Genomic DNA, 885,966 nt, shown 5'->3' with positions numbered 1-885,966 from the left:
AATCATCACTGCTCAATTCAGTGCCTGCCCTGGGCATTACCCAGCTACAGACGGACTTCCCCATGTGGCATTCACCCTGAGATAACTCCTCCACAGCTCCAGAACTTCTATCCCAAAAAGTGTCACACCTACAGCTGAGAATTTAGTTGCCATGCTTGGTAAATCTAAGTGAGTGTTCATTCCTCTTCTGAGCGGGGTGTGTCGCCCTGAAAACCAAAGATGTGGTAAGCTTCTTTACTAAGTAAGCATCCTGTAAACTCTAGGTCCTACCAGCTGTGTTTGCCATGAAAAGCACAGAACTGGAGGTATTTCCAGCAAGATAGCTGACCCATAAAAGCTAATGCAGAGTTAACCAATCTCTGGCCCTCCACCCTCCCCATTTCACTGCCTACCTCTGGGAGTTGGCTGGGAAACAACCTAAAGAAAGCAGTTCATTCTTTCTCCATTTGCTTTAGATTGCTTTATTAGTCAAAATCAAGGAGCAGGAGAACCGAGAGAAAGCACATTCTTAAGGGTAGCACGGTGAAGAAACACTACCCTTCCATATATCAACATTATTTGGTGTGTTCCAGAAATAGTAATTAAACACTTACTAAGTGCCAGGCAACATTTTCTATGCTGAGGATATGAGAATGATGAGAAAGCCAAAAAATCCTGCTCTCATAAACCTTCTAATGGGAAAGAGAGACAATAAACAAGTTAAAGACATGAATAATTATGTTAGATAACAACTACTAAACAGAAAAAAATTAATCAGAAAAGAAGAATGTAAAGTTTTTCAAGGAGATAATGAAATTTTAGAAAGGATAGCCAGGAAAGGCTGGCTAAGAATGTGGCCGTGAAACAAAGACCAGAAGAAAACTTGGGATTTAGTCATGTCTATCTTTAGGAGAATAGCATTTCAGGCAGATGGAAGGCTAATCTTAATTCATTAGTATTTAAGACATTACAATATTGGTACAAGAATAAAGTCATCAATCAATGGAACAGAATAGAAAACCCAAACATGGTCCCACACCTATGAGGAAACTTAGTATATGACAGATCCACTGTACAAATCAATGGAAGAAAAAAATAGACAATTCTAAATGGTGCTGGGACAATTGGCTGTCTATAGGGAGGAAAAATGTATTCCCTACCACCTACTATATAAAAAATCAATTCCAGATTATTTAAGAACTTGTATATGAAAGGCAAAATTTTAAGAATTTAAAACAAATATATAGACGGTCTTTACAGTCTTGATGGTCCAAAGAATTTATTTAACAAGACATTAAGAAAAAGCATAAGCAGTTCTGGAGATGGATAATGGTGATAGTTGCACAATAATGTGAATGTAGTTAATGCCACTGAACTGTACACTTACAAATGGTTAAGATGGTAAATTTTGTGTTATGTATATTTTAAACTTTTTTTAAAAACTAAAAAGAGAAAGATTGATCATTTTAACTACATTAAATTAAGAACTTAAGGGATTTTGCATGGGGAGGGAGTTTCTGTTCATTTGTTTTTTTAAGACAGGGTTTCCTGTTGCCCAGGTTGGAGTGCAGTGATGCTATCACTGCCCACTGCAGCCTCCACCTCCTGGGCTCAAGCGATCCTCCCAGCTGAGCCTCCCAAATAGCTAGGACTGCAGGCACATGCCACCAAGACTGGCTGATTTTTAAATTTTTTTGTAGAGATGGGGCTGCATTATGTTGCTCAGGCTGGTCTTGAACTTCTTGACTCAAGCAATCCTCCTGCCTCCGCCTCCCAAAGTGCTGAGATTACAGGCATAAGCCACCACACTTGACCTTTTTAAAAGTACATAAAACTTTTTAAAGTACATAAATACACAGCTTTTTAGAGATCCACAAATTGCGAGATGATAAAATTAACACAGGGTCATTGTTAGTATCAAGATAATAAGAAAAAAATGAAAAACAGTAGAAAAGAGAAAGGGAACCTGAACAAATATTTCACAATGAAGGAAATGTAGATGATCAATAAACATATGGAAATATGTTTAATTACATTAGTAATTGAAGAAATGCAAATTAAAACAACAATGAGATAATATTCTACAGGTGCCAGATGGACAAAAGTTTCAAAGTTTGAAAATATTGCGTGTTGACTAGGAACTCGTATACTATAGGTAAAACTGTTAATTGATACAACTACTTTGAAAAATGTGGCATTACCTGGTAAATTTGAAAACATATGACCCTTTATCCCACTATGTGATTCTAGTCTAAGTATATTCTCTAGAGAAAGTTTTGAGCATAGACATCAAAAAACATGAACAAGAACATTCGTGGCAATATCAAAATAGTCAAATGCTGGAAACCATCCATCATCAGAAATGGATAAACTGGGCCAGGCACAGTGGCTCACACCTGTAATCCCAACACTATGGGAGGCTGACGAGGGTAGAACATTGGAGCCCAGGAGTTTGAGACCAGCCTGAGCAACACGGTGAAACCCTGCCTCTACAAAAAATACAAAAATTAGCCAGATATGGTGGCACGAGCCTGTAGTCCCAGCTACTCTGGAGGCTGAGGTGGGAGGATCACCTGAGGCTGGGAGGCTGCCGTGAGCCATGATCCTGCCACTGCACTCCTGCTGGGAGACACAGCAAGACCTTGTCTCAAAAAAAAAAGAGAAAAGAAAGAAAAAGAAATAGATAAATAAATTCTGGTGTATTCATAGAATGGAATTTTTTAAGTGAAAAATGAATGGACTACTACAATTACAGTAAGCATATCGACATGGATGAATCATATAAATATAATGTTAACTAAAAAAGCAAGTCCTAGGACAATACTGTATATGCTGGATATTTTCCTTTTCCCACCCCATCACCTAAAACCACTCTAGCCCCCTCCCCTGCTCTGTGTTCCTAAATGAATGGACCATATAAACAGATTTCTGTGCTTTCTGCTTCCAGTTAGGTTAGGTCAGTTAAAAGCCCCAAAAGGAAATAGGAAGAAGAGAAGAAAGTGAGATCAATGTATTTATCCCCACAGCGGCCTCCCTGCAAGGCCAGATGTGTCCCTTAACCTGTCATTGCTTCTCTCAAGGTGGTAACAGACTCTAGAGGACCCTCTCACTCTGGGTCTGGTAACAGCTCCTTTTCCTCTACCTTTCAGACCTAGAGACAGTAACATATTGACTTCGATTAAGCCCTGATTAATTGCACTATCTATTCATTGTGGTTCCCTACTCCCACACCTTTGTAAATAATTTCTGCAAAAAAAACCATCCTTGGCCAGGCGCGGTGGCTCACGCCTGTAATCCCAACACTTTGGGAGGCCGAGGCGGGCGGATCACGAGGTCAGATCAAGACCACAGTGAAACCCCGTTTCTACTAAAAATACAAAAAATTAGCCAGGCTTAGTGGCAGGCGCCTGTAGTCCCAGATACTCAGTAGGCTGAGGCAAGAGAATGGCATGAACCCGGAAGGCAGAGCTTGCAGTGAGCCGAGATCATGCCACTGCACTCCAGCCTGGGCAACAGAGCAAGACTCCATCTCCAAAAAAAAAAAAAAAAAAAAAAAAAAAAAAAAAACAAACCATCCTTGAATTAGCATTTTTTTTTTTTTTTTTTGAGATAGAATCTTGTTATGTCGCCCAGACTGGAATGCAGTAACCCAATCTTGATCTCGGCTCACTGCAACCTCCACCTCCTGATGGAATGCAGTAACCCAATCTTGATCTCGGCTCACTGCAACCTCCACCTCCTGAGTTCAAGCAATTCTCCTGCCTCAGCCTCCCGAGTAGCTGGGACTGCAGGCACATGCCACCATGCCAAGCTAATTTTTGTATTTTTAGTAGAGAGAGGGTTTCACCATGTTGCCTAGGCTGATCTCGAACTCCTGACCTCATGATCCACCTGCCTTGGTCTCCCAAAGTGCTGGGATTACAGGCATGAGCCACTACGCCCGGCCAAATTAGCCTGTTTTGAGTATGCCATCTGTTCCTTGTTGAACCATGACTGGTACTATTCATCATTTTTATAAAAGTTTTTTTGAAAGTGGAATAATACATACTGGAGTACATACTGTCAGTGGAAAATGATCAGATTCAAGATAGTGGTTAACTCTGGGGAGAAGAAAGAAGATGCACAGGTGGGGACCTTCGGCCCTCTCTTTTCTCTCCCTATTAGACCCAAGACAGATCTAATATTGTAATAGAGGCTGAAGTTTCAGGGCACGGACTGCTGATGGCTCAGTGGGGAAGTTTCCTCCACAGCAAATATACTTGTTAGGTCCCCTGACACTCCTGTGCATAGATCTGGGAAGGGAGCGAACCCTGACAATACAGTTCCTCTTCCTTATCTGTCTCCCTTGTCTCTGAATCTCTCTGGTGCCAGGATGCAAAGGTCCTTTTTACTGAGTCAGCACCCTCATCTACATTCTTACCATAACTTGACAGTGAATTTCGTCTCTTGCTGTAATGACATGGTCGGGAGTCACCTGAACCTCCCAGACAGTATTCATCCTACCTGGAGCTTCACAACATCCTAGATGCATCCGAGAGATGGTAGTGGGAAGCATTTGGATGCACTAGTCTGGCCCTCTCACTTGGGTACCATAGTTTGGAGCTGAGTCTGGCCCTGGGATGGAAGGAAGAGCCACACAGGATAGGAACCATATGGGGTTTAATCCAATATCTTTGCTTCAAGTTTATCCATATGGTAAGTGAGGTTAGTGGGGGTACGAAGTGAAATGAATCTCACCCTGAACATAGTATTCAGCAAAACCGTTCACTCTTGGGTGCTATCTGTAGATATAGAGGACTAAAAAAGAGTGCAGGAAAAAAATCTGACCTTGGTTTAGCCATGGGGAAATAATTTTCAATACTGGTATATATGAGCATCATTTATCATTTATGGATAATGACTCTATGACACACAGCTTTAGGCATTTCATTGCTGTGTGTCAGATTAACTTTTTGGCAGAACTTATTTTATTACAGTACTAATTATTCATGCCAGCTTAGAGCATCTGAAGATTATAAGAAATACCTATTTTTAGTAAGAACATAACACAATTCGGTGCCTAACAATTTAGTAGAATATCCCTGATTGTTCTTTCCCTATTTAAATTTAAGCTGGACTAAAATCTACTTGAAGACCCATCTACCCAGAATCATCTTATTTGTGTTTAAAAGAATTGATTTGAACAAAGGAGCCTAATAAAAGAATCTAAGTAACAAAGAAACTACTTTCAATTACAATTTCACTTTATGCTCTATAATTGATGGCACTTTTCAATGTTCTGTTCTAAAATGACATAGTTATTTCACATGAATCCATCTCGATCCCGCCAACATCAGTTGCTCTCTGTTTGAGCTGAAACGATTCTGAATATTTGAGTTTTTAACATGAGACTGATTATTTGATCATGAGCTCCTTGAGATCAAGCAGACTATCTTGCCCATTTCTGCACCCCTGCCTCTACCATAGTCCCTGACGTAGACCAGACACTCCAAAGCTGTCGGCTGAACTGAACTGAACTTCTCTGTACTTATCCCTAATTCCAGATGGGCTCACATACACTTTATGATGTAATCCTTCACAGAAGATGTGTTTTCACTCTAGATTTTGGCTTTCCCATTGAAATTCCTGATCACAATATTTTCTCTCAGTTGGCTGATTTTTGGAAACTGAAGTAGGTGTAAATATGATCCTGTTATAATGCCAAGATTGAATTCCAACTTGATTAGCTGATAATCACATCCAAAAGTTCACATTCTCAGTAAGAAAACAATATTAACGTTTCAGAAAGTGGAAATTAGAGAATAATAATAAATCTTCCTTTCTCTGACTAATCAATACTTGAAGATCAATGTTGAGAGCTATCTTGAGTACAGAGAGGAAAGGGACTTTCCTGATGCATGTGGAATCACTTCATCTGCATTTTCTTCTCTTTGAGCAACAACATATAATCTATCACTTACGGACCAAGTAGTAAAAACTTTATCTTTCTATAGGGAACATGATTTTTTCCTATGAGGTTAATTATTTTAGGGTCAGTGCCCTAGGAGTAGTAGAGTATGTACTTGGGACTCCACCCTAGACTTCTCACCTACTTCTACTTCTCACATAGGCATCTCACCTACTGCTTTCTTTCCAGGGGTCTCTGCCCCACAATGCCCCAGGGAACGGCCCCAAATCAAATGCTTCAGTTTCTTTCAGAGGGAAGGGGTCCTTTCCCCTCCCCACTCAACACCTCCTACTCCTCACCTAACCCACATACAGAACCAGGCCACACAAGCAACTCTTAGAACCAAGGTCAGTCTTCCCCAGAGTACAGTTATGAAGCAATTATGTTGTTTTGTGCTTTCTCCAGTGGAATGGCAGGAGCAGCTGTTTTTCTAGAAACTCTGATTAATGACCTTCACTGTGGGAATTTTCTGTCTGCTGTGTAGAGTTAATCCAATCTTTTTTATTGTCTAGTAAGTCCAGATCTTTCCAATTATATTTGTTTCATAATAATAATAATACAGTATTGGCACTTGTAAAGCACACTATAGTTTTCAAAGCAACTTCATTTGTATGATTTAACCCAGGATTTCTCCAACCAATTGATTCTCTGGGGTCCCTTCATTTTATTATAATTTCCTTTTTATTCTTTCCATTTTTTTCCATCCATTTTTATAAGTTTCATAAAAAGCATATCCTGGGTTGTCTGGATGACTGTGTTATTTTCAAATTGTACCATATGCCAGCCTCTCATGTGACCCCAATGGGATTGGTGACATATATGAGCATCTGAAATGACACAGCTTGGCTTAAAATGTACTGGTAAGCATAGATAGCTAGCTGATCAAAGATTGTGGGTTATAAAGTAAAAATATCAACCATCACCCTGCATCATTATTGCTTTCAATTTGCATGTTTTTCCCCCAGCAATTATAAAGACAGAAGTAGGCGGGGTGCAAAGGCTCAGGCCTGTAATCCCAGCACTTTGGGAGGCCTAGGCAGGCAGACCACTTGAGGTCAGGAGTTCGAGACCAGCCTGGCCACCATGGTGAAACCCCATCTTTACTAAAAATACAAAAACAGAAACAAACAAACAAAACTAGCTGGGCATGGTGGCAGGCGCCTGTAATCACAGCTACTTGGGAGGCTGAGGCAGGAGAATCGTTTGAACCAGGGAGGCAGAGGTTGCAGTGAGCCGAGATGGTGCCACTGCACTCCAGCATGGGCAACAGAGGGACACTTCATCTCAAAAAAATTAATTAATTAATTAATTAATTAATTGAAAAAGACATAAGTGAGGCTGCCCTGGTTATCCAGCCAGTGCTTTACTGGTATGGCAAGTGGAAGTATTGTTCTGATTCTGTCTCTGTATGTGCCAAATTACAACAGTATGCAAGTAGTATCTATTAAAATAAATATACAATGAAGGATTTTCCAGTCAGATTTTCTCTCTTGCATTTTGGAGTGAACAATTAAATTGGCCCACCAATAAATTGTAGTGGATAAAAACAAAATCATTTTTAAAATCTAAATAAATATGATGACAGTGATTCACATGATAATCTATTGCACTAAAAAAAAACATGTAAAAAAATAAGTGACTAAATCTTCCTATCATTAACCTCAACATATGCTCTTCAATTTCAGCAAAGCATCATCTGGCAAATTAATGTTGTCAATTTTAATTATATTAGTTTTTATCATTTGGCTTGTATTTAATATGTAAATGAATTTGGCTTTTATGTGGATATCTTAGCTATAAATATATACAAACTTAGCTTTTATGTGGACATATTAGCTATAAACATAGAAAGACAGCAATAACAATGACATAAAAATCATATACATCAACTCTGGGTATTCTAATAATCTAAATATTTTCTTCCTTTTAAGGGCTTTTTTACATTACATTATTCAAGTTTGAGAATTGCAAGTCTATTCCTAAAATAGGTTAACAGGAAATCTTTTGATTTATAACGCTACTCACAGAATAAATGCACCTGCAGTAACTTAAAATGGTTTTTGACAATTTTAGAAATCTTAGAAAACTATCTTCTTTAAAAAATCAGTTATTACTTTCTGCTTCAACAGTCATTTTATTTGAATAATGGACTCTTATGACTGAGTTCTTTCCAGAATGCACTGGCTTAGGGAGAGAAGTACTAGGCCTTTCGAGTATTTATTCTGTGGAAGATAAACAACATTGTTATATAAGGCACTCTTCCAAATAGCTTAAGGTTGTTTAGAACATCCATTAACCCTAAAGGAGTTACAAAATATTAAGGCAGAAAAATATGCTTTAGTAGTTATGCCTTTGAGAGGCTAGAGGCTAAATACATAAAATGTCTTAGTGATGACATTTTATATATTTATTTCTTAACCATAAGTGGATAACCACATAATTTTCTTATATTTGTTGGACACCTAATTTTTAATGTACAATTTAAGACTCAACAACCCAGCACTCAATTAAACCCATGAAAAAGTGCTGGGGAAAACACTGAAAAGTCAAAAATGCCTTCTAATGATTCAAGTATGTACTTAAATGCAGCACTTAAAGAGTCAAGAGTTAAATAACCTGGAATGACTCTATCTATCTATCTCTCTATCCATATTCTAACTTTTATATATTTTTTCAAATGTAACTCTGCTCAAAAACTAAATTAATAACAAAATTACTTAGCAGATATTAATATTTAAAATGCGTTTCTTTTCCTAAAATATTTTATATTTTCAGCATAAAAGGCCCAGGTGAGGCAGTATTTCATATTTGGGGGCTCAGATTTGGAAGTGAAACAGTTTAAATTTGAAAGCAAGAATTTTGTGACCCCTAAGAGTGAGACTGAAAGTTCTCTCTTAGCTTTTGGCCTCCCAGCCAGTAAATAGGAATGTCTTCTGAAGTGCCTATCCTGAATAGGTGCCATGGAGAAAGCAAAGAAAAGCAGAACCGGAGTTACATCACATTCAGTCTGAACTCATTCTTGACTTCAACACTCATAGAATTAATAATCTGCAGGTTTATTGTTAGGTATATTTCTCCTATTCTTTTTCTGTTGTTGTTACTGAGACAGAGTCCTGCCCTGTCGCCCAGGCTAGAGTGCAGTAGAACAATCTTGGCTTAGTGCAACCTCAACCTCCCAGGTTCAAGTGATTCTCATGCCGCAGCCACCAGCCACCAAGTAGCTAGGATTACAGGCATGCGCCACCATGCCTTGCTAATTCGTTTTTTGTATGCGTGTGTATTTTTGGTAGAGATGGGGTTTCACCATGTTGGTCAGGCTGGTCTCAAACTCCTGACCTCAAGTGATCCACCTGCCTTGGCCTCCCAAAGTGCTGAGATTACAGGCGTGAGCCACTGCACCCAGACTCTCCTATTCTTTTTTTTTTTTTTTTTTTTTTTTTTGAGGTGGAATTTTGCTCTTGCTGCCCAGGCTGGAGTGCAATGGTGTGATCTCGGCTCACCGCAACCTCCGCCTCCTGGGTTCAAGCAATTCTCCTGCCGCAGCCTACCGAGTAGCTGGGATTACAGGCATGGGCCACCACGCCCGGCTAATTTTGCATTTTTAATAGAGATGGGGTTTCTCCATGTTCGTCACGCTGGTCTCAAACTCCCAATCTCAGGTGATCTACCCGCCGTGACCTCCCAAAGTCCTAGGATTACAGGCATAACCCACCGCGCCCAGCCAACTCTCCCATTCTTAAGACTACCATACTTGACTATGATTTGAGCTCAGGGCCAGCCTGGGTTTCAGCTTTGACAACAGTCTTTCAAAAGAGGGGTAGGAAGGATAATAAAAGAAGAAAAAAGGTCCTATCCACACTAGGTACTGAAGCAGTGGTATCCTGTTCTTAGGATAGTCAGATCTTACTTCTGTTTTTACAACAAAGACCTTTAAGCAAAAATAAATAAATAGCCCTAAAGCATCATGTGTTTGAAATCAGTTACCTATTTCTCCAAAATCTCCTTCTCGCACAGCAACATTACTATTAGGATGGAAAATTTAACTGGCAACTTTCCCTATCCCTTTTTGGTAAGAGGGAAACCTTTTGAATCAAGATACTTTAATAAAGAAATAAAGGTACCTCTTGATCCACCTGCCTCGGCCTCCCAAAGTGCTGGGATTACAGGTGTGAGCCACTGCACCCGGCCGGAGACTGTTGTTTCTAAAGGCCAAACCAGAACTACGCTAGTAGAGAAAACAGCAACCCAAGTTTAAACTATGATTTATTAAAGAAAAATTAATGTCTAACTTTGAAAAATGTGGTCATTTAAGTCAACTAATAAAGATTCCAACAGCCTCATCATTCTTACCTATGGGAAGATTGAGTTCAAACTAGAAGGCACACAGTAAACCATACTCAAGGGTCTGGAGCTCATCCACTATCCAATTTTCAGATCCCTCAACATGTACACATGCGTGTGCACACACACATGCACATACACACACACGAGCTCACACAGGCACACGAGACAGGACAGCAATGAACAGCAAGTATCCTTGCCCACTCAGAGCTGAAGCCCAGGGTGTTATTCTATTCTAGATCTCCTCTCATGCAGAGGAGCTGAAGGTTCTCAAAAGGGGCTAAAGTTCCTGGACTAAGATACTTGAAGCCCCAGGTGCTTGTGAGGACAGAGGGAGTATAAGGTGCAGATGCAACTGTAAGGGCTGAAAAGCCAAGTCCAAAATGGACAATGCATCTGGAGGCCTTGGCTTCTGATGCAGGGAAAGTCCAAGAGGGCTTAAACTTCAACGCTTGTCCCTCCCATATTGTAAGTTATTTTTGAAATTACCCTTAGTCTTCAGTAAATAATTTCATATAGATGTATAGAGTAAACACAGTGATGAAAAGTTGGGGGGTCCCATGGGAGGGTGTCTGCTCCATTTCTCTCTCCCCAGGTTTTAGCAGACAGAGAACATCAATCCTTCTGTGGATTTGCCATGTGGTGCTTGGCAAAAGAAAGCGATTCATATGCTAAACCACCACCTCCACTGCATGCAGAATAAATTAAACCCCTCTGCCCCTGAGTAGCACCCCCATTTGTGTATTTATTATTCCAGCAAGGTTCTGCTACTTTAAAGACACACTCTTGACTTAGGTAAAATCACTGAACAGTAAATCAGAAAATATAAGAGAAAAGAAGTGGAAAATAGATTCTCAGCTCTCCTCTCTATATCCAAATATGAATATCCTGGCTCATCTGTCTCCTATATCTCCTCCCTTTAATTAACTCCAAAATAATCAGGCTCAATTCTTCATTGGTTTCAAAATGAGTATCTGTCCATTGATTCATTTAACAAAAAATTGTTGGATGCCGAGCATGGGGTGGACTGGAAAAGAAGGCAAGATTGGATACAAGGAGCTCAGGAAGTTATCACTTCGGACATTTTAGTCCAGGACAATTCCTAAATGCTGACCCTAGAACCATTGATGGCATGGGGTCAGTCTGCTTAAAATGAGAAAAAGAAAGAACCATGGGTATAGAAATGTAACACAATGCAAGGCTGGGAAAGACCTTTTTTCTGAGACTATGTCCTTTTTTTGTTAAAATGTCCTTTCTTTTATTAATATGAAATGGTATAGTAAGGAGCTTTTATTTTTTATTTCATCAAGTTGAAAATTCTATCAGTTAATCAAACTTTTTAGTTTCATAAAATCATAAAATTTGGAAACCACTCATCAAGATAATATACATTAAAGCCCCAAATAAACCTTAGCATTTCATAATAGATTATAGTTTATAAAGGGCATGTGCATTATCTCACTGGACTTCTACCTTCCCCTTGAACACACACACACACACACACACACACACAGAAAAAGAGAGAGAGAGACAGAGAGAAAGAGAGAGAGAAATTCAGGCACAGAGAGAATCGTCCACAGTAGTAGGGCTAGTAAGTACAGAGGAAAGATGAAAACTGAGGCCTTTAGATTTGAATCCTAGTGTAAGAAATAGTGTGAAGTTATAATTGGCAGGGCTTGGTGACAGATGGAATAAGGGAGAATAGGGTGGGGGAGGCAGGAAAAGCAAGGCGGGCGGAGACGAGAATGCAGAATCAAAATGATTCAGATTTTGTTTGTTTTAGGTTTGGTTTTCTCCTATAATTGCTTCATTCTAAAATGCATTTTCTTTATGTTATTTTAAATTATGTAGCAGAACATTCTTTTGGGCTTAACAGTTATATTACACAAATGAAAATAAATTAGTAAGATAGCAATTTTTATTATTTAAAGGAAGTAAATCATTCTCATAATATGGAGGGAGAGGAGAATGAAGGGGAATCCACCACTTTATATGAGGGTCCAATTTTGTAGCTGTTAAAATTTTGCTCTCCATTGTGACATGCAACCCCCTTCATTTCTGCCCCGAGCCCTGCTTCCCAGGGCCATCACCCGAAGGCCCCATCTGTGCCCAGCCTTCCCAAGCTTCCACCCCTCATCTCTTTGTTCTCGTCATTCCCTCAGCACAGTGTACCAGTCTGCGAATTGATGTCTTTTTAAAAAAACTAATTTCTAAAGTTTGTTTTTTGTTGTTGTTTTGTTTTGTTTTGAGACAGAGTCTCACCCTCTGGTCCAGGATGGAGTGCAATGGCGCAATCTTGGCTCACCTGCAACCTCCACCTCCCGGGTTCAAGCAATTCTCCTGCCTGAGCCTCCCAAGTAGCTGGGACTACAGGCGCCCGCCACCATGCCTGGTTAATTTTTTGTATCTTTAGTAGAGACGGGGTTTCGCCACATTGGCCCTGCTGGTCTCGAACTCCTGACCTCTTGATCTGCCCGCCTCGGCTTCCCAAAGTGCTGGGACTACAGGCATGAGCTACGGCACCAGACCAAATGTCTAAAGTTTTTATTACTCTTCACTTCAGAATAATTTCAGGTGTATAAAAAGTGAGAAGTAACATCAAAAATTACCTATCGACCTTCAGCTATCCCCAAAGACATTGTCCCACTGATGCCTTTTTTTCTGATCCATGATCCCGCGTTGCATTTAGTTGTCATGGTTTCTTAGTCTCCTTTATCTGGGATAGTTCTTGAGCCTTGCTTTGTCTTTCATGTCCCTGCTATTTTTGAAGATTACTAGTCAGTTATTCTGTAGACTGCCTATGTTTCCTCATGATTAAATTCAGACTGTGCATTTTTGGCAGAATTATGTCCTCCCAAGAGAAGATGTTGTGCCTTTCTCAGTACATGTATTAGGAGACATATGGTTCTGGAACATCTCACTACTGGTAATGATAACTTCTGTCATTTGGTTGAGATGCTATCTGCTAGGTTTCTCCACTGAAAAGTTTCTATTTTTCCGTTTATAATCTGTGACTATCTTGAGGGGACATATTCAAGGCTATGTAAATTTCCTGTTTCTCATCATGTGTTAGCATGATGTTAGTAGCCATTAGTGAGTCTTGATTGAAACAATTATTAATGTGATGTTTGCCAAATGATATTTTTCTATTTCCTTTTTTTTAGACAGAGTCTTGCTCTGTCACCCAGGCTGGAGTGCAGTAACATGATCTTGATCTCGGCTCACTGCAACCTTCACCTCCCAGGTTCAAGCGATTCTCCTGCCTCAGCCTCCCGAGTAGCTGGGATTACAGGCCCCCGCCACCATGCCTGGCTAATTTTTGTATTTTTAGTGGAGGCAGGGTTTCGCCATGTTAGCCAGGCTGGTCTTGAACTCCTGACCTCAAGTGATCCACCCGCCTCAACCTCCCAAAGTGCTGGGATTACAGGCGTGAGCCACTGCACTCGATATTTTTCTATTTCTGTCATTTCTTCTATATTTGTGAATTAGAATTCTACTGCTAAAAGAAAGAGAGTGTGTTCCCCTCTTCAACCACTGATTTATTTATTATTTATTCAATTGTTTGTATCAGTGAACTCATGGAAACTTATTTTATTCTATAGAGTATGGTCCATTACTCTCCTTATATATTATTTTGTTTAAATTATGCCCAATTTTACCACTGGGAATTCCCTCAGATGGCTCCTGTATCCTCTCAACATGTCCCCATCTGTTTTTGAGCACCTTCTTACTTCTCAACACCACACAATGTTACAGACCCATCTTTTACATTTCTTTCCCCTGCCCTGGTATCAAGCACTTTCCAAAGAGCCTTGGTTCTTTTTAATGAGAGAATGATATTTAGAAATAAGACCTGGTTGCTAGGTGTGCTCATTGGTACAGTGGTGTTGATTCCAGGCCCTCTCTGCATACAGGTTTAGGAAACATATCCTAAGTATGCACAGACACCCACACAACACCACCACTACTGCCTCCCTACCACCACCCTACCGCCACCACCACCCACTACCACCACCACCAAACCCCGCTACCACCACCACCACCCACTACCACCACCACCAAACCCCACTACCACCACCATCATCACACCACCCTACCACCCTCTATATATATACATACGATTTACAGTTTAATTTGTAGTTCAAATTAATAGCTTATATATCACAAGATTCATTCTACCCTTCTCCCTTTCCTTTTATTTATTCATTTTTGACTTCTTTCTCCAACAGTGAGATCCCTGGCTCTCAGTAATTATTTACAGACCTTCTTTGTCTTTTAAAATCTAAATTAGTTTGCTCAATCCCATAATATATATATAAAGTAGATGCAGAATTGCCATTTCATACCCCTGTGAAAAATAAACTTACTAACTAAAGTACAATATTTGTATATAATTCTTTGTATACAGTTCTAGTTACGTGCATTTCTATTTGTGCACAGCTTTTTGTCTTTTAGCCATACAGCATGTAGTGAAAATATTATTTTCCAGAGTTATTGAGGTTTGTTCTTTTTCTTCTCCACACCCTTCAGTGCGGTTGTTATTCATTTGTAATATGGTTAGGTTCATTTGTTATAGTTAGTATTCCATTTCATGTCCCCTCTCTCCACCCATCCTGTTGATTTTATTTATTGAATGTATGAAACATTGATATGGTTATAAATGTCACAAAATGGTTGTGACTATGGTTATAAAAGTCACAAAAATGCCATTCCCCCCTCATCCCTTCTATCCTATTCCCAGTCCTCCATTCTTTTCATCCAAACTTAGAGGTTATTTTAATCTGGGTGTTGGGAAGGATGGTTTTTGCTCTTAGATATATGTTGGAGAACTGAGGAAGAAATGGAAGATTTGTAGGAAGAAGATGATACATTCAATTTTGTAAATGAGTTAAGATGCCTGTGTAGCTGTTCACGTGGAGATAAGCATCAGGCAATTGGTAATTAAGATTTGGCACTCGGGAGGGATTTAAAACAAGGCCCTCCTTTAGTACCTGGGAAATTTGTATTTTCTACCACCTCCATACATTTTATTTCTATTTCTCTAAAATCAGTCTGTTTTTAAGAACAAAGCTAAAAATTATGGTTCTAATTCATTAAACCACAACATGCTGTCGAGCAAATGTACAAGCTGCCTTTTTTCATGCCAAATATTTCCTTTGGCAGGACAGAGATTTAGAACTCTTTCCACAGAATCAGTGTAGATTGACTCACTCCAAAATAAACCAGTGGTTTGCTACTAGTTAAACCTCTAAGTACTGGAGCAGATATTCCCAATCGAAATTTCTTTTTTTTTTATAAAATTCAATTCATGCTGTTAAGAGATAATTTTATGTCAGTATGTAGAAGTATTTAATATGTAGAAGTCATTATTGGCATCAAACATGTTGGCAGCATTTTGTCACATCAGCTGGAGGGGAGAAAAACAACTCTTGAATGGATGACTTTTTGGGTGAAGTTTTTTAAAACAAAAAAAGAGGTTTCTTCTTCTGATTCTAGAAGTAACATATCCTTATTATGAAAAATAAAGTTGGTATCAAAAATGTTACAAAGTACGGCTGGGCGTGGTGGCTAATGCCTGTAATTCCAGCATTTCGGGACGCTGAAGTCAGGAGTTGGAGACAAGCCTGGCCAACATGGTGAAACCCCATCTCTGCTAAAAATACAAAAATTAGTTGGGCGTGGCAGCACACCTGTAGCCCCAGCTACTGGGGAGGCTGAGGCAGGAGAACTGCTTGAAACCCAGGAGGTGGAGGTTGCAGCGAGCTGAGATCGCGCCACTGCACTCCAGACTGGGTGACAGAGTGAGACTGTGTCTCAGAAAAAAAAAAAAGTCATCAAATGAGTAAAAAATGGCAATATTATATCACTTAAAAATAACTACTATGAACACTTTTGTATTTTTCTCCATGTACTTTTTTCAATCAATATACATAAATGCTTAAAGTATATTTATATGTGTATGTATACATTTATATATGTGCTTAAATAAATATACATACACATATGTTATGTATGTATATATTTATACATATACTCATTTAAATACATATATACACACATACTTATACATAAATTTATGTATAAATATATACATGCACATGTAATCATACACTGCTTTTGTTCTGTTTTGGTTTGGTTTGGGGTTTTTTTTTTTTTTTTCCAGACGGAGTCTCGCTCTGTTGCCCAGGCTGGAGTGCAGTAGCACGATCTCGGCTCACTGCAACCTCTGCCTCCTGGGTTCAAGCGATTCTCCTGCCTTAACCTCCTGAGTAGCTGGGATTACAGGTGCGCACCATCACACCCGGCTAATTTTTTGTATTTTTAGTAGAGATGGGGTTTCATCATGTTGGCCAGGCTGGTCTCAAACTCCTGGCCTCATGTGATCCACCCACCTACACCTCCCAAAGTGCTGAGAATACAGGCATGAGCCACCACGCCTGGCCTATATAAACTGTTTGGAATCTACTTTTGTTCATTTCATGACATATTGTGGACCTCCTGCCATATCAATACAGCACTACATCATCATTTTTTATAGTTCCATAGTATTCCATTGCATGACTATACCATAATATATTTAACTAATTTCTAATTGTAAGACATTAAACTATGTCTAGATTTTCATTATCACAAACTACGTTGCAAGGAATACCTTTTTCTTTTTTTTAAATTATACTTTAAGTTGTAGGGTACATGTGCACAACATGCAGGTTTGTTAAATAGGTATACATGTGCCATGTTGGTTTGCTGCACCCATCAACTTGTCATTTACGTTAGGTATTTCTTCTAATGCTATCCCTCCCCCAGACCCCCACCCCCCAACAGGCCCCAGTGTGTGACATTCCTCACCCTGTGTCCATTTATTCTCATTGTTCAATTCCCACCTATGACTGGGAACATGCAGTGTTAGGTTTTCTGTCCTTTTGATAGTTTGCTGAGAATTATGGTTTCCAGCTTCATCCATGTCCCTGCAAAGGACATGAACTCATCCCTTTTTATGGCTGCATAGTATTCCATGGTGTATATGTGCCACATTTTCTTAATCCAGTCTATCATTGATGGACATGTGGGTTAGTTCCAAGTCTTTGCTATTGTGAATAGTGCCACAATAAACATACGTGTGAATGTGTCTTTATAGTAGAATGATTTATAATCCTTTGGGTATATACCCAGTAATGGGATCGCTGGGTCAAATTGTATTTCTAGTTCTAGATCCTTGAGGAATTGCCACACTGTCTTCCACAATGGTTGAACTAATTTACACTCCCAACAGTGTAAAAGCGTTCCTATGTCTCCACATCCTCTGCAGCATCTATTGTTTCCTGACTTTTTCATGATTGCCATTCTAACAGGCGTGAGATGGTATCTCACTGTGGCTTTGATTTACATTTCTCTAATGAGCAGTGATGATGAGTATTTCTTCATATGCCTGTTGCCTGCATAAATGTCTTCTTTTGAGAAGTGTCTGTTCATATCCTTTGCCCACATTTTGATGGGGTTGTTTTTTTCTTGTAAATTTGTTTCAGTTCTTTGTAGATTCATGGATATCAGTCCTTTGTCAGATGGGTAGATTGCTAAAATTTTCTCCCATTCTGTAGGTTGCCTGTTCACTCTGATGATAGTTTCTTTTGCTGTGCAGAAGCTCTTTAGTTTAATTAGATCCCATTTTTCCATTTTGGCTTTTGTTGCCATTGCTTTTGGTGTTTTCATCATGAAGTCTTTACCCATGCCTATGTCCTGAATGGTATTGCCTAGGTTTTCTTCTAGGGTTTTTATGGTTTTAGGTCTAACATTTAAGTCTTTAATCCATTGTGAGTTAATTTTTCTATAAGGTGTAAGGAAGGGATCCAGTTTCAGCTTTCTACATATAACTAGCCAGTTTTCCCAGCACCATTTATTAAATAGGGAACCCTTTCCCCATTGCTTGTTTTTGTCAAGTTTGTTAAAGATCAGATGGCTGTAGATGTGTGGTGTTATTTCTGAGGCCTCTATTCTGTTCCATTGTTCTATATATCTGTTTTTGTACCAGTACCATGCTGTTTTGGTTACTGTAGGCTGCTAGTTTAGTTCGAAGTCAGGTAGCATGATGCCTCCAGCTTTGTTCCTTTTGCTTGTGATTGTCTTGGCTATGCGGGCTCTTTTTTGATTCCAAATGAACTTTGAAGTTTTTTCCAATTCTGTGGAAAGTTTTTTCCAATTCTGTGAAGAAAGTCATTGGTAGCTTGATGGGGATGGCATTGAATCTATAAATTACCTTGGGCAGTATGGCCATTTCCATGATATTGATTCTTCCTATCCATGAGCATGGAATGTTCTTCCATTTGTTTGTATCCTCTTTTATTTCATTGAGCAGTGGTTTGTAGTTCTCCTTGAAGAGGTCCTTCACATCCCTTGTAAGTTGGATTCCAAGGTATTTTATTCTCTTTGTAGTAGTTGTGAATGGGAGTTCACTCATGATTTGGCTGTTTGTCTGTTATTGGTGTATAGGAATGCCTGTGATTTTTGCACATTGATTTTGTATCCTGAGACTTTGCTAAAGTTGCTTATCAGCTTAAGGAGATTTGGGGCTGAGACAATGGGGTTTTCTAAATATACAATCATGTCATCTGCAAACAGGGACAAATTGACTTCCTCTTTTCCTATTTGAATACATTTATTTCTTTCTCTTGCCTATTGCCCTGGCCAGAACTTCCAACCCTATGCAGAATACGAGTGGTAAGAGAGGGCATCCTTGTCCTGTGCTGGTTTTCAAAGGGACTGCTTCCAGTTTTTGCCTATTCAGTATGATATTGGCTATGGTTTTGTCATAAATATCTCTTATTATTTTGAGATGTGCTCCATCAATACCTAGTTTATTGCGAGTTTTTAGGATGAAGGGCTGTTGAATTTTGTCAAAGGCCTTTTCTACATCTATTGAGATAATCATGTGGTTTTTGTCGTTGGTTCTGTTTATGTGATGGATTATGTTTATTGATTTGCATATGTTGAACCAGCCTTGCATTCCAGGGATGAAGCCAACTTGATTGTGGTGAATAAGCTTTTTGATGTGCTGCTGGATTCGGTTTGCCCGTATTTTATTGAGGATTTTCGCATCGATGTTCATCAGGGATATTGGCCTGAAATTCTCTTTCTTTGTGTGTCTCTGTGAGGCTTTGGTATCACGACGATGCTGGCCTCATGAAATGAGTTAGGGAGGATTCCCTCTTTTTCTATTGTTTGGAATAGTTTCAGAAGGAATGGTACCAGCTCCTCTTTGTACCTCTGGTAGAATTCGGCTGGGAATCTGTCTGGTCCTGGACTTTTTTGGTTGGTAGGCTATTAATTATTGCCTCAATTTCAGAAGCTGTTGGTCTATTCAGAGATTCAACTTCTTCCTGGTTTAGTCTTGGGAGGGTGTATATGTCCAGGAATTCATCCATTTCTTCTAGATTTTCTAGTTTATTTACGTGGAGGTGTTTATAGTATTCTCTGATGGTAGTTTATATTTCTGTGGGATCAGTGGTGATATCCCCTTTATCATTTTTTATTGTGTCTACTTGATTCTTCTCTGTTTTCTTCTTTATTAGTCTTGCTAGTGATCTATCTATTTGTTGATCTTTTCAAAAACCAGCTCCTGGATTCATTGATTTTTTGAAGGGTTTTTTGTGTCTCTATCTCCTTCAGTTCTGCTCTGATCTTAGTTATTTCTTGCCTTCTGCTACCTTTTAAATTTGTCTGCTCTTGCTTCTCTTGTTCTTTTAATTGTGATGTTAGGGTGTCCATTTTAGATCTTTCCTGCTTTCTCCTGTGGGCATTTAGTGTTATAAATTTCCCTCTACACACTGCTTTAAATGTGTCCCAGAGATTCTGGTATGTTGTGTCTTTGTTCTCATTGGTTTCAAAGAACATCTTTATTTCTGTCTTCATTTTGTTATTTACCCAGTAGTCATTCAGGAGCTGGTTGTTCAGTTTCCATGTAGTTGTGTGGTTTTGAGTGAGTTTCTTAATCCTGAGTTGTAATTTGATTGCACTGTGGTCTGAGAGACTGTTGTGATTTCTGTTCCTTTACATTTGCTGAGGAGTGCTTTACTTCCAATTATGTGGTCAATTTTAGAATAAGTGCGATGTGGTGCTGAGAAGAATGTATATTCTCTTGATTTGGGGTGGAGAGTTCTACAGATGTCTATTAGGTCCACTTGGTCCAGAGGTGAGTTCAAGTCCTGGATATCCTTGCTAACCTTCTGTCTCGTTGATCTGTCTAATATTGACAGTGGGGTGTTAAAGTCTACCATGATTATTGTGTGGGAGTCTAAGTCTCTTTGTAGGTCTCTAAGGACTTGCTTGATGAATCTGGGTGTCCCTGTATTGGGTGCATACATATTTAGGATAGTTAGCTCTTCTTGTTGAATTGATCCCTTTACCATTATGTAATGGCCTTCTTTGTCTCTTTTGATCTTTGTTGGTTTTATCAGAGACTAAGTCTGTTTTATCAGAGACTGCAGTGGATTTAATAGAAGTCTGTTTTATCAGAGACTAAGATTGCAACCCCTGCTTTTTTTTTTTCTTTCTATTTGCTTGGTAGATCTTCCTCCATCCCTTTATTTGGAGCCTATGTGTGTCTTTGCATGTGGGATGGGTCTCCTGAATACAGCACACCGATGGGTCTTGACTCTTTAGTTTGCCAGTCTGTGTCTTTTAATTGGGGCATTTAGCCCATTTACATTTAAGGTTCATATTGTTATGTGTGAATTTGGTCCTGCCATTATGATGTTAGCTGGTTATTTTGCTCGTTAGTTGATGCAGTTTCTTCCTAGCCTGGATGGTCTTTACAATTTGGCATGTTTTTGTAGTGGCTGGTACCATTTGTTCCTTTCCATGTTCAGTGCTTCCTTCAGGAGCTCTTGTAAGCCAGGCCTGGTGGTGACAAAATCTCTCAGCATTTGCTTGTCTGTAAAGGATTTTATTTCTCCTTCACTTATGAAGCTTAGTTTGGCTGGATATGAAACTCTGGCTTGAAAATTCTTTTCTTTAAGAATGTTGAGTATTGGCCTCTACTCTCTTCTGGCTTGTGGGGTTTCTGCCAAGAGACACACTGTTTGTCTGATGGGCTTCCCTTTGTGGGTAACCTGACCTTTCTCTCTGACTGCCCTTAACATTTTTTCCTTCATTTCAACCTTGGTGAATCTGACAATTATGTGTCTTGGGGTTGCTCTTCTCGAGGAGTATCTTTGTGGTGTTCCCTGTATTTCCTGAATTTGAATGTTGGCCTGCCTTGCTAGGTTGGGGAAGTTCTCCTGCATGATATCCTGAAGAATGTTTTCTAACTTGGATCCATTCTCTCCGTCACTTTCAGGAACACCAATCAGACATAGATTTGGTCTTTTCACATAGCCCCATATTTCTTGGAGGCTTTGTTCTTTTCTTCTCACTCTTTTTTCTCTAATCTTGTCTTCTTGCTTTATTTCATTAATTTGATCTTCAATCACTGATATCCTTTCTTCCACTTGGTCAAATCAGCTATTGAAGCTTGTGCATGTGTCACAAAGTTCTCGTGCTGTGGTTTTCAGCTCCATCAAGTCATTTAAGTTCTTCTCTAAACTGTTTATTCTAGCTAGCCACTCATCTAACCTTTTTTCGAGGTTTTTAGCTTTGTTGAGATGGGTTAGAACATGCTCCTTTCGCTCGGAGAAGTTTGTTATTACCAACCTTCTGAAGCCTACTTCTGTCAACTCGTCAAACCTGTTCTCCATCCAGTTTTGTTCCCTTGCTGGCGAGGAGCTGCCATCCTTTGGAGGAGAAGAGGTGTGCTGGTTTTTGGAATTTTCAGCTTTTCTGCTCTGGTTTCTCCCCATCTTTGTTGTTTTATCTACCTTTGGTCTTTGATGTTGGTGACCTACAGATGGGGTTTTGGTGTGGATGTGCTTTTTGTTGATGTTGATGCTATTTCTTTCTCTTTGTTAGTTTTCATTCTGTTCAGGCCCCTCAGCTGCAGGTCTGTTGGATTTTTCTAGAGGTCCACTCCAGACCTTATTTGCCTGGGTGTCACTAACAAAGGCTGCAGAACAGTAAATATTGCTGCCTGATCCTTCCTCTGGAAGCTTTGTCCCAGAGGGGTCCCCTATCTGTATGAGGTGTCTGTTGGCCCCTATTGGGAGATGTCTCCCAGTCAGGCTACACGGGGGTCAGGGACCCACTTGAGGAGGCAGTCTGTCCATTCTCAAAGCTTGAACGCTGTGCTGGGAGAACTACTGCTCTCTTCAGAGCTGTCAGGCTGGAATGTTTAGGTCTTCAGAAGCTATCTGCTGCCTTTTGTTCTGATATGTCCTGCCCACAGAGGTGGAATCTAGAGAGGCAGCAGGCCTTGCTGAGCTGCAGTGGGCTCCGCCCGTTTCAAGCTTCCCAGGCTCTTTGTTTACACTGTGAGCACCAAACCACCTACTCAAGCCTCAGCAATGGCAGACACCCCTCCCCACACCAAGCTGCAGTGTCGCAGGTTGATCACAGACTGCTGCGCTAGCAGTGAACAAGGCTCCGTGGGAGTGGGACCTGGCGAGCCAGGCATGGAAGGGAATTTCCTGATCTGCCAGTTGTGAAGACCATGGGAAAAGCACAGTATTTGAGCAGGAGTGTACCAATTCTCCAGGTACAGACTGTCACAGCTTCCCCTGACTAAGAAAGGGAAATACCCTGGCCTTTTGTGCTTCCTGGGTGAGGCGACACCCCGCCCTGCTCAGCTCACCCTCTGTGGGCTGCACCCACTGTCCAACCAGTCTCAATGAGATGAACCAGGTACTTCAGTTGGAAATGCAGCTGGGAGCTGTCAATCTTGCTGGGAGCTGCAGACCAGATCTGTTCCTATTTAGCCATCTTGGAAGAATCTTGGAATATCTTTTTTTTTTCATTTTACTTTAAGTTCTGGGATACATGTGCTGAACATGCAGGCTTGTTACATAGGTATACAGCTGCCATGGTGTTTTCCTCCACCTATCAACCTGTCATCTAAGTTTTAAGCTCCACATGCATTAGGTATTTGTCTTAACGCTCTCCCTCCCCTTGCCCCCGCCCCCTGACAGGCCCCAGTGTGTGATGGTCCCCTCCCTGTGTCCATGTGTTCTCATGGTTCAACTCCCACTTATGATTGAGAACAGGCAGTGTTTGGTTTTCTGTTCCTGTGTTAGTTTTTTGAGGGTGATTGTTTCCAGCTTCATCCACGTCCCTGCAAAGGACATGAACTCATTCTTTTCTAGGGCTGCATAGTATTCCATAGTGTATATGTGCCACATTTTCTTTATCCACTCTGTCATTGATGGGCATTTGGGTTGGTTACAAGTCTTTGCTATTGTAAATAGTGCTACAATAAACATACATGTACATGTGTCTTTATGGTAGAATGATTTACAATCCTTTGGGTATGTACCCAGTAATGGGATTGCTGGGACAAATGGTATTTCTAGTTCTAGATCCTTCAGGAATCGCCACACTATCTTCCACAATGGTTGAACTAATTTACACTCCTACCAACACCGTAAAAGCATTCCTATTTCTTCACATCCTCACCAGCATCTGTTGTTTCCAGACATTTTAATGATCACCATTCTAACAGGCAGGAGATGGCATCTCATTGTGGTTTTGATTTGCGTTTCTCTAATGGCCAGTGATGATGAGCTTTTTTCCATATGTTTGTTGGCCACATAAATGTCTTCTTTTGAGAAGTGTCTGTTCACATCATCCTTTGCCCACTTTTTGATGGGGTTGCTTTTCTCTTGTAAATTTGTTTAAGTACCTTGTAGATTCTGGATATTAGATCTTTGTCAAATGTATAGATTGCAAAAATTTTCTGCCATTCTGTAGGTTGTCTGTTCACTCTGATGATAGTTTCTTTTGCTGAGCAGAAGCTTATTAGTTTAATTAGATCACATTTGTCAATTTCGGCTTTTGTTGCCATTGCTTTGGGTGTTTTAGTCATGAAGTCTTTACCCATGCCTATGTCCTGAATGGTATTGCCTAGGTTTTCTTCTAGGGTTTTTATACTTTTAGGTTTTATGTTTAAGTCTTTAATCCACCTTGAGTTAATTTTTGTATAAAGTGTAAGGAATGGATCCAGTTTCTGTTTTCTGTATATGGCTAGCCAATTTTCCCAGCACCGTTTATTAAATAGGGAATCTTTTCCCCATTGTTTATTTTTGTCAGGATTGTTGAAGATGAGATGGTTGTAGATGTGTAGTGTTACTTCTGAGGCCTCTGTTCTGTTCCATTAGTCTATATATCTGTTTTGGTACCATTACCATGCTGTTTTGGTTACTGTAGCCTTCTAGTATAGTTTGAAGTCAGGTAGCATGATGCCTCCAGCTTTGTTCTTTTTGCTTAGGATTGTCTTGGCTATACGGGCTCTTTTTTGGTTTTATATGAAATTTAAAGTAGTTTTTTCTAGTTCTGTGAAGAAAGTCATTGGTAGCTTGATGGGGATAGCATTGAATCTATAAATTACTTTGGGAAGTATGGCCATTTTCACAATGGTGATTCTTCCTATCCATGAGCATGGAATGTTTTTCCTTTTGTTTGTGTCCTTTCTTATTTCCTTGAGCGGTGTTTTCTAGTTTTCCTTGAAGAGGTCCTTCACGTCCCTTGTAAGTTGTATTCCTAGGTATTTTATTTTCTTTGTAGCAATTGTGAATGGGAGTTCACTCATGATTTGGCTCTTTGTTTGTCTATTATTGGTGTATAGGAATGCTTGTGATTTTTGCACATTGATTTTGTATCCCAAGACTTGGCCAAAGCTGTTTATCACCTTAAGGAGTTTTTGGGCTGAGACGATGGGGTTTTCTAAATATACAATCATGTCATCTGCAAACAGAGACAATTTGACTTCCTCTTCCTATCTGAATACATTCATTTCTGTCTCTTGCCTGATTGCTCTGGCCAGAACTTCCAATACTATGTTGAATATGAGTGGTGAGAGAGGGCATCCTTGTCTTGTGCCAGTTTTCAAAGCTTTTGCCCTTACAGTCTGATACTGTCTATGGTTTTGTCATAAATAGCTCTTATTATTTTGAGATATGCTCCAACAATACTTGGTTTATTGTGAGTTTTTAGGAAGAAGGGTTGTTGAATTTTATCGAAGGCCTTTTCTGCATCTATTGAGATAATGATATGGTTTTTGTCATTCGTTCTGTTTATGTGATGGATTACGTTTATTGATTTGCATATGTTGAACCAGACTTGCATCACAGGAATGAAGCCAACTTGATATTGGTGGATAAGCTTTTCGATGTGCTGCTGGATTTGGTTTGCCAGTATTTTATTGAGGATTTTCGCATCAGTGTTCATCAGGAATATTGGCCTGAAATTCTCTTTTTTTGTTGTGTCTGCCAGATTTTGGAACCAGGATGATGCTGGCCTCATAAAATAAGTTAGGGAGGAGTCCCTCTTTTCTATTGTTCAGAATAGTTTCAGAAGGAATGGTACCAGTTGTCTTTATATCTCTGGTAGAATTCGGCTGTGAATCCATCCAGCCCTGGACTTTTTTCTTCATTGGTAGGCTATTAATTGCTGCCTCAATTTCAGAATTTGTTATTGGTCTATTCAGGGATTCGACTTCGTCCTGATTTAGTCTTCGGAGGGTGTATGTGTCCAGGAAATTATCCATTTCTTCTAGATTTTCTAGTTTATTTGCATAGAGGTGTTTATAGTATTCTCTGATGGTAGTTTGTATTTCCGTGGGGTCAGTGGTGATATCCCCTTTATCATTTTTTATTGTATCTATTTGATTCTTCTCTCTTTTCTTCTTTATTAGTCTGGCTAGCAGTCTATATTTTTTGTTAATCTTTTCAAAATTCAGCTCCCGGGTTGCAATGAATATCTTTATATGTATATCCTTGTATGCTTGTCCAATTATTTTTTTGAATTGAAATTGCTGAGTCTAAAACTGCGTGTTTGACACTGATGTATTTTGACAAATTTTCTTCCAGAAAAGTTGGACTATTTATTAAAAGTTAGTAATTGGTTACTTTTATGGAATGCCTTGATATTTACAATTCATTCATACTCAATATTTATTTTGCATTGTTTCTGGTTAAAATTGGTTTACATATGGAAAAGTGAGATTACGTAAATGAGGGGTGAGTGATGATGGAGAGAGACATTTTTCAGTCTATATATTTTGATATAATTTTAACTAGACAATAAAAGTATGTACGTTGAGTATGTATTGAGTAACTATGTATTACTTGAGTAATAAAAACAAATAAAAACTGTTTAAGATCAGAATATAGACTACATCTTCAACTTTTAACAACACATTTTAACAGTTTGATTAATAGCTTTTTGACCTGAATAGCATACAAGCACATCTGCCAAAAGTTAAACGCAAAGACCAAACTTGGCAATTGTAGTGAAGTGCAGCTGGTTTGTCTTATCTGACATGCAAACATTTAAGTACAATAAATTTTACCCACAGACTTTACAAACTCTGCTAGCTGAAATATTCTCCCAAGTAGAGACTCAACTCTCTCTCTTTCATGTTCTTCTTTCCCACAGAAAAAAGTTTGCTCTATGTCCTTTTTATCTTCATGAGACAAACTTCTGTGGTTCTGTTTAAGCCAGGATACTTATGGGGAGAGTGACCATATAATGTGTTGTCCAAATAAGCACACTTTTGAGAGTAAGAAAGATACTATAATAATGACGCCGAGATTACAAGGGTGAGCTACAACCATGTCATGCAAAGTTAATTAAATAATCACCCTACTTAAAAGGCTTTTCAACTACTGTGATTTTAGGAGTTAGCTTTTAAAAAAAATCAGTATTAAATGATGACTAGGTACTTTAAGAGTCAGAAAGAATATATTACCTATAATTTGGGCCCCAAACGAGTTTGTCAGGCACTTGTGAAGACAGGATTAGTGGCAATAAGAGACAATATGGGAAGCATTAAGAAGGCCAAATTCAACAAATAATACCAAATATTGTTTTGTAGATGCCTTACAAATCTTTCACATACTTAATCTATTTTTCTTCATAATGCTCAAGTGAAATCACATATTTTTATCTTTACTTTAGAGTTGAGGCTGAAAAAAAGTGTTAGCACTTCTCCAAAGCCACTGAGTTAATAAAAAATCTGACACGAAACCAAAAACTCTAACTTAACGCTATGTTAATCTTCAGTATCTGCCACCTATATATGTGGTATAACTATATGGAGAAGTGCCTCTTTGAAATCAGGGGGTATTCAATGTTAATCTAATATTTTAAACTGTAACTGGAGTAGGAACAGAGCAGAGAGGTAGATTTGGAGGTTGAGACTAGGGAAGTCAAGAACATATGCCAAGTTCAGAAGTACAGGGGATCTAAGAGGTCAACAAGAAGGCATATAGTTACATGTCCAGATGCACAAACCACTAAGCCCTGGGGAAGAGAAGAAAGGCCACTCCCAACAAAGGCAATAATATGGGCAAAGATATGGTTGAATTGTCGATCATTTCATATGAGTGGCACTCAGAAAGCATGTGGGAGTAGAGAAATCAGATACTGAGATCTATATAAAACTGTATTTGAGGAAAATATGTTGAGGCTATGAAATAAGAATCAAAACTGAGGAGGACTAGAGTAATAGCTGTCCCAATAAGGGGAATTTTTTTTTAAAAAAAGCAAAACAATTAATGATGAGAAGAGTGAGAGTACTAGAAAAAAAGACTCCCAGATAGTTATGCCTGAGAGAATGCTGGTACGTGACAGAAATGTGGAGGTATATTGGGAAAGTCAGCTTATAATTCAGGTAAAGGAAGTATATTCATTTTGTAGGACTGCCATAACAAAATACCACAGACTAGGTGGTTTAAACCACAGAAATTTATTTTCTTATGGTTCTGGAGGCCAGAAGTTCAAAGTCAAAGTGTTTGTAGGTTTGGTTTCTTTTACAGCCTCTCTCATTAGCTTACAGATGGCTGTCTTCTCTCTTGTGTCTTCACATAGTCTTCCACCTGTGTGTGTCTGAGTCCTAATATCCTCTTTGCATAAAGACAATCAGCCATAGGACCTCACTTTACGTTTACCTTAATTACATCTTTAAAGACCCTATCTTCAAATACGGTCACATTCTGAGGTACTGGGAGTTAGGAATTCAACATATGAATTTGGTGGAGGGAGCAGGGAGACACAATTCAGCTCATAACAGGGAGAGACTAAGGGAGAGACTGTTTCAGTATTAGCTTTTTGGAATTAGCAATGAAAATAGGTTACTGGGTAGAACCATTTAGGAAGCAGTTGGAGATACCCAACAGAATTTATGTACTAAAAGATCTTAGCTGAAGCTGTGAGACTCCGTGACACCTCCAAAAGCAAAAGCATAGAGAATTAAAAAATTCAAAGGAACAAATATTTGTTTAGCATCGGATAGTAAGGTGCTATGATCAGTACTGTGAAATACATAAGAAGGGAGAAGATATTCTCAAGAAATATACAAAATAATAAGAAATATACACAGACACAACTATGCAAATGACAGAGGATGAAAATGGCCCCAAAAGAGGACAGATAAGTGCTAAGAGTACTTAGAGAAAGACCAGGTCACATTGGATGGTGAAAAGGAACACACAGAGGGGCTAGGACTGAGCCTCAGGGATAATTTGTTTCTCTCATTAACAGTGACCTTTGCCAGCACATAGTATTTTCCTTGGACAATCTGGGAGGACCAAGTGATTCAACCCAGGACTTTAGAATTGAGCATAAATCATTTAGTACTGGCTTTAAGCAATGTTAGTAAATGCTGGATCAGACTTAGGGTTAAAACTGGTCAAGATCACAAAAAACTCAGTTGTATGGCTTTTTTTAATAAACATAAGGAGAAATGCCTGCAGATCACTTATCAATATCTTAGTGAGTGAGAATTCATCTGGAAGTAGTACACACCAGCTGCTCCCACATGCAGGCTAAGCTGTGGGGTCCTGAAAGTCCCTTCTGCCCAGGAGCACCTCTCTGTGTAGCATGCTACTTTTGTCCAGAATTCCCACTCCTCCAGGGTAATGCACTGTTGACTCCAGGAGGCTCTTATTCAAGTACAGTTGGGTTTCAGGTTGGGCATGTCTATGAACTCACAGTACTATGGGGTCAGTTTTTCAGTTTAGTTAGTGGTCATTTTAGAGCATCAGTGAAAATATGATAGAGGTAAATATATTTTGACACCGTGATGGGAAAGATAGAAGGTATGTTGTTAGATGCTGCTGAGGATGTGGAGAAATGGGAACCCTCATACACTGTTGGTGGGAATGTAAACTAGTACAGCCACTATGGAGAACAGTATGGAGTTTCCTCAAAAAACTAAAAACAGAACGTGATCCAGCAATTCCACTACTGGGTATATATACAAAAGAAAGGAAATAAATATATCGAAGAGATATCTGCACTCCTATGTTTATTGCATCACTATTCACAATAGCCAGGGAATGGAATCAACCAAAGTACTCATCAATGGATGAACAGATAAAAGAAAACTGGTACATATTGAATGTTATTCAGTCATAGAAAAGAATGAAATCTTGTCATTTGCAGCAACTGCAACATTTGTATTTGGAATTGGAGGCCATGATGTTAAGTGAAATAAGACAAGTACAGAAAGACAAAAGACAAATATTTCACGTTCTCACTCATATGCAGGAGCTAAAAAAGTGGATCTCATGAAGATAGAGAGTAGACTGGTGGTTAGCAGAGGCCAGGAGGGATGGGGGAAGAGAGCGATAAAGGGAAAAAAGAATATAAATGTATTTAATAACACTGAAATGTACACCTAAAAATGGTAAAGGTGGTAAATTATATATGGATATTTTACCTCAATGAAAATTTTTTTTTACAAAAAGATAGTACATGCTGGGTGTGGTGGCTCACGCCTGTAATCCCAGCACTTTGGGAGGCCGAGGCAGGCAGATCATGAGGTCAGGAGTTCGAGACCAGCCGACCAACATGGTCAAACCCCGTTTCTACTAAAACTACAAAAACTAGCCAGGGATGGTGGCACACGCCTGTAATTCCAGCTGCTCAGGAGGCTGAGGAAGGAGAATTGCTTGAACCTGGGAGGCGGAGGTTGCAGTGAGCCAAGACCATGCCATTGCACTCCAGCCTGGGGGACAGAGTGAGACTCCATCTCAAAAAAAAAAAAAAAACAAGAAAGAAAGTACTTGGTTAACATGTTGGGAAGCTGGGGGAAGGACCTACAGGAACTCTCTGCGTTGTCTTTGTAACTCTTCTGTTAGTCTAAAATTATTTCAAAATTAAAAGTTTATTTTAAAAAAAGAAAGAATACAAAGTATGGAAATGCCCAGGAAAGAATGTTAATGAAAAAAGCAAATGTAAAGTTGTATAAAGTGACCACAAACATATAAAAAGATATATACCAAATATACCAAAATTGGCAGTGGTTATTTCTGTGTGGAGAAATTAAAGGTGATATATTTTCTCTTTATGCCTTTCTGTCACCTCCAAATTTTCTTCAATGAGAATTTTTTAATTTTATAGGAGAAAAAATAAAAACAAAAGCAAAAACCATTTGAAAGTGCTCACTGCCTCCTCAGGCTCCCTCAGTATCCCTAAGGACTGTTGAGAGTGTCCAGATTTCTTAGCATGGCAGACAAGGGGCCTCATGATATCTGGGTCTGTCTCCCTCTTCAGCCTCATCTCTTGTCCTCTTCCCTTCTCATTATTATGAGCTACTTACAGGCGCCAAACTTACCCCATGCTATAGGGTGTCTTCAATCTGGAAATTCCTCCCCCAAATCTTCCCCTTGTTAAGGACTATCCCTTAGGACTCAGCCACAGCCTCACTTAACAGGACTTCCCTGCCTCCTCTCTACCCCATGCTACTACCATAGTACCATACTTTGGCTGCTTTTTGCATTTATCACACATTAATCTATCTCATCCACTTGTCTGTGATCCCCTTGAGCACAGGGTCTCTGTGTTATTATCCAGGCTTTGGAGCCTGGCACAGTGCTAGCACATAGTAGAACCTCCACCACTTTTTAATGAGACTAATTTCATTCATTATATTCATTGTTTCTCCTGTAGCGCCGCCATCACCACCTTCCCCTAACATCCCTAGATGCAAAGAGAAACTTGCCACAATCTAGTCATATAGTTCTCCAAAAAAGAGGGTGACTGGAGCCTGCCTTGGGTAGGTGGTTCCAGCAGTCATGAGTTCCTGGAAATTCTCCCAAGGACACTGCATTGACTGATCCACACAAGGTTTCTCTGAAAAAAAGCTGACAGAAGCTTCTCTAGTAGTTCCTGAAGCTGGTACCCTACAACGTAAAAGCAAACTACTCCATATGAGAATTGAAAAGGGTGTGAAGCAGAAATTTCCTTTTCCTCCCAGACTTAGGGAATGCAGTTTCCATAAGTTAAAAAAAGAAAAAAGCAGTAAAGTAAGCTGTAAGATTTTCCAGCTCTAATGTGTGGTTTCCCTCATATAAAACTTTCATAAGCTCAAGTCCTTCCTTATGACAGGACTTGGAAACATGATTTTAGAAGCCAAACTTCTAGTACTACGCCCTCAACAAATTGGGTTTAGGGTTTCACAGACCATAATTTCACCCCTTTGGGTAGGAGAATGAACACTATAAGCAGTCACAATCTACTGCCTTCAATGGGTGCTTCAGAGACTGTACCCCTAGTATCTATCACAGTGTCACAAAATAAGCATAACAGAATATTTGAATGAACAAATAGTCTTTTTTTCTTATTTGCTTCATTGTTTCAATATAATTCTCACATAGGAAAAAACTGTTCCACAGATTTCCAGAGTAATGTTGACGGGGAAGATCTCCTAGTCTATATCTTTTTTTCTCCCTAGTCTGTAGCTTTGTTCATAAAAACTATACTCTCTTTTACCTCCCCAACTGCTGGACACGCTTTCCCTCCTCTTTCATGGACCCTTTCCTGGCTGAAGCCACTCCCTCATCCATAACTCCTTTTTTCTCTACTGTACTCTTCATGCCTTGGAAAACATGAAGAAGAAAAAAAATAAACACATTGTGTCCTGACTGTGTATTATATTATGTCTCTCAGAATGTCACAGATATTTTGGTGTTTTTGTCAACAAGACATTTCGGGACATAGCTCCTGTCAAAACGTTAAAGTTGCAAATTCGATTATAAGAATTGTATTTATAAAATAATTTTCAATAGAATAGTGTGTTATTTAAAATAATAAAATGGAGGCAATGGAATGAATTTCTAATAGCAACAGACTGGTGGTAGGAGGACACATGGAAAGGAAGAGAGATGGTTTTGGATAACAGACCTCCTAGTGCCCCAGAGCATAAGGCTACCTTTAGGTATATGCTCCAAAGGTAGAATTTTTTTTTTTAAACAGTCTCGCTCTATCACCCATGCTGTAGCGCAGCAGTACAATCTCGGCTCACTGCAATCTCCACCTCCCAGGTTCAAGCGATTCTCCTGCCTCAGCTTCCCGAGTTGCTGGGATTACAGGCACCCGCTACCACACCTGGCTAATTTTTGTATTTTTAGTAGAGACAGGGTTTCACCATGTTGGCCAGGATGGTCTCGAACTCTTGACTTGAAGTGATCTACCCATCTCAGCCTCCCAAAGTGCTGGGATTATAGGCATGAGCTACCGTGCCCAGCCCAAACACAGAATCTTTTTTTGTTTTGTTTTGTTGTTGTTGTTGTTTGTTTGTTTGTTTTTCTGAGATGGAGTCCTGCTCTGTCACCCAGGCTGGAGTGCAGTGGCATGATCTCGGCTCACTGCAAGCTCCACCTCCCGGGTTCATGCCATTCTCCTGCCTCAGCCTCCCGAGTAGCTGGGACTACAGGTGCCCACCACCACACCTGGCTAATTTTTGTTGTATTTTCTTCGTAGAGACAGGGTTTCACCATGTTAGCCAGGATGGTCTCTATCTCCTGACCTCGTGATCCACCCGCCTCAGCCTCCCAAATTGCTGGGATTACAGGCGTTAGCCACCGCACCTGGCCAGAATCTTTAATCTATGCTAATGAACTGACACTGATTCTGAATTCACTTGTGGTTCTCTGAAATCAACTCATTTTCCAAGCAGAAGCAGGCTCCAACACTCCCTACCACCCCCTGGCTTCTGCTGTGTTCCCAAGGTACTCTGCTTGCCTCCAACACATTTAACTTTAAATGGGTAACTGCACATAAGGCTTTTCCCACTGAATTGTAAGTTTCTTGAAGACAGGGACTCATTCCATCTCCCCAGCATCCAGCCTTGTTTGACATATATGAAGTGTTCAATATATATTTGTAGAGTAAATAAATCTCTGTCCTTCCCTGAATGCCTAGCTAGGAAGTTCACACAAACAGGCTAGATACAGAATTTGCCTGCCAGACACCTAAGCTCATGAGAGCAGATTTTGGGCTGATTTATTCACTGCTGTGTCCTAGAACAGTGCAGAGCACATATTGTTCATAAATACCCATTGAAGGAATGGATGGACCTGCCCCTTTTGAAAGGATACCTTACCATCCCATGTTATCTGATTTTCCTAGCAAACACACTCTCTGACCTCAGGAATGCCTCTCAGCATTCCTTCTTCTTGTACTGAGTCTCTCTGATGGTAACTTCTTGCCCAAAACCACACACCCACTGGAACTCACAGGCCTGCTGGTTCCTATTCTTTGTCCTTCCAAGTTGGTCTTCTCCTTCTTCCTCTTCTCCTCTTCCTCTTCCTCCTCCCCTTTTTCTTCTTCTCCCCCATGCCTCTTTGACTTATTTGAGACATGCAAAAAAAAAATCTTACATTTCATATATCATGATATCTTTTCTTTTTTGAGGCAGGGTCTCAGTTGGTCACCCAGGCTGGAGTGCAGTGGCGCAACCCTGGTTCATGGCAGCCTCGACCTCCTGGGCTCAAGCCATTCTCCCACCTGAGCCCCCCAAATAGCTGGGACTATATGCACCACCACACCCAGCTAATTTTTTGTATTTTTTTTTTTAGAGACAGATTTCACCATGTTGCTCAGGCTGGTCTCAAACTTCTGAGCACAAGCAATCTGCCTGTTTTGGCCTCCCACATATGTCATTACATCTTAATGATCATTTCTTCATCTACCATTCAGCTTACAAATTAAGATGGTACCATTATAATTGAAGCTCCTATATGTCTTTCCACCCATGCCTTTCCCTTACTAAAAGTAACCACTACCTTTTCTTTTTTGTATTTACATACATACATATGTATGCATGTATGTATATATATGTATATGGTATTGTTTTATAATTTTTAACTTTTGTTTTTGGTTTATTTTATTTTATTTTATTTGAGACAGTCTTACTCTCTTGCCCAGGCTGGAGTACAGTGGCATGATCTCAGCTCACTGCAACCGTCTGCATCCTGGGTTCACACAATTCTCATGCCTCAGCGTCTCAAGTAGCTGGGATTACAGACGTGAGCCACCACACCTAGCTAATTTTTGTGTTTTTAGTAGAGACTGGGTTTCACCATGTTGGCCAGGCTGGTCTTGAACTCCCGACCTCAGCTGATCCACCCACCTTGGCCTCCCAAAGTGCTGAGATTACAGGTGTGAGCCACTGTGCCTGGCCCAGTTTTTAACTTTTGATTAGTTATATAATATTCTAGCATGCTGCTGCTACTTGCTTATTTTCTTTTTTTGTTCAGTTCTATATTTTGGAGATTTATCTATGTGGAAACATGGAGCTCCAGTTCCTTCCTCGTCACTGCTATACAATATTTCACTATATAAAATATGACAGCTGATTAATTCGTTTTGCTACTAATGGATGTATAGATAGTTTTGCATTTTTGCTATTATGAACACCATTGCTATGGATGTTTTTGTTACCCGTTTGGTAGGAGTGAAGGGGTTCTAGCTGGCCCACTGGGAGAAAGTCCAATTCTACTTTTTCACGAGGACTCCGACAGAGCCAGCACTCTCCAGCCACTGTGAGCCCAAGAACTCAGTGGCTCAGGAGACGACAGCTGTGTTAGGCTGGCAATGAAGGTGGAGAGAAATGCATTTAAGTTGCTTCTTTCCAGAAATTCTGTTTAAAGTCTTGACTTAAAGATGACACGAAATTGTCCTGTTATGTTTCTCTAGCAGCCTGGCAGTCCAAGTGTAAGGCCGAAGAAAGCAAATATTTGGATTCATTCAGTAGTAACTGTCCAGTAATAACATAATTTACTTTTTTTTCTTTGTTTTTTTGAAACAGAGTCTCACTCTGTTGCCCAGGCTGGAGCGCAATGGCGCGATCTCAGCTCACTGCAACCTCTGCCTCCTGGGTTCAAATGATTCTCGTGCCTCAGCCTCCTGAGTAGCTGGGATTACAGGTGTGCTCCACCACGCCTTGCTAATTTGTTTTGTGTTTTTAGTAGAGACGGGGTTTCACTCCTGGCCTCATTTGATTTGCCCACCTTGGCCTCCCAAGGTGCTGGGATTATAGGCCTGAGCCAACGCACCCAGCCACATAGTCTACTTTTAACTCTAGTCTTGCTTGCTTAACTTGAAAATTGGTATTTCATCTGCTTGCATTTTTTTGCACTGTTTTTGACAGAATTTTTTATCTACATCTTATCCATTCTGAGATGATATTGAAAGACATCACATGTATAAATGTGGGAGGAGGGGCTGGGCGCAGTGGCTCACGCCTGTAATCCCAGCACTTTGGGAGGCCAAGGCAGGTGGATCACGACATCAGGAGATCGAGACCATCCTGGCTAACATGGTGAAACCCCGTCTCTACTAAAAATACACACACACAAAAATTAGCCAGGTGTTGAGGCATGTGCCTGTAGTCCCAGCTACTCAGGCGGCTGAGGCAGGGGAATCACTTGAACCTGGGAGGTGGAGGTTGCAGTGACCTGAGGTCACGCCACTGCACTCCAGCCTGGGCAACAGAGGGAGACTCTGTCTCAAAATAAATAAATAGAGAGAGGAGCCAAGATGGCCAAATAGGAACATCTCCGGTCTACAGCTCCCAGCATGAGCGATGCAGAAGATGGGTGATTTCTGCATTTCCAACTGAGGTACCAGGTTCATCTCACTGGGGTGTGCCAGACAGTGGGTGCAGGATAGTGGGTGCAGTGCACCGTGCGCGAGCCGAAGCAGGGCGAGGCATCGCCTCACTCGGGGAGCGCAAGGGGTCAGGGAATTCCCTCTCCTAGTCAAAGAAAGGGGTGACAGACAGCACCTGGAAAATCAGGTCACTCCCACCCTAATAGTGTGCTTTCCCAACGGGCTTGAAAAACGGTACACCAGGAGATTATATCCCGCACCTGGCTCGGAGGGTCCTACGCCCACGGAGTCTCGCTCATTGCTAGCACAGCAGTCTGAGATCAAACTGCAAGGCGGCAGGGAGGCTGGCGGAGGGGCGCCCACCATTGCCGAGAATTGATTAGGTAAACAAAGTGGCCGGGAAGCTCCAACTGGGTGGAGCTCACCACAGCTCAAGGAGGCCTGCCTGCCTCTGTAGGCTCCACCTCTGGGGGCAGGGCATAGACAAACAAAAAGACAGCAGTAACCTCTGCAGACTTAAATATCCCTGTCTGACAGCTTTGAAGAGAGTAGTGGTTCTCCCAGCATGCAGCTTGAGATCTGAGAACGGGCAGACTGCCTCCTCAAGTGGGTCCCTGACCCGTGAGTAGCCTAACTGGGAGGCACCCCCCAGTAGGGGCAGACTGACACCTCACACAGCCAGGTACTCCTCAGAGACAAAATTTCCAGAGGAACAATCAGGCAGCAACATTTGTGGTTCACCAATATCCGCTGTTCTGCAGCCACCACTGCTGACACCCAGGCAAACAGGGTCTAGAGTGGACCTCTAGCAAACTCCAACAGACCTGCAGCTGAGGGTCCTGTCTGTTAGAAGGAAAACTAACAAACATATATATTTAGGATAGTTAGCCCTTCTTGTTGAATTGATCCCTTTACCATTATGTAATGGCCTTCTTGTCTCTTTTGATCTCTGTTGGTTTAAAGTCTGTTTTATCAGAGACTAGGATTGCAACCCCCACCTTTTTTTGTTTTCCATTTGCTTGGTAGATCTTCCTCCACCCCTTTATTCTGAGCCTATGTGTGTCTCTGCACGTGAGATGGGTTGCCTGAATACAGCACACTGATGGGTCTTGACGCTTTATCCAATTTGCCAGTCTGTGTCTTTTAATTGGGGGCATTTAGCCCATTTACATTCAAAGTTAATATTGTTATGTGTGAATTTGATCCTGTCATTATGATGCCAGCTGGCTATTTTGCTTGTTAGTTGATGCAGTTTTTTCCTAGCCTTGATGGTCTTTACAATTTGGCATGTTTTTCCAGTGGTTGGTACCAGTTGTTCCTTTCCATGTTTAGTGCTTCCTTCAGGAGCTCTTTTAGGGCAGGCCTGGTGGTGACAAAGTCTCTCAGCATTTGCTTGTCTGTAAAGGATTTTATTTCTCCTTCACTTATGAAGCTTAGTTTGGCTGGATATGAAATTCTGGGTTGAAAATTCTTTTCTTTAAGAATGCTGAGTATTGGCCCCTACTCTCTTCTGGCTTGTGGGGTTTCTGCCGAGAGATCCGCTGTTAGTCTGATGGGCTCCCCTTTGCGGGTAACCCGATCTTTCTCTCTGGCTGCCCTTAACATTTTTTCCTTCATTTCAACTTTGGTGAATCTGACAATTATGTGTCTTGGAGTTGCTCTTCTCAAGGAGTATCTTTGTGGCATTCTCTGTATTTCCTGAATTTGAATGTTGGCCTTCCTTGCTAGATTGGGGAAGTTCTCCTGGATAATATCCTGCAGAGTGTTTTCCAACTTGGTTCCATTCTCCCCGTCACTTTCAGGTACACCGAACAGACGTAAATTTGGTCTTTTCACATAGTCCCATATTTCTTGGAGGCTTTGTTCGTTTCTTTTTATTCTGTTTTCTCTAAACTTCTCTTCTCACTTCATTTCATTCATTTCGTCTTCCATCACTGATACCCTTTCTTCCAGTTGATCGCATCGGCTACTGAGGCTTCTGCATTTGTCACATAGTTCTTGTGCCTTGATTTTCAGCTCCATCATGTCCTTTAAGGACTTCTCTGCATTGGTTATTCTAGTTATCCATTTGTCTAATTTTTTTTCAAAGTTTTTAACTTCTTTGCCTTTGGTTCGAACTTCCTCCTGTAGCTCAGAGTAGTTTGATCGTCTGAAGCCTTCTTCTCTCAACTCGTCAAAGTCATTCTCCATCCAGCTTTGTTCCATTGCTGGTGAGGAGCTGTGTTCTTTTGGAGGAGGAGAGGCACTCTGATTTTTAGAGTTTCCAGTTTTTCTGCTCTGTTTTTTCCCCATCTTTGTGGTTTTATCTACCTTTGGTCTTTGATGATGGTGACGTACAGATGGGTTTTTGGTGTGGGTGTCTAACATCACAATTAAAAGAACTAGAGAAGCAAGAGCAAACACATTCAAAAGCTAACAGAAGGCAAGAAATAACTAAGATCAGAGCAGAACTGAAGGAAATAGAGACACAAAAAATCCTTCAAAAAATTAATGAATCCAGGAGCTGGTTTTTTGAAAAGATCAACAAAATTGATAGACTGCTAGCAAGACTAATAAAGAAGAAAAGAGGAAGAATCAAATAGACTCCATAAAAAATGATAAGGGGGATATCACCACCGATCCCACAAAATACAAACTACCATCAGAGAATACTATAAACACCTCTACGCAAATAAACTAGAAAATCTAGAAGAAATGGATAAATTCCTTGACACATACATCCTCCCAAGACTAAACCAGGAAGAAGTTGAATCTCTGAATAGACCAATAACAGGCTCTGAAATTGAGGCAATAATCAATAGCTTACCAACCAAAAAAAGTCCAAGACCAGATGGATTCACAGCCGAATTCTACCAGAGGTACAAGGAGGAGCTGGTACCATTCCTTCTGAAACTATTCCAATCAATAGAAAAAGAGGGAATCCTCCCTAACTCATTTTATGAGGCCAGCATCATCCTGATACCAAAGGCGGGCAGAGACACAACAAAAAAAGAGAATTTTATACCAATATCCTTGATGAACATTGATGCGAAAAGCCTCAACAAAATACTGGCAAACCGAATCCAGCAGCACATCAAAAAGCTTATCCACCATGATCAAGTGGGCTTCATCCCTGGGATGCAAGGCTGGTTCAACATATGCAAATCAATAAATGTAATCCAGCATATAAACAGAACCAAAGACAAAAAAAAACCACAGGATTATCTCAATAGATGCAGAAAAGGCCTTTGACAAAATTCAACAACCCTTCATGCTAAAAACTCTCAATAAATTAGGCATTGATGGGACGTATCTCAAAATAATAAGAGCTATCTATGACAAACCCACAGCCAATATCATACTGAATGGGCAAAAACTGGAAGCATTCCCTTTGAAAACTGGCACAAGACAGGGATGCCCTCTCTCACCACTCCTATTCAACATAGTGTTGGGAGTTCTGGCCAGGGCAATGAGGCAGGAGAAGGAAATAAAGGGCATTCAATTTGGAAAAGAGGAAGTCAAATTGTCCCTGTTTGCAGATGACATGATTGTATATCTAGAAAACACCATTGTCTCAGCCCAAAATCTCCTTAAGCTGATAAGCAACTTCAGCAAAGTCTCAGGATACAAAATCAATATACAAAAATCACAAGCATTCTTATACACCAATAACAGACAAACAGAGAGCCAAATTATGAGTGAACTCCCATTCACAATTGCTTCAAAGAGAATAAAATACTTAGGAATCCAACTTACAAGGGATGTGAAGGACCTCTTAAAGGAGAACTACAAACCACTGCTCAAGGAAATAAAAGAGGATACAAACAAATGGAAGAACATTCCACACTCATGGGTAGGAAGAATCAATATTGTGAAAATGGTCATACTGCCCAAGGTAATTTATAGATTCAATGCCATCCCCATCAAGCTACCAATGACTTTCTTCACAGAATTGGAAAAAACTACCTTAAAGTTCATATGGAACCAAAATAGAGCCCGCATCGCCAAGTCAATCCTAAGCCAAAAGAACAAAGCTGGAGGCATCATGCTACCTGACTTCAAACTATACTACAAGGCTACAGTAACCAAAACAGCATGGTACTGGTACCAAAACAGAGATATAGACCAATGGAACAGAACAGAGCCCTCAGAAATAATGCTGCATATCTACAACTATCTGATCTTTGACAAACCTGACAAAAACAAGAAATGGGGAAAAGATTCCCTGTTTAATAAATGGTGCTGGGAAAACTGGCTAGCCTTATATAGAAAGCTGAAACTGGATCCCTTCCTTACACCTTATACAAATATTAATTCAAGATGGATTAAAGACTTACATGTTAGACCTAAAACCATAAAAACCCTAGAAGAAAACGTAGGCAATACCATTCAGGACATAGGCATGGGCAAGGACTTCATGTCTAAAACACCAAAAGCAATGGCAACAAAAGCCAAAATTGAAAAATGGGATCTAATTAAACTAAAGAGCTTCTGCACAGCAAAAGAAACAACCATCAGAGTGAACAGGCAACCTACAGAATGGGAGAAAATTTTTGCAACCTACTCATCTGACAAAGGGCTAATATCCAGAATCTACAATGAACTCAAACAAATTTACAAGAAAAAATCAAACAACCCCATCAAAAAGTGGGTGAAGGATATGAACAGACACTTCTCAAAAGAAGACATTTATACAGCCAAAAAACACATGACAAAATGCTCATCATCACTGACCATCAGAGAAATGCAAATCAAAACCACAATGAGATACCATCTCACACCAGTTAGAATGGCAATCATTAAAAAGTCAGGCAACAACAGGTGCTGGAGAGGATGTGGAGAAATAGGAACACTTTTACACTGTTGGTGGGACTGTAAACTAGTTCAACCATTGTGGAAGTCAGTGTGGCGATTCCTCAGGGATCTAGAACTAGAAACGCCATTTGACCCAGCCATCCCATTACTGGGTATATACCCGAAGGATTATAAATCATGCTGCTATAAAGACACATGCACAAGTATGTTTATTGCGGCACTATTCACAATAGCAAAGACTTGGAACCAACACAAATGTCCAACAACAATAGACTGTATTAAGAAAATGTGGCCCATATACACCGGAATACTATGCAGCCATAAAAAATGATGAGTTCATGTCCTTTGTAGGGACATGGATGAAACTGGAAACCATCATTCTCAGTAAACTATCACAAGGACAAAAAACCAAACACTGCATGTTCTCACTCATAGGTGGGAATTGAACAATGAGAACACATGGACACAGGAAGGGGAACATCACACACCGGTGACTGTTGTGGGGTGGGGAGAGGGGGGAGGGACAGCATTAGGAGATATACCTAATGCTAAATGGCGAGTTAATGGGTGCAGCACACCAACATGGCACATGTATACATATGTAACAAACCTGCACGTTGTGCACATGTACCCTAAAACTTAAAGTATAATAATAATAAAATTAAAAATAAATAAATAAATGTGGGAGGAAATCCTTGTAATGCCTCAGAACCTAGTGCATCAGAATCCTTTTTAAAGCTCAATTAAAAAAATATTCTTTGTAATCTATTTTTCTACCAAGAATGTTAACCTTGGCTCTGAGATAGCATTTTTTTTCACCTTTTATGCATAGACATTTTGATATCATGTGATATTTTAAAAGCCATATTAGTCTTCTCAATATATGAAGTCTTTACATCCTGAAGCTCAAGTTACAGAATATTTTCTGCCTTTAACTCTAACATTTAATATTCTTATATCCGACAGGAGGTCACAAAATGTTATACAGTAAAATAATTGGAGCACCACCTAGTGGGCATTCTGGCTACATTCCTGACTTGAAGGGAACAAAATGTGGTTTTTTGAGACCAAGGAGGAATGTGACTAGGAAGACATGTCCCTTCCCTTCCACTGGAGACTGAAGTAACAACTACGTAACTCATAGAACCTTCCAACCACCCAATACTTTAGGAATGTGCTTGGAGCTCTTCTAAATCCATCTCACTTGAACTGCAAAGCCAGAAACAACAGCCATTATTCCTTTAAAGCCCGCAAAATGCTGAGTAGATTAAAAGGATTATGTTTCTGTTCCCATATGCTCAACGCCCATAGCTCAACAACCTTACTTTTACAAGAATCCAGCAACAATGATTTCATTTTGAATGAATCCATGATCTTCTCTGCAACATAGTTAAATGTAACCAGGCCAGGACAGTGACTCACTTTCTACGAGCAATACCGCACGAAAAAATGTGGGGAGCATTGCTATAAAGAATGGTCGAGAGTGCTGAAGAGAAGCCAGGAAAATAAAAAGCAGAATAAATAAGAATGGTTGACATGCATGGTGGCTCACACCTGTAATCCCAGCACTTTGGGAGGCCAAGGCGGGAGGGTCATTTGAGGTCAGGTGTTCGAGACAAGCATGTGCCACCATGCCTAGCTAATTTTAAAATTTTTTTGTAGAGACGGGGTCTCGCAATGTTGCCCAGGCTGGTCTTCAACTCGTGGCCTCAAGTGATCCTCCCACCTCCGCCTCCCAAAGTGCTGGGATTACAGGTGTGAGCCACCATGCATGTCAACCATTCTTATTTATTCTGCTTTTTATTTTCCTGGCTTCTCTTCAGCACTCTCGACCATTCTTTATAGCAATGCTCCCCAAATTTTTTCATGCAGTATTGCTTGTAGAAAGTGATAATATTAGTATAGTGCTGGACTAAATGGATGAGGTTGCGCAAAGGTTTTATGCAGTCTGTCAAAGAGATGCCACTGGGATTGAGCTCACTTGCCCATGACGGTAACCTGCTTCTCAAAGTATCGTTTAATGGTGTTCCTCTTTTGCCAGTCTTACTTGCCCACTCCCTGATCATGCCTCCTGGGATCACCTCCCAAGTAAACTACTTTCACCCAAATTCTTGTCCCATCACCGTAGATAATGAATACCAAAAAAATGGCAAAATGACAATAAAAGTAATATCCAAGCAAAGTGGACCTTTGTGCATCAAGCTTTGCTCTAAAACATGTATCAACCTATTAGGTAAAGCAATGCATTGATTAATTAATGAAGGTAATTACTTAAATTCTGTGCTTCATTTTGCATGTGGAGGCACTGTATGCATTTTAAGAACATTTTTAGACTTATATCAAGACATTTGTCTTTCATACCTAAAGAACTAAGTTACAAAAGGTTTAATGACTTCCCAGGTCACATCTTTAACAGTAAAAGTCAAAATAGTTAAAATTCATTGAACATTCACTATATGCTGGATTCTGTGTGAAGTGTTTTCATCATTCCACTAATCATTTATTTTTAACTTTATATCATTTTGGATGTTAAGATACCCACTCCACAAATGAGGAAATTGAGCTAAAAGAGATCGGTTCCAAATTGGCACTGATCAAAAATTAAAGAGAAAGCTTTGAACTAGCAAGTAGAGAGAGGCTGTGGCAACATAGACTATTTTTATGCTACAAAATGTTATTCTAATAAAGTCTACATATACACTCAAAGTGAAGTAGAAGATCAGGACAGGTAATCAGATAATTCAAATGTGGCAAATTACTCTTTTTCACAGCAATTCATGAAGAACATATTTGGCTGAATTATCCACATGGTTAAATGAAATCTGTGCTATATGTTATATGTTTAACTAACCTCAAACTTGGTCTTAAACAAATCGTCACTTTGGTCAGCCCTATAAGCAACTGTGGTTGCAAAAAAATTGTCGAGCTGATTATTTGATTAGGTAAAACTGAAAACTCTGATATTTTTAGAGTTGACATTAACATTTCAGTAAAACGAATTCTTCATTCTTGACTCTGTAGGCCGTCTGGGTTTGTTTCCTAGAGACAGAGATGATATTTGCACCAAAAATCTAAATACAGAGAAACAATCTTGAGCAAATGGCCAAGTTTTCACGTTGAGATGCTTAAACACATGAAGCTGCCCACATGAAACTGCTGTCGTCTTCCATAACGACTTGGTTTCTTTGTTTTATTTATGTTGACTCACATTGCAGCTACTTTATATTTAGAGTAAAATGGAAATTCTTCTGTATTCTACATAAAGCCAAGCAAATTGCAGTTTTCCTTTTGTTTCTGGGTGTCTTATTTGTTCAGGCTCTTTATAAATAGCCCTGAGCTTGGAAATTAGTTAAGTTTTGCTGTTTTTTCATTCTCCTTTTTTTATAGTTTAAAAATCAAATTGTCTGATTTTATTCTACTTTCATAAGAGTGGGCAAGAAGCCCATTTCCTGTTAATGATGAGGTGACCATATTTCGACAGTACGTTAAAGAATAGTTGGATGACATACTGGCAGGGGAAAGTCAATTGAGGAAAAAGTGTACTCAGATTTGGAAAATGAGTCAGTGTCTAGGAACCAACTGCATTTAACACACAAAATTTGCTCCAAATGAGCAAATTGAAAATCCTTTAAGAGAAGCTGCATAATAAATATGTCTAGAGTTGTCAGGCATGGAATTCTTTATTAAAAAAATTCTGTTTAATTGCAGTGACATCAATTTCTGGGCTATCTATGGGATAAATTGATAGATTACTTAAACTAAAACACATAAATCAAATCACTAAATGCATTCACAACTTTTCCCTAGAATTGTCAAAGTCTACATGCCTAAGTGTGTTCTAGTAAGTGGTTGAGCATCTACCGTAAACCAAAGTGTATGGAAAAATAACCCAAACCTTTGGAGGAACAAAATTAAAATGGCACATACCAACATGGCAAGCTAGCAACAGATGCACCAGAGAGACTTTATATTAAAGAGCTGACTTGAAAAAGCTATTCAAGAAATCAAGATTTCTCCACTTCTTCAGCTTAATAATTAAAGTCATACTGTCCCTTCTCCTCCCCAAATAAAAGGTAACAGTCGAATGAAAGGGGCTAACACAGACAACCTGATAGCCTTGAAAATGCTGCATAATGGCCTGATCATTTGCCCACATGGTTCAGTAAAAAGGTCAAGTCATGTCTTCACCAGAGGTTAAGCTGCTTCTCCATGGACATCCAGGTCAAAAGCAATCAGGACTATTAACAATCTAGTTGTTGTTGATGATAACATATATAAACATTTTATAGCACTGTACAGCTTACAAATTGCTTTCACATACATTAATCACACGACCCTCGTAACAATCCTATCAAGTAGGTAGAACATGTACTACTATTACTATTTTACGGAAGACACCACAATCCAATTCTCCAGATATCCCAGTTTTCTCTCCTCCACCCATTACTGAGTCTCAGTCTCCAAACTGTACATCCTTAAAAGTTTTTGACGCCTTTAATCCCAGCACTTTGGGAGGCCAGTGGGCGGATCACAAGGTCAAGAGATTCGAACCATCTTGGCCAACATGGTGAAACGGCATATCTACTAAAAAATACAAAAATTAACTGGGCTTAGTGGGGCGCACCTGTAGTCCCAGCTACTCAGGAGGCTGAGGCAGGAGAATTGCTTGAACCCAGGAGGCAGAGGTTGCCGTGAGCCAAGATTGCACCACCACACTCCAGCCTGGCAACAGAGTGAGACTCCATCGCAAAAAAAAAAAAAAAAAAAAAAAAAAAAAAAAAAAAACCATTTGACTTTTACAAGTTTAAATCACCCCTCATCACATTGGTATTAGAGGGGTTGCAACTGTTTACCAGTGTATTCAATGATAAAATGATGGGGCTGGCTCTGTCATTATATTCTGTGAAATAATGGGTTGAGTATTTGAAGTGATGACGAGCACTCCAGGAACAATGAAAAGGAGAAGAAAAATCAGTGTGATAAATCAGGAGGCCAAAATAAATGCACATCACTCCCCTGACGACAATCAGTTATTAAGCAAGAAAGCTACCACAAAAATGAAATTCATGGCTTGGTGTCATTATAAATACACACTAAAGAAGGCTTCAGGTACTGCACTACCCAACACTGCAGAAAGCACTAAAATACTTCCATAGCAACTATCACTAAGGACATCATTAGGATGCTGAAAATGTAAAAGAGGAAAAAAGAGCCAATAAATGGGGACAAACAAGATTATTTCCCTGGTAGAATAAAGCCCATTGTTCACTCTCAGAAGACATAAATATTTAACCACCTGAGGCAAGCTATAACCAGCTACTTCAGCTAGCCAAACCCATCTTCCTGATATATAGTGTTTGCAAAAAATAAATCAACCAAGAAGTTGAAATCCAAGGAACTCACAAATGCATGTACCAGGCTGGTGGCAGCACGCTCTAGTCTGAAGGATTGGTCATGAGTCAGGAGGGGAGGGTGCAATCCTCAGCCCAGTCACTTAGCACCTATCAAACCTATTATGGGACATGTAGGTATTGTCAGGGACACAAAAGTGAATCAGAAATAGATTCTGTCCTTGGGCTGTTCAGTGTTGTAGGGGGAGATAAAAGACAGATTACTATAAAATAAGCTAGATGTGATAGATGTCGAAAGAGAAATAAGATTGCTGCTATTCAATTTTAGAACCTTATTGCAGGGTGTTGTGGGTGGAATTGCACCCCCCAAGAAGATATTTTGAAATCCCAACTCTCAGGACCCCAGAATGTGACTTTATTTGGAAATAGGGTCTTTGCAGATATAATCAAGTTAAATAAGGTTACTAGAGTGGGCCTTAATCCACTATGACTGATGGCCTTATAAGAGAAGAGAATGCCACATAGAAACAAAGACACACAGGGAGAAGATGACTGTACAACAACAGAGGCAGAGATTGGAGTGAGACAGCTCTAAGCCAGGGAAAACCAAGGATAGCCAAGAGCCACCAGAAGCTGGGAAGGGGCAAGGAAGGACTCTCCCTACAGCCTTCAGACATCCTACTGGGATTAGGGCCAGGTTTCTGGTAAGAAATCACATATAAATTGAACTTTGAAGAACTTATACCATCTAAATGGTAGGAAATGTGGTTTCCTATTTACGTGATAATAGTATTCATCAACCATTGAGAATCTACTTTGTGTCAGATATTGTACTAGGAGTCATTCATATATAAATGGATTGGACTCTGGCTCATATACAGAAGTCATCTAGACCTCACCTCCCTCCTTGACCCTCCCACTTCTATCCCACAGTGGTTGATAAGTATAAAATGTTTAGTTTAGCAAATAGAAGAGGAAGATGGGTTTGGGGGTTGGGAGAGCTGTGGAGGGGAGAGGGGAAAAGGGTGAAGCAGAGGGCAAAGCATCTGTTCCCTTTCTGACCTCCTTCTAGAGAGACGGTGGAAGCAGGTTGCAGAACTTCTGTGAGTTGTTTTGTTTACATGTGAAATTAGCTGAGGAAATAGTCAAAGAGACTCTCAGAGGCTCTAGGCACAAGCCCAGCTATTTGGGGCTGAGCCAGGGAAGGACATTCTCCTCTCTGCACCACCGAGGCCAAATGGAGGCTTCCCAAGGACCAGACTCTTTGGGAACACTAAGAGGCAACACCCTTGGCATGGGCCATGTTCTCATGATGGACAGTGACCCTGAAAAGTTTCAGCCTTGGCAAAGCCTCAGCAAGTGGCCCTGCAAGCAGAAGCTGGACATGTGGGAGCTGGGGCAGAAGCAAAATAACAGGGCAGAAGACCATAGCAACTGCGAAGGAAAGACTGGTGAGCAAGGGAACTTCTTCGGAAACTTCTAGAAATAACTGGAAATACTTTGAAGGGGGTTCATTTCTTTCAGTCGAGTAAGAAGGGGATTTATGCCATAAATAATCGGTAGGTAAAAAAAAGACAACTGGCAGATGAGGCCTGGAACACATGGGTCAGGCACGGATTTCTAATATATCCAACTGAAATTCATCATTATCCCCTTTCCACTTTACCAGCAAGAAAACTGAAGCTCGGGAGGTTAAATAACTTTCCCAGCCAGTAACTCTGTAAGTGACTGAATCAGAAATAAAACCATGTCTGTCTGCCAGTAAGGCCAGTACTCTTTCTACTATACCACACTGTTGATCTGGGCAACAGTGGGGAAAATATGACACTTGCAAGGAGCTTGGAAAAGAACAGAGTAGGTCAGGGTACTAGCCAGGGTCCTGGCAGAAAACAGAACTCAAGCCAAATTGTTCAAATGAAGGGACTTTAACAAAGATACTGCTGACATAGCTGTGGGCAGGATTAAGGGAATTAGCAAGGGATGTTGAGACACCCAGAGACCAGCAATAGAAGGAAACCACTCCTAGAGAGAGACCTGGTGAGAGCTGGTGAGACCTGGTGAGAGCTGGTGAGACCTGGAGCCACGGAAGACAGACCACCAGCAGGAGCTGTAATGGTGGAGGGAGCCTTCCAGAGAGGTGGCTCCAAAGCAGGGAGGGAGTGGGGAAAAATAACCCAACCTTTCCTTTTATCTCCCAGTCTCCTGCTGCTGCCACCCATTGGCTGTGCCCCGACCTGGAAACCAGCTATCAAGGGAGCCTGGGGCAATAGGTGGCAGGAATTAGAGACTCCTGGAAACAGAAGAGGAGGAAGACATTGCCGTGGAGAGCAGAGAAGTTGAGGCCATGTGCTAGTCTTGTCCTGTTTTGCTCTTAGATTTATTCCCTGTCCCCACTCTAACCTGTTCTGTATCACAGAGAATTACTTTTTCCTTGTTCCTTTGCCCTCTGGTTTCTTGGTCAGTTCAGCCATTGGATGGCCCTGAAGAGAGAGCAGAAAGGGAGAAGCTGGGTATTTCTCCCCACTTCTCTCAGCTTCAAGTATTTTCTCTGGCAGCGGCCATCTCTTCTATGGACCCAGCTCTTGCTCCAAGAGCTTCTGTGGTTCCAACTTCTCCCTGGTGGCCTGGCTCCTTTTGTCCCTTAAGCTTTAGGCAGTGGTAGCAGCTTCCTGCTCTTGATAATCTCAAGGATGCCTTACTCTCCCACTTTAGGCTTCTTACCTTTGTCATCTCCTGGTATTAAATCTCTTCTTTAAAATATCAAGAATATTTAGAATCCTGACTGATAGAGGAAACTATCACATGGGAGAGCCTCAACCTTCCCAGAAAAGCATGAGGGAAATGAAAATACACATGGCTTGCATATCATAAATATGGAAAAACTTCCATTGAATCTATCACTGCTGTGTGCCTATTCCCTCCTCTCACTGGGGTCTCCGGTCCCTCAACCACCAGTGTTCTGGTCCACTTTTTAGCCTGGCTTGCCCTTCATACCCCTGGAGATCATGAACAGTCATATCAACAATATTCTATTAGAATTCTTGATTTTCCTGCTGACTTGTTCTTCTGCTGTAGCTATTTTATCAATCCCTATCCCTGAGTATAGTAAATTATCTATTTTCTCTCTTCCTGCTTTTTTTACTGGACAAACGAACATGACCTGGCCAAACTTTCTTCTCCTGGGATGTTTGTCTGCCCTGCTACTTATATCCATTGTACCCATTTCCAACAACCATGCACCCATGGCTTTACCCAGAGTCCCTGGAATCTTTTCAGGTTCATGTAAACTTAAAATTTATGCAAAGGAAATCCACTAAGGATTGAAGACCAAAAAACAAATGTATGACATCATGCTATAATTTCACACACACAGAATTATTTTAAAAATAGAATGGGTTCATAAAAATGAAATAAATTGCTGATATGTAAAACTCATCATAGAAAAATCAATGTTATTAAAATGGTTATTCATAAAATAATTCACCACATTTTTCACTTTAGAATACCAAACCCCCACCATGCATTTGGAATTTAATTCAATTTACAAAGTTTCCATTTGCCCACAACTCTTCAGGACCACATGCCTTTTCCAACTCAGATATATTTCAAGGTCCAATATCAATGGTTTAGATATACATTAAGACATGTCAGGCAGAGATTCTGTCTGCTCCACTATATGCTTTTGTTTTTGGACCTGGGATGCAGTTTAATCTACTTGTTAAATGCAAAGATGTGGTAGATTGCATTATTGGTTCTGATTCTTTCCTATACTATATCTTTGCCCTTCACCATTGGCTTTGGGGTCCCTCTCATGTTGAAGGTTAGATTTCATGGAGTAATTATTGAGGAATGTTCTTGGAAACAGCCATTTTAAGGGAATAAGGGAAGCAAGATTGACACAGAGAAAAATGGGACTAATTTAGTTGCAACCCAGGCCTCACCCAATCTTATGGAAGCACTGATGCTAGGATAGCTCTTCAGAGATGTCTTGAATTGAGGCAAGGGGTCAGACCTCATACTCACATCTGACTAGTCTTTGAATGTGGGTTGACCATAGGGGCACCCTTGAGCAAAGCAGTGCCCTTCAGCTGAGGACAATTCCTGATGGGCAGAAGGATGGGAACTCCAGGGCAAGGGTGGAGGTGAAAGGATGGGAGTCAGTGGACTTGGTGACACATTATCAGCAAGCAATATTCCTAGCAGCTGAGAAAGTAAGTGCCTTGGTTCTGGAAAGGGACCAGGAAGTGCACCTCAGCATCCACTACATCCCACAAAGGTGAAGTATATCTCAGTTGGGCACAGTGGTGCACACTTGTAGTCCCAGCAATGCAGGATGATCCCTTGAGCCCAGGCATTTGAGTACAACCTAGTCAACAGGCAGACCCTTATCTCTTAAAAAAAATGAGGTATGTCTCTTCGCTCTTTGACATTAGTCTCAGCCTTGTAACTTGCCTTGACCAACAGGATGAGGCAGAAATTAGTGTGCCAGTTCCAAGCCTAGGCCTTAAGAGACCTTGCATATTTCCAATTTTCTTCTTACACATGTCCAGGGTAACCTACTGGTCCCAGGAGGAAGATGAGAGGCATATAGAGCAGAGCTACCCCAGCCATCTAGCCTAGCCCAGCTTAAATCAGCCAACCCCCAAGATGACTCAAAGATACTACTGGTTTTGTGTGATGTGGTTTGTTATGCATTGATAGCAAGTCAATACAATAGGCTTGGACTCAAGAGTCAGATCTGTTCCATTGTACTTCTGGCTTGTGACCTACTTGTGACCTTCAAGAATTTTTCCAACCTTTCTTCTAAACCTGAGATTTATCCTTGATATAGAAATAATCATGTCTGTTTTATGATGTTGCTATAATATATCCATGTGTTTGCCATGGTACATGCGAACTTAGAAGCACTGAATTACTATAAGTTATGGTCAATATTTGTATATTTTATTTCTAGGTGCAAAAATCCTATGACTAGAAGATATTGGTGGCAAAGGGAAATAGCAAAGGATAGGTCAGTCTCCATTGCTTTCCTATCCTTGAGGCTGCTCCTATCCTGCTCTCTGCCCTCCAAGAGTCCAGGTTCTGGGAGCAGAGGAGACAGTAGAGTTCAGTCTAGCAATTCTAGGGTAAATTGGAGTATCAGCCTTCTGAGTTCTAGGACTATTGAGCCAAAGATAATATCAGATGTAACAGGGAAAAAAGAACAGGGGATAGATGCCCTTAGTCTTACACTGGCCTTTTTCTGTGGGTTCTAGGCTCTTGGGCTTTCTTAACTTTGCATAAGATGGTGTCCTAACAGGTCAAGAATGGCCTGCAGTGGAGGGGTGGGTGGATTGGGGTGGGGGCTGGGGGGCCCTCACTGTGCAACCACTTCAAACATTACTGTAGGTGGAGAATTTTCACTCACTGAAATTCTACTGCCAAGTTTTGGCAGGGTGCTTGGCTTTTGTTCTCTTCCTTTTAAAGCTGACAAGGAAAAACAAAGTGCAGAAATAGTGTTAACCAAATAAAGAGACACTATGCCTTTTTTTAAAACCTCATTTGCGTCAGAAAATCCATTCCCAGATGAGCCATAACTAGATGAGACTGCATATATCCCACATCTTAGAAGAGAAAGTTTTATGGGCAGCCCTCATATTTTACGGGTTCAAGCCATGGTTCTAAAGGGAGTTGCAACTGAAAATCTTCACGTCTCTACCTCCAAAATCTTAACGGTAGCACGCCACTCCCAATTGTTAGGTTATTTCATTTTAAACATGGGTGAAACTCACAGTTGAATGTCTTGTTTCTTCACTTCCCAAATTCCTAAAACAGCTACTCTTTGTTTTTAATGGTGCTGGAAAAAAAAAAAAGAGAGAGAAGAGAAAAAGGAAAACAGTGCATTCCTGAAACATTACAAAAGACCAGCCGATGAGAACCAAGTGCAGCATACTGGAGAGAATCCTGGGGGAGGACTAAGGCAGGGCTGCTCAAACTTTTGCTCTGAGACAACTTAACAAAAGAGGAGGACAAAATAATAGCCCTTGGGATATCTAGAAATATAAATGAAAATGAAAATAGCTAACACTAGGGAGCATTCACTATGAACGAACCCACTGTTCCAACATTTAACATATACTGGTCACTTAATTCTCATGATAACTCTATGAGGCACAAGATATTATTCCCATTTTACAGATGAGAAACGGAGACACAAAAAGGCTAAGCAACTTGCCCCAGGGTACACAGTTAGAAAAGGGAGGAGCTAGGTTTCAGTCTTGCCCCAAAGCCTATGGTTTCAACCACAGGTTGCCATGAGTAGTCTACCACCAGTTCAAAATTCCATTAAAGTTGTGCCTTAAAAATGCCTACAGTCCGGGCGCGATGGCTCATGCCTGTAATCCCAGCACTTTGGGAGGCCGAGGCGGGCAGATCACCTGAGGTCGGGAGTTCAAGGCCAGCCTGACCAACATGGAGAAACCCTGTCTCTACTAAAAATACAAAATTAGCCAGGCTTGGTGGTGGGTGCCTGTAATCCCAGCTACTCAGGAGCCTGAGGCAGGAGAATCACTTGAACCCAGCAGGTGGAGGTTGCAGTGAGCCGAGATTGCGCCATTGCACTCCAGCCTGGGCGACAAGAGCAAGACTCCATCTCAAAAAAAAAAAAAAAAAAAAAAAAATGCCTAGAGATATTTTACTCTGTTCCATAATATTTTCTTTTTTCTTGTAAGATAAAAAATACTTCTTTCAAAGATTTTCATCTACATTTTTCAGTGTCCTGCTTCCACTTTCTCTTCAAGTAAATCTTCAAGGAGAAGTCTTGCTTCAAGAAGATACACCAGTTGCTTCTTGTGTGCCCAGATTGAGAAGCACTGGCCCAGGGTGGCTAGATGCCCCAAGAAAAACAAAAATACCTATGTCATATCTGTCAGAATTAATTTGGCCAATTAACCAAATAGATAAGAAAGATTAGGGTTTTTTTCCCCAATGTCAAGGCAACTGAAACTAAAGGGTTGTGGCTAAAATGGAATTGAACAAAATAGGTTAATTGAGTAATTTAGCAGTAGGTAGGAGACTAGACTAGCACATCAGTTAGACAGATGAAGTTGACCATGGCTACACTCAAAATAAGCATAAGCCTTGAAAATAAGGCAGAGCATCTGATAAGCAGGATATTTTTACTTTGGACTAAGATGTAAGAGTGCGTGTGTGTGCATGTGTGTGAAAGTTAGAGAGAGAAAGAGAAAGGAAAAACTGTGTGTGTGTGCCTGCATGGCATGTGTGTGTGTGTGTGTGTAAGAGAAAGAGAAAGAGAGAAAGAAAACTTGGAGAAGGAGCAAAAGTCTGCTTTTGTTAGAAAAGACAACGCAGTCCAATGGAGGAAAAGCACAGAATTTAGAGCCAATTAAACCATAAGTTAGAATATTGTATCTAATGCTTTATAATAATGTGACTTATGTTATTTTATCAAGTCTGAGACACCATAAATGATAACATGCATACAAATTCCAATGATTTAAAGTATTTTTAGATTTGATCTTATAATGGAAGAAATACAATAACTATTCCCAATTGCAAAATGAAGATAATACATAATATAGCCCTGTAGGGTGATGGTGAGGGGTAAATAAGGTGGCATATGCCTGACATACGGTAGGGCCTCAGGAAATACAAGTATTATTATTTCTATCACCTTTGGCCAAAAACAAGTTAATTGTCTTTTTCCCCCAAGTAATATTTTATTTTTGCTGTTTTGCTGCATAATTTTACATTACAAAAGGTGCGGGTGCTTACCTCATCACAACTGTAATCGGTATGCTGATGGATAAAGCAAGACAGTATTTATCCTTCCAAGATTTTTCTATGCTTGTACATCTAATGTGTGTGTGTGTGTGTGTGTGTGTGTCTAAATTGCTTTTAAAAATTTGTTTACTCAGCATTTAAGCCTCCTTAGGGCATTTCACACTGCACTGTGTAATAGATAAAGAATCACGCTAGAGGAGACATAATTCATTAATTCTCTTTTGAAAAGTGCTTGGTGCTATCAGCGAAATGAATATAAATTATGCCATTCCTATACTTAAGGGCTTAAAAAAGTCTAGTAATGTCTTATTCATATTTGTATCTGCCATAATAGCCTTGAATTTTTTTATGATCATAATAACTAGATGTTCTCTTTCCTACCTTTACAAGTTCATGAATTTCTGTATTATGCTTATGATTTAAATGGGACATTGCTGTAGACTGTGGTTATTTGTGTTTACATTCTTATCAACTTTATCACTCCCTCCCCAACCAGTGTAAAAATGGAGAAGGCAGGTTGTGGCAATGACCCAGCATTGATCATTGGAAATAGGATGGAAATATAGGGATGCAAGTAAATTGAGAGTAATTCTTTTTTTTTTTTTGAGACGGAGTCCTGCTCTGTTGCCCAGGCTGGAGTGCAGTGGCGCGATCTCGGCTCACTGCAAGCTCTGCCTCCCGGGTTCACGCCATTCTCCTGCATCAGCCTCCCGAGTAGCTGGGACTACAGGCGCCCGCCACCACGCCTGGCTAATTTTTTGTATTTTTAGTAGAGACAGAGTTTCACTGTGTTAGCCAGGATGGTCTCGATCTCCCGACCTCGTGATCCGCCCGCCTCAGCCTCCCAGAGTGCTGGGATTACAGGCGTGCAACACCACACCCAGCCCAATGGAGAGTAATTCTAATAATCAACTATGGATTCCCGACAGCATGGAGAAGGCCTAGAAGCCAAGAAGAGATCAAAAGGTGAATTAAATAAAGGAATTGAGGTGACCAAACTGTTTCCGGACCAAGCCGAGGGTCAGGCTGCCTATTCTCGCAGCCCAATAATGAGATGCAGACGAACAGGGAAGGAAGACAGTTTATTTCTGTCACTGGGTACAGGGAAAAGGCCTGGAAAATATCGCCAGGCCAACTCAAAGTTACAAAGTTTTCCAGAGCTTATATACCTTCTAAGCTATATGTCTGTGTGTTAGTGTGCATTCAACTGAAGACATAAGTGATTAACTTCTATCTATAACTAAGACCTGAATCCTGAAGACCTTCCTCTGGAGCCTCAGTAAATTTACTTAATCCTAATGGGTCCAGGTGCTGGGTGATTACCCTTATCTTGTCTCCTGCTAAATCATGGAGGTTTGGGGAGTTTCTTCAGACCCCCAGTAAACTTGTTTGTGGAGGTCTGGGGAGTTTCTTCAGATCTCCAATAAGACTTGTTTAATCCTAAACAGGCCTCTGTTAAGAATTCATTTGTTATCCTGTCACACTCCAAGGCCCAGGAAAGGCCTGAGCAAAACTCCTGGTGGGCTTTTGTTACATTCCCGCCTTTGTATAAGGGCACTAGCTCGATCAGCTTTTAATATTTAACTTGGCCACTCTGTCAGTGCTGAAACAGTTGTTACAGAGGCCTGTGTTAGTGAGACCCGGCCTGCCACAAAACTGTCCTTGTGCTCAAAGAGTAGGTGAAGTTGTGGTGAGGAAGTGTGAGAATTGGAAAGAGTAAAAGTTAGGGTTACAGAGAAGTTGGAGTAGCAAAGGAAACAGTGGACTTGTTGCCATAATATCTTCCAAAAGTGTATATATGTGGCGACTGGGCTGTTAGTTGGAGAGTGCATGGTATAGGTTATTGCCAAGGGTTGCAAAGGAAGTTGAGCATTTTAATCAGTAATGAGGTAGAACAATGATTCTCAAAGTGTAGTTGCCAGGCCAGCAGCACGAATGTCACCTAGGAACTTGTTAGAAATGAAATTCTAGGCTCTACCCCAAACCCACGAATCAGAAATGAGGATGGAGCTCAGAAATCTGTGTTTTCACAAGCCCTCCAAATGATGATGTTCACTAAAGTTGGACAATTGTTGGTTTAGAAGTTGTAGTGCAGACAGCTGAGCAACAGCTCACCACCTACCCATCATCATCACCACAACAACATCATGACAACAATGCCTTTGGTAACCTGTGAGACTGGGATTTCAATTAAAGCCAAAAACTAGAAGGAGCATTAAGGCTAAGAAGCAAAAGGCAACTTTTCCACTTTCCAACTTTCTCTGAAGGAATAGAGGAATCTGTTTACAATAGCACAGGGGTTGCAGAGGCAGCCCTGAATGTTGACTCTCCTCCTATCCTAAGCCTTTGTATGGGCTCAGTCTTCCTTGATAGAAACTAGAGACCAGAGAATATAGGGAGAGTAGTTGCATTAATAATTATATCAATATTTCATAATAACCATGATTACACTATTGATAGTTATACATATATATAATTAGTAACTATTAATCCAGGTTCAATCATGAAAACGACCAAGAGAACGAGCTCCATGATCTCAGTGCTGAAGGGTGGGAGCAGCCCTCTGCACAACTACAGTACCAGGTGGAACAGATATAGCCACATGGACTAATGATTTTCCAGTTTATCCTTAGACTTAACTAAAATCAGGCCAGTAGCACATTAACAAGCCCACAGTACCCAAGAAGCATTAAAGTTTCTGAATTTAGTATAAACTTTCTGATTTATAGACCATAGTTTACAGTCTTGCACTCATGATCTCCTCCTTGCTCTGATCCAAACCCTTCCAAAACTGCCTCTGAGATCATTCTCTAAATGGAGCTACCATTTAGAGATACCACAGATCACTTTAGCCCTAATTACACAAGTTTCTTTGCTCCTAACTACTGTTTATTTTTTTTTAACTTGCATGTTGTTTTTCTTAGGAAATTGAGGAGGGGATCCTGAAACTCAAACAACTGGGAATGGTGCCTGCAGAGTTAATTTTAGTTGAACACTCTCCTTTCCCTGGCTAAACTTCAGCTTTGTTCTTGGCTCTCTGCACTCTTGAGTCACAGGAATGTAAACACGGGGAACCTCATCCTCTTTCTCTTGTCTGTTTCTTTCAATGTTGCCTTTATTCTAATATTTCTATTTCTAACAACTACTAAACCCAATACCTTTCTTTCCTTCCATAAACAGATCTGCTTTCTGATCAATACAACCCACAGTGGGAAAGGCAACAGGATGAGATGAGGCATCCATAATGAGAGGTTCAAGGATTGGAAAAGAACAGAGCTGCAGTGAGAATGCCAGTTTGGCCAATTTATTAACATGCATGTCAGTACAGAGTTGCAATTAAGAAGGCAAGAACAAGGCCGGGAGCAGTGGCTCATGCCTGTAATCCCAGCACTTTGGGAGGCTGAGGCAGGCAGCCCACCTGAGGTCAGGAGTTCGAGATCAGCCTGGCCAACATGGCAAAACCCCGTCTCCACTAAAAACGCAAAAAATAGCCAGACATGGTGGTGTGTGCCTGTAATCCCAACTACTTGGGAGGCTGAGGCAGGAGAATCCCTTGAACCCGGGAAGCAGAGGTTGCAGTGAGCCAAGACTGTGCCACTGCACTCCAGCCTCTGCGACAAAGCTAGACTGCGTCTCAAACAAAAACGAGAAAAAGAAGGCAAGAGCTTGGAAACTCAAGAGACTAAAGTTCCAGAATTAGATTAGCTGTGTGATCTTGGAAATAATAATAGTAACTATCTCATAGGCTTGTTGTGGGATTAAATAATGTATATAAAAGTGCATAACAGAGTTCCCAGTACATAGCGAGCCTCAATACATGGTAACTTGGAGTTTGCATTTCTTGTGAGTAAATGACACATTCTGTAGACCAATTAAGGACAATGCTGGCCGGGCGCGGTGGCTCACGCCTGTAATCCCAGCACTTTGGGAGGCCGAGGCGAGCGGATCACAAGGTCAGGATATCGAGACCATCCTGGCTAATGCGGTGAAACCCCGTCTCTACTAAAAATACAAAAAATTAGCCGGGCGAAGTGGCGGGCGCCTGTAGTCCCAGCTACTCGGGAGGCTGAGGCAGGAGAATGGTGTGAACCCGGGAGGCGGAGCTTGCAGTGAGCCAAGATCGCGCCACTGCACTCCAGCCTGGGCGACAGAGCGAGACTCCGTCTCAAAAAAAAAAAAAAAAAAAAAAAAAAAAAGGACAATGCTTATCACAGAATCAAGAGATAAATGAAGATTTCCTTCTGTAAACATAAAAGTATTCCTGAGGAAGGAGAGATTATTAAGTTTTTGAATAGGATTAAGGAAGGAATACAGTCAGCATTATATTACAATTAATTCAAAGGGCAAATAAGACATGGTCTTCATCTTCAATGGGGCAAGATATGGAGTTTGAAAAGCTGGAAATTAATGCTAGGCAACTGTACAAGCAAGGTTAAAGGTTGCTTGTTTGATTGAATCAAGCCATGCAGGAATTCAGAACTTGAGAATAATTAATTAAGAGTGTAGTTAATTCACCAAACAGGTGAAATTGGAAGGAAGTTTACAGTTGAATTTTAGGAAAGTTGATAAGCTACTGTAATAACCTGGATGTTGCCCCTAAGAAAGCAGGAAATATGCATTCTCATGAGAAAATAATAAAGCTTGTGGGAAAGAAGAAGACTGGATGATTTTCTTCAAATATATAAAGATCTAATATATGAAGTAAAAATGTCTGCCTGAATAACACATCTTTTGATGGGATCTGCCCAGCTCATTTCCCCTTCTGTATAAATGGCCCCAACCCACAAGAATGACTACTGCACTCATGTTTGATGTACATAACTTACCCCTCCCCCATGTCAGTTAACAGAACCAAGGGAAATCATCTGATCCAAGCTAGGTAGTCAGATTTTGTCTTCTAGAAATTTGAGACTGATTCAACAGAGGAGTCAAAAACCTAGGGGATGACTGACCCACTAAATGGAAGAGACATGAGCCACCAAATGACTGCACAGGCAGAGAACATCCCTGCCAACCTGCATTAGACGGACACAGCAAGAAATGAACCTTTATTGTGGTAGGCCACTGAGATTTGGGAGTTGTTTGTAACTGCAGTTCGCCTACCTCAACTAATATAGTAAGTTAGAATATATGTCACCTCTAAATATCTCTTCGAACTTTAGATTTATTGATAAAAGTATGATTTTTTTTTTTTTTTTTTTTTTGAGATGGAGTCTCGCTCTGTCGCCCAGGCTGGAGTGCAGTGGCACAATCTCGGCTCACTGCAAGCCCTGCCTCCTGGGTTCAGGCCATTCTCCTGCCTCAGCCTCCCGAGTAGCTGGGACTACAGGCGCCCGCCACCACGCCCGGCTAATTTTTTGTATTTTTAGTAGAGACGGGGTTTCACTGTGTTAGCCAGGATGGTCTCGATCTCCTGACCTCATGATCCACCCGCCTCTGCCTCCCAAAGTGCTGGGATTACAGGCGTGAGCCACCGTGCCCGGCCAAAAGTATGATTTTTTTAAAAATCTTGTCTATAATGATCTGTAAATGGATCAAGGAGAGAAAGGAAATGGAGGCAGAGAACTCAGTTACAAATCTGACACAGAAATTTAGCTTCAATGTAATAGGAGCCTGAGTTTGGGGGTAGGAAAGAAACAGAAAAGAAGACATGCCTGGGAGGAAGATTATAAGAGAGAAATAAAAACAACTACAGGTTGAGTATCCTTCATCTGAAATGCTTGGGACAAGAAGTGTTTCAGATTTATGATTTTTTTCAGATTTTGGAATATTTGCGTTATATCAGTTGAGAATCACAAATCTAAAAACCCAAAATTTGACATGCTGCAGTGAACATTTCCTTCGGATGTCATATCAGTGCTCAAAAAGTTTTTAATTTTGGAGCATTTAGGATTTGGGGTTTTAAGATTTGGGGTGCTCAACCTGTAATTCGATGTGATGAGTGAAAAGGGGAAAGAGTCAAATACTACTTCATCTTTTACCACTTTTTGCTTGCCTACCGAGTTCCAGTTGCTTTCAGTATCTTGAACCCACTAAGCCATCTCCCACCTCAGGATATTTACTCATGCTCTTCCTTCTGTCTGCAATTATTTTACTCCTTGTTTTCATGTGGCTAACTAACTGTTGCCTATTCTGAGGTCTCTGCACAAATGTCACCTTCAGAAAGTTGTCTTCCTTGACTCCTCAATCTAAATTATGTCATCATGTTTTTCATACCCCCCGATTTTTCTTTCACAGTATTTATTATAAATTACTGCTTAATTTGTAATTTTATATATCTATATCTATGTACGCATTTGTTTATTTGAAGTCAATTTGTTCCCTTGGATTATAAGTATCATGAGGATAGTGGTCCTGTCTCTTTTATTTTACTTTTTATACCCAATGCCCAGCACAGTACCTGACACTAGTAAATACCTAATACATATTTGCTGAGTAAGTGAATGAATAAACTCCCAGATTTCAAATCTGAAGCACTAGAAAAATGACACATATTGTCTGAATCAGTGTTCACATATTGAAGAAATAGCAATATTTGTAAAACCAAATAATTAAAGACTTAGGGAATGAAAAATCAGTCAAGGAATATCAATTGTCTGGTGCAGTGTCCAGGCACACAGGACTAGGTCAATAAACTAACAATTGTTCCATTCCTTCATCTCTCAGGATGTGTGCTCCAAACCACCAGATGAACAATCTAAGCCACAGTGGAACTTGCACTAACACAGGAAGATACACATTTAGATACTGGTCTTCCCAACAGCAGGAAGGCCAAGAACTAGTTCAGGCAGGGTGTTGTAATGCCAGGGGTGTCAGGCTCATGACAGAGCAACACCCCACCTTGCAGTCACAATATTCCATTTAAATTCTTCCCTCAGGTCTAGGTCCTTAAACTCAGTGTGCCATCTCCAGTATCCATCCAATTTGTAGCTCCAAGCCTTTGACCAGCACGTTAGCATAGGTATTCTTTTTTTGTTTTTTGTTTGTTTGTTTTTGAGATGCAGTTTCGCTCTTGTTATCCAGGCTGGAGTGCAATGGCATGGTCTCAGCTCACTGCAACCTCCTCCTCCTGGGTTCAAGCGATTCTCCTGCCTCAGCCTCCTCAGTAGCTGGGATTACAGGCACGCACCACCACGCCAGGCTAATTTTTGTATTTTTAGTAGAGAAGGGGTTTCACCATGTTGGTCAGGCTGGCCTTGAACTCCTGACTTCAAGTGATCCACCTGCCTCAGCCTCCCAAAGTGCTGGGATTACAGGCATGAGCCACCATGCCCAACCTAACCTGGGTATTCTTTATGTCACATTAGATAACCTATAACCCATCTTGGCAAACTTGGCCCTACTCGGACTGGACAGTTTTGTGCTATTCTTACCCTCAATCTAAGCTAGTCTAAGCTTTGAAACAAGTAATCCTACTAGAAAAAGACTTCTTTCTTCCACAACTGACCTAATATGCATAATAAAGAAAAATTGCTCAGCAAATGTGTAGGGGAAAATATGCTATTTGCAGAAGCAGGGAAGGAAAGGAAAAGCTAGTTTAGATTTTCACTCCTTACAAAATGTTCACATTATTACATCCAAGCATGTCACATCCTAGATGAAAATGTTTTTGGAGAATTATTTTAAAAATTTGTGGTGTCAGAGTCTAGCCTTTCAAATTTGCATGTTTTCATAATTGTCCTTTGATCATGGTTCAAAGCTAACTAAATCTGTTTCCCCAGTATATTAACGTGGTTTCAAAAGTGGAGCAATGAGGTCACCAGCAGTTCTGCAGAGAACAATGTGCTAAGCAAATTGACTTGTGTGTTGTTCAATAAATTCTGTTATTTTGAAGTAATACATTAAGGATATTAAACGGAAATCACTAACTCACTTTAAGGTAACTTTCAAACATTGCATTTTATCTCAAACTGCTATTGAGGCAGGAGAATAGGGTCTGGAGGCAGGGAGTCTAAGGCTGATTCATGCTGACTGGGTATCAGAGGCTACTCCCTTTTCAACCCCTCCTTTTTCCGAGGGGAAGCTGAAAAATGAAACTACCTCTGACTGCTCCCCTCCTGCAACGGATCAGACTGGCTGCAGGCCTACTCTTCATTCTGATTGGTCACCTCCAACAACCATTCAGACTGGTAGTGGGCCACTACTTCAATTGCATAGCATAAACCAATGGGAAACCTCTAGAGGGTATTTAAACCCCAGAAAATTCTGTTACCTATGCTTTTAAGCCACTTGCTCAATCCCACTCCCACCCTTTAGAGTGTACTTTGGTTTAAAATTAATCTCTGCTTTTGCTGCCTTGCTTTGTTTGTGCATTTTGTTCAATTATTTGTTCAAAACACCAAGAACCTGGACAACAACCACCCTCAACCAATAACACTATTAAATGAAAGTTAAAGGAGTATAAGACTGAATCTAATATTGCTAGCTAAAGACAATTAGGTAAGTTAATAGGTGTGATTTATTGCTTTCTATGGATAGCAAAATGAACTTGAAGATCTCTTTGTAATTTAAATAAGTTGGCTCAATTTGAGACCGCTCCTACCATCTGTTTCCAGCGTTAACTTGCTGGGTGCCTGGGTACTGTTCTTCCTTGACCAACTCTCTGCCATTATAATTCAAAGTCACATGTAAATACACTTGGATACATTTGGTTATGCCACAGGACTATGTAACATGTAATCCAAGATCTTATGTACATTCCTTAATTCCTCACCTGATCTCATTTTGATCATTGGTACCTGATCCAATTATTTTTTGGCTAAATTCAAAATTCTAAAGCAAACATTGAATTATATGCTATATTAACTAATATACTGTACTCAGTGTCTTGATTTTTTTTAGTCTCATTATTCTTTCTGGATTTCAGAATGAAACTCATGCTCACCCACTAGTCAGGGCTACAAACGTATCCAGAATGACAGTTTATTTTTAAAAGCCCAAATAGTAGGATTCCCTTCTAGGGGAAATCCTTTGAGTCATACAGAAATTAGTTGCCAAAGGTTTCTAGGCCATGTCAAAAGGAAACCTCAAGATTCTTTAAATTATTACTTGAAAATTTTTAGTGTCCAAAATGACAACCTAAGATAGGATTTTGATAGTCCCATGAAACACCTCCTCACATAGAGCAACCACGTAGAGAACATTTTCATCTCTTCTGCAGCAGCTATAAATGAGAATTTATACTATTAAAGCAGTTTTTGCTATTTCTCATGGGTGCCTTTGACATTTACCTAGTGCTCAAAATACACCAAAAATAATTTTGCTCTGAATAAGCCTCAACTATAACTCTGTAATTTATTTCATAATACTTTTTAATCTTCCTTCAAAGCTTACTCATTGATGGATAATTATTAAGCACTTTACAAATTCCCAAAATTATGTGTGGTATAAAAACAGAGCCTCGAAATTTGACAAGCCCTAAAACTCATTATAATCTATCTAGGCCCGAGAAATGATGAATAATCATATACAACTCAGTCAATGTCACCCCTAGATGTTATGGCAATGAAGGAGGGCTAGCCTGAAAGGGATAAACCTAGTTGCCCAGCCATGTAGGAGAGACGATGGATACTCTAGGTGTAGGCAATCAAGAAATCAAGTCCAGGCGGGGCGTGGTGGCTCACGCCTGTAATCCTAACACTTTGGAAGGCCAAGGTGGGCAGATCACGAGGTCAGGAGATCAAGACCATCCTGGTTAACACAGTGAAACCCCATCTCTACTAGAAATACAAAAAATTAGCCGGGTGGGGTGGTGGGTACCTGTAGTCCTAGCTACTCGGGAAGCTGAGGCAGGAGAATAGCGTGAACCCAGGAGGCGGAGCTTGCAGTGAGCCGAGATCGCGCCACTGCACTCAGCCTGGGCGACCGAGTGAGACTCCGTCTCAAAAAAAAAAGAAATCAAGTCCAGGGAAATCATCTGGTACAGGAAGGAGCACATGAGTACTCTATGGGCAGATGCAGAAACTGGCAGGTGAGAGAATCAGCAGGCAGCAGAAATGGTTATCTTGATAGACATCTGCCCAGCTCTCCTTGCAATGGTGGGCTGGCTGCCCCTCCCTGTCCGAGCTGGTTGGTTATCACAGTGTTCTCTCTTCTCTCACCATTCCCCATTCACCTGGGTACAGGCATGGATTTATTAAACAGGCTTAGTTAGTTATAGTACCTACACCCTGATTAGTGCATTGGGGGTAACTGTGTGCTCTGGGGTTTTGAACTGTTGCAACACCATCCTGTCTTTCACTCCTGCTCCTCCCCCATCACCGATAGGACGGCGTATCTCCTGGAGATTGGAGAGGGGCTATTGGTAAGAGTTGGGCCGAAACAAAACTGAGCCAAACTGAAGCACTTCTCCAGCTGTATTTCACTAACATCTTAGGAAACTTATATACTAGCGTGGTAGAATAGTATTCTTTCTAGTTTCATAGCCATTTTCTGTTGGCCTCTGGGAGTTTTTCACTTCAAATGTGAGTAGTTATACAGGAACAAAGAGAGTTGATCCCTTTGAAACATAGACCAAGGAAACATAATATCTTCTCCCCATAAATGGGCTGCAGAACAAGTAACACAGGTTTCTATAACACATTTTGTTAACATTTAAATAAGTTACAGGAAGGAAGCTTAGAATAAGAGAAAATAAAATAGTAATTTATAAGGAACTGGAGTTTTTTACGTGTTGAGATATATGATTTGTAGATATGTAAATAAATAGATAGATAGAGATGGATGTGATACAATAAGTGAGCAAGCACAAAAATAGTCTGTTGGCACAAAATCAGAATTAGATTTGTATGTTTTCTATGACTAGCGTGACACCAATCAACTAATCTTTCTCAATAATTTGAAAATTGTAACTTTATATTTAAAATTCAATGTGCTGCCATTTATAATCAGGTAATCCAAGTGCACTCTCATGCCCCAAACCCCATCTCCCTGCACTACCCCACCATGACTCCCTGCACCTCCACATTCTAGCACCAGAACCTTTACATCTGCAGGGACTCCTGATCTGATAATTATGTTCTTACTGAGCTATTGTTTGATCCCTTCCTTTCCAGAGAAGAGGAAGTATTTCTGAGTGGACAGCAGTTACACCAGACCAGGAGCTTAGACTATTAAAATGCTATCTTAGGTTGTGCTCTAAGAGATGGAGAAAGAGAATCTAGGCTCAAAATCTACAAAACTGAAACCTGAAAGAGGGAAGACAGCAAGGCCTAAGTTGATGAAAGGTGGACATGAGTTGCAGTTTCCTGAGCTAACTTGGCAATTTGGTTACGAAACCTCACACAAAGGCTACCTCGTGAGTTTACTGGCACCTCCAGTGATGGCAAATATAATTAACCCATAAAACATGTAAGAGGTAGGCAGGTGATGCATCATGGGTGTATGAGCTTCATGCACAGCCTTGCACTCAGAAAGACCTACACTATCTTGGAATAATTAACAATTTTATCTTTGATCTTGTGTTTTTAGCTTAATATGATAGGACGATGGAGCATGCTCAACAGCAGCATGGAAGTCATCGAGCAACCTGGCATCCTGGTGACCTGGCCTGGTAACATGCCTTGGGACCATCCTGGGCACCATAGGGCTCCAAGGTGGGTAGGCCTGCACGTAAGCCTAGACTGGTGGGGGCAAATGCAGCAGCAGAAACAGTGGAGAAAGGAGGGCCTCAACGTAAGGCAGTGCTGGGACTCGTGGAGGGAGGGCAGTTCTTCCCCACCGGGAGCCATCCCTGCAGCCTGTACCTGAGGCATCTGCACACATATCAACTAACTCACTGACCTGAGCAGAATGAGAGGAGCTGCCTGTGCTCAGGAAGTAACTTAGCAAATGTGTTCCGTAATTAATACGAAATAAAAGCATAGAGACATGGCAATAAAACGTTTCAGGGAGTTTTTAGAATTCCTCAAGGAGTTCAGAAACTTTGGTTTTGAAAACTGCTGCAGTGTTGCAGAGCAAATACCCACAGGCATGAAAACAGAAATTAAACATTTTTTTTTTTTTTGAGATGGAGTTTCGCTCTTGTCGCCCAGGCTGGGCTCACCTCAACCCCTGCCTCTTGGGTTCAAGCGATTCTCCTGCCTCAGCCTCTGGAGTAGCTGAGATTACAGGCACGCGCCACCACGCCCAGCTAATTTTGTATTTTTAGTAGACACGGGGTTTATCCATGTTGTTCAGGCTGGTCTCGAACTCCCGACTTCAGGTGATCCACCTGCCTTGGCCTCCCAAAGTGCTAGGATTACAGGTGTGAGCCACCGCGCCCAGCCAACAAAATTGTATTCAATGGAAAAGAACACTATTTTCATATAAAGCTTTAGCTGAACCAATTTTTAATGAGGAAGACAATTTTAAAATTAATTTTTCCTTATGTGAACAAAAGTTCTCTGAAAAGGAATTTGGAAGAAAGAGACTTTATTCCAGTGAACAGTTTGCAAACTGGGAGATATAGCCTTTGGTGCAAAATGAAGGTGCATGTCGTTAAACAAAGAGAGGGTTCAAGTTCCTGCCCAGCTTCCGGCAAATAAAGGATTCAAACTTGCTTAGTTCTGATTGGTTGGTGCAGCTAAGTTCTGATTGGTCAATATGGCTGGTTTCTGATTGGCTGGGGTAGGTGAGCTTTGATTGGTCGTTTTCCAAGCCCAAACTCAGACGCTTTCCAAGCCCAAACTCAGATGTCACGGCTTGATTGCAGAAAGGGAGGTCCTGTGATACTTCTACATCTTTCTGAGAACAGAATATGTGACTGCTTCCTCGTCCAGCTATGGCTGCATAGTTCCGTTTTTGAGCACCTCAGCCATGAGGAGTCCATTCTGTCTGTCAGCCAGGGGTATACTTTAACATGTATAATTAAAGATACAGCATAGAATGCATAATTAGGCCCTTTGAATTATATAGAAGTCAGAAGCTACCTTCAGGTTCTCCCACAACCTCGGCAAGTTACAGGAAATGTTGGAAGAATCTTTGAAACAGATTTGTATGAAAAGCTAAATCCTGGCCGGGCGCTGTGGCCCACACCTGTAATCCCAGCACTTCGGGAGGCCAAGGTGGGATGATCACCTGAAGTCAGGAATTCGAGACCAGCCTGGCCAACACGGTGAAGCCCCATCTCTACTAAAAATAAAAATAAAAAAAAGAGTCGGGGTGTAGTGGTGTGCACCTGTAGTCCCGGCTACTTGGGAGGCTGAGGCAGGAGAATCATTTGAACCCGGCAGGCGGAGATTGCAGTGAGCTGAGATCGCACCACTGCACTCCAGCCTGGGCAACATACCGAGGCTCCGTCTCAAATAAATAAATAAGCAAACAAGTAAATAAATAAAACAGGATTTAACCTTCTCATCTGTCCCAGTATTCCAAATAACATACCCTCTTAATCTTTATCTTAGGGACCAACACCATTCCTTTCCTCATCTTTCTTCCCCCTTTGCCATATGTACACAGCCTCCCATTCTGAACTCAGGCTTTCAATAGCCACCAACCATCAGTAACACACAAACACTCCTTATCCTTCTTTCTCCATTAAAGCTCCCTTTTCCTGATACCAGGCGGTTATTGAGGGGAAAGGGTTAGGTAGTGAATGACCATCATCATTTGTATGTTTTTGCCATTTGCATTCTAAGAGGCTATGCAATATTAACATTCAGAATGTGTGAAGATGTGAATGAAGAATTATAGATTGCAAATGAGAGCAGATTGAACATTAGGAACCTTCTAAGAACCACTTATCCTTCATAGGTGGCTGACCTTGGTAGATGATATTGATAGTTGATATCAAATTGGAGAACATGGGTTTATGGAACAAGTAATACTACATTGTTTGAGAACATCTGTGAAATTCACAAAAGATATTTAAAACAGAATTTCTAGAAAATTCTTCTTTTCCATGAAAATTTACTCCTAAAGCACAAAACTCAAGGCAAACATCACTGTGAAACTGCCTGTGATTACCTCAGATACAAATCCAGATCAGATTACATCATTGCTTAATTATAATGTAAGGAGCCTGGACTTTTCAAGGCTCCAAATAAAGCCCAGATAGCAACACTGGTTTAAAAAAAGAAAAAAAGAGGCACATGATATGTTACTAATCTTCCTCTGAGAGTTAAGTAAATACACACCCTGAGATGTCATACAGTAAGAACTTTAAAATTGTTTATACCATATTAGGAAAAAAGCTTACACTATGATTAACATGTTTTTCCTTCTGATTTGGTAACCATCATATTGGTTTGGAAAAACATGACGCAATTTAAGTCAATTGTAAGTTATTTTATTTCCATTTTGTAGCCACAAAACATAATTTTTTAGCATTAAATTATTGTTCTTAAAAATAACCTAATTTAAATTACAATAATTCCCTCACAAAACATTTTTAGTAGATTAAAACAATCAAAATGGCTCACTGTTTTCTGTTTTATTTGTTTAAAAGCAATTTTCAAACACAACATAAATGTAAATCTACATTTTATTGGCAGGAAATTTTTAATGCTTTATTGCTTTTAATGTGTTTTAACATGAAGGAAGTTTTTAGGTATTTTTATTTAAAGATACTGGAAGAAAGAAAGAATTATTTACTGAGCATTTACTGTATGCCAAGCTGTGTTCCAGATATTGATGTGTGATCTCATTACCTTGTACCAGAACATTGTATGAAACTAACTGAAGAAACAATTTATTATTGTTAATATTATTAATAATAGTGAGCCTTTATCGGTCACTTTACAGTTGACACAGAAAATTTTAATGTAATGTCTTTATCTATTTACGTATTCACAGTTTAAAAAATTAAATGGTTCTGGCCGGGCACAGTGGCTCACGCCTGTAATCCCAGCACTTTGGGAGGCCAAGGAGGGCGGATCACGAGGTCAGGAAATCGAGACCATCCTGGCTAACATGGTGAAACCCCATCTCTACTAAAAATACAAAAAATTAGCCAGGCGTGGTGGCGGGTGCCTGTAGTCCCAGCTACTTGGGAGGCTGAGGCAGGAGAATGGCATGAACCTGGGAGGCGGAGCTTGCAGTGAGCCGAGATCGTGCCACTGCGCTCAGCGAGACTCCATCTCAAAAAAAAAAAAAAAAAAAAATTACATAGTTCTGCATAGTTTAGTATTAAAACAGTAATCTAATAATTCCATACCCCTCCCGCTCCCCCCAATTCTTGTTTCCAAAGACTTTCAACACTTTTTTTCTGTTTCTTTTGGTATTTACAGCCATTTCTATCCTTGCTAATACTGCTATTTTTTAAAGTTTTTTTTTTTCTGCTTGCCATTCCTTCAGCAGTTTCCTGAAAAAGTTTTCAGTTTTACACATCTATCAACTTCCTATCATGAAGAGGAGAATCTGCTTTTTTTATTTTTTATTTTTAAAACAGGGTCTCACTCTGTCATCCAGGCTGGAGTGCAGTGATGTGATCATAGCTCACTGTAATCTCAAACTCCTGGGCTCAAGCGATCCTCCAGTCTCAGCCTCCTGAAGAGCTGAGACCACAAGTGCGTGCCACCACATTCAGCTAATTTTTCTTTTTTCTTTTTCTTTTTTTTTTTTTTTTTTGAGACAGAGTCTCGCTCTGTCGCCCAGGATGGAGTGCAGTGGGGCAATCTTGGCTCACTGCAAGCTCCGCCTCCTGGGTTCACGCCATTCTCCTGCCTCAGCCTCCCGAGTAGCTGGGACTACAGGCGCCCGCCACCATGCCAGCTAATTTTTTGTATTTTTAGTAGAGACAGAGTTTCACCCGTGTTAGCCAGGATGGTCTCGATCTCCTGACCTCGTGATCCGCCCACCTCAGCCGCCCAGAGTGCTGGGATTACAGGCGTGAGTCACTGAGCCCCGCCTTATTTTTCTATTTTTAGTAGAGATGAGGTCTTGTTGTGTTGCCCAAGCTGGTCTTGAACTCCTGGGTTGAAGTGATCCTCCTGCCTCAACCTCCCAAAGTGTTGAGATTACAGGTGTGAGCCACTGCACCCAGCTTAGTATTTTTGTTATTTGCTTAGTTTTCTATCTTATATTAATTTACCGTATACTGTATTCTAGAAATGTAAGTCTTTTCTCAACATGTTTTTCAAACGTGTTATGTATTCTATCAATTATCTTTCCTTGGAGACAGCCATCCAGGATTCTTCTACCTCTTCTACCAATCAGGACTTGTGGCTTTCTCTGTCACACGCAGCTGCTGTCCTGGGACTTCCCTCTACCTCTCACCTGTGCTGGTCTCCTGTTTCCTGGGTCCTGAGTATTCCTCTTTCTTTGTGTACTCTTTTATTTTATCTTCCCCAGTAGCTTCCCATTAGGACCAACATAGTCTCCTCCCTGAATGCAAGCTGCTCATCGTCTACTGGGGAGACAGAAATGTCTGAGCCTAAAGATTCTTGATCCTGGCCAGGCACGGTGGCTCACACCTGTAATCCCAGCACTTTGGGAGGCCGAGGCAGGAGGATCACCTGAGGTCAGGAGTTTGAGACCAGCCTAACCAACATAGAGAAACCCCATCTCTACTAAAAATACAAATTTAGCTGGATGTGGTGGCGCATGCCTGTAATCCCAGCTACTTGAGAGGCTGAGGCAGGAGAATCGCTTGAACCCGGGAGGCAGAGGTTGCAGTGTGAGCCGAGATTGCGCCATTGCACTCCAGCCTGGGCAACAAGAGCAAAACTCCGTCTCAAAAAAAAAAAAAAAAAAGATTATTGATCCCCTAGATCCTCCTGCTAATACCTACATATAATTTATATCTCTTCTTTGGAGTACTTATAATTATGTTCTTAATATCTGTCCTCCCTACAGTCTCTGAGCTGTATGAGGGCAAGAACTATGTCTTTTTTGATTACTATTTTATGAGTTAGAGTTAGCTTGGTGCATAACATTGTAGGTGCTCAAAAATATTAGTTATTTGAAGCAGCCCAAAATTCACATTGCAGATTAAGAAGCAGTATGATATAAATATAATCATAGCACTAGAAGAAAACAGGGGAAGGCACTTAAGGGAGGGCTCCTTGTGGATGGTGGTATTTAAACAAATTTTTTTTGAGACAAGGTTTTGCTCTGTCGCTCAGGCTGGAGTGAAGGGGCGCAATCTTGGCTCAATGCAGCCTCGACCTCCCCAGGCTCAGTTGATCCTCCCCCAACCTGAGTCTACTTAGTAGCTGAGAATTCAGGCATGTGCCACCACACCCTGCTAATTTTTGTATTTTTTGTAGAGATGGGATTTGGGGTCTCACCGTGTTGCCCAGGCTAGTCTCCAATTCCTGAACTCAAGTGATCCATCCACCTTTGCCTCCCAAAGTGCTGAAATTATAGGCGTGCATCACTACACATGGCCTAAACAAATTCTTACAAAATATAAAAGAAGTGGTAAAACTAGGAAGGAGAGGAGAAAAAAAATGCCAGGATAGAAAACAGCATTTTCAAAGGTACGGAGACATTAAATAGCATGATACATACTGGGAACTATAACAAATTCAATGTAGCAGAATAACAGGAACACGCCAGGCATGGTGGCTCACACCTGTAATCCTAGCACTTTGGGAGGCCAAGTCAGGCTGATCACCTGAGGTCAGGAGTTCGAGACCAGCCTGGCCAACATGGTGAAACCCCATCTCTACTAAAAATACAAAAATTAGCCGGGTATGGTGGTGCACGCCTGTAGTCCCAGCTACTCAGAATGTGGAGGGAGGAGAATCCCTTGAACTCGGGAGGCAGAAGTTGCAGTGGGCTGAGATCATGCCACTGTACTCCAGCCTGGAAGACAGAGTGAGACCTCATCTCAAAAAAAAAAAAAAAAAAAAGAATAACAGGGAACACATTGTGGGATATAGAGAGACGTGCAACTAGACAGCACGACAAAAGCAAGGTCATACTAAGGAGCTTGACAATAATATGTCAAAGAAGAGTTACTCAAGGCTGTTAAGCAGAAAATTGAGAAATATCATTCTGCTTTATTAGTCTTGCTAGTGGTCTATCAATTTTCTTGATCCTTTCAAAAAACCAGCTCCTGGATTCATTGATTTTTTTTGAAGGGTTTTTTGTGTCTCTGTCTCTTTCAGTTCTGCTCTGATCTTAGTTATTTCTTGCCTTCTGCTAGCTTTTGAATGTATTTGCTCTTGCTTCTCCAGTTCTTCTAACTGTGATGTTAGGGTGTCAATTTTAGATCTTTCCTGCTTTCTCTTGTGGGCATTTAGTGCTATAAATTTCCCTCTACACACTGCTTTAAATGTGTCCCAGAAATTCTGGTATGTTGTGTCTTTGTTCTCATTGGTTTCAAAGAATATCTTTATTTCTGCCTTCATTTCATTACGTACCCAGTAGTCCTTCAGGAGCAGGTTTTTCAGTTTCCATGTAGTTGAGCGGTTTTGAGTGAGTTTCTTAATCCTGAGTTCTAGTTTGATTGCACTGTGGTCTAAGACACAGTTTGTTATAATTTCTCTTCTTTTACATTTGCTGAGGAGTGCTTTACTTCAAACTATGTGGTCAATTTTGGAATAAGTGCGACGTGGTGCTGAGAAGAATGTATATTCTGTTGATTTGGGGTGGAGAGTTCTGTAGATGTCTATTAGGTCTGCTTGGTGCAGAGCTGAGTTCAATTCCTGCGTACCCTTGTTAACTTTCTGTCTCGTTGATCTGTCTAATGTTGACAGTGGGGTGTTAAAGTCTCCCATGGTTATTGTGTGGGGGTCTAAGTCTCTTTGTAGGTCTCTAAGAACTTGCTTTATGAATCTGGGTGCTCCTGTATTGGGTGCATGTATATTTAGGATAGTTAGCTCTTCTTGTTGAATTGATCCCTTTACCATTATGTAATGGCCTTCTTTGTCTCTTTTCATCGTCGTTGGTTTAAAGTCTGTTTAAAGTTCATATGGAAAGAAAAAAGAGCCTGAAGCTGGAGGCATCAGGCTACCTGACTTCAAACTATACCACAGGCTATAGTAACCAAAACAGCATGGTACTGGTACAAAAACAGAGATATAGACCAATGGAACAGAACAGAGCCCTCAGAAATAATACCACACATCTGCAACCATCTGATCTTTGACAAACCTGACAAAAACAAGAAATGGGGAAAGGATTCCCTATTTAATAAATGGTGCTGGGAAAACTGGCTAGCCTTATATAGAAAGCTGAAACTGGATCCCTTCCTTACACCTTATACAAAAATTAATTCAAGATGGATTAAAGACTTAAATGTTAGACCTAAAACCATAAAAACCCTAGAGGAAAACCTAGGCAATACCATTCAGGACATAGGCATGGTCAAGGACTTCATGGCTAAAACACCAAAAGCAATGGCAACAAAAGCCAAAATTGACAAATGGGATCTAATTAAACTAAAGAGCTTCTGCACAGCAAAAGAAACTACCATCAGAGTGAACAGGCAACCTACAGAATGGGAGAAAAATTTTGCAATCTACTTATCTGACACAGGGCTAATATCCAGAATCTACAATGAACTCAAACAAATTTACAAGAAAAAAACAAAGAACCCCATCAAAAAGTGGGCGAAGGATATGAACAGACACTTCTCAAAAGAAGACATTTATGCAGCCAACAGACACATGAAAAAATGCTCATCATCACTGGCCATCAGAGAAATGCAAATCAAAACCACAATGAGATACTATCTCACACCAGTTAGAATGGCGATCATTAAAAAGTCAGGAAACAACAGGTGCTGGAGAGGATGTGGAGAAATAGGAACACTTTTACACTGTTGATGGGACTGCAAACTAGTTCAACCATTGTGGAAGATAGTGTGGCGATTCCTCAGGGATCTAGAACTAGAAATACCATTTGACCCAGCCATCCCATTACTGGTATTTACCCAAAGGATTATAAATCATGCTGTTATAAGGACACATGCACAAATATGTTCATTGCAGCACTATTCACAATAGCAAAGACTTGGAACCAACACAAATGTCCATCAATGATAGACTGGATTAAGAAAATGTGGCACATATACACCATGGAATACTATGCAGCCATAAAAAAGGATGAGTTCATGTCCTTTGTAGAGACATGGATGAAGCTGGAAACCATCATTCTCAGCAAACTATCACAAGGACAAAAAACCAAACATCACATGTTCTCACTCATAGGTAGGAATTGAACAATGAGAACATTTGGATACAGGAAGGGGAACATCACACACCAGGGCCTGTTGTGGGGTGGGGGGAGAGGGGAGGAATAGCATTAGGAGATATACCTAATGTAAATGACGAGTTAATGGGTGCAGCACACCAACATGGCACATGTATACATATGTAACTAACCTGCACGTTGTGCACATGTACCCTAGAACTTAAAGTATAATAATAATAAAAAGAAAAAAAAAGATCATTCTGGCAGCAAAGTGTAAAATGAATAAAAAGTGGAGGCTAGAGGCAAATAATAATAATAATAATGAATTGGGAATCTATTACACACTTGTCTAGGTGAGTGAAGAGAACATGGACCAGTGAGCTACAGGGAAGGAAGAATGACAGGTCAGATTTGGACATGAATGGTGACAGTAGTGTCAAGAATGACTCCCAGGTATCTGACTTAGGCATCAGAATTAGGTGGGCTCACCAAGTCAGTGAAGCAAAGAAAAAGGTAGATTTTATAGTAGGAGACATACTAAATTCAGCTCACGATATAGTCTCCTATTGTTGCTATAACTATTACTACAAATGTAGTGCTCTAGGACAACACAAATTAATTACTTTTTCATTCTAGAGGTCGGAAGTCCAAAATCAGTCTCTCTGGGTTAAAATTAAAATGGAAGTAGGGTTGGTTCTTTCTGGAGGCTCTAGAGGAGAATCCTTGTGCTTGGCTCTTCCAACTTCTGGAGGCCACTTGCATTCCTTGGCTTGTAGCCCCCTTCTCCATCTTGAAAGCCAGCAGCACAGCATCTTCAAATCTCTCTCTCTTCCCTACCCCTCTTTCTGACCTCTGCTTCTGGGTCACATCTACTTTTTCGGCTCTGACCCTCTTGCTTCCCTCTTATAAAGACTCCTTATGCTTACACTGGGCCCACCTGGATAATCCAGCACAATCTCCCCATCCCACAATTCTTAACCACATCTACAAAGTCCTTTTTGCCATGCAAGGTACATACATAATCACAGGTTTCAAGGATAAGATGTGGACAACTTTGGGGTGGTAGAAGAGATTGGGGCATTATCTTGCCTATCACAGATGCTAAAGTGACACTATGTTTGCACGAAGCACAATTGTCTTTGAATTTCATTAATCCAGTCCTACATTTAAACATTTTTTTCATTTTTTTTTTTTTTTGAAATGGAATTTTGCTCTTGTTGCCCAGGCTGGAGTGCAGTGGCGCGATCTCAGCTCACTGCAATCTCCCCCTCCTGGGTTCAAGCGATTCTCCTGCCTCAGCCTCCTGAGTAGCTGGAATTACAGGCATGTGCCAGCAAACCTGGCTAATTTTTTGCGTTTTTAGTAGAGACGGGGTTTCACCATGTTGGCCAGGCTGGTCTCGAGCTCCTGATCTCACGTGATCCACTTGCCTTGGCCTCCCAAAGTGCAGGGATTACAGCCATGAGCCACCGTGCCCAGTCTTTCACTTTGTTTTTGTTTTGTTTTGTTTTTGAGAAGGGTCTCATTCTGTCACCCAGGCTGGAGTAGAATGGCACTATCATTCTTCACTGCAGCCTTGACCTCTAGGGCTTAAGTGACCCTCCCACCTCAGCCTCCCAAGTAGCATGTGTCATCACACTCGGCTATTTTGTTTTTAGAGATGGGGTGGCTATGTTGCCCAGGCTGGTCTCAAACTCCTTGGCTCAGATGATCCTCTGGCCTCAGCCTTTCAAAGTGCTGAGATTACAGGCATAAACCACTGTGACTGGACTTCGAATCAATACCTATTTGTTACAGATAAACTTCAGTCATTTCCAAAAAATTAATAAAACACATCAGGGCTGGGCATGGTGGCTCACATCTGTAATCCCAGCACTTTGGGAGGCCAAGGCGGGTGGATCACAAAGTCAGGAGATCAAGACCATCCTGGCTAACACAGTGAAACCCCATCTCTACTAAAAATACAAAAATATAGCTGGGCATGATGGTACGCACCTGTAGTCCCAGCTACCTGGGAGGCTAAGGCAAAAGAATCACTTGAACCTGGGAGGCGGAGGTTGCAGTGAGCCAAGATTGCGCCACTGCACTCCAGCCTGGGCAACAAAGCGAGACTCCATCTCAAAAAATAAAATAAAATAAAATAAAAATAAAACACAGCAGACACAAGTTACTAAAATTATTATGAAAGCCATAAAATTAATAATCCTCAGTTAGTAGCTGTTATCTTCAACTTTTCTAATCTGGAGTTTAATTAATATCTCACACACTGGAGGATACCAACAGTGATGCTAGTGCAATGACAATACTAAATGAGCTAGTAATGAAAATTTGAAAATAACACAACTTGGAGTAGATACCCTTTTGTGTTTCATAAGTTAGGTCTATATAAGAAGAAAAATATAACTACACATCTATTTTTAATTGTTTTTGCTCTTTTACAATTTTTTTTTACTGTATCATCGCTGAAATTCAGTGAATCCGGACACCCAAGAGACCTTAGACCAGCCCTTGCCTCCATTCCTGCCTAATGACTTTTCATCTAAAGATCTAAGGCTGTGTTTGAAAGAAATTTGGTCTATCCTTCAAATTGAGAATTACTTATCACATATAGATGTATGTAGCATTTGGCAGAAAATCATATATCTATTTATTCGTACACACTAAAATTCTGGAAGAATAAATAAGAAATTGTTAACAGAGGGCCAGAGATGGCGGCTTACATGTGTAATTCCAATACTTTGGGAGGCCAAGGCGGGAGGATCACTTGAGCCCAGGAGTTTGAGACCAGCCTGGGCAACATTGTGAGATCCTGTCTGTATAAAAAATAATAATTGTAAAAATTAGTTGTGCTGTAGTACTGTGCACCTGTGGTCCTAGCTACTAGGGAGGCTGAAGCAGAAGGATCGAATCACTTGAGCCCATGTGTTTAAGGTTACAGTGAGCTATGATGGTACAACTGCACTCTAGCTTGGGCAACAGAGTGAGCCCCTGTCAAGGGAGGGAGGGAGAAAGGAAGGGAGGGAGGGAGGAAAGGGAAGGAGGGAGGGAGGGAGAGAAGGGGAGGAGGGAGGAGGGAAGAAGGAAAGACATTGTTAACAAGATGTTACCCCTAGGAGTGGAACAGGCATCAGATAAGTGCATACGGAGAGGGTAGACATTTAGTGTTCATTTTATGCATTTTGTGTAGAGATTGAAGTTTTACCAGTTGCAAGTTGTAACTTTTAGAATTATAAAAGCTAGTTTAATTTTTAAAATAGTACATAGTCTAGATAAAACCCAAAGATTAAATATATTCAGGAACAATGTTTTATGTATCTTTGTATCACTCATAATGCTTGACAAATTATGGCACTCAATGTATGATGGATGAATAAATGAAAATATAATTCTTACTTTCAGGAATGGGAAAGAAGCAACATAAAATACTTGACATTACCCTATTTATGGAAACTCATCCCAGAAAACTTCCCTGAGACAAAACTTCAGTAAGGCAAGAATATATCTGAAATTCTTGCTGAAGATATCAATTCAAAACATAAATGCAAACTAGGCTATGACCAAACTCCAACATGTCTGTGGGTATATGATTTCATACAGAGGAATATGATGGTTTGCATGGCAACTAGAAAAAGAAGAATTAGAAAATATATCTTTGCTAGTATTTCTCCTGCACTAGCCAGAGAAAGAGTATTCTGATTCTTGATCTGTGGCCAGCTTTTTAGGAAGAAATACCTCTAAAATGTGGAAGGACAATTCCTTAGTACTTCTCAGTTTGCTGGAAATCCATCCCCAAAGCATCCAATTCCATTTGTTTTAACTGTGTGCTCACCCAACAACTTTCTGACTTACAACTTGGTGTCCTAACTGTATGTGCACACCAAAAAGAAAACATTCAGGGAAGAAGAACAGGGAGAGGGCAAGAAGGAGGCGTCTGCTATTTGTAAGAGAGAGAAGGTGTTTTGTGACAAGTTTAAATCTGGTTATCGTGCTTGCTATATATCCTATTACAGGTTAATAAACTAGAATTCTGATTTATGTATATAAGGCTCTTGAAAGATGGTTGGTTTCCTGGTACCTAACCATCCCTTGGTAAAATTTCAATTTTTTTTTTTTTTTTTAGACTGAGTCTCGCTCTGTCGCCCAGGCTGGAGTGCAGTGGCGCGATCTCAGCTCACTGCAACCTCCGCCTCAGTTCAAGTGATTCTCCTGCCTCAGCCTCCTGAGCAGCTGGGATTACAGGCACGCGCCACCACACCTGGCTAATTTTTTGTGTTTGTAGTAGAGACGGGGTTTCACCATATTGGTCAGGCTGGTCTCAAACTCCTGACCTCGTGATCCGCCTGCCTCGGCCTCCCAAAGTGCTGGGATTACAGGCGTGAGCCACCACACCTAGTCCCTAAAATTTTAATTTTTAAACTTACAAATTTGAGGACCAGAATCTGGACTCATCAACGTGGCTCTGAAACTCAATGTCTATAACCATCATTAATACAACAACAGAACACTTGTTTTGTTTTGTGGAACTTGTTTTGTCTTGCATTCATTCTATCTTCCTTAAATAATGTCTTTTGAAAAAAAGAAATCTTTGGAAGAAATTCAAGACAGCTTATCTTCTTTAATAGAAGAATTTCTGAATCTCTGAAAACATGGTAATGCCAAGCTTTAGCCTTTATATTTGGAAGGAACCAACTATTACTTAGGATGAAAAGAAGAAAAGCATTGAATGCTTTGCTCAGACCATAAATTCCATATCCATTTTCCCTAGCGTTTGGGATAATTAAGTTCATTGTACTAGTGGTTTTTTTTTTTCCTTAGGGATTCTACCTGGAATATACTAATATTTTCAAGCACTCATAGAAAATGGTGTAAATAAAATTGTTACATATGGAAATACACATTTATAATTTCGATATATTTTGCCAAATTGCTCTCTAAAAGGGTTAATTCCATTTACGTTCCAACAAAATATTTCTGTTTTCCCACATCCTTCCCCATATTAAATATTAACTTGTTCAATTTGTCAATCAGACACAAGGAAAATTATATCCTTATTGTTTAATTTGCATTTTCTGAATTGTGAAGATATTAAATATACTCGTGTCAATAGGCTATTATCTTTCATTTCAGTATCTGGATGTGAGTGGTTTTTGCCTATTTGTTGCTTATGTCAATTTGTTGCTTATGTAAGAGATCTTTGTATATTAAAGAAATTTAGCCCTTTATCTGTCATATATTGAGAGTATTTTTTTCAGTTTGTAATTTGTTTTTGCATCATTATTTGTAATTCAAGGTGAGTTTTTGAGATAAGTATTTACCAAGTAGAATAAAGTAATCCCTTTCCCCTCCCTACCACGGGAAGAGAAACCTAACATTGTATTTTTAAAAAGGTCTGAGCTCATTACACCTTCCCTAGGGAAAAAGTAAAAACTTTTTTAAGTATGGTCTTTCCAAGAGGATTAAGTTGGACCATCTCACATATGGATGGAAAAGACAATGTTTCTTAAAGAAAAGTCTCCAGTGGACTTTCTGGAAAGCTTCATTGGATATCCCTGGTTTCTAGGCACTAAATAACAATAGTATACCCTAGTCATTAAGATAACCAAAAAATGTACCTACACATTTCAAATGTCCTCACCGTTCTGCTCAAGAGGTGGATCCTTAGGATTGAAAAAATGTAATTAGTTTCCTAGAGATTGATGGAGGTAGCAGGTTCCAAAAACTATAGGTATCTGTGCCTGGCTTTACCAGGAGATACAGTAGAGCCTCTGAAGGTGCTTCAGCTTCTCAGTGGTGGAGACATGAACACCAACCTCCATAACCCTGGGAGTTGAGGTAAAGGATACTTATAACCAAACTGGGCACAAAGGATGTAGATTTATTCAAATAGACTCAATGTACATGGGCAATTCACATCACAGTGATGATCACAATTGAGTTCCAGGGTCTTTGCCTAAGTTTTCCAAACTGTGCAAGCCTCTGACAAGTCTTGTGCAACTGTGGAAAAGAGAAGGAAATCTTTAATTTAAAGACTGATATTGGGTATCTTATGATCCCTGGCAAGTGATGTCTCAGATCAGAATTAATTTGCAATAAAAAATAAAGCAAGACTTCCTGTTCCTGTAACGATGCTAACTGAACTGATATCAACCCTCCCACTAGATATGCACAGCCTTGATAAGCGTAGATAAACAGATACACTAAGATAAACTGTAACAACAACAAAGAATACAATAGCCTATATCGAAACAAAGAAAGGGGAATCCCCAGTGGTCCTGACAGGCCAAGAAAGTGCCCCACCTGAGGACCAAAACAGAACGTTGAATGCTCCCAAGTGATTGAAGAGATGTCCTGGTCTGGATGAAAGAGAAGGCTGGAAGTGAGACACAGACATAAAAACAAGGCACTAGAATACGCACCAATTCAGTGAAAAGGGAGCTAGAAAAATTTTGTCAAGGAGAACAGGGAAGCGACACGGAAGATTACCATCCCCCAGGATCCTGAATGGGGAAATGTTTCTGGGAGGAATCAAGACCCAAAACCTACACCATGGATGGGCATGTTTTCTGAATTTATGCTACCTATGTGATGTGGGCATTCCAAGCTGAGAATTTAACATAAATGCTGTTCCCACATCTTTGAACATTCTGAAGCCCTGGCTTTGACAAAAGCAAATATCAAAAGCGGATATCAAGCCATTGTACAGGGGCTAAGCATATAGAAGTCCCATAGAAAACGCAGCCCTCATGAAGATGACTTCACATTCCTAAATTAAAAACCACCAAAGGAGGCATGATGAGGGAGAGTCATCGAGTGCAACAAAAAAGAATTGGAAATAATGGAACAATAGCAAAGGGACTAAAATAATTATGTTCAAAAGAATTAAAGCAATGCAGGCCGGGCACAGTGGCTCACACCTGTAATCCCAGCACTTTGGGAGGCCAAGGTGCACGGATCACGAGGTCACGTGTTTGAGATCAGCCTGGCCAACATGGTGAAACCCTGTCTCTACTAAAAATACAAAAATTAGCTGGGCATGGGTGGTGGCATGTGCCTGTAATCCCAGGTACTCGGGAGGCTAAGGCAAGAGAATTGCTTGAACCTGGGAGGCAGAGGCTGTAGTGAGCCGAGATCGCACCACTGCACTTCAGCCTGGGCAACAGAGCGAGATTCAGTCTCAAAAAAAAAATTAAAATAAAAAAAGAATTAAAGCAATGCAAAAAAGATTAAAAAGCCTAATGAATACAATAATTTGACTACAGGAGAAAGGAAATTTTAACAAAACAGAGAACATGTGGAAAATTTTAAATGTAGTTCATTGAGATTATAAACTCGGGTAAATTTAAACTGTAGAATAGAAATAGATGGAGAAGAAATTGGTAAACGGGAAGATCGGCCATTTCACATAATAAAGTCAGAAAGATAATGATATGAAAACTATAAGAGGGGTTTAGGATCAGCCTCTCTTAATAGGAGTTCCAGAAAAAGAAAATAGAATGGGTTAGAGGCCATATTTGAAGATATAAGGCTGAGAATTTTCCAGAACTGAAGAAAGACATTATTGAAGTAGCACACTAAATACTATAGATATAATAAAAACAATCCATACTTGGACACTGCAGAGCAGTAAAGCTGAAGAAAAACTCTAGCAAGGAGGAAAAATAGATATATCATTAGCAATGCCATTGGCATTTCACCACTTAGAGATGAGTCCATTTGGAGACATTTCTGTCCCTTCCATTCCCATATAACTAGTAACTTTCAAATACTACTAATACTTTTACTAACTTTTTTTTGAGGGCTTACACTCTTTAAGTGCTTTTACATATGGTAACTCATTAAATTCCTCTAATAACTCCAGGAAGTACTACTATTATCTCCATTTTACAAGTGAGGAAACTGAGGCGCTGAGATTTAAGTAACTTGTCCAAGGTAACACAGCTAGTAAGTGGTAGAGCTGGAATTCAAATACAGGGATTCTGGCTCCAAAGCCTGAGTTGTAAGAGCCCAATAACGTTGGCTGGATGACTGTAACCCATATGCCAGCTCCTGTCTACCTGGGGCCCTCCCATACCCCACAAAGTGCCTGTACCTCATTATCACACATGTCTCATCTTTAAATCAATTCCCCGCTCTTTCCAACTACACCCTGCCCTCAGTCCATTTCTTTGGTCCCTCAGGTTGATGCAACTCAAGGTTTAAAATAGGTGTTCATGAGGTGTTTCTAGTAATGGGTAAATGAAATGAGAATTCAGCTGCAACAAGGAGACATCTAGTCCTAGGAGGGACTAAATCCATCTGAGAAGCTGCATCTCAACCCGCCTTACACATTTCAAAGGAAGGCACTTTGTGATTTGCAAGTGCATCAAACTATTCAGTCATAGCTGATGCACATGGAAGCTCTACAACAATGTTATTTTCATGACCTAGGAAGCTTCATGAAAGTAATGAGTTTATACCACTTCATTACTGAAAAAATCAGCATTAAGACAGAACATTTTTATTTATCACCATCTGAAGCTTCTTTCTGGCTTCTAACTCTAGTTTTGTAGATCTTCTATAAGACGTCAAGAAATAAAAACCAAAAACCAGGAGATGCATCAATATTTAAAGTGTTTTATATATTTGTTGAGTAGAAGTGGTTAAAAAATTAAGAATTAGTCCTGGTTGCAAAATAACTTTAAGCACAAAACCTCAATTACTGATTAATGTTGAAAAGATTATATTTAAGAGGAAAAAATATTCTGTCATTTGCATCAAGTATTTGATTATTAGCACAAGTAGAACATCTCCTCACCACTTTTTTGTGACTTAATAATTGCAAATCCAGGGAATGAGCAAGCGGATGAGTTTGAATTCATAACTGCCCATTAAGAGAACTGGATTCTTGTATCAAAACTACCTGTAGGTTATGTGACCTTTACCTACTTTATTTATATGTACATAAGGTTAATCAAATAGTCCTTCTACTTATTTTATGAGAGTACTGAGAAAAGAATTTATTTATTTTTATTTTTTTTTTGAGACAGTCTCACCCTGTGGCTGAGGCTGGAGTTCAGTGGCATGATCTTGGCTCACTGCAACCTCCATCTCCCGGGTTCAAGCAATTCTCATGTCTCAGCCTCCTGAGTAGCTGAGATTACAGGTGTGCGCCACAATGCCCAGCTAATTTTTGTATTTTTAGTAGAGATGGGGTTTCACCATGTTGGCTAGGCTGGTCTTGAACTCCTGACCTCAGGTGATCCTCCTGCCTTGGCCTCCCAAAGTGCTGGGATTACAGGCTTGAGCCACTGTGCCCGGCCTACTGAGAAGAATTTAAATTATGGAATGGATGACAAAACCTTGACTGTGAATAAGCTCTTGAAAATGCATCAGATCACTGAAGTGAAGTGAACAAATGTTCCAACAGAAGTGTGAGGAAGAATATCACACAGACATTTCCTTATTTACCATGAGCGAAGTTCTCAAAAGTCAGAGAGTTGTCTAGTCCAGTCCTTTCCATTAGAGAGGAGGTCTCTCAGTATACTAAGTATTTCAACAAAAGTAAATATATATATGAGAAAGACTTGGGCAGTAAAGAAAAAAAAAGATTTTTATTTTCTAATTATTCTTTGTTAGTAAGGGCCCTAAATCTAGAAGTGTATATGCTGGAACACACTAGACCATGATACAAGAACAATCAAGGACAAAACAAAAAGGAAGTTAGAATAAACTGATTATTCCCCGACTCACACTGTGAGGGGTTATAACTAGTTCCTTAGTGACCAATCTCAGCAAGGCAGTCATTCAAGAAACCTGTGAGTCACTCTTGACATTCCGTCTTTTTCCTACACCATAGCCAAATCCTATAGGTTCTACTTCCAAGATTAAAAACAAATGCACTTTTTTGTATCACCCCTGTAACCATCTCAGTCTAACCCTCCATCATCTCTTGCCTGAACCGGCCTTCCATTGCTCTCCCGTTTTCCACTACTCTATGTTTTCCCCGCCCACCAAGGTAACCATTATGCTAACTTTGAGCCTCTTAGTTCTTCTGTTTTTGTAGTTTATAGAAATGGACTTATGCCACGTGTATTTTTGTTGTCTTTTTATGCTGGGCATTAGATTTCCGCAGTTGATTCACGTTGTTGCCCGTAATTGCAGATGCTTTTTTGCGTTGCAGTATAGTGTTTCATTATATGAACCCTGTGTAATTTCATTCATTTATTCTATTGTTGATGGTCTTTTGGGTTATTCTCATTAAGGAATTATTACAATAAATGCAGCTACGAACATTCTGATACCTGCCTGTCGGCGCACCCTAAGTATTCGTTTCTCTTTGCTCTATATGGAGGCGTGGAACTGCGGGGCCATAGGGTATGCACCTTTTGCAGACAGTCCCAAACTGTTTTTCAAAGGAGTTGTTCCAGTTTACATTCCAGCAGCAGAGTAGAAGAATGCAGTTACTCTACATCCTGGCCAACACTTGGTATTTTCCATCTTTTTTTTCTATTCTATTTTATTTTGAAATATAAAAACAACTGAAGCAAAGTTGAGATTGCTTTTGCGGAACCTTTTCGTTTTTGGTTCGCTTCTCTGAATAATTAACCATCTCAGGCTTCTATTTTGTCCAGCCAAATCCTGCAGGCTGTGTGAGTGCGTTTTCGACTTTGCTCGGCATTTTTTTGCTCACTCGGCCACTTAAGATGTCATCTGGTCAAGAAAATAAGGTATGTGTCCGAAGCGGGGCAAGCCCTTTGAGGACTCTGGAAGTGTGATAACTCTGTAGGCGAAACTCACGCGGACCGTCATTGGCCGATTTCTCTTTTCTAGAGTTCACGGTCTAGGAGATCCTGCTCGCCTCTGGTCTCCCCACTGCCCTCCCGGGGTCTCTTGGAGGCGTCTGGAAAGCAGAGCGGCTGCCAGCCACCCGCCAGAACAGGGGCGGGGCAGGGCCGCGGGTCCGCACAGAGCATGCGCAGACGAAGCACGGCGCATGCTCCGCAGCGCGGCGGGTCCACAGATGAGGGGAGTCGAGACTCCCGCGCCCCACCACCCCCGGCGGAGCTGCTGCTGAGCCACTCAATCTGAGCCCTGGCTACTAATAAAGTTCGTTTAAAAATCATAATCATTCTTAAGAGAGCGAAAGAGGGTGCGAACTAGCCGCTCGGCCCCGCAGGGAGAGCTGGCGCGTCGGGAGGAGGCAGCGGCGGCAGCGGTTGCGCCGCGACCAGGAGGAGCCGGTGGCGCCAGGCGGCGGGTCCGCGGCCGGCGGGGAACGGTGAGTAGCGGCTCGCGTTGCAGTGCAGCGGCGCTGCACTCACTCGCCCTCCCCAGGGGCTGAGTGTTCGTCTGGCTCCACTGGGGAAGAGTCAGCTTCTCCCCGGGGTCCCGGGTTGTGCCTTACTCTCCGGAGTGGGCAGGGGTATCGAGGGCAGGGGCCTCCAGGCCCGGCTCCCCCATCCCCCTGTTCGGACCGCCGAGCCCCGGCTCTCGCGTCCCTGAGCACCGATCCCAAGTTCCAGCTAGAGAAGGTGGGCGGCAGCGCCAGCCCGGCGCCCCCTCCCAGCTCCCAGCGGTCGGTACCTGGAATTGCCGGGTGGGCGGGAAAGAGGGGTGGAGCGAGGGCGGTGCTGCGTCCCCAGTCTGGCCGAACGTTCGGCTTTTTGCCTGCCCCAAGTCCCGAATGGGGAAGGGGCGACCCGGGCTGGGCTAGACACCAGTGAGGGCGTGAAGTGCTCAGGTTAGGTATGACGGCGAAGAGGGTCCTCAGCTCCACCCTGGCGTTTAGACTCCTCCCTGCAGTGCGACCACTCTTTACCCGCGACCGCACCCTTCCCTAGTTTCTTGTTCATAGAGTGCTGGAATATGAATGAGCCAAATTGTGCTATTCTATTGACACTGGTTGCTACAGAATTAACTTTACTCGGAGATCCGAGGAGCCATCGGCAGTTCCCAGGAGTAAGAACCTGAGAGCGTGTGAGAGTAAGAACTTCATTATCAGGAGCTAGTGAAGTGGCAGTAGGGTCTGAAAAGGGCTGTTAACTTCTCTAGGTTTTTATGTATCTCCTAACATCTAGGTAATTTCATTGACCCTAAGAAGTTTTTCAGTATTTTTACAAATATAACTGTACTTCTACTTAAATAAAGGCTGTTATGAGAAAACAACCTTTTGATTAGTGAGTTAACTCACCCTTTGCTTCTCTAATTTATTAGACCGCATTAGCAAAATGTTAAAAGTTTTGGGGAAAGGGTATTTATATAAAGTATTATTGTCAAGGTTTTTAATTATACTCAGAATTATGCTTATTTCTAGGAACGTAATTGTTTTGATCTAGTGCTTTCAGTGTATAGTTTCTGAAAAGCAAGAGTCCGACTGCCTGTTAAAATTTAATTTGGCTTTTTTCTTTAAATTTAAGGAAATTAATTATTTTTAAAAGTGTATGGTAAAATTGATTTTTTTGATGTACAGTTCTGCGAATTTTAGAGTCATGTAACCACCACTACAATAAGGATGTAGAACAAATCTATCGCTCCCCCCGCTACAGAAAAAAAACCTAATGTGATCCCTTTATATCATACTCCTTACCCCTGGCAATTACTAATCTTTTCTAGAAATGGAATCATAACAGTTGGTAATCTTTCGATATTAGCTTTTTTTCACTCAGCATAATGCCTTTAAGATTTCTCCAGGTTGTTTCATGTATGGATAATTTCCTTTTTTATTGCTGAGTACTCTTTTGTTATGTGGATATGCCACAGTTTGTTTCAACACCTGCCCATGGAAGGACATTGAGGTTGTTTTCAGTTTTCTGTGATTATGAATCTATCTGCCTATCTGCTATAAATACCATGTACAGGTTTTTGTATGGACATGTTTTCATTTCTCTAGGGTATTGCTAGGAGTGGATTGCAGGGTCATATGGTAAATGTACGTTTAACTTTTAAAAAACTGTTAAACTATTTTCTGGAGTGTCTGTCGTTTTGCATTCCCACAAGCAACATGTGAGAGTTCTAGTTGCTCCACATACTCCCAGCATTTGGTAGTGTCAGTTTTTTTAAATTTAGCCATTCTAATAGGTGTGTAGTGGTATCTCATTGTGGTTTTAATGTGCCTTTAACTAATGGCTAAAGATGTACATGTTTTCATGTGTTCATTTGCCACATGGAGTCGTTGGTGAGGTATCTCGTGAAGTCTCTTGCCAATTTTTAAATTGGGCTGTTTTCTTATGTTGAGTTTTGAAGGTTCTTTATATGTTTTGGATGCAAATTATATGTCAGATACGTGTTTTTCAGGTATTTTCTTCCAGTCTGTCTTGTCTTTGCATTCTAACAGTGTCTTTCAGACAGCAATGTTTTTAATTTTGGTGAAGTCCAGTATCAGTTTTTCCTTTTATGGGTCATCTGGTGTCATGTCTAAAAACTCTGTCTAACAGGTCAAGATTTTCTCCTTCTAAAAATTGTTTTATAAAAGTTTTCCATTTAGATCTGTGATCCATTTGAGTTAATTGTATAAGGTGTGAAGGTTTACTTTTTTGCATATGGATGTCCAGTTGTTCCATCACTATTTGTTGAAAAGACTATCTTCTCTCCATTGAATTGCTTTTGCACCTTTGTTAAAAATCAGTTGGCTTTATTTGTGAGGGTCTATTTTGGGCCTGTTTTGTTCCACTGATTTACTTAGCTTTCCCTTTGCCAGTATTACACTTTGTTAATTTAGCATTATAATGTCTTAAAACCAGGTAGTATAATTTCCTCCAGTTTTATTCTTTTTCAAACTTGTTTTAGCTATTCTGATTCTTTTACCTTTGTGTATAAAGTTTAGAATCAGCTTGTGGATACAGAAAAATTTGGCTGGTGCTTTGATTGAAATTGTATTACACCCATAGATCAATTTAGGGAGAATTGCTGTTTACTTTGTTGAGTCTCCCAATCTATGAACATGATATGTCTTTCCATTTATTTAGGTCTTTGATTTGTTTAGTGTTTTGTAGTTTTCAGCATACAGATGGTGTACATGTTTTGTTACATTTATACCTAAGTATTTAATGTTTTTGGAGCTATTGTAAATCTCATTCTAAAAAATACTGGTTTCAAATTGTACATTGTACATAGAAATACAATTGAATTTTGTGTGTTGTACATATGTCCTCTGACTTTGCTAAACTCATTAGTTCAGGGTTTGGTTTTTGAATTTTTGGTGGATTCCATGGGTTTTTCTACAGAAATAATCATGTCATTTGTGAATAGAGAAAGTTTTCATTTTTTCCTAATCTGTGTTTTATTTTTGTTTCCTGTTACAATGACTAGAACTTCATGTATGATGAATAGGAGTAGTGAGAATAGATATCCTTACCTTGTTCCCAATCTGTGGGAAAAGCAATCTGTCTTCCAGAATTGTTTTATGTTATAGATGCTTTTTTTTTTTGAGACAGAATCTCACTCTGTCACCCAGGCTGGAGTGCAGTGGCACACAATCTCAGCTCACTGCAACCTCTGCCTCCCAGGTTCAAGCAATTCTTGTGCCTCTGTCTCCTGAGTAGCTGGGATTACAGGTGAGCGACCCCACACCCAGTTAATTTTTTGTATTTTTAGTAGAGACGCAGTTTCACCATTTTGTCCAGGCTGGTCTCGAACTCCTGACCTCAGTGATCAGCCTGACTTGGCCTCCCAAAGTGCTAGGATTACAGACGTGTGCCACTGTGCTTGGCCTGTAGATGCCTTTTACCAGGTTGAAGAAGTCCCATTCTATTTCTAGTTTGCTCAGAGTTTTCTCACAAATGTTGAATTTTGTCAAGTATTTCTTCTGCATCAATTGATATTATGTTGTGTTTTTTCCTTGAGTTTATTAATATGGTGGATTACGTTGATTGTTTTTTGAGTATTTAACTAGCCTTGCATTCCCAGAATAAAGTCCACTTGGTTGCAGTGTATTGTTTTTTAAATATTGCTGAATTCAATTTATTAATACTTTGTTGAAGATTTTTACATCTTTGTTCAGAAGAGTTTGTCTAATTTTCTTTTTTGTAGTGTCTTTTTGTGGTATCAAGATAATGCTGGCTTCGTAGAAAGAGTTGGGAAGTGTTTCCTTGTCTCTATTCTGGAGGAGATTGTGTACATTGGTGTTAATTTTTTAAATGTTTAGTAGAATTCTTCAGTGAAACTGCCTGATCCTGTAGATTTCTTTCTGAGTTTTTACAATACAAATTCAATTTCCTTCATAGTTATAGGGGTATTCAAATGGACCTATATTATATTGGGTGAATTATGGTCATTTATGCTTTTCAAAAATTTGGTTCATTTTGTCTGGGTTGTCACATTTATGTGTGTAGGGTTGTTACATTATCCTTTTGAGTCTGCAGAGTCTATATTGCTATCCCCTATTTTATTCCCGGTATTAGGTATTTGTGTCCTCTCTCTTTTTTGTGTTAGTCTCACTAAAGTTTTGTTAAATTTATTGATCTTCTCAAAAAGCCAGCTTTTTGTTTCATCAGTTTTTCTGTTTGCAATTTCATTGATTTCTGTTCTTCTTTTTTAGTATCTTCCTTTTTTTGCTTGCTTTGGGTTTATTTTGCTCTTCTTCTAGTTCTTGAGGTGAGTGCTTAGATTATTGAGTTGAAACTTTTTTCCTTTTTTCTAAGGTAAGCATTTACTGCTCTAAATTTTCGTATCTCAGGCTGGGCATGGTGGCTCACGCCTGTAGTCCCAGCACTTTGGGAGGCCACGGCGGGCGGATCACTTGAGCCAGGAGTTACAGACCTGCCTGGCCAACATGGTGAAATCCTGTCTCTACTAAAAATACAAAAATTAGCCCAGCATGGTGATGCATGCGTATAGTCCCACCTACTCGGGAGGCTGAGGCAGGATTGCTTGAACCTGGGAGGGGGAGGTTGCGGTGAGCCGAGATCAGGCCACTGCACTCCAGCCTGGACTACTGAGTGAGACTGTGTCTCAAAAATAATAATAATAAAATAAAATATATTTTCCCATTTCAGCACTAATTTAGCTGTGCCCCACAGTTTCACATGTATTTTCACTTTCATTTAATTAAGTTTGTTGTTGTTTTTTTACTTTCCTTGTGACTACTACTTTGAATCTTGGATTGTTTGAAAAGTGTGTGCTTTTAGTTTCTGTCTGGAGATTTCCCTGTTTTATCTTTCTGTTATTGATTTCTAGTTTGATTCCATTGTGATCAGTAAACACATTCTGTATGATTTCCATTATTTTAAGTGTGTTTGAGACAGGAGGTCAGTAGATCTGGTTCCACAAGATACAGGTCTTAAAAGATCCCCACTGACAAAACAGGATGCAGTAAAGAAGCTGGCCAAAACCAAGATGGTCATGCAGGTGACCTCTGGTTGTCCTCACTGCTCATTATATGCTAATTATAGTACATTAGCATACTAAAGGTTACTGCCATCAGCACCATGACAATTTATAAATGCCGAGGCAAGGTCTGGAAGTTACCTTATATCGTCTGAAACGGGGAGGAACCCTCAGTTCTGGGAATTCCCCCATCCCTTTCCCAGAAAAGTCGAGAATAATCCACCCCTTGTATAGCATATAATAAAAAAAAAAACCATAAAAATAACCAACCACCAGCCCTCAGGGCCGCTCTGTCTATGGAGCAGCCACTCTTATTCCTTTACTTTCTTAATAAACTTGCTTTCACGTCACTCTGTCGGCTCACCCTTGAATTCCTTCTGCACAAAGCCAAAAACCCACGTGGCCTCCTGGGCTGAACTCCAGTTTTGGGGTTTGCCCTGTGACATGCTGATGTTTGTTTTATGGCCCAGAATATGTTCTATCTGGGTACTTGAAAGGAGGTATATTGTGCTGTTGTATAGACAGTTCTATAAATATCAATTAAATTCTGATTTTATTGTGTTTTTAGAATTCCATTTTGATTTATCTGTGTGTTTTTGAGAGTACCTGCTTGTATTATTGTTTTAGTGGTTGTTCTTGGTATTACATTATATATATAGTCATGCATTGCTTAACGATGGGGATGCACATTATGGTTTTGTCATTGTGTGAACATACTAAAATGTACTTACACAGACCTAGATGGTATAGCCTACTACACATCTAGGCTGTATGCTATGCTATTGCTCCTAAGCCACAAACCTGTACACTGTTACTGTATTGAATACTGTAGGTACTTGTAACACATTGGTAAATATTTGTGTATCTAAACATATTTAAACATAGAAAAGGCATAGTAAACATATGGCATTGTAATTTTAAGGGACCACTGTTATATATGCAATCCATCATTGACTGAAATGTTGTTATGTGGTGCATGACTGTATATGTGATTTATCACCGTAATTTATCATTGCAGTCAGTATTTTACAAATTCAAGTGAAGTGTGGAATCCGTACCTCCCTTTATAGTCCTTTATCCTTCCCCATTTATAATTGTCTTAAATATTTTCCCTACATATATTGAACACCACATTGGACAGTTTTATAATTTTTTTTCAACTATCAAACATAGTTTAGAACACTCAAGAGGAGAAGGGAAGTCTGTTGTATTTAACAATATTTTTGCTCTTACCATGTTCTTTCTTTTGTTCTGATACTCCAAGTTCTTCTTTTAAAGAATTATTTCTTTTCCACTGAGAACTTCCATTAGCTGTTCTTTTGCATTGGTCTGCTGTCAACAAATGCTGTTAGTTTTCCCTCATCAGAGATTACCTTGATTTCCTTTTCATTCCTAGAGGATATTTTTGTTGGATATATAATTTTGAGTTGACAGTTCTTTTCTTTCAGCACTCAAAAAATGATGTGCCACTTCCTTCTGGCCTCCATGGTTTCTGAGGAGAAATTCAGTGTCATTCAAATTACTTTTCCCCATCCTTTTTCTCTGGCTGCTTTCAAAATGTTTTGTCTTTAGTTTTCAGAAGTTTGACTTTGATTTGTTTAGGTCTAGATTTTGACTGGTTTATCCTGTTTGGGATTTACTCAGCTTCTTGAATCTGTAGCTTTGTCTTTTTCCATATTTGGGAAATTTTCAGTCATTATTTCTTCAAGTCCTTTTTTAGCCCTATCTTCTTTCTCCTCTCCTCCTGGAACTCCAATGACAGAAATATCCAATTTTTTTGTGGTTTAGTTCCACAGGTCTTGAAGGCTCTGTCCTTTATTTCAGCCTGTTTGCATGGCTCAGATTATATGTTCAAGTTCACTAATTCTTTCCTCTCTCTTCTCTATTCTGCCGTTGAACGTATCATTGAGTTTTTAAAATTATGGTTATAATTTTCAGTTCTACTTTCCATTTGGTACTTCTTTATATCTTCTGTTTATTTGTGAGACTCTTTATTTTTTACATTCGTTTAAGTATATCCATAATTGCTCATTGACTGCCAGTTAACTTATTTTTAAAATCCTTATTACATGAATCTAATGTCTGTCATCTCATTGCTAGTGTCTATTGATTGTCTTTTGCATTTAAGATTTTCCTGGTTCTTGGTGTGCTGAGTGATTTTCGATGAAATCAGGACACTGGGAGTGTTATGTTGTGATTCTCTGGTCTCATTACATTCTCTTTTAGCTTGATTCTCTTCCTTTGATATGCTCCAAAAACAGGAAGGGTGGGGCACTACCTCTTTACTACCAGGTGAGGATAAAACTCCAGGTTTCCTGCTTGTCTTCCATTGAAACAGAGTGGGCTGGGCGCGGTGGTTCGTGCCGGTAATCCCAGCACTTTGGGAGGCCAAGGCAGGTGGATCACTTGAGCCCAGGAGTCTGAGACCAGCCTGGCCAAAATGGCAAAACCCTGTCTCTACAAAAAAATGCAAAAACTAGCCAGGCATGGTGGTGTGCGCCTGTAGTCCCAGCTGAGGTGGGATGATTGCTTGAGCCTAGGAAGTTGAGGCTGCAGTGAGCTGTGTTCACCCCACTGCACTCCAGCCTGGAGTGTAGAATGAGACACTGTCTAAAAAAAAAGAAAGAAAGAAACTGAGAATGGGAAGAGCTCCTCTTACTACTGGTCATGATGACTCTCTACTGGGGGCCACTGATACCACCCTAGCTGGGAAGAGGCTGACCCACTGACACTGCAGGGAGTCAGCAGATGGCCTTATTACCTGTGAGAGATAGTGTAAGTCCTGACTTTCTAGTAGGCTTCATCTGACACCACCCCAGCAAAAAAGTAGGGTGAAAAGGGGTAGGGATGACTGAATTGGTGGATGGGGTGGGAGTTCAGGCTCCCACATCGTCTCTAGGGATGCCTTGGTGGTGGTTGGGCAGGGGTGAGGGGTGCCTTCATTTCTCCCCAGTGAGGATGCAAGTCCTCCCCAGTCCTCCCCAGTTGGTCTTTTCTGACACCACCCCATAGAGGGAGTTGGGGTGCATCGATATAGCCCTCACAAGGGTATAGGTGTTTTCTGTCTTTCTGCTTGCTAGGCTGCCTCTTTCCTGGTCCTTTGACTCAAGAGAGTAGGCTTTTATGTTTTTTTTGTTGGTGGTGGTGATATTTCCTGGTTACTAGCTTCTCTATAATCCAGTCTGGGATATATGAGGTAAAAAGAACTCAAGGAAAACTCATTACCATGTTGTGCTTTGTGTCCTGTGGTACCTTTCTACTTTTCAGTGTCTAATGTTTGTTTATATATAGTATCCAAAATTTTTAGTTATACTTAGAGGAAGGAATAGGGAAAAATGTGTATCATTTCAGAAGCAAAAGTGTCTGAAGTATATATCTTTAAAAGGAAAAAATGTGATAAGATTTTTGTTGTTGCCTTTTTTTGAACATATCTGTCTTCTTGGGTGAAGAATTGTTTAGGTAGAGAAAGGAAGTTGCTTTCTAGGAACTGAACCAGTGTGAGATACAGCTGGATGAACAAGGGTCAGATCCTGGTCAGAATTTTATATTTGACCCGGTGTCCTAAAGACTACATCTTGTGTAGGGTAATAGGATGATGATACTTGATGTCCAGATTGTACCCTAGACCAGGGGTCCCCAACCCCCAGGCTGTGGACTGGTACCGTTCTGTGGCCTGTTAGGAACTGGGCCACACAGCAGGAGGTGAGTGGCTGCAAGCATTAGATTCTCCTCCTGTCAAATCAGCAGCAGCATTAGATTCTCATAGGAGCCCAAACTCTATTGAGAACTGCACATGTGAGGGATCTAGGTTGCAGCATTCCTTATATCCTTATGAGAATCTAACTAATGCCTGACGATTTGAGGTAGAACAGTTTTATCCCCAAACCATCCCTCCACTGCCCCCCACCAACCTCCCATCTGTGGAAGTTGTCTTCCACCAAAGCAAGTCCCTGGTGCCAAAATGGTTGGGAACCACTGCCCTAGACCATCTGATCATATACTCAGAGGACAAGATGCAGGCATCAGGCATCAGGTTTTTTGTTTGTTTGTTTGTTTGTTTTTTAGACAGGGCCTCACTCTGTCACCCAAGCTGAAGTACAGTGGTACAGTCATAGCTCACTGCGGCCTTGAACTCCTGGGCTCAAAACAATCCTCCTGCCTTAGCTTCCCGAGTAGCTGGGACTACAGGCTCACGCCACCATGCCTGGCCAATTTTTTTTTTTTTCATGGTGCCCAGGCTGGTCTTGAACCCCTGGCCTCAAGCAATCCTCCTGCCTCAGCCTCCCAAAGCACTGGGATTACAGGTGTGAGCCACTGCCCCCAGCCAAGTATTTTTTAAGTTATCTAGATGATTCCAGTGTATAGCCAAAATCACTAGCATAGGATATTGGCTTTGACATTTACCTGATTGTAAAATCACTTGGGATGTATATCCATTTGAGTTCTCCAGGAAGCAAGTATCAAGATGGAACTAGAAGTGCAAGAGATTTATTGGGGGAAATGCCTGAGAAGGATAAAGAGGCTGCAATGCTAGTTTTTTATACTTGTGAAAGGATAAAGAAAGATGGGGTGGAAGGAGCCCCAGACTGCAGTGCATTTCTGAAAAAATCTCAGCTAGTCTGATGGGGAGCCCCAGACCAAAGAGGATCCATGTTGTGCAGAATTGTCCCAACTCAAGTGACACTGCCTGTTTAGTCTTTACCCGGGGAGAATGTGGCCTCAACAGGAGCGGACAGTGCAGTGGATCCTGAAGGTGAGGTAGCAGAGACTGCCAGCTAGCAGCTCATGAAGGGAGAGCTAAGCAGCACCTTTTGTGCTTGTTTTATAAACCAGATTCCAAGGCCTCCTGTGAAATTTCTGATAAATTATGTCTGAGGCAGAGACCCAGAACCGTACTTTAACAAGTACTTTTAGGTGATTCTTATGATCACTCAGATTTGTAAAGTACCAGAGACAATTGCTGAGACAATTAGGGACAAAGAAAGGAATGTTCACATTTTGAACTCCCTTGGTGTAGTGGTTGTATAGATGGATTTTCAGTTAAAGTAGTTGAAATATAATAGCTAAATGGGCAGTAGCCTAACTAGTAATTTTAAGAAGAAACATGAAGAAATTGACTTTCTGTTCTTTTCATTCTTAAAATGCAAAGTGCCCATTCTATTGCTTTCACTGTATGTGTAACTATAAAGGTTTGAAACTAAAGCAAGAATGTGTGGTGTAAGATATTTATTTGTACAGGATTCATTGTAAACCAAACACTAAATCATTATAACTAAGAGCCCAATGCTGACACATGGTCATACACTATTATACAAAACCTTCTTTGGGGTGCTTTTTTAGGGACATTAATTATTACCTGTGAGGTTGAAAAGCAATTTCCACAGATTTTGAATTTGTTGCCTATTTGGTGATACACTATGGAGGATTTACAATGTTTTTTTTATTTTATTTTAATTTTTTTTAGAGACAGCATCTTGTTCTATCACCTAGGCTGGAGTACAGTGGTGTGACCGTAGCTCACTGCAGCTTCAAACCCCTGGGCTCAAGGGATCCTCCCACGTCAGCCTCCTGTGTAGCTGGGACTACAGGCATGCACCACTACACTCGGCTAATTTATTTTATTTTATTTTTTTTAGTGGCGACTGGGTCTCTATATGTTGCCCAGGCTAGTCTCAAACTCCTGGCTTCAAGCGATCCTCTTGCCTCAGCCTCCCAAAATGCTGGGATTATAGGCATGAGCCACCACACCTGCCCTATTTGCATGTACATAATGTCTTGGGGACAGGACCCGAGTCTAAACAGGAAATTCATTTATGTTTCATATATGCCTTATACACATAGCCTCAAAGTAATTTTATACAGTACTTTCAGTATTTTTGTGCATGAAACAAAGTTTTGACTGTTTTGACTGTGACCTATCACATGTCAGGTATGGAATTTTTCGCTTATGGCATCATGTCAGTGCTTAAAAAATTTCAGATTTTGCCACATTTCAGACTTCAGATTTTTGGATCAGGAATGCTTAACTAAATTTTGAATGCATAACTTTCACTATGCTAAGTGCTTTACATGTATCATTGATCAATAACCGTATGAGATGGATATTATTGCCAGGAAACAGAAGCCTGAAGAAGTTAAACAACGTGTTCACTAAGAGCACAGAACTAGTAAGTGGCACCTTTAAATAATCAGGCATCAAATCTAGTGACCCTAGTCATCATCTCTATGAAAGTAGATCTAGGTATTTATTGATATATGAATGTCATGCATTGCGCTATTGATGAGGATTCATTCAAAAATGAATTGTTATTGCTGTACCTTTCAAAGAGTTTACATTATCTACAGAGAGTGGGAGGGACCTCAGTTATGAAAACACATCCTTGCAATGCAATGTGATAATTTCTTGATAAAACAATTAGTTTATTTTGTACATTTTTGTGTTACGAAAAAATAATTTCATTTTAAACCACAGATTTGAGAGGGAAGATCTGCTCTCCCGGAATTAGAGTTGGTACAGAAACCATTTCAGCTCTAAAAATGTTGGAGGAAGATATGGAAGTCGCCATAAAGATGGTGGTTGTAGGGAATGGAGCAGTTGGAAAATCAAGTATGATTCAGCGATATTGCAAAGGCATTTTTACAAAAGACTACAAGAAAACCATTGGAGTTGATTTTTTGGAGCGACAAATTCAGTAAGTACTTGGCCATTTTATTCCTTTGGCTTTGATGTGAACTATATCCAAGACTCATTGGAGTAATAGTTAACTAATTGCAGTGGATTTCGAGGTGTGGCAACTAGTGGCAATGCTCATGCGACAGTGATGGTGGTTTTCATTACATATGTAACTTATCCTTTTTTTTTTCTTTCATCTCTTCCCTTCCTCTTTCATTTTTTTTTCTTTTTCTACTCTCCCCACGTTTTTTTTCTGTCTCGTAGCTGTTTTATATTTATTGGTGACACCTTGGGCACGTCTTAAACACAAACTGATGCTGACTCCAGTGAGATTTCCAACTGCTATTTTCTTTGGAATGAAAGTTATATTATGGGCTCCTTTTTATTAGAATGTCTGTTCTCTTTTTGAAACTAGGCAAGACTGTATGGAAGTTAGAGAATTAATAGTTTGCTTTACTCTAAAGAAATAAGATAAAACAGATTTGGGAGGACAAAATTTGCCTATGAAAAGGAAATCCTGCTTTAGGAAATTCATTTGGATTCTAAAGCACATCAGAGTAATATTTTTTGTCATTAGTCCTGAGAACTTCTAAGGATATTTTAAATTGTAGCAGACAAACTAAAATGTGTTACCCAAATACATTTTAGTTTGTATTTCAAATTGTAATTTGAAATATTACAAACCTGGTTACTGGCCCAACTTTAACATCAAAGATAATTTTATCATTTTAAAGATTAATTTCTAGTCTGTATTCTATTACTTTCTTTTTAAAAGTATTTCCATATTTGCTTCCTCTCTTAGAACATATTTTAAGAGCAAGCATTTTAAGTCTTGATGATGTTTCCTTTTTATACTTATTACCTGAAACTAAATAAATATTTCAGTGTGCAGTCAATCCTTATTATTTATAGGTTCTGCATATGCAAATTCATCCACTTGGTAATATTTATTTGTAACCCCAGAATCAGTATTTGTAGTGCATTTGTGGTCATTTGTGGACATATATAGAGCAGCAAAAAATTTAAGTTGCCCAGCATGCACTTCCCAGCTGAGGTCTTCAAACAAGTCTGCTTTCTTGTTTCAGTACCTCATACAGTAAACACATGTCCTTTTTGTGTTCTGTTTAATGCCACATTTTTTACATTTTGTGCTTTTTCTTGGTGATTTTGCTGTTTAAGAAGGCTCCTAAGTGTAGTGCTGCAGTGCTGTCTAGCATTCCTAAGTATAGGAAGGCTATGATGTGCCTTACAGAAAAAATAAATATGTTAGATAAGCTTTGTTCAGGCACGAGTTATAGTGCTGTTGGTGGTGAATTCAGTGTTAATGAATTAACAATATATATCAATCAGTAAGGTGTCTTTAAACAGAAACACATAAAACAAGGTTACGTATTGATGAGTTGATGAAAGTGTAACCAGGGGTTCTCAAGAACCTAACCCTATGTTTCCCTTAGGAGCAGTGGTTCAGTATTTGCTAATTCAGTGTTCACATTGACATTATAGAACATAACTACTGTGAATAATGAGAATTGACTATATGACAAAACAGAGTATATTTTAAGTTTAAGGGCAACCAGTGAGCCAGGGAGGTAAATTGCTTTTTTTTTTTGAGACAGAGTCTTACTCTGTCTCCCAGGCTGGAGTGCAGTGGTGCTCCACCTCCCAGGCTCAAGTGATTCTCCCATCTCAGCCTCCTGGGTAGCTGGGACTACAGGCATGCACCACCACACACGGCTAATTTTTCTATTTTTGGTAGAGACAGGGTTTCGCCATGTTGGCCAGGCTGGTACTGAACTCCTGGCCTCAAGTGATCCGCCCACTTTGGCCTCACAAATTGCTGGGATTACAGGCGTGAGCCACCGTGACTGGCGGTAAATTGCTCTTTTGCATTCTTATCCTCATTTTATCACAAAAGCACCAGAACTCATTAGAAAGATGTCGGGAAAGGAGAACAGGCACTGACCTAAGGAAATTCCCCTTCCCAAAACGTTAATCCTAGACCACCACTACGCTGTGACTGTGTCAAAGAAAAAAACATGGCAGATAAATCCAAATCATGTGGGAAGCTATAGCTTTAGGGGAATGTTTTTCACTCTTTCACTGTTGATAATGATATCAACATCCGAAAGTACTCAAGAGTTTTTCAGGGTGAAACTGACAGTGTACATGTGGTCCCTGACTCAAGAAGGTTTGACTTACAGTTTTTCAACTTTAGCATGGGTTTTTTAAGACATAGCCCCATCATAAGTTGAGGAGCATAAGGATTTATAATAGTTCAGCTTATGAGTTTTTTGAATTTACAGTGGTTTAATGGGGTGTTAAATGCATTTTTGACTTAAGGAAATTTTCAGCTTACAATGGGCTTACCAGGATGTAACCCCCAGTAGGTTTATTGGGACAACCCATCATAAGTCAAGGAGCATTTGTAGTTTTAATATCTTTGGATTTGAAAATGAAAAATATACACAAAGCTATATTACCAAAAACATTTTCCTTTACATATGAAATAAATTCATCTCTTGTTTTAGAGTTAATGATGAAGATGTCAGACTAATGTTATGGGACACTGCAGGTCAGGAGGAATTTGATGCAATTACAAAGGCCTACTATCGAGGTAAAACACAGGATTTACTTATTTATTTTGTTTGGGCACATTATTTTGGCTAAATAAATTTGCTTTCTTTGTTTCCCATATAAGGGCTTCTCTTGAAGAATAGTTAAAATAATTTCAAAGTATTTTTTAAAACCCCAGTTCATTATTCTTCTAAAGATCTTGTATAGTAGCAAATAATACCTGGTACTGTAGACAGTTTGTCTCTGCCTTAGAATTATATGACTCATGTACGCATTCCCAGACCAAATCAGGAAGAAACTCTTAAATGCCTACTTTGACCCCAAGAGAATGACTGTATAGTCAGAGAGTGGAAGCTAACATGTGAAAAAGTAAAGCCCTGGCAAATAAGATGGCATTTGTTACGACACATGAAGTCACATGGTAAAGCCTTTTCACTGCTGTAGGAGTTCAGAGAAGTATGAGATACCTTTGAAAGGAAGGAACCATGACTAAAGAATTTAAAGCTCTAAAATGTGGGCTAAAATTTCTTAAAAGGCTAAATTAAACTTCCAAATGGAACTTAAAAGTTTCCTTTAACATTTTCTTATAAAATTTTGCCCTTTTCTTTTGGAATTTAAAACACCATTTTCAGTGTTCCTGTAACTCAACTGCCAATAGTGATTAAAGTGAGAGAACACAATAACAAAAGCTTGGTAGAATACCATGTAGCATTATAGCCTGTTGATGCCAAGTAAATATTAATTGATCATTCATATTGACAGGTATTTAATACTCTGCATTTCGCAGATGCTGTGGGAAATAAAAAGGCACAACTGATATACTGATTATCCCTTCTATGATGTCCCTCTTTTCTGAACTTTTCACCATGTTGTAATTAAAACTTGTTTTCTAAAGACACAACTTCCTCTGCTGCCTTCTCTAAGGGAGGCTTTTTACCCGTATCCCTGCATACTCACATTCTTCAAGACTTAAAGGCTGTTGGGCAGAGGTTGTCTTGTTTCTCACTGCTGCTTCCACACCATTCCTCCTCTTTTCTCCTTCAAAAACCTCGGCACCTTGAAAGTCCACGTCATGAGACTTTTACCCACCACTAATCCCCCTGCTTGCTATGGTCCATCAACTTCCTTTATGCCTCCTTTCTGATAACAGTGGCATCTGACTCAGTTTCTTCTCCACAATTGTTTGGGTTACTTTTTGAAAATTCAGCCTGTTGCTCATTTCCTTGTTGTTTTCAAGGCCAACAATTGTTTCATTACCCCAAAATCTAAACCTCAATAGTCTCCTACTCCCTGACCACTACTGGTGGCTTGTGACTTGCTAACTTTAATACCCAGATGCTGTCTTGAAACCATCGAGAGCTTCTCTGTTCATTGACCCTACCACTTTTTAAATATGACCTTCCACATGGTTTTACTTCTTTCCTTCCTCAGCTTAGTTTTTCTAGTCCTGTAAGCATTTGCTTGCAAGGACCTTTAACTCCCTGACCTGCACTCTCTGCATAATACTTGCTCAGCAAAATGCCCAACCCAGTTAAACTCGACTATCTACCAATCTGCATCCAAGCACCTGAACCATATAGAGAATATCAGACAACCATTCAGACTGAACTTTGAAGCTACCATCACATAACCTTAATGAACGTAGTGCTGCCAGGCACTCTCAGTGTTCTTTACTCAAGTCTCTGTCATTTTCCAAAAGAGCTCTTTTGTGTTTTCTCTTGCCTTAACCTTGGGAATCCCTTCCTCCTCTCCACTCTGCTCATTTCTTTGCTTCACTCTGCTTTGAGAAAATAGATGGAATCAGTGAAAACTATTTTATCCTTCCCACTACCAAATCACTTTCATGGTTAAAACTCTTCAGCATCATATACACAGGACTTTACAACTGTGTTTCTCCTCGTCTGTCCAGCGTCATCTGCTGATTCCTCACTTGTACTTCACCCTTGAGAAATCCCCCATTTTTTTCTTTTCTTTTTACACTATGCCTGGAATGCTTTCTTGTCTTACTTGACCTTCTGCCTTCAGGCTTAACATCTCAGAAGTCTCTGTGAAACTTTCTGTGGCACTCATCCCTGAACAGTTAATAATCTTTTTTAGCTAATTCAATATGTTTATTGCATTTATCACTCTATGTAGCATTTGCATATTTATTTTCCCTAAGAGATTATGAGTTTCTTTAGCTTCTGGCTTATGGAGTGGCAGGGTTTTTTGTCTTTGTCTCCCCAGCCCCATTGTGTAGCACCTGTTGGCTGAAGTGAATTCAGTTGACCTTAGGAGACAGTATCATTTTGGTTAATTTTTTATAAAGTGAAATTCTGCTCGTTCATCACATAGTCTCATTTTACTTATCAGATGCTATAACTTTATACTCTGACCTTAAGTAATGGATGAAATTTTATTTTTTTATATATATATACATACATACACACATATATACACACTTTATATGTGTATATATGTAATATGTATATATAATTTAGTGTGTATATATGTGTGTATATATATTAAGTGTATATATGTATATATGTATATATGTATATATACACACAGTGTATATATATAAATGCAAATATATATGTGTGTATATACGCACATATTTATAAAGAGATGTATATATACACATATACATATATGTATGTAAACATGTCTGTGTACATATGTACATATGTGTGTGTGTGTATATATACACATATATCTATATTTATAAATATAAATGATTTCACCTAAAGGTATTTGCTCTCTGAACTAGAAGCCCCAGGAAAGTAGGATCTACCTTGTTTATAGTTGCCCCCATGACTGTTTCTCTAGATTTGAAGTTTTATTCAGAAAATGTGTATTAAGTGTCTCTGTTGTTCTAGGGATATAATAGGCATAGTAAACCTTGCCCTGGCTTCTTTGTCTTAACTTGTATTTATATTCATGTAATAACATTGCTTAGAAATATATCTGAAAAGTTTCCTTTAAGCTAATTATCTTTTTTACTTCTTAAATCTCCTTTTGTTTTCTGCTTTTAAATCTACTCTTTGGTATCATAAAAATTAAAATATATTCTATCTTAGTACGTAGAATGCTAGTAGTTGAATACTAAACAGTCCCAAAGAACAGATGATATGGAAGCAGTTATGAATTATTTTTTCAAAGTCTCTTTAAACATCCTGTATTGAAAGATACAGGTTTAATGAAACTGAAATAATAGTTATGTATACAATGGAAATTCTTCTGACTTCTTCATGAAGTCTTCTTTAATATGTCACTTTACCCAACTTGAAAGGGAACCTATGTTTGTGTGTCCTGGATTATCAGAGAAGCAGTACTTGAAAATAGAATAGATATATTGAATAGCAGTATACCAGTATATGTCTCTTGAAGAAATCTGTATATATATATGAAAGTTCCAAGTGACAGTGTTAATGAACTTTTAGGTACACTATCATATAAACACATAATTTCTTCTTTTAGACAGGATTTACCACTGATTTTATTGAAGTAGCTTGCTTATTTACAAACTTATACGAGTTATATAAAATCGATATACTTGAGAAATTGGGTGAATTCATGTAACTTTTGAATATATAGCTTATTTTTTTCACTTTTGAAAATGTAGGATTTATTGTAATAATGACAACTAAGGTTTCATAATTGTACTAACATATAAATGACCAAAGAAGTAGCCTTTCTAAATTGGTACCAAGGAAACTTGACTTCCACTGCCTGCTCTAAAACACATTTTGGTTTCTTGCCACCACTACTTAACCACTCTGTTTACTGTGTACTTTAAGGCTTCCCGTCCACAGTGGCTTTGGTTATTCTCTGTGGCTACCATTTTGGATCCTGAGCACCTGTATCATGGTCTAAGGTTGAGAATTATGTTTTTACTACACCAAGCCGTTCTTGGAGTAGATGGTATTGTTTTTTCTACCAAGGCTCTGTCATTCAAGTAGATGATATTTGTATCAAATTATGAATTTCATCAGCCTTGACAGTATTGATTAACAGGTCCTAAATGTACAGTTTTATTCTTGAGTAAAAGTTATTTGTATTTTTTAATGGGGTTATTACCACTACCTTCCCCACACACTCAGGAAAAAAATAAACATAAAACCTACATGGAAACACCAGAAAGAAGTAGGATTACTTGAGATTTTCATTATTTTATTTTTATCTAGTGAACTTTGTCTTCTAAATTCTCTGCATGAAATGTCTGTTCTTTTTTTTGAGGAAATAGATAGGCTGGCCTATTCCTTTTTAAGCTTTTGACAGTTTGATGTGGCAGTTATTACTTTTTAACCAATAGGGTTATTTTTAGAGAATATATTTGACATTATGTTTCTATAATTTAAAAAGGCAAAACTGGCTGGGCGCAGTGGCTCATGCCTAATCCCAGCACTTTGAGAGGCTGCAGCCGGCAGGTCACCTGAGGTCAGGAGTTCGAGACCAGCCTGGCCAATATGGTGAAAACACGTCTCTACTAAAAATACAAAAATTAGCCAGGTGTGGTGGCGCACACCTATAATCTTAGTACTGGGGAGGCTGAGGCATGAGAATAGCTTGAACCCAGGAGGCAGAGGCTGCAGTGAGCCGAGATCATGCCACTGTACTCCAGCCTGGGTGATAGAGCAAGACTCTGTCTCAAAAAAAAAAAAAAAAAAAAAAAAAAAACAGCCTATCTTAGTAATTTAACTTTTTTTTAGCTGACTATATTAAAATGGCAGAGAGGGTGAGATACTGAGATAGGTCCTCAGTTTCAGCTTCTTCTTTTTCTAAATGGTAAAAGTAAACATTTATCACAATACAATATGAATTAAAGAAAAAACAGCAATTATACATAAAATTGAAAAACAGTATATTGAACATTATTTTATGTTTTCCCTTTGGGAAACCTCTTTGGGGTTCCATTAGAATGCTTTTGGTTGCTGCCATATAAAAGGAATTTCATACTGGCTTAAAACTACAGAGACTTACTGATTTGATAGAAAAGTCTGGAAATAGCATTTCTTTTAGTTGTTTGTTCAGCCTATAACCTTACTGATTCTCCTGGCTTTGTCTCCTCCCTGTGTGGTACCGGTACCTCCTCATGTTGATTTCCTTTTCGGTTGCAAGATTATCACCAGGAGCAAGGACAGCCATATGCTTTGTTTACATCCTTGGGGAGAGAGGGTTACTTCCCACAGCAGTGGTTCAGATGTCCTGAGCTTTTCTCTGATTAGACCACCCTTGACCTGATTGCAATAATGAGAGGAATGTGATTAATTGACTTGGATCACATTGTGCTCCTTGCCACCACCACAACTCCCACCTCCAGCAGAGAATAGGTTTAGTCTACCTAAACCATATGGCTACTATACAGTGGGGGAAAGGTGTTTTTAGGGAGAGATGTCACCTAGGCAATCAGACAATATCTGCTACTAGTACATATTTAGATAGTGATGAAATTAAATAGAAATAAAAGTAAGAAGAGAAGGTAAGGGCTAGAAAGAATGAATTAAGATACAAATTTAGTGGTAGAAACACTATGCCATATATAGTTATGAGTTGCTGATTTAAATCCTAGAAATGTGTTATTAATGATGCATAAAAATCAACAAATTAAAATTTTAAAAAGAACAATTTTATTATAATTCATTTAAAAGACCCATTATATCAAAGCCATTGCTCAAAGGTATTATTATGGACTTGGAATGCTGGCTTAATTGTATAGTGAGAGATGTTGAAACAAGACCTTCTTGTAAATAGGTTACAACAGAGCACAGATTAGGAAGCCTCTGGGATCCAAAGTGATTTCTCTAAAACTTTTTAGAAAGTTGACTCCGCTAGTACAGAAAGATACAGACAACATGAAATAGATTTTTGTTACAGTTTTTTATTGTGACTTTGGTTTGTAGGAAAGGAAAAATATCTTTTTCCTTCTACTCTTTTTGGTCCTTGATTGGGTCTCTAACAAAAGACAGATTAACAAGAGAAAAACTTATGAATTTATTTAATATAAGTTTTACGTGACAAAGAAGCCTTCATAAGGAAATGAAAACCCAGATAAACAGTTAAACCTGAGCGTTTTTATACCAGGTTTGAGGAAGAGTGCAAAGTCGTTGAAGAATGTGATAGGACATATATGAGCTAAGAGCAGTAAACTGGAGGAAGCTTAGCAAGATTCATCAGCAGAGGTTCATTCAGATTCCTTTTGGTGTCCCTCTCTCTTCAGAAATGAGGATTCTCCTTTCCTCTGGGTATATGGAGGTCACCTCTCACCTGAGGGGCTTATGACCTCCTTCAGGTGAGGGTCAGAAAATCCTTCCTTTGGGAGGCCAAGATGGGTGGATCACCTGAGGTCAGGAGTTCAAGACCAGCCTGGCCAACATGGCAAAACCCCATCTCTGCTAAAAGTATAGAAAAATTAGTTGGGCATGGTGGTGGCCGCCTGTAATCTCAGCTACTCAGTAGGCTGAGGCAGGAGAATTGCTTGAATCCGGGAGGCAGAGGCTGCCGTGAGCCAAGATCATGCCACTGCACTTCAGCCTGGGCGACAGAGCAAGACTCCATCTCAAAAAAAAAAAAAAGAAAGAAAATCCTTCCTGAATTTTATGACCTGCTTCAGAGGAGAAGGGGCTGGGGGAGATCAAAGTGACTCTCCTGCTTCTGCTGTTTTCTCAGATTCCTTCAGCTTGAAATATGCAGTACGTCAAGGTGCCATATTTTAGTTTAGCATGTCCAGAGCCCCATTACTGGTATCTCTTAGATGTGGTTCATCTCTGCCCCTATGAAATTCATGTGCATTCTTTGTCCTGCCATTGGGGGAAGCACAGTTCCTTCCCAATATAGCTGTCTGCTTTTTGTCTGCTGGTTTTGATTTTTCACTTCACTCTCACCCATTGCATTTTTCTCAGGCTTGAATCAAGGCATCACTAGTCCCTAATGTCCCCCAGTTGCTGGAAATACATAACAGCTTCCTAAATTAGTCTTGTCAGCATCCATTCTTTAAGGTTTGAGATGAAGGAGGTGGTGATAGCACCCTCATCCATCCTACTGCACCTTTTTGCAGGAGAAAGGGTTTGGAGTACAGTACTTCCTCTAAAAAAATTCTTTTTTTTTTTTTTTTGAGACGGAGTCTCACTCTGTCACCCAGGCTGGAGTGAAATGGCATGGTCTCAGCTCACTGCAACCTCCGCCTCCCGGGTTCAAGCAATTCTCCTGCCTCAGCCTCCCAAGTAGCTGGGACTACAGGTGCCCACCACCACACCCGGCTAATTTTTGTATTTTTAGTAGAGACGAGGTTTCACTATGTTGGCCAGGCTTGTCTCAAACTCCTGACCTCATGATCCACCCACCTCAGCCTCCCAAAGTGCTAGGATTACAGGCGTGAGCCACTGCACCCGGCCAAGAAATTCTTTACAGATCCTTTTTCTTTCCAACCCCCGTCTCATATTAAAAAAAAAAAAAAAAAAAAAATCTTGAAGTGCTTGAGGGAGTTCAGAGTTGTGCAGCAGGATCATCAGCCATTTGCTTTCTAAATTCTGCAAATAATGATCTGTCTCATAAATCTTGGAATCTTGTATTTGTCTTTATTGGTACCTCAGTCAGAGTTTTTTTTTTAAAAAAGGGTGGAGGGTAAGGGGTCATCTTTTGAGCTTTTTAAACTAAATATTAGAAAGGGCTTTCTGGTCATTAGGATTTTTCCAAACATAAAAGAACCATGATGAATCACAGTTTGACAAAGTATTTTATCTGTCTAGATGGCAGATGATATTCAGTTAGGGGAAGTGGAAACAAGTGGTTGTCCAATATTTGTCAGAATTATTATAACCATAAAAGTAATCCATAAAAAGTAATCCAGTTGATTTTTTTTCCATTTTAGTAATATATTTAGGTTAAATCAGACAAGGTGGTACAGCATTTGATATAAAGGCTTGGTATCAGGTGAACAATCCTGCTTTGGAGATTTGTGTACCATTCTTTCTAGAGATTGTAATTTATCTTCTTAGGACTTATTTTTGCGATCTTATTTCAGATTTTTTATTTCCTGCAGTTCTTGTTTTTTGATTTTGTTCTTTATACTGCACAAATCCATTTTTCTCCTGTGGTTTAATGGTCATACATTCTCTTATTCTTAAGGTGATTGCCTTTAATTTAAGGCACTTACTTAGTTTAAGCCTCTGTGTGCCCTCCCACTGCGCCACATGGGTACGGCTGGTTTATTTGGGACACGATCCCAGGAAGTAGAGTGCAAGACTAGAGGGAATGAGGCAAGGAAGGGAGAAAAACCAGTAAAGGGTTCTAAGTATATCACTGTGGGCCACTGGGGCTCAGTCTCCCTGAGGAACCTTGAAGAGAGGCCTCAGGAGCCTACCAAAGGGAGGCTGAGGTGTTCATTCCACCCCCACCCCCAGAGGCATCACTTCCCCCTTGGGGATGCATCAGAAAAGCCCCCAGCAGAACAGCAGAGCCCCCTGCAGCATAGGCAGGAGCAACTGGCACAGGAACTGTTCTCCACAGCTGCACTGAAGCCCGGTTGAGGGGACATGCATGCAGCCACAGGCCTCTGCTGCAGGGTTTGTTTATTTACCTCCCTGATTATGTAAACATCTTCCCTTTCTTCACACAAGCACTTTGGCACATTCCCACATTTCTCTGGTCTCCTACCCATTCTGTCTCCTGCTAAATAATTTTGGGGTTGTTATGGACATACTTTATCTTTTGGTCTTTGATTTTTTAAATAATGTTGAGCTTTTCTTAATCATTCTTACTGCCCATATCTCTAGCATTATCTGTTTGTTTTTTTCCATCATATATGCTTCCTCTAAGAGGTTTTTTTGGTTAAGTGTCTGAGACCTTGAACACTTGGAAATACCCTATTGTGCCCTCAGATTTAAATGACAGCTGGATATAAAGCTGTAGGTTTAAAGGTAATTCATTGAGTTTTATGATAAAGAACAAATTTTTTCTTTTTGAGACAGACTCTCACCCTTTTGCCCATGCTGGAGTGCGGTGGCACAATCACAGCTCACTGCAGCCTCAACCTCCAGGCTCAAGCAATCCTCCCACCTCAGTCATCTGAGTAGCTGGGACTACAGGCGTGCGCCACCATGCCTGGCTGATGTTTGTATTTTTTGTAGAGATGGGGTTTTGCCATGTTGCCCAGGCTGGTCTTGCAGTGGCGCGATCTCGGCTCACTGCAAGCTCTGCCTCCCGGGTTCATGCCATTCTCCTGCCTCAGCCTCCCAAGTAGCTGGGACTACAGGCGCCCGCCACCACACCCGGCTAATTTTTTGTATTTTTAGTAGAGACAGGGTTTCACCGTGTTAGCCAAGATGGTCTCGATCTCCTGACCTCATGATCCACAGTTTCTTAAAATATGATTACATAATTTTTTTTATTTGTAGTTGAGGTAAATATTACAGCTCAAGTAAATATAAGTTTATTTATCAGTATACTAATGTGATCTCTTCAGTTCTGTTTTCCCTTAAATTCTGAGAAGGTCTCAGGGTGTCTTTGTCTCTCTCTTTCTGTATTTTGCATTATTCATTTATTATTTGGATTAAAACCTGTTTTTAGGCCAGGCACAGTCACTCACACCTGTAATCCCAGCACTTTGGGAGGCTGAGGCAGGCAGATTGCTGGAGCCCAGGAGTTTGAGACCAGCCTGGGCAACACTGGGAGACCCCATCTCTACAAAACAAACAAACAAAAAAAACAAAACAAAACAAACAAAGAATTAGCTGTACATGATGGCAGGCCTCTCCTGTAAGTCCCAGTTACTCAGGAGGCTGAGGTGGGAGGATTGATTGAGTCCAGGAGGTCAAGGCTGCAGCGAGCCATGATCGTGCCACTGCACTCCAGTTTGGGCAACAGAGTGAGACCTTGTCTCAAAAAAACCAGAATACAAAAAACCTGTTTTTTAGGGTAGGGAAGATTTTCCAAATGAACCTTCTGTTTTTACAGTAATAGCAAACTGCTATTTTCTTTCTGTGGTCTTTTGCTTTCAGTATTCCCCCAGTGATATATAGATATACAGACTATTTTTGGCTCTAGAGTGTCTTAGATAGCCCAGACGTATCTTGAGTCTTAGTAGAAAACTCTTATACCAGAGGGATCTGTAAGGAAGGGGTAATGGTAAGAAAACATGCCTTGATTTCAGGAAATCCTCTTGACCCCCAGGATGATTTTCTCTTGTTGCTTACATGCCTGCTTTTATCACCATGCTACCTGAATTAATAGCTAATAATTTATAAAACTGCTTCTTCTAAGAGGTTTCTGCTTATTTTTAGTCTTTGATATTATCAGCCTAAAATGACAGTTGATGGTTAAAATATTGTCAATGGATACAATATGGGTGGGTAAAATTATGCAGTTAAACAGGGTAAAACTAAGTTTCCCCCACCCCCTTTATTATATATATATATACTCTTGGCATTGGCTTTCAAATTATGTTCCTTAGGATCACTGGTATTCTACTAAAATAAAATAATACAATTTATTTAAAAAGTGAATAGAATGAACAAATTATGATTTTTTTCTCATAAATTTTTCTTAAATCTGCGCTGAAAGAAATTAAGCAAATGACATTTTTCTTAAATCTGCGCTGAAAGAAATTAAGAAGCAAATTAACAAGAAGAATTTGGCAACAGCCTGTAATTTTAGTTTACCATTCTCTCTAGCTTTTATAATGGAATTAAATCAGTATTTTATGGTATTCCAAAAAGAATGTGTATGGTTTTGAGGGTACTTTGACAGTTGAACACATTTGAAAACCACTGTTTTTGGTAAAAATGAAAATAGAATTTATATGTTGAAAAGTAAAGAAGAGTAGTACAAAGATGAATTCAACATAAATAGAGTTTATATGTTGATAAGTAGAGTAGTACAAAGATGAGTTCAACATAGAGTTTATATGTTGAAAAGTAAAGAAGAGTAGTACAAAGATGAATTCAACATAAATAGAGTTTATATGTTGAAAAGTAAAGAAGAGTAGTACAAAGATGAGTTCAACATAAATAGAGTTTATATGTTGAAAAGTAAAGAAGAGTAGTACAAAGATGAGTTCAACATTTATTTACATAAAAGTTGTTTTGAATGGATAAAAGTTGCCCCCATTCTTCATGAGATTGTTTTCTTAATGTAAATGTAATATGTTAATGTAAATACCTTGATTGATTGATTGATTGATTGTGAACTTACAGGAGCCCAGGCTTGTGTGCTCGTGTTCTCTACCACAGATAGGGAATCTTTTGAAGCAGTTTCCAGTTGGAGAGAGAAAGTAGTAGCCGAAGTGGGAGATATACCAACTGTACTTGTGCAAAACAAGATTGATCTCCTGGATGATTCTTGTATAAAGAAGTAAGTGGCTACTTTTGGGGGAGGAGGGACAGTAATTCTATAAAGTTAAGACATCTTAATTTTTGCAGTTTTACAGGATCTAGGAAAAATTCTATACTTTCATTTTGAAGGCTTTAATGACTTAAATATTTTAATTTACCTAAAATTTCTGTGAGCTATTTTCTGTGTGATTGGTTTGGGTTAAAAAATTCATTGATTCCTAAGTAGATAAAATTAAAGGATTAAAATTTGAAGGCTCTTTTAGAATTCTAATCTCAGGTCTTTGCACAAGAAATCTAATTCTTCATGTTAAGTCAAACCTTAATATGGTAAGAATGTTAAGAAAAGCATCCCTAGATTTTGTAATACCCAGAATAAGTAACTATCCTATGTTGATGAATTTTAATTAAGGGTTCAGATTCATATTGTTTTGTATATTCAGAACTCTTATGCTCAAATTTGTGAACAGATAATTTGTTTATAAATATTTACTTATTGCATTATTTTTGCTAGTTTTGAAAATATTTGCTTGGTTTTTACCTGTTTTTTAAGTCTTCTTCTGTTAGTTATCTGTTGCTATATAACAAATTAGCCCAAAACTTAGTGTCTTAAAACAACAAACATCTATTATATCACAGTTTCTGTAGGTCGGGAGTTTGGGAATGGCTTAGCTGGTGGTTTTTCATGAAGCTGCAGTCGAGATGTTGGCTAGGCCTGTTCTCACGGAAAGGCTACACTGGTGCTGGACCATCCATTTCTATGATGGCTTATTCACTTGGCAGGAAGCCTTAGTTCCTTGTCAGATGGGCCTCTCCTGTTCTCACAACACGGCGGCTATTTCTGCCAGAGTGGGTGATCCAAGAGAGAGCAAGACAGAAGCCACAATGTTTCTTATGACCCAGTCTTATACTGTCCCTTGTATTGTATATTAGTGGACACCCAGACCAACCTTGATTACAGTGTGCGAGGAGACTACACAAGGGGCTGAAGACCAGAAGTCAGAGGAATAGCGGGAGCCTATGGGGCATGGTTACAACAGTCTCTAATGACATTAATATCAGGAGTCCACAACCAGGAATCCTGATAAAACTAAAATTAGGAGTACAATTTGGAGATGTAGTCATTAATATACTGACTTTGGCTTTAGGCAGCAAAATTGTTTCATGGCCAGTAAGAATAAAATAAGTAATTCACTGTAAGATTTTCAGTGTAATTAACTACAGGTGTTCTTAGGAAGAGATTAAAATTAATTAAAATATTATACAAAGAAAAGTGATATTTTCTTATTTTAGGGCTAGAGATTAATGATTTTATAGAAAAGTCTTCTATGTACACATACGGTATAACAGTTGGTGTTTATTTCTCAAGAGTAGTGAAAACTAAAATCAGTACAGGCACTAAGTGAAAACATAGCTTTCAACTGATTTTACTTAACTGGGCATTGATATCAAGCTCTTTTAAAAAGAAATATGAAAATTTTCTGAAAGATCTGATCCACCTTCCCTCCCTTCCCTCCCTTCCCTGCCAAACTGTATTCAGTAAATGTAATTAAAAGTGATTTAAAAAACAAGCTATCAGAAGGCACCTTTGTAAAGCATTTTTTTTTAAATTGATGTGCAGTGAGGAAGCTGAGGCACTGGCAAAAAGGTTAAAGTTAAGATTCTACAGAACATCAGTGAAAGAAGATCTAAATGTGAATGAAGGTAAATTGCCTTTAAAGGATATAGATTGCAAAAAGAAATTTTATTTTTGCGCTTTTAAAATTGTGTTGTTTAGAAATTATATTTATAATGAAACAAGAATTTTTTGTCACCTAACATTAAGTAGAATTTAAAGGCTTTCTACTTCTTTTTGTTAGTGCTTAATTATTTACTAATGCCCTTGAATACTTTTCATCCTGGTAAGGTTTTCCATTTTTATTATTATCTTTGAAAAATGTAAGCTATATATGTAGAGTATATGCATATGTGGTTTTGATGCATACCTGTTAAAAATAACTCAGTTTTAGAACCCCATGATAGTAGATATTCCACTAGGTAGTTAGTTTATTTAATAGTATTTAATTTAATACTTTAATAGTATTTCGTAGTTTAAGAAAGTGAAATTAGAGAAAGATGGTAAGTTATTTTTCTCATTCTAGAATTGCCGCTTATTTAGATTGCAACTAGATATTCTCTTGGATGTCTATTTTGGATACTTTTCTTCACATAAAGGAGACATCTTTTCAAGACTGAGTCTGTTTAGTGTTGCTTAGTATTAATCACTATTCAGATACTTAGAAGAGCCAATCACTACAAGTATTATTTCACTTATTTACTAATAAAATACCATTATACATTTGTTAATATTATCATTGTACTCAGATACTGCCCAAATAATGTTTAAAAGTTGAATTTTTAACTAGATTGTATGCTGCTAATTCTAACTTTAAATTTGTTTAGTAAGTATAAATATTATAAATGATGTGAAATAACAGATTTACATGCATAAATCATTGACCTGGTTCTGGGTGTTTTCTTTTTATTCTAGTTTTTAAGTATTTGGCTGAAAAATACCTTCAGAAACTCAAACAACAAATAGCTGAGGATCCAGAACTAACGCATTCAAGTAGTAACAAAATTGGTAAGTACATAGGAAATTTTAGCCCATGTTTACTTGGTAAAGTTAAAAAACACATATAATATGCTCATTTCTTTCAGAAATGTGATTTAAAAGTGATTATTAAACTATTAAGTCAGTGATTTAAGTATCAGGTCTCTTGTTAAAAGGTATATTGTGTTAATGGGGGTTTTTTTGCCATTGAATTTTATGAATCCATTTGATAGATTAAACACAGCAGAAATAAAGACTTTTTGTAAAGATCTGTCCTTTATATAAAGGAACTTTATAACAGTTATTCTTCTGAATCTGTACTTACACTGGCTCTTACCTTTTCCCTTTCTTACCATCTTGCTTATTACCCATTACTGATTTTGCTTTTTCTTATGTTAAATGCCAGCAAAACTTTAGCATTCCCTGAAGAACAAGTGTGTTGTGTTCTCTTTCACAATAACTGCCTGACCAGATGTCTCTCTTCTTGTTTTGGATTCCAGGAAAATGAGAGCCAAAGTTGCTGGTTCTAAATCTTAATACTTGTATAGTCTCTTAAGGAATTCATATCTGTATTCCATCCCCCTTCACTGCATATGTAGAAACAAACACATTATTTTCTGGACCTGTTTTAACTGAGATTTTTCCTGGTTTCTGGCTTTTTTTTTTCTGCCTTTGCCATTTTCATTGCAAAATTTCTTGCCATCAGAGACCTCAAATGCTTTGTGAACACAGGACACTTATAATAAGCCTCTACCTGGTGTGGTCTTCTTGGCTTCCCTCTTGTCTTCTGCGTATCTACTGATTAAAGCTTTAATAAGACTCACTGTGGAACAAAGTAAATGCAGATTCTCTTCAATCCAACATTTAAAGATGGTTTTGCACTTCCTTCTATGTAGCCTCCTGCCACACCATTACATATATGTAACCCATTTACTGGTTCTCTCAAGAGGTCTTGATCTTTCCTGAGTATGCCCCATGCTTGCTTGCTTCTTCACTTTTGGTCATTTTTTTCTTCTATTGAGAATGACCTCTTTCCCATCTTCTGTCGAAGAACAAGTCATTCCTCAAGGCCTTTCTAGAAAGTTCTCAGTTGTGTATCTGCCTGCCTGAAGACACATCCTCCATACTTTTTTTCTTTCTTTCTTTTTTAAAGAAACAGAGTCTCACTGTGTTGTCCAGGCTGGTCTTGAACTCCTGGGCTCAAGTGATCCTCCTGCCTCGGCTTCCCAAAGGGTTGGGATTATAGGTGTGAGCCACTGCCCAACCTCCATCTTCTAAAAGAATAGACATCTAAGTCCAGGGCATTGCCAAGTGTCCAGTTCTACCTTCTTCATGTAGTTTTTCCTTTGTATCATGTAGTTTTCCTATGTATCAGATGCAATCTGTCCTTCCTTTGAAACTTCTGTAAGATTTTGTGTCTCTTTTATGACACTTAACATATAATGTCATATGGCATTACTTGTTTACTGTCTTGTCTTACTACATTGTAAACTTCTTGTGGGCAAGAACTGGTCTTAGTCACCTTTGTATCCCTGACAGTATCTCTGGCCCAGAATTTTGTGTCATGGATGCTATATCATAAATTGGAGATTACATTTTGTGAATAACACAGTTCAAAATGGAAACTATAAAGTTCTTTATCTTTTAGCTACTCATCACTTTTATCTGTGGGCCACTTTTTTACTGTTTTAGTATAAGTAGGAAAAACGTATCTTACTAGTATTAACACAGAATCTCACAAATAGCTGGGTGTGGTTGCTCGTGCCTATAATCCCAGCTATTTGGGAGGTTGAAGCAGGAGGATTGCTTGAGGCCGACAGTTTGAGACCAACTTAGACAACATAGCAATATCCGGTCTCTTAAAAAAAAAAAGAAAAATTAGCTGATGGCATTCCTGTGCCTGTAGTCCCAGTTACTCAGGAGGCTGAGGCAGGACTGCTGGAGCCCAGGAGTTAAAGGCTGCAATGAGCTATGATTGCACCACTGCACTCCAGCCTGGTGACAGAGCAAGACCTTATCTCTTAAAACACACACACACCCCTCAGAAATACTGTTGTTACTGTTGTTAACTAAAAGGTATTCTTGAGGAGGTGATATGATGTGAAGTTAATAAGTTATTAAAATTATCGTAGTTGCCGGGCGCGGTGGCTCATGCCTGTAATCCTAGCACACCTCTAATCCCAGGTGGGTGGATTGCCTGAGCTCAGGAGTTTGAGACCAGCCTGGGCAACACGGTGAAACCCCGTCTCTACTAAAATACAAAAAATTAGCCGGGCGTGGCGGCGGGCGGCTGTAGTCCCAGCTACTTGGGAGGCTGAGGCAGGAGAATCAATTGAATCCAAGAGGCGGAAGTTGCAGTGAGCCAAAATCACGCGACTGTACTCCAGCCTGGCGACAGAGCGAGACTCCGTCTTCAAAAAATAAATAAATAAAAATTATCGTATTTACTGATTCCAAATGTCAGATAAATTGTTAGTCAAAAGATGCAGAGCATTGTGTAGAATATGCCACAACTTAGGTAGAAAAGAGAATATATATGCATTTTAGCTTATATATGCATAAACTATATCTGGAAGGATAAGTAGGAAAAGTAATAACATGCGTACCTTAGGGGAGGGAAAACTGGCAAGGGGTGAAAATCTGGGTAAAAAAGAGCCCTAATGTGACCTCTTTTATAGCCTTGGAACGTTGTACCATGTGTATTAGCTACTAAAAGTAAAACTAAAACAAGAGCTTTAAAATCATAAATGTGTGTCCATTGATGTATGAAAGGATAAGCAAAATGTGGTGTATACATACAATGGAATATTATTCACCCTTAAAAAGGAAGGAAATGCTTCAGTGTTCTACGTCGGATGAACCTTGAAGACATTATGCTAAATGTAATAAGTCAGTCCCAAAAAGACACTATTATTCCATTTATATAAGGTAGAGTAGTTAAAATCATAAGACACAGAAGATAGAATGCTGGTTGCTAAGGTCTGCAGGGAGGGAGAAAAGGGAGTTAGTTACTGTTTAATGGGTATGAGTTTCAGTTTTAAAGATGAAAAGAGTTATGGAGATGGACGGGGGTGATTGTTCCACATTACAAATGTATTTAATACCACTGAACCGTATGCCTAAAAATGGTTAAGATGCTAAATTTTGTTGGATTTTACTACAATTTTAGAGAAACTGTAAATACTTGAAAATATTACTGATTTTACTAACAAGCTGGATGCAACAGGTAACTCAGGCATGTCAGTGGCAATCACTCTTTTCCCTCAATTTATACAGGTGTCTTTAATACATCTGGTGGAAGTCACTCAGGTCAGAATTCAAGTACCCTCAATGGTGGAGATGTCATCAATCTTAGACCCAACAAACAAAGGACCAAGAAAAACAGAAATCCTTTTAGCAGCTGTAGCATACCCTAAGATGTTTTGGGAGGAAAACAATTGAATTACATTGTGCAATTCATTAAGAAACCCATCCAGCTGTCACGGTTATGTTACAAGGTTTTCAGCAGACTTTGCACCTAATGGCTCTCTGAAAGTGACAGACTTAAATATTGCTCTGCAGTGCTTTTCAGAATGTAGAGTGAGACCTCTGGTGGAAAAATTATTGCCCTGTGGACTCCTTTAATTTTTTTTACATTAGACGAAGCTTCTCCTGTTTTTAAAGGAATACTATAAGAAATTTCAAACACAGGTGTTGCTGAATTTTAAATGCTGGAAAACATAAATGAAATGCCTAAATATATTGTTACAGATTTTAATACTGTGGATCAAGGAAAGATAGCAAGCATTCTTTTCCTGAAATTGGTCATGTAGCTTTTCTGCGAAATAGTATTGAATCTGAATACTTTCACAAAATAATACTGAAAGGTAAACCCTAAATCTTGCCAGACTGCATTAGTATTTTGGCATTGAAACTTGTGCAATATCTGTGTAATGTAGAATGTGGGGTGTGCATGCAGATGTCTGGTACTGGAGTAAGCTGAAGGTATGTGCAGTATTTAAGAAAATGTACATTCTAATTAATTCACTTATAAAACCATTTACATATTGTGTATATGTTTTTATTTTCAAATGAGAAACTCTAGACATATATTTTGCAAAATGAGCTTGGGTTTAAAAAGTGCTTTGTGCCAAAAATATCATACCTAATTTTTATAGTGCTTTACTATCAGAATTTATATTGTTTATTATATCTTTTAAAAGCAGTAAGCAGTTTTCATCTGACAGCGTAGATAAAAGAGGAGTATAGGAATTTGAATGCTAGAGCATCTCCCAGGTGAGCCTTATTGCAGATCTTTTTGATATAGTCACCCATAAGCATGGTGAGCTCCTCCTGTCCTAAGGTCAGCCAAAGCCCCTTAAGAAGGTACACAGCACATCTGCAATCATTCAGGAGGTCCTGTGAAGTGTGGTGATGCAGCTAACAACTTTTGCTGCTCACTGAGAACCCAGCTTTGAACTTACAAGATTATACTAACCATTTTTAAAGTGCACAAAAATATTATTAGTCTTAACTAAAATTACATGTTTTATAATGCCCTGCAACTCTAAACCATCCTTTTGTTTACACATTTTTGTATGGTATTTTAAGATTATCACTTCAACATTTCTATAACCTTCAGTTTGTATAGCACTTTCTCAAGAGCTGTCAGTCCCACCTACAAAATCATTTCTTTTACAAGATGATTTAATATGTAATCATGTGTCAGAACATAAATTTTGTCACTTGGGACAATAGCTTTCCAGCTAAGATAATTGTGTCAACTCTGTTAAAACTGATTATCACTCATCAATGGCTTTATTTTTAACCTATAAATAACCCCTTTCAATATACCTGGTTTTTACAGCATTGCAAAATCTGTAAAAATAACTTTTATTGGAAAATGTGTCATGAAGTCATTTTTCATTATTTGTACTAAACAATATTTTATGTACTCCTTTCGTGTTTTATCTTTTGTTTTTTAAGTCTTCCATCTGTACTCCCCTCATCCTCCTAGTGTTGAGAAAATCAAATTTCCTGGGTGTGTCCTTGTTAAGTGATCAAAAGTAAATGTTCTCTTTGCCATTTTAGATTGAAAAATAATTAAAAAATTATTAAAAAGAGGAAATTTTCGCTTTTCATCATATTGAAATGATCTGGCATTATCTATTTCACAGTAATGTAAAATGTTTATTTTTATGTCACCAGTTGTCACCACTCCCATTGCTGATAGTGACATAGGTTTTGGGGGCAAAACTCAGTTCCTAACAGTGGGTACTGCTAATGAGTCATCTTTTCTACTCTCTTCAAATAGTCTCTTTAATTTTTGCACAAAATAATATTTTGCAGCAAATAGTCTTTTGTCTTTATTGGCAGAAAAATCACTTGTTATATGTGTTCTAGTTTTTTCATATTAGCTGTGTGGCTAAATGTGTGTTACCTTTCTATATTAAAAAAAGTAATCTGAGGATAGTTACAGTTCCTGTAATATAATTTTATGTACCTAGTTTTATCTTTTTTTAAATAAGAACTGAAGAGAGATCTTTGTTACATATTTGAATTTTTAATTTGCACTGCTGTATTTTAAACCTAACCATAATTAGTCATTTAAAATAATTAAGTAGGCCTGAAAGTCAGCCATGTTAATTTCTCAATTTAATCAATTCTTAAAGCCTTCAAAAATTGACATTTTTTTCCCTCTAAGACCCTTCATTCTCTTAAATAACTTCAATTTTATGAAACCATGTATACTAAAGAAAAACTTTTCCAAGATTCCAGGTGATTGTGCATTTGTGCTCTAATCTACTTTTTTAACATTACGGCTAATCTTTTTGCATAGACATATCGCTGTGGAATAATTGCCATATTTCAGAGTTCCTCAGGTTTCCTTTTCCAGTCTCTGTCTATGAATTAAATAGTATACAGAATAACCCATATAAGGCAATATAGTTAAATAAAACCAGGTTAAATGATTTCCTTTGTATCTGCCCAAAGTTGATGATAGCACACATGTACTTTTTCAAAATAAAGCTAAAACTACCAAAAAGATGAAAACTTTCCTCATTATGGAGTGAAGTTTTAGGTGGTTGCTTTAGAAGTTGGCAGTGCAGTGCTCAGAAAGAACTCTCAATAACATGTACTCCTTGGACCTGTGAGTTTTAGGAAACTGGACCTTTTCTGAAGACCTTAGAATAGGGAGTTGGCCTTAGGACCTAATGTCCCAACTTAGTGTTGGACCCTTTTAATATAAGATATTGTTAATTAATTATTAGCATACTTTTCAAAACCTTTGAAATAGTTACTGCTAACCTGATAAAATGTTCCCATTAATCTATCATTAGTCTGTTTCTCTGAAAACAAAATGAACTGATGAGGTGAAAGCTTGTTCCACATGGCACCTACCTAATGAACAGGAATTACTCAGTTTTAACTGTTAAGAATGTCACGTGTACTATTGTCACTCCTTAGGTTTTCAGCTATAAAACATGTAAGTCTATCATCATACAGATGAATTCATTTGCTAACAAAATATTTAAAACCCGCAGTAGACTCTGAAATATCCAGTCATCAAACTCCTGGCTTAACTGGATGATTGGGCTATAATAATCTTTATTATTATTATTTTCATCTCTCTCTCGAAATATCTACAGTAGGATGTTTGTTAGTAAATGGTCTTTTAAAAACAAAAAATTGGGGATAAAAGGAAAACTCAATTCTTTCTATATTTTTATTACTAATAAATAATGCTTTTGTAAATTTGAATGGAAAACCACTTGTATGTATTGCTATTTGGTTGCAGTTATACTCTGGAGCTTAATTTAAAACAAACACTGCTCAATAAAAATTTCATGAAGGATGAATTCCAATAATCAAAAAATAAATGCATTTCAAAGCTAAAATTTTGTGTGATATGTATGATTGTATCAACAGTGTGGATCTAAATAGTAAAATATATAATGTAACTTCTTTAAAGATCAAAGCAACCTAAAATTATTTCATATTTCAGATACTCTGCCAATATTTAATACCCTCATTTTACTGAAAGCAGTGCTAACAAGGAATCGCAGGAGGGCTACCCTAAAATTATGTATTATATGCTAAGAATGGTATAGAATTGAGATACGGCAAAACATACTCTATATGCACTTATAGTCTACATAAAAGACAATAGTTTAAATGAGGGTAAAAATGTGACTCAGGAGATTCATCATCATTTGAAAATAAATTATACTCCCATTCTTATAAATAAAAATACATGTTAAGAATCAACACATTGGCCAAGCACGGTGGCTCATGCCTGTAATCCCTGTACTTTGGGAGGCCGAGGCAGGCAGGTCACAAAGTCAGGAGTTTGAGACCAGCCTGGCCAATATGGTGAAACCCCATCTCTACTAAAAATACAAAAATTTAGCCGGGTGTGGTGGCGTGCGCCTGTAGTCCCAACTACTCAGGAGGCTGAGGCAGGAGAATCGCTTGAACCTGGGAGGTGGAGGTTGCAGTGAGCTGAGATCACACCACTGCACTCCAGCCTGGGCAACAGAGCAAGACTCCACCTCAAAAAAAAAAGAAACCTCATGAAGTAAATGAAACTATAGAAACTGCCTCCATAGCATATATTCAACACCAAACATCTACAAAATGTTTGTTCTCTTCCCTTCACAGTCTCTTTTCCCTAACTCATATACTCCATAGTGTTCCTTGCTACAGTGGATATGTCTTCTACTTGTCAGACAGCCTGGGTGACAGAGCAAGACTCCAAAACAAACAAACAAAAAAAAACATACTGGAGATTCCCTGCCTTTTAGATGTGGCTCTAGGTACAGAATGCTGGAGACACTGTAAACCAGGGACCCCAAGCAGCTTGGAAATGTGGATCATAGCTCTTCAAGTCTGTGATCAGAAATCAATGACCTCCATTAAAAACTCCATTGCAAAAAAATGGGAAAAATAATGCTAAGAATACCAAGGTCAAGGAGGCAGAGCCAGAATAATTTGTGTAGAAAAAGTCCTGGACTGATGTGGAAGCCATGGGAAGCAGGGAGCAGTAGTATTTCCTAGAGTGGAAGGGATTTACGGATGCTGACAATACTTGAGAACCTGAAGAAAACTTGACTATCCATTTCTTAATTTTCAAAAAGCTGGTCAAGAAAAAAATGATGCACACAAAAAAACATCTCACAGTCTGATGACAGCAAATCAGTCTGCTAACAAACCAAGTGGCTCTGCCATAGATAGAATTAATGTTTCCCATGAAATGCAAAGATTTAAATAAGGCAGAGTTGGAGCTGGCAAAGGAAGTAACATGAATGTCTTCAGATTGTAACTGCTTTTTATAAAGAGACTAACTTGGCATTTTTTTAGAGAAAATGAAGTTCGATATTGCTTGCATTGAGAGAGATATACATACATAAAATCAGTTTGGGTCTTGATTTGGTTTTTCAGTGTGAAGAATACCTACATTCAAATAAAAATTGATGTGTTCATTTCAAAATAGTATCCAGGGAAGTTGTTGTGGTTTTTGTATATCAATAGGACTAGTAACTTTGAACAAATAAGTGTTCTCTATTTGCTTCACTTTATCAGATAAAAGAACAATCAACACACTGGTCAACCTTTTTAGTAAACAAAATGCAAACTAAGTATTAATGCTCAGTGCTGGAAATATTTCAGTGAAATAGCTATATTTTAATTATTGAAAAAAGTATAAATTGCTATAACCTTTATACAAAAAAATTTTAATATGTGTGAGGCCATGAAAACGTCTATACCCTTTGACCCAATATAATTCACTGCTGGGCCTTTTATACAGAGAAAATCAAAAATGAAAGAAGGAAAAAGTCCTGTGTACAAAAATATGTTGCAGTAATAGCAACAAGTTGGAAACAACCTAAATGTCCGTAAGAGAGGAATGGATAAAGATATAACTACACAAAATAGAGCTCATTAAGTTGACAATTAAGCAGACTTTATATCAGCATCTAACTTTTTTTAAAAAAGGCAAGTTACAATATAGGAATTTAAGAGAATTGATGCATTTGAGAAAAGATGAAGCAGATATAGTTCACAGTGGTAAATTATAGGTGGTTTTCTCACATTTTATGTCATAGTTTCTTGTATATCAAAAAATACATTCATATTATGAGACACAGGAATCTTTACATCCAAAATAATTTTGATACAGATGCCTTAACATTGCTGAATGAGACAACTTTGGAAAGATTCTTGTTTTGTGATTCCTTTTTACCCTCTAAGCACAGTGCTTTGTTAACACTGTGTGTGTAGTAAATGTGTGTGCTGCTTAAGGTAAAGAATTTCTAGTCAACTAAATGCCCAAGGTGACTGCGTGATTCCACGCCAAAGCACAGGAAAAAGCAGTGATGCTTTTGCCCCTAGCTGAACACTTGTTTTCCCCACAAACTATGTATTCATCCACAGAATAGTGAAATATGCTAGATCCTAGTACAAGACAAGAATTCAATCTAAAAAATCTCTAGATAGATAATTAAAATATTGCTAGCTTTGTTATTCACAAAACTGAAGATACTTGATGGAATATTTTCCTCATCTGAAACAACTGTCAGTGTCAACTAAGTGGTTATACCTAACATAAAGAACTAGTTATCAATTAAAATAGTATTTTATCATTTTTACACCTTGTGTATTGTGTAAATGCTCTTGGATTTGAAGACTAATTGAATCTGCTTTCAGCATTTTGTTGCAGAGTTTTGGAACCAGCTCCTTTAGAATGCTCTAATAGCTTGATGGCCTTGTCAGAGTTTTCAATATTTCTAAGCAGAGTCTCTAATCTTCTCTTAATTTTCTTCTGATCTTCAAGAGCACAGCCAATTACTATGGATTGAAACTTCTGATCAACTGGCCCATGTGGCACCTCAGATGAACATGCACTGTAGAGCGACATTAAATGACTCTTGGCATTTCCCAAATCATCCAGAAACTTACTGACCACCTCATCAATAATCCTTGTGGCATGCTTTAGGGATTCTTGCTGCTGGGGGTTTCTAATTGTTTCCACTGACACTTCAACGGTGAGAGTTCTTCCCATCAAACGGTTTGCAGTCAGATTTAATTCTTCTCTTTCTCCTAAAATATCAATCAATATGAGATGTAAACTTATCTGTGTCAAGAACATTAAGGCATTTGTTTGTGACTAAATTTATTATTTTCTTTACCTCTGCTATGAAATTTTTTTAAAGATAAAAGCTAAAACTATAGCATGTAAGATTAACTGATGAAATGTATTAGATTACAGAAAGAGGTTGTAGAATACCACTTCCTGACAATCTGTATATATGGGATACCAGATGACTTCTCAAATTGGCATGTTTGCAAAAGTTTGGGTAGGTATGCATTTGTAACTGGGATGGAGATCAAGTTTTAACACTGTGAGCAGTAAGCACATATGGGGTTTATGCTGGGTAGAGCTCCAGAGATCAGATGTCCCAGATCTCTCCAGAACGACATGTGCATTTATCAGAATACAATGCCCCACATTTTGGTTGAGAAAATGTAGCCACGATAGGAGATAAGCTGGTGTCAATACTAGGCACTGACTTCATCCTTCTCCAGATAGAAACAGGACAGTGGTCTAAAGTCTTGGCCAGCACGAGGAACTCTATCAACATTTCATTATTTATATGAGAAAGTCAGCAATCTCCTGCTTCTGTAACTTCCTAATTCATTGATCTTTGGGCAGGATAGCGTAGAGACTAGATCATGGCCTACCATAGATGTGTAACAGTTTTGATCTGGATTTAGATTGCTTACTTACCTCACCAGCCACTTGGCCCAGTAACATGTGGCCTGTGTAGCACCAAAGGAGCCCAAGTAGGAAGTCCAGTGCCAACAAAAGAAAATCACAAGTGACCTATTCCTATTTCATGTTCTTCACATGAAAATGACAGCACAGGTTAGGTGGATGTCACATGCCTGTAATCCCAGCACTTTGGGAGGCTGAGGCAGGCGGATCACCTGAGGTCAGGAGTTTGAGACCAGCTTGGCCAACATGGTAAAACCCTGTCTTTACTAAAAATATAAAAATTAGCCAGGCTTGGTGGCAGGCGCCTGTAATCCCAGCTACTCGGGAGGCTGAGGCAGGAGAATCGCTTGAACCCAGGAGGCAGAGGTTGCAGTGAGCCGAGATCGCGCTATTGCACTCCAGCCTGGGTGACAAGAGTAAAACTCCATCTCAAAAAAAGAAAATGACAGCACATTTTTACATTCATGCCTTTTATTGGTCCTACAAGTTTCCTCATTTTCTCTGCATTTTGTCCCTTCTCTTTATGTTGTACCTCAATTCATCATTTTTTTTTTGGTCTCTACTTCTCTGCTTCTACTCTCTCACCCTTTTCCTCTGCTTTTTAAATCTCTTGCAGTCCAGTAACTTGTGAGGAACTGAAGTTAGGAGTGTGAACCTGGGATAAAACAGATGGCCTTACTGCTTGGGGCCAGCTCTTCTGAGCTTGCAGGCTTTTTCCTATCTCTCCCAGCCAGGGGCTTGGGGTAGAGAGCATGCTGGAAGAAATCTCTGAGTAAGTGGCTGCTGTAATGAACTGACAGCTGCAGCTGCTCTCTGTGGCTCACATTAAATGCTGTGGCCTGGTGTACACATTCCAAAAGTCAAGCAAAAATTGACCCACACGTATCATAAACTCTTTAAAGGAGTGTAAAAGACGAGCCCCTTCTGTGGAGATGGCTCTCACCGTCACTGATCTGCCTCATGTCTTGGCTATTTTGGATACTGTGGATCATTTCCAGAAGGATTTCTTTCTCTTGCTCAACAGCAGTTGCTGCTTCTCTCAAAGCTTCAACCCTATAGAAATTGGGAAAACAAAACGGTTATTGTATGCAGGATGTTCTTCCTATTAATTTTCTTTATCTCTCATTCAACCCAAATCAAGTTTAAAGATTACCAAACTTTTCAAATATTCTTCATTTCTGCTTTAAAATTCTTTCATTTTTCTATCCACTTGCCTTTCTCCCATTTTCCTCCCAGCTCATAAGGCAATCATTCTTTCGTGTTTATCTAATTAACACTATTTGTTTTTACAAGATCTGTATTATTTGTATATTTTGAATTTATATCTCATTCTGTTTTTATTTTTTCACTTAGCATCCAGGTTCCTAGATTTTTGTTTGTTTGTTTTTTGTTTTTGAGACAGTCTTGCTTTGTCGCCCAGGCTGGAGCACAGTGGCACAATCTCACCACAGCCTCCACCTCCTGCCTTCAAGTGATTCTCGTGCCTCAGCCTCCAGACCCGGCTAATTTTTGTAGTTTTAGTAGAGACGGGGTTTCGCCATGTTGGCCAGGCTGGTCTCAAACTCCTGGGGTTTCACCACGTTGGCCAGGCTGGTCTCAAACTGCTGGCCTCAAGTGATCTGCCCACCGCAGCCTCCCAAAGTGCTGGGATTACAGGTGTAAGCCACCAGAGCCGGCCCCCTATGTGTACTTCTAATCAGTTGCTGCTAATTGCTGTTTAATACTCCATGTGTATACCTACCTGATTTTCCCTCTCCGCTCTCCCAGAGATGGACACTCAGGTTGTCTACCAGCTTCTCATTACTACAAGTAACACTTCTATGAATACATCTCCCCTTTGGACCTTGGTGAGGATTTCCTTAGGACATTTACCAGGACAGAATTGCTAAGACAAAGGGTATGTGTACTCCGCTTTTGACTTAGTACTATGATTATTCTGCAGAACACCTGTACCTATCCTCTCTCCACAGCAAAGCACAGGGGTCCCCATATCCCTACCAACACTCCGCATTTTCCAACTTTCTATTTGCTGCCAGTGTAACAGAAATACACTGATATGTCAGTGTTAACTTGCGTTTTCCTAATAATTTCAGACATCTCTTTGTATCCTTGTTAGCCTATTCATGGACTTTTCCTATTTTGCTTTTCTATTTTTAAACAGGAGTTACTGTTCCCTTGTTGATTTGTATTCAAGAGATTCTTGTTGGTTACAGACATTGCAACTATCTCTCATCCTCTCATATATGAACCACGTCTAGGATATCTTGCACTAAAGAGAGACTCTTATTTTGATGTGATCAATTTTTTTTTTTTTTTGCCTTATGGCTTATGCTTTTGACGTTTTGACCTAAGGTCTTCCCCCACCCCTTGGTCATATTTTCCTATATTTTCTCTTATTAACTTTATAGTTCTACCTTCCTTATATTTATGTCTTTAATCCACCTAGAATCAACCCCTGTATGTAGTTAGGTAAGAATGTTGTTGTTTTTTTTCCAAATAGCCATTTTCCCCAACATTATTTACCAAGCAATCCATCTTTCCCCTAGCGAATGTATATTCGCTATTTATCTCTAAAATCTCTATCCCATGCATTAGTGTATTTAACTGTTCTTATACCAGTGCCAAGTTTTGGGTTTTTTTTTTTATAGCACTAGCCTTGTACTACACTTTAATATTTGATAGAGCAGACCCCTCAATCTTCTTTAAAGATAACTTAGCTATTTATGGACTTTTACTTCTCCAACTTTTCCATATAAATTCTAGGGTAAGTTTATTGTGTTTCTCAAAAAACAAGAGAAATTAGACATCTTTATAACATCATTCTGTTTAAAGGCATGACATATATCTCTTCATTTATTCAGATCTATAGAGTTCTCATGTATTCTTCATAGTAGTCTTCGTGGATATTGTTGCTATTGTGAATTTGTATTTTCTAGTTGATTTTTACTGGTTTGAGAAGTGCTGTTTTTGTAGGTTTATCTTGTCACTGGTGACCTTGATTTACATGTATTCATTTTAGTGTTCAGTCTGTTGATTCTGTTGGTTCTTCTAGGTTAATAATCATATCCATATCATCTGCAGTTTTTATTTCTTCCTTCCCAATCCTATTACTTTTTTTTTTTTTTTTAAAGAAAAGGTCCTTCAGTACTTTATTAAACAGTGGCAATCATGGGGGTATCTTTGTCTTTTCCCAAATTTAAGGGAAAGTCTCTGTGGCTTTTTTGTGTAAAGCCCTGATCAAACTATAGAAGCACTACTTTCCCACTTCACTCAATTGCACACACATGCACTCACACTATACATACACATGAATATACCTAGTCACTAAAAAACTAAGCTGTGGAATAAGGGCAAAATAAAGAAATATATATTGTATATTTAACATGTTCTATACTTCCAGGGAACGTTGTTATTATGAATTACAGTAACTAAGTTGCCAACTTTTGCAAAATGAAAGTGACAGACCTATTCTCAGTATTTGGATGGTCTTAGAAATACAAGTTCATGAAAGATCTAATCCTAACTGCTGTCTTAAGTGTGCACAGAAAGAACAACTTCACCAATGTTTTAGCATGTTCAATTCCATAAAAGGATCCTCTCCCTACCCTAAGCACACACATGCCTTTTCCCCTTCGGTTACCCACCTGTTATACCCCAAAATAGTACTGACAGGCTGTAAAATCACAGGATATCTCTATTCTTCAAGATATTAAATATATGTCAAAGTCTGTGTTTATAAGAGCCAGTAAAAGCAAAGAACTGGGAAGAATCTCACGTGACAAATTTGGCTAGAGAACACAAAATACAAATATTCTACTAACTAATAGTAATGCAAGTATCAGGCCCTATTCCAGGACCATTCAGTATTTACTTAAACATTTTACATTAGCAATCTCTCAGAAAGATAAACTAGGGCCCAGAACATAGGAAAGAGATGGAGTTGGCACTAAATATTTATGCTAAAAGCACAAACCATGACTCCAATATTTAGACAAATGACACAGGTGAATCATGTGATTGATAAATGAGAAGATGCTGAAAGAAGAGATTAATTTTTCAACACCTTTTCGGTCTGTATTCAATTGTAAGATGATGAGAGAACAATGCTATTCTGAAAACGAAGGTTTCATTTATGAGTTACAGCAGTAAGTTCATGTTCTTAACAAAATAGATAAAAAAGACATTCTAGAAAAAATATAATAAGCCTGTCATATGAAGAAAATATTTTATCATTAAATGAGACCAAATAATTAGGTGGAACTGCTAAATTTTGTGTTTTAGGGACCCCCCACCCCCATCCCACAAGGCTTTTTTTAAATACATAATAGAAATTACCAGGGCATTATCCCTGTGAAAACCAGATTTCATCATTTATAGAACTTCTTATATACATTTTTATGTATACCTTTTTCATTTCATGCAAGGGTAAAACGTCATTCCTCAAAATGTAAAGATCTCAGGGTTTATTTGGCAACATGGGCTTTTCATGGCCTATTCCCTCTTCAGGTAGCATTCTTTCTCCCTGACCCTTGTCTACTGGGTGATCCTTTTTCAAAACCCAATTGCTTCGGCAGGAATTGTTTCCTTAGCTTCCCCCTTCCTCTCCCTTAAGGCAATTCGTGCTCCTTTTGGCCCTGGTACATCCATTTACTCTACAGTCTAAAATATGTCTACCTCATATTTTACATTTTTTCTTTTAAAAAGCTAAACCTAGATTTCTACTTAGTTTAAGTAACGTTTGTACTGTTTGTCAGCTATTGCTATCCTTAAACTCATATACATGTCTTTTGTCTACAATTTTTCCATTAGTTCTAGGAAATTCTTGGCTGTTGTATCTTTGAATATTCCCTGTCTCCCCTTCTATTATTTTCTTCTGGAACTCTGGTTAGAGAAATGTTGGACCATCTCACTTTATCCTTCATGTTTCTTAATATCTCATCTGACAACACTTCTCTTGGCGGAGAGGGGCAGTTCTGTTTTTACTAACAGATCCTGGAAGCAGTTACACGTCCAAATTGGGAAAGAACTTTTCCTCACATCAAGGCTGGCCTGGGCTGTGCTCCTGGAAAACTCCCTGCATGAAATCACCACTAAGTAGGCTTTGACAAAAATACATTTTAGTCAGAGTACTCAGTAGGAAGACAGAACCGGAGCGCATGCATCCTCAGCTAGTCCCCAGGTCTGTCCCTCACAAACCTCTGCAGTCTCAGTATCAAAACGGCAAACTGTTGGGAGACTTAGGAGGAGTACAACAGCAATTTTGCGCAAACTGTGGCTACTATTAATATGTCAGCTAATAGAGTATGCAGTGAAAACTGCGCCAGCACTGCCACTACTAGCTGTGCAAATGGGTCAGTCGCCTATGAAACAGGGATAATAAGGGAACAGTGCTTGTGACTAAATGAAGTAAAGCAGGTAGAGTTTAACAGTGACTGATAGCACTGACTAAAAAAATTACACACACACACAAGTTAATATGTATAATGTGTCTAGAATTGGCACTGGCATATATTTATAGTATTAATAGCTATTATATTCTTACCATTATGAATGTGGGCTTATTTATTAATGATGAGAATTTGTGCTTTCATAAAAAGGAGGGAAAATGGCAAATGCTCATACCGTGATTTGAAAGAAATAATTTCTAAAACTGGTTTGTTTTTTTTGAGATGGAGTCTCGCTCTGTCGTTCAGGCTGGAGTGCAGTGGTGTGATCTCAGCTCACTGCAACCTCCACCTCCAGAGTTCAAGTGATTCTCCTGCCTCAGCCTCCCGAGTGGCTAGGACTACAGACATGCGCCACCACGTCTGGCTAACTTTTGAATTTTTTATTAGAGATGGTTTTCACCATGTTGGACAGGCTGGTCTCAAACTCCTGACCTCAGGTGATCTGCCCACCTCAGCTTCCCAAAGTGCTGGGATTACAGGAGTAAGCCACCACGCCTGGCCTAAAACAGGTTCTTAAACTCATAGTTCTGTCTCTTATTCCATACTCCTATATCAAAAGAATGCTATAATGATCACTTTTAGGCAATGTAAAATTCTGAAGTGTTTTCCTAATCACCAAAATGTTAAATTACATTTACTGTCAAGACATTTTGGTGTAAAAGAAGGGACTAGTGTTTTTAGTGTGAAGAGCCACTCTTCAGTAGCATGTCCTCAGGCAAGCCACTTCATCCTTATGGACCTCACTTCCCTCATTTCTAGGAGAGAGAGTATGTGCCCTCCACCTAACTCGAAGGGTTTTTAAAGTTTCAAATGACATATATGAAGTGTTCTTTTAAATTACAGGCTGTCATACAGTATTAACTATGATGCCATCTTGTTTTGTGACTCCTAGAACACTGGCACACCCTAACATGAAACTTTAAGCCAGACGAATGATCCCTATCACCCCCGACCCCATCCCTTCACTACTTGGGTGCAGGTTAAGCCACAGTGAAAGGCTGACAGGAAGGCAGAAGGACCCACTATGTTATAAGTTTTGGGAAACACATGAAAACCCAATCTCCCAGTCCTATCATTTTCCCCTCTGCCAGTCTCCAAAACCCATCCCCCAAACATCTTCATTACCATCTTGAGCTTTCTAGGAGCTACCCAATACCTAACACATAGTGGGTGTTCAATATCCACTGAATTAAAGGCCAGTTTAGATTGAATTTTTATCTCTTCGAGGAAACTCATCTATTCATCCATATATCATTCCTATATTTTGAAATGTGACATATTTAAGAAAATTCAGGCATAAAGTATTAGAGCCTGGAGAGCCAGTCTTCCTGGGTTCAAATTTGGAGTTTACTACTCTCTAGTTGTGTGACTTTGGACAAGTCATTTAAGCTTCTAAGCCTCAATTTCCCTATCTGTAGAATGGTGATAATAGTAACTTCCACAACGACATGGGGCCTGGCACATAGTCCGTGTACATTAAATGAATAAACACTAGCCGGTGTTTTAGAAAAAACTCTCACACTGTGTTTTTCCTCTGCCCTCACAGTGTAACAACACAGAGGCTACTGTGACCAACTATGTGGGGGATTTGCAGCTAAGTATCCCCCAACTCAGTTCCAACACTATCTACACCTGGAGACAGTGTCAGATCCCACAAGTTGAAAGCTCAGTCCCCAAGACCCCACCCTCCACCTTTGCAAGTCTAGGCTCCAGAACTTCTGACCAACTGGCTTCAAATTGGGGTTCCCATGTCCCCCTCTTTGGGTTTAACTTGCTGGAGCAGCTCACAAAATTCAGGGAAACACTTATATTTACCGATTTATTATAAAAGGTATTACAAAGGACATGGATAAAGAGATGTGTAGGGTGAGGTACAGGAGGAAGGGGCACACCACCTTCCAGGAGCCTCCACATGTCCAGCTATCCGGAAGCTCTCCAAACCCTGTCCTTTTTGGGTTCTTATGGAGGCTTGCTTCATTTATATAAGCATGAATGATAACCATGTAGAAAAGTGACTGGACAAAGAGTATGCTCTCACTCTAACAGACTGAATGGGGAAACCCAGCAAGGCCAGTCTATTCAGATTCTTCTTGGCCTCTGGGTGCTGAATGCCCTCCTCCAGGGCATAGGGCAGGACCCTCTCTGGAACGAGGGTCTTTTGACCCACAATCAGACTAGAGGCAAGGCAGGTGAAAGAAGGTCAGAGCAAGATTCTTTTTCCTGAGGCCTCAAGCACCCCAACATTATAACATAAGACTGTAACAAGGGTTATGGGAGTTATGAGCCAGGAAAACATTATATATATATATAGAATCGTAATATCATAGTATTTTTTACAAATTACAATAATTGTTAAAAAGTAACAATAGTAAGTAAGATGGTTTGTGCCACTGAGGAATGCAAAACTCAGACTCCATTTAGAACTGATCATAAAAACAGGGAGAAAAGGGAATCACCTCTGTAGAAGGAAGAAATACAGAAGACAAAATGCAGTCCAGAAAAAAGGGCTACTGTATTGATAAATTCCATTAGAGATAAATGGAAATCCTTTAACAGTTTGTAAAACTGCTGCCAAACATTTTAAACATCATGTAGATCAGTTCATACTCCAGGTCATAAAGTATGAAATTTCTTCCACCATTGACAGGATCAGTGTGGTTAGGGAACATTAAGTGCACACTTCTAAGTACAAACTACAAGGTTTTATTCTACCTAGTTACACTACTTTATTAGTCAACAAAATCAAACTATTAGAGCAAAATTACATATGAGTTTCATGTTTTCTTTTAAAAATCGATCTTCTACGCATGATTCTAGTTTTTAATAGTGTAGTGTTCCGTGCCATTGCCCATGTGGTTTCAAAAAAAACTTTAACAGGATCTATATTAGCATTTTTCTCTATTTTTGCTTACCTTCGGAAATCCTTCCTTTTCAGCTAGTATTACTTTTTTAAAAAGAAGAAAAAAGGCCTACAAAAGTCTAGAATTACTAAAAAAAGTCCTTGAAATGAACAGCCACATATTAATCACTTTTCTCCTCAGCTCAAATGTTAATTAAGCAAGTTGTAATTTAATCACTGATGTGCCGTAATCAGAATTCATTTTACATTAATCAAACATTAGAATATAATAATATTCAAAACCTGAGGCTTTCTGTTAAAGAGGAGCACTTCAGAGTGCTTTTGTACCTACCACATGTGAGGCATTAATTCAAGTTGGAGGAGAATGACTCAGCTTGAAGGAAGGCGGGGTGGAGTAACAACCTCCCCATTCCTTTAGGAAAACTTTTCTTTCTGACTAAGGGAGATTGAGAGTGAAGTGGTTGAGAACATGCCCTCAACCTTCTGAAGACATGGAGAGATGTGTGTTACTTGTTATGTGGCTCCCTAAAAAGAAACATTATCAGTTAGAGGGACTTCAAGTAACTGAGGCCACCAATTTCTACTTTCGCTCTACTTTTTCTGGGAGTGGAACGGTCAGGTTTGCTAGTATTGTGAAAATCCATGAGGAAGCATTATTTCTCTCTTCCACTTGCCTCATTCTGAGTGGAACCCCAGAACCTGGTGTAGGGCTTAATAATCCAAGAAATTATTTTGAGTGGAGAATCTCTCACTCTCTGGCTCTTTTCTCCCAATAGTAACAATAATAATGCCTCACTTGTTAAGAGATACCGTGGTAATTGATGTATTTTCTCAGCAAACAGATACTTCATGTTTGGGTGTATTAATGGAGGGAGATAAAGACACACATGCAGTGTTTCCTAAACTTTTTGGCTCTCATGCTTCTTTGCTCATGCACAACCTAGAGAAAACTATGTAACCAACTCCTGTGTACAGTTTCACGGAATTGCAGGTGCCTAACAAGATTTTCTTTTAACTACACCGGCTCACAAAATTTACACAGTAACTTGAGACAAACGTTCACAGGAAGTAGATAAAACTTTTCAATACACCGTTAAAGTCTTTCCAAAAATCTATTAACATTAAATTGTTTAGAAATTCTATACAAGTCTACTACTGTATTACCTAATAAAATCTTAAGCAAGAAAAGGGGGAAACTATCTTTTCATGCTTTCAGGCCAGTGACTAGCACTTAGTCTTCTATGTAGGGAGGTGCCCAATAAATACCAAGAGACGAACGGAACCGCTGAATCCCGTCCGCGAGGTTAGGGGAGAAACAGGAGAGGCAACGTCTCTGCTGCACGAAGCATCCGGTAACTTACTGCCTACCCCTCACTCCTCTCTAATCTTTGCTCTCAATGGATTGCTGGGTTGGTTTTGTTTTATTCATTTTTGCTCTTTAGTCTTCTGAAGCAAGGAAACTTAACTTCACGTGGAGGGCCACTGTAAACTGCTGCCTCCCTTAAAAAATGCATAATGGGAGAAGAATAAGTTAAAACGTTTGGGGCCACACAGAAGGTTCTAGAAGTTCTGCAGACCCAAGCTGCCACAGTCCTTAATCGCATGGAATCGCACCGTAATTTTTATCTCCTCTGATTTTTTTCCGCTCCCTAACACCTAGGTAAATTAATCAAAGTGTGGCCACCGATAACGCCCTCACAGGTTTAGCTTAAATCGAATGCGTTTTCTCTCGGACTAGGGGAGAAAATCCAAGAAACAAACAAAACTACACCACGTCCATCCACAACAAATCTCAACAAGCAACTTCTGTTGCCCAGCCTCACTGTGCCCCAGGCCCCGGCCCGCCACACGCGGCCTCCGTCCGCTAACCGCCCGCGAACCGCCCGGGCGGCGAGCAGAACGCCCGAGACCGCCCGCCCGGCGCTCACCTGAGCTCCAGCTGGTCCAGGCTCTCCAGCAGGCGGCTGGAGCGGTCAGCCATGGAGGAGGAGCGGCAGAAGCGCCCCTCGTTGGCTTTAGCGTTGATCTTCGCCTGAGCCATCTAAGCCTCCGACGCGGGGTAGCCAAGAGGTCACCGGCCCCTCCGGCGGCGGCGAGTGGAGCGCTCCTCGGGCTGCAGGCGTCGCCGTCACCACTCGGGCGCCCGCCCTCCCTCTGACGCCCGCGGGGGCAACCCGGGAGGACTCGCCGACACCGCGGCTGCCGCGTGGCCAAAGAAGGGCAGGCGCGGCGCCCGCGGGGCTCGGGGACGCCGGGCCTGGGAGGGGGCTGCAGCGGCTGGAGTTAGAGGTTCGCGGGCCACACGGGCTCGAGGATGGGCCGACAAGGGCTCGGGCCTGGGGAGCGCAAGTCTCTGAGGCACGGGGAGGGGCGGACGCAGAGACCGAGCTCCTAACGTGGCCAGCGGATCGTCTGCTCCCCGGACCCAGGAACTACCCGAAGCCCGCGCGGACCCACAGACCACCCCCAGCTCCGCCCCGCGAGGCCCCGCCTCTTCATGCAACCTAAAAGTAACCAACTCCCCCCACGCGAAGGTTCCTATCGGTGGATGGGCTGTGGGTGTATTGCTCAGTGACGGCTTCGTTTAGTTTCTCCCAGCACCCATAATTTAAAGCAAGAACAACGACATTAAGAGTCCTGTGATATGGGGAGAAAACGTCCTTTTGTGAAACAGAAGGCAGTAAGTACAGCTCCTAGGCAGCCCACACTCACCTGACCTTCCTGTTACCACTTTATACTGAGATGAGAGTAATGAAAGCCCGGACAACACTGAAGCTATGAAGTAAAAAAGAAAAAGCTACTCCATCTTTCCCTGTCTGGCTAGATGTGGGAAGCAAAGTGAATTTACTTCATTTTTACCATTCTAATTTTCTTTTGTTTTTGAGATAAGGTCTAACTGTCGCCCACGTTGGAGTGTAGTGGCGCAGTCACGACTTACTGCAGCCTCGACCTCCCGGGTTCAAGCGGTCCTCCCACCTCAGCCTCCCAAAGTGCTGGGTTTACAGGTGTGAACCACCACGCCTGGCTTAATGAAGGGGTTTTAAATTTTTGCTATTGAAATTATTCCTGTTGAGAGAGCCGAGATCTCGTCACTGCACTCCAGCGTGGGCGACAGAACGAGACCTTGTCTCAAAAAATAAGTAAATAAATAAATAAATAAATAAATATTCTGAGTGAAATAATTGGCATTAAAAAGTCCTCAACTTTTAAAAATCGTCTGTTAACAAAAAGATGCAGTAGGCCTCTAGGTCAGGCACCAGCTGTCGGTAAAAGACGGAATAGAGCTGAGGATACGAAGATTAGTCTACTTAAAAAGTTAGGCTTTAGTCCCCTCTCCTGATAGCTCTATGCCTCTCATTGCAAGGATGACAATGTACAGGGCACAGAAAATGATAGATAATAATAGTTTAAAGCTGAACCACCACCTTTAATCAAAGATCAAAGCCATTTAAATACTTGAACAGAGTTGAAGCCCTTAAGGCTGGATCCCAATTCCCTCTGAACTCATTCTAAATCCTAATTAACTCTTGGGGTAGGGGATTATTTGACCTTATTAAAAATAACTATCATGACACAAACGAAAACAAAACACATTTTGTGAGTGGTTTGAAAGTCTATCAAGTGACTTTAGAATCATCCTGAACTCTTTTTCTCTCATATCCTAGATCCACCCCATTAGTAAATCCCACAATTTTACCTTCAGAATATATCCAGATTCTTCCCAATTCTACCGCCATCATTCTGGTTCAAGCTACCTGGTAAGTTTGCACCTGGAGTACTACAATACCTTCCTCTCTGGTCTCCCTGCTTCTACTCTTGCCTCTCATGTACATGTTCTCTCAGTGCAGCAACTACAGCAATCCTAAATAAGGCCGATCATACCATTTATTCTCAGAAACCTTCACTGGCTCCTCACGTCAGAGTAAAAGCCCAGGTCATTAGAAAAACCTCAGTAAGTTCATTTCCTATTACTCTCCTAGCTCATCCTGTCAGCCATACTAGCCTTCCTGCTTTTCCTTGAATATACTAAGCTCCTGTCTGGACCTTCCCCTCCTCCACCTGGAACTCTCTTCCCGATATGTATTTTCATCCTCATTCCCTCACCTTCTTCAGGTCTTTGCTCAAGTTTACCTATCAGGGAGACCTTTTCTGACCACCCTATTAAAAATAGCAAGCCTTCCCCCAACTCCCTGTCCCTGCACTATTTATTCCCTTCCCTTGTTTATTTTCCGTCGTTACATGTATCACCATCAGATATGCAATTTTATTTACTTGCTTACTAACATTGTACAATCCCCTCCTCTCCACCAATATGTGCTCCACAGAGGGGTAAGGGCTTTGTTTTGCTTACTGGTATATTCCAAGTGCTTAGAACAGTTGCTGGCACATGGTGGGTACTCAATATTTTGTGACTGAATGAATTAATGAGTGAATGATGTAATGAAAAGATAAGCATCTTTGTCAATGTTAGAAACATTTACTTTTGATGATAATCCATATAACTTTCTCTGATGTTATACAGCGATTACATCTCCTTGTGTCTAAATTAAAGTCAAAGTATGAATTTTAAGATGATTTTTAATTATTTAACAAGTAGAAATACAATCAGTGACAATTATCAATTAAAACATTAAACAACCCAGTTACCTTTTCTTAACAGTCATGATGAAATATCTCTTTCCTATCTTATCAGAAGCCTTAATTATTCTCTACCCCACACACCACAAAAGCTTCTTAATAGCGCATCAGTGTCCATCACACCTTTGTGTAGAATCTCTGGCAACAAGGTGCTGTCTCCTCTTGCCCTGCCCCCACATCTGCTTAACTACTCATCTTTCTGGAATGCCTCTTTTGCTCCTCACTATTTTGTGAGCTCCTGCAGATGTGTTTAAGGTCCAGCTCAGTGACTACCTCCTAGAGCCTTGCTTGACCACTTAAACATACAAACTAAAAGCACAATGTGGTCATTTTGGAAAGATGATTGATAAATTCTCAAGCCACAATGTCTAGTTTTTAAAAAATGCAAGCAGGGAGGAACAGAAGTGACATATCAAGAAATTAAAAACACAAATTGTAGATTGAAAAGACTATAGTAATAAAAAAATTCAATTTCACACTAAAATATTTAGTGTTACAGAGAAGGAACAAAATTCTAGCCTTTATATTTTGTCTTAAATATAAAGAAAAGCTTTATATTTATAGAAATGTTTTTAAGTTTGGTAAATAATTACTACTAAAAATTTTTAGAGGTAAGACATTTCTGGTCAAATAACATGAAGCATATACACAAAGATAATATGACAAGCCCTTCTTAGTCTTCTACTTATGTCGTATTTTTTATTACTCACAATGGGGCCTCAATATTTAAGAATTAAATATGTAATACCAAATGAAGGAAACTGACAATTCAGTGAATAACTAAACTGAAAACACTCCACATGAAATTAAAATTTAAAGAGTTAAGGAAGATTATTCCTGAGTAGGCTTTCAACATTATTTCTTGAAGAATATTATGTTTACACAAATATATAAAAAAGGACTAATGTTATGAAAAATAATTTTATGCAAATATTTTGACACCATTCCCTTTAAACAGGAGACCATACAAGTCACATAAAAGTCTAAGCAGGTAAAAGGAATGGAAATTGTTTCATTTAAATTATTTCTTAAAAATTAAGGTGTATTTTTTATTTTAGCAATGTGCTGCCCTAATTAAAGCAATAATTTACGTATGCATGGTACCCACAAAGAACATTGCTGATAAAGTTTTAAATGTTTCCATGATCAGTTTCCACTACCCTCTTCTAATAAACATAAACAAAGATCTCAAAGGTATTATATAATAGTGCCACATGAGAAGTAGAATTTATGGAAAACTTGACCTATGTCACCTTTTTTATATTCATTTTCACTCCTAAAAAAATAAACTAGCATCATTTGTACAGTACAAATAAAATTAAAGAACTCATGCTATTTGGGAAACAACTGTCAAGAGCTTTCCTTTTTTTTTTAATCCTTTAAATCTAAATATATAAATTCAAAGTTAACTGGGAAACTGTTACACCTATATTAGAATACATAATTTATATTTGCATGAACATGTATTCTATTCCTTCTGTACATGTTTGCACATTAGCACAAAAATACAAAACAAAGATCAGATTTTGAACATATGAAAGCAAAAACATGTTTTCAAATACATTTGTAATAGTGGATTTCTGGTCTCCTTTAGATAACAAACTCAAGAATTCATTATCTGAGTCTCTTCAAGGCCACTTGATGTTGTGTGGTAATATCTTTAATTACATTTCCTCAAGACTTCTTCTAATAGCTTCTTCTAATTCCACATCTGCATTAAAAAACAGAATTTTAACACTTAGGACAGAAAACTCAACATGTGCTGTATTTATTTAAGTTTCATTGACTGTATTCATCTTTTCAAGAAGAAAAGTAAAATCAAAATGGAAAAACATAGGATAACTTGGCAGTTTCTCTACTAAAAAATTGAGTATTTTGAAATATGAAAATCTAGATATGATCTCGAATTGAATTTTATATATGAACTTAGAACTTGCAAGTTAATTCCACTTAGGAATATAGAAAGTCAACAAACTTTTAAAATCACTGACAGGTAATCACTTGTTTCAACATTTAAAAAAAATCTGTATCACTTATTTGCGAAAAGACTTGAGGTGATACATATAAGACTTTAAACAGAAAGGCAACTCCATGAAATGACAAAATGTCACAGGCCATTAAAAATTTAGTTTAATTTTTAATTATACCTCAATAAAGCTGAGAAAAAATTAGCTTAAAGCATCCTAGCATCTAAGGTAGTGAAACTCATAGCCACATAAATGTCATCTGTGAAGCATATAATATATGCTGTATGCAGATGTATGTAAACTCATTTGACAAATATTTATTGAATGCCCATTATATACCAGGAACAGCAATGTAATAGTGAACAAGACAGACATTATTGGGTTCACAATAGTTGAGTTCCATCTCCTCCTTGGGAATGATGCTAAAATCCAGGAGGGTGAAATTTGGTGTCAATTTCTTGGCCTTCACTAGCTTCTCACACCAGATTTATCTCATCCCATCTGGTCCACAGTCTCTCAGAGGCTACTTGGCTACAGGCACCAGTGATCTCCCTAAGATGCAACCGCATGTTCCTCTGAGTGGGGGCACTAGTGTTATGTTGTCTAATTTAAAGTACTACAAACTAGCATGAACTGTGTATCAAGTTAAAGCTACACTCTAGGATCAGTTAGTTGCCCTTAAGATGAATTAAAAGGGATGAGGAAATGCAAAGAAAAGCCAAGACACTCTTACCAAAGAAAAACAAGGGGACAAGACTTGTCTAAGATATGAACACTTATTATAAAGTTACAGTAATTAATGTGGTATTAGTGCAAGAATAAATAGACCAAAGGAACAGCATAGACAGCTCAGAAACAGACCCATGCATATATGGACATTGGATTTATAACAAAGGTAGCACTGCAGAATGATAGGGAAAGGTCTTTTTAACAAATGATAGTAGGTTATATGTATGTGTGTGTATATATATATATATGTATATGTGTATATATATATGTGTATATATATGTATATGTGTATATATATGTGTATATATGTATATGTGTGTATATATATGTATATGTGTATACATATATATATGAAATCACAATGTCTGTTTTACAATTAAAGTTATAAAAATCTTTGAACTAAAATTCAAAATTTGAAGTATGGTTTATACTAAATGCATATTGCTTTCACATCCTTATAAAGTAAAAAAATGATAAACCATCGTTAAGTACAGCAACATCTATACAAAGATATCATACCTCCAGTGAGCTTATAGGGATTAAACTTGCCAGCTGAAAGACTATAAAAAACAAAAAGCAAGTATGGTCATGTGCTGCATATCAACTTTTGGTAAACAGTGGATCACATATACAACAGTGGTCCCATAAGATTATAATAGACCTGAAAAATTCCTATTGCCTAGTGATGTCATAGCCATCTTCATGTTGCAGTGCAACATATTACTCATGTGTTTGTGGTGATGCTGCTGTAAACAAATACACTATGTTGCCAGTTGTATAAAAGTACAGCACATACAATTATGTACAGTACATAACACTTGAAAATTATAATAAACTCTGGTACTGGTTTATGTATTTACTATACTTTTTATTATTATTTTAGAGGGTACTGCTACTTATAAAAGTGGTATTGATGATCCTGACTCTGTGCAGGTCTAAGCTAATATATATGTGTTTGTGTCTTAGTTTTTAACAAAAAAGTTTTAAAAGTAATAAAACAATTTAAAAGTAGGGAAAAGCTTATAGAATAAGGATATAAAGAAAATATTTCTCTGTAGCTGTGCAAAGTGTTTGTGTTTTAAGTGTTATTACAATAGAGACAAAAAGTTAAAAATTTTAAAGTTTATACAAGTTACAGTAAGCTAAGGTGAACTGATTATTGAAAAAAAAAAATTTTTTTTAATGTAGTATAGGCCAGGCACAGTGGCTCATGTCTTAATCCGAGTACTTTGGAAGGCCAAGGTGGGCGGATCACCTGAGGTCAGGAGTTCGAGACCAGCCTGGCCAACATGGAGAAACCCCATCTCTACCAAAAATATAAAAATTAGCCGGGCGTGGTGGCACATGCCTATAATCCCAGCTACTTGGGAGGCTGAGGTGGGAGAATTGCTTAAACCTGGGAGGCGGAGGTTGCAGTGAGCCGAGATCACACAACTGCACTCCAGCCTGGGCAACAGAGCAAGACTCCATCTCACAAAAAAAAGTAGTATAGCCTAATCGTACAGTGTTTATAAAATCTACAGTAGAGTACAGTAACATCCTAGACCTTCACATTCACTCACCACTCACTCACTGACTCACCCAGAGCAACTTCCCCATCCTGCAAGCTCCATTCAGGGTAAGTACCTTATACAGGTATACCATTTTTTATGTATTTTTATGTCTCTATGTTTAGATACAAAAATATTTACCATTATGTTACAATGTCTACAGTATTCAGCACAATAACATGCTATACAAGTTTGTAGACTAGGAGCAACAGGCTACATGATATAGCATGGGTGACAAAGACTTTAAGCCAACTGTCTTATGTATGTTCAAAGAACTAAAGGAAAACAATGTATGAACAAAATTAAGAGTACCAATGAGGCATAATTATTAAAAGCCCATCAAACAGAAACTCAGGAACTGAAAAGTACAGTAACTAAAATGAAAAATCTTTAGAGGGGCTTAATGAATTTGAGTACAAAGAAGAAAGAGTCAGCAAATTTAAAGATAGGATAATTTAAATTATCCAGTGTGTGTCTTGGTTTGGGTTCAGTCTAAATCAATCAATCAATCAATCATCCAGTATGAGGAACAGAAAGAAAAATGAAGAAAAGTAAACAGAGTCCAAGGAACCTGTGGGACACCAACAAGTGAACTAACATATGCATTACAGAAGTCTCAAGAGGGGAAGCGAAATAGGATCAGAAAGAATGTTTGAAGAAATAATGGTTGAAAAACTCCCAAATTTGATGAAAGAGGTGAATCTACATATCCAAGAAGCTCAATGAACTCTAAAGAGACCCACACTGAGACATGTTATAGTCAAACTGTCAAAAGCCAAAGACAATGAAAACAACAAGAGAGAAACAACTCATCACATACAAGACAGCCTTAATAAAATTACTAGCTTATTTCTTATAAAAAACCATGGAGTCCAGAAAATAAGAATGTCGATCAAGAATTCTATATCTGACAAAACTATTCTTAAAGAAATTCTCAGATAAACAAAAGCTACAGAATTTACTAGTAGACCTGCCCTACAAGAAATGCGAAAGAGAATCTCTCAGATTGAAATTAAAGGACATCAGATAGTAACTTGAAGCCATATGAAAAAATAAAGAACACTTGTGAAAAATCTGTCCTTGTTTTTCTATTCTGTGGCTAGCTCTGTGTTCCCCTTACCCTCCTTTCTGCCTTAATTTCATTTACTTTGAGAGCAGTAATTATGGCAAACAAACAACAAAAAGAACCAGTAGTAGGAGGTAGAAGACATATAAAAATGGTTCCCCAATCATTTTAAAACTGTGGATGTAAGGCCAAATTACTTAATGTTTAGAAGCCTCAGTTTTCATATAAAATGAAGAGAATAGTCTGACTCTCACAAGTTGTTAAGATTAAGAGCAGTTTTGACTGCTATTAATTGAAGGAATTCTCAGAATAAGGCATATTGCTAACATTTACGGAAAGATGGTTTTGCAAAGAAAATTATCTATATAATGCTGTCCTCTGTCTTTTCCAGCAATTTGAGTCAGAATACCTCTAGTTAACAGACATACCTCTAGAGTAGACCTTTGGTGAACATATAAGTAAATAATGGCATAATGATCATCATAATCCCAGTAACAGTAGCAGCAACCAATATATACTATTTACCATATGTCATGTTATTCTAGTAAGGTAGGTATACTAATATTCCCATATTTAAAATGAGGAAGCTGAAGCACAGTGAAGTTAAGTGACTTGTCCAATATTACACAACTTGTAAGCAGCAGAGTTTTAACTTAGGCAGTATGAATCCAAAGACTGTACTTTTCACCACTACATTATGCGGCATCTGTTTCCTCTGTCAAGTACAGGAAATAGACTATATGGGATTGTTATGACTGGCCTGCACGGTCAGAGTTTGATATTGGTCTATGGGGAACAACAAAGAATAAGACATCACGGAAGGAGGGAATTACCCTAAGGCAAAAAGCCATAAGCAGATTTATCCTGTCTTCTGCCACTATTTCTCAGGCATTTACAGAGTTGTACTGGGAAAGGAAGGAATAAAAAGACACTTAAGAGGTTGCTTAAAATTTTTTTTGAGTTTTGTTATCAGGTCTAGACTAGAACATTATTTTGCTTCTGTGGTTCAGGGTCAACAAAATAACCCAATATTCTATAACAAAATAGCCTCTATCTTAATTTCCCTTATCCAGTTATAGGGAAATGGGTCCTGGTGGCTCTAACATGTTTTAAGTTTGTTAAAAGTTTATTCATTTAACAAGCAACCATTTTGTGCCAAACACTGTACTAGGTGCTGCTGAAGTAAAGATAAATAAAACCTGATCCTACTCCCTAAGGAGCTTACAGTCAGCAGAGATGAAAGTTGTAGACAGAGGTATTTTAAATCCACTTGGCCTGGTACAGAGGGAGCCCAGAATAGAGAGTGGTTGGCTGTGTCTAAAGATGGACAATCTAGGAAAGGCACTGACCATACAACAGTGCCTACAAAAATGGCAATTCTATATGGTTCAACCTAAGAGATGAAATTCGAGTTAGCTCTTTTGGGGTGATGAGGAGGGGAAAAGAAGAAGGGTGTTAGAGAAAAGTGCAAAGGAGCCCATATTCCTTAACTTATGTGAAACACCGTGTGCTTCTCACACTTATTTTATATAAAGCATCAGGATACAAAACACAAACACATTCCTTTGGTTTTTCTTGGAATTAAAGGATTTTATCCCCACCTCTATTTTAACTATGACAACTAGTTATAGGTTTAAAGTATCTTCTCTTGAATCCTATAAAAATAATTATTTTTCCAAACCAAATAATCACAAAAATGTAACATCTCCACCTCCAAACCATAAAATGCATTACATAGATAATATGTGGTACATATCCAGTTACACAAATCTCAGATTTCCTAGGTTAGCTAGGAGCCCACAAAACTGTGATAGCTTATAATTATTTAAAAGTTATAATTTTGCCTGGCATTTTCCATGGGATGAGTTACGAGGTGTCAAATAAAAGTTGCAAAATCTGAACTCTTTAGATGTTCAGTACTGCTTATCTTTTAGTGGCGTTGATAAACAACTTAATTGGCAGTTTTTGTTCAAAACGCACAAAAGTTCTTTCATTTGTTTAATTCATCATTATGTGGCTGCTAGGCATTGAGCTAGACTTTGAAAGACAATGCTGGGAAAACAAGTTGGTCAAAACACTTGCTTCCTTCCAATTAGGTATAGATTTATTGCCAGTTTTGTTTAACCAATGAAATTTGGCTATAAGGCAGAAAGATTACAGCTATCTACTTAATCTAATGGATGAATCGATTCCACTGCCAGACTCCATTTCCCAAACTCCTAATAGCATAAAGCTCTAGTATGCTCTTAGTCAAACTAGTTGTATTATCTGAGATCAAGGAAATGCAAAGAAAACATACCAGTCGGGCCATTCTGTTTGTGTGTGTTTAGTCACATTTCCATCCCTACTTTCCAGCCTCCACATTCCTACCCTACAATCTCCAACAATAAACATTATACTGGAATGTACATGAAGGCTCCTACTGTTTTTCTTTAATGTCGAAGATGCTGATATAACACTTTCAACTTCTCCAGTGAAGCTCAAAGTATTTTCTAAGATTCATTATCTCATTTCCCCCTGGTTATTAAAAAGTACAGTCTGTTATAGAAAAACCAAAGTAAAGAATGGTTACAAGACACAACCAAATAATGGTACAGCCAGCAAATGATTTGAAGCCAAGTGACATAAAAAGTTCTCTTTAACCTATGGAAGGAAATAGCTTTTCTTTTAAGAAGAGTAAAAGAGAATTTTAATTTTTAGCTGGGCACGTTGGTGGCACACACCTGTAATACCAGCTACTGTGGAGGCTGGGGCACAAGAATCACTTGAACCCAGGAGGCAGAGGTTGCAGTGAGCTGAGATTGTACCACTGCATTCCAGTCTGGGTGACAGAGACTCTGTCTCAAAAAAACAAAAAACAAACAAACAAAAAAAACCTTTTAAAATTTATTTTAAAAAGCCCATTTATATTTAGATATAAGTGCTTGCTTTTAGAGTTCCACTGCCTGTCTTTTAATACTCTTAAAACTACTCAAGATAAGTAATAATTAGGAAATCAAAATCACCTCCTAGCCCAGGGGTTAGCAAACTTTTTCTTTTTAAAGGGTTAGAAAATAATTATTTGAGGGGGGTGGAGGTGGAGGGGCTCTACTGTCTGTGCCACACCTATTCAACCTTGCAGTTGTGGTACAAAAGCAATAGCATAGACAATACTTAAATGTATGGCTGTGTTCCTAAAGATAGTGGACTGGATTTGACCCTAGGGCCATAATTGGCTGACCCATTCTAGCTTTCTAAATTAGTATTACCCCTAAGTCATCTTACATGAAAAATGCAAAGCTATCCTTCAAACTGAGAAAATGTTTTAACTTGGGGGTAGAAGGGAATAAGAGGGGTGAATGGGTGAGAGACAGAGAAATTAAAAAACAATACAGATACAGTCAAGTAGAAAAGAGATTAACTCTACTAGGTTACCTTCTGTGGATATAAATTCTTCTCCTATTGAAGTATTTTTGGCACCCATGTTATCATCACTGTCACATTCTGTAAAGAAGAATCAATACATACAGTTATTGTGCCATAAATTTATGTATTCTCAATATTATTTTCAATAACTTCTCATACCCAAGCTTACTTGTTATAATACAGTTCATTAGTGTTACACTACTTTCCCACACTAGGTTTTTTCCAACGCTTACCAAATAATATTAAAAATGGTGACATTAAATTCTCCTGTTTTGAAAATCATATGCATTCATCTCTTTGGAGATAACACCATAGGTTTTAATTAACAATGCCTCTTGCATGGCACAAACTTACTTACCTGATGTCTTACATGCTTTCATAATAAGAGACCGAAGGCTTTATAATATGGTATGACTGAAAAGGCACTGCAAAACTCACTTAAAATTTGAACCATGGAGCCTAAGGAGATTAATGTCTAAATGTCATGTGGGATCCCAAGAGGTCCTGGGGTAGAAAAAGGATATTGAGGCCAGGCGTGGTTGTTCACATCTGTAGTTCCAGCACTTTGGGAGGCCGAAGTGGGTGGACCGCCTGAGCTCAGGAGTTCGAGACCAGCCTGGGCAACATAGCAAAACCCTGTCTCTACTAAAAATACAAAAAAATTAGCCAGGTATGGTGGTGCGCACCTATAGTCCCAGCTACTTGGGAGGCTGAGGTAGGAAGATCGCTTGAACCTGGGAGGCGGAGGTTGCAGTGAGCCGAGATCACGCCACTGCATTCCAACCTGAGTGACAGAGTGGGACCCTGTCTCAAGAAATGAAATGAGACGAGATGAGAAAAGAAAGAAAAGAAAAGACGGGAGGGGAGGGGAGAAAAGAAAAGAAAAAGGACATTGGGGAAAACTAAAGGCTGGAATTAGTAATAATGTCCTAATATTGTTCCGTGAATTATGACAAATGTATCACTCTAACATAACATGTTACTAACAAGGGAAACTAAGTATGGGTACATGGAAACACTCTGTACTATCTTCACAACTTTTTTGTAAATCTAAAACTATTCTGAAAAATAAAGTTCACCTTTAAAAAATTTGAAACATTGTACTATCAATAACCTAATATTTTGCTTATCACTTTAACTACATTTAAATCAATATATCAAGATATAATTATACAAATATAAACAGATATGCATCTATATATATATACGTCAGTGACTTGAATCAGCACTTAACTAAATACAAATCATATAGATATATTTGTTTCTGTGCAAACTTAAAAACTTAAAATATACATTAAAAAGACCTTTAAGTGTCTATAAATAAAAATTAAATCACTATATTTCACTATATTCTTTTGCTGCAGAAATTTGTTTTTACAAGTCATCTTTGCTATTAATTCCAGCAAAATACTTCAAATATTTCAAGCAGTGTTTTAGGTAAATAAAACATTACATTTACAAATTAAACAACAAAATTAAACCTCTAAACCAGGGGTGTCCAATCTTTGGCTTGCCTGGACCACATTGGAAGAAGATTGTCTTGGGGAACACATAAAATACACTAACACTAACGAGAGCCAATGAGCAAAATAAGAAAACGCAAAAAAAAAAAAAACTCTCATAATGTTTTAAGAAAGTTTACGAATTTGTGTTGGGCCACATTCAAAGCTGAACTGGGCCACATGTGGCCCATGGGCCGCAGGTTAGACAAGCTTGCTCTAAACATTAAGAACAAAAGGAAAATACCCCCAGGTTTCTGTTATTACAATTTAAAGTCAAGGTCAGTCAAAAGCAGCATGTTATAACTCATCCAAACAATTCATCATTGCATGCAAGGCTTAAGGCTACACTACAGGTTTGAATAATGACAAATCCTTGATTTGTCAAGGATTAACTTGACATGGGGTTGCAAATATTAATATCATAAAAGGTTTCTTTTGCCTCAGTCAACCCCATCAGAAGAACAGAGAAAATCGTAAATATTCTTTCTTATTTTCAGTACCTTTGCATGGAATTAATTTTATCAAACATATTTTTATAATGGTGCCCAAAGAAACAACCTATAGTTTTCATTAACAGGCTGAGGAAACAACAGGCAGACAGACTTTAAGAAATAAGTTCAACAATTATTTTAGGTAATGCCTAGTTCACAGGCCATGATGCTGCTTCAATCATCTACACTTCCATAGCACCTAGGTGAATGTTTATGCTCTATATGTAAGATGGATTTAAAAATCTGTGTAATTGGTATGACTCTATAGATGCCAACCATACTTACTGCTTCTAACCCACTCATCCACAATGAAGCCACAACTAAATGGATATGAGAGTCTCAGGCTTATAAACAAGACCATCTAAGGAGCATACAGATTCAACAAAAATTATCTTGTAGTAACATCTTTTTCATTATATGTAATTCTCAAGGGAGCAGATACTGGCCCAAATAAGAAAACACTGAAAATATTAACTTCTGTGTGCCCTGGAACATTTAGATCGATTACGGGAAAGGTAGAGGAAGCAATGGGAGGCAGGTTTCTAGTGAATTTCTTTGAAACCACATGTTGCAGTACTCCAATAAGCTCACTGCAGTGCTTGTAGTTCTAGTGCCAACATCTCGAGGAGCCTGGAAAGATGGTGCTTATTCATTTAATTATGAGACAAAAGATCCTAAAGAAATTAGAATGCTAATTGCTTTCCTTGGCTATATTCAGCATATAATCACTTTACTTTTTAAAGCACCAGAACTCATAACCAAATCATTTCTTCTGACAAAAAAAAAAAGCGCATTCTTCCTGAATGTTATTTAAAAATAAAAAACTTGTTTGATATCTTTATATAAACTCTGCAATGTCACTATACTGTGGCAGAATATCTCCCATTATCTTCATTCTTCAAGGACATGGTTAAAGCCAGTAATTCACACTGGGTGGCTAGCTCTACATCATGGAATCACGTATTTGTGTCAGTGAAAGTCCCACCCATAGTCGTTGATACTAATGAAAAGCAAAGCACTTGCTCTGTGGCTGCAGGTAGATTATTTAACCTTTCTGAACCTGTGCTTCCTTCCACACTTATAAAATGGGGTAATCCAATATCTACTTCGTAGCTTGCAAAGGGGATTAAAAAGCATGTGGAAGAAGTTCTTTAAACATATTTAAACATCTGTAAACACTACAAACATAAAAAGCAGTTAACATGGTGGCTGGCACATAGTAGGTCTTCAATAAACTACAATAAACTTTTTTCAATAAAAAAGTTCACCTTTTTTTCTTTCAACATTTAAGTGACAAGTTATATCTGCATCTCTGAAACATGAGGCTTGAGTTAGAATAAAGAAGTATTTGGGAATAAAATATAAATGGTCTAAGAAAGTCTACCTGGCTTCTCTGATTGGGATTACCAGAAAGGATCCATGTATCTTAAGTGTTAAGAAAGTGAGGATGAGTACAATATAAAATAGAAATGATGAAGGATAAGAAGACCAAGGTGGGGGCAGAAATTAAAGTTAACAGACTTTTTAAATGTCTCTACAAGAATTTATACATATATCATAGCTGTAATTAAAATGTTCACATTGAAATCCTGATGCTTACAAGGAGAGAAAAGAACTTTTACCCTAACTAACCAAGTCAGAGACCTAAAAATGTACCAGTAATAAAGCTACTTAACCTTTCCCCTCCCCACCACGCAAAAACAATGCCTTAGGAACAAATGACTGGACACCGATATACAGAACCAGCAACTCCAAATATCTGTATTTTTACTGAAATAAGTACCTCTGGAAAGATTTTCAATTAACAGAGAAATTAGCAAAGACTAATTTATCCTAGTATGATACCATACGATCATTGATTCTGACAACAATATTCAAAAGATCCTTCCTATTTATACAGCAATCTTTAGTCTAATAAAAACCACTTTTTAGTCCTGCTGATGGTAAATTTCTGAAAACTTATAAAGAATAAGAGACTCAAACTTGTATCACTTCTCTATGCTCTGGTGAAAAATTCAAAAATCTGAAAAATCACTAGCCTAGCTGTATAATAACAAACATGAGAGAACTTATCACTGTATGTTACTTATAGCAGGAGTCCCCAACCCCAGGGCCATGGACAAGTACCAGCCTGTGGCCTGTTAGGAACTGGGCCGCACAGCAGGAGGTGAACAGCAGGTGAGGCAGCATTACCACCTGAGCTCCTCCTCCTGTCAGATCAGCAGCGGCATTAGATTCTCATAGGAGCACAAACCCTATTATGAACTGCACGTGCAAGGGATCTAGGTTGTACGCTCCTTATGAGAATCTAATGCCCCACCTCCTGCCCCCAATCCATGGAAAAATTGTCTTCCATGAAACCAGTCCCTGGTGCCAAAATGGTTGGGGACTGTTGACTTATAGTATAAACTTAGGTTACATCCCAAAGGACAATTTTGTTTGTTGATTGGCAACTAGAAGCGTTGAGACCACAGATCCCTTGAAATTGTATGCAATGTAGTACATACATGTTTATTTTGGGGGACGGAGGGTATAGAAAGTTTTCATCAGATTCTCAAAAAGGTCCAGTGACCCCTTCACCCCAAACACCACATTGCCTTAAGAAACTGACTGGCTGTCAAATCTGAAAACAAGAAGGAACACCATGTTTAGCTATGTGCAAGGAGTTATCTGGCATTCTTTAGTAACAAAAATTATATTATTAATGGACACTGAGAGATTTATTGAGTCCCATTATACATTAAATACCATTCCTTAATAGAAACTATTACTCAACTATTCACAAAGCTATTTGTTAGGAAAGGAAATGGAATAAAAAGTTATCCAAGAAAATGATTTTTCTTTGATTCCTTATAAAGTTCACTACAGGAAATTTGATGGTTTTAAGTCTTCCATGAAGAAAAAATTTGGTCTTAAATCAGATAACTAAGCCTGAACATACTATGATTCAGTGTAACATTAAAAATGTAGTGGCTAGGAATCACATTTTCTTTTTATGGTAGTAATAATAAAAAATAGCTATTATTTGTTAAATAGCTAAAGTGCTTTATATACCGTGCTAGACACTTTACATACCTCACTAACTATTACAACCATATAAATACAAAAAAATGAGGCTCCAAAAAAGTTAAGTAACATGCCTGAAATCGCACTGCTAGGAAACAGCAAAGTTAGCATTTGAACCAAAGCCCATATCCTTCTTCATGCAGTGCACAATCTCTATATGTCACAAAAATTAAGAATAAAGTACACATGTGCCTCCAAAGAGTAGTTAGTTCAAATGAGTACTGAGTATGGGTGATTAAAGAAAAAAAAAAAAAAAGAATACCTAGAACATAAGAGTCATTTGGAAGGGCATAATCAGCAGATATTAATAACCTGTATCTTACCTCCAACCGTAATATACCCATGCAAGTCTACTCACATTCACCTCTCATTCCAAACAGAATATGGTTTTGCCTCTGCAAAACCATAACAGGTTTCACATTTGGAGTTATAAAAGAAATGTTCTTTTATAACTTATAAAAGAACATAAGAAATGTTCTTATGCCAAAAGCAGAGGCATAAGAGAAGGAAAGGGAGGTTGGTCCTGTGCGGCAAAGGTAAAACTTTATCTTATAGGATATTAAGTAGATGTTGAGGACTGGGAAGGCGATGGCAAAAGAGTAGAAGAGGTGTTTTTTGTTTTTGAGACGAAGTTTTGCTCTTATTGCCCAGGCTGGAGCGCAATGGTGCAATCTCAGCTCACTGCAACCTCCGCCTCCTGGGTTCAAGCGATTCTCCTGCCTCAGCCTCCCGAGTAGCTGGGATTACAGGCAACCACCACCATGCCCAGCTAATTTTTGTATATTTAGTAGAGATGGGGTTTCACCATGTTGACCAGGCTGGTCTTGAACTTCTGACCTCAGGTGAGCCACCCGCCTCAGCCTCCCAAAGGTGCTGGGATTACAGGTGTGAGCTACCGCACCCAGCCCGTTTTTTTTGTTTGTTTTTGTTTTTTTGTTTTTGTTTTTTTAAGAAAAAAGAAAGCCACAGATAGAAAAACAAGTGAAAACAAAAATTACAGAATAGGAAGATAATACTCAGAACTAAGGCATGAGATAAAGACACAGGAGTTCATTTTCTTTTATAATCTTCCATCATTACTCCACTTTAAAGAGTATAAAGAGCACAGATTACTGATTCCTAACTTTGCAGAAGTCAATTGATCCACTGTAATCAGTGATTAGAGCAAAATTCTCCAGAATGAGTTTTCAATCAAAATGTGCTTCCAAATACATTGAAAGAAAAAAAAAATCTAGGAGGCAAGCAGACTTGAAAACTTTAAAGGCACACAATAAAAATGCCAAAAAGCCACTATTTTTCATTAAGGTAATTCATTAATATCTTCAAACCTTATTCATGAATTTAAATTATTAGGATATTTAAACAGTAATGATTCTATCCATATTTCTTTACTTCAGAGATTATGAAAAAGGGGGGTATAGCTCAGTGGTAGAGCATTTGACTGCAGAAATTATGAAAAACGAAAAACAAAACTTCTGAATCCTTAGAATTACATCTTTTCTTATATACTAGAAAGTGAAATTGGGTATCAGCACTCCTTTCATTGAACAATCTCACAAAGGTACAGAAGAAAGTGCAAGTCCCAGCAATAAGATAGGATGTACCCACTTCTCTAAGGACCTAAAAGCCTATCAGCGTTTTATTTTGTCACTGTCAACCTCTTAAATGATCGCCTTTTTTACTGCTCTCTGGTTTTCACCTCTAAGCACACTGCTTTCTAAAAAACTGAAGGTCAACTTGGAATTTCAGAAACAAAGTGAAGATCTGAATTCTGAGCTTTTAAAACTGTAGTAACATACTATAACGCATGAATATATATTTTATATACATCAATATAGATTTTATCTACTAGATCAAAAAAAGCTCCAGAAAATTACTATGAATTCATCCTCCTTCTAAAACAGTAAAGAATGAAAGTGAGATTTTTGTTAAAAAGATAAGTAAGATAGAAGTAAGAGAACATGATGGTTTAGTAAGCAGGCAACAGTTCACTAGCGGACAGCAGTTTATTGGTTTCTCTCAGCAGTGAAGTCTCCTCCTCTTGGGTGGTTTGCACTGTGACTGCAGCTGCGTACCTTTGGTGGTATCAGATATGCTATTTAACAAGGCACACATCATATCTCCCTCTAAGTGGTGAGGGTTTAGTATATGAGCTGGCCTCTGAGTCTTCTTAAATTGATTCTCTAGCTCCAGAAAACCTTGATCTCCTGAGAGGATGGTGAAAGGAATTTGCTTGGGTAGTTGTTCATCTAGACGGCCAGCCTAAGTTAGAACAAATGGCACAGGTTGATAAAAAATCAGCATGAGTTTCAAAACAAGTTACATCTATTTCAGAATGAACACACACCTAGGAAGGTATATTAAGCTTGTTCCCTAGTCCCTACCAAAGTATGACATAAAGATCTCCTTCAGCTGGGTGCAGTGGCTCACGCCTGTAATTCCAACACTTTGGGAGGCTGAGGCAGGTGGATCGCTTGAGGTCAGGAGTTCGAGACCAGCCTGGCCAACATGGCGAAACGCGGTCTCTATTAAAAAATGCAAAAATTAGCTGGGTGTGGTAGCATGCGCTTGTAATCCCAACTACTCAGGATTCTTCAGGCTGAGGCTGGAGAATCACTTGAACTTGGGAGGCAGAAGTTGCAGCCGAGATCGCGCCACTGCACTCCAGCCTGGGCGACAGAGTGAGACTCCGTCTCAAAAAGAAAAAAAAAAAGAGAGAGAAAGAAAGAACTTGTTCATAAATGAAATACCCCACATTTAATCAAATATAAGATGCCATTAAATTATATAAGCTATTTTATGTGCCATGAAAAGAAAAAGCCAAAATGGAAGTCCAACAGACCTCACATAAGGTTGGAATGCCAAAGGGCTATACGCTCAATATAAGGGTAAATAAGAAATAAATCTGCCATAGAGAAAACGTAAGCAAGGCAATTTGCATGATTCAATCTTGGCACTAGATAGAGGGAAAAAGAAATCTTTTGTTGTTTAAACCATAAGCTGTAGTCAACAAGTTTGCAGAGTAAATTCACATTATCAGTGTGACATGTAAGTCCTCAAGCAGAAAATTTAAAGTGGGTCTCAGTTTGGCAGTTTCTCTAGGTACCCAGCAGAGACAGAAGCAAATGCAAATTCTATCTAGGCCAACAGTGATTGTTAAGGTACCTCTTAATTTTAGAGATATTAAAATATGAAAGTGTCTTAATATATATCAAATACAGTATCATCAGCAGGGTGCAGTGGCTCACACCTGTAATCCCAGCACTTTGGGAGGCCTAGGCGGGCAGATCACTTGAGGCCAGGAGTTCGAGACCAGCCTGGCTAACATGGAGAAACCCCGTCTCTACTAAAAATACAAGTATTGGCTGGGCATGGTGGTATGCTCCTGTAGTCCCAGCTACTTGGGAGGCTGAGGCACGAGAACCGTTTCAGCCCAGGGGGCTGAGGTTGCAGTGAGCCGAGACTGCACCACTGCACTCCAGCCTGGGTGACAGAGCGAGACTGTCTCAAAAACAAAACCAAAAAACAGTATCAGCTCTTGACCATTTATCCCACAAATAGTTGAGGGTCTACTATGGATAGCTGAAGGTTTGCTAGAAGTTGAGGATAAAGCAATAAAAATATGCTATGGGGTCCTGCCTTCATAATAGTCATAGGTAGAACCTGAAGTACTGAAGAATGATCTATAACTCTCATTACAATTCAAGTGGGAAAAAAAATGCAAGTGGGTCTGAGATTCACATTAGATTTTGAATAAAACAATGACTCACATGCATACATATGGCAAAATCAGCAGCATCTTTTCTTTTACTACAGCGAGGATGAAGGAAGAAGCATCCAATCCTGTTCAGGTAATTATAAATCTTACAGTTGAGCGGAGGCTTCCAATTGGTGTTTCCTCCTATTAATTTTAGAAAAGGCAAAAATGATAATCAAACAGGAGAGAAAGGCCACAAATTTTATCAAGAAAAAACACATACTAGAAAAAAACTTTTCTAGAGGCAAAGTACTAGATCAGAATGTGGAAGAACTCCATCTTAGCATAAGCATCAACATCTTGTTGCTTTACAGTCTCGAGAAAGTGGACCAACTTCCCTGAATCTGTCAACTCATCTTAAAACTCCCATGGATATTAAGCAAAATCAAAAGTAATGTGTGTAAAAATTATTTGAATGGCATTATTCTGTAAGTGTAAGCATGAGTGGTTTTTACAGATGTCACCACCATTCAATGCAGAAATGATGGGCAATACCAAAGCTCAACTTACTAAAGCAATTATTCTGGCTAACTTATTCAGGTCAGTATGTTTCTATCTTTAATCCCAATCTTTCTCTTTACATGCTATTTCCTATCAAACACAAACAATAGCAGATGCTCTGTAAACCAAATAAATCTCTCCCCCAGGTTTGGTCAACAATTTGTAAAGAGCTTTAGATGGAGCTGAACACTTAAGAACAGCAAGGATGAACCAAAGAGGCAGTTATGGCATGTTGAAAATAACATTAGTCCTATAGCTGAGAGGCCAAATAATTCTGCTATTTATTAGTTTTAAAACTTTGAGGGAAAAAAACAAAAACAAAAACAAAACATCTTCTTCTTTGTATTTTAAAAGGGATAAAACCATAATAATCAGTAACCATGTTAGTACAAAGCCATAGCACCTGACACATTTTAGGTGTTGAATAAAGCCTTTTTCAATCTGTATCAAAAGATCATAAACTTTTTTTTTTTTTTTTTTAGACGGAGTCTCGCTCTGTTGCCCAGGCTGGAGTGCAGTGGCGCGATCTCAGCTCACTGCAAGCTTCGCCTCCTGGGTTCACACCATTCTCCTGCCTCAGCCTCCCAAGGAGCTGGGACTACAGGCGCCCGCCACCACACCCAGCTAATTTTTTGTTTTTTTTTTTTTTTCTTTTTAGTAGAGACGGGGTTTCACCATGTTAGCCAGGATGGTCTCGATCTTCTGACCTCGTGATCCATCCGCCTCAGCCTTCCAAAGTGCTGGGATTACAGACGTGAGCCACCGCGCCCGGCCAAAAGATCCATAAACTTTGAGTCACCAGATAGAGCTAACATTTACCACAGAGGCATGTAAAGAAAACGATTCTAGCAGAGTAACTATAATACAAAAGAACAATATTCCAATTATGTTCCTATGTTCTATCTAGGAAGGTTTAAGAGGAGCCTTTTAAACTGAACTATATTCTAAGAGGTGGGAAAAACGGTTTTCTTTTGTTTTTCTTATTAACCGTACCTTGAAAGCCCCAAATAAATGTTCCTTGGTTTAGATGCCCTGGTAGATGACCAAAAAAGTTTGACCAGTTATCAAAATCTACAAAGACTATATGAGTCATGGTTCGCAGGTAATCCAAATCTGGAAGCTCAACAATTTCTTCCTCTGGGAAGAGAGAAATATCAACATGAGTTCAGTAAGAATTTGCTAAAATCATTCTGATTTCAAGTCCAAAAAATATTAGAAGGCTAATATGCAAAAATACTAACCTTGAATGTTACTCATTTCTATCTAACCTTTTTGTGAAATCCAAATCTGTACATGACACCATTTACACTTAAATCAGATAAAAATAATCTGAACATTTCACAAATTTTGATTATATATCCTTCTTGCAAATATTTTCTTCCATCAACTCCAAAGGTTGTTAAAAAGTCATTTATACAAGGAATTTTTTAAAAACATCAATGTACTAGAAGAACTAGAAAACCAAGTTTTAAGGTTAAATAAGCAAAAACTAATACACCCATATAAAATTCCAAGGTTACCTATTAAGAACATTTTCACCACCAGAATTTGGTTCTTTTCCCAGTCTGGACTGATTTATTAGTAGCCCTCTAGTTCTATGATTAAACACCCTAGAGAGCAGAAATAAGATAACCTGGCATCCTGCTGCCATAAAGCAGTGCTAGAAATAGGTGCCAGTGGTACAGTGACACCTCCCCCTATAAACACATCTTCTTGGTTCTCTCAGATTCTTCTTTCATCTTCCCCCATGCCCCAACTCTCATTCTCCCTCCCCTTTATCTTGTTTCATACTTTTCCACTTTGACAAGGCCTTAAAGTTTCCTGTGGTAACAATGCAAACTTTAAAATGTTATATTATTTAAAAAATGAATAGTTTCTATTCTAATAGTTCCTTCAAATATACTACTGCCATTCCCTTCCATTTCCAAGCCACCTTACGTCTTTTCTCTAACTTCTCAGTAATTCTAGATTTAGATATTGCATTTGCTATCAAACATAGACTAACACAAATTCCAAAAAAAAAGTAAACAGAAGCACAAAAGAAAGGCCTAAGAGAACATAAAATGGTGTAACCAGTGTTTCACTGTTTAGAGTTGACTAGGTAGCTCATGATTTAATTCTTTATCACTGAAAACATGCCATGACTAAAGGTGATGTTGAGATCTACATATGGTATAGAGCAAGACTGTAAAAATTCAATAGTTCATAAAAATACATTACTGGCCAAAATTTTCACATATTCTCACTGTACCCAAATATGCTACATTGTATAACTCACCAAGAATTAGTATTTATTTAAAAGAATATAGACTTAAGTCAGGTGTGGTGGCTCACACCTGTAATCCCAACACTTGGGGAGGCTAAAATGGGAGGATTGCTTGAGGCCAGGAGTTCGAAACCAGCCTGGGCAACATAGTAAAATCCCATCTCAAAAAAATTTTAAAAATAAAAGAATATACACTTAAAATTATACTCTAAACAAAACAAATTATACTTCTAAACAAAATAAAAACATAACACCTGCCTAGACTTACTTAATCCTATCATATGGAAGAAAGAAAGTCTGGAGTAAGTACAAACAAGGAATTCATATTTCAATTTTCCCCCTGGTTTCCTGCTACCACTTTAACTCTACTTCTAATTGCTATTTTAATTGTATGTTAAAGCTTTTCTTCCAAGTTAATCATAACAAAAATATACAAATGCTGAAATGACCTTTAAAATGTCTCCCACTAAAGAATATGGCCAAATAGAAACAAAAAGAATTCATGTGATTTATCTTTTTAGTTAACCCAAATATTACAAGAAAAATCTAAACAATATTAATACTAGGATAACTTTGAAATCTAACTTTCAGAAAATCTATCAACTTCCTTCATCTTCAAAATCTCCACACCTTTTGTAAAATAAAATATCTAAAATATGTATTATTTAAAGCCAACATATACTCTGTCCCCGTAAGTTTAGAAAGTGGATAAATGTAGTAGTAGGAATACAAACCCCTAAAATGTATATACCGTAGTAATTAACATATCATCAAGAAGTTACCCTGTTTCTTGCTTCAAAATTGAATCGAGGTGGGTACATTGTAAGTTTCAATATTAGTATATGAAATTTGCACAGAGCTATAAAGCCATACCTATATTCTGATAGCTTAGGTCATTCTCAACTCCTTTCTCCATGTCTAAATTTTTTGAATAGTTTATTGCCTGTTTCAGTTTTCTCTCTGTATGTGAGGCACTGGCAGTAAACTTGTACAGGTTTGATTTTTCACATCCAAAATGAGCCACACTGAGTTTCTGTAAGAAGCAATGTTTTCTATGGAAATGCTGCTGTGCACTCTCAGGATCATGAAATGCTTTGGTGCAGGTGCCACACTTGATTACATACTGCTGCTCCTCCTCATCACTCTTTTCTTTGTGCACTTGATGGATATGAGTGTTCATGTCGGTTAAATTCTGTGCTGTTGCTGAACATAAACTGCAGCGAAACCATAGTTTTCCTTTATCCAGCATGATTTGGAGACATCTGCTATAATCTTCTTTTCTGTTGACTTTACAGATGTAACTCTCACGGCAACCACAAGTTAACTGGTTACTGGTCTCTATTACTGGAAAATCATCTTCAGTTTTAATTGAAGTTTCAGTTTTTTCTGACACAAATACATAATCTATGCTGTGGTGCTCCTCATAATGACTCAAAAATGCTTCTTCCACATTAAAGATAAGATCACAAAGCCCACAGAAGTATTTAATCTTTATCTCATTGTCATGCTCATCTTGGCAATGTCGGTACAATGTTTCTATCTTATGAAAAGGCTTTCTGCAGTGAGCACAGCTGTATCTATGAAATTTGTGGCTTGCCAAAGACATGCAGTGCTGTTTTACATATTCCTGGGAATCAAACATATCTTCACAAATCCGGCATTGCCATTTACCCCTTGGAGAACTATTTGCCGGGGAATGATCAATAATAGTAATAGCTGATGAAGGCTTGTTAGCAGTCAAATTACCCAATGTTGTAGAGGATGATGGCAAAGTTTCCCCTTCTACCTCATCCATCTCATAAAAATATCTGTGTCCATTATGAAATTCAGTCACATGTGCCATGATAGTATCTTTCCTTGTTAACTCCTTTTTGCATGTCCGACACCAGAAAAGAAAGTTATTTAAATGTGCCCCTCCGTGAATCCGGCTCATGTGTAAACGAATGACCCCTGAATCATCACATACCTTTCCACAGACCACACACTTATAACCCATTGTGTTTGCTGAGAAAACATGCTTTTCTACTGCATCTTCACTTGGGAATCGCTGATTGCATTCACAGAACCAAGTTTTAACTACTGATTTTTCTTTCTGGACACAAGCAACACCTTCAAGGCTTTTATCTTTTAAATTCATCTTCTTTTTTGGAATGGCAATGCACTCCAGTGAGCTAGATTCTTTCATAGACATGGTTCTTTTAAGTGATGAAAATTTTGATTGATCCAACAATAAATGCAAGTCAGAAGAAGGATCCTTGTTCCCTTCGCTGCTGTGGCAATAGAGTAAGACTGATTCTTCCACTGAGTTAATCACTCGGACTTTGTGTCCTGAATTCTGCTTATGATTTTGGGTGCTGGTTTCATCCACAAAGACTTGATTGCAATCTGGACAATAACCTCTTAATATGAATTTCTCTGCAACCTGGGTAATGCTCTTCTCAGCTACAGCTACAGGTCCAGCATTTCGACAACGAACTCTAAATTAGATAAAAAGAAATAGAAACTCTTTCAGAAGTATTTTCTAAATATACCATTGCTGCATTTTATTGCAGGAATTATAAAATAACCAATGTATAAATAAGCACTAAAAGATACTTTTCAATAAAGATGCAAATGACATAATGATGTTCTATCATCTCAAAATACTTGAGCATTATCTGCACTTTATCTATTTCTAGTTAAAATACAAAAGGCTAAAACTAGATTCAAAATTTTTTAAATTCAGGCAAATTTTAGAAAACTAACATCTGTATGAAAAGCACTGACAGAGGACCTTATTGAACAGGCAAATTATTAGACTCTCCATGGTAATTAAACTATATGAAAGAACACTATGGTTAAGATTCTAGACAACCCAGTTCCTATTCTTTAATAACTGATTAATGTTGATACTATAAGGCTATGGTAACCAAAACAACATGTACTGGTATAAAAATAGACACACAGATCAATGGAACAGAATAGAGAACCCAGCAATAATGCCACATACCTACAAACTACTGATCTTTGATGAAATTGACAAAAATATACACTGGGGAAAGGACACCCTATTTAATAAATGCTGCTGATAAAACTGGACAGCCATATGCAGAAGAATAAAACTGAACCCATATCTTTCATCATATACAAACAATAACTCAAGATGGATTAAAGGCTAAGACCTGAAACTATAAAAATTCTAGAAGAAAACCTAGGAAAACCCCTTCCGGACAATGGCCTAGGCAAAAAATTTATGACTAAGTCCTCAAAAGCAAATGCAACAAAGCCCTAAAATAGACAAATGGGACTTAAAAGCTTAAGCATAGCAAAAGAAATAATCAAGAGAATAAACAGACAACTTACAGAATGGGAGAAAATATCTGCAAACTATGCATCTGACAAAGGACTAATATTCAGAATCTACTAGGAACTTAACAAGAAAAAAAACCCACAAATAATCCCATTAAGAAGTGGGCAAAGGACATGAACAGACATTTTTCAAAAGAAGACATACAACTGGCCCATAAATACTCAACATTACTAATCATCAGAGAACTTCAAATTAAAACAATGCGATACCATCTTACACCAGTCAAAATGGCTGTTATTAAAAAATCAAAAAACAACTGATGTTGGCAAGGATACAGAGAAAAGGGAACACTTATACACTGTTGATGGGAATGTAAATTAGTACAACCTCTATGGAAAACAATATGGAGATTTCTTAAAAAACTAAAAATAGAACTCCCTTTGATCCAGCAGTCCCACTACTGGTATCTACCTTAAGAAAAAGCAAGCATTATATCAAAAAGACACCTACACTTGTACATTTACCGCAGCACTATTGACAATAGCAATAATGAATGGAAATGGATTACTGAATAAAGAAAATATGGTATATATACCATGGGAATACTACTGAGTCATAAAAAAGAATGAAATCATGCCTTTCAAAGCAACATGTATGGAACTGGAGGCCATTATCCTAAGTGAAATAACTCAATGTCAAATACTGCAAATTTTCAGTTCTAAGTGTGAGCTAAACAATGGGTACACGTGGACATATAGAGTGGAATAATAAATAGACATTGAAAATTCCAAAAGGTGGGAGGTTGGGAAATGGGTGAGAGTTGAAATATAACCTACTGGGTACAATGTTCACTATTTGGATGATAGGTACGTTAAAAGCCCAGATATCTGAGCTTCACAATATACCCATGTAACAAAACTGCACTCGCACCCCCTGAATCTATAAGAAATAAAAATAAAGAACTGATTAATTTTATTTCAGACAAATGTCATGCCCATAGTTGCTTTTGCACTGAAGAACTAGGCTCAATAAAACCACATACTATTCCACAAATTAACTCAAAATAAATCAACTTCCCTAGGAAAATAAAAAAAATAGAACAACTGTGTCACTACTAAACTCCAGAGAGAACAGACCTGCTACCATTTTATACATTTAATATATTTCAAAAGAAAAAAACTGTACAAAATATGTTCTCTAATTATTGTGGAATTAAATTGGAAACAAGAAATAATAAAAATCCCTAAATGTTTATAAATTAAATACCTAAATGTAACATCTATAAACCTTTAGAAGTTAAGCAACACCTATCTTTTTTGTGTGTTTGGAGACAGAAAATCTTTCTGTCGCCCAGGCTGGAATGCAGTGGCACAATCTTGGATCACTGCAACCTCTGCCTCCCAGGTTCAAGCGATTCTCTTGCCTCAGCCACCAAGTAGCTGGGATTACAGGCGCTCACCACACCTGGTTAACTTTTTTGTATTTTTAGTAGAGATGGGGTTTCGCCATGTTAGCCAGGCTGGTCTCAAACTCCTGAGCTCAGGCAATCCGCCTGCCTAAGCCTCCCAAAGTGTTAGGATTACAGGTGTGAGCCACCACGCCCAGCCAAGCAACACATTTCTAATAAACCTATAGGTCAAAGAATAAATCAAAAGGGCAAAGATAACATTTTTCCAAAACATTTTTAAACAGCTTTATTGAGATATAATTCATGGCTAGGCGCGGTGGTGCATGCCTGTAATCCCAGCACTTTGGGAGGCTGAGGCGGGCAGATCACTTGAGGTCAGGAGTTCAAGACCATCCTGGCCAACATGGTGAAACCCCGTCTCTACAAAAAATACAAAACTCAGCCAGGCATGGTGGCACACACCTATAGTCCCAGGTACTTGGGAGGCTGAGGCACAAGAATCGCTTGAACTTGGGAGGTGGAGGTTGCAGTGAGCCGAGATTGCACCATTGCACTCCAGCCTAGGTGACAGACAGAGACCCTATCTTTAAAAAAAAAAAAAAAAAAAAAGGATATAATTCACATACCATATAATTCATCCATTTAGGATATATAATTTCAACTATTTTTCACATAAAGATATGTGCAACCATCAATAGTTAATTTTAGAACACTGTGTTATGTCAAAAAGAAAACCCGTGCCCTTTAGCTATCACCTCCCCACCTCCCTTTTTGCCATGCTCCCCAACTCCAAGCAACCACTGAACCCTAAGCAACTACTTTCTGTGTCTACAGATTTCCCTATTCTGGAATTTCATGTGAATGGAATCATATAAATGGACTTTTTGTGACTAGCTTATTTCATTTAGCATAATGTTTTCAAAGTTCTTTGAGGTTGTAACATGTAATCAGGATTTCAATCCTTTTCATGGCCAAATAATATTCCCTTGTATGGATATGTCCATTTAAAAAAATCCATTTGTCAGCTGATAGACATTTGGGATGTTCCCACTTTTTTACTATTATGAATAATGCTGCTATAAACAAACATACAAGTATTTGTGTGGATATACATTCACTTTGCTCTTGGCTGTCAACAAATAGAAATTGCTGGACTATATGGTAGCTCTATGTTTAAATGAGGAAAAAAGAGATACATATTTTTAACTGAATAAAAATGAAAACACAACTTATCAACATCTGTGGCATGCAGGTAAAGCAGTGCTTAGTGGGAAATTTATATTTTTTAATGTTTATATTGAAAACAAAGATCCAAAGTCAATCTAAACTTCTACCTTTTAAGAGCTAGACAAAGATAAGCAAATTAAACTCAAAGTTTAAAGAGCAGAAATCAATGAGCTAAAAAATGGGCAAACAACAGAGAATTGCCAGGGAAACCAGACAACGGTTGTTGTAAAAATCAACAAAAATTTGAAATAGATTATAGAAATAAACATAAATATTTAAAAATATCAAAGCTGAATTCAGGGAAATAAAATACATTCTTTAAGCAAGAAGAGGCAAGGGTTTCTCACGACACAGAAAGCATAACTATAAAAGAAGAAAATAACAAATTATACACCTAATGCAAAGAAAAGCTTCTGTTCATCAAAAGGTATAATTAAAAATATGAATATGCAAAATCACAGCTAGGAAAATATACTCATAAATATTTGTGTATTCTAGAAATTCCTATATTCTAGATACGAATCTGACAAAAGATTCGTATCTAGAATATATAAAGAACCCCAACTCACTATTAAGAAGGCAAACAATCCAATTTTGAAGACTGGCAAAAGACTTGAACAAAGGTTTCATAAAGATAAACAAATAGCCCATAAACACAAGAAAAAGTGCCCAACATCATTGTTTATCAAGAAAATGCACATAATAAACTAAAATGAGACACAAGAATAGCTAAAATGAAAAAGAGTGGCAATATCAAATGTTAGCAAGGGTGAAGAGTAACTAGAACTTTCATACCTTACCTGTAGGAATGTAAATTAATACAACCAACTTTGGATATTTAGTAGGTTCTCATAAATATAAACCTACTTCTGAACCAACAATTCCACTTTTCAAGGTCCATCCAAGAGAAATGAAAACATATGACCATGAAAAGACTTGTACAAAATATTCAAAGCAGCTTTATTCATAAAAGCTATAAATTGTAAACAACCCAAATATCTATCAACACGGGAATGGATCAACAAATTGTGCTATATTCACACAATACTACTTACCAATAAAAAGGAACAATGTACTAAACAATATAGATAAATCTCACAGATACTATGGCAATCACAGATCATACTGGACTCTTTCTTGGTTACTTGATAAATTTGGCCTTTCATTGAGATTTAATCTTTCAAATGTATATGATACTTTCCATTCTGGTTGACTTAAAGCCAAGGTTCAACTTTAACCCTTTCCTCTCCTACTCATACTTACAGAACACACACAGAAAAACATACACAAAGCTTAGAACTGTTAGCTTGCTTTACACTTGCAGCAATATCAATATATCCACGTTTTCCACATCTCTAACTTCTCTCACTATGTAAAATTTGGTTAATTTCCAGGCAACTGTATATTCTCATTTTAAAAGGAGAGAAACATGGAATAGAAAATGTATTTGTTGAATCTTCTCACTGGCAAACAGCTCATCCGTATTCCTTTACAGCTCCAGACCAATACAAACCTGAAATGGGCAGTGAGCTCCATGTGGGAACGCAGTGTCTGGTGGCAGGCCACACACTTAACTTGAAATGGAACATCTTTGCACAGAGAGATCAAAAGTTTCTTTGCAAAAGATGGAAAAGATATTGGATGTGCAATTCCTTTGTTATCTGAAAGACAAAATAAACTATAATTTGCAAAGTTATTTGAGTACAGAGTAACCCAACCTTCCTCCCTTCAGCCCTTCTCAACATTAGTTGGAGTAAGTAAAAGAAGACAGTTATTTTGGCAATAAAAATCTAAGGGAAGCCACTTTCTAGCCTTAAATACAAAGAATGCTTTACTCATACTCAAATTAAAATTTGAGTCTTAAATGCCGAGAAACAGAAAACTTCCAAGATATCATGATATAACATAACATTATCCTGAATAAATATTTGCTTCCCAAGATTTCTTCACTCTTCAAAGTTAGTAAGCCTTACTCATACGTAAAAATAAATATTAAGAATCTTTGTTTTTAAGTAAGAATTGAGATAATCTTTTACTTTCATAGTTCTAGAACTAAGATGAGGATATGTAATCTCAAGAATGATCTGAGAAGTATGATAAATCAGCAAAGATTAAAGTAGTTTAATTTTCAGCAGAAGAGAGTATTAACATACCACCCAGTCTGAAACTCTGATGGAAATGATTCTTTCCAGACATATGCTTTGAACACTCCTCTTTGCTGCTAAAAAGAAGGAAGCAATTTGGACATGCAAAGCACTGAATAATCTGAGGAAGAAGGTTGTTGTTATGTCCATCATCTGTGGCTTCCTAAAATATAAGACAAAGCTGTATTATGGAAAACTAAAATAAATACTCAAGTTCTTGAAAAAACTTGCAAAATGTCCTATTTGTTGTTTATTTGCAATATCCTGTATCAATTTTTAACATGAAAGATGTTCTTCCCTGAGTGTGAATTATGGAACTGTTATCATAACCGAGGTCCCAAATGTCAAATTTTTAGTTTTTTTTCCTCAAAACCAAATTATGGCCATCTGTTGTAGTAACAAATATAGAAGAACATTTGCTTTCTATATAGTTTTCATTTTTACATACACATTCACGTGTAATATATAAATGCATAAATGCGATCACACCACATACACTTTTCCTAATGTTTTGCTTTATTCACTCTACCCTGCATTATTCTTCTTCCACAAATTCATCCATGCTTACTCAGTTACAAAGACACACAGAAATAAGGGGGAATGTCATTGTTTTATCAAATATTATTTTATAGGCTCTTCTGCCTATTAGTTTTCTCATTCCATAGTACCTAAAAGAAATCCCTAAAAATCAGCTGGTATATCTCTAATTAATGCTTCTTAATGGTTGCAAACTATGCCATGGTGTGAATCTATTCAACTCAGTCAACATTTATTTCCAGTTTTTTTCTTAAGTTTTGATTTTTTTTTTCCCACTAGAAATAATGATCTTGTAAACATCCTTGAATATATATCCTTACTGGTAGGTGCTTTTTTCTTATTCTCAAGAGTGGCCCTACAGGGCTAATGGGTATATATATTTGAATATTAAAAGACACTGTACGACTGGTTTTCAAAAAGGCTCTACCAATTCACATATCCCCTAGTACTGAATGAGACTGGCAGTAATATATATGACAGATTTTTTTCATTTTTGTCAGGCAAATTTTTGCATTTTTGGTAGAGACAGGGTTTCCCCACGTTGCCCAGGCTGGTCTCAAACTTCTGGGTTCAAGTGATCCACCCGCCTTGGCCTTCCAAAGTGCTAGGATTACAGGCATGAGCCACCATGCCTGGCCTTCATTGCTACTTTAATTTGCATTTCCTATCTATAACTGAGTTTGAGCATTTATTCATACATTTTTTGGCTACCCAGACGTGTTCTTATGTGAATTTTTTATTCATATTATTTAGCTTTATTTCTCAATTGTTTTGTTTTTTCTCCTTCTGGTCAATTTGTACCAGTCCTTTGTTACTGAAATTAATTCTCTGCCTCATTTTCCATTTTGCAATATTTTTTCAAATATCTATTTTGTTTATAGTCTTCTTTATTTTTGAGACAAGAGCTCACTCTGTCACCCAGGCTGGCCCGCTAGTACCCTTGACATCCTGGGCTCAAGCAATCCTCCTATCCCAGCCTCCCACGTAGCTGGGACCACAAGCATACACCAATACACCCGGCTAATTTTTTTATTTTTTGTAAAGGCAAGGTCTTTCCATGTTGCCCAGGCTGGTCTCCAACTCCTGGACTCTAGCAATTCTCTCGCCTTGGCCTCCCAAAGTGCTGGGATTACAGGCATAAGCCACTGTGCTCGGCCTACGGTCACTTTTTGAATTTGACACAGTCAAATAAGTATGTCTTTTCTAGCATCTAAGTTTCTAAACCTTGTTAAGAGCCCCCTCTACCTTAAAATAGGAAATTTTAAAAAGTGTGTATTTATAAGTGTATGTATATTTGTGTGTGCTTGTTATAAATATAATTTAACTTCTTGTTAATGGTCTTTAGAGTAATAGCCTCAAACATTGTATTGTGCCTCATATTTACTATCATTAACACTAGAACCATCAAGTACAGTTTGTGTAGTGCTTATGAGATGCAACCAGAAGAGAGATAAAAAATTTTTATTTATACTGAGCACATGTCAGGAACCACATTGAGGTTCTAAATATGTTTACCTACTTAATCCTCATAATAACCCCATGAGGTACCATTTTCATTATTTAGAAATGAGAAAATTGAAGTTCTGATAAGTCAACCAACTTACCCCTCCTCCCAAGTTGTACCCCTCCATAGAAAAGACAAACTTCATTTAAACCCAGCTTTACAATCTTGGTTATTAATTATATGCTACTTTCACTACTCCCTCCCCACCACACTCCCCTCCTGTTTTAATTTGATGAGTGCCACACAGAAGAAATAACACCGAGGAGGACATTTCCATTCCAATTTGAAGATTCTAAATGATAAGAGCAATAAAGGCATTTAGTAACCACCAATTTATACATATTTCTCCTACTCGAAGAACCCTAAACTCATTAAATCATTTTTAGTTTAATTGTGAGTTATAAATGAACTCACATAAAGTTGTTTAAAGGATTTGCTCAACAGAACCAAAATGTGATTCTACATAAAATTTTATTAGAATATACTTATTACAAAAATATGGCATACTTGGCCAGGAGCAGTGGCTCACACCTGTAATCCCAGCACTTTAGGAGGCTGAGGTGGGAGGACTGCTTTGCTCAGGAATTTGAGACCACCTCTCTCTCTCAAAAAAAAAAAAAAAAAAATTTATATATATATAAAATTGTATTTGGCATACCTGCAAATACATTCTACAAGTTGGGAAAAGGAATGGGAAATAAGATATCTGATAAGTTAAAGTGCTCAATTCCTTTTTACCATATTTCTGGTTACATTAAAAGACACCATACAAATTTGTACAATAAAAAAGGTAGGGCTGGGCATGATGGCTCATGCCTGTAATCCTAGCACTTTGGGAGGCTGAAGCGGACAGATCACAAGGTCAGGAGTTCGAGACCAGCCTGGCCAACATGGTGAAACGCCGTCTCTACTAAAAATACAAAAAATTAGCCGGGTGTGGTGGCAGGCGCCTGTAATCCCAGCTACCCAGGAGGCTGAGGCAGGAGAATTGTTTGAACCCGGGAGGCAGAGGTTGCAGTGAGCCAAAACTGCACCACTGCACTCCAGCCTGCGCAAGACAGCGAGACTCCGTCTTAAAAAAAAAAAAAAAAAAAAAGAAGGCAGAACCAAAATACCATTTCACACCCACTAGAATGGCTAAAAACTGAAACCCACAAACATTGCTGGCAGGAAAGTAAAATGGTACAGTGCACTAGACAGCAGTTTGGCACTTCTTCAAAAAAATTAAAAAGGTACCATATGACCTAGCAATTTAACTCATTAGAGGAATTAAAACGTATGTTTACACAAAACTTGGATGTTGGTTTATAGGAGCATTGTTCGTAACAGCCAAAAAGTAGAAACAACCCAAATGTCCATCAACTGATGAACTGTTAAATACAATGCAGCATATGTCCTTATAATGAAATATTATTTGGCAATGAAAAGAAATGAAGTACTGATACATGCTACGATATGAATAAGCCTTGAAACACATTACAGCAAGTGAAACAATCTAGTCACAAAGGCTGCATATTGTGTGATTCCTTTTATATAAAATAGCCACAATAGATAAATCCATGGAGACACAAAGTAGCTTAGTGGTTGCCTAGGGATGGGGAAGATGGGTTAGCAAAGGAGAAAAGTCACCTTAGATGATACAGTAGCCCTAGAAACAGAATAACCAGTGGTAGCTTCAATGGACTCACAAATGACACTGAGGTACAAAGGAGCTTACAGTATATCTACCACCACTATCACACAACAGGGAGAAAAGCAGGGTGCTAACTGGTGATGTAATAGCCATTGGATGGGTTTAGGTGTCAAAAGCCACTAGAAACTTGCCACTCAAAGTATGACTCAAGGAACGACAGCAATGGCATCACCTAAAAGCTTGTTAGAAATATGAATCTAAGGCTCCACCTGAGACATCTTGAGTCAGAATCTGCATTTTAACAAAATTTCCTAGGGATATGTGTGTACATTTAAGTTTGAGAAGGCCTAGTCTAGAGGGAAGAAATTGAAGATGAAAGAAAACGGGAGAGGGAAGCAAGGAAAACAATGCAAATTGTGAATAATTTGACTTTCTTTCATTGGGGACTGCCATCTTTACAAAACAGAATTCATACCTATAAAAAACAGCGAGGCTTATACAATCTTCTAGTGACCTCTTCTTGTTGATTTAAAAGAGGCAATTACAACCCCCCATACATACTAGTTTCCTTTAGAGTCCTTGTGGTGACACAAATGTCAAGGAATAAGCAATCATTGAAGGTTACAGGTCAGGCCTGAAATAGAGTATTACATTTTCTCTTAACAATCTCGTACATAAGCATAACGATACCATTTTAGGGATGAAGAAACTAAACTCACAGATTCAGTAACCTGTTAAGAATATGAAGCAAATAAAAGTAACAGTGGAACCCAGGTCTGTCTGATACCAAAGCCTCTGCCCTTTCTATGTTACCATACTGCTTTTCCGAACGCTAAAGGTCATAAATCTACTTCCTAGAGAGAAGGCAAAAAGGAGTGCAAAACAGCATGGAATGTGTGATTCCGAGAAAAAAGAAAAAACAAATTAATGAAATTTGGGGGAAAAAATAAGCGAAATAATTCATTTTAAAGTTAAACTACCTACTCAAACTTACTAAAGAAAACAGACATATATACTCATTATAGTAGAGAAAACACTAAGTACATGGAATAGGGAAACATGTCCTGAAAGAACTCTAATTCTGAAAAATGCAGAACATCAGTAACCTACTGCAAACACTAAAGTATGGAATGCAGTTCTCTTTCACCCTTTTTCCCTTCCTTCCCCAAATCTTCCATTTGTCATGGAAATGGATAACCCTATCATTTCTTTCTTCAATATGTCTTTTGGTTTCACTTTAAGGTCTTCATTCTGAATGCCATTACCTAAGTCAAACAATTCTCTCATCTCAGAGCTAAATTACTGTAAAAGTCATCTAAACTGGTCTCTTTGTCCACATCTTTGAATCCATTCTGAACAATACTGCCGTTCTAATGCCACTCAGTCTCTTCAGTGTCTCTAGAAAAAAAGGAAGGAACTGGGCTCTAGAATTAGAAGTCCTTCTAACTCTAAAAGAATAATGTGTTATTTTCATCATGTCACTGTTCTATAATAGTTTCTTCTTGCCAATATCAAGCTTAAAATCCTGTGTCTGTATGATCATGTTACTATTTATTTTTGTTAGGAATCCCCAAGACTACCCTACTACAGTGCCTAGTCAATGTTGAACAAGACGCAGGCTCTCAAAAACTAATGAGTGAGTGTAAAATAAAATCTGCTTCAAGATGCACATCTGTTCTGGGAATGTTCTCTAGTTCCAGGACAGAGATGGGGAGGACTGCAGAATTAAATTAGATATACTTAGAATGCAGGCTTTAATTATCTGCTGTGAACCTACACAGAATCCAAGCTATTCTCCATGTTACTTTCCAGGTATAGCTCTAGATAGAAGCAAATTCTGAAAACATTAACTAAATAAATGTTTTACTATTTCAAAATCTAATATTTATTCAGTAAATCCAATTTGATATTTACTCAAATATCCAAATATGGATATTCTCAAAGGTTTTTAGTTAACAGAATATTTAATATGGCATTGATTTTAATAATAGAAAACAAACAATACATCCAATGGGAAATTTATTAAATTAATACTATATTCATACAGAAGAAAACAATTCATTGATTTAAAATGTAGAAATGTATGCACTGATTCGATGAATATTTAAGCTTTTATGTTTGCAACACACTGCTTTAAATCACAAAACAATTTAGATACCTTATCTTATGTAAAAACATTTATCTACATATGGAGAAATACCAAAAACACATATATCAAAATCTTAATCCCAGTCCTTATCTCTGTGAGATTAAAGATGATTTCTTGTCTTTTTGTTAATATTTTTAAAATTTTCCATAATGAACATACATTACTTCTGCAATGTTAATAAGTCATTAAAGTTATCTACTATCAAATATGGTAAAAACCCATTAGAGTTCTGTATTACACGGATGTGCATATCCATGAATCAACTCATGTCTCTTAAGATTTAACACTTACTTAGAATTATATAACATAGCTTTTTAAATACTAGTTATATTCCTTGAAAACTAGCATTAATAACTTGTCATTTACTATATAGCTCCAACATTTCAACAAGCAGTGAAAGATAGTGGACTTAAGAACAGGGTTCTGGTTCTCATCAAGTGACTCACTCAGAGCATCTTGAACAAGGTAATCTAATTTGATAGAGCAACTCCGTGAAAGGAATTTGATGATAATCTCTAGGACTGCTGACTGTAAGGTATGAAGTTTACCTGCCTATAATAACTAAATGGCCCAAATCATTTTATTTTCAATGGACAATTACAGTTTTGATACTTACGTGTATCACTGGTAATTGCAAGTTTAAGAACAGCACGAAAAAACCTCCACTTAACTCCATGCCTATCTAGAAAAATAATACTTGTAATTTAGGACATGCTCTTACCTTATCAAAAAGGTGATCTCTATATTGTTGTTGAGTCACAAATTTTTTATAACATACTACACAAGCAAAGGAGCTGAAGAAAGGTCCATGTAGTGTAATTGTTGGATCACATGGAGAGTGATCAAACCTACTCAGCAAAAGAGGTAAGAGGTAATACTAGATAAATCTACATTCTAGGGAAACAACTATGTCGCTTCATTTGTGAAGCTAAACACATACACACACACATTCAGAACTTTGCACTTTTCTACTGAAATATTAAGTAATGTTCTTCATATACAGTAAATATCAAGTGGTTCCCATATGCTCAGCAATTCCCTCAGATAGTGACCAACAGTTAGTGCAAGATTTCATATGTACTAAATATCTGGTAAAATAGATTTAGACATTTCTTACCAAACTGGTAAACTTCTCGTTTGAAAATTTTAAGTCCAGCAACTTTTACTTCTTGCCTTGGTTACCATAAGACTCACAACTAACTTTAAATAAATCACTGCAATAATAATCTCATGCTAAGATTTCTAGTACACTTGTTTCCCATAATGGCTTTTAATGTTCATTTTTACCGTTTAATAAATCTGCATTATTTTAAACTGCCTGGAGCACTTTAGCCAAGATATAGTATGCTATCAAATTTTGTTCCCTCCCCGACCCCAGGTCCAGCTTTGACTTTACCTGGTTTTTTATAGAATGCTACAACTCCCTCTAGAAGCTTCTCTTGATAAGGTAAGGCATAAGTAGGGTGAGACATATGGAAAAGACAATGGCTTAGAGCCCCAAACTCTCAATTTCCCATTCTTCAACTATTAGAAAGGGAGGCTATGGGGAGTCGAATGTTTAATACAACCTTCCCTTGATACCTACTTTCTCAAGCTCCACTATTCAAAAATTCAGTAAACTGGCCGGGAGTGGTGGCTCACGCCTGTAATCCCAGCACTTTGGTAGGCTGAGGTGGGCAGAATGCTCGAGCTCAGGAGTTCAAGACCAGCTTGGGCAACATGGCAGAGCCATGTCTGTGCAAAAAATACAAAAATTAGCTGGGTGTGGTAGCGCACACCTGTAGTCCCAGCCACTCAGGAGGCTGAGATGGGAGGATGGGAGGATCCCTTGAGCCCAGGAGGTGGAAGCTGCACTGCACTCCATCCTGGGCAACAGAGTGAGACCCTGTCTCAAAACAAAAAACAAAAAACAAAAAACAAAAAAACACCATCAAACTCAGTAAATTGATAAAATGGGTTTCAATAAATAGAATTTTTATTATTAATTTTGCTTACATCAGTTTGCTTTTAACATTTATTTTGTAATGCCTATTACCTTTCTTCAGGCTAGACCAAATGTCTGTGCATGCTCCTTGTCTCTTGAAATTTACATTTATGGGCTGGATTTCTCTAAAACTAACCTATCTGGATTTTGATGGAAAAAGTCTGTTTAGAACTTTATAAGCCATATCAGGAAAAAATAAATATTTAAAAGCTATAACCATAAAGCTAAAAGCTACACCCACTAGAAAAATCTGACTTCACCAATTATGAAAAAATTATATCATAATGGCACAAAATAATTTGAGTTTGGAATATAAAGCTATATAATCATAATGGCAAAGGCGCATTACGCTTTCATTTTATAAAATCACTTGGTAGCTCACTAGATCCTCAGCATTCACTATTATGAATATCCTACTTACCTTTTCAAATGTCCTAAGAGAAGGTGCCCATTGTCAAACTCCTTGTTACAGTGCATTATAGGACATAAAATTGGTTTCCCAGACACCCGCGTTTGGCCTCCTCTTCGGAATGAACTTTTTGTTCCACAATTAATTGTGCCTGTTTTGAGTCCTGCATCATCAGAATATGAATTCTTAGGTTATTATTTCAGATACTTATCCTTTGGGCTAGTGATCAAAATTAGGACAAAACAATGAAAATTATGATATAGCATCAACTGGATGATCCTAATTATAATTGTTTAAAACCTCTCTTATAAAAGATATAACAACCTAAAAGTAAATAAGTTGTGACCAAAAAAAAGCCCTTAATATCACCAAGTAGCATTCTCTTTTTTTTTGAGATGGGCATCTTGCTGTATTTCCCAGGCTCAATCAATTGTCCTGCTGTCACTCAAACTACAGGAGCACGCCACCATGCCCAGCTCCAAGTAGCATTCCCTTTAGGGAAAAAAAATCCTTTTCTTTAAGCTCAACAGCTAAAAAATGTTAAACACCAAATGCATTAGAAGGTTACGCCTCTATTCCCTTCATTTTGAGCAGGTGGGCCTATAGGCACATGCCACCATGCCCAGCTAATATTTTTATTTTTTGTAGAGACAGGGTCTCTCAATGTTGCCCAGGCTGGTCTCAAACTCCTGGCCTGAAGTGATCCTCCCACCTTGGCCTCCCAAAGTGCTGGGATTACAGGCATGAGACATTGTGCCCAGCCAGATCTTTTCCTCTAATTCTTATTTTCTCTTTTAACTATTTCAACTGTGTTATAAATTTAGCTATATTATAGAGGGTCTGAGCTCTATGAAAGTTATATTACACAATGTAACTGGGGTAGAGAGGATGGAGTGAAGAAAGCAAGGAAGCAAGGAGGATAAGTGTGTTATTTTCTGAGGAATCAAGCCACTGATCAATCAGTTCCAGTCTAGACATCAAGTAATACAAGTGTAAGGGATAACACATTTATAGAACACAAAGCAGAGATTTACTTATTGTTGATACCTCTCCCCTTTCTACTTATCCTATTTTGTCCCTTTTCTTTTTCTCTTTAAAAAGCCAATTAGGAAACAGGTTGTCCACCATTTTCTTCTCTTAATTAATTAATCCTCCTTTATCCTGGTCCATTTTTCATCCCTTTCTTTCTTTATAATTTTGATCTTAAGGTCACACAACTTGTAGATGAATCCCCCAGCCAAATGTCCTTGGGGCAACTCCCAACACATAATATACGAAGAAAAATTTAAAGAGTTAAGTTGTATAAAAAACAATTGCAAAACAACCACAAGTATTCTGATTCACAGACAGTTTGATTACTCTCTCTTTTATTACTATCTCTTGTGGACTAATTTCACTCAAATGCTTTGAATATTTCATACAACAAAAAGCTAAATATTTATCTTTATTGAATTTTCTACAAAGCCCCTAAGCATTTAAATAGAATTATTCCCTTAAGACAATATGATTTTTAAATCCCCAAATGGTTATATATGATTAAGGTTTTAATTGCTTTTCCTCTCTTTTAGTCTTTATTGGGGGAGTACCTCTATCAAACTGTCAAAATGTTTATAAATATGTTCTGACAACAAATAATGGACAGCATGGAATTAATCATATTTTAGTCTTAACAAGGCATTAAAATGGCAATCTACTTTATCTTTAACATTCTTAATGTAGTAAGAATTATGACAACTTTTATAATTGTCCACCCACATTCCAGATGTTTCCTATCAGGACCTTTATTTAGCTATAAATAGTGGCTCTGGATAAAAATAAAGTTGGAGAAGCCAATTTCCGGGTGGAGGGGTAGGGAGGCTTCCCCATGGAAAGGCAAAATACAGAGATTTAAACAGCTTTTTTCTTAAATAATACAGACAGCATTTTAAAAAATTATAATACTAAGTATTCAAATTTATGCAAACTGGCCAACTCTAAACACCCATAAAGAATGGACTGTCCAATATTAGAATAATTATAAATAAGGTACTTAAAATACTTCTAATGAAAGAACTGAATTATAACAGCTGAGTACTGTATTTTGAAATAGATTGAATGAGTCCTTTAATGCTACTGAGAAGTAGAATCTCACTCTCTATAATTAAAGAGAACTGTGATTCCTCTCTCTTTTCCCCAGCTATACGCTCTTAAAGGATCTCAGCACTCTCTAAAGCCCATTTATGGAATAGCACCATACCAAATATAGCCCAATACTACACAGCTGTTCAAGCAATAGATTCCAAACTTTATTTTTACATTGCCTCAGAGACCAAGCAAAAAGCTGAGCCCATCACACAAAAAAGATCATAACTATAGACCTTAACTCCAGGCTTAAGCTTATCAGCCATCAAAAAGCCAGTACTAAAAGGCAGAGAAAACACTAATCTTGAAAGTACCATAAAGACACAGCTAAATAACTCATTTGATCCCACTTGACCTGCTCAGGGAAATACATAAACAGATGCTCAAGATTCAATTTACAATGCATTACAATATTCTGACAACCTGGAGGCCAGATATTAAGCTTGAAGGGCATATTACTGGCCCAACTACCATTCTGTATAGGACTTGAAAGTGTCAGACTCATGAGATAATTTTTAGAAGAGATCTAGAGATGATAAAGTCTTCTAGTTCTAGCCCATTTTCCTATCCACCTAGGGATCTTTCCCAAAAGTACAGATGCCCTAGAATAATCTCTGGAGATAATGAGGTGTAGGCATCTGTTTAAAAGGTCCCAGAATATTCTGATGCAACAAAGATGACACCACTGAGCTAATCATTAACTTCTTCCACTGAGAACTGAATGTACATGAAGAGGGATTTTTAAAACTAAAAGCTTTCAAAAAACACCCCAAGAGGCAAAACCATTTACCATATTTTCTATGTGTCTTTTGCCAAAGCAGATCTGGAGTGCCACATAATTTTTTTGTTTAATAACAGTCAGATTTGGAGCCCAAGTTCTAGGCTTCCTTTCTGTGTTCATTATGCAAATATTTACAGCCTACCTCTATAAAAATTCAACCAACATTTATTGAGTATCTCTACGTTGAGCATTCTTTTAAGGAACTGACGCTAAAAAGTATTAGTAAGATTTGGTCTTTGTGTCCAAGAAGCATATAGCTGGGTGGAAGAGACAGACATATAAACGGATCAATCCAACATAATAAATACTGTATTAGTGAAATGAATAAAGTATTGAGATCACAGATGGCTGAGCAACCAAACTTATATAGAATAAATCTAGATAAGCTTATCACATAATTGGACATGATATACAATAACCATATTCACTCAGCAATCCCTAGTACTGTATTATTTGTTGGCCATGTATAAACCCCACAGGCAAGTAAGAAGAAAACAAAGAAAAAGGTTTTTGGGGGCAGGAGGGGAGTTTGCGAGGCACAAGCAGGTTGATAAGGAGAAAATATAGTTTCAGGGGGTGCCAAGTGTCTAAAACATCGATTATGTCAGGTATCAAATGGAATGAACTGCTAAATACCAATAAATATAAATTATTAGAATTCTTTTATAAGTGGCAATTTGATTCCATTCAAAGGAAAGCCCTTGAGAACTAACTTTAGAATCCAAGATACCTAGGTTCAACAAAGTTAAGCATTGCATGCATAGATATTTCCATGACCTTTTGTAAGGATTAAAATCCACAAAAAGGATTAAATCCACAGCTATGGTTTCTGTGGATATCCTAACCCTTTAAAGGCTCAGTAGATATTCTTCAAGACAAGACAGGAAAGTTGTCACGGTGGGACTCTCCTACTTGCTCTTGAAAATTCCACCAAATTATCTGGTGGAGTAAGAAATGTTTCACAGCAACTCTTTAAGGAATCTCAGATCTGCAAAGAGTTAGTAATGAAGAAGCTACCCAATGTTTTGACAAGTCTATGAGGATGCTTCCTGATTAAATATCTACATAGGCTGCACTGATGAAATAAGTAAACATGACTCCTCTAGATCTCAGTTTAAATTCCATTTCTTTAGAGAAGCTTTTTTCTGACCTCAAATAATCTGTTACACACCTCCCATGGACATATGTACTACTTCATGCAATAACTATTAAATATATAAATGAATAAATGAGTAATATCTAATGAGCTCAGGTACGATCTATATTGCTTATACTCAAATATACTTGTGCCAAAGAAGAAAGACAATGGGCAAAGCAGGCCATTATAAAGTAGGCCATTATGAGGTGATATTAGTATCACTGAAACAAAATTTAATATCTTATATGCTTATTAGCAATAGCATAAAACAGACGTACTTTCTGCCTTAAGGCTCTGGGGAAGCTAGGTAACCTTAGTGTAATTTCTAAAGAATACCTGGCATTTTTAGCCACTGGTCCACACACAGTCTTGCTGCTTCTGTATCAGAATGTCCTCGAATAAACTCCAATTCTTGTAACCCATGAGCATGCTGAAAATCAACTTTTTCCTGAAGACATTAAGAAAAAACTCAATTAAGATTACTACCCTGTTTTCCTTGAGAAAAGGATTTTGACACATTAGTGATCAGAAAATACTGATTACTTTTTATTCCCAGAACTCCACATCTAGAAATTTATGACAAAGAAATACATCAAAATAAAACTGCATGTTCTAAGATGTGTACACCAGTGTTATTGCACAAAATTTACTACAACCTACACCCCTAACAACAGGGTATGGTTTAAGTAAATTATGGTACGTACATTTGATGGACGTCATTAAAAACATTAACCAAATTTTTCAAAGGTGTGGGAATATACTTTGGATATCAAGCAGGTCGCCAAATTGTATTAAACAAATGAGGCAAAATATAAACAAAGAATAATTTCAAATCCATGTGCAACTATATCTGCAGAGGAAAAAAAAGCCTGAAAATAGATGTATTAAAAGTTATTAAGGCTACCTCTAGGAATTTCCATGTAAAGGATTATTTTCATTTTTAAAGTTTTACGTATTTTTTCAAATTTTCCATATTTAATCTGAAACATACAGAAGGAGCCTAATAAGTATTTGTTCACTGAGTCATATTAATAACATAACTCATTAGCACTTAATATGTGCCAGTGTAAAGCATTTGTTGCCATCTAGACCAAGGGTTGACAAACTTTTCCACAAAGGGCTAGTTAATATTTCATTATGGCTTTTCAGGCCATAGAGTCTTTACTGCCACTACTCAACTCTGCCATTGTAGCAGGAGAGCAGCCACAGACAATATGAAAACAAGTGAGTGTAGCAGTGTTCCAATAAATCTTTGTTTATAGCAGGCAGCAGGCCAATGACAATGCTGAACTAGATGCTCTGTATTGCTAAAAGCCTAAATCTTTCTAGTTATATTATCCATAAAACTATTTGTGTATTTTCCAATCATGTGTATTAAAATTAATACTTGTTGGCCACTAACCATGTGTGAGGCAGTTTTAAAAAGACTTTAGATTTTAGGTATTATTGTTCCTCTTTTATGATGAAAAACCTGAGGTACAGAGAGGTCAAATAAATTGCCCAAGGATATATAACAATGTCCGAATTCAAACTCTGGCAATCTGATTCTAGAATTCATGCACTAACGAGTATAATCACACTGCCTCTCAAAAAGATTTACATGTACTTCAAAAGGAATCAGAGTCAGAAACACTGGATTTGTAAGATATAAACCATAATAATGTATGGCCTAGTTATCAATGTAACAGGGTTTTCTATCAGGAAGGATAAGTGAGGCGAAAAAGTGGATCAAGATTTTAATCTGAAGAAAATCTACATAACATTGTTCAAATTACAGCCACGGAATACCACTTCTCATGAATGTTAATATGCATTATATACATTTTTTAAAATTCTCTGTAATCAAATTAAGTATAGAAACTGGTTTTAACACAAAATCTAAAAGGTTACTTTCATGTAGGACTACTAAAGCTCTAAAGTGCTAACGTACACCCCTATTTTTCATACATGGAGTATGCAGTATCCCAACTTCATAAATCACCAAATACTTTTTCAAAGTGTATCCTACAGGATCAGTATACTGAATAACATGCAATAAGAAACAAACAATAGTAAAATCGAAGTTAGCCTATCCAAAGAAAGCAATAGCCCTTGATAGATATATCCTAAGACATCTTATGTATTAAATTAGACCACTTATCAAAGTTCCTTGCAGGAATCCATTACAATAAAAACCCTTCAATTAAAGTAATATAATTGAGATTAAATATTACTACATACCAACTACTAGCATACTTATTTTAACAATTTCCAATAATTAAAATTAAATAGTTTTTTTTTTCAAGTTCTCTGGCATTTCTTACAATAGAATTTGAACTCTATGAACATGCATAGTCAATGCTCAAAAAACACTTATTGAAATCATCCTAAAATTAGCCATCCTTTTTCTCTATCACAAAGCAACTTTCAAAAACTTTTTAGTACAGACGGGGTTTCACCATGTTGGCCAAGCTTGTCTCAAACTACTGACCTCAGGTGATCTGTCCGCCTTGTCCTCCCAAAATGCTGGGATTACAGGCATGAGCCACCGTCTGGCTCCAGTGAAGATTTTAATGAATATTCCTTTTTTTCTCTTTGAAACCTCTCCAGCACAAAAGTAAGATAACTTACTTTAATAATGAAGACACCAACAATTCACAAAGGCCTACAACAGTTGAAAGACATTTTCTATATGTCTATTTTTAGCCAGAATTATCATTCACTAGAATTCTTCGAAAATTATTTCTATTTCAGTTTCAATATCTTCCTTTCTGGGTGGTTTTTTGTTGTTGTTGTTGTTTTGTCATCTACTTTTAAAAAATAAGTAATCCATAAAGGGAATCAAAGTAAGAAAAACAAAATTATGGCTGGATAGCAAGCAATGAGCTTGCTATGTGAGTCATTTTCTTCGTTAAAGAAGAACGAAATCTAGACAAATTTATTCTTTCCAACTGGTTAAACAAAAAATTAAAAATTTCAAAATTTCAAAAAAAATCTTCAATGTAAAGTATTTAATAAAATGAATGACCATTTACATGGGTGGAGGCTGAAACTACCCTTGAGAAAAAACTTAGTTGTCACAGTGACTATACAAGATTCTGGGCTCATCACAAAAACTTTATTATCTATGTAGCCATTAAGACTGCCTGGGAAAAGAAGCTAGCATCACTTAGGAAATCTGAGGGAAAGTAAGACAGTTTGCAAATGATCTCTCTGTAAAAAAATCAAACAACATACTTATAGTTCTAGGGGGGCGGGGAACTTCCTTAAAATTGAATAGTGTTTCTGCCAGGATAAAAATAATATTGTCTGTGTTTGCATATGTGTGTGTGTGTGTATATATGTATATATGCAATCAGCATTTAAAACATACAATTAGAATACCATAGTCTAATTTAATTGATATTACATCATAAAGTAAAAGCCCCCAAACTAGCTTATTTCTAAATTTAAAGACCATTTTATAACAGATTAGGATGCTACAGAAATAAACAAATTACTTTATAATAACCAATGGAATAAGGAATCAAAAACATGCATGTTAAAATTACAAAATCATGGAGCTTATTCTGACCTGGGAGAATCTCTAAACTGTCCGTTCACAGAATGAAACCCAAAGTCTATAAAACTAGTGATCTACTGAAATCTAAACAGCTGCTGGCCAGAGGCACGATTTAAATTTCCATTTTTGTACTTTAGTATGGAGGTTTTTATCCAACGTATCAACATTCTGCTCCTAAAGGACATTTGTCACTATTGAGGGAATTCTTTAAGTAATTTCATTTGGGGCCTTCTAAAGTAAGTCAAGGAAAAAATTTATATAATGCAAGATTCTAAAAATGGGCTTCATTTCCACGCAGCAGCTCATCTACAAACCTGCTTCAAATTTCTTCCTTTTAGTAATGGATTTAATTTGGAAGGATAAGCTAAAATTTGAGAAAGCAATCTGGTTCTATCCAGTAGAAAATAATCTTTCAACAGCTTATATCTATAAAAGCCCTGATAAACTCTTTTCACTCGTATGATAAAATAACTAGAAACTTGTTAATTGCTCATCTGCTTTGAGAAATCCATGATTTTTAATTCTCAAAAATGAAGTCCACTCAGTTAATTCTGTTTTTTCTTCTTTTCCTATATACAGATAAGAATCCAACAAACTAAAAATAGATGTAAAAAGCTATTATGAATTACTACTACATTCATGAGCTATGTAGGGTACATACTGAGCTTTGATTAAATCATATCTTTTTTTGATTAAAGGTTTCTCTTTACCAACTTTATTATAAATAATTTTTTAATTATATAAAATACCAATTAAAATAGCCACATACTCTGAATGCTCTATTCTTCTCTTCTTTCTGCTGTTTCTCCACTTCAACATGGCGGGCTAGACGAGCCAGAGTTAAAGCAACTTTATCCTTCTGATGATCAATATGGTCTTTACGTTTAACATTCTCCTATAACAGAAAAATAATTTTCATTCCTTTTAATTAACAAAATTAGCATTTGGATAACATACATCCATTCATCAAACAGCTACTATACTAAAGAACCATTTACTTGAGTTATAAGAACCTATTTTGTGTATTGTAGGTTTTATGTGGTATTTTGTAGGTCTGTCAATTATCCACCAGCAACTTTGGTTTCCAAGAAGTTAGACAAACGAGCTGCTAGGACATTTATCATCTTTATTCACTTAAAAGCTGAAGAATAAACTCTTCTCAGATCTGTCAGAGAGGTGGGGTCATCAGGCAAAGCGCCGACCCCTAAAATTGGAGAGAGAGAGGTAAATAAAGAACATCAACTTACTAAAGCAGAAACCTTCTAGCAGGAACCTCCATAGGAAACTAAACTCTAATGGATGCTTAGCGTGGACGAGCCTGAGAGTTAAAAACTCCAGGGGGAGCCAGCCATAGAGGGGCCCTCACATATGATCCTATATTAATAGATGCAGAAAAAGCATTTAACAAAATCCAGCACCCACTCATGATAAAAACTCTCAGCAAAGTAAGAATAGAAGGGAACTTTCTTCACTTTATAAAGATCATCTACAAAAAACCTACAGCTAACAACACATTTAATGATGAGAAACAGAAAGTCTTCACACTAAGATAAGGAACAAGGCAAGGATATCCCCTCTTGCCACTCACAACATTGTACTAGAAGTCCTAGCTAATGAAGTAAGATGAGACAAAGAAATAAAAGATACACAGATTGTGAAGGAAGAAATAAAACTCTTTGTTTGCATCCATGTAGAAAATCCAAAATAATTAACAAAATCGTTCCTGGAACTAATAAGCAATTATAGCAAGGTTGCAGGATACAAGGTTAATACACAAGTCAACTGATTTCATATATATCAGCAATGAACAAGTGGAATTTGAAGTTAAAAAATCACCATGTACATTAGTACTCCCTCCAGATGAAATATTTAGGTATAAATATAACAAAATGTGTACATCTTTATGAAGAAAACTACAAAACTATGATGAAATAACGCATAAAACCTTTTTTTCATTTTTATTTCACATTCAAGGGTACATGTGCGGGTTTGTTATAAGGGTATACTGCATGGTGCTGAAGTTTGGCCTTCTACTGATCCCATCACCCAGAGAGTGAACACAGTATCCAATAGGAAGTTTTTCAGCCCTTGTCCCCCTACCCTCTCTCTCTCTCCTTTTGGAGTCCCCAGTGTTTATTGTTCCCAACTTACTCTCCATGTGAACCCAAGATTTAACCCCCACTTATAAATGAGAACATGTGGTACTTGTTTTTCTGTTTCTGCATTAGTTTGCTTAGGGTAGCAGCCTCCAGCTGCATCCGTGTTGCTGCACCTTTGCATAATGATTTCATTCTTTATTATGGCTGTGTAGTATTCCACAGTGTACATATACCACATTTTCTTTATCCAATCCACTGATGATGGACACATAGGTAGATTCCATGTCTTTGCTGTTGTGAATAGTGCTGCTATGAACATACATGTGTCTTTTTGGTGAAATAATTTCCTATTTATTTTTGAAACAGGGTCTCATTTCACCACTCAGCCTGGAGTGCTGTGACACAATCACGACTCACCGCAGCCCTGACCTGCCAGGCTCAAGCAATCCTCCTGTCTCAGCCTCCTGAGTAGCTGGGACTACAGGTGCACACCACCACACCTGGGTAACTTATTTGTAGAGATAGAGGCTTGCTGTGTTACTCAAGCTGGTCTCAAATCCTAGGATCAAGTGATCCTCCCGCCTCAGCCTCCCAAAATGCTGGGATTACAGGTGTGAGCCACTATGTCCAGCATTCTCCTTTGGATAATATACCCAGTAATGGGATTGCTGGGTAGAATCATAGTTCTATTTTTAGTTTTTTGAGAAATCTCTGAACTGCTTTCCACCGGAGATGAACTAATTTGCATTTCCACCAACAGTGTATAAATGTTTCCCTCTTCTCTAGAACCTTGCCAATATGTTACTTTTTGACTTTTTAGAAATAACCATTTTGACTGCTGTGAGATGGTATCTGATTGTGATTTTGATTTGTATCTCTCTGATGATTAGTGATATTGAGCATTTTTTCATGTTTATTGGCTGCTTGTATGTTGTCTTTTGAGAAGTGTCTGTTCATGGCCTTTGCCCACTTTTCAATGGAATTGGTTTTTTTCCTTGTTGATTCATTCAAGTCCTTATAAATTCTGGATATTAGTCCTTTGTCAGGTGCATACTTTGCAAATATTTTCTCCCATTCTGTAGGTTGTCTGTTAGCTCTGTTGATAGTTTCTTTAGCTGTGCAGAAGCTCTTTCGTTTAATTAAGTCCCATTTTTCTATTTTTGATTTTGTTCTATTTGCTTTTAGGGTCTTCATCATAAATTCTTTGCCTAAGCCAATGTCTAGAAGAGTATTTCCTAGGTTTTCTTCTAGAATTTTTATAGTTTCAGGTCCTTACATTTAAGTCTTTAATCCACCAAGTTAATTTTTATATATGGTGAGAGGTCTAATTTTACACTTCTGAATATGGTCAGCCAGTTTTCCCAGCATCATTTATTGAATAGAGTATCCCTTCTTGTTTATTTTTGTCGACTTTGTTGAACATTGAGTTGGTGAGTTGATTGTGCCTGTGCTGCTTTATTCCTGGGTTCCCTAACTTATTCCATTGGTCTGCGTGTCTATTTTTATAACAGTACCATACTGGTTTGGTTACTGTAGCCTTGTAGTATAATTCGACATTAGGTCATGTGATGTCTCTGGCTTTGTTCTTTTTGCTTAAGAATGCCTCGACTATTCAGGCTTTTTGGTTACATATACATTTTAGAATAGTTTTTTCTACTTCTGTGAAAAATGACATTGGTAGTTTGTTAAGAACAGTGCTAAATCTATAGAATGCTTTGGGCAGAATGGCCATTTTAATGATATTGAGTCTTCCCACCCATGAGCATGGCATGTTTTTCCATTTGCTTGTCATTTATGATTTCTTTCAGCAGTGTTTTGTAGCTTTCCTCATAGAGATCGTTCACACCTTGGTTAGGTGTATTCCTAGGTATTCAATTTTTTTGTGTGGCTATTGTAAATGGGGTTGTATTCTTCATTTGGTTTTCAGCTTAACTGTTATTGGTATATAGAGATGATACTGACTTTTGTAGTTGATTTTGTATCAAAGAACCTCTCAAGAAGTGGAGAGATATTTCATGTTCACAGATAGAAGACTCACTATTGTCAAGATGTCAGTTCTCCTAACTTGATCTATATATTCAATGCAATCACAATCAAAATCCTAACATTATTTTGTGTATAACAACAAACTCAATTTGAAGTGTATATGGAGAGGCAAAAAACTATTAGCCAACTCAGTAATGAAGGAGAACAAAGTCATAGGACTGACACTAACTGACTTCAAAACTTGCTATAAAACTACAGTAATCAAGACTGTGTGGTACTGTCAAAAGAAGGGACAAACAGATCAATGAAACAACAGAGTCCAGAAATAGACCCACATAAATAAAGTCAACTGATCTATGACAGAGTAGCAAAAACAATACGACGGAGAAAAGACAGTCTTTCCAACAAATGGTGTTTGAACAAGTAGACATCCACACGCAAAAAAAATGAATCTACACCCTGACCTTACACCCTTCACAAAAATTAACATAAAATGAATCACAGAACAAAATACAAGATACAAAACTATAAAACTCCTAAAAGATAACATAGGAGAAAATCTAAATGACCTTGTGCATGACAATGACTTTTTAGATACAGGAGCAAAAGCACGGTCCTTGAAAAAAATAATTGATATGCTGTACTTCATTAGAACTTAAAACTTCTCTGCAAAAGACAATGTCAAACAAATAAGAACACAAGCCACAGACTGGGAGAATATGTGCAAAATACACATCTGATAAAAGACTGTAATCCAATATATACAAAGAACTCAACACTAAACAATAAGAAAATGAACAGCCTGCCTTAAAAATGGGGAAACAGCTAAACAGACACCTCACCAAAGAAGATATACAGATTACAAATTAAGCATATGAAAAGATCAACATATGTCATTAGGGAAGTATATATTAAAACAATGAGATACCAATATACATCTATTAGAATGGCCACATCTAAAAGACTGACAACATCAAATGTTAGCAAGGATGTGCAGCAAGAGCCAACTCTCATTTCATTGCTGGCTGGAATGCAAAATGGTATAGCCACTTTGAAAAACAGTTTGACAGTTTCTTACAAAACTAAACATATTGGACTTCTTGGTTGTTACTCAAATGAACTGAAAACTTATGTCCACACAAGAACCTGCACACAGCTGTTTACAGCAACTGTATTGTAAGTGCCAAAACTTGGAAGCAACCAAGATGTCCTTCAATCGGTGAATCGATAAACTTTGGTATATTCAGACAATAGAACATTATTCAATGCTAAAAAGAATTGAGCTATCAAGCTGTGAAAAGACATGGAGGAAACTTAAAAGCACCTGATTACTAAGTGAAAGAAGCCAATCTGAAAAGGCTACATACTGTATGGCCACATATCACATTCTGGAAAAGGCAAAACTACGGTAACTGTAGTAAGATCAGTGACTGACAGAGGATAGTCAAGGAGGAGGGATAAACTGGCAGGGCACACAAGATTTTTAGGGCAGTCAAAATATTTTCAGTAATACTACAATGACAGATACATGTCATTACACATTTGTCAAAGCCTAGAGAATGTATAACACCAAGTGTGAACCCTAATGTAAACTATGAACCCTAATGTAAACCAAGCTCACATTAACATACAGGCAAAGTGGACAACTTATAAATCACTGTTTACCTACCAAAAAAAAAAAAAAAAAAGACAGTAATGACAATTCTCCTCCTACAAGGTTGAAAGAAGGGCTGACATTCCTAAATAGAAAGTATATCTTATGCCTAAATTTTTCTAGAGACTAGAAGCACATAATGTGTTAATGGAGGTTCACAGATTGAAACAAATGTACCCTGTGGTTTCCAATGAGGATAGCGGAGGTTCTGCATGGAGGGGTGGGAGGGGAGGAGGTAAGTGGACACTGTCTGACTGTACTTTCTGCTCAATTTTATGGTGTACCTAAAACTGCTCTTTTAAAAAAGTCTATTTTAAGAAAAGAAAAATAATAGATCTTCCCTGGCTTCTTTTTTCTTTTGAGACATAGTCTTGTTCTGTCACCCAGGCTGGAGCGCAGTGGCGCGATCTCGGCTCACTGCAACCTCTGCCTCCCAGGTTCAAGTGATTCTCCTGCCTCAGACTCCGAGTAGCTGAGATTGCAGGCGCGTGCCACCACCCACCTAATTTTTGTATTTTTAGTAAAGATGGGGTTTCTCCATGTTGGCCAGGCTGGTCTCGAACTCCTGACCTAAGGTGATCTGCCCACCTTGGCCTCCCAAAGTGCTGGGATTACAGGCGTGCACCACCACGCCCGGCCTTCCCTGGCTTTTTCTACCAGAATGATTGGTTACAAATAAAATATCACTCTTTGGGCAAATCAGTCACATATGTACAACCCAATTTTTATCTAAAGTGGGATAGTGGTGCACTGGCCAAGTCAAACAGCAGGTATGACTTCTTTCTAGAGGTAGACAGAAGTTATACTGAAGTAAGCATATATAAAAAGGCCAAATTGGTATTTTCAGTATGAGGCTACACCTTTGCAGTAGGGACTGTTTATAGGACCACTTTAGATAGAAGTAACCCCCACTCACTTTCTGACTACTTGGACAGCATACAGCCTTGCACCCAGGTAGTAGGTGACATTCTACTAACTTGAAAATATCCTTTTACAAGTTACAGGGCAATGCAGGTCCTCAGAAATGGCAGTCACAGGAAGTTATTTTTCTAAACTTTGATCCCTTAGTACAGGCAAATCTGCCTTAAAAGCAAATTAGTGGTCGAGTATAGTAGCTCACACTTGTAATCCCAGCACTTTGGGAGCTGAGGCAGGAGGTTCACTTGAGCCCGGGAGTTGGAGACCAGCCTAGCTAACAGTGCAAGGCCTCGTCTCTACAAAAAAATTAAAAATTTAGCTAGGCGTGGTGGCATGTGCCTATAGTCTTAGCTACTCAGGAGGCTGAGGCAGGAGGATTGCTTGAGCCCAGGAGATCAAGGCTCCAAAGAGCTATGATCCAGCCTGGGTGACAACAAAACAAGACTCTGTCTTCTAAAAAAAGGGGGAAAAAGGTCAAATTAAATTTACTCCTTGCAAAAACTACAAAATGTAGGTACTACCTCGAGAAGGAAATTTAGCATAGATCACAAATATAAATTTTAATTTAAAGATGCTGGTAAAATTTAAACACAGGTATAGAGTGTGTTAACTTTCTCAACAGAGATAATACTTTCTAGGTTTTAAACTTTAACAAAAGTCATGCTTGAAAGTCCTGGTAAACCAAGGTCACATTAACATACAGACAAAGTGGACAAGGTATAAATTACTGTTTACCTACCAAAAAAAAAAAGACAGTAATGACAATTCTCTTATAAGGTTGAGAGAAGGACTGACATTCCTAAATAGACAGTATATCTTATGCCTAAATTTGTCTGGAGACTAGAAGCTGCAGAAAATTTATCAAGATATTTCAAGTTGCTACCCTTACACTAAACAAAATATTTCCTAATCAAACATTAAGTCACTTATGCAGCCATGTGGGGGTGAGGATAGGAAATCAAGGGATTTTTTCATCTCTCCAAAATTCCTATGTCACAACAACAATGTGAATATTCTAGGGACAGGAAGAAGGCCATGTTTTGGATAAATTTAGGTAATCCTAACTCAGAAAGAACTATCCTTGAACTGATGTTTCCACTATCATTTTACTTTGTTCTAGGCCATAATAAAACCATTTTAAGTTACTTTTGAAGTTATAGTCATTCAGGAAAGCTTTACATAATATTTATTCTTCTTAACGTTTACTTTAAAGCATACTTAATGAATCTGATGCAATACTTTTCACTGACCTTTGCATATACTCTTGATGCAAAGGTCAATGAAAATTAAATTCAGAAACACAGCAATTATACATCCAGTAGGAAAAAATTTCAGTAATTCACTAGTCACATAAGTATATTCTTAAAACTTTACTCCCTTCGAATTATACTCACGTGCTATCAAAACATACCCACAACACTAGGAAGGTAAGTTGTTTAGCCATTTAAACATTCGTTTAGATCTCTTCAACTTCACTCTAAAATTAATCACTAGCCTACCATCTTGGAGGCCTCAAAACCTGATGGGATTGTCATTATTTACTACAATTGTTTTTCTTATATTTAGCTATTAGTAGCCTACATATTTTATTTAACTACAAGTTGAGCTTCCCTAATCCAAAAATCTGGAAAAAAAAAAAAAAAAGCTCTAAAATCCAAAACTTTTTGAGTGCCCGTATGAAGCTCAAAGGAAACATTCCTTGCAGCATTTCAGATTTCAGATTTTCACATCAGGGATGCTCGACCAACAGCTGTAACACAAATATTCCAAAATCCAAAAATATCTAAAACCCAAACACTTCTGATTCCAAGCATTTCAGATAAAGGACACTCAACTTGTATATGGTTATGTCTCAATGAATTGCCTCTGTTATTCCCTACTAATTCTGCTGATGTTTATTCTCTTTCACAACACTGAAGGGCTGAAAAGACCCACAAGCCCTAATGCTGAAAACAAAAGGCATCTTAGAATTGACTTTGGGCTTTTTTCTTCCCTCTCAGGAGAAAGTTTCTCCATTTTTTGTTTGTTTGTTTGTTTTCCTTCAGAGATAAGGTCCTCTGGCTGGACTCAAACTCCTGGGCTCAAGCAAGCCTCCCACCTCATCCTACAGAGTAGCTGGACCTATAGGTACATGCAACCATGCCTGGTTCTATTTTCTTCTTAAAAAGGAAGAAAAAAAGGAACTCTGGCTACCAATACTGAAAACAGATTTGGGAGAAATCTGCTAGGAGTAGAGGAAAAGGAATGGTAGTAGGGAAAGCAAGGGCTTCAACTCTGAAATCTTTGCCAATTTTGAAGCTAGCACTTTAAAACTGAGAAAACGGGTGTATTAAAGAAAGATATTTTAAACTGGGAAAAGATTAGGTATATGAGGCAGACTCTATTAGTCATATGATATTTTTCTTTTTTTTTTTTTTTCCAGACAGAGTCTCGCTCTGTCACCCAGGCTAGAGTACAGTGGTGTGATCTTGACTCACTGCAACCTTTGCCTCCTGGATTCAAGCGATTCTCCTGCCTCAGTCTCCCAAGTAGCTGGGACTACAAGTGTGTGTCACCAGGTCCGGCTAATTTTTGCATTTTTAGTAGAGATGGGGTTTCGCCATGTTGGCCAGGCTGGTCTCAAACTCCTGACCTCGAGTGATCCGCCAGCCTCAGCCTTCCAAAGTGCTGGGATTACAGGCGTAAGCCACAGCACCCAGCCCACACAATATTTTTCCATTACAAATCTTGGGTTTGGGGGTCAAGGTAGCTGGTTAAAGGGGTCACTCAATTCTTAGCACTGAGAATTTCTACCATTCCCCTAATGCCACAATGCTGATGTGTAATTTAATGTGAAATTGTAAAATTCCAGAACTCCTTTCCTTAGGCTGGATTTGCTCCCACAAAGCCCATAACTTGAATTATCACTTAGGTCTTTGGACCTAATTTCTAAGAAAGGTCAGGCTTTCAGATATGACCTGAATTCACTTCTCAAGCTAGAATTGAATTGGCTCTGATCCATGGCAAAAATCATTATTTTTTTTTAAGTTTCATTTTGAGTATTAGCAGCTATAGGATCTTCAGGGTTATCCTCCTTGAAGTATTTCCTATGGTCACCCTGGACTAATGTCTTTAAATAAAACACATAATATTAAAGGGTCCATACCAACAGTGAATAAGCTATCAATGCTAGCCAATCAGTGTTGGGGAGAAGCATAGGAAAGCCTTAGGAAAAATATTGGGAAAATTGGAGGTCTTCTGTTTGCCAATACTTCAGATCAATCTCTGCATCAGTTTTCTTCCATACCCAGAACTGCATACAATTAAGGAGGATGTAAAGCCAGAAGAAGCTTAAAGGCAGATTCTGGTTCAGTCACTATGAAATTCTTACATTCTCAAATATACTTCTTTACATTTTTATCTAAAATTTTCGGTAAAGCATGCACAAAGCAAATTTCGGTTGTATCCTAGAAATGATAGCCATATTCAGGATACTGGTTACACCTGAGGAAACATCTCCATGAAAGTTAAGCATATACAGGTAAAGCAACACTTCTAAAGAACAATGTTTATCTTTTAATGTATCCTGGTAGAGTTACAGCAAAAAGTCCAAGTCTAGAAATGACAACCTGACACAAAATCCCATAATCAATGAAATGATAATGTTAAACTTACATTTCAACATCTCTTCCCTATTAGTACTAATAGATCAATTGATTAGATACTTTTTTTTTCTGACAGGACCTCACTTTGTTACCCAGGCTAGAGTGCAATGGTGTGACCACAGCTCACTGCAGCCTCAACCTCCTGGGCTCACTTAAGCAATCCTCTCACTTCGGTCTCCTGAGTAGCTGGGCCTACAGGCATGTACCACCACTCCCAGCAAGTTTTTATTATTTTTTGTGAAGACAGAGTCTTGCAGTATTGCCCAAGCTGGACTTGAACTCCTGGCCTCAAGCAATCCTCCCATCTAGGCCTCCCGAAGTGCTAGGATTACAGGCATGAGCCACTGTGCCAAGCAACACTTGTACTTTTTAAGTGAAAATGATCCTGTAAATATATATATGAATAAAATCTAGAAAGCTATATAAATCAAAATGTTAAATAGTGGTTATTTCTGTCTGCAGGGTTTTTTTTTTTTACATTTATTTTCTAATTTTTCTACAATCAGCATATGTAATAAAATTGTTAACAAATTTTAATTATTAATGAAGAAGACTATATAAAGACAAAAATGTTAAGGATCTCAGTCTTTTGTTTGGGAACATAATGGACTTGGTTTAAATCACTAATTTTGCCTTATAAAAATGTTTAATATCTATCCTACAAAAATATAGACAGAAATGCTGCATCTAGAAGGAACATAATCTATTAGTAAATTGTATGTAACTTTTCTCAGATTTTTGTCCCTATATGTATAATGATAGGGTTACATTATTTTCCAAACTCAACAGAAACACATTAATCAAGAATTAAGGAAAGTTACTTTCAGCTCAACAAGCTTAATGGCTATTAGGAAAATATTTTTACACAAATTTCAAGCCAAACACCGTTATCACTTAAAGCAAAAAACATTTAGCTAAAACACAAATTTGTATTTTTTTTTTTTACATATATGGTTTTCCTAAAAGCATGTCTGATTTTGTATTTTAAAGTGTATTTAAAATACTGATGAAAGTACACTTAGTCAAATTAAAAGTTGAAACTTAAAAATATATGCTTATTCAGCTCACTTAGACCTGACCTTTCTCTGTTGTTCTTTGGAATATAAATATAGAAAGCAGGATTCTTAGTTTTTCCAATCACAAAGATAAGTTCTCTTAGGTAAGTTTAACAAATGTGCTCAAAAGGAAGCTAATTAAACACCAAAATAAATTTTTAATAGAAGCTAAATTTCTACTTAAGTAACTTCAGATGAATGTATATGACTTCACAGATGAACTTTCTGTTAAAATTCATTTACAAATGCCTATTTCTTGAATAATTCACTCTCGATCCTGAAAACGTAGTATGGTTTAGGAAGCTAAATGCCAGACAGAACTGGCTCTAAACTGTTTTATAAAAAATTTTTCAGCCGGGCGCGGTGGCTCACGCCTGTAATCCCAGCACTTTGGGAGGCCGAGGTGGGCGGATCACGAGGTCAGGAGATCGAGACCATCCTGGCTAACACGGTGAAACCCTGTCTCTACTAAAAACACAAAAAAATTGCCGGGTGTGATGGTGGGTGCCTGCAGTCTCAGCTACTCGGGAGGCTGAGGCAGGAGAATGGCGTGAACCCAGGAGGCAGAGCTTGCAGTGGGCAGAGATTGCGCCACTGCACTCCAGCCTGGGTGACAGAGAGAGACTCCATCTCAGAAAAAAAAAAAAAAAAAAAAAAAAAAAAAAAATTTCTTAAAAGACCCATGAGTATATTTTTTACAAATATTAAATTCAGGCAGATCTTTCACTTTACTCTTCATACATCACTCGCCGAAAAGTTGAGCCTCTGAGTAACTTATTGTGATAACTAGCTAAATCAGTTACTTTAAATGTTTGCAAATATCAACTCAAAGGGAATGCAGAATTAATGGAGTGATTTTACTTTTGCAAAGCAATTTCTAGAAAACAATATTAAAAAGCAGGACTAGGTAAAGAAAATGTAGTACATATACACGACGGACTACTATACAGCCAAAAAAAAAAAGAATGACATCATGTCCTCTGCAGCTCTGCAGGAACATGGATGGAGCTGGAGGGCTTAGTGAACTAACACAGGAACAGAAAACCAAATACTGCATGTTCTCACTTATAAGTGGGAGCTAAATAATGAGAACCAATGGGCACAAATAGGGGAACAGCAGACACTGGGCCTGAATGAGGGAGGAGGGTGGGAGGAGGGAGAGCGCCAGAAAAATAACAATCAGTTTACCACGCTTAGTACCTGGGTGACAAAATAATCTGTACCCCAAACCCCCGTGATACAAGTTTACCTATAAAACAAACCTGTAAATGTACCCCTGAACCTAAAATAAAGGCTTAAAAAAAAGAAAAAAGAACAAAAAGCTGGGCTTCATAGAAGAAATTATTTTACAATAGCTCATTGCATTGTACTACTTTGTGGCTTTTTAATGATAAACAAATGACTTATATTTGTAAATCATTATTACGAATTTCAAAAAGCACTTTAGTTCTTGATGAACCAAAAAGCTTCCATTTTATATTTTCTACACAATTACTTTAATAGAAATATGAATATATTATGAACATGAAGTCACTAGACCTCTCTGTGAAATGGAACGATTTTGCTCCATATACCACACACGGTGATATAACCTAGGAAGAAAGCACTCTGCAAGAACAGTTACTACCCAGAGAAGTGACCACAACAACCCAGTTTCCTATCTCACTCATCACAGGCACTTTCTGGCTACTGAAAAAGCCAGTAATAGAAAAAGATGCAATTTGTAGGAGGGAAGAAGGTAAAGAATAAGGTGAGGGGATATACACAAAACAATCCAAGGCAGGTTTATTTACAGTCATAATATCTCCCTGAACATCAGCTGGCACTGATGATCCAGAGGAGTACCAACTGGAGACTATTTCTTTCATCACCTCTATCTTATATGTAAGGGACTCCAAGTTCAAAGAAAGCTCAAAGGAACAACCAACTGCAAAAGAATTAACTTTGCACATCATCACGGTATCTGACTAGCGCATTTGGTTTGAACAGAATTCCTGCAACAAATGGATTACTTCATAGAAACCCAATTTCAAAGTCTGCTTATTATTGCCCATCCTAAAGCTTCAATCCATAGTTTGGTCTGAAGTTTGCACCAACCCCCAAAGTTCTGTTTACCAGAAGCCCCTTCTACTCAACTTATATAACTCAAACCATATCCCAAATAACACTTAGAAAAGCAATGGTTTTTCTCAAGAATTTTATATGCAAATACAGATAAAGCAGAAGAGATATATGCAGCATAACAGTACAATATTTATTTACCATCTTACCATCTCCAGCAGCAAAGTTTTAGAACCAGGAAACCCTCTTTACAAAGCAATCTCCTTCCCACCCCCAATTAGTTTACAAATACAAAGTACACAGAACATCTGCTTTGTATGAACAAATCTTAAAACATACATATAGATATACCCCATTCTGTAAAGTACTTTATTCAGTTAATAAGGCTAGTCCCACCAAACCTGTTAAAAAAGATTTTCCTATATTCTCTTTTGAGTAAACTGCCAACATCTATCTCTATAAAAATCATTTTAGGAAAATGACTTACATCCTCCTTCAGTACAGGACCAAAATATAATAGTAACTGGACCTTAAGAGATTTTTAAAATATACGGCCAGGCATGGTGGCTCACAACCATAATCCCAGCACTTCGGGAAGCCGAGGCACGTGGATCACCTGAGGTCAGGAGTTCAAGACCAACCTAGCCAACATGGTGAAATCTTATATCTACGAAAAATACAAAAATTAGTTGAGCATGGTGGCAGGTGCCTGCAATTCCAGCTACTCGGGAGGCTGAGGCAAGAGAATCACTTGAACCCGAGAGGCAGAGGTTGCAGTGAGCCAAGATCGCACCACTGCACTCCAGCCTCAGCGACAAAGTGAGACTCTGTCTCAACGAAAAAAAAACAAAAAAACAAAAAACAAAACAAAACAAAACACAGTAACTCTGAAGTGTGACAAAGCAAAAGGGAGTTTTTTAACCCTGAGTGCCACTGTTCCACCTCTGGCACAAAAGGCAAAAAAAAAAAGGATGAACTGTAGAGAAAATAAAAGCAAAAGTGGGAATGCGGCCTGGTACGGTGGCTCACGCCTGCAATCCCAGCACTTCGGGAGGCCAAAGTGGGCAGATCACTTGAGGTCAGGAGTTCGAGACCAGCCTGGCCAACATGGCAAAACCCCATCTCTACTAAAAATACAAAAAACTAGCCAGGAATGGTGGCAGGCGCCTGTAATCCTAGCTACTTGGGAGGCTGAGGCAGGAGAATCGCTTGAACCTGGGAGGTGGAGGTTGCAGTTAGCCAGTATGTACCTGGGAGGTGGAGGTTGCAGTTAGATATATCTGAATCACCTAGAGAGGGTTCTGGTGATAGGAACCCACTTCCTCCTTCAATACAACACCTCCAAATGCCAATGAAGCAATATTTTTATAAGTATCTTTATTTTCCCCAAGTCCACCTAGAAATGATCTGTAAGGCAAAACACAAGGAAATTAACCACTTTTAGCTACCCTGAGGACACCTTTCCATAGGTGACCCTGAAGTATGCAACCATTTAACCATGAAGGGATACCACATTCCACTTCAGGAACATTATCCTGTTCATCCTCAGAGTTGTTTTCTACCAGTGCCTCTGTTCTTTCTGATTGCTTGAGCTGCCCCAGAGCCAGAGGTGCACTGTTGAAAGCCCACCTTGGGCTCAGTTCCGGGAAAGAAAGAATTGTTCTAGATGTACATAATGGACTATGGTACAAACCAACCCCAAGAGAGACAACTCCTAGAACCTTACAAGTAATGGCTATACAAACTTAGCACACTTTGAATATGTAGGAACCAGTACATATTCACAGATAATTTATCATCTTCTGTTTAGTTTCCTTCATTTCTGTTCCCCCTAAAGACTATTTCTTATAATTCTGAAACCAGACACACCCCATTATGTTACCCACACTGTTCCACACTCCCGTTCCTCCACCTGAATGTCTGGCTCCCGTTTCTCCACCAGGCCAACTAACTCTTGCCTAATCATCCTCCAAAACTCAGCTCACACACTTGTTAAGAAAAGCTTTTCCTCACCCCTCTATATGGCTTTTCTTATTCCATCACCACAGGCATTCTTCCAAAAAGGACATCTGCTCTTATACTTTAGTGGTATTTATTTCTCTTGAGAATATACTATCTCTTATTAACCCTCAGTATTCTCAGACCTTTCTCAATACCTGCCTGCACATAGCAGGTACTTAAAAAGATGTCTGACAAACTAAAAGACTGTTTTCAACACAGATATAAATAACAAAACACCATCTATCAAAAATTATATACACATACATATACACTCTAACTCTTCATTCTACATTCTCTTATTTTATTGTTTATTATGAGCATTTCTTAGCTTGTACTTGAGAAAAGAGACTATTTTACTTTAAATATATCTTTTAATGACTTAGTACACTGTTAGGCTTGTAAGACAGCCTTAAAAAATCATAAAAGGGGGAACATGATCACATGGCATGAAATGAACATTTACATGCTGTTAAATACATTTTAAAATGTATGTATCTATAGCCAATACCATAGAATACCATATCCAATATGAATAGAAACAGCACAATTACTTGAAAAAGGAAATCTGTATCGGGCTTTAGTGTTTTCAAAGTACTTTCGGATATTACCTCATTTGAGAGTAAGAAAACTGAGGCTCAGAAAATAAGTGACTTGCTAATACGGAGGGTCAAGGTCTTTGGAATTCAAATACCATATGTTTTGCACCATTCCTTTTTCCTTCCATTAAACCAACATCCTCAAAATGCCAGTTTAAAAAAAATGTGTGTATATGAAACAAAATGAATGTAATAAACAACATAGAACAAAGAAAAAACCCAAGCAATACGATTAACATAATCAGCGCTGAAAATGAATGGAAACAGAAACCAATGACTATGAATCAAGAATAATCTTAGTCCAGCACAGTGAAATCTCAATGGGAGAACTAAGAGGATAGGATGACAAGTAAAATAATCAGGAATTAGTTAATACCTAAAACATCAAATACTAGTGGGGTGACAGTAGAGTCATAAGGGAAGTTCAGAAAACAAAAAGATTTGTGTATGTAAAATTAGTTTACCATAGAAGTAAAACTTGAAGGGGCTTCGAAAAACACATGGAGGCAGCCTAGTATAATGCTGAATTGAGACTGGAAAAAGTCCATATTTAAAGCTCAGTTCCACCACCTGAGCAAGTTGCTTAATGACTTAATGAAGTTTCAGTTCTTCTTCTGCAAAATAAGAATGAATTTCTCTCTCAAGAGTGCCTTGCAACCAGCACAGAGCCTGTACTACAGACTATACAAATGTAGATTCTTTCTTCTACTGCCTTCACAGGCAGGAAGATGACAATTAGACGGATATTAACATGCTTCCAAGACCTGTTAGAATATATAGAAGCTGTTCCAAGCCATTAAAGAAAGATCAATACACAGGCCGTTCTGTCCCAAGAATCTAAATGAAACTACTTATATAACTATATTCTACCAAAGGCAAAAAGGAACAGGCTGCATACCTAACAGTAGTTAAATGTAAATTAAATATGTAAAAAAAAATGACTTGAAAACTGTGTTTAGTGACTTGGGGAAACGTTTTTATTTCATCATCCACATCACTGTTACCTCATCAATCAAAAGAGGTATTAAGGGACCACAACATATAGTTATTTAACACATTACTACATTTATAAATCAAGGTAGTGTGAAACACAGCCATCACAGATAAAAGTAGGAGTTAACAAGAGGTCTAACTGTAGCCCTTAAGTGAATGCTGTGATAGAGCCACTCTTACGGGTAATGAAAGAAAACAGTACTATGATAGCTCATGGAGCAAAGATAGCATATGAAATTTAGTCTTACAAAAGGACTACTAACTGAACACAATTCTTGAAGCACTTAAGGTCAAAGTAGAATTTTTAAAAATATCACCAAATACAGGCCAGGCACTGTGGCTCACGCCTGTAATCCTAGCACTTTGGGAGGCCAAGGTGGGTGGATCACGAGGTCAGGAGATCGAGACCACCTGGACTAACACGGTGAAATCCCATCTCTACTAAAAATACAAAAAATTCGCCGGGTGTGGTGGCGGGCGCCTGTAGTTCCAGCTACTCAGGAGGCTGAGGCAGGAGAATGGCGTGAACCCGGGAGGGAGAGCTTGCGGTGAGCCGTGATCTCGCCACTGTACTCCAGCCTGGGTGACAGAGCAAGACTCCGTCTCAAAAAAAAAAAAAAAAAAAAAAATCATCAAATATAAACTATTTACTTTCATGTTACCAAAGGAATATACTCAGGAATACTAGAAAACAATACAACTTGAGAGATCTCCAAAGTCCTAAAAGAAAATACAGACAACCTGAGAATTCTTATTGAATTCTTGACAAGGTATCACAAAACCCAACAGACCATTTGAAATAGGTTACCTCAACCAGTAAAGCCCTTAACATCTACGGAAAACGGGTTAACTTTAAGATATATCAGAGCTGTATTATAATAAATCCATGGGGATGGGCTTCAAAATTTTTATAAGATACATCTGACCATAAACTATATATAATAAACTTGTGTGAACATGTAGAAATGAGAAAATAATACTACCATTAAACAAGGTAGCACTAAAAGTTGATTTAAGTTCAAAAATCAAAGTAGTTTGAGATACTGGACTGGCTATATTTTTTTTTAAAAGGGACATTAGAAGAAACTAGAATATCTCTTCTAATAATGCTTTAAAGACATGGTATTTAAATATACAAATACAAAGCCACATCAAAATCTTGTCTAGTATACACTGATAGAATAAAAAATATCATCTACATCGAAGAGATTATCGGAAGATCAGACATCCTTTCAGAAAGAGGTGTTGAATACAGGAGAAGAAAAGATCTATACATAGAATAACTGATATGCTAACAACATCAAAAGGACATGGTTGGACTATGACCACTTCCAGATATATCCCACAGGAAGCAAACACAATTTCCGGTAATAAGTTATCTCAATGGTACCAAACACTACTACAGTTTTCATTATAACAAAAAACAAGTAAATGAAAAGACAAAGAAGTACAAAAATATTCCACTAATAAGAGAAGATTTAATAAAACAATATTCTGTTCATCCAGGAAGGGAAATTTCATAAAATAATATTTTAATGGTTTATAAAACTCAATATATCTGGAAAAATAATAAAAAGATTTGCATTCAATACAATAATCACCAGTTTACTGATAACTTCCACTTATATATTTTCTTAAGTAAAAAATAAAGACTGGTTTGTGTATCTACTATGATAAACCACACAGAATTGATCTAGTCAATTGAATCACATGCATAAGATGCATACAGATGAGACAATCAATTATTGGACTAGCCACTAACATTAAATACAGAATGATAAATTCCAAAAGAGAACCTAAACAGTGCGAGACTGTGGCAAAATATGCCTCACATAAAAAAAAAAAAAAAAAAAAAAATTTCACAGCCAGGCGCGGTGGCTCACGCCTATAATCCCAGCACTTTGGGAGGCCAAGGTGGGCGGATCACTTGAGGTCAGGAGTTTGAGACCAGCCTGACCAACATGGAGAGACCCCGTCTCTACTAAAAATACAAAATTAGCAGGTCATGGTGACGCATGCCTGTAATCCCAGCTACTCGGGAGGCTGAGACAGAATTGCTTGAACCCGGGAGGTGGGGGTCGCAGTCAGCCAAGATCGTGCCATTGCACTCCAGCCTGGGCAACAAGAGCGAAACTGTCTCAACAAAAAAAAAAAAAAAAAAAAAAAAAAGATTTCACTTACTGCAATCTTTAAACTACTTCTACAAAGATCTAATTCATAATTTGAAACCTTCATCAGAATCCCAGTCAACTAGTTATATCTTCAAGAATAATGAATGTCATGTCCATCCACATCAGTATCCAATTTTACCAGACGAAGGGATTCTGGAATGTGTCTTTTTCAACCTCCTTGTTTACAGTACCTGAGAGGTTATCCTGGATGTATCAGGTCCTTAAGGACATTATCAATCAGGTCACTTAGGTAGCACTCAGTAAATTATTAGTGTAGTACTAATATGGAATACTAAATACTGTCCAAGTAGCCTGAAAGAGTTTATGCTCCCTTCAAAATGTCATTTTGGGGGCTGAGTAAATAAATGGAATTATACTGATTGATAAAGAAGCTGCCACACGGTTTAAAAAAAAAAGTTTAAATGTAATTATACTGATAAGGAAGCTGTCATTCATTCTTTTAAAAAAAAGATAAAGTGTCAGCAAATTTACTGCTTTTTAAAAATGTCCTTGCTTATTCTAACCAAGTAAACACATCCACTTATCAAATATAAGTTGTGTTATCATGGCTAAGAACAAGGTTAGATATGAGACAATCAGAAAACCTAGAGCATATCTATAGAAAACAAAGCTGCCTTAAGGCCCCCCAAAATTGGCCACTCACTAATAATAAAAAGGAACTACTGTCTAGTTAGTTAAATAAGGGGGAGGGAGGTGTACTCTACAACCTTCTGAAATGAATCAACAGTGCTATAAAGAAAACAAATTAACATTCAGAAGGGAGTACATTTAGATAGTGCAATTGTACAAATGATAGAGTAATAAACTACAAGATTAAATCACTGTACAAAATTCACATAAATACCACCAGCAATATACGCAAGACATCAAAGTCTGTTTTAAAGAAAAGTGTAGAATTTAAAAAGGCACTTCATATAAAAATGGAAACAGTACTTCTCTATACACAGTAACTACAAGAAACCATATTGTCTCTGTATACATTGTATATCTAATCAAGAAATAACATTTTGAAGAATCAAGATCATTAGATACATCCTTTTTGAGAATACCAGATCATTAAACTTGCAACTATTCCAAGGCCTCCTAGAAAACCTAGAGGTATTTAAACATTAGAGGTTGGCCTAGTAGAGAATTTTGTTGCAGGTTCTGAACATGGCAGGCATAACATGAGTATTTATCATCTGACTAAGAGTTTCTGATTCTATTGGGGTAATCTCCCTAGACCAAATCCTCACTTTTAAGTTTTATAACATTATCATTCAAGTATGCCAGAGATTTTAAAATAATAAAAAATTAACACATTAAAGATATTTCTTTTGCAATCAAGAAACTAATCTATAACTAAAAACTCTTCCTGATCTGCATTCTGTCCCCATCCCTATTAAACGGTCAAATCCTTTCAGAACTACTTGGTCACCAATTTGATGATTTCCCAATACCTTTACACTTCCAGGAAAACAGAGTATCTGGAGACACTTGGGCATATCAGTTAGAGTAACTAAGAAAGGATACTTTTACTTATTACTGGGCAACATAAATATCACAGGAGGAAAAGAGAACAGCAACATCATCTTACAAATATTTAAGAATGGAGGAGCTGCGCAACAATGCAAATATAGTCAACACTACCATACGCTTAAAAAATGGTTAAGGTGCTAGGCTTTATGTGCCTTTTTTTTTCTTTTTTTTAACCACAATTTAAAAGGCAAAGGGGAGGGGAAGCATATTAAAGGGAAGTGCCAAAATCGTTTCAGACAAACACATTTTCAGGCATAACTTATTTTGGTTTAGTTTAAGGTTTGAAATAAGAGTATTTCAAAAACCACCAAGTTTATGACATAGCATCTAATTCAGGGAAGGAAAAGGGGAGAAATGGAAAGTGAAAAGTCTGAAATAGCCTTAGCCAGTCAGAAACACTTACGCGCAGCCACATAAAACATTTCCAAGGTCTCTCACCACTGAGTTCTCCAGTGGCAAGTCCTCTAAGATAAAACTACAGTGCCAATATCAAGAGCACATGGGATTGCTTGATTGGTGCAATACACATAAGCTACAAAAATGTATGATTTCTTAGGCCTTTGTTTCTGTTCAGGTAATCAATATTCTTCTAAGGTTTAGTTTGAAAGACACTTTGTAGAGAACGCTGGCATGGACCTATTTCTACAGAAGTTGAAATAAAATTTTGAGTAAAATACAGAAAAATAAAATATTAACTCTTGACATGACTGGGCTAAATTTGCAAAACAATATCCCCTTTATTAAGACTAGTTCAAGTTTAATCTACAAATAGGACAAACAAGATCAATACAGTACCCTGAAATTAACTGATAAAGTAATTTCTTCCAAGTAGGAAAATTTACGCCATCGACCTCTGTAGCACAAATAAGGAAGAAAAGTAGATTTAAAAATGGGTGCTGAATATGGTTATGATGGGGGAGGAGGAATGAGCTTCCAATAAATTATTAAAAAGTGTGGCACCAGAGAAAATGTCAATTACCACTGTGCAACAACTGTGGCAAGAATAGAAGCCACATAAACCGTAAAACAGTGCCACATTCCATTAGTAGTACATCCAAAATGCCTTGATCAAGCAGATGAAAAAACGCAGAAGTTACAGAATTAAGTCTGTCAATAAAAACAACTGTTTTTGGCTGCCAAGCAAATAATACTAGGTGATATATTCAGACCCTTCAAACTTGACATATTCTCCATTCCTGATGTCATGCTGTGAAGACATGGATCTAAGGGCTGATATACCATACATCCACTACCTTGAGTCTAAAGAGAAGATACTGTGGGACATATAATTGAGGTATCTGCTGCCAGTTCCAGTATGGTGAAAAACTATTAATGGGACCAATTGGGAACAAAAAGATAAGCTGTCTCTTACACTAAGAATCTGACTAAATTAAGTAACCAATTAACCAAGAGCGTATCACTTAAGTCTTGATTTCAGCCTTTCAAATCATTAATGGATATCATCGCTTATATATCCAGAAACAGAGCTGTGTGGCTTTTTCTCTTCACTACATCCACAGCTATGCTTTAAATCTTAAGGATTCTCAATAAAATCTAGACTGATGGTATCCCTCTTTATTACAATAAGGGGACAAGATTGTCAGGCATGTCTGGAATTCTTGGTCTTAGGAGTTCAGATGTGCATGCCTGGATCGTGTAACATCCTTTATTTCCAGGGCACTGATGTGCATATCTTTTTTGTATTTAGAGTGTGATGCACTATCAAGCTCAAAAGAATTAAATGTTTAGAAGGTAGGTTGTTTAAGAAGGCCATCTTGGTGAAAGGCCCAGCTTACAGTGAGAGACTACCATGACTCAGTCTTACAGCTTGATATGAGAGCTTGATAGGTCAAAGACTGTTAGGATTGATAACAACAAAGAATTCTCTCACATGTAGCTTTATGAGTAGTGATGGTATGGTGGCCATCAAAGTCTTGATGAAGATAGTTACTGTGTAATTTCTACAGAGATGTTACAGGTAGAAGTCTTTTTCCAGTTGGTGTCCATAATAGACCTGCGACATCTAGCCATTCCAAGGGGAAGCAAACTGGATTTGGCAAAATTTGATTTGAATTCCAGTTGACACAAAGCTTCATGGCTGATTCTGAAGTCTCACAGAGCTTGATAGTAGTATGAACTCTTGGTGAGTTGACCATCTTGACATAAAGACATTTTAACAGACGTGTCATTTTGTGAAGATCTGTCAAACTGAAGCCTGAACAAGGAAGCACTGATAACCTAAAAGTTAAGGATTTACCTCTGGTCTTAGTAAACAGACATCTAGTATTATTTCTAGATTCAAAATCTGCTAGTCCTCAGTTTACAAATAAGATTTTCCTGAGGAACACATCTTTATATTTTTCTTTAATCACAAGAGGATTCAGATTCCTGAGTGGTCCTCCTCCACACTTATTTTTGGACCAGAAATAAAGGATAAACATTTGTCCAACCCTTTCAAGAAAGTCTCCACTGCTCACTTGGCCAGTAAGTCATGCGTTTCTTTATTATATACTTCAAAAGTCTAGAATTCAAATGTCAGCTGTGATCATTCCAGACACGCATTCAGTTTTTGAGATGATCTCCTACGTGTAGATCCTATTTGTACGAGGAGGAACAAGTAAAATAGTTAGGATCTTGAATGACTATTCTGCTGAACATAAAACAGGTTATTAATTCTTGTACCCATGGCGTTCTGGAGAGTCTCCCTTCTTTCTATATCTATAGGGGTGGTTTCGAGGTTTGTACCAATCCCCTTTGGAGTATCCTCTATTGTGATAATGTGCTTTCTGATCATGACTATAAAAGTATCGATGCTGATTATAGTATTTGTGATCTTTATAGTCATTTTCTTTTATACTGTTCTCTTCTGCAACAACAGCTTTCACATCTTGTCCAAAAAGGGAAGTACCATCAAAGGGCAAGTGGGAGATCTTCTCCTGGGTTTTCTTAGTGAGAGATGTAAGTCGAAGCCAGGCCTGCCTTCTATAGTCTATGGCCATGGCCATAACTCTGACTACAGAGTCCATTATGTCCCTAGTAGTACAAAGCTGCCAAAGGCCTGCATCCATACCATCAGATATTATACATCTTGCTTTTCCACGATCAAACTCTGGGTCATGAACCAGATCTTCCATGTCTTCCCAGAGTTTACGCTGATATTGAGTCATATAGGCCATGTAGCTAGCAGCTCGGGCTGCAATGGAGGCAGCATGGTAAAACCTACAACCCATGACCTCCATTTCTTTTGAGGTAGAATCTAGAGGGGATGTTGTGTTTCCTCTTTTGCTGTGTTCTAATGCTTCTACAATGGGGCCTTCAGCTGGTGGGTTTGGTTGGAAAGGAGAGGTGTCCTTGGCCACAGGATATACCCTGTGTCCCATGAAGGAAGAAGGATGGCAATCAGCAGGGTCTTTAAAAACCTCAGTGGTGGCAATTCTCAGAAGAGGATGCAATGGAGGAACCAAACGTTTTTTAGAAGTCACACAATCAGGTTTCCCTTCACATGACTCTGCTTCAGATTGTAATGTCACCCTTTTTATAACACCTCTTTGTTCCATTCTCTTCAAAAGACCTGTGAAACTAGATTGGCTGGGGTCAGATGGCTGCCCTTTGTCATCAGCTGATGGTGATTTGTAATCAGTTTCTTCTTCAACTGTGGATAAATTTTCCTCTTTAGAGGTGGAGATGTCCCAAGGAACTGAGGAGTTCTCACTTGGCCTAGAATGATGAAATCTAAAACAGCTCCTGGACTGCAGATCACGTATCACTCGGGACATTTCAGCTACTTGTGTCTGGAGATAGAGGATGGCATCCCGTCCATGCTGTGAAGCTGAAGAAGAATCTATACGTAAATTCTCTTTGACCTCAGAAGAGGCCAAAGATTCTTGGGGGACCAGAAGTGGAGATGAAGGCAGAGTCTGAAAATTCTGTGATGATTTAAGGGTCTCTGTCTCAGAGATCTTAGTATCTGAATTATTTTGATCATTTTTCTGGTTCTCCAATGGGTTCTCAACAGAGGAAGTTTGAGAAACTATCCTTTCTGGACTGCTGGAACAACTCCCAGAGAAGGAGCTGCTATCTCCAATGGGAAGAGGAACATTGCAGCTAGAGCACATTTCTGGGCGATGATTCTCAGAGGATGGCACCTTAGATTCAGGCATTCTCTGGGTTATCCACATGAACAAGAAAACCAAGGAAGAAAAAAAATATGCTTTTAATATGTTAACTTTCAAGTGCAGAGATTCATGTCCAGTAAGTAGAACTCAATTTTTAAATTATTATAATTAACAATGAAAGATACAATCCACTCAAGGTCAGCAAAAGGAATCAGAGAAGTCAAATCCACAAACTTCACTACCCCAAAGACCCAATATCAACTACTGGCATTAATGGGGGACTCTGTTTATGAAAAAGGAGAGAGTAAAAAACAAGCTCAGATCACGTGGTGCTATGCTGGCCTGCTGTTTGGTCCCGTGTGAGACCACTCATAAGAATAAAAGAAAAAAATATTCCATTCAAGATATGTTTAGTTATACTCAAGATAGGCAAGAAGCTAATGATGGCAAAGAGAACTTCAGGAAAGTTCCACTGAGAAGAAAAAAAAATCTAAAACTCCCCTATTAGATCATTTTAAGCACCTTTGAAAATTCTGTCATTCACTCTCCACGAATAACAAAACTTTCCAGTTGTATAGTCCTACTTTATGGTTTGTAGTTATAAGAAGTTATAATTTGTTACCTCATTTCATCCTCACAACAACCCTGTGAGGTAGGTATTATTTGATTAAAAAACGGAGGGTAAAACATTACTTAATTTATCCAAAGTCACAGAATTTGTAAAGAGTAAAGCTGGGACTCAAACCCAGGTATTCTGATTCCAAGTCCAAGTCTCAATCCCCTATATCACAGAGCAAGAGGTTTGTGGCCACTCTGAACAATAACTAAGAGTTTTCTAATCCAAGATGAAAACAGCCCATTAACAGAAATTTGGGCTAAAGCAAGGACAAATGAAAGGCAAGACTGTTCCAAAGGACTCAACTAGTTCAATTCTCAGAGCAAGGGAAGTATTGGTCCAAGGGTCAAACCTACAACCAGTACATTACAGGTAAGATAAATAACTCCAAATATGTGGGGCACAAACAAGGTTAAAGGGATGATGACTGAAGTAATATATCTCCTATAAACCCTTCCCCCACTTTCCATTCCTAAAAGGATCTCTGCATATCCTTTTTTCTAAGAGAAAACAAATTTTCTGGGGTCATGTGGTTCTGGAACAAAAGAATCCTGTTGTATAGGGCACCTGAGGAAAGTATAGGAAAAGAGAAGGGAAAGAGGAATCAATAAGCTTGCAGTTTTTATTCCATTTCCATTTTATCAGATATCACCTCTAAAGCTTTGAATTTCCCAGAGTCATATTATCATTTTTTTCATAATCTCATTCAAAGTAGAGAAAAAAAACTGGAAGTAGGAGATCTGGGCAAAGGACTCCTTGGACAACCTATTTTAGCCCATTCTAATAGAACTGGCTATTTCTAAACACAGCCTTCACTGATTTGGTAACTCTCTTTAGAGAATACCTCTTAAAAGACACAAATGAAGAAACACAAATCAAATGTAATGTACTTACATCAGTATAAGAGGTGCTAGGCTCTTCATCATCACTGCTGACCAGATCAATGTATTCAAGAACAGGTCGTAATGGTCCTTCCTATAAACGATCAAGCAAATTTAGAAGTCATTAACAGTTATCCAAACCAAATTAGCATTTAAACCTACTAGTGTTTTTTAGGTTGGGACGGCAAGAATTACTCTGAAGAGGGAGCTTTGTGGAGAGCAGAAAATAACCAGAACAAAAGCAGCAGAGGAAAATATTCAAAATATATAAATGTAAAATGATGACAAGACCTAAAAGGAAGTACCTACACCCCTGTAGATTATTAGGGCCATGTCAATTACTTAGGAAAGGAAAATTAATATAAGAACAGTGCTACAAAGACACAAATATTATAATCCAGTGCTTTACACCTAGAATTGGTATCAAAAGTCTGTTAATATATCCAAGTTCAAAAGTGAATTATTTGACTTATAGCTCAGCTTCATCACCCACCACTGCAGAGTCAAGCATCAAACCTGACTTCTTCTCCATTCTTTCTTTCCATCCACGTCAATTTCTTCATCAACCAGGCCTTGAATGTCAGGCTTAAAAGCCTAGATTTTATTCAATAGGCAAAAGAAAATAAAAAATAATAATAAGACAGTAACATGAGAACTGTGCTTCAAGAAGATCAATCACACAGAGGAGTATGGAGAGCAGGGAAAGCAAGATAATCAGTATAGGCACATGATAATGCAGAACTAATGGTGGTGATGGCAAGAAGAGTATGGTAGTGGATATACAAGAGAATACAAGTAAAATGGAAAACTAAAAGAGACTGATTATTAGGCCGGGTGTGGTGGATCATGTCTGTAATCCCACCTCTTTGGGAGGCCAAGGTGGGGGATCACCTGAGGTTAAAACCATGCCTGGATAATTTGTGTACTTTTAGTACAGATGGGGTTTTACCATGTTGGCCAGGCTGGAGTTCGAGACCAGCCTGACCAACATGGTAAAACCCTATCTCTACTAAAAATATACAAATTAGCCGGGCATAGTGGTGCGTGCCTGTAATCCCAGCTACTCAGGAGGCTGAGGCCGGAGAATTGCTTGAACCTGGGAGGTAGAAGTTGCAGTGAGCCAAGATCACGCCACTGCACTCCAGCCTGGGCAACAGAGCAAGACTATCTCAATAATAATAATAATAATAATAATAATAAATAAATACATAAAATAAAAATAAATTTAAAAGATTATTTAAAAAAACAAAACAAGGAGTCAGTGATCTCTAAGGTTTTAAGCTCAGGTGACTATAAGAATAGTAATGCCATTAGTATAACTTTGGAAAGCAGAAAGAGAAAGCTGACATTCCTATGGGCTGAAGTAACAGTGGTACACAGGGTGTATCTAGCAGACAGCTGGAAATGCAGGCCTGTAATCTGGCAAGTATGAACATACCTGGAAATAAAGACTTGAGAGTTGCTCACCTAGAAGACTACTAAACTCTAGAACTAAACTGAACTATCATATTGCCTCAATAAAAAGTTGTCAGTGTTAAATGTGGCCAGAAACACGGCAACAATAAAATGCCACTGAATGTGGCAACCAGACATTTTTAAATGTCTTTGAGAAAGCAACTTTCAAGAAAGTAGTGAGCACAGAAGCCAGGCTCTAAAACACTAGAGAATGCACTAGAAAAGGCCATATTCTTTTGAGAAATCCAGTATGTTGGAAACAAAAGAAAGGAACACAGAAGAAATAATAGCTGAGGAAAGGATTTTGTAGGATGTAGAAGTTGACTGCCGGAGACAGAAGCTGAGATCTAGGTAATGATCTTCTTCCCTAGAATAGGCATCCAGTCTCAAAGATAGCTTCTTTCTCCCCTAGGCTATGACTTCTGCTCAACCAAGAAACTGCCATCTTTTGGGTACTAATTCAGATACCAAGATAAAACAAGAGAACAAAACTGGGCAGGGATCTGGAGCAAAGGAATTGAGATTTTTGCTCAAATTATAAACACAGAAGTAAAAAATAAAGAAACAGAGGAAGCAATACTCTCCAATATATGGTAAACAGAGCTGAATCACCTACTTTAAAATCTACATCTGATATGAAGAATGCAGGCCATGCACGGTGGCTCACACCTGTAATTCCAGCACCTTGGGAGGCAGAGGTGGGTAGATGACTTGAGGTCAGGATTTCAAGACCAGCCTGGCTAACATGGTGAAACCCTGTCTCCACTAAAAATAGGAGTAGCGTGTAGTGGTGGGCACCTGTAGTCCCAGCTACCCAGGAGGCTGAGGCAGATGAATCGCTTGAACCCAGAAGGCAGAGGCTGCAGTGAGCTGAGATCGTGCCACTGCACTCTAGCCTGGGCAACAGAGCAAGACTCTGTCACACACACACAAAAAAAGACTGAAAATCGTATGTTCGATCCAAGAAGAAAAATTAAAATATGATAGCTTTGCCCATTGATATAATCATCTTACTTTGCTCTCTACAAGAAATATGCATTAGGAACCTTCATTATAGGTCCACAGAAATAGCAAACCACAAAAGCGCCCCCCCCACCCCCCCGGTAACCAGAAATACACAGAGGCAGAGTTCCCATGCACAGAAAGTAAAGAAGATGATGAAAGATGACAGGATGCAAGGTGAAAAGTAAAATGGGCCGGAAAAAAATAAAGATAAACAGGCTGGGCACGGTGGCTCATGCCTGTAATCCCAGCACTTTAGGAGACCAAGGTGGGCGAATCGCCTGAGGTCAGGAATTCGAGACCAGCCTGGCCAACATGGTAAAACCCTGTCTCCACTAAAAATACAAAAAATTAGCCAGGCACGGAGGTGGGCGCCTCTAATTCCAGCTACTCCGGAGACTGAGGCAGGAGAATCGCTTGAACCCGGGAGGCAGAGGTTGCAGTGAGCCAAGACTGTGCCACTGCACTCCAGCCTGGGTGACAAGAGCGAAACTCCATCTCAAAAAAAAAAAAAAAAAACAGAAAGAAAGAAAATGATCAAAAACAGAATTTAAAAGTAGCTGCAGGCAGGATGGCTCATGCCTGTAATCTCAGCACTTTGGGAGGCCAAGGCAGGTGGACCACATGAGGCCATGAGTTCGAGACCATCTGGGCCAACATGGCAAAACCCTGTCTCTATTAAAAATACAAAAATTAGCTGGGCATGGTAGTGCACATCTGTAATCCCAGCTACTCAGGAGGCCGAAGAACAAGAATCGCTTTAGCCCAGGAGGCAGAAGTTGCAGAGAGCTGAGATCACACCAGTGCACTCCAGCCTGAGCAACAGAGAGGGACTCTTGTCTCAAAAAAAAAAACAACGCTGCAGTAATATTTAAAGGGAAGGAGTAAGGACAAATAAGGTTATCAGAAATTTATTCTTGCAGTGAACCATTAAACCAATATGCAAACATTTTTCGACTACTGAAGAACAATAATTTTATATGATTCACACTAAGAGAAAAGAAAAAAAGGAAAATATGGATAGAAAATCCAGTCGAGCGTGGTAGATCACGCCTATAATCCCAGCACTTTGGGAGGCCAATGACGGAGGATCACTTGAGTCCAGGAGTTTGACACCATCCTGGACAGAGTAGTGAGACCTCACCTCTACAAAAATAAAATAAATTAGCTGGGCACAGTAGTGCGTGCCTGTAGTCCTAGCTATTTGGGAGGCTGAGGCGGCAGAATTGCTTGAGCCTAGGAGTTCAAGGCTGCAGTGAGCTATGATTATGCCACTGCACTCCAGCCTGAGCAAGAGTGAGACCCTATCTCTTTAAAAAAAAAAAAAAAAAAAGTATCACAGATAATCCAAAATTGAGAAAAAACAGAAGTCATTTAGAATATTTATACATTCAACAAATAATTACTGAGCTTTAAGTGATAGAGTAGAATGAGAAGGGGAATCATGTTGAAAATCACTAAAATGGCAAAGAGATCGAGTGGAAAAATAAGGACAGAAATGTACCCCAAAGGAAAAGATTACTTATACACAAATAGTGTACACTAACTAATTTTCACAGTGAATATGGAAAAACTTCCATGATAATGAGCTTACAGAAGTAAAACATTTAGTACTCCATTTATTTTACTAAGAATCAATAACATTTATTGAGCCCTGTACCATGCCTTGTGCAAAGCTTTTCATGTACATTATTTCACTTAATCCCCCAAATTACTTTACAAGGTGAGATATTGAATTATCAGTATAATCCCATTTAACAGATGGGAAAACTGAGTGAGGTACACTTGGTTCTCTCAACACAACTGGCTGTACAGGCACTATAATTGTGAGGTAGTTCAAAACATAAATACTATTTTTAAATCAATGTTTATTACCTGAGTTCCTGAAACAACACATTTTTTCTTCCTTAAGAGAAAACGGACTACCTCTATTACCCCATCTGTGAATACTTTGTAACACTGACGAAAAATAAATTATCAATTTCTCAAAAGAAGTTATGTTTATAATAAAAACATCAAGAAAAATAATATGCTATAATATTTATAATTACTACTTATATCTTTAACAACTATAACTGCATATGGTCCTGTAATTACAAGGTATTTTTATTTGCATTTGTTCTATCCATCAACTAGTAAACCATCATTCTCATGCCCTATTGCACCACTAACAAAAAATAAAGGATTCTAAGCTGGGCATGGTGGAGTGCACCTGTAGTCCCAGCTACTCGGAAGGCTGGGGAGGGAGGGTTGCTTGAACCCACGAGTTTAAGACTGCAGTAAGCTATGATCATACCACTGCACTCCAGCCTGGGCAAGAGTGAGACCCTGTCTCTGAAATAGAAATAAAAATTAAATAAAAATAAAATTTAAAAATTAAAGAATTCTATTCCCAATACCACACAATTTAGGGGCAGAAGCACATGTAGAAGCATGGCAAAACAGTTTAGGAAAACAGTTAAACCAATATTCTAAGTTTTAAAATATGTTTCATGAAATAAAAAGCTTTCATTCCTGTTATCAGAAAACTGATTCTCTAAGCCAAAACACCAATTTCCTACTAATTGGAAAGAGATGTCAATACACCAAAATATGGTCTACTAAAAAGGTAGTTTACTGCAACCAAAGTTTTCTCTAAAACAAAGAATATGGATTTGAACATAAATCTAAAACCCTAAATAATTCATTTTTTCCCCCCATATAGAGAAGTTAGGGACACAGGTTACTTGTGCAGTCCTGACAGGCAACCTTTCAAGTAGTTTCCAATTGTGCCTATTTTATAGTTCAAATTTAATCCAACATTCAAGATCTATACTACCTGGCCCATGCCGCCTCTTCCCACTTTAAAAAACAACAAAAAATCTTTCAGAACTACACATAATCCTCTCTGCTTTCCCATGCTGATGCCTTTCCTTGTTTCTTCTACTCAAAATGCCCTTTTAAACACATATAAATACTAACTACTACTTATTACTACTACTAACACTACTATGATAAACTACAAGTCTTATGTCCTTTTTTAACAGCACTATGCACTTTCTATAAAAGAACTTTCTACTACCTCTAAGAACTATTTACATACTTCTCACCTCCTATCTCATCATTCACACTAAAATACTGACCCTCAAGGGTAAGATGTATTTCAAATTAATCTTTGTAGCTCTAAGGAACTTAACTCACAGCTTTGCATATTATGAGCTTCAACACTTTTTATTTATTGAACCAATCACAGCCCCAAGACACCCAGCCAAATAATACTATTTTCTGCCTGACTCCCTTCTACTGCAGCTAAAGTATTAGTACTTGACCTATGTGGTACTGAAGCTATTTAGGAAATTATATCCTGATTTCACTGACTTCCAATGATTCCACACTATATCAATAATCTTGGCTGAAAGCTGAATCTCTTGTATTGTTCTGTTAGCAAGATTACCATAGGTTCCCTCAGCAGTTTGTTTACCTTCATATCTAGAACAGCACTGTGAACTATCACATCATGAGCTATTAGTTTTTTAGAAGTAAATCACATAAAAAATCTGCAATTTCAAAGAAAGATATAAAAACAGTACTTGAATAAAGGATATTACTAAACAGAAATAAGAACAACAGACCTAAATAAGAAGTCTTTGTTATGGCAGCATTCTGTTTCTTGATTTAGGCGCTGTTTACATAGATGTATGAGGCTTTGAAAAAATTTATCCAACAAGTATACTTATGAATTGTGCACTTTTATGTATATTTCAATAAAATTTAAATGAGAGGGCCCATTTTTGCACTTCCCCTCCATATCTATATCACTCCTTTCCTTCAGCATGCTGTGTTTAGTTTCAGATTCTGTATTCTACAAATCACAGAATAACTCCTGTGCCACCAAGTGGACTAAAAGTGGGAAAATTAGGTTAGTAAGAGCTATGAAATCCAAACCGTAAAAACGAAGAAGTAACATCACAATACTCATTTTTTATCTGAAGAACTCAAACTTTTTCATCTTTACTGAATAAGCATTACTGACTGGAGGAGCCACATATAGGATTGGATTACAAAGAAAAGTAAAGATTCTGTCTCTGAATCTATATATTTTGAAATATAATTAAGCTATTATTCTCATGTAAGTGGTGCCACTTAAATGTAAAGGGAAAATTTTTAATAGGCTTCTTCTAGTATTGTAATTACACTTACAACATATAATTCACTTCTCCATGTGGAGCTGTCAAACCTCTGAACCTTTATTTGGGAACAAGAGTAAGAAGTTGTATCATGTTGGATATTCAATGATTGTACATTCTTTATTCTTGATGCAAATACGGAAGTGATCCTCTACATTCAACATAAAATTTAAAAACTCCTTTAAACCAAAGGTGAACTCAAGCCTGCATTAACTAGTCACAAGCTACACTGTAATTCATTACACAAAACATTTTTCAAATATTAAGAGAGTCTACTTGTGTTTCTCAAAGGGCCATAGTTCATAAAGAAGTATGTCATTCCTAGTATTATTTCTACTAAACACCATAAGAAAAACATTCTCTTCACAAATATACCAAGATTCAGGAAGAACCTGAAATATCTGTCCTCAAGAGCCACGGAATCCTGTTATTAAACATACTTCAGCCCATGGTGAAGGAAAGGGCAGGATACAATTCACCCCCATCCTCTACTCCAAATCCGTAGAAGATCAAAATGAAAAGGAGAGAGTACAACATACACTGGTAAAGGGAAAGAAATTCAATAAAACAATCTTGTGAAGGACTCCTAAACAAATCTATTAAAATACCATACAAAAGTGAATTACCAAAATGGCCCTAAAGCTGGGAAAGAAACTGTTTAATAACCAATTTTACAGGGTTTCCCAGCATCCACCATAAATGCATATCAGACACTCAACGAAAAATTCTACAGCTTGAATACCAAACTGCAACTAACTACGACATTCCAAAAGAGGAGTTCGGGACAGAACTGTTTTCTGCCTAGCTAGCTGAGACACCACTTTACGCAAAGCCTTTCTAGAACTCCAATAATTTTGGATGAAAATCACCCCAAAATATATCATAAAACACTCCCTTCTGCTTTGGAAACCCATGCTGTACAAAGTGTGCTCAGAAATCCTTATGTCCTTGCACTTGTCTGAAAATGAAGATTCCTGGGCCCCCGCCTGGAAATTCTGACTCGGTAGGTCTGCAGTGGGGCCCAGGAATCTGCCTGTTTATACTTACTAAGGCTTGAAAACTACTGTCCCAAAGGGAAGAAACTCAGAAAAATAGAGCATGTTCCCAGTGATGTAGGATTCTTCATTATGAGCATCAACTGTACTATGCTGTAACATGATGATCTCAGAGGTTAGAGAAATCTTCGAGCTATTTGCCTTCATGTTAGAAGCACCATAACGCTAAGATTCTGGGCTCTCACAACCCTTCCTGTTTTCTACGTCCTTGCTCATCATTAGCAGCTCCTTCCTCCGTGTCGCCTTTAGAAGTTACTCTTGCTCCTTTTCAAAACAGCGTTTTAGACACCAGCGTTTTATCTTAAGTCTAAATGAAAGGCAGGGGGCGAGATTAAGTGTACAGCACGTTCTTTAGGACATGCTCTTTGTGATGGCTACGGGGGTGGCTCAGATAGCTCTTTTGGTAAATTTCCCAATCCTGTGCCATGCTTCAGAGTCTAGTATGTATTAGACACTCATAAACGTTAAATGACCAGGTGAGGTAAAATTACATAATGGCCCACCATAGTCTTTTACTCTGGGAAAAACCCAATCATCATTGCTACTTACACTGACAAACTGAATGTCGTCTTCATTTTCATCCGTTGTTGACTCAGATGCCTCAGGGCCAGCTGGAGGGACAGATTCTATTATCTATAAAAACAAGCCAAAACATGCTTATCCGTTCAGCCACATTCTTGTAGGAAGAGAGCGTTTCCGAAAGGAACAATTAAAGACAGAGCTCTTGAGGAAAACGAACTGAGCACAATTTCACGGAAACCCGACTAGGAACGGAACTCGAGCAGTCGGCTCTTGCCACAGCGTGTGCGGAGCTGCAGGGACCCAACGCTGAAAACGCGTTACCAGCCTCTCAGAATTCCCCGTATCTACTCCAGAAGGAGGAACGCAAGCTCAATACCGAAAGGCAATCCTGCCTTAAAACGTCGCTCCCACTGGCCCAGCCGCGGCCACAACGAACGCCAGGGCCCGTGCGGGGGGCCGGGCGGCCATTGTTGCTGCGGGTTCCTCGCTCAGACACGCACCAGGCCCCAGAGCTGCGCTCGACCCAAGACACTGAAGAGGTATCGCCCCGAGGATGCGGCGGAGCACCAGGCCTCAGACCGCAGAAAACACAAACCCTTCGCGGTTCGCCTCTGAGAACGCCAGGACCCTCACTCGACTACTCACCTCCGACCCCGGGTCTCCCATGTCTCCGACCGCCGCGCTGACAGCACTACTGCTCCTGCTGTCCCTGCCGCCGCCGTCGCTGTTGTCCCTGCCGCCGCCGTCGCTGTTGTCCCTGCCGCCGCCGCCGCCACGAATCCCCTTCCCGCCCTGCACCGCCTCGCGCTACCGGGACCCGCCCCTGCGTGAGCGCCGACGCCACCGGCGGAAAGAGACGCAAAACCTCTTCAAAGGAGGAGCGGCCCTTACTGGCCCGCTATGCCCCCGGAGCCGCTTTCTCTCATTCCCGGGCTTCCTTCCCCGCGCCGCGCAGGATGCTGGGAATTGTAGTTCGGATCGGCCCCGAGACCGCCCCTCGCCGGAGAGGAAAAGAACCGTGCGCCTAAAAGACGCCAGCTGCAGTGGGGCGAAGCCAGGGGCCAGCTGGGTCCTGTGAGATAGCGAAGCACTGGGAAGATGTGGGAGGATGTGAGGGAGGGTTTGAGTTGGTATTTGTTTGGTTTTGGTATGGTTGTGAAGCGCAGCTCATTGATTTTTCTGTTTTAGCCCTGAAGGTGGATGGTGGGAACGGATTTCTTTTTTTCCTTTCATTTTTAAATTTATGTATTTACTCATTTTTGAGGAGAGGGGCTATGTGGAGGTTTAGCTGAATTCTAGGATCAGGAAAGAATCTGAAGTGTCCTTACATTACACACCTCTTCCCTAGCGTGAGTCTCCCAGGCCCTGCCAGTATTAATACACCTGAGGAAGAAAATAGGGATGGGAAATCCAGGGCCCAATACGAAAGGGAACCGAGGTCTACCTATCACTAAATCCTAGCCAGTGATTTTGAAATGCACTTTTTCAATATTCTCAGATATACTGAGACAATATGAGAGATCTATTTATAGACTGCTGTAAGGTTAACTTAAACCTTAAGGGCGGTTCACTTAAACCCAGGAGTTCGAGACCAGCCTGAGCAATATGAGGGAACCTCGCCTCTACAAAAAATACAAAAATTAGCTAGGCGTAGTGGTCCTTGCCTGTAGTCCCAGCTACTCAGGAGGTTTAGGTAGGAGGATCGCTTGAGGCCGAGAGATTGAGATCCAGGCTGCAGGGAGCCAAATTCATGCCACTGCACTGCAGCCTGGGTGACAGGGCAAGACCCAGTCTCAAAAAAAAAAAAACCAAAAGAAAAAACACAAATTATTTAACATCTTAGATTCCTGTTTTTGTTTGTATGCAAAACTACCATCTGATTGCCTAAGCCTGTAGTAATTATTGTTTAATATTTGACATTTCCTGCATTTCCACCAAGTGCTTTATGACTTTAGTTACTTTCTACCTAGTAAGCTTGAGACGTGTGGAGGCCAATTGAGAATGACAGACCTGCATGGGGAGTTCTTCAAAAGCTGTATGTAAATTAAATATTTTTAAAACGTTAATGTGTAGGCAAAACTTGTATTTAAAAGATCTTCCTAGTGGGCTGGTGAAAGTGTCCTCTAATATTTAATCAGTTGCGGCAGGAGTTAATGGGTAAAATTCTTGGAAAACAAGCAGTATGTGGCTAGACCCAAAAACTTGTCACACCATACAACTCAGTAACTGTAGTTGCAGGGATTATCCTGAAGATACATCGCAGGTTTGTTTATAACAGCAAAAACTGGAAAATATCTAAATGTCTAATAATTGGGGAATGTAATGTTTAAATTTTGGTATGTACGCTATCAAGATAACATTATAGTGTTTTATCTCCACTGAAAATGTTTACCTACCATTTCTCAAAGCATATTTTTCAAAAATTCAAGAAATATATAGGATAATTAGAACCATGTTGTATTCGTTCTTGCACTGCTATAAAGAACTACCTGAAACTGGGTAATTTATAAAAGAAAGAGGTTTAATTGGCTTACAGTTCCACAGGCTGTACAGGAAGCATGGCTGGGGAGGCCTTGGGAAACTTAAAATTGTGGCAGAAGGTGAAGAGGAAGGAGGAACCTCTTTACATGGCCAGAGGAGGAAGAAAGCAAAGCAGGGAGGTGCTACACACTTTTTAACAACTAGATGTCGTGAGAACTCACTCATTATTAGAGAACAGCAAGGGGGAAATCCACCCCCATGATCCAATCACCTCCCACCAGGCCCCTCCCCCAACATTGGGGATTACAATTCCACATGAGATTTGGGTGAGGACACAAATTCAAACCATATCACATGTCAAGCCATCAAGAAAAGCATCCCTGAAAGAGGAAACCTATTTAAACAGGAATAGTAATTTATTTTTTTTCTGGGCAGCTGGACTATGTGTTTACAAGAAAATCCAGGCTGGGGATGGTGGTTCACACTTATAATCCCAGCACTTTGGGAGGCAGGAGGACTGCTTGAGCCCAGGGGTTCAAGACCAGCCCAGGTAACATTAGTGAGACCCTGTCTCTGCAAAAAAATTTAATATTAGCCAGGTGTGGTGGTACATGCGTGTGGTCCCAACTGCTCAGGAGGCTGGAGTGGGAGGATCACTTGAGCCCAAGAGGTCAAGGCTTCAGTGAACCTAATCTCACCACTGCACTACAACCTGGGTAACAAAGCAAGACCCTGTCTCAAAAAAAGAAAATAAAAAGAAAATCCTGGGCCGGCCATGGTGGCTCACGCCTGTAATCGCAGCACTTTGGGAGGCCAAGGCGGGCAGATCACCAGGTCAGGAGACCGAGACCATCCTGGCTAACACGGTGAAACCCCGTCTCTACTAAAAATACAAAGAATTAGCTGGGCGTGGTGGCGGGCGCCTGTAGTCCCAGCTACTAGGGAGGCTGAGGCAGGAGAATGGCATGAACCTGGGAGGCGGTTGCAGTGAGCTGAGACCACACCACTGCACTCCAACCTGGGCAACAGAGCAAGACTCTTCTCTCAAAAAAAAAGAAAAAAAAGAAAATCCTCTGAAGCCCACCAAGAGATTTCAGACATGCTTGTAGTCCCCAAAAGCCAGGTTTATTTAGCTTGGTGTAGCAAAAGAGAAAAAAAGCCATAGGCACAATTTAGGAATCTCCCAATCTTAGAAAGTTAAGAAGGAATTGGGTTGGGTGATTTTCAGCCAATCTTGGGAAGTGAGGAATTTGTTAGAATTGGAAGAAGCAGCGTTGTTTACTGACTGGTTCAAGGTTCAAAATGGAGAATTTAAACTATGGGGAAATGTTCTTTGTGTGATTGAGGAATTTTGTTGTTGTTGTTTTACCTGAGCTGTGAATCCATTATTTTGCCTTATAAGTTAAGATCTTGAAGAGGGCCCATCATTGCATTGACAACCTACCTAAATTTAATATTTTTAGACTTTTTCCCAAATGACATCATAATAGATTTCTAGATCTGTATCAGTGACATTATGTTGATATTCTTCCTTCAACTCATTATCATTATGTATCAAAGAAGTCTAGTTTTGTTTTCAAAACTAAAATTTTTCATCAGATCTCCATTGACTGTCTTACTGTTTTTGAATGGTAATTTATAGAACCATCTATCTGAACATTGGCTGCTAACAGCATTTAAGACTCTAGAGACTGTGTTCTTGGCCAAGGGTGTGCCACCAAGAGGCAAATTAAATGCATCAGTTTGGAACCCCTGTTTAGAAACATTATCTGATACTTATAAATTTCAAAAAAGGGAAAGTATCAGTGTGGATATTTTCATCCTGACTACTGTGAGCCTCTAATTGATTTAAGGAACATTCAACATGGGCAGAAGAGTTCATATATACACAGCACAAAATTTTATTAAGGTTTAGTAAAGCACAGATACTTCCAATGCAATTCTATTATTAAGAACTATATTTGGTTTGAATTAAATGCTCTGGTTTTAAGATGTGGAACTGGGCCGGGTGCAGTGGCTCATGCCTGTAATCCCAGCACTTAGGGAGGCCAACACGGGCAGATCACAAGGTCAGGAGATTGAGACCATCCTGGCTAACATGGTGAAACCCCATCTCTACTAAAAATACAAAAACAAAGAATTAGCCGGGCGGGGTGGCGGGCACCTGTACTGAGAGGTTGAGGCCTGTAGTGAGGCTGAGGCCTGTAGAGAGAGGCTGAGGCAGGAGAATGGCATGAACCCGGGAAGCGAAGCTTGCAGTGAGCCAAGATCGCGCCACTGCACTCCAGCCTGAACGACAGAGAGAGACTCCGTCTCAAAAAAAAAAAGATATGGAACTGGAATATTCTCATTAACAATTTCTGATGAAGTAGGAAATAGATTTGTAGGCATTTTAAAATAGAATATTCTTCAGGGAAGAAAATGGCTCTTAGCAACCTGGTGTCATAGTCATCGCCTGGGAGTTATGGGAGCAAAATAAAGAGCATTTGATTCTGAAAAAGTATAAAGGACTAGCCCATAAGAAAAAGCAGCCTGTTGCAGCACAGGACAAAAGACGGTGGCTCATTTCTGTCACTGGTTCATAAGCACAAGCTGCTTGACTCCTTTAAAGGAAGCTATCATAATTTGTTTAGAATATGGACATTCTCCCTTTCAAGCAAAATGCATTTGCCTTATGAGTACATTGATGACAGTAGTTTTTGGTGTTATTACTAAACATTGTGAGTAATTTGCTACACATCCTATTTTCTTTCTAGAAAGATTTGGAGAATCGCAGTTCAGTTCAGTGTATTTGGATCATATTAATAGTATTATTCCATGTCAGGCCACTGAACAAAACTACTGATGGTTCAATCACTTGTGGTGATTAAAAAGGGGTTTGAAAACACCATAGACAACCAAAAATATTAGAACCAGATTGTATTCATTAAAGGAACTGGTCTGTAGTGCAGTAGGTAGGTATAATTGTAACAATCTTATTAGAAGGTTATATCGTCTAACCTCTTTTACAATAATCTACATGTTAAAATCATTGTCAAAATTGATTTATTTAAGAGCAACTGAGGAGGAATTTAAGACAGGTATAACTAACATTTGTTACTTCCTACAAGCTAAAGGAGAGTGAAAAATCCTAAGCAGAAGCAAGACATCTCGGTATCATTTCACACCTATAGAAAATTGAAAGAATAATATTTGTTTTACCATATTCTCTGTCTGAGACATATGTTTACATATTATTTTTTCTGAATCATTGGCAAGTAGGTTGCATGTATCATGCCTCCTTATCCCTTAATATTTCAGTATATAGTTCCTAAGAACCAGAATTTTCTTCGACATTAATAGTACTATTATAAAAATCTGGAAGTTAATGTTGATAAAACACTTTTTTTTTTTTTTTTTTTGAGACGGAGTCTTGCACTGTCGCCCAGGCTAGAGTGCAATGGCATGATCTTGGCTCACAGCAACCTCTGCCTCCCAGGTTCAAGCGGTTCTCCTGCCTCAGCCCTCCGAGTAGTTGGGATTACCGGCGCCCACCACCACGCCTGCCTAATTTTTTGTATTTTTAGTAGAGATGGGGTTTCACTATTTTGGCCAGGCTGGTCTCAAACTCCTGACCTCGTGATCCACCCGCCTGGGGCTTCCAAAGTGCTGGGATTACAGGCGTGAGCCACTGCGCCCAGCCACGATAAAATACTTTTTTAAAAATCTACAGTCCTTATCACATTTTGTCAATTGTCCAAATTCAATATCCAGTCTAGGATCACATAATGCATTCAGATGTTATGTCCCTTTATTCTTTAATTTAGAATTGTTTTTCAGCCATTGTCTTTATGATATTGATGTTTTTGAAGAACCGAGGCCACTTATTTTATAATATGTTCCTTAATTTTGGTTTGTCAGATGTTTCTTCATGATTAGATGCAGGTTAGACCAGACAAAATACTATCAGTGTCATTATAAGTGTTTTTGATTATGACATGTAGAGGCACATGATGGCTCTCTGCCCCTCACTGAGGATATTAATTATAGCCAACTGGTCAAGGTGTCATCTAGTATGACCACTATGTAGTTGCTATTTTTCCCCTTACAACTAGTAAGCAATCTGTGAGGATATACTTTCAGGCCATGCAAACATCATGTTCTTCACGAAACTTTTCCCTTCAATATATCATCTGATGATTTTTGCCTGTTATCAGTTTTTACTATGATGGTTGCAAGTGGTAATTGTCCAATACTACTGTTTTCTCAATGATTTCAACTGGCATTTTTCTGTAAGAAAGTTTTACCTTCTCCATTTTTAAAATTTATTAAATATGAATTCATTAATTTCCTTTTTAACTTTTTATTACATCATTTAACAGCATTTGTACAGAGTGTGCAGATATACAAGGTAACATCAATAGCCTTCACTGCACATACCTAGTAATCATTTTGCAGATATCAATGGTTCAGAATATCAGAGATAATTGACAACATTTCTTGTGGGTCCAATATTTCCACCACGAGACCTATAATACTTGTTTTAGATGTAGTTTTGCCATGCTGTATATTTATGTTCTGATTCTTTTCTTTTTCTTAAAAGAAGTTTCCTTTTGTGATAATTTTAGATTCATATGTAGTTATAAGAAATAATAGTACTTCTGGCCTGGCCAAGCATGGTGGCTCACACCTGTAATCCCAGCACTCTGGAGGCCGAGGTGGTCAGATCACTTGAGGCCAGGAGTTGGAGACCAGCCAACATGAAGAAACCCTATCTCTACTAAAAATACAAAAAATTAGCTGGGCATGGTGGTACCCGCCTGTAATCCCAGCTACTCGGGAGGCTGAGACAGGAGAAATGCTTGAACCAGGGAGGTGGAGGCTGCAGTGAGCCGAGATCGTGCCACTGCACTCCAGCCTGGGCAACACAGCATGACTGTGTCTCCAAAAAGAAAGAATAGTACTTCTGGCTTGACAGTATGAGGAGCTCCACTGGCCTGCTCTCATATGAAACTGATAAAAAATATTTTTAAAAATCACTTAAAGCCTATGGAGATAGTCCCAAGGGCCAACAGCAAATGAAGAAACATATATCAAAGGAAATCTGAAAATCCTGTAAGAAAGGAAAGCATCTGTGGTATATAAACCAAGACCACTTGCTCCCACCCCCTTCCCAGCTCAGCAAGACAGACTTCACTCCAGACTGCTATAATCAAGAACACAGGCTCCCTCTCCAACTTATCCCCCTTCCTCAACTTCTACTTGGAGGGCCCCCTTCCTGTAAAGAGCAAGACATCACTGTTTCTCATCCTGTCCTCAGCTATCTATTGTTGAAGCTAAGCACTGGGCTAGTGCAGTTGAGAGGTAGGGGCTCTCCTCTTCCATTGGGACAGAGGCTCTACCTTGAACTCATCACATTGAGAATACTGGGCCCCTTAGCACCCTTGCTCAATCTGGAAAGGTGATGGTTCCGTGCCTTACCAGGAGAGGCAAGACAAGAGGACCTCAGTCTGCTGCTCTCAATCCTCTACCAAGCACTGAGCTTCTAGAGCTCACTAAAAGAGAAGTTTGCCATTGTTCCCACTTGTAACTCCAGAGCTTTGGCTTAGAGATTTTGCCTGATGTGAGAAGCAAGCTGTAAAACAGGAAACTCTTAATCCTTTCACAAAGGAGCTGACTTCATCTGCAACAGATAGTGGAGACATTCAACCCTAAGGGTGCTCTCAAGAACACTGGAGATTGTGACAGAAGTCAACTGGAAGGACAGTCCAACTGGGATTTGGAATGCAGGACAAACTGAAGGCTGCCTAGTTTTCAGGAAAACCATGGAATAAAACAGCTTAGAGGAGCCCTCTAGGGATTAGAACAAATATCAAACACTGACCTCAGAAACTATTCCTTCAAGAGAGCCAGAATTTGATTGGATTACATTGTAGAGCTATTTATAAACCAGAGAACTGTTGAAAACAATAGAGCAATCAGCAAGAATTAGTGGAGTTTAATACCTGGAAGTGGTCAAGGAAGAAGAGGAAGAGAACCCTACCAAAACCAATGTTACCCCATGGTGACTGTAGGATGCTGCATCTCCCCGAGGAGCAACACAGAGGTTTTACGCTGGAGGGAGGATGCAGGAATACATTTCATTAAAATAACCCAGCCAGTCACTAAACAAATAAATGAGCAAATAACAATAAGTCCTGGAGGGAGGGCAGTACCTATACACAAAGTTGCTACAATATATTACCTATTATGTCCAGATTGCAACAAAAAATTACAAGGCATGCAAAGAAACAGCATGACCCATACACTAGGAAAAAAAGCAGACAACAGAAACTGCCTGTGAGAACAGATTTATAACAACAAAAAAAAGAGACTTCAAATTAGCCATTATTCACAGATTCACAGAACTAAAGGAAAACATGACTGAGAAGTAAAGAAAGGTATGACAATGTTGCATCAAATAGAGAATATCAATAAAGAAAAAAATTATAGAAAAGAATCAAATGGAAATTTTGGACTTTAGAAGTTATAATAAATATAATTTTTAAAAACTCAGAGGCTGAATGGTATATTTGAATTGTCAGAAGAAAGAAAAAGCAAACTTGTATATTCATAGAGACTATGTAAGCCAAAGAACAAAGAGAAAAAAGAAGAAAAATGGAAAGCCGAGAGAAATGTGGGACACCATCATTTACACCGATGCAGACATAATGGGAGTACCAAAGAGGAGAAAAAGGAGCAGAAAAAATATTCAAAGAAATAATGGCTGAAAACTTCTCAAGTTCATTGAAAAGCAAAAATCTACATATATATGAAGCTCAATGAATTCCAAGTAGGTTAAATATGAAAAGAGCCACAACAGATACATCAGAGAAAAAATGCTAAAAGTTGAAGACAAGGACAAAATCATGAAAGCAGCAACATAAAAATGACATTATTTTGTAAGGGAACCCCAATAAGATTAATAGTTGGCTTCTCAGAAACCATAGAGGTAAGAAAACAGTGGGATAATGTATTCAAAGTGCTCAAAGAAAAAAAAACAACAACAACTGTGAGTCAAGACTCCTATATCCAACAATAATCCTATATCCAACAAAGCTTCTTTCACAAATAAAATGATCCAAAGTATAGGCTGTCTAGAGGAAACTCACTTAGATTCAAAGATATAAATAGATTGAAAGTAAAAGAATGGAAAAAGATAATATCATGAGAACAGTAAGAACAAGAAAGCTGGAGTGACTATACTAATGTGAGATAAAATAGACTTTAAAACAAAAAACATTACTAGAAATGAGAATTTTTATTTTATTTTGAAACACGGTCTCTCACTCTGCTGCAGTGCAGTGGCACAATGTTGGCTCACTGCAATCGCTGCCTCCTGGGCTCAAGCAATCCTCCCACCTCAGTCTCTGGAGTCACTGGGACTATGGGCAAATGCCACCATGCCCAGCTAATAATTGAATATTTTTTGGTAGTTACGGGGTTTCGCCATGTTGCCCAGGCTAGTTTCAAGTTCCTGAGCTCAAACAATCTGCCCACCTTAGCCTCCCAAAATGTAGGAATTACAAGTGTGAGCCACTACACATAGTTGAGAGTCATTTTGTAATAATAAAACAATTAACTCATTAGGAAGATCCACCAATTTGCACTTAATAACAGAGCACTAAAATACATGACACAAAGACTGACAGAAATTAAGGGAGAAATAGATGATTCAACAATCATAGTTGAAGACTTTAATAACTCACTCTCAACATAGATAGCAGATCAACTAGGAAGTAGAAAACAACACAATAAACTAACTAGAATCAAGAGACATCTATGGAACACTCCACCCAACAACACAATATACATTGTCCTCAAATGCACATGGAACATTCTCCAGGATAGATCATATGCTAGGCCATAAAATAATACATTTAAAAAAATAAAATCCATACAGAATAGATTATTTGACCAAAATGGAATGAACTTAAAAATCAATAACAGGAAAGAGTTTGGGAAACTCACAAGTATGTGGAAATTAAGTAACATACTTCTAAATAACAAATGGTTCAAAGAAGAAAGAAAAGAATAAAAGTATTCTGAGATGAATGAAAATAAAGACACAACATACCAAAACTGATGGGATGTAGCTAAAGCAGCACTTAGAGGAAAATTTATAACTATAAATGCCTATATTAAGAATGACAAATGTACGTGAAGTAATACCCATATTAATTAGCTTTATTTAGCCATTCTACAACATACATATATTTCAAATGTCATATTGTACACCATAAATATATGCAATCTTTGTCAATTTAAAAAATAAATCATTTTTTTAAAAGACAAAAGATCTCATGGCCAGGTGCAGTGGCTCACGCCTGTCATCCCAGCACTTTGGGAGGCCGAGGCGGGTGGGTCACCTGAGGTCCAGAGTTCGAGACTAGCCTGACCAACAACCAACATGGAGAAACCCTGTCTCTACTAAAAATACAAAATTAGCCAGGCATGGTGGCACATGCCTGTAATCCCAGCTACTCAGGAGGCTGAGGCAGGAGAATCGCTTGAACCCAGGAGGCAGAGGTTGCAGTGAGCCAAGATCGCACCATCGCACTCCGGCCTGGGCAACAAGAGTGAAACTCTGTCTCAAAAAAAAAAAAAAAAAAATCCCAAAGCTGGGTGTAGTGGCTTACACCAACCTGTAATCCCGGCACTTTGGGAGGCCAAGGTAGGTGGATGCTTGAGCTCAGGAGTTCGAAACCAGTTTGGGCAACATGGTGAAGCCCTGTCTCTACCAAAAAAATACAAAAATTAGCCAGGCATGATGGTGCACGCCTGTAGTCCCAGCTACTCAGGAGGCTGGGGTTGGAGGATCACATGAGTGCGAGAGGTTGAGGTTGTATTGAGCCAAGACTGCGCCACTGCACTCCAGCCTGGGCGACAGAGTGAGACCCTGTCTCAATAAATAAATAAATACCTAAACAAAAGACAGAAGATCTCTAATCAATAACCTAACATTCCACCCTTAACCCCGGGGGGAATAGCAAACAAAACCTAAAGCAAACAGAAGGAAGGAAATAGTAGAGAACAGAGCAAAAATTAATACAATAAAGAATAGGAAAGTAATAGAGAAAATCAATGACACCAAAAGCTGGTTCTTTAAAAAGATCAACAAATAGACAAACCTTTATCTTAGATTGGCCAAGAAGAATAGAAGACCTAAATTGCTAGATAAAACATGAAAGAGGGTTCATTTCTACCAACCTTGCAGAAATAAAAAAAGATTACAAAATACACAATGAACAACTGTACACCAACATATTAGATAACTTAGACAAGATGGACAAATTCCTAGAAAGACACAAGCTACCAAAACTGACTCAAGAAGAAATAGAAACTTTCATAGAAATATCACAAGTAGAGATTCGATCAGTAATCAAAAACTTACCCATGAAGGAAAGCTGAGGCCCAAGTGCCATGAATTCTTCACCAATGAATTCTACCGGACATGTAACAAAAAATTAATACAAATTCTTCACAAGCTCTTCCAAAAAGCAGAAGAACAGGAATATTTCCCAATTTTCTTTTCTTGTGATATCCTTTTCTGGTTTTGGGATTAGTAATATTGACCTCATTTTAATGAAGTCAATATATTTCAAAACATCATACTGTACACCATAAATATATGCAACTTATGAATTTATGTATAAAATAAAGTCAATATTACACTAATTACAAAACTAGAGAAGGATACCACAAAAAAAGAAAATTACAGACCAATATCTCTTCTAAATATAGACACGAAAATCCTCAGCAAAATACTACAAAACCAAATCCAGCAATATATACAAAGCATTATACACCATGACCAAGTGAAACTTCTCCGAGGAATGCAAGGCTGGTTTAGCATACAAAAATCTATTAATGTAATATACTTTATTCTATCAATAACAAATTAAAATTGCATGATCATCTTAATAGACGCAGATAAAGTATTTGACAAACTCCAACACCATTTTGTGATAAAAACAGTCAATAAACTAAGAAGAGAAGGAAACTTCCTCAACCTGATAAAGGACATCTATGAAAAACCCACAGCTACCATCATATTTAAAGACTAAATGCTTTCCCCCTAGGATCAGGAACAAGGCAAGGATGTCCTCTTTGAGGCTTCTATTCAACAATGAATTGGAGGTTCCAGCCAGGGCAATCAGGCAATAAAAAGATATGAAAGGCAGCCAGGCATGGTGGCTCATGCCTGTAATCTCAGCATTTTGGGAGGTCGAGGTGGACAGATCATCTGAGGTCAGGAATTTGAGAGCAGCCTGACCAACATGGTAAAACCCCGTCTCTACTAAAAATACAAAAAAATTAGCCGGACATGGTGGTGGGCGCCTGTAATCCCAGCTACTTGGGAGGCTAAGGCAGGAGAATTGCTTGAACCTGGGAGACGCGGAGGTTGCAGTGACCTGAGTTCATGCCATTGCACTCCAGCCTGGGCAACAAGAGCGAGACTCCATCTCAAAAACAAACAAACAAACAAACAAAAAGATATAAAAGGCATCCATATTGAAAAGGAAAAAGTAAAACTATTCATACATGACATAATATTGTATATAGAAAATCCCAGGGAATTAACTAAAAAAAAAAAAAAAACTAAGACCCAAAACAAGCTTCACAAGGCTGCAGGATGCAAGACTAATATATGAAAATTGGTCTGGCGTAGTGGCTCACGCCTGTAATACCAGCACTTTGGGAGGCCAAGGCAGGCGGATCACTTGAGATCAAGAGTTCAAGACCAGCCTGGCCAACATGGTGAAACCCCATCTCTACTAAAAATACAAAAATTAGCCAGGCCTGGTGGCACGTGCCTGTAACCCTAGCTACTCGGGTGGCTGAGGCAAGAGAACTGCTTGAACCCTGGAGGCAGAGGTTGCAGTGAGCCAAGATCATGCCACTGCACTCCAGCCTGGGCGACAGTGTGAGACAATGTGTCAAACAAACAAACAAAAAAACTAATATATGAAAATCAAATGTATTTCTAGTCACAATGAATAATCCAGAAGTGAAATTAAGAATTCCATTTATAATAGCATCAAAATAAATTTAAGAAAAGAAGTGCTAAATTTATACTCTGAAAAACTACAAAATATTGTTGAAAGAAATTAAAGATCTAAATAACTGGAAAAATATCCCATGTTCATGTGTCAGAGGATTTCACATCATTATATGACAAAATTCTCCACCTTGATCTATAAATTCAATGTCATCCCTATCCAAATCCCTATCAGAATAACTTCTTTGTAGATATTGACAAACGGGTTCTAAAATTCATATGGAACTGAAGGGGACCCAGAATAGCCAAGACAATCTTGTAAAAGATCAAGTAGGAGGACTCACCAGTTTTAAAACTTACTACAAAGCGATGGCAATCAAAACAGTGTCGTACCGGCACAAGGAGAGACATACACATCAATGTAATACAACTGAGAGTCCAGATATAAATCCATACATCCATGGTCAACTCATTTTTAGCAAGGGTGCCAAGACTGTCCAGTGGGAAAGAACAGTCTTTTCAACAAATGGTGCTGGGAAAACTGGACAGCCACATACAAATGAACGAAGCTGGAACTTAGCTCACACCATATACAAAATTATCTCATCCCAGCACTTTGGGAGGCCAAGGCAGATGGATCACAAGGTCAGGAGATCGAGACCATCCTGGTCAACATAGTGAAACCCCGTCTCTACTAAAAATAGAAAAATTAGCTGGGCATGGTGATGCATGCCTGTAATCCCAGCTACTTGGGAGGCTGAGGCAGGAGAATCACTTGAACCAAGGAGTCGGAGGTTGCAGTGAGCCGAGATCGTGCCACTGCCCTCCAGCCTGGCAACAGAGCAAGATGCCATCGCCAAAAAAAAAAAAAAATTATCTCAAAATGGGTCAAGGACCTAAATAAATGTAAGAGGTGAAAACTATAAAACTCTTTGGAGAAAACACAGAGGTACATCTTCGTGACACTGAATTTGGGAAACAATTTTTAGATAGGACATCGAAAGCACAAGCAACAAAATAAGAAATAAATTGCACTTCATCAAGATGTAAAACTTCTGTGCTAACCAGGCACAGTGGCTCATGCCTGTAATCCCACAACTTTGGGAGGCCAACACAGGCAGATTGCTTGAGCCCAGGATTTGAGACCAGCCTGGGCAACATGGTGAAATCCTGTCTCTACAAAAAATACAAAAATTAGCCAGGCATGGTGGTGCACACCTGTAGTCCCACCTACTCAGGAAGCTGAGGTGGGAGGATCACCTGAGCCTGGGGAGGTCAAGGCTGGAGTGAGCTATGATCGTGCCACTGCATTCCAGCCTGGGTGACAGAGCGAGACCCTGTCTCTAAAACAAAACAAAACAAAAAATAAAGAAAAAAAATTCTTTGCTTCAAAGAATACCATTGATAAAGAGAAGACAATGGAGAAAATATTTACAAATTATATATGTGGTAAAAGACTTGTATCCAGAATACAAAGAACTCTTACAACTCAATAATAAAAAGACAACCCAATTTAAAAATGGGCAAATGATCTGAATAGATATTTCTACACAGAAGATATATAAACAGCCAATAAGCACATGGAAATATGTCAAATATCATTCATCATCAGGTAAATGCAAATCAAAACCATGATGAAATACCACTTCACAACCACAAGGATAGCTAGAATTTAAAAATCAGGTAATAACTGGAGTTCACAAGAATGTGGAGAAATACTAAACCTAAAACACTGATGGTGGCAATATAAAAGGATGCAGCCATTGTGGAATGCCATTTGGCAGTTCCTCAAATGATTAAACATAGAGTTACCATATGACCCAGCAATTCCATTCCTAGATATATACTCAAGAGAAGTGCAAACATGTTCACTCAAAAATTTGTCTGTGAATGTTTATCACAGCATTATTCATAATAGCCAGTAGGTGGAAACAACTCAAATGTTCATTAACTGATGAATAGGTAAATAAAATGTGGTATGTTCATACATAATGGAGTATTATTCAGCCATAAAAAGGAATAAAATGCTGGATGCATACAACATGGATGAACCATCAAAACATGGTAAGTAAAATAAACCAGTCACAAATACCACATATTATATGATTCCATTCATATTAAGCATCCAGAAGAGGGAAATCTACATAGACAGAAAAGAGATTAGTGGTTGCTTATGGTTGTGGAGGGTTACATGAGGATAGGAGGATGATAGCTAAAGTGTACAAGGTTTCATTTTGTGGTGATAAAAAAAATTCCAAAATTGATTGTGGTGATAGTTGTACATATCTGTGAACATACTAAAAATCATGGAAGTGTACACTTTAAATGAGTGAATTGCATGGTGTGTGAATTATATTACAATAAATGTTTCAAAAAAAGAATTAGAGATTCCATGTATCACTTTTCCAGTGGTGACACCTTACAAAACTATGGTACCACATCCTAGCCAGGACATTGATAGTACTACAGTCAAGATATGCCAGGTTTGACCCACAGACCCTGGCCAAGCGACAGATGAAAAAAATGTACGTAGACACAGGTTTTTTGATCGGGCCTGCAGCTAGGGGACCGGGCTGCTCATAGACACCGAGGAGGGTGCTGTATATAGTCACAGCAGCTGTAGTCCCAACAAGCCTTCACTGCAGGCATTTATTTAGTACAGATTTAATGACAAAGGCTTTGAGTCAACACAACTTGTGGGTAATTAACATGGTCACCCCCTCCCCACTGAGAGAGCAGTCCTGCCTGCCGATGATTAAAGGCCAGGTTCCAAGGCCTAAGTAAACTAATTATCTAGATCAATTCTCTTATACTTTCTTGTTATCTACCCTGGGAGAATTCAACTGCCTTCAGCCAAATTTTTTTTAGAAGCTTTTGCAAAACCTCCCAGCCTTCCAAGAAGGTTTGTGGTTCTCCTATAATTTTTATAACTTTTCCCACCACCCTGACCAATCTCCTACGTCTGCCCCTTTTCCTGTTTTTTTGCATCAGGTTTTGTTGAATGAAGAGTACAGATGTGTGCAGCAACAGGCTTGTTAGGCATAGTGGTCACTGCTTGTATTCTGGCTTTGCATCCTAGAATTAGTAACAAGACAAACATGAGTATAATCAGTAACATTCTTTTCCAATGAATGAGTGACATGTAGTGTTACTTGGCACCTCAGTTCAATGTGTGCCGTTACTAAGGAACCCCAATGGGGGTATGTTAACCCCTTCCAGCCAAGCAATTACATTACTAGAGGCTGGGAAGTGAGTGTCTGCCCAGGTAACAGGGCGGAAGAAAGGCAGATTTAGAAGATGGACCCAATAGAGTGTAGCAGGTACTGGTTGCAGGCAGAGTGAGAGAATTTAAAAAGGTTAATAAAGCATAGCAAGGAACAAATTATCTGGAGTGAATGGCGTCTGTGTCCGGGGCAGGATTCGCTCAGTCTTCTGACTTGTCTTCTTCAGCATTACATCTGGGGCCTGTGTCAGCCTGTGTCATCTGAGGAAGCCACACTGTCCAGGGCTGTGGGTCCTGTAGAGCCATTTTCTTTATTTCTGGTACCGGGTTGGGTCCTAGCCACACTATGGTAAGGTTTGATGTGTCTTGCTGGAATCCAAAGAGAACCTGAGGGGGTGTGAATACAAGCATATCCTCTTCCACATGTTAGCAATTCATTTGGACCACACCATACATTACTATTTACATCTTTCCATAAAACTGCAGGTTTTATGTCTTGAGACATTTTAGAAAAGTGCTTTTCTATAGTTGATTGAAATTTATCATGTAAGAAATTAAGGGTAAATAAGGGTTGTGCTAGTAGTGTTGCAGGGTCCTTATTCATATTCCATCTTTTTTGTTTTCTGAGCATATTTTTAAGGGTGGAGTGGACATATTCTACTATGGCCTGTCCTTGGGGGTTATACAGGATGCCTGTGGAAGGTTGGATAGTCCACGTGTGATAAAATTGTTAAAATTGTGAGCTGGCATAAACTGGACCATTATCAGTTTTAATTTTTGTGGGCTGCCCCATAAATGCAAAAGTTAAGAGAAGATGTTTAATAACATATTGGGTGGACTCTCCAGGAAAAGCATGCATGCTAATTGAGAAATGGTATCCATGGATACATGTACCTATCTTAGTTTTCCAAATTCAGGGATGTGAGTAACATCTGTTTGCCATAACTGATTAGGTTCTAGTCCTCTAGGGTTAACACCTGTTGAAGGAGGGGACATGCCTGTGAACTGGCAATCTGGGCACTGCAGGATAATTTGTTTAGCTAGTCTTTGGGTAAGTTTAAATTGTTTAGTTAAGTTTCTCCAATTTTGGTGGAAAAATTGATGCGATTGGGTGTCTTGGTCAAGTAGTGACATCATAACTTGCAGGTCTGCTTGTTCATTGCCATAAGCCAATGGTCCAGGCAGTGAGCTGTGGGCTCCAATATGTGTGATAAAAATAGGATGTGTACTTGACCTAGCGATTGTTAAAGCTGAAGAAAAAGTGCACACAGGGTGGGCTCGAGAGTGGACTTAATGAGGGCTGTTTCAAGGTTCTACAGTAAATAAACAGAGTAAGCACAGTCACTAACAGTATTGATGGGCTGAGTGGAAAAAGTTTCCAGGGCCAATATTAAGGCTCTAACCTTAGCTGAGTGCTAGTAAATCCAGAACAAATGAGGGAATTATGTGGTTTCCACCAAATTGCCGCTTTTCCATTTTTACCAGAGCTGTCAGTAAAAAGTGTTAAACGCATTGGGTATGGGTGAGTGAACTACTTTTGTAGGCACAACTACAGTAGTATGAGATAAGAACTGAATTAGTTTGTCAGCAGGAAGGGCATGCTCTATATGGCCTGTGTAATCAGAGAGTGCCATTTGAAGATCTAGAGATAGGGGCAATACTGCTTCGAATTGTTTTTTGCTCAAAGGAATTCTGATGTCATCAGGGTCATAACCTAGCAACTGACTGTATCATCTGCGGCCAGAATAGATGACTTTACTAACTAGCTGGATATAGGGAGATAGAGTTTTAGTTCTGGTATGTGAGCAAAAAACCCATTCTAGGAAGCACAGCCCTGGGGCCATCTGTCCTATTAATACTGTTGGGGAATGTTTAGCAGGAAAAACAAACAATTGAACTGAAATTTTGGGTCTATGTGATCTATGTGCCTCTGAGAAATAGCTTGCTCTATTTCCTTAATTTCCCTTTTTGCTGCAGGAGTTAAATACCTGACACTCTAGGGCTATGTTGTCCTTTAGGATACAAAACAGGTTTTGTAACTTATCAGTAGTTATGCCCAAGGTGGGGTGAAGCCAATTAATATCACCTAGTAATTTTTGATAATCATTTAAGGTGTGTAAGTTGCTAGTATTTAATTTAAACTTTTGAGGTCTTACTGACTGGGAAGTTAGTATGTATCTAAGATATTTCCAAGGGGAGGACATTTGTACTTTTTCAGGTGCGATGACTAAACCTCTTAACTGTGTATTCTTTACGACAGAGGCATATAAACTTAAAAGTACTGGTTCCATTGGGGCTGCTAGTAAAATATCATCCATAAAAGAATACTCTTGCAACTAGGAAATTCTTTTCTAATGGGGAGCAAAGCCTGATTCACATGATACTGACACATGGTAGAACTGTTCAGCATTCTTTGAGGAAGTACTTTCCAATGAAATCAGCAAGCTGGCCTTTCATTATTGATAGCTGGTATTGTAAATGCAAATTTTTCTCTGTCCTGTTTTGCAAGGGGAATAGTATAAAAGCAGTCTTTTAAGTCAATAACGACTATAGGCTAATCTTGAGGAATCGCTGCAGGGGAAGGGAGGCCCTGTTGAAGGGGCTCCATAGGTTGCAAATTAGCATGATAGCCTGTAAGTCATGTAGAACGTCTCCATTTACCAGAGCTTTTGGGAATGATGAAAATGGGCGATTTCCAAGGGCTGTCTGATGGTTCTATGTGGCCGGCTTTTAATTGCTCCTCAACTAATTCATGAGCTCTTTGTAATTTCTCTCCCTTTAAAGGCTACTGTTCTACCCAAATAGGATTTTGAGAGAGCCACGTTAGGGGTAGGGGAGGAATAACAGTGGCCATTATTAGAAAGAGGTCTGCAGAGTGACCTCAATTAGCCCTTTCATAAATGGGCTAGTGGCTCCGTTTTTTCTAATGCTTTTTCTTATCTCTTTATAAGCGTCAAAAGTAACGGGTTCATACACCAGATTGCCTTGTTGATCTTGCATTACCGGGCAGGCTAAGAGCTCCCCTTCTAATGCTGCTTGCCTAAGACAGGGTCCCATAGCTGTAGCGTATCCCTTGTCTTTTTTTCCAATTTATTGGAGGAGGGGGCTCAGGAAAAAACTGTTTCCTCTTTGGTATTTCTGCCCATTAATGGTGGGGCTGAGGGAGAAGGAGGCGGTAAGGTAGGTGATGGTTCCTCCTTTCTTCCCTTTTTAGGCTCTTCTGTGTAGAGTGGGACCAAAGCAGCCATAACTAAAGCCCATAATGTTAGAGATGTTACTGGGACCCACTGCCCTTGTGCATGATGTTGTTTAAGATTTCTCCCCTCTTGTTCCCAGAGCTCTACGTCTAGCGTACCTTCTTCCAGGAACCATGGGTTATGGGAAACAACAGTTTGCATTAGGTCCCTTAATTGAGCCTGCAAAACTGAGGCTCCACTAGCTTTAAGCAGCTGTTTCAATACTTTTACATATTGTTGCTGTTGAACTGATAACTATTGTCCCATGATGAAACCCTGGCCTGAACAATTCCCTCAAACTTAGAAATCCTGAGAGGGCATCAATGACTGTGACTTTCTGACTGCGCTGTCTCTTCACCTTCGTTTTCGAGGGTTCCATTGCAATCTGTGGCAGTGTTCCTCACAAAGGGCACCAAATGCCGGGTCTGACCCTGGTCGAACTACGGATGAAAAAATGTACGCAGACACAGGTTTTTTGCCTGGGCCCGCAGCTAGCGGACCAGCCTGCTCATAGACACCAAGGAGGGTGCCATAAAGAGTCACAGCAGCCCCAACAAGCCTGCGCTGTGGGCATTTATTTAGTACAGATTTAATGACAATGGCTTTGAGTCAACACAACTTGGGGTAATTAATATGGTCGCCCCACCCCTCCCCCGCCCATGGAGAGAGCAGTCCTGCATGCGGATGATTAAAGGCCAGGTTCCAGGCCTAAGTAAACTAACTTATCTAGATAAACTCTCTTACACTTCCTTGTTGTCTACCCCGAGAGAATTCAGCTGCCTTCAGCCAAATTTTCTTTCGAAGCTTTTGCAAAAACTCCTGGCCTTCCAAGAAGGTTTGCATTTTTCCTATAATTTTTGTAACTTTTCCCACCACCCAGACCGATCTCCTACAAAGATACAGAATGTTTCTATCACCAGAAGGATCTCTTCTGTTGTCCTTTTATAGCCATAACTTCTCTTCTAGCCCTGCTTCCTCCTTAATTATTACCTAGCACTGAGTTTTCCATTGCTATTATTTTTGTCATTTCAATAACGTTATATGTGAGAAAACATCTTAAATGGTCCATTTTCAAGGCATGATAAATCTATGCACTGGCAGCCAGCCTGCGGATGTAACAAACTACACGGCTCATGCTCCTAGAAAGTCATGATAAGTGAACAGAATGTAGAGGAAGGGTCAGCCCATCAAAGGGAAGAAAGTTTCGTTATTGTGAAATCGAAACTTAAGCAGGGAAGGGGACAAGGGTATAAACTTATAAGGTAGATAATGAAACTTAGGTGACTGGGCAGATTGTAACCCCATAGTACTTGATCAATGAGGAACTAGGGGAGGGACTTGCAGGCTAGGAGATAAATTACATGCTGAAGCTGCCCCAAGTATGCCTGCCTACCAGACATCCAATCTTGCAAGACCACTATTAAAAGTCTCACTTTCACTGTTCTCTGTGCCTCTGAGTCCATTCTTTGGGTTTGGATGGGTGAGCCTGTTTCTCACATTATATAACTGAAATAATACAGTATGCAACCTTTTGGGGATGGCTTTTTTCACTCAATAATTTTCTGGAGATTCTTCCAGGTTATTTCATGTAACAATAGTTGTTTTGTTTTTTTTTTTTTTTTTTTGCTGAGTAGCATTCCATGGTATGGATGTACCACAGTTTAACTATTTACATGTTGAAGGACATCTAGGTTGTTTCCCGATTTTAACTATTACAAAGCTGCTATGAACTTTCATGTACAGGTTTTTCTGTGAGCATAAGATTTCATTTCTCTGGGAGAAATACCCAAGACTGCAATTCCTGGGTCATAGGGTTTAACATGTTTACTTTTTAAAGAAACTGCCAAACTGTTTTCCAAAGTTGCTGCACCATTTTACATCCCTGCCAGCAGTGTATGAATGATCAAATCTCTCCAGATCCTTGCCAGCATTTGGTGTTACCAGAATGTAGAGGAAGGGTAGAAAACAATATTTAAAACATAGATCAAAGAACCTAAGAAGTAATACAGTCAGGACTGTTTGGTATAGGAGAAAACAGTCCCACCTATTCAATAACTTTTGAACTTATGATACAGCAATCACTGTTCACGAGTTCAGCTTGATTCGTACTAATAGAATAAAATAATGCCAAGTAGTTTTTTTTAAATCATAGCTTACAGTCTTCACTGTGATCATAAAATGGAATCATGTAGAAAGCAAATGAACCTGGAAGTGGTACCAGGAATGTGTGTCACATAATTCCAAAGATCCAGAATCTCTTTATTTTCCTTTCCTCTTCTTCTTGCCTCTGGATCCTGACACTTTCAAATCAAAATGTCCAATTTTTTTTCCTCTGAGGATAGAGCTTGATTATCTACCACAAAGGTCCCAGATATTAGAATCTCAAAGAACTCTTTTCTTTTCATGAGTGTATTATGAGAGTTGTGTGTGAGAGAGAGATTGTGTGTGTACTTCCTGGGATATTCTAGCTTAAAGCAGCAAAAGCAAAACACAAGTCAGTGGGACACTTGTTTAAAGAATGTCTATGTGCAGCCAACAAATATCAGTCATAACAATCCTAAAGACATTCCTATTCAAGTGAAGGATAAAATAAACATATTTGTAACCACTACTATTATTTCTGAAGTCATAAGCAATGCTATGAGATAAGAAAAAGAATACTAGTCATAAATGTTAGAGGAGGTAAAATGATCATTATTTGAAAGAGAAACTTTTTCCTCTACCCGGAAAACCCACTTGAATCAAAAAAGTAATTTGGACACTTAAAAAGGAATACATAAATATATGTTTTCTATATAGCAATAGTCAACTATAAAAATAAAATAATGTCCCATTTATAGTAGCAACATGTAAAACAAGAACATATAAAATACACAGAAATTAAATTAGTAAGTGTGTAGGGCCTACCTGAAAAATGCAAATATTTACTGAGGAGAAAGAAAAAGCATATGTTAAGCTGACCTTGTTATTGGATTGAAAAAATAAGTTCTGTAAAGATATAACTTCTCCCCAGATTTGAAAATTACTTAAGTATAATTCCAATCAAAATCTTGTTTTTTGTTTTTTGTTTTTTTCTTTTGTGAGACAGAGATTTACTCTTGTTGCCCAGTCTGCAGTGCAACAGCATGATCACGGCTCATCGCATCCTCCGCCTCCCAGGTTCAAGCAATTCTCCTGCCTCAGCCTCCCGAGTAGCTGGGATTACAGGCATGTACCACCATGCCCGGCTAATTTTGTACTTTTAGTAGAGACGGGGTTTCACTGCGTTGCCCAGGCTGATCTCGAACTCCTGACCTCAGGTGATCCGCCCGCTTCGGCCTCCCAAAGTGCTGGGATTACAGGCGTGAGCCACTGCACCCGGCCAATCTTAAGAGTATTTTAAGGGTGAAGGAAATTAGGGAAGACCAGTCAAAATGACTGTAAAATTTTCTGGACTAAGGTATGAAAACAGTCAAAATATTCTTGAAAAAGAATATTGAATAATGATTAACTATCAGATGTTATAATTTATCACACATTTCTGGTAATTAAGACAGTGTAATGGTAGGATTAAAGCAATAATTTATTTCATTTCTCTCAATTTTTTGTTTTGCTAAAATGAATAAAAATAAATTTAGTAAGTCCCAAAGGCAGCAGTAGAGATTTTTCTTGGCGTCACTATCCAGGTAATTAATATGACCAGGACTGTCTGGGATAGTAAGAAGTTGTATAATACTAATGACTACCATTTATAGAATGATTACTCCATGCCAGGTGCTGTGCCACGCATATTACATATATAAATTCGTTTAATCTATGCAACAGCTTTGTAAGATATTATCTAGTATTATATCCATTAGACAGCTGAGAAAGCTTTGGGAGACAAAAGTAGGTGGAGAAGTAGTAATTTATTTCAGAGGGCAAAGGCAGCAAACCAGTCTGCCCCAGGGAACCTAGAAAGGACTCAGAACTATGACACTGCATACAATGACTGATGGAGGTAAGGTGCCACTTAACAAAAAGGCTGAAAGACTCCATACACACATCTCCACATATCTACTCACAAGACATTCTCTGCATTAAGTTCAAAGGATTCACCCATGGCCCAGGACATCATGTGCAGTTGCGAGCATCAGTGACAGCTGAAAACAGAATTCATTTTATGTCTATTTTTAACAAGTCAGTTCCAGCCCCCTTTTGTCTGTCCTCTATGCAAACATTATCAGCCAGGAAAACCAAGGAAACTTGTGAAGAACCACTTAGCATAAACCATAAGACTCAGTATCAGACTGTTATGTAGCTATCCCAACAAAACAAATGCCCTTCTACCCAATGACTCCCAGTGAAGCTTCCCAGGGAACAGGTTAAATAAAAAATAGTTTTTAATAAAACTATTATTTTCAGAGGATAAATCAAAGGCATCCAGAGATAAGCATAGTATTAAATGAAAAAGGAAACAATCAGAAAACAAGAAACAGCTCTTGGAAATTAGAATTTTTTTCTTTTTTTTTTAGATGGAGTCTCACTGTTGCCCAGACTGGAGTGCAGAGTTGAGATCTTGGCTCACTGCAACCTCCATGTCCTGGGTTCAAGCAATTCTCCCACTTCATCCTCCTGAGTGGCTGGGATTACAGGTATGCACCACCACGCCTGGCTATTTTTTTTTTTTTTTCAGTAGAGACAGGTTTTCACCATGTTAGCCAGGCTGGTATTAAACTCCTGACCTCAAGTGATGCCCCCACCTCGGCCTCCCAAAGTGCTGAGATTACAGGCATGAGCCATTGCACCCAATGAGAAATTAGAATAGCTGCAATTTTAAATGGCTGGAAGTTATACATTTAAGGAAATTTCCCAGACACCGAAAAAAGAAATATGTATGGATTTTAATTGTAGTGAAAAGACAGGACATGTATTCAGTCCACAACTGAATTCCCAGAATAACTCAAATTCAAAGATAAAAACTAGAGAGGAGAAAATCATATAGAAACTACATAAAAATAAAATTTCTCTGAATTGAAGAACACAGGTATTCAGTTCGAAAGGGTCCATTGTGTACTCAGCACAATGAATGAAAAAGATGCACAACCAGCCTGGGCAATGTAGTGAGACTCCGTCTCTACCAAAAAATAAAATGTTAGCCAGGTGTGGTGGTGTGAGCCTATAGTCCCAGCTACTTGGGAGGTAGAGGTGGGAGGATTGCTTGAGCCCAGGAGGTCGAGGCTGCAGTGAGCTGTGATCACACCACTGCACTCCAGCATGGGTGACAGAACAAGACTCTGACTCAAAAAAAAAAAAAAAAAAAAAGCAACACAACAGGCATTTTCATCAAATTCTAGTCTATCAGATTAAAACACTAAAACAGCCTCGAGAAGTATGGGAAGACAGCTTCTGAATAAAATGAGAATCAGAGTTGCATTAGGCTTCTGATTAGCAACACCAGATATACCTCTTTGGTATGAGCACATTGGTAGGTAGCCTTACCCTCTTTCTCCTTCTCCTCTGAGACAGCAAACAATGCAACAAGGAAAAATTAGGAACAAAATATAGAAGATTAAAAAAAATTGCCCCATTTTTTTTTCAGCAAGTAGGTCACATAAATCCTGCAGAGTCAAAAGGAAAAGCAATTAAAATTAAGAAAATGCAAAGAGAATATCAAAGTCCCTTATGAACAGCAAATCTAAGAGTATCAGCAAAACGATACTTCCTGAAAAGGAGGAACTCACCAGGAAATGCAAAATCTTCAACCCAAAAATCTAACAACTGAGTGAGCACAGAGCTGTGGAAGCTGAGCTTCAGCAGAAGTCATGAGGATGGAATGCAGAGAGAAAAAGCACAGAGAATATCTAGAGGGCTCTTAGCAGCACATCTCAGAAAGGTCCAGCAAAAACATACTGAGGTGAAAAGCTCACATGAAGATGCAGGTGCTGAAGGGCCTGGGGAGTGCAGGGCTGGTGACAGAAGCTCTTCCAGATTCATCTTGGATCAGAGAACCAGAGAGAACAGGGATACACACACAAAAATTTCCCAGAAAAGCCACATCTGCCAGAATCAGTGGTCTCTATGACAATAAATAGAAGGCTTTTGGAACATTTAAAGCCTGGAAGAAAACCCCCGGGCCTCCCACCATCCACGAATCCACCTGCAAACTGCTGGTCCAGGAAACTCCAATTCACTAAAATATGTGTTCAAGAAATTCTGTGGCACAGCATCAACACAAAGATTTTATAAGAAAAAATGTGAGAAAGCTGCAAAATTGGACGAATGCATGAAAAACATTCACAAGAAAAATGTTGTCATTGAAGAGACGAAAATGCTGACCATACATCTACCACAGAGTAAAATTCTTAATGAAATGTTCACCTCTATATAGGAAAACACACAGGCAGAACTCATGCATTAGTTAAGGTTTGTTGGAGCACTCTGGCTGCACTACCTTTGGACTGAAAATATCCTTCCTATTCAGAGAACACAAAAATATTCATCAGTTTATTTTTATTTTATGACTTCAACTTTTATTCTTTATTCCATCTTTAATTTTTTCTAGAATTTTCTTTGAGGTAGGAATACAACTTAAATTTTTCTCATACACCAACTATATATTTTGGAATGGGGAAACATGCATCTTCAAAGAAACCATTATGCATGCTTATTTGACTGGTAGAAATTCTCGGGTTTGATGCATCACTGTTACACAGGGTGGAATCTGCATCAGCTTCTTTAGCAAGCCTGTTGCTCCCTTAGGGGAGCCCAGCAGTGTTACTGATGTCTTACACAGCACATGTCTCTATGTGCTCACCACCAGGGAGGTTGCAGATTCTCCAACAAAATCCAAACCTAAGGTGCTTTGTTTCAGGTACGTGTAATATCTTAAAAAGCAATTTTTTTTAAAAAAGGGCCAATTCATAGTATTGTTTTATAGTATTTGAAATATTTGTAAGTTGTTTTTGTATCTACTAGGTGTTTTTGCTTAAAAATAAAAATTGTTAATAATAGCTATTATTATTTAGAAATAACATAATCTGCCAGGCACAGTGGCTCACGCCTGTAATCCCAGCACTTTGGGAGGCTGAGGCAGGCAGATCGCTTGAGGTCGGAAGTTTGAGACCAGCCCGGCCAACATGGTGAAACCCCGTCTCAACTAAAAATACAAAAATTAGACAAGTGTGGTGGCACGCACCTGTAATCCAAGTTACTCAGGAGGCTGAGACGGGAGAGTTGCTTGACCGTGGGAGGAGGTTGCATTGAGCCGAGATTGTGCCACTGCACTCCAGCCTGGGGAACAGAGCAAGATTCCGTCTCAAAAAAAAAAAAAAGAAATAACATAATCTATTAAGAGAATTCCAGCATAGAAAAAAGTTAAATTATTTTATATTTATCTCATGTGATTTTAAACATACTTTTACTGGGAAAATTTTAAACACAAAGTAAAACAAACCCCTCCCTTCCACACACAAATACTCAACAACCAGCTTAAAAAATTATCCACAATTCTATCATTTTTCTGGTAATATTTGTTGATTACTTATTAAGTGTCTAACAACTTCCCAAGTCTGCTTTACCTCATTCAAGAATGCAAAAAATCAAAAGAGCTAGGTCAGAGGCAGAATAACTATGAAACTTAATTGAAGGGGTACCTTCCAAAAAAGGAACCACAGAAATATCTCTTCACATTTATATATTTTTGTTAAATTTCCAATTTTTTTTTTTTTTGGAGACAGAGTCTTGCTCTGTCGCCCAGGCTGGAAGGCAGTGGTGCGATCTCGGCTCACTGCAACTTCTACCTCCCAGGTTCAAGTGATTCTCCTGCCTCAGCCTCCCGAGTAGATGGGACTACAGGCACATGCCGCCACGCCCGGCTAATTTTTTGTATTTTAGTAGAGATGGGATTTCACCATGTTGCCCAGGCTGGTCTCAAACTCCTGAGCTCAGGCAATCCGCCCACCTCGGCCTCCCAAAGTGCTAGGATTACAGGTGTGAGCCACCATGCCCGGCCACAAAAATATTTTACCATAGTCAGTTAAGACTACCATCTGTTTCCATTTCAGCTGCACCTTCTGTGTACTTTCCCTTCCTGTTGTAACCATATAGTGGCAGTAGACATTTCTGAGCTCTTGTTAAAGAGTGACTGGGATATATTTGTGTATTTTGAAATTTCTTCCATGTATAGTTAAACTATTGCTGCCCATCTCAGTTGGGAAGTCTTCTAGGAATACTTTGAATGGTCAATTCAAACAATATTTAAGAGCAGTCACTCCACAGAAAATTGAAATGCTCTCAAATCTTGTAGTTCAGATGTGACTCTTAATAGGAGTTTCCCCACATGTGATAATAATCCTAAAAATTATATTAATTAGTCACAGTTGAGAATTGGAAAGAAATCTATGTAAACTGTCAAAAATAAAAAAGCAAATTTCCATCAACTATGCTAGAGGATACTGTCAATTACCCTTCTACACCTCTATAGAAAAGGATATTAGAGAATTGTCAAATGGAGACAATCAATGCATATAAAACCAAAAGAAAACTAGGGGCCAGGCAGTAATCTGGCTCATGCCTGTTATCCTAGAACTTTTGGAGGCCAAGGTCGGTGGATTGCTTGAGCTCAGGAGTTTGAGACCAGCCTGGGCAACATGGTGAAACCCTGTCTCTATAAAAACATACAAAAATTAGCCCAACGTGGTGGCATGTGCCCGTGGTCCTAGCTACTCAGGAGACTGAGGTGGAAGGATCTCTTGAGCCCAGGTGGTGGAGGTTGCAGTAAGCCAAGATCGCACCATTGCACTTTAGCCTGGGCAATGCAGTGAGACCCTGTCTAAAAAAAAAAAAGAAAACCTAGGAAAAAATAATTAAAAATAATTATAGAGCTATAATTAATAAAAAGATCATGTCTTTTTCACCTCTATGTTTTGTGATATTGTTAACTTTTAAATATTGCGAAGATTGTAATGATTTATTTTCTTAAACTAAATGAATCCAAAATCTCCTTAAGCTGATAAGCAACTTCAGCAATGTCTCAGGATATAAAATCAATGTACAAAAATCACAAGCATTCTTATACACTAATAACAGACAAACAGAGAGCCAAATCATGAGTGAATTCCCATTCACAATTGCTTCAAAGAGAATAAAATACTTAGGAATCCAACTTACAAGGGATGTGAAGGACCTCTTCAAGGAGAACTACAAACCACTGCTCAAGGAAATAAAAGAGGATACAAACAAATGGAAGAACATTCCATGCTCATGGGTAGGAAGAATCAATATCGTGAAAATGACCATACTATCCAAGGTAATTTATAGATTCAATGCCATCCCCATCAAGCTACCAATGACTTTCTTAACAGAATTGGAAAAAACTACCTTAAAGTTCATATGAACCAAAAAAGAGCCCGCATCGCCAAGTCAATCCTAAGCCAAAAGAACAAAGCTGGAGGCATCACACTACCTGACCTCAAACTAGACTATAAGGCTACAGTAACCAAAACAGCATGGTACTGGTACCAAAACAGAGACATAGATCAATGGAACAGAACAGAGCCCTCAGAAATCATGCCGCATATCTACAACTATCTGATCTTTAACAAACCTGAGAAAAACAAGCAATGGGGAAAGGATTCCCTATTTAATAAATAGTGCTGGGAAAACTGGCTAGCCATATGTAGAAAGCTGAAACTGGATCCCTTCCTTACACCTTATACAAAAATTAATTCAAGATGGATTAAAGACTTAAATGTTAGACCTAAAACCATAAAAACCCTAGAAGAAAACCTAGGCATTACCATTCAGGACATAGGCATGGGCAAGGACTTCATGTCTAAAACACCAAAAGCAATGGCAACAAAAGCCAAAATTGACAAATGGGATCTAATTAAACTAAAGAGCTTCTGCACAGCAAAGGAAACTACCATCAGAGTGAACAGGCAACCTACAAAATGGGAGAAAATTTTCGCAACCTACTCATCTGACAAAGGGCTAATATCCAGAATCTACAATGAACTCAAACAAATTTACAAGAAAAAAACAAACAACCCCATCAAAAAGTGGGCAAAGGATATGAACAGACACTTCTCAAAAGAAGACATTTATGCTGCCAAAAGACACATGAAAAAATGCTCATCATCACTGGCCATCAGAGAAATGCAAACCAAAACCACAATGAGATACCATCTCACACCAGTTAGAATGGCAATCATTAAAAAGTCAGGAAACAACAGGTGCTGGAGAGGATGTGGAGAAATAGGAACACTTTTACACTGTTGGTGGGACTGTAAACTAGTTTAACCATTGTGGAAGACAGTGTGGCAATTCCTCAAGGATCTAGAACTAGAAATACCATTTGACCCAGCCATCCCATTACTGGGTATATACACAAAGAACTATAAATCATGCTGTTATAAAGACACATGCACACATATGTTTACTGAGGCACTTTTCACAATAGCGAAGACTTGGAACCAACCGAAATGTCCAACAATGATAGACTGGATTAAGAAAATGTGGCATATATACACCATGGAATACTATGCAGCCATAAAAAATGATGAGTTCATGTCCTTTGTAGGGACATGGATGAAATTGGAAATCATCATTCTCAGTAAACTATCGCAAAGGCAAAAAACCAAACACCGCATGTTCTCACTCATAGATGGGAATTGAACAATCAGAACACATGGACACAGGAAGGGGAACATCACACTCTGGGGACTGTTGTGGGGTGGGGGGAGGGGGGAGGGATAGCATTAGGAGATATATCTAATGCTAAATGACGAGTTAATGGGTGCAGCACACCAGCATGGCACATGTATACGTATGTAACTAACCTGCACATTGTGCACATATACCCTAAAACTTAAAGTATAATAAAAAAAAAATTTCAAATCATTTCTAATGGTATATTCACAATTTTATGGGATTATTTTTTAGTGTGCCAAATTCAATAATCAACAGGCCCCATAAAACCTGAAACTAGGCTGAATGTGGGGGCTCACATCTGTAATCCCAGCATTTTGGGAGGCTGAGGCAGGATGATCACTTGAGTCTAGGAGTTTGAGAGCAGCCTGGGCAACAGAAGACCCTGTCTCTACAAATAATTTAAAAATTAGCTGGGCATGGTGGCATGTGCCTGTAGTCCCAGCTACTTGGGACACTGAGGCAGGAGGATTGCCCAAGTCTGGAAGTTCAATGCTGCAGTGAGCCGTGACTGTGCCACTGCACTCCCGCCTGGGCAACAGAGTAAGACCCTGTCTCAATAGATAAATAAATAAATAAATAACTAGAACCATTCAAGATGCAATTATTATCCTTGTTGAAAGATGGATAAATTAATACTCAGAGATATCAATCAACTCTCCCAGGCCATCTTGATATTAAAAGGTGGAACATGGCCAGGCACAGTGGCTCATGCCTGTAATCCCAGCACTTTGGGAGGCCGAGGTGGGTGGATCACGAGGTCAGGAGATTGAGACCAGCCTGGCCAACACAGTGAAACTCCGTCTCTACTAAAAATACAAAAATTAGCTGGGCGTGGTGGCACGTGCCTGTAATCCCAGCTACTCAGGAGACTGAGGCAGGAGAATCGCTTGAACCAGGGAGTTGGAGGTTGCAGTGAGCCGAGATCACGCCATCGTACTACAGCCTGGTGACAGAGCGAAGACTCTGTTTCAAAAAAAAAAAAAAAAAAGGCGGAACATAATTTAAAATCACATATTTCAGGCCAGATGCAGTGGTTCGCACCTGTAATCCCAGCACTTTGGGAGGCCAAAGCAAGAGGATCACCTGAGGCCAGGAGTTCAAGACCAGCCTGGGCAACAGGGCAAGAGCCAGTTTCTATAATAAAAATAAATAAATAAATAAATAAATCACATTTTCAGTTCCCAAACATTCAATAATAATTTTGGTTATCTGTTCATAATTTTGGTTAACTGTGACCCTGGCAGTTGACTAAACCTCTTGAAATGTCAGTTTTATTACCTACAAAACAAAGAGACCCTATTAGATCATCTTTTAGTTGCCCTTTCATAACCAGGCCAGTGGCAGCTACCTTGAGCTCAGTAACAGATGGAGGGCACAGACTCATTATAACCTTAAACTATCCTGAACAAAGTGGGGAGCCAGTAAAAGCTTTTCAGTAGAGGAGAAATACGTTAGACTTCATAGACTAGCTAACCAACCACCCATTCCCAATTCTTTCTCCCTTGCCTATTTCTAATACAGAAGCTATGAGGTAAAAGCCCACATCCCAACATTCCCTTGCAGTGAGTATGGCCATGCTGACACAGTTCTGGCCAGTGAAATATAAGTCTGCTTGGAAAAGCTTCTGGCAAAGCTTTTGACTTTTTGATGAATACACAGGGCTTGATCCAGGCCTTGCCACGTTGTCTTAAATCGAGCATCCCTAAAACTGTGCCAGGCATCCTGCAATTATGAGGGAAAGACCAAAACCACCCCAGATAACACAACAATGACACTATTGAGCTACTCAAGCAAAGACTGTAGCCATCTCTAGATTTGCTATACAAGATTATAAATCTGTTTAAGTGATTTGACTTTCTTGTTGTCTGAATGTCTTCCTAATAAAAATTATATAAAAATAAATGTAAACTTTAGAATAGTCAATCCTTAGTATGAAGGATATATTAGTATTAACAAGGGGCAAGAATGAAGGCAGAGAGACTTGTTAGAAAGTTATTATATTACTCTAAGCAAGAAAAATAATGACTTGAACCAAAATAACTACAGTAGGAGAGGTGGAAGAGACAGGGCAAGGTGGATGAAGAAAAGGTTTCAAATATCTTCTACACTTCTAGTTTGAGCATCAAGGGAAATGGTTGGGCCATTTTTCAAAGCAGATATGATGAGAGATGAATAAATTCAGCTTTGGACCTATTCAGTTTAAAATGCCTATGGAACAACAATGTGAAACTGATGAAAAAGACAGTTGACTATGGATCCTGAAGTCAACAGTAAGGTCTAGATTGGTGAAACTTGGTTTTGAGAGTAACTATCATATAGGGTAGTGCTGTCTAATACAACTATACTGCAAGCCACATATGTATTTTTTTTTTTTTTTTTTAGATAGAGTTTCGCTCTCGCCCAGGCTGGAGTGCAGTGGCGCGATCTCGGCTCACTGTAAGCTCCGCCTCCTGGGTTCACGCCATTCTCCTACCTCAGCCTCCCAAGTAGCTGGGACTACAGACGCCCACCACCACACCAGCTAATTTTTCATACTTTTAGTAGAGACGGGGTTTCACCGTGTTAGCCAGGATGGTCTCAATCTCCTGACCTTGTGATCCGCCTGCCTCGGCCTCCTAAAGTGCTGGGATTACAGGCATGAGCCAATGTACCTGGCCCACATATGTAATTCTGAAATAGAAATACAGTGATTATTTTATTTAACCCAATATATCCAAAATATTATTTCAACATATTATCAATATAGTTATTAAATGTGAAAATTTGCATGTTAAGTCTTTAAAATTTAATGTGTATTTCACACCTACGGCACATCTCAATTCCTGTTTTCTTCATACTTGATTTGTATATACATTTCATAAAATTCAGATGACAAAGTAGACTCACAAACCCAAATTGTTCCAAACATAGCTATCATTTTCTTTTATTTTTCATATCCACACTGAAAAAAATCCCATTCATCTTTTTCAAAATAATTGATTTGACTTTGGACCAAAAGCATGTAAGTTTGAAAACATTTGCCTAAGTTGGGTAAATTCAATAAATCTTATGTAAGCTCAGTATTGTTAACACTGACTTCAGAGTTACTGAGTATACTGAAAAGCAACCCTAAATTTAATCAATAAAGCATTTTAAAATTTTTTCTTATTTTTTACAGTAAATTTACATGACATTATCAAATACAATGAAAACTTCAAACTTACTGACTCATGTTAGAAAAATGAGTAAAATTAATCATACTGATTTTTATTTTTAGAAGTTTTGATTTCAATATAAACTCTAGTACTTGTCTAGGACAGGCACAAGTAAGCTTCTTCCTATCCTCGGAGCTTCAAATTTGGATCACTCATATGCCATAGGATATTGGGTAGAAAAATTAAACTGCCATTTTTGGTTTTTGATTATTAAATATCTGGCTAGAATTCCTGTTATTGGAAGAAAATCTTGGAGTTAACAGTACAGTAAGTTTTGTAGAGCTCTTCCACAATATGACCAACTCACAGGGTATATAAGATCACTAAATTCATCTCTTAATTCTTTCCACAATCCTATAAGCTGGTGTTGATTTGTACCATGTGCACTTATACAATGAGCACTTAATTGTAACCAACAAGTGAAAATTTGTTGTAGAGACCATTTAAAAATCTGAGCATAAATATTTTCAAACCATATCATTTAGTGGAATGAAGAAATGACAGAAACATCAAGTTTGTTTTAAAATTCTAATGAAATCTGGTTTTTTTTTTTACCTAACTTAGCTGGAGTGCCATTTATTGTAACAGAAAATGTTTTTTTTCTCATCTAGCTGAAACTGTTATAACATACATAGAGATTTTAAAAGCTGCATGAGATGGGCACGGTGGCTCACCCCTGTAATATCGGCATTCTGGGAGGCTAAGGCGGGTGGATCACTTGAACCAGGGAGTTCGAGGCCAGCCTGGGCATCATGGGGAAACCCTGTCTCTATCAAAAATACAAAAACTAGCCGATTATGGTGGCATGTGCCTGTAATCCCTACTACTTGGGAAGCTGAGGTAGGAGGATCGCTTGAGCCTAGAAGCAGAGGTTGCAGTGAGCCATGATCATGCCACTGCCTGGGCAACAAAGAAACACCCTGTCTCAAAATATAATAATAATAATAATAATAATAATAATTTAATTATAAAAAAACAGTTGCATAAATTTGCCTTTTTTTTTTTTTGACTTGGAGTCTCGCTCCGTCGCTCAGGCAGGAGTGCAGTGGTGTGACTTTAGCTCACTGCAACCTCTGCCTCCCAGGTTCAAGCAATTCTCCTGTCTCAGCCTCCTGAGTAGCTGGATTACAGGCACCTGCCACCATGCCTGGCTAATTTTTGTATTTTTAGTAGAGGCAGGGTTTCACCTTGTTGGTCAGGCTGGTCTCGAACTCCTGACCTCAGGTGATCCACCTGCCTCGGCCTGCCAAAGTGCTGGGATTACACGTGTGAACCACTGCACCTGGCCATAAATTTGACTTTTGGGGCCATAAATTGAAATTATTTCTTCATAATTTTTAAGTCCTATGAGACTCAATGTAGTATGTTAGTTGGGTAGTTTCTCAAATTATGAAACTGTTCTAAAACTACAGAAATGTACTTATGATTTTTCAGATTTAGAATCAATTAATCTTTAATATTGCTAGGTCCTATATTCTAAGAGCAATTGTTTGGTTCTTAACTAAAGGCCTTGTACTTTTTTTTTTTTTTGAGACAAAGTCTCGCTCTGTCGCCCAGGCTGGAGTTCAGTGGTGTGATCTCTGCTCACTGCAACCTCCACCTCCTGGGTTCAAGTGATTCTCCTGCCCTAGCCTCCCGAGTAGCTGGGACTACAGGTGCGTGCCACCACACCCAGCTAATTTTTTGTATTTTTAGTAGAGATGGGGTTTCACCATATTAGCTAGGATGGTTTTGATCTCCTAACCTCATGATCCACCTGCCTCAGCCTCCCAAAGTGCTGGGATTACAGGCATGAGCCACCGCGCCCAGCAAGGCCTTGTACTTTTTAATAAAACATCTTATTTAGGCTTTTATTCGTAATTTTCTAACAATTTCTTCAACTGAAATAATTTCACATTTATCCATTTAAAACTAGTTCTCGGCCAGGCATGGTGGTTCATGCCTATAATCCCAGCACTTTGGGAGGCCAAGGCAGGAAGGCTGCTTGAGCCCAGGAGTCTAATACCAACCTGGGCAACATGGCAAAACCCCATCTCTACAAAAAGATATAAAAACTAAGTGGGTGTGGCAGCATGTACCTGTATTCCCAGCTACTCAGGGGGCTGAGGTGGGAGGACTGCTTGAGCCCAGGAGAAAGAGGCTGCAGTGAGCCGCTGCAGTACAGCCCGGGTGACATAGCAGGACCCTCCCCTCTCATCCAAAAAAAAAAAAAACCCTAATTCTTTCATGCAAGAATCTCAGCTATTTTGCTGAGCATGGTGGCTCACTCCTGTAATCCCAGTATTTTGGGAGGCTGAGGCAGGCGGATCACCTGAGGTCAGGAGTTTGAGACCAGCCTGGCCAACAAGGTGGAACCCCATCTCTATTAAAAATACAAAAAATTAGCTGGGCATGGTGGCAGACGCCTGTAATCCCAGCTACTTGGGAGGCTGAGGCAGGAGAATCGCTTGAACCCAGGAGGTGGAAGTTGCAGTGAGCCGAGATTGCACCACTGCACTCCAGCCTGGGTGACACAATGAGACTCCGTCTCAAAAACAAACAAAAAAAAAATTAGCCAGGCGTGGTGGCACACTCCTGTAATCCTAGCTACTCGGGAAGCTGAGGCAGGAGAATCACTTGAACCCGGGAGGCGGAGGTTGCAGTGAGCCAAGATTGCACCATTGCACTCCAGCCTGGGTGACACAACGAGACTCTGTCTCAAAAAAAAAAAAAAAAAAAAAAACTCAGCTATTTTACATCTGGCCAAACTTACAACCTTAGTTCCTTCTAAAATTGTTTTTAAAAATTCTTGTTATTTCTGATTTTAGGTGACTAAATTTCATTGATTCTTTTTGGCATATGAAATATAATTTACCCAATTCATTTTGCATCTGCTGAAGTCTCAATTTTCCTACTTTGTTTCTTAAATAGCAGCTTGTTTTGCTCTGCCACAGCAAACTGCAATTGCCATTCATTGTCAAATCTGCAACATACCTTCTTTGAGTCTGTTTACTGTTCCAGTTGTACTATTCTGCATCTCCACTTGATTCTTTTTCAGTATGCCTTCATTTTAAATTTAAAAATTTGCTCATATTCATGTGTAAACTAGAAAAATAATTTAATCATGATTAAAATAAGTATTTCAATTACCAGTTACAATTTACACAGGAATCACTGTAATTCCTGTTGTCTGCATAAAATATTCAAATAAACATTATGTTACATCAATTCATAGAAAAAATAACTTGCATTGAATCCATCTGCTGACAGCAGCAGTATCATATCTATCAGCATTGTTTATATTCAATATTGGAAATGACACACAAGATTGACAGGCACACTACAACAACCATATCTTATGCAAGGTAACAGAGTAAAATGTATTCCTGAAAAACAGTAAAGCTAAGCAGAAAAATATTTTACATTGTTTCAGTTTTTATATTTAAGTAAAAGTAAATAAATTAAAATTTTACTTTTAGTCCTAAACTGATCAGCCACATGTAGCTAGTGGCTACCATACTAGATAGCACAGATATGGAAATGAGAAAGACAAGAGCCAAAAGGCTTACAGTTTTTATTCCATTTCTCTTTTATTTAATATAAGCTCTAGGGCTTAGAACTTATCTGAGTCCTATTTTTTGCATCCTTACTTAAAGTAAAACAGTACAAAATTATAAATGGTGTTTGTTCTGTACAGAACTTCATGGAATATGCATTATGACCCACTCTAGCAAGCATGCGGCAATCTCTAAAAAACTATAGCTTCTAAAACCAATCAGATTATCTTCTTAAAGAATGCCTTTTAAACAGCAACATGCTGATAAAAGTTTAACTGGCTTTCCAAAAAAAAAAAACCTTTATGTATATAAAGGATGTGTAGTACATAATTTACAGATGATAAAAAACGTATACAATACTCTATTGTAAGTTCCATATAGCCAATTGATTCTCATGGAAGACTTGTTGACTTTTGCCGAACTCTTGTATCTGTAGCCAACCTGTGGTTGCAACTTGACCAAGATTTTACAAACGGTGTTGCATCCCAATCTGCTAATTCTTTCCCCAGTAAATTTATTGTCATTAAATCTGATACATGATCTATTGTTAAACTATTTCTCACCCTTGTACAAATTATGTTCATTAAATTGAAACCCCTTTCAGCTTCAGCACTATTGATTGCAATGGTGCTAACTATCTTTTTAGCTTTGTATATAGTTGTAGGAATTGAAACATTGTTTGATTTTATATTATTATTTACAAATTCCCGAAAATCATTCAAATCAACTTCATATTTTAAAATTTTACACAAATGAAATAATGTTTTTTCACCAGCTATCCATGGTGAAGTTATTTCTTCATAAGGCCATGTGGAAGGTTCTAGCAAATCAAAGTAATTAAAAATATCTTCATGGTTTCTGTCAGATAAAAGGCGTAGGTTCATGTGCTGAATTATATTGTCTAGTAATATATTCCTAGGAAGAGCATTAAATTTATTGTTCTTATTAAATGGAATATCTTTAAACTTATCTGACTTGATCAAATCTTCAATTTGAGATTCATACTTTCCAGTACCAATTTTTAAATTTTCCAAAGCTCTTATGGTACGTTTGATCAATTTTTGTGCTTTCTGAATATTAGTTGATCTTGACTGTAATGCAGTTGAAAGTACTGAAAATTCTTCAAGAATGTCAATCATTAAAGCAAGGTCTTGTAAGAAATTAATGTTAGCTAATCTCTTTGCCAAACCAGAGTAAGAATGAGAAAAATGCATATATAATATAGGATATGCATGCCATACAGCAGTAGCAGCTTGTAAACTACATGCCGCCCATCTTGGTCCCATTACCCGACCAATTTTAATAATTTCAGTTTCAAGTTCTTTAGCTACAGTTCCTAGAAGCTTGGTTTGATTTTTATTAGGTTGATGATAAATAGAATAAATTTTATCAAGAAATATTTTTAAATGATTAATTTGTTTTATTTCGGATATAGAATCATCAAGTGACAATTGTAATCGATGATTTAAACAATTCCAAATGATGATTTCAGGAAAATTTTCTAACAATTTTGTAGCTACTCCAGACTTTCTTCCCAGGATTGTATTAGCACCATCAGAACAAAATGCAATTAAATTTGCTTTCAAATATTCATTTGTAAAACCACAATCATTTAAAGTAGTCAATAATGTATTGACAATACACTCTGCTGTAGTTGACACCAATTCTTTTAAAGCCACAAATAACATAACAGGTGCAGGAGCTGACTGAATTGTGCACTGGAGATAAATCACTAGGGTGCTTTTCTTTGAAACCGTAGATGCCTCATCAATTATGATACAGATTTTGGCATTCTCTTCTATAATATTCTTAAATATCTTCATCTTCATTTCTTTTGCAATATGTTCTGCTATTCTTGTTGCACTGTAACGTGTATTTAAACAATTTACCTCTCCATTTTTTTCCTGTAATTCTCTTGCCCCCTCAATATCAGATAAAGGTCTGTTATGTTTTACTAAACTGTAAACAGTATTGAAAACTTTCACAGTAGCATCAATATTTTTATTATTTTGTTTATGCACTAAATTAGAAATTGAATCATTAGTTGATTCCTTTAACAAATCCTGAATTTTACCATGGGCTTTAGAAACATCATGTTCCCTAATCTTTTTTCGTAGAGAAGCTTGCCTAGTAGTTTTATTACTGCCATTAGGGGTTACTAAATATGCAATCCATTCCTTGGACACATGGACATGCTTTTCTGCTTTCGATCCCAAACGCCGAACTGTTGAACAATCCTTACATCCTAATTTACCTTCTTTTATTTCAAGCCATTTGTATTGTTCTGTAAACATAAATGCTTGTTTTTCATTCCAACAATCTGGAAGCACAAGATTATCTATTTCTTTCTTTGATGAAAGTGATGGCTTTTCTTCAATAATTGGTTGTTCAATATACTCGAAATGTGGTTCCTTTGCCTTAGACAATCCGCAATGATTTTTGCTCACTTCATTATTTTCTGTGTCTGTTTTCACCTTCTTCATATTTAAAAAATGCAAAAAATCACCCTGTCGTTTTGGCATTTTAGGAAACAGAATCTGAAAAATAATTTTACATATGTAAGTAAAATTCATAACACTTTAAGGGTCAATGTAAAAAGTTCTCTTAGTGATTCTTTATCTAATTTTGGAAATACATTTTAAACTTAAATACTTAACCTGATTTTCAGTTTATATCTATAATATCAATATGACTTGCTATTTCTTGAAAAACCCACTATTAGTTTTTAAAATTCTACAACCAACAACAGTTTCACAAAATTTGACTGTGAATTATCATCCAATTAGCAAAATGGTTGGTCATATGAGTATGCTATTTGCACCTCCCCATACCAAAATCCTCCCATGCTCAAGTCCCTTGTATAAAATGAAGTATTTGCACTCAACCTTTGCATATCCTCCTCTATACTTGAAGTCATTTCTAGATTATTTTTAATACCTAATATAATATCAATGCCATAAAAGTTTTTATAATGTATTACTTTTTAATGTGTTTATTATTGTATTTTTATTATTTTAAAAAATATTTTCCATCTACAGTTGGGTGAATCCACGGATGTGGAACCCACAGCATATGAAGGGCTGACTGTAGTAGCAACATGAAGGGTGGATAATATTTTCAATTACATTAATGAATAAGATGAAAATGAAACAATAAAGACATATATTAGAGTTTCACTCATTCATCAATGACATCAACACCTTTCCAAACTAATGAAGAGTTTAAAAAAAAATTTTTTTTTTGAGATGGAGTCTGTCACCCAAGCTGGAGTGCAGTGGCGTGATCTCAGCTCACCGTAACCTCCACCTCCCGGGCTCAAGCAATTCTCATGTCTCCGCCTCCCGAGTAGCTGAAATTACAGGCACGTGCCACAACACCCGGCTAATTAGTTGGGACTATAGGCATGCACCACCACGCCCGGCTAGTTTTTGTATCTTTGGTAGAGATGAGGCTTCACTATATTGGGCAGGCTGGTCTCGAACTCCTGACCTTAAGTGATCTGCCAGCCTTGGCCTCCCAAAGTGCTGGGATTACAGGTGTGAGCCACCATGCCTGGCCGAGTTTTGGAATATTGCAAAGCAACTTCCTCAATTTTTTTGTATTGCATTTAGTCTAGCAGAGACACATCACACTTTGAAATTTAATCTGCATTAACATTGTATCCTTCACTTTCTTAAGTTTAATCAACAAATAATAAATCAAACTCTAGTTTGTATTTTACTGATTACAATGGGGTAATGTTCTATTAATACTGCAGCAAGACACTATTATGTATTAATAGTATTTCTACCAATAGATGCAAATAACCTCAAGTGCACAGATAGTAGGAAATGATGTATTAAGTAGGAAATGATGTATTAAATATAATGATCATTTATGTACTTGTGCATTTATATAATTTAATTTGTAATAACCGTTATGTTTACGATCAGCTCACAAAATTCCTGAAAGTTTAACAATTAGATTTTTTTTTTTTTTTTGAGACGGTGTCTTGCTCTGTTGCCCAGGGTAGGGCGCAATGGCATGATCTTGGCTCACTGCAACCTTCACCTCCCAGGTTCAAGTGATTCTCTGCCTCAGCCTCCCAAGTAGCTGGGATTACAGGCATGTGCCACCAAGCCCGGCTAATTTTTTGTATTTTTAGTAGAGATGGGGGTTTCACCTTGTTGGCCAGGCTGGTCTCGAACTCCTGGCCTCAAGTGATCCAACCGCCTCAGCCTCCCAAAGTGCTGGGATTACAGGCGAGAGCCACCGTGCCTGGCCAACAATTAGTTCTTATGATCCAGTTCAAGCCACCACCAACACACTATTGCACTTAATAAGAAAACTGAACAAACACAAATATAATGTGCTTACATCACTATAATAGGTTCTAGGGTTTTCATCATCACCACAGACCAGATCGATGTATTCAAGAACAGGTCTCGATGGTCCTTCCTAAAAAGGAAGTGGGCAAATTTACAAGTCATGAACAATCATTCCAATTAAACTTAAATTTAACAATCAGTGGGAGATTTTTTTAGTTGGAATTGGCAAAGATTCTTGAGAAAATCTTGCAAGTGGCACAGGATAATCAGAAACAAAACGGGCAAAGGGGCTGGGAGCAGTGGCTCACACCTGTAATCCTAGCACACTGGGAGGCCAAGACAGGAGGATCACTTGAGCCCAGAAGTTCAAGACCAGCCTGGGCAACATAGTGAGACACCAACTCTACAAAAATAAAAAATCAGATGGGTGCGGTGGCTCACACCTGTAATCCCAGCTACTTGGGAAGCTGAGGTGAGAGGGTTACTGGAGCCCAGGAAGTTGGGGCTACAGTGAGCTATAATTATGCCATTACATTCTAGCCTAGATAAAATTTAGAGCAAGACACTGTCTAAAAAAAAAAAAAAAAAAAAGAGGCATGGGAAAAGAGTCAGAGTACATGAATATGTAATAATGTTCCTGCTAGTAAAAAGGAAAAAAAAAAATACGTAAATAATGACAAAACCCAAAGAGCCTAAATCTACATAGAGGAATAAAGCCATGTAGATTCCTTTCAAAATGGGAAATAGCACAGACATTGATTTTAAAAGATACAGATTTCAGTTAGGCACAGTGTCAGTCTCAGCTGCTCAGGAGGCTGAGGCAGGAGGATCACTTGAGCCCAGGAATTCAAGTCTAGCCTGGGCAACATAGTGAAAAACCCACCCCCTGGCCCTACCTCATTAAAAAAAAAGATACAGATTTCATAGTACAATTTTTTTTAACTGAAATGATTATCAGTAATCTCTTAGATAGCTGAGTTCAAAATAACGAAGTTCTTTGATAACCCTGCTTTATCCTCCACATCACCGTACAGCCAAACATCAAACTCTGAGTCTTCTTGATCCTTTCTTTACATATACACTACCCTCATCATAGACCAGGCCATAAATGCCCTAGTCAAAATCCTAGATTTTATTCTGTAGGCAAAGGAATCAATAAATAACATCAAGATGGGAACATTATTAGAGCTGTTTCAAGAAGGTTAACCACATAGGAGAGTATGTGGGAAGAATACAAACAAGATAGTCAATCTAGACAAATGGTAATGTGGTACAAAAATAGTGATGGCAAGGAGGAAGTAAACTTCCCTGTATATGTACTATATTTCAATAAAATTTACATTAAGATAAGGACTCTTTTTGTATCCCCAAATCTTTTATCATTTCTTTCTTTCAGCATATTGTTTATTTTGGAGGCTAGGTACATGACAGAACACAAAGAGGATTCTGTGCCACAACGCAGAATGAAGGCTAGATAATCAACATTTATACGAAAAGACTAAGGAATCCAAACCAGAATATATCAAGAAGTAACAAACTTTTTTTCTTTTAATCTAAAGAACCCACAAGCGGAGAACTACACCAAGCAGCACTGCATCTTTACTGGATGGTACTATAAAAAACACAGAGAAATAAGCATATCCTGGTAGAGCCCAGTATACGATGGGGTTACAAAGGAAAAATGTCTCTGAGTGTATTTCAAAGTGGAATTAAGTTATCATTGTCTTTTATGTGGCACCACTGAAATGCAACAGGGATGTTTTACTACATTCTTTCTGGTACTGCAATTACACTGACAGCATGTAATTCACTTCTCCATATAAGAGCTGTCAAATCTTTGATCTTCTATTTTGAACAGGGTTAAATATAAAGGGTTCTATCACGCTGGATATACAAAATACTGTATTAAAAGATGTAGAAGGATCTTTATATTTAAAATAAAATTTAAAGTAAGAGTTTTAAACCTCAGCTAAACACAGCCTATATATTAACTCAGAATTTAAAATATAATGGTTTATTCCTTAGGATATTACACAAATCTATACCTATTTACTTTTCCAAACTTAATTTTGTACATCCCATCTGTGTTTCTCAACGGCACATGGATCATCAATCAGACATGTGTCACTTCTACATACAGATGCACAAAAAACTCATCAAGATCATCTGTCCCAATCATTCCTGTTTTTATACCAGTTAAGAGGAACCAAAATTATTTTTCCTAAAGACCCATGAAATCCTCTTCCCAAATGTTTCTCGTTACAAAAACAGAAACCATTGCTCTTCGATTTCAAGTGACGTTGCTTACTGCATAACAACAGTGAAGGCAGAGTCAGCATACAATCTCCCTTGGTACCATCAATATTTAGAAAGATTCCAAATGTCAGGAACAAAATATACACACACTATTAATTGGGAAATATGTCCAGAAAGTGACAGGGTAAAGAACTTATACACAAAACATGAAAAACAAACAACGATATTAACAAAACAATGTTTAGGGAGGAAATTTTAATTTAAAAAACAAGTGACTTACAAAGTCGCCCTAAACCTACAAAAACTAAAAAACACAGAAACATTAGACAGACACTCCATTAAAGAAAAATTCTACAGCTTGAATACCAAACTGCAACTAACTACGACATTCCAAAAGAGGAGTTCGGGACATAACTGTTTTCTGCCTAGCTAGCTGAGACACCACTTTACGCAAAGCCTTTCTAAAACTCCAATAATTTTGGATGAAAATCACCCCAAAATATATCATAAAATACTCCCTTCTGCTTTGGAAACCCATGCTGTACAAAGTGTGCTCAGAAATCCTTATGTCCTTGCACTTGTCTGAAAATGAAGATTCCTGGGCCCCCGCCTGGAAATTCTGACTCGGTAGGTCTGCAGTGGGGCCCAGGAATCTGCCTGTTTATACTTACTAAGGCTTGAAAACTACTGTCCCAAAGGGAAGAAACTCAGAAAAATAGAGCATGTTCCCAGTGATGTAGGATTCTTCATTATGAGCATCAACTGTACTATGCTGTAACATGATGATCTCAGAGGTTAGAGAAATCTTCAAGCTATTTGCCTTCATGTTAGAAGCACCATAACGCTAAGATTCTGGGCTCTCACAACCCTTCCTGTTTTCTACGTCCTTGCTCATCATTAGCAGCTCCTTCCTCCGTGTCGCCTTTAGAAGTTACTCTTGCTCCTTTTCAAAACAGCGTTTTAGACACCAGCGTTTTATCTTAAGTCTAAATGAAAGGCAGGGGGCGAGATTAAGTGTACAGCACGTTCTTTAGGACATGCTCTTTGTGATGGCTACGGGGGTGGCTCAGATAGCTCTTTTGGTAAATTTCCCAATCCTGTGCCATGCTTCAGGGTCTAGTATGTATTAGACACTCATAAACGTTAAATGACCAGGTGAGGTAAAATTACATAATGGCCCACCATAGTCTTTTACTCTGGGAAAAACCCAATCATCATTGCTACTTACACTGACAAACCGAATGTCGTCTTCATTTTCATCCGTTGTTGACTCAGATGCCTCAGGGCCAGCTGGAGGGACAGATTCTATTATCTATAAAAACAAGCCAAAACATGCTTATATCTGTTCAGCCACATTCTTGTAGGAAGAGAGCGTTTCCGAAAGGAACAATTAAAGATAGAGAGCTCTTGAGGAAAACGAACTGAGCACAATTTCACGGAAACCCGACTAGGAACGGAACTCGAGCAGTCGGCTCTTGCCACAGCGTGTGCGGAGCTGCAGGGACCCAACGCTGAAAACGCGTTACCAGCCTCTCAGAATTCCCCGTATCTACTCCAGAAGGAGGAACGCAAGCTCAATACCGAAGGGCAATCCTGCCTTAAAACGTCGCTCCCACTTGCCCAGCCGCGGCCACAACGAACGCCAGGGCCCGTGCAGGGGGCCGGGCGGCCATTGTTGCTGCGGGTTCCTCGCTCAGACACGCACCAAGCCCCAGAGCTGGGCTCGGCCTCAGACACTGAAGAGGTATCGCCCCGAGGCTGCGACGGAGCACCAGGCCTCAGACCGCAGTAAACACAAACCCTTCGCGGTTCGCCTTTGAGAACGCCAGGACCCTCACTCGACTACTCACCTTCGAACCCGGGTCTCCCATGTCTCCGACGGCCGCGCTGACAGCACCACTGCTCCTGCTGTCCCTGCCGCCGCCGCTGCCGCCACGAATCCCCTTCCCGCCCTGCACCGCCTCGCGCTACCGGGACCCGCCCCTGGGTGAGCTCGGAGGCCACCGGCGGAAAGAGACGAAAACCGCTTCAAAAGAGGGGCGGCCCTCACTGGCCCGCTATCCCTCCGGAGCCTCTTTCTCTCATTCCTGGGCTTCCTTCCCCGCGCCGCGCAGGATGCTGGGTTGGTAGTTCCTACCCGCCGAGCGACCGCCCCGCGCGTGGGTGAAGAATGGAACAGGACTCTGAGCTACAGCGAAGGCGTCTGCCTTCGCTTTTGCTCTAGTAAAATAAAATAGCCGAGTTCTTTCTCTCACTTTTTCACAACCAAGTTTTCGTCTATGTAATAGACCAATGAGAATGAAAAAAAAATTGTGTGTGATTTGCTCAGAAATTGCCTTGCCAAAATCGTAGCTCACCTTTTTATAACATTTATTCACAAATGATTTTAAACATGAAATTTATGAAAGCAAATTTTAACAGAGAACATTCTTTTAAAGCTTTTATTTGTTTACCTCTATCAGCCGAGGACCACCTGTTATTGACAAGTCTGTAGTCCCAGAAAATCACCTTTATCATTTTGACCCTGACCTACAATGCACAAAATTATACAACAGAGGAGCTATGAGGTATCTGATTAGCCAACTGATCTTCAGCAAAGCAAACAAAAACATAAAGTGGGGAAAGGACACCCTTTTCAACAAATGGTGCTGGGATAATTGGTGACCCACATGTAGAAGAATTAAACTGGATCCTCATCTCTCACCTTTTACAAAAATCAACTCAAGATGCATCAAAGACTTAAATCTAAGGCCTGAAGTCATAAAAAGTGTTCAAGATAACCCCGGAAAATACCTTCTAGACATTGGCTTAGGCAAGGACTTCGCGATGAAGAACCCGAAAGCAAATGCAACAGAAACAAAGATAAATAGACTGAACTTAATTAAACTAAAAAGCTTCTGCACAGCAAAAGAAATAATCAGCAGAGTAAACAGACAACCCACAAAGTGGGAGAAAAGGAAAACATAGGAACAAAGGAAAACGTAGACTTACTAGGATTTTAAGGAGTTGGTGAAACTTAAGTGAAGCAGTGTTTTGATAGGTTCAAAACCATCTAGTGCTGTGTGTAAAGGGTTCAACATCACATATGGACTGCATAGCGAGCCCAGGGTCTTGTTAACTTCAAAACTACAAAGTTAACACATACAGAGTATTGTGCTCAGAAACCCCTTCCTCTGTGTAGCCATGCCCTAAGTGTGTGGATTTATTTCTGGGTACTGTATTCTGTTCCATTTTTCTATGTGTCTGTTTTTATACCAGTACCATGCTGTTTTGGTTACTATAGCTCTGTAGTAGAATTTGAAGTCAGGTAATGTGATTCCTCCAGTTTTGTTCTTTCTGCTCAGGTTAGCTTTTGCTATTATTCTCAGTCTTTTGTGGTTCCACATAAATTTTAGAATTGTTTATTCTGTTTCTTTGAAGAATGTCATTGGTATTTTGATGGGGATTGGATTCAATCTGTAGATTGTTTTGGGTAGTATGGGCATTTTTTTCTTTTTTATAAAAATATATTTTTTATTTCAATAGGTTTTCAGGAAGCAGGTGGTGTTTGGTTACATGCATAAGTTCTTTAGTGGTGGTTTCTGAGATTTTGGTGCACCCATAACCCAAGCAGTGTACCCTGTACCCAATGTCACCCCCTCCCACCCTTTCCTGAGTCCCCGAAGTCCTATGTATCATTCTTATGCCTTTGTGTCCTCATAGCTTAGCTTCCACTTATGAGTGAGAACATAACAACATTTGGTTTTCCATTCCTGAGTTAAATCACTTAGAATAATAGTCTCCAGTTCCAGCCAGGTTGCTGTGAATACCATTATTTGCTCCTTTTTATGGCTGAGTACTATTCCATGGTGTGTGTGTGTGTGTGTGTGTGTGTGTGTGTGTGTATACGCCATTTTCTTTATCCTCTTGTTGATTGATGGGCATTTAGGCTGGTTCTATATTTTTGCAATTACGAATTATGCTGCTATAAATATGCATGTGCAAGGATCTTTTTTGTATAATGACTTATTTTTCTGTGGTTATTGCTTTTCCTAGTAGTAAGATTGCTGGATCAAATGGTAGATCTACTTTTAGTTCTTTAAGGAATATCCACACTGTTTTCCATAATGGTTGTACTAGTTTACATTTCCACTAACAGTGTAAAAGTGTTCTCTTTTCACCACATCCATGCCAACATCTATTATTTTTTGATATTTTGATTATGTCCATTCTTGCAGGAGTAAGGTGGAATTGCATTGTAGTTTTGATTTACATTTTCCTGATAATTAGCCGTGTTGAGCATTTTTTCCATATGTTTGTTGGCCATTTGCATGTCTTCTTTTGAGAGCTGTCTATTCATGTCCTAAGCTCACTTTTTGATGGGGTTGTTTTTTTTTCTTGCTGATTTGTTTGAGTTCTTTGTAGATTCTGGATATTAGTCCTTTGTCAGATGTATAGATTGTGAAGATTTTCTCCCAGTCTGTGGGTTGTCTGTTAACTCTGCTGATTATTTCTTTTGCTGTGCAGAAGCTTTTTAGTTTAATTAAGTCCTGTCTATCTTTGTTTCTGTTGCATTTGCTTTTGGGTTCTTGGTCATGAAATCTTTGCCTAAGCCAATGTCTAGGTTTTTTCCGGTGTTATCTTGTACAATTTTTATGGTTTCAGGTCTTAGATTTAAGTCTTCGATGCATCTTGAGTTGATTTTTGTATAAGGTGAGAGATGAGGATCCAGTTTAATTCTTCTACATGTGGGTCACCAATTATCCCAGCATCATTTGTTGAAAAGGGTGTCCTTTCCCCACTTTATGTTTTTGTTTGCTTTGCTGAAGATCAGTTGGCTACAAGTATTTGGCTTTATTTCTGGGTTTCTATTCTGTTCTGTTGATCTATGTGCCTATTTTTATACCAGCACTATGCTGTTTTGATGACTATGGCTTTGTATATAGTTTGAAGTTGGGTAATGTGATGCCTCTAGATTTCTTGTTTGTGCTTAGTCTTGCTTTGGCTATGTGGGCTCTTTTTTGGTTCCATATGAATTTTAGGATTGTTTTTCCTAGTTCTGTGAAAAATGATGGTAGTATTTTGATGGGAATTGCATTGAGTTTGTAGATTGCTTTTGGCAGTATGATCATTTTCACAATATTGATTCTATCCATCAATGAGCATGGGATGTGTTTCCATTTGTTGTGTCGTCTATAATGTCTTTCAGCAGTGTTTCGTAGTTTTCCTTGTAGAGGTCTTTCACCTCCTTGATTAGGTATATTCTTAAGTACCTTATTTTATTTATTTATTTAATTTTTATAGCTATTGTAAAAGGGGTTGAGTTCTTGATTTGATTCGCAGCTTGGTCGCTGTTGGTGTATAGCAGAGCTACTGATTTGTGGACATTAATTTTGTATCCTGAAACTTTACTGAATTCATTTACCAGTTCCAGGAGCTTTTTGGATGGGTCTTTAGGGTTTTCTAGGTATGTGATCATATCATCAGCAAATAGCAACAGTTTGACTTCCTCTTTACCAGTTTGGGTGCCCTTTATTTCTTTCTCTTGTCTGATTGCTCCGACTAGGACTTCCAGTACTATGTTGAACAGAAGTGGTGAAAGTGGGCATCCTTGTTTTATTCCAGTTCTCAGGGGGAATGCTTTCAACTTTTCCCTGTTCAGTATAATGCTGGCTATGAGTTTGTCATAGATGGCTTTTATTACTTTAAGCTATGTCTCTTAAACATAGAGTTTGATTTTAAGTGCCTTGAGGTAATCTTCTTTGGGTTAAATCTGCTTGATGTTATATAATCTTCTTGTACTTGGATAGTAGTATGTTTCCCTAGTTTTGGAAAGTTCTCTGTTATTATCCCTTTGGATAAACTTTCTCTCTTTTTTTTTTTTTTTTTTTTTTGAGACAAAGTCTCGCTCTGTCACCCGGGCTAGAGTGCAATGGCGCAATCTCAGCTCACTGCAACCTCCACCTCCCAGGTTCAAGTGATTCTCCTGCCTCAGCCTCCTGACTAACTGGGATTACAGGCACCTGCCACCACGCCTGGCTAATTTTTGTATTTTTAGTTGAGACAGGGTTTTGCCATGTTTGCCAGGCTGGTCTTGAACTCCTGACCTGATCCACCCGCCTCAGCCTCCCAAAATGCTGGGAATACAGGCGTGAGCCACCATGCCCGGACCCTTTGGATAAACTTTCTACCCTGTCTCTCTCTCTAGCTTTTCTTTAAGTCCAATACCTCTTAGGTGTGCACTTTTGAGGCTATTTTCTGGGTCTTGTAGGTGTGCTTCATTCTTTTTTATTCTCTTTTCTTTTGTCCTCTCTCACTGTATATTTTCATGTAACCTGTCTTCAAGTTCACTTATTCTTTCTTCTGCTTGATCAACTCTACTACTAAGAGACTCTGATTAATTCTTCGGTATGTCAATTGCATTTTTCAACTCCCGAGTTTCTGCTGGATTTTATTTAATTATTTCAATTTCTTTGTTAAATTTACCTGATAGGATTTTGAATCCCTTCTCTGTGTTAGCTTGAATTTCTTTGATTTTTCTCAAAATAGCTATTTTGATTTCTCTGTCTGAAAGGTCACATATCTCTGTCTCTCTGGGATTGGCACCTGCTATTTAGTTTATTTAGTGAGGTTGTATTTTCCAAAGTGATCTTGATGCTTGTGTACATTCATTGCTGTCTTGGCATCAAAGAGTTGGGTATTTATTGTTGTCTTCACAGTTTGGGCTTGTTTGTACACCTCCACCTTGAAAAGGCTTTCCAGGTATTTGAAGGGACTTGGGTGTTATAATCTAAGTTTTTGGTCACTGCAGCCATATCTACATTAAGGGCACCCCAAGCCCACTAACACTGTAGTTCTTGCAGACTCATAGAGGTACCACCTTGGTGGTCTTGAATAAGATTCGGAAAAATTATCTGGATTACCAGACAAAGACTCTTGCTCTCTTCCCTTATTTTCTCCCAAACAAACAGAGTCTCTCCCTCTGTGCTGACCTTCCTGAAGCTAGATGAGGGGTGACATAAGCACCGCTGTGGCCACCAATACTGGGACTGGGCTGGGTCAAACCTGAAGCGAGCATAGTACTGAGTCTTACCTACGGCCTGCTGTAACCACTACCTGGCTGCCTCCTATATTTGCTGAAGTCTCCAGGGCTCTGCAATCAACAAGCAGTGAAGCCAGACAGTCTTGTTTCCTTCCCTTCAGGGTGGCAAGTTCCCCTGAGCTCCAGGTGAGTCTAGAGATGATGTCCAGGACCCAGAGACTAGATTCAGAAACCTTAGAAATATACCTGGTGGCTCTATTCTACTGCAGCTACACTGGCACTGAAACCACAAGATTAAGTCTTTTCCACTCTTCCCTCCCTTTTCCCCAGGCAGAGGAGCCTCCCCCTGTGTCCACTACCACCACATGCCCACAGGGAGTACTGCCAGAGTACCGCCAATGTTCCCTTAATGCACAAGGGCTCTTTAGTCAGCTTATGGTGAATGCTACCAGTCCTGGGACTCACCCTTTAGGGCACTGGACTCCCCTCTAGCCCAGGGCAGGTCCATCCCTGGGCTAGATATACACAAGCCTGGAAATTGGGACAAACCAAGGCCTGGAAATTGGGACCCCACAAGCCCACTTAGTGCTCTTCCTTCCTGTAGTCAAGCTGGTACCTAAGCTGCAAGACAAAGTACCCTGTATACTTCCCTCTCCTTTTCTCAGGCAGAAGAAGTTTCTTGCTGTAGCCATCACAGCTGTGAATAGGCTGGGTCACACCTGAAGCCAGCCCCTCTCAGAGTCTTACCCAAGGCCCACAGCATGTACTACTTGGTTACCACTACTGATTATTCAGGCCCCAAGAGCTCTTTAGTCAGCAGATGATGAATCTTGCCAGGACTGAGTCCTTCCTTTCAAGGCAGTGGGTTCCCTTCTGGACCAGGGTGTGTCTAGAAATGTTGTCCAGGAGCTAGGGCCTGGAAAGGGGGCCTCACGACTGATACCCAGTACCCAATCCTGCTGTGGCTGAGCTGGTATCCAAGTTGCAAGGCAAAGTCCTCTTTACTTTTCCCTGTTTTTTCCTCAAACAGAAGGAAGGGGTCTCTTTTGGACCTGCAAACTGTGCTACCTGGGATTGGGGCAGGGGTGATGCAAGCACTCCCTTAGCTGCACCAACTGCTCTCTGACTTGGTCATGTGTCCCTTAAATCCACTGGCTCCAATCCCAGCATATCTCCACAATTTACCTAGAAGATGTAGTCTTTTTGGCCTAGACAGCCTATCAAGTTTATTTAGGATCGCAGAGCACTTTAGCCTGCGATTGCGAGGCTAACCAAGACTCAGTTCCAACTGCTGGGATGGGTGAATACCCTCTTGCTAGGGCTCTTTAAAATGCTCCCTCTGTGGGCACAGGCTGAGTTCTGCCACATGTTGGCAGCACTGAGTTCCAGTGTAAAGTCCTCCAGTTGCTGTGCTTTCCCTCCCCTAAGTGCACGATTCTCTATGCCATGTGGCCACTGCTGGTGGATGGGGAAGGGGTGGTGTCAGCAATTCGGGACTGTCTTTTCTATCCACTTCAGCGACTCTTTCAGTGTTGTGAAGGTAAAATCAGTTACTGTGAACATCCACTTCATTTTTGGTTCTTATGAAAGTGCTTTTTTGTGTAGATAGTTGTAAAATTTGGTATTCCTGCAGGAAGGAAGATCGGTGGAGGCTTCTACTTGCCATCTTGCTCCACCTGCTCACAGATAGTATTTTTGTTTTTTCAGGAGGAGAAGGCTTCCACAGGCAGTTCTTAAAAATAAAAACAAATCATTATTTCTTCCCCCCTCAACCCCCACCCCCACACTTTTTCTGGAGTCTAAAATTTGCTTCTTTGGGTACCAAAGTTTTTGCTCTTCCTTGATTATTACACACTCTGTGCGTCTCATCTCACTAACTATAACCTCATGTTTTTTTCCCAATTATTCCTACTTTCACTCAGAGCTTTTGTCAAGAGGATTTGGGTGTAAGAGGGAGAAAAATACTTTCATAGAAAAGCATTTTTATACAACTTAACCAGGATTAAGTCTGATATCTCCTAGGCTCCCTTAAGCCAGGCTGTAGGAAAAAGAATACTGGAAGAAGAACAATGCAAGAAGCCAGGTCAAAGCAAAATTCTGAATGTTCAAAATTTTCAAAATAGATTTGTATAACTTCCCACACCTTTTGTTCCAATCATATTCAGTAGCAGCCTAATAAAGATAATCCCATTATGAGGACACCCCATTATAATCACATTGTGAGGACAACAATCAAACTACTGAGGAGTATATAACAGGAAAAAGTAAGATTAATAGAGTCATGTGATCAGCTCATTGTTGAGTAACTTCTGCCATTAAAGGTACAAATTGTCAGACTGCAAATAGTCTAGAAAGCCAAACACAAAAATTCAATAGCAATAATGTATCTTCAAGAGGTGATTGAAAGTCTGATGATTTTCAGTCAGTGAAAAATGGGAACAGATGGGAGAGGTAGGGAAGGACTCCAAGCCATGTGTCCTTCCCCACCTGAAGCTTTCAGCAGGAATCATAAATCTGGCAGGCAGTATCCTCTGAAATCTGTGCAGTGTTTGCTCTTGATTGGATATTTTCCTCACATACATGTGCTGATGAGACTCACTTGCAAGGCAGACTCTCTGCAGATCTCTGGAGTTCTTTGACTGTCTCCTCTCTGGTGGCCTTCTCTGTGTGCTCTAGCTACCTTGACTTCCGTGGACTCTCAAGTCCATCTCCTCAACTTAGGGAGACCAACAGGCTATTCCTGGGTTTGTCTTCCTTGCTTCTTGGCCTAGAAACTTCCTACAAGAAAAAGCTGGGTCAATTTTAAAGTTTTCTGTCTTCTGAGGATCACTGTCCTTCAATGTTTGACATGCAATATGTTGAGGGCTGCTGTTTCATGTATTTTATATAGTGTTTTAGTTGGGAGAGTGAATCCAGTCCTCAATACTTCATTTTGATCCAAATCAAAGCTCTCAGTTTAATTGTTTTCTGCTTCGAAATGAATACTTCTTTCCTTCTGGTAGTCCTTTAGTGTGTGGAGTTGAACCAGTCTAATTAGGAGGTGGGTGAGGTGTGGAATTTATTGTTGTCATGCTTCTCTCACTGCACATCAGGCTTCAGATTGCTCTGTGCTTAGGCTGGGGGCTGGCTTACTAGAGGATTTATTTCAGCGTCTACTCCAGCCTCAAACTTTAGGTCTTCTCTTTTTGGTGTTCCTTAGAAAAGGCCACACCCCCAAGCTCTTGCCCCTCTCCCAGCAGACCGGGGTAGATTGCCCTTACCTGTTATTTGATGCTTTTTTTTTGTCGTTGAGACAGGGTTTTGCTCTGTCACCTAGGATGGAGTGCAGTGGCATCACGGCTAACTGCAGCCTCAACCACTCATGCTCAATTAATTCCCCCACCTCAGCCTTTCGGGTAGCTGGGACCACAGACACATGTCATCATGCCTGGCTAATTTTTGTATTTTTTTTTCTATAGAGACAGGGTTTTACCACATTGCCCAGGCTGGTCTTGAACTCTTGAGCTCAAGGATCTGCCCACCTCCCAAAGTGCTGGGACTACAGGCATGAGCCACCACACATGGCTGACAGGTGGCATTCTCTATTCTAATTAAGACTATCTCAGGCAATGTGCCCCTGAGTCTCAGGGTGGGGACTTTCCAGTGATCCAGTTTTCTTCCAGCTGTTGGTATGAGCCCAATAAATGTTCTGTTTCCCTACAGGGTAATTGTTTTTTCTTTTTCTTTCTCTTTCTTGCAATGGGGCTTCACCAGGGCTCTGAAGGGTGACTGAGTTCCATGCCCTTTTTCCAGCAGCTGAAGATGTGTTTCATAGAGATACAGGGAAGAGGGATCCATTGGAGGTCTTCTTTCCTTTTCTACAGCAGCTTCTGTTCTCTCCTTCCCGCAACCTTCTCCACCACTCTCCCGCTCCACCCCATCTGCTCCATAAGAGATGCTTTCTCAGCACTGTCACTGCCTCCAAGAAAAGGAAGAACAGGCTGGGTGTGGTGGCTCATGCCTGTAATCCCAGCACTTTGGGAGGCAGATCACGAGGTCAAGAGATTGAGATCATCCTGGCCAACTTGGTGAAACCCCGTCTCTACTAAAAATACAAAAATTAGCTGGGCGTGGTGGCACACGCCTGTAGTCCCAGCTACTCGGGAGGCTGAGGCAAGAGAATCACTTGAACCCCGGAGGTGGAGGTTGCAGTGAGCCAAGATCGCGCCACTGCACTCCAGTCTGGGCGACAAGAGCAAAATACTCAGTTTCGGGGGGAAAAAAAAAAAGGAAAGGAAAAACAACACAGCCTGGATGACAGTACATTTGTTTACAGAAGCATTTACTAAATATTTTAAGTCCATTGTTGAGACATATTGCTCAGATAGAAAGATTTCTTACAAAATATTACTGCTCATTGACAACGCAGCTGGTAATCTAAGAGCGCTTATAAAGATATACAAAGAGATTAATGTTGTTTTCATGCCTGCTAAAACAGCATCCATTCTTTAGCTCATAGATCAAGGAGTAATTTTGACTTTCGAGTCTTATTATTTAAGAGACACATTTCAGGCTGGGCGCAGTGGCTCACGCCTGTAATCCCAGCACTTTGGGAGGCCTAGGCGGGTGGATCACCTGAGGTCAGGAGTTCAAGACCAGCCTGGCCAACATGGTGAAACCTCATCTCTACTAAAAATACAATAATTAGCTGGGCAAGGTGGCGGGGGCCTGTAATCCCAGCTGCTGAGGAGGTTGAGGCAGGATAATCACTTGAACCTGGCAGGTGGAGGTTTCAGTGAGCCGAGATTGTGCCACTGCATTCTAGCCTGGGCAACAAGAGTGAAACTCAGTCTCAGAAAAAAAAAAAATACATTTCATAAGACTATAGCTGCCATCGAGAGTGATTCCTCTGATGGATCTGGGCAAAGTAAATTGAAAACCTTCTGGAAAGGATTAACTATTCTAGATACCATTTATATATGTGATTTATAGGAGGAGGTCAAAATATCAACATCAACAAGAGTTTGGAAAAAGTTGACTCCAACCCTCATGGGTGAGTTTTAGGGTTTGGGACTTCAGCGAAGGAAGTCATTGAAGATGTGGAGGAAATAGCAAGAGTCAGATTAATTCTAGACTTAATTCTAATTGTAATTCAAATCTTAGTTAGAATTAGATATGGAGCCTGAAGATGGGACTGAATTGCTGCAATCTCATGATAAAACTTGAACAGATGAGGAGTTGCTTCTTATGGATAGGCAAAGATAGTAGTTTTTTGAGATGGAATCTACTCCTGGTGAAGATGCTGTGCACATTGTTGAAACGACAACAAAGGATTTAGAATATTACATAAACTTAGCTAATAAAGCCATGTCAGAGTTTAAGAGGATTGACTGATTTCAAAATAAGTCCCACTGTGGTTAAAATACTATCAAACAACATCACATGCCATAGGGAAATCTTTCATGAAATAATCAATATGGCAAACTTCATTGCTGTCTTATTTTGAAAAATTGCCACGGATACCTTAACCTTCACTAACCAACATTTTGATCAGTCAGCAGCCATCGACATGGAGACAAGACCGCCCACCAGCAAGAAGATTACAACTCATTGAAAGCTCTGATAATTGTTATCACTTTTAAGCAATAAACTTTTTTGTTTCTTTGCTTTGTTTTTTGTGGAAACAAGGTCGGGGTCTTGCTTTGTTGTCCAGGTTGGTCTCGAACTCCTGGCTTCAAGTGATCCTCCTACCTTGGCCTCCCAAAGTGTTGAGATTATAGGTATAAGCCACTGCACCCAGCTGCAGTAAAGTATTTTTAAGTTAAGATATGTACTTTTAAAAGACATAATTTATTGCACTACAGTACAGTATAAACATAAATTTTATTTGCACTGGGAAGCCAAAACATTCATGTGACTTGCTTGTTGTGATATTTACTGTATTGCAGAGGTCTGGAACCAAACCTGCAATATCTCTGAGGTATGCCTGTGTTCTTCAGATATATCATTCTCTAGAGAACTTACATCATTTTCTGGCCTTCTCTAGTTCATTTTTTATAATCAAGTGCTTGTTTCTGAGGGACATACGAATAAATGCACGAATTGGCTTAAATCAGGGAAACTGAGACTTTTAGTACTGAGGACTATTCAAAATTCCTTCTTAAATGTATCTCATTCTCCTGAAGGTTTAGAAATTCTTTAAATATGACTCTCAAATCTGCATTTGGCCTGGTTCAAAATCTACTCTCCCTAAATTTAAATGGAGATTATACCTTTATTGTCACCAATACAAGTTCAGGTGGAAAGGGAGAAGACTTATGGAAGGCATCTACTCACAGGACATTCCCTATATGAATGTCATAGGAGATGCCCAAGGCCCATGACTCTAGGTGTGTTTCTGGGAATGGGGGAGCTGCAGACACTTAAGTCTGGTTTTGGAATATTGTCACTTCTAGCCCCCTTTCTTGGTCCTGTATGAAAAAATATGAGCAAGCAGAAAACCCACAGAATCATTTTGGAGAAATATTCAGTCCCAATAAATAATTGTCAGTATAAACTTATATGTATGAGTATCTCAACAAAACAGCTGGGTTCCTATCTAATGACCCATCAGACAAAAGAAAAAAGCAAAAATTATAGATATTATAGTAAGAATGTCATAAGGAAAAAGACACCAAATGATAATAATAAGAAGAAATCTTGGGTGAAACAGAGATTTTGTATGGAAAAATATTTCAAAAAGAAGGAGAACAGTAATAAAAATTGTCAGAGAGATACAGGTAGTTTTCTTGGTCTGCTTGAGCTACTGTAACAGAATATCATAGACTGGATGGCGTAGAAACAACAGAAATTTATCTTTCATTGTCCTGGAGGCTAAGAAGTCCAAGGTTAAGGTGACAGCAGATTCAGTGTCTGGTGAGGGCCTGCTTCCTGGTTCATAGACTGCTGTTTTTTTGCTGTGTTCTCCACGGCAGAAAAGGTGAGGGACCTCTCTGGGGCCTCTTTTGTAAGAGCACTAATTCCATTCATGAGGGCAGAGCCTCTCAAAGATCCCACCTCCAAATACCCTCAATTTAGAGATTTAGATTTTAAAATATAAATTTGCAGAGGGATGGGGAGTGGAACACAAACATCCAGTCTATAGCAATACAGCATGCACATATAAGCCTATAATTTTATGAAAAAGGAATAATCTCTGAACAAGAAAAAAACTCTTAGAAATTAGAATTTTGATGGAAAAATAACTAATTTAATAGATTGGTTTAAAATATGTAATAAAATCTTCCAGAAAGCAGAAAAAAGAAAGAAGCAAGGAGATTAACAAATTATAAAGATAAGAAGTCAACAGAATCAATATATTATTATCAAATTGACAAATTAATTGGAATACTGGAAATATCTATCTATATCTATGTCTCTGTATGTCCCCAGAATTAAAGGACGTAAGTATCCAGTTTGAAAGGGTCCATCATGTGCCCAGTGCAATTAATAAAAAAGGATATGCAACAAAGCACATTTCCATCAAATTCTACTATATTGGGGAAAGAGAAAATTAAAGGAGCCTCGGAGAGAATGGAGAAACATTTTCTGAATAAAAGAATGAGAATTAGAATGATGTTAGTCTTCATTGTAACGTAGGGTTTCCAGACTTAGTAAATAAAAATACAGGACACCCAGTTAAATTTGAATTTCATATGATTGAGTAATGATTTAGTGTAAGGTTATGTCAAATATTACATGAGATATACTTATAGTGAGAAATATTCATTTTTCATCTGATTCAAATTTAACCGAGCAGTCATCTTTACCAGCAATCCTGCAGTAGCAGCACTGGATCTAACTCTCCCGTATGATTATGAAAGTGGACTTTCTTACCTTTTTGCTCCTCTAAGAAATAAGAAAAAAAAACACAGAGGAATAAAAACAGGACAACAGCAGTAAAAACAAAATACCAGGTCTGGTATCTTTAGCGATGTAAGTGACCGAAAATCTCTACAGAATCCAAAGACTTTTAAAAGTTGCTGTTAGAAGTTAAATTGGGCAAAAATGCAAAGAGAATGTCAAGGTACTTCATGAATGGTAGATCTCAGACAGCATCAATAAAAGTATACTTCCTGAAAATGAAATCACCTTTGCAAAAGTTGTAACAGTGAGAAGATTTTGACAGTGGAGGGGGTCTGACCTAACCAACTCCATTTTGCTTCTAACCTCCAAGCTGCCCTTGCTCATTCCAGACCAAAGTTCAAGAAAAATATTTCAAGACGCATGTCTTCCATCTACCCTGCCAGCTACTTAAGTGTTCTTTTGGTTTATACCAAACTCCCAGAAGGGTATGAACCTTGCAGATATTTGCTTGCCCCTTGTAAAATTACTTGCATTGCGGGTAAACCTAGCGGTATGCCCTTGAGTTTTTATTGAAAATCATTGTAAGAAGAGATTTATGTGAATTAAGATATGCTTAAACCCACCATTTGACAGATACCTGATAGACATTGCCTCATTCAAATCTAAACTTTGTGAGTAAGTGGTATCATCCCTATTTTATAATTAACTAAACTAAGACAAATAAAATGGTATTTTGTCCAAAGGTATGGTGTTTGGACATGTCAGAAACAGAAGTAAAACCCAAGTCTATGCTATTTTTAGTCTAGAACAATAGTCAACATCTTCTACATTTGCTGCAAAACAAATATGATTGTCCATTGTAAAAGTTTACATGATATTCCTTGTTAAAATTTCCTCCAGAATTTAATGCAATAAAACCTTTGTTTCGCTGAGCAACTGCTCGCATCTTTGTTTCTTTAATAAAATATGCAATTTGCCCGGGTGCGGTGGCTCACGCCTGTAATCCCAGCACTTTGGGAGACCGAGGCGGGTGGATTGCTTGAGGTCAGGAGTTTGAGACCAGCCTGTCCAACATGGGGAAACCTGTCTCTACTAAAAATACCCAAGTTAGCTGGGTGTGGTGGCAGGCATCTGTAATCCCAGCTACTGGGGAGGCTGAGGCAGGAGAATTGCTTGAACCCGAAAGGCAGAGGTTGCAGTGAGCTGAGATCGCGCCACTGCACTCCAGCCTGTGTGACAGAGTGAGACTCCGTCTCAAAAAATAAAAATAAAAATAAACTATGTAACTTACAACTTTTACCTCAGAAACTAAAATTCGACTCAGTCACAACATCTACATTAACCCGTATAGTAGTTCCTTTGCAAACTGCTGCCAATATTTCTTCTTTTGGAAATCAATGGTATATAAATAAACAAGTATAAATACACACTCATGCAGACATGAACACAGTCAGTCAAACTGTATCAGAGGAACTGATATACACATAATACTACTTAATACTAGTGAAAAAGAGGTAAGTGCCAAAAGATAGGTTCAGATACATTGTTGCAATATTAAAGATGGGAAGAGGTGAACTTGGTTTCTCAAGTCGCCCACTTGGCCCTCTTCCAAGTTGTACTTTCCTTCTTTTCTTTCCTTTCCTTCCTGTTCTAAATAAAGCTTTTTAATAAACTTGCACTCCTGCTCTGAAACTTGCCTTGGTCTCTCCTTCTACTTTATGCCCTTCAGTTGAATTCTTTCTCCTGAGGAGGCAAAAATGAGGTTGCTGCAGACCCCTATGGATTCGCCGGTAGCAACTCTGAAGACTCCTGTGTATACAAGTTAAATAAATTTGTATGCTTTTTTCTACTGTTGATTAATCTGCCTGACGTTAGTGATGTAACTGCCCAAAGAGTTCACCTTGCCTGCTGCCTAGACAGAGCTGATTTATCAAGACAGGGGAATTGCAATGGCCAAAGAGTAGTTCACGGAGATCCTGCTGTGTGGGAGACCAGAGTTTTATTATTGTTCAAATCAGTCTCCCCGAGCATTCGGGATCAGAGTTTTTTTTTTTTGCCTTTAAGCTTATTTATTTATGGGATCTGGTTTCACTGTGGGTGGCACTTCCACTTTAATGCAATGATCAAAAACATTAAGATCTGTGACAGGATGGATATTGGGACAATAAGCATGGCAATGTCATTGTTGCCAAGCCAAATTTTACAAGAGGCAAAGGAAAGCAAAGGGTAACTAGAATGCAGAGGTTCTTCATCATCATCTTCAATCAGCTGTCACAGAATTTCCCACTATTGAACATCCCTTACAATTCTTACTTCTCTTCACCCCACCAGGTATCTGAAATGGAAAAAAAAAGGAAATAATTCTCCCTGAGAGACTTCTGCGTCCTTCTTTTTTCTTTTCAATAGCAACTTCAACTGTTGACAGAGGTTCCTTAGGTTTCTTCAAAAAGAAAAATTTTGAAGCTGAGAACAGAATAGTCTGTTTTTAAATAAATCTTAAAATATTTTCATTTCACACCCTTGTTCCACGAGGAAAAAATTTACATAGTGACGAATATGTTTTGTTCAGGCAGTGTGCAATAATAAAGTTTAGGCCAAATCAGATTTATGATTAGGAAACAAATGCTGGTTTGGTACTAAATTTAGGGAAAAAAATGAACCCATATCCACATATGTACTTATAGACACTAAAGCACAAAACAGATAATCTAGCTGGCATCCAGTGTTTCTTGACTTTGGCTGAATCTCTGTTCCCCAGAACAGACTGTAAGCTCCAAAAGGTGGGGACCATATTTTGGTCAGCTTTGGATTTCTTCAACACATTGCAGTGTTCATGCAAAGAGCCACTCACAGAAATTGTTGAATTCACTCAAAAAAGAAAACAATTTTGGCTGGGTACAGTGGCTCATGCCTGTAATCCCAGCATTTTGGGAGGCCGAGGTGGGAGGACGGCCTGAACCCAGGAGTTAGAGACCAGCTTGGACAACATAGTGAGTCCCCGTCTCTATGAAAAAACTTTTAAAAATTAGCTGGGTGTGGTGGCACACTGCCTGCAGTCCCAGCTACTCTGGAGGCCGAGGCAGGAGGATCACTTGAGCCCAGGAGGTCGAGGCTGCAGTTAACTGAAATCATGCCACTTCACTCCAGCTTGGGCGACAGAGCAAGACCCCCGTCTCAAAAACAACAACAACAATAACGCAATTTTTATAAAACAGTTAATGAGGCTTGCTAAGGTGGCAGTAGACCCAAACGTAGATGTTCAAACAATGCCATTCTTACCCGTTTTGGAGTGAAACAGTGAAACAGAAAGGACAGAGAATTAAACCAAATTAAACAAAAATTTCCCAGAAAAGCTATACCTGTCAGGATCACTGGTCTCTGTGACATCAAAGAAAGGGCCTTTGCAAGGTTTAAAGCCCAAAAGAAAACCCTGGAGTCTCCTACCATCCATGAAACTGCCTGTAAATTGCTGGTCCAGGAAAAACTATGTCATTAAACAGTAAGTGTTCAAGAAAGACTATAGCGCAGCATCAATACAAAGATTTTATAAGAAACAATTCAATAAAGCTGGAAAAATGGATAAATTCATGAAAACATTCGCAAGAAGGATGATGTCACAGAACTAGCGAGAATGCTGACCATGTCATATATCCAGCACAGGGTAAAGTTTTTAGTGGAATGATCACCTCTGGGTAGGAAAATCACAGAACACACATGTGGGAACTCGTGTTAGTAAGTTTTTTCTTTGGCATTTTGGCTGAACTAACTTTGTATTGAAAATGTATTTCTTATTCAGAGAACATAAAAATATTCTTGTATTTAAAATTTTTTCATCTGAGTCCATTTTTTGCTTTTCATTCACCTGAAAGTTTCTATGTAATATGATTTGAAGTAGGAACATAACAATGTTTTCCATTTATTAGTTGTCTCAGTATCATTGAATAAAACTTCCTTTCCCTACTTATTAAAGATTCTGCTTTAACCATATTCTTAAGTATTATACATGTGAATACATAATATATATATATATAGACACATACATGTATTTGAATTGCTTGCTGGGCACTCTCTTCAGTTTTATTAGTTTTCTTATTTTGTAACTCATTTAGAACCAATTTACAAAGATGAATAAAAAATACATTTATTCCATTATCTATAAAGATATCAACATATTTCAAAATATATAAGAAAAGACCATACAAGTTCCAGTTGAATAATACAGTTATGTTTTGCAAAAGTAATTTTATTTACCTTTAGTAGGCAAAAGTTACATTATCAAGTAGCATTTTTAATAAAGCAAATAGCATACATCTTAGTAAGATTATCCTTTTTCAATAAAAATATTAAATGTATTTACTTTCCTGGACGTTGTCTATATATTCTACATAGCATGGCTCTTTACGAGAAAAATGAGTCAGAGCTACATAGTCAAATTGTAATGGTAATGCCTTAATGGATGAGTGAAAAAGCTATCAGCCTAGAAAAAAATATTTCCCTAATTTTTATGGATTAATAAAGAAACAAGAAAATAAGTTTTATCTTTTCAATGGGATTTATTTATGTTTACGTAAAGGTAGCAAATGTCACATAAGTTGTTTCCTTAAGAACATTTATTTTGTACAATCACATTGGTATCAAGCAAGACTTATGGAAAATTTCCTGGGTCCACAACACTGAACTTTGAAACTACTGTAGCATCCTCTTTTTCAAGTTTAAACATGACTTTGTGCACTGAAGAAGTATGGCTTCGCATTGCAGAGTGGTCACATGTGACAACCTGACACCAAGCGAGAAGCCTTTTGATGAAGTATGTTTTATCTTTTGTTGAGTTACAAAATGGTACTTTCATGTGTGTGATTATCAAACCCATATTTTTTTTCAGTTCATTTTTCTTCTGCTACAATAAAAATAAACCAGTTAAAACTGAGCAGTATAGCAATGTAATCAACCAACTATCTATCATGTTATATCTTATATACGATGTGTTAGGTGATATTGATGCTTTATATTATACATCTGTATTTAATATACTTTGGGCAATACAAAGTTAGAACATGTCTGGTAAATAAACAAACAAAAAGATTTCCCTGAAAATTGATGCATTGTTTTAACAATCACAAAAACTTAGGTTTATTTTTCAGAAGTGTGGTGGAATTGTTTAATATTAAAATAAAACATCTTGCTGTTGTCATTTTTTTCATATTCCTATTTTATAAATTTTTAGATAACAGAATAATCCTGTAATTTTATTGCTAAAACATTATTACTTGGTTAGACATGATTATCAGATTTTGGGCTGACTTTGTTGTTCTCATATTTGCCAACATTAATTATTTCACTGTTTACTTTTGCAAACATGTACTTATGCTAAAGATCCAAAAACTATAATGGGAAGTCACTGGTAATAATCAATGTACAATGATTGGTTAGGACAATGACTAACCTATGGGCTGAAGTTTTGGCTGCTATGATAAGAGCTCTGACTATCCTGTTAGATTAACTGTACAGAGGGGTATTTGGGGATTGGGAAATGCTTATTTCCAAAGAAACCGTATTGCATGCTTATTTGACTGGCAGAAATTCTCTGGTTTGATGCATCACTAGTACTGAGGGTGGAATCTACATGCAGCTTCTTCAGAAAGCTTCTTGGTCCCTTAGGAGAGCTCAGCAATGTTACATATGTCTTACAGCCTGTCACTGCAAATGTCTGTCTTTCTCACTGCCAGGAAGGCTGCAGATTCGCCAACAAAATCCAGTGCTAGATTTAGAATTGAAGGTGCTTTGTTTCAGATACCTGTAATACCTACAAAAAGCAAATTTCAAAGAAATACAAATTTATGTTAACATTCTCATAGTATTTTAACAGTTGTATGAGTTATTTGTTTTTGTATCTACTACAAATTTGTATTAAAAATACAAATTGTTGAGGGACTCTGGTTCCAAAATAGCAGTGTAGAAGCAAGCTGACTTCACTCCCTATCACAGAAAACCAAAAACAAACATACAGTGCCAAGATTTTCACCAGAAATATCCCAGAACTCAAATAAGAGGATGAAACAGTTTCCCAGGCCACAGAGAAGTTAAAAAATAAAAATAAAAAGCTCCAAGCAGATGGTAAGAGATTCAGGCTTCCTTATCCATAATAATCCTCTCCCCTAATATCCCCAGCATCAAGCACAAGGAAAATTTCTTTCTGACTCACAGTTTCTACACTGCAAAAAGTGAGATCAAGGTGGACAGTGAGCTTCCTCATCATCTTGAGGGACCAAATCAGAGTGCCTGTTCAGCAGCACTACACTGTAAGAGGTGTGTTCCACAGGTCCCCTGAGCATGGATCCCTAGCCAGCCTTTTCATATAACCAGGATATCCTCTTTGGGACATCCCCCATTCAGGTCAGGCAGCTCTCCGATTGTTGGCTAGAACTGAGGCAAACTTGGGCTTAAGGCACCAGTTAGTGCCAAAAAGGAGGCAGTGACCTAGTTGGGAAAAAAGAGAAAATCAAGTAGTATACTACAAATAAGCAAACATATCCAATAAAAACCAAAACAAATCAGACCAAAAAGACAGAAATAAATAACTAGCCTTTCAATGCAAAGTCATAGATGTAGATCCACAAGAAATAATAGCAAACAGGAAACAATGACCTCTTCATACAGACGAAGCGAGAAATCAGTGACTGACCTTAGTGAGATGGTGATATATGAACTCTCTGACCAAGAATTCAAAATAGCAGTTTTAGTGAAACTATGTGACCTCCCAGAAAACAGAAAAACAATTCATAAATTTATCAGAGATATTTAACAAAGAGATAGGAGTAATTTTAAAAATCAAACAGAAACCTTGGAATTGAGAAATACATTTGAACTGAAAAATTCATTAGAGGCTCTCAACAGCAGAATGGATTAAGTGGAGAAAATAACCTGTGAAATCAAAGACAGGCTTTTTGAAAATATACAGTCAGAGGAGCAAAAAGAAACAAGAATGAGAGGAATGAAGGTCACCTCCAAGATACAGACAATTAACTCAAAAGACCAAATCTAAGAATTATTATTATTCAAGAGGGAATCACACAAGAGCAAGGAGTAGAAAGCACTTTTTAAAAAACAGTAACAGAAAACTTTCCAAAACTTGACGAAGAGCTAAATATCCAGGTACAGGAAGGTCAGAGAACACCAAACACATTCAACTCAAATAAGACTACCCAAAAGCATGTAACAAATTCTCAAACATCAGGGACAAAGCAGGATTCTAAGAGCAGCCAGAGAAAAGAAGCAACTAACATATAAAGGAATTCAAATTCACCTGGCAATAGACTTCTCAACAGAAACCACACAGGCCAGAAAGCAGTGAAACAACATTTTCAAAGTGCTCAAAGGAAAAAAAAAAAACCTGTCATCCAAAAATACTGTATCCAGCAGAGTTATCTTCTAAATGTGAAGGATATATAAAATCTTTCCCAGAGAAACAAAAGCTGAGAGAATTCACCACCAACAGTCTCATCTTATAAGAAATCTAAAGAGAGCTCTTTAGTCTGAAAGACAAAAATGCTAATGTGCAAGAACAAAACATCTGAAGGTATAAAACCCACTGGTAAAATTAAGTATACAAACAAACCTAAAATTATCTAAAACTGTAATTGTTGTTTACAATCCACTCATAACACCACTACAAAGCTCAAAAGACAGATCTATCAAAACAATAATATCTACAGCAATATAAAAACATGTCAATGAGACAACATAAAGTCAAAATGTGGGGTGAATGCAATTAAACCGTAGACCTAAGAAACCCCTTTATAAAGTTTTATTTAAAACTTCTTTGTAATAAAAATCATCATCTTTTAAAAATAACTTCTTACGTGTATATTTTTATAAGCTTCATAGTAACCACAATGCAAAAACCTTTAATAGATTCACTAAAAATAAAAAGCAACAAATTGCAACATATTACCAGAGAAAATCATTTAACCACAAAGGAAGACAGTACAAAAGGAAGAAAGAAAGAGAGGAGTTAGAAAATATACAAGCTACAAAATAGCAGTAGTAAGTCCTGATCAATGATAACACTGAGCCTAGGTAACATAGTGAGATCCTAGCTTACTAGCTAGGTGTGGTGGCATGTGCCTATAGTCCTAGCTACTCAGAAGGCTGTGGTAGGAAGATCGCTGGAGCCCAAGAAGTTGAGGCTGCAGTGAGCCATGATCACACCACTGCCTGGACGAGAGTGAGACTTTGCCTCAAAGAAAAATAGTAACATTGAATGTAAATGGACTCAGTTTTCCAATTAAAAGGTATAGGATGGCTGAATGGCAAAGAAACAAGACCCAACTACATGTTGCCTATGAGAAAGCCACTTCACCTATAAAGACACACATCGATTGAAAGTGAAGGTGTAGAAATAGATATGCTTTGCAACTGGGAACCAAAAAAGAGCAGAATTAGTTATATCAGGTAAAATAGGTACAAGTCAAAGACTGTAAAAAGAGACACAGGAAGTCACTTATAATAATAAGGAAGTCATTTCGGCAAGAGGCTATAATAGTTAAAAATGTCTATGCACACAACACAAGAGCTCCCAAGTATATAAAGCAAACATTGATAGATCTAAAGGGAGAGACAGACTGCAATATAATAATACTGAGGAACTTCAACACCTCACTCTCAATAATGGACAGATCCTCCAGACAGAAAATTGACAAGGAAACGCTGGAGTTAAAGTACACAATAGATCACACAGGCCAAACTGATATTCACAGAATATTTCACTCAACTGTTATAAAATACACATTGTTTTCATTAACACATGGCACGTTCTCCAGAATAGGCTATATCTAGGCCACAAAACAAGTCTCAATAAATTCAAAACAGTAGAAATCATATCAAGTATTTTTTTATGACCACAATGGAATGACACTAGAAACTGATAACCTGAGGGTCTCCGAAAATGCACAAACACATGGAAATTAAATAACAAGCTCATGAATGACCAATGAAGTAATTAAGAAGAAAAGTATAAAATTTATTGAAACAAATGTAAATGGAGATAGAACATTCCCAAATCTATACTATACAGCAAAAGCAGTACTAAGATGGAAGTTTGTAGCAAGAAACACCTATATCAAAGTAGAAAGACTTCAAATAAACAACCTAACGGTGTACCTCAAAGAACTAGAAAAGCAGGAACAAACGGAACCTAAACTTAGTAGAAGGAAAGAGATAATAAAGATCAGAGCCAAAAAAACAAAACAAAAGAACAAAACTGAGATTAAAAAACCAGATCAATGAAAGAAAAAGCTGGTGTTTTTAGAAGACAAAGAAAATCAGCAAACCATTAGCCAGACTAAGAAATAACAAAGAGAAGGCCAAATAAATAAAATGAGAAATGGAAAAGGAGACATAATAACTGAGACCACACAAATACAAAGACTCATTAGAGAGTATTATGAAAAACTCTTTGCCAACAAATTGGAAAACCTAGAAGAAATGGTTAAATTCCTGGACACATACAACCTAGCAAGATTGAACCATGAATAGAAAACCTCAACAAATCAATAGGGAATAACAAGATCAAAATTATAATAAAAAGTCTTCCATCAAAGAAAAGCCCAGTACCTGATGGCTTCACTCCTGAATCTACAAACATTTGAACAGACAGTAATACCAATTCTGCTCTAGTTCTTAAAAAAGAAAAAGAAAAAAAGAAAAATTGAAGAGGAGGGAATACTTCCAAACTCATTCTACAAAGTAGTATTTCCATGACACCAAAACCAGAGAAGGGCACAACAAAAAAACAAAACTACAGGCCAGCATCACTGATGAGTCAGATACAAAAATCTTCAACAAAATACTAGCAAGCCAAATTCAACAACGATGTTTAGCGGCATCCCTGGCCTCTGACCACTGGATGCCAGAAGTACCACCAGTTTTGACAATCAAAAATATCTCCAGACATTCCTAAATACCCTGTGCTGGAGGAAGGTGGCTAAATCACACCTCCCTCTCCACCCACACCCCCCACCATTTTAGCACCACTGTATTAGATCACCTATAAGTTATAATATATGTTATGTAACATTACGCCAGAGATTATATACCCTGAGGCCGCTTTGGAAATTTCAGGAGAAGGCTGTTTGGTCACTTAGTTGGATGTTATAGAGGTGATAGCCTAATATTCTGTAAATCTTATAAACACATTTTTCTTCAATGCCTGCAAGAAAGAAGTAAAAAATGGAGACAGGCTGGAAAAAATCAAGCTCTTGGCATGTGAGAGCTACAGGCAACTTTAGGGCAGCCACAGGAATAAGAAAGAATATATGAAAAAAAGGGAGGAATTTAGGCATTACCCTCACAGACCTGAGCCATAGCTGGGAAATTGTTACCCTTTTCAATCTAAGCCACCAGTGACAACCTGAGCTCAGGACTGAGTGGAGGGCACGGTCTACCACAGGGACCATGCTAGAAAAGTAATTTTTTCACAGAATATTTTTGGTGGCAGGGCAGGGCCATAGGCTCCTGTGAGTTAAATGACTGAGAATAGAAAAATATAACAGTATTCCACTAGATGGTGCTATATCTGATTAATTCATCAAGCATGCCCAAATTAGGTCTTACATGACCCTGTCTTTTCCAGCATATTTTCCTCAGTCCTTTTTGCAATAATTTGAATTCGACCATACTTAAAATGAAAGATATTTGCAAATTTAAAAAATTCCATTCTAGCTAATCTCCATTACGATTCAAAATACATGCATTTCCAGTCTAATCAACCTGGCACTATTAAGCCAGGCTCCGGTCCAAAAGGCACAAGGTTCATAGCAAAATGTCTGTTCCTTGTTTCAATTTTAATTAATGCCATAGCTAGCAGATTTAATAACACTTCTATTGTTAAGTACAAGCAAAACTGATATAAAAAATCTCTTAACTTTCACTTCTTTAACATTCTGCTGGCTGATATAGTCAGAGATGAGTTTTGTGCCTATCCTTGGAAGTCAGAAATATTAAACAAAACAAGAGTTTAGGATATTAAAATGCTTTACAGACCTCTGAAATATAAGTGTGACCCAAAAGATAGCCACTTGACTTGGAGGTCTGGTAACATACCATTTAGAAAAGGAAATTGCCGGTCACGGTGGCTCACGCCTGTAATCCCAGCACTTTGGGAGGCTGAGGTGGGCAGATCACTTGAGGTCAGGAGTTCGAGACCAGCCTGGCCAACATGGTGAAACCCCCGTCTCTACTAAAAATACACAAATTAGCTGTGTGTGGTGGCGCGGGCCTGTAGTCCCAGCTGCTCGGGAGGCTGAGGTGGGAGGATTGCTTGAACCCAGGAGGTGGAGGTTGCAGTGAGCAGAGATCGCGCCACCGCACTACAGCCTGGGCTACAAAGCAAGACTCCGTTTCAAAAATAAAAAATAAAAAAAGAAAAGACAAGGAACTTAGTTGCTGGGTGGAGTGCTTTCTGACACTTGAGGAGTTCAAGGTGGGAGGATTGCTTGAGCTCATGAGTTCAAAACCAGCCTGGGCAACAAAGTGAGAACTCTGTTTCAAAAAAAAAAAAAAAATAGAGAACTTGGTCATTATACATCAAGGTAACTGGGTGGGTAACCTCATGCCAAAATGGGAAGTACTAAGGGCATATTTAAGCAATTATCTAATAATTAAAAAGTTGTGAGGTCACAATCTACTGAAATTTATAATCGCTTGGAGAAAAAAGATACAGGTAACCTTATCTTTTATAACTTCTTTTTTTGGAAACAAGGTCTCACTCTGTCCCCCAGGCTGGAGTGCAGTGGCACCATCACAGCTCACTGTAGCCTCCACCTCGCTATCCTCCCACCTCAGGCTCCTGGGTTACTGGGACTACAGGTGTGCACTACCACGCCGGGCTAATTTTTTTTCTTCCGTATTTTATAAAGACGGGGTCTTGCCATGTTGGCCAGGCTGGTCTCGAACTCCTGGGCTCAAGTATCTGTCTGCCTCAGCCTCCCAAACCATTGGGACTACAGGCGTGAGCCACCATGCCCAGCCACGTTCTCTAACTTTTAAAGTCAGTCTAACAGGATGTGTGAGCCAAGGGAAAGAATTTCACTGCAGTTGTTACAAGTAGTAGTTTCTTGATTTGTTTATGTTTTTGTTTCAGGAAGACAGACATTGTTGACTCTCGACAGAGCTGGTCTTAGTTGTGTAGCAAAATAGATAAGGGACTCTTGGGGGAGGATGGGAGTGGTAGTCAGTAACGTGTAGGGCGTTTGGGGCAGGGGATTACTGCATTACATTCAGTTCCACATCTCATTTAAAACATGGTCAGAAGAAATGAAGTCAAGTAAAATGGTCTCAAAAGTGGCTGGTATTAGGCAGAAGACAGGCAAAGTACAAGTCAAAGATAGAAGTGGAAGGAAAATGGAAAGAAAAAAGGAATATCCGTGGTGGGCCCTACCCTCATGTGTTACCCACATGCCTCTATTAGTCAATGAAAATGTTAACACAATCATACACATGGTTTCACATATTTTCCATCGAAATAGTAGAGAGAGAGGAGGGGTAAGTAAAAGTGAGCTAGCCAGGACAGTGGGTGGCAAAATTCCACTTCACAGTTTTGCCTGGATCAAGGCCTGACTAGAAAGTCTATTTACTTTAGAACTCTCACTAAAAAAATTATTCTTTTTCTTAGTATAGGACATGCATCTTGGTAAAAATCCTTATTAAACAATAACAACTAATTGAAAAATTTAAAGACCATGAGAAGCAACATGTAGGATGGTGGAGAACGCTGCACACTTCAGCCAATAGTTTGCGCAATTGTCAGACCACTGTTAGAGCTGTAAGTTCAGTCTCATCGATGCACTTCAGATTTCCCAAGGGTCTAAATCTCCTCTGTCCTAGAGAGAAATACTTCTTAAACTGTCATGTGTCCTTCCTTTGGCTCCTTTCTATCCCCACCAAGTTAACAGGATTTCTGTGAAAAAATTTCCTCAGTAAAACACATTTGGAAAACACTACATACTATATCCCTTTCTTAGAGATTTCTGGTGCACATGAGCATGTTAAAAGGGTATCAAAATATCTGAGAGGTTCTGAGGAAGAAAAACTGAACCCAGTATTTTCCAATTCAAACCCCGCTCCCAGTTCTCCCCTTTTTTCACCAGGAATACCTATTAGCCTTTCACAGGTCACTAGTACTTTCTAGTAGAGTGATTGGAAAATGCTATTCCAATAAAATAAAAGTATTACAACATTTTCTTGCCACATTGAAAGGACTGAAGATTTAAAAGACTTACCAAAAGGATCTATTTAATATCCTGAGAGTTAAGATTTTTGCTTAAATTTGGCTTCTTGGTACAGTTGTTTAGCTTTTGCCCTATCATTCTCCTAATTGAAACATCATCCGTATTGGGAAATAATTGTTTTGTTACTCCTGTAAAAAACCAATAGTGACACACGAGAAACTTCATGAGTCCTTTGCATCTTAGGGTATGAACTGAGGCAAAACATCAAGTATTCTACATTATAATTTTGTTTCCATTTTACAAAAGTAGCCCAAACACCCATGAGCTACTTAAAAAGATGAATATATAGGCAGGTTTTTCTACATAAAGCAGGAGATATCAGAAGGTCTATGTTATCAACTGAGATCCTATGGTATCGATTAACTTTAATCCTCCTACTTGCTTTAAACTCTAAGTCCTCTTGCTCTAAAATGTTAGGAATGTATTTTTATCCATTTCCAACATGAATTGAAACAACTAAACTCTGACCGATCTTTTTCTGTATCTGTCTGCCTCAGCCTCCCAAACCATTGGGATTACAGGCATAAGCCACCATGCCCAGCCATGTTCTCTAACTTTTAAAGTCAGTCTAACAGCACGTGTGAGCCAAGGGAAAGAATTTCACTGCAGTTGTTACAAGTAGCAGTTTTTTGTTTCAGGAAGATAGACATTGTTGTATGTTAAGAAATGACATATATAGAGCTGGGATTCAGAGAATCCTTACATTTGTCAGATGTTGCCAAAAAATTAATTGGATAATCTAGATTATATTTAAGGAGATTCATTAATTTAAAAACCATAAATAGGATGGTCAAATTAGCGTTTATCTTTCTAGAATGAAAGATAAGACATATAACAAAAGCAAGGAAGAAATTGTTATTGAAATTTTACTTTAAAAGATTGTGAAAATTTACATTTCCAAAGCTATAAATTGTATGAATTCAAACTTTTTGGTGATATAAAACTTAGTTTTATTTTAATAACCATTGTTAATGTAAAGTTTTTCTATAAAATTTCCCATATTTAATGAGAGCTTTAGACTATCCTGAGATTTTTCTTTCCCAGAAAAATAAACTTTAAAAAATAAAAGGACCATGAAAGACTATCTTGACCTTGAGTGGTAACATGATTTAAAATTCATACGACAATATAATGCAATCATATTATCACCTATGATTTCTTGGACTTCATTCTGATTCATAGCTGGTTTTACAGCTTTGTCCCTTGAAGTAGAGGATTTTGCCCCTGTCAGGCTGTGAGTGGCCATGTATTCATTTGTGTAAAGTACTTGCATTAAATCATTAATAAACTTCTGAGGCTTGCTCTTGTTACAACGGGCAATCTGCCATTTTTCAATCTGGAACTAAAAAGATAAGAAAGAGCTGAAGTTGGAAAAAGAAAGTGCTATATGGAGAAATACGTTACTAATTGAATTAAGGCATAAAAGAAAACAATGTCAACATTTTTTAAGGTAAGGTATTATATATGTTTTAATATATATTTTACATTTTAATTTAATATATATTTTACATGTCAGGGATTAGATTTAAATGTTATCTTTGTGATACTCTTCAATATTTATGAGGTATTTGTTACAGGGTGTATACAAATTCTTGTCATGTAAACTGGATTTGGTCCTTTCAGGCTTAGTCCCATACTCAGTGCTTCATCGTAAATGTAGTAGGCAGAATAATGGCCCTCTGAAAGGTCACATTCTAATCCCTGAAACCTGTAACATGTTGCCTCACAGGGCAAAAACAATTCTGTAGATGTGATTACAGTTAAGTACCTTGAGATGGGAGATTATCCTGGATTGCCTAGGTGGGCCCAGTCTAATCACATGAGTTCTTAAAAGCAGAAGAAGCAAGCAGAAGGGTAGATCAGGAGAAAGAGACAGAAGAGGGAGGAAAGATCTGAAGTGTGAGAGGGACTTCACTTGCTGCTGCTGACTTTGAACATGGCAGAAGTGGGCTGTGAACCAAGGAATGTGATTGCCTCTAGAAGTGGGAATGGCCTTCAGTTTACAACCAGCAAGAAAATGGGGAATTCAGTCTTACAACCACAAGAAAATGAATTCTACCACAGCCTGGATGAGCAGGAAACAGATTCTGCCCCAGAGCTTTCAGAAAGAAATGCACCTACTAACACCTTGACTTCAGTCTAGTGAGACCTGTACCAGACTTCTGATCTATACAACTCTAAGATAATAAATTTGGGTCATTTGAAATCACTAAATTTGTGATAATGTGTTACATAGCAATAGGTAAGTGATACACTAAGATTCAAATATTTTGAATGTCAGATTGTTAGTTAATATTTATCATTTTTGATGGTATACTTACTGAGGCTACCTGATTCTAACAAAACTGCTGTCTTTTTAGCATCTGTGTCTTGATTAAGTATAAAAACAGAAAAAGAATTGTGTTCAGCCAGCATGCTGAGGCTGAAATTTACCTCTCAATGACATAAAATTGTATAATCCTGAATGCATAGGTATCCTTCTGTCACTGGTATAAGAATTTTAAAGTTTAATAACTTTATCTTTGTACCCAATTTGCTTTAATTTTCTAAACTGGGTATTTGTTTCACAAATATTAGTTTTTATTATAAAAGGACAACAGTTTTCTGCCTTTGGTTCTCAGATTGATCTTGACCTCCTCAGAGAAGACCTTCTGGCCCCTCCTAAGTCAAGCCCTGCCTTCCCTTTCCTCAGGCTAGGTCAAGCGCCTTATGCCTCTTCTTTTTTTTTTTTTGAGACGGAGTCTCGCTCTGTCACCCAGGCTGGAGTGCAGTGGCGCTATCTCGATCTTGGCTCACTGCAAGCTCCACCTCCCGGGTTCATGCCATTCTCCTGCCTCAGCCTCCCAAGTAGCTGGGACTACAGGTGCCCGTCACCACGCCCGGTTAATTTTTTTTTTTTTGTATTTTTAGTAGAGAGGGGATTTCACTGTGTTAGCCAGGATGGTCTCGATCTGACCTCATGATCCGCCCGCCTCAGCCTCCCAAAGTGCTGGGATTATAGGGGTGAGCCACCACATCTGGCCACCTTATGCCTCTTTTTTATGGTACTTAAGAATTGTAATATTCCTATTGAATAAAACTATTTTATCCAATAGTTATCTGATAAAACAATGATCATTTTCTACCCTTATTTAAATTTTTTATTTAACCATATTCCAAAGAACAATAAGGTGGGTATTACAACTGACCTGTTTCTCATCAGTCTGATGCTCTTCCTCAGGCTTTAAGGAAACTGGTGAAGTGGAGTTAGAATTAGAATTACTGCATGTTGAGGCAAATGAATCTGGCGAGGAGTTGTTTGTTGCTCTCCAGAGGGTGGATGCAGATGTAGACATGGTTCCCCCACCCTTAAGCAGAGCCTCGGCCATACCAACCAATTCTTCAAACTGGGTGACTGCTTGTGGTAACACTAAAATGGCAAGAAAAAGTAAACTTTACAAATACCATTGATAATAGGTGCATATGTACATATTCTTTTGTTGAGTGTATGTGCATAGAAATATGCAGAACAGACTGTTAACATTTGCTATCTTTGGAAAATAAACATGGCAGGTAAGGTGTTTGGAACATATTTACTTTTATTATTAAATAATTTAGTAATTGCTTAATAATAATAAAGCAATTAAAAAACATTTGGTCATTGCAGTTAAATGTATATGCATTACTTTGTAACTAAAAAGAATGTTTTAAAAGTTGATTCTTTTTTTTCTAGTTGCTAGGGGTTTTATTTGAAGGTGTTGAGTTGAATCTCTTGTTTGGAACTATTACTGATTCTATTATCAATCACCTTCTAGAAGCTCACATTAGGCCTGTTTATGTGCCAAGATAAAACTAGCCATTTCTCAAAGATGAAAATAAATTTTCTATGACCTTCGTGTATGGTTTACAAGGGAGTCAAATTTCATCAAATTATTAAAAATGCACTGCCACAATTCAAACCTGTGTTGTGATATATTAAAGATGAATTTTGGTAATCAATGGAATATTTTCTGTGTTCCTCTTTTCAAATGGAAACTTACACATTCAAAGTTTTCATGCCTCCATGTAAAATGGTCTTCTTTGTTGTTATATCTAGTTTGTTTCCTAAGGACAAATAACATGTTGTTGGAGTTGGAAGAGATCTTGAACCTTGTCTAATTCAGTTCCTCACTATACGGTTGAGGGCACAGCCTGCTGGAGAGGTGAAAAAACTCTGAAACTTTTTTTGTACTTTTCTTAAGCATATTATTGAGCTACAATTTTAGAATAATTAATGATGTGCAAATCAGTATATCTGGTACTATATTAAAGGAAAATCTACTAAAGAAGAAAATCTTATTTTCTGTTCTTTCAAAAACATTTATTAAGCACCTCTCATGTACCAGACACTTATTCCATCAGTAATTACTTATTGAGCATTTAATAATATTAAACATTTATCTAGTTTTTTTTTCTCTGTACTAGGCACTATTCTGAGATCTTAACTGATGTTCTTTCATCCAATACTCATTGCAACTCTCTGAGATAGGTACTGTCTTTACCTCTCATTTCCCGATGAAGTCAATTAGGCAACAAGAAGTTAAGTAATTTGTCCAGAGTCAAACACAGTTAATGAAGAGAAGAGACAAGATTCAAATTTAGACTGGCTGCCTCTCAAGTCCGTGTTACACAGATTCTCAGTATTTGCCAACCACTAGGCTAGGTGTGAGGGATAAAACTGGGAGCAAAACCGGATGTGATCCATGTCGTTTTGGAGCTTACAGTCTGAAGAGTGAAAGGGAGACTTATTTACAAACCAGGCTGTGTAGCAAGAATTTTGCCCTGCTCAAAGAATGATCTGGCCTTTGTCCCAGTTCCTGGGAAGTAACTGTTAAATCCTTGGAATTTCTTGACTGACAGGAGTATCTTCGCCACTCATCATGAGCTCCTGGGACCATGCCTGATAGTTTATGCTAATGAGCTGACTCATGGTGGGGGCCAAGTCACATGCAATAGCCTTAGGGTGGCAGCTGGCCACAGCTTGAAATCCAGAAAGGCCAACCATATGATTTAAAGACTGAGTTCAACCACATAGGCAGTCAATCAACCGATCAATCATGCCTACATTATGAATCTCCAATAAAAAGTTTGGACAGTAGAGCTCTGGTGAGCTTCCTGGATAGACAATACTTTATGTGTATTGTCACATATAGAGGCTATGGGCATAAGGCATCCTGAGACAACCAAAGCCTCACATATGTGGAAACCTCCCAGACTCTGCCCTCTTTCTTAGGCTGATTCTAATTTGTATCCTTTCCTTATAACAAATATTCTGTGAGTTTTTCTATTATAGCAAATTATTGAATATGAAGGTGGTTTTGGGAAACTCCTGAACGTGTAGTTGGTGTCAGAAGTATTAGGCACTCTTGGCAGTGTGGAGGACACTGCCCTTAACTTTGCAGTTTGGTTTACTTGAGGTATATGCAAAAAATAAAAAATCACAATTCTTAAACGCCACAAAGAAGAAGCGTAAGGTGCTTGACCCAGCCTGGGGAATGGGAGGGCTTGACTTGGGTGGGGCAAGCAGGGCTTCTCTGAGGAAGTCAAGATTCATCTGACAACTTAAGGCTGAGCAGGGATGAAATTGCTGTAGAGAATGAGGGGGTCATTAGAGGCATAGGAATAGCACCTCCTTCATATGAGGAACTGAAAGAAGGCCAAATCTAGAATGTAAGAAGAAAAAGGGAATTTGGTATGAAGTGGGACTACAAGAATATTTACTATTTTTTTCAAATTATGTTTGTACATGTTCATTGGCATACATCATTCTTGTCATTTCTGCCTGTGTATCTCTATTTTTATTAATGTATTTTCTTTTACATAATTAGAACCATGCTGTATACATTGCATTGTATCATGGCTCTTTTTTTCCAATTAAAATGGTAAGGTGAATATTTTGCCTGTTTTACTAAATCTTGGAAAATATGAGTTTTTAAGGCCTAATTTACATACAGTTAAAGGCAAAACCTTACATGAAGTCTGAGCAGAAATTACATAGATAAAGGGGATGAGTTTGACAAATGGGTGCACCCATTTAAAACACACCTAATCAAGATATAGACCATTTCCATCCTCCTAGAATGTTCCTTTACATCCTGTCTAAATCAATCCTTGGACTTACCTCAGAGGCAACCACTAATCTGACTTCTTTAGCTGTAGATAAATTTTACTTGTTCTAGAATTCCATATAAATTAACTCAAACAGTATATTCTCCTTTTTTGTCTTTTTTTCTCTGCATAATATTTTAAGACATTCATGTTGTGTGTACCATAATTCATTCCTTTTTATTGCTAACATTTCATTACTTCATAATTAATGTATCCATTCATCTGTCGATGGGCTATTTTCCCTAATATCCAATATATTCATGTTCTGTAACTTATTTATTTATTTACTTATTTTGAGACAGAGTCTCATTCTGCCACCCAGGCTGAGTGCAGTGGCCTGATCTCGGCTCACTGCAACCTCTGCCTCCCAGGTTCAAGCGATCCTTTGGCCTCAGCCTCCCAAGTAGCTGGGACTACAGGTGTGCACTACCATGCCAGCTAATTTTTGTATTTTTAGTAGAGATGGGCTTTCACCATGTTGGCCAGGCTGGTCTTGAACTCCTCACCTCAGGTGATCTGCCCACCTCGGCCTCCCAAAGTGCTGGGATTACAGGCGTGAGCCACCACGCCTGGTCCTGTAACTTCTTTAAATGCTCCTTTTCTCACTTGGAAATTAGGTTGCTTCCAATGTTTCTTTTTCTTTTCTTTCTTTTTTTTTTTTTTTGAGACAGAGCCCTGCTGTTACCCAGTCTGGAGTAGAGTGGCATGATCACAGCTTACTACGGCCTTGACTTTCCGGGCTCAAACAATCCTCCCACCGCAGTTTCCCAAGTAGCTGGGTCTACAGGTGTGCACCACTGTGCCCGGCTAATATTTTTATTTTTTGTAGAAATGGAGTCTCCCTATGTTGCCCAGGCTGGTCTTGAACTCCTGGGCTCAAGTGATCCTCCCAAAGCGCTGGGATTACAGTGGGGAGCCACTTTGCTAGGCCCAATTTTTCTTTATTACAAACAAAGCTTTGATAAACCTTCTTGCATTTACATTTTCATATGCACCTCTGATCATGTCAATGCTATAAATTCCTGAGAGCATAATAGCATTAAGAGGTATAAATGCTTTCGAGATTCAATTCATATTGCTGAATTGCTCTCTAGAAAGATTTTTCCAATTTACACTCCCACTAGCAATACAAGAAATTGGCCATTTCACTGTGCCACCAACAACTGGTGTTAATCAGTAACAACAATCTCCATTTTTTTGATAGGTTAAAATCTTAGTACATTTTAAATTACAATTATTTAATTACTGTGAAGTTAAATATAATTTGTTTATTGATTACTAGAATTTCTTCTATCAATTATCTATTGGAGCATGGGATATTGGTACTTTTTCTATTTTATAAGAACTTAAATGGTTTTTGTAAAGTGGTTACAAGAGTGCCTAGCACATTATAAGCAGAACGTTTTGGCTTTATTATTAACTCCCTTATATGTTAAGCATTTTAACCTTTTATTTTTCTTGAGTTGCAAATATTTTTCTCAAAGTGTTTATCTTTTAATTTTATAACATTTTAAACACACACAATTTAAATTTTCATTTTAGTTGAAAGTAGCAGTCTTTTCTTAGTATATTATCCATTTATTTTATACTTAGTCATTCATCACTCAGATCAGTTAAATATTCACCAACAATTTTGTAGAGTTTAAATATCTTTTCATAAGTAGGCTGTTTTCCTGGATATATTTTTTAAACTTTTAATGGAAAATTTTAAACAGAAACAAAAATAGCAAATTCTCCCATTTCAATTCATGGCAAGTCTCAATCCATTTACACCCTGATCCCCTTTCTCCCCCAAATTATTTGATGCAAAGCACAGGCATCATCTCATTTTTATCTATAAATATTTCTATAGGCATCTCTAAAAGGTGTATTTAAAATTATAACTGTTAACACCACTACTGCAGCCAGAAATAGTTAACAATAGTTTTTTAATATCATTAAAAAAACCTTAGTCAATGTTCAAATTTCTCTGATGGTCTTATTTTTTAAGTTTGTTCGAATCAAGATCCAGTAAGGACTATACATTACAACTGATTGCTGTCTCTTCCATATAAACTATAGGTTTCCTCTCCCTTCCTAGTTTTTTCCCTTGCAACTTATTAATTGCAGAAACTGGGTCATTTGTCCTGGAGAATTTCCTACAGTCGGATTTTGCTGTGATTACACCTTTAGTTGGTATTTGACATATTCTCTTGTTCCCTGTATTTGATGTAGATTGGTAGTTAGATCTGAAGGGCTGATCGGATTCAGGTAGTGTTTTAACTTCCATCAGGTGGTATTTAATGCCTGGTTAGCTTTTTTGTGATCTTAGCAGCTACAGATGATCACTGCATAGATTCATTATGTCACAATGGCTTGCAAAATAGTGATATTCTAATTATTTTCTTCTTCATTTATTAGCTGGAGTTCTACAAAGGGAAAGTTCCTCTTATCAACTGTTTGGTTACCCAGAAGTTTATTTCATATAGTAATGGCAGGATACATGCTTGATTTTGATTTGTATCTGCCAATTTTCAAAATTACGAGTTGGTTGTTTTCAGATGACCATTACATTTTTCTCTTTTTTGAATACCACTGTGAACTCATGCATTAAACATATATTAATACAATACGTGTCTATCTATTGTGGTTGTCATTCTTATTGATGCTCAAACTGTCTCATCTTTGGCTTGTGGGAAGCTCTTCTAGTTGACACATCTGCATGGTCTAACTTCCTTGCTTTCTGACATGACAAGATGTTCCTGCATATTTCCTGCTCAAGCTTCTTCACAAGTCTCATTTTGTATATTTCGTATGCAAGATGTGGAATCAGCCATTTATCCAAAGAGTCATCGTTCCCTTTAATGGTTAATGATATTACAAGGGCACATCTAATTGCTAGGAGTGCTCTTGGCTATTGAGTTCCTGTTTCTAGGACTACTCAGGGAACCATATTAGAAAATACTTTTTTAAAATTTGATTTTATTTAATATTTTAATTATACATATTCATAGGGCAAATAATGATGTTTTGATACATATAATATACAAAGATCAGATCAGGGTAATTAGCATATCTATTACTGCAAACATTTATCATTTTTTTATGTTGGGAACATTCAAAATCCTCCTTCTAGCTACTTGAAAATATATACTATTGCTAACTATAGTAATCCCACAGGGTATTGAACATTAGAACTTATTCTTCCTATCTAGCTGTAATTTTGTATCCTTTAATAAATCTCTCCCTACCTTTCCCTTCCCCCTACCCTTTCCAGCCTCTCGTATCCTCTGTTCTACTTTTTACTTTTACAAGATTAATCTTTTTCTTTTTAGCTTCCATATACAAATGAGAACATGCAGTGTTTAACTTTCTATTCCTGGCTTATTTCACTTAACATAATGATCATCCCTGTTGCCAAAAATGACAGGATTTCATTTCTGTTTTACGGATGAATCATATTCCATTGTGTATATATGCCACATTTTCTTTATCTATTCATCTGTTGTTGGACACTTAAGTTGATTCCCTATGTTATCTATTGTGAACAATGCTGTCTCCATAGTGGCTGCACTGGTTTACATTCATACCCACAGTGTATTAGAGTTCGCTTTTCTCCACATCTTCCCCAGAATTTGTTTTGTTTTTGTCTTTTTGATAATAGCCATACTTCCTGGGGTGAGATGCTACCTCACTGTGGTTTTGATATGCATTTCCCTGGTGATCAGTGATGTTGAGCATTTTTTTCATATACCTGTTGGCCATTTGTATGTCTTATTGAGAAATATCTGTTCAGATCATTTGCCTATTTTTTTTTCTTTTTTCTTTTTTTAAGAGATGGTGTCTGTATCTGTCACCCAGGCTGGAGTGAAGTTGTGGCAGACCAATTCTCCCTGACAATCACACAGACAGGCCTGCATGACACTCACACAGACAGGTCTGCATAGCACTCCAGTTACACAGACAGATTTCCACAGCACTGCCTTGACATTGAGCAAATAGTTAAACCTAGGGAAATCAGTGCCCAGACATCAAAGCTAGAAATGAAACATGATCAGTAGTAGCCTTGCATGGGCTTCTCCCCAACCTGGAGCAAGCCAAAATAATAGAGACAGTCTTTGATTCCTAGCGCCAGGACCCGTATCTGAGATGAGTGAAGGTAACAGAGGCAGCTGTTTGAACACATTCATTGGAGAGTCTAAGGCAGCTCTCTGGACCAAGCTGTAAAGGAGATAAGATAGAAATAATCACTCCGGTACCACAGTAGAAAGGCCTTCAAGGTACTGGGGCCCTTTTAATCAGACTTAGCAAGCATTTTTGTCTCTGACCTTCTAGTTGAAACAAAATTAGTTACCAGTAGACTTAGGCCAATGCTATACTGCACAGAGGCACATAACCCCAACCTATACAAGCACTAAGAAAATGGCAACACTTTGAGTTGGTCTGGTGGAATTATCTCTGGCCTTCTCCTTGTATCCGGTTATAGCAGCAAATTCCCTTCTTTCCTAGTTTGTCTGCTTCCTGTTATTGGGCCTCCAGAAAACACAGCTGGACCCAGCTTGGTTCCGGGAACAAAGTGGAATGATCACAGCGCACTGTAAACTTCCCAAACTCCTGGACCCAAGCTATCTTCCCACCTCAGCCTCCTGAGTAGCTGGGATTACAGGCATAAGACACCATACCCAGCTCATTAAAAAAAAAATTTGTTTTTTGTAGAGATAGAGTCTTGCTATGTTGCCCATGCTGGTCTCATACTCCTTGCCTCAAGTGTTCCTCTAGTCTTGGCTATTTTTAAATCAGATTGTTTGTTTATTTTTGCTTTTGTTGCCTGTGCTTTTAAGGTCCTATTCACAAAATCTTTTCCAGACCAATGTCCTGGAGTGTTTCCCCTATGTTTTCTTCTAGTAGTTTCATTGTTTGGGGTCTTAAATTTAGGTCTTTGATTCATTTCAAATTGATTTTTGCATAGGACGAGAGGTGGGGGTCTAGTTTCATTCTGCAAATAATTATCCAGTTTTCCCAGCACGATTTTTTTTTTAATTTGAGACATGGTCTCACTCCATCTTCTAGGCTGGAGTGCAGTGGTGTGATCACAGCTCACTGGAGCCTCAACTTCCTGGACTCAAGCAATCCTCCCACCCAGCCTCCTGAGTAGTTGAGACCACAGGTGCGTGCCACCACACCAGGCTCATTTTAACAGTTTTTGTAGAGATGAGTCTCCCTGTGTTGCCCAGGGTGGTCTCGAACTCCTAGGCTCAAGTGATTTTCCCACCTCAGCCTCCCAAAGTGTTAGGATTACACGTGTAAGCCACCGTGCCTGGCTCCAGCACCATTTATTAAAGAGACTATTATTTCCCCAGTGAATGTTCTTGGTGTCTTTGTCAAAAATCAATTGATTATCGGTATGTGGATTAGTTTCTGAGTTCTCTATTCTGTCCTATTGGTCTAATGTGTCTGTTTTTAAGCCAATACCATGCAGCTTTGGCTATTACAGCTTTGTAGTATATTCGAGTGATACATCTGCTTTGTTCTTTTTGCTCAGAATTGCTTTGGCTATTCAGGGTCTTTCATGAATCCATACAAATTATAAAAAATGTTTTCTCTATTTCTGTGAAAAATGTCATTGGTATTTTGATAGGAATTGCATTTAATCTGTACATTGCTTTGGGTAAACTATAACTTTTTAAAGACAAAATTTATTATGTGTTCAAACCAGTACTTCCCATTCAAAATCAGAACATGGAGTTTTAATTTAGACTGTATAGTTATGTTCTTAGTGAGCCACCTAGTGTGAAATGAGAAGGTAGCTTGGAATATCAATTTTACCAACACGTTGTTGAGTAATTCATCCTTTTCCTGACTGACTTGCAGGACTTGCTACACGACTACATAGTTTGCAGGGTCCAATACAAACTAAAAATTCAGGACTCATTGTTCAAAACATCTAAAGAATTTTAAGATGGTGACAGCAGAGCCTTTAATCAGTATGTGGGCCCTTCTAAGAGCAGGGCCTTGTGTAACTGCACATCACACATCTACAAAGCTGGCCGTGTTGACTTGTGATAGCAAACATTGTAACAGCAAATACTTGCTATGTGCCAGGCTCTGTTCTGAATGCTTTACCTGTCACTCAGATGAGTACATTTATTATTTCCATTTTAGAGATGAAAAATGGACGCACAGAGTGGTTAAACAATTGCGCAAGGTTACACAGATACTAGGTGGCAGAGCAGGGCTTGAACTCAGGTGGTTTGTTTCCTCATATTTTTACCTCTTCACTCCTATGCCACACTGCTTTTAGGATAGTTTCTTAACCATATATTAGGTTCTGTTTGGAGGATATGCATTCTGTTCCGTTGATCTGTTGATTCTTGCATTAGCCAGGCACTTTAAATTATTGGAACTTGATATGATTAAATATTGACAGGTTTGGCACTCATATTCTTCTTTTTCAGAATGTTCTTAATTATCTTGCCTGTTTATTCCTTTTTTTTTTTTTTTATAAAAATACTTTTATTTCAACATGGGAAAATATATATTATAAAATTTCCAATTTTTCTTCAAATAAATTTATAAACAAACACAACTTTAAAGCATTTTTTGCTTTTATGAAATACATAATCTTTTCTAAAGTAAATAAAAGCCATCAAAACTAATATTTTCAAAAATATGCCTGTAATATAATGGATAAACTCATTCTAAATTTGATCTTGAATAAAAATACAAAATAACAAAGACAATTTTGATCAACATACACAGTTTGCAACTTGGCTTATATGCATTTTGTAAAACAATAATTAAAAGAATGCTGATGGATACATATGTACACAAATAGAATGTTGAGACAAAAGCAATAGCCAAAAAAAAAGCCCTTTGTACTTATTGGAAGATTGCTTTTATCCGTGGGAAAATTAAATATCTCTTTTTGATACTATACTTAAACATAAATTCTTTTTTTTTTTTTTTTTGGTATTTTTTTTTTTTTTTTTATACTTTTTCTTTTTTTTTTTTTTTTTTTTTTTCTTTTATTATTATTATTATTATTATCATTATTATACTTTAGGTTTTATGGTACATGTGCGCAATGTGCAGGTAAGTTACATATGTATACATGTGCCATGCTGGTGCGCTGCACCCACCAACTTGTCATCTAGCATTAGGTATATCTCCCAATGCTATCCCTCCCCCCTCCCCCCACCCCACAACAGTCCCCGAAGTGTGATGTTCCCCTTCCTGTGTCCATGTGTTCTCATTGTTCAATTCCCACCTATGAGTGAGAATATGCGGTGTTTGGTTTTTTGTTCTTGCGATAGTTTACTGAGAATGATGATTTCCAGTTTCATCCATGTCCCTACAAAGGATGTGAACTCATCATTTTTTATGGCTGCATAGTATTCCATGGTGTATATGTGCCACATTTTCTTAATCCAGTCTATCATTGTTGGACATTTGGGTTGGTTCCAAGTCTTTGCTATTGTGAATAATGCAGCAATAAACATACGTGTGCATGTGTCTTTATAGCAGCATGATTTATAGTCCTTTGGGTATATACCCAGTAATGGGATGGCTGGGTCAAATGGAATTTCTAGTTCTAGATCCCTGAGGAATCGCCACACTGACTTCCACAAGGGTTGAACTAGTTTACAGTCCCACCAACAGTGTAAAAGTGTTCCTATTTCTCCACATCCTCTCCAGCACCTGTTGTTTCCTGACTTTTTAATGATTGCCATTCTAACTGGTGTGAGATGGTATCTCATTGTGGTTTTGATTTGCATTTCTCTGATGGCCAGTGATGGTGAGCATTTTTTCATGTGTTTTTTGGCTGCATAAATGTCTTCTTTTGAGAAGTGTCTGTTCATGTCCTTTGCCCACTTTTTGATGGGGTTGTTTTTTTTTTTCTTGTAAATTTGTTGGAGTTCATTGTAGATTCTGGATATTAGCCCTTTGTCAGATGAGTTGGTTGCGAAAATGTTCTCCCATTTTGTAGGTTGCCTGTTCACTCTGATGGTAGTTTCCTTTGCTGTGCAGAAGCTCTTTAGTTTAACTAGATCCCATTTGTCAATTTTGGCTTTTGTTGCCATTGCTTTTGGTGTTTTAGACATGAAGTCCTTGCCCATGCCTATGTCCTGAATGGTAATGCCTAGGTTTTCTTCTAGGGTTTTTATGGTTTTAGGTCTAACATTTAAGTCTTTAATCCATCTTGAATTGATTTTTGTATAAGGTGTAAGGAAGGGATCCAGTTTCAGCTTTCTACATATGGCTAGCCAGTTTTCCCAGCACCATTTATTAAATAGGGAATCCTTTCCCCATTTCTTGTTTTTGTCAGGTTTGTCAAAGATCAGATATTTGTAGATATGTGGCATTATTTCTGACGGCTCTGTTCTGTTCCATTGATCTATATCTCTGTTTTGGTACCAGTACCATGCTGTTTTGGTTACTGTAGCCTTGTAGTATAGTTTGAAGTCAGGTAGTGTGATGCCTCCAGCTTTGTTCTTTTGGCTTAGGGTTGACTTGGCGATGCGGGCTCTTTTTTGGTTCCATATGAACTTTAAAGTAGTTTTTTCCAATTCTGTGAAGAAAGTCATTGGTAGCTTGATGGGGATGGCATTGAATCTGTAAATTACCTTGGGAAGGATGGCCATTTTCATGATATTGATTCTTCCTACCCATGAGCATGGAATGTTCTTCCATTTGTTTGTATCCTCTTTTATTTCCTTGAGCAGTGGTTTGTAGTTCTCCTTGAAGAGGTCTTTCACATCCCTTGTAAGTTGGATTCCTAGGTATTTTATTCTCTTTGAAGCAATTGTGAATGGGAGTTCACTCATGATTTGGCTCTCTGTTTGTCTGTTATTGATGTATAAGAATGCTTGTGATTTTTGCACATTGATTTTGTATCCTGAGACTTTGCTGAAGTTGCTTATCAGCTTAAGGAGATTTTGGGCTGAGACAATGGGGTTTTCTAGATATACTATCATGTCATCTGCAAACAAGGACAATTTGACTTCCTCTTTTCCTAATTGAATACCCTTGATTTCCTTCTCCTGCCTAATTGCCCTGGCCAGAACTTCCAACACTATGTTGAATAGAAGTGGCGAGAGAGGGCATCCCTGTCTTGTGCCAGTTTTCAAAGGGAATGCTTCCAGTTTTTGCCCATTCAGTACGATATTGGCTGTGGGTTTGTCATAAATAGCTCTTATTATTTTGAGATACGTCCCATCAATTCCTAATTTATTGAGAGTTTTTAGCATGAAGGGTTGTTGAATTTTGTCAAAGGCCTTTTCTGCATCTATTGAGATAATCATGTGGTTTTTGTCTTTGGTTCTGTTTATATGCTGGATTACATTTATTGATTTGCGTATATTGAACCAGCCTTGCATCCCAGGGATGAAGCCCACTTGATCATGGTGGATAAGCTTTTTGATGTGCTGCTGGATTCTGTTTGCCAGTATCTTATTGAGGATTTTTGCATCAATGTTCATCAAGGATATTGGTCTAAAATTCTCTTTTTTTGTTGTGTCTCTGCCAGGCTTTGGTATCAGGATGATACTGGCCTCATAAAATGAGTTAGGGAGGATTCCCTCTTTTTCTATTGATTGGAATAGTTTCAGAAGGAATGGTACCAGCTCCTCCTTATACCTCTGGTAGAATTCGGCTGTGAACCCATCTGGTCCTGGACTTTTTTTGGTTGGTAAGCTATTGATTATTGCCACAATTTCAGCTCCTGTTATTGGTCTATTCAGAGATTCAACTTCTTCCTGGTTTAGTCTTGGGAGGGTGTATGTGTTGAGGAATTTATCCATTTCTTCTAGATTTTCTAGTTTATTTGCATAGAGGTGTTTGTAATATTCTCTGATGGTAGTTTGTATTTCTGTGGGATCGGTGGTGATATCCCCTTTATCATTTTTTATTGCATCTATTTGATTCTTCTCTCTTTTTTTCTTTATTAATCTTGCTAGCGGTCTATCAATTTTGTTGATCCTTTCAAAAAACCAGCTCCTGGATTCATTTATTTTTTGAAGGGTTTTTTGTGTCTCTATTTCCTTCAGTTCTGCTCTGATTTTAGTTATTTCTTGCCTTCTGCTAGCTTTTGAATGTGTTTGCTCTTGCTTTTCTAGTTCTTTTAATTGTGATGTTAGGGTGTCAATTTTGGATCTTTCCTGCTTTCTCTTGTGGGCATTTAGTGCTATAAATTTCCCTCTACACACTGCTTTGAATGCATCCCAGAGATTCTGGTATGTTGTGTCTTGGTTCTCGTTGGTTTCAAAGAACATCTTTATTTCTGCCTTCATTTCGTTATGTACCCAGTAGTCATTCAGGAGCAGGTTGTTCAGTTTCCACGTAGTTGAGCGGTTTTGAGTGAGATTCTTAATCCTGAGTTCTAGCTTGATTGCACTGTGATCTGAGAGACAGTTTGTTACAATTTCTGTTCTTTTACATTTATTGAGGAGAGCTTTACTTCCAAGTATGTGGTCAATTTTGGAATAGGTGTGGTGTGGTGCTGAAAAAAATGTATATTCTGTTGATTTGGGGTGGAGAGTTCTGTAGATGTCTATTAGGTCTGCTTGGTGCAGAGCTGAGTTCAATTCCTGGGTATCCTTGTTGACTTTCTGTCTTGTTGATCTGTCTAATGTTGACAGTGGGGTGTTAAAGTCTCCCATTATTAATGTGTGGGAGTCTAAGTCTCTTTGTAGGTCACTCAGGACTTGCTTTATGAATCTGGGTGCTCCTGTATTGGGTGCATATATATTTAGGATAGTTAGCTCTTCTTGTTGAATTAATCCCTTTACCATTATGTAATGGCCTTCTTTGTCTCTTTTGATCTTTGTTGGTTTAAAGTCTGTTTTATCAGAGACTAGGATTGCAACCCCTGCCTTTTTTTGTTTTCCATTTGCTTGGTAGATCTTCCTCCATCCTTTTATTTTGAGCCTATGTGTGTCTCTGCACGTGAGATGGGTTTCCTGAATACAGCACACTGATGGGTCTTGAGTCTTTATCCAATTTGCCAGTCTGTGTCTTTTAATTGGAGCATTTAGTCCATTTACATTTAAAGTTAATATTGTTATGTGTGAATCTGATCCTGTCATTATGATGTTAGCTGGATATTTTTCTCGTTAGTTGATGCAGTCTCTTCCTAGTCTCGATGGTCTTTACATTTCGGTATGATTTTGCAGTGGCTGGTACCGGTTGTGCCTTTCCATGTTTAGCGCTTCCTTCAGGAGCTCTTTTAGGGCAGGCCTGGTGGTGACAAAATCTCTCAGCATTTGCTTGTCTGTAAAGTATTTTATTTCTCCTTCACTTATGAAGCTTAGTTTGGCAGGATATGAAATTCTGGGTTGAAAATTCTTTTCTTTAAGAATGTTGAATATTGGCCCCCACTCTCTTCTGGCTTGTAGGGTTTCTGCCGAGAGATCCGCTGTTAGTCTGATGGGCTTCCCTTTGATGGTAACCCGACCTTTCTCTCTGGCTGCCCTTAACATTTTTTCCTTCATTTCAACTTTGGTGAATCTGACAATTATGTGTCTTGGAGTTGCTCTTCTCGAGGAGTATCTTTGTGGCGTTCTCTGTATTTCCTGAATCTGAATGTTGGCCTGCCTTGCTAGATTGGGGAAGTTCTCCTGGATAATATCCTGCAGAGTGTTTTCCAACTTGTTTCCATTCTCCCCGTCAGTTTCAGGTACACCAATCAGACGTAGATTTGGTCTTTTCACATAGTCCCACATTTCTTGGAGGCTTTGCTCGTTTCTTTTTATTCTTTTTTCTCTAAACTTCCCTTCTCGCTTCATTTCATTCATTTCATCTTCCAGGGCTGATACCCTTTCTTCCATTTGATCACATCGGCTCCTGAGGCTTCTGCATTCTTCACGTAGTTCTCGAGCCTTGGTTTTCAGCTCCATCAGCTCCTTTAAGCACTTCTCTGTATTGGTTATTCTAGTTATACATTCTTCTAAATTTTTTTCAAAGTTTTCAACTTCTTTGCCTTTGGTTTGAATATCCTCCCGTAGCTCGGAGTAATTTGATCGTCTGAAGCCTTCTTCTCTCAGCTCGTCAAAGTCATTCTCCGTCCAGCTTTGTTCCGTTGCTGGTGAGGAACTGCGTTCCTTTGGAGGAGGAGAGGTACTCTGGTTTTTAGAGTTTCCGGTTTTTCTGGTCTGTTTTTTCCCCATCTTTGTGGTTTTATCTACTTTTGGTCTTTGATGATGGTGATGTACAGATGGGTTTTTGGTGTGGATGTCCTTTCTGTTAGTTTTCCTTCTAACAGACAGAACCCTCAGCTGCAGGTCTGTTGGAGTACCTGGCCGGCCGTGTGAGGTGTCAGTCTGCCCCTGCTGGGGGATGCCTCCCAGTTAGGCTGCTCGGGGGTCAGGGGTCAGGAACCCACTTGAGGAGGCAGTCAGCCAGTTCTCAGATCTCCAGCTGCGTGCTGGGAGAACCACTGCTCTCCTCACAGCTGTCAGACAGGGACATTTAAGTCTGCAGAGGTTACTGCTGTCTTTTTGTTTGTCTGTGCCCTGCCCCCAGAGGTGGAGCCTACAGAGGCAGGCAGGCCTCCTTGAGCTGTGGTGGGCTCCACCCAGTTCAAGCTTCCAGGCTGCTTTGTTTACCTAAGCGAGCCTGGGCAATGGCGGGCGCCCCTCCCCCAGCCTCTCTGCCGACTTGCTGTTTGATCTCAGACTGCTGTGCTAGCAATCAGCGAGACTCCGTGGGCATAGGACCCTCTGAGCCAGGTGCGGGCTATACTCTCCTGGGGCACCGTTTCCTAAGCTGGTCGGAAAAGCACAGTATTCGGGTGGGAGTGGCCCGATTTTCCAGGTGCCGTCTGTCACCCCTGTAAGGGGAACTCCCTGACCCCTTGCGCTCCCGAGTGAGGCAATGCCTCGCCCCTGCTTCGGCTGGCGCACAGTGCGCTCACCCACTGACCTGCGCCCACTGTCTGGCGCTCCCTAGTGAGATGAACACGGTACCTCAGATGGAAATGCAGAAATCACCCGTCTTCTGCGTCGCTCGCGCTGGGAGCTGTAGACCGGAGCTGTTCCTATTCGGCCATCTTGGCTCCTCCCGCCTGTTTATTCTTTCAGGTTAATTTTAGAATATTTTTTGTCAACTTATTAAAAAAGCAAAAACAAAAGGACCATTGGTATTTTAATTGGGATTACATTCAAATTACTGATTATTTTGGGGATGAATTGGCCTCTTCTCTTCCCATTTGTAAGTGTAACAAGTCTTTGTTTTTTTTTTTTTTTAATGGAGTCTCGCTCTGTCGCCCAGGGTGGAGTGCAGTGGGGCGATCTGGGCTCACTGCAACCTCCGCCTCCCGGGTTCAAGCAATTCTCTCGCCTCAGCCTCCCAAGCAGCTGGGATTACAGACACCTGCCACCATGTCTGGCTAATTTTTTTTGTATTTTTAGTAGAGATGGAGTTTCACCATGTTGGCCAGCCTGGTCTCCAACTCTTGACCTCAGGTGGTCCACCCACCTCGGCCTCCCAAAGTGCTGGGATTACAGCCGTGAACCACTGTGCCTGGCCACAAGTCTTTCTATTTATTTAGGTTTGTAAATTTCTCAGTTGAGTTTTATATTTTCTTCACAGAGAGTACACATTTTTTGTTAGGGGAATTAGTAGATATTTTATAATTGTAATTAATGTGAATGAATTTTTTTCTTTCAGGAATATAGCGGTGATTTCTGATGCATAAAGAAATTACTGATTTTTTAAAATTGGTAGCTACTAGATATTGGACACCTATTATGAGCCAGTGATTTATTATTTTATGACAAAAAAGATAAGGCTTATAATGAAAAACAGCAGTCCTCTGTCCTATTTCTTGCCACCCCTGATTACCTATCCTAGAAGCCTCCACTTCCAATTCATTTACCTGTTTCTTCTGGTATTTATCTTACTGTTTTAAACAATAATGTACAATATACAATTACTTCTTAATTCTTTTCATATTCAGATAATTATTGACTTTCAGCTATATAATCTGACAATGTAGCTCTCTTTCAGCTCCTTCTGCAATCACTCAGAAACACACATAGAGCTCACATGTAAACATATACACACTTTTCTCCTTTTCCACCATCCCACTATATTGTAACAGAATTGCTAGTTCAAGAAATATTGTGCTTATATTATTATAGGGATGTAAATATTATTCACAATTCCTTTCCTTTAAAACATGGTATTTTTCTTGGAGTTAATAATTGTATCATTTTAAAAATTTGTTTATTACTTTTTTTAAACTTTCTTTCAATAACATATCTCTAAACTTCCTGCCAGAGGTATAAAATCTATTTTCAGTATGTTTTGATATAGCATGTCATCTGTCAATTTCATATTTTTCTTAAAGATCTCTCTCCCAGCACCCTCCATACTTGGACTAGCTTCTCCCAAGTACTGTATACTTGTCATTCTGGGGCTTCCCTTCACTATCATTTCATGGATCCCCCTTGTCTCTCTGCTGAAATGGATCACCTGTTTTCTAGGTGCTATGTCTTTCTCTTTAAAGGTTTATTTTCTCATTTTGGAGGAGCACATCCTCCATTCACTTTTGAAAAAGAAAGCATGGGAAGAACATTTTTGAGACTTTGTAAGGGTGAAATACTATTATTCTACCCTTACACTTGATTGATAATTTCACTGGGTATAGAATTCTAGGTTTAAATCATTTCCCTCCACAATTGGAGGGATTGCTAATTATCTTGGAGCTTTGAGCATTGCTGGTGAAAAGTCTCATGCCATTCTGATCCTAATCCTTATCATGTGGCATGTTTGTTTTCCTGAAAGCTATTGGATCTTTCCTCTGCTTCTGCGGTTCTGAAATTTCACAATGTTATGCCTTGGAGAAGTCATTTTTCATTCATTCTCCTGGGCTTTTGGCAGTATCTTTTAAAAAAAAAAAGAAACTTTTGACAGTATATCTGACACATTTAGATATAAAGGCAGATCCACTATACCTAATTATCACTAATATTTATAGTATCTAATAACTATTTATAATAAAAAGTTTAATTTGGCCAGATGCGGTGGCTCACGCCTGTAATCCCAGCACTTTGGGAGGCCAAGGCGGGTGGATCACCTGAGGTCAGGAGTTTGAGACCAGCCTGGTCAACACAGTGAAACCCTGTCTCTACTAAAAATACAAAAAATTAGCCAGCCATGGTGGCAGGCACCTGTAATCCCAGCTACTCGGGAGGCTGAGGCAGGAGAATCGCTTGAACCCAGGAGGTGGAGGTTGCAGTGAGCTGAGATCATGCCATTGCACTCCAGCCTGAGCAACAACAGCGAAATTCCATCTCAAAAAAAAAAAAAAAAGAAAATTTAATTTATTGTGGGAAAACAAGGCAATGTTTATCTGAAAGTAAGGTATTTACATTGTTTTCCTGTCTCAACTGGTTGCTTTCATGCTAAGCTCTTGCCTCAAAAAGAGAAAGAAAAAAGTAAGTAACTATGTGAGATGATGGATACATTAATTTGCTTGACTATGGTAACCATTCCACTATCTATATGTATTTCAAAACACACTGTATAGTATACCTTAAATATATACAATAAAATCCATTTAAAAGTTTTACATTAGGTATTTCTCCTAATGCTATCCCTCCCCGCTCCCTCCACCTCACGACAGGCCCCGGTATGTGATGTTCCCCGCCTTGTGTCCAAGTGTTCTCATTGTTCATTTCCCACCTATGAGTGAGAACATGCGGTGTTTGGTTTTCTGTCCTTGCGATAGTTTGCTCAGAATGATGGTTTCCAGCTTCATCCATGTCCCTACAAAGGACATGAACTCATCATTTTTTTATGGCTGCATAGTATTCCATGGTGTATATGTGCCACATTTTCTTAATCCAGTCTATCACTGATGGACGTTTGGGTTGGCTCCAAGTCTTTGCTATTGTGAATAGTGCCGCAATAAACATATGTGTGCATGTGTCTTTATAGTAGCATGATTTATAATCCTTTAGGTATATACCCAGTAATGGGATGGCTGGGTCAAATGGTATTTCTAGTTCTAGATCCTTGAGGAATTGCCACACTGACTTCCACAATGGTTGAACGAGTTTACAGTCCCACCAACAGTGTAAAAGTGTTCCTATTTCTCCAGATCCTCTCCAGCAAGTGTTGTTTCCTGACTTTTTAATGATTGCCATTCTAACTGGTGTGAGATGGTATCTCATTGTGGTTTTGATTTGCATTTCTCTGATGGCCAGTGATGATGAGCATTTTTTCATGTGTCTTTTGGCAGCATAAATGTCTTCTTTTGAGAAGTGTCTGTTCATATCCTTTGCCCACTTTTCGATAGGGTTGTTTGATCTTTTCTTGTAAATTTGAAGCAGACGTTATAACCACTGCGCTATGGAACCTCTACAACAATGGGTGCAGCACACCAAAATGGCACATGTATACATATGTAACAAACCTGCACGTTGTGCACATGTACCCTAGAACTTAAAATATAATAATAAAAAAATTAAAAAATAAAAGTTTTAAACACTTAGCAAATAAATTTATCTGCATTTTAATGGTATCTTTCAATCTAGAAATTTGTGTCCTTCAGTTCTAGAAATTTATTGTATTAATTTTTATTTATTTATTTATTTTTTAGACAGAGTCTCACTCTGTCACCCAGGCTAGAGTGCAGTGGCACAATCTCAGCTCATTGCAACCTCTGCCTCCCAGGCTCAAGCGATTCTCCTGCCTCAGCCTCCCAAGTAGCTGGGACTACAGGCACGCTCCACCATGTCTGGCTAATTTTTGTATTTTTAGTAGAGATGGGGTTTCACCATGTTGGCCAGGCTTGTCTCAAACTCCTGACCTCAAGTGATCTCCCCGCCTTGGCCTCCCAAAGTGTTGAGATGACTGGTGTGAGCCACCGCGTCCAGCTGAATATTTCTTTTTAAAACTACCCCATTCTTTTTTTCATGAATGCAGTATCTTTTCTCAGTGGAGTTTTCTTCTCCTCCCTGACTTATCTCTGTTTCTTCTGAGTTTTTTTTTTTTTTCTGTTTGTTTGTTTTGATTTCTGTTTTCCATGTTAGGGAATTTTCTCAAATAATCACACCCCTTCCCTCAGCTGTTTCTAGTGTCCCTGAGTGCATAGCTTTGATTCAACCTCTCCTAAGAAGAAACCTCTGGCTTCTGCTGTGATGAAGGAGTGACAATTGCAGGATATATTGGAAGAACGTATTTGTGAATTTGTGGACTGAAAGAGTCTTTTTTTTTTTTTTTTTTGAGATATGGTCTCACTCTGTCACCTAGGCTGGAGTGCAGTGGTGTAATCATGGCTCACTGCAGCCTCGACCTCCTGGGCTCAGGCAATCCTCCCACCTCAGCCTTCCAAGAACTATAAAGACCGATTCTCTACAGTTTTTACTTTCTGTAGAGACAAGAGTCTCACTATATTGCCCAGGCTGGTCTCAAACTCCTGGCCTCAAGCAAACCTCCCTCCTTGGCCTCCCAAAGTGCCAGGATCACAAGATTGAGCCATTGTGCCTGGCCTGAAAATGTCTTCCTATAGGTTTTTCAAAGAGTTTTCCAGTTTTCACACTACCAGTACTACCGTAATTCCTTTCACAAGTTCAATTCCTGAAAGCTTTTGCTCTTGATGTGATTTAGCCTATTTCTTTTTAACTTCTCTCCCTGTCTTCTGCCTACCTCCATCCATCACAGATACTGAGTGTTCAGCTTTTTTCAGATTTTTAAGTCAGTCACCACTCATCCATCTGCTTTTCAGCTTCTAAAATTTCACTGGCATCTTTTATCTGGTGTGGTCTTCTCTTGAGTTTTCTTGGTTCTTGTGGTTTTATGGATTTTACTAATTATTTCTCCTAACTAATTGTAATTTTGTACCTGTTGACCAACCTCTCCCTATCTCCCTCTCCCTTACTGCTCCTAGCCTCTGGTAACCACTATTCTACTATTTCTGGATCAACCTTTTTAGATTCCATATATAAGTGAGATCACGCAGTATTCGTCTTTCTGTGGTTGGCTTATTTCGCTTAACATAATGTCTTTGAGGTTCATCCATGTTGCTGCAAATGTCAGGATTTCATTCTTTCTTATGGCTGAATAGTATCCCACTATGTATATATACCATGTTTTCTCCATCCATTCATCCACTGATGGACACTTGGATTCTACATCTTAGCTATTGTGAAAAGTGCTGCATCAAACATGGGGGTGCAGATATCTCTTACACATAATGATTTCCTTCACCTTGCATAAATTCCCAGTAGTGAGTTTGCTAGATCATATGGCAGTGCTATTTAAATTTTTTTTTTTTGAGAGAAAGTCTTGCTCTGTCACTCAGGCTGGAGTGCAGTGGCATGATCATAGCTCACTGCAGCCTCAACCTCCCAGACTCCAGCAATCCTCCTGCCTTAGCCTCTCGAGTAGCTGAGGACGATAAGAAAGAGCCACCGTGTCCGGCTAATTTTTAAATTATTTATAATGGAGATGAGGTCTCACCTTGTTGCCCAGGCTGGTCTCAAGTCCTGAGCTCAGACAACCCCCTGCCTTGGCCTCCTAAAGTGCTGGGATTACAGTCATAAGCCACCATACCTAGCCCTGTATTTAATATTTAAAAATACTAAATATACCGTTGTCAGTATATTTATGGACATACTGTTGTCCATAATGGCTGTACTAATTTATATTCCCATCAAGCATATGAGTTCCCCTTTCTCCACACCCTTGCCAGCATTTGTTATTTTTTGTCTTTTTAGTAACAGTCATTCTAACTGGGGTAAGGTGATATCTTACTATGGTTTTCATTTGCATTTCCCTAATGATTGGTGATGTTGAGCATTTTAAAATATACTTCTTGGCCAGTTCTGTGTCTTTCTTTTTTTTTTAATAGAGATAGAGTCTTGCTCTGTTGCCCAGGCTAGAGTGCAGTGGCATGATGTCAGCTCACTGCCAACCTCCGCCACCTGGGTTCAAGCAATTCTCTTGCCTCATCCTCCTGAGTAGCTGGGACTACAGGCACATGCCACCATGTCTGGCTAATTTCTTTGTATTTCCTTGTTGCCCAGGCTGGTCTCAAGTCCTGAGCTCAGGCAATCTTAATTGGTCACCCAATTCTTTGATGGATTTCACCTGCTCATTCAGGTGATGTGTCTCAATGAAGTCACACAAATTGGGGTCATTTTTGTCAGTGGCCAGTTTGTGCAGTTCCAGTAGTGACTGATTCACATTTTTTTTTCCAAATGTAATGCCTACTCCATTGCATTGAGCCCGAGTAGGAGGTGTAGAGCTCCAGGTTGATCTGGAGGTTGATGTCGGCCTCTGAGTCCTGGTGGTAGTTCTGGCGCACCTCTTAGGGGGACGTGGTAGTCATGGCGGTGGCAGTGGCTACGCGGAGCTGGAGCGGCAGAGGCACTGGGACAGTCCCAGGGCATGGTGAGGAGGCAGCGGAGGGCTGGCTATGGGCAGCCAGCTGGGGTGAGGGGACGAGAGCTGGGTTCTCTCCAAGCACTGTTGAAGCAGGAAACCTTAGGGACCCATGGTGAAGAACGTCTGGCCTACATTTATTTTGTATCCTGAAACTTTACTAGAGTCGTTATGATTTCGAGGAGATGTCTGGCAGAATCTTCAAGGTTTTCTAGTATAGACTCATATTGTCAGCAAAGAGAGATAGCTTGACTTCTTTTCCTATTTGGATGCCTTTTATTTCTTTCTCTTGCTTCATTGCTCTGGCTACCAATTCTAGTACTAGGTTGAATAGGAGTGATGACAGTGGTCATCCTTGTCTTGTTCCAGTTCTCAAGAGCAATGCTTCTGGTTTTACCTGCTCAGTATTATGTTGGCTGTGGGTTTGTCATAGGTGGCTCATTATTTTTAGGTGTGTTCCTTTGATGCCTATTTTCTTGAGGGTTTTTATCAAGAAAGGATGTTGGATTTTATTTAAAGCTTTTTCCACATCGATTGAGATGATCATGAGGTTTTTGTTTTTAATTTTGTTTATGTGGTAAATCATATTTATTGATTTGTGTATGTTGAACCAACCTTATATTCCAGGAATGATGCCTATTTGATAGTGGTGAATTAACTTCTTGATGCGCTGTTTGATTTGAATTGCTAGTATTTTGTTGAGGATTTTTGCATCTATGTTCATCAGGGATATTGTCCTGTAGTTTTCTTTTTTCATTGTGTCTTTGCAAAGTTTTGGTATCAGAGTGATGCTGGCTTTGTGGAATGAGCTGGAGAGAAGTCCTTCCCTCCTCAATTTTTTGGAATAGTTTCAGTAGAACTGGTAGCAGCTCTTTGCATGTCTGATAGAATTTGGCTATGAATCCATCTGGTCTGGGTTTTTTTTGATTGGTAGTTTTTGTTGTTGTTGTTGTTGCTGTTGGTTTTTGAGACAGGGTCTCACTCTGTCACCCAGGCTATAGTGCAGTGGTGCAATCACAGCACATTGCAGCCTCCATCTCTCGGGCTCAAGCAATCCTCCTGCTTCAGACTCCTAAGTAGCTGGGACTACTGGCATGTGTCACGACACTTGGCTAATTATTTTTATTTTTAATAGAGATAAAGTCTTGTGTTGTTGCCCCAGCTTATCTTGAACTCTGAGATCAAGCAATCCTCCTGCCTTGGCCTTTCAAAGTGGTGTGATTACAGGCATGAGCCACTGTGCCCAGCAGATTTTTTATTATTGGTCCAATTTTAGAACTCGATATTAGTCTGTTTAGGGCTTCAATTTCTTTCTGGTTCAACCTTAGGAGAGTGTGTGTTTCTAAGAATGCATCCATTTCCTCTAGCTTTTCTAGTTTGTATGTGTAGAGGTGTTCATAATAGTCTCTGAGGATCTTTTGTATTTCTGTGGCGTCAGTTGTAATGTAACATTTGTTGTTTCTGATTGTGTTTGTTTGGATTTTCTCTGTTTTTTCTTTGTTAATTTTTCTAGCAGTCTGTCAATCTTGTTTATCCTTTCAAAGAACAAACTTTAAGTTTCATTGATTCTTTGTATGGATTTTTGGGTCTCAATTTTTTTAGTTCTTTGATTTTAGTGATTTCTTTTCTTCTGCTAGCTTTGGGGTTTGTTTTTCTTGATTTTCTAGTTTCTCTAGGTATAATGTTAGATCATTGAGGTATTTCTAACTTTTTGAGGTAAATGTTTAGTACTATAAACTTTTCTCTTAACACTAGCTTTGCTGTATCCCAGAAATTTTGGTATGTTGTATTTCTATTTTCATTAATTTCAAAGAAGTTTTAAAACTTCTGCCTTAATTTCATTGTTTACCCAAAGTCATTCAGGAGCAAGTTGTTTAATTTTCATGTAATTGTGTGGTTTTGAGAGACCTTCTTGATATTGATTACTAGTTTTATTCCACTGTGGTCCGAGAGTATGGTTCATATAATTTCAATTTTTTTCAATTTATTGAGACTTGCTCTGTGGCCAAGCATGTGTTCAATCTTGCAATATTTTCCATGAGCAGATGAGAAGAATGTATATTCTGTGGTTGATGGGTGGAATATTCTGTAGATGTCTCTTAGGTCCAATTTAATTCCAGAATTCCTGTGTTAGTTTTCTGCATGGATGATCTGCCTAATGTTGTCAGTGGGGTGTTCTCAAGTCCCCCACTATTATTGTATGGCTGTCTAAGTCTTCTTATAGGTCTAGAAGTATTTGTTTTATTTATCTGTGTGCTCCAATGTTGGGTGCATATATATTTAGGATAGTTAAGTCTTCTTATTTAATTGAACCTTTTATCAATATGTAATGCTCCACTTTGCCCTTTCTTTTTCTATTGTTGGCTTAAAGTCTGTTTTATCTGATATAAGAATCACGACTCCTGCTCTTCTTTATTTTTGATTTGTGATACTTCTCTAGCCCTTTACTTTGAGCCTATGGGTGTCATTACATATGAGGTCTACTTGTTTTTTTTAATCCAACATGCCACTCTGTGCCTTTTAAGTGGGGCATTTAGACTATTAACATTCAAAGTTAATACTGATATGTGAAGTTTTGATCCTATTGTAAAGTTGTTAACTGCCTGCTTTGTAGTTTTTATCATGTGGTTATTTTACAGTATCTGTGGGCAATGTACTTAAGTGTGTTTTTGTGGTAGTAGGTATCATTATTTTGTTTACATGTTTAGAACTCCCTTAAGAATCTCTTGTAAGGCTGGTCTAGTATTAACTCATTCTCTTAGCACTTGCTTATCTGGAAAATATTTTGTTTCTCCTTCACGGATGAAGCTTAGTTTCTCAGGATATGTACTTCTTGGTTGGAATTTCTTGTTTTTAAGAATGCTGAAAATAGGCCCCTAACCTCTCCTGCCTTGCAAGTTTTCTGTTGAGAAGTCCACCATTCACCTGATGGGGTTCCCTTTGAATGTGATCTGACATTTTTCTCTAGTGGCTTTTAAGATTTTTTTCTTGCCAGGTTCAGTGGCTCATGCCTGTAATCCCAGCACTTTGAGAGCCCAAGGTAGTGGATCACTTGAGCCCAGGAGTTCAAGATCAGCCTGGACAACATGGCAAAACACCATCTCTTCAAAAAATAGAAAAATTGGCCAGGCATTGTGGTGCATGCCTGTAGTCTCAGTTACTTGGGAGAGTGAGGTGGAAGGATCACCTAAGCTTGGGAGGTAGAGGTTGCAGTGAGCAGTGATGGCATCACTACACTCCAACCTGGGCAACAGAGCAAGACCCTGAGACCCTGTCTCCAAAAAATATATATATATTTTTTTTCTTTAGCATTGACCCTGGAGGGTCTGGTGACTATATGTCTTGGTGATGTTCATTTTGTATAGGATGTAACAGGTGTTCTCTGGATTTCTTTTTCTTTTTCATGTGGGTATGATTTTTTTCTTTTTTTTTTTCTTTCCCTTTTCTCCCTCCCTAGGGAGTGTGGCTATAGTGAATACTGGGTAGGGTCTTTTGGCTTCATTTCTATAGGTCTATGCACTTCTGTTGGCAGGTTTTATACTGGGCCATGCAGTTTGACTTACAGGCTAGTACCTGGCACTTATAGGTAAGAGCTGGCTGCAACCAAAGTGGCTGGGTATAGACTTGATCGTTGTTTTACTGAGAGAAGTTCTCTGTGGTCTCAGTCAATGGGCTGATTGGTGGAGTACACAGTGGTCTGTGCTCTCTGCTTAGCCGCAGGGGAAGGAGGGACCAAAATGGGCACGGCTGGATGGACAGGTCCACCTACAGGTCCCCTGATAGCAGGCACAAGCATCAGCACTGAGGGGGAATCCAGTGGGTGGCCACCAAGCGCCCAGAGGTGTGCCTAGATGTGGAGCTGGGAAATCTCCTTGGTCCCAAGCTCTTTGCACAGGCATGAGGAACATGGCCTAAACTAATCCAGGAGAGTGAGTGCAATAGATGCTTGGAGATCTGCTTGAATGTGGAGCAGTGAGGATCCCCCCGCACCTGGTTCTCTGCACAAGAAGGGTGGGGCAGCTCAGGCTGCTGAACCAGCTGAGCAAGTGCTCCAAATGCCTGGAGATCTGCCTGGGCATGAAGCAGAGATGGCCTCCATGCCATCACTGTACAGAATCTCCATGAATCTCTGTACAGAAAGGGTGGGGTGAATCAAGCTCCTGATCCACATGAGCAAGTGCTCTGAATACCTGGAGATCTGCCTGGGCATGGAGTGGAGAGAGTCCCACTGCACCAAGATTTATGCCCAAGAAGGGTGGCGAGCAACTCAGGCTGCTGAACCAGGTGAGGGGGTGCTCCTAATGCCTGGACACCGCCTGGGTCCTGTGAGTGAAGCAGAGAGGAAACTGCTGCACCATGGCTTGAGCAGAGTGGGCTGATGAACCCAGCAATTTTCTCGCCCATTTTTAAACAGAATTATTTGATTTTTTGTTATTGGGTTGTTTGAGTTCCCTATATTTTCTGGATATTAACCCCATGTCAGATGCAGAGTTTGCAAATATTTTCTCCATTTCAGAGGTTGTCTCTTCACTCTGTTGATTGTTTCCTTTGTTGTGTAGAAGCTTTTTGGTTTGATGTGATTCTATTTGTCTTTTTTTTTCTTTTTTCTTTTTTTTTTGCTTTTGTTGCCTATGCTTTTGGGGTCTTATTAAAAAAAATCCTTTCCCAGACCAATGTCATGAAGCATTTCCCAATGTTTTCTTCTAGAAGTTTCATAGTTTCTGGTCTTAATCCATTTTCAGTTGATTTTTTTGGAATCTAAAAGCATTGATTTTTCATTCTTTACTAAAATCTCATTACTTACAAGAGTCAAGTTTTTGGCTGATGCTTTGTTTTTCCTAGGTGTACACATGATAAATACTGACAATTTAATACCTTTCTATACAACAGATATATCTCTTATTTTCTTTCACATCCTATTGTGCTGGTCAGTTGTAGTGCACAAGATATGTATTAAATGCTTAACACACACACACATAGCACCCACACACGTTTGCCATCCTGAATGTCTAGAATAGCATATTCATTCTGCCATTTTTCTTAGTTAGCAGGCTTTACAAACACAGAAACAGCCCTGATTCTTAAAGAGTTAGGCACATTATTGCAAAGTAAATAATCAGCATATAGTCTTCCCTTAGACCCCTTTCTTAACAGTATTATACAAGAGATTTCAACTTTCTGTTATCTTCCTAGTTCCCAACTGCAGCTTTACAAGAAGGCCTGCTATGAACATGCCGTTAACGTTGTAAACCACTCCCTCTCCCTCAAAACGTAATCTTTTTTTTGCAGCCTCTATTTTTTCCATAGCACCTTTCACCATTCAACACATTATATAATTTACTGAATTATCTTTTGTATGTTTTTTAACCATCCAGATGCCTCTTGCTGCCCCCCTACCCCCACACACACGCTCCGTGAAAGCAGGAATCTTTGACTGTTTTGTTCATTGAGTTTTCTCGGTACTTAGAATAGTCCCTTTCACATAGTAGGGACTTTATAAATATTTACTAAATGAATAAATGGGCCAGGCGCGGTGGCTCATGCCTGTAATCCCAGCACTTTTGGAGGCTGAGGTGGGTGGATCACGAGGTCAGGAGATCAAGACCACCCTGGCTAATACGTGAAACCTCATCTCTACTAAAAACACAAAAAATTAGCCAGGCGTGGTGGCAGGCACCTGTAGTCCCAGCTACTCAGGAGGCTGAGGCAGGAGAACGGCGTGAACCTGGGAGGCGGAGCTTGCAGTGAGCCGAGATCATGCCACTGCACTGCAGTCTGGGCAACAGAGTGAGACTCTGTCTCAAAAAATAAATAAATAAAATGAATAAATGCAGAAATGAACACTGCAGTGGCAGTAGGCAGTTCCTGACTTCTGTTGCCAGAAGTCTAGTCAATTGCCAACTTTACTACTTCGTTTCTAGGGTTAAATTCTAGTGTGTGTGTATGTGGTGGGGAGATGGGGAGATGGACAATATTAAATACATAATAGATTACACAGAGTTGCAAGTGCCAAAAAGAAAACAAAACGGGAGGAGAATAAAAACTGGGAGATGAAAGGTTGAAATTTTAGATGGGAGGAAGATCACGGGAAAGATGAATTAGCAGTGAAGATCTGAAAGAAATGGGGGTTCAAGGCATATGGATAACTGGAGGAAGAACATTCTAGGCAGAGGTGATGGAAAGCACAAAGACACTAAAGACAAGATCATGCCTGATGTCTTCGGAGAGAAAGTAAGTGGTCCAGTGTGTCTGGATCACAGAGAAGGAGAGGATGAAGAGTAGAAAAGAAGGCAAGAGAAGTAAGTGAAGGGGAGGTGGCCAGATCACGTAAGGAGCCAAAGATCATAAAAAGATTTTAGTTTTTATACTGAGTGAGGTACGAATCCACTGGAGAGTTTTAAGCACAGGAGGACAGGAAATGATTAACATTTAACAGAATCATTCTCACTGCCGTGAGAATAGACCTCACAGGAACAAGAACAGAAGTAGGGATGCAAGTTACAATGCCACCTTAATTATATAGGTGAGAGGTAATGGTGGCTAGGACCAGAGTAGCAGCAATAGGAGTGGTAAAAGGGATTGAGTTTCAGAAATATTTTGAAGGCAAAGCTAGTGGGATTTGCTAATGGACTGAGTGTGGGGTGTAAAATAAACACAGAAATAGAAGATAACATGAAGATAACATCATAGTTTCTGGTTTAAGGGACTTGAACAATGAAGTTAACATTAGCTAAGATGAAGAAGAAAGAAACAGGTTGAAGGAGGTGAGGAATGTGGTTTGAAACATGTTAGCCTGTCAGTCATGTTAAGCATGCAGTTAGACAATGAGTTAGAGAGGCCCAGGCAGGAAATAGAACTCTGACAATCATAGCTCATTGATTTTTGTGTTTTTTGTTTGTTTGTTTTGCTTTTTTTGTTTGTTTTTGACAGAGTCTCGCTATGTCGCTCAGGCTGGAGTGCAGTGGTGTAATCTCAGCTCACTGCCACCTCAACCTCCCGGGTTCAAGCAATTCTCGTGCCTCAGCCTCCCGGGTAGCTGGGACCATAGCCGTGCAACACCATGCCTGGCTAATTTTTGTATTTTGAGTAGAGATGGAGTTTTGTCACATTGCCCAGGTTGGTCTCAAACTCCCAGTCTCAAGTGATCCACCCGCTTTGGCCTCCCAAAGAGCTGGATTACAGGTGTGAGTCACTGTGCCCAGCCTCATTGATGGATATTTACACCATATTGTTGGAGATGGTCACCTAGAGAATGAATGCAGATAGAAAAGAAAAAAGTCCCAGTACTGAGCCAGGGGAATCATAAAATATTTAGAGGACGAGATAATGAATCAGCTAAATGGAAAAAGATGGAAAGACCACCAATATAGGAGGAAGGCTGGTGATTTTGGTATCCTGGAAAGCAGCAAAGGACCTTTTTCAAGGATGGAGAGTTGTCCAAATGTGTCAAAATGCTGGTAACAGGGCACTTAAGATGACAATTGATAAATGACTATTGCAGTTAGCAATGCAGAATATCATGATTGAACTGTGTCCCCCAAAAAGATGTGTCAGACGACTAACCCCTATTACCTCAGAATGTGACCTTATTTGGACATAGGGTTTTTACAGATGTAATCGAGTTGAAGTGAGGTCATTAGGGTGGGCCCTAATATAATGCGACTGGTGTTCTTATAAAAAGGGAGAGGTTTAGACACAGAGAGAGAAGCACACAAGGAGAACATCCTGTGAAGATTGGGGTTATGCTGACTTATCCAAGGAACAATCAGAAGCTAGGAGAGAAACCTGAACAGATTATTCCTAGCACCTGCAGGGGGAGTATGGCCCTGCTGACACCTTGATTTTGTAATTCCAAACTCCAGACAGGTGACAGAATAAATTTCTGTGGTTTAAGCCACCTAGTTTGTGGTACTTTGTCACTGCAGCCGTAGCTAGCTAATACGTGGAGATGACTGATGATCATGAGAAGAGAAATTACAATGAAATTAAAGGATCTAATTGGAGTGGGATCCAGAAAGAATAACAGGCAGGAAACTGAATAGAGTGTGTATAGTCAAGACTTTTGAGGAGTTTTTCCATAAGAGGAAGGAGAAAAATAGAAGGTAGAGAAGCAAATGGTCTGAAAGTGAGGTTTTTGTTTTTTCTTTTTAATGGGAGAAATAATAGTATGTTTGATACTAATGGGAATGATTCATTAGAGAAGGAAAATTTGATCTTGCAGGAGACAGGGCAGAATCTCTGGAGCAATATACTGATTACGAAAATGGGGATGGGATCTGGTGCACTGAAGGAGATTGAGACTCACAAGGATAGGTTATTCATGAATAATAGGAAGTAAAGGGGGCACAGAAGCACAGGTGCAGGGAGATGGCAGTGGCTTCATATCCTCCCACCTTTCAGAGAAGTAAGAAGTAAAGCCATCAACTGAGAATCAGGAAGACTGGGAATTGGCAGAAAGAGAAGAAAATGAAATGGCAATTTGGAGCGTGGGAGAGAGAAGAAAGTGGTCATAGTAAGTGATTATTTTTATATGCTATTGAAGCTGATTGGCACTCTTTATTTAAAATTTTCTCTTCTATATTTATAATGAAATTTAGCCTACAGTTTTTTTGGGGATGGATTATGTGTCAGGTGTCAATAAAAATGTATAATAACAATAATAACTACCATTACTGAGTTCTTCTTTTGTGCCAGGTACTAGGTAAAGCATTTCTACTAATTAGCTCATTCAATTCTCATAGCAACAAGGAAATCATATATTGCCTTCCTCTGCTTTTTGGATGAGGAAACCTTAGTGGGGGATAAGGGCACAGTGAAATAATATGGCCAAAGTTTTACAGCAAAGTCGGGCTTCACACCAAGGTCTATAGCTCCAAGATTAACACTTTTTTTTTTTCTTTTTTTTTTTTTTGAGATGGAGTCTCGCTCTGTCGCCCAGGCTGGAGTGCAGTGGTGCGATCTCGGCTCACTGCAAGCTCCGCCTCCCAGGTTCATGCCATTCTCCTGCCTCAGCCTTCCAGTAGCTGGGACTACAGGCGCCCGCCACCACGCCTGGCTAATTTTTTCTATTTTTAGTAGAGACGGGGTTTCATAGTTGTTAGCCAGAATGGTCTTGATCTCCTGACCTCTTGATCCACCCGCCTCGGCCTCCCAAAGTGCTGGAATTACAGGCATGAGCCACCGCACCCGGACAAGATTAATGCTTTTAATTAGCAATTCATGCTAATTTTATAAACTAGCTTTTCATCCTATGCTAAATTCTGGAAGAGATTATATAAAAACGGGAATTACGTATTCTTTGGAAATCACAAAAAACTAGTCAAAAGAAAACATCAGTTTTAAAAACATAATATTTAAAATGAAGAAATAAGGCCAGCTACGGTGGCTCACACTTGTAATCCCAGCACTTTGGGAGGCCAAAGCAGGAGGATGGCTTGAGGCCAGGAGTTTGAAACCAGCCTGGGTAACACAGTGCGACCCCCATCTCTATGAAAAATTTAAAAAATTAGTCGGGTGTGGTAGTGCATGCCAAAAGTCCTAGCTACTCAGGAGGCTAAGGCAGGAGGGTTGCTTAGGCTTAGGAGTTTGAGGTTGCAGTAAGCTATGATCTCACCACTGCACTCCATCCTGGGCAACAGAGCAAGACCCTGTCTCTATAAAGCAAACAAATAAAAAAATGAAGTGAAGAAATAAAGAGGTAATGCCTTGTCAATTGAATAACATCTTTCTACTTACATGTGGCTATTTCTACTTAAAAGTATGAAGCCTTTAATTTAACAAATATTCTTAGGAAAGGATGTGAATCATTACTCTCAACCTCATTCATCACCGTGTTCTATCTGTCTCTTATTACTATTCTGTCTCCAAATGCACTGTGAACCTCTTTCTTTATTTTCATAAGCCATTGTTCTAGGGTAGGTTGCTACCATGTGAGACTGGACAATTGTATGGCCTTTCTGGTGGTTCTGCCTCACTTTCTTGTCCCACTTGTACTCATTCTGTACACAGCAACTGGAAGGACTTATTTTCAAAATGTTCTGTGTATTTACTGTTTTACAACTAAGTGCTGCCAACATAGTATCCTAATTATAAAATATTCAGCTGTATAAAAAATGTATACTGCTTAACTACAAATGGAAAGCATAATTTTTGAAAAAATAAACACATGAACATCACATAGGATCCTACAAAAAGGCATTAAGCCAAGTAGTTTTTAATTTGCTTATGCTGTCTTTCTCCTTTTTTCATTTTTTTTTCCAGCCCCTGGAGTATTTTGTGATGATCTTTCTTCTTTACGTGTTTCCAGTGGAATGCTATTATTTTTATTATTTTCCCAAGACACTCTTCCCAACAGAAAAAAATGAAAATGTACTATATGGACTCTAATTCCAGTGATTTCATGAAGAATCACAATAAGCTCCATTTTCTAGAGATTTCCCTAGCAGACAGGAGTGACCTAAGTACATCATCAGCACCTTAACATATTTGCTCTGTCTTAATAATCTTTTGTCTCTAGGGCTTAGCACTGTGAGTGGTGTATATTAAATGCTCAATAAATAATCTCTTAAAAACTATTAAATGAATATAATATTTAGTATTTTGTAGGAGAATCTAAAATTTTTCAAGCCATAAACTAGATCCTTCAATAGAGTGCTTCTATATTTAAATTATATAATCAGTGATTTTTTCTAAAACTGTGATTTTTTGAGCTCCCAGAGGTGTGGATTTTCTTCTTCATTCTTGACAGCTAATTTGCAATACTTTCCACTGATCATATACTTTCCCTTTTATCTAAAATGTCAATTTTCTCAAAGTTTACCTTGAAGCATGACCAAAGACTGTCGAAGTCGGCTGTTTTCTTTCCGGGTGTTTGTTAGTTTTTCTTTCAGGCTTTTTATTTTGGCGCACAATTCTTCCTTTGACAATTCTGCTAAAGGCTCTTCATCCTCACTGGAGCTTTCACCAGGCAGAAAGGCATTTCCCGAATATGGGTCTCTCTAAAACAGAAGGCAGGCACAATAAAAGAAGCCTCATAGCATCTTTAATGGTTTATCTCTGGTTAACCATTGCACGTTGTTGGGACTACAAATTTCTTGTTCTCACAGGCACTTCCTGCTGCTGATCTAGCCCCAGCTTTGTCCTCCAGTGGGCAGAGGAACTCAAAATAAGGGCAGGACAAAGTTTCATGCACATACGCCTCTTGAGAAACAGAAACCAGGATTGTGAATTTCCGCCTAACTTCAGTGAAAAATACAAAGTAGAAAATTAGCAAAACAGAATAAAATCAACAAGACCCCATTCAAATCTGGTCTTCTCTGATATACAGCCCGGATTTGAGCAGAATGCCTCACCATATGAACCTTATTTCTTTTGCCTGTGAATACACAGAGACAAATGATTTAATAAATAGAAAAGCTTAACAAGATGGCAGGGTATACCAGAGTTAGTGCTTCTATGTGCCAGCTACAAACAATTCATAACATAGTGTTCAAAAGGTTACTATTTATTAGAAGGACAAGAAGTACATGTGGAGGGGAGTGTGGGGTAGTAGCTGACAGGGGACATGAGGGAATCTTTGGGGTGCTGGTGAGGTTTTATTTTTTATATGGGTGTGTTCATTGTGTGATAATCAAGCTATACATTTTTTATATGTGTACTCTTCTGTATATATATTACACTTCCCTAAAATGTTTCTTAAAAATCTCCAGAAAGTGGCTGGGTGCGGTGGCTCACACCTGTAATCCCAGCACTTTGGGAGACCAAGGAGGGTGGATCACTTGAGCCCGGGGGGTCAAGACAGCCTGGGCAATGTGGTGAAACCCTGTCTCTACAAAATATATAAAAATTAGCCGGGCGTGGTGGCACATGTCTGTTGTCCAGCTATTCTGGATGATCACCTGATTAAAGGGAGGTCGAGGCTGCAGTAAGCCGACATGGCACCACTGCACTCCACCCTGGGTGACAGAGGGATACCCTGTCTCAAAAACAAAGTAAAAATTAAAAAAAAAAAAAACTCCAGAAAGTAAATTTGTATTTACTGGACAGTTTTCAATCCCTAGAGCCTAAATATTCTGTATTTATGTTTAAATCCTGAGAACAGATGTCATTGACACACAACAAAAGATTTGCAAGAGCTTTATGAAAGAAGTAAAAAACAAACTTGACTGAAAGCTACCGAAGATAATCTAAATTAATGTAGAGAGACATCATGTTCAGAGATAAGAAGGCTTAATTAATTTAGTTTTAAATGTTTGCAATTTTTTCAATTATCAATTTATTGTGTAACCATAATCATGGTTCATTATTTACAAGTAATATTGTTTTCATTAGATTGCAACATTATTGGTGAAAATGATAAAAATTATTTGTTGAGTGTCCACTAGGTATTTAGTGGTGTTGTAGGTACTTTACCTGTACCTTCATATGAAATGCCCACTTTACAAATGAAGAGAATAGATTCAAAGATACTGTTATTTGTTAAAGGTCATGCATCCAGTAAACGCTGGAGCTTGGAAGCGATCTCAAGATTGTCTGACCGCTGTAGGATCCTTAAATTTTTTAAAAAATTGATTATCCCAAAATTGAGCCATGGAATTAATATGAATTCAATAAAAATCTCAGAAGACATTTCGGTAACCTAATAAATTGGTTTTAAAATTTATATGGGAGAACAAAAGGCCAAGAATATCCAAAGCAATGCTAAAGAAGTATAAGAAGCAGGGTGTTTCCTCACAAATACAAAGGCTTATTAAAAATCTAGAAAACTGTAGGGTGCTGGTTCAGGGATAGAAAACATGACCAAGAAATAGAAGAGAGTGGCCTGAGGCTGGGTATGGTGGCTCATGCCTGTAATCCCAGCACTTTGGGAGGCTGAGGCAGGCAGATCTCTTCAGTGCAGAAGTTCAAGACCAGCCTGGGGAATGTGGCAAAACCCTGTTTCTACAAAAAATACAAAAATTATCCAGTCGTGGTGGTGCACACCTGTAGTCCTGGTTACTCGGGAGGCTGAGGTGGGAGGATTGCTTGAGCTTGGTAGGTTGAAGCTGTGGTGAGCCATGATCACATCACAGCCAGGAAGACAGAGCGAGACCCTGTCCAAAAAAAAAAAAAAAAAAGAAGAGAGTGGCCCAAAATAGATGCATGCAGATGAAGAACTTTGACATGGTAGAGATGGCATGGCAGCTTACTGCAGAAATGGGATCTGTTCAACAAATAAAGCTTGAAAAAACTGGTTAACCATTTGGAAAAAAAAATTAAAGGAAATGGATCTCTTATTACACACACATACACACATGCACACACACAACTTCAGATGGATTAAGAATTTAAACATCAAAAACAAAAGTTTAAATTTTGCAAGAAAATGTAAGTGCAGGTATTTTGAACTTGGGGCAGGAAAGAATTTCTTAGGCATAAAATCATTGATCATAATAAAAAAGATTAATAAATTCAGCTAAATTAAAATTAAGAAATTTTCTTCATTAAGGCACATTAAAGAAAGTGAAAAGACACATCACAACTGGTGGATATTTGCAATACTGTTAAGTGACAAATCAGTAAGGAAAAAGAAGCCAGCAATTCAATAGAAAATAGGCAGAAGACATGAACAAACATTTTACAGAACAGAAAACCCATAGGGCTTATAAATATACAAAAGGATGCTCAACCTCATTAACAACCAGGGAAAAGAAGATCAAGATGATAACAAGATATCATTTGGGGCAAAAATATGAATGAGCTTGACAAAAGCATGGAGTAGATGTGGATCAATGGAATTTCCTCATATTTCTGGTGGGAATGTAAATTGGCAGAACTACTCTGGAAAACATTTGACATTATCTTGTAAAGTTTACCATTCACCTAACCTCTGATCTTGCAATTGATTTCTAGGTCTATATATAAGAGAAACTTTCAGTATTTGTAGTCTAAGACTTTCCATAACACTGTTGTTCATAATGGCGAAAACCTGAAAACAGCCCAAATTCCCATTGATAGGACAATGGGTAAATGAGTTGTGTTAATTACAAGTTGGGATATTATACAGCATTGATAGTGAATAAATTACAGCCAAAATGAATTAATTTCAGTAAAATGTTGAGTGAGAAATGCAAGTTCCAGAAGTAAACAATATGGTATACTTTATGTAAAGTTTAAGAACAGATAAAACTAATGATACATTATCTAGATAAATATAGATTATATATCACATATGATATATAATCCGTAATATATAATATATTTATATAGAAATGTATAGCGACATTATAGTTGTGTATATATTTTTATAAAACTATTATTGTTATTATTTATTTATTTATTTACTTTTTGAGATGGAATCTCACTCTGTCTCCCAGGATGGAGTGCAGTGGCGCGATCTCGCCTCACTGCAACCTCCACCTCCCAGGTTCAAGTGATTCTCCTGCCTCAGCCTCCTGAGTAGCTGGGATTTCAGGCACGCGCCAGCATGCCCAGCTAATTTTTTTGTACATTTAGTAGAGACAAGGTTCTGCCATATTGCCCAGGCTGGTTTCAAACTCCTGACCTCAAGTCATCTGCCCACCTTGGACTCCCAAAGTGCTGGGATTACAGGCATAAGCCACCATGCCCAGCCTATAAAACTATTAAAACACAAGTAAATTAAACAAAATTGAATATGATTACCTCTAGAATGAGGCAGGCAGGGAATGGGGTAGGTGAGGAGTCTATAGGAAGTTACAAGTTTTAGTAATGTTTTAGGTCTTGGGATGGGCAGCAGCTTTATTGGAGATCATTGTATTTTTTAAGTAAAAAATAAAAGTTGACATGAGGCAATATATAGAGAACATCTATCATATTGCATTGCACATAGTAAACATTCAATAATCATTTTTATCATGTTAGTATACAACATGGTTTCCTTCTTTGTAATTCTTCTCCTTTCTCCATTTCTCTTTGTATTTCCCATTCACAACCTTCTGAATGAGACTATGCTATGAGGTCAATTTTGGGGCTTATTGCATCAGAGAAGGTGGAGAGCAGATTCAGTTGAAAAAAAGCATTCACGGCTGGGCATGGTGGCTCACGCCTGTAATCTCAGCACTTTGGGAGGCCGTGGCTGGTGGATCACGAGGTCAGGAAATCGAGATCATCCTGGATAACACGGTGAAACCCTGTCTCAACTAAAAACACAAAAAATTAGCCGGGCCTGATGGCATGCACCTGTAGTCCCAGCTACCTGGGAGGCTGAGGCAGAAGAATCCCTTGAACCCAGGAGGCGGAGGTTGCAATGAGCCGAGATCATGCCACTGCACTCCAGTCTGGGCAACGGAGCAAGACTCTGTCTCAAAAAAAAAAAAAGAAAGAAAAAAGGAAAAAAGCATTCACATTTACCTTTTAGTTTAAAAAATAGTTTTAAAGGTCAATAGCAAGACAATTATTTGAAAACATATGCTTATAAGTTGTAACATTCAAGCTGTGTTGAGACAAAAGGATTTTCTGAAACTACCAAACTGGCATATATATATATATCTCCAAATCTGGAAAATTGGAGTACAGAGTGGAATTTATAAGGATACAAACCTAGAAGTTTGTTGTATAAAATTTTAAAGAATTAACCTGAGAGTAGAAGAAGCAAAGGTATAACATAAAGAAAGCCTCTACTGCCCAGGAAAAGAAAAGACATTCTGGTGCATGGAGGAGGAGCCTGGGCAATAAGAACTTGATTAGCATGAAATCTGATTTAAATGTCTTTGCTCTTCTTGCCCCTGCCCTTTAGGGGGAAAGGGGATGAATCTCCGGTAGAGGTGTATGATAGATACATACAGATAAATGGGAGCAATTCCAGAACAGCAGGCTGGCTCCTTGCTTAGTGCGTTCTTCCCTAAAGAGTCCTCATGTTCAGCATCAGGGCAACATGGTGTCTCTCTGGACCATAGATTGGAAATGGCCAAATTGGTGTCCAGATAAATGGGCCAGAGACAACATCCAGATTTCCCAGAGCTCATGCAAAACAGCTGGAGAATCCAAATGTGCTTGTATCCTAGTTAGGGAATAGGTAAGTTCTGGAGGAACTAATGAAATATAAACAGCTGGCTGGGCACAGTGGCTCACGACTGTAATCCCAGTACTTTGGGAGGCGGAGGTGGGAAGATCAGTTGAGGTCAGGAGTTCAAGACCAGCCTGGCCAATATGGTGAAACCGCGTCTCTACTAAAAATACAAAAAAATTAGCCAGGCGTGGTGGCTCATGCTTGTAATCCCAGCTACTTGGGAGGCCGAGGCACGAGAATTGTTTGAAAACACAGGAGGTGGAGGTTGAAGTGAGCAGAGATCGTGCCACTGCACTCCAGCCTGGGTGACAGAGCAAGACTCCGTCTCAAAAAAAAAGAAAAGAAAAGAAACACAAACAGCTTAATATCTAGACAGAGAGGCCACAAGGTGCCAGAACATTATAGAAGATGGCAGTGTGTGCCAGGATGGCAAACTTCAGCAGCAGCTACCAATAGAATCCCCAATGGACCTGTAAGGATTGGCTCAACAGTAACACCAAGGGACACCCTGAAACAAGGCAGGGAAGTTAAAACCTCAGTAAAAGATCAGATATCTTTCCCCAGAGGCTGAGTGCAAGACTTTGAAAAACTTGGTTCACTTCCCAAGAAAAGAAGGTGGAGGAGGGGAAGAATTTAGAATTCATTGAGGCTTAAATCCTGAAGTGACTTAAATAATAATAACTCAAAAAGACTGTTTTACACTAGAAAATGAATAAACAAGTTTAAGCTTTTTATTGTCTTATCAATCCAGCATAGACTTGAAAGCCAGATGAGATTGGTGATAGAAAACACAACTACATTTTTATATGATTTGTAGCATTTACATTCAACCTTTATTTTATTTTGTTTATTTATTTATTTATTATTATTATTTTCTGGAAACAGGTCTTGCTCTTTTGCCCGGGCTGGAGGGCAGTGACACAATTTTAGCTCACTGCAGCCTCGAACTCCTGGGCTCAAGCAGTCCTCCTGCCTTAGCCTCCCAAGTAGCTGGGATTATAGGTGCGAGTCACTATACCTGGCCCTCACCTTTATTTTATAAATGTACAAATATGTGTATATGTTTGTATATTTCATTGTTATATATGTGTTTGTATATATATATATACATATGTAATACATCTTATAGTGTTGAAAATTACTAATATCATAAGTAGGCAAATAGCTATACCCACGTTAAATGTATAAATCTTAAAGAACAAATTATGTATTGATTAAATAGAAATAAGAAATTTTTAAAAACTGAAGATAGCCTATTGATACCATAATTCTATTAGTAGTAATTAGTATCTGTGGTCTAGTTCTTGTTAGCAAGTTTTAGCAAGTTGCTACAAGAGGGAAAGGACATCAGGCAAAAGCAATCCATTTGTAAGCATCAGTGGAAGGAAATGAAGTTAACAGACACATATTAGATTGGGAGAATATATTTGTAATATATCAAACCATAAGAGACTAATTTCTACAATAGATAAGGTATTTGTGCAAATCAATAAGAATTGACAGAACAGGAAATCCATCAGAATAAATCAAGAAAACGAACAGAAAACAAAAACCTAATAGAAAAATGGACAGGCAGAGACTGCTAGCTATCTCCAGGTGTCTGTTCTACCATTCTTGTATAATACAATAAAGGTTTTAGCTGGGCTCATAGTTGTCAGCTAAAGGCTTCATTTCCCTGACTCCCACGCAGCTCAGTGTGACTATATGACTAAGTTCCCTCCAATAGGATATGAGCAGGAGTATTTTGGACCACTGACTTGTTGATAACCTTAAAAGAACAAGCATGCCTTCTTCTGCCGGTATTCTCCTTCTTCTATTAGCAGAGGGGAAGGCATGATGGGAGAGTGAGGGGAGGGTAGTCATCTTAGACCCAGAGATAGAGGTTGTGTATTGAGGAAGGTAGATCAACAAGGTAAGAGGGACACTCAACATGTGGAGCTGCCATAGCACCCCTAAACTGCTCTTACTATTAGGTAAGAGGGAAATAAACTTCATCCTGTATAAGCCATTATTGTGTTATTTGGGTCTATTTTACAGCCTTTGCAACATACATCATAACTAGTCCAAAATTGAGTACCCAGAAGTACGAATACCTAAAACCTGAAATATATTTGAATTACTGAGAGGTCAGGTGGTAGCGCACAGGCGTGGCATGCTGGATAGCCATTGATTCTTGTTAGACCTTGGGGCATATTTGGTACAACAGTCACCTGGAATACCTTTGAAGGCAGACCACAAGCTTATTGAGCTTGGAAAAACAATGCTGGTATGTATCAGCTACTCCTTGTCAGTGCTGGTCAGTGTGCAAGCAGACATGGAAGGCTCTCTGAGTGCAGCATGCAATTTAAATTAACTGAGAGTCCAGTAATATTCAATCTTCAAGTTTTGAAAAAGCCAATTACTTTTATATCTAAATAGCAGAAGGTAAGACTGTATCCTCAAGGCTTTCTCGAGAGCTTTTCTTTAAGTGTTCTTGCCAGATAATGGGATCCAGCCCAGTGGTAAGCTTCAGATGCAGGTTGTTTCCTTCAAGCTTTTTGTTTTGTATGGTGTTTAGATAATTGTCATAAATTGGAGAGAGAAGAGGCTGAACACAGATGCCATAATTGAAGAGAACAGTTTTCATGCTTGCAATCTATGATCAAATAAAATCTCTGGCTATAGTGAATTTCAATGGAACAAAAAAGAAATAAGTGGTTTAGAAAGCTATTAAGTTTTTGCTAAAGAAGCCACAATACCGGCCTACAAGAGCATGTGACTGTTTTTACCTCTCAAGCAATCCTTGAGTTTCTCCAAACCTGCATCAGCAGATTAAAACAATGAGATATCATTTTCTCCCATCAATTTGGCAAAAACTAGAAATTTGGATATTAATGCTAACAGTTGTAGGGAAGTACAAATATAGGAACCTCTTAAACACTGGTGCTGGGCACGTACACTGATGTGAACACTCTCGAAAAGTAATTTTATAATATTTAGTCAAATGAACTAGAAATAAACACATAACTTATAAGGTATAAATTACTCTCCTATGTATTTTTCCCAGATAAATTGTCACACAGTTTTTTTTTCTTTGCTTTTTTTTTTTTTTGAGACAAGGTCTGGCTCTGTCACCCAGTCTGAAGTGCAGTGATGGGAACACAGCTCACTGCAGCCTGAAACTCCTAGACTCAAGCGATTCTCCCACCTCAACCTCCCAAGTAGCTAGGACTACAGGTGTAAGCAGTTGCACCCGATTAATTTTAAAATTTTTTTGGTAGAGAGAGGGTCTCCCTGTGTTGCCCAGGCTGGTCACAAACTCATGGGCTCAAGTGATCCTCCTGCCTCAGCCTTCCAAAGTGCTGGGATTATAGGTGTAAGCCACTGCATCCAGCCTCACAAAGTTTCTTAAAAGGACATGTATAAGGATATTTACTTTGTCATTGTTTGTGGTAGCAAGATGCTGGAGGCAATCTAGGTATTCATCACTGAGGAAAGGATAAATAAAAAACATGGTGCTATGCAGCAGCTAGAAGCAATGGATCAGATGTATATATAGCAATATAGATAGGTATTAAAAACAGTGCTAATTGTGTGGAAACAAGCAAAGTGTCCATCAATGAATGGATGGATTAAAAAACTGTAGAATTAATATATTTATAAATTGAATATCATTGAGCCCTAAAAAAGAACAAGATCTTGCTATTTGCCACAATGTAGATGAGGCTGGAGGATGTTATGTTGGGTGAAGTAAACCAGACGCAGAAAGAAAATTATTGCATGATCTCACTTATATCTGGAATCTAAAAAAAACTTTCAAATATTCAGAGATAGAGAACAAAACAGTGGTTACCAGGGCAGATGGGGCTTAGAGGAGAGAAAATGAGGAGATGTAAGTCAGAGGATATGAAGTAGCAGATACACAGAACAAACAGGTTTAGAGATCTAACGTACCACACGAGGACCATAGGTAATAAAATTGTTTTGTGTTTGGGATTCATGCAACATGTGTAGATTTTATCTGCTCTTGTCACAAAAATTTTAAAAATGGGTAACTGTGAGTGATGGATATGTTAATTTGCTTCACTATAGTAACCTTCATACTATCTATATGTTTCCTATAACGTGATGTTATATACCCGAAATATACACAATAAAATTTATTTTAAAAAAACAGTGTTGATTGAAAATTAGAAACAGATTAAGGTCTATATTTTAATACCACTGTACTATCAAATGATGTACACATAAGGTGGTACAGTGTTGTGTGGTTTGTATTAAATAGTAAGAAAAGGATTAGAAACAACTGATATTTATCATAGGAAACCAGTTAAATAAAGGATGGTGAATACACACAGTGCAATAACATGGAGCTGTAAAAAATACAAAGCTCTCTGTATAATAATGGAAATACCTTCAAAATATATTAAGTAAAAAAGAAAAGTATAAAGCAATATATATGGTTAGTTTTGTGCCAAAGACAAGGATAAGAATGTATATTCATATTTGATTTATTTGAATGAAGAAACACTGGAAAGATAAACAAGAAAGCAATAAATGTAATTACTTATATTGGGAGGCTGGTGGCAGGAACAGGGTAGGTGGGAGACAGGGGTGTTAGGGAGACTTTTCACCGTTTACCTTTAAAAAATATGTTAAACCATAAGAATGTAATATTTATTTAAATAATTAAGAATATATGAAATAAAACACTACATTACAGAGACATACACAAATATATTATTACAAAAACACACAAATAAAAAGATACAGAAATAAACATATTGATTGGTTGTCCAAAGTATAGGAGGGGAATGGGAGTGGGGAATTCAGATTTAAAAGGAACAAATGAATAAATAAAAATAGGAAAGGCACCCTGACCAAACCAGTGATAAGAATGGGCCACAAACTGGGGTCTAAAAAGAAAAACAAACAGTATGTCTTAAAGATGAGGCATTCCAATTTCTTCTGTATTTGGGGAGAGGAAAAAATATTTTCTGACAGTTTGCTGATCTTTAATTTCTCAGACTATTAAGGAAAGTTTGAACAATAGAAGCAGGTCAATTGTTGAATATGTTTCTACCTCAACTGTTCTACATTAAAAAGAGAACATAAGATGGTGCAGTGGCTTACACCTGTAATCCCAGCACTTTGAGAGTCTGACGTGGGAGGACTTAAGCCTAGGAATTTGAGACCAGCCTGGGCAACACAGGGAGACCCTGTCTCTACAAAACATTTTTAAAAAGAAAAAGAACATAAGATTATATTTTCTCCATTGAATAAAGAAATGAAAAGAATTAAATAATAGAAGAGGGAGAAGCACTAATAAATTATTGAAAGAAACCATGAAATTATGATTGAGCTAGATAACAAAGTTGAGTCAAGGTAACAAAAAACCAACCTGTCCTTTATCCATGTCACTATTTGCATTTTCTGAGTCCATTGTCTCTGTCCTTTTCCTCTTTCCTTTTCTAAAAGCTTGTGTATTGGTAATTTCATCTGTCTGCAAGATCTTCTGCATTTTCTCAATTAGTTATCAAAGGTTTTCTGAAATCCTAGGAGTAGGGAATACCCATGAAGATGATGCTATTCTGGTCGTAGCTCAAAAGTTAATGCTTTCCCTTAAAAACAAAAACAAAAACATGACACATAACATATTCACAACTGTATGTTTCATAATGGTACTAGCCACTCAGATAAACCACTTTTATTGTTTCCTATTCTCCCTTCCACTGATGAATTTAGTACACATTTTCATTTGATGCAAAAGTCTTCTAATTTCATCATCACCACAAATATTTTCATATTTTCATGATGTGATATGCAGTGAGTTGTAATTTACAAAATCAAACATTGTAACACTTTTTCATAAGTTTTTTTCTTATCAAACAGTTATATTATGAGGCGTCTAAGAAACTAGAAACATTACAAATTTATAAAAACAGTATCTCAGAGGACTGACCTTATATATCTTTAGGAAAAAGACGTTAATAATAGATTTCATAAGAACCAAAGACTAAAATATTCCAGGGAAATCAGTAAGAATTTCTTAAAAGGTTTTTTTTCCCCTAAAAGTTCTTAAGTCTTGAAATGCAAGATTTTCCTTGGTGTAAACTGAAGAATTGTGCCATAAAAAATGGGGGAAAAATCTCAAGGGCAATAGTACTTTCATAAAGATTTTAAAGAATAATCATATGATTACCTGAGATCATGTCACTGCACTCCAGCCTGGGTGACAGAGTAAGACTCTGTCTCAAAAAAAAAAAAAAAGAAAGTAAAGTAAAGTAAAAAGAAAACATATGGCAAAACCTTTATGTGACTGGATTTTTCAAAGATTTCTTGGGTATGATACCAAAGGGGATAGGCAATAAAACAAAAAATAGGAATATTGGACTTCGTGCAAATTAAAGTTCTGTGCATCAAAAGTCACTATTAACAGAGTTAAAAAGGCAACCCATAGAATGTGAGAAAATATTTTCAAATAATGAATTTAATGAGATTAATATCCAGAATGCACAGAATTGTTAAAACTTAACAAAACATGATTCAAAAATGAGTAAAGGACTTGAACAGACTTTTTTCCATAGAAGATATACAAATGGCCAATATCACATGAAAAGGTGCTTAGCGTCACTAATCATTAGGAAATGCAAATCAAAACTACAAGGAGAAACTACCTCATAGCCATTAGGATGACTACAAACAAAAAAAAACAAAATCATAAGTATTGGTAAGGATATAGAGGAACTGGAACCCTGTGCACTGTTGGTGGTAATGTAAGATGGTGCTGCCACTGATGGAAAACAGTACGGAACCTTCTAGAAAAATTAAAAATAAAATTACCATATGATCCAGCAATTCTACTCCTGGGTATATACTAAAAAGAATTAAAGCATAGTCTTGAAGAGATACTTGCATACCATGTTCATAGCAGCATTATTCACAATAGCTAAAAGGGGGAAGCAACCTATGTCCATCGAAAGATGAATAAATAAGCAAAATGGGCACATACATATAATGTAATAGTATTCAACCTTTAAAAGGAAGGAAATTCTGATGTTCTATAACATGGATTTACCTTGAGAACATTATGCTAAGTGAAATATGCCAGTTCCAAAAATACCAATATTGTATAATTCCATTTACATGAGGTACCAGAATAGTCAAATTCATAGAGACGGAAAGTAGAATGGTGATTGCCAGGGGCTAGGGGAAGTGAGGGAATAGGAACTATTGTTTAATGAGCACAGAGGTTCAGTTTTGTAAGATGAAAAGTATCCTGGAGATGGATGGTAGTGATGGTTGCACAATAATACAAAGGTACTTAATGTTACTGAACCAAACAGTTAAAAATGATTAAGTTGGTAAATTTTATGTTATGTGTGTTTTACCACAACAAAAAACTTGGAGAAAAACAAATTAGTTTAAAAAAACACAGTTTTTGTATTATCCCCAGTTGTATTAATATTAAACTTTTCTCCTGCAGATATGATTTGGTTAAAGAGCAAACCCTCAAGTTTCTTCACAAACACACAATTCACTCAAGACCAACCAGATATAGACATATCAGACCTTATTTAGAATGTCTACTTTCCAGTAGATTTCAGGTCAATATTATGTTATAAATTCCACAAACAGGTGATTCAATGTTTATATTAGCTGCCAATTAGCAAATTCAGAAGGAACATTATTAATATGGCTATATATTAAATACTACCAGTTTCTGATAGGTAGTAAAAAAATTCACTATGTGGCTATCTGCCCCCAATTTATTTATTTATTTACTTACTAAAAGAACGCATCTTATTAATTCTCTAATAGTTGCAGGAGATGAGATGAAACATGAACACAGCCATGATAACACTTACAATATGTGGTTGGGGCGGGGTGCGGTGGTTCACGCCTGTAATCCTAGCACTTTGGGAGGCCAAGGTTGGCAGATCACCTGAGTTCAGGAGTTTGTGACAAGTCTGGCCAACATGGTGAAACAAAAATTAGACGGGCTGCTGGCATGTGCCTGTAATCCCAGCTACTGGGGAGGCTGAGGCACGAGAATTGCTTGAACCTGGGAGGCGGAAGTTGTAGAGAGCCCAGATCATGCCACTGCACTCCAGCCTGGGTGACAGAGTGAGACTCTGCCTCAAAAAAAGAAAAAATGTGGTTGGAGGAATAATATAAGCCAAGGGCTTTAAATTTTTTTTGACTGTTACAGTAAAAAATACATTTTGATCTAGAAAACACACACACACACAACTAAAACAAAATTTTAAGAAACATATTTACCCTTACTTATTTACCCTTACATGCAATGCACTGTCTCAGTTTCTATTCTGTCTGCTCTATTTTATTTCATTTAAAAAAAGTGCTGGTCATAGCACATTAAACTGATTTCACAACCCATTAATGGATTATAATTCAAAGTTTGAAAAACAATGTCCTAAGCAACATCCAAATTATGAAAAACACAGTGTCTCAAAATTAAAACCTAGAAAAAGGGGAGTTTTGTAATTAATGGAAGCAAATCAAAACATAAATTCTCAATGCATTTATGTTTAATTTTAACAAATCAATGACACAACTAATGCAGGAATTCAAAAGCCACCTCTGAAATTCTAAAAAAAAAAAAGTCACCAAACCTAAGGAAACTAAATTAATATCAAAATATAATACAGGTGTCTCATCTGCCTTTGTATTTAAATATAAGTTCTCTATTATGAATTCAATTAAAATTTTGAAAGGCAAGTACAGCACTACAATAAAATCTAAGTACTCTTTCATAGGTTTCAAAAGTTTTGGATTGCTTTATACATATATCAGTTTTGAAATGTATAGACATAAAAGACCCCTTGTAGTACTCAGGTCAGAATATGAACTGAAGACTCCCCTCTAAATAAATTCAAAAGTGGCAGGAAACTAGCGCCAATATAATTCTAAATAGCCAGTGGCTGGCTTAATGATTTCTATAAAACAGACTACTAGTTTTAGTCCAGCTGCATAGCAAGATAGGGCATGGAGGAAGGAGATGCCTATATTATTTATTTTTAGTTATATATGTTCTAGAGGAAGACAAATCAAGATTGAAATGGCTGTAAATGATTGGGTGCATTCTGAGCACTCCAACCCTCAGACAGCACTCTGCTGAGCAAAACAAATGCATGGCTTTCTCACCAAAGTGTTCTGACTTCTAGAGGGAAAACTACTGGGTTTTACTAATGTCCATTAGGCAGCATTTCAACTTACTGTTTTTACTTCTTTCATTTTCTTTTCTTTTTTTTTTTTTTGAGACAGAGTCTGACTGTCTCCCAGGCTGGAGTGCAGTGGCGCCATCTTTGCTCACACAACCTCCGCCTCCTGGGTTCAAGTGATTCTCCTGCCTCAGCCTCCCGAGTAGTTAGGATTACAGGCGCCTGCCACCACGGCTGGCTAATTTTTTGTATTTTTATTAGAGACGGGGTTTCACCGTGTTAGCCAGGATTGTCTTGAGCTCCTGACCTCGTGATCCGCCCACCTCAGCCTCCCAAAGTGCTGGGATTACAGGCGTGAGCCACCGCACCTGGCCACTTCCTTCATTTTCAAATGACATAAATATTTTCAATTTCCAAGTTGTTCTGGCAATATCATGATTAAAAAAATGGTCAGTGTGCTTCGGGATGGTTCGACAATGCTGCCAAACTGTTATGGCATAACTTGGACTGGATTAGAGATTATGTGGGAGCCTAAGAAACATTATGTTTGGGCCAAGTGCAGTGGCTCACACCACTGTGGCTTTGGGAGGCTGAGGTGGGAGGATTGCTTGAGCCCAGGAATTTAAGACCAGCCTGAGCAACATGGTGAGAATCCATTTCTACGAAAAATAAAAAAAAATTAGCCAGGCATGGTGGGGCACACCTGTAGTCCCAGATACTGGGGAGGCTGAGGTGGGAGGATCATGAGAGCCCAGGAGTTTGAGGCTGCAGTGAGCTGTGTTCCTGTTGCTGCACTCCAGCCTGGGTGACAGAGTGAGATCTTGTCTCAAAAAAAAAAAAAAAGAAAAAAAGAAAAGAAAAGAAGCATTATGCTTGAGGGGGCTATAGACCTGAATCATTTTATATTTTCCATGAAGGGAAAGGAAAGGAAAACATTCTTATCTTTCTGGAGTTTGTGGACGTACTTTTACTAAAGCTAATTGAATGAATAAGCAGTGATATCATGTGTTTTCATATGTGTAACCATTATCTAGAAAAGAAATTAATTTAGTTCCCTATACTGACCTATATGACATCCTTGGATCTCTCCAATTCTGCCTCTTTCACTTAATAAGAATAAAAACATAGCTAACATTAACTGAATATTTAGTATATATAAGGTGCTATTCTATGCATTTAACCTCTACTAACTCATTTAATCCTCACAGACACCCTCTGTGGTAGGAGCAAGTATTATCCACACTTTACAGATGAGGGAGCTGAGGTCCCCAGTGGAACCTGGCAACCACTCCTAGTTGGTAATCCATAAGCAGGCTGAAGAAGGGCTCAAGCCAGAACTTAGCAACTAATCATCAAGTCAGCTTTGTAACAGGTTGTCAATTCCAATAATGAGATTTTTACTTTTTTCACTTCAAGTAGTCCCTTACAGGGCCCTCCTTGCCTAAGTTTGCCCTGTAGTACCATTCCCACAGAGACTGGAGTCTTGGCTTGCTCATCAGTGTTTATTAGGACTATAGTCCTGGTTAGAGGGTAGAGAAGGAGATCCCTTCTTTGGCCCTCCAGATGCTTTCCCTAGCTGTCTCTATTTCACTCTCTGAGTCTGGAGTTTGACCTGTTTGGGCTCCCGAACTCTCTTTTCAGCTGAGTTCAGCCAATGAGTGTCCAGGCATGAGATCAGAGGGAGGGAGGACAGCGAGTCAGGCTCCCTTCCTGTGGGGTCAGTTCAGATTTCATGTGCCCGTCTCCTTTCAGGTTGCAATAACCACGCCTTTCCTGTCCCTTTGGTCCAGGGCTGGTAACATTTCCACCATGACTAGCCCTGAGGTACAGCATGATCCTTCATGGTTTCCCTATACCCAGCCCACACTTTCTTAAATAGTCCCTTAGTTAAAGCCTTTTCAAATCATCCTAATTTTAGTGGGCCATCTATTTCTTGCCAGAACTCTGACTGATACAACATGGCAGGGCTCCTCATACCTCCTGATTGCCTGTATGTCTATTTGTTGCCAGCCAGTAGATTCCTTCTGTTGCCAATATTTCCACCTGCTATCTCCCTACGGACATCTGATACTGAAAATGTACCTGATCTACACTATTTGTTTGCTGGGTTATTACTGTTCTATTGGATATGGCTTGTATTTCTAATTTCCACGTTCTGACATGATCCATCCTACCACTGATCAAGCTCTATTTCCAGGGGCAAAGGGTTTTTTTTTTTTTTTTTTGCTCTTTTCTTCATGCATGCTCATATCTGTATTACTGGATCAATACCCCTAGTATTGCTGGTATCACTGGCTCCACATGTTAGCTTCATCATCTGTACCAGAGTCCCTCTGTTGCTCCTGACCTGGCAAGAGAACCAAGTGCTAAATGACCCAGCCTTTGTCTTATCAGAAATTAAACAGTGTGGCTGGCTTACTTTCATCTTGATGTGTTCACGAAGAAGACTATAGCACAGAGGTAATAGCACAGAAATAAGAGGCTGGGAAAAGTGGAAGGCAATCTTCACCTGCTCCACAGTGTCACTTACCCCAATCAATTGTCAATAAAAACCCTGCAGGCACAGGCAGAACTATCTGAAAATTTGCACAAGAAAGTAAATGCAAAATTCAGAGGGACTCTAAAATTTTCCTGTGGTTCTAGGGCCTCTGAACATTTTCTTCTTGGCTATTATTGTGTTACTACTTGTCCCCCCAATAATTATGTGCCTTCCCTCATATTTATAAAAAAACAGGCCAGGCGCAGTGGCTCACGCCTGTAATCCCAGCACTTGGGAGGCCGAGGCAGGTGGAACATCTTAGGTCAGGAGTTCAAGACCAGCCTGGACAACATGGTGAAACTTCATCTCTACTAAATATACAAAAACTAGCCAGGCGTGGTGGCAAGTGCCTGTAACCCCAGCTACTCTGGAGGCTGAGGCAGGAGAATTGCCTGAACCCGGAAGGTGGAGGTTGCAGTGAGCCGAGATCATGCCATTGCACTCCAGCCTGGGTGACAGAGCAAGACTCGGTCTCAAACAACAAACAAACAAACAAACAAAAAACAAACCACAGGTTCAGAGTTAAGCCTAGAGAGGAGTAAAATCAATTACAAGTTCTATTTTAGGAGGACTATAAGTCATGTGAACTGTTTTCTATTTCACATTTTTTTATTAATGTGGAACTTTCTATTCATCTTGAAAGTTGAGAGCAAAATGAGATTATTAAGCTTTTTGCTTTAAGTAAATGTATTCTACAACATCAATAACTTTTAGACCAATTTTGTAAATTCACAAAATCTAATATGTAACTCTGATCCAAGAATCAATGCTTACGCATAAAAATAGGCGTGATTCAACTCTCAAATATTAATCTAATCAATTATAATGTGAAAAGATGAGATCATTTCTTTTTGAAATATCTATCCCATTATACACTATGTTAATATCACATATGTATATATATAAATTTTTTTGTGTGTGTGACAGGATCTTGCTTTGTCACAGAGACTGGAGTGCAGCAGCGCTATCAACGCTCACTGCAGCCTTGAACTTCTAGGCTCAAGAGATCCTCTGATTTTGTAATGCATTTTTCTCTCTCACTGAAAATCCTAGCTCCTAACAATATCAACATATCTGTTTGCTAAATAATATTTCTAAACAGTTTTTTGATACAAGTCCTGGTGTTACAGGTATGAGCCACCATGCCTGGCCTAATATCATATATTAATGAAATAACTGGTTACCATTCACCATTATCTCCATTAACTTTGTAATTTTATACTATCAAAAGTTTAGGTCTAAATATAATTAATGTGCTGAGTCACATATTTTAGATAATTTACTTAATAAATCATCGTAAGTGGAGTTCCCCTCTTACCTGTTACCAACCATTTCTCTCCTTACTCTGATATTTTTTCTTACCACCTTGAAGCAACATTAACATTTTAAAAAAACAAATGATCAGCTACATTACACATTTTATCAAGTTATTTCCCTATCCCTATGAAGGTCATTTAGAAAAATACATTTATTATATATTTATGAGTGAAAGTGCTATCAATAAACTCATAGAGTAATCAAAATGAAAAGGAATGTAAAAGGCCATCTTGTCTCAGTGTATTAGCATATCTGGGTGTGGTTAGCCATGGGGCAAGTCAGAACTAAAAAACCAGTTAAGGATGGAGAATGCAAGTGTTGATCAAAGAAGAAAGCTCAAGGAAATGGGATGAATCTCTTTAAGCCAGCTGAGGCCCAGGAAGCTATATTAAAGCAAGGATGGATAGATGGGTAGAGTGAGATCAAAGTAGGCAACCTAACCTCGAGGTTCAGAAGTTTCAAAGACTGAGAGGAGGCCAGGTGAGGAGGCTCACACCTGTAATCCCAATACTTGGGAGACAGAGGTGGGAGGATTGCTTGAAGCCAAGAATTACCAGCCTGAGTAACATAATGAGACTTTGTCTACTAAAAATAAAATAAATTAGCCAGCTATGGTGGTGCCTGCTTGCAGTCTCAGCTACCTGGGAGGTTATGCCAGGAGGATTGCTTGAGCCTGGGAGATGGAGGCTACAGTAAGCTATGATCAGGCCACTGCACTCCAGCGTGGGCAACAGGGCAAGCCCCCATCTTAAAAAAAAAAAAAAAAAAGACAAAAAGACAGAGGAATAGGGGACTTAGCAGGGATGGCATTTGAGGACAGTGTTGTCAGTCCTTGATTTTATGGTAGAGAAGTTGTTAGAGCAGTCAGCAGGACACAGAACCTTGGGTAAATGTACATCCTGTTCATAGAAAGAGGGAAAGACTAAACTTGTCCTTCTATGAAAAGATAGAAAGCTTAGTGAGATACTCTTTTTTATTGGTAGAGGTACAGTTTTGCTATGTAGTTATTTCAAGATAGTCTTCCAGTCTGAAACCCTTACAAAGCAGGTCACATAAGTATTTACAATCATAGGCTCTAAAGCCAAACTGTCTGATCCATAACCCTAGCTCCAATACTTACTACCCATGTAATTTTTCTGTGCTTCTGTCTCTCCATCTGTGAAATGGGAATAATAAAATACCCCATTATGAGTTGATATGTCAGGTATATAATAATATAAGTTAATTATTATTAATTATAATATTAATTGTAATAATATAATTACTACATTCTTATAACAATATTTATATTATTAACAATATAATTATATCAATATTATCATTACAAAAATATGATATTTTATTTTATAACTAAGTATATTATTAATATTGTAATTATATTAATTTATTAATAGTAGTATTTTATTATACCACTACTAGTGTTGTATTAATTATATTATATTATATTAATTTATTAATAGTAATAAATTATGTTAATTTACTAATAGTAATATTTTTATTATTAATTGAAGCAAATTGAACCAGATTACCCCCATACAAGCTTAGGCCAAACATGTGAGAGTAGGAGGGGAGTTTATAGCATTGAGGACAGGGGACGGCTTCAATAAACATAGCTAATTAACCTTGATACCTATGAGTCTATATTAGACAAACCTCAATCTTTTGTAAAAATATAAAGAAAAAATTATTATAGCTTTCTCTTTTATAAAGGACAGCCAGGTGGTCTCCCATAGAGCAGTTTTTCCAAAGTAGGAGTCAGCTTGGCCCCGCTAAGCTTCTTTAGTTTTCTGGAGATGCTGGGTCAAATTTACCCAAGTGATAATGATGGAGACATGGCAATGAAATGGTAAGGGTGAAACTATAATTTTTTAATACAAAGAGTCTTGTGAAATTGCTGGATTAGGAGGTGTGGCCTAGGTAAATTCTTCATAGGCTAAAGGAGAGGACAGCATCTCTTGTGTACAAGGAAACATCTGACGTTCTGCTGGAGTGTTGGGTTGGCCTTCATGAATGTGGGTAGGGGTAGCCTAAGGAGAGTCAGAAGAGAGGAAGAGTAGCTGCTCAGCAAGCTCTAACTAAGAGGATTTCCTTTAGGGGAAGAGCTGCAGTGCAAATGAAGCAGGGAGGCAGTGGAAATGGAAAACATGCAACAGGAATGGTTTGTGTGGTTTGTGAAGTGCTGAAGAATTTTGATGCCACTTGCTAAGTATATGGTCTTTAGGCAACTCCTTACACCTCTAAGCCCTGGAATTCCCATCTATAAAATAGGAATAAGAGTAGTACCTACTCAGGGCTGCTGTGAGGATTGAATGAGTAAATGCACGTAAAGCATTTAGCAGAGAGTAGATACTCAATAAGTGCTAGCTGTTACTACCGATAACTAGGTGGTCCACATCAAGGTAGCCATTCAGTAATGAGGATGACCAGTACATGTTATTCCATGCCTTTTGGGGAAGTGGCACAGGTGAATAATAATCATACCAATCAACTCCCAGGGTGCTGTTGGTGCCCCTTAATCTAGGCACTAAGACCTAGACTTTTAACAGCTCACCAGATGGTAAACCACCAGGAAGTCTGATACATTAACTACAATCCTGCAATATCTTCTCTAGGTAGATTCCTGCCTCATTACAAATGACCACAGACTGAAAGTGTGCAAAGAACAGTGCCCACTAGGCCCAGAGGGGGGTCTGAGGCACCCAGGAAATCATATTGATCCAAGGTCTGTTTCCGTGTGGAATGCATGAATGTTATGTCACCAAACCCTAGAGGATCAGAAGAGAACTTGGAGCAAAAAGAACTAGCCGGACTGAGAGATCAGGATACCTCAGGAAACTGGACTTGCCCACTGGAGTGAGACAGTCACATAATGAAATAACCAGCTTCATACTGTAACAATATGTGATCATGATGATGTGACATTGAGACCTAGTATCCTGGAAATATGGTGGTGGAGAGGGAGTTGAGGTCCACAAATATGGCAAGAGTGGTGTCTTAGTCTGTTTTGTGCTGTTAAAACAGAATACCACAGGCTTAGTAATTCATAATGAACAGAAATTTATTGGCTTGCAGTACTGGAGGCTGGGAAGTCCAATATCAAGGTACTGGCATCTGGTGAGTGCCTTGCTGTCTTGCTGTGTCATCACATGGTGGAAGATGAAGATGAGAGAGGGAGAGAGAGAGAGGAGGCTGAACTAGCTCTTTTATAACAAATCCACTCCTAAAGTAACAGCATTAATCCATTCATGAGGGCAGAGCCCTCATGGTCTAATCACCTCTCAAAAGTCCCACCTGCCAATACTGTCACAACAATAATCTAATTTCTACATGAGTTTTTGCAGAAGTAAAATTTTAAACCATAGCATTCCACTCCTGGTGGGACGCTAGAAACAACGAGTAGGTGAAGCTGAACAGCTGGATGGGCAGTCTTCCCACCAGAGTGCAGAATCACCCTGGTGGGATTGAGGGCACCAATTACCATGTCTGCAGACTCCACAGTAGACTGTTGAATGTGGGCTTGGGGAAGGATTTAGGAAGAGTGGTGGCTATATTTACCAGAATGTGAGTTGTTTCTGGGAACCTAATACTAATTCCTTTTGTCCCTCTTTTAGGCCTTAAGACTACAGAAATTTTTGCAGACTGTGAACCCAAGACTAGCTTTTAGGACTAGTCCTATTGGCTTGGAATGGGCTTATCCATGCAAACATCTAGCTATAAATTGGGTAGTTAATTGGCATGAAGGCAGCTTAGGAATCAATTTATCCCTTCTTTCCATAACAGAAGTCTATGGAAGTGGTCCTAGATTGTTAACACAGTCTTTTCTTCTCTTAGGGTTACAACTGACATCCCAGTGGGAGTTACCTTAGGGGACTCATTTGACTCTCTCCCAATATGTTTAAAGATGCTAGAGGACAAATTAACTCCCAGCACATCATCTCCATTTAGTCTTTGGGTGGCAGCACTCACCTGCACTTGGGAGACTTATCTAAACTTTTATAGTTTAGAACAGAAAGTTTCCTTTGCTAACCATGGACGGATAGTCCCCAAGACAGTCTCAGGGGTACCCAGGTGCTGCCATTCTTGATGGATCAAATGACTTATACGCATTCAGAAGCCTCAGTACCTATGTGGATTTGTATGATTCTGAGGATTCTCATTGGGGGAGTTGGGGGAGAGCTCATTAAGAATCTAATGAAAGGTATGGATCATGTCCTCAAAATGAGACACAAGTTTTTACATGTAATTTCAGGTCTCTAGAAACCTGAATTCCAGTTTGAACTTCTACAGTAGAGATAGGACTGGCAAGAACAGGCTTTAGGTTAATGGCTTTCTTCTTTGAAATATAAACTCTACTATATTCCAATTTAGTGTGTTTGCTGTTTGTTGCCCTTTTTTACTCCATAAAGTATTTGTGGCTACAAAGACATTTTAAAGATGTACTTTTCTTTCTGTTCCTAGATTCATGGGATGTCCTTACATTGAGGTATCAATAACCTCTGGAACTATATATTATTAATACATCTTTTACTAATCATCAGTTGCTTATCACAATTTTCTGCTCTCCTTGGTACATTTAGTACTTCTGCTCTCCTAGTGACAATATTTTTTCAGGCTATGAGTGCATTGATGCATTAGCATACAACTCTATTAGCACAAAATATTTAATGCAAAAGTCCTAAATGACAAAGAATTATTGTAAGAAATAGGGGAACTCTAGCTATTTAATGTTGCTGCAGTTTTATTATCATCACAACCTAGAACTTAATTTGTAAATAATAACCAAAATTTTATTCATCTTGTAACATTTGCTATGCAATGATAAAGCTCCTATCTTATTTTTTTATCTTTTTACTTAAGAAGTGTAGAAGTTTCAGATGTAGAATGTTTATAACTTACATGGCAAGTTTCATCTTGGATCTAGAAGGCAATACCTTCAGCTTTCAAACTTGCTTTGTAAATTGCCCATTCTTAGAAATGGTGGAAATATTTTATACCATCTGAATAATAATGAACAATATTGCTCAGTGATTTATAACTCTAAGAGCTTTATAATTTGATTTATGAACAGCTCTCAAATTTTCCATTGGCAGTTCATACAACTATGAGTAAATTTTCTGGCCAAATGACTCAGTATTTTGCCGCATGACTAATCCCACACTCAATGTGGAAACTATATAAATGAATTCTATTTGCTTGTGGATAATAAATGATTACTTTCCAAAAACTGTCTGCAAAGCATTATATAGTAGATGGATTCAATTATATTGATGTTTTTAAGCTCCCAAACTCAGCTGACTTTTTTGAAAAGTCTGTAATGCTCACACACCCAAAAAGAACTCCCCTCACATACCCCTGGAATTATCATGGCTTCTGCAGTGTGGTAACCCGTAGAACAACGAAACCTAATTAGGCTCTACAATAGCTAAAATGTTAAAACAACATTCTGAAATAATTCCATTTGCAATATTTTCTCAGTATACTTTTAAGTTATTTTAAAAGTTTTTATTATGGTAAAATAAAGCCCTTTACCAGGGAATATTTGCTGAAAATAATATTTGATATTACTGCAAGTTACAATTATTTTTCTTTCAAAAATTCAAATATTAAAAAGCAAATAGTAATCTATCCACATGATGGTTTCCCTGGTTCTGGTGGCTGGAAATCACCTCCAAATTTATTTTAGATGAAGTAGGTTCTTCCAGATGATATAGCACCTTTACCTTTTAATACAAGCACATGTAAAACGCTTCACCTAGAAACAAGGAAGTTACCAGGCCAAAATCAATATGCTTTATTTCTAATAATTTATTGCTAGAGCCATTCTTACCTAAACTTCTTGTTTTCAAGGGGGTAATATTTCAATGTAATGTCCTTGTGTGATGACCAACTGGGTAATTTACTCACTTCCAGATAAATTGGTAATAATCACAGACAACCTAGGCTACATTCCAAGACATTCCTTATCTTTCCCTAAAAGTCGTTATTCAAGTCTGAGTACCAGTAGCCAGATTAGATGGAGAAGAAACCATGGGCATGGAGCCATCCTAACTAGTCAGGCTCAATTTTCACTCTGCAGAGTCCAAAGCAACCTGAGACCAGAAAGAGCTAGTCTGTTGGGCGGACTCAAAATTGCTAAATCACAAATCCCCAGGAGAATGTCCTCTTCTCCCTTCTCTTTAATTATTTCTCTCCCTCTTCTGGCTCCATCTCCCAAATTCCCTAGAAACTTGTTCAAATATCCCTAGCCTGACAAAATAATCACCATTGGCCTTTATTCAGGATTTAATTGCTTTTCTACTCATCCCCTTTAGAGTTAAATTTCTGCAAAGATTGTAGACAACAACCCTCTCCTCTTTCTCATCTTCATTCCCCCTTCAACTCATTAATGTCTGGGTTTAGCCTCTCCTGCCATGATGAAACAGTTCTCTGAAAGGTTTCCGGAGGTCTCCTAGTCACCAGTCCTCAGTCCTTGTCCTCCTTAGCCTCCCATTTGTGCATCTGTTCCAGAAAGCCACTAAATTGGAACACTCCCTACTTGGCTTCGACCACTTTGCTATCCTCCAGGCCACAAATGGGAGCCGTCTCCAAAGTTCTGATTCTGGGATGCTCTTTAGCATCTATTCCTTAGTCATTTCCTCTGTTTCCATTACTCCAACTACAATGTTGATGACTCCCTATCTGTTTTTGGTTCTGACCTCTCCACATTTCCATGGGCTTGCTGGATATTTTCACAATGATGTCCTTCTGAGGCTTCCACCTCAGTGGGTCTAAAATGCAGTTTGTTATCTTCTCCTTCCAAATTATTCCTCTACCCTAGCTCAAAACCTGAGTTATCTTCAGTTCCTCCCTTTTTCTCAACTGGTTGTTACACAGCTTAGGGTGGAAACTTTTCTTCTTTCTGATGTTTCTTCTTGATCCATACATTAGGAACCTGTGCCACAACTTTCTGCCTCTAAGAAAGTACCGAGGAAGATGTTTCTGCCACCTTTTTAAAGCACCTTACTCACTGCTATCTTTTGGGAATGAAAAGACTTAAGTGATGGAAAAACTCAGGAGGGCCTACCAGCTATTAGTGGGCAGGAGTGATGTATAAAATTCCCTTCTCACACATGGGCCTGTCTCTTGCTCACACATGCTGAACGCCTTATGGATTGTAAAGTGTCAGGCTTCCCTTTGCCTTTGGTGTTTATGCCGGAATTTGAACAGGTTGGGTTCCTTCCTGCCCTAATGCTGGGGAGGCCTGTCACTTTTCAGCTGTGGACTGGGTGAGCATGCCAAGTAAGGAAAAAGGAATAAGATGCCCCATTTTGGCTTTGAGGCTAAGCTGTGTTCTTCAATCTGACTTTATCTTGAATAGAGTTAACACAATATTTTAATTTCCTTATGGTTCCTTGTGTCTATTCCCAATTTGGTTGAGAATCTAAAGGGAAGAAGGGCTGTATAATGGACCATCTTCTACATACGTGGTATCAAACTCTCTTAGCTATCTTTCCCAACTATTTTGTCTTCTTTTGGGTGACAATGATAACTTACTCTCATAAAAAAGTCAACAAACTATACATACTTTTCCACTATGAATTTTCATTTTTTTGTATGAAAGATTTGGGCCATGGCTCTCCCCCTCCATCCCTATCCTCAAACTTAACAATTTTTTTTGTGTGTGACTTTTATACAATGTCAATTATTCTTTTTTTAAAGCAAAAACCTACCAGGAAGGCAAGGTATAATTTCTACTAAATTAACTTCCAAAAAGCACTGCTTGGCTGATTTAGTATTTATTGAATTCCACGATGCATTAGGCATCACATAAACACACAGACAGAAGCAATTAATACTATGTATGCTGTTGTTTGGAAAAAAATGATAAATTAGCAACAAACAAATCAGAAAATAACAATGGAACTAAATACTAAATTCTTTCAAGGATTTGGTTTGTTCATTATTAGTATTTTTAAGACAACTGATGGAAAGAACAGAAATGAATGCATCTAAAAAGAAATATCTATAATCCTATTGCATGGCAGTTAAGCATTTGCCTGCCAAGAGAGATAAATTATGTTCTTGTGTGCACTTGAAACTTATAAATGGCTGCAGCAAGACGCAGGATAACAGTTGTGCTAAAGTCATAGCTCAGAAAACCATAATAGCTATTTAGTTGCTTTTTGTTGTTAAAAAATATAGCGTTTGGGGCAATTTGAATACTATTCTGTGTGTCTTTGACATGTTTCTGTTCAAGGATACGTAGGCTATTTCAGCTCACTTACAAATTTCAGTCAATGAGAAGCATAAAGATGACCTTCCAAAATTCTGTTAGTTATTTCCCCCAATGTCTGCACATGGTTAGTTCAGTTTTGTTGTTTAAAATTACTCCACCATGCCATTGTTGAGTCAATGCGGTGGAGAATTCTTCCTTTCCTGATGTGCCACACATTGCAAACTCTCAGGATTTTCTTCAATAACCTCTGCATAATTGTTGCATACAGTTTCTCACTGCAGTGGGCTGCGGTATCAGGAAACCTTTAGCCATATGCACATGATGTAGTGCTACCTGTCACCCACTCTGAGTGCCAGAGACCCATGAAGCCTATCCTGGAATTCAGTGCAGCCTACATGCTGCCATTCAAAATTCCCACCTTATGCAGTGTCTCCAAGCAAGGTCCCTTCTGAGTTCAATCCAAAACAACTGAATGAATGAGATGCAACATGTCAATAATTCGAATGTATATTTTGTTTTAGGAAACTAGCTGTAAACAAAACGTATCTGTTGTTTTCCATGCTTATGAATCTGGCACTAAGAGACTGCATTAACCAATGCCTTTTTAGGTTTAATACTTACACATGGTAATATGTTACTGGCTTTATGGACATCAATGATTAAGCTTTTATGCAGAGCTGTACGGTTTTGTATAGTTGGAAAACAACACTGATTTTGAGATCACTACAAGCAAATAAAACTTTTATTCCTCCCAATTATTTACCGGCTTTTCAAAATTTTATAAATTTTTATGACACAATTTCTTCAGTCTATTAAATATTCCAAAAAAGAGGCTAATACAGTCGTTATAAGAAACTCCGCAAATGCAGTCAAGTGTTACCTTGTCACTATAATTAAAGTTTTCTTATGCGAGTAAATGAAACAAACAATCCAGCCCCACACAGGGAAAGCCAGCATTGCCTTGGGGGCAGCAGAACGCGGCACAGCACCGCCCGTCAAGACCGCAAGATGCCGCAGACTGACTGCTGTAGCAGCCGCTTCCTGGCCAAGTGGCCGTGGCCGTCCGCAGAAAGACACACTGCAGCGCTCTCGCTATACCTTCCGTGCTGGCACTGCATTAGTGTTAAATCCCCTGGCCACCAACTGCCATATACTTTTTGCTGGTTATGAAGAAACGTGGGGAGGGGACAAAGGGGAGACAGAGTGTGCCTGCACGTGTGAGAGATCACTATTGCCTCACAATCCCTAAAAAATTTCTCCCCCAAATATTTATAAGCCAAGTACCAACTTACTTCATCTGCCAGGTCCCTAAATCTGAAATCGCCTTGCCCTTCAAATGCACTAAATGAGTCAGGGTTTTAGGGCAAACCCAGGGATACAAGAAGATCGAAAGTGCCCAATTCTTAGCTGCGAAATAAGCACCAAGTTTGGGGTGGAAGAGTTCACCTCTGCAGACCAGAGCGTACTACCCCGGAGCGCTCCTAGTTTACAGAGGCTTGGAGAGGAGTGGGCCTCCCGTTCCTGGAGTATCCCAATTCCCAGGGAAGGCCCTTCCCGGCGCTCACGCTTCAGCGTGCGAGGAACCCCCCACAAGCAATAGCTCACCCGGCTGCATCCTTCAAAGCCCCAACCTCGGGGCGGGGCGCAGGGAGGTGGGAGGTGGAGGGTAGCACCGCCGGGAGGCTCTTGTCAGCGCCTCACGGTTTTCCCCCTGGCTCCTTGGCGCCCCCTGACGACGGGCTCCGCAGCAATTTGGCCGAGGGAGGCTGGATAGGCGGAAGACCCGGGTGTCCGGGAAGCTAGAGGCGCCCGGCCAATGCACCCGCGGACGGCGCGGACTGGTGGGCGGCCCCGCGGCAGGGCGCTGGGCTCTCAGGCCCAGGCGCAGCCCGCGGCCGCCGCCGAAACCGCCGCAGCCATGTCCGCGCGCCCGCGCTGCCGCAGCCTGGCCGTGATGTCATCAGCCGAACCCCCGCCGCGGCGCCCCATTCCCGCCCCCCGCAGGCTGCCGCGGCTACAGCCTGAGCGCCGCGTCCCCGCCCCGACCCACGTGCGCCCGGCTTCTGGGATGCTGAGGTCGGCGGCGGCCGCAGGACTATGCGCGGGGCCCGGGCGGCCGCGGCGGCGGCGCTGCTCCTCCCCACTCGCCGCGTCCCCGGCGGGGCTGCGCCCGGGGGCTGCGCACGGACGGGGGCGGGGGCGCCTGGGGAGGGAGGGGAGAGGATCCCAGCCGCCGAGTCGCAGCCTCGTCGCTGTCTGCTGAGTCATGGCAAGCGCTCCCCGCAGCCCTGGATCACTCGCGTAGCGCGGCTGGCGCGGGGTGCGCAGCCATTGGGCTGGGCGCGGGGCCGCGAGCGCCAGGCATGACGCGCTGAGCCGCGCTCACCCGTGCCCGCCGTCCCGGCGTGCGCCCCGCGCGGGTGCCTGTGCCGCCGCCCTCCAGCCCCGCCGTCGAGTCGCCCTCGCCTCGCCCGCACCATGATCGCCGCGGCTTTCCTCGTCTTGCTGAGACCCTACAGCATCCAATGTGCCCTCTTCCTCTTGTTGCTTCTGCTGGGCACCATCGCCACCATCGTCTTCTTCTGCTGCTGGCACCGCAAGCTCCAGAAAGGGAGGCATCCGATGAAATCGGTCTTCTCGGGTCGTTCAAGAAGCCGAGGTAAGACACGCCGCGACGGGTTTCTGCGGGCTACCAGGAACATTTAAGCCTATTTGGAGAGTGAACCGCGGCTTCCTCCCTTCTCGACTGCCCCTAGCCCCATCATTGCCCACTCCCCAGGCTGAGTGCGTTTCTTTATTTAACGCCCCTTGCCCTTTTTGCCCTCACCTCCGCCCTCCAGTCTCCCAGGTTTGAATAACCACGGCGATGCCGAGGGCAGGGAGGGGAGGAAAGAACTCAAATTTTTAGTCAGTTTGCTAAAGCCTTAAGGGTAATTTGAGCGTAGTCCGGGGCTGCGCCAGCCTCGCCTTCACGCATCCTTCGCTGGAGCGTAGGGGTAAGAAAGTAAGGCATGGAAAGTTCGGGGCTCCCCAACTCCCCCAGAACTTTCATGCAAACTTCTTGCGGAGAAATCATGTAGAGACCGATGGCCCCAGGACTCCTCCTCACTCCCCCAGGATGTACCACCGGATTCCAGGCGTCTGCGATGTGCTTTCCCGACCCTGGTCTCCCAGGTAAGTCATGAGTCACTCGGTAGGTGAAGAACAAGGAGTTAAATGAAGTCTCATTTCTCTCTTTTCTCCCCAGATGCTGTTTTGAGATCGCACCACTTTCGTTCTGAGGTAATTTATTTAGCGCGCACGCTCAAGGTCAGAAGAAGTTCTCTTTCCTGAGTACCAATATTAATTATATGCGTGTTAAGAAACCAGTAGGACACTGAATGACGAACATGCTGTCCCCTAGCCGAAAGTGACATGTTTCTTTTTAAGTGATTTCATATTAGTGCCCAGCGAACGGTTTTAGCAAATTTCTCGTGTAGTGGAGCTGTTGTACAAGAGGGGAAAAGGCAAACCCTAAAAGTGCTGCAGACCTTAAAAAACTTAGCCACAGGGTGGATGTCACTTGAGTTTACAGTTTGTATTTTGCTGGTGGAAGTGTTTTCTGGGTGCTGTCAGTTGACTCTGGTTGTTCACTTGGATAAACGAAGAGGTTAGTGCAGAACAATTTGATCCATATGCATTTCATTTTCGATTTTCAAGTTTACATTTCTGTTTTCTCATAAAGCTCTCCATGTTTTATTGGGGACCATCTGATGATTTTTGCAAAGCGATGATGGTAGCGTGTGCCAGACTCCACTCTCAAAACTTGGACCATCCCTCTAGGGCAATTAACTCCTAATCACTGCACCCAGGAACCAGCTCCACTGAAGAAACACAAGCGCTCCCTGACCTAGGATTTCTTTAGGAGTTTTCTGGCCAACCTCCACTTATCCTAAGATAATTTCCCCTCTTTTTAGGAAAGTTGCATGCCGCCAGGCTTGGAGGTTGCTGCTTGGTGCAGTTTACTCATGTTGGCAAAGACTTCATAGTTAAACGCCCTCTATTTACCTGAAGTTATCTTGCCTTTCATTTCATTAGTTAATCAGATATTTTATGCCACCCTAGATGTTTTATTGGGTTCTAGTTGCTTAAAAACTTTAACTGTATTATTGCAATATCATTAAAATGTTGCACAAAGAGTAATTCTACTGTATATAGCCCTAGAGGGTGAGAACTCTATTCAATTTAGGATTCTTGAGAGGATAAGTTAACCAGTCAGGTAATCAGAGGTTCCATTCCTGGCTTTACATTAACTAGCTGTGTGATACAGCTCGGTGCCTCGGTTTACCCATCTGTAAGCTAGGGCCATTAGTACCTTGCAGGGTTATGGGAGGGTGGAGGAAATTACAAGAAATTGTGTAAAGAAAAATCCCACTTAGTTCATAATAAGTATTCAATATTTGGTAGCTATCATTATATTTTGTAAAATTGAATTTTAAAATGTATAAAAATAAACGATAATGTTTGCAAATTTCCAAGTCTTTATTAAATTACTTAATTAAAGTTTATGGAAAACATCAAAAATCGGGACTATTATAAAGCAACAATTTTTGAATATGAGATTAATTCAGTAGAACAGCCCATTCAGATGTGATGAGAAGTAAATAATTGACAGAGTGCAAACACCAAAATATAAGATTTTGATTTTAAAAAGAGATACCCAGTTCCACACACATAAATGATAGAACCAGAATAATAATCCTGTTGTGGGTTATTATACTAGCCATCAGATATTTCAGCTAAAGCACAAACAAAAAATGAGATACAACTATGTCTTGTTTAGTTATCTCTCAGTTGAATGTTTTTGTCCTGAGCTTGCATTTGGTTAGGAAAGCTGGGGGTAGTTGTTTAATGCCTTAACTCACTTCATAAGATTCCTGGTACAGTTTGACATCTTTGTGTGGTATTTGCCTTGTCTACTAGACTGTGAGCTCCTTGAGGGCAGGACCATATCTTTCTTGTTTAGGGCTGTATCTCCACTATTTGGCTCAGTGCCTTGTATACAGTGGGTTATTAATAAATATTTATTGAATGAATGAATGAAAAAAAAATCTCCTAGTGGGTGCTAGTTCCTGAAACTGGGCAAATAGAACTCAGAGTTGGGCAGAAAAGAAAAATGCACATTCTCAGGACATTGCTCAGAATTCAACATTTGCTAAATCTCAACTCTTACTGGATCTTTGCAGGCTTTTAAAAATTGCCCTGGAGTTTGTGCTAAAAATGTAAGTCACAAATTGAAACAAAATGGATTCAGTTTGAATTTTTTTTCTGAAAAATTTAAATGCAATATTAGTTTAATTTGTTGATGGGCTACCCATCAGCAAGCTGTTTTGATAAACCACTCAAAGAATGCTATTTTATAAGTGAAAATTATGGGACTGTGTTGCAAAAGAATGTCATATTTCATCACTACTTTGCTTACATAAATGAAATATTTTCCCTTAAGGAAAACATAGGGAATATTTTTCTTTCCTCTTTTCTATCAAGATGTCATTTTCTGCAAGATTTTCTCTTTGAGAAATACCTCTGAATTTACTTGGTTTTAAATATATTTTTAAAAATAGAATTTGTGTAGCATAATGAATATTCTTGTTGCTTTTTAGTAGTAGCTGCTGCAAAATAATTATCTAAGAAAATATTTTGATTTCTGACAAATCATAGTCATATTGAACTAAGAATTTAGTACTTTCTGTTTCTCCTTCCATTCTCAGTAAGTAGATAACTCACTTTCAGCCTTTCTACCATGGTCAAAGGAGGAAAATGGGTTTAGGATCTGCTGACTCACTTTGAACCACGAAAAAGCTTTGGGCTAGCCCTTGTACAGATGAAGAAGTTCAGTGAGCACTTTGATGCTTTACTTGGCAGAATGTATTGCTTCTGGTACCCACACGCCCAGGAAGGAGTCCAATTGCACAGGAAGTTTTAGCCAGTTCCTTTACAGGTAGTCAGAGAAATACTCCTAGAGAAAACATCATCGCACCAGGACTCAGTTTACTTTGGGAAAGTTCTGCAGTAGGGAAAAAAGCCACCTTCCTCATCTGAGGAGCTCCAGCTATTTTCTCCTCACTAAGTATATAATAAACACATTTTTTCAGTTTCTTCCTCATGAAGCTAGAAATAAATAATATAGATGTTTATAATATGTTTTGGAACCATAACTGCCAACCCTTTTTATTTTCACATACTTGCAAACTTTACTAGCTTTTTAGTAGTCTTCTAAATGTTCATAAATAGCATATGAGAATGTGAAATAATTAATGCAGCTAGCAAGGCCTGAACAGTGTAACTTCATTTCAGTAATAGACAGAAATATGTGTTTTATGTATGCATATTAAACACTTATACAGTGTTTTTGTTCTTGTTTTGCTAAACAGCTAATGAAGAGATGTAGTAAGACAGTCTAGAAACCAAGCGTTCATTCTGGGTTCTAGAATCCTGTTATCTAAGAAGTGTACTTTTCCTGAGGATTTATAATGCTTTATGCTGTGACTTTAAACAATGGTAAACTGTTACCCTAGATTCCTGTGGTGAAAGTCAGGCTGTGACAATCCTGATTTTAAGGAAATTTCAGAAAGTGATATGGGTAATTGAGGTACCATTAGATTATAAGAAAGGGTCTTGGGAGTACTTCAGTAGAATGGAGACTATTATAATGCCCTTTGAGAATATCCAGAGTGAATAGTGGTAAATAATCCCTATTCATGAGCTCAGTGGAATAAGGGAAGCCTTGTCTGACATAAGGAAGGAGAAGAGTGTGTTCTATATCTACCAATTTTTGAGTAAATATCTCTATTTCCTGTTTCAGGCAAAGGAACCAAAAGAGTTAAGCAGTTCCCAAAGAGTCACATAACAAGATAAGGACTGAGTAACACAAGAATTATCTGGCTACGTATTGTCTGTCCTCTGGTGTTGAATCGTGTCACTCACAGCCCGGAAAATAATATGCCCAAAATTTTCACTGAAAGAAATTGAGTTTTTAGTTGACGTTTCTTATAATACTGAACTGGCAAATCCTTTAGTTTTTTTCCAGTGATTATGTAAGTTATCCTAAATGAAACAATGGTCCACCTAAGCCCTGTTGTCCTCATTATGTTCCTCAAGTGTCCCTGTACCAAATCATTGGAGAATGGCCAGCAAAATAACCACATTTCACAGCATCTCATTAAATTTTCATCTTTCATTAAGAATTACCTAATTTAGTGGATTAGGGAAAGTGATAGTTTATTATTGAGCAATCCTTTATAATTAGGTTATCTTTATAAATAAATAATTTGTCTAGAGTTACATTTTAGGTCTAAATTAATTTATACTAATTAAGTCAGCCGTAAGTTGTAAGTGTGCACATGATGCAGTATTCATTGAGTGTCACCCAATTATTTTTCAAATAAACACATTTATTTTCTCTTTCTGTCCAAAGTACTGTGTTAGACAATAGGGCTAACAAAGGGTTGGAGATGGAGCCCCTGCCTTTGACAGTTCCTTCTAGGTCACTCCCAATGTCAGTGCTGAAATTTTATAGTTACTGGTTTTTTCTGTTATGCTAACTGAACTGCTGTGCCGTTTCCAACTATGAATCACAAATGCAATGAGAGCATCGGAGGCTGCTGTGTAAAAGTGTACAGCCAATACATATGTAAAAAAGACAAATTAATCCTATTCACAGAGTTAATCATACCAGAGTCAACACTACCATATAATTAACCCTGACTTTAGCTACATGGTGACAAAACAGAAAAACAAAACAACAAAAACAAACAAACAAAAACTCCCACTTTTTTTTCATGCATCCAAGCCAATTAAATTCATCTAGATTAGAATTGATACAAAATATTTTCCAGAGAAGTTTGCATCTTTATGTAATCTTAAGGCTCAAGAATGACTCTCTTTGAGATCTGGATGGCAAAATGGAACTAGGGTAATAACAAATTGGCATAATGTAAGGATTATAAGAATATGAGTTCAAAATTCTGGTTTTGGGTTCTAGCTCTGCCACGAACTAACTGTGTCACCTTGGTCAAGTCTCTTTTGTCACTGATACTTAGATTTTGTATTATGACTGGTAATGTGAGAATGATCTCTGAGCCCCTTCCAGAAGTAATAGGCCAAGTATCTACTACATACAAAGTGTCATGCTGTAGAGGCACCATGAAAACATGATTCCTGTCTTCTAGGTGCTTAAGGCAGGTAAAGAAAAAAGCATCATTAGCGTAAATACCAAGTAACAAATTATGTATAGAAAAGGAATGGTTGGAATAGTTCTGGTGAAATGGTTGCTTCTAGCTCAAGTGATTAGAGAAGCCTTCCAAGAGGAGTGATATTTATGCTGAAGCCTGAAGGTTGTATGGTAAGTACAGTAGTCCCCTCTTCTCTGTGGTTTTGCTTTCCGTGGCTTCAGTTACCTGTGGCCAACTGTGGTCTGAAAATATTAAGTGGAAAATTACAGAAATAAAGGATTCATAAGTTTGAAATTGCGTGCCACTCTGAGTAGCCCGATGGAACCCTGAGCTGTCCTGCTCCAATCCCACTTTGTCCTGCCCAACATGTGAATCATCCCTTAGTCTAGCAAATCCATACTTTATACTCTGGCCATCTCAGTTATCAGGTTTACTGTCAACTGTATTGCCACGCTTGTGTTCAAGTCACCCTTATTTTACTTAATAATGGCCCCATAGTGCGAGAGTAGTGATGCTGGCAATTCAGATATGCCAAAGAGAAGTCACAAAATGCTTCCTTAAAGTGAAAAGGTAAAACTTCTTGACTTAGTAAGGAAAGGAAAAAAAAATCATATGCTGAAGCTTCTAATATATACCACAAAAATGAATCTTCTATCTGTGAAATTGTGAAGAAGGAAAAAGAAATTCATGATAGTTTTGCTGTCACACTTTAAACTGTAAAAGTTATGGCCACAGGGCATGATGAGTGCTTAGTTAGGATGGAAAAGACATTAAATATGTGGGTGGAAGACATGAATAGAAAACATATTCTGATTGATGGCAATGTGTTGCATCAGATTTACTTAATTAAATTACACTTTATCATAGGTATGTATGTATAGGAAAAAAACATAGTCTGTATAGGGTTTAGTACTATTCGTGGTTTAAGGCATCCACTGGGGTCTTGGAATGGATCTGTGGTGGATAAGTGGGGTCCACTGTACCTGAGTAGATTCAGAGAAATGAGAGCAAAATCCCAGGTTGGTATAAGGGCATGAGGATAGACAAGATTTAGGAAAGCACATGCCTGTTTTCAGAGCTTGGTGTATACCAGTATGGTTAGAGAGAGGGACTTTTGAGATTGCATAAAGGAATATAGTACTGGAAGTAGACGCAGGTGTCAGCTATAATAAAAATGATTTGTGTATACTACATGACAGTTGACAAAAGGCTTTGACATAACATTATTGTATTTGAACACTTTAGAAGTGCATCTGCCATGAGTCCTCTTAAGAGAAGCAGGCTGCGTGTGGTGGCTCACGCCTGTAATTCCAGAACTTTGGGAGGCCAAGGTGGGTGGATCACAAGATCAGGAGATGGAGAACATCCTGGTCAACATGGTGAAACCCCGTCTCTGCTAAAATACAAAAATTAGCTGGGTGTGGTGGCGCACGCCTGCAGTCCTAGCTACTCGGGAGGCTGAGGCAGAGGAATCACTTGAACCTGGGAGGTGGAGGTTGCAGTGAGCCAAGATCGCACCACTGCACTCCAGCCTGGTCAAAGAGCAAGATTCTGTCTCAGAAAAAAAAAAAAAAAAAAAAAAAGAGAGTAGCAAAAAATCACCATTTGATTTCTTTTCCAGCAACTATAACAAAACTGCCCAATCACTCTTCTGTCACCCAGGGAGAACAAAGAGTTATGGCCTCTGCTGCAGAGGGCCTTGGAAAATGGCCAGTTGGGGGCCTTTCTGGTGACCCTGAGGCTGAGCTTTTGAAGGGTACCATGTTTTTGAGGTCCAAGGATCAGCATCATTGCATTATATTCTGACTGCAGACACCATCTCTCCAGGGATTTATGGCAACCTGCTCATGTGTTTAGTGTGGTCATTACAAATTTTAATACGAAGTATAATAAATTTGCAGGTAATTCATTATGTAAAAGACCTTTTTATTGACTGAAATACATTAAAGTTTTTAAAACTATTTGAAATATATGTAGCAATTTTTCAACTTCTTCCTTTAAAATTTCTCTCCTATAATAATTATTCCTAAATGTTTACCCTCCTGTGAAGTCCTCAGGCCTACTCCCTTACCTTCAGCCAGTGACCTTTTATCTCCTGACTCACAATTAATGCAAGTAATAGCTCCTTAAACTTATTGCACCTATGAACTAACCAGCATCTTAGCCTTCCTTCCCAGTCCAATTAAAAATTCATCTGTCGTCCACACTGATATTTTATGCTTATGTTGTGAATTCTTTTCTTCCCATCTTGGGGGATATTCTATTAGTCATCCCCTCCTTTATCCTCAATCGCTCCTTCTCTGCTGGCTCCTTTCCCTTACCTATAAACATCATATGTGCTTCCTATTGGAAATAATAGCAACAGCACAAAACCTCCCTATGTCACCAACTCTTCTCTTGACAAGAAAAGTTTCCTGAAAAAGCTTCTTTGTTACCTTCTATTCCTCACCTCTCATTTATTCCTCAATTTAGTCTGGCTTCTGCTGCTACTATTTAGAACCACTCACATTTAGCTCACCAATGATTTCCAAATTGATATATTGATTGTTTCAGTCTTTAATTTAGTTGATCTATCCAGTATTTGATACTATTGGCCACTGATTCCTTCTTGATATTTCCTTCCTGGTTTCTAGACAACACCCTCTTAATCCCCTGCCTCTTTCTGGCCCTGGCTGTCTGTTTCTGCACTGAATCCTCTTCCTACTTATAACTTGATATTCCCTGTCTTGGGCCTACTTAAAAGAAGAAAACAGCTTTATTGAGATATAATTTACATACTGTACAGTTCACCCATTTAAGTGTATAATTAAGTGGTTTTTGGTATATTCACAGGTTGTGCAACCATCGTCAGAATTTAATTTTAGAACATTTTCATCACCCCCAAAATAAACCTATACCCATTAGCAATTATTCCCTATTCCCCTCCTTCCTTCATCCTTTAACTATAGGCAGCCACTAATCTTCATTCTTTTTTTAAAAATATGGAATGCTTCACAAATTTATGTTTCAATGTTTCATCCCTGTGCAGGGGCCACGCTAATCTTCTCTGTATCTTTCCAATTTTAATATATGTGCTGCCCAACCAAGCACTACTTTCTGGCAATAGATTTGCTGGGCCTCATTTTTGCCTATTTAGATTTTACTTGTGGGATCTCACCGTACTCACTGTTTTAGTTTACCCCCATATCATGGTTACTCTGAAATCTGCCTGTCAAATTTAGACCTCATTTTTGATCTCTAGGTTCAGAGTCACCTGCTTTTTCCTCATTTTCCCATAGATGTCCCATTGGCATCTCAAACTGAACATGTCCAAAACTGAACTCATCAGTCCTTTACCACATCTTATGCATCTCTTTTGGAGAATGGCAATATTCTCACATCCAGTCCCCAAACCCCTGCAGTTTTTCAAACTAGGAATATAGAAGATAGAATAGACGACTCCGTCATCCATCCTGCCCCATCTGTCTTCTCTTTTAAATATCTCTGGACTCTGCCTTTTGTTGTATTCCCATTGCTGTTTCTTTGGTTCAAGCCCTATAGTAAGCCTCTGGACAAGTCTCTCTGCATCCCCTTCCCCAACCCATCCACACCAATTTAATAAAGATCATTCGAAAATACAAATTAATTATTAAAACTTCTATAAGTTATGGAGACATTCAGATTTAAGTAATAGAAAACCCAACTTAAAATGGGTTATTAATAAACAGGGATTTCTATTCTCTCATAACAAGAAGGCTAGAGATGGCCACAGGCTTTGCTTGAGCAGTTCTATCATGTCATTTTCAGTATATTTGGGATAATCTGGTCATTCTCTTGTGGTTGGGGAATGGTTGGCACAGTTACAGATATGGTGTCTAAATTCAAGGAAGGAAGGAAGGGAAGGGGCAGAGCCAGCCATGGTTATTTATCAGAAAATCTGAATATTTGCCAGAAGACTTTTCAGTTAGATTTCTGCTTACCCTTCACTGGCCAGAACTGTCACAGGCCATCTGTCACTATAAAGGAGGCTTGGGATGTGAGGTTTTATCTTTCCTAGTGTCTGTAGTAGAGGTAGGCAAGGGAGAAAGAGTTGGGTAATGCATATTTCTCCCCTACTTAAAATCCTTCGGTAGCTTCCCACTTCTTTCAAGATCATAAAGTTCATTCTTAGTATAATGTCAAAGGGTTCCTTGTACTGATGTCCTGTGATAGGTCGAGTCTACCATTTGTCCACACTTCTTATAATTCTTCAAACGGACCATGATCTTTTAGGATTATTGTTTTTGTCCATGTTATTTCCAACTAAGAAAGCCTCTTTCTGTTTCTTTCCTCTCTTTTCTCATACACCTCCAACAAAAACAAAAATACTCAAAACAAAAAAAAGGGTAACTCTTGCTGTTTCTTGAAAGTCCAGTTCATAAGTTATCTCCTTAAGGAAACTTTCATGACTCCTGCCTCATAGTAACAATTTAGTTTTTTTGTTGTTGTTGTTATTGTGAGACTCTTAAAGGCAGTCTAAAACCCCAGTTCTTAGTTTAGAATCTGACACATAGTGAAGCTCAGTAAATGTTGGATGAATGAATGAATATTTGAAGTTTTCTACAAGTCAGTTTCATTCTCAATTCTCATGAATTTGCTAACTTCCCCAAATATCCTGTATCCCTCTTTTCCTTAAGGGGAAAGAGACAGATGCTTTTCATATTGTATCTTATTTTTATTTATTTATTTGAGACAGGGTCTCTCTCTGTTGCCCAGGCTGCAGTACAGTGGTGTGATCTCAGCTCAGTGCAACCTCTGCCTCCTGGGTTCAAGTGATTCTCCTGCCTCAGCTGCCCGAGTAGCTGGGATTACAGGCACTCACCACCACGCCCAGCTAATTTTTATATTTTTAGTAGAGACAAGATTTCACTGTGTTGGCCAGGTTGGTCTTGAACTCCTGACCTCATGTGATCCACCTGCTTTGGTCTCCCAAAGTGCTGGGATTACATGCGTGAGCCACTCTGCCTGGCCCCGTATTTTATTTTAAACATATAGTTATACCTTACTTATGTCTTACCCTGTGTTTACTTCATGGATACACAGATCAGACACTTTAGAAAATGAGTTGAAATTGGCCGGGCGCAGTGGCTCATGCCTGTAATCCCAGCACTTTGGGAGGCCGAGGCGGGCAAATCACCTGAGGTTGGGAGTTTGAGATCAGCCTGACCAACATAGAGAAGCCCCGTCTCTACTAAAAATACAAAATTAGCCAGGTGTGGTGGTGGGCCCCTGTAATCCCAGCTACTTGGGAGGCTGAGGTGGGAGAGTCGCTTGAGCCTGGGAGGTGGAGGTTATGGTGAGCTGAGCTGAGATCGTGCCATTGCACTCCAGCCCGGGCAACAAGAGTGAAAATCCATCTCAAAAAAAAAAAAAAGAAAATGAGTTGAAAATATCCCTGACTTTTTTTTTTTTTTTTTAATTGAAGGGACTTTCATCCTTTGAGAGTTTTAAATCAAAGTTTGATATTTAATGTTTGTATTTCAATTTGTAATCTAAAAATAATTCTGAATTATTTTGTAACCATTTTACCTTATAACCAGTACTGTCATCCAATTCCAATTCCTGAATTTGTGTTTTATTTACAGTCACATTAGTGCCAAGTGGTATTGCTTTAACTGTCATAAGCTTAAAAGGAAAGATTTGAGGCAATTTTTATGTATAATTTATGCATTCATGCCAAATGAGAGCCAAATGCTGTGCTTTGGTAATCTGTTTAACTAATTTTGAGAAATGTGGTGGTATATTTGGATAAAGAGCGTCAGAAATGGCAAATATTGGACCGGATATGGTAGCTCATGCCTGTAATCCCAGCACTTTGGGAGGCGGAGGCGGGGGAATTGCTTGAGCTCAGGAATTCGAGACCAGCCTGGGCAATATAGCAAAACCTTGTCTATACAAAAAATAATTTAAAAATTTTGTCGGGCATGGTGATGTGCTCCTGTAGTCCTAACTACTTGGGAGGCTGAGGCGGCTGACTGCTTTTAAGCCCAGGAGTTCGAGGCTACAGTAAGCCATGATCATACCACTGCACTCTAGCCTGGGCAGCAGAGCAAGGCCCTATCTCTTAAAAAAAAAAAAAAAAAAAAAAAGAGAGAGAGAGAAATGGCAAATATTAGAGTAAATATAGAGCACAAATTATAACATTGTCCTGTGGGGTGTATAAAATATATAGATATTTGACACCTTTAGTGTAAAGAATGGCAGGGGAGTAATGGAATTCCTATACATTTGCAAAGTTTCTACATTTTATGTGAAGTGGCATATTAACTTAGGTAGAATGAAAAGTTAAGGATGCATATTTTAACTCTCAGAGCAACTAATTAAAAAAAGCAAACCCAAGAGATAAACCCAACTAGAACTTCTAAAACATATCCAAATGACCTGAAGAAGGCAAGAAAAAGGGAACACAGGAACGAAAAACCAGAAGAGACAGATTGAAAATAAATAATAAAATAATAGACCTAAATCTAATAATATCAATAATTACATTAAATATTAATGGGCCAAACACTCCAGTTATGAGACATAGATGACCAGAATCAATAAATAGCAGGGCCTAACTATATGCTATTTACAAGAAATTCACTTTAAGTATAAAGACATAGACTGAAAATGAATGGATGGAAAAAATATAAATGATGCAAACAATAATCATAAGAAGATTAGAGTGGCTATATTAATATTAGGTAAAGTAGATAATCAAGGCAAATGGTATTAACAGAGACAAAGAGGGATGTTCCACAATGATGAAAGGACCAATCATTCTGGAAGACATTATCATAAATGTGTATCTAACTAATATAAACCTAACCTGAAAAGTATGACATAAACATTTCAAAAGTAAAGGCAGAATTAGACAGTGCTGTAATCATAGTTGGTGATCAACAGAGTTTATAAGCATACCTCTTTCAGCAATTGATAGAACATCCACACAGAAAATCAGTAAAAATGTAGGTAAAGATCTAAACAACTCTACCAACTATCTTGACCTAACCGATACCTCTAGAAACACCACACTCATTGGCCAGGCGCGGTGGCTCATGCCTATAATCCTAACACTTTGGGAGGCCGAGGTAGTAGGATCATTTGAGCCCAGGAGTTTGAGACCAGCCTGGGCAACATGACAAAACCCTGTCTCTCCAAAAATACAAAAATTAGCCAAGCTTAGTGGCATGCACTATAGTCCCAACTACTTGGGAGGCTGAGGTGGGATGATTGATTAAGTCTAAGTGGGTGAAGTTGTGGTGAACCATGATAGCACCATTGCACTGCAGCCTGGGTGACAGAGCGAGACCCTGTCTTAAAATAAATAAATAAATATTTGTAAAGAAACACCATACTTACATGACTCATTCACGAAGACAGAGTATATTCTGGGTCAGAATACAAGTCAGAATTAATTTAAAGGATTGAAATAATACAGATTATATAGTAATCAGTAATATCTCCAAGAAAACCTCAAATATTTATAAATTAAATAACATTCTTCTAAATAATTCATGTATCAAAAAGGAAACAATAAAGGAAATTTAAAAATATTTTAAACTAAATGATAATGAAAACACAGTATCTCAAAATTGTGGGGTGCAGCCAAAGCAGTGCTCAGAGGGAAACATATAGGTTTAACTGCTTATCTTAGAAAAGAAGGAAAGTCTAAAATCAATTAACAAAGCTTCAACCTTGAGAAGTTGGAGAGGATGTTGGGGGGAAAAGCAAACTAAACACAAAATAAGTAGAAAGAAGGACATAATAAAGGTAAGAGCAAACATGGATATAATTGAGAAGAGAAAACCAAATTAGACTCTTAGATCAACAAAGTTTATAAACTTCTAGCTAGACTGATCAAATCACTGGTATGACAAATGAAAGAGAGGGTATAACTATGGAACCCACAGACATTAGAAGGGTAAGAAAACTGGTTGCAGTGGCTCATGCCTCTAATCTCAGCATTTTGGGAGGCTGAGGTGGGAGGATCACTTGAGCCCAGGAGTTCAAGACCAGTCTTGGCAACACAATGAGATCCCAACTCTTCAAAAAGAGAAAAAAAAAGAAAAAAAAAGCCAGGCATGGTGGCTTGCACCTGCAGTCCCAGTTACTCCAGAGGCTGAGGTGGGAGGATCTCTTGAGCCCAGGAGGTCAAGGTTGTAGTGAGCTGTGATTGCACCACTGCACTCCGCCCTGGGTGACAGCAAGACCCTGTCTCAAAATAAAGTAAATAAAAAGAAAAAAAAAAGGATAAAAGAATATACTATACAACTTGATGCCCACAGAAGTGACAAATTCGATTAAATGGATTTTTTTTGAAAAATATAACATTAACATTGCTACAAAAATGTAAAACTAAGATGGCTTATTATTATGAAAATAGTTCTTTACTTTGTGGATTCCTAAAAGAGTCTTGTGGACCCCAGAGGTTTATGGACCACATTTTGAGAATTGCTGCTTTAGATGGGTGCAGTTTATTATATGTACCTTGTATCTCAGTGAAGTTGGTTAAGAAATATATATGTACATATTTTTATATATATGCATAAAAATATATTGCATAAAATGTGTGTGTATATATGTATATATGTGTGTGTGTGTGTGTGTGTGTGTATATATATATGGGGGTAATGTGGAATTTATTTTACTTTAAGAAGTTTCTGTCATTTTGAGTGTATAAAACATTGCCTGACAGTATATTTAAGACTATGACATTTTTGATAGTATGATTGAGACTTTTTTTAATTCCATTTCTGCTAGACTTATTTATATAATTTTTTTTTTTTTTTGAGACAGAGTCTTGCTCTGTCACCCAGGCTGGAGTACAGTGGCACGATCTCGGCCCACTGCAAACTCCACCTCCCTGGTTCAAGCGATTCTCCTGCCTGAGCCTCCTGAGTAGCTGGGATTACAGGTGCCCGCCACCACACCCAGCTAATTTTTTGTAGTTTTAGTAGAGACAGGGTTTCATCATGTTGGCCAGGCTGGTCTTGAACTCCTGACCTCAAGTGATCCAGCCGCCTTGGCCTCCCAAAGTGCTGAGATTACAGGTGTGAGCCACCACGCCCGGCTGCTTATTTATATAATTTTTATTGGAAGAGTAATCTATAGACATCTATAAAAATAAAATAAATATAAAAAAGAAATAAAAACAAAATGCAAAAACAGTGAAAATGGTTTGACCAACTTATAAGGACAGCAGAAAATTTATAAGGAAAGCCTAGATATAAGGGGAACTTTCTAATCTTTATGTAAGTAATTTTTCTTATCGATTTATGTTTATCTGTAGCTCTTTATTTATCTATCCCCCCATCTGTTCATTCACGTATCCATCCATTCATCCAGCCATCCTTCCTCCTTGTGCATATTGTATCATGCCTTAGAACTACTCTCATACCAAGATCTTGAATTCTGACATGTCCTTCTCTGATCATACCCCCTTCTGTCTCTGGACCTTATTGTGAGCTCTTAATGAGTTTCCTTCTTACCTTCGTCAGGACTGAAATCTTCTTTGGGGGTCAGCCTGTCATTACCTTCTTATTTAATGTCACTTGGCAGTCTGCTCACTATAGACCCTTGGATCAACAGTTTTGAGAAACTTTGTTATTCTCACTTCACTCATGCAATTAATTAGTCCTTCTGCCACAGTGACTTTGCCAACTCCCAGACTTGGTGACTGCTTTTCTATTCTTGTGCCTGGGAGGCATATCCTTATTGGACAACTTCACCAAACTCAACCATTTGATTCATTATGCTGTCTAGCAGTCATCACTGCCCTTTTGTAGTGTATCAATTAGCTGCTTCTTTGTAACAAACCATTTAAAACTTAGTAACTTAGACATTAATCATTTAGCTCACAATTCCGTGGGTTGGTGATCTGGGCTGTGCCCAGTTGGGCACTTGGTCTGGTCTGAGTCAGGCTTGGCTCATCACAGCTGGAAGTCACCCAGGTGTCTTTGATGAGCTCTGGCTGACTCACGGTTTTCCTCTGCTTGGTCTCTCCTCTTCCAGTGAGCCAACCCAGGTTGGTTCACATGTGGTTAGATTTGGGTTCCAAAAGTAGCAAGAGTGGAAGTGCCTGAGGCCTCTTGAAGTCTGGACTCTGGGCTTGTACAGTGCCTCTGTTGACACATTGTTTTGGGCAAAGCAAGTCATAGTGGGTAGAGAAGAGTCCTGATAAGAGGAGTTACATAGTATTGTGGCCATTTTTGCAATCTACCGTAGGTAATCTTTTGATTTATTTTTGGTTTGCTACTGTCTGCTATCCCTAAAGTACTCATGGTAAGCTTTTTCTGTTTTTTTCCCTGGACAGTCTTTTCCAATTTCTTGGCTTTCATATGTATGGAAATTACTTCTACCAGACGTCTTTAGGCCCAGCTTAGTTTTTCAAAAATTTCAGACTGGGTGCTGTGGCTCATACTTGTAATCCCAGTGCTTTGGGAGGCTGAGACAGGAGGGTTGCTTGAGGACAGGAGTTCAAGACCAGTCTGGGCAACATAGTGAAACAAAAAATAAAAAAATTAGCTGGGCATGATGGTATGCACTTGTTGTCCCAGTTACTCAGGAAGCTGAGATAAGGAGGATCACTTGAGCCCAGGAGTTTGAGGCTGCAGTGAGCTATGATCATGCCACTGCATTCCAGCTTAGGCAACAGAGCAAGAATCTGTCTCAAAAAAAAATTTTTTTAAAAACATATGTATAGAGAGAGAGAGAGAGAAAGAGAGAGGTGTAATTTCTAGTTTTAGAATATTTTTCGTCATCCCCAAAAGATTTCTCATGCCTGTTTGCAGTCAATCTCTGTTCCAATCCCTAACCCCATGCTACTTTCAGTATCTATAGATAGTGCCTCTCCTGGACATTGCATATAAGTAGAATCATATAATATGTAGTCTTTCACATCTGGCTTCTTTCATGTAGCTTAATGTTTTTGAGGTTTGTCCATGTTGTAGTATGTATCAGTAGTTTGTTCATTTTTATTGCTGAATAGTATTTCATTCTATGAATATACCATACTTGATTTATCCATTTACCAGTTGATGGACATTGGCGTTTCTCCCTAATGGTTAGCTATTACAAATAGCACAGCTATGAATATGTGCTTAAAACCATTGTGTGGACATATATTTTCATTTCTCTTGGGCAAATACCTAGGAGTAAAATTGCTAGGTTGTATGGTAAGTTTAATTTTTAAAGAAATTCTCCAGTTGTTTTTTTAAATGGCTGTACGATTTAATATTCTCATCAGCAGTGTATGTGGGGTCCAGTATCTTGACATCCTTGGCAATACTTGTTACTGTCTGTCTTTTTTACTATAGCTATTCTATTGGATATGTAGTGATAGCTCCGAGTTTTGATTTGCATTTCCCTAAAGATTAATGATGTTGAGCATCTTTTCACATGGTTTTTAGCTATTCATATATCTTCTCTGGTGAAGTGTTCAAATCTTTTGTCCATTGTAAAATTGATTTTTTTTCTTACTGAATTTTAAGAGTTCTTTGTAAATTCTGGATACAAATTCTTTAATAGATATATAGTTTGCATATTTTTATGGTCTGTGGTTTGTCTTTTCATTTACTTAATGCTGTCTTTTTAAGTGCAAAGTTAAAAATTTTAATAAGTCCAATTTATCAATTATTTTTCTTTATGGATTATACTTTGGTGTCATTTCTAGGAATTGTTTGCCTCATCCAAGATAATAAAATAAGTTTCCTGCTGCTTTTTTTTCAAGGCAATTTAGTTTTGGTTCTTACATATAGTTTGACTTTTTCTCTGTTTTTTTTGAGTTTGTAAATTGCTGGTATTAGTTTTTTAAAAATATTTGAAAGATTTCACCAGTGAACCCATTTGGGGCTGGTGTTTTCTCTGTGGGAAGATAATTTTAAGTTGTTAATTCCACTTCTTTACTTTTATGTGCCTATTCAGATTACTTTTCTTCTTGAGTCACTTTGGTAATTTTTGCCTTTCTAAATGGTTCATTTCATCTAAGTCATCTAGTTTGTTGGCCTAAAGTTGTTTATGGTATTCTCTTTTGCTCTTTTTAATTCTGTATGGTTGATAGTACTTTCGGATTCCCTTTTTGTTTGTCTAGCCAAAAAGTTGGGGCTTTTGTTATCCTGTCGTGTTGCACACTTCTGTGACCGCACTTGCATCCAGGAAGGAAGATAAAAACCAAACATAAAGGAATAGGAGTTTGCCCTGCCTGTGGTATTGTTTAGGGGCTGTGAGAAAAGAAAAAAAAAATGAGTGATTTCTGTACTTTCTCTGAGTCTTAAGAATTCTTCTTCTCACCCCGCTACCCAGAATTAGGGCACTTTTTCTGGAGCTCTGTATCTGAACCTCAGTACCCATTTCTGGGTTTCAGGCTGCACTGCTGCATTGCATTCAGTCTGGCGAATAATGGAGGTCAAAAATGGCAAACTCACCACTGGTTTTCATATACTTTGAATTTTGGCCTTTTTACTTCAATTGGCCTGCTGCTGTTTACGTTTCAGAATCCTCAAGTAGCTGCTCAATGCATTCTATTCAGTTTTACAGCTGCGTTCAATGAGAGACGTGCTTATTCTACTTTATTGTACTTGGGAACACGAACTGACTTTAACTAGTCTGTCCTCCATCCACTTCCAGCCTGTTACTTTTCTCTTTTTATTTATTTACCCTTTAGAAAATCTTGTAGGATTTTGACAGTTGGTAAGATGATGCTGGTAGAGATGTGTATTGCTACATATAACTCATGAAATACTGAAGATTCCATTTATTTTACCATTATACAAATTTTTTAGGAATCAAACATCAATAGATTTTTCATTTTGGAAAAGTTTCTTATTTTTTTGGTCCAATCTCATTATTCTTTTTTTTTTTTTTCTTTTTTCTTTTTTTGAGACAGAGTCTCGTTCTGTCACCAGGCTGGAGTGCAGTGGTGTGATCTCGGCTCACTGCAACCTCTGCCTCTGGGGTTCAAGCAATTCTCCTGCCTCAGCCTCCTGAGTAGCTAGGACTAGAGGCCCGCACCACCATGCCCAGCTAATTTTTGTATTTTAGTAGAGATGGGTTTTCACCATGTTGGCCAGGATGGTCTCGATCTCTTGACCTCGTGATCCGCCCGCTTTGGCCTCCCAAAGTGCTGGGATTACAGGTGTGAGCTACTGTGCCCGGCAGTCTCATTATTCTTTATATTTTCTGCATTTCTCTCCAACTTCTGTACATAAAATAGATTGAGATTACAGAACTACTTTCAGATTTTAAAGAAAACAATATGTATCTCTTCATGTTTACTGATGAGTTTACAAAGAGTAGAAATTTCACATTAAGAAGTAATTAAGCAGTAGACCATTAACAAGTTTTAAATAACTAACTGACCAACTTTGAAGAATCATTAAAAGAATATTAAATAAGTATATTCCTGCTACTGCCCACTCTGCAGTGAGCTGCACGCAGCAGGCAGCAGGCAGTTGCGAGCATTTCAGACTGGTCTAGAGTGTGACTGCCTCTTGTTTTAAAAACGGTTGTGGGGCATCCCAAAGTGAATCCCAAATACATTTTTAATTGTTTAGACTCTCTTGAAATATTTGGATTACCTAGCTGTATGTCTGAATCATCAGCTATTCTGGGTGGGAGATAAAATTGGGAAATTTTGGCTGGCTACTGCTATATTACAATTTGTCTAGAAACCTCAGTTAGTAATGGACTCAAGCATGCCTTGAGCTGTTCGCTGAGAAACTATGGCAACGGGCCTTTTAATTAAAGCTGAAGTAGTGTGTGTAGCTTAGGAAAACAGAGATACTGCCAATTGATAGGGTGACAGTATGGGAATCATCCATGAAGCTAACAAGAAATTTCTTTTTAGATATAGTTAACTCTTTTTTACCTAAGTTGTTCAAAGAAACACTAGTAAACTCTTTTAGTGGACATCAATATTTGGCTTTGGAATATGTTACAATATTTTTTAAAGAATATATAGCTTCCTAATTTTTTTAAGAATAATATTAAAATTATTTTGTGTTTTCTGAGTATATGTTAAACTGAGAGTTGGAAGTTATTGGAAGGGTCAGCCTAGAGGCATCTTTAATGTCAGAGGGCAGCCAATCTGAGATAGTCCACAAAACCAATGATCTCTCCATTTTGGTGATGGAGACGTTAGTGTGCCTTCATTCTCTCTCTCCATGTCATATTCTCTCTCTCTCTCTCTCCCCCCCTTTCTCTCTCTCACTATATATATATATATAAAATATATAATATATAATATATATATTTTATAGGTATATAAAAGTGCACTAGTGGGCTGATGATTGACAAATTAGTAAACTGTCCCCCTCTTGAGCTAACGCATTTACAGGCAGTGTGCTGGAATTTATAAGCCCAGACCATAACAAAAAGTAATTTATTATTGTTAGCTTTCCAAATTAAAAAAATAAAAACTAAGTAGAAAAGCAAGAGTTGTCATTTTTTAAGGGTCAAGTATGTGTTATGCTAACAACCCCCCGTGATGGGCAGATTCTATTATCCCTTTGGTAGGGGCTGAGGAGGGGGAAAATTTCAGTTTATGTGTGTTGTTTTAGTATCCCATCTTAAAAAGTGTCCCTGTTTGAGGATAAATTGCAGTCACCTGGTGAAGGCAATAGCTGGAAAGATGCGTAGTGTCTAATTAAATAAAATGTTCTACTCAGCAGGCTGAGACGGGAAGATTTTTAGGAGCCAGGAGTTTGTGACCAGCCTGAGCAACATAGTGAGATCCCCGTCTCTAAAAAATAAAAAAAAAAATGTATATATATAAAATAAAACAAAATGTAATAGTGACAAATGTAAAAGCCGCTAAGCCAGAGACAATGTAGGAATTGGCTCTTACAAAAGCCTGTTATCCGGTTTCCTTGGCTTTGGGTTTCAGTTCACTTTTTATGATACTATTGGCAGAGTAAGCTATCTAAAATAAGATCTGATCTTCCACTCCTTTTGCTTAATGGCTTTTCTTTGCTTAATGGCTTCCCGTTGCTTGCAGGATAAGTACGCCCTTTCTTGGTATCAACTCCCACATACCTCTAATGCACACCTTAAACTCAAACAAGACCCAGCTGCTTGGTTCCCTGCCCCATTCTGTTTTCATGCCATTGCTCATGCTGGAATCCCTCTATTCTACTTTTTTTGTTGTTGTTGCAAACTACTGTTTCTACTTAAAAATGAGGATTAAACATCATTTTCTTCTTTCTTTATCTCACATTCTTCCCTTAGTCTTCCTGGACATTCTCCCCTCTTGTTATCGAACTGAACTAACTGGGGCCTGCTCACCTGGTGCGGTAAGGCCAAACATCCACACTGAGGTTTGCAGTGGAAGAAAGGAGGGCATTTATTTGCAGGGTGCCAAGCAAGGAGAATAGGGCAACTTATGCTGAAAGACCGGATCTCCTCAATGGCTTGCAAGTCGAGTTCTTAAGGCATGGTTAAGTTTTAGGAAAGCAGAAGTTACAGACAAAATCATAAATCAATATGTGGAGGTTACACATTGGTTTGGCCTACAAAGGGTGGGATATCTTGAAGTGGGGGCAGGTCATAGGTAGATTCAAAGATTTTCTGGTTTGCAATTGGTTAAGGAAGGGAAGCTTTGTTTAAGATCTGAGTCAGCAGAAAAGATTGTTAGCTCTGGTTTGTGGTGTGACTTCTTTCAGACCCATCAGGAAGAAATTTACAGCAAAGAGAAGTGGTCAGAGATCAGTCATCAGTTCCTCCTATCTGAGGTCTACATGCTGTTCGGTGGGGGTCTGGGTTTCTGAAAAACAACTCAGGAACATATGTTAAGATTTTTTCTTTACTTTCTATAGATAACCAAACATTGTATTATTTTAACTTCCTTGGATATTGTTTTAAGTTACTGTTACCTTCTTGCTTATCTAGTTGCTCATTTATTTCTCAGGGAGAGCTAGGTACCTGGAAATTCCCTTGAGGGAACTCAGGATTTTCCATTATTTCTACGCTTGGGACTCACAGACCCCTAAGAAGTGTCCCTGCTCCATCTCACTCTGGGACCGGATGAGGGCACCAGATATGGAGATTTACACACCAAGGCAGGTGGTATGTAATTTTTATCTTGTTTCCATAGCCTTGTGTGGCATCTGGCATGGAATAGGCACTGACTATTTGTTGAATATTTGACGTTGGCTAAATATTTGATGTATATAGGAATGGAATTAAGTGAGTAAACTAGAGTTACCAGGCATATTTGAGAAAACACAGAGTAGTTGAACTTCAGTTCAGCTGTTTTCCCTCCTCCTTCTCTCCCACCCTTCTCTTGCCTCCCGGCTGCCTGTTCCTCCTATGCCTGTTCTGTGGCTTCCCAGAATACCTTGGTCAAGGAATTACTCTTCCCTTAAATGCCCCTCTATTAGTCCACTTCCATTCTGCTGATAAAGACAAACTCGAGACTAGGTTTGGAAGACTTTTTCTGGAAGAAAAAGAGGTTTAATTGGATTTAAAGTTCACATGGCTGGGGAGGCCTCAGAATCATGGCGGGAAGCAAAAGGCACTTCTTACACGTTGGTGGCAAGAGAAAATGAGAGAGAAGCAAAAGCAGAAACCCCCGATAAAACCATCAGATCTCGTGAGGCTTATTTACTACCACGAGAACAGTCTGGGGGAAACCACCCCCATGATTCAAATTATCTCCCACTGGATCCTTCCCACAACACATGGGAATTATGGGTGTACAATTCAAGATGAAATTTGGGTGGGGACACAGAGCCAAACCATATCATTCAGCCCCTGGCCCCTCCTAATCTCGTGTCCTCATGTTTCAAAACCAATCATGTCCTCACATTTCAAAACCAATCATGCCTTCCCAGCAGTCCCCCAAAGTCTTAACTCATTTCAGCATTAACCCAAAAGTCCAAAGTCTCATCTGAGACAAGGCAAATCTCTTCTGCCTATGAGCCTGTAAAATCAAAAGCAAGCTAGTTACTTCTTAGATACAATGGGGGTGCAGGTATCGGGTAAATACAGCAGTTCCAAATGGGAGGAATTGGCCAAAACAAAGTGGTTACAAAGGCCCATGCAAGTCCAAAATCCAGCAGGGCAGTCAAATTTTAAAGCTCCGAAATGACCTTCTGTGACTCCAGGTCTCACATCCAGGTCACACTGATGCAAGAGGTGGGTTCCCATGTTCTTGGGCAGCTCTGCCCCTGTGGCTTTGAAGGGTACAGCCTCCCTCCTGGCTGCTTTCACAGGCTAGTGTTGAGTGTCTGCAGCTTTTCCAGGCCAACAGTGTAAGCGGTTGGTGGATCTACCATTCTGGGGTCTGGAGGTCGGTGGCCCTCTTCTCACAGCTCCACTAGGCAGTGCCCCAGTAGGGACTCTATGTGGGGGCTCTGACCTCACATTTCCCTTCTGCACTGCCCTAGCAGAGGTTCTCCATGAGTGCCGTGCCCCTGCAGCAAACTTCTGTCTGGGCATCCAGGCATTTCCATACATCTTCTGAAATCTAGGCAGAGATTCCCGAACCCCAGTTCTTGACTTCTGTGCACTCACAGGCTCAATACCACATGGAAGCTGCCAAGTCTTGGGACTTGAACCCTCTGAAGCCACAGCACTCTTTGGGGACACAGAGCCAAACCATATCAGCCCCTGAGCTTCCAAAATACCCTTTGCCTTTCTTTCCCAAACTTCTACCCTCAACTCCAATCAAAATGCCATTTCTATACTGAGGAATGCAGCTAGATATAATTAGGAGATTATCACATCAACCTAATTTATGCCAAGCTATAAATGACTGACAGTGAGGCAGCAGGAAGTGTTTGGATTTTGAATTCCATAATATAAGTGATTGATTTGGTGTTCAAATTTCTGACTGTGTGTATAACCTTCTCTTTCACATAGTATATTAATGCCATCCTAAACATGTTTTCATGCAAGGGTTTTGGATTATGTCATGCAATCGTGACAAAGGAATATTCTGAGAGCTGCCTGCCTGTAACCAGTTTCAGCAACATTGCTGTCTTTGTTCAGCAGCATTTGTGCAATTATTTGAATATTTTATTGCTTTTTCATATCTTTCTTATATAAATGAATGAACACTAGAAAAATTACTGATAATGCTGGTGATGGGAAATTAGGTCTCATATAGCAATTCACTTCCGATAAAGATATAAAAGATCAGGTGAGCCAGAAAGAAGAAATTCTTAGCTTCAAGTGGATACTCTCTGAATTAAAGCCTGTCTAGAATCTGTTTTATTGGTAGAAAAAGAAGCAAAAGCAAGGAACTGTATGGAATTCTGGAACTCTATCATTGAATATTGTATACAAAAAGGAAGATATAACTAAAGATTTTTAATCCTATATTTTAGTTTTTGGGCCCTGAAATCCAGTTTCTCATGAGATTCCTACACATTTCATTTTTTTGTGTGTTTTCAAGAAAACATTTTACGCACAAGACAGGCTGCTGGTAAAAGGTTAGGAAAAATGCCTGGGTTTCCTTCAAGCTGTCCTTCTTCGAAGTCATTAATTCTTGCCTTAGATCTTTTCAACAACTGGAATCTAGGTAATAGCTTTGCTGCAGCTACTTTAGTAGATCCCAAAGTTAGGGCCCTGAAAAACCAAGATATGGCATGGGCCTGTTGGCTAGGCACTGAGTGCTACAAGGTGAGGCCAGAGGTCTGCAAACCATCATCACCTTCCTTACCTTTTGGTGTCCTTACCCATACACAATTACCAGATCCTGGAGGCCAGGTCACTTTGTGCCATTAGTTCTGAAGGGCTTGGTCTTATTAACCCAACTGAGAGGAGCTTCTGTCAGAAACTTAAATGGAATACAATCAAGTTGAATAAGACTTGTCTCTACCTTTGAGGAGTTCTCTTTTCATTTCCTTTATCTTACAGTGATGGGTGATCAGATAAGAAATGAATCATTCATTGAATTTAGTGTTGATGCTTCTTTTCTTCTCTTGATGCTTCTTTTCTTCCCTTCTTTGGCTATACCTGCATTTATCTGAGAGTTTTCTATACGTTTTATATAGAATTAAGGGTAAATTGGGTTTATTAACATTTCATATATGTTTTGTATAGAATTAAAGGGTAAATTGGGGGATTAAAAATGTAGTGTGGCAACCTTTGCTGTTATTGTTTTTATTTGTTTGATTTTTGAGAAGGTAAAACATTTACATGATTCAAAAATCAAAGCATATAAAAGTATATCAGTGAGAATTCTTTATCTCATTCTTGTTTTTTATTTCTGGAAGAGGAAATCTTCTAAGTAATGACTATTCTTAGTTTCTCTTAAATCCTTTCATTATTTTTCCGTACACAAGGAAATAAAAATATATTTTATTTTACCCTTTTTATATGGATAGTAGTATATTGTATACACTGTTTTGCATCTTGTTTTATTCACTCAATGTATCTTGAAGAGCTTTCCATAGAGAAATACTTCTTTTTATAGGTGCATAGTATTCTATTGGGTGCGTGAACATAATTTAGCTAATCATCCGCCTATTAATGTATTTGGGATTTTTCTAATCTTTCATTATTACAATCAATGCTGAAATGTAAAACCTTAGCCTTTTACATGTGTGCAAATGTTATCTGTGGGATAAATTCCCAGAAGGAGAATTATGGAATCAAATATTTACATATTTTGATTTTGGCAAATATGATCACATGGCCATTTACAATGGTTTATTTTAATTATCAATGCTTCATAATATGCTCTAGTCCTGCCTTATTGGTATACTCTTTTAGTTGTATTCTTTTTATTCCTATGTGAATATTAGAATTGGGTTGTCTAATTCCAAAGGAAAAAAAATCAGTATTTTTGTTGAACATGTTAAATGTGAATTTTATTAAAGGATAAATTGAATATTTATGATTTTGAGTTTTCCTATCAGTAGGTACACTTTTCTGTTAGTTCAACTCTTCTTTTTTGGCAGAGTTTTTTTCATGTATTTCTTCCATATTTCTTGTAAAATTATATCTAGTATTTTATTTTGGTTGTGATTAAAAACAGGCCTTTTTTACATTATGTCTTCCGTTTGTAGTTTCTATAAGTGAAGCTATTGGTTTCATTATCTTAATCTTATAATCTGCTAACTTATCTTACTGTTTGTAGTGGATTTTATTATAGTAGAATCTCTTGGGTTTTCCAAGTATAATAACATATCATCTGCAAATAGTGATTATTGTATATCCTCCTTTCCAACTTTTGCATTTTATGTATTTCTCTTGTATAATTGTATTGGCTAGGACATCCAGCAAAATGTTAAATAATAGAAATAAGAGTAAGTACCTTTTTCTTGTTCCTGACTTTATTGGGAAAGTCTCTGATGTTTCCTTAATTAGCATAAATGGGCTTTTGGGTTGAGATAAATCTTTGCTGGTCATTTACTCTCGGTCTTCCGGCTTCACCTCACCCTTCTATACTCTGTGGTGTTGGGGCTGGGACTCCTTTGATAGCACAATGGGCTCCGTCAATAGGGGGCACTGGAGGGAGTTTGGAAAGTGATAGCACTTTCTGGTGGGCTCTGCCAATACGAGGTACTAAAGGGAGCTTGGAAAGGGGAAGGAGGGAGAAGCACTTCCTGTCTCTCTTGCTCTTCCTGTCAGAGGTGCCCCAGTAGGGGTATCTCACCTCAGCTTTATGTATTTATTTTTCTAGATTGCCAGAGCCAGCCTCATCACTCCGCCCTGTAGGTACCAGCAGCAGCTAGGCAGTGCCCCCACCTCAGAGGTATGAGCCCCAACTCAGATGCACTTCCCTCCTCTGAGCTCCTAAAGGACTAACAGCAGCTGAGCAGCTGAGCAGTGCCCCCTTCTCACAGGTCTGAGCCCCAGCTTTGTGGGGCCCTTCCTTTGAGCTCCCATGATCTTGTAACTTAATCTCATCCTTTGGAATCCCTCAAACTGGAGGTGGTAGCTGCTTCCTTGCATTTATTGTCTGCAGGTTGCTCAGTGTCCTAGTTTTGCTGTTCTAGTCCTCTAGTACCTGTTTAAACAATTCCCTTTATTAAATCCCCTCTGTTGAAATATCTAACGTGCTTTCTGTTTTCCTGAAAGGACCCAATCCTGAATGACTCATGCATTCCTATTTTATTGAACATTTTTGTCAAGATCAGTTGCTCATTTTTTTCTAATTTTTTTTCTGTGTCAAAGGGGGTGATTGTATGGTTTTTCTTTTTAGACCTATGAAATATAATAGGAACTTTTCTAACCCTAGACACTTCTAGAATTTCTATAACAAATCTCCCTTCATCATATTGTATTCTTTTAATGCACTACTGATTCTACTTGCTGATATTGTAATTAGGATTTTTGTATTAATATTTATATCTGAGATTGGTCTTAATTTTTCTCTTTTAGGGAAATCAATGTCAGGTTTTTATTTCAATGTTATATTTGCTTTATAAAACCTTTGGATCTCCCATATTTTTGCTAATCTCTGGAAAAATTCAGATAGCATTTAACATTAACATTTCCAGGCTTTTGTTGTTGTTTTGTCTTGTTTTTATTTTTTAAGATTTGGTAGCATTGCTTTATGAGACTCTCGGTTGGGCACTAGTTTGGTATCATATAATGGGAAACTTATTTCATTAAATGAATCCAGAAATGACTAATAGATAAAATGATGTTTGTATGTTCTGCATTAGCTGGGCTAGTTAAAAAAAAGCTTTTTTGGCTACCAGCATTAGTTTAGGCCAAACTGTGAAATAGGCAGCATGTCTCTGGTGCCCTTTTTATCCTTTAATTATTGTACCTATGCATCTAATTAATTCTCCCTCTTACCTGCTCTTTTCCCTCCTATTCTGTTGCCAGTCTCTGCTGAAGTTACCTACTGATACTGTTTTTGGAGGTATGACTCTGCAAATAAATATTTGCATTTTCATAGAATTATGAATATGCTCTTCGCAGAATCTTGGGTCCTGGTGCTGTATGTTTTGTGTCCCTTCTTCCTTCTAAGTTCTTCAAGTACATGTATTCCTGAGGTGAAGCATAAGCGTAGCAGCTTGAGGAGAGCATATCCTCCCATTGACTTAGTTACACAGATTTAATAAGTTCTACACTCAGGAACCTTAGAGAGCCGCCAGTCTTCCTCTTAATAAAAAGAGGGTCGCCACTTAACTACCTTTAGTGTGAGTAAAGGAAAAGGTGGAATAACACCTGTTATTGTGAACTCATCGCTAGCTGCCTGGCTCATCATTTCTTTTCAGTGCCTTCATGCATCCCCCTCTCTCTGGCCAGCAGGTCTTTCCTTGACTTTGTCCCTGTTGAATCCTCACTGGTTTTTGAAGCGATGGCCTTGGCTTCCCTCACACAGTGGTTCCTCCTTCCCCTCACGAACTGACCCCCTCCTCAATTTCCCCTTACTGTCTCCTGAGCTTACTTCTAGCATGTTACCATCATTGCATTATTTACTTATAAGTCTGTCTCCTTCACCAGGCTGGTTGCTGCTGAGGGTGCATTCCATGTTTATTTCCTTTTGTTTCCAATGCTTAGCTCACTGCTGTATACATAGTAGGTTTCAAAATATACTAGTTGAATTACTGAATAAATGAGACCCAACAAAAAGTGGAGAGAAAGAAAGATGAGTGGCAAATGGATAAATGGACTCTGTAGGAACTTTTAGTACCATTGCTCCAGACATGTTCCAGATGCTAAAAAGGTTTTTTTTTTTAAATCCACCTGTACTATATGAAAAGTAAACACAGTGTTTCATTCAGAGTGAACTTAATTTATATTTGATTTATGTTCACATTGTGGATGCTTTTCTGGCAACACACTTTCTACATCTGCTTACTTGAAGGCATATATCAGAATAAGTCAGAAAGACAGTTTCAAGACTATGAAAGTCTAAAATCCTCTGGTAGCTTTATATTAATTTAGCTTTTGGGTCAGGAAATTTGGGTTTATTTTTCCTGCATCAGGAAATTATGTCCTGCTTCAGGAAATGATGATAGTAGAGATAAGGGAATCAAAGGGATTAATAAGGGATGCTAAAAATAGATTCACTGGGAGATAAGATGACCTGAAAGCAGAGGATTAAATTGAGGGGGTTGAGGGAAATAAAACCTATTTTCATGATGCTTCCACTTGGAAAGTATAAATATAAAGAGAGCCTGGGATTATGTTTAGCTTGAATGTTTTCCCATCTTAAGCTGCTGGAAAAATTCTAATTAGCAAGCTGTGTTTGGAAGACAAAGAGAGGAATTTAGAATTCTTTGGAACTGCTTTAGCCACCAAAATTATTCTGAACTGTATAAACATTGTGATCTTTTTCCCCCTCAAAATGTAGATATATAAGAAGGCCAATTTTTACCTGTAAGTCAATGTGGGTGCCTATCCCTTTTCCCTGTTTCTGCCATCTCTGCCAGGGGCAGAGTGTGCTTTAACTTCTGACTACTGGCTTTGCCAATCTCCATAGGGTCTAGGTGAGAAAAGTCATATGCTCCCTATTAATATTATTTTGACTGTATGTTTTTTAAAAATAATTGATTGGCCTAGCATTATTATGCTAAGAAAGCTTTTTAAATGGACTGACCGTGGAGGTGCTCAAATAGATTATTTTTAATCCCTATGAAAAAAAACAACACTAGTGTGATGTTAGCCAATTCCATCAAAGTTTGGCATGAGATGGAATGTCCTGATCCTACTCCTGTCTTATTAAATTAAAGAAATACTTTTATTAAAGCAAGCATTTGTGATATGGATTTTTCTTTAAACTCAAATGACCACTTATAGAACTCGGTGTCCCTCTCCTCCCCATCTCTTTCCTGCTATGCTGTTGGTAATGTAGTTTTCAGTCCTTTGTTACAGGTGTTCTAATTATAAAAAGAGTAAGCTGGATTAAGTCCATTTCCATAGCACAGGAAAGTGGCCTCTAATTAAGCCTATTTTGAATTTTTACTGTGAATGAGAAGTTACTTAAGAACATTTTAGGGGACACAAGATAGGGTGAAATGAGAGATCTCTCCTGCACTGTGGATGGAGAGTCACTTATTCAACCACATCTGTCACTTATTTTAACTTAATCATAAGAAGTATGGGCTTCTTGTGATTAAGTTAAAATAAGTGACATATATGTTTGAAAATTAGAAATGATGGCTTTGTATGTTTTCAGTACCAAAAAAAAAAAAAAAACTAGCTCTCTCTCTATGTTTAATTTATTGCCTTAGTAAAATTTCCTTCACCATAAGAGAATATTAGTAGAAATCGAAGATGACCAAAGCTGAGAAGAAACCAATATAATTGCTTGTATCGGCAAGACACCATGCTCTCAGATTTTCTTGTTTAAGCATATTAAAACTGTCCTCAGGCTATCTTTGAACACAGAAAAGCTGAACTGTGTGTGTATGTATGTACATACAGATAAACACAAATATAAATATTAAAAAATATATAACATCAGTCTCCATCCATTGGTGAGCTGGAGCTGGGGATCGATATGCATATAACTGGCTCTCCAGGGAGAGCTATCTGATAGGGAGCTATATCAGCTAGGGAGAGCCAGTTTTATGTTTATCGTTCCAACTTTGTGTTCAGTGATATCATGGCCATGATGGGAGTGTTTATACCATGAATTTTGGCAAGCACTATGTGATGGTTAATTTTATGTGTCAACTTGGCTGGGCCATGGGGTACCCAGATACTTGGTCAGACATTTATTCTGGGTGTTTCTGGGAGGGTTTTTTTTTTTGAGATGGTGGCTTGCTCTGTCGCCTGGGCTGGAGTGCAGTGGCGCGATCTCAGCTCACTGCAACCTCCGCCTCCCAGGCTCAAGCGATTCAATTGCCTCAGCCTCCTAAGTAGCTGTGACTACAGGCATGTACCACCATACCCTGCGAATTTTTGTATCTTTAGTAGAGACAGGATTTTGCCATGTAGGCCCAGCTGGTCTTGAACTCCTGACCTAAAGTGATCCTCCCGCCTCAGCCTCCCAAAGTGTTGGGATTACAGGCATGAGCCACCACACCTGGCCATAGGGAAGGTGTTTTTGGATGAGATTAACATTTAAATTGGGGAACGTGAGTAGACTGCCTTCCATAATGTGGGTGGGCCTCATCCAATCGGATGAAGGCCTTAATAAAACAAAAAGACTGACCTTCCCCTGAGTAAGAGAGAATTTTACACTTGAATGCCTTCAGACTTCAACTGGAACATTGGATCTTCCTGCTCAATGGCTTTTGGACTAAAACATTGGCTCATTGGCTCTACTTGCATCTCCTGAACCACTGGCCCATCCTGTAGATTTGAATTAACCAGCCTCCAAATTGCCTGAGCCAGTTCCTTATCTGTTTTGTTTCTCTGGGGAACTCAGACTAATACACCCTGCATCAGAATTTTTTTTTTTTTCCAGTGAGCCGGTTTACCAGCATCCATTCTCTCCATCTAATCTAGGGAAAAAATCAAAATTCCCAAATAAGTACTTTCTGATCACTGTCTCTGTCTAAGCTAAGGAAAAAAATCAACAAGTCCCAAATAAAACTTCCTGGTAGGTAATCTTTTTAATATTCAGGCAGTTTCCTTCTATTCTTATTTTACTTAATTTTAAAATCAATAATTTCTCCTGAACTTAATTGAATTTTAAAAATTTAAGGGGATTTTTGATGTACCTATTGATATAATTATTTCTCCTTTAATTTATAACTAATGAATTACAGTAATGAGTTCCCTATTGAATCAGCCGTGATTTCTTGGAATCAACTTTATTTAGTCTTGGAATATTATTATTTTAACTCACTTTGATAGTTTTGGCAAGATTTTATTTAGGACTTTAAAACTTATATGTTAGATTGATGTATAGTTTATTTCCTTGAGTTTATCAAGTTTTGTTTTTAGATTGTGCTAGGATCTTAACATGAATCTAGAGTTATTTTTAGCTTCTTGATATTAATTTTAATTACTTTGAAACAATGAAATTTAGTAAATGTTTAACAAGCACCCATTATAATTGCTAAACTGTGAAATCAGCATTATTTGTATCTGACCAGCTGTACAAAACTCATCCATTTTTCTTTTGACAAAAGGTAGTAGAAATTCCAAACAATAAAGAAGAAACTACTCATTAAAAGTCATATTTACTAATCTAGCACCATAATTCCAGTCTTAGAACCATGCAGCTGGAAGGAGGATATGGAAGAGGTGAGAATACTGGAAATGTAAGGGTAGTTCTCAAATTGGGGCCCCATTTTGCTTGCTCTAAGGCAAAAAAAACAGAGGGTTTAGCAAAGAAGAAAGTCACTGAGGCTAGAGATGCAAACAAAAGCTTTTGGTTCAGATGGTAAAGGAGACCCTCAAGAGCAGTAGAATCAGTGTATCTATAAGACAGTGCCTCATGAACTAGGCTCCAACCTTCTTGGCATCCAAGTCCTTTTTAATTTCAAGTTTTTTAGCCAGGTTTTGTATAGTATGCCATAGTTCTGAGCCAGATACATTCCAACCACATTGCCCAAAGTAAATCAAAGCAGGACCTGGACCATGATGTTGGTAGGGAAGGTGAGGAGGGCACGAAGGGCGGCTGCAGCTCCATGGGCTGGCCTGATGAGAAAATTTTTATCTTTTTCTATTTCTTAGAATAATTTGAAAAATATGGGAATGACCTGTTGTAGGTTAGATAGAACTTGAATGTACACACATAGCCTTTTTTAACATAAGCAGTATGCTTCTGGAAATGGGAGTGCTAACTGAATCAGTGCATGAGAAAACAGAAATTTTAATAGTCAATGGGAATGGGAACTTAAATATTTTAATGATATATATATATATAGAGAGAAAGGATACATATGTATATATGTATGTATTTAAAGAAATAATTTCGTAAACAGCAATATAATAATAATGCAGTGCTGTGTGTTTAGCATTTAATGGGGGCTATGTATGCAAAGTCTTTGTGCCTAGAACCTTTTCTCATGTTAGATCTTTCTCCTATCCTCTTTCGTATATTCTATGATTATAGTCCATTTAGATTTTTCTTCCTCTTTTATATGTTGAAGATAAATATATGAAATAACAAAAAGATCCTTGTCTGCCAGTAGTCTTCACAGTTTTGATTGCAACCCCACCAGTGAAATAAATTTGAGCATGCACACTCAATATGTATATGTATTTATGTATCAATTATATACATATACATATACACCTATTCTAATATATTATGTAAAACAGATTTCAACATGAGAAAAATGCAGTTAAACGTGCTTCATTATTTTAAAAAATCTTTAACACTATGTGAATTGGTAATTCAACGTCTGGTTTTAAAGTCAGTTTATTTTGATATTTGATTTTAGTCATTGCTATCTCAAAAAAAGATTCAAATGGAAGAAATGCATTGATAACTGCTCTTACTAATCACGATATTTGTTTTTCAAGTTCATCCATTGATTATGCAAAGTTACTTAAAAATAAAATTTACTAGCAAATTTTCATCTTGATGTCAACTGATTTTCTTATAATCTGAAGGTGTTGATATTTCTACTTTTAACAAATGATTACAGAACTCACTGAAGATCTGCATTTGGTTGGCTTTAAAACAAATTAGAAAACTCTATTTTCAAATTTTAAAATCTGCAAAATTAGGGCTTTTCTAGATAATAAACCTATATTCTTTGGGAGGAACAGAATCACATGTTAGTAGAAATATATTCAAATTCATATTTTTGAAATGCTCTTTCTGTTCCACAAATTTAAAAGAGCAGTTACTTTCTCATTCATTGTTCAAATATCACCTTTACTTGTTTGATTTATTTGTTTAAAAATGTCTGCTGCTCTGCTGGGCATGGTGGCTCATGCCTGTAATCCCAGCACTTTGGGAGGTCAAGGTGAGAAGATCTCTTGAGCCTAGGAGTTCCAGATCAACCTGGGCAACGTAGGGAAACCCTGTCTCTGTGAAAAAAAAAAAAAAATTAGCCGGGCGTGGTTGTGTGTTCCTGTGGTCACAGCTACTCCGGAGGATTGAGGCAGGAGAATCACTTGATCCCAGGAGGTTGAGGCTGCAGTGAGCGGTGATAGTGCTAATGCACTCCAGCCTGGGTGACAGAGCAAGACCCTGCCTCAAAAAAAAAAAAAAAGGAAGAAAGAAAGAAAAAGAAAAACTGCTGCTGATGGCATCTTGCTGTTACTGAAAGTTAGTAATTTTGGAACTCTTGTCTTTCTATAAAATAAAGCTGCATAATTCGCTTTTAAATTTGGCAATGCTTTGAAGTACTTTTTATAGACAACCAATGAAACTCCGTGATCCAAAAAATTTTTAACGGTTGCTCACTGTAGTAGAGACTATGAATTTCTACCAAGAATTATTCTTCTCTTCTTTTTGTAATAGAAATGTCCTGGTTGTAGCTGGGCACGTGGTGAGCGAGCTAGAGACTTCATTTCCCAGCCTTTCATGCAGATGTGTGTGACTCTATGGCTAAGTTGTGGCCAATTGGATATAAGTAGAGGTGATATATACACATTCCAGGTCAAGCCCTTAAAAGAATCAGCTTGCCTCCCATAGCCCCTTTCTTCTCATGCCTGGGAAGGAATTGTGGTGGTAAGCTAGCTTCAACCCTGTGTGCAAGTAATATTGGAGGGGAAGGCTGAGCAGTGATAGAGTAGGATCTTGGGTTCTTAGATCCCTTGGTTACTGGGATCTTATTTTAATAGCTGTACTTTTGGATCTCTTTGTTACAGTAGCTAGCCTGTATCTTACTACACTTTTTATCTCATTACAATGCAGTGTAAACAGTCTATATTTTTGTTGTTTTTATCAAAATTTTTATGTGTTTATATAATTGCTGTAAAAATAACCACATTGATTGAAGTGGTGCAGAGCAGAGTGTTTAGATATATATATATCCTTTTTTTTTTTTCCCGGAGACAGAGTCTCACTGCGTCACCCAGGCTGGAGTGCAGGAGTGCAATGGTGCGATCTCAACTCACTGCAACCTCTGTCTCCCGGGTTAAGCAATTCTCCTGCCTCAGTCTCCCAAGTAGCTGGGATTACAGGTGCATGCGAAAATGCCTGGCTAATTATTGTATTTTTAGTAGAGATGGGGTTTCGCCATGTTGGCCAGGCTGCCCTCGAACTCCTGGGCTCAAGTGATCTGCCTGCCTTGGCCTCCCAAAGTGCTGGGATTACAGGTGTAAACCACCTTGCCTGGCCCAAATATATATATCCAAATATATGTAGGAGTTTAGTAAATGATAAAGATGGGCATTTGAAATCAATAGAGAGGCACTAATGGTTGTTAAAGTTGGGTGATAGGTACTTAGGGTTCTTTTTTAAATCTTTTTATATTTTGGAATTTTCTGTAATAAAAAGTTAACATATTTAGGAAATTAAAAAAATGAATAAAATAAATTCATTGGAGAAAGGATAGTTAAGTAGATGATGTTACCCACTTGGCAGGAAATAAAATTAGTTGTGTCTCTCACACTATACTTAAAAATTAATTTCAGATGGATTAAAATATACATATGATTAATTCCAGATGGATTATAAGTGTACATTTACAGGATTTAAAAAAATAGAAGGTATAGGAGAATGTTTTATAATTTTGCAGTTGGGAAAAGCTTTCTAGGACAAACAAATTTAAAAGTCATAAAGGAAAAGATTGGCAGTTTTGAATAAAAGAATTCTAAACTTATGTACAACAAAATGAAAAGACAGATTGCAACCTAGGCAAAAATACTTGCTGCATATATAGTAAATTATTTTATTCATATTATATAAAAAACTTCTCAAATCAATAAGAAATACATATAAGTTGTACAAAAATGAGCAAAGCATGTGAACAGACAATTCAGAGAAGAAAACAATTCGGAGAAAAAAATGGCTTATAAAAATATAAAAAATAATTTAAAAATTCAGACAATTCAGCGAAAAAAATGGCTTATAAAAATATACAAAGATTTTTAACTTTACTAATAAATAATGCAAATTAAAACTCAGTGCATCACCCGGGCTGGAATGCAGGAGTGCGCGATCTCAGCTCACTGCAACCTCTGTCGCCCGGGTTAAGCAATTCTCCTGCCTCAGTCTCCCAAGTAGCTGGGATTGCAGGTGCATGCCAGAATGCCTTTTGTCCATCACATAGGCAACAGATATAAAGATTTATATTATCCAGTGTTGATGGAGATAATAGAATTAAAAAGGCACTTTCATAGTGTTGCTAGAAATGTAATTTGGTACATTTTTAGAGACAAACTTGGTACCTGTAGTATCTCTCAAACTTTTTCCTACGGACTGGAAATACCACTTCTAAGTAAAGAAGATTTGGTTGAAGATATTTTGTTTATTCCACTGTTTATACTGGAAAAAATTAAAATGTCCGAATCCTAGTCAGTAGGAGAATAGCTGAGTATGGTACGTGCATAAACTAGAAAATTATTCAGTTGTAAAAAAGAGGGTGTGGTGGCTCATGCCTGTAATCCCAGCATTTTGGGAGGCCGAGGTGGGTGGATCACTTGAGGTCGGGAGTTTGGGACTAGCCTGACCAACATGGCGAAACCCTGTCTCTACTAAAAATACAAAATTAGCTGGAAGTGGTGGCACGTGCCTGTTATCCCAGCTACTCAGGAGGTTGAGGCAGGAGAATCACTTGAACCCGGGAGGTGGAGGTTGCAGTGAGCCGAGATCATGCCACCACATTCCAGCTTGGGTGACAGAGCAAGACTCTGTCTCAAAAAAAAAAAAAAAAAAAAAAAGAATGTATACCTGAAATGTCATAAAAAGAGCAATGTAGAAAACATATATATAAAACAAGATCCCATTTTTGTTGAATTATTTTTATAGGAGAAGTCAAGATGATAGGAACTAACATCACAGTGATTACTCTAGAGGGATGTATTTGAAGGTACAAAACAGGGACATTCACACTTATTTATGGGGTTCAAAAAGGGTTGCAATTTTAGGTGGATTTAAGTTTCTAATTTGTTTTTTCTGAAATTTTCACACAAGTAGATCTTTAAAAAGGAAAAATCAAACCCAAAGCATATTGAGAGTCTATTTTGTGCCCAAACATAAGTAGGAGCAATGAAGGACACAAAGATGAAAAAGAAGCTGTCCCTCCCCTTCATATCCATGATAAGTCAAACTGTGATAAGTGCTATTTAAAAAGCCACATTGAAATACAATTCTTTTAAATGAGTCTACTGGGAAAAGTCAACAGGAATCATAGGATTCAGGTTAAAAGTTCATAGCTCTTGCCTGAATAACTGCAAGAGGGGTAAGAGAAGGTAACAAAAATCTCTTCAAAGCTTTAAGCTACTGATCTAGATTCAGTAACATCATCTTAGGAAAAGGAGTCAATACAAGATGACTTCTTATGCACAGTTTATGCAGATATCCATGTAATGCATTGTCAAAGACAGAGCAGAAATGAACAGTAAAAAATGCTGTAGCCACCACAAAATGGACTAGCCACAAGCATTTCTCACAAACCTTTGATTAACCATCTTTGTTTAAAACCTGCTCCTGTTGGCTTTCCCTTCTGATTTTTCTCTGTCTTTACTCAGCATAAATTATCAGAAGATTTTAGGTCATGAAAATATTTTTTCTCCTTTCTTGCTAAGTGTGTCTTCAGAGTAAGCAGATTTTTGAGAGAGAATGTGCTGCCAGAAAAAGCATTTAAGACTTGAACACAGACCAAATACACATTTGATCTATGCAAGGGCAAAGATTCAGCCCCCAGACAGTGGGCAGGAGTGGTCAGTCCTTTCTGCTGCATGTATCCTCAGTGGGCTGTTGCTGTTTCTGAGAAATACCTGGTCCGAGCAGTGTGTTCTAGGAGCCTCTGCCTGTTTTTTTTTTTTTGTTTTTTTTTTTTTTTTTAGTATGCCTGGGGCTTGATGGTGAGTCTTGGCAAGCATCCATTTCATGGGGGCCCAATGAATGCTGCTTCCCTACCTTAGTAATGTAGCTCACCTTTGGGACTTGAAATCCTGCCTGGAACTCCAGCCCAAAAGCCTGAATAGCTTCTCTCTCTCTCTCTCTCTCTCTCTCTCTGTGTGTGTGTGTGTGTGTGTGTGTGTGTGTGTGTGTGTGAGAGAGAGAGAGAGAGAGAGAGAGAGAGAGAGGATCTTGTCTCAGGGCTGGAGTACAGTGGCCCCATCATGGCTTACTACAGCTCAACCCCCCAGGCTCAGGAGATCCCCCCACCTCAGCCTCCCAGGTAGCTGGGACTACAGGTGTGTGCCACCATACCCAGCTAATTTTTTGTATTTTTGGTAGAGACAGGGTCTCACTATGTTGCCCAGGCTAGTCTCGAACTCCTGGGCTCAAGCGATCTGCTCACCTTGGCCTCCCAAAGTGCTGGGATTACAGGTGTCAATCACTGCACCCAGGCCTTGAATAGCTTCTGTTAAGTTCAGGCACTGGCAGGATTGATGCTCAAAATATTTAACAACCAGTAGAAAGTGGGCACTGAGCAGTCAGAAGAGATGCCAACTGAAGGTCCAATACTTTGTAGTTTCTAGATCCTGGAGGAGGTTCAGGAACTCTGGGGAGGGTGTGTGCAACAGGAGGACACTCAGGGGTCTTAGGGCTTCTACCCCTTATGGCTGTCCAGGTCCTGCTGTGCTTGAACTAATCACCTAGTGTCCTATGGCTCTTCTCTGCCTGGCTTTGAGGATTTGATTCATGGATCCTCTCATGGCTGTGCTGATGTATGAGCTCTTGCCTGTACATATTCATGACACTTAGCTGACTTGTCTTGTTACTTCCTCCCTATCACCTGTCTGCCATCTGAGCTAGTCTGAACTATATGAACTATCGGAACCGTCTAAACTATCTGCCATCTTCCCATCTGCCTTATGGCTTAGCCTGCCTCCGTCATGATAGGGTTGGCTTCAATGCAGGAAATTCTCAGAGAAACAGTGTTAGGATTACATTGTACCTGAAGACAAAGATATTACTGGAGAATAGTTTGTTGGGGTTGCTATTCATATAGCTATCGTTGTAAGATTAGTTTAACCACTCATTCTTCCCTTGCGTAAAGTATTAACAGTTCAGTTTGCATATACAGTTATGTCTTTATTCTATCTTCTTGTCCTCTCTTGTGTCTTGAGTGCTTTCTGATATACTGCCTGATACATTGACTTTTGTCTCCAAAGACTGATTTTGTAGTGGTATTAAAAGTCACTTAAGGATGCCCTTGAAATAGACTCAGTTAGGACTTTGCTGTGACTTATTGCACATTAGCACACGTTTTTTTCCTTTCTTTTTTTCATCTTGTTTCTTACCTTTTTTTCTGTCCCTGTCTTCACTCTCCACCCCCGTATTTTGTGCTGCACACTCAGTGGGCTGCACAACCTCATCTATCTCAGTTGACTTTCCTTCCTGTACTCTTTTTGTGGCCCATTTTCTTTTCTCATCACACCCCGTAGGCTGTCTTCTTATGATTAGTGTTCCTGGCCTTTGCTTAGTGTGAACATTTACCACTTCAGAAATCTTGCTGTTTGGGTGCTATTTGGCTTTTCAGAATTTGCAGTTGGGAAGTTGTAAATGCCCCATAAAACATGCTTTTTTTATTTTATATTTCCTAGCTTCTTGTCTTGAGAAGGACGTTATCTTAGATATACATATTTTTAAACCGTGACTCTTTATTTGTAGACATGGTCACTAGTGATAATGTCTGTGAGTAGTATCTCAGAAAAGGCTGCATGCAAACAGATTGTGCTCACATTTAAAGAATCATCTATAAAATCCCTTGGTCTATAATTATGAAGGCTGGGTTATGATTTGCTGGTGACACAGCTATTTATAGAGTCTGTCATTGCGCATGACTGTCTGTGCCCGGGGCTGTGGGCCCGTTGCTGAGAGAAGCTGAGCTCTGGCTGCCGCAAGAGCAGATTGCACTGACTACTGCTCCTGTTTCTCAGTCAGCCTTCCTCATTTGCCTTCCTTAGCTTTGAATGGAGCTTGTTTCTCTCTAGAACTCTTGTCTATTCCCACTTTGCTTTTTCATATGGTTACTGTTACCTGTTTTTGATGTGTATATTGCCCAGTGTTTTGCCATTACTCTCATTTTTTGTGTTGATGAATTTCCTGTCCTCTAGAAGCTCTTTGTTGCCGGATCTTTCTTGTCATTGAATGTTAAATATGGTTCATAAGTTATTGATGGCACTGTTCAGGAAATCAGACTGTGTTTGTTTCAGGTCAGCTTCCCAGGAAAATAGACGTTGAGATGGAGACTCTATGCAGGAGATTTATTGGGGAGTGCCCTCAGGAAAAACACCCTAACATAGTGAGGGAAGCAGGATTGGGCCAGGGAGAAGTTGAATTATGTTGCATATGCCGATGATCCCAAGATCCCACAGGACGTTTCAGAGTTGTCCCTGGTTGAAGCAATCACTAGCCCTTCCCTGTCGACCAGCATTGGCCTGGGGGACGGGATGTGACAGCTAGCTCTTAGGCTGGAGGGCAATTCCCAGCTAAAAGCCATGCTGCCACCCTCTCAGCAACTGGCCCAAGGAATGGGGGAAAATGTGGGGTATGCCCCACATTATCCAGACTTGTCATAGTTTTGAATATAGTGTAATTTCTACCCTCCTTTAATTTTAATATGGATGCAATGTTGGTTCCATACTTAATATGGGTGCATTGTTGGTTCCATACTTAATATGGATGCATTGTTGGTTCCATAAATATGCCTGAAAGCCAAGCATATTTATTTTCTTTTTATGGTTCATTTTGGTACAAAACATGAAGTTGATGAATTCAGTCTAAGAAAAAATAAGAGTGTAGGCCAATTTCAACAGAATAAACCCTGGCTTACTGAACAGCCACTGTTCATAAAAGTCTGCTGTCATTCAGTGGCTAATGACTTTATCCCTAAAAACCAAAGCTGGAGATGGGAAGGATAAAGGATTGCAGTAGGGTTGATAAAATTTGTGCAGACTTTTGCCTGGTAGTTGCAGTCTAAATATAAAAAAAATCATCAGATTAGAAAAATAATCCAACTGCATCATCTATGTGTTTGATGAAATAACATAACAGATGCTGTTTGATCTGCCTAGAAACTACAAACAGATGGAGTAGACATGGCTGCCAGAGGGAAATTAGGGTGACCTTATATTTCATAGACTAGGTTGTTGACTCAGAGTACAGATTAGCAGACCAAAACATCAAGTCAAAATTATTTTTCAGTCTGTGTTAGAAACAGAGTGCTCAAGGCCCTACAGGGTGCTATAGAGCAGGGGTTGGCAACATTTTTCTGTAAAGGGCCAGATAATAAGTACAGTATTTTTGACTTTGCAGATCATATGATCTCTGTTGCAGCTACTTAACTCTGTGTTTGTGGCAGAGAAGTAGCCATAGACAATATGTAAATGAATGGACGTGGCTGTGTTCCAATGAAACTTTGCAAAAACAGATAGTGGGTCAGTTTGTCCGAAGAGTGATAGTTTGCTGACCTTTGGTGCAGAGCACATATCAGGTTGCTGAGTTTCGGTCCTCGAGCAGATACTTACAAAGTATTAGGCAAACTTCTAAGTGTCCATTTCCTTATCTGTAAAATGGGCATTGAAATAGTATTTACCTACTAGGAATATTACAAGAAATACTGAGATAATGCATGCATAGTATTTGGCACATAGGAAATGCTTGATAAGTAGAAATAATTGTTGTTTATGGAACTGTAAAGAATTAAAGAGAGTTGAATGTAGTTAGGAGCTGAACAATGCTCGAAAAGTGTTAGATAAATGGGACTCAGATTCTGTTTGGCTATGTAATAAGATGTGTAAATGGAGCTCTTTTTGTCTTAGTTTTGTTTGAGGCCCCAATAGTTGTAGTCAGAAAGGCTCACATTGCCAGAGAGAGGAGTAGAGCCCTATGTAGGAGGTAGCTATAAATTTGATTTTGCCACCAGCTCTGTGGTAGACTGTGTTTTGCTCACCAGTGTTTGTGTTCTCTTATTCTTGGCACATAACTAATTTTTTAGCTTCCCTTGCAATTTGGTGATGACCTTGTAACTGGGTTCTAGTTAATGAAATGTAAGAAATGATGTGTGCCATTTACAGGTCTGGTGTACTGAAACCATGCACACAATCCTGGCCCTAGTTTCCATAATCCAGCAGAGTGGAGAGGATATTGAGGACCTAAAAAGCCATAGATGGAAGGTGCCTGGTGTTCTAAATGACTCTGTGGAGCAGAGCACCACCCCCACTTGCTGATCTATGCGTGACATGAGCGAGGCATAAACTTTTATTGTGTTAAGCTCGTGAGGTTTTGGTGTTGCTTGCTGTAGCCGTTACTCTGTGCTGATAGTTATAGTCAGCCATCACCAATTTTAGGTATATGGATAAAGGCTAAGGTTTCAGCTGTGAGAGGTTAAAGAAGTGCTGTTCAGTAGAACTTTCTGTGAGAACACAAATGTTTTATCTGTATTATCCAATAGGGTCTCTACTAGCCACATATGATACTGAGTACTTAGAATATGGCTAGCATGCTTGAGAAGTTGAAATTTTAATTTAATTTTAATTAATTAAAATTTAAATAAAAATATGTGGCTAGTAGCTACTCTGTTAGACAGGTCAGGATTAGAGACTGGGAAATGTCTTAGCAGTGTGCTGCGCCCGACCCCAAGCCTCCGTAATAATTCCAAATGGCCAGAGACTGTGGCTGGACCACTGTTCTAATGGTGGAATGAGCAGAAAGGGCTGCACTGGAAACAGCCTGCTCTCCCAGAATTTGTTGGGGCAAAGGATACATGAATATTTCTTACGGCTGTCTTGGGAGAAAGAGCCTGAGGTCACTTTAAACCCCATCTAGGAGGAGACCAAAAGGAGTGAAGTGACCTCATTGGAATGGTATGCTTTTGTGACTAGAAGTGGTTGGGAGACTTTTTAATTATCTGAGAATGACCAGAAAAATTATAGGATCTACACAAAATCTTATGTAGTACTGAGAGAAAAGGAACCCCTCATTGTGGATTTCAGAGGTCGACCAGGAAAGAAAATGTAGTTTTTTTTCTGAGTGTACACTATGATCCCTGCTTGGGCTAATCTAACATTTATAATTAAAAAGCACTTTAAGCTCTTTAAAGGAGAAGATGCTGTATCTCAAGTAGCTTCAACCTCGTAGTCTTCATTTAGTCTTTTCCCCACCCGCATCCAAGACTGTGTTTAGTGTCTTAGGCTCATTTGGATGCAGAATCAGAGACATACTATATTTTAAGGCATGTCATATGTATAATTTAATGGAAATCAAAGAAAAAGATCCATACGAGGGTCTGGCTTTACATGGATAGAACTGGAAGTTGGTTATGGATTAAAGGCCTCACTCCTTGCAGTAGCGAGATGCCATAGGAATGACTCCATTCTACTCCACTAGCTGCTTCTTTTCCTTTTACCCTTTTCACTTGTGTTTTCTGGCCCCTGATAGCCTCAGCCTATACCAGGGGAACACAGTTTCCAATGAATCCTTCTATGTCCTTGTTACTCAAAGTTTGGTCTGCAGACCAGCAGCATCAGAATACCCTGGAAGCCTGTTAGAAAAGCAGACTCTCAGGCCCCACTCAGACCCACTGCATTAGAATCTGCATTTTAATAGGATTTCCAGGTGATCCATGTACATATTAAAGTTTAAGCGCTGATCTATAGAATTAATTCCCTCCCTTCCTCCTTCCCTTCCTCCCTTGCAGCCTCTATGCTAAGCAGCCCAGGCTCTCAGTTTTTCTCAGACGCTCAAAGGAAAAACTCTGATAGACACAGCCCAAGTGTCAAGAACCAGCAACTATAACTGGAGGGGTGTGAGGCTACGGTACAAAACATGCTTCCTCAGGCAGCAGGGACTATGGGTGGAGACTTTTGTTTAAGAAGGGAATGTTTGACATTATTAAGAGATTTTAAATATTTTCATTTACAAAACTGCACCTAAGTTGTAGTTCATTTGCAATTTAGAAAACATTAAGGCTCTCTGATTGTTTAAATCAGAGCTTCTTACCAGCAGAAACTAATAAGCAGTTGATATAATATCAGTCAATATGAAGTAAACACTGTATTACTAACCTGTGAAAGTTTATCTAAAATAAATGTACAGGCCGAGCACGGGGGCTCATGCTTATAATCCCAGCACTTTGGGAGGCCGAGGTGGGTGGATCATTTGAGGTCAGGAGTTCGAGACCAGCCTGGCCAACATGGTGAAACCCTGTCTCTACTAAAAATACAAAAATTAGCCAGGCATGGTGGTATATGCCTGTAATCCCAGCTACTTGGGAGGCTGAGGCAGAAGAATTGCTTGAACCCAGGAGGTGGAGGTTGCAGTGAGCTGACAGCATCCCACCGTACTCCAGCCTGGGTACTGGAGTGAGACTCCATCTCAAAATGAATAAATAAAATAAAATAAAATAAAATAAATGTACAATTCAGCTAGGCACAGTGGCTCATGCCTATAATCCCAGCACTTTGGGAGGCTCAGGTGGGAGGATTTCTTGAGGCCAGGAGTTTGAGACCAGCCTGGGCAACATGTGAGACCTTGTCTCTTTAAAATATTAAGTGGATATAGTGGTGCATACAGGTATTCCCAGCTGCTCAGGAGGCTGAAGAAGGGTGATCACTTGAGCTCAGGAGTTCTAGGCTACAGTGAGCTATGATCACACCACTGTTCTCTAGCCTGGGCAACTGAGTGAGACCTCATCTCTATAAAATAATAAATAAAAAGAAATGTGCAGTTCCTTAGACTTTTCCAAAACAGACTCTTTGTTGTCATCATACCTCCAGGGACCAATGTTCTATAGCAAACAATGACTAGTTATTAGAAAAGATTTTAAAAAGGTAATATTTTGCCCCACTTTCCTTTACTTGCCAGGGAATACATTCTCTCTGAAAACAGAAAGGTATCTTCTAGATACATTATTTTTTTTCCCCGCTGACAAAATGACTTCCAGGACCAATCTTTTAATGTAGGGTTATTAAAACAACAAACAGTTAAGTTGCTCTAATCCTGAGGGTCCCCCTGCATGTAGCACAATGGGATACAGTATTATTAAGACCAAAACTACTCACTCACCACACAGTAAGGGGCAGGACCTTTGGTTTCTCAGACTGTACTCACATGATGGCGGCATCAGCATCACTGGAGGATTTGTTAGGAATGCAGATTCTTAGCCGTATCCCAGACTTAATGGATCAGAAACTCCGAGGTGTGGCCCAGAAGTCTGTATTTTAATGAGCCTTCAAGGTGGTTCTGATGCTTGATAAAGTTTGAGAACCAGTGAGTCAGGGTAGTGCAAACTCCTGAAGCAAATATATACTCATTGGCTCAAACAAAATATAAATGTGTTTGTTGTTTATTTAAAGGTACAGGTGTGGGTAAACAGGTTGGTAGAGTGGCCTCTTTCTTGTAGTTATTCAGGGACTTGGGCTGCTGGAAGCATGGTTGCTTCAAAGGTCGTGCTGGCCAAAAGAGGAGAAGAGCATGGAGAAGTGGCTGTGGGAAGTGCTTATATGCTAGGTCCAGAAATGGCTTATATACATACACATTTCATTGGCTAGAGCTCAGTCACATGGCCTTATCTAACTGCAGGGGAGGCTGGGAAACGTAGCCTAGCTCGTGACCAACAAAAAAAGGCAAACATGGATAAAAGACAGAACTATAAAAGAAACCAATTACATTGAAATATAAGTTATTAGAAATATTTTTGACAGCAGTATAGGTACTTTTTAATTAATGCATTGAATAACAAGATCTAGTGGTGTTACAGGAAAGGAGTCCTGATTGAGACCCCCAGAGAGGGTTCTTGGATCTCCCACAAGAAAGAATTCAGGGTGAGTCCATAGAGTAAAATGAAAGTAAGTTTATTAAGAAAGTAAAGGAATAAAAGAATGGCTATTCCATAGACAGGGCAGCCCCGAGGGCTACTGGTTACACATTTTTATGCTTATTTCTTGATTATATGCTAAACAAGGGGTGGATTATTCATGCATCCCCCTTTTAGACCATATAGGGTAACTACCTGACCTTGCCATGGGATCTGTAAACTGTCATGGCGGTGGGGGGAGTGTAGAAGTGAGGACGACCGTAGGTCACTCTCATTGCCATCTTGGTTTTGGTGGGTTTTAGCCAGCTTTTTTGCTGCAACCTGTTTTATCAGGAAGGTCTTTATGACCCGTATCTTGTGCCGACCTCCTGTCTCATCCTGTGACTTAGAATGCTTTAACCGTCTGGGAATGCAGCCCAGTAGGTCTCAGCCTCATTTTACCTAGCTCCTATTTAAGGTAGAGTTGCTCTGGTTCAAACGCCTCTGACAGTGGCACATTTACTAACTACTGTGATTTTGAAGTAACAAGTATAAATAGTATTTCAAGAGATCTGCAGCCACTACAACTTAATATTTAAATCTATGATGATTTTTGGTGGCAAAAGTCACAAGTACTGTTAATGATACCAGGTTTATGGCCTACATTCATAATTGAACCATATTTTAAATTTCAATTATAAGTTATTGAAAATCAAGGCATATTTTTTCTGTATCCAAGTTCGTTGACTGCCCTCTTCATCTCTCTCAAATTTTATCCATGGATCAAAGAGCTTCTACGATACACTTTATTTCTAGCCTGGGATGAGAGGAATCTTTTGATTTTTTAATGGAGCATTATAGACTTTATAAGCAGTAGCTTATTGAGCTTTATAATATTTACATATGGTAAATTTGTATCTTGTATAACACAAAAGTAACATTATATATACATATATGTGTGTATATATACGTGTGTGTGTGTATATATATATACACGTATATATATGCATTTTCTTTTTTTGTTTTGACGAAGTCTCACTCTGTCTCCCAGGCTGGAGTGCAGTGGTGCAATCTTGGCTCACTGCAACCTCCGCCCCCGGGCTCAAGCAATTCTTGTGCCTCAGCCTTCCAAATAGCTGGGATTATAGGCGCGTACCACCACGCCCGGCTGGTGGAGACGGAGTTTGACCATGTTGCCCAGGCTGAAAAGTAATTCTATAGTAATGCTCAATGGGTCAATGTGTTAATTTTCCTCTTTTCAGATGCGTAATCAGTAAACTTGACAGTAGTTTGACCTTATAAAACAATAATGCTTACCTAAAAATGTTATTTTTTTCCAATTTCTGCCTCATCCATCTAAATTGTTAATAGATCTTTTCTTGTTTTAATCAGTCAACATATATTCCTGAGCACTTCCAGTCCTGTGGATACATGTAGAAGATTAATTCTGAATGCATTACTGCCTTATAATCTCTTTACATAAGAGCAGAATGTTGAAGGGCACTGGTTGGAGTTAGATAAACCTGGGTTCTAATCTGGGCTTTTCTAATTGCAACTTTTTGCCTTTAAGAAGATTACTCAACCCTGAAAAGCCTGTTTGCTTGTTTCTGCAGGGTGTATATGGGCTAAGTGCCTAAATGGTGCTTAGTAAATTATTGCTATTAATATTTCCTCCCTTTATATGCCCATCTACACATACACAACCAAACAGCCTGGTTGTCTGAGAATTCAACCTCCAAGGAAAATAGCGAACCACTTGCAAGTTTTAACAAAAAGTGTGTGCGTTAGAGATTTTTGTTTGTAGGTAACAGGACCTGACTGTCTGACTTAAGCCAATAGAGAGTTTCATACAACTAGATTGTGGAACTCACAATCGAGACTGGATGTCTGGTTAGAACAAACAAAACCAGGCAGCTTCAGAAGGTCTTTGGTGTAGCCATTGGAACTAATGAACTCCTGATTTTTTTCAGTCTTTACTTGCCTCCATGTATTATTCACAGTCCAAGCAGAGAAATTTGAATTCACTGAGTCTTGGTTATGGGCCTACCCATGAGATGTACTGGGTTATTAAGAGGGAAGATCTGGAGTGGGCTCTGGAGCATCTTGGTGTAACTATGTATGAAGACATACTCATCATCGGGAAATGCAAATAAAAGCTACAGTGAGCTATCACCTCACATCTGTTAGGATGGTTGTCATCAATAAGCCACAAGATAAGTGTTTGTTGATGAGGAAATGAAGTGGCTACATTATCTGGGGTAAATACCCGGGGTTCGTTGTCTTGCACCAAGAAAATTTAGGACAGGGACACACTTGAGGAGTTTAGGGGCAGAGGTTTAATAGGCAAAAGAAAGAGAAAGAAAAACATCTCTCTCTCTAGTGAGAGAGAGGGGACTTCTGAGAGGAAAAGGCTGGCAGGCGGTGAACGCCCCGAATTTTATAGTCCGGCTTGAGGAGGTGGTATCTGATTGTTGTAGGGCTCACAGATAGATTTGATCAGGTGTGACGTCTACATAGCGGGCCTGGAGGGCTGATTACCCCACCCTAATATTATTATGCTAATGAACTCTTCCCTTGGCCAGCGCCATTTTGTCTTCTCCTTACTGTACACGTGGCTGGCAGAGAAGGGAAGATGGAGCCATCATTTTGAATACGTCTAGTCCCAGGTAGTTCTTTCCTGCAGGCATCTACCCGTGAAAGCTCTCGGCTTGCTTGTCTATGTCTGCAGCTTGACTTTACAGGCTGTTCTTTGTTAGAAAATGATTTGGGGCTGCTTTTCGTTAAAGGGAAAACCTGACTGAGGACTTTTGTACCCTGACTATCTGCCTAGTAATTTCTTCTTAACTCTGGTATCAGAAGGCTATGGAGAAATTGGAACCCTTGTACACTGTAGGTGGGAATGTAAACTGGTGTAGCTGCTATGCAAAACAGTATGGTGGTTTCTCAAAAAGTTAAAACTAGAATTACCATATGATCCAACCATCACACTTCTGGCTAAATGTACAAAGGGGTTGAAATCAGGATCTTGAAGAGTTATATATGCTCCTATGTTCATTGCAGCATTTTTCACAGTAGCCAAGATATGGAAACAATCTAAATGTCCGTGGAGAGATGAGTGGATAAAGAAAATGCAATATAGGCTGGGTGTGGTGGCTCACGCCTGTAATCCTAGCACTTTGGAAGACCGAGATGGGTGGATCACCTGAGGTCAGGAGTTCAAGACCAGCCTGGGAAACAAAGTGAAACCCCATCTCTACTAAAAATATAAAAATTAGCTGGGTGCGGTGGCCTGTGCCTGTAATCCCATCTACTTGGGAGGCTGAGGCAGGAGAATTGCTTGAGCCCGGGAGGTGGAGGTTGCAGTGAGCGAGATTGTGCCATTGCACTTCAGCCTGGGTGACAAAGCAAAACTCTGTCTAAAAAAAAAAAAGTAGAGAAAAAGAAAATGCAATATATGCGTACAATGGAATAGTACTCAGCCTTAAAAAATGAAGGAAATCCTGGCATATGCAACAGTATGGATGAACCTGGAGAACATTATGTTAGGTGCAATAACTCAGTCACAGAAAGACAAATACTGAACGATTCCATTTATATAAAGTATCTAAATTAGTTGAATTAATAAAATCAAAGAGTAGAATGGTAGTTGCCAGGGGCTGGAGGGAAGGAGAGATAGGAAATTGCTGTTCAATGGGTATAAAGTTTCCCTTATGCCAGCTGAATGAGTTCTAAAGATCTGCTATACAACATTGTACCTAGAGTTAACAATACTGTATTGTGAACTTAAAGGTTGAAGAGAGCAGATCTCATGATAAATGTTCCTCACACATGCACATGCACACCACACACACACACACACACACACACACACACACACACACACGACTGCACATCTTGGGAAATGATTATCCAAAAGGTGCTGATAATTTGGGGTGTCCTAAGAATGATAGAAGTCCACTACTGACAGGCTTCCAAGTGTCCATCACCTAATGGTTGAAGAGTAACTCTTATTGACCAGGCATGGTGGCTCACGCCTGTAATCCCAGGACTTTGGGAGGCCGAGGTGGGCAGATCACAAGGTCGGGAGATCAAGACCATACTGGCCAATGTGGTGAAACCCCATCTCTGTACTAAAAATACAAAAATTAGCTGGGCATGGTGGCACATGCTTGTAATCCCAGCTACTCAGGAGGCTGAGGCAGGAGAATCACTTGAACCCGGGAGGCGACGGTTGCAGTGAGCCGATATTGCGCCGCTGCACTCCAGCCTAGTGACAGAGCTAGACTCGGTCTCAAAAGAAAAAGAGTAACTCTTATTAACACCTGGAAGAACTTATAGCACCACCTACTGTTTCAAGCTAAAATTTCCTCTGTTAAAAGACATGTTTGTTTTTTTTTTATATTACTTAGGACAAGAAAGTGTCATAAATCAAGGAGCTGTAATTCCTTGCAGTTATTTAGGGAAATAAAGGTGAACGGTCATCGTTGTTTATAGTGTTTGTAATCATAGCTGTGAGCTGCTGATGTGTAAATTGCTGCTGCCAGATCCAGGACGTGAAGCAGTAATAATAATGATAATAATGTATTAAGTATTTTTTCTATGCTGTATACTGTTCTGAGTACGTAATGTGGATTATCTCATTTAAACACCACCATTACTCTACAAGAGAGATGTATTGTTATATGCATTTGACAAATTAAAGAAGAAGCAAGGCACAGAGAAGTAATTTAGCCAAGACCACACACCTAGTAAGTAATAGAGCTGGTATTATATTTGAACCCAGGTAGTTTGACTCACTGGAGAGTAATAAAGAACTCTCTCCTAATGATTGGTACCTCGCATGTGTCTGTCTTCAAGGCACAGCAGCAGTGTGACTCATTTTCCTATTTCCACCTGATTTCTTTTTTAGTTAGTATGAATAATACACTATTGTGTTCAAGGCTATATTTTATTCACACAAGTAATATCCATAGTAATTATAGTGAATGTTTCTGTACTACTATGTGCCAGGCACTCTTTGAAGTACTTTACCTACATTACTTTATTCTTTTCAGCAACCCTATGAATTACTATTTTAATCCTTATTTTATAGGTGAGGAAATCATTAAGTAACTATTCAAAATCATACAACTAGGAAGTGACAAAGGCAGTATTAGAACCCAGATCGTGGCTGCAGAGTCTGTGTAGTATACTACAGTGCTTATAAATAGTTATTTTAAAATAGTACAAGTAAATTTGGGTATAACAGAAATAACTGAGGCAGTGCTCAGATCTGGAGGAAAAATGTTAAGGTGGAATGAAGATGCCTGAAGTTTAGGAAAGACTGATTTAAGTGATTTAGAATTTTTGGCCGCGTGCGATGGCTTAAACCTGTAATCCCAGCACTTTGGGAAGCTGAGCTGGGCAGATCATGAGGTCAGGAGTTTGAGACCAGCCTGGCCAACATAGTGAAACCCCATCTGTACTAAAAATACAAAAATTAGCCGGGCATGGTGGCGCATGCCTGTAATCCCAGCTACTCAGGAGGCTGAGGCAGGAGAATTGCTTGAACCCAGCAGGCAGAGGTTGCAGTGAGCTGAGATCACGCCACTGCACTCCAGCCTGGGTGACAGAGCAAGATTCTGTCTCAAAAAAAATTTTTTTATATCATAAATAATTCTGCATTGAATATCTTCCTGGGCACTCTTGGTAGAATTTCTCTAGGGTAGATACAGGGATGTGAATTCACTGAGTTATTGTTTTGCAGAATGGCTGTGCCAACATGTTTTAATCTCTGTCATTTGGTTACTTTAGCGAAGTTTTATGCAGTTTTTCTCCCTAAGTGTTTCTAGAATTTGTAGTCCACTGAGGACTATTGGTAATAATACCAGTTAAGCAAAATCTGGTTGCTTATTACTCATAAGGGAATCTACATTCTTACCAAAGAAATGTACAGAACTTACTCCACTATTACAGAAGCTACTGTATCATCAAATGTTTTGTTCATCCTACCAGAACACCAAATTTCCGAATTAGAATGCAGGGGCTATGGGAGATAATGCCATCTAGTGGTCAAACTAAACTCTGGTTCCTAGAGGTTCTTAGTCTTCAAAGTGTAGAAAAATTATCAGAGAAGCTTGTTAAAAAATGAGATTCAGAAGGAAAGACAGAGAGAGAGAGAATGAATGTGTGTGTGTAGAGGGTGGAGGGGCGGGCGGGTGGATGGGGAATGTCCAGGAAGCTGCATAAAAAGCAGCCTGTATGGTTGTTGGTTTTGATGTGTGTGGTCTAAACTGCCCTAGAATTTGGTTCAGCATTTGGCCCAGTTCCCTCTTCTCCTTAATCCTCTTCTCCAGCAGCTGCTGTAGTACCTCCTGAGTTACGTGGGAGTGGTGGGGATGTTCTGGGACTATTTTCGGTTGAAGAGGACGAGCTGAGCTTGCACGCAGGGGCGGGATGGGAACAAGACTAATGTATTTGCGGATGGATTAGGAGAGCCCAAACAATGACCTCGGTTTTGCCAAATCCATTTGCATTTTCTCCTTACCGATTTATGTTGAACTCATTGCTACTTTTGACTCTGGGGTTAACCCGCTCCTTTTTTTAAAATTCTCTCCTTCTTCATATCCTTCAGCCTGGTGTACAGGCTCTCCGTAATTGGACAGTAGCCCATCTTCCGGCTCCCTCAGTGAGAATCCCACTGTACACATTTATCTTTCAGAATCCCACAGAATCATTATTACGCCTTTTCTCATACTGCTTATCCCTCTGAAATTCTTACTCCTCATTTTTTATGCATTTACTGCAGACTTTAAGCCTTTTATACATCTTTAAAAATTCAGAAGACACACAAACTGAAAGAAGCCCTTCTTGGATCATTTACTGTTTATCCCTCACTAGTTTCCCACCATATTTAGCTTGTACCCTCATACCAGCACATTATCAATAATGTTTCTTATTGTTGTAAATACTCCACCCATCTATCATCTATGTATTATTCATTCATTTCTTATGTCGTTTCCTTTGTCTTCAATATAAATTCAATTCATTCTTCAAATGCCACCCACTCAACTAAGCCAAATGTTAACTATTCTCGGCTTCATTCATTGATTTCCTTCCCTGAGATCTGCTAGCGCTGAGAGTCTACTACTTTAACCACTTTAACCCTTCATTATGCAGTCCCATGTGTTTATGAACTCTATGTTAGATTTCTCCTTCTGCTCTCCAGTAAATTGTAAGCCATGAGGACCAAGACTATTTTATGTAATTATTGATATTTTCCAAAATTGCATGTTCTCAGCTGCATAATATGACTTAGCTGACATGTTTCCATTGTCTGAGTTGTCCTTATACTCATCTTGCTCTAAAAGAAGAGGAAAATGACAATTTTATTAAGCACTTCCTATGTGTCAGATACCATGCTTAGAATTTTACATATGTATATACACACACAGACACACACACACAGATACACACACACACATATATACATATTTTTTTTATCTTATTTTATTTTATTTTTTAGATGGAGTCTCACTCTGTCACCTGGGCTGGAGTGCAGTGGCGTGATCTTGGCTCACTGCAACCTCTGCCTCCCAGGTTCAAGCAGTTCTCCTGCCTCAGCCTCCCAAGTAGCTGGGATTACTGGTGCCCACCACCATGACCAGCTAATTTTTGATTTTTAGTGGAGACAGGGTTTCGCCATGTTGGCCAGGCTGGTCTCGAACTCCTGACCTCAGGTGATCCACCCGCCTTGGCCTCCTAAAGTGCTGGGAATACAGGTGTGAGCCATTGCGCCCGGCTGGAATTGTACTTATATTTATGTTATTTAAAACTTAAAAGCCCTGTGAGTGGAATGTTACACATTTTGTAGGTTAGAACAGTTGGACTCAGAAATATTTAATACATTGTATAGCTATAATTAAGAAGTCAGCATTTGGACCCAGGCCCATCTGACACCCAAACCCATACCCTTTGTGCCACCTCATTGCTTCCATTTGAGTTTGGAACCCTCACTTTGTGGTGTTTTGCAGTGATGCTTTGCATTCCTGCTCTTTCCTTCCTCAGAAAGAGTCTCTCTCAGGAATGTAAAGTGGCACTTTACCCTGGAATGATATCCTGTCCCGCTCCCTACACTCTACTTCAGGCCAAAGTGGAAACACCCTTCTTCACTCACAGTCTCCCTGATGCTTCAGTCAAGCAGTGTGCCCACCTGCTTTTTTTCCCTCCTTTTTTTTTTTGTACTGGCTTTACTCAATTAAGAACATTTCTTGATGTAGAATAACTCTGGGCCCTGAAATACTGGGGTGCTTTAAAGAACACTTGTGGGGAAAACTTACTTGCATGTTAAGCCTCCTCCATGCTCACTTTGGGGGTGCACGTGATCTCACTGAGTATAGTGACTTTTGGAGCTCTTTGTATAACTAGCCCTGGAGAACCTCCAAACTAACTCAATACAAATCTGGATTTGCTTGGTTGTGTTTTCTGCCACAGGGATTCAGAGCAAGCCCTCGGCATCTTAGAAGACGAGTTGCAGCGGCCGCAGCTGCCCGTCTGGAAGAAGTGAAGCCCGTGGTGGAAGTTCACCATCAGAGTGAGCAAGAAACTTCAGTGAGGAAACGAAGAATCAAGAAGAGCAGCCGAGTCCAGCCAGAATTTTATCACTCTGTTCAAGGTGCTTCAATCAGGAGGCCTGTAAGTAGAGAACTATCTTTTATAAAAATATTAAATTCACTGTCGAATCATGTGGTTGTTCTTTTAGTTTAAAAACATTGTCAGATTCACTTTGAATTATTAGGTTGTTGTTATTCCCAACAAGTGGCAGTGTACTCACATGAGTTCCAGAAAGGAATATGGTTTCATAGAATGTTCTAGGGTGGATAGATAGTTGACAAAAAAGCAAGAGTTAGTCACTGTCAGGCAGCTGATATGAAAGCTGGTGAACTCCCAGCCCTGCTGAAGCTGGGGTTCTAGAATGAGGATGGGGACATAGAGTCAACAAATCTAGGTGTGTGGTAATGAGAGAACTGGTGAAGAGGATGACAACAAAACCAGTGTCAGGATAGGAGAAGCAGTGAAGGAAGGTGGGGCTGGAGTCTTGGGCAGTAGCAGTGGCTGAACTCCTCCTGGAGGCTCTTGAGCCAGTGGGGACTGTGCATCCCTCCACACCCAGCCTAGGGTAACTCTGTAAGTGTCCTGGCCTTCTCTGGTGTGGCCTTTATATTGTTATAAGGCAGCACCATTGTCCTTTTCTAACCTGGTGCCCTGTTGGCCACAATGCCACCTTTCTTCAGAAACTCAGGGCTCAACTGGGAGCTGGTCTTCTTCTCCTTCTCACATCCTGAGCACGTTGTTCTGTGTGCTCTGATTTTTCTTTCCTTGGTTCTGACTCATAGGCTTTTTACCAAGGCTGGGGCTTAGAAAATGCCATTTTAAAACTTGTAAAGTTACTTTATGACTGCAATAATTTTATGTTGCTTTGGCATTAGAAAAAAGTGTCTGTATGGCTCATTTCTATGCTGTGGGGAGCCTGTTGTTGTTTCTTGTGCCAACATAGGGGAGCCATCAAGATTTGGCTTGAAAGTGTCTTTGTAAATTATTGAAACAGAACTGCCCTTCTGTGGGGGTAACTGTGTGGCAGGCACATGTGGAGACTGTGCGAAGGCCAAGAGAATGTCTGACTCAGTAACCAGGCCAACAACAATGGAAAGAAGTTAAATTCCTTTACAGGAAAGGATCTGTTTATCATAACCAATTGAAAAAAGTACATAATTAGAAATGAGGGTTTATTTTTCATGATTCAATAAAACAAAGGCTAAGTAGAATTTGGTATCTATGCAGAGAAATATGAAATGGTAGGAAAATTTACTCATTCAATAAACATGCATTTTATATAGAAAATAAGGGACATACAGATATGTGTTAACTAACAGTTACTGAGGGCTTAGTGTGTAACAGACATTATTTTATGTCACTCATTTAACAATTCTATGAGGTAGATGTTATGATTCCCATTTTATGGATAATGAAACTGAGCCCCAGAGAGGATACATAACTTGCCTCAGATTACCTAGTTGTTTGGGGTAGAGTTTAGGATTTGGATCTAGGTGGCCTGCCTCCAGAACCCAAGCATGTACCTCTACCATCTGTTACTTTCCTGTAGTACCTGGTCACTAGGAAATCACAGTCGAGTCAATCAACAGACATGAAAACAAGCAATTATAATGCATGTTCTGTGCTTTGAAAGTACTGTTCTAGAGTTATACACAAGGCATTATGGAATCATCTTGGATCTCCAGAAATATTTACAGATAAGCAGACACCTGAGATGAGTCCTGACAGATAAGGAGGAATTTACCGAGTACAAAGTAGAAGTAGGTATCTTCTGCATGAGAAAAACATATATAAAAGCACAGAGATGTGGGAGGGTATGGCATTCTCAGTGAACAGCTTGAGGTGGTGCTGGCACATGAGACTGGTGGGTTGGGTAGAGGCCAGATTAGAAAGGGCTTGTACATTATGCTAAATATTTGAACTTATTTTGTGTAATAGGGATCAGTTGAAGGTAGGAAATAGGTGAATTGTTTCTCTTACCCGGAGTCTAGCTAATTCTTTGCTTCTTCTAATCTCCCTATATGGATCAGGATTGAGAAGTAAGTGATTATCATTAAAGTTTAGAAACTCTCAACCATCATTATTCTCTCACAAGCCCTCTACATAACTGCCTTGGTTAATAAGACATAGTCTTTATGCCTCTGTGACTTTGAACCTGCTGTCTACTTTGCCCTTGAATGTTTATCCTTATTCTTTGTTTGCTTGGTAAACTTCAGTTCATCTTTTGGGACTGACTCATGCTCGGATAGGTCAGGTGAAGTCTTTTCTGATCCTTCCTATCAGAGTGAGGTGCCCTTAGTTTTGATTCTCAGCAGTAGGTACAAACCTCCAACATAGCAATTACCCCAGCAAAAAAGGAGGTCTCTGCAGTAAGACTCACGTGGGTTCAAATCCTGCTCTGTGTATCTGCAGGAAACAGCACACTAAGAGGGTTTAACTGAAGAGAGTTTAATGAAGGCACTATTTACAGAAATGTGGGCAGGGCTAAGGTGCTTCATCAGCCTATAGGTGGAGCCTACTTACCTTCAACTCCTGATCTAAGGGGCAGCAGAGGGCAGTGGTCTTAATGGATCCTGGTAGGAAGAGCTGGAGCCATGGAAGAGCCTTTCCACAAGGATGGTGCCTGAGGGATGCAGCTACTGCCAGAACCTAGTGAGTCAGAGGGAGCAGGGCGAATAAATATACTGCTCTCTTAGTTCCTGCTCCCAGTGGTATCTCCTGTTGACCCAACCTACCTAGAAGCAGGAGGGCAAAGGAACTTGGGTGATGCAGATCACAGCCATCAGTCTCCCAGGGACTGAGCAAGGAAGAGATGGACAGACAATCTGAGAGGGTGACAGTGACAGCAGACAATAAAAACATACCTACCTGGTGGCTGAGCATGGTGGCTCACTCCTGTAATTCCAGCACCTTGGGATACCAAGGTGGGCAAAACACTTGAGGCCAGGAGTTTGAGACCAGCCTAGCCAACATGGCAAAACCCCTTCTCTACTAAAAATACAAAAATTAGCCAGGTGTGGTGGCACACACCTGTAATCCCAGCTACTTGGGAGGTGGAAGCAGGAGAATCGCTTGAACCAGGAGGCGGAGGTTGCAGGGAGCCAAGATCGTGCCATTGCACTCCAGCCTTGGCAATAGAGTGAGACTATGTCTCAAAAATAAATAAATAAATAAATAAAAACAACCCCCCCCCAAAAAAAACCATTTGGTATTCTTTGCCAAGATATTTCAATTCTCTGAGAATCAATTTCCTTATTATAAAGTGATAATAAGGGAAAGGACACCCTTCTCAACAAATAGAAAAGTTTGGGCTAGCCACATGTAGGAGAATGAAACTGGATCCTCATCTCTCACCTTACACAAAAATCAACTCAAGATGGATTAAGGACTTAAACCTAAGACCTGAAACTATAAAAATTCTAGAAGATAATATTGGAAAAACCCTTCTAGACATTGGCTTAGGCAAAGATTTCATGACTGAGAACCCAAAAGCAAATGCAGTAAAAACAAAGATAAATAGTTGGGGCTTAATTAAACTAAAGAGCTTTTGCATGGCAAAAGGAACAGTCAGCAGAGTAAAGAGACAGCCCACAGAGTGGGACAAAATCTTCACAATCTATACATCTGACAAAGGACTAATATCCAGAATCTACAATGAACTCAAACAAATCATCAAGAAAAAAACAAACAGTCCCGTCAAAAAGTGGGCTAAGGACATGAATAGACAATTCTCAAAAGACGATGATATACAAATGGCCAACAGACATAGAAAATGCTCAACATCACTAATGATCAGGGAAATGCAAATCAAAACCTCAAGGTGATACCACCTCACTCCTGCGAGAATGGCCATAATCAAAATATCAAAAAACAGTTGATGTTGGCGTGGATGTGGTGATCAGGGAACATTTCTATACTGCTGGTGGGAATGTAAACTAGTACAGCCACTGTATTAGTTTGTTTTCATGCTGCTGATAAAGACATACCTGAGACTGGGAAGAAAAAGAGGTTTAATTGGACTTACAGTTCCACATGGCTGGGGAGGCCTCAGAATCGTGGGAGGTGAAAGGCACTTCTTAACATGGTGGCGGCAAGAGAAAATAAGGAAGAAGCAAAAGCAGAAACCCCTGATAAACCCATCAGATCTCATGAGACTTATTCACTATCATGAGAATAGCATGGGGAAGAAGCAAAAGCAGAAACCCCTGATAAACCCATCAGATCTCATGAGACTTATTCACTATCATGAGAATAGCATGGGGAAGACTGACCCCCATGATTGAATTACCTCCCACTGGGTCCATCCCACAACACGTGGGAATTCTGGGAGATACAATTCAAGTTGAGATTTGGGTGGGGACACAGCCAAACCATATCAGCCACTATGGAAAACAGTGTGGAGATTCCTTAAAGAACTAAAACTAGGACTACCATTTGATCCAGCAATCCCACTACTGGGTATCTACCCAGAGGAAAAGAAGTCATTATACGAAAAATATGCTTGTACACGCGTGTTTATAGCAGTAGAATTCACAATTCCAAAATCGTGGGACCAACCCAAATGCCCATCAATCAACGAGTGGATAAAGAAACTGTGGTGTATATATATGATGGAATACTACTCTGCCATAAAAAGGAATGAATTAACAGAATTTGCAGTGACCTGGATGAGATTGGAGACTATTATTCTAAGTGAAGTAACTCAGGAATGGAAAACCAAACATCATATGTTCTCACTGACATGTAGGAGCTAAGCTTTGAGGACGCAAAGTCGTAAGAATGATACAATGGACTGTGGAGACTTGGGAGGAAGAGTATGAGGAGAGCGAGGGATAAAAGCCAACAGTATGGTACAATGTATACTGCTTGGGTGATGGGTGCACCAAAATCTCACAAATCACCACTAAAGAACTTACTCATGTAACCAAATACCACCTGTACCTCAATAACTTCTGGAAAAAAAAATAAATAAAGTGATAACAATAGCTACCATATAGAGTTGTGAGGATGAACTGAGCTGACATATGGAAAGACCTGCATAGAATAAACAATAAATAGTAGTTTCTTCCTTTTATTCTTCCTCCCCTAGACCATGAATTCTTTGAGGCCCATATCAAGGGGTCTAGAATATCTCCTGACATCTGGCATTTGGCATCTGAGTGAATACTATTGACTAAGTGAGTGAATGATATATGAAAGATAGCTTATGATGAGTGGTACAATTAGTAAGCATTATAGGAATTCAGAGAACAAAGAGGGGACCCCCACCCCTAAATAGGTTGGTTAAGGCATAATTACTTTATGGAAAAGTTGGGATTGAGTTGGGATTTAAAATATGGGTAGTGCTGGGCGTGGTGGCTCACACCTGTAATCCCAGTACTTTGGGAGGCTGAGGTGGGAGGATCACTTGAGCTCAAGAGTTTGAGACCAGCCTGGGCAACATAGGGAGACCCTATCTCTACTAAAAATTAAAAACAAATTAGCCAGTCATGGTGGTGCATGCCTGTAGTCCCAGCTACTTGAGAGGCTGAGGTGGGAGAATCGCTTGAGTCTGGAGTTCCAGGCTGCAGTAAGCCATGATCATGCTGCTGTACTCCAGCCTGAGTGACAGAGCAAGACACTGTCTGAAAAAAAAAGGGTAGGAATTGGCTGGGTAGCAGATGCTGGGTCCGGGAAGTGGAGTAAGCAAAAGTGCTGAGAACTGACTGGATGTGGGGATTTATATGAGAGAAATACAAGATAAAGCTGGAAAAAATAGGGGCCAACATACATTTCAGACAAGCACTGGTTTAAGCTTTCTTTTCTGTGCTTCTGAAGACACTGTAATAGGTGAGTAATGTGATCATAGCATGATTTTAGGAGGATTAAACATGTGCAGGCTACATCAGCAGAGCAGGACAGTTAGGTAGCTGCGGCAGCCTAGCAGTGAGGTGATTAGGGCCTGAATTTGGGCCTAACCCTTGGCGTTCTGCGGACATCTGCTGATGACTGCTGGTGGGGAATCTGAGGGTGGCCTCACCCTCTCTCCTGAAGGATCTGTTGGAAGAGAGGGAGATTAGAGGGCAGCAAATAGCAGTGGAGATTACTCAGTTGCTTGGGCAAAAAACCATTCTGAGGAGTGGTTTTTTTTTTTGAGACGGAGTCTTGCTCTCTCGCCCAGGCTGGAGTGGTGCGATCTCAGCTCACTGCAAGCTCCACCGAGGAGTTTTCTTTTTTTTTTTGAGACAGGGTTTTGCTCTGTCACCCAGGCTGGAGCGCAGTCGCGCAATCACAGCTCACTGCAGCCTCAACCTCTTGGGCTCAACCTTCCCATCTCAGCCTCCTGAGTAGCTTAGACTACAGGCAGGTGCCAGCATGCCTGGCTAATTTTTTTTTTTTTTTTTTTTTTGAGACGGAGTCTCACTCTGTCGCCCAGGCTGGAGTGCAGTGGCTCAATCTCGGCTCACTGCAAACTCCACCTCCCGGGTTCACGCCATTCTCCTGCCTCAGCCTTCCGAGTAGCTGGGACTACAGGTGCCCGCTACCACACCCCATGCCTGGCTAATTTTAACTTTTTTTTGTAGAGGTGGAGTCTGTCTGTGTTGTCCTGGTTGGTCTTGAACTCCTGGGCTCAAGAGAACACCTCGGCCTCCCAAAGTGCTGGGATTATAGGCATGAGCCACCACATCCAGCTGGGAGAGTTCTTCAGGGCATCTTACTGCATTTCCTGTCAGTTGTCTGAGAGACTGGACGTTGTCAGAGTTGGTAGTGAGAAGGCTGTTGGCTCCTTGTCTCACACGATTCTTGTGCAGGCTTCTAGAACCTTATGGCCTCTGCCGACATTTCCCTGCTTTTAATGCCATATATGAGCTTGAACTGAGGCTTTGTGTCCTCTTCTGGATTTGGTTAGGTGCAGCCAGCAGTGCCTGCTAGAGCCACCCTATTCAACATGCGTCTAAAGCCTGTGTCTTTTCTAAACTTACACATTTGGAGAAAATCAGTGTTACGACGTGTTGCCATGAAAGCAACTCTGATTATAGCTTGGAGATGGAGTAAAAATAAATCAGTTATGGTGATTCAGGATTACTTGAATGACTTTATATGAAGCACTCAAGGCATTTCTAGTGGCAATCTAAATAAGAAATAGGCCCATGAGTGAGAAAGACTGAAAACAGAAGTAACTGCAAAGGAGATGAGTCAGAAAGCGTGACTGTGCAGTTTTAGCTACTTTCAGTCAGACCATCCTCTTGAAGTGTTATGTGAAATGCAAATACTTTATCATCCTTAGCTGTTTTAACCTATTTACTTATTCTGAATTTGTAAGCTATATGCAAATATGCCTATAAGAATTTGTAATGGGGATCACTAATAAAAATAATATCTAGATTTTTAATTTTACTCCTTGTTTTAGATGTTTCTAAAAGTGAATAAACTAAAAATTTATCCTGATTTCCTCTCAGTACATATGTATTTGGATTTATACTGTATATTAAGATATGTCACTAGGATGCTTAGGAATTTTTTTTACCACCTTGAAACAGAAAAGATAATTAGATCCAGATCTCCATTTATTCCTTAGTATTTTCACATTACAAACATTTTGTTTTGTTTCTGAATCCCAGGATTTTTAAACATCATCATCATTATAGTAAGAACTCTTGCATTACTGCATGTTTACCTCATTGACAATACATGGGCATTGTTCTCTGCACTCTTCTCTGTTTTTCTCTCATTTTATCTTCTCAGCGATTCTCTGGAGTCGGTGCTCACTTTCCAGGGAGGAAACGTGTCAAGGTCGTACAGCTGGTAGATCATGCAGTTAACATTTAAACCTAGGCACTCTTGGCTTGAGCCGTTTTTGAGTAAGGAATGGAGAATTCCCCATGATTACAATTCTAGTGCTAGACGTTTATCCTCGTCAGCCTTCCTGAAGTATTTTAATTACTTTGAGTCTCATTTTTCTAACTGCATAGATGGTAGATATGGATGAAATCTTTGTGTTTTTAAACTATTACATCAATTAAAACCTATCTTTAAAATGGTATTGAAAACCATAGGTAAACCTCAAACATCATTTTTGCCATCATTTTATTAGCCCCCTCTTTCTGTGGCAGAGCACCTAGGAGGTAGCAAGAAGTAAGCAAGAGTAATTTTGCCCTACTGCCTACTCACATGAACCTGTTAATGTACAACTTTCAGACCCAAGAAGTATTTATGTGTTTGAGATTGGGGGTGGGTATGGGGAAATAACAGTTTTAGAGCATTAGGAAATAATCAAACATCCTGACTCTACTCCTGTTACATTTCACTGATTCCAGTTTTTTGCACACTGCGACAGCATTGCCTGCATTTCCTGGTGACTTAGAATCTCTGAGACTTTCTCACTGAGCTGAAAAAGTCTAATTAAAAATTGCTAGTGTTCCCAGGTTATTGCCAAAGCTGCAGCTTGTTCTCCCTGCTGGCAAAATCTTAGCCTCTGAGCAGCTGTTTTCTTACTTTTGGGCTCCCACCACCATCAAGCAGTGGGATTTTTGAACCTGACAGTTTTGAATGAGGAGTTGGAGGACATATGGGCCTAACACAGGTGATTGGGTGATCCTCTTTTCTGAAATGGTAAGCACAAAGGAAGCAGGTTTGGATTGAGGATTGGAAAGAAAAATTTCTGATTTGGATATGTGAAGTTTGAAATAACTATTAGATATTCTTGTGTCTGGATTTCATGGAAGATGTGGGAATTATTTGTACATAGATGTTATTAAATCTATAAGCCTGGGTGGGATGACTCTGAAAATGAATTTGATAGAGAAGAGAAGACAGTTGAGGTCTGAGCCTTGGAGTCTGCCAGTGATGAGAGTTTGGGAAGAGGACTGAGGATCCCTTATAACTTCCAACTCCTCTCAGAAATATAAATGCCTTAAGCAGAGATGGGTCTAGGTAGCTCTTGACTTTGATTTAAGGCTATTCATTTTAGGCCAAGAAAAGGCCACTCAGGTGGAGACTAGAGAAAATAGCAGGAAATGAAGTCCCAGTTGTACTCATTAGATTTTCCCTTCCCTGAACTGTCCCCAACTAAACCACCACTTCCTTGACCTCACCCTTCTTTTCCTTCTGTTGTGGGTTTCTGTTTTTCAGTCTTGGGGAAATTTTCTGTTTTTCTGATTACAGCTTAGGTTTTTGTAAGGCTGCAGTATATTTTAGAACATTATATAGCTTTAATTTGTAATAATTAATATTAACCAGATTTTGTCATCTTTGTAGTTGGGAACTTTTTGGAGTGTAGGAAAGACTTAAGCATATATCCTTGATCTCTTGAAAATATAGCAGGGTGTTTCTGTGTTCCTTTCCTGCTTAGATTATTAAAATGGTCTTCCTTTTCCCTTTCCTTTTCAAATATGTAGGACCAGGCAGCTCTATGTGCATAACCTTAGGACACTTCCCCTCCTGTGGAAGGCATAACTGTACAACTCATACCTTACTTTGGCTAATTAACTAGCAAATCCAAAGCTCTTAGAGGAAACATTTGTTTCCTTTTCCCCTTTGGAATTCTAGAGAATGAATTGATTAATAAAGTCAAATTTCTTTTGCTAATTATCTGAAAAGAATTTTTTTGAATGACACCCATTCAATGTACTGAGTCTTTGCTACACATTGCTGTACCTCCCTTTTTAGGTTCATAATTAATAGAATTTTATAAAAGATTTCATTTATGGCCAGGTGCGGTGGTTCACATCTGTAATCCCAGCACATTGGGAGGTCGAGGCGGGCGGATCACAATGTCAAGAGATTGAGACCATCCCAGCCAACATGGTGAAACCTGTCTCTACTAAAAATACAAAACTTAGCTGGGCATGGTGGCACGTGCCTGTAGTCCCAGCTACTTGGGAGGCTGAGGCAGGAGAATCACTTGAACCCGGGAGGCAGAGGTTGCAGTGAGCCGAGATCACGCTGCTGCACTCCAGCCTGGTAACAGAGCGAGACTCCATCTCAAAAAAAAAAAAAAAAGATTTCGTTTATTATAGGCTTGCTATAATAAATTATAGTAAGGTATAGGAATAATTAATGCACAGGGGCACAGGAATGTGCAAGGTAGGTAGACTGTATTGAATGAACAGTTTAGTCTCTATAAACAACTCATGAAACCAAGATTAACTTGGTAAAGGGATTCATGTGTTCTGCTTGGAGAAAAATAAGCATGTGTTTATAACTCATGATTCTTTTTTGAGGTCAGTATTTTGACTGAAGCAAGACCTCTTGCCATTCTTTCTATGTCTTTCTTGTATGTGATGACAACCTGTTGTCTTAAAAAAAAAAAAAAAAACCTTAAATTCTTTAATCTCCAAACCAAGGAAACTTAAAGAAAACATTTAGATAGTCATTTATACTTTGAAAATTTTCATGGACAACTGTGGATCAAAGGACTGAAAAGAAAGCCCCTTCAAAGATGGTCCAGTTTATTATTTCACCTCTAGCCAGAGTAATCCTTAAATTGCTCTGGTAAGATGGGTATAGCTTCCTTTATTTTAAAGGACACAGCCATAGCTTACCTCAGAATTCTGTCTGGAATTTAACAGCCATCTCTGCCTGAAACAACTCCTTGATCTTTGTCCTAAATCCCATGGCTTACAATTTAAGACTATTTCTTATTGTAGTATCCTCTGTGGAGAGGATGAAGCATAGCCACCTGCTACCGTGTCACTCTCAGTCTTTGTGAATCAAAGAATGTTAAAGCTTGAGGGGATCTTAGAGCTTATCTGACTTAACAGTTTTTGTAATGCTAGATTCCTCTCTGCTTCAGTACTTTTAGTGATACAATCTCCTACCATTAAATAGTTTTAATTAGCAGCAAGTTAATTGTACTTGAAAATCAATAAATTGTTTCTTTTCTAGGCTCATGGTTCTCTGAACCTTTTCTCCTAAGTCTAATTCTTAATTTTTCCAAAACATCATTTTTGTTTTACTCTTCTAAACCACCTCCAAGTGAGTGATAAGGGTCTGATTTCTCTCAATATTTTCTGTCTCTCTTTATTTATTTATTTTAGTTCTGAGATGATGAGTGTGGTTCAAAAAAATCAATCTATGGAAATTGAACAAAATTTAGTTTGTGCTTTGGGAGATGAGAATTCAGTTCTAGAAATGACAGTAATGTTTCAGGAAAATTTTTTTTTTTTTGAGACCGAGTTTTGCTCTCGTTGCCCTGGCTGGAGTACAATGGCGCGATCTCTGGCTCACCGCAAACTCCACCTCCTGGGTTCAAGCAGTTCTCCTGCCTCAGCCTCCCGAGCAGCTGGGATTACAGGCATGTGCCACCACACCCAGCTAATTTTGTATTTTTAGTAGAGACGGGGTTTCTCCATGTTGGTCAGGGTGGTCTCGAACTCCCAACCTCAGGTGATCTGCCCGCCTCGGCCTCCCAAAGTGCTGGGATTACAGGCCTGAGCTACCATGCCTGGCTGTTTCAGGAAAATTATAGCTTTGGTGTAGTACTTTGTAGTTAAGTAGCACTTCATACTTTCAAAGAATGCTCATATTCATTATCTCCTGAACAGACACCCTGTGTGTTGGGTATGGCATATATTATTGATCCAGTTTGACAAAACTAAATCTCAGTGAGTAAGTGATTGGCCTAAGTTCATAAGGTCAGTTAGAAGCAGACCTCTCTCATCCTTGCAGTCTGTTGTCTCCTGTGTTTATCCTATGTTTATTTAGTCTTTATCTCTGACAATGCTTACAGAATTGGGTGAGAACTTCCAGGGAGAAGAATATAGATTCCATTTGACTGGAGGAATTATTCATTATCCCAATATGACTCATTCCCAGGGAGTAGCTTTACATCTTTGAGAGTCTGCTCACAGCCTGCATTATCTGTGTTGGCCGCCCTAGGGTACTCATGTATTGGCAAGTCCACTTTGGTCTAATACTATCAAGTCCATGCTGCTCCTCCACACACCCTATTCAATTATGAATTTGTAAAGTAGATAATCAACTCTGATACTGTGGAATACCACTGGCTAATCTACATTGACCCTTGTTACATGCAGCTCAGTATTACTAGGATCGATGAGGATCAGATACTGTCCTAGTCCATCTGTGTTGCTATAAGAGAATACCTGAGACTGGGTAATTTATAAATAATAGAAATTTATTTTTTCACTCTTCTGGAACCTAGAAAGTTCAGGACCAAGGCATCAGCAGGTTTGGTATTTGGCGAAGTGTTTTTCCTCAACGATGACACCTTGTTTCTGCATCCTCACCTGGTGGAAGGTGGAAGGCAAAGACAGCAAGAGAGAGCAAGGGAGCTCTTTGAAGCCTTTTTTATAGTGGCATTAACCCATTCATGATGGTGAGCCTCCATTACATAATCACTTCCAAAAATCCCCTCCTCTTAATACTGTCACATTGGGGATTAAATTTCAACACATGAATTTTGGGTGGGATACAACATTCAAACCAAAGCAGATACCTAAGCTAATATGGTGTTAAAATTAAGTTTATATACCCTCGTGCACTCTTGGTGGGGATGGAAAATGGTTCAACTGCTATAGAAAACAGTATGGTAGGTCTTCAAAAATTAAAAAATAGCATTATCATATGAGCCAACTATTCCACTTCTGAATATTGAACCCTGGCACATGAATTGTACTGCAGAGTTAGTCTCAACTTGAAGCCAAGCCTTTTGTCCCTCACCTCAGTCAGTCATTGGTTATGGGCTGCTAGGGCTGGGGGTGTGAGGAAGCTTTAGGTTAGGGGAGTCCCTGAAGGAGAGGGCGGCTATGAGCCATTAGCAGCCAACACTCACAGTAGCCTGTATGTGAGTCCATTGGCCAGGTGGAAGGGATGCAGGCAGGACACTCATAGAAACCATCAATCACAAAGTTGTTGGAGAAATGGCTGATTCTAGACCTGAAACAGAAAATATAGAATGAGCTTTGCAGCCGGGCACGGTGGCTCACGCCTGTAATCCCAGCACTTCGGGAGGCCAAGGTGGGCGGATCACGAGGTCAGGAAATCGAGACCATCCTGGCTAACATGGTGAAACCCCGTCTCTACTAAATATACAAAAAAATTAGCCCGGCACGGTGGCGTGCGCCTGTAGTCTCAGCTACTCGGGAGGCTGAGGCAGGAGAATGGTGTGAACCCGGGAGGCGGAGCTTGCATTGAGCCGAGATCGCACCACTGCACTCCAGCCTGGGCAACACAGTGAGACTCCATCTCAAAAAAAAAAAAAAAAAAATGAGCTTGGCACATCTTGTCAAACCAGAAAGCAAGGAAGCATCAAAGACTACTGGGATCATGTCAGCACCAGGAGTAAACTTGGAGAGGCTCCTACTGCTGTTGAAGGAAGAAGGAATGATGAAATTACAATTTTACCATCTTGCAAGCCCTAATAAAATAACGAACCTAGACACTGTTCATCAATGACTGCTAATACTTGAGAGACAACCACACATATGCGTCTCCTGATGAAAGTATACAAAAATACTTATAAAGTATTCTTGCTAAAAAATTGAACCTAAATCAGATCAAACTGCTAGTTCTAATTATAGATTTACATAAAATACAGGTGACAGAGGAATATATTAAATGATAAGGTGAAGATAGTGAAGATACATTTAGGATTTAGCTAAGTTGAGGTGTGGGAAACTCTAGAACAAATACCCCTAATTTCTTTGACAAATTATAAGAAAAAATGTGGGAGTGATAGTCTATACAAGAAAAGAGACTTAAAAGACCTACCAACCAAATGTAACATGTATATCTTATTTGGGTGAATAAACTGAATAGAAAAAAAAGAGAAAGTGGGGGAAATTTGAACAATGAATTTTTTTTTTTTTTGAGATAAGTTCTCACTCTGCCACCCAGGCTCGAGTGCAGTGGCACAATCACAGCTCACTGCATTGTCAACCTCCTGAACTCAGGTAATCCTCTTGCCTCAGTCTCCTGAGAAGGTGAGACTACAGGTGTGTGCCACCAAGCCTGGCTAATTTTTTAATTTTTTTGAAGAAACATGGTTTTGCTTTGTTGCCCAGGCTTGGATATTTAATGATATTAAGACACTTATAAAAATATTTTAGATTGATAATGGTATTTTGATTTTATTAAAAATAATCATTATCTTTTAGAGATGCATACTAAAATATTTAATAATGAAGTAAAATCCCTCATATTGGCTTTAAAATCATCTGGCGGGGTAGGGGAGAAAATGTGGATAGGGGTATAGTTGAAATAGCACTGACCAGGAGATGGTGATTGTTAAAGCTGGGTGTGTAAATGGCAGTTCTCTATAGTTTTCCTTTGTTGTATAAGCATAAAATTTTCCATAATGAAAGGTTTAAGACATTAGAAAAAGAAACAAAGCTTTACTTGAAGCTTGCGTCATCAACACTTTTGTTTTCCATAGAGTAAGCCTAAATTTTTGTTAATAACATTTTGAGATTTTAGATATTTATCATTAAAAGGTTTTTAGAAAGGCAGAAGGTGGGAATATTGTTCCTATGGCCATCTCCTGATTTCTTTTTACTTCTTGTTTTCTTTTAACAAAGAACTATTTGCTTATTTGTTGTCTTTTTACTTAGAACATTTGACAGACCATATTAGTGAATGGTGTATAAAATGTGCTTATTATTTAAAACTTAAACAAATAATATAAAATAGACAAGGAATTATATAGGCATATTCTTCTGTTTTAAAATCTAGAACTGATTTTTTTCCCCTGAGACTGCTATTTTGTTCTTTGCTGATTTATTGATCTGAGACTAGAATCATCATTGAAACAAAACTGACCTGAAAGGCAACATGGGCCGGGCGTGGTGGCTCACACCTGTAATCCCAGCACTTTGGGAGGCCAAGGTGGGTGGATCACCTGAGGTCAGGAGTTTGAGACCAGCCTGGCCAACATGGTGAAACCCCATCTCTACTAAAAATATAAAAATCAGCTGGGTGTGGTGGCACGCACCTGTAATTCCAGCGACTCGGGAGGTTGAGGCAGGAGGATCAGGTTGAACCTGGGAGGCAGAGGTTGCAGTGAGCCAAGATCGTGCCACCTCATTCCAGCCTGGGTGACAGAGCGAGACTGTGTCTTGGGGGGGAAAAAAAGCAACATGCTATCACATTGCTTGACTTTTGTCTTGCTGAAATTTAAATGATAGCTGGTCTAAAAATTTTTTCTTAGTAAGTAGAATTCTTCCATTTTAGTATGATTTTATTCCAGCAAATTACACATATATCTTTTCACAGAGCTCATGAAATTTTGATGATGGCTAAAATTCAAGATATTGAGTTGCTTAATCGATTTGAGTCGCTTAATCGATTTGAGTTAATCTTTAATATTGACATTACATGCTATTATGTGACTCTGCTCAGGAGATAGCTTTTCAGTGATAGATTATTTGCTTTCATTTTGCTGCTTATACTTTTAATTTTCTGTTGCTAAATAGGGAGGCAAGCCAGTGATTTATACATTTCTAAATCTGTTCATAGCTTAATTAAGAAAGGTTGAAACTATCATTAGTTAGGATGCTTTAGAATTATCTGTGAATTTTATTTATATAAAATGCCTATTATAAATAGGCATTGTTAATTGAGAATGGAGTATAATTTTTAGCTACTTTGCCAAACACAATAAAAATAGCCCATTTACTTTCTCCAAAACTGGATAGCTGGATGCGGATATCTTTCAGAAGCAATGGGGTCCTTACAGGACATGTGCTTTCATGCTACTAATTTTCATAATTTGCAGCCACAGAAAAATAATTATTTTTAAGTGGCCAGCATTCGTGTTGAAAATGAGCCCATTTTTCTTGGCCATCAGAATAACCATTTCCCTTGAACTATGATAATCAGTTCTGACATATTGCTTTGAGCCTTTTCTCCTTCTGCATTTCAAGAAGGTTAAACATTATTGAGCAAACCTTTGTCCCAGGAGTTCAGAAGGGCAAAAATTATACATTCAGCCTGAACATATACTTTAAAGTGGATTTCTGTGTTCATTCAGCTCTTGGAGTTTTAACCGGGAGATGTCTGAAAAATCATTAGCCAAGTTTCTTGTGCACCCGCCGCCCCCTCCCTTTGTTTGGTGCTTTTTTTGGTCTCTGTGACATTAAATATTAGCCACCCATTTAATGAAATGTGAATGAGTTAGTCAGGCTTGAATTCTTCCACTGATGGCAAATTATAGAAATTGTGATTTTTTTTTACCAATAAAGAGAAATCACTTGGATTAAATTTTCAGATTGTTGATCTTTTGAGTTGTATTATTTCCTGTTTTTAGGAGTAAAAGGCTGAATATGGTTGGAGAGTTTTAGAATTCTGTGGCCTATGGCTTGCTCTTAAAAATTTGGGTTTTTTAAAAACATAAAAATAAACTTTTGAGTTTGAAGATGGGAAATGGGGTGGGAAGATCAGTCAGTTGGATGTCAGGCATTGTCTGATTCTGTTATCAGTTACTTGTTTTATATTCTAATTATCACTTGTTCTTTTATTTCTTTGTTGTTGTTGTTTTTTGAGGTGAGTCTCACTCTGTCACCCAGGCCGGAGTGTAATGGCGTGGTCTTGGCTCACTGCAACCTCTGTCTCCCGGGTTCAAGTGATTCTCTTGCCTCAGCCTCTTGAGTAGTTGGGACTACAGGCACGTCCTACCACGCCTGGCTAATTTTTGTATTTTTAGTAGAGATGCGGTTTCACTATGTTGGCCAGGTTGGTCTTGAATCCTGACCTCGTGATCTGCCCCCATCGGCCTCCCAAAGTGCTGGGATTACAGATGTGAGCCACCCTGCCCGGCCTTATTTCTTTAGGTATATATAACCTTGAGAAAGATGGTATTTTATGCCGGGTGTGGTGGCTCACACCTGTAATCCCAGCACTTCGGGAGGCCGAGGCGGGCGGATCATGAGGTCAGGAGATCGAGACCATCCTGGCTAACACGGTGAAACCTCGTCTCTACTAAAAAAATACAAAAAATTAGCCGGGCGTGGTGGTGGGCACCTGTAGTCCCAGCTACTCGGGAGGCTGAGCCAGGAGAATGGCATGAACCTAGGAGGTGGAGCTTTCAGTGAGCCGAGATCGTGCCACTGCTTTCCAGCCTGGCAACAGAGCAAAGACTCTGTCTCAAAAAAAAAAAAAAAAAAAGAAAAAAAAAGAAAGTATTTTATATTACTAGGGACTATATAAGTATTTCATTGATCAATATTTTAAAATATCTCTTTCACTAATTATGGAACCAGATAAGTTGAAAAACAGAACAGCACTGCTTTCTGTCATCCAGGTTGGAGTGCAGTGGTGTGATCTTGGCTCACTGCAACCTCCGCCTCCTGGGTTCATGCAATTCTCCTGCCTCAGGCTCCCAAGTAGCTGGGATAACAGGTGTGTGTCACCACGCCTGGCTAATTTTTGTATTTTTAGTAGAGACAGGGTTTTACCATGTTGGCCAGGCTGGTCTCGAACTACTGACCTCAAGCGATCTGCCCGCCTTAGCTTCCCAAAGTGCTGGGATTACAGGCATGGGCCACTGCGCCTGGCCTAATATACTGCTTTCTAAGAAACATACTAAAATGGTTTCTCCAAAGTAATTTCTTCATTGTAGTTCTATCTCTTATTCTGACTTTAGTAATGAGAAGAATTACATCATTTTGGAGGAAAGAGACTGTGCTTTGTGTTCTAAACCTTAGCACCAGATAATTGTAAGATTTCAATATATTTTTAATAATGAATCTCTAGACTATTTTTCTGAAGAGTTATCGCTTAACTTTAGCTAAGAGAAAATTGTAAGGTGAGAAGTAAGGGTGAAGAATGGATAAAAGGAAAATCATACATTCAGTTATTGTGATGAATTAACAAGTTGGGTTGTATGTTACATATCCAAAGTACCTTTCTGGATACTCTTTTGAAAGTTACCTATTCATCGTGGGAATAGAAATTTTAAAAATGTCTTTATCATATGCTACAATAGCACCTACTTTAGTAATGGGCTAGGCCCAGTTTAATTTTGCTTGAGCTAAGACTTAAACCTTTTAGCAAACATAAGCACCATCATGGGGAGGCTAAGAGTGTGCATTCTGGAACTATACAGCCTAATGTGAGTTTAAATTCTGGTTTCAGCACTTACCAGCTCAGTGCCTTTGGGCAAGTGAGTTACTTAGTTTCTCTGTGGCTCAGGTTCCTCCAGTTTAGAATGGGGGTCATAACTTGATAGTGTTATTGTGTGGATTAATCTATTTATAGATTTGAGTAAGCAAGAAAATTTAATCATGGTACACTACTTAATTAAGGAGTGAATGATATAAGATGGACTTAACCATAATATCACTGAATATGGATGTATGCAAAAATTCTGTGAGAAAGGTATAATTCTTTATCTATCTTAATAGGGACCGAATAGGTAATAACTATAATTAATAAACCTAGACATACCACTATATGCATGTTACTTGGAACTATTTTTTTTTTTTTTTTCCGAGACAAAATCTCGCTCTGTCTCCCAGGCTGGAGTGCAGTGGCGCGATCTCTGCTCACTGCAAACTCCGCCTCCCGGGCTCCTGCCATTCTCCTGCCTCAGCCTCCCGAGTAGCTGGGACTACAGGCGCCTGCCACCGCGCCTGGGTAATTTTTTTGTATTTTTTAGTAGAGACGGGGTTTCGCCGTGTTAGCCAGGATGGTCTCGATCTCCTGACCTCGTGATCCACCTGCCTTGGCCTCCGAAAATGCTGGGATTACAGGCATGAGCCACCTCGCCAGGCCGGAACTATTAAGATAAATGCAGTAAGATATATAGAAAGTTGAAAATGGTTGTGTCTGAGAAGGTGGGAAGAAGAGCCAGGGGACCACATTTTCTTGTGTATAATCTATTTATTGATTCGAGTGCAAAGAGAAATCAAATTTATTCTTTCTCACTAATCACCATTTAACTCACTCTCTACTCCTAAGGAAAAACTCAAGGCAGGTGCCACAACTTTACTGGTGATTCTTAGATAATGGAAAGCACTTGGGTCACTGTCAAGTATTAAAGATTTTTGCTTCGTCTAATAATAACTCCAGTCTAGCCTCATGAATTATTACAACTTCATATTCAACATTAATATTTTTTCCCTTCTCTCAGCTTGACAGAGATTCAGGCTGCAGTGGCAAAGGACATGGTTGGTTTTTTTCCTCTCTTCTCTCCTCATTTTCTCCTGTTGCTGTTTCTGACTGCTCTAGGATTGGCCAAGGAGAGAGGGGATTAGGGGACAAGGGCCTAGTTTTGCACAGCCCTTATAGTTATGACCTGGCAGTTGGTGTCCTCTGAATGTGTTGTATTTCCTTTCATCTGGGAAAAGATTTTTCTTTGCTTGTGTATTGCTGTCTTGGTCCTCTGAGCTTCTAATGCTTCACCCCGTCTGTTTGGTCCCTCCTTCCATCCACAAATTCCTCTTAGATAGGATCCCTTTGAATAGGAGCTTAAACTAGCTCCCTCTGTCCCTGGGTCCATGACAGATCTCCCAAAAGCATGTGCCACGGAGGGGCAGCTCAGTGCCAAGCATGCCTTTTATTCCAGCCACAGTCTTCACCTTTAGAGTCTTTTGGTGAGAGTCATATTCTAGTCAAATGTTCCTTAAACTCCAGGGGAGACATGTTTTACCCCTCAAGGTGTCTCCTCGAAGCCCTCTCCCTTGGTTTAAGGCATAGGATATGCACACCAACCTCTCTTCTAGGAGGAAATGCTCAAGACATAAATAGCTTTCTACAAAACAATCTCTCCTCTTGGTTTCTGGCTTTGTCTACCTCTCTTAGACTGGTGATGGGCTCATGTTGCTCTAATCTGTGTCACACTATCCTAACGTGGTCGTCACAGATGGTTTAGCACGGGGCATTGCATACATTTGTGGGAAAGATTTTTTTTTTAACTTCCAATTCATTACAGATCTATACCTGGCCCTTTATTGCATGACTGGTCTTCAGTTCGCATCACACTGGTGATGTATTATATGAGTTCAACAGCACCTGAAATAGTCTGTTCAACAAGACAAGCCTATTGACCAGTTGTACTTCCAAAGCAATGTCAAATTATTCTAAAAGTCTCTAAATACTTCCAATTTCTGTATTTATCTTATAGCAAACCAATAAAAACAGTTCTCAGACTGGCATTTGTCCATGGGCATATTTTGAGTTGCACTGTTCCAACACTTTCCTTTAGGACTGGGGGATAGTGGCATTTATTGTGTTGTTCCCAGCCTATGGGATATCAGTTGAAACTAACTAAAAATGTTCCAATTTGATATCCTGTTAGAATAGATTTTCATTAATTCCACACATATTTATTGTTTGTTCTGTGCCACAGATCCCATAAAAATAAAAACAAATAACTAAATTTATTTATTTATTTATTTTGAGATGGAGTCTTGCTCTGTCACCCAGGCTGGAGTACAGCGGCGCAGTCTTTGCTCACTACAACCTCCGCCTTCTGGGTTCAAGTGATTCTCCTGCCTCTGCCTTCCAGGTAGCTGGGATTACAGGTGCCTGCCACCATGCCCAGCTAATTTTTTGTATTTTTTAGTAGAGACAGGGTTTCACCATGTTGGTCAGGCTTGTCTTGAACTCCTGACCTCAAGTGATCTGCCCTCCTTGGCCCCCACAAGGTGCTGGGATTACAGGCGTGAGCCACTGAGCCCGGCCAAATAACTAAATTTATATTATGCTAGGAGGTGGTAAACGGTATGAAGAAAAATGCTTCAGGTAAGGGGGAAGATGGTGTTGGGGTGGGATGATGGGTTTACATTGCACAGTCAGGGAACATTCTTTGATAAGGTGACATTTGATCAGAGCCAGGTATCTAGGTAAGAGCCTTTTAGGCCAAATGTTTTTTAGCATTATTTGCTTCTTATAGGCATGTTTTACTTTGATACAAATACAAGTCAATTTAAAAATGAATGGGGAAAAATGACTAGGAAATATAGACATGGAAAGAGCCTTTATAAATTACCCTTTAAAGGAGTTTGCCTAAGAAGAGACTGAGGAATTTAGGCAGTAAGCCAGGGAGGATATAGGATTCAGAAAGTTCTTTCATAAGATGGGAGACATTTGAGATATTTTAGGGAGATGAAAGGGGGCCTTTCCTGGGCCTGGACAGAGTGCAGGTGAGGGTAAGAGTAGAAATGGATACATTTGGGGATAGCTAGAAGTTGTTAAAGAAAAACAGTGCTGAAAACCTAGTTGATGTTAGATGGTTGGACATTTGTCGAGGGATTAAGCTGCTTCATTGAGTAGTGTTTTCAAAGCACATTTCAGCCATTTAGAATTGGGAGTTAAGGTGAATATTTCAACTGATCCAAGATAGAGGGTGGAATTGATAGCTGTAAAGGAGGCAGCTGGGATATTGATGTCAAGAGAATGCTTGAAATGATGCATCATGAGGCTTGATGAGGAAGAACAGGAAATCTTAACGGCAGTCCAGGAACACAGCATTAGAAGTCTGGATTAGCTTGAAGAGGAGTGAGAGAGCTGGAGAGCCAAAAATTGGAGGTCACATTTTTGGATTACAATGAGAGGTCTCAGAGTTGGGTCAGTACCAGGTGATGTCATCATCCAGAATGGGGCCATGGCATGCTGGGAGAAGAGGAGAGAAAGATTATTTGAACTCAGGAGGCTAGGAACTTTTGTGGCTGAGGTGTTGGCTGGCCCATCCACATGAATGTGGAAATCTTCCCAGATGACTACACTCAAAGTGAAGAAGAAGCAATGAGTCAGGTTCCAAAGTCCTCAGCAAATGAGGGGGTGTGGCCAGAGGTCAGACAGTGACAATTCAGGGAAAGGAAGAGAGTGGTGTTGGATGATGGTTCCCTCCGGGATTTTGATGGGACATGCAGGAGAAGCAGAAGCCTCTGCTGGAGAGGTGCAGAGGTATAGAGAGCAGGCGCTTAACAAATACAACGTGGAATGATTAAGGTAAGGCAAGCAGTGGAGATGGCACTTTTGTGAGGAGTTAGAGCTTCCTGACAATTAAATGAAGGTTTCAAAGGGCACCTAGAAAAGAGTTGACTAGGAGGGCAGCAGTGGAGCAGCTACAGAGTAGCAAAAGGATGATAGTTTTTGAGAAAAGAGTTGCCCATGGGGCTTGAATTTGGGGTAGTATACAAGTATGGTACGGAGAAGTGGTGTGGTGGATAAGTTCACCTGTGCTAAGATTCCAGCAGCTCTAGGGATGGAGCCAGGGATAGCCACAGACAGCCCTCTGCCATTGACACCAATAATCTGTGGCCTTTGCTCCTGGCCCGATGGTGTGTCCATTAGACATTCTGGTCTGTCCTTCGGGTCCATGAGCTCTTCAAAGGCTTTTTGAGATTACTGGGACCTAAATATATATTATTGATTACAGAATAAGAAGCTTGGAACTTAACTTTAAAAACAATCTTTAATTAAATGACTAGTCATAATTTCAACTGCCCAGTTGCAATTCAACTTTTGTATAATTGTGCATAAGTAAAATTTAAAATTACACAAAAATAACTTTTAACAAAATATATTTTTCAAATAATAAAAGCCCTTTCAAGCATTTAATGGAAAATGTATTGAATGTGTCTGAGTATATGTCTAATGTGATGAGACCTGTAAAAGAGTGGCTCAGGGCCCTGTGAGCATCTTAAAACATCTCTGGCAGGTGGGGCATGGTGGCTCACGCCTGTAATCCCAGCACTTTGGGAGGCTGAGGTGGGTGGATAACGAGGTCAGGAGATCAAGACCATCCTGGCTAATACGGTGAAACCCCGTCTCTACTAAAAATACAAAAAATTAGCCAGGCATGGTGGCGGGCACCTGTAGTCCCAGCTACTTGGGAGGCTGAGGCAGGAGAATGGGGTGAACCTGGGAGGCAGAGCTTGCAGTGAGCAGAGATCGCACCACTGCACTTCAGCCTGGGCGACAGAGCGAGACTCCAACTCAAAACAAACAAAAAAACAAAAACATACCTGGCTTAGGTTCCAAATAGAAGCTCAGTCAGGAGTTGTTCAGAAGGTTATGTGTTTGTGTGCGATTGAAGATGGTATTAGTAAAGATAACCAGGCCTTTAATATGACCTTGTTTAGGTGGCTGAGAAAGGGATCCACTAGTCTGAGGAATCTCACCTTTCAAGGGTGTTAGTTTTGGCATCTACTTTTGGTGATTTGGTGCTAATTTTATTATTTCTTCGAGATCTCTTAAATATCACATGATTTGAGATGCATGTGGAGCGATTAGAACGCATAGATATTTTTCAGGCTCATGTGGGAAAGAATGCAGAATTTGGAGTTTAAGAACTGGATTTAAACTGGAACAGTCACTTATCTCTTTTAGCCATAGTTTTCCCTTACATAGAATGAGAACGATAGCAATGCACATTTCATAAGATTGTTGCAGGGATTAAATGAGATAATATTTTTGACAAGTTTTGTGAGCTATTAAATGAACTACAAATGTAGTTATGATTGACAGTGGTTTTAGGTAGTGATAAGAGGGATGAAAAGAAAGTAAGATGGTGAATTCATGACACCCATTGGCTCATGTGCCACTTTCAGTTGTTTATTTAATTTATATAAATTTATTTTAAGTTTTATTTATTGATTTTTTTTAAGAGATGGGATCTCGCTGTGATGCCCAGGCAGGAGTGAAGTGGTGCACTCATAGCTCTCTGCAGCCTTGAACTCCTGGGCTCAAGTGATCCTCTCACCCTGGCCTCCCAAAGTGTTGGGATTACAGGTGTGACCCACCAGATGCAACTTTGTTTTTAATTTTTATGGATACTAATAGTTGTACATATTTATGGGGTACATGGTTTTTTTGTTTTGTGTTTATTAAGAGACAGGGTCTCTCTGTGTTGCCCAGGCTGGAGTGCAGTGGTTATTCACAGGTGTAAAGTATACTACAACCTTGTATTCCTAGGTTCTAGTGATCCTCCCACCTCAGTCTCCCAAGTAGTAGGACTATAGTTATGCACAACTGAGGCTGGCTTACATGTGGTGTTTTGATACAAGCATAGTGTGTAATGGTCAGATCACAATTGGGATATTCATCATCTCAAACATTTATCACTCCTTTGTGCAGGTAGACATTCCAAACCTCTTCTAGCTATTTAGAAGTATACAATAAAGTATTAACCACAGCTATCCTATATTGCTGCCAAACACTAGATCTCGTTCCTTCTGAGTGTATTTTTGTGCTCATTAACCAACCTCTCTTCATCTCCCCTCTCCGCCTAACCTTCCCAGCTTCTGGTAAACACCTTTCAATTCTCTATCTTCATGAGATCCACTATTTTAACTCCAACATGAGTGAGAACAGGCAATATTTTTCTCTTTGTGCTTGGCTTACTGCACTTAACATAATGCCTTCCAGTTCTGTTTATGTTGCTGTAAATGACAGAATTTCATTCTTCTTTATGACTGAATAATATTCCTTTGTGTATATGTATATCTCACAATTTCCTTATAATTTCATCCATTGATGGACACTTAGGTTGATTTCATATCTTGCTATTGAAATGCCTCAATACATTGGTCTAGGCAAAGATTTCTTCAGTAAGACCTCAAAAGCACAGGAAACCAAAGCAAATTGACAAGTGGGATAACATCAAGCTAAAAAGCTTCAGAGGAAACAATCAGCAAAGAGAAGGGACAGCCCACAGAATGGGGAAAAAATATTTGCTAGCTATTCATCTGACAAGTGATTAATAACCAGAATATGTGAGGAACTCAAACAACTCGAGAGCAAAAAGACAAATAATCTGATTAAAAAATGAACAAAAGATCTAAATAGATATTTCCCTAAAGAAGACATACAAATGACGAACAGGTATGTGAAAAGATGCTCAACATCACTAATTGTCAAGGAAATGCAAATTAAAACTACAATGGGATATCATCGCACCCTGGTTAAAATGTCTGTTATCAAAAAGAAAACAACAGATGCTAGCAGGTATTCAGGGAAAGGAGAATGCTCGTTGGTAGGAATGTAAGTTTAGTATAGCCATTATGGAAAACAAAATATGGAGGTTCCTCAAAAAACTAAAAATAGAACTACTATGTGATCTATCACATAGTAGTTCCCACTGCTGGGTATATATCCACAAAAAAAAAAAGAAAGGGAAATCAGTGTATTGAAGAGATTCTGCACTTCCATACCTATTTATTTTTAAATTACTCTATCTTTCTATCTATCTGATAAGTACCTACACACCCCCACTCAAAACAAAAGCTAAGATCTTGGTGGTAACCTATGTCTAATGATATGGTCTCTTTTTCCATCGGCCTGAGTGTTCTTACTCAAGATAACCATCATTCTGAAACACATTTCATCATTCTCTTGTTTCCCTGTTCACAGAGTTTTATTGCTAGTCTATTTATTCCTAAAAAGTTTAATTTTTTAATTTTATTTATTTGTTTTCTTAGAGGTGGAGTCTTCCTCTGTTGCCCAGGCTAGAGTGCAGTGGTGCCATCATAGCTCACTGCAGCCTCAAACTCCTGGGCTCAAGTGATTCCTCCACCTCATCCTCTTGAGTAGCTGTGACTACAGGTATTAGCCACTGCGCCTAGCTTAAAAAATTTAAATTTTAAAATTTTAGTTACTTTTAACTTAATAAAAAATGTTATCATACTTTATGTAATTATTTGAAACTAACTTTTTTCACTTAATATGCTATTGCTAATAGTATTGCTAATAATATTGTTCACTATAGTTTATTTGTTTTGACTTTTGTATGACTATACCACAGTTTGCTCATTTGCTCTCTTGTAAGTGGGACATTTGTTTTCAGGCCTTTACTGTATGAGTGCCACTATGCATTTTCTTGTACATGCCTCTTACAGTTCATGTGCAGTTTTTCTTGTGTGTATGCTTAGTGGAATTACTGGATCAATTCTTAGTAGAATCGCTGGATATACATGAAAGTTCAACTTCAGGAGATAATGCCAAACTCTTTTTCAAAATACCTGCACCCATTTATACTTTCCTCAGCCACGTCTAAGTGAGCATGAGGAGCCATGTTCTTTTCAACACATAGTAATATTAGACTTAATTTTTTTTTCCAGTTGAATACATGCAATCTGTTAACCTCATTGTGGGCTTGATTTGCTTTATCCTGATTATTAATGATGCCACACCTCTTCTTTTTCTTTCTTTTCTTTTTTTTTTTTTTTTTACTTTTAATTGTATTTATTTTAACGTTGAATTTACTCCCATGCTGTAAGTTTTTGTTTCTTCAGTTTCTTCTGGGATATCTTTTTCTTCTAGGCAACCCCCTCTTCTGGTTTAGAAACAATTTGTTCCTTTTCAGTAAGGATCATCTCGATGTGGCAGGGAGAGCTTATGTATGGGTTAATCCAACCATGAGCTCTGTAGGTCCAGCGGCGCGTCTTAGGTGCTTTGTTCATTTGGATATGCTCAATGACCAGAGAATCTACCTCTAAGCCCTTAAGTTCAGCATTACTCTCTGCATTTTTAAGCATGTGCAGCAAAAATTCAGCACTCTTTTTGGGCCACCGACCTTGTGTCCAGCCTCACTGCTTGGCCTAGGCACACCTGCCGACTCCAGCATTGTAATGTTGGAATGGTACACACTGTTTCTGTAAAGTGACATCTTTCAGATACTTTGTGGCTTTTCGTATATGCATACCCTTGGTGTCCTGGGCAGTTTCACGAGTATTCTTAAAGTGAACAGGAAGATTTGAACCTCTTGATTTGCATGACTTTGTGGGGTTCTCTGGGTCAAGTAAATAGTGAACCATTTTCACAGATTACCTCAGGCCACTTAGAGGAAGAGGAAGAGCCCCACACATTTTTTCATATGTTTATATCTTTTTGTATGTTTATTAGCCATGTATGTTTCCTCTTCTGCAAAATGTCTGTCCATTTCACTTGCTATTTTTCTTCTTTGGTTGTTTGTATGTTTTTTACTGATTTGAGTGGGTTCTTTATATATATTCTTTGTTCACTGAATTTTAATTTATATTATTATATTTTCATTGCTTGGTATTTTTGACAGTCTCTTATTCCTAACTCCTACTTTTGATACTCTTTTCCTTTTATTTAAATATATAAAATATGTTTATTTTATATGTAATATCTGATAATTAACATACCTGAAGTTTTTGCCTATGGGTTTGTGTCTTTTGTTTCCATAGTTTCACCAGTGGGGCCTTGTTTCATTGTATGCTTTGTGACTTTCTTGTTGCCCGGGCTGGAGTGCAATGGCATGATCTCGGCTCACTGCAACCTCTACCTCCCGGGTTCAAGTGATTCTCCTGCCTCAGCCTCCCGAGTAGCTGGGATTACAGGTGCCTGCCACCATGCCCGGCTAATTTTTGTATTTTTAGTAGAGACAGGGTTTCACCATATTGACCAGGCTGTTCTTGAACGCCTGACCTCAGGTGATCTGCCCACCTCGGTCTCCCAAAATGCTGGGATTACAGGCGTGAGCCACTGTGCCTGGCTGCTTTGCGACTTTTTACCACGAGCTCTTTTTTTTTATTTTTTAATTTTTTTTGCAGTTGCAAGATTTAATAGAGTGAAAATAGAGCTCCCATAAAATGGGAGGGAACCCAAAGGGGGTTGCCTTTGCTGGCTCGAATGCCTGGGTTTATATCCCTCATCATTGTCCCTCCCCTTGTGCTCTCAGGCGATAGATGATTGGCTATTTCCTTACCTCCTGTTTTTGCCTAATTAGCATTTTAGTGAGCTCTCTTTACTACCTGATTGGTTGGGTATGAGCTAAGTTGCAAGCCCCATGTTTAAAGGTGGATGTGGTCACCTTCCCAGCTAGGCTTAGGGATTCTTAGTCGGCCTAGGAAATCCAGCTAGTTCTGTCTCACCACGAGCTCATTTTTGACTGAACTTTATCTGTGGTAATTTTAGAGGCTAGGATTGAAAGTACATTTCTCCAGAGAGGATAATTCTCTTAGTTTTGCCAGGGAAATCTAAAAAAAAAATCTCAGCTGGGTGCGGGTGGCTTATGCCTGTAATCCCAGCACTTTAGGAGGCCGAGGCAGGTGGATCGCTTGAGCTCAGGAGTTCAAGACTAGCCTGGGCAACATAACAAGACATCGTCTCTACTAAAAATCAAAAAAATTAACTGGGCATGATGGCGCCTGCCTGTAGTCTCGGCTACTCGGGAGGCTGAGGTGGGAGGCTCGTTTCAGCCTGGGAGGTTGAGGCTGAGATTGTGCCACTGCACTTCAGCCTTGGTGACAGAGCGATTCCCTGTCTCAAAAAAATAAATAAAAATAAAATCTCAGTTTCAGAGTTTTTCATACTGCATAGATTGTGTGAACTTGGGCCATAAAATGCACATGAGAATCAGCTTGTGGTTATGAAGTTTTTTTTTTTTTTTTTTCTTCTCCAGCCACAAGCTTGACATGGGCAAGTGTCCTTGCAATCTCAGGGTATTTTTGTTTGGTTTTCCTAGTTCATGCTTCCCTGGCTTTATTTGTTTCTGTTTCTATTTTTGTTTTTTTTCACTGAGACTCCTTTGGCTTTGTCTTCTGTCCCCTGAGCAGGTCGTCCTGCTCTTCTGTCCCCTGTTCGTCAAGTGAAACTTTAGATGAGAGGGAATCAGCCTAACATTTCTGTATTTGTGCTTTTGCTTTTCTATTGCTCCAGCCTCTAAGAATTTTTCTTATTTTCCTGCCCCTTTGCTGATTCATTTAAAAATATTTTATCTAGCATTTTTAGCTAATGTACAGCAGGAAGGTTTGTTAGGAAGTCATGTCTACAATATATCTGAGAAACCCTTGCCTTGTTTTTGTATGACTAAAGAGACTCCCCAAAATAGGTCCCCTCAGATCAGAGCCATATGTACCCCAAAGTTCTAGCATCCATCCCTAGAGCCACCAAAAGTTTTTAAAAAAATCTGTGCATCATTATCAAAGTACAGTAGCCATTGTCTGCCAAGACATAGCTTTTAGTCCTTATTTTTAGTATAATTTCATTTCTGTGTAGGGCTCTGCAGTACATTTAGCCAATTGTTTCTTATCTCTTGGTCTTAAAGCAGATGACATAGGGCCTTCATTTCCCACAGAGGGTAGGTAGAATTCATGTTTACATAGGTATTGAGAAGTGCTGTGGTGCCTCACTTATTTCAACTCTCAAATTTCAGTACATATTTGTCATTTCTGTTAGGCCAAATCAACTTCCTAATTGCACAATGTTTTGTTATAATTTGGAGTTGAACCTAAAACCTCCAATAGAGAAAATGTTCATGGAATATTTTTGTGATAAAATCAGATAAATTGTTAAATAGCAGTTGTGATTGTCAAATTATTTTATTTTATTGTTGATTTATTTTATCATTGGTTTTTATTTTTGTTTTTGGTAGTTAACAACATTCTAAAAAAATGTTGTAGTCCAAAATACACTTCTTTTTTTTTTGAGAGGACGGTGAGTTGTGGCATTGGGAGAGGGTATTTTCTGTTTTCTTACATGTGCTACTCAATTCATAATATCTCTGACTCATTAGCATTTAAACTTAGTTCAGGGTAACTATATAAAGAGGCTCTTTAGAAGTTTGAAAATGAAACACTAAAGGTATGGAATTTGTATATCAAAAAAGCTTTAGAGATGATGGATTCGTGGACAATTTAGGAACATCAAAAGTCATCCAGCCTGAGTTGTCGTTTTGAGGAAATAAGGCCCAGAACAGTGACCTGAGATGCTGAACTATCAGAACCACGATTGGAAGCAAGACCTCATAGTTGAGAACACTCTCTTCAATGCTGCATTGTTTTCCTGTTTATATGCCATGTTTAGCTAAGCATTTAAAATTGTTTATACTTACAAATTAAAAAAAATTATTTCTACTTGCATGTTTTGTAAAATGAACTGACACCCCCCCATGTTTAAAATTGATTTAGAAAACCCAGACATTTAATGTTTTTTAAAAAAACTACAAAATAATATTTGGAATTTATGGGAGTATTAAGCAGGCAACACAACTTTCTGAAGTTTATTTCTAGAACACGGGTAATCACCATGACTCCAGGCACACCCGTCTGTTTATTAAAGCAAAAGAATCAGGAAGTCTGAGATGCAGACGTTTCAGGATACTAGGGAGGTGAAAAATAGTTTTTTCTGAAATGAGAGCCCTACTATTTTTTTTTTTTTTTTTTTTTTTGAGACGGAGTCTCGCTCTGTCGCCAGACTGGAGTGCAGTGGCGCGGTCTCGGCTCACTGCAACCTCTGCCCCCGGGTTCAAGTGATTCTCCTGCCTCAGCCTCAGCCTCCCAAGTAGCTGGTACTACGGGTGTGCACCACCATACCACAAAATACACTGATTTTTGTATTTTTAGTAGAGACAGGGTTTCACCATGTTGGCCAGGAAGGTCTTGATCTCCTGACCTCGTGATCCGCCCACCTTGGCCTCCCAAAGTGCTGGGATTACAGGCATGAGTCTCCACATCCAGCCAAGCCCTGCTTTTTATAAATAAATGACTATCATTATTTCCTGTTTTTAAATCTTTTAAAAACTGTTTTGGAACTTTATCAGCTCCCTATAACTCCAGAGATAACCGTAAATGAGACTGTAAAAGAAATGAAGTTATAAAGACAGGCATTTCATATCAACAGCATTTTTATTGATGCTGACCAACAATATTAACAGTAGTGGGCATTTCTTAAGCACTTCCTATGAGTCAGGCTCTGTGCTTGGCAATGGGCATTAGGCCATTTAATACTAACAGCAACCCTAAGAGGTAGATATTCTTGATAAATAAGAAAGCCAAAGCTTAGAAAGTTTAAGTAGTTTGTCCAAAGTCCTATAGCTAATAAGTAGTGAAGCTGGGTCAGGAGGCACAGAGCTCTGCCAGACTACGGGGCCAGGTCTAGCCTCAGTTCTCTGTTATCTCCCCAGTTAGCTTGCTGAGAGCAATCCCATTTCTGATTTATGGTTAGGAGGGTTTAACTGTGGGTTGTGAGACTATGTTGTGCTTTAAATATGTTGTTCTATAACAAGCTTCAGGGCAAGTATTGCAGGCGATGATAAATAAGATAAATAAGAAATAAAGATAAATAAGAAAAAACTAATATTTATTGCAGGAAATTGGTACTTGTTGAGCACATAGAAACTGTATGCTAGTTAGTACGGGTGCTTTTGCAAAATTCTTTTACTGTTCATTTTCCCATTTCACAAATATTTTCTGAGCACCTGCTATGGGTTTGCCACCATGCTAGGAACTGGGGACACAGCATGAATGAAACAAAGAGCTTACTTTCTGGTGGAGGAGACAGACAACAAGCATATTAACGAGTAAATACATAATGTGTCAGATGGTAATAAGTGCTGTGGGGGAAAGTGAAGCAGGATAAGGGGCATAGAGTAATTGGTGAGGAAGGTAAAGTTACATAAGGCTTTTAGGGGAAGAACTTTCTTTAAAAGGGTGACATTTGAGCAGAGACCCAACAGCACATCAGGAGGCCTTGTAAGTCACGGTACAGGCTTTGGATTTTATCCTGAGTGAAGTGGAAAGCCACAGGAGGGTTTTGAGCACAGGCATGATGTACTCTGACTTAGGTCTTTGAAGACTGGATCTAGCTTCTGTATGGAGAATAGATCGTTGAGGACAAAGAGGCAAACAAGATCAGTTGGAAGATATTTTTCAATAATTGTTCAGGCAAGAGGTGAATGTGACTTGAAATAAGAACAACATAGCTCTGGCTGGGCATGGTGGCTCATGCCTGTAATCCCAGCACTTTGGGAGGCCCCAGTGGGTGGATCATCTGCGGTCAGGAGTTCAAGACTAGCCTGGCCAACATAGTGAGTTGGCCCATCTCTACTAAAAATACAAAAAATTAGCCGGGTATGGTGGCATGCACCTGTAGCCCCAGCTACTCGGGAGGCTGAGGCAGGAGAATTGCTTGAACCCAGGAGGCAGAGGTTGCAGTGAGCCGAGATCGTGCCACTGCACTCTGCACTCCAGCCTGGGCAACAGAATGAGACTCCATCTCAAAACAAACAAACAAACAAACAAACAAAAAACATAGCTCTAATTTATTGAATGCCTATATGTACTTTATGTATATCATTTTAGTAATCTAGTTGAATTTAGCTATCCTTGTGTTTTAGAAGATGATAAAACTCAAAATCTTCCAGTGGCTTAGAAATGCTCTAACGGGAACATTTCAGACATTGTGGCAGCAGTTTTTGGTAGCAGATTTTCAGACTCCATCAGATCACATCAAAGATTATATTCTACCTAGAGAATCAGGAAGACAGGTGAGAAGGTAACGCCATCTGTCCCTATGACTCAACAGAGCGGTAATGAGCTTTTACTTTCAACTAGGGAAGCAAGGCTGAGCATGGTGGCTCATGCCTGTAATCTCAGCACTTTGGAAGGCTGAGGCGGGAGGATTGCTTGAGCCCAGGAGTTCCAGATCAGCCTGAGCAACACAGTGAGACAATCCCATGGCCACTCTTCTCCTATCTCTTCAAAAAATAAAAAAATTAGCCAGGTGTGGTGGCACACCTGTAGTCCAGCTACTTGGGAGGCTGAGGTGGGAGGATTGCTTGAGCCTGGAAGGTCAAGTTTGCCATGAGCTGGGATCTCACCACCACACAGTGAACTGGGATCTTACCACCACACTTCAGCCTAGATGACAGAGCAAGATGCTCTCTCTCTCTCTCTGTCTCTCATACACACACACATACAGACACACACACACACACACACACACACACACAGAAAACTAGGGAAGCAGAGAGGTGGATTGTCATAATTAAAGTGTTCCAGGCCATATTTCTTTTGAGTGGTGTTCTGAATTGGGCTAGGCTGTTTCTGTTAGGACAGACTCATTCGACTCCTTGAATCTCTGTCTCTGTGATTGTCAGAAATGGCTCCAGGAAAAATTGTGATCTAGGCAGCTTATCTACTTCTAGGAGCCTCAGTGTTCCCTTTTTGTTTTATCAAAACACTTCTGCAGGACATAGTCTGGTGGCCTTATTCATACTGAAGCATAAATGACTGATACTGTGCCACTTAATATTTTTCATCCATGGGTAGTTTGATTAGAAATAAAAAGCTTTAAACCAAAAGAATGTATCTGTTACTGGAAACTTAGGCGACAGCATGCAGGTGATGTGAAGGGACGTAGATATTTTTTTCAAGTCCTCAAAATGATATATTTTTGGTCATATAGCTATAATCACTGCAATTCTAAGTACTCGATGTCTAGTTTTTGTTTTGTCTTTTTATTTTATAATAAAATGCTATGGAAGTGTATTGAGTAGTATGTGCTGAGCAGGCATCATATTACAGGATTTACATATATTATTTCATTTTAATACTAATATCTAGTGAAGTAGGTATGATTATTCACGTTTAGAATATAAGCAAGTTAAAGATGTTAAGTAATTTTCTTGTGTAGTAGTATGGGTAGTTAATTATGGGGCTGGGTGAAGCACTCTGGCTTCCTAACTCAGCTTGGTGAAAGTCCTGCATACTTTCCATAAAACTGTAAAATGTGAATTATGGCAGGTGTTTCTACTTCCCTGAAATGTAGTAAAGGTGAGTCATAAGTCTTTTATGCAGTAATATGGTAGACAATTGTGTTAGTTAGGGTTCTCCAGAGAAACAGACCAATAGGATATATTAGTTACAGCACACATACGCACACAGAGATTTATTTATTTTAAGGAATTAGCTCATGTAATTGGGCTGGGAGATCTAAAATCTGTAGGGCAGGCCAGCAGGCTAGAAATTCAGGAAAGAGCTGATATTGCAGTCTTGAGTCCAAATTCTGCAGGGTATCAGGCTGGAAACTCAGGCAAGGTCTCTATGTTGCAGTCTTGAGGAAAATTCTTTCTTTGAGAAACCATGGTCTTTGCTCTTAAGGCCTGATTGGAGAAGGCCTACCCACTATATGGAGGATAATCTGCTTTACTTGAAGTCCACTGAATAAAATGTTAATCACATTTAAAAATATACCTTCACAACATCTAGACTGATCTTTTATGAAAAACTGGGTACCATGGCCTAGCCAAGTTGGCACATAAAATTAACCATCACATCAATAGCCAGAGATTTTCACTGAATAGACTTTTAAAGGTACCTGGATTCTCCACTTGCAAATTCTGTAGCTGGTTCCTATGCTGTGGATACAAACACAAGGCCAGTTCAGGAAGATAATGAAGGATGGCACAAAGGAACATATAGTCATATGTTCTATGGTGTGCTTGTTTTTTGTGATAGAATTCATCATATTGTTTTATGGACACAGATATACATTTTTAAAAATTCTTCTTTGCTTTATTATTGTTGGAGGAAGCTATTAGGCTGGCTTGGAAATCCCCGGTTGAGAAAGGGAGGAGAAGAAACACCCAAGCAATATTTCAGGGTCAGGAGGGCAGCTTTGAAGGGGAGGAAGGTCAGGGGATTGGAATTCACACAGATCCTAAGTGTACATGATGACTAAGGAGGAGAGGGGTGTGGGCTGCATAGCTCCAACTGCCCTATGATGGGCACTGTGAAAGAATGAGTGAATTTACTTCATAAATGCAGTGGGAACAATTATTACTTACAGACAATTGGAAGTCAGAAGAAATAGGGATATCGTTATTTTTGTGTTTTTAAGTACAATATCATGGCTCATAAAATGTTTAAGAAATACGTGTAAATGGCATGACTATTATGTTCCCCAAAACAACTCCTGCGTGAAAGGGGACAATGAACAAGATGGTTTATACACCTTTGTTCTCTGTGTGTATGAGGAAAAGGATGAATAAAGGATGGAGTGGCTCCATAACACTTCATTACCAGCATGCTACCATCTCAGGAGTCCCTTGCATGATGCTGATCAGCTGCAGCTTCTCTAAGGGACAGGTTTCCACCGCTCACTCACAGCAGCTCCAGGAGCCAGAGCTATAGTTGGAAGAAAATGCAGGTCTCTTGGAAGTTGGTGTCTAGCCAGCCTTGTATCTTAAACCAGTTTGAGTCACCACAAATTAGGAGGCTTATCAAAAAGAACCTCATCGTCTCGAACTCTCCTTGTATGACTTGACTGGGACCCACTGATTTTCCTACTGCTATTCTCTGTCTCCCCACTATTACAGTTTTGCTTGACTTCTGACCTTCTTCTCATTCCTGCATAGTAAGCTAGTTTCACTTCTTACCCTAGCAGCCTCAGCCCTACCTTCCTCTAGCCTTCTTTTTTCCAGTCTCTAAATGTTTCTCAAATTCATCCTCTCCACCCCCAATTTCAATGATTTAGTTCAGGCTCTCATCATTTATTGCTAGACCATTACAGTAACTGCTCACTAATCTTGTCTGAGTGTGATCCCTCTTCAGTCCATGAGTCACACAGCTATACGGGCAAACTACTTATAACCCTTCAGCAACAATCCAGCTCCTACTGGATGAAGATGAAGATGAAGTCTGGGCCCCAGTGTCACATGCAAGCCCTGCTGTGATCTTCATCCACCACCTGCTTTCCAGCCGCCTCTGCTGCCACTTCCACTTGATGCTCTCAAAGCACTTTGTGATTTTCTCACTTCTCATTCTGGGAGACTGGTTGGATAACTCAAAGGTCCTAACATCTTCCCCCCTCAAACACTATCTTCTTCTTTTCTTACCTGATTTGGAATAAGGTGGCAACAAGCAAGAAAGGAAATACATTCCCTTCTTCCCTGGATCTAGAATAATTCAAAGCAGCCTTAAAATGAGAAATGATGCTGGAGGAAGGAAGTAGCTGCTGTGCTGATCCCATTGGTGGGCTCTGTGTATGTGTGTGTGTGAGAGAGAGACAGACAGACACTTGGGGCATTTTTAGCCTTGGTTGTGGCAGAGCTTTCTTTCTGAATTTCTACTCACATTTGACCAAGCTGCTGAGGCCAAGCTGCCAAGCCAATAAATTCACCCAGCAGACATTCATCAGGGCCCCCCTCCTAAGACCTGGGATTCTGAAGTACATAAGAAACAGCTGCTACCCACACGGTGCGTTTGAATCTCAGTCTCTACACTCTGGGGTAAGAGGTGTCCCTTTGTCTTTTTTTCAACTCACCTCAGGTTCTGACTCCCCAGTCTCCATGAGGCCAGGCCTGGTGTTCCCCATTTCTTCCACCTCATAATTGTGTTAAGGTTCTGGGGTCCTGTAAGATGCATGCCACGGTGTCAGGGGATGGGAGGGAACATTTGTGCCTCCAGGTTATGCCCACCTCAAAAGATTCAGGCTTGTGGAAAATAAAAGTCAGGTATTCTTGCAGGCTGTTTCTGCTCCCTGTCCTGCCATGTAGCTTCCTCTAGGGGTAAAGCAAGGAAGGGACAGTTCCAGATCACCTCAGGAAAGAGAGATAAAATGAAATCTACTGGGGCCTTTAGTGCAGAGACGGGGGCTTTGAGCCACACAGTTGTTCCAGATGGATCTCTGGTGTTCTAAGAGGAGGATGTGCAACAAATGTCAGGGAAAACCCAAATATTGTTAAGGACATTTGTAATGAACTTAGCATTTATTCTTGAGAGGAGGCTGTGGTTGGATTGGTTTGCTACCGTGCAATATGAAGCATCCCACCTGAGCAGAGTTTTCCACCAAGCCAGCTCAGAGGGATCAGGCACTGATCCCTGGTTCTGATCGGGTGTGGCTTAAGGTAGCAGCAGAATTGTTTTCACTGAATGTACATGGAGCAGCCCTGCTTTCCTCAGAAGAGGGCAGTGGGAGTGCCAGGCACTTAAAATTTCATAGACTTTGCTTCTGTGCAGTAATAAAGGTTTTTGTTTTTAATGAAAAAGTAATTATTTCACTTAAGTATCTACTGTTTGAAGTGAAAGAGTAAGTGTGTAAAAGCTATTATCAAAAGCAATTTCTGAAGTCTCATTAATGAAGACAGGTAATGAAAATAGAAGCATAAAGAAGGTATAAAGACATAACTTTGCTTATGTGTCAATAGAGAAGAACTGAATATCTATAATTGCTTTTTTTTAACACTAACATGTTTGTCTAAGTTTTTGTTGTCTCCAGTAATGGAGAGAATAAATTTAAAAGAAAAAAAACCTTCTGAATTACAGAAAGGTATGTATTGGAAAGATACAGGGACATCTCAAAGGAGGTTTAACAACCAAGCTTGGGAAGGATAGATATGGAACTCATGGACTTTGTATCCTGAGAGCTGTTATTAAGGTGACCCAGTTGCAATAACTTCTAGTTTCTGTGTCTCTGTTGTTTCATGTTTCCTGAAGTGACAATTATATTGGCTTAGTCATCTACCCCTGGATCAAACAAGTTTGAATAGACAACATCACCTAATAGCTAAAATTTACTAATGCTTCCTACCTGTTGGCCAAGGGTAGGTACGGGAGCAAAAACCAGCAGGGAGTCATCAGCAGTAGTGATGGGTGGGTCCAGCTAGATTCGTGGGGATCCTGAGCCAGCATTTACATGAGTCATACTGCTTTCTTCCATTTTCTGGGCATTGGAAATGTTAACCAGGGTGTTTGGGGATACAGCAGAATGAAGTGAACACTTGGATGTCAGTAGAAACATGGAATTATCTATTTTTTGTTTGTTGTCCATTTAACTGAAATATTTTGAAAGCTTTCTGTTTTGTTTTATCCCCTCTTCTCCAGTTTTCTTATTTTTAAAAATTTCATCCCTAGTCTATCAATTACCACGATCCCTACCTCTCCTCCTCTATCTTTTCCTTTACTCTCTAAATACAGCAATGTCATCCATCACTTACTTCATGCCAGGGGCTCCAAAGAAATATATCGCCAGGGGCCAGGTATCATACATGCAAGGACTGTGTCAGACTGGAAAGCACAAGTCCTTTACGTATCCTTTCTTTAAAGGGGAAACCACTAGGGCCAGTATTCCACATCTGAATTTTCATGTGAAATTTTCCAATATTTACGTGTTTGCTGTTAATTTGTTTTTAAAAATGAGTAGGCCAGCTACAGTGCATCTACAATGATGGTGCTATCAGCAGTGAATACTTTTGGATAGGATACTCTTGGAAGAGTGAAGTGAGGGAGCTGGGGAACTGCATCTCCAACCTGGCTTCTGAAGGGACTGCGGAGGCTCGACTTGATTTAGCCTCTCTCTCCTTATCAACTTTCTACTGTGAGCCATATTTTTATGTATGTATTTATACTATTCCACTAAAAGACATATTTTTAAGCCTAATAAGTGATGATAAGATGATCGATATTTAATTATCCATTGGCGATTTTGTCACTTCTCCTCTCCCAGTTAGATTTCAGGCCCTTCTAAGAAAGAAGCCTATGGGTACTTCAGACATATTTTTAATTAACTGACATAAACAAAAATCCATTTAAAATATAAGATTAAGTATTTTCTAGTTAAATGTATGTTTTCGGTATTTGAGTTTGTCTTCCTAATGCATTTGTTTTGTGGGGCTATTTTTAGAGATCTGTTTGCTTTTCTTTTAGGCAAGTTATTTAAAATGTTCTTCCTTTGGTTGGAAAGACTATTTGTAGATACTCAAATGTAAACTAGTTCTGATGTCTCTATAACTATAATTTTCATATGATTGGGTTTAGGTGGACTTGCAAAAAAAAAAAGATGTCTGAAATTTTTTGAAAGTTTTTTTACATTTTTTAGAAAAATGTTGTATTTTGATACTTTGCATAGTTCTTATTTTATTTGTAATCTGTTTGGGGAGATTTATGGAGGTGTGGGAGCACATAGGACCAAAGAATCTTTGAGTGGAAAGAGACCACAGAGTAAGTAAAGGCTTGGTCCCTTGGAATAGGAGAGTGCTCACTATACACAAAGCAGTCTGGGAGTACTGTAGTTGTACATTTTGAATGGTTTTTTTTTGTTGTGAACTGATACCTGTCATTTCCATGCTTTGGGCCTAGTACTGAACCCAGAACAAGTCTAGTCTTTTTGGGATCCCCAAATATATGGTAATCTTTAGGGCTGTGAGTATATGTCCCCCTAGTGCCAAGGACCACATTTTAGGGCACTTAGTACCATGTGGTCAAGAGCACAGGCTTTTGTGTCAAAAGGACCTATATGGAAATCCTGGCTGCACCTTGTACTGACAGAATGACTGTGGACAATTTACTTAATATCCCTAAACGTCCTTTTCCTTATTGGATTTCAGTGAGTATTAAATAAGATAGTCAGTGAAAATGCTTAAATTATAATCACCCAATAAATGAGGCATCTGGATAGAATATACTAAACTGAAAGAAAGGAAGAAATCTTGCAGAATCTCTTAGTGCTGAGCCTTGATTGTCTAGGATTCAAAGTGATATCCCTATTGGGAACTGAAATTAACATGTTGAAGAGGTATCTGCACTCCCATAGTCATTGCAGCATTATTCATGATAGTCAAGATATGAAATCAACCTTAGTGTTCATTAGCAGTTGAATGAATAAAGAAAATGTGGCATATATACACAATGGAATACTATTCAGTCTTAAAAACAGAAGGAAACAAATCTTTGATACTTACCTTGTATACCTGTGAGAGAGACCACACAGTTAGAGGAAAATGACGTTGAAAATTGTCTCCCTGTTCTGTCCCATCAGCAAGCTTGGTTTCCTTAGAAATACAGTACTAAGTAACACTAACCAGTGTACAATCATTATACCCTAGAAACAGTTTGTGTTCTAAATTCCAGTGTTCTTTCATAGGCTGATGAACTGGGCTTCTCTACCTAGAAAGAAACCTTTGACTTCCTTAACTCTGCCTGAAACTGCTTCCCTTGAGTCAGAACTTAGCAGTAACCTTCCTGCTTCCTCTCCCTCTGATCCCCCTTCCTCTCACCTCCACCCAGGCTCTTCTGCCTCTTGGAGTTAAGGGTTCCTGCATATCTCCCCTAACAGAAGAGAGTGAGAGCCAGCTAATGGCCTTACCACTAGACCCCCTCTTCCGCACTTACTACCTAAAGGTGGTTTCCAGGTAAGACTTAACTGAGAGCTATTTATTTGATAAAAGATTTCATACCTTAATTGTTCAAGAAGTTTTGAAAATTATTAACTAAAGCAAGCACAAGATGCCCCAAATTTACCATATCTCATTTTTTCTTCAAGGAGTTAAGCACATTTTCCTTAACTGTTTTCTTCTACATCTATTTATTTGTGGTAGAGCTTGTTTTCCTTGGGATCTCTAAAATCAGATAATGTGCTCTTGCTTTTAAACTTATTTCTAAATAAAAAACTAGTCATGTAAGGATAGTCTTGGGCCATACCACATATTTTGATACAACATCGAGGAAGTTAATATTTGTACCTACCTACCTAAGGGAATTTTAAAGAAAATTGTATCTTTGATTTTCCTAATTTTGGAGGAAAAATTTTCTGTTTTTGTTCATATAAAATATCAAAATTATGTGATGCTGAACCTATCTTGTCTTCACTGTATTGTACATTATTAATAAATGAATAGCAGAGGAATTTCTTTTATATTTTTCTGTCCAAAATTATGCTTAGGACTAAGGCAAGCAGGTCATCGTTCTTTGATGACTTCTTTACACAGGCCACTGCTTCTAGTGCTTCTCTAAGTGTTTATGAAGAAATGTTACGAGAAATTTCTTAGATCAAAACTATCACTTTGTCCTTGCAACCTGTACATGTTGATTTTGTGAGCACAGGAATAAACTAAGCAACACTTAAACACACCGCAAAAGACCTTGCTATGGGCTGTGTGCAATGGCTCATGCTTGTTATCCCAGTACTTTGAGAGGCCAAGGCAGAAAGATTGCTTGAGGCCAGGAGTTTGAAAGCAGCCTGGTCAACATAGTGAGACCCCATCTCTATAAAAATATTAAAAAATAAAATTAGCCTGGTGTGGTAGCATGTGCCTGTATACCCAGCTACTCGAGAGGTTGAGGTGGGAGGATCTCTTGAGCCCAGGAGTTCGAGGCTGCAGTGAGCTATGATCACGTCTCTGCACTCCAGCCTGGGCAATGGAGCAAGACCTTGCCTCTTAAAAAAAAAAAAAAAAAAAAAAGACCTTGCTATTTCCCCTCAATCCTTCATTTTGAAAATATTCAGATTTATAGAAAAGTTGAAGGAGTAGACCAATGAATACTTATTGTTAGCCTATTATCACATTTAATATTTTTCCTTGTTTTTATTGAAACAATAAAAATAAGTGCAGACATCTTGGGTTTCCTCAGCCTGCACCTTCTATGGATAAGGACACTTTCCTGCATAACCACAATACTATTATTGCACCTTAGAAAACTAACAATAATTTCCTAATATTGTCTAATAAACAACCCATGTTCCATGTTCAGATTTCCCCAGTTGCCCCAAGATGTCTTTTTAGCTTTTAAAAAAGAATCAACCCAGAATCCAACCAAGGTTCAAGAATTGGTTGTGTCTCTTTTGTCCTTTTAAATCTAGAACAATTCCTCCTTTTTGGGTGTGTATGTTTCATGTCATTGACCTTTTTGAAGGATCTAGGACAGTTGTCTTGTAGAATGCTTCACAATCAGGATTTGTCTGTTTCCTTGTGTGCTTTCTATTTTTGGGGTTTTTTTTTTGGTGAATATTTTGAAATACACATACAGTAATGTGCTTAAGTTATAAACGTGGGTATGTGGGTTTGTGAAAGTTTACTTTTCAGCCTCTGGGATTTTAAACTTTTGGCTACTTTGCAAACCCTTGTCTCTGCACTTCTTTCTCCATTGCCGGTAGAGAATGACTATTGCCAAGACAATTTCCTGGCACTTTCCTATAGATCAGGGTGCTAAGGCTGGGCGGCATCCAGTTTAGGCAGTTCCATTGTACTTATCTCAGATCCCCCACTGGGTTTCAGTTAAAGAAGTTATTGTTCAGTTCCCCTTCTAAAAATGTTGCATTATGTAATTATCCTGGCTTTAGGAGATTTGGGTTGTCTTTATACCATGTGAATGAATTGGCTATCAGGAAAGTCATTTTAAAGCTTTTGGTGATCTAATTCAATTGTTAAAACTCCTTTAATAACTAGGTTGTAGAAGACACAATATAGCAGGTCCTTGAATAATGTTGTTTTGTTCAATGTCTTTTTGTTATAATGTTGATGAGAAAAAAAAATGAATTCCTGGCTGGGGCCCCTGTCAGTGGAGTTCACACTTTCTCCCCATGCCAGTGTGGGTTTTCTCTGGATGCTGCAGTTTGCTCCCACATTCCAAGGAAGTGCACATGAGGTTAATTGGTCCCATTCTGAGTGACTGTGGGCATAGATTATGAGTGCACCCTGCCATGGGATGGTGTCCTGTCCAGGTGTGGTTCCTGCCTTGTGCCTTGAGCTGCTGGGATGGGTTCTGGCCACCCTTGATCCTGAACTGTAATAAGCAGGTTGGAAAAGGAATGCATGAATAAATGCAAATTATTGTAAAATAAAAATTTGTAAGGTCTACAATAATCCTACAAATGCATGACAATAAACAATGTGGTATGAAAGTGCTCAGTGGGTCTGCCATATTTGTGATTGGCTTTGAACTGCATGGCGGTAGGAGGTACTCCTTATATTTTTCACTTTGCAAACATTTATTCCTTGATTTAACACCCCACCCTGATGACTGCTGTCATTTACTGATTCACCAAAAATTGGGTAAATAATTATCTTATTTGTTTTTATTAATCTTCCATAAATGTATGTATAGCTCACATTTATTGCAGTGTTTAATATTAGAAGTGTTTTGGTCTTTATTTAGAAGTTTAGTGATATTTTTATGCCCAGAAATATTATTTGCTGTAGGAACTTAACTCTCATTTATATTAATTAGTCTATGTAAAATTGGTTTTATTATATGTCCTTTGACTTAAAGCAGCAGTTTCCGAGAACCTATTGATGATTTTAAGTGAGGGTTTACTGTACAGGGTTTTTGGCTTGTAACTATCTAGTGCTTTTTTGTTTGCAGAGATTCAGTATCAGTCCAGAAGTGGCTCATGGTCATTTATGAAAAAGGCCAACTGTTAAAAAGTATTATGACGTAGGCCAGCTTTATCTTCACTACCCTAACTACTCTGCCCCCTTGTTGGTATGGTTACTCCACAGCTCTTTCATGTGCCTCTTGTTTTCAGCATACATGCCAAATGGGGATGACAAATGATGGTGTGAATTGGGGTCTTAACCTGGGGTCAGTGGGTCAGTTAATCCCATAAAATGATATGCAAAGTTTGCATGTATTTACTCTTGTACTTTATTCTGGAAAGAGGTTTTCATAGATTTCATTAACTTTTCAGGGGTGCCCATGAGCCCAGAAATGTTAAAAACACTGACTTAGTTACTTCTTCACAGAGTTGTCCATATTTTCTCTGACCCTTGACATAAAATCTTTTTACTTTTGGTAATCTTTTTATGTACTTGCATTGAATTAATATATCATAAGGAATAAAATTAAATTCATTCAGAATCTTAGTCATCACCCAAAGATAATCGCTACTTACATATGGGTAACTATTACATGTACATGCACATGCACATATTTTAAGAAATCATTCTTTATGAATTATTCTTTACTAAATGTAGATCAATAACATTTTTGTTTAATTGCTATAGAGTAGACTATGGTATCCATGTAACTATATTTAAACAGTCTCTTATTGATGGACATAGCTACTGTATTTGTATTTTAATAGGAATCAAACCTTAGGCAACAATAGTAGAATACTAGATAGGAACCTGGGGCTTTTGTTGATTACAGGAGCCCTCTTCCTTTGTCCTACCTTTCTAAGCCCCACATCAAAGGTTAGGCTCTGGCCTTTGGGTGAGAGAACATATTTGCTTTTCTTAAAACAAAAGGGAACTGTAGTTCCGCACTCTTCTCAGATAGTAACATGATTTGGCAAGTCATTTGAAATCAATAAAGAATATAATAGGTTTTCTTTAGGATCAATCCACTTTAAAGCAGCTCCATTTAAATCTGTTCCCAATTTTCAGGGTTCAAATGGGCCTACTTTTATATAGTTTACCTTATATTTTTAAAAAGTATTCATGAAAATTTTTGTGGGAAAAAATCCAATACTTTAATTGTTAAAACACTTGGATCATGTAGCCTGGGAGAGACTTTACCACATATAAATATGTATGATTTCCCTCAGTTTGTGTGTGTGTGTGGGGTCCATATTTTCCTATGATATATTGTTGAAAGAAGTGTTGTTGATTGTCTTTTCCTCTTTTTCTCTCTTATCTGTTTACCAATGACACTACCAGATTAGAGGCTGCACCAGTCAACACCCATGGGTCCAGGGGTGGTAACTGTTCCCATCTGGCTATGAGTGATTAACAGTGTTTATGTCATGGCATAAATCACATTTCATTGTTCAATCAGCTGAGACTCAGGCCATTAAAAAAATTTACTCTACAAAAATCAATAACCAGTGGTTTTTGGAAAGGAGCAGTTCTTTAACAGTTATTCTCCAAGTCTGGCTGTAAAGATAAATAATCAAATTACTATACTCACTAAAATAGTACAGGTAACAAGAAATATAATCTCATAGATAAAGGATGACCTTAAATAAGGACAGATAGGAAGCCATTTTTAGGAAGATAGAAAGCAGCCAAAGAAACCCAATACCCTCTTAAAAGTCTTTAAGAATGTCACCCTTTTATACAGAGCCAGCCAAAAACAAAATCTCAGAAAGCTCGAGATGGATTTTCAGAAAAGCATGGAAAATAAACTGGGTTGATAATAGCATGCTGTGACTGACCTAATGCCACTCACAACTCCCTATGGATTGTAGCTACAGTACAGAAAATCAATTTTATTTACTTTTTGCCTGAAGTTTGCCTAATACCTTATTGTCACTAGAAAAATATACAGACTCTAAATAAATAAATTAGCCAAGATGATGATATTTTATGTAAAATAAAATGGAAGACAGCTTTTTTGGGGGGAAAGAATAGAGAACTACGTCTTACATACTTCACTTTGTGGGAAATATTACGTGAACTTCTAAAATAATTGGGTTTACACCTACTATGTGCCCACAAAAAAGAAAAATAAATAAAATAAAATAATGGTGTTGACCATGCATAGCCACAGGCCTAAACAGATTGAGATAAGGTTAGTAGTCCTGATGCAATTATAGTTTATTTCACGTACCTTGGGTGAGTGTTTTGGGATGTGGCTCACACAGCCTGTTTGTGCTGCAGTTGCCACTGCTTTTGTGGGAAGCCCAGTGTTTTTGCTCAAATTGGAGCACGCCTCACTGATTTCTGCCTGTAACTTGCTTCTTAGGAATCCATGGCTGCAAGTTACATTTCAGGAATTTGAGTTATACCAGTTTTGCATCTTTACCCTGAGTCTCAGCGAAGTAGAATTCTCAGCAGGAAAGTCAAGACTTCCTTTTGCTATGTTGTTATGTTTATAATTCTGCAGCAGAGATAGTCAACATCCTTGTTTCCTTAGTAAGCCAGTGGCTTTGTAAATAATCACAAACACAGCCCAACAAAGAAGGAAGGAATAACATCTTGTGCCTTTTCCCTCTATGGAAGATATAACACTTTTATGCAAGACATGACCCTACAGATTTGCTCCAGCTAGATGAAGGGAGGACTAACCTTCAGGCGAAGTGCTTTGGTAAAAGCATCCTGTTTCTCATTTCACTGTGTAATGACCAGGAGCTGAGAAGAGCTCTGTTTCCTGTCACTGCGCTGCATCATTCTCATTTACATTATTGGCAGCTGTTACTTTGCTGGAAGTTTAAATTATCTCGAGAACTCTAAACCGAGTTCAGATGTTTGTTTATTGGTGCTGCCATAGGCTTCTGAAAACAGTCTTTTGTGTTCTCCTAGTCTTAAGAAAAGGCTCTTCTCAGAATCAGCCCTTCCTCCCTCCTTGCTCTTTTCTGGGAACCTGCTTCAGTCTCATGAAGAAAATTAAATAAAGAGGACAGGGGCTTAAAACTGGTCAGAACGGAGTCTCCAGTGGTGAGGTGACTTGAAGCGGAAAGGAGTTGGGACTCAACATCCTGCATTTGTGCTTTGTTTTCGAAACTTCGAGTTAGTTGCATTAATGAATTAAGCAGCAGGCTAGTAATGGAAAATGTTTCTACTGTCCTGGTGGGGGAGCCAAATACTATAAATTTGTAACAGGAAGGCTGTTGATTCTGGCTTCATTGTTGGGCCAGTCATTTGTGAGCTGGTGGCCGGACCACAGGCCACACACTTCTTCCGTGCAAATCTTCATGTATTGGAACTGCCTGTGTATTGTTTTTACGATTGGAGACTTGGCCAAGAAAAGATGGTGAGCTCTGGGTTTAATTTTTTTGGTTTCTGCATATTCCCTCAGCTCTGAGGATGGTGCAGGATATGCCAGACCCAGTTTAGGGGCAGGGAGGGCGGCGGTGGTCGGTGGGGGGGATGTTTAAATCGATGAGCATATGTGAGTATTTTGCTGTTAATGCTTTTTCTGTGTCATTCTCTGTAGAGTTCCGGGAACGCGTCCTATCGCTGCTCTATGTCTTCCTCTGCGGATTTTTCCGATGAGGATGATTTCAGCCAGAAATCTGGCTCCGCATCCCCAGCTCCGGGAGACACCTTACCCTGGAATTTGCCTAAACATGAGAGATCGAAAAGAAAGATTCAAGGGGGCTCAGTGCTGGACCCTGCCGAGAGGGCAGTGCTTCGGATAGCAGGTAAGAGCATCTGGGGAAGGGGATGGAGTGGGGGAAGAGAGTTGCGGAAATTCGCCCATCTACCTCCTGGGGGGCCATAGCGGGAGCTGATGCACTGGGCAGGAATCTGTGCTCAAGGTGGGGGAGGATGATGACCATGTTTACTTTATGCCTTGTTTTACCGATAGAGCCATTTGCCCTGCCTGCTGGTGACTAAGCTGTTTGGCCCTGCCTTCTGGTTGGATGAATCAATTCCTTTGAAATGCAAGGAAATATTTACAGACATTTGCACTAAACTTTCCTATTTACTGCATTAGTTACCATAACATTCTGAAAGTATTAGCTCCAGTGATTGCTAGTATATTTGCGGGAAGCTGGAAGTGAGCAGCCTTTATTTTCATTTTTGCCCAGGGGCACTGAGCTATGCAGATTGACAAGATTCACGGTTTTTGGTACCCAGGATTGCAAAGGATATTCCAGCAACTTGGATGTTGTTTTTCTTTAAATGTAGCATCTCTGTCTGCATCATCATATCCATAGCAGCTTTCTGTCCTTAGTGCTTTTGAGGGTTTGGCCATCACGCCTTCCTGATTAATTAATACATGAGACGTGCCAATGTTTCTGTTCTGTGTTACCCGGTGTTCCCTTGCATTGGCCCTAAAAGCTGAACCAGAAGTGATGGCTTGTTTTACCCAGCTGAAAGCTGAGAACACTGTGGAAATCAACCTTCCAACCCCTGCGTGGTTTGTGTATATGTGTCCTGTGCATGAGAGGTGCTTCCAGGGGTGTTGTTCCTTTCTTCCCTCAATAGTTTTTTTTTTTTTTTTTTTCCTTCTTGGGAATGGTAACAGGGCAGGATGGAATGTGTCCTTGGGGACTTTCTTGCAAAGGCAGAAGGCAAGGTGTTCTTTAAGTCTGTTTCTGCATCCAGTGCTTCAGGCTTCCTTTCCTTCCCTCTCTTCCACTCTTAACTCTGGGGGTCCCTTTCCACAGTTTTTTTTTTTTTTTTTTTTTTGCCTCCTATACTGTATTGCAAAGTTGGTACTTTCTCTTCCTCCAAGGGGGGCTGGAAGGGACCAGCCCAGATTCCAGCCATCAAGGCAGCTGAGAACCCCCTTTTTGTCCCCCCGATGGGATTTTCTGATTACGGGAAAAACAAACAGTGCCTAGCCAGCCATTCTGTAGTCAGGGTTTCTGGGGCAACAGCCTTGAGCTTCTTCTGGCTTCTGCTGTGAGATGCTGGCTGGCCTACCCAGGCCTTTGAAGAGCAAGGGGTGGAGTGAGAAAGGGGAGGTGGAGGGAGGATGGAGACTGAGAGTGAGCAGGGGTAGACTTGGAGAGTCAAGGCAGACCAGAAAATGTTTAGTCACTGAGGCCTGCCTCCTTGCCCTGTTGAGAACTTTCCCGCAGGTCTGAGGCTCCAGCGAAACGAGTGCCTATACAGATGACACTGCCCATACCAGATGTTTGACTCAGCAGAAAGGGAAGATAGATGAAAGGAGGGTGTGAGTGAGAAGTTACTGGGGGCTGATGGCCCACTTAGGGCATCAAAATGGGATGCCTGTTCTATGTATTTTTTGGAAGGTAGAAGGTGCTTCTGGGCTGAGAGTTTTGATAGTAGTGGCAGAGATGGATATTTTGCTTTCAGTAATGAAGGAGGGAGTTATGACAGGAGGACAGGGCAGGTGTTTGTTAGGGGGAATGAAATTATATAAATTGGGAAAAACTCTACTGGGCAGGAAGTCATGAGAAGTTAGTAGTACTAACCATCATTGTACACTGCAGGTGGGGAAGACATTGAAGAACTCTATGTTCTAATGGGATGCAGTGTACATGAAGGTGCTGATGCTGTTAGTAGACTGTGGAGTCATTGATGCAGGGGCCATCGCTTGTTAATTGTAAAATGTTCACTGAGTTTGTAGGGATAGCTGTGAAGCTGGTGGCAGGTGATGCACTGGGGATCTCAAAATTCCATTCTTTAGAATTTACAGGCCAGGCGTGGTGGCTCATGCCTGTAATCCCGGCACTTTGGGAGGCCCCGGTGGGCGGATCATGAGGTCAAGAGATTGAGACCATCCTGGCCAATGTGGTGAAACCCCGTCTCTACTAAAAATACAAAAATTAGCTGGGCGTGGTGGCGTGTGCCTGTAGTCCCAGCTATTCTGGAGGCTGAGGCAGGAGAATTGCTTGAACCCAGGAGGCAGAGGTTGCAGTGAGCTGAGATCTTGCCACTGCACTCCAGCCTGGCGACAGAGCAAGACTCTGTCTCAAAAAAAGAAAAAAAAAATTGCATGAATTCTTCAAAAGCAGAAAAAAATAAAATGAAACAACAAACAGTAGGGAAGCATATGATGTAATTTAATTTAATTAATTAATTTATTTTGAGACAGATTCTCTCTCTGTCACCCAGACTGGAGTGCGGTGGCATAATCTTGGCTCACTGCAACCTCCGCCTCATGGGTTCAAGTGTTTCTCCTGCCTCAGCCTCCCAAGTAGCTGGGAGCACACGCATGCACCACCATGCCCAGCTAATTTTTTTTTTGTATTTTTAGTAGAGATGGGGTTTCACCATGTTGGCCAGGCTGGTCTTGAACTCCTGACCTCAAGTGATCCACCCACCTCAGCCTCCCAAAGTGCTAGGATTACATGCGTGAGCCACCACACCTGGCCTATGATTGTATTTTAAATAAATATTGGTAAATTAGCTTTTTGCTAGACAAATCATAAACAATAATCATACATGGAGGATAGACTTGGGGGGCCAGTCCATAAATATCTGTTTAACTTATAATGTGGCTAAATCATGAAATTTAGATATATTATGTGTTAAACTGGCCACTGATCACCCAGTGTGAGGATGAGGGTACAGGTTATCTAATGGAATTTGGTGCTGTAGATACTATGAAAACATAAAATTGAAATTTCAACTTCTAATTTTGTTATGTATTTTCATACTCTTCCTGCAACTTACCCCCTCCCTGAAATTCACCCTTTTTAGGAAATGAGGTGAAGTTCAGAAATGGTGTGAGGATGTCTGTAGTGGTCATTACTTAGTAATAAAAGAGCTGAGAGTTTAGTATTTTTATTTGTTTTTAAGGTCCTAAAAATAGAATTGATGGTGAAAGTGTCTATTGAGTCAAAAAGACTATGTGGTCTGTGGGATACCTTAATTCACCCACATTTAGCAACTACGTATTGAGCCCCTGCAATAAAATGAAGATTAGCATACATTTCTGCCTTTAAAAAGTCATAGTTTCAAGAGAGATTGGTGAATGGATACAAACTTACAGTTGAAAGAAATGAGTCCTAATAGTCCATAGCAGAGTAGGATATCTATAGTTAGCAATAATATATTGTATATTTCAAAATAGCTAGAAGGAAGGACTTGAAATATTACCAATACATAGAAATGATAAATGCTTAAGGTGATGGATACCTCAGATACTCTGACTTGATCGTTACACATTCTATGCATGTAAAAAATACTTGCAGTATGGTACCCTCATTAATATATAAAATATCATGTATCAGTAAAATAAAAAAGAATAAGCTGGAAAAGAAAGGTCATAGTCTAATATGATAAATGGATGTGTTGTTAAACAGTTACAACGCGGTAATTATTAGTTGTTACAGCGATTAGTTGTGATGGCTATAAGCACCTAAAATTAAAAGAACCCAGAGGAGAGTGTAATTAACTTGGGGGGAGAAGGGAGGCATGGGAGGTTCCTGAAAGGTTTCTGAGAGGAAGTGCCACTTGAATTGAGATTTAAAGAGCTTGATGGAATTAGGGTGAAAGGGAAGCCCACTTTAAGGGATGGAACTACAAGAACAAAGGTAGGGAGATGGGTGTAAATGGGAACTGCAAGTAATGTGTGTTGCTAAGTGTGGGATTTGGAAGGGAAAGGCAGAAACTGTAAAGATGTTTGTGTACAATCTGAGGCAACTGGACTATTTATGTTGTAAGTGCTAGGGAACCATTGAAAGATTTTTAAGCAATGGAGTGGCATAATCAGGTTTACTGTTTGGAAAGTCGTATTAGTGAAGGTGTCACATGTCTTAACACTTCTTATTATTTATTTGTTTATTTAAAAATTTACTTATGAGTTGAGGGTTTGCTCTGTTGCCCAGGGTGGAGTGCACTAGCATGATCACAGCTCACTGCCACCTCTAAGTCCTGGATTCAAGGGATCCTCCCACTTCAGCCTCCCGAGTAGCTAGGACTACAGGTGTGTACCACCATGCTTGGCTTATTAAAAATTTTTTTTTATAGAGATGGGTTCTCATTGTGTTGCCCAGGCTGGACTCGAGCTCCTGGACTCAAGTGATCCTTTCTGCCTGGGCCTCCCAAAGTGCTGGGATTATAGGAGTGAGCCACAGGGCCTGGCCAACTTCACTTTTTTTTTTTTTTTTTTGAGACAGGGTCTTCCTCTATTTCTCAAGCTGGATTGCAGTGGTGTGATCTCAGCTCACTGCAACCTCTACCTCCCGGGCTCAAGCGATCCTCCCACCATAGCCTCCCAGGTAGCTGGGACTAAAGGTGTGTGCCACCATGCCTAGCTAATTTTTGTATTTTTGTAGAGACAGGCTTCCACCATGTTGCGCAGGCTAGTCTTGAACTCCTGGGCTCAAGCAATCTACCCACCTTGGCCTCCCAAAGTACTAGTATTACAGGTGTGAGCCACTGTGCCTGGCCCAACTTCACATTTTTAGTTTTTAGTGCTTGTGTATCTGTTGTGGTTTCATCATATTAAAATCTGAGACTATAGTATGTTTACTTCTTATCTCCTAGGGTCAATGTGAGAATAAAACAATGAAATATAAGGAAAGGGGCTTTTAAACACCCATTGTATAAATGCTTTTTACATATAAGCAATACAGATCTGCTGTTGTTGCCTACAGGATATTGTAAGTTGGGTTTTTCAGTCATAAACTACCTATAAAGTTACATGGTTTGTCAGTGATAATGCTATTTTAAGAAAAGGATTTTTGTCCTATCCAAATTCTTTGAAGTTGGAATTGAAGTATCAAAGGAGAATCAGACTTTGAACTCAGGCAGACTTGGGTTTTAATTCCTCCTCTGTCCATGACTAGTTGTGTTTACTTGGACAATTTACCAAACTTATCTTAGCCTCAGTTTCTTTATCAAAGGGTCATGGTTGTGGTGATTAAATATAATAGTGAATGCAAACAATTCTGCTAACTCCTTGGCACATCAAATGCTCTATAAATGATAGCTTACCCATGGCCAGATGTTCTTCTAAGCACTTAATATGGTATCATATTTAGACCTCCCAAGAACCCCATGAAGTAGGTACTATGATTTTCTCCAATTTCAGTTCAGAATCTGCTGAGAAAGGAAGAGAAACTTTGCCAAGGTCATAGTGTCAAGAAGTAGTAGAGCTAGGATCTGAATTGAGTCCAAGCTATTTACTGCTATGCTTTTGCCTCTTCTCTATGGAATACACTATTATTATTAGCATATTGACCCAATGTTACCCTTCCAAGAATGCATGGGGTAAAGGCTGTTTTTAAAAACAATCCCAAATGCTGCTTCTGCTCATTTGGACTGGTTCCTTAAATGGATGATTAAAATTACTAAGTGTGTGCTGACTATATTCATAAAACTGGGTGCTACTGGGTGTCAGTCTCTGATGAAGGCTCACACGTGCCTTCAATGACCTTACTCATTGTAAAGGAGACATTTTTGAGAGACCTATGTCTATACATGTGTGGTCTATAAATGAATGACTCTCAGGGACTTAATTGCTAACCCTTTTATTTCAAGAAGGTGTCCCATATGATGCCTGGTTGTTACTTCATGAACTAATGTGCACACAAATGCATATTGAGCTGTAAGAAAACTCTAGTAACCTTAAAGACTTACTGGGACGATGGTTCAAACTCAGATTATAAACCAGTGGTCAGGATAGAAAAAAGAGATGTGGTCTTGCTTTGTTTGGAGTAACAGAAGTAGGCCAGTTGCTGAGGAGTGCTCCAATTCTATCTCAAGTCAGTTTTTTTTTTTTTTCCACGAGTACACAATTTTTTCTTTCAAGAGGAACTCATCCCTATCTAAGCATTAATGGAAAATGGTCCATAGTTCACAACACCCAACGCTAACAAAGAAATAAAAAATCATGGAGGGCAAAAGGTCAGTATATGTGAAAGGAGGAAATAAGGAAGGAAGATTTAGACAAGAGGTGAAGTTGACATAGGTCAGACCGTCAATAATCAGCTGATTTATCTAATAATAGCAGTAGCAATGAGGTATCATCCTGTCACTGTACTCCAGCCTGGATGACAGAGTGAGACCCCACCTCCTAAATAAAGTAGTAGATGCAGCAGCTAATCCTTATATAACACCAGACATTATTCTAAACTTCATTTACTATACGACTTTATGAGTTAGGCACTATTATCACTGTTTTACTGATGAAGAGAGTCTCAGAGAGGATAAGTAACTTGCCCATGTGACACAGTAAGGAGTGAAGATTCTATCTACAGCAGCCTGACTTCACTGTTTTTTTTTTTGAGACGGAGTCTTGCTCTGTCGCCCAGGCTGGAATACAGTGACATGATCTCGGCTCACTGCAACCTCCACTTCCCGGGTTCAAGCAGTCCTCTGCCTCAACCTCCTGAATAGCTGGGATTACTGGTACCCGCCCACCACGCCCGGCTAAATTTTGTATTTTTAGTAGAGACAGAATTTCACCATTTTGGCCAGGCTGGTCTTGAACTCCTGACCTCGTGATCCACCCGCCTCGGACTCCCAAAGTGCTGGCATTACAGGCGTGAGACACCGCGCCCGGCCAGTCATTACTCTTAAACACATCCATTTACATGCCTGGGTATCAGTTGGTTCCTCCAATGGACTCTTAAACTCACTTACTTTAGTATATGATACACATATATCTAATTTAAGGGAACTGTATCCATTTTGCTCAGTTTAATGGATACTAGTACTATGGAGAATGAATAATAAGGAGAGAGCAGGAGGGAGGTGATGAATATCGGGCTGTTGTGAACCTATAGGCCCGCCGCGGAGCCCAGCAGCAGATGCGCCTGTGGGCTCTGGGGGGCAGAAGGGAGGGACCGCGGGCTGGTCCTCGGCAGCCTCGCGGCGGCCGGGCGCTCAGGCGCAGGCGCGGCCCGGCTGTCAGGCGCTGATGCGCGGGGCCACCTGCAGAGGCCTCCTCACCCCGTCCCCGGGATGTGCCCTAGACGCGGACCCCCCTGCCCTCCTTGCCCTGTGTTGTCACAGATTGACCTGAATCCTCCCACGCCAAAAAGATGGGTGGAAGAAAGTATTTCCAACCCTCCCCCCGATCATCCCTTACCCAGGGAGAGCCGCTGGCCCCTCAGCAGGGGGCTGCGAACGGCGGTGGAGCGATCTGCGGCTTTGTTTCTTAGGCACCTGTTGTGGATCCCAAATAGAAACGTCGCCCTTGGGGATCCGGGACCGGGCAGCCAGTGTCCGGGGGTGGGCGGGCCTGGGGAGGGGGCCCGGGGCGCATGGCTCTGCCTGGGAGGGAGTGGCCGAGCGGCGCCGGGGCCGAGCTGAGCCAGCCGGGGCGCTGACCGCCGCGCTCGCCCCCTCCCTTCCGCCCTCCGCCCTCCGCCCTCCACCCTCCTCCCTCCCTCTCTCCCCGGCGCGGGCGAGTGTCTGCAGCGCGGCGGCCAGGAAATGCCGCAGATGCGCCGCGCAGCATCCCCGGTGGAGGCAGCGCGCCGGTCCTCCCGCACCGCCGCCGCGGCCTCGGCCCGGCCCGGAGCACGCGCCCCGTGCAGGGCCAGCAGAGCGGTCGGCGCGGCCGCAAAGGGTCCGGGTGCCCGCCGGCCCCTGCCCGCCCTCGCCGCACGCCCCGCTCCTCCGCTTGGCGTGGCGCTGCTCGTCGCCGCCCCTGGGCTCGCCGAGATTTGCCGCTGCTGAAACCCGAGAGGGACTCAGGCTCCCGGAGCCGGGCGGCCCACCATCTGCCTGCCCGAAGGCCTGGGCGTTTCCTTTGCCGGCCCCGGCGCCCGCAGCCTCCTGCGCCCCCGCTCTGCGTCTTCGGCTTCCGTGCTCCTAGCCAGCGTGCTGCTCCTTCCTCTTTTCCAGTTCCCAAGGCTGTGTCTTGCTGACTGCGATACTGTCCGGGGGTTACGAGGGGGAGAGGGGAATTGGTCAGTCATCGCTTAGATAAACTTCGGCATGGCGGGTTACCTCTCCCCTGCTGCTTACCTGTACGTGGAGGAGCAGGAGTACCTCCAGGCCTACGAGGATGTCCTGGAGAGGTACAAAGGTATGTGGTCCCTGCCCTGGAGCTGAGGAGCTTGGCACGGATCAGAGGGGCAACCGCTGCCTTTCCTTAATCAGAGCCACCACTGCTTAGGCACGAGTAAACAGGTGTCTGGACCAGTCTTGGGAATGGACCAGGTCTTTTTGCATGGGATTTAGTACCCGCAGCGGAGGGAGGATGGTGGGGTGGGCGACAGTCCGGAGACGCCCTTAGATGAGCGGTAGAGAGGGGGGAAGGGGGTTTGGTTTCCAAGAAGCACATTGCGTTTTCTCTCCCTTGTAAAAGCTCTTAAGCACTACGCGTAATCATAATTCTTCCTGGGAGGGTGGATACCGATTATTCTCTGTGGGATTACTAAGTCATTGCTGCTGCTGCTTGGCTAGAGTATTGGTTAGCCCTGTAAAAAAGGTTCAGCATCACTAGATCATTTTCCTTAAAATGATCTTTCTTATTTGAAAAAGTTTGTGACTATATACTTACTCTGATATATTGTAAAAATTATTTTATAGCGTGATGGATAAAAGACTTTAGTGAGTTTGTTGTAAATTTAAATGTAAAGAATGTATTTTGAGATTTTTTTCTGCCCATCCTTTATGTTCAGGAAATTCTATGCCAATCTGATATTTATGTTTTAGTATAATGTTTACTTTGACTTCATAGTTAAATATAATGACGAAATACAAATTGCAGCTGTCCATTTTTTAAGTGTTTCTGTCTCTGGAAATGTATTTTTAAGTGTGTATATACCATCTTTGTATTGTAGCTCCCAAAACACTCCGAACTCAAGAGCAGCTCACAGAGGTTTAACGTATTTATAGTGAATAGTGACCCATTTCATAGGTAGGATTGCAGATGGTTTTATGTCTTTTGAATATTTGCTTTGGGTTTGGTAACTCAATGTCAGTAAATTCAGTGGTATTATATGGTTAACGATGCATGTAGTTTTCTATTAGTAGAAAGTAGAAATAAAAAAAAATTGAACTACACAATAAAATTCCAAAGCCTCAAAAAGCCCAAATACACTCACAATTGTTTTCTCTCTTTGTAGAATATGTTTTGTAACCGAAATTCTTGCAATCCATGTAGAATTTTGTAAACAGTACAATGAGAATTCCTTTGTGCCAAGACTCTTATTGTGTATAATACTGCCACTGAGCAAGTGCGGTGATATTTTAGGCTAAAGCACATTTGTGACATTTGTGTGTGTGTGTGTGTGTGTGTAATATACTCATGTTTACCTGCATCACTCCATTTTAAAGTAAGGTTTGTAATTAGTTGTTTCCAGAGCTTTAAAAAGGAGAAATATTGCAATATAGACCAACAAACCTTATTGAAGAAATACATCTGTGCTCTATACAGTCAGAAACAAAAAAATCTGAAAGTTCTAAAGTAGATACATTTTATACTTTTGAAAAAAATTATAGCTGAATGAATTTTTGTCACATGAAGTTTTACCTAAGTGACACGTGGGTGATTTCAGGTGACTGAAAACAAGTGCTTATTTGACTTTGTCTAAAAGAAGTAGGCATTGTTTAAAAGCTTGTCTTTGCCTTTGGAAATAAAAGGAAATTAAAGATCTGAAGGCCAATGTACAACAATCAGTATTGCCCTTAAACATATACATTTTCAAACATATTGTTCAGACGTCACTGAAAAAATGATGGGAGTTTTCCTCATTTTTACTTACGGTTTTTAAAATGCTTAGTTCATCAATTTGTACTTGGGCTTTATAGCTGTGCTATGTTTTTAGTCATGGAAAGGAAAGTAAGAGTATTGGGCAGTGTATTCCATGAAAAGCTGGAGACCTGGAAAACTCATTGTTTCCTGATGTGTTTTGAAGCCAGTTATGATTTCCCATCAGTATCCAGTATGATGACTTCACTACAGTGCTTATTATCCTGATGACTTGCTGTGGGGACTGATCTAATCACAAAAGAATTGTAGGCTTTGAATAGGGAGTGTCAGTTCACTAAACGTTCAGAGTACGGTTGCTCACTTTCTGAAATCATGCATTGTTCAAAACATTTTATGTTCTCATTTAAACTTACAGAGAAGTCATTTTGATTTTTATTTCTGACAGAGTTCCTTGGTTACAGAATGAGTTTGCATTCATCTAGAATATTATCAGGTTGCCAAGTTATCATATGCCTCAGCTGTTGAGTAGTGTAAGTGGTGGAGTCAGCTGGAACCAATTCAAAATCTGCCTGTTGTCAGAAATGTAGAATTGTAATAATCTATAATATTAGGAATTATGAGCATTAGATTTAGAAGTCGAGAGTTTTGTTGGGTCTAGTCTTCAGACAGCCTTGAGAGGACTTCAAATCAGACTCTGTAGAAAAACAAGACTAGTGGAGAGTGAGCGCTAATTATTTATGGTGTAGTCAGTCTATTCTTGTATCTTGCTTTGGTCCGTTACTTCTGGGCAAAAATAGGCAACTGTTTGCTGAATTAGAATAACACAGAAAGAGCTATTTGCTACAAAGAAGGGTGCAGTGTTCTGATTCATATTCGAGTCCTGTTACTTGTAAAATATATTCATGGAATATTCAGGCCATCTGATTAAAAAAATATTTCTTCAGCTGATACCAAACTTCGGCTGAATAAAGGCATTTATTTTTGAGTAAAACATAATTCTTTATTATTGCTTATGCTAGAAATTGTCTACATCAGAGTGGCTTTCTTTTATATCTACAGTAAATTATCCAGTGTATCTACCGTGTAATACAAAACATTCTTAGTAGCTTAGCTTAAAAGATACAGTAGTATCTTATTTTTCTTCTTAAGTGTAAGGAAACTAACCCAAATGCTGTTATTGTAAATGATTAATTAGTTCTCATCTTATGAAATTCTGCTTTTTGAGTGTATCATTGGACTATTTGTTTTCCCAACATATTGTTGCTTTGTAGTATGATGTTAAGTGAGAAAATGAGATAATGTGAATTCAATACATTTTATTCTATACCTTAGAGATGTAATTTTAAAATGTTACATTATTTTGGTCCACCAAAAGGGTTATTTTTCTACTGATCTAGAAGTAAATCCGTTGTACCTAGACAACCGTAATGAAAGTGTTGCATTTATCATTCTCTATGAAAGCTGAATGGAATGGTCGTTTTGGTTACTTATCTGTAATATCACTAACCCCACTCCACCCCCTCACCCCCTGCAAACTGCTGTTCAGGCAATAGGCAAAGTTTTCTCTGTTTTTTACAAATACCTTTTATAATTGCTTTAGTTTCTTCTCTCATTGGGGCTATAAAATCTGCTTATGTGCATGGTGACAAAAGGAACGAAGACTACCATAATTTTCATTTTCAGTTCGGGTTTATTGCCTTTATTGATAGGTGATTAGTAAAAATTCTGTCATTTTACTCTGTAAATCGGCTCTGACACTCCCTTGAATTGAAAATTGGAGTATACAGGTTTCAGGGAATTTCTCTGCAGCATGTAATGTTCTAGCTCAGTGGTTTTCATTTGGCTTCTAGGATTCTGCAAAAACTTGATTTCAAATTTCTTCTGCTCATGCTCTGTTCATAGGTTAATAGTTATATAATAAGTGAACTTTAACTGTGCTGCATCATGATAATATTATATTATAGCTAGTCGTAATAGTGTAAGTCTGGGATTTTTGTTTTCTTTTAAAAGTGAAACAGGTTGAATTTGCTGAGTGTTAGTTAAGATTATGTTTGATTGTTTGTAACAGAAAACAAGTGATAGTGCTTAGCCAAATAGATGTTTTCTTTTTCTTAGGTACTCAGAAGTCCTAAATAGGCAAAACTGGGTTGTAGGGTACCCCCATTTGCTAGTAGGGACTCAGACTCCTCTATTTCTGTGTGGCTATTTATAGTGTATCTTGTGGTCGTTTTGTGATCACAAGATGGCTGCTCCTCTTCCAGCCCTTATGTCTCCATTCCAGGGGACAGCTGTTCCAGGGGCCATCTCTATCTGCAGGTAGACTAGGAAATGTAGATTTTTAAGCTGGTTTCATTTAGTGCCCTGAACAAAATTGAAGTTTTGTTTGTAAAGAATAAGGAAAGAATGGCAACTGGTTTTGCAATCAGCAGTGTCTGGCACATGGAGGGCAAAGTGTGCTAAAATTGGAAACTAAAATTGTGCTAAAAAGTGTGCTAAAATTGGAAATTTGGATACATATTAGCAATCATCACACAATATATTTGACTTCACTAAAGTTTGAAGGAGATCTGAGAGCTCCATGAGGTTTCTGAGTATTTTCAAAATGATGCAATTGAATGTTTTATGTTACAACATGGGTTTGAAAAGTCATTCTCACCAAATAATTAGGATTAAATTGTGTTTATTGCCTCACACAATAAGGAGTGTATATGAGTTCAGAAATGTGGGAAATTATTAGGTATTGTTAGTGAATTTAATTTTAAACTTCTACTGCTCTTTTCAGTTTCTTTTGTTCTTAGAGAGTTATCTCAACATTTATTTAGCCCAGAGACTTTAAAAAGAAGGCTTATGCTTTTAAAAACTTCTAGGTTTTTTGTTTGTTTGTTTGTTTTGTGTTTGAACAATTTGGAGATGCTTGTTTTCTGGCTCAATAACTTTTTAGGTAATCAGTGTAAGGACAGGTGGTGAAAACAATTTATTGTCTTACTGCTATCTTGTAGTCTGACAAAGAAGTGTTTGTATTTCTGCCTTTGGGTCATATGTGCCTCAGGATCCTGGCTCTGTGGGGAGCTGGAATATTTGACCAAAGCATCTTCATGCAATTGGAGATTATGAAAATATCTGAAGCTATAGAGGTGATAACAAGATGGAATATCTAGGCTGTCATGTTCATTTCTGTTTTAGTTCCATAACTGAGTATAAAAGTACACAAGAACATACCCAAATCATGTGGCCTGGTGGACTAATTGGGAAGAGAAGATGATTTGTAGTTTCGAATGTTTGTTATTTCATATTAAGTAAACATAGATGCTTCTGTTTCATGGAAGTCTGTCTATAATGGCTTTGAAAAAAAAAACAGGAAAGACTTCCGTGTCCATTTCTTAGCTCTTAATATTTCAAGGATTACATTCTACCTACGTCCAAGGAGGAATTTCAGGTAATTATTTGCTGAAGTATGTCATTGTTTCTGTAAGTGATCAAATGAGACCCCTTCTTATTCATTTTTTTTTTTTTGCTTGTCATTTAATGCAATTTTATTTGCTTTTGTTTTCTGACCTGCCTCATCTCTCCCAAAAGAAGCAGCAAATAATTCTGCTTAGGCTGGGGAGAAGCTTTATATTTGGGGTCAAATGGGATTTCACCCTGTGAGAAGGTGAAAAGTACCAGGGAGGAAAACTCCAAGAGGAGAAACTAGCATGGCTGTTCCATTTCATTGACATAATTGCCAAAATCATTTTGATCGTTGGCTGAAGTGCACCATAGGTTTCAGGGAAAGGATTGGTTAGAATTTGTAGGAAGATGGATATGGATGAATGATGGAGGGTTATGCTGTACCAGATTGAAAGCAGTCTTGAGTGGCATGCCCAGGACTGAGTTTGGGCTTTATTCTTTAGGCCGTGAGGGTGACCCTTTATGATCCCCAGCAGGAAGTTAGATAGATATTAGAAAGAACACTCTGGCAGCAGTGTGGAGGACTGAGTGGAAGGGAAGACTCAGGCAGGGAGACAGGTTATGTGGGTACTGTAAAATTATAGTGGTTGGAATGGAAGGCTGATTCAAGAGAAATTTCAGAAATTGTCAGGATGGCTGATTAGTTGGTTCTGCACGTGAGGACAGGAGGTGGGTGCAGCAACTTTTGTTGTTGAAGTTATGTCCGAAAAAGTTTGAAATGTTTCCTTTTTAAGTTTTTTAAAAACTTGTAGTATGTATTTATTAGAAAAGGTGTTTTTAAAACATTTTTATTATTAATCACAATTAGACCTTTCTTGGTAGTTAAATGGAATGAAAGCTATTTTGCTTGACCTTGGAAATACAGCAAGTAGTGTGCCCTAGAATACTGGAATGCTCTATTTAATGTAGAGCACTTTAAGTAATACCTTATCAGTCTGTTTGTTGTGAATCCTCTGAGCATGATTAGTAGCATCTTAGAGCAGTGGATTTGTTTTCCATAAGCAAATAAAATAATTGAATTCATATCCTTTTAAAAGGTAAATATATATGGTGAAAAAACTGTCAATATATTTCAATAATTTTTAATATTTGTTTTGATTTCAAAAATCTTAATTTATTCTTTGTTTATTTTCTACATAAACTTCAGCAAATATGTAGAGTTAGTTTGGTTTGGTGTATAAAATGTTAAGTGGTTTTATGTTCATTTAAGTTCTCGGCTACCCTACAATTTGAGCCTTAAGCCTTAAATTTTAATTTAAAATTGCAAAACAATAACTACCATTTATATGTCAACCTACTCATATGCCTGGCATGATGCTGGGTATTGCATATGAAATACATATATGTTATGTATATATGTAAGTTTAAAGAATCACATAGCTATAGTGGTAGAAATGGCATTTGAACATCAAATATATATTTGGCCTAAACTATATATTTTTAGTGTCATTATGTTGACTGGGAGATATTGCAGAAATAGTTATGAAAATATATTTATTAAGATTCTGATTTTGATTAATACTACAACTTTCTGAGATATGTTAAATGCATGAAATTGAAGTTAATAGTTTATACATTTATAGATATTGCTTTTATTCAAATATTAGATTTTGGAAGTCAAACTGTTGTGTCTTAGTTGTATTATCAATTCTAATGATTAGTTATAAAAAGACAATAAAATTTTAATATGAGCATTTCCAGTGTGTATTTGGGTCAAGAAGATTTTGAATAGAACTGTTTTTGTAAATGTTACCAATGAATGTGACTGCTTTGATACATGCCTGAAATGTTTTCTGGAAAGAATTGTCAAAGAGAGTTGACAAAGTCTTGATTTTACTCTAGTGGGTGAAAATATTTCCCAGTGAACCCTGGTATTAAAGATATTGTACAAACATACTATTGTTCTAGTGCCCCTATATTCAGTGCTATGGTTCTCCATGCTGGCCATGCCAGTGTAATGATGTGTTTTGTTGATTTTGGTGTGAAATAATACTACTTGTCTAGTGAGGTAGACACTGGGTTAATAAAGGCGGGATAAAATAGGGCATATGGAATATTCTGAGCAGTAGAGATTATGTAGGTAGTCAATGAATTAGGTAGACCTAAGAACTCAAGTACTGTGGCTCTTCCTACACCAGTAGTCTTTTAAAAAATGCATACATTATTTTTTAGAGCAGTTTGAGGTTTATAGCAAAATTGAGCAGCAACTACATAGTTCCCATATACTCCCTCTTCCTCCCCCATCGTTTCTCGTATTTATATCTGGTACTGGTGTGGTACATTTGTTGGAATTGATGAACCAATATTGATAAATTGATTCATCAATTACATAGTTGATTACAAGATTAATAGTTTAGGGTTTCCTTTGTTGTACAGTTCTATAGGTTTTGACAAATATATAATATCATGTGTCTATTATTATAATATCATACAGAAGAGTTTTACTGCTCCCAAATCCTCTGTGTTTGACCTATTTGTTCCTCTCCAGCTCCAGAACCCATGACAACCACTGATCGTTTTGCTCTCTCTATATTTTATGTTTTTACAGAATGTCATATAGTTGGAATCCTACAGTATATAGACTTTTCTGACTAGCTTCTTTCACTTAGCAATATGCATTTAAAGTTCCTCCATGTCTTTTCATAGCTTGATAGCTCATCTCTTTTTATTGCTAAGTTCATTGTCTGGAAGTACCAAGTTTACTTATCCATTCACCTACTGAAGGACATCTTGGTTGCTCCTAAGGGTTGACAGTTATGAATACAACTGCTCTAAACAGTTGAGTGCAGATTTTTGTGTGGACATGTTTTCAAGTCATTTGTGTAAAGGAGTATGATTGCTAGATTGTATGGTACGTTTAGCTTTGTGAGAAACTTGTCTAACTTGACTTCCAAAGTGGGTGTACTGTTTTTCATTTCCACCAGCAATGAATGAGAGTTCCTGTTGCTCCACATCCTATCAGCATTTGGTATTGTCACTGTTTTGTATTTTAGCCTTTCAGATAAGTGAGTGGTGGTATTTCATTATTGTTTTAATTTGCAGTTCCCTAAATGACATATCATCGTAAGTATCTTTTTTATTTGGAGATGGAGTCTCACTCTGTCACTCAGGCTGGAGTGCAGAGGCACGATCTTGGCTCACTGCAATCTCTGCCTCCTGGGTTCAAGTGATTCTCCTGCCTCAGCCTCCTGAGTAGCTGGGATTACAGGCGTCCACCACCACGCCTGGCTAAATTTTGTATTTTTAGTATAGATGGGGTTTCACCATATTGGTTAGGCTGGTTTCAAACTCCTGACCTCGTGATCTGCCTGCCTTGGCCTCCCAAAGTGCTGGGATTACAGGCATGAGCCACCGCGCCTGGCTAGTATCTTTTTATATGCTTGTCATCTGTGTATTTCCTTTCGTGAGGTGTCTGTTCAGATCTTTTGCCCGCTTTTTAAGCATTTTTTATTTTGAGACACGGTCTCACTCTGTCACCCAGACTGGATGCAGTGATAAAATCATAACTCACTGTAACCATGAACTTGTGTCTCAGCAGATCCTCCTGCCTCAGCCTCCCAACTATCTGGGACTACAGGCATGTGCCACCATGTTGGGCTAATATTTTTATGTTATATAGAGACAGGGTCTTGCTGTGTTGCCCAGCCTGGTCTTGAATTCCTGGGCTCTAGTGATCCTCCTGCCTTGGCTTTCTAAAGTGCTGGGATTTACAGGTGTGAGCCATCATGTCTGGCCCTTTTGCCCACTTTAAATTGTATATTTTGGATACCAGTCCTTTATCAGATATGTTTTGCAAATGATCAGTAACCTTTTTATACCATTACCTCCTTTTGACACCTTTGAGCCACTGCATATTATAGGTATTATTTAAATGATTAAGGACCTGATTATTTCCTTTTATATGGTCATAGCATTCTTAAGTACTATTTTGTTTTAGCTATGTGTGTTATTTATTGTATCTGCTTCATAGAGTTGTATGTGGTGACTCTGAGTTCAGCAATCTGACAGTTTGCTTTGGTGTATCTAATATGCTGTTGTAGCTGCAATTCAGGTATCCAGTTGGTTGGCAGCTATGATGCTTTATAACACTTGAGTCTAAAATTAGTCTAACTGTTCTATTTTAAGCATACACTGAAATTAGTAGTCCATGTCCTGTAAAACATGTGAAAGTTAAAAACTCTTAGATATTGAATTACTTCTTTTAAAATGTAATCAGAAGTAGAGTTGGATAGAAAGTTTGTAAGTAAGAAAGTAGTTAGTGAGAAAGTTTTGTTGTGATAATTTGATTATGGCCTGGATGTAGTGCTGTATGTATACAGTATCCACAAACACAGAGTTTCACACTGTTGCCTCTTAGAGTTAAGACAGTGCTTTCATGTAAATGATTACATGTGATTTTAAAAATATGAGTTGAGTTACAGCAAGATTATTTGCTTTTTTTCTGTTAGCATATTTTAGAAGAGTCGCAGTTCCTAAATGTTTAGAATTCTGGAACACTATTGACTGCCGTTGCTAGAAAAAAGAGAGTGGTTAAAGGAGTACTTGGTTGTTCATCTTGTGACCTTGTGATAACCTTATTTGTGTAACAGAAACTAGATAATGTTGAAAATAAGTCAGGGCATGGTGGCTCATGCCTGTAATCTCAGCACTTTGGGAGGCCAAGGCAGGTGGATCTCCTGAGGTCAGTAGTTCGAGACCAGCCTGGCCAACATGTGAAACCCCATCTTTACTAAAAATATAAAAATTAGCTGGATGTGGTGGCAGATGCCTGTAATCCCAGCTACTGAGGAGGCTGAGGCAGGAGAATCACTTGAACCTGGGAGGCGGAGGTTGCAGTGAGCTGAGATCATGCCATTGCACTCCAGCCTGGGTGATAAGAGCAAAACTCTGTCTCAAAAACAAAAAAAGAATATTGAAAATACTTAGTAGATAAAAAGCGGAGTGATTCAAATTAAGAGTTTGATTTTGCATATAATATGAATTTTATACCTCTTGAAGCAATAGTTTGTGCTATAGAGGCATTTTTTTTTTTTGCAGTGTTATTTGAATATCTCTGCATTAGTCTGTTTTCACGCTGCTGATAAAGACATACCCGAGACTGGGCAATTTACAAAATAAAGAGGTTGGACTTACAGTTCCTACAGTTCCACATGGCTGGGGAAGCCTCACAATCATGGTGGAAGGCAAGGAGGGGCAAGGAGGGGCAAGTCACGTCTTACATGGATGGCAGCAGACAAAGAGAGAGAACTTGTGCAGGGGAACTCTTCTTTTTAAAACCATCAGAATCTCGTGAGACTTACTCACTATCACAAGAACAACACGGAAAAGACTTGCCCCCATGATTCGATTATCTCCCACTGGGTCCCTCCTTCAACACCTGGAAATTCAAGATGGGATTTGGCCAAAATATGTCAGTGTCCTTTAAACAATCTCAGAAGCTTTAACAATTTAACTACTATGGATAATGTGTAGTCTTTATACTTTTCTTTGAACCTTTTTGGAAGGTCTAAAGCAGGACTGAAGGATTCTAAATTACAGAAAGCAAGATGCAAGGATGCTTTAATTTTCTTGTGGAAAAAGACATGTACTTATATATCCCTTTCCATTTAGAAAACTATATAGAAATTTAAATTTGTGCTTCAGTAGAAGTAAAATACTATAAATGGAATGAAATACTTTTATAATTAGCATTTTTTGAAAGCATTCAGGCAGTATTGTTCCCAACCTTTCTCATATTTCTAGTCAGAAATTAATGGATCATATGCTTCAAGTGAACATATTACCATCTAGTATATTCTCTGTTCCCTCATCCCCATCGTATTTTGTACTCAGTCTTTCCCTGGAAAAACTGGGAAGAGATGAAGGGTTTAGAACCGGGAGAAGCAGGTCTTCACCAGTTTGGAACATGTGGTTTAATTCCAAATACTTATTGATCCTATACATTAAAATATGCTAAGGAATCAGGGCCTACAGAAGGAAGAGGAACACAGATTTGTAGTCTCTCAAAGAGCAGAGTTTGGTGACGAAAGTGGACCAGCTACACTCATTATATGTGAGTGCTACACAAGAGGAGTGATACGAGCAACCAGGGGTTTCACAAGCTGGGCTGGCATTTGAAGGAAGGCAGAATTTCAGGGGGAGCTGGGGAAGGGAGAAGCTTTGTCTTATGTGTGGGTAGATGGTGTAGACAGAGATTTTTCTTGGTCTTACCATGTCATTTGGACAATCTGACCTTGCATTTCACCTTTTACATTGTAGGAAAAGTATTATCACAAAATTGAATTACTACTTTAATATAAACAAGATAGATTTTGCTTATAGGTAACCAGTGTTGAGTTGAAGATTTTATCCTTCATTTTTAAGAACTCTGCTTTATCATACATATGTTATGAAACCTGAGGGTTTAGTAATGAGAAATAAGTTTTAGCCACGGCTCAGCAAATGTAAAGATTGGATGTGACACTCTTAATATGGTGTAGGAAACTCTCAATTAGATTGCTGATCATAATAATTTTAGCACTTTATACTTTTTTTTACATATATGATACAATTTGATTCTTATAACAATTCTCTGAGAGAGGTAACATAAGTGCCAGTGCCCTTATTTTATAGGCAAGGAAATCAGGCTTCCATGATTGCATTGACTAGGTGGTGGACTGGGGCTAGAATTCTGGTCTTCTGATAGCCAGTCTAGAGAACACTGTACTGTAGGTAATTGTGGCTCATCCTTATATGCAGTCAAAGTTATCATTAATAATGTGGACTATAGGTAATATATGTGGTGAGAGGTAAATAGTCTCTGTTTAAGTAAACAGCAGTTGAATATTGCTATTGTTCTGGAATTACAGTCCATATTTAGGAAGAAGTATGGCTTACCTTTTGTTTAATGTGGTTTTGGGCTACCACGTCCATAAACTTTGGTGAAAAGTTCTATTGCTGACTGTAGAGGATTTAGTTACTTGAGGGAAAAACTCCATTATCATCTCTTGCTTTCGTTGTTAATTGAAGTGGCTCTTAAAATTAGAGGGTTGTACATTTAGACAGAAAAACTATCCCGTTGACTAAAGATGTAATTTCTGTAGTACTCAGTGATGAAGGAGGAACCGTGTAAGTACTTGGGGGAAAATATAGAAAGAAAACTTACAACATATACTTGGTAACATTTTTGGAAAATAAAGAAGTGGACAAAAGTAGACAAAATGAGTAAAAATCTGTAATTCAATTACCTATATACGTTAATTTTATGACATATGTCCTTTTCCATTTCTTTTTTTCTCCATAATATATAACATTTAAAAATTGAGACTACTGCATGTTCAGTTCTATATCCTGCAGATGCACTTAATATATCACAGCATTTTTTAATGCCATGAGATATCATTTCAAACCATTTTCATGACAATGCACAATGTGTGGTAAACAGTCTGATGAAACATTTAAGCAGTTTTGTATCCTGACAGTTTTTGGTTAATATTATTACATTGGTATTTTTCCATGTAATTACAAGCTTCAGAAACACAGTTTTTCAAGATAAGAAAGAAGTCATATGGATGATATAAGCCAATTAGCAATTAAATATTTATAAGATAGTGCCTAATTCATGATTGAGTAGATTCTTTAGTTATATATCCAATTAAATTCTAATCACTATGAATTTTAGAAATTCAACAATAAGGGAAGCAACTACTAGTACTCAGGAGATCTGATTTTCATTCCTAACTCATGCTAAGTAGCTAGTTTTGGATGGCTTATACATGAAAACGAATGATTGCCAAGGTTCTTTATCATCCTGTTATACCTGCCTTAATTAATTACTTCATTATTTATTTATTTCTTGAGTGTTTCTTATGTGCCAGCAACTATTTTAGGTCCTTGGGGTGCTAGACATAAAAAATTAATGGTCTTTTATGTTTTTTTAAAGAGTTATGAATGTGTCACTTCATACTGATATGATCTGGTTACTTTTGACATCATTTTCTGACATACTTTCCATTGTTTATGGCGTACATCTCATTTTTTATTTTGGAAATGATCACCACATTCATGGTTTTAATTTTTTGTAGAAACTATTATTGATTCCATTTCAAAACCCTTTTAAAATGCCTTCCAGCCTTTTGATATAGTTTGCAATCATTTATTGCATTTGTATTTCATTACTTGTACTAGGCTTCAAGACTCTATTATTTATTAATGGTATTCAATCAAGGAGTACTTTGGGGCATTAGATTTATCTGTAACATTGCCAAGTCAAACTTTGGAAGAAACTCACACTTTTAAAAGTGTTTTTACTCTCATTACATGTATTAATGATATGTAAACTTTGAGTGTGTGCAAATGGCCTCTTTTGGGAAGTTTTAAAGTTACCTATTTTGTCACTATGTGTTGTTCTTGCATGTCTAGGTCAGTGTTTCTTTTGTGTTTGGCTAAGTGATCACCATATACATGCAGTTTTCAGGAAAGGCCTAAATGTTGTCCCCTCCAAGGCTCCTTTTTCCATCTCCAGTTAATGGAAGATGTTTTTCATAGTACTTTTAATTCCATGTTAGCAGTGAACTTGAACAAGCTATTTCTGGTTGGCCATTTCTTTCTCCAAGATTTTTAAACCAGTGTTCTGAGTCTTGGGGGAACTACAGCTTCAAGACTAGGGATTGTGGTCTTCAGCTTTGAAGTGGCTTCATTCTGGGGGTTAGTGAAGCTTTCTAGATTTGTCTTTCCCTTCTCTTATTCTACCCTTCCCCTCCTCCCCATGAACAGAACTATAGGATACTTTAGGGAACAGAACTATAGAACTACTCTTGGGTAGTTCTGTTTCTAACCCTGATTCTGCTCTCCCACCTGCCCAGCTTTTGAGAATTACCATTGCCTGTAGGGAAAAAGATGTAAACATTGAGTATGTTGATTTTCACTTATTTCATTTTATCCTCAAGAAAACTAAAGTCCAGAAAAGGAGGGTCAGTAAAGGAAAAAGCAAGCTCTAAACTGAGGTCTCCTGATTATTAGTTCTTCACATTATTCAGTCTCCTTTGTTTCTTACTGGTGTATAGAAGCTGCTTTCACTGGCTATATCCAAGTCAATGAAAAGTAAGGGCAAGAATCTAGAAGAAATGAGTGGAAAAAGTGAAGCAATAGCAAAGACAGAAGTAGTGATATCAGTGTTATTCTTTACATGCAATAAGAGGAATGCTGAGGTTTCAGTGTTACCATTGATGTTTCTGTATTTTAGGGCCTTGCGTTATGTTGATAATGGTACATTGCATGCAGCAGGCTATCAGTGTTCTGGGGCTTTAAGAAATAGATTCAGACTAATATAAATTGGCACTATAACATGGAACTAAAATATTTCCCACCTCAAAGAGTTGGATGAAAATTTGGCTGCAGCTTTTGGATTAGTGTGTTGCTGTCTGGCTGTTTCCTAGTTAACTATAAGATCCAGGCTCCGCGCAGGCAGATCTAGGCCACTGACCACCTCAGCCATCACCCCTCCCCATGGCCTGCATTTTGAGAGTATGCTGGATCTGGATCCTTCCCATATGCCCACCTCAAATGGGCATATGGTAGGTCTCTGTGTATGTGTGTGGGGGTGGGGTACAAAGAAGGAAAAGTGCAGTGAAAAAGAGAAGGGGAATGTATCTCCTGCTGTTTCTGAGAGTTTGCGAGACAGAAGCTTTTAGATGAATGGTAGCCCAACTCCGTTTCTTATCATTTGGGTCTCCACACATATATTTTACACTCCCCCCAACTCTTCCGCCCCTGCTCAGTTCTGTTTCTTCTGGCTCTCCTGGTGTCCTCAGTTCCCTCTATGCTAACAGCAGGTAAATGCATGGTTGGGAAGGATGTGACTTGGAAAGTGTGATTCTAATATAAACATGCCTACAGTTTATTAAATATACTTTTTATAGCTCCACCATTCTGTATTCAATTTTTATTCTAGATTGACTACAAAATGTCAATATATGTTTTACATTGATAATATTGTTGCTATTGTTTTACATTTTTTTTTTTTTTTTTTTTTTGAGACGGAGTCTCACTCTGTTGCCCAGGCTGGAGTGCAGTGGCACGATCTCAGGTGACTGCAACCTCTGCCTTCTGGGTTCAAGCGATTCTCAGCTTCCTGAGTAGCTGGGATTACAGGCACACACCACCACGGCTGGCTAATTTTTGTATTTTTAGTAGAGATGGGGTTTCACCATGTTGGTCAGGCTGGTCTCAAACTCTTGACCTTGTGATCCACCCGCCTCGGCCTCCCAAAGTGCTGGGATTACAGGCGAGAGCCACCACGCCCGGCCATGTTTTACCATTTTTTAAATTAAAAATGTAGTTGTACATTAGCCTGGATGATCTAACCTTTACTTAAACAGCATTTTTAAGAGAAAATGTGTTATACTGACAAGTGAATTTCTATAGCACAGGCCATTAATTAATCGGAGATACATTTTTGACAGTGGGCAAGTCTAAAGAGAGATTTAAAGGATTTTTTAAAAAACTAGGAGTAGTTTTTTTAAAGTTAGAAACTACTTTTCTTGTTACAGTCTTCTAAAAACACTTACTATAACATCCAGCACTGGCAAGAACATGGGGAAACATTGCTCTCCTGCACTGCTTTTGAGAGTGTGACTTGTTACTGTCTTTGGAGAAAGGATACTGCTGAAGACACATCTACTCCTTGACCCAGCAGTATTTCAGAATCTTTCCTGCGGGTGGAATTTAAGTGCAAAGTTTGTAATAGCAGAATACTGGAAACATCCTGAATGACCAGGAATAGGGAATAGTTGAATAAATTTTGATATTCAAATGTTAAGCAACTAATAAGTAATATGAGTTAAATCTCTAAATATAGACTTCTAATATCTCTGCCATATAGTTTAAAGGAAAATTAAAAGGCAGATGAGTATGTGTTTGGCATTCTTGTAAAAAAAGAAAAAAAATTCTATATGCAAATATAGAGAGCTATGAAAATAGAGAAACCAAACTTAAGAGTGGTTAGCTCCCAAGAACAAGTTTTCTTTTCATCTCTGAATTTGACATTTTAAAACAGATATTTATTACTTCTATAATAAATATAAATACCACCACAAATAAAGTAGAAAGTTTAAAATAATAAAATTATTAAATATTTTCATGCATATAAAATATTGCCAGTTTTTGAGAAAAGCTTCTTCCATGTGGTTCTGACAGGTATAATTTATAAGCAACATTGTGGGTATTAAGTGACATTGACTTAATAGACCATCTGGTACTTTCATAAACAATTTAGAGACTTATTGTTTGTGTGGTCATTTATGGCTGAGGTGGGCCATTATGACCCTAGCTATTATTTTCAGTGTCTGATTTGATCGTACACTTGCAGGCTGTCTTTCTAGGCAAAGTACAGTGGGATGAGAAGACACTGCCTTGCATAAGTCAGACATGTGTAATATTGGTCCCTAAAAAGGGCCATCGTAAGCCAAAGGATCCGTTTGTTTTGTTTCTTATCTAACTTTACTTTTTTCATTCATTTATTTAATAAATTATATATAGTGTTATTGAGTGCCATGACATATACAAAGATGAAAAAAGATGATGTTGCTTTCCTTTAGGTGATCTCAGTCTGTTGGGGAAAACCAGCATGGTTTGTCACGGGACAATTAAGGTGCTGTATATGCAGTACAAATGAAGTACTCTAAGAGCCACTTTCTTAAACCCTTTACTTGGTGAGCCCAGTGTGTTCTGTACCCATTATCTTGTTTCATAGTTGTAATTCTCCGACAGTAAGGATAAAGAAGTTTTAGAAGAGTCCTATAGTACAACTTCTTTTTCTGTGAATTGTAATAGAAATTAACCCCACAGTTGTAAGGAAATACCTGATACTAAGAGATGATATGGAAATAGTAGGGAGATTAGAGAAAAGCAAGTTGCATATTTGTTTATAAAAACAGAAGATAGGATACTTTTGATGTTTGCAAAAGCAAGTTAGAAAACTACAGAAAATATTTTTTATGTAAGTCTTTTTAATACTTCTGCTGCTTATCATGGTGCTTGGCATATTGTAAATACTCAATAATTATTTTTTCTAAAAAGGTTGAATGAATTTCTACTGCAGATTTTGGGCTTTTAAGATTTTCTGAATTCAGTTTCTTAACCAAGCTAACTCTAGATAATAGTTCCAGTCAAGTACACTACCTTCACTAATTTTCTCCCAGCAATTTAAAAACTGCCAAGCAGATGAAGTTTGAAGTAAGTTTTGTAATTTTCAAGAATTATACAGGCCAGGCATGGTGGCTCACCCCTGTAATCCCAGCACTTTGGAAGGCCGAGGTGGGCGGATCAGGAGGTCAAGAGATCGAGACCATCCTGGCCAACATGGTGAAACCCCGTCTTTAACAAAAATACAAAAATGAGCTGGGTGTGGTGGCGTGCACCTGTAGTCCCAGCTACTAGGGAGGCTGAGGCAGGAGAATTGCTTCAATCTGGGAGGCGGAGATTGCAGTGAGCTGAGATTGCAGCACTGCACTCCAGCCTGCCAATAGAGCGAGACTCTGTCTCAAAAAAAAAACCCAAAAAAAACCCCCAAAAAATTATACACATTTCCTTATTTCATGCTACATAATTTCTTTATGTGGAAGATAGGCAAAATGAACTGTTGCCATAGTGAAGGACAAAATTCTAGAGAGAAAAGATTCAATTTAGATAAAAGTAACATGGTGCTGGAACATGTGGAACGAAAATACTGAGGGGAGGCTCAGAATAGGAGTGTGCCTTTAGACAACAATGGCAAAATTCACGGACAGACTTACTTAGAAATTTGTTGGGAACTCAGAGAATAGTGTTGTCCCAGGGTGTTCTTTGTTTACTTTAGAGATAGTGTAGGCTCACCACCTGTAATCCCAGCACTTTGGGAGATCGAGGCAGGTGGATCACTTGAGGCCAGGAGTTGGACACCAGCCTGGCCAATGTGGTGAAATCATGTCTCTACTAAAAATACAAAAAAAATTAGCCAGGCTTGGTAGCGGGCACCTGTAGTCCCAGCTACTCGGGAGGCTGAGGCAGGAGGATTCTCCTTGAACTTGGGATTCGGAGGTTGCAGTGGAGCCAAGATTGCGCCACTGCACTCCAGCCTGGGTGACAGAACGAGACTCCTTCTCAAAAAATAAATAAATAAAATAAAATAAGATAAAAATAAATAATAGTGTAGCATTTTTTTTAAAGTGGCTGTATATAGTTCTAGAACCTCTAAATATAAAAGGTCTAGAGGTATACTGCTAGGGTCAGCACATATATAGCAACTTCAGGTAACAGGAAATTTAATGTTACCTATTCTACCATTTTAATGATTTATTTGAGGATCTGGGAAATTTTTTTGCTATGAACTTTCACTTTTTACTTCGGAGGCAATACTCTTGATTCTGACTACTCCTTTCTGATGATTCTTCACCTGGCTTCATACAGTTTCCTTACACACATATACATAGTGCTCAGGTAAGAATGCAACCCCTTGCAGATCTCTGGGATTTGCTTTTGTGCAGTCTCTTGGTTCTCTGCTCTGCAAATTCTAGTTGTCTTGACCTCCTCAGATGAACTGTCTCTTCACCTGAGGGAGAACTGCTGCCTCCCCTTGCGTCCCATCCCCTCCCTGGTTTCTTCTTCCTGTACCATATCCTGGAAACTCTCCAGGCAGTAAGCTGAGGGTAATAGTAGGACTCACCTTGTCTGTTTCTCTTTTCTTAGAGATGACACTCCCCTGTGCTGCGTGTTGTTTATTGCCCCAAAACTGTGATTTCATAAATTTGTGTCTGTATATTTAGTTATTTACAGTAGAGAATAAATCCCATCTCTGTTAGTATCATGCTCAGAGGTAGAATGTCCTCCTTTTCTCCTTAAATAAAACTCACATGTACATAAAATTTGCATGAATTTTCTTTAGAATTAGATAGACTATAGACATGTTGTGGGCTTATAATCCGCAAAGTCTTTAATATACTCTATCCACATCTCTCTTAATAAACGTGGATAAAGTGTATATTAAAGACTTTGATGAAAGTCTTTGATGGAAGACTTGGATGGAAGCTCTGGACTGAGCTTGGTGATAGTATAGCAGGGAAAAAAGTATAGTCTGAGTTCATGTATTTGCCTTTGTGTTAAGCTAACCCTAAAAATATTAAAGTTGGGTTGTAGCTGGAGAATTAAGACATGATAGGTCAGATTTCGATATTTTCCTACTAATGTGAATGTTCCTATGTGATATTTAAATTTGGATCAGTTTAGTAAAACTGTTTTCATAGGGCAGTCAGAGAGGAAAGATTCTTTTTGTAGTGACGGTACATTTATTCTGAATAATAATAGGGCAGAATCATAATGCCAAGATTGTATAATTTAGCTCCTGCATTTTATTTCTGAGAAGAATTAGGTTCAGAGATATTCAGCTCATAGAACTAGTTAGTACTAGAGTTGGAGCTGGAGCCCAGGTATTCTCATTTCTGGTTTAATGCTTTTTCCACTTAATCATGCTGCCCAGAGAAAGTCCTTGTACTCTTTAAGCCCCCAGACATATGCAGTATACTTCTACCTCCTGGTCCTGAACACATAGGGTGAGTCTTGAGGGCCCAGCCAGCTTGCTTCCTTGCAAGCTTCATTCTGTGCTGTGTAAACATTGCCACGCATTTGACATGAATCGAAGTACTTAGCTGATCCCTTTGAACACATTATTTATGCCATGTATTGCACTAGATCCCAACAGAAGACATGCAGTGAGCAGTTGGAGTACCTGACCATTATTTTGAAAGTTAATATTTGTGTTTCAGCTAAAGTGACTGTGGGCCTGTTTGATATTGAATTGAGTTGCTAAGTAAAGTCAGAAGGTCAAAACAATTTTAAGAGATGTGTGGACTGTATCTGATGACAGTTTGGCACTTAGCTTTTATCTCCTTAAGGTGGCCTCCATATTGAACCATGGCAGATTAGCCTTGTTATTTTAAAAGAATATTGAATCTGTTGGGCCTTGGCAGTTTGGAAAGGCAAGACCTCTGTCTGGTGTAATTGTAGGCAAAGGTATGTGGTCCTTTAGGGACACATTTTTGAAAGGGAACCTCAGCTTGGCAGTCAAGTTTGCATACACAGCAACATATAGGGAGAAGAAGTAAAGATAACTAACATTTAGACTTGTCATCCTTTTTTTTTTCTGTGAAAAAGAAACTAAAAGTAAAAGAAATTAGAGATAATTTCTAATAATCACTATAATAATAGGCAGTAATGTACTGGGAAGTATTTGGCAACCAGCTATTTGGGGAAAAAGTGTTGATTTATAGCATTTTTTCATTTTCTGGTGTGAATACTTTTACTATGGCTGATTTCGGGTGACCAAGTTGATGTCACTGAGTGCAGAGTTGGGAAGAGATATGCAGTAGCATATCTATATCATATAGTATTTCCACGATACAGATGTACTAGATGTAAACAAACTCGTGTAAAGATACTAGTAAATGTAAAGAAATTAGTTAAGTGATGAGTTTTGAATATTTATTATCTTTGTTGTTGGTGTAATTTATTTAATTGAAGGCTGGTGTAATTTAATTTTTAATGATGGCTTTGCTTAACAATTGGCTAACACAATTGTGAAAATTCAACAATCCACTCTCAAGTTGTTATGAGTTGCCTCTAGCATACTACTGAAAACAGGTAACACTTACAGAACATGTACACTGCCTTCCAAGCATAGTATAAGTGTTTTCTGTGAATTATGTCATGCTCAAAGCAATGACTTGAAGTAGGTACTTAAAGTATCCTTATTTTGCAGTTGCTATAATTGAATCACATAGTGGTTAAATAACTTACCCAAGGTTACAGTTTGAAAACGGCAGAGCTGGGATTCTAAACCAGGCCATCTGTTTCTAGAGCCTATGCTCTTAACCAGCTTGCCATACTGCCTGTTGAGGTTACAGATATTCTTGAATGTGAGGCAGTGGTAGCTATAATAAATTTTAAGTAAATTACTCATGGTTCAGAATTATTTTATGACTTGTTTCAATAATTGTTTGGATTTTATTTGAGTTTTATTTATGACAAAATGTTACTATCCTTAATATATGAATGCTTATATAAATCAACAAGAAAAGCTATTCTCTCTTCAGTAGAAAAACAGACCAGAGACTTCAATAGGCAGTTCATAAGAAAAGAACTAACAGTGGCCAGTAAACATTGAAGGCAGGGACAGTGTCCATTTTGTTCATTGCAATATTAACCCAACCCTTGCAGAGTGCCTGACACATAGCAGGGCTCTATAAATGTTATTTTAGTACCTGTTAATTTTTTATACATTTTAATAAAGTACATAAATATTTCTTGTCCTTTTGCTTATACTAAGCTATTTTCTAATGTTGCCTTTAAATAATTGAATTTTTAAAGAAAGTGTTTCTGATTATATAGTTAGAGACATTTTGTTATTAAAACTCCCTAAGTTCAAACAAGGATGAAGAGGCCTAATAAATTACTGTTTTCTTAATTATAATTAATCAATGTATGCCATTGTATATAATTTCACTAAGTAAAATGGAGGTTCTTAAGAGACCTACTGAAATTATGAGAAATCTCTGTGTAATTTCTAGAACCTTTAAGTTACAAGTAGTGATGTTTTAATGCATTGAGCTGTTTTATCTACAAACCTTGTTGAGGAACAGTGTACCCTGGAAGTTCAGAGACTGATGTTTTTCCTTTGCGGCTTTTCCCAGTTTGCCGTCTCTTTCTCCTCTCTGGTAGATGTTTTAGCCGTGTCAGAGCGCAAATATACTTCTGATGGATGTTGTGAATTATTTTGAGAAAATGTATCAGAACAATATTTCTGGTGCTGACAGCTCCTTTTTGGAGTTTAGGAATTTGAAATTTCTGAAATGGCTTAAAAGAAGTGTTTTAGTTGCATTACTAGACTTGTCATCCTTGGTATAGATAAGCCCTTGCTGTAGTATTTTTTTTCTGAAGATGGAAAAGTCAGTAAGGGTAAAGGTGGGAAAAATGGACAAACATTGATTGAATGATGACCCAGGGTCAGACCCAGTGCTAAGTGTATACATGCGTTATTCATCAAAGTAAAAGCTTTCTTATTCAGCAATTCAGAAAAAGCAGTTGGCGGAGGTGGTAGGAAACCAGTTCCTATGGAAAGTATGCAATTCACTAAAAGGTAATAGTATTGCTCTATGACATTGGTTACATATCAGAGTACTTTGAAACCTTTGGGATCAGAACCCTTTTCTGTATTCCAGAAACATCCCAAATAAAGTTGGCCAGAATATTAAGTTTTTGGCTGAAGTTATATTACTCTGAATTTTATGTTGATCAGCATATATCTGACTGACAATGCAGTATGTCTTATACTTATTAAAAAGGAAAATCAATTATTATTTATTATGTTTAGTTCATTTGGGAGATGACACACTCTTCAAATCATTGGAGCTATGAAGGATGGAGCATAAGATGGAGTAAAAGGGGTGTTTACTATGGAAAAGGTTAATGATTGTTGCTCCATTTGGTCTGTCTTATGACTTCTCATGCCATCACAGATCAATGTATTATAATAAAAGATACAAACAGTTTGCATTACCCATGTTATATGTACACCCGTGTTTCCTTTGCTGAGCCTCCAGGAGGCAGAAACCTTTCCTTCTGAACCTTAGTTTCCCCCCTGCTTTCCCTCCTTCCCTTCATGATAGCAGTGGTCCTTGTTTTTTCAAAAAAATTGGCATTTTTCCCCAGAAGGAAATTGTGTTAGTTTCCTATTGTTGCTATAACAAATAATCAAAAACTTAGTAGCTGAAACAACACAAACGTATTACCTTACACTTCTGGAGGTCATTAGTTCAAAATGGACCTTACAGGTATCAGCAAAATTGTGTTCCTTCTGGACATTGTTGGGGAACATTCATTTCCTTGCATTTTCAGGTTTCTAGAGACGGGCTTCATTCCTTGGCTCATGGCTATGTCACTTCCACCACTGCTTCATTCTCCCATCTTCTGTCACTCTGATTCCCCACCTCCCTCTTTTGATAACCCTTATGATTACATTGAGTCCACCTGGATAATCCAGGCTAGTCTCCCCATCTCAAGATCCTTAACTTAATCGTATTTGCAAAGTCCCATTTGCCACTTAGTGTAACATATTCATGGGTTCTGAGATTAGGATATGAACATCTTTGGGGAACTATTATTCTGCTTGCCACAGAAATTTTTAGAACTTTAAGGTAAGATACCAGGTGGCACAACCATTCCTGTATTGGTTTATCATAATGGAGACCAGAGATGGTGTGTGCAACCTTTGGAGAAATCATCACAATTTCCTTTAACAATAAAAATATGATTTCATAAAAAATGAAGTATGACAATCTTGGCTAATTATATACTGTTTTGAATAAAAAGGGGGGAAATACTCAAAGGAAATATGACTTGATATTTTGCCATACAGTTTTGTAATAAAATGCTAAGGCTGTTGAAACAAAACAAACAAAAGAAAACATTTTTTTCCCACAGTATCCCATCAAAAGTTTTATTTTCATAAATTGCTTTCCAAACATCCAACCTGCATATCTAATGAACATCTTTTGTCTTCTTCATCTGAAAAGTAAGATAAAGTCATCTGGCCCTTAGATTCTTTTAGAAAGGCTATGTTATTTTCTTGGTTGATTTAAGTCGTGAAGTTGCTTTTATTAACAGAACTATTTCTATTCTTGTTCATTTAAGAAAATTATAATATTAGATCAGTAAGGTTACCTGAAGAGACGCTATCGTTAGAAAGGGAGATGCCAGAGTGAAAAGTAGTAGTCCTTGTTGGTTTTTTTTTATAAGTATTTTTAGTCCTCTCTTTTTCCCTCCTCATTAAAAAAAATATTTAATTTACTTTGTGTGTGTGTGTGTGTGTGTTTAAGTGGCTTAAAGCTAAGCCCATTTATTATCTCACTATTTCCATGGGTCAAGAGTCTGGGCATTCCTTGGTAGGTGAGTTCTCTGACCGGGGTTTCACAGAGGCTGCATTTGTAGTTGGTTTTTGGAACATTGTGAAATTATAATCTAGCAGAGACTATAAAGATCTTCAGGAGAGAATTTTAAAAATAAATGTGAACATTATTGCTAACAAGCTGTACTTTATATATGGTAGGAATATTCTAAAGAGCATAGAAAAAGCAAAAAAAAAATCAGCCTATTTAAAATAGCTTTCTGCTTCTGCTTAGGATATATTTACGAACATAGGAAATTTGAAATTGAGGGAAACATAGACCAACCCAACTGCGAACTTTGAGGCTTGTTGAGTGTCTCCTGCTAACTACTGTCACCTCAGTCCTGCACGCGATAGGGGATTACTTTGGTACTGTTTATTTCATAGATAAGGCTTGTTAATAAACTGCCAGGATGCTTATAATGAGCAACCAGAACAATTACAAAAGAGTGCTGTTGCTATGCAATTGAACCATAGGCCTATAGTAATACATTAGGGACAAAGATAAGTGTGCTTACACATGCCAGAGCTTTTGGGTGCTCTGCTAAATCTCTTTATTGGCTGAATCTGCATGAAGTGGATGAAGCCTCTTCTGTGTGCAAAAGAGGGCATATTAAAGGGGCTCTAGAAACAGGTCTCACTATTCTCCTCAAAGAGTATTGAAATACTTTTTGCATTAGTTTGGCGCTACAGGAAGCGAAAAAAAATATCAGGTAAGCAGTTTGTTAAGGTTCTTAAATTTTCATCAGCTGATTAACCCCTGTGACTTTGGGTTTACCTCATGTTATTGAACCGACTTCAGTAAAGGGGGATATAAAATTAGAATTAAGTCAGCAGGAAGTTTTAGGGGAGAGATTGTGATATTAATGAGATTGAGGGAGTACTCCCTTCAGGGTGTTTATTTTTCTACCCTAAAGTTGCCCCTTTGATCAGAGATGCTCTGTACGGACATTTATTGCTAGAACCCTAAAATCTCACGGAGAGTGGAGGAAGAAAGAAAAGCAGAATAAATTACTCAATCTTACTTTTTTCAGAGTCAGGGAATGAGACCATGATCTTTCATCATTTTGTTATCAAATACCCAAATTGTATGAAATCATCTTTGTGTCCTGAATGCCTGATGTCTATTTAAATGCTAGCAAATATTTGCTAATAGTAGATTAAAACACATTTTATTTAATAGTCTTGCAGTGTTTTTCATTTAATATAGTTGATATTGTTTGGGTAATTATTGGCTAAAATATTTAAATTAGAGTGGGAAACCAGATGTTTACAATATTTTATAATCTACTTTCAGGGTCAGCTGTGCTAGTTTAACCTTAGTTGCACTCCTGGTGTCCTCTGAAATGGCTCAAGCTCTGAACTTAGGGGAGGCAGAGGTGCTGGGACTTGGGCTTCAGAGGCATCTTCCATATCTCTTTGTGAGGATCATCTTTAAAGGGCATCTGCACAGACCTTTCACCCAGTTCTAAAAGCGGAGTACTTCTGTGATTTAAAAATTGCTTGATTTGGTCATAATCCTTTTTGGAAAAAGATGACAAACTCAAGCTAGATAAATACAGTGCTTAATTAATTTGCTCAGTGTAGACATGATATACTAAAGCTGTCCTGCCCTGTAAAAATAAAGTGGTTATAAATGCCTCAAATTTAAAACTTACGTTTATATACCTTGGTGTGACAGGCAACTATGAATAAAAGAAAAACAAGTCTTATATATACTGCACATTATAGGAAGCTGTGTGCATTGGCCTTATTTATAGCTCCATTTTCTATTCATACCCTATTCTCCTCCCTACTTTTCCCTTTCAGGCTAATGTTTCTATAAAACTTTCTGCTTGCCAGATACTGTTCTAAATGCTTTATATATGTTAATCTGCATAGTGCAGTAAACATTATAATTTTTATTTTATGGATGAGGAAATGGGTGCACAGAGAGGATAAGCGACTTGCCCAAGGCCACACCAGGATTATAGTGAGTGGCAGAGCGGTGATTCTAACCTTGGCTGTGTGGCTCTGCAGCCTTTGCCCCCTCATGTCTCACCTACACTGTGCTGTCTCTGCCACTGTCCTGCCTCTCATTTATCTTGCTGTAATTTTGTAAATGACTTCAAATCATTTTTGGAACATGGTGGGAGTACCACTGAACAAACAGATAAAAGCTTTCAGTGTATATTTTGCCTGTAACTTTTTGTTCAATAATATTTTGATTCAGCAATTAAACTTTAAATATATCATTAGTTATTTTTCACCAAATATACCTCTAGAGTTACCTTTGGAGTCTTCTGCCAAACATCTTAAGAGTAGAGAGTTCATTTTCATTTTTCAGGGTTTGCTTTTAATAGTCCGTGGCGTGGTGCAATTAGGCTTTTCTTTTCTGAAAGCACAGCTGTAACTTGCTGTGACAAATGCTGTTGAAGGAAACTGCTGCATTGTGAACAGGGTGGAAAAAGAGATGCCTCAAATTAAGTGTTGTCTTTGGTCTGTCATAGACTTATTAGGAGGTTAAATCCTGCTCTGCAGGACTGTTAGTGGCAGGTGCTATTTCTGTCACCAGGACGGTCTCTGCTAATTTTTAATGCAGCGACATCCCCAAATAGAAGCATTCTGTCATTCTCTCAGTCCTTCCATTTGTGGAAGGATTTTGATCAGAGAGTGTTTTTGCTTTTTATTTATTTAATGAGCAATAGCATCATATTTCATACAAAAATACCTTGTGTAATGGTAAAAGTAAAACTTAATAAAGTGAAATTGTTTGTTTTCTTTGCTCATTTTCCACATACATGAATTTTGTATTTTAAAAATGAAATTTTAGAAATATGCCTTCATTATGCGAACCTATATTTGTTTATATAATAAATAATAATGTGTAGTTTTGTCTATATATTGAGACCATCACAATTACTGCTTTCTTGTTTTTATTTTCTCTTTGAGAATCAATGTATTTTTGAGTTAGTAATACAAAAAGCATGTGTAGACTTAGTAATTTCTTTACATGAGTAATGAAAGATACAGATTTTTATTTGACTACATGGTAACTTTTTTTTTCTCACGCTTAAAATAAGATAGGTCTGTTTTAATACCTACAAGGTTCTTAATGATTAAAGTTTTAATCTCTTGGGGCATATAATCTTGGATGCCAAAGAACAGCATCATAATGAAACTCTAGTATAATGGACTAGAAAAATTTCCACAGAAGGAATAGACCTGTAAAAACAAATAGCAAAATATTAAGGAGCAACCACAAAAACGCCATCTCATTTTTGAATTTTCATTTCCCCTCCTTTGCTATAGCAATTATCCATTAAGAACTGTTTTTCTGAAATTCGGCTGGCTTAAAAGAATGTTTTTCTGAAAAGTGTATCTCAAATTTATATTTCAATTGCTTTTTAAATAGTAGGAAACTAGTGTTATTATTTATACGTGTTTTATTTGTATCGTAAAGGAGTAACTGTTGGTAGGTAAAAGAACTGGAATATTTTTAGTATTTCTTTGTAGTTTCTTTAGGCAAATTTGTATTTCTTAAGAAATAGCATAAGAATTAAGTATATTAACATCGAATTTTAAAAAGTATTTGTTTCGTAAGTGGACATTTTAAATTAAATGAGAATATTTGCATCTAGGGTTGTAATATGGTAGCATATTCTGAGGTTTGATAGTCAAGACTGTTTTATTCCAGTGTTTTACGGCAGAATTTGAGATTTTCAATAATGTCCCACATTTAAGACATTTGTCTACTTTATTTAGCACACGTTTCAGAATATTAAAAGCTGTTTTATTGGCTAGTAAATCTTAGTTTAGATCTCTCATTTGAAATATTTCATCCCTTAAAAGATTTACCTCAGAATGTTTTCTCCTCCTATAGAATACAGTTTATGTTTCAGGTTTACTATTTTTAGATGTTTTTCTGAAAAATTTTATTTTAGATTTATTAGTAAATTTTCATCTTAATTAGAATGAGTTATGACCTGATTAAGACATTTCTTTCACTTCTGTCTTTTTTTAGCAGGTAGAAAAACATTTGAGTTTATTTTTAAGGGAGTAATTTCAGTTTCAAACAAACAACAAGAAAAGCCTGATATAAAATTAAGTAAGCTGTTTAAAAAACATGCTATCCATGTTATAGAACTGTGAAGAATTTTTGTCAGATTTATATCAGTTACCATAGAATATTTTCTTTTTTCTTTTCTTTTTTTTTGAGTCAGAGTCTCTTTCTGTCGCCCAGGCTGGAGTGCAGTGGTGTGGTCTCAGCTCACTGCAATCTCCACCTTCTGGGTTCAAGCAGTTCTCATGCCTCAGCCTCCTGAGTAGCTGGGACTACAGGTGTGCTCCACCACGCCTGGCTAATTTTTTTTTTTCATATTTTTAGTAGAGATGGGGTTTCACCATATTGGCCAGGCTGGTCTCAAACTCCTGGCCTCAAGTGATCTACCTGCCTTGGCCTCCCAAAGTACTGGGATTACAGGTGTGAACCACTGTGCCTGGCCTGCTTTTGTCTTATCAAGGAACTTATATTTCTAATCACATTATCTATTAGTAAAGAAGTGAGTGCTTTCTCTTGTTTTCAAAGTGGCCTTGACATTGATATATCAGATTGTGGTTGGTGAAAATGAGAAAGACCTTTGGCAGGTCACCTTGTGTTTACCAGGCAAATGGGAAAATAAGGCTGACACAGTTTCATCATCAGCTGGTAGTTAACCTTAAGCTTTGTTTTTTTCTTCTCCATTTTAAATGAAAGATAGTATCCAATTTGCAAATGGATTTGCTTCACAGTTTCTTTTTAAATGGACTTAAATGGACCTCATAATAGCACATTTCCTCAACATGTTCTGTTAGGAAACCAAGGCATAATATTGATGATGCTATAGCATCCTGAGGTTTTACTTCATTCCATTCAGAAAATCCAGAGCTGGGTCCATGGCCCATTTCCTTCTGGTAGCAGGGGGAGAGGACCTGGCTTTTCTCTGGATCCTTCCCTAGTGTCAGCTGAGAGACTTTCCTGGCTTACTCCTTCTCTACTGCCAGGGACCCAGTACTTCCTGCTTCGTCTCTCAGGTTGGGGCTGGGAACATGCTTCCCATCCTACCTTTTTTTTTTTTTTTTTTTTGAGACAGGGTCTTGCTCTGTTGCCTAGGCTGGAGTGCAGTGGCACAATCACAGGTCACTGCAGCCTCTACATTCCAGGCTCAAGTGATCCTCGCACCTCAGCCTCCCAAGTAGCTGGGACTACAGGTGCATGCCACCATGCCTGGCTAAATTTTGTAGTTTTTGTAGAGATGGGGGTCTCACTATGTTGCCCAGGCTGGTCTTGAACTCCTGGGCTCAAACGATCCTCCTGCCTCTGCCTCCCAAAGTGCTGGGATTTCAAGCAAGAGTCACCATACCCAGCTTCCCATTCTACTTTTTTCTCCCAGGTTTTTTGCTGGTCAGAACTCCTTGAAAACCTGAGGTGTTCCAGCCTGAAAGGTGGCTGTATCTTGTTCTTTTTAATGAAGACAACATGATGTAGCAGGAGGAATAAAACACATTTGGAGTCAGGATACCTGGAGTTACCCTGATACTGCCTTTTTTTTTTTTTCCCTGTGAGACCTTGAGCAAATCATTTGCCTTTTAATTTTGGTAGGGGTGGTGGGTGTTTAGTGTATGTGGTGTGTAGTTTGCATTATGTTACATCTGATGTCCCTCACTGCTTTAACATTACATACCACATATTTCAGAAGAGGATTTGCAAATATGATCACATATTTCAGAAGGGGATTTGCAAATTATTAGGTTCTTAAAAGGTAGGAACATAAGATTTTTTACATAGAATTTACAAACTTTTACACGTGGTTGAACAAGAAACTCCTTAGAATTCAGATGTTTATAGTTGGGTGTGTTATGAATAACTGACATAGTCTCAGTGTATTACTATAAAATGCCGCCATTTCTGGAAGGGGTGGTATCATGTTGTGTGTAGATATAATACATATATTTTAAAGAGATGGGAGTCTTGCTCTATCACCCAAGCTGGAATGCAGTGCACAGTCATAGCTCACTGCAGCTTTGAACTCCTGGGCTCAAGCGATCTTTTCGTCTCAGCCTTCCAAGTAGCTGGAACGTGCCACCATGCCTGCCTAATTTTTTATAGAGGTGGGGTCTTGCTATGTTGTCCAAGCTGGTGTCGAACTTCTGGCTTCAAGCAGTCCTTCTGCTTTGGCCTCCCAAAGTGCTGGGCTTACAGGTGTGAGCCACTTTACCTGGCCCATAAATATAACTAAAATGTGCTCTTTATCTGTTTACTGAAAGTACAGGTTGTCATCCTTTTATTTTCTATAGGCTAACACATTTAGTGCTACTAGGAGACAAAAATAATAAAGTAATACCGATAGGTAAAAATGCTATATTTAAAATTCCTAAAAATTTGCATATCAAAATTTAAGTTGTTCATATAATTTCTTAGGGGAAAATGAAGCAGAAAAAAGATTATTTAAAAGTTATACTCTTGTGATTGAAAATCTGTCTAAAATGTATCAGTTTCTTTTCTTGTTCTAGTTCAAGGTGGTAAACATAATTAAGCTTTATTGAGTATCTTGCCACAGAATGAATCATGAATGGTTATGTTTACTATGATTTTATCAATGATCTATGTGGAAGGTGGGAGATTAAATTAAATGTGTGCAGTCACCAGCCAAAAATTTATTAAATATTTTAATGCTTTACATTTTTTCTTTCAAGTAGAACTATGAGAGATAGTATATTGCAGGCTCTAATTTCTTTGGTTTCTAATGTTTGGCTATATAAAAATATAATCATCATAAGATGGCAGTATTCATTATTAAATTTAATTTATGCTACCACTCAAATGGTTAGGTTGTGAAATAAGGTTGTTTAATAGTGTTTGAAAGATTTGTATACCCCTGAGACTCTAGCTAGCACCCTGACTGATGCCCTGACAGAAAAAGATGATTGGAGCATTCAAAAGTTATGCCTCACTCGGGGAGGGGCAGTTGAGATTTGTTGCCTGATACCAGACCCATTCCTTGAATACTTTGTGACTGATGAGATTGACTTTGGAGTGGGAGACAGAGAAAGAATTTGGGGTGCGGTAGTATCTTGGAGGCTTAAGGGAGAGCACCAAGAAGCAGATCACAGGGCAGAAGAGGGATGAGTGCCTTTCAAGAGAGGGTGGGGAGGTTTGGGAGGAGTGAGTCAATAGTGTAGAGTCCTCACACAATCCTGCCTCCCAGCTGTTCCCTTTGCCATCAGATGCTGAGTGATTTGACATTACAGATGACCATGGAGGGCAGTGTGGATGATGAGGGAGGCTGCACAGCACTGTGGGATTCACATTAGGTAGTCCAGTATAAACCAGACTTACACCAGACTCATGCAACAAATTTGCCCACTGGCCATTATTCACAAATTACTGAAGTTATCACTGACTGATAAACACAGAATACCAGCAGGTGGGAGGAAATGTTGTCTAGTTTCTATTATTAGCTTGTGCTCCATCTGCTGATTATAAAAGTTTCACTGGTTCATTTATTTTAACCTCTCAATTGAATCTTAACTGCAGGAAAACAAATTGTAGAATACATCTTACTAGTTGTGGGAAATCAAATTTAATTTGAATAGCAAAAAGTAAATAGAATGATATTTTATGCTGAATCTAAGTAGCCACATCCATAGTTTTCTTTATTAAAGGAATGTTGGGTTAGCTCAATTGTGGATAATTTTATTATTTTCATTTAGGAAACAATTACAACATATTAGATAAATGGTAAATCATTTTTTTACCCTTTCTTCTCCATGATTTTAAAAATAAGAATGGAAAACATGAATTTTACATTTTTTTTCCCACTGCATGAAGTTTTATTATTACTGTGGTTTGTTTTTATTTCAAACTTTTCATGTTTCATGTCTCTCAACCCTTTTTGTCCTTAAACTTTTTTGCTGGAGTATTTAATAGCAAATATAAACGATTCCTATAGACTTTTGTATTTTTGAGAAAAAAGTAGCAGCACGGACAATCTCAGTTGATTTTTTTTTTAAACAAAGTACTGTTTTTCAAAAGAAACTATAACAAACAGTTGTGGGACTTTGTTAGGGCTTGGGTATGTGGGCCAGAAGTCATTGAGGTGTTACTTGGATGAAGTCATAGCTCAGGGTCTGGTTCTTAGCCCAGGGAGACTCACCCTTTCTAGGTAAACAAACTCTGAGGTGCCTGATGTTTAAACCAGAACTTCAGTTTATTAACATAAAGTGAAAAGAATTCAACAGCCAAGTGGTTTGGACATTCATGTTGGATAGAAGACTAGTATATTTTTTCCTATCAGAAAAGCTGTATGAGAAGCCATAGTGTGCCTGGAATTGGGAGTAATAGGAATTATGTTTTGACCAGCAAAAAATTTTTATTGGGATGAAATCCAGCTTACCAATTTTTTTCTTTTGTGGTTCATGCTTTTGATGACATGTCTAAGAAGTTGTTGCCTAACTCAAGATTATAAAGATATGCAGCTACATTTTTTTCTAGAAGTTTTATAGTTTTGTCCCTTACATTTAGGACTGTGGTCTGTTTTGAATTAACTTTGGTGTATGATGCTAGGTAATATGTTAGTTATGTATGAATGTCTAGTTGTTTCAGCACTATTTGTTGAAAAAACTGTCCTTTCATTCCACTGAATTACCTTGGCACCTCTGTGAAGAATCTGTTGACCCTATATTGCTGGGTCTGTCTGGACCCTTTTCAGTTCCATTGACCCATGTGTTTAATTTTATGCCATTACCACACCATCTTGATGATGATAGCTTTAAATGTTGCAATCAGGTAATGTGAGTCCCAGTTTGTCCTTTTGCGTAATTGTTTTGGCTAGTCTGTTCCTTTATATTTCCATGTAAATTTTTAAATCAGTTTATCAGTTTCTATAAAAATGTTTGCCATGATTTTGATTGTAATTGTGTTGAGTCTAAAGATCAGCTGGGAGGCTGGATGCAGTGGCTCACACCTGTAATCACAACACTTTGGGAAGCCAAGGTGGGTGGATCGCTTGAGCCCAGGAGTTCAAGACCAATCTGGACAACATGGCAAAACCCTGTCTCTACAAAAAACACACACCTCTAGTCCAGGCTACTTGGGAGGCTGACATGGGGAGACTGCTTGAGCCTGGGAAGCGGAGGTTGCAGTGAGCTGAGATTGTGCCACTGCACTCCAGCCTGGGGGACAGAGCGAGACCCTGTCTCTAAAAAAAGGTCAGTTGGGGAGAAATTCACAAGTAATAACATTGAGTCATTTGATCTATGAACGTAGTATATATTTAGATCTCCTTTAATTTCTCTCAGCCATCTTTATAGGTATATAGAGCTATAGGTATATTATATAGACTCATATCTAGGTTCAAATCATGGCTCTGTCACTTATGAAGTGACCTTGGTCCAGTTTCTTAGCTTCTGTGAGCGTCATCTTCCTTGTCTATAAAATAGGGATAATATGTCATTGGTTTTGTCTTAGGGTTAAGTGAATTGATGTATGTTAAAGGCCTAATGTTATGCCTGGCAAAAAGTTTACTGCACAATACAAGTTGTTGTCATTATTATCATCATTGTCATCTTTACCATCAAGTAATGATGGCCTGTTGGATCCACCTCTGCCAAATAGTTATTCTTGCCCAGCAACCAGATGGTTGGTAGCAGCTGCTCAGGGCTCCCTTTATGGTCAGCATGGCTGATGAACACTGCCAAACGCTTGCTTTTAGGGCCTCTCTTTTCTCTACTCCACACTACCATTCTCCAGCTGTAGCTGTTTACACATTCTTCCTTTGGATTATGTCAATACCATTGATTAGGCCACAGCTTTCCTTGCATTTAGTCCAGTCTTCCTTTGATTTTCCAATATTGCTTTCTGCTTTTGCTTGGAAGATTTTGCTCTTTTTGTCTGTCACTGTCTTAATCTCTCCTACTACATGTTTATGGGTTTAATTTTCAGCGTTTGGGGCTAGCTCACTATCACCCAATTTTCCACTTGAGTATTTTGTAGATTGGGCAATAACTTAAGTTTACTAGAATAACATATTTTAAGTGTTTACACAGAATATATATTTTTAAATTTTGCCTCATTTATGGGAGAGTGGGGGAGAAAACAGGATTTTTTTTATTTAAAACTTTTTAGAAGATGAGATGTGAAAATAATTTGATAGTGACTAAATCAACTTGTTGTTACACTGTTATTCTCAGTCTTATGAATTCAGAAAGTCCATTGTTTTGAAATCAGAACCTTGTCACTTACCCCCATCCTGATGAGGTTTGCATGTCAGCACTGTCAGGGTCCTTCAGGGAAATGCAAAGCAATTTCTTATGGGGAGATTTGGGATATCTGTGTCTATGTGATGTCTACATTTTTGTACAGTCATGATTTAACTTCAGAAAGAGTCTGTATTTGGGACTAAATATTCTATTCCTTTCTGAATCATCAAATAATCATTACATTGTATTCAGTATTGGTTTTAGAACAAAATATGCCACTTCCCAACTGTTTAAATCTGGGCAAAGCATGTATCCCATCTGTGTATCAGTTTCCTTTTCTCTGAAATGGGAATGATACTAGTACCTGCCTGTTTTAAGGATTAATTTAAGTTACACTCTTAGAATAGTGCCAGTAGGCACTTGGTAGATAATAAATGTTAGCAGCTTATTGTAGTTCTTTGAAGAGTGACATCCCATGCTTGCCTTATTCAATAAAAATCATTTAACCAAATTGATAGTTTAACCAGTTGTGTTGCTCTTTAATCATTCTGCTTAACTAGGAAATACTGAAGGTGTTTTTTGTTTGTTTGTTTGTTTTTAATGTGAATCTGTTTTTACTTAAGAGCTGGTATAACTACTGTAGTAGTTCAGGGATAGTATTTTGACTCCATGGTGATATTAATTTCAAATTTCAGTTAATAGTAAGTTCAGTTTTATTTTTTAAGATAAGATGGAAATTTTGTTTTCCAATAGTGAATGTAATTTTCCAAAGACCTTGTATTTTACCTTGTTTCTATATAAACTAACTCAGTCATAAGGAAGGTATTTGATTTGCTGACAGCCACATAGGAAATCAAAACTCTTGGCTGCCTCGTTTGTTTCCCCAGTCCCAGATGATTCAGTTTCTTTAGAAACTGCATGATGCACATGATTTATGAATTATGTATCAATTTAGCTCGAGAACTCTGTCAGTTGTTTAGACCTCGTTTTAAAGACAAAAGTAATCTGAGTAATTTTAATGAATAAATGATGATTTGTAGAATAAGTATATATTTATTTAAATGTTTAAAATTAAATATAAAATTAAAAATATGGAAATGATCTTTATATAATCAAAACACTCACAATTTTGTACCCTAAATGAAATTTAATGAAGAATTTAGAATTAAAAGGGATATAATTTTTACATCTTATAAAGTGAGTTCAAAATCAGTTAAGCAACCTCAGCTTGAAATGACAGCTTGAAATGACACTATAGTAGCAAAACTTGCTGATTCTACTTTTTATGAATCAGTCATGGGCGAGAAGTGTTCTTGTTTGTAAGGGATTACTGATAATTATTATCAACAGAATAAAGGCTTACTCTTAACAAGATCTGGGGAGGATTATAGTTTGGCTTAATACAGTTATGTTCATTTCCTCTGTGCATATGTGTTTAATGGAACTTCTTTAGCGTGGTCGTTAGAGCGTTGTCTCTTCTATGATGTGGCCTTAAAAAAATGTACTATTGCAGTGGAATTTTAGGTAAACCTGTATTGAGCCTCAGCAGATTTTAATTGTCAAAAGAGGCTAAGATATATTAAGATTTCTTTGGAGCAAGCAATATAATATTTCTTGTTATTTCTTTCTCTTTAAATCAGTATATATAATAAATCAGTATCAATAATAAATTTCAGTAATACCAAAACAGTTATCTCTGTGAAACTAGGGTCATAATTACCTTAAAATTTTTTAACATTTATTTTTAATCTTACTTAATGACAGCTTTTCCTAGAACTGTATTTCAGAGGCATTGCAATAACCTGGTTTTCAGAATTTGGAAATTGTCTAAATCCTTCTCATTGCAGAGTCACAGATGATCTGTCTGATTACCATGCATTCAATCCTTACGGTAAAAATCTAATTGTGGTTGGAGCCCTTGGGATGTTTTGCTACTTAATTATGCAATATATACACCTTAGTGTATCCTGTGTCTTGGTAGTTTGATTTTGTAAATGAAATCTATGATTTAAACAGTATATTCAGATTTACGCAGTAAAGATAGCCAGCTAAATTGTAACAATTTGGAAGACTGAATTTGGTCATATGTTTGGTATTGAGGACTTCAGATTCAGTGAAATGGGGTGGTGACCCTTGACCTTTGTTCTTTGCTTTCATTTATGTGATGGGAAAGCTGCCTTCATTTCTAACACAAATCTTCCCTTCACTTCAAATCTCCCATTTTTGGAGATTGGGTTACAAAGAAATTGTTATCTGTGCTTTTCAGATTTTTCCATGAACTACAGAAATTCCTGTGGCACTGCTTCCTAGGGAGTTGTTTTAAGCTTTAACAGAAGGCATCTTAGAATAATGTAAAAGGTCGGGGTTACCACAGTATTAAAGTATTTGAACTCTTGGTCTGTCAGGATGGGAGTTGACTTTGTTGGCCAGCCTGGTCTGCCTGTAAGATTCGTATCAGGGGTTGTGCGAGTTGGAAAAGCATCTCCTCATATCTTTTTTGTTGAAAGGGAGCTCTGCTTCTGGCAGTGCAGAAAATGATTGCATGAAAAGTTTGATAATTATATCAAAAGAAAATGATGGTAGTTAGGTTAAATGGAAGATGCTTGTACTCACATGGTCCCATTAAAGGCTATTCTATTGTTCTTTTTCATATTTTGCAGTCTCCTTAACATTTAAGAAACTGAAGGTGTATTTAATCAATAGTGTCACTATGATAGATATTAAGAAAGAAAAAAACAACGCCCGTGGAAAACTAAGCAAAGTTACCAAGTAAGATTGCAGCATAAATTTTAAAAGTGATTTCCCAAGGAATAGGCTATATCCAGACACTTGGCTAATATTATTGCCCTTGTTCTAGAGTTAATGGTAGGTACGCTGTAGTATTTTAGGAGCACAAGGGTTTTACAGTTTTGGTTCTGCCAGTTAACCTAAGATTGACTTTCCTCACCTGCAAAATATGGATAACATCCACTTCCCTGACTTTTGTGAGAATCAAATGGGATGATTTATGTAAAGCATGTAGCTCAATGCTTTACATAAAAACAGCCCCCAAATGGCAGCTATTATTGCAGATTTTCATCTCAGCTACAGTATTTTGGATTATTTGTCAGTACTGTACTATCTTTTAATGTATGATATTCTTTCTATGTTCTGGGCCTTCTTAAAGTATAATGATTTCCCTTTTCTCAAATTGAATTTGACCTTTTCAAAAGTCTGGAATTTACTGAAGACAAGGAATTATCCAGTGCTTTATGAATGGGGATGTTTATATTGGTTTGGCTGGCTTCCAGGTGGCAAACAACATTCAAAGGCAGACATAAATTTTTCCCTTCCAAGAGGCCACATGGTGCTCCTTTCCTGCATCAGGCTCCCATGGATATCAATGCGTGTAATGTGTGTAGAGGAAGGGAAAGGTCTTGCTACTAAAAAGTAGGGCACTGTGCTATATCAGAAGTACGTTCCCATGAGCTCATGCTTTGTCCTAAAAGATGTCTTTGTCTTAATGCCCTGTTAGAGTCTAGCTAGCAGTTAGGAGTCAATATTTGATATAATTCTCAGTGGTTGAATCCTACTAGGATGTTCATAGTTTGTATATATATGTATATATATATAATATGTATAAAACTAGTAGTATTAAAGCCCAAACAAAAATATTTATTAAAATCTTACAGGCTACACTTTGTTAAAGTGTTATTGGCTGAGTTTCCTGTTACCAAATTTAAAAGGTTGACTTACATTTTTTCCCTAAGAGTTTTAAAAAAAGTGGTAGTTAAATTCATAGAGCTAAGAAAATTGTTGCTCATTGGCCATGGATATCAGAAAATATAATTTTGATTGTTTATAGAATTATAAAAATTTTAATAGGGTACTCATGTTGTTAATTCCACGTCATCATTCATTCTGCTAATAATGCTCAGATTATTCCTTAAATATAAAAATTAAATAGATGAATGAAAAAACAAGAAGTAGAAATGGTAGTAGATATTAAGGAATTAAAAATTGGCTTTAGTTTCTCTCTTAATAATTATTATGTGGATGGCTGGGTGTGGTGGCTCACGCCTATAATCCCAGCACTTTGGGAGGCTGAGGTGGGCCAATCACCTGAGGTCAGGCATTCAAGACCAGCCTGGCCAACATGTCGAAACCACTCCTATACTAAAAATACAAAAATTAGCCAGTGTGGTGGCACATGCCTGTAATCCCAGCTCCTCGGGAGGCTGAGTCAGGAGAATCGCTTGAACCTGAGAGGTGGAGGTTGCAGTGAGCTGAGATCATACCATTGCGCTACGGCCTGAGTGACAGAGCAAGACTCCATCTCAAAAAAAAAAAAAAAAAAAAATTATTGTATGACTTGTATTAGTAAGATTAGAACATTAAATACATTTTATATTATCACTTCTTTAGGCTTATATTATGATTTTTTTCCTTGGGGGTTCTCAAACATCTTATTATACGTAAGTCCTTTATGAACATGTCAAGAGTCTTTGGGTTCTCCATGTAATTATAAAGATGAAGTTATATATTTGGCGGGTTGGGGTGGGGAAGAGAATTTTAATTCTCTCTGGACATTTTATAAGAGAAGACATTTTAGATCCTTGACTAGCTTGTGAATAATACGTATTAAGCAAATATACACTCCCAGTATGAAAACAGTTTATAGGGCCCTTTCATATTATTATCTTATTAGATATTCTCAGATAGCGGTATTTCCTCATTCTACAGCAAACAGACCTGAGGATCAGAGAAGTTAAATGTTTTGGTTAAGTTTATACAAATGACTGTGCTTAAACAAGTATCTCCTGAGTGTAAGTGAAAAACAGCCTTTGAGACTGGGGAGATACGACAACTAAATGCATTGTCGTCCTGGATGAGATTCTAAAACAAAAAGAGGATATTAATGAAAAACTGATGAAATCCATATAAAATCTGGAGTTTATGTTTTAAAATATGTGGAAAAGGTTAAAAATTATTTGGGGGAACATAACGTAAAAAGTTTGAAGACAACCGAACAGATTAAAATTTTGCACATGTGTGAGTAGATAGGAGGTTTTTTTGTTTTTTGTTTTTCTCCCTGAGACAATGTTTTATTCTGTTGCCCCGGCTGGAGTGCATTGGTGTGATCATGGCCCACTGCAGCCTTGACTTCCTGGGCTCAGGTGATCGTCCCACTTCAGCCTCCTGAGTACCTGGGGCTACAGGTGTGTGCCACCATGCCTGGCTAATTTTTTGTATTTTTTGGAGAGATGGGGTTTCACCATGTTGCCCAGGCTGGTCTCGAACTCCTGGGCTCAAGCAGTCCTCCCAACTCAGCCTCCCAAAGTGCTGGGATTACAGGCGTGAGCCACCGTGCCCAGCCTTAGATAGGAGTTTTTATTTTTTATCAGGTTGTTGCTATATACATGGCATTGTAACTATTACACCTCTGAAAATGCTTCTCTACAACTTTTTGAAACTTGTTGAGTTTCTTGAATCTTCCACCAGACAAAACCTAATTTTCTGTTCTAGAGAGAGGCAGATTCTTTTTCGCTGGGGATATTCTCATCCTAGGATATCAGAGGCACCATGGAGCTTGGGGATAGGAGTTTTTCATTGTACTATTGCTTTTAATAGAAACAACCTAAATGCTTATCAGTATTATAATGGATAAGTTAGTGATTGTATAGTTGGGCAATTATTACTATGTACAGTTAAGAAAATGAACTAGAATTATATCAATAAAGTTAACTCAAATTGTCAGTAAATAAAGCAGGTTGCCAGTTAAAAACAAACCTTTGGATAATTTTCAAAAAACTATACTATATGCACATGATTACAAAAACAGTACAGAAGGATTTATAATGAAAATGAAGTGTTTCAGTTCCCCTTCTTCCCTTTCTCTACTCGGTTCCCACAGTCTATTTGGAATCATGTTTAAATGTGTCTGGTGGTTACAGGCATACCTTGGAGATACTGTGGGTTCAGTTCCAAACCTCCACAATAAAGCAGGTATTGCAATAAGTCAAGTCAGAGAAATTTTTTGGCTTCTTAGTGCATATAAAAGTTATGCTTATATTATACTGTAGTCTATTAAATATACAATAGCATTATGTCTAAAAGAACAATGTATACACCTTAATTAAAAAAGATTGTATTGGCCGACGTGGTGGCTCATGCCTGTAATCCCAGCACGTTGGGAGGCCGAGGTGGGGGTGGATCACTTGAGGTCAGAAGTTCGAGACCAGCTTGGCCAAGATGGTGAAACCCCATCTCTACTAAAAAAAATACAAAAATTAGCTGGGCATGGTGGTGCGTGCCTGTTATCCCAGCTGCTTGGGAGGCCGAGGCAGGAGAATTGCTTGAGCTCAAGAGGTGGAGGTTGCAGTGAGCTGGGATTATGCCACTACACTCCAGTTGGGCAACAGGGCAAGACTCTGTCTCAAAACCAAAACCAACCAAACAAAAAACACAAAAATGTCGTTATTGCTAAAAAAAAAAAAATGCTGAAGGTCATCTGAGCCTTCAGTGAGGCATAATCTTTATGCTGGTAGAGGGTCTTGCCTTGATGTTGATGGCTGTTGACTGATCAGGGTGGTGGTTGCTGAAGATTTGAGTAGCTGTGGCAATTTCTTAAAACAACAGTGAAGTTTGCCATATCAATTCATTTCTTTTCTCGAAAGATTTAGCTATAGTATGTGATTTAAAAAAAAAAGAGAGATGGTTTCTTGCTCTGTTCCTGGGCTGGAGCGCAGTGGCACAATCATAGTTCACTACCACCCAGAACTCCTGGACTCAAGCAGTCCTTCTGCCCCAGCCTCTTGAGTAGCTAGGATTATAGGTGCAAACCACTGGAGCCAGCCTGTGATGCTGTTTGATAGCATTTTACCCACAGTAGAACTTCTTTCAAAATTGGAGTTAATCTTCTCAAGCCCTGCTGCTGCTTTATCAACTAAGTCTATGTATATTCTAAATCTTTGTTGGCATTTCAATAGTGTTCATAGTGTCTTCACCAGGAGTAGATTCTGTCTCAGGAAACCACTTGCTTTGCCAATCCATAAGAAGCAACTCCTCATTCATTCAAGTTTGCTCATGAGATTGCAGCAATTGAGTCCCATCTTCAGGCTTCACTCCTAATTCTCTTGCTATTTCCACCACATCTGCAGTTACTTCCTTGACTGAAGTCCTTAACCCTTCAAAGTCATCCATGAGGGTTTGGAATCACCTTCTTCCAAACTCCTGTTAATGTTGATATTTTGACCTCCTCCCATGAATCATGAATGTTCTTAATGGTATCTAGAATGGTGAATTTTTTCCAGAATATTTTCAATTGAATTTACCCAGATCCATCAGAGGAATCACTGTTGATGGTAGCTGTAGCCTTACAAAATGTATTTCTTAAATAATAATACTTGAAAGTTGAAGTTACTCCTTGTTCCATGGGCTACAGAATGGATGTTATGCTATTAGGAATGAAAAAAATATTGATTTCCTTGTAGCTTTCCATCAGAGCTCTTGGACTAGGTACATTGTCAATAGCAGTAATATTTTGAAAGAAATCTTTTTTTTTCTGAGCAATCTCAATAGTGAGCTTAAAATAGTTATTAAACCCTTCTGTAAACAGATACACTGTCATCCAGGCATGTTTTTCTATTTATAGAGCATGAGCAGAGTAGTTTAGCCTAATTCTTAAGGGCCATAAAATTTTCAGAATGGCAAATGAGCATCAACTTCAACTTAGCTGTATTAGCCCCTAATAAGTGAGTCATCCTGATTTTTGAAGCTTTAAAGCCAGGCTTTGCCTTCTTTCCAACTATGAAAGTCCTATGTGGCATCTCCAATAAAGAGACATCTATGGTATAGTCTTCCATTAGAAGACTGTTTGTCCACATTGATAAACTGTTGCTTAGATTCACCTTCATCAATGATTTTAGCCAGATTTTCTGGATAACTTGGTGCAGTTTCTCTATCAGCAATTGTTGCTTTGTCTTGAACTATGTTATGGAGATGGTTTCTTTCCTTAAATCTTACGAACCTACTCCTGCTAGCTTCAAATCTTTCTTCTGCAGCTTTCTCACCTCTCTCAGCCTTCATAGAATTGAAGAGAGTTACGACCTTGCTCTGGATTAGGCTTTGGTTAAGGGAATTCCTCTGTCTAGATCACTGAAACTGTCTCCATGTCAGCAGTAAGGCTGTTTCTTATCATTCATGTATTCACTGGAGTAGCACTTTTTTTTTTTTTTCCAGACGGAGTTTCGCCCTTGTCACCCAGGCTGGAGTGCAATGGCGCAATCTCAGTTCACTGCAACCTCCGCTCCTGGGTTCAAGCGATTCTCCTGCCTCAGCCTCCTGTGTAGCTGGGATTACAGGTGCCTGCCACCACACCCAGCTAATTTTTGTATTTTTAGTAGAGATAGGGTTTTGCCATGTTGGCCTCCTGACCTCAGGTGATTCGCCTGCCTCAGCCTCCCAAAGTGCTGGGATTACAGGTGTGAGCCACCACGCCCAGCCTGGAGTAGCACTTTTGATTTCCTTCAAGAACTTCTCCTTTGAATTCACAACTTGGCTAGTTATTTGGAGCCAGAGGCCTTGCTTTTGGCCCGTTTTGGCTTTCAACATGCCTTCCTTACTAAGCTTAATAATTTCTAGCTTTTGAGTAAAGTGAGAGATGTGTGACTCTTCCTTTCACTTGAACGCATAGAGGCCGTTGTAGGGTTATTAATTGGCCTAATCTTAATACTGCTGTGTCTCAGGGAATAAGGGGGCCTGAGGAAAGGGAGAGAGGCCAGGGATATGGTGGCCGGTTGTTGGAGCAGTCAGAACACACATTTCTTGATTAAGTTTACTGTCTTATATGGGTGTGGCTTGTGGTGCCCCAAAAGAATTTAAAGAGTAACCTTAAAGATCAGTGATCACACATCATCATAACAGATATAATGATAATGAAAAAGTTTGAATATTGTGAGAATTACCAAAATATAACACAGAGACAGGAAGTGAGCCCATGCTGTTGGAAAAATAAATGCCAGTAAACTTGCTTCACTCAGGGTTGCCACAGTATGTAAAAAATGCAGTATCTGCAAAGCACAGTAAAGCCAAGTGCAGTAAAATGAGATATGCCTGTACTTCTGTATCTCTAAATAAAATGCTTATGCTGTGATTTTTAGAAAAATATGCAAACTGCAGACATTTGCTCTTAATTCCTGTTAAAATAGATGAGGATTTACTCTGCTTATAGTCCCCTCCCTCCCTTTTTCTCTCCTTCCTTCCTTCCTCCTTCCTTCCCTCCCTCCTTCCTTGTTATATTACTACAGGATATAACAATATTTACTTTTTTAAAATTTAGTTTTTTAATCAGATTGTTTGTGTAGATAGTTTAAAACTGAAATAATTCTATAAATCTTATTATGAAAATCTGCAGTTGCTTCTGTAGCCATTCACCCCCACCACTCCCAACCATTGCCTGCATCCTAGAGACAAGCATTTCACACTGCAGGCTGTTTCTTTTGATATTTAAATCATATCACTAGATAACAAATTTTTGGATCTACTTCTTGATTTTCTGTTTTGTGCCCTATGTATTGGATTTCCTCTCTGGAAGGAGAACATTTAGCTCACTCTCACTGTTTCTACCACTAGACAGGTCATACTCTCCATTCTCTGTCCTCCCAATGTAGTTACCACATTCATTTGTCTAGATTCTTTGTCACATTATTGTGATTTAGTAAATGCTCTTCGCAGCTGAGTCATGAGTAAATTATGACTCTTTCTTTCTTGCATGACTTTCCTTGTTTGTGCTCTGTAGTTAATAATTGTCTTGCTTCTTTGCTTAGTTTTCTATGTGTTTATCATAAATTCATCCCCAGTTTTTAATATTATTTTCTCCAAACATTCAGACACATCAGGTATTGCATCTTTTTGGGTCTTACTTGCACAGAACCTTGTGAGCTGTTCTGTTTCGTTCTGTATGGTTGCCCCGTATCCCTGGGGCACAGGTAACCATCACTCTGGGGGTGCTGTTTGCCTCTTTCTGTGTGAGATAGCTTTCTGCTGGATCCTGTGGTCTCGAGACTCTTGATTACAACCTTGTTTTGACAAACTGTCTTCTCTAGTAGTACCATGAGGAAAGATGCATGGAAGAGAAATTTTGTGTGTCCTGGAAAAATTTTTTATTGGTGCTCTTGCACTTAATTGGTACTATCTAGATTGGAAATAATTTTTCCTTTAGAATTTTGAAAGCGCTGATTGATCTGTTGTCTTCTGGGCTTTCATTATTGCTATTACAAAATCTCAAGATCATCCTCCCTTCTGTCTCCCTCTCCCACTGTTTCTTGACATTATAGGGATTGTGATTCTTAACCTTGGCTTCACTTTAGAATTATCTGGGGACTTTGACCAAATCCTGGTATGAGAGATTTTGAAGTAATTGGTCTGGAGTGGAGCCCAAACATAGATATTTCTGAAAGGCTCCGTAGGTAATTCTAAGATGTAGCCAGAGTTGAGAACTACTGTTTTAGTGTCTTTTCTTTGTCTCTAATTGCTGAAATTTCTTGATGATATGCTATGAAGTGGGTCCGTTTCCATCCATTGTGCTAGGTACTTGATTGTTCCATTAATCTGGAAGTTTATGTTAATTTTGGTAATTAAAAATTTTATTTTCTCCCGTTCTTCTAATCTGTTATTTTAAAAATCTTATTTGTAGTTCCTCTGCTTGCCTCTCCTCTGATTTTCTGTAACTTTTTCCTTTTGTTTACAGAGTGATTTCCTCAGTTTGATCTTCCACCCCTTTCATTGAGTTTTCCTTTTCTGTAATCCTATTTTAATTTTTCTGAGAATTCATTTTTTTGTACTCTAATTCTGCTTTTATGGACTCCTGTTTGTATTTAAGGATGCAGTGTCTTCCCTGCTTTCTAAGGATATTAATAATTTTTTGTTAACTTTTTATCTCTGTTCCTTGCTCTGTTTCCTCTAAATTACTTTTTGAAAATCTATTACTTGTTTTGGCCTCCTGGTTTTTCCTATAAGGAGCTTTGCTCAGAAGCCTTCCTTGGCTATGTACCTGTTTATGTTTAAAAGCTAATTATGGACACGCTATCTGTGTGGTGGACTTCTCAACCTTAGCCTTTACCATAGGATCTGGCTGGGTCATTGCAGTGGGGGAACGCCTGGGATCAGAATCTTGGGATCATTTCTCTTGGGCTGGTCATATTCCTTAGAGAGTACTCTTTTCAACTCCACTTTTGGAAGCTGATTTGGCAGAAGATGGCTGGAGGATAACTTTTAGGATGTGAAGGCATGCTTAATTTGCCTTTCTGATTTATGTCTCTCGTCATGCTGACTAGAGCCCCTCTCTCTTTTACTCTCTCCAGAGAATAAACCTCCAGCCTCCTGGGGGTTGGGCAGGGGAGAGGAATCTCTGTCTTAGACTTTTCCTTTCTGTGTCAAGGCCCACCCCACCCCAGCTTTCATGGCTACCTGCTGCTATCCTTTTCTGGTGGGGTTTTTGTGGGGTTTCAAGGTGTGAATCAGATTGCTTCTCTCAGCTTTCCTGGCTGCTGGCTTAGTGGTCACCTCTCTGTTGAGTCAGGTACAACTTGTTCTTGGGCTTTCCAGCTACCAAATGTTGTTCTTCTCAACTCCTTTTCCTTTCTCCTTGTTGGTAAGTATGTATCCTAAACACAGATTCCATTACTGTGAATGTAATGTGTTTTCAGGAGAGAGTGGAGGTAAGCTAAAGGTCATCTGCTCTGTATAATCAGAACTGAATAATATGATTGTGGTAAATGAAAAATAAAGAGATGGTAAAAGGCCTCAGATTGTCATAATGATTCTATTTTGCATGTCAGCTCTGAGGTTCAGTCGAAATACTTGGTGTGTATAATGTCTGCAGAAACGTAGCAGTAACTCATACTTGGTGTTCTTTGGTTGGTGGCAGATCATGCTGCAATCAGTTGGACTGAAAGTTAAATTTGGAAAAGTTATTTAAACTCTTCTGTTGCAATGCAGGTTGACAGCCTGTATTAAAATAAAATGTTTGGTTTAGAAACCCTAAAAGCACTGTGTTGGTTTCAACCAAAAAAGCTCGACTTTTCTCCTTAAATCAGTCATGACTGTATTACATTTAAAATACCATTTTCTTGGTACCATTTATACCTCAGCGATGTCACATAGAAAATTGAGAAATTATAACTCATTTTCATTCTTTTATTGTGCATTTAAAATATAAACTCTATAATGTAATGTTTCATTTTAAGATCTTTTTCTTCCTTAAGGGAATTGATAACATAGCACTTTAAGGAACTTTTAATAAAAATACTGTTTTTTGGTAAATTGATTGTATTTTTATCCGAGACAATATGTACATTCTTCACTGCATGTTCATGTAAATTTAGAAAGCCAGTCTGAAATTTGCTGCACTAAGAAAAAGCCGGATTAAAACTTTTTATACTACCAAAAGCAACCTTTAAAAAAATCTTGTTTTTCTTTTCAAAACATAGTGTTCTTGTCTGTCTTAGGACTTCTTTTGTTAGAATTCTCTGTGGGTAGTTTAAGAGAACAACATTTTATTCTGAAAAACTTAAAGTCCTCAGAAAAGTTGAAAGAATAGTTATACAAACCCTATGTATACCTGTCACCTTAGTTCACTGAGTGTTAACATTTTGCTGAATTTGTGCTTTCTCAATTTTTTTTACTTAACCATTAAAATTTAAGTTTAGACATCATGACATTTTTGTCTCTAAATAATTAAGTATTTGTGTTGTCAGAATAAGGACATCCTCTTTACATAATCATAATACCATTTTCAACTCTAAGAAACAATTCCATGATACCATCTAACATACAATATGCATCCCTCCTGGATTTTCCCTAACCTTTAACTTCTAGCACTTCCCCACCCTCCAGGACTTCAAGATGCAAATAAGGATTGCTAGAACAGTGCCCTCTCCTAACCTTTTTCTTTTTTTTTTTTTTTGAGACAGGATCTCACTCTGTTGTCCAGGCTGGAGTGCAGTGGTGTGATCAAGGGCTCACTGCAGCCTTGACCTCCGGGGCTCAAGCAAGTCTCCCTTCTCAGCCTCTGAGTAGCTGGGACTACAGGTGCATGCCACCATGCCTAGCTACATTTTTGTATTTTTTGTAGAGATGGAGTTTCACCATGTTGTCTAGGCTGGTCTCAAACTCCTGAGCTCAAGCAATCCACCTGCTTTGGCCTCCCAAAGTGATGGGACTAGACGCGTGAGCTACCATGCCCAGCCAACCATTTGTCTTATATAATGTCCCACAATCTGGGTTTGTCTTATTATTTCCTTATGATTGGATTCAGGTTAGAACATTTGTGGCAAAATTATTACAGCAGTGATAGTGTTTATTTCTTATTGCAGCATATCAGGAAGCACATATCAGTGTATTCCATTAATGGTGGTGTTGAATTTGATCACTTAGTCAGGTGTGGTGGTGTACCCCTGTGTTCCCAGCTACTGGGGATATTGAGATGGGAGGATTGCTTGAACCCAGAAGTTACAGGCCAGCCTGGGCAATGTAGTGAGACCCTATCTATTAAAAAAAAAAAATCAGTCATTTAGTTGAGATGGTATCTGCTAGATCTCTTCATTGTAAAATAACCTGTTTTACTACTTTTTCTCTCTTGTAATTAATGGATAAATTGGGAAATTTGTACATGTCATGTTCCCCCAAAGCCTTTTACCTAATAGTATTCCTTGATCCTTACCTGAATGAGTTATTAATATTTAATTGTAAAAATGGTGATCATTTCTTGTTTATTAGCTGGCATTCTTCCACAAAGAAGAGCTTTCCCTCATCTCCTCCTTTTCTCTTCTTTAATGTCATTGTTGTCTCTTTAAAAAAAAAAACAAAAACCTCAGTGTGTTAGAATTCATTATCATTGTGATTATTTTTGATGATTAAATTGTCCCAAGTTTGGCTAGTGGCAGCCTTTTGAAGCTGGCTTCTGTGTCCTTTTACCATGTTCTCAGTAATCTTTAAGCATTTCCTTTGCTTTTTGGCACAATGAGATGTTTCAGGCTCACTTTGTGCTTTCCCTGCCCCAGAGTTGGAATAGATGATTTCTCTAAGAATTCAGTTTGTTTCAGTGGTTCTTCATATTTATAAATCAAGATTTGGGCACTAGATGTGTTTATTGCTGCTGATTATGATTATATCCAAACCCTTTCAATAGGAATATCTTGGAAATAGATAGCTTTCTTTTCTTTCTTTCTTTAAGACAGGGTCTCTGTTGCCCAGACTACAGTGTAGTGGTGTGATCATGGCTCACTGCTGCAGCCTCGACATCCTGGGCTCAGGTGATCCTCCTACCTCAGCCTCCTGAGTAGCTGGGACCACAGGCATGTGCCACCACACTTGGCTCATTTTAAATTATTTGTAGAGACAGGATCTTCCTATGTTGCCTAGGCTGGTCTCGAACTTCTGGGCTCAGTCATCCTCCCACCTCAGCCTCCCAAAGTGTGGGGATTACAGGTATGAACCACTGCACCTGGCTGGATAGCTAATTTTTAAATCATACATTTATTACTGATATTCGCTATTCAAATTTGATACTGTAGGTTTCTTTTTTTTTAAACCTTCTCCCACTTTTATATCCCTGGTTCCCAGCAGTGAGAACTCTGGTTCACAACATTACTGTATTTATCACCTACAGTATACACAATACAGTGTCTCAGTTACTATACCTATACCTTTACCAGTCTTATTTGTTTGTTTATTTGTTTGTTTTTTGAGACGGAATCTCGCTCTGTCACCCAGGCTGGAGTGCAGTGGTGCCATCTCGGCTCACTGCCTTACCAGTCTTATTTGGATTCAAAGTACAGAGATTAATTCAGGCTACTGGAAAATGATGAAGGATAAAGGATTCATGTAAGGATACATAGTAGCATGGATCTAAAAGGTAGCTTCTGGCATCAGCTACTCTCATTCACCCACTCTCTTGGCCTTCTTTGTTGGCCTCTCTTTCTCATTCCATGTGTCTCTGCATCTTGTCTCTCACCTTCAACCTTCCTAAGTGGAAAGGAATTTGTTAGGTTGATTATTTACCCTCTAAGTAGCATTTCTGTTGGACAGCTCGTGATCCAGGTATCTTGGTCTTGTTGGCCAAAGTGTGGGCAATGGGGACTTCTTTTGTTAAAAACAACGGAAAGCTTTCTTCTATTTGGTCAGTGTAATCACTGGGCACTTTTAGGTTTTATGGTCCAGTACAAACTGGTTTTCATTTTTCTTAGTATAGTGATAGATTTCCTTTACCCTGGCGTGTTTAAAGTTCATGAGTAATTTTGAAAATAAGGTAGTAAAATATATTTAATTTCCAGCTGCCAGCCAGAAAACTGTAGTCTGTTTCTGAACAAATGAAACTCAGTACACAGACATATTTAGTGATTAATGACCTGTTCTTAGAGGAAGCCTGAAAGGAGGAAGAAGGTGTGTTTTCTCCCTGGGCTGTGAATGAGAAGATAAAGTAAGTATCCAAAGTACATAAATCTGATATTCTGAGAATAATAATAGGCTTTATCTGGGGTAGGTGTTAGTGACTGAGAATTAATAAGACAGTTTTTAAAATGTAGCATGCATAGTGAAAAGAACACAAGCTTTCAAATATGACAGACTTAAGGTCCACATTTGGCTTGGCTCATTCAAACTCTGTGACACTGGGCAAATTACCAATGTACTCGGAGCCTCAATCTCCTCTTTTGTAAAACGGGCATGGTAAAACTTACTATCTATCATAGTAGATAGTAACTATATAAATGAGAAATCACAGATGATTGGACAGTTTAAAAATTTTTTTTTGCTTTCTGGCAAGACAAATTCCAGCTCTGGAGAAATAATGGGAAAGTCCCCAGTGTCAGCAAAGGAAAGCATGTCCAGGAAGGGTAACAGAAGGAGAAGTATGACCTGAAAACCTGGGAGCAGTCTATGCATGAAGAGAAATGAGCTCACCTCTTTGAGCTTCACTTCACTCATCTGAAATAAAAGAAGAGGGCATCCATGGTAGAGACTGGAGTCTGAAATATCATGAGGTCAAGCTAGGAAGAGTTCTTGCTATGTATGAATATTTGTAAATTAGCACAGATATTGTACATAGCAGCGTTATTTACAATGGCCAATAGGTGGAAGCTAAGTGTTCATTGATGGGTAAATGAATAAACAAAATGTCTTATGTACATACAATGGAATATCTTCAGCCTTAAAAAGGAAGGAAATTCGGACACATGCTAAAGTGTGGATAAACCTTGAGGACATTATGCTAAGTGAAATAAGCCAGTCACAAAAAGACAAATATTGTATGATTCCACTTACATGAAGCATCTAGAATAGTCATATTCATGGAAGCAGAAAGTTAAAATGGTAGTTCCCAGGGGCTGGGGGAGAAGGAAATTGAGAGTTGTTTAACGAGTATAGCATTTTAGTTTTACAAGATGTAAAACTTCTAGAGATTGATTGCACAATAATGTGAATATTATAAATATACTTAATGCTAATATACTATAGTTAGAAAAGGTTAAGATGGTAAATTTTATGTTATGGTTGTTTTTCTGCAATTAAAAAAAGTAAAAACAGCATTTTAAAAGGCATCATTTGTATAATAGAGGTGTGTATATATGCATATATAACTATATATTTTTTTCAATTTTATTTAATTTTTTAGGTGCAGGGTTTCCCTGTGTTGCCCAGGTTGGAGTGCAGTAGTGCAATTATAGCTTACTGTCACTTTGAACTCCTGGGCTCAAATGATCCTCCTGCCTCAGCCTCCTACGTAGTGAGAATACAAGTGTGTGTAACAATGCCTGGCTAATTAAAAAAATTTTTTTTTTATAGAAACAGGGTCTCACTATGTTGCTGAGGCTACTCTCAAGGGATCCTCCATCCTTGGCCTTCCAAAGTGCTGGGATTATAGGTGTGAACCACTGTACCACTATATATTAATGGTTATAAAATACAAATATTTAACAATTAATCATATGTATTTCATATTGTACCATTTAAAACAATGTTTCTACTAAGACTAAAAATCATACAACCTTTCTGCAGGACAAGGTACAGATTCATGTTGACTCTGAAATTCCACTTTCAGGAATTATAAGGAAGCATGCGTACAAAAGTTTAACAAGTTTAATATAAGTATGCTTACAAAAGTTTAACATGATTCACAGTACTATTTGTAGTAATAGCAAAAAGTTGGAAGCAATCATAATTGCTCAGTACTGGATAATTCGTTAAGTAGGTTATGGTACATTTATCAACTCATTGGAATGGAGTATTGCAGAAATGTATCTTGACATTGAAAAATATCTAGACTGTTAATACTTGGGAAAAAAGTAGTTTGCATGTATAAATAACAGAACTCATTTCTTAATTCTACATATTGTGCTGTAGCCACTATAACAAAATGTTTCTCTTGTGCTATTTTTATTACATACACAATTTTGTTACTTACATAATTTGGTATTTTATAAGCTTTTGATCTTCAGAGTACCTGATGATAAAGAGCATAATACTTAGGCTGGGCGCGATGGCTCACATCTGTAATCCAAGCACTTTGGGAGGCCAAGGTGGACAGATCACTTGAGTTCAGGAGTTCAAGACCAACCTGACCAACATGGTGAAAACCCAACTCTACTAAAACAAATACAAAAAGTAGCTGGGTGTGGTGGTGCACACCTTTAGTCCCAACTACTTGGGAGGCTGAGGCAGGATAATTGCTGGAACTGGGAGGTAGAGGCTGCAGTGAGCAGAGATCGTGCCACTGCACTCTAGCCTGAGTGACAGAGCAAGACTCCATCTCAAAAAAAAAAAAAAAAGAACTTAATACTTTTGATACTTGCTATAATTAAATGTTTTCGGAGTCTGATTTTTTTTTTTTTTTTTTTTTGAGATGGAGTCTTGCTCTGTCACCCAGGCTGGAATGCAATGGTGTAATCTCGGCTCACTGCAACCTCCCCCTCCCAGGTTCAAGTGATTTTCCTGCCTCAGCCTCACGAGTAGCTAGGATTGCTGGGATTACAGGTGCCCACCACCATGCCTGGCTAATTTTTGTATTTTTAGTAAAGGCCAGGCTGGTCTCGAACTCCTGACCTCAGGTGATCCACCCGCCTTGGCCTCCCAAAGTGCTGGGATTACAGGTGTGAAACCGCACCCAGCCTCAAAGTCTGATTTTTAAGAGACTATATGCTTCATAAAGTTGCATTTTTCTCACCTAATATTCATTTAATCAAGTTAACATTATAGTACTTACTTTCATAGAAGTTGTTATTAAACACTTTCATGTTAGAATCTAATAACCATAATTGTTTTAAAACAAAGTTTGGCATTTATTTGGTTATTAATCACTCAAACATAATTACTATGGTTAATTACTGTGTTTCTCTATAAGTTTTGATATTAATTCTAAAGGATAGAAGTCTACGTATTGTTTTTTGTGGTTTGTGTTACAATTTCATATTTGTCCATGCCAATCCTGGTGAGAATTGCAGCCTGTCTTAGCTGTTGAAGTACTTCAGCCCATAAAATACTTCAGGCTATTTTGTATCATTTTGTATAGTGTCTAGGAATGTAGACTATTTAGTCTAGTTTGTTGGACTCAATCCTGTACTTCCAAGTGAAGTCAAGTTTCCGTTTGAGCGGCCCTGGCTAAATTACTTCATCTCTTTGAGCTTCACTTTACTCATCTGAAATAAAAGAAGAGATGATAATAAATAGACACATCCTTATTTTTTGTGAATAGAAGATTATTCATTCCATTATAGTGCATTTCACTGTATGTGCTCAGCATGCAGAGTCTATCCTACCAACTCATGCTCCCGAGAGAGCCTAAGAATTCCCATTCCCTCAGTGGTTCTCAGTTCTCTTATCCTCTGATAGTTTGATCATTTTTTGTGCCTCCAGTTCTTCATGTATAAAATGAGAACATTGATTGTACCTACTTCATAGGGTTATTGTGAAATGAAATTATTTGTTGCGTGTAAGTTTGTTGAAACAGTGCCTGGCACGTGGTGACTAATAATCCAGTGAATATTAGTTATTGCTATTACCTTGGTTCAGAGTATGTAATGCATTAATTTTAAAAAGGAACCACGTGGCCCACATTCAGGTGATGGATGATTTTTTTATCCCCTCATTGATGGACTCTCAGTATCCCTTAGTTGGCACTTCCTAGGTTCTTCTTGGGTTAAAAAGGTGTTGGGGTTGGGTGCGGTGGCTCACACATAATCCCAGCACTTTGGGAGGCTGAGGCAGGCAGATCACTTGAGGTCAGGAGTTCGAGACCAACATGTGAAACCTTGTTTCTTCTAAAAATACAAAAATTAGCTGGGTGTGGTGGCGGGTGGCTATAATCCCAGCTACTTGGGAGGCTGAGGCAAGAGAATCACTTGAACCCAGGAGGCGGAGGTTGCAGTTAGCCCAGATTGTGCCACTGCACTGTAGCCTGGGTGACAGAGCGAGACTCTGTCTCAAAAACAAACAAAACCAAACCAAAAGGTACTGGGACTGGGATGTTAGGGGCATGATATCAAAGGAAGTAATCAGCAACTATAGGGCTTGGTGACAAACACATAGGAAACAGCAAGTAGGTCTTAGGGTATTGTTATCATGAGGTGATCAGGAAGTCAGGTATTGTAAATGGCCAGACAAGATTAGTGTTAAATTCTGAAGAATGCAGGCTTACTATCTGCTAATAGAACAAGGATGTCTATCTAAGAAATGGGTGAACCTGAAAGCAATAAAGACTACATCTTGTAACAGTTCAAGACTTGGAGATGGGGGAATGAATCATTGCTAGAAGTAGACTCTTTAATTGTTTTTCTTCACCCCCCCCAAATTAAAGACACACACTCATATACACACAAATGCACATATGTGCATGCACACACAAACACACACAGTTTTACTCAGTAATGACAGCTTCTGAGTTAGGTGCTGGGGACATGAAAATGGGTCCTCAGAGAGTTAACTATAATACAATGAAAGTTTAATAGAATGATAATACTGATGTGTGAATATACATGTGATAATGTTGATATGTGAATATAGATAGAGCCTATAGCTGCTTAGCTTCCCTCAAGTGTAAGGAAACAGTTACAAACAAGATCAAGAATAAGGAAGACTAATGCCACATATCTACAACCATCTGATCTTTGACAAACCTGACAAAAACAAGAAATGGGGAAATGATTCCCTATTTAATAAATGGTGCTGGGAAAACTGGCTAGCTATATGTAGAAAGCTGAAACTGGATCCCTTCCTTACACCTTATACAAAAATTAATTCAAGATGGATTAAAGACTTAAATGTTAGACCTAAAACCATAAAAACCCTAGAAGAAAACCCAGACAATACCATTCAGGACATAGGCATGGGCAAGGACTTCATGTCTAAAACACCAAAAAGCAATGGCAACAAAAGCCAAAATTGACAAATGGGATCTAATTAAACTAAAGAGCTTCTGCACAGCAAAAGAAACTACCATCAGAGTGAACAGGCAACCTACAGAATGGGAGAAAATTTTTGCAATCTACTTATCTGACAAAGGGCTAATATCCAGAATCTACAATGAACTCCAACAAATTTACAAGAAAAAAACAACCCCATCAAAAAGTGGGCGAAGGATATGAACAGACACTTCTCAAAAGAAGACGTTTATGCAGCCAAAAGACACATGAAAAAATGCTCATCATCACTGGCCATTGGAGAAATGCAAATCAAAACGACAGTGAGATACCATCTCACACCAGTTAGAATGGCGATCATTAAAAAGTCAGGAAACAACAGGTGCTGGAGAGGATGTGGAGAAATAGGAACACTTTTACACTGTTGGTGGGACTGTAAACTAGTTCACCCATTGTGGAAGTCAGTGTGGCGATTCCACAAGGATCTAGAACTAGAAATACCATTTGACCCAGCCATCCCATTACTGGGTATATACCCAAAGGATTATAAATCACGCTGCTATAAAGACACATGCACACTTATGTTTATTGTGGCACTATTCACAATAGCAAAGACTTGGAACCAAGCCAAATGTCCAACAATGATATACTGGATTAAGAAAATGTGGCACATATACATCATGGAATACTATGCAGCCATAAAAAATGATGAGTTCATGTCCTTTGTAGGGACATGGATGAAGCTGGAAACCATCATTCTCAGCAAACTATCACAAGGACAAAAAACCAAACACTGCATGTTCTCACTCATAGGTGGGAATTGAACAATGAGAACACATGGACACAGGAAGGGGAACATCACACACCAGGGACTGTTGTGGGGTGGGGGTAGGGGGGAGGGATAGCATTGGGAGATATACCTAATGTTAAATGACGAGTTACTGGGTGCAGCACACCAACATGGCACATGTATACATATGTAACTAACCTGCATGTTGTGCACATGTACCCTAAAACTTAAAGTATAATTAAAAAAAAAAAAACAGATTTGAAAAAAAAAAAAAGAATAGGGAAGACTCTGGGCACCAGTAGGCCCTCAGACCTGTAATCCTCTTGTAATATTTCTGCCTCAGTTCTGTACCATGATGACCTGAACAATTTTGATTTGTTTTTATCCTAATTCATGGTGTTGCTTAGGGAGGCAGAGATGAATGAAAAGCTCCCAACTCCTTGATTTCATTTATACTGCTGACTTAAAGAACTATGCTAGTAGAAGCACTCCTTGGATTTACTCAATTTTTGTGCTTATACATGATATAATAAATTTGTAACTGGAATAACTGAACCAAGGAATATTTACATTTAAGTTTTCTTAGACCTTCTTTTGCGTTTAAAAATACTCCTTACAGGCCGGGCGCAGTAGCTCATGCCTGTAATCCTAGCATTTTGGGAGGCTGAGGTGGGGGAATTGCTTGAGCTCAGGAGTTTGAGACCAGCCTGGGCAACATGGTGAAACCCCATCTCTACAAAAACAGAAACACCCCCAAATTATCCAGGTGTGGTGGCGTATGCCTGTAGTCCAGCTACTTGGGAAGTGAGGTGGGAGGATTGCTTGGGCCCAGGAGGTCAAGGCTGCAGTGAGCTGCGATCATGCCGTTGTACTCCAGCCTGGGCAACAAATCAAGACCCTATCTTACAAAAAAAAAAAAAAAAAAAATCCTATGTGGGAAATGCTTCTTTCCTATTTCTAATGATTTGCTTCATATGACAGAGACCCCATTAGTGTAATATTTATGCCTTCTTGTGCCTTTTGGAAGTGACTGAATGTGACTGGTGAGTTTGAAATTAGAAAGTGGGTTTATTTGGACCACTCACTTTTTCCTCTTTCTTTTATGAGCAAGCTATCTGTGATTTAGCCTTTTCCATCATGCTGTAAGTTTTACAGGGTCAGGCTGTCCCACTTGCATGACACTACATTGCCTGTGACTGGGAGAGTAAGTCTTCAGTTATAGGACTTAGTGTTTGGAAACCATCTACTTGCCTGTAGTAAGTAATATTCTTTAAGCTAGATTATATTGGTAGTAAAGGTAATATTTTGCTCCTTTTGCCTTCGTATTTCTCTTATCCTTCTATCTAACTTATTTCTCTTACTTCTTATCTATTTTATCTCACTTCTCAGTTGATTCAGAGTTTATTCAGAAACAGGGTTTCCTATTTGTTGGATCACCTTAAACATAAATGTCTTGTACTTCCTTAGATAAACCAGGGTTAATTCAAGTAAGTCAAGTGTTAGGAGCCATTGCCAAGTAAAGAATAATCAGCAATAAGATAAGCATTTTTGTCTCTGCATGAAGATGAGCAGTATTCATTCTTAATTTCTAGCCAATTAATCTATAAAACATAATGGACCATGTTAGGAAGACCAAACAGTATTTGTGTGTGTGTATTCCATTACTATAATTGTTAAAATTTCAAATTAAGCTGTCACAATGCCTGTCTCCTCAAAACTGACTTTTCCCTGGTATGTTGATGAGATTCAAGTCTTGATTTGATTGTGATGTTTAAACAATTTGCTTTGGTAATGCTATTCAAAATAAAATCTCTGGATGTGATAAAGATCGTTTAGTGCCAGTAAGTTTTTAAAAAATATTTTGAAAATAAAAATAAATAATTTAGGTGTAGAGTTTGCTTTTTAACAATATTTTTTATTGTGAATCTTAAGTCTGGAGTCCTCTTTTTCACTTGTAAAAGGTTTCAAAATATGTGACCCTTTTGAAATTAAAAAAAATTTTAATAAACTTTTAATTTTAGAATACTTTAGATTTTACAATAGTATTAAATAGTAATGGATTTAGATTTAGGATAGATTTTAGATCTTGGCAACAGGAAAGTTGCAAAAGTATTACAGATAGGTCCTGAACACCCTGTGTCCAACTTGCCCTGTTGTTAGCATCTTAAATTAGTACGTACATGTATCATAACTAATGGACCAACACTGGTACATAATCTTTAATTAAATTCCATACTTGATAAGAGTACCATTAGTTTTTCCCTAATGTCCTTTTTTTTTTTTTTTTTGCCTTCTGGTATCCTATCCGGGATACCACATTACATTTCATTGTCATGTCTCTGTAGTCTTCTCTGGTCTGTGACATTTTCTTAGACTTTCCTTGTTTGTGATGATCTTGACAGTTTTGAGGAGTAGTGGTCAGGTATTTTGTAGAATGTCCTTCAATTTCGGTTTATCTGATGTTTTTCCTGTGGTTAGGTTGAGGTTATGGGTCTTTGCAAGGAAGACCACAGAGGTGAAGTGCCATTATTAACATATCAATTCACATATCTTATCAAGGGTAGGTGCTACCCACATGACTTGTCACTGTGATGTTATTATCCTTGATTACCTGACTGCGGTAAAGTTTGCCAGGTTTCTTTCCTCCCCCATCCTTACTTACATTATTCTTTGGAAGCAAAGTGCTATAAGTGCAGCCCACAACGGGGGATGGGGAATTAAGCTTCACATCCTTGAGAGGAGAATATCTACATAAATTATTTGGATTTTTGTGTGAAGGAAACTTCTTTCTTCTCTAATTTTTTAATTCATTCAGTCACTTGATTTATGTCAATATGGACTTGTAGGTATTTATACTTTGGATTATAATCCAATGTTATGCTACTTGTTTTGTTGCTCAAATTATTCCAGCTTTGGCCATTGGGAGCTCTTTCAGGTTTGTGCGTGTGTGCTTTCGCTATGCTCTTTTGCTTTGTTTTTTGAGCACTTCCTTCCTTTTCTTACATTCCAAGATGCTTCAGGCTCATCTTGTGTATTTCCTGCCCTAGCCCTGAAATCAACCATTTCTCTAAGGAGCCCTGGTTCCTTTTATTGGAAGCTGATATTAGAAACCAATATCTAAGCACTGGGCCCTTGAAATGTTTTGCCATCTATCTTTAAGAGTAATACTGCTATTTTGAAATCATATCTTATGCAACTTTAGACCTATTTTAGTTAGTAAGTGAAATACTTTTTGGTACCCATTGTTTATATAATTAGGATGGCCACAGTTCCATTTAGAGATAAAAAGGAGATATTCAAGGTTAAATAAATAAAGCAGCCTAAAAGTTTGTGGATAGTAATGATGTTGGCTATGGATGCAGGTGTGCCTGGGTTTAACGGAGACTGCTAGGGTTGTGTAGAGGATGCCTCTTGGCTGAAGAGGATGAGGAGAGGCTTATTTTAGTAAACTGTTCTTCCTGTCCCAGATCAACTGTAATCTCTTCCTTGTTCTTTCTGTTCTTCCTGGGAGAATTTAGTTACTCTTGTAACTAAAATTCCCCTCAAAACTTATTACACTGTACTATTGAAGCTGTCTGCATCTTGCTTTCGCAAGAATCTGTAGACTCCCAGATGTCAGGGATTTGTATTTCTTTTTTTCTTTTTTTGAGATGGAGTTTCGCTCTTGTTGCCCAGGCTAGAGTGCAATGGCGCCATCTCGGCTCACCACAACCTCTGCCTCCCGAGTTCCAGCGATTCTCCTGCCTCAGCCTCCCAAGTACCTGGGATTACAGGCATGCACTACCACACCTGGCTAATTTTGTATTTTTAGTAGAGATGGGGTTTCTCCATGTTGGTCAGGCTGATCTTGAACTCCTGACCTCAGATGATCTGCCCATCTCGGCCTCCCAAAGTGCTGGGATTAGAGGCGTGAGCCATCATGCCCAGCTTTGTATTTCTTCTTTGTATAATCTTTAGCGCAGAATTTAGTAGGTGATGACTTCAGGGTGTTCTGTAATTATGGTTTGAAGTGAACTGAATTTGGTGTTGTAGATAGCATATTTCATCATAGTTAGTGAGCAATATAAATGTCTGAAAAGATAAACATACCAGGTTCAAAGAAAAGTTCAAGATGGCAGTAAAAGAGCCATTGAACTGATATGTGGTGAATGGCTAAATGAATATCTTGACTGTTGTTTGTTGCAGGACTAGAGGACGATGGGCTGTCAGGGAAGTCTTACCTGAGGAAGTGATATTTGGTTTGGTTTTAACCTATGGGTAGGGCATGGATGGGGCAAGTTGGCTGGAATATTGTGGGTGGGAAATGACTTTTTTAGAGAGTGTTGGATAGGCCTGTCTGCCCTAACAGAACATTTCAATAGAGACTATGAGGCTGGAGAGGTAAGTTTGGGTCAGGTAGATTGAAGATGTATGTGAATGTCAGCTTTCTCAGGGAACCATGGATAGTCATGGAGAACTATTAAATGTTTTGAGCAGGGGAATCAAGATCTAAGATAAATTCTTTTTTTTTTTTTTTTTTTGAGACAGAATCTCACTCTGTCGCCCAGGCTGGAGTGCAGTGGTGCCATCTCAGCTCACTGCAACCTCCACCTCCTGGGTTCAAGTGATTCTCCTGCCTCAGCCTCCCAGGTAGCTGGGATTATAGGGGCGTACCACCATGCCTGACAATTTTTTGTATTTTTAGTAGAGACAGGGTCTCACCATGTTGGCCAAACTAGTCTTGAACTCCTGACCTCAAATGATCCACCTGCCTCGGCCTCCCAAAGTGCTGGGATTACAGGCGTGAGCCACCGCGCCCAGCCCGAGAGAAATTCTAGGAAGATTGATCTAGAGTAGAGGCTGGAAATTGGTGGCTCACAGGCTGAGTCCAGACGGTAGATACATTTTGTTCTATACGCTGTAACAATTTTAAGCCAATATTCAAAAATTGAAAAATATCATAAAAATAGAGAGTTTAGGGTCTTCGTATAAAAGCAGGTGATCTGGCAACACTGGGCCCACGTGCTCACGTGGCAGCAATTGGTTGGGGTTGAGCAGAAGACAGCACCCTAAGAAGGCACATTCATCCTGATGTTCACCACTGTCCCCAGCCTCCCCATTACCTTATGCTTAGTCCACTTGACATTGCCTGAATATTTCATATATATTTGAATTTGGGATTCTTGACTTAGAGGTATAGTGTATAGACTTTTGTGGTATTTGTAATAGTAAGATTCAGGGGACCCAAATCTGGGTGGTTGCAAAGGAAATGAAAAAAGTATATGTATAGGCAGTGGTTATATAAGAGACAGGGTGAAAGAATAAATAAATCTGGACCAATAACTTATAAGGTCCAAGAGGCTAAAAAAAAGAATAAAAGATGACTGTATCTGTTACCTATTGCTATATAACAAATTACCCCAAACCCTACTAGATTAAAACAAGAAATATTTACTGTATCACAGTTTCTGAGGAACAGGAATCTAGGAATTGCTCAGCTGTGTGTTTTGGGCTCAGGGTCTCCCATCAGGTGGCAGTCAAGGTGTTGTAGTCATCTCAAGGCTCAGCTGAGTTAGTGGATCTGTTTCCAGGCTTACTCACATGCTTGTTGGTCCACCTCAGTTCTTTGTTTGCTGTTGGCCAGAAGCCACAGCATGCTCACCACGTGACAGCATGCTTTCCCTAGAACTAGAAACCAAGAGTGAGGGAGAGTAGGCACTCAAGCTGAAGATTTTGTCTTTTATAACCCAATCTTGGAAGTAACATACCATTTTTGCTGTATACAGTTGGTCACAATGACAACCCTAGTGCACTGTGAGAGGAGACTGTGTAAGGATGTGCATAACAGAGGTGGGGATTACTGGGAGTCCTCCTGGAGGCTGGCTACCACAATGACTCTGAAGGACCAAAATATTTGTGGCAGCAACATTTCTGAGGAGTTTTTGCTCATGTATGAAATGTTGTTTTGGGGTATCCTCTAATGAAAACTACTTGTGATTTTAATTGTTCTGCTCCACTAATTGACCCTGATTCTAGTTTACTTTTGATACACTCTTAGATAACTTTAAAATAATTAGCAGTTTTAAAGGTCATATAGTGCATTCCTTTAACTTCATAGGTTTTAAAAATTGGGATTCCGAAAGATAATGACTTGATCGGAGTCACATGGCTAATCAGTTGCAGTTCTAGGAGCAGATCGAAGAGAGTTAGCTTGCAGTATGTGCCGTTTCTGCTCTGCCATGCAGTCTCCTGCCCCACGCTCCTCTAGTACGGGCAGTATCATCACATAAAAACATCACTTTAAGACACTTCTACCTATGATTCAGCTAATAAGTAACATGTATTTTTAATTCTTATTTTCCATCACATGAAATAATTTAGATGTTATATTGAAAATTTATGTGTTTTTATATGTAAATTTGACATTCGGCTTTACTGAATGATTAAGCACTTACATAACCGAAGCCTGCTAAAGAAGCCTAAAAATATACCTATTTTAAAAGTTGAGATTTATGTTAAAATGTCAGCTTTCTTGGCATTACTCAATCCTCATTCTAAAATAACCTGGACCCCACATGCTAGGGTGTTACTCTTCCCTACTTTTATTTCAGTTTCCCTTTTGGAGAACCTTTTATAACTAATACTGGTATTCTTTTATTTTCTCACTGGAGTATTCATACTTTATATATAAGTCATTCTGCCCGTGTCTTAGAGGCCAAAGTACATGTCTAGTGACTCTTCAATGCAATGTTATAATGGGATTTTTCTCCCGGTTAGAAGTTTTTGGGCTGAGGTAAAAGGTCAGTTACTTTCTAAGTTTGTAGGTACAGTTTTGTATACATGTATATGTGCATTTAGAAGAAAAGTCCACAGGGTTCATCAGATTCTTGCAGAGAGCTATGAGCCAAAAACTGTTAATGATTTCTAGTGTTTGATGCAATTTTTTCCCTGTAGTTGTGATTGATTTTGCTCTTACATGTGTGCATTTTGTATTCATGGCAAACAGTGTCCAGGTATTTCCAGTTTTTTAGATAGGAAAATGGAGCCTCAACATCTTGTCCATAGTCAATAATAAAATATATACCTAAATATTTTGATGCAAGGCTTTTGTGTTTATTTGATGTTGATTTATACATTTAGAAATGTTAGAAAAAAATAATATTACAGCAACATTTTAATACTCTGCATTCAGTACAGGAAATTATAGTGTCTCCTTAAATGACACCACATTCTTTACCTATCATATTACAGACAGATCCAGAATGTCAGTTGGACAACTGCTCTTTGCAGACAATTTTAGTCACATACTAGTGTGAGGATTATCATTAGCCTAAATTGGGGGCCCTGTGTTAAAGAATTTGTGAACTTCTAAAGTAATACTCACATTTCTAAGGTAATATTTATGATTCCATTCCCTTTTAAAGAGACTCTTATATAAAGGGAATATAGTTAAGATTCCTCCTAGTAATTGTATAATCAGAGTTTTTTTTTTTTTTTTTTTTTTTTTAAGATAAATCATTTTGGGATGTGGTAGCTCTAAGGCTGTGTTTATATTGACCAGAAGAGATATGTTTATAAATAGAGCTTTTCTTTTCTCAAACTCATACCTTACTCCTTGATAATTTAGGCACCTTGCTGGATTTTTCTTTTTTTCTTTTTTTTTTGAGATGGAGTTTCGCTCTTGTTGCCCAGGCTGGAGTGCAATGGCACGATCTTGGCTCACGCAACCTCTGCGTCCCGGGTTCAAGCTATTCTCCTGCCTCAGCCTCCCAAGTAGCTGGGATTACAGGCATGCGCCACCATGCGCAGGCAATTTTGGATTTTTAGTAGAGACGGGGTTTCTCCATGTTGGTCAGGCTGGTCTCAAACTCCTGACCTCGGGCTATCCACCCACCTCGGCCTCCCAAAGTGTTGGGATTACAGGCACGAGCCACTGTGCCCAGCCCCTTTGTTTTCATTTTTAAAGGCAGCAGGTTTTACTGTAAGAGTCCCATTTTAAAGGTGTAGCAAAAACTAGTCTGGGAAAAATCCTGGTTCATCATTTCAAACCCTTATTATGTTGCAGCACTCAGGTAAATTGACTGAGGATGCCAACTTTTAGTTTATCCAGTAGTGAACCTGAGCCCCCAACTCTATGTGGATGCATGGAATAAAATAGGGCATCCCACACTCTGGGTTTTATTGTATTAGCAGGGTTTGAAATTAGGAGAAATTATGATCTTTATAAATTAAGTTCAGCAGATTTTCAGCTTAACTAAATTATTTTTATTGAGTCACTGCCTTTTACAACTGGAAGATAACATTAGGTCCAAAAATTATATCATACTTTATGGCATAACACCAATACCATGAGGCCTGGGAGTCAAACAGGCCTGGGAGTCGAACAGACCAAATGTTGAAATCCTGGCTATACCATTTTTAAGTGGGACTTTTAATGATTTGTCTAACTTCTCTGTACCTCAGTTTCTTTACCAAATTAATGGTTTCCTGGTTACTATTGCATCATTAAACTCTCTTATCTGCTTTTTAGGAGTCTGACGTGGGGGCAGACACTGATGAAGTTATAACACCGGAATGGATGCTCTGAAGGGCAGATTCATATGCAATGAGAGCATATAGTGAGGCTTGACTGAAGGAAGTCAGCAAAGGAACAGCAATAAATAACTCTTTAGCCAAAATTTTGATGTAACTGTATTGATTTCCTTACACATGATTTTTGATATTTTATTTCTACTTTTAGTATCCCTTTTGTATGTGTTAACTCCATGTTGGAAGTGGGCAGAATATGGATAATAAAGTAATAAGAGAATAAGCTTTTTGAGGACAGGAATACATTTTTTTTTCCTTCTTTGTGAAACGGGGTCTCAACTTGCAACTCCAGTTGCTCAGGCTGGAGTGCAATGGCGTGATCTTGGCTCACTGCAGCCTTGACCTCCCGGGCTCAGATGATGCTCCTGCCTCAGCCTCCTGAGTAGCTGGGACTACAGGTCCCTGCCACTACACATGGCTAGTTTTTGTATTTTTTTGTAGAGATGGAGTTTCACCATGTTGCCCAGGCTGGTCTCGAATTCCTGGACTCAATCCACCTGCTTTGGCCTCTGAAAGTGTGAGGATTACAGACATGAGCCACTGTGCCTGACCAATTTTTTTAAATAGACTTTTAGAGCAGTTTAAGTTTACAGAGAAATTAGGCAGAAAGTACAGAGTTCCCGCATCCTTCCTCTTCTCACATCATTTGGGTTAATGCCTTGAAGTGTAATTGCTGAATTATATGGTAAGACTATGTTTAGCTTTGTAAGAAACTACTCAAAGTGGCTGTATTGTTTTGCATTTCCACCATCAGTTAAAGAGAGTTTCTGTTGCTCCACCTCCTTGCCAGCATCTGGTGTTGTAATCTTTTTAGATTTTAGCCATTCCAATAGATGTGTATAGTGGTATCTCATGTTGTTTTAATTTGCAATTCTCTAATATGGTGTTGAGCATCTTTTTATATGCTTATTTGCCAACTGTATATTTCCTATAGTAAACTGTCTGTTCAGATATTTTGCCCACTTTTAAACTGAGTTGTTTGCTTTCTTATGATTGATTTTTTAAGATTTCTTTGTATATTCTGGATACTAGTTCTTTATCATATATGTGATTTGCAAATATATATATATATATTGAGATGGAGTCTCACTCTGTCACCAGGCTGGAGTGCAGTGGTGTGATTTTGGCTCACTGCAACTTCTGACTCTCTGGTTCCACTATGCCCTGCTAAGTTTTGTATTTTAAGTAGAGATGGGGTTTCACCATGTTGGCCAGGATGGTCTTGATCTCCTGACCTCTTGATTCGCCTGCCTCGGCCTCCCAGAGTGCTGGGAATACAGGTATGAGCCACCGTGCCCAGCCATGATTTGCAAATATTTTCTCTCAGTCTGTGGCTTATCTTTTCATTTTCTTAACAGTGTCTTTTGCAGAGTGGAGGTTTTTAATTTTAATGAGTCCAACTTACATTTTTTCTTCTATGGATTATGATGTTGGTATTGTATTTAAAAATTCATCACCAAATCCAGGGTCATCTAGATTTTCTTTTATGTTATCTTCCTAAAGTTTTATAGTTTTGAATTTTACATTTAGTCTGTGATTCATTTTGAGTTAAATTTTGTGAAAGGTGTAAGGTCTGTGCCTAAATTTGTATATTTTTTGCATATGGATGTCCAGTTGTTCCAGCACCATTTGTTGAAAAGATTATCCATTCTCTGTTGAATTGCTTTTTCTTTTTTGTCAAAGATCACTTTACTAAATTTGTGTGGGTCTATTTCTGGGCCCTCTGTTATGTTCCTTTGGTCGACTTGACTTTTCTTTTGCCAAAACCACACTGTTTTGACAACTGTAGCTTTATAATAGGTATTGAAATTGGGCAGTATTAGTCATTCAACTTGGTATTTTCCGGGATTGTGTTGTCTGTTCTAGGTTGGGATAATTTTTTATACCTTAGAAATAAGCACTTGGTAAATATTATGTGTTGAGAAACTTTTTCTCAGTACACAATGGTTACCTTTTTAAACACAAGTCAGGTCTGTTATTCTTTTGCCTCAAGTCCCACCAGTGGCTTCCTATTTTAGTGAGCATCAGATTGAAGGTCTTTGATATGGCTTATATGGTCGTGTGGTACCTGGCTCTTCTGTTACCTCTTTAGCTTCATCTTTTAATACTTTTTGTCTTGGTCTCTTTATTTCATACCTAATGGCCTCCTTGCTTTTGTTTGAGTACACCAGGCATATCCTGTCTTAGGTCTGTAGCAGTGGCTGTTGGCTTTATCTGAATGTCTTTCTTCCAGATATCTGTATGGCTAACTCCTTCATCTCTTTTAAGTCTTATTCAAATGTCCCCTTCTCAATGGGGACTCTCTGATCATTTTATTTAAAATTCCATCTTGCCTCTCACTTGTCCCTCAACCTCCACACCCTCAATTTCTCTTAACCTGCTCTGTTTTATTTCACATCCATCATTACTTTGAACATCCTCTAATACTTATTTGTTTTATTTATATATTTATTTGAGACATGGTCTTGCTCTATCACCCAGGCTGGAGTACAGTCGTGTGATACCAGCTCACTGCAACTTCCGCCTCTTGGGTTCAAGCAATTCTCGTACCTCAGCTTCCCGAGTAGCTAGGATTACAGATGTGCAACACCATGCCACGCTAATTTTTGTATTTTTAGTAGAGATGGGATTTCGCCATTTTGGTCAGGCTGGTCTTGATGCCTGACCTCAAGTGATCTGTCCACTTTAGCCTCCCAAAGTGTTGGGATTACAGATGTAAGCCACCACTCCCTGCCTGCTTGTTATTTTTATTATTATTGCTTGCTGTTTCTCTTTTTGTTAGAATTTAATTCCACATTGGCAGGGCTCTTTGTTTTGTTTACCAGTGTATCTTCAACTCATAAAGCATAGTAGGTTTTCAATAAATATTAGTTTTAAAAAATGTATGAATGTATAAGTTGAGACTGATAGAGCATTAGCTGTGTGCAAGAATGCTGATTCATTAGATCTTACCTGATCTTTAGCTGATGACCTTCTAAGATGAACTGAAAACTGAAACCAAGCCAAGGAAATGTTTTTAGAAAATTCATTGATTTTTTTGAGAAGCTGCAGCTGCTTGTGGTGGTATAAATAGGTTTCCTTACTGTGTTATTGAAGAGTAGCTTAAGGGCATGAGCCAAGTCAAAACAGAAAAAAAGCACTGACTCAGATTTTTAAAGCATGGGTTGTCCACTTGTGTTTCTAGGTTAAGAGAATTGGGGTTTCCCATATAATCAGAACTATTAAAGGTACTGCAAGGCTGTGTGCGGTGGCTCAGGCCCATAATCCCAGCACTTTGGGAGGTTGAGGCGGGTGGATCACCTGAGGTCAGGAGTTCGAGACCAGCCTGACCAACATGGTGAAACCCCGACTCTACTAAACGTGCAAAAATTAGCTGGGCATGGTGGTGCGTGCCTGTAATCCCAGCTACTCAGGAAGCTGAAGCCGGAGAATCGCTTGAACCTGGGAGGCGGAGGTTACAGTGAGTCTAGATCACGCCACTGCACACCAGCATGGGTGGCAGAGTGAGACTGAGTCTCAAAAAGGAAAAAAAAAAAAGATACCGCAGCAATTGCAGAGAAAGGCCTTATATGTCTGATGAGAAACTGCAAGCTTTAGAAAGACAGCAGTGCTATCTTCCCAAACAACATGATAGCCAGCATGTCAAAGCCAGATTTCTTTTACCCGTCTTTGTATCTCAGCATCTAGCCTGGTTAGTACTTGGCATGCAGTAGGTGCTCAGAAACTACTTGTTGAAAGAATGCATTGTCAGTGCATGAATGTGAACAGTGGTCACATTCATGATCTGGAAATGTCATGGACATGGGAGAGATTATACTCATGTGTTCTTGTTTTATAAGAACATGCTTTTTATACTGTATCATAGAAATTGTATTAAGCAAATTGACTTTGACTTAAAGTCTCAGGCATGTAAGCTTTCTACAAAATGTGAATCCATGCTTCAATTAATCAGTCTTTGAGAGATAAGGCTCAACTTTCACAGTTAGAGTGGATGGATTGGGTTTTGGTCCCATGAGGCTGTAGTGTTAAGAATACTAAGTTGTGCGTGTGACTAGCTAAGTAGGACAAATCCTTTTGCTCAGATTCTCTTTGCCCACATATAGTTCAAGTAAACACAATGAACCCAAAACCAAATTTGCTAAGTCCTTAGAGGAAATGTTATTTAGGTGTTTTTAGAATGTTTAAAATTTTTGAGTTTTTGGGAGGTAGAGATGCCTTTGTTTTCCTGCTTAGGAAAGTTGAATAAAAGGCTGTCATAGCTCCATTCCTGATAGTTGTCAGGGACCAATAACTGAAGTCTCAGTAAAATCTTTGAAGACTTCTTCCAGATGCTAGTAATTGCTTTAACTTGAGTCTGTCTGGCAGTACCTCAAGATCTCTGTTATATCTCATAACTCATACTTCTCCATTCATCTTAACATCTCTGTTCTCTAAGCACAGATTGCTTTTTGCTGCCTCTCATCACCTCTGCCTCAAGACAGACCAGAAATCTCTTGCATATCTCACCTCTGCACTGTACATTTATTTTACAGTCTTCTCCTTTATGATATCCTGGCATGCGTATGTTTCCTGCATTATTTCTACTATGGTTGATTGGAATTCATTCTCTTCATTGGCAGTTCTAGTTTCTACCTGACTTCTTCCTTGAGTGACTTCTTATGATTCTAGAATAGTAATTTGGTAACACTTGCAAGTTCTGTTACTGCATTTCAGTATTTGTTATGAAACTCAAAATATCTCAAAACATAAAACTGGGGGCAAATGATATCTGCAGAAACTAGTAAAGAAGGTTAAGGCTTTGCTTTTGAAAATATCATTGAAAATGGGTGTTTGTCATGGTGACTTTCACAAACATGGTGAACTTTGTATAAAACAATAGGATGTTAGAATCTACAGGTTATGGGGTCTCAGAGATTATAGACTATTGTCCAGTAATCTTACAGATAAGAAACTGGAACCACTGAATAAGTTATTCCTACTCTTACGGCTAGCAAGTAGCAGGCAATCATACACAGATTTCCTGAGCCTGAAGTTAGTGCCTATTGCTTCTTCCCCTCCCTTCCCTCCCTCCCTCCCTCCCTTCCCTCCCTCCCTTCCTCCCTTCCCTCCCTCCCTTCCTTCCTTCCTTCCTTCCTTCCTTCCTTTCTCCCTCCCTCCCTCCCTCACTTTCTTCCTTCCTTCCTTCCTTGACAGAGTCTCACTCTGTCGCCTAGGCTGCAGTGCAATGGCATGATCTCGGCTCACTGCAACCTCTGCCTCCCCCGGGTTCAAGCGATTCTCCTGCCTCAGCCTCCTGAGTAGCTGGGATTACAGGCATCCGCCATCATGCCTGGCTAATTTTTGTATTTTTGTAGAGATGGTGTTTCACCATGTTGGCCAGGCTGGTCTTCACCTCCTGACCTCAGGTGATCCACCCACCTCGGCCTCCCAAAGTGCTGGGATTACAGGCATGAGCCATCGCACCCAGCCTAACATCCTTCCTTCTAGTGTTCTTCCCACTCCTTCTTTTTTAAATTTTCTTCTTTCTTCCCATAAATATTTGAATGTCTTCTGTCAGCTAGGCAGTGTGTTTACTACAAAGAGACATGAAACAAGGTCATTGCTCTCAAGTTTTGCCATTAGGCAAAGCTAGATGAGTGAAGTTAGAGAGCTAGATGAGTAAACAGACCTTACCCTGCAGCCAGGGGATCCTAGGCTACTAGTGCAAAGGGAGTGTAGAAAATCAAGCAGCATGTCGTGGGGCTCCAGAAATTGCAGAATATTGAAAGTGACCAAAGGAAGTGAAAGAAAAGGCTACCAGCCAAGCAGAATAGTATATGGTATTTGCTCTTACAGTGGTTTGAAGAGAAAACGTTTTGGAGAATGTGCTTGTTGCTTTGCTTGTTGGTGACTTGCATTTTTCAGTTTAGCCACTGGGGAGCATGGGAAAACTGGGAAGAGAGGTTCACAGAGGCCCTTGTCTAGGCAGAAGTGGTCAGACCAGGGTTGGTGTCTCTTCCAGAGGCATCTGAGGCTGTGTGTGTGTGTGTGTGTGTGTGTGCGTGTGTGCGTGCATGCGCATGTGCACTTTGGGAAAAGGTTTTGACTGTGAGGAAGGGTGCTCAGAAGCAGGTAAATGAATTTTGACTACAGACTTAATATTATACTTAATTATTGGACTATCACTACTGATAGGTTGGACTATTGCATATTAATCTGTATATTTATAGTATGTAGTTTCATTAGAGGGAGCTCTCCAAACTGGAGAACAGAAATATTTTCAAACCTTAGATCATTGTGTACTTAGTCTAAGTACATTCTCAAACTGAAAACTGGAGGTGATGTAGGACTAGAATTCCTTGTGGGATTGGACCAGCATTCCTCAAGACAAATGGTAATTTGCTAGGCACATCCTTTCATGCGTGTCCGTGTGAAGAGACCACCAAACAGGCTTTGTGTGAGCAATAAAGCTGTTTATTTCACCTGGGTGCAGGTGGGCTGAGTCCGAAAAGAGAGTCAGCGAAGGGAGATAAGGGTGGGGCCGTTTTATAGGATTTGGGTAGGTAAAGGAAAATTACAGTCAAAGGTGAGTTGTTCTCTGGCAGGCAGAATGGGGGTCACAAGGTACTCAGTGGGGGAGCTTTTGAGCCAGGATGAGCCAGGAGAAGGACTTTCACAAGTTAATGTCATCAGTTAAGGCAAGGACAGGCCATTTACACTTCTTTTGTGGTGGAATGTCATCAGTTAAGGTGGGGCAGAGCATATTAACTTCTTTTGTGATTCTTCAGTTACTTCAGGCCATCTGGGCATATACGTGCAAGTCACAGGGGATGCGATGGCTTGGCTTGGGCTCAGAGGCCTGACACATACTTTGGTTTTCTCCCCCCACCACCCCCACACATCCCTATATGTATGTGTCTGTGTGTGTGTGTGTGTGTGTGTGTGTATATATATATTTTATTTTTATTTTTTTTTTAAGAGGAGTCTCATTCTGTCGGCTGGAGTGCAGTGGTGTGATCTCAGCTCACTGCAACCTCTGCCTCCCAGGTTCAAGTGATTCTTGTTCCTCAGCCTCCTGAGTAGCTGGGACTACAGGTACATGCCATCATGCCTGGCTAATTTTTGTACGTTTAGTAGAGACGGGGTTTCACCATGTTGGCCAGGCTGGTTTCGAACTCCTGACCTCAGGTGATCCTTCCGCCTCAGCATCCCAAAGGGCTGGCATTACAGGCGTGAGCCACCATGCCTGGCCCATCCCTATATTTTTAAATTAATTAATCATAGAGAAAAGCTAGGACATGTTGGACTTGATCCAGGCATAAAGAAGCAACGCTTTGACTTATTAGGTAAGTGATCAGGAAGACAAGGCATGAATTAATGCTTATGTGGACCTGCCTGAAATATGTAAGGAGAAAACTAGAACATATGGTCATGTATGCCAAATCCCTGAGGTAAACAAGGAGAAAATGCTTTCTATAAAGGTAATGTTCTCGGCTGGGTGCTGTGGCTCACGCCTGTAATCCCAGCACTTTGGGAGGCTGAGATGGGTGGATCACCTGAGGTCAGGAGTTCGAGACCAGCCTGACCACCATAGTGAAACCCCATCTCTACTAAAAATACAAAATTAGCTGGGCGTGGTGGCACATGGCTTTAATCCCAGCTACTCGGGAGGCTGAGGTAGGAGAATCACTTGAACCAGGGAGGCACAGGTTGCAGTGAGCTGAGATCACACCATTGCACTCCAGCCTGGGCAACAAGAGTGAAACTATCTCAAAAAAAAAAGGTGGTGTTCTCATAAATTTGTTTTACCTATGGTATAGTACAAAGTGGTTGTTAAAATAAGTTGTTATTGAATGAGTGCAATAAACTAATCAAGCAAAAATATCTCACATTTCAAAATCCAAAAATACGTGTAGAGGTAAAGAAAGAGATGAAGGGAAAGTAGTTGTGCAGGTATTTTACATTGTTCTGTTAAGCAAACAGTTATTGGGTGACTCTTAAATGAAACTGTGATAGTGAAAGACGGGGACTACAAAAGAGTTATGATAGCATTCTTGTCTTTAAAGAAGTATATAGTTAAGAAAGGGAGGCAGAAGTGCACAGATAATATCAAGGGATGCAGTACGAATTGTGAGTGCAGGCAGCCATTCACAATTTCCAGATAGCAACACTGGGGCTGGACTTCGGAGGAGCTGCTTTTGAAGCCCACTTCTGCTTTGTAAATTTTTGTTGGGCCTGGGTGAAAGCAAGTAGGCCATTCTGAGATGATTTCTAAAGCCCTTTCTCACTTTCAAGTTATGTGAAACTTTTAAAATTTCTAGAGTCTTGTCGGGCACGCCAGCACTTTGGGAGGCCAAGGCAGGTGGATCACCTGAGGTCCAGAGTTCGAGACCAGCCTGACCAACATGGAGAAACCCTGTTTCTACTAAAAATACAAAAAATTAGTGGGGCGTGATGGTGCATACCTGTAATCCCAGCTACTCGGGAGGCTGAAACAGGAGAATTGCTTGAGTCCGGGAGGTGGAGGTTGCAGTGAGTTGAGATTTCACCATTGCATTCCAGCCTAGACAACAAGAGCAAAACTCTGTATCAAAAAAAAAAAAAAAAAAAAAAATTCTGGAGTCTTGTTTAAAGTTGACATCTGTGCCATGATGAGGCAGAAGATTGGTTAACTAATAGAAATTGCTTTTGTGGTTTTGGATACTCAGCTGTAAGGTGCACTAAATAACCACTAATGTGTACTGAAAGCAAAAGCTGTATTCAGATTCATAAATCAAGTTTCTATATATAATTATTTGGTAAAAAGTGATTGTGATGTAAGTTCTTCTTTTTTGACTTGAAGTATCAAGTGAGTAGAACTGATTAATCTTTATCTTAGTTGTCAGAAGGAAATTTGAGCATAATTGTGAGAAGTCAAGCTTATTATTGTTTTTTAATAGGTTCCTAACCTGGGGTTAAGATGCTAGGACCCAACCCTAGGCCTGTTTACTCTTTGAGGATGAAACCCGGGCATCCGTAAAATGTTGTGCAAATGATTTTAATGTTGAGAAGGGCTGAGAACCACTCTACTATGCTGTTTAATTTGTGTAGTTGGAATTTGAAAACATTTGTGGTGTTTAGTAAAATTATAGCTTGGTTAAATTCCTAACTATTATCAATGATAAAAACCACAATTACTTTTGCATCAACATAACATATGGTGTGTATTTATCTGACCAGTAGCAGCTTTCGGTACTGGACTGCTTGGGTTTGATCCTGGCTCAGTCACTTGTTAGCTGGGCTAGTTACTTCTAGCTGTATAACAATTTGCCCCCCACTTGGCAGCTAAATCAGTAAACGTTTAATAACTCTTTCTGTGGGCCAGGAATTTGGGAGTGGCTTAAGTGAGAGTAAGGTTAAAGTTAAGATGTTGCCCAGGGCTGCTGTCCTCTGAAGGCTTGACTGGGGCTGGAAGATCTGCTTCCAAGATGGCTCACTCATTGGCAGAGGGCAGGAGGGCCTCCCTTGCCACGTGGGCCTCTCCACAGTGCTGTTTAAGTGTCTTGGACACATGGCAACTGGCTTCCCCCAGGGTAAGTGATCTAGAAAGCAAGAAAGAAACCACATTGCTTTTTATGACCTAGTCTCAGAACTCTAACACAATTACTTTAGTTATATTCCATTAGTTAGTGTCCCTACATGCACAGTGATTGGAATTAGCTCTTGAAGGGAGAAGTTTCCATGTGTGGACATATTTTAAAACCACCACATGAGTTGTCTGTGCAGTTTCACTACACTTTTTTTTTTTGTTTAATCTCAGTCTCATCCATAAAAGGGAGATTTAATTATACTATCCACTTTATGTTGTTATTGAAGGATCTGATGACTTTAATACATGAAAAGTACTCAAAACAATTCCTGGCATATAATAAGTGCTCAGCAAATGCTACCTTTTATTACTTAAAGATATGTTTAGTAGTATTCAAGGTAGTAATTCCTATATTGACAGAATAAGGGAAAATCAAGGATGCATTTTCAGCTACCTTATGGGCAAGAGCTGGGGGCAAATATAATACTTGCTTCTATTTATAATTACCCTGGCACCAAATGCCTTTATCTATGGCCTGATCAGCTTGCTTTTTACTTAACCAAATTCTGGCCAGAAGATCTGAGCTCATAAGTATCTGAAAGCTGATACACATTAGAGTTTAAAAACGAAGAAGATTAAGCATCATTACACAGTGGGTCTTACTGGGGTTTAGTGGCTGATACAGATGGAGAGACATACAAAAAATAAAGTAGGATTAAGAGATGCTGGAAACTAATTTTAAATAAGTTTTAAATAAGATATATTAAAAAATGTGTTTTAATAATTCATTCTCAAAGTTGTTTAATGTCCTTACCCATATTCCATATTACCCCAAAACATGGCTTAATCCTGTGGCATTTCTTAACAGTTCATTTTATGGATTTGCTATTAAATTATTTGCCTCTAGGTACATATTTCAAAGTTAGATATATGTCTTTGAATATATTTAGAAATGTTCAGACTTGTACAATTTTCTTTTAAATTTGTGTTCTCTCAAAGTTATTTTCTTTTTTGCTTTGGGGGGACATGGAAGAACCAAAGTATTTTTTATATGCTTTTTTTTTTTTGAGTGGGTATAAAGAGATAGAAATCCTATTATTTGTTAATTTAAAAAATAAAAGGATTTTGACATATGCAGTGCATACTCTATGGTTGGACCACAAAATGTTTCTGTGAAACTATTAGATTCTTTAAGGACTCACTTTGCTTAGAGGACAAGAATGGCAGGTGGAAGGAGTGCTCTTTGCCTTGCCTAGAGTAGTGTCTTTGATAGGGAGTAGCTGTTTAATGAGAGGCTTTAGGACACATCCAGTCAGATTCACACGCGCCTCTGGAACTCTTTGTTTTCAGGCTGCAGTTCCTTGGCTGTGTCAGCGTCTTTATTGTCTGAGCTCAGAAACCCCTTAGTGCACCAAACCAGGAAGGGAAACTGGCAGCATGCAAATGACTGACAAAGGGATTGTAATATATTAGAGGTCTCTGATAGTCATTAAAAATTTCGAATGGAAAAAAATATGCCAGCAGTTAATAATATCAAATAAATTAAAACTACGAAGTCATTCCTGTAGTTGTAAAATTAGTTTCTTGAGATAGACATTTTTGCTACTTGTGGTTTTTGATTTATTTATTCATTTATTGGGATGGAATCTCTCACTCTGTCACCCAGGCTGGAGTGCAGTGGTGCGATCTTGGCTCACTGCAACCTCTGCCTCCCCGATTAAAGCAATTCTCCTTCCTCAGCCTCCTGAGTAGCTGGGACTACAGGCATGTGCCACCATGCCTGGCTAATTTTTTTTTGTCTTTTTAATAGAGACAGGGTTTCACCATGTTGGCCAGGCTCTCCAACTCCTGACCTCAAGTGATCCGCCCACCTCGGCCTCCCAGAGTGCTGGGATTACAGGTGTGAGCCACTGCGCCCGGGCTGATTTATTTTTAAATATTGAGGTACATAAGTATTCTTTATAAATTTGCTACAGTGACCCACAATAATAGTGGCTTTAAATGATCATTTGTATTTCCACTTATGTAGCAGTCCAGAGGTGGGGAGTGCGGGATGATTATGCAGCTCAGCTTCATGAGGTCAGCCAGGGCTGGTATGATGCTCAGGGTCAGGCGCTGTATGGGTTTTAAAATGTGTGCAGTTTCTTTGCTGCTTTTCCCATTGTGCACTGTGGTTGAATCTGGTTGGGCACCTGGCTCTCTTGTAACCAGTAGAATACCACATGACTTTCATGGTTAGGTCAGGAAAGGTGATGCAGCCTCTGCCTTGTTGCTGGGTCCGTTGCTTTTAGAACATTGAATTACCACAAAAGTAGTTTGACTACCTTGAAGCTGCCATTCAGTGAGAAAGTCAGGCCACATGTAGATGACACCTGTGGCTGTTCTCGCTGACTGCTTCAAATGAGGTTCCCCCCAATAGTTAACATCAGCCACCAGCCATGTGAGTGAGGATGCCTCCAGATGATTCTAGTCCCCAGTGGTCAAACCACCCAGCTGTTGATTGTTACTAGCTGAGACCCAGACATCATGGAACAGCGGCAAGCTGTCCCCCTTGTACTTGGTTTGAATTTCTGACCTACAGAATTCTTGAACATAAAAAAATGGTTGGTTTTCATAGTTGAATTCCAGGGTAGTTTGTCACATAGCAATAGTAACTGGAACAGGAACCCAGGCTCCTTTTGTCACATTGCTTTGCCATCTAGGTTGTTACTCTTACATGTTTTTTTTAGATGTTTCACCACCACATCTGCATTCCAGCCATCTGGATTGAAGAAGTACAAAAAAAGGCACTGTATTCCCCTTCAAGGGCCCTCCTCAGAAGTAGCACAGTCACTTCTGTTCTCATCTCAATGGCCACAGCTGAACTGGAACACAGCCACATCTAGCTCAAGGAAGGCTGGGAAATGTGTATTTATTCCTTGTGTATTTGCACCTAGCTAATAATCAGAGAATTTGTTTCTTTGAGAAAGAAGGATACAAGGATATGGGGAAAAGTTTCTGCTACAGTTGTACGCGCTTGATTATACCAAGTTCTTTACTTTGTGCTGTATTAATGGTAGTTGTTTCTCTCCTGGAAAATTTTCCATTTCAAAGAACTCTTAGTAGTAGGTTTGCTGGAAAGCATTGTATTTGTGGGTAGGATTAGGTTGACTGATATTGGTTCTATTTTGCAGATGAAAATGAAACAATAGTAACTTTAAGAGAAGGAAGTTTACTTTTCTCTTACTTGAGAGAAGTCCAGCAGGAGGCAGTCCAGGACTGGCATGGTTATAGCCACCATCCACAGAGGCTCCTTACTTCTTGTTCCTGCAGACTTAGGCTGCTGCTTTGTGGTCCTAGATAGCTGCTTGAGCCATATTCATCGGGTCTGTGTCCCCAGCCAGTAGAAAGGAGGAGGGAAGGAAGAAGGGGCAAGGGGCTCATGCCAGATGTCTTACAAAGAAAATTTCTAGAAGCTGCCATGTAACACATTAGCTTTTACTTCATTTACTGGAACTTTGTTATTGAAAGTAAGGCTGGGGTGGTGTAGTTTTATTCCAGGCTACCATGTGCCCCCATCAGAATCAGGGTTTCTCTTACTAGGAAATGTAGCACAGCTCACAGCTGTGAGTCCACAGCTCACATCATATTCCCTATACTGTCAATTTGATAAGAGCTATGTGGTTTGCCAGAACTTGGGCCACACTGTATATTGCACCATAAACAGAATGGTTAGAAACTGTGCATTTCAGAATGTTGTGATTTACGTTTGTGTTCACATAAAACTTCAGCCATTCTTTCCCCATTATTATACACACTTGGGTTTGTAGGGACATCTGATGTTTACTGGCAGATGACATGCCGTGTACAGACTGTCACTGTTTTAGCCTCAACTCTCAAAGGCTTTCCTGAAAAAAAAAAATCCCATTTCTAGTATATACATAATAGGGCCATCTGTCACTGTTTCTCAGTTGTTTAAAGTTGCATTGTTTGAAGTCCTGCTTTTCTAAAAGTGTATTTTTTTTTTCTTCCTGGAACTATCTCTGTTCCTTTGCTTTAAAATGAAAATAGTCTGAATGAGTATTTTAGCCCTTTCTGGAATGAGACTGAGTTTGCTGCAAGGCATTGATTCATCCAGTATCACATACAGTTGCTGAGAGCTTTTGTCTTATTAATACTTCTCTTGAAAAAAGACCATGACTCTTTGTTGTTCTCTGTATAAAACCAACTTTTCTGCCCTGTGTACTAGGCTTGAAAGATTTAATTCATGATTGAACTTGGAAATGCAGAGAAAATATTTTCTTTTATGGCTGATCTAGTCATCTTTATGAGTTTCACCTTCTGATTAGTGAGAAAATGTACTAAAATTGAATCTGTTTTAAAGCCTAGTCTGATGTGGCAAATCGAACAGTCTCCTCTGATCTTTGTTGTCTTAGATAAAAATGCTTGGTTGTTGAAGGCAGCTTCCTCTCCCTCTCTTTTTCTCTGTGTATCTTGAGGGAGAGATGTGGCTTCTGCAACCTTGCATTTCTGGGGAAAACACTGTGCTCATTCCTGCCAACGTCTTTATCCTGGCTTTTAGGACTCCTGCTTCCTGGGTGATTTGTACCCCTTTTCTGTCTTGGATGCCTGGCACCTTGTGGGACACTGATTCTTAAGTCAGCTACCAGTGAACTCTGGCCCATTCTTGTGACTCAGGCCATGTCCCACATTGATTTGACTTCCCCTTGGCTTTCCACTAGTGCTCCACACCCATCTGCAGTCTTTCTGGGATGCTTGATTGTTCCTGGCCCATGTGATCTCCTCTGTATCCGTTGCTAGAGAGCCCCCTCTCTCTGCTAGGATGACCCCTCTGGGAGGTGTCCCAGTCAGACACACAGACACTTCTGTGTCTGGTCTGTACCAAGCAGAACCAAGGGTAGCCTCCTTTACACGGTACCAGATAGGGAGTGGGTCAAGAGCCCCCTGTGCCTTCCACATCACTCCTTATTCACTGAATGCACCTCCTCCTCTCAGGGCCAAAGCCTGAACAGGAAAAATTCGTCTTGACTGCCCTCTTGACTCCGTCATCTTTGTCCTACATATACTATATCGTATCCTCCTTTTAGCTAGCCCTATGGCTCTGCTGTCATCGCTGGAAGTGGGGTGTCTTTTCTACCCTGGAGAAGAGCTAGATCAGGCCCCTGATTAAATGGAGGCAGGGAGGGGAGACAGAAATAAAAGCAATTGGAAACATCTTTCCAGGCAATAGTATGGCTAGCAAGGCTATGTGTCTTGCTGAATAATCCTATTTTATAAACCAGAAATGGTTATTCCTGTCTTTTTGTAGAATTTCTATAATGTCTTTTTTAGGCTGATAAACATTTCATGCCAAAAGGCAAAAGAGAAAATGGGAATAAATTTCAAAATATTATTTTATAATACTTGCCTTAAAGTCTACCAAAATTTTTGTCTTCTTAAACTTTACATCATCAAAGTCAGTCTCTGAGCTAATAGTGTTTAGCAAGAATAGGGGATTTGGTAATCTGAAGACCTGTGATCAAGCCTTGATTACAAGATCAGTGATAAGGATAAGCTGCTCTCATTGAGTAGCACCTCAGTTTCTTCATCTTTAAATGTAAGTATCTGCCTTACTCACAGAGTATATGTGAATGTAAAGTGGGGTAATTACATGAAAGTATTCTGCCAATGCAGTGTGATTTTATTAATACTAGTTTCCTTGTCTCACATTATGCTCATTTCCATTTGTGTATTTCTGCTACTGCTACCTACAATTGTCTTCTTAAATTTTACATAATCAAAGTCAGTCTCTGAGCTTCCAGCTACCCACAACTGTGCAACTCCTGTACAACTCCTGCATGCCCACAGGTCTGTTACAAGTACTCAGGGTTACACTGGTAACTCTTCTCTCAGTCCCTATTCTGCATATGGTCAACCCGATTTCCTATTTAGTGTCTGATATCTTGTTGTTGTTTTTTTTTATTTTCTTCATTAGATTTGAAATGACTTGATGGCAAGGAATATATACTTTATATATGTTTTATACATTTCATACATTTTCTGGTATTTTTTATAGTCCTGGAGCGTACTTTGGAGCTGAAAAAAATAGACATTACTTGGTATTACTATAAGCTAGTGAAATAGAAGGGATAATCCAATTATATTTTCTTTATAATCCTGTTATCTCATTCCTTTCTGATTCTGAAGAGTACCTAACTTCTGAATAACTTATACTAACTGAAATTATTCAGGACTTATGAACTAAAGAACATATGTTTAATTTAAATACTTTATCCATATCTAGTTTTGACTGTTAGAAAATATTTTTAGGTTTTACAAATTTATCTTGGAACCGTGAAGTCATTTATTTTACCACACTAAAATATTCATGGGTCAAAGATTTAATTTTTTAATTTTTTTTAACAGTTGGTTTGTTTGAATCCAGCTCTAATATATGTAACATTTTTATTTTAGTGGCCGTGTTTACATAGCTCTTGGATCTTTTCAGGGGCTATATCTTCAGTTTCTGTAATTAAGCAGATTTTGTCTATATTTTGCTAATAAATATTTATGAAGTTGCCATGTGGGAGAAACTAGTGATAATGAGAATGGTCTGTATTTAGAAGCAATTGAGCACATTTACTCTCAAGGACCTGTGATAGATGACATGCTAAAGTAGATTAAATTAAGTCTGGATCTCTCAGTTAAGAGCATAGAACTTAAAAAGAATCAGTCACACAGACCCCATCGCAGAAATAAAATTTCATAGAAAAATTGTATAAATTCAGACAGAAATCTGCCTTTATTATGAATGTTACTTATTTTGTTTACACTTTTTAAAAGGTTAGCATCTACAAATAAGTTACATATTTCTTTTGTTGAATTAATTGATTTCCTTTTAGAAGTTGTACTTTATAAATAAATTACTTTACCCTTACCAGAGATTACTTGGAATGGCGTCTATCACTATATATTCTTCAGTTTCTTTCTTATTCCTATTGCTGAAAGAAACCGAAAGTCATTTCTTTTGTAATTGAAAATTTCATTATCAGTGGTATGAAGTGAATTTCCAAAATGGCTCATGTAAACAAAAAGCTCCATTTTAAGAAGCATTACTGTGTTCTTTGTTCTAGGCTGCATTTTGGACCTATGGGCATTTCACTGGCTATGCTATTATGCTATTACTCTAACTGGACAATCAGTTGTGTTTTAAGGGTAGAAATAACTATGAACAAGAAGTGTCTACTTAATGAATACGCCTCCATGATACATGTCCTGTTGCCACTTCCAAACCTCATTTTGTTAACTTGTGCTTACTCATTTCATTTTTTTCCTAAACATTTTCTCCAGAGAACTTTGGTTAACTTAATTTAAAACAATAGGTTTCTTGGAGTCCCATTTGATAATTCTGTGGTTACTAAAGTAGATAGAGATTAGCAGAAGCCAGAAGGATGCTTCTGATGTTGCCATTACTTAGATTCCAGGAAATATTTGAGATCAATGCATTTAAGTCCATCAAATAGCACTAAGAAGAACTACAGTTTTATGTTAAGCATTCTCTTAGGTGCATAACATTCATTATTTCTTTTTAGCTTCTATGCAAGTGTTTGAAATGGGTGCTATTATCCGTATTTTACAGATGATGCAAATAAATCTTAGGGAGTCTTTAATAAGACTGTTGCTGTAGCCAACAGAGTTAGTAGCAGAGTGGGGATTTGAGGTCTGGTATTTCTGCCTTTGAAGTTGGTGCTCTCTAAACTGAGAGGAAAATGCTTATATGCAACCATTTGAATGTTCTGTTCACTGTTCTCTGTTGCCTTCCTGATAGACTCCTAGCTTTTTAGCATGGCATATCTTTGTAGGTGTTTTATTCTAGTGTAGCCATTCATGACGCTTCTGTATGCATTGCATACCATATCCACTCTCACAGTTATGCCTTCTTCTGCCTTATACTCGCCATATCACTGCCTCCTACGTAAAACCACACAAATACAAATCAAAGAGATGAAACAGATAGATAAACTCAGTCTTGTGGTGGCTTACGCCTGTAATCCCAGCACTTTGGGAGGCCGAGGCAGGCGGACCACCTGAGGTCAGGAGTTCGAGACCAGCCTGACCAACATGGAGAAACCCCATCTCTACTAAAAATACAAAATTAGCCAGGTGTGGTGGTGCATGTCTGTTATCCCAGCTACTCAGGAGACTGAGGCAGGAGAATTGCTTGAACCCGGGAGGCAGAGGTTGCGGTGAGCTGAGATCGCGCCATTGCCCTCCAGCCTGGGCAACAAGAGCAAAACTCCGTCTCAAAAAAAAAAAAAAACCAAAAAAACAAAAAACCTCAATCTTGTTTATAGTAATACAAACTGCTATTGTATTGGAAAGTGTCCAAACAGCCTTAGTAGGTGATTGAATAAACAAACTGGTAAGTCCATACAGTCAAATACCTCTCCGTAATCACAAGGAACAAATCACTGGTACATGTAACAGCGTGGATGAGTCCCAAATGTATTATGCTGAGTGAAAGAAGCTAGATTGAAATGACTGCATGCATATATTTATGTGAAACATAACAACCAGAGATAATCTATGGTGTCAGAAATCAGGTTGCCTGTGGGAGTGAGGGTGGGTATTAATGGCAAAGGAGGCACAAGAGAACTTTGTTGGGGGATGAAAATGTTCTTTATCATGTTTTGGGTGCGGGTTACAGGATGCAAACAATTGTCAAAGCTTTTTGAACAGAACACTTAAAATTTACTTATTTTATGTTAGTTGTACCTTGATTTTTAAAAGATAACATAAAATCAAGCCAAGTTCTTTTTGCATAGTTCTGTCATAGCACTTACCATGCAGTTTTGCAAATTCTGGCTTCCTCGTCTGTCTCCCATTGGACTAAGACAGGATGACTCATGATGCCTTTTTGTATTGCCAGTGCTTAGCACTTGCCTGGTGCTTAGTGGGTTTTCAAGAGATGCTTGTTGACTGAATGGAATGCTACCTTGTTAAAAAGCCTGGCCCATTAAAAAAAAAAAAAATAGTTTGGAAAAACTGGAGACCCACTTGTGTGCTTGGTACAATCTTTAGAAGCATGGAAATCTAAGCTTCATAAGAGTTGTGATTCAAGCCATTATTCACTTATAGAGATTTGTATACAAAAAGTGTAGACTGAGTTTCTACATTTTTAGTAATTTGCTTTGAGCTTTTCTAGTCAGGTGTCAGGTGATGCCTGAAGTTTAAAATTCCATAATTTCCCTATTCTACCCTCCTCTCTCCTCTTTTATTTTGGAATAATTTAGGCCTGGAGGAGATCCCTGAGTCACACCTGTGGCTTTAGGAGTCTTGAAAGTACTTCATTATGGAAATAAATTTTAGTTTCTAAGTTTAATTTCATAGTTAGACAGAAGCTGCTAAATGCTCACTTGCTCTGTAGGTAATGGGCCACATGGTGGTTCTCTGTTCTCTGAGGGAACCCAGTGGCTTATTATCTCTTGGGAAAAATTCTATAGCATTTTAAATGTCTCCCTGAACCTGGGATTTCAGCATTAACGCCGTATGTTCAAGATGACACCAGTAGTAGTGTCACACATTTTAAAAAGTATTGTACAAATTGAGAGATTCTCAAAACCAAAATATCACAAGAATGCCTGCTGTAAAAAAAAAAATAATTGTTAAAAAACAGATATTCTTTGAAGAAAAATTGGAAGAAAAAAGATGAAAATAAAAATTACTGATTATCTTACCACCTACATTTAATTACTAACGTTATATTGGCATATTTCCTTATAATCTTTTTTCCTAAGCACTTCCAAGCATTTTTTCCCTATTGGTGACGTCTATTTAATCAATGCATAATCTTTTTTTGTGGCTCTATCATAACTGACTTGATAATTTTTCTATTCTTGGATGTTTAGGATGTTTTTCTACTAGTAGCTAATAATAGCTAAAAAATATTGACTATTAACAGGCATGACTTGCATTTAATGTTAAAATAAATATTTTCTTGTTTTGGTCTTCATCTGAAGTTTGGATTTTTTTTAGATTCCAGAGCCTGAAGCACTGGGGGTTAAGAGCATGGATTCTGGGGCCTTGAACACATTACTTAACTTCTCAATGCCTCTTTTTAAAATCTGTAACAAAGGAATAATAACCATCTGCTGTTGTGAAAAATGTAAATGCTTGGGACAGGGCCTGGCATATAGTTAAGTGCTATATAAATATGAGACATTGGCTTATAGAATACAAAACATTATGAACACTTTTAAAGCTTTTGCTCAGTATTGCCAAATTCTGGAAAGGTTATACCAGTGGAGTCTCCCATCAGTGCTATCTCAGGGTGATTATTTTTACCACACAGAATTAGCTATTAGCAAAACTTCCTTAGTATGCGTCTGTTGTTATTGGCACATCATTCAGTCTTTCTTCTTTACTAGCCCTGATTTTTGTTAGATAATTTATCTACTTCTTAATAAAAGTGTGGAAACAAAGAAAAATGTATTTCCTCTTCTTTTTTTTGCATATTTTCTTTTTTTTTTTCTTAGGGACTAGAAGGTGACTATGTTACTTTCTCATGAAGATAGATAGGAGGGACTGTGGAATTTGAAAGTTTGAGACCACTCTTCTCTTAGTAGGCAATAAAGAAGCATATATTATTTTTAAAATGTCTATAAGGAGATCTCAGAAAGGTGTCCAGTTCTTCAAAGTTTGCCTTTGGTTTTCAAGACCAGCAAGTGGACAAGGCAAGAGTTCACTAGAAAGTTAAGGTATGGTGCTTGCTTTGGCAGCACATATACTAAAATCGGAACGATACAGAAAGTTGAGGTATGGAGATGATCCACCCAAGGTGATATTCTCTAGTGGGTAAACTCTTCTCCTCTGACTCCAGTCAGAGCTACTTTATCTCTGTCTGTTTTACATGTTGTGTTTTGGGTATTCACTGGGAGAATGAGTCCTTAGCTAAAACAGGTTTGAAGATCTTTTTCCCAAGAGGAATTAAGCCTCAGAGAGAAGTCTGCGGGCACCCCACACATATAACATTTAATGTGTGCCTTTCCTTTTGCTCATCTGTACTCCTGGGTGTGGCTGCAGGGAGAGGGGTGCGGCGATGGTGGTGGTAGCAGCAGAGCCCTTCTGGGATGGTGTTGGGTTAGTGTGGTTGTGTTGAGTGTGGTTCCTAAAGCCCACTGGGGCATGCATGGTGATCCTGTAACTAAAGCAGTTGTCCATACCAGCTGTAAACTACAGTTAAATAAGCAACTTACAGTGGGAGGCCATGTGATTATGAACAAACCCAGAATGAAAATTTTTTCCAGTGGTTCAGAGCAGTTGTCTTTGGTGTTCTCCACCCGTTTATTCCTGCTGATGACTTCCTCTGTGACTGGCCCTGTTCTATTACAGGAGTGAAAAGTGTTACACATGTGAATCATACCTGTGATTTCCATTGCCTTAAAAAATGTGGCCTCACAACCTGAAAAAATACTCTTAAACTCCCTGGTCAAATTAAAGAGACCACAGTGATATGAAAGTAGTTACTAAGAATTCTAGATCACTTTTTTTCATGAAAAATGGAACTTCTTATATGAATATTAGGCCATGTATTAAGGTATATCTGATTTTATTCCTTAGGCCATATTCATGGTACCAGTCCATCCTTATCAAGAAAGACTGATTATGTTCAGGGTAAACGAAATTAGAGCATTCCACTCTGTAGTAACCTACAGTATCAGAGAAAGACAAGAGCTCCCAAGCTCTTATTTTTTTATTTTTTTGAGACATAGTCATACTCTGTCACCCAGGCTGGAGTGCAGTGGCCCAATCTCGGCTCACTGCAACCTCTGCCTCCCGGGTTCAAGCGATTCTCCTGCCTCACCCTCCTGAGTACCTGGGACTACAGGTGCACGCCACCACGCCTGGCCAATTTTTTGTATTTTTAGTAGAGATGAGGCTTCACCATGTTGGCCAGCCTCAAACTCCTGACCTGAGGTGATCTGCCCGCCCAAAGTGCTGGGATTGCAGGCCTGAGCCACTGCGCCCGGCCCAAGCTCTTATTTTTGACCTTGTATTGATTTATACCATCACCTTGAGAAGAATGAAAATTTCTCTGTACCTTTTTCTAATTTACAATATAGGGGACTTTTATGCAGTTTATTTAGTGAAGGGCTTGATCCTAAACAGCCAAGGACATTTTATTTTGGTTTTTCTTTTTCTGGAATTGATATAGTAAGAAATCACATCTGTTTATCTTATGTCCTGTCCTAGTTCCTTGATGTTGGAGACTGTATGGGTTTGATTCACCCTTAACTCTTAATTTTGTATAGTGGAAAGGGTATTAGAATATCTGGGCCAAATTCGAGTTCTGCTGTTTCCTTGCTTACAGGAATCTTGGGCTAGGTTATATTCTTTGAAATTTATTTTTAAAAACTCAGTAAGAAGAGGATGATGATCCATAAAGACAGCAGTAAGATTGTTGTGAGATGATGTGAAATTCTGTAGTGCATAGTGTTGTGATTTTGACATTTATTGCAGGTTCTTGATAAGAATTTGCTGATTTAATTGAAGTGTCTAGGAAGCCAGTATATTTCTTGAGAGCCTACTACATAATCTTAATTATACTCTATTATCGTATTTAGCACTTATAAGAATACTGTGTGAATAGGTGTCTGGCAATACCTATGATTCTGTTTTATAGATAAGAAAACTTGAGTTGAACAGAAGTTAAATCATCTTCCCAAGCTGAAATTGCTAGCCGGTTTTGATGCTAATATTTGAACCCAGGTTTATGTAGATTCCTTGCCTCCTACTGATTCCTAAGTCTTGTTTTTTGTCCTTACCATAGCTGCCTACCGAAGCCTACCAAATACAATCTAGTGAAACCATATACAGGGTATACAACCATATACAACCATAACCATATATGAAACCATATATAGGAATATATATTCTTTTATATTTTGAAGTCTAAAGGCACCTACTTATTTAATGAACTTATGTAGGCATATGTTGTCCAGGTAGGCTATTGGTTGGGACAGAAAATAGCATAAAGGTAAGAAGAAATAGGATTCTTTCAGAAACCAAGAAGTCATAACATTTCAAAGAAACTTGAAAAACTGTATTTATTCCTTATAATTTGTTGATTTTATTTTTATCTGAGTTACCGGAGGTCCTGCTTTAATAAATTTTGAAGGTATCTTGTATGAATTTGATTTTTAAAGTGAACTGTTCTGTTTATGTCCTTACATATATGTAGTAATTATAAAAGTTTTCAAAACTGAATACTTTAAAACACCAAATTACTTAAGGTCTTCATAATATAATGGATTTACCTTACATATAAATAATGTAGAAATGATGCTCATTTAATTTATTTTCATCGAGTTACATATCTCTGTGCTTTGGGGTATATTCTTATCTAGAGCTCCGAATCTAGAAAGAAAGGCTGATAGTGAAAACCTTTTAAAAAAGTCTAATTTCTTAAGGTTAGCATGTTACAGATTAAGAGTTGCAGAAGCTTTCTGTCCTTAAACAGTGACTCAGATCAGCAGAAGTTAGATTATATATAATACTTAAATGTTGTAGCAGTGTAACTATAATTAGAAATCTCTTTATATGTTTTTAGGATGCTCAGGTAGGAGAAGGTAGATTCTAGGAGTTTTATATTCAATTCTTAGCCAATCGTGAGAACAGATACCAGTAAATTCCTTGTCAGAGCAGAACCTGATCCCCTAGATCCCAGCCAACAATAAGATTGAACCTCAGCTGCTCAGCAACTGCACTTATAGGAAGGCAGGAGATCTGATGACTGGGAGAGCAGATAGTGGTAGAGGAGGAGACACACAAAAAAGCATTTGTATGGAGAGATTTATGGCATCTGTAGTTTACATCTCAGCTTACCTGGCACATTCTACCATTCTCCCCTTGCTGTGGGTCTGGATTCATGACAAATGCTGACAAAACCATTTGTTTTGTTCTGTGGCAATTAAACTTTGAACAAGGAGACTCTTCACGCAGTGTAATTTCTGACTATATTCTCAGTAACTGATTCTCCTTTCAGAGACCTCCTGTGCCTTCACTGTTTTGTATCTCAGACTGGGCAGCCATTCTCTGAAAAAGGTATCACCAGTTGCACCTTCACCTCTGCTCGCCAACTCTCACCCCTCCCCTGTCTTCTCCCCTTTGCCTTCCCTCCTGCAGCCATCAGCCTAAGAGCAAGTCCAGTCACGCCTGGAGTGCTTAACTCTGTCTTCAGACCAGAATGGGGTACTCTGGCATGTGTCTCAGTATTTTTTTCTGTATCTTCCATAGAGTCCACCGGAATATGTAATATATAAATGAATAAAATAACTTGAAACACATTTTCCCCTCACAATTATTATTAATAGTAATAAATACACCCTCTTTGTAAAATAATCAGGCACTCAATCTGGAAATATGTAGAATGAGATATGAAAGACACCATCTACCAGCCTCTTTCCTTATAGCTTCCACTCTCTTCTACTGATGAAACTGCTCTTCCTCATGATATACACCTTTTATATATATTTATTATTTTCCATTTTTTTTCACTGATCTTGTAAACCTCTTTTATGTTACTATGTGCAGATTTTCCTCTATTAAATTTTTATAGGATAGGTGAAGGGTGAACTATAATTCATTCATTTAGTCTCCTGGTGACTGATATTTAAATTGTTTCAAATATTTTGCTATGGTAAACATCTTAGTATGCTAATCATATATAAGCAAGTATTTGTTTCGTACAGGTAGAGTTATTGGTTCAGAAAGTATATGGATTTTAAGTTACAATGGACACTACTAAATTGCTCTCAACAGAGTCTGTGGCCGAGTGAGGTGCCTCATACCTCTAATCCCAGCACTTTGGGAAGCCAAGGCTAAAAGATTGCTTGAGGCCAGGAGTTGGAGACTGGTCTGGACAAAAAAGGGAGATCCTATCTCTACAAAAAATTTTAAAAATTAGCTGGGGTGTGCCTGTAGACCCAGCTACTCAGGAGGCTGAGTTGAGTGGATTGCTTGAGCCCAGGAGGTTGAGTTTGCAGTGAGCTATGATAATGCCACTGTACTCTAGCTTGAATGACGGAGTGAAACCCTGTCTGTTAAAAAAATAAAAAATAAAAAAGTCTTTGCCATTTTACACACCCACATTACAGTAGCTTGGGACTACCTATTTCTCTGCATTCGGCATTATCATTCTTACAAATTTGTGCCAATATGAAATCATTTTATCTGCATTTCCTGATTAGAAAGATGCTTTAGTATTACCCCATATTTTTTTGGCCATTTGCATTTCTTCTATGAATTGTATGCTCACATCATTTGTCATTTAGGAAGAGCTGTCCTTTTTTCTTACTAATTAATAGGAGTTATTACTCTATTTGGATATTATTGATGTATATTTTACATATATAGCAGATGTTTTCTTCTAGTGAGTTATTAAACTTTGCAGTGTCTGCTGTTATATCAGTGGTTTGTCAAATTTGATAGTTTTATTTGTTTAGTTTTTTTGGTTCATAACTTGTTTTGAAATATTCTTCCCACCCAACTATTTTAAAAGCATTATTTTCTATATTTTTAAATGGTTTCATTTGTTTTAAGAATTGTCTTATTTCTAATATTGTATAATTTCTTCGTGTACTGCCAGGTAGTATAAATCCAAAGATTTTACTGTAGCTGTGTGTTGGACTTGTTATTTCCACACTTCTCTTGAAATGTGCAAGAAGAAAGCTTTTCTTAACGCCTTACAGTATTTCTTTGTACATGTAGCAACATGAGAATCCTTTGTTGCCAAAACAGAGGCAGACAATATTATTACTGTGGGACCAACTGTAGGCTTTATGTATATGGGACTTTGCAGTAGTGACTAAGCTAAGAAATTACAGGGAAATAACAGCATTTGTATACTTTGACCTATGGAGTCCTAAAGTATTTTGGAAACTTTTTCATAATGATGAATAATTTTATGTGATAACTTTCCTGGTAAGGACCTTCCTTTTAACGAAAGTAGGGTGGAGGGGCGAGTGGCTGGGGAGTGGACTGTGGCTAAGGCTCAGAGTTATTAAGTAGCTTCCTCTAAGTCTGTCCTTCCACAGAGGTGAGTCACAGACGAGTGGATGAAAGTTGGATTGACTAGAACATGAACATCAGTTGTAGGTCTATACTAATAGAAATAAACCATAATGATGTTCCTGTGGGAATGAACATTTGGTAAGATTTTTCAATTAAAATGAGAGTGGGAACTTTTTCCTATTACCCATTTCAACTATGTGGCAGCTACAACCTCCAGTAACCAAGTAATGTTGGCTGAGATTTCTGTGGTTGAAGGTCAAATCAGGTAGGCAAGTGAGGTGTTACTAGAGTGAGGCAGTGCTGTCAGCTGATGATTGGGTGTGAGCTGATAGCTCACAGGTGGTTTGAGATGGGATTCTACGGGGATGGGGTGGTGATGTGCAGCCTCTTTGATTTGTTCTCACCCAGCTCCCTGTTCACCAACCATCCATTGTCCATCTTTTTCAGGAACTGATCTTTTCAACGATCCCAACTATTCCTTCTTTCTTCTGTGATACCAATAATCTTACAGCTGTTTACTTGCAATATTTTTACTGTGTTGTACCACAGAGCTATTTCCAGGCAGTAATGGGGAAACTGACTAGCGTCCTTTCTTCTCCCTCCATATTATTTCTACACAACTCTAACACTGAATGTTTACCTTTTTTTTTTTTTGTTTTTTGAGATACAGCCTTTTTCAAAGTGTTTCTCCATCTTTTAAAATTCACATCTGATCCTTAAACTCAGAAATCTCATGCCTGCCTTAAATTCTGATGTAACTTCTTAGTAAAGCATTGTGGCTCCCCTCCCTCCACTCTTTAGAGTCATTAAGCTACAGAAGGTAAATTCCATCTTGTGAATTCCCACCATTAACAATTGGGCCAAGCTTTACTTTTTTTTTTTTGAGACAGAGTTTCGCTCTTGTCGCCCAGGCTGGAGTGCAGTGCTGTGATCTCGGCTCGCTGCAAACTCCGCCTTCTGGGCTCAAGCAATTCTCTTGCCTCAGTCTCCCGAGTAGCTGGGATTACAGGTGCCTGTCACCATGCCCTGCTAATTTTTTTTGTATTTTTAGTAGAGACAGGGTTTCACCATGCAGGTGGTCTCGAACTCTGACCTCAGGTGATCCACCTGCCTCAGCCTCCCAAAGTGCTGGGATTACAGGCGTGAGCCATCATGCCCAGCCCAAGTTTTACTTTTTATTTTTAACTCATTTTTTTAAAGTTAGAATTTTATTTCCTAAGTACGAAATTATAATGTTGAGTAGGCTTTTACAAACTGCACTCTCTGCTCTTGGTAGCTTCGTGATCCGGGCAAGTTGTTTAACCTCTAAGTGCCTCAGTTTCTTCATCTGTAAATGAAAGTTATCTCACTGATTGTTATGAGTATAATGTGCAGTGTGTGTGTGTGTTATATATGTGTGTGTAATTGAGAACAACATCTGGCAAATAATAAGTGCTCTCTAAGTGTTTGCTATTATTATTATCATCCTGGTTTCAGTGAAATAGACAGGCTCAGGCTTTCATGTAGCAGAGGCAAGGGCTCTAAAGATAATTGGAAAAGGAGAGATAGGAAGAGAAGGGCTATCTACTAAGCAGATACTTTGAACTTCTCAGCAGGAGCTGGTGCAATTTATTCATTTATAGTATATTTAGGATAGGGTTAGAAAATCATATAAAGATGTTTCAAAGCATCTTGGCAACTGTTAATCCGGCAGTATTGTGGTATGATTGAATGCTGGTTCTCTATTGCTGAAGTAAGTAGTGATCATTTTTGTTTGTTTGTTTGTTTGTTTGGAATTAACTGTGTATACATACAGTTTCTATTCAGGAAGGTCTATTGGTCTAATGTTTCAGACAAGCATAAGAATGCTGAAGATAGTTTGTCTTTTGCTTGTTTAGAACAAGGGTTCTTATGTCTTGACTTTTCATTATTCATTTATTCATGCTTAGAAGTGAAGTGCTCCTGAATTCGAGGCACCTTGCTTTTCCTGCATTATTAGATTAGGGGTTCTATTGTTTGATGACATAAACGTTTAGAATCAGACTTCTTAAGATCCCACTTTGGCTGTGGAATTTTAGGCTAGATTCTTAATCTCTACAACTTTAATTTTCACAGCTTTAAACTGAGGACAGTACTACCCAACTCAGAATTATTGTGAAATCCAAATGAAAATTTATCTATAAGGCATACATAAAGAAATACCCAAAAGTGGTTTTCTCCCAGGAGAATGTATGTCTAGCCTGTAAAGGTGATCCTTCCAAATCCTGTTACTAGCACACATATCAGGGATAAGTTAAACAAGTTAGGCTGGATTTTTTTTTCTTTTTATTGCAGGGAAATTCTGCCTGGGGTGTTAGAAGAGAGAATGTGATGAGTTAGTTCAGCTGTGAAATCTAACATCCTATTGGTTCGCCTCATTGCAAAACAAAAAAAAAGGGAATTAAAACTTTTTTTAAAGGACTTCTTAAGAACAACTTTAAAATGAAAAGAAGAAATAGACAATTTGGTTTCTTTTTAGTAACAGTTGTATATATCCCTACAAAAATAGTAGAGGAGTCTGGCTTTGTTAATATTTGTTTAAAAGGAGGTGTTGACTAGTTTTCAGCTTGCAAGTAGGAGTGTCTAGTCAGTGTTTTCTTTTCTGCATAGAAAGTTAACAGGACTCTGACACATCCGAGTTTGTACGGAGAGAGTTTAGGAAACTGCTGCACAGATTTCCTGCAGAATGATGGGGCAGCTCATGAAAAATGGTCAAGATTGGAACGCAAAGCTGGTGGGACTGATGTGCTGTATGGGTTAGTAGTATATACTATCACTTTCATGTTTTCATAATTGGGAAAGGAAAGTTGCACTACCTGCTTTGGTTTGCATGGCGATAGTTCAGCTGATTGTTGGGCATCTTTCAAAAACCTGTACTGAAATTAGGACAACTTCTGAGGCTCCCTGAAGAGAACTCCCCCACCTATTGTTGTCCACAGAATATGTATTTATATAATCTCAATTACTGTGTGTGTGGTACTGAGTGAGTTTAGCTTTGTTTGGATTCCACTGAAAACCAGTCAATATACATTGTAATAATCAGTACTCTTTTTGCATTTATTTGTTCCCCCCCAATTCTGTTATTCTTTGTCTTCATTGTCGTTACATATTTTCAGCTGTTACAGTTTATAAGTGGGATATAAATATATATTTTTATTGAAAACTTAATCTATAAATGAAATAATTTTCAAATAGAGGAATGTTATAAAAGTTCAATTGTTTAAAATCACAGGAATCATTTTCCCTTTTAGTTGCTGTAACAGCATTGCTCTAAATATAAATCTCAGTGTTAGACATCTCTAACTGAAATGAAATAAAGAACCATTATGAGACTTGTAATTGGAAAATTAGATGGTGTAACTGGAATACTCCCTTTTGAAATAACTCCCTTTTGAAATAATGTGTATGGAAAGTGGTGTGATTTACAAAGTCTTCCCAGACTTAAATTATTCTCTGACTCTAGGTTGCTCTCGAAGAAAGTTGAAGCCTTTAAAATTCACATTAACTCTTTTCTCGTTACTGTAGCATTGTGGAAACCTCTCATGTTAAAGAGCATATTTTGGTATTTGAATGGGACTCATTTAAGTTGATCATGGTTTAAAAGAAAAGGTTTAGGTTGTTCCTGTTAGAAAACAGTATCAGAATTTATGAATTATGTGTGTTATTTAGTTAACCTTATTCTTTGTATCTTATGTACTTTAGTTACGGATCATAATTCCTAGATATTACCTCAGTAGTACCTATGAAATATCATGTTATTAGCAGTGCTTTTGAGCATCTAGCACAACAACAACAAAACCCCATTGATCAAAAGAACTTTTGTATAGTTATGAACCTATCCTCTGTACTTAGAGGTAAATTATTTGATTAAATCAGCTTTCTTAATATACTGATTGAGTAAGTAATTATCCAATTTATCTATAGAATCTGTTTTACCTCATGTTCCTTGAACTTTAGGACCAGTTTTTATTCACTTAGAAAAGAAGAAATCTATTTTGTTAACCCTTTTGTACCCAAGAAGAAAATAGTTTGTATAATACACATAATACATTAAATTTATTTTGTGACTTATATGGAAACTCTATTCTTGAATTATAAAGATTTTTAATATATTATTAATTTTTTTTTTCTTGAGGATTTAGCATCAGGGGCCTTGGTTGTTATTTAATGGGAATAATATGGATATTACCTAGGAAGTAATTTTTTTCATTTACTCTGTTTTCTTTTTGCTGGATGCTTAGAACATCACTGCTGAAAATGTGATATGAGTGCTAGACTTTGGCACAGAACTTCCATTGTTTGCAATCACTTGTCCAAAGTTCACATCACATCACAGAGCCAGATTCCCCAGCTCCCTGTCTGTGACTGAGATGTGGTCAGCACTTCCATTTGAAAAATGACAGTATCTTGGGGATAGTGGAAGCAACCTTGTAGGGAATCATAAGAGTTGGGTCTAACCAAGGCTCTTTCAATGTTAAATGATTAAGTCAGAGTTTCTTTTTAGTGGAGAAATTGACACATGGCTGGCTTCTGTCTTGCTACCCTACTTCCTGTCCTTTAAGCCCCACCTGACTGCCCTGGATGAGGTTGGTCCTTCTCTCTTTTGTGCTTGCATACATGGTGAGTGCCATGTACTTCTCTCAACTGGTGTGCTTACCACACTGCCTTCCTGTCAGGTGTCCTTTCCAGGTCATGAGCTTCAGAAACCAAGACTAGTGCTTTCTCTGCAGCCTGGTGGTCTCAGTGTTACAGGACGGGGGTCCAGATCCAAACCCCAAGAGAGGGTTCTTGGATCTCTTGCCAGAGAGAATTCAGGGTGAGTCCACAGAATAAAGTGAAAGCAAGTTTATTAAGAAAGTAGGCCAGGCGCGGTGGCTCACACCTGTAATCCCAACACTTTGGGAGGCCGAGGCGGGAGGATCACCTGAGGTCAGGAGGTCAGGAGGATCAACCTGGCTAACATGGTGAAACCCTGTCTAAAATACAAACATTAGCCAGGTGTGTTGGCGCATGCCTGTGATTCCAGCTACTCAGGACGCTGAGACAAGAGAATCCCTTGAACCTGGGAGGCGGAGGTTGCAGCGAGCTGAGAATAAAGAATGGCTACTCCATAGACATAGCAGCCCTGAGGGCTGCTGGTTGCTCATTTTTGTGGTTATTTCTTGATGATATGCTAAACAAGGGGTGGATTATTCATGCCTCCTTCTTGTAGACCATATAGGGTAGCTTCCTGACATTGCCATGGCATTTTTAAACTGTCATGGCGCTGGTGGAAGTGTCATAGTGAGGACGACCAGAGGTCACTCTCGTCGCCATTTTGGTTTTGGTGGGTTTTAGTCAGCATCTTTACTGCAATCTGTTTTATTAGCAAGGTCTTTATGACCTGTATCTTGTGCTGACCTCCTATCTCAACCTGTGACTTAGGATGCCTTAACCATCTGGAAATGCAGCCCAGTAGGTCTCAGCTTCCTTTTACCTAGCTCCTATTCAAGATGGAGTTGCTCTGATTCACACCCCTCTGACACCAGCACCACCATAGCACTGGACTCATTAAATGACCAGATAGATGCTAGGATGAAGAGTGAGTAAATGAAGGAAGTACAGAATCTGCACTTATCCATGAAGAGAACTAGTAAATTGTTTATGTTTCCTTGTTCTTGCTTTACCTACAAATTGGTAATTTAGGTTCATTTTGAACTGTTTAGGAATAGCAAGGCCGAAAGACATTTAAGACACCATTATTGCTTTAAGAGATATAGTTGTATATACTTCTGTATATATGTATACAAGTAATTCTACATTGTTTTCCTCAGTTGGATTGTCCTTCCTGAAATAAAATTATTTCGCACAACGGGCATCTATCTGTTGAGCGCATAGAGGCATTGCGGTGTAGAGGCTTTGTGGCATCTAGTATGTGGTAGACAAAGATGAATGAGGTATAGATGATGCCCCTAAGGGGCCAATAGAGGACTTAATAAATATTTTGTGGATAATATTATTGGTTCATTATTAATATAATTGCTTTTGATAGCAGTTTTAAGCAAAGTGCCTGGGGGTTTTACATTTGGAATCAGGCAAATAAAATAATTTTAGGGTCAGGCACAATGGTTCACGCCTATAATCCCAGCACTCTGGGAGGCTGAAGCAGGTGGATGGCGTGAGCTTAGGTGTTCAAGACCAGCCTGGGCAACATGACGAAACCCCATCTCTGCAAAAAATGCAAAAATTCACCAAGCGTGGTGACATGCACCTGTAGTCCCAACTCCTTGGGAGGCTGAGGTGAGAGGATCATTTGAGTCCAGGGAGGTGGAGGTTGCAGTGAGCCAAGATTGTGCCACTGTAGTCCAGCCTGGGCAACAGAGCTAGACTGTCTCAAACAAAACAAAGATAAAACCAGGCCAGACTCGGTGGCTCACGCCTGTAATCCCAGCACTTTGGGAGGCTGAGGCAGGCCGATCACGAGGTCAGGAGATTGAGACCATCCTGGCTAACACGGTGAAACCCCATCTGTACTAAAAATACAAAAAATTAGCCGGGCGTGGTGGCACATGCCTGTAGTCCCAGCTGGTTGGGAGGCTGAGGCAGGAAAATTGCTTGCACCTGGAAGGCGGAGGTTGTAGTGAGCTGAGATCACGCCGTTGCACTCCATCCAGCCTGGGCAATAGAGCAAGACTTTGTCTCAAAAAAAAAAATTTAGTATAAATTCTGAGCATTTATATTCAGAATTAGGAAACTACTTCTACTGTCTGGGAATGCTTTCTGCACCCCTTTCTCTAATTTTTAAATACTCAAGAAGTAGATTAGAAGTTGGGGGCACTGAAAAGGTATTATAGGCAGAATCAAAAGATGGGCTGTATATAAGTACCTTTTGTTTCTCCCTGACAGTGATAGGAAATGGAAGGTGTTTCAATGAGGTACTTTGGAGAAGAAATGCTTATGAAATAAAAACTACGTTATATGTTCCTCCCCCCCATTCTTATTGGCATTAAAGTAGGAGAACTCTAGATGATAATGCTATCACTGCGTAGTCTTACAACAAGTTGAATTTGAACAGACCATTGTATCACTTTACTAAAATTTCTTTATTTCCTTTTCTTGAACATTTGTGTTTTTTCAGAATTTTTATTTTCCTATTGTAAGCACTCTGATTTATATTCTCATAGTTACATTTTGTACATACTATGATTATAACTTCAGAATAGATTTTAGAAGTAGATTTGCTGGGAAAGGTCGTAGATATTTTTAGGGCTTTTTATGTATATTGACAAATTGTTGTAGAGCAGTGTTGTCCAGTAGAGCTTTGTTTTAGAGCAGTGCTGTCTGACAGAAACTTCTGTGATGATGGGATTATTCTATATCAAATTATTCTAAAGTAGTGCTGTCCAGTAGAGCTGTGTTCTAGAGCAGTGCTGTCTGATAGGAATTTCTGTGATGATTAGAATGTTCTATTTCTGTGCTTTTCAATATGTTAGCCATTAGCTACATGTGACTGTCGAGCACTTAAATTGTGACTAGTGCAACAAAGAAACTGAATTGTTAATTTTATTTTGTTTTAATTAACTTTGATTTAAACTTAAATAGGTGTATGTGACTAGTGGCTACAGTACTGAACAATGCAGGTCTAGAAAGTTTAAATTACATTTTCATCAGCAGTATGTGTGTCTGTTTCCTGTGTCCTTTTCAACATGAAATTTTTTAAAAAATAAAATCTTGGCAATTTGGTAAGTTAGAAAGCTTTTTCTGTGTTACTTTATATTATTATTTTTTGTTAGTGAGATTGAGTACCTGTGTGCATTACATTTTTATTGTTATTTTATTATTTTTTTGAGACAAGGTCTTGCTGTGTCACCTAGGCTAGAGTACAGTGGCACCATCATGGCTCACTGCAGCCTTGAGCTCCTGGGCTCAAATGACTCGCCCACCTCAGCCTCCCAAGTAGCTGGGACTATACGTGCATGCCACCATGTCTGGCTAATTTTTGTATTTTTTTGTAAACACGGATTTCGTCATGTTGCCCAGGCTAGTCTCCAACTCCTGGGCTCAAACAATTTGCCTGCATTGGCCTCCCAAAGGGCTGGGATTACAGGCATAAACCACCACACCTGACCCTTGGGCATTACTTTTTAAAAAATTGATTAGCTGTCTGTTTTTGCCCACTTATGTATTAAAATGTTAATCTTTTTCTTCTTGCTGTTTTTTCCTAATAGTAACATTTGTCTCATATTGCGTATATTTTCCCCAGTTGATATACTTTTGTTTACATTCAAGTTATTCTAGAGAACATAAATACTTTTAATAAATAGGACAAACATTTTCAAAGAAACTTTAGTTATATTACAATAGTTTACAGGGGGTTAGGAATGAAGAATGAGGAGAAAAAGAGATGAAGAAAGAGACCAAGACATATCTTACCCCCAAGGAAAGGATGGAGAACATCTGAATTGTGGTAGAAGAGGAAAGAAGACCACCAGGGAAGGAGAAAGAGGTAGCCCTGGAGGCAGAAAGGAGAGAAGAGAGAAGAAGGAAATAAGAAAGTAAGGAATTGCTGTCTAGAAGTAGGGAGGAAGAAGATAGTGTAATACAGTTTTGAATGCTAGCTCTAGGTGTTGGATGATTATCCTTCTCCTTTGAAGTAATAACTTGATGAACCACAGCATTCCAATTGCTCTTTCTCCTTAAATCAGAAGAAAACTTTTCTCACTCTTCTTTGTGGTGTCTATAGGAACCAGGGCAGGATCACTGTCCACAGTGAAGATCTAGTTGGGGCATTTCTTTGTTATACAGTTCAACACAGGAACCTAGGAAAGAAATAGCATAGGCCAGGCATGGTGGCTCACGTCTGTAATCCCAGCACTTTGGAAAGCCAAGGTGGGCGGATCACCTGAAGTCAGGAGTTCGAGACCAGCCTGGCCAACATGGTGAAACCCTTACTAAAAATACAAAAAAAAAAAAATTAGCTGGGCATGGTGGCGCATACCTGTAGTCCCAGCTACTCTGGGGGCTGAGGCAGGAGAATTGCTTGAGCCCAGGAGGCAGAGGCGGAGGTTGCAGTGAGTGGGGATCATGCCACTGCACTCCAGCCTGGGTGACAGAGTGAGATTCCTTATCAAATAATAATAATAATAAATTACTACTTAATATTAATTAAGCAGAATAATTAATGTTCAGCCAGAGTCTACTTCAAGCCAAAAAGTCTCAATTTAGGCCTTGCCTTTTGTCAAGACTTTAAACTATTTGCTGGGTAATCATGAACAAGTCTTTTATCCTTGTTAAGTCTTGGTTTCTTATTCTACAAAATGGGAGTAACCCTTCCGCTTATGGCTGTGAAGAGCAAATGGGATGTACATATGGTAAAGTGCTTTGAGAAATTCAGTGCAAGGACAAGGCTTATGTTAGACAACTTCGTGGTAGTGGTGGTGGTGGTGATGAGGGGTTATGGGACAGAGGGGCAGAAGGCATTTGTTTAATGGAGGAATATTGGTAAATGCAGTACTGGGAAGAGACCAACCTGACAAGCAGCCCTTTAAACACTTTCTTACAGATAGCCTGAAGTTGCCAAAATTTAACAAGAAACTTTGAATACACTGAAGCATATCTTTTAAATATCTCATTTTTTTTATATTCATGATCACAAAGTCATCTATTCATAGATTTTACCAACCTTATCTTTATATATATATTTTTCCTTCCAGATGAACGGGACAAAGTTCAGAAGAAAACATTTACAAAATGGATAAATCAGCATCTCATGAAGGTCAGTTTTTATTTCGTTCACTTCCTGGAATTGTTTTGAATATTTCAGTTTATTTAGCAGTAATTGATTATATAGCTCTGAAGCACAACTTTTGAAAATCATCTTGAAAGTTTAAATTCTAGAGAATTTTGCATGCATTTTAGGCATCTATAATTATTTGGTGTGTGGACGGTGGGTAGTGATGGAGGTGGAAAGGTAAGTACCCAGTAATTTCAGTGCATTCTGTGACATTAGTAAAACCTGTTACTATTGGAATCTATAAAATCTCAGGAGTTTCAGAAATCTGTAAATATTTATATGTTAGTGCATGGAAAAGCTACACTTCTTAGTAAGATTTTTTTTCTCTCTCAAGATTCAAACCAAGTTCTGGCCTCAGGTTTATGTGGATGGCAGAAGGTTAGATGAGAATAAAGATATTGTAGGGACAGAAGTCTAGACTAATTTTATTCTTATACTTAATTTAATCCAGTGATTGGTGCTTACATCTAACTTTCTCTATGAAGCAGTTAATGGTTGTGGTTCTTAAATTAATATTTACTTGTGTACCATGGGTAATTTTGAGAATAAAACTATCCAGAAAATAGATACACACAAAATTTGCATGTAATTTCATGGAGTTATTGGACCCCACTGAAGCCCTTCGGTAAATCTTGTGTAAGGAACCCTTAGGATTTCACAGTAAACTATTGGTCACTTCCCCTTTCTCCCACCTTTTAAGGAGAGCCCTAAAGTTGAAATAGGTCATGTTTCTATTTGGAGTTTTCTCACATAGAAACGTTATTTTAAATGTGGTTATATATTCTTAAGCTAGCCAACAAATCTTATTTAAACTATCATATAGCTTAAGAGTGGTACCAATAATGTAAATAGCGTTTAGTCATCTTCTATAAAAGTGATTTTTATTTCACGGGCATATCAGAATTACCTTAGAGGTGTGTCAGTCTTGTCTCTCTCACCACTTGACAGAACCTTTTTCTCAAATTCTGATAATATCCCTTAGGGAGGGCACATCACGCACTCTCCGGTTGAGAATCACAAACGATAAAAGGTTGAAACCCTCTGCTTTGTGAGAAAATATATTGTGAATTCTGACGCAGCATGTGGCAGTTCATCTGTCCTCTCCCAAGCTTTTCTTTCATTCTGCACATACTTTATGGGAGAGGATCTCTTCCTTACAGGCTAGGACACCTCTGTAAAGTTTGGGGTGTGGATACTGTAATAAGTTGCCTGGAGTGCTGACTGAGGCTGGGGACGTGTTCCCTATCTTTTAAATAATTCTTAAAAGTTTTGCCTTTTCTAAATTTTTATCTTGTTAATTTAAATTTAATATTAGTCACTTATTTCCCCCTGTTTTTTTTCACCCTTGTTGTGACTCCAAGAACTATTCTTGTTTGTTCTATTCCTTTGGACAGTGAGGTGCTTGAGAGGTTAGTCTCCAGACAGGCCTTTCTTTACTGGATTTTTTTTTTTCACTTTTGTAAAAGGTATATTGTGTTAATTTTGAACAAATTATCTTTGAAAGGAAAACATCTTTTGCAAGGTTATCAGTCTGTGACATGTACACCAAACAGAGGAGCAGAAGAAGCCTCACCTTTGAGGTCAGGTAAATGGCATTGTGTCCAGGCTTTGCAATTCATTATTTGTGTGAACTTAATCTCTTTATGCCTTCATCTGTAAAATGGTGGTAATGCCAGCTTGGTGTGAGGATTTAAATGAGATAGTCTAAATAAGCATAAAGCATAGAACTTGGCATATTGTTAGGCACTCTATAAATGAGAGCTTATGATGTAGAAGGGTGGATTGACTTGGATGGTGTCAGACAAAATTGTGAAGTTAAGTGTAAGTTGCTTTTGGTGCCCATCTGCTTCCCTTATCTGTGTCTCTTTTTATTACATCAAATACTTTTCCTTTTAGTTTATTCATTTTAGAAAAAGCTACAGTTTGGTGTTCAGACTCTTTTTGAGGAGATTGATAGGTGTGTTGCCTCTTTACCTTAGAGTCCTGCTGGGACACTGAAGAATAGCTTACCTGTGGTAATCCTGTAGCTGTGCTCTCCTTGCCCCCTGTCTACCCCTCCACAGATTTTTAAAGGTTGATTTGGGGGCCTGGAGTCCTTTTTTAATCTGCTTTTCTTCTTCTCCCACACATTCTTCTCACAGAAAGGGAGTCAGTGAACACTCATCATACTTCTGAAAGGTTGGCAGCTTTTGGACCTCAAAGTTAGTTTTACTTAGAGTCACACTTGGAGGGCATCCTCAAAATTTTCTGGTTCAGTTCCCTCGTTTAAAAGTAGGGGAAACTTGCCACAGCTACTACTGTTAGAGCTGCACTAGAAGTCGTGAAATGAGAATATGAATTCGAATGAGACGCTGTGTCCAGCGTTTGACTTCTTTGAGCACTGCAATAGGTTGCAGATCCCAGCAGGTCCCCCTTGGATGTGGGGCTGTGTTTACTTTTCTTACCTTATTGTTTCAACTATTTGCTAATTTTTGTGACTTAGGAAGTTGTGATTTATGTAGCTATAAAAAAGCATATACACATTGCTCAGGGTTGATACTGGCATGGTCAATTTTTAAAAGTTTATATAACTGGCAAAAGTAAACATTATGGAGCTTTTAAATGATTGCATAGGTTACTGCTACATTTATATGCATAAATATTTTCTTCTTAAAATATTTGGTGAGGTTTTTTTGCTCTTTGATACAGTTTCTTTTATTGTTTTTTGCTTATTTCAAAAGCATGCTTATTAAAAGGAAAAAAGTCAAAATTATAAATGTCTTTGGAAAATCAGTTAGAAACACAAAAGCAATTATTAGAAAAAGTTTTTCTGAAAACTCTGGCACAGAAGCTTGAAAAACAACCCATGATGTACCAAAATTAGCGATACTTGGAAAAAAAAGCCGTAACTGGGGGATATTCCTTTTCAACCAAATGGCTGTTTAAGCCAAATGGTTGTGATGATCAAATTGCTTTTAACCAAGTGTATGCCACTCTATATTTTCAAACCATGGTCTCATTTATCTTTAAGCTTTGCATATGCTGCTTCCTTAAAAGAGGGTCCTTTTGCATCTCCACTTTCATCTGGCTGATTAGTGAAGAATTAACTAGCACTTGTGAACTAGAACCCGTTAAAATTAGGAACATGGAACCGGATTAAAAATTTCAAGATTTTTAGTTCTTTGTTTTAAAAGACTTGTTTATCCAGAACAAAGCAATCTTTAAAAATATTATTGTTTAAAAAGTTAAATATTTGATTTGTGACATCATTTGTTTTATTATATCATTTAAAATATCTAGGTAGGATAACAATGTCAAATATTAAAGCAACTTTATAAGAAAACAAAATTTTCATGATTATTAAATTCTTTCTAAGCCCAAACTTGCAACTTATTTATAAAAAGGTAAAGTAATCCTGAGACCAAAAAGTTTGAGAAATATTACTCTATGACTCTATGTAATAGGTTATTTATTGCAGCACTGTTATAACTGCAAGGGGTTGGAAATGACCTACATGTCCATCAATAAGAGATTGGTAAAAATAATTATGATACATCCAAACAGCGAAATACAACATTAGAAAGAATCAGGAGCATTAGGCCAGAAAATAAAATGAAACACATCAATCTCTTATTGATGGTTTCACTGAGTAGGAAGAGGTAAAACCATCTCTATTTGCAGATGATAGCATCTTGTTTAAAGAAAATCTCAGGGAACCTAGCATAATAACTACCAGAATGAATAAATGGGTTCAGTAAGGTTGAAGCATACAATATCAATATTTAACAAACTATTGTGTTTCTATACACTTGCAAAGAACAATCCAAAAATGAAATGAAGAAAACAATTCTGGGCCAAGCACAGTGGTGGGCACCTGTAGTCCCAGTTACTTGGAAGACTGAAGTGGAGAGTCTCTTGAGTCCAGTCTGGGTAACATGGTGTGACCCTGTTTCTTAATCTTTTGATTATCAAGGAAAATTCAGAATCAGGTCAGAGAATATTTTTCACTCAACAGTCCAGCAGATAACACTAAACTCTGTTTAGTCTCAGTGGATGACGCCAAGCCCTCAGCCTGGCCTTCAACCACTGCTGCTCCATCTCGCTTTCCCACTGGCGTCCTGGTGCCCTGCACACCAGCCCTAGGCCAAGGCTGCTTGAGGATGGGCCCTGAGGACTTTTAAAATGTAACCTTTTCTCCAGCAAAAAATTAATATGGCCTTATTTTGTATTTTTCAGAGCCAAAATTACATTTGTTTAAAGCAAATCGGCTAATTAATTAAAACTTGTATTTGTTGGTGAGCAGACATCTGTGGCTTTTTTCCAGATGTATTTAAATTTTAGTGTTCCGGTAGTTCAGTTGTATGACTAAGCCTGCCCTTGAAACTGATTGTTCTGTTAAGAATGTTTTCCTTTTGATTCATCATTTTTCAGAATACTTTTAAGAATAAAGTGCAGTTAACACACAGATTATTTACCTTGCCAATCATGGTTTCTAGGTAAATTACTGGTGTCAGGAACATTTATGTATTATTCTTTAGCATAATTTAAACTGCAGAACTAGAGTAAGAGCTGGTTGTTATTGGAAATACCTGTGTCTTCAGTTAGCTAAATTTTACCTGGAGAATTGTTCCAAAATATAAAATTGATGACATTCTTTTGTCATTTACAGCATTTATTTCTGACTGTTCTACCTATGACACTAGGTACTCCCTCTTTATATTAGAGGGTTTTATATAACTACTTGTTGTTACTCATCACGTGCAATTTGCTGCCTAGAAATTCATAGGACAACAATATGAGAAATGGCACCTATGAGTTAAGTACTGATTTAGCTTTTGCTTTTCTCGGGGAATGAGGTGGGGGACGGAGAAAGAAGGAAGGACTTTATTTTCTGAAGCATGTTAACAGCTATCATTAGAAGACTCCCTTTAATCATTACTTGGGCCTGGAATTAGAACTTGAGCCATGAGAGACTGTGTTTAGGAGGAGTAATTTAAGGGGATAAATGATTTTTAGGGGAAGATTGGAGTCCAGAGAAGTCTATATAATGTGGTTTCCTTGCATAGGATCCATCTAATTGGCAATTTATGGTGGAAATATATTCTTCAATACTGATCAGCTATATTTTAAATTTATTCCTTCACATTTGAAAGAGGATATTTGGTCTAAGTATTTTTTCTTTTTGTAAACTTTAATTTATTGACACATAAATGCATTTGGAGAGGAAGAGGCCCTGGATGCCATTGTTGGACACACCCTGTTTGTTAGTCATCTACTTGGTTACTACATGGGAGACACCCAACTGACTATCACAGATTTTATCACTGTTCCATCATGACTTTGGAAAGCTTAATTTACTCGTGGCGCAGATATTCTTTGCCCACATAGTGAAGTCAGTGACTTCATGACTCCACCAAATCAATCACACTATTCTTTATTTTCTGATTTGGTGGCGGGAAGAAAATATAAATCCTCAAGCTGAGAACACAGTGGTATCTTTTAGAGAATAGAAAAAAAAGCTCTATTTCCTCTGTGGTTTTGACCATTGCAAAGTTATCGAGAATAATTTCACATCTGTGGGCTCAGATTAAATAGGGGATTTTTTGAGATGGAGTTTTGCTCTTGTTGCCCAGGCTGGAGTGCAGTGGTGCGATCTCGGCTCACCGCAACCTCCGCCTCCCTGCAACCTCTGCCTCCCGGGTTCAAGTGATTCTCCTGCCTCAGCCTCCCGAGTAGCTGGGATTACAGGCATGTGCCACCACGCCCAGCTAATTTTGTATTTTTAGTAGAGACGGGTTTTCTTCATGTTGGTCAGGCTGGTCTCAAACTCCTAACCTGAGGTGGTCTGCCTGCTGCAGCCTCCCAAAGTGCTGGGATTACAGGCGTGAGCCACCACCCCCAGCCAAAATAGGGGAATTTTTGAAGCGTCAACTTTATAAAGGACTAATGAAAAATACTGCTTGGTAGAGTGTATTGCTTTGGGTTCTTAAAACCTACAAATAAGACTTTTTTCCCCAGACCTTAGATTTATGTTAGTAGTTCCTAAACTTCAGCCTTATCAAACACACTTGGATGGCTTGTTAAGATTGCTGGGCCCCATCCCAGGAGCTTCTGATTCACTAGGTCTGGGGTAAGGCCTGAAAACTGGCATTTCTAACAAATTTCAGGAATTTGTATTTCTAACAAAATGCTGATGCTGCTGACCTGGGGCTATATTTTGAGAATCCTGTCATAGATAAATGGATATAAACATATAAATAACCATCTCTTCCATTTAGCATAACCAATAAGTATTCTATTATAGTGTAGAAACTAATAGTAGCTATCTTTCATTGATCCCCTGCTGTATGCTCAGTACTTTACAATACAGCTAATGTTGTTTTAGAGCTAACCAGGATCTGTCACTTTCATGTCTTAATATATTTAATTTTCACAACAATCCTGTGGACAGGTCCTGATTATTGTGACCCCCGTGTGACTGATGATGAAACTGATACCCAGGTTCCATAATTTCCCAAGGGCATGCAGCTAGTAATTCTCAAGGCTGCTATGGAAAATAAGACTGAGATTACCTAACTTCCTATATGCTACACAGAAGTCTAAGGAGAAAGTTAAAATTATACCTCACTCTCCCTGACTCCAGATTCTTTGCTCTTTCTGTTATACTGAACTCTTGAGAAAAATTTTTAGTTGAGTGATTAAAGATAAAAAAGGCTGAAGCTGAACTTGACATTTGGACATTGGTCTGATTCCTTTACAAATAGGACTTCACATTTAAGTTATGTCTGTTGTACTGTAAGAGATAACAGTGGATGTAGTTAAGAAAGAGTTGGTTTTTGGAGAAATGTCTGATTAACGCCCCAAAGTATAGAATTTAGGAGCAAATCTTGCAAATCACGTTTTTATAAATGTGAAAAAATAGTTGACAGTTTCAAGATTGTAAGAGATATATGGAAGAGTATGAAAGATTCTTTTTTAGATAAGTAGCAGATAGGGATTAAGAAATTATGAATTTTTTTTTTGTTGTCATGAAGAATAATGATTTATTGGTGATAGATTCCTTAATCAATTAAAAAAATTCCAGAATAATGTAGCAGGACGAGCCACAGACGAAACTCCTCAGACGCTGAGTTAAAGAAGGAAGTGGTTTATTTGGCCGGGAGCATCTGCAAGACTCCTGTCTCAAGAGCTGAGCTCCCTGAGTGAGCAATTCCTGTCCCTTTTTAAGGGCTCACAACTCTAAGGGGGTCCACGTGAGAGGGTCGTGATAAATTTGAGCAAGTAGGGGGTACGTGACTGGAGGCTGCATGCACCGGTAATCAGAACGAAACAGAACAGGACTGGGATTTTTACAATGCATTTCCATACAATGTCTGGAATCTATAGATAACATACCCAGTTAGGTCAGGGGTCGATCTTTAACTACCAGGATTAGGTCAGGTAGGCCCAGGCTGGTTTCGGGTCTGGTTCCTTGGTTTTGGGTCTGGTTCCTTGGTTTCAGGTCTGGTTCCTAGATGCTGGGCTACCTGCCTTTAATTTTGCTTCTCTTTCTTTTTCTGAGTATAAAACAACATGAGAGGGTCTGTCCCTCTTCTCTCAATAACATTATGCTTACTTTCAATAGGCCTGTATGTTGAACTTCTAGTATAACCAGGGCTGTATTTGAAATACAGTTTGAGAAGTTCTCTGTTTTTATATAGCTTGCCATTGTTGGAGATATTAAATATTTATGCGTGAAACTATTAAACAGTCATGTACAGCAGCATATGATAAAGTGCCAGAATGAGTAGGCAAACAGTAAAGGTTTTAAGAGGTCAGAGGCTGGAGATTTGGGGTGACTTTGAGTAGTTTGGGACTGTGCCAGGGCAGGGAGTTTGACCTAAGCTAGGTGCAGAGGAGGGTGGGGGTCACAGGGAGGCTGGTGTGCTGGACTGCTGAGGCTTGCTAGAAGGCGATCAGGTTGGACAGAAAAAGATAAAGCCAGATAAGAAACAGATATGATTGGTTAGCCAAGGAAGCTATTGGAAGTTTTTGAGAACAAGCATGACATACTGGCATTTTAGGAAGAATCCTACATTTCATACATAGGCATTAGGGAACTAAACTGTGTTGTGAATTCCATGACATATCTGACTGTCTTCATGGACATGGGAGCTTAGTAAGTCCTCGCTGGATGAGAAATCTGTAGGGAGGTGACTACTGGCTTAGCCCAGGGAACTCTCTCTTGTTCTTCCCTCTGCTTTGTAGCCGACACTTGGATGAAATCAGGGAAGGCACACTTAATGAGATCTACAGACAGAAACAATACCCTTTGTAATAGATGAATGAAATCTATCCTCAAAGTAATTTTAAAAGTTTGGCCTCTGGTCTCATCAAAAGGACAGCATTTAACAATGAAAAATGTGAAGTTCTGCTCAAAGGTTGAAATACCCACCTGTAGGATGCAGAAGGGCTGTCATAGCAGTAATCCACGTGATAAGACTAGGGGTTTGTTGATCTCAGATTTACAACAGTGGTGCTGCTGAATGCCGTCTCAGGCTGTCTTAATAGAGCTGAGGGTTCATAGCCCTTTCGTACTCTTCCCTGGGGAGGCCACAACCAAACTGTTTTGTACAGTTCATGACAATGCATTTTAAAAGAAAGTGTCTACAAGGAGGCATCTATGATGATGAAGAAGGATGGAAACACTTGGAGAAGTGGCCTTGAGAAGAGGGGATTAAGGGGAAGGGTGATCAGAATGCTTTCAGGTATTGATTGGGTAGTCATATGAGAAAGGGTGCAGTATTCAACTTATTTAATCCCAAGAGGATATTACTGGATAGTTTCAGGAATGAAGATTTAAGATCAATGTAAAAAATACCTCAATACATCCTCAGTGCCCAGTAAGTGTTTTTTGATCTAAAGGTATACCGTTGGTCCTCCATATACTGGAGGATTCACTTGTGAAGATTCAACCAACTATGAATCTAAAATATCAGAAATAAAAAATAACAAACAAAATTTTAAAAAATACAAATAAAAAACCAATACAGTATAACAGCTGTTTATATAACATTTACATTGTATGAGATATTACAAGGAATCTAGAAATGATTTAAAGTATACAGGAGGATATATGTAGGTTATATGTAATTATGATGCCATTTTATATTAAGGACTTGAGCATCTATGGATTTTGATATCCTTGGGGGGTCCTGGAACCAGTTCCCCACAGATACTGAGGGACAATGTTAGTATTAGTTTCCTATGACTGCTATGACGAATTACACAAACTTGTAATCTTTTTCAAATAAGGTAACATTCATAGTGTCCAGGGATTAGGACTTGATATGTTTGGGGCCACCATTCAGCCTACTACATGTATGAATAGCTACAACTGCCTGATATAAAACCCTTACCAATAGCTTCATGGGACAGGGCACTCCCTAGTTATCATGGAATTTCCACCAAATCATGTGGACCTTGAGTTATAATCTATCAGAAATGGAAAAGAAATGATTGGTGTATTGTTAGGAAGGTGAACTAGGTGGTGTCTAATATACTTTCCGAGAGCAAGATTATATAATCAAATGACAATTTTGGATGACAAGATATGTGAAAGACTAGTAAGTAGGGATGGACCAGAAATTTATTTTTGTATTTTGAACTATTTGGAAATATTTTAAACTTTAAAAAGTTGCAAAAATAAAGTAGTACAAGGAACACTGATATACTGTTTACCCAGATTGAGCTCTTGTTAATGTTTTACCTAGTTTGCTTTATTATTCTCCCTTCCCCAACCGTGTGTGTGTGTGTGTGTGTGTGTGTGTGTGTGTGTGTGTACTTTTTCATCTGAACCATTTGAGGGTAAGTTATATATACCATGATCCTTTACCTCTAAATACTTCAGTATGTATTTCCTAAGAATACGGTTATTCTGTTTTGGACCACACAGTTAGCAACTTCATAAATTTATATTGGTATAATATTTTAATGTCTGTATTTCAGTCTTGTTTGTTGATCTTTTACATCATCCTCTCTTCCCTGAGGGCAAGGACCAGTTCAGGGTCAGGTATTGCATTTAGGTGTCATGTCTCTTTAACCTGCTTTATTTGTTTATTTAATTAATTATTTTTTTTGAGACAGAGTCTGGCTCTGTCACCTGTGCTGGAGTGCAGTGGCGTGATCTCGGCTCACTGCAACCTCTCCCTCCTGGATTCAGGTGATTCTTGTGCCTCAGCCTCCTGAGCAGCTGGGATTACAGGGATGAGCCACCATGCCCAGCTAATTTTTAGTATTTTTTAATAGAGACGAGGTTTCAATATGTTGGCCAGACTGCTGCCTTTTTCTGCCTAGGTGTTGGGATTATAGGTGTGAGCCACCATGCCCTGCCAGCATGCTTTAATTGGAAACAGTTTCTATAGCCTTTTTGGAGACTTGTATGAAATTGACATTTTTGAAGAATACAGAACAAGAATTTATTTATGTAGAATGGAAAAATGGATTAATAGGAAAATATCTTTTGAACCTAAAGTTATTTCATGACAAGAAGACAAACTTTTTCTTTTTTCTTATGAGGGTCATTTAAGCAATTATAAGTAATTTTAGTGTTTGTTGATAAAATTGTGAACTATCTTTTCAAATTAAGAACACCAAAATTTTATTCAGTAATTCCCTCAAATAACTTTAGTTCTATCTTGTGATCAATTTATAGTTTTTCTTCTTCTTGACTTTCTTATTCCTTATTATCATTATTACTACCACCACTATCGATGCCATTTATTGAGTGCTTATTATGTGCTTGACCCTGCACTAGATACATTACATACATTATCTGATTTAATCCTTATTTTATCAGTGAGAAAACTGAGGCTCAGGGAGGATAAGTTATCTGCTCAACATGAAGTAGCTAAAATGTTGGCAGAGCTGAGATTTAGTCGTTCGTCCTTCCTGGCTCCACAGAACTACATCATGCCATTGCATTATGCCACAATATAAAGACACAGAATCTTGAATCATGAAGAAGAAATGGAGACAGAGAAGTAGAAAGAAAGCAATATGCTAGGGCACATGGCCTCTTTGCTGTGTTCTAATTTCTTTCAGCATTCCCTCATATACTCTATCTTGGCTGGTATGCCCTTGCCTTGTTATGTAGCCATAAATTTCTATTTGCATTCTTCTTCAATCAACACGCTAGGCAAGAGTTTAGAGATAGAGATAAAAGTATGCAAAGAAGCCAAGCAGCATTCCTGAGGGTCATTGTTTTAGCTGGAAAAGGGTAATTTCTAAAGCGTTTTCAAAGAATAAAAAAAATTACACTTTGTTCAGTGGTGCTAACATATTCTAAATCATGTTGTACAGATCTTCACATTGGAAGTGTATGCGTTCTGTGAACCCTGAAAATCTGAGACAGGTCTCAGTTAATTTAGAATGTTTATTTTTCCAAGGTTGAGGATGTGTGCCCATGACAGCCTCAGGAGGTCCTGACGAAATGTGCCCAGGGTGGTCGGGGCACAGCTAGGTTTTATGCATTTTAGGGAGACATGAGACATAAATCAATATGTGTAAGATGTACATTGGTTCAGTCCAAAAAGGTGGGACAGCTCAAAGTGGGGAGGTGCCTTCCAGGTCACAGGTAGATAAGAGACAAATGATTGCATTCTTTTGAGTTCTGATTAGCCTTTCCAAAGGAGGCAATGAGATATGCATTTATCTCAGTGAGCAGAGGGTGACTTTGAATAGAATGGGAGGCAGGTTTGCCCTAAGCAGTTCCCAGCTTGACTTTTCCCTTTAGCTTAGTGATTTTGGGGCCCCAAGATTTAGTTTCCTTTTACAGTTCTGTAGTAGGAGGATTAAAGCACTAGACTTGGTTTGTTATTCAAAACTAGACTCTAAGCTGCATAAGGACAGGTTATATCTGTTATAAGAAACAACGCATCTGCGGCCTCTAGCATATTGTCTGATACACTGCTGTTTTCCTCAGACCCTACTAAGGAATTTGATGTGTAATGAATGAATATGAAACTAAAGAAAGCTTTTTTTCCCCACTAGTATAATATGTTACTTCTGTGATGGAGAAGTGAAAGGCTTGCTTTGGTAGGAGTGAGATAAACGTTAGTCTGCAGGAAAAGAAAAATAAACTTATGGTGACTTTCTTCTTATAAAGCTGAAAAGGTCTATTTAATTATAGATATAGAAACTGAGGCCCCAAGTCCAACAGGTTGACCAGTGGGGTTCAAGTTAGGATTAATTCTTCTGACTGCTTTCTATGTTCTGTCCACTGGATAAACCAGTTTCTCCATTTATAGCTAGGTAGTAGGAAGTTTACTCATATTCATAGGTGAGATTAATTTATTTGTCCAAAGTTACTAATTAGCCTTGCTGTTCTTAACCACTGTTGTCTTATTGTAGATGTAGCCAGGTTTCTTTGAAGGTCTAAGATATTCTTTTCCATAGAATCAAATAGAAAATCCCATTTCCACGCTCTAGTGAGGGTTTACCATATTGCAAACCTGATGGAGAATTCAGAGACTAGTTTTAGTCTGACAGAGGGACTGACAGAGGAAGACAAATAGCAAAGGAAATGAAGCCTGTAATCAGAGAGGTAGAAGGCCATTCCTTCCAGGGAAGGAATTGGGCTTGCTGAGGAGTTTGGAAACTGAGTCATTTGAACCTAATATAATATAGAAGAAATTACTGTGTTGTGAACATTTAAAAGAGGGCTGACTTCAAAGGGAAGCTGTTGAAGCTGGGAAGGCTATTGCATACTTCTAAAAGTGACGAAATTCATACCTGACTGGATGGCACAATGCTGTTGATGTACAGTATTAATATATTCTAATGCTGTTGTTTGCTTAAATATATTTTTATCAAAAAATTTCAAGTAATCTTGTTTGTGATTAAAAAAAAAACTCTCCTGGAAAATCCACTAGGTTTAAAATTTAAGGAACCCATGGCATTCATTAATATGTCAGTTTTTGCTGCTACATATGTATAGAGTTCTTAACATATGGAATGGGAGCTTTCATAAGTCATTTTTAGAGGCCTGAAATTGCATTTCCTTAAATGGGTGAAACTTGTTACAATATAGAACAAAAACTGGTCTTGTTCTCAGGCTAGCCCTCTGGATCTTATTTAATGCATATCCTATCGTACAGATGTTAAGTGCTCAAGAAGCCATGTACTAGAGGAGAAAGAGTGGTTTCCTCCTCTCATTCCCAAATAGATTTAAATTTCAAACTACCTAACTCCTTTTCTTTGTCCACCCTCTTCTACCCAGGGGCCCAGTGCATGTGTGTGTCCTCCCGAGGCACTCTCTTTTCCAGAGTGTTCATGTTTCATCTTGGACTCCCAGAGCAGCTGGTTTCAGCTAGGGTCATGAAGAAAGACTGATGGGAACCTCATTCACTGTAGTCTGTGAATGATAGAGCACATTAGCTATCCCACTGGGAAATAAATCTCCAGTGGAATGTCAAATAGATTCAGGAAGAAAAGTCAGCTGTGCAGAGGAAGGTCAACAGGGTAGTAAGCTAGTCATACCTGGAGTCTGCCTCAGTGGTTAGTTATTCTAAGATATTCCTACTTTTTGCAACATATTCTCTCATTGTACTTTGGGACCCAGGGTAGGTGGCACATTGTGGTAGGGAAAAGCACAGGCTCTGGACTGAGCTGCTTAGACTCACATCTCTCCTCAACTATTTTCTAGTAGTATAACTTTCAACCTTTCTAGGCCTTAGTTTTCTCATTTGTAAAACAGATAAGAATAGTGCCCTCTTACTGGGGTTATATTACATGAAATAATGTACATAGAATTTTGAACAGAGTGTCTGTTACACAGTGTGTGTGTGTGTAAAACAGACTGTTATATATCTTTGTATCTATAGACCCTTAAGATTGTCAAAAAGCTTCAGATTTGTCCGCCTGTCTTCTCTAACAGTGGCTTGTGGTCCTGATTACTTTTTTATGTATTTGAGTCATAATATTGCCTATATATTGAAAAGGGAAGAATGCCTGCAATATGCAACTGTAGTGGTTTTATAATAGTATTACAGTGATGAATGCCAGTTAAACAGTGAGCTCTAAATAAGGAATGTGTTTTCTGTGGTCTGGCCAAGAACCACTCTAACACCAGTTTTTCCCCCTTCACATGGATATGACATTGTGAGGTGAGATGCTGTGAGTGCATGGCAGAGAACTGTTTGGATTATTTGTGAGCCATCATATCACTAGTTGAGTTTAGCCGAGATTAGATAATTTGCAGAGCAGTAGCCCAGTAGAGTCGTAGCCACAACATAGCATTTCAACCTCCTGCCTGAGCAGAGATTCTAGCACTTAGGTTTTCTACAAGAGCATTAGCAACCTTCCCATGTTATTATTATTTTTTTTTAAACCAACAAACTCAATACTTGGAATCTCCAAACACCAATACTACTTACTGAATTCCTGGAGAATAGTGTAAAAATTTCTTATCTTAGATTTAAGTACAGTTACACCAGAAGGACATAGCATCAGTATCCATGCGTATTCTAAAAGTAGAAATGATTCCTATAGAGCTATTGACCTAGTTAATGAGTTTTAATATTATCCTTTCTTTTACCTCATAGTTTGTTATTGTTCCCAAATGTCTTAAACATCTAACTTTAATTTTATGTTAACTTAAAAAACTTAAGAAACACACTTATGGACACTTTGATTTTACTGAGCAGTGTATACAATAGAGCAGTTTTAACATGTCTTCCAGGTTGCTAAATAGAATTCAAATTTAATTTCTGAATAATACATTCTTGCTGAATTTTAAAATTAATTTTCAAGTGTTGACAAGATTAAATAAAAACATGTTTTTTGGAAGAGAAACAGCAGTTTTCAAATCAGGTTCCCAGGAACACAGGTGTCGTGGGATACCCTGGGTTGGGGGAGCAGCGGAGGAAGGTTTCATTTGCCAAAGAGTTTGGAAAGTAGCGTTTTCTGGTTGAAGAGATTTATGGTACACATTAGTATACTAAAAAGAGAAAAATTCTGTGGGAGAGAACCCTCTTTAATCCAATGTTTCCTAATTCATTTGGTCTTGAAATCTTTTGTCAAAGAGTATCTATTAATCTCCCTTTGGGAAATCCTGCAGTAGAGTTTTAAAGTGAGTGCTTTCAAGCAAATTTAATTAATATTGTATTAATTTGAGTTACAGATCTGGTTGGGGCCTAGTTAATTTGGTGGTCATTGCAGAAATGTTTTCTCACAGCCCTTCTTTTTTAAATTTTTTTTGAGACAGAGTTTTGCTCTTGTTGCCCAGGTTGGAGTGCAATGGTGTGATCTTGGCTCATCATAACCTCTGCCTCCCAGGATTAAGCGATTCTCCTGCCTCAGCCTCCCGAGTAGCTGGGATTACAAGCAAGCACCAACACGCCCGGCTAATTTTGTATTTTTAGTAGAGACAGGGTTTCACCATGTTGTTCAGGTTGGTCTCGAACCCCTGATCTCAGGTGATCTGCCTGCCTCAGTCTCCCAAAGTGCTGGGATTACAGGCGTAAGCCACCACGCCCAGCCCTCACAACCCTTCTTATAGGTCAATTATTTTCTAATTTATGGATGACTTACCCTTTTGGTTCTCTTGAATTATAACTGAGCTATTTCTTTAATTGTCTAAAATTCTCATACCCTAACTTCCACCTACTTATCTTGGGCCAGCCCCCCAGAATGATATAAAATGTATATGGCAGCTCTTGAATACCTGAAGAAACTATTTTGTCCTCCTTCACCACGTTTTTCTTTTAACTTGTCAACCAGATAGTTCCATTTCCTTTATTTTATTCTCATGTGATAAGATTTTCTATCATACATTTCTAACATATTCTCTTTCAGTTTTTATATTTGAAATTATTAAGGCTACTGAGTTGAAGACAGAAAATGAGTTGAAGGAAAGTCTACCATGTAATCAGAGCTATACGATGCCAGAGCATGCACAGAAGTTATCTATGTTATGATCTCAACTATCTTTATATTATCTTCTACCTTTCACCTCCCTACCTTTGTACATGTTAAGCTATTTACCTACTTACTTACCTTTACAGCCGCTTTTCGTTTCTACAATGTAGGATAATTCCTTTAGTCTTAACTACTTTAAAGTTTTTCTAAAAAGAACATGTACTACTTTTAGGCTGGGCGCAGCGGCTCATGCCTGTAATCCCAGCACTTTGGGAGGCCAAAGTAGGTGGATCATGAGGTCAGGAGTTCGAGACCAGCCTGACCAACATGGTGAAACCCTGTCTCTGCTAAAAATACAAATATTGGCCAGGTGTGGTGGCGTGCACCTGTAATCCCAGCTACTCAGGAGGCTGAGGCAGGAGAATCGCTTGAACCCGGGAGGCGGAGGTTGCAGTGAGCCGAGATCGCACCACTGCACTCCAGCCTGGGTGAAAGGTGAGACTTTGTCTCAAAAATAAATAAATAAATAAATAAATAAATAAAAGAAAGAACATGTACTACTTTTATTGTCAAAAAAGAACAAGGTAATGTTACTTTGTAAAAACTTAGTCATTCCCACTCTTAATTTGCCAGGGCAAGGCAATTGGATAATTCATCTCCTTTACAGGAGTTAAGGGCTGATAATGACTAATGTGCTAATTCCTCCTAAGTGTATTTGCATTCTAACCAAGGAGCCTTTGGACAGGGGTCTACAGACTATGGCCTGTGGGCCAAATCCAGTCATGGCCTTTTTTTTTTTTTGGTACTGTCCTTGAGCTAAGAATATGTTTTATATTTTTAAATAATTGAAAACAAAAGAAGAAGAATATTTTGTACCACATGAAAATTATATGAAATCTAAAATTCATTGTTCATAAATAAAATTGTATTGAACCCAGCCACACCCATTCATTTATGTGTGGTTATATACTATATGGCCCTCAAAGCCAAAAATACTGTCTGGCCCTGTATTGAAAAAGTTTGCTGACTTCTGCCTTAGGGTGAGGTTTTGTATATATTTAAGGGAAAGTTTTGTGTATATTCACTTGAAAGGTGAAGACAGGATGGTCTTCTGTATTTTCCCTAAATCCGTTTATGAAGGTGGCTTTCCTTTCCTGTATGTAAATCCAGCTGTGGTTCTATGAATGTGATTTTCTACCATAACTGCTTTTCTGAATGAGCTTTCCTCTTTGATTTATTTAACAAAATGGTATTTGAATAGGCCAGTTCAGCATATTGCTTTACTACTTACGCAGAATTTTATTTCTGTGATAATTCTCTGTTGCGGGAAGTCAGGGACCCCAAACGGAGGGACCGGCTGAAGCCGTGGCAGAAGAACATGGATTGTGAAGATTTCATGGACACTTATTAGTTCCCCAAATTAATACTTTTATAGTTTCCTATGCCTGTCTTTACTGCAGTCTCTAAGCACAAATTGTGAAGATTTCATGGACACTTATCACTTCCCCAGTCAATACCCTTGTGATTTCCTAGGCCTGTCTTTACTTTAATCTCTTGATCCTGTCAGCTGAGGAGGATGTATGTCGCCTCAGGACCTTGTGATAATTGCGTTAACTGCACAAATTGTAGAGCATGTGTATTTGAACAATATGAAATCTGGGCACCTTGAAAAAAGAACAGGATAACAGCAATTGTTCAGGGAATAAGAGAGATAACCTTAAACTCTGACTGCCGGTGAGCCAGGCGGAACAGAGCCATATTTCTCTTCTTTCAAAAGCAAATGGGAGAAATATCGCTGAATTCTTTTTCTCTGCAAGGAACATCCCTGAGAAAGAGAATGCGCCCCTGAGGGTGGATCTCTAAAATGGCCCCCTTGGGTGTGGCCGTCTTCTATGGTTGAAACTGTAGAGATGAAATAAACCCCAGTCTCCCATAGTGCTCCCAGGCTTATTAGGAAGAGGAAATTCCTGCCTAATAAATTTTGGTCAGACTGGTTGCTCTCAAACCCTGTCTCCTGATAAGATGTTATCAATGACAGTGGTGTCCGAAACTTCATTAGCAATTTTAATTTCACCCCGTCCTGTGGTCCTGTGATCTCGCCCTGCCTCCATTTGCCTTGTGATATTCTATTACCTTGTGAAGTATGTGATCTTTGTGACCCACACCCTATCGTACACTCCCTCCCCTTTTGAAAATCCCTAATAAAAACTTGCTGGTTTTGCGGCTTGTGGGGCATCATGGAACCTACCGACATGTGATGTCTCCCCCAGACGCCCAGCTTTAAAATTTCTCTCTTTTGTACTCTGTCCCTTTATTTCTCAAACCGGCCGACGCTTAGGGAAAATAGAAAAGAACCTACGTGAAATATTGGGGGTGAATTTTGCCCAATATCTGGCTGAATTTCTCCTGATAATTCTCTTTGAGGAAAGATGTGGTCATGAGTGATGATCTCATTGCAAATGTGACTTTCAAATAACAGTTCAGTTATGTGTGTGTCAAGGTGAAAGCCCATGCTAATATAGAACTGAGGAAATGTTTCCTTTATCACTCAGATTAATCTGTTTCCTAACTAGACCACTTGGTAACCTTTTGCACATGACTTTCCATTTGCTTTTTGCCCTATTAATATATAACCCTGGCTTTGGTCTAGATTAAGGGTTTTATGGTGGTTGACACTGACAGATTTTCCTTATTTATTAGTATTATGATCAGTCCTTTAACTTATTTATTGATAATCTTTGGAACTATTTTTCAATAAATACAAATTACACATCCCTTTAAGTGTATTTCAGTTGTATGTACTGACCCATATTAGAATAGTCTAACATTCTGTCTTATATTCTGGGAACCATTATTAATTCTTGTTGAATTTTGACAGATACAAATATTTTTCATGTGTGAACACTGCTGTCACTCCATTTTTTCAAAAGGAGTGTGACTAAAATATTTTTTTAAATCTCAGCTTTATTGAGATAATTTACATATTATAAAATTCATTTAAGTGCTTAATTGAACAATTTTTAGTAAATTTATAGAATTATGCAACTGTTACCATAGCCTAATTTTAGAACATTTTCCTTACCCCAAAAAGAAACCTTGTACCCATTTGTCCTGTTTCTCCCCTGCCTCCAGCTGTAGACAACCCCTGATAAAGTTTCCATATCAGTGGATTTGTCTTTTCTGGATATTTCACATAAACAGAATCATCTATGTTGTTTTCTGTCTGGTTTCTTTTAGTTAGCATAATATTTTTGAGGTTCATCCATGTTGTGGTATGTATCTTCCTTCGTTCCCTTTTATTGTCAATTAGTATTCCATTCTATAGATAGATCACATTTTATGTGTCCACCTAACAGTTGATGGACATCTGTTTTTTTTGCCACTTTTTGACTCTTGTGAACAACGCTGCTATAAACATAAATGTGCAAGACTTTGTGTAGACACGTTTTTATTTATTTTGCACATTTCTCTAGAAATGGAATTGTTGGGTCATATGGTAGATCTAGTTTAACATTTCAAGAAGCCTCCAAATTATTTTCCAAAATGATTGCATCATTTCACCTTTCCACTAGCAATGTTTAAGGATTCCAGTTTTTCTGCATTCTTGTTAACACTTGTCATTGTCTTTGATTTTAGCAATCCTAGAAGGTGTGAAGTGCTAGCTCATTTTAATTTTAATTTTAATTTTGCTAATGACTAATAATGTTGAGCATCTTTTCATGTGATTATTGGCCATTTGTATACATTCTTTGGTGAGATGCCTGTTCAGATCTTTGCCTATTTTTGTTTTTTATTTTTTGAGATGAGGTCTTGCTCTGTCACCTAGGATAGGGTACAGTGGCATGATCATAGCTCATTGCAGCCTCAAACTTCCACCATAGCCTCCCAAGTAGCTGGAACTACAGGCACATACCATCACACCTGACTATTTATTTATTTATTTATTTACGACAAGGTTTCACTATGTTGCCCAGACTGGTCTCAAACTCATCTCAAACAATTCTCCCACCTAAGCCTCCTGAGTGTAACTAACTGCTCAGTGGACTCTTCTTGCCTGCTGCCTAGATAGAGCCAATTTATCAAGGCAGGGGAATTGCAATAGAAGAGTTTTATACATGTAGAGCCAGCAAAACAGGAGACTGGTGTTTTATTATTACTCAAATCAGTCTTCCCCAGAATTCGGAGGCTTGGGGTTTTCAAGGATAGCTTGGGGTTTTCAAGGATAGCTTGAGGGAAGAGAGGGAGTTGGCTAGACAATGGGTGCTTTCTGCTGATTGGTTGAGAGTGCTATCATAGGGCTGTTGGAAATGGTCCTTATGAACCTGTGTCACTTCTGGGTGGAGCCAAAATAGTAATTGGTAGGTTCAGGTGGAGCCAGCAGTTGTCAGATATGCAAAAAACCTGAAAAGACATCTCAAAAGGCCATCTTAGCTTCTGCAATAGTGATGCTATCTGCAGGAGTAATTGGGGAAGTTGCATATCTTACGACCTCTGGAATAATGATGGGTAATCATTTATGTCTGTACCTTAGCAGAATTTAGACTCCTCTCATCCCTTAGTCTGGTGGTCTGTCATTAGCTTTACAAAGGCAGTTAGTTGAATTTGGGGGAATGGCTATTATCATTTAAACCAGGGGTTCCCAACCCCTGGGCCACAGACCAGTTTCTGTATATGGCCTGTTATAGCAGGAGGTGAGTGGCGAGTGAACAAGCATAATCACCTGAGCTCCACCTCCTGTCAGATCAGCAGTGCCATTAGATTCTCATAAGAGTGTGAACCCTATTGTGAACTGTGCTTGCCAGGGATCTAGGTTGCATGCTTATTTATTTATTTATTTATTTATTTATTTATTTATTTATTTGAGATGGAGTCTCGCTCTGTTGCCCAGGCTGGAGTGCAGTGGCATGATCTCGGCTCACTGCAAGCTCTGCCTCCCGGGTTCACACCATTCTTCTGCCTCAGCCTCCCGAGTAGCTGGGACTACAGGCACCTGCCACCACGCCTGGCTAATTTTTTTGTATTTTTTTAGTAGAGACGGGGTTTCACCCTGTTAGCCAGGATGGTCTGGATCTCCTGACCTCGTGATCCGCCCGCCTCAGCCTCCCAAGGTGCTGGGATTACAGGCTTGAGCCACTGTGCCCGGCCGGTTGCATGCTTCTTATAAGAATCTAACACCTGATGATCTGAGGTGAAACAGTTTCATCCTGAAACCATCCCCACCACCCTGACCCTGGTCTGTGGAAAAATTGTCTCCCATGAAACCAGTCCCTGGTGCCAAAAATGTAGGGGGCCACTGATTTAAATTATAAACTAAATGTCTCCCAATAATTAAGGGCAGTTTGAAGGCTGGACTGCCCAGTTTGGTGGGGTTGGTTAGATCTGATCTCTTTCACTACCATAATTTTCTTACTCACATAATTTTCACAAAGGCAGTTTCATGAGTAGCTGGGATTACAGTTGTGAGCCATCACCTCCGGTTCTCTTTGCCTATTTTTAGATTGGATTTAAATGCTCTTATTGTTAAGTTTTCAAAAAATAATGTATGCTTTTGGTATCATATATAACAAATCTTTGCCTGACTCAAGGTTATAAAGATTTACTGCCATGATTTTATCTAACAATTGTGTAGTTTTAGCTGTTACATCTAAGTCTATGATTCATTTTGTGGAAAAGGTTCAAACAAATGATTTTGCATAAGGGTATTCAGTTTCCCAGCATCATTTGTTGAAAAGGCTATCCTTTCTCCACTGAATTGCCTTTGTTCTTTTGTCAAACACCAGTTGTCCATAAATGTACAGGTCTATTTCTGGACTCTCTGTTCTGTTCCATTGATCTATATATCTATTTTTATTGAAAGTGTTTTGTTTTACGATTCATTATTAAGTCTTGAAATTTGATTTATCTAGACACTTTCCAGCCAGTCATTTACCAGACTTATTTAGATGGATAAGGGTTTTAGGGGTGGAGGGCAAGCTTCCTTTTTGCCCTCTTTGAAGATTTGCTGAAATGCTGACAACAGACAGATTCATAGGCGAAAAAGGCATACAGATTTATTTACGAATGCGTAGACTTGGAAGTCCTTCAAATATGAGACTCAAAGGAGGGCCAGATGGTTAGGGCTTATGTACCCACTTCACAGGGGAGAGGGAAGTGGGGGGGTATAGGAAATTTTAGAGGGGCAGTAAATGATTTTCAGGGGAAATAAATGAGTCCAAAGAACAATGGCCTGGGTACAAAGTTCCTCTGAGCTCTGGGGAAGCTGCTGGGAAGGTGAGGGGCAGAACTTCATTTGTCTGAACAGTAAGTTCAGATAAAGTCTTTTAGGTAATCTCTCTGAGCTGCCCTCAGAAGAATAGATGAAAAGTCTGTCTGGGCATGGTGATGACTTTTAATCTCTTCTCTTTTCTGTGGTTAGTCTTTCCTGGTTATTTGATGCAACTGCTAGAGAGAGGTCTTCAGGCAATTGCATTTCTTTTGGACAGAAATTTCCCTAGTCAGCTAAGGAAATTCTAGAGATCCTGCCTCCTTGCCCTTGGTGAGGAGTGGGAGAGAAACAAGAGAAGGTTAGAAAGTTAGGCAACTTCTAAAGACTTCCAATTTCTTCTATTCAAAGTGCTCAGCATGCCAAAGCACCATACTTTGGAGGTGTCATTCTGTGCTCCTTAATAGGGGAAATATTTAGGAGGCTTGGCATGCAGAAGTGGACATTTCTCTTCAATGTGTTAGTCATTCAGAAGCAATTTACTTAACTCCAACTGTGTGGCAGAACATGATGCCAGGCACTAACTCCAATAGATGCCAAGATGGGCCTTGGGGCAAACACAAATCCCCTGCTAGGAAGTCATTTGATGGGATTTGTGAATCCATTTCCTGAGTTTCTGTTTTTTTCCCCATGATCCGGCAGGCATTCAAGAGCCCACAGCTGAGTGCATGGCTAAGGTCAAATGCAAAGTGTAGGTGACTAATCTTTTATTTATTCAAGGAAAGTTCTTTGAATATCTACTATATGAAAGGCATTGTGTCAGACATTAAGCATTTGCAGTGAGGACTCAAGACAGGGCCCTTTCTTCTTAAGGAAATTATTAATACATTTATGTATATTGTCTACATAAAACTATTCTATAAGTAAAATGATGATTGGTGTACTGGTATAATCCAAAGAATATGGGAGTGCAGAAGAGGGAAACCATCACTGCCTGGATGACGTTAGAATTTGACCTAGTAGGAAAAGTAAGATTTCAGTAACTAGAGGAGGAGTGGGTGCAGGAAGGCATTTCAGGTAGAAGGAATACTGAGTTATCAGTAGAGAAATATCACAGCAGAGGTTTTAGAATGTGACCTCAAATATTGAGCAGACATTTTGTTTCAAAATCTCTCTTAGCTTTCAGGAATGGACATGAAGCTCTAGTTAGGGCACTGGGACCTGAGCATCTTCCAGTAAACCCATAGCTGTTATGTGGTTCACTTTCAGAAGTGTGGCCTCTGATTTGTTAGGTGTTACCTAGCTCTAGCCTGCTCTTGGTGAAACTTGTCACTTTAAAAGGGAGGGTGCTCAGACAGGGGTGGAGAGAAAATAACTTCCACTTAGATTTCAGCTTTAGTAAGAGACATCAGTGCAGTACCTCTTCTGTGACACTGGGCTTTTACAACTGGGAAAACTAGTTTTTGAGCATCTGTGGTCCAGAGATCTCTGTTGAGTAGACTAGAATCTGAAAGTTTGGCAGACTTATGATGTCATTTAGGAAGTGATCACTTTGAAACTTTTAATCCTCCTACAGAAAGTATATTTCTGTTGCAGAGATTAATTTAACAAGAGTGTATATAGCATCTGTCAAATTTTTAATTAAGTAATTAAAAGAATAAACCTGTATTTATAATTCCATTCCAAACATATCAGTTCCCCAGATATGATTTTGGGTGGTTTTATTTTAGAAAAATATGAATCGTGGTACTGGGGACCTGGAGTGTCATCTGGATTTAAGGAAACATTCTTTGACAGGGAAGAGAGGTGTTAAGCATCAGAACGGATTGTAGCAGTGGCAGTGGTATCTCATCATCTGGGGGTGTCTTTAAAAATAGTTTTAGTGTTCCTCTCCTTGTGTCAGTTGTCTTAATCATAATCCTGGGTTATTTCAAAGGTTTAATGAAGAGGATGCAACCAGTTGCTCTCAGTTGTTTATTTGCAAGGACCCGAGGAAATGAGCTTATGTTTAAAGAGGAGTGAATTAGTTTGCATATAAAGTATCTGAAAATATCAGAGTATCGCCAAAGCCTTAAAACTATAAAATATGCTATAAAGAGACTCCTAGATTTTCCAGTCCTTGAAACTTGAAAAAAAGAGATGAAGCAACCACTTGTGTCATGCCTATCCTAATCTCTCACCTTAGGAAATAATGCTCTGAAAGGGACACCAGGAAGTGCCCATGATGGCATGACCAGAAGGTGTCTGCACTCCTGGCTGGCTGCACCTTTCCTGGAGCTGTATCTACCAGTGGATTCTGTTACCTGCCCAGCACTAACCCCGCTCTATGAGGACCTTGCTTCCTCTCGAGTCTGCAGCCTGACTCATATTGTAACCATTCCAGCAAGTGGCTCACTGTTCGGTTAAGGACAGAGCCGTGTAAGACATTATCCAGGAAGTAGATGAAGTTAATTTTTGAGGTTCAGGTAGTTCTTTGAGAGAGAGAGAGAGAGAGAGAGTGTGTGTGTGTGTGTGTGTGTGTGTGTGTGTGTGTGTGTGTGTTGAGATTATAGGTCAGGCATTGACAACCTATAGCTCATTTGACAAAAGCCCCAAAAGACATGATTCAGCTCAGAAGTATTCAGGGCAGTTGCCACAACCAGCACTTTAATCAGAATTGCAAAGTAGTTGAAATTTTTATTTGTCACATCCTTATATTCCTTTTCTGATGCTTCTCTCCCCACTCACCAGCTGCCCAGGGTCTTCAGACTGCCTTTTACCTGGAATCATACCATGCCCTGCACTGCAGTGCTACTCCCCCTACATGTTATTCCATCTTATCACCAACCATGATTAAGATTTCTTTGAAACCAGTGATAGGTAGGTATAAAGAGAAAGTCAGTCTGGTAAAGTGACCTTGTGTTAGAAGCAGATGACTTGAGAGGTTGCTGTATATGTCCCAGGAGCTCTCTTTTTTTGTTGTTGTTTCAAAGACAGAATGCTTTTACTTGAATACATTTCTAACTTTATAATGATCAATTTGAATCTGATTTATGAATTTGGTATAACATTACAAGAGAGTCATTAGCTGGGAGGATTTGATGAGGAAATACACATTTTTTGAACTAGTGTGAATTTTGATCATGGATATAAATTTAAATAAAACTAATTTAAAATTATTTAAAATAACCTTTGCATGATTTTTATTTTAAAGTATTTACAATTCTGTTTTAAAAGCTTTTCAGTAAAAGCTGGAATTTAAAAATATAGTGGAATCTCTTTAAAACAGTGGTGGTAAAGGATAAGACTGTAATGGTGTCATTATAGACTACCTGTGTGAAGCAGACTTTGTTACACCTAGTTATATTTTTTAAGTCATGGCACACAGATGAACTATGTCTAATTAGCTATTAGTATTATAATAGCATTCTACTTCGTTGTCATTATTTGTCTTTATATTACAACCACACATTTTCACTTATTTCCATCAAAATTTTGTTTCCTTGATTAGGTTTTCTCGTTAGACATGTTAAGTGATTATGACCCTTGCTTTCCCAGCTTTTTCTTTCTTTTGCCCAAATTATGAGAAAGTAGGAGGAGTAGGAAAAAGGTGAGCATAATAAGGATGTGGATTGGTTTTTCCTCTTTTCCTTATGCTGGTGTTAAAAATTGCTCTTGACATAGTAGTATTTACCATGATTTTTTTGAGGTGAAAAAGAGTTTAAAGAAAGATTTATGTAAGTAATGAGCTAGGAGGATATTTGAAAAACCTGTAAAAGGTAGTGCCCATATTCTCCTGCCAAACAGACAGAATACTGGAAAGAAGCATCCTTAGTCTTATCTAAAATACCTCCTCCTATTTTTAAAAGATTGCACAATAATATTTATTAGCTGTTCTTCTCTCTCTCATATGTGGAATGGGTAATGCTGATGCCTTTACAAGCCAATGCTCGTTTGTTAGACATTGTAGTATGGAGTTTGTCTAGAATACATCTTTAATAATCTGTCCAAGGAACTGGACAGATACCAAAAAAGATATACTATGCAGAGTATATTGATTTCTGAATTTATTTCTTCCTTTCAGTTACATTATAATTGCCCCACACCAAGATTTGTACAGCTATGCAAGAGATGAAAAATCTACAGGTTCAGGGGAAAATGTGAGCAAAAATAGATTTTTTATCTGTTTTCTTGATATTAAAAGGGAAGATAGGAAAGATAGAGACCTAAACTCAAACCAAACTAGAACCAACCAACCCTAACCTCAGACTGTTACAGAAAAGTTACCTATTTAAAAATATTTAAAAATTGAAATAGCCTTTTAAAAAGGTAACTGCAACCATGGCGAAACTGTATAGAAGAGAATAAAAAATACCTAGGTGAAACAGTGACTAAAATACCCCAAATCTTAAAGTGTTTATCTGTAATATATTAATAAATGTTTTTATTTTATTCAACTACCTAGTTCCATCTTGTGGTGAAAGACTAGGAAAGGCCATTCAGTTTTTGCATTTTAATTGATTATAGATTGTCTACCCAAAAGCTAAAAAGAGAAGCCTTCTTTGTCAAGGAGTGAATCAGATCCAAAGAAGTAGACACATTATTTGTACCGCCTAGTGCCAATGTTGATTAAAAAAAAAAATCTCTCTATTATTTTATCCATTAATACCTTAAGATGTGTAACTAATACCTTTTTTTTCATAGTTTAAAAATAACTTAAAGGAGATGAATTCTATGTGGCCTTAATGTTGACTTAACGTAGTACCTTAAAAAACCATAACCACCTTTTTGTCATGCCAAATAAGGATATTTCCCTGTTCTACTTAACGGCACCAATTTCGAATTTATAATAATTTAGGTAGAATGTGAATTGTAGTTTTATTCTTTCACAACTCCTGAAGAAGTAGTACTGAAATAAATTTGTAATGAAAAAACAACTTAAGATAAGGCAGCTACCTAAGATAATACAATGTTTTTGAGCATTTTTTTGTGTATTTTAAAAGTGTTAATTTTCTTATCAATAATTAATATGTTAATATATTGATATTTATGTTACCTCTATTTTTTCAAGTAGGCGGTCTAAGGAACTCTCCCAGGAGAACCTGACAGCTTTTTTTTTATGAACGTACTTGTTTGATGTAAAAAAATTGCATTGAAAAATATTTTAATTTATAATTTTCACTAAAGCAGACTATCCTTCTTCTCATCACCCAGTTAGTGTAAGCCAGTGAGGCGATCTCATTTGGGACAAGCCTTCTTTTATTATTTATGTTTCTTTCTCAAGATAGCTGATTGTTTTCCAGAATACTGTATCCTTTAGATATAGAACTTCTTTAGGAGCGGACTGTGAACCCTTTATGTGGCTGATGTTTTGCTCCCTGCTGCAGAGCACACTAGGATGCCTGCATTTTACCCAAGGTTCATTAATGGAATGTCTCTTCCAGTTTCCTTTTTTTCCTGAGGGACCTTTCCTCTATTATTGTGTACAGATTGGGCTCTTGATTTTACCTGTGATTGATTTGTTTTTGCTTAAGATAATAGTTTACAGGGAAGCTTTTATATTGGTCAGAGATATTATGGCCTCATTCTGTTTAAAATTCGTAGTTTTCTTTGCGTAGGAAAAGTTCAAGCTTCTTAACCTGGGATATAAAGCGTCTATGTCCACCGGCACATCGTTCCAGCCTCATCTTCCACCTCATGCTTCATTGACTTCACCACTGCTTTCCTTCCTTGCAACTCATATGTAGTTTTGTGTGTCCTTGCCTTTTTCCTTTGTTCTTGCTCCTCCCTCCACCTGGAACATTCCCATCTTCTTTGCTGGGAAGACCTCAGACTGGATTAAGCTCCTTATAGCTTCCTGAGTGTGCTCTGAATGCATTTATTTTATACTGCAATTTCTTGCCTAAATTTCTTTCATTTCAGATTACAGGTTTCAAGAGGTGGCACTCTTATTATTCATCTTTATACCCATAGAAGTTAAAGGATACCCTGGCATATGACAGATGAATGCTTAATAAATAGTTTGTGACCTGAATTGAATTGCAGCTAAACAATAGTAATATGTTTAAATAATAGGAAGTCAAATTTTTGTGAAACTTGTCTAGATTAACATCAACCACTATAATGTTAGACTTTTAAAAAAGGAAGTTTGAACATTCAGCAAGCAGCTATATAATGATTCTGTTTTCTTCGAAGTTGAATTTGATTTAGCCTATATAAAACCAAACAATTATAGGTTAACAAAAGGAAATTTTCAGTGTAGTATTTTTGATCAGTTAAGCCATTTAGGTAATACAGACCTGGCATGAACTAATGTGTTCTCACTCCAAAATAAATTGGAAATATTGACCATGTCATCGCTAGGATCTTGTTTAGAATTTTTGTTGCCCATAGAATGTTTTCTAGTCTATTTTTCTTTCTTGAGATATTAAGTAAAAGATTAGTGCCCCCTAGAGGTAAACTCTAGGTGCAATGCTGTGTACATATTTTTTTTAAGTACTGCAAAATTCTACGAGAATTGGGTGAAATACAGAAAATGCTGTATCACCCTTGTTATGTAATTCAAGTTATGTAAGTTAATCCCAGAGTATTTCATAGTGCTTTTACTTTGCTCATCACTTTCTCTAGCAGTATTGATCCAGACAGTTTTTTGTCCCATAGGGAGAACGTATCCAAAAAGAGAAGGAATGCTTTATTAAAAACTGAAAATGGAATGTTAGGGATATTGACGGTTAGTATAGTCGTCTGTGAAGGACAGTTACCAGGCCCAATGCCTATGACTCACTCCTGGGGTAAAATAAAAGCTTTTCTATGTAGGTTTAGCTGTCTAATTTCCCTTCTTTTCTTTCCCTTAAATTTCTTGCTAGATCAGATTGGAACCCCAATTCTTTCCCCTCAGTTCATTCCCGACCACCCTTTACACATAGTGTTGATTTTTAATTTTTAATAGCATCCTCTTTTATTCCATTCATTTGTGCTGAGGAAACTGACCCAGTATTATAAGGTACTTAGGACAAGGTTAGGCATCTAGTAGTAACTCATGGTGTGTGTGTTTTTGTTTATTATTGTTAGTGACATTTGCTTTTCGGAAAATGATATCTTATATTTTGTAGGACATTTTCCATATACAGTATTTCTGTGGACCCTCAGAATAATCAGCTGAGACAGGAAAAGCAGGCAGTATTGGGGATAGCCAGTGTCTTTGGATTTTTTCAAGCATTATAGAAGTTAAATTAGTTTATTTCTGCATTTTCTTCTAAAATTCTTAAGAAATTAAGCCATAAGTCTTAAGAGTAGCTTTTATTTTATACATTTTCTAAGTTGACAGGTCACTGATTTTTTAAAATGATAATAATTTGATTTAAAGATTACAGACTTTTTGTTCTCTAGGTTGAACTAGGAGTTTTCTGTTTTCCAACCTTTATTTTAAACATTAAAAAAACCTGAAGCCTAGAGAGTTTAGGCTGTTGGTACAAATTCATAAGGCCAGGGTCAGAAGCAGGACTAAAATGCCTTTTTCCTTATCACAGGTTTTCTCTTTTCCTAATTTAGAGGGAGTCTCGCTCTTTTGCCCAGGCTGGAGTGCAGTGGCATGATCACAGCTCACTGCCACCATGCCCAGCTAACTTTTTGTATTTTTAGTAGAGATGGGGTTTTACCATCTTAGCCAGGTTGGTCTTGAACTCCTGATCTCATGATCCACCCACCTTGGCCTCCCAAAGTGCTAGGATTACAGGCATGAGCCACCACCCCCCAGCCTTCTTTTCCTAATTTAGATTTGCATGGCTTAATATTATTATTTTCCTTCTCTAAACATGTCTGTTTTAATTTTTCTTTGTTGTCACATAAATACGATGGTAGCAAATAACACCTGGTTTTGGAAAGTTTCCCTTATGTAGAGGGTTTTGTTCAGTCTGGCAAGTCAAGTTGTGAAATTGCCTTCCTATGAGATAAGTGTTCAGAATCACACCCCATCTTTAACTGTCCTGGAGTGAGAAAGACACAAGAAGTGGAATATAGAGTGAAATATGAGTCTGGTAGAGTGTAGGCATAGTGGACCAGAGAGCACAGAATTCTCAGCACTATTATACTCCTGGAAGGCCCCAACGCAATCATGTGCTTGGATTCTACTGTCCTTCTGTGTACTGAGGATATCAGACCTGCACAATAAAGCCATTTATTTTGAGAGACGAAGCAGCTGGCTGAGGATCAGGAGCTGTATAATATTGTTTATATAAATATAATCTTTTAGTGTTCCCATTCAGGCCCTTTTAGAGTTTGGCTGCTTTCTGGTTATATTGAAGATACACTGAGAAGTACATAGATTTAGATGTGTTAATGTACATGACATTCACAAGCTTAGCTTTTCTGCCTTGTTTTTAAGTAGGTCTTAGCCTTATAAATTCAAGCTTGTGCCTTAGAACGGGACTGGGTGAATTCTTACAGTGCTCTAATACAAGAGTCCCCAACCCCCAGGCCACAGACAGGTACTGGTCCGGTCCATGGCCTGTTAGGAAGTGGCCTGCACAGCAGGAGGCGAGCATTGGGCCAGCCAGCCTTAACACCTGAGCTCCACCTCCTGTCAGATCAGTGATGGCGTTAGATTCTCATAGAAGCGTGAAACCTATTGTTTTGTTTGTTTTTTGAGACAGAATCTCACTCTGTTGCCCAGGCTAGAGTGCAGTGGCATGATCTCGGCTCACTGCAACCTCCGCCTCATGGGTTCGAGTGATTCTCCTGCCTCAGCCCCCCAAGTAGCTGGGATTACAGGCATACACCACATTGCCCGGCTATTTTTTTTTTTTTATTTTTAGTAGAGATGGGTTTTGCCTTGTTGGCCAGGCTGGTCTCGAACTCCTGACCTCAAGTGATCCACCCACCTCGGCCTTTCAAAGTGCTGGGGATTACAGGTATGAGCCACCACATGGCTGTGAACTCTGTTGTGAACTGTGCATGTGAGGGATCTAGGTTGTGCTCTCCTTATGAGAATCCAATGCCTGATGATCTGAGGTGGAACAGTTTCATCCCAAAACCACCCTCCCCTGCATCTGTGGAAAAACTGTCTCCCATGAAACCAGTCCATGAGTAGGAAATTGCAGTATTAGTACTCATTTCCCTAAGTGCTTATCTGTTCGCATACATATCATGCATGTAATATGTTCCTGAAGAGGCCCTTGAAAATTGATTCATCTCTGAAATACAGTTGAGAAGTTGAGAGAGTTGTCATTTCATGGTATCTCAAGGTAAATATTCTAATTGAATGGATAATTCTTTTGTAACTTATTTGGTTATTTACAGGTTTTTCTTTCTTTCTTTTTTTTTTTTTGAGACGGAGTCTCGCTCTGTCACCCAGGCTGGAGTACAGTGGCTTGATCTCGGCCCACTGCAACCTCCGCCTCCTGAGTTCAAGTGATTCTCCTGTCTCAGCCTCTCAAGTAGCTGGGATTACAGGTGACTGCCACCATGCGTGGCTAATTTTTGTATTTTTAGTTGAGACGGGGTTTCACCACGTTGGCCAGGCTGGTCTCAAACTCCTGACCTCAGGTGATTTATCCACCTGCCTTGGCCTCCCAAAGTGCTGGGAGTACAGGTGTGAGCCACTGCGCCTGGCTGTATTTACAGGTTTTTCTAAACAAGGATTGCTTAAAATGTGTTATAACATTTTTTGGGGGGAAATAAAATATTTTTAAACTTTGTCTTACTTTGGTATTATGACATCAGAGATTCAACTGATATTCCTTGGAAATTAGGAAATCAAAATAAAATGTCAGTTTGTAAAGATGGAGACTTGGTTAAAAGTAATTTGATTTGCCTTCAGTTTTGCTGTCATTTCAAAGGTACTATTGACATGAACAGTTACTTTGTGGTAGAGCTATTGAGCCTAAGCTTAGTATTTATATTACTTGTAGTTAATTATGCCTAGATGGGTAATTGAATATTAAAAGGTTCTGTGACTTATGTAAACAGTGCCAGAACACTGGATGTAAAAGCTGGTAAATTTGATAAGAAATTCCTAAGGGAACTTTTTCTTCATCAATCAAAAACATTTTCTGACACTAACAAAAGATATTGTAAAACACATATATAGAGAGAGTCAACTAAGATAATAAAGTTTTATGGGATTTAAACTATTTTTGGGGACTGAGAGACTTACCATAAAAGTTTGCTTCCAGTTTTCATTAGGCCTCTTCCTGTGTTTGTGTTTGTGTAGTTATATAGTTTTGATCATAAGTTTAGATCTTTTCATTATTTTGTGCTATATACTCACTTGACATTTTGGAAGTGCAAAGGAGTTGGATTCATTTGTATACAGGGCTTGTGCCATGGGTGAAGTAGGTGGGATTCTGGTTCCTGCCTCTTTCTGGCCCACTTCTTAGGCTCCTTTCATGGGAGCAGCCCAGAATCACTGAAAGGCGAGAAAATGGAAATGTACCAGTCCACTGTGGAACAGCCATCTTAATAGCCTGCTTTGGCCTGCTTTGACATTTGTCTGTCCAACACAAACCTTGCAGTGGGCCATGTGGTTACTAGAGCTATCCCTACTTGGCAGACTGAACAAAGCTTTTGGGAAATCTTTGGTGGTTTGGGTTCTAAAATCACAGGCTTCTAAATCAGGCCTGTGGAACGGGGAAGGCTGTTGTAGGTTGAGTGTTGATTTTGTGCTAGTGTTATTTAGTTTTGAAAATCTTCCATTATAAGAAGACTTACATTGTGCAGAGGAAGGGTTTGACAGAGGCCTTCTAACCTGACACATAAGGATTTCAAAAAAATTGTTTGAAATAATTATAGGCTCATAGGATATTGATAAAATAATATGTAGAGTCTCGTACTCTTCACCCAGCTCACGTCTATGGATTTCTAAAAAATTTTCGTCAGCATCCTTGATCCTGTTTTAGGCTAGAAGTAGAAGATCAGCTGCGGGGGTGAAAACTCTACCCTCTCATTAAGGTGGCACTGGTCACTGTATCGAGAATCATGAATAAAGTCAGGGCATTGCCCGTATTTGAAGAATTGTAACCCCATGTAGTAGTCCAGGCTTATGTTTGTTCTAATGTCTTAAAAATGTAATAATTTGAATTCTCTTTTTGAATTATTAATCTGAAATTCACTTTTAAGTTTTTAAATTAAATTTAGTTTTTAAGTAATAAGCATTTAAAAAATTTAAAAATAGGTGCATGAATGAGTACCATGTGAGGAATGTTTTCTGCTTGTCTCCTTTTTATGTTTAAGAACGTTAAGGATGATTCTGAGTTCTAGGACCCCAAATTTTGCTTTTCTCTTTGTAGGTTCGAAAACATGTGAATGATCTCTATGAAGACTTAAGGGATGGACACAATCTGATTTCTCTTTTAGAGGTTCTTTCAGGAGATACCTTGGTAAGTTTTAACTTTCTTATTTTATTTTGAAGAACGTGTAATCTTTTCTGCATAGGACCAGTGTGTTTTCAGTACAGACTATTCAGATTTTTGCAACATTCATCTTCTGAGCTATGAATTCTGCCTGAAAAAGAAGTTTTGGTTAGATTCCTAAGCATTTTCAAACTTCAAATGATGTGAATTTGAGAGATTGAAGCACTTTGATTACTTCACTTATATAATCAGTTCTATAATTAAAATACTATTTTTGTTCTTGCTTCTTTTTTACCTTTGGGTTTTTTTGCTTAGCAGAAGTTGGATGCATAATATAACCACATATTAAAAGACTTACAAATAGCAAGAAAATAAACATTGCTTTCTGAAAAATGGTCTAACCCATTCCGTAGGTGTCATTTTTTTTTTTGTGAACATTACTTCCTCTTCTTGTTACCTGTTCTCCTTCACTATGTTTTCTGTTCATGCTCTTCTTTTCATTTCTGGTCTGTCTTGTGTCTTTGCTGTCCTATCTTCTGTCTGTTATATTCATTAGCCAAGGGAGCGAGATTTTTTGAAGACCTTACGATTGGTGAGTGCAACAGAAGCATGCGAATATGAACAGCATGAGGATGTGGAGGATGAGGATAAGGGGGTAGGTGTCGCCCCCATAACTTGACTAACCTAGCCGTTCCCATGCGGTGAGCGCTAACCTGATAGAGAAGTAACTCCTGGGTTCAGGCTTCTTTTTAGAAAAGCATAGAAAGGGCCAAAACCCACACTGAGGTAGATGTGTGTGTACCAAAAAATTGGATAAAGGAAATATTTTCTCTTTAATTATCTTCAGAGAGCTAAAATGATTGAATTATTTATACATTACTGTGCATTGCATGGTAATTAAACAGACTTAAAGTACATGATGGCATTTTAGTTAAACAATTTTATATACATTGTATATAAACATCGAAATTTTACAAGTCTGCTAATTTTTGTGCAAATTCATTCAGTTTCTGGACATGATATTTCAAACATGGCAACTATTTATGAAAGAACTTAGGGAAATTTTTTTTAGTATTTAAGTTTCTGCTTTAAACCACACCTCTTGGCAATAGGTATTTGATGGACATGTTTTACCTCTCTAATATATCTCATGTATTTAAAAGGGAGATTTAAAAATCCAGTATTCCAATAGAACTCACAGAGCTGTTTAATCTCCATGACTCTTAGTTGACTGCAGCCTACCTTTGCAAGACAGACGTGCTTCTTCTTTCGTCTTCTACATACCTAGTGCCCCTTGATTTTACTGGAAATTGTGCTTTTGTTGGATCCAGTGGGTAAATTTATCAACATCGTTTCTACTTGTTATGCAGAGCTTACTTTTCCTTCTGTGGTGTGCTGTCTGTTTTATTATGGCACCTTTGGCTTCAGCAACCTATACATATTGAAGAAGCAAAGCTGTCAATTGTCTTTTTTCTTTTTTCCCTTTGGAAGATTTTATGTGATAAATTTCAGCTCCATTCTTTGTATTTTTGCTAAGCATTTCTCAGCTCTGTTTCCTTATGTTTTCCTTCTTGCTAACTTGTAACGTTTCTTAAGGGAAACGGCATTAAGGAAAATAATTCTCGTCTTTCACTTTTCCTGAGACTGAGAAAATAATTGTGTCCATCCCCAAGTAGTGTAAAACGAGTATAGAGTCCTTTCTAATTATCGTAGTGTCCACTTTTGTGAAAAAGCTAAAATAAAATAAAGAGGAAATATATGGTTTTAATTGGTTTTCTCTCTTTCTCTATCATGGCTAAGTAAACCTTCTCTGTCTTTCTCCTTCTTGGTGATTTTTATACTAACTGCATGCTACTTTATCTCATTTTCATTAATATGCCATATGTATATATATATGTGTGTGTGTGTATACAGTTATAAAAACCCTCTTGCTAATAGTGTTCAATAAGAAGGTAAAATGATGAATGATATTTAATTATTTTTGTGCCTCCATAGCTAAATAATTGTAGGCTAGCATTGTTTTATTACCAAATATTAAAAGTCTGTATATTCTGTAACATTTTCTCTTTTCCTTTTGTTTAAACAAAAAATTTGTCATAAAGTATATGTTTAAATAAAACATACTTGGAAAAAAATCCCTAATAGTTTACATTCAATCTCAGACAATATAAAGAAATTGAAACCTTCTTAGAAAATCTTATGGCCTTACCTAAATGGTAAATACTGTTTTGATATATTAAGATGAACAGAAAGTATATTTAAATCAGCATGGTCTGTGATAACAGAAACTCTTTTTTATACCTGCATTTTTCTGTTCTTAGCCCAGAGAAAAAGGTCGGATGCGTTTTCACAGACTACAGAATGTACAAATTGCACTTGACTATTTGAAAAGACGCCAGGTATGATGTTTTGAAAATACTGTAATCATATAAACATATGTTACTAATACATCTATGTAGAAACATGTCAAGGAATGACAAGGTTAAATTTGCCTGTGAATTGTAACCAGTAAGCTTGTGCTTTGGTGAAGCAAATATTTGAAAATGTTTTTAAACATTTGCTCCCAAGAAAACAAGTTAATAGTAGAGATAAGCCCAGAGGAATTATGAGTGACTACATTTCCATCTGTGTAAGAACTTCTGATTTTCTTTCTGTCTGAATTGGATTGCATTTGCCTAGGAAGTTAATGACATTTTAGTAGCAATAGAATGTTAAGAATGCCTATGAACAGTTCTTAATTGTGGGGAAGCAATGCTTTATTTTTTACACTTAGTATATAAAAATAGTTAATTTTTATAAAAATACTTTATATAATACTTTTAATTTAGTATAAGCATTTTTCATACTTAGTAGTGATAAGGCAATATGCTGTTTTTTATAAGTAGATAATATTGGATAATTTATGAGTAAAGATATAACAACATTTCTGACAATAGCCCCCAACTTGCTTGAGGTATCAGGAGAAATCATGGAAAAGAATTAATAATATATTGGATATGATCTTGATTTGGTGGCATTATGCGTTATGGTGTCATAGGCCAAAATATTAGTAATTTTTCAATTAGTACAAAAAAATGCAGGGGAGTTGAAAATTATTGAAGACAGTGAGAGTCAGAGGGGGCAGCAATTTTTTTTTTAAATAGTTTCAAAAAAAAGAAGAGGCTGTGTGTGGTGGCTCATGCCGGTAATCTCAACACTTTGGGAGGCTGAGGCGGGAGGGTCACTTGAGCCCAGGAAATTGAGGATGTGGTGAGCCATGATTGCAATATTGCGCTCCAGCCTGGGTAACAGAATGAGACCCTGTCTCAAAAAAAAAAAAAAAAAAAAAAAAAGGGCAAGAGAAAAAGGGGGAGAGGGAGAGGTAAACACTAGCTTTTATTGTTTCTTCATTATTATTCTTCAATATTATGAACATTAAAATGCTTTTCCCTATTAAATACTAGTAAATCCTCAGTGCTTAAATATTTTAAATGTTATTGTTGTTTGCTCATTATTCATCATTCTAGTGAAAGTTTCCAGATGGATACTTCTGAAATGTTTTCTGGCAGTATTTTGTCCAAGAAGTAAAATGTTAAATATCATAGTATATAATTCTCAGTATTTAAGTTCATGATATTAAATGATTTTGTCCAGGAAGTAAATGTTAGGGATCATCATTTGATTTATTTACCTGAATGTACAGTTTGACAGTTGATAAGCTTTAAGTCTGAGTATTATATTGTTTTAAAATATTTGAGCAGCCTTCCAAATACCCAGTGACTTATATATTTATGGCACATTGATAGCAAAATAATGCTAGTTATTTTAAAACCTTGTAATGGAAATTTGAGAAAATTGTTAGAATTGTTAGGATAGTTTCATACTTAATGGTAAAAGTAAAATAAAATTTATTTTTAAAAGACAAAATTATTTCTAAGTTTAAGATCTCAAATATTTAGGACTTCTCACTTGAGGAGTTGTAGTTTTGTATTGACAAGTGAATGCTTTTAGTACTTGCTCTAGAACAACAGTCCCCAACCTTTTTGGCAACAAGGACTGGTTTCATGGAAGACTATTTTTCCATGAACTGGGTGGTGGGAGGAGTGGGGGTTGTTTCAGCATATAACTGTTTCACCTCAGGTCATCAGTCATTAGATTTTTATAAGGAGTGTGCAACCTAGATCCCTCGAATGCACAGTTCACAAATAGGGTTTGCACCCCTATAGGAATCTAATGCAGTGGCTGATCTGACAGGAGGTGGAGCTCAGGTGGTAATGCTTCCTGGGCCGCTGCTCACCTGCTGCCATGCAGCCCAGTCCCTATCGTATAGGTTTGGGGATTAGGTTGGGGATCCCTGCTGTGGAAGACAAGAATGCAATAATACATACTTGCTCTTTCTTTGTTGTTACCATATGATTTGTAATATAAAATGATTGAGAATAAGGGTAAAACAGTATTTAGTTGACTACTGGTATTCAAATTATTCCATTTTTTCTTTGTATAATTTAGAATTGCTTTTATGTAGGTAAAGATAACTGGTTCAGGTTTGATAAACAGTTGGTTTTATCTCTTCTTCACATACAAAACAGGTGAAATTAGTGAATATTAGAAATGATGACATAACAGATGGAAATCCCAAATTGACTTTGGGATTAATCTGGACAATAATTTTGCACTTTCAGGTAAGCCCAAATTTTCTTAATTTCAGCATCTAATTGCTATTTTTCAGGTGGTTCATATGAAGGGTGAATGATGCATTCATGTTCTATGGAAGAAAAATAAATTTCAAGCTTCTTTCTTTAAGTAATATATTTGAATTGTTCTTTTAAGCAACATGCTGCTTGTGAATCTGGCAACTAGTTTCCTGTTCTTGATAAACTTAAATATAGTTTTAAAGACAATGTCTGTTATCTCAGAGTTGGAAGACATATTTCTTTTTATTGACTGGAGACACACTTTTTTTGCTCATTGGAAAGTGTTACCTGTTCTAGATACTTAAATGTTTTATGATTAGTCCTTATTTAGAATGTTTTTTATTAATACAGTTTCTTAGCTCTGTCAACTATTTCCTCCTTTGATAGACACTAGATGGCAGTATAATTATAAGGAGATGTGAAGAAGAAAAGTATTCATGTTTTATGCAGAGCTGTGCTTTCTCTCTTTAGATTTGAGGAAAGTGCAAATTTATTGACTCTGAATTATTATCTAATAAACCTGAGCCAACTGAGGACCGATTTTGATTTAGTTTTTGGGAAGTGATACATTAAAAAGAATCTTCATTTGATTTAAGGAGATTCCTAACTTTAGAACTTGCTTTAGTTTACTAACTGCTGGTCTGCTCAAGAAATGTTCTGCTACTAGAGGTGGGAAAGAGGGGGAAAAGGGCATGGGCTGAAAAACTACCTATTGGGTACTGTGCTCACTATGTGGGTGATGGGATCATCTGTACCCCAAACCTCAACATCACACAATATACCCATGTAACAAATCTGCACTTGTACCCCCTGAATCTAAAATAAAAGTTTAAATTATTAAAAAAACCCAGAAATGTTCTGTGTACAGCACAGAGCCTGACCCACAGTAGGCACTCAGTACATGTTACTGATTGATTACTGTACAGTTGGATCTTGAAGGAGGAAGTGATCGCTTGCCAGCTTCAAAAAGGACCTGGGGTTTTGAAACAAATCTGGTGAGGAATAAGACTTTTTTTTAAGGCTGGGCGCAGTGGCTCATGCCTGTAATCCTAACACTTTGGGAGGCCAAGGCGGGTGGATCATGAGGTCAGGAGATCGAGACCATCCTAGCTAACACGGGTGAAACCCCGTCTCTACTAAAAAATACAAAAAATTAGCCAGGTGTGGTGGCATGTGCCTGTAGTCCCAGCTACTCGGGAGGGTGAGGTGGGATAATTGCTTGAACCCAGAAGGCAGAGGTTGCAGTGAGCTAAGATTGCGCCACTGCACTCCAGCCTGGGCAACAGAGCGAGACTCCATCTCAAAAAAAAAAAAATTGTTGTTTTTTTTAAAGTTGGCTGAAATACAGGTTATGTAGACAAATGGTGGAGAATAATGTACCTGGGGGGCTTGTTGGGAACAGGATAGATTTGACAGGTATGGAGAGCTACAGGAATCAGAGTCTAGGTAGGTCTAGGACCTGAACAGGCAGCTGAATAGTTTCAGCAGAAGGACGTTCATGGAGATCTAGGTAATCGAAGGAAAAGGTGTTAGCCAGCCAGACTACAGGGCAGCTAATACAGGTGAATATCCACTTAGCTGAGCTGTTAATGTCAAGGAGAGCCAGTAACCAGAACTTGAAGCCAGGACCCCAAAGGGCTGAGGGCATTACTGGAAGACTCTATCCTTAGGGGATCAAAGATATTGAACCTAAATGAAGGCAATAATTTGGCATGAAGCGCAAACCAGACCTTGTTATCAGAATTGGGTAAAGTCTAAGTAGAATTGGCCAAAAAGTTGATTTCATACGGAGTTCCTCAGTGGCTTTGTCAGGGATCATTTAATTAGCCCTAAGTGGATCATATCCTAGAGCTTTTAGCAGAGTTGAAACTGCAAGAACCCCAGATGGTAAAGTCAGAGGTCTATTGGAGAGAATTAATCACTTCATCAACAGCTGGTGAGGTAAGCTGTGTCTGAATTTTGAATGTTAGACCAAGGATCACTGGGGCAATGGAAAGCATTCAGGCTTCGGAGGGAGGTAGAATTAAGTTTCGTTCTTGGCTCTTTTACTTACTGTTGTGATGCCAGTGGGTAAGTCATGTTACTACTTTGAGCTTAAAAAAAAATGTGTTTCTGTTCATCACTTTCCTTTTTCTGTCCATCACTTTCCTTTTTCTGTCCATAAATCTTTTTTCAGTGACAGGACATGTGCTGGAGTCTCTCTGAATCCATTCTGGTTTGGGGGCTGCCTGATTCTCAAATAGTTTTTTGCTCAATTAAATTTTGCTAAATTTTAAAAAATGTGTTTTAGGAAACAACATCCATTAATTCTACGTAAACTAGATAGAAATGAGCAGAGTCCATAGTGAGAGAGATAAGCTGTGAAGCCGAGGTGGTGATAAAGGTCAGGACTCAGTTGGGGATGCAAAATTGAATAGAAGAGATCACACTTTGCAGGAAGAAAGAAAGGGACTTGGACACAGGGCATACAGGGTGAAGGAAAGGGATTTGTTAAAGATAACAAAACTTTTTAGCCTGAGAGATTAAGAAACAGTAGACTACTGAGAGACACAGGGGTGATGCTAAGGGGAAAAGCACTGACTTTCTGGGTGGACTTGATGGGATGGTGGGATATCCTGTGCATCTATCTGCTGAGCAGTTGGAGACATGAGTGGAGCTGAGGAGCCAGAGGTACAGATACAGACTTGGGGAAGTTATCACTACACAAGTATCACTGATTTTATCAGAAAGAAGGGATCTTCAGGGGACCCAAGAGAAGAGCACAGATGGAGAAGAGATGGAGCACTAAGCATAAAAATTTGGAGAAGGCCAGCAGGAAAAGATTCTGCTGAGGAAAGAGAAAAGGAGCATTTGGAGAGATGGATGAAGTAATAGGAAAATGTACTGATGAAACCAAGGGAAGAGAATTTCAAGTGGAAAGAATGGTGAGCAGTATGAAATGCCACTAGAGACCACAAGAAAATGAAGATGGAGTAGAGGTCAATAGTTTGTTCTAGAAGGAAGACATTGGAGACCCAAGCTCCTGGGAGCAGAGACTAGAAAATAACAAGCCAAAATGTGCAGAAGGGTTGGGAGGTAGAAGCAGTGTATTTAGAGGCTGAGTTTGAGAAAATTTAAAGCAAAAGTCTTCAAAAAGGAATTATATACTAAGAGAGCCCTTTGGGGTTCAGCTGCCTTTGGAGGAGAGAGGAAGACTAGTCACAGAAGTATCAAAAGAAGTTTTGCAGGCCACGCAGGGTGGCTCACACCTGTAATCCCAGCACTTCGGGAGGCCAAGGCGGGTGGATCACCTGAGGTTGGGAGTTCAAGACCAGCCTGACCAACATGGAGAAACCTGGTCTCTACTAAAAATACAAAATTCGCCGGGCGTTGTGGTGCATGCCTGTAATTCCAACCACTTGGGAGGCTGAGGCAGGAGAATCACTTGAACCCAGGAGGCAGAGGTTGTGGTGAGCTGAGAACATGCCATTGCACTCCAGTCTGGGCAACAGGAGCGAAATTCTGTCTCAAAAAAATAAAAAAAGTTTTGCTTCTAATATACTGTGGCATGATGTTCTAGAATCCATTGTATTTTAGGGCTTTAATTATAAGATGATGTAACAAATTACCACCAATGTTCATAAATTAGACCAAAATCTATTTGGAATGGAACACATCTATGTTTTGGTTAAATGGAAATGTTCTCTCTTATTTAAATGAAATAACTTTGTTTAGTATGACAATAACTAGAGATTACAATTGTTTTTTGGTTATGCCAAGATATACAGATTTATAACAGTGGTAATCATCCTCACTCAGAGTGACTCAGCCTTTTTCTCTATACTTTACATCAATAATAGAAGCAATTTCAAAAGACCAATTTGTTTTATTTTAACAATATTTGTTATAGCATCATAAGTGGAATCTGTTTTTCAGTCAGGCTTTCTGAAGGTAAGCATTATCATTACAGTAATCCTATATCATTAGCCACCACATGCTCGATCCAGAGATACTAAGGTAATGAAGTATATTGTTCTGTTTATTGGGAGAGTGTACATGAAATTAACTATAACATAGGGTGATGAATATTATTGGTGATATAAATGAAAATAGAAATGTATGGAAAAGGAGCATTGTAGTGGGATCTGAATGGCTTTAGAGAATGTGAGAAATTTTCACAGATATTAGAGATAGGCTTTGAAAGATGAATGCCAGTAACCAGGCAGACTAAATTGGGCCATTTCTGGGAGAGGTAGCAGTGTATATGGCCTAGAAATGGACAGCTGCTTAGTTTGGCAGGTGTATTAGTTCATTTTGTGTTGCTGTAAAGGCATACCTGAGGCTGAGTAGTTTATAAAGAACAGAAAAGAGGTTTATTTGGATCATCACGGTTCTGCAGGCTGTACAAGAGACATAGTCCTGGCATCTGCTTCTGGTAAGGTCTCAGAAAATTTTTCAGTCATGGTGGAAGGCAAAGGGGAAGCAGGATTGTCACATGGTAAGAGAGAGAGAAGGAGGAGGAGGGGTAGGAGGTACCAGGCTGTTTCAAACAACTAACTCTGTTTTTTTTTTTTTTGAGACGGAGTCTCGCTCTGTCGCCCAGACTGGAGTGCAGTGCTGCAATCTTGACTCACTGCAACCTCCACCTCCTGGGTTCAAGTGATTCTCCTGCCTCAGCCTCCCAAGTAGCTGGGATTATGGGCACGCACCACCACGTCTGGCTAATTTTTCTATTTTTATTAGAGGCAGAGTTTTACCATGTTGGCCAGGCTGGTCTTGAACTCCTGACCTCAAGTGATCCACCTGCCTTGGCTTCCCAAAGTGCTGGGATTACAGGCATGAACTACCATTGCTGGCCTCAAACAACTAACTCTTAAGTGGGTAAGAACTCATTACTGTGGGGATGGCAGAAAGCCGTTCATGAGGGAGCCACCCCTGTGACCCAGACACTGCTCACTAGGCCCATCTCCAACATTGGGAGTCACATGTTCAACATGAAATTTGGAGGGGCAAATATCTAAACTTCATCAGCAGAGATGGAGGGAAGGATGGAGGAGTGCAGATCACTGGTTGCCCCTCCATCATGTTAGTACAAATATCAGCCATTATACATTTATAGTCTCTTGAGTAATGTACCACTCATTGCCTTTGAATACATTGAAAATCAAGTTAAAAACAAAAAAAATCTGAGACCTTATTTTTACCAGCTTGTCTTCTGGGATGTTCAGTTTTTGCTACCGGAGAATGTTTTTAAATGATTAAGGAAAATTTTTACAATGCAGGATCTGTTATTGACAAACATCTGCAGTATCATTGCTATCTTGACTAATAGAATATTCTTACTTAGTAAAATATAATGAGTTCCATCTTTTGATCAGTCTAAAGACTACCTAGTGAAAGGCAATTATTAATTTTTTTAGTAGTGAAATGATTTCTGCTTACGTGTAAATCCATTTCATGCTATTCTAATTTTTTTTTTTTTTTACCATATCTATGACTCAGTGTTAGAAATATGCACACCTTAGATAATCAAGTTTCATACTGATTCATTATTTTTCCAGCAAGGCCCTCATAAAAACTGTATAATATTTAACTAGGATATGATTATAAAAGTTACATATAAAGTTTAACTGCATATATATATGTATATATATATGAATGCACATATATTTCCTTTTGCTAAATGTTTCATGCTTTAAATTATATAATTTATCTATTTGGTATCACATTAAAGTCCTAATAATTACATAAGGTGATGGCTTGGAAATTTATATTGTTTGAAAAGTATTATAAACTATTTTAAAAGATTGATTTTTTTAGAAACAATTTTATTAGAGAATTATAAGCATTTAGCACTTATTATCTCTCCTGCTAGCTATTGAATCAGCTTATTATTTTTATGTCTTGTTTTGAATAAGAGTCTTAATGTAATTTACAGAGATTTTTGAGCTTTTGGTTTGTTTGTATGCAAGTACCAAAATTAGTTGGTATTTCTTAAGAAAAAAAATTATACGGTGGAGGGTGGAGAGTCTCTGAAATTCAATTTGAAAGGCACTTTGAAACCAAATTTGAAGGGCATTTTCCTAAATCTCTCCTGACTGGTGTTTGCTTTCTGTTTGCTCTCATTCGTTGAACCACCAAATAGTTTCAAAGGTTAAGTGCAAACTTCGTTAGTGTATCTGCATTTCAGAAAACTGTAAGTTAAAAACAGTCATAATCTTCTCATACAGTGAAGCTAAGGGTTTGCCTTGAGAGCTCATCAGTGTTGTAATTTGACAGTGAGCAGTAATGTTTGTCTAAGAGGATTGGTGGCCAGAAATAAGCCACAGTGTCTAATGAGACACGGACCGGCTGGGCAGGATGCCACAGCATTTCTTGTGTGTGCCTTTCTCATAAGCAAAATGGCCTCAGACTGAAGAGGATGGTCATGAAGTCTGTGTGGAACAGATGTCAGAGTGGAATTTTCAGACTTAATGGAGAAGATCTAAGTAAGCTCTGGATTTTGAAATGAGTGAATCTGTGGAGCTGTGATCTCCTACAAATCAAATGGGGAATGTCTGTGGATGTGTAAGAGCTGAGAAAGAAGAACAATATGTAGATCCTGCCAAAACTCCTTTGAACCCTGAAAAATACTCTCCTGGAAGAAAATATTTCAGAAGAAAACCGATCAAGAAAACTGGAGGCGACAAAGAGTTAGTTGAGGCAAACAATGAAAATGAAGGCAAGAAGAAGAGCAGCAGTCAGCCTTCAAAAGAACAGCCAGCTCCTTTATCCAGGGGACTGGTACAGCAGGAATCTTTTACCCTAAACTCTGCACTGGGAGATGGTATTCAGCAAAAGAAGACAGAAGTTGTAGCTGACAGTGTTAAACAGAAACTTCTGCCGAATGCTGTAAGCAGTTGGTCTGACCATGTGAACACTTCTCCTGCTAAAGACAGTGAAACAGAAGTAAAAGTTAGTGAACTGGATGAAAGGATTTCAGAAAAAGACAGCACTCCATATTGCGCAAAGAGGAAGAAACATTTAGATGATGTCAACACAAGCAAAATAACATTCCAGGAAAAAACTGATGTTTTTTCTTTTCGAAAGGCAGCCAGCTTAAGCTCTGTTCCCTCGGGTATAGAAAGATCACTCGAAAAAAGTGGGTTTGCTGAAGACCCACCAAAAAGTTATAGCAGTATTCAAGAAAAGCAAAACACTGAGAGATTTTGCCCTCATGCAACACAGCATTTTCAGTTTAAAAAAAAGAGATGCCATTCCCTTTATACTAGTATGTCCTCTGTTTCTAAGGACACAGATGGAAACGAGGTAAGTGAAATGTGGAGTCTGAGTTCAAGTAAATAAGTGTTCCAGGTGCTCACATCAGACTCACATCTAATTTGTCTTTTATAAAGTTATTTTCATATTAGTGTATGTAAAAGCTATAGAGTTTCTTTTGCGTTTTGTTTGTAGCCTCAGGTTTGATTATTATGATTTTATTTTTGTGCTGTGCACATTCTTTGATCACACTTTAGTCTAAAAATCCTGTACATTTTCATTATTGATGGAAGACTTTAAAAAGCACTACAGTAAGAGAGTGCATATCGTTTGAATTTTTCTGGTTCATGATTCTTGACTTTGCCTGTGGAATAGCCTGTGGAAGCTTAGTTGGACTATAGGTAAAAGTTCAATTAGAAAATAGTCTGAGAAGGCAATAGCTTTGTAACAAATAATAGGATACTGTAAAATTATCAGTCAATACCGACTTGCTGATTCATGAGTTTGAAAAGCCAGATTCTGGTTCTCTGTTGATTTTCATGTGCAGAAACATTCACATAATTGCTGTCAATTCTGTGCATATGTTTTGAGGGCTAGGGTACATCTTTTCTCTTCCTTTATGTTATTCCCCAGCCCCAGTCTAAAATCAGAAATTGTTAGGGTAGCATGCCATAGGAATTTGAAAATGACACAGACTACTAGGAAGTTGAGATCTTTATTCCTAACACTGATATTTAGCTTTAGACAAGTTACTTATCTGGGGTTTTTACTTGTCTTTAAAATGTAATTAGATAGGTATTTATTTAATTGCTCAAAAAATGTATTATCCAGATAACCTCTACATGTTACTACTCAGGAGTTGATGGCTTTTTCTTTAAGCTATTCCTAACTTTATCTTTTAATAAAAAATCTGAACATAAAGAATATTTGTGATGTAAAACATTCTTGGCAAGGTCATTGTATCAATGAGCAGAGATCATTTGCATAATGATAGAATGAGGTTTTATGAGGGTTAGTGTGCGCCATCATCACTGACCTTGGTTGCTGAGTTCTCCTGAAGGTGTCCTGTTTATATACACCGCTACACCTTGCCAATATTATGTCATCAGTTCTGTTTATATTTTACAGTGGTTATATTTTAAAAAGAAAGCATTCAGTCTGTGTCATTATCTGTGTTATCTGTGTAGCTTTGTCATAAAGGCTAGTCCAATAGAAAGCTACTTGACTACTATATGTTTATGAATATAAGCACTTTGTTTAATTTCTCATATGTTTTCCAACTGTTTTCTTGCATAATTTGGCTTCAAGTAAGTTGTACATTTTTGCATTAATGGAAATTTTTATAATCTGTTTCCTTAGTGGTACATTAGCCTTTTCTTCAGTGGAAAATATATGTGGAAATAAGTCATAAACTGACCAGTCAGATTTGCGAAATAACTGTGATGCAATGTATATAAAGCCTGACATCTTCTAGGTCAAAGCTGAATGGGTAGTCATTATTTTATCTGAAGGGTTTGACATCTCATGTCTCTGTAGTTCAGATAAAGACTATTTATTTATTCTGTGGCACACAAAGAGTCCAAATCAAGAGTTTAGCTATTCCTCTTAGGACATTCTTCCTGTTACTTTGGAGGTGTTTGACTCTGTTTCTTAATTATCTTTGGTTGGAAACTTCCACAGAGCTCTTTATCTTGCATTGGATTCTACATTTTTCATTGGAGAATTAGTTGCAAATGCTGCAATGAAACTTCCAGACGCTTCATTGGCATTTCATCCCGGAAATGGCCGATTAACCAACATTGCTTTTGTTTGTTCTTTTTCATAGCTTCCCTGTGTGATCAGTTTTTGCTCTGAGTTGCATGTAGGGTTGGACTCAACTTTCGAGTTAACTTCTAAGTAGAATAATGTACAATTTTTTGAGCTTATCTTAACCTGACTTGATCTCCCCTAGTCCTATGACATTCATCATTCTCAGCCTACTTCCCTTTTGAGTCATTGCAATGACACGCTGATCTAGAGTGGTCTTCCTGGTTCAAGGGGCTCTGTGGAGGCCACTCATCCAGCCCTTCCTGCTGCATATAAATGTTATCAACATGCTATGTTTTTATTAGGATAAGTAGGTAAAAAAGGAGTATATTAGATTTGTATACTGCTTTGGAATTGGAATAATGATTTCAGACACATTGTGTCATTTGATCATCCCAACAACTCTATGAAATAGGCAAAATAGACTATGCCTCATATACAGAATGAAAAAATGGAAACTCAGAGAGGTTAAATAAATCCTTAAGGCAACATGGTAAATAAGATTACCTGAGTTAAATTATGGCACGGCATCCCACTTGTTTTACTTGTCAATGAAATTTAAGGGAGACTGCTAAAAAGTTAGAGCAGGAATTGATGTTAATAGTGTCATCTGTGAAGTATACGTTATAAACAGGTGGCAGAAGGTAGATTGTTTTGCGAGACAAGGAGTAATGAGCTCAGTGTTTGTACCTTTTTCAAGGATCTTCTGTTGTTGAAGACTCACCTTGTACCTTGTGACAAGGTTTCCTACCTTTGTCCTTGAGCTCTTTCCAGAAAACATTCTTTTTTCTTTAGTTTCACAAATCCCACCTCTTCCCAGTTTTGTTAAGTTGATATTAGCAAAGATAGTTGTTTTCATCATCTATAGACTGTGGGTTCTCTAACCTGGCCATATACATGTAAGAGTCATCTGAAGATGTTTCAAAAAAGATAGATGCCTGGATGTCACCTACAGTTATTCTAATGTAATAGATAAGGGTGGGTGCTCTGCTTGTGATTCTAAGGGTCAGGACGTCGAATAGGGAGCTTTTTACTATCCTTATTCTGCAGCAGTACTTCTCAAAGCCTGGCCCCAGGGTCCCTGCAGGAGAATCCTCTAGATTGCTTATTGAAAAACACCTTGCTAGAGATTTAATTTAATCAGAATATCTTCTGTCATGAGACAGTATTGTATATGTTTTAGGCACCTGCTCATGTATTTTTAAAAACACACCAGATTTAGAAAATCAGCATCACCTTAGCTTAGTATTTGCCATCTCATTTTCTTCTTAATGTAGGTTTTCTGATAAGCAATGTGGACTACGGGCCTGGCAGGCAGAAGATCGAAGTTCTTCTAGTCAGGCTTTGCCACCACAGAGCTGCATGACTTAGGCAGTCTTCTTTATTTCTCTAGGTCTCAGTTTCATTTTCTATAAAAGGAGGATACTGGACTAGATCATGATTCTACTGCTAATAATAACGCTATTTGTTGAGTCCTACTATATTCCAAGCACTCCACAACTACAGTAATCTTCAGAGCAAGTCTCTGAAGTGTTCTGTTATGAGCTCCATCTTTACAGATGAGGAAACTGAGTCTCAGGAAAGTTAAGTAGCTTACTCAACTCACTTAACAATGAGTGGTACAGTTTTGATCTAACCCAAAATTGTCTGCCAGGCTGAACTCTTACCTGATGCAATTTACTCTCCTTTTCCTACATACTTCTCTTCCAGTTTTAAATTTCTGTGAATTCATGTGCATAAGTGTATGCCTTTTTGTTTGTCCAGTGTTATTACTCCTCTCTCTTTCCCTCTCTTCCTTTATTTCTTTATCAAACATATATTATGTATTGAACCCAAACTAGGCACTCAGAGATAAGTAAAACGTAGCTCTTTTCCTTGTGCATTATATCTCATTGTTTGTTCATAACAAATGACAGGGACCATGGCTGTAAAGTTAGTCACCTGAGAATTAGTCACCTGGGGTGATGATCAGGAATAAGTTTAACTTCTCAGCAAACCATGTGGTGACTCTATTAAGTAATGAAAATTGAACTGCGTTTCTGTTCCTTTCCATCCTTTGGTGAATTGCTAATGAACAGTGCAGTGGCCTAAAGTAAAGAAGCCGAAGAGAGAAGGTTAAGAAATGAGTGTGGCTGTTGTACACAATATATTGTCGGTCTCTGAATAATGAAGAATTGAATATTTTTATTACCTTGGCTTTTGTATTTAAAAAACTTTGGAAAAAAAATTAAGAACTATCTCAGAATGTGAGAGGAATTACATTCAACCTACCTGAAATATACTTATTCATTTTTTTTTTCTCTCACCAACTCTTTTATGAAGCTCAGACTATAAAATTTATGATTGGAATTCAAGGACCGGGATAAAATCTGAATGTGTTTAGCCTTGCTCCACAGATCTTGAAGACGAAGGTCATTCATTCTATAATTGACTAACTCATTTCTTGCTGAACCATTTTATCTCTTTCTTTAAAAATGAACATTCATATTGATTTCTCTTGACTATTTCTAGTCATTTAGATTTCATAACCAGTTTGTGAAAATATAGTTTTAGAATAATTATATAGAATTTTGGTCCCTATCATCATGATGCCTTTCTCTGCCTTTTAAGTTAAGTGAAGGACATGCACAGTTTAAATCCTTGGCTTTACAAAAAAAGGTAGCTTTTTCCCCCCTGTTTAAATAAGTAAATGATAATTTGTTCAAAGTAGTTATCAATTTAGAGCATTAGCACTTGGACTTTATCAACTTTTTAATTACTTTTGTTCTCCATTTCACCCTTCCCTTATATAGGCAGTTTGTACCAGTTAAAATTTTTAAAATGTTTGTGCTATCTTTACAGTTAAAAATATTTTGTGAAGCATTTTCACACTTTTTTTTTTTTTTAACTTGGAAGCAGATGCTAAAAATGTGTTGATTACATTTGTTTCTGCCAAAATAGTTTAAACATTTTTAAAGAAATTGTCCTTGGAAACAAACATCTTGGCTTGGAAATATTTGCCTGTGTTGACAAATTCAATATGGAATTTGCTTTTGCTTGACTATGGTGTCAAGTGATGTGAATAAAAGAGTTTTAGTAATATAATACCCTCTTACATGCCTCCTTTCACGGTGGGGCAGGCACCGTTCTCAGCCGTGTGTGTACCTCTTAGTCTCTCACACTAAGAAGGTTCTATTATTATACTCATTTTACAAAAGAAGACACTGAGGCCCAGAGAAGTCACAGGGCTAGAAAATAGTGGGAACAGGAACTGAATTCCAGTTGCTGCCATCCACAGCTTTGCATCAATCTTCCTCCTGATGTTAAGGTTTTACTCTTGCAATAATGAAACTCATCAGGTAGGAGAAGAATCCTGAGCTTGACCTTTTCTGACTTGCTGCTTTCATTCTTACTAATACCTACACTCTCTCAAATAGAATATAATCCTTATTTTTATCTTAATAGAAACATATAAAGGGATTGAATTTTCATTTGTTAACGTTTTTGTATGTAAACCTCTAAATCAATAGGGATTTGTGTTCTGCACAGAAGAACATTTGACTATCATTTCTACATCCACTGTGTGTCTCACAAGTCAGTTTCTGCTTCTGTAGAAGGAGGTGGTCCATGGATAGGTAAAGCTCCCTTAGCAGTGTTATGGGGAGTCACTTAGCTTGGCAGGGTAGGGGAGGAGAACTTACAAGATGTTGAGTCAGAAGGCTTACATTCAATGCGGGTCTTATTATTCTCATCCTTAAAATTGGGGTGGTTTCTTGTTTTGAGGATTAAACGAGGTCACAAATGTGAAAAAGACTTAGGAGACCGTAAAGTGCTTTATAACTTATATCCTTTTGTCTTCTGTTTCTGGAGAAAAGAGGAAATACTTTGTGATCATCCTTTAAATAGAAAGAATTCTGTAAGTTTTCAAAACTTTTAACAGGACACTTCTTTCTCTCCTTTAGACACAGAGCATTCTGTGTAACCAGAGCAGGCTGCCACCTTCCCTCCCCCTGTGATCCCACCTTCATTCATCCTCTCATTTCTTTAGCAAATATTTACTAAGTATCTATTATGTGTCATACAGTGTGCTGACTATATTCTTCAAATTCCATAGTTAGCTTAAAACTTTGTCAGCCTTCTTAGATAAGGTAGCATGAAACTAAAATAAAAATAGAAAACAAAACAACAACAATGAAAACCCTGTCAATTTGTTGGAATGGAAATACCTTGGAAGGAACCATTTAAAAAAATATTTAAGATTCAGTGGTTACATGTGCAGGTTTGCTGCATGGGTATATTGCGTGATCCTAAGGTTAGAGCTTCCAATGATCCTGTCATGTAATACTTGATAGGTAGTTTTTCAACCCTTCTCCCACTCTTACCATCCCCACTTTTGGAATACCCAATGTTTATTGTTCCCATCTCTGTATCTGTGTGTCTCAATGTTTAGCTGTCACTGATAAGTCAGAAAATGTGGTTTTTGGTATTCTGTTCCTGTGTTAATTCACTTAGTATAATGGCTTCCAGCTGCATCTGTGTTTTTGCAAAGGACATGATTTTGCTTTTTTATTTTATGGCTGTGTAGTATTCTATGTATGGCTGTATGTACCACATTTTCTTTATCCAGTCCATTGTTGACAGACACCTAGGTTGATTCCCATGTCTTTGCTATTGTGACTAGTGCTGTGATAAACATACGAGTGCAGATGTCTTTTTAGAAGAATGATTTATTTTCATCTGGTTATATACCCAGTAATGGGACTACTGGGTTGAACGATAGTTCTGCTTTTAGTCCTTTGAGAAATCTCCAAACTGCATTCCACAGGGGCTGAACTATTTGCATTTCCACTAACAGTGTATAAGCATCCCTTTTTCTCTGCAACCGCACCGTCTGTTATTTTTTTGACTTTTTTTTAATTTTGATTTTTATTTTTTTGAGACGGAGTCTCACTCTGTTGCCCAGGCTAGAGTTCAGTGGCGTGATTTCTGCTCTTCAAGCGATTCTTCTGCCTCAGCCCCCCGAGTAGCTGGGATTACAGACATCCACCACCATGCCTGGCTAATTTTTGTGTTTTTAGTAGGGACGAGGTTTCACCATGTTGGCCAGGCTGTTCTCCAACCCCTGACCTCAGGTGATCCACCTGCCTTGCCCTCCCTAAGTGCTGGGATTACAGGCATAAGCCAACCAGCCTTGACTTTTTAATAATGACCATTCTGACTGGTGTGAGATGCTATCTCATTGTGGTTCTGATTTGCATCTCTTTAATGATCAGTGATATTGAGCATTTTTTCATATGTTTGTTAAAAAGCGGGCAATGGACATGAACAGAAGTGTCATTTGTTTTTTCCTTGTTGATTTGTTTAAGGTCCTTATAGATTCTGGGTATTAGTTCTTTTTCAGATGCATAGTCTGCAAATATTTATTCCATGTTAAAAGTAAGTTGTGTGTTTACTCTGTTGATAGTTTCTTTGGCTGTGCAGAAGCTCTTTAGTTTACTTAGGTCTGGAACCAATTTTTGAAGCTCATTTTGGTTATTTACACTTCACTAGTACAGATACATTTCAAAGGCGTTATTGAGAGTAACTCTGATATGAGAGAGGAAGAGAACATAATGCCAGAGGCAAATCTGCTCTTCTGTGTGGGGTGGGGGGTGGGTGGGGGCTGTTGGTTAAGGAGGTACAACTGGTCTAGTGAGGAAAATTTTTATGGACACTGACATCCAGTTCATGTGAGAGATCCAGGACTGTATCTTCCTCTGAAAATGTGTAGTGTTCTGTGTATCAGCTCCTTTCCCAATATAGAAGCTGAGAAGCTCCAGTGAAAAGGGTCTGCCTTTAGGAGTGAGGCAAAGCCAAGGGATTCCCTTTCATGACCTATCTATGTGCAGCCATTTTCCTGGCAGTAGGTGCACTGAGAGGAAGCTGGATTACTGTGGCTACTGAAAGAGAAGAAAAATTAGTCTGACTTGTAAGGATAGATTTCTTTTCTAGACATGAAGGAGAAATGCCATTCTCTTGTAAATTCTGTACCAGAATGTAGGAGACCTGGGCTCATACCCTAGGTCTCCTACTAGCATGCTGTGAGACCCTACGCAAATGACATCACCTCTTTTAGTCTAAGCTTGTTCAGTAGTGAGAGGAGGGCATCCGCCAACTATCTCTGCTTTCCTTCAGTTTGAATCCCCATGATTTCTTAATCTTCATTATATAACTTTATTTAAGTTAAATATCTCTGTTTTCTTAACTTCAGAAATGTTGCTTTTTCTACTATTGACATAAATTATTTAGATTATTTGATAACACTTTAAAATAAATTATGTAGTTATTTAAAAATGTTTAAAAATAAAAATTGCATTTTTTCTTTGTATGGAATAATAAAATACATACTTTTTAAAAAAGTGAATAAGCTTTCGGGGAATATCTAAGTCAACTTTGGAGTTGGCAGTTCCTGTGTACTCAGTGCATGCCATAACCATGACAGCATCTGTAAAAATAGGGTGCTTCTGTTGCCCAGTTGTCTGGTGGCATTGACTTTGCTCATAGGACTTTCACATTTACAGATTCAGCTGACTAACACGGGTGAGGCTGTTGCAATTCATTTAGCAGTAAGTGGGTCATTTAGTAATAAGCTGTGAATGAAATCAGTGTGCTATAAGATGAGATAGGTTGGCTTGTTTTCTTTTATTGAAAAGACATTTTAAAGCTATATACGATGTCAAGTTCATGAAATTTTTTTAGATAAGTGATTCAGATGAATCTTAGCTTTCTTGCTTGACACTAGGTTCTCACTGAGTGGTCTTGAGGCTTGTGTTCCCCATTGGACACTTTTGTGCATGGGTAAGGGTATTCTGTTATTATCAGAAAGTGAGGTTAATTGGAAACCTTTTAATTTTCTGAAATGACAAAGTTTACATGGCAGGGTTAAAACTCATTCATACAAAATGAAAACAGGCAACGTGTTTCTGATCTTTCGTACTTTTTCTGTCTTTAATACTTCCTTTGTTCCTGCTCTTTTGGGTCTCCTGCTCTCCATTTATTCAGTAGATAGTTATTGAGCACCTGATATGTGCCATGTCACGTTGTGTATGGGGAGAATGTTCCAAGGGTAGAAGTAGCTTGAACAAACTACCGTAGGAGAGAGGGAACATATGGTTCATATAACTTGATATCAATATGATTTGATCATAGAAGAGAAGAGGAGAATTGCTTGAATCTGGATTACCGCACCTGAAGAGTAAAGAACACACCATTTTGGGAATGAGAGTACAATAATATTTGGTACAGCAAGACTAGTTAGGAGGCTGTTACTAATCCAGACACGGAGGCTTAGTTCCAGAAGAAGGTAGAAGCCCAATATTATTCGAGGTGTATCAAGAATGTGTTTCAAAACATGTTGTTGGTGTTGACATTCAAGACTAGTGGTGACAATCTAGACTAGAAATAATGGTTGCCTTGACTCAAGTTGATAGTGGGAAGAGAGAAAATGGGGATATAAGACCCCCTTCTTCCTACAAAAATCAATCTTAGAACAGTTAATATATCCATATTATTAGGTGTGTGAATAAATTGCCATTAAAAGTAATGGCAAGAACTGCAAATACTTTTGTACTAACTTAATATTTTCCTTAGGGGCGTGAGAAACTAGCAGTTGAGTGTTTTGTAGAATGAGCCAACAAACATAAGGAAGATTCAGAAAAGTTGGGTTAACTCATCCTTTTATCCTTTGAGAGTTCTAGCACTGGTTGCTTTGGTTCCCAGACTGCAGAGCAACATATTCTGCTTGTTCTCTCATATTTATTGTGTCCTTCAGCTGTTTTTTGAGACTGTGGCTCACATTGCCTGACCATGCTCCATGAGGCACTTGGTCAGACTTGCACAGTGAAACAAAACTTACGTTGTTTTACATCCCTGGCTGACCATGAGCGGGCATATGTCTGGTGACAGCACTGTTGAAACTGTGTGAAATGGGGTCAAGCTTTCTTCTTTGGTTTGAACTTTGCCTGTCCAAATTCCCTCCTTGCAGATTCTCAACCGCAATCCTCTGCACCTTCTTTTAGTTCCAGTTATTGGTGTTTCAGTCATTGACTGTTGTCTCAGCTCTCTCCGGAGGGAGAAGGGAAAACATGGGGTAAAGTATCAGTGTTGCGTGTAAGAGTAGAGGTAATGAGGGAAAAAGAGAAGCGGATGTAAGAAAGAGTATGAGGGTTTTTTGGTTGTTGGTAGTGATGTTTTTTAGGCTGAGCTTAGTTTTCAATATTTTTATTTCAGTTTTTGAGCTTACTTATGTGAAGTGAAAAGGTAAAATAGGCCAGGTACGGTGCCTCATGCCTGTAATCCCAGCACTCTGGGAGGCCAAGATGGGAGGATTGCTTGAGCCTGGGAGATCAACACTGCAGTGAGCCATGATGGTGCCATTGCACTCCAGTCTGGGTGGCACGGCGAGACTGTGTCTCAAAAACAAACAAACGAAGAAGTAAAATAGAAGTGATGACTTTTTGATTGCAAAGGTCCAGAATGAGTTCACTTGGATTTATGACATAAGATGTTTTATGTAGGCATGTTGACCTCCCCATTACACTCTCTCTGAACTTGTAGGACAAACACTAGGTTTTGGTGTTTTTTACACAGTGCCAAAATAGGTTTTTTGAAAAATGTTGTCAGACATGTGTTCTGTATTTTATAAATAATAAGCAAACAAAACCCATTTGGTTTAGTGACATTTGTATAGGTGGATTGGTTGGGGGCTGCATGTCCACTATAGGTAATAAAGCCTCTTCTCCCCAGTGGGACCTTGAAATATATGATAAAGCAGAAGTGACCAAGAGAATTCTGGTCTCCTTAATGAATTAATGCAGATTCCCATGGTGTCCAACTCAATCATAAAGTCATTTGTCCATTGGATATTTACTGAGTATCTGTAATGTGCCAAGAACTGCCCTAGCTAGGCATTATAACACTAAGGCAAATAAGACATTGTCTTTCAGGATATACTGCTCACATATTAGAGGGCTAGAAGGTCTAACAAGAGACAATAATGACACACAAGAGGTCCTGCTATTATACCAGTAGAAGTGGAGTACTTTCAAAAGCACAGAAGATGGTCAGGTCCCTTACACAGACCCCTGAGGCAGAATCAGCTGGGGCTTCCTCAAGGAGAAGGATGAGTGGAGGAGTAGCACGGGATGGGAATTGGTGAGGGCTTTCTCTGGGTAGAGAGTGGTACATATAAATGCATAGTATCTTGTGGAAATGCATTCTTATTGAGGAAGTAGAAGTAGTTCACTGTGGCTGGAGCACGAGGAGTGTTTGGGGTGGGTGTCAGAGGGCAGGGAGGAGAGATGAGGCTGCATAGGACTGTGTTACCAATTGGATGTGGGCACAGAGGTTGAAAAGGCATCAAGGATGACTCCAGCAGCTTCTTTTATTTGGGGGCAACTGAGTAAATGGTGGGGCCATTCTCTGAGCTAGGAATGCAGGAGGAAGTACAAGAAGGAAAATGAGAAATTAAGTTCTCAATACATTGAGTTTGAAGGGGCTGTGAGATATAGCACAGTGGTTAAGAGTATCAGCTTTGTAGCCAGACAGATTCAAGTTCAAATTTGACTTCTACCTATTAGTAATTTGGGTGAACTTGAGCAGGTCACATTATTACTTTATGTCTCTTTGTCATTTGTAAAATGATATTGTATATTGTAAAGATTAAAAGAGGTAATTTTTATGAAGAGCTTAAGCACAGTGTCTGGCTCATTTAAGTGGTCAGTTTTACTACTCATTTTTACTCATTTAAGTGGTTAGTTTTACTACTGCAATAGAAGTGTATGATAGGGAGTTGGGTTTAGGGGTAAGGTTTGGGATGGGATATAGGGATGTGGGAGTCAACCCTGTCAAGGTGGCAGTTAAAGCCATTGTGGTAGAGATGATCAAGGGAGAGTGAGGAGAGTGGAGGAAAGAGGCCTGAGGCCTATGCCCTGGGGAATAACGTTAAAGGTTGGGTAACAGAGGAGCCTCTAATGAAGACTGAGAAGGAATGGCTAGAGAGGCCAGAGGAAAGCCTGGAAGGGGTGATGTCATGGAAGCCAAAGAAGAAAGATTGCCAGTGACAGATGCCTCAGTGAGATCAGGATTAGAAAATGGAAGGATGGGAAAACAACCCTTGAGCTCTTCTCCATGGTGTTTCTGTCATTAGACTGTAAGCTCCATGAGGATGGTTGTATAACCAATGCCTATTAATGGTACAAGTGGACATTTATGAGTGTTTGCTGAATGAGTGAGACTGTAAAGGAAGAGGTGATAGATGATCTCTCACAATATCTTTCAACTCATCAGCATCCCCCTACCCATCACTTCTATTATGTTAACAATCTAATTTCCTTCTTTATTGGAAAAATAGAGTTATGAACAAGAACTCCCTCACTTTGTCTGGTCACCTTTACTTAGTTTTAGTGGAATGGTAAGAAAGAGGCCAAATCAAAACAGGTAGAGGTGTGAAGATAATAGAGACAAGAAAATACAGAATACTTTTTTAGGTAGCTTTCCTAAGAAGAGAATGGGAGAGAGATGGTGTTAAGTAAAGAGGGAATTGAGTTCATGAAGATTATTTTTATTTATTTTAGGATGGAAGAGATTTGGATATTTTAAATACTGAGAGACCCACATGAGAGGGGATTATTGGTAGAAGGAGATCGCTAGGAAGTTGGAGGTGAAAGGATTTAAACTCCAAGAGAAAAGGAGGTCACGTGGGGGCAAAGTTTGTGGGTAGCAGGACAGAAGGGGCTTCTTACTTATGTGGCTATTTTCTCAATAAAGGAGGAGATGAAATTTGTTTGCTAAGCATAAAAACATAAAAGTAGCTGTGGTAGGGTAGGTAGTTTTAGACAAATAGTGAAGAATTTTTATTTTTGGAGATGGAGTTTTACTTTCACCCAGGCTGGAGTGTAGTGGCATAATCATGGCTCACTGCAACCGTGACCTCCTGGGCCCAGGTGATCCTCCCACCTCAGGGGCCCGAGGAAGCTTAGACTGCAGGCACATGGCACTGTACCCAGCTAATTTTTTTTTTTTTTAGTAGAGATATAGTCTTCCTATGTTGCCCAGGCTGGTCTTGAACTCCTGGGCTCAAGTGATCCTCTTGCCTTGGCCTCCCAAAGTGTTGGGATTACAGGTGTAAGCCACCACACCCAGCCAAATAGTAAATAACTAAAAGCAATATTGTGAGGGGTGAAAGAACTGGCCAGTTAGGACACCAAGAAGAATTGCCACATTTCTTTGAGTACCTAGCTGAGGTTGCAGACCTGGAATTTGTGGTGGCAGGAGTCTACATGGTGGTATGCTTTTCTCTGGTAGAAGTTTATAGCTTAGGGTGAAAGCAGAGAAGCCATGCAGCTGGATTGATCAGGATTAAGGTTTGGTGGTGGAGTGGTTGCAGAGTAAGGACAAAGATGTGAGGGACTTACGGATATTAGCAAGGAAGTGGTGGAAATGATAAATAATATAGTACAAGACAAACAGAGAAGGATGTAAAGATAGAAGGGGCATCTGTAGAGAAAGAAAAATAATTTTCTTCAACCCTCGTAAGTTAGCTGGAATGGATGCCTACAACAAAAGACAGATTGATAAGAGAAAGACAGTTTATTAACATGTATGTTTCATACATACATGGGAGAGCCCAGGGAATAAGCAGTTCTCAGAGGCAGCTTTGAATTCCATTTTATATAGCGTCTTCAACAAAGGGCAGTACATTTTTAGAGAAATGACAAAACAAAAGAAAAAAACTTTGAGTCTCTGGGGGCAGCAATTTGTGGGAAGGGAAAGAAATGGCAGACAAAGGCCAGTTAGTAAAGCTTGTTCATATAGATAATTTTGGTCCCATCTCCAGGCCCGTAACAGTCTAAAGTTATCTTTATTGGTTAATGTTTTTCTCTCTGGTAGAGGGGGACAGGATGCCTTTTGTCTTTGTAAATCTGTGTCCTGCTTTTAGGCAAATGGAGAGTAGAGAGCTTTCCTGCGTCTGCTGCTACTTAATTGCCTTTAGCTCAACAACCTTTTATTTTGACATGGCATCTTCTGGTCTCCCACAGCCCACCCTGTCCCCCAAGTATATATGAAATATACATATTATAATAATAAACTACTCTTCGTTTTTCTCTAGTTAATCTATCTTTTGTTACAGGGATCTGTTCCAATTAAGAATTTATGAGAGTTGAAGAAAAAATTAGGTTTCTTCCTCTACCGTTCATAGATAGGAAGAAAATTGGGCATGTCAAGGAATGTGAGATGTTGATGAAGCCAGATAATTGGTTTAGCTAGAATTAGCAAAGGAAAGTGCTGGAAGAATAGGAAACTGCTTTTAGAAGTTAAATACCTGAGGTAGACTAGTTCCGGTTCAAGATGATGAGATCTAGGATGTAGGTATGTGACTGGCTGAAATGAAGAAACAAAGCACTGATGGTGGGTGCTACATGGAGATGGCATTTGGGTGTCCAGTCACACAGCCAGGTGCCACATCTTTGAGGGATGAGAGCATCGTGTTTAAGGAGAGGAAGGAGAGCCAGAGAGCAAGACTGGCCTACAATGTAAAAATGATTTTTTTTGTACTTACAGGTAATGATTTGAAAACCACTGGTTTTGCATCACTGGAGGAGTTAGAATTCACCTGCCCCGCCTGTGGGCCTAGTGGAGTCTGGGACTTGGCTGAATTTCAGTTATTGCCGTGGGGGATACTTGGGGTTCAATAAAAAGATAAAAGCAGTTTAAGGTATTGAAGACATGAGACTTTGTTTACCATGGGGTAAATATTTTTGGAAGTTTGGGAATGGTAGCAAGCTGGGTCAGGAGAGATGAAGCCCAGATCAAATATGGGCAGGAGAGGCTCAGTGACAGGAAGAACTTGAATTTGGGCAGTAGCCAGCAATGACCAGGATGTGAGGCATGAAGGCTTCAAGTTTCTGAAAGGAACTCTGGTATAAAGTATTTTGTTTGTTTTGGTGCTAGCTGACAGATTGGTGAAAAGCTTTAAGAAGCAATACTACTGCAGGTAATAAAATTGTGGTGGGGCTAGGTGCTGTGGTTCATGCCTATAATCCCATCACTTTGGGAGGCCAATGTGGGAGGATCACTTGAAGCTAGGAGTTCGTGGACAACAAAAAGAGACCCCTGTCTCACAGAAAATTCAAAAGAATTAGCCAGACATAGTGGCACATGGTGATGGTCCTAGCTGTTTGGGAGGCTGAGGTGGGAGGATCAGTTGAGCCCAGGAGTTTGAGGCTGCAGTGAGCTATGATCTTGCCACTGCACTTCAGCCTGGCAACAGAGTGAGACCCCATCTCAGATAGATGGATAGAAAGATGGATGGATGGACGGATGGATGGATGGTAGATAAGTAGTGGTGGGAGAAAATGGATAGGTAAGTAGTGGTGGGAGAAGCTAACATTTGTAGAATTTTCTATGTGGCGGCGCTGTGATAAGCACTTGATATGACTGTTTTTATTTAATCTTTAGAACCACCAAAGGAGGACGTTATTATATTTAAGTTTTTTTAAACTGACAAATAAAAATTACATATATTTATCATGTACATCTTATGAAATTCAAGGAAGTAGCATATACATTACTTCATTACTTACATTTTTGAGGTGAAAACACTTAAAATCTACTCTTTTAGCAATTTTAAAGAATGCAGTACATTGTTACTAACTATAGTCACTATGTTGTATAAGAGAAATTTATTCCTCTTAACTGAATTTTGCATCCTTTGACCGATATCGCCCCAATCACTTCCACCCCAACCACCGCAGCCTCTGGTAACCACCATTCTACTCTCCCCACTTCTATGAGTTCAACTTTTTTAGATTCCACATATAAGTGAGATCATTCAATATTTGTCGTTATGTGCCTGATTTATTTTGCTTAACATTCCCTCCAGGTTCATCCATGTTGTTGTTAATAACTACATTTCCTCCTTTTTTTTTTTTTTTTTAAGGCTGAACAGTACTGTATTGTTTGTATATATCACATTTTAAAAATTCGTTCTTCAGTTGATGGACACCTAGATTGATTCCTTATCTTGGCTGTTGTGAATAATGCTGCATTATACATGGGAGTGTATATCTTTGATATACAGATTTCCCTTGGATATATACCCAGTAATGGGATTGCTGGATTATATGGTAGTTCAATTTTTAATTTTTTGGGCACCTCTATACTGTTTTCCATAATGGTTTTACTAATTTACATTCCCACCAACAGTGCAAAAGTTCCCTATTCTCCACATTCTTAACAAAACTTGCGGTCAGCTGGGTGCAGTGGCTCACGCCTGTAATCCCAGCACTTTGGGCAGCTGAGGCGGGTAGATCACCTGAGGTCAGGAGTTCAAGACCAGCCTGGCCAATATGGCAAAACCTCGTCTTTACTAAAAGTACAAAAAATTACCCAGGTGTGGTGGTGGGCACCTGTAGTGCCAGTTACTCGGGAGGCTAAGGCAGGAGAACTGCTTGAACCCAGGAGGTGGAGATTGCAGTGAGCTGAGATTGCCCCACTGCACTCCAGCCTGGGTGACAGAGCGAGACTCCGTCTCAAATAAACAAACAAACAAACAAACAAACAGAAACCACTTGTTATCTTTCCTTTTTTTTGAGACTAGCCATTCTAACAGGTGTGAGGTGATACCTCATTGTGGTTTTAATTTGCATTTCTTCGCTGCTTAGTGATATTGATCATTTTTTCATATACCTATTGGCCATTTGTATGCCTTGTTTTGAGAAATGTCTATTATGATATCCTTTCTTTATTTTAAATTGAATTGTTTATTTATTTATTTATTGAGATGGAGCATTGGTCTCTCACCAGGCTGGAGTGCAGTGGTGCGATCTCAGCTCACTGCAACCTCCGCCTCCTGGGTTCAAGTGATTCCCCTGCCTCAGCCTCCCGAGTAGCTGGGATTACAGGCACGTGCCACCGTGCCCAGCTAATGTTTTGTATTTTAGTAGAGATGGGGTTTCACCATGTTGGCCAGGATGGTCTCGATCTCCTGACCTCGTGATCTGCCTGCCTTGGCCTCCCAAAGTGCTAGGATTACAGGCATGAGCCACCACATCTGGCCAAGTTTTTTGTTTTCTTATTACCGAGTTGTTTTAGTTCCTTATATATTTTGGATATTAACTCGTTGTAAGATGAATGGTTTCCACATATTTTCTCCCATTCTGCAATATGTCTCTTTGTTTATTGTTTCTTTGGCTGTGCAGAAGCTTTTTCGTTTGCTGTAATCTCATTTTTCTGTCTTTGCTTTTCTTACTTGTGCTTTTGGAGTCATATCCAAAAAATCATTGCCCAGTCCAAAGTTAAGAAACTTTTCCTTATATTTTCTTTAGTAGCTTTATAATATTAGGTCTTACATGTAAGTCTTTAATCCAGTTTGAGTTGATTTTTGTATATGGTGTGAGATAAGGGTCTAATATCATTCTTCTTCATGTGGATATCCAGTTTTTCAGACATCATTTATTGAAGAGACTGTTCTTTCTCCATTGTGTGTTATTGGCATCTTTGTCAAGTATCAATTGACCATAAATGCATGGTTTATTTCTGGGTTCTCTGTTGTTCCACTGGTCTGTCTGTCTGTTTTCGTGTTAGTACCATGCTGTTTTTATTACTATAGGTTTGTAGTATATTTTGAAGTCAGGTAGAGTGTGATGCTTCCAGGTTTGTTTATTTTGCTCAAGATTGCTTTGACTATTTGGGGTCTTTTGTGGTTCCATTCAAATTGAAGGATTGTTTCTTTTATTTCTGTGCAAAGTGTCATGAGAATTTTGATAGGGATTGCATTGAATCTGTAGATTGCTTTGGCTAGTATGGACATTTTAACAGTGTTAATTCTTCAAATTCATGAATGAACATGGGATATCTTTCCATTTATTCATGACTAATTTCTTTCATCGGTGTTTTCAGTATAAAGGTCTTTTATCTCCTTGGTTAAATTTATTACTAAGTCTTTTTTTTAAGCTGTTGTTAATGAGATTGCTTTCTTGGTTTCTGTTTTGGATAGGTTGTTGTTATTTTGTAAGTTTTAAAGATGAAGAAAGTGAGGCCAGGTGCAGTGGCTCACTCCTGTAATCCCAGCAGTTTGGGAGGCCGAGGTGGGTGAATCACCCGAGGTCAGGAGTTCAAGACCAGCCTGGCCAACATGGTGAAACCCTGTCTCTACTAAATATACAAAAATTGCCAGATATGTTAGCACACGCCTGTAGTCCCAGCTACTTGGGAGGCTGAGGCAGGAGAATCACTTGAACCCGGGAGGTGGAGGTTTCAGTGAGCCGAGATGGTGCCACTGCACTCCATGCTGAGCGACAAAGTGAGACTCCGTCTAAAAAAAAAAAAAAAGAAAGAAAATGGATTTTAGGAGATTATGTGAGTAGTCTGGGTCATTAGTTTCATTAACTGTTGGAATTAAGATTTAAACTGAGGCAGCATGAATTGAAACCCTCTCTGATTATCACTACATTGCCTCCAGGTTTTGAAGGGAGGTAGCTTGATTACTTTCTAGAGTCTGACCTGAATGTGAAACCCTTAACCTGTCATTGGTGGAAGATTCAGGCTGTTCTGCTGAACACACAGATTTCAGATCAGGGATTACGAATGACAACTGAAGACTTAAACAATTTTTAGCATTTAACTTCTTTTTCACTTTAATTTTGGTGGCATAGTATGAAAAGTCTGATATACTAGTGGCTAATGGTAACAGTATTTTTAAAAATACCTTAAATTGCTATAAGAGGATGATGTTCAGTTTATTGGAAGTAGCAGGAAAAGCTGATAATGGAGGAGTTAGAATTCACCTGCCCTGCTTGTGGGCCTAGTGGAGTCTGGAGCTTGGCTTAATCTTTGATATTTTAAAGCTTGGTTCATAACATTTGAATATGCATTGTAAAATTATGAATATACTTTTGAATATGCATTTTAAAGTTGTCACTTTTTAATACTGTGCGTATGTATAACAGTCTGAAATTGTATTTGTAACAATCTGAAATTCATCTATTGGAAACTTATTTAACAAGAATACATTATTTTCTCTTGACATTTAGGCCATTTTCAGACCTTTAAACTCCTTTAACATCCTTCCTCTGGTAAAACTACTGTGTAGCACTTGAACCTATTAAGCTGGTACCTTGTAGTTGAACTTTACTGACTTCCCTAGTTAACAGGTAATGCTTTTGTAACTGACTGGCATGGAATTAGCAGATAACAGTCCCACACAACCCCAACTATCTACCACTTCTATCTGTCATTATACATACTATCTAGGTGGCTCTTGAATTGTAAGGGTTCCCCAAAACAGTTGATTTTATAATTTTTAAAGGGTTATAGAGACCAAGAGGCTCAACTTTTTCTTTTATTTCTTGTTTTGTTTTGTTTTTGATTTTAAGGGCCTCACTCTGTTGTCCAGGCTGGAGTGCAGTGGTGTGATCATGGCTCACTACGGCCTCAACCTCCTAGACTCAAGCAATCTGCCTCGGCTAGTAGCTGGGACTATGGGCACATGCTATTATGCCAGGCTAATTTTTTTTTTAAATAGAGACAGGGTCTCACTATGTTGCCCAGCCTGATCTCGAACACCTAGGCTCAAGTGATCCTCTCATTTTGGCCTCCCAATGTGCTGGGATTACAAGCGTGAGCCACCGCGCCTGGCCTCAACTTTTTCATTCACAGTTTCCTAGATTACCTTCTCTGAACTGTTTTGATCATAGATTTTCATTAGTTTAAGGCAGCAAATTTAAAAAACTTATTCTTTTATTCCTCTTTATGGGGAAGAGAGTTAAGAAAATAATAAAGTCAAGGTTTTACTTCTCCCTTTTTCAGAAAGAATAACAATAACTACAGCAATAACGTAGCTCACCTGTATTGCGCATGTGCGGACTATGGGCCAGGCATTACACTGTGCTAATGTTGTTGAATTCTCACAACACAGTATAATTATCATCATCATTTTACAAGTAAGGGAATGGGCTTAAAGCACTTAAGTAACTTGAGCATGTAAATGGTGGACATGGGACTTAAACTCTTGGGATGTGCCAGAAAGGTACTGTAGCATAATTTTAGACCAGAATATCATTGGAACTTACCAAAGAATATTGGTAAACTTTATGCTGTTTTTTTTGGTCACATAAAAAAAAAAGAAATTTCTTCTATGTGTACTATATGATGTGTTCATGTACAGAGTTCTTTTCCATGCTCTGGAGTTTGCCACAGATTCCTGGCAAAGATTATTAAAATTGAGACAGTTTGTTCCACTTTTAAATCCTGACCATTTGTCAAGCATAGTGTCTCAGACTATGGCTGAGAGTGAAGCTCCATGGGGCATGGCAGCCTCTGCTGAACACTGGAGAAGGAGTGTGTGAGGCCCCCCGTCATTACCAACAAGTGAAGTTGTCAGGGGCTGCCAGGCCTGGCAAGGGCTTTCACTGCCACAGCCCTTCCTGCCCTGGGTCCCTGGATTGGCTGTGTCTCTGGCTCTGTGGCAGCTGGGAGGAATAAAGGGCTTCCTGTCTGAGCCTGGCACTACCACATGTAACAGGTTTTCTTTGGAGTTTTTTTTTAATTCTCTACTTTCAGTTGCTTGACTCTGCCTATTGTGACCTCTGACTTCTGTGTTGTGTTTATAGTCTGTTAGTAAAACTTTAGACTGAAAAGGGTCCTAAATGTTATCTGCTTCTGCCTCCTCCTCATTTTATAGATAAGGAAGTTGACTCACAAACATGAAATGAATTATTCAAACCTATGAGACTAGGAACCAGGTCTAGAAGCCTGTCTCATGACTCTGGTCTAGTGATATTTTCCCTGTTACAGAATGATTTGTTCTTCCTATGTCTTGCTTCCCATCTCTGACTTGCTTATCCTGATTCTGGCGTGCAGCCTGTCTTGTTGATCCTTTGGCTTTGTGTCTTGCACTGATTGAGAGAACAGTTGGTGGTGTTAATCTCAGCTTTGGAATTACTGTGTGACCCCTGGTAAAGTCACTTTGTGCCTTAATATAATTATCAGCAGATTAAGTAGGACCCTTATCAAAGAGGTGCTTTTGGGAGAATGTAAATGATGGAAACTTGTGACCTGTTTTATCATTAGTCAGTGGAAGAGACTTTTAGAAAACTTCATGAAAACAAAATACAGGAGAAAAAAATCAGTTGATAAAGGTTTCAGGTTGAGCAAGCCAAGCAAGGACTCATGAGAAAATTAGAACTTCTGGCCAAATTGTTATATAATATAGTTAATAGGAGAGAATACTATTTCTTTCATTGTTCTTTACACAGAATACCTGTTGGATCAAATTCTGCTCTGCAGGTGGTAGTGTAGAGTAATTTATAGGTTTTACCTCTGATCCACTTGAACTTGGAAAACACCTCCTTAAGTTGTTTTAACAAATCTGATTAGGAAAGAAGAACGTAGAATTTTCAATACTGTAGAGTTTTGGTTTAGTGAAAAGAGAATAAATGCTTTTAAATTGGACACAAATGAGTTAAATCTGACTTTTTCAATCTGTTGTTAACCTCTTTGAAACTCAGATTTCCTATATGTAAAATGGATAAAATTTATTTATTTCCTATATGTAAAATGGGAAAAATTTATAAGGGAGCGATATGAGGGCTAAATAAAAATAATTATATAGAATAGCTAATGGTTTGATAACTTTCTACATGTGGGGCATTCTCTTAAGTGCTGTACACATGTTATCTCATTCAAATCTCTTAACAATCTCATAAAGCGGGAATTGTTATTATCCTAATCTTACATTTTGGAAAGTGCTTGGCACATAGTAGGTTCTTAATCTGAGTTAGCTTCCTTCTTTCCTAAAGGTTTAACACTTTCTGTTATATCTAGATATCTGATATCCATGTTACTGGAGAGTCAGAGGATATGTCTGCAAAAGAGAGATTGCTACTCTGGACGCAGCAGGCAACAGAGGGTTATGCTGGAATTCGGTGTGAAAATTTCACTACCTGCTGGAGAGATGGAAAATTATTTAATGCCATCATTCATAAATACAGGTATGGGATTTGTGGATTTTTTCCTTATACAACTGTAAGACACATTTCTTTCATCTCTGAATTTTAAAATTATCTTTTATTATTATAGAAGCAAAAGCATGGCAAAAAATTAGAAAATACAGAAAAATTAAAATAAAAAATTGGCCGGGTGCAGTGGCCCATGCCTGTAATCCCAGGACTTAGGGAAGCCAAAGCGGGTAGATTGCTTGAGCCTGGGAGTTCGAGAACAGCCTTGGCAAAAGGGTAAAACCCTCTCTCTACAAAAAAAAATACAAAAAATTAGCTTGGCATGGTGGCAAGCACCTGTATTTCCAGCTACTCCGGAGGCCAAGGCTGCGGTGAGCTGTGATCATGTGACTACACTGCAGCCTGAGTGACGGGGTGAGACTCTGGCTTAAGAAAATTAAAAAAAAAAAAAAAAAAAAAAAAAATTTAAAAATCGCATTTCCACTACTTAGAGGCCGTGATTCTGAATTGTAGCGCGCACACACACACACACACACACACACACACACACACACACACACACACACACACACACGCGCTCGCACACACAGCTGTAATATGTCTTCGGATATTGGCAGTAACTTCGGAGATAGCAGACTTCGATTTTGCACACACACACACACACACACACACACACGCGCGCTCGCACACACAGCTGTAATATGTCTTCGGATATTGGCAGTAACTTCGGAGATAGCAGACTTCGATTTTGCCTCTAAAGAACTGCTGAGTATGAAGGTTAGAGTTTAGTTCGGACTTGTAGCCCACAAGTTTCCAGTTCATATCTCCTAGTCTAATTACTCTAGTGAGTGGGCTTAACAATTGCCAGTTTTGGGGTGGTAAATAGTTTCCTGGTGAGAATTATTAACAACTAAATCCATGCTAATACTTACATAGCACTTACTAAGTGCCAGACACTGTTCTAAGCAGTTTACATGTATTCATTTTCTCCTCACAACATCCCTATTGTCATCCCAGTAAACAGACAGAAACTGAGACACAGTAAATACTTGGCTTGCAGTCATACAGCCAGCGAGTGGCAGACTTGGAACTCAAACCTAGGCAATCTGGCTCTTGAGTTCATGTTCTTATTGCCTTATAAGAAGCTAAATCCCCAGAAAGTATTTATTGAAAATTATATATTACTTTTTCTTTTTTTTTTGAGATGAAGTCTCGCGCTGCCACCCAGGCTGGAGTGCAGTGGCATGATCTCGGCTCACTGCAGCCTCCACCTCCCAGTTTCAAGCTATTCTCCTGCCTCAGCCTCCTGAGAAGCTGGGACTACAGGCGTATGCCACCACACCTGGCTAATTTTTGTATTTTTAGTGGAGATGGGGTTTCACCATTTTGGCCAGGCTGGTCTTGAACTCCTGACCTCAGGTGATCCCCTCGCCTTGGCCTCCCAAAGTGCTAGGATTACAGGCTGAAAACTATATATTTCTTGACCTCAGTTATTTTTTTTTTTTTTTGGTTTTACAAATATTATGTCATGTTGTTGAATAACTAGCTATATTTCTAAAGCTATTGTCATTAAATTATGAACTATATATAAACTATAAAGTCATTAAACTAACCAGTTTATTTGATTACAATAAAAATAATTATATAGGATAGTTAATGGTTTGATAACTTTCTACATTCTCTTAAATGCTATACTCATGTTATCTCATTCAAATCTCCTAACAATCTCATAAAGCAGGAATTGTTATTATCCAGCTTTTACAGATAAGGAACCTTAGGTTTACCAAGTTTATACTGCTAATAAGTTAGAGAACTAAGACTCAAAACCAGCTCTGTTTGATTTGATATCCCGTTCTCTTCCTCTCTTTCCTCTTTCTTCCTTCCTTTCACTTCTCTTTTCTCTCCCCTTTTCTTTCTCCCTTTTTATTTTGGAAATTTCAGCATCTAAAAACTGTAATGAATCCTCCACATATGCACACTCGGGAGCCCCTATTTTTATTTTATTTAATTAATTAATTAGTTAATTTTTTGAGACGGAGTTTCATTCTTGTTGCCCAGGCTAGAGTGCAATGGCATGATCTCAGCTCACTGCAACCTCCGCCTCCCAGGTTCAAGTGATTTTCCTGTCTCAGCCTCTCAAGTAGCTGGGATTACAGGTGCCTGCCACCACTCCCTGCTAATCTTTTTTAATTTTTTTATTTATTTTTAGTAGAGACGGGATTTCACCATGTTGGCCAGGCTGGTCTCGAACTCCTGACCTCAGGTGATCCACCCACCTCAGCCTCCCAGTGTGCTAGGATTACAGGCGTGAGCCACTGTGCCCGGCCGCGTGAGCCACCATGCCCGGCCCCTATTTTAAAATACTATAATTGTATCCTTCCTTTGTGGAACAACATTTAAATAGAGGTGGGTATAGGTTGCTGAATCGAAAAGAAAAACCAGGATCAACTTGCCTACACTTGTTTAAAGCACCAGATCTTGTTGAGTGAAGGTTTAGTGGCTGCAGACACAGCCATCATCATAACTGCACTTCTCAGGTGACTTAGAATGAGAAGCCATGAGAAGGCTGTGCAGCTGGACACATTCTATACTGGGAATGATAGAATCTTTATGGCCTTTGAATTAAAATATTTCAATTGTGATACCTGAAGTATTTGTAACAGTGCATCTTTGAGGGTGTGTTCTGCTTTCTCCTTTGAAGTTTTTTAGGCAGAAGCAATATATGGGAGCCAGCTATTCTTCTAAAATAACCTACTTTTGGCAGGGAGGATGAGGCCAGAGGATTGCTTGAGGCCAGGAGTTTGAGACCAACCTGGACAATATAGCAAGACCCTATTTCTAAAAAAATAAAATAGATTAGCAAAACCCCTACTTTTAAAAACAATGGCCTCTGGACATTGTCTCTGTGGTACTCATGAATAATTATAAGTACAAATTGGTGTGTGGTGTGTGTGTGTATATATATATATATATATAAAAAATGCATTTTTCTCCTAAGTACTTAAATATTTCATTGTGTGTGTCAGAGATCCTAAAATTTCCTACGAAAGTTTGATGTCATAGAGCTCTTATTGCTTTAGGTGAGAATTTGAGTCTTTGAATTAGTTATTTGTTTTGAACTTTTATTTTGGCAGAAATACCTTTTTAGAACAATGTTTAGCTTTAACTTACAACTTTGGTTTTCCTAGTTTGCTTTATTTTCCTTTGTTAAGGTTCATGGTTAAAATACCATGTATCAGGTTTAAATGCTTACAAGATTTCTTTGTTGCTGAAATTCTGTTGTTGTTCTGTGGCTTATAAAATATTATTGTGGTTTCTTTCAGTAGAAGAAACCTTTCATCTGTAGAACTTCGTTTTTAGTTGAAGTCATTGAGCCTTTCTTTACTTAAAAAGAAAATTAAGTACTTTTCTTCCAGCATGTGAAAGAATTAAATGAAGAGAGTTGAACTGTATGTATTTCTCACTGTTGAATGCCTTGATTTATTCTAAAAGAAAAAAGAGACAAAATTATAAACAATGAAAATATCACCATGAGCAAATTTTTTGGTATTGGACAATAATAATCACATTTAGAGAGTAATGTCTTGGCTGGGTGCCCTGGCTCACGCCTATAATCCCAGCACTTTGGGAGGCTGAGGCAGGAGGATTGCTGGAGCTCAGGAGTTGGAGACCAGCCTGGGCAACACACCAAGACTCCATCTCTACAAAAAATTTAAAAATTATCCAGGCATGGTGGCATACACCTGCAGAGATTTTAGAGTTAGAATTTAGAATTTTCTTTGGAGTTTTGTTTTTTTTTTAATTCTCTACTTTCAGTTGCTTGACTCTGCCTATTGTGACCTCTGACTTCTGTGTTGTGTTTGTAATCTGTTAGTACAGCTTTAGACTAAAAATGGTCCTAAACGTTACCTGCTTCTGCCTCCTCCTCATTTTCTTCTTGGGAGTCTGAGGTGGGTGGATAGCTTGAGTCCAGGAGGTCGAGGCTGCAGTGAGTTGTGACTGTGTCACTGCACTCCAGGGTAGGTGACAGAACAAGACCCTGTCTCAAAAAAAAAAAAAAAAAGAGTAGTTTTTTACTTAGTAATTGTTTTTACTTGATAATTATTCCCATAAGTTTTGTGCTGTATTTGGATTTGTTGTGGAAAATGTCCATTTTATTGGGCTTTATTTTTTGTATCTAGATCAAACATTTATATGGATTTTACTTGGCTTTGGCAATGAAAATTATCTGAGGTGGCACAGTGGGTTTGGTTTCTATTGGTTGCTGTAGTGGATGGAAAGAGAGATGTGGTTACCCTATGTAGCAAATTTGCATACTCAAGATAGAATAGGAAATTTTTCTCCAAAGATTAGAAGGAAAATATATTTTTTACTTAAAAGCAAACCAGTATTATTTGTGATAGGTGACTTAGTAAGGTTTTTGGTGTATATCTTCTAAAGATTTAGAAATATTGATCTGAAATAGGAACAGAGCAATAGCATCCTTCACATTTTGTATTAATATGAATTATACTGTTATAAGTTATTAATCAAATTTATTAATTTGGATTGTCCAGCACATTTTTATTAGTGTTTCCATATAGAATATGACGCTTAAAAATAAAAAGAATGTTTGTTAGCCCCATAAAGAGTATTTGTTTTACTAACAATTCAGTATCCTAAAATTTTCCATAGAAAATATAATTTTCTAATTTTCATGTTTCTTGAGAGAATTAATATGTGAAATAACAATGAAGAGAAATTTTTATAATAAGTGTAATTTATAGATGTTACAGAATAAAAATGATCCATGAAGTTAAAAAGTAAGTAACAGTCACAAAGTAGTTACCTAAGAAATAGATGTATAATGTTGGCCATGTGGCAGTTTCTGTCCTAGCTGTTTTTTAATGTGTTAGCTTTTAAAATTACCACAATCCTGTGAAATAGATTGTGACTCCATTTTTAAAACAATTTCAACTTTTATTTTAGATTCTAGGGGTACATGTGCAGGTTTGTTACTTGGGTATATTGCATGATGCTGAGGTTTAGGGTACAACTGGTTCTGTCACCCAGGTAGTGAGCATCACACCTAATAGGTAGTTTTCAGCCCTTGCCCCCACCCCATAGTAGTCCCCAGTGTCTGGTTGTTGCTGTCTTTATGGCATGACTTCATTTTTATCAATAAAGAAACTGAGGCTCAAAGAGTAACTCATATTTTTGACATCACATACCTTTTACATAACGGAGGTGGTTGCTCTGAATTCTCATCTTCATATACTTCCATGTAACTACTTACATAATTTCCTTTAGGCAAACTAGATTTAAAGAAATGGAACTGTTGACCAGAACAACTGTGATAGCGCATTCTTGAAGATCAATGATATTTTCAGCAAAGATATATGAAAATTATCGATGAACTTAAGAAATGACTAAATGAATAGTACCACATACAACTGACAACTAAAGTCTTTGCCCCTTGTAAGAAATTAATGAGGGTTTAATTTAGTTGTTTAATTAGTTACCAAATTGTTTGACCTTAATTAATGAGGGTTTAATGAAGTTGTTTAACTTAGAGTTAGCCTTAGAGTTTAACTTGGAGTTAGCTGTCTATGAAAATAGCATCAGCAACAACTCATAACAACTTAAGGAAAATTATGGATAATAAAAGAACATTAAGATTTTTAGAATGAGTAAGAGCAAAATCACAGCGAAATTAAGAAGTTTTAGTATGTCACATTATCCTAAAGAGGATGAAGATCCTGGATTATGCCATGGGGTAATAAGAATGATAAAGTTATATGATTTAGTGGAAGAGATTGCAAGGGATAGTTCTATAGCTTCTATTTAAATAGGTCACTGATAAATACATTATGTCTTTCCGTTAAATCTGTGTTAGGAAATTCTGTTCATAATTCCTTCTAGGAACTTCTGTGTGTTATGTTCAGTTTTCAGTGGAAAAGTTTCAAATAATAAAAATACTACATACCTATACTAGTTTCTGCTTGTTCTGTTTGTATACTTTAACTTTTTTTAGAATATAATACAACCTTTTTGCTAAAAACCACAACTGGTAAGAGATTTTGGGTAAATAAGCCTTACTCTTGCCCCTAACCTTACCTTAATTTTCAATCAAAAGACTAACAAAGAATACTGGATTTGATGAACTTGGATCAAAAGGATGTCACAAAAACATCTGGTGTGTAAGTAGATTAAAAGCAAGAGAGGATAAAGTAGAATTAACCAAGAGCCAATAGGCAAGGGATCCTAGGAGTATCCTTTAAACACTAGTGGATTAATAAGTCACCAAGAGTTAGGGTTGATATAGAGGAGTGAAATCCCAGACAGTAGTGCTTGTTCCTCAGAGGTAGGTGTTACAAGGAGAGGGTTCAACTGTCCTCTTATTTAAGGGTTTGCCAAGGCATCACAGTAAAATTGACTTGTTTCTTTTTGAGAGAGGTAAAGCTCTGACTTCCAGCTTGAAATTTAGCCTCTGACTTGTCTGGCTTCTCTCATTCTCTCCAAGTAGATATCTGCCCTAGGACATTAATGAAAGCCAAATTCCAAAACAACAGTGCCTAACATTGCTCTGTGTGCAAACAAGTCTGCCTGAGCAGGCATGGACATGAATATGTACCTGAAGGCCAGAGAGAACAGTGCAGAATGTGCAGGAGGGCTTTGCAAATCTGAGGTGGCTCTATGGAAAGACACTAAGTATGTCAAGACTAAAACTAGGGGTGTGTGTGTTTGAAGAGATTATTTCTGCTTACTAGTTTCTGCCTGTCTTATGCTTGTTTTTAATTTATCTCATTCGTTTATTTAAATTGCCTTTAAAAAATAAAAATAAAAAAGCTAAACATAAATAAATAAATAATTTTCCTTTTAATGCCCCTGGCAGTCTTTTCATAGGTTTGTTTTAAATATGTTAGCCAATTAAGACTCAAAATTTTGGGAATAGGTTGTATGCAGGAGCAGAGCAGTTAAATGTTTTCTAACTAAGCAGCCAGGAACTTTTCACTTGTCTGAGTATGTAGTTGGATAGCAATTATTTTGTCCATTGTTTGCATTTTGAATGAGAATATAATAGGGCCATCATATTTCATTATGTTAAAGTTTAAAGATGCTGTAATTGTGAAGGTTAGATTGTAAAGCTGTGGTCAGAGTCATCTTGTTTAATAGCATGACCTGGAGGCCGGTGATTCAGTCACATGCGTGAATTCAGTCACACCTTAGAAGCTAAACTGGATTGGACTGGTTTAATACCGGGAAGAGGCCCTTTAGGGTTTGAAATGTTCCCATAGGAAGTTGGCTTAGTGTTGACTTAGCCTTCAGGCTGCAGAATCCAGAGGTATGAGGGTGTATGTATGTGTGTGCATACACAGGGCCATGGGCTGTAGTTTGGCCACAAGCCAGACACACACAGAGCGTGAAAGTTATCAATTAAAAAGGAGTTAACAGTATTTCAGCTTGTGTAGAAAAAATCAAATTACTTATTTACCTTGCCAAATGAACTCAAAATGATTGAACTTTGAGAACAGAAATGGATGACTTCTAACCATTATCACATTTTAAAATTCTTAAAGAGCTAATGTACACTGCTTATATTGTAATGCATCTGCATCCAAGTGAGGTGTAAGAGTTAGTGTCTACATCTGGTGACCATTTTTATTGTGTCTGTATGGTTTTACATACAGTTTGGGAGATGTAATTTGGCATGTAAATATTTGGAGGAAATATCTGAATATATTACTTTCTTTTTATGTTCCTGGCCTTCTTGCCTAGATTAATTTACAGAAATTCTCTGTAATATGAAGCCTTCCATTACCGTGTGTGTTTTTTTGTTTTGTTTCTTTGCTTTGTTTTGTTCTGTTTTGTTTTGTTTTGTTTTGAGATGGAGTCTTGCTCTGTCACCCAGGCTGGAGTGCAGTGGCACGATCTTGGCTCACTGCAACCTCCACCTCCTGGGTTCAAGGGATTCTCCTGCCTCAGCCTCCCGAGTAGTTGGGACTACAGGCATGCCCCACCATGCCCGGCTAATTTTTTTGAATTTTTAGTAGAGACAGGGTTTCACCATTTTCGTTGGGCTGTTCTCAAACTCCTGACCTCAAATGATCCACCTGCCTTGGCCTCCCAAAGTGCTGGGATTACGGGCATCAGCCACCTCGCCCGGCCAAAAAAGATCTTTATAGATGTGATGTAAGGTATAGCCCACATTCTCCTACTTCCATTTTTGAAGCAGAAACCTGAAAAAGTGACACAATCACAGTAGGAAGATAGCTCATCTGGTTGTTCTCTTCATGGGAGCCTGGCAAACCTAGTTGCAATTTCTACAGCAGGCACTTGTTACCACAGTCCTACTTTTTCTTGTGTCTGTGATTTTTAAAAAATGCCATATGGTATTCTATTGTATGTGTATAACATTTTGTTTAGAGTGCCTTATTGATGGATATTGTATTGTTTTTTGCTTTTAAAACTGTTGTACTGAACTTTGTATGTGTCTTTGTGAGGCATGTGAATATATCCGTAGGATAAGGTCCTGGAAGTGGAATTGCTGGGACAAGGGTATTACATTTAAAATTTTGAGATGTACTTCTGAATTGTCTGCCAAAAGAGTTGTACTGATGCATACCCCTTCTGCACTGTTTCCCCTCCATGATGCCTTTGAGAAAGAAACACTTCTTAACTTGTTAATTACCTTTTAGCAGGTGTAAGCCCCACTCTTTTTTTTCTATTCTTTCTTTTACTTTGCCCTTTCATTCATAAAATTATTTCTTTTCAGCTTTCAAAGATGTGCCAGTGATGAAATTGAAGGCCTATGTTTCACTCAGTTTGATGTGCAAGCTGTTAGTCTAAGCATGCATGTGTTACGAATTTAGGGGGAAAAATGACTAAGTTGACAAATTTCAGTGATGTGATCATTGAAAAAGTTAGAGGGTCGGCCAGGCGCGGTGACTCACACCTGTAATCCCAGCACTTTGGGAGGCCAAGGCGGGCAGATCACCTGAGGTCAGGAGTTCAAGACCATCCTTGCCAACATGGAGAAACGCCGGCTCTACTAAAAATACAAAAAGTTAGCCAGGCCTGGTGGTAGGTGCCTGTAATCCCAGCTACTCAGGAGGCTGAGGCAGGGGAATCGCTTGAACCTGGGAGGCAGAGGTTGCAGTGAGCTGAGACGGCACCATTGCACTCCAGCCTGGGCAACAAGAGTGAAACTCAGCCTCAAAAAAAAAAATGTTAGAGTGGGGCTGTCTTGAGGTAGCGTATGAGAGCGCCTATCACTGTCCTAGAGATTTAGGAAGTATGTAATCAACATGAGTTTCCCCTCCCCCCGCATGCTGCCACTGATCCACTAACAATAGGGCTGTAAAGCTGGAGGGAAGATGGGTTTTGATCAAAACTCTCCTTGCTTAGAAACTTGACAGGTCCTTCCTTTGTCATGTTTCCCTTTAGCATTCTCTTACCTTTCTCTTACATGAAGATTTCTTTTACATTACAGGAGCAGCCGGTATATGTAACTCTATGTTTTTCTTTGATAGGTTCATCTATTTGTTTTTAACACTTTTTGTATTTTGACTTGATTATTCACATTATCATCTTAGCCTGTGATATGAAGTAGTTTGAGATTTAGTTTTCTACCATAATAAAAATAAATTGATTCCCACTACCCCCTTTTTGGGGAGGGTGTATTTATCCTTATTAGTCACTAAAGTTTACTTAAATTTTCCTTTTATTAGTTCACTAAAATACAGGTACTGGAGGAGTTACTTCTCTATCAACATCAATACCATTCTCTGTATTCATTAAAATTTAGGCTGTTATGGGATTTATTGTTCTTTGTGAAGTGAGAAAGTCATAATTCATTAGATATCTTTTAATTATTGAATTTGTTAGACTCTAACCTCGAAGTACTAACTAAGTTTGCTATAAATATACTGTTTCTTATCTTTGCTGTCTACCTTGTTGTTAATGGAGAGTCACTTTGTAGAAAAAAAAAAGAATGTTTGAAAAAACTCAGGCACCTAGTTTTGAGAACAAGGGAAAATTACCTTCATAGCTTGTTGCTAATCTGTGCCCAAATATGAGCATGAGGGGATGTCTACACTGAGTTATGCAGGCCTTTTTTTTTTTTCTTTTTTTTTTTGGTGATTGCAAGGTGAGGTGCTTTTTGCACCAATAAGAACAGTAAGGACATGCTAAGTCTGAGCATGATTTAATCGAAACAGTCATCTTCAGGAATTTGTTATGGTAACTTCTCTGCTATCATAGGATAAGTGAGGCATATAATCTTTTGGAAAGCAGATGTTAAGTGGCATATGTGTCTTCAGTCACCTCTGTGTGGGTTGTTCTGTAGTATAGAGGGTGTTCTAAAAATGATCTCTAGGTAAATGGAGTGAGGCTTGTTTTTGTTTTTGTTTTGTTTTACACTTCCACACAATCCCTTTTCAATTCCTTGCAAACTGCTGAGTATGTACTATTTCGCCAGCAAAGGCTGAGCCTGTATGAGCCCAGCCATGTGCTTTGTCTGTGCATGTCCCCACACAGGAAGCACACCAGAGAAAGCGATACTTCAGGGTAGATTGATTTCATTAGAACTTCATCATCACCAGCCTCAAATGGTTCTGGCCAGCAGTCTTTTTCTGTCTGTATGATTAACCCTTCTCTTCCTCACAGCACCTCCTCCCACCACCTTTTCTCAGTGTTAACAGGTGATCTAGACTCCTACTCTCAGAGAAAATTGAAGCCAACAAGTAGAAAGTCTTTTTTGCTACCAAAGACACAAACCTATCTTCTTCTGCATCCATCCTCATCCGCGCTGCTGCTGTTCAACACAGGAGTCCTCTCTCCACCTACCGAAAGCCTGCCCCCTCCTGCTGTGCCCTGGATCTTATCTCTGTCATTGCCTTAGAAACCTTTCTTGTATATATTCATCTTTTTCCTTCAATAGATCTTTCTTATTGGATTTTAAGCATGCTGCAGCCTCTTCTGTTAATAAAACAACAATCAACAAAAACACTCTCCCTTAACTGCATGCTTTATTCCAGCTACTACCTTATATCATTCCTTTCCTTCAAGGCCAAAGTCCTCAGCAGAGGTGGCAATATCCTCCATCATTTCTTCACTTCATACTCATTCTTCAACACATACTAATCTAGTCTCTTACCCCGTAATTCATTAAAACGCTTATTCTTGGGTCATGGGTGACTTCTGTATAGCTAAATCCAGTGGGTATTTTTCAGGCCTCATCTTCCTTACATTTTAGTATTTCACCCTATTGGCCATTCTTTTCTTCTTGAAATACTCTTTCCTTTAGTTTTTATGATACTGTACTCCTGCTTTTCTCCCACTTCTTGTCTGCTCCTGCTCAGTTCCTTCTGTAAACTTGGCCTCTTTCACAAGGCCAGTAAACACTCAAGTTTTTCAAGATTGCGTGTTGGACTTTTTCTTTTCTTTCTGTGTTGTCTCTTCCATGCTTACAGCCCTAATTACTATAACCATTGTCATATAACTGGGTTCTGTAGATTTGACTTTCTAAATATCTTCTGACTTGGCCACTTTTTATCCACTGCTGCCACATTCTTCTGCAAGCCACCACGGCCACTTAACTGGATTCTGTGGGAGTTCTTTGACCATTTAAATTTTTTTCTCTGTCCACCCCCAGATCTGATCATTTAATCTCTTCTAATCCTCCTTAATGCATTTTGATGGCTTTTCATAGCTCTTGGGAAAAAATTTACAATCCTTTAAGACGTTCATGAGAGTCTGCATTGTCTTGGCCCTTTGCCACACATCCAGCTCCATGTCTCACCATGTTCCCCTGGCTGCTGGCTCCCCACTCATGCACTGGTCTCCTTGTAGTCCTGTACCCTTCAACCACAGACCTATGCATGCCTTTATTCATCACCTGAGTGCTCTTCCACCAGGTTTTCTCCTGGTTTACTCCTGAGCTCCCTTTGGAGCTCTGAGCTCTCCATATGCACAGTGGCTGTTCTCAGTGCCTTACTTCCTGGCACATGGTAAATGCATATTAAATATTGAGTGAATGAATAAATGAATGAACTTGCTAGTTTTTTCACTGGGAAGAATTATTTCTATGTAGCATACCAAAGCATCAGGTTGTCTTCTCCGATTACCCTTTTATGGTGTTGTTTTTATGCTGATAGATACGTTTTGGTAACCTGTGCACATTGCCCTTTATACTAAGTTTCACAACTACTTTCACGTAAATCTCTTGAGATCTTGGGTAAATCAGTTGAGTTCTTTGAACCTTATGCTACAACCAGCCCATAATGTCCCCCCCATGCTCATACACATTTCCAGATGCTCTGTACGTGATTTTTATTCTAACTTCTGTAATTCTTGATACTCATTTTCTGCAGAAAGAACTGAGACACAGGTTGCAGGATGTGTGTCCAAAGTCAGAGAGCAAATTAGGACTAAATCACAGGACACCTGATTCACAGCTCTGTGCTTTGTGTGTGTGTTCCACCTCAATTTAGGCTTTTCTCTCAAATGTGTAAAAACAGTTTTTTAAAAATTTAAAGAATTCCTAGCTACTCGGGAGGCTGGGCTGAGGCAGGAGAATTGCTTGAACCCAGGAGGCGGGGGTTGCAGTGAGCCGAGATTGCGCTACTGCACTCCAGCCTGGCGACAGAGTGAGACTCCATCTAAAAAAAAAACCAGTTACGGCCAGGCGCAGTGGCTCAGGCCTATAATACCAGCAGTTGGGGAGGCCGAGGCGAGTGGATCACTTGAGGTCAGGGATTCGAGACCAGCCTGGCCAACATGGTGAAACCCCGTCTCTACTAAAAATACAAAAATTAGCTGGGCATGGTGGTGGGTGCCTGTAATCCCAGCTACTTGGGAGGCTGAGGCAGGAGAATCGCTAGAACCCGGGAGGCTGAGGTTGCAGTGAGCTGAGATTGCACCACTGCACTCCAGCGTGGGTGACAGAGTGAGACTCTTGTCTCAAAAAAAAATAATAAAAAATAAAAAAAATTAGATTGTGATAAGGTGCATAAAATTTACCATCTTAATCAGTTTTAAGTTGATAGTTAAGTGGCATTAAGTACATTTACTTTGTTATACAACCATCACCGCCATCCATCTCCAGAGCTCTTTTCATCCAGGGTAACTGAAGCTGTGTACCCATGAAACTCTAATTCCCCATTTCTCTCTCCCCCCACCCGTTGACAACCACCATTCTTCTTTCTGTCTTGTCTTTCCTTTTTAAATTGAGGAAGGAAACTGTGGTCCAGTGTTTTTTTCAAGTGATCAGATATCTCAAGTCACAAAGTTTAAGTGGGTTTTTTATTCTGATTAAAAAAAAAAATGTGACCAAATGCTATCTTTTCCAGGCTTCATTATTTTACAGTGTACTCCAGAGTTGGGCAAACATAAAATGACATGACCACCCTCCCTCCTTGTTAACATTTAAATGTGTTCTTTTCTTGTATATTTAATAAAAATAAATACTGAAAAAGAATTAAAAGGTTCACTGTCTCCTGCTGAGGGCATAAGGCAGTAGCGTGTTTCTGCTTGTGGGTGCTTTTGTTTGTGTCGTTATATAATTGCCAGATGACATTGTGGATGTTTTTTCCCCAATACAAAATGCTTATAATCTTGAAAGGAAATCAAATAATTATTAGAAACAAGGGTTTTTAACATGGTTTAGTTATCAAACTTGCCTGATAAGAATCACCTGAGGGAGAGGGGAGAAACTTGTTAAAATGCAGATAACCAGGCCTTTCTTTCTATTCTTCATCTGTATTAGGACCCAAGTGTGGGAAACATTGGTATAGGATGCATTGATGAGTTCTGTTTTGGTAATAATCTGGAACTTCAGCATGTTTCTTATGATTTATTTTTTCTGAGTATGTCAGTACACACATATACATATACATACACATTATTGTGTTTCTTTATGGGGTTTACCAATATCATTATCATTTTGCCCAGGAGTAGAAGTATAATTTGTTCTATATTTTCTTTATTATGTATTCTCAGCTTCATATTGGGTGTTACTGTTTAGTTAGTTCTCAGTTTATGATACCAGGATATTGCAGAGAAGAAATCAGGCTCTGTAGTCAGACAGACCTGGGTTGAAACCCTGACTGCCACTTACCAGATTTGTGTTCTTGGTCAAGTTATATAACTTCCTTATGCTTTGGTGTTTTTCCATATGTAAATTCAGGATAATAACACAACCTACTGCTTAGGGTCATTGAGACGATTAAGTGAGATAATGCTTTAAGTCCTTTAATGCATTGCCTGCCACATAGTAGGTATCAGTATTTATTAGTCCCTGTTGTTGTTTTGTGATTGTTATTACTTTATAAGGTATCCCAACTGGCAACATTATCAGAAGCTGAAGCTAAGGGCACATGAGAGCATAAGAAGGGAGGAGAACCTAGAAGCAGCAACGTGTGCTTTTTGAAACTTTTATACTTCACCGCTGTTTGTTGTCCTTACTTCGTGCCCACTTTCCAAATTGTTTTTTAGGAGAGACAAAGCCTTTAGGAAACCTCGAAAGGGTGTGTGCTTGTTTAGGATATGGGGAAGCTACGACATTGTACCCTGGTCCATGTGGACTTCGATAAGGATTCCAAAACTTGGCTGGAAGCCATAGATGGTGGTTTTGTCGTAGAAATTAGTGAAAAGGAAAGGAACAAGCCTAGGATGGAAAATATCTCCAGGAATTTGAAACACTGATATGTCCCAGTCCCCATAGCTCATGTTTTTCTTTATTATTTATTTAATCCTCAAAAGTTAAAGTTTTAAGCATTATGCTAGATATTGAGGATATAAACATGGACAAAACACAGGCTCTGCCTTCAGGAAGCCCATGGTTCAATATGAGAGATAGGCAGATACATAGTTATGAAAAATGTGGTAAATACAGAAATGAAGATAACAGACAGCATTTGGGAACAGAGGAAAGTACTTCCTGGAGGAAACGATGGTGGAACTGAGTCTGCTGAAAGAATTCGAGTTGGCCAGGTAATGTCATGTACGGGGGTGAGGTATGCAGTGGACATTTCTTGAGCAAATAAAAGAGTCAGGAAAAACCTGACATGTTTCTGTTTTTGTACTGGGAAATGGGCTTTGCTCCTCTCCTTACCCCCAAGACTTATGAAAGGGAAATTTCTCAAACATAGGAAAGCAGATGCAGGGTAGCCAGAACCTTACTGTTTGTATCCACATAAATAATTATTGAGTACCAGCTGAAAGCCAGCACAACCTAACAGACTCTATGAATTTAAGTCACTTTATTTTTTCATCCTTAAAAAAAATCCCGATTTGGACTGTGGCCATTGATATTTCCCATATGTGTCTTTTCAGCTGTTGTCACATTTTTGGTTCAGGATTTGGTAACGTTGTGTCTGCACTAAAGCACTCTTCTCTTAGCTGGCATTTTTCTGTTTCTCTTAGTTAACTTTAATTAGTGTCCTCTCTGCCATGTTTCTAAGTACTTCCTTTCCAAGTACTTTGATGTTGTTTCATGCTCCTTGCAGTTGAGTGTATTGGTGTTTGCCATGATATATTGTGGAAGCCTTCAGTAGTCTGTTGTGCTAATTTTTTTTTTTTTTTTTTTTTTAAGGCAAAATCTCGCTCTGTCACCCAGGCTGGGGTGCAATGGCGCGATCTTGGCTCACTGCAACCTCCGCCTCCTGGGTTCCAGTGATTCTCCTGCCTCAGCCTCCTGAGTAGCTGGGGTTACAGGCACCTGCCACCATGCCTGACTAATTTTTGTATTTTTAGTAGAGACGGGGTTTCACCATATTGGCCAGGCTGGTCTGGAATTCCTGACCTCAGGTGATCCGCCCGTCTCGGCCTCCAAAAGTGCTGGGATTACAGGCATGAGCCACTGCACCCAGCCTGTTGTGCTAATCTTTAGCCATTTATAACACTGTAGAAGTCATATATTCTTGCAGAATCCTGTCTAATTCTCATGTGAGCTAATGTATTAATAAAGTTTTGGAGTACTGAAATGTTACCTTGGAGGTATCTATGCTAAAAAAATCTCTCATGCAATTTTTATGTTCAGCTAGCTTTGGCTACCTGTTAATGTAGGTGGTGATATCCTTATACTATATCCATATATATACCTATCTATACATAAATGCCAACATACCTGTATATGTATATATGCATGTGGATATATATGTGTGTATGTATGTGTGTGTGTGTGTGTGTGTATATATATATATATAGTCTAGGGGAGCTTGCTCTTTTAAGATGGGTGTTGTATGAAAGATAAACATTACTTTTATCCAAAATTATTTTGTATTATGACAATAGCATTTTTTTTGTAGGTCTCTGCCCTATATTTTTAAACAAATTCAGGCCACCAAGCTTGCATATAAGTGATTTGCAATTTTTAGTCTCACTTCCAATTTCATTTTAAGGCCTTTTCTTGGTTTTGTACTTCTAATTTAAAGTTTATGCTATCTTGTATTTTCTTTGTAAGCTACTTTTAATTGCTTATGAAAGAAAAGCTGGGATATAAACATGTTTAAAGATTATAATGTGTGATGATTGGGTGATTTTGAAACATTAACATTATCATAGAATAATAAAAAAGTAAGAGAATGGCCTTTTTTTCCATAAAAAGACTGGCATTTATTACTTTAAGTGGCAAAGGATCACATTATATGATTTATTCCATAAAATAGGCAAGTTACAATAGTTAATGTTCAACTATCTAAAATATAACATGAGAACATGGTCACTATAATATAGTCTAATGCTCTTTGGTTAGTCAAACCTAAGATGGAAATGACATTTCCTGTTAACATTCCACAAAGAGATGTTACAAAGAAGTGAAACCTTTAGAATGAAAGTAAGTATCTTCTATGTGTGAAAAATAAATGAAGTTTTTAAAGGTTGTGTTATCCCAGTGAGACTATGAAGAAAGAAGGTGGTGGATAGGACACACACAGCACAGGCATCTTCTGGATGCTTCAGGCAGGTAGAGGAAAGACAGATTTGAAAGACAAAGGGGCCACCACTCTGTTAGGATATGAGCTAAGGGAGGAATAGCATTTTAAATTTTATAGGCTATTACTTTTTCATAGTGGTTTTTTGTGTTTTTTTGAGATGGAGTTTCGCTCTTGTTGTCCAGGCTGGAGTGCAGTGGCATGATCTCGGCTCACTGCAACCTCTGCCTCCTGGGTTCAAGCGATCCTCCTGCCTCAGCCTCCCGAGTAGCTGGGATTACAGGCACCTGCCATCATGCCTGGCTAATTTTTGCATTTTTAGTAGAGACAGGGTTTCGCCATGTTGGTCAGGCTGGTGTCAAACTCCAGACCTCAGGTGATCTGCCCTCTTCAGCCTCCCAAATGCTGGGATTACAGGTTTGAGCCACCGCACCCAGCTCTGTAGTGGTTTTAAAAGTTTTCCCTTTTCCCATTTTTGTTTAACTAATTTTCTTTATCTGCTGTCTTTTAGTGGAGGAAAACATTTCAGTTTTTGTTTTAAACATCATGATAAAGTGTTAAACATCATGATAAAAGAGATGACTTACTCAGACTCATTGTATTCTACAGCTGCTTTTGTGTTGAAATGACTGTGTCATTCTGAAGGAAGTTTTCTGTTTTATTCTCTTAGTTGAAAAACTTGATTCTTCAACGACTTTATTCATTCCCTCTGGGATTACTCAGTGTTTACTTTCTTTGCTAATGGCAGGGTTCTCATAATAACATGCCATGTCTTGTTCTGAGATTTGGCAGACTTAGAAAGTCTGTTTTTTATTTCCCTAAAAGGTGCAAATTTTACGGAAACAGAACAATTTTTTAATGAAAGAACTTCAGATATTTGTTTTTGTCTAGACTGCTATACATACCTGTTTAATAATCTTGAGATTGGCAGATTCTTCAGTATGTTTCTATGTGAATAAAAAATGTTACTTTTAGAGGTCTGTCATTTACTTCCATAGTTGTCAGTGGATTTATTGTTCCTATAATAATTGTAGGGTCACTTTTGAGTGGTCATATTGGTGGCAGGTTGAAAACATTAAAGGATTTCCTAATAATTTCCTGGAATATGAGCATGTAGGTGATGGTAACCACATTCCCAGGTTATGAACAGTGCAAAGTGATATAAAAGTATAAAATTTTCTTGAAAGGTCTGTTTTCTCACCATAAAAGAGTCCAAATTGCCACTTACCTTTCTAATATTAATGATATATTTTCAAACAGCTTTTCATATAAGCAGCCTGCCAAGAAGTATACAAAATAATCTGCATTTCATTTCTCCCACACTACCTTTGAGCCCTCCCACTCTTTCTGTCGTTCCCCAAATGATTATTTTGAGCAAACAGGAATGCTTGTGGAGCTTGTAGAGAGCCTTTCTTTGTAAGTTATCAACAGGTTCTTACTCAGTGATTTTTTTGGGTGGTGAGTACCACTCTTTTTGAAGGCTTTCCTGTTTCCACATTGTTCCGGTAGTCTTTCAATGCTTTGATTTTGAGATCCAAGTTTCCTGACTGGCTTCTAGCCTTGAGTGAAATCTCCAATGTCCATATTTTGCCACTTTCTCTACAAGAAGCATTTGAGGAATCTTTTCCTCTCTCATGTAGATAGAGCTAGCTTCAAAGTTTCTGCATGGTTTAGGGTGTTATGTAAATCTCACAAATTAGAAAGATATGAAGTCTGGGATGTGTGACTGTGTGTGTGTGGGGGGGCACATGCACACATGTGTGCTCGTGAAAACATAAACTGTTGCTTATTTTAGACATTCATTTATGATTCAGATTACTAAGGAACCAACCTACTTACCAACTTATCAGTAGATATTTGTTGAGGGTGTACTATATATATCATTCTTTATTACAGCGGAAGGATAAAATACAAAATTTTCTTAATACATAGTACTTGCTATCTTGGAGTTGAGGGTTTGGGAGAAACAGCATATACATGTACACGAACCAGTGAATTAATAGGGCAAGGAAGTCTAAGATTATCCTAAGTGCCATGTCGTGGGGTGCAGGCTGGAAGTATGAGTTCAGGGAACAGAGACAGAAATAAGGGCTAGGAAGATCAGCCAGGCCCCACAGAGGAGGTGGAGCTTGATCTCACCTTGGAAGAATGACTAGGATTATAGAAGACAAAGATGATGTGAAAGGGTATGATGCAATGGGGAGGCCATGGACACAGCATTGAAAAAGCTACAAGCTTTTTGTCTTTGAGGAAAAACATTGACAGGATGCTGGTTGGATTGGAAAGATGCTCGTGGAGTAGCGTAGCTTAAATCAGTTGAATGGGACAAATACTCATATATATTCTGACTATGATATATTTGTAGACTTTGTTGAAATTTATATATGTTCAAATTGTTATATTTTCATTGTTATATTTGCTTTCGATACAGAAGTTTCTGAGATAAGTGAGCAATGTTAAATGTTTGATGAAAGTCTCTGCATTTTAACGCAGGCTTGGTGTTAATATTAGCAGATGTTGTTATGTAAATGGAAACCTATATAAATATAATGTTGAATTGGCACATGAGAAAACCTAATTAACACAGTGAATTTTTTCCTAGGCCGGACCTGATAGATATGAATACTGTTGCTGTTCAAAGCAACCTTGCAAATTTAGAGCATGCTTTTTACGTAGCAGAAAAAATTGGTGTTATAAGACTTCTGGACCCTGAAGGTGAGTTATTTTCTTGATTATATGTGGACTGGCATGAAAGTCTGATCAAAAGTAATTTATCAACATTGTGAAATAATTAATTTATGTTGCTGTTTTTAGATGTCGATGTCTCCTCACCTGATGAAAAGTCAGTAATAACTTATGTGTCATCTCTCTATGATGCATTTCCTAAAGTCCCTGAAGGTGGGGAAGGCATTGGTGCAAATGTGAGTATCGATTTTTCCACACCGGAAGCTGTTGATTCAGTAATGACCAATTGACTGCATTTATTGATAATGTTTTTTGCAGTTTTTGAATGTTGAATATATTTTAAAGAATTTGAGTTAATATGCTGTTTGATGAATTGATATTCTATGTATTTCATGACATTATTCTACCATTAAATTTAAAGTATAACTCATTAAAACTTTTGTGTCATAAATAAAAGAGGCTATCTATAGTTACTGATCATCTTATAAATAAAAGGTTTAACTTTCTGAAATTTAGAGTTTTCCATTTTTAGCCAGGTGCCGTTTTACATTGCTGTATTTGCTATTCTTTTGTATGTATAGAATATCTCACTTTTGAAAACAATTTCAAATTTGTTACCTCATATGATTCTATGAAATAAGTTGGCTAGATAACATTTTTGTGATTTAAAGGAGGACTCCAGAGGAAAATTATTGGATTTGGCCAAATTAGCAGAGCTGCTTAGTAAGCAGGGAAAGGTCTCTGACACATAGCTTTGGGCTCTTTATTAGTCTACTATTTCTGAAAGGTTTGTGTAACTCACTTCAGTGATGCTTTTTTTTTTTTTTTTCGGTGGTTATGCTAACAAGTGCTTATGCATTTCTGGAAGAGAACAGGAAGCCTTGTATGTGTCACATATTTGGGGATGATCCCCTTCACTTGGATTTCTGCCTTCCTCTTTGCAGATACGTTTTTTCCCCTACATTACTTTGAAGATTTAGGAGCTCATCTTGGATTAGCTCCCTTGGATTAGGAGCTCCCTTTTCTGATTGCTTCTGTCAGTTCTCTGTGCTGTTTCTAGACCTGTTTCCATATTCTTCCCCAGGTTCTTCTTTTCAAAGGCTTCATGCTCTTTGAGTCCCTGAGTAGCCTGTTCCCATGCTCACCCCTGATGATTCAATGTTGAGCGTTGCTTCAGAATGTTTCTTTTGGCCATCTCTTGCTGCTGCTTCTCACTACCACCATGCTGATGCTGCTGCCTATTACTGCAGAACGGGGCTGATAGCTTTCTTACAGCTTTCTGTCTCCATTTTGTTCTTCTTCCCACCTCCTCTGCACACTGTTGCCAGATTGATCTGTCTAAAACCTGATGTCTTTAGCTTGAAAATTTTCAGTGTCTACATATTCCTTGCAAAGTTAAATGCAATCTAGATATTCTGACATTTAAAACTGCAAATATTTATTCTGTTTACCTACATGTTTTAGCTATGATTTCCAAATATGAACTGTTTACTGGTAGCCAGGACATTTCCACGTCGGTGTCCTGACTCACTTGGGATTCCCCTTTTATCCACTCTTTCAGCGCCCCCACTCACCTCCCCCCGCCAGTAATTACTTACTGGTCATTGCAGAACATCTCAGGTACTGCCTTTCCCAAGAAGCCTTTAGAAACTATTTTAAGGCACAGATGTGCTTGCCTGATTCTTATCTCAACTAGCATGTACTACCCGTTTCAGTTATTTCAACATTTCAACACTTAATTAAATACTGCTCTTCATTTTGCCTGTTTATATTATGTATCTCTCTTGCCTCTGCATTTAGACAGTAACTCCTTGACAATAGGTATTATATCTTAAAGTATTTTTTTATTATAACACTCAACCTTTGAACATAATAATAAGCATTCCTCAAATACTTAAACAGAGCAGTTGGCAGCCTTCCGGTTTCCTCCATTTTTAAAGAGTTTGCCTACTGAGTACTTGGATAATCCCACCATATACATTTCATGTAATTTGTGTACATATCTGGTTTCCTACATATTGGGTAAGTCTTTTGAGTTTCAGATACATAGTAGATTTAGATCTAAAATAGTTGGCAAAGATGGCAACTAACTTGGCTTATGCAAGTTGTTACTGCCCCATCTTGAGCCCTGGTAAACACCCCAAATTGACTTTGGATTTTTTTCTGCTGTGCTTAGATTGAGCCTCAAAAGCCTTCTAAATACAATACCCCAGGCAGCCACTTTCTTTGGATCATAATTGGCACTCATAAGGCTAGTGTTAGTGGCCAAATGTTGATAGCAAATTTTAAAGGTATTTATGTGACAGGGATTGGGGCTGGGTGAAAGTAAGAAAACATTTAGCTGGTTCTGTCTGTCAGGCTTCAAATATGTACATTTACGGAATGACTTCTGACTAAATTGTCTTAGATATGAATGTTATTATCTACAGATGTGAACCTTTTCTATCATTTGATTGTTCTAGGATGTTGAAGTCAAATGGATTGAATACCAGAATATGGTGAACTACCTCATCCAATGGATTAGACACCATGTGACCACAATGTCTGAGAGAACATTTCCTAATAATCCTGTAGAACTGAAGGTTAGTGTCACTATAGAAATTACATAGGATTGATTCAATTGTAAACCCTTAAGTAATGCTATAATAATTCTGTAATTTTAGAAGTTCAACAAAAGTTGCCCTTGGAAAGCCATTAATAAGTCAGGAAAATTTTTATTATTCATTTCTCTTATTATACAGAGAAAATGGAGGTAAAACATTAACAATTAAAACAGATTAGCTGTAGTCACTCAGCTTTGGTTGAGAGGTTAAAGGTTTAATTTGAGAGAGTCTCTGAAACTGACATTGTCAGATTGATTTTAGTACATGGGAAATGCTTGGAGCACCCGAGATGGCTTGAGGTAGAAGGGCCCCTGGGAAGTACATACAAGTGTGGCACTGGATTTGGAGGTGTGCCTGTGGTTGAGCCCTGTTAAAAACTGCTTCTTTTGTGCAGGAAGCATCTTTTGTGCAGGAAGAGGTACACACTATTTCACCATGAATTTGAAAATACATGTCTGACTTCCAGTATAAGTGAATTCATGGTTTAGTAAAACATTTGCTAATACTGAAAAACTTAGGGCAAGCTTTTGAGGCAAAGACATTGCAGATATAAAAGCCATTATAGGCCAGGTCTGGTGGGTCACACCTGTAATCCCAGCACTTTGGGAGGCCGAGGTAGGTGGATCACCTGAGATCAGGAGTTTGAGACCAGCCTGGCTAACATGGTGAAACCCCATCTCTATTAAAAATACAAAAATCAGCCTTGCATGGTGGTACACACTTGTAATCCCAGTTACTCAGGAGGCTGAGGCAGGAGAATTGCTTGAACCTGGGAGGTGGAGGTTGCAGTGAGCCAAGATCGCATCACTGCACTCCATCCTGGGCGGGAGAGCAAGACTCCATCTCAAAAAAAAAGCCATTATAAAAAGCCATTATAAATATGTAAACTTATTAAAGAGTAAGTTGTCTCATTTGTATATTTGGTTTTATAATAGCAAAGTGGTCTACTTTATTTCTAGAAGCTGATAATGCGAATATTGCCTACAAAGCCTTAATTCTTTGGTTTGTAAGCTTTATTTTCATGATCAAACTGGAATAGAAAAAACTGTAATAACCCAGAGTGAGCTCCATTAGGGTTATTCATTGTGCTCCTGCATCCGTACAGAACATCTGTGGAACAGCTTTCATTCTCATTGCCACGGGGAGTTTGTCCTTGGCACGAAATTACTTGGCATCTGATGATATGATACTTTTTAAGTGTTCTCAAGCTGTTTGTGTGATGTTTCCCTACATGGACGTGTAATTTTCCAGGGCAGGAAAACTTTTCCCTACAACGACCATGTGGTGCCATGAACAGTGTTTAGCACACAGGAATATTTGGTGCTTAATGACCAACAGACGTCCTGAAACATTGCATTCTGATTTCAAAACAATTTTCAGATTTCATGCTCAAATACACTTATTTCCAAATGGATTTCCATTGTCCAGACCCTTGGATGAATTGTACTGGCTTCTGGTTAGTGTAGATTCTTAGTTATAGAAGAAGTGATCAGAGTACTTGCTGATGACTAGAACAAGACATAGATTAGGAAAGAAAATACATCATGGGGAAATGCCAGATAAGTGCATTAGCAGAACTTTGAATGGAATCCTTCAGAAATGTGTCATCCTAAAGATTTACAGGGTCTTGTTTTATAGCTGCATGAATTACAATGAAGTAATTAGTACATACTTGTTAAATATGGAGATACATTATCTACATAATTTTTATGAAGGTCCCTTTTAATAAATACAGTGTATTTAAGAGGTTCCCAAATTAATGTATACAAACTAGATAGTAATTTAATTACACGGTTGAAACTTCTGTAATAATAGCCCCATCAACTAATAGCATCTACCTTCATTTGTTTAAAAAATCTGTTTAAATTGGCCAATGGGACATTGAAACCAAATTTTAGCCCTTTCTGCTAAGAAGTTTTTTTTTTTTTTGAAGGATAGAACCATGCAATAGAATAGAGTTTTTTTATTCCTTTCTTTATGGGAATTGCTTCAAATTATTTTTCCAAAGACTGAAAGCTAAAGTGCAGCATTTGGGAAGTGCATCTTTTAAAGGGTATGTTTTCTTGTTTGGAGGATGAGAGATTTTTAGTAGAACACTAGTAAACACTGCATGGTTTATTATTATCCAGATCCCCCTGTGGCACTAAATCATGGCTCACATCAATAATTACACCCTCATCAAATTTTAGATAACCCACGTCACCAGCTGGGTGGAAATTGGTATTGTCTTTGAGTGTCAGTTTAACAAAGGAATTCCACTGACTGCATATGATACAGTATATAATAACACTTGAAGTGGTGGCTTAGTGAGATAATGAAAACAAATCTTATAAGTTTTGTCCTTAATTTCTTGTCCTTTATATTTTAGGCACTTTATAATCAGTATTTACAGTTTAAAGAAACAGAAATTCCACCAAAGGAGACAGAAAAATCAAAAATTAAACGTCTATATAAATTATTAGAGGTAAGCTCAAATTTGCTGTATTGTCAAGCATAATCTTTGTTATGTTTTGTTTTCATTTTTGCTTCACATTAAAGTTTTTTGTTTTCTCAAGATTTGGATAGAATTTGGACGCATCAAGCTCCTTCAAGGTTATCATCCAAATGACATAGAAAAAGAGTGGGGGAAACTCATTATTGCCATGCTTGAGAGAGAGAAGGCCCTTCGTCCAGAAGTAGAAAGGTAGGCCAGAGGTGTTTTCTGCTATGAATATCAAGTGGGGAGGGGCCCTTTGTGTTCTTGTGAAAGAACTTAAGTTAAACCTCTGTTTACTTGGCCTTGGATAAGTCACTTAATCCTTTTGATCCTCCGTTTTCTTATCTAGAAACTCTTCTAAGAGATTTTAAGGAGTCAATCAGTGAAGTAATGTATATAAATGACCGGCTAGGCTGGATTGGTATGTGAAGTCTCATCTAATAAGGCTTTACAGTTTTAAAACTAGTCAAAATTACTTGTAATTTCTCATATTGACCTTAAGTCACCAGGGCCTAGATCTAAAAGCTTATAGGTCAACAACTGAATTTATTTCTTATTACATTTTTTTGCTATAGTTCTGTTTCCAAGGGGCAGTGGAAACCAAAATCTAGCTTGTCTTCATTTAAAGGGTGTTGGATGGCATCTAGAACACACTCAGTAAATGTTAGTTCAGGTTCCCTTTCTGCCACGCTTCTACAAGTGCATTTACTCCATGAAATCATCACTAGCTCTTTGTCATTTTGTCTCTCACTACACCCAGTTGCCCAGGAAGGTACCATCTAGTCTTCAGGAAATGTTTGTTGGATGAGTTTGTCTCCGTTACAATCTTAACCTGGTACCTGGGAATTGTGATCTGTGTTCCTCATTAGCCATGAGGTCTATAGGACCTAAACCTTGCAGGGTGTATTAGTCCATTCTCACGCTGCTAATAAAGACATATCTGAGACTGGGTGGTTTATAAAGGAAAGAGGTTTAATTGACTCACAGTTACATATGGCTGGAGAGGCCTCACAATCATGGTGGAAGGCGAATGAGGAGCAAAGTCACATCTTACATGTCAGCAGGCAAGAGCTTGTGCAGGGGAACTCCCATTTATAAAACTATCAGATCTCTTGAGACTTATTCACTACCATGAGAACAATATGGGGGAAATCGCCCCCGTGATTCAATTATCTCCACCTGGCCCCACCCTTGACACATGAGGATTATTACAACTCAAGATGAGATTTGGGCGGGGACACAGGCAAAGCATATTACAGGGTAAGGCCTGTGTGGTCAGACACACCTCTCCAGCCCCCTTGCTCTCTGCACAGCAGCCACACTGGCTGCCTTACACCTAAACATTCTCAGATCACAGCTCCAACATTATTTTCTCGAGAAACTTTCCATGGTTTCCTAGGCTAGTTCAGATATCTTGCTTAGAACTCTCATGTTTACATGTATTGTTCCTTCATAGTGCTTATCTTGGTTGTATTTTTATATTTATTTCTGTGATTGCTTAAGTCTTGCCTATTCCACAGATATGAGCTCCAAGAATGTGGAGAGAAACCCTTGTTTTTTTTCTGTCCCTTGCGTTGCCAATGCTTTACACAGCGCCTGACACACATTAGAGGTGCTCAGTATTGTCATATTCTCTGTGCCTTACACATTGACTTCAAGATTCACCATTGTGAAATAATGCATAAGATAAATATATGAGAGCATGTCTAACCTGTCAGTCCTTTATTAAATTACTGATTACATTTATGTTAAAGTGTAATAATATGTGTACATAACTGGATTATTAAAACCACAACAAGCCAGAAATATACAGGATGCAGCTTTTACGGAAAAGGTAATTCTGAGTGATTGAAATGAGATACTATGTTAATTATTTGAAATAATGGAAAAGTATTCCAGAGGATACAGAGTAGATTTTTAGTCATCAGAACAGTAGCTGAATTTTAAGATGTGTTCATAAAAGAAAGCAGAGTGGTTGAGAGTTCAGGGCCTAGAAGCCGCTCAATTTTATATTAGATTATTAGCTCAGCCTGCAAAGTTGTATGATCTTAGACAAGTTCTTTAACTGTCTAAGCCTCAGTTTCCTCATTGTAAACAGGATGTAATAGTGCCTACTACATTGGGTGGTTATGAGTATGAGATGAGTTATGTATCTAAAATGATTAATTTCTTGCACATAATAATTACTTAATAAATGCCAGGTGCCACTGTTATTGTTTTGAGCTATTCTGTTCACTCACTATATTTGATGTGGCACTCTCACACTTGATCTTAGCCAAAAAGCCAAGAAGCAATTGGTGTGGCACTCTCAAATTTCCCCTTTCTTGACCCCTGAAAAGAAAAATATCTATTCTTAGAGTGGAGAAGTAACAGTATTATTGGAGGTAGGAAAATATTTAGGAAGCTGGTTGGATAAATGCCTTCATGTTTCTTCATGCGAATTTTTTGGCATTGTCTATGTATTGCGAATAATAGCTATGTGGCATGGAAGTGTATGAAAAACAAATGGGAAAGAGCCAGTGTTCTTATGCCATGTAATATCCTATAGAATGGAAAAACAAGCACAGACAAATTAAATTTGTAAGCATTGCATCAGTATTCTACTTGGCACTTTATAGTAAGTTTAGAAGTAACATTACTGGGAGCGTGTCATATAAAGAAAGGTAAATGGATACTTTTTCCATTAATTTAACCTAATAAACAAATGACATGGTGGTTAAAATGGAAGGGTACTTTGCTTCTCATCAAATTCATTTGTTTATAGGTACTTCATAATTTCTAGCTGTTTGCCTTCCTTGCATTATTCAGCACAGACCTGGTCTTTTGCAGAAGTCAGACTATGATTGGATATTTGTGTTCTTTTAGCTAATGATTGGTATTGCCAGAGTAATGTTTACTAGTTGTCCTGGACATCTGTGAGGCATCTGAGTTGTTTTTTAGGTGGTTGCAATTGGATGACTCTTAGTGCAAATATTTGGCATATCCTTTCCAGTGACGCCCAATCTGCCTGCTTTGTTCATACTTGTAGGGTTTTAATACAAGCTACAAAAGGCAAACCTCAGCTAGCAAACGAATGGCTTTAGGCTAGATTCTTTTGAATAGTTATCAGCATATTATTTGCTATGTGTTGCATATGCATGTTGAAGCATATTTAAGGAGCCACTAAAAGCTGTAATATTCAGCTACCACTTTTCACCGTTAGAAGTAGAGCTTTTTCCAGACCTCCTTTTAGTCTACTTTGAAAGGTGAAAGAAAGAACATCGTTTCAGGAATAAAAATGCACAGTAGTAGTTATAGTTACCGTAGCAGTGATTCTGTGTTCAGTAACACTACCAGCACTCGAACCAGTCTTGATTCAAATGAAAATCTGCTCTCGGTTCATTGTGGTCCAACACTGATCAATTCTTGCATTAGCTTCGGCAGTGAATCCTTTGATGGACACAGGTATTGAATCATTGGTGTGGGATTGTGTTTTAGTTTTTGATGGGCAGCACTTTTCAGGAATGGCGAGCTCTTTGACTTCAAAGGGAGAAGCTTTATTTTATTTTGTCTCATCTTTTAGGTTAGAAATGTTGCAACAGATTGCCAACCGAGTTCAGAGGGACAGTGTCATCTGTGAAGATAAACTAATTCTTGCTCGAAATGCTCTTCAGTCTGTAAGTTAATTTTAGGAGCCATTGGGGTTGTGGTAGAGGAGTCACTGTGCGTTTGGATGAACTAAAACTTTTGCATAATGTTTGGTTGATTCTTGGTAATACTCTCCACTGAAACTTAAAGTTTGTTAAAGATTATGATTGGTGTTTGCTCTCTGAGAGACAAGAAGAGGGAAAACGTATTTTTGAACCAACAAGGAAAACTAAAGAAAGCCCAAGTAGGCTTCTGTTCCAATATTTGATGTTTTATATTTCAGGTTGTTTTGAAACTTGTTTCACAGAATTAATACTGAGTTCTTTTAAAATACAGGATTCTAAAAGATTAGAATCAGGAGTGCAGTTTCAGAATGAAGCAGAAATTGCTGGGTATATACTTGAATGTGAGAACCTTTTACGCCAGCATGTAATTGATGTACAGATTCTTATTGATGGAAAATACTACCAGGCAGAGCAATTGGTACAGAGGTAAGAGTGCTACTTATTCTTCCTCTGTCCTTTTTTTATATAACTGTTTCATGGGCATTTGAAATAGGAATGTAGAGTATGAAAATTTTATGAAATATATTTCTTTGCTCTTTTTTAGTTGAAAATGTGTGTCACATTTTTATATATTTTGGTGTTTAAGTAGGTATTTGTCTTTTAAAGATTAGCAATAAAAAAATATTTTATGGTGTGTATAATACTGCTGCAGTAACTAACTCGTTAAAATGAATACCCTAGATATATATATGTTACATGAATACATTTACATACATTTAAAGTATTCACGGATGTTTGAAAGAGAAAAAAATCTAAGAAAAGTGTCTGTGTTTTGTTTTTTGAGATGCAGTTTTGCTCTTTCATCCAGGCTGGAGTGCAGTGGTGCGATCTCGGCTCACTGCAACCTCTGCCTCCTGGGTTCAGGCGATTCTCATGTCTCAGCCTCCCTAGTAGCTGGGATTACAGGCACCCGTCACCATGCCTGGCTAATTTTTTGTATTTTTAGTGGAGACAGGGTTTCGCCATGTTTGCCAGGCTGGTCTTGTACTCCTGACCTTAAGTGATCCACCTGCTTCGGCCTCCCAAAATGCTGGGATTATAGGCATGAGCCACCGTGCCTGGCCAAAAGGTGTAATTTTTAATTCAGCTTTTTAGTTTTCTGTTTATCCTATTATGAAAATGTACGTAACAAAATCTTGGAAGAAAATATGTGTATAAAAACTTTTATCACTGAGAAGTGTGTGTATGGGGGTAGTAGGTATGGAATATTTCAGGCTATAGTTTCTCTCTCTCTCTCTCTCTCTCTCTGCGTATGTGTATGAATATGTAAATGCAAAAATTTTAAATGATCCTTTGACTCAGTAATTTCACCTTTAGTAATCTATAGTAATTCTAAATATGAAAAATATATACATAAATGTAAAAATGATCATATTATGCTATAGTAATTGTATACATTATAAAACATAGTTATAAAGACAAATAAGATTGAAAGTCCTCATAGTACAGTGCTCATTGAAGAAAATCATGATGCAAAATTTTACCAATGTGATTACAGTTACCTCCTCGTTGTTCTTGTTTATATTTTTGAGCCGTTTAGGCGTACTGAAAAATTGAGTGAAAAATACAGAGTTCCCATATGCTCCCTTATACTTTCCTCTTCCCCTGTTATTTACATCTTGCATTAGTGTGACACATTTGCTAAAACTGATAAGCCAATATTGATACATCATTATTAACTAAAGCCTATAATTAACATTAGAGTTCACTCTTTGTGACAAGTGCCTTTTATATTTCACCTTATCCCTTTGGATTTTCTTTTCAGGGTTGCAAAACTGCGTGACGAAATTATGGCCTTAAGGAACGAATGTTCTTCTGTGTACAGCAAAGGACGCATGCTGACAACAGAACAGACAAAGCTCATGATATCAGGAATCACTCAAAGTTTAAACTCAGGATTTGCACAGACCTTACACCCTAGTCTGACCTCAGGGCTGACCCAGAGTTTAACACCTTCCCTAACCTCTTCTAGTATGACTTCCGGCCTGTCATCAGGGATGACTTCCCGCCTGACTCCATCTGTCACTCCAGCTTATACACCTGGTTTCCCAACAGGATTAGTTCCAAATTTCAGTTCAGGAGTAGAGCCAAATTCATTGCAAACTCTGAAGTTGATGCAGATCCGAAAACCCCTTCTAAAGTCTTCTTTGCTGGATCAAAATTTAACAGAAGAGGAAATCAACATGAAATTTGTTCAGGATCTTTTGAATTGGGTTGATGAGATGCAGGTAAAAAAATGTTTACTTTACCTGAGTGTTTCAGTCTTTATTGTTATCAATTTCTTTTTTAAACTTAGTGTTTTACTGTTTGAAGGTACAACTGGACCGCACTGAGTGGGGCTCAGATTTGCCAAGTGTTGAAAGCCATTTAGAAAATCATAAAAATGTTCATAGAGCTATTGAAGAATTTGAATCTAGCCTCAAAGAAGCTAAAATCAGTGAGGTATGTGAATTTAAAATTTGTATATATTTCATTTTAGTTTACTCTTGTTTTACTTTTTACATGAAGACCCTGTAAATCAATAATAGATACATTAAGTGTGAGTCAGAATTCCTTCAGATTCCTGACTGGAGTGTCTTTTTAATCTCATGTTATAGATACAAATGACAGCACCTCTTAAACTGACTTATGCAGAAAAGTTGCACAGATTAGAGAGTCAGTATGCAAAACTCTTGGTAAGTTTTTTTTTTAAACCTTCTGTCCCTTATCTATATTTGGCAAAAACATGATTCTTATGATGATTTTCCTTACTAAAGAATACATCCAGGAATCAAGAACGGCACCTTGATACACTCCATAATTTTGTAAGTCGTGCGACTAATGAACTTATTTGGTTGAATGAAAAAGAAGAGGAGGAAGTTGCTTATGACTGGAGTGAGAGAAACACCAACATAGCTAGGAAAAAAGATTATCATGCTGTAAGTACACCCTTTGTACTTGCATACTAGGGTTGCATTTTAGGTTTATATATTTTTCTAACACACTTCTTAATTATTTCTTGAAGGAATTAATGAGAGAACTTGATCAAAAGGAAGAAAATATTAAATCAGTTCAGGAGATAGCAGAGCAGCTACTTCTAGAAAATCATCCAGCCCGGTTAACTATTGAGGTAAAGCTGGAAAGTGTAACGGTGTTGGTTGAATATTGATATGATTATTTCCCTTCAGATTCTTTTATTGCTGAGAAGTTGAAAATTACAAGCCATCTAACTTTTATTAAAACCTGGCTCAAAAATGTTTCTGACAAATTGTACTGATTGCCTTCAGTTCTCCGGCTCTAAGTATGTCACCCATCACTTAGAATAAAAGTACCCTTGTCAGCCTCTGTGGCTGAGAAGATGTATTGCTGTAAATATGACGTACCTTCTCTGTACAAGCATTGCCGTATTATTTATTTCTGATTGTGTAACATTGCACAAGTGACATAGTATTGCTAAGCCTCATTTTCCTACCAAGAATGGGAGAGATTACGTCTAATCCATAGAGTTGTGATGAGAATAAGAAGGAAATAATTTACTCTTACTGCTTAGTATAGTTTTTGATACATTATTTGTTCTCAAAAAAATACCAGCTGATTTTTTTTGCAGCTGATGGTTATGATTCAATTTAATACTTTTATTTATGCTCTGGTTTTGTGAGGTGTATTGGGACAGCATCCTGACAAGGCTTTATAATGTGCAGTGAACATTTCAAATTCAGAAGTGGAAAATTGAGATGGGATTTATCAGGTTGCCTGTGCAGTTGGGACAATGTTTTAAATTGTATATTAGACGGAGTTAGGAACTTTCTGAATGGAGGATGGGGGGATTATGTAAGAAAGTAGGGATTGTCACACATGGGCAGTCAGATGTGATATTTTGCCAGAGGAAAAAAAATGATGCTTGTCCTGAAAGTTGTCATGCTTCAGACTCGCAATTGAGGAAAGGAATCTGATAGATTCACTGAAATCATAATAACTCAAAAGATTAGTACAATTCTAGGCTCATCAGGAAGTTTTAGGGATGTTATGTATGATCTTTTATATAAAATACGGTTTTGTGTCTACATGAAATGTCACATATGAATGTTAAAAATGTAGAAGAGTAGGGAATCTTTAGGGAAAGGAAAGTAGAGTAATGGAGGGCCTGGGATGTGGTTTTGTACACTAATACACTAAAAAGAGAGTATTTCTTAGGGTAGAGAGATGAAAACTGTTAGGAAATACTACTATGGGCCAAAAATTTTGATGGGAATGGAACATGTGAATGTCACTCTGATCACTTTTACGTAGAAATTATAATTTAATTAATAAAAAATTTCTTAAGAAGTAAAATGAAACCTTAGTCATCTTTATGATCCCATTGGCCTGTCCTGTGTCTTGTTTGGGTACATGGATAATGTTTAGTTAATTATCAATACTGTTTCATATTTTATATAAAAAAAAATGATACATCTTTTATAGCCAATTTGCTGAAAGTAGCTTAATTTGAGGTAGAATATGATCATGATATGTTGCCAGATATTCAGTGCTGCATCATACATTCCATTCGGGAGGCCTGCCTAAGTATAGCTCAGCAGGAATGAACTTTTCCAGAAGGAGGGAAAATGACAGGCTTACTTAAAATAGTCATTAAAGCATCTCAAGTGCCCTCTTCTGGAAATCAGTGAATTGCACCTTAAATAGAAAAGAGTATTTCATGTTTCCTTAAGGAAGTAGGTATCCTTTCTACAATATTGTTTACCCTCATGAAAGATACACTCTCTATTAAATTAGAAAGTTCAAGAAACACATTTTTAAAATAAAAATTCCTAGTATTATCATCATTATAATTCCAGAATTACACCGATTTGGGATTTTCCACCCTCACCAAACCTCATCCCAGCAAAAACAGAGAAACCGACATAACCATATATTTCTGTGTTAGAAGGTATATCACACTTCAGGGACTGTTGTGGGTTGGGGGGAGGGGGGAGGGATAACATTGGGAGATATACCTAATGCTAGATGACGAGTTGGTGGGTGCAGTGCACCAGCATGGCACATGTATACATATGTAACTTACTGCACATTGGGCACATGTACCATAAAACCTAAAGTATAATAATAATAATAATAATAATAATTACAATAAAAGAAAAAAAAAAAAGAAAAAAAAAAAAAAAAGAAGGTATATTTTATGATGTAGCACTGTAAAAATTCAGAGAAAGGAGAGATGAATGTGCCACGAAAGAAATCATATTGGAGGATTCCACAAAGCAGATGTAAGAGTTGGTGGCAAAGGAGTCAAGTGTTGGTTTTGTAAATAGGAGGGATAGCTTGCATTTATTTTAGTTTTTAAATATTTTTTCCCCGTAGTCCGAGTTAATTTTTTTCTTATATTTTAAGAAGAAATTTCAAGAAGTTTAAAATTGAAAAGAAATCAACTGGAGTGGTTTAAGAATTTATATTTAAACTTTAGGACTGACTTTGTACAAGTGAGAAGTCTTAGATAAGAGGAAAATTTTACTGCCTTGATTTTCTTGTTTTTTGTTTGTTTGTTTGTTTGTTTTTGTTTTTTGAGGTGGAGTTTCACTCTTGTTCCCCAGGCTGGAGTGCAATGGCGCAATTTTGGGTCACTGTAACCTCCGCCTCCTGGGTTCAAGCAATTCTACTGCCTTGGCCTCCCGAGTAGCTGGGATCACAGGTGCGTGCCACCACACCTGGCTAATTTTTGTATTTTTAGTAGAGACAGAGTTTCACCATGTTGGCCAGGCTGGTCTTGAACTCCTGACCTCAGGTGATCCACCTTCCTTGGCCTCCCAAAGTATTGAGACTACAGGCGTGAGCCACCATGCCCAGCCACTGCCCTGATTTTCAAGTCTTATTCTGCCAAAACAATTGGTCATCTATTTAGATGGTAGAGTTAGCATTTAGAAGCATCGGTATCAAAAGGTATGTGTGCCTTATTTCTCCCCAGTCAGTTATGATGGCTCTGTTTTATCTTTAAGGCCTACAGAGCAGCAATGCAGACGCAGTGGAGCTGGATCTTACAGCTCTGCCAGTGTGTGGAGCAGCACATAAAGGAGAACACAGCATATTTCGAGGTATGTGAGTAGAATCATAACTTCAATAGATGGTATTGTGATTTTGGCTAACTTGCAGGAATCTTTTTCATAATTTATTATTAGGGTAACAATGTGTGTGTGTGTATATATACACATATATACACATACATATACATATATACACACACATTGTTATATATATATGTGTATATACGTATATATATGTGTGTGTGTGTGTATATATATATGTGTGTGTATATATATATATATATATATATATATATATATATATATATATATAAATGTGAATTGTTTTCTTTGTAGGCCGGAAGAGTTGGTTTTATGTCCTATGAGATAGATTGAAGTATTCTGTTAATGCAGGAATCCTTTAAAAGTTCTTAAGATATCATAAAATCTTTATTCTATTCTACAAATGTGTCTCTTATTTAGGAACTGTTTTCATATAGAGAATCAACCATCTATAACCATTAAACTTCTAAAACCATGGAAGTTTTTAAGTATTCTTGGAATTTCACTCCTACTTAAAAATTGTTTAAATCCTGATTTAAAACGGACCTTCAGCCAAAATAATAGAGAGCCAAAACATCATATAAGCTTTGGACACTTAGTATGTTCATTCATAACTATTCAACTTCAAGGGTTATTCTTTGGTCCAAGGAAGGATGTGACTATTAAGCTATCTTGTGCTTTTATTCTCTTCTCACTTATGAGGGGTACACATAGGACCTTGGTATTGGAGTGTGACAACTGTGTGCTTTGCTGGTATTTAACATACTTTAACTGCCAGGTTTCATCTTTCCTTAGTTTTTCAATGATGCCAAAGAAGCTACTGATTACTTAAGGAATCTAAAAGATGCCATTCAGCGGAAGTACAGCTGTGATAGATCAAGCAGCATTCACAAGCTAGAAGACCTTGTTCAGGAATCAATGGTACTAATACAAAACCTATGCATTTTATAAGTATGCATAAGTGATTAGATTAGTGTTTTATATGAGCAGAACTTTGTATTTTATTGGCACTCTTGATATTTCCCACTAATTCAGTTACACATTTGCACATTCAGTTTTAGTATTCTTTTGGCAACAAATACAACAAAAGTGTTTTTTTTATGTGATAGCTTTGATATTTTAAGATGGTTTTTAGTGTCATGTGTGTGTGTATGTGTGCACATGTGTGTTTAGTCATTTTGCAAATACTTTTTAAGTTCTTAATATATCCTGGGCACTGTTTTTAGGTTCTAGAGCTACAGCAGTGAACAAAGCAGACAAGAATCTCTACCTTTGTGGTGCTTACATGCTAGAGAGGGAGTTAGACAATAAACAGAATAAATAAGTAAAATTTGTATAGTATGTTAGGTAGCGTGAATGCCAAAGAGGAAAAAGAAAACCAAACAAATCAAAGAAAGGAAGAGGGATACAAGATGGGGTGGAGGGGGAAGGATTGAAAATTTAGACTAGGTAGTCAGAGAAGACTTTTCTGATGAAGTTTAATTTGTGTAAAGTGCTGAAGGCATGGAGAGTACGGGTCTTTTACGTCTTAAAATTCACTGTATTACTTAGGAAGAGAAAGAAGAACTTTTGCAGTACAAAAGCACTATAGCAAGCCTAATGGGAAAAGCAAAAACAATAATTCAACTGAAGCCAAGGAATTCTGACTGTCCACTCAAAACGTCTATTCCAATCAAAGCTATCTGTGACTACAGACAAATTGAGGTACTTATAACTCCTAGAAACAGACCAGTTTCTGTCATTATTCATATATTTTATAAATGAGATCATATTGCTAACTAGTGATCAAGATTTCCCCCCTCATAAAACAAAAAAATTCCAGGATTGAGTATGGAAAACAGTTAACAGTGACCTCATTGAGTTATTCTGCTCTTTATTTAAAACCAGATAACCATTTACAAAGACGATGAATGTGTTTTGGCAAATAACTCTCATCGTGCTAAATGGAAGGTCATTAGTCCTACTGGGAATGAGGCTATGGTCCCATCTGTGTGCTTCACTGTTCCTCCACCAAACAAAGAAGCGGTGGACTTTGCCAACAGGTTTGTATATATTAGCTAAAAATATTGAGCTAGTTTTGGGGGCTCTCTGAAGGTTGAAGAAACAATCAATACTTTGTCAAGGCCCCACGGGATCAAAAGTCTCTAGAACTCATCCGTGGAATATTTCACACAAAAAGAAAAATTGCAGTGTGTTTTCAGAGGGAGTAAAAACATTAATCTGAGTTCTCTTTCATGCATTTCAGAATTGAGCAACAGTATCAGAATGTCCTGACTCTTTGGCATGAGTCTCACATAAACATGAAGAGTGTAGTATCCTGGCATTATCTCATCAATGAAATTGATAGAATTCGAGCTAGCAATGTGGCTTCAGTAAGTATGAATCTGTATGTCAACTCAATATGTCCAAAAATGTGCATGCCTTTTCATATGTGTCATAGAGTTTGTATTTGCTTTACAATAGGATGGAGTCCGGCAAATCCATGCTAATATTCATTTATTCAATGAATATTTGTTATATGCCCATAGCATATAAGGCACTTTTTAAGAATTGAGGAAATCTGGAGATCACAAATTTCATTCAGAACTTAACTGTGAGATAGGGAGGCAGAACGTAGTTGTTGGATATACGATGATGGGTAGAGTTGATTTCATTTGGGTTTCGTAGACTTGTTTTTCTTTGTCGTTAAAACCTAAAATTGTTGGCTGGGCGCAGTGGCTCACGCCTGTAATCCTAGGACTTTGGGAGGCCGAGGCGGGTGGATCACCTAAGAGGTCTGGAGTTCGAGACCAGCCTGACCAACGTGGAGAAACCCTGTCTCTACTAAAAATACAAAACTAGCCAGGTGTGGTGGCGCATGCCTGTAATCTTAGCTACTTGGGAGGCTGAGGCAGGAGAATTGCTTGAACCTGGGGGGCAGAGGTTACAGTGAGCTGAGATCGCGCTCCAGCCTGGGCAATAAGAGTGAAACTCCGTCTCAAAAAAAAAAAAAACAAAAAACAAAAAACACCTAAAATTGTTAATGAAAAGGACAGTTAATTTCAAATGTTCTTATTTATGATTATTTGTTTAGATTGGCATATACCATATGACCAGTTTGAAGTGTATCCCATTCAAATCTATGAGTAATAGAATGAATTACATGGGTCTTTGGTCTTCTTTAGATAAAGACAATGCTACCTGGTGAACATCAGCAAGTTCTAAGTAATCTACAGTCTCGTTTTGAAGATTTTCTGGAAGATAGCCAGGAATCCCAAGTCTTTTCAGGCTCTGATATAACACAACTAGAAAAGGAGGTTAATGTATGTAAGCAGTATTATCAAGAACTTCTTAAATCTGCAGAAAGAGGTAAAGCATGGGGATCCCTGTCTTTTTTTCCCCATAGGCATTTAGTTCTGGCTATTTTTTGCTCTCGATGGGAATCTCAATCTTAGGTATATTGTATCACTCAGCCTATGATATGTAGACACAATTGCTGGAACGGTAAAAGCATGTTTGAGGTAGGAAGACTCAAGAAGGGATTAATTTGTTTCCAAATGATGAATTAATAAAAGGTGGCAACCGACTGGTTGGACAAACAACGAATTCTTACTTTTCAACGTTTTCACTATTTTGCAATCCTTCAGTTTCAGAAAAGATTCAATTATTTTCCCGTTTACCAAACTTGGATTTTATACAAGGATTAAAGCAAAAGGTTTCTGCCTAGTTAACTTTTGTTAAATATAGATTTTATTCTGAACTTTTTAAATTTTAATTAGAGACAATTTTAGTAGTAATATTCTATTTTTTAAAAATCTTAAACATTAAATATTATTTACTTTTTACTTTTAAGGATTTTTATTTGATTTTTGTAATTAATTTTTGCAGCTAATATAATTCACATTTTTGTGAATGTAAAATAGCAATGTATTACTTTGGAGAGCATTTAATCGGAAATTGGTACTTCAAATGGCATTTGGGAAATTTTATTAATTCTTCTTAAATTTTAAGATTTATGTTTAAGATTTATATCCTTAGAATGGGTTTGTGATGAAAACAGGAACCATTTGCTTGACTAGCTGTGTCCCAGTAATATAAAATTGTCATATTAAAACATAAACAGAAGCTTCTAAGAGATAGAAAACAAGGCATTTTCTAAACATTATATTTATTTTCACAGAGGAGCAAGAGGAATCAGTTTATAATCTCTACATCTCTGAAGTTCGAAACATTAGACTTCGGTTAGAGAACTGTGAAGATCGGCTGATTAGACAGATTCGAACTCCCCTGGAAAGAGATGATTTGCATGAAAGTGTGTTCAGAATCACAGAACAGGAGGTGAGAGCTATAAATATGTTGGGGAAAAAACTAACTCTCTTAATGATCTTACGTATCAACTCTTGTGACTTCTTAATGTTCAGTTTTGCACACTCAAACTAGCCAGTCTACTGTGAGGTGAGGTCTGATTGTGTAATTATTGCTGATTATAAACTAGGATTCAGTCTACCTCTGACTCAGGTAAACATGAGAATATGTACACACTCACCTTCATTGTGATGAAGGATATAAGGACTTGTAATAAAAGTCGTTATACACCTGTTGTGTGCAAAAGTACTAAGTTAGATGTTGAGGCTAAGGAGATGAACAGTAAGGGAATTATTGATTGTAAAACTTGAATGCCATGGTGTAGTTTCTTTGGTAAAAAACAAAGAATATGTAGATTTCTAAGTCATTGGTTCTTAATGTGAAATGTGTGTTTTTAAACTAGTTTAAGAAAAACACCTCATCACAGGTGATGGCCTGATACCTTTGTTTGTTCTCTGTTTTATAGAAACTGAAGAAAGAGCTGGAACGACTTAAAGATGATTTGGGAACAATCACAAATAAGTGTGAGGAGTTTTTCAGTCAAGCAGCAGCCTTTTCATCAGTCCCTACCCTACGATCAGAGCTTAATGTGGTCCTTCAGAACATGAACCAAGTCTATTCTATGTCTTCCACTTACATAGATAAGTATGTAACTGCTATCTCAATATATAAATTGCTTCATACAACTCTCATTTTTATTTACTATTAATTTAAAATTTTATTTTTATTAATATAAATATTAACTTTTATTTTGTCTTAAGAAATACATTATTGGCTGGGCGTGGTGGCTCATGCCTGTAATCCCAGCACTTTGGGAGGCCAAGGCGGGTGAATCACCTGAGGTCAGGAGTTACCGGGTACCAGCTTGGCCAACATGGTGGAACCCCATCTCTATTAAAAATACAAAAGTTAGCCAGGCATGGTGGTAGGCGTCTGTAGTCCCAGCTACTCGGGAAGCTGAGGCAAGAGAATCACTTGAACCCGGGAGGTGGAGGTTGCAGTGAGCCGAGATCGCGCCACTGCACTCCAGCCTGGGTGACAGAGGAAAACTCCATTTCAAAAAAAAAAAAGAAATACATTATTTTTATGGATTGATGACACTTCTCTATGTTGATAGTGGATGTGCTTCAGAGATGAGCGTGTAATGTATGGTCCTCCCACATTTTGCGTGTAATTTGGGTAGCTCAGCAGTTGTAGCCAATGAATTTTCATCTCATACTTAAACAAAGTTAGAAAGAAGCCATCTTATGTTGCAGTCTCTTGCTGAATACCACTTGTGGGGCAGGGGATGGGTTGGAGTACATACTCTCTATTAAGAAGAAAGCCAGAAAAATGTCAGTTTCGTAGTAAATGTATCAGTGTTCCAAGGTGAAGAACATGTTGTGTCATGTGTCATAATGGTGCTTCAGGACTACATTATGCAAAAATAAACATTTAACCATAGGTGGCTATTGTTTAATTTCCTTTTTAAGGTTGAAAACTGTTAACTTGGTGTTAAAAAACACTCAAGCTGCAGAAGCCCTCGTAAAACTCTATGAAACTAAACTGTGTGAAGAAGAAGCAGTTATAGCTGACAAGAATAATATTGAGAATCTAATAAGTACTTTAAAGGTATGAGACTCACTTTTGGCTATTTTTAAATATCATATTCTACAAGTATTTCTCTAGCACTTAGATCTTCAAACATCAAGTGTTAAATATCTTGGATTTTTGAATGGATTTGTTCCATTTGTGTCTCTATGATCTCACAGCTTACTCTAAATAAGTATGTTCAGTCATTTTAGTTTAAGGAGAGTTCTCATTTGAAGTTTGAACCCTTTTGACAGTAGCTTTTGATAGTCAGTTCATGTTGGCAGCAAGAGGAGTTGAAGCTAAAAATTAAATTATTTGTAATAGATTAACTTGCTGAAAAAGAAGTTAATTTAAGATATCAAGGAGGTAAATAGAGAAGTTAATCTGAGAAAGGAAAAAGACTTGTAGTTCAACTCATCTATGTATTTCTTTAGCAAGTGGTGAAACTTTTGCAACGCAATTTTTAAAAGTTATCTCAGTGATTTTTAATGCATGTATTCCTTTTTAACAGTGGGATTAGTAGGCACTTAAAAGCAGACAATGAAAAAGACATATTTTATTAATGAAGGTAGCAAACTTGCTTATGGAATATATTTTATTTTGTTGATATGCAAATTTTATTAGGCTGAACGTTGTAAAATTGTCATTAACAAATCAGAGTACAAGTATTGAAAATTTTGTGAGGTTTGAACTAATATAATATTGTGTATATGAAAGACATTCTTTCCTTTATCTTATTTTCTACCTGTCATTTGTAAATAAATTGTAAAATTAGGTAAATAATGTATTTACCCAGTGAGTGGTTAACATTTTTATAACTTTTACCAATTAATGTATTTTAGCAATGGAGATCTGAAGTAGATGAAAAGAGACAGGTATTCCATGCATTAGAGGATGAGTTACAGAAAGCTAAAGCCATCAGTGATGAAATGTTTAAAACATATAAAGAACGGGACCTTGATTTTGACTGGCACAAAGAAAAAGCAGATCAATTAGTCGAAAGGTGGCAAAATGTTCATGTGCAGATTGACAACAGGTTAGTATCCTTTTTTGTTCAGTTTTAGCACAGATTTAATGTCTATCTATGGTAAATGAGTAAAATGTAAACATATGAGGCTATTTTTTTACTTCCATAGTTAATTTGTTAATTACAATACCTCTACTTGGCTATATTTTCTTTCTTACTTGGAGGACTTTAGTAAGACATCTAACTTCAAAATAAGCATTTTTTCAACTCTGTAACTATTCATGCATTCTAGCATTTATATAGTTAATCTGCTTTCCTTTTCTGAAGGAAAAAACAATGTAGTTCTCTAATTATTACCAACTTATAATATTCAAATAACCGTGACTTAGTAAGAGCATGAAGCATGTGCGTGATAGGGCTGTGTGTAGCTTCTATACTGGACTTAAGAAATGTAAATAAATGGAAATGCCCTGATGTTCATTTTAATTGAAGATACAAGAAAGTCAAAATGCTCAGTTACTGAATTAAAAAAGGTTTTAGGGTTCATCTTAAAATAAATGAATATGTGTCCTTTCTCATTCATTTTCGTGCTTATATTAATGCAAATAAAATGCTTTTATGATACAGTGCCATTCTCCAAAAGTAAAATTATGTTCAGATATGTGTTATCTCTGTAACAAATGTGATACATAGGTTTAATGTGGTGTTTTTTTAAATCATAGAGACAGGTATGTAATCACAGCTCCTGAAAAATACTCTCTGAGACCATGTTGAACCAGTCATTGGACTACCTTATCGTTATTTCAAAACTGAACTGCCATTTGATGCAAGCCTTACTATTCAAGACACTGTAATTGATAATAATTATGGTTAAGCTTCCACTTTTCTTGCTTTTTAGGTTTAGCTTCTTGGGCTTGTCCCTCGAATAATCACTGTCGCTAGATTGCACAACTCAAGGAGCAGAATGTTTATATTCAACCCAATAAGGAATGCCCTTGGAGGTGTGCCTCAGGGTGCTGCAGCCTTGAGTTCTTTATACATACCCCTCTTGTGCTTAGTTCATTGCAGTCCAGTTATTTTGTCTCTCCCATCTCTACATCTTCCACCCTCCTGATGGATATTGTTGGACACTGTGACTATTCGGTTACTATTCTCTTAGGTTACGGGACTTAGAGGGCATTGGCAAATCACTGAAGTACTACAGAGATACTTACCATCCTTTAGATGATTGGATCCAGCAGGTTGAAACTACTCAGAGAAAGATTCAGGAAAATCAGCCTGAAAATAGTAAAACCCTAGCCACACAGTTGAATCAACAGAAGGTATGTAAAAATAATTCCCTCTACTGAGATTATGTCTGCATTTGGTCAGTCATGCTCCTCATCTTCCTTTCCTATGTTAAATGAAAAAGTCACCAGCTCTTTAGAGGAAGGTGGAGAGTATATAAAAAATATTAAAATCTTGCAACCCAAACCTACATACATGACTTATTTTTATTTCTTGGAAGTAACTTTTGAAAGCATGGGTAATCAGAAAGTGGAGAGTGTTGGGATAGTTTTCAAATTCCTAATGATAATTTATTTAATCATAGGTATAGAAATCTCTTTGACACTTTGCTGGCCACAGTAGTTTTCTGGGTTCCTAAATAAGTAAAAATGGTTAGCAATGGAAAATTAAATACCACATTTGACAGAAAGTTGAATGCTTTGAGATTTTTGTTCTATCTTTAGGGGACAGTCATCTCTAGCTCTGTTTTCTTCAGGAATAGGTGGTGGCCAAGGGCATCAAGTCTGCTTTTGGATAATTCCTAAGGAGTTTAGTAATTTCTGCTTTGAAAGCCACATGGGGTGGTCACTTCTGTGGCTTAATCTGAAAGTTTGTAATTTACCCATAAGGCAAGTTGTGTATTAAGTGCAAAGGGCTAAGGAGCTATACTGTGAAGTGGTGTAAATATGTCTTAGTTACTGAGCATCTTATGTAGTAGAATAGCTGAATTCCTTGTCATTTTTCTTCTAAACTGTGTATATTTATAGATGCTGGTGTCTGAAATAGAAATGAAACAGAGCAAAATGGATGAGTGTCAAAAATATGCAGAACAATACTCAGCTACAGTGAAGGTAGGAAGATTCATTAACTTTAGTAAAATTTAATATTCAGGTTTGTGATTCTACGTGTACTGTTAAAGCCATGCAAGTCATTTCACTCAGTGTTAAAAAGTTAAAAGAATCTTCATTTGAACTTTTTTGACACTTATCTAATAATTCTTTGTGAAATTAGTCACATGACAGCCCCCCAATTCATTCATCTTCTTCTCTCTCACGTGTGTACACCCCTGTCACTCCCAGCCACCAGAATACATAGCTCTGTAGTTGGTTTCTTATCACTTTTCTTTCTTTCTTTTTTCTTTAACATTGTTAGGGTATTTCACGGGAGAGCTTCTAACTTTCTCACTTAGGGGGACACTTTTCATGCTTTTCAAGTTGTCGTTGACAACTTTTCAGTTTTAGCCCTCCAGATCCATAGTTCCATTGCTTAGCTGGAGGAAAGGGGGGCTGCATAGGGCTACACTATTGTTACATATATTTTCATGAGCTTCCAAACAGACTTGGGAAATTACCTGACCACCCTACATGTTTCTGATTTTGTCCCCATCTTGGAAGCATCTCCAGGATTGGATAGATTCCTAAAAATGTAATTTTGCTGTACAGTCATGTGTTGTTTAGCAAAGGGGATATATTCCGAGAAATGTGTTGTTAGGCGATTTTTTCATTGTGCGAACATTGTAGAGTGTACTCACATAAACCTAGATGTTACAGCTTTCTACACACTTAGGCTATATGGTACAGCCTCTTGCTCCTAGACTATAAACCTGTATAGCATGTTACTGTACTGAATAATGTAGGCAACTGTAACATAATGGTATCTATTTGTGTATCTAAACATAGAAAACGTATAATAAAAATAGGGAATAAAATATAAAACATGGTACACCTGTATAGAGCACCTACCATGAATGGAGCTTGCAGGACTAGAAGTTGCTTTGGTGAGTTAGTGAGTGAGTTCTGAGTGAAGGTAGAGGCCTAGGACATTACTGTACACCTCTGTAGAATTTATAAACACTGTACACTTCGACTACACTAGCTTATAAAAAAATTTCTTCAATAATAACATTAACTTACTGTAACTTTTTTACATTATAAACTTGTAATTTTTTTAACCTTTTGACTCTTTTCTCATAGCACTTAGCTTAAAACAACGAACACATTGTACAGCCATACAAAAGTATTTTCTTTCTTTATATCTGTATTCTGTAAGCTTTTTTCTATTTTTAATTTTTTTTTTTTTTGCTTTTTAAACTTCTTTGTTAAAGTCTAAGACACAAACATACACATTAACTTAGGCCTATATAGAGTCAGGATCATCAATATCATTGTCTTACACCTCCAAATCCCGTGGGAAGGTCTTCAGGGGCAATCATATGTATGGAGCTGTCTTCTCCTATGATAACAATGCCTTCTTCTGGAATACTTTCTGAAGGACCTGTCTGAGACTGTTTTACAGTTAACTTTTTTTTTTTTTTTAATAAGTAGGAGTACGCTCTAAAACAACAACTAAAAGTATAGTGTGGTAAATATATAGACCAGTAACATAGTCATTTATTACCAAGTATTACGTACTGAACATAATTGTGTGTGCTATACTTGTGTGACGGGCAGCACAGTAAGCTTGTTTACACCAGCAGCACCACAAACGTGAGTAATGCATTGTGCCATGACATCACTAGGTGATAGGTATTTTTCAGCTCCATTATAATATTATGGGGCTACCATCATGTATACGGTCTGTCTTTGACTGAAGTGTTGTCATGTGAAACACGACTATATTTTCTTTATTTAAACTTAATTTAGTGAATAATTGATCTGTGTCAAATCACTAAAGTTATTTTAGTGAATCTAGGTTCTAATTATCTGTGTTAAATTATTGTAGAATGAAACTCTAGTACTTTGCTTCAATTCATTTTATCTTATTGACTCCTTTATACAGGACTATGAATTACAAACAATGACCTACCGGGCCATGGTAGATTCACAACAAAAATCTCCAGTGAAACGCCGAAGAATGCAGAGTTCAGCAGATCTCATTATTCAAGAGGTAATAAAAGTATGAGAGAAAGAGGGGAAGGGGCATAAAAGAAAGAACACTTTCTTTTTAAATTTTATTTTTTGTTGTGGTAAAATATACATAGTATAAAACTTACTATTTTAACAATTTTAAATGTACAGTTTAATGACATTGCAGTGTATCACAATACTGTGCAACTGGTACCACTGTTTATTTCCAGAACCTTCTCATCATCCCAAACAGAAAGTCTATGCCCAGAACAATACATTCTATTAAGGGTTTTTAAAAACCCTTTAAACATTTTTATTCAAGATTAATTATTAACTATAGAGATAAATAAATGTACTTCATGGTGAAATTTAGAAGAGAATTATCATTTGCTATGACTTGCACAATAGTAATAATAAGCTCATTCTTATCATTTATTATGGGGGAGTTGTGTGCTTTGCTGTCTGAAGTCCTAGTTGATGTAATTATTATTCAAAATTCATTCAACTTAGTAAGAGTAACTGGAGGTAATGCTTTTATTATTTTTTCCTTACTTGCAGTTCATGGACCTAAGGACTCGGTATACTGCCCTGGTCACTCTCATGACACAATATATTAAATTTGCTGGTGATTCATTGAAGAGGCTGGAAGAGGAGGAGGTAATCATTAACAGTGAGCACCCTGTAAATATAAAGGAGCTAGAGATGAGCAGTAACTACAGTGTAGTCTGGGAAAGCAAAACAAGTTTCATGATAAATTTATGTGGCTGGTAGCAGATGTACAAATAAATATTGAATTATAAAATTACAATGAAAATGACTGAAGGCCTAGGATTTTTGTTTGTCTTTAAGATTCATTCAAATAGAAAGTCATTTCACTTCATGACTTTACATTTTCACTTCAGGACTCTAATATGGTGGGGTTAATGTCTTAAATAAATTATGAAATTTTGGCAGTTTGGCAGAATATTTTTCAGCTTTCTCACAGCTGAGAGGTATACTTCTTTGAAGTATAGTTACTGCTGGGATGATGTCTACAGGAATACCACACGAACACATTTGTCTTATGCATTTTAAATTAATTTGTATCTCAAGAAGTTAAAATTATTATACATAATGTAAAGATGCTAACTTAGAAGTAGTAGACGTTTTTACAAAATGATGATACTTTTTAAGAATTTTGGAGTTTTTGGTTTTTTTTTGTTTTTTTTTTGCAAAAAGATATAGCACATGGCATTTAAAAAGGCTATTTAAATGCTACTCTGATTTGGAGAACTTCTGCAGCTTTGATTCTGCATTTAAAAATCATAGTTCTGCATTTATAAATCATATATTTAAAAATCATATAGGAAGAGTAAGGACTTATTTATAAAGATCAATGGTCACCAAAGGCTCTTGTATCTAATCTAAAAGGGAGTATGCTATGCTTTATTATCTTGATGTACTTTCTGTTCCCCAGAACAGACAAAAATAGTAGAATGAACGTTGAAATAAATAAATTGTGGGACATTAGCCATTTTAAATTGGACTGTTGTTGAAATTCTAAAGGTAATTATGCTTAATGTAACTCCATATGAGCACTGAAACAGCAGTAAACATCTATTGGATGTTACTTTCTCAGTTTCCTAAAAATGTGACCACTTTTATAAACTGTTTTAGTCTGTTCAGAGTTAACAGTTTTCTGCAGCTAAATCACTAACATAGCTAATTGCAAGACTTTATAACCCTCTTCCTTTGTGCTTAGAAGAACCAGGATATTTGTGACCATCTTAAATGCATGCATCTCTTCATCTATGAAAGAACATCCATAATTTTCTTATATTTTTAGTTTTTGAGAGATCTTATTCTATTTTAAATGGTATACAGATCTTTTAAATCGAATATGCAGTAGTTAAATATAAAATAAAATAAGTTCTTTTCTTATAGTATGTATCTGATTTTACATATATGGGCCACTTACTCGATTTATCTGATGAGGCAGAATGCTAGCAATTGATAGAAACAAAAAATATTTTAGAAGGCCTTAATTAAATGCAAGTTATTATTGTCGTCCTTAAAAATGTCAAAGATTTATAGTTAATTGAAACCAGCAAATACAGTTATGGAAGAACAAGCGAAGGCTATAATTTAAAACAGGTTAGAAAAAACTACCACTTAACATTACATTAATGAAATGTCGTGTAAAATATACATAGCTTAATTTTTAGACTCAAAAGATTGGTGTTTCTGCAACTGCAGTTTGAAGACCCACATGAAAAACCTTGGTCTAAAGCAGAATTTTCCATAATAAACATAAAATCAAAGATGGATGCAAGTTAATTTCAGAAGTAATACTGATTTAGTTAAAAGAAATGTTACTAAAATATCTGTAATAGATATTAGATATTAGAGAGAGATTCTTTAGTCTGTGCTGAGAACAAAATATGCTAAGTATTAATCACCGTGATTAAAGGGCAAGATCGAGGAAGATTTAGAGAAAAGTTAAGGAAGTTATTTTTATGCAAATAAGTTTGAGATCCACAAGAAAGCAAGTCAGCAATTGGACTAAATTATTTCTAGTAACTTTTCTCACATTTGCTAAAAAAGTCAAGAGACAACATGATTTTTTTTTTTTTTTTGAGACGGAGCTCTGTTGCCCAGGCTGGCGTGCAGTGGCGCGATCTTGGCTCACTGCAACCTCTGCCTCCTGGGTTCAAGTAATTCACTGCCTCAGCCTTTTGAGTAGCTGGGATTACAGGTGCCTGCCACCACGCTGGGCTAATTTTTGTATTTTTAGTAGAGACGGGGTTTTACCATGTTGGCCAGGCTGGTCTTGAACTCCTGACCTCATGATCCACCCGTCTTGGGTTCCCAAAGTGCTGAGATTACAGGCATGAGCCACCGCGCCCAGCCGAGATTCTTAACAAATCACTACATTGCCTAAGACATTGAGGGTTCAACAATAGATATTTTTTTCTGAGTGAATTTTTAGTTTTTCTAAATCTGAGCATGAGAAATAGCTCAGAATTTCTTAGCAATAGCTAAGTTTTAAAGGAGGTTTGATAAGGAACTGAGACCGTCTTAGAAATAACCTCCTCAAGAAATATTGAAAACTTAATATTTAAGTAGTATCACAGGATTGACCCTGATACTAAAATAAAGAAAATAGAGTGCTGAAGATAACAGATTATGAGATTTGTTTCTGTATGAATTATTATTAGAAACCTTATTTAGGTTAGCAAAGAAAACAACTGAAATTCTCATCAAAATTATTGGAGATCAAGAAATTAGCGGAAGCAAAATAAGATGTATGGTCTGTAATAGAAATTAAATTCTTGAAATTCACCAAAGCTTCTCAATGAAAACAAATCTGTCTAAAATAATTTTTCTATTCCTGTTTAAATTATTTTATGGTGATCTTGAGTTGATGATACAAAACTAACAACACTAGAGTATTAATAAAGAGAAATTAAATTGTAATTATAAACTAATCCTGATCATGTAGTTCTGTAATCAATGTAAAGCATACTCCTCCCAGCTGACATTGATTCTGTCCCTAGTAGAGTAAAAATTTTTTCTTATAATTTTTTCTATACATTGGAGCTGAATCCCTAAGTATATATTTAAAAGCTATTATACTTAACAAATATCTTTATATTTATGGAGTATTTAAAGGTACTTGTCAAAGTGATTCATATGAGGCATGTTATTAACAACAGCAACAAAATCTGTGAGTATATGAAGCGCATCTTTTCCAGAGCCATCAGGACTGTAGCTGCCTTTGCATTAGCAATTCTGATTATTATAATTGCCGTAATATGGCAAGTATAAACAAATAAGGGATCTGACTTTAGAAATTTCAAGTTTTTGTATAATTTTCCTTCTTCCCCATGTTATTTCCTAATTTGGCTCTCTGTTCTAAAATTCTGTGCTTTGCTTTTTTAACCATAAGACATGGGAATATAAGTATCATTTTTAATTTCTATCAGGCTAGAAAACTAAATTCTTTAGCATCATTTGGTTCCTATGTGTTGGGTGTTCTTCCTACCTCTTAGGATTATGTTGTATGCAAGAGAAGAAAGGGCACCGTCGTGAGAGTTTTATTTCCCACTTTGCCACTCACCCAATGTGAGTTTGCAAAAATATCTATCCTCCTCATTTCTCCCTATCCTCATCTGTTGTAAATTCCCCTCTTGCTATGAAATTCTAAGCCAGCTAATTTTTAAAATAAAATTATTCCTGAGGGACAAAAAGATATTCTTCAGAAAACCTGTCGTGAAGAGTTTTTTGTCCTCTTCTGCTGACTTTCTGAAGCTTCCTCTCTGAAGAAGGTGATGCTGCTGGTGGTGGTGATAGCGCTTGTTCTGCATTTGAGTTCACTTGGTTTTGTAAGTACTTTTATGAACATCGATTCATATGTTGTAAGATATTTTGAACAGAACAGGCTTGACACTTTCAAAACGTCTTTTGTAGATTAAAAGGTGTAAGGAGACTTCTGAACATGGGGCATATTCAGATCTGCTTCAGCGTCAGAAGGCAACAGTGCTTGAGAATAGCAAACTTACAGGAAAGATAAGTGAGTTGGAAAGAATGGTAGCTGAACTAAAGAAACAAAAGTCCCGAGTAGAGGAAGAACTTCCGAAGGTCAGGGAGGCTGCAGAAAATGAATTGAGAAAGCAGCAGAGAAATGTAGAAGATATCTCTCTGCAGAAGATAAGGGCTGAAAGTGAAGCCAAGCAGTACCGCAGGGAACTTGAAACCATTGTGAGAGAGAAGGAAGCCGCTGAAAGAGAACTGGAGCGGGTGAGGCAGCTCACCATAGAGGCCGAGGCCAAAAGAGCTGCCGTGGAAGAGAACCTCCTGAATTTTCGGAATCAGTTGGAGGAAAACACGTTTACCAGAAGAACATTGGAAGATCATCTTAAAAGAAAAGATTTAAGTCTCAATGATTTGGAGCAACAAAAGAATAAATTAATGGAAGAATTAAGAAGAAAGAGAGACAATGAGGAAGAACTCTTGAAACTGATAAAGCAGATGGAAAAAGACCTTGCATTTCAGAAACAGGTAGCAGAGAAACAGTTGAAAGAAAAGCAGAAAATTGAATTGGAAGCAAGAAGAAAAATAACTGAAATTCAGTATACATGTAGAGAAAATGCGTTGCCAGTGTGTGCGATCACACAGGCTACATCATGCAGGGCAGTAACGGGTCTCCAGCAAGAACATGACAAACAGAAAGCAGAAGAACTCAAACAGCAGGTAGATGAACTAACAGCTGCCAATAGAAAGGCTGAACAAGACATGAGAGAGCTGACATATGAACTTAATGCCCTCCAGCTTGAAAAAACGTCATCTGAGGAAAAGGCTCGTTTGCTAAAAGATAAACTAGATGAAACAAATAATACACTCAGATGCCTTAAGTTGGAGTTGGAAAGGAAGGATCAGGCGGAGAAAGGGTATTCTCAACAACTCAGAGAGCTTGGTAGGCAATTGAACCAAACCACAGGTAAAGCTGAAGAAGCCATGCAAGAAGCTAACGATCTCAAGAAAATAAAGCACAATTATCAGTTAGAATTAGAATCTCTTCATCATGAAAAAGGGAAACTACAAAGAGAAGTAGACAGAATCACAAGGGCACATGCTGTAGCCGAGAAGAATATTCAGCATTTAAATTCACAAATTCATTCTTTTCGAGATGAGAAAGAATTAGAAAGACTACGAATCTGCCAGAGAAAATCAGATCATCTAAAAGAACAATTTGAGAAAAGCAATGAGCAGTTGCTTCAAAATATCAAAGCTGAAAAAGAAAATAATGATAAAATCCAAAGGCTCAGTGAAGAATTGGAGAAAAGTAATGAGTGTGCAGAGATGCTAAAACAAAAAGTAGAGGAGCTTACTAGGCAGAATAATGAAACCAAATTAATGATGCAGAGAATTCAGGCAGAATCAGAGAATGTAGTTTTAGAGAAACAAACTATCCAGCAAAGATGTGAAGCACTGAAAATTCAGGCAGACGGTTTTAAAGATCAGCTACGCAGCACAAATGAACACTTGCATAAACAGACAAAAACAGAGCAGGATTTTCAAAGAAAAATTAAATGCCTAGAAGAAGACCTGGCGAAAAGTCAAAATTTGGTAAGTGAATTTAAGCAAAAGTGTGACCAACAGAACATCATCATCCAGAATACCGAGAAAGAAGTTAGAAATCTGAATGCAAAACTGAATGCTTCCAAAGAAGAGAAGCGACGCGGGGAGCAGAAAGTTCAGCTACAACAAGCTCAGGTGCAAGAGTTAAATAACAGGTTGAAAAAAGTACAAGACGAATTACACTTAAAGACCATAGAGGAGCAGATGACCCACAGAAAGATGGTTCTGTTTCAGGAAGAATCTGATAAATTCAAACAGTCAGCAGAGGAGTTTCGGAAGAAGATGGAAAAATTAATGGAGTCCAAAGTCATCACTGAAAATGATATTTCAGGCATTAAGCTTGACTTTGTGTCTCTTCAACAAGAAAACTCTAGAGCCCAAGAAAATGCTAAGCTTTGTGAAACAAACATTAAAGAACTTGAAAGACAGCTTCAACAGTATCGTGAACAAATGCAGCAAGGGCAGCACGTGGAAGCAAATCATTACCAAAAATGTCGGAAACTTGAGGATGAGCTGATAGCCCAGAAGCGTGAGGTTGAAAACCTGAAGCAAAAAATGGATCAGCAGATCAAAGAGCATGAACATCAATTAATTTTGCTCCAGTGTGAAATTCAAAAAAAGAGCACGGCCAAAGACTGTACCTTCAAACCAGATTTTGAGATGACAGTGAAGGAATGCCAGCACTCTGGAGAGCTGTCCTCTAGAAACACTGGACACCTTCACCCAACACCCAGATCCCCCATGTTGAGATGGACTCAAGAACCACAGCCGTTGGAAGAAAAGTGGCAACATCAATTTGTTGAACAGATACCCAAAGAAGTCCAATTCCGGCCACCAGGGGCTCCACTCGAGAAAGAGAAAAGCCAGCAGTGTTACTCTGAGTACTTTTCTCAGACAAGCACCGAGTTACAGATAACTTTTGATGAGACAAACCCTATTACAAGACTGTCTGAAATTGAGAAGATAAGAGACCAAGCCCTGAACAATTCTAGACCACCTGTTAGGTATCAAGATAACGCATGTGAAATGGAACTGGTGAAGCTTTTGACACCCTTGGAGGTATACTCTGTGTTCTGAGACCTTATCAGCTACCTAATGTCAAGTTTCCTCATTTGTTTCCTTTCTCTCCTAGACTAAATTTTTAAAACAATTTTGAATGTGATTGGCTCTTTGTAGTTCTGACAGGAAAATAATGCTATACTTTTTCTGGTAAATTACTTGAATCTTTATTATAAATTAACTTTAATTTTTGAATGTTTGAGATTAAACATACAGATGTAATAGATATACTGTTATATCTGTGGAGATACATTCTGAAAAATGTGACTATCAAAAAAGCTAGAAGAACCAAGCAGTTAGCTTTAACTTCTAACATATTCTGTGGCTAGATTTTGTCTTAGTCTTTTTTAAAGATATAATTTTAATACCTTTAGTTGTCATCTAAGATAAAATTCAGACTCTGAAAATAATATAATACTTATTCCTGAACCCTCCTTGGTTTGAAATTTTTCTTCCTTTCACTAATCTCCTCTTTGTAATTCAAAGAATTATGTTTGGATTGAGAATGAGTAAAGTGACATAATGTTCTTGAGGTGACTTTTAACATTTTATAAATTCCTGTTACAGATAGCTAAGAACAAGCAGTATGATATGCATACAGAAGTCACAACATTAAAACAAGAAAAGAACCCAGTTCCCAGTGCTGAAGAATGGATGCTTGAAGGGTGCAGAGCATCTGGTGGACTCAAGAAAGGGGATTTCCTTAAGAAAGGCTTAGAACCAGAGACCTTCCAGAACTTTGATGGTGATCATGCATGTTCAGTCAGGGATGATGAATTTAAATTCCAAGGGCTTAGGCACACTGTGACTGCCAGGCAGTTGGTGGAAGCTAAGCTTCTGGACATGAGAACAATTGAGCAGCTGCGACTCGGTCTTAAGACTGTTGAAGAAGTTCAGAAAACTCTTAACAAGTTTCTGACCAAAGCCACCTCAATTGCAGGGCTTTACCTAGAATCTACAAAAGAAAAGATTTCATTTGCCTCAGCGGCCGAGAGAATCATAATAGACAAAATGATGGCTTTGGCATTTTTAGAAGCTCAGGCTGCAACAGGTTTTATAATTGATCCCATTTCAGGTCAGACATATTCTGTTGAAGATGCAGTTCTTAAAGGAGTTGTTGACCCCGAATTCAGAATTAGGCTTCTTGAGGCAGAGAAGGCAGCTGTGGGATATTCATATTCTTCTAAGACATTGTCAGTGTTTCAAGCTATGGAAAATAGAATGCTTGACAGACAAAAAGGTAAACATATCTTGGAAGCCCAGATTGCCAGTGGGGGTGTCATTGACCCCGTGAGAGGCATTCGTGTTCCTCCAGAAATTGCTCTGCAGCAGGGGTTGTTGAATAATGCCATCTTACAGTTTTTACATGAGCCATCCAGCAACACAAGAGTTTTCCCTAATCCCAATAACAAGCAAGCTCTCTATTACTCAGAATTACTGCGAATGTGTGTATTTGATGTAGAGTCCCAATGCTTTCTGTTTCCATTTGGGGAGAGGAACATTTCCAATCTCAATGTCAAGAAAACACATAGAATTTCTGTAGTAGATACTAAAACAGGGTCAGAATTGACTGTGTATGAGGCTTTCCAGAGAAACCTAATTGAGAAAAGTATATATCTTGAACTTTCAGGGCAGCAATATCAGTGGAAGGAAGCTATGTTTTTTGAATCCTATGGGCATTCTTCTCATATGCTGACTGATACTAAAACAGGATTACACTTCAATATTAATGAGGCTATAGAGCAGGGAACAATTGACAAAGCCTTGGTCAAAAAGTATCAGGAAGGCCTCATCACACTTACAGAACTTGCTGATTCTTTGCTGAGCCGGTTAGTCCCCAAGAAAGATTTGCACAGTCCTATTGCAGGGTATTGGCTGACTGCTAGTGGGGAAAGGATCTCTGTACTAAAAGCCTCCCGTAGAAATTTGGTTGATCGGATTACTGCCCTCAGATGCCTTGAAGCCCAAGTCAGTACAGGGGGAATAATTGATCCTCTTACTGGCAAAAAGTACCGGGTGGCCGAAGCTTTGCATAGAGGCCTGGTTGATGAGGGGTTTGCCCAGCAGCTGCGACAGTGTGAATTAGTAATCACAGGGATTGGCCATCCCATCACTAACAAAATGATGTCAGTGGTGGAAGCTGTGAATGCAAATATTATAAATAAGGAAATGGGAATCCGATGTTTGGAATTTCAGTACTTGACAGGAGGGTTGATAGAGCCACAGGTTCACTCTCGGTTATCAATAGAAGAGGCTCTCCAAGTAGGTATTATAGATGTCCTCATTGCCACAAAACTCAAAGATCAAAAGTCGTATGTCAGAAATATAATATGCCCTCAGACAAAAAGAAAGTTGACATATAAAGAAGCCTTAGAAAAAGCTGATTTTGATTTCCACACAGGACTTAAACTGTTAGAAGTATCTGAGCCCTTGATGACAGGAATTTCTAGCCTCTACTATTCTTCCTAATAGGACATGTTTAAATAACTGCAAGGGGTGATGCTGGCTGGTTCATGCCACTTTTTCAGAGTGTGATGATATCGGCTACATATGCAGTCTGTGAATTGTGTAACATACTCTATTTCTTGAGGGCTGCAAATTGCTAAGTGCTCAAAATAGAGTAAGTTTTAAATTGAAAATTACATAAGATTCATAAGATTTAATGCCCTTCAAATGGTTTCATTTAGCCTTGAGAATGGTTTTTTGAAACTTGGCCGCACTAAAATGTTTTTTTTGTTGTTTTTTTTACGTAGAATGTGGGATAAACTTGATGAACTCCAAGTTCACCCTTCATTGAATAGTGATCATTTATTAAATGATAAGTTGCACTCACTGAAAGAGCACGTCTTGAAGCACCATGGAATCAAAGAGAAAGATATAAATTCGTTCCCACAGCCTTCAAGCTGCAGTGTTTTAGATTGCTTCAAAAAAATGAAAAAGTTTTGCCTTTTTCTGTATATAGTGACCTTCTTTGCATATTAAAATGTTTACCACAACGTCCCATTTCTAGTTAAGTCTTTGCACTTGAAAGCTAACATTATGAATATTGTGTGTTGGAGGAGGGGAAGGATTTTTCTTCCTTTTATGTTTTTTTCTTACGTGTATAGTAGACGTTCTCTATTCTGTCAGCCTTCTATGATACCTTTTTGTCAGGACAATTATGATTGTAATGCTAATGCAAAGGCAGCAATTCAAAGATCTTCTAGTGCCTCATGAATAAAGTTGAGATTTAAAATTTGTGACATTGATGGAACAGCTGAGAGGTTAGACCAATCATTAAGGAATGTATGCCATAGCTTTCTTTACTACCATAAACATTTTGGAGGTGCATCTGCTATGTGACATGGTTAAGTGAATGAATAAAATGTTTTAGTAACCTGTGTGTGATAAAAAAACATTTTTACATTCTTGTTTGCTATGGAGAGGTCAGTTTAATAGCTAAGTCATTTAATGGAGTGTATATTTTTCTTACCGCTCACAACTGTCAGAAGTCACTGGAAGAAGAAAAGAAAGAGCATGTTGAAAAAGCCAAAGAATTGCAAAAATGGGTATCAAATATCAGCAAGACATTGAAAGATGCAGAGAAGGCTGGAAAACCTCCCTTCTCTAAGCAAAAGGTATTCACAGAAGTCCTGGTTTAATAATAATAATAATAGCAGGGACGTTAACTTGAGTTGACACAGTTTACCTAGCACAATGTCTAATTTTTACCTTAATTTTCCCATTGTTATAGGCCACTATAATGCAAATCAGAAAGATTAAATAACTTGCCCAAAGAATCAAAGTTAGTGTGTGGCAGAAGAAGCTGTTTAATTCCAAAGCCTGAATGTTATATATTGTTCTTATTTTTAGTAAACGAATACGGTATACTGCTTTTCCTAATAATTAGGTCTGCTTCCTGATTATAACAATAAGAATAGCTGAAGAGCAGAGTCATTCTGTTTTATGTCTAGAGTAGATCCATGCACTCCATGTCATAAAGATATGCCATCTTATTCTTACAGATGTAAACATAAAAAGTTTCAAGAACAATGAAAATACAAACCAGGATATTAACATTCTTGATTTTTGACTTTAGTTGTGCTTTTCTGGGTCTTTTCTATCTCATAAGGAAGTGTCTACAGTCAATCACTGGAAACTCTAGATACTATCCCTTATCCTAGTGAATTCTTTAGTCTTAACGGGCTATCTTCTGTATCCCAACTGCTTAGCTTTAGTTGGATGGCCGCAGCTTGGGAGATGTCCCTGGTATCTGTTGGACTGCACCACTTGAAGCTCTTAGGATGTTGGTACTTGGGGTGTAAATTTTAATATTGCTGCCGCTGGTGATAGCAGTGGGATCGCTGCTGTATTAAAAAAATAAATTTCCGCTAAGATAAGAAGCATTTTTCTCAAAGAATACTTCCCTACACTGCCCTCCTGCTCTTGTCTGACATTTAGAAATTTTAAGGCTATCATCCAATCTTAATATTTAGCTCCCACTTCTAGCTCTGCGTCAGTACTCACTTGTCATCTATTAAAATAGACATTGTTGACATGACTAAATAGGGGAAAACACCAGTGCCTTGTCTTACTTTGGCTGTGATATGAGGCAAGTGTTCCTTATTTGAGGTTCTTTCTTGGAGAAGTTTACAGACCAGAGTATATACTTGAAACGTTGCTCAGTTGAAATAAAGTATTCACTCATAGTCTTACTATATATGTGGGATGTGGGAGATAGGTGGGAGACGTGGGAAACCACTTGCATTTGGTGCTTTATACCAAAAAGCTTCAAGTAATTTTAATATATATATATTTCATGTAAAATATCCTTCTCCCCCCTCATTAAATAGGAAGACAACTAAAATGAGGACATACAGCTTAACAAAGATTCCTTGGGAGAATTAGTTTCTTTTGAGAAATTTGGATTATAAACCCTTGGTATTTTTATATTCTGTAGTTTCGTGTGTATATATATATTTTTTTGAGACAGGGTCTTGCTCTGTCACCCAGGCTGGAGTGCAGTGGCATGATCACAGCTCACTGGAGCCGCAACCTCCCAAGCTCAAGTGATCCTCCCGTCTCAGCCTACCGAGTAGCTGGACTGCAGACACATGCCACTACACCTGGCTAATTAAAAAAATTTTTTTTTGTAGACATTCTTTAGTTTTAAATTCTCTAAAACATTACTAAGTCAGATTTAGAACTAGTACCCTAGATACATTCTTAATGCAGATAATGGCGTTAATTGTAACTGTCTAAGAACAGCTGATGGTCGTTCTGTTAAAGGAAATTTTAGTTAATATAAGTATGTCCTTCAAAAATCAATGCAGCCTCATGATTATAGTCATGAAAAATAAACTTTAAATTGACTCTAAATAGACTTCGTGGGGGAAAATATATCTTTTCATTGGCCCATTATTTCCTCTTATTTCTGCTCATTTAAAAGAATGGCAATTAATTTCTGAAATAAGGGATTTGGAAATGATACACTGAGGAATTAGGAGAAAGTGTGTGACCTCTTGCTTTTCCCCAAACAGATCAATTTTATTTCTCTGACAGATGACAGTCACAGATGACTTTTACAAAGTGGGTCTTAGCATTAGAAATTATTTGTTCTTTTTTTCAATAGTTAAAAATTTTCTTTTAGATAGGATCTTACTCTGTCGCCCATGTGGGAGTGCAGTGGCACGACCTCAGCTCACTGTAACCTCCCCTTCCCACACTCAAGCAATTCTGCCTCAGCCTCCCGAGTAGCTTGGACTACAGGCATGAGCCACCAATACTTGGATACTTTTTGTATTTTTCATAGAGACAAGATTTCACCATGTTGCCCAGGCTGGTCTCAAAGGCCTGAGCTCAAAACAATCTGCCTGCTTTGGCCTCCCAAAGTGCTGGGATTACAGGCATGAGCCTCTGCTCTCAGCTAGAAATTCTTTATTCTGGGTCTGCATACCTACAGATTATTACTTTCACCATAATTTTTTCAAAGGGCACATTGTGTCTAGGAGCTTGGCAGAAGGAAGATGCCCTTTGGAAGTAGTGTCCCACAGTCATGTGTCTTTTTGAGTACTGCAGTGCCCAAGGATGACAGACACTAGGCCAGTGCTGAGTGCCCACCTGCGGGTGGAGGCCACCTTTATCCACAGCTGGACTAGGACAGATGCAGGAAACATATAATGTATTATTTTCTCTTGAAAATGATGGCATTAAGGATAGAGAAAGGAGCTTTCCTTACGGATTCTAAATAAAATACTCTTATCTAGCCCTATAGACTGCTAATAACTGATAGGTTATTCACTTGGGTCACCCAGAAAATAGACTTGGGTCTTGACTAAAGCTTGATTAATTTCTTTTTTTTAAAAAAAATACTGTTGTTTACTCCTTTTGGAGGAAGAGTTTGAATGTGCCTTCTTTACCTTACAGATTTCCAGTGAGGAAATATCAACCAAGAAGGAACAATTATCGGAAGCACTTCAAACTATGCAGCTTTTTTTGGCAAAACATGGAGACAAGTATGTTGGTTGTAGTTAGCTCTTTTGTTTTAAGTGGGGAAGTATTCTTAAAAGCTTTCAGCAAAACAGAGGTGGTAAATTTTAATTGCAATGTTAAATATGGGACTCAAAACTAATCACAATTTACTTAATATAGTAATGTAAAGAGTATCAACTTAGTAATTTAATTAATTGTCACTTTTAGTCTTTATTACAACTTTGAAATATTCTTATTATCCCCATGTATTACTGATAAGGAAACAGGCTCAGAAAGGTTAAGAATTAATAGCAAGTGAGAGGTGGAATGCAGACTCCAAGTCAAGTCTTAAATCTAAGTAGTACTCTGTGAGACTTACTCTTTGGAAAATATGTATAAATATGGTCTTCATTTTCTTAGCTGAGACCTATGGCAGCCTCATTTCTCATATTTTGTCCCTACTTTTTGCAACAAAGCACTTTATATATTTCAGTCAGTGTTTCACTCAGGGAAGGAATCCACCTTTTTCTTAAATCCTTTTTGGATGTCCTCCTTAGGATTATTTCATAATGACTTTATAGTATACCTCAGCAAATTAGGTTAATCCCCTTATAAATTTCCTCTTCGTTTGTGCTTTAGTCTAAACAAGTTTCATCTTGAGAAATGGTACCTTATTGTCCCTTTTCCATGTTGGGATTAACAATGAGACCTTACCCTCTGTCAGATAGCAGCAGTTGTTATTTTGGAATTTTGTATGTTAAATAAGGGTCAGTACATTAGTTTACACCCTTTCCTTCAGTCCTTTTCTCAGGCAAGGGAAAGATCCTTAGATATTTTTAAGGCCATTCTTAATTTTCATATACAGTCATACTGAGACCTGAGCAATATGTATGTGAGGCTATATTTTATTTTACCATCATGTAACAAAATTATTGAACCTAATACATCTTTATCTCTTGAGGACGACTTGCATTAGTCTTTTTATCATTTCTGGTTATTTTAGAATGACAGATGAAGAAAGAAATGAATTGGAAAAACAAGTGAAAACTCTTCAAGAAAGTTATAATTTATTATTCAGTGAATCTCTGAAACAGCTACAAGAATCACAAACCTCAGGAGATGTAAAGGTAGAGGAGAAGGTAATATTATTTATTTAAACATGGGGCTGTTTCAAGAAGCTTAGTTTGATTGCATGGCTCTGGAAATCTATGTCAATAATAAAGAAATGACCTTGAATTTTGTACGTAGTTAAAACATGGATTGAGTTTATTTAAATGTTTGGAGATTCCAGTGTTGTTTATTAAATGCAATCTTACACGTGCTGACCATCAGTTTCTGTGACATCTTAATCTCTGCCTTGCATGGTAAAAGAAAAGTATCATTCATTCTTCTAACTCTTCTCTTTAAAAGCCATTCTTCTAGTATAGTAGGTATTTTATTATATGATAGGCTATAAAAGAGCCTGTGGGTCATCTCTAAAGGTGGCATTGATGTGTTATAGAGATTGTTTGACTTTCAGAGATATCCATGAGACTTATTTGAGTACTACAAGGCCATACATTATAGTGAGGATGCCTTAGCATCTTCTTAAAGTATAAATCATTTAAAATTTGGCTGGTACTTAAACTTTTAAAACTTGACAGTGTATATCAACAGGCCTAACATAATATTCAATATTCAAAAAGTTATCTTTATATTTAATTCCATTACTCCTGGGAATACTTTCCACATAATTTGTCACATTTTGGGGGTATGTAACAATTTTTCTAGTTTCTTAGTTTTTGACTATCTTTGAAGAAGTCTGTATGCTGTAAACATCAATAGCATGGGGTTTGATACTCTCTTTCATGCCACTAGACTCTAATCTCACCTAAATGCAGAAAGCATGGTTTGCCTTCTAGATATGTGTTCTGTTTTCTCACTATCATCATCTACTCTGTTGTGTCTTCACTAACCTTGTCAATATACACGATATCAAGTTTTCAATTCACAGATGCATGTTGTTTTCAAAGCTTTTATCACATCCTGTGCTGTTGAATAGATCACTGACATAGATCACTTGTGCATTTGAACTGCCTAACATTCACAGCATTGCTGCGCCTTGGTAAGTAGAGGATTTTTATGTTGAAATGTATTATTTATTTTTTAAAAAACCTAAGTTGCATGAAACTCCACCCACCCTTGGGTAACAGAGTGACCTGAGATTTTTGCATTTTCCTTTCAGCTGGATAAAGTGATTGCAGGCACCATTGATCAGACAACTGGAGAAGTCCTTTCAGTCTTTCAAGCAGTTTTAAGAGGCCTCATTGACTATGACACAGGAATTAGGTTGCTCGAGACACAGCTAATGATTTCTGGTCTAATTTCACCAGAATTAAGAAAGTGCTTTGACCTTAAAGATGCCAAAAGTCATGGCCTTATTGATGAACAAATTCTGTGCCAACTCAAAGAACTAAATAAAGCTAAGGAGATTATTTCTGCTGCGTCACCTACCACAATTCCAGTACTGGATGCTCTAGCTCAAAGCATGATAACAGAATCCATGGCCATCAAAGTTCTTGAGATACTGCTTTCTACAGGCTCTCTGGTTATTCCAGCCACAGGAGAACAGTTGACCCTACAGAAGGCTTTCCAACAGAACTTGGTTTCCTCAGCATTATTTTCTAAAGTTCTGGAAAGGCAAAATATGTGCAAAGATCTTATTGACCCCTGCACCTCTGAGAAGGTTTCTTTAATAGATATGGTACAAAGAAGTACTTTACAGGAAAACACAGGGATGTGGCTTCTACCTGTGAGACCACAAGAAGGAGGTAGAATAACATTAAAATGTGGAAGAAACATAAGCATTTTAAGAGCAGCTCATGAAGGTCTCATAGACCGTGAAACCATGTTTAGGTTGTTAAGTGCACAGCTTCTTTCTGGAGGTCTGATCAGTTCCAACTCTGGCCAAAGAATGACTGTTGAAGAAGCTGTCAGAGAAGGGGTGATTGACAGGGACACTGCTAGCAGTATCCTCACATATCAGGTTCAAACTGGTGGAATCATCCAGTCAAACCCTGCCAAGCGTTTAACTGTAGACGAAGCAGTACAGTGTGATTTAATAACTTCCAGCAGTGCTCTTCTGGTACTGGAAGCTCAGCGAGGCTATGTTGGACTCATTTGGCCCCATTCTGGTGAAATATTTCCCACATCATCTTCCTTGCAGCAAGAATTGATTACAAATGAATTGGCCTACAAAATCCTGAATGGCAGGCAAAAAATAGCTGCTCTTTATATTCCAGAAAGTTCTCAAGTCATTGGTTTGGATGCTGCTAAACAGCTAGGAATTATAGACAATAACACAGCATCAATTTTAAAAAATATAATACTGCCTGATAAAATGCCAGATTTAGGAGATTTAGAAGCTTGTAAAAATGCCAGAAGATGGCTCTCTTTTTGTAAATTTCAACCCTCCACAGTTCATGATTACAGACAAGAAGAGGATGTTTTTGATAGAGACGAACCTGTCACTACTCAGACCTCAGAACAAACTAAAAAATTATTTCTATCTTATTTAATGATAAATAGCTATATGGATGCAAACACAGGGCAAAGGCTTTTGCTGTACGATGGAGACTTGGATGAGGCTGTTGGCATGCTACTGGAAGGCTGTCATGCAGAATTTGATGGAGACACAGCCATGAAAGAATGTCTCGATGTCTTAAGCTCATCTGGTGTATTTCTTAATAATGCTTCAGGTAGAGAAAAGGATGAATGTACAGCTACACCAAGTAGTTTCAATAAATGTCACTGTGGAGAACCTGAACATGAAGAGACTCCTGAAAATAGAAAGTGTGCTATAGATGAAGAATTTAATGAAATGAGAACTATTGTTATCAATAGTGAATTTTCTCAGTCAGGAAAACTGGCAAGTACAATATCAATTGATCCTAAAGTTAACAGTTCACCTAACGTGTGTGTTCCCAGTCCCATATCATATTTAACACAGACTGAACTTGCAGACATTAGCATGCTTAGAAGTGACTCCGAAAACATACTTACAAACTATGAAAATCAAAGCCAAGTGGAAACAAATGAACGTGCAAATGAATGTAGTAATTCTAAAAACATTCAAAACTTTCCAAGTGATTTAATAGAAAATCCTATTATGAAATCAAAAATGAGTAAATTCTGTGGCGTGAATGAAACAGAGAATGAAGATAATACAAACAGGGATTCACCTATCTTTGACTATTCCCCCAGGCTAAGTGCCTTGTTAAGTCATGATAAATCGATGTACAGTCAAGGAAGTTTTAATGATACACACACCCCAGAGAGCAATGGAAATAAGTGTGAAGCCCCAGCCTTATCATTCAGCAACAAAACCATGTTATCAGGTCAAAGAGTAGGAGAAAAATTTCAAGACCAGTTTCTGGGAATCGCAGCTATTAACATCAGTTTACCGGGAGAGCAGTATGGACAGAAATCTTTAAATGTGATTTCTAGTAATCCTCAAGTACAATATCACAATGATAAATACATTTCAAATACTTCTGGTGAGGATGAGAAAACACATCCTGGTTTTCAGCAGACGCCTGAAGACGAGGAAGATGAGTCTGAAATAGAAGAGTATTCCTGTGCTGTGACTCCAGGGGGTGATACTGATAATGCCATTGTGTCTCTTACTTGTGCTACACCATTGCTTGATGAAACCATCAGTGCTAGTGACTATGAAACATCACTGCTGAATGATCAGCAGAAAAATACAGGAACAGACACTGATAGTGATGATGATTTTTATGATACTCCCTTGTTTGAAGATGATGACCATGATTCTCTGCTTCTTGATGGTGATGATCGTGATTGTCTGCACCCTGAGGACTGCGACACACTGCAAGAGGAAAATGATGAGACGGCTTCTCCTGCTGATGTTTTTTATGATGTCTCAAAAGAGAATGAAAATTCCGTGGTTCCCCAGGGGGCACTAGTTTGTAGCTTAAGTGTGAAGGACAAAGCACAGTGTCTTCAGGATTTCCTCATGGATGTTGAGAAAGATGAATTAGATTCTGGTGAAAAAATACATTTAAATCCCGTTGGTTCAGATAAGGTGAATGGACAGTCACTGGAAACTGGATCAGAAAGGGTATGCACAAATATCCTTGAAGGTGATGAATCTGACTCATTGACTGATGATGATATTGTAGGAGGAAAACAGAGCTTCACTGCATCATTAAAATTTGATGACAGTGGCAGTTGGAGAGGAAGAAAGGAAGAGTATGTAACTGGACAGGAATTTCACTCTGATACTGATCATTTAGATTCTATGCAAAGTGAAGAAAGTTATGGGGATTATATATATGACAGTAATGATCAGGATGACGATGATGATGATGGCATTGATGAAGAAGGAGGAGGTATAAGAGATGAGAATGGAAAGCCCAGGTGCCAAAATGTGGCTGAAGATACGGATATCCAGTTGTGTGCCTCTATTGTAAATGAAAACAGTGATGAAAATGAAAATATTAATACAATGATTCTTCTGGATAAAATGCACAGTTGTAGCTCTTTAGAAAAACAGGAAAGGGTAAATGTTGTACAGCTAGCATCACCTAGTGAAAATAGCTTAGTTACTGAAAAAAGCAACCTTCCAGAATATACAACTGAGATTGTTGGAAAAAGCAAAGAAAATCTGTTGAATCATGAGATAGTACTTAAGGATTTATTGCTGCCTATCATTAAAGACACTGAATCTGGAAAAACTTCTGGCCCTGCAAGTGTTTCACATAGTAATAATATCAGTTCAACTTCTGAATTAGGTAATGATCTAGCAAACACAAAGGTTAAGTTGATTCAAGGGTCAGAATTGCCAGAATTGACTGATTCTGTGAAAGGTAAAGATGAATATTTTAAGAATATGACACCAAAAGTTGACTCATCTCTTGATCACATCATTTGTACTGAGCCTGATTTAATAGGAAAACCTGCTGAGGAAAGCCATTTGTCATCGATAGCCTCTGTAGCTGACAAAGATCCTCAAGGAAATGGAAGCAATCTCATTAAAGGGAGAGATGGCAAAAGTGATATTCTAATAGAAGATGAAACATCAATTCAGAAAATGTACTTGGGTGAAGGAGAAGTGCTTGTAGAAGGTCTAATAGAAGAAGAAAATAGGCATTTCAAGCTTTTGCCTGGTAAAAATACAAGGGATAGTTTCAAGTTAATTAATAGTCAGTTTCCATTTCCACAAATTACAAACAATGAAGAACTTAATCAGAAAGGAAGCCTTAAAAAAGCAACTGTAACTCTTAAAGATGAACCAAATAATCTACAAATAATAGTTAGTAAAAGTCCTGTTCAGTTTGAGAATCTTGAAGAAATTTTTGACACATCAGTTTCCAAAGAGATTAGTGATGACATTACTTCAGACATTACATTGTGGGAAGGGAATACACATTTTGAGAAGGAGTCATTCACTGATGGACCTGAGAAAGAGCTTGATCTGTTTACTTATTTAAAACCTTGTGCTAAAAATGTAAAAGCAAAAGATGTAGCCAAACCAAATGAAGATGTCCCAAGCCATGTTGTAATAACTGCCCCTCCCATGAAAGAACATTTACAATTAGGAGTTAATAATACAAAAGAGAAGTCCACTAGTACCCAAAAAGACTCACCTCTTAATGAGATGATCCGAAGTAATAATCTTTGTAGTAAAGAAAGCATCTCAGGAGGAGGAACAGAAATTTCTCAGTTCACACCAGAAAGTATTGAAGCGACACTTTCAATATTATCTCGTAAACATGTAGAAGATGTTGGAAAAAATGATTTTCTGCAGTCGGAGCGGTGTGCAAATGGATTAGGAAATGATAACTCCAGTAACACTTTAAATACTGATTATTCATTCTTAGAAATTAATAATAAGAAAGAAAGAATTGAGCAACAGCTACCAAAAGAACAAGCCTTGTCTCCAAGATCCCAAGAAAAGGAGGTTCAGATTCCTGAATTGTCTCAGGTATTTGTGGAGGATGTAAAGGATATCTTAAAAAGCAGGTTGAAAGAAGGTCATGTGAACCCTCAAGAGGTTGAAGAACCTTCAGCCTGTGCAGACACTAAAATTTTAATTCAAAATTTAATTAAAAGGATTACCACATCACAGTTGGTAAATGAAGCATCTACTGTGCCCAGCGACTCTCAAATGAGTGACTCTTCTGGAGTTTCCCCCATGAATAACTCATCAGAACTAAAGGCAGAAAGTAGAGATGATCCTTTCTGCATTGGAAATCTTAAGTCTGAGCTTCTCCTTAATATATTGAAGCAAGATCAACATAGCCAAAAAATTACAGGAGTATTTGAATTGATGAGAGAATTAACTCATATGGAGTATGACCTAGAGAAAAGAGGCATTACATCTAAAGTACTTCCACTGCAACTTGAAAATATTTTCTACAAACTGCTTGCTGATGGATATTCAGAAAAAATAGAACATGTTGGAGACTTTAATCAAAAAGCATGTTCTACATCTGAGATGATGGAAGAAAAGCCACACATTCTTGGTGATATTAAAAGCAAAGAAGGAAACCACTATTCTCCTAATTTAGAAACTGTAAAAGAAATTGGACTAGAAAGCTCTACTGTGTGTGCATCAACATTGCCAAGAGATGAGAAGCTCAAGGATCTGTGTAATGATTTCCCAAGCCATTTGGAATGTACTTCAGGGTCGAAAGAACTGGCTTCTGGAGATAGCTCAACCGAACAAGTAAGTTGACCTATACATTTTATACAGAAATAGCTGCATGAACCATATGAGAATAATCCCATATATTTGCTTTAAACATCTGCATAAAGGTTATTGAATTAAAATGTCCAACTTTGTTTTTAGTTTTCCAGTGAATTACAGCAGTGTTTACAGCACACTGAAAAAATGCATGAGTATTTGACATTGCTTCAAGATATGAAACCCCCCTTAGACAACCAGGAATCTCTGGATAACAACTTGGAAGCTTTGAAGAATCAACTTAGACAGTTGGAGGTAAGAATTGTCTACTGCCTCTTTATGGATGGTAGTCAGCTGATGTATGACTGGGAAAAAGAAGCAGAACACTTCTATGTTTCATGTTTATATTTGTGTTTTTCACTGAATAGTAAATAGGTCCGGGATATATTTCTTTGCAGACATTTGAATTGGGATTCGCTCCAATTGCTGTTATTTTAAGAAAAGATATGAAGTTGGCAGAAGAGTTTTTAAAGTCTCTTCCCAGTGACTTTCCCAGAGGCCATCTTGAAGAATTGAGTATTAGCCACCAGAGTTTGAAGACCGCCTTCTCTTCCCTCAGCAACGTGTCTTCAGAAAGAATGAAACAGATCATGCTTGCGATTGACTCTGAAATGGTAGGCATAAAATGTCAAAATTTTGATTTATGAAGAAAATTTTATTATTTGAAGTTTTAGTCATAAGATGGAGTATTTTAGTTTTAGAGTGTTAAACTCTTAAACCAGAGTCATTATTTGTAAGAATTTGACATTTTGGGGAAAGACAACTGAATGCACAATTTTTTTTTTCTAGTCTAAACTAGCAGTTTCCCATGAAGAATTTCTGCATAAACTTAAGTCATTCTCAGATTGGATATCAGAGAAGAGCAAATCTGTGAAGGGTATTGAGATTGTGAATGTTCAAGATTCTGAGTATGTAAAGAAACATTTGGAGTTTCTCAAGGCAAGTATCGAAACGGATGACAAAATATATTTCAAAAACTATGACTTTAATATATAATAAGTGTTTAGAAAATATGACTTTGCTAAGGCTATAAAGGATTATTTCCTTTCTTTGTCTCTGGAGATGTCTTTATTTATAGTTGACACAACTATAAAATAATCACAACTTTAAGGGTACCATTCTGATGCTATCCCAAATGCCTTATCATACTCTTACACCACTGACATGTTGAGATTTTTATTTGTATATTTATTTATGTGTTAGTCACATAAATATATAATAGTATGAATTCGCCATATAAAAATCATCATATAATACATAATAATATATGTAGTACAGTCATGCGTCACTTAATGATGGAGATACATTCTGAGAAATACATTGTTAGGTGATTTTGTGTTTTGCAAACAACAAAGAGTGTACTTACACAGACCTAGATGGCATCCTTTACTACACACCTAGGCTGTGTGATATACCTGTTGCTCCTAGGCTACAGACCTCTACAGCATGTTACCGTACTGACTACTGTAGGCAGTTGTGACGCAGTGGTATTTGTGTATCTAAACACAGAAAACTACAGGAAAAATAAGGCATTGTAATCTTATGGGACCACCATTTTATATGTGACCTGTCGTATGTGGCTCATGACTGTGTTTATATGTTGTCACTTTTGGCATCCTTTTTTTTTTTTCCCCCAAGTTCTTAATTTCAACAGCATTCCTCATGAACAATGATTAGGCTCCTGGCCTGAGAGTCAGAGAACTGAAATTCTGGCATATTTCATTCATATTTCAAATCCCCCAAAGTATTTATATCTTACCACAATTACATGGATGTTGTAAATGTTAGCAAGTCATATTTTAAGGTAGATGTTTCTCTTCAGTGTGCTAAATATACCTAAGTTAGGTCTTTGCCTTTTGTCAGAGTTATATTTTAAGTGCAATGTGACAGGTAAAGATAAAACATTTTTAGAGGGATTATTTATCTTTTTATATAATACTAACTACCATGGTATTTAAATAATTAATTAATCATTTATTACTAGATGATAAATAGATTTTTGATGAATAGCAAAAAAATTCATAAAACTTGCATTCCCTGATGTGAGAAATGTATTTATAAAACATAAATATTATTGTTAATATAAATTTTATCATGGCTTAACTTTCTACTGATAACTTGTACTACTTTTTTAACAGAAAGTATTAAAAGACCTTGGACATACCAAAATGCAGCTGGAGACTACTGCCTTCGATGTGCAGTTCTTCATTTCTGAATATGCACAGGATCTGTCTCCCAACCAAAGCAAACAACTGCTGAGGCTCTTAAATACAACTCAGAAGTGTTTTCTTGATGTACAGGAGTCGGTAACTACCCAGGTGGAACGTTTAGAGACTCAGTTACATCTAGAACAAGATCTTGAAGATCAGAAGGTTTGCCTTTCTTCGTGGAGTTGGCATTCTTTGTTTTTAGTGTGAAACCATAATGTAGGTACCCAAGGAGTATAGTGTGACAGGAAAGATTTTCTGGAAAGGCATGAATGGATAAGATACAGTGTACATACAAATCCTACAGTGTATAACAATATTGTTTTCACTAATGATGCTATAATTTAGTTGATTTGAATTTTTGTGACTCCCAAAAATACTTAACTTCAAGTGAGAGTCTTGATTGCCTCCCACCCCAAGACTAGGAAATTTGAATGCACTTAGAAATTTTACACATTGAGGAACATATGACTAAAGAAGGTTAAGAGTTTCATTTTCCTCTGGGAACCAATACAGCACAGCAATTCAGAACATGGGCTCTGGAGCTAGATTGCCTGATTTCACATCCCAGCTGCACTACTCATTCATTCTGTGAACTACGGCAAGTCACTTAACCTCAGTTTAATCTTTGGTAGATTGGAAATAACAATAGCGCTTACCTGCTAGTGTTGTGAGCATTGATAAAAAGAATGTATGTAAAACACTTAGTACCTTGCCTAGCATGTGTTAGGGTCTTAGTAAACATGATCTATGGCCATAAGGTGAATAATTAGTGTATATATATATATAGTAGGAAAATGAAAGGTGCAAGTAATTAGTATTGACTTCTTAATCTTTTAGAAGATTTAATGAATTATATGAGTGCTATATCTAATAGCAATAACGAGCAAAGAGGTGAGAATGCACTTAGACATAGTGATTAAGTAAAAATATTGCATGCAATGTTCCTTTTATTATTTCTTGAAGCACCAGACATTGTCTCTAGCATGATAACCTATATACACATATCAAATATGTTAACCTACACATCACAACTAACTTCTCTTTTGATGTCCTTTTGCAGAATTAATTCTATGTGTCGCAGGTTTCAACAGCTTAAGAAAATGGGATGTTTCTTCCTGTTGGTCAGAAGTTCCATCTCTTACAAATATGCATGGCCAGTATTCTCTTGAGCAGTTTCATCTAAACATGTTCACTTTCTTTGTATATGGGATATGCTCATATTTTCTGTCTCACCTTGCTCAGTTTGTACCCTACTGCTATCATGTTTACAGCATACTTATAAAAGCTTATTAGACAAAACTTGGAAAATGTGTTCTAATAAGAAGCTATCACAATAGCGATTTTGTGACCATCATACATTTAAGATGTTTTGGGTTTTCTTCACTTTAGATTGTAGCAGAGCGTCAGCAGGAGTATAAAGAGAAACTCCAAGGGATATGTGATCTTCTTACCCAAACTGAAAACCGCCTAATTGGTCACCAAGAAGCCTTCATGATTGGAGATGGCACAGTTGAGTTAAAGAAATATCAGTCCAAGCAAGAGGTAGAATTTGGTTTTCTGTCAGCAGATCTGTGTTGATGTTATGTTCGATTACTATCATTTGGAAGTCAGTGAAGATTATTGAAAATACCAGTAATTTTACCTTTTAGAAGCAAGGCATACCCAAGACGCCCTGGGCTTGAGCTTTAAACTTTATACTAAAAGTTAGATTTCCAACTTCAAGCAAGCTAGGTAATTTTTTTGACTTTTTTTGGTAAGAGACATTGAGTGGAGGAAATATTAAAGGGGATTTGATAATGAAAATACCTTGTGTGATGAATTAGAATTTGGATTCATTTAAGGCCAACCTACTTATGACTTGCAAATCAGAGGAAATAGCCATCAGTTTGGGTTCTTTCTCTTTCTTAGCTCCTTCTTACTCCTTTCTTGCAATTTGTTCCTTTTTATTGAAGGAAAGTGCAAAAATAACAACAACAGATAAAGATATCTTTATTTTGGTGTCAGGAGAGAGAACATTTTCATTGTAAGTAGATAGCTCCTGGTTCAGATTCCAGACTCTACATTGTTAGCTTTTATAACAGTCTGTCACAGCCTCAGTTTCTTCATAGGTCACACTTTGTTACATTATTATAAAAGTTAAGTAAATATTGTGTGTTAAGTCACTAGCACAGTTAAGGTCACATAGTCATGGCTCAATAGGATTTCTTTCAATTCAAATACTTCTAAGACAAATTTGAAGAAGATTAAAAGTATGGAAAAAATAATATTAAAACTCAAACAGTATAATATAGAGAATGAAAATGCATGATAAAGGAGGAAAAGAAGAGGAAAAACTACATGGAAAAATCTAGACATAGGAAAGCTATAACTACTGAGGAGAGATCTTAATCTTGAGGTACCTAGCAGCCAGGCAAAGAAGCAAACATTACATATTACAGATTCTGGTGTTTAGAAAAGGAAAGTATCTTAGTTCACTAGGAAAATTAGTTCATTTTTATCCTGAGCGATAAACACATTAAAAAATAAAAGTTTAGAAACAATAAATATTAGCATATATTTACAAGCCTTTGTACATGTGCTCATATAATATAAAAAAATTTGGTGTGTGCAAATTTGTATAGATCATATACTGAATACTTATGTGTTTTCAGTGTTTCACTGACTGCATTCTTTCATTAAACATGAAAATTCATGCTTTTCTTTAATATTGTTTGAGTTTCAAATTATATTAAGTATTGTGATTGAAATAAATCAACTCAAAATAACCTACTGAATATGTTTATTCAAGCTACATATACTAGACTCTCTCTCTCTACTCAGCCTGTCTTTTAGAATTACAACTCTGGAAGAAGTAAATAGGTAATAATTTAATAAAATATGTTTTTTCCTTTTGTGTTAAAAGGAATTACAGAAAGATATGCAAGGAAGTGCACAGGCATTGGCTGAAGTAGTGAAAAACACAGAGAACTTCTTAAAAGAGAATGGTGAAAAGCTGTCACGGGAAGATAAGGCTTTGATTGAACAGAAGCTTAATGAAGCCAAGATAAAGTGTGAACAGCTTAATTTAAAAGCAGAACAGTCTAAAAAGGAGCTGGATAAAGTTGTGACAACAGCAATCAAGGAAGAAACTGAAAAGGTCCTTATTCAAATATGTAATGCACTATTGCTATGTCAAAAAGCTTAACAGCTACTTGATTTATTATTAAGTAGTATCCAGTGGTAGTAAATAAGGATTATCACTAAGGATTATTATGGGATTCTGGGTTTCCAGGTACATGATTGACCGAGTACTACAAGAGGTTTGAAGAGTTGGCTTTGCTTAACTTTTTCTTAATATTTAAGTGAGGTTGTGAAACTTTCTTCTTGTGAAATGTGTGATCACTCATCAATTATAGTTAAAATTTTGGAATGTATTTTTAAGAACAGGGGAAACTTCAGAGTAACTGCCTGTTGCTCTGAGGTTTAATTTCAGTTGTTAAGTTTTCAATGTGTGTCAGTTTTTAGTACCCTCATTCTAATTTAAAATGTTCTAAGTATTTACTTTTGGAATGTCTTAAAACTATGCCTTGGCCCACGTTCTGAATTCCTCCTGTGAACTTTCCCTTCCCAGGTTGCAGCGGTGAAGCAGCTGGAAGAGAGCAAAACCAAAATAGAAAACCTTTTGGACTGGTTGTCAAACGTTGACAAAGACTCAGAAAGGGCAGGGACAAAACACAAACAGGTAATCGAACAGAACGGGACCCATTTTCGAGAAGGTGATGGCAAGTCAGCAATTGGAGAAGAGGATGAAGTTAATGGTAACCTGTTGGAGACTGATGTTGATGGGCAAGTTGGAACCACTCAGGAGAATCTGAATCAGCAATATCAGAAAGTTAAGGTGTGTTGTTATAAACATATGATATCGTTCAATTCTGTTTCCAGGTTGGTAAAGAGAGAAATAACCTAGCACATGAGTTCTTTTCAAACCTTACTGCAAAAGAGATTTTTTTCTGTGTTCATCATGTCAGATATAAATAATTATGAGAGTTCTAAGCAAGTCAAAAAATAATGAGAAATAAATTGTAGAGTTGGCATTCTCCATGTAAGTAAAGTAGAATTATTATAAAGATTTAATAATAATAGTTAACATTTATAGAACAATTAAAGTGGGCACTCCTCTAAGTTCTTTCCATTTTAACTCATTTTGTCTTCCCAGTTACTCTTTGGGGTTTTTATTTTCATCTTACAGATGAGGAAACTGTAACTGACAGTATTAAAGTAGCTTTCTCAAGTTACATATCTAGAAAGGGCTGGAATTTGGATTTAAAACTAGGCCATATGTTCACTCTGCTAAATCTGAATCTGTGTTCTAAGAGAACATTATTATTATTATTATTTGAGACAAGGTCTCACCCTGTCGCCCAGGTTAGAGTGCAGTGAAATAAGCGTGGCTCACTGCAGCCTCAAACTCCCTGGCCCAATTGATCCTCCCACCTCAGCCTCCTGAGTAGCTGGGACTACAGGTCTGTGCTGCCATGCCTGGCTAATTTTTGTATTTTTTGTAGTGATGAGGTCTCTCTGTGTTGCCCAGGCTGCTCTCGAAGTCCTGGGCTCAAGCATTCCGCCCACATCCTCCCAAAGTGGTGAGATTACAGGCATGAGCCACTGTGTCCAGCCTAAGTTGAGCTCACTTAAGTTCTTTCTGAGCTCAGCTCATCTATTCAGTTAAGGCTATTGTGGAGAAGAGATATAAAAGCCCTTCTACCAATTTACTCCATGACATAAATTAAAGCTAACATTAATGCTACTATAGGAGCAAAGGCGACTTCTGTAGAACCACTTTTAAAGTGTCAGTCATTTTATTTCAATATTTGGCTTTTGACGGATGGTTTCTGGACCTCAGAAACTTTTGCAGGTCTATTTATTTTCTTCCTACTCTTCATATTTGGAATCTTTGGAATAGGATACTCCCTGTGAGGTTCTTATAGAAAATACAAATTAAACCAGAAGAAGAATGGGAGTATTTACTGCTCACAGTTTTAACGGGCTATTATAGGACCTTATTATGAAAAATAAAGTCTCTTAAAATGAAAAATCTAGTGAATTCCTAAAGGAACATTATGAGTCAGTTACAAAGAAGTCAGGAAAGGTTAGTAAGTTGACCAAAGTAGTGAGAAGTACTGGTGGGTAGACTTAAACATACAGATATCACACAGGAAAGCCCTTGGTTTTAGGCACAGTGTGGCATTTCCCATCTGATCATTTTACCTCAAAGAATATGGGAATCTGTGCTTTAGAAAATCCTAATCTGGGCCAGGCGTGGTGGCTCATGCCTGTAATCCCAGCACTTTGGGAGGCTGAGGTGGGTGGATCACAAGGTCAGGAGATCGAGACCATCCTGGCCAACATGGTGAAGCCCTGTCTCTACTAAAAATACAATAATTAGCTGGGTGTGGTGGTGCGAGCCTGTAATCCCAGCCACTCGGGAGGCTGAGGCAGGAGAATCGCTGGAACCCAGGAAGCGGAGGTTGCAATGAGCCAAGATCGTGCCACTGCACTCTGGCCTGGTGACAGAGCGAGACTCCATCTCAAAATAAATAAATAAGCAAATAAATAAATAAATAAATGAAAGTAAGTCCTAATCTGGCAGCATGGAGAGAGGGCCAAAGCACCTGAGCCAGGAACTTCTAGCTTTCAGTAGTTGTCCCATATGTCCTGGGCCAAGCCATTCTCTTCCTTCGGCCTAAGAGTCCTCATCTGTAAGAGGAAGGGGATGGATCTGATCATTTATGTGGTGTTGCATATGTCTGTCCATCCTATTTTGTGCAAAGCCCTTCTTGGGGGGGGTAGCATATCAATGTATTTCAAATACAAAAACACAAGTCTGTGGGAAAGAAGTTAGTTAAAAATATTTACTATGTGCCCACTAGGTGGCGGGCACTGTTACAGACAGTGAGGATACTAGTGTTAATGAGCCGGTTCTGAGCTGACTAATTGGGATCAGACTTACAAGTGAACGGCTGCCCCATAGCAGTGCTTCTAAGGAAGTCCTTTTCACAGCATGGAGTTATTCTCACTCAGCTCCTGTGTGCCAGCACTGTTCTAAGTACTTGGGACTCCACAGTGAGCAAAATAAATTCCCTGCGCCCCCCTTGCACACTAGTTAGTGAGAATGTTACAGCAGATAATAACTAAGTTATATGGTAGGTTAAAAGGCAGTGAGTACTAAGGGAGAAAAGGAGTTAGGTAAGGGTGGTTGAGTGTGGGGTGGGGGACCAGTTTTCAGCATTTAAACAGGACTCAATGGAGATGGGTACAATTAGCCAAGCAGATATCTGATGAAAGAGCTGTAACTAGACAACAACAGGAGAAAAAGCTCCTAAAGTGTTTACCAGGGTGGGGATGGAGGTAAGGGTGGGAGCAGCAAAGAGTCTGGAGGTAATAAAAGGGGCTCTGAGGTAATGGGAGCGGGTCATTTGGCTCTATGTACGCCATTATAAGAAATGTGGGAAATTGCCCAGAAGGAGTAGTATCTTTTTTGCCACACTTGTATGGCAAGTTGGGGTGAATGGAAGAAGATGCTTATGGCTGGAGGGAAAGGGACTTCACCTGCCTGATGCCTCCCTGCTTTCCTGAAGACTGAGGGTATCAGTAGCTCTGCATACCTGTGACTTGCCTGCAGCACACCTGCCTGGGAGCCCTGCCTTCCTGCCTTCAGAGTGGATTTGAATTTCTGGCACTTCTGCAGGAAGTGCTGTACATATGTGATCTCATGTACTCCTTAACAGCAACCTGTGATGTGTAGGAGTTATTGTCTCCATTTTCACATGCAGGAAACTGAGGCCCTGTGAAGCTGAGTAGCTGCAGGATTCTCTTTTATTATATCTGCTTCTCTAATGTCCATTGGGCTTCTCTGAATGTGCAGTGTTCTTGCTTAGTTACTTTGAAACCTTTTTAAAGCTTAAAGTTACAGATTCTTTTTCCCTATTTAAAAGTTTTTCCAGGATCATTTTGTAATAAAAAATATTGTACTTGTTTGTCCAAAAATTAGGTAAAGACATTCTTTTTTGGGTAGTTGTGAGAAAGCAGGGAATAAAATGAGATCAGATTACAGACACTTATTTTCGAATTGGAATAGAAATTGGTTTTTCCAAACTTCTGAAAAATGATGTCTGTCCTATCTGATTAAGTACATAGAGAAGATTGGAAATTTTCTTTAAAATAAGATTAGCATGCTCAAAATGCCTTGTTATTCTGAAATTCACCAATAAAAGGGAGTACGGTATAGCTTGAAAAGGGGAATGAGAAGCAAGTTGTAACCCTGTAGATCATTGACACCTGTCAGTCTTGAGGCGGCAAGGAGCTCCCTGCAGGTGTAACCCCGTTACTGCTTGAAGATTATGATCAATTTGTTTTCACATAGGCCCAACACGAGAAGATCATCTCTCAGCACCAAGCAGTCATCATAGCCACTCAGTCTGCACAAGTGTTGCTTGAGAAACAGGGTCAGTATCTCTCTCCTGAAGAAAAAGAGAAACTGCAAAAGAACATGAAGGAACTGAAAGCGCATTATGAAACTGCACTGGCTGAGTCAGAGAAGAAAATGAAGTTAACTCACTCTCTGCAGGAAGAATTAGAAAAGTTTGATGCTGACTATACCGAGTTTGAGCACTGGCTACAGCAGTCAGAACAAGAACTTGAAAACCTGGAGGCAGGTGCAGATGACGTCAATGGTTTAATGACCAAATTGAAGAGGCAGAAGAGTTTCTCAGAAGACGTTATTTCTCACAAAGGTGACTTGAGATACATCACAATTTCTGGAAACAGAGTGTTGGAAGCTGCCAAATCTTGCAGCAAGAGAGATGGTGGCAAGGTTGATACTTCTGCAACCCACAGAGAAGTGCAGCGCAAGTTGGATCATGCTACTGATCGGTTCAGGTCTCTCTACTCTAAGGTAATGTTATTTTGATTTTGTAAGGGAAAAGTCAATCTGCAATTATAGTTTTCAATTATAGTTTTGGAACAAGAGGCAAGAAACCTAAAATCCAAAACAGGAGGAAAAGGTAGCTTTAGCCTACTTCAATTTTTTTTTTTTTTTTTTTTTGAGAAGGAGTCTCACTCTGTTGCCCAGGCTGGGGTGCAGTGGCGTGATCTCGGCTCACTGTAACCTCTGCTTCCCAGGTTCAAGCAATTCTCCTGCCTCAGCCTCTCGACTAGCTGGGACTACAGGCGTGTACCCCCACGCCTGTCTAATTTTTTTTCAATTTTTAGTAGAGATGGGGTTTCACTGTATTAGCCAGGATGGTCTCGATCTCCTGACCTCATGATCCGCTCACCTCGGCTTCCCAAAGTGCTGGGATTACAGGCGTGAGCCACAGTGCCCAACCTTCTGTCTATCTTATTCACCTGCTTTACTTCTGAACAATGTATTTAAAGATGAGAAACTTAAAATTACTTTAGTTTTGAGAGCATGATTTCCAGAAGTCCCCGCTCTCAAATGCTCTAATGTCAAATGTGACCACAAGATGGCGGTTGTGCGTTGACTCTAAGCAAAAACAGATGCAGCCTCTCAAGCTTGGGAACTGGTTTCATCTCAGATTATCCTCTTCACAAACACTGCAGGTGTTTGTCTTGTATATTTGATCAGTATGTTATTTTAATACTTAATGAATAAAAGACTGTTTTGCTTGTTTTACTTCTGTGGTCAAGTAAAAGGTTTTTTTTGAAAAAAAATCTAAGAAAATATTTACTGGTTTGTAATATAATCTGAACAGACTTGCCAAGTTGCATAAATGATTTAAAGACCATCACTGGCTCTTGGACTTTGCTCCATTCTAATATAGACTCTTTGTCTTCCTTTTGTTAATTAACTTGTGCAACATATAGAAATTTATTGAGCACCTTTAAAACCCTTCCATCAAATCGATATCTATACACATGGTGTATCAAAATCTCCTTCCTCTGTTGATTGATGTCTTTATCTTTTATTCTATGTTAAGCCTCAGCTCTTGTAAATATGTTTTTGAATTGGTATAAATCCGGAACTATCTCTTTATTTTATGGTTACTTTTTGGCTTCTTATAGGGTACCTCTTCATATGAAGGAGAAAATCTTAGCCCTACAGAGTTTTTATTAACTTTGGTGGAAGTCTGGTTTTTTTTCCAAGTTACATATTTTGTAGGTCCTAAGATTATTTGATGCATATGAAAATAGTGGGTTTTAATCTTCTACCCCTTTTCTCTTTTGATTGTTAGTGCAATGTTCTTGGAAATAATCTTAAAGATCTGGTGGATAAATATCAACACTATGAAGATGCTTCATGTGGACTTCTTGCTGGACTCCAGGCCTGTGAGGCCGCAGCGAGCAAACACTTATCTGAACCTATTGCGGTGGACCCCAAAAATCTTCAAAGGCAATTAGAAGAGACCAAGGTAAAAAACGAGAGAAAGATCCACATTTCCAGTAGTCTTACTGAAAGACTTCCAATTTCTCACACTTTTGTGATAGTTTCAGCTAAGAGAGGGGAACAAATGATGTGAAAAGTATACTTCTGCCTCCAGAGGTAGTTATGACTCTATTTCTCCGCAGTACCTTCTTTTTTTTTCCGAAAAATTTTTTTTTTTTGAGATGGAGTCTCACTCCATCACGTAGGCTGGAGTGCAGTAGCGTGATCTCGGCTCACTGCAACTGCCGCTTCGTGGGTTCAAGTGATTCTCCTGCCTCAGCCTCCCAAGTAGCTGGGACTACAGGCGCCCACCACCAGCTGGGACTACAGGCGCTAATTTTTGTATTTTTAGTAGAGACGGGGTTTCGCCATGTTGGCCGGGCTGGTCTTGAACTCCTGACCTCAGGTGATCCACCTGCCTTAGCCTCCCAAAGTGCTGGGATTACAGGTGTGAGCCACCACGCCCAGCCTTCCTGATGTTTTCTTAACAGGTTTGACATTGCTGTTATGGCTTGTGACCTGCCCCTCCATCCCCAAACAAAACTCAGTATTTTCTTGGCCACTTATTTATCTTTATACTTACTTATCTTGTTCACTGTTTTTTCCTCCATTAGAATTAAGCTCCACAAGAACAGGTGTTTTTGTCTGCTTTATTCATTGCTGTATTCACAGCACCTAGAATATTACCGGGCCCAAAGTTGGTACTCAATAAATATTTGTTAAGGAATGGACAGTTGGAAGGGAAGAAGGGATGCTACCATCATATTCAGCGGTTCTAAGAACCAGGATTAGGGTTCTTACTGAATATCTTCATGATTCGTAGAGATACAAACTTGAATAATTACTCAGTACAGTTCTCAAAAAGTCCACCTGCTGTTTCAGAAATACAGGCTCGATGTCAAAACTGCATAACAGTGGGATTCTCAGTCATACAGTGGTGGAGAGTTTTTAATCTATTTTTATAATGTAAAACTTATTTTAAAATTCTAAAGTAAAGGATGAGAACTAATGTGACCAATAATTTTGAGTTTAAAAGTTTCATTTCATAAATCTATTATATGATTCCATTTCACAGGTTAACAATAGTAGGTTATTACTGCTATAGCTAGAAAATAAACACAGGATTGCCAGTTAGACAACTGTCTTTCAGAAGTTAATTGCATATCATTTACAGAGTCAAAAAATTGTGCTGTTAACATGGGAAACAGGTACCCTGATGGGCAAGCTTAAAGTTAGGTATTGCCTGAGATTGACAACTCTGGAAAGCTAAGTCATACCTGGGTGAAATGTGGCAGGTTAATGTCAGGCAGAGAGAAGGCCTGTGAAGGGGTGGGAAGCATAGGATGAGAGCAGGGAAGGAGGTCAAGCTGGGAGTTCAAGAGGGTGGAGGGCACTGCTTCTTTCCCGGGCTGAAGAGTTTATCCAGCCCTTCACTGGACACTAGGGAGATGTTGTGGGCCAGATCAGCATCCCCAGATCCATGCAGCCTCCTCAGGGTTGCTTCCTTTTTTCCAATGTGCATTTTCATTCCTGTTTTTTTTTCCTTTCTCCTTTCCACAGGTATAAGAACAAACCTGTCTTAATTAAGTTTTTCGTTCCCCATGTATTGTATATTCAAGGACAAGATATGTGGTGGGGGTAGAGGAGATACTGTGACATTAAGGTCATTATTTTAGTAGGAAATATGTATCATTTAAAATAATTATTGATTGCATGTATTACATTTAATTAGGAAGTTATTTTAAGTATAGAATATGCATAAAATAGAAATAACACATTTTAAGTTAGATCTATATTAGTAAACAGATTATATTCTATATAAAAGTAATTTTTATATAACTAGAGCAGAAAAAGAATAAAACCCAAAGAATGTGATGGTTTTTTAATTAAACAGATACATGGATAAATTTTAAAACGGAAAAACCTATTTAGTAATTGCTGCAGAAGACTCTTATAGTCCTAAGACAGTTAAAGAAATATGAAAAAGAAAGAGATCTCAAAGGAGAATGAATTCTAATTAAGTTATAGCATAATTTTAAAAATTAAATGTACAATTAAAGTTGTTGCTGATAATGCACATATTTTTCTCTCAGAAGATTTCAGAATGTATCAAGGATAAATTTTTATGAAGATTAGGTGGCCTCCATTTCTTTGATGTTTATTAACATTTTACAACTACTTTTAACAATAATATAAACCCATGAGACTACTACAAAAAATCAATCTTTCTACATGTAACATACTATCTTCTACTTATATTCTGATGAATCATAAATGTAATTTTTGGGGCACCCAATTTGTTCCTTTCATTTGAAATATTTTTGGCCAATAGCATGTTGTTATTAGCATTATTATTCAAAGAACTGTTAACTGTGTTGTCAACAGTCTGATACCACTAGGCCATAATAACACTCCTCAAGATCCCCTTCCAGGGAAATTAGTGGATAAAACAAGATTTTAGCCCCATAAGAGGTACAGAAAACAGGATTTTGGGACCAGTCTCAAGGCCTGCGTGTGGAACCAGCAATGGGGATTGCATTGACTGACAATGTCAGCCTTCCAGACTTGCACTGATCTCTGGGGTGGTGTTAAGTCAGGAAACTTTTATGAATTGTACAAATGCTTGAAAGTGTATAGACTTCGCTGTCTTCTGGTCCCAACAGGTATTCTCTTGTCACAGATCCTTCTTTCATGTCTTAATTTCCTTGAAATCCCTTCAAAACAATATAAGGTACCCATTTGAATACCGTAATTAACAGTTTTTTTTCCAAAATAGCACTATAAACAACTGTTATTGTTAAATTAGGACCTTGATACTTGCTAGGAATTAAAAATGATTAATTAATCTCTTGAATGTAACTGTCAAGAGTAAAGGCATGTGATGTTTTGAGAAGAAGAGGTGAAGAAGACATGCTTCTTTTATAATGCACTTCTAAGTTTTAAGCTGGTAGTCAGGGCCATCTTTGGTATTGGATATTCTAATAGAACCATGATCACTTTTAGATGTATTTATTCATTCAGTAAAGGTTTGTATGCTGAGTTTCATGAAGGCACAAAGATGTTAAAACCCTATCTCTGCCCTTGGTGAACTCACATTCTAAAAAAAATTTTCGGAGGGTACCCTTCACTTACTTCATCTCCTAAATAACCATGTTATATGAATAAGCCATCCCTGTGGTCTAGATTCAGTGTGGTCACAGGTAAAAAGTTCACGTGTTGAAGGATTTTTTTTAACACTTTCCATAATTAAACTGCTAGGAGAATTTTTCAAACAGATCCACTCTGATGAGGATTCTTTGGCATCTTGAAACAACTGTAGGTTCTGGTATTCTAGATCCTATGTTGGTCATGGTTTGGTGGGCCTTTTGACATATGCACAGACTGCCTGTATGTCATCTCAGTTTCTTGGATTATGAAGATTAGTTGAGGAAATTTTTGCCATTAGCTTTAGGCATTTAAATAATGATAATAAATAATGCTGAAATAGAAGAAAACCTTTTTAGTTAGGTCTTACATCTGATATGTTCATTTATTTACTTAGTTGCTCATTTATTCCAGAAAAAAATTTTTGGAGCCTGCTATGTGTCAAGCACTGATCTAGGCACTAGTAATAGAAAGCCGAAAGGGATGACTTCCTAGTTCTCAAGAAGGCTATAGTTTGATAGAAGACACAGATAAATCCAATAATAGTCACAGGGTATTTATGGGATTTCCTGTAAGGAGTACTTACTAAAGCTAGGAGTGAAGAGAGACTTAGGGAAGGTTTTCCAGCTGAGTATTAAAAGGTGAAGAAGAGCCAAGTTCAGGATGACAGGGGTAGGTTGCATGAAAAAGTTGGTATGTAGAGTTTCTAAGACATTGGGTCCAGCATGAATAAATAGCTAAGAAATAGCTGTGTTGGACATTTCTGGAACAGAAAGTTGAGATTGATGGTAGAATTAGGGAATAGATTTCATTGGACCTTTTATAGCATGCTCAAGTCTTAGCCTTTTTGTCAAGGGAGACTACTAAGAGATTTTAACAGGGAGTTATATTTGACTGTTCTTGTGTTGCTATAAAGAAATACTTGAGACTGGGTAATTTATAAAGAAAAGAAGTTTAGTTGGCTCACGATTCTACAGGCTGTACAAGCATGGCACTGACATCGCTCAGCTTCTGGGGAGGCCTCAGGGAACTTTTACTCATGGTGCAAGGCAAAGCAGGAGCAGGCATGTGACATGGCAAAAGCAGAAGCAAGTGAGAGAGAGAGAGAGAGAGGGAGAGAGGTGGGGCGGTGGGGAAGTGCTACATACTTTTAAGTGACCAGATCTTGCTAGAATTCACTCACTGTCGAGGACAGCACCAAGACGATGATGGTAAACCATTCATGAGAAATCATCTCCCACCAGGTTCTACCTTGAACATTGCGGATTGCATTTCAGTGTGAGATTTGGGCGGGGACAAATATCCAAACTATATCAGGGGTGATATGTGGTCAGATATATATTTTAGATAGAACACATTAGGAGCTATATTAGAGAAGTGATTGGAGGCAGGATCTAACGCAGTTAGGATTCTTTTTTCAACAATCCAAGAGAGAGATTATCCTGGAATGATCCAGAAATATGGAGCAAAAGTTGACTTTTAAAAAATATTAAGCAGGTAAAATTGTTGATTGATTTGTACGTGTGGAAAAAAAAGCTTTAAATGGTTGATTTGCATGTGGAAAATAAGCCTTAGGATGGAATCTAGGAGGAACTTCAGGTTGACTATTTGGGTAGTTAGATATACCCCAGGAGAAAGTATAGGTACAGAGAATGAGATGATGAGTTCAGATTCAGCTTTTTTGAGTTGGAGGTGACTGCATACATCCAGATGGAAATACTCAAGAGGCAGTTGGAAAGCTAGGCCCATGGCCAAGGATGAGTTCACATCTACAACTGGACATTGGGGGCTTTGAAATCCAAATGCAGGAGTAGAAGAGGAGCGTGAGTCGCTTAAGATAAATTAAAGCTGGGAATAGGCCTATGTGGCCAGGCAGCCCACTTTTGCAGAAATCTGTAAGAGCTGTTAGAAATGCAGGGTCAAACTTCTGGAAGACGTATCTATGGCTCCTGCTTCCACCTTTTTTTTTCCTCCTTCCCATTGTTGAGCCACATCTGTTCACTCAGAGATACACAGGGACCGCTACTCATTAAATTCAAGGACTCATTAGTCTTTCAGTTTACATTATCCTTTCCGAAGCAATTGACACTGTTAACTTTTCCACTTCTCTCTTCCTTTAATCTTTGGGGACAGAGTTATTCTGGGCCCGTTTCCACCCCATCAGTTACATGTGTTCTTTTTTTTTTCTCCCCATCACTTATATATAAATATTCTCCATGATTCTTTAGAATCTCCTTCTCTGGCATTCCTGTGCTTTCTTGTTTAGGAGTCACATCATGTATCTTGACTTCCAATTCTCTATGTCTGTTTCCAGTTTGGGTTCCAAGTCTCTTCCATTTCCAGTTTTGCTGTTTCCTTCTGGAGGATGGTCCCAAAAGCACTTTGAAATCATGAATTCCAAAACAGGCATTCCTTTACTCTTAGCTTGCTCTCACTTTTTTTTTTTTTTTTTTTCTTTAATATATTCCACTAATTGGCTGGGAGCATTAGCTCATTCCTGTAATCCCAGCACTTTGGACAGCTGAGGCGGGAGGATTGCTTGAGCCCAGGAGTTTGAGACCAGCCTGTGCAATGTGGCAAAACCCTGGCTCTACAAAAAATACAAAAAAATTAGCTGGGCATGTTGGCGTGCACCTGTGGTTCTAGCTAATTGGGAGGCTCAGGTGGGAGGATCACCTGAGCTTGGGAGGTCGAGGCTTCAGTGAGCCGAGATTGTACCAGTGCACTCCAGCCTGGGCAACAGAGTGAGACGCTGTCCCCCCAACCAAAAAAAAAAAAAAAAAAGTAAGAAAGAAAAAGTAAATTCCGCTAATTACCTAGGCTCAAAATCTTTGGACACTTCTACTCTTGTCTCCTTTTGTCCTGTGTTCCTGCCCTCTCCAGCAGTGCTGTCTACTAGAACATTCTGTGATGATGAAATTTTTTATTTTTTTAAATTTTTATTTATTTATTTATTTTAAGAAAGTAGGAATATCACTCTGTCACCGAGTCTGGAATTAACAGTAGCATGATCATAGCCCACTGCAGCCTCAAATTCCTGGGCTCATGCAGTCTTCCTGACTCAGCTCCTGAGTAATTGAGACTACAGGCACAGACTACCATGCCCAGCTAATTTTTTAATTTTTTTTTTGTAAAGACAAGGTCTCACTTTATTACCCAGGCTGGTCTTGAACTCCTGGCCTCAAGTGATCCTCCCAAGTTGGCCTCCCAAAAAGCATTGGGATTACAAGTGAGCCACTGCACCAGCTGGAAATACTTTATTTATATTTTGCTCTGTTCAGTTGGTAGCCACTAGCCACAGTGACTACTTAGCACTTGAAATGTGGCTACTGTAACCAAGGAATGGAATTTTTAGTTGTTTAAAATTTCAATTAGTTTAAACTTTAAAAGCTACATGTAGTTGGTAGCTACCATAGTGGCAGCACAGCTTTACATGGTGTTACCAAGTGCTTTGGACTCTTCCCAACTCTGTAACTAATTCCACCTTCTCAGTCCAAACAGACCAAACGGTGGAATTGTCTTCAGCCCTCGGCCTTCAGTGGTCCTCACTGCTTTGTTGCTGCTGAAGTTGTCCCCAGCTGGTATCTCTGCTTTATTTCGTTTCCATTGGACTTTTCCCACGCAGTGCTACAAATTTAGCCTTCCTATAGGACAGCCCTGAGCATCTCAACCCCTTACCCAAAAGCCCTGCATAACTCCCCATTGCTATGGGATAAAATGTAAACCCCTTAGCCTGATGTTTGAAGCCTTTCCAGGCCTATTTCTATTTACTCACCCATAAGCATTGTCAAACTGGATGGGACTCTCCCCTTCTCCTGTGATTCTTCTGTCCTCATCTTTGTGTCTTCTGTTTGTTCTGCAGGGAGTTGTTCTCCCAAATCCATACTTTCTTAAGGAGCCATCTCAGTGTCAATGACCATTGAGGTGGCCCTCATTTCCCTCCCATTTTTTTCCTGTTAACTTCCAGCAGCATTTTTTCAGACTCACCTGTGGTACTTACCACTTCCTGCCTCAAACCATAAAATCCATGAAAGTAAGCTTCGTGTCTGTTTTTATTTTTGTATATTCACAAAATGTAGCAGAATTAACAGAAATAAACATGACTCAGTATTGAGTCAGGATCTACAGATTTGGGCAAGCTTATTTATCTCCTTACCTGGAGTCAGAAGTGGTCTCAAATTTTTGGTTGTTGTTTGTTTTAGTAGTAGTTGGGGTATTGTACAAAGTCTAGAAGTAGGGGTTAAGGGTATAAAGTTAGAGGGTTGTATGATCAGGAACCAGGGAAATTATTATGAACATACGCTCAAAGGTTTATTTCGAAACTTAATTTGTATTATGTAGACTGGCTGATGCTTTTGCTAATGCTGCTTTATAACTGGCCTTATTCAAAGAACTCTGGAGTAAGTTGATGATGAAAGTTGGTATGATGAAAAGTTTATTCTGTCCAATTTTACTTTATCTTATTAGAAATCATTTTGTCCACATTAGAAATCTATTATTTAGTCCTACTGAGTATAATTGAAAAGCGTTTAATCCTACAGGCTCTGCAAGGACAGATATCAAGTCAGCAGTTTGCTGTAGAGAAACTGAAGAAAACGGCTGAAGTACTTTTAGATGCCAGGGGATCTTTACTTCCAGCCAAGAATGATATCCAGAAAACACTTGGTAAGATATTCATGTCCTTGCTTCCTGTCTCACCGGTAAATTCTAAAGAAAGGTGTCCTAATAGATATGAAGAAAAGAGTTCACTAGTTATGGATTGTGTTCTATGTGCTCTTTCTCTGTGAAATGGTGTTCCTGCATCTGGGAAAAGGCATGCCTTCTTTGGCAGGTATATTAGAATCTTACAGGCGGGAGCTGTGTGTCTTGAAAAGAGTATATTTAAATTTAAATTTGATATTTAGAAAACGTAAAAGAAACTCGCTATGTAATGTCCACCACAGGAAGTAGAATTTCACAAAATTCTCTTGGTCGATGGGATTGGGCAGAGTTAGGCCTCCAACTTAAGGCCAAAGTAGAATCTCTTTATCAATAGTGGGAACATGGGTTTAAGAGGTTGAGAAATGTGCTTAATTGAATTGAATTGAATTTATTTATTTTTAGAGACAGGGGTTACTTTATTGCCCAGGCTGAGTGCAGTGGCCCAATCATGTCTCACTGCAGCCTTGACTTCCTGGGCTCAAGCAGTCTTCCTCATCTCAGCCTCCTGAGAAGTGAGGACTACAGGAATGCTCTATCATGCGCAGCTAATTTTTTAAATTTTTTTGTAGAGATGGGGTCTCACTATATTGTCCAGGCTAGTCTCAAACTCTTGGGCTTAAATGATCCTCCCCAAATGTTTTGTGCACAAAAGTACCACTACAGCTGTAATCAAGTTTCTAGTATCACTAAAGAACTGGTGTAACTGAGCTCTCAATTTGAGTGAGGCCACTAAAAAACTTCTAGAACACAGAGAAGTGGGAAGACTTCTCAAAGCACATCTCTCAGTCTGGGTGCAAAAGCTCACATCTGTAATCCCAGCATTTGGGGAGGATCATTTAAGCCCAAGAGTTTGTGATTAATGTGTTTCTTGAGAAAAGAGCTGTTGTATATTATCTTTCTATCTACGCACAGTATTTAGTTTATACCAAATGTGCAGTGGATCATCAATACATATTTTTTACTATCTTACATATGTATTTTTTGTTTTCACTGCCCTGCTTTTCACAATATTTAATGTTATTGTATATTTCTATGTGTGAATATGTGAAGTAAAAATATTCCACAACAGATGATTAGACATATGTTTTACCCTAAATAGAGCGTGAATTAAAATCTGAGTCAAAATTTTATTTGAAGAGAAGAATGGAACTTAGCTCTTTTAATATCACTGTGTAGAAGGGAAACCCTGTCTTTCATTCTTACATGTATCCAGATGTTTTTTATTATGTACCCCTGTCAAAAATGATCTTCAGCCTGCATCCCCATATATGCAGATATATGTATAAGTCATGTGAACATATTACTGTATTATTATATGTGTTATAAAACACAAAAGTATAGAGTTTTAAAGTATAAAATGAAAATATGAATGGAAGTTCTAACATTTTGTTCCTCTGTCCCAATGCAGCATCTCATATATCCACATTAGATACCATTGCTATGAGGACTTGGGTATAAGGATATGAAGGAGAAAGAAAGACTATCTTATTTGTATTTCTGTTACTCGAAGAGGCATTTTGACATTTTTTTCTTGTTGTTAAGTGTACATAGTTTCACTTTTAGTTGCTTAAAATTCATTTGTTACATTATTTTAAAACTAAAACTTCTGGCATAATTTTCTAGGAAATATGTGACACTATTTAAGGTATAGAGGAGTTTCTCTAAGATCTTTCTGACTTCTAAGAAAACCAATGATTTAAAAAAATAACATTCTTACAGTAGATTTTTATACCTTTTTCTAAAATAACTTTTAGCTTACTAAAATCAAGAATTTACTTCAGTGACAATATTTTATCACTAAGAAGTACAAACTAAACAGTGTCTTCGTTTAGGCTACTATGACAAAAATACCATCGGCTGGGTAGCTTAAACAACATACATTTATTTCCCATAGTTCTGGAGGCTGGAAATCAGAGATCAGGGTGCCAGTATGGTCGGGTTCTGATGAGGGCCCTTTTCCTGGCTTACAGATGGCCACTATCTTGCTGGTAGAGAGTGGTAGAGAGACATCACTTCTCTTCTGTTTCTTCTTCTAAGAGCGCTAATCCCATTTACACGGGCTCTACGCTCATGACCTAATTACCTCCTCAGAGAGAGAGAAAACCTGATTGTTTTTGCTACTCACTCTCATACACCATTGATCATGACACAGAACACTTCTGTGACCAGACGTGTGTGTATTTCTCCCCATACGCCAAACAATTCTCCAACAGATACCAGCTGGATGTCCTATAATTCAATTCAATTCAATTCAATTCTGACACTGTCTACCTGGAATTAGCTTCAGACCCCACAGGTTAAGGGGTCAGTCTCATAATGCTGCCCCGATTTCAGATACCAATCACAAGTCCCAAATTGTGATCCGTATTTCAGACTGATCAGCTATAAATTAGGGTTCCCATGACCCTCCTCACGTTCAGTTAATTTGCTAGAGTGACTCACAGAACTCAGGAAAAGACTTTACTTACATTTACCCACTTACTATACAGAATATTACAAACGATACAGATGAACAGCCAGATGGAAGAGATACACAGGGTGAGGTATGGGAGAAGGGCAGCAGAATTTCTATGCCCTCTATGGGCGTGCCACGCCCAGTACTCCATGTGTTCAGCTATTCAGCAGCTCCCCAAACGAATCCTATTGGGTTTTTATGGCAGCTTCATTACATAAGCATGATTGATTACATCATTGGCCATTGGTAGCAGCTCAATCTTCAGCCCCTCTTCCCTCCTCACAGGTTGACGGGGTGACAGTTCCAACTGTCTAATCACATGGTTGATTCCCTGGCAACATCTGCCACTGTCCCCTGCTCCCCCTACCCTAAGACTATCCAGGAGGCCACCAGGCATCACCTCATTCAAACAAAAGATGCCCCTCACGAAGAAATTCCAAGGGACTTAGGAGCTCTGCCATACACTCCTATCACTCAGGAAATCACAAAGGTCTTAGGAACTCTATGTCAGGAACTGAGGTCAACGACCAAATATCAGAACAAAAGATTCTCTTAGTGTCTGTATTACTGAGGAAATCGGAAGGGTTTTAGGAACTCTATGTCAAGAGCTATGGTCAGAGACCAAATATTTCTTATTATAAGATAGTATCACATCTTCCAAAGGCCCCAGCACCCAACACTATCACATTGGGACTTTGGCCCCAATACATGAATTTTGGGGGACACATTTAGTCTATAGCAAACAGTAACACTCAAATCTGTTAATTATATGAAAATAGCTGGCTTTCCTTGGGAAGTCACTTATTATGGCTGAACAGATCACTGATTTTACTTACCCTGTTGATGCAGTTGCCCAATTGAGAAGTTGCTAACCTGCCAACTTCAAGCTGCCATTCAGAGCATGTGCTCTTGTGAGTTTCCAAATTAGAGCTCATTTTTTTCTTCAACTTTTATTTTAGAATCAGAGGGTACATATGCAGGTTTGTTAGAAAGGTATATTGTATGATGCTGAGGTTTGGCATATGATCGAACCCATCACCCAGGTAATGAGCGTAGTCTCCAATAGGTAGTTTTTCAGTCCTTACCTTCCCACCCCTCTCCCCCAACTAGTAGTTTCCACCGTCTATTGTTTAGAGCTTATTTTTGAACCTACTGCTTGTTTCCTCTGCTGATGGCATTTTCGTGCATATTAAATGCTGTCTCCCTCCCCACTCAGTATGCTGATGGGCTTCATTGCGTTTTAGTAAGAGGAGCATGATTTTCTCTTTAAATCATCCAAACTTAACCTCTCACTCCAGTGAAAATTTTCAAGATGTTTTCTCATGATGTAGCATTAGAACAATTATATTATTTTGTTGTATAGATTATGTTTCATGGGCCAAACACAAGTCAGTAAGATGTTAGAGATGTTTCAGGACACAGCTTTTCCCTACTGAAGTGTTCTACAATGTATAAGACTAAAGCATTCAGAAATAATTAAAATATTTTCAAATTCTCGGACAGTAAGTGATAAATAAATTTAAAACATCATTTTCCAGAGAGAAAGAGATGAATACATTAAAAACCATTGTTGTTTGAACTTTTTATTGGTCTACAATATAGAATGTAGGATTTTAACATGTAGGGCTTTAGTCAAGTGAAAACTAGACCAGAAAGGGTTTTTTTTTTTTAGCATCTTGAATCTTTAGAATTGAAGGTAAAGTTTATCCTCATATGAGATAGGTAGGTTAGCCTGTTAAGTTTATTTTTCTCTTTTGTCTGCTGTCAAACTTTTAAATAAATTCAATTTGTGTATATTTTAGAAGCATAATCTCAACTTTAAATGGATTTTCATTGTTGCCTATTTTCTTAATTACTTGCATCTGCCAGTTTCTGTGCATTTGAGTGATTTGCTTAAGTTGTGAAGTATGACAAAAGCTTAGCATGCACGTGTATGAAGGAGGGAGAGAGGGTGATAATTTTTATATGTAAAAGTTAATTCTTCAGAAATCTTTGTAACTGTGTATTGTCTTGAGAATAGCTGTGTGTGACTCACCTTTTTTCCCCCATGAGTAATTTTCAATAAGTATGGCTAATGTGAAATGTCAGATTGAGAACCAGTATTTATTTCAGAGATTTGCTGTTCGGACCACTCTGTTATCTCTCTGAGACAATTCAAATGTTTATGCGTCCAAAAAAATCTCTTTTCAAATGCAGATGGGATATATATTAACTTTTGAAAAAAGATTTCAATTTTCAGTTTCCATTGGGCTCTTTTCTTTCTTTGTATTTTAACATTTTAGGTGGTGTTCTGATTATGCGTTGGGAATTTATCATTGAACTTTTTATTTTTAAAATTTTTTGTGTGGAAATTGTATGATTCACCTTCATGTGTTTTTGAAAAGGGATAGGGCAAAGAGAACTTTGTGGTTAATATTTCCTGATCTGTTTGGAGTAGATGACATTGTTGGGAGATATGAGGATCTGTCCAAGTCTGTTAATGAACGAAATGAAAAACTCCAGATAACCTTGACCCGTTCACTGAGTGTGCAGGATGGCTTGGATGAAATGCTGGACTGGATGGGAAGTGTGGAAAGTTCTCTGAAAGAACAAGGTCAAGTGCCTTTAAACTCTGCTGCTCTTCAGGATATCATCAGTAAAAACATTGTAAGTGACTTTAAAAAAAAGTCCCATTTTCAGTTTTTAAAAAAAAACAGTTTTATAAGCTCAAAGTATAGTTAGATTTAAGATAAACTTAAGGATACAAAAAAGAGACATTTACTGAATGTGAGTGTGGAAAGTAATGCTCGCACAAAATCAAGTGTGTAAAATGGTTTATCTGTGAAGAAGTGTAGGAAGGGCTTTGTGTACTTTTTCTTGAATATTATTCATTATAGAGGGCTTATGCATACATTGAGTCTTATCTTGTTTATCATTGTTTCAGCCAGCTGCACATGAGGTTAATCAGATCAGTCTTGTCTAGTCTTTTAAGAATTAGGACCATGGCTAATCCCCAGGCTCCATTAGATTCTAGGGGTTGCTGAGTAGCAGCAGCCTCCTGCCTCATTTGAGCAACTAGCCAGCTGTTCTTCACTCTCTCAGAGAGATTTAAGATGGCATTCCTCAAGGGACAGACCAAACTTGTCATTCAGTTTCAACTGTTAACCTTCCTAGGCACAGGTTGTGCAAGCTTATGTTGTTAGGAATAGTCATTTTAAAAAATTCTGTCACATTATTTATAAACATCATAATAAAACATATGCAATATTTGGTTTATTTTAGATGTTGGAACAGGATATTGCAGGTCGTCAGAGCAGTATAAATGCCATGAATGAAAAAGTGAAGAAATTTATGGAAACAACAGATCCATCGACTGCATCCTCACTGCAAGCCAAAATGAAAGACTTGTCTGCTCGGTTTTCAGAAGCAAGTCATAAACACAAAGAAACTCTTGCCAAAATGGAGGAGCTAAAAACCAAAGTAGAACTGTTTGAGAACCTCTCAGAAAAGCTCCAGACATTTTTAGAAACAAAAACTCAGGCTCTTACTGAAGTAGATGTGCCAGGAAAAGATGTTACTGAATTGTCTCAGTATATGCAGGTATGTCTCCCTTACTACTCAGGAGGCTAATCAGATAGATTAATAGTTAGGGCAAACTCATATACTTATTGCCAGAATTATAATTGGCAGTCATTTTAATTGCTTATAGATTAGTAAAGATCTATGTTTTACTCCTTTAAAAATCTCAAACCTTATCTTTTCTTTGAAGCCTTTGCTGATTGGAAATAAATATCATTTATCACATGTATCATAGGTAGTATAAGTATCATCTTACGTACCAGAAGCCACAAAGGGACAAAATATAGAATGCATTTTAAATTAAATAAGGTTTACTGTGTTCTCTTTCAAATAGCCTATTTGCATGTTTACTATATTTAGAATACTGGCCATAGGCAGACTCATTCTTACGTGAAAGTATGAATAGAGCCATTCTGATCCCACACAGACCTCTGGGTGGAATGCCATTTGAAGATCTAGCAACATTTATATTGACTGAATATCTTAATGCTTTGTAGGAATCAACTTCTGAATTTTTAGAACACAAGAAAGATCTTGAAGTTTTGCATACTCTCTTGAAGGAGATATCCAGCCATGGCTTACCAAGTGATAAGGCTTTGGTCTTTGAAAAAACAAATAATTTGTCAAAGAAATTCAAGGAAATGGAGGATACCATCAAAGAAAAGTAAGTACCACTTTAAAAATTATATTTTATTCTGTTTATATTAATTAGAGCGAGATACTTGTATTTACTTATATAGATAATGAAACAATTTTGAAAACGAGAATAAGCATAGGGCTACTTTATAAATGTTTTTATATTTTGATCATTTTTTGCTATTAAAATTAACTGCATTATTTGGTTTAACATTTAGAAGGAAAATTCAATACTTCTTACATAAAAGTGGAAAATGTTGCATAAGAAAAATGATGGTGGTAGTGTATTACTGAAAATGATCTAAACTTGCTGTAGTCTCTGAAGCCTAGGGCAAATATCACATTTTTATTTGCAAAGGCAGAAATAACCTTGAACAACAGCTTGTGGTTCTTTGCTTTCTGAGCTCAACTCAGAAACGATGTGCAATTTCAATATGGCCTTTTTAATATAATAGTTTACTTTTTAAAGAGCAGTAGATGAGATATGAACCTGTGAAAAAAACACTATTAGAAACAAGTGAATGAACCCAAGTTGAGCTAAAAAGCTGTACAGGGCCTTGTGACTGAGCTTTTGTGTTTCTGATCTCATGTTAGTTTAGAATATACATCGGATTTTGCTAAAGTTTATATAGAAAAGCCTCAGAACATAGAAAAGTCATTTCTCTTCCAACCACTCGTCTTTATTTCTTCAGAATTTTCTATCTAAAATGTTTGAGTGCTGCCTTTACTTCTCACAGAGCTATATGGTCCATCCTGTCATATGGTATTTAATTCACATTGCATAGCAGAAATGTTCTTGGTTTTCTTAGGTGATCTCTAGGTTGTTTCTTCTTTCAAATGGGTCCAACTTTAAAATAATGTAGTCATCAGTATTCGTCCAGCTGCAGTACATTCTTATCTGCCAGCGTTCTGCACGCTTGCGTATATGTACGTGTCATCCACATGCCAGATGTAACTGTCCTCACAGTTGTTCATGTGCTGGGCATGTGCACTGCCTCCGTGGTGCCGAGCATACAGAACGACCCATACAGTTCACCAGGGAGTGCCTCTGTAGGGGAGGCACACATGAAAATTCTCTAGTCACTAGGTTTCATCTCATTTTGGGAAACTTGAATCTGGACTACCTGCAGCAGTTTATCCATCCATAAACGTGACTGTAGTATAGTGTAGAAACCACTAGGTGGCATTATGTTTTCCTCATGTCAGTGATTGTCAACCTTTCCCTTATGGTTCTGTGCCTGCCGGCATTCAGCATCACATAAAGGGGACAGATCAAAGCTCATTGAATCTAAATAATGTTCAAACTGTTTGTGTATTCTTAGAGTTTGTGTAGCATTATAGAAAGTGCCATTACATGTGGGCTACAGATTTCTTGAATACGCCTATCTTTATCAATGAACCTTGCCTGAGAAATAGACCAATAGTTATTTAGCTCAGGGGTCCCCTGACCCCTGAGGTATCTACTGGTCTATGGCCTATTATGAACTGGGCTGCACACTGGGAGGTGAGTGGTGGCAGCAAAGCTTCATCTGCATTTACAGCTGCTCTCCGTCTCTCGCATTGCTGCCTGAGCTCTGCCTCCTGTCAGATCGTCAGAGACATTAGATTCTCATAGGACCATGAACCCTATTGTGAACTGCATGCAAGGGATCTAGGGTGCATGCTCCTTATGAGAGTCTAATGCCTGATGATCTGCCACTGTCTCCCATCACCCCCAATTGGGACTGCCTAGTTTCAGGAAAACAAGCTCAGGGCTCCCATTGATTTTACATTATGGTGAGTTGCATAATTATTTTAATATATATTACAATGTAAAAATAATAGAAATAAAGCACACAATAAATGTAATGCATTTTAATCATCCCAAAACCATCCCCCCTACCTGGCCTGTGGAAAAAATCTTCTACGAAACTGGTCCCTGGTGCCTAAGAGGCTGGGGACTACTGATTTAGCTGATTTCACTTGTCACCTATGAAACCTTTCCTCCTGTATCAAAGGGTTAGAGTACATGGAAGATGGTTTCTTAACATTGTGTGACATGAGAATAATAATTTGCTTATTCTTCTTTCTGTGACTTAAATTCTTGTATGATTTTTGTTATGTAGAAAAGAAGCTGTAACTTCTTGTCAAGAACAGTTGGATGCTTTCCAAGTTCTTGTTAAATCATTGAAGTCATGGATAAAAGAAACAACAAAAAAAGTTCCCATTGTGCAGCCTTCTTTTGGTGCAGAGGATTTAGGAAAATCTTTGGAAGACACTAAGGTGAATCATTGTTATCTAATACTAAATTTCCGTTTGTGTCAATAATGAAAGATTAAAAGACTAATGGTAGTTTTCTTTGATCTAATATCATCTAAGTTTGATCCTCATACATGTACTGTATATTTTGTTGACCTTTGGAAATCATGGCATGGGGCTTAACTAATTCTTTTGGAAAAGGACATAAACTTTCAGTTGATTTGCTTTTTTAAAAATAGTTGTATTAATGAGTTGCTGACTGTTCTAGTAATCAAGTTTCCTTTCCTACCAAATCTCTACTTAGTTTCAGTAATTTTTTATACCATTTCTCATAATATTAAGCAAAACATCCTCTTCACTCAGCATTTTACTCTAGCTTGTGTATATTACTATAATGAGTATTTGGAAAGAGAAGTTATTTGAATCTCCTGCATAAATAGTGCACAAGTCTTTTGTCTTCTGACTCAAGGCTTATGCCTTGACCAATATGGCATTTTTTTTTCCCCACTCCAAATTTGTGGATATGTGTGTGTGTTTTTTTTTTTTTTTTTTTTTTTTGAGACAGAGTCTCGCTCTTTCACCCAGGCTGGAGTGCAGTGGTGTGATCCCCCTCACTGCAAGCTCCGCCTCCTGGGTTCACGCTGTTCTCCTGCCTCAGCCTCCCTAGTAGCTGGGACTACAGGTGTCCACCACCACGCCCAGCTAATTTTTTGTATTTTTTTTTTTAGTAGAGACAGGGTTTCATCGTGTTAGCCTGACCTCGTGATCCACCTGCCTTGGCCTTCCAAAGTGCTGGGATTACAGGTGTGAGCCACCGCGCCCGACCGTGTGTGTGTTTTTAAAAGTAATTGAAATTTGTAGGATTAAAATATGCTGTAAAATGAAGTTCTGAGTTCCTATTTATTTTTATTGTTCCTAGTACCTTTTATTTGTAACTGGTCTATTACCTAGTACAGTTTTACAGACTTACAGTTGACAGTTATTTTGGAACCCATAGCAGCCAGGAATAGCCTGACTCCCACTGTGGCTAGGATTTTACTTGCCACTTATGAAACCTTTGAAGGCAGAATGGGCCATACATACCCAACTGTTAACTGAGATAACAGTCACCTGGGCTGTGGGAACAAATAGGTGCCTTTTTCTCTCATCGACCCCCTCACAAATCAGGGTCTACAATTATTACTACTTTAAGATATGTTTAAGAAACTGAATTATAATATGCAACTCTGAAAATATTAAGATGGAAAAATAATGTGTTTTTATATCTCAAGAAATTACAAGAAAAGTGGAGTTTAAAAACACCAGAGATTCAGAAAGTAAACAACAGTGGGATCTCACTATGTAACTTAATAAGTGCTGTGACCACCCCTGCAAAGGCAATAGCAGCAGTTAAATCAGGTATGAGCTTTATTTACATTTATGGCAAAAACTAAGAATCAGGTTTACTCATGTCAATTTTGTGTATGTTATTTTTTAAATTAATGCATAAAATAACCTCAGAAATACAAAGTGAAAGTGACAAGAAACATGGCATCTGTAAGCACACTGTGCTGGGAATGTATCTGTACTAATCAAATTTCAAATCCTTCTTATGTTTTATTTTATTAGACTGTATTTAAAATGTAGCTAAATTAATATGTAAGAATAAGGAATGTTATATCGGGGAAGGGAACAGATCATATTCAAATTTGTTTGCTTTTTACCCTAATTAAATGGAGATATTGAAATTCTATTTAAAATATTTAATTATAATATTTGATAAAGAAATGAGTCTGGGCAGCTGGGAAAGAAGTGAGGGAAGGAAATAGGCCCTTTTCTATAGCATGGACACTCTGTTATTTTATTCCCGTGTATTTTATTCTGTACATCATTCCCAAAGAAAACAATTATGCAGTATGTGAGCCAGCATATCTGTATCGCAATCTAAGTCATGGTTGAGCCACTTTTCTCAATAAAATGGGAGAGTCATGTGTAAATATTGATTCTAAAATTAATTTAAGCAAGTTATGAGTATAGTTTTTAGTTTGAAACATACAGTAACAAGTTTTTTAAAAAAAATAATAGGCAGAAGGCAGCTCTGTTATCTTTTTTCTGAGAGTTCTGAGTATCCTCTGTGGGGTATCTAGTCTGACCAGCCCCCCAGCTGTCCCTATTGTGATACTGATGTTCCAGCTGGGCCCTTCTCAGCCAACCATTTATTCCACTCTATTAATCCTATTTCAGGGACTACCCATATTATAATGGTGTGATGATTTCTCCTTTTTCTTCTAATCAGATTTCCTGAAATGTCAAGTTTTGTTGTTGTTTTTTTTAAGAAGAGGAATTCTACTGTGCTTTATTTATTTTAGCTCTTCATGTCCCCTTTATATTTGCCATAAATATCAAGTGTTTTTTTCTGTTGTTGTTGCTGTTGTTTTGGGATTTTTTTTTTTTTTGGACTCTTGGTAACTACCAAGCATGGTAGGAATTAGTACTGAGCATCTACAGGATATTTTCACTTCCATCTGAAATCCCATCACGTTTAATTTTTTTTAAAGGGACAAAGTTAAGATTCAGATATTTTAATGTTTCTGTTTAGACTTGTTATTATGTGGTTGATCTGAGAAATGTCTTTGTGTTTTGGATACATAGCCAATAGATACTAGTATGAGAAAGTCTAACTGATATTTTAATATTCTGATTATGAAAAAGTACCAATGCTAGATTGTTATGTAATGAAAGTGAACTATTAGTTTACTGCTTACTGACTAGTTTCTACTTGCTAAGCAACGGACCTTTGGTTCCCACAGTGGTGTTTGGTTCCCACAGTTAGGTATTATTATTCCCATCAGTTTGGCTGATTGATTTGTCCAGTCACCTGGCTAGTAATTAGTGAGGCTGGGGCTTAAATTCAGGTAAGTTATACAGCAAGACCTAGGTACTCCTAACCACCATGCTCTCTCTTAGTGTTGACGTAATATGGGTTTAATAATCAATTTATTTTCTTTTTCACTTTCAACTTCTTTTTTATGCATTTAAAAAAATTATTCTGCCTCCATTAAGACCATGATAACACCATGTAACTGCACCAGACAATTTTCAATCTTTAAGTAAGGCAGACGCTCTTTTGTCAGTCATGTATGCATTGTTCAACACTCTTACATACTGAGCACCTCCTGAGCTTCAGGACCTTTATCATTAAGATAATTTTAACAGTAAAGTCAGAGGTGGCTGGCAAGACGGCTAAATAGGAACAGCTCCGGTCTGCAGCTCCCAGTGAAATCAATGCAGAAGGCGGGTGATTTCTGCATTTCCGACTGAGGTTCCCAGCTCATCTCATTGGGACTGGGTAGACAGTGGGTGCAGCCCACGGAGGGCGAGCAGAAGCAGGGTGGGGTGTTGCCTTTCCTCAGAAGCTCAAGGGGTCCAGAAACTCCCTCCCCTAGCCAAGGGAAGCTGTGAGGGACTGTGCCGTGAGGAGTGGTGCCTTCTGGCCCAGATACTACACTTTTCCTATGGTCTTTGCAACTCACAGACCAGGAGATTCCCTCGGGTGCCTACACCACCAGGGCCCTGGGTTTTAAGCACAAAACTGGGTGGCCATTTGGGCAGACACAAAGCTAGCTGCAGGAGTTTTTTTTTCCATACTGCAGTGGCACCTGGAACACCAGTGAGACAGAACCATTCACTCCCCTGGAAAGGGGGCTGAAGCCACGGAGCTAAGTGGTCTAGCTCAGCAGATCCCACCCCTACGGAGCCCAGCAAGCTAGGATCCACTGGCTTGAAATTCTCACTGCCAGCACAGCAGTCTGAAGTCGACCTGGGATGCTCGAGCTTGGTGAGGGGAGGGGTGTCCACCATTACTGAGGCTTGAGTAGGTGGTTTTCCCCTCACAGTATAAACAAACTGCCAGGGAAGTTTGAACTGGGCAGAGCCCACCGCAGCTCAGTAAAGCTGCTGTAGCCAGACTGCCTCTCTAGATTCCTCCTCTTTGGGCAGGGCATCTCTGAAAAGGCAGCAGCCCCAGTCAGGGTCTTATAGATAAAACCCCCATCTCCCTGGGACAGAGCACCTGGGGGAAGGCGCGGCTGTGGGTGCAGCTTCAGCAGACTTAAACATCCCTGCCTGCTGGTTCTGAAGAGAGCAGCGGATCTCCCAGCACAGTGCTCAAGCTCTGCTAAGGAACAGACTGCCATCTCAGGTGGGTCCCTGACCCCCGTGCCTCCTGACTGGAAGACACCTCCCAGCAGGGGTCGACAGACATCTCATATAGGAGAGCTCCAGCTGGCATCTGGCGGATGCCTGAATAGACCAATAAGTTCTGAAATTGAGGTAGTAATTAATAGCCTATCAACCAAAAAAAGCCCAGGACCAGACAGATTCACAGCTGAATTCTAGCAGAAGTACAAAGAGGAGCTGGTATCATTCCTTCTGAAACTATTCCAAACAATAGAAAAAGAGGGACTCTTAGCCGGGCGCAGTGGCTGATGCCTGTAATCCCAGCACTTTTGGAGGCCAAGGCAGGCGGATCACAAGTCAGGAGATCGAGACCATCCTGGTTAACACGGTGAAACCCCGTTTCTACTAAAAATACAAAAATTAACTGGGCTTGGTGGTGGGTGCCTGTAGTCCCAGCTACTCAGGAGGTTGATGTGGGAGAATGGCGTGAACCCGGGAGATGGAGCTTGCAGTGAGCTGAGATTGTGCCACTGCACTCCAGCCTGGGTGACAGAGTGATACTCCATCACAAAAAAAAAAAAAAAAAAAGTAAAGAAAAGAGAAAGAGGGACTCCTCCCTAACTCATTTTTTGAGGCCAACATCATTCTGATACCAAAACCTGGCAGAGATACAAAAGCAGAAAATTTCAGGCCAAGATCCCTGATGAACATCGATGCGAAAATCCTCAGTAAAATACTGGCAAACTGAATCCAGCAGCACATCAAAAAGCTTATCCACCACGATAAAATTGGCTTCATCCCTGGGAAGCAAGGCTGGTTCATACCCAATCAATAAACGTAATCCATCACATAAACAGAACCAACGACAAAACCCACATGATTATCTCAATAGATGCAGAAAAGGCCTTCGATAAAATTCAACCCTTCATGCTAAAAACTCTTAATAACCTAGGTATCGATGGAACGTATCTCAAAACAATAAGGGCTATTTGTGACAAACCCACAGCCAATATCATAGTGAATGGACAAAAGCTGGAAGCATTCCCTTTGAAAACCGGCACAAGACAAGGATGCCCTCTCTCACCACTCCTATTCAGCATAGTATTGGAAGTTCTGACCAGACAATCAGGCAAGAGAAAGTAATAAAGGATATTCAGATAGGAAGAGAGGAAGTCAAATTGTCTCTGTTTGAAGATGACATAATTATATATTTAGAAAACCCCATCGTCTCAGCCCAAAATCGCCTTAAGCTGTTAAGCAACTTCAGCAAAGTCTCAGGATACAAAACCAATGTGCAAAAATCACAAGCATTCCTATACACAAATAATAGACAAACAGCCAAACCATGAGTGAACTCCCATTCACAATCGCTACAAAGAGAATAAAATACCTAGGAATACAACTTACAAGGGATGTGAAGGACCTCTTCAAGGAGAACTACAAACCACTGCTCAAGGAAATAAGAGAGGATACAAACAAATGGAAAAACATTCCATGCTCATGGGTAGGAAGAATCAATATCGTGAAAATGGTCATACTACCCAAAGTAATTTGTAGATTCAGTGCTATCCCCATCAAGCTACCATTGACTTTCTTCACAGAATTAGAAAAAACTACTTTAAATTTCATATGGAACCAAAAAAGAGCCCGTATAGCCGAGACAATCCTAAGCAAAAAGAACAAAGCTGGAGGCATCATGCTACCTGACTTCACACTATACTACAAGGCTACAGTAACCAAAACAGCATGGTACTGGTACCAAAACAGACATATAGACCAACAGAACAGAACAGAGGCCTCAGAAATAACACCACACATCCGCAACTCTCTGATCTTTGACAAACCTGACAAAAGCAATGGGGGAAGGATTCCCTATTTAATAAATGGTGTTGGGAAAACTAGCTAGCTGTATGCAGAAAACTGAAACTGGACCCCTTCCTTACACCTTATACAAAAACTAACTGAAGATGGATTAAAGACTTAAACGTAAGGCCTAAAACCATAAAAATCCTAGAAGAAAACCTAGGCAAATACCATTCAGGACATAGGCATGGGCAAAGACTTCATGACTAAAACACCAAAAGCAATGGCAGCAAAAGCCAAAATTGACAAATGGGATCTAATTAAACTAAAGAGCTTCTGCACAGCATAAGAAACTATCATCAGAGTGAACAGGCAACCTACAGAATGGGAGACAAATTTTGCAACCTATCCACCTGACAAATGGCTGATACCAGAATCTACAAGGAACTTATACATATTTACAAGAAAAAAAACAACTGCATCAAAAAGTGGACGAAGGGTATGAACAGACACGTCTCAAAAAAAGACATTTATGCAGCCAACAGACACATGAAAAAATGCTCATCATCACTGGTCATTAGAGAAATGCAGATCAAAACCACAATGAGGTACCATCTCACACTAGTTAGAATGGCAATCGTTAAAAAGTCAGGAAACAACAGATGCTGGAGAGGATGTGGAGAAATAGGAACACTTTTACACTGTTGGTGGGGGTGTAAATTAGTTCAACCATTGTGGAAGACTGTGGTAATTCTTCAAGGATCTAGAACCAGAAATACCATTTGACCCAGCAATCCCATTACTGGGTGTATATCCAAAGGACTATAAATCATTCTACTATAAAGACACACACACACCTATGTTTATCGCAGCACTGTTCACAATAGCAAAGACTTAGAACCCACCCAAATGCCCATCAATGATAGACTGGATAAAGAAAATGTGGTACATATATACCATGGAATACTATGCAGCCATAAAAAAGGATACGTTCATGTCCTCTCCTGGGATATGGATGAAGCTGGAAACCATCATTCTCAGCAAACTAACACAGGAACAGAAAACCAAACACCTCGTGTTCTCACTTATAAGTGGGAGTTAAACAATGAGAACACATGGATACAGGGATGGGAACATCACACACCGGGGCCTGTCAGAGGGTGGGGGGCCTGGGGGGTGGATAGCATTAGGAGAAATAATGTAGATAATGGGTTGATGGGTGCAGCAAACCTCCATGGCATGTGTGTACCTATGTAACAAACCTGTACATTCTGCACATGTATCCCAGAACTTAAAATATAATAAAATAAATAACTAAAAATAAATACAGATTAAAAAAAAACTAAAGCTCCACTTACTGCTCTAAAATACAATTTAATAAATATGATTCTACCTAGAATAAAGGAATTTATTATGATAAAAAAGCAACTTCATCACAAAAATTTTTATGAATTAATATTTAATGATTAATTTATATAATGTACTGAAATGGTAGTGTTTAAGACAATACTTTAAGGACAAATTTTACATAGAAGAGAGAATATTGTTTGATATTTAAATTTTTGAGCTTCATTTGATTTTGAAGTTGAGTCAGTGTTTTATGTTTTCAAATAGCAGTAACATTTTAAAATGATTACTGTTGATGGGGTTTGATTTAATGCCATCTACTGTTAATGTACAGAAATACTATGAAACTCTATGATTATTTTAGTGTTACTATTTTTGCAGGTGGAGCAGTATTAAATGGTGAAGGAACAGCCACAAATACTGAGGAATTTTGGGCAAATAAAGGTGAATATTAATTTTAATTTGTTATTGATTAATGTAATTTGGTGTTTTTTTAATAAGAGAAAATCTTAGAGGCAAACAGTAGTTATATTGAAATTTCAAGCCTGAATTACAATGGTATTTAATCTAATAGTCACAATCTCCATAAAAATTATATTTATATAACATTTTTTGCAGTTTTGTGTATCTGAAATAAGTAAAATCAAGTTGTTCAGTTTGACACTTGGTTTTGTTGCTTTCTTTTTGGTTAATTTGAGATGTTTTGTCACTTGGGATAAAGTTATTTGACCTAATTTATTGAGTTTGATGCTTGAGATATTGCTAAGTAACATTTTGTGGTTTGTTTTTTATTACATTTAAAATGGCTTTTTAATTTTACTTGTTATGCAATTTTCTTGAATTATTTGTGATTAAATAGCATTATAAGATGATCTAACCTTTTAGTTCTGAAAAGCTTATGACTTTATCTACTAGGCTTAATAATGACAAACTAGAAGTGACAAAATACCATGTAAAACAAACTTTTATTTCTAGACCTCTGCTCCGAATGTCCTGAAAATGTGTCAGTATAGTTGTTTTTCTTACTCCTAGGTTTAACATCCATTAAAAAGGACATGACTGACATAAGTCATGGTTATGAAGATCTTGGCCTCTTACTCAAGGACAAAATAGCAGAACTGAACACTAAACTCTCCAAATTGCAAAAGGCTCAGGAAGAATCAAGTGCAATGATGCAGTGGTTACAGAAAATGAACAAAACTGCAACAAAATGGCATCAGACACCTGCACCTACAGATACTGAAGCTGTGAAGACTCAAGTTGAGCAGAATAAGGTATATTCTGTTGGTGCACCTATGGAAGACGTGAAAGAGAATGGATTAGCAGTTGGAACGGAGCTCTGGTAGTCAGAAGCTCTGCTCTGTTTTCTAGCTCTGTAACCTTTAGCACATAATTGACAGTTTTGTTTAATGTGCCTTTCTGTGGAGACTGATAATAATAGTTAATTTGTTTAAAATTTTTGGCACAGCCATGTTATAGATTAGCAAACTGTTGGGTGTAAGCCACTTTGCCACCTTTAAATCAGTTTAAGTCTAGGATGTTAACCAGTCAATTATTGGAAAAGATTTATTTAAGGGCTAAAGGTATGAAGGATCTGTTCTCTGTAGTATCAAAATAGGGTAGCTAATGCCTTCCTTTTCTTTAATAGAGGGTGTTTCTTCCTACAGCTGCCAAGGTTGGGAAAATGGCTTTATATGGTGGCAGTGATGGCAAGATTTCTACAAATTACCAACCTACATTTGAACTCTATACAGTGTGTTGCCCAAAAAAGGTGTTTATTCACATGTAGATTCTCCACTTCTGGCAGCCTTTATTAAGACTGCTTTTCTTATTTATTATAATTTTACTGATGTCATCTTGCTTTATTCCAGAGTGGCTTGTTTGAAAATATGAAATTCTTTCGCACTAACGGGGACAAGAGTCATTATCTTCATAGTCATAGTGTTCCTCTGTGGGGATTCCTTTATCACACAGTTGAACACTAGCTAAGAAGAGGAAAGGAAAATAATTAATTGCAAAATCCAGGCCCTCACCCACCACAACATTTAACAGTAGATTTTTTCCTCTTTTCATCATTCTAGAGAAAAATAATGCTCTATCATTATTGTATTTTTGTCTTTTGCTGTATGCATAATTTATAATTATTTTTCCCTTGTTAGTCATTTGAGGCAGAACTGAAGCAGAATGTAAACAAAGTACAGGAGTTGAAAGACAAATTGACAGAGCTGTTGGAGGAGAACCCAGATACTCCTGAGGCCCCCAGATGGAAACAGATGTTGACAGAAATAGGTATGTTGCATTACTTAGATGAATGCCTATGAAGAAAAGTGGAATCATTTTTCATGTTTATCATGATCTTTATCAGAAAACATTCAACAGAGTCACTTATTTTTGGATTTGCTTTAATGTTTCAGAATCTATTTTTTGCATAAAGTGTCATTTCAAATTATATTGTGCAGAAAATTGGCATATCTTATGTTTTTTATGGTAAACACAGTAATTAAATTATTTTTATGAAGAAGGTAGATATTAGTTAATGAAGTGCTGTGCATGGAGTACCTGTTTTCATTAATGTTTCTTTTTACTAGCTTTTGGTGCTTTATTATGCTTTATATATTTTTAAGCTGTATTATATTTTAAATATTTCTTTCATTCATCTGGAAAAGGTGTGCTCCCTTCTCCTTCATGGAGTTACTTCTGGGACCCTTCCTGCTCCATACTTTATGCTCTTCTGCTCTTCCCCAATCAATTTTTTATCCAAAGTTATCCTCCTTCCCACATCCTGTCCCTGTGTAAACAGAGGAGTATACGCTGCTCCTCGGAGGTACAGAATTTTCTCTACAAGCCCTATTGTCTTACCAATTTTTATTACTATAATGATGTAGAAAATGAGTGTAAAGGGGGTAGAAAAAAAAAGAAAATGAGTGTAAGAGAACAGTAATAATTTTCCCCACTTTGTAGTTTCATTTGGAGAACCCAATAAGTTAATGTGTATATGGCTCAAACAAATAGTACCTGGCACATATTAAGTGCTATATAAGTATATACTATGATTATAATAATTATTTTACTTTCAATTGTTCCATGACTAAATATTGTCCTTCCTTTAGAGTCAGGTGTGCTATGATAAATGTAGCAATCTCTAAGTATATTTTAGTTTGATAAAGGTTACCCTAAGGGATCTTCATGTTCAAAGATATATTTAATCCAACTATAGAGATTCCTATCAAGTTGTAATTAATTTGCCCCTAATTCAGTGGCTCTCTTCTAGGATCTCAGAATTACTTGGGGAGAGTATTAGCAAGACATTTTAGAATAGGTGGGAATGAGGAATATGTAGTTCAAAAAACCTTCTGGATGCGTTTTTATATTTTTCCTTCCTGATTTATTGCTTTAATGGCATTATTTTGTTGCCAGATTGTGTTTGACCGGAAAATGTCATATAGAATGATGTTATTAGATAAGGTTTCAGTGATTGTGTTCTATTAAAGTCATCCCTTTAGTGTGTTATGCTAAATGAAAACTCTCTCAAATCAACTGATCACACCATCAATGAATATTTATCAAGTGACTGTGTTGAAGTGCTGAAAGAAGTGCTCTGATCAGTAACCCTTGACTGCAGGGAGCATACTGTCTTGAGGGTGGAGAAAACAGAAAAGGCTTCCTAGCAGAGGGTAAATCCAATGGAATGTAAAGGAAGGATAGGGTTGGGATATATGGAGAGGAGGTATAGCATCTCAGGCACAGGACCTGTGGGAGCAAAAGCCTGTTTGGATTATAAGGGTGAAATCAGCAGGGATAGATTAGAGGATCATCTCAGAGTACAAACCTTCAAAGATTGTGGGAGGCCTTGAATGTCAGGCAGTGGTCTTCAGATTTTATCGTCTAGGTGACGAGGAGTTAGTTATTGAAGGATTTGGACAGCGAAGTGACAGTTTTAAAAGTGACATTTTTTAGGGAAATTGTATTGGAAACAAGTGGCTTGCAGCTGAGAAACATTAATAGCAGGGATACTAGTTAGAAGACTGCTAGACTAGGTCATTAGTTCTCCAAGTGTGCTCCTGGGATCAGCAGCAACAGCATCATCTGGGAATTATTTAGAAATGCAGAATTTCAGATACTACTCCAGACCTACTGAATCAAAAACTCAGCGTAGAGCCCAGAAATCTGTGTTAAAGATGCCTCCAGGTGATTCTTAACGCAGCTCAAGTGTGAGAACTACTGGTCAAGGTAAAACATGATGATGTTAGCTCATCACCTGGATGGAGTGTGTTAAATTATTACATGCACTCTAAAAATACATATCTATTATATATCAATGTAAAAAATACAAATAATTCTAAATAATTTGTATTTAAATTATTTAAAATGATGAAGGCCAAAATGGAGTTATGGCATTGAGAATGTAAAGGAGGGCTTTAAGGTTTTATGATCGAGGATATAATAGAGTTAGGAAGCTCATAAAAGAATTTTCTGAATTATTGCATCTTTATGACATGGGAGAAAAGATAACCTTTGAAAGAAATCTAAAAGTCATAAAAGTCCACCAGTTTTGAGAGGAATATAATGAGTTTTATTTTTTAATGTTGAGTTTAATTGGTGAGACTTCCTACTGGAACTTTCCAGCAGCTGGTTGTTAATGTGTAATTTGAATGGGAAAGAATAATTGGGGATAGATATACAAATTTGGGAGCAATTTGCCTAGAACGGATAAGTGAAGATTTGATATTAAAAGGATTATTGTTCATTGTTCTAGTAAGTCATAGTTTAATAACACATTCTATAGGACTTATAGAAGGAATGAGAGATCCCAGAATGCTGTCTGCTTTAATGAATATTCCATATTCTACGATATCTTCTAAAATCGGATTCAAAATTTTTTCCCTGTACTTTAGTTGACATACAACCATCAGACCTATAAAATTGTAGGTTAGTCCCTTAAGTAACTACGTAATAAGAGTCATAAAAATGGGATTATAGCCATTATATATCATTTTGAATCATATCATACAGTCCTCATAGACATAGTCATGTTAAATGCAAAAAAAGTCAAACACCAGTTTCATTTTTTTTCCTCTAGATTCTAAGTGGCAAGAACTCAATCAATTAACAATTGATAGACAACAAAAACTGGAAGAATCCTCCAATAATCTAACCCAATTCCAGACTGTAGAGGCCCAATTGAAACAGTGGCTTGTGGAAAAAGAACTTATGGTCAGTGTTCTTGGGCCCTTGTCAATTGACCCAAATATGCTAAACACACAAAGGCAGCAGGTGCAGGTGAGTATTACCTAATAACCTGTCGTGCACAGCAATTTGACTTACTGAGACCAATGTTTTCATTATAAATATATTAACTTTGGTCAGTAGGTGTTTTATTTAACTGCTTTGAAGTATATATGTAATGTTTCAGATGCCCTTAAGATACTTTCCTGATATTAGTGGGAATCCCCCAGAGAACTAAAGCTATAAGGCATCTTAGAGGCCTCCTCGAAGCCCATGAATGGGCCAAGTCTCCTGATTATTTCAGTCATATTGTGGGTGGTACAGATCCGGTTAAAAGGGCCTTCTTTGAAGTATTAATGCAATTAAGTAATATCTTTATGAGAGGCTAGCCTATACTTTTTACTGTTTAGAAATTACTCCTTTGAAGTTTTATTTATTTTGATTGTGGTAGTAGATAATGAAACTTGTAAAACTCATGCATTTGAGTCCTGATGGGGGAGAGAGAGAATGAGAAGAGGACAAAGAATAAGGGAAGCAGAGAGGGAACCCTGAAAGCCAGGGTGTTAGTTAGACTAGTCTAGTTACAAAGCAGATAAGTCCACAAGGGAAAAAAATCCAAAAAAATGAGTTTTATTTTTTAATGTTTAATATTTTATAGTCAGGTGTAATAGCAGAAGCTCTGTGGTGATTTCAGTTAGTTTTTTTATGTATGAGTACTGGCTTTAGAGCAGGGAGGCTGTTTTATAAGCTGAAAATTCAAAGAAGTTTTTGTAAAAGTCAGATGTTTGAGTTCAAATCTGTTCATAATCCAAAGACAATGAAAACAAAAGATAAAAGTAAATATCTGGGGAGAAATAATTGCCTCTAGTCTTGGTAGTCTCCCAGAGATAGATAGATAAATAAAATATAGATAAAAGTATAAAAGATAGATAAAATATGATACTAAAAGAATGAGTTTTTGGATCATTAATTTTATGAGTCAAGTTGAGCCTATTCTTTCTGAGCAGCATGATTTGTTGACTAAAACCTTTATAATAAAGACTGTAAACATCAATTTTATGTTACAAAAACCTTTGCAACTCAATGCATCATGAGTTAATATATTCTAACACCTTTATCACTGTGCGTTTTCTTTAATATAAAATTCTATAGGGTATTCCAAAAATCCTACAAAGACAAAAACATGAATGGGTAAAAACAAATTTGGTGTAAGTGCATTGTGAACTTGTCTAACAGCAGTGTTTCTCTTTTTATATGAAAATTTACACATGAATTTTTGTTCATTTTGTCCAGATTTTTCCTTTAGGGGGATGGGATTAGTTTAGACAGGATATCTCTGTGAAGCACCGTAGCTCTTTGGATTTAAGAGAACTGTACTGCCCTTTAAGTAAAAAGTAGGAAAGTGATAACTAAAAAACAAAAAGTAAAGAAATAATTACCATTTCTGTCTGTTTGGACACCAGATCTGTGTTTTCTACAATCAATTATATAATAATTTGTGTTTATTTACCCTTGTTACTTTAGATTTTGCTGCAAGAATTTGCCACTCGGAAACCTCAATATGAACAGCTCACAGCAGCTGGTCACGGCATTCTGAGCAGGCCTGGAGAAGACCCTTCTTTACATGGGATTGTGAAAGAGCAACTGGCAGCTGTGACCCAAAAATGGGATAGCCTAACAGGGCAATTGAGTGACAGATGTGACTGGATTGACCAAGCCATTGTTAAAAGCACACAGTATCAAAGCCTGCTGAGAAGCCTTTCTGATAAACTGAGTGACTTGGATAATAAACTCAGCAGCAGTCTGGCTGTGAGCACGCATCCTGATGCTATGAACCAACAGTTGGAAACAGCCCAAAAAATGAAGCAGGAAATACAGCAGGAAAAGAAGCAGATAAAAGTGGCCCAGGCACTCTGTGAGGATTTGTCAGCACTGGTTAAAGAAGAGTACTTGAAAGCAGAACTTAGTAGGCAACTAGAAGGCATCTTAAAATCATTTAAGGATATTGAACAGAAAGCAGGTTTGTCTACTTTTAATACATATATTTCCTGGTCAGAAATAGATGTCATATATTGCCTATTTCCAAGATGTTGCCAATAATCCAGGACCCCAAAGAGACTCTGCCCCGCTGTTAACATCAGTGAAGAGGAGGATGAATACAGGAGCTCAGAGAGCAGTTTTGTGTTCATAGGCACATGGAATGTTAGGGTCATTCTACACACATAATCTGTTGGCAAAATTGACTTCCTGAAGGCCTATTAAAATCTCAGGTACCCCAAACTGGTTTTTAAAAGATGTAAATGTTTTTTGCTGTATGAAAGTCTTATTTTGCCAGAAAAAAACATGAATAGTTAGTAAAAGGCTTTGCATCATCTTCTCATCTGTTGTTACTTTATCTATTCTGTCATAGAAAACTTTTCTAGAGAATGTGCAAAAGAGAGGCTATTTTCCTCTTTCACTGTGGCTATAATTCTGTGGCAGATGTGTTGATATTTGTCAGAGGTAGCAGTGAATTATTAGAATTCAGAAAGCCCTGATGAAGAAAGACACATTTTGTTGTTAAGTTTGAAAAGTTTCTAGTTTCTTGCACCTAGTAGATATTCAAGTTATGCTTTTTAATTGATTGGATTTACTGATCACAGCAACTGTTTCAGACTTATTCCTTTATTTGACATGATATTAACCATAGTAAATATCAGCTATTATCATTATTATTCTTAATGGTATGAACACTGTTATGTGATAGGTATTAAACTAAGAACTTTACATGTGCTATAATTTAATCTGTACAACGCCTACTATTAATATTGTCAATTTACAGTGGGAGAAATTAGGCTTAGAGGTTTAATCATTTGCCTGGGGTCTTTCAACTCTGAAGAGGTTAAACCAAGATACAAACTCATGTAGTTTTTATGTGCTACATTATGTTGCCTCCATAATATGTAAAAGTCATAGACGTGGCCAGGAGCGGTGGCTCAATGCCTGTAATCCCAGCACTTTGGGAGGCCAAGGTGGGCGGATCATGAGGTCAGGAGATCGAGACCATCCTGGCTAACACGGTGAAACCCCGTCTCTACTAAAAATACAAAAAATTAGCCAGGCGTGGTGGCGGGCGCCTGTAGTCCCAGCTAATCAGGAGGCTGAGGCAGGAGAATGGTGTGAACCCAGGAGGAGGAGCTTGCAGTGAGCTGAGATAGCACCACTACACTCCAGCCTGGGTGAGAGAGCGAGACTTTGCCTCAAAAAAAAAAAAAAGTCATAGACACGAAAAAGTCATATTTAATAAGAGATGGATTATTTATCAACATAATTGAGAACTTTGCCATCATCACTTTTCCATACTGGAATAGAGAAGACACCAGCACAGCAGGCGATGTGTGGCGTGGCCACTCCCTGCACCTTGACGCATTTTTACTTATTTCCTTATTCTTTGTTTTCCCCTCTCATCTGTCTCCTGCATCTTTTCTTGATTGTGTATTTTCTTGTGCCTACTTCTTGCTTCTTTTCCCCTTTGTCAATAACTTAAGTTCACTTGTAGTTCTTACAGTCAATGCTAAAAGCCCTTGCTTTTCAACAATTCTATATATTCATTCAGAGATTTTTATTTTGGCTTTTCATAGATTAAATTAACATTTTGATGTAAAATAAACATATCTTGTAATTTTATTTCTAGAGAATCATGTCCAGCACCTTCAGTCAGCCTGTGCAAGCTCTCATCAATTTCAGCAAATGTCTAGAGATTTTCAGGCTTGGCTGGATACAAAGAAAGAAGAGCAAAACAAATCTCATCCAATATCCGCCAAACTCGATGTCTTGGAGTCATTAATTAAAGATCATAAAGACTTTAGTAAAACTTTGACTGCTCAGTCTCATATTTATGAAAAAACCATTGCAGAAGGTGAAAATCTGTTATTAAAAACACAAGGGTCTGAGAAGGCAGCCTTACAGTTACAGCTTAATACAATTAAAACCAATTGGGATACATTTAATAAGCAGGTGAAAGAAAGAGAAAACAAGTTAAAAGATTCATTGGAAAAAGCCCTTAAGTATAAAGAGCAAGTAGAGACTCTCCGGCCATGGATAGACAAATGCCAAAACAACCTGGAGGAAATAAAAGTTTGCTTGGATCCTGCTGAAGGAGAGAATTCTATTGCCAAGTTAAAGTCTCTGCAGAAGGAAATGGACCAACACTTTGGTATGGTAGAATTACTGAACAACACAGCCAATAGCTTGCTCAGTGTCTGTGAGATAGATAAAGAAGTTGTTACAGATGAAAATAAGTCACTGATCCAGAAGGTGGACATGGTCACTGAACAACTTCACAGTAAGAAATTCTCTCTGGAGAACATGACTCAGAAGTTTAAAGAATTTCAAGAAGTTTCCAAAGAATCTAAAAGGCAGCTTCAGTGTGCAAAGGAGCAGCTAGATATCCATGATTCGCTGGGATCCCAGGCTTACAGTAACAAATGCCTGACCATGTTGCAAACTCAGCAGAAATCACTTCAGGCCTTGAAGCATCAGGTAGATTTGGCTAAGAGACTTGCACAGGACCTTGTGGTAGAGGCCTCAGACTCAAAGGGAACCTCTGATGTTTTATTACAAGCGGAAACCATAGCTCAAGAGCATAGTACACTAAGTCAGCAGGTTGACGAAAAGTGTTCTTTCTTAGAAACCAAGCTTCAGGGCATTGGGCATTTCCAGAATACCATTCGAGAAATGTTTTCTCAGTTTGCAGAGTTTGATGATGAACTGGATAGCATGGCTCCGGTGGGGAGAGATGCAGAAACATTGCAAAAGCAAAAGGAAACTATAAAAGCCTTTCTAAAGAAACTAGAAGCCCTCATAGCAAGCAACGACAATGCCAATAAAACCTGCAAGATGATGTTAGCCACAGAAGAAACCTCTCCTGACCTTGTTGGAATCAAAAGGGACTTGGAGGCCTTAAGCAAACAATGCAACAAGTTACTGGACCGAGCCCAAGCCAGAGAAGAGCAGGTTGAAGGGACAATTAAGCGCCTTGAAGAATTTTACAGCAAATTGAAAGAATTTTCTATTCTGCTCCAGAAAGCTGAAGAACATGAAGAGTCACAAGGTCCTGTTGGTATGGAAACGGAGACAATTAATCAGCAGCTTAACGTGTTCAAGGTAGGGAACTCTTCATTTTTACCAAGTGTTTTTATTGTCAATGAAGTTTCTAATTTGTTTAGAAAGGAGATTGCCTATTTTTTAGAACCTTTTAATAATGATTGTCATACAATATTTGAGCTGGAATGAGCATATATGGGGGTAACACCCAGGCAGGTGGGGCAGTTACAAGGCCACTGGGGATTTGGGCCTTTGTGGGATAAGGCTTGAGATAAAATCAGACCAAAGGGTGCTTGGCAAAGTTCCAGGCAAGCCAGAAACTGACATCATAGGGTCCATTTCTGGAATTATTCACGATTGTCATCCGTGGTGACCGTGGCTGTGGTTTGAACTCTATTGCACATGTTTATCTTCCAGCATTTTCTTCAATGGTGAATTACCGTCTTTTCTGCCCTTTCTTTTTATAACTATCTTCTCATCCTTCTTAATTTCTTCCACAGACATTTTTCTTCTAAAAGCTCATATTTTTAAAGGCAATATGGAGTTCCATGTTGTAATCTGTTTCATTAAGCAAAGATCTTAGGCTCATGCCCCAGAGGATTAGAGGTGAATTTTTTTTTATTGCATGACATAAGCTCCTCAGTGCCAAGAAATGACTGCCACTCAACAGTGATCAATGACACTTAATGAATGAAACATTTGATAAAAATGGTGGGCCAGTTTCCGTGTCATTGGATTTGGCTTTATTTATGATAGTGAGAACAGAAGTCACATCTGTATGGGGATAAAGATAGGTTTATCCCTGGAAACAAAGGGTCCTAAATAGCAAGCAGTTTTCTATATGGGGCTGATATAAACCTTTAGGGTTTCAGAGCTCCTGTTATATTTATGAGGTGTGTTTTACTGGCAAAGATATATTGTACCATTTAGTGCATAAAGAATAAACTAAGACCAAATAAAAACAGTTTATAAAACCATAAATTATTTTCTTTGAGAAATGAATATGAATCAAATGGGCTTCCAAATTCTGTGCAGTTATATTTGATAAACTCTTTCATTTGCTTGTCTTTAATAACATTATTTAGATGACTGACTCTTGAAAAATACCTTCTTTTTCTTTGTATTGTTATTACTGTTATGATTATTTGCAGTTTATTAAATGCCTTTGAAGCCCAGTTCCTTCAAGGCTCACAAATCTGTGATTCTGTATTTAGTTCTTGATTCTTGAAGGTGAAGGAAACGCCCTTATTGTTGACTTGACCTCCTTCATTGCTCTGTCAAATTTTTATATTTCTGATTTGCAAAATGAAGATTTCATATGAGAGAATCCTCTATTAGAAAAACATAGTTCTGTGGCAATTGCTGCATCAAAGACTGGGAGAGATCTTGGGAGCAACTCTTCCTTCGTCAGTAAAGTTTGGAATTCTCTCTAGAACCCTGTCAGCACCTTAAAGATTAAATGACAGTAACCAAGCACTGTTTATACTAATGAAATTTAACCACATTAAGTGGTTAAATTGTGAAACATTATGATTTCTTTCGGTTTCCTGTGCATTTGTTTAGAAAAAAGACCTTCATTTCTCTTTGCTGTTTCTAACTACTTGTAAGACAATGGACAAAGTAATAATACTTGTGCTGCTACTTGCGGGTGTCTCCCCTTTGGTGTTCCCAAGTACAGTGAAAAATGTGGCTGTTCACGTGGAGAACTGAAAGTAAGAAAAAGCAAGAGATAGGAGGAGCTTTCTCACCATTGCACTGAGAGTGTTTTGCAAACTGAAAAGCCCCAAATAAGTAACATTACCATTAATAGCTACAGAGATTGTTTTATTTGATTGTGAAGAAATATAGAGTGATAATTTCTCCTAAAATAAACCATTTAGCATGCTGTGTTTGTTTGCTTTCAGATTATTTGGAAAGAGTTGATTGATTTTATTGAAATTCAGCAATAAAGAACATCATGGCATACTTTCAGTATCTTGAAACCCAGTGACTTGAAAAAAAAGTTTTCAAGTAGACAAATACTCTGCATTTAGTATATTCCAGTGCCATAGTTAAAAAAAGGACAAGAATATGATTATGGTAGCTCACACAACCACTAATTCCATTTATCTGTGTATGTGTGTGTGTATTCCTTAAAAATAGTAATTACAATAATCAACAAATCAATTTATTATGGGCTTACTATGTGCCAAGCACTATTTTATCTTTAATCCTGTTAACAGTCATGAGTGGTAGATGCTATTACTATTCTGCATCTTATTATAAAGAAGCCTAGGCTCAAGGAGGTTAAGTGACTTGTTCAAGGTCACACAGATAGTGTCAGAACCTGATTCTTTTGATGAAAATGATGCACTGCTTTGTGTAAACTTTATTTGTCACCCATGTTTCACATCTGGTATTTTCTCTGGGGAATTTTCTAATCATCTTTGCTGTAGCCTAATTTAGACAGCCTGAATAGCCAGCCATTGTTCATTTTAATTCAAAATACCAAGAACACCCACTTAAGGAACATGTTCTGTAAAACTAGCTGCTATGAGAAATATGAGATGAACATGTAAAACAGTCTTAGAAACTGATGTTATGTAGGTGCCGTGATATGATAAGGGTGATGATGATAATGATGATGTTGATGGTGGTGATTCCAGTGATCACCACTACTGCTGCTACTGAGATGGAGCCAAACATTTCATTGTTTTAGTGATTATATCTTTCTTGGTTAAAGTAGTAAATTGACTTGTTTACAGTTCAGTACTTAATTTAGTTTCTCTTGGGCCTTAGACTTTTGTTAAACATTAGTTTTAACATAATTTTTGGAAAGTTTTTTAAATTTTTTAAATGGAATGATTTGTATTGAGGGAAAAGCTAGTTATAATTCCTAAAAGTGAAACAGAAAAGTAGTGAAGGACTGAGTCTGTCTTCCTTATTGACTTTGAAATATAATCTAGTTTGACATTAATCTATCTGGTAGCTTTAGTTTAACCTAATGTCACAGATAAAATCCTATAGTAGTTTTTCTTAATACAAAATAAACTGCCTTCTGAGCAGAACTGAGAATAATAGCTATTACCCAATTACTCAGCAGGGGGTGCCTTATATTCACCGGACCCATAATAGAGGATTTAAAGCAGGTTTGATAGACTTCCCCGATTCTGGTTTTCTTTCTATAGTTTAAGAAATAGCTGTTAATAGTTACTTGAGGTTTTCTTGTAGAGACAAGGACAAAATTCATTCATTCATGTTTAAGATACCAATTCAAACATAATACTTAAAGCAAATGCTATTCTAAACCAAATGTCCTAACTCACTCAGTGAAAACTATCCTGAGATTTTGAAAGTAAATTGGTGTTATCTTTTGTGTTAGTTAGCTTGACATTTTAAAACTATTTTGATTATATATAAGTTCTGTTGTACATAAGTTTTTCTACTTCTAAATACTAGTCATTGGACTAACATGTCTGAAGGGTGAGGTGTTTTCTATACTGTTGGTAAGTTAGAGTACCATTTTCCACTTACGCTTATTTATGATTACAGTTAAATTCTATGCACACTGTTATAAATTGGTGGAATGAATAGCAGGGCGATTCTGTTTGTCTCTAGGCAGGAAGAAAGAAACCCCTTTGGTGTTCCCTCTATCCCTACTCCTATCTGAAGACTCCTAGCTCAAGATTATCTTCAAATCTAAACCACATTATTAAGTAACATTAATATTAACACATTATTATTTATCAAAGACATATGTAACTGACTGTATACAAGGAATGCATCCCAGTAATTCCTATTATGTGATTAACAGCCAGTCAGGTCTTCTGATCATTATGAAGTAACCATTATCACCATATTGAATGATTTAATTTCAATGAAAATCAAAGAAACTTGATGCTTTAATGAGTCCTAGCTAAATCTGTACCCTCCCCACCTCTATCTAGGCCAAGCTTGTCTCACCCATGGCCCACGGCCCACCTGTGGCCCACGATGGCTTTGAATGTGGCCCAACACAAATTCATAAACTTTCTTAAATAACATTACGAGATTTTTTTGCCATTTCTTAAAGCTCATCAGCTGTCATTGCTGTTAGTGTATTTTATGGGTGGCCTAAGACAACTCTTCTTCTTCCAGTGTGGCCCAGGGAAGCCGAAAGATTGGACACCCCTGATCTAGACCATTGTGAAAAAATGCCTTACCTCAGAACCTGCTTACAGTTTATTTCTGGCCACTCTGTTGCTGCCCCAATTGTAATTCATTTTGTCCCCACAAATGAGTACATCTCCAGTACAATCTCTCTGAAGATTTCTTTTTATTTTCAAATGGACATAGAATTACATTGAGCAGAGGATTTTTAAGCCAAGTTGAAACCAGAGACAAAGAGCAGAACATATGCCTAATTACACTGTAATAAATTTTCTCTGGTCCAGGTGAAGGCATTGTTTAACCCAGGCATCATTATTTTAATATTTGGTAAACTAAAATGCCAAGTAGCATGGGGCTAAGGAAGACAGGCAGTTTGAGCACAAATTCTTATTATGGTGTTTATCAAATGATCCAAAAACAACCTCTGATGTCACAATATTGAAAATCAAACTGTCCAAAAACTGCTTTAATAGTACTTTTAAAGTGTTCATATTATTATATAAAGGTCAATGACAAATTATTTTCCATTTTTATTAAGAATGGGGAAATTAGATAAAACTGCTGCAGAAGAGGTTTTTGTTAGGGAAAATTCCTTAATAGATTGGATTTTTGTTAATGCAACTACATTAGCAAAGGGGTTGTATGTTCCCTTCCTCTGGTATTTTTAATGGTGAAAATATTTCCACCATAGACACTGTAACTAGATGCATGGCTTTTATAGGAAGATCACATTATTTAATAAACCCAGAGCAAAGTGGCATTTAACAATTTTAGCAAGAAAGAATACTCCATATGCTGGTCAAGAGAGAAGCCCTACTGAGGCAGAGACCACACCTAGCTATGAAGAGGTGGAGCTGATCTGCTGTGTGGTATTATTAACACCTCATATTCTTATCCACACAAACTAGGCATAACAGGTAGATACCCTCTTTTTCACATGATACAAGGAATATACCATACTTCTCAGAAAGGGCTGTCAAAAGGGAACTTTGCAACATGTGTTCTCTTTTCAGTTTTGCTGCTAACTAATGCTACGGCCCTTTATGTCACAGAGCTCCTCTTAACTTTTATTCCTTCATTTGAGATTGAGGAATTAAAGTTGGTTGTTCTGAAGGCAGTTCCAGCCAGAGATTTTATAATGTAGGATTTTTTGGTAGTTGTTATTTTGTTTTGCTTTTACCTTGATAAACCTATATCACCATTTTAGAGTGATCCAACAAAAGAGCCAAACTGTGGTATCTACTGTCATTATTATAGGCCCGCCTTTGATCAAAGGAAACCTTCATAATGTATTTTATTAATATGGAAAGTTGCTTAAAGGTGTGTGTGAGAGAGAGAGACAGAGAAGGATTTGCCTTGTTATGAAATTATACATTGGTTTCTTGAAAAGAACGTTTGACTGGTAAATGTTTATCTAGGTCTCTAATCATTCATTAATAACAATGTGGGATAAGGAAATGCTATGATTTTAAATTAAGTGAAAAGCGTCTGGAGCTGCTCAAGAACTGGATACAATAAGAAAATGTCTGTGCTCACAGATCCTATTCTCACATATCTCCAGTTGTCTTCATTTCAAGCTTAATTTCTTTTGTCAGTATTTTAATATGAAAAGTATTTCCAGATTTTGTTTTTTTTTTCTCTGAAGAAAATTGAATAGGGCCATTAACATGTGAGTTGCTTCTGCTTGCTGGATAGCTTTTCTTTAAATGAACTTTTTGACATTTTTATATATATATATATATGTGAAATATGTATATATTTCAATTAATAAGATTTATATATAGAATCATCTTCTGTTACATAGAATTTTTTTTCATTGTCACCAGAAAACCTCATTGAAGATGTGGGAAAGGCATAGTCTTAGTATTGTAGTAACTTAACAGGAAGAAGAGCAAGTGCTCATTAAAGATACTAACTAAGGTTCACATCAAGATAAACTGTTGTCAAGATCAGTTGGTGAATCTCGTTTCTAAATCGGTTTACTTTAGGGTCAGAATATTCTACTTTCTTCTAAATATGAACTATATTCCTATGAAATAAATAGTTATTGCATATTCATATGATGTATATCTTTGGAAACGTTTAGCCATTTATGTGAAGAAATTTAATAGTTTGAAAACTAAAAATATAGTATGCTTTCAGTTTTCATTAGCTAATGGCTTATTTGTTTTAGAAAGAACAATTGTTGCTCTTAATGCCTGTTTATGTACTTGCAGCACAAAACGCATATCCCTTATTTGACTTCTCATCCTGATTTCAAGAGCTATCAGGCCAAGCGTTATTCATTGATAATAGTGCATTTACTTACATAGACATTTTTCACTTACTGCACATTGAACTTAATACCTCCAATCCTTCAACCCTAAAACCTCCATGTTTCAGCTGATAAAATTGCTCTTTTCTATGAGTAAATAATATATAAATAATAATAATAAACGTGAATGATAAAACTTTTCTGTGATGTACATTGTTGCACTTAGTGGGAAGACTTTTCAGGGACTTTACTTTTAAAAGATTTAATTAAACTTTAGGAATATAAAATGAGAAAATGTTACTGTTTTGCTTATAATTCAATTAGTAGTTGTGTACTTTTCTGAAATCATCTGCTTTAGTAGATAGTTTAGCTGGATTATATCTAGTAGGCTACATAAAGCAAGTAAAGCTACATTTTGAAAACAGCATTATGATTTCTGTATTGTGAAATAATAGTGTTGGCTATTTTTCAGGAAAACTTTACTTACCTTATTATGTATTTCTCTCATTATGAAAATGTGAGGGGGCTGGGCACAGTGGCTCATGCCTGTAATCCCAGCACTTTGGGAGACTGAGGCAGGAGGACTGCTTGAGCCCAGGTGTTCAAGACCATCCTGGGCAACAGAGTGAGACCCCATCTCCACAAAAAAGTTTTAAAATTAGCCAGGTGTAGTGGTGCGCACCTGTACTTGGGAGGCTGAGACAGGAGGATCACATGAGCCCGAGAGGTCAAGGCTGCAGTGAGCTGTGATCATGCCACTGCATTTCAGCCTGGGTGACAGAGCAAGACCCTGTCTCAGAAAAAAGGAAAATGTGAGGGATCTAGATATCATGATTAATATTTAACATGGTTTAATATATCTTGATTTTATTAACATTAGAGACTATAACATTTATAGTAGCTGTCTAAACCAAATTTTGGGGGAAAAATAAACCAGTCCCGTTCTGCTCTATATATGAGCTCTTACATGTTATCCAGGTAAGACTTTGGAATGTGATTTCAAGTAACAAAGATATATGTAAATTATTGTGACAAATTTTAATATAATAGCACAAATCTTAATGTGAATCAATATAAAAATCAGTTCAATAAAAAAGGAATTTAGTTATTAAATAAATGGTATATACTTGAACATAATTAACTAGGGAATATTTTCCCATAGCACTGTTTACTTCCGAACTGTGTCATGGCCATTTTCTCATTCACATTCCCACTCTAGTGTAAGTGGTGTGAGGACAGTGGTGGCTATGTCTTTACAACATCATTTTTCCAGTGCTTACATGTTGTTTGGCAGACAGTGAGCGCTATTTTTTGAATCATTTAATTTATGAATGAATTATTTGTGCAGTTTTAAAAATGTACTACCCACCTCAAATGTGAGGTTGTGTGTTGCTCCTCTTAGCTTTTCATAAGCCTACATAGAATAATATTGTGCTAATGATTCAGAGTTAGAGTCTAACTAAGGTGAACTGAATTAGAGCCATTCTTTATTATGAAAAGTTCTGTAAGGATCTTAGAGTGTTTAGAGAAAGGCACTCACAGATCTCAAGGAAACTTTATTATTCATATTGCCATGAATAAGTAGTTTTCTAGGCTTACATATCAAGAGAGCTGCAGCTGCGAGTAAGACTCTTGGTCTCTACTATTTCCCAGCCTAGTGCCCAATCCACTGTTCAAGCGTGGTAAGTATAAGACCATTTTTCTTTCTCTTATCAGTGCCTTATTACAGCCTGTGTGCTTGAACACCACAGAATCAGGTGCTTGTTGAAATATTTCATGTCTTGAACATGAAAAATTGGCATTGATATTGTGATGTTGATGATATTTTTAAATCTCTTTTTCTTTATAGACAGTCATATATCTAGTCAACTTAATGACGGCCACATACTGAGTTGCATCTAATAATTGTTGAATGGATGAGTTACCAATAGAGTTTTCATTATGAAAAGATTTTTTTAAAAAAGATTCAACTCTTAGGTTTATAGAATGAATATTGAGATAATGTTTTCTCATTAAAGGCACAAAAGTTTCCTCCCACATCTTTTATGTAAAAGTAACAAAGAAAGTATAAAGTTGTTTTTACTAGAACTGCCTTCTTCATTTGGAGTGAGCACAGTTTTGTTCATGTTCAAATGATTATTTTATGAGATTGAAGAAAGACCGCTTCATTTTTAACTCTGATACTCTGACGATTTTTCTTATTTTGTAAAATAGAGAATGTTTAGATTTTATTTAAATAAAACTATTAAATTTCCTGCAAAGACTAAGAGTTGGCTTGCTGAATTTATTTTCAAACAGTATTTTTAAAAGGTATTTTAAAAGTATTTTATCAGTAGATAAAAATCTGTGGAGGTGATTTTGTTTATTAAATATCTGGAGTCAGTGAGTACCACTCTTGGGCCTTGTGTTAACCGCAAGAGTACTGTATGGTTATTAGTAACTACTAATATTCATGTCAGCAGTGCTGAGAGCCCCTCACTGGTAGGAATACTTTACATTTGGAGAACAGTTAGATTTGAACTTGGGCTTCAAAAGGGAACGGCAAAAACACTCTGGGCTTCAAAGTGATCTGCACTTTGCATCGCAGATACTGCTGAAGTATCAGATTCTTCAGTGGAAAAGTGTGGTTTCAACTGAAGGATAGGGACCTACGTAGCCCCCCTTTTCCCATTTAGTATTCAAAAGAGTGCGGTCTCCGGACCTTCACAAAATAATTTCTTCGCGGATCTCCCAGTGCCAGGTTCTGCCTCCGCAAGCCCTACGGATCCCTTCCCATTTTGAAGTAGTCGGCGGGGTTTCCGCGGTCTTTGAACCTGAGCTGCCCCTCTCCCCGGTGGCCGGACTCGGCCTGCTTTACGCTGATGTCACCACAAGCTGTTACATTGCAGCCTCTCGGCTTCGAGGTACCTCCCACTGAAACCGCTCGCCGACTCCCGGGAAGAAGCGAAGAGTCAGAAGAAAGATGACTGCGAAGTTAAGTCACGGGAGGGCGTAGCACCGAAGTGGTAGAGAGCTGCGGCTCCGGAACGCCCGGCAGGCCCAGGGACGCAGCAGATGGTGCCTGAAGAGAGAGGGCGTTGCTGCAAGCGCCCTGGCTGGAGAGGATGCCTGCCGGGCATCGTGCTGCCCTGAGGAGCCGCGGACAGCGCCGGAGCTCCCTTCCGGAGTTCTCTTTCTGCTGCCTCCACCGCCACCGTCTCTCTCTAGCCCCAGCTGAAATGAAGGCCACACCGCGGCCACAGAACTTGGTTCAGTTTCAAAGGCTAATGTAGTCCCTGGGTTTTCTGCTCAATGTGAATTACGCTGCCTGTGCCTTGGAGGAAGCCGCGGAGCTCTTCGTTGCTGCAATTGCCTCAGGTGGAATAAGCCTTCCTAAGGAGGACCAGATAAGAATCTTTGGAAATGGCTTTTTTTTTTTTTTTTCTTCCAGAAGCTTAGTAGTACACCATGCTTTCTGTTTACTTAAAACGGTTGCTGGATTGTACTGCCCTGAGTGTCTAAAAGTCTGGTGTTTTTTTTCTTTCTTCCTTTGAGTAGTTCTGAATAGCATTGAAGAAGCTTAAAACAGGAAGAAAACCTGCCTTTTCAATCAAGTTTATTTATAGCTACTCCCCCCTCCAAAAAAAAAAAAAAGTAAAAGAAAAATGTAACTTTCTCATAACGTTAGACTTAACTTATTTTTCTCTGAAGATTTGTTCTGTGCCTTGATGTGAACAATACCAGGTCCCTGTGTTTGTCTTTTAAATTTCTGGAGCATGGTTTATTTACTAGAATGGTGGAGTTCTGCAAGCCATCTTTAAGTGGATTACAGTTAATCAGAGCTCTGCCGAAATTAACATTCAGGCTGTTAAAATGCTTGCTCATTTGGAAATTTTAATCTGGAAATATCAGACTAAAAAGGGAAATGGACTGACAATGGAATGTTCTGAGTGTTTGAGCCACTGTTAAGTGTGTGTTTGTTTATTTTCTGTGTTTTGGAGTGTGTGGACGGGAACTTTGGGAGCTGGGAAAGGTGGACAAAGAAGATTTTTGTTCTCTGTTATTGATGCACTTTATTGTTTAGAATCATCCTAAAATCAACCAGGTAAAAGGATAGTTGCATTTATACTGATGCACTGCTGATGACCTTAAACACCTCATGTATTATGACATATATTATTTGAGCATGTGTCTTTATGCTAAAGACACTCCATAGCTCTGTTCAGAAGTATACTTTCTTGAAAGATGCTTTATCTTATTTCTTATCTGTGTCAAGAGCTGCAATATTTGTTTTAACTATCTGCAAAATGGGGAAGCCACTCAGCAGACCAGACTGTTTACGTCAGAATCCCCCATGTGTAGGGAAGGGTGAAGAAGAGGAGGACCTAAATATCGAAGACTGTTACGTCCCACAGCGGTCAATCTATGATACTGTTAGACTAAATGAACAGATAGACTCTGGTTCAAAAGGTAGTCTATCTTCCAGGCATTTTACAGATCGAACTTTACCCTACAGTCACAGAACACTGGATGTTAGTTCTTTATGCTCTAATGGTGCCCTTACTTCTTCCAGTGTATTTGAGCTGAGAGGTCGGGAAGCTAACAAACTAGATGAAAAGATGATCTTTGATGCACTCAAACTAAATAGTGATATCATTAGAACCACAGGATTACCTAAAGCCAAATCTCATGCGGAAAAGAAAGAGCATAGACGGTCATGGCGAATGTTTGTCCCGGCCAATTTTATGGATTATGCAAACAAAAGTGAAAGCTCTTTTGTTGAACCTACTGATATGTCAGATGCTGTTACCAAGGCCAGCAAGTGCAGATGGGGTACTAATTCTCTCACTTCGGAGGAGGATGACTCTGGTTTATGTAGCCCTCCAGCAGAGAGGGAAGAAAAACAGGGCATTTTAACTGGAGACCAGTCACAAATTAAAAGTTTGTCTTCTGCTGAAGATATTCTTGTAACAGACCAATACAGACCATTTTTTTCTGTTAATTCCATTAGCGAACAGAAAATCCCACTGCTTTCATGTCAGAGTGCCCACCCTGATGAAAATTTCAAAATGATTTTACATGATGTTTCTCCACTAGAGGAAGCAAAACGTGTCAATGGTCAAAGGGAAATCCACGATGAAAACTGTTGCCTGCAGAATAATTTGAAAGAGAGCCCTGTGAACTGTGACCCATTAATTATGCCAAGAAATAGAGAAAATGAGCATATTTTTAACCTTGGAGAAGAGGACAAAACATATGGACCTGGAGAATCTCAAATCACAGCACAAAGTAGGGAACTCTTGAAGGATTCCCCTCAAGATTTAGATCTCTCTCACACAGATCTAGGGGAGAGTGATGTAGATTGTGGTAGCACCAGCTTAGTAGAAAATGTGACACTTTTGACACAATATAATTCAGGAGAATGCAACATTGCATCTAAAGAGGAAGTGGAGGCTCCTCTTTCTGCCCAGGAGAGCGAAATGCTCTATAAGAAGTACTCCCTCAAATTCATATCAGCAAGAAAGAAAGCAGCACCCAGAAAAACAGGGGCCCAGGCAGGAATATTGGACACAGTCTGCAATGGCTTTCAGTTGGTTCAGGTAATTCATGGAAATATGAAACTCTGCAGTGTCAAAAGTTTGCGGTTCTGCTAAAAGTTTGTGGTTCTGTTTCAGAGTGGTCACTAGTGTTTCTAATAATAATCAAATCCACACTTTTGTTTTGGGGGTTTGACTAGCACCCTGCAAGATGCCACATATTGATAAATGGATAATTAGAACAAATTAATAGGGACTGTTTTGGAGAAGAATTGTTATTCCCAGCTGTTCAGGGTCCTGTTATTGATTGTGCAGATGGTGGCCATTCCCCTTCATTTAGAAGGCCTCCACTGTGAATATATGTTAATGTTAGGCTTTTACACAAATTGTGGTAAAGACACTGCCATTTAAGGGCCATTATATTGGATTTATTAAGCTTGAACAGGCTTAGTCATGAAGGTACAAACAGTATTATATTGTTATGGCCTGCAAAGTACTCTATCCACATTAAGGACTTTTTTTAATATGTTGAAAAATTTCTCTCAGGAGCTCTGCATATGAGAGTAGAGTTATTATGCTGTACTTTGCAGGCATTATAGCTCCCAACTTTTTGTGATTGGTGAATGAGGTAAGAAAGTAAAGGGTGCAGCCTTGTAATAAGTAGAGGTTGCTTGTCAAGCCCGTAATTTTTTTCTTCCCACTCAGATTGAAGTTCAGCTATTTTGGTACTTTTACTAAACTCTTCTGGTAAACTTTGCCTCAGAGGTAATTTTATTTTATTTTAAACTTCTCTTCATGCTTGTGTGCTGTGGGTTAGATTGGGGGAAAGGCTCTCTTTGTAGGTATTTTGTTAACATTGAGAGATAAGGAACTTAGACAATATCAGAACAGTTCCTCTTCTCAGTCTGTGAAATAATTGTTCTTGTTAGTTATGCCCTTTTCTTAGACATGCAGTAAATGGCATGCTAATTTAAAAGCTTAGCAAATTAACTTTTTTCTGTAAAGGATATTTCAGTTTATTTGTAGAAAACAATTAAATCTTAGGGGAGTATATACTCTTTAGTAGTTATCTTTTTAAATCCTTAGTATATTTTTGGGGGCGCTTTAGAAAATTATCAGATGTACCTAGATCTGCTCCGATATATACCCCTGAAATTAATTTAAAACCAAGATCAGAGGTTAAGGCAGTTTAATAGAACATTATTGTTATCCTTTTGTCCTGAAAACTATATGAGGGAAAATAAAACGTTTCCTTGAATGCTTATTTACAGGTTCCTGGAATTTAAAAGGTAGCAGTTTTTGTACACCCCCACCCTCTACCCCCACTTTTTGATAAGTAGTAAGACATATCCAAAGCTATTAGTCCTAAAAGTTATAACTTAGAAAGTGGTATAGAAATGAAATTGAATTATAATGCCAAATTCTATCTTCAACATTTTGTTGCCAAGTTTCTGTTTACATATTTGATAAATTTTACCTTTTTGCAAAATTATGGCGACTTCCTAAGTTTTTCCTCAGTGATTTGGGTGAATCTTATAATTTATTTGATTATATGTAATTGATTTTTAAATATTTATTATTGTTATATACAAACTGCCAGTATGGAAATTATCTATATATATTTTCTGTGGAAAAGGCAGTTTGAGTTTTTAGCTAGGAGGAGATTTTAGAGAAAATGATCATTAATTTGTTTGCTGTTCTCTAATTTACTCATATATACAGTAACACAGAAGTATCCTGTATGCTAGGCCTTAGACCAGAGTCTGGAGGATTTGTCTCCTGCAGCCTCTGCATCTTTCAAAGTTATTTTTCATACTGTGTCTGTAATTTTTTTCCTTAAGTGCTATTTTAATATGTGCCTTTATTATGTTTCCATGTATTATGATTAACTGTCAAATCATTGGTATATTTATATAGTGCCCTTCAGGATAATGACTCAGAATCTCAAACTATGTTTTACCTTAATATCTATGTGAAACTTTCCTTCCTTAGTTCCAATAATTTATTTTCCTCATGGCATCCTCCAAGCCCTATATTAAAAACATATTATCTATGAAAGAGTTGGCTCATACCTGTGATCCCAGCACTTTGCAAGGCTGAGGTAAGAAGGTTGCTTGAGCCCAGGAGTTTGAGACCAGTCTGGACAACATAATGGGACCCTGTCTCTACCAAAAAAAAAAAATTTCTTTTAATTAGCCAGGCATGGTGACATGCACCTGTAGTCCCAGCTACTGGGGAGGCTAAGGTGGGAGGATGGCTTAAGCCTGGGAGACAGAGGTTGCAGTGAGCTGTGATTGCGCTACTGCCCTCCAGCGTGGGTGACAGAGTGAGGCCCTGTCTCAAAAAAATAATCATAATATTGATGTATCTACTCCCAGTATTATCTGTTAAGGGATTGATGTCATCCACCTAAGATAGAAATATAAATTTCTATACTGATATTAATTTGGCAAATAAATATTGGCACATATTACATGCTAGGTACCATGGTAGGCCCAGGTCATAGAACTACTGTAAGGAAAACAGAAATTTCTGTTTTCATGGCACTTGTATTTTAATCTAGCACATTAAATCCTTTGCCAGTCACAGGCAACTGGGGAACTGTAAGTTGGATGGGATAAACAATAAGGGAGAGATTGCTAGGAATCCACTGTCGGTGCAGGTATGGGTGACAATGACTACAGAATAACCAGAGTTGCTGTGGTAGTAAGATATGTGATCAGATCCATGGGGTGAGGTCATTGTATTTCTTGAGAGTCCATTGGCATCTTTGTAGACATTGGGGAGGCTATTTGTGTAGGGATCCATATTATTGCAGCACATGCGTATGTATTTTTCATTTTCCTATCTCTGTATTTTGGCCCTCCTGCCAAGCCATGTTTTGGCCACTTGGCTCACCTCATCCTGTCCCTGGTTTTCCATTTCCAATGTGAGTCTCAAGCTTCAGTTGCCAGCTAGCAGCAGCCATTCTTAGGAGAGCCTATTAGGATTGCCTTGCCCATGAAGGCTCATTTTGTACTTATTTTATGTTTTTGCTCTTTAGCATTTTCTGTTAATCTTTTGCTACAGTTAAACTGGGACAATAGAAACATTCTCATCCTATGATAATGAAGCAATAAAGAGAGGAGACATGTACTGTCTTCTTGGTTTTATAAGTAACTTGATCAAGTGTGCTCAGAATATCATTCTTTAGTATTCTCAAATGTTTTTGATGTGCTACTAATTTATATTTAGTTTCTTTCTGTTCTTTAGAAGGTAGCTATGACCTGTGGCTAGACAATGAAAATTATCTTTACCTCTGTAATAATTGATGGTTTCCACAACCTGATGCCTAAAAAAATGCTTATTATATATTTGGTTGATAGGTAATATAACTCATATAATTATTACTCTTTTAACTGCAGGTATTCCAGAAAGAAGAGATTGAACCCTTGCAAGGTAAACAGCAAGATGTAAACTGGTTAGGTCAAGGCCTTATTCAGAGTGCTGCCAAAAGCACTAGCACTCAGGGCTTGGAGCATGACCTGGATGATGTCAATGCACGGTGGAAGACTCTCAATAAGAAGGTAATTTTCTCACCCCCTTCATTGCTATTTTTGCTGATTATTATTCATGAGCATTTGTGGTGACCATGAATCATATTTGTGGTAGCCAAACTTTTCTAAGTATGTCTACTGTTTTATATTACTGTAAACTGGATGGCTCAAACTCAGATGCCTACTGGAGCTAGGTAGGGAATCTAAATGAAAGGAAGCAAACTGGGTAAGACAGAGCCTCTTCCTGCTGTTATCTCGCCTTTGATCAAGACAGGGTCACAGATACAACAGTGCAGGTATGATGGGCACATGCATCTGTAAGGGTACAGGTCACTACTTAGTTCCAGAAGATCATTGACATGTAGGGACGTAGGCCCACTGTTGCCAGATATTCTGTTTACTTTCAAAATAACCTGGAAATCTCACTTTCTATGTGAAACCTTCCTATTTTCAAATATTAGCAACTAATTTCACACTGTGCAAACAAAGTTATGTCTTTATGTCATTCCTGTACTAAGTCCTGCCACCTTCACTGTAGACCATCAACCCTCAATTACTTGTAAGATGTAGGTCCAACCTTTTTCTCAATTCCCATGAGAGAAAACACTAGAAATAATGCTCTGATATCTTAGGGAGATAACGCTGACATACGATGGCAGGCAGCTCTTACGAGACATAAATTATCAGAAAATTATTATGGGATGGCAGTGCATATCTGGTTGTTGCAGTGGTGGTTACTCTTGTTGTTTTCTTTCCATTGACATCTTAAGCAGGTGCCAGGTCTTGAAACTATATTATTCATTCTTTAAAGTCTGATACATATTTGTAGTGCACCTTAAACACAGTTGGAATGCTGTATCAGGTGTAAATATAATCAATAGCACTTACAATATCTTGCCAGCTACTTTATTCAGTCCAAAAGGAAAATATCTGTGAGACAAGCAAGATATCTCTATGTAGGACACAGAGACTCCATTTAAGGAAGACAAAGGGCCTGGTTTGTTGGAAAAAGACTCCAGAGCTTGGAGCTAGCAGAACTTAATTGGATACTTTTGTTATTCTTGCCTAGCAAAATATAATTCTGATTCTCTCTGCTATAATAGTTCTGTTTATTCTTAGTCTTTTAAAAATCATTATCTCTGATATTTATCAGAAGGAAATAAAATGCAATATTGATAAAAATGACTAATGTGCTGTTTCTTATGATAACTCTAAAATATTTGAATCATTCATTACTAATCATAAACGTATTAAGATTGAGTGCTCTACGTTGACTGTGATGGTGACCTTATTTTCATGCCTACTTGCTTAAAGTTTGTCTCCTTTTCACACCTATCCTGCCCACTATCGATACTTTGAGTAAATTTTAAGTGAAAAGGAAAAGAAAATTTGTGACCACATGGGAAAATAAGCATGTAAAGTAGTGATCTGTGCTCAGATTGCATTATTCTGTGAAACAAATAAATAAGTGGAAACAATTGGCACTTTGCAGGTGGCTCAGCGAGCAGCCCAGCTGCAGGAGGCCTTGCTGCACTGTGGGAGGTTCCAGGATGCCCTGGAGTCCCTGCTCAGCTGGATGGTGGACACTGAGGAGCTTGTGGCCAATCAGAAGCCCCCGTCAGCTGAGTTCAAAGTGGTAAAGGCCCAGATACAAGAACAAAAGGTAAGTTAGTCATGCTTTTGTATTGTGTTTCATATTAAATCTTAATAACAAGAGAAAAAATGCACCTTGTGACTCTTTTAATTAATGGATAACCTAGTTAACCGGTTATTGCTGCTGTAGACGTTATTTTGTTAGTCATTTGACAAATATTTATTGAACATCTACCATGGGCCAGGCCTTGTTCCAGATGCTGGGAATATATCCTTGAATAAAAAAGATGAAAATTTCTCATTGAGTTCAAAACCAAGTGGGAAGGGTGTGGCAGGATTGAAAGACAATAAGTAAAGTAAATAAATGAATGGTGATAAGTTAGCAAGTGATGAATAAAGCAGGGATCGGGGAGAGGCATCAGGAAGCAATAGAGCAAAGATGAGGGACCCAAAGTGCTGGAATGGAGGCAGGGGTGTGTGTAATTTTAAATAGGGTCATGAAGGAAGGTCACTGACAAGATGGCATTTGTATGGAAGTATCATTGTTCCCCTATATATTAGGTTGATCCCTATGAAATTGTCTTTTTATGTATTAAATATTGACAGTTTCTTTTGGTTCAACCTATTACTAAAGAGACAAATATTTGATTCATGTATGCTGAGGAATGTGCCATTGTGTCTTTTGACACTACTAAAATGGGGCCAGTTTGGGAAAATAGGGTCTTCAGAGGGTTGATATGTACCTGAGACTGACCACATGATAGTTTTTGTGCCCCTGATGGCAATGGTCAAGTATGAAGTATTTAATACCACTTTGAGTAGTAATCAGCCAGCCATGACTTGAGATGACATGTGGGAAGGATCCTAGAGCATGGTGTACTGTTAAGGTTTCTCCCCTCTGGAACTTTAAAAAGAAGGGGGTGGATTATGTTAATTACTTTATTTTAAAACTCAAAGAAAATTTTTAAAATTTTACATTAATTTTTTTTAATTTATAAAAAAGATACATTTTAAATTTCTCTTTCTGTGCCTGGCTTATTTCACTTCGCGTGGCTAATAATAATGTACTGTATATTTCAAAGTTGCTAAAAGAATAGATTTTAAAGGTCCTCACCACAAAAAAATGATGAGTAGGTGAGGTGATGGATATGTCAATCAGATTGATTTAATCATTCCACGATGTATACATATATCAAAGCATTGAATTGCACCCCATAAATTCAATTATTATTCATCAATTAAAAATGGAAAAAAACAAAAAATTCCACATTTACCCTGAATTTTTTTTTGTATTTAAGACTTACTGCTTACTTTAATTTCTACATTTAATACTATCTCCCTAGAAGTTTTTGAAAACTTCAGCATATTGGGAAATTATACCAATTAGAAATAGGTTTAGAGGTAAGGATTAAGGACACATAACTAGAAACACATTGCATTTGTGTGATTTTTGCATAATACAGCGTCTACCATTCACAATTTAAAGTTAACTCCCAGAGTCATGATGCTTAGCCAACAAAACCTATTAATTGATTTTGCTTCTTTAATTGCTAGAAGCTTTGTTATTAAAATGTATCAAAGTAATTAGTTCTCCTTGCTGCCAAAGCACCTGTTGTACTTTGATTATATCATGACTTTAGTATATAAAAACCTGTGCCAACACAGTTTGTATGTCTTACCCTTCTCTTTAAACAAGTTCCTCTTACCTTCTGCCTTGGTGATCCTGATCTCAAAATACTCTTTTAGCTTTTTACTTCTGGGTAACTGTCAAATCTTTAATCCTTAATTATCAGTCAGGATCATTAAGGAAGCAGTGAAGCATAGCGTTTTATACACTTACGCCTTCCTCACTGCTGGTAGCACAGTGCCTGTGCACAGCAGTTGCTCATGAGCCATTTGTTTGATTAGATTAGAGCAAGGTAAAAGGCTAATTATAGCAAACATTTCATTTCAGGTGCTTTGAAATGTTTAATTAGAATCAAATTGAATTTTGTTTCTGGTGCTAAATCCTGAAATATTAGTCTTATTTAGCCAGCTTTAGAGATTTCTGACATCTTCTGCCCTCTCTTCCTGTTGACAATCATGTGTAAAAGCTGTTTTAGTTTGCAGCCTCACACAGATTTTAGGAGCCAGTCCCACCTAGTAAAAGGAGCCAAGAGCCTCTCGTTTTAGCCTTGTTAACTTGTGAACCTGGGCTGAGTCTTAACTTCCTTGTCTATAATGGATTGTTTAACGTGGGAAAGGGTTTTGAAAACAGTAATGATTTATAGGAACCTTTTGTATCTTGACAGGGCAGATAGTTGTTGAATGTTTAAGGCATTCTTATTTCAATCCAATAATGGAGATTTTGCACTTTTTTCATGATTCATTGGAGTTATCCTAAGCGGCACCTTCTACCGTATTATTCTGTATTAAAAAATTAATAATGAGTTTAGTGGCCTTACCAATATTAGTTTTGTCTACTATGAATAGCCCCTGCCACAGTGTCTGACTCAATAGTAATAAATCATTAAACAAATGAGTTACTTTTAAAATCCCGCTTTTCAGATCCTTTGATATGTGCATACATACAAAATACATTTTTGTCATATTTCAGATGTACTTAGAATACATTTTACTTTATATGCATACAATTATTTCCTTCCTTTTTTATATTTAATGTTTTGTCTCAAGCTTCTCCAGAGATTGTTGGATGACCGAAAATCTACGGTGGAGGTAATCAAACGAGAAGGAGAAAAAATTGCTGCAACAGCAGAGCCCACAGATAAAGTGAAGATTTTGAAACAGCTCAGTCTCTTGGATAGTAGATGGGAGGCATTGCTTAATAAAGCTGAAACAAGGTAACTTATATACTTCCAGTTCTTTTGAAAGAGTAGCAGTGGCCTCTGTCTACAAAACTGACGTTTTGTATTTCGGTAATACTTTTCTTCAAATCATGATTTTCCTATGTTTATCATGTATGTGAACAGAGATAGCAAAGATTGTAGTGCCTCTTTCCTCATTCCTCTAATGGTAATGGCTTGTCACCGCTATATCCCAACTTTTTAAGAAAAGCATTTCCCTTGCGGGTGATTACTTCATTTGTTTGTTACATAGTTACTGCCTGCTTACCCTGCATCAGGCACAGAGTTAGGTCTTGTGTTATAGGGGTGAGCTGGGCAGATCATCTCTGCCATCAGATAGGGTACAGTCTAAGAGGGTTTATAGCCATTGAGAAGTAATGATAAATGTAATGTCTCAAAGTAGAAATACAGGTTGCTGTGGGAGCATATGACAGGAAGAACCTAGCCTAGGGGCAGGGAAATGACAGTTAAGCTAAGTTTTAGAGGGGAATGGGAGCTAGGAAACAAAGAAGGTAGAAGGATGCTCTTAACTTCATGAAGGCTAGGAAGCCTAGAGCCTGGCTCCACTGGGTGTTTGTTCTCAACAATTTTATTACAAAACCCCAACCCATATTTCAGTATCTGCATTGATGCCACATTGACTAGCCATAGTAGTACCTACATTGAAGGGTAGTCACCTAGGCTGGTTGGGTTGAAAATAGATGAAAATAGAAGAATCGCTGACCTGAATGAGTATGTTATATAAATTCCCACCTTCTTTGGAACCAGAATAGTGAAGAGAAGGATTTGTCTAAACTTCAAATACAGAGTATAATTAATTATAGCTTTAGGGCCATAGAATGAAGTGCTCCCAAAGAGGTGAAAAATCTCATGTTGTCCTCTGATATGTGTCAACACATTAACCGTTCTGTGTAATGCCCTGGGAGCTGTGCCCTGGCTGCCAGGGGAGATACTCTCAGTAATTTTAAAATAATAAGTGAGTGAATGTCTAGATCTCTGCTTTACTACCATAACTAGTCTTCTTTTCCTAAAACTTTCTTCACAGAGATATTAAATTGAGGGATATTGGTAATGGTTATGATTCATGCCCAGATTTATTGTGGACAGTTTAAATCATAGTAAGTGAAATCCCATCACAGAATAGTTATTTCCACTGATTTTAGATGACTGGATATTTGAATTTAGAAGAAAAGGTCACAGATAGTGATAATCCAGAGGTAATTATGAATATAGTAATTTTATTCATTTTTAGGATCAAATGTATCAACTGAAAGTTTTTAAAAATGTGTGTGTATTGTGATATGTTATAGAAATTATATTTAATAGCTTGCGCCAATTTTCTGTAATTCTCTTCTTCCTCATAGAAAGCTAATTTTTCAAAACATGTAATTCCCTGAAAATTAAACATGATAAGAAGTTTAGGCAGCAATATCTCTTGATCCCAGCAGAAATTATGTATACAGGATTTGATACTGAATCAGGTACTCCATACACAGACCAGAACAATAGCTTGCTCTAGATAAATACTGAGGACAGCAGAAACAGGTTTTAGCTTTAGTCTTCTGCAACTGAGGAAATGTCTTTCCAAAGGTATTTTAAAGTACCAGTAAAAGTCCAATGAATACTTCTCCCCTGTTTATGATATTTTAATCCATAAAATATTAATATTGCTTTTGGGAAGTAAACCTAACCCTACGCTTTTATAAAATAGGAATCACTATTAATTCCACTAAGCAGAGGAGGAAGAAGCTATCTATGTATGCTCTTCAAAATTTGAAACCAGTTTTGACCATTTGATTAAGAGCAATCTCAGTAACTGTTGCTCCAATTGAAATTAATATATAAAGCACTTAAAATGGGGCCTGGCACAGAATATGTGCTTAATAAATTTTACCTGTTGTCGTTACTATTACTGCTGTTATTATTATAACATTGCTGTCGTTATTATAACTGTAATTATTGGATGTATTGTTACAGAAGATTACTTCAGACTTTCATGAGATTCAGGAACTTGAGGATGATCTGTTGTTCAACTTTAATTTTTTTTAACGGAAGAATTGTTTTAATATGTTCTTTAAATGTTAAGAGATTTAAATTTTAACCTTAGATAGTTTCTACAGAAAATGTTTAGAATAGATTGCAGGAGCATGACTGAAGATTTTTGTTGAATATTTCACACATTCTTCATCCCTAAATGACCTTTTGGCACATTTGTAGGAATCGTCAGTTGGAAGGTATCTCGGTGGTAGCACAGCAATTTCATGAAACCTTAGAACCACTGAACGAGTGGCTTACAACCATAGAAAAGAGGCTGGTGAATTGTGAACCCATAGGAACCCAAGCATCTAAACTTGAGGAACAAATTGCACAGCACAAAGTAAGATATAAATCACACATTAACGAGGTTCAGTTTTTATTGTGTGGTTTTGTGACATAAATTTGAGTTATGTACTATTGTTTTGTTTAATTGCAAACTAAATCCATTTCACATGTCATGCTTTAGTTTTATTTATGTTTTCATTTTTATTTGTCCATTCTTTTTGTTTTTCTTCTTTATTTTTTTTAAACTTTGCTTAGGCCTTAGAAGATGACATCATCAATCACAATAAACATTTACACCAGGCTGTTAGCATTGGCCAGTCCTTAAAGGTTTTGAGCTCCAGGGAGGATAAAGATATGGTGCAGAGTAAATTAGACTTCTCTCAAGTATGGTACATTGAGATTCAAGAGAAAAGTCACAGCAGGTCTGAGCTCCTCCAGCAGGCCTTATGTAATGCTAAGATTTTTGGGGAAGATGAAGTTGAACTGATGAACTGGCTGAATGAAGTGCATGACAAACTGAGCAAGCTCTCAGTCCAGGATTACAGCACTGAGGGCCTATGGAAGCAGCAGTCTGAACTTCGGGTATTTTGATTTATTTTATTTTATCTTATTTTTTCATTTCAATTGTCATTATTTCTTAGTCCTTATTTCTGTGCAAGTTTATCTTTATGATGATTTCGATGAATTGCTGTAGTCAAAAAAGGACTCTTTATGCAGATTACTTTTAATGAAGTCATTTTAAAGAAAAGAGTGACTCTATCCAATTAGCTGGATATTTCACTTTTCATTTTGTTATTTTATTGTTGTATACAAAGACCTGTATTAACCAGTACTTCAGTACATCCACAAAGCCCATTTTCATAGGGCCCTAAGTATGTTCTGAAAAGGAATATGCTGTGAATTATGGTAGATGAACATGGGACATGGGGCACAGTGGTGAAAAGAAGAGGTCTAAACATGGGAACAGTAAGAACATTTGAAAATGTGAGATATTTACTCAAACATGTCTCTGTGAAATCTAATTAAAGTTCTCTGAGATTAACTAATGTTAATGCTAACTTAAATGTTTTTCCCCCACATAAAAATGGTACCTGTGTTTTCAGGTTCTGCAAGAGGACATCTTACTCAGAAAACAAAATGTAGATCAGGCTTTACTAAATGGTTTAGAACTACTTAAACAAACCACAGGTGAGATATCTTTCAAATCAAATCATCATGTGGTCAGCATTTTATATTGTTTTCAAAATATTTTAGGGATGGGAAAAAACCAAAACACTTTATAATTTTTGGTCCATTCCAAGATTTCATTCTGGAGAATGCTTTGAAGACCAATCAAGGGGGTGGTTAGGATATGATCTCACTTTTTTCTCATGATCTCACTTGAGTTCTTGATGGAAGTTGTGTGTATTACTCATAACATAAAGCACTTTGGCACGGGAGCTCATCAGAGAAGCCCAGGACAGAGTCACATTACTTTTCCACTTGTGGAAGGCAGATGAATATGTAGGTTGTAGATAATTTCTTTTTAAGATAGATTGCATTGCAGTGACACACAGTATGGCTATGTGCATGGCTATACATGGGCTTCATTTCTTCATGTCTGAATCACTAAGAAAACTGATACATAGTTTAGTATCTAGATGAGATTTTTAGGACAACTCAGGGAAACTAGTTTTAGTGATTCCTTTGGCCATAGGAATTTCACTATACCTATATGTAGTTCAGCAATATGTGTATGTTGGGGGCAAGTACCATTCATTATGTATTGAAGAAATTAAATGTAGAATCAAGAGCCTTGAGCTAGAAGTCTGAAGCCCAGGACACAATTTTTCTGTGTGTCAAAAAATGAGGTAGAGGCAAATAAAGATCGTTGGAATAGTGCAGATAAGTAATGATGAGTAACTAAGAGCAGAGAGGCTAAGTATCTTGCCCAAAGTAACCCAGCTTTTAAGCCATGCATGAAGTCAGTATTTGAACTCAAGAAGTTTTTAACCCCTCTTCTTTGAAAACAAAGTCTCATACAGATAGATACAAAAGTACTGCTTTCCACATAGCTAAAGACACTTAGCCTTTTCCAGTTTCTGCATTTGTATTTTCAGAGTGATTTAGATTTGCCAGAAATCTTGGGAAAGATTAAAATTTAGAAAAGGGCTTCTCTTGAGTAAGATTGTCTTTAGAAAAATGTCTCCTTTTGTTCTGTAGAAATTTCATCAGTGTTCCATAATATCTGAAGAAACCCTCTCCCTGCCTTTTTTTCTTTCATAAGAAATAACGTGACTTTGAAATTTTAGGTGATGAAGTTTTAATAATTCAGGATAAATTGGAAGCCATTAAAGCAAGGTACAAAGACATTACTAAATTGAGCACTGATGTGGCCAAGACTCTGGAACAGGCGCTGCAGCTTGCAAGGCGGCTGCACTTCACACACGAAGAGCTGTGTACCTGGCTGGACAAAGTGGAGGTGGAATTACTTTCATATGAAACTCAGGTTCTGAAAGGAGAAGAAGCAAGTCAAGCACAAATGAGACAAAAGGTAAGCTCTGATTTCCGCATTTTGGATTAGTCTTTTATCTTTTAGGCAGTCTTATTCACACAAAAATAAAATTATATTTGTCTTATGTCATTACATATGCTGAAGGATGCCTTGGTGGGTGGAGACCCAATAGAAATTGGCAGCAGATCAACTGTTTAAAGTTTTAGGAGCCCAGAGATGAAAACAGTATATTATAATTGTTGCAAGAGTCTTATATTTGGGAGTATAGTTTATTACCCAAGGGACAGAATGATGAAAACAGGAAAATGATCATTGTTTCAGAGACACACATAATTTGGTTGGAATACCAATATTTCTATAAGATAACATGGGGTGGGTTTTCTAATTATATATATAATATATATTATATATATATTATATATATAATATATATTATATATATATTATATATATAATTCTATTATATATAATTCTATAATAATATATATTATTCTCTATATAATTCTATTTTATCTCTATATAATTCTATTTTATATATACTGCATGGTAATCATTCCTCTTTTCCAAGATATCAGCCTCTGTTTTTATTATCCTTGAAGTATGATCACATGTGGGTGAAAGGGAGTTGGTGAGGTCAGGCTCACTGAGCCTGTAATGATTCTACTGTCATGATTTAAAGCCAGTTTGTCATCATTTTGAGGGTCACTTAATTCTGGCTTGGAATATCCTCTTCATTTTACTTTTCTGTTACCTGATTACTTAGAGGTTCCCAGAAAGCAAAGAATCATTCATGTTAACTTGCTTGTTTTGCTTCTGAAATTTTAAATATTTATATTAAATTTCAAAGATAAAATCTTGCCGTGTCGACAAATGAATTGTTCTTTGAACTTCTCAGGAAACATTTTTCTTTTTGCAAAATAGCTTCAGATAAAAAAGGTTTATTTAACTCAATTGAAACTAAGGGAGGGGGGGAGTGGAGTGGGGCAAAGCATCACATTATTCGCCTGCAAAGGACTTGAGCTCCAAGAACAGTTAAAGGAAAAGTCTGTTGAAGCTCTCAAGTGTTACTTATTTGTATGTTTTCAGGAACTGAAAAAGGAAGCTAAGAACAACAAAGCCTTACTGGACTCCCTTAATGAAGTGAGCAGTGCTTTGCTGGAACTGGTACCGTGGAGGGCAAGAGAAGGACTTGAGAAAATGGTAGCTGAGGACAATGAGCGCTACCGATTAGTGAGCGACACCATCACTCAGAAGGTGGAGGAGATCGATGCTGCCATTCTGCGATCACAGCAGGTAGGGAAAAATGGTTTGTTGTTTAGGCAATAAATTTTCTCCAGCTGTTCCCAGAGCCTTTACCTGAACAAAGATGCCTGTTAATACTGTTTCCATTCATTTGCTGTGCTTCCAAAATGAAAGGGTGGATTTGAAAAGAAGTTGACTGGGCTTCTTCAATGTCTGAGCACCAGGGCAAGGCTAATCTGTACATTGTTCACAGCGTTCTGCCTCATTGTTTCACAGATTTATCCTTACCAAGTCAGATACTGCAAAGATCAGCCCAGCTTTCCAAACAAAATGCTTTTGTCTACACATATGCATATTGCTGATATTAATTTTTATGTATTGACTAAGTCTAATCTGTATGTGAGTAAATACTGTGAATTGTTATGTAAGTCAGTATTAACTTCATTTACAGAAAGCTGGGGCAAAGAGAATGTTTTCTTTTTAAAAAGGAAGCAGTTTTGTTGGTAATGTGAAGTTTTTTTCTGAAGATGACAGAAGGGGGAAAAGATGATAGGTTCCAATTTGTCTATAACTCCTGCAGAATGTATACTCCAAGAGTTTTATAAGCATTCAGCCCTTAGCCACAGCTCCCTGGGAAGACTGTGGGCAATGAGTGGGGTCCTGGAAATAGAAGTTTGTAATACATGTGTTGATTAACTTTAGCTGAAATTTCTGTGAATATTTATATTAAGTCATCAGAGTTACTACAAAGTTTATGTGTGGGGGTAGTACGATATTGCACTGTACTTTAGAGCAGAGCTTGTGATGGTGTACGACTAAGCTTTTACTAGTATGAGCCAAAAGCAAGAGGCATAGATCAAGCTGATTCTGTGGGAGCATCCAAAATTAATTTTCTAATGTTGCCATAGAAATAGAATTTATAGTTAGTTCTAAAGCATAATGTTCTGCTCCTCATTTTAGTGCTGTGCTCTGGGATCACAACAGCTGATGAAATGCAGTGATAGCAAAAGCCCTGGCTAAGAAATTTTTGTGAAGGAGGGCATTCATGCTTGAGGAATGTATTTGTGTGACTCTTTTTAAACAGAGGAGTTTGTATGCCTCATTATTATAGGAAAATGAGGGTGTTTATTTGTGAAGTTTATTCAACTATTGAAAATTATATTTTTTTCACTGAAATGTATTTGAACGTTTCTGAACTGGCACTGAAGGCTTCTCTAAACAGCAAGAAAATTATTCCGTACTCTTGGGAGTAAGAATTTCTTGAGAAGTTGGCTATGCTTGGCTGGTTCAGTAAAGTGAGACAGTAATAAGGGCACAGTCACAGATTGAGTTTTCATTGGTTAGTAATCTCTGATATGTGCCAAGGTCATTAACTGTGGCCAGGTTCTTCAAGGTTTTGCATATGTTTTCCAAAGGCATGGGGGAAAGTAAGTCAGCGTAAGTCTTCCGGAATCCTTTAGGAAAATAATGATTTTTTTTTTTTCTGATAGAAGCAGTCCTTATTTAAAATTTCAAGATTTTGTCAAAGAATATAGAAAAATTCATGAAAGAAAGCATATGTAAGCAATTTGGTCTGTATCCTTCCAGTCTTCCTCTTGAAAGAGAAGGAGAATTTATATAATAAAATCCTTTTGAAAGAGAAAGACAATAGATTACACATCTTAATGCCACTAATATCTTCTGGTTGTTCATGTGTGTATTTTTATCTCCATTTCTTTGAAATACCTGCAAGTCTGTCCAATGAAAATACCTCCAATAAGGCTACATAGACGCACAGATGTTTAGAGCTGTGAGGAACATGCCCAGCATGCATGGGGTAAAGTGACTTGCATGTGGTCTCACAAGCAGTAAGTGGCAGAGTAGCAACTAAAATTTAATCCATATCTCATTCTCCCTCACTGCTGTGCCTCCTCATAAATTATATACAGAGAAAAACCCTCAAGGGTGGTTAACCATTGTTTTCTAAACTTCTTCAATAATCTGAAGGTTCCGTTATTACAACAAAGTGGAGGTATCTAATGAGAATATCTCCAGCTATAAAGACTGTGGAGGATGAGAATACAACACTAAAAGGATCATAAAACATTACCGTGTAGGGAAACGTAAGAATAGAGTAGTAGGTACCTGTCTTCCTGGTGTGGCAGAGATTTTGCACTTAAAAGATAAGTTTCTAAACTCATAATTTTCAAGTTTATAAAGGAGCTAATATATCCCTGGAATATTTTATAAGGTTGCCTACTTATAGATGTTTGGAATTAGGACCAGAGTACAGTTTGATAAAAATGTTTGTTTTCTGTTTTACCCAATAACTACATCCATGAAATATAAAAAGAAGTGATGAAAAAAAGCATATCTTTAGACCTGGACATTAGCCACATATTTTGGACTATCTGTTTTACATTGTTTAAACAAATTACCGTTCTGAGTCTCTTCTCCATATGAAACAGGGACACGATATGACCTGAGCTCATCTTTTTAGACACACCTTTAGTCATATGCAATTTGTTTTATTAACAGTGACTCTTCCCCCAGACCCCTGCCCCCAGCCTACCAACAGCCACATGTGATGGGATAAGGACATGTGTCTTGAATAATACTTCACAATTTTAAAATTTGTAGATTTAATGATTTGTCCCAGTTAAATCAGGGAGAGTTAAATTAGATTTTCAATGACTAGGTGTTCTGTTTTCTGAGCAGAAATATCTCTTAAGATACTTCATATTTTTTCCCAGTTTTAAGGTTGCATATATACAGATATACCTCCTTTATAATGTCAACCTGCTTTTTGAAATTTAACAAAAGCATAAGCACTTTGTGAACTGTCAAGTCACAATCACAGAATGTATTGACTTCTAAACATCAGCATGGAAGATGTCAAGAAAAACATGGAAAAGACTTAAAAGTTTGAAGGGAGAACAGAAGGGAACATACAGATACCTTCTCATTAGCACATACTTTGTAACCACTTTGTATAAATTTAGGTTTTTAAAAAGTTTTGATTTGACAGGTTTAGATTTTCTTGTTAATCCTATATCACAATAACAGTTTTGAAAAGATACGCTATTGAACTTTCATAACATAGGTGTGAAGGCCCTATTTGTTTTTATCTGAGAAATAATTGAAAAACCTCAGTAATGGGTGAATGAGTAAGAACTTGTACATTCACTGATACCACCCACCAGTCCCCCAAATCTGACTCTCTAGATTTGCGGGCATTGGTATTCTAAAAAGGGTATTATTTTTTAAAGTAGTTGGGCCCATTCATTACTTTTAGGAAGAATCTGAATGGGACAAGGCAGCTTAGTAAATAATGATGTTGAGCTGAACTGCCTCCCTTTTACAATACGTGCCATTATCTGAGTTATAAACTGTACGTATTTTTGCATTTTAAACCTATACAGAGTAGCATATCTTTGTTGCTTTCTTTCTACAAGCTTTGTGGAAATGGAGAAAGGCACTTTTGCTTGAAAAATGTACAGACTTGGGTTCTGAATTCAGACTACCTTGATTCTTTAAGCCTCAGAGCAATTCATCATCCTTTGCTTCTTATAATGTACAACTGTCAGTAGTTGCTAAAATATGTATATCTTACCGGGTCTGGGAATCCCAAGCTTTCTTCAGCAGTTCTAATTGCTTGGCTTATGTAAGTGGGCCCCATAATAACCCTGTTAGAAAGGCCCTTGGATTGGTGGTTTGGGTGCAGTTAATGCAAACAACTCATTAGGTCATTAGGAATCAGCCTGGAGAAAAATATCACCTGTTTATTTCTTTTAAAGGACCAGAAGGAAACATCTCCTACGGAAATGAGATTTGTTTAGACCCTCCAGGTGTTGTGGATGGGAAAATATGGGCTGTGTTATAAATAATGAGAAGCAAAGTGGAAGGAAATGCTAATCAAAAGAAAGTGATAAGATCCCCAGTAAGGGGAAGGGAGTAAAAAGGATGTCCTTGAGGTTAAGGTTTGCTTATCATTTTGCCTTAAACCTCTATTAAAACCTATTATGTATTGACCGTTGTGATATTTGGCAGTCCGGAAGTCAGACCACCTTCGTTAGAGTCTCAGGCTCAGCATTTACTACCTGAGTAGTCTTTGGTAAGTTAGTTAACTTCCCTTTACCTCATTTTTTTAGGCTGGAAATGGAGTTAATGGTAATACATGATACAGCTGTCAGGATTAAAGGAGGTATTGCATGTTAAGCACTTAGAACAATGTGCTCAGTAGGATGCTGACTGTTACTGTTTTAGAGAGTGTTTTTCAGGCATATTTAGATGTAGCTACTTAAAATGTCTTCACTAACTTTTAGAAAATTCCTGAAATGCTAATTCAACTATAAACAGAAGTTACAGTAGCTAGAGTTGGTGGTTCGGCTCCTCCGATGCTATTAAAGTATTTCCCCAAATACAATTATGGATGCCAAGATTATCAACATTTTATGTTAAGTCAAATTTTACTACTTGTATGAGTAGTAAACAAATTTACTAAAATTTGGCCTAGTGTATTTCTCTCCATGTTGCTTACATGTAAAGTGAGCCATGTTTATGGTCCATTAGAAATATACATGTTAACCAGTCATTTGAGTGAGTCATAGACATAAAATGTCTCGCCTTACTATAAATTACTTAATGTAGATCCTGTAGCTACTCCCTTTGTTGCTTAACAATATTTGATAATTTAATTTTAAAAGTTTCTCAAATGACAGGTGGGAAATATCTGTTTGAAGTCTTTTTTTTTTTCCTTAGCAGAGCAAATGTTTGACTTGATCAAAGAAACATTGTTTGGATTTCAGCTTTCCTTTTTTGGCAGCTTAGATGGTAACACCATACTGTTTATTGCTGGAAAGTTTTTTTTTTTTTTTTTTTTAAATAGGGGAGACATAGTGTTAAACTAATATTAATATTTCACAGCCTGACTGTCTTTATGAGAACACTCATTTAAATACTGTCAGGCTGAACACAAACAAGAGGGGTGGGGTGTTACTTTATTTTTTTTTTTTTCAGGAACCAGTAGAAGAAAAAAATTTATAACTGTTAAATTTTATTCAGATATCTTGCAGTATTTACACTCAGGTAGAAAGGACTGAACTGTTTTTCTCAGTCTTATATTCTTTAATTGAATCACATAATCAATTTTTACCTATAGCTTTATTATATATGCCTTGAAAAGTAAGTATCCACAGAAGACTCTTTCACTTCTTTTTCATGGGGATTCTTTCTCCACACCTGAAGCTGCTGAATTAGTTGATGAAATGTTTTTCTTTTGTTTTCATATTGATCAATAATTGCTCATGAATAACTTCATTTGAAATTAAATAATGTCACAGAAATTATTGAACCAGCTTAAGATAGATTATTTTAAGTGGTTTCTTGGTTTCCTTATAATTACAGAAAGTCTACCTATAAGCTTGATGATATTAAATTTTCAATATCAAAAAATAAATTATACCCCACGTTGATGAAGTTATAGCAAAACACTGCTTGTGGGAGTGTACATTAGCACATTCCACCTGAAGGGCAAATTAGGCAGTATTATATCGAAGAGAGAAAACACAAATAGGAACTTATAGGTGAGACGTTACCCACAGAGTTGTTTTTCTTTCTTTTAAAATTTTTTTTATTTAATATATTTTCTTTTAATTTTTAATTTTGATGGACACATAGTAGATGTGTATATTTATGAGGTACATAAGTTATTTTGATACAGGCATACAATGTCTTTTTAAAATTAAACTTGTTTTAAGATAATTCTAAGTTCACCTGCAGCTGTAGAAACAATACAGAGAGATCCCATTGTATCTTCTACTCAGTTTTCCCCAGTGGTAACATCTTTATAGTAAAATATCACAAGCAGCATATTGACATTGATACAGTCAAGATACAGAATATTCCCCTCACCATAAGAATCCTTCATGCTGCTTTGTGAGCCATACCCATTCCATCCCACCCTACCCTCCCTAACTTCTGTCAACCACAAAGCTATTCTCCATTTCTATAATGTTATTTCAAGAATGTTCAAGTATTTTTTCAGTCACAATCTCTTTCTCTTCTCCTTCTGGGACTCTGATAACATGAATATTAGGACTTTTGTTGTAGTTCCACAGGTACCTGCAGTTCTGATTATTTTTTAAGTTATTTTCTATTATTCAGTTTGGGTAATTTCCATTTCTATTTCTAAATGGTAATTTCTTTTCCTTCACTGATTCTTTCTTCTGTCGCCTTTGTTGAGTTCATCCACTGAGATTTTTATTTCAGTCATATTTTTCAGTTCTACGTTTTCATTTGGTTCTTCTTTATACTGTATATTCTTTTTCTTTGCTGAGATGTTCTGTGTTGTTGATGAAGCCTTCATTTGTTTCAACTATGAACATTCAGAAGTACTCATTGAAGCATTTTTATCATGGCTGCTTTAAAATCATTGTCAGATAATTCTAACATGTCTGCCTTCTGGGTATTGGCATCTATTTGATTATCTTCTTTAATTCAGTTTGAGATTTTCCTGGCTCTTATATGATGTTATGAGTGTTAGAGCTTAAGCTTTCTGTTTTAGCTGTCTTCCTCTTACCACTCTGGCAGAGGTGGGGGTGCTACCAGGTGAAGGTAGAAGTCCAGGTTCCCAATTCAACCTCTGTTGACACCTAGGAGATGGCTCGTCATTTCTGCTGGGTGGGAGTGGGAGTTCCAACTCCTTATGTGGTCTCTACTGGTACCACAGTGCAGGTGGCTGTGATGGTGACACACTGAGTGATGATGAAGATCCTGACTCTCCACTAGGCCTTCTCTGATATCACCCCAGAGGAGTGGAGGGAGGCGCAGTTCGTTACTGCTTAGTACGGGTGGAAGCCCAGCCTCCCCACATGGTCTCAACTGACACGATAATCTGGGGATGAAAATTCTGGCTGCCTACTTGGCATTCTCTAACATCTCCCGGCAAGATTGTTGGGGACCTTGTCATGGCATTGCAAGGATAGAAGTGTAGGCCCCCCATTTGTCCTTTCTTGGCATGAGTGTGAGTGGAGCAACCATTTTTTCTGTAGTGTTTGGTTGGAATAGAGTGGTTATTGTTTAAAAGTTGTCTGTTTTGCTAGACTACTCCTTTCCTGGTCCTTTGGCTAGAGAGAGCAGGCTTATTTTGGGACTTTGTACCCATTAGTGTTGTGTGGTTGCCAGTTTCTCCAGTATTTAGTCTTAGATATGTGAGGCAAAAAGAAAATCCCAGAGAACTCACCACTGTGTTCTTCCTTGTGGCCCAAGGTCCATGGTAGTTCTGTCCTCTTCTCTCCCCTTTGTGGAATCTTCTTATGTATGTTTTATATATAATGCCTGGGATTTGTAGGTGTACTTATCATGAGGAACAAAGAAAAGCTAATGTACTCCATCTTCCCATGAGTTGGCATAGTGTTGCAGAGTTCTTAAAGTATGAATTTTAAAAAATCTAGTTTCTTATCTCCACCCATCTTTCTCCCCACCTACCTGTTTTCCCACCTCATCTGGATTTCCAGATTCCTTTGAAAAGTTAGAAGATCTGGCAGTACTGGACTTGAATAGCCAAAATGTTCATTCCTCATTAATTCTTCCAACTGAGGTCATTTCAGTGATCATTTATGATTGGTACTGTGGTGTCACAGGCCCATTTTATTCATGGGAGGCATTGGGGTTTATCCGATGGAAGACATTGAAAATGTTCGTGCTCTTTGACTTGATAGTCACTTCTAGGAATCTACACTAAGGAACTAATTAGAGATGCCAACAGAAATTTATATACAAATATATTCATTATAGGGTTGTTTGTATAATAACAAAAATGCAGAAAGCTTAAATGAAAATCCAGGTATGCTAGAATATAATGGTATTATTTGAAAATCACATTTAAAGGAGTATGACATGGGAAATGTTCATAGTAAATGAAAAAGCAGGATATAAAGCTGTTTATACAGTGTCATCCCAGACATTTTTTTACAAATCTTTCTCTCTTGATTTGTGGAAGAAAATTCACTACAATACCAGCAGTGTTAACTCTAGGTTTTAATTTTCTTCTGTATGTTTTTCTCTGCTTTATGAATTTGTACTGTGCTTATAAATTACTGTTTTAATTACTGTTATGATCAGGAAAATAACATTTCTTAAAATATTTAAGAATGCTCTTAAAAATGTTTTCTGCCATTATTAAATGAGATGCTTAAAAATTATACGTGAATCATTTAGGGGTATACTCTGCATATATAGAGATGTATATTTACACATGCATTTATAAACATAATAGTATAATAAATAAATGGGATATTCTATTCTTTTTGCTAGGAACTATGTACTTTGATAGCAGAATGTTAGTTGCATATCATAGGAGTTGAAGTGATGGGTGAAATGATTAAAAGATGGTACCTGGCTGTTGGCTTTCATAACTGTTACATTTGGACAGTACTCCTAAGGTGCAAATTATTAAGACTGCCTGAAAAGAAGGCAATAGTGCTAGCTGTCCTAAAATCATTAATGCAGTGCTATAAATCCAACATATTTTAAGAGCTTGTGTTTAATCACTCTGTGGAAAGTTCTCCTTTCTTTAAAATTTAGTCATTATCACGAATTATTTTAGGATGTCATGAGGAGACAAGCTCGGATTTTCCACTTGTGTAATAAGGATATTTCAAAGAACTGTAGATAGGTATTTTCTGGCACCAGGAACAGGAACGTGCTGACCTAATTATTTATCTTTTGTTTAGTTTGACCAAGCAGCTGATGCTGAGTTATCTTGGATTACTGAAACAGAAAAAAAATTGATGTCTCTGGGTGACATCAGGCTTGAGCAAGACCAGACTTCTGCTCAGCTTCAAGTTCAAAAGGTGAAGAAATACATTTCCAATTGCCATATAAATTATTTGCTGATGTGCTCCAACTCTATAAAATGTGCTTGTATGATTTACTTTTTAAGACCCCTCTAGTATAATGTGGTATTTTTAACTACTTAGCCTAATTGTTTTCATTTTAGTCATACAATTTCTTGTTTTATTTTTTGTCTTTATTTTGGTAAATCACAGACATTCACCATGGAGATTTTGAGACACAAGGATATTATTGATGAACTTGTTAAATCTGGGCATAAAATCATGACCACATGCAGTGAAGAGGAAAAGCAATCAATGAAGGTATAATCTTGTCTGTGGACTGGTAGTGGGACTCTTGAAAAAACAGCAGGTGTTGAGCTTTCAGTCCTAGAAAAACACTTCTCCGTTATCCACAGCTGCCATTTAAGCAGCAAAAGTAATTAGTTTAAATAAGGCATTTTTCAAGTTTATAGAATAACAGTGAAAGGAATGTTTCTTAAGAGAATCACTATGAGGACAATCTTTTTGAATAGGCACAAAGGCTATTAAGGTTTGAGACCTTGGTTAACTGGCACGCATTAAGCATTCAGTTAGTGTTAGCTGTATTATTACCATTATTGTCAGTATAAATTATTGTTTTTTATATGTATCAACTACTGTTTATTTGCTTCAGAGACATTTGGGCCTCTTAATAAAAACCAAAATATGTGGCTCTCTCTAATGCTGAAATCCATTTTGTATAAAGTTACAGTAAGCTATATAGGGAAAATATGATCTGAGTAATTAAGGAAGCATTCAGCTTGTGTAGTTTTAATTATCCTTTAATTTGGCAGAAAACCAGCCACAAATAAAAATGTTCAATTCATATTCAGACATCTAAGCAGCCTGAGGAAATTGATGTATATTCATGCTTCTGGTAGGAAAGATATCCCATGCATGGCAAAAAAAAATAGGAATCTATATGCCTAAAATCATATTTTAAAGAGTATGCATTGCTTTTAAGGTAGACCACAGATAAAATAATAGAATGCACAATGTAATGTTATGCACTCTTTTATTTATTTATACTCTACAATGGCAATTTGCTTGTTTATAATTGAATCTTTATTATTTTTGTAAAGACTCTGGTGTGAAAAATACAGATTGTTATGAAATAATTTCTTTGTTATTCTGTGGTTTATTGGGTTATGATTGTGCTTTATCTTCTGCTATTAGTTTTTGCTATGAGTTTATACCATAATCTAGATCACTGACTACCCCGTTAAATCCGTGTATAGCACAATGGCAAATGTTCTGCTTTGATTCCTCTCTTTCTCTTTCTCTTTCTCTTTCTCTTTCTCTTTCTCTCTCTCTCTCTCTCCCTCTCTCTCTATATATATACACACACATATATATACACACATATATACATATATATGTGTATATATATATAGAATTAATTTTGTTAACTAAAAATTTTGACAATTTCATTTGCAAAAGGTAGTCTTTATTTTTTTTCTGCAAAATATATGTTGCCAGAATCATATGGGACTTGTTTTCTAATCTTGAAGCCACTGTAAGAATGACTGGAGAATTGTGCATATTGTTTTTGGAGATCTCAGTGTCTTATTCATAAAAACTTGAGGCACTTTAATTTAAAGTGAACTTTTGTACATATAAACCATTAAAATCTGAATAGCTTTTACTGATGTATTCATTTAACATATATTTGTCAAATGTCCACTCTGTCCAGGTGTACTGTGCTGGACAGAGCACTCTGGAGTGTGTGTGCTTGTTGGCCTGACCAGTTAAACATTTCATCCTTTTATTTTCTAGAAAAAACTGGACAAGGTACTGAAGAACTATGATACCATCTGCCAGATTAATTCAGAAAGGTATCTGCAGCTGGAACGGGCACAGTCCCTGGTTAACCAATTCTGGGAAACATATGAAGAACTTTGGCCATGGCTGACAGAAACACAATCAGTCATCTCTCAGCTTCCCGCCCCAGCCCTTGAATATGAAACTCTAAGGCAGCAGCAGGAAGAACATCGGGTAAGCCTGGTGTGAAAGAGAGTATTGTATTCCCCATTAAAAGAGAATCATGATTTTTATGGTGGTTTTTAGTACAGTTAAACACTTACATGATTAAGGCATTTTAGAATATCGTGTTCTGGTCTGTGTAATTTGCTTACCTCATAATTGCTTCTTATACAGGGTTATAGTGAGAAGACTCATGTGGATAGACTTATTGTATATGTCATTAATTACATCACAACTTTTATAAAATATGCAGTACAAATTATCTAGATAGAAAAAAATTCCCATTTAAAAATGTTATAGAAATAAGCTTTTGAAGTGCTTTCAATTTACACACATTGAATTGTTTTAAATTTATACATTTAGAATGTAAATGCAGAGTGGAAATATATGGGAGAACCATTATACAGACAAGGCCATTGAGTTTGGAGAAAATATGTGATATAATGAATGTGTCAAAATAGCAATATTATGAAAGCTATGAAAAGGAAAAATGATGAAGTATAAAGACAGATTATTTTGTTCACCTTATGTACATGGAACTCCTTTGAAGTTCTTGTTCCTGTAAGTGTAAATGGGTAAAGTAGGAGGAGCACATTTACAACTACAGTTACATCACAATAAATGATGAAGTATAAAGACAGATTATTTTGTTCACCTTATGTACATGGAACTCCTTTGAAGTTCTTGTTCCTGTAAGTGTAAATGGGTAAAGTAGGAGGAGCACATTTACAACTACAGTTACATCACATTTTAAACATGCATGAAATGGCACTTAAAGCCCTCTTTTCAGCAGTCACTTAATTGTTAATATGGCTTAAAATTTTGTAAGGGTTTATGTGAGAGAGCATTCCAGACTGTCAGAAAAAAACTAGATTTCTTGCTATTTATGGACTTGTGAACCTAGTTGCTCTTCCAGATCTGTACAGAATGTACTCTGAGACTAATCATGCTGTGCATGTGTGTGTGTGTATGCACATGAGGGGGGGTGTGTGTGTGTGTGTGTGTGTGTGTGTACACCTGTGCCCAAGAGAGAAGGAGGGAGAGAGAGAGAGAGAGGGCAAGAGAGAAAGGGAGGGAAAAGTGCAGTTCAGGGTTTATTACATCATTGTTTGGAATATGTGACATCTTGTTAATCTTGTTTGTTTATCTGTTTAATGAATTGGCATTGAAGACTATACTGAAGTATTTATTTAAAAGAGAGTTTTAGAGACCACACTTTAACTTTATTTAATATAGAACGGGAATCTTATGGAGTTCTATCTAAATGATTCAGCAGGAGGAAGACAAGTATGTAGAATTCAATTTTTGTATAAAGATTTATTTGTGGCAGAAATCTGATATCTACTCACTGAATTATTTTAAATAAAAAATGTTTCATGGATTTCTATGCTGAGGTGATTTGACTAGCCACATTTTTAGCATAGCATCAAATAGTATGGAAAGGCTCATTATTGAGCTTAAATTTTAAAAATTGAGTTTTTTGCCTTTTTGCATAATCTTTAAGCTCTCAAAACAAATTTGTGATTGTCTATATAAAGGGAGGTACAAAACTTTATAGCCACATCTTCAGATTGTTTAAACTAAAAGCTTTTCTGTTGCAGAATATTTGTAGCCTCCTAGGATGACATTTCTTCTCCAGCTCTACAGCATCTTCTCCATGTATTTTGGGGGAAAATTAGTTCATTCTAGCCAGAAATGAAAAATGGCTCCAAGGGCCATGTTACCACATGATAGATATCTTAAAGTCACACCGGATAGCTCCAGCATGACTGGACTCCTATGACAGCATGTGCCAAGAATCATTTTGTCACATATAAGGCAAAAGGCATCTCCTTTTGGGCCCTTTTCTGATGCACACACATACCTGAGTAGATGGCTGGTAGGTGTTCTCTTGCCTGTCATGGAATGGTTTAAGAACGGTTTAAAAAAGGCTCCTCAGCCAGGCGCAGTGGCTCATGCCTGTAATCCCAGCACTTTGGGAGGCCAAGGCAGGTGGATCACCTGAGGTCAGGAGTTTGAGACCAGCCTGACCAACGTGGAGAAACCCTGCCTCTACTAAAAATACAAAATTAGTCGGATGTGGTGACTCAAACGCCTGTAATCCCAGCACTTTGGGAGGCCAAGGTAGGCGGATCACCTGAGGTCAGGAATTCAAGACCAGCCTGACCAACATGGAGAAACCCTATCTCTACTAAAAATACAAAATTAGCTGGGCGTGGTGGTGCATGCCTATAATCCCAGCTACTTGGGATGCTGAAGCAGGAGAATCGCTTGAACCCGGGAGGTGGAGGTTGTGGTGAGCCAAGATCGCGCCATGGCACTCCAGCCTGGGCAACAAGAGCAAAACTCTGTCTTAAAAAAAAAAAAAAAGGCTCCTCTCACTACTTGCCAAGCCAAGTTGCCTTATAGTGGTGCTATACAGGTGAGATCTACCTAGACTCAAAGGAACTCAAGAAATATCAGCAGAGATGTAGCATTTTATTTGAGAGTCTCTTGATAACTCTTGAGTGAAAGCTTGTTTTCCAAGCATTCCTGAAAGAACATTGACAGGAGAACGTATGTAACATCTTCAGTTTTCCTGTTCCATGAGATTATCTATAGCTGATATACCATCACCACCTCCATTCGGTAAAGCAGCATGAAGATATCTAATTATGCAAAATAAAAATAAAACCTTGGTCTGGGACACCCAGGAGCTAGATTGCAAACATGGCCCTCCCACATTCTTATGTGCAGCATGCTACATTAGACTCTTCCTTCTTTTAAAATCGAATTCATCTTTATTTAGCCCTTTCTAAAACTATTTTGAGGCAGTCTTTTGAAAACCTTCAAAAACAGTTTATTACATTGGTGATAGTTAATGATGTAATTCCTCAACAAGTTCTCAAAATAATGCTCATAATTGATTTTAGTAGACACTTTCAATAAAAATCTAGGTATGTGGCCATCCTGGTGACTGATAGAAATTAGAGTTTGCAGGAAAAGATTGGTAGCTTATCTCTAGACTATCTTTCCTGAAAGTAAGATTCCCCAGAGAAGCTTTTGTGAGGGGCTGGAGTTTGGAGATACACATTCTGGTAAGGACAAAGAGCTGCTGATGAGGGAACCTAATCAATAATGTGATGCAAATGAAAGACCCCGTCAATGCTGCACAGAGGCCAGCCTCAGAAAAACCTGCAGGCAAAGGCAGATCTTCCCCCTGGGGGTGGCTTTGGTTTTGACCCATGAAAAACTGCTCATTGAAATCCATGGGATCCATGAGGTGTATGTATTCTAGCTTTATTCAGGCTTCCAACACATCTTCTCTATTAAAGGGAATGGGGATCCACTTGAATTCTACACCCACACACTAGTATAAATATCATTGTATTTCTTGATTAGCTAACAGAATTATGCACATTCATATGACATGTGTTTTTCCTTAAATATACCTTACAAACAATGCTCAGTATATAGCTGTGTATTGATAGATTGCCCTTGAAGCCTTTAATATTTTAAAATAATGAATATAGATTCATTCATATGTATGTCTGTATATCATATATATAGAGAATAGATTCATACATAAATATAAAATGTAATACATGTTCATTCATTTTATATCAGTCCGCATATATAAATGCAATGCCTTGTGGGCTTACATCACCCTAACATTCCTTATCTTGAGATTTTGTCTCAGCATTGCGTCTAACTTATATTGAGCTTCTTTCTATTCTTTTCTCTTCCTTCCCTCCTCCTTCCTTCCCCCCGTCTTGTCTCTCTCTCTCTCTCTCTTTTTCTTTCTTCTATTTTTGTATATATCATGAGTGTGCAGAAAGGAACACGATGAGATATGACTTGGTGTCTGTAGGTTGGGGACATAGTGAGTTCAGAATACTTTTATATAATATGACCCTTGGCTAATGCTCTTGTCAAAATGTGCTGCTCTTGGTATGAGATGCATAATAAATTGGGATTCATTATTTCACTGAACCAGCATCTTTGTACCCTAAAGGGGCTTTGGTGTGACCAGACTGTTGTTTAATCTTTGTGTCAGGGCCTTCTCTTCCTGGCAAAGAGCTGTATGAGCCATCATGTGTTAAATGCCTTGTGATGGGGAGGGGTTTGTTTGGAGTTTCTTGCCAGCTGGATGCATTGCAGGTGTAGACAGCTGTAATATGGAGGTGTGACCTTGAGATCCTGAAAAGCTGTTTGGTTTGTTATAGCAACTGCGTGAGTTGATAGCTGAACACAAGCCTCATATAGATAAGATGAACAAAACTGGGCCACAGTTACTGGAATTGAGCCCTGGGGAAGGCTTTTCTATCCAAGAGAAGTATGTGGCAGCCGACACCCTTTACAGTCAAATTAAAGAAGATGTCAAAAAGCGAGCTGTGGCACTGGATGAAGCCATTTCTCAATCAACTCAGGTAATTGTTTACACTAGATATAGAATTGGCTTCTTGCAGATAGCAGAGCACAGAAAGACATTTTCCTGGATTTCCTGATTAAATTTTAACTAAAATTATTTCACCACATTAACTCTTGAGTATTGATGTCTGTGTCCCTCAGAGGTGATATTTGCTTGCATCCAGCCTTTGTCTCCTTATCTTTCTCTGCCTGCTTATAGATATAATACAAATAATTTTCAATGACTTAAGAAACATGCAGTTGTCATCATTGTCCAAATATTTAATTCAGTGTCCATCCTGAGTAGAATGTAATATTTGCCATTGGGAGAGATAAAGGAAAGTGTTATAATTATTAATAAAATACTCTCAAGAAGGCAATGAGAAGAAAGAATGATAGGCTAAATGAAAAGAAAAAGAATATAAAGTTGGATATTGATGGTTTTTTCTTTTCTGAAAATATCTTTTTTCAAGAAGTTGAATTTTGAAATACCCAAAGATTTTCCATTTTCAAGATTTGGTTTTTATTATTAGATATGGCACATTAGAGTGGGCCAATGTAACAGTCCTGTGTGATTATTCCTTTAACTTTGAGATAGTATAGAACAAAGTTCATTCATAGATGTGAATGAACAAGTTTTTATAGCTTTGCTTAATTGTCTACGGAACCTTTACAAATAAAAATTTTAAATTCTCTCATGTGTCTGATTATGTGTTTAACCATGAAGTAAATAAAAACTTCTGAAACCTGTAACTTCTGTTATATCAGAAGTTACAACATTGGGGAGGTTTTTTTGTTAAAAATTTTTTTTAACATTTTTCAGTTCAGGAAGTGCATAACTTAAGGATTCCCTGGAATCTAATCAAAACTTTCCATGAATTTCACATTAAATAATATAACTTTACAGGATGCCAAAATAGTTCATTAAAAATGAAGTAAACAATCCGTTGTAATAGACAAATACTCAGCTTATTGAACTTGATTTTTAAAATTAATTTGAATTATGATAACAGGATGAAGCAGCAGGTAAGGAGATGCTGCTGCCATGTCGTCCTGGTCCAATTACATATTAATATATACCATTTCTTAATGGATACACTCAAATATTCATAAGAAACTAAGTCTATTTTACATAGGTAGTGTGACACAGAGGTGCATATACATCATGATTTTAGGCAAGTCTTCACACACCAGGTGGATGTAACTTTTGAATGGGTCTGTTGATAAAGAGGCTAAGATTTATTCTTAATTCTGACATTAAATTATAAAAAATGTTTTTTCATTTAAATTTCACACTTGGTATTACAGATCTTTTTTCCATAAAAGATCTCTTTGTTTTGCCCCTAGTTCCATGACAAGATAGATCAGATCCTTGAGAGCCTGGAACGCATCGTGGAACGTCTGAGGCAGCCACCCTCTATCTCTGCAGAAGTCGAGAAGATCAAAGAACAGATTAGTGAAAATAAGAATGTGTCAGTAGACATGGAAAAGCTACAGCCGTTGTATGAAACTCTTAAACAGAGGGGAGAGGAAATGATCGCTAGATCTGGGGGGACTGATAAAGACATATCTGCCAAAGGTAATACTTTTGGAATAGGGAAACAAACTTTAAAGCATTCTAAATGTTTATGCTGTTTACTCACCGTCCAATTGGATAACAAAATGCTGCATCTTAAAAAAGGTATTACAAATGTGAAGTGTTTAGGGTTGAAGGGCTGTGTATGCAAATCCCTTGTTAATGTCTTCCTGTGTTTGTGAAATTAATCGGTTGAATACAAAGCGTGCCATTATACATAGACCATGTATAAAGACCATATGTTCAAAGACCTTGTGTATTCAGGCCTTTTAAATCAGTAGGTTGAAGCATATTGCTAATAAGGCCATATCTGGGGTTTTTTCCTCATTACTGACTCTGTACCTTACCTAGCATGGATCCTGCATCACAGAGCCACAAAAATGGGAACCACTACCACAGCCAGCCATCTTTGAGATATGAGCTGAGGGTCAAAAGGGAGAGCATGTGCATAGTGGAAATTCACAATGAGAGTACTCTAGAAGCAAGCCCAAAGTACATACCATACATTGTTACATTCCTGGGACTGAACAGACAATTTTACTCTTGATTTGGGGAGCATAAAAGTGTACTTAGGTGATTATTTCACTGTCTTTGGGATTAAGGATAGCCTTAATGAACTTGAAACTTGATAAACTTGGTTCTACTCTGAGCTCACTTTTGTCAGGAAGAACCTTGGTTTGGCAAGAATAGGAGACCCAGAGATATTGTGTTATTTGGCATAGACTCTTGGACCCACTGATATCCACTGGACTGGGGTCATTCAAAACTTGGTCCAGTTTTAGATACTTAGCAAATTGGATCACTACTTTCTGTGTGAACTATAACATTCTGCTTTGTTGGTTACGTGGGGCTAACCAGTCGCCTTGTGGATATTGTTTTGCTTCATAGCTGTTCAGGATAAGCTTGATCAAATGGTTTTCATTTGGGAGAACATACACACACTGGTGGAAGAGAGGGAAGCCAAACTACTGGATGTGATGGAGCTAGCAGAAAAGTTCTGGTGTGATCACATGTCATTGGTAGTTACCATTAAAGATACTCAAGATTTCATCCGGGACCTGGAAGATCCTGGAATTGATCCCTCAGTAGTAAAACAACAGCAAGAAGCCGCAGAGGTAAGCAGAAAATCTCATTGAAAGTTAGAAAAATAAGTTGTGGCATAATGAAATCCAGATTCCTTGGGTAAATATTAGGAGTTATTCTGTTAACATTTATATTTGGTTCTGAAAATGGAATGTGCAGTGATACAGTAGGAGATAGAGTATACCCACAAATTTCACTTTGAGATTGTATGTTTAAAACAATTTCTCAGGCCTGCATGGTGGCTCATGCCTGTATTCCCAGAACTTTGGGAGGCCGAGGTGGGCAGATCACTTGAGGCCAGGAGTTCGAGACCAGCTTGGCCAACATGACGAAACCCTGTCTCTACTAAAAGTACAAAAATTAGTTAAGCTTGGTACACACCTGTAGTACCAGCTACTTGGAGGGTGAAGCATGAGAATCACTTGAACCTGGGAGGTGGAGGTTGCAGTGAGCCAAGATCGTGCCACTATACTCTAACCTGGGCGACAGAGTGAGCCCCTGTCTCAGAAGACAAACAAAAACACAAAACAACAACAACAAAAAATTTCTCTTTATCCTCACTGTTTTTGCCTTATTTCAGGGCCTCATTATCTCTCTCTTTCTTTTTGGCTTCCAGAGTAATCCAAAGTACAGACTGTCTTTTCCTTGCTAGGCCTCTGACCTTGCTGCCAGTCTTCTCTCTAGATCTGCTCTTACTATGTTGCTGCCTAAACCCCCTCAGAGGCATCCCCTGCCATCTGGATAAAGCCCAAACTCCCTAGAGCAGGGCATGCAGCTTTTTGCATCCCAGCCTAGCTCATGCCTGTGTTTCCAAAGTTATGTTTTTCTCTTGCTCCTTTACCAAGCTCCCTCCCTGCTACTGATTAGAAAGGGCATTTCCCAAAACAAACTGTTTTGCTCTTTCTAGCGTCAGTGCCTTTGCGCATCTTATTTCCTCACTCTAGAATGTCCTTCCTGCCACTCTACTGGCAAAGTCCACTCAGGGTTCAGTTGGATCATTACCCCCATGTAAAACCTTTTCTTGTATACTTAGCAGAGTTAGTGCATCTGTGTTCCCATAATATTTTGTTCATGCAAAGGACTCTGCACATAGTATGATTTACTGTTGCTTATGCCTCTGTCTTTCCTGCTGTAGTGTGGGCCCCTTGAGGGGAATAGCCATATCTATTTTTATTTGTATCCCCAGTGCCTGGTTTAGGGCTTGGTTTATGGTTATTCAGTGTTTGTTGAATGAATGAATATATTTAACCAAGAAGATGAAAGCAAAAGTAGGATACTGCCTTTCTGTTGTGGTATTTTTGTACCTTACAGGTCCTACCTGGTCCTGCCTAGGGTAATGACATAAAATGTAAATCCAAAGCTAGATTATTCTAAATCTACTAACAAATACATTAATTTGTATAGTTTTTGGATTCATATTTTACTTGTCTATGTTAAATGTATATTGGTTTGGAAGCCAAAATGTCTTTCTAAGCCTTACAGTATTGTTGATATTTTTAAAAATTTGTTTTGGTATTTGTTAAGGTATTTCTTATCTTTATAATAAACATTTGACATTTGTTACTAAAAGGGTGCTGTTTTTCTTTTAAAATATTTCTTGTTGAAAAAATTTATTGCAGAAATTTAGAAAACAGAAAGAAAGAAAAACAATTAGAATGCCACCTTCTAGAAATAACTACCATTGATACTGTTGTGTACTTTTTAAAGTTTTGATGTGGTTTTGCTTAAAATTCTAAGGCTGTCATTTTCTTATTCTAGGCCATAAGGGAAGAAATAGATGGACTACAGGAGGAGCTGGATATAGTTATTAACCTGGGTTCTGAACTCATTGCGGCATGTGGGGAGCCTGATAAACCCATTGTCAAGAAGAGTATAGATGAGGTACAACTGGCTTACTTATCAGAATGGCTTTTAAAAAGTTTTTAGTTAACTAAAATATTTTGTTAACAGTAGTTGAAAGTTTAAAATATGGCACTAAAAGAATTCTAACATACATCTTGTAGTTAAATTCAGCATGGGATTCTCTAAATAAAGCTTGGAAAGACCGGATTGACAAACTTGAGGAGGCAATGCAGGCCGCCGTTCAGTACCAGGATGGACTGCAGGTAAGGGGATTACCGTGTATGTGCTGGTCTTAGCTGGAAGGAGGAATCGTACTAATTGATGTCTACGTATTGGCACCACCTCAAGATCTGCCAGTGCATATGCAATTGTGGGCAAATTATTCCTGCAGTTGCCTATGTATCTCAGTTCATGTTTTGTCTTTTAGAAGATATTTCTGACCTTTCAGATATGTGTAGATTTATATACACATCTAAACACATTTCTGTATACACATTCAGTGAAATTTACTTTGAAAAGAAATATTTTGATTTTTTTTAAGTGAAAGTAAATGTTCCCACACAGTATTTTTTATAAATGGCTCAGCACCAGACAGTGAAATGGAACTAAATCTGAATTCTGTTCTGAGTGGAATAAGATGAAAGGAGTAAACACTATCTAAAAATATCACCAAGTTTAACTAAAGTCAGAAGTAAAGAAATTTGATTTGAAGCCAGTATTCTCCATGTACAAAAATAGATTTCTATTAGGTCATAATCTGGTGTGTAAAAAGTGTTTTCTTCTTTTCCTTGTATATAATTTCTTTTAGTAGTTGTTTTTCACTTAAGGTTTTTCATTCAGTTCATTAACCATTTATAAGGGTTTTTTTTTATATTAAAAATTATCTTGTCAGTTGAGGCCAACTCGGGTATATTTCTCTCCCTACCTCCCTTAACCTTGCTCCATTTCCTAACAGGCTGGCAGGAGTTTAATCTTTCATCCTTCTTACCATATGGAAAAAGCTTAAGTATTTCCATAACACTAAGTGAATATTATTCTTAAAGCCCAGATGAGAACATCTTTTCCTTTTTCATTATGCCATTCCATTTCTATATTTGTAAAAATAAATGTCACAGCTAGGCTTTATGCCAGTTGAGAAGTTTTTTGAACTTTGGAAATATATGAAAGATTTTACTGCAAATAACACTTTATTATATTCTCCCTCCCTCTTCTTTTTTTTTTCTTTTGTAACCTAAGTGATAATTTACTCTATTAGGTATCAATGACAGGTAACTAATTCGGGCTCCAGCCTGTGAGGCTAGGTCATTGTTAAATCATTGAGTTGTGATCTCTTCCATGGCTAGAGGTGGCAATGCCACCACATGCAGCCATTTAGGAGGTCACACGCAAGCCACCGTGGCTTGTATAGTCTCTTTATCACTACCAGAAAAGTAAGGCCCGTCATAAGTCCTGTTGATCATGTATTAGTAGCATCACCTGTGCTAGCAAAGGGCAGATTGATTTATTAAGTAGCTACAGTACAGCTAGCTGTAGCTAGATGTCAAAGCTCTGGATGCTAATTTTCAAGATTTGATTTTAAAGTAAAATGTGTTTTATTTCCCAGGTTGCTGCTTAAGTACTTAGTCAGAGTTGGCTAATGATAACTTAAAAATCCAAGATTTATCGCCCTGCTATATGGTTTGTAAACTTCATTAAAGTGCAAAATATCCCAGTGCTTTGGGAGGCTGAGGTGGGAGGATCACTTGAGGCTAGGAGTTCAAGATCAGCCTGGGAAACATAGCAAGATCCTGTCAAAACAAGAGCTGAAGTACCCCATCTACAATTTTTTTTTTCTCTTTTTATTAGCCAGCCATGGTGACATGTGCCTATAGTCTGAGCTACTTGGAAGGCTGAGGTAGGAGGATTGCTTGAGCCCAGGAGTTTGAGGTTACAGTGAGCTATTTGATTGTGCCACTGCACTCCAGCTTGGGTGACAGAGTAATGGCAAAATGATTTTATTTTGTATTCAGTACCTAAAAAAATGTGATTTGAGCCTTTTTAGACTATTTTTATTACCTAAATAAATAAGAAAAGCAGGAGAGTCTGAAACCTGTTATAATTCAGAATAATGGTCTTAATGCTAATAATTTATATGTGCAGGATCTTAATGCTAATCTAAATAATATTTAAGGGTTTGAGTCAGATATTTTGCTTAAGTTCTATACAGTAGTTTCTTGCTTATTTGAATGAACAAATAGATTTGAATCTTTTTCTTTCAGTATATTTATACAAGCTGCCTTTTAAGCACACGTAATGAAGAATTTCATGTGATTGGATTCTATAAATGTTTTCAAATGATTTTTTTAGAAGTTCATAATATTTCAAGAATCTATTGAATAAACAATTTCTTTTGCAAACTCGTATGTATCTATTTCATATTTGGGACAACCATTTTGGTATATTACTGCTTTTACTAATTTAGGTGAACCATGTTAATTTTTTATAAAATAGTCTAATTCTGTAATATCTTTTAGATTTATGATTGTATTTTTCTGTAGTACTTGAAATACTGTAGCAATTTCAAATGTACTGTTGTAACAACACATGGACTAATGTGTCTTTCAGGCGGTATTTGACTGGGTAGATATTGCGGGTGGTAAATTAGCTTCAATGTCTCCAATCGGAACAGATCTCGAAACTGTCAAGCAGCAGATTGAAGAGCTAAAGGTATGTGTGGGGGCTAATTTATCGAAGACTCCCTTGCAATTTTAAGTCCTTGATTCACATAATTTTTTACATAAATTTATTTTACCTACTGTAAGTATGACAGCTTAATTATAAAGCTAGTTTAACGTACATAGTGCTTTCACATGCTAAGCAATATATAAGTGTTCTTTAAATAAAGGAAAGAAAATACTATTAATAGTTTTCTTTTTATAGTAAATTAATAACTGTTCATATAGAAAAATCAGAAAATACAAATAAAAAGGAGAAAAACAAATTATTTGAAATCACCCAAAATGTTATGTACCTAGAGATTACCTTTCTTAGATTTGATTTATAGCCTTTCTGTTATCTTCATGTTAGGAACATGGAGGGGGGGGTGTGTGTGTGTGTGTATAGGTAGAGAGAGAGAGATGTATTTAGATAATACTGTAAGGATTTTTATAGCTTGTTTAACTTGTTTATTCAGTAGTATATTGTTGTCACTACACTATGTTTTCAGTACACTACAGCATCATTTTTCTTTTCCTGATATTTTTAATTTTAATTTTTAATTTTCGTGGGTACATAGAGGGGTATATATCTATGGGTTACATGACATATTTTGATACAGGCATGCAATATATAATAACTACATCAGGGAAAATGGAGGTACCCATCACCTCAAGCATTTATCCTTTGTGTTGCAAATAATCCAATTATACTCTTTTAGTTATTTTTAATTGTACAAAAATTATTTTTGACTATAGTGACTTTGGTGTGCTAGCAAATACAAGGTCTTATTCATTCTTTCTGTTTTTTTATACCCATTAACTCAACATTTTTATTTTCTTTAGAATGTTCTGAGTAATTAATTTAGTCTTAACAGGTTAAAAACACATCCGTGATATAAGAATGTTTCCCAAAAGGTTTGTTTTGTAAATGTTTGTTGTTTTCCATAGCTGTTCTCTGTAATTTTTGCTTTTGTAATTCTTGATCTGCAGATGTGAAAATGGCTAAACTGTTTCCTCTTTGAATTCCTCTATACCAATAATCATTTATCAAAATGGGAACAGCTATTTCCTTCCCAATTTTAACTCTCCATATGCAGAGACATCACACCGTCTGCAATGAACTTTGCTAGATTTTGTGTGAAAATATTATCTGGCTTTAAAATTGTAGCATTTTCATATCTAAGTGTGACATAGAATATTTCATTTAGAAACAAATTTTCTTTTTGAGAATTTTATCCTTATCACTAAATTGAGTTTTTTTTTAACTTTAATTTGCTCATGTGGCAAACATATGATATACTTTATATACAATTATGGGTGTGGATAATTTATTTTGGATACTTGCATATAGCTCAGTGATTTTTATATAGCAGCCTGGTTAGAAGTGCTCACTCTGAAATCAGGTTATCTGAGTTTATATCCAAGTTCATCCACTTAGGGCATATGGCCTCAGTGGTCTTACTGGTCTTACTAACTGGTTTTACTCCTATGTCTTTAGCTTACATTAAGGTTAAAATTATTTCCCCAGTAAGTTGGTTGAAAGTAACTTGAACATACCAAGTGCTTTCTATACCTTTGTTATTATTTGCAAATTATTATTCATGTATTTTTGAACAAAGTTAAGGGACTGCTAGCCATGAATTTTGTACTATTACATATTAAAATAAATATTTTATGAAAGGACAGTTACCTATTACAAGCAACTGTTTGCTAACCTGTTGGTTGGCAAAGCCAAGATGATTAACTATGTGAGTGACTTAGAAAGTAGGAGAGAGAATGACATCCTGTGTCAGCAGTGGGTGAGGCACAGGAATATTAATGAACACAGCACAGCTACAGAAAACATAAAATTATCAGGGGACACAAGATGTGTGTATGTTTCAGAGCAGGAAATACTAATTTGTGTTTCTTAAGACTTTTTTGGCTTTCATATGTGTCAACATATATTTCATTTTCTTTTCTATAATTTTAAAACTCATTTTTCAAATGCATATATTGGAATAAGTTCAGCCTTGAAATTTTTTTTATTGTAGAGAATAAAATGAAATGAAATGTCAAAATTATAAATAGAAACATCTATCTATTCAAAAATATTGAATAAAGAGAAAATATTTTCCTTATTTTTTTGCCTGTAATTCTTCCACTGGTAAGCCTCATGTGAGATTTTTACTTTGCGTCACCTCCCCTCAGTAAGTAGTGTGAATTAGAATAATGATATAATCAATAGATTTCTTTGTTTGGAGTTAGTGATCTTTAACAACATTTTCTTTATATATCTCTTTTAAAATAGCAATTTAAGTCTGAGGCCTATCAACAGCAGATAGAAATGGAAAGACTGAACCATCAAGCAGAGCTTTTGCTAAAGAAAGTAACAGAAGAGAGTGACAAACACACTGTTCAGGACCCATTAATGGAACTGAAATTGATATGGGATAGCCTGGAGGAGAGAATCATCAACAGACAGGTAAATACCAAGACTTTTCTTAAGAAATTATAAATTTTCAATTTCAGATATTAATGTAAAATAATTATTAAAGATAAAATTAGAATTATTTCTGCTTCTCATATATTCTGTTTTAACCACGAGGAGCGTCAAACTTAAAACATAGAAGGATATGATGATTAGGCTTCATTGGATACGTTTATGGACTTATGCAACATGAAACAATTATTTTTTGCCCTTGTTTTATAGACATGTCATTCATAATATCAAATTTATAAATGGATTTTCTTTCCACTTTTTCTGTAGCATAAACTGGAGGGTGCTCTATTAGCGTTGGGTCAGTTCCAACATGCCCTGGATGAGCTCCTGACATGGCTGACACACACCGAGGGCTTGCTAAGTGAGCAGAAACCTGTTGGAGGAGACCCTAAAGCCATTGAAATTGAACTTGCCAAGCATCATGTACGTAGCTGTTAATGCATGTTATGTTTCTTCTCTGTCCATTTCTAATGTCATCAGATTTCTCGGATATATTTCTTCTTTATGCATGTTTCAAGTTTATGATTTTGACACAAGTTCATATTTGACATTTATAACTAAAGGTTAACTACTTAAAACATTATAGTCAAAATATTTTTCTTAAAAGATTATGGTCAAAATATTTTTCTCATTCCAGGCAATTATTATCAAATGAAACAAGGATGAGCAATTTGTACTAAAGTTTATTAGAGCTGCATGGCAAACACTAAAGATTTAAATCCTTAATTATACCTGTCATTGTGATAATGTCACCTATTTTTTAAAGTTGTTAGGGATAGCCTAAAAAGTCATAGGCAGAAAATGTCCTACTGCAGGTTTTGTGTATATTTTCACTCTGGTCATCCATATTTCCATGTCTCTTTCATTTGCAGCTTGTTTGTCTTTTCTGACATATTTTTATCTGTCTGTACGTCTCTTCTTATGTTGGGGCTTATCCCTTTGTCTCCATGTCACTCTTGTCTTTGACTGGATTTTTGTATCTTACTCCTTTCTGAATTTTTTAAAGTATTTATTACGTTTTAAAAAGTTGTTATATGTCCTGCACTTGATTTAAAGCTAGTAAGTTGAAAAAATTTTGTCTTAAGAGATATATGCAAAGCAATCTTATATTGTTGTCACCTTTGTGACACTTCTTAATAGATCATTCCTTATCCTTTCAGTCACTGGACTTAATGGATAAAAGATTATGCACGGTAGAGTTTATCCTGGCATTCAACAATCTTTCATAGACTTTGACATTCACATTAATAGTGATATCTTCAGAGTCCTAAATCCTAAACTAAAATAAATTTTTCTTAATTATCAAATAGGAAATGTTTGATTATTTTACATATTGACTCACATTTTTTAAAAAGGTAGGTTTTTAGCACTTTATGCTGTACAGTTTTTGACTATTCTTGCTTTTTTTCTTCTTCTTTCATACTTCCCCACAGTAATTGTTTCCTAGTTTAAAATTTTATTTTTCTCTTACCTTGTCTATCTACATTGATAGTCATTGCCCAGCCACATTTGATTAAACAATTTGGATTTATTTTGCATACTTAATGTTGACAGAGAAGCTTGTTTCATTATTTAATGTCTACATTGTACATTTGCTTAGAGCCCTAATGACTGGTGAGACCAGCTGCCTAGCAACAAAATATGTTTAGTGTCATGGTGTGAGTTTATAGCTGCATTTACATTTTTATAAACCTATCGATTGTCTTAAAGGTAACATACATCAGGATAGGAACTTTGTATAATATGGTAGAGGTGGAAAAATGAGGCAACCTGATCCAGTTATTTTGGTGGGGGATAGGTAAAGACCTCTTACTTCTGTTTGTCTAATTTTAAGTACTTTGAAATGGCTCCTTTTCTCTTTTCTCTTTTCTTTCCATTCCTCAAAGATCAAAATTAGAGGACATAAAATTCCCAGCAGAATTGCTGGAGGAAGGGACGAATGTTTCCGTTCCTTTCCTGCTTTCGTCTCCTACTGCTAAGCTCTGACTTTGTAGCAGGACTCAGACCATTCAGAAGAATGAATTTTATAGAATTCTCTTTTATGTTTTGGCCATGAAAACATTTAACTTTTTGATTTTGAGAGTGATCCTACTCTTAACATACCAAAGTGAATGCTTTCTATAAAGATAACTTCTTACTCAGTTGGTTTTGTTGCCTTTGAAAAACACTCCCTAACCAGATGCCTCAGAATATGAGTGAAAACAGTCAGAGAAACAGTGATATCAGAGGGTTACTGATCTTCACTGAAAATCCTCCCTGGTCTGAATTTCTTTCCAGATGTGTGATGTGTTACCTAGGATGGGAGATGATGTTCTTTTTCTTTACTATTACCAACCCTGAGTCAATGAGTACAGAGTAGGATCAACTTTTACCAACATTAGAGGGAGGTTTCTTCTGCTTTCCAAAAATGTAAGCATAGCCTCGTTGAAAGGAAACTATTAATATTACTAAGGCTATACTCATTCAGTAAAAGAAATTGATTTTTTTAAACCTTAGGGTTGCTTTCTGCACTTACCCCATTTTAGTGCATTTAAGCGTTATTAATCTATTCATATATTTCCACTGTATAAAAGGAAGGCATTATTTGCTGGGTTCTGTAGTTAGCATTTCATTATATATGTTTTCTACTTGAAGAACAACTGAATTTTGGAATGCTGGGTTTAAGTATCTCTGATATAGAGTGTTAGTTTTAGGGCCTTCCAATATTTCAACTTAGCAGTCAATTCCAGGACCTCCTGTATGAGAGAAGATAAGGGAATATTCTGGAATTTTTTTTCTCTTTCAGAATGCTGATTGTAAAATATGGTACTGTATACCTTAGACATGATAATTTTATATTTGAAAATGAATATATAGGAGTAAAATATATATTTTGGTTACTTGACATGAGAATTAAACTAAAATTAGCTTGAACCAAGTGAGAAATTTTAGAACCTTTTAATTATAATCTCTAGCTATTTAGTGTCATCAAGTGCAAGGTCATTCCAGTGGCAATAACTAGCAAACTGTTCTCACACAGTCATTTCGGGGGACATTGATAGAATAAAGGTATATCCAGGAAGGTTGCAAATTTAGGGGAAAGGAAGTTCATCATTTAAAAACTTAATATTAGCCAGCCTGGGCAACATAGTGAGACCACATCTGTATAAAAAATAAAACAAAATTAGCCAACCATGGCAGTGTGTGCCTGTAGTCCCAGCTACTTGAGAGGCTGAGATGGGACGATTGCTTGAGCCCAGGTGTTGAGGTTGCAGTGAGCTCTAATAGAACCACTGTACTGCAGCCTGGGCGACAGAGTAAGACCCCCATCTGTTTAAAAAAAAAATTAAAATTCTACACATATAACGTTTTTGTTTCAGGATGTTTCATAACCAGAAAGGAAAACAATTGCGTTAAAGATGATATTAACATGTTACAAACTAGCAAACATGGTGTTATCTTAATATTTTCAGGTGCTCCAAAATGATGTATTAGCCCATCAGTCCACAGTGGAAGCCGTTAATAAAGCAGGAAATGATCTAATTGAATCAAGTGCAGGAGAAGAAGCAAGCAACCTTCAGAACAAGCTAGAGGTTTTAAATCAACGCTGGCAAAATGTTTTGGAAAAAACAGAACAAAGGAAGCAGCAGCTGGATGGTGCCTTGCGCCAGGTGAGTAAGAGAATAAATTCTGAAAGTTTCTATAGCATTCAAGACCAAAATAGCATGGAATTCTTTTATTAGTTCACAGACTCCTGTTTAATTTTTATACCTTAAGGAGAGAAGTAAAAATAAGTGAAATAAAGAACAGAACAGCAGAAGAGAACACAGCTTTCTAGTGCTTAGCATAATACTCTTATCTACTAGAGCTCTCCTGATGAAGAAAGGCAAATCTAATGGTACCTGGCTATTCTTAAGAATGCATAGAGAGGCTTAGCAGTCTAGGATTGTTTGAAGCTTATTTCCTGCTTGAAACTGACAGTGTTTATGGCCCCAACTTAAAACTCCCTGTTACTTCAGGCCAAAGGGTTCCATGGCGAAATTGAGGATTTGCAGCAGTGGCTGACTGACACGGAGCGTCATCTGTTGGCATCTAAACCGTTGGGAGGTTTACCGGAAACAGCCAAGGAGCAGCTTAATGTCCATATGGTAAGCAAAGTATTTCCTACAGCTTTAGCCTCAGAATAACAAACTGACCATTTTATATGGGCCCTGGCGATACATAAATCATGGGAGAAGGCTTTAAAGGATATAGTTTATGGCAGAAATCACTGTGTATACATGCTAGAAACATACCATTTATTGATTAAAATTTTAAAGTCAGAACCCATTCTTTATTTCAAAGGTTAGTGTGTCAGTATGTTTTAGAATTCTAGACACTTTTTAGACACAAACCTTCCCCGACAAAATAAGCTTGTATGGGTAGTAATATAACACAGTGTAAATTATTAAATTATTGTGCCTTGAAGTGTAAAGAAAAACCTCCAAAATAATCAGAATGACTTAAAATTATTGTTATAAGCATGATTGTCTCATTTGGTTTCATGGAAGGTTAGAAAATATACTCTTGTTCTGTTAAAAAAAAAAAAAAAACTTCCTTGTTTGTTTTAATGGTTATAGAGCTTTATCTTCAACTTCATACTTACACCAAGTACAGACACAAAGAGGAGGCTTCTGTTTAACTGTCCAGTCTGGAGTGTTGTACCTGTGGGCTCTTCCTACTTAGATCATGTGACACAGTTGGCTCCTAAGAAAGATGAGGAAAAAATGATGAGACTTGAAATGTGAGCTTTCTGTCATAGAAATGGGGACTGACAAATTAAATTTAGGCTACTTTGGATTCATTGACATTTTAAACTCATATTCCATTATAATTCAGCACTAGAAGTTCTGAGAGGAAACAGTGTTTCAGATTTTGAAAGAGTCCCCTAATTTTTTACATTTGTGAATTTACATCAGAAATTTTTTAAAATATTCAAATACTGATGATTATTATCTTGGGAGATAAAAGTAGAAGTACTTAGAAATTTGGCAAAAGAAATAGATCAGTGTGCATCAATATCTACACTCTTTAATAGAGATATAATGTTGTTGTAAGATCTTAATAAAACTCTTATTTGGAAATAATTTTGAATTTGGTGATTTGAAGAGGACGTAACCACCATGTAGATGTTGTAAAGAAATAAAACATTATGACAGTAGGTAGCATCATATTTATTTCACAATCACCATCAGTAGTTTAAGTAAGTCCCACTAATTCGGTGTAGAATTTTCTAGAAATCTTTATGGTATATTTATTGTTTTAGAAAGTTATGTGTGTGGTTTTTGTTGTTGTCGTTATTGGTTTTTGGTGCCACAGGAGACCTATTTGTTTCACTGGAAAAGTAATAGACTAAACTTGTAAGTGCTTATCTTCCTTTTAAAAAAAAAACCTGAGAGACTTCCAGATAGCTCCTTACTTTCCTGGAAAGTACTTGCACAGCTTTGACAGTGTCCATTAATTATAAGTTTAATGAACTCATCAACAGATAGATGCTTGAGATTATTTTCTAATAATATAAATATTTTTAAAATGTTAATTTAGGAGAATATAAGAACTTGAAAGCAAATAACTTACCTTTAGAATACTTTACTTTTAGAAAATATTCCATTTCAGCAAACTGAGTTTGGGCGGGGTATTTATTTATTTATTTATTTTTATTTTTTTAATTTATTTTTATTATTATTATTATACTTTAAGTTCTAGGGTACATGTGCACAATGTGCAGGTTAGTTACATATGTATACATGTGCCATGCTGGTGTGCTGCACCCATTAACTTGCCATTTAGCATTGGGTATATCTCGTAATGCTATCCCTCCCCCGTCCCCCCTCCCCCCACCCCACAACAGTCCCCAGAGTGTGATGTTCCCCTTCCTGTGTCCATGTGTTCTCATTGTTCAATTCCCATCTATGAGTGAGAACATGCGGTGTTTGGTTTTTTGTTCTTGTGATAGTTTACTGAGAATGATGATTTCCAATTTCATCCATGTCCCTACAAAGGACATGAACTCATCATTTTTTATGGCTGCATAGTATTCCGTGGTGTATATGTGCCACATTTTCTTAATCCAGTCTATTTAAAATGAATCTTTTGTAACCCTGTATAATAAATTATAGAAATCTGTTTAAATAAGTTTAGATTTGTGATTTAAAGCATTCTAAAGAGTTGTTGATATTTGTAATATCATTTCAATAAAGTTCTTTTGATTTTGTTATGCTAGAAATGAAGAAAAGTACAAAACATACAGTATTAGTTTCCTGAGTTTTTAGCTATATCTGAAAGTTTTGCTTTAGGATTTAAAGCTTTTAGTAGATGATATTGTAAATATAGATAGGGCTTTTTTTAAAGCTTAAGAATTAAATTTTTGAGGTGATGAAAATGTTCTGGAGTTAGTGGTGATTACAAAACTTTGTGAATATAACTTTAAAAACACTGAATTGTATACTTATAATAGTGAATTTTATATTATTTGAGTTACATCGCAAGTTTTAAAATGTATAAAGTTGAAAATGTGAGACATAAAATATATAATCTTTCAGTGAGAACTATGATTTAACCCACATTATAGTTGAATAAATAAAACAGAACTAGTCTTAATTTTTTAAATGGGAAGTAACTGTTGTTTTGTTGGTCTTAAAGTCTGAATTTGTTTAAGCAATATTTTATGTCCTGTATAGAAGATACATACAACATTCTAGGTAGAAGCTTTAGAAATGTTCTAAATGAGAATAATATTCATAGTACCACAAGTTTGATTCTTATAATTCCAGAGTCTGAATAATCAACTTAAATATATTACTGTGCTGGTTATTTACTTTCTATCCATTGCATGTTTTCTGAGTGCAGAATTAAATCGTACCAATGAAATACTACATTCATTGTATCATAGTACAAGGAGGGATCTACGAGAGCCTCTCATTTTATAGAGGAAGGAATTGAGGCTCAGAGAGATGAAATTACTTGCCCAAACTCACAGAACTAATTAGTTACTGTACAGTGAAAGCTTTCTTGACAGCATTTAAACTATTGCTTCAAATCTTAGCATGCCAGAATGGGCTGATAATGATAACACCATTTTTTAGATTTCCCAGTAGACAGGGTATGACTGTAGGTTTAATTGTTGTTTCAATGTAGTGAAAAGTATAAATGCGTCAGGGTTGCTCTGAGAGAGCAAACAGAGATGAATATATGATGAGGAGCTTGGGACTGATGACCTAGAAAAATAGAACTCTTAAATTTTACTTTCTTAAAGTGAAATAACTTGAGGGTATCTCAATTTAGGAAGTCTGTGCTGCCTTTGAAGCTAAAGAAGAAACATATAAGAGTCTGATGCAGAAAGGCCAGCAGATGCTTGCAAGATGCCCAAAATCTGCAGAGACAAATATTGACCAAGACATAAATAACTTGAAAGAAAAATGGGAATCGGTGGAAACCAAACTCAATGAAAGGAAAGTATGTGCTTTGATTAATATAATAGAATCAGTGTTTTAGTTGTTTCATGTCTTGGACTTTGCCTTATTTCTGAGTAGAGCTATCAGGAGTAGAACTTTCGATGATTTATGTTTAAACATTTTTTGTATATATTTGGAGATTTCATGGGGTAGTTGAAAATAATATTCTATTTTAACATGAGAACAGATTTAAAGGGGTGGGATATATTCAAAAATAGATAAATATATAGATCAAATGTTACTTAATTTTTAAATGTTAAGAACTACTCAAATTCTGGGTCATTAAATAATTAATTCTATTTTAATCTAATTAAACAAAAGACTGTATATATATGGGGGAGGGAGAGAGGGAAAGCAAGACAGTGAGATGATTGTGTATATTCTTTTAAGTACTTACATTTAAAAATTCATGAGAATGGATTAAAATGTATATTAAATTATGAATATGTTTTTGTTACTTTTTTAAAACCACAAAAATGACAATCTAAGAAATCTCAATATTGCATGAAAAAAACAATAGGCTAGAAATACAAGATTATATGCCATCACTGATGGAGCATAAAGTATGTATTTCATAATATTTTGAGTCCCCAAATTAATTGTATGAATGTCAACTTTTCTTTTTTACAGATTATATTTAGTAATTGTGTTCTTTGGTTAATTTCCAAAAAACATGCGTTAGTGTATATTAATTTTTTTTTAGTTACAGTGAGATGCTGCTTACTAGGCTTAAAGGGTTTTGGTTTGCCAGTATTTTAGTGAGGCCCATTACATTATAAGATATTTAGTTAATATATTAATAGATATGCATAAATAAAGTGGGGATAGGAAAGGAATCTGCCAGAGAATATTTAAACTGAAACAAACAAAATAACCAAGGCCCTTAAACATCACATACTAAACAATCTGTCCTTGCAGACTAAACTGGAAGAGGCTCTCAACTTGGCAATGGAGTTCCACAATTCTCTCCAAGACTTCATCAACTGGCTTACTCAGGCTGAACAGACCCTAAATGTAGCTTCTCGGCCAAGTCTTATCTTGGACACAGTCTTATTTCAAATTGACGAACACAAGGTATGTAGTGAGTCAAATAGATAGGATTCTCCTTTCAGACACCAGGCTTTTTTTTTTTTTTTTTTTTTGAGACTGAGTCTCACTCCTCTGTCATCCAGGACTGTGGTGGTGTGATCTTGGCTCACTTCAACCTCTGCCTCCTGGTTCAAGTGATTCTTGTGCCTCAGCCTCCCCACAGGTAGCTGGGATTATAGGCACCCACCAGCATGCCTGGCGAATTTTTGTGTTTTTAGTAGAGATGGGGTTTCACCATGTTTGCCAGGCGAGACTTGAACTCCTGACCTCAAGTGATCCGCCAACCTCAGCCTCCGAAAGTGCTGATCACAGGCGTGAGCCACTGCACACGGCTAACAGCAGGCTTTTTTACAGTCAAAAGCATGCATTTGGTATTTTGAAAGCTTTCGTTTGTCCTTTAAAACAATTTCAGGTTTATGACACCAGAAGCATTTTTAAGATTGATCTGATTTTCATCTGTTTCTACTTATGTCCTTTTTTTCTGGGAAAGGTTTTTGCCAACGAAGTAAATTCTCATCGTGAGCAGATAATAGAGCTGGACAAAACTGGAACCCACCTAAAATATTTTAGTCAGAAACAAGATGTTGTTCTAATCAAGAATCTACTTATCAGTGTACAAAGTCGATGGGAAAAAGTAGTTCAACGGTTGGTAGAGAGAGGAAGATCTTTGGATGATGCAAGGAAGAGAGCCAAGCAGGTAATAACCCTTTAGAAACATTCTCTGAAGTTGTCAATAAACCACTTCTAGCTGTTGAAATGTATGTTATGGATGTACTTTTATCACAGGCTGTATTAGGCATAACAATCATGGCATGGTGCCGTGGTGGTTCTTTCCTAAAAGGGCTGTGGCCTCAGTTTGGATGCTGACATCACTTTTTGACCTGGCAGCAATTTCAGCCCCTGGGGACTAATCTTAAGAAGACTGATTATAGTTTGACTTCATAGACAGGCTATTATCATTGCGGCCCAGAAAGAAGCTCAGAATTTTTTTTTATTGGGTTTGTTTTCTTTTTCTTTGTCCTTTTGACCTCCATTCTCATAATCAGAGTGAGACATCATACTTCATTGTATTGCTACCTTTTGTTTAGTTCCTAAGCCAGACTTTCTTCACAAGCTATCAGTGCTGAGAGCCAGACATGTAGCCCTCCCAACAGCTTTCTGAAGGGGCATATTCTCTGTCTGAGTTGGTCGGCGCTCCCCGCCTCTTTGAACACTTGTTGACAGAGCTTCATTTCTTCTCTAATATTTTGAGCAGATAATAGAGCTCCATCTCACTTTCAAATTAATTTTTTTGAATCTTTTGGGGCCACTTTAAAATTTTAATCTGGAGAATTTCACGAATTTCACAGAGAACTCTCCTCTCCTTACTCCCTTTACCTGTTATTAACATTCCATTCTAGACTAAACACAAAGAGGTAAAGTTATGCATCTCTGTGTGTCTTTGTACTCCATGGAAGACAGAGGTGTACCTACCTTGCTTGACAAATATATATATTTTAAAATATTTAATTTTTACTAGAAATTTAGTGTAATATTGTAGGAGGATTTTACAATTACTTTTTGCCTCAGTCAGCTGCAATTTTCTAGCCTTAGTGTTGTACCCCATTGTTTTGAGGAGTTAGGCTCAATTGGGTGATGCAAAAAGATGTCACGGGAGTCAAATGTTTCAATGTTTAATGCTAACAGTACAAATGTTTAAAGGCTTTAGAAATGACAAATTGCATTGTTATAGCATTACACACCATAGACCCCATTTTGAATGGGAGGTGTGAAATGTTCAGTGTTACAAATGAATCACTGGGATAGACTCGATCTCTAATGTTTCTTTAAGACAGTATTAATTCTCAGCCTGACAGTTTTCTCTCCACATTATGTGGTGCAATAGCATGTGTAGTGCTGGCATTTCTTAAGTTATGAACATCAGTTTATAAATGTTTCTTGGATATCAGTAGCCAGTTGCTCATCTTTTTCCTCCTTTCTCGATTTAATCAATTTTATTTTCTCATTTTGTCTAATTAACTTTATAAATATTTGCTACTGTTTTTAGTGCAAATGTATAGCATTTCCTCTATTTATGTGGCTTAAAAATAGTTTTGAAAGCAGAACCAGCCTCAGAACTTGTGCATTTGTATCATTGACCTTACCATCCAACTGTTATAGCCTGTATTATTTGGAGTCAAACTACCTAACACCTTGACTAACTGTTTCTACTATTTATTTCTTCTTATTCTAATATCTCAGTTTTTGGCTCAGATATTGATCATACTTCTCTGAGTTTCACAATTCATGTGTCTATTCTAGTTTCCATTTTTCCATGTTTAAATTGATTAAAGTTGTGAGAGGGATATGAAGGTTTGTAATGAGATGATCTCCAGAGAGCCCTTACAGTTTTGTGAGTCTGTGTCCTTAATCTGCTCTTATTGTTAAATATCTTGTTGTTATTTCATTATTCATGTGCTTTGGTGTACAATAGATTTAATTTTGATTACTAAATTTTTTGTTAGGTATCTGTTCACTTAAGCTTATTGTGACAAATAATTTATAACCAATTTCACAATTGTATCAGAAAATAGTACCTGCTGGTTCTTTATGACAAACAGAAAAGAAACTGTGCTCAAAATCAAATATATATAGTACCAGAATGTTTGCAAGGTTATAGATGCCAAAGAGAATAACATTTTGTTAGAACCCAAATACTGTGGCTGCTCAGTCATATAAAACCAATATGTGAGGCATAGGCATTGATTTGAGGATATCGATAGCAGCATTAAAGATGTTGAACTATCTTTGCATTAAATAGGAATGCAATGACCTCTTTTTTGTTTTTGCTACTTTAAAAAATCAATTTACAAGCTTTATACTTACCCTCCCCATTTTTGTTCCTCTTTCTTAACATAGGGATTAAATTCCCTAGAAGTAAACCCAGATCTGTCAACAGACAGCAGTAAACAACAGCAACAACAAAAATACAAAACATTTTCTGAGAGTTTATGTTAATTATTGAACAAGAAGAAAGTATAAGGAAGAAGTTCTTTCTGGAGCTTCCTAACTTTTTTCTAGGCTCTTTTAGAGCTGATATGTTGAATGAATTAAAACAAAGTGACAGGGGGGCACAGCTGCAAATGCTAAGCATTATCAAGACTTTTTTTGTAATTTGCTGATGAAAGCATTACTTTTTTCTTCTTCAGTGGAAATTTTGAAATAATAATTTTCAGCATTTTCATTACTATTAATCTCTGTCTTAAAACTGTACTAGATCTCAAATATAATATGCTTGAAAAATTTTCAGACCAAGGTGTGAATTTCTTTCTAGTTCCATGAAGCTTGGAGTAAACTTATGGAGTGGCTAGAAGAGTCAGAAAAGTCTTTGGATTCTGAACTGGAAATCGCGAATGATCCAGACAAAATAAAAGCACAACTTGCACAACATAAGGTGGGTCTATAATTAAGAAGAGCATATTGTCTCATTATATAGTTCAAGATCACTTTAAAAATCCTTACTTCATCACGTGTTTATTCATCACTAAAGAAAAAATGTAGGTCCAGTGTGAACCTATATTAAATTTAAAGGCTATTGCTCTTCATGTTGGTCATGTTGCAATATCTTTTCAGTGACCATTTCACTAATGATTCCCAGGTTAATTGTTAAAAAGAAAAACATACAAAATAAAAATGGAAGTCCTCTACAATCTAAAACATATAAAGGATTTGTAGTGGTTTTGAACATTGGCATTTCAGTTTTTCATGATAGCTGTCTTTTCCTGTACTTTCTTTGACAGACAAAATAGCACCTTGAAGGTAATTCTGTAGTAAAAAGTAATAGATATTTTGTGATATAGATTCTTTTAAACAACAGAGTGAGAAAAATTGGTTGCCTGTACCTAAATTGTAAATTAATATTTTATTGTGTTTGTGCACATATAAAATTCCGCCCAACCTCAAAGGTACCCAAAGACATGTTTATATAGACTAGAAAAGCATGTAGAAACATTGTTTTTTAAATATTTTCTACCTTTTCTATGCCTATCATATTTTATATCTTCCACATGACGTTCAAAGAGCATTCCCTCCCACCCTCCCCAGCTCTTTTGAATTTGGATTTTTATGTAATTCTATTTATAAAGTGACCCCACCAGCCATCAGGATGAGGATGTGGGTAAAAGGAGAGTGATTCTTGCAAAGGGTTTTACAATTTTAGGCATGTACATATAAATTATCGCTTGAAACATAATTTTAAGAGGCTGGAAAAATTGGGGTGATATACAATTTGTCATCATCAGGAGGAAATCCTGGCCATCATCTTCACACAGGTTGGCTGCTTCCATCAGTGGGTCTAACCTTAGGAGGTCATGATTAGAGGGATGGGAGGAAACATATTGAGCATCTGTTCCCTGGCCAGATGAGGGCTAATGAATGGCTTGCTCTGCTGGCACCCTTTGCCTGTGAGCTGCCACATTCAATACCGGGAGCACAGTGACAGTGAACAGCACCTTCCTTCCTTCCCCTCTGATGGCGAAATGAGAGCTTCCTTCTCAAAACAGAATGCTTTATTTGAACTTGAACGTGGATGTTGTATCGTATAGTCTTATGAAAGTATATTACATATTAAATTTAGAGAGTCCTATAAATAAGAATATCTACCTTTTTAGAGTCTCTATTTGGCAACAGTGACTTGTATTCAACCATAACATTTTTTGTATATCTGCTTTGTGAAGAAAATCTCTGTCAATACCATGAATCTATAACACTGGCATTCTGTTTAGAATAATATGAAAAAAAACTTATGGATAACTGTAGAAATAATGTGATTGTAATTATGTTGTCTATTACTTAGAAATTTCCGGATGTAGTTGCCTATTACCCATGACAAATTAAATAATTTAGTCATATTAAAACACTTTAAAGTATGTAGCTTTTAAAGGCAGTAAAAACTTCTTAGGTAATTATAACCTTGAGATTATTTTAGAAAAGTGTACATTTGCATAGCATTTTACTATCTAGGGTAATTTTAATTTGCTACAAGGATTGAGAATCACTGTATTAATGTTTCCATTATATTTTGTGAGTTTGTAAGCTTCCCATTAAGTTGACCTTTCTTTGTTCTCATTCCTGCTATTGTATATTCAGTAGCAGTTATCTCATTCTTTCTACTCTTCCTATTGAATATTTATAAACATCTACTAGGTGTGAGATGATAATGAGAGGCCTACAAAGACAATGTCCCTGCTCTATAAAAGCTTATGATTGAGTTATGTAGAAAGACTATACAGATGCTCCTCAACTTACGATGGGTTTTTATCCCCATAAACCTCTGTAAGTTGAAAATACGGTAAATCAAAAATGCATTGAATACACCTAACATTAGCTTACAATAGGACAAGATCATCTAACACAAACCTGTTTCTATAATAAAATGTTGAATATCTCAGGTAGTTTATTAAATAGGTGACTGAAGTATGGTTTCTACTGAATCCCTATGGCTTTCATACCATGGTAAAGTCAAAAAACCCTGAGTCAAGTCATTATAAGTCAGGAAGCATCTATAATTCATCTCCATTTATTAGGGATGCCTCTGTTAATGCCTCTTACCTATTTATTAGTCCCAAGAAGAAATTCATATTTTTTTCTTGTTAAATATTTAGGAGTTTCAGAAATCACTCGGAGCCAAGCATTCTGTCTACGACACCACCAACAGGACTGGACGTTCTCTGAAGGAGAAAACCTCCCTGGCTGATGACAACCTGAAACTGGATGACATGCTGAGTGAACTCAGAGACAAATGGGATACCATATGTGGAAAATCTGTGGAAAGGTAAAATGTTCTTTAAGACAGTTTGGTTACTCTGTAGACCTCTTTCAAATACACAAAGTAATGGTGCTTTGCGGGGACATTTCAGGAACCTTAAATATTTCCTTTGCCTGAGGAACTTCTGCTTGTCCTAAGTATCCCACACACATAGCACTTGCATTGAGAAGGCTTTGCTGTTCATTATTTTTAACTACTTACTACAATAAAAAGTGATATCATTGTCCAAGCTTCTGCCATCTCAGACTTGACTACACCCACTGCTTCTGACTCGTCTTCCCACGTCCACTTTTATCACTTCTTTGACTTAATTTCTTCATAACTACTGGATAGTCTTTTAAAAATGTAAATGGAATCTTGTCATTCCCTTCCTTCATACCCTTTGGTGACTTACTACTGGGCATGCATTAAAACACAGGCTTCTTAATGTGACGTGCAAGGTACCACTGATCTGGCCCCAGCATTTCTTTCCAACTCCGTCTACCCCTTTCTGATCTCCCTCTTTCTCATTACATTTCCACGAAAACCCAAGACATATTTCAAAAATTTTAAGTATTTAATTGAGTACAATAGTAGTAGAGTTCAAATATATTGTACATGTTTCCAAATTTTCCCATTGATCCTTAATGACTTTTGTCAGTATCAAGATTAAATAGATTATATTCAGTTCTAGGGAGCTCACAGTAAGTTTTTGTCATGTTAGTTTTGAAAAAATCTTAAATTCCTCAGCCACAAAATGTTACATACCTTTTCCAGTGTTGTATGCATGGTTTTATTTACAAGATTTTTGAAAAGACAAAAAAAGTCCTGACAAACGGATCAATGAATGCTGGGGGTTTGAAGATGGGGGCAGGGCGTGTCTATAAAGAGACAGCACGATGAAGATTTTTGGGATGGTTGAACTATTCTGTATCTTGATTGTGGTGATGGTTACGTGAATCTATACATGTGTTAAAATGTATAGAAGTGTATATCAAAAAATGTCAAGTTTATTGCCTGATAATCTAAAACAAAATTTTAAAAATATTTGAACAGTTTAAAAGGCTTATTTTTATGAAGAAACATGAAGCGTCCATGGTTTCCAAAGGTGGGAATTTTCCTGGAACAGATGCCAGGTATTTAAGGAATAAGAAAGAAAGTTTAGAAAAGTTTTGTCTTTTTCCTAAGAAGAGCAAAGAAACAGCAATGAATACCAGTATACTGCTCTTCCTCTTGAGTACCACTCAACCTTCATCAATTAATTTTAGATGTTCAGATATATGAGTGACGTTTTTTGTTGTAAAGATCAATTTTTCTACCTTTTTCCCTAGACAAAACAAATTGGAGGAAGCCCTGTTATTTTCTGGACAATTCACAGATGCCCTACAGGCTCTCATTGATTGGTTATATAGAGTTGAACCCCAGCTGGCAGAAGACCAGCCTGTTCATGGAGACATTGATTTAGTGATGAATCTGATCGATAATCACAAGGTATTGTTATCTGGGACATTTTATTTTATCTTGTTTGATTATTCTGAGTGTACAAGGAAATGTAAACCATTTAAATTAGCCTTTTAAAATCAGAAGACTATAGATCATACTACATAACAGTCTTTATTGTTGAAATATGTGTCCGTTTGAGCAGAACCTGGAAGCAAACTTTAAAAGTGATGGGGAAATATTATTTAGTGTCAGTGAAATACATTTGCTTTTAATTACCAGATCTAAAACCTTTTTAGAACTTGGAAAGTGATTTCATTCTCTGGTGCTTTAAAACAGATTTCAAGAATGTTTTACTATCTTTAGTTATGCACTTAAACAATTATGTAATAAAATTTAAAATCATTCATTCAGTGACCTGACACTAAGTCATTGCATAAGTATGTAGATTTGTGACATGATCCATGGTGGTCATGACCAACTGCTTTTAAAAATACTGAACCAAAACTGTTTTAACCTTGCCCCTTGAATTATAGCAATTTATGAGTCAGCAGCATGTGCTATAATGGATTTGATTATTATTTACTTCAAGAAAACTGGCTTCCTTGAAATCTCCTGATATATATGTAAAACTGTCATGTCATGTAAATCAAAGGTAATATTCAAGGTGTCCAACTAAGTGTAAGGTCCGAAATTATGATCAAATGATATAAAGCAACTTAGCCTTGGAAACAATATGAAGCGTAGTACTAATGTAGAATAGTTGTATCGGAGTTGACTTTATATAAAAATATCTTACATCACTCTACTTAAATTCATCTTGTATTTCTTCTCTGTAGTATCTGAGTTCAGAAAACTTATTCCATTTATAATGTTCTCTTTATATTGGTTATGCTATCTTGATCTTACCATTCTTTTTAAAAGTCTTATTGCATATTTATTTTCCCTTTTTTCTTTCTATTCTATCATTATACCCATAAGAGAATTTGTTACACCTGAAAAGTGAAACAAACTAAATTAAAATAAAATAAAAGAATAAATAAAAGAACATTGGTCAGGTCTACAAAAGTTAAAAATTTAAAAATCACATGGCCTTACTTATATTGAAATAAATATTTTGTGTATGGTTAATACAAACTTCTCTATTTCCTGGCATGAGTAATGAATAGCGTAATGTTACTTTTTACATAAATGCCATTTCTGTAAACTCACTGTCTAAATATTTACTACTCTAGGTAATTGCCAGATCTTTTATATATTAAAGGTCATCAAGAATGAATTAATCATTTAGCATTAGTAATACAACTGGAAGGCTCAAGAAGTTCAAGTATGCAAAATGCTTTGGAAAGTCTTCTGAAAACTATTGGACTAGTCCTATCATAAATGGGATATTTAGATACTGTACCATTTGCACGTGTGTTTATGTGTGTGTGAATGTGTGTATTGGTGTATACGTGTGTGTTTGTGTCTTTCTGCAGGCACATCTCATTTATAACTGTTAGAGTTGAATCAGTCAAATAATCACTTTTGTGATAGGCTCACTTTTGTGAATGATCTGAGTATCAGAATAGAAACCTATAGATATGGCCAAATGGTAATATTCATTTATGATGATTTTTTTAAAAACACATTAATTTTATTGTGACAGAATGTTGGTTATTAATGTTTGAAAGATCTAGTTGCATACACAGATTCTTGGATCAAAAATAAAGAGCTCTGGGCTCACTTCTTAGATCAGTCTGTGGCCAAAATAAATGAATTTAATTCCTGGCACATCAAAGTTTGTCAAAATTAGGCAGGAAAAAAAAAAAACAAAAAAACAAACCCAGAAGCTTTTCCTCTAAGGTGAAAGACAAGGATTTAAGCCTCTAAAATTTGACATTATGAGTTAGTACCTAAGATATTATGAAAGACCAAGGAGTGTTATAGGAATAAAAGACCATCTGCCAACTTCCTATGGAATTCCCTGCCATTATCTCTAAGACATCCGTGGTACACACAACAAGGTTGCTTAGTCCTCTGTTAGCTTCTTAGATACATCTCTTAGAGTAGTGCCAAAGCCAGCATCCACTTGACATTCACACAGTGATTTGAGAGGAATTGGGACACCATATTAAAGAATTATTAAAAAAAGGAATTTGTTGCATTGTTTTATGAAACTGAAATAAAGAAGGCTGGCTGCCATTATTTAAATCCAATATGTCATTTTAAAATAAGGTAACCTTATCTTGTTTTCTCATGAGAATGTGACAGGACTGAACAAATTTATACAAGACTGTTCTTGATGGTGCTCAAATAGGAGCAGTGTGTCATTTATCTTCTGAAGATGCGGCCAGAAATATGGTTATTAAACTGTAGGTCTTAGATATCTGTACATGATGTTATGTGCACATATATATGTCAAACAGTATGTGTTGCTGTTTTGGTTTTGTAATTCAAATTAATTTTTCAAAATATGGTCTTCTTAGGCCTTCCAAAAAGAGTTGGGGAAGAGGACCAGCAGTGTGCAGGCCCTGAAGCGCTCAGCCCGAGAACTCATAGAAGGCAGTCGAGATGACTCCTCCTGGGTCAAGGTCCAGATGCAGGAATTAAGCACACGCTGGGAGACCGTGTGTGCACTTTCTATATCAAAGCAAACACGGTTAGAAGCAGCCCTGCGTCAGGTAAAAACCATGTAAATGAGAGCTGGGTGTAATGGGAAAAGTATTGAAACCTCAACAAGAACTATTCTAGTAAAAAATTGTGAGGCCCTCGTGTCTCAATCAGGACAGTCTGAAGAAGGAAATTCTAATAGCATCATTGCTTTGATCCTTCTCCCACCCTCCCCCATGAGTTTAAATTACTGCTAGAGGGAGGCATTCTAATCTTCACATAGAAGTGCTGCTTGAGTAATGTCTCAGCTTGGAAGTATGATGGACTGCCATTCATCTAAAATCAAGTTGTTAAAGTGGTAAATTTTTCTTCATATAGGCTTTTTTTATATATTAAGTGTTTTCTTGTAAAATATGTGTATCTCTGTCTTCTTAATGGGAGTAATGAAGCAATTTAAATTTAAAACTTTTTTTTTTCATTGAAGGGATGAGTCCACTATACAGTTTTGTAAATTGCGCTAACAGGCATATTTGGGAATTTTGTTTGGGGGGTGTGTGTGTGTGAACTCTTAGGCAGAGGAATTCCACTCGGTGGTACATGCCCTCTTGGAGTGGCTGGCTGAGGCGGAGCAAACCCTGCGTTTCCATGGTGTCCTCCCAGATGATGAGGATGCTCTCCGGACTCTCATTGATCAGCATAAAGTAAGTAATATATAAATGCTAAATAAAGCTAAATTAGAAAATCAAAGCAGGGAAAATAGACTCGTGATTACAAATATCAACTGCATGAATATTTTCCTTCTTGAGAAATACTTAAACACCTGGTACATTTGAGAGTGTACTTCTGTCCACATTGCTTACATATGTATGTCCCCATGCACCCACACACATGTATGTGTACCTGTCTTTTTATGTTTCCTTTTTAGGGGAGGTAGTTACTCTGTTTCCTGTCTCAAGGAAGCATATTGATTTATCTAGGCTTTTTGGCTTTTGACCAAGATTGGTCAAGATTGTTGCAGTTATTATGTGGGTTTCAAAAATAAAACTTCTTTAATGAGCAGTTTGGCATTTATAAAATTATACCTGTAGGATTGTAAATTAGTAATTTTGCCCTTTGTAAACAAGACACACAGGTAATTCAATAACTCATCTTTAAATCTATTTTTAAGCCTCTGCTGCTTCTGTTTTTAATCAAGAGCCTTTTAAATCCTTTTTAGAAGTAACCTATAGTATACATTAAAAATTCTAAAAATGAATTTCATAAGCCAATATTCTATTGAATAACTAACCAAGTCTAAATCTGGCTATTGAGTTTTCAGATCAAGATCTTTCCTGCGGCAATGCATGAAACTTGCCAAAACCCTTCAGAGAGTGATCCAAATATCTCTTAACAGATGTTTTTTAACCTTTGACTCAAAAAGTCAAGAATTTGAAATGATAACGCTCAATGTAGTGTTGAAGTCAGCATTTCCTATTAACTTTAAAGGATCTTTTAAACACCAGTAAATAATTTTGTCTTTTGAGGTCAGGCTGGAAATACATCATTAATTCTAGTGTAGCATGGATTACATCATGTGTAGAGACTTGCTATGTTAATCAATACCCTCTATCAAAGATGGGTTGCTGAATCTATAGCAATAAAATATTGCCATGTCATTTAAAAAGTGGTACAAGCTTGCATAGCATTTTCTGGAAGAATGAAATGCTATATATTATATACACCATTTAAATTTGAAGCTAGAATATAGGAATAAGACAATTACATCAAATTTATTATAAATTTTTGTGTCAGTTCAATATTTTGAAAATGTAGTTTATATTATATTACTGTGGGCTTACCATCAGCCAGCATTGAGTTCCATTAACATACTTAGGTTTGAGTCTCAGAGTAGCAATAAATATTTGCTGGACACCACTTAAAGCCCATTGTGCATATCTAACACCCTGCAGAAAGGAGCCTATTTGTGGTATCACCACTCTCACAGCAGGACCAGGAAACCTCCAGAAGGCAAGTATCCAGAGCAGGGGTAGTGGTTTTTACAACAAATTATTTTTAAATAGCATAAAATTACCTGTAATTTTATAAAACATTTCTTAATAATATTTTGCAGTAACACTATTCATTCTTTCCCATCTCCTCTGCTTCCCTTCATACATTCACCATTCACCAAAGAAAAACAGAATATTTAATTTCTTAACACCAGGACTAGAGACTTCTTAGTATATCCAGTTTCTAAAAATGGCAAGCTTTCCCACATGAGAACAAACCAGTAAGGTAAGGTTCAGACTAGGTTGGAAGGGCATAGAATTCAGTGGAATGTTGACAGTCCAGTCCACCAAATTCTAGGTATAACCTTGGCTCCTCTAGGTGTAGAAGTGATTGAAAGTACATTATTTGTATCAGCTGTTCTCCGGGGGAAACACAGATGTTAGATTAACCTATTTTTTTCTCTTCCTTACAATGTTGGAGTTTTTAATTTTTTTCATTTAGTAGGATCCTGTATTGGGAAAATGATAATTTTTTTAAGTTATGATATTTAAAAAGTAGGTGTTATCAGAGTGTGTTGTCAATTGAACGTTGACTCCATTATAGTAAACTTGTAAATAAAAGGTCTAAAAAGCATTTATTCAGTAAATCACAACTCTTTTGAACCAATTACCGGCAACACAAAAATGAATAAAACACAGTCTTTTAATCTTGTGGACCGAACAGTCTAATATAGCAAAATGCCAGAGTAGGAGGTATGTCACAGAGCTGCTTTACAGAGGTTAAAGACAAAAGGCCACTTATATTAGAGCAAAACATATAAACATATCATATAAATTTAAATTCAGAGAGTACATGTACATGTTTGCTACATGCGTATATTGAGTAATAGTAGGGACTAGACTTGTTTTGTACCAGTCATCCAAATGTTAAACACTGTACACAATAGGTAATGTTTCAACTCTTGGGCCCCTTTTATCCTCCATGCTTTTTGGAGTCCTCAGTGTCTTTTATTTCCATCTTTATGTCCATGTGTACCCATTGTTTGGCTCCCATTTATACATGAGAACGTGTGATATTTGATTTTCTGTTTGAGTTACTTCACTTAGGATGATGCCTTCCAGCTCCACCCATGTTGCTGCAAAGTACATGAGTTCATTCTTTTTTATGGCTGTGTAGTATTCCATGGTATATATGTACCACATTTTTTTTTAATCCAATCAAGTGTTGATGGATACTTAGGTTGGTTCTATGACTTTGGTATTGTGAATAGTGCTGGAATGAACATGTAAGTGCTGTTGTCTTTTTGATATAATGATTTCTTTTCCTTTGGGTAGACACCGAGTAGTGGAATTGCTGGGTCAAATGGTAGTTCTAATTTTAGTTTTTTGAAATATTTTCATACTGTTTTTCATAGACATCGAACTAATTTATATTCCCATCAACAGTGTGTAAGCACTCCCTTTTCTCAGCATCCACATCATTTGTTATTTTTTCACTTTTTAGTAATAGTCATTCTGACTTGTGTAATATGATATCTCAGGGTGGCTTTAATTTGCGTATCTCTGATAATTAGTGATGTTGAGCATTTTTCACGTGTTTGTTGGCTGCTTGTATGCTTGTATTTCTTCTTTTGAGAAATGTCTGTTCATGTCTTTTTCCCAGTTTTCAATGGAGTTGTTTGTTGTTTTCTTGTTGAGTTATTTGAGTTCCTTGCAGATTCTGGATATTAGTCTTTTTTCAGAGGCATGATTTGCAAATATTTTCTCCCATTCTGTAGGTTAACTGTTTGTTGATTCTGTCTTTTGCTGTGCAGAAGCTTTTTTATTTAATTAAGTCCCATTTGTCTATATTTGTTTTTGTCGCATTTGCTTTTGGGTTCTTTGTCATAAATTTCTTTGCCTAGGCCGATGTCCAGAAGAGTTTTATCTAGGTTTTATTGTATAGTAAAACACCTATATTTCAAAGTGAACACCCCTGTTCACATAGTGTGAGTAGCATGGGCATCATCGATGTCTGCGGCCTCTGGCACTCATTGTATAACCAAGTAATCGCTCTTGGTGCAGGGGTCCAGAGAGACTGGGGTGTTTGCAGATCTCTAACATTCTATATGAGATTTTGGAAGTGTGTCACATTTTTAAGGGCAAAGATTCTCATTTTGTAATCACATTTTCAGAGTTCTATGATCTGTGTATCTATGGATATAGTTCTGATGGTAGAAAGTACAATTAAGTATGTGAAACATTTGTAAAACATTTATTTGAAAGATCATCCTTGAGAATGTCAAGGCTTTGTTCACTCTGCTTGCTCGCAGAGACTGGCTAGAACTGCCAGAACAGAGGAGAGTGGCTCTTACTGGCATTTTAAAGGCACAATTCTCACATGGGCTGACCTGCTGTCAGGCTCACTCTCTCCAACCTCCCCTTCGCTTTTTACTGCATAGACACTTTGGGCCCTCTCTCCCATACCCCCAGACATTTATCTTTCCTTACCCAGGCTTCTCTCTACTTTGTACTTTTTTATTCATGCTGCTATATTTCCTGGCATAGTTAATGCTATTTCAAAAATTAACCTCCTTATCTTATTTGTTAGAACTTATTTTTGGTCAATCAATATTGTTTCTATCTCTAGCAATACTGTCTCTCCCAATGCTATTCTCCATTAATAATATATCTAAATTTGGGAGAGTTATTTTTTGTATAATACAGTTTTTAAAGCATGAAATATCTTATAAAGTTGGCCCTCTGTATCCAAATATTCAAAAATAAAATGGATGGTTGCATCTGTACTGAAGATATACACACTTTTTTCCTTGTCATTATTCCCTAAACAATACAGTATAACAACTATTTACAACGATTTACATTGTATTAGGTATTATTAGTAATCTAGAGATGATATGAAGCATATGAGGAGGATGTACTTAGGTCATATGCAAATACTACATCATTTTATATCAGGGACTTGAGCATCATTGGATTTTATTATGCACGGTGTCCTGGAACCAACTTCCCTTGGATTCCAAGGGATGACTGTACTTGTATTTTGAAGTACATATTAGAAAGTACTTTGTTTTCTATTTTGTCCCCTTTTCCTCTGCAATTAGTAGATGATTTTCACTGTGAATAAACCAATTGAAGTTTTTGTTTATTTGTTTAATTCTGGCATTCAAACAAGTGTCACCAGAGTTTTGTTTTCAGCCAATGCCAACAGTTAATTGAAGTCTTTGTTTCTGCTGTAGGAATTCATGAAGAAACTGGAAGAAAAGAGAGCTGAACTAAATAAAGCCACCACTATGGGCGACACCGTTTTGGCTATCTGCCACCCCGACTCCATCACTACCATTAAGCACTGGATAACAATCATCCGGGCGAGGTTTGAGGAGGTCAGTATGTCTTAGATAATCTTCAGGGTAGCAATAGCTTTGAGAGTTGAGGGGTGTGGGAAATTTCAGGAATTAAGATGCACTTATGGCCATGGGAAAATGAGACCTCTACATAGAAAATGTTCTTTTAAATACGCTTCTTGTATGCATTACAATCTCTGACATTCATTTTTCTTTAAAAGCTCAAAGAAATTTTGCAGCTATGTCCCTGGAAAATTAGAAGGCAAATATTTAGTACACTGTATAACATTTTGGCCTCCTTCCAGATTGTTTCTGTTGAATAATCCAGCAGTTGGATGGTGTTTCGGAGCAGTATATACTGGTGGAGTGAATTGGTATACATAAAGTGAATTAGTTCTGTATTTAGTATCTTAGCTTTTTTTTTTTTTTTTTTTTTCTTTTTGACGGAGTCTCAATTTATTGCCCAGGCTGGAGTGCAGTAGCGTGATCTTGGCTCACTGCAACCTCTGCCTCCCAGGTTCAAGCAGTTCCTCTGCCTCAACCTCCCGAGTAGCTGGGATTACAGGTGCATGCCACCATGCCCAGCTAATTTTTTTGTATTTTTAGTAGAGATGGTTTCACCAGGTTGGTCAGGCTGATCTTGAACTCCTGACCTCGTGATCCACCCACCTCGGCCTCCCAAAGTGCAGGGATTACAGGCGTGAGCCACCGCACCCTGCCAGTATCTTAGCTTTTTACATTTCTACTCTGTGCCACATGGAGTAAGCTTACCTGATCCTTCAGAGAATGCATATTTGAACTCAAATTAGAAAGCAAAAGGAAGCCTGAGTGATTGACATGCATCTTTAAATTCTGAAGATGATGAACATCATCGTGGGCTCTCATGTCCTCCTCAAGCCAGATCTTGATGCCACTAATGGAATCTAAAAAGACCAGAGCATTATGGGTCTAGCACACGATGATCCTAATTTTCATTTAAAATTTATTTATTTTACATCACTGCAATTATTTTACTAAGTTGGAGGAAATTCAGAGAAATTTCTGTTTCTCCGACAGGTGCTGGCCTGGGCAAAGCAACATCAGCAGAGATTAGCAAGTGCTCTGGCTGGGCTTATTGCCAAACAGGAATTGTTGGAAGCTTTGCTGGCTTGGTTGCAATGGGCTGAAACTACACTTACTGAAAAGGATAAAGAAGTCATCCCTCAGGAGATCGAAGAGGTGAAAGCACTCATTGCAGAACACCAGGTAAAATAAATATAATCCTAACTCCTGCTAACCATTTTCTCAGATATTTTCTTTCTTTCACTGCTGTACTTCTCAAAAGATTGCTTTGTTCTTGTTATTTTCACTTCTTCAGACTCCTCAGCTCCTTACAACTGTGTTTCCAATTCTGCAACTGCCCTAAAACCTCTCTTTACAGGAACCCTCTGTGACCTTTGCAAAACCTTCCTTCTTTGTCCTCTGTGGGATTACACTCGTGGTATTGTCTCACGTTCACTCCTGCCCTCCCTTTTGCCTTCTAAATGTCAGCTCTCCTTACTCCTTATGTGTTATCCTCAGCTCTCTATTTCTCTCACTCTGTTCCCTCTTTTGGTGATCTCACCCACCTCCACCTCCCTGGCTTCAGTGGGTACAAGGTACCCACATTAAGGTATCCACATTAAATGTGGATGCATTATGTTCACATTGCATTAATCAAACAAGGTTTGATTGCTCTGCATTTTTATGTCTCCGAAGATGACTGTCATCACTTGAAATACATTGTATGAAAAAGGGAACGTGTTGTCTTTCTTAGAAAAAGCAGTCTTCCTATATATCCTACTTGTTTTAAACTCAAATGATGGGTGTCACACTCAGTTTGATTTGCTTGATTGCTCACAGTTTGTTTAATATACGTTTACAAAGAGAAATATTAAGTGTCAGCTCAGTTGGTTAAGCAATTAATGTTGCCATTATTTGTGTGTGTGTGTGTGTGTGTGTGTGTGTTTTAAAAGCCTAAGACATCAATGTCTATAATGGCCCTAAGTGTACCAGGTCATGTTCCCTGTGATCAGAGGTATTAGAGTTCTTCAGTGTGACAAATATTCCAGAAAGGTGTTACTGCACTTTTCCCTTTTGTCTGGGTCTCCTTTTCCCCATCACTTTTCACAGTCTCTGCCTTTCCTCAGCCTTTGCTGCATATTCCAAATAGAGGGATACCTAGTAAATAATAATAATAAGCCCAAGGAGATGAGATAAGCAGTGGCAAGATAGTTAAACCTTTTAAATACAATGGTAGTATACTTTAACCCAAATAGTTTTTACCATCCTTGAAATAGCCTATTTATGAATATTTTGATATGTCCACATTAAATGTGGATGCATTATGTCATAATATATCAAAGAGCCATCTTTTTTTTTTGAGAGACAGGGTCTCACTCTGTTGCCCAGGCTGGAATGCAATGGCACGGTCATGGCTCACTGCAGCCTCAACCTCCTGGGCTCAAGTGATCCTCCCACCTCAGCCTCCTGTGTAGCTGGGACTACAGGCCACCTAGCCTAATTTTTGAATTTTTTGTAGAGACAGTGTTTCACTGTGTTGCCTAACCAAAGCCATCTTAAATATTTCAAATATGTAGGTGAAATGTGCCACAGAAAAGTTCTTGGAAACATCCCAGCTAACTAGTTTGTTTGTAGACAGATGCTTACTAAAGATTCGTCTGAGGAGCTTGGAAGCTTGAGTTTGGTAGATGCACAGACAGGTTATTTTATTCACATGACTTCTCCCATGTGTCCATGCATGTTATTCAACTAAAACAAATTATTTTTATTTTCAATTTACTCTCTTTACAAGCAATAACATTTTATTTATTTATTTATTTATTTATTTATTTTGAGACACAGCAGAGTCTCACTCTGTTGCCTAGGCTGGAGTGCAGTGGCACAATCTCGGCTCACTGCAACCTCTGCCTCCCAGGTTCAAGTGATTCTCTTGCCTCAGCCTCCCAAGTAGCTGGGGCTACAGGCACGCACCACCATGCCTGGTTAATTTTTGTAATTTTAGTAGAAATGGGGTTTCACCATATTGGTCAGGCTGGTCTCAAACTCCTGACCTCAGGTGATCCACCTGCCTTGGTCTCCCAAAGTGCTGGGATTACAGGCATGAGCCACCGCACCCGGCCACATTTTATATTCTTTAGAAATTAGTAAATGCCTGCAGTATGATGGTTTAGGTTTTTTTTACCCTAAAGATAAAGCATATGATTTCTTCTTCTTCAGAAATAATAACATGGTTCTTTTATCCTTCTGTTTTTAGTTCATTTCTAAAGATTCTTTTCTGTAGTAACTCTTATTTGATTGACATCATTTCTTTCATTTCAGACCTTCATGGAGGAAATGACTAGAAAACAGCCTGATGTTGATAAAGTAACGAAGACCTATAAGAGGAGAGCTGCTGATCCTTCCTCATTACAATCCCATATTCCAGTCTTGGATAAGGGACGAGCAGGAAGTAAGCAGTGATCAATTTATTTAAAATGTCAATAAATAAGGGAGCTAATTTTCTTTTATTTTGAGTTATTTGAAATTTGGGGGCAATTGGTGATTTTACATGAGCACTTGATATCATGAAATACTTTCTAGAAGGAATACATGTGCTCAAGTATCATAGAAACTTACTTAAAAATAAAGAAAAAATATACCCAGGTTTCTATATGTAACTTTATTGTCTTGAAGTGTATCTTTCATATTAGCTAGAAGAAGATTGAAAAAATTTACAATAAGAATGGAAATCATCACCCCCTTTGCATTGTCTCATTTGACTTCCATTATATATATAACATTAAAGCTGAACATAACAAAAATGACCATGACGTGGATAATCTTCATGACTTAGTTGTTCATTGGTGACCAGCAATCTGATAGCTTTTGCCCATGTTCATGTGACTTCAGGCTCTATATACTTCTTGAGCTACTTTAACAACATGACATGACATTAAAAACGATCATAGTTAGCTTGGAGAAGATTTAAAAGAAACATAATTTGTGTTATATGTTTTATGCATTTCTGAATAGAAATGCATTTTGCGTATTACTTAATTTTTTAATTAAAAAGAAATGATGTCAGAGCTGTTGTAATTACTTACTACACAAAGAGACAAGGTAAACTATTAAGAGCCCTATAGCCAGACTCCTTGGCTGTCTCCAACACTTACCAAACTGAGAAACATAACCCTGGACAAGTTACTTAAACTCATTCTGAACCTCAGTTTCCTCATCTGTAAAAGGGGATAGTTATAACTTCATTGGACTGCAGTGAGAATTAAATGAGCTAGTACATACAAAATGCTTAACCTACTTCCAGGCATATAGTTAAATGCTCAAGTATTTGTTGTACTATAAATCCTAGCTGGGACACTTAACATTCTATATGACCCTAGGCTAGTAATTTTTCTAGGCCATATTTAGCCATTTAGTAAGATGAGAAACATTGTTAAGGTCATTGTTTTGTGAAGTTGATGAGACTTGCGGAAAACAGCCAGAAAGCAGGAGAAAACTTTAGTAAGGCGGTAAACTTGGGTTTGAGACTATGCACAGGAAACATGCAATCTCAGTGGAAAATGGATGTGGGTGAAGGCTGGGGTCCCATACATATGCTGCCATATTTTATTGGCATTTGTGAAGTGTCTTGCTTTGACTCTTGTGACTGCCCAGTGTCTGCTGCCCTCATCTGCTCTCCCTTTCTGCCTTATTCTCTAGGAAGGACAGCTGGGTTTGATGTAAGTCATTGTAAGGTAGTCTCCACTGGCCTGGGAGATTTCCTTTAACAAAGAGGAGGATCACAGCATGCTTCGTTGTCATTGAAATGGCATGAATTTTAAGCTGGAAGATGTTTTAAGCATAATTTATTGAGAGAGATTTCCAGTATTTAAATGCCCCGTCCAGAGACATTTCTTTAAATTGCATGAACAGGGTGTGATCCTTAATAAGGAAAACAGATTTGGACCTTGACATTATACATCATCTAAATTAGGATACTTTTACTTGCACAAACACATAATTAAGTTGATGCAGTCTTAGCTAGAAGCAAAAAAGGTCAAGCCTTAACATATTTCAGCACCCTGGAAACTGCCATCCTAACTAAAATTATATCTTCACAGGAAAACGCTTTCCAGCATCAAGCTTGTATCCCTCTGGGTCACAGACACAAATTGAAACCAAAAATCCTAGGGTAAACTTATTGGTGAGCAAATGGCAGCAAGTCTGGCTCCTGGCGTTGGAAAGAAGGAGGAAACTCAATGATGCCTTGGACAGACTAGAGGAGGTTTGGAAATTCATACCCTCAACACCATATTGTCATTTGCTCTCATTCCTCGTAACACATTGCCATTGCCAAAATCTTGGTATTTTTTAACTTTTCTGATAATAAGCAAACTCTTGCTATTTGAGTACATTTTTAATTTCCAAAATAAATACCACAAGTATGTCTGATTTTGTGAAACATTGATATATGGGATTTGGATTTAGGGAATCAATAAAGTTAAAAAAAAAAGATTATGTTTTAACAATTAGAAGCTGATTCCTTAAGAGTAAAATCTAACTTGACATAATGTTTGCTGGCGATGCTGCCTGGCAAATATAATGATTTATATTTCAGATCTTTTGATTGTGTGTATTTGATTACCTAAGATTTCAAGTTTTAGATTCTGCAATTGGGAAATTTTTAGAAGCCCTGGGGAGTTAAGAGAGTGGCTGATAGTGCAGAGGGAGAGAGAGCAAAGGGTTAGGCAAGTGCTGTTGAGCTGGACCTGCTATCCCAGTGAGCATGACTAGTGGTGGTACTTAGAGCCAGACCACCTTTATGACTTTGGCATTAATCAGAAATTTACAGCTTAAGTTTTTAGGAATTTTATTTGTAAAGAAAAATCAGTGACAGCAATGGAATACATTTTAAAGGCAAAATGTTTCTGAGTCTCCTTTGCAAGATCATACCTCTTTTTGAAATGGGAAGGATATGTATACTACCTAGAGAATCATTTAAAAAGTTATTCGTATAGTATAGTCTACAATTTTAGTACAGCATTAACTCAACCAAAATACCTTTTGTCCTTTTTAGCTGAGGGAATTTGCTAACTTTGATTTTGATATCTGGCGCAAAAAATACATGCGATGGATGAATCACAAGAAATCTCGAGTGATGGACTTCTTCAGGAGGATTGATAAAGACCAGGATGGGAAAATAACACGGCAGGAATTTATTGATGGAATTCTTTCCTCAAGTAAGTTCCAAGACAGATGACTATAACTGATACAATTTTTAAAGGAAATAAGCACATTTTAAAAGTGTGGGTCCAGTAAACTTGTGTTACCATAAAGCATTGCCTTATAAGTTGCCTAGGAAGTCACGACCCTTAAAAAATGTTTTTTGGTAAAATTTGTGGCTCTGGAGTCAGGAACACTCACTAACTGTGTGATCACAGATGTGTTGTTCCCTCACTCCACTGAGGCTGAGAACTTGTTAGAATAATGAAGTTAATAATATATGATTCTTAAGGTGTTTTCTGTGTGTGTGTGTGTGTGTGTGTGTGTGTGTGTGTGTTGCCTGGCATATGTGTAATAGGAAGTCAATAAATTCAAGTCCCTTTTTCATTCTAATTCACATTCTGATCTAACTTTGTCATTAGTAGGAAATTAGAACTCTATAAAACTTCTTAAGATACTTATCACCATTTTGTTTGATGGCCCAATCATTTGTATGTGATCTCCCTGACAGATGTTACTAGATGTCATTCTTAAGGTAAATTTCATATAAATTATTCTTTGACTAGCAATTGAACCATATAAAATTGCCAGTGTTAAACATTTTCAACCTAAAAAACAGCATTTTATATGATTCACCTAAATAGTAATTAAAGATAAATTAAGATTATATATAGCTCTTCATTTGCTATGATGTAAATCAGTTTTTTAAAAAAGGATTTTAACGTATTTGATCACTGATGATTTAACCAGCCACATTGAGATTAAAATGTGCAATTGAGAATGTCTTGAGAAAGAACTAACAAGTCATTACTTACCATTATTTCAAAATTTTAGAGTTTCCAACCAGTCGCTTGGAGATGAGCGCAGTTGCAGACATCTTTGACAGAGATGGCGATGGATATATTGACTACTATGAATTTGTAGCAGCCCTTCACCCAAATAAAGATGCATATAAACCTATCACAGATGCCGACAAAATTGAAGATGAGGTACTCATTATCTTTCCATTGCGTACAACGCTGATAGTATGTTCTGCCACGATATCATGCGCAATTCATACAACCATCTTATTTTCATTTTAATTGTTGTGTCAAAGTTTTAAGGATTGTAGTATGTAATATGGACGTTAAAGTAAATATTTCATCATTGTTTTTGGCAGGTGACAAGGCAGGTAGCTAAGTGTAAATGTGCAAAGCGATTTCAAGTTGAGCAGATTGGTGATAATAAATACAGGGTAAGTTTTCAAAGTCATGTTGTTGTAGTTCCTTTAAAGGACATAAATTGAAATCTGTATACAATTTGATCTCCATTGTTTTCCAGGAGTCTTATTTATTTATTTTTTACCTCATATCAAAATTTAATGATATATGAAACTCTTACGTTTAACATTTTAATTTGTATAACGGTAGCCTGCATTTTGCATATTAGGAAATATCTTTGACGTCTACATCATGCACATTACCTTTAGAGAAAAATTCACAAGAAAATACTCAAATCTCATATATTTAGGTTGCTTCATATTATTTTATATTTTATTATGATTAGAGGTAAGTTTTCAGATTTCAAACAAGAAAGCTACTCTAATCCAGAACCACAAAGTTAAAAATATGGACTCATTTTAATAAATACGAAAAAAGAGGATAATGTCTTCTCCACTTGTGCAGTAATTTTTGCTTTTATTCGAAATCTCAATTAACTTGATTCACTTTCTTCAAAACAGAAGAACAGTGTGACTTCATTACTCTTTCTCTATTTTTTTTTCTTTTTCGGAACATCTCTTACATGTAGTAGCTAGATAGGAAATGTGCTGTTTCCCCAATACAGTGTGTTACTTATAAATGAAACATTATTTTTATTTTTATACTTAAAAAATAATCATCAATGTATTCAAAATTTTAACTTAAATTTGAAATCCTAAGATTTTCAAAAATATGTGTACAGAAAATAGCCTGATTATTTGGTTTGAAATTGGGACAACTGGGTGCCTGCACATCTCTACACTAGATACTACATCCAGAAGCACAGAGTGTGAGTATGTGTGTATGTTCTAGAGTCATACAGAAAGTTTCCTGTTGAACTAATTGTGTCTTTCTTCCATTTTTCATTTTTATCAGTTCTTCCTGGGAAATCAGGTATAAACCAGTGGAATGTATTCTCAAGTTCCTGATGATTTTTTTTTAACTTTAATTCATAGTCATTAAAGCTTGCCATGGCCAATCTTTCCCATGCTGTCTCCCTAGCTACTACATTGTTGGTTGGCGTGGTGTTTCTGTAAGCGCTATAAGGGTCCTTGATCCAGGATTCCTTTTTGCCTTGTGTCTCAGATGAGGAGATTACTTTTAAGCAAACCAGATAATGAATTGTAGCTTGGCTTGCTACAGTGTTACAAATGCAATTTTTAATTCCCATTTTTTATAATATGAGCATATATTTTATGCTAGTACTCATTGGAACACAAATTTGATTCTCCACACATCTCTGTGTTAGGCTCATTGATATTTAACTGTTTAGGACATACGGTCTACAGTAGCCGAGAAGGATCAGCCTCAGGCAGTGACACAGGAAGACAGAGAGCCAAGAGGTCTCCTTGGCACTCAGCCACAATAACAAGTTCTCTCCAAAGAAGCTATTTGCCATTTGTTCAAAATCACTGATTTTGGGACTTGGCATCTCTGAGTAGAAATGTTAACTCAGTAGGCTTTAAGTAATATCATTCCTTTTGAGGAAAGTTATCACTGTAATATATGCAGAATCTTAAAGTCACATTTTATGCCATCTTGATCGAATGTTTATATTGGCATTTAAGTCAATATAAAATGTTTATGTTGACATTTAAGTCAGTATAAACTGTGTAGTGGCACTACATCATGATCAAAATTTTGAAACTAAAGAGCTATTCTGTTTTGATTTAAACATGTTCATGAAGCTTTTTTTTTTTTTTTTTTTTTTTTTTACTTTGGAAAGAACCATGCTATCTATAGTATCTGACCATATTACATTATATATGACTCTGCCACTCCATTTTAAAGCCATATTACATCTCAAGCTTCAAATTATCTATTACCTTCATTTACTGCAAGCAAATAATTTATTTAAAATAGAAATAGTTACTTTGAATAGATTTTTAAAACTTCCATTAGTTATACTATAATACTAAAATGTTACTTTTCCATTCTTGCTATTTTCGGAGTCAGCAAATGGGAGAGCATCTTTTATTTGCAGAGAGGATGAGAGAAATACCTCAAAAGGTTTTACTCACTGAAAGCACAGTCAGCAACATTAGTCTATTTTCTCTTGTCTTGTGATTTGGTTATTGGGAAAATTTAGAGAAATTCTGAAGACAGTGTTAGTTGTCTGGAGAATGCCTAATTAAAACAGAAAATTATTTGTATTCATTACACTTGAAATATCATCTCTATAAGGAACTTTTAGTTATTTCCTTATAACTTTTGTTTTGAGTATAATCTTGAACCAAAATCATCTAGTCCCATTATCTGGTTCCTTAAGGGTAATTTTCTTTAAATCCCCTCCTTTCCCTTTGCTTATTAGCGGCACCAATTTTTTTCTAACAAAATAAATTTACACTTTTATTTTTAAATTTTAATTAACATTTCAGGAAGAATTATAGGAAAGTTTAAGTCTCAATGTTTAAGGAAAAAAGATTTAGAAATAGTGCTTTTTAAAAGTTTGATGGAAAAACACATGAGTTCCTGCTGGTGCATTTTACATGCTTTCTAGGTCCTTCTGAGTTTTAGAATCCTGAGGGATTTGGTTGGTATTGTTTTTGGGTTTTCTTCTTGAAACTCAGTATTAAAACACTGAAAAGTAGCAGATTTTTTACTACGTAGAGTTTTCTGTTTATCTATAATGAGCCCAAATAAAGTCACAATTGTATGTTACCTGCTTTACAGAGAAGCCATTTATGTTTAATTGACTGTTCATTTTGCTTTCTTGTCTGCTGGGATGACAACCATGAAATTCAGTCTGGTAGTTTTTATGAGTTGGACATGAACCTATTAGAAATGATTTAAAGTATAAAATCATTTCTCACAGGCTTTCAAAACATAAACCTGTGATCAGAAACCTGGAATCTAGAAATTTATTCAGGACTTGCAGAATTTGTAGCATGTCTACATTATTGGAGATCTATTGAAAGGGCAAGAAAAAGATGATTGCCTGTTAGTATCAACAGTTATGGTACAGACAACTATGAGAGAAACCATTTAGATTTGGCAGCTGTATCATTAATAATGTGTCATTGGCTATTCTAATATTACAGTAATCTAAAATGGCATATTAATCCAGCCTTTAACAAATTGGTTTACCAGATCATTAGGGATGCAGAAATTTTAGTTGACTGTGAAATCTGTATGAGTCATACTCATTTACTTTATTCTTCTTAAGTGAAAACTACTCTTAGAGAAAACAAAATGAGTTTATAAAGGTTTCTCACAGAGTTCAGTGGAAAACAGGTTTACTGTAAGAGAGAGTTTAATGAAGAAGAATCAAAGCTTATTAAATTTTTCTTAGAATCATTTTATTTTGGATAAGCCCAGGGCAAGTGGGCCAGTGCTTACTTTCATGGCTATGTTTAATTCCTAGAAACATTTTAAAATTACTGCCTTACTAATATTGTTTCTGTCATAAGAAAGAAAAATAATTTTTAGACCAAAGCTTTGATAGTATACTTGATAACCTTTGTAATCTTTTTTTTTTTCAAACTGTTTCCTTTGGGCTAAATCAGCATGCAGCCGTCTAACGCAAATCATTACAAACCCCCTTTTCTGAGATTTTACTAATCGCTATGAACTAAGCAAGAAATTAAAGTCGGTTGCTTTAACTACTGCAAATTGCACATCATCCTGTAGTTTAGAATTATTATTGACAACTAGAGGTTCTTTCTTTCTTCACTGAACAGTTTGGAGACTCCCAGCAACTGCGACTGGTCCGGATCCTGCGGAGTACTGTGATGGTTCGTGTTGGAGGTGGATGGATGGCACTTGATGAGTTCTTAGTGAAAAATGATCCTTGCAGGGGTAAGGAGATGCTTATCATGATAACGTCATGAAAGTATTTCAATTTTATATTATATCCAGCACCAAAATATACTGGGCATAATTTTGGTCATTTATTCCAATAGTGAATGTTTCACATTGGTCTGTCAGCCTAAAGTTCCCAAAGAACCTGTGGCAGTCATGTAAACCATGTTCTTCTCATTTTTTTTCTTTTTCTTTCTTTTTTTTTTTTTTTTTTTACTTCTTCTGGATAAATATGGTGGGCGGGAAATACTAGAATCCATTTTCTTTAGGAGACTTTTACATCTACGATTTTCCAAACAATTATACCAACCAAGGAAAGGATTTTGTCTGTTATGACATAGCAAAGTAAGAGAAGAGAAAATTGAGGTGATGAAGACTGAAAATACTGGATAAGAAAAGTTTAAAGGTCAAAGTTTTTATGAAATGAAGGGCAAGTGAGGAAAGCCATAATTAAAAAATTTTTAAATAATAATCCAATGCTAACTTGACTCTTTGAAGTTGCAGATTAGAACATTAAAAATATAAACATATAATACCATAGCTCTCTACATGTCTTCCAGCCCAAGTCCTAAGTTAGCTTTTAATTTTTCTGTTTTCAGATCCTTCTGTCAATTTTTAAGTTCTTAACCAATTTATGTTACACGTGGTCATTTGATTGCAATTTCTAATTAGGTACCAATTACTCAGTAGGCCCATTTTTCTTCCCCCCTCAAGAAAAAAAACAATAAAATTGTTATAATTTTATTTTACTTGTGAGCTCACTGTAATCCTTTTTAGCAAACAACAAATGTTCACGTCAGTGCTGTCTCCTTCAGCTACCAAGTGGGATCCCAGGTTTCCTCCTGTAGGGCCTCTTGATTTTGGTGATGGTGTCACCATCTGGTACACATAGACATATCAGTCATCTGGCTTCTCTGCCAAGGCCACCATGGATTGTTATACAATCATATGCAGTAGCCCTGCTCTCTCCTGGCCAAAGACACACCTGTGAGAGAAGTAAAACAAGAACAAAAGCTCCTGTTTGTTTTATATTTTGAAAATAATGTAGCCTAAGGTGAAATGCAACTCTGTTTATGAAGAAATCAGAATATATAGTGTTCTGTTGGGTTGCTTAGGAAGGTTAGCATGGCTGTGGCACAGTCTTCCAAATACATTTTTCTTATTGAGCTAGTCCTTTGAGTGCTTCTTTTCCTGATACAACTTTTCTTCTAAAATGTGTGCTAAAGGCTGGATCTGAGCACCCTTTGCATATTCAACTACTGTACTTTGTTTTCTACTTCTGCTAACAGTATTCTTTAATGTGATTGGTATCCTGTGTCATTTTTTCTAGTTCATCATCATGGGAGTAAAATGTTACGTTCGGAATCAAACTCTTCAATTACTACTACTCAGCCTACTATAGGTTGGCAACCTCTCTCTTTGCCTCTCCCCTCTTTCCTTTTCTCTTTCCTACTTTTCCATTCTTGCTTCAGTCATTTGTTTTAAAATAACATGCTTCATCCATCGCGTATGGCTTAACTCATATCCAGCTGAGCTGGTGCTTCCAAATTTAAATTCTGAAAATTTGATGACTTTGGTTGTGTTATAAATGCAGGTGTTATAAGTGATCAAACACATGCTAACACGTTGCTCACTGGGTTCTTGTGGAGTGTTCTCTGTGTGCATATGTGTTTGTATGAGTGCTGCATCACTGACTACCTCACAGATCCTTGGGTCTGGTGTTTGTTATTGCATGTTGGTAAAACAGTTTTTCAAAGCATAAAATAAAAATACTAGCTGCCTCATTTAAGTGAAAAATCCAGAAGTTTATATGTTGTCATCATGACTAACAAGCCATCACTCATTCTGTGTAATTATATTGTTTAATTTATCCCAATGTTGAAATACTGGCATTCTCTTTACCTCAATAGCACATGCGAAAGACACAGTCTCTGCCTTACTGGTCTGTCCTGTCAGTGTGATGAGAGGGTAATGAAACCATGTGGGCATCTGTAGCTGGTGGATTAATGATATTTTAGCATGAGCTTTCCATTTTCATGCTGACACTTTCTTTAATAGTGGTTATTCTTGCTGGTGTCTAGTGTTAGAATAAGCACACTTTATTTTTTCCTCCCCAAACTCACCTGTATCCAAAAGGAATGCATTGTAAAGGAATGCATTTAACTTTTTGTTATGCTGAGTTGGAGTTGGCATGGCAAAAAGATGTTCTTGAAATTCTCAACATGATCTCTGGTGCCAGGTGGCCGTTCTTCCCATAAACGATTGAGCGCCTCTTCTTTTCCTTCTTTTCTTTGTGTGCATTGTTGTGTGTGTGTAACCCAGCCAAAGGAAGGACAAACATGGAACTGCGTGAGAAGTTCATTTTAGCAGACGGTGCCAGCCAGGGTATGGCTGCTTTCCGACCCCGAGGCCGAAGATCCCGGCCGTCATCACGAGGCGCTTCACCCAACAGATCCACTTCTGTGTCCAGTCAGGCTGCACAGGCGGCCTCCCCACAGGTCCCTGCCACCACCACACCCAAGGTAAGACTCAGGATGAAGACTTTTCCTCCGCCTTTGCAATCAATGTCCCAAGTAAACTTTTGAATGTTCTATTTAGGGCTCTAGAATTTGTAGGACCAGCTATCTCCATTTGTGCACCTTCTCACACTATGGGAAGTACAGGATTTTTTTTTTAATATATGCTTTTGCCTAGTGGCCCACATAGAGATGATCTATTTAGGGAGCCTTTGTGATCTTCCAGATTGATTTTTCTTTTTAAAGCTTCATTCATTTTTTTGGTGTGTATGATTTGCCATTGGATCTTTCCACTTATTTTAAATTATTATTCTTACTGTGAAATGTGACTCTTTGCTATGAATATCTCTTTCTGTGGCTTTGTTTTTTTTATCTGCTATCCTTTTCATTTGATTTGCCATTGTTCCATACAGATTCTCCATCCTTTAACACGCAATTATGGTAAACCATGGTTGACAAACAGCAAAATGTCAACTCCTTGTAAAGCAGCAGAGTGCTCAGACTTTCCCGTGCCATCTGCAGAGGTATTGTAAGGCCCCAGAGTCCAGTCTTAACATTCTCCTTTAACTGAAACTATCACCCACTAACATTGTTGCACCACTCCCTTAATATATGTACTTTGCTAACCCTATGTCTTTTTATACACTTCTATAAAATAAGTATCAACCCAGCAGTTCTTGGAAGATGTGAGAGTAAGGGGTTAACAGAAAAGATAGTCTGCAGCTCTTTAAACAGTGTCAGTTTCACCCAGTCACTCCTGCAGACTACCTCCTTTTTGTCCTCATTCATACTTAGTTCCACTGTTATCTCTTGGGAGAGTAACATATAGTAGATAACATCCAGACTTAAGTAAAATTTCTTTTAAAGCTACTAAATATACTAGATATAATATGGGCAAGAAGTGCAACACATTCCCTTCAAATGGGAGTAAAAGGCAGTATCATTTGCAAGAGCATCACTGAAAAGAATGTTTACTGAATGTTCACTGTGGGCATGGTCCTTCTGAGTGTCTGTTAGATTTATACCTGCCCCAAAACTTTGAGCGGGTGTGACATAAGCTCTCAGTATCAGTGCAGGGGGTCAGAGGGGTAGGCTTAGGTATGCAGAAAGTTATCTGTCATTTTCAACAGGTAATAAAGGTATGGGTTTTTTAAAAGATTTTAATAAGTAATTTAAGCATGCTCTAACTTTTTAATATGGCATGATATATGGGTAGAAGATATTTAGGTGATATAAAATTTGCCAAGATTAACCCATGTATCAGGTCATTTACATTCAATTGAAAATCAACTGTATATCTTTTTAAGAAATTTCACTGTGAAGCAACAGACATAGGTACAAAATAATCAGATATTTTATTAGAATCCCAATAATTAGTGGGGAAAAATCCCTAAATACCTTTTCTTGAAATTGAAGAAGGTATTTCACCTTAATGATAAAGGACGTAACTTAAAGGCCAGGATCCTCAAATAAAAGTAATATAGTAACTTCTAAAAGCCCTCTTATGCTTTTCAAAACACTTTCTTGTCTGTTACTTAATCCTCACATTAATAATAAGTGACAGGCAGAGAAAAAATGTGTTACCTTCATGACTCCATGGAAATCTCATTGCTGAGAAGTGGGAGAATTGGAACAAAAACAACCCATTCTTTAGCGTTTCCTCGTTTCTTCCTCTTCGTTTTCCCAAGCCCCTCATTTCCACCCCTTCCCACCAAGTGGGTGATGTTAGTATTATATACTACCTCTAGAGATGTCTGTCAATTATTATGGATCTATTGTAGCAAAAACTGAGAAAGGTTCAAACAACCTCAAGGGACATATTGACATTTGCTTTAAATATTGAAGCTATGATGCTATGTTCCAAAATTTTTTTAAGTGGAAACTCTCTCGAAGTCTAAGTAGTTATTTTGACTAGTGCAAAACTGTGTTTCATTTCAAATAACCTCATGAAACAAAAAACCAAAAAACAACATGTTTCTATGGGAGGGACTTTGAAATAAAATCAAAACAATCAAGGCATTCTGAGAAGAATGATTTTGGTCTTTCGCGGTTATGAATTCTGCCACCTTGAGTGATATGTTTCATAATTTGTGGGTTCTCACTCCCTCGTGTTGTTGAGATTCTGTTTAAGTTAGGAATTTAGCTAGATCAGCATTGTCAGATCTTGGGCAAATCATGTCCCTCTTCAGGCTCTGATTTTTCACATTTTCAAGGTTATGATTAGGTGAGTGTGAGGATTAATTGTGGTTATGTGTGTAAAAGTATTTTGAAAACTTGAACATTCTATGTATACAAATCACATATAGATACTACACTTAAGTGTATGTATAGTATACACATATGTAGATAAATGACTATTAGTAAGAATAACTCATGTATCAGATGGTTATAACATTTTAAGCTAATAAAGGGAAAATCAGTTGTTTAAACATATACATGTAATTTGTTTCAATGCATTTCCTCCAAATAGTTCTCTGGCTGTGTTTTCATTGAGGAATATTGTATTACATTCCCTATGTTCCTCAAGATACTTGTTTATTTTTTTTTTTAACTTTGGGAGAATTTTTTAAATGTTGTGATCTGGAAAAGGTGCAATGATTGTATAAGAAAATCTCATAGTTATGATTGTTTTAGACATTCTCTACAAACTCATATAAAGATTGTAAAAAAAAATTTCTCCAAATGTTGCCTATGTATTTTGTCTGTAAAGACTGTAGAAGTGGTAGAGCCAGGAAGTGAAGGGATGTGGTAGCAAGTTATTTAAAAATCACTTTTTTCTTTTTGCAGTTAAGTTTATTTAAATAATGTCTGTATCCGTTATTTATTTACTTATCATTCTGTCTCTGTCCCTGCCTGGCTCCATGAAAGCAATGGAGGCAGCAGAATATCCAGGCACAGTTTTTCTCTGCTCCATGCCCCCTCTATGCATGCAGTCACCATCTTTTTAGCAATACACCATTAACTCTGTAATAGTCACAGACAGTCTGAAAGATACTAACATACTCACCATTTATTTCTCCTTGCCATCACTTTTATGCTCAGTTGGGGGTCTCCATTTTGTTTTCTCATCAACCATGAATTCATATTGTTTAGAAAGTTTCTTTGAATTCTGAGAGAGAATGAAAAATTAGAAGAGAAGATCAAGTGAGAACCCCATGCCTTATTTAATTGAAGAGTTTCTCCCCCTCCACCTCCTAAAGAGGAAAAGTAGAGAGTTTCCACCCATATGTAAAGAAGTGGTGTCAGTGGAATATCATGGTACAGGAGCAATATTTTGAAATGTCTTGTTGCTGGTTAAATACAGGGAACGCCAATACAAGGAAGCAAGCTTCGACTTCCAGGATATTTATCAGGGAAAGGCTTCCACTCTGGGGAGGACAGCGGCTTGATAACAACTGCAGCTGCCAGAGTCCGAACACAGTTTGCTGGTGAGTGCGGTGCCTTTCTTTGTTCAATGGCTTTTGCAGCATGGTCATCTGAGGATTAAAGTCCCGTTTCCTCCTCATTGGGGAAGAAATTACAGATTGACCCTGAGGTAGTCTTAAAATGATATGTAGCCCAAGTTCTCCAAAAGTTGGGGATAAAGTGAGTCGTGGGTGCAAGTGTCTAAAAGTGTCCAAGAAGGATGAAAGAATTACTGTACAACAGAAGAAAATATGCAGTGGTATTCTACCCCTTCAGGCTGAAAGATCTGGGCTCTTCTACCAGCTCAGAGATTGCACAGGGCCCTGTTTTGGGGTGGTTGGAAAAACCCAGCCACACTGAGCCTCACGCCAGTATAGCTCACATTGCTTTGCAAAATAGTGAACCTACTAATCTCTGGGTTCTGAGCTCAGCAAGCAAGAAGCCTCTTTAAAGTTTCCAGTCTCATCTGTTGAATTCCTACATTCTTGGAGTTACCTATTCTTGGGCAAGACTTAAACCTGTCTTGTTTGTTCTATGTTTGCATCACACGCATCCCTGGACGCATAATCTAAACTTAAGAAAGCACAATCTTAAAGGATAGGTATATTCCTTATGTCAGTTTGCAATAAATGGAATCCTGTTTTAAGTAGGAGAAGCCGAAACTTACCTTTTAGATAGAAATCTAGCCTTTTCTATATTATGTCTACTTAGAGTAAGCCCGCATACCCTTGTGTAATAGGGAAAGGCTGCGAATCCACGAGTGTTTTCTGAGTGCCTGCTGCACACCAGGAAAAAAAGTTAAGATTAAAGGTGGCATCAGGTTTCAAAAATTGGTTGCAGATGGACCCAATAATAAGGGTGAGCTGTCTCTACCTTCCTTCCTCAGATTCCAAGAAGACTCCCAGCCGACCAGGAAGTCGAGCTGGAAGCAAAGCTGGCAGCAGGGCCAGCAGCCGCCGAGGCAGTGATGCATCAGACTTTGACATTTCAGAAATCCAGTCCGTGTGCTCAGATGTGGAAACTGTCCCCCAGACACACAGACCTACACCCCGAGCAGGTTCTCGGCCATCCACAGCGAAGCCTTCAAAAATCCCCACGCCCCAGAGGAAATCACCTGCCAGCAAATTGGACAAGTCCTCAAAGAGATAGTGCAATTGGTTCTACCAAGGCCCTTCCTTGAGCATTTATTATTTAAGTTTGAACGATGTAAAATATGGTGTAGAAATTCTTGTGAAATACTGCAAGAGGCGAGTTTAAAATTCTGCAGATGGCCTTATTTGTGTATTTGTCTTTTTATTTTATCTGTATAATTTTTTGGTCAGATATTCTGGGGTTAAAGTCACATCATATGTGAGGAGGAAAAGTTTAACATGAACTAACATTTCTGCACTGTAACGTGCAGGGCACACACTAAACTCAGTTACTGTACCTACAGGTAAGTCTACATCCTCTCTGACAGCCACAGCACTACATCAATCCCTGATGTTAGGGATACCTCATGATATTTTCCTGTTTTTATGGAAACTCTGAGAAGCTGAATGATACATGCAGGGGATATTTTTTGAGATGATTTAAATGTAAACCGAAAGATGGAAGACAGAAAGACAAACACACCCACACACAGTCTTTGCAGTATCTGACAGAGAACTCACAGGAAGTTACTTCAAGCACTTGCCAGTACTATGATATTCAAGTACCTTGCAGCATTTCTGTGCCATTGCTTTCAATGAGGCCAGAGGCATCCTGGATATTAGACCTATTATACTGTAAGAATATAAGTATAAAGTGCATTCATATACATGTGAGGTTTTCTTTTGCTTGAGTGGACAGTAGCACCTGTATCATTGAACTCATTTTGTATCAGAGCAATTTTGCTTGCAGAAAGCTATGAAATAAAACACGTCCCTTAACTGCATTGCTATGGAATTAATTTTTTTTCCCCAGGGAAAGTTAGTGTATTTTTTTATGAGCAATATCAATTTGGAGTGACCAAAAGATACTTAAAAATGGGTTTATTTTGATTTCTCATCTGGAATAATCATGTTCTGGTATTATATCTATCTATATTTAATAAATATATACATTTTAATTTATTATGTATACTCACATACTATAGAAAGATATTAGTATGCATTTAATAAAACATATTCACTTGAATATATGGAATACCTGATTATTTAAAGTGAACTTCTTCTATTATTTGTTTTAAATAAAGGTTATATGTATGATATATGTTTACTAAGAAACAAATAGGGTAAATTTGGGGGACATCAAAAACAGGGTGTTATAATAATGTTAACCACTCATTCAACAAATATTTCTAATAAGTATTAGCCGTGCACCAGCCATTGTAAGTGACATGCGACTATAAGGTTCCTGGCCTCCCCTCTTCAAGAGGGAATCAGTTAATAAATCACTATAAAGCAAGGGATATGTGGCAGGATTAAAGATTTAATTAAGATAATATAGTAGTGTTCTTCTGGCCTGTGTACATTTAAAAGTCAAATTGTAAAGTTTTTCTAAATATTAAAATAGTATCAGATATCCTCAGAAGGATGGCAGATTGTTACTTTAGGCATAAGGGTCCCAACATTCTGCATAACTTTGTGAATTTGCTTTAGCAGGTGTCATTGATGGTGTTCAGATTCAAGGGAACAGTATTACGTTTTTACTTCTTGGCGTTTTTAATGGAGGCCAACACTGAAGAACCTGGAGTTTCTATTGGCATAAATTAGGTGCCATTTTTAAACAATAGTAATCCCTTCTTTGTCCAGGCATGGGTCTCAGGTGGGAGCCCTTCGTGGAAAGGGTAATTCTAACCTGTGAGATCACATGCTATTTAGTTCATGCATTTGATTATTAACATGTCATCTTAGAAGGCAATTGAAATTGTTTTTATTCCTTTAGTGCTTTGCATATGATCACATTTCCACTTCAAAGACAAATTTAAGGCAATGATTTTTATCTCAGTCTGTTTTTATGCTACCCCTCTGAAAGAGCTAGGGATTTTTCTTTTTAAGTAGTAAAATAAGCTTTTTGAAAAAGATAAGTGGTTTAAAATAAGAGAAGTCTTAAGGAACTGCTCCCAGTTGTCAGTATTTGCCCCAGGTGAGCTTTTCAAACTTTGACATGATGCCTGCTCATTTCTTTCCCCTTGTGCTAATAGTCCTAGAGCCTCAGGCTGACTTCTTTAGTGTCCTGTAAGTTTCAGTTAATGTAACAGAAACCTCTTCCCCACCCTACACACATTCCTTCTCTTTTCTTTTTCTCTTTCTGTTTTTTTCGTTTTTTTTTTTTCTTTAGAAAACAGAACAATAGAGTGAATCTCAACTCTAAAAATCTTAATTGGAAAAATTGGATCTTGAGCATTAGGGAAGTTGAATCGTGGACTTTTTTTAAAAATTATTATTATTAAACTTTAAGTTTTAGGGTACATGTGCACAATGTGCAGTTTAGTTACATATGTATACATGTGCCATGCTGGTGTGCCGCACCCATTAACTCGTCATTTAGCATTAGGTATATCTCCTAATGCTATCCCTCCCCCCTCCCCCCTCCCCCCACCCTACAACAGTCCCCAGAGTGTGATGTTCCCCTTCCTGTATCCATGTGTTCTCATTGTTCAATTCTCATCTGTGAGTGTGAACATGTGGTGTTTGGTTTTTTGTCCTTGCGATAGTTTACTGAGAATGATGATTTCCAGTTTCATCCATGTCCCTACAAAGGACATGAACTCATCATTTTTTATGGCTGCATAGTATTCCATGGTGTATATGTGCCACATTTTCTTAATCCAGTCTATCATTGTTGGACATTTGGCTTGGTTCCAAGTCTTTGCTATTGTGAATAGTGCCACAATAAACATATGTGTGCATGTGTCTTTATAGCAGCATGATTTATAGTCCTTTGGGTATATCCCCAGTAATGGGATGGCTGGGTCAAATGGTATTTCTAGTTCTAGATCCCTGAGGAATCGCCACACTGACTTCCACAATGGTTGAACTAGTTTACAGTCCCACCAACAGTGTAAAAGTGTTCCTATTTCCCCACATCGTCTCCAGCACCTGTTGTTTCCTGACTTTTTAATGATTGCCATTCTAACTGGTGTGAGATGGTATCTCATTATTGTTTTGATTTGCATTTCTCTGATGGCCAGTGATGATGAGCATTTTTTCATGTGTCTTTTGGCTGCATAAATGTCTTCTTTTGAGAAGTGTCTCTTCATATCCTTTGCCCACTTTTTGATGGGGTTGTTTGTTTTTTTCTTGTAAATTTGTTTGAGTTCATTGTAGATTCTGGATATTAGCCCTTTGTCAGATGAGTAGGTTGCGAAAATTTTCTCCCATTTTGTAGGTTGCCTGTTCACTCTGATGGTAGTTTCTTTTGCTGTGCAGAAGCTCTTTAGTTTAATTAGATCCCATTTGTCAGTTTTGGCTTTTGTTGCCATTGCTTTTGGTGTTTTAGACATGAAGTCCTTGCCCATGCCTATGTCCTGAATGGTAATGCCTAGGTTTTCTTCTAGGGTTTTTATGGTTTTAGGTCTAATGTTTAAGTCTTTAATCCATCTTGAATTAATTTCTGTATAAGGTGTAAGGAAGGGATCCAGTTTCAGCTTTCTACATATGGCTAGCCAGTTTTCCCAGCACCATTTATTAAATAGGGAATCCTTTCCCCATTGCTTGTTTTTCTCAGGTTTGTCAAAGATCAGATAGTTGAGACTGGCAAATTGGATAAAGAGTCAAGACCCATCAGTGTGCTGTATTCAGGAAACCCATCTCACATGCAAAGACACACATAGGCTCAAAATAAAAGGATGGAGGAAGATCGACCAAGCAAATGGAAAACAAAAAAAGGCAGGGGTTGCAATCCTAGTCTCTGATAAAACAGACTTTAAACCAACAAAGATCAAAAGAGACAAGGCCATTACATAATGGTAAAGGGATCAATTCAACAAGAAGAGCTAACTGTCCTAAACATATATGCATCCAATACAGGAGCACCCAGATTCATAAAGCAAGTCCTGAGTGACCTACAAAGAGACTTAGACTCCCACACAATAATAATGGGAGACTTTAACACCCCACTGTCAACATTAGACAGATCAACGAGACAGAAAGTTAACAAGGATACCCAGGAATTGAACTCAGCTCTGCACCAAGCGGACCTAATAGACATCTACAGAACTCTCCACCCCAAATCAACAGAATATACATTTTTTTCAGCACCACACCACACCTATTCCAAAATTGACCACATACTTGGAAGTAAAGCTCTCCTCAGCAAACGTAAAAGAGTAGAAATTATAACAAACTGTCTCTCAGACCACAATGCAATCAAACTAGAACTCAGGATTAAGAAACTCACTCAAAACCGCTCAACTACGTGGAAACTGAACAACCTGCTCCTGAATGACTACTGGGTACATAACGAAATGAAGGCAGAAATAAAGATGTTCTTTGAAACCAGTGAGAACAAAGACACAACATACCAGAAAATCTGGGACACATTCAAAGCAGTGTGTAGAGGGAAATTTATAGCACTATGCCCACAAGAGAAAGCAGGAAAGATCCAAAATTGACACCCTAACATCACAATTAAAAGAACTAGAAAAGCAAGAGCAAACACATTCAAAAGCTAGCAGAAGGCAAGAAATAACTAAAATCAGAGCAGAACTGAAGGAAATAGAGACCAAAAAAACCCTTCAAAAAGTTAATGAATCCAGGAACTGGTTTTTTGAAAGGATCAACAAAATTGATAGACCACTAGCAAGACTAATAAAGAAAAAAAGAAGAATCAAATAGACGCAATAAAAAATGAAAAAGGGGATATCACCACCGATCCCACAGAAATACAAACTAGCATCAGAGAATACTACAAACACCTCTACACAAATAAACTAGAAAATCTAGAAGAAACAGATAAATTCCTCGACACATACACCCTCCCAAGACTAAACCAGGAAGAAGTTGACTCTCTGAATAGACTAATAACAGGCTCTGAAATTGTGGCAATAATCAATAGCTTACCAACCAAAAAAAGTCCAGGACCAGATGGATTCACAGCTGAATTCTACCAGAGGTACAAGGAGGAACTGGTACCATTCCTTCTGAAACCATTCCAATCAATAGAAAAAGAGGGAATCCTCCCTAACTCATTTTATGAGGCCAGCATCAGCCTGGCAGAGACACAACCAAAAAAGACAATTTTAGACCAATATCCTTGATGAACATCGATGCAAAAATCCTCAATAAAATACGGGCAAACCGAATCCAGCAGCACATCAAAAAGCTTATCCACCATGATCAAGTGGGCTTCATCCCTGGGATGCAAGGCTGGTTCAATATATGCAAATCAATAAAGGTAATCCAGCATATAAACAGAACCAAAGACAAAAACCACATGATTATCTCAATAGATGCAGAAAAGGCCTTTGACAAAATTCAACAACACTTCATGCTAAAAACTCTCAATAAATGAGGTATTGATGGGATATATCTCAAAATAATAAGAGCTGTCTATGACAAACCCACAGCCAATATCATACTGAATGGGCAAAAACTGGAAGCATTCCCTTTGAAAGCTGGCACAAGACAGGGATTCCCTCTCTCACCACTTCTATTCAACATAGTGTTGGAAGTTCTGGCCAGGGCAATTAGGCAGGAGAAGGAAATAAAGGGTATTCAGTTAGGAAAAGAGGAAGTCAAATTGTCCCTGTTTGCAGATGACATGATTGTATGTCTAGCAAACCCCATTGTCTCAGCCCAAAATCTCCTTAAGCTCATAAGCAACTTCAGCAAAGTCTCAGGATACAAAATCAATGTGCAAAAATCACAAGCATTCTTATACACCAATAACAGACAAACAGAGAGCCAAATCATGAGTGAACTGCCATTCACAATTGCTTCAAAGAGAATAAAATACTTAGAATCCAACATACAAGGGATGTGAAGGACCTCTTCAAGGAGAACTACAAACTACTGCTCAATGAAATAAAAGAGGATACAAAAAAATGGAAGAACATTCCATGCTCATGGGTAGGAAGAATCAGTATCATGAAAATGGCCATACTGCCCAAGGTAACTTATAGATTCAATGCCATCCCCATCAAGCTACCAATGACTTTCTTCACAGAATTGGAAAAAACTAAAGTTCATATGGAACCAAAAAAGAGCCCGCATCGCCAAGTCAATCCTAAGCCAAAAGAACAAAGCTGGAGGCATCATGCTACCTGACTTCAAACTATACTACTACAAGGCTACAGTAACCAAAACAGCATGGTACTGGTACCAAAACAGAGATATAGATCAATGGAACAGAACAGAGCCCTCAGAAATAATGCCACATATCTACAACTATCGTGGACTTTTTTTGTTTTAAAAATCAAAGCTCCTAATTCTCATGTACTGCTACCTTCTTTGGAAATAGTAGACTGTCCTCTTTGACATCCATGCAGAAATAGATGGGCCTGGCCAAGTCTCAGATATAGGTGGGAGAGTTTGGGAAGTGCCCCTATGGCTGTCCGGGATTGACCTGTAGAATGAAAAGGAGGGGGAGGAGAAGAAAGGATCTTGTTTCCTTCTTTGGATCATTTTAAAACTTGCTTTCCATATTTGTAGTAAGGGAAATTGTAATGAGATACAGTTATCTATTCCTTTTTGACAAGGTGCTTTGAAATGTATGTTTTTATTGTTAAATGGTGATCTGATACCACCAAACAGTACATTTGCCATGCCTGCTTCTCTGTGTATGTCTGATGCCACTGCCACTGGGGTCCCACAAAGAAGGCAAAGACACTTGAGCTTTGTCTTTTAGTATAATACTTTAGTAACTAAGGTCCTTTCAGTCATGTTGAGGATTGACTTGTCAGTTACCAAAATCTGCTTGGAAGTCAGTAGAGTCAAGGACAAGGTGTTTGGGCAGGAAATAGTTTGTATGACTATTTGAAATATCTGACTTAACCTACCAAACTCTGCAACTTTGGTTGATTTTATGTAACTTTTAACATCTGTGTAGATGTTGAGTGTCTAGCTAGGGTGAAGTATAACAAAAATAGGTTTCTTTTTTCTTGCTACTACTTCTCATGTGCTAAGTTAAGAATATATGTAAAGCAAAGTGTGTTAAGGGAATAATATTAGTTTACCCACGTTTTTATCATACTTCATTATTGCAAATTAAAAGACTTCAACAGAGAAGAAAACAAAATAGAGGTTAAGATGTTTTCAACAATTTCCCCCAAATAAAAATAAAACATTCTTTTAGAATGTTACTAATCTTAAAGTACAGTTATTTTTGCCCCAGCGCAAAGACTAGGAAATGTAGTTCCCACAGCCTTACACTCCAACTTCTATGCCAATGGCCTCTAGACTTCTTGGTTGGCATCTTCTTATCAGTGAAAGTTTTTTTGTGCAAACACCTCCAATATATGTATATTAATTTATTCCAAGATATTATTTGCACATATTTTATCATTAGCTAATTTCTCAGGGCTCACTCTAATCTTAAAATTTATCCTAACAACATTGATGTACATCCTCAGTTCGAATAGTCTTGATAATTATTTTGGCCAAGTTTTTGCCAAATCAGATGAGACTCTTTCTGGTTTAACTCCTGGTGTGGCTGAATTTTGCCAAATCAGATGAGATTCTCTCTGGTTTAACGCCTGATATTTAACTCCTTTATTCTAGGAGAAGCGTTGTCTCGACCATTTTTCTTATTGCTTGTTTGTTTCTTGCATTATAAGCATCTTAAATCCACGGTTCTGTTGCAGGGATCTGTTTAAGCCTTTTTTTTTTTTTGTAAAGATTATTTAATTCAGAAAAGTTAATAAAAATCTGTACATTCACCCAACTTGACATAAATAAACTTCAGTTTGCTGCATGCTAAAAGGAAACCAAAGAGTGTGGGAACTGTTGGGACTTCCACTCTGCCCTTGGGTCACCTAAGCTACAGATCCTGAGAAGATTCAAACGATGTGGATGTCACTGGAGAGATGGTAGCAGTGTCAGTCTGTAGTAAATGTTAGTAAAGGTAATTTCCTCCTCTTTTAAGATAAAATGTAAATATAAATAGACATTTTCTTCCAACATTCCATGAAGTTACTTTACGTAATCTAATTTTAGGGATCATTGTTCTTTACTATTTTCTTCTTTTTACCTCTTCTCAACCATCTTTTTCCAGAGAATGGAAGTATGCTGTAAAGTTTCTTCCTTTCTCCTCTGGTACTAGTTTTGCAAGGGCATGCACACCTGTGCTAGTGGTTATATTCCTGATTGCCGGTTCTCTGAAAATTCCAGTTGAGGGATGCTGAGGGGACATGCTAACATTCTTGAAGCCTCAGTTCTAGTTCCAGCCCTTGTTACCTCTCACTTGTATTACTACAACGGCCATCTATTGATTTCCTCATTTTCAATGTGTTCTCCTCTAGACATCAGCTTGGAGGAACTGGTCTTATGGGGAAGGACATGCCTTTTGATATGAAGGACTGGAAGAAAGGGAGATTGAAATGAGATAAGAGACATTGAGGGAGTTACCCTGCACTCTTTATTTATCTCAGTAAATTGGAAGACAGTTTTTGACTTGACCAGAGAAGGTTAGAAGTAGCCAAGGCCCTGGACTGATAGTTACCCTGATCTCCAGTGTACAGCCTGGTTTAGGAAGAGAGGTGACAGAAAGTTCATTGATCTACAGTTGGTTTCTTCAATCAGGCTCAACAGGTAGAGCAATGGAAGGAAGCGGGGGCTCTAGGATGGGCTTTTACCTCAGAAGCAGGTTTTAGGGTACCCAAAGAAAAGGATTTGGGAGGAAGGCACACCGTGGGTGACTATTTGGGTCAGAGTGGTAGAAAGCTAGAACACTATGCATGCACACACAAGAGTGTGTATATGACCAAGAGTGACTTATATTTGGGGCATTATCTAAAATTTGCAAGAATGTGAACTTCGGGAGCCTCAGCGTTTTTTTAAATACTAGTCTTAGCTGTTCCAAGTCTTCATTGATTTTTATTGTGCTTATAGCAGAATCTGCATGGAGAAAGCAATAATAGTCCCTAGAGTGAGGGAGAGAGTAGAAGAGCCTGCCTTTCAGCTGCAGTTGGTTGTGCTTCAAAGCCCCAAGTAGGCTTAGCTGTATGTGTGTGTGTAGCTCTGGCTTTTCAAGGAGGCAGAAGTATAGTGTTTTGGTATATACTTTCAGAAATGTCTCTGGGCATGAGTTAAAAATGAATTAACATAAAGACCATTTCTGAAAGGAGGGCCAACCAGGAAGACAAATGTACATAGCTGTGTTTTTAATTATCCAGTGTAGGAAAGTTTGTTTCAAAAATAATCAGCCAATGGACATATGTCTTGGTCAGTAGTCTCGTCACAGCATACTTGCTTGAGAATGGACCAGTGAATTCAGAGGAATATAATAGGTTTGGAGCAATGTTTTCTTAGACTTTACAGTGCCATATCTGATCATGGATTAATTTTGAATTGCTTCTCTTGGGGAACCTTTTGTGTCTTAGCTACTTCATTATGCTCATAGTGATTTTTTGAAGCCCTACATTTATGTGTCAATTTTGGTTTATAAAGCTCTAATATCTCATACAAGGTTTTCAACCAGCCATTGAAATAGTAAATAAATATCACTTGAATTGTATAAATAATTTAAATGAAGCTAGAGAGGTTTATATTTGTCCAGGATCACACAGCTAGAAAATGACTGAGTAGATAGATCTTTTCAGGCTGATACCACTGATCATTCCACTGCCCCTCACCATTATACCACGGCTTATGCATTCTTTTCTAAAAAGATGGTAACTTCATAAGGAAGACATGATCATGGCCTCTTTCAGGAAGCTATACCACATCTGGATTTTCCAGAGTAGCAAAATTCATATTAAGATAGTTGTAAGCTCTTCTTTGGAGCATTGGAAATGTCTTATGTTCCATAACTAGAAAGATTTTCCATTGTTTCATGTATCAACCTGATCTCGTTCCAAACAAGTCAGTAAAACCGATTTGCTAACTCAGGTCTGATTTGAGGTAGCTGAATATCTAATATCCTTTTCTACTTCAACAATAACAAAATGCACGATGAGTTCCCCTGCAAAGTTGTTTCATCATTTAGCGACCAGAGTCCCGATTCCTCCCTTTGCCAAATAGGCATCCCAAATGACTTACTTGAGTCAGACTTTTGAATATTCTACCTTCTGCTTAAGTTCATTGACAACGTATATAAATAAGTGTTGGAACTCTTCATTGACTGTATTTTGACTATATTTTGGTGTGTCTTTTTTTTTTCTTTTTTTTTTGAGACAGAGTCTCACGCTGTCGCCCAGGCTGGAGTGCAGTGGCGTGATCTCGGCTCACTGCAACCTCCACCTCCCTGGTTCAAATGATTCTCCTGCCTCAGCCTCCCGAGTAGCTGGGACTACAGGCGCCCACCACCACCCCCTTGCTAATTTTTGTATTTTTAGTGGAGACAGGGTTTCACCATATTGGCCAGGCTGGTCTGGAACGCCTGACCTTGTGATCCGCCCACCTTGGCCTCCCAAAGTGCTGGGATTACAGGCGTGAGCCACTGCGCCCAGCTTGGTGTGTCATTTTTAAATCAAGTTGTTCCCCAAAAATATATTTGAAGTGTGGAGTCATATACAATGTAACCTAACAAAAAAAGGTTCTAATCAAAAGATATAAAGAGTGATGTACACTCAGATTTTCTTACTTCATTTTTAGTCAGCTTGAGTACAGTGCTTTAAGATAAGGTGGTCCTGGCCATTTATCCTGATTCTGTCACTCAAATATATTTCAGATTATGTTAGTACTTTCACATATGTGTTCTTTTGCTCACTCTTACTCTAGAAATGTATCTTTTAAGTATCAGCTTAATACATCAGTATTAGAAGGATCATTTGCTTTTGTGAAACCATGTTTGAAAGGCAGTTAATTCTGTGAAGAATTTATATTTAGTGCATTTATCTGATTTTTATTGACTGCATTTTGAGAGTGAGATATTTTATACGTTCAGTGACACATTTATTGTCAGTTTTTGATTCTAAAACTATGCCTGTTAATTGTAGACAATTTAGAAAATACATAAAAGTGCTAAGAAGAAAATAAAAACATGGATCACCCCAATACTCAGAATGAATCACAGATAAATTTGTGGGGTGATTGTTATTTTAAGTTTTTGATGTCATACTGTACTTTGATTTTGCTATTCCCAATTATGTTTTTAAACTAAAATAGACCAAAGACACTATAAGTTATTGGTAATTACTATTCAAAGTTGGAAATAAGGTGATACTTGTGATCTGTTGCTGGACAATAAATTGTCATAAAACTGACTTCGAACCAGTTATCTCACAGTTTTCTGTGGTGTGGAATCTGAGCAGCACTTAACCTGGGTCTTCTGCTTCAGGGTCTCTTATGAGGCTGCAGTCATCCCAAGGCTTATCTGCAGCCAGATCCATTTTTGAGCTCGTTGGTTGGTTGGTGCCAAGATTTTGTTTCTCATAGGCTGTTGGAGTAAGGGCTCAGTTCCTTCTGGCTGTTGGCTGGAGGCCATCCTCAGTTCTTTGCCATATGGGGCCCTTCAACGGGGAAGCTTGTTTCATCAAAGTGTGCAAACCAAGAAGGCAGGATGAAGTTTTTCATAATCTAAGTATAGAAGTGACCTCCTATCACTTTTGCCATGTTCTATTAGACGCAAATCACTAGGTCTGTCCACATTCAAGGGCAGGGGATTACAGAAGGGCCTGATTACCAGGAGGCAGGGATCATTGAGGGCTGTCTTTGAAAACTGTCTGCCACAGTGCTAAATCAGAAAAGCTGGACTCTAATCCCTTGAATTCTTTATGTAATGAAGAGACTGGTTTAAAAATCACTGTTGAAAAATTTCTATAGTTCTTTCCATCATTATATGGTTTAAAGCATGACACATCAAAATTCAATTTCTGGTTTAACACAATCTAGATTAGAAGAGCAGTGTTTCTTAAAAACTTCACTTTACCAAAGAAGTTTACTTAAAATGTTTGGAAATGAGCAGCACAAACATCCAAGCAAAGATTGTCTATCCCAAGCCACAGGAGTTTGTCTGTCATTCAGAACAACAAACAAGGTTAGAGTCCAAATGGGCATCAGTGACTCCCTAACAGGGTCAGTGGGGAGAGAGGCACTGGGAAGTTACTGAACATTCTTCAAATATGGTGGTGAGGATTGATGGGATAAATACTGTTTAGGTTGGAACTCACTGGATGCCACCTCATCGTTGGTGAAATGTTGTTTTACCTCATTCCCCTTCTCTTAACACCCTTCTTTTGTTACCCTGGAGGCTCTAGGTTGCTGTCACTTGGAGATAGTAGATTCTCTCCACAGGGAATACGTAATTCCCACAGTTGGGAATATATGCTTGCTGTCATTGGCACCTAAGTATATCTCTGCTGGCCTAGGAGCTCCCAGGAATTAACTAGCTGGTCAGGGGGTTAATATCTAATTCAAATTTTCCTCCAAGGAATCCCACATTTGCAGCACATGCATCTTAAAAGATCCATACTCCTTCGTGAAGCAAAGGAAATAAGCATGGCAGCAGATAAAACATGCCCCTGTGGCCTCTCCCTCCTGTCTGCATGTTTCAGCATGGTTGGACATTTGGTTTGTGCCAGTGAGATTCCTTTTATATTCAAAGGGACTGCTTCACAATGTTCTCTTAAAAAAACTGAACTGCACAAAACACCTCATGAGCAGGGCCCTCAAAATGAAGTTTATCCACGAGATTTTACGTATAATGAAGCCACACTGCTTAGAGATTTTGCAGGAGTCATCAGCCAACTTGCCTATGAATTATTGTTAAACAATCTATGAACAATGAAGATAGTGCTTTTCATACCATATACATACACCAGCTTTTAGGGGACAGAGCTAATTTCCAGTTTTTATTGCTTCTGGAGAAAAGCCAAAAGAATCCAGAAGTCATTTTGGACAGATTGACTCCTTCCTCTCTACCTTCCCTGCTTCCCCTCACCTACACATACTATTGGTAGGTACTGAGAGGAATTAGGATTTTGCAGGTCTTTCTGTGGTAGGACCTATGTTTTCTTAATTCTCAATCGACACTTTGAGTTAAGAGATACCCCAAATTGCTGGTAAGGAAAAAGGCTTTGAGAATTACATGCCCAAGGCTACACAAGAAGTAGAGGACTCCATGTTTCTGGCTGAACTGAAAGCCCTCAGTCTTTCTACCGTACCATGCTACTTTCTGAGTGGCTATTTTTTAGATTTATTTTCTGTCCTGGCCCTTATCTTATTGATTAGTTTCTTGCCTTATTTGTTCCTAATGTGAGTGCTTTAGCAATTTAACAGACACTAAAAATATATTCTTCCTTATCCTGCTTCCCCACCACCACCAACAACAACGATAAAAGGAAAGCAACAAAGCACATATTTTTTATTTTTTATCTTTTTTGAGACAGAGTCTCGCTCTGCCACCCAGGCTGGGGTGCAGTGGCTCAATCTCGGCTCACTGCAAGCTCCGCCTCCCGGGTTCACGCCATTCTCCTGCCTCAGCCTCCCGAGTAGCTGGGACTACAGGCGCCCGCCACCGTGCCCGGCTAATTTTTTGTATTTTTAGTAGAGACGGGGTTTCACCGTGTTAGCCAGGATGGTCTCGATCTCCTGACCTCGTGATCCACCCGCCTCGGCCTCCCAAAGTGCTGGGATTACAGGCATGAGCCACCGCGCCCGGCCCAGCACATATTTTTTAAACATGGAATTCACCTAGTTTATGCAAAGAGTACCTCCCTGACAGCTAAATATGGGGAAAGATTAGAAAGAGAAAAGCAGAAAAAATTATTTTGAAAAGAAAAAGAGAAAGGTGGAAGGATTTAAAATAGCTACTGGGAAGCAACAAGAAATGTGGGTCTTTGACATGATGTAAATTCAAAATGCACAACTGATTTATGCTCAGCTTTGCAGGAAAATTTTTGGCTTTAGAGGATAATATGAAAACACTGTTTAGGATTAGGCTGAATTATGTTTTCAACAGGATGGAGGAGTCCATCCTCTGTGCCAGGAGTTGGTGATGTTGGCTGATAGTTGCCTCTTATCTCTTTGATATGTGGTACTTGAGTCTCTTAAGACCAAGGATGGCCTTTGGCGGAAAGTGCCTTTTTCTTCCCGGCTGCCAGTTAGAAAGCTGTTCCAAAACCATATTTATGACTATAAATGCCAGAGCTATAACAGTATATGATGTGCACTTACCAACAGGCTGGTGAAAAAATAGTAGGGAAGAATGATTATCTGATTGTAGTTCACATTCTTGAACATATGTTTGACAATGTAAAATAAATCTTATCTATTTTTCTGCTGGGCTCATAATACTGCAGAAACCTCCTATCATCTTTGTCAATTGCCTTCCCTCTATGGCCTCCCTGGGAAGCAGATGCACTACAGTGATTGGCTACACACCTGGTCACTCCTGTTGTTTATTAATGGACCCGAATGATGGTTACCAAACAACTGCTGGTAAGAAAAACCACCTTATCCCAATGCAACTCTACACAGTGCTCTCTTTTGGTTTTTAAACCTAAGATTCCTCAGTCATCCTGTCTCAAAGCTTGAGTTTCTATATTAAGAAGTGTTTTTAAAATAATCAGATGACAGATGAAGATTTAGAAACATGCAAAAATGATCTGGACATGCTAGATTGTTAACCTACAAATAAAAAGTAAAATTTACTAAGTCTTATACATTTGGGAATAGGAAAATGAAATGCAGGATATAAGATAAATTTATCCACAGCATAGATAAGAAATAAACAGGAGTTATAGTTGACAGCTCAAGTGAAGTGAGTTGGTGATGTGGCTATCAAATGATTTTGAGCTGCATTAATGGAAATATAGTGCTCAGCAGGGGGTGTGGGGAATGAAGTTCTGTTCCACTGTGGTACCTCATTATAAGATATGGGCAACTGGCCAGCTTCCACAGGCAAGGGACCAGGAAGCAACTCAAAACCATATTGGAAATGGACATAATGTGGAAAAATAAGATTTTATGTAATTTTTAATATAAACAACTGCAATTTAATTATTGCAAGGAAATCTGTTTTGCAAAGGAATCTACAAAGTTTATATACTGCACACTTTAATTATAACAGATCAGGGAAATCCAGTTAACGTGTTAATTATCACAACTTTGGTGAATAAATTTATTTAACCTTTAAGTGAGTTAACAAGAATTACTGTACAACTAATATTCATTTTTTTATAACAAACATAGTCTCAAAATTATTGTTAGTATACTTGGAAAATATTAAAACCTCCATGTATCGTAGGAACACTCTTTGTACTTTTTAGGCAACAGATTTAGGAACCTGACAATAACCAGATACAGAATATGTACAGAGTTAACTTAAATTCCATGGTAATCAGAGGGTAGCCATTCTCTGTTTCTCTCATATTTCTCCCCATCCCCCAAGAAAGGGATAATGGTCAGCTCAGTGGGTCACCCTTAAGAGAACAGTCTTTTCTAGATTTCGATTAACATTCACAATTGTGACTGATTACAATTATTTTACCTGGGCTGAATAAGATCATTTGGAGCTTATAATAATCATGGTTTTCCTGTAATGCAGGTAATATAGCCCATTTTAGAGACCAGAAAAAAAAAGAGGTTAAATAAACTGCCCAAGGTCACATAGTAACAGAACCAAACCCAAGTCTCTCTGACTTTAATGACTCTGTAGCTTTCTGAATATTTGAAGGACCACCAATAGGTAGAAGACAAGTTTTTATTTCATCATAAGGAAGAATTTTTTATTCATTACATCTGTCCTTAAGATGGCTGCCTTCAAAGTATCTGCCTTGCCAGATAATGTACAGGACACCCAGGTAAATTTGAATTTCAGATAAACACTAAAAAACTTTTAAAGTATATGTCCCACATACTGCATAGGGAATTCCTATGCTAAATATTATTTATTGCTTATATGAAATTTAAGTTTAGACATTCTGCTTTTTTTTTTTTTTTTTTTTTTTTTTTTTTGGAGACAGTGTCTTGCTCTTCCACCCAGATGAGTGCAGTGGCCGATCTCGACTCACTGAAACCTCCACCTCCCGGATTCAAATGATTCTCCTGCCTCAGCTTCTCAAGTAGCTGGGATTACAGGCACATGCCCTCACGTCCAGCTAATTTTTGTATTTTTAGTAGAGACTAAAATGCCATGTTGGCCAGAATGGCATCAAACCCTTGACCTCAAATGATCCACCTGCCTCAGCCTCCCAAAGTGCTGGGATTACAGGCATGAACCACCATACCCAGTCAATTTGTATTTTTATTTGCTAAATCTGTCAATCAATGCTGCTTGAGAAAGATTGTATTTCCAGGTGCTGGTAATCGAAAACATCAGTGCTCCCATGGTGATGTGGTATTGAGGATCTGAGAGGGGTTGTGATTTCATCATCTTCATGGCTGTCTCCTTTGAGTCAAGAGCTGGGCTAGGTGTCGGAGGAAAATGAATGACTCTACAGTTCTTGGCTTTAAGGAACAGCAGCTCTTTAAAGTCTTCTTTCCATTCCTTGTTTTTTATTCCTTTGGCAGGATCACCTCACTGCTCACCAGCTTCTGGTAGGTACATGGGACGGTGGAGGGTACAAAAGAGAACAACAAATTACTCCTTATGAAGGTTTCTTGAACTATGTTGGTGGGGATCCTTGGAAACACGTCTCTATAAAGGACTGTGTTTCTGTCAAGAATTCTAGAATTTTTAACCCCCAAGATGCAGCATGTTAACTATATTTTGTGTTTTGTCCCAAAAGAATAAGGCATTGGGAATGTTTTTCTTAGAGATGGGATTTATGACAGCTTCTGCAAGATCCTCCAACTCACAAAAGACAAATTAAAAGTTGGCCCTATTTTGAAGTTGATAAAACCATCGCTCTGGAAACTTTTCTTAAAGTTTCTGAATAAAACACTTTAGGAAAATTCTTCTTTAGTGGATATCTTATAGCACATAGGATTAACGACCTGTCCCATGAAATTCCTAAGAAGTGGCTTCATGCTGAAAATTGACAAATAATGAAAGTTCAACTGAGGCCCCTTTCAAACGTGGTTCTCCCACACAGTGTGATCTGTTTACTGGAGACTGTTGTGAAGACTGTAAATACAATTCCTGTCTGGGTGCCGGAAGAGAACACAGGCTGCCCAGGGCCTGAAGAATCAGTCCCGCATGTGTTCCATGTAATTATGTGTCTGTAGACATATTTCTAGGTTACAATTGTGAGAAATGCTTGAAAACGTTCCAGTAGAAGCGGAGACCAAAATTATGATATTTTTGCAAAACCAGTATGTAAGTAAAATACCCGATTTTATGAAATGCTTTCGTTATTTTCACTGGTGGAAACCTGCCTTCCCTCAAAATAAGACTGTAACTGAAAGAGTGTGACAATACAAGAGAGAATTTTTAAAAATACAGTCTTACAGTGGAGAAAGCTTTTCTTTTGTTTTTTTGAGACAGGGTCTTACCCTGTCACCCAGGCTGGAGTGCAGTGGTGCAATCTCAGCTCACTGCAACCTCTGCCTCCTGGCTCAAGTGATTCTCGTGCCTCAGCCTCCCAAGTAGCTGGAACTACAGGCATGCACTACCATGCTTAGCTAATTTTTTGTATTTTTAGTAGAGACATGGTTTTGCCATGTTGCCCAGGCTGGTTCGAACTCCTGAGCTCAGGCAATCCACCTGCCTCAGCCTCCCAAAGTGTTGGGATTACAGGCCTGAGCCACCACATCTGGCCAGCAGGGAAAGCTTTTCTTCTAAGAAAGATGCAAAATCCAGGAACCATGAAGGAAAGATGGATAAATGTCTGCCCACCAAAAATGCCACAAAGTCAAAAGACAAACTGGGGGAAATAGTTGCATTGTAATAGCAAAGGGAAAAATTTTCCTAATTGACACAAAAATACAATTTACATTAAGTAGTATAAATGGCTCTCGCTACTGAAATTTAAGAGTTATAAGACCACATTTCTCCCCTAGTAGTTTGGCAGATGTAGAGAAGTTTGGCTGTACACATCACATTGGTGAGAACAAGCGGGTGCACGCCTCCTATGCTGTTGCCAGGAGTGCTAGTTGAAGTGCCCTTTTTAGGAGACAATTTGACAATGTTTATCAGAGCTTTAAGTGCACATACCTTTTGACCTGGCAATACTGCTTCTGGAAATGTACCCAACAAGAATGTGTGCTAACCTAGAACAATTTTCCTGGAAAAATATATTCCCCTCATCAGACCCACGTTGCTTTGCCAACCAAAGCCCCAAGTGGTAAAATAACATTGCCTTGGGGAAGAAATAGAAGGAAATGCAGAGCACAAGGACGATGTCCTTGGTTTCAAGCCGGCCAGGTTGCTAGTCAACCTGAGCTGGAGTCTAGAGCAAGTATGCAGTTTGTGAACTTAATTCCATACAGAGAGCTGGTCTAGAAGTTACTTGGGACACTGTATTTCCTTTTCCTTTTTTTTTTTTTTTTTTTGAGACAGAGTCTCGCTCTGTCGCCCAGACTGGAGTGCAGTGGCGTAATCTCGGCTCACTGCAAGCTCCACCTCCTGGTTTCGAGCCATTCTCCTGCCTCAGCCTCCCAGGTAGCTGGGACTACAGATGCCTGCCACCACGCCCGGCTAATTTTTTTGTATTTTTAGTAGAGACAGGGTTTCACCATGTTAGCCAGGATGGTCTCGATCTCCTGACCTTGTGATCCGCCTGCTTCAGCTTCCAAAGTGCTGGGATTACAGGGGACACTGTATTTCCATATAGAGGGAGGGGATCCCTATCACACTGAATCATCTTGGAAAGAGTGGCATTTGTGACACTCTAGGATTCTTCCTTTATGTTTTGCTCTTTCCCCTTTGAGCCGCATGTTCCCTGCTCCTCCAGGATGATGTGGCCTTCACTCTCTCTTGGGACCATGGCTTCCTTCATATATGGCAGGCAGTTCTCAAAGCACACTCCCACTCCTCCAGTCCTCTGTACTCTTCCATCCTTAGCAAGATGCTGGGCCCTGTTAGTCCTATACCATGGTAGCTGCTCCACTCCCTCCCACTTGGGAATTCTTAGGCCCTTGCACCCTCTTGCCCAGGAGTGTTTTCCTTTTTAGTTCACATTCGTCTCAGCCAGATACAAATGGGAGCTGCAAACACCTGGAATGAAGCCACTGTTGATATGTCCATTAAATCTGAAGGCCCCCAAGAGGCCCAGGGAGGCTCTTGCTTCACCAGCTTCTCCTCGAACGTTGCCTCTTCTCAACTTTTTAAAAATGTCTTAATATTATTGTTAATAAGCAATTCATTTACATGATTCAAAAGTCAATACTGTAAATAATGTGTACCTGAGAAGTCTTAGTTCCACCTCTCTCATTTTACTCATTTTCTGTTCTTGTAATGGTTCTTGATATGAATGTGTGTGTGTATACATACAAAGAAAGTCAGTCATAACACAGATTATGCTAAATTTTATCCCCCTTTCTTACCCCCAAAATGTTTGAATATGATATAAACTATACTCCACCTTGGTTTTTTGCACTTAAAAATATCTGGTCATATATATTTTTAAAATTTTAATTGTGGTAAATACACAGAACATAAAATGTACCAAATTAATCATTTTTAAAGGTACAGCTCAGTGGATTAAATCCACCCACATGGTTGTGCAACCATCATCACCATTTATCTTCGTAACTCTTCCATCTTGCAAAACTGAAATTCTGTACCCATTAAACAATAACTCCACATGTTCTCCTCCCCACAACCCCTGGCAACCACTATTTACTTTCTATCTATCTCTATCAGTTTGACTCCTGTAAGTACATATATAAGTAGGATCATACAGTATTTGTCTTTTTGCGATTGGCTTAGCAAAAAGTACTTGAGACTCATCCATGTTACAGCACCTGTCAGAATTTTCTTCCTTTTTAAGGTTGAATATTCTGTTATATGTATAAGGCCACACTTTCTTTATCCATTCATCTATCAATAGATATTTGGGTTGCTTCCACCTCTTGGCTATTATGAATAATGCTGATATAAACATGGGTACACAAATATTTCTGAAACCTTTCTTTGAGTTCTTTTGGATATCTACTCAGAAGTAGAATTGTTGGCTTATATGATAAATCTTTTTTAAATGTTTTGAAGAACCTCCACACTGTTTTCCATAGTGGTGGCTGTATCATTTTATATTCCTGCCAATAGTGCACAAGTTTTCAAAAATAGCACTAGTTATTTTCTGGATTTTTTGTTTGGTTTGTTTCATTTTTGATAGTAGCCATCCTAATGGGTGTGAGGTTTCATTGTGGGTTTGATTTGTGTTTCTCTAGAAATGGCTGATATTAAGAATCTTTTCATGTGCTTGTTGACCATTTTGTCCTTAGCCTTTGCCTATGACAGACCTTGAATACCTTGCCAGCTTCAGCAGTAACAGAAACATTTGGGCCCCCTTCTTTAGGCCACATGTCTATTTGTAGTAGGGGAATATACCAGTAATATTTCATTTCCCTACTTCTTTCTGCTAAATGTGTAAAATCTCCATCTGCTTCTGAGGTTAGTTCTTGCCATTTCTACAAGCTGTAAAGACACTGCTGAATCATGGTGTCTTTACTACCTTAACTCTCTTTACTTTCTGTCTGACACACTCCTCCAGATTCTGCGTTATGTGGGCACCCTAGAGAGGGAGAGACAAGTCAGTAAGTTCTGGGTCTCCTGAAGACATCCATTGTTTAAACAAACCCTGTCAATGAAAGGTTTGCTAATCAGGCCTAGATCTTTTGTTATCCTTCTGCTTCTCCTCTGCCAGGCTTCACCTGCATCTTCCACTGGAGGATGTTTATTGGATATTCCCTTGTAGATGATCAATACTTCCACTTTCGCCAACTCTTGCATTCTGAAACTACCTAATCAGGCTCCAGATAATTTGTGCTAATCTTTTCTATCTTCCTTTCCCAATATCCCTAAATCAGTGGTTCTCAACTTTGGCCGTAGATTGGCATTGGCTGGGTAGATTTTTTAAAAGACTGATGTCTAGGCCTCACCCCCAGAGGCTTTTACTTAATTGATTTAACTGTAGCCAGAGCATGGGGATTCTAATGTGCAGCCAGTTTTGAGAACTACTGACCTAAATTTTTGGAAAAATTAATCTTATTAATGAATGTTATTAATAAATCTTATTCACTCTCTATTGTAACTTAAAAGGCTTGTCTCAATAGTATCCTAGATTGGGCTATCTCTGGGGTAGTCACCACAGTTAGTTCTCTAAGGTTTTATCCTCTGTTAATTATTGTTTGCACTTCAGGCTCTCTGATCCAATCGCAAATCCCCTTTCCTTATTACAGCTGTGAAAGCAATGTGTCTCTCTTTTTACCCTTCATATTTCTCTAGCCTCTCAGGAACGGGGTAGAAGAAAATATCTTTCCTACTTCACCCTCAAACGCCTTCTACAAGCAGGAATACATATTGGCAAATATTTGGTTCAAGGCTTGTTGGAAAACCTTTGGAGGCTGATTTCTGTAATTCTAGAATTCTACTAAAAATTATCTGAAGATATGCCAGCTGGTGAATGCTATGTTAAAGATAAATATGCAGCTGGAGAGGCAAGATAATTATGAGATTAGCAGCAAAATGAGTAGAAACAATAGTGGGGAAGATTAGCAATTTAAAATGCGTAGAAACTAAGTCAATTTATCTCTCTTTGGAAACTTCAGAACCCTTTGCTCTTAGGTCAACTTATGGAATCACTCTCATTATGTACCATTTCTAGAATCTGTGACTGGTAGAATTCTCATTTCTTAAACTCAAGGTGCTATTGAAAGTCATCCAATTATTCTACTATGAAGCGGTAAACATAGTAAACATTTTCCCTTGATACCAGTTAGGGTTTGTGTAGATCTGCTTAGGAGAAAGACCTTTTCTCCAAAGACTTCAATCTGTAGTCCTATGAGATGCTTGGTGAAAATTGTCTTAAGTTCCAACAGTGGGACTGCTTCATGTTGTTTGGGTCATACAAAGACAGGAGGTGTGGTAACAGACAAGCCTCTAAGCAAGAAGTCATAGGGCTAGACCTTACCAAGGAGTCAGAAGTCAACACGATTTGGTATAAACTGCAATTATTCAAGTGCAATTAACCTGCTATAACTAGAGCCCTTCAACTTCCTGGAAGGAGCAAAGGATTATCATAACCTGCCTAGTTCACAGACCCTGCCATGCCTTTGTGAGGCTTTTCTTAGTGCCCTAACCTCTTAGTTACCTAACCTTATCAGTTTACTGTTTAACTCGATAGTAGGATAATTGGATGACTTTCAACAACATATTGAATAGTTTTCCAAGAATCCCGTTGATAAGCTTATCCACTGATGTCCACCTGCCAGCCTTCCTGTCAACTCATGAATTGATCATCACTATGCCTAATGGACAACCCTAACTCTGCAGGTTAGATACACTCAACAGCCTACCTGTGTGGCCCCAGATATTGAGTTCCTGCCTCCAACTGGGCTTCTTCCCAGGACATATCACTGTGTGTTGTTCCTCAGTACCTACCTCATTTTAATGAGCCAGCCTGGTCTCAGGCCCCAGCCTTGCCTGGCCTCATCCTACCATAGGTCTACAAGCTCGTGCCTGACTTCAGTGGTGGTAAAGATCATCAATGTGGAGCAAGACTTTAGAGTTCAGGTTCAAATTATGCTCTGCTACCTGCTAACAGTGAGGCTTTTCCAAGCCTCATTTTTCTCAGGCACAAAAATTGAGAATGAACAGAAATTACCTCATGGAATTGCTATGAGGTTTAAACGAAACAGTCCATGGAAAGCACTTAGTGCAATGCCTAACATATTGTAAGTGCTCAATAAATACAATACATGTTATCTGCATTATTTCGGTTGCAAAAAAGATAAACATACTCAGTTTAGTTCAAGAAACAGTGGGGCTTGTTGAAAGGCTACAGATAAATTTCACAGAAGCCAGTTTCTATGTAGTAAGGACAGATGGATGTCCAGGAAATGGGAAGTCACAGACAACCACTCCCTGACTCTCTGATTCTGACTCTGTCTCTCTGTCATCTCTGCTTCTTGCTGCCTGTTGACTTCTCTCTACTGATTCTCTGAGTACCTTTTTTCTCAGCTTATTCACATCCTATTGTAGACTGCTAGTTGTTCTCCAATATCCATTCTTTTTTTCTTCCTTTAACAATAGAGCCCTTTTGTTTAGTTGGACACATGGCCTCCTTGGTAAACATTGCATTTTCTGGACTCCCTTGCAGCTAGGTGTGGCCACTCAATCAAGTTCTGGATTCATGTACATGTGGCGTATGTAACTTTGTCATCGTAGAAGAGGGCAGCCTCCTTTCTGCATCCTTTTGACTGCAACATAAGTATAGTAGTAAGCTATTTTGGACTGAGCCACCCTAACAATGAGTAGGCCAGAAGCCTGGGTCCCCAGCAATGGGAAATTGCTATCTCAAGTCTGGGTTTGAGAAAAACAATATCTCCTACCTTTTTTGAGGCATTTTATTTTGTCTTTAATACAGTGGTTGAATCTGTGTCCTAACAGATGAATCATTTACTCTCAGGGGCTTGGGTAGCTTTGCCCTCTCTTGGCCCCAAATCAATATCACAAACACTCATCATTGTCCAACTGACCCAAACATTTAGTTTTCATTTCCAAATTCTGATGAAAAAGAATCTGATTGCCCAAGCTCAGGTCAAATATCTAGCCTGGTCTAATCATCTATAACTGAAAATAACTGGGGTTTTGGGGTTGAGTAGGGGGGAGGCAAGTCACGTGGTACAGAGAGCTGCACCAGTATGTTCACTGACAGTAGGATATAGAAGAGATAATAATTACTGGCTTGCCTAAACCCATGAGGTGTTATATTATACAAATACATAGAAAATAAGCTTTTGTTAAATTTTTTTAAAAAGCTTCTAACATATGTTGTGGATCAGTACATATTCTAGGCAAACCCCCAGAACCCTCTACTTCTGTAGGACTACCTAATAGTCACTGAATAAAATGAACATCCTGCGCAGATAAAGATCCTGAATCATCAAAATATGCTTCAAATATGTTTATTTACTGAGTTGACAAAGCCTAGAAAGTGTACTTATAGAATTTTACAGACATGTCTAGCCCAATATTTTATCTAAATTAATCAGAAAACTCAACTTATTCAGTTACTTTACTTTATACTCTGCAAACTTAAGTTACCCAAGATGTTATCTGTGAAGTTGTTTAGCTATGACATTGTCAAAACCTTTTTATGATATGTAACTAAACTCGTTGCAATTTGTACATTTTACTTCCATAATTTCATAGTTAGGTTTAAGTGTCATACTTAAACTATAGATCAATATCAAGGAATAATGTGAGATTATTGGAGATATAGTCTCTGAGATGTTCCTTGTCAGCGAAGCCATTTGATTTCTACTAAGCCTACACAGCAGCTTTTCCAAAGGTGTGTTCTGCAAACCACTGGTACTCATAGATATTCCAGGACAAAAGGAATTCCATTGTAAAATAAATTTGGAAAAGATGCTACAAGTTATATTTCCCTGCAAGTTATGCAAGTATATGCTGCAAGTTATATTTCCCTGTTAGAGTCTCATAATGCTATGTGTAATGAAGGCTCTGAGACGTCCAGCTGAACCAACACATGTGACATTTGTTGAACATTGTTTAATCCCATTTTTCCTCAAAATTTTACACCTTGGAAAATGCTGTGTACATGTGTGTACTGCAACAGGCAGGGCAAATGCAACAATGAGGCCATGGGCAGAATTTTAAGAAACAGAGGCCAAAGTAGTTTAAGCAGGGATGAAGTTGCTCAAGAAAGACAAACTTTTAAGCCATAAAGGACTATATACATGTCTAAATAGAGCTAAAAAGTGTGAAGAGACATGTATTTTAATTCACCACTGGGGTTATGGCCCTGCCTAAAAACACAGACATTTGTCTAATAATTTATCATTTACAGGGCAACTATAGATGTATATAAATTACACTTAATCCTCATATTAACCCCATGATATGAAGTGTTATTCTATTTTTTAAAGGAGAGAGGTAAATGTTAAGAGTGGTTAGGGACTGGGCCTAGGACATGAGGACACACAGCAAGGAAAAGATAAAGGTGAGATTACCCTGCAAAAGAAAGGCTGTCTTTAAATAAGTTTGGAGAGGCTCAATACACCATAGATCGTTGACCATTCTAAACTATTGTCAGTAGAAAAACTCCTTGGCCTTAGATTTCACCAAACCTATTTGCTTGCAGCACATTTGTTTAAGGTTATTTTTTTTTCCCACATTAATTTTCTATCAACTTTCTAGGGAACATAATTTGAAAATGGTTGCTCTGGATCATTGATTTCTTACTGGCCAAAGACAAGAATTATCATGGCCAGGAACTTCCCATAAATCATGGCCTATTAGTCAGACATTCCTGGAACTGCATTAAGGTTTACCTTCGTGGTTTATATAAAGAACACCCTTGCCAAGTAATTAATATGCCCTGATCTCCTTCCCTACTGCAATTTGCCCAAATTACTTGGGTGTGACTTAGCTTATAGAGGTTTTTCTCTTGTGCGTGGTTTCCAAGAATGGAGCCAGGTTGGTGCCTGTGCCACGGGTTGCTTAAAACATATGGAATCTTATTTACCTTCTGGAAAATAAATGGGAAGTATGGGTCAAACTTTAAAAATGAATACTCCAGATGAAAAGAAACCGATAACCATACCCAGATGTTAATTTAGTGAATGCATCTCATGTGATGCCATGGCAATGGCAAATTCCAGTGTTTGGTGGACTAGTGTGGGGAATGTTTAAAGTCTTCCTGACTCCAGGTAAAAGCCAAGAGTCGTTTGTTGGGAAGGTCTTGCTTCTTTTGGTTGCCATTTGTAAGTGGACCAATCTCCAGCCAGTCTATAGAAGTCATTATAAACACATCGAAGGATTACTCCAGGAAGGGTACCTAAGAGCATATTGTAAAAATGCAAAAACACAAAGACATACAAGCTTTTTTCTTCACCTTAAAAGCATTTTTGGAGAGAAAAGTTGATGTCATTCAATTGATTTTGATTTAAACTTTCCTCTAATGCATTTTCATTCTGGGTGACTAACTGAAGAAAAGAGGGGCAACTTTGAGGGATATTTACACCCTCAATCTTTTAAATGTTTTAAAATTAAAATCCACAGTTCCATTATTTCTTCTGTTCTTTTTATGTTTTCTCTACCATTCATAGTTGACACAGATAGTATGGCATATTATTAAGTCTTCAGCTTCTGTGAGCCTCGGTTTTCTCACACCTAAAATGGGAAGATGGGGCCAGAAATTGTTTAAGGTTTCCTTGGATCTATGATTTTAGTGTAGTTCCTGGCCATGGTAGATACTGGATAAATAATTGTTGAATAATTCTGTATACTTAGTCACATATTTTGACCTCTACCAAATACAATAGTTCTGCTATCTGGCAGACCCAGGTTAATACCTTGGCTCCACAATTTATTAGTTCTGTGAACTTGAGCAAATTACCCTGCCTAAGGCTTTTTGGCCATATCTATTATATGGAAAGAAAGTGCTCACCTCATTAGGTTAGTAGAGGATGAGATGAGTTGGTCTCCACAACCCTCAGGGTAATGTCTTTGATACAGCAAGCATGCAACAAATAGTTGCTGGTATTACCATATTAATAGATACTTATAAGAAATAAGTATCAGTAACAACAGGTCCATGGGAATTTCCACAGACAGAAATTTCCACAGAGCTAGAACCGTTCTCTTTATGGGTTCTTGTCTGCCTCAGATGGCATACATTACAGTGGGGAATGTGTTCATAGTCAGAAAGTTTTGCTATCTCCATGCTCCTAGTTCCTATAAAATCACTTGCCTCATTGTGAATGTTCCTCATCTCCACCCCACCTTCTCCATCTCTACCCCACAGTCTCTGCCCTACCATCATCTGGCTGACTCCTGTACATTCCATTCTTGCCAGCTTTGTAACCTGCCCTTTCCTGTTCAGGGCACTTTCCTGATCATGACACACTGCCTATGCTCTGTCCCTCTTCTCAGGCTCTCCCACTGAATGTGAGTTGCTTGACCATTTTGATTTTGACTATTTTATTCACCACTCCATCCCAAGAACCTAAGCACATAACAGGTGACCAACAAATATTTGCTGAATAAACAAATAAGGTATTCATTGCTGTTCCTGCTTTTAAGACAACTTGGTTTCAGATGAATGCTTTGAAATACTAAGATAGCCAAGTCTCAGGTCTTCTCAGTGTTAGATAAGTTCCAGGATGTGGATTATCCAAATACTACGTGGTGAACTCTATAGCACCCTTCATGCTTATGTTTGAAAATGGTTGCTGTTTTAGGAATTCAAAAGATGAAGCTACATTTTAAATTATGACTCAGAAAGAAATGTTCAGGTTTTTCATTTCTCCATAATTTTCTACACCCTTTATCAGATATGGCGTATTAGTAGTCCTCTCCAACTAATGCATAGCCTATCTCTTTTTTATCATGTCATCAAAGAACTAGAGGTTGGATAAACATTTGAACTTCAATGGCTTGCTTCTTGCGTTGTAAAGTAACCACTTAGGTGCAACTTAAGGTTATTCTGTACCATTTATAAACCAACAAGATGATGAAATGTCCTGAGGCTGCAAAAAGTAGCTGAGAGTAAACGCAAGACAGATCTGTTTTAAAATACAGGGTCTTCCTTCCCTTTGACAAGGAGAAGAAATGTCAGCTATCTGTAAGTCTGGCTCTTATGGTTGTCAAAACTGATGCGGGGATGACCACCATATTTATTTCATTAAAATCACCTGAAACTTCTTTTAATATCTGTGTCTAAAAGAGTTTCATTCTTTGGAGATTACATGATGAAGTAAATTTATTTGAAAGCTAATTCCAAAAGAACACATTTTGGCTTGGCTCATCTTCAATATAATAAATAACCTAAAAAGAATCACTAATGTCATATTTTCAGATGTTATCAAGATATTTAATATATAAGTAGAATTTTTCAAAACTACTATAAGTGGTCAAGAAAATGTTTATGCAGTGGTCAAATTTAATTTAAGCTACAGGTCTATGCGACAGTCTGAATGGTATTGTGAACTTAGAAATAACAGTAGAGATCTTGTCCAGGAACAATGACTTAATTTATTCACTCTTTGGTGAGTGGCTACTTTGTACTCATTACCTTGTGCTCATGATGTACAATTCATTCATTTATTTATAAATGCTTTCAAAAATATGCCTTGAATATAGATGTGCCAGGCACAATTCCAGATGCTGCTGATGAACAAGTCACACATGATCCCTGCCACTAAGTAGCTTACATTACATGATGGAGGGAGTTGTAAAATATAGACATATAAGAAACATGTGCTTCAGACTAATCTTCTTCAAAGAGCAACCCTAAGATAAATAGCAAACTTTTCAACAAAAATTATGAAAGCAGAAGTCAATGGAATGATATTTTTAAGTGCTAACAGAAAAAAAAACCCGCTAGTCTAGAATTCTATAGTCTAAAAGAATTTTCAAAAATTATAGCAAACCAGACATTTTTAGTCAATTAAAAGTTGAGCAAAGCTGTCATTAGCAGACCTGCAATGCAAGAATTACTGAAGTAAGTTCTCTGGGTTGAAAGAATAATTTTTAATTATCCCAAATAATTCCTGTTTGTAAGATACACATTAAATATAAGGAGGCAGATAGGGTGAAAGTCAAAGGATGGTAAACGTATACCATGCACACACTAACCAAAGGAAAGCTGGCACAGCTATGTTACAAACAGACAAAGTATACTTTAAGACAAAGAATAATACTAGATATATAAAGAGTGACATTTCATGATAAAAAGGGTCAATTCAGCAGGAAAACAAAATTCTAAATGTATATGCATCTAATAATATATCTTTAAAATATATAAAACAGAAATTGTTTAAACTAGAAAAATTCACAATCATACATGTAGATTTAAAAATACCTCTCTCTGTAACTGATAAAATAAGAAGACAAAAAGGCAGTATCCCAAAACTGCAGCATATATTCTTTTTCAATCAGACCTGGCAAAACCCCAAAATTGTATCAGCCTTAGATGATGAGAGGGCACTTTGACTAAAGTATTGATATTAAACCAAAATATAGTCACCTGAAAATTGAATTATGATAATATATTCTGGGAGTAACATAGGCACTATGTTAAGCCTAGGGAAATCCATAAAAATGAGGTACAGCCTTTTCCTTCAATGAACTCATACTTTAATAATAATGATAACCAGGGTTTACACAGCAATTTTTGTGTGCGAGGAACTATTTCAAATGCTTTATTTGTATTAATTCCCCCAAGAACAGAGTGAGGTGAGTTATTATCTCCCATTTTACAGACGACAAAACCGAGGCACTGAGAAGCCTATCACTTTATCAAAGGTCAACCCAGCTAATAAGTGCTAGAGCTGGGATTTGAACCCAGGGTTCTGGCACTATCCCATGTTCTTATTTCCTTTAGCTCTCTTTGAGAGCGTGCACTTCTTTTCTTACTAGGATTTAGGGTTGGATAGAAGTACTTTGGGAAGTGTACCTAGTGAGTGGGCTGGAGCCCTCTCCGGGCCGAAAAAAAAAAGCCCTCCGATCCGTCTTTTAATTGCTTCTCTTCGTTTTTTTCTCTCCGATTTCTCATCACTTCAGCTAGCCCAGGAAGAAGGCGGCGGCGGCGGCGGCGGCCTGGGAGGAGCCGAGCTCGGGCAACAGCACTGCCAGCGCCGGGCCCAGGAAGCTCGGCGGCCCGGCGGCTGCAGCTGCGGCTGCAGTGGTGACTAGGACAGCGTGGAGCTCGACTGGGACCCCTGCGGGGACAAGCGCGCGGGGCACCAAGGAGCGCGTCAAACTTAAAGGGTCAAAGTGCAACGGGCAGCTTTTGATTTTGGGGGCAACCAACTGGGACATGACTGGTCGAAAGGAAGTGCCTAAACAGCAAGCTGCTTACCGCAATCTCGGTCAGAATTTGTGGGGTCCCCACAGGTATGGCTGTCTAGCGGGGGTCCGGATACGGACAGTGGTCTCAGGTTCCTGTGCTGCACACAGCCTCCTCATCACTATGGAAGGGAAGCTGTGGAGTTGGGGTCGAAATGAGAAGGGGCAGCTGGGACATGGCGACACCAAGAGAGTAGAGGCCCCCAGACTCATCGAGGGTCTCTGCCATGAAGTGATCATGTCTGCAACATGTGGGTGGAACCACACCTTGGCCTTGACGGAAACGGGCTCTGTGTTTGCGTTTGGGGAGAACAAGATGGGGCAGCTGGGCCTTGCCAACCAGACAGACGCTGTGCAGCCCCGCGCAGATAATGTATAACGGCCAGCCAATTACCAAAATGGCCTGTGGGGCTGAATTCAGTATAATGGACTGAAAAGGAAACCTCTGTTCCTTTGGGTGCCCTGAATATGGTCAGCTGGGACACAACTCGGATGGGAAGTTCATCTTCGGGGCACAGCGGGTAGAGTATGACTGCGAACTGGTACCCCCGCGATTGGCCATATTCATTGAGAAGATGAAAGACGGACAGATTGATGAAAGACGGACAGATTCTGCCTGTACCAAACGTGGTTGTGTGAGGCGTGGCCTGTGGTGCTAACCACACGTGGTCCTGGACTCCCAGAAGCGAGTCTTCTCCTGGGGCTTCGGTGGCTATGGCCGGCTCGGCCACGCAGAGCAGAAGGACGAGATGGTCCGCCGCTTGGTGAAGCTGTTTGACTTCCCTGGGCGTGGGGCGTCCCAGATTTATGCTGGTTACACCTGCTCCTTGGCCGTCAGTGAAGTGGGTGGTCTGTTTTTCCGGGGGGCCACCAACACCTCCCGTGAATCTGCCATGTACCCGAAAGCAGTGCAGGACCTCTGTGGCTGAAGACTCCAGAGCCTGGCTTGTAGGAAGAGCAGTATCATTGTGGCCGCCGACGACAGCGCCATCAGCTGGGGCCCATCACCAACCTTGGGGGAACTGGGCTAGGGGGACCACAAGCCCAAGTCTTCCACTGCAGCCCAGGAGGTGAAGACTCTGCATCCACAGTCTTCATTTTCTCGGAGAAGGTCGCCATGGGCTACTCACACTCCTTGGTGATAGCAAGAGACGAAAGTGAGACCGAGAAAGAGAAGATCAAGAAACTGCCAGAATACAACTCCGAACCCTCCCATGCTTCCGGAGACTCCTCCGACTCCATACCTCTGGCGGCAGCTGTCATTTCATTGTGCACTGGGACTTCGTGAAGTCAAATGAGGAATTTAAAAAAGTGAAAGATGACTGAAGGTGCATTTTTGTTTAGACTCCTTGAGGTTCCGTTTTACAAGTGATCCAACGTTAACCACCTTTTTTTTCTATGTGCTTTCCAAAGTACGTTTTTCCCCTTAATGTCGAATTAAAATACTTGCTCATAGTTGACTTACCATTCCTACAAAAGAGGTGGAAACTTTGAGCAATCTAGGGTTTTTTTTTTAAGTTTTTTCTTTTTTCCTTTCCTGAATACACTCCCCAAAACACCCCCTTTCCAGTTATAATTAGCATCCGTGATCCAAGCAGATGCTACACGGAAGAGGAATCGCCATTTACTCAGAAAAAAAAGTCCTTTACAGGAACCGGCAGCAGCTAGGCAAAGTCAATCCCTGCCGGCCCGCCTCCGTCCAAAATCACGCTTGCGTGCTTCGGAAGCATACGGGTCACTCCTTTCCCGCTTTTTCTTGCAGATCCGCCTAGGCCGGCGTCAGTTCTGTTTCTCCCCTTGGCGGCCTGTACGCCCACAGCCTTCTGGCTGCAACGCTAGAGAATCTTCCCTGGCCCCCCTGGTCGGGGATAGGGGGTCTGTGTTTAACCATTTATATCTACCTCAGCTGTTAAAGAAGTCCAAATGAAAATCAGTTGGTGGTGGAACCATGGGGACTTGGGGGTGGGGCAGAGGTGGGAACATTTGTATCAGCTGAGTCGGCTTCGTGGCTTCCTGTGGAGCCCTGGCTGAGCCTTGTTACACGCACTCGCCAATTAGAGATTGATCAGCCAGCAGTCAAGTGGATTCTCTAGTCCTTGCAAGAAGGATCAGCACTTTCCATACCAGCCTTGATCACCTTGTGCTTTGGTCTCCTTTTCTACCCCACCTGCATCCTGCCTCGCACTGGCTGTCCTGTTGCTGAGACTCGGGGTACCGTTCTGCTGACTCAGCTCCCTTTAGTCACGTTTGGTTCGCTCTGGTACGAAATAGTTGGGATTACTGAAGAGTTCACTTCCTTGCGTGTCAGCACTGATGCTGTGGCTGCCACCCGTGTCCCCGTCAAGTGCCCGAGCTCGCTGTCGTGTGTGCTGTGCTGAGTGAGTTATGAGGTGCCTTTCCCGGAACGCTGCTCTCGCCCGGACCCAAAAGAGGCGACAGCTCTGGCTGGGGCTCTTGGTTTCCAGAGGGTCTGGACTGGTTTGGGCGCTTTAAAATAGATATTTAGTTCAGTGGTGCTTATGAGGGATGAGGGAGATGGGAATAGAACTTAAGTGAGTGTGAGACTTGGGTGAATGGGAAAGTTAAATTTTGGTCTCTTCAAGTGTTTTTCTTTCTTTCTTTCTTTTTTTTTTTTTTTTTTGCTTTGCTATTGTTACCACTTGTCACTGTCTCCATGTTAAAATGCCAAAAATGATCTAGTTGTTGTTGCTCCACCCCAGTGTCTCCTTACCGTGACTCCTGCCCTTGGAGGCCACATAGCAGTGTCTGTCGCGCCAGTCCCAAGGCCCTGTGGGAGGAGACTGGCCTGCATCTCTCTAAGACTTAGTCTGAGGCCCCACGCATCTCTTGTTCTGTGTTCAATCAGTAGTCCAGGGGAGAAGCTTCTGCCACTTCAGAGCTTTGCTAAACTAACCTAATTAGTCCAAATCACCCCAAAACCACCATCTCTGACTCAGGCTTCCATGCAATAACCTAATCCGTTTCCCTGGACAGTTCTCTTTCCTGGAATGCAGCCTAGGCACCTGTGCTTCTGGCACCCTTGAGGTCCCCCTTTGAGTCGTGGTCACCGAGAGGGTTGAGGAAGCAGCACTCGAGGTCCCAGCCTTTGCAGGAGCTGGACTTAGATCTTCCGGTGGCCAGCCCCTTCTAGAACCCTAGCCAGGGTCTGGAGCAGGAAAGGGGCCTTCGAAGTGAAGACTGCCTTGTCCCACACCTCCTTTTGGCTTAGATTGAAAAATGAACTTCCTAATGGGTTAAATCCTTTAAAACAAGGAGTTGGGGAGAAGGGCGTCGTGCACTCCTAGAGAGAGGTACACAGTTGCCCTGCTGTGAACGTGTTTGGTGCTGACTCCACAGGCAACTCACTGGTCTCCTAGCTCAGGAAAAAGAATTTGAAAGAGGCTTAGAGTGAAGGGGAATCAAAGAGGAGGTTGTGATTTGGTCGAAGGTGCCTGGTTTAGTGCTATAATTGTCATATACATACATAAATACATATATATTTCTTGGAGTGAACATTTTAAATAAACGACATCATTGTCTACAAAAAAAAAGTAATTTGGGAAAAGGAGAATGGGGGGATTTTCCCCTCAGGATCCCTTAGGGACCCCTCTTTGGAGCTTCAAGGAAGCCCAAATTTTTCTATGTAGTCAGTAAAGGAGTAGCCATCTTACCCTCCGCTCTGAGGGCTGATGTGCAGGATGTGGTCTCTGGGTGCATATTTAACCTCTAAAATAGAGGGGGTATTCCTGAGCCAGGCATCTGCACACACTGAGTTTAGATGTTTTGTCTTAGATGAAGCAATTGCTCATTCTAGGTTCTCAACCCTGTAGCATACAAGGATAGCTAACTAATAAATTTTCCTAAGTGAATTTCTGTGGAGGCTGGCAATTGAATCTTCCTCCTTCCAGAACAACAGTACCACTGGCAGCATTTGCAAAAATCCCAGTAATTAGATTAATTTGCTAAATGCTACTGCAGATTCAAGGAGTATTTTAGACTTGATTTTATTTTGCTGTGTATGCTTTGTTTATTTCTTTATTACTGCCATGGTTTAATTAATTTTTCTCAATTTTACACTGGCCTTTCCTCCAAGGAGTCTGAGAGGTTCCCTCTCAATGAGAGCTTCTTGTTCATCTTTGGTTTTTGGCATAGGAATTTTTCTTTATATTTTTGCTGTAGGGTTTCTCAGCTTGGGCACTATTGACATTTTGGGCCATATATATCTTTGTCATGGCGGCTGTCCTGTGCATTTTGGAATGCTTGGTGGCATTCTTGGATTTTAACCACCTGACACCAGTAACACCTGCACCTTCAGTTGTGACACCAAAAATGTCTCCAGACAATGTCAAATGAGGAGGGAAGAACCACTGCTTTAGTTCATGGTTCATAATAGGAAGAAAATTAGGTACAGTCATAAAGTCCCAGTTATTAAATTTCTACACAACCAACTGCAGTGCAAATGGCAGACACCTGCAAGCTCCACCCTGGATGACTGTGAAATCTTGACAGCACAAACTTAGCCAGCTTCTAGCCCTGGGCCAGGCATAATGTCTTCAGAAAATATTTATTGAAGGAATTTTTTAAAGTGAATGATTAACACAAAAAAATTCTTTTTAATGCCACAAATTTAGGGTAACTGGATGTCAAATAAACCAAATAATGTGACTGGCTTGTTTAATTTTACACTGAATTTGCTGGCTTACATTCATTCATTTGTATATTCATTTATTCTTTGGCTCAGCAGATCTTGCTACACGTGAGCAACCTGGCCTAATGGTTCATGGCATGGGTGCTGGTGCTGTATTACCTGGGTGCAAGCTCTGTTATTGCTACTCATTGGTTTTATGACCCCAGGCAAGTTTACTGAACTTTTTGTGCCTTAGTTTCCTCATTGGCAAAACAGAGAGGATGCATATGCATTGTACATACCTTAGAGAGTTATTATAAGAATTCAGCAACTTAATATATGTTAAGTGCTTAGACTGTTCTCAGACACCTAGTAAGCAGTATATGTGTTTGCTGTTATTATATCTAGTTGAGAAGGTAAAGAAGGATAAAGTAAAAGATGTGCATCAGAATAGCTCTAATTCGGGGCAGAATATAATACCTGTTGTAAGAGAAGTTCAAGCTAAATATGACAAAGAAGCAAGATCGTAGCCAATGGAGGGATAGAGAAAGCAGAGATAGCCTCATGACAGAGGAAATGTTTGAGTTGGGCTTTGCGCAGGGCATGTGAGGGGGGCATGTGGAGGAGGCAACAATAGAAGCAAAGTTGTGAGGATACATGACGAGAATTTCTGGTGGTCCTATTGAGCTGGAATTAAGGAAGATGAAGAGAAATAGGTCTGACGACACAAGTTAGGGATTGACTGAAGGGTTTTTTAAGTCTGAAACTTAGTGGGGCTGGGCTTTGGATTGCTGTTTTCTTACTTAGTAGCTATGTCCTAGACATGTTATGAAACCTCTCCGAGCCTCAGATTTCTAACCTTAAAATGGGCAATGTTTACCTCCAGAATTGTTGTGAGGATTAGTAGAAATAATGAAAAGGAAGAGTTTGGTACAATGCCCATACACAGGATTTATCATTATTATTATCCTGAAAGACAGCCTGAATTGGGAAAGAAAAGGAGGGAAAAAGCAGAAGTACTGGGATATTTGTCTATGCTGGTTGAACAGAGACAGGTACCTTACAATGCTTTGCCAGTGACAAAGCATGGTGGTGATGACTAAAACAAGAAGCCAGATAACACTTATTTGATAAAACAAAATATGTCAAGTAACTGCCCCATGCCAGGCACTGTGTTGCATGCAGAGGATAAAACAAGTAGGATCTAGTCCATACTTATAAGTGAGAACATGGAGTATTTGACTTTCTGAGTTATTTCACTTAAGATCATGGCCTCCAGTTCCATCCATGTTGCTGCAAAAAAACACATGATTTCATTCTTTTTCATGACTAAGTAGTATTCCATGGTGTATGTATATGTGTGTGTGTATATATATATGTGTGTGTGTATATATATATGTATGCATATATATGTACATATATATATCACATTTGCTTTATTCATTTATGGACACAGGTTAATTTCATGATTTTGCTATTGTAAATAGTGTTGTGCTAAACATATGAGTGCAGGTATCTTTTTGATATAATAATTTTTTTCCTTTGGGTAGATACTCAGTAGTGGGATTTCTGGATTAAAGGGTGGTTTTATTTGTAGTGCTTTGAGAAAGCTCCACACTGTTTTCCATAAAGATTGTACGAATTTACATTTCTACCAACAGTGTATAAGCATTCTCTTTTCTCTGCATCCTCACCAACATCTGTTATTTTTTGACTTTTTCATAATAGCCATTCTGACTGGTATAATATAGTATCTCACTGTGGTTTTAATTTGCACTTCTCTGATGATCAGTGGCATTGAACATTTTTTTCTTATACTTATTGGCCATTTGTATGTCTTCTTTTGAACAATGTCTGTTCATGTCTTTTGCCTACTGTGTAATGGGGTTATTTGATTTTTCTCCTGTTGAATTGTTTGAGTTCCCTGTAGATTCTAGATATTAGTCCTTTGTTGGATGCAGAGTTTGCCAATATTTTCTCCCATTCTGTAGATTGTCTTTCATTCTGTTGATTATTTCTTTTGCTGTGCAGAAGCTTTTTAGTTTAATTAATTCCCGTTTGCCTATTTTTGTTTTTGTTGCATTTACTTTTGAGGCCTGAATTATGAATTCTTTTCCTAGGCCAAAGTTCAGAAAAGTTCTTCCTAGGTTTTCTTCAAGAATTTTTAAGGTTTCAGGTTTTGCATTTAAGCCTTAAATCAATCTCCAAAATACCAAGTTATTTTGTTTTTGCTTTTATGTAAAGAAGGCTGTGAACATGAGAGAGGGCTGGGGGGTATATGGCACTTTCATAAAGCACAGGAAAACTTCTTTAAAATTCTTTTTCCTCATTGTATTTCACATCCACTGTCTCAACTCCTGCAGGTGCTTTAGTGTCTCTCTTCCCAGATTCCCACCTCATCTCCAATTTGGCTCCTCTAAACCTGATGCTGCAGACTTTCGTTTTTCTCCCCACCCACCCTAGCTCAATTCTTTATTGCATGGATTGAGTTCACCTTTCCTGTCTCTCAGTTACTACTGGTTCTCCCAGTCCCTAGATTTTGTACAATCAATGGCCCAGGGTTGACTAAGCCAGTCAGGATCTTTCCTCCTTATGAATATGGGGTAGGGAGTGAGGAAGAATGGCCTAGGAGTCTTATTAAAGGCAGAAACAGGGAAGGAGGCTACAAATACGCATTGACTAATGATTTTGGACCCTGTTTTAATGAACAAATAGAAGTGGTTCTTGCAAGAGTCTGACTGAATTCACTGAATGACAAGCTTTTTTAATGCATGTGGACACAGCCTAAGGGAGCTGTCTCAGTTTGAACTGCAGAATTTTGCCAACACTTCTGTCTGTTATTACATTGTCAATACTCTCTGGTCAAAGACGATCATGAATCTACCTGTAAATGTAAGAAAGTTTGGGTTTATCCATTTGTTGCAGTGAAGGTAATCTCACTCCGTGGGAAATTGTGGGATGTCTTGAAAAGGGGGTGTTAGAAAAGACTTATTATAGGATTTGGGTGATTTTGGTAAGAGTTCAAGGAAGTAGGATTTTATTCTGGATTAGACGCTGTGAGGAAGCAGAGGTAATTCTATGATTGGTGATATTAATAATTCTTCTTTAGGAAGCACAGAAACATAACCTCACAATGCTTCACCCACTTACCAAGCTAACCCCTTGCTGCCACAATCTGAAAACATAAGGTAAAAGATAGTCTTAACTCATTTGTTTTCGGAGGTCCTTTAAAACTATCCTCATTTTGATTCTTGCCCTTTAAATAGAGAGTTAAACATGCTATTTTCTTAGTCCAGTTAGACTTATCCAATAAAGGATATAGTTTTTCATGGAATATCTTTCCTATTTTTAATTTTTAAAAGCCACTCCACAAAGTAATGATGTGTCTTCATGGGCTTGGCCACAGTTTGCTCCAGACACAATTTCATGCCTTCCTGGGTAAGTTTGTGGTTGACTGGGTAGTAAATGAACTGCTTGAGCAGGATCCTGTTTTTCAGGGCTTGTCTGTTTAAGAAAGCTAAGTGACTTTTCCATCATCTCGGGCAGTTTGACCTAAGGAAATTGTTCATATAGTAGCCGTCATCTCAGCACATCTTCTCTTAAGTCATTTTTTTTGTTGTTGAAAATTTCCTCTTACACTTACTTTATTTGTCTATCATACTGATCCTTTAAACACCAGACTGCCAACTTAATTCTCCTCAGTGTATGATTGTCCTTTAACAAAAATACATATTATGCTTTCCACAAATAGATTATAATGGAGTGGTGTTCGCTGCACAGCTCTTGACCGCCTCTTGAACTGAGCATCCAGGGTGACTTTCCTGTCTTTGCCAAGGTTGCCTTGCTCAGCTCTACTATCCCCTGACTCCTGGCTGATGGAGGGAAATGGTTCTTGAGGAGGTTTCAGCACATCCATCACCTCATATCTTCAAAGAATTATCAGCCAAGCACAGTCCTCTGAAGAGTTCAAAGGCCTTCTTGGCCTTGTGGATAGGCTTACAAAGGACAATAGTCTTTTAAACTTTGCTACATGCTTTTATCATTTGAAGGATGCCAAATACTCGCATTTTTTAAACAACAACTAAGAAAATTTCACAATTCTTTGGTTATTATTGGCCTTTTCTTTAACCAATAAACTGATCCTGTGTGACATCAAATGATTCTTTCTGGCCTCTGAGCAGGATTCCCTTCTAAAACTGTAAGAACTGCGGTTGCAACCAGGTCCTTGATGGATACTGCAGGTCAGAGCTGCTTGGCACACATACTTGGCTTTCTAGGATCCCTTGGGTTTTGTAACTAAAGCCAGCACTTATCTAGCATTCCAGCTTTCATGGGGAAGTGGAAAACAGTCTACAGGCCCCAAAAGTAGGAAAGGGCCTGAGCCTTTAGTGCTCTGAGGAGGATGGCTCCAACAGCCCCTCTAGTGTGAACGGGTTCTGACAGCCCCCCAGGAGGTAGCAAGGCACTGCTCAGTTTCTGCTCATTTCCCTCTGTAACCCCAGCCAGCTACAAACAGAACAGGAGAGACTTTTCTGCCAGGACTTTTGGAGGGGATGGTGTAGCACAGAGGGCTTCTGCAAAGGTGAACATGTTCTGCCCCTGAGTATCCCAGGAAAACCCTAGCACTGAGTCTTGATAGAGATGCCTTTAGACTCAAATCATCCAAGAAAGCTTCCTTATATTATTTAACAGGTCCAGTCTAAAGAAGTAAAGACCTTAATGCCAGCTACTCAGGATGCTATTACATCGGGTAAATGTTTTAGTAATTAAAGCAAACCTCAGAGAATGAAAACCATACAAAAATTTTGACAAGACAGTTTTGCCCTGTAGAGGCATATGAGGAGTGCTGAAAGTGTTAAACTCAATTAGTTTTCTTTTTCTTTAAGATTACTAATTTGAACTGAGTTGGATAGGGACAATTTTTCCTCTCAAAGGGAGGACTCTTATTTTGCTTCTTTACTCTCTCTGCCTCAACTGTGTCCCATCACCATAGACTTCTCCACAAGTAGGTTTCAATGGACTGTGCCCAAGGAAGGGGACAGAACCATCAGGAGTTACGCAGCTCCAAGGTTTTCCCTGTCCTTGTCCTTGTCTCTGTTGCCCCAGAAGTATGTCTGATAAGGGATGAAGAGCAAAAACCCAGGAAAATGACAAAATCGGCCTATTTATCTTTGGTGTTTCCTAACCCCTGGTGCCCTAAACCTTGTCCTGATGGGGCGTGGGTGGAATTTCACCCTACCTAGGCCTGTCTGTCACTGATACCTTGTCCCTTCCTCGTAAGGGAAACATTCTGTGTCTAATATTTTTAAAACCCTTTTTACCCATTTCTAAAGTAGCAAGTAGATAGGCTTATAACTAGTGGGTACTCGGCCACCTACTCCTTTTTGTTACCCAAGTTAAGTGTATTTTAACATGTTAGGTAGACAGTACTCTAGCAGTGGCTAATTCCATCATATGCAGGATAGGCTGGATATGATATACTTCCAGAGGGGGAAGATCAGGCCCAGGTCCCTCTTCAGTCCCTCTGAGGATAGTTACTCACCAGCTTGGTAATCTTGCACAAGTTACCTCTACCAGCTTCTGTTTTCTCATCTTTAAATTTGGTGAAATAATAGTAACACATAGCATTTATTGAATGCTTATTTTCCAGGCATTTTTAAAAATTTTTTTAATTTCAATAGATTTTGGGGTACAGGTGGTTTTTGGTTACATGGTTGAGATCTATAGTGGTGATTTCTGAGATTTTAGTGCATCTGTCACCTGAGCAGTGTACACCGTACCCAATATGTAGTCTTTTATCCCTCACCTCCTTTCCAATGTTTCCCACCCCCGAGTCCCCAAGGTCCATTATACCACTCTCTATACCTTTGCGTTTCCATAGCTTAGCTCCCAGTTATAAGTGAAAATGTGGTTTTTTTGTTTTGCATTCCTGAATTTACTTCACTTAGAATAATGGACTCCTGGTCCATCCAAGTTGCTGCAAAGGACATTATCTCATTCCTTTTTATGGCTGAGTAGTGTTCCATGGTGTATATATACCACATTTTTTTTATCCACTGGTTGGTTGGTGGGCACTTAGGTTGGTTCCATATCTTTGCAATTGTGAATTGTGCTGCTATAAGTGTGTGTGCAAGTGTTTTTCATATAATGACTTCTTTTCCTGTGAGTAGATACCCAGTAGTGGGATTGCTGAATTGAATGGTAGATCTAGTTTTAGTTCTTTAAGAAATCTCTACACTGTTTTCCATAGTGGTTGTACTAATTTACATTCCCACCAGCATGTAAAAGTGTTCCTTTTTCACCACATCCATGCCAACACCTATTGTTTTTTGACTTTTTAATAATGGCCATTTTTACAGGAGTAAGGTGGTATCTCATTGTGGCTTTAATTTGTATTTTTCTGATGATTACTTATGTTGAGCATTTTTTCATATGTTTGTTGGCTATTTGTACATCTTCTTTTGGGAAATATCTATTCAAGTCCTTTGCCCACTTTTTAATGGGATTTTTTTTTCTTGCTGATTAGTTTGAGTTCCTTGTAGATTCTGGATATTAGTCCTTTGTCGGGTGCATAGTTTGCGAATATTTTCTCCCACTCTATGGGTTGTTTGTTTACTTTGTTGATTATTGCTTTTGCTGTGCAGAAGCTTTTTAGTTTAGTTAGGTCCCATTTATTTATTTATTTTTGTTTTTGTTGCATTTGCTTTTGGGGTCTTAGTCTTGAATTCTTTGCCAAAACCAATGTCCAGAAGACTTTTTCTGATGTTACCTTCTAGGATTTTTACGGTTTTAGGTCTTAGATTTAAGTCTTTGCTATATCTTGAGTTGATTTTTGTATAGTGAGAGATAACCAAGGAGGTGAAAGACTGCTAAAAGGAAAACTATGAAACACTGCCTAAAGAAATCATAGATGACATAAATAACTGGAGACACAGCCCATGCTCATGAATCAGAAGAATCAATATTGTGAAAATGACCGTGCTATTCAAAGCAATCTGCAGATTCAATGCAATTCCCATCAACCTATCATCATCATTATTCACAGAACTAGAAAAAAAATCCTAAAATTCATATTGTACCAAAAAAGAGCCCACATAACCAAAGCAATAAGCACCAAGCCATAAGCAATAAGCAAGAGCCAAAGCCCTAAGCAAAAAGAACAAATCTGGAGGCATCACATTAACCAACATCAAATTATACTACAAGTCTGCAGTTACCAAAACAGCATGGTACTGGTATAAAAATAGGCATGTAGACTAATGGAACAGAATAGAGAACCCAAAAATAAAGCCAAATACTTACAGCCAATTGAGTTTTGACAAAACATATAAAAACATAAATTGGGAAAAGGATGTCCTATTCAATAAATGGTGCTGGGAAACCACCAGCACCATGTGCAAGCCACAGGTAGAAGAATGAAACCAGGCACTGTTTTAAGCATGTCATATTAATTAATTTACTGAAGCCTCACAATACACTTAATGAGAAAAGGTAACTGAGGCACAGAAAGGTTACATACTTGCCAAAAGCCACTCAGCTAGCAGGTGGCAGAGCTGGTCATCAAACAAAGGTGATCTAGTTCCGGAACTCGTGTGCTTGACTGCTACACATACCAATCCTCAATGCTGACTTTCTGCCATGTAATACAAGAAAAACACCCAAAACTGTGCCTGATGTGCAGTGGGTACTCAATAATAATATTGTTGATCGGTCTTCCTGAAAGAACTGCCCCACTGAAGGTTCTGCTCTGATAATCTATTTCTTGGGCAATTTCAGCTCCTCTTTGATGAGAGGAGCTGCATAGTAGAATCCACTGTTCTATTTAGTAAACAAACAAGCAAACACAGTCACATATTCATTTAACCAACCAGACTGCATGACCATAAAGTCCTTCTAGTCCAAAGGAAGGTGTAGGACAAGAATGCAATAAACCTAATAGACGATTGGGATGATAAATGTCACAGGAGGTACACAGAAAACATGTTTTTGAAGTTCAATGGAAAAGGCATTTGTCCTGGAATCTCTTCAAAATGAGAAGTTTAAGTTCATATGAGTCATGGGTCCTCAGAAGTAGAAAGATCAAGTGGGAAAATCTGGGTCTGAGACTATAGAGGCCAAAAATTTGTGACTCTGGGCTCATTACCTTACCTCTCTGAGTTGTGTGTGTGTGTGTGTGTGTGTGTTTTAATCTGGAAAATTTGGATAATTTTACTGTCTCCTGAGAGTTGATGCAAGCATTCAAGTGAAAACAAATGTAATATGCTCCACTGATAATGAATCTGTGAGTGATGAATGGATGTGAGAAGTACCATGCTGTTCATTATTCTATGCTGGATTTATGGTAAATGGAAAGATCCATTTTCTTACTTGAGAAATACTTCAAAGGAGTGTGTTTTTTCTTATGGTGAATTAATAAACTTTCCCCATACTATTAAGCAGTAACCTACCTCAATTTTATTAGTTTTTGGGTCTTAGTGCTTATAATAATTATTTAAACCTCCTTCTCTACTTAACACAGTACAGAAAAACTAAGCTATTTGGTATTGATGGACCCATGACTAAATTGATATATGTCAGACAATTCTATTGTGTTCCTGAGGATGTAAGCACCATGAGGACAGGATTTTGTCTGTTTCTTTTTCCCACTGCTGTATTCTCAGAGTTTAGAACTGTGCCTGCCTCAGATTAGGCCATAAGTACTTATTGAATGAATGAGGCAGCAGGCATGAGTGCACACTCTTATATCTTTATGGAATTACTCTAAGCAGAACTACAAAGAGCGTAAGTTTATTGTTCTTTATCAAATGAATTAATGCAAATGGATTAATGAATGTTCTTTATCAAATGAATGCCCATAAAAGAATTTTGAAATTGTAAAGTACTATAGAAATAGAGGGTGTTATTTTTATTTCCTGTTGGGTAAGTGGAGGGGAAAAAAACAAGTTCTATAGGAAATAGTATCAGGCTTTCTAACTTTTATTCTGAATTTATTTAAAGAAAATGCATGTTAGCAATAACTAGAGCACTATCTTCTATTTGAAAATTGAAAGTGGTCCAAGAAGTAAAATGTGAGGAAAATCTGGCTTCTCTGATAGTTTGCTGAGTGTGTGGCAGATGTGTTTGTAATTTAGCATAATTGTTTTTCCACCAAAAGCCATTACTAATCTTTTTACAGCTCCTTACCACATTAGACTTGGTGGTTCACTTTCTATCAATTCCATCTGAAGAGTCAATTTTGTCTGTTAGAAAGAAAGGAGGAAGCAGAATAACATCCCCTTAGATGTTCCAGGCAAAGTGTAGGGAGCTGGTGGGATCACTGTCCTCTACTCCTAACTTGTGTTGAGGATTATTCTAGCAAAGAGCTAAAGCCCACAGCAACCCAACACTGCCTCTGACTGCTGGGCCCCTACTGTGTATTTAGTTCATGTTAGAAACCTTGTTTTAATGTAAGTTGAGGAAACCCAGCCCTCTGTAGACACCCCTACAATGTGCAGTAGTCCACTTACAGGCATATGAATTGTAGACTTTAATGCTGAGAATATACTGCTGGTAAGAAAGCTGTTTATTACCCTTATGTATTGGTGATTTTAACATATGATTGACTTAGAAGTGAAATCTCTCAAGAAAACTACATTAAGGTCCCTTGATTGGGGAGAATTATCTTTGTGTTATAATTTCTTTTGTTTTCTTTTTCAATTTATAGCCCCCTACTTTATCCTTATCTCTATGATTTAGGAAGAGTTCTTTTTGTTTGTTTGATTTCTATATTGTCACTTTTTTTCTTTAAACCCTCCAACACAAATGACAATAATTGATCGACTGGTTATTGCCCACAAGTTCACTCTATACTCACTCTGTAGGGGTGCTACTCTGTTTCATTAGTAATTACTATAACTTAGTTTCCAAGAATTTTCTGAAGATATATCTTGAGATGTTTCAAGAAATCTGGCCTCTTTCAGATGACATTATGGGAAATGTTATGAATGTTGTGGCCTATGGGTCTTTCCCCTTTGGTTTATTTCACTGCTTATTGGCACTCTGGGATGGGGATTGTGAGAATGCTAACAAGGAACGGAGCAGAGACCAAAGAGAAGGTCCTAGGGATTTACCCTCTGTCTGCAAAAAGGCTTAGAAAACTCAGCCCAAACTATCTTGGACAATAAGGGGATTCATTATTTCACATTGTCAGACATCTTGAAGCAGAGCAGGTTCTAGGTACAATGTGTCAGACTCTGTTTGTCCTTCTCTGTGATTCCTTGGCCCAGTCATCCTCTGAGTATTGGCTTTATCCTTGGGCTGGTAATGAGAGGCTGCAACAATCCCAGGCATCATCCCCAGACATGAGAATGTCCCCAGAGAGAGTGTGTGTCTTTATTAAAAATTTTAGATTCAGGGGGTACATGTCCAGGTTCATTACGTGGATATTTTACATGATGCTGAGATTTGGGCTTCTAGTGAAATCTGTCACACAAATAGTGAACATAATACCCAGTAGGTGGCTTTCCAATCCTTTGTTTTTAAGGGCATGTCTTTCCTATGAACTCCTACCAGACCTTTCTTGATGAGTGAGTGGCAAAGTTGCAGCCAGGACTATTCCTAGACCAGTCAATAGCAAGCTGGATGGGATTGGCGTTATACGTTGGTGACATTTGGTGCTTTTTGAGGGAGCAGGTTATCTAGATGAAATCAGGGACAGCAAGAGCAATGGCTTTAGTGTAGGTAACCAAGAGCTTCAGCTGTACTCTTGGAGGATGATCAAGGGGAGACTGGAAAAACAAGAAATGTAGACTGGGTTTTTGACTTGTTCCAAGTGTCTGTAGATGGGTCCAGAAGCACAAAGCAATCTTTCAAATACGTGAAGTAAAGAGGAATTAGGCAAGACACTAAAGCATTGGGGTTACAGAGCTAAAATAAATTTGTATTCTCGATCATGCCATGCCAGAGAGAGTTCTAACTCTAAAAGGTTTGACAGTCCTTATCCACCTTACAGTTAGCAAGCAGTAAATAAGAAAGCAGGGGAAAAGCTTTGGTGGTTGGGGGCACTAACGACCTCAGTGAAAACAGAGCTTCTGAGTTACAAAGAGTTCATTTATTGTTCCTGTCACCATTCCCCACTGTTTAAAAGTACTGTTTAAAAGTACTGTTTAAAAGTACACCCACTTGCAAATTTTCCTATTCTGGGTACTGAGGTAGATTAGTTAAAAGGTAGCTGATAGAATTTAAAATGGATATCCAAAGCAGTTTGGCCTCTGATTACAGGGAAGTGGGCTGGACAGGTGGGCCAGAGAGATGGAGTGACTGGGTACTATCCCATAATTCTGAAGGGCATAGTGAGTACAGTTATGGAGACTGGTTGAAAGCCCTCTCCTCTGCACTGCTATTAGAGGAGGTGCCTCTTAAGTGGTAAAGAATTTGGCTTGTTTTTTTTTATTATATACCTACAATTTCATTACATGTGATTAATCAATATATAATTTGTCAGAGTTTATTCTTAATTCTTCTTATTAAATTCCGTTGAGATTCTTTTTTTGTTTTGTTTAGTGTGGGAAGCCTCTAAACTGGTAGTGAAAAATAATTTCATTAAATATTCCTGTTCACAAGGGCCTTTTTTGGAAACAGCCAAGGAACTAAGGGGGGTTGTAGTGAAATTCAATTGAATACAGGCCCAAATATGGAAAATTGGTACTTTTGTAGCTTTTTATATTTAAAAAAGTCATTTGGAGGAAGGACAACTTTGTAATTGACCAGTTCTTAAAAGGCTGAAAAATAAATGAAGTTTCTTTTCTTTTATGTGTCTGGCAAAATCTTAATTTTTTTTCGTTTAGATAGGGAGGGCTGCCAGTATAACAAAAAGATAGACAAATTTTCTTCTGCTTCTTGTAACTAATGTTATTTGGCATGCTTTAATCTGGCAGCAGGCTGTATATGAATTACAGATTACTGAAAGGAGTGATTGGTATAAAGTCTTACTCAACAGCTAGTCGTTGTACAACTGTGAAAGCTCACTGGTTCAACGCCACTCCAAACCAGCACTTTACCTAATGCTTCTTAATATAGTTCTTTTCTTTGCATGTCTTTTATAATATGTCTCAAAAACCTCAAAATGGACCCCCACAAATGACTCAAAATCTGGAAAGTATGTTTTCCTGGCCAATTCTGGTTTGCCTCAGTAGTGTTTTGAAGACTTTCTATGTTAACTGCAAACATTCGTACACCAAATTCCATGGGGCCTTCATCATTTTTAATGTGAAAAGAATCTGGTTTTGGTTTCTTTAATCTTTTATGGCCAAATTGGGTCCAGAAGATGAAACTGTGGACCTACATTTTCTAACTAAACAAAGTATTGCCAATGGAGAGAAAATGTGTGGAGACCCTGTACCATCAAGTTTCCAATGTTTGCCTTCTTTAACTCTTGGCACGGAGATCTATTTAATACTTGAGGGAAACACTGTCCTCTGGTCTTAATACCACTGAGAGCAGGAAATAATTTCGGAGGCTCAGAATCTGGCTTTATTTGAGATCTACTGGGAACAGTAGACTTGTAGGAAAAGATGTCATGGCTCATCCCCTTGCCACATGATCACAGCCAGCTTTGTGAACCTCACTCAGGTGAGTAAAGAAACCTTTTTCAGGTGGGCCACTTCAGGGCTTTCATATTATGTCTGCATATTTATTATCTTCTCCAAAACAAGGGTTTTAAAATTATGATATGTGGATGTCCAAAGCATCTGTGAATGGGTTTTGGGAAGTCTGTGGAACACTGTGGAATTCTGAATCCATTTTTCTTGGAAAGACACCTTAATCTACATCTGATTCTGAAGAGTCATTGATGATCATCCACAAAACTTCATTACCACTTCCTAAAGACTTATATATTCAAGATATTTTGAACCCCTTTTGTAAGATTTCTCTCTCCTGTGTAGAGCTGAATACTAAATAGTGAGGAGGAGTAAGTGAGTTCTGAATATATTTTTTCTTATATTTCCCTCCTTTAAGAAAGTTTTATTTTTTAAATTAAAGTTGTACATATTTTCATAGTTAAACAGTTTCGTTTTGTTTACTGTAAAAGTATAGCACTCCCACATCTCATTTCTGCTTCACATAAGTGACCACTTTCAACTTTTATAACTATTTCTTTTGGAGTTTACTGCCATTATTTCTAAATAACTTGATTATTTTGCTATTGTTGGCTTTTGCAGTGTTAGCTTTTATCCACTGATGTACCATTTAAGGAAAGTGAGGGTACAGCTCTCTTTGTTTCCTCCCATAAAGGCCTAAGATATTGCAGATATTTATGCAAGCATGTACACACACTCACACAATTTTCCTTCCTCCATTTTTCTAACCTATTTAAATAATAATATTCGGCTAGCTCAACCTTCACTGCTTACATTATTATTCCTGTGTAAATTTTATTTGTAGTTAGATCACATAGTGTACTATGAATAGATTTATTTTATATAACTTTGTTTCTTTAGGATCTTATAATCTAACATTTTTTTGGTGTCCTAAAATGACAACCCAAAATAATTTTTGATTTTTTTTTAATTTATCCCCTAACTCTCCTCCAGATATATATATATATATATATATATATATATATATATGTAATGTTCTGCTCTACCAGGCTGTCCATCACCAGAATTATTTCTTGGAGAACAGCTCCTGGAGACTTCTGTCCTTGTGGCTGTTGCCTGTGCCTGTTGTCCCTGGATTTGCTCTTATCATCACCCCTGGACTCCTTCCTTCCTGTGATTGGATCCCCTGCTTGATGGATTTATGCCTTCCTCTGTCTTGGTTTGCACATTCATTTTATTAGAATATATTCTCTGAAAACGTCCAAAGGAAGGCTGCATGGGTAACAGATGTTTTGAAAGTCTGCATGTTTGAAAATGTCTTACTCCTCCCCTCACAATTGTTTGAGAGTTTGGCTTCTTATAGAATTGTGGATTGAAAATTATTTTCTCTCAGAAGTTTTGAAAATATCCAAACAATAGCATTTTATTTATAAAAAGTTTGGTGCTTATAAAATTGTTGTGTAAAATAAGTGTTTTCAAAATACATTTTTAAAAGTAGAGATTAATTATCTCTTGGCAAAATAGAATAAAATATTATTAGCAAAAGCATACTGTCAAATCTGGGCAGCAAAACAAAAAGTGACATAAAAAGCATATCACATAAATATTATTAAATGTTAACTTCTGCCAAGTGATAATTTTACTCAAACACCACAGGGATTAGTTTGTAGGTAATTTACAAGTAGATTTTTTATTTATTTATTTTTATTTTCTTAGACGGAGTCTTGCTCTGTCGCCAGGCTGGAGTGCAGTGGCGTGATCTCGGCTCACTTCAACCTCTGCCTTCTGGGTTCAAGCGATTCTCCTGCCTCAGCCTCCCAAGTAGCTGGGACTACAGGTGCGTGCCACCATGCCCAGCTAATTTTTGTATTTTTAGTAGAGACAGGGTTTAACCATGTTGGCCAGCACGGTCTTGATCTCTTGACCTCGTGATCTGTCCACCTCAACCTCCCAAAGTGCTGGGATTACAGGCATGAGCCACCGTGCCTGGACACAAATAGATTTTTAAAAACAGTTTTCTCTAGTATAATTCACAAGTGCCCAAGTAATTAAAATAACAGAACATCTATATAATGCACTGAAATATAGAACACTTTCTCTTGATAAAAATGTGCATAATAACTCAACTGTAATATATTACTAGAGTTATTAAAGGTAAATAATTTCAAAAGTACTTTAAAAGCAAACCATATAACATGTGACCATTAGTAGTTATTCTATGGTAAGGTGCAGTATTAGTGAGAAGCTTAAGTATTTTTTGAAGTATTACATCTTTATAAGTAATATTTTTAATTTGTTATTTTATTATTTTTTGGTTTTGGCCAAATAGAAACCCCACCTCCTCCTTAATCTTCTTTTCAACTTCTGTAGCTTCCACTGAGGAAAATCAAAATACAAATAAACCAACACTTTCTGCTGTCTTTACTCCCATCAGTTCTCTTTAATAGATTAATATTTGGAGTCTAAACTTCAAAGTGTCAGTAAAAGCAAACAGTTGGAACATCAATTTCATATTAATGTATTAAAATAAGAGACATTGAAAAAGAAAAAGTGAGTATAAAGGCCAAATTTTGCACACAATGGGTGACAATGAATAGCTTTGACCTTTGGCACAGATTTATCATTAGTTTCATCTGGCATTGATTTAAAATACATTTTATTCTTGTACAAATTGTTGAAAAGTTTGTATTACTCAAAATGAAGGTAATCACAAAGGATGACAGTGGATGAAATCTAAACACAACACAGCTGTGATTACTAATGACATTCCATCAGAAAACTGCCCAATAAAGACATAGTTAGAGTCAGAAAGTTCAGGGAGGTTCTAGGGCTCCCATTTGGGTAAAGCCACAGGGGAACCCAGGTCTGGCATCTCAAAGACTGCATCCCCAAATGAACCTGACGTGTATTACTGAGGCTGATCCTTAGAATGGTTTTTGAACAGTCTATTAAGGCTTTTAAAATTGTCTTTAAAAAGAGAGAACATTATTTTCAAATTTAATTAATAAAATATAGTCTTAGTGACTCTCATTTTGTGGGTAAAAATCTTATTTGAAATCCAAAAATTGGAGCAAACAGGATATTTTGAGTTTTCTCTGTAGCACAGTGTAACCAACATTAACTTTCTAGAAATAAACATTTTAGAAAAAGATTATAAAATAAAAATGGCATTTAATGAGTTTGCTGTAATTATGGTTTTAAAATTACCTAGTATCAGAATCCAGAGGACTTCTTAAAATGACCTCCTACCAGTCTCTGGTTTTATTAAAGGCTTTTAAGTATGACCATGTACCTCATTAAATTGTTTTCCACTATTTTATTTGGTAAGCAGATAAATGTATAATTTTCAGTATTGAGTGGTATCCACAAATCTTTTTCAAGGGTTATATTCTACATACACAGCAAGAACAAGGAAGCAGAAGACTTGCAGGAGGACTGCATGCTAAGGAATGTCCTAATGTCAGTCCCAAGTCAGAGACTGGGAAGGTGAGGAGAAACCAGCCAAGAAGGCAGATGGAGGAATGCTCAGCAAGGTAGAAGCAAAACTGAGAGTGGTATCTTAGAAACCAAGAGAAGGGAGTGTTTTAGGAGAAAGGGACTGAATAACTATCAAATTCAGCTGCCAGATTGAATAAAATGAGGACTGAGGATTAATTATTGCACTGACAAGAGAAAAATCTGTTCTGATTGACAAGGGCCGAAGTCTAACTGCTGTGGATTCAAGAAGGAATGAAGGCGAAAAATTTGATACTAACAGTTGGATAATCTTTTGAGGCTTTTGCTGAAAAGGGTGGCAGAATGATGCAGTGAGAGCTGGATGGATATGAATTTAACGGTGTCTCCTTTTCCTTCTCTTCCTCCTTGTTTCTTCCTCCTTCTCCCCTCCCCCTGCCTTTTTTTGTTTTGAGACAGAGTCTCGCTCTGTTGCCCATGCTGGAGTGCAGTGGTGCGATCTCGGCTCACTGCAACCTCTGCCTCTGGAGTTCAAGTGATTCTTGTCCCTCAGCCTCCTGAGTAGCTGGGACTACAGGCATGCACTGCCGTACCTGGCTAATTTTTGTATTTTTAGTAGAGACAGGGTTTCACCATGTTGGCCAGGCTGGTCTCAAACTTCTGGTCTTAAGGGAACTGCCGGCCTTGGCCTCCCAAACTGCTGGGATTACAGGCATGAGCCACAATGCCCAGCCCTTCTCCTCCTTTTTTTAATGGGAGTGCAAATAGGGATAATCTAGTTGAGAGGAGAAAATGGATAATTCGGTATAGGGACAAGACAATTGCTGGACCCCTTGTTCTTGAGTAGGTTTGGGTGGGGGACGTGTGGAATCCAGTAAGTGTTGAAGGAGTTGGCCTTAGATTGGAGCTGAGACCACTCATCTTTTTTTTTTTTTCTTTTTAAGGCAGAGTCAGGCTCACTCTGTTGCCCATGCTGGAGTGCAGTGGCCCAATCTCATCTCACTGCAGCCTCTGCCTTCCGGGTTCAGGTGATTCTCCTGCCTCAGGCCTCCCAAGTAGCTGGGATTACAGATGTGCATCACTATGCCTGGCTAATTTTTGTATTTTTAGTAGAGACGGGGTTTTCACCATGTTGGCCAGGCTGGGTCTCGAACTCCTGACCTCAAGTGATCAGCCCACCTCGGCCTCCCAAA

General features: G+C 38.2%; 7 protein-coding genes, 4 long non-coding RNA genes and 3 pseudogenes across 45 annotated transcripts; 6 read left to right on the top strand and 8 right to left on the bottom strand.

Annotated features, from left to right (window-relative positions):
- Window positions 1–83,810: 83,810 nt before the first annotated feature.
- RAB23 (RAB23, member RAS oncogene family) lies at window positions 83,811–120,558 on the top strand. Of its 3 annotated transcripts, none has more exons than XM_009241987.4 (7): window positions 83,811–85,489; window positions 97,007–97,226; window positions 99,736–99,821; window positions 110,953–111,109; window positions 112,709–112,791; window positions 113,618–113,710; window positions 116,957–120,558. In XM_009241987.4, the coding sequence occupies exons 2-7, from the start codon at window positions 97,072–97,074 to the stop codon at window positions 117,094–117,096; spliced, it is 714 nt and encodes a 237-aa protein (XP_009240262.1). In that variant the 5' UTR covers window positions 83,811–85,489; window positions 97,007–97,071; the 3' UTR covers window positions 117,097–120,558. The 3 variants fall into 3 exon arrangements, with proteins under 3 accessions (XP_009240262.1, XP_003776909.1, XP_054413634.1); XM_003776861.5 differs by having other exon boundaries at window positions 85,204–85,786; XM_054557659.2 differs by lacking the exon at window positions 83,811–85,489 and adding an exon at window positions 85,930–85,951.
- A 2,044-nt stretch (window positions 120,559–122,602) lies between these two features.
- Window positions 122,603–135,232, bottom strand: BAG2 (BAG cochaperone 2). Its single transcript, XM_002817030.6, has 3 exons — window positions 134,672–135,232; window positions 125,380–125,489; window positions 122,603–123,760 (listed from the first exon to the last, which is right to left on the bottom strand). Exons 1-3 carry the CDS (start codon window positions 134,782–134,784, stop codon window positions 123,348–123,350), a joined length of 636 nt encoding a protein of 211 aa, XP_002817076.1. The 5' UTR covers window positions 134,785–135,232; the 3' UTR covers window positions 122,603–123,347.
- A 24-nt stretch (window positions 135,233–135,256) lies between these two features.
- Window positions 135,257–137,749, top strand: LOC134761529 (uncharacterized). The gene is made up of 2 exons (XR_010140230.1): window positions 135,257–135,423; window positions 136,409–137,749. It is a non-coding gene; the product is annotated as an uncharacterized LOC134761529 (long non-coding RNA).
- On the bottom strand, window positions 137,304–217,014 carry ZNF451 (zinc finger protein 451). Of its 8 annotated transcripts, XM_054556769.2 has the most exons (16): window positions 216,721–217,010; window positions 216,103–216,186; window positions 207,889–207,969; window positions 182,316–182,441; window positions 178,342–178,453; window positions 173,978–174,128; window positions 172,294–172,420; window positions 165,759–165,912; window positions 165,119–165,266; window positions 158,555–160,158; window positions 156,409–156,552; window positions 154,928–155,058; window positions 153,233–153,419; window positions 146,108–146,176; window positions 145,417–145,530; window positions 137,304–139,092 (listed from the first exon to the last, which is right to left on the bottom strand). In XM_054556769.2, the coding sequence occupies exons 1-16, from the start codon at window positions 216,739–216,741 to the stop codon at window positions 139,046–139,048; spliced, it is 3,300 nt and encodes a 1,099-aa protein (XP_054412744.1). In that variant the 5' UTR covers window positions 216,742–217,010; the 3' UTR covers window positions 137,304–139,045.
- Window positions 217,015–221,920: 4,906 nt separating this feature from the next.
- On the bottom strand, window positions 221,921–245,839 carry LOC134761528 (uncharacterized). The gene is made up of 2 exons (XR_010140229.1): window positions 241,496–245,839; window positions 221,921–240,156 (listed from the first exon to the last, which is right to left on the bottom strand). It is a non-coding gene; the product is annotated as an uncharacterized LOC134761528 (long non-coding RNA).
- A 7,611-nt stretch (window positions 245,840–253,450) lies between these two features.
- Window positions 253,451–262,294, bottom strand: KIAA1586 (KIAA1586 ortholog). 2 transcript variants are annotated; one of them, XM_009241985.4, is made up of 4 exons: window positions 261,850–262,294; window positions 261,228–261,311; window positions 257,793–257,873; window positions 253,451–255,973 (listed from the first exon to the last, which is right to left on the bottom strand). In XM_009241985.4, the coding sequence occupies exons 1-4, from the start codon at window positions 261,868–261,870 to the stop codon at window positions 253,829–253,831; spliced, it is 2,331 nt and encodes a 776-aa protein (XP_009240260.2). In that variant the 5' UTR covers window positions 261,871–262,294; the 3' UTR covers window positions 253,451–253,828. The 2 variants fall into 2 exon arrangements, with proteins under 2 accessions (XP_009240260.2, XP_003780706.3); XM_003780658.5 differs by lacking the exon at window positions 257,793–257,873.
- Window positions 262,295–278,892: 16,598 nt separating this feature from the next.
- On the bottom strand, window positions 278,893–335,251 carry BEND6 (BEN domain containing 6). Of its 5 annotated transcripts, XM_002817029.6 has the most exons (5): window positions 335,032–335,251; window positions 324,444–324,621; window positions 291,319–291,539; window positions 289,280–289,472; window positions 288,125–288,258 (listed from the first exon to the last, which is right to left on the bottom strand). In XM_002817029.6, the coding sequence occupies exons 1-5, from the start codon at window positions 335,149–335,151 to the stop codon at window positions 288,131–288,133; spliced, it is 840 nt and encodes a 279-aa protein (XP_002817075.1). In that variant the 5' UTR covers window positions 335,152–335,251; the 3' UTR covers window positions 288,125–288,130. The 5 variants fall into 5 exon arrangements, with proteins under 5 accessions (XP_054413630.1, XP_002817075.1, XP_054413631.1 ...); XM_054557655.2 differs by lacking the exons at window positions 288,125–288,258; window positions 289,280–289,472 and adding an exon at window positions 278,893–280,647; XM_054557656.2 differs by lacking the exons at window positions 288,125–288,258; window positions 289,280–289,472 and adding an exon at window positions 292,150–292,213 and having other exon boundaries at window positions 291,390–291,539.
- A 17,823-nt stretch (window positions 335,252–353,074) lies between these two features.
- Window positions 353,075–835,297, top strand: DST (dystonin). 21 transcript variants are annotated; one of them, XM_054556941.2, is made up of 102 exons: window positions 353,075–353,545; window positions 354,134–354,168; window positions 407,252–407,452; window positions 453,655–453,862; window positions 561,431–561,492; window positions 594,853–594,942; window positions 597,237–597,314; window positions 599,484–599,576; window positions 628,473–628,639; window positions 648,122–648,234; window positions 648,334–648,440; window positions 650,667–650,786; window positions 653,176–653,271; window positions 653,363–653,490; window positions 656,846–656,939; window positions 657,247–657,401; window positions 658,741–659,203; window positions 659,289–659,417; window positions 659,573–659,650; window positions 659,732–659,893; window positions 659,980–660,084; window positions 662,942–663,037; window positions 663,824–663,949; window positions 664,580–664,732; window positions 664,916–665,070; window positions 665,274–665,400; window positions 666,193–666,376; window positions 667,188–667,345; window positions 667,839–668,017; window positions 668,845–668,983; window positions 669,787–669,980; window positions 671,071–671,233; window positions 671,945–672,028; window positions 673,956–674,063; window positions 674,582–674,680; window positions 684,691–684,819; window positions 687,608–687,696; window positions 688,656–688,791; window positions 689,877–695,384; window positions 695,508–695,657; window positions 695,801–696,016; window positions 696,192–696,341; window positions 697,541–697,774; window positions 699,002–699,154; window positions 700,515–700,748; window positions 701,223–701,489; window positions 705,015–705,545; window positions 706,846–707,022; window positions 714,722–714,845; window positions 719,774–719,982; window positions 720,598–720,915; window positions 721,392–721,558; window positions 723,636–723,792; window positions 725,040–725,166; window positions 731,458–731,520; window positions 732,109–732,350; window positions 733,236–733,365; window positions 736,157–736,356; window positions 737,827–738,322; window positions 739,976–741,447; window positions 756,690–756,851; window positions 758,314–758,484; window positions 761,088–761,254; window positions 763,475–763,634; window positions 763,835–764,161; window positions 764,683–764,767; window positions 765,871–766,112; window positions 767,160–767,366; window positions 776,030–776,149; window positions 776,345–776,452; window positions 777,947–778,165; window positions 782,359–782,562; window positions 783,890–784,121; window positions 785,007–785,233; window positions 786,960–787,082; window positions 787,205–787,306; window positions 789,648–789,749; window positions 792,030–792,203; window positions 792,489–792,644; window positions 795,674–795,871; window positions 796,220–796,348; window positions 799,524–799,694; window positions 800,612–800,767; window positions 801,273–801,479; window positions 804,096–804,215; window positions 806,425–806,594; window positions 807,899–808,058; window positions 810,476–810,670; window positions 811,172–811,300; window positions 815,827–815,970; window positions 816,988–817,176; window positions 819,292–819,421; window positions 821,070–821,233; window positions 822,026–822,188; window positions 823,006–823,160; window positions 823,331–823,405; window positions 824,286–824,303; window positions 827,090–827,207; window positions 829,533–829,732; window positions 830,140–830,250; window positions 833,031–833,154; window positions 834,018–835,288. In XM_054556941.2, exons 1-102 carry the CDS (start codon window positions 353,365–353,367, stop codon window positions 834,278–834,280), a joined length of 23,286 nt encoding a protein of 7,761 aa, XP_054412916.2. In that variant the 5' UTR covers window positions 353,075–353,364; the 3' UTR covers window positions 834,281–835,288.
- Window positions 354,202–359,393, top strand: LOC134761527 (uncharacterized). The gene is made up of 2 exons (XR_010140228.1): window positions 354,202–356,147; window positions 357,731–359,393. It is a non-coding gene; the product is annotated as an uncharacterized LOC134761527 (long non-coding RNA).
- LOC112133968 (U6 spliceosomal RNA) lies at window positions 362,075–362,189 on the bottom strand (annotated as a pseudogene).
- On the bottom strand, window positions 433,516–434,070 carry LOC112133878 (large ribosomal subunit protein uL22-like; annotated as a pseudogene).
- On the bottom strand, window positions 440,924–446,883 carry LOC103890917 (uncharacterized). Its single transcript, XR_008526222.2, has 5 exons — window positions 446,742–446,883; window positions 443,327–443,414; window positions 442,016–442,188; window positions 441,380–441,419; window positions 440,924–441,186 (listed from the first exon to the last, which is right to left on the bottom strand). It is a non-coding gene; the product is annotated as an uncharacterized LOC103890917 (long non-coding RNA).
- LOC134761526 (microtubule-actin cross-linking factor 1, isoforms 6/7-like) lies at window positions 748,159–756,676 on the top strand. The gene has a single exon (XM_063724842.1). The coding sequence runs from the start codon at window positions 751,945–751,947 to the stop codon at window positions 753,400–753,402; it is 1,458 nt and encodes a 485-aa protein (XP_063580912.1). The 5' UTR covers window positions 748,159–751,944; the 3' UTR covers window positions 753,403–756,676.
- A 14,650-nt stretch (window positions 835,298–849,947) lies between the features above and the next one.
- Window positions 849,948–865,441, top strand: LOC100435139 (protein RCC2-like; annotated as a pseudogene).
- The last annotated feature ends 20,525 nt before the right edge of the window (window positions 865,442–885,966 follow it).

This window comes from Pongo abelii, chromosome 5 (assembly GCF_028885655.2).
Source record: "Pongo abelii isolate AG06213 chromosome 5, NHGRI_mPonAbe1-v2.0_pri, whole genome shotgun sequence".
Taxonomy (NCBI): domain Eukaryota; kingdom Metazoa; phylum Chordata; class Mammalia; order Primates; family Hominidae; genus Pongo; species Pongo abelii.
The sequence above is the reverse complement of the archived record's forward strand: the minus strand, read 5'-3'. Positions and strand labels throughout refer to the sequence as shown.

What these genes read in the sequence shown, in the direction of transcription:
- RAB23 (XM_009241987.4), top strand. Translation starts at nt 97,072, where the DNA reads ATGTTGGAGGAAGATATGGAAGTCGCCATAAAGATGGTGGTTGTAGGG. An exon ending in TACAAAGGCCTACTATCGAG is followed by an intron (nt 99,822 to 110,952) that starts GTAAAACACAGG and finishes GTGAACTTACAG; the next exon opens with GAGCCCAGGCTTGTGTGCTC. An exon ending in GATGATTCTTGTATAAAGAA is followed by an intron (nt 111,110 to 112,708) that starts GTAAGTGGCTAC and finishes ATTGATGTGCAG; the next exon opens with TGAGGAAGCTGAGGCACTGG.
- BAG2 (XM_002817030.6), bottom strand. Translation starts at nt 134,784, where the DNA reads ATGGCTCAGGCGAAGATCAACGCTAAAGCCAACGAGGGGCGCTTCTGC. An exon ending in CTGGACCAGCTGGAGCTCAG is followed by an intron (nt 125,490 to 134,671) that starts GTGAGCGCCGGG and finishes CAATTTCTATAG; the next exon opens with GGTTGAAGCTTTGAGAGAAG. An exon ending in CATGAGGCAGATCAGTGACG is followed by an intron (nt 123,761 to 125,379) that starts GTGAGAGCCATC and finishes TTGATATTTTAG; the next exon opens with GAGAAAGAGAAGAATTAAAT.
- ZNF451 (XM_054556769.2), bottom strand. Translation starts at nt 216,741, where the DNA reads ATGGGAGACCCGGGGTCGGAG. An exon ending in AGAAGAATAGAGCATTCAGA is followed by an intron (nt 178,454 to 182,315) that starts GTATGTGGCTAT and finishes TAATGTCTTCAG; the next exon opens with GAAAAAGTTGATTTTCAGCA. An exon ending in CACAGTAGCTGGTATTACAG is followed by an intron (nt 139,093 to 145,416) that starts GTGTGTGCCACC and finishes TTTTTAATGCAG; the next exon opens with ATGTGGAATTAGAAGAAGCT.
- KIAA1586 (XM_009241985.4), bottom strand. Translation starts at nt 261,870, where the DNA reads ATGGGAGACCCGGGTTCGAAG. An exon ending in TGGGAGACCCGGGTTCGAAG is followed by an intron (nt 261,312 to 261,849) that starts GTGAGTAGTCGA and finishes TTGTTTTTATAG; the next exon opens with ATAATAGAATCTGTCCCTCC. An exon ending in CTAGAACCTATTATAGTGAT is followed by an intron (nt 255,974 to 257,792) that starts GTAAGCACATTA and finishes ATTATTTTTCAG; the next exon opens with ATTCTGTTTCCTAAAATGCC.
- BEND6 (XM_002817029.6), bottom strand. Translation starts at nt 335,151, where the DNA reads ATGCAGAAGATCTTGCAGACAGATGAAATTACCAATACACAAGCTTTT. An exon ending in ATCAGACTGATGAGAAACAG is followed by an intron (nt 289,473 to 291,318) that starts GTCAGTTGTAAT and finishes TTATCTTTTTAG; the next exon opens with TTCCAGATTGAAAAATGGCA. An exon ending in TGAAGTCCAAGAAATCATAG is followed by an intron (nt 288,259 to 289,279) that starts GTGATAATATGA and finishes GGTTTTTTACAG; the next exon opens with GAGTAACAAAACAATTATTT.
- DST (XM_054556939.2), top strand. Translation starts at nt 353,365, where the DNA reads ATGATCGCCGCGGCTTTCCTCGTCTTGCTGAGACCCTACAGCATCCAA. An exon ending in AGCAATATCAGAAAGTTAAG is followed by an intron (nt 701,490 to 705,014) that starts GTGTGTTGTTAT and finishes GTTTTCACATAG; the next exon opens with GCCCAACACGAGAAGATCAT. An exon ending in GGCAATTAGAAGAGACCAAG is followed by an intron (nt 707,023 to 714,721) that starts GTAAAAAACGAG and finishes TTAATCCTACAG; the next exon opens with GCTCTGCAAGGACAGATATC.
- LOC134761526 (XM_063724842.1), top strand. Translation starts at nt 751,945, where the DNA reads ATGCTAAAGACACTCCATAGCTCTGTTCAGAAGTATACTTTCTTGAAA.